We start from the raw sequence: 1,153,433 nt of genomic DNA, 5'->3' as shown, positions 1-1,153,433 counted from the left end.
TGTATTCCACCTCTGTCCATGGAATTCTCCAGGAGAGAACACTGGAGTGGGTTGCCATTCCCTTCTCCAGGAGATATTCTGGACCCAGGGAATGAACCTGGGTCTCCTGCATTGCAGGCAGACTCTTCACTGTCTGGGCCACCAGGGAAGCCCCTAGTTGCTTTGAATACCAAATACCTGGAGCTGAACTGGGGGTATTTGAAACTAAACAGTTCCAGCTTTGTCTCTCACTAGATAATCTTTTGTCACATCCTAAAACAAGAACATTGATCTCCCTGTTCCTTTCTAATTTTCTGATGTGTTATTGCCTGGTTGTTATTATACCTTCCCAACTCTGTATCCTTCAGTATGGAATTGGTGTGCTTTCTTATCCTTTGTATTTTTGTATTCAAAGTCTAACTTAACTGTATAATTGCAAAATAGTCTGAAAATGTCAATTCTTTCACATGTTTTGAGTTTTAGTACCTAGTCAATAATTATTAAAGTTACATGTAACTGTGTATTTTCAAATTTAAGAGGGCACCATTCTGTCTGACTTTGGGGACATTGCTTATTGAATTTTTGCTTTTTAGAAAACCTTTTAATTTGCATTTTAATTTACTTGATCAATCACTTACCAAGAAAAGTTTTTTAATGTCTCCCATATTGTGAAAGAGAATTTGTTTTCTTTTTTTCAGTATGCCTTCCATTATTAGATTATCAACTTGAAACACAAATTTTAGTTAATGAAACAATTGATTGTCATGCAAAATTTCATATCACTGATAATATTCACTCTCCCTCCATGTTTATTTTTGTCTAATAAATCTATCTGTGCTCTTTTATGATTGCTTTTTTCCCCTACTATGATTGCTTTTCCCCCTCCCTTGGGGCTCACTGGAAGGGTTTGCAATCATTGACCCCATTTCTCAGGTCTTCCCCTCTTGGGAGACATTTCATGATCACCTTTTGTCCCATGGTGCTGGGAGGCTTATCCCAGTTCAGGCAAAAATTCTTGATATTTCATTCCAGGTTTTAAGTTTTGGACCAGATCCAATCAATAATTAGAATTCTCTGGATTCTGTCTGACTGTTAATATTATCCAGGAAACGTTACCCCTCATTGCTTCTTCCTAAACCTAAAATTGCACTATTACAATTATTTCCTCAAAAGTGTCTAGCCATAGATGTTTTGTTGGAGACCTGATTTACATATCGATTACAAATTAGACAGAATGTAAGTAATGCAGCTGGTAACCCTGACAATGACATAGTGCAGCAGATACAAAGCATGATTTGAAAACAAGAAAAAATTTAAACAATAACTAGTATAATTAGTTGAAATCCAGTTGTAATAATTGAGAGACCAAAGGAGAATAGCTGATCCGATGATCTATTCGCAGTTTCACTGTACTGGCCGTGCATACTCAGCATGCATGGCTTAATCTTTGAGACAAGCACATGTTACTGCAAGGATCAACCAAACAGAGAGAAAAAGAGAAATATATCGAGTTTGCTCACAAAGGTATAATTTACCACGTTCCTGTAAATCATAATTAAGGATAAACTTTTCCTTACATTTGGAAAACAGATTTAAACCAGTAATCCTTTCATAAAAAAATGCAAATTCATTCACCTGTTTACTCAGTTCTATGTAACCAGTTCTTTTTATTTACAGCTTTATGAAGTTGTCAGGTTTCCTATTAGAATTTTTAGATTTCTTAGCCACTTCAGCGTTACTGAAATCAGAAAATTGTATTTATCCAAAAGTCCTTTTTATAGATCTTGAAGAGGAGAAAATTTTGCAAAGGCAGAGTGAAACTGTTGACAAAATGACTTAAAAAAAGATAGTTTAAATCTGATTATAGTGCAATTGACAAGGCAATCTGGTTACTGCTGTGACATACAACACTTTCAGAAAATAGCTGGAATTATGACCAATAATATTCTACCAGGATATATTAGATCATTAGGAACTGCATATAATCTCTAGAATATCTCTATCATTTATTACATAACTTAAAATTTATTACTCATTTGATAACAACTCTTACAGATTAATATACCAAGTGAACTTAATCAGTTTGATAGCTCCCTTTGGGGTGTCTCAGGGACTCTTGGAAGCACCCCAAGATTAGCTATAGGTCAAAGGAACTTCATTATAACTTGATGTGGGAAGCTTTGTCAAAGGAACATCAAGAAATATTTTAAAATATAGCAGGACCACAGGTCATTGTGAAAATTAGCCAAAGTGACAATAAAAGATTTCAAAGGCAAGTACAGATTACTTAAAAGGTAAACAAACTTAAAATCTGTTATCAAAGGAAGTTTAGCATCTTCAGAAAACTTGTCTGTTTTATAGGGGAAAAAAGCCAAATTTATACTTTGCACCAACTTACTTTAAAGGTTCACTTACTCAAACTTGTTTTAAACTTAGTCAATTCTGACTGATCATATACAAAATCCTTTTTGGGGCCCATTTTCCACAAACCTTTCATTACTTAACTTATTTTAACATAGTTTTAACCTTTAAGCTGTAGACTCTCTGGAGAGATCATAAAATATATTTCTAAAGGTTCACTCAAGATTCTTATCTCATTTGTACTTTCTTTCCTCAAAAGTTTCTTTACATTGAGTTACTTTCCTTGCTGACAAATTTTCTTATTTAGCTTATATCAAACCTAGGCATAATGAAAGTATTATACTTAATATTTAATGTTGATGACTCAAGGCGTGTATTATAAAAAATAATTTAAGCCTGAATACCAGGTACTAATTTAATATTGAATATTTCCCAGTTCACATGAACCTGAAATTTACTTACTTAATCTCTCTTGTATTTAAAATTGTTTGGTTTGTAAGTGCTTTCTTTTATTTAAGCCAATTAAATAGAGCTCTTTTACAAATCAACTGCAGCAATGTTATCTAAAGACAAAGACACATACAGACACACAAACAGTGAGGCCTCAGTTCTTATTTTTATTTCAATCCTGAGTCAGGTACAGCAGTATAAAACCCATCAGTCTACAAAGGAGGCTGGGTTAAAAATGGGCTTCTCACAGATGGAACAAGACAGGTTCACTTGGCTAGATGGCTAAATATTAAAAAAAAAATTAAAAAAGCATTTAGGATTTCTATTACCTTGGATAAGCTGATTTAAATTTTTCCCATTTTAAAATTGCATTCCAAAGGACAGAAGAAATGAGACCAGATAGGACATTTGCATCTCAAAGACATATAGAAATATGTATTTCTCCTTAGGAAGTCTTTATTTCCCTTCACAGCAGGAGCTCCCCAAATTGGAGCTAAAATTCCCTACTGTCAAATTTACCCAGAATTCCTATCAGTTCACTTCAGTTCAGTTCAATTCAGTTGCTCAGTTGTGTCCGACTCTTTGTGACCCCATGAATCGCAGCACACCAGGCCTCCCTGTCCATCACCAACTCCCGGAGTTCACTCAGACTCACGTCCATCGAGTCAGTGATGCCATCCAGCCATCTCATCCTCTGTCGTCCCCTTTTCCTCCTGCCCCCAATCCCTCCCAGCATCAGAGTCTTTTCCAATGAGTCAACTCTTCACATGAGGTGGCCAAAGTACTGGAGTTTCAGCTTCAGCATCATTCCCTCCAAAGAAATCCCAGGGCTGATCTCCTTCAGAATGGACTGGTTGGATGTCCTTGCAGTCCAAGGGACTCTCAAGAGTCTTCTCCAACACCACAGTTCAAAAGCATCAATTCTTCGGCGCTCAGCCTTCTTCACAGTCCAACTCTCACATCCATGCAGGGGAGATTATAATCAGATCCAAGGGAGTCACTGGGCCTGTTTATTATTAGAGTGTTCCTCTCCTTCTGCCATGTAAGAGGCTCCTATCTTCCTTCTACTATTCCATAGTTTAGGGGAATATCTCTTCCAATGCCCATTTTCCTTGCAATAAGCACACTTTCCTTCTGTAGTGGTGGTTTACCTTCCTTTAGTGTCCTCCCCTTTAATGCTGCTGCCAGAAAAGCTGTCTTCTGTTTTTTATTTTCTTGCTTCTGCCATTGCTTCCTGTTGTTGAATACTTTTAAAGCTACATCTACTGACTGAGAAGGGAGTTTAATTTCCCTTGGGTTTCCTTTTGGATCACTGCATCATAAAGTGGCATTCCTCTGACTTCTTTTTCTCCTGATGTAATAGCATAAATGCTTCTATATATGGAATTGCATCTCTCTTCCCTACTCTTCTGCAGAACATTTCTAACTGTGAGATTGTGCAATAATTGAGTGAGCCATTCAGGGGCCATCACTCTTCTGATCCTCATCTTATTATAAAAGTAAATCATATCTTTCTTAGTCATTGGCTTATGGCTATATTTTGCCCATTTTTTAAATATAGCCCTCAAAGGCATATACTTTTTCGGGGTAGATGGAGTACTCCCCATTTATGTAAGTTCGATAACACTAAAACACAAAAGATACAGGCAAATTTCAGCAAAAAGTGGCACAAACAAATCACATCAAAGCTTCCCTGGTGGCTCAGATGGTAAAGAATCCATCTGCAATGTGGGATACCTGAGTTTGATCCCTGGGTTAGGGAGATCCCCTGGAGAAGGGCATGGGAACCCACTCCCATTCTTTGCTGAAGAATCCCTATGGACAGAAGAGTCTTGCAGCCTATAGTCCATGTGGTCTCAAAGAGTCAGACATGACTGAGCGACTAAGCACCCACACACACAGATGAACCAGCTTCCAACTCAGGTAAATAAGTTTACCCTACAAAACAAATGATTCCAACTAGGAACTAGTTCTTCAATGAACTGATTCCCATTTAGATACTCCAACAACATCTCCTGCCTAAAAGAGGGTATCCCAATCAAATTGGACGGTCCCATAAAGGAAAAGCCAAAACTGAGGGAAGAATATGTTCCCAGTGTGCACATCAGAATGATCTACCCTACAAAAATCAAGCCTGTGAACATATGACACAGAAAGGCACACCAAACCAAAAACGAGCCCACTATTGAACTCAGTAGACTTACCCTTGGGGTCTAGTCAGCTGACTCAGAAATTTGTCAGTTCCTTGTCTCAACTGCCAAGTGCTGGGTGAAGCCGGTGCCGTTTTCAGGGTATCTTGAAGGAAAGGTCCTCAGGACAAATGGTCCTGGCAAGCTGCTTAGGGTCTTGTCTCAATACTACATTATCTAGGCCGGCTAGCCATGAGTGGCAAGGCTTCAGTACTGGTGGGCCCAATTTGTTACTGAGTCCAAGCTCACTCCACTCACTGTACAATAGCCCAATAAATCTGGGAGATGAGGTGCTGAGGCAAGGAACATGACTTTATTCAGAGAGATGGCTGACTGAAAAAATGGCAGACAAATATCTCAAAATAACTATCTTGTCCAGGCCTGGATGTCAGGTTCTTTTATGTATCAGAAATGGGGGCAAGTAAGGAGACAAAGTAAAAAAGACCATTTGCAAACATCTACTAGAATGGCAAGCCTCAAGACGGGGAGGTTTAATTTTTTCTTCCTGCAATCTACAGGTGGAGAGAATTATGATGAAAGGCATTTTAGTTTAACAGTTAGGGTGAGAGGGCCAGGATTCCCTGAGGCAGGCAATCATGTATGCTTATAATAACCAAAACGACAAAACAAGCCCTGAAGAGAGAAGAATAGATTCATGGAGTCAAAATTAACCCTTCCTGGTTATATTTCTCTGATTTAAACAAAAATTATTTATTTTAATTGGAGGCTAATTACTTTACAATATTGTAGTGATTTTGCCATACATTGACATGAATCAGCCATGAGTGTACATGTGTTCCCTGATTTTAACCCTTGTTTTTGCCATTTTTGTTATCATAGTGGTACATAATGACCTGCCTCAGAGAACACTGCCCCCTTTTTCTGACCCTTAAACTAAAATCAGTCAGTTCAGTGCAGTCACTCCATTGTGTCCAGCTCTTTGCGACCCCATGGACTGTAGCACGCCAGGCTTCCATGTCCATCACCAACTTCCGGAGCTTGCTCAAACTCATGTGCATCAACAATCTCATTCTCTGTCGTCCCTTTCTGCTCCTGCCTTCAGTCCTTCCCAGCATCAGGGTCTTTTCAAATGAGTCAGTTCTTCACATCAGGTTCCCAAATATTGGAGCTTCAGCTTCAGCATCAGTCCTTCCAATGAATATTCAGGACTGATTTCCTTTAGGATTGACTGGTTTGATTGCCTTGCAGTCCAAGGGACTCTCAAAAGTCTTCTCCAACACACAGTTCAAAAGCATCAATTCTTTGGTGCTCAGCTTTCTTCATGGTCCAACTCTCACATCCATACATGACTATTGGAAAAACCATAGTTTCAACCAGATGGACCTTTGTTGGCAAAGTAATGTGACTGCTTTTTAATATGCTATTAATGTTGGCCATACCTTTTCTTCCACGGAACAAGCCTCTTTTAATTTCATGGCTGCAGTCACCATCTATAGTGATTTTGGAGCCCAAGAAAATGAAGTCTGCCACTGTTTCCACTCTTTCCCCATCTATTTGCCATGAAGTGATGGGACTGGATACCCTGATCTTATTTTTCTGAATGTTGAGTTTTCAGTCAGATTTTTCACTCTCCTCTTTCACTTTCATTGAGAGGCTCTTTAGTTCCTCTTCAGTTTTTGCCATAAGGGTGGTGTCATCTTTGTTTCTGAGGTTATTGATATTTCTCCTGGCAATCTTGATTCCAGCCTGTGCTTCATCCAGCTCAGCATTTCGTATGATGTATTCTGCATATAAATAAAAAGCAGGGTGACAATTTATAGTCTTCACTTTCCCAATTTGGAACCAGTCTGTTGTTTCATGTCCAGTTCTAACTGTTGCTTTCTGACCTGCATACAGATTTCTCAGGATGCGGGTCAGGTGGTTTGATAGTCCCATCTTTTGAAGAATTTCCCACAGTTTGTTGTGTTCCTCACAGTCAAAGGCTTTAGCATAGTCAATAAAGCAGAAGTAGATGTTCTTTGGAGCTCTTTTCTTTTTCTATGATCCAACGGATGCTGGCAATTTGATCTCTGGTTCCTCTGCCTTTTCTAAATCCAGCTTGAACATCTGGAAGTTCTCGGTTATTCCAAAATGGTTGACTCGTTTAGAAAAAATTGAGCATTACTTTGTTAGCCTGTGAGATGAGTGCAATTGTGTGGTAGCTTGAACATTCTTTGACATTATTTTTCTTTGGGATTGGAATGAAAACTGATCTTTTCTAGTCCTGTGGCCACTGCTGAGTTTTCCAAATTTGCTGGCATATTGAGTGCAGCACTTTCACAGCATCATCTTTCAGGATTTGAAATAGCTCAACTGGAATTCCATCACCTCCACTAGCTTTGTTCATAGTGATGCTTCCTAAGGCCCACTTGACTTCACATTCCAGGATGTCTGGCTCTAGGAGAGTGATCACACCATCGTGATTATCTTGGTCGTGAAGCTCTTTTTTGTACAGTTCTTCTGTGTATTCTTGCCTCCTCTTCTTAATATCTTCTGCTTCTGTTAGGTCTATACCATTCCTGTCCTTTATTGAGCTCATCTTTGCATGAAATGTGCCCTTGGTACCTCTAATTTTCTTGAAGAGATTTCTAGTCTCTTCCCATCCTATTGTTTTCCTCTATCTCTTTGCATTGATCACTTAGGAAGGCTTTCTTATCTCTCCTTGCTATTCTTTGGAACTCTGCATTCAGATGGGTATATCTTTCCTTCTTCATTTTTCACTTCTCTTCTTTTCTTAGATATTTGTAAGGCCTTCTCAGACAGCCATTTTGCTTTTTTGCATTTCTTTTTCTTGGGGATGGTCTTGATCCCTGTCTCCTGTACAATGTCAAGGACCTCCATTCATAGTTCATCAGGCACTCTATCAGATCTAGTCCCTTAAATATATTTATCACTTCCACTGTATAATCATCTAAGGGATTTGATTTAGATTGTACCTGGATGGTCTAGTGGTTTTCCCTACTTTCTTTAATTTCAGTCTGAATTTGGCAATAAGGAGTTCATGATCTGAGCCACCATCAGCTCCCAGTCTTGTTTTAGATGACTGTTTAGAGCTTCTCTATCTTCAGCCACAAATAATATAATCAATCTGATTTCTGTATTGACCATCTGGTGATGTCCATGTGTAGAGTCGTCTCCTGTGTTGTTAGAAGAAGGTGCTTGCTATGACCAGTACGTTCTCTGGCAGAACTCTGTTAACCTTGCCTTGCTGCATTTTGTACTCCAAGGCCAAAATTGCCTGTTATTCCTGATATCTCTTGACTTCCTACTTTTGCATTCCAGTCCCCTATGATGAAAAGGACATTTTTTCTTTTTGATGTTAGTTCTAGAATGTCTTGTAGGTCATCCTAGAACCATTTAGCTTCAGCTTCTTTGGCGTTAGTGGTAGTGGCATAGACTTGGATTACTCCGATATTGAATGATTGCCTTGGAAATGAATAGAGATCTTTCTGTCATTTTTGAGATTGCATCCAAGTACTTCACTTTGGACTCTTTTGTTGACTATTAGGGCTACTGTATTTCTTCTAAGGATTCTTGCCCACAGTAGTAGATGTAATGGTCCTCTGACTTAAATTCCCCTATTCTAGTACATTTTAGTTCAGTGATTCCTAAAATGTCGATGCTCACTCTTTGCAAAAGTGTTTACAAAGTATTGTCTTCCATACCTGCATGGCCATTAAGCTATCAGCAAAATCCCTAAGAGGCAGCCAAAGTTCTGTGAGGGACTGAGCTCTGTAACTTTTAGCACAGTCTTTATCTTTGATGTCTGGGAATTTTATCTTTTTATATATTCTACTAGCATTTAAAGCAATGTGTGCTAAATGTTTTCACTAGTTTTTCAAGATTTGTGTACATTCTTAGCTGATACCTGAATTTTTTTCTAATGAACCCACTTCCTTTTCATCCCACTCCATTAGAAATTTTTACTCATTTTTTTTTTTAACATATCCTATCATACAGCCAGGAGGGGAATTCTTGTTCATCTGTATTTCCGTCCTGTTTTCCAAACACTGATATTACAACGTCCAAACAAAGTCCTCACCTTGGAGCCGTTGAACTTATCATCAACATCATCATTATCTTGAGTGCCTGATATCAATCTAGGGAAAAAAGTCTAAGAATTTTGCACGTACTCATTCACTTACTGCTAGGAAATAATTACTACTACTGTGCCCATTTTGTAAGTGTGGACTCTGAGGTATAGAGTGAGTAAACAATGTGGTCAAGCGAGTATTTGATGAAGTCAGGATTTGAATCTAGAAAATCTGTTTTCAGGGTCCATGTTTATAATAACTGTTTTATGTGTTTTACCTCCCAGCGTTCTGTTCTGATTAAAAACCTGAACTGTATTCCTCATTAAATGGTAAATTCTCTCCTAGCACTTCAGTTGTATTTTTTAAAGCATCATTTGTGTTTTTAAAGTCTAATTTAGCTAGTCAATATTTCTTATTTATTTATTTTTATTGAAATATATTGGGGTACAATATTATGTTAGTTTCATGTATACAATTCAATATTTAAATACATTATGAAGTGATCAGCATGATAAGCCTAGTAACCATCTGTTCCAGTACAAGCTTACTACAGTATTATTGACCATATTCTTTATGCTGTTTAATACATCTCCTTAACTTGTTTATTTGTACCTTGAACTTGTCTTCATTCACAAATTAATTCTGTTCTCTTGTAAGATTGCTATTCCTTGTAATTATTTGATTTACATCATTAACTTGCTTATTGTCTTACACTGCAAATAGAAAATATTAAATAGCTGTGTTTTGTTCTGTGTGGTGCATCTGGGTTTCAGGAGCAGATCAGTGACTTAACATGTCTACTTGTACTTGGAAAAATGATAATGCAGTTCTCAATTAAAAAGGAAATGACCTTGTGTCTGATTTTTTATATTAATCAGAGAAGACAATCATGGGTTTCATAGCAAATATTTAACAACTTGAGAAGTATGAAATGTTTGCTCAGAGTGAAAATTGTTCTTGTAATCAGGTCAAATATTTATAGCAAATATATCTTAATATTTAAATATAGTTTAACATTTTTATATTTGTAACCTAGGTATACTTGTAAAACTTAATCCTTGCAGCTAACTAAATACCATTAAGAGAAATAATCAACTATGTTTTACTTGATTTTATGTGGCATACCACAGGTCTATTTAAAAATATCAACATAGATATAAAATGTACTTTTTAGATCAAAAAAGTTTGCAGGCCACTGTGGTTAAATTATATTGGCAAATAAAAGCCCAAATTAACCTAAAAAAAAAATCAACATAGATAATCTGCCAGTTTATACTAAAATTTTAAAATATTGATTAGATTTGATGCCTGTTAAATTACATACAGTCCAACTAACAGCAAAATTTTGGTAAATACAATATATACTGAGAGAATTTAATGTTTAATTGACTTACTCATTTACCATAGAATTTTACTCTATATAAAACATACTAGCCATCTCAAAGCAGAAAAGGAATATGAAGTGGCAGAAAGTTTGAATAAAATGGAAAAAAATGTTTTCACCAATTACCAGCTCAACCATTTAATCTACAAGCATTCATACCAAGTTTTAATGTCTGCTGAGTTTGTCATTTTAAGAATCCAGCTTCTCAGCTGAAATGTTCTTAAAAGTACTCTGGAGGTTCCAGAAGCATCAGCATTTTATCTCTCTATCCACTTATTTATTTATTGTGTTTATGGGGAGACTTGGTCTTTTACTTTGTAGGTGGCTTTATTTTGTGATGTAAGATAAAAAGGCAGTCTGAGCAGCATATTCTACTCCTCCCTGAGGAAGAAATGAAACTGATTAAAATCTTATCTACTGTATTTTCAAGAGTGTCACTTTTTTTGTTTGTCTGTTTGTTTTGCTATTATTACAGCATTGTGGACATACCTAAAAGAAACACACACACAAACAAAAAACCTACGTGGTGATTAGCTTTATTTTTATAAAATGTATTTTCTTTAATGCTTTATTTCTACAGTTAAAGGTCCAGTTTGTTCTTAATGTAACTTAAAATAGTTCAGCTAATAATACCTCATTGTTGTTGATGTCGACGACAATGAAGGTAGGCTATCCGTATTTTCTTTTTCTTTATTAATTAATACATTAAATTTGAATTCTGTGGAAGTATATATTGTATTGCAAAGAAGGAAGTTCCATTCAAGTAAGACATGCATAAAACTGTTAAAATTGAGTCCACATATTTCTATACATTTTACTTCTATCAAAGTTAGAACAATTTTAGGCTTAAATTGATTTTCTAATCTTCTGATAAAATGGTAAGCAGTTTAATCAGGTCAGTGGTCAAGCAGAAACCCCTATCTGTAACCAGATGTTGCTGTTTTTGCCTTTGACTTTGTGACTCATCTATTAATTGTTTGGAGTTGAATACAATTGCATTAGCATGAAACATTAATTTTGGATTAACATATAAACATACATAGCAGCCTAAGAGTATAGATATTTTTGACAGTACACAAACCAACCTCATACTTCTATTAATACAGTGGTCATGGGTAAAATACCAAGCACAATATGTAATGCAGTATATTTAAATTATCCTGGACATTACTACTTGTGAACTTCAGTGTTCACAGAAATAATACTGCAATACTCTCAGCTTCTTGGTGTTTTGGGAGGACAATATCCTGCTATACTTCCTTTGGAAATTTGCAATTGCTTGCAAAATGCAGTGAAAACAGCAGTTTGTACCTAAATCACCTTTAAGGAAATTTGTAAGCAACTTATTAAAACCATTAACCAACAGCACAAGGAAGACTTAGAGTTTTTACTGTTGTATATGACTATTCTTTGAAAAATATTTCAGTATTAAATATGTTTAAAACTCAAGTTGAAAAAATATTTTGAAGGCAAATAATTTGTAAGAAAACAGAACAAATTGCTTAATGAAAAAACGTGTGTGTGTGCTGTCACTTCAGTTGTGTCTGACTCTGTGATTCTCTGAACTGTAGCCCACTAGGCACCTCTGTCCATGGGATTCTCCAGGCAAGGATACTGTAGTGGGCTGCCATGCCCTTCTTCAAGGTATCTTCCCAACCCTGGGATCGAACCCACGTCTCTTATGTCTCCTGCTTTGGCAGGTGGGTTCTTTACCACTAGCAGCAGCTGGGAAGTCCGTCCGTATATATGCAAATAAAGGTCAATATTTTGAGGGGAAGAACTGGTTTGAGTTTTCTATCCCTAGTATCAACTTCTTCAATTTCCTACCTATGCTGCTGCTGCTAAGTCGCTTCAGTTGTGTCCGACTCTGTGCAACCCCATAGGCAGCCCACAAGGCTCCTCTGTTCCTGGGACTCTCCAGACAAGAACACTGGAGTGGGTTGCCATTTCCTTCTCCAATGCATGAAAGTGAAAAGTGAAAGTGAAGTCGCTCAGTCATGCCTGACTCTTAGCGACCCCATGGTCTGCAGCCTACCAGGCTCCTCGGTCCATGGGATTTTCCAGGCAAGAGTACTGGAGTGGGTTGCCATTGCTTTCTCTGTTCCTACCTATAGTTGCAAGAAAATAAAGATTTATTGTGTATTCCAGGATTCATTGTTCTTCACTGCTTTTTTCCCTTAAATCCTTTTTGAAAGTGAAAGTGTTATTTGCTCAGTCATGTCTGACTTTGTGCCACCTCATGGACTGTAACCCTCCAGGCTCCTCCATCCAAGGGATTCTCCAGGCTATAAAATTGGAGTGGGTTGCCATTTCCTTCTCCAGGTGATCTTCCTGACACAGGCACTGAACATGGGTCTCCAAAATTGCAGGCAGATTCTTTACCATCTAAACCACCAGGGAAGCCCCTAAATCCTTAGTGTCTGGTTTATTTTTTAATTTAAGACGAGGTGTTGAAGCAGATTTCATTTTTAGTCAGAACTTTGTTTACCAACTATACATAAGTGACTCTCGAATTTATGTCTTCACTCCTGAGTTTTTTTTTGGCTTCCATACTTATACAGTCAGTAGATTCCTTCAAGTTATCTCTAGAATACTCAACAGTACCTCACATTCACTGTAGCCAAGACTAAGCCTGAAATATCCAGCCTGTTTCTCATCTCAGTGACAGTGAGCCTAACCAACTCTTGTTCAAATCAGAAACCTTATAATCTTGATGATGTCCTGCTCATAGAACAGCCAGTCTGTCATCAAGTCTACCTTATATAGCTTGCTAATATCTCTTGAATATCTCTTGAATAGTAAATGCCTTTCCCTTTATGGTACCACTACACTAGCCCAGTGTTTTATCAAGGCAAAGCTCCTGCTAAAGCTAATGGTCTCCTGTTTAGCTCCTTCATACCTACATATTTTATCCAACGTAGTTACCACACTGAAGCCACAGAGACCACATCAAAAATGCAAATCTGAGTTTGCCAACGCACTCCTCTTTTAATTCCTCAAATCTTGTCATGGTTCATGGAATAAAGAGTCAAACCTTACAATGGTTTCAAAATTCTGTATCATTTAGGCAACTTGAGTCTGGTTTTCATGTGTTCTTTGTTTTAGATACAAAAACCAAAAACCTCTCAGCATTTTTTTTGTTCCAAAATGCTGTAACCATTGCATTTCCAATCCCTGTAAAACTGCTACATCCTCCGTGTAGATGATACTCTTACATTTTTTTCTTAATTAATTTCCACTTAACCTTCAGTTCACTGTTCACTTTTACTTTCTTTAAGGGGCCTTCTCTAAGGCTAGGACTAAAATATTCCAGAGCCCTTGGTTTTATGGCCCCATTCTTTTCTTTCATAGCACTTAACTATAGTTTACAATTTAGAATTTGACATTACCTAATTACTTTCTGTTTACCACACATGGTTTTGGTTTTAAGTTTTATATGGCCTGGAGTCATATCTATTTTTTCCACTACTGAATTTTTTGGCCATAATTAATTGCCTGGAAATCACCAAATATACATATTTTGCTTCAAAAATAATTTTGAAATTTTACTAATTTGTTACCTGTTCACAGTTACCCACATACCATGATACCCATAAGAGACTGTGTTTCTGAAATTGGGTGTGTGAACCCCTGAATAAATAACCTAAAGAATTATCATTATGAAATTACACACCTGATTATACCAAGCCAGAATATAAGCAAACAATTTTCTCTTTCTTTCACATTGCTTCTTCCTGAAATCATTGCTTGTAATCTTTAGGTCAGAAGAGATCCCTATGTCCCTGTAAAAGTTATCATTTTGCATCTGGTCAGTTTCTTCCATTTAATTTTCAAAGTGCAAATATTTTATTAAAAAAAAAAGAAGAGGAAGAAAGCAGTTGAAGAGCTGAGAAGGAATAAAAAAGGCAGTTTCCAAAATTGTGCACTTGATTAATATTCTTGTGAGATATCCTCCTAAATAATCAGATTCCCAAACCAATTTTCTACATGAACTAAGCAGTGAAGGTCATAGGAAATGTCCTTAAAGCTCCACTCCTTTCTCACAGTAGTAAAAAGAGGGCAGTGCATTGTGATGCAGATTTGCTGCAGTGTTCAGCCCAGTTCTCTAGCAGACAGTTTCCCATGAATATCATTATCCTGCCCATAAAAAGAAGTACAGGTAGTAATGGGCAAAACACCACCCACAGGAAGATGAAAAGCCCTCCCAGATAGCAAGCTCGAACACCTGACATTTGAATGTTTTGGAATTACCAACAGGTGCAGGGAAGCAAGACAATAAAGATATTAGGTTACGGTTTAAGGAATTAGGAAGAGAGTTTAGTATTACCACTGAGAGATATTGAACTGAGCTTGGTATTTGGCAAAGGTTATACATTTGAGAGCTACAATAAAATATGAAAGGTTGTGGAAATGAGTGTACTAATCAAAACTGGTATTGAGAACACGTCTTAAAGGTCTTTCTTTAAAAAAATGTAACATACAGTAAATGAGGCAGTTTCATAGCATTATGTTCTTCCAAAATAAAGTCTTAAAGTGAAAATATATGTACTTTATGGCATTCAGCATATATGATACTAAGGCATTATTTTAATACTAAGTATTCTCAAAATGAAAGTGGATGCACTTTTAATTAATAACTGAACTGCTTTGAATTTATTTATGCAATCTAATATGAACTATATATTAAATTATAAGGTCTACTAATAAATCACTTTTGCTTTCAAAAGAAAAATAAAGTTCAGATCTAAAATCTATGAATTCTGAATGAATAATAAACATACAAGAGTCAGACTTACATTACGTTTACATAATTTTAATGAGAAATATGCCAAGATAAACATTCTATATCTAATATTTTGTCATCGTAACCATTCTAAATCATTAATATCAAAGGAGAATATTAATTTTGAAGCAAATGTTCTTTATTGGTATTAAGAAATCAGTGATTATTTGTTACTTATTTTAAACTTTAAATGAATTGCTGTTTAAAGTGATCAGTAAGTATTCTGACTTTAAAATGTCACAACTTTTTGGATGATAAAACAACAATTATAAACTCTGGACAAAATAGAAAATAAAACAACTTGAGGTCTCTGATGAGTGAATAAATACAGGGAAAATTTGGAGGAATTCAGTCTGAAAGTAAGTGACACATATGAATGTATTTCCTATTTGAGGTCACAGAGTGGCTGAAATGCCAACCAGAAATACAGCTGTATTTCTAGAAATAAGAACCAAGGGAAGGAGCCTCAGAGAACAAAGATCATCAGAAAGTGACCAGCAAACTCTGGGAAGAAAAGAATCAGAGAAAGAAACTCCATATTCTGTATATAAGTTCCCTAAGATTGTGTACTTGTGCAGAAACAAACAAAAAATCTGAAAGCAGTGTGATTTGAGATCTGAGCTCACCAAAGACAGCCGGTTTTTGGTCCAACCTAAATTTTGCTAGACAAAACATCAACTAGCTTCAGAACAATGTAAAATAATTCAGAATATTCACAATACAAGGTTCCCAGTGTCCAGGATAAAATCCCAAATCATCGGACATATAAAAAGCTGAATAAAATGGAAGATTTTTCTTGAGAAAGTGAAGAGCAGCAGATGGAAAACTACCCAGATATGAGTTTGTCAAAGACTTCAAAGCAGTTTTTAATATTTGTAATTGATACAAATGAACTAAATATAGAAAATTTAAACAAATAAGTAGAAACAATTTTTAAAGAAAAATTTAGAATGGAAAAATATAGTCTCTGAAATGAAATATTGAGAAGGAAGTCTTACTGGCAGAAAGAAGATTTCAAAGGAGAGATTCAGGAAGTTTGAAGACAGATTAATAGAGATAATATCTAATTTGAAGAGGAGAGGAAAAAATTAATGAATAAAATTGTCAATGGCCTTGAGACACGTGGCATATACCCAAGAAGCTTTGACCATTTGTATTAATTGATATGACAAGGTGAATGAGAGAACTGAACAAATAAAGTGTTTACACAAATAATTGTTGGATATCCCCAAAATTAGAAAAAAAAAAAAGACAGATTTATAGATTCAATAAGTTCATCAAGATCCAAACAGGATAAATAGAAACACTCACACACACACACACACACACACCCCCCAAGCACCTCAAAGTTAAACTACTAAAAGCCAATATTAGTAGAAATGCCAGAAATCACATAGAAAAAATATATACATTAAATATAGATGGGGCTTCTCTGATAGCTCAGTTGAGAAAGAATCCTCCTGCAATGCAGGAGACCCTGGTTTGATTCCTGGGTCAGGGCAATCCCCTGGTGAAGGGAAAGGCTACCTACTTCAGTATTCTGGCCTGGAAATTCCATGGACTGTATAGTTCAAGGGATCGGAAAGAGTAGGACATGAGGGTGACTTTCACTTTCATGAAAGTAAAATATACATGAACAATTATTAGAATGATTTTTGGCATTTCTGCAGAAAATATGTAGGCCAAAAGAGAGTGAAGAAACCTTTTTATGATTAAAAGAAATAAAGGGCAAAGGTAAAACATATTCTAATATAGACAATCAAAGAGAAACTATTGATCCAAATAAGAGAGAGAAATGTTAAACTCTTATAATTTAATTAATTATTTCAGATAGAAGTTTTGATTATTAAGAATAATGAACATAATAAATGGTGAATATCTGAGTGAACATAAATATAAACATCTATGTATAAATTATGTATACATATACCAACCAACTGTATATAAAATGAATATATATATATAAATATGTGTGTGTATATATAAAACTATACCAATCAAAGTAAAGCACACTTTTTAAAACAAATAACAGGTCCATTCTAAAGTTGATAAAGAGATAAATTTGCAAAATAAATTTAAATAAATGAACAAACTTGGGAGGAAAAGCAATACCCAATTTTAGAATATAAATTTATGGTATCAGAACCCTGGGTTCACAGGTTTTCTCTGAAAGGGAGCAGACAGTGAGTACTTTAGCATTTGCAATCTCTATATATTGTCTTTTCACAATTACTATGGTAGAGTTCTGCCACTGTAGAATGAAAGCTGCATAGATAATTATCTAAACAAATAGGATTGCTTAGCTGTAATAGAACTTTATAAAAATTGGCAGCAGTGGGCTCAATTTCCTTGTGGGCTATGGTTTGCTGACCCTTATCAAGACTGTGGAATTTGTCAAAAGGCTAAACTTATACATTGATAGAACAAAATAAAGTCCATAATAGACCTGCTGATATGGTCAGTTTTCAACAAAGGTGCTAAATCAATTCATTGATAAACTTTTGATAGTTGTTTCTTGATATAGTTATAATTTTCATTTCCTAAGTAATGATATTGAAAGTATTTTGTCTTTAAGCAATTTATTAAAGTGCTAAAACCTACTTTTGATGAAAATTTTAGAAGTCTGGCAGAGCAAAGACTTGATGCAAATGTGGAGCACTACAAAACTCTTGTATATTGATGATTAGAGTGTAAATTACACATGATTTTAGAAATTGATATAGAAATTTCTTAAAATGTTCAACAAACACCTACCATATAATCCAATAATTTTATGTCTAGTTATTTACACAAGGGAAATAAGAAAATTCCAAGGAAAGACTTACACGTGAATGTTCACAGGTTTCTTCTAATAGCCCAGCTTGGAAAAATGAGGACAGAGGGAATTATGAACTCTAAAGAGGAATAAGGGATCTTTTAGGCATAATATAAATGTTCTATATTTTGATTCTGGTGGTAGTGATTTTATAGAAGTATGCAATTTAAAAAATTCATCACATTTTTAATGGTAAACATATGCAGTTTACCATATGCAATTCACATCTCAGCTAAGTTCATATAAGCAAAAATTGTATAATAAATATATTATTATATTATATTGTAGTCGAATTTAAGATGTTTATAATGTAACAATGCAGTATAAAAAACTATAGTTTATTCTGATTCAATATTTTAAAGAACTTTTGTGGAATAATAGCCTAACAACTTATAGTGAGATGAAATCCTTCATGCTAAAATTCTAAGACTGGCCTTGGGTGATGATTTCATTGATAAAAAAGAAGCTCCAGTTTTGTAACAGTCAGAGTCCATTCAGTAACAGAAATCACATAGAAGTTTGAAAAAAGGAATATTTAGTATAAAGATTATTTGATCTTTAGCAAAGAATTGGACTAACTAGTAACATGATTGCCAACTAGGATAAAGAGAATAGAGAACTAGCAGTTGTAAGAATAAAGAGTAACAGGGTCTGATGATAAGAATATCCTTACTTCATGACCTTAAATGACAGATAAAAACAATAAAGTAATATCCAAATACCAATAAATAAAACACAGCCTAATTTGATCTTACATGTAACTTTATCTTAATGGATTAACAACCAGTCTTAATCCTTTGTTTATTGTTTTGCTATAAACAGAACAAACACTTGACAATAGTGTCTGACATAAATTTATGCACAAACACCTTTCTAGTTTTTCTACTTATAGCTGATTCCATTTTCATATGCAGTCTTTACAGTGTTTCATATTACTTTCCTCAAAGAAATGGAGAGGAAAATGGAAACCCACTCCAATATTCTAGCCTAGAGAATTCCATGGACAGAGAAGCCTGGTGAGCTATAGTCCATGGGGTTGCAAAGAACCAGACACGACTGAGCAACTAGTACACCTCAAATAAAAAAGACATTTTTGATTACACATTATTTTCTATACTACAGAACAGTTACTTGCTTTTCTGTAGTTACAGAATACAGCTGTCCTCAAGAGATCATCTAATATGATCATGCATCCTTACATCACATAGCTGATTCTATTAAAGTTTTGAAGCACAACAGTAGTTCTTATTCTGTAACAGTTCAGTCTCCTAAATGGATTTCCTACTTTCCATTACTCTGTTTTATCTTAAACCTAGCCTCTCATAATCCAATTTGTGTATGTTACTAGACATTATTACTTCATGTTCATTGGGATCAGTACTTGGCTGACTGAGGTAAAGCATTGACAACAGAAGATCAGTAGCAAAATTATACTATATATCATTAATATTTTTTTTTATTTAAAACATTAAAAAGTATATTTTTTCAACATATTTTATATAGAGTCAATTTCCCCTTAGGCATAATCTTAATAATGACTAACATTCATCATCATTGATTTATAAAGTAGACCCATGGAACATCACCTACAGTATTCAGCTGGGTTCTCTGAGCTAAGAAAAGATGATGGCAAAGTAATCTGAATTCATTATAATTCTGTATGCTCATTATTTTTCTCTAATCTTTTATGTCTTTTCTATTCTTTCTAAAAAATTATTTATGTATTTTTGGCCATGCCAGGTCTTTGTTGGAGCGCACAGGCTTTCTCTATTTGCGGGGAGGTGGAGGTACCCTCCAGCTGCGGTGCACAGGCTTCTCATTGTGATGGCTTCTCTTGCTGCAGAGCATAGGCTCGGTAGTTGTGATACTCAGGCTTAGTTGCTTCTTGGCATGTGGGATCCTCCCAGATCAGGGATTGAACCCATGTCCCCTGCATTGCACGGTGGATTCTTAACCACTGGACCACCAGGGAAGTTCTTTTTCTGTTCTTAAATGTAGTTATATTTTAGTAACTTACCTTTGTGAAGTAAATACAGAGTTAGTAGAATTTACAAAACTTGCATAATCAAATAAATGATAATATTGTTTTTTCATTTCCTCTGTTGGCTTATGTAATACATGCTACATGCATGGCTCCTACCCTGGGCTTCACGTTGAGTTTCTCAGACTTTGGTTGTTTGTTTGGTACACGTTGAAGGTTTGTGGCATCAACCATTTTTCCAACAACATTGTCTCATAGTCTCTATGTCAGATTTTGACAATTTTCTCAATATTTCCACCTTTTTCATTATCATCTTTGTTACACTCATCTGTCAGCAGACCTTGCTGAAGGTGTCACCGATGGTAGAGCCCTACAGTGCACTCTGTCCATCAGCTCTTAGAAAACACAAGTGAGACCTGTTGCATTGATAATGAGGGCCATCTGCTACAGGAATCTAAAGCTGACCACACCACTTGTGCTTTCCAGGCCAGCTCAGTGCTGATCTGTGACAGCCAGATATGAGCATGGTGCTCTTCCCTTGCCTGCATGTCTTCACCCCACTGACCAGCAGGGGCAGCCAGCAAAACCGGGTCCTCAAGGTGCCTGAGCTCACTCACCAGATGTTCCACTCCAAGAACTCAATGGCCACCTATGACTCCCACCATGGTTACTGCCTGACCTTGGCTGCTAGGTTCAGCGGAAGCATGTCCATGCAGGTGGGCAGTCAACTACTTAACTCCAAAACAAGAGCAGCAGCTATTATTTACAAAACAGACTTATAGGCATAGAAAACAAACTTACGGTTACACAGGGGAAAGGAGAGGAGGGGTAAATTAGGAATTTGGGTTAACAGATACTACTATATATAAAATAGATTAGCAACAAGGACCTACTGTATACCACAGGAAACTATATCTAGTATCTTGTAATAGCCTATAATGTAAAATAATCTAAAAAGAATATATATGTGTGTGTGTGATTGTGTACGATTCACTTTGCTATACACCTGAAACACTGTACATCAACTATACTTCGATTTAAAATGATAAAGTAAAAAGAAAGAACTGCGGGTATTTTTGTCAAGTAATCCCCAACTACGTGAAAGCAGCTGTCTGTGACCTCCCACCCCAGGGGGTATAAAAATCCACCACCTTCATTGGTAATAGCCCTGCCACCCTGCGGTGTTCAAGCGTATTTCTGAGAAGTTCATAATCATGTGCAGAGCAAGGTGCACTGGTTAACCAGCAAGGGTTGGATGAAATGAAGTTCCCCCAGACTGACATGAAAGACTCCGCATCAAAGTATCAGCAATACAAGGATACTGTGACCAAGAAGTCACAAGGACAAGCTGCTTTATTTTATAAAATTGTCACAGCCACCCAATCTTCAGCAGCCACCAACATCAAGGCAACAGCCTCCACCAGCAATTTTATTATGACACACTGAAAGCTCAGATGATGGTTAGCATTTTTAGCAAATACTAAAAGTATTTTTTCTTGTTTTAATTAAACAATTTGGCAGCCTCAAGTCTTAGTTGCTGCATTCGGGATCTTTGTTACATTATGTGGGACCTTTTGTTGTAGCACTTGGACTCTCTAGTTGTGGTGTGAGGGCTCAGCAGCTGTGGCTCACAGAAGTCAGTTGCTCTATGGCATGTGGGATCTTAGTTCCCTGACTAGGGATCACACCTGTGTCCTCTGCATTGCAAGGTGGCTTCCTAACCACTGGATCACCAGGGAAATCCCAGCAAAGTGTTTTTTAAATTAAGGTATGCACATTTGTTTTTAGACATAATGTTACTGCACTTAGGCTATTAGTGTAAATATAACTTTTATATTTAGTGGGAACCCCCAAAATTCATGTGACTCACTTTATTGTGGGATTCATTTTATTGCAGTGATCTGGAATCTAACCTGCAACATCTCCAAGGTACGCCTATATTTCTTTAAATTAAGTAGTGCTATTATAAATACAACTAACATAAATGAATCAAACAAAATAAAATCAGAGTGAGCATATATTTCATCAGATAAAGTTGTTCCTTAGCAAGTTATTCCTTAGTTGTTCCTAGTGAATAGCATAGTAAATGTCACCATTAAGTACCAGTCAACACCATGGAATTTTCCAGGCAAGATACTGGAGTGGGTTACCATTTCCTTCTCCAGAGGATCTTCCCGACACAGGGATCCAACCCAGGTCTCTGCATTGAAGGAAGATTCTTTATCACTTGAGTCACAGGTGGTAAAGTCACAATACAGAAAATTAATAATAGTAAAAATGACAAAGTATTTTGTGTTAAAATTGTTTTTGAGAGTTTCTATTTACTTACTCTTCTGGTTCCAATATACACTAACAACATTGATCACTTACATATTTAATGGATTTCTGCAAATATATGCAATATAAAGACATGTGGCATGCTTTATTGAAAAAAAAAAAAAAAATTTCAGAAATATTTACAGAACCATACACGTATGTAATCATTTACTCAACCACGGATTTGATCTCTTCTTTTACACTGGACAGTGTGCCAACTCTTATAATCAGAAGGATGGAAGGGTTCAAATTCTGGGTGCATTCAAGTCCAGATTCACTTACTAAATTAGTGATTTGAGATAAAGTCACTTTCTTATTCTAATTTCCTTCTGTAAGACGGAAAGTATACATTGATTTGATGAAAATGAAATGAGTTAGCATGAGGATGAACCTCTCACAAATAGTAATATAAATAATTGTTGACAATACCTGTTTTTGTCAACACAGTTTTTTTTTTTAATAATGCTTAAAGTAGGTAAGAAAAAGGAGAGATAAAAGAAAAATGAGAGATAAGGTTAATTTCAAACTATATTCAGGCTTGAGAGACACTGACCAAATAAGAGGAAGAGGAAAAATCTTGAGGTTTCTGAAGGAGAACAGGGGCAGTCAGTATAAATTGCCTTGGTAAGCATTTTCTTGGTTTGCTTTGCTCACTTCACTTTCAGATAAGAAATAATTATGACATAGGCAAAGCCATCAGCACTGAAGAGAAGAATCATAAAATGTCCCTAGACACAGAAAATGAAGGCCTTATTAAGCCAAGAAAATATTGATTAAGCTAAACCAGTATTCATCCATGAAAATTTCCAAGGCACAGTATGCATGCATGGTCTTTAGTTTGTAGAGTTAGTTATCACAGACCTCCTTTTATATATTCTTCTCTGGAAAATGTCTCCTCCATTTTTAAAACACATGCTCATTACTGTCATTGGAGAAGACAGATACTGGAAAAGATTGAAGGCAGGAGGAGAAGGCGATGACAGAAGATGAGATGTTTGGATGGCATCACTGACTTGATGTACATGAGTTGAGCAAGCTCTGGGTGTTGGTGATGGATAGGAAAGTCTGGCGTGCTGCAGTCCATTGGGTTGCAAAGAGTCGGACATGACTGAGCCACTGAACCGAACTGATCAATGACATAAAGGACACGGACAGAATGAATAAATACACACAAAAGCCATTATTCCATTTCTAGAAAAAACACTTCACACTGATTTTAGTTCTTGTAATATTAAAGTGAATTATTTTTGTTTTCAAATTACTCTCTTACGGTCAACCCTGCGATAAAATGCTAATTAAAAAAAGATACATTCATGCCTCTTGCTTGAAGTATACCCTAAGTCTTCATCAAGAATTTCTCTTGTGAGGTTTATTTTGTTTTCTTCAATTACAAGTTTTAAGGTCAATGTTTTGAAACTTTAGTGTCTTTCAGCTTTTTAAACTAGTATTTTACCCTTAGATAATAATTTTCTCCTTCTAGGTTCATAACATGATGTTGGGCTACTATTATTAGTCAGGCTTCCCTGGTGGCTTAGATGGTAAAAAAAAATCTGCCTGCAATACAGTTGGGCTACTATGAACAAGGCCAAATGTAGCTGAGGCAAGAACTGGATATTATTGGGTAAATCTTACATAGGTTTTGTTTGGCAGAAGTATATTTAAGCATAGTTCAGTTCAGTTCAGTCACTCAGTCATGTCCGACTCTTTCCGACCCCATGAATTGCAGCATGCCAGGCCTCCCTGTCCATCACCAACTCCTGGAGTTCACCCAAACTCATGTCCATCGACTCAGTGATTCCATCCAGCCACCTCATCCTCTGTCGTCCCCTTCTCCTCTTGCCCCCAATCCCTCCCAGCATCAGCGTCTTTTCCAATGAGTCAGCTCTTCGCATGAGGTGGCCAAAGTACCGGAGTTTCAGCTTTAGCATCATTCCTTCCAAAAAAACACCCAGGACTGATCTCCTTTAGAATGGACTGGTTGGATCTCTTTGCAGTCCAAGGGACTCTCAAGAGTCTTCTCCAATACCACAGTTCAAAAGTATTAGCAGTAATTAAATTGAGAAAAAGGGCTAATACATTTATTAAACAAATACTTATATTAGGTAGGTGCAAATGAAATTGTGGCTTTTGCATTGTTGAAATTTGTCATTCTATATTGGAATATGTCCTCAATAAATGTGGTTATGTTATACATCATTTTAATATGCATTTCCCTCTTTTTGAGTTTTTTTTCTAATGATTTATTACTCACTGTTTATTTTATATTTATTTTAGATTATGAAAATGATGTCAAACAAAAAGCAAATTAGAGTAATTTTCTTATTTGAGTTCAAAATAGTTCATAAGGCAGCAGAGACAACTCACAATATCAATAGCGCATTTAGCCACAGAACTGCTAACTAACATACAATGCAGTGGTGGTTCAAGGAGTTTTACAGAGGAGACAGAGGCTTGAACATGAGGAGTGTAGTGGCCAGTCATCAGAAGTTGACAACAACCAACTGAGAGCCATCATCGAAGCTGATCTTCTCACAAGTACACAAGAATTTGACGAAGAACTCAATGTCAACCATCCCGATGGTTGTTCAGCATTTGAAGCAAATTGGAAAGGTGATAAAGCTTGACAGTGGGTGCCTCATGAGCTGATCACAAATCAAAATACTTGTCATTTTAAAGTTTCATCTTATCTGATTCTAAGCAACAATGAACTATTTCTCAATTGGATTGTGACATGGAACAAAAAGTGGATTTTATATGACAAAGTGGCTACCAGTTCAGTGGTTGGACTGAGAAGAAACTCCAAAGCACTTCCAAAGCCAAGTTTGCACCAAAAAGAAGGGCACAGTCACTGTTTAATGGTCTGCTGGTCTGATCCACTACAGCTTCCTGAATCCCGGTGAAACCGTTATATCTAAGTATGCTCAGCAAATTGATGAGATGCCCCGAGAGCTGCAATGCCTGTGGCTGACATTGGTCCACAGAATGGGCCCTATTCTCCACGACAACGCCTAACTGCACCTTGCACAATTAGCATTTCAAAAGTTGTGTGTACCTATGACTGATTCATGTTGATGTATGGAGAAACCAACACAATATTGTAAAGCAATTACTCTTCAATTAAATATACATATATTTAAAAGTTGAACGAATTGGGCTATGAAGTTTTGCCTCATCTGCCATATTCACCTGACCTTTTGCCAACTGACTACCACTTTTTCAAGCATCTCAACAACTTTTTGCAGGGAATATGCTTCCACAACCAGCAGGAGGCAGAAAATGATTTCCAAGAGTTCATCAAATCCCAAAGCATGGATTTTTATGCTACAGGAATAAGCAAACATTTCGCATTGGTAAAAATATGTTGATTGTAATGGTTCCTATTTTGATTAATAAAGATGTGTTTGGGCCTACTTATAATGATTTGAAATTCATGGTTCAAAACTGCAATTCCTTTTGCCCCAACCTAATAGGCAAGTATCCATGTGCCAGACACTTTTCTATGTGTTGAGGATAAAGAAGAGAATAAAATGCACAAAAATCCCTGCCACTTTAAGCACACTTTAAGCACACTTAAAGCACACTTTAAGAGTGCTGAAAAGATATATTTTTTCCTTGCTTTATGAATCTAAGTTTATAAGTAATAGGCAATCATGAGATTGGTTATAGAGGATTTCAGTGAATTTTAGGTAATTCAAACCAATTTTATGCAACACAATTTCATGCAGGATGGAGCAGACAGAAGTCTAACTCAAACAAGCATCACAGATCAGCATCCAAAGACTAAATATAATGGAGCAGGATGAATAAGGAATGAGCTTGGTACCAATAGTGAACCTGGGGTGGAAATAGGAATACTAGATGCCCTGTGTCTCAGTCTTATCCTCCCTCAGAATACAAAAACAAATCGTCAAGCAAAGCAAGGCTTACCACAGAGTTTCCTAGATGATTGAAGCAGCTCTCTGGCAAGGTGGCACATTTAAAAGTGGAATTCAAAATTTATACACTTTCTCCTTTCATGTCAACTTTTAGAAATCAATTACTCTAGATAGTTTATATTTTTCATTGAAAAGACGAAAGTTCAGATTTAGTTTTAATTGTCTTTATAGAAAATAGTAAAATCTCCTAGTTCTATATTTTCTATTGAATTATCAATTATGTGGAACAAGCAACTGTTTCTGCATTGTTGTCATAGGAGGTTAAAATTAAGAAGAAAGCTAATTCATCCCTGAAAAACTACAGTTAAATCACAGGAAGCACGACATTTGGAGATTCTAGGGTAAGGCGACATTCACTTTGTCCTTCAGATTGTTGCTTCTGTACAAACATGGCTTTTTGGTTGGAATTTGTGTTTGACAGCCCTGTAATGTAATTTTTCAGAATGTGTTGAAGTGGAACCCAATATCGTTGGTCTTGTTCAGTAGATTTTCTGCCTGATGAAACATACCATTACTGTTCTTTGTATTTTTACAACCAATAAAAAATGGATTATTTCAATTTTTGGAGTTCTTAAAAGAACACATAATTTTCCAGAAAATAAAGATCATATGGCAGCTCCTATATTTGTTCATGATTGAGCATTGATTGACTTTCATCTGTAAAAAGTTGCCTATGTAGAGTTCCATTTTGGTACTACTTGTCCCAGCAGTTGAATCCCAGGGACGGGGGAGCCTGGTGGGCTGCCGTCTATGGGGTCGCACAGAGTCGGACACGACTGAAGTGACTTAACAGCAACAACAGCAGCATATTGGCTTAAGGAATACATGTGATTGGAAGGAAAACTCTGTGAGATGATTTAAAGGGTGTTCATGTAAACCTCACTCGTAAGTACAGAGAATCGATAAGGCATTTTACAATATAAAAGCAATTCATAATCTAAGAAGAGAAATGAAGTTGAGTCAAATAAAAATGCCAAGTGAAAAAACATTGAGGCCTGTTGGGAAAAGAAAGCAGAGATAGGCTGAGGACTTTGGAGCTAAGAGGTCAGGTGTAGGTCATGTGCTATTAGAGGAACACATAGGTTTGTCTGGCTGGGAATCTAACATAAAAAAGATTTATAACTTAACTTCTTCCATCAGGTTAATCAAGATTACCTTTCTGACTATGAATCTTTGACAATTTGAAAAAGAGTCTGTTATTGGACATTATTTCAATTTTCAAATGTTTTTCATATTGCTTTTTGCCACCTGTCTGTGTCACCTTAAATCTATCTCTTGACATTTGAATTGTAACTTTAATCAATCTATTAAGTACAGTGAACTTGGGAATAAAATAAATAAAATACCTTATTATTATAAGAGAGATCTAAACAGCAGTGAGTTTTTGATATAATAAACATATAAAAATTCTTATTTGTATTCATCCTCTATCAATACTTTTAAACATGAAGATATTATATATAGATAAAATCATGATGCTGAAATGATAGTCAAGTTATGTAAAAAAATGGACATCTTAGAACTTCAGCATAAGATGTCATCATATAAGATTAATTATTTTTCATAGTTGGAACACATGCATAAGGTGTTAGCACAGAAGTATTATTAATTAGATTACCTGGACTATATATTGTGGTCCAAACTGTGTAATCAAGCTTGTTTTTTTTAAAAAAAAACTTTCATTAATTTTTCTGATGGGCTCTGGGAAGCTTGGGATTCCTTGGTTGCTCAGTGGTAAAGAATCTGCCACCAGGCAGGAGACCTGGGTTAAGAAGATCCCAAGGAGAAGGAAATGGCAACCTACTCCAGTACTTTTCCCTGGGAAATGCCATGGACAGAGGAGCCTGGCAGGCTACAGTCCAAGGAGTCACAAAAGAGTATACAACTTAGTGACTAAACAACAACCAGGATGCTTAGACAGATACAAGAACCTCCTGGAATTTCCCAAGCTTACCTTAATCAGGTAACCATCCATGTGAAGTCATTTGAAAATGAAGCAAGCATAAACTTCTGGGCCTTTTTAAAGAGAATGTAAAACATTCACTTTGCTTGAGTCAGAGCTATTCCATGTGGTTTCACAGAGCTATTCCATGTGGTTTTCATGTGAATTAAATGAGATAATACACCCAGGGGCTTAGTATACTGCCTAGTTTGATACGTTTTATAGTTAAACACTATTTCTATACCTTACAGTTTTAAGGTAAAATTTAAATTTCTCATGCCATACAGCAGTTCAGCACCAAGATATCTATGCAAAGGAAATTAAAATTTTGTTTACATAACTACATACACCCAAATACTCACAGTGGTATTATTCATAACAGTCAAGGGCTAGAAATGTCTCCATTTCCATCAACTGGTAAATGATAAATAAAATGTGTGTGCTGGTTGTATATTGTATCACATAAAATCCAAGTGCATTTAAAACCCAAGAACATGATCTTATTTGGGAAATATGTTATTCACAGATGTAACCAGTTAAACAAGGTCATGCTAAATTAACTTGGATCCTAATCCAATGATTGGCATTTTAAAAATTCTTTATATTTTAAATTTATTTATTCTAATTAAAGGATGATTAATTTACAATATTGTGATGGTTTTTGTCTTACATCAATGTGAATCAGTCATAGGTATACATGTGTGCCCTCCATCCTGAAACCCCTCCAACCTCCCTCTCCATCCTATTCCTCCAGGTTGTCACAGAGCACAAGTTTTGTGTGCCCTGTGTCATACATCAAACTCACACTGGTTTTCTGGTTTACATAGGATAATGTATGTGTTTCAAGGCTATTCTCTCAAATCATACCACCCTCTGATGTTAAAAGGAAATAGAGGAGACACAGACAAGCTGGAAGAACTCCATTGATAATGGAGATAGAGACTGGAGTAATGCCTTTATCATCCCTGAAACACCAAGGATTCCTGGTAACACCATTCAGATACAAAAAGAAGTACATTATCCACATATAATAAAGTACGGATGAGTTTCAAAATACTGTGTTAATAGAAAGAAACCAGACTTAAAAGATCATATACTGCATGGTTCTATTTATATGGAAGGTCTGCCTGTAGAGGTAGGAAGTATAGATTAGCTGTTTTCTGGCAAAGCAGGTGAGAAGTATTGTCTGCAAATGAACAGAAAAAAAATCTCTCTGGTGACGACAATGTCAAACTGAATTGTTTTGATGTACATCTCTTCAAATTTACTAATAATCATTGAATTATGTAGATACATGAGTAAATTTTATGTCTATTATACTTCAATACAATTCTGTTTATTATAAAGAAGAAAAGTTGCTGTGAAGAAGAGTAATAAAAATAATTAAAGTGAAAAATGGTGTTGTACCTGACAATGTAAATAAGAGTGACAGATTGGGGGAAAAATCTATAAATCTAGACTCTTTTTATCCTGGATAGTTTTTTACTTGTTTTTCAAATCCTTAAAAATGTGTATTTTGTTTTTAAATCAATGCATACATCATCTAGACAGAAATCAATACAGAAATAGCAGACTTCAACGACAAATTAGATCAGATTAACCAAACATATAGAGAATATTTCATTCAAAAGCAGTAAAATATACATTCTTCTCAAGAGCACATGAAACATTCTCTATAGGATGTGACATGTTAGGTTACAAAACAAGTCTGAATAGATTCCATAAAGTTGAAGTCATATCACACATTTTCTCTGACCACAAAAGTGTGAAACTAGAAATCAATTGCAAGAAAAAAATGATAAAACCACAAAAAAGGATTAAACTACATGATCTTGAACAACTAATTGGTCATCAAATTTATTAAAGGAGAATGAAAAAATTCCTAGATACAAATGAAAACAGAGCCCCAAATATCTATGGGGTTCAGAAAAGCAAGTCTAAGAGGAAAGTTCATAGCAATGCAGGCCTACGTCAATAAACTAGCAAAATCTCAAATAAATAATCTAACTTTACATACAGAGGAACTAGAAATAAAAGAACAAACAAACCCTCAAATTAGTAAGGAAGGAAATATTATAGATGAGAATGAAAATGAGCACAATCAAAACCAAAAAAATGTAGAAGGATCAATGAAACTACGATAAAAACTAGTTGTTCGAAAAAGTACACGAAATGGACAAACCTTTAGCTAGACCGACCAAGGAAGAAAGGGAGGGGAATCAAATAAAATCATAAGTGAAAAGTGGAAATTACAACTGAAACCACAGAAATACAAAGGATAATAGACTATTTTTAAAATGGGCAACCTAAAAGAAAGGGGCAATTTCCTAAATTATCCCTTCGAAGATAAACAATCTTCTAAGATTAAATCATGAAGAAATACAAAATCTGAATTACATGAATTACTAGTAAGGGGATTGAAACAGTAATCCATAGTCTGTCAACAACAACAACAAAAAAAAACCCAGACCAAACTGGTTCACTGTCAAATTCTACAAACTATTCACAGAAGATTTAATGCTTATTCTTCCAAAATCCTTAAAAAAAAAAAAAACAAGCACAGGAAACCATCCAGCACATTTTAGAATGTCAGCATCACCCAGATACCAAAACCAGATGAAGATATAACAACAACAAAAATTTACAGGCTAATAAAGTGAAGTGAAGTGAAGTTGCTCAGTCATGTATGACTCTTTGCAACCCCATGGACTGTAGCCTACCAGGCTCCTCAGTCCATGGGATTTTCCAAGAAAGAGTACTGTAGTAGGTTGCCATTTCCTTTTCCAGGGGATCTTCCCTACCCAGGATCGAACCTGGGTCTCCCAAATTGTAGGCAGATGTTTTACTGTCTGAGCTACCAGGGAAGCCCACAGGCTAATAAGCTTACTGTTAAATAAATGCATAATTCTCAACAAAATATTAGCAAATCAAGTCTAACAATAAATTAAAAGGATCATATATCACATTGGATTTATTCCAAGGATGCTAAAATGACTCAGCATCTGCAAATCAGCCAAGATGATATACCACATTAACAAAACGAAGGATTAAACTTGTATTATCATGTCAATAGTTGTAGAAAAAGTATTTGACAAAATTTAACAACTGCATCATTTAAAAAATCTCTCAACAAAACTGGTATAGAACAAACATGCCTCAACATAGTAAAGGCTATATATGAAAAATCTACCATTAACATCATACTCAAAAATGAAGTGCTGAAAACCTTATTACTAAGATAAGAAATAAGACAAGGATATACATTCTACTGTTGCGGTCCTTTAATGGACCGGAACCTGGTGGTCTGGAATTGAGATAAGAAAGTGAAAGAGAGAAAGAAGCTAATATTCCCTGGTTTACGCAGAGAACCAATAAAACCCTAGAACAGGGCTTGCACTGCTCACGAAGGCACAGGGTACCCTCTCAAGGAGGTCTTGAAAGCCTGGGCAGGAGAGTGAGCTCAGTGCATTTCCATCCTCCAGAGAATCAGCCAGAGGGAGGGAGATAGAGAGAGAGAGAGAAAGAAAGACACGGGGACCCAAGCCTCTGGTGGAGGAAGGGTGTTTTAATGATCTTTCTGTGAGTGTATATAGGCTTTGTACAAGGAATTTCTTTCGACAATGATAAAGATCAGAAAACCAAATGTACAACAACTGTTATCAAAGGATTACGGGATTAACAATGGTCATAAGGTCAGGAGACAATCATATCTCAAGAAAGAGGATCAAGACTAAGCAGTTTTGTCCTAAGGAGAATGTTTACTGAAGGAGATTCATGCATGTGTTTTATCCTATGACCTCAGTCCTGGGAGCAGCATGCCGTTCCACTGGTTCCTGTTGCCAGGAACTGATAAGCAATGGAGGATTTATGAGAAACAGCATGCAGAAATACTCCTGTTAAACATTCCCTGACACTCTACCACTTTTACTTAACATTACCTATGAAGTATTTGATACAATCAGACAAGATAAGAAGATAAAAGGCATACAAATTGAAAAAGAAGCAAAATTGTCACTGTTTGCAGCTGACATGATCCTATATACAGAAAATCTTAAGCATGCAACCAAAATTTAAGGAAGTCATTTAAATTTAATGTATATGAAATGCATATACAGAAATATGTGGCATTTATATATATAAATAATGGACCATCAGAAAGAGAAGCTAAGAAAATAATTACATTTACAAATGCACCAAAAAGAATAAAATACTTTGGAACAAATTTTACCAAGTAGATGAAAGACTTGTACTCTGAAAACTGCAGAACACTGATGAAAGAAATTGAAGACAATTCAAATAAATAGAAAAATATTCTTTATAAATTGGAAGGATTAATAATATTAATGTCTATACTACTCAAAACAATTAAAATATTTAGTGTAATAACTATCAAAATTCCAATGTCATTTTTCTCAGAACCCTAATCTTAAAATCTGTGTTAAACCAAAAAATACCCTAAATAGAGCAATCTTGAGAAAGGAGAACAAAGCCAGAGGTATCACCTTTCTTGACTTCAAACTGTTAATACTAAGTTATAGTAATCAAAATGATATGGCCCCAGCACAAAAACAGACGCCAAAATTAATGCGTCAGAACAGAAATCTCAAAAATAAGCTAGGCTTACATGGTCTATTAATATTATGACAAGAATTCAAAGATAGATAGAGGGAAAGTCAGTGTTTTTAATAAAAGGTGTTGAGAAAATTAGACAGCTACATGCAAAAGAATGAAATTATACTACTTTATCATGCCATCTGTAAAATGGCATAAATACTTAAAAGTAAGACCTGAAAGCATTAAACTCCTAGAAGAAGGTATGGATGGCAATCTCACAGACATTGGTCTTAGAGATGTTTTTGTGGATCTACCTCTACACCAAGGACAACAAAGCAAAAGTAAAACAAATAGGACTATAGCAAACTAAAAACAATAAAGGAGTGATCAACAAAAAGAAAAAGTAACTTTCTGAATGGGAGAAAATAATTGCAAATCATGTATAGAGTAAGAGATTACTATTCAAAAATATAAAGAACTCATGGAACTCAACAACACTGACATCAAGAAACATCCTTATTAAAAATGGGAAGGGAATCTGAATCGACATCTTTTTCCAGAGATAACATACAGATGGTCAACAGATACATGAAAAGATATTCAACATCACTAATCATTCAGTTCAGTTCAGTCGCTCAGTTGTATCCGACTCTTTGCGACCCCATGAATCGCTGCATGCCAGACCTCCCTGTCCATCACCAGCTCCCAGAGTTCACCCAAACTCATGTGCTCCGAGTCAGTGATGTCATCCAGGCATCTAATCCTCTGTCGTCCCCTTCTCCTCCTGCTCCCAATCCTTCCCAGCATCAGGGTATTTTCCAATGAGTCAAGCCTTCACATGAGGTGGCCAAAGTATTGGAGTTTCAGCCTCAGCATCAGTCCTTCAAATGAACACTCAGGACTGATCTCCTTTAGGATGGACTGATTGGATCTCCTTGCAGGGGACTCTCAAGAATCTTCTCCAACACCATAGTTCAAAAGCATCAATTCCTCGGGCTCAGCTTTCTTCACAGTCCAACTCTCACATCCATACATGACCACTGGAAAAACCATAGCCTTGACTAAATGGACCTTTGTTGGCAAAGGAATGTCTCTGCTTTTGAATATACTGTCTAGGTTGGTCATAACTTTCCTTCCAAGGAGTAAGCATCTTTTAATTTCATGGCTGCAATCAGCATCTGCAGTGATTTTGGAGCCCCCAAAAATAAAGTCTGACACTGTTTCCACTGTTTCCGCAACTATTTCCCATGAAGTGATGGGACCAGATGCCATGATCCAATCATTAGGGAACTGTAAATCAAAATCACAATGAGACATCACCTCATACCTGTTAGAATGGCTATTATCAAGAAGACAATCACTAATGAGTTTTGGAGAGGATGCAGAGAAAAGGGATCTTTTGTATACTGTTGTTGGGACTATAATCTGGTGCAGCCACTTTGGAAAAAGTATGGACAGTCCTCAAACAATCACGAATAGAACTACCATATGACTTACTATTACATACTTGAGTATTTATCCAAAGAACATAAAAACAGATTCAAAAGATTCATTATTTACAATAATGTTTACTGTAGCATTATTTATAACAGCCGAGATATGGAAACAACTTGCATCCATGGATGGATAAATGGGTAACAATATGTGTATCTATGTGCAAGTGAATACTGCTCAGCCATATAAAAGAATGAAATCCTGTAATTTGTGACAACATAGATGGAGCGTGAAGGTTTTTATATTCAGTGAAATGTTAGACAGAGAAAGACAAATACTGTATGATTTCATTCATATGAGGAAAACCAAAACAGACAAAATATAAAACAAACTCATATACACAGAGAATATCCATACAGAAAACATTCTATTTATTATGTGCCAATATGCCATAAAATCTGGAGCATAACAAAATCTCTTGTATTTGAGGAGACTGTTCTGAGTGGTATATAAAAGAATTAGCACTTCAAATCAGCTAGATAAACAGAGGGAAATTATCAATATTTAAATATAAAGCATGATTTACATAAAATCCTCAATCCTCAAATCCCTTACTTTGCAATAAAGTAAATGTGTGACACTTTTGTTCTACAAAATACCTACTCGATTTTTGCTCATTTGTTGCCCCCACTTCCTCCAGTATAACCTGTAAGTTGGGCCCAAATACAAACTTTATTTTGTCTAGTCATGCCATTTTCAACTATCTGTCTATCTATCTACCTATATTTTACACATACATTGGGTTGGCCAAAAAGTTCATTTGGATTCTTCGATAAGATGTTACAGAGAAATCAAAGCAAACTTTTTGGCCAACCCAATATAAATATGTTTATATTAGGTCAATAAATCAAAAACTCCACTCAGTTTAATTAAAATATATTCTAGTCCCATAAGTACTAAATATGCATTTATACCATATGCAGTTATGATGCATGGCTTTCCCTGTTCAATTCTTCCATATTTCTTGCATCACCTAGGCTAAGTAGAACAGAGAGTAACAGATATCATGGTAGGGGCTGCACATGAGAAAAAGCAGTCTCATTATAGAACCTATTCTTGCCAGGGAAATCTTATAGGAAAGGCTAAACCACTTTGTGTAATAAATAGTAGATTGCTACACATTTTTTGTAACTTCAACAAATTGACCTTTAAAAAAATTGTTATGTTCTATAATATTGAGTAATATCGAGTAAAGTTTAATATTGAGTAAAGTTTAGGGAATACATGTTTCTAGGTGCAATGTTCATAGAAATTTCATTGATTTTTTTTTAATTAGGAATAATTTTTTATAATACAATTTAACTCATATCGCTGGTGATAAGGGCAGTTTGGCAGATAACAGAAACACAATTGGAAAAAATTAGATGCAGTAGTTTCTATAAGTATAAGAAAGCCATCTTGTAGAATCATTGTGGAAGCACAGTAGATATTAAATGTCAAAAAGGCTAAGGATATTAATAAAAATAGATATTAATAGAGAATGAAAAGTTAATAAAACCACTAGGCAATGTGATCATAGTCTATAAAATAGGAATCTAATGTGCAGACAGCTGCTGTGTCACTTTGCTGTGGAGATCAAGCAGCTACACCTGCTTTTTCCTTCCTGGAGGGGAAGAGGGCATAGGGCCAGCTAATCACCTGGCACCAAAGAATGTGATAAACAGTCTGTGTGTGTGTGTACAGATGAAAAAGAAAATAAAGAAAAGCAACATGTTTCTAAGTTTGTGCTGTGCTGTGCTTAGTCACGACTCAGTCATGTCCGACTCTTTGCGACTGCATGGACTGTAGCCTGCCAGGGCTACAGTCCTATCCTCTGTCCATGGGATCCTCCAGGCAAGAATACTGGAGTGGATTGCTATGCCCTCCTCCAGGGGATCTTCCCAACCCAGGAATCGAACCCAGGTCTCCTGCATTGTAGGCAGATTCTTTACCAACTGAGCCACCAGGGAAGCCCTTCTAAGTTTTTAGGTTGAAGCTTATTCAATTAAAATGTACAAGTTTATAACACAATATGACTTAGAGAATTCATCCAGCAAAGGATGTACTAATCATTTGGAAAGTTGATGAATGATCTTTAAGGTTTCTTCTGGTTCAAAAAGTCTGATTTCATATCTTCAATTGAATAAGCCTTTGTGTTTTATGGGCTTCCCTGGTGGCTCAGGTGGTAAAGAATCCAATCTGCCTGTAATGTAGGGAGGCCCGGGGTCAATTGCTGGGTCTGGAAGATGCCCTGGAGAAGGGAATGGCAACTCACTCCAGTATTCCTGCCTGGGAAATCCCATGGACAGAAGAATCTGGTGGTCTACAATCCATGGGGTCAGTACAAGTTTTCAGACATGACTTTGTGACTAACACTTTTTGTCATTTTATACTTATTCTTACACATTCAATTGTATATTATACATACAAAATTTTCTTTGATTACAAGCCCTCTGCTTTGAGAAAGTTTTTCTTAAGTATAATGCTCGAGTTCAGTGTCACTTATGTCTTCAAAATTACACAGTAAAATATACACACTATATTTGAGGAGTTTCTCTATAGTGATGAAACAGACAAAATAAAAACACAATGAAATAGTTTAAAATAGGACATTTCATTAGAAACCCTCAGAAACAATGAACTGAGAAATTTGCATAAGTAATTAAATAAATATGTAAACTATAGTTCATACAAAGTAATAATTCACTTATACACACTTGGATTTAAAAAAAGTAACTTTAATTTGCATATGATTAAATCATTTAAGCTGATTGTATTTTAATAAGAAATACTTCATTTTACAATGCTTAAACAGTATTATATGAGAAGGCTCTCCTTTATCGGTTTACAAATATGTGCTTTTGCATTTATTTCAAGTTTTGCAGGCTGCGATTTAGATGATGGTTAAGAAGCAGTAATGCAAGACATGAGCAAATTCATTCTAAAGACTGAATTAGTTCTGTTTAAGGCTCTTACCATTATTCACCGTGTTCTGTATAATCTGCATTTCATTTCCTATACTTTTGCTCTTCTCTTTTTTGTCTTTCCACGGAATAAATAAGTAAAGGTCTTTAAAATAGAAGAAACAATACATCTATTATTGATCCATTCTGATCATTATTCTCCCTCTCTCAGTCCCTAACAATTACAATATAACATGCTATTTATGTTTAGGAACAAGCATAATAAGCACTGTATATTTTAGTTTCATTACTAAGAACCTGAAACTAAATGGCAAAAGCAGGCAAAGCATGGATTCTACAAATGTGGTGTGCAATCTCTTTCATATGCTTTCTCTTTGCACTTGCAAATTGGATAAATGCAGCCATAGGTGTTTTGACAGCTAATTAAATGTGAATATGTACAATTACATGTCAGTTTACTACTACCATGGAAATAAGATGGGGTTTGCATTATTTGCACTGAAATACATTAACGTCTGTTACTTACAAACCTGATTTTATAATGCATACTGAAATATTCACATTGAAATTGCCATTGTGGGGAGGTTACATACATAGGTGTTTACTACTTATTTGAAAGCATATTTTTATAAATCTCATATAATGACAAATCTGTGAAAAGCAAATAATGTTATTTTGGAAATAAATTTGAAGGCATTAGCTTTTTCATTATTTTTAGCTTTTATCTTTTGTAAAAATTCTTATGGAAAGAACACACTGTAGAGCTTTTAGAGTACTTATAGTTGTGAGAAAACATATGCTGTTACTAAATTGGCATTCCACTATCTTGAGTTAGACACAGAGACTGGGAGTAATAATTCAGCTTCTGAGTTATGACGGAAGATGATATGGCCCAGAATTTTATATGTATCAAAATTTAGCCTAAACTGAGCCCAAATTCAGCAAAACATCTTAAATTTCAAACAGCATAATTAACTATGTTCTTCCATCCTGCATTCCCCTATAAGGTTGATCATAATGTTAGGTAGTTAGAATAAGAAAAAGGAGTCCAAAATGGTAGTGGCTAAAAGATGAAGAAGGGAAAAGCCCACGAAAATAGAACAAAGGAAGGTCCAAGGACCAGAGTGAGAACCTCAGGTAAAACAGTCTTCCTGGCTAACCCAATTTACATAGGGCAGGCTCAGGGGGAGGAGAAAAAATATATAAAAAGCCAGGGGCTTCTCTTCTCTTCTTGTCTTTTGGGTTGGGCCACCCTCAGACCTCAAGGATGTATTTTCCTTTGCTTTCTAAATAAAACTGAGCTATAACACTGGTCTGTCCATCACTTCAAATTTTTGCTGTGGTGAGACAGAACCAAGGAAATTACATAATCCCCCAACAATAAAATATGTGAAAAATGTAGAGAACATAAGGTGATCATAAAAAGAGGAGTAGGAGTTTAAAATGGGGAATCAATTAGAATAATAAAAATGCATGACATAAATGCAATATAAACAAACAATAGGTCATAGATTTGACTCTAAGCTTTGTAAATTAAAATGAAATGACAAATTAAGTAGATTGATAATGCACCATGACCACAGAATAGAAACAAAACAATTGCCTCTTTTACATGAAAAATCAATTTTTCTTGAAGTTACCTGTAAAAAGACACCACTATAATTAACAATGCCTTTAAAAAAAGGATTATAGAGAACATTGAAGGTTTTCTCCTAACTTCTCTCAATAAAATGTTAATGAGACTCATATTATGTTCCATAAAACATAATTTCCAAGGGGCAATCATGAATGGCAAAATCTAAGCTCTCTGCTCAATGGACGTGAGTTTGAGCAAGCTCTGGGAATTGATGATGGACAGAGAGGCCTGCAGAGGTGCTGCAGTTCATGGGCTTGCAAAGAGTTGGACACGACTGAGCGACTGAACTGAACTGAAGCTCTGTACTGGACTGGTCAAGTTATAATGTAGATATTTATTGAATATCTTTCAAAATTTCCTCATAGATACTTTTATTTCTCAAAAAATGTACAGCCTATATAAATGTGTTAACAATATATGGCTAATATCCTGATTTAGCTTTGGCTAAAGAGTTTCCATAATTACCTTTGGGAAACCATATATTTTACTCAGAAGCTTTTTCCCATCCTGCCATTACCCTGAAGGGCAGTGATTTGTCCTAACCCCTCAGCATGAAAAAAAATAGTGAAACTATTAGTTGCTTAGTAGTGTCAGATTCTTTATCACCCCATGGATGGCAGCACGTCAGGCTTACTGTTCTTCACTATCACTATCACTTGGAGAAGGAAATGGCAACCCACTCCAGTACTGTTGCCTGGAAAGTCCCATGGACTGAGAAGCCTGGTAGGTTACAATCCATGGGGTCACAAAGAGTTGGACATGACTGAGCAACTTCACTACCGCTAACTTTTGGAGTTTGTTCAAACTCATGTCCATCAAGTCGGTGATGCCATCCAACCATCTCTTACTCTGTCACCCCCTTCTCCTACCTTCAATCTTTCCCAGCATCAGGGTCTTTTCCAGTGAGTCAGTACTTCACATCAGGTGGCCAAAGTATTTGAATTTTAGCTTCAGCATCAGTCCTTCCAAAGAATATTCAGGACTGATTTCCTTTAGGATGGACTAGTTGTGTGTCCTTGCAGTCCAAGGGACTCTCAAGAGTCTTCTCCAACTCCACAGTTCAAAAACAATTCTTCAGTAATGTTCCGAGGCTCACCCTTAGGAACTAGGAGTAGTTCCTGGACTACAGTTAATGAGACAACAGATACTTCAGTGAGACACTCGCAAGGAACAGAAATCTACCTTTGAAATAACAGGCGTGAGCTTGGACAAGAATCCTGAGCTTCAGATAAGAAGTCATTAAGCTGATAACTTGATTTCAGTGTGAGCAGACTCCAACTGTGCTGTGCCAAACTGATAAACAGAAATATGTGCTAACCAATATGTGCTGTTATAAGCCACTCAATTTGTGTTAATTTGTTATGCTTTGATAGAAAACTAATGCAGGCATGTCCATCCATCTTATTTTCCAGCAGGCCATTATTAGTAACTCATTTTCATACTCAATTTTTGTGCCAAATCACTTTATTTCATCATTTCATAATTAGCCAAAAAATTAGTTTCTGTTCTTCAGTTTTTCACAGAAACATATCTGCAAATAAAAATGAATTTTCCTTTTCTTTTCATAAACATTTAAAAATGTTTATGCCAGCTCAATACTTTTGATAATTATTAAAAAAATGTTAGTTACAAAAGTAATTGCAAACAGTCTTATAGCAGACACTGTTGTCACCATCCCTATTTTTGCTTTTTCTGTTTTTTACTGGGATTACCCAAAACCCTCTGCTTGAGAGCTATTTTAAGCTGCAGAAATAGGTACAGTCATTATATAGATCATGGCGTACATGCTGAGGATGATTACTACTTACCTACTTTAACAAATTACTTCAAAATAGTGGCTTAACTATTACAAATGTATTATTTTACAGTTCTGTAGGTAGAGATCTAAGAGTGTCACTGAGCTAAAAATCAATGTGTTGGCAACATCGTGTTCCTTTGGGGAGAGATGAGGATAATCTATTTCTTTGCTTTCCACTTGCTGGGGGCTGTCCATATCCTTAGCTTATGCTCTCTTTGCTCCATATTTAAACCCATAACAGTGAGTTATGTATTTATCGGTCACTCTGACCTGACTGTTTCTTTCCCTGTCTCCCTCTTTGTCAGCAGCCCTCAAACTTTTTGGCACCAGGAACCAATTTCATGGAGGACAATTTTCACACAGACCAAGGTGGGGATGATTTTGGGATGATTCAAGCACACTACAATTATTATTATATCAGCTCCACTTCATATGATCAAGAGCTGATAAAATAATAAATAAAAGTAATGTGCTTGATTCATCCCCAAACCATCTCCACCTTGGTCTGTGGGAAACTTATCTTCCATGAAACTGGTTCCTGGTGATTAATTATACTGGACTCAGGAGGATAACACAGGATAATCTCCTTATTTTAAGACCAAGTGCATCACAAGCTTAATTCCATAGGCAATGTTAATTTCTCTTTGCCATGTAACATAAAATAGTCACAGATTTGAGGATTAGGACATGGACATCTTTGGTGAGGGGGGACAAATTCTCTCTAGAAGAATATATCCCAGCTTTTTATCCTTAGGATGGTACAACTCTAAGATCTGATCCTCACAGTTTTCATGGGTTACAAGTGGGGTCAAGGCCCAGTTGCACTTATTCATATATTCACTGTTTTCAGATCAGTGTTTAAAATCCTTTTTTCTCTGTTATTGAGATAAAGAGCTTAACTAAGACAATCAGTAGCATAAGCCCCCTTGGGAATAGACCCTTACACTGGAATTCTATGACTAGATTACTCACTGGTCAGATGGTTAGCAAGAAATTCATTGCTGTTGTAATCATCCCTAATATACATAAGATTTACCAATTATTTATATTTTCACTTGAGAATGGGGATATAAAAGGATGCATATTGGAAAAGGGATGCACTGTTTAATGCAGTAGAATGAGAACTTCAAAACTAAGGGAGGAATGGCAATGATAAGGATTGAGACATTGTTTGACAGTTGTCAATGGCCATAGAAATTTTGAAGGAAATAATAGTCTGAGTCCAGCAAACTATTGATCCAAGGCATAGTGTGAAAGCTGAAAGGCTATAATTTTGTTGTTTAAAGAAATACTCATCTCCTGCGGGTAAATTCAAACTATGATGGAAATCAGGCCCAGGCTTTGATAGCAAAAGTAGTAGAATTAAAAAGGAAACTTAAGTTAAATTGCTGGTTCCTATGCTAAAATATTTTGAAAAGAGGGGAACTCAGAGACCTAGGATTGATGTTTTGGGGGAAGTGCTTGAAAACTGAATTCACAAATCTTCTAAGTGTTTTGAGTTGGCAGAAATGGCTCTTTTCCTTTTGTTAGGAGTACACAGTCTCTCATTTCCTTAAGACAATGAATAGCTCTCAGTTGAGAAAGATGCTTTGCATGATAATGCTTAAGGTCTTCCATATCTTTCACTCACTCTTTTCATTGTTTCTACATCAATAGCAAGAATAGAACATTAGCATCACTGGGCCCCAAAGGACCATCTCTGCTATGAGAAGAAAAAATCTATTCGCCAGGGAGCTGACAAATGTGATTAGCATACACTGGCAGCAACTGCAAGTTAATGCCTGGAAGCAAAACTGGTTGGGGCTGGATCAGTGAAGGAAGGATACAAGAATGGAAAGGGAAGTTTCTTAATATTGGTGAATATTCTGAGGACTCAAAATTTATCATGTTGGTAAGGATGCTCGAAGTCATAATATGTACCTGGAACAGCTATTTGAAGCTTGGAAAAAATGGCAGTTAATGAATGAGTTAGAGCTGCCATGACTGTCTTGGCAACGTACAGATTTTCTACTCAAATGGCTCTGAAATGTAGGCATGTTGGAATGAATGTCACCTAAGACCTGAGCACCTGATGGCTAAGAATGATTCCCACGGTGATCCAGGAAGCACCCCTTCATACAAAAATAAGAAATGTACTAGTGAAGCATTGGCATATCTGAGAAAGCTAGTGGTGGCTGTCCTCTGTGGGAAAGGATTGATAGTAAGATATACAACTTTAATTTGTCTTCCTAAAGTTAGTGCAGAGGTCAGGATTCTGGAAGAGTAGACTCTGGGTGTCAATTTATGATCATTAGGTGCAAGATGACTGTCAATCCATATGCACTTTAACCATAGGATTCACTGACTGTGACAAGAGACCAGAAGCAAAATAGATGGGCAGTTAATTAGGTTATTGCTTGACACAATTAACCAGAAAAAAATCAAAAGTAAAGGAATGTGAAACAAAAGAAGGCTGATGTTAAATATCACAATGAACAATCACAATCCACTGAGAGTTTTCAGACTTGAGCTATTTCTCAGCTTAGACCCCAGTAACTAAACTGGAAGCCAGATACCTTTGAGGAAGTACAAAATATCGTAGCAAATATCAATAATCACTACTCTTCCCTCAAAAGGACCCAAGCCCATTTATGAGAGTAACAATCCACTGGGAAAGGAAAACACAGGGAATTTCATGGACTGGTTGGATGCAGGATATTAGCTGATGTTAATATCACAGGAATCAAAATAACACAGTGCTCTAACTATAAAGCACTGGTGACTGACAGAATCAAAGTCCCAAACCATCTCATCATAGGTCTAATGGTCTACTGAAGAATGCTATAACAGTTTCCCCACACTTGATTTTATCATAGGAATAGATAGACAACAATGACTTGCTCACATGGCTTCTCTGACCTGTGAAGTCATTCACATTATAATAATAATAAAAAAAGACCAAGTGAACATTTTTAAATTGTTCCTCTTCCTTCATCTCAAACCAGGACAAAATAATAAATCAGAAACAACATCTTATTACAGTTGAAATGGAAAATATCAGAGGTATGTTCAAATAATTAAAGGATGTAAGAGCAGTAGTTACCATCATATCAGTATTTAATTTATAGCTTTGATGTCTACAGAAAACTGAAGGATCACAGGCAGATCTAAATTTAACTAGTTTCAGCTGCTGTCCACAGTTACTATTATTTTTTTAATAAAAATGATTAACTTAGACTTTGAATTTACTGCTAATCTAATAACTGGGTTCTTTTTGATTTCTTTGAGAAAGGATAATTAAAGAGGGTTTACCTGCATATTTACAGTATTTCCCCAGGTTAAGGCCACTTTCCTGCTCCACCATGATATCCAGTTGGACAGCTACAACACAGACTTTATGGCCTTTCAAAGAAAAAAATTCACTTTCTCTAGTCCATGCTGAAACATCCCTTCTAATGTAATGAAAAGTTATTTCATCTTGCACATCCTACCTCTAATAAGAGCATGGAGCTCTCTGATCCTCTTTATCTTTTGAAGGTAATATATAAATCACTTAGGCTTACTACTTCAACCCATTTATTGGGTGAGTCATAAAGCTACAAATTTTAAATGGGCCTGAGCAAGAGAGTGTTCTGCAAGACATTCAGAATGATGTTCAAATGACTCCAATTTAGTTCATATGACCCAGCAGATGCCAGAACATAAAAGGAATAAAAGTCCAATGTGTGGACTCTCTGGCCAGTCTAAATAGGAGCTTTGCAGGGATGAATATACTCCAGGGTGTGATTCAGAGTCATGCTGCTATAGCAAGGAATCATCCATCACTTGAAAATCAGCACTTGATAACGCTATTGGGCCCTAGTAGACACTCTATGTGACCTTCACACACCATTTGCCTATGTCCAGAATTGGGGCATCTTAAACTGCATATTGTAAGATCCACCATCTCAAAAATTTAAATATAAACAGCATCACTCTCATAAACTGAAATTGGTACACTCAGGCAGGGAACAAGCAGATGCAGAGGATAAGAGGCTCAGATCTCATGTGTTACCAGATTCTTCCCTTTAGCTAACCCTGATATCCTTCTGTGGGCTTCCGAGGTGGTGCTAGTAGTAAAGAACTTGCCTGCCAATACAGGAGACATAAGAGATGCGAGTTCGATCCCTAAGTCAGAAAGATCCCCTGGAGGAGGGCATGGCAACCCATTCCAGTATTTTTGCCTGGAGAATCCCCGTGTACAGAGAGCCTGGGGGGGGGGTGGCTATAGTCCATAGGATCTCACAGAGTCAGACATGACTGAAGAGACAGCATGCACATAGCCTTCTGAGCAGTTTCCTATAACAAGAGGAGAATATCTGAGATTGAGTCTCAATATACCAAAGTGAACTGAAAATGAACTGTTGCTCTACTACTTAATAGGCCCCTAAGAGACAGAAAGAAATCTTTCCAAATCTTTCAGCTGCTCATCAACCTGATACAGGGGAAGTAATTAAAGATAAAAAGATAAGTAGAGTATGTGTTTTGACTCCTGAATAGGAGGGAATTATCTGACTGGATTGTCAGGGACCTTAAAATAAAGCAAGAAGAAGGTTTGATGATGGACCCACAGAAAATAGAACAAAATGTGTAGATCTTTGTGTCTTTTCTCAATGTCCATCATGACATAAAATGAACTTTCAGTTGTGAGAGTAGCTGAATCAGCTTTCATGTTGGAGAGACATGCTAGGTCACCATGTCCCACAAGAGTAGAATTGACTCCTGGGCTTTTGATATAGTTGCATTGGTATCAAATTGATTTTATTAGACCTCTTGTATCCTGGAGACAGAGGTACTTCCTCTTCTCTGGGATTGATATACATGCCAGATTTAACTTTGTCTTCTTATCCAGGATGGCCAGCAGCACTCTGTGAAATTTTCAGAGTATTTGATTTATAACAAAATGTTACATAAGAACACTTGGATAAAAATATTGCTTCATAACGAAGAAGATACAGCAATTGACAATGTCTTAGGATCCTTTTTTCCATCAGAAAAAGTTTCTTTTACTAGCTTATCTGAAAGATGGTAGCACAAAAGAACATTTCAGTGGAATTTAAAAGGTACAGCTAAAGGTTCAGATCAGTTCAGTTGCTCAGTCTGAATCTTTGCAACCCCATGGACTACAGCATGCCAGGCTTCCCTGGGCATCATCAACTCTCAGATCCTGCTCAAAATCATGTCCATTGAGTCGGTGATGACATCCAATCATCTCATCCTCTGTTGTCCCCTTCTTCTCCTGCCTTCAATCTTTTGCAACATCAGGGTCTTTTCCAGTGAGTCAGTTCTTTGCATCAGGAGGCCAACGGATTGGAGCTTCAGCTTCAGCATCAGTCTTCCAATGATTATTCAGGACTGATTTCCTTTATGATTGACTGGTTTGATCTTGCAGTCCAAGAGACTTTCAGGAGTCTTCTCCAACACCACAGTTCAAAAGCATCAGTTCTTTAGCACTCAGCTTTCTTTATGGTCCAACTCTCACATATATACATGACTACTGGAAAAACCATAGCTTTCACTAGATGAACCTTTGTTGGTGAAGTAATGTCTCTGCTTTTTAATATGCTGTCTAGGTTGGCCATAGCATTTCTTCCAAAGAGCAAGAGTCTTTTGATTTCATGGCTGCAGTAACCATCTGCAGTGATTTTGGAGTTCAAGAAAATAAAGTTTGCCACTGTTTCCATTGTTTCTCTATTTGCCATAAAGTGATGGGACCAGATGCCATGATCTTAGCTTTCTGAATGTTGAGTTTTAAGCCAACTTTTCCACTCTCCTCTTTTATCTTCATCAAGAGGCTCTTTAGTTCCTCTTTGCTTACTGCCATTAGAGTGGTGTTACCTGTATATCTGAGGTTGTTGATATTTCTCCCAGTAATCTTGTTTCCAGCTTGTGCTTCATCCAGCCTAGCATTTCTCATGATGTACTCTGCATATAAGTCAAATAAGGAGGATGACAACATATAGCCTTGACATATTCCTTTCCCAATTTGGAACCAGTCCATTGTTCAATGTCCAGTTCTAACCGTTGCTTCTTGAACTGCATACAGATTTCTCAGGAGGCAGGAAAGGTGGTCTGATATTCCTATCTCTTAAAGAATTTTCCACAGTTTGTTGTGATCCATACAGTCAAAGGCTTTGGCGTAGTTAATAAAGCAGATGTTTTTCTAGAAATCTCTTCCTTTTTTTATGATGCAATGGATGTTGGCAATTTGGTCTCTTGTTCCTCTGCCTTTTCTAAATCCAGATTGAGGTGCACTTTCAAGAAAGAACAGAGAAGGGATGCAGAGCTGCTGCTGACTCTCCACTTTGCTTTTTTTGTCCTACATTGGAGGAAACTGGTGTGTTCAAACTTTGGTCTACTGGAATCAGTTTGGAGGCCCCTACTTGCTTTTCAAGTATTGCAGGAGGAAATTATAAGAGGTGATGCAGACTCCTGAATTCTGAAGGGAAATGCTTCACTGAATGGTTATAACTCAGCTCCAAACCTCACTGCCATTCCCACAGTGACTCATCGAGAGCAGGAGGATGCTGGGAAAATCTTTTAGGCCATTTGGAGGAGTGCTTGAATAAGTGGTTTAACACCTGTTCACAGACTACTCACCACCCTCTGACCCTCATCCACCAAGCCTTTTGGTATTTCATGGAGGACTTTATTGGAGCTGGCCAGTGTTGGGTGCCTTGCGAATTCTATGCATAATTTAGCAAATTTACCAATGTTTGCCACCATGTGTTCTAGCCCTGACTCTGGGACTTCAAGACTCCAGCCATATTTTAGAGCCTTTGACTTTCATTTGTCCATCCAGTTCTGTAAATATTGACAAAATGAGGCTCTTAAATACAGTAAAATGGGCTCAGATGAATAACAAATCTATAGTGAAGATGCCTAAGTCTCTCAGTAAACCTCAAACAAATCCTGGGAAAGTTTCCTAAAGTAGTTTCTTTGTGTCCCTTTCCCACCTCCTAGGGCAGGGCAGAGAACCTGGATGAGAGACATGGATAAAGGGATATTTTATGAAATCTTTTAGACACTGACATTTCATGAATTTCTTCTTTTGAGTGAGGAATGGAGCAAGATTTTGCACTTGCCTTATTGTTATTAATCCCAAAGTTAGGCCTACAAGCAGTGTCCTTGGGGACACAGTTTCCCTGGGCTTGGGGTGTCAAGTCAGCACAGAGGTGACAAAATTAACTTTGGAAGTCCCTTAATGCACCCATACAGGACAGTGTTACTAGTTTTTGTGCCTAAAATCCTGCAAGTAATTTTTGTGTACCTTCAAGTATGAGAACCACTGTGAGGAGGAACAGAGTAGGTGTGCAGCTCTGAGGAATTCAAACCAACCTGTCTTTAAAATCACCATCAAAACCTTAGTATGACTGGGGGATGAGCTGGCATTCCCAAAATGACCCTGACAGCCTACAGGCTTTAGTCAACCCTGTTTTTATATTGAGCCTTTCTAAACTTAATGCAGTGTTACAGATTGATTATGATTGCTAAGCTTAAACTAGGAAGCGGAGTCACATCTCGGAGGACGGGGGCAGGGGAGAGTGGGTGGGTTTAGTCTCCCAAACTTGCAAGCCTGCGCTAAATTAGACCTTGATGCAGCTTCACTGTACTCAAGAAAGCAATGGAATTCTTGGGCAAACCAGGGCAGTTTGTGGATATAAAATGACTTTAAAAATTAAATGCTGTAGTGAATTCAAATGTTAAAAAAAAAAAAAAAAATCCTGGTTGAACATCTGGAAGTTCTTGGTCCACACACTGTTGAAGCCTGTCTTGGAGAATGTTGGGCATTACTTTGCTAGCGTGTGAGATGAGTGCAATTGTGCAGTAGTTTGCACATTCTTTGGCATTGCTTTTCTTTGGGATTGGAATGAAAACTGACCTTTTCCAGTCCTGTGGTCACTGCTGAGTTTTCCATGTTTGCTGGCATATTGAGTGCAGCACTTTAACAGCTTCATCTTTTAGGACTTAAAATCACTAAGCAGGAATTCCATCACCTCCACTAGCTTTGTTTGTAGAGATGCTTCCTAAGGTCCACTTGACTTTGAACTCCAGATGTCTAGCTCTAGGTAGTGATCACACCATCGTGGTTATCTGGATCATTAAGGTCTTTTTTTGTATAGTTCTTCTGTGTGTTCTTGCCACCTTTTTTTAATATCTTCTGCTTCTGTAGGTCCATACCATTTCTGTCCTTTATCGAGCCCATCATTGCATGAAATGTTCCTGTGGTATCTCTGGTTTTCTTGAAGAGATCTCTAGTCTTTCACATTTTATTGATTTCCTCCATTTCTTTTCTTTGATCACTTATAAAGGCTTCTCTCTCTTTAGCTAAGCAACTAAGGCTTAGTGGTGACATTTTGCAGGAATGAACAACTTACTATCTATGTATATAGAATGGGAAAGATTAGTGATCTCTTCAAGAAAATTTTAGATATCAAGAGAACATTTCATGCAAGGATGGGCACATTCTTGTATGAAAAGGACTGTGTGAAAGCAGAGGAGATTAAGAAGAGGTGACAAGAAAGAAAAAAAAAACTATAGAAAAAAAAGGCTTTAATGACTTGCATAATCATGATGGTGTGGTCACTCAACTAGAGGTAGACATCTTAGAGTGAAGTCACATGGGCCTTAGGAAGCTTTACTAACAAACTGAGAACAAAGCCAACAGAGATAATGGAATTCCAGGTGAGCTATTTCAAATCCTAAAAGATGACACTGTTAAAGTGCTGCACTCAGTGTGTTAGCAAATTTGAAAAACTCAACTGTGGCTACATGACTGGAACAGTTCAGTTTTCATTCCAATCTCAAAGAAAGGCAATGCCAAAGAATGTTCAAACTGCTGTTCAATTGTGTTCATTTCACATGCTAAGAAGGTTATGCTCAAAATCTTTCAAGGCAGGCTTTAGCAATACATGAACCAAGAACTTCCAAAAGTACAAGCTGCATTTAGAAAAGGCAAAGGAAACAGAGATTAAATTGCCAACATTCATTGGATGATGGAGAAAGCAAGGGAATCCCAGAAAAACATCTGCTACATTGACTATGCTAATACCTTATGGATCACAGTGAACTGTGGAAAATTCTTAAAAAGATGGGAATACCAGACCTCCTTACCTGTTTCCTGAGAAACCTGTATGCAGGTCAAGAAACTACAGATAAAACCTTACATGGAACAACTGACTGGTTGAAAATTTGGAAAGGAATACAATAAGGCTATATACTGTCACCCTGCTTATTTAACTTCTATGTAGAATACATCATGCACAATGACTGACTGGATGAATCACAAGCTTGAATCAAGATTGCCTGGAGAAATATCAACAACCTCAGATATGAAACTGATACCATTCTAATGGCAGAAGATGAAGAAGAACTAAAGAGGGCCTTGATGAAGGTGAAAGAGGAGAGTGAAAAAGCTGGCTGAAAACTCAGCATTCAAAAAACTAAGATCATGGCAACCAATCCCATCATCATGGCACATATAAGGGGAAAAAGTTCAAATAATGACAGATTTTATTTTCTTGGGGTCCAAAATCACTGTGGACATTGTTTGAAGCCATGAAATTAAAAGCCACTTGCTCCTCAGATGGAAAGTTAAGTCACCTAGACAATCTATTAAAAAGCAGAGACATCACTTTGCCGACGAATGTCCATATAGTCTAAGCTATGGTTTTTCCAATTGTTATGTTTGTATCTGAGAGCTGGACCATGAAGAAGGCTGAGTGTCAAAGAACTGATGCTTTTGAATTGTGATGCTGGAGAAGACTCTTGAGAGTCCCTTGGACTGCCAGGAGATTAAACCAGTCAGTCCTAAAGGAAATCAACTCTGAATACTCATTGGAAGGACTGATGATGAAGCTGAAACTTCCATATTTTGGCCACCTGATATGAAGAGCTTACTCATTGGAAAACACCCTGATGCTGGGAAAGATTGAAGGCAGGAGGAGAAGGGGATGACAGAGGATAGATTGTTAGATATCTTCACTGACTCAATAGATATGAATTTGAGCAAACTCCAGGAGATAGTGGAAAACAGAGGAGACTGGCATACTACAGTCTATGAGGTTGCAAAGAGATGGACGTCACTTAGTGACTGAACAACAACAACATATGTGTATATGCATGCATTCATGCTCACTCATACATGACTCTCTGAGACTCATGAACTGTAGCTGGTCAGGCTCCTCTGTCCATGGGATTCTCCAAGCAAGAATGTTAGAGTGGGTTGCCAAATCCTCCTCCAGACAATCTACCTGATTCAGGGATCAAACCCATGTTTTTTATGTGACTGTATTGGCAGGAGGATCTTTACAACTAGCACCACCTGGGAAGCCTGTATATGTGTGTGTGTGTATGTATATATATATATATTTATATATATATAATCAAGGGTTGTTATATGTTGCTTGATTCCAACAACTGAAACACACTGGTCCAGAAAAATTTTTTAAATGTAGAATTTTGTGTGGCCCCTTTAATCATTAATATCAGTGATCTATTTTGAAATTTGCACTGGAAAAATACTTCTTGAATTAAAGCTTCTAGCCCTTAGGTGATAGATGCTGCAACTAGGCAATAGTAATGGCAAATCATTAAGACTGAGGCAGAAGGTGGAGGGAGATGCAGTGGTTGTGTTTATTCCTAACAGGGATGAGTTCTCTATCACTGATATGGTTAGGAATTCCAGGTGCATGATGATAATAGAAAGCAACAAATATGCAAATAGTTTACTATTGTTTTTGACTTTTAGACAGTGTGCACTTTTATTGTCAAATCTACAGAAGAACACTGTCATCTGCGTGTGTGCACGCTAAGTCACTTCAGTCATATCTGATTCTTTGCAACCCTCTGGACTATAGCTCACTAGGTTCCTCTGTCCATGGGATTCTCCAGGAAGAATATTGGAGTGGTTGCCATTCCCTCCTCCAGGGGATCTGCCCAACTCAGGGATCAAACCCATATCTCTTACGGTCTCCTCTCCTGCATTGGCAGACAGGTTCTTTAACACTAGCACCACCTGGAAAGCCCTTGATATACCTCTGGTCAACAGTAAAGTTTCCACTAAACCAGTAGCTATAACTGCTACATAGTCACAGCTCAGATGGTAAAGAATTCACCTGCAATCCATGAGACCTGGTTCAATCCCTGGGTTGTGAAGATCCCCTAAGGAAGATCCCACTCCAGTATTCTTGCCTGGAGAATTCCCATGGACAGAGGAGCCTGGAAGTCTACAGTCCATGGGGTCACAAAGAGTTGGACATAACTTAGTGACTAAGCACATGCCTCTGGACTAGCAAGCAATGAAACAACTTACTGTAGAGGCAGTAATAATTAACTGAGAGTTTCATTGAAGATAGTGGCTGATTCTTCATAACCAAGGCAGGAAGAATTACACATAAAACTCAAGCACTTACTTAGTAGATGTTTCCTGTTTTTTTCTTGCTCAGTGTTAATCATTAACAGATAAACACAGCAACCATGTCCCCACAAGGGCCCAATAGCCAGAGGCTAAGCTCTTTAGGGCTGAAAGTCTGAGTTACTACGTGTGAAGAGCAGCCTGCACTAGATCAAGCGCTGGCTGTGAAGGGAAATCTAGAATGTGTAATAGAGCAGGGAGATGTTGGTTTTTATAAATTCCAGTTTGGGAACCAACTAGATCAATAATGCCTAGTGGTATAATTTTTATCTCTAATTCTTCTTTGGTAAGTTTTTGTTTTTAATTAACAACTTCTGACTGACTACTGCCTTGATAAGTTAATGACAAAATAGTATTACGGAGGCATGTGTGGGTCTGACTAATGCAAAGAATGGAAAGTAAAAGACAATAGCAGAACTAAACAGACACGAATATGCTATTCTTAATGCAATCTTCTGAGACCTAATAGGAACTACTCACCTTGCTACAGGAGAATGCTCAGCCATAGCTGGGCCAAAATAAATTGCCACAAAATAATTTCTTATGAGCAGCCCTGAACTAATGGCAGATGAGAATGGTATATAAATACCCCAATTTCCTCACGGTTATAGACCACCATAACCACACCAAGATTTCCATATCTTTATCACTGGAAACTGAATATATTGTTACATGGAAGGGAGAAAGTGCAAATGAAATTATAGTTGCTAATCAGCTGACCTTAAAATAAAGAGATTATCCTGGATTAATTGGGCTTCCCTGGTTGTTCAGACAGTAAAGAATCTACCTGCAATGCAGGAAACCTGGCTTTGATCCCTACTTGGGGAAGATCCCCTGGAAAAGGGAATGGCTAACCTCTCCAGTATTCTTGCCTGGAGAATTTTCCATGGACAGAGGAGCTTGGTGGGCTGCAGACCATGGAGCTGCAAAGAGTCAGACACTACTGACCAGCTAACACACACACAAATGAAAAGGGCCCTTTAAATATGGAAGAGAGACAGAGGAGAGAGTGATGGAAGAAAGATCAAACACTGCTGCTGCTTGGTGGATGGAAGAACACAGCAGAGAAATGAGGATGGCTTCAGAAAGCGGAAAAGGTAAGGAACATATCTCCCCCAAGGCCTTCAGAATCAGGAAGATAGCCCTGCCAATGACCTTGGTTATGTGAAACTCATTTGGGCACGTATAAAATAATAATTTTGAGTTGTGTGGACTGGTTCCAAATTGTGAAAGGAGTAAGACAAGGTTGTATATTATCACCCTGTTTATTTAACTTATATGTGGAGTACATCATGTGAAATGCTGGGCTGGATGTAGCACAAGATGGAATCAAGATTTACAGGAGAAATATCAATAACCTTAGACATGCATATGATATGAGCCTTATGACACAAAGTGAAGAGGAACTAAAGAGCCTCTTGATGAAAGTGAAAGAGGAGATGGGAAAAAGCTGGGTTAAAATTCAACATTCAAAAAACAAAGATCATGGCATCCGGTCCCAGCACTTCACGGCAAGTAGATGGGGATACAACGGAAAGTGTGAGTATTTTCTTAGGCTCCAAAATTACTGCAGACAGTGACTGCAGTCATGAAATTAAAAGACACTTTCTCCTTGGAAGAAAAGCTATGGCCAACCTAGACAGCATATTAAAAAGCAGAGACATTACTTCACCAACAAAGATCTGTCTAGTCAAAGCTATATATATATATTTTTTTTTTTTTCAGGAGTCACATATGGATGTGAGAGTTGGATCATAAAGAAAGCTGAGCGATGATGAAGAATTGAAGCTTTTGAGCAGTGCTGTTGGAGAAGACTCTTGAGAGTCCTTTGGACTACAAGGAGATCCAACCAGTGAACCCTAAAGGAAATCAGACCCAAATGTTCATTGGAAGAACTGATACTGACTGAAGTTCCAAATCTTCAGCCACCTGATGCAAAGAACTGACGCCTTCAAAAAGACCCTGATTCTGGGAAAGATTGAAGACAGGAGAAGAAGGGGATGACCGAGGATGAGATGGTTGGATGGCATCACCAACTTGATGGACTTGAGTTTGAGCAAGCTCCAGGAGCTGGTGATGGACAGGGAAGCCTGGTGTGCTGCCATCTGTGGGGTTGCAAAGAGTCAGACATGACTGAGCATCTGAACTGAACTGAAGATTATAATTTTGAGTTGTTTAAACAATGCTTTGCTTTTGTAATATGTTATGAGACTTATAGGAAAAGATACACACTTTTTGTAGGAAAAGTCTGAGGCTGACGAGTACCTCTCATGGGTACCATCGAGTAAACTAGTCATTTCTCACTCTCTCAGGCTCCATTTCCTACACATCCTACTTCCACTCTGCACTACTGATGTTTCCCAAGATTATCTGACAATAAAATTATTGCTTTAAAATCCATGTCTGACAGTCTACTTCTGGGAAAATTCACCCCAAAACAGGAGTTGTTCTTTTGCTACCATCAGTGGAAATACTTATGTTGTCTCATCTAAGCCTGATGCTGGTTTTCTAGTTTGGAATCTCAGGTGTTCTTTCGGTCTTGGAACCTCAGATGTTCTTACTGAAGCAAATTGCTACCATACCTTGGGTGTTGTACGTGAGAGGCCCCCATCTGTAAGGCTGGCTGAGTTGGTAATCCTTACTCTGACGTACAAATAGCTGAATACATTTTAAACTAATGTAACTTGGGAATCAAATTGTGTGTCTACGGAGGTTACAACAACAGCAGACTGGAAATGTAAAGTATATAAATATTCTATCAGCTATTTATTGTATCCTCTAGTAAGATCTTCTGTCTGTATGTGTATATATGCAAATTTAATTGCAAAATGAACAAACCTCAGGCCTTTTCAGCAATGATCCATAATTTTGCACATCTTAAGAATGTTTAAGCATCTCTAAACATATGTATAGAAGGTAAACCACAAAATAGGTAGAGATTCTACAAGAGTTATTTTTCTGTTTCCAGTTCATGTCTGATCATGAAGTATAGTATATATGAGAAAATTTCTCAGGAAGTAAATTTAGAGAAAATGAAAATGCTCTGAGAGATATGGCAGTGATCACTGTGTTGCTTCCAATTTCTTCTTCTTTTTTCCAAATGGATCTGCTCACTTTAGTCATCTTTCCAACAGAATGAATGGAGTATGCTACAAGGGGAGAGTTCGTTACAACTGCTATTTATTCAATGACTGTTGTATCCATATGTCTACTAATAAATATATCTATATCATCATTATCATCTATTTATTTTATTTTTTTTTGGGGGGGGGAAATCCTTGAAATACATCATTTTCTATTTTCCTTGCCTGAGATTTAGGCTAATATGGTGTCATTTCATTTTCATTTAAAATTTTAACTGTTTCTATAATGAGAATTATATCAATAAGAAAGAGGAAAGGTCTGGAGAGAGAATGGGACAATAAAAACTAGTTTTCCTTAAGCCTTATTTGGGCTTCCCAAGTGGCACTAGTGGTAAAGAACCCACCTGCCAGTGCAGGAGATGTAAGAAGCATGGGTTCGATCCCTGAGTAGGGAAATTCCCCTGGAAGAGGATATGACAACCCAATCCAGCATTCTTGCTTGGAGAATCCCATGGACAGAGGATCTTTGCCAGCTAGCGTCCATAGGGTTGCAAAGAGTTGGACACAACTGAAGCAACTTAGCATATACATACACAAGCCTCATTTAGCTTCCAGTATTTATCAACCTTATGAATAATACATTATCAACTGTAGACTAACACACCGGAGAAGGACAAGAGATTTTTGTTGATATCATCTGAATGAATTTTGTACTTTTGAAAATAATAGGCAATAAGGAGAATTTTTAAATACTGTTTTTTTCTATTACAATATACTATAGGAGTTTATACTTTAAGAAATAATGATTGAAATTCATTTTTTCTTCATGTCTTGTGAGCATGCTTTACATTAGTTTTCCTAATAATGACTAAAGCTTTTCTTTTAGAAAATTGAAAACATAACATAACCCATTAAATGATAAATTTAAAACTCTGGAAGATAAACATATCAATCTATAACATATTCCATTGCTTATAATATATTTTTATAAAACATATGAGTTATATACAAAATATAATTAGTTAATATTGTATATGTTCACATTATTGGCCATTGAATTGAATACTCCAGGTGGCAAATGGCATAAAAAGGAGATTTTGTAAATGATTCATTTGTTTACCAAGATTCTGCATTCCTGCCTGCTAAGTCACTTCAGTCATGTCCCATTCTTTGTGACCCTGTGGACTATAGCCTGCCAAGCCCCTCTAGCCATAGGATTCTCTAGGCAAGAATATGGGAGTGGGTTGTCATGCCCTCTTCCAGAGGATCTTCCCGACACAGCGACAGAAACTCAGTCTTTTATATCTTCTGCGTTGGTAGGTGGATTCTTTACCACTAGCATACCAGGGAAATGCCTTATCAAGATTCTACTTTGTTACTTTTTGTTATTATTCTTTTTTTAATGTTTAAAGGAAAAACTGTTTCATTTTACTCTGCTGTTCAATTAATTAGCTCTTGGCTAAAGAAAAAAAAATGTGAAAATGGAATATTAAATCAAATTGTTGTCCCAAATTAGAAATAAATTCAAAAGCAACAGTGTGTTTTGGAAACAAGAAGACAGCTTTATTGCTTCCAGAGTTTGTAAATTGGGGACATGTAGTCCTTGCCTGGAGAATCCCAGGGACGGGGGAGCCTGGTGGGCTGCCGTCTATGGGGTCGCACAGAGTCGGACACGACTGAAGTGACTTGGCAGTCTTTGGCAGCAACCAAAAGTATGCTCTCAGGGAGTTGAATGGGGACAAAAACCATGGAAACCACAGCTGGGAAACTTGTAAGGGACTGGGTGAACTTGACAACCTGACTGCAAGGCCTTGATAATTGGTTGTAGTCAGGACATTTTCTTAAGGGATTTCTGAGCAGGAATCAAGAGTCAAAAGTTTGTATATTTTCAGTTCATGGTTTTTCTTAAAACACAAAGTACAGTACCCCAGATCTGTCATGAAGGCCTGGTTCCATTTTATTCTGGGTCCCTCCTAACCACACAAGATCCATTGTCAGTTCTTTCCTCAGGGGATTTTAATTTTATCCTCGCATTTACCCATTTTTATTAAAATCTGCCTAAAGCAGTGTGGATGTTCAAAGTGGGTTTCAAATGTCCCTTTCCATTCCCTGTGAAGCATGGCTATCTGCCCTGGAGCGATCTTTACTCACAGAGGGACCTGGGGCTCATGGGGTCTTAAGCAGCCAAGTGAGCAAATTGGGCTATGCAGATAGTGTGTGCTGGGCATCTCTTTACAAGTTTATTGGGGTTTTAGGACAGAGTTTGGTCCTTGCTTACCTGGAGTCATTGGCCATTCAGTGTGGAGAGTCTGAAGAGGCAGGGACAATGTTTATGTGTTGGAGACAGGATGCGTATGCTGGAAGGTAGTCAGATGACAAAAGAAGTTATACAGTTTAATAAGTAGGACCCAAATAAAGATCAGTCACACTGGGAGAAGGCAATTTAAACTAAGGAATTAAAAGACTAGGACTGGAAGGGTAAAGATCCCTAGGAGCAATCTGAAAATTTGGTCACTGAGCATGGCTGTACTAGTCTGATATGGTTCCTTGGGAAAACTCCACTCAAATGGTTTCTTCTCTACCTGGTGTGGATGTCTTTTCTTTTATGTTTCTTTTTTTAAGGAGAGTTTGAAGTCAGCTGTCCTCTCTATAGACTAGTCCGGTGGAAAGGCCTTTCTTTGAGTAGAAAATAGGAATCCAAGAATCATCTCCCTTCAGCTTTGTTGTACATGAGCTAGTTAAGAGTACCTGATTAGGATCCCTCTATCTAGATTGCGCAAACCCCTTTAAATCAGGAGTTCTCAATTCCCCTTTCTTGGGCCACACAGCAGGAGATGAGCAGTGGGGCAAGTGATCAAAACTTCATCTGTTGCTCTCTATAGCTTGCATTACCATTTGAACTGTTGCCCCCTCACCCCTACCTCTGCAGTCCATGGGAAACTTGTCTTTGATGAAACTGATCCCTGGTGCCCGGTCCCCAGGTTGAGGACCTCTGCTCTAAATGATGTATTTTCCAGGATGCATAATCTCTTGTCATGGGACATCTGGTCTTCAACCAAAGGTAAATTATAGTGATAGGCTTCAGAAACCAGCTTAGACTGTCCTTTTAATAGCCTAATTAAACTTTATAATAGTGTAACACAGTAACAAGGAACTATCTAGGAATTGAGTCTCAGGCAGTAAATATCAAACCTTAAAGACAATTAACATTAGAACTTAATGTTCACTGAAACATTTTTTCTGTCTAAAATAACTTTATTTTTACTAAATATAGCCAAATTAAGACTAATTTATTTGCAAAATAAGTCTGGTTTTAGTAAATGTGGCCTGATTAATTATGTAAGTGTAATGAGAATAGCAACTGATCACCTAGGCTCCTTTAATTTACCTTTGCTAAAAGTTTCATAAGGAATCTTAAAACTTTTAAAGTCTCTCAAGGCCAGCAAAGTCGTGTTAAAGATCACATTTTGTCTCAAATGCCTGCAGTTTTGGGTGAATTTCTTTCTTTTCAAGTACTCAACATATCTTCGGGTTCTCAGATTTGTCAAGAAATTGCTTTTCTTAATCACCTGCTAAAGCTGCTGGGAACCCTGTGGGCAAAGCATCAGACTGTTTTACCATGAAGCTTTGTTTTTCATTGGAGTATAATTGCTTTATAATTAATAATAGTAATAAATAAAAAAGCATAATTGTTTTATAATGTGTTAGTCTCTGCTGTTGGTTAAGGAAATGGCAACCCACTCCAGTGTTCTTGCCTGGAGAATCCCAGGGACGGGGGAGCCTGGTGGGCTGCCATCTCTGGGGTCGCACAGAGTCGGACATGGCTGAAGTGACTTAGCAGCAGTCTCTGCTGTGCAGTGAAGTTAATCAACTACAAGTACACATATATACCCTCCCTCTTGGACCTCCCTCCTACCCCATCTCCAATCCCACCCTTCTAGGTCACCAGAGTGCCCTGAGCTGAGCTCCCTGTGCTATACAGCACGTTTCCACTAGCTATCTATTTTACTTATGGTAGCGTATATATGTCAATCCCAATCTCCCAATTTATCCCACCCCACCTACCCTTCCTTTCTGTGTCCACATGCTCATTCTCTACATCTCTGTCTCTATTCCTGCCCAGGAAATCGGTTCATCTGTAACAGTATTCTAGAATCCATATATATGCCTTAATATACAATATCTGTTTTTCTTTTTTTCCCCTAACTTCTTTCACTCTGTGTGATAGACTGAAGGTCTATCCACATCTCGACCTAACTTCATTCCCTTTTTATGACTAAGTAATATTGCGTGGTATGTGTGTACCACATCTTTATCCATTTGTGGCTCTGTAAAATCCATTTTTGTTCTTTAAAACTGTCTGGTCATATCTGAGTCTAGGCATGTCTCTCTCAAACATATTATTCCTGTCAAAGCCTTGAAATATAATCAATGCTTCCCATTGTGTCTTGTTTTAAGGAGAACAGATTCTTATTGAACTTGTGTAAATAACTATGTTGCCATAAAAATAAGAATACTCAACTAAGATTTTCCAAATTCTGGAGGATCAGAGAAAAAAGTTAAACGTTTAATCTTTGTTTGCAAAGATGTACTTTCTCAAATTGTTACAAGTCATGATTAGCTTAAGGGAAAAGTTTTTCATAACTGGAAAATAAAGATTAAAAAGTTATATTTCAGACAAAAATTATAATCATATTAATTAGCTTATTCATTTCTATACACCTAATTCTTGTTGATATTGCTTTTTTGTTAGTGGTCTATGAAGCCATCAGATCTTCTGTTAGAATTCTGTAATTTCTTACCCAGCTTAATGAGTGCACGCTCAGTCACTCAGTTATGTCAAACTCATTGCGACTTTCTAGACTGTAGCCCACTAGGCTCCTCTGTCTGTGGGATTTTCCAGACAAGAATACTAGAATGTGTTGTCATTTCCTCCTTCCAGGAGATCTGAACCTGCATCTCCTGCATCTCACTCATTATTAGGTGGATTCTTTACCACTGAACCACCTGGGGAGTATGATCTAAAAGTTGTCAAAAATGTTTATTTCTCAAAAATCCATTTTATGAATCTTTTTGAAAGTCCTCATTTTCCTCAAACAGTAGAACAATAGCTGGCTATAAATGACAGAAGACTTAAAATGGCATGGCAAAGGATCTAATTACAATGCTCTTGATAAATACATTTGACTATTTCTGCAACATGCATTTAAAAATAATAGCTAGAATTATAACATTATACCAGGATATGTACAGCTTTTGTTGGTGTTGTTCAGTTGCTCAATTGTGTCTGACTCCTTGCGACCTCATGGTCTCATAGACTGCCAGGGTTCCCTGTCCTTCACTATCTGTACAAACTCATGTCCATCAAGTCGAGTGATGCCATCTCATCCTCTGTCGTTCCCTTCACCTGTCTTCAATCTTTCCCAGTATCAAGGTATTTTCCAGTGAGTCAGCTCTTCATATCAGGTAGCCAAAGTATTGGAGCTTCAGTTTCAGCATCAATCCTTCTGATGAATATTCAGTGATGATTTCCTTTAGGATTGACTGGTTTGATCTCCTTGCAGTTCAAGGGACTCTCAAGAGTGTTCTTCAATACCACAGTTCAAAGGTATCAATTCTTCAGTATTAACCTTTTTTATTGTCCAGCTCTCACATTGGTATATGACTACTGGAAAAAAACAACTTTCACTACAGGGACCTTTGTCTGCAAAGTAATAGCTCTGCTTTTTAATACACTGTCTAGATTTGTCATTGCTTTACTTTCAAGGAGCAAGCATCTTTTAATTTCATGGCTGCAGTCACCATCCACAGTGATTTTGGAGACCAAGAAAATAAAGTCTTTGATTATTTCCATTGTTTCCCCATCTATTTGCCACGAAGTGATGGAATCAGATGCCATGATCTTAGTTTTCTGAATGTTGAGTTTTAAGCCAACTTTTTCACTTTCCTCTTTCAACTTCATCAAGAGGCTTTAAATTCCTGTTCACTTTCTGCCATAATGGTGGTATCATCTGCATATCTGAGGTTATTGGTATTTCTCCCAGCAATCTTGATTCCAGCTTGTGCTTCATCAGCCTGGCATTTCACATGATGTACTCTGCATATAGGTTAACCAAGCAGGGTGATAATATACAGCCTTGATGTACTTTTTCACAATTTGCAACCATTCTGTTTTTCCATGTCTGGTTCTAAGTGTTGCTTCCTGACTTGCATAAAAATTTCTCAAGAGGCAGGTCAGGTGGTCTGGTATTCCTATCTCTTGAAGAATTTTCCACAGTTTGTTGTGATCTGCACAGTCAAAGGCTTTAACATAGTCAATGAAGGAGAAGTAGATGTCTTTCTGGAATTCTCTAGCTTTTACTATGATCCAGTGGATGTTGGCAATTTGATCTCTGGTTTGTTTGCCTTTTTTAAACCCAGCTTATATATCTGGAAGTTCTCAATTCACATACTGTAAAAGCCTCGCTTGAAGGATTTTGAGCATTCCTTTGCTAGCATATGAAATGAGTACAACTGTGTTGTTGTCTGAACATTCTTTGGGATTGAAATGAAAACTGACCTTTTTGAGTCCTGCAGCCACAGTCCTGCTGAGTTTTCCACATTGGCTGGCACATTGAGTGCAACATTTTAAAGCATCATCATATTTTAGGATTTGAAATGGTTCAGCTGTAATTCCATTATCTCCTTCTTCTGTGTATTCTTGCCATCTCTTCTTAATATCTTCTGTTTCCTTCAGTCCATACTATTTCTGTGCTTTATTGTTCCTGTTTCTGCATGAAATATTCCCTTGGTACCTCTAGTTTTCTTGAAGAGATCTCTCATCTTTCTCATTCTATTGTTTTCCTCTATTTCTTTCCATTGTTCACTTAAAAAGCCTTGCTTATCTCTTCTTGCTATTCTCTGGAACTCTGCATTCAGATGGGTATACAGATTTTAGGGACCTCATATAATTTCAAGGACATTTATATTAATAAACTTACCCATACAATATAACCTAAGAAGTTTCATCATTTGATAATGCTTCCCATGTAACATAACAAATAAGCCTAATTATTTTAATTTTTCTGAAATGATTCAGTGACCCTCCGAATCTTCCCAAAGTTAGTGAGAAGTCAAAAAAAATTTATTTAAAATCTGATTTGTGGAATTCTGTCAAAGATATCAAAAGGTTTAAAAAAATATTTGGTCAAATAGGATTATAGGTTACTATGAAACAATACTTATTCACATAACCAAAGATGTAATAAAATATTTCAGTACATAAACACAGGAAACTTCAACAGCTAAAAGGTAAAGAAGCTTTATATTATGTATAAAAAACAGATCAATAGTCCAGAAAAATTTTGCTTCCATAACAGAGAAAATCAAATTCTAGTTTTGCATCAGCTCACTTTTAATATCACAATGTATATACTTAATTTATGTTAATAAATTTAATTACTTAATTAAATTTATTCTAATCATAATCAGTTCTGACCACACATGAAATGATATTTTCAGGGTTTCTTCTCCACAAGCATTCTAAAACTTCCTTTTTGACCTTCAGATTTTTTACTATGTTTTTCTTTTTCTTAGTCTACTTTCATAACTGTAGGAAAAAAATTAATATTTTTTTCTTTAATAAAATGCTTTAAAAAGTTTTCCTTATTATATTGTAGTTTTAATTATATATATTATTCAGAATTCTTAATCTTTAAAAACTTTAATTTATAATGTAAACTAAGAATGAGCAAATATTAACTCTCATTAGCATTCTTTAGATTGGCAAACTTATACTTACTATTTATAAATTCTAAAAACATATGCATTTTTATAGAAAATTTCTCAATATGGTACCAAATATTTTTATCAATAGTTCTAAATACCTTTTTGTCTCTGTGAAAGAAAGCCTGTGTTCAGTAATTGTTGTTGTTTAGTCACTCAGTCATGTCTTACTCTTTGCAATCCTATGGACTGCAGCATGCCAGGCTCCCCTATCTCTCACCATTTCCCAGAGCTTGCTCAAACTCATGTCCATTGAGTCAGTGATGCCATTCAACCATCTGTCCTCTGTCATCCGCTTCTCCTCCTGCCTTCAATCTTTCCCAGCATCAGGGTCTTTTCTAATGAGTTTACTCTTTGTATCAGGTGGCCAAAGGATTGGAGCTTCAGTTTCAGCATCAGTCCTTCTAATGAATATTCAGGATCAATTTCCTTGAGGACTGACTGGTTTGCCTTGCAGTCCAAGGGACTCTCAAGAGTTTTCTCCAGCACCACAGCTCAAAAGCATAAGATCTTTGGTGTTCAGCTTTCTTTATGGTCCAATTATCACTTCCACACATGACTAGTGGAAAAACCATAGCTTTGATTATATGGACCTTTGTCAGCAAAGTAATGGCTCTTTTCTTCCAAGGAGCAAGTGTCTTTTAATTTTGTGTCTGCAGTCACAGTCAACAGTGATTTGGGAGCCCAAGAAAATAAAACCTTACTGTTTCCACTGTTTCCATTTTCCCAGTTTTGAACCAGTCCATTGTTTCATGTCCAGTTCTAACTGTTGCTTCTTGACATGCATACAGGTTTCTCAGGAGGCAGGTAAGCTGGTTTGGTATCCCTATCTCTTCAAGAATTATCCACAATTTGTTGTGATTTACACAGTCAAAGGCTTTAACACAGTCAATAAAGCAGAAGTAAATGTTCAGTAATTAATGTTTCAGTATTTTATTGCGTTTGGAAATGAGCAAGACATTATTTAATTTAGTAAAACTCTAAAGTTTCAAGTTACTGGTTGGGGCATAGACTTGGATTACTGTGATATTGAATGGTTTGCCTTGGAAATGAACAGAGATCATTCTGTCATTTTTGAGACTGCATCCAAGTACTGCATTTCGGACTCTTTTGTTGACCATGATGGCTACTCCATTTCTTCTGAGGGATTCCTGCCCGCAGTAGTAGATATAATGGTCATCTGAGTTAAATTCATCCATTCCAGTCCATTTTAGTTTGCTGATTCCTAGAATGTCTACATTCACTCTTGCCATCTCCTGTTTGACCACTTCCAATTTGCCTTGATTCATGGACCTGACATTCCAGCTTCCTATGCAATATTGCTCTTTACAGCATCGGACCTTGCTTCTATCACCAGTCACATCCACAACTGGGTATTGTTTTTGCTTTGGCTCCATCCCTTCATTCTCTCTGGAGTTATTTCTCCACTGATCTCCAGTAGCATGTTGGGTCCCTACTGACCTGGGGAGTTCCTCTTTCAGTATCCTATCATTTTGCCTTTTCATACTGTTCATGGGGTTCTCAAGGCAAGAATACTGAAGTGGTTTGCCATTCCCTTCTCCAGTGGACCACATTCTGTCAGATCTCTCCACCATGACCCGCCTGTCTTGGGTTGCCCCACAGGCATGGCTGAGTTTCACTGAGTTAGACAAGGCTGTGGTCCTAGTGTGATTAGATTAACTAGTTTTCTGTGAGTATGGCTTCAGTGTGTCTGCCTTCTAATGCCCTCTTGCAACACCTACCATCTTACTTGGGTTTTTCTTACCTTGGGTGTGGGGTATCTCTTCATGGCTGTAGAAGCTAAAGTTGAACGGTTCTATGAAGACCTACAAGACCTTTTAGAACTAACACCCAAAAGAAATGTCCCTTTCATTATAGGGGACTGGAATGCAAAAGTAGGAAGTCAAGAAACACCTGGAGTAACAGGCGAATTTGGCCTTGGAATACGGAATGAAGCAGGGCAAAGACTAACAAAGTTTTGCCAAGAAAATGCACTGGTCATAGCAAATACCCTCTTCCAACAACACAAGAGAAGACTCTACACATGGACATTACCAGATGGTCAACACCAAAATCAGATTGATTATATTCTTTGCAGCCAAAGATGGAGAAGCTCTATACAGTCAACCAAAACAAGACCAGGAGCCGACTGTGGCTCAGATCATGAACTCCTTATTGCCAAATTCAGACTGAAATTGAAGAAAGTAGGGAAAACCACTAGACCATTCAGGTATGACCTAAATCAAATCCCTCATAATTATACAGTGGAAGTGAGAAATAGATTTAAGGGCCTAGATCTGATAGATGGAGTGCCTGATGAACTATGGAATGAGGTCCATGACACTGTACAGGAGACAGGGATCAGGACTATCCCCAAGGAAAAGAAATGCAAAAAAGCAAAATGGCTGTCTGGGGAGGCCTTACAAATAGCTGTGAAAAGAAGAGAAGTGAAAAGCAAAGGAGAAAAGGAAAGATATAAGCATCTTAATGCAGAGTTCCAAAGAATAGCAAGAAGAGATAAGAAAGCCTTGCTCAGAATCAATGCAAAGAAATAGAGGAAAACAACAGAATGGGAAAGACTAGAGATCTCTTCAAGAAAATTAGAGATGCCAAAGGAATATTTCATGCAAAGATGGGCTCCATTAAGGACAGAAATGGTATGGACCTAACAGAAGCAGAAGATATTAAGAAGACATGGCAAGAATACACAGAAGAATTGTACAAAAAAGATCTTCACAACCCAGATAATCACGATGGTGTGATCACTCATCTAGACCCAGACATCCTGGAATGTGAAGTCAAGTGGGCCTTAGAAAGCATCACTATGAACAAAGCTAGTGGAGGTGATGGAATTCCAGTTGAGCTATTCCAATCCTGAAAGATGATGCTGCGAAAGTGGTGCACTCAATATGCCAGCAAATTTGGAAAACTCAGCAGTGGCCACAGGACTGGAAAAGGTCAGTTTTCATTCCATTCCCAAAGAAAGTCAATGCCAAAGAATGCTCAAACTACCGCACAATTGCACTGATCTCACATGCTAGTAAAGTAATGCTCAAAATTCTCCAAGCCAGGCTTCAGCAATACGTGAATGGTGAACTTCCTGATGTTCAAGTTGGTTTTAGAAAAGGCAAAGGAACCAGAGATCAAATTGCCAACATCTGCTGGATCATGGAAAAAGCAAGAGAGTTCCAGAAAAACATCTATTCTGTTTTATTGACTCTGCCAAAGCCTTTGACTGTGTGGATCACAATAAACTGTGGAAAATTCTGAAAGAGATTGGAATACCAGACCACCTGATCTGCCTCTTGAGAAATCTGTATGCAGGTTAGGAAGCAACAGTTAGAACTGGACATGGAGCAACAGATTGGTTCCAAATAGGAAAAGGAGTACATCAAGGCTGTATATTATCACCCTGCTTATTTAACTTATATGCACAGTACATCATGAGAAACGCTGGGCTGGAAGAAGCACAAGCTGGAATCAAGATTGCTCGGAGAAATATCAATAACGCCAGATATGCAGATGACACCACCCTTATGGCAGAAAGTGAAGAGGAATCAAAAGCCTCTTGATGAAAGTGAAAGTGGAGACTGAAAAAGTTGGCTTAAAGCTCAAGATTCAGAAAACGAAGATCATGGCATCCGGTCCCATCACTTCATGGGAAATAGATGGGGAAACAGTGGAAACAGTGTCAGAGTTTATTTTTCTGGGCTCCAAAATCACTGCAGATGGTGACTGCAGCCATGAAATTAAAAGACGCTTACTCCTTGGAAGGAAAATTATGACCAACCTAGATAGCATATTCAAAAGCAGAGACATTACTTTGCCAACAAAGGTCCGTCTAGTCAAGGCTATGGTTTTTCCAGTGGTCATGTATGGATGTGAGAGTTGGACTGTGAAGAAGGCTGAGCGCCGAAGAACTGATGCTTTTGAACTGTGGTGTTGGAGAAGACTCTTGAGAGTCCCTTGGACTGCAAGGAGATCCAACCAGTCCATTCTGAAGGAGATTAGCCCTGGGGTTTCTTTGGAAGGAATGATTCTGAAGCTGAAACTCCAGTACTTTGGCCACCTCATGCAAAGAGTTGACTCATTGGAAAAGACTCTGACGCTGGGAGGGATTGGGGGCAGGAGGAGAAGGGGACAACAGAGGATGAGATGGCTGGATGGCATCACTGACTCGACGGACATGAGTCTGAGTGAATTCCGGGAGTTGGTGATGGACAGGGAGGCCTGGCGTGCTGCGATTCATGGGGTTGCGAAGAGTCGGACACGACTGAACAACTGAACTGAACTGAAAGTTTCAAGTTATCAATAAAGTCTAGATAAACTAATTTGGTGTAGACATATCACAGGACATAAATATTGTTATACAGTTCACCGGAGAACTCTTATGCCGTTTGCACTAAATTTACTTACAAAAAGTCATCATACGACATTTTTGTTGACAAATTCTGTAACGTAGATAACATGAGCTTATTGAGCTTCAGTAAACCTAAGTACAACACAACTATAATACTTAATTTTGATTACTTGAAAGACACATCTACATTAATTAAAACAGCAAATTTAACCTAACTGTAATATAAAATATTAATTTAATATTGAAATTGCCCAGATTATATGAACCTGAAACTTATTTGGGGTAGTTTCTATTATATTCCTAATAATTTATTTAAGCACTAATTTCCTTTAAACCAATTAAAATGTAGATTATTTATAAACTAATTTTGTCAGTACCATCCTAAGGTAAAAACATATTTATAGGCTTTTATAATCTCCATATATAGACCTTCATGCATCTTGATAGATAGAGACAGATATCTCTCTTTTTTTTTTAATTTGTTTTAAAACTTAATCATGAATCAGGTATTAAAATATAAAATTCATCAATTATAAATAGCAGTTGGCATAAATTAAGATTATTCAATTGAGTTAAAAAAAGTTTTGTTTTTCCTTTTTCCCTCTGTCCCAGGAATTCTAGGTGGTCTAGATAAGCGTTTCCTGAGGACAATTTGTAGAACATTTACATTTCAAAGGCAAAGAGAGATAAATGTAAACTTTCCCCGGAAGGACTTTTGTTCCTTCAGGGTCAAAATTTTGAAAAGACGTTTTATCAAGTTGACTTTCTTTAACTACATACACAAAAGTACATTTTGAATTTTCAAAGAGCCCCATCTCAGTCATTTTGTAGCACAATCTCCCTTAGCTTATATTTAAGTAAATACTTTTGAAACAGGAGAGAAGGGGACAGGGCACACACTTTAAAAGAATAACATAGTCCAAGGATCTGACGTAAATTGATTAAAACCAAATAAGTCCAAGATGACAGAATCTACTTCCACTAGACCTCAAGCCTCAGTACACACCCATCCCATCATAATGCATGAGAAAGCTGATTGACACACCCACCAATGCCATGGCAATTCTGAGGCCAACCATCAAAATCCAAAAAGAGGACACTGGCCCAATTCCTGGAAATCTTCATCCCTTACCTGAAATAGTTGGAATAATCATTCCCCTCAATAGCCTATGAAATTACCCAGCCCATAAAAACTAACTATAACATATTTCAATGCTTCTCTTGTCTTCTGAAATGACCCACATTCTTTCTATGGAGTGTGTTTCTATCTAAATAAATCCACCTCTTACCTATCACTTTGTCTCTCACTGAATTCTTTCTGCAATGAGACATCAAGAACCTGAGCTTCATTAAGTCCTGAAACCAGGACTGTGTGTGATCTCAGCTAAAAGGCTGTGGGTTTTGGACATTTTAAAAATCCAAACTTGATTTTGGCCAGGTTCAAGTCCCAGCACTGTAGATTCAAGTCCTGATCTGATTATATGGTTTTACTTGCAAGATAAATTTCATATGTACAAAAACTCAGCTGGGGTCTTAGTTGGACGATGGCTGCCTGTTGTCCTCTCTGTTTTTCCTGTTTGAGTGACTTTATTTTTCATTTTAATGTTGGTTTATCAAGACAAAATTACTGTTGAAAACTGTGTGTTGGGCTAGTGTGTTGTTTATTAGCTTACCTCCTTTAGGTGTCACCCTGGAGTCGTTTCAGCTCTTTTATGTGTCTTTGTTTCTACCTCTTTTATTTTTTCTTTGTTTCTACCATGTCACAAGTGCCATGCTACTAGGAGTACTAGGTGATCAATCCTTATGTATACATGTTAGAACAATTTAGTAATTAATAAGTAGATTTCCCTTTGGGACTGGTGCATGCTATCAAGATATGCTTGTCTTATTTTCCCAAGTTTTTCAATTGCCCGAGAAAGCAAAGGCCTCTGTGGTGTTTTCATTTTCATTCTAAAAATTCTGTTGAAATAGCCAGTTTGAGAAAGGCTGCCAGGTAAGTCCTGTAGCTTATCACATAGTCTGAATTTTCCTGGTATCTTTCACTTGAGAAAATTTCTATTGTCTTTCAAGTGAGTAACCTCCTCAGTGTCACTAGGTCACAAGTCCTTTTTCCTTATTTGACTTAATTTGGAAAGGGGAAATTAGGGGTGGGGGAGGCAGAGGAAAAATATAGTGGGGAGGGAGTGGAACAGCATAAGAAAAAGAAGGGGCAGTAGGATGAAATTGAGCAGCATTTTTGTTAAGGACTAGCCTTTTCTAACTTTTCCAATGGATTGATTAATTTAGAACTATTTTCTTTTAGTGAGGCATAAGGGCAAAATGGATTCTTGATTTTTTGAAACCCTCAAAATACTAATTAAAATAAATTTTCTATTGAATTTGATGAGTCCAATATCCTTGTCTTTGTAACTGAACACACAAACCAATTTAGAGGTATCAAGTAGATCCCATGGCTCAAAAAAGTTTTAAAATATTTTGTTCTGGAGGGAGGTTGGTCACCTGTAGTCTCTTTAGAACAGATGAAAGAAGGGGGAAGGGGCAGGGCACAGTTGTTAAAAGAATATGATGTACATAGAACATGACAGAATCTGATTAGAACCAAGTAGGTCCAAGATGAAGGAAGATTTGACTTCCAGTAGATTTTGCCTCATTATATGCTCACTCTAATACATTAAATGGCATACCTACCAATGCCATGACAATTCTTAGGCTAACCATTAAAGTTCAAAAAGTTGGCTGTGGCCCTATTTCTGAAAATGCCCACTCCTTCCTCAAAATAATTGGAATAATCCTTCCATTATTTAGCTTATGAAATTCATCCCATAAAAACTAACCATACCATTTTGGGACTCTCTCACCTTCTGAGGTGCCCATACTCTGTCTGTTAGGTGTGTTTCTTTCTAAATAAATCCACTTCTTATCTATCACTTCATCTCCAAATTCTTTCATAATAAAGCAAGATCCTCAAATTCATAAGAAACACAGGAGTTCCCATTTGTCAGTTCAGTTCAGTTGCTCAGTCTTGTCCGACTTTTTGTGACCCCATGAATCACAGCATGCCAGGCCTCCCTGTCCATCACCAACTCCCAGAATTCACTCAGACTCACATCCATCGAGTCAGTGATGCCATCCAGCCATCTCATCCTCAGTCGTCCCCTTCTCCTCCTGCCCCCAATCCCTCCCAGCATCAGAGTCTTTTCCAATGAGTCAACTCTTCACATGAGGTGGCCAAAATACTGGAGTTTCAGCTTTCGCATCATTCCTTCCAAAGAAATCCCAGGGCTGATCTCCTTCAGAATGGACTGGTTGGATCTCCTTGCAGTCCAAGGGACTCTCAAGAGTCTTCTCCAACACCACAGTTCAAAGGCATCAGTTCCTCGGCGCTCAGTCTTCTTCACAGTCCAACTCTCACATCCATACATAACCACTGGAAAAACCATAGCCTTGACTAGACGAACCTTTGTTGGCAAAGGAATGTCTCTGTTTTTCAATATGCTATCTAGGTTGGTCATAACTTTCCTTTCAAAGAGCAAGCATCTTTTAATTTCATGGCTGCAGTCACCATCTGCAGTGATTTTGGAGCCCAAAAATATAAAGTCTGACACTATTTCCACTGTTTCCCCATCTATTTCCCATGAAGTGATGGGACCAGATGCCATGATCTTCGTTTTCTGAATCTTGAGCTTTAAGCCAACTTTTTCACTCTCCACTTTCACTTTCATCAAGAGGCTTTTGAGTTCCTCTTCACTTTCTGCCATAAGGGTGGTGTCATCTGCATATCTGGTGTTATTGATATTTCTCCCAGCAATCTTGATTCCAGCTTGTGTTTCTTCCAGTCCAGTGTTTCTCATGATGTACTCTGCGTATAAGTTAAATAAGCAGGGTGACAATATACAGCCTTGATGTACTCCTTTTCCTATTTGGAACCAGTCTGTTGTTCCATGTCCAGTTCTAACTGTTGCTTCCTGACCTGCATACAAGTTTCTCAAGAGGCAGATCAGGTGGTCTGGTATTCCAATCTCTTTCAGAATTTTCCACAGTTTATTGTGATCCACACAGTCAAAGGCTTTGACCTGTGTTCTTCATCTATTAACAGAGAAGTGGAAATTGCCCTTACCTATAAATTTTCTTCTAGGACCATTGAGTTAATCCACTAAATTCCATCCTTACGAAGGCCAGAAAAGCTTTATGTCTTATAATAGAAAACTGGAAAAAAACATTGTCTATAAATCCCCTATCAGGGACCAATGAGGCCCAAGCTAATGGGAAAGGAGACCAGAAAAGCAAAAGAAATTGATCAAGATAAGGAAAGCCTTGGATTTCCTGGCCAATTCTCAACACTGACAAGGAGCAACTGAGCTCAAGGGGCTGCTCATGCAAGTACCATGACTTTGTCTGGGATGGTATGGGTAAGTGTTTAGTAATTGCTACATATCCCACTTCTGATACCAGAGAATATCATCCTAAATTAGAAATAAATTCCAGAAAGTAATCAGAGTGGTATTGAAACAAGAGGGCAGCTTCGTTGTTTCCAGAGTTTACCTGGGATGCATAGCTTTCAACAGTAATTGAAAGCATGTTTCAGGGGAGGTGAACTGTGGACAAGGGGTTTTAAAGGGAAAAACTGCAGAAACCATAGATAGGAAACTCCTAAAGGGATTGGGTGACCTTGACAGCATGACTGAAAGTCCTTGAAGATTGAGTATATCAGCAATTTTGGTTAGGGACTTTCTAAGCAGCAAACTTGACAAACTCACAGGTTTATGTAATTTCAACTTGTGGTTTTTCTAAAAACACAGAGTTTGTGACTGAACTCCAGGTCTGTTGTGAACACCTGGCTCCACCCAGTTTATTTTGGATCCCAACATTAAAAGTATGTTTATAGCTCTTCCACTTTCCAAATATTTCTTGCTTAAAGACTAGTGAGTAATCTCCATTTCTAACTAGAAGGCTATAACTTTCATACTAAGATTCTGTTTCAGTGTAATGAAGTGACAATTTTTAGGTAAATATTACTCTGCATAGAGGACATTAGTTACAAGATGGCAGAGAAGAAGGATGTGTGCTCACCTTCTCCTTCGAGAATACCAAAATTGCAATTACCTGCTGAACAACCATCAACAGGAGGATATTGGAACTCACCCTAAAAAGATACCCCACATTTAAGGACAAAGGAGAAGCATAAATGATACAGTAGGAGGGGTACAATCACATTAAAATCAAACCCCATTCCAACAGCAGACTCTAGAAGGCCAAAACAAAACATTGTCCATGCCAGGACCCAGGGAAAAGGAGCAATGATCTGCACAAGAGACTGAGCCACACCTGCCTGTGAGAGATTGAGGGTGTCCTGTGGAGGCATGATCAGCAGTGGCCTGCCTCAGAGACAGGGGCACTGGCAGCAGCTTTCCTATGAGGCATGGCTTGTGGCATAAGTCTTCTTAGAGGATGCCACTATTAGTCCGACCGTAGAGCTGCTGTGTGGGCAACCCACAAACTGGAGAACAATTATACCAAAGAACTTCTTGCACTCAACTAAAGGTTCAAGGCTCCATATTAGATTTCTCAACCTGAGGAACTGGCAAAGGAGTTGGGAATGCCAAGGGGACCTGAATTGAAGGTCAGTGGGATTTGATTGCAGAACTTCCAGAGAACTGGGGAAACAGACTCTTGGAGGGCACAAACAAAATCTTGCCCCCAGCAGACTCAGGAGTAAGGAGCAGTGATCCCTAAAGACACTGAGCCAGACTTGCCTGTGAGTGTTTGAGAGTCTCCAGCAGAGGCATGGGCTGACAGCGGCCTGCTGCAGGGTCAGAGGCACTGGCAGCAGCAGACCTGGGAGGAGCAACATGTTGGCATAAGTTCTCTTGGAGGAGGTTGCTATTTGTGCTACCATAGAGTCTATAGTCCTATCATAGACACAGCAAAGCAGAAAAATAGCTCTGGAAAGAATGAAGAAGCTGAATCAAAGAGGAAATGACACCCAGATGTGGATGTGTCTGGTGGAGAGAGTAAAGTCCAATGCTGGAAAAAAAAAATATTGCCGTAGTAACTTAGATGGTCAGATCCATGAATCAAGGTAAATAGGAGATGGCAAGAGTGAACATCAGATTTAAGGAATCAATGGGTGGGAATGAGAGAATTTGATTCAGATGACCATTATATCTACTACTGTGGGCAAGAATCCCTTAGAAAAAAATGGAGTAACCCTTGAGTTGACAAAAGAGGCTGAAATGCAATACTTGGGAGCCATCTCAAAAATGACAGAATGATATGGGTTTATTTCCAAGGCAAACCATTCAGCATCACAGTAATCCAAGTCTATGCCTCAACCATGAATGCTGAAGAAGCAGAAGTCAAATGGTTCAATGGAGACCTACAAGAACTTCTAGAACTAAAACCAAAAATAGATGTCCTTTTCCTTATAGGGGACTGGAATGCAAAAGTAGTAACAGGGAAGTTTGGCTTTGAATTACTAAATTGAAACAGGGCAAAGGCCAACAGAGTTTTGCCAAGAGAACACACTGGTCATGGCAAACACCACCTTCCAACAAAACAAGGGACAACTCTACACATGGACATCACCAGATGATCAATAATGAAATCAGATTGATTATATTCTTTGCTACAATAGATGGTGAAACTCTGTACAGTCAGAAAGAAAAGACTGGGTGCTGAGTGTTTCTCAGATCACGAGCTCCTTATTGCAAAATTCAGACTTAGACTGAAGAAGGTAGGGAAAACCACTGGACCATTCAGGTATGACCTAAATGAAATCCCTTATGATTATACAGTGTGTGCTCAGTTGCTTCAGTAATATCTGACTCTTTATGGACTGTAGCCTGCCAGGCTCCTTTGTCCAAGGGATTTGCCAGGGAAGAATACTGGGGTGGATTGCCTTGCCCTACTCCACAGTATCTTGTCATCCCAGGGACTGAACCCACATCTCTATGATTTCTGAATTGGCAAGTGGGTTCTTTATCACTAGTGTCACATGGGAAGCCCAGGATTATACAGTGGAAATGACAAAAAGATAGCAGGAATTAAATCTGATCGAGTGCCTGAAGAACTGTGGGGAGAAGTCCATAACATCGTACAGGAAGTGGTAAGCAAAACCATCCCAAAGAAAAAGAAATGCCAGAAAACAAAGTTGTTGTCTGAAGAGGCTTTACAAATAGCTGAGAAAAGAAGAGAACCAAAAGGCAAAGGGAAAATGGAAAGATATACCCAACTGAACTCAGAGTTCAAAAGAATAACAAAAGAAAGATAGGAAAGTCTTCTTAAGTGAACAATGCACAAATTAGAGGAAAACAATAGAATGAGAAGACTAGAGATCGCTTAAAAAAATTAGAGATATCAGGGGAACATTTCATTCAAAGATGGGCACAAAAAAAGACAGAAACTGTAAGGACCTAACAGAAGCAGAATATATTAAGAAGAGGTGGCAAGAATACACAAGAACTATACAAGAAAGATGTTAATAACCTGGATAACTATGTTGGTGTAGCCACTGTCTAAGAACCAGACATCCTGGAATGTGAAGTCAGGTGGGACATAGGAAGCATTACTTTGGACAAAACTAGTGGAGGTAATGGAATTCCAGGTGAGCTATTTCAAATCCAAAAAGATGCTGCTGCTAAAGTGCTACACTCAATATATCAGCAAATGAAAAAAAATTCATCAGTGGCCACAAGACTGGAAAAGGTCAGTTTTCGTTCCAATTCCAAAGAAGGGCAAAGCCAAAGAATGTTCAAACTATTGTAAAATGGTGCTCATTTCACATTCTAGAAAGATTATGGTCAATATTCTTCAAGTTAGCCTTCACAAGTACTTGAACTGAGAACTTCCAGATATACAAGCTGGATTTAGAAAAGGCAGAGAAACCAGAGATCAAATTGCCAACATCCACCGGATCATTGAAAAAGCAAGGGGATTCTAGAAAAACGTCTACTTCTGCTTCATTGACTACTCCTTTGACTGACTACAGTCTTTGACTGTGTGGATCCCAATAAACTGTGAAGAATTCTTAAAGAGACGGGAATACCAGAGCACCTTACCTGCATCCTGAGAAACTTGTATCCAGATCAAGAAGCAAGAGTCAGAACAGGACATGGAACAGCAGACTGGTGAAAAATTGGGAAAAGAGTGCATCAAGGCTGTATATTGTGACCCTGCTTACTTAACATATATGCAGAGTATATCATGCAAAAGGCCATGCTGAATGAATCCCAAGCTGGAATCAAATTGCCAGGAGAAATATCAATAATCTCAAATATACAGATGATATCACTGTAATGGCAGAAAGAGAGCAGGAAGTAAAGAGTATCCTGATGAAGGTGTAGAGGAGAGTGAAAAAGCTGGCTTAAAATTCAACTTTCTGAAAACAAAGATCATGGCATCTGGTCCCATCATGGAAGATAGATGGTGAAACAGTGGAAACAGTGACAGACTTTATTTTGAGGGGCTTCAAAATCACTGCAGATGGTGACTGCTGCCATGAAATTAAAAGACACTTGCTCCTTGAAAGAAAAGCTATGGCCAACCTAGACAGCATATTAAAAAGCAGAGAGATTACTCTGCCAACAATGGTCCATCCAGTCAAAGCTAGGTTTTTCCAGTAATCATGCATGGATGTGAGAGCTGGACCATAAAGAAAGCTGAGTGCCAAAGAACTGATGATTTTGAACTGTGGTGTTGGAGAAGACTCTTGAAAGTCCCTTGGACTGCAAGGAGATCCAACCAGTACATCCTAAAGGAATTCAGTCCTGAATATTCATTGAAAGGACTGATGTTGAAGCTGAAACTCCAATACTTTGGCCACCTGATGAGAAGTACTGACTCATTTGAAAAGACCCTGATGCCGGGAAAGACTGAAGGCAGGAGGAGAAGGGGACGACAAAGGATGAAATGGTTGGATGGCATCACCGACTCAATGGACATGAGTTTGATTGAGTAAGTTCCGAGAGTTGGTGATGGACAGGGAAGCCTGGCATGCTGCAATCCACGGGGTCACAAAGAGTCAGACACTACTGAGTGACTGAACTGAATAATCTGAATATCCTTTCATTGGAAGGACTGGTGCTGAACTGAAGCTCCAGCTGGCTTCCTGATACTAAGGACTGATTCACTGGAAAAAACCCTGATGCTGGGAAATACTGAAGGTGGAAGGAGAAGAGGACAACAGAAGATGAGATTGTTGGATGGCATCACTGACTCCATGGAAACGAGTTTGAGTAAGCTCTGGGAGTTGGTGAAGGACAGGGAGGCCTGGCATGCTGCAGTCCATGAGGTCACAAAGAGTCAGACACAAATGAGTGACTGAACTGAACTGATGTGATATAATATAGAATATTATATAATATAATGTAACATTATAATGCTATAACAAAATGCTATATTATTATGGCAAATATAAATCTGACTAAATTAAATATTATTTGAAAAAAAATGAATGGATTCACTTAATATTTTTCATTTTAGTGCATTAATCTATGTATTAATCTACAGATGAATTCATGTTTTCCATATTATTTTGTACATACTTATTTGAAGAACTATTAATATTTATCAAACTTCAGATCATTAGTGAAACAATGCCAATACACCATTAAAATGCTTTTCAAACTGAAATCTAAGGTTGATTTAAAGCATAAGATTAAGTAAAGGAGGAATTAGAGACATCAGAAATCTAATGTGTTTGTATCTGACTGGTAATTCTGTATTGTATGTGGTGTGTGTGTGTGTGTGTGTGTATGTGTGAGTGAGTGCATTTGTCTTTTATTAAGGTATTGTTACTTGATATGTAAGACAAATTGTTTTATATGATCAAAGGAGATACACTGTAAAACACTGAGTGATTAGTGATAAAAATTCACTTTGCTGTTTGGATCACTACTGAGTATCAATTGAATTTTTTTCTGATTTTTTTTTTTGAGTCAATAAAATCTTTGTTTAAATTAACTATTTTATAAGAGCATAAATATAAAATGATAAAATTTGCAGTGTAATTTGTTTTTTGTTTTTTACAGAGTTAATGTTTTATCCTTTTGGAACTTTTAGGACTTCAAGCTCAGGAGATAGCATCTCAAGTAACTTTGAGAGAACTACTCTGAGGAGGTGTGGGAGGAATCAGATTATATAGACATTTTCAATAAAGGGCTTCCCTGGTGGCTCAGAAGTTAAAGCATCAGCCTCCAATGAGGGAGACCCAGGTTCAATCCCTGGGTCGGGAAGATCCCCTGGAGAAGGAAATGGCAACCCACTCCAGTACTCTTGCCTGGAAAATCCCATGGATGGAGGAAGCTGGTGGGCTACAGTCCATGGGGTTGCAAAGAGTCGGACACGACTGAGCAACTTCACTTTTCAATCTGAATATCAAAAATTTTTTTGTGTGTGTGAATAAAGAAAACCAGATATCCAGTGTCCAGGAATTTAGCGCTTTTCTATATATGAGAATATGTAAGAGTTTGAGCTCAATGAAATCATTCATTTCATGTGCATCTCAGCTATCTGGGACACAGTGACATGTGTTTTTCACATCCTGAGTTCCAATGGGAACTTACCTCCTTGGTCCAAGGCTGTAGTGTAAAATTGTATAAACTATGCTCAGTGTGTGTGTGCTTAGTTGTTCAGTTGTGTCCGACTCTGTGACTCTGTGCGCTGCAGAATGCCAGGCTTCCCTGTCCTTCACCATCTCCCCGAGCTTGTTCAAACCCGTGTTCATTCAGTCGGTGATGCCATCCAATTACCTCATCCTCTGTCATCCCCTTCTCCTCCTGCCTTCAATGCTTCCCAGCATCAAGATCTTTTCCAATGAGTTGGCTCTTCGCATCAGGTGACAAAGGTGTTGGAGCTTCAGCTTCAGCATCAATCCTTCCAATGAATATTCAGGGTTTATTTCCTTTAGGATGAACTGGTTTGTTCTCCTTGCAGTCCAAGGGACTCTCAAGAGTCTTCTCCAGCACCACAGTTCAAAGGCATCAATTTGTAATTAAAGTAGCTGTTTATATTTTAGTCAGATTTGTTCTTCCTTTATTATTTTATTAGGTGTTTTAATTTGTTACAAATTTTAGAATTGTATTGCTAATATTTATTATAGAAAAGTGAAATAGAAGTTGTGATAACAAATATCTTTTTTTTCCCATGTACGGTAGAGAGCATTGTATAGTTCATCACTGAATAAGATGTTAGTTTTAGTGTTTATTTTCTAATAGATATTCTTTATCAGATTGAGGATATACATTTAACTCATAGCTTGATGATAGTTCCATATTGATTGGTTGATAAATTTTGCATTTTCTGCAGCTTTTGGAAGGATCACTTTTTTTTCCCCGGATTTATTGGTTAATGTCATAAATTACATTACATTTCAATGCTAAGACAAATTTTTATTCCAGAGATAAACGCACTAGGTCACAACATGGAGCTCTTTATGTATTGTTGGATTTTATTAATATGTTATTAATGATGCTGACATCTTAATTTATAAAGGATGATGACCTGTAATTTATTTCTTTTAGTGTCTGAGTCAACTTCATGCTAATGCTACATTGGCTTTGGCCTCTTAAACTGAGAATTTTCCCTTTTTCTCTATTATTACAAAATTGTATGTAAAATCAGTATTAGTTTTCCTATGAATACTTAAAAGGCAACCAGTGTAGCCACCTGGAATTGGAGCTTTCTTCACAAGTAGTCATCCTTATTCAGTTCAGTTCAGTCACTCAGTCGTGTCCAACTATTTGTGGCCCCATGAATCGCAGCATGCCAAGCCTCTCTATCCATCACCAACTGCCAGAGTCTACCCAAACCCATGTACATTGAGTCAGTGATGCCATCCAACCATCTCATCCTCTGTCGTTCCTTTCTCCTCCTGCCTTCAATCTTTCCCAGCATCAGGGTCTTTTCAAATAAGTCAGCTCTTCACATCAGATGGCCAAAGTATTGGAGTTTCAGCCACTGTTTCCACTGTTTCCCCACCTATTTGCCATGAAGTGATAGGACCAGATGCCATGATCTTAGTTTTCTGAATGTTGAGCTTTAGGCTAACTTTTTCACTCTCCTCTTTTGCTTTCATCAAGAGGCTCTTTAGTTTTTCTTAACTTTCTGCCATAACGGTGGTGTCATCTGCATATCTGAGGTTATTGATATTTCTCTTGGCAATTTTGATTCCAGCTTGTGCTTCATCCAGCCCAGCGATTCTCATGATGTACTCTGCATATAAGTTAAATAAGCAGGGTGACAATATACAGCCTTGACGTACTCCTTTTCCTTTTTGGAACCAGTCTGTTGTTCCATGTCCATTTCTAACTATTGCCTCCTGACCTGCACACAGGTTTCACAAGAGGCAGGTCACATGGTCTGGTATTCCCATCTACTTCAGAATTTTCCACAGTTTATTGTGATCCACACAGTCAAAGGCTTTGGCATAGTCAATAAAGCAGAAATAGATGTTTTTCTGGAACTCTCTTGCTTTTTCGATGATGCAGTGGATGTTGGCAATTTGATCTCTGGTTCCTCTGCCTTTTCTAAAACCAGCTTGAACATCTGGAAGTTCATGGTTCATGTATTGCTGAAGCCTGGCTTGAATTCTGAGCATTACTTTACTAGTGTGTGAGATGAGTGCAACTGTGTGGTAGTTTGAGAATTCTTTGGCATTGCCTTTCTTTGGGATTGGAATGAAAACTGACCTTTTCCAGTCCTGTGGCCACTGCTAAGTTTCCAAATTTGCTGGCATATTGAGTGCAACATTTTCACAGCATCATCTTTTAGGATTTGAAATAGCTCAATGGGAATTCCATTACCTCCACTAAATTTGTTTGTAGTGATGCTTCCTGAGCCCCACTTGACTTCACATTCCAGGATGTCTGGCTCTAAATGAATGTGAGTGATCACACCATCATGATTATCTGGGTTGTGAAGATCTTTTTGTACAGTTCTGTGCACTTGTGCCACCTCTTCTTAATATATTCTGCTTCTGTTAGGTCTATACCATTTCTGTGCTTTATTGAGCCCATCTTTGCATGAAATGTTCCCTTGGTATCTCTAATTTTCTTGAAGAGATCTATAGTCTTTTCCATTCTATTGTTTTCCTCTATTCTTTGCATTGATCGCTGAGGAAGTCTTTCTTATGTCTCCTTGCTATTCTTTGGAACTGTACATTCGATGCTTATATCTTTCCTTTTCTCCTTTGCTTTTTACTTCTCTTCATTTCACAGCTATTTGTAAGGCCTCCTCAGACAGCCATTTTGCCTTTTTGCATTTCTTTTTCTTGGGCATGGTCTTGATTCCTGTCTCCTGTACAATGTCATGAACCTCTATCCATAGTTCATCAGGCACTCTGTCTATCAAAGCTAGTCCCTTAAATATATTTCTCACTTCTACTGTATAGTCATAAGGGATTTAATTTAGGTCATATTTGAGTGTTCTAGTGGTTTCCCCTACTTTTTTCTATTTAAGCCTGAATTTGGCAATAAGGAGTTCATGTTCTGAGCCACAGTCATCTCCCGGTCTTGTTTTTGCTGACTGTATAGAGCTTCTCCATCTTTGGCTGCAAAGAATATAATCTATCTGATTTTGATGTTGACCATCTGGTGATGTCCATGTGTAGAGTCTTTTCTTGTGTTTTTGGAAGAGGGTGTTTGCTATAAGCAGTATGTTCTCTTGGCAGAACTCTGTTAGCCTTTGCCTTGCTTCATTCTGTACTCCAAGGCCAAATTTGCCTGTTTCTCCAGATGTTTCTTGACTTCCTACTTTTGCATTCCAGTCCCCCATTCTTATTACTCAGCCATAAAAAAGAATGAAATAATATCATCTGTAGCAACATGGATGTATTTAGAGATTATCCTACTAAGTGAATTAAGTCACAAAGAGGAAGGAATATCACATTATTTAACTTTTATGTAGAATCTAAAAATGGTATGATGAACTTATTTACAAAACAGAAACAAGCTCACACATATAGAAAACACATTTATGGTTTAAAGGGGATGGGAGGGATAAATTAGCAGTTGAGGATTAACAGATACACAACACCATACATAAAAGAGTTAAACAACAAGGTCCTACTGTATATCACCTATCTTGTAATGATCTTTAGTGAAAAAGAATCTACCCATCTATAGCTATCTGAATCATTTTACTGTACACCAGAAACAATCAAAACATTGGAAATCAAATATATTTCAATTAAAAATAAATGTCATTCTTTCTTTTTGGTTAGGTTTTTGTTTGTTTGATTTTAATTTAAAAATCAAATTAATTTGCTGGAAATATTTATTACTATGTTAGTGCTGTATGTTTTTCAAGGAAATTGCCTATTTTTTATTGTCCTTAAAGTTCTTTTCTTATCCTTTCTTGCATATAGTTTCTCTAGTAAGATTTCTTCCTTAATTTGTCATATTGAAAACTGGTTTTCTTTTGTTCTTGAGTAGTTCTTTTAGGAGTTAATGAATTTTTAATCTTTTTAAAGAAATATCATTGTGCTTTATTAATTTTTCCTTTTTTTTCATATTTCATTGATTGGAATTCTTATGTTTATTTTCTTTTTTCTAACTTCTCTGGGTTTAATTTGCTTTTTCATTATTTTCTAGTTTGAGAATGGCAACTCACTCCAGTATTCCTGCCTGAAAAATCCCATTGGCAGAGGAATCTGGCAGGTTGCAGTCCTTTTATACAAGGTGAATGACTTCTGTGAGGCACAATGGCATGTGAAGGGGATAATATGTAAATTAGTCACAAAGAGTCAGACATGACTGAGTGATGAACACTTTCACTTTCACTTCACTATGATGGAGAATTTATATCATAAATTTTGTTTTTCTTAGTATGAAAACTAGATTTACAGCTAAAATTTTCCCTGTAAGCACTGACTTACTGTATTCTGTAATTTTCATTTGTGTTTAAATTTCTGTTCAGTTTGAAATAACTTTTATATTTCCTTGTAATTTTTTCTTTAAAATTTGATTTATGTAAAAATATGTGGTTAATTTCCAAATATTTGTAGATTTTCCAGAAAGTTATTGTGATTGATTTCTGATTTAATTCTGTTGTGCTCAGAGAACATGCTCTGTAAGATTTCAGTCTTGTAAAATTTATTCAGAATTATTTAGTGGCCAAGAATATAGTCTATGAAAATCCTTTAATTCTTTTAGACATTTTCTCATTTATTTAAATTTTATATCATTATGGATATTGACATTGAGAGTTTTCTTTTCCCTATTACTTTATATTTTAATATTATGGTGTGTTTTTCTTTTCATCTGAATAATATTCTTTTTGAAGTCCAGTTTGTCTAAGATTTACATAATCACCCAGCATTCTTGCATTTACTTTTAAAGAATATATTAGTTTATAATTGGAAACAGCTTACAAAAATGCCTGATATATAGCCAGTGATAAGTAAGAGAAAAATAACCCAATAATTTCCAGTGATAACTTTTAACCCATATAAACTAATTTACATATTATCCCCTTCACATGCCATTGTGCCTCACAGAAGTCATTCACCTTGTATAAATGCTTTCCCTAAGTCAACTTTTATCTGAGTCTTCCTCATTTTTCTATAGCATTTCCTCTTTGCACAACATTTCCTACAAAGTGGACTTTCCTTTCTCTAACCTCCTGTAACCCCTAATATCTCTCTCTCACCCATACTTGTCATTTTCTGCCTATGATGTAATTTAGGATTTATGTTTCTTTTTTGCTCATCATTAGACTATATAGTCTACTCTCTGTGTCCACAGGTTCTGTATCATTAGATTCAATCAGCCATAACTTGAAAAATACTTTTTAAAAAATTTATAAAGTTCAAAAAAGCTTGAATTTGCTTCATACCAGCAACATACTGTACTTTTAACTATTTGCATAATATTTGAATATTAGGCATTTTTAGTATAATAATATAGAGATGATTTAAAGTTTATAAGAAGATGTGAGTAGGTTATATACAAATGCTATCCTATTTTCATATAAGTAATTTGAGCACCCATGGATTTTTATATCAGTAGCTGAGTATGGGGTATTGGAACAAATTCCCATGGAAACCGAGAGATGACTGTATGCTATTCTTTTGTTAGAATGTACTCACTTTACTCGTGTTCCTCTTTTCTCATAAAAACAATTGCTTAGTCAACATTTTTTGTTGTTGCTTTGCTTTTTGATTCAGTTACAGTTAGCACTTCTAAGAATTGCCTTTGGTATATGGAGAAGGATAGAGAAGCAATAGAGCAATAAAATGGCAGTGTGTAACCAAAATCAGAGACCATAGCAGAACATTTCTCTGCCATGACCAGTTGAGTAGTGCAGAAGTTATTTTAATCTCCTTTATAGTTTTACCTATGCCTATTTGCAACAATGTTGGTAAAATAAGATGGATGCAGAATCATGACATGGGAAATATGGAGTTTTTTACAGCTAGTCCTCCATTATTTATTATTCCAGTCAATGTTTTTGATGATAGTGATGATGATGATGGTGGTGATGTTGAGGAGAAGAAGGATGCTCTACACATATGTAAGATGTGCCTTGAAGTTTGTATATGCTTCATATACATACTAATTCTTTACTCCTCAAACAATTCTAGCATTTAGTTGCTGTCATTCACTTTTCCACAGCAGAAAATTGAGAGTGAAGTAGGAAATAAGAAGCCCAAGAACTGTTAGGTCTTAAAAGTCAGTCACTTTTTGAACCAGTGATTTAAACTCTGGAGTACATATGCATGTGTAGCATTCATCTTTCTTTGATTTGTCACAAATAGAGCAGCAGCATCTCTAACCCTCTAAATCTTCAGAAGTGAGATAAAGAGGCTGATGTAAAAGTTCTGATTTGTCCTGTGAACCTACCAAATGCCTTCACTATGTCTGTATAAAGTGATAGAGTGTTAGCCCTTTGTAACTGCTACAGGCACAATTTCCTTAAATAAAAGAGTAGATAAATAACCAATGTAAATGCCATTTATTCATTAAAATCCTACACCACAAAATATCTACCCATTATCTCAATGGCTAATATACTCTAGCATGTTCATATATATCATAAAACATAATAAAATGGATAATGGATATAGTCTGCTTAATAATATAGCTGCAATTTGAATTTCTATTTAATGACATGAATAGAAGCACATTTCTCTGAATAAAATAGTAAAATGTCAGATTATGGCTCAACAAAGAACTGAGTTATTATATAAAGGAAATTTAATGAATCATCCAAAATAGCATAAAAATTTTTTTCACATTTGTTTTCTATTTGAATTATATCTTCCATTTCCAAGAACAAAGTTAGCATATCTGATATCTCTCAACACAGCTTTCCACTAGAATGGTTATAAGATATATTTTATCAAATTACTATTTAGAGATAATAGTTCATGATTTTGTCATGATAAGACTCTTCCATTGCATTTTAAAGTGAGCTATTAATAAGCCAAAATGTAAAATAAAAAAGTTTTCCCCTCTTTATTTTTTAACAATGAAAATGTCTTATAGGTTTTTAATATAAAAATCTCCAACAAAACAACTCTCCTAAAATGCTAATCTAATATAATGCAAGTTAGAGTTATTGCACTTTAAAATATAAAAACAAAATGCTCACAAATTTCAAGTACTCTAACCCAGGGCATACTTCATTCTGTTTATGTCTTAAGTGTAACATTAAATGCATATCTGCAAAAGAAATCCATGGCATTCAATCTAAGCAAAGACATTTTCTGGAAAGCATTATAAAACCGAGTGAAACCTATTGCTGTGAAGTCACCCAGAATAAAATGGCAACATTGAAATTTTTTATGAAGTTTTGTATTGTGAAGCCTGACGAATGTTATGTAGGAAATTTTCCCTAGCATCCTCCTTTCCCTTTGTGTTCCTCCTCTCTCCAAGAAATGGTCAGAGCACCTCAGGATTTAAGGAATAAGATAGCTCACTAAATCATTGATGTAATTCATTTCTAAATTTTAAGAATAAACATTTGTTGGTACCCATGAAAACATAGGTTGTACAAATGTATATTTCTAAAGCTAATAATGAATAATATCTTTCTTCAAAATCTATGTTAACAAGGTATGTAGGAATCAGCAATAAAATGCACTTTTAATTATTATTTTGAGCATAATTACTTGTGATTTGGAAAAACAAAGATTAATAAATCTCAACGTATGTCTGAAATGCTAAATATGTGCATGCTGCTGCTGCTGCTAAGTCGCTTCAGTCGTGTCCGACTCTGTGCGACTCCATACACGGCAGCCCACCAGTCTCTGCTGTCCCTGGGATTCTCCAGGCAAGACCACTGGAGTGGGTTGCCATTTCCTTCTCCAATGCATGAAAGATTAAAGCGAAAGTGAAGTCGCTCAGCCGAGTCTGACTCTTAGCGACCCCATGGACTGCAGCCTACCAGGCTCCTCCATCCATGGGATTTTCCAGGCAAGAGTACTGGAGTGGGGTGCCATTGCCTTCTCCAAAATATGTGGATACTTATAGTTATAAAGAGTATTGAGTTAACTGTTAGCTTTGTTTTATTTTATATGAATACATATCTTTCAGATATATCTGATACTCAGAAACAAATGGCAAAGACTTTGGGAAAATAAACTTTAATTTTTGTTTTAATAGTCTCAATGAATATATTTCAATGAATTTTTCTTCATGCTGTTTTATTGCATTTGTTATGTCAAAGATCAAATAGATGGAGATAAGAATGAAAAGGGGATGACTTTCTTCCCAAAAGTAGCAATAAGAAGATTCAGGCTGTTAGTAGAAGAGCAAATACAATTTTCAAAATTCAATCTTAGTCAACATTTCTGCACAGTTAAGGAAGTGGGAATACCAGACCACCTGACCTGCCTCTTGAGAAATCTGTATGCAGGTCAGGAAGCAACACTTAGAACTGGACATGGAACAACAGACTGGTTCCAAATAGGAAAAGGAGTAAGTCAAGGCTGTATATTGTCACCCTGCTTATTTAACTTATATGCAGAGTACATCATGAGAAACACTGGACTGGAAGAAACACAAGCTGGCATTCAGATTGCCAAGAGACATATAAACAACCTCAGATATGCAGATGACACCACCCTTATGGCAGAAAGTGAAGAGGAACTAAAGAGCCTCTTGATGAAAGTGAAAGTGGAGAGTGAAAAAGTTGGCTTAAAGCTCAACATTCAGAAAACGAAGATCATGGCATCCAGTCCCATCACTTCATGGGAAATAGATGGGGAAACAGTGGAAACAGTGTCAGACTTTATATTTTTGGGCTCCAAAATCACTGCAGATGGTGACTGCAGCCATGAAATTAAAAGACGCTTACTCCTTGGAAAGAAAGTTATGACCAACCTAGATAGCATATTGAAAAGTGGAGACATTACTTTGCCAACAAAGGTCCATCTAGTCAAGGCTATGGTTTTTCCTGTGGTCATGTATGGATGTGAGAGTTGGACTGTGAAGAAAGCTGAGCGCCAAAGAATTGATGCTTTTGAACTGTGGTGTTGGAGAAGACTCTTGAGAGTCCCTTGGACTGCAAGGAGATCCAACCAGTCCATTCTGAAGGAGATTAGCCCTGGGATTTCTTTGGAAGGACTGATGCTAAAGGTGAAACTCCAGTACTTTGGCCACCTCATGTGAAGAGTTGACTCATTGAAAAAGACTCTGATGCTGGGAGGGATTGGGGGCAAGAGGAGAAGGGGACGACAGAGGATGAGATGGCTGGATGGCATCACCGACTCAATGGATGTGATGCTGAGTGAACTCCGGGAGTTGGTGGTGGACCGGGAAGCCTGGCGTGCTGTGATTCATGGGGTCACAAAGAGTAGGACATGACTGAGCGACTGAACTGAACTGAACTGAAAATGATAATGTTAAAAAGACACTGTTTATTTAACTTTTATGCAGGGTTTATCATGCAAAATTCTGGGCTCTGTGAATCACAAGCTGGAATCAAGATTGCTGGGAGAAATATCAACAGTCTCAGATATGCAGGTGATACCACTCTAATGTAAGAAAATGAAGAGGAACTTGATGAAGGTGAATGGAGAGTGAAGAAGCTAACTTGAAACTCAACATTAGGAAAACAACGACCATGGCAGCCAGTTCCATCACTTCATGGCAAATAGAAGGGGAAAAAATGGAAGCAGTGACAGATTTTGCTTCTTGGGATCCAAAATCATTGCAGATAGTGAATGCAGCCATGAAATTCAGACACTTGTTTCTTGGAAGGAAAGTCATAACAAACATAGAAGTGAAGTGAAGTGAAAGTAGCTCAGTCGTGTCTGACTCTTTGCAACCCCATGGAGTCCATGGAATTCTCCAGGCCAGAGTATCAGAGTGGGCAGCCATTCCCTCCTCCAGGGGATCTTCCCAACCCAGCGATTGAACCCAGGAGACATCACTTTGTCGACAGAGGTCTGTATAGTCAAAGTTATGGTTTTTCCAGTAGTCCTGCAGGGATATGAGAATTGGACCATAAAGAAGGCTGAGCACCAAAGAGTTGATGCTTTCAAACTGTGGTGCTGGAGAAAACTCTTGAGAGTCCTCTGGACTGTAAGGAGATCAAACCAATCGTAAGGAAAATCAATATTCATTGAAAAGACTGATGCTGAAGCTGAAACTCCGATACTTTGGTCACTAGATTTGAAGAGCTGACTCATTGGAAAAGTCTTCAATGCTGGAAAAGATTGAAGGCAAAAGGAGAAACCAGCAGAGGATGAAATTGTTAGATAGTATTACCAACTCAGATGGATATGAATCTGAGCAAATTCTGAGAGATAGTGAAGGACAGGGAAGCCTGGCATTCTGCAGTCCATGGGGTTGCAGAGACAGACATGACCTGGTGTCTGAACAACAGTGACATTTAAATTAATAATCTGGTTTTTTTTCTCCCTCATTTTTCAATAATACTTATATAATTTCATTTACCCACATTATCAAAGTGGTAAGCATATTTTGGAAGATATTGGAAAAAATATTTTTTTTGTATTTTATGTATCTTTATTTTCATTGTTATATTAAAATAAAGATGGTTTATGTTCTACATCAAAGTAATTCACTCTAGCTTTTTTACTTATTAAAAAGCATTCATTTTATCACTATACATAGTTATATTTTTTTTAACCTGAAACTGATATCAGGTTATATATTGATTATATCTCAATAAAAAAGGCAAAGAAAAGCATGAATTCAAAACTTAATGAAAAAATCTGCTTCTATAATTTTTCCAGGAGGTCTCTAGAGAAATTTTGATTCAAATTATATAGTTTTGCTCTGGTTCTGGATTAAGACCATCATCTCTAGTAGGAGCAAATGTTTCATGATTTGCCATCATCAGTTCTCATTAGAAAATATATATCTAGAATAACCATTGTATCAGTAAAAATATTTCCCAACATTACTTTTATGTTTTATCAAGACATGATTGGCCAAATAAATTGCAATCATAATATTATTAAATAATTAAATATTAATATGTATATAAAATCAGCCCCTTTCCTCTTAACAGTGTTTCAGTTATTCAGAAGTTTAACCAAATAAGAACCAAAATTTTCCTAAATTAAAAGTCCATGTCCCTTTACTAGATACTTTATACACTTAACCCCATATCCTAGAGATTATCAGATAGCATATCATCTCCATTTCTGTGCTTTTTGCTCCTCTCTTTCTAGTCAATGATCCCACTGCTTTTGGTGATTGAACTTTTTTTATACCATATCTCTTCCTTACAGAATCCATATTCAACTTGGAAGGTTGAATTCCACTTTGTTTACTGGACAAGACTCCACCGTAAAAAGTTTTAACCAATCAGAACCACTTAAGGTAAAAATACTGGAGTCTACTCTGGTGTCAGTGTGTTTTTAACAGGAGTGGAAACAACAATGATTTCCCAAGTGTGGGAGACCAGTATTTCAATTTCAACTGGTCTGATTCCTAACATATACAGGAGACTTGTAATGTGTTGTTTCACTTGTAACCTAATGTATGACTTAAATGAAAGCAGAAATAATTTTTTGAAAATATTCTGAATAGCCAAATAGTAACTTCTGAACAGCCAAAACTGTAATGATTTCTATCACATAGAAAAACTCAAATTTTTTATTTAAAATATATTTTATTAGTCAAAAATCTAAAAAAATAAAGTAACTTTCAGTGGCTCTTGTATCAGTAAATAAATACTACTGTATAAATTTACAAATGTAGTATGGTTGTGTACACGCTCAGTTGTTCAGTGGTGTCCAGCTCTTTGGGACCCCATGAACTGTAGCTCTCCAGGCTTCTCTGTCCATGTTATTTTCCAGGCAAGTATATTCTTGAGAAACCTATATGCCGGTCAGGAAGCAACAGTTAGAACTGGACATGGAACAACAGACTGCTTCCAAATAGGAAAGGGAGTACGTCAAGGCTGTATATTGTCACCCTACTTATTTAACTTACATGCAGAGTACATCATGAGAAACGCTGGGCTGGATGAAGCACAAGCTGGAATCAAGATTGCTGGGAGAAATATCAATAACGCCAGATATGCAGATGACACCACCCTTATGGAAGAAAGTGAAGAGGAACTAAAGAGCCTCTTGATGAAAGTGAAAGAGGAGAGTAAAAAAGTTGGCTTAAAGCTCAACATTCAGAAAATGAAGATCATGGCATCTGGTCCCATCACCACATGGGAAATAGATGGGGAAACAGTGGAAACAGTGTCAGACTTTATTTTTTTGGGCTCCAAAATCACTGCAGATGGTGACTGCAGCCATGAAATTAAAAGACGCTTACTCCTTGGAAGGAAAGTTATGACCAACCTAGATAGCATATTGAAAAGTAGAGACATTACTTTGCCAACAAAGGTCTGTCTAGTCAAGGCTATGGTTTTTCCAGTGGCCATGTATGGATGTGAGAGTTGGACTGTGAAGAAAGCTGAGCGCTGAAGAATTGATGCTTTTGAACTGTGGTGTTGGAGAAGACTCTTGAGAGTCCCTTGGACTGCAAGGAGATCCAACCAGTCCATTCTGAAGGAGATCAGCCCTGGGATTTCTTTGGAAGGACTGATGCTAAAGCTGAAACTCCAGTACTTTGGCCACCTCATGCGAAGAGTTGACTTATTGGAAAAGACTGATGCTGGGAGGGATTGGGGGCAGGAGGAAAAGGGGACGACAGAGGATGAGATGGCTGGATGGCATCACCAACTCGATGGACATGAGTTTGAGTGAACTCCGGGAGATGGTGATGGACAGGGAGGCCTGGCGTGCTGTGATTCATGGGGTCACAAAGAGTCGGACACGACTGAGTGGCTGAACTGAACTGATTCTGGAGTATGCTGCCATTTCCTATTCCAGAGGATCTCTCTGACCCAAGGGTTGAATCTGCATCTCCTGTATCTCCTGTATTGGCAGGTGGATTCTTCACCACTGAGCTACTGGCTAATTCTCTGGAAATGTTAAAAAAAAAAAAAAAAAAGCTAGGAAATAATGGTAATGCTCTTGAATATATACATTCTGCCTGGGATAAATAATAGAATCTCATTTTTGGTATTACTATATCAATTTTCAAAATATTAATTTTATCTCCTATTTAATTGTTTATAAATATTAGGCTTCAAATATTATTTTTGTCATCAACTTATTATAATCTTGCAAAAGTATGAAGCCCCTCACACATTTTAAAATTGACATCTATTATTTTTCATTGTAAGTTTAATAGTTGCAAAGGCTATTTTCTAACCTACTTTGTATTGTATGTTTGGATTAAATATGTTTTTTCTTAAAATTTTGAAGGTGTTGATTTAACTTATTAAAATTATAAATTATGTCATGGTGCTATTTAATTGGCAAAGAAAGCCCTTATTATCAAGCAAATCAGCCAAATCAGTCTAAGTTTCAGTCATGAGAAAAATTCTGAACTCATTTTCAATTCAACTAAGCCTGCTGATAGGTATCCCCCAGACAACAGTCTCACTTTGAGGCTTTTATTCTAATGTAACCCTTACCTTGAATATGTAGCCTGGATGAAATAAGTCACACCCCAAACACAAATCCTTTTTTAAAATGCAAATATTCTTCCACAGGAGAGATTTTAACCTAGAAGTTTCAACATGGAAAATGTATCTCAGACAGCAAGCTCCTGGATGGCAGAGGGTCACTTTTCTTCTGAAGAGTGGGAGAATGACTATTGTAAGAGAGGGAAAGGGGAAAGAAAACACGATGCATGGCATGTTCTCAGTATGGCCATGCTTAAGAAATTCTACTTTTGAAAGTTGAGAATCTGATACAGATTCTCTTAAAATTACTTGTGGATGTGCTGCAATATGACTGTATCTCAGTGCTTTTGCAAGACTAAATTTAATGGTCCATGCTCCTTATAACATATTCGGTATATGCCTTATTTGACAGTACCAAGAGAAAATCTATTTGTTGAATGACTATCTTTTAATATTGTATTCTATTTTCCTATGAAATATAATTATGCCTCATATTTAGAAGCTAAAATGACAATTTAGCACTTGCTATTTAGATAACTAAGATATTTACTTGGCTGCTGCTGCTGCTGCTAAGTCGCTTCAGTCGTGTTCGACTCTGTGCGATCCCATAGACGGCAGCTCACCAGGCTCCGCTGTCCCTGGGATTCTCCAGGCAAGAACACTGGAGTGGGTTGCCATTTCCTTCTCCAGTGCATGAAAGTGAAAAGTGAAAGTGAAGTCGCTCAGTCGTGCCCAACTGTTAGCGACCCCATGGACTGCAGCCTACCAGGCTCCTCCATCCATGGGATTTTCCAGGCAAGAGTGCTGGAGTGGGGTGCCATTGCCTTCTCCGATTTACTTGACTACCTCTTTTAATTACCCTACCAACTCTAACATACCAATTATCACTCCAATTTAAAACTAGGATTTGAATTCATATTTGTTTAATCTCAGCAAATCTCTATCTTATTCTTGAAGTGATTTATTTTTAAAGAAATGCAATTAAAGTAAACCTTAAACCATTAACTTAATTAATGGTTTACTTTAATTGTATTGGGCTTCTCTGATGGCTCAGATGATAAGACTCTGTCTGCAGTGCAGGAGACCCAGGTTCAATCCCTGTGTAGGGAAGATCCTGAAATGGTGACCCACTCCAGTATTCTTGACTGGAGAATTCTATGGACAGAGGAACTTGGTGGGCTACAGTCCATGGGGTGGTAAAGAGTCAGGCATAACTGAGTGACTAGCCTTTCACTTTTATTAATTTAATTTAAATATAACTGAAAATCTTAATTTATATATTTATATACATTTATTCCTCAAAACTAAATTTTAATTAAAATGCATGTTATGATAAACATATTTTTTCCAAAATTTTAAATCTTCAGGATTTGAAGATGTCATATTAAAGAAACCTTACATTTAAGTTATAAAAGGATTAGAAATATTATATATTTTTATTGAATATTTTGTGGTTTTAAAGACAGTCATCATATATTCTTATTTATAATTTTGCATCTAAACTTAGATTGCGTTTAGCCTATAGTAAAAAATAGGATTATCCAATTTTTCCAGTTGCTGTATGGATGAAAGATATAGAATAAAAACATATTGGGCAGTGGGTGCTAGTAGATTAAAAAATACCTCCAAAACAAAACAAAAGCCTAGCTTTAATACTTTACTTGTAAAATCTCCTACAATAATCAATTTCAAGTTACTAAGTGAGTTGTTGAGTAATACATAGTTGCACTCCATTATATACTAACATCACTTTACTGATGCAATGGATCTATGTGACTTTAAACATTCCAGTGAAAGTAAAATCTTATAATAATAAAACAATCAGTTCAGTCTCTCAGTTGTGTCCAGCTCTTTGCGATTCCATGAATCGCAGCACGCCAGGCCTCCCTGTTCATCACCAACTCAAGGAGTTCACTCAGACTCATTGAGTACTAATCTCTGTTTTTAACATAATTTAATGATAAATTTATAAAAATAAGTTGTAATAATTACTGTGTTTAGCAACCAAGTTGTAGAACTCCTGAAACTGTAATTATTTGTTAAAGCCGTAATAATGTTTCTCCTCTCATCTGCCTGGGGAACATAAAACTATTTGTCTGCTAAGAATAGTTCACATACTCTAGGTGAACAGAATAAAACATGGGTGTGTGTGGATGAAAGATACAAATATATTCGAGTTGAGACTGGCAAACATGCGATCAGCACTTAAAGTTAGACTGAGGTGAGAACTTCACTGTTGAGCCCTTTTAATGATATACCCTTTAAATGAGTAGTTGTTGATATAAGACAATATATTATTGTGAATCTAGTAACCTTGGAAAATAACTAAAATCAATGACAATTCTTGCTCATGCAACAAAGTAAGAAAGGGAAAGAAAGGGAGACATAAAACTTACTTTGTTTGCAGATAATATGATCATCTATGCAGAAAACCTGAAAAAAAATTAACAATTCTTAGAACTGATAAGTGCTTACAGCAAGATACAATGTTAATATATGAAAATCAATTGCTTTCCTATATGCTAATAATGAACAAGTAGAATTTGAAATTTAAAACTCAATACCATATGCAACAGCACCTATAAATATTAAATTCTTACCCATCAAAGAGAAGGCAATGGCACCCACTCCAGTACTCTTGCCTGGAAAATCCCATGGATGGAGGAGCCTGGTGGGCTGCAGTCCATGGGGTCGCTAAGAGTCAGACAGGACTGAGCGACTTCACTTTCACTTTTCACTTTCATGCACTGGAGAAGGAAATGGCAACCCACTCTGGTGTTCTTGCCTGGAGAATCCCAGGGACAGTGGGGCCTGGTGGGCTGCCATCTGTGGGGTTGCACAGAGTCAGACACGACTGAAATGACTTAGCAGCAGTAGCAGTACAAAACTGATATAAAGACAACTACAAAACTTTGATGAGCAGAATTAAAGGACTAAATAAATGGAGAGATATTCCATGTTCATGGATGTGCTTAGTTTCTTAGTCATGTCTGACTCTTTGTAGTCTGCCAGACACTTCTATCCGTGGGAATTCTCAAGGCAAAAATACTGGGAGTGTGTTGCCATGCCCTCCTCCAGGGGATCTTCCCAATGTAGGTGGATTTTTTAAAGGCTTAATACAGTCAAGATGTCAATTCCTGTCAATTTGATCTACAGATTCAATGCAATCCCAGTCAAAATTCTGGCAATTTATTTTATGGATATTGACAGCAGATTCTAAAGTCTATATTAAGAAGCAAAAGACTCAGAATAGCTTATATAATGTTAAAAGAGAAGAGCAAATTTGAAAGACCAATGCCACATGACTTCAAAACTTACTATAGAGTTACAGTAATCAAGCTGATATGTTATTGACAGTAGTATAGATTAACAGGTCGGTGGAACAGAGAGCCCGTAAGTTATCCCTGGTAAACACAGTTAACTGACTTCTGTCAAAGGAACAAAGGCAATAGAGTGAAGGAAAGAATGTTTTATTCCCCCAAATTTGTGAATTTTCCTGTTTATTTCTGTTTCTAACTTCATCCCGTTGATATATAAAGAGACAGATCCCATATCCCATTTACATTTCACATCTATTGAGACTTACTGTGTGGCCTAAAATAAAGTGTATTCTGGGAAACATTCTGTGTACACTAAAGAATGTGTAGCTGTCATTGAGTATTCTGTATACATCTATTAAACTCTTCAAGTTCTTTGTTTTCTTACTTATGTTCTATCCAGTTGTTCTACCATTATTAAAGATGGCATATTGAATGGGAAGCAAAGGATGGGGGATGGGCTATTGAGAATGTACTATTATATATTATTTCCTTCAATTTTTGCTTCATATATTTTGCTGACAGATATATTTATGTTCAAAATTGTTATATTTTCTTGCTGTATTGAACATTTTATAATCTTATAGTCTTTTGTCTTATAAACTTTTGATTTAAAATTGATCTTGTCTGATATTTGTATAGTCATTCCTTGTCTCTTTTGGTTATTATTGGTGTGTGGTATCTTTTTCTGTTTACATTTAAAATCATTGCTGATAAGATAATAATACTTCTGCCATTTTGCTGTTTTTCCATATGTCATTAGCAATGTTTGTCTTTCTTTTCCTGCATTATTGTGTTCTTTTCTGCTTAGTTGATTTTTTGTTGTGAAAATGCTTACTTTTCTTTTTTATTTGCTTTTGAGTACTCATCTCACACGCTAGTAAAGTAATGCTCAAAATTCTCCAAGCCAGGCTTCAGCAATATGTGAACTGTGAACTTGCTGATGTTCAAGCTGGTTTTAGAAAAGGCAGAGGAACCAGAGATCAAATTGCCAACATCCACTGGATCACAGAAAAAGCAAGAGAGTTCCAAAAAAGCATCTATTTCTGCTGTATTGACTATGCCAAAGCCTTTGACTGTGTGGATCACAATAAACTGTGGAAAATTCTGAAAGAGATGGGAATACCAGACACCTGATCTGCCTTGAGAAATTTGTATGCAGGTCAGGAAGCATAAGTTAGAACTGGACATGGAACAACAGACTGGTTCCAAATAGGAAAAGGAGTTCGTCAAGGCTGTATATTGTCACCCTGTTTATTTAACTTATATGCAGATTACATCATGAGAAACCCTGGACTGGAAGAAACACAAGCTGGAATCAAGATTGCTGGAAGAAATATCAATAACGTCAGATATGCAGATGACACCACCCTTATGGCAGAAAGTGAAGAAGAACTAAAAAGCCTCTTGATGAAAGTGAAAGAGAAGAGTAAAAAAGTTGGCTTAAAGCTCAACATTCAGAAAACGAAGATCATGGCATCCAGTCCCATCACTTCATGGCAAATAGATGGGGAAACAGTGGAAACAATGACTGACTTTTATTTTGCGGGGGCGGGGGGTGCTTCAAAATCACTGCAGATGTTGACTACAGCCATAAAATTAAAAGACGCTTACTCCTTGGAAGGAAAGTTATGACCAACCTAGACAGCATATTCAAAAGCAGAGACATTACTTTGCCAACAAAGGTCCGTCTAGTCAAGGCTATGTTTTTTCCAGTAGTCATGTATGGATGTGAGAGTTGGACTGTAAAGAAAGCTGAGCGTCGAAGAATTGATGCTTTTGAACTGTGGTGTTGGAGAAGACTCTTGAGAGTCCCTTGGACTGCAAGGACATCCAACCAGTCCATTCTGAAAGAGATCAATCCTGGAATTTCTTTGGAAGGAATGATGCTAAAGCTGAAACTCCAGTATTTTGGCCACCTCATGCGAAGAGGTGACTCATTGGAAAAGACTCTGATGTTGGGAGGGATTGGGGGCAAGAAGAGAAGGGGACGACAGAGGATGAGATGGCTGGATGGCATCACTGACTCTATGGACGTGAGTCTCAGTGAACTCCGGGGATTGGTGATGGACAGGGAGGCCTGGCGTGCTGCGATTCATGGGGTCGCAAAGAGTCGGACATGACTGAGTGACTGAACTGATCTGATCTGATCTGATTGTATAGCTATTTTCTTTGTGAGATTACACTTTCCATCCTCAAATTACAACATTTAAGTTGAATTTAAAGCAGTTCACTTTTAGTAACGCACACAGACTCTGTCCTTTTATAGCTCCAGCCCCATCCCCATTCCTCTCCATTGTTGATATCACAAAATTTGATCTTTACAATGTGTGCCGCAAAATACAAGCTAATCATTATTTAAAATCATTAATCTCTTAAATTAATTTATCTCTCATTAATCTCTTAGAACACAAAGTGTAGAATTACAAACCAAAGTTGAAATAATACCAGCTTTTAGATGAATATTTTTTAATGTATTGGTTTCTCACATTATACAGAACACAAAATGTGGAGTGACATATACCACTTCTATGTTGTCACTACCATTTGCAATTATGAATGTATATCTTTACTGAGATATTTGTTTCTTCATAAGGATTCAAATTACTGTCTAATGTTTTTAAATTTCAGCTGATAGGACTTCCTTCAACATTTCTTTTAGGGACAGTCTAATAAAAAAAAAGATTCTTTGAGATTCTGAAATTTCTGAATTTTCCCTCACTTTGGAAGGATAGATATATGGTTCTTGCTTGACAGTTTCAGATTATTTTTAACATTTTGCATGTTAGTCAACTACTTTTGGCTTCCAAAGTTTCTAATGAGAAATCTGCTGATAATCTTATTAGGTTTTTCAATTTTGCTGCTTTCAAATTTCTCTTCCTTTTGGCTTTTGAAATTCATTTATGATGTATCTCTGTATAGGTCCCTATAAGTTCATCTCACTTGTAGTTTGTTGAAATTTCTGAATGCTTATATTCATGTCTTTATAAAACTGGGGAAGTTTTAAGCCATTAGTTCTTCAAATATTTTCTTTGCTCCTTTCTGCCTTTTCTGAATGTGCTCCTTTTCCTGAGAATTTCTGGTGACTTTTCAATTTCTCCTACGTATTTTGTTCCTCTTGTCTTTTTTCTTTCATTACATTTTATTGGAATGTAGTTGCTTTGCAATGTTGTATTAGCTTCTGGTGTACAGCAAAATGCTTCAGTTTTATGTGTACATATACCCACTCTTTTTCAGGTTTCCTTCCAATGTAGGTCACCACAGATCACTGACTAGGATTCTGTGTACTAAACAGTAGGTTATAACTATCTATTTTATAGGTAGCAGGGTGCATATCTCAATCCCAACCTCCTAATTCATCCTGCCTCCCCCTTCCCAATTTAGAAATCATAAGTTTGGACCCTACATCTATGACTATATTTCTGCTTTGCCATTAGTTCATCTGTACTATTTTTCTAGATTCCACATATAAGTGATACTATACAATACTTGTTTTTATCTTTTTGATTTAATTCACTCTGTATGATAATCTCTAGTTCCATCCATGTCTCTGAAAATGGCACTATTGTGTTCCATTTTATTTTGAGTAATATGCCACAGTATACAAGTACTGTATCTTCTTTATCCATTCCTCTGCCATGGACATTTTGGTTGCTTTCGTGTTTTGGTTATTGTTAAGAGTGCTGCAATGAACATCAGAGTACATGCATACTTCTGAATTATAATTTTCTCTGGATAAATGCCTAGGAATGGGTTTACAGGGTCATATCTTAGCTCTATCATTAGTTTCTTAAGGAACCTCCATATTGTTCTCCGTAGTAGCTTTACCAATTTACATTCCCACTGACAGTGTAGGAGGGTTTCCTTTCATCCACACTCTCTCCATCATTATTGTTTGAAGACTTTCATGATGGCCATTCTGACAGGTGTGAGGAGATAGCTTCATTATAGTTTTATTTGCATTTCTCTAATAATTAGGATGTTGAACATCTTTTCATGTGTTTGCTGGCCATCTGTGTGTGATCTTTGGATAAATGTATGCTTAGATCTTCAGCCCATTTTTTGATTGGTGGTTTGTTCTTTGATATTAAGCTACATGAACTGTTTGTGTATATTGGAAATTAAACCCTTATTGGTTTCATGTGCAAACATATTCTCCCATTCTAAGGGTGATATTTTTGTTTTATTCATAGCTTCCTTTGCTGGGCAAAAGGTTTAAAGTTTAATTAGGTCCCATTTGTTTTTATTTTCATCATTCTAAGAGGTGGTCCAAGAAAGATCATGCTGTGATTTACTTTTAAGAGTGTTCTGCCTATGATTTCCTCTAAGAATTTTATAGTAGATGGCCTTATATTTATGTCTTTGTTCAAGTCTGACTGTATTTTTATTTATGGTGTTATGGAGTGTTCTAATTTTACATGTAGTTGTCCAGTTTTCCAAGCCACACTATTGAAGATACTGTCTTTTCTCCATTGTAGATTCTTGCCTCCTTTGTCATAGATTAATTGACCATAGATAAGTGGGTTTATGTCTGGATTTTCTAATTTCTTTCATACACCTATATTTCTGTTTTTGTGCCAGTATCATGCCATCATGATTGCTATAAGTTTGTAGTATAGTCTGAAGTCGGGAAGCTCATTCTTTCAGCTCCATTTTTCTTTCTCAAGATTGCTTTGGCTATTTGAGGTCTTTTGTGTTTAAAATTAAAATTTCCATACAAATTTTAATCTTTTTTTGGTTCTAATTCTGTGAAAAATTACATTGGTAACATAATAGGGATTGCATTGAATCTTCAGATTGCTTTGGATATTCTACTTATTTTCATGATATTGACTCTTTCAATCCAAGAACATGATTTATCTCTTCATCTGTTTGTGTTGTCTTTAATTTCTTTCATCAGCATCTTATTGTTTTCCACATACAGATCTTTTGCCTCCTTAGGTAGGCTTATTCCTAGGTATTTTGTTCTTTTTGTAGTGATAGTAAATGGGATTATAGCCTTAATGTCTGTGTTAGTGTATATAAATTCAAGAGATTTCTGTGTATTAAGTTTGTATCCTGTAACTTTATCAAATTTATTGACTAGCTCTAGTAGCTTTCTGGTGGTATCTCTAGGATTTTTTTTAATGTACAAGCAGTGACATTTTTGCTTCTTATCAATTTGGACTCATTTTATTTCTTTTCCTACTCTCATTGTTGTAACTAGGATTTCCAAAGCTATGTTGAATAATAGTGGTAACAGTGGACATCCTTGTCTTGTTCCAGATCTTGGAGGAAATATTTTAGTTTTTCACCATTGAAAATTATATTTCCTGTGGATTTGTTATATACAGCCTTTATTATATTGAGATAGTTTCCCTAAGGGCTTCCCTGGTGGCTCAGTGGTAAAGAATCTGCCTGTGAATGCAGAAGATGAAGGTTTGATCCTTGGGTCATGAAGATTCCCTGGAGAAGAAAATGGCAACCAATTCTAGTATTCTTGCCTAGGAAATCCCAGGAACAGAGAGGCATGGTGGTCTCCATGGGTTTACAAAAGAGTCAGACATGACTCAGTGACTAAACAGTAACAACAGTTGCACTTGATACCCATTTTCTCAAGAATTTCTATCATTAATGGGTGTTGAATTTTGTCAAATTCTTTATCTTATCTATTAAGATGATAACATGGCTTTTATTCTTCAATTTGTTAATATGGTGCAGCACATTGTTTAATGTGTGTATATTGAAGAATCCTTGCGTTCTGGGATAAAACCCACTTGATCATTGTGTATGATCCTTTTAATGTGTTGATGGATTCTTTCGTTGGTACTTTGTTGAAGATTTTTGCATTTTGTTCATCTGTATTCCATGATAATGATCTATAGTTTTCTTTTTGTGTGTGGTATCCTATGTTTTGGTATTAGGGTAGCCTTGTAAAAGGAGCTTGGGAGTTTTTCTTCCTCTGTCAGTTTTTGGAAGAATTTGAGAAGAATAGGTGTTATTTTTCTCTAAATATTTGATAGAATTTGTGCCATTTGATCTGGGACTTTGTTTGTGGGAAGATTTTAAACACAATTTCAATTTCATAACTTATGATTGGTAAATCCATATATTCTATTTCTTCATGGTTCACCTTTGGGAGGTTATATCTTTCTAAGAATTTGCCCATTTCTTCCAGGTTGTCCATTTTATTGGCATAAAATTGCTAGTAGTATTCTCTTATGATCCTTTGCATTTCTGTGGTGTCAGTTGTAACTTCTCCCTTTTCATTTCTAACTTTATTGATTTGAAATCTCTTCCCCCACTTTTTTTTCTTGATGACACTGGTTAATAACTTCTCAATTTGCTTATCTTCCCAAAGAAGCAGCTTTTGGTTTCATTGATCTTTGCTATCATTTTCTTTGTTTCCATTCATTTATGTCAGCCTGATCTTTATGATTCTTTTCCTTCTACTAACTTTGGGTTTTTTATTGTTATTGTTGTTTTTATTCTTTCTCTTTTTTTTCCTGTATATGTAAACAGAGGTTGTTTATTTGAGGTTTCTCTTATTGGAGAGGTAGGGTTGTATTGCTGTAAAATTCCCTCTTCAGTTCAGTTCAGTTCAGTTGCTCAGTCATGTCCAACTCTTTGTGATCCCAATGACTGCAGCATGCCAGGCCTACCTGTCCATCACCAACTCCTGGAATTTACTCAAACTCCAGGAGTCAGTGATGCAATCCAACCATCTCATCCTCTGTCATCCACTTCTCCTCCCACCTTCAATTTTTTCAAATGAGTCAGCTCTTCACATTAGCTGGCCAAAGTATTGGAGTTTTAGCTTCAACATCAGTCCTTCCAGTGAACACCCAGGACTGATCTCCTTTAGGATGGACTGGTTGGATCTCCTTGCAGACCAAGGGACTCTCAAGAGTCTTCTCCAACACCACAGTGCAAAAGCATCAATTCTTCAGTGCTCAGCTTTCTTTATAGTACAACTCTCACATCCATATATGACTACTGGAAAAACCATAGCCTTGACCAGATGGACCTTTCTTGACAAAGTAATGTCTCTGCTTTTTAATATGCTGTCTAGGTTGGTCATAACTTTCCTTCCAAAGAGCAAGCATCTTTTAATTTCATGGCTGCAGTCACCATCTGCAGTGATTTTGGAGCCCCAAAAAATAAAGTCAGCCACTGTTTCCACTGTTTCCCCATCTATTTGACATGAAGTGATGGGACCAGATACCATGATCTTAGTTTTCTGAATGTTTAGCTTTAAGCCAACTTTTTCATTCTTCTCTTTCACTTTCATCAAGAGGCTCTTTAGTTCTTCTTCACTTTCTGCCATAAGGGTGGTGTCATCTGCATATCTGAGGTTATTGATAATTCTCCCAGCAATCTTGTTCCAACTTGTGTTTCATCCAGCCCAGTGTTTCTCATGATGTATTCTGCATATAAGTTAAATAATCAGGGTGATGATATATAACCTTGAGATACTCCTTTCTTGATTTGGAATCAGCCTGTTCCATGTCCAGTTCTAACTGTTGCTTCCTGACCTGCATACAGATTTCTCAACAGGCAGATCAGGTGGTCTGGTTTTCCCATCTCTTTCAGAATTTTCCAGTTTGTGTGATCCACACAGTCAAAGGATTTGGCATAGTCAATAAGGAGAAATATATGCTTTTCTGGAACTCTCTTGCTTTTTTGATGATCCAGTGGATGTTGGCAATTTGATCTTTGGTTCCTCTGCCTTTTCTAAAACCAGCTTGAACATTCTGGTTCAAGTTGTTCTTGAACAGCTGGAAGTTCACAGTTCACATGTTGTTGAAGCCCAGCTTGGAGAATTTTGAGCATTACTTTGCTAGTGTGTGAGATGAGTGCAATTGTGCAGTAGTTTGAGCATTCTTTGGCATTGCCTTTCTTTGGGATTGGAATGAAAACTGACCTTTTCCAGTCCTGTGGCCACTGCTGAGTTTTCCAAATTTGCTGCTGTATCGAGTGTAGCACTTTCATAGCATCATCTTTTAGGGTTTGAAATAGCTCAATTGGAATTCTATCACCTCCACTAGCTTTGTTCATAGTGACACTTCTTAAGGCTCACTTGACTTCACATTACAGAATATCTGGCTCTAGGCAAGTGATCACACCATCATGATTATCTGGTCCTGAAGATCTTTTTGTACAGTTCTTCTGTGTATTCTTGCCACTTCTTCTTAATATCTTCTCCTTCTGTTAGGTCCATACCATTTCTGACCTTTATTGTGCCCATTTTTGCATGAAATGTTCCCTTGCTATCTTAATTTTCTTGAAGAGATCTCTAGTCTTTCCCATTCTATTGTTTTCCTCTATTTCTTTGCATTTATCACTGAGGAAGGCTTTCTTATCTCTCCTTGCTATTCTTTGGAATTCTGCATTCAAATGGGTATATCTTTCCTTTTCTCCTTTGCCTTTCACTTCTCTTCTTTTCATAGCTGTTTGTAGGGCTTCCTCAAACAAGCATTTTGCCTTTTTGCATTTTTTTTTCCCTTGGGAATGGTCTTGATCACTGCCTCCTCTACAATGTCATAAACTGCCATCCATAGTTCTTCAGGCACTCTGGCTATCAGATCTAATACCTTGAATCTATTTGTCATTTCCACTGTATAGTCATAAGCAATTTCATTTAGGTCTTACCTGAATGGTCTAGTGGTTTTTCTTGTTTTCTTCAATTTAAGTCTGAATAAGTCTTACCCTCCTCCATCAGAGGTTAGACAGACTGAAAACCACAGTCACAGAAAACTAACCAATCTAATCACATGGACCACAGCCTTGTCTAACTCAATAAAACTATGACCCATGCCATGTACGGCCCCCCCAAGATGGACAGGTCATGGTGGAGATTTCTGACAAAACTTGTTCCACTGCTGAAGGAAATGGCAAACCACTTCAGTATTCTTGCCATGAGAACCCCATGAACAGTATGAAAAGGCAAAAAATAGCACACTGAAAGATGGAATCCCTAGGTTGGTAGGGCCCAATATGCTACTGGAGATCAGTGGAGAACTAACTCCAGAAAAATGAAGAGATGGAGCCAAAGCAAAAACAATAGCTAGCTGTGAATGTGACTGGTGATGGAATTAAAGTCCAATGGTATGAAGACCAATATTGCATAGGAACCTGGAATGTTAGGTCCATGAATCAAGGCAAATTGGAAGTGGTCAAACAGGAGATGGCAAAAGTAAACATTGACATTTTATAAATTAGTGAACTAAAATGGACTGAAATGGGTGAATTTAACTCAGATGACCATTATATCTACAACTGTGGGCAAGAATCCCTTAGAAGAAAAGGAGTAGCCATCATAGTCAACAAAAGAATCCTAAATGCTTGCTTGGATGCTATCTCAAAAATAGCAGAATGATCTCTGTTCGTTTCTAAGGAAAATCATTCAAAATCAGAGTAATCCAAGTCTATGCCCTGATCAGTAATGCTGAAGAGGCTGAAATTGAACGGTTCTATGAAGACCTACAAGACTTTCTAGAACTAACACCCCATAAAAGATGTCTTTTTCATTATAGGGGGCTGGAATGCAAAAGTAGGAAGTCAAGAAATACCTGGAATAATGGGCAAATTTGGCCTGGAATACAGAATGAAGCAAGTCAAAGGCTAATAGAGTTTTGCCAAGAGAATACACTGGTTATACCAAACACCCTCTTCCAACAACACAAGAGGACTCTACACATGGACTTCACCTGCTGATCAATACCAAAATCAGATTGATTATATTCTTTGCAGCCAAAGATGGAGAAGTTGTATACAGTCAGCAAAAACAAGACCTGGAGCTGACTATGGCTCAGATCATGAACTCCGAATGCTAAATTCAGGATTCTACTTACCTTACTACAAACTCATCAGAAGAATGTCCATGAGGTGATTATGCCCTCCTTGGAAAATTAATATAAAACTTCTCATTATATTCTCCAAGTTGATGGACACATGGTTACAAGGGCTTGAGCCCACTGTGATCCCCTTTGCCTGGCAAAGCAATGTGCTGTTCCTAGTCACTCAGTCCTGTCCAACTCTCTGTGACCCCATCAACTGTAGCCCACCAGCCTCCTCTTTCTATGAGGATTCTCCTGGCAAGACTGCTGGAGTGAGTTGCCATGCCCTCCTCCAGGGGATCTTCCCAACCTAAGGATCAAACCCAGGTCTCCTGCGTTGCAGGCAGATTATTTACCATATGAGTCATCAGGGAAGCCCGGCAAAGCAATAAATCTATCCTTTTCTACCTCACCCAAAATTCTGTCTGAATTTGATTCAACACATATGTACAGAGAAGCTGAGTTTTGGACATCAATATAACAACAGTAGCTGCTTGTTTCTTCACCCTTTGTGATCAGAAGGAGCAATCAGCAATTGAAGGATAACTCTTCATTATTTAAAGGCAGAATCCTTTTTCTCACCCTGACTCCTGCATGCTGATTGCAGTGTGCTCCAGGATATTGTTCAGCACTACCTGCCACTGGGCTAAGAGATGGGGGAGAGGTAGCTGCTACCAAGCTAATAGTTGAAATTGACAAAAGTTAACTACAATTCTCAATCAAGCTTTCCCCTGGAACTTGCAAACCTTCAATACACTAAGATCTCCAATCGACTTACTGCAGATAGATTATGAAGTGCAATTGTTGTTTAGGAAGAGACACAGGCTCCCAGCGTTTCCTATTTCACCGTCTTCCCTAAATCCTCACGTTTTAATGATCTCAATTGGTTTTTAAACAGAAACCTGGGCACCATGGCTTGGCTAAGTTGAAACAAGAACTTCATCATCATAGACTCTAGCCAAGAGCATGTTAAAACAAAAGTCTGGTGACCATTTTCTCTGCAGTTTTGAAGAAGATTTTTCTGTGTTGAGCAGCTTGCATTCAGAGAATTTATCCACAGAAATGCAGAGGAAGAAAAATTCAAGAAACAAGGTGATCACTTATAAAAGTCTAGCTGGAAATATCTTGAACAATACACAAGAGGATCACCTGAAGTTACTATGGAATCTTAACACAATTTTGGGATGGGGTGGGTAACCAAAGAAGCAATATCTGCAGTGATGCAGGAAACCAAACAAAAAGACAATGCTGACTTGATCCTGGAACAAGCTCCCTGATAGTAAACGCCACCTTTACTCTTCAATGTCAAACTCAAAGAATAAGCAATATATTTATGAAAGAATGGATTAAGAAGTTCTCCATTGCCCTTATCTTTCCTCTCCCTTGTTCTTTCCCAGAAGAGTCAGGCACTTTGAGAAGGCAAATGAGGAAGGATGGGAGTGATTCAGTAAGGAATCTAGACAGAGCAAAGTCTAAAATGTTCTGCCTGAAGCAAGCTCCAGTGATGCAAGTAGGGGTAACTATGGTTTTATATAAGATTTAACCTTAAATAAGTGTGACTGAACTCTAAGGACTGATTCAGATCTGTAACTATATCTTAAGAGTTATTATAAACCATTGTTCTTATCAGTAGTGACCAGAGAAGGGTCAGAATCTTCAACTAAGGGAAGAGGAAGAACTTGCTCCATATTATACATTTAGAAGTTAGGTTAGAAGAGAAAACACACACACACACACACATTTCTGATTATTTATTATGAATTTTTTTCCTCAAAAAAAGATGCAAATTTAAATGACAATACTTTAAAAAGTCAGAGTCTATGTTGCCATACTGTATAATCTATAATTTTTCAGATTAACTGATAGCAATAAAGAACAGAAAAGACATTGAACAATTACAGTATCAAAAGTAAAAGAAAAATCCTGCATTTATGAACTCTTACCCATAAATCTTGCTAGCTTATGACAGACTGTGTAAAATTGTTCTTTAAATTTTTCTTTAAATATTTAAATTGTTCTTTAAATATTTAAATCTTTAAAATGTTCACTTCTCTTGATTTAACTCTATGCCACTTCTAAGTGTTTACCTATTTCTCTACTTATTTTTCCCTCAGTTCATAGAAAGAAAATTTGGTACTTTCAATGATATAATCACATGCATCTGCACATTTAAATGACTGGGACCAAATAATGTGAGTCTTAAGAATATCACAAAAGTAATTTATATTGGAAATATATTGGTAAATTATATATAACATCTTACTGATACAATTATTTTGTGTACTTATCACAAGGCACATTTTGTAACATGAATTATAATGCTCTATAGACAAAGAAGCAGAAGTAAAAAGAAAAATAGTATAGAATTTTGGCATGAAATACTACTGTAAACACGTGTATGTGTAGAAATCCTATAAAGCACATTGCTTAACTCAGAAGACCATTATTCTATATATCTTCAGTACCTCATATTATAGTAGTTAACTTCTATGAAATACTCCATACCCAAATGTTATTGGGCACAAAAGATTGTTTCTGTATTTCCAAAGAAGAAATATCAGCTACTTGAGAAAATATTTGCAAGTTTGAAGGGGTCCTTGAGTTTGGAAAGTGTCACTGCTGCTAGACTTTGTCCTGAAAGTCACCTCCTAGAATCTCATGTGTCCTGTCATGGTGTGATTATGTTATCATGTTGCTAAAAGAAATGATTCCTATCAGCTTCAGTGAGTTCTTATCCACAGTTCATCTTCTTGTTCCCACCCTCAATGTGTATATTGAACAAGGTTAAATCTGGTCAAGGTTACTAGATAAATGGGCTTTGGAGAGGGATAGTGAAGTGGACACTCAGAATTTAACAAGGGGAAAATAAAGTACTTCAGACTTTTGACAACTGAGTGCTGTCCAAATAAATTCTCTAGGTGTTAAACTGTTGGGAGAGCATCATCAACTGAAAATGTAATTTTGATCTTAAGGTTGCTATTGTTACCTTCAACTGACCTATATATTAGTGTGCATCCACATCACAGGGAATGCAATGATTCTGAATTGGAACAGAAGTCTCAGCGTCATTGCCATTGTGTTTCTTCTATAACCTTCACTGCAATGTGCCTTCTTGTTCAATTAGAAATCTGTCTATTTTTCTTCAAACATCTAGAGGACTTAGTATATCTGTCAATTTACCTAACAGATAATGAGTGCTGAATAACTGCACCTAAGACAAAGATATCTTATATGTTTTCTTGCCATATTATTTCTCTATTCACAAAAAAAAAAGTTTCAGTTTGAATGGATCAGTTTGAAGGACATTCTAGTGCGAATATGAAAAGTTTTAACAAGGCTAGGCTATCAGTGCTTATGAGACTTGTTCCATTAACTTTTGCTTTTTTTATTATGAAAATGATAATGACTACAGCTGCTCATTTAGGAAAATCTCTGTGAAGAAATGTTTTATTCTCACTCTTTAGTATCAAGACAAAGAATTTATGCTAAGATCTGAGAAGGTCTAGAGCATACAGTTTCAGCCCATTCTGTGGTAGGCATCAGCAACTGATTTTTATTATTTTTGTTGTTTGATTTTTTTTCTTTTTCTTTTTTTTTTTTGGCTGACTGTTGGTGAACATACATCTTCATGCCACTGAAGCATTAAATTATATTACTTCAACTTAGTTATTTTTAGCTGTGGTAATTATGAGTTCAAGAAAGAGAACTTACTGAACCACATTTATGACTCAGCTATTTTTTATTTTGATGTTAAAATTTGGTTCTAGAGCCTCAACTTATAAAGCACTACTTCATTGGCTTTTCCACTATTTGCTCCCACTCATTTGAAGACTACATTGGATGGGAAGGTGGTTAGATCAACATAAGTTTATTCATTTCTCTATTTTCTGATTTTTTAATAATTCATATTATCTTTTCAATATGACAGTTTAATAGCATCCTATCATTGCTTCTATAGTATATATTTTTATATTGGGACCTCTTCTTCCATAGCTAGTAGAAGTTATTTAATTTCCTTAGCTTTGCTTTAAAGTATAAGTCTTATGATTTTTACACAAATTAGAAAATAACCTCATCTCATTGTTCCAGTAAGCCTTAAAGGATTCAGCACTTTTCATCACCATAGCAACTAGGAGCCTAAACAGGAAGAAGGTTAAATATCTATAAAACTCTGACTATAATTTGATATATCTGTTTCACAAGGTCTTCTCTCTCATCTTTCCAAATATCAAAAATCACAAGACATCTTCTGTCAAACATGTGGAAAAATACTATATATTTATACTTCTTAGAAATTACAGGGACTTGGCAGTGTGTATTTTAAAATGGATTTAGAAAAGTAGGTGGAAAATTATACTTCAGATCATTTCAATTAAATTTAATTTTTAAAAAGAATGAAAAAATTTTAAAGCAAATATTTAAGCTGGTATTTTGTGCCAGGATATTTCTTCTCAATTGTTTGAATGATGCAGGAATATTTGCAGGTCAATCAGATTCTTTATTTTAAACTTGAAGATGTGGCAATATGCAATAGAAGTATAATTCAAAAACAAGGTGTGTTTTAGGCATTGCTATTCAGTGAATCATTTTTATGACAAAAATTATAATAAGCTAGGAATGGTGCAAAATCCATCTCTTTAAACAAAGCTAGGAAATCATATTAATTTATACCATCCTCATTACAATCCTAATTCAGTCACTTCACATTACTTTCTGTCCAGGTTGATATGCACATTCACAGTCATTGTCAGATTTCTATTACTACCTTTCCCTGTCATTTATCATTAGTGTAGGAAAGAAAGTCAACGTGATAAGGAATATACAAAGGGAATATAGTGAGTAAAATGAAGTGTTTCAAATAATATTCCTTGCCTATTATGGTGCTTATAATTTAGGAAAAGAATGTTATTTCCTTTTTTGTTTCCTTTCTAATATTATTATAACATTGTTCATATGACAAACATGCTAATGAGATATTATTAAGCAATGTATAATTATGAACAATTTATAAATTAGCAAAGTCAGTTAAAAGCTAACCTCTTATCCCAATTCCCTTCTCAGAGTTCATAGAGATGGGAAAAGTACAGAACTGTGATGAAAGACTCAGGTGAAGTTATACTATGGGAAATTGAGCCTGATCCTATGCTGCTTTCCATTATTGAAGCCCAGATCAAAATGAACCCTTGAAAGGCTGAGATGGAGAAAGATTTTCTATCTAGAAAAGTCAAAGAGACCAGTTAATAATGTAGGCTTTTAGGCATGGTTCACATCATTATCAACCATGATGGTTCACATCATTATCAAGCATGATGGGCAATCTGTTCTCCAAGTCAGGTACTCTATCCTTCCATATTTTTAGCTATTAAATCCATTAGGTTATTCCAATAATTGCTGTAAAACTGGCAATATGGACTTTAAGGAAAAGAATAAAGTAAGACAGTGAATGACATAGACCCTCTCTTATTGTCTATAAAACTACTGCTTGGATTTTCAGAAAAAAAAAAAAATATATATATATATATATACCATGGAAAAGAGAAACATGCAGCCAGGATAGGAATATGATTGATTATTTCAAATGTCAATATATGTAAATTTAGAGTCATTAGTTGTTTGCATGAGGATGGTAACAGTACTATGTATAACTCAAAACATAAAATTAATCAGAAGCCTCTAACTTCAGAGGAGAACATGAATCAATGATATGCACCCAGGATATAATAAAAATGTACCAGATATTCAGATCAAAATCCAATGTGTATCCAAGGCAATATTTTGGTCAATGTTTTTACTGGCGATTAATAAAACAGAGATATCATCACCATTAAATATACTCTTATCTTCCAAAATGGAAAAGCAAAACTAACAACGCTTTTGAAAAGTGTTCCTTATTAAAATCGAGACGTTTTCATCATGTTGAATATGCTTTCTTAATTCTCAATATCCATTTGCTTCTCCTATATGCCTTGCTCTATGTCTAAAAACTAATTTTCCAGCATCTCTTGCTAGATATTCAAGATGCAGATTAGCTGTTACTGATTTTATGAACTTAGAAGACATAGAAGGCAGAAAGGAAGCCAAGACCATCTGACTGATGTTTTATTCTTTTATTCAGCAAGAAAAACCTACGAGGGCATAGGTATCTCCTTCAGTCAACACCTTTCTGAGTGCTTAAGGCAACTGCAGATTTAGGGTGGCATTTTCATCCTGACTTTCTTATCCCGTAACCAATAGGTTCAGTAGTGACTTCCTGATTTTTGCTCATGCAGCCTTTCCAATTATTTTGTAAAATTCCTAGATTAAAGGTCTTTCTGTTTAAAGTATCTGGAATAATTTTGATTTTTGGAAGAAAATCTAACTAATATAAAGCAACAAAAAGTAGAAAATGATGTTAGTCTATTTGTATGTTCAAACCAATTTTTTTTTTTTTTCAGAGCAAACTACATTTACTGTGAAATAGAAAGAAGTACTAGAAAAAAACACAAAGGAAAAAGTCTTTCTTCAATATCTTGGTCTATAATTTTCCAGTTATGGTTCAGGATTGGTGTGTCTGCGATGGAACTATTAAATACGGAATGTTTTCCCTTGATCACTAAGGGAGCAATATGAACAGGGTTTCAACATCACTCGTCCTGTGATCTATCCCCTTGGGATCCAAAAAGGAAATGAAAGACATCATTAAAAAATATCATAGTAAAGAATATTAAATATGTACCATTGAAAATTCAGCATTCTTTTTTTTTGGAAAAAGAAAGGAAGCATAGAAGACTACAGAGAAAAGGGGATTAAGTGTGAACCACTGGAAAATTCTACATTAAAAAAGAAAACATGAAATCACTGATTATAATTGTGAAAAGAAGCATGCATTGATTATATTGCTTATACAAAACTTTTTATTATCTTATGAAAAAATTAAGTTTAGAGGAAGAAATATGATTGCCAAAGCTATTAAACAAAGGCATCATGGGAGGCTCTACTCAGTGATATCATTCAGATGCAAGCCTATTAACAAGTCACCATCTTGTTGATCTGTTTCTAATAGTTTGTAAATAATAAAACATAAAAGGAAGCATTGTAGAGCCTTGCTACTCTTTAAACAAATTCCAGATACCGGTCCAACAGGAACATTAAGAAAACTCGCAACTTTTAATGAATCAGACAGTCTGAAAAGCATTGATTCTTCTACCTACAGTACTCTGTCTAGAATTTTCTTCAGTGTGGGTCTATCTTTCAGTTCAGTTCAGTCACTCAGTCATGTCCAACTCTTTCTGACCCCATGGACTGCAGCATGCCAGGCTTCTCTGTCTATCACCAGCTCCCAGAACTTGCTCAAACTCATGTCCATCAAGTCAGGGAGGCCATCCAACCTCTCATCCTCTGTCATCCCCTTCTCCTCCTGCCTTCAGTTTTTTCCCAGTATCAGGGTCTTTTCTAATGAGTCAGTTCTTCGCATCAGGTGGCCAAAGTATTGGAGCTTCAGCATCAGTCCTTCCAATGACTACTTAGGATTGATTTCCTTTAGCATTGACTGGTCTGATCTCCTTGCAGTCCAAGAGACTCTCTCAAGAGTCTTCTCCAACACCACAGTTCAAAAGCATCATTTCTCTGAAGGGTATTTGCACTGGAACTAGAGTTTTGGGATGAGAGTTTATTTTCATTCAGCATTTTAAAAGTGTTCTGTTTTGTTTTCTTCTGTTGAGAAGTCAGATTGAAAATTACTGTCCATTAAATTTTATTTTCTCAATCAATTACAAAGGATATAAAGCATACAGAGTGTGCCTTTGCAGTAGAATTAAACTAGAACCCAGTAACAACAACAACAAAAAACCGTAGAAAATATTTAATGCTTAGAAATTAAGCAATACACTCCTAGTTAATTCATGTGTCAAGGAACAAATCATAGTGGGCTTTAAATAACACTGTGAAATGATGTTAATAAAAAATATTTCATGTCAAACCTCAACTGATTCAATTAGGTAATCTTAATAGATAATCTCTTTAAAACATATAATAAAATGACTGACTCAGGACTGAAAATCAATGAACCAAGAATTCACCTTAGAATTTAGAAAAATAAATAGCAAATTAAAGTAAAAGTGTGGAAAGAATGAAAGTCAATAGAAGAAATTAAAAGAAACACAGTATATAGAGTTGTTAAATGAAAAGTTGCTTTTTCAACTTTTTTTATAAAAAAAAAGATATATCATTAGAAACAATTTGAGAAGTAGATAGAGAAGGTATATCTTAATGAATTAGAGCACTGGTATTTAGAAAGATTACTATAGGACTTAGAATTATTATGGTCTTCCCAGGTGACACAGTTGTAAAGAATCTGCCTGCAATGCAGGAGTTGAGTTGGGGGTTCTATCCCTGAGTCAGGAAGAGCCCCTGGAGAAGGAAATGGCAACCCACTCCAGTATTCTTGCCTGAGAAATTCCATGGAAAGAGGAGCCTGGAGTGTTATAGTCCATGGGGTTGCAAGAGTCGGACACAACTCAGTGAATAAATAAAAATGACAGGATACTATCTTTACAAATGTCACCTCACTTAAGCAAATGCAGGTATGAGGCAGGGTTTTAACGTTCTTGTTTTGTCAATAAAGACATCAAATTCCACAAAGTTAGTTGACTAGGGTCACAGCCAATTAATCACAGAATTAATGTTCAAATCTGTTACTATCCTAAATCACACATAGAGGAAATGTGCATATATGGGTCAAAGCCATTTAAAAATTTAAGATAAAACTTACCTCAATTTCTCTAACATTATTAACATCAGTGTTAGTTTTGGAGAAACAAAACTCCCTTAAGTGTGTGCAGGATGCCATTGGTGGCATTCGTGAATTCCAGCTGCCTCCCTGGGTCACCACACCTTTTCCAACAATCCAAATTGCTTTCAGTTATAAGTTTTGTCAGAGCTCTTGATGGGACATCAGTGTCTTTAATGCACCAAGAGAATCAGCTCATCGCAAACCTTCTCTAATATTTATTTCTATAGTTTACCCGAGTAAAAGGAACAGCCAAGCAGGAATGCCAATTATTTTTTATTGGTCTTTCCATCTAACTTTTAGGCTAGAGGGAAAACAACAGGATCTGTAAACATTAAACTCACATTAGAGTTCTGCATTCTCTTCCAATTACTGTTTATTTTCCTAAAATTCTGGTGATTCATATCCCCATCTGCACTGTTTACCAGTGTCTCTCTCATCACTCTTATTTATTCTCTAACCACCACCCACTGTTCTCGTTTTATTTACCTACTCCAGGTGCTGGGAATGTTACCCTGTTTCACTATATTGTGCAGGCAGAGGATGAAATAATAAGCTCAAAGATATTTTCAAATTCACAGCTTTTCCTTCATGTGAGAGAGGGCTTTGCACATGTCTGAACTGTGGAGAGATCTAATTTGTATTCCTCTTATGCTGAGCAATTCCCCACAGAGTCCTGAGCAATCAATTGTACACTGTAGCAGTGAGACTAGCCACGCTCCTCCCATGGCTGACATTTCATTGATTATCTCAAGAATGTCCTTGTATCACTTTCTATTCTTGTTGATGAAACATTTGACAAATTGTGTCCCTGTTCTGTGTTTCATTCTTTTTCTCATTCTTTAGATTAGGAATAGGAGATAGCTTAAAATTTTTATATAATTTGCTTCTTTCTTGTTTTATTTTCCCTTTAATATCAATAGTACAAAATATTTACCTTTTGTGTGTGACTTTCTTAAACATATTTAGACTATTTCTAAACTTGTGACAATCCTTTAATGTGGTACAGAATAAACCATATATCTAAATAATTTAAATTAGCATTTGTACTGTTAATGTTATGAGCAATTTCTTCACAAGATAATTTATTTCCTCCTTTAATTAGAGCAGGAAAGATTGCTAAATTGGTAACAAAGTGCAATTATCTTTCTGTGGCTTCTCTGAACATCTGTATACAGTTAGATGTTAATGTATCTTATTTAGATTGGAAAGCTTTTTATTTCCCTTGACAATTCCAATAAGTTAAATATTATTCATATAAACATATGCTATTTTAAGTTAAATGAGAAAATTATTGATTTCATTATTAAAAAAGGCTTTAATTTTAATGAGATGATATAGTTGATGCTCAAATGTTAAATTTAATATTAAATTTCAAAATTTAATATTATAGAATTTTCTACTACCTCAATTATCTTTAATCTTCTAGAATATGTTCTTAAGTCACATGTGAGTATTTATTTAAAAGTGTTAATTAAGTATCTGTGTATATGGTCAGCCCATATAATGCATTTGAACACATGGAAAATGCCATTCATTAAATCATTTAATAAAAATTATTGGATAGTATTTTGTGTCAGATACTTACCTAGGTGTTAGTGACAGAGACAATGTAAAGGAAAAAAGTAGGTAATTAAATAGGTAATCCCATTAGGGGATTGTAAGCAAAGAAAAAATGTATGAGAGACACCTGTAAGTTAATGATCACTCAAGAAAACAGGATTGCTTAACAACAAATACAAGCAGTCTTGCTCAGCAATAAAACCATGCAGTGGAAGCATGAGACATACTCCAAAACGATAGAATAACGTTGTCATGAGACCCTTGCCTTGCCCAGTGAGCTCAGTAGTTAATGATCCCTAGGACATATGCTCTGCATACATTAAAAAATAAAAAGTATGGAAAGGCAACATTTCAAAGTGAAAGAACTTCATTGTACTAAGATATAATATACTATTTCCATAGTGTCATGACAGTCCCGCTAGACCTTATAGGGACAAGAAAACTCCTGCCCAACCTGAACAGGGTGCTGATGATGGAAGCTTGATGTCTACTTAAGAATGAGGAAGAAAGTGGTCTTTTCTCCCTCTCCACTTTTCCTTTGGTTATAAAACTGTATCCCATTAAGTTCTTGGGGCCACTCCCTCTGGCATGCCTGTGTGCGACCCTCATATCTGATGTTAGTAAACTGCTTCTTATCTATCACTTAACCTCTCACTGAATTATTTCTGTGCTGAGACATAAAGAACCAGATCTTCTTGGAGCCCCTCAAAATGCCATCTGGCAGTTTCACTAGGAATGAAATATTTCCTAGGGAAAATTACAGTTCAACAGTGAAATACATGAACAAGTAAATATTTTTAATTGTTTTAGTAAATGATTATACATGTTTCCAAGAAACACAGATACAACCAAATAATTTCACCTGAAATGGTGAAGGGAGTTTGTCAAGAATTAATAACTGAGTATGCTGTGGAGAATGGGAAGGCAGACATTTTTATCAGGCAACCAACATCAAAGGCATGTAGAGCACACAGTATGGTTTGGGAAAAGGAAGGACTCTCTATTAACTTTCTAGGGCTGCCTTAACAAAGTGCAGCTATATTGGTGGTTAAAAACAAAAGAAAGGCATTCTCTTACATTTCTGGACGCTTGAAGACTGGAATCATTTCTTGCTTTGAAGCTCTAGAGAAGAATCCTTCCTGTCTCCTTTAGCTTCTGGCACTTCTTGACCTGTAGCTGCATCATTTCCGTCTCTGCCTCTGACATCACATGACTTTCATCCCTCTATGTCCTCTCCATTTATATTTTCCAATATCTTTATCCTTTTAAGGACACCTGTTATTGGATTTGGGGCCCATCCTAATATAATAACAGTCAACCTGAATTTGATTATATCACCGAAGACCCTCTTTGCAAATAATGTCACATTCACAGGTACTAGAATTAGGACTTGTGCATATCTTTTTGGGGAACACAATCTAACTCATAATGAAATCCCACCAAAGACTTTTTGAAAACAAATTTAAAGCAGCTAATAAAGTATGCTGAGTTTGGATTTCAGGCATTACGGAAATATCAAAGCTTTTAATCCTGCTGAGGTATCTGCTGAGGTGCTAATGTTTGTTTTAAAATGTTAAATGCTGGAGCTGTGGAAGATAAATTGGAAGGTGGAAACCACAGACTTGAACTAAGAAATTTAGAGGGTCAATCCCTAAGCAGGTTGATAAGAAGTCTGGGGGTCCCCAAGGAGAGAGGGGTCTGAGGTTCTCAAGGAGGAGGAAAGAACAAACTTCCTCTACATTTCTTGGTCTTATCACATAAAACCTCGAACTGTCCAAGCCTGGAACCGATGATTACACAACAAGCAACTCAGTTTAAACTCTGTACTAAGAATTATATAACAATAACGCATCCTGCTTGAGGACAGTTTCTGGAAAAAAACTGGCTAATCCTGTTATCTTAAAATGTAAATTATGGGAGTGGCTCTAGTAAGATATTTACAACCTCCAGACATTCTTTTGATTCATTGTAATAACTAATTTTAAAAAGTATATAACTCCATTGTTAACACTAGCGAGGGGGCACTCTTTCTGCCCCCTTCTGATGTCTATATCAGAAGCTTTCTCTATCTCTTTTATACTTTAATAAAACCTTATTACACAAAAGCCCTGTGTGATCAAGCCTCGTCTCTGGCCCTGGATTGAATTCTTGACCTTTGGAGGCCAAGAATCCTGGCGTCTTTCCTGGTTCAGCAATAACCTTTCAAAATGACTACCAAAGATTGACAAGAGAGGATAAAAGTAAAAACAATGGGCATCAGTGACTTATGAATTTGCTAAATTCATGCTGATATGGAGTATAGGGTGCTGGATGGTGTACCCTGTTTCAATAACAGACCGCAAGAGAAAATAAGATAAGGCAGTTTTTTACTCCCAGGTCCTGGAAGAAGCACCTGAAATGCCTTCCGAAACCATAGTGGGAGGGGAGGGCAAGGCAAAATGCACATAGACAGAAAGGCAGTACCTGGGGTACATGCCTTTACTAGGAGTAAAGGGTGGAATGTAGATAGAGTGCTTTGGAGTCCGTTTAAAAAAGCAAGGTTTTGGCAAACTCTGCTTCCCTGGTGGCTCAGTGGGTAAAGAATTGGCCTGCGAAGTGGGATACCAGGGTTTGATCCCTGGATTGGAAAGATCCTCTGGAGAAGGGAATGGCTACCTACTCCAGTATTCTGGCCTGGAGAATTTCATGGACTATGTAGTCCATGGGGTTGCAGGGAGTCAGACACCACTGAGTGGCTTTTATTTCCATTGGGATCTTATCTAACAGGCGCATAAGGTAAACTTCTGCTAGTTACTCTGAGTGTTCTTTTTAGGACAGGTGTTTGTGAGAGAAGCTGGAATTAAAGGTTCCTGCAGGCATCTTGGCCAATGAAATGGGTGCAGAGGCAGCAATACCATGGGGTAGTTTAGAAAGTTATAAACAGTGATAACATGTATGAGTTTTTTGGAGGGAGAAAAAATGAGGAAGAAACCTGATGCAAAAGTTGTGATTGGGTGTAAATCAGTGTTCATACACAGTGGGAGCAAAAAAAAAAAAAAAAAAATTAGCAAACAGATTTGGAGCAGGGAATATGGAAGAAGAAAATTAATTTAATTTTAGCCTTCTACAAGGAAATCTTAAGATTTGGGGAATATATTAATGAAAAAAACTCCCATGGATAGCTGTAAATACTAACTTGCATTTCAGGAAAGGGTTAGATGCTGAAATGATGTCTTAGATGTAAATGATGGTTTAGTTCTTGGGGAATCATAATCACTGCTCAATTTTACTGAGGTGGGAGAAGAAAAGAGTAATCAAGACCAAAATCTTGGGAAAAATTTGACACTATATCAAATTAGACACTATCATAAATGTCATATATAAAATTATATTTATAATGTTTTTCAGAAATGAACAAGAAGGATATATTCAAATCACTTAGAACTATTGCTGGCACATAAAATTTTAAATAAATATTTGCTATCATTATTACAGGCATAATTATCATTGCTCAAGTGAAACATGTTCACTTTCTATAAGTCTGATAGGATTTTAGGTTGCTAGATTATCATTTTTTTTACTTCTTTTCTGAATTCAATATAAGATTCTTTAAATTCATAATGTTTTACAATTTTTAAAATTTCATACACGTGATTTCATATAATTCTATAACAACTTCTTTTCCCCTACTCCTGTGTTGCCCCTCCATCTTAGATGATCGCATTTTTAATAAAAGTTTTAGAGATATTTTAGTTTAAAAAAAAAAAACTGTGGAGGTAATATAGTGTTTTCATATATTTAACATTTAGTCTCTTCTTGTTAAAACTTATATTACTAAGGTAACATTGTCACAATTAGTGAATGAATATTGTTGCATTACTACTAAGCAAAATTTAAAATTTTTAGATCATTTTCTTACTGTAGTTGTGTTTCCTTTGGCGTCTCTTAACTGTGAGTTTGTCAGACTTTACCCGTTTTTGGTGACTGACCACCATGAAGTTTGCTGGTCACATATTTTGCAGAATGTCTGCCAATGGGAATTTGTCTGATGTACTTCTCACAATTAGACTGAAGTTATGGGGTTTGGGGAGGAAGAGCACAGAGATAAAGCATCAGTGTCATTTTATCATATCAGGGGCTTATATATCAACATGATTTTCACTATTAATCTAGACTTTGATCACAGGCTGTGTAGTGTTTGGAAAGTTTCATGTCTGGGAATTACTCCCTATTTTATCCCTATGAAAACTTCAGAAGAAAGTCACTATGCAAAGTCTACGTTTGAGAAGTGGGGAGTTATGCTTCCCTTCTTCAGAGCAGATTATCCACATAAATTATATGGAATTCCATATGGAAGGTTTGTCTTTTCTCCCACAATCATCTATTTATTGAATCATTATCAGTCCTCCATTAATATCAGTATGGAGTCAAATGTGCGTTTTTTTTTTTTTGTCTTTGCTATCTGGCACTATTACTTTGTTCCAAGCTCATCTTGTATCTCCCTTCCTCAGTCCTAAAAACAACTATTTCTCAAGGATGTCTAGATCATTTTACTGGAGAGTGGTTTTAGAAACCTATCTGAGTGCCACATGTGTTTATTGCTAAAGGGATGTCAATACTCCTACACCTACACAGATGACAGAGAACAAAGTATGTGTGTATATACTGATCTTTGTATATAACATATCTCTAAATGTTTCTATATGCAATAATTTGTATGATGTGAACGTGAGTTTATATTATTCTAGCCTCCTCATCTTATTTCTGCAACTTTCAATCCAACAGTGAGAAATCTGGTTCCAACTACCCACTAGACATGTAGAGATTTACTCAGTTCCAGTGTACATATATAATGGTTTCAGAATTCTTAACTTGAATCCCTGTGGGAAAAAACACTATATCAACTAGAGTACAGTGCAACTTATTGTGTATAATTCCTTTTGCCTTTAGTCTTACGTATTTTATCCATAGCCAAAGTTACTTAGATTAGTACCTATTTCCCCACTCTGTCTCAGTGAGGCCAATTTATGTTTTCATACACTATAATATTTTTAAAAAATGATTAAAAAATTTTAAACCCAAGTACAAAATAGTCATACTTCTTACAACAAAAAGGAAAGGAAGAAAAAACCATTTATTAATAATCATTAACCAGTCCATTCTAAAGGAGATCAGTCCTGGGTGTTCTTTGGAAGGAATGATGCTAAAGCTGAAATTCCAATACTTCGGCCACCTCATGTGAAGAGTTGACTCGTTGGAAAAGACCCTGATGCTGGGAGGGATTGGGGGCAGGAGGAGAAGGGGACGACAGAGGATGAGATGGCTGGATGGCATCACCGACTCTATGGACATGAGTTTGAGTGAACTCCGGGAGTTGGTGATGGACAGGGAGGCCTGGCTGCTGCGATTCATGGGGTCGCAAAGAGTCGGACACGACTGAGTGACTAAACTGAACTGAAGTCTGAATAACTGCAATTATGAGATGATGCTCCTTTCAAAGGGAAAATAGATGCATTTTAATTATCCTTATAAAATGTTCATTTAGTATTTTTTTCTAATTGTTTCCTTCAGGGTAAATTTTTTTTTGTAATTATTTTATTTCAGTAGGATTTACCCAGATTATTCATCAAAAATTTAAAGAAGGAAATAGAGACCTAGTATTTATCTTAAAATGTCTACACAATTAAATTTGTAAGGTTTTCTACAACTAAAAATGAAATATCAACTATCTTGAGAAGAGCAAACCAACTTGTGATTTCTCCTAGCAAATTTTATGTATTCCTTTTGTTTCAATATCAGTTATCATTTTGGAAAAACTAAATAAACTATGATTATTCTGAGATTTCACTACCAAAATTAATCAACTAACAGTCTTCTGTGTATGAAGATATGTACTAGTGAACTGTTAGTTCTATAGTAGGACTGTTAGTTCTATAAAAGTTATATAGTAAAAAAGAAGAAATATATACATACTTTATCATTTAATAATGTCTTTAAGATACCATTGTTAATAAGAATACTTTAAAACTGAGTAAAAGAAGATTTTAGGCATTTGGAAACACTGTGAGACTTGTTCCTTCCAGTGCATAAAATTATTCTTTGTCAGTACCTATATTTGACATATGACTATTGAAGTCTTATTCATTACCTGAAAAAACAATGTCTAGGTAAGGTACCCAGAAATCAAACTAAGATGCAGTGGGAAAAAAATAATAAATCCATTACTTAGAGCTGAGATCTAGACTTTTCACTAAATTTCTTGTGACCTTGAGCCCTTTGTGTTTCCACTTCTTTATTTTTTTATTTTTTTTCTTTTACCACCTCAGTTTATTTTGCAAAGGGTCATAGATAATACATTCAGATAGACATTACTCAAATTTCTTATTCTAGGACTATTCTAACCTCTGTTTCACTTAGATATATTCTCATGAATTCTCTAATATTAGTATGACATGATTTTCTATAAAAATTACATATGACATTTTCTATTCCTGTAATCACACCCATGAACTCATACAAGGTAGCATGTCTCCTCAGCACAAAAAAAACATAGAAAGCAGCTATAAAAACAAACAAATATATTTATTTAGTTTTAAAATTATTGTCCCTGAAAACCTCTGTAGAGGTTAGCTGATGCTGTGAAATAATAATTCTAATTCTGAATATGGATCTGACTATTAATCAAAATTTTATCTACAACCAAGGCAAACGAACAACCCAAATATATTTCACTACAGTAATTTTTATTTTCCCAGTACAGACACTACTCCATAAAGGTGCAAGTAGAAGTTGCAAAACAATTTAGCATGTGGCATCTCAATAAATCATTGAAAGCTCTGCTCTTGACACAGGGTTTGCTTTAGTCAGCTTTTTACAATTCTGTAGTTCTAAATATCATGCATTTTCATTCTTTAAATTTCAGTTCCATAGAAAATATAAGTACATATTTATAGCCTGTTGCTTAGTACCCAAGCTCTTCATCATCTAGCCCATGCCTGTATCTGAAATGTCATGGCTGCTCCTCTGATGGTTATGTATGCCTCAGGCTTGCAAATGACCCACAGCTGCCCAAATGAGACCCTCCGTCAAATGCTTCACACGCTTGTTTTCACATGCACTGTTTCTCCTGAATGTAATGACTCTATATTCATTTCTTTATCTGGATGACTTCTAAACATTGAACTGACTCATGTTCTTTCTGAATCTCCCCCACTGCTTTGGAGTTTAACTTAGTTATCCTGTTTCTGATCCCAGAGTACAATTCTATGCACAACTTTATGTACTGCATTGTGTATTATTGAATTACAAGGTCTCTCTCCTCTAGTTGTGCTTTTTTAAAACTAGGGATGATGTTTTATTTTGTTTGACATTGTGTGTGTGTGTGCACTGGTCATTTCCGAGTCTTTGCAACCCCAACTGTTCCCTGCCAGGCTCCTCCGTCCATGGGATTTCCCAGGCAAGAACATTGGAGTAGATTGCCATTTTCTTCTCCAGGGGATCTTCCCAACCCAGGGATTGAACCCACATTATTGTATCTCCTGCACTGGCAGGTGGATTCTTTACCACTAGTGCTACCTGGGAAGCCCATTTGACATTACCAGCACCTAACCAAATGGGATAGTCACTCAGTAAAGGCCTCTTGACTGAATTGGTGAAAAGCTAGTTTCTTTAAAAATGTGTTGGGGGCGGGGGTGGGAAGGAGGGGAACAAAATCCCATCCTAGGCTTATCAATGAAGCCATTTACAAAACATATAAGCTTGACAAGTTGAAGCAGGCCTTAAATGTAAATGGAATTGACTTTTAATTGGGCTACTTTTTATTTAAATATTTGTTGTGTCTTAGGTTGACCTTGAACAAATTGCCTTCATTTTATGGAACTCAGTTTCTTTAAGTAAAATAATGAAAGTATCTCTCTGTTGTTAAGAAGTGTGAGTGAAATAAAAAGAAACAATCCTCACTACCTGCAAGGCACAGAGTAAATCCTAACTCTGTTTCTTATATACTCAATTTTTAGTTTAAATACCATTCCAAAAGATTTCAGTGACATATGAGAATTGTAAATAAATCCCATAGCCATGCAATCAAGTCTTTAGATATTAAATAAATTATTTTATTTTATCCTAAATGTGAATGCATCAATATTTTGCAAGTTAGGGAAATACTATTTTAAAGAAGCCTCACTTAATCTTTTTTTTATTTTTTAACTTTACAACATTGTTTTGGTTTTGCCTCACTTAATCTTGAACTGCCCAGGAGGCACAGTGGTAAAGAATACACCTGCCGATGCAGGACACACAAGAGACACAGGTTCAATCCCCCTGGTGAGGAAGATATCCTGGAGTAGAAAGTGGCAATATGCTCCAGTATTCTTGCCTGAAAAATTCCATGGACAGAAGACCCTTATGAGCTACAGTCCATGGGGTTACAAAGAGTTAGACATGACTAAGCACACACACACTCTTAAATTAGAATAAAATACTAGAGTAAATACCTGGATAAAACTTACAGACCCAATAGATGGAATGGTAGAATTAGACTATCCAGAAGGCAACAAAGATGATTACTACTTGTATCTAGTGTAAATTATTGGAATTCAGCATTTTCCTAGGCCCCAATTCACATTTAGCAAATTTATATGGCAGACATCTGTCAAAATAGAACCTGATTCTGTTAAAATTAAGCAACTAACTACAAAAGAAAAGTTAGAAATTTTAGAAGCTTAATTTTTATCAGTCAATATCAGTATATTCTGAGAAATGATCTGTAGTTTAGAATGATTAAAATGCATATTATCATGTCAAAAATTGAAGAAAACATTTGACTATTTCATTAATTTCAGCAATAGGTGAAAATATGACTTCAAAATTGAATATTGCAACAATAGGTGAAAATATGACTTCAAAACTGAATTAATTTTTCTCCCATCCTAGACTTTTTCCAGTGATAGCTCTAGTATTACTTAGTTGAATAGTTATTGTTAGAATAATGTATAAACCTAAATATTAAGATGAAAGTAAAAATATGAATATTATGAAGTTGAGTTTTGGATTTTTGCCTTTTAAAAATTCTAAACAAATACCCTGGACATTTAAAAGCTATTTCATGACCTTAATCAATGTTAAATATTCTGAAAACTCACTATGTCTTATGGAGACCACAACACTGACATTATGCAAAGACAAATCTCATCAGGGTAATAAAAATACAGCACACCAATTGGGAAAATTCAAATAAAAGAAAAAATCTGCCACTCCCTTATTGATCCTTTTCAATCTCTTGGCTTTGAACCATCTATACTGGGATAACTCATCAACTTACATCTCCAGCCCAAACTCTCTCCTGAAGTCTAGACTCCTATATTACATCAAATACTCAATAACTTCACCTTTGTATATCTCAAATTTTCTGAGTCCAAAGCAAAATGCCCCTCTAAATGTGCTTATCTTTTTTGGTTTCTCAATTTCAGTCAGTGGCAATATTTTCTCAAAGCAGTGTTTGCCCAGTATTTTGGGGTCATATTTGACACTTCTCTAGGTATATTCATACGCAAATCAGTAGCAAATATCTTCCCAAGCCTCTGCACTAACACTGTTGTCAAAGCCATATTGTCTCTCCTTTGAACTCTTGCATTAGTTTTCTAACTTGTTTCCCTTTTTCTGCCTTGTGCAAGTGCAGCCTACAGATAATACAACAACCAGGACGACCAATAAAATATAAATTATAACATCATCACTTTTGTGCTTAAAACTATCCAATCCCACCAGGAATACACATATAGTCAAAGTTAGATTGATTTAGTTTGGGGTATGAGGAAAAAGTTCACATCAGGGAAAGCTGTCAGATAGCATTTACATGGAGGACCTTATAATGTTCTAAGGAGGAATTTGAAAAACAAGAATCTGTTTTGGATTACCTCAGTTCAGTTCAGTAGCTCAGTCATGTACGACTCTTTGCAACCCCATGGGCTGAAAAACACCAGGCTTCCCTGTTCATCACCAACTCCCGGAGCTTACTCAAACTCATGTCCATTGAGTCAGTGATGCCATCCAACCATCTCATCCTCTGTCGTCCCCTTCTTCTCTCACCTTCAATCTTTCCCAGCATCAGGGTCTTTTCAAATGAGTCAGTTCTTCAAATCAGGTGGCCAAAGTATTGGAATTTCAGCTTCAACATCAGTCCTTCCAATGAATATCAGGACTGATTTCCTTTAGGATGGACTAATTTGATCTCCTTGCAGTCCAAGGGGATCTCAAGAGTCTTCTCCAACACCACAGTTCAAAAGCATCAATTCTTCAGTGCTCAACTTTCTTTATAGTCCAACTCTTACATCCACACTTGACTACTGGAAAAACCATAGCTTTGACTAGATGAACCTTTGTTGGGAAAGTAATATCTCTCTTTTTTAATGGGCTGTCTAGGTTGGTCATAGCTTTTCTTCCAAGGAGCAAGCATCTTTTAATTTCATGGCTGCAATCACCATCTGCAGTGATTTTGGAGCCCCCCAAAATGAGTCTCTCACTGTTTCCATTGTTTCCCTATCTATTTGCCATGAAGTGATGGGACCGAATGCCATGATCTTAGTTTTCTAAATGTTGAGTTTTAAGACAACATTTTCACTCTCCTCTTTCACTTCCATCAAGAGGCTCTTTAGTTCTTCTTTGCTTTCTGCCATAAGGGTGGTGTCATCTGCATCTGAGGTTATTGATATTTCTCACAGCAGTCTTGATTCCAGCTAGTGCTTCATCCAGCCCGGCCTTTCTCATGATGCACTCTGCATATAAGTTAAATAAGTAGGGTGACAATACACAGCCTTGACGTACTCCTTTCTCAATTTGGAACCAGCCTTTTGTTCCGTGTCTAGTGCTAACTGTTGCTTCTTGACCTGCATACAGATTTTTCAGGAGGCAGGTCAGGTGGTCTGGTATTCCCATCTCTTGAAGAATTTTCCACAGTGTGTTGTGATCCACACAGTCAAAGGCTTTGGTGTAGTCATTAAAGCAGAAGTAGATGTTTTTCTGGAACTCTCTTGTTTTTTTGATGATCCAGTGGATGTTGGGAATTTGATCTCTGGTTCCTCTGCCTTTTATAAATCCAGCTTGAACAACTGTAAGTTCACGGTTCACATACTGTTGCAGCCTGACTTGGAGAATTTTGAGCATTGCTTTGCTAACATGTGAGATGAGTGCGATTGTGTGGTAGTTTGAACTTTCTTTAGCATTGCCTTTCTTTTGGCATTTTGGCATTGCCTTTCATTCTTTTGGATTAGATACTGTTAACTAACGGGGAAGTTCAGCATCAGATATCTTGATCATCTTTGTCCAGAAAACAAGAAGAATGATTTGGGGCTAATAAAAGCCTTCACATTTAGGAAAAAATGTAGTTATTTTGTAACTGTGATGTGATCTTTTTTTAAGAAAACAAATTATTGGAGTATAGTTGATTCACAATGTTGTGTTAGTTTTGCTGTTCAGCAAATTGAATCAGTTCAAGGCATCAATTATTTAGTGCTCAGCTTTCTTTATAGTCGAACTCTCACATCCATACATGATTAATGGAAAAATCATAGCTTTGACTAGATGGACCATAGTTGGCAAACTAATGTCTCTGCTTTTTAATATGCTGTCTAGGTGTGTCATAGCTTTTCCTCCAAGGAGCAAGCATCTTTTAATTTCATGTTTACAGTCACCACCCTGCAGTGATTTTGGAGCCTAAAGTCTGTCACTGTTTCCATTGTTTCCTATTTTCCATGAAGTGATGGGACCAGATACTATGATCTTCATTTTTTGAATGCTGAGTTTTAAGCCAGCTTTTTTACTTCCTCTTTCACTTTCAACAAGAAGCTCTTTAGTTGCTCTTTGCTTTCTGCCATAAAGGTGTTGTCATTTACGTATCTGATGTCATCGACATTTCTCCCAGCAATCTTGATTTCAACTTGTGCTTCAGCCAGGCCACCATTTCACATGATGTACTCTGTATATAAGTTAAATAAGCGTGGTGACAATATGCAGCCTTGGTGTACTCCTTTCCCAATTTGGAACCAGTTTTTTGGTCCATGTTCAGTTCTAACTGTTGTTTCTTGACTTGCCTACAGATTTCTCAGAAGGCAGGCAAAGTGGTCTGGTATTCCCATCTCTTTAAGAATTTTCCAGAGTTTGTTACGATCCACACAGTCAAAGGCTTTTGGCCTGGTCAATGAAGCAGAAATAGACGCTTTTCTGGAATTTTTTTGCTTTTTCTATGTTCCCGTGGATATTGGCAAAATTTGATCTCTGGTTCTTCTGCCTTTTCTAAATCCAGCTTGAACATCTGGAAGCTATCAGTTCATGGACTGTTGAAGCCTAACTTGGAGACTTTTGAGCATTAATTTGCTATTGTGTGGAACGAGTGCAGTTGTACAATAGTTTGAACATACTTTGGCTTTACCTTTCTTTGGGATTGGAATGGAAACCGACCTTTTCCATTCTTGTGGCCACTGCTGAGTTTTCCAAATATGATGGCATGTTGAGAACTTCATGAACAATTCCTGACCTACTTGGAATTTTTTTTTCTTTCCTATAAGATATTTAATTTGTGGATATTCATTGTATCACATATTAACTATTGAGTAGGTTCCAAAAATGAGTTTTCTTCTTTGAATTGAAGAAAATATCCTCATTCAAACATTATATCACCTTTTACAATATAAAAAAAAACCTATTAAGAATACCTAAAAATAAATAAAATATAAAAATAAATAAAAATTTAAAAATACCTAAAAATACAGTATTAAAAAATACCTAAAAATAAAACTTTTAAATCACAGAGCTTCAAAGATTGTTCATGTACATTTGTACTACTGATTTAATCCTTTGTAATGATTAAATTACAGGTGCTTTCCTGGTGGCTCAGAGGTTAAAGTGTCTACCTGCAATGCAGGAGACCTGGGTTCAATCCCTGGGTCAGGAAGATCCCCTGGAGAAGGAAATGGCAACCCACTCCAGTACTCTTGCCTGGAAAAATCCCATGGATAGAGAAGCCTGGTAGACTACAGTCCATGGGATCGCAAAGAGTTGGACACAACTGAGCGACTTCACTTGCACTTTCACTTTCAATGATTAAATAAATGTCTATATTTTTAAATTGAAGCACTTGTTTTTCATCTCTAATAAGTGCTAAAAATTGCCATAATTAGTATCCTAATAAGAATGTATACATGTAATTCACTAATAAATATGATTGTATTATATTGAGCAAAGAAAAGGAAAAAGAGATAATGACTCATAAAAGATGCCCAGTCTTTCAAACTTGCATTATAGCAACCCTGGGAGCATAAAGACCTGAATAAGGCCTTTAACAGGTGAAATAAAATACTATCTAAAAAAGATCAATATGAGCAGAACACTCATTAGCAGTAACAAAATCCTAGTGTAAGCAGTTTTAAATAAAACAGAAAAGGGCATCAAAAGCAAGGAGAGAGATGTTTGAACATTTTTTAACACAGATTGCTTGATTCAAATTTCCTCTTGATCAAAAGGAAGAAATTGATCTTTGTCTATGCTGAGAAATCTATTCACACCAACAGTTAAACTTAATTCATTGTCAAAATCTACTTTATTTTTTACCATAAGAAGTACTTTGACTGTAGATTTTTATTTCCTGGAAAGAATTCAGTTTAGTTCAGTCACTCAGCTGTGTCTGACTCTTTGTGACCCCATGGACTGCAGCACGCCAGGCCTCCCTGTCCATCACCAACTCCCGGAGTTTACCCAAACTCATATCCATTGAGTCAGTGATGCCATCCAACCATCGCACCCTCTGCAGTCCCTTTTTCTTACTGCCCACAATCTTTCCCAGCATCAGGGTCTTTTCAAATGAGTCAGCTCTTCGCATCAGGTGGCCAAAGTATTGGAGTTTCAGCTTCAACATCAGTCCTTGCAATGAACACCCAAACTGATCTCAAGATGGTCTGGTTGGATCTCCTTGCTGTCAAGGGACTCTCAAGAGTCTTCTCCAACATTGCAGTTCCGAAGCATCAATTCTTCAGGGCTCAGCTTTCTTTATAGTTCAACTCTCACATCCACACTTGACTACTGGAAAAACCATAGCTTTGACTAGATGGACCTTTGTTGGTAAAGTAATGTCTAGCTTTTTAATGTGCTGTCTAGGTTGGTCATAGCTAGCATCTTTTAATTTCATGGCTGCAATCACCATCTGCAGTGATTTTGGAGCCCGACAAAACAAAGTCTCTCACCGTTTCCATTGTTTCCCTTTCTACTTGCCATGAAGTGATGGGACCGAATGCTATGATCTTAGTTTTCTAAATGTTGAGTTTTAAGACAACATTTTCACTCTCCTCTTTCACTTCCATCAAGAGGCTCTTTAGTTCTTCTTTGCTTTCTGCCATAAGGGTGGTGTCATCTGCATCTGAGGTTATTGATATTTCTCACAGCAGTCTTGATTCCAGCTAGTGCTTCATCCAGTCCGGCCTTTCTCATGATGCACTCTGCATATAAGTTAAATAAGTAGGGTGACAATACACAGCCTTGACGTACTCCTTTCTCAATTTGGAACCAGCCTTTTGTTCCATGTCTAGTGCTAACTGTTGCTTCTTGACCTGCATACAGATTTCTCAGGAGGCAGGTCAGGTGGTCTGGTATTCCCATCTCTCGAAGAATTTTCCACAGTTTGTTGTGATCCACGCAGTCAAAGGCTTTGGTGTAGTCAATAAGGCAGAAGTAGATGTTTTTCTGGAACTCTCTTGCATTTTCAATGATCCAGTGGATGTTGGGAATTTGATCTCTGGTTCCTCTGCCTTTTATAAATCCAGCTTGAACAACTGGAAGTTCACGGTTCACATACTGTTGCAGCCTGACTTGGAGAATTTTGAGTATTCCTTTGCTAGCGTGTGAGATGAGTGTGATTGTGTGGTAGTTTGAACATTATTTGCTACCGCCTTTCTTTGAAATTGTAATGAAAACTGACCTTTTCCAGTCCTCTGGCCACTGCTGAGTTTCCCAAATTTGCTGGCATATTGAGCGAGGCATTTTAACAGCATCATGTTTTTGGATTTGAAATAGCTCAGCTGGAATTACATCATCTCCACTAGCTTTGTTCGTAGTGATGCTTCCTGAGGCCCACATGACTTTGCATTCCAGGATATCTGGCTCTAGGTGAGGAATCACACCATTGTGGATAGTTGGGTCATAAAGATCTTTTCTGTATAGTTCTTCTGTTTATTCTTGCCACCTCTTCTTAATATCTTTGCTTCTGTTAGGTCCATACTATTTCTGTCCTTTATTGTGCCCATCTTTGCATGAACTGTCCCCTTGGTATCTCTAATTTTCTTGAAGAGATCTCTAGTCTTTCCCATTCTGTTGTTTTTCTCTCTATCTTTGTATTGATCACTTAGAAAGGATTTTATAATCTCTCCTTGCTATTCTTTGGATCTATGCATTCAGATAGCTATATCTTTCCTTTTCTCTTTTGCTTTTAGCTTCTCTTCTTTCTCATCTATTTATAAATCCTCCTTGAAAAATCATTTTGCCTCTTTGCATTTCTTTTTCTTGGGGATCATCTTGATCACTGCCTCCTGTACAATGTCATGAACCTCTGACCATAGTTTTTCAGGCACTCTGTCTCTCAGATCTAATCCCTTGAATTTATTTGTCACTTCCATTGTATAATCATAGGGCATTTCATTTAGGTCCTATATGAATGGTCTAGTGATTTTCATATTTCCTTCAACTTAAATCTGAATTTTGCAATAAGGAGTTCATGATCTGAGCCACAGTCAGCTCCTTGTCTTGTTTTTGCTGACTGTATAGAGCTTGTCCATCTTTGCCTGCAGAAAATATACTCAATCTGCTTTGTTATAGACCATCTGGTGATGTCCACGTGTGAAGTCTTTTCTTGTGTTGTTGGAAGAGAGTGTTTGCTATGATCAGTGCATTCTCTTAGCAAAGCTCTGTTAGTCTTTGCCCTGCTTCATGTTGTTTTCCAAAGCCAAATTTGCCTCTTACTCCAGATATCTCTTGACTTCCTACTTTTGCATTCTAGTCCCCTCTGATGAAATGGACATCTATTTTGGTGTGTGTGTGTTAGTTCTAGAATATCTTATAGGTCTTTATATAACCATTCATCTTCAGCTTCTTCAGCATTACTGATTAGGGCATAGACTTGGACTACTGTGATATTGAATGGTTCGCCTAGGAAATGAATAGATATCATTCTGTTATTTTTGGGATTGCACCCAAGTACTGCATTTCTTACTCTTTTGCTGACTATGAGGTCTACTCCATCTCTTTCAAGGGATTGTTGCCTACAGTAGTAGATATAATGGTCGTCTGAATTATATTTGCCCATTCCAGTCCATTTTATTTCACTGATTCCTAAAATGTCAATGTTCACTCTTTCCATCTCCCATTTCACCACTTCCAATTTACCTTGATTCGTCAACCTAACATTCCATGTTGCTATGCAAAACTGTTCTTTACAGAATCAGACTTTACTTCCATCACCAGTCACATCCACAACTTTTTTTTTTTTTTCACATTGGCTTCATCTCTTCATTCTTTTTGGAGTTATTTCTCCACTCTTCTCTGGTAGCATACTGGGCACCTACTGACCTGGGGGAGTTCATCATTTGGTGTCATATCTTTCTGCCTTTTCATACTGTTCATGGGATTCTCAAGGCAAGAATACTGAAGTGGTTTGTCATTGCCTCTTCCTGCAAACCATGTTTTGTCAGAACTCTCCACCATGATCCATCCATCTTGGGTGGCCCTACAGGGCATGGCTCATGGTTTCATTGAATTAGACAAGGCTGTGGTCCATGTGATCACTTTCATTAATTTTCTTTGATTTTGATCATAGTCCAAGCTATGGTTTTCCTGTAATCATATATGGATGTGAGAGTTGGACCATAAAGAAAGCTGAGCACTGGATAATTGCTCCTTTTGAACTGTGGTATTGGAGAAGGCTCTTGAAAGTCCCTTGGGCTGCAAAGAGATCAAACCAGTCAATCCCAAAGGAAATCAATTCTGAATATTCACTGGTAGGACTGATGCTGAAACTGAAGCTTCAGTGCTTTGGCCACTTGATGCAAATAACTGAATCACTGGAAAAGATTCTTATTCTGGGAAAGATTGAAGGCAGGAGGAGAAGGGGCACAGGGTTGAGATGGTTGGATGACATCACTGACTTGATGGACATGAGTTTGAGCAAGCTTAGGAAGCTGATGATGGGCAGGAAAGCCTGGTGTGCTGCAGTCCATGGGGTCACAAAGAGCTGGACAGGACTGAGTGACTGAACTGTACTAAACTGAGTGGTTGCTGATTTTGATACATAGAATTTTATGTCTAGAGATTAGAGTCATTATTCATGCTCATGAAAACTTTCCTGAAAACTATTAGGCAGAATTTTCCAAATAGTATTATTTTATGTATTCATTCATTCATTTATTTAACTCCTAATATATCTCATTTACTTCTTTTATGTCCCCACTCTTCTCCCCTCTGCAGCCACAAGTTTGTTTTCTGTACCTATGACACCTTTTCTTTTTACTTATCTTTATTTTGTTGTTTATACTACACATGCAAATGGAATCATATAGTGTATCTCTTTCTCTGTGTGAAATTTAACTTAGCATAATGCACTCAAGGTCCATCATTCAAATGGCAAGATTTCATCAAATATATTCTTTCATCTATTTATTGAAACAGAGCATCATCCTTGCCCCCTTCCCTCATGTCCTGTGCTTGCCTTTGCTGTGGAAAAACTTTAGTCAAAACAATTTTAATCAAAGAAATCAGAACATGTAGGAAAAAAGGCAGAACAATTAGGAGACCAAATAATAATAGTTTAGTCAATAAGCAAAGTGAAAACATTTATTTCCTTCTCAAGTGCTGTGGATAATATTCTGAGCCATATCCAATGATCCTCCCAGGTGAAGAATTTAATTTCATGATGACCAGACTGTAGCCATGATGTAAGCTGCCACGTTCCAAAAATTGGCCTCAGGGAAATGGAAAACATGCTGACCCTGGAACTGAAGATTAATTGTAGCTAAAACAATCAAGATGACACTGTTCAGACCATCAAGGACCAATTTCAAGATTACTATCAGAACTGATTTTTCTATTTCTGCATACAGCCCCCTCTACGTGTCTAGAAAGGTCTTGCCCCTGACTGTCAGTGAGAGGAATCAGCCTTTGGACAGTTGTCTGCCCTCCCCTCATCAGTTGCCAGCATCCAAAATAAAGCAAGTTTTTCTTTCTTCAATCTGGTGTTTTTACTGGCTTTTGAGCAGTGAATAGCCAGATCCCACTTTTGGCACTTAAGTTGTTTCCATAGCTTTGCTTTTGTAAATAATACTGCAATGAACATAGGGGTGTATATATCTTTTCTATTTACTCTATTTTTTTTTTTTTCAGAAAAATCTCCAACAAAGGAATTGTTGGATCATATGGTAGTTAAATTTTTAATTGAGGAATCTCCATATCAGCTAAACCAATTTACAGTCCCACCAATAGCTTATGAATGTTCTCTTTTCTCCACATTCTTGCCAACACTTGTTATTTGTTTTTGTTTTTTAACAGCCTCTCTGACAGGTTTGAGGTAGCATTGCATTGTGGTTTTAATATGTATTTTCCTCATGATTAGTAATGTCTAGCAAACATATTTCCATGTTCCTGTCGGTTACCTGTATGTCTTCTTTGGAAAAAAATCCATATCCTCTGCCCATTTTTTAATAGTTTTTTTTTTTTTTTTGATGTTCAGTTGTATGAGTTCTTTGTTTATTTGGATATTAATATCTTATTGGATATATTGCTTGCAAATATCTTCTTATTAAGTAGAATGTTTTTGTTATTGTTTTTTTTAATTCTTTTATATTTTCCTTCACTTTGCAAAAGCTTTCCATCTTGAAATTTTCCCATTTGTTTATTTTTGATTTTATTTCACTGAGAAGGCAAACATATTGCTAAGACCAATGTCAAAGAGCCTACTGCATTTGCTTTCTTCTAGGAGTTTTATGGCTTCACGTCTTATGTTTAAGTCTTTCTGTTTGGAATTTGTTGTTAATCGTGGTGTAAGAAAGTAATCCAGTTTGATTCTTTTGCATGTACTGTCCAATTTTCCAAATTCCATTTACTAAAGAGGCTATTTTCTTCCCACTGTGTATTCTTGCTTCATTTGTCATAGATTAATTGCCCATAAAGTTAAAGCTTTGGATTTATTTCTGAGGTCTGTTCTTTTCCATCGATCTATGTGAATTTTTTTTTCTTTTATATCAGTACCATACATTTTTTATTCTGTAGCACTGTAGTGTAACTTGGAATCAGGGAGTGTAATACCTCCACCTTTGTTCTTCTTTCTCAAGACAGTTTTTTGCCACTTGGCATGTTTTGTTTCTCTCAGTTCAGTTCAATCGCTCAGTCATGTCCAACTCTTTGTGACCCCATAGGCTGCAGCATGACAGGCTTCCCTGTCCATTGCCAACTCTTGGAGTTTACTCAAATTCATATCCATTGGGTCGGTGATGCCATCCAACCATCTCATCCTATGTCGTCTCCTTCTCCTCCTGCCTTCAATCTTTCCTAACATCAGGGTCTTTTCAAATGAGTCAGTTCTTCTCATCAGGTGGCCAAAGTTTTGGAGTTTCAGCTTCAACATCAGTTCTTCCAATGAACACCCAGGACCGATCTCCTTTAGAATGGACCAGTTGGATCTCCTTGCAGTTCAAGGGACTCTCAAGAGTCTTCTCCAACACCAGGAGGGTTCAGGATGGGGAACACATGTATACCTGTGGCGGATTCATTTCGATATTTGACAAAACTAATACAATTAGGTAAAGTTTAAAAATAAAAAAATAAAAAAAAAAAAAAAAGCATCAATTCTTTGGTGCTCAGCTTTCTTTATAGTCCAATTCTCACATCCATACAAGACTACTGGAAAAACCATATTTTAGAATTATTTCTCCTAGTTCTGTGAAATCGGGGAAGGAAATGGCAACCCACTCCAGTGTTCTTGCCAGGAGAATCCCAGGGATGGGGAAGCCTGGTGGGCTGCCCGTCTATGGGGTCGCACAGAGTCGGACACGACTGAAGCGACTTAGCAGCAGCAGTTCTGTGAAAAATGACCAAGGTATTTTGATTACTTGCATTGAATCTGAAGATTGCCTTTGGTAATATAGTCACTTTAACAGTCTTGATTCTTCTGTATAAACACATTATATCTTTCTGTCTATTTGTGTTGTCTTCAATTTCTTGCATCACTGTCTTATAATTTTCCAAGTACAGATTTTTTACCTCCTTGGTTAAGTTTATTGGCAGGTATTTTATTCTTTTTGATGTGATTTTAAATGGGATTATTTCCTTAATTTCTCTTTCTGATAGCTTGTTGTTAGTATATAGAAACACAACAGATTTCTGTATATTAACTGTATATCTTGCAACTGTATATCTTGCAACTTTCTAGTAGTCTTTTGGGGGGGGTTCTGTCATTAAAATTTTTCATGTATGACCGTCTTACTACTTCCTATCCTATTTTGTTCCTTGCATTTTTTAAAACCACAATGTTTGTATACCAGTGTTGAAAAAATAAGTAAATATATTATAGATAATAAGACTTTATTTTTACAAAATTAGGTAAATTACAATTAAGGCAAAGGGAAAACCTAAAATTAATCCTGTGGTGTTGGGTAAATATAAGGTGTCAGTATGAGCACATGTTTTAGATAAACAATTGGTAGATAGATGATATACAGAAATAGATATAAATATGAATTAGCATATCAACACAAGTACAGAAATAAAGATGACTGTATATATATGGTTAGGATATATGCATATATTTCCTAGCTTGAACACAAGGAATTGTAAGAACTTCTCATAGAAAAACATATGCTTAATGTCTTTTCTTGGTTACTAAAAAGAAATGTTTTTAAAAAGAAACCTACACAGCTTGTAGAAGTTGTTGATCACTGTGCTGCGACAAAAAAAAATCCAAGATGAACATGAAACAGTTAGTGGTGCCATAATGAAAGCAGTACTAGAGAAGAAGGAAGGGAGAAATAAACAAGCAAGGAAGGAGGGAAGGAGAGAAGAAGATAGTGATGGAGGAGAGAGGAATAAAGGGGAAGAAGAGAGAGGGGAAAAAAAGGAAACATTAAAGGAAAAAAAAAAAAAGCACAAATAGCATACCTGCAGGAGTTCCTTTTGGTTACAGGTGGAAGTGTTCTGGGCTTCTCAGATCCTGCAGTGGTAAAGAATCTGCCTGCCAATGCAGGAAATGAGGGTTTGATCCCTGGATCAGGAAGATTCCCTGGAGGAGGAAATGGCAACCCACTTCAGTGTTCTTGCCTGGAAAAATCCCATGGACAGAGGAACGTGGTGGGCTACAGTCCATAGGGTTGCAAAGAGATGAAGGATTCCCTGGTAGCTCAACTGGTAAAAAATCTGCCTGCAATGAGGAGATCCTGGTTTCATTCCTGGTTCAGGAAGATCTGCTGGAGAATGGAGTACTCACTCTTGTATTCTTGGGCTTCCCCGGTGGCTCAGCTGGTAAAGAATCTTCCCGTAATGTGGGAGACCTGGGTTCGATCCTTGGATTGGGAAGATTCCCTGGAGAAGGGAATAGCTACCCACTCCAGTATTCTGGCCTGAAAAATTCCATCTTCCTCAAATAATTAAATAAATACAGATGTTTTCAGATTGTAACTGATAGAATGCAAGAAACAAAGGAATCTGGTATCCAGATGTGATCTTAGAGAAAAAAAGAACACTACTGAAAAAAAATTGTGTAATTCAGGTAGTATCTGGAGTAGATAACAGGATTATCCTACTAGTTTCATGGTTAGTTTCATGGTTCAGATAATTGTACTGCAGTTAAAGATGTTAATACCAGGGCAATTTGGTGTGTGATTTAGGAAAATTCTGTCACTCTTCTGTAAAATATGGATTTTTCCTGTTTTTTAAAATTATATCTTATTTTTTTTTATTTCTTTTATTTATTTATTTATTTATTTTACTTTACAATATTGTATTGGTTTTGCCATACATCAACATGCATCTGCCACGGGTGTACACGTGTTCCCCATCCTGAACCCCCCTCCCACCACCCTCCCCATACCATCCCTCTGGGTCATCTCAGTGCACCAGCCCCAAGCTTCCTGTATCCTTCATCGAACCTGGACTGGGTGGATTAAAGATCTAAACATAAGACCAGAAACTATAAAACTCTTAGAGGAGAACATAGGCAAAACACTCTCCGACATACATCACAGCAGGATCCTCTATGACCCACCTCCCAGAATATTGGGGAAAAAAGCAAAAATAAACAAATGGGATCTAATTAAAATTAAAAGCTTCTGCACAACAAAAGAAACTATAAGCAAGGTGAAAATACAGCCTTCAGAATGGGAGAAAATAATAGCAAATGAAGCAACTGACAAACAACTAATCTCAAAAATATCCAAGCAACGCCTGCAGCTCAATTCCAGAAAAATAAATGACCCAATCAAAAAATGGGCCAAAGAACTAAATAGACATTTCTCCAAAGAAGACATACAGATGGCTAACAAACACATGAAAAGATGCTCAACATCACTCATTATCAGAGAAATGCAAATCAAAACCACTATGAGGTACCATTTCATGCCAGTCAGAATGGCTGTGATCCAAAAGTCTACAAGCAATAAATGCTGGAGAAGGTGTGGAGAAAAGGGAACCCTCTTACACTGCTGGTGGGAATGCAAACTAGTACAGCCACTATGGAGAACAGTGTGGAGACTCCTTAAAAAACTGGAAATAGAACTGCCATATGACCCAGCAATCCCACTGCTGGGCGTACACACTGAGGAAACCAGAACTGAAAGAGACACATGTACCCCAATGTTCATCGCAGCACTGTTTACAATAGCCAGGACATGGAAGCAACCTAGATGTCCATCAGCAGATGAATGGATAAGAAATCAGTGGGACATATACACAATGGAGTATTACTCAGCCATTAAAAAGAATACATTTGAATCAGTTCTAATGAGGTGGATGAAACTGGAGCCTATTATACAAATTTATATCTTTAATAAAAGAGGAAACACAAATTAGGGAAGACATCAATTTGCATAGTTGTCTATGCTGTCTCCGGTGGCCAAGAAGTGTGTTATTAAAGAGTCCTTAAAAGACAAGAAATACCCTGGATAAACTGTGAAAGTAGAGAAAGGATCAGCTATTATAGCATGAAGTGGGGGAACCAGATAATTTTCCACAGTGCACTAGGAGATGGTGAGAGATTTTCCAGTGTCTTCTTTGTTTGGGGGTGGGTGGAAAACAAAACAAAACAGAAACAAACATAAAAACAAAATGACACAGCACAGAAAAAAGTGAAAAAAGGTGTTTTCTTTTAATCAAATGGCAATCCTCACACTGAAAGAAAAATACAAAGGCAGAAGAAATTTTAAATATTCTCAGATTGATAGTAACCAAAGCTCATGGTACAACTGGATATGTTGTAAATACAGACCTGATAGAATTGCTACAGATAAATACACAAGGGCCATACCAAAAAACGCAAACAATCTTGGAAACAAGTCACCTTGAAGGAAAGCCAGCAGATAAACACATAGAATGGATTTTTTAAAGTATTGATACATTCAGACGGTGAAATATTACTCTGTGCTGAGAAGAAATGAAATATCAAGCCAGGCAAAGACATGGAGGGTTGGTTGTAATGGACAGTCAGCATTTATGCGAGGAGAGAGGAATAAATGGACAGAGCCCAAAGGATCCTTAGGGCAGTGAAACTACTCTTCATGATATTATAATGGTAAATATATGTCATTATAAATTTGTTCACATACACGGTGAACTTAATAAGAGTGAACTCTAATGTAAAAAAATTAAAGCTCATTGATTATAATAAACATACCTTGTGTTTTGGGATAATAATAATAGGGGAGGTTATACATAGAAGGCAATGGTACCACACTTCAGTACTCTTGCCTGGAAGATTCCATGGATGGAGGAGCCTGGTAGGCTGCAGTCCATGGGGTCACTAAGAGTCAGACACGACTGAGTGACTTCACTTTCACTTTTCACTTTCATGCATTGGAGAAGGAAATGGTAACCCACTCCAGTGTTCTTGCCTGGAGAATCCCAGGGACGGGGGAGCCTGGTGATCTGCCGTCTATGGGGTCGCACAGAGTCGGACACGACTGAAGCGACTTAGCAGCAGCAGCAGCATACATGAACAGAAGAAGGGGATATTCGGGAAAACTCTTACCTACCTCTGAGTTTTAAAAAATATACAAAATAAAATATTGTTAAAGTATATATGTTATATTTAAAGACATGAAAAATAACATGTAACATATTAAGAAAAGAGCAGGTATCAAAAGTGAGGCAATTTTGAAAAAAATCAAATAGAATTAAAAAAATAAAAATCGATTAGAATATAAAACTATGGGACTGGTGGTCCAGTGGTTAAGAATTTGGCTTCCAGTGTAGGGATACATGTTTGATCCCTGGCCAGGAAGCTAGGAGCCCACATGGCGCAAGGCAACTAAAACTGCTTGCCACAGCTACTAAAGACTGCAAACCCTAGAGCCTGTTCTCCACAACAAGAGAAGCTCACACACCACAATAAGGAGCCCATTCAACCACAACAAAGATCCCACATGACACAGCTACTGAAGCCTGTACATGCTAGAGGCCATACTTCGCATTAAGAGAAGCCTGTGCTTAATGAAGAGCTCACATGCTATATGCAACAAAGACCCAGCACAACAGAAATAAATAAATAGATAAAAACCATGTTGAGCTTTAATAGAACTGAGAACTCCAGATGGACAAGCTGGACTTAGAAAAGTTAGAGGAACCAGAGATAAATTGTCAGCATCTGCTGGATCATGGAAAAATCAAGGGAATTAAAAAAGAAAAGAAAAATATATCTACTTCTGCTTCATTGGCTATACTAAAGCCTTTCTGTGGATCACAGAAGATTGCGGAAAATTCTCAGAGAGATGGAAATACCCGATCACCTTACAGTTCTCCTAAAAAACCTATGTATGGGACAAGAAGCAACAGCTAGAACTGGACATGAAACAATGAACTTCAGGTTCCAAAAATTGGGAAAGAAATATATCAAGGAAGGAAAGTTATGACCAACCTATATAGCATGTTGAAAAGCAGAGGCATTACTTTGCCAACAAAGGTCCATCTAGTCAAGGCTATGGTTTCTCCAGTGGTCATGTATGGATGTGACAGTTGGACTGTGAAGAAAGCTGAGCGCCAAAGAATTGATGCTTTTGAACTGTGGTGTTGGAGAAGACTCTTGAGAGTCTCTTGGACTGCAAGGAGATCCAACCAGTTCATCCTAAAGGAGATCAGTACTGGGTGTTCATTGGAAGGACTGATGCTAAAGCTGAAACTCCAATACTTTGGCCACCTCATGCAAAGGGTTAACTCATTGGAAAAGACTCTGATCCTGGGAAGCATTGGGGGCAGGAGGAGAAGGAGACGACAGAGGATGAGATGGCTGGATGGCATCACCGACTCGATGGACGTGAGTTTGAGTGAACTCTGGAAGTTGGTGATGGACAGAGAGGCCTGCTGCAATTCATGGGGTTGCAATGAGTCAGACAAGACTGAGTGACTGAACTGAACTGATATCAAGGCTATATATTGTCACCCTGCTTATTTGTATTCAGGATACATCATAAGAAATACCAGGCTGGATGAATCACAAGCTGAAATCAAAATTGGCAAGAGAAATAACAACCTCAGATTGCAGATGATACCACTTTAATGGCAGAAAGTGAGGAAGAACTAAAGAGACTGTTGATGAAGGTGAAAGAGGAATGTGAAAAAACTGTCTGAATTTTTTGAGTATTGAGTGCAGCACTTTAATAGTATCATCTTTTAGGATTTTCAAAGTTCAGGTGGAATTCCATCACCTGCACTTCATAGTAATGCTTTCTAAGGCACACTTCACTTCAGACTCCAGGATATCTGGCTCTAGGTGAGTGACCACACCATCATGGTTGTCTGGGACATTAGTATCTTTTTATATAGTCCTTTTGTGTATTCTAGCCACTTCTTAATTTCTTCTGCTTCTGTTAGGTCCGTACCATTTCCCATATCGTGCCCATCTTTGCATGAAATGTTTCTTTGGTATCTCTCTAATTTCTTGAAGAGATATCTAGTCTTTCCCATTCTATTGTTTCCCTCTATTTTGTATTGTTCACTTAAGAAGGCTTTCCTCTCTCTCCTAGCTATTCTTTGGAGCTCTGCATTCAATTAGGTATTTCTTTCCTTTTCTCCTTTGTTTTTCACTTCTATTCTCAGCTATTTTTAAGGCTTCTTCAGGCAACAATTTTGTCTTCTTGCATTTTATTTTCTTGGTGATAGTTTTGGTCACCGTCTCCTGTACAATATTATGAATCTCCATCCGTATTTCTTCTAGCTATGTGTCTATCAGATCTAACCACTTGAATCTATTTTTCACTTCCACTGTATAATCACAAGGGATTTGATTTACGTCATACCTGAATGACCTAGTGGTTTTCCCTACTTTATTCAGTGTAAATTTGAGTTTTTCAATAAAGGGCTCATGATTTGAGCCAGACTTGACTCCTAGTCTTATTTTTACTGACTGTGTAGAGCTTCTCCATCTTCAGCTGCAAAAAATATAATCAATCTGATTTCAGTATTTTCCATCTGGAAATGTCATATGCAGAGTTGTCTCTTGTGTGTTGGAAGAGGTTGTTTGCTATGACCAGTGCATTCTCTTGGCAAAACTCTGTTAGCCTTTGCCCTGCTTCATTTTGTCTCCAAGGCCAAACTTGCCTGTTACTCCAGGTATCTTTTGACTTTATACTTTTGCGTTCTAGCCCCTTTGATGAAAAAAACATCTCTTTTGGTGTTAGTTCTAGAAGGTCTCGTAGATCTTCATTAAACCATTCAAGTTCATCTTCTTTGGCTTTAGTGGCTGGGGTGAAGACTTGGATTACTGATATTGAATTGTTTGCCCTGGAAGAGAACCAAGATCACTCTGTCATTTTTCAGATTGTGCCAAGTACTGCATTTTGGACTCTTTTTTTGACTATGAGAGCTACTTCATTTCTACTAAGGGATTCACAACAAACCTAGACAGGATGTTAGAAAGCAGAGACATTACTTTGCCAACAAAGGCTCATATAGTCAAAGCTATTATTTTTTCAGTAATCATGTATGGATGTGAGAGTTGGAGCAGAAAGAAGTCTGAGCACTGAAGAATTGATGCTTTTAAACTGTGGTGTTGGAGAAGACTTTTAGAGTTCCTTGGATAGCATGGAGATCAAACCAGTCAACCCTAAAGGAAATCAACCCTGAATATTCATCGGAAGGACTGATGCTGAAGCTGAAGCCAAATACTTTGACCACCTGATGCAAAGGAAAGACCTAACTCACTGGAAAGACCCTGATGCTGGGAAAAAAAAAAATGAGGACAGGAGGAGAAGGGGGATACAGAAGATGAATGGTTGGATGGAATCATTGACTTAATGGACATGAGTTTAAGCAAACTCCAGGAAATAGTGAAGGGTAGGGAAGACTGGTGTTCTGTAGTTCATGGGGTCACAAAGAGCTGGACACGACTTAGTGACTGAACAACAACAACACCAATAAATAAAAATAAATACTTGAATTTTGATACCCAGTTTATCAAACAAAGAAGAAGAAAGAACTAGTGAACTGGAAGACAAAGCTTAAGAAAATACCCAGAAAGAAAGGTGAAATAACTTACTTATACTAGAAAAATGTATATTTTGGGCAAAGTCACCAAAAATTTTGCATGATATGTGGAAAGCAATGTTTAACAAACTCTCATGTAGCTGTAGTGTGTGTTTGGATCAGAGACAACAGTAACAAAAGAAGTCCTATTTCTGTGGTATACTACAATAATGCAAATATTAGATGATAATGCATGCAGTAGGGTACTGAGAGAGGCAATGACATGGATGAAATGAATGCAGGAGCAACACCTTGGTACTTGATAGTTTGTTTATAAGGTTAACAATGTTTTCTTCTGAGTTTTTTTTTTTAATTGGGGAAACTAGAAAAGCTTATTTGAAATCATATTAGAATATGTTTGACATCCAGATATTTAGGTATACACTTAGCTTAACTAATTTGATTGTCTTGTTAAAATGCAAATATAATGCCTCTTAATTCTGTCTTTTTACACCCTGGGTGTCTGGGTCATCTATTGCTATTTGTGTCACTCTGATGGAAGGTAGATGGTTACAGCTGGTGTTTTAAATAAATGTTTAAGTATTATTAAAGGGAATTTTTATTTATTTTTAATGACTTATAGTTGATTTACAACATTATGTCAGTTTCAGGTTTACAGCAACCTGATTCAATTATATATATATATATACACACACACACATATATATACGCATTATTATATATGTTATTATGATATTGAATATATTAATCTATTCTATATAGTAAACCTTGCCTATCTACATTATTCATAGTTTATTATAAGATATTGAATATAGTTCCATGTTTTATACAGTAAACCTTTTTGTTTACTTATTCTATATATAATAGTTTGTGTATGTTAATCTCACACTTTTAATTTTCCATCCTCCACCTCCATTTCCCCATCAGCAACTATAAATTTCTTTTCTATGTCTATAAATCTGTTTCTGTTTTGTATAAAGATCATTTATATTGTTTTTTAGATTCTACATATAGGTGATATCATATATTTGTCTTTATATGAGTTACTTCACTTGGCATGATATTCTTTAGATATATCCATACTGCTGCAAATGGCAATATTTAATTTTTTATCACTGAGTTATATTCCATTGCATATACAAACCACATAATATTACACCGATTGTCATTAAAGGGACATTTTAGTTCTTTTCACAACTTGAGTATTGTAAATAGAACTCCATGCATACCTCATGAAAGGATGAAAACTCTCATTTGAAAAGATACATGTACCCAAGGTCCCAGCTGTTTTTATAAATCAAGGCATAAAGGAGATAAGAAGGCAGGATAAATTCAGCAGTGACTCTCTTTCTTTGTATTGTTTTCTGATTTTGCCAGCATCACTCCAGTATCATTTGGTTCATTCCAGCATCCAGACTGGTATGGCAAAAACTAGGTCTCCCTTTTAAAAGTGTCAGTATCAGGTGGTTGGTGCTCCCTCATCAGATGCCTGATCCCCACATCTGAGGGACTTCTGTGGAATCTTGAATTACCTAGCTTTAATCATTGAATTTTGATCAAATAAATATACCTAAACCATATCAAGGAGATGAAAGTTATGTGTGTGTTTGTGTGTATTAGTTGGCTGTTGGGTAATAATCAGCTGAATCTACAACTTCCAACATGAAAAGCAAAAACAGCAAAAACAAAACAAAGATTTTAATGAAGAATAATCCAATAATTAGAAATAAAAACATACTTAGATATCTAGAAATTAGTTGAAAGGCATCAGAGTAAAGAATACAAATAAAGTGTGTTGAGGGAATTATAAATGGAAGGGGAGCAGTTGACATCTTTTTTAAAAAATCTTACTGAATTATTTAATAGTTTAAATGCATGTTACAATTCAATTATTCAATAGCAAAACTAATTTATTTTTTTTTTTTTATTTTTTTTTTAATTTAAAAAAAATTATACATGTGTTCCCCATCCTGAACCCTCCTCCCTCCTCCCTCCCCATACCATCCCTCTGGGTCGTCCCAGTGCACCAGCCCCAAGCATCCAGCATTGTGCATTGAACCTGGACTGGCATCTCATTTCATACATGACATTTCACATGTTTCAATGCCATTCTCCCAAATCTTGCCACCCTCTCCCTCTCCTACAGAGTCCATAAGCCTGTTCTATACATCAGTGTCTCTTTTGCTGTCTCATATACAGGGTTATCGTTACCATCTTTCTAAATTCCATATATATGCGTTAGTATACTGTATTGGTGTTTGTCCTTCTGGCTTACTTCACTCTGTATAATAGGCTCCAGTTTCATCCACCTCATTAGAACTGATTCAAATGTATTCTTTTTAATGGCTGAGTAATACTCCATTGTGTATATGTACCACAGCTTTCTTATCCATTCATCTGCTGATGGACATCTAGGTTGCTTCCATGTCCTGGCTATTATAAACAGTGCTGCGATGAACATTGGGGTACACGTGTCTCTTTCCCTTCTGGTTTCCTCAGTGTGTATGCCCAGCAGTGGGATTGCTGATTTAGGGTAATTAATTCAAGAAACAATTATACAAAATAAAGTCTAACTATACCAAGTAACAGGAAATATGATATTAAATATTACAACCCTGAAGACATTTCTATTAAATTCAAGAACAAGATTCTAATACCAGTGGTTACTAATAGTTTGAACCATGTTTGGGATGATTTAGCTACTATTATAGGACAAGAAAAAATTAAAATTTGTAAATGTTGAAAAATTAGATAAAATCAGTTTGCATACTACAAACTTATCAATTGTTAGTATACTTTTATTAATATACCCATAGGCAACAAAAAAGCAGTCACAATACATGTGCATGGGATATTTTGCCAGGAAAGTCAACATTGTCCATACTTCACTGGAGTTATGCACATTTTTGGAACTCCATCTGTTAAGCCTAACTGTCACTTAGTATACTTCCAACAAAAAGAGCATACTATGTATGACCCTGAAACCAAAAGTTGTGTGGTATACAAAAGGCTTGGAAATAGTAGTGGGCATTTACATTAATACAATAAAACAGATGTTATTGTTTGAGAAATGTCTACAATTTTATCTTTCCTTGCATGGAAAAAACACAGTGGTCTAAGAAACCTGAGAAAAGAGGAAACACATAAGAACATAGAGCGTTGCTACAGTTTGTCATTTATATAGAAACAAAAATTTTTGTATCACAAGCCAAGTGGTACAATGAAAGGCAAGAGAAATTGACAATTTCTTGAAAGAGATAAAAAAGAAATTAACACAATGAGAGATTTATTTGTACAATTTATTGTTTATACATAACTGTCAACAAGAAAATAAACACTGTTTTGTTAGAAAATATTTGCTCATTTTGAACAGAGACTAACTTCCAACAACACATGATGCAAACGAGGAAAAAATGAAATTATGATTTAGTCTTTAAGGAAATGCTGACAATATTTAATGTTCTGCAGCTTACTTAGAAATTACACTGTCAATGTTACAGATGAAAAATGTATAAAGATCAAGATCATCTGGCGGATACATTTTGATATTTGGCAAAACTAATACAATTATGTAAAGTTTAAAAATAAAATAAAATAAAAAAAAGATTAAGATCATCAACATGGGTTACAAAATCTTCTCCTTAATTATGACTTTATTGCTATATTTAATTTGAAACTGCAGAAGAATAAGGCCATTTCCAATGATTTTATCATTAGGGGAAAAAAGTAGTTCGTCTAAAAGCTGAAAAGGAAGTGAAGGCAAACATAACTAGGAATAGTCATAGAAAATATAACTAGGAATATATCCACTTAATAATTTAATTTCTATTCAAAATAGTTCTCACAGTGAAAATTTTAGAGCAGGATGCTTCAAATGCTGATTTTTTGTTCATTATTTAAAGAAGAAAAAACATTCTCTGTCCATGGACTGTCTCAAAGTGAGTGACAAAAAGCACTGCCAAAATCATATTGTGAAGCCTGCCTTATTCTCTTTTCAAAGTTGGGACAGATGTTACAAGAAAAGAGAAGGGCAGGAAAAAAGCTTCCAGAAACACTGATATAAAATTTCTTACCATATAATGATAAAACTATGATATAATATGAAAAATTAGGTTTCTTCAGGGGTTAAGTAATATTTTGATATTTTAAATTTAATTAAACTATTTCATCACATTAACAGAATAAAGGATAAAAACCACAGAGGCCTACCTCCATTGATACACAAAAAACAGGTGACACAATTCTACAGACATATATGACTTAGGAAAAAATGTTCAGTAAAGTAAGAGTAGAAGAATATCCTCAATTTTTCAAAACGCATCTACAAAATCTTAAAATCAACACTATTTCTGATGAAACAATGTTGATCCATTTCCCCATATTTTCAGGGGGAGAAAATGCCTTAATATTTATCCTCCCATCTTCTATTTAATTACTTATCAGAAATAACTTAAGAAAAATAAGTAGAATGAATAAAGAGTACAAATAAATTATTGATTACTTGGCTGTGTATATAGGGATCCTAAATATGTACACACATCTGCTACAATTAATGAGGAAATTTTTAGTTCTTAGGATTCTAGGTCTATATATATATATATGACCTATTTATATATATTTATATATATATATATATAAATCAATTGCATTTCTATATGTTAGAAATACACATTTGAAAAAAACTAAATAGGATAAAAGTTCTATTATTTATATTATGGTCTATTATACATTGCCACCTAGTGTGTAGCACTTTTCTATAACAGCCCTAGAAAATATAGTATTTAACTAAGAAAAACTAAAAATTATATGTCAACAATCTTGAACAGCACCTATAATCAGCTTTATTCATGACAGATCTCAGAGGGGAAACCATAAACAATAGTTATGATCAGAAAAGTGGAAAACCAGTGATATAACTTACAATATATAACTACCCATCAATAAGAAATAATCCACCATAACTAATCAACAGGTGCTAATCTCAAAACATTGTGTTGAGGAAAAGAAACCAGACCAGAAAGATTAAACATTTTATGATCCTATTGGTATGAACTTCAAGATCAAACCTGAGGGAATGTTTTAAGTTGAAATTATGTTCTCTGTCTTGAGTTATTCTGCATCATCCTTCACCTCCCTCCTCCTAGTGTTTTTCTGTATTGCAGAATTTGTCTCCATCACTCTCCTCTCTCACCACATAAATCAATGGCTTCTTCTATTTCTGAAACTTGCTGAGCAGTGCCATTCTCTCTACCTGGAACCCTTGCCCTTAAGAGACCACATGACTTTCTTGGTCATAACTTTCAGGTCTCTAGGAAATATTTCATTTTAAAGGGGTCTCCTTTCCTTATTGTCATTGTTCAGTTGCTCAGTCATGTCCGACTTCTTGTGACCCCATGAACTGCAGCATGCCAGACTGTCCTTCACCATCTGCCGGAGCTTGCCCAAATTCATGTCCGATGAGTCGAAGATATCATCCAACCATCTCTTCCACTGTTGTCCTCTTTTCCACCTGCCTTTTATCTTTCCCAGCATCAGGATCTTTTCCAATGAGTCAACTTGTCACATCAGGTGGCTTACCCTGTCTGAAATTATCATTCTCATGACTCTTTCTCCCTGCTTTAGTTAGCCTTGTCTTCTTAGACAAGAAAAAAATGAGACTATGCAAAACTAAAAAAAAAAAAAAAACTTTCAAGGTAGAGAAAATCACTTTCAAAATGAACAGATCATGCACTGAATGGAAGAAGATATCTACAAATGATATATCTGATAAAGATTTAATGTCTAAAATATGCAAGTAATTCATAAAATTAAACATCAAAAATACAAACAACTGTCTTAAAAAATGTCTTAAAAACTACTGTAGGAGAAGGCAATGGCACCACACTCCAGTACTTTTGCCTGGAAAATCCAATGGACAGAGGAGCCTGGTAGGCTGCAGTCCATGCGGTCGCTAGAGTCGGACATGACTGAGCGACTTGACTTTCACTTTTCACTTTCATGCATTGGAGAAGGAAATGGCCGACCCATTCCAGTGTTCTTGCCTGGAGAATCCCAGGGATGGGGGAGCCAGATGGGCTACCGTCTTTGGGGTCACACAGAGTCGGACATGACTGAAGCGACTTAGCAGCAGCAGCAGCAGCAGCACACTACCATATGTAAGATAGATAGCCTGTGGGAATTTGCTGCATGACACAGGGAACTCAAACCAGGGCTCTGAGACAATCTAGAGGGATGGTCTGGGGTGGGAGGTGGGAGTAGGTTCAAGAGGGAGGAGAACCTCCTATACCTATGGCTATAGGTATACATATGTTCATATTGATTCATGTTGATGTATGGCAGAAAGCAAAAGAATAAAAAAAAGATGGATAGAGGGCCTGAATAGACATTTTTTCAAAGAAAATATATAGATGGCCAGAAGACACTTGAAAGGATGCTCAACATCACTGATCATCAGAAAATTCAAATCAAAGCCACAGTGATGCATCACTTCATACCTATCAGAATGACCATCATTAAAAAGTCTACAAATAACAAGTGTTGGTAAGAATGTTGAGAAAAGGGAGCCCTTGTGCACTGCTTGTAAGATGATAAATTGGTGTAGCCATTGTGGAAATCAATATTGAGCTTCTTATAAAATTAAAAGTAGAACTGTCATATGATCCAGCAATTTCACTTTTGAGGATTTACTCAAAGAGAACAAAAACACTGATTCAAAAGAGATGTGAAAATTTATGTTCATGGTAGCATTATTTACAATAGCCATGCAACCTTGCTGTACATTGATAGATGAATGGATAAAGAATTTTTTTTTTACACATTGGAATATTATTCACCCATAGAAATTGAAATCTTGCCATTTGTGTCAACTCAAGTGGATCTAGAAGGTATTATGTTAAGTGAAATGTCAGACAGAGAAAGACAGATACTGCATATTTTCATTTATATGTGCAATCTAAAAAACAAGAAGTAAGCTAAACAAAATTAAAACATATTCATAGATACAGAGAACAATCAGACAATTGTCAGAGGGTGGAAAACATAAAGGAGAAAGAAAAAAGAGATTAAGAGCTATAAACTTCCAGTTATGTAATGAATAAGTCACCAGAATGCAATATACAGCATAAAGATTATGGTCAACAGTATTGTATTATATTTTTTATGTGGGCAGACTGTTACTAGATTTATCATGGTGCTCATTTTATAAGGTATGCAAATGTCAAATCATTATGTTGTATGCCAATTATATTCAATAAAAAATAGTTAAATAACTTGTGGTAAAAGTACTTTTTCTAGTAAATAAAAAGTAATAATATCAGACAATTAGTTAGACCCCCTGTGTCTGCATAGATTCTTGCTTACAGAATATTGGTTCTCTTTCTCACTTCACTCCCTACATAAAGAATCACCACAATCATTTTCCAAACATAAAATAGTGAAAAATAATATTACCTTTGTTTCTATACAACACATTTCTAGAAAATATGTTCCTAGAAAGTATTACTCAGTATGATGTAGGAAGTTACTAGCAAATCAAATATTGTTTTATAGAATTCCAAGAGGAATTTTCCCTGATTTTTACTTGAGACGTTTCGATGAGGCAGGCCTTGCTGGCCCTGTTTCCTTCACAATGATGGGTTATTTCTTGTTGAGTAATGGACTCTGTGTAGAAGGGAATCAAATAACAGCCTTACTTATCAATAAAATTTGTCGTTGAGCACCACAGTGTATCCAAAATGTGATCAGACCCACAATGGAGGTAGCAAAAAAGACCACAGCCCCAAAAGTGACTGAGTGTCTAAACAACAAAAAAAAAAAAAGAAAGAAAGAAAAGCAATCCTGGTGAGACTTTGCTTCTACACATTTCATAGATAAGTAACGACATCTTGCAACTGATATTATAAATCCTTGAACAATGCTTGATAAGAGTAGGGATAGGAATTTGGTCTCTTTAAGTGAGCAGAATGAGATAGAGACCAGAGAATATACATATACTCTCTCTTTTAGGGAGTGAGCCTTATTATTTGAAATTCCAAGCAAGTCCAGCTAACTGACATTATTATAATTATGGTTATTTTTACTGCTTAGCATATGGGGTCTTATTTCTCTAACTAGGAATAGAATCCCTGTCTTCCCTGGAAGTGTGCAATCCTAAACACTGGATCCTCAGGGAATTCCTCCAAGTCTATTTTATTACTCTTTAAATTTGTTTCAACAGTTAAAGTTTTCCCAAATAAAACGACCTTATGTGACCTTGTTCCTTAGCTATTTAAGTTAGATGACTATACAAGAAAGATGTGGTAGAGAACTTTTTCTTACAAAGGACCTCTAAGGTATTGACCACTAGGATTTGATAGTTCCATTACATTAAAAAATATTAGAATCAAACCTCATGTTTGTAGTTTGGTCAGAAAATATGTCAATCCACATGTAGTTATCATAATAACTATAAACTTTAGTTAAGAAATTATGTATCTCCAATAATAGCCTGAATATAAGCAAGTAGTGAATTCTCATAGAGAATTTCAGCCAATATGTTTGCAGGTATTGGGTTGCTTTTATCATACACATTTAGACTTTTGTACTAGATTTAATGCTTATAGTGAAGGTGGAGGTTCAAGAATGCAGAATACAGACCCAAAAGATATTAGACTTTTTTTTATAAGAGGAAACTGATGAATACTTAAAGCACTATTGATTTGAAATTTGTAATAATGAAGAGAGGTGTAGATTAATGTTTCTTTGCCATTAAGAGAAGGTTCTAATAAATAAACAGCATGGACTCTGTTGGAGAGGGAGAGGGTGGGGAGATTTTGGAGAATGGCATTGAAACATGTATAATATCATGTATTAAACGAGTTGCCACTCCAGGTTCGATGCACGATACTGGATGCTTGGGCTGGTGCACTGGGACAACCCAGAGGGATGGTATAGGGAGGGAGGAGGGAGGAGGGTTCAGGATGGGGAGCACATGTATATCTGTGGCGGATTCATTTCGATGTTTGGCAAAACTAATACAATATTGTGAAGTTTAAAAATAAAATAAAATTAAACTAGAAAAAAAATAAAACTGACAGGATATAGTGTTCAAGTGACTCAGTTGTACACTGTTTGTTAAGAGCATTCCAGAATATTAAAATAGCAATCTCTGAAAGAGTAATATAAAAAAGTATTTACATACACAGTATCATAGATTTTACAAAAAAAAATGACATATTATACATTTCTCTACTGAAGCAAAGGATATTAGTAGAGGGTTCTAATGGTTGGTACAGTTTATAAATAACAGATATAAAATATACCTATTTATTATTTTGCATGGACATTTAAAGGGGAATATCAACCATGAGCTGAATAATGGGAAATCTCACAGAGTAAAAATATAATTTTTTTACTATCATAAACATAAAACATTACTGATATAAACAGAACAATAAAATACATAGTTTTCCTCTCTGAAAGGATATAACAATATAAAACCGTTGTGAATTAATGCTCCGCTAATATGGACCCTGATGCTGGGAGGGATTGGGGGCAGGAGGAGAAGGGGACAACAGAGGATGAGATGGCTGGATGGCATCATCGACTCGATGGACATGAGTTTGAGTGAACTATGGGAGTTGGTGATGGACAGGGAGGCCTGGTGTGCTGCGATTCATGGGGTTGCAAAGAGTAGGACACGACTGAGTGACTGAACAGAATATGGACATAGTGAGAGGAGAATTTAAAAGAGAAAATAAGATACTACGTCAATTTTATTCTGTCAAATATCTAAGGAAACAATAAAAGATGAAAAATGCCATTACCACCAAATATAACTTGATAAACTGAAATACAGAAAAGATATTCTTACTAAATTGATTTTAACCTGTGGGGAATGGTGTTTGAATATAAACTAGATTCACAGCATAGTGATCAGTTCAGTTCAGTTGCTCAGTCACATGAACTCTTTGCGACCCCATAGATTGCAACATGCCAGGCCTCCCTGTCCATCACCAACTCCTAGAGTTTACTCAAACTCATGTCCATTGAGTTGGTGATGCCATCCAACCATCTTATCCTCTGTTGTCCCCTTCTCCTCCTGCCTTCAATGTTTCCTAACATCAGGGTCTTTTCAAATGAGTCAGCTCTTTGCATCAGGTGGCCAGAGTATTGGAGTTTCAGCTTCAACATCAGTCCTTCCAATGAATATCAGGACTGATTTCCTTTAGGATGGACTGGTTGGATCTCCTGGCAGTCCAAGGGACTCTCAAGAGTCTTCTCCAGCACCACAGTTCAAAAGCATCAATTCTTCAGTGCTCAGCTTTCTTTATAGTCCAACTCTCACATCCATACATGACTACCGGAAAAACCATAGCCTTGATTAGACAGATCTTTGTTGGCAAAGTAGTGTCTCTGCTTTTTAATATGCTGTCTAGGTTGGTCATAACTTTTTTCCCAAGGAGAAAGTGTCTTTTAATTTCATGGCTGTAGTCACCATCTGCAGTTTTTTTTGAGCCCTCCCCACCACCAAAATAAACTGTCTCACTGTTTCATTGTTTCCCTATCTATTTGCCATGAAGTGATGGGACTGGATGCTGTGATCTTAATTTTCCGAATGTTGAATTTTAAGCCAACTTTTTCACTCTCCACTTTCACTTTCATCAAGAGGCTCTTTAATTCTTTGCTTTGAGCCATAAGGGTGGTGTCATCTGCATATCTAAGGTTATTAATATTTCTCCGGCAATCTTGATTCCAGCTTGTGTTTCATCCAGCATTTCTCATGATGCATTCTGAATGTAAGGTAAAGATGCAAGGTGACAATACACAAGCCTTGACGTACTCCTTTTCCTATTTGGAATCAGTCTGTTGTTCCATGTCCAGTTCTAACTGTTGCTTCTTGACCTGCATACAGATTTCTCAGGAGGCAGGTCAGGTGTTATAGTATTCCCATTTCTTTAAGAATTTTCCATGGTTTGTTGTGATCCACATAAAGGTTTTGGCATACTCAGTAAAGCAGAAGTAGATGTTTTTCTGGAACTCTCTTGTTTTTTTGATGATCCATCGGATGTTGGCAATTTGATCTCTGGTTCCTCTGCCTTTTCTAAATCCAGCTTGAATATCTGGAAATTAATCGTTCATGTACTATTGAAACCTGGCTTGGAGAATTTTGAGCATTACTTTGCTAGTGTGTGAGATGAGTGCAATTGTGTGGTAGTTTGAACATTCTTTGGTATTGCCTTTGTTTGGGATTGGAATGAAAACTGACCTTTTCCAGTCCTGTGGCCACTGCTAAGTTTTCCAAATTTGCTGGTATATTGAGTGCAGCACTTTCACAGCACTGTCTTTTAGCATTTGAAATAGCTCAACTGGAATCCCATCACCTCCACTAGATTTGTTCGTAGTGATGCTTCCTAAGGCCCCCTTGACTTTGTTTTCCAGGATGTCTGGGTCTAGGTGAGTGATCGCACCATAGTGATTATCTGAGTCATGAAGATCTTTTTTGTACAGTTCTTCTGTGTATTCTTGCCACATCTTCTTAATATCTTCTGCTTCTCTTAGGTCCATATCCTTTCTGTTCCCTTTATTGTGCCCTTCTTTGCATCAAATGTTCCCTTATATCTCTAATTTTCTTGAAGATATCTCTAGTCTTTCCCATCCTATTGTTTTCCTCTATTTCTTTGCATTGATCACTGAAGAAGGCTTTCTGATCTCTCCTTCCTATTCTCTGGAACTCTGCATTCAAATGGGTATATCTTTTCTTTTCTCCTCTGTCTTTTCACTTCTCTTCTTTTAACAGCTATTTGTAAGGCCTCCTCAGGCAGTCATTTTGTCTTTTTGCATTTCTTTTTCTTGGGGATGGCCTTGATTCCTGCCACCTGTACAATGTCATGAACCTCCATCCATAGTTCTTCAGGCAGTCTATTAGATCTAAAGCCTTGAATCTATTTCTCACTTCAACTGTATAATTGTAAGGGGTTTGATTTAGGTCATACCTAAATGGTCTAGTGGTTTCCCCTACTTTCTTCAATTTAAGTCTGAATTTGGCAATAAGGAGTTCATGATCTGAGCCACGGTCAGATCCTGGACTTGTTTCTGCTGACTGTATAGAGCTTCTCCATCTTTGGCTGTAAAGAATATAATCAATCTGATTTCAGTGTTGACCATCTGGTGATGTCCATGTGGAGTCTCCTCTTGTGTTGTTGGAAGAGGGTGTTAGCTATGACCATTGCTTTCTCTTGTCAAAACTCATTAGCCTTTGCCCTGCTTCATTCTGTACTCCAAGGCCAAATTTGCCTATTGCCCAGGTTTTTCGGGCCTCCTACTAAGGATGGGTCATGGTGGAGAGTTCTGACAAAACATGGTCCATTTGAAAAGCGAATGGCAAACAACTTCAATATTCTTTCCTTGAAAACCCCATGAACAGTACAAAAAGGCAAAAAATAGGACACTGAAAGATGAAATTCCCAGGTTTGTAGGTGCCCAGTATTCTACTAGAGATCAGTGGGGAAATAACTCCAGAAAGAGTGAAGAGACAGAGCCAAAGCAAAAACAACACCCAGTTGTGGATTTGACTGGTGATGGAAGTAAAGTCCTATGGTGTAAAGAGCAATATTACATAGGAACCTGGAATGTTAGGTCCATGAATCAAGACATATGGAAGTAGTCAAACAGGAAATGGTAAGAGTAAATATCGACATTTTAGGAATCAGTGAACTAAAATGGACTGGAATGGGTGAATTTAACTCAGATGAGCATTATATCTACTACTATGGGTAAGAATCCCTTAGAAGAAATGGAGTGACCACCATAGTCAACAAGAGTCCGAAATGCAGTACTTGGATGCAGTCTCAAAATGACAGAATGATCTCTGTTCCTTTCCAAGGCAAACCATTCAATATCAGAGTAATCCAAGTCTATGCCCTGATCAGTAATGCTAAAGAAGCTGAAATTGAACAGTTCTATGAAGACCTACAAGACCTTCTAGAACTAACACCCAAAAAAGATGTCCTTTTCATTATAGGGGATTGGAATGAAAAAGTAGGAAGTCAAGCATAGTGATAGTATAATTGAAATTAGAACAAGCATATTTCATTGGGTACTTTTCAATAAATCTACTTATGAAATAATGATGATTATAGGATAAGTAGCAGAATATATATCTGATACATACCAGAAATATTCCTGGAGGTAAGGGTTCTATTTTTTTCTTCCTAGTCAAGATATGATTCAGTTCAATTCAGTTCAGTCACTCAGTCGTGTCTGACTCTTCGCGACCTCATGAATCGCAGCACGCCAGGCCTCCCTGTCCATCACCAACTCCCGGAGTTCACTCAGACTCACGTCCATCGAGTCGATGATGCCATCCAGCCATCTTATCCTCTGTCGTCCCCTTCTCCTCCTGCCCCCAATCCCTCCCAGCATCAGAGTCTTTTCCAATGAGTCAACTCTTCGCATGAGGTGGCCAAAGTACTGGAGTTTCAGTTTTAGCATCATTCCTTCCAAAGAAATCCCAGGGCTGATATCCTTCAGAATGGACTGGTTGGATCTCCTTTGCAGTCCAAGGGACTCTCAAGACTCTTCTCCAACACCACAGTTCAAAAGCATCAATTCTTCAGTACTCAGCCTTCTTCACAGTCCAACCCTCGCATCCATACATGACCACAGGAAAAACCATAGCCTTGACTAGATGGACCTTTGTTGGCAAAGTAATGTCTGCTTTTGAATATGTTATCTAGGTTGGTCATAACTTTCCTTCCAAGGGGTAAGCATCTTTTAATTTCATGGCTGCAGTTGCCATCTGCAGTGATTTTGGAGCCCAAAAAAATAAAGTCTGACATTGTTTCCATTGTTTCCCCATCTATTTCCCATGAAGTGATGGGACCAGAGGCTATGATCTTCGTTTTCTGAATTTTGAGCTTTAAGTCAACTTTTTCACTCTCCACTTTCACTTTCATCAAGAGGCTTTTTAGTTCCTCTTCACTTTCTGCCATAAGGGTGGTGTCATCTGTGTATCTGAGGTTATTTTATTTGATTCAACATGTATGTAATTGCTTGATTAAGGGGACATCAAATACCATACTTAAAGATAAGTTTTTAAGAGAGCCAAATGTAAATTCTTAAGAAAAATATGATGATATAATGTAATTTAAATAAAATTTACATTTTAACTTTATACACACAACACTGTTAAAAATAATATTGTGTTCGTAATCTGCAGTGGTTAAGACAACAAAGTATACCCCAGTGCATTATGCATACACCTAAACAACATTCAAAATAATTACTTTCTTGATCCCATTTTAGATTAATCATAGTTAAAGGGTAAGAGTTGATGAAAACAATTTCTATAGAGACATCCAAACAAATTTAAGCAACATTCTAATTAATTATTGCTTAATGCTGTCAATAGGAGTAAAACTACCTACATGGCATTGATAGCTAGTGTTCTGTGTTGAGAATAGGTATTCTGTAATAATTTATGAAACTTATTGGATAAAACAGATAATAAGATAGTAACATTACTTGAGTGCTGTATATTTCCTTTTTTTTTTTTTTTTTGGCCACACTGTGTGGCATGAGGGATCTTGCTTCCTGACCAGACTCTGAACCTGTATCTTTTGCAGTGGAAGTGCAATCTTAACCACTGGACTCTCAGATATGTCCCAATATTTTTACACTATTTTATTTTATTATCATAAAAAACTGAGAACCAGAAGGAAAAACACCAATACAGTATACTAACGCATATATATGGAATTTAGAAAGATGGTAACGATAACCCTGTATACGAGACAGCAAAAGAAAAAAAAAAAAAAAACTGAGAGCTAACAATCCACATTTTACTGAAGTGAGTAAAAATGAGATGAGTGGTCAGGATATAAACTAATTTTGTTTGTCTCAATAGGTTGTATACATTTTGAATAAACAAATAGTTTGTTAAGAATCATGAGTATATGACCCAGGAATTCCACTGCTGGGCATACACACCGAGGAAACCAGAATTGAAAGAGACATGTGTACCCCAATGTTCATCGCAGCACTGTTTACAATAGCCAGGACATGGAAGCAACCTAGATGTCCATCAGCAGATGAATGGATAAGAAAGCGGTGGTACATATACACAATGGAGTATTACTCAGCCATTAAAAAGAATACATTTGAATCAGTTCTAATGAGGTGGATGAAACTGGAGCCTATTATACAGAGTGAAGTAAGTCATAAAGAAAAACACCAACACAGTATACTAATGCATATATATGGAATTTAGAAAGATGGTAACGATGACCCTATATATGAGACAGCAGAAGAGACACAGATGTAAAGAAGAGACTTTTGGACTCTGTGGGAGAAGGCGAGGGTGGGATGATTTGAGAGAATAGCATTGAAACATGTAAGTTATCGTATGTGAAATAGATCACCAGTCCAGATTTGATGCATGAGACAGGGTGCTCAGGCCTGGTGCACTGGGATGACCCTGAGGGATGGGATGGAGAGGGAGGTGGGAGAGGGGTTCAGGATGGGGAACACATGTACACCCATGGCTGATTACTTTACAATATTGTAAAGTAATTAGCCTCCAATTAAAATTAAAAAAAAGAATCATGGGCAGTTTGTGTCAGTGAGTAGAATGACCATACTTCTCCATCCAGCCAGGATAATCCTGTTGCCTGTGGGTGACTAATCATGACTCTTTTACTCTCAAAGGTATTCCTGTTTAGATGACAAAGTATCTGGTCATTGGAGCAATGGGGAACCATGACAGGCTTTTTAGTGGGACACTGATATGATGTGGACAATGCTTTACAAAGATTAACTTGAGAGAAATGTGTGGAAAGGAATGAAGATAAGAAAGACATGAATCAGAGACACCAGTTGGTTTTTAATCATCTCAGGAAATATGTTGAAAATCTGAACTAGGGCAGAAACAATGGAGAGGAAGAGAGAACATATATTACAAACTGAATGAAGCAGTGTTACAGATATAAACTGAATAGGACTTGGTACTTACTATCAGAAGGAGTGAGGAATTAGCAGTGGTTACAGTGCTTGGATCCAGCATGGCTGGGAATGTGAGGCCCTAGTATGCACAAGATACTCTGATTGTGCTCTTGGCCTGGAAAAAAAAAATTTTTTTAAAGAAAGTTGTTTCAATTATTATGGATTCTCTGATGATGCTTTCCTGTGAATTATGACATTTCAAGTACTAAGATGATAATTTATATTTATCTGCAGAATTCCTAGCTTTCTAGGTTATTCTTAAAAGTACAGATAATTTTTCAAACTGTTAACCTAGAAATTCATATGCTCCAGTATTTTCACAATTGATTTTTCTTCTCTCTTTTTCTATATTATCCTACACAGCAAGCCACCTATCCTTCAGCACAAACAATAATTTTAAGAAGTTGTTTTGGTGCTTATCATACAATCAGCATAATATAATGAAGGTTAGAAGCCCTAGGTTACTATGATCAAGTTATCAAAGTAAATAATGCTGATATTATTTATATTTGTTTGAAAATCAAGAAAACCACACTAACAGGTAAATAATACTGAAATATCATGTTATCAATAAATGATGTTTAAGGTAACACAGGGAATAAACATATTTCTCTGGAAAAAAATATCAGGAAAGCTCCTCTGTCCATGGGATTTCCCAGGCAAGAATACTGGAGTGGCTTGCCATTTCCTTCTCCAGGGGATCTTCCCAAACCACATATTGAAACTGAGTCTCCTGCATTGGCAAATGGGTTTTTTACCACTGAGCCACCAAGGAAGCCCCAGTTCTACTTATATGTATCAATTGCTATTAGGGCTGTTCCCTCTCCCTTCATATTTTAAATTTGCTCTTTACTTTCTGTAGATACAAATACATTTGATAGATATAGTAAATCCAGTATCTAACCTCTGAGTATTAAATTCTGCAGTTGTTTCTTTTTAACCACTTTATTGAGTTATGAATGATATACAAAAACCTTTTATTTATTTATTTATTTTTTTTGGGGGGGGAATGCTCTTTCCTCTTTTTTTTTATTATTATTACTTTTTTTTACTTTACAATATTGTATTGGTTTTGCTATACATCAACATGAATCCGCCACGGGTGTACACGTGTTCCCAATCCTGAACCCCTCTCCCACTTCCCTCCCCATACCATCCCTCTGGGTCATCCCAGTGCTCCAGCCCTAAGCTTCCTGTATCCTGCATCAAACCTGGACCGGCGATTCGTTTCTTATATGATATTATACATGTTTAAATGCCATTCTCCCAAATCATCCCCACCCCCACAGAGTCCAAAAGACTCTTCTATACATCTGTGTCTCTTTTGCTGTGTCACATACAGGGTTATCGTTACCATCTTTCTAAATTCCATATATATGCGTTAATATACTGTATTGGTGTTTTTCTTTTTTAATTAATTTTATTCTATTCTCAAACTTTACATAATTGTATTAGTTCTGCCAAACATCAAAATGAATCCACCACGGGTATACATGTGTTCCCCATCCTGAACCCCCCTCCCTCCTCCCTCCCCACACCATCCCTCTGGGTCGTCCCAGTGCACCAGCCCCAAGCATCCAGTATCGTGCATTGAACCTGGACTGGCATCTCGTTTCATACATGATATTTTACATGTTTCAATGCCATTCTCCCAAATCTTCCCACCCTCTCCCTCTCCCACAGAGTCCATAAGACTGTTCTATACGTCAGTGTCTCTTTTGCTGTCTCGTATACAGGGTTATCGTTACCATCTTTCTAAATTCCATATATATGCATTAGTATACTGTATTGGTGTTTTTCCTTCTGGCTTACTTCACTCTGTATAATCGAAAAATGGGCCAAAGAACTAAATAGACATTTCTACAAAACCTTTTAATAATTCATACAAGATGATGAATTTGGAGGTCATTATTTGAACATGAAGGTCTTTCCACGTGGCTCAATAGGTAAAGAATCACTTGCAATGCAAGAGACGCAGGTTCAATTCTTGGGTTGGGAAGATCCCCTGCAGGAGGGAATGAAAATCCACTCTAGTATTCTTGCCTGGAGAATCCTGTGGACAAGAGGAGCTTCACGGACTACAGTCCGTAGGGTTGCAAAGAGTCTGACATTGCTGAAGTGACTGAGCATGCATGCACACACATGCCCATGAAACGATCACCACAATGGGTGGCATAAACATACCCATCACTTCCAAAAGTTTTCTCCCACCATTTGTACTTGTTTATCTATGATAAAAACTTTTAAGACAAGATCTTCTATTATCTTAGTGAAGTGCATAGTTCAGTATTATTAACTGCATCTCCACACTGTATAGTACATCTCTAGAACTTATTCATCTTATATAAGTGAAGCTTTGTAGTCTCAGACTTTTAATTTTAAATTATAAATTGAATGAAAGTGATAGAAAGCATAAAGGCAGATATTTTATTGAGCTATCTGAGTAGGTGATAAAGGGAGTACATTTAAAAATATATATATATATCTGTACTTTGAAAACCGAACACTATGGTCAACTTAAGTGAAGTGTAAGTAAGCAAGCCCAAGTCTATAAATAATTATGAGGAAATCCTGTATACAAGAAAACAGACAAATTATGGGAAGGAAAATTTCTTTTAATAACTTGGCTGTAAAGGGAATGGTTTGCTGGTACATAAAATGAATATAGTATCCACAGAGAAGCTATCATATCAATCTTAATAAATTAGTGTTTGTCTAATCCATCAATGGGCAAAACATAATTACACCACCATCATCATTTTAACTATTGTTACCTTCCTATCATTTACCAGGTAATGTGCCATGCAATGTACACATGTGAAGTGAAGTGAAGTGAAGTTGCTCAGTCGTGTCCGACTCTTTGTGACCCCGTGGACTGTAGCCTACCAGGCTCCTCCGTCCATGGGATTCTCCAGGCAAGAGTACTGGAGTGGGTTGCCATTTCCTTCTCCAGGGGATCTTCCTGATCCAGGGGTCGAACGCGGGTCTCCCGCATTGCAGGCAGATGCTTTAACCTCTGAGCCACCAGGGAAGCCCCCTGTACACATAGTTGCACAATATTATTTTTCCATTTTATGGAAGAGGGAATTGAAACCTAGATTATACACTTTGCTGAAATCCCCTCTGTTCATGGAATTTTGGGGACTCTATTCTGTGACTTTGGACAAACACCCAAGATTATGTCCTTAACATGTACTACATATATCTGTAAACCAATAGTCTAGAACTTGAATTCCAGGTATTTCTAAAATAACAGTTGAACATACATATAAATGGGCTTCCTTTGTTGCTCAGTGGTAAAGAATCTGCCTGCAATGCAGGAGACCTGGGTTCAATCCCTGGGCTGGGAAGATCCCCTGGAGAAGGGAAAGGCTACCCACTCCAGTATTCTGGCCTGGAGAATTCCATGGACCATATAGTCCATGGGGATCACAAAAAGTCGGACATGATTGAGAGAATTTCATACTTCACAGTTCACACATACATATAAATAGACATTTTATACTATACAGGTTGGTTATAATTTGAAAGACCTGCATTGGGAAATCAATACCCAGTCTTTTATTTCCATGTAATCTATGAAAAATTAAAACTGTTTTTCAGCCCTGTATTGGAGCTATATATGTATATAAGTATATTGTAATGAAAATATGTATCTTTTAATTGTGAGAAACTGATACTTTTCAATCTAATTTTTGCTTTCAGATTAAAGAAACATTTCTTACTGTATTTGTTTAGAATATTTGAAGATGGTTCTTTTTCCAATTTCTTAACAATAAATGTTACTTGCAGTTTTCTCCTCTATCTTCTATGCTTATTATGCTTTCTGATTAATATTTTCTGTGGAAATCTTTAATAGAAAAATGAAATTACCTAAATCTAAATGTTTTCAAAAATAGTACCTTTTAATAAAAAATCATTTAACTCTAAGTAATATTCTCTCATAGATATTTAATAGTAAGTGGAAGAAATGAAACATATTCTAAAAGCTACTGAGTATGTGGTGAACATTTTACCTTTGGTTCTCCAGATGCACTCTACCCAACTCTCCCTGTGTTTTTTTTTTTTTTTTTTCTTGAGCCTAAGATATTAGTGGGTTACATTAGTGGGCTTTCCTGTTGAGTTCAGTAAATGGGTGATATCATAAGGACATTTGGAAATGGGAAGCTACAAAGCAAATTCAAGGCATTTATTTCTCTACTTCCAGTTTGAGGTATTTCCTTTGACTACAAGTACTACCAGCACAACAAGTAGTGGAACAAACATGAAAGGGTAGGAATAGGCAATGGCACCCCACTCCATTACTCTTGCCTGGAAAATCCCATGGATGGAGGAGCCTGGGAGGCTGCAGTCTATGGGGTCACAAAGAGTTGAACATGACTGAGCGACTTCACTTTCACTTTTCACTTTCATGCATTGGGGAAGGAAATGGCAACCCACTCCAGTGTTCTTGCCTGGAGAATCCCAGGGACTGGGGAGCCTGGTGGGTTGCCATCTATGGGGTCGCACAGAGTCGGACATGACTGGAGTGACTTAGCAGCAGCAGCAGCCAAGACTTAGGAGGAAACATAGTACCTAATAGTGAAGTTGTTCCAGTGGAATTAGAAACAAGATCATTTAATTGCAGAGTAGGAGTGATGGTGAAACTGATGGAAATGCATGTGGAGTATAAATGGAAATTATATTGTTCTAATGGAAAAGAAAATGAATGTAAAATAACTGGTCTACTAGATGCTCAGGTACTCTATTTTTTTCTTAGTAATAAGGTTTCTTAGAGATTATTTGTATGAAATGTATATATTTGTTGCTATTGTTTTTCAGTCACTAAGTCATGTTTCACTCTTTGCAACCTGCACAATCATAGGCCCCTCTCTGTCTTCCACTATCTCCGGAGTTTGTTCAAATTCATGTCCACTGAGTCAGTGATGCTATCTACCCATCTCATCCACTGTCACCCTTTTCTTCTTTTGCCTTCAATCTTTGCCACATCAGGATCTTCTCCAATGAGCTGGCTCTTCACATCCAGTGGGCAAGTATTGGAGCTTCAGCTTCAGCAATATTCCTTCCAATGAATAATCAGGGTTGATTTCCCTTGGGATTGACTGGTTTTATCTCCTTACAGTCCAAGAGTCTTCTCCAGCACCACAGTCCAGAAGCATCAGTTTTTCAGTGCTCAGTCTTCTTTTTGATCGAATTCTCACATCCATACATGACTACTGGAAAAACCATAACTTTGACTATATGGACTTTTGTTGGCAAAGTTTTATATATATATATAAAACTCCAGTATTCTTGCCTGGGAAATCCTATGAACAGAGGAGGCTGTGGGCTACACTCTATTGTGTCACAATGAGTTAGACATGACTGAGTGATTAAACCACCACCAACAACATATGTATATGTATATATATATGTCTATGTAATATTATGCTATATTTTATATAATTATTCTTCCAAGATAACCAATGTCTTAAAAATAAGTGAGAATTGTTTCAAAGATCCTTTAATTTACCTTATGACTTCACCAAGAACTTAACAAACTATGAAATTTTTAACAACTATAAGACTACATTTCAGGCTCCAAAATGAACTTCAGAATTGTAACCCTCATTGGGCAAAGGCTCTGGGTGGCACATAATCTGCTGTCAGTGGTACTGTGGGTCTGCAGCCTAGGGTGGCTGGTCTTCCATCAGGGGAGGTGGGCATGGCCACTGGACAGAATCCCAGGCTACCCAAATGTTTTCTCCTTGAGCAGGAATGCAAATCTCATGTGCACAAGCCCTCTTTGACACTGTGTCCAGCCCTTCATCCTTTGTCTGGATGAAGTTTAAAAATAATGCTTCCAATGTCAAAAATACATAAATGTTAAATGGTATTATAAGTGTGTATTTGAGAAAATATAAAGTAAAAAGAGATCTTCCCTAGTGGCTCAGGTAGTAAAGAATCTACCTGCAATGTGAAAGGAATGTCTACCCACTTTATTATTCTTGCCTAGAGAATTAGATGGGCAGAGGAGCCTGGGAAGCTGCAGCCTATGGGATCACAAAGGCTAACACTTTCACTTTTTTTCAAAGTAAAAAGGAGAAAAGAATAATAAGCTTTAGGCTTTATTTGGACAAGATCCTTGATGTTAATCATGTGTATCTTGGATTAGGACAAAAGGCAGATTAAATGAAGCCTAAATATTTATAGTCATTGTAGGAATATTTTAATTCTGAGATCATGCCAGTCATTACGCTGCCATTTCCTCTGCATATTTGTTTAAACACTATGTTTCTGGCAAGGAAGTAGAAGAGCTTGTGTGAAAGCAGAGGGGAAATGCTCCAGAAAATAAGGCTGCAGATGAAGCAGGAGGATGATGAGATAAGAGTCAGGAAAGTCACGATCAGTGAAGTCACAGGAGAGATAGAGAAAACTATAGTTTCACAGAAATAAAAAAGGAAAATATAAATTTTACATTATAAATAAAAAATAAGGCATAAGAAATGAAAATAAGATTAGAGAATAAAAGAATTCATACATTAGCTTGAGAAAAATTCAATTGAAATAATGAGTTTTTGAGGAGGCAATGAAGTGAGTGTAAGGTAAGGAAAATGATGGTAAACCTGAAAAACATGACTTTTTATTGCCCAATAAGTCAAATCAGGAATTTCTTACCATCAAGGTTGGCTGGATTCTATGCCACAGAAAAGGAGCATAATTAGATGAGACAGTGCATTTATTTGCTAGGCAAACATCAATAATCATAGACATTACTATAATCTAGGCAATAAATGTGGATCTTAGTAGATATCATCATCAGTCAGCTATGTCCTTTCCTTCTCTGCCTTTGCCATCCTTAGTCTGCATATACAGACATAGTGGTATCTTGTGTCTGCTGCTGCTGCTAAGTCGCTTCAGTCGTGTTCAACTCTGTGCAACCCTATAGACAGCAGCCCAACAGGCTCCTCTGTCCCTGGGATTCTCCAGGCAAGAACACTGGAGTGGGTTGCCATTTCCTTCTCCAATGTATGAAAGTGAAAAGTGAAAATGAAGTCACTCAGTCCTGTCCGACTCTTCATGACCCCCTGGACTGCAGCCTACCAGGCTCCCCCATCCATGGGATTTTCAAGACAAGAATACTGGAGTGGGTTGCCATTGTTTTCTCCATCTTGTGTCTACTAGACTCTATTTAGGAACTAGTTTTCACCAGGGCAGAGAATACACCAATGACATCAGCCTTCTCCATTCATGAAGTTAATAATTACTTGTGATCCTCAAAGCTATATGCTGGTGTCCATGACTAGTAAGTATATATTCACTATCTAGAAATAGACTCTTGAAAATATCTGATACAGTAGAAGAAATTATAAATTCTGGAGTCACATCAATCATAAGCTACCTTACCACTGTCTTTACCCATGGAAAAAAAGCAAAACAAATCAAATTAAAAAAATGTTGCACTGATCCCATCTAAAAACCTGGACTTCTGCTGAGCAACACAATTGTAACTATTGGTGGAAAAAATCATAGTTGCTAGATGAAGGCAGAATTTTATGTGGAGCCTAGTTTTAACCGTTTCTGGATACTATACTTGAAAATAATAGTTTTCTCCTCTAAGATAAGGATAAATTTAAGAATGAACTTTTACATTGTGTTAAAATCACATGACAAAAAGTTCAGCATCTTAAGCATTTTTAAGTATGCAGTTTAGTAGTATCAACTATATTCTGTTAGTTGTGCAACAGATTTCTAAAACATTTGCATTGGAGGAAAGAAGTGAAACTCTAAATCCACTAAAAAACCCTTAATTTCCTCTCATGCCAGACTCAGGCAACCACCACTCAACATTGTGCTGCCATGAGTTTGACTACTTTAGATACCTTATATAAGTGGAATCACACAGCATGAGAAATGCTGGGCTGAAAGAAGCACAAGCTGGAATCAAGATTGCCGGGAGAAATATCAATAACCTCAGATATGCAGATGACACCACCCTTATGGCAGAAAGCGAAGAAGAACTAAAGAGTTTCTTGATGAAAGTAAAAGAGGAGAGTGAAAAAGTTGGCTTAAAACTCAACATTCAGAAAACTAAGATCATGGCATCTGGTCCCATCACTTCATGGCAAATAGATGGGGAAACAGTGGCAACAGTGGCATTCTTTATTTTTTGGGCTGCAAAATCACTGCAGATGGTGACTACAGCCGTGAAATTAAAAGACGTTTGTTCCTTAGAAGAAAAGCTATGACCAACCTAGACAACATATTAAAAAGCAGAGACATTACTTTGCCAAAAATGGTCAGTCTAGTCAAGGCTATGGTTTTTCCAGTAGTCATGCATGTATGTGAGAGTTGGACTATAAAGAAAGCCAGCACCAAAGAATTGATGCTTTTGAACTGTGGTGTTGGAGAAGACTCTTGAGGATTGCTTGGACTGCAAGGAGATCCAACCAGTCCATCCTAAAGGAGATCAGTCCTGAGTGTTCATTGGAAGGACTGATGCTGAAGCTGAAACTCCAATACTTTGGTCACCTAATGTGAAGAATTGAGTCATTTGAAAATACCCTGATGCTGGGAAAGATTGAAGGTGGGAGGAGAAGGGGACGACAGAGGATGAGATGGTTGGATGGCGTCACCAACTCAATGGACATGAGTTGGAGTAAACTCCAGTAGTTGGTGATGGATAGGGAGGCCTGGCCTGCTGCATCTATGGGGTTTCAAAGAGTCAGACATAACAGTGACTGAACTGAACTGAACTGAATTGATACAGTATTTATCTTCATATGACTATCTTGTTTCACATAGCATAATGTCTTCAAGTTTCATCCATATTGTAGCATGTACCAGGATTCCTGCTTTTCAAAGGCTGGAAATAATCCCACTGTTTGTGCAGACCACAGTCTTAATTCACTGATTGACTTTTGTGTTACTTCCACCTCTTGGTTATTATGAATAATGCTGCCATGAACCTGGATATCAAATATCTCTTAAAGATCTTGCTTTCAATTCTTATGGGTATGTATCTGAAAGTGGAATTGCTGGGTAACATCATGATTACATATTTTATTTGTCAAGGCACCTCAATTCTGTTTTCCATAGCAGCTGCTCCATTTTACATTCCTATCAACAATGCACTAGGTTTCCAAAAAGTGTTCCAATTTCTGCATATCTTCAACATTGTTTTTTTGTTTTCTTTGGGCTTGTTCTATTTTGTTTGCTTTGTTTGATAGTGACTCTTATGGCTATGAGTGATTTCTCATTGTAGTTTTTATTTGAATTTCTCTAATGGTTAGTGATCGGAATCTTTTAATATACTTATTGGTCATTTGTATATTTTTTTCTTAGAAATATCTATTTAAGTCCTTTGTCCATTTTTGAATCAAATTTGTTCTTATTTTTTTTTGTTTTTAGTTGTAGGATGTATACATTCTGAATATTAATTCTTTATCAGAATATGATTTTCAAATATTCTCTCCCTTTGCATGTTTCTTTTTCATTCAGCCAGTTGTATTCTTTGCTGAGCAAAAGTTTAAAAGTTGATGTATTTTCATTTATCTATTTTGCATTTTTTGCCTGTGCTTTTACTGTCATACAGAAAGAAATCTTTGCTAAGTCCAATATCATGAAATCTTTCCTTTGCATGTCTTTCTAGAAGTATTTACAATCTTACATTTTGGTGTTTAATCCTTTTGGAGTTAATTTTTGTGTATGGTGTAAGGTGGTTCCAACTTACTCTTTTACATGTGGATATTCAGTTTGTTTTTCCCCACACCATTTGTTGAAGAGACTGTCCTTTTCCTATGTTAGGTCTTGGAACCTGTGTTGAAGGTTATTTGACTGCATAAGTGAGGGTTTATATCTGGGCTATTTCTTATTTTCCATTGGTCTACATGTCTGTCATGCCAAAAGGACACTCTTGTTTTTTGTGGCTTTCTAAGCTTACTCCTTGGAAGGAAAGTTATGACCAACCTAGACAGCATATTCAAAAGCAGAGACATTCCTTTGCCAACAAAGGTCCATCTAGTCAAGGCTATGGTTTTTCCAGTGGTCATGTATGGATGTGAGAGTTGGACTGTGAAGAAAGCTGAGTGCCAAAGAATTGATGCTTTTGAACTGTGGTGTTGGAGAAGACTCTTGAGAGTCCCTTGGACTGCAAGGAGATCCAACCAGTCCATTCTGAAGGAGATCAGTCCTGGGTTTTCTTTGGAAGGAATGATGCTAAAGCTGAAACTCCAGTACTTTGGCCACCTCATGTGAAGACCTGACTCATTGGAAAAGACTCTGATGCTGGGAGGGATTCGGGGCAGGAGGAGAAGGGGACGACAGAGGATGAGATGGCTGGATGGCCATCACTGACTCGATGGACGTGAGTCTGGGTGAACTCCAGGAGTTGGTGATGGACGGGGAGGCCTGGCGTGCTGCGATTCATGGGGTCGCAAAGAGTCGGACATGACTGAGCGACTGAACTGAAACTGAAACTGAAAATACGTTTGAAATCAGGTTGTGTGAGGTCTCCATCTGTTCTTTTTTTCAAGTTGGTTTTGGCTACTCAGGGTCCCTTGAGATTTCATGTACCTATTAGCTTTTATTTTTTTATTTCTGGAAAAAATTCCAAGGGATTTTGATAGGGATTGCATTGAATCCATAGATCATTGAGGTAATATGGGTATTTTAACAATATTAAGTCTTCTAATTCATAAATATAGATTTTCCCCCTATATTTACATCTATCTTAATTCCTTTCATCAATGTTTTGTAGTTTTTAGTGAACAAATTTTTTGCCTCCCTGATTGCTTATTCCAAAGTATTTTATTGTTTCTGATGTTAATATATGGAATAAATGAGATTGTTTTTATAATGTGTTTTCAGATTGTTCATTGTTATTTTACAGATACACAACTCATTTTGCATATTGATATTGTATTCTGCAATTTTGTTTAATGTGCCTGTTTGTTCTAATAGACTTTTCATGTTTTGAAATTTAAATATTTCCATATATAAGATCATATTATCTGTGAACAGAGATCATTTTGCTTTCTGATTTCCAATTTGGGAGATTTTATTTCTTTTTTATTGACTAATTTATCTGGTGAGGGCCTTCAGTAATATGTTAAATATAAGTGGCAAGAAAGGGAATCCTTGCTTTGTTCTTAGATGAAAAACTGTATCTTATTGAGTATGATGTTGCTGCTGCTGCTGCTAAGTCGCTTCAGTCGTGTCCGACTCTGTGCGACCCCATAGACGGAAGCCCACCAGGCACCCCCGTCCCTGGGATTCTCCAGGCAAGAACACTGGAGTGGGTTTCCATTTCCTTCTCCAATGCATGAAAGTGAAAAGGGAAAGTGAAGTCGTTCAGTCGCGTCGGACTCTTAGCGACCCCATGGACTGCAGCCTACCAGGCTTCGCCATCCGTGGGATTTTCCAGGCAAGAGAACTAGAGTGGGGTGCCATTGCCTTCTCCGGAGTATGACGTTACCTGTGACTTTTATACATAACCTTTATTGTTAGTCGCTCAGTCATGTCCAACTCTTTGTGATCCCATGGACTGTAGCCCACCAGTCTCTTCTGCCCATGGAATTCTCCAGGCAAGAATATGGAAGTGGGTTGCCATTTCCTTCTCCAGGAGGTATTCCCAACCCAGGGATTGAACCCAAGTCTCCTGCACTGTCGGCAGATTCTTTACCATCTGCACCACCAGGGAAGCCCTTTATTATATTGATGCAATTTCCATCTATTCCTAATTTTTTTGAGTTTTTATCATGAAAATGATAAATCTTGTCAAATGGTTTTTATACATAAATTGAGATAATCTTATAGTTTTTGTCCTTTATTCTATTAATGTGGCATATATTTTCTCTCTACTACTACCACATTCCCAGTGCTTATTATAGCAACTGACCCAAAGTGCTCAAAAATATTTCTATAATGATTAAAATAATAAACATGTCAAATGATAAAATCCCTCATTTACATTTAATATCAAGCTATTTCTCTAAGATCTCTAATTTGCTTTTTTATTGTTGTTGTTCAGTCACCAAGTCGTTTTTGACTCTCTGTAACCCCATGGACTAGAGCACACCACAATCCCCTGTTCCATACCATCTCCTGGAATTTGCCCAAGTTCGTGTACATTAATGAATCTGTTACGGCATCCAATCATCTCACTGTCTGTTGCCCTCTCCTCCTGCCTTCAGTCTTTCCCAGCATCAGGGTCTTTTCCATTGAGTCAGCTGTTCACATCAGGTGGCCAAAGGATTGGAGCTTCAACTTCAGCATCAGTCCTTCCAATAAATATTTAGGGTTGATTTCCTTTAAGATTGATCGGCTTAATCTCCTTGCTTTCTAAGGGACTCTCAAGAGTCTTCTCAAGCCCCACAATTTGAAAGCATCAGTTGTTCAGTGCTCTGTCTTCTCACATCTGAACATGACTACTGGAAAGACCGTAGCCTTGACACACTGTCTAGGTTTGTCATAGCTATCCTGCCAAGAAGCAATCATCTGCTAATTTCATGGCTGCACAGTCACCATCTCCAGTGATTTTGGAGCCCAAGAAGAGAAAATCTGTCACTGTTTCTACCTTTTCCCACTTTTTTTTTTTTTTTTTTTTGCCATGAAGTAATGGGACCAAATGCCATGATCTTATTATTATTTTAATATTGAGTTTTAAGCTGACTTTTTCACTCTACTCCTTCACCCTCACCCTCATCAAGAAGCTCTTTAGTTCCTCATTGATTTCTGACTTTAGGGTGGTATCATCAGCATATCTGAGGTTGTTGATATTACTCCCAGCAATCTTGATTCCAGCTTGTAACTCATCCAGCCAGGCATTTCACCTGATGTGCTCTGCATATAAGTTAAATAAACAGGGTGACAATAAACAGCTTTGTTGTACTACTTTCTCAATCATGAACCTGTCAGTTGTTCCACATAGGGTTTAACTGTTGCTTCTTGACCCACATACAGGTTTCTCAGAAGACAGGTAAGATGGTCTGGTATTCTCATCACTTTAAGAGTTTTCTATAGTTCATTATGATCCACACAGGCAAAGGCTTTAGCATAGTCAATAAAACAGGTAGATATTTTTCCAGAATTCCCTTGCTTTCTCTATGATCCAATGAATGTTGGCAATTTGATCTCTGGTTCCTCTGTCTTTTATAAACCCAGCTTGGACATCTGGAATTTCTTGGCTTAAGTAATGCTATGGCCTAGCTTGGAGGATTTTGAGCATAACCTTACTATATGGGAGGGCTTCCCTGGTGGCTCAGACGGTAAAGCGTCTGCCCACAGTGCAGGAGACCCGGGTTCGATTCCTGGTTTGGGAAGATCCCCTGGAGAAGGAAATGGCAACCCACTCCAGTACTCTTGCCTGGAAAATTCCATGGACTGAGGAGCCTGGTAGGCTACAATCCATGGGGTCGCTAAGAGTCCGACAAAACTGAGCAACTTCACTTTCACTTTCACTTTACTATATGGGAGATGAGTACAATTGTCCAGTGGATTGAATATTCTTTGGTACGACACTTCTTGGGAATTGGGATGAGGATTGACCTTTTAGAGTCCTGTGGCAACTGCTGGGTCTTCCAAATTTGCTGACATATTGAGTGCAGTGCTTTAATAGCATCATCCTTTAGAATTTTAAATAGCTCTGCTGGAATTACATCACTTCCACTAGCATTGTTGACAGCAGTGCTTCCTAAGGCCCACTTGAGTTCACACTCCAGGTTGTCTGGCTCTGAGTGAGAGACTACACCATTGTGGTTATCTGGATCATTAAGATCTTTTTTTTTTTTTTTTTTTGTACAGTCCTTCTGTGTATTCCTTCCATCTCTTCTTGATCTCTTCTGCTTCTATTAGGTCTTTATTGTTTCTGTCCTTTATTATGCCCATCTTTGGATGACATGCTCCTTTGATATTTCCAATTTTCTTGAAGAGATTTCTAGTCTTACCCTTTCTATTGTTACCCTCTATTTCTTTGTATTGTTCATTTAAGAAGGCCTTCTTGTCTCTCCTTGCTATTCTCTGGAACTCTGCATTTAGTTGGGTATAACTTTCTCTTTCTCTGTTACTTTTCACTTCTCTTCTTTCCTCAGCTAATTGTAAATTCTCCACTTTTCCTTCTTGTATTTCTTTTTCTTTAGTATAGCCGTGTTCTCTTTCTCTTGTACAATATTACAAACCTCTCTCCATAGTTCTTCAGGCACTCTGTTTACTAGATCTAATCCCTTGAATCTATTCTACACCTCCACTGTATATTCATAAGGGATTTGATTTAATTCCAACTTAACTGGCCTTAGATCTTCCTGGTGGCTCAGATGGTAAAGTGTCTGCCAGCAATGTGGGAGACCCGGGTTCGATTCCTGGGTTGGGAAGATCCCCTGGAGAAGGAAATGGCTATCCACTCCAGCACTCTTGCCTGGAAAATCCCATGGATGGAGGAGCCTGACAGGCTACAGTCCATGGGGTCTCAAAGAGTTAGACATGACTGAGCAACTTCACTTCACTTTAACTGACCTAGTTGTTTTCTCCACTTTCTTTAGTTTAAGCCATAGAAGAGATGAGGTAGCCCTCCTAATCAACAAAAGACTCTGAAATGCAGTACTTGGGTGCAACCTTAAAAATGACAGACTGATTTTGGTTTGTTTCCAAGACAAATCATTCAACACCACAATAATTCAAGTCTATGCCCCAATCACTAAGGCTGAAGAAGCTGAAGCTTATCAGTTCTGTGAAAAACTAGAAAACTTCCTAGAACTAACAACAAAAATAGATGTCCTAGTCATCATAAGGGATTGGAATGCAAAAAGAAGGAATCCAAAGATACCTGGAATAACAGGCAAGTTTGTCCTCGGAGTACAAAATGAAGCAGGACAAAGGCTAGCAGAATTCTGCCAAGAGAACTCAGTGGTCATAGCAGACACCTTTTTCCAACAACACAAGAGACAACTTTACAGTCAATACTGAAATCAGATTGATTATTATTATTATTATTATTTTTTTGTAGCTGAAGATGGAGAAGCTATATACAGTCAACATAAATAAGACCTGGAGCTGACTGTGACTCAGATCATCAGCTCCTAATAGCAAAATTTGCTTACTTTAGCTTTATTTATATGACAATATTGGTGAAGCTAATTCATGTATATATTTCAGGCAGAAAAATCTGTAATTTAGAAGCAAGCCATAGAGGATTTTCTCTTTCATATTTGGAAATAGACATGAAGCATGGTTAAAGTTAAATTAGTATCCAGTCATACATCTTTGTCAAAATATTTCATGAAAATGTTAAGGTTGTAGCAAATGCAATATCATTTGTAGGAAAAAATAGAAACTTCTGTAATAGATGAGGTGGAGAGTATTAAGAATCCTCACTCTAGCTTAATTAGGATTGATTAAATGTTAAAATGATAATGAAACAAGGGGACTGAAACAATTAATTGAACACAGAAATAGGTAATAAGGCAGGTTGTCTGTGACCTGAAACCAAGAAAGCAGCTCTGTGAAGTCAGCTATGATTATTCTAGGACATATATTGTGCGGCTAAGCAAAACTTGTCACTTGTCTAGAGTACATATATAAAACATTGTGCCAGTAATAGGGCCTAATTTGAAATAAAAATAAATAAATAACCAAACAAAACATTGCATTATGTGTGCACAGAGTTGTTACTTAAGTTGAAGGCATCTGATTAACGTGTTTTTATAAATTTTCTTTACTAGTTTGCCTTGATATTTTATGCTCAATAGTAAACATAGCAAATAAAACATGTTTATCTTTAAAACTCACTTTAAAATGTGTTATTTCTCTTTGTTTATAACTTTTAATTTCTTTCTTGTATTTCACTAACAGAATGCTTCTATTTATTCAGGGTAAAATGTCTTCATAGAACTATTTTCAATAATTTAAGCAGCATTCTGTAAAAGAAATAATATTATTGTGCTTTCTTGGCTAAGATTTTATACAAAATTTAGTAACATTGTATTGTTATTCATAATTGATATGTACCATTGAACATAACTTAAATTAAATTGTTTTCCTGTAAAACAACTATATTGTATTTTTTCTGAATTTCTGTGTCTATGATAATTTCATTAGTTTAATATCAATTTTTAGGTAAAAACTATATCCTGTACATAATATTAATATTTACATCCTATAATAAAGAAATATCTAATTTGTCACCAATTTTCTCCTGCTAGTAGTTTAAAAATTCCTTAAATATAACTGCATATATTCCTAAATATAACTGTACAGTGTGTATTTATTATTTTTCTTCATAAAGCAAGATATTGCATTTTTTTAACTGACAGGAGATAATATCACATTGGTAAAACTTAGTATACCAGTTTCTTAAAAGCATTAGTCACTCAGTTGTGTCTGCAACCCCATAGACTATAGGCCAGCATACTCCTTTGTCCCTGGAATTGGAGTAGGTAGCCATTTCCTTCTCCAGGGAATCTTCCTGACCCAGGCATTGAACCTGGGTCTCCTTAATTGCAGGCAGATTCTTTACTATCTGAGCCACTAGGGAAGCCCCACAAGGGAAGCTCTTTAACAAAATCACTCAACAAATACAGTAAATTCAATTAATAATTGCTAGTGATTACATATTTGGCAGATTACTCAATATAAAAATTACTATTGGATTGTTTAAAATGAACATGTAATAGTCATATTCTGTATATCAAATTGCATTTTGTAAATTATGTGAAATCTTATAAATTGTGTTTGTGTCATGGATAGAACTGTGGCAAAAAGGAACTGAATATGTATCCATGTAAGATTAACAAGTATTGTTTTGTCAATACAAATTTGGTTTAAAAGTTCTGAACTTTGAAGTATATATTTGTAAGTTATCCTGGTTTGCATACCCACTCTCCTATGTTTACTGAGAATAAATGTAGACTAAATAAAGAATAAATAAAACACTTTACAGAGTAAGGTAAGCCACCTAACTTCATGTTAGGAAGTTGAAACCTACAAATCAAAGGATATACTGTTTATTCTCAGATAATACATTTTCTACTCACACTATTCCTAGAAGCTAGAATCATTTTTCTTCCTTAACCATTCATAAAATATTAAATTAACCATTTGTTTGATAAATAATTAGGCATAATTAAAATTCTATTAATCTCAAAACACTGCTTGATCAAATAAGCAATTTAAGTGATTATAACAGAATATAAATTTTGGAATAAATTTACCAGATGATGATACTATTGTTTTGACTGACAATGTAAAATACTATTTTAGGGAACATGGAATTCAGTGAGAAATTGTCCAACCTGTTTCATTCTTTGAGCAACTGTTAGTGGAGCTTTTCTTACTTGCCAATTCCTGTCAAGGAAATGAGGATATAGCAGTGAGCACAAGAGAAGGTCAAACTCCCCTTTAGGGATAGACAACAAATATGTAGATAAGTAAATATATATGCTTCTAGATTATGTGTTTTTTGTGAGTTAGAAATTCACATTATATTCTGGATATCAATCTTGTACAGCATAGCTGTTTTCTCTGAGGTGATAATTATCTAGTGATTGGAGAAATTAATTAAAAGAATAAATAAAACACTTTGAATAGGATCATAAAAGGTTTATGATAGATTTCTACACTGGTTCAAAGGAAAGAAACATGACAACAGCTTGTAAATAATATAAACTTTATGAAAGATAGAGCATTCAGTATACTCTTCAAGAATGTGTGGATTTTGAAATTTTTAAAAAAATATAGTTAAACAACCGCATCGACAAATACATTAATATATTCACTCAGCAAATATATTGAACACTTACATTAAAGGCAGCTCTCCGAATGCATAGAATCCAAGTATGAACAAGTTGGATATCAATGAATTAATATTTGAGTGGAAGAAGACATAATATTGATGAATGAATGAATAATATACCTTCAAGTATGAATGTAATCTGTGAAGAGTAGCTGTGAAAAGGTTAAGATTTGGCAGTATAGAGACTTGGTAGCCAAAAAAAGTCCACTCCACATGCATGAATATTAAAGACTCACTCATAATAATGTCTGGGGAACATAATTGAGAAAAAGAGGCTTCAAGTATAAAATCATTAAAATGAATATGAGCTTCATATGTTCAAGAACAGCAAGAATGCTACAATGATTGAAACTCATAAAGATAAGGAGTAGCCTCTAATCTGAAGATGTGTGTGTCTAGTGATGGGAGGACCTGTGGACAATAGTAAGGGATTTAGTGGACATAATGTGACATATATTTTTAAAATAACTATATCTAATGTTGGGAATGCATTTTAACAGAGATTAGAGTGTAAATAAAGAGATCAGTTAGGCAATCAGATAATAGCAGATAATAGGATTGTGTCTAATGTAGATGTTCATAGGCCATAGATGATGATAGGTTGAAAAAAGGTATGTAGAAATGACAAATAAATATATAAAGTTCAGTGAAACTTTTTCTGTCCAGTTTTAATTGTGTGTGAGGTGAAAAAGAAGCTAAGGCAAAACTAAGAGTTTTCATTTAATTTGCTAGACAAGGGGTGGTCCTAAGAAGGTGGAGGAATAGGACGAGGAGACCACTTTCTCCCCCACAAATTCATCAAAAGAACATTTGAACACTGAGTAAATTCCACAAAACAACTTCTGAATGGTGGCAGAGGATACCAGGCACCCAGAAAAGCAGTCCATTGTTTTCGAAAGTGAAAGTGAAAGTGAAGTCGCTCAATTGTGTCAGACTCTTTGCGACCCCATGGACTGTAGCCAACCAGGCTTCTCTGTCCATGGGATTCTCCAGGCAAGAATACTGGAGTGGGTTACCATTTCCTTCTTCGAAAGGAGGTAGGAAAAAATATAAAAGATAAAAAGAGAGACAAAAGAGGGAAGGACGGAGATCTGTCCCAGGAAGGAAGTCTTAAAAGAGAGCTGCTGCTGCTGCTAAGTCGCTTCAGTCATGTCCGACTCTGTGCAACCCCATAGATGGCAGCCCACCCGTCCCTGGGATTCTCCAGGCAAGAACACTGGAGTGGGTTGCCATTTCCTTCTCTAATGTATGAAAGTGAAGTTGCTCAGTCGTGTTTGGCTCTAGTGACCCAATGGACTGCAGTCTCCCAGGCTCCTCTGTCCATGGGATTTTCCAGGCAGGAGTACTGGAGTGGGGTGCCGTTGCCTTCGAGAGAGAAGTTTCCAACACCAGGAAACACTCTCACTGGCGAGTCTGTGCTGAGCCTTGGAACCACAGAGGGCAACATAATTGGGAGGAAAAATAAATAAATAATTCAAACCCACAGATTATGTGCCCAACAGTAACTCCAGGTGGAGAAGAAGCACAGACGCTGGCATCCGCCACTAGCAAGCGGGGGCTGGGCAGGGAGGTGCGGGCTGGATTGCCTGGAGTAAGGACTGGGCCTCAATGCCCTTAGGGCAATCTGAGGGAACTAACTTGAGATAGCAAACCAGACTGTGGGATAGCTACCCTCTGAAAAGCCCTAACCTAAGACATCTACAAGACCTTTTAGAACTAACACACAAAAAAATGTCCTTTTCATTATAGGGGACTGGAATGCAAAAGTAGGAAGTCAAGAAACACCTAGAAAAACAGGCAAATTTGGCCTTGGAATACAGAATGAAGCAGGGCAAAGACTAATGGAGTTTTGCCAAGGAAATGCACTGGTCATAGCAAACACCCTCGTCCAACACACAAGAGAAGACTCTACACATGGACATCACCAGATGGTCAACACTGAAACCAGATTGATTATAATCTTTGCAGCCAAAGATGGAGAAGCTCTATACAGTCACCAAAAACAGGACTGGGAGCTGACTGTGGCTCAGATCATGAACTCCTTATTGCCAAATTCAGACTGAAATTGAAGAAAGTAGGGAAAACCACTAGACCATTCAGGTATGGCCTTAATCAAATCCTTTATGATTATACAGTGGAAGTGAGAAATAGATTTAAGGGACTAGATCTAATAGATAGAGTGCCTGATGAACTATGGATGGAGGTTCGTGACATTGTACAAGAGACAGGGATCAAGACCATCCCCACGGAAAAGAAATTCAAAAAAGTAAAATGGATTTCTGAGGAGGCCTTACAAATAGCTGTGAAAAGAAGAGAAGCAAAAAGCAAAGGAGAAAAGGAAAGATATAAGCATCTGAATGCAGAGTTCCAAAAAACAGCAAGAAGAGATAAGAAAGCCTTCCTCAGCAACCAGTGCAAAGAAATAGAGGAAAACAACAGAATGGGAAAGACTAGAGATCTCTTCAAGAAAATTAGAGATACCAAGGGAACATTTCATGCAAAGATGGGCTCGATAAAGGACAGAAATGGTATGGACCTACCAGAAGCAGAAGATATTAAACAGAGGTGGCAGGAATACACAGAACTGTACAAAAAAGATCTTCATGACCAAGATAATCACGATGGTGTGATCACTCACCTAGAGCCAGATATCCTGGAATGTGAAGTCAAGTGGGCCTTAGAAAGCATCACTACAAACAAAGCTAGTGGAGGTGATGGAATTCCAGTTGAGCTATTTCAAATCCTGAAAGATGATGCTGTGAAAGTGCTGCACTCAATATGCCAGCAAATTTGGAAAACTCAGCAGTGGCCACAGGACTGCAAAAGGTCAGTTTTCATTCAAATCCCAAAGAAAGGCAATGCCAAAGAATGCTCAAATTATCGCACAATTGCACTCATCTCACATGCTAGTAAAGTAATGCTCAAAATTCTCCAAGCCAGGCTTCAGCAATACGTGAACCGTGAACTTCCTGATGTTCAAGCTGGTTTTAGAAAAGGCAGAGGAACCAGAGATCAAATTGCCAACATCCACTGGATCATGGAAAAAGAAAGAGAGTTCCAGAAAAACATCTATTTCTGCTTTCTTGACTATGCCAAAGCCTTTGACTGTGTGGATCACAATAAACTGTGGGAAATTCTGAAAGAGATGGGAATACCAGACCACCTGATCTGCCTCTTGAGAAATCTGTATGCAGGTCAGGAAGCAACAGTTAGAACCGAACGTGGAGCAACAGACTGGTTCCAAATAGGAAAAGGAGTATGTCAAGGCTGTATATTGTCACCCTGCTTATTTAACTTACATGCAGAGTACATCATGAGAAACACTGGACTGGAAGAAGCACAAGCTGGAATCAAGATTGCCAGGAGAAATATCAATAACCTCAGATATGCAGATGACACGACCCTTATGGCAGAAAGTGAAGAGGAACTAAAAAGCCTCTTGATGAAAGTGAAAGTGGAGAGTAAAAAAGTTGGCTTAAAGCTCAGCATTCAGAAAACGAAGATCATGGCATCTGGTCCCATCACTTCATGGCAAATAGATGGGGAAACAGTGGAAACTGTGTCAGACTTTATTTTTTTGGGCTCCAAAATCACTACAGATGGTGACTGCAGCCATGAAATTAAAAGACGCTTACTCCTTGGAAAGAAAGTTGTGACCAACCTAGATAACATATTGAAAAGCAGAGACATTCCTTTGCCAACAAAGGTCCATCTAGTCAAGGCTATGTTTTTTCCAGTGGTCATGTATGTATGTGAGTGTTGGACTGTGAAGAAAGCTGAGTGCTGAGGAATTGATGCTTTTGAACTGTGGTGTTGGAGAAGACTCTTGAGAATCCCTTGGCCTGCAAGGAGATCCAACCAGTCCATTCTGAAGGAGATCAGTCCTGGGTGTTCTTTGGAAGGAATGATTTTAAAGCTGAAACTCCAGTACTTTGGCCACCTCATGCGAAGAGTTAACTCATTGGAAAAGACTCTGATGCTGGGAGGGATTGGGGGCAGGAGGAGAAGGGGACGACAGAGGATGAGATGGCTGGATGGCATCACTGACTCGATGGACGTGAGTCTGAGTGAACTCCTGGAGTTGGTGATGGACAGGGAGGCCTGGCGTGCTGCAGTTCATGGGGTCGCAAAGAGTCGGACATGACTGAGCAACTGAACTGAATTGAACTAAAGACATCGCCAGGCCTGATCGCAGAACAAAGGACTGAGCAGAGCTAGCCAGCTGTGGACGGGCCCATCCCCCTCTGGAGACAGACAGGTGAGGGCAGCCAGAGCCAGGAGGGGGCAATCACACTCTAGAGGCATTATCTACCAAACTGCAAGCAGGCTTTGTTGCTAACCAAGACTTCTTGGGATTCTAGACGGTCAACATCTGCCTGAGAAGGTGTGCCAGTTGTACACCCAGAAAATCGAGTGGCAGGGACAGGGGAGGTGATAGGTTACAGCAACCGCGCTCGCCAATCACCTGGTCACCTGAGCTGCTCAGACCTGGGAAGGGCACAAAACGCAGGCCCAACTGAGTCTGAGCCTCTGAGGAGTACCGGGTACCTGAACCTGAGCGCTTAGACCTGGGAATTGCATACAATGCAGGCCCGGCCTCAGACAGTTCCCGGCAGAGCAACCTAGAGCCTAAGCAGCGTAGACAGGGAAAGCACACACGCCTTCAACGGGGGCAAACCCAGTGTGGCTGAGGCACTGCGAGCACACGCGAGTGTTATTTGTTTGCAGCATCCCTCCCTTCCCACAGCACGAGTGAACAGTGAGCCCAAAAAACTGTCCACCACCGCCCCCTTGTGTCAGGGCGGAAATTAGACACTGAAGAGACCAGCAGTGGCACCCCACTCCAGTACTCTTGCCTGGAAAATCCCATGGATGGAGGAGCCTGATAGGCTGCAGTCTATGGGGTCGTTTCAAGTCAGATACGACTGAGCAACTTCACGTTCACGCATTGGAGAAAGAAATGGCAACCCACTCCAGTGTTCTTGCCTGGAGAATCCCAGGGATGGGGGAGCCTCGTGGGCTGCCATCTATGGGGTCGCACAGAGTCGGACATGACTGAAGTGACTTAGTAGCAGCAGCAGAGACCAGCAAACAGCAGAAGCTGAAACAGAGGGAACCACCTTGGAAGTGATAGGTGCAATAGATTAAAACCCTGTAGTTAGTACCAACTACATAGGAAGGGGCCCATAAATCTTGATAAGTATAAGCCAGATCAAGGAACTATCTGAAAATGAACTGACCCCACACTGTCCACAACAACACCAGAGAAAGTCCTAGATATATTTTTGCTATTATCATTCATTATTCTTTTTTTAAGTCCTCTATTACTCCTTTAATTTTCATTTTTATAACCTACTATTACTTTGCAAAAAAAAGGACCCTACATTTTTAAGCAAACTTCATATATATATATATTTTATAATTTTTGTGACTTTGTTTTTTTTTTCTTTAATGTTGTATTTTTGAAAATCTAACCTCTACTCTAGATTTTTAATCTTTGCTTTTTGGTATTTGTTATCAATTTTGTACCTTTAAGAACCCAATCTTCAGAACCCATTTTTACTTGGGAATGAGATTACTGGCTTGACTGCTCTCTCCCCTTTGGACTCTCCTTTTTCCCTACCAGGTAGCCTCTATCTCCTCCCTCACCCTTCTCTTCTCTACCCAACTCTGTGAATCTCTTTGTGTGTTCCGGACTGTGGAGAACACTTAGGGAACTGATTACTGGCTGGATCTGTCTCTCTTCTTTTGATTCCCCCCCTTTATCCTCCTGGCCACCTCTGTCTCCTTCCTCCCTCTTCTCTTCTCTGTATAACTCCGTGAACATCTCTGAGTGGTCCAGACTGTGGAGTGCATGTAAGGAAGTGATCACTGGCTAGCTTGCTTTCTCCTCTTTTGATTCCCCCTCATCTCATCCTGGTCACCTCTATCTCCCTCCTCCCTCTTCTCTTCTCCGTAACTCTGTGAACCTCTCTGGGTGTCCCTCTCTGTGGAGAAACTTTTCATCTTTAACCTAGATGTTTTATTAATGGTGCTGTACAGAAATCTTCAGACTACTGTAAAAATAAGACTGAAAACCAGAGGCAGGAGGCTTAAGTCCAAATCCTGAGAACACCAGAGAACTCCTGACTCCAGGGAACATTAATTGATAGGAGCTCATCAAATGCCTCCATATCTACACTGAAACCAAGCACCACTCAAGGGCCAACAAGTTCCAGAGCAAGACTTACCATGAAAATTCTCCAGCAACACAGTAACATAGCCCTGAGCTTCAATATACAGGCTGCCCAAAGTCACTCCAAACACACTGACGTCCCATATCTCATTACTGGACACTTCATTGCACTCCAGAGAGAAGAAATCCAGCTCCACCCACCAGAACGACACAAGCTTCCCTAACCAGGAAACTTTGACAAACCACCCGTCCAACCCCACCCACAGCGAGGAAACTCCACAACTCCACAAACGGTCAGAATATGGAAAGACCACCCCGAACATAGCAATATAAACAAGATGAAGAGGCAGAGGAATACCCAGAATGTAAAGGAACAGGATAAATGCCCACCAAACGAAACAGAAGAGGAAGAGATAAGGAATCTACCTGATAAAGAATTCTGGATAATGATAGTGAAAATGATTCAAAATCTTGAAAATAAAATGGAGTTACGGATAAATATCCTGGAGACAAGGATTGGAAGATGCAAGAAAGGTTTAACAAGGACCTAGAAGAAATAAAAAAGAGTCAATATATAATGCATAATTCAATAAATGAGATCAAAAACACTTTGGAGGGAACCAACAGCAGAATAACGGAGGCAGAAGATAGGATAAGTGAGGTAGAAGATAGAATGGTAGAAATAAATGAATCAAAGAGGAAAAAAGAAAAACGAATTAAAAGAAATGAGGACAATCTCAGAGACCTCTGGGACAATGTTAAAGGCTCCAACATTCAAATCATAGGAGTCCCAGAAGAAGAAGATGGAAAGATCGTGAGAAAATAGTTGAGGTAATAGTTGAAAACTTCCCTAAAATGGGGAAGGAAATAATCACCCAAGTCCAAGAAACCCAGAGAGTTCCAAATAGAATAAACCCAAGGCAAAATACCCCAGATCAATTAATCAAATTAACAAAGATCAAACACAAGCAACAAATATTAAAAGCAGCAAGGGAAAAACAACAAATAACAACACGCAAGGGGATTCCCATAAGGATAACAGCTGATCTTTTAATAGAAACTCTACAGGCCAGGAGGGAATGGCAGGACATATTTAAAGTGATGAAAGAAAATAACCTACAGCCCAGATTACTGTACCCAGCAAGGATCTCATTCAAATTTGAAGGAGATATCAAAAGCTTTACAGACAAGCAGAAGGTGAGAGAAATCAGCACCACCGAAACAGCTCTCCACAAATGCTAAAGGAGATTCTCTAGACAGGAAACACAGAAAGGGTGTATAAACTCAACCCCCAAGCAATAAAGTAAATGGTAACAGGATCATACTTATCAATAATTACCTTAAATGTAAATGGGTTGAATGCCCCAACCAAAAGACAAAGACTGGCTGAATGAATACAAAAACAAGACCCCTATATATGTTGTCTACAAGAGACCCACCTTGAAACAAGGGGCACATACAGACTGAAAGTGAAGGGCTGGAAACAGATATTTCATTCAAATAGAGACCAAAAGAAAGCAGGAGTAGCAATACTTATATCAGATAAAATAGACTTTAAAACAAAGGCTGTGTAAAGAGACAAAGAAGGACACTACTTAATGATCAAAGGATCAATCCAACAAGAAGATATAACAATCATAAATATATATGCACCCAACATAGGAGCACTACAATATGTAAGACAAATGCTAACAAGTATGAAAGGGGTAATTAACAATGATGCAATAATAGTGGAAGACTTTAATACCCCACTCACACCTATGGATAGATCAACTAAACAGAAAATTAACAAAGAAACACAAACTTTAAATGATACAATAGACCAGTTAGACCTAATTGATATCTCTAGGACATTTCACCCCAAAACAATAAATTTCAGCTTTTTCTCAAGTGCACACGGAACCTTCTCCAGGATAGATCACATACTGGGCCATAAATCTAGCCTTGGTAAATTCAAAAAAATTGAAATCATTCCAAGCATCTTTTATGACCACAATGAAGATTAGATCTCAATTACAGGAGAAAAACTATTAAAAATTCCAACATATGGAGGCTGAACAACACGCTGCTGAATAACCAACAAACCACAGAAGAAATCAAAAAGGCAATCAAAATATGCATAGAAACGAATGAAAATGAAAACACAACAACCCAAAAGCTGTGGGACACGGTAAAAGCAGTGCTAAGGGGAAGGTTCATAGCAATACAGGCATACCTCAAGAAACAAGAAAAAAGTCAAATAAATAACCTAACCCTACACCTAAAGCAACTAGAAAAGGAAGAAATGAAGAACTCACGGGTTAGTAGAAGGAAAGAAATCTTAAAAATTAAGGCAGAAATAAATGCAAAAGAAACAAAAGAGACCATAGCAAAAATCAACAAAACCAAAAGCTGGTTCTTTGAGAGGATAAATAAAATTGACAAACCATTATCCAGACTCATCAAGAAACAAAGGGAGAAAAATCAAATCAATAATATTAGAAATGAAAATGTAGAAATCACAACAGAGAACACAGACTTACAAAGGATCATAAGAGACTACTATCAGCAATTATATGCCAATAAAATGGACAACTTGGAAGAAATGGACAAAATCTTAAAAGTACAACTTTCCAAAACTGAACCAGGAAGAAATAGAAAATCTTAACAGACCCATCACAAGCACAGAAATTGAAACTGTTTTCAGAAATCTTCCAGCAAACAAAAGCCCAGGTCCAGACGGCTTCACAGCTGAATTCTACCAAAAATTTAGAGAAGAGCTAACACCTACCCTACTTAAACTCTTTCAGAAAATTGCAGAGGAAGGTAAACTTCCAAACTCATTCTATGAGGCCACCATCACCCTAATACCAAAACCTGACAAAGATGCCACAAGAAAAGAAAACTACAGGCCAATATCACTGATGAACATAGATGCAAAAATCCTTAACAAAATTCTAGCAATCAGAATCCAACAACACATCAAAAAGATCATACATCATTACAAAGTGGGCTTTATCCCAGGGATCAAGGATTCTTCAATATCCGCAAATCAATCAATGTAATACACCACATTAACAAATTGAAAAACAAAAACCATATGATTATCTCAATAGATGTAGAGAAAGCCTTTGACAAAATTCAACATCCATTTATGATAAAAAAAAAAAAAAAAAACCTCCAGAAAGCAGGAATAGAAAGAACATACCTCAAGATAATAAAAGCTATATATGACAAACCCATAGCAAACATTATTCTCAATGGTGAAAAATTGAAAGCATTTCCCCTAAAGTCAGGAACAGGACAAGGGTGCCCACTCTCACCATTACTATTGAACATAGTTTTGGAAGTTTTGGCCACAGCAATCAGAGCAGAAAAAGAAATAAAAGGAATCCAAATTGGAAAAGAAGAAGTAAAACTCTCACTGTTTGCAGATGACATGATCCTCTACATAGAAAACCCTAAAGACCCCATCAGAAAATTACTAGAACTAACCAATGAGTATAGTAAAGTTGCAGGATATAAAATCAACACACAGAAATACCTTGCATTCCTATACACTAATAATGAGAAAATAGAAAGAGAAATTAAAGAAACAATTCCATTCACCATTGCAACGAAAGGAATAAAATACTTAGGAATATATCTACCTAAGGAAACAATGCTTTTGAACTATGGTGTTGGAGAAGACTCTTGAGAGTCCCTTGGACTGCAAGGAGATCCAACCAGTCCATTCTGAAGGAGATCAGCCCTGGGATTTCTTTGGAAGAAATGATGTTAAAGCTGAAACTCCAGTACTTTGGCCACTTCATGCGAAGAGTTGACTCATTGGAAAAGACTCTGATGCTGGGAGGGATTGGGGGCAGGAGAAGGGAACGACAGAGGATGAGATGGCTGGATGGCATCACTGACTCGATGGACGTGAGTCTGAGTGAACTCCCGGAGTTGGTGATGGACAGGGAGGCCTGGTGTGCTGCGATTTTTGGGGTCACGAAGAGTCGGACACAACTGAGCGACTAAACTGAACTGAACTGAAGGAAACAAAAGACCTATATATAGAAAACTATAAAACACTGGTGAAAGAAATCAAAAAGGGCACTAATAGATGGAGAAATATACTGTGTTCATGGATCAGAAGAGTCAATATAGTGAAAATGAGTACAGTGCCCAAAACAATCTATAGATTCAATGCAATCCCTATCAAGCTACCAACAGTATTTTTCAGAGAGCTAGAATAAATAATCTCACAATTTGTATGGAAATACAAAAAAATCTTGAGTAGCCAAAGCAATCTTGAGAAAGAAGAATGGAACTGGAGGAATCAACCTGCCTGACTTCAGGCTCTACTACAAAGCCACAGTCATCAAGACAGTATGGTACTGGCACAAAGACAGAAATATAGATCAATGGAACAAAATAGAAAGCCCAGAGTTAAATCCACACACCTATGGACACCTTATCTTTGACAAAGGAGGCAAGAATATACAATGGAGAAAAGACAATCTCTTTACCAAGTAGTGCTGGGAAAACCGGTCAACTACTTGTAAAAGAATGAAACTAGAACACTCTAACACCATACACAAAAATAAACTCAAAATGGATTAAAGATCTAAACATAAGACCAGAAACTATAAAACTCCTAGAGGAGAACATAGGCAAAACAGTATCTGACATAAATCACAGCAGGATCCTCTATGACCGCCCCCCCCCTAGAATATTGGAAATAAAAGCAAAAATAAACAAATGGGACCTAATTAAAATTAAAAGCTTCCACACAACAAAGGAAATAATAAGCAAGGTGAAGAGACAGCCTTTAGAATGTTAGAAAATAATAGCAAATGAAGCAACTGACAAAGAATTAATCTCAAAAATATACAAGCAACTCCTACAGCTCAATTCCAGAAAAACAAATGACCCAATCAAAAAATGGGCCAAAGAACTAAATAGACATTTCTCCAAAGAAGACATACAGATGGCTAACAAACATGAAAATATGCTCAACAGCACTCATTATCAGAGAAATGCAAATCAAAACCACAATGAGGTACCATTTCACGCCAGTCAGAATGGCTGTGATCCAAAAGTCTGGAGAGGGTGTGGAGAAAAGGGACCGCTCTTACATTGTTGGTGGGAATGCAAACTAGTATAGCCACTATGGAGAACAGTGTGGAGATTCCTTAAAAAACTGGAAATAGAACTGCCTTATGACTCAGCAATCCCACTGCTGGGCATACACACCAAGGAAACCAGAATTGAAAGAGACACGTGTTCCCTAATGTTCATCACAGTACTGTTTATAATAGCCAGGACATGGAAGCAACCGAGATGTCCATCAGCAGACGAATGGATAAAAAAGCAGTGGTACATATACACAATGGAGTATTACTCAGCCATTAAAAAGAATACATTTAAATCAGTTCTAATGAAGTGGATGAAACTAGAGCCTATTATACAGAGTGAAGTAAGCCATAAAAAAAAAAAACAAACACCAATACAGTATACTAATGCATATATATGGAATTTAGAAAGATGGTAACTATAACTCTGTATGCGAGACAGCAAAAGAGACACAGATGTATAGAACAGTCTTTTGGACTCTGGGAGAGGACAAGGGTGGGATGATTTGGTAGAATGGCATTGAAATATATATATTATCATATGTGAAATGAATTGCCAGTCCAGGTTCAATGCATGATACAGGATGCTTGGGGCTGGTGCACTGGGATGATCCAGAGGGATGGTATGGAGACAGAGGTGGGAGGGGGGTTCAGGATGGGGAACACGTGTATACTCATGGCAGATTTATGTCGATGTATGGCAAAATCAATACAATATTGTAAAGTAAAAAAAAATAAAAATTAAAAAATTTTGATAGACAGGAGTATCTGCTTAAGGAGTTTTTTTGTTATTGGTGATGGTAGTGCTATTTATTTCTTCTTCTACTCCTTCAATACTATAAGTCTTGATCTTTTAATTAAATTTTTCATAGGAAGCATTATTAATACTTTGCTGAAATTAAATTCCATGGTTTGTAAACTTTTTTTGGAATTCCAGTGGATAATTGCTATTTTCCCTGATTTTAAGAGCCTCTTGATGAAAGTGAAGGAGGACACTGAAAAAACTGGCTTAAAACTCAACATTCAGAATACTAAGATCATGGCATCCAGTCCTATCACTTCATGGCAAATAGATGGGGAAACAGTGGAAACAGTGAGAGACTTTATTTTTTTGGGCTCCAAAGTCACTGAAGATGGTGACTGCAGCCATGAAATTAAAAGACCCTTGCTCCTTGCAAGAAAAGCTATGATAAACCTAGACAGCATATTAAAAAGCAGAGATATTACTTTGCTGACAACGGTCCATCTAGTCAAAGCTTTGGTTTTTCCTGTAGTCATGTATGGATGTGAAAGTTGGGCTATAAAGAAAGCTAAGCACTGAAGAATTGATGCTTTTGAACTGTGATGTTGGAGAAGACTCTTGAGAGTCCATTGGACTGCAAGTAGATCCAACCAGTCCATCCTAAAGGAAATCAGTCCTGAATATTCATTGGAAGGACTGATGCTGAAGCTGAAACTCCAATATTTTGGCCTTCTAATGCAAAGAGCTGACTCATTTGAAAAGACGCTGATGCTGGGAAAGATTGAAGGTGAGAGGAGAAGGGGATGATAGAGGCTGAGATTGTTGGATGGCATCACTGCCTTGATGGACATGAGTTTGAGTAAGCTCTGGGAGTTGGTGATGGACAGGGAAGCCTGGCGTGCTGCAGTCCATGGGATCGCAAAGAGTTCATATGATTGAGTGACTGAACTGATTTTTAATTTATACATAATTATCACTTTTCATTGTATTTCTTATCTTTCTGATAGTTATTATCCTTTTGCTTGAGCTCTGTGCCCCTTCTAATCCATCCTCAACATGCATATTGTCCTTCCCTTAGAGTAAAGGTCACCATTTAGGATGTAGGAAATTCTATGATTCCTGAACTTACAAAATTTAGTACAACTTTTATTAAATATTGACTCCATACAATGAGTCAGATATGGGATAAGACTAAAGATCCTACAATGGAATTTCTCATGAAGCTTATAATGTATGAAACAGAATATATGCTTACATATGTAATTACATATAATGTAATAAAAGAAATAATTTTGAGGAAACTGAAGTTGCAAGTGACCGTAATTTGGGGATGCCTATGCCTAATTAAGTTTGAAAAAAGTGGAATCAGAAATCCTTCCTGAAGAATGTGACATCTAAGTTAGGGTATAATAATTTAAAAGTTACAATAAGATTTTGAGGTTTAATCTGATGGACGGCAGTATCATTCAATAAGAAAAAGAATAGAAAAGACTAATTTTTCTGTGTGATAGATGCATTCAATTTGGGACATGTTATGTGTTAGATTCCTATGTATTTCTTAGTTGCAGGTGTTCAGTGAGTCATATTACTCTGAGCCTTGAATAGGGTCAACGCAATATAGAGGGTTATGGAAAGGATGGAGGAGAATCCAAGACAATATTTAGAATAAAGAGAGAGAAGGGTGGAGATTCAATCAGTCCCTGAGAAACACCTCAGAACAGCAGAGGAGGTGGAGTCAGAAGGATGAAGGAATGAAGAAAGAAAAGAAAACAGGAGGAAAAGAGGAGACAGAAGGACAAAAGAAGGAAAGCAAAGAAAAGAAGAAAAACTGAAAATGACCAAGCAATTTGTCTAAATAAGAGCGTATAGCCTCACAGAAGCCAAGCAAAAAATGTTTCAACATAGGAGTGGTCAACAGCTATCTGTGAGCTCAGGACCAGGAAAAGTATCCTTAAGATTTACTGAAAAGGGGATCATTTGAACTCCCACCAGCGAAGTTTCTGAAGAATATTTGGAGCAGAATTTAAAGACTGTAGCATTTGGAGAATGGAAAGGATGAGGAGAAGCAGGAGGCAGTAACAATTGGATACAGTTTTTAAAAGGAAATTCTTTTTTTTTTTTTTTTTCATTAGACTCCCTTCCAAGAACCTTATACACCTTATGTTTTTTTCTGGACTAGATTACTTTATTAAACCATAAAACAAACAGCTCTTTAATGCCTGTCCCCACCTTCCCTGTTTATCACTTTTTCTCTGCGTGGAGTTGTATCATTTTCTCTCCAGTGAAACCATCTCTAGTTTCCCAAATAGAATTGGTTGTCCCTAATTCTTTTTGTCATGCCTCAGCCAAACAAGTTTGAAATACTAAGGGCTATGAAGACATACTATAGTGGTAAAGTGGGGAGATTTTCCGAGCTAACTTGAATTAAATTTGCTATGTTTAGTTTACTTGATCATTAACAATGGACAAATTAATTTATTTGTCTGTAGCCTCTCAACTGTTCATCACTAATAAATTTCAAGTTTCATAGTGGGTTATAAAAGAAATAAATTTTAAGATGCTAGGAGTGTTTAATACAATATATATTCACACTTAATGCCAATTCCCTCCAATATAGTTTTCTTAGCACTCTAGATGAAACTTCTTGGAATTTTTTTTAAAGTAGTTTTTAAGTAGTTTCATCATAACAGCTTAACATTAGCATGAGTTGGACAAGGCAGCAAAGGAATTGACAACACCAGACAGCCTTATTAGTTTAAAAAAAGCAAGAAGTCTAAGAGATGAAATTCAGAGATTTGAGCAAATCAACAATATTCAAAGAAGCAAGTATTTCATCATCAATTTTAGGTAGATGGTATAGGATAATATGCATTTTAACTAGCTGATGCTCACCTATGTGGGTGGAGTATACAAACAGAGAATGCAGGCTGACAATACTTGGAAATCTGGAATTGGATATTTTAGATCTGAGAGCAATGTCCATGAAAAGTACCAGCCAATGCTCCTGAATGTCTTAAAGGCAGAAAATTAGTTTCTAGTAGAGATAACAACAAGGCTTATACTGGCCTGAGGTTTCTAGGCATACTCCCTGTACCGCTCTTCCTGTTCGTGACATCAATTGTCTTGTTGTTCAAACTGTGCACACTGTTTGCTGAACTCATTGACAAGGCACAATCTAAGAGACTGGAAGAAAACTCAGAGATCCATAGGAACTGCAGGTGCGTTTATTCTCTCCTAGCTAGTGCAGCAGCCTTAGCAGCAGACACGCTATATTCTCTCCTCTCATGGCTGACCCAGGAGATACAGCCGTGATGCAGCAGGAATTCAATCACTTTTCTGATGGAGCGCATGTATGGGTACAGCACTAAATGACCTGTGATGAAGCAAGTACCTCGTGAAGTGCATGCACAGTGCTATAAGTGATCTCAGATGTTAGATAATTATTATTTACAAAATGTGGGGTGAGAGAGAGAAGTCCCTGGGGTGAGAGAGCCTGACCATACCTTCTTGGCTAATTTATTCTTTCCCTACACTACCCTACTTTAGTGTCCACTAGGCCATATTGTAATGGCTTAATTGAGTTTTTATTTACAGTGTGTGCATGGTAAGTTGCTTCAGTTGTATCTGACTCTTTGTGACCCTATGTATGGACTATAGCCTGCCAGACTCCTCTGTCTGCGGAATTCTCCAGGCAAAAATACTGAAGTGGGTTTCCATATTGGATCTTCCCAACCCAGGGATTGAATCCTTGTCTCTTACGTCTCCTGCATTGGCAGGTGGGTTCTTTACCACTAGCACCACCTGGGACTTTATAGTATGTGAATCTGAGTGAACTCCGGGAGTTGGTGATGGACAGGGAGGCCTGGCATGCTGTGATTCATGGGGTTGTGAAGAGTCGAACACGACTGAGCGACTAAACTGAACTGAACTGACATATCATTTATCTGTGTATCTAACCCCCAGCATATCTGTTTCAGAGTAGGAAACTGATTTTTATGTGTTGAATGGATAAGTGAAGGAACACTTGGAAAGAACCACCAAGGAACTGGCTTAGTTCTAACCCTGGGTACAGTGGGTAGGAGGAAATGAAATCCTTAACAGAAAGTAAGACATCACTATCCTTACTAAAGTCTATTCCTATTAAGTCTAGAATAGAAGCCAAACAAATTACTCTAGAGTAATGCATGCTTGTTGGAATGATGGAAAAGTTAGCTCATCTTGGGTCAGTACCTGGAGACCTTATTTTGCAAGTCTAACCAAAACTCATTTTAGGATGGATATTAAGAGGATAAGATTTGTTTTGTTTAATTCTAGATAAATGTGAAACCTAGAGAATAAACAAGCCTATATCTGAGATCAGTGGCATCGTTCATGTAGGAAGCTGTGTGTAACAGGTGTTGTGAGAATTTGATGCAGGTATAACTATTTCAGAATCAGCTGCTGACATTTATCAATTTGGTTAAGCTATTTATGCTGTGGTAATTAATAAATTTAAAATCTTGGTGGCCTAAAAAATCAAGGTTTATTTTTTACTCATGTTCCATATCACTGTGGGGTAGTGGATTTTCCCAAGAAACAGCACCAATAGGACTTAAGTACATAGATGAGAGAGAGAGAGACAGGTAGATATTTGTTATAGGAATTGGCTTACAGAATGATTGAAACCAAAATATTCCTCTCCATCTGCCAGCTGGATAGGCAAGAAACTGCTGGTGTAATTCAGTCCAGAGACCTGAGAAATGAGGGGTCGGGTGTGGGAGAGGCAGTGGCATAAGTTCTGTTTTGTGCTCAAAGGCCCAAGAACCTGGAGTGCTGATGTCTGAGGTCAAGAGAAGATAGATGAGCCCACTCAAACAGAGTTGAATTTGCCTGTCCTCAGTGGATCAGATGATGACCATTCATATTGGTGAGAGCCATCTTCTTTGCTCAGTTTAAGGATTAAGTGTTAGTCTCTCCTTGGAAACATCCTCACAGACACAGCCGGATACAATGTTTGACCAAATATCCCAGCATCACCTAGCTCAGTCACGTTGACATGTAAAATTAAACATCACAGTCAGCAGAGACCACCCAGCTCGTGAACATCCATCAGGAGTCCAGGGTAACTGAGCAGCCACTATCTCAAATGTTACCCTTTTCTTTAATAGAGAGACTAGAATGCTGCAGGAGATTGCTAAATTCTCAGTGCAGAAGTAACATGTCATTTCTACTCATAGTTCTTTGTACAGAAGTGGGCATGTGATCCACTCAATCATTAGAGGCCATGAGGTGAGATTCAAACATAGAACAGGAAGAACGGTGAGTTATGTGGTAAGCAGGAATAGTGAATATAAAACAATAGAAAATATAAAACAAATATAAAACTGTAACACAGAATTGCCTTCAAGCTTCTTTATTGGCAGTGTGAGTTATTTGAAGTTCAAATAATATCTTAATAATGTTAGTAAGTAACAGAAATACACATCAATGGAGTGAGTCTGCAAGAAAAGTAACATATATGTCTCTTTTGGCCCCTATCATAATTCCTCCAAGACAGCACTAGCACTAACACTGTTCTTGGGAACAGACTGGGACAGATGCTTTGGTCCGTATGCTCAGGATGGATCTTATGCACAGAGAAGGCTAAAAAGAGCAAGAAAAATTAGTAGTAATTGCTCACTTCACCAAACTCTTCTTTTTCAATGTATTAGCTTTGTATCTGTGCCATTTTATTAATTTTTACTTGTGATGTTTTAGGTGTACTTGTATTAATTATCTCTATCTTACATACTATTTACTACATAATATATTTATGTTATATATTATATACATACAGATCAAGGCGTTTTCCCATCTGTTCTCATTGCTGGACCAAACGTCTAGCAAGTAGCTTACTGTTTGAATAAAAAGACCTCTCCAAGAAAAAGTCCAAATACACAGATTATGTGCACTTCTAGCAATGTATTTCCTTACACATTGCAATATTCCTGAACTCAATACTTACAGTCATATTTTCAACATCCTTTTATAGCCTGCTTTTCAAGTTTATAGTGTAAAATATATTGCTGTTTGTGCCCCTCTTGAAATTAGAAAATACAGTTATTTTGATGCTACTAAGAAATCACTGATGGCAGCTAATCTGAATAATGACATGTAGATTCTAAGAAACAACAAAGTTTGAAAATGTTGAAATGTGAATATAGCATTACAAAAGTTTTATAAGATCGACTCGCATAATATGTGTTTTTATTTGCTTAATACTTTAAATCTAGCAATAAACATGAAATATTTATGTCATAAGTCCCTTCCTCAACATGCATGTAAAGAATTGTTTTCATACACAGAACTCTAAGGTTCAGACAGCTGTACTCAAATTCTCATATGCAATACTAACATTGGCCAATAGATGCCCTAAGAGATCTCCTAAACACAAGAACTCTGAAAATTAAAATCAGCTATTTGAGTATTGGTAAGTTCTTATACTTTATTTTCATAGTTCAATTACACTCTTGAAGTGACATAATATTTTTAGATTCCAAAGACTCTTAAGATTACCAAATTTCAAATTACTTCCCCAAACACTGATTATTAAAATGACAGAAGAAAGAGAAACTTTTCCAAAATTGACCTTAAACACTACAATGACATCAGTGATAATCTGTTTCACTTAAGTTGGTTGTTTTTAATTTCAATAAATATAGCCAATACTCTAGTGAGTAAACATAACTCTAAGGTTAATGTAATCATAGAAAAAAAATCAGGTTGGATTCTAAAGCATTTGTTTGTATTATCTCACATGTTTGGATGTTACTAATTTTACTAAAATTTCTATCATTTTTATAACAGTTATTAGCACAGTGTTCATCCAAATCTGCTAATGGAAGTTATTTTAATTATAGTTCTCTTCTTTTAAATTTTTTGCATTAAAGTTTCCTTGTAGGAAAAATATTATTCAGATACATTTGTTGTATAAAACTGGGAAAATAGTACTATGTTGTTTTCTTTACAGTTTATAAAAATTACTCAGTTACTCCTAGATTAAATTTTAGTGTGGTCAAGGACTAAATGATTTTCTTCTAAGCTTATATCCTTATGTGTCATACTCCTAAGGAAGTTACCTGAAAAGCATAGACATGTGGCTATATAAAAACAATTTTCAACTTACTATAAAACTGTTTTCTTAATCCATTATTTCATTTGATACCCTCCTTCAGAGAGCAATGCATTTTGACACTATGCCTGTATGCCTGAGAATTCTGTTCATGGACATATTGTACTGTGCTTAGTCGCTCAGTGTGTCTGACTCTGCGATCCCATGGACTGTAGCCCACCAGGCTCCTAGGTCCATGGGGATTCTCCAGGCTAGAATACTGGAGTGGATTGCCATACCCTCTTCCAGGGGATCTTCCCAACCCAGGGATCAAACCCAGGTTTCCTACATTGCAGGTGGTTTCTTTACTGACTGAGCCACAAGGGAAGCCCAAGAATACTGGAGTGGATAGTCTATCCCTTCTCCAGGGGATCTTCCTGACCCAGGAATCACACTGTGGTATCCTGCATTATAGGTGGATTCTTTACCAGCTGAGCTACCGAAGAAGCCCATGGACATAATGGTCGATGACAATTCTTATTAAGATCTTATTCTCACTGTTTTAAGACTAAGTCATAAAAAGGACAGTTTGATCATGCCAAAAACCATACAGAAAAATACAGATCTGGGAGGAACTCATAGTAATATCCCTTGGGAGTCAGAAGGAGTGTGTTTATAAAGGAATTATTAAATGAGGAAGATAAAAATGCATGAAAGGTTGAAAACTAGAGTAGATAAAACAAACCTGAGTTTGGCATATCTGTCAATGTTCATTTCCCTTCATATGCCCATGTGAACAACCAGTTTTATTTTCCCTTCAGTTTAGAGGGTAAAACTTAAAAAGTCAAGGATCCATGTTTATAGTAAGAGAAATATTAGATTTACAGGCTTTTCCACACTCAGCATTCCTAGCACATGCCTTTCCTGTTAGGCTACAGTGATCTTTTCAGTGTCCATCAGTATTCAGAATTTGAATTTGATCCCAAATTATTGATGATAATTATTGCTAATAAGAACCCTACATTATTACTGATGGTGAGCAAATCTATTTCTTAAACTCAACATAGTTTGTTCTGTTAAATGCTCTAGATTTTAGTTTTTTTAGATTAGAAGCATTTCTTGAAACATGTTCTACCCTTTTTCTATTTAATATTACCTCAATATAGATTGATGTCAACCAATTTCTTTAATTTGTAACTTTTAACTCATGCTATACACTTGCACAAGTTCATGTGGAATCTGAAAGGCCCATTTACACAGGGAATTAAAGGACTCATAAGTGCATTGTTCTGAGAGTTTAAGGGATAACATGTCATATACAAGTTTTAGTATAATATTTCTGAAAAAGAGATCTCTAATAATTTATGAAATGCATCATTTTGGTGATAAGTTCATGAATAAAAATTATAAAAATAGTCTTTCTTAGTGTATCTTCTTGTGTGTCAAAGTTAATAGTAGTAAGAAAAAAACTAATTTTCATATTACTCATGATAAAAGTAAAAATCTCATATTCAAAATCAATACAATGCTTTCACTATGGTAGAGAATTAAAATAAAAAATTAAACACAATCTCAGTTTTTAATATATATATTAAATATAACACAACAGACATATCACTATTAAATGTCTTATTAATGAAATAATAGATAAGTATATATAGAGAAAGGCTCTAAGGGAGCAAGAGTTAGGAAAGAGGAGGGAAGGAAATTGCAGATATACAGAAGAAAAACAAAAGAGGAAGTAATATTTTCAGGTGTAAAATCTTCAAATAATATTGTAGGACAATGAGTATTTAGCATTTGGAGTTACATTAAAAGACAGACATGTAAGGGTAAATTTCAGAAATTATTTTTTCCTGAAAACTAATTATTAAATGCAGCATCCACTCTTTAAACCTAGGCAGCATATTAAAAAGCAGAGACATCATTTTGCTGCAAAGTCTGTATGAGTTTTTTGCAGTCATATATGGATATGAGAGTTGGACTATAAAGAAGGCTGAGCACTGAAGAACCGATGCTCTCTAACTGTGGTGCTGGAGAAGACTCCTGTGAGTTTCTTAGACTGTATTGAGATCAAACCAGTAAATACTAAAGGAAATTAACCCTGAATATTCATTGAAATGACTGTTGCTGAAGCTGAAATTTCAAAACCTTAGCCACCTGATATGAAGAGCCAACTCATTGGAAAAGACTGATGCTGAGAAAGATTGAAGGCAAAAGGAGATGAGGGCAACAGAAGATGAGATGGTTAGGTGACATCACTGACTGAACGCACACGAATTTGAGCAAACTCTGTAAGACAGTGAAGAACAGAGGAACTTGGTGTGCTATCATCCATGGGGTCTCATAGAGTCAGACATGATTTAGCAACTGAACAACAACGCTATTTACAATATATATCAGGAGAAAGCATAATCATACCCAAGTCCGTATTGCATGAGATTCGAGGTCTAACATAGACACATTTTGTGCTTATGTTGTAAGCTCATTGCTCTCTTTAATTAAGGAACGTTTGGTCATTATGACTATGATTATTTTCCTGTCCTTTTTTTTTGTTCGTGTTGTTTTTGATATCCCAAAATTAAGAGAGCAAATGACCTATCATGAAGTAGTGAATCTTTGCTTTTCAAAATATGCATGTTCTTAATTCTCAGCTGACTTTCTCATAATTGATTCAAAAGAAAAATTAACAATACCTACACTGCTATTATCTTTAAAGTATTTATAATTCTAATGTACTATATATATATTAAAATAATTATAATTTGAATAGGAGCTTGTAAAATTTGATGACACTACAGGAGTCCAAAAATAGAGAGCTGAGAAGCATTATGATTAAAAGATAGATCTGTCATAAATACACACAAAAGGACACACAAGACAACACACAAATACACACAAGACGACAACACAATGAACTTCATGATGTCTGTTTACTACATTTAAATGCATGAGTACTCAGTTGCTGAGTCCCATGTCTGACTCTTTGCAACCCCATGGACTGTAGCCTACCAGACTCTTCTTTCCAAAGGATTTTCCAGGTGGGTGGCCATTTCCTCCTCCATTTTAATATGTTCACGTAAATGTTGGTCATTCAGCCCTAAAGACATTTTCCTTGAGCGTATTTACTTAATATTTTAGTCATCTTTCCAGTGACAATTACAACTAACAATTCATCTAATGACTTTCACAGTGTAATATCGCTTATATAAAAATGACTACTTTAACAGACTCATTCAGTCCTCTCTTAGTTTCATCTTGGATAGGTAAAATTCATTTTCTGACCTCTTAGTCTCATCGTTGGTCCTCTTTCCACACTTCCCAAACTACCACCCTAAGGTACCATTTTCATAGTTTTAATAAAAGATGTAAATTTTTCCCACCTAAGGGGAAAGCTGTTTAGATATTGGATTCTAATATGAAAACTTCTGAAGTTTTTGAACCAATGTAGAATCCCATTAATGCAGATATTTAAAGGACTTTAACTGTAACTTAATACAATCCTCAAATTTTACAAGTTGTAAGTATGATGAAAGGATTACTTGCTCTTGATCACACAGCCAATTAAAACAGAAGACAAACTAAAATCCTCTGGAAGGGTACAGTCCTCCCATTCGTTTTCAGTATGATGCATTTTTGTGCAAGCATGCAAAAATAGTTCTATTTATTTTGCTTTTCTGTTTCTGTTTCTTTCTTTCTCTCTCTTTTGGAGACAGTGAAAAAATGGTCTTTTTTTTTTTTCTTTCCACATTTAAAACATAGATTTGTTTTCCAGTTTTATCCATTTAGATTTTTGCATAATATTATCCTTGCCTTAATTGAATCCATAGCTCCAAACAATATGATTACTGAAATGATCTGAAAAATAGTGTCTGTTAAACAATATACGACACAGACTTTTGTGGAATTGTGTAGGAACTTTTGTAGGAATTTTTATAATGTTCTCTATATATTTCCATAGTGAACTTTTAAGTCTTTTCTTACATTTTGGCAGGTTGGTAGGAAGCAGACCAAAATATATCATGTGACATTTCCAAAGAAGAAAAACACATGTGCTTTGATCAGCCTAAAAAGAGGTTATTCAATTGCTCCATTGTAATCACAATTGTAGAATGACCATCTGCCTCCAAATGTCATCTTTCATGCTCTACTGTGGTGTTGCTGCTGCTGCTAAGTCACTTCAGTCATGTCCGACTCTGTGTGACCCCATGGACTGCAGCCTACCAGGTTCCTCTGTCCATGGGATTTTCCAGGCAAGAGTACTGGAATGGGTTGCCATTGCCTTCTCCTTAGAAGCCATTATTAAAATCACTTTGTGAATTGAGGGGCTTTCAGAATATGGGTGCTTATGTGAATGTGTGTGAATATGTGAGTGTGTGTGTAGGGAGTAGTGCAAAAAGACACAGCACTGGTTATTTATATATTTACATAAAATCTATAGTGGTTATAAGAAAATAAAATGTTGCAGATTATCTGGAATACACACATGGTCTAGATGTGTTGGAGGGATATTCCCAAGATCTTCAATATTTGGGAAAGAAACTGACAAAATTTGGAATAATGCTGAAAAAACAAGGTTCATATGGATACAAAACAGAAAAAAGATAAGTCCTTCAGAAACAAAAATAATATGCTTTTTTTCCCCTCAGTGTCACTCCTGTTTAAGTAATAATTGAGAAGGTATTTGTGTATATATGCCCACAAAGTAAATATGCTCCTTGAAATAATTTCTTAAAAATAGCAGAAAATCAAAATTATTGTTCATTTTTCCTGATGGGAGATTAAACAAGTGAATTCATTCCATCAGAGCTCCTGAAAATACTCATGAATGAATCCAGTGCAAAATCATTTTAGGCTTCAGGAATATGATGACACATATCAGTATGTATGCATTTTTGATGAAAATATGATGTGTTGAATGCTATGAAATTTCTTGAATAAACAATTTTCTGTGAAAAATGTTTTATCCAACTAAGAAAATTTAGGCTTAATTTTACTTGCCCATTTCTTTGTACAAGTAAGTCCTGATGACTGTAGGCAGCAGTAGAGGTTAGGATGTGAATACTGACCCTTTGGGATGACTGATTATTTCTGTTCACTAAAAATGTTTGTCTACAAGGTTAAGCACTCAGGAATCTGACAGAGCAGCCCCCTTTCTCTTGCTGTCAAGGGACTTAGAACCTCACTGGGACAAGAAACATCACATATACTGAAAGAATTGCTAAAGGCTATGAAACGCTTCCAGCCTACCCCATCTTTCACAGAACAACTGATATATTAGACATAATAAATATTACATAACCTTCAGGATTTTGGCAGTGGAAGTTGAATTTGGGAACTCTCACTTTTTTCATTATTAAATGATGTTTTTTAACCCTGGAATCGCCAAATCCATTTAACTTGACAATGTATTTAAATCACAAGAATAAGGTTCCACAGATTTTATAGGAACACACGAAGTCAGAGATATGCTACGCAGTACTCATATAAACAAAATTAAGACAATATTGTTTACAAATGACAAGTATTGCAATACTTTACAAATGACAAGTATTGCAAGCTCCCAGTACTCAAAGCGTTTTTTCCTCTCCAGAACAAGTTTCTGCTGCAGTGAGTCCCTCTAGCAGTTTCGTGAATCTAGGAAAAGGAACGAAGACCAAACATTCTTTCCAGTAAACAAATGGAAGGGAGAAGCAGGGAAGTTTGAACAGAAAGATCAAAAGGATTTTTTTTAAATCTAAGCGATTGCATGAATTCCTTCTGTCCCCCGATCCGCGGTCCTTCACCAACACAGCCACCCCACCTCCCCTCCCCGAGCATGCCCTCTGCTCCACTGCCCCCTCAGCCCCGTCTCCTGTCAAAGCTGTCAGCTGAGGTTTCCGGAGCGCAGAGGAGCGAGGCTCCTGGTGAAGGCAAAGCTCCAGCTGCTCCGAGAGCATTCGGTTTCTTCAGGGCTGGTTTTGCTGGATCCTGAAGCCCAATGATGCCCACGATGATACTCAGGTTGGATTCCGTCGCCTCCACTGCCTCAGCTGACCCCAGCAGAAGCCCAGTCCAGGGGGCGGCCCCGCACCTCGCTCAGAACTGAAATGCAAAATCGTTACGTCAGATGGTAGGGGCGGGGCGCGCCCGGGTTGAGTGGCAGCAGCCCTTGCTCCGGGAGGAGGCGCGAGAATCAGCCTGGTTCAGTGACTGAGACAAACTGGTGGGGAGAAGAGCGGGTGCTGTCCACTGCGCTGTCGGTGCTGAACCTGGGACGCGAGCGGACCAGCTGCTCCAGGCAACGCCCTCTCCCACTCTCTGTGCCCGGCAGGACCCTCTTCTCTAGCTGGACCGTATTAACTTGATAAAGGAGTGTGGTATCGGACGTGGGAGAGAGTCCTCCGTTTGCCACCTGGGCGCCCATTCAGGCGTGACTTCGGGGATTTCTATAGTTTTAGACCAAACTATTTCCCTCTTTTCCCAACTAAGATCATTTTTTAGTTTTTTTTAAAAATTATTTTTATTATTGTGATTTACATATTCACACTGTTTAGGAACCCTTCTGGGAGACTTCTTGACTCTGGAAATAAGGTAAGAAAAAGAATATTATTATACATTTTTACAAATGAGGGAGCAATGCCATACAAATATTTAAGAGCAAGTTATGATTATTTTTATAATTTGAAACGGGATAGTTTGTATTAACTGAAACAGCTATTTTAATAATTACTATTACAAAAATGTCTGTTGGTGATTAGGCACTGGATTCAAGAGAGGAAGTTGAGGGCTTTTTGTTTTATTTGTGTGAACTTAATGTCATTGTGTTACATCTTGCTTTATAAATATAAATTTTGTAGAGAAACACTTCAAGCATAGCTCAAAGGACAGGAAACATTCGATGCAAGTCCTCAAATATGTTAGTAAATTATGTTAAATAAATCATCCAACAAGTTGTTTAAAACAAATACAACCTTAAAAATATGTGAGTGGACTAATCTCTGATTAATCAATATTGCCTATGGTATCTAAATCATAGATTGCGAAGTGCAGAGCTTTCTTCACATTATTTTGTAGAGGAGGTGGCTAGAAGAGGAGCATTTATACCATGCTGGGCTCATTTAGATGTGTTGTTATGCAGTAGATCCATATAAAACTTGTGAAACTTGGTCTCAGATTTCTGCACCCCAAGGTCATGTGTATTTCCAATTTGGGGGCTGTTTGTTCCGCTATTGACTAGTGAATGTCATCCCCCTCCGCCCTCTCAGGTTAGAGGTGGATGTAAATGGGAAGCTCAGATTTAATAATACAGTATTAGCTTGTATTATAGTCGCTACTGCTGTTGGTAATTTGAATGGAACTGGGAAGCGTGGGCTGGGAAAATGTCTCGCTATTTCAGCTATGTTTAACCTCTTGCATGCTTAACAGAGAGCTTTTCTTTACTTAGGAGATTTTCTTTTGAAGCTACATTCTTTTTGTGAATTGGCAGTGTGTTTTGCGTGTTTATGGAAAAAGAATTCAGTGCAGAAAACCACTCAACAGTACTTCTCATAGTGAAGAATTATTAAATGATATAAGTTAGCTGGTGTTCTGTGTGTTTCTGTTAATTCATGACCTTTTTCTAGGCATGATGATTTGTCTGGTAAGTAATATTATGTCCTTTCATTTATGTCATTAATGACATTAGATCAACTATAAATGATGACTGGCAAAACATGGGAAGAAGGTTCTTTACATTCCAGGAAGAGAGTTCAGGTGGCAACTAGATGCCCTTTATTAATAGGAATGGGTAAATTATGAGTTCTTTCAGATGATAAGTATTGTTCAGCTCACTAGGGCTATGTTTTTCAGCAACTAAAAAGTACAATAAGTTTAAAAATTTGTATGTTTTAATTATCATAAAAATTTCTACTCTAGTTGCATTATGTGTCCAAAGATAAACTTTAGGTTTAGAGTTTATTATTTAAAATAATTCCTTTGGGTATATTTTTCATTTTATTAACAGCACAGTCCTACATGAGAGTGATTGTTACAAAAAATGGATATTATTTCAAGCACCAGAGGTCAAATGTAAATCCTTTATTTGTTCTCAGGTTTTACCTAAGCAGATGTTTTTTGTAAGATTCCTATCAGTCATGCTATCTTACATTAACGTGGTACAAAATTTTAGGAACTAAGCAGCTAGAAAATCAAACTATGATCTCTGGAACACTGGGCCATGAATCTTATACTAAACAGCTTCTTTTAATTACATAAAGAATCATTCTTCTCTTCTGTACATTTTGAAATTTTCTTTTTAAAGCTTGGTATAAATATTCAGACAGTGTAATTTTAAACAGAATAATGGCTTTAATTTTTTTAGTTCTATTTATTACACTGAAGCATAAACATATTTTTTAATTTTATAACTTGTTTAAAAGTAGCAACATATACAAACACCATATTCACCCAAATAAGAATCTCATTGATTTATTTTTCCATAAAGTTTTCCAAGATGTATGTCTTTATTTGGGTAGAAATAGTAAAGCTTGAACTATCAGTGTCTAGATAATTGACTTCTTAAAAGTAACATAAGCTATTAAGTAACTTGTAAATTATAATTATTACTTGGTAGTTTAGTGAAAATTTTCTTTCTGTTATGGCCAAATTTCATGTTAAATACTCTTTTATCCATGAAACCAAATACTTTAAGTAATATGTTCCTTTTAATCCTTCATATTTGCCCCAAATTAACATACTATCTCTAGTATATTTTAATTTACTATGTAATATACTTTCTATATGTAATATAGTATACTTGATAACATACATATAATATACTCTGTAATAAGTTCAGAAGACTCTTAAGAACTAATAAGCTACTAAAGTACTTCCTGTTGTTAACATCATTCTAACAGCCACGTGACCAATTATTTTGTAAAAATGAACTTAATCACCTTCTCCAACACCTCCAAAATCCTTCGGGTTTAGTCTACTTAAGATGAGCTGTAGGGTCCCTTGTGGAAAATCCCAGTTTGCTCATTAAATAGGTCACCACACAACAAAATAATTGGTCCCTTCTTCCTTAATCACCTTGGTTTTGAGGAAGTTGATTTTTATATTATGAGATAAACTATGAGATGAGATAGTGTTTTTGATACATTCAGAATTCTAATGAGTTTTAATATGGATTTTCTGAAAGAAGAATGAAGCAATCATATAACAGTCTTAATGAGTATAAGCATGTTATATACATGTGCTATATGTGTGTGTGTATATATATATATATATATTTATGTTATTGATCAATCTGTCTAGGTAAAGTCTACTGTACCATAAACCAATGGGACTTATTTGTAACTTGCAAGCTCAAGAAATGCTACTTAATATAAAAATAATTTACATACTAAGCTACAATGCAACATATACTTTTTGGTGACAAAACTATTTTCTAATTATTGTTATTTTTAAAATTTATTTAGGCTAGTAAGGTTGAGCACACACAAGTTTCGTTTTGCTTTGTTTTTGCCATGAACATGTCATTTGGAAGCTCTTATGCTGATTGGCAATGGAAAGGACAATTGGAAACAAAAATTTGTCAAGGATAAGTAGCAGAATGAATGTGTACATAATGAAGAGATTATTGTACTGCACTGATTCTGCACAAAATATGGTTGATGATAAATGATTTGCAAAGTATAATCTCTAGAAGAGACACATGAGATTCATTTTGTATACATCTATAGGTAATAAGCCTTGCACCTCTAAGGAACAGAGCCTGGATAGCCTTACACCTGAAATATTTTTGTTATTTATGTATCAATGTTTTCATACGCAGATGTGGTAAAATGTGGGAGGAAGAGCACCTGAACTCTGAACTCTCTTGCTTTAAAACCAAATAATTAATATTAATTTAAAGTGACTTTTGGTATCAAATTACGTAAATCTCTAAAGCAAAGTATTTGCTTAGTGTGTTCATTTGCATGTCAATACAGAGGAATATTATTCCAACTCAAACTGGTTCATAGCACTTTTAACAATTCCAAAACACAGTGCAGAAGAGTTGAAAACACTTTTTGTTCATTGAGTTTTATTTAAATATATTCATCATAATTGACACTTAAGAGAAACTTACTTCAGTAATATATTTTTTCTGTTCAAGTAACACCAAGGTACCAATTAAAACACATAGGGTAGCAATTAAAACATGTCTGAATTGTGTTCCCCAAAGATGATGATGAAATGAAAATAATTTTCCTTTCTACTTTCATTAAAAACATTAGATAGTGTTTTAATGACCACCAAGGTCTTATTTTTTCTAGTTTCTAAAGTCTTCAAAGTAAAAGTCCTTACACACATAAAGTGACAAATGCCCCCTGCCCTTTGGAGTTATGTGCCCCTTTTTCTCAAAGCCACAGGTTTTTGTTGTGGTCTTGGAGTCAACTAAACTCTGGACTACCTCATTTAGGAGTAAGGGAGTGGTCCCATTAATCTTTCTAAAGAAAGAGGGCCAGTGAGCTACTACTAGTAAGCACTTTTTTGCTGCTCGTGATAAACAACTTATTGATATCTGAGCATATGGTCTGTGAACCTTGATTTGCCAGTACAATAAGAGGAATAGTATAGGAAAAAGATGCTATTTAAGGTATTAATATGTATACATACACATTTTATTCATATTAGGTTAATTTATCCATATTAAGGCATTTTCCATTTACATGACTATGTAGATTTTCTATTATCTTCATTTTAGATAAGAGAAAGCAGACACTCAGGTCAAAACTTTCTACTTCTCCAGCCCATAGTCACACAATTAAGAACAGATGGATTGGGCACTGGGCTTAGCTCACCCATTTTGCATCTACTTTTAGCACCACTGTTTAAGTCAGGTATTCAAATGAGTGTGTCATTTAAACCTAGACTTTTTTTTCCTGTTACTTTCTTTACTAAATATGAATGCTAGTTTTCTCTCTTGCCCCATCTTTCCCTTAATTATTAAGTTTTGTTGAAATAATTTTATGTCACATATTCTTTGGGCTTCCCAAGTGGCACTAGCAGTAAAGAACTTGTTTGCCAATGCAGGAGATGTAAAAGACATGAGTTCGATCCGTGGGTTGGAAAGATCCCCCTGAAGGAGGGCATGGCGACCCACTCCAGTATTCTTGCCTGGAAAAATCCCATGGACAGAGGAGCCCAGTGGGATACAGTTCATAGGGTCACAAAAAGTTGGACACGACTGAAGCTACTTAGCACAGCATAGCACATATATTCTTTAGTGTACAAACTTAAGAATTTATAATATCAAAAGTCTTAAGGGACCTTTTCCTTTGTATTTAATGTTAGAGGTTCTACATTATTCAATCTCATAGACCATAATATTAGGAAACAATATTTCCCTTTATATCTCAAATAGAATAAGAAACAGTATAACAAAGTAATTTCCAAAGAGTTCATGTTTTTTTGTTTATTTGTTTCATTCTCTAAAAAGTCCTTGTAGATATCAAGTTCAATTCCAAATACATCTTGAACTAAACTTCAAGCAATGTAACTTGTGTTATAAAACACTGCTCACATTTAAATCTTCAGACTAGTTAGCTGCTAATATTTCAGTCTATGAGATGAAATAAAATAATCAAAATAGTGTTCGTAGTTTCAAAGCACAATACAGAGAGAGGTAGTTTAAGTGGGCTATTGAAAACTTAAGAAACATTCGTTACTTTATTGTTTCTTCTATTTGAGGTATTAATACAAAGGGAAGTGTTGGCTGGTAATTGATGTTCTTTGCTTTCACATGACATTTAGGTTGACTGAGTAGAAAAGGTGAGGGCTGGTGGCTGTAATAATAACACAGCTCCCAGGAGAGCCACACAGTTGCATCAGATCCCCTAGTGAATCCTCATTATCTGAGTTTTGGGTTGTCCTTATTAAGTGGATCTCGAAGGACATAGAAAAGTTTGATTTGTGGAAGAGTTTAACTTGAAAGTGGAAAAATGTATAGGGCTTTTATTAAATATTTTACATGTTGATTAGCAATACTTAGAATTTTACTTTTGAAATGAAGCCTGGTGTAAAAGTTTTTAATCTTGAAAGTTCTGCACCATTTTGTGTACTATTCACTGTTCCTCATTCTTACTAGAGCCCTGCAGGAAGCTCATTCATTATAACAGCTACAGTTATTCCCCCTTCATAGATAACTTCCAAATCCATAACTCTGGCCCACATTTGAACTCCACAAATGTATTTACAAAAAGTCTGCTAGATATTTTAACTCTGATTTTATGGTGACAGGACAAACTCCTCAAACTCATCATTTCATCCCTACCATGGTCTGCGAGCCTCATTTTTCTGCCTGTCAGTTAGTGACACACTTTTTCCATTCACCGAAGCCTGGGATTTCGTACACCTTTTAAACTTATATCATTATTGTTATATTATGGGTCTCCATGTTTTGACTTTTTTTTTTCCCTTCGTAATGTAACTTTATCTAAATCTCAATTTTCTATTCTCTTTTCACTTTTACCTTGACCCAGACTGTCCCATGTCAACCAGAATTTTATTTTTACATTTTCTACATTGATCTTACTAATTCCTGGTTCTTCCTGTAGTGATAACAATTCATGATTATACTGGCAAAGTAACATTTTTGATGACTCATAGCATACCATGCATTTCTTAAAAGTATTTATAAACATTGTTCTATTATATATTCACAACAGCTTATCAGGTAGATACTGAGAGACCAAAGCTTTAAGAGTTATGTAGCCCACAGAGCTGGGACTCAGACCAAGTTCTGTCTGAAGCAGCTGCATTATTACAGTCATTATCCTCTGCAGATACAGACTTCTTACCTCTTTGAGATTCCTCTTGATTAAAGTAAGCTTTCAAATGTCACAGCTTTCTGAAATCATCAGTGGATCTCTGATTTTTACTGTATTAAGTTGAAATTCTCTGTTTGTTTTTAAGATTCTTCTAATTGACTCTACACTCTGCAAGCAAAACTCTGATTTTCAGTTTTCTCATATATGCAATGCGTATTTGCAAAACAGAGATAGGTCAACATATAAAGCATGGGCCTTACCTGGACCACTGTATTTTCAGAATTCCCACTCCTATATCCAGCCAAATTTTCTCACAATCTAAGAGTGTATTATGCTCATGTGTACTTTTCAGTCTCTGTGGTTTTTGTTGCAACAAATGGCTTGTCACTGTCACCCTGGATATCACTAAGATTCTCTCAAAGCTTCCTTGTGTCACAAGTCTGGATACAGGCTAGCTGGCTCCTTTGTTTAGGATCTCACATCAAGTTTTCATCCAGGGCTGGACTCTCATTTGAGGCTCAGCTTCCTCCTCCAGGCTGTAGATTGCACTTATTTCTTTGCAGCTCCGAACTCATGGAAAATGGTTTCTTCAAAGCCAGAAAAGAGCTCACTGACTTTTTGGTCTGACCTCCAGAATTGCTTTTCTTTAAAAGAAACCTCAATAGTTCAGGTCCAGCGAGAATAATCTGCATTTTTTTTAAAGAATAATCTCCTTTTTGACATACATAAAGTGAACTGATTTAAAACCTTACTTGCTTCTTAAGATCTGTTCTCTTTACCATAGACTGTAACAACCAAAAGAGCACTATCACATCATCTTTGCCATATTCTGTTGGTCAAAATCATGATAAAGGTTGTGCTTACACATAAGTTGAGGTGCTTATACACAAATGTGGGTCATTGGGATTCATGTTAGATTTCTGTCTACTGTACTGGTTTAAAGTTTGGATTGAACTTTAGAATCTTTTTTAATTACTATAGTGCTTCTGAATCCTTCTTTCTCCTCCCCAGCATTTATGACCTGGATTTTATGCAGTGTACAGTTTGGCATTCTAGCCAATTAACTTTAATCTATTTTTAAAGGAAGAAGCTTAGGAATTCCTTCCATGTATATAAAACTTTGTGGTTTACAATTATTTCATATACATATTATTATTTAATGTTCATTGAAGTTAATACATTTTTTATATTTGCTTCAATTAGGTAGTGCTTTCATACATGTAAGATTATAATAAATTTCTTGAGTATTTTGTACATGTAAAACTGTTAAGGAATTATGCTCATGGATTAGTTAATGTTTTTAGATTTTAGATTTAGTAATCGGCTTTGTTTTAATGTTTTTGTATTTGATCCTTGACTACTTGAAAACCACACAAAGGATTTTTTATTATTATCCTTTTTCACACAACATGAAACATAGACCTCCCATGAAAATAAGGAATTTATGTTTAATATTATGCTTTATGGATTATAATGACCTTATGTAAAAGGTGAAAATATGTAAGCTTTCTATTTAGAAAAAAATGCAAGAAATATATTGTATCTTCAGTTTGAGAGAGAAATTTCACAATTTAAGAGAATGCCACTTTCAAAAGAATGTCACACATATGATATCATTAATTTTATTCTTGCTTATTTGGTCTAAGTATAGGTAAATAATTGCACAGTTACTTTTATTATCATTAATTATACAGAAACATTTCACTGAATTTATACCTTTTATAGTTTATATACAATTAAGGTAATTTTATTTTGACAAAAGCTAAAAAAAAAAAACTTGTGTATAAATTCAGTTTTTAATTTTAATATAATAATTATTTTTAAATGGATCATATTTATTATAAAATTAACTATTAATTCAGTATGGACAAATTGCCTACTGTGCTTCAGATTGCCTTTCAGCTGCTGGAGGTTGAGCAGAAATGAGAGAGAAAAAGTTCCCAACTCTTTCTTTCTGTGGGAAGATAGATGATAGGCAAACCAATAAAGACAAAGGATACTGTCTGGTATTGATCAGTGTTATGGTAAAAAGGAGAATAGGGAAAGGGTTGCTAAGGGGTGAAAGTGCTCCCTAAAACAGGGGTCATCATAGGAGCCAACTTTGCTGTTCTAAGGTATTCATTAAGTAGTTTCTTATACGTTGACATTGCTCAAGGCTATTGTGAATAATACTGCAATGAACATGAGTGTACACATATATTTTTCAGTTATTTTAGATAAATGCCCAGAAATAGGATTGTTGTATCATGTGGGATTTTATTTAAAAATATTTAAGAAGCCTCCAGATTGTTTTTCAAAGTGATTGCACCAATTTCAATTTCTCTCAACAGTGCACAAGGGTTAACCATTTCTCCACATCCTCCTTAAAACTCATTTGTACTCTTTTTGATAGTAGCTATCATAGAACATGTGAGGTGATTTCCTTGTGGTTTTGATTTGCATTTCCCTGTTGATTAGTGATGTTGAGCATCTCATCTATGTATGTACCTCTTGGTCATTTAAGTATCTTCTTTGGACTATCTTCCATTTTTTTAATTGAAATATAGTTAATTTACAATGATGTATTAGTTTCAGGTATACAGTGATTCATATATATGTGTGTATATATATACACACATGTATATATGTATATATATTCTTTCTCAGATACTTTTTCCTTAGAGGTTTGATGCAAAACATTGAGCATAGTTTCCTGTGCTATATAGTAGGAACTTTCTGTTTATCTATTTTACATATGTTAGTGTGAATATGGTATTCCCTAACTCCTAATTTATCTCTCCCCTCCTTTTACCTTTGTATTTTCTATATCTGTGTGTCAATGTTTTGTAAATGAATTCATTTGTATCTTTTTTCTTAGATTACATATAAGTGATATGGTATCTTTACATATAAAGATATGGTATTTATCTTTGTCTGTTTGACTTACTTCATTTAGTATGACAGTCTCTAGGTTTATCCATGTTGCGACCAGTGGCATGATATCCCTGATTTTTTATGGCTGGCTTGGTGGCTGCCATCTATGGGGTCACACAGAGTCGGACACAACTGAAGTGACTTAGCATAGCATAGCAATATTCCATTTTATACATGTGTCATATCTTCTCTATCCAGTCATCTGACAATGGATATTTAGGTTGCTACCATGTCTTGGCTATTTGTAGATAGTGCTGCCATGTACAATGGGGTGCATGTATCCTTCCAAATTATACTTTTTTTCTTTCTGGATATGTGCCCAGGAATGAGATTGCAGGACCATATCGTAACTTTCCTTTTAGTTTTTAAGGAGCTGCCATACCGTTCTCTGTAGTGGCTGCATCAATTTACATTTCTACCAACAACTTATGAGGGTTCCTTTCTCATTCTTAATGTCAAATGATAGGCAAAAACCCAAAGGCTGACATCATGAAAAAAATTGTATTCTTTTTATTTGTGATTTTCTCATTAATGAAAATTAGCCTTCCCCAATTTGGTTCTACAATATATTTAAACTGTCACTTAGATTAATTTTTCATCCTCTTTTAAACATGTTATGCACAATGTGTTGCATCTAAATTCTAGACTTTAAGTTAATCCAAAAATTAGTTTGTATTCTTTGTGCATTGCACAGTTCATTTGTTCAAAATTTCACATTCTTTCATAGAAAACTTAAGTGTTGTGAAATCTGTGTTCCTTTGAAGCAGTGATCCAGTGAGCTGGTATTTCTATCAAATGATCCTTTATCCCAGACACTATGGCATTATTAAGGAAAGAGAAATGCTTAAAATGTCTTTTGGGTTTGTGCACACGCTTGAGAAACCACAGTGTTTATTAGTTACTATGTAATTGCATTTTTTTTACCAAAAAAATGTGACATCATGGAACCATGTAAGGAAAAAGCAAAAGAAAATAAATGCAATAAAAACACACATATAACTTAACAAAATAAATGCAACAGTTAGATGCACAATATCTCAATTCTATAGCAGTCTCAAAAAATAGTACACTGACAAAAAAGTAAGGCTTAAAAGAACTTGCACAAACTGTGCCAATGCTTTGCTTATTTTCTTTGGTGAGATTTCTCATGAAGCTATAATTAATTGAGCTAAACAAAGTGAAGAGGAAACTTTCTAGAAAATGCTTTGCATTTAAATTTTACATATTTACAATTCATGGCAACTGCAATTTCAAATAATTATCCTCCACCTATGTTTATTTTCTTTTGGCAAATGTCCTCTTTCCTAGGTTTCCTGAAGCCTGAGTAAGGGAAAAGTGCTTGTTTCCCTGTCTGTGCACAAATAGTACAGCTTAATTGGTAATGTCTGGAGTAGAAGTGTGTACCCAGCTGTGAAAATGGCTCCGGATGCTAGCACTCAACTGGACATCTCGTTAATTATATATGTTTTGTTGCACATTTTAGTTAGGTTAACACCTGTCTGAAAATCAGCAGAGGGAGCTCAAGAAGGCATTAAGGAGATTTTGATATTAATTTTCTAATGTCATTGTGTATGGTCACTTAGTTGTGTCCGACTCTTTGCAACTCCATGGACTGTAGCCCATTGGCTCCACTGTCCATGGAATTTTCCAGCCAAGAGTACTGGAGTGAGTTGCCATTTCCTACTCCAGGGAATCTTCTGGACCCTGGGTTGAAATCATGTCTCTGGAGTCTTCTGCACTGGCAGACGGATTCTTTATCACTGTGCCACTTGGGAAGCTATGGTTTTCTTCAAAACAGTCTTCTTCACATTTGGGAAATAAAGACAGTTTTAAGTGCAAAGTAATCTTTTTGAAGTTGGAAAATTTACAGTTATTTAAATAATTAAGTAAAAATTTTTCTCTTTAAATGGCTTTGTTCTGTTTATGACAGAAAGGTTAATTGGTATGATTTATAAAATACTGGAACATAGCGAGAACCCTGATTTCTTCTCCAGGCTTTTACTGCATCAGGTTTTAGATCTTAGTTCAGGGGTCTTGACCCAGGAACAAGAATATGGACACTAGAGGCCTAGTTTTCAAGGGACTTTTATAAAACATACTCTTAAATTAAATCTGTAATAGTCCTATGAATATGGGAGGCCATATCCTACGATTTTACTGGTTTGGTTAAATATACTGGATTTTGTTCCAACCCAGCACTTGTAACATCATTCTCCCAAACGTGTAAAAACTGGCACGAAGTTAAAGGACATGGGTATCCAGAAAACCTTAAAACAGATCTGATGTTTTCAATTAGCAACTTTATACCAAGAGACATGCCCCATATTTATGAATTTTAAATTTGATAGTAGAAAGTATTTAAGACTATTTTTGAGTGGGACTACTTTAGATGATTTTTCAAAGTTATGCTGAAATATAAAATTTTCTAATTTAAGTTTTTTTTAAATTAGAATTCAATTTTTTCTATGGATCAAAGAGTATTAAATATACCCTAAGTCTTCAGTTGAAAACCTACCATGTTGTAAGAATGAGCTATTACATAGAAGCATTCTTAAACAAATAGCAGCACTCTATTAGTTAAAGCAGCACTCTATTGGCCTGGTGTGCTGCAGTCCTTGGGGTCGCAAAGAGTCAGGCACGACTGAGGGACTGAACTGAACTGAAACAAAATTCCTGATTTAATACTAAACTAATAGATTCCTTCATTGTCTGATGACATTTTAACAGCCAATTGCCTTATTTTATAGGATATTTAAATTTACTAGTAGCCTATATAAAATTATTAAATTTGCTATTTACTACTTATAAATTAACAATTTTCTTTTTTTGTCATGCAATTTTTATATGAACATTAAATAATCTATACACTCTTGATATGTATATTTGAAACCCATAAAAATATTATATTGTTATAAAATTTCCCCTGAGTTTAAGTTATTTGATCATTCTTGAGATTAGAGATATCTATGCCATTTTATTTTCTAAAATAATTACATCAATACATTTAGGCTAGTAATGTTTGGGATATTTAACCACAGTGTTGTGTGTTATGATTTTCTGAAATTAGTAGTGAAAATTGAGCTTTCCAGATTTTTATTTACATTTGCTTATTAATTCATTTGATTTAATATATTTCTTAGAAATAATTATCCCATTGTAAATCTTCCTGTATGGTGAAAGTGAAGTGAAAGTCACTCTGTCGTGTCCGACTCTTTGTAACACCATGGACTATGCAGTCCATGGAATTCTCTAGCCCAGAATACTGGAGTGGGTAGCCTTTCCCTTCTCCATGGGATCTTTCCAACCCAGGGATTGAACCCAGATCTCCCACACTGAAGGTGGATTCTTTACCAGCTGAGCCACAAGGGAAGTCCTGTATGATAAATGACCATTAATCTAAGATAAACTTGATTTGATAGAATCTGTGAAAATTGGATTCTATGAAAGAATACTAATAATAATTTATTGAGAAATTATTGGTGGGTTTCAGGCACAATTTTAGATACCATATAATTTATTTTACTAAAGCTTTAGAAAAAAAATTGTAAGATAAAATTGAAGCTGAGCCCAAGCATTCTGGGTAGGTCAAAAATCCAATGTCTGTATATGAAGAACACTGCAGTTTTATTGTCATATTTTCTATGCAAGCTGAGTTTTGTTGTTGTTCAATCGCTCAGTTGTGTCTGACTCTTTGTGACCACATGGACTGCAGCATGTCAGGCTTCTCTGCCCTTCACCATACCCTGGAGATTGCTCAAACTCATGTCTATTGAGTCGGTGATGCCATCAAACCATCTCATCCTCTGTGGTTCCTTTCTCCTCCTCCCTTTAATCTTTCCCAGAATCAAGGCCTTTTCCAAAAAGTCAGCTCTTCCCATCAGGTGGGCAAAGTATTGGAGGTTCAGCTTCAGCTTTAATCCTTCAAATGAATACTCGGAGTTGATTTCCTTTTAGGATTGCCTAGCTTGATCTCCTTGCTGTTCAAGGGAAATCTCGAGTCTTCTCCAGCACCACAGTTTGAAGGTATCAGTTCTTTGATGCGCAGCCTTTTTTACTGTCCAGCTCTCACATACATGACTACTGGAGAAACCATAGCTTTGCCTAGATGGGCCTTTATTGGCAAAGTAATATCTCTGCTTTTTAATACACTGTCTAGGTTTGTCATTGCTTTTCTCCAAGGAGCAAGCATCTTTTAATTTCATGGCTGCAGTAACACTTCACAGTAATTTTGGAGCCCAAGGGAAAAAACAGTCTCTCACTGTTTCCAATGTTTTTCCATCTATTTGCTGTGAAGTGATGGGACCGGATGCCATGATCTTCATATTTTGAATGTTGAGCTTTAAGCCAGCTTTTTTCACTCTCCTCTTTCACTTTCATTGAGAGGCTCTTTAATTCCTCTTCACTTTCTGCCATTAAGGTGGTATCATTTGCATATCTGAGGTTATTGATATTTCTCACAGCAATCTTGATTCCAGCTTGTGCTTCAGCCAGTCCAATATTTCACATGATGTACTCTGCATATAAGATAAATAAACAGAGTAACAATACACAGCGTTGTCATACTCCTTTCCCAATTTGGAACCAGCCTGTTTTTCCATGTATGGTTCTCACTGTTGCTTTTTGACCTGCATACAGGTTTCACAGGAGGCAGATCAGGTGGTCTGCCATCTCTTTAAAAATTTTCCGCATTTTATTGTTATCTACACAAAGACTTTAGCGTAGTCAGTGAAGCAGAAGTAGATGATTTTCTGGAATTCTCTTGATTTCTCTGTGATCCAATGGGTGTTGGCAATTTGATATCTGGTTCTTCTGCCTTTTCAGAATCCAGGTGGTACATTTGAAAGTTTTCAGTTCACATATTGCTGAAGGCTAGCTTGAAGGATTTTGAGCATTACTTTGCCAGTATGTGAAATGAGTGCAATTATGTGGTAGTTTAAACATTCTTTGGCATTGCCCTTCTTTGGGATTGAAATGACCTTTTCCAGTCCTGTGGCCACTGCTGAGTAGTTCATATTTTCTGGCATATTGAGTGAAGCACTTTCACAGCATCATCTTTTAGGATTTGAAATAGCTCAGCTCTAATTCCATCAACTCCACTAGCTTTGTTCATACTGATATTTCCTAAGGCCCACTTGACTTCACACTCCAGGATATTTGGCTCTAGGTGAGTGATCATACCATCATGGTTATCAGGGTCATTAAGATCTTTTTGTTCAGTTCTTCTTTGTATTCTTGCCACCTCTTAATATCTTCCACTTCTGTTAGCTCCCTATCATATCTGTCCTTTATTGTGCCCATCACACATGAAATGTTTCTTTGATATCTTTTGTTTTCTCCTTTGCCTTTGCTTCTTTTCTTTTATCAGACAACCTCAAACCTCTTTTATCAAACATCGTCAGACAACCATTTTGCCTTTTTACATTTCTTTTTGTTGGGCAAGATTTTGATCACCATCTCCTATGCAATATTACAAATCTCCATCAATAGTTCTTCATCTGAGTTTATTCAGTGTTATTGTCTTCTTTAAAAATGCACCAGGTTCATAGATGTCCATTGACACATGAATGGATGAAGAGTTGTGGTACATATATACAATTGAATATTAATTGGTCATTAAAAGGACAAATTCAAATCAGTTCTAGTGAGATGAGTGAACCTAGAGCCTGTTACATAGACTGAAGTATGTCAAAAGGAGTAAAACATATATGCCATCATATATATATGGAATTTAGAAAAGGTAACACTGGTGAACCTATATTCAGGGTGGCAATAGAGACACAGACATAGATAACAGACTTGTGGACACAGTGGGAGAAGCAGAGGGCTGGATGGGTTGAGAGAGTACCACTGAGATATATACACTGCTGCTGCTGCTAATTCGCTTCAGTCATGGCCGACTCTGTGCGACCCCAGGCAAGAACACTGGAGTGGGTTGCCATTTCCTTCTCCAATGCATGAAAATGAAAAGTGAAAGTGAAGTCACTCAGTCGTGTCCGACTCTTAGCGACCCCATGGACTGCAGCCCACCAGGCTCCTCCGTCCATGGGATTTTCCAGGCAAGAGTGCTGGAGTGGGGTGCCATTGCCTTCTCCTACCATATGTAAAAATAGATAGATAGTCAGTGGGGATTTGCTGTATGACACAGGGAACTCAACCCAGTGCTCTGTGACAGCCCAGTTGGGTGGGATGGGGTGCAGGGAGGGATGAAGATTCAAGAGGGAGGGAACATATGTACACTTATGGCTGATTCATGCTGATGTATGGCAGAAACCAACACAACATTGTAAAGCAATTATCCTCCAATTAAAAATAAATAAATAAATGCACCAGGTTCAGCATGCTTTTCTAGGAGGCACTTGGATTTCTCAAGTATAGAATGATTTCCATTCCAAGAGTGTGTCTGTAAGTCCAATTTTTTCTTAAATCCAACAAAATTAGCCTAGGTACCTCGCTAACACAGTTGGCTATATAGTACTGTACTGTAGTTGGTTTATACTACTTTTCACACAAACAATACATAAGAAACACAGAAAATAAAACGTTTCTAATCTTATAGTACAGTGCCTTGAAAAGTACTGTAGTACAGTACAACAGCGGACATACTGGGGCTGGCATCAAATGAACATGCAGGAAGAGTAGGGAAGAGAGTGACTGAAGCAGGGAGAGCAAGAGGAAGGTATAGAACAGAAGGATCCTCAGCAATAGGAGATGGAGGGCAAGCTGCAATTTTATTCATTCCTGACAACGATGGCACAGGTTCTGGCTCCTTGTTGGATTCAGTTCTATCTATCCTCTTGAAAATAAGCAGTCCAGTGATGTCTGGGTAGTAGCTCTTTTTTTCTTATCATAGATGACACGGACACACCAATTGAATTCTGAACAGCTGTTGCCACCTCTGTTTACCATTCTATACTTAGGTCCTATGCCTCACAAACTAATGGTGTCTCCTCAAGTAAAGAAAACCCCCTTGCCACTTCTGCATCGTGAGTCTCTTCAGTTGTTCAGTTACCACTTCTTCCTCTTGCTCTGTTCATCCTGTCTCTGGGCCTCCAGTTCCATCACGTCTTTAGTAGTGAGTGAGCTCCTCGTGTTGCACAGCAAGGATTTCAGTGAAGTCATCCTCTTGCAGGTGTATCTTGAAATAAAGGCACTGTGCTACTGTACTCTATACAGTGCGCACAGTAATGTACACAAAAGCACAGCCACTTGTAGAGGATGTGTGCACATGCCAATGTACACCACACATGGGAACTAACTTACCTGATTGGACATGCCTGATTGGACATGTGAATGCACGTTCTCATCTTTGAAAGTTCACAACTTGAAGTTTGATATGTATGGGACTAACAATACATAAATATTTCTTTGGAACGAATAGTCTCCTACATGTCTAAAATTCTTAGTAAAGATATTTTATTCCAATGCAATCCTGATGAGAAACGCTGGACTGGAAGAAACACAAGCTGGAATCAAAATTGCCAGGAGAAATATCAATAACCTCAGATATGCAGATGACACCACCCTTATGGCAGAAAGTGAAGAGGAACTCAAAAGCCTCTTGATGAAAGTGAAAGTGGAGAGTGAAAAAGTTGGCTTAAAGCTCAACATTCAGAAAACGAAGATCATGGCATCTGGTCCCACCACTTCATGGGAAATAGATGGGGAAACAGTGGAAATAGTGTCAGACTTTATTTTTCTGGGCTCCAAAATCACTACAGATGGTGACTGCAGCCATGAAATTAAAAGACGCTTACTCCTTGGAAGGAAAGTTATGACCAACCTAGATAGCATATTCAAAAGCAGAGACATTACTTTGCCAACAAAGGTTCGTCTAGTCAAGGCTGTGGTTTTTCCTATGGTCATGTATGGATGTGAGAGTTGGACTGTGAAGAAGGCTGAGCGTCGAAGAATTGATGCTTTTGAACTGTGGTGTTGGAGAAGACTCTTGAGAGTCCCTTGGACTGCAAGGAGATCCAACCAGTCCATTCTGAAGGAGATCAGCCCTGGGATTTCTTTGGAAGGAATGATGCTGAAGCTGAAACTCTAGTACTTTGGCCACCTCATGCGAAGAGTTGACTCATTGGAAAAGACTCTGATGCTTGGAGGGATTGGGGGCAAGAGGAGAAGGGGACGACAGAGGATGAGATGGCTGGATGGCATCACTGACTCGATGGACATGAGTCTGAGTGAACTCCGGGAGTTGGTGATGGACAGGGAGGCCTGGTGTGCTGTGATTCATGGGGTCACAAAGAGTCGGACACGACTGAGCGACTGATCCAATCCGAATCCTGATTATCCATTATTTTTCACTGAGAAATTCTAAATTGTTAGCAAAAAGCAAAAGCACCATGAATTAAAACTTTCCCTAATTTTCAGGGAAAACAAAATTAATTTATGAATACAATTTTATCTCTGTTTTTCATTCAAGTCTTATCAGTAAATGGTGGAATATCCAATTTCTATTTCTTGCACACTCCAATTAGTGTATCTGAAAAACAGATGACAAACTGAACATAGTATTGAAACTGATTTACAAATTAAGTAAAATCACAGGGCAGCATTTTCATCAGGGACCAAAAAATATTTAAAAATTAGTTTTATTTTCTGATAAAATTAAATGTATTTACATATTAATCTAAGTATAAATATATAGACTTTTGCACTGAATCTACATTGAGTTTTCAGTGACAGAATCTTTATTTTTATCAGATTCAATAATAAAAAAAATAAGATTAAGCCATTTTATTTTAATTGGAATTGGACTCTATTATGTATAGGTCTCATTTAGTCACTCCATACATCCAGATTCTTGTGTATAATCCTTGTATACATTCAGATACATTTAGCCACCTAATTTGGAGGGGATTGTTATTTTAATGGGAGAAGGCAACGGCAACCCACTCCAGTGTTCTTGCCTGGAGAATCCCAGGGACGGCGGATTCTGGTGGGCTGCCGTCTATGGGGTCGCACAGAGTCGGACACGACTGAAGTGACTTAGCAGCAGCAGCAGTTATTGTAATATCTTTTGAATGCTACAACTCTATTTACAAGCTTCATAGCTATGAGCATATGGTGAAGGATATAAGCAAAAGGATTTGATTCTGAATTTGCAATATTTTTCCTTACACAAAACTTTGATATAGTAATATCAAACATTGCTTTGTTTGACTGCTTTCCTCTTTTTAGGTAGATTCTTTTCACACTGAACGCTAAATGTGGCACTTCTCATTTACACCTTTGTAATCATTATAGCACTTAAATTAATTTCAAATTACATAAACTGCATTCATTTATACAATAGTTTGGTGGATCATTCCTTTTGAAGTGCAAGTTAATAATGTCTGACTCAGAAAACCAAAATTTATGGTAATAAATCACATGTACTTCAAGAAGTTTGTAATCATCATTTTGAGTTACACTGTTTAATACTTTTTACATGTTTAAGATAAATATGATTGTCTTTTTTGGGAGTGAACTGCATGTATGGTAGTTTATCACTGACAGTGAATACTGTCATCATGTTTAATTTGCAATAAGTAATATTCTATTTTTTATAAAATATTATATATATATCATCTAAAACTCTCATATCAGTTGGAACTTTCTAGCTTATTAAAATGTAGATAATCACATTTTCAATTAGACTATCATGTTGACATGTTAAAAGTTGAAGATCCGTTAGAATCATTCATATACTTGACAGAATGGTTGAAGTTGCACTGAAATGCCAAATTCAAGACAGAACAGAATTTACACAGAACAATAATTAACACACTTTAAAAAATATAAATAGTGCCTTTGATCTCACATTAATTCAAATTTTGCTGGGGGAATTTTAATGATAGACTAATTGTGAGTATTAGAGGGAAGAATTGATCACTCAGTAGGGAATAGTATAATTTGTTCATAAACTCATTTAATATAGAAAGGCTATTTAGTGGCTTTATATGTTAAACGTCAGTACATATTCACAAATAGCATGCTAAATTCTAGGTAACTCAGATTGTGATTCAGATAATGCAAAGTTCTAGGTAATTCAGATAATGCTAAGTTCTAGGTAACTCACATTGTGATTCAGATAAAGAAAATGGATCAGTCATTTATGACTTCATATACCTAAGCAAGTAGACAAACTCAGAATATGACACAAATAAACAAACAAAAAATGCTTCTAGAAACCTTCAGAGAAAGATTAGTGAATTGATCTCATGTAGAATCTTAACTAAAATAGTGTACAAAAATGGGAATTCAATTTGGATTTATCACTCTATTTTGTATTTTCTCACAATAGTAGAATGTATAATTCTGTATGACAAAGAAACCTTACAGCTTTTGTTATAAGACACACTTGGAAATAACAAGCATCAAAGAAGTGTTGTAGATTTAAAATTCCATTTTTACCTGTTGTGAAAACAGCTTCTTGTGAAATGCTTCCTGAAGTTGGACTTGATTGGCCTTATTTAAAAAGCAACATTTCTGTGTTAAGCTAGGGAGAGTGATCTAAAAAGAAATAAATATGTTTAGAAACTAAGTCCCAGATAAGAACATTTACAAGATTCTGAAAAACTAGGAAGCAAGCAAGATCACATTTAAGAGGAATCTGTAGCTTCTCTGGTGGCTCAGATGGTGAAGAATCAGCCTGCAATGCGGGAGACCTGGGTTTGATCCCTGTGTTGGGAAAATACCCTGGAGAAGGGAATGGCTACCCACTCCAGTATTCTGGCCTGGAGAATTCCATGGACAGAGGAGCCCGACAGGCTACAGTCCATGGGGTCGCAAAGAGTTGGACATGACTGAATGACTTTCACGGTCACTGTAGGTCCTATAGAATGCAATAACCAAATTAATGGAATATCCTTCATGAAATAATTGGGGAAGAAAAAGGACATTAGGTAAAACTAAAGAACTCAAAATGAAGTACAGACTTTATTAAAAACACTTTGGTATTGATTCAATAATTATGACAAATATATCATACAAATCAGAGGTTAACAGTGGGGATACTAGGGGTTAGTTACATGATTATCACTTAGTGCACTATATGCATTATGTTTGCAACTTTTCTGTGAATCTAAAACATAAAAACCACAAAAATCTTTTAAATGAGCTGAAAAGAAAGAAAATGTGATAGGAAGCCTAGTAAATCTATAGATGTGGTGATTTATTTTTGAGTAATCAGTAATTTTGTACTATATAGAAAACCATAGATTTAAATGTATTTAATTACTCCTCTGGGAGTGTAAAAATTACAACAGAAAGTCATTATTAAGGAATTTATCCTAGAAAGGAAATTCTATATTTGATCTATTATAATTGATTCACCCCAAAGTTTCACTGGTATTTCAGTTAAAGAAATGTTCTTTTACTAGAGAGAGATGACAGATGAATACATAAATAGGTAGATCCATAGAGATAAAGATACATAGATGTTAGTAGGTATGTAGACATTCTTGCCCAAGGGTTTGGAAGAAAATAATACTGAGTGCTTATGGATTAAGGTCTGGGTTCCAAAAATTCATTATCATTTCCTTCCCTATCAATCTATGAGTAAGAAATTATTATCATTAGATACATTTTAATAATAATAAAACATCAAAATTTTAATTTCCAAAGTTCAACTGTGGAATATTTTTAGTCTATTTAATTGTCCTAAAATTAAAATATAGCATAAACTACTCTTAAAGCTATATTCATATACATTTAGTGCAAAAATGTCCCACTTAAAAAATAAAACACTTCAAGAAGTTTGAGAAATTCAATGCAATCTTAAAGAATCATAATATACTTTAAATATTATAAGCATTATGGTGTGACAGGTCCTAGAGTGTGGTAGCAATGACTGTGCTTGTGCTCAGTTGCTGAGTCATGTCTGCCTCTGTGACCCCATGGACTCTAGACTGCCATGCTCCTCTGTTCATGAAATTTTCCAGGCAAGAATACTGGAATGGGCTGCCATTTCCTATTCCAGGAGATCTTCCTGACCCAGGGATAGAAACTGCATCTCTTGTGTCTCCCTGCTTTGGTAGGCAGATTCTTTACGACTGTGCCACCTCGGAAGGCTGTGGTAGAAACGATTACTTCTCACCAATTCTTGAGTCTCTTCACCATCTGAACACAGACTACATGATCTTATTCCCTTAAAGTGAGATGTGTTCTTGTGGCCTGAGAGTAGGCACACCCGGGTCACCGTCTCCAGAAGCAATGAAGAGCTGGCACCTTATTCACTCTGTTTCCTTTCCCTTTATAGCAAAATTATTATTGTTAATGATTTTGTGTGACAATTGTTTTGTGTGAATATCTATTGTTTAGAACAAGCTTCATATACTAAAATATACACCTCTATGAGCATTTTATAAGGGAATTCCAAAACAAAAATAAATTTTTAAACAATATCCATTACACATATCAGATCAAAATATCTGTATTGGAACTTTTAAAGAAATATTTTTATATGAACCATTTTTAAAGTCTTTATTGAATGTGTTACAATATTGCTTTTGTTTTATGTTTTGTTATTTTGGCCCCAAGACATGTTGGATCTTCCCTGCTGGCTCAGCTGGTAAAAGATCCAAGTGCAATGCAGGAGACCTGGGTTCAATCCCTGGGTTGGGAGGATCCCCTGGAGAAGGGAAAGGCTACCAACTCCAGTATTCTGGCCTGGAGAATTCCATGGACTGCATAGTCCATGGGATCGCAAAGAGTTGGGCATGACTGAGTGACTTTCACTTTCACTTTCATGTTGGATCTTAGCTCCTTGACCAGGGATCCAGTCTGCACCCCTTGTACTTGAAGGCAAGTCTTAACCACTGGACCACCAGGGAATTCTGTGTGTATATCAGGTTTTACTTAATTATTTTTGCTTTTCTGTTGCTGGCTCCTTAATATAATATAAATTTACTTTTTTTTCCCTTAATGATCATTGTATCTGTATAATCAAAATTTCAAAACAATCTTGATGTTCTTAATATTTGCACCCTCATCACAAGGAAATACAACTTTAGATATGTTGTTATCCTCCAGAGCTGACAAAATTACTTAAAAATTTGAGTTTGATTCCATACTGATCATACACTCTGGGTGATCATATGCAACATAGCATACTCTGACATGTTTGATTATACTGAATGGAATACAGCCCAAATAGTAACCTAGAAAGAAATTTCCATTTGGAATAGCCTTGTGGGAAAAAAAAAAGTTCAAATTAAATCCTCTTAGTGCATTAAAATGCAAATATAAGAAGGCAGTCCAATTGAGTTACATCGATAATAGCACATATAACACAAATGGAAATTCCTCCCAAATAATTAAGTTATAGCTATATAAATCACTGATGTGTGCATTTGAATTTTGTTCTTTCCATGCATGCTTGAAAGTTCATTAACTTTGGATCACATTAGAATACGTTTTGTTTATCTCCTGCAGACCAGTCACTAGACAAGTTTTTTTTTTTTTTTTCCCCTTCTGAAGCCAATGAAGGCCCTTCACTACTCTTCATTGCATTCAAATATTGTAAATAAAGCTTTCAACTATGCTGGCAGGTTTTGTTTCCAATATAATTATGAAAACTCTGTAACTGGGGTGTCACCCTGGGAATGTCAATGTCTTGAATTTCTCATTAAATCATTTTGACTCTGAAACATGAAATATCTTGAGAACAGTAATGTTCACACTCCAATTGTGCAATCTTGAAAGAAAACAAAAAGCTTTTGAGAAAATTCTGCTTAGAAACTGTAAAAGCATGCATCTCCTTTTGTGTGTGTGTTAAAAATGTATATATAATGTCGCTATAGCTGTTGAAATTTTCAAGTGTGTGAGATGATGTCGGTACTTAAAAAATGTGCAACTTATCGCAATTGTGAGAGCCAAGAAATATTTGCAGTAAAGAGAAAAATGGGAAGAAAATAATGTGCTTTGGGCATTTAAATTAGTAATGATCTCAATTATATATCCAATTAGTAAGGAGCATTAACTATTATACTGACCACTAAAGATAGGCAAGAATGTCTGTGCTCAGATTTAAATTCTATAAGCACATTCATAATTGATAATGTGAATTCATAATTAAAATTTTAAAATAAAATACAATTAATTAATTCAACTTAATTTAATTTAAATTTAGCAAGCATATTCAGATGTCTTAATACAGATCAAGTTACAGTTTATAAGTTTTGAAATTAATTTTTTGGACATTATAGTTCAGTATCTATATGAGAAACAGAATGACCCCATTAAGTATAAATAATAGTTGTTACTAATGAAAAGAAGTGTAAGTATTATTTGAGATAATATTTCTAATGTTATCTACCAGTGGATATGAATGGGGTTTTTCTTAACAGAATATATTCTATTTTAAGAGATTGCTAAACAACTATAGACATTATATTTGATACTTTAAATGATGATAACAAATAGAACTATTTCAAGGATTAAGGAGTTGATTTTCTCATTTAAAAATAAGATTACTAATTGCTGTCATTATTTGAGAGCCTAATTGTTCTATTTGAAAGCAAATTATTAGGTGTTATACATACATTATCTTAATTCATAAAGCAGCCTCACAAGAAGGAATGATTGCACAGGTGAAAGCTGAATTCAAGCTTAAATGAATTGACTAAAATCCCTTTGCTAATAATTGACAGAAATCACAATAAAATCCCTGCAAGTATACATCCAGATGACGGACCATGTAATTCTGTCATCTTCTACTTAAAGGAAAAAAAAAAAGACTTTGGATTTTCTACTGTTTACCATGAAGAAAAGTTGATGTGTTTTATTTTCACAGTTTTAACATTTTGTCTTCCTCCAGGACATTGAAATAAGGTAAAGGGATGAAATAGTTCTTGATTATGTTGACTTCATGTGTAAAATGAGTTACACAGACACAGGCACATTTGTTTTATGTTTAAATGAGGAACTGCTGCTTCCTCATTAAGAAACTGTAGTGTGTACTCACGATTCTTGAAATAGAAAACCAGAGGATGATGATGAACATTCATCATCATGTTTCTTCTTCCACACACATTTGCTTCTTTGTACTATCCGAGGAAAGGAGTGAATACGTGGTATTTGATGATTTGTATTCTTCCATGTGTTATTAAACTTATTCCTTTGAAAACAAACAAACAAACAAACAAAAATTTAATTTAAAATGAAAAAACAACAACAGCAAAAAAACACAAACCTTTGTACACTATGTCAGCTGTGTCTTATCTTCTCTTAGCTACTTCAGGGCACTGCCCCAAGTGTTTCCTCCCTTTTCTACCCCATTGATTGGTTCTGCTCTACTGGATTATTTTCATCACCAGAAAGGCTGTCCGTTTCCCATCTTTAAACTCAACAAACAAGCACAGCCCGTTTGACCATAATTATTCTTCATCTGTCACTCTATTTCTCTCCTTTATTTTGTTTGAAATTCTTCAAAAAGCAGTCTCTATGCACTCTTCCAAATTTCTTTCTTCAAATATATCCTCACCTGCACTGGCCTCAGCAGTCCCTAAGTAAGATCTATGCTGAGATCAGCAGCAATGCATACATTATCAGCTTTTATTAATAGTTCTCTGTTTGAACTGTTAGATAATTTGCTATATTCTATCACTGCAAACATTTTCTTTAGTCCCCAATTTCCCCACCTGGGGCATCTGTCATACATCTTAGCTCCTTTTTCTTCCATATGCAATTTAAAATCAACTTACCAGGTTCTATAAAAAACCCGTTTAGGATTCAGATTGGAATTGCACTGATTAGATTGCTCATTTGGAGGAATATATTGATGGGAAATTCTTTTCAAAACACAGTCAGTGTCACCATATATTTAAAACTATGTAATGTTTTTCATTAAAATAGTTTATTCTATGAAGGGTTTTTATGTATTTTTTGTTGAAATATGTATTTAAAATACATATTTTATGTATTTTAATTTATTTTTATTTTTGTGTATTTTTTTTTTTTTATTTATATAAAAATACATTTTCTAACTCAATATTTTGTCCTAAAGAATTACAGTTGTGTGTCACAAAACTTCTTGTTTTGATTTAATTTTGATTAGAGTGATTTAAGTCACCTTTATTTATTCTAATAACAAGACCACATTTGGAACTTTCTATATAGACAATCACATCATAAAAAAAATAGTTTTGCTTAACTTTCAAATAATATATTTTATTAATTTTATTTTTATTATATTTTTAATTTAATTTTAATTTTTACACTGATTAAGACTTTAGTACAATCCTAAATAGAATTGATAATATCAAACTTTTTTTTTTATTGCTGATTTTATTAAAGGTTATAAGTGTGTTGGTCTTAATATTTTTTTCTTTTAATTTTTTTAAATTAGATGTCCTTTTTAAAGGTTAAGTAGTTCCTGTCTATTTAATCTTTACTAAGAGTTATTAATCATGCATTATCTTAAATGCAATTAAGGGAATTATATCTGCATGTAGTTAGATGAGTTGGAGTAAGTTACAATAAATACTAATCAAATTAATTAATTCAGCTAATTACTTAATTGAAGTTTCTCTAAACCTGAAGTGTTGTTCTTCCATACCGCTGTGCTTTCTCAAAAAACTGTTTCATATTTGGATTAGAATTGAATTGTCAAACTACATATATTAGTACATTTTAAAAAGAGAGGTTTATATTTTATTTATATGTATATCAACTTCATTGTGCATTTATATGTATATGTACTCTTCACTCTTTACATAATGAACTTTGGTAGACTGTGACACAGACCATGCCTGATAGAGATTCAGTATTCCTAATAGAGATTCAGTATTACTGAATAATTAAATATACATGTTGAAATTGGGGGGCACATACTGTAATTATTCATTATGTAGAAAATAGTAGAAGATATCCATTAACTTTTCTTTATTTTTGCTGGGGAGAACTATGATGATAACTATTGATTTTTTTACCAATGTAGAAAAAGAATATACTTTACACATTTATTCATTGTTTATTATACTGCAATTTTTAAAATCCTGGTTTACTTAGTACTCAGTATATGCAACTGAGTTGCCTGCAGCTATTTTTGTCAGTCTGTTTCAAAGTTTATTCATAAATCTATTTATTCCTTAATATGTTCTTATTTTAAAAAATAAAAAATTGATGTTAAATATATATATAGATATATACTTTAATTTTTATTTTTATTGGAGTATAGTTGATTCACAATGCTATATTAGTTTCAGATGTATAGCAGAGAGATTTGGTTATACATGTACAAATATTTTTGTCTATATATTAATTTTTATTTTTAATTGGAAGATAATTGCTTTGCAATGTTGTGTTGGTTTCTGCCATACAGCAACATGAATCAACCATAGATATACACATGTCTCCTCCCTCGTGAACCTCCCTCCCATCTCACACCTTATCCTATCTCTCTCTAGGTTGTCACAGAGAAATTTTTTGTTTGTTTTAGTTTGTTTTCATAGAATATATTTATTGTATTTATTATCAATTTTTATTTTAAAATGGAGTATAGTTGATTAACAATGTTGTGATACTTTCTGGTGTACAGCAAAGTGACTTAGTTGTATATATACATGTGTCTATCTTTTTAAAATTCTTTTCCCATTTAGGTTATTACAGAGTATAGGTTAGAATTCCTTGCTCTATATAGTAGGTCCTTGTTGGTTGTCTATTTTAAGTATGGTAGTGGGTCCATGTTATTTCCAAACCCCCAATCTATACATCCCCCTACTCTTCCCCTTGGTAACCGTAAGTTCATTATCTAAGTCTGTGAGTCTGTTTAGCATTGTTTGCAATAGCCAAGATGTGGAAGCAACCTAAGTGTCCACTGACAGGAAAATGGAAGAAGAAGATGCAGTACATATATGCAATGCAATATTACTCAGCCTTTAAAAAGAGTGATATTATGCCATTTGCAGAAATATAGATGACTTGGAGATTATCATACTAAGTGAAATAAGTCTGAAAGAGAAAGACAAATATCACATGATATTGCTTATATGTAGAATCTAAAAATATGATAGAAATGAATCAATTTACAATGCAGAAACAGACTCACATACTTAGAGAATGAACTATGTATGGCTGTTAAGTATATTTAAGAAACCCTGCATACTCAAGCCTCCTCTTGGAGTTTCTAATACACATTATCATACTGGAGTGTCTGAAAATTTTTTCATAAAATTATTTTTTATCCCAGCTTTCCTAATTATATTTGACCATTCTTTCTATGTAAACCCAACTAGTATATCACTAGCATTCTGCAGGATACATTTTGAAGAATATAGTTTTAGGTAAGAAATATATAAGTTTGCAATAATTTTTCAAATGAAAGACTTTCTTTTGGTGTAGAAGTAGCTATAGTCATGGACTGGACTTTTTGTTACAGACAATGTCTTTTTCTGACTAGTTTGGCTTCTTAATCTAGTCTACTTCTATGGAGTTCTGTCTAGGTTTCATAGTTAATACCTAACCAAGTCTCTCTGAATTCCAATCCAATTCACAGGAGCCTTTATGTTAACACTTCCCTAACAATGTGATCTGAAACCTAAATTGGCCCACTCTAGTAAATGGTTTAGTTTGCTGTTACATTTACCTCAAAAGTAATCATCATGGTCATGTTATTCATTGTCCTCAGTTCCTCTATTTTGTCACCTACACCTGGGGTCTCATCATTCCCCACAGTCAACCCCATTTTAGTAGGATTTTTTCTGAAGACCTCACAAAGAAATAAATTTATGTTAGAAGAAGTGAAAGGGTAATTGTTTTGGCTCAAGACATGTTGCTTCTGAGATATGTATGTGTTAAAATAGAAAACAACAGTATACAGTCACATGTAGAATCTGGGAAGAGAAAATCTAAAATGGATTATGATTTAGGAAAGATAACCACTCAGATGGCAACTGGAAAAACAAGAGTGTCTGGAGAGTCATATAGATCAAGAAAGATGAAGATACAGAACAAAAAGTCACTAGCATTAAATGTAGCAAGGGACAAGAGAAAAATAAAAGGGATTTTGAACACCCCTTTTACACAATAGTGGAGAATTGACAAAGTTTATTGCCATTAATTAAAATGAGATATTACTTAAATATAAAGGACATGATCATTTATTCAACAAAATATCTAAGGAGCCGTACCATGTGCCAGGCAGTGAGCTAGTACTGCAAGGATAAATAAGACAGGTACCATCCCTGATCTCAGAGAGCTTTAAATATATAATATTCAATTACTGATGAAAATCCAAGGCAGATAAGGTATTTAGAGATTTTTTATTAAATTTAAAAACAATGAAGATACAAAAGACTCGGTGAGATAACCTTTTGTGGAATAGTGGGAAAAGAAACCACATAGAATTGGGTTGAACTATACTGTGAGACATTTATTTTAGATTGTATGCATAAGAAAAACACTTAAATGCACCAAAATATTAAGCATCATTGACTCTGGACTGTGGAGTTACAAATAATTTTTATTGTATTTTTCTCATTTGTATTTTATAAATGCCTACAAATGAAGATATATCCTTTTTATGATAAAAATATATTATTAAAAAAGGAAAATTAATTACTTTAATGAATTATTATGAATTTCATTTTAAATATAAATGAAATGGAAATATAACATTTATCTGAATAATAATGTCATAGACACAAAGAGCTTAATAAAATGATTCAAACAAATACTAATGGTAGCAAAACCTGAGTATATATATTTTGAATACTTCATTATTTTGATTGGCTTCCAGATGATCTGATTATGTAGATGATTGCCAAATCTCAACTTTTTCTATGCTGATAACACACATCCACCAAAAAACTAGAGCTGCTTGAGGTGCTAGAAAAGTTTTTAAAAAGTAGAAAGCAGAGCATTAATTCATGCAGCTACAAATTCGGCACATGCTAATACTCCCAAAATGTAGAATGACTCCAATTCCTACCAGTTTAGCAGCCGACATGATTATGCACATGAATCCTCTAGGAAATTAAGGAAACAGTAATAACAAGCCCAGTTAGCAAGAGAAGAAAAGGACTGCCTAGCTGGCTGGCTAAGTTCCCTATGTTAACACTGATTATAAACATCAGTGGTGGTAAACACAGCCATTCCAGGAGATTGAGCTGTGAGCATTTATGGGAAAATGAGATCAGCAGCCATGATTCCGTTCTATTAAAACAACTCCTCTGAGACCTTTGTAGGATAATACAGCTGTTGTTCTGCCTACCCTGTAGCATGTACACAGGGACTATGGAATCATAATCTCCAAGGGCAAAATCAGAAGGGGTTAAATTCTTAATTTCTTCCAATGTTATTGCATTCTTAAATAATACACCTTGGAAACCAATGAACTACAAAGTCCGTTTTTTTTTTTTTTTTTTTAATCCTTTCAGATACCTTTTCAAACAAATGAAAACATTTCCAAAATATTCTCAGGTGGTCTCCCATACCATTTAACAGAAAATAGTGTGTAATTGCTAGCCTGAAGCCCATCAACCAATTACAGATTAAAATACACTTTGTGAAATGGGAAACTTCAGGGACAGTGTAATCACATATTTTAAAATTGATTATTTTGCATTACACTTCTAGGTCACCTGATGAAAATTTTTCTCCCCAGCACACTTTCATGAATCCTCCGTGGCCTGTGATGCCACTGTGCCTAAAATTTCCAGGATTATTCTTATTCATCAACATTTTACAATGTAACGGCCTAGAGGCAGATGTGAAAGGAAATGAACTGCATGCAGGAAAGGGAAGAATAATGTAAATTATGAATTAGAAGTCAAAATTTTGAGCTTTAAAGAACCATGAAGATCAGTCATTCTTTCATTCTTCCCCTGAGTGCAAAAAAACAAACCAAAAAAACCAACCTGTACTTATTAACCAACATTACACAAAATTGAGGCCAGACCACAAGTTCCCCAGATCTCAAGATTAGGTGCACTTCCGATGCAAACACAATTAATACATTTCCTTTACAGAGAGACAAAAAGTCAGAAAGTCTTGTAGAACCCAGGGTGGCAGTGATGAAACTTGGTAAAAATAAGCCCCAACTGACAAGAAGTGGGTACATGTGTGTTGTGACATCTGTCCTTTGTATTTTACACTCGCTTACTTAATGTTCCTTAAAGGTAGAAAAAGAATAAAGGAAACATCTCTTTTTATGGCACCAATTATCACATATTTAGGAAGATTCATAATTTCAAGGCAACTCTTCTAATTGAACTTTATGTCTTCACTTTTCAAACATTAATCAAATCTACCATATGCCTCACACCATCTGAAGTACTGACCTGAGATGAAGGCTTCGTTTTAAAGTATCCAAATGTAGCTAGTACTTATATTAAAATAAGATGTTGCAGGGATGGCCTAAAAAAAGGAAAAGATTATGGTAAGAAGATGGAAGAATATGAGGGGGGAAAAAAGCACAGGGACTTGAAGACAAAACCATCAGTGAACAGCAGTTCATATTTGTATGGTGCAGAATATATGAGATGACCTTTCAACTTTCTCTCCATGTGACCTTGGAAAGGATGCTCACCTGCTCTGCCACAGTTGCTTAATTGTGTACTGCAGACCAGACTTTCATTCCTTCCTTACTTGCAAGGTTTCTGAGAACCACAAATACTGTTAAAAGCTCAAATGCATATGAAAATACTTAGATTAACCTCAACACTCTATGCTTCTGGATGGCTATTAGAATTATATTGTTACCTCTTCTTTGCTACATATAGAAGATGTTTTGATCCATTTCTAGTATTTAAGCAAAAGTCAAATTTTAAAATAATTAGAATAACTTAATAGCATCCAAGAGTTCATAGGTTGGCGATCTTTAGGGACCAAACAACTTTCTCCCCTAGAAGATGAGATGGAATTAGTTGGCACCCCACTCCAGTACTCTTGCCTGGAAAATCCCATGGACGGAGGAGCCTGGTGGGCTGCAGGCCATGGGGTTGCTAAGAGTCAGACATGACTGAGGGACTTCACTTTCACTTTTCACTTTCATGCATTGGAGGAGGAAATGGCAACCCACTCCAGTGTTCTTGCCTGGAGAATCCCAGGGATGGCAGGGCCTGGTGGGCTGCCGTCTATGGGGTCGCACAGAGTCAGACACTACTGAAGCGACTTAGCAGAAGCAGCAGCAGCAGCAGCAGAGAGCAGATAGCAAAATCCCCAAGAGGATATAAATGCCTGCAATTTTCTGGTTTGCAGTTTTTCATGTTTCTGAAGATGATTACATATCTCATCAATAATAAAGATGCCCTATTATCAGACTGTGAGGAGCAACTTGTAAGGTAGGTGTTTTTAATGCCATTAACACGTTCATTTCAGGGCCAAGGGATTCAATTTTTTTATATTATAAAATGTGAAATCTATTGCTTCTGATTGTGCACCATATATTTTCTGGCCCTAAGCTTATAAATGAGGGTACTTATAACACATAGATACAATTCTGCCGCTATTAAAAAAGAACAAAACCAGTGTTCAGGCACTGAACTCCCATGCTTATATTAATCAAAGAAGTAAATAATTCCCCACAAATATTTTGCTAGACCTTGGTATAAAAGTTGGGTTGATGTACTTTGAGGTTAATCTGTTTCTTATGTGAGTATGGCAGATAGTGCAGGACTTCCTGAGTCTGGGGCTTGCTGCCCGAGGCCTGGAGCTGATCTCAGGTGGCCTCGGCCACACCATGGTGAGAAGCAGGATTTCAGTTCCCAGCCAGCAAAAAAAGTCAGGCTGCCTCAGTAAGAGTGCCAAGTGCCAGTCACTATATTACTAGGGACAGTGGCCAGTGATAAGGCCCTGGCCTGTCAGCTCGTAGAAATAAATTTCTACCAAGAGATAGAATGTAGTCAAAAAAGTAAGGTGTTTCTTAGGAGGAAAAATAATACATGTTCACAGATTTCACACAGGCAGGCTCAGAGTGAAAGTCGCATCCTTGAGGTAATGAATCACGTACATAGGGAATTTCTTTTGGGTTTCCTTTCGGCCAATCACCTTGCTTTGCCTGGCTCAGAGTCCCTGCTTGGTTTAACTCAGGATCCTTTCCTGTGGGCCCAGGTAGATGGATTCTAGCTAAAAGGCCTATGGGTGGGTTGACATTATTTACATTAGGGTGGTGCCCCCTCCCTTTAAAAAATATTTTAATTAGAGGCTAATTACAATATTGTAGTAGTTTTTGCCATACGTTGACATGAATTAGCCATGGGTGTACATGTGCCCCCATCCTGAACCCCCCTCTCACCTCCCTCCCCATCCCATCCCTCAGGGCTGTCCCAGTGCACCGGCTTTGAGTGCTCTGTTTCATGCATCGAACTTGGACTGGTGATCTGTTTCACATATTGTAATATACATGTTTCAATGCTATTCTCTCAAATCATCCCACCCTTGCCTTCTTCCACAGAGTGCAAAAGTCTGTTCCTTATATCTGTGTCTCTTTTGCTACCTTGCATATAGGGTCATCATTACCATCTTTCTAAATTCCATATATATGCGTTAATATACTGTATTGGTGTTTTTCTTTCTGATTTACTTCACTCTGTATAATAGGCTCCACAAGGAGCCTTTCTGCACATGTGTAGATGGGAAGGTCTCCTTGCCCTGGAGAACGAGAAATATGTGGTCTCTTTGTCTTTTATCGGGGCAGGGCTCAGCTCCTCTTATTAAATTCCTGCTATTATATTCATCTTGGTGTATCCATTCACAGGGGACAAACTCCAGCTGCTCAGCCTGGGGCTTCAGAGTTATCTGTGATGCCTGCTTGAAATGCAGATCCTTGGAGTTCATCTGAAAGCCCTGAAATCAGAATGTCTTTGGTTGAACGTAGGGAGTTTTAACAGAGGCTCTCTTTTGCCTTGGGGACAGTGTCAAGTCTGCTGGTCTCAGTGCAGAGAAAGCAAAGGCAGGAAAGAAGGGAAAGTCAAGGAGGTGAAAAAGGCACAAAGCAGGGTCACCACTGTGCCCTCTCCTGTGCTGAAGCTTTTGACTTTCGTTCCGATTCAGTTTGTGTCTGTCTAGCCCAGGGAATCTTCTCAGTGAGAAGCCACTGCCTTAGCAGGAAATGTCCAATTCCATGGAATAATTTTATATCATTGTGACATTTGATTACTATCATCTCTGTAAAGAGAGTTGAATGGCTTAGCCACATCCTCCAGAGAACAGAGTGAATCTTTTGAAACGTGATTTTCATTAGAAATGAGGCCAGCAGATGGCCAGTTTGAGAGAAGATCAATGAACTTATTCCTAAGTTACCAAAGAATCCTCACATTCTAAAATTTAGAATTTGATTTTGATATCAATCATTGTGACCTTGTTATAACCACAATCCTTTTTTTTTTCACTGTGTGAATGCTAACAAATATTGTAGTGGATTCATTTGTTTAGTATAAAATATTAATAGAGCTTTATTAGCCCACAAATAATGTATATTATAAAATATTTCCAATGAGAAAACATAGCCCATGATCACCCAAATTACCCAAATGATATCTGTTGCTGCTGCTGCTGCTAAGTCACTTCAGTCATGTCCGACTCTGTGCGACCCTATAGATGGCAGCCCACCAGGCTCCCTCGTCCCTGGGATTCTCCAGGCAAGAACACTGGAGTGGGTTGCCATTTCCTTCTCCAATGAATGCCATTAACTTCTCCAGTTAGAAATGATATCTATTTAATTTAAGAGATGACTGTGGGGACTTCCCTGGTTATCCAGTGGTTAAGACTCTGTACTTCTCCTGCAGGGAGTGCCAGTTAGATCTCTGGTAGAGAAATTGAATAAGCATAGAAACTGAATAAGCATGTTCAAATCACTGACCAAATTTAATACTTTATGGCACACCTATATTATGGAAATATTGATAAGGTGAGCTAATATTTTTCTATCACTTGCTGTTTGTATTATATTGTCTTAATTCTGTAGGCCTTGACACATCTAGAAGAGCTATTTCTATAATTCTCTTTTCGTTAACACAGCTTATACAAGTATAAAAAAAGAGAAAGGAAAAAGAAACACATTGACTTGGAGCTTTTCTTATTTCACATAGCTATCAGTCATTTGAAAAAGTGTGATTGTAGGATAATAAGCTCCTGTTTACATAGTCTGAGATATTTTGCTCATACCCTTTCCTAATCAGTTGCATAGAAAGTGCTTACAATGTTCAGGCTTGATTGAGCTTATTTTAAAAGGCTATAATTTTCAAACCCATGCACCTATTTATTGCACACTTGATGAGGGGTGAATTTATAGTTAAGAATGAACATTTTATACAGGTAATACTGAACTCATGGATCTTGGAATACTCCTCCTTCCTAAGAGTGGATGCATATAGACAGTGAAAACAGAAAACAAATTTAGGCTTTTTCAAAGACCAGACACAGATGATTTTTTCCTAAACTCTTCGTCAACTCTTCAGGGACAGCAGAATAAAGACATTTTACAAGACCTTCAGTTTCTTGCTTAAAATGGCAGGGTAATTTCAGAAAATGAAAAATGTTTAGTACCTGTGTGGATTTTATGCCTCTAGGTTCTCTAGAATTCTACTGCTTCATATTGGTAATATCACTGTATTATCTTCGTAAAATATATTTATAGTGCTAGCATGTTGCCTCTTAAAGAATGGCACATTTTAAATCTTGTGATGAACAAATCTAAAAGGATTTGATGGTTTTGTTTGACTAAGCTCTTCCTGTCTTCAATTCATAGCAGATATATTTCTGAGTATTATCTCTAAGGCTATAAAATTTGGGATAATGTGCTTTATTATTTATTTAAATAATTGCCTAAAATATTCATCTAAAATAGATTTTTAGCTTGCATTAAATTAATATTTAAGTCAAATGTAATAGGGATTTTGTTGTTTTGATTTGTCATTTTATTTTATTCTCCACATGGGGTTGAGATATGCCTGCTCTTATTAATAATTCCATGATACAGGTCAATGCCAATTTTGAAAGTTTTCACAATTATACAGCATTGTGTTAACACTCTTCTCATGGGAAGAATGTAAATAATGACTTCTTGATATTTTCAATTATTATGTGATTTTTTATAATTATGCTTTAAGAATTTATAACATCAACTGTACTATCAAATTTTTTTCCACATATTATTTTTGTAAAGAATATTGAAACTTGTAGAGTTAATTTGGAAAAAAAACATTAAATGAATTAAATTCCAACTGTGTTCCGTGGAAGAAATTTTAAAACTTAAAACACAATACACTACAATATTCAAAGCATTCTACTTCATGTAAGATGTGAATTTTCACCAAACAAATGAATTAATTACATATAAAAATAAAGTGTCAAGCAGTGAGGTACCCAAGTTAAATTTAACCTGGAGGTAACACACTGCTATGGCGTGACCAGTTTTTTGGATATCAAGTCATTTTTTGCAAGGAGAAAAAGATGCTATTTACACACTGTTACAGAAGTATGCACATTAAATAACCAAACGCATCGTTACATCAGGACAAAGAAAATATGAGTAATTTTTGTTATCTTACTCTGGATATCTTTCTTTGACATATTTCATAATATTAGGATAATAATATGAAGGAATTCAATTAGAATCTTCAGTAAAACTTGAAAAGAACTCTATGTATAAGGAAATTTTATGTCTAGACATATTCTTATACATGTGTCTAGAAATATTCCAGACATATTACTAGAAATAATTAGCTAAGTATTAGCAGACTCCAGCTCATTATACTGATTCTTATTCCTCATATGTGAGGGATGACTTTGGACTACATGAATTTTAAGATGTCTTTTAAGTGTAGAATTCTAATTTCCATAAAATTTTATAAAATTCATGTTTCATTCATCTTGGCATTAAGTTAAATTTAGTATATTAATTACTTGTTCTTGTGGTTTTGGAAAATTACTACAAATAGATGGATATATTTTTTAAAATGTGTAAAAATCTCCTTAGATCATCCTTTGAATTATTTCCAGGGTTATAGATCTAATAAATTAATGACTTCCAAATGTTACTATTTACTCCACCCAAATATTTCTGTTTATGAATTGAATATTAATATGTCAGATTTTGACTATTATTAATAAAAGACCCCACGTTCAGGTTGACATTTTGTACTTTTCTCCAGATTTTTACAGTGAAGGTCCAGATATATCTTGACAGTATATATTTTAGCATTTGTATCTACATTTGTATTTTAAAGAGCTTATAACTGAAAACAACATTATCCACTTTTATCATGAAAAAGTTAATGAAAATGCTATTAATTTATCTAAATTCAGAAAACAATTGTACACTCATTAAATGACTACCAAATGGTATTTCCTTGAGGTTCACTATTTTTGAACTCCTAGCAACACAAATTTGCTTATTTTTTGATCTACTCAATAAATAGCTACTATTTGGTCCATCTTTGCAAGTCCGATTGATGTGTGAGCACACCTCTGCTGATTCACTCCCAAAACAAAAGCAAAATTTGTTTCCTTACTTATTCTTTGAGGCTATTCCTAAGCATAAAACAACAGCAACAATAATAATAGATAAAACGTAAAAGGGAAAATCAAAGACGCATGACTCTGTAGGGAGGCAGGAAGAGTTGGTTGTAAGAGAAAAGACATACAGAGAAGCAGGTAAGGCTGCCTGGAAAATTAGTTATTTGAGGTTCATGAGACAGAGAACTTTCCATACAAATTCATGAGGGTTGCCAGAATGAAACTGAATCCAGTGACTGAAGGAGTATTGATTTGAGATGGAGATAAAAGGCTGGTCATTGCTGTTACTTAAAATATTGTGTAGAGATTGATAATTACTTAAAAGAAAAAAATCATTGTGATCAGGTAAAGTTAACTACAAGCTTCATGAGTGAGTCTGCAATATTTTCAGCAGAGTAACATGGCAGAAGTCCAAAACTGCCAATTTAAGACCTGGAAAGTAAAATGAAACACAGACAAACACCCACCCCAAACCCACCCTGCCTTAAGCACCCATGCACACACACAGACATTGATGTTACAAATGCATAAGCAAATACATAATTGATGATGGTATGTTCCAGAAGAAATTAAAGAAAAATTCTGGAAAAAATTTAAATTAATATATTAAGGGATCATCAAATCAGTAAAAGAAAGTATAGTGTCCAAAAATAAGAGAGTATGAAATGAGGTAGAATAAATTAAATAAAATAATTTGATATTTAAAAAATACGAAGCAATAAAATTTTTACATAATACCTATAGACATTTAAATAAAAGTTAAATGGATAAACAATAAGGTCCTATTGTACAGCCCAAGGAATTATATTCAATATCTTGAATAAATCATAATGGAAAGAATATGATAAATTATATATATGTATATATATATATTTATGTGTGTGTCTGTGTGTGCTTTGCCAGTGTTCAACTCTTTATGACCCCATGGGCTATAGCCCACCAGGCTCCTTCCTCTGTCCATGGAATTTTCCAGATAAGAGTACTGGAGTGGTTTGCCATTTTCTACTTTAGGAGATCTTCCTGATCCAGGGGTCAAAACCCACATCTTTGCATCTCCTGCATTGGCAGGCAGATTCTTTACCAACTGCGCCACTTGGGAAGCCATATGTGTGTGTGTATGTATAACTAAATCATCAGAAAAATAGAATAACATTGTATGTCAACTATACTTAAAAAAAAAAGTTCAGAGGACAGATTACACATTAGATTATAGATAAAAATAAAGAAGTGATGAATTATAAAATATTACAGAGAAATAAAGTTCTAGAAGACAAAAGACAAATTAACAAGGAGAGTATTAAAACTACCAAGGAAGAACACATTGCCTACAAAGGCATGACAAATAGATTAACAGATGACTTCTCATCAAAGTAGCACATGCCATAGACATTTGAAAGTGATGTAGAGGAAACTATCATCTAGAATTAATAGCTTTTTAAAAATGTGATTTAAGAGTAAAACCAAGGTGAAGACATTTTAAGACACAAAATGAAGAGGATTTGCTTCTTATTGACTCATATTGAAAAACTATAGAAATGTTTACTTCAACATAAAAGTAAACCATTAGAAATGTACAGTGTGCAGGAAAAAATAACAAAACAAAAATTAAATATAATTTTTTATTTTAAATATAATAATTGTCTTTCAAAGGCAGAACTAATATTCTCATTAATTTCATGTAAGATCTTATGTTTTCAATACGTTTAAAGCTCAAACTTTTTTTCTTACTCAGAAAAAAAGATCATCTATTCGATATTTTAGACAGTAAGACACATCTTCAGTTTCTAATTGAGAAAATAAAGAAAATGTATGGAAAATGCATCTGTCCAACAGTATGTGTGAAAGGAAAGAAAAGTACACAATGGCCAAAGATCAACAATACACATGTGACAAAACTTATTGTAGAAGTATGTTGAAATATATCTTCAGTCTTAATAAATGGTCTTAATAAATGTAAAAAAAGGTTATATTCACCTATAAAGGACAGATTTTCATAATGGTTTAAAATTTTCATAAGCTACTTATATAGTAAACACCTAAACTAAATTGCATGGAAGGATTAAAAGTGAATGCAAATTACACATGAACTGCAGCAAACTCCTATAAAGAAATGTATGCACTCAATCTAACATAGATATGCAAAAGGAAAAGACCAAAGTTTTTCCTTACAGAATGTCAAGAATTATCAGGCTCTAATAATTGCAATATGTGGTATCTGTCTAGGTAGAGATAAGTTAATGAAATAAAATAGAGAATTTAAAAACATAACCACAGATACAGAGAATCCCAACATTTAACCAAGATAGAATTAGAAATCCAGTAGGTACTTCCCAGGTTAACCAGTGGTTAGGACTCAGCCCTTTGGCAGTAGGGGGCTGAGGAATTTGGTCCCAGGTCAGGCAACTAAGATTGTGCATGTCAATGGTGCAACCAAAAGAAAAAAAAAAAGAAAAGAAAACCCAATACATTTTCTTAAAAACTGTAGTTAAATAAAAGTAGACTAAAAATAAAATGCAAGTAAATTATAATACAATCTTTTAAGCATTCTATAGCCTAAATTAAGAACAGATCAAATAAAAAATTAACACAAAAAAACTAAAATGAAAATATTTTTTGTGAAGGGGAGGTGTTTTTTAAAACCTTACAGATTTATCACAAACTATTAAACAATTAAATGAATCAAATAAAATTATATACATTATAATTTAAAAAGTGAAAATAGAATATAATTAAAAATGTATTTTCAAAACAGAAGTTCAGAAGCCAAATTTGAGTGCAGACTGGGTCCCCTTTGTTAGCATCCTTCCATGCTTTATAGGCAGCTCTGCCCTCTAAAGGCTTCTCTGGTGGCTCAGCAACAAAGAATCCATCTGCAATGCAGGAAATGCAAGACATGAGTTCAATCCTTGGATCAGAAATATTCCTCAGAGAAGGAAATGGCAACCCACTCCAGTATTCTTTCCAGGAAAATCCCATGGGCAGAGGAGCCTGGTGGGCTAAATATAACCAACTAAGCATGCGCGCACTGCCCTCTAAGGTTACTGCTGCTGCTGCTAAGTCACTTCAGTCGTGTCCAACTCTGTGTGACCCCATAGACGGCAGCCCACCATCCCTGGGATTCTCCAGACAAGAACACTGGAGTGGGTTGCCATTTCCTTCTCCAATGCATGAAAGTGAAAAGTGAAAGGGAAGTCGTTCAGTCCTGTGGGGTGCCATTGCCTTCTCTGGTCCTCTAAGGTTTGCCTCACCTAATTTTGTGTTTGCTGTGCTGCGCTTAGTTGCTCAGTCCTGTCCGACTCTTTGAGATCCCATCCATGGACCATAGCCTGCCAGGCTCCTCTGTCCATGGGAATTCTCCAGGCAAGAATACTGGAGTAGGTTGCCATGCCCTCTTCCAGGGGATATTCCCAACCCAGGGATCTAATTCAGGTCTCCCACATTGCAGGCAGATTCTTAAATTGTCTGAGCAACCAGGGGCCTGAGAGTACTGGAGTGGGTAGCCTATCCCTTCTCCAGGGATCTTCCCCACCCAGGAATCAAACAGAGGTCTCCTGCATTGCAGGCAGATTCTTTATCAGCTGAGCTACCAGGGAAGCCTAATTTGGTGTTTAATATAGGATAATCAGTGGGTTGAGTTGAGCTTGTAGCTTGCTTTTTCAAGAAAAGAAATGAAATAAAAGAAGCATTCATATGAGCTTGAGGGAAGTTTGGATAGATATTCTGGCTTTCACTCTGTATTTTCTTGGCTCTCTGGGTGTTCAAGGATCCATTTTGCAATAGATTCCCTTACTTAAAAACTTGAGAGGCCTTTCAGCTGCCAGCTGCGAGGAAACATTATGGTCATTTTTGGTTCTAATTCCATGAGAACAGAGAAGGGAGATACATTTTACTAGATCTTGAGTTCAACCAGTTTTGTTGCAAGTTTTATATCCCTTAGTCAGAGAAGAAGAGAAATTGCAGAACCGAAATCCCTTAAAAAAAAAAAAAAAAAGAGTGATTGGTTGTCAGGGTAACTGCAGATTTTGCAGAATTACAAGGGTCCTGAAGCAGGCCATCTGTAGGTTGGATGATGCTACTAAATTTTTGTTAGCTGACTTCAGACTAAGGCAGTATCTTGATGGAGTTGCAAGTTAGCTCCAATTCCATGTAGTTCAATTTCATAGATATAGTATTTGCTTCTTAATCTAATTAGAATGACTCATTCCCAAAGACCACAGATGTGAGAGTCTCAGAAAACATACTGGTACCTGTGTCTTGCCTTTATTTTCCTCTAGGAGAGAGCATTTGCTTTTTGATTGTATATGCTAGTAAATCTCTATGAATATGTTGACTGGACTCACATATCTGTTCTACTGAAATTAGCATATTTTGTGTTGATCGTTATCGAAAATGTAAAAGCACATAGTGTACCTGTGCCTGGACTAAATATCCAAAGAGTACTTTTTATTTTTAAATTATAACTGGCTTTCTTTTTCATCATTTTTCAGTTTTCTTTCTTTCCCATTCTGATAAAATATGTTTTAAAAAAATTCAAACTATTTGAACATGTAGAGAACAGACTTGCGGTTGCCAAGGGGCGGGGGTTAGTGGAAGGATGGATTGGAACTTCGAGATTAACAGTTGCAAACTATTAACTATAGGATGAATAAGCAGCAAGATCCTACTGTATAGCATAGGGAATCATTTTTCAGTGTTCTGTGATTAACTATAATGAAAAGAAAATTAAAAATTAATGCATACATATGTAAAACATCCAAGCTTTTATCGATAGCTTATTTTTGAATTTTGAAAAATACTGATATAAGATGCAAAATCTCTTGTGTAACTTGCTGAAAACCAGCTTACCAGCTTGACTTTTTTTGCTGAAATTTTGCTAATAACTTTTGTTTTGATAACTGGGCACCTCCTGTTAGGAGTTTCTTGGAAAGTTTCCACTCCCCTCGTCTACTTTGATTCAGACCGCTAGGAATGTGCTCATCCTCAACTGACTAAATTGAAGTTGGTCTATATGCCAGGTTTACTCTGCTTTTCATATCTCCAGTGAAAACATAGATGTTTTGACTTGAGTAATTGTAAAACTCCTCTTGCTGGATCTAGAAGTAATTCAAGTCTTTCCTTTTGGGGAGGTATGAAGTCATCCTGGTAAATATCTCAGGTCCCAGTGACTTTTACTACTGAATTGGAGAAGGTAATGGCAACCCACTCCAGTATTCTTGCCTGGAGAATCCCATGGACGGAGGAGCCTGGTGGGCTACATACAGTCCATGGGGTCGCAAAGAGTCCGACTCCACTGAGTGACTTCACTTTCACTTTCACTTTGGGCTCCATCCTTGGACTCTCCCCACAGTTTCCTGAATATGAACTAGAATACCTCTGAGATTCAGCTGACCTGAATGAATGAGTTTTCCCCATAGCATTTCAGCTTTAAATACAGAGGAAATTAAGTTGTTCCCTATGCAGCACTTCATTGCTAAACTGTGACAGGTTTTTTCTTTTTTTTTCTTATACACTAAGTGTAGTCCCAGATTTAAAGAACATAGGCTTCTAGAAAACTTGGTATGAAATAGTTTGAATTTAAAACATCTGACATTGACAAAATTGCAATGATTTTTTTTAATAGCAAATAAAATTGGTAACATAGTACCTTTGGGATTTTAAGCACAGTCAATCCTAAGAGCTGTATTCTTCCTTAATTTACATTTTAAGTGCTCATCAAAGTAGAAGGCAATGAATTCAGAAGACAGAGCCTATAATGATGTTCTCTTCTCTTAAACCAGGATATATTTTCAAGGTCATATAATATATTATTATTTTTAAAAATTAAAAACATTTTTTCATATTATATTAGTCAAACTTCTTTCAGCTGAGATACAAATAAAGAGAATAGGTCTTTCACACCAAACATGTATGCAATTGCTAATCTTTAGGTAACATTTTGCAAAGTTCAAGGTTTTATCCATTGTGTTTAGGAGAAAAAAAGAGAAAAACCAAGATCATTGTGTTTGATTTGTTTTAATTTTCTTGATCCCATCCAGTTGGTACTTAGTTTGAAAAGAATGAAAGTATATTTTTTGATAACTTTCAGTATATGTGTCCATGATATATAGATACTGTTCCTTAATATTCTAAATATATTATTTAAAATGATGGACAGGTTCACATTGCTATATTTAAAATAGATTACCAACATGGACTTATTGTATAGCACAGGGAAATCTGCTAAATGTTATGTGGCAGTCTGGATGGGAGGGGAGCAGGAGGATGGATACATGTGTATCTATGACTGAATTCCTTTGCTTTCCACCTGAAATTATCACAGTATTTGTAATCAGCTATACTCCAATATGAAATAAAAAGTTTAATATAAAATAAAAAGTCAAAGAAAAAATGAACTTTATCATTCTGATAATTTTTTTCATTTTGGAACTTCACATAAAGCTGGCCTATCAGCTTAAAGAGATCAGGTGAATGAAGAAAAAGAGATGGGGAAAGAGACTACAAAATCAAGGTTAGAAAGGTGAAATGAAATCATGTGAATATTGTGTGATGAAAGTGGAAGGGTCAATAAAGAGCTTATTTCTGGAGGCAGTTTCAGTGGACTAGTGGGGAAACACCTTGGTTGAGAACTATAAGGAAGTGTTAAGAAAATACTTTATAAACACAGCCGAAAGTAGAGTCCAGCTCTTTTGACTTTTCAGTTCAGTTCCGTTGCTCAGTCATGTCTGACTCTTTGCAACCTCATGTACTACAGCACACCAGGCTTCTCTATCCATCACCAGCTCCCAGAGCTTACTCAAACTCTTATCCATTGAGTCAGTGATGCCGTCCAACCATTTCATCCTCTGTCATCCCCTTCTCTTCCCAACTTCAATCTTTTCCAGCATCAGGGTATTTTCCAATGAGTCAGTTCTTCACATCAGGTGGCCAAAGTATTGGAGTTTCAGCTTCAGCATCAGTCCTTCCAATGAATATTCAGGACTGATTTCCTTTAGGATGGACTGGTTGGATCTCTTGGCTGTCCAAGGGACTCTCAAGAGTCTTCTCCAACACCACAGTTCAAAAGCATCAATTCTTCGGGGCTCAACTTCTTGACTTTCAGCCTCCTGTTATTTCCACTACATAGCATGCTACTGCTCAGCATTGAAAGGACATTTATAAGGTTTATAGAAATAAATATCTTCAGTTTATTACCCACGAGAAGCAAAAAATGCCTGTTTGATGTCAGACTTCTGGGAAAATACTAAATCTTAGAAATTTAACATGGGTAATAAATTGCATACAAAATAGAGGTATTTTGTATGCAGTTAATTTTTTGCATACATACAATATCATTTGCAATGATATTGCATTGGCTTCTTATTTTGAACTAGTCACACTAAAGGCAGGTGGGATAGAGTAGAGAAAAGCTAAGAGCAACAGATGAGTTGGGTCACATTACCTTGGCTGTATTAGGGCAGGACTGTGGCCCGTCATGTTTTGCCACATAATGGACCATAGCTCTCAGCAAGTTGAACTGATGGTCTATGATATGCACATACTAACATATATAATCCAGAATATTATGAGCATTGTAAAGAATAATCTGATACCACATGATTAGTGAATAAAGATGTTTTTAAAGTATTGTCTACTGAAGTCATTATAAGGATAGACATAGTGAGTAAATTTAGCTTCAGGCTACACGTGATACTCCTTTTGACTATTGAATCATAAATGTACTATAAAGTCCAAGGACTTCTTTTGGGAGATTGAAAATGTGTCACTGAAGGTTGTATTGTTTATTTCAGCCTAAATTTGAGGTGCTGGTGAAGACAATTGAAAGTCCAGTCTATTGTAAGTTTATACAATTTGAAACATTTCCTGGGTTAAGTCAGCTAGACTCAAAGTTCATCCAATTAAAATAAATAAATTTAAAAAATAATAAAAATATATGTATCCTGTATTATACATACCATCTATGTATAATACAAACATCTACATGGTTATATAACTATATATATGTGTGTGTGTGTGTTAGATATATTTATAGTTTACACACACACATATATGCACATATATGTGTGTGTGTGTGTGTATGTGTGTACATGTGCTAAATCACTTGTGTCTGACTCTGTGCTGCCCCATGGACTGCAGCGCACTAGGCTCCTCTGTCCATGGGATTCTCCAGGCAAGAATACTGGAGTGGGTTGCTGTGCCCTCCTTCAGGGGATCTCCAGGGGATCTTCCCGACTTGGAGATTGAACCTGTGTCTCTTACATCTAACCTGCATTGGCAAGCAGGTTATTTACCATTAGCGCCACCTGGGAAGCCTATATCTGAGGCCATCTGGTGACCTCAGCAATGTATGATGCCTACTTCAGTTGACATGTTAGCTACTTTTAAAAGTTGGAGTATAAGTGGGACATTAGTCATGGGAGAGCCTTTTGCAGATAGGAGCCCTCATTCCTTACAAATGGCAGCATGTGAGTGTATGATGTGGAAAGCATATTTAGTCAGTGTATATATTTGTTCTCATTAGCTGTGAGGGTAAAGCTCTAGTTAGTGCAATAAGTTCTGCCTTTTGGGAAGAGGTTCCTTATTAGCAAATATATATAAGCCCACAGCTAAGTCGCTTCAGTCGTGTCCAACTCTGTGCGACCCCATGGACGGCAGCCCATCAGGCTCCCCATCCCTGGGATTCTCCAGGCAAGAACACTGGAGTGGGTTTCCATTTCCTTCTCCAATGCATGAAAGTGAAAAGTGAAAGTAAAGTCACCCAGTCGTGTCCGACTCCCAGTGATCCCATGGACTGCAGCCTACCAGGCTGCTCCATCCATGGGATTTTCCAGGTGACAGTACTGGAGTGGGCTGCCATTGCCCTCTCCTTAGAAGGTCTGCTGCTGCTAAGTCGCTTCAGTCGTGTCTGACTCTGTGCGACCCCATGGACTGCAGCCTACCAGGCTTCTCCGTTCATGGGATTCTCCAGGCAAGAATACTGGAGTGGGTTGCCATTTCCTTCTCCAATGCATGAAAGTGGAAAGTGAAAGTGAAGTCGCTCAGTCGTGTCTGATTCTTAGTGACCCCATGGACTGCAGCCTACCAGTCTCCTCCATCCATGGGATTTTCCAGGCAACAGTACTGGAGTGGGGTGCCATTGCCTTCTCCCCCTTAGAAAGTCTAGCCAATAGCAAATACCAGAATGCTGGGGCTCATAGAGATGCAATTTCTAAACAAATTCTCATTTGTGTCCTTCCTTCCATAATGAATGGATTCTAATCGGGTGTGTTATAGTATAAAAAAACATACCCATGTACTTGGAATCAGCTGTATTCCAAGTCCACTTCTACTTTCTTCATAGGCAAACCTTTTTCTTACTGGGTCTCTGTTCCTCACAAATAAAGACTTTACACTAGGTTTCTGCTTTTCAGTTCTGTTATCTGTTATATGTTGTACTTGAATATTTTATTTAAAACATTGTTTGGTGCACCAGGATAGTTAATATAGCTGCAGTATAAATAGTTGTGTAAAGCAAAGATGGTTTTGAAAAACAATATTTATGACCTAGCATGCTTTTCATAATGTGGGACTTTAATTTGCTGAAAGTTGAGTAATAGACAGTTTTTAATTCAATGGAATTTAGTGTGGATACTTTCTCCTAGTGCAAGCCTAAATTATTATACATTTTACACTGCAGTTTTAAAATGGCAAAGAATATATTTTATCTATATTTAGCTTCTTTCAGCTGCAAACTAAGAAAGCTTTTGAAAGGTATAATTGATTAGAATCTGGACAATTTTCTTCATCTGAATTAATGACTTAGATGTCATTACAATACAAATTCTACCTTCTTTGAAAGAGTGAAATAAATGATCATAATTGTCATTATTTAACATGTAATTCTATTCTTATCCCAGATGTTTAGAAAAATGTATTGCACTTGTTAGAATATTTCAGCATAAAGCATTGCATTTAAAATTTTTAGACACTTTCACAATATGATTAAGGATTAAGAATGCAGAAAGTTCCATGTTTGCTAGTGTTTCCATATAGGTTTGAACCACGCTTACCCATGCAGTCTGGACACAGAAGTCACATATCTACTACTCTCAAAATGTAGCTGCATTTGCTTAAGTCTTCATTTATGTTGATCCAAAGCAAATGGAAGTGGAAGATCGCTCTTATACAATCTCTCTCCACAATTATTCATATGCAGTATCAATAGTCATTTTTTTTCTCTGTGGTTACTTCTTGTAGAGATTATCTTGTTATATCTGCAATATTACATCTGTCTGTTTTAATTGGAGTTCAGTTGCATTACAGTGTTGTGCTATTTTCTGTTGTACAGCAAAATGAATCAGCCACATGTACCTCTATTCCTCCTCTTTGTCACCACAGAGCACTGAGTAGAGTTCCTTGTCATCTGCAGTAGGTTCTCATTGGTTACCTGTTTTATGCATGCTGCTGCTGCTGCTAAGTTGCTTCAGTCGTGCCCGACTCTGTGTGACCCCATGGACAGCAGCCCACCAGGCTCCCCCATCCCTGGGATTCTCCAGGCAAGAATACTGGAGTGGGTTGCCATTTCCTTCTCCAATGCATGAAAGAGAAAAGTGAAAGTCAAGTCGCTCAGTCATATCCGACTCTTAGCGACCCCATGGACTGCAGCCTACCAGGTTCCTCTGTCCATGGATTTTCCAGGCAAGAGTACTGGAGTTGGGTGCCATTGCCTTCTCCTTTAATACACAGAGGTGTGTATATGTCAATCCTAATCTCCCAATTCATCCCACTCCCTTCCCCCTTGGTATCCATACTTTTGCTCTCTACCTCTGTGTTTCTACTTCATCTTTGCAATTAGATTCATCTATACCATTTTTCTAGATTCCACATATATCATTAATGATTTATATAGTAGAACTGTTGGTCAAATTTAATGAGTCATTCTTAAAGACTATCTTGAGAAATTTCTTTTTATTTATGTATTCATTCAATATAAGCAATGATAACTATCAGAATATGTTTTTGGATAGTTATAAATATATAATAGGTATCATCCCAATGTGTCTAGCTGGATATATATGATCTGATTTTCCTTTGCTGCTCTCCTCTGTGTTTATTCAATTCTTATCTATTTTCTAGTTGGTTTTGCTTTGTGTTCAAATGATGCTTATTAGAATGAGTATTTGAACACTGTACATAAGCTGGGATCATTGCTCTGATAGAAGAATTCATGGCTGGATGGCGAGAGTCCACTGTACATATAAAAATGAATTCTTTGGGCAATGTTTCCTCCTTAGAGAAATATCAAATTGAAACTCAACCTCAGAGTTCACAGTTGCAGGTATCATGGTAAAGTGGATCAGGAACGGAAAACAGTTGCTGCAACAGAAAAGCCCAAGAGGTGTACACATGAGGTATGAGAGAATCTGGCTGATGTTTCCAATTCCAGTTAAGCCACAAAATGAAAAGATTATCTATTATTGAGAAGTGAGGCTTTTTCAGAGGAATTTCCCATTGAAAGCTAAATTCAAAGGTTTTAATATAGGGGAAATAGAAAAGATTTTTATGCTAAATGCAACTCAATCTAGATTTATTTCATAATTTATTTTAGCAACTATTGTTGACCACATGAAGAATATTAAGACTCATTTATGTATATCTACTATTTCAAATTAATTGTTGTGTGTGTGAAGTTGCTCAGTCGTGTCTGACTCTTTGCAACCCCATGGACTGTAGTCTACCAGGCTCCTCTGTCCATGGGATTTTCCAGGCAAGAGTACTGGAGTGGGATGCCATTTCCTTCTCCAAATTGTTAGTAGATATTATTTAATTGATTAATTAATCAAAATAATTTGTTGAGTTTGTGATGTGTGCCGTGTACTGCTCTGATTCATGTAAATGATTATTGAAACCCTGTACTTGTAGCTGGCAATCTGGTTGTATACAGAGAACACACAAGCAAACCAGTGAAACTACAGGCTGTCACATAATAAGGGCTGTGAGTTCTAGTCCTTCCATTCTAATGGAAATTGCTATCATTTTTCTAAAATTGCCATTTCACTCTTTTCATTTTTTCCAACTCATCACAACGTTTAACCCTCTATTTCAACTAAATCTTCCTGAAGGCTTAGTCTTTAAATTTTTGTCCTCTCTAACTTCTCATCTCATACCTAAGGCAGAAGATGTACAAATGTTCACAGTCCCAAATAGGTATCTCTAGCCTCTACCTCTTTGCTGAGCTCCAGATTCACTATCCCAATATCTATTTAATATTTCTAATAAGACTGCAAAAGGAAACTCAAGAAAGGAAATCATATTTTTTTTCTCTCAATCCTATTCTTCCCTGTATCCTCTCCTGGTTAATAAATCAACTCAGTAGGAATAATTTGGTACAGGTGCTAGATTTTATATGCTCATAAGTTTCTTCTTACATATGGGGTACAAGTGAGACAACTGGCTTTGCTCAGGTTTTCCAGGACCACAAGGTAGTCTAGAAGCTGTTTTCTCCATCTCATTGGATTATAAAATGTCAAAATGTACAGACACTAGTGTCCATGTGGTGTTCACCTCCCTGACACTGAATAAAGACAGGTCTGGGGAAGTTAAGAAACATGTTAAATTGTGACACAATCAGTTCAACGTACTTCCTTCTATATCTGTACAAGGATGTTTATTGTTGTTGTACAGTCGCTCAGTTGAGCCCAACCCTTTGTGACCCCAAGGACTGCAGCACACCAGGCTTCCTTGTCCCTCACTGTTGCCCATAGTTTGCTCAAACTCATGTCTGTTGAGTCAGTGATGCCCTCCAGCCATCTCATCCTCTGTCGCCTCCTCCTGCCATCAATCTTTCCCAGCATCAAGGTCTTTTCCAATTAGCTAGTTCTTCTCATCAAGTGGCCAAGGTATTGGAGCCTCAGCTTCAGCATCAGTCTTTCCAATGAGTATTCAGGACTGATTTCCTTTAGGATTGACTGGTTTGATCTCCTTACTGTCCAAGGGACTCTCAAGAGTTTTCTCCAGCATCAAACTTGAAAGCAAAAGGACTCTCAAGAGTCTTCTCCAGCATCACAACTTGAAAGCATCAGTTCCTCTGCACTCAGCCTTCTTTACAGTGCAATTCTCACATTCATACACGACTACTGGAAAAATCATGTTTGACTAGCTGGACCTTTATCAGCAAAGTAGCATCTTTGCCTTTTTAATATGCTGTCTAGGTTTGTCATAACTTTTCTTCCAATGAGCAAGTGTCTTTTAATTTCTTTGCTGCAGTAACCATTTGCAGTGATTTTGGAGCCCCCAAAATAAAGTTTCTCACTGTTTCCATAATCCCCATCTATTTGCCATGAAGAGATGGGACTGGATACCATGATCTTAGTTTTCTGAATGTTGAGTTTTAAGCCAGCTTTTTCACTCTCCTCTTTCACTTTCATCAAGAGGCTCTTTAGTTCTTCACTTTCTGCCATAAGGGTGGTGTCATCTGCATCTGAGGTTATTGATATTTCTCACAGCAGTCTTGATTCCAATGGATGTCAACAATTTTATCTCAGATTCCTCTGCATTTTGTAAATCCAGCTTGTAAATCCAGAGCTGAGGGAAACAGAGACTCTTGGAAGGCACAAACAAAATCTTGTACACACCGGGATCCAGAGAAAGGGAGCAGTGAGCCCACAAGAGACTGAGCCAAACTTACCTCTGAGTGTTTGAAAATCTCTTGTGGAAAGGTGGGTCAATGGTGACATGCTACAAGGGCAGGAGCACTGACAGCAGCAGTCTTCGGAGGTGAATGTTGGCATATGTCTTTTTGTAGTTCACTTTTAGCCCTACCATAGAGCTTGTAGACTCTAGAACTGGGCTGTCTCAAGCCAAAAAACTAAAAGGGAGGGAGCATAACTCTACCTATTAACAGAAATGGTGGATTAAATATTTGCTGAACATGTCCCTGTGGACCAGAGAAATACCCAGTTTTCCCTATAGCCAGTCCCTCCCATTAGAAAGCTTGCACAAGCCTCTTATTTTCATCCATTAGAGGGCAGACAGAAGAAACAAGAATTACAACCCACAGCCTCCAGAATGAAAACCACAATCACAGAAAGCTAACCAAAATGATCACATGGATCACAGCCTTGTGTAACTCAGTTATGCTATGAGCCATGCCATGTAGGGCCACCTAAGACAGACAGGTCATACTGCAGAGTTCTGACAACAAAACATGGTTCACTTGAGAAGGGAATGGCAAACCACTTCAGTATTCTTGCATTGAGAACCCCATGATATGATCTTCCAGGATCATATCTTATGTAAAGCCAAAAAGATATGACCCTGGAATATTACCCTCCCCCCAATCCAGGTGGGCACATGTCCAATATGACTAGAGAAGAGCAGAGAAATACCTCCAGAAAGAATGAAGAGGCTGCTGCTGCTGCTGCTAACACTTCAGTCGTGTCCGACTCTGTGCGACCCCATAGATGGCAGCCCACCAGGCTCCCCCCATGCCTGGGATTCTCCAGGCAAGAACACTGGAGTGGGTTGCCATTTCCTTCTCCAATGCATGAAAGTGAAGAGTGAAAGTGAAGTCGCTCAGTCATGTCCAACTCTTAGCAACCCCATGGACTGCAGCCTACCAGGCTCCTCTGTCCATGGGATTTTCCAGGCAAGAGTACTGGAGTGGGGTGCCATTGCCTTCTCCAAATGAAGAGGCTGGACCAAAGCCTAAATAATACTCAGTTGTGGATGTGACTGGTGGTGAAAGTAAAGTCTGATGCTGTAAATAACAAGGATGATCGCCTTTTTTAAATCAATAACCACAGTAAGAAGTCATGTAAGTCATATACTTAAAGACTGCAGCAGAGAGCAGTCAAATTTATGTGTGACTGGAAGGGATATTTTCATAAAGGGGGTAACTGGAGCTATCTCTTGAAAAACCTATTGTAGATTTCTAAGATGGAATGAGATGCAGTGAGGGTACTCCAGGTAAAATTCTTAGGATACTTGACTGAGCTAAAACATTTGCTAATGGTGGGGATTTGCTTCACTCTGACATTCTTTTCATTCATAGGCTTGCTAGCAAAGTTGTCTCCTCTATCTCAAATGCTGCATTTTGTTCCTAAGGCAATACTTTATCACTTTTATTTTGTCTTCCACGTGATTAGACATTAGATTATAATGTGTAAACAAATCAGAATCCCTCATTTTAAATCTACTGAATAATGTAAATCCTACTCTCTAAATCCTACTGCTGTAATCAGCATGGCCTGTTGTGCCATGTGGTGAAAAAAAAGTTTTATTCAGAGAAAAATGTTATTTTTTTGAAGATGAGAAAGAAATCTGTGCCCATCCCCCTTGTCTTTTTCAAGTACAACTTTGTTAACTATGATATTATGCAGATACCTTTTAGGTACACATGCATTTTCTCTAACTTAATAGTGAGATTGTTTTCTGATGCTTCCATATAAATGTTGAGGTTACAAGGAAAAGTCATAAGATCATTATCACACCATCTGCTCCAGCTGGTTTGTTTTCAACACATGCTTTTCAGTGCTCTTACTGAGCTGTCAACAAACTGCCAATTAATTATGAAAACCTAACAGATTGTCAGAGGTTAGGATACTGAGAAAGTGAGATCATGAGTCAGTATATCATGGGATCAATTATTCCTGATTTACGATTTCAAGAACACCTTCTGTAGACAAGTGAACTTTTAAAAATACAGTAATGACATCTTTGGATCCTGTAGGTGAAGAGAGGTAAGAAGCTGATAATTATTTTCCGAGCATCCAATGAGAAGAGCCATCTTTATGTTTAGGTTGCCATTTGATAACTATAAAATTGAATTCAAGTATTTTTTTTTTAGTAATATTTCAATGGAAGAGAATATCATGTGGTGTCATTCACAGAAGAAAAGCACAGAAACTAGTTTTTGTCCTTTGTCTAACATTTAGTTGCTGAGCTCAAATACCTATCTGGAATAGAAATCAGAGTTATCCCCCACAAAAGTTATCTGAATTTTAATATCAGTTCTGTTTTACTCTATCTGTGTATGAGTGCTCAGTTGCTCAGTCATGTCTGACTCTTTGCAACTGCATGGCAATAATATTGGAGTGGGTTTCCATTTCATCCTCCAGGGGACCTTCCTGACCCAGAGATCGAACCTACATCTCCTGTATCACCTGCATTGACAGGAGGATTCTTTACCACTGAACCACCTGGCAAACCTATTCTATCTGTAATACCAAGTAAATCACTGCAGTTATATGATAGCTTTTGCTGAGATAAAGCATTTTTATTTTTGTATAGCATTATTTTTAAGAAATTTTAGACTTGAAAATCATAAGACTTTCAATGGAAAAAATAATCATGGTTAAGGGTATCAAGGAAGTAGATTTAAATAGTATAAATAGGTTGTATATACTATACTGAAGCTTTACATGCTGACATTTTTCTCAAGTTTTAGTGAAATTTCTTAAAGTAAATATTTCTATCCTGTTGCCTTTTGGCTGAAAATATACTTAGCAGCTTGTTGATCTAATTATCAATGTGTATAAGTTTACTCACCCAAGATTGATGAGATTTTTATTCACCCATTAAAATGAATTAATTGTTCATTTGTTTTATATTTTAGAGTAGATGAACTCTTGTGTGTGTGTGTGTGTGTGCACAAAAAGTAGAGAAAGAGAGGAAGGTTAGGGTTAGAAGAAAAAGGGCAGAGAAAGACAAGCCCTTAAGCGAGCACTTTTAGGAAGTGTATGACCTCACCTTCGCACAGCATCATACTGGTACAGGACTGTTGCCATGCCCCTTCCCTCCCTCCTATACTACAGAAGAAACATAGTATTCAGAGCTCGGGAAAACTACTCCTTCACCCCTTTCCCAAACTGTTTGCTTTATTTTCAAACTATCTTGAATTTAAAATATTCTGTCCAGTTGTCTTATAAAGAAATATTTACCTCTGGGAGAAGGATTAGACTACACATCAAAATGACAGCAAAACGATGGATTGCTCATGAAAATAGTTAGTTTCCACGTTAGCTTTCAGATGTTTCACAGAAGTAGTGAAAATAGGAATTGCATTCAGAATTGTCCGAATGTGGGAAAACATGCTCTTTCTTATTTCCCTCACATGCAAGATGACATTCATTTATGCATTCATTCATTGCATGTGCAGCAGGTACCAGACAACTTGGAAGACCCAGACGATGTAATGCTGGCGAAAAAGCAAAACACAACAAATTCCAGCAGTCATGATGTTTAAAGGAGATACATATTCTAGTGAGGAAACATATTCTATTGAGGAACAGATACATATTCTAGTGAGGAAAACCAACGTTTTGAAGTAATCAATTTAATTATGTATAATTACAAAGAGAAGCTCTGAAACAAAGAAAAACTGATCTATAAACAGAGTAAATGAGAAATGTAACTCAGTCTTGGCATTATGGGGAAGGATTCAAAGGGATATTTTTGACATGAGATGATCTTTGGGTGATAAATGAGAAAAATGCATTTCATTTGGAGGAAATAGTGTAGAAAATCCTTAGAGTAGTAATGTTCAAAATTTGAACAACTGCACAAAATTAGTCTGGCTGGAGGACAATTATTTAGAGAAGAGGAAGACATGCAGAGCCAAGATGCTGTGGAAACTTGTAAGAACCAGTGATCTAGTTTTTATCTTAAGAATAAATGAATAGAGTATATCTGAAAGTTACTAGCAAATGCACTAACATCATGATGCTTGGATTGACCATAATTGCTCAGGTTGTTGTGTGGAGAAGAGATTTAAAGTGCATTAGTGTAAAAGGTAAGAAAGGAAAGGGTTGGGGCATTTGAAGGGGAAAGTGGTTGTGTCAGGGTTGTTACAATAGATTTGGAAAGAAACTGATGTTTGAAAGGTATACATGAAGCTAGAATTAATGGGACATAGAGATGAGTTTAATATGAAGAATAAGGGAGACAAAGATATCAAAAATGTCTCTTTTGTTTCTGACTTGAATAAAAGGATGAATGAAAAAGTCTCTAAAAGCATGACTTTATGTTATCATATGTATACTATGAGGAGTTGCTTTTGAAACATGTAAGCAGAAGCTGTTACGGAGGTTAATCATAAAAACCTGAAGATTGAATGAGAAGGATTGCATATTAACACAACCATAGACTATTTGAATGTTTGGCTGAGTGAATTGAGTAGGATACATGGCTAATGGGATTAAATAATGTTTAACGGCAAGATAAAGGTGTAGGATGAACTTGTAAAAGGACTGAGAAGGTGTTTTTACAAATTCTACAGAAATGGAAGAGACAGATATTGTACACATCAAAGTGACCATTTCAAACAGAATCATGATTGGTCAGAAAATGGATAGATTGAGATACATAGTTCTTTCTAAAAATTCAGAAAATAGATGAGAGAAATTATCTTAAAAATTCATGATTTGAGCATGTTGAAGGATGGAAGAAAATCATTGAGAGATAGAGTTTGAATACACTTAATAACAGAGTTAATAAATTGACTAAGTTTCTCAAGAACTCAGGTGGCCAGATTGGATTAGACAGGAGGAGAAAAAGCTCCTCTTAAGGTCACAATGAGTTGGGAGTATAGCTCAGTCGGTAAAGAATCTGCCTGCAACGCAGGAGACCCAAGTGCAATTCCTGGAACAGGAAGATCCCCTGGAGAAGGAAATGTCAACCCACTCCAGTATTCTTGCCTGGAGAATCTCATGGACAGAGGAGCCTGGCAGGCTACAGTCCATGGGGTCGCAAGAGTCGGACACGACTGAGCGACTTACTTCACTATGGTCACAATAAGGGTTAAGAAGTGTTCTCAAAGTGGTAAAGAGGAATACAGTTGAGTTCAACATATAGATTTGTTTGTTTGGAAGAGGTTTTAGGGAATTTATATGGTTATAAATTTATGCATTTTTGCAATTTCTCTGGTATATTCAAAAACACAGAGTTGTGGAAAGAATCATATGACTTTTAGTTTAAAGCACTTAAGAAAAAGCAGCTTTCTAGGAAATGTCCTTTTGGGTGCTACTGAAAAAATATAAGTCAATATAATCCAATGGCATAATTTCTGTTGTACCTTAGTTTATTAAGAATTTATCATAGTACAGGGATACCCAAGCCCTAGGCCATAGACTGGCACCAGGGCACAGCTTCTTAGGAACTGGACCACATGGCAGGAGGTAAGCAGTTGGTGAGCAAGCAGAGCTGCTCTCCATCACTCCCCATTGCTTGTATATTGCCTGAATGACCCCACCCCACCCCCATGGAAATTCTATTCCAGGAAACTGGTCCCTGATGCCAAAAAGGTTGGGGATTGCTGCTACAGAAGACTATCTCATCAACATTTCACTGATATTTACCAGTAAATTATAATAGCTATAGTTTTATTAAACATTTTTCATCAGACATACTCAAAGAGAACTTTGAGATTTATACATGTGTTGATAAATGTATCTTGTATGGATGATTAGAAAATTAATATGGTTTAATGTTTTCTCTCTTTTGAAAAAAATTTCTTTCAGCTTGTGTTTATTTTACCTCAATATTTTTATTGGCCCCTAAATTTCTACTAATTCAGTGTTATATAAAGCTGTATGTGTGAAAAAAAAAAAAACAGTATTTCTTATATCAAGAAGAATTATAATCTTTATTTGAAGATGCTTACCTATTATGGATTCAGTTGGCAACTGCTGCTGAGTTTTGATTAATTCCATGGAGAATTATATTTGTTATTGAATATTTTTGATATATTTCTTCAATTTAGAATGTGTTTTCTGATTATTTGCAATGTTAATTTTCACAGGTGAAAAGCAATAAGGATGCTTAAGTGCTGGTCAGCTGTTTTGATTCTTGGATTCATTTTTCTGGAGTCTGAAGGACGGCCAACCAAAGAAGCAGGATATGGCCTTAAATCCTACCAACCTCTAATAAGATTGCGACACAAGGTACCTTACCATTCTGGACTTGCTCATAATGAACTAAACTGTTGGTTCTCTGGTTTACTACTCACCTAAGAGCACTTATTGCAGAATATACTTTCAGAGTATAATTTATATTTATATAAAAAAGCCTTTTAGAAACACAATTTGGGGGATTGCTTTTGACAAAGTATAGAGATGGACTATTTAAAAAAATGTGTCATTAAAATTTCACATGAAGAAATAGGATAAGCTTATAAAAGTAAGTATGTCAAGACCTAATCATCCAGATAATTTCTGTTATTTCCATATTAATTTTAAGTTTATAACTTCAAACTAAACCAAAAGTGTTATGTTCTTGAATTTGCCATTAAGATAAACAAAAAAAGATACCTATACCATCTAGAGACATATAGTTTGGCAAAGTTTTTGTTCTTTTAAAAATCATTAGACATTTTAATTTCACAAAAATCATAATAATTTCAGGTTGTCTAATAGGAAATACTTCATTTATTGATGTTAAATATTTTCAAGAATTAAATAAGTTGACATTAGGATTTTTATAAATTCCATAGATTATATACTTACAATAAATTAAGCTAGTGCTTTTAATAACACATCATGATACTGCAAGTAAAATATTTAAACAACATTTTATTCAATCAAATACAAGTTTTAATACATTTTGATGTTCCTAGAGAGTGGAAAAAAGACAAAAATGCTGAAATTGAAAAGAACATATACATTTTAAGATTTCTTATGCTACTTGTCTTTTAAAAATCACTTGAAATAAACAAACATAACTATTTTGATTTTCTCCTTTATAGTCACTACATGATAGTAACTCTTACATTGCATATATTTTTGCTGAAATTCTTTCATTGACAAAATCACTAACCTTTTCTGGGATTTTTATGTGCCAGACATTAGGCTAAGCTGTTAAATTTATTGTTGTATTTAATCCTCAAACCAAACTTATGAAAGTGTATCTATTTTCATTCTATAGATAAGAAATAAAAAAAATTCTTAGAATGTTAAGGAATTTTTGGAACACATATCTTTATTAAATGTTTCAACAAGCTAAGGTATAGCATGCAGAATAGATATGACAGGTATAAAAGAGAAAATAAGTAGAATATAAACTATACTTCAAAGTAAAAAAATGTTATAGAAGTTCAGTTGCATGTAAAAGTAAATAAGCTATTAAAATGTTCATTCTAGAAAAGTACAACTAGAGAATTGGCCTTATCCCACTATTTTTCTATTATCATTCATTTCCCCTACTTCATGGACTAACAATAAGTTTTGTCCCAGCTCCAAACTTAGATATAAGAATTCCTTTATGAATGCTCTCAAAACACATTATTAATTCAACATTCTGACTCATACTATTACAGACCCAGTGAATATTTATTCCATACTGTGTGACTGCCCTATGTTATGTATCTTGAGGTCTAGAACTGTGCCTTTCTAATCTTTTTATTCCTAGTGCCTAGTGGATACTATGTAATTGAATAGATGGCAGAAAAATAGCAGGTAGATGCCTGACTAAAAGTTTTGATTGTTCCTCTGTTAAATATAACATCACAGATTGTTGTGTATAATTTATAAATAATTTTGAATTAAATTTGGACATTTCAGATAAATAACTTAGCATGCATTGCTGTATAATTTAAGAAATCTTTAAAGAAATGAAACAACACAATGAGTTAAACCAGTTTTGGAAACACTAATACTCACCCAAAATGATCAAAGTCACCTCCCAATCTTTTCCTTCTCTGTGAATCCTTACCTCTACATAGTTAGAAATAGTACATGACTGCTGGTACTTAGGAGCAGAGAGGCAGAGAACGTTATGACAATACTTAAATTTCAAATGACTTGAGACAGAGGTGACATTAAGCTATAAAAATAATTCTGTGACTCTGTGTGAAAGTGTGTATCTGGTAGGAATTAAGAAGCTCCCTGAGTTCTGTAAGTTCCTGCAAAGCCCCGGCAGATACTTTCCCCTCATTATCAACCCCAATCCAACCACTGGGATGTACTTTTCCTTCTCCAAGACCTTGAAGACTAATCTCATTATAGCATTTATTTATTTTTGAATTAGTCACTATTTGAATCCAAAGAATACCCGATTGTCTTTCTCTCACTTCTTTCCACTCCAATTAGGCTCACATGCTGCTTTATTGGAGAGGTTTTCCCAAACCATAACTGAAAATAGAACAAACATAGACATTCCCTTGGTCCCCTGTTAATGTTCACTCTAGAATACCATTATTTGTCAAAATATGTATTTCACTTATTTATCAGTTTGCTGGATTTTTTTTCCATTATGATGTAAGCTACTATTCATCTTTGGCTTCCCTGGTGACTCAGAGGTAAAGAATCCGCCTGCCTTGTAGATGGGAGTTTGATCCCTGGGTCTGGTAGATCCCCTGGAGAAGGAAATGGCAACCCACTTCAGTATCTCATGGACAGAGGAGCCTGGCGGGCTACAGTCCATGGGGTCCCAAAAGAGTCAGACATAATATAGTGAGTAAACACACACACTATTCATCTTGCTATAGCACAGCACACAGGATGGTAAAAAAAACAAATATATTTATAGTGAATGATTCCATCACTGACTAGAATAAGGCTTAAATCAAGATGATATATGTGTGTATAATTATATTATAATTAATAATACATTAAAAATAATTTCCTTTTCTATCATTTTTTGCTAGAGTAAAATCAACTAGGCTATACTTAATAAAAATTTTTAAAATATATTATTTAAAAGCATTGTATAAATTTATTTCCTCACATTTGTTATTTTTAACTTGCATAGTTTTATTTAAATAAAATAGACTATAAACATCTATAAATCTGTAAGATTTAGAGAATGCCTAAGGAGATTTTCTATTTGGATAGGTCTCACTAGCATAAATATTAGTTGTTAACTACAAAACACTAAAATATACAATAAATACACTAGATTTTGAGTTTTGATTAGCCACTTTCCACATTTTCCCCAGAGAGGTGTCAGTTCTTTGAGTCTAAACAAATGTATGTAGAGAACAGAATTTTCTCAAATATTTGTGTGTCAATTGTATAATGAATCCCCTTTTGGGAGCAAAAACTGAAATGTGCGATTTACTTGTCAGATTACACAGTGAAAGTTAAAGTGAAAATGTTAGTCACTGAGTCCTGTCTGACTCTTTGTGACCCCTCGGACTGTAGCCCGCTAGGTTCCTCTGTCCATGAAATTCTCCAGGCAAGAAAATTGGAGTGGATTAACATTTCTTTCTCCAGGGGATCTTCCCAACCAATGGATCAACCCGGGTCTCCTGTGTTTTGGGCAGATTCTTAACTATCTGAGCCACTAGGGAAGACCATACATAGCTTAGTGTAGTATAAGTATAACATATATGTACATAGTTGTATCATTTATAACTCTGTATACACACATGTGATTGCAAGTATATATTCTGTGTCTCAAGATAAAAATGAGTAACATAAATCCATCATGTTATTATAGAAATTTTAATTATAGTCCATAATATGTATCTAAGGGGGCTGATGCTGTTTCATCCAATGTGCTTACCCAACAAGCATTTATTGAGCTTGAGGATATGGAATTCATTAGCAATACAAAATTGTAAAACACAATTACAAAATGCAAATCCAAATAGTACCTTTCTTTTAATATTATTTTGAAGTAAATATTGTATATCTATATTGTGCTACATACTTTCATATACATTAATTGTTGCAATTTAATTCCACAATAACCCTTGGATACAGGGAATATTTTTACTGCTTATCCAAATGACATTATTAAAACCTGAGAGGAAAAGTAACTTTCTCAAGGGAAAGAGAGAGGATCAGACAGAAAAATGAGATTAGTAAGAAGCCCATAAAAGCATAGGTAAAACACAGATGGGGAAGAAGGATCAGAAAGAATAAAGATGGTAATGCTAGTAAAGCAAAGTGACACTGGCTTCAAGGAGAAACATCTAATGTCCTTTCGTGTTGTTCCTTCTCCCCTTCCATAAAGCGCAATCACAGTGTTTCCATGTATGTTTTCTTGGCTACACTGAAATGAATGTCTTCTCCTAATAGGATAGCATAAAGTTGGATAAGACTGAAGTGACTTAGCAATACAAATGTTGCTGTAGCTTTAGTTTAGGTAAATCTCCCAATGAAGACTCACTCGGAAGCAATAGTCACCACCCTAACTGCTAGTCTGTCACTGGTTTTGAGCATAGTAGTTACTACAGGGGGCTCCCAGGTGGCTCAGCAATAAAGAATTCACATACCAATGCACAGGCTTGGAAAGATCTCTAAAGCAGGAAAAGGTTCAGTTCAGTCACTCATTCGTGTCCAACTCTTTACAAACCCAGTCTTCCCTGTCCATTACCGACTCCTGGAGCTTACTCAAACTCACATCCATTGAGTTGGTGAGGCCATCCAAACATCTCATCCTCCATTGTCCCCTTCTCCTCTCATCCTCAATATCTTTCCCAGCATCAGGGTCTTTTCAAATGAGTCAGTTCTTCACATCAGGTGACCAAAGTATTGGAGTTTCAGCATCAGCATTATTCCTTCCAATGAATATTCAGGACTAATTTCTTTTATGATGGATTGATTGGATCTCCTTTCAGTCCAAGGGACTCTAAGAATCTTCTCCAACTCCACAGTTCAAAGGCATCCATTCTCTGGTGCTCAGTTTTCTTTATAGTAAAATTCTTGCATCCATACATGACTACTGGAAAAATTATAACTTTGACTAGATGGAGCTTTGTTGGCAAAATAATGTCTCTGCTTTTTAATATGCTGTCTAGGTTGGTCATAACTTTTCTTCCAAGGAGCAAGTGCTTTTTAATTTCATGACTGCAGTCACCATCTGCAGCAATTTTGGAGCTCAAAAAAATAGAGTCTGTCACTGTTACCACTGTTTCCCCATCTATTTGCCATGAAGTGATGGGACTGGATGCCAAGATCTTAGTTTTCTGAATGTTGAGTTTTAAGCCAGCTTTTTCACTCTCCTCTTTCACTTTCATCAAGAGGTTCTTTAGTTCTTTGCTTTCTGCCATAAACGTGGTGTCATCTACATATCTGAGGTTATTGATATTTCTTCTGGCAATCCTGATTCCAGTTTGTGCTTCACCCAGGAAATGGTAACCCACTCCATTTTTCTTGCCTAGAAAAATCACATAGACATAGGAGCCTGGTGGGCTACACAGTCCATGGGGGTCTCAGAATCAGACATGATTGTGCATATACTCACATAGGTCACACACAGTAGCTATTGGTTACTATGAGCATTTGTGAGAAAATTCCCTGAAGTTTTCCATACTTTGAGCCATCTCCAGAATTTATGTACTCAGAGCAGGTCACACGGAACTTAGTATCACAGGGCATTTACTGTATACTAGGTACTCTGTTAGCTTTATTCTGTACATTGGTTTAATTATATGAAGATTCCCATGTTGTAAGTGGTTTTATTACTGTTTGATAGAAGATAAAACTAGGCTTCACAAATGTTTGGTAGTTGTTTAATACAACACACTTAAAATGTTGGGAAGCAGGATTAGGATTTAATATAAAGCCTGTATATTTTAATAACCACTCTACATGAGTACTTTTGTGTTAATTTATCCTGTGTGCCATGTATTTACTATTCTCCCTGCATTCTGATCACATTAGTCCCTTTGTTCCTAAAGTGACTATGTGTCTAGTTCTGGCTAGTAAGTTGTTAAGAAGTACCATGGAATGCCTCTGGGCTGAACATTTGATCCCAATCGTAAAACCTCCCTGAATTATCTTTTTTCTCCTAGCATGTCAAACAGCATCTGTTCAAGGGAGTGCCTGCTTAATCATGCCAAGTGTCTAAATCAACTAGGATGACTAAAACTCCCTGGCAATTAGTGATTATCTTGAAATGAGAACAGAGGGGAAGGTCTTCTGTTTTAAACCACTGAGATTTGGGAGATGTCTGATATTTTGGAATTATAATGATAATTCTCTCTGTCCTAGAGAACTAGAACGTAAACTCTTATCATCTAACAAAAAATCCTGTACACTTTTTCCTCTACTACCTTGGTTTCTTTTTTCATTTCTATTCCAAGGCTTTTTGTCTCTTTCATTCAATATTTCTTTCTTCTTTCTGTATTCTTCTGGCTCATAATTTCCTATTAAAAGACACTGCCTCCTTGGAAGAAAAGCTATGATCAACCTAGACAACATATTAAAAAGCAGAGACATAACTTTGCCAACAAAGTTCCGTGTAGTCAAAGCTATGGTTTTTCCATTAGTCATGCATGGATGTGAGAGTTGGACTATAAAGAAAGCTGAGCACTGAAGAACTGATGCTTTTGAACTGTGGTGTCAGAGAAGACTCTTGAGAGTCCTTTGGACTGCACAGAAATACAACCAGTCCATCCTAAAGGAAATCATCCTGAATATTCATTGGAAAGACTGATGCTGAAGCTGAAACTCCAAAACTTTGGCCACCTGCTGCGAAGAACTGACTCATTTGAAAAGACCTTGATGATGGGAAAGATATTGAGGGAGAGAGGAGAAGGGGATGATGGAGGATGATGTGCTTGGATGGCATCACCGACTCAATGGACATGAGTTTGAATAAACTCCAGGAGTTAGTGATGGACAGGGAGGCCTGATGTGCTTCAGTCCATGGGTTCACAGAGTTGGACATGACTGAGTAACTGAACTGAACTGAACTGATGATTTCCTATCACAATGAAACCTTCTGTTGTAGTTGTGCATGCATGCTCAATCACTCAGCTGTGTTGACTCTTTTTGACCCCATGGACTGTAGCCTGTCTGGCTGCTCTGTCCATCTAATTTTCCAGGCACGAATCCTGGACTGGGTTGCCAGTTCCAACTCCGGAGGATCTTTCTGACCCAGGGATTGAACCCTTGAGTCTTGCATCTCCTGCATTGGTAGGTGGATTCTTTCCCACTGTGCCACCTGGGAGGCCTGCCCTGTTGTAGTCACAATCCTCTAATATGCATGTACTATTATTTCAGCATATCGTCATATACCCTATCAGTTCACTGTAACATTCTTCAGATTCAGTATGTTATCTTCCTTCCCTTTTCTTACTTACAGCACTGATCACACTGCTACACTGTTTGCTGATACTGATTATCAAAGCCAGGCTTGAGGGAAGATTGTGAGGACAGTAAGAAGTGCCCTTTGAGTATACCTAGTGGGACCACTGAAAAATCTTAAAATGCTTATAATTTTTGTGGCCAGAGAATGAGATGTCCAGATTTATAGTACAGAGCAAATCAAAATTGCATCATGATTCCTTTACTTACAAAATCAAAATATTTGTCTATAAAACTAGTTACTAGTGCAAATGGGGGAAAGTGTTTGTATAATTTAATAAGTCCAGAAAGTATTGCTATACATAGCAGTACGATATAATTCAAAGAAGTCATTTACAGGAGGTTATGTTTTACTTTTAGTATTAAAAGACTGATAGATGTGGGTTCGTGAAGAGTGGCAAGAGAGAACTCTAGGGAAGGAGAAAAAAATTAAATAGCACATCAAAACCATGACTGCTGAGAGAATAGAAACCTTCAGGCAAACCCAGAAGCATTATTTCCTGGCTGATGAAAAATTGTGCCATTCCATCTGAAATATCTGACTGCTTCCAGCATGTTCAAGGGAAGACCCTTTAAAATGTTAATGTATTTTTCAAAGGTCAAAGAGCAATCTGGACCATTATCTAATAGGAAAAATAGTCATGAAGAAGGAAGTGAAGACATTATGGTCATTAATTAAGTAAATGTTAAGGAATATATTAATTAATATATCAATATATTTATTACATATATATCTTAATGATTGAATAATGTTAACACATTTCAAATGTATTAAAATGTATTAGTAATACATTTTTAATTCATTGAAGTATAATTGATTTGAAAATTTGTGTTAGTTTCAGATGCACAGCAAAATGATTCAGTTATTCACACATATAGATACATTTTTTAATATTATTTTATCTTATAAGTTATTGTGAAATATTGAGTATAGCTCCCTGTGCTATATAGTAGGCCCTTGTTTATATATTATATATATATATATTTAGTGCATCTATGTTAATTTCAAACTTCTCAATTATCTGTCCTCTCCTTTCCCCATTGGTAACCATAAGTTTGTTTTCTGTGTATGTGTGTCTATTTGATTTTTGCATGTAAGTTTATTTGTATCATTTGTTTTCTATATTCCACATATAAGCAATATCATATGATATTTATTCCTCTTTGTCTGGCTTACTTCACTTATTATGATAATCTCTAGGTCCATCCATGTTACTGCAAATGACATTATTTCATTCTTTTTTTTGGCTGAGTAATGTTCCATTGTGTATATGCACCACATCTTATGTATCCATTCATGTGTCATTATACATTTAAGTTACTTCCATGTCTTGGTTATGTAAATAGTGCTACTTGAACATTGGGGTGTATGCATCTTTTCAAATTATGATTCTCTCTAGATACATGCCCAGGAGTGGGATTGCAGGATCATATGATTTTATTAGTTTTATTAAGGAACTTCCATGCAGTTCTCCATAGTGGCTGTACTAATTTACATTCCCACCAACAGTGTAGGGGTGTTCCTATTTTCTCTGCAACCTCTCTATTGCTTATTATTTGTAGAATTTTGATGATGGCCATTCTGACCAATGTGAAGTGATACCTGATTATAGTTTTGATCTGCATTTCTTGTCTTTTCTCAGAGTTTGAGCAAAAAAAATTTTTTTAATTTTATTTTATTTTTAAACTTTACATAATTGTATTAGTTTTGCCAAATATCAAAATGAATCCGCCACAGGTATCCATGTGTTCCCCATCCTGAACCCTCCTCCCTCCTCCCTCCCCATACCATCCCCCTGGGTCGTCCCAGTGCACTAGCCCCAAGCATCCAGTATCCTGCATCGAACCTGGACTGGCAACTCATTTCTTACATGATATTTTACATTTGTATAGAAACACAAAGACCTGGAATAGCCAAAGTAATCTTGAGAGAAATAGAGCAGAGTTGGAGTTGTCATGCTCCCTGACTTTAAGCTATACTGCAAAGCCATAGTAATCATAACAGCATGGCACTGGCACAAAAGCAGAAATATACATCAGTGTAGCAGGACATAATGCTGAGAGAAAAACCCACACACCTATGGTCAATTAATCTACACAAAGGAGGCAAGAATATACAATAGACAAAAGACAGTCCCTGCAACAAGTGGTGCTGAGAAAACTTGGCAGCTCTATGTAAAAGGATGTAGTTAGAACATCTCTAATACCATACACAAAACAATAAATGTATTAAAGACCTAGATGTAAGACCAGATACTATAAAACTCAAGGAAACATAGATAGGATGCTCTTTGACATTAATCACAGCAATATTTTTAAGAATTTGTCTCAGAGAGTAATGGCAATAAAAACAAAAATGAACAAATTGGACCTAATTAAACTTAAAAGCTTTTGCATAGCAAAGTAAACAAATAAAACAAAAAGCCTACAGAATGGGAGAAAATATTTGCAAATAATGTGGCTGACAAGTAATTAATCTCCACAGTACAGAAATAGCTCTTACAGATCAATATAAAAAATGAAATAAAAAATGGGCAGAAGATCTAAATAGACGTTTCTCCAAAGAAGATATACAGATGGCCAAAAGGCTCATGAAAAATGCTCAATATTCCTAATTATTAGATAAATGCAAACCTGATTTTTTTCATCAAAAAGTAATGTTTGAAAAAGAAGAACATTAAATTTTTTTTTCCTGAGAAATGAAATTCTACCCTTAATTGAGCTAGTGCCTGGAGTTCGGTTTCCAGAGAGCCAGTTTATATCAGCACACACCATATGATGTAGAAGATCTGTGAGTTAAGGACACCATATGGACCATAATTCTTCCTACTAATTGCACCAAAGGAAGAAGTTATCTTTAGGATACCAAGCAGTCCATAGTCCTTCCCTTTGCTCAAATGGAGATACAAACTCTGTCTTCTAAGGCTTTCCATACACTTGCCGTTTGCTCTTGAAGGGAATATTATCTTTGTGTTACAGAGCTTCTTGCTGTTTAAACATCCTTGAATAGATCACAAGGCAAATGGCAGTCAGTGTCTCAATCCATAAGATTTGCAAAACTATTATGGGTTCTTGGAGGACTGTCTCCCAAAACACACTGGTAGTACCACCAGGGTCAGGAAACCGGAGTCACCATCAAGTATATCTAAGGCCTAAACTGATGTGTGTGTTTCAAAACTGATTTGCAAATCAAGTACATAGTTACAACTTCATTGCACTTTTTGCTAGTTAATTTTGTCCTTTCTAGAACTTTAAGGAAAAAAAATGTTTTGTTGACCTTTGAATGTATTGCTTGCAAGTTTATTCATTTAAACTGGAATATATTTGCTAATCTGGGGAAAATTTGGCATGAGGTGGACTGAATCATTTTGCTAGGCAAAATTAAGTCAATAAAGAAATATATCTGATCTCTAAGATTCTCAAGATAAAAACCTGCTAGTCATTTGATATTTTTGAGAAGGAATTATCAAAGCAGTACTATCATTACAGATGTGTAGGATGCATAAAGTATGTTCCTTAACACTTCGATGACCCTACCTTAAGATACTTTTTGTAAAGCTTTAAAAGTAGTTGTTATAAGCTTGAAAAAATAGAGCTGTTTTCATTTTAAGATTTTAAGTTTTGAAATGTTAAAAATGGGGAACATTAGCCTTCTACTTACATATATTCCACAATATGTAACAAACTAGTCAAAGTCAAATTCATATAGTATATAAAACCAAGCTTGTCCATATTCCAGAAAACTCCATTTAGGCACTAGTCTTGAGCACTTAAGATTTTTTTTTTTACCACCCTAGAATGAAATTTCAAGTCACCTGAGCTACAGTGCTTTCTCTTATCCAACACATATAATATAGATTTAGATATAGATAATCAGATCAGATCAGTCACTCAATAGTGATCCACTCTTTGCGACCCCATGAATTGCAGCACGCCAGGCCTCCCTGTCCATCACCAACTCCTGGAGTTCACTCAGACTCACGTCCATCGAGTCAGTGATGCCATCCAGCCATCTCATCCTCTGTCGTCCCCTTCTCCTCCTGCCCTCAATCCCTCCCAGCATCAGAGTTTTTCCAATGAGTCAACTCTTCGCATGAGGTGGCCAAAGTACTGGAGTTTCAGCTTTAGCATCATTCCTTCCAAAGAAATCCCAGGGCTGATCTCCTTCAGAATGGATTGGTTGGATCTCCTTGCAGTCCAAGGGACTCTCAAGAGTCTTCTCCAACACCACAGTTCAAAAGCATCAATTCTTCGGCGCTCAGCCTTCTTCACAGTCCAACTCTCACATCCATACATGACCACAGGAAAAACCATAGCCTTGACTAGACGGACCTTTGTTGGCAAAGTAATGTCTCTGCTTTTGAATATGCTATCTAGGTTGGTCATAACTTTCCTTCCAAGGAGTAAACGTCTTTTAATTTCATGGCTGCAGTCACCATCTGTAGTGATTTTGGAGCCCAGAAAAATAAAGTCTGACACTGTTTCCCCATCTATTTCTCAAGAAGTGGTAGGACCGGATGCCATGATCATCGTTTTCTGAATGTTGAGCTTTAAGCCAACTTTTCACTCTCCACTTTCATTTTCATCAAGAGGCTTTTTAGTTCCTCTTCACTTTCTGCCATAAGGGTGGTGTCATCTGCATATCTGAGGTTATTGATATTTCTCCCAGCAATCTTGATTCCAGCTTGTGCTTCTTCCAGCCCAGAGTTTCTCATGATGTACTCTGCATAGAAGCTAAATAAGCAGGGTGACAATATACAGCCTTAACGTACTCCTTTTCCTATTTGGAACCAGTCTGTTGTTCCATGTTTGGTTCTAACTGTTGCTTCCTGACCTGCATACAGGTTTCTCAAGAGGCATATCAGGTGTTCTGGTATCCCCATCTCTTTCAGAATTTCCCACAGTTTATTGTGATCCACACAGTCAAAGGCTTTGGCATAGTCAATAAAGCAGAAATAGATGTTTTTCTGGAACTCTCTTGCTTTTTCCATGATCCAGCAGGATGTTGGCAATTTGATCTCTGGTTCGTCTGCCTTTTCTAAAACCAGCTTGAACATCAGGAAGTTCACGGTTCACATATTGCTGAAGCCTGGCTTGGAGAATTTTGAGCATTACTTTACTAGCGTGTGAGATGAGTGCAATTGTGCGGTAGTTTGAGCATTTTTGGCATTGCCTTTCTTTGGGATTGAAATGAAAACTGACCTTTTCCAGTCCTGTGGCCACTGCTGAGTTTTCCAAATTTGCTGGCATATTGAGTACAGCACTTTCACAGCATCATCTTTCAGGATTTGGAATAGCTCAACTGGAATTCCATCACTTCCACTAGCTTTGTTCATAGTGATGCTTTCTAAGGCCCACTTGACTTCACATTCCAGGATGTCTGGCTCTAGGTCAGTGATCACACCCTCGTGATTATCTGGGTCATGAAGATCTTTTTAGTACAGTTCTTCTGTGTATTCTTGTCACCTCTTCTTAATATCTTCTGCTTCTGTTAGGTCCATACCATTTCTGTCCTTTATTGAGCTCATCTTTGCATGAAATATTCCTTTGGTATCTCTGATTTTCTTGAAGAGATCCCTAGTCTTTCCCATTCTGTTGTTTTCCTCTATTTCTTTGCATTGATCGCTGAAGAAGGCTTTCTTATCTCTTCTTGCTATTCTTTGGAACTCTGCATTCAGATGTTTATATCTTTCCTTTTCCCTTTGCTTTTCGCTTCCCTTCTTTTCACAGCTATTTGTAAGGCCTCCCCAGACAGCTATTTTGCTTTTTTGCATTTCTTTTCTATGGGAATGGTCTTGATGCCTGTCTCCTGTACAATGTCACGAACCTCATTCCATAGCTCATCAGGTACTCTATCTATCAGATCTAGGCCCTTAAATCTATTTCTCACTTCCACTGTATAATCCTAAGGGATTTGATTTAGGTCATACCTGAATGGTCTAGTGGTTTTCCCTACTTTCTTCAATTTAAGTCTGAATTTGGCAATAAGGAGTTCATGGTCTGAGCCACAGTCAGCCCCTGGTATTGTTTTTGCTGACTGTATAGAGCTTCTCCATCTTTAGCTGCAAAGAATATAATCAATCTGATTTTGGTGTTGACCATCTGGTGATGTCCATGTATAGAGTCTTCTCTTGTGTTGTTGGAAGAGGGTGTTTGTTATGACCAGTGCATTTTCTTGGCAAAACTCTATTAGTCTTTGCCCTGCTTCATTCCATATTCCAAGGCCAAATTTGCCTGTTATTCTAGGTGTTTCTTGACTTCCTACTTTTGCATTCCAGTCCCCTATAATGAAAAAGACATCTTTTTTGGGTGTTAGTTCTAAAAGGTCTTGTAGGTCTTCATAGAACCGTTCAACTTCAGCTTCTTCAGCGTTACTGGTTGGGGCATAGACTTGGATTACTGTGATATTGAATGGTTTGCCTTGGAAATGAACAGAGATCATTCTGTCGTTTTTGAGATTACATCTAAGTACTGCATTTCGGACTCTTTTGTTGACCATCATGGCCACTCCATCTCTTCTGAGGGATTCCTGCCCACAGTAGTAGATAGATATATAGATATATAGGCTTCTCAGGTGGCACAGATGTAAAGAGTTCAGTTCAGCTCAGTTCAGTCACTCAGTCATGTCAGACTCTTTGAGATCCAATGGACTGAAGCATACCAGGCTTCTCCATCCATCACCAACTCCTGCAGCTTGCTCAAACTCATGTTCATCGAGTCAGTGATTCCATCCAACCATCTCATCCTCTCTCGTACCCTTCTTCTCCTGCCTTCAATCTTTTCCAGCATCAGGGTATTTTCCAATGAGTCAGTTCTTCACATCAGGTGGCCAAAGTATTGTAGTTTCAGTTTGAGCATCAGCCCTTCCAATGAATATTAAGGACTGATTTCCTTTAGGAATGACTAGTTTGATCACCTTGCAGTCCAAGGGACTCTCAAGAGTCTTCTCCAACACCATAGTTCAAAAGCATCATTTCTTTGGCGCTCAGCTTTCTTTATGTTCCAACTCTCACATACATACATGACTACTGGAAAAACCATAGCTTTGACTAGACAGACATTTGTCGGCAAAGTGACGTCTCTGCTTTTTAATATGCTGTCTAGGTTGTTCATAGCTTTTCTTCCAAGGAGCAGGCATCTTTTAATTTCATGGCTGCAGTCACCATCTGCAGTGATTTTGGAGTCCAAGAAAATAAAGTGTTTCATGGGTTCCATTGTTTCCCTATCTCCATCTATTTGCCATTCTTTATAGTTGTAAAGAATCTGCCTGCAATACAGGAGATGCAAGAGACATGGGTTAGATCCCTGGACTGGGAAGATCCCCTGGAGTAGAAAATAGCAACCAACAGCCTGCCAGGCTATAGTCCACGAGGTCACAAAGAGTCAGACACAATTGAACATATACACACGCACACACCAAACACACACAGACACATACACACACACACACATATAAAGATAGATAATTGAAAAACTTGACTTATCCTTGTTTCCCTGAACAGTTATTGATCCTTTTACTGATCAAGGAGCACCAGCATATTGGGACCTAGGTGCAGTTAAACAGGTTTTTTCATTACTGTTCATTTCCTTTGGATTGACTTCCAAATCTTTCTTACCTTTAGATCTAGTTGTATTTTTCTCCTCATTTCTGTGGAGAGAATAATGCTAGTTCACATCAGTTTACTAAAGAAAAGCAAACTATTCATACACCCAGATCTACCACTAATTAAGTACATTATACTACCTGTTATGCAAAAGAATACAGATATCAATGTTTATAATAGGATTCATTGTGGTTGCTTTCAATTTGTACATGTAGGAAAAAAGGTTATGAGTTAAGAACAGGCAAATGAGATAAATTAATATTAATAAACCACAAGCTAGCATTTATATTCACTTCTTCAATGTGAAAATTAATCATAAATTGTTTTGTATATCTTTCATTATTAAAATTCTATTGAGAATTCAATTAGAAAAGCTCTGTATTATAAATGAAAAGAAATATTCTTATTTATGAGCTTGACATTCAACATGTTTAAGAGATAAAAATCTTACAATATATAGATCACTATTGAAACAAATAGGATTATTTTAAACTAATATTACTCACTGCTTGTTTCTGGCATCAGATCCCTAGTATATGAGGAAGTGGTTTTAGGTCTATAAGATAGTAAAATATATTCAATCCATCTTTGCACACATATAATACTGATGGGAAAAGCAAGTGCCTGAGAGGCAAAGGTCTTTGCTGAAGATCACACAGCTAGGTGCTGCTCAGTTGAGAACCCATATTTCCTGTCTTCTGTAACAGTTCCATTTTTCTTTAACACGTGTGTGCGTGCTATGTTGTTTCAGTCATTTCTGACTCTTTGTGACTCTATGGACTGTAGCCCACCAGGCTTTCTGTCCATGGGATTCTCCAGGCAAGAACAGTGGAGTGGGTTGCTGTGCCCTTTTCCAGGGGATCTTCCCAACCCAGGGGTGGAAGCTGTGTCGCTTACATCTCCTGAATGGAAGGTGGGTTCTTTACCACTAATGCCATCTGAGAAGCCGAATTGGTAGACCCAAAATAAACTTTTGTGTGAAATTAAGTTTTCAACACATTTGGGGAAATTCCAAGGAGTTTAACTACTCAGTTATGTGGAAGAGTATGATCAGTTTTATAAGAAAGTGTTATACTATCTTCCAAAATAGCTGTACCATTTTAAAGTCTCACCAGCAATGATAGCTATTCCATATTCCTGTCACTGTTTGGTGTGGTCAATTTTTAAAATTTTAACCATTCTGATATACATATAGTTGTATCTCAATGAGGTTGTAAGTTGCCATTCACTAAAGACATGTATGACTTTTAACATACTTATATATTTATTTGCCATCTGTATATTTTCTCTGGTGTAGGTATCTACTTAGGTTTTTTTACCCATTTATTAAATTGGGTTATTAGTTTTCTTATCATTGAATTTTTCTGGTTCATTGTATGTTCTTAATAAGAGTCAGTTGTGCTATTTGAAAATATTTTCTTCCTGACTTTAGCTTGGTTTCTTATACTCTTGACATTGTCTTTCACAGAGAAGGCATTTTTAATTTTAACGAAGTTCAGCCTACCAATTATTTTTTCACACATCATGCCTTTATTTTCGGAGAAGGCAATGGCACCCCACTCCAGTACTCTTGCCTGGAAAATCCCATGGACGGAGGAGCCTGGTAGGCTGTAGTCCATGGAGTTGCTAAAAGTTGGACACGACTGAGCGACTTCACTTTCATTTTTCACTTTCATGCATTGTAGAAGGAAATGGCAACCCACTCCAGTATTCTTGCCTGGAGAATCCCAGAGACGGGGGAGCCTGGTGGGCTGCCGTCTGTGGGGTCGCACAGAGTCGGACACTACTGAAGTGATTTAGCAGTAGCAGCCTTTATTTTAAAACTCATTTCCATGGGTTCAGTTCAGTCGCTCAGTCGTGTCCGACTCTTTGCGACCACATGAATTGCAGCACGCCAGGCCTCCCTGTCCATCACCAACTCCCGGAGTTCACTCAGACTCACGTCCATCGAGTCAGTGATGCCATCCAGCCATCTCATCCTCTGTCGTCCCCTTCTCCTCCTGCCCTGAATCCCTCCCAGCATCAGAGTCTTTTCCACTGAGTCAACTCTTCGCATGAGGTGGCCAAAGTACTGGAGTTTCAGCTTTAGCATCATTCCTTCCAAAGAAATCCCAGAGCTGATCTCCTTCAGAATGGACTGGTTAGATCTCCTTGCAGTCCTAGGGACTCTCAAGAGTCTTCTCCAGCACCACAGTTCAAAAGCATCAATTCTTCAGCGCTCAGCCTTCTTCACAGTCCGACTTTCACATCCATACATGAACACTGGAAAAACCATAGCCTTGACTAGACGGACCTTTGTTGGCAAAGTAGTGTCTCTGCTTTTGAATATGCTATCTAGGTTGGTCATAACTTTCCTTCCAAGGAGTAAGCGTCTTTTAATTTCATGGCTGCAGTCACCATCTGCAGTGATTTTGGAGCCCAGAAAAACAAAGTCTGACACTGTTTCCACTGTTTCCCCATCTATTTCTCATGAAGTGATGGGACCAGATGCCATGATCTTCATTTTCTGAATGTTGAGTTTTAAGCCAGCTTTTTCACTTTCCTTTTTTCAACTTCATCAAGAGGCATTTTAGTTCCTCTTCACTTTCTGCCATAAGGGTAGTGTCATCTGCATATCTGAGGTTACTGATATTTCTCCTGGCAATCTTGATTCTAGCTTGTGCTTCTTCCAGTCCAGCATTTCTCATGATGTACTCTGCATATAAGTTAAATAAGCAGGGTGACAATATACAGCCTCGACGTACTCCTTTTCCTATTTGGAACCAGTCTATTGTTTCATGTCCAATTCTAACTGTTGTTTCCTGACCTGCATATAGGTTTCTCAAGAGGCAGATCAGGTGGTCTGGTATTCCTATCTCTTTCATAATTTTCAACAGTTTATTGTGTTCCACACAGTCAAAGAGTTTGGCATAGTCAATAAAGCAGAAATAGATGTTTTTCTGGAACTCTTTTGCTTTTTCCATGATCCAGCGGATGTTGGCAATTTGATCTCTGGTTCCTCTGCCTTTTCTAAAACCAGCTTGAACAACTGAAAGTTCATGGTTCACATATTGCTGAAGCCTGGCTTGGAGAATTTTGAGCATTACTTTACTAGCGTGTGAGATGAGTGCAATTGTGTGGTAGTTTAAGCATTCTTTGGCATTGCCTTTCTTTGGGATTGGAATGAAAACTGACCTTTTCCAGTCCTGTGGCCACTGCTGAGTTTTCCAAATTTGCTGGCATATTGAGTACAGCACTTTCACAGCATCATCTTTCAGGATTTGAAATAGCTCAACTGGAATTCCATCACCTCCACTAGCTTTGTTCTTAGTACTCAAGGTCATTTACATTTTCTCCTTTGTTGTCTTCCAGGAGATGTATAGTTCCTTTAACATTTAAGTCTGTGATTCATTTTGGGTTAATTTTGCCAGGGGCTTAAAGTTTGTGTCTAGATCCATCTTCTTCTTTTTTTTTTTTTTTGTAATTTGTGGGATGTCCAGTTGTTCCAGCACCATCTGTTGAAAAGGATAGCTTTGTTTCATTGTGTTCCCATTACCCTCATCAAAGATCACTTGATTAAATTATGCTCAGTCTCCTCTGGACTCTCTGTTCCACATTGAGCTTTTTGTATTATTCCACCAATACATTATTGGTTACTACAGACTTATAGTAAGTCCTAAGTCCAGTAGTGTCAGTCTGCCCATATTATTATTTTTTTCAATATTGTATGAATTTTATATGTCTTTTGCCTCTGAAAATAAGCTTTAGAATCAGTTATCAATATCTAAAAAAATAAGAGATTTTGACTCTGAGATTTTAACTGGGATTGCATTGGATCTACGGATCAAATTGGGAACAGTTGGCATTGTGACAAAAACCTTTATATCCATTGACATAGACTATCTCTCCACTTATTTAGTTCTTTGATTTTGTTCATCTGAGTCTTATAGTTGTCTTTATATAGATCTTATAATTATTGTGTGAGGTTTATATCTAAGTATTTAATATTTCTGGGCAAATTTACCATTGGGCCACCTGGGAAGTTTATATATCATTTGCTAAATATTTATTTAGAATTTTTCTTTAAATTGAAATACATTTTCCATATTATGAAAAACCCAGATCTTATGTCTTTATTTTCTGAGTTTGGACAATGTGTGCATTTGTGAAACAGCCATCAAGATCTAGGTGGAGCTAGATTGAAATGTCATCATTTCCCAAGAAAATTTCTTTATGCCTCTACCTATGGCAGTCTCTGCCCTCATTCCTTCTGATACAACCAATGTCCTGATATTTTTCACGATAATATACTTTTACTTGTTCTGAAATTTCATGTTAAATAGATCTTCTAAATGTGTGGATTTATGTAATTCTTTTACAATATTAATGTTATTGAGACATATCTATGTTATTGTGTCTCTCAAGAAAATATTTAATTTTATTGTTGAATAGTTTTCCAGAATATGAATATACTACAGTGTTTTGTTTTAAATCCATTTCTATTGATGAAACCTGGATGGAATTCTTAAAAATAAAGCTTCCTAGGACATTCCTATACAAATCCTTTTTGGCTGTAAATTTTCATTTCCCTTTGGTCAGTAGCCAGCCATGAATTCCTGTTTTGTAAGGTAGGTACATTTCTTTGAATAGGAAACTACTAAAACTTTTTCTAAAGTAGATGTGTAATTTTACATACTCAAAATTAATGGATAAAATTTTCAGTTACTTCACATTTTGGCAACATTTGCTGTTTTCTGTATCTTAAATTTAATCCATTCTCAGGAGTCTTATTCATTATAGAATTTAATATATAATATATAATTTGAGTTTTCTTGATGATATTGAGCATCTTTTCATTTTATGTATGGGTCATTCAAGAAATTTATTTTGTAAAATTTGTTCAAATATTTTTGCCTATTGTTTGTGATATATATTTTTAATATTTGATTATATCATTCATAAATATTTCAAAAGCTATAAATTATGGAAGTATTTATATTATCTTAAAATTTCAAGCTCAGTAAAGCTACCATTAGCCCTTCTTTAGTGTGATTTCATTGAAAAAAATGGGAGACATTAAAAAGGGACTACATTTGGGAGAAGCTTTAAATATTTAGCTAAACAAGAATTAAAAGTTGTAACTATTAACAGAAGCCGAAGATATTAAGAAGAGGTGGCAAGAATTCACAGAAGAACTGTACAAAAAAGATATTCACAACCCAGATAATCACCATGGTGTAATCACTCACCTAGAGCCAGACATCCTGGAATGTGAAGTCAAGTGGGCCTTAGGAAGCATCACTATGAACAAAGCTAGTGGAAGTGATGGAATTCCATTTGAGCTATTTCAAATCCTGAAAGATGATGCTGTGAAAGTGCTGTACTCAATATGCCAGCAAATTTGGAAAACTCAGCAGTGGCCACAGGACTGGAAAAGGTCAGTTTTCATTTCAATCCCAAGGAAAGTCAATGCCAAAGAATGCTTAAACTACCACACAATTGCACTCATCTCACACGCTAGTAAAGTAATGCTCAAAATTCTCCAAGCCAGGCTTCAGCAATACATGAACCATGAACTTTCAGTTGTTCAAGCTGGTTTTAGAAAAGGCAGAGGAACCAGAGATCAAATTGCCAACATCTGCTGGATCATGGAAAAAGCAAGAGAGTTCCAGAAAAACATCTATTTCTGCTTTATTGACTATGCCAAAGTCTTTGACTGTGTGGATCACAATAAACTGTTGAAAATTCTGAAAGACAGGGGAATACCAGACTGCCTGACCTGCCTCTTGATAAACCTGTACGCAAGTCATGAAGCAACACTTAGAACTGTCATGGAACAACAGATTGGTTCCAAATAGGAAAAGGAGTGTGTCAAGGCTGTGTATTTTCACTCTGCTTATTTAACTTACATGCATGAGAAACTCTGGGTTGGAGGAAACACAAGCTGGAATCAAGATTGCCGGGAGAAATATCAATAACCTCAGATATGCAGATGACACCACCTTTATGGTAGAAAATGAGGAAGAACTAAAGAGCCTCTTGATGAAAATGAAAGAGGAAAGTGAAAATGTTGGCTTAATGCTCAACATTCAGAAAACTAAGATCATGGCATCCATTCCCATCACTTCATGGCAAAAATGGGAAACAGTGGAAACAGTGGCTGACTTCATTTTTCTGGGCTCCAAAATCACTCCAGATCATGATTGCAGCCATGGTATAAGACACTTGCTCCTTGGAAGGAAAGTTATGACCAACCTAGACAGCATATTGAAAAACAGAGACATTACTTTGCCAACAAAGGTCAGTCTCGTCAAGGCTATGGTTTTTCCAGTGGTCATGTATGGATGTGAGAGTTGGACTATAAAGAAAGCTGAGTGCCAAAGAATTGATGCTTTTGAACTGTGGCATTGGAGAAGACTCTTGAGAGTCCCTTGGACTGCAAGGAGATCCAACCAGTCCATCCTAGGTGGACTGATGAGATCAGTCCTGGGTGTTCATTGGAGGGACTAATGTTGAAGCTGAAACTCCAATACTTTGGCCACCTGATAAGAAGAGCTGACTCATTTGAAAAGACCCTGATGCTGGGAAAGTTTGAGGGCAGGAGGAGAAGGGGACAACAGAGGATGAGAAGGTTGGATGGCATCATTGACTCGATGGACATGGGTTTGAGTGGACTCTGGGAGTTGGTGATGGACAGGGAGGCCTGATGTGCTGTGGTTCATGGGGTCGCAAAGAGTCAGACACTACTGAGCGACTGAACTGAACTGAACTATTAACACAAATTAGATACAATGAAAGTAATGCTATATTTTAATAAAGTGCATGTGAAAATATATGTACATATTTATATGTGTGTATTAATATATATCTATAGATTTGTAATTATATAATAATACAAAGTACATAAATATTATGAATCTATATTTAGAATTATATAATAATACCCTTTCATGGGTCACATCGGAGAAGGAAATGGCACCCCACTCCAGTACTCTTGCCTGGAGAATCCTATAGATGGAGGAGCCTGGAAGGCTGCAGTCCATGGGGTCGCTGAGGGTCGGACACGACTGAGCGACTTCACTTTCACTTTTCACTTTCATGCATTGGAGAAGGAAATGGCAACTCACTCCAGTATTCTTGCCTGGAAAATCCCAGGGACGGGGGCCTGGTGGGCTGCCGTCTATGGAGTCACACAGAGTCGGACACGACTGAAGTGACTTAGCATCAGTAGCAGCATGGGTCACATCCTTGTTGTGGTGAAGGGGCTTGAGTAACTAATTGAAACCATAAGCCATGCCATGCAGGGCCACTCAAGACCAACAGGTCATAGTGAAGGTTCTGACAAAATGTAGTCCACTGGAGGAGAAAATGGCAACCTACTCTAGTATTCTTGAGAAGAGAACCCTGAACCATATGAAAAGGGAAAAGATATGACGCCAAAAGATTAGCCTCCCAGTTCGGAAGCTGTCTAACATACTGAGAAAGAACAGAGGGTAATGACTAATAGCTCCAGAAAGAATGAAGAGGCTAGTCAAAAATGGAAATGATGCTCAGTTGTGGATGTGTCTGGTGGTGAAAGAAAAGTTCAATGCTGTAAAAACAATATTGCATAGGAACCTGGATTGTTAGGTTGATGAATCAAGGCAAATTGGACGTGGTCAAGCAGGAGACAGGAAGAGTAAACATCAACATCTTGGGAATCAGTAGACTAAAATAGATGGGAATGGGCAAATTCAATTTGGATGACTATTGTATCTACTACTGTGGGTAAGAATCCCTTAGAAGAAATGGAGTAGCCATCACAGTCAACAAAAGGGTATGAAATGTGGCAGTAGGATTTATTCTCATAAATGAGAGAATGATATTGATTCCCTTCCAAGGCAAACCATTCAACATCACAGGAATCCAAGTCTATGCCATAATCACTGATGCTAAAGAAGCTTAAGTTGAGGAGTTCTATGCAGACCTACAAGACCTTCAAGAACTAACACCAATAAAAGATATCCTTTCATCATAGTGGATTGGAATGCAAAAGTAGGAAGTCAAAAAATACCCAGAATAACAAGCAAGTTTGGTCTTGGGATACAAAATGAAGGCAAGCAAAAGCTAACAGAGTTTTGTCAAGCAAACACTCTGGTCATAGCAAACACCCTCTCCCAACAGCTCAAGAGATGAGTTTAGACATGGACATCCCCAGATGCTCAATATCCTAATAAGACTGATTATGTTCTTTGCATCCAAAGATGAAAAAGCTCTATACAGTCAGCAAAAACAAGACCTGTAGCTGACTGTGGCTCAGATCATGAGCTCCTTGTTACAAAATTTAGGCTTAAATTGAAGAAAGTAGGGAAAATCCTAGACCATTCAGGTATGACCTAAATCAAATACCTTGATTATACAGTGGAAGTGATGAATAGATTCAAGGGGTAAGACCTGGTAGACAGAGTGCCTGAAGAACTACGAATTGAGATTCATAACATTGTACAGGAGGCAATGACCAAAACAATTCCAAAGAAAAAGTAAAGCAAGAAGGTAAAGAGGGGTCTGAGGAAACTTTACAAAATAGCAACAAATAGCTGAGGAAAGAAGACAAGTTAAAGGCAAGGGAAACAGGAAAGGGATACTCAACTGAATTAAGAGTTCCAGAGAATAGCAAGGATAGATAAGAAGGTCTTCTTAAATGAACAATGCAAATTAATAGAGGTAAACAATAGAATTGGAAAGACTGTGAAGAAAATTGGACCCATCAAGGGAACATTTCATGCAAGATTGGGCACAATTCAGAAATGCTAAGGACCTAACAGATGCAGTAGAGACTAAGAAGTGGGAACAATACACAGAAGAATTATACAAGAAAGATCTTAATTAGCCAAATAACCACAATGGTGTGATCACTCACCTAGAGCTGGATATACTGGATAGTGAAGTCACACGGGCCTTAGGAAGCATTCTAGTGGCAATGATGGAATTCCATTGAGCTCTTTCAAATCTGAAAAGATGTTACTGCTAAAGTGCTATACTCAATATGTCAACAACTGAGGAAAACTCAACAGTGGCTGCAGGACTGAAAAAGATCAGTTTTCATTCCAATCCCAAAGAAAGACAATGCTAAAGAATGTTCAAACTGATGCACAGATTGCACATGCCAGCAAGCTTATGCTCAAAATCCTACAAGTGAGGCTTTAAAAGTGTGTGAATCAAAAACTTCCAGATGCATAAGCTGGGTTCAGAAAAGGCATAGGAACCAGAGACCAAATTTCCAACATCCAATGCAATATGGAAAACACAATGGAATTCCAAAAGAATAAACATCTACTTCTGCTTTGTTGACTACACTAAAGCCTTTGACTGTGGAAATCAGAACAAACTATGGGAAATTCTTAAAGAGATAGGAATACCAGAGCACCTTACTTGCCCCTTGATAGACCTGTATGCTGGTCAAGAAGCAACAGTTAGAATCAGATACTCAACAATGGACTCGTTCAAAATTGGGAAAGGAGTACGTCAAGGCTGTATATCATTACCCTGCTTATGTAACTTCTATGTGGAGTACATCATGTGAAATGCTGGGCTGGATAAAGCACAAGCTGAAATCAAGATTACCAGGATAAATATATACAACCTCAGATAAGCAGAGATGACACCACTCTAATTACAGAAAGCAAAGAGGAACTAAAGAGTCTCTTGATGAAGGAAAAAGAAGAGTGAAAAAGTTGGCTTAAAACTCAACATGCAAAAATAAATGGAGATCACGGCACCCAGTCCCATCACTTCATGGCAAATGTATGGGGGAAAAAAAAATGGGAACAGTGACAGCTTTTATTTTCTTGGGCTCCAAAATCACTGTGGATGGTGATGAGAGACATGAAATTAAAAGACACTTGCTCCTTGGAAAAAGCTATGACAAACTTAGAAAGCATATTTAAAAACAGAGACATCTCTTTGTTGACAAATGTCCATATAGACAAAGCTCTGGATTTTCCAGTAGTCATGTACGAATGTAAGAGTTGGACCATCAAGAAGGCTGAGCACCAAAGAATTGATGCTTTCAAACTGTAGTGCTGGAGAAGACTCTTGAGTGTCCCTTGGGCAGCAAGGAGATCAAACCATCAATCCCGAAGGAAATCAAGCCTGAATATTCATTGAAAAGACTGTTGCTAAACCTTAAAGCTCTTATACTTTGGCTCCCTGATACAAAGAACTGACTCACTGGAAAAGATCCTGATTCTGGGGATGATTCGAGGGCAGGAGGAGAAGGGGGTGACAGAGGATCAAATGTTTGGATGGCATCTCCAGCAATTTCTGGGATATAGTGAAGGACAGGGAAGCCTGGTGTGTTGCAGTCCATGGGGTCACAAAGAGTTAGACATTACTGATCAACTGAACAACAACACCCAGTTGTGGATATGACTGGTGATGGAAGTAAAGTCCAATGTTGTAAAGAGCAATATTGTATAGGAACCTGGAATGTTAGGTCCATGAATCAAGGCAAATTGGAAGTGGTCAAACAGGAGATGGCAAGAGTGAATATCAACATTTTAGGAATCAGCAAACTAAAATGGACTGGAATGGGTGAATTTAACTCAGATGACTATTATATCTACTACTGTGGGCAAGAATCCATTAGAAGAAATGGAGTAGCCATCATAGTCAACAAAAGAGTCCAAAATGTAATACTTGGATCCAATCTCAAAAACGACAGAATGATCTCTGTTCGTTTCCAAGGCAAATCATTTAAAATCAGAGTAATCCAAGTCTGTGCCCTGACCAGTAATGCTGAAGAAGCTGAAGTTGAATGTTTCTATGAAGGCCTACAAAACCTTCTAGAACTAACACCAAAAAAAGATGTCCTTTTATCATTGGGGACTATAATGCAAAAGTAAGAAGTCAAGAAATACCTGGAGTAACAGGCAAATTTGGCCTTGGAGTACAAAATGAAGCAGGGCAAGGGCTAATAGAGTTTTGCCAAGAGAATGCACTGGTCATAAATAAACACCCTCTTCCAACAACACAAGAGAAGGCTGCACATGGACATCAGCAAATGGTAAATACCAAAATCAGATTGGTTATATTCTTTGAAGCCAAAGATGGAGAAGCTCTATACAGTCAACAAAAACAAGACCGGGAGCTGGCTGCGGCTCAGATCATGAACTCCTTATTGCCAAATTCAGACTTAAATTGAAGAAAGTAAGGAAAACCACTAGACCATTCAGGTATGACCTAAATAAAATCCTTTACAATTATACAATGCAAGCGAGAAATAGATTCAAGGGATTAGATCTGATAGACAGTGTGCCAGGAGGAACAATGGATGGAGGTTTGGGACACTGTACAGGAGACAGGGATCAAGACCATACCCAAGAAAAAGGAATTTAAAAAGGTAAAATTGTTGTCTGAGAAGGGCTTACAAATAGCTGTGAATAGAAGAGAAGCAAAAGGCAAAGAAGAAAAGGAAAGATACACCCATTTTAATGCAGAATTACAAAGAGAAGCAAGGAGAGATAAGAAAGCCTTCCTCAGTGAGCAATGCAAAGAAATAGAGGAAAACAACAGAATTGGAAAAACTAGCAATCTCTTCAAGAAAATTAGAGATACCAAGGGAATATTTCATGCAAAGATGGGCACAATAAAGGACAGAAATGGTATGGACCTAACAGAAGCAGAAGATATTAAGAAGAGGTGGCAAGAATACACAGAAGAACAATGCAAAAAAAAATCTTCATGACCCAGATAATCACAATGGTATGATCACTCAACCAGAGCCAGACATCCTGGAGTGTGAAGTCAAGTGGGCCTTAGAAAGAATCACTATGAACAAAGCTAGTGGAGGTGATGGAATTCCAGTTGAGCTATTTCAAATCCTGAAAGATGATGATGTGAAAGTGTGAGACACTCAATATGCCAGCAAATTTGGAAAACTCAGCAGTGGCCACAGGACTGGAAAAGGTCAGTTTTCTTTCCAATCCCAAAGAAAGGCAATGCCAAAGAATGCTCAAACTACTGCACAATTGCACTCATCTCACACGCTAGTAAAGTAATGCTCAAAATTCTCCAAGCCAGGCTTCAGCAATACGTGAACCGTGAACTTCCAGATGTTCAAGCTAGATTCAGAAAAGGCAGAGGAACCAGAGATCAAATTGCAAACATCTTCTGGATCATTGAAAAAGCAAGAGAGTTCCAGAAAAAAAAATACATGTATTTCTGCTTTATTGACCATGCCAAAGCCTTTGACTGTGTGGATCACAACAAACTGGAAAATTCTTAAAGAGATGGGAATCCCAGACCACCTTTCCTGTCTCCTGAGAAATCTGCATGCAGGTCAGGAAGTAGCAGTTAGAACTGGACGTAGAACAATGGACTGGTTCCAAATTGGGAAAGGAGTATGTCAAGGCTGTATATTGTCACCCTGCTTATTTAACTTATATGTAGAGTACATCATGAGAAATGCTGGGCTGGATGAAGCACAAGCTGGAATCAAGATTGCTGGGAGAAATATCAGTAATCTCAGATATGCAGATGACCCCACCCTTATGGTAGAAAGAGAAGAACTAGAGAGCCTTTTGATGAACGTGAAAGAGGAGAGTGAAAATGTTGGCTTAAAGCTCAACATTCAGAAAACGAAGATCATGGCATCTGGTTCCATCACTTAATGGCAAATAGATGGGGAAACAGTGGTAACAGTGACAGACTGTATTTTTTTGAGCTCTAAAATCACTGCAGATGGTGACTGCAGGCAGGAAATTAAAAGATGCTTGCTCCTTGGAAGAAAAGTTATGACCCACCAAGACAGCATATTAAAAAGCAGAGACATTATTTTCCCAACAAAGGTCCATCTAGTCAAAGCTCTGTTTTTTCCAGTAGTCATGTATGGATGTGAGAGTTGGACTATAAAGAAAGCTGAATGCTGAAAAATTGATGCTTTTGAACTGTGGAGTTGAAAGAGTCTTGAGAGTCCCTTGGACAGCCAGGAGATCCAACCAGTCCATCTAAAGGAAATCAGTCCTGAATACTCATTAGAAGGACTGATGTTGAAGCTCAAACTCCAATATTTTGGCCACCTGATGAGATGAACTGACTCATTTGAAAAGACCCTGTTACTTGGAAAGATTGAAGGCTGGAGGATAGTGGATGACAGAGGATGAGATGGCTGGGGTCAATGGACATGGGTTTGAGTAAACTCCGGGAGTTTTTGATGGACAACAAGGCCTGGCGTGCATGGGGTCGCAAAGAGTTGGACATGACTGAGCAACTGAAATATACCGAACTGAGCTATCATTCATTGTTTAAAAAATTTAGGATTTCATCTATTGCAGTTAGTTTATGAGTCACTTAAATTAATCAGTCACACCCAATTTAAAGCCTAAAATAGTATTTCCCTAGTATATTATCTCTATAACTCTCTTCTATGAGAAGATTAATGATAGGCAAACAAGAAATAGCAGATATATCATTGAAAAGAAGAAATTAAAACTCCAGTTAAGGAAAGAAAGCATAACAGAGCATGTAACTATTGTAATGAGAAAATGTCTCTCCTTTTATCACATTATACTACATTTTTGACACATTTTATAAATGAACTATTATTTAATAATTAAGGGATATGTAAGTAAAAGATATTTAGCCCTACTGAGGTCTACCTTTAACCTGTGAGTGTGATAGGCATGTGGCAAGTGTTAATAAAGCTCAACATTATGTCATTCACTATATCAATTTGAGGCCATCTATGGAATGCTGTTGACTTTCACTTTTTGTTTATCCTGTAAGCTTTAGATTTATACATATTTGATATATATGTGAATGAACTATATATATATGTATATATGGACAATTCTGAAATCTATTTTTCAAGAGAAAAAAATATTAAATTTTTGAAACCTAATTATATTTATTTACACATAAGTTAAAATCACTAAAAGCTGAAGTTGAAATGCATCTTATCTGTCTACTATTCTAGTACCTTCATTTGGCTAATGAAAAATTCAGCTCCTAATTTTTACATGTCCAAGTTGTTAAAATCAATTAATGAAAGATTTGCAGATAAAATTATGATCTTCTTCCTTTCTAAATTTAATTTAAATTTTATTTTTGACTGCATTATGTGGATTTCTCTTGTTGTTGTTCACAGACTCATAATTACAGTGAACAGCCTTCTCTCTATTTGTGGCATGTAGATTTTAGCTCACTGACCAGGGATCAAAGACATGTTTCCTGCAATAGAAGGAGGATTCATAACCACTGGACTACCAGGAAAGTCCAAAATTTCTGATTTTCTAACAAAGAGTAGATAGAGACTCTACACATTAGTGATATCTTTTCTAATGCTTTTTAAAGACACTCTGTCATAGCACTTACATACATGAAGCCTAGGTGTAGTATTGCCTATATAAATATTTCCATCCATAAATATAATAATATTTCTACCAATTCTATTCAATTTTCAGCTCCTATATAGAAACATTTTCTTCAAAACTTGGGATTCCAATTAACTATGTGTTCTTCCCAAAGAAACGCACTTCCTTTTAATTTTCCCTGTGAAAATCAGTCGTTTAAGTCCATCATTATTTTAATCCCCTTTAAAAGGTAAATATAATTGAGTTACGCATTATAGATTAAAACTTCTTACTGTAAAACCTCTTGCTGTTTTCATTGTCCCTCTCTCTGGAAAATTGTTCCTGAAGATCTTAGGACTTTTTTGATTGATATAATAAAATTCCTTATTCGCCTCCCAGAAGTCTCCATTCATTGCCCCTGAGAACATTATTTCTGTGAAATGTTCTGCTGAAAATGGATTCTAATGACCAAGTCATTTGGAGAAAACTGCATATTATGCTTCTATGAAAATCCACAATGCACAAGAGCATATTAAAGCTTGAGAAATATTCTAAACTTTGCTTAACCTAGAATTTCCCAACTAAATGAACTATAGAAAGATTTGAATACCTTCTGATATTCTGGGCAACACAATTTAGGTAGGTCCGCTCTAGTGACTTTTAGAACTAATTACTGCTATACACATAAACTGACTTTGCCATCTCTTGAAACTAACAATGTTCAAGCTTTGGCTTAATATTTTTTACAGTAACAAAGCAATATTTATACAGTGTCTATTTTAGGATATTTTATCCTAGAAAGAGAATGCTGATGTTGTGCTAAGAATTATCAGACAGAATTTAAATTACAAACTGTTCATGTATGAAGTGCTATTTCTCAAAAATATTGCTGTCAGTAACTAGACTGTTGTTGAAAAAATATTGAAATACATCAACTTTTAATTTGAAGTGGTCAGATACAGCAATATACATAGGTCATCACTGCACATTTAAATACACATTAATATATGTATCCACCCAGAGAGCTATCACTCAGATTATAATGCAAATATTTCCTGCAGTCCAAAAGGTTCCTCTTGCCACTTCTAATCCATACTGTCTTTTGAAGGTAATAACTATTCCACATTTTTCACCATTTCTGTAATTTGTTTTGCTTTTGAACTTTATATATTAATAGAATCCTACTATAGGAAATTTTATGTATGCATTTTTTTCTTGCTAAACACTGTATCTGTAATATTTATCCACACTGTTGAATATATAAGCATTTCATTGTTCATATTAATCTAAAGTGCCCTGTCACATAAAATTCACATTTTTTATGCACTCTACTAATGATGGGTATATGAATTGTTTCCAGTTTGGGGCTATTAAGGCATCCTCACATATGCCTTTTTCTGGACATCTGTACTCATTTCTCTTGGAGTGTAATTGTAAGGTGACAGGGTCAGCATATATTTAGTTTTAATAGATAACTCCAAAGAGTTTTCAAAGTGATTGTACCAGTGTATTTATTTTTGTAAAATATTTCAGAATGACTCTTAGGAATTATTTTAAAACTAGGTCTTTTAATTGTCTACCTAGTTGGAAAAAAATGAGATGTGAACAGATGTTATATTATTGCTGCTGCTGACGAATGTTGAACAAAACAATTATAGAATGATTAAGAGACTGAATATTCATCCTTCAAGGAAAAAAAAAGTACTAAAACTGACTCCAAAATTTCTTAAGTCTCTTTGAAAGTTTAGTACAATGTGAATTAGTATGCAATATCTAACTCAGGAAAAGTCATACTTCAACTATGAATTTAACTTAATGATAAATCACAGAACTTTATAGTTAAAAATCTTCTTAAGGAAATAGATCTGCCTTATGACCCAGAAATCCCACTGCTGGGCATACACACCGAGGAAACCAGAATTGAAAGAGACACGTGTACCCCAATGTTCATTGCAGTACTGTTTATAATAGCCAGGACATGGAAGCAACCTAGATGTCCATCAGAAGATGAATGGATAAGAAAGCGATGGTAAATATACACAATGGAGTATTACTCAGCCATTAAAAAGAATACATTTGAATCAGTTCTAATGAGGTGGATGAAACTGGAGCCGATTATACTGAGTGAAGTAAGCCAGCAAGAAAAACACCAATACAGTATACTAACCCATATATATGGAATTTAGAAAGATGGTAACGATAACCCTGTATGCAAGACAGCAAAAGAGACACAGATGTATAGAACAGTCTTTTGGACTCTGTGGGAGAGGGAGAGGGTGGGATGATTTGGGAGAATGGCAATGAAACTTGTATAATATCATATATGAAACGAATCCCCAGTCCAGGTTCGCTGCATGATACTGGTTGCTTGGGGCTGGTGCACTGGGACGACCCAGAGGGAAGGTATGGGGAGTGAGGAGGGAGGAGGGTTCGGGATGGGAACACGTGTATACCTATGGCAGATTCATGTTGATGTATGGCAAAACCAATACAATATTGTAAAGTAATTAACCTCCAATTAAAATAAATATTTTTAAATAAATAAATAAATAATATGTTTAAGTATAAAAAAATCTTAAGAGTATTTATCTCTTTTGACATCTTAGAAAACTTGGTGATTATGAATTTAAACTTCTTAGAGCTTTTGTACATAGTATAAACATCAAAGTGTTTAACATTATTATTTAATTATTTCATATAAAATACTCTACAGGTATGGTATTTCATATTACACACTTTAAAAGAAGAGATTTGAAGAAGCTTTCATCTCTCCTCAAACCTTAGTAAGATTGACCTCAACATTTTATTATTTCAGTGTTTGCTAATAACCAGTAAAATCAGGTTTTACAGTAGAAAACTATATTTCCCTGAAAGAGTGCTTGCCACTGAAAAGCATAATAATTTTTATATTCATTTTGCGAATATCTTTTTTCATAATATTATTACTATTAATTGTAGAGACTTGCTGAACATAGAATCTTATTGAAATTGAATAAGATTATAATATGTAAAATTCTACATCACCAGAAGGCATAAACTGAGCTATTTTTTTAAATTATGTATCAACTGGTAAAATTACTGAGCTTCTAAATGAAGCTACTATAGTTTATTTCTTTTTGACTTATGAAATTGTTGAAAAATAATTTTCTTAATTGGCTCAGGCTGCTATAATAAAAAGACCATAGACTGGGTGGCTTAAAAGACATTTATTTATCACAATTAGGAAGACTTGGAAGTTTAACATCAAGGTGACAGCAGGTCTGTTGTTTGCTGAGAGGTCTGTTAATGATTCAGTGACAACAGTTTTCTCATTATATAATCTCATGGCAAAGAAAGAGAGAGGTTGAGAAAGAAAGAGAGGAAGCCAACTCTCATGTTTATTCACGTAAAGGCACTAATCCCAATTATGAGGGCTCCATCTTCATGACCTAATTGCTTCCCTCAATCTATATCTCCAACTATCACCATGCTGGATCTTAGATATCAGGATATTAATTTGGGAGAAATATAAACATTGAACCCATGGCAATGATCTCAAAATTACTTCCATTGTTATGTTAGTGCTGTTAGCAGGAGTGTAGGACAGGAGAATTTATTTCTGGCAGGAAAATGATAATCTGTTGGGGATTTTAACCTGTTGCCAATTATAAATAATAACAAATATTACTGACTCTCAATAGAAACTTTATATTTAGTATAATCATGGTGAAACATTACACAAACCTGCAAGAAAAGATTTTATATTTGTCAAAGTTGCTTCCTTTTTAATGATTTAAGCATATTTTGAGAATTACAGGTGTAGACTGACTCTTAGGGCCTCTAAAGCAGAAGCTATTAATCTTGATTGCATATTAGGATCATCTGGGAGCATATAAAAAAACAGATGTCTGGTCCGTTCCTCTGAATCAGAGCTTCTGACGTTGGGTGCTAGACGTGGATATTTATAAAGGTTCCTAGATAATTCTGAAGTGCACTCAGAGTAGATAATCATTACAGTAATTGCTTGAATTCTGTCTCAAATAATTGAATATAAAAAGCAATAAGAACATTTTTGTTTAAAAAGCAATATTAAGCTTTTTTAAATTTATGAATTATACATAATAATTCATTTAATAAAACATATGGAGAATAGACAGAATAAATTCAAATTGGGTATATATACAGTCATGTGTGTGTTTTGCCAAAAGTTTCCCCTTTCATCTCAGGTTCAAAAGATTTTTTAACAAAATAAGCCACTCGTTATACGCAAATAAATAATAGAATATTTATTAGAGAATTATCTAGCTTGCTTTCAATATACTAACATTAAAAGAAAGGAGAAATAGAAACAGTAGAGGATTCATCACCAAATTGGGTTTTGACCAGTATCAAGACTCAAACAGCACTGGGAAGTCCCACGTCACAGTACAATTGAAGTCCCAGTTGGGAAAAGGTTCGGTCCCAGGAAGCAGGTCTCCTCTGTGGGTGAAACTTCAAAGATTGTGGTTTGGGGGTCCATTTCCCCCCCACCCCCATTTATAATCCCAGGAGGCAAACTGATATCATCATCAATCTGTGAGCAATTGATGAAACCAGAGCAATAGCAGCACTGGTTTCATATTAATGTTGTTTGTTTCGTCTTTTAAAACTTGGAATGTTGTTAGGCCTGGGGCTTGGTTGGCCAGACCCCCTTCAGGGGCTCAACAATCTCAAGACTATCTCATCTATGGTGCAGCAAGTCTTGTACTCACAGCAGGCAGTTACTCACAGTCACCCACGATCAGGGCAGAGTCCAGGGAGTTTAGAAGCAAAGTCAGAGTCCTGTTCTGCTTTGCCTCTGAAGCCTAAACAAGACTATTTAATTTCCCTAACAGCCTGCATGCCTGCTGTCACTTCAGTCCTGTCTGACTCTTTACTACACTATGGACTGTATAGCACACTAGGCTCCTCTGTCCATGGGATTCTCCAGGCAAGAATACTGGAGCTGGTTGCCATTTCCTTTTCCATATACAGTCTATTACAGTCTATAATATTTATTATTAGAGTGTATATATTCTAGAAAAATACATTCTAGAAAGAATATATATTCTAGAAAAATTATGTATAGAATTTTTTATATTTATAAATTAAAATATATGAATATGTATAATATATACGTTTATATATACTATATATAACTTGAAAATAAGTAACAAAGACAAATGATTTCATAAAGAAAGAAATCCACTTTGGTGAAAACTGTGCAGGTGGCAGAAATTGTATTTACTGCTGCAGTTTTTGTAAGAACAAAGAATATAATACAATTATATTAAACAGAGAGGATGCAGATGTATGTTGCCTGGGGTGGGTGCTTGACATGATATTAGCAGAGGAAAATCAAACCTATAATCTTTCAAGCCATAATCAAGGCCTGGGAGAGTGAACTCCAAACAAATAATAAGGACAGAACTTCCAGAGGGAATGTTTGGATCATCTCCTTAATTAGCATCTTTTAATTGCCGAGTTGGCTGGGGAAAGATGCTTGGAAACTTTTAATGACAATTTGTGGTGAAAGAAATCCCCAAAGGAGACAACACCTTTGTTCAGGCCAGGGTGACTGTTCATAATTAAGAAAATATCTGTGGTTGTAAGCCACACTGACAGTCATTGAAAATTATGAAGCAAGATGCCTATAAGGCTTAGATATTTAAAATCTTCCAATATTAACATACTTTAAGCATATAGTGTGCAGAAATTTCAACAATATATAGTACTTATACATTCAGAGAGGTAATTTAACAAGCAGAAGCTTGATTTAACTGTGGGGAGCTATTGATATGCATTAGGTAGGCATTGAAACTGGTTTTGGGGGGTTTGGGTAAGTGAAGAAACAACATAACTGATATCTGAAAAAGAATGTTAGTGTTACATAGCAAAAAGAAGGGATAAAATTGTTCTAAGCAGCAGGAAAGCTGTATCTATTCAAACTCTGAGAATTATTTATTTTCAAGGATTAAAAGTATCCAGCTTATAGGGAAATAGAGTCAGTGAAAAAGTTTAGACAGTTAAGGAGCAGAGAGCTAATAGAGGATATTACAAACAATAATAAAGTGTTTGAATCTTAGTCTGGGAATGAGACAGTTTAGCATAAAGGGGTAATATAAAGTTAGCTTAAAAGTTAAAAATAGTTTGATAATTTTTAATGATGCATAATTTTATGCTGAAGGTAACTATTATCATGCTTCAACATGATAAACATAATTTGGAAAAGCTAGCCATTCTGCACAATAACCTGGAGTTCAGATTGCACTGTTGTTTAGGTACCCTTCATTTGCTTGAAAGTTAGTGATAATATTAGACACCCACTTCCTCAAGGCAGAGGTTCAGAAAAGTGTGATCCCAGAATCAATCCCACCAGCATCCCTTGGGAACTTGTTAGAAATGCTAATTCTCAGATACCACCCAGATTTCGACATCAGGTTACCTGGTAATTCTGACTCAGATTAAAATGTGAGAACGACTGGGAAAAACCTAAGTCAAATGTTCCAGTTTTCTTAACACAAGAAAATATCTCCCCTTTTATCCCAAATAAAATAAAAATTTCTAAGTATATAAGAATTTAAATCATAACTATTCCTTCTCTAACATGAGATAGTTCACTTATAGTATGTTACATATTTTGGAGGTGTTAAAAATCATTTATCAGATGATTATTCTTTTTTTTATCAAATAATCTCAAAAATGCATGCTAAATATTCATTCAGCTTATAGTAAGTTACTCTGAATAACATACAACCCTTTATAAGTGGATGAAACTTCTCATTGTGACTTGAAAATATTTTTTTTTTCTTTTTCTAATTTTATTTTATTTTTAAACTTTACATAAATGTATTAGTTTTGCCAAATATCAAAATGAATCCGCCACAGGTATACATGTGTTCTCCATCCCGAACCCTCCTCTCTCCTCCCTCCCCATACCATCCCTCTGGGCCGTCCCAGTGCACCAGCCCCAAGCATCCAGCATCGTGCATCGAACCTGGACTGGCAACTCGTTTCCTACATGATATTTTACATGTTTCAATGCCACTCTCCCAAATCTTCCCACCCTCTCCCTCTCCCACAGAGTCCATAAGACTGTTCTATACATCAGTGTCTCTTTTGCTGTCTCGTACACAGGGTTATTGTTACCATCTTTCTAAATTCCATATATATGGGTTAGTATACTGTATTTATGTTTTTCCTTCTGGCTTACTTCACTCTGTATAATAGGCTCCAGTTTCATCCACCTCATTAGAACTGATTCAAATGTATTCTTTTTAATGGCTGAGTAATACTCCATTGTGTAAACATTTTTTAGTAAAATTGGTTTAAGTAATCTTTTTAGTAAATCTTTTTATTCTTTTTAAGTAAAATCTATCTCCTTGTAGCTTTTGATTAATGGTGCTAATTCAGCACTGTGTTTTTTTTTTTTTTTTCAGAAAATATCTAATATTCTTTCCACAGAGAAGCCCTGGAAATATTTGAGCATGACTGTTGTATTCTCTGTTATGCTCTGTTCCTAAAGCAAAATTTTTTAGTTCTATTCATTATTATTCATATGACTTGTCATTTAACTTTGCTGAATACACTCAATTTTATCCCTTTCCTGTTAAGTGAGGTGCTTAGAATACAACACAATTCTCCAGGGATGATATTCCCCCAACTAAACTCAAGCTTCCTTCTGGATGGGACACTTGTATCAAAATAATCGTGGGTGTTATGTATGTGTTCAGTAATGCTCAACTCTTTGAGACCCATGAACTACAGACCACAAGACTCCTCTGTTCATGTATTTTCTAGCCAACAATACTGGAGTGGGTTGCCATTTCCTACTCCAGGAGATCTTCTCAACCTAGGGACTGAACTTGCATTTCTGGCCTCTTCTGCATTGACAGGCAGATTCTTTACCTCTGCACCACCTGGGAAGCCCATCAAAAGATTTAAATAATTAATAGTGAATTAGTTGTTTCTTTTCTTTTATTCCATCTAATTAAAGACCCTTCCCAGGTGGCACTAGTGGTAAAGAACCCACCTGCCATTTCAGGAGACCAGAAAGACCTGGGTTCTATCCCTGGGTCAGGAAGATCCCTGGAGGAGGGAAACCCACTCCTGTATTCTTTCTGGGAGAACCCCATGAACAGAGAAGTCTGGTGAGCTATGGTCCCTAGAGTTGCAAAGACTTGGACATGACTGAAGGGACTTAGCCTGCATGCACTAATGATGATACACATTAATTATTTTAAAATCTACTATATAGAATCTAATTTTACGCTTTATTTTTTAACTTTACAATATTGTATTGGTTTGGCCGAATATCAAAATTAATCCACCACAGGTATACCTGTGTTCCCCATCCTGAACCCTCCTCCCTCCTCCCTCCCCATACCATCCCTCTGGGTTGTCCCAGTGCACCAGCCCCAAGCATCCAGTATCATGCAACGAACCTGGACTGGTGACTCGTTTCATATATGATATTATACATGTTTCAATGCCATTCTCCCAAATCTTCCCACCCTCTCCCTCTCCCACAGAGTCCAAAAGACTGTTCTATACATCAGTGTCTCTTTTGCTGTCTCATATACAGGGTTATTGTTACCATCTTTCTAAATTCCATATATATGCATTAGTATACTGTATTGGTGTTTTTCTTTCTGGCTTACTTCACTCTGTATAATAGGCTCCAGTTTCATCCACCTCATTAGAACTGATTCAAATGTATTCTTTTTAATGGCTGAATAATACTCCATTGTGTATATGTACCACCGCTTTCTTATCCATTCATCTGCTGATGGACATCTAGGTTGCTTCCATGTCCTGGCTATTAAAAACAGTGCTGCGATGAACATTGGGGTACACGTGTCTCTTTCCCTTCTGGTTCCCTCAGTGTGTATGCCCAGCAGTGGGATTGCTGGATCATAAGGCAGTTCTATTTCCAGTTTTTTAAGGAATCTCCACACTGTTCTCCATAGTGGCTGTACTAGTTTGCATTCCCACCAACAGTGTAAGAGGGTTCCCTTTTCTCCACACCCTCTCCAGCATTTATTGCTTGTAGACTTATGGATCGCAGCCATTCTGACTGGTGTGAAATGGTATCTCGTTGTGGTTTTGATTTGCATTTCTCTGATAATGATTGATGTTGAGCATCTATTCATGTGTTTGTTAACCATCTGTATGTCTTCTCTGGAGAAATGTCTATTTAGTTCTTTGGCCCATTTTTTGATTGGGTCATTTATTTTTCTGGAATTGAGCTGTAGGAGTTGCTTGTATATTTTTGAGATTAGTTGTTTGTCAGTTGCTTCATTTGCTATTATTTTTCCCCCATTCTGAAGGCTGTCTTTTCACCTTGCTTATAGTTTCCTTTGTTGTGCAGAAGCTTTTAAGTTAAATTAGGTCCCATTTGTTTATTTTTGCTTTTATTTCCAATATTCTGGGAGGTGGGTCATAGAGGATCCTGCTGTGATGTATGTCAGAGAGTGTTTTGCCTATGTTCTCCTCTAGGAGTTTTATAGTTTCTGGTCTTACGTTTAGATCTTTAATCCATTTTGAGTTTGTTTTTCAGTATGGTGTTAGAAAGTGTTCTAGTTTCATTCTTTTACAAGTGGTTGACCAGTTTTCCCAGCGCCACTTGTTAAAGAGATTGTCTTTTCTCCATTGTATATTCTTGCCTCCTTTGTCAAAGATAAGGTGTCCATATGTGCGTGGATTTATCTCTGGGCTTTCTATTTTGTTCCATTGATCTATATTTCTGTCTTTGTGTCAGTACCATACTGTCTTGATGACTGTGGCTTTGTAGTAGAGCCTGAAGTCAGGCAGGTTGATTCCTCCAGTTCCATTTTTCTTCTCAAGATTGCTTTGGCTATTTGAGGTTTTTTGTATTTTCATACAAATTGTAAAATTCTTTGTTCTAGCTCTGTGAAGAATACCGTTGGTAGCTTGATAGGGATTGCATTGAATCTATAAATTGCTTTGCGTAGTAAACTCATTTTCACTATATTGATTCTTCCAATCCATGAACATGGTATATTTTACATTTATTAGTGTCCTCTTTGATTTCTTTCACCAGTGTTTTATAGTTTTCTATATATAGGTCTTTAGTTTCTTTAGGTAGATATATTCCTAAGTATTTTATTCTTTCCATTGCAATGGTGAATGGAATTGTTTCCTTAATTTCTCTTTCTGTTTTCTCATTATTAGTGTATAAGAATGCAAGGGATTTCTGTGTGTTGATTTTATATCCTGCAACTTTACTATATTCATTGGTTAGTTCTAGTAATTTTCTGGTGGAGTCTCTAGGGTTTTCTATGTAGAGGATCATGTCATCTGCAAATAGTGAGAGTTTTACTTCTTTTTCAATTTGGATTTCTTTTATTTCTTTTTCTGCTCTGATTGCTGTGGCCACAACTTCCAAAACTATGTTGAATAGTAATGGTGAAACTGGGCACCCTTGTCTTGTTCCTGACTTTGGAGGAAGTGCTTTCAATTTTTCACCATTGAGGATAATGTTTGCTGTGGGTTTGTCATATATAGCTTTTATTATCTTGAGGTATGTTACTTCTATTCCTGCTTTCTGGAGTTTTTTTTTATCATAAATGGATGTTGAATTTTGTCAAAGGCTTTCTCTACATCTATTGAGATAATCATATGGCTTTTATTTTTCAATTTGTTAATGTGTATTACATTGATTGATTTGTGGATATTGAAGAATCCTTGCATCCCTGGGATAAAGCCCACTTGGTCATGGTGTATGATCTCTTTAATGTGTTGTTGGATTCTGATTGCTAGAATTTTGTTAAGGATTTTTGCATTTATGTTCATCAGTGTTATTGGCCTGTAGTTTTCTTTTTTTGTGGGATCTTTGTCAGGTTTTGGTATTAGGGTGATGGTGGCCTCATAGAATGAGTTTGGAAGTTTACCTTCCTCTGCAATTTTCTGGAAGAGTTTGAGCAGGATAGGTGTTAGCTCTTCTCTAAATTTTTGGTAGAATTCAGCTGTGAAGCCGTCTGGACCTGGGCTTTTGTTTGCTGGGAGATTCTGATTACAGGTTCAATTTCCGTGCATGTGATGGGTCTGTTAAGATTTTCTATTTCTTCCTGGTCGAGTTTTGGAAAGTTGTACTTTTCTAAGAATTTGTCCATTTCTTCCACGTTGTTCATTTTATTGGCATATAATTGCTGATAGTAGTCTCTTCTGATCCTTTGTATTTCTGTGTTGTCTGTTGTGATCTCTCCATTTTCATTTCTAATTTTATTGATTTGATTTTTCTCCCTTTGTTTCTTGATGAGTCTGGCTAATGGTTTGTCAATTTTATTTATCCTTTCAAAGAACCAGCTTTTGGCTTTGTTGATTTTTGCTATGGTCTCTTTTGTTTCTTTTGCATTTATTTCTGCCCTAATTTTTAAGATTTCTTTCCTTCTACTAACCCTGGGATTCTTCATTTCTTCCTTTTCTAGTTGCTTTAGGTGTAGAGTTAGGTTATTTATTTGATTTTTTTTCTTGTTTCTTGAGGTATGCCTGTATTGCTATGAACTTTCCCCTTAGGACTGCTTTTAAAGTGTCCCACAGCTTTTGGGTTGTTGTGTTTTCATTTTCATTCGTTTTTATGCAAATTTTGATTTCTTTTTTTTATTTCTTCTGTGATTTGTTGGTTATTCAGCAGCGTGTTGTTCAGCCTCCATATGTTGGAATTTTTAATAGTTTTTCTCCTGTAATCCAGATCTAATCTTACTTCATTGTGGTCAGAAAAGATGCTTGGAATGATTTCAATTTTTTTGAATTTACCAAGGCTAGATTTATGGCCCAGGATGTGATCTATCCTGGAGAAGGTTCTGTGTGCACTTGAGAAAAAGGTGAGATTCATTGTTTTGGGATGAAATGTCCTATAGATATCAATTAGGTCTAACTGGTCTATTTTATCATTTAAAGTTTGTGTTTCCTTGTTAATTTTCTGTTTAGTTGATCTATCCATAGGTGTGAGTGGGGTATTAAAGTCTCCCACTATTATTGTGTGATTGTTAATTTCTCCTTTCATAGTTGTTACATTTGTCTTACATATAGCAGTGCTCATAGGTTGGGTGCATATATATTTATAGTTGTTATATCTTCTTCTTGGATTGATCCTTTGATCATTATGTAGTGACCTTCTTTGTCTCTTTTCACAGCCTTTGTTTTAAAGTCTATTTTATCTGATATGAGTATTGCTACTCCTGCTTTCTTTGGGTCTCTATTTGCATGGAAAATCTTTTTCCAACCCTTCACTTTCAGTCTGTATGTGTCCCCTGTTTTGAGGTGGGTCTCTTGTAGACAACATATGTAGGGATCTTGTTTTTGTATGCATTTAGCCAGTCTTTGTCTTTTGGTTGAGGCATTCGACCCATTTACGTTTAAGGTAATTACTGATAAGTATGATCCCGTTGCCATTTACTTTATTGTTTTGGATTCGAATTTATACACCCTTTTTGTGTTTCCTGTCTAGAGAATATCCTTTAGTATTTGTTGGAAAGCTTGTTTGGTGGTGCTGAATTCTCTCAGCTTTTGCTTGTCTGTAAAGCTTTTGATTTCTCCTTCATATTTGAATGAGATCCTTGCTGGGTACAATAATCTGGGCTGTAGGTTATTTTCTTTCATCACTTTAAGTATGTCTTGCCATTCCCTCCTGGCTTGAAGAGTTTCTATTGAAAGTTCAGCTGTTATCCTTATGGGAATTCCCTTGTGTGTTATTTGTTGTTTTTCCCTTGCTGCTTTTAATATTTGTTCTTTGTGTTTGCTCTTTGTTAATTTGACTAATATGTGTCTTGGGGTGTTTCGTCTTGGGTTTATCCTGTTTGGGACTCTCTGGGTTTCTTGGACTTGAGTGATTATTTCCTTCCCATTTTAGGGAAGTTTTCAACTATTATCTCCTCAAGTATTTTCTCATGGTCTTTCTTTTTGTCTTCTTCTGGGACTCCTATGATTTGAATGTTATAGCATTTAATATTGTCCTGGAGGTCTCTGAGATTGTCTTCATTTCTTTTAATTCATTTTTCTTTTTTCCTCTCTGATTCATTTAATTCTACCATTCTATCTTCTAATTCACTAATCCTATCTTCTGCCTCTGTTATTCTACTATTTGTTGCCTCCAGAGTGTTTTTGATCTCATTTATTTCATTATTCATTATATATTGACTCTTTTATTTCTTCTAGGTCCTTGTTAAGCCTTTCTTTCATCTTCTCAATCCTTGTCTCCAGGCTATTTATCTGTGACTCCATTTTGATTTCAAAATTTTGGATCAATTTCACTATCATTATTCGGAATTCTTTATCAGGTAGATTTCCTATCTCTTTCTCTTTGGTTTGGTTTGGTGGGCATTTATCCTGTTCCTTTACCTGCTGGGTATTCCTCTGTCTCTTCCTCTTGTTTATATTGCTGAGTTTGGGGTGTCCTTTCTGTATTCTGGCAGTTTGTGGAGTTCTCTTTATTGTGGCATTTCCTCACTATGTGTGGGTTTGTACAGGTGGCTTGTCAAGGTTTCTTGGTTAGGGAAGCTTGTGTCAGTGTTCTGGTGGGTGGAGCTGGATTTTTTCTCTCTGGAGTGCAATGAAGTGTCCAGTAATGAGTTATGAGATGTCTATGGTTTTGTAGTAACTTTGGGAAGCCTGTATCTTGGAGCTCAGGGCTGTGTTCCTGTGTTGCTGGAGAATTTGTTTGGTATGTCTTACCCTGGAACTTGTTGGCCTTTGTGTGGTGCTTGGTTTCAGTGTGTGTATGGAGGCGTTTGATGAGCTCCTGTCAATTAATGTTCCCTGGAGTCAGGAGTTCCCTGGAGTCAGGGGTTTGGACTTAAGCCTCCTGCTTCGTTATTGGTCTTATTTTTACAGTAGTCTCAAAACTTCTCCTTCTATGCAGCACCATTGATAAAACATCTAGGTTAAAGATGAAAAGTTTCTCCACTGTGAGGGTCACCCAGAGAGGTTCACAGCGTTACATGGAGAAGAGAAGAGGGAGGAGGGAGTTAGAGGTGACCTGAATGAGATGAGGTGGAATCAGTAGAGGAGAGAGTGGGGTAGCCAGTAGTCACTTCCTTATGTGCACTCCACAACTGGACCGCTCAGAGATGTTCATGGAGTTATACAGAGAAGAGAAGAGAAGAGGGAGGAAGGAGACAGAGATGGCCAGGAGGATAAAAGAGGGGAATGAAAAGGAGAGAGACAGATCCAGCCAGTAATCAGTTCCTTAAGTGTTCTCCACCGTCTGGAACACACAGAAATTCTAAGAGTTGGGTAGAGTAGAGAGGGGTTAGGGAGGAGACACAGGCGACCTTGTGGAGAAAAAGGAGATTCCAAAGGGGGAGAGAGCAGTCAAGCCAGTAATCTCGCTCCCAAGTGAAAAATGGGTACTGAAGATCGGGTTCTTAAAGGTACAAAATTGGTAACAAATACCTAAAAGCAAAAATTAAAAACCTAGAGTAGAGTTTGGAATTTTAGAAATACAATGTTAAATAAAAGAAGAAGAGAAAGAAAGAGAGAAAAAAAAGTCACAAAAATTATTAAAAAAAAATATAGGTACAAAATTGATAACAAATACCAAAAAGCTAAAATTAAAAATATAGAGTAGATTTTGGAATTTCAAAAATACAATGTTAAAGAAAAGAAGAAAGAAAAAGAAAAAAAAAGAAAAAAAAAAAAAAACAGGGTCTCAAAAATTATAAAAAATCTATATATGAAGTTTGCTTTAAAAAAAATAGGGTCTTTTTTTTTTTTTTGCAAAGTAATAGTAGGTTATAAAAGTGAAAATTAAAGGAGTAATAGAGGACTTAAAATTTTTTAAAAATTAAAAAAAGAAAGAAAGAATGATCGTAAAAATAGTAAAAATATATCTAGGACTTTCTCTGGTGTTGTGGGTATTGTGGGGTCAGTTCATTTTTGGGTAGTTCCTTGGTCCGGTTTATATTTCTCAAGATCTATAGGCCCTTTCCTATGTAGTTGGTACTAACGACAGGGTTTTAATCTATTGCCTGTCGCTTCCAAGGTGGTTCCCTCTGTTATAGCTTCTTCTGTTTGCTGGTCTCTTCAGTGTCTAATTTCCGCCCTGATACAAAAGGGGCGGTGGTGGACACTTTTTTAGGCTCACTTGTTCAGTCGCACTGTGGGGAGGGAGGGACGCTGCAAACAAATAACACTGGCGTGTGCTCACGGTGCCTCAGCCACACTGGGCCTGCCCCTGCTCATGGCGCGTGTAGCCTCCCTGCCCACACTGCTCAGGGTCTAGGTTGCTCTGACAGGAACCATCCGAGGCCGGCCCTGGGCTGCCTGCACCTCCCAGGTCCAAGCCACTCAGATTCAGGCACTCCGGTAGTCCTCAGAGACACAGACTCGGTTGGGCCTGCGTTTTGTGCCCTTCCCAGGTCCGAGCAGCTCAGGTGACGAGGTGTTTGGCAAGTGTGGTTGCTGCGACTTATCGCCTCCTTGCGGGTCAGTTTTCTGGGTGTACAACCGGCGCACCTTCTCAGGCAGATGTTGACTGTCCAGAACCCCAGGAAGTCTTAGTTAGCAAAGAAGCCCGCTTACAGTTGTGTAGATAATGTCTCTCTGGGGCTGCGATTGTCCCCTTCCGGCTCTGGCTGCCTGTCACAGGAGGGGGATGGTCTGCAGCCGGCTATCTCTGTTCAGTCCTTTGTTCCGTGCGCGGGCCTGGAGGTGTCTTAGGTTAGGGCTGGCTTTTCGCGTGGTAGTTATCCCACAGTCTGGTTTGGTAGCCCAAATTAGTTCACTCAGACAGCGCTCAGGGCATTCAGGCCAGATCCTTACTCTAAGCGATGCAGCCCGCGCCTCCCTGCCCAGCCCCTGCTTGCTAGTGGTGGGTGCAGGTGTCTGCACTGCTTCTCCGCTGGGGGAGTTACGGTTGGGCTCATAATCTGTGGGTTTTAATTGTTTATTTATTTTTCCTCCCTGTTATGTTGCCCTCTGTGCTGCCAAGGCTCGGCACAGACTCGGCAGTGAGATGTTTCCTGGTGTTTGGAAATTTCTCTCTTTTTAAGACTCCCTTCCTGGGATGGAGCTCCATCCCTCCCTCTTTTGTCTCTTTTTTTGTCTTTTATATTTTTTCCTACCTCCTTTCGAAGACAGTGGGTTGCTTTTCTGGGTGCCTGATGTCCTCTGCCGGCATTCAGAAGTTGTTTTGTGGAATTTAGTCGGCGTTTAAATGTTCTTTTGATGAATTTGTGGGGGAGAAAGTGGTGTCCCCATCCTACTCCTCCGCCATCTTAGCTCCTCCTCTAATTTTATGCTTTTTTTATGTGTGTGGGAGAGATTTTTTCTTCCTATCATTGTTAAATCAGGCTATTTTACTGTGAATTTGGAAGACTCTGTAATGAGAGTTAAACTAGTATCTTAGTTTTATTTTTGTTAAAATTGAGAATCTCTATTTTATTTATTTTTCCACTTAGATTCTTGTTATCCTCAGATCAATATATTATTTTGTATATACCTATCTAAGACAATACCTGCAACTTAGAAAATGTTGATATAGCTGTTGATATAGAAAACGTGAACAATTACTCAGATTCAGGGCACTTGATCCAGAACCAACCTATGTAACTAAGTATCCCATAATGTTTTCAGTACTTGGCTGAAGTGAAGATATATTCTATCTCTCTTTGTGATAATTTTCAAAAGGGAACATTAAAAATTTAGTGTATAATGACTTTTACTTAATTATCAGACTCTCAACTTCTAGGTGTACAAAGTGTGATGTTGTTCAATAATTGCTTATGGAAAATTGTTTTAAAAGTAAAATTCTTCTGTTTATGATTTGGTAAATCTGTTTTTGTTCTTTTTGTTTTGTTTTTGTAAATTTGGGGGAATAAGAAGGAAAAAATTCATTTAGACCTTGAAATCTGAATCTGATTGAAGCAGAAATATTTAATATTTATAATCTCTTTAATTTTCCTGGGCTTTTATCTTTTACAATGTTTTTCTAAGGTTTCATTCTCTTGATTGCATTTAAAATGAAGCAAAACAAACTGAAGGTTTTTTTTTTCTTTCATGGCAATCATGACAAAACAACAAACCTGCTATTTGCTTGATTTTCCCTCAATACAAGTAAAATTGTAAACCAATAAACAGTCACACAGATTTTTGTTCAACTTAACTTTCATTAATTGGAATAGTCTTTTATAAGTTACTCTGTAGGAAATTATTATTGCCATGTTTTATTTGGGCAGAATATGAATTGCTTCTTCTCCTTCTCTTATTCAAAGAAAATAAAAGTTTGATTTATTTCCTCTGAGCAGAGATAGAGTAGTTATGATGATGAAGAACACAAGAAATCTCAAGAGAGTTCTAAAACTTCCAAATTGCTGTGTTTTATACACTCACACTACTTCATATCTCATAGACTTCCTCAGATATGGTGTGTCAGTAAATTGTCTTTATAGATACAAATAAAATGATTTTCCATCAAAAACAAGTTATCACTATAATATATACAAACAATAGTTATCTTGAGACAAAGGATAATTTGTAATGTGAATGCATTATTTACACTTGGGTTTAACCAAATATTGAGATACATTTTATTTAATTTTTAAAAATTATAGAACACTGCTAAAATATTAACTTCATCTTTCAAACTCTAAAATTATGTTATTATTTTTCTAAATGAAAGTTTCCACTGAGTATATAGGAATTAAACTTTGAACTCTTTGCTATTGTTTCTGTCTAGTCATTTAGTTTTGATGAACTCTTTGGCAAAAAATGTTAAAAATCTATAGTTCTCAGATCAATAACCATTTTGGAAAACATAGGGAAACCAAAAGTGGGAAAAATAACACTCCCCATTGGAAAAATACATTTGGAATAAACCACAAACATTGCCATAAATTCACCATTAAATTAATAAAAAGGGAATTATGTTTTAGATGGTGTCAATTTTCAAAAGTATCCTACAGTGATATAAGCTGTAATGCCATAGGAATAATAATGGTAATAATAATAATTAGTCTGCCACATATCCATTATGCCAGAACTGAAAGTTTTATAAACACCCAAATATTGTTCATGTTCGCAGTAGAGTACCAGTTTAGGACATAACTGAGTAAACAACGTTAATTATCAAGATTGAAGTTTGGGAGAGAATAAAAAAATAGATGGGGAGAGGTCAAGAAGTGGAGGTAAGAGAAAGATGATATAAAAGCAAAGGCAATAGTACATGCTGTGGCAATGATGTAAAGGAAAGGAAAAAATGTGAATATATTTCCCCTAATCTGTGTTACAGAAGTTTTGGATTCTGCCTAGTGCATTATGAAATTAGGTATTTAAAGCATATATTTTGAAAATGATTGAGTTAAGAACACATTAAATCCATCAAATGTTAAGGGAGAGAGCAAAAACAAATTTTAAATATTGCATTTGCCTACATTGACAACTTCCTGAGTCTAATAACAGATTCAATCTCAGAGACCACCTTCTAACATGCTGTATTTTTGTTTAAATGCTGATTATGTTGACTTTTTTTTTTTTTTTACCTTGCTTCCAGAGCCCTGCTTAATGCAACTATGACAGGTTGTGATATAAATTAAATTGTGAAATGTTGTGAAACAAAATCCCATAGCACATGAGTTGAGTATCTCATTGGTATCAAATCCAAAGCCTTGCATTTTAGTATCCAGATAGAGTGAACCATTATCCAATGATAGAACTATTCAATGGCAGGCCGCCATGACCAGACCGGAATTCTGGGCACCTCCCTGTACACCACACGAGCACTTTATCTGTCTTTTCTACACCAATCTCTGATCATATTTCTTGTTCATGAGCCTGATGTTTCAGTGCCTGACTGGTGATTATATATGGTATATTGGATATATACTGTATATAGGAAATGTAGAGCATATGTATACTATCTAGTATACTTGTAAAAAACTAAGAAATATCATATATTTGACTTTTTCTCAAAATCATTAAAATCAATATATTTTGCAAATTCCTTTATACTGAAGCTGAAAATCTCATTGTTATTTGTGCTGTTATCATTATTTATTTTAAGTAATGTTAAAATTTTTGATATACTTATTGGATACTTGAATTTTCTTTGTTCTTTCTCACTGTGGGTATTTTAAGTTTTATTAGTATATGATTACTTGGTGGGCTTCCCAGGTGGTGTTAATGGTAAAGAACCTGCCTGCCAGTACAGGTGACTTGACAGGGACACACGTTTTATCTCTGAGTCAGGAAGATCTGCTGGAGGAGAACAGGACAACCCACTCCAGTATTCTTGCCTGGAGAATCCCATGGACAGAAAATCCGTCAGGCTATAGTCTGTAGGTTTGAAAAGACCAGGACATGACTGAGTGACTGAACAACAACAACTCTCAATATTGTAGTCATCATGACAACTATTATTTGTTAATTTTTATTCCTATGCTAGCATTGTACTATATGTGAATCATTAATCTAAAACTTATCCTAGAATTAATATGATTACATGGTTTAGATTTATTTTTTTAAGTATGTATATATATATATATATATATATATATACACACATCCCAAAAGATTAAAATGCATTTTGTTATTGTTCTTATCTTGACTTTGAGGTCAGAAATATTTATTTCTTTTCTCCATATTGTTACCCTGCTGTGATTAATATTTTCTAGCCTCTTTAAATGCTATTTAGTCATAAGCTAAATTACAAAATTAACATGAATTTAGAAGATGATATTCAAATATATAACAATAAGCATGGTTATGGGCATTGATCTGTCAGAAGGACTATTGTATTGCAATCTGTCCTATAAAATTCTGTGTCTATAATTTATACTATTAATCTATCTGTTCACTCTGGCATAAGTTCAACAGTTTTATTTACTATAGGTTTATGATATTCTTTAATCCTGGGTGGTCATACATGACCCTTGTTAATATTCATTTTTCAGAATTCTTTCTACTTATGACACTTTCTTCCATGAACACTATGGAATAATTTAGTTAAATTATAGGATTATTTATAAATGCATTGTACTAAACATATTAATTAATTTGTTCCTACATCAAAAATTTGTGACTGTCTTGTGAGTCAATTTTACCTTGAGGAGAATCAGCATCTTATAATAATGAGTTTAATTTTTTCCATAGAGGAGCAAAATGTATCAATTAACTTTCCCTTGATATCTCTTGCTAATGTTTCTTAGTTCTCCTGGTATTAGTGTTGCATGTTTTGCATTTATTTCTAAACGTTTCATATATCCTGCTATTGTAAATAGATCTGTTTTGATAAAATTTTGAGAGTTAAAAGTGCTATAACTTTATTCCTTGCAACTGTATGAAAGTGAAAGTGAAGTCGCTCAGTCATGTCCGACTGCTCACTGCTTGTCATGAATTCAACATTATAAAGGCTTTCATTACACTTGCTTAGCCATTACATCTAAAACAATTATCAAGTAAATGTTAATAGCCATGTGTTCCTTACATGTTTCCTGTAGAACTTTATGAAATAACTATTGTAAAAGATCCAGTCCATCTATTTTGTCTGAAGTGTGAAAATGATAAAAGTAGTATATTATTTTTAACATGCATATTTTTATTATGAGTTCTTTTCCAAACAGGTGACTCACAAAGTGCTTTCTATTGAGTAAGCACTAAATACTGGCTATACTTTTACTGTTATCACTTATTTACCAAACTTATAAAACTATCGCTATGAGGTATCTTCAAGATTACCATTATCATTGTATTTGATGCTGTTTTACTTTGTATTGTTAATATGTACTGAAGTATTTCTGCAGTGGTTAATTTCTGAATGTATTTGGAAACCGTATGAAGTTAAACAAATGAGAGCATATTTTGTATTGTCTCATAAAAAAAGTAGAGAAAGGAAAAAAAAAATTATCCCCTGGACGTGAGTTGGTACAGATTAAATTTAATGTGATTATGACATCAAAATAAGTAAATTTATGTATTTATTATGCTGAGATGCCATAAATTGACATGGTAAGGTTCAAGGGTTGCAAATTCAAATGATTCTGGGAACTAAATAAGTGACACAATTGAACAGATTGGACTTGGTAGAAACTGGGAGAAACTAGAATGCCTTACCTCGAGGGAAGATATGGGCTTCCCTGGTGGCTCAGATGGGAAAGAATCTGCTTGCATTGCAGGAGACCCAGGTTAGATCCCTGGGTCGGGAAGATCACCTGGAGGAGGGTATGGAAACCCACTCCAGTACTTGTGCCTCGAGAATGCCATGGACAGAGGAGCCTGGCAGGCTGCAGTCCATATGGTCGCACAGAGCTCGATAAGAATGAAGCAACTAAGCAGCAGCAGAGGGAAGATACAGCCTTAAATACCTTCTTTAATATAGATTTAGAAAAAAATAAAGAACTAGATTTTCCATCCTAAAATTGGACAAATATTAAATCAAATAAAATCAGGAATAAGGAATTTATGAATTAAACAGAAATTAATACAGCTAAATAAAATTAGTGGAACAAATAATTATATCCAAAAACTTTCTTTAATTTACTAACAAAATATATAATCCTCTCTTAAATCTGACTAATTAAATATGTGAATGATAGAAAATAACAGGAAAGATGAAAAAATATAACCAATTCTTATAGCAATTCAATTGCAGAAATTTGAAATTTAGACAAAATTGATGATTTTGTAGGAAATGGAAATTTTCAAAATCAACTCACATGAAAGTTGAAAAGTTATTCTCCAACTGCTTTAAAAAAGGTTATAAAGTAAATTTGATATTAACATTGATAAAACACTTAAACCAGATGCTCCACAGCTAAGACTTCTTTCCAAGTAACTGTTCAACTTCTAAACTATCTCACTTGAAAAAGCAAATAATGCCAAGGCACTAAAATAATTCCACTTTTTTCCTTGAGGAATAACTCATTTTATCTTTTTTATTAAAGTATAGTTGATTTACAATTTCTTAGTTTTTGCTGTGCAGCAAAGTGGATCAGTTATGATTATGCATATATCCCCTCTTTTTTAGATTCTTTATCCATATAGAGTATTGAGTAAAGTTCTCTGTGCTATACACTAGGTCCTTATTAGTTACATAGTTTACTATAGTAGTGTGTATGTTATATCAATCCTAACCTCCCAAATTATCCTCTACACCTCATTATTCTTGAAGTACTTAACTCCAGCAAGCTTTAAATGTTGGAAATAATTCAAATTTTATAAAATATTCTGAGATCAATATAACTTTCCAGAATATACTAGCATATTGTTTAAATGTCCTGACACTAGGACTGAGGGCTGCATATTGGTCACTGAACTCAGTTTAGAAATCTATGGAGTGTATTTTCTTGTCAGTTTGTCTCCCTGAGAAAATGTGTGTGTGTGTGTGTGTGTGTGTGTGTGTGTTTGTCTGTGTTTGTGGAGAGAGAGAAATAAGAGAGGAAGAGGAGAGAGACTTCAGTGATTTTGTTCCTGGTTCATATTATTTACCTGTTTTTCTGGTTGTTATCTATGGACAAGATGCTGTACTAGAAGTGAGCCCTTGTTTACCAAATTGTTCCATTGACTCCCTGGTGTTGTCAAGCAGTAAATGGGCTATGTTTTCAGTGGCCTCCTTAGAAATAAAAGAGTAATCTAACCTCCGTAAGACAAACCTCAGTTTTACTTTCTCACCTGTACCTGTTTTAAAACCTTTGGGAGGGCAAAGAGAAAAGATAGGGTTTCATTTTCCGTATCTTGCTTGATTTATTTGGGTTCTGTTCACTGATAAAAAGAATTAGTTAACAAATTGGCCTTTGGCTAAACAAATGGCAGGCCAGCAATAAATGGGTTAAATCATTCTGACTGGACATCTGCCTCTGAGCTGCTTCATTACGGAGGGCCCTCCCTGAGGGGCCCTGTGAACCTCGGCTTCATCGATCCATTTTATATATCCTGTCCCTTGTGACCTATGCTGATGGAGACTTGCCCGTTAATCGTATTTTGGTGCCAGTGACCCCGGAAAACTCTCATTTTGTGTAAACTCCAGCACTGCTAGATCTCGAGAAGAGCGATTAAACATTTGTTTGCAAAAAATTAGAATGCTTCCCACAGTGAAGATTATTTAGAGGGCAGACATACAAAATTTGCTAAGATTACTTTTTGAGCTTAATGAGTTTAATAATATATTTCAATATTGGAATTTCAGTTGTTATATTGGAAAAAATAAATCCCATGTACATAATTTGTACAGAATAATGTTGTCTAAAACAACAAGGCTTATTTATGCTTAGTTTGCATCAATGCTAATAAATTTAGGCAATTTAAATACCCTAGGGTGCTTTTAGTCAATTTAGGACTTGAGAGTTAAATTATGTTTAGAAGTCCCTTTATGTAATCTATTGCACAAAGTTTGTCAAATTTACATTATGAAATTTAATAACAAAAAAAATTAGCAAATTTGGAATTATAGGGGATTTTGTTTGGCTTCAATTTCAAATTATTGATACTCAAATTAAAAAGTAGTGATTAGGAGACAAGATAATGAAGTGAACCATACCATACAAAGCAAATCAATAAAACTGAAAAATGGATTGTTTTATGATTAATTTAATGGAAAATGCTAACATGTGTTACATGTATAGAGAGTATACTTTGTAACACTTTACAAAAATGTCAGAAATGAAGGTTTCCTTCTCTAGAATTTTCCAGGTTGGTGCCTTACTTCAGTACCAATGATGCAGTACTGAACAATAGATTCTCCCCCATACCCTCTTCCTTTTAATTTGTCATCACAGTACTGTGCACAGAGGGAAAATTCTTCCTTAAAACCCTCTAGCAATTTGCTTATGCCCTGCAGTGTGAGATTTAATTATTCATGTCAGTTTCTGTTCATGCTTTCAGTATATTAACTTGGAAAAAAGTCCTTACAAAATTTGTCATAGGAAAGTAAATATAATAAAAATATGAGTAAAATTACCTTTAAAGGTGATTGCAATAAATTCTATCTGTGGGGCATGGGGAACTCAACACACATAAATAATCCCAGTACTATTTAGTTTCAAGAGATGTTTCTCGGCAAATGATAAACAAGACAGAATATTTAAAGGTTCATGTGAAGCAGCACAAAATGCATTGTTCTAGGGAGGGGAATATAGCTTTCCTGACTGCAATTTCTATCATTTTACTTTGGGGGAAAGTTGTGGTACCTTCTGGAATGTACGCATTGTCTTTTCTATCAAATAATGTCACTTTTGGTCTGCTACAGTCCTTAAGTATTATCTTCCTGAAGTGTATACTGTACTCCTTCTTTATCTCTTCAACAAATCTAATGTGCTCCTAAAACTGACAGTAAAGTTTTGACCTTTATACTGTACACTAACATTACAACAAATCCAAAGTACATTTTATTATCTTAAAATTTATTCTCAATTTGATTATATTGCACGTTCTTCTTAGGTAATTTATTCTTTTATTTTCCTTAAATGAAGCAAACCTTCATAATTCCTGATCTAATTCTCATTTATTTCACTGTTCCTTTGAACAATAGAATGGTTTAAGGTTGCCCTGAGCCTATCCTTAAAAAAAAAAAAAAAGCTAATTAAAGGGTAAATGTTACCATATCCAAATATTTGCACATGCAAGTTTAGGGAAAAATAAGAATGACTACAATATTATCATATTTTTTATTTTCTTTAATTCTCAGAGCTTTTAAACACATAACATAGTTCAGAAAAATAGCACAAGAGAAACTCATGTCTTACAACCATATAAAGAGATATTAACATTCTTCCAAGTTGTTTTCCTATTTATTTTTGTAAAAATAAAGTATATAAGAAAGACACACTTTATGACCTTCTCTTCATTCCTCTCTACTTCTCGTCTTCATCTTCAGAAGTAATTTTCCCTATAGAGTAATACAATCACCTATCTCAAACACTAGACTACATACCCAGAAGAAGACACACTGGGTTTTATTTGTCGTGGAATACAAATTGGAATGATGTTCACTGCATTAATTCAGTCATGATCTCAACTTGATATGCTCTAAACTGAAAACTAAATTAGAAAGTCAACTACCACCTACATGCCATATATAAAACCACAGGAGAAAGACAGGTTAATAGAGAATAGATAAAGGGAGAAAACACAGGTGGTTTCTATATTCTGTGATTAACCAATCCAAAAATTATAGTTGGTGTTTATAACATCTTTACTCTACCATCAATTTCATGTTTTCTGGATCCACAGACAATTTCTCAATCGTTAGAGTTCTTTCCCTAGTAGGTTGGGCTCAAATGTCTCTCCTGAAAGATTTCAGTGTTAGGTTGTTATAACCTCCTATCCTTCTATCAATATTTACCAGTGTATTTGAAAATATTATGAATTAGTCCAAAGTATTTTCTGATGGTGATCGATTCACCTGTGCCTATATAAAGATTTCACTCTGTCTTAGGAGACACTAAAGATCCTGAATATGTAGTTTAAGATAAGTCTATTTTAACTTTATGGTCATTTCAGTGTTTTATTTATTTAATCTTTTGAACTGTATCAAAGAAGTTTAGGACTCTCAACTTGTTTAATATAAGGCACTGATTAGTACTGTAGTTTTGATAAATCAAGCAAAAGAACCAAATGTCATATTCTGATTGCAGCCTAGTAAGTCCAGAATACTCATAATTACATTCATATTGATAAATATGACTAAAATTTATTTATTTCCTATATAGTTCATTGTTTTTAGAATTTATCACCACACGTTATCCAGATTTTTGCCTAATCCCCATCTTGCAAGTATTTGCATTAGTTAATTCCTCCTCAGGAAAGTTTTATTTTGTTCCCTCTGGGACATCTGGTTCTGAACCTTGGGGATCGAAAGGGTCAAAAAATATTGGCATGCCGTTATAAGGTAACTATTTCAAGTGAAGTTGCTATTAATGTATTTATATATATTAAAATGACAGAGAAGCAGTTTGATTAGACATATAGATAGAGTTGACTGTGCAAACAGTGGAGTTTTTGTAGGGTTATATCAGAACAAGTCCATTCTAATTTTCAAGGTCCTACCTCCTAGAAGTTGGCACATTAACGCTTATTTAAGAGACATAGAGGAGTTAAAAAGGAAATTTATGTTGTAATTCAACAATCTATAAGATTAGATTCTGTAAGCATCAGCCCTGTTAGGTCTAAAGAGATATAAAATACAATTTTAGGGCAGTTACAAAATTTTCTTGGTCCTCTCATGTGAGAGTAGGAAGCCCTTAGCTTATAATTTTTACTATTTATTCCAGAGCAGAAGCAGCCAGTGCTCCAACTCCACCTTTGTATTTCCCTTTCCCTTTTCTGTCATCTACTCTGGATGGAAATAGTATCCCTAAATCCCAAACCTATGAATATACAAACACTCTTGACAATACAGTTTGGAAGAAGAAGAGAGATGCTGCTTTACTCTGAAGACATGTAGAAACACCAGCGACCGAAGAAGAACACTCTCATGACACTGAGATTTTAGCTACAGAAACATGCTCCTGAACTTAATTATCTAACTGTGGCTTCGGACTCTTCCTCTTTCAGACCTCCCAATTACTGTATAATCATCTAATACTTACCATGTATACAATATTTTCCCTAGAATAACCAAGGATGATTTCTGCTTCCTGTCTGCTACAGTATATGTTTTGAGTTCTTTTCTTGGAAACAGAAGCTGAGATAGAGATTTGTGTGCAGATGTTCTGTTGTGGGATACTTTGAAGAAAACCACTTTTAAGTAATGAAGGCTTGGACAGAGGAATAAATTAAACTACTCTGGTGTTGCAGCAGAGACCCCAGGCAGTCCCACAGGGAGCTTAGGAGCTAAGATGGTCTTTCAGGCATGGCCCAATTCGAGACAAGGGTGACCATCTTTGTAATCCTGTTATTAACCAGTCTCCACATGTGGTTGCACCTAAGGAGGGTGTGAAGGACATACACGGATATTTATCTATTCCCCTGTGCCTTCATTCTGCTATGCTAAGTTGCTTCAGTAATGCCCCACTCTTTGTGATCCCATGAACTGTAGCCCACAAGGCTCCTCTGTCCATGGGCTTCTGCAGGTAAAGATACTGGAGTGACTGCTATGCCTGTTTCCAGGGGATCTTCCCCGGGGCCAGGGATTGAACCCGTCTCTTAAGTCTCCCGCATTGGCAGGCAGGTTCTTTACCACTAGCGCCACCTAGGAAGCCCCTACCTGTTCTCCTAGTGGGATATAAGCAGGAAGAGGACTCAGCATGAACTGGCTCATGCTTTCTGCTTTGCCACTAGCAATGAAGTAGTTTGCCTATGATGCCCTCATGTCTTCTGACTGCATCAACAAAACTGGGGCATATTAAGTGGGTACTGCAAGTCATATACATTCTCAGATCCTTCACAGTTCTTCACATCAATAAGCCATTGGTGCTGCCGCTACAGCTGACTCTCATGCTCATAAACCTGACAACCAGATACTAGAAGGTGGCATCTCTTTTTTGTCCCTGCCTCAGACCTCATGGAGATGATAACTGGATACTGGCCACCTTGACTGTGTCTAACACTTAGTGTCACCACATTGCTTCCTGGAGGCAACAATATCAGGAAAATGGCCTCTGCTTCAGAGATCATATTCCAAATCTCATGCTGGTGCATCTAACTGGGAATACCCAACTTACATCCAAACAGTCATGGAAAAGGATGTTTAGGAAATACAAATTTCATATTTTCTCTCTATCTAACCAACAATATGGATACAAGATTGGAAGATGAGGAGACTGACAGATGTAACCTATGGTGTATATTGTGGTCTGTGTTTCTCTGGAAAGCTTTTGCTTTTCATTCGACTTAGTAATATATCCAGCCAGGACCAAATATTATATTAATAAGTTCCAGTATTTTCCTATAGCACAGATATTGCATATGTAAAACCTACTCCGGTGGGATTGTGATTATTATTATGTTTTCAGAGACTTCTCCGGTTCCCCAGAAATAAATCAAAGCTAGTTCGTTTTCTTCTTGCTCTGGTGGATATATATATTTTTATCTTTTACATAGTCCAGAATTTCATTAACGGAACAGGTCATGGAAGGTTTAGATTTTTTGCAATCATTACAGATAAAAGCCAGTTTTTGGAAGCCCATGTCTTCATCTCCTGCTTAATGTACGTAATATATTTCAAGCCTCAGAATTACTATATCAGCAGTTTATAAAATGTGCAGTTTCATTTTGACTTTTGAAGCTTGATTTTTCATTTTCCTATCTGTTTCTAGTACCTTTCTTTCTTTCTCAAAAACTCCAGGACACATTTAAAATAAAATTTATTTTATTTTTTCCAGAATTTCTAAATATTCTTGGAGGCTATGTGTGTGCATGTTTCTAACAGATTTCTGAAAATAGTACCAAATGATCCTTATTATAATCATTTCATACCATTAAACGTTGCCTGGCCTATTTCTTTCTTCTTACTATTTATAGACACCTTTTTTTAATCTAATGAGAAATTGGTAATTCTCCTCTTAGCTCTCTCCTTTAAATAGTTTTCTTAATTTTATTACTAGATTATTTGATATTAATATCCAGAAAAAAATTTCTTAATCAGTTTTGGACGATTTTCATAGAGATATGGGCCAAATCAAAGGAAGGCAGTGATCAAGCCCTGAAAAATCTTACTGGGAACATGAATCATTGGAAATGTTGTGTTGAGATAATTTTCCATATACCTGAAGATGAAAATAATTGCTTCTTTTGATTAAATTAATATGAAAGTATTGGATTGGCCAAAAAGACCACATGGGTTTTTCTGTAACAAAGAAACCAAACTTTTTGGTCAACCCAATACATCTCTGATGCTGGTTATTTTTCCATTAGTAAAAGGATAAAAGAAAAAAATATATGAAATTTGTTTATAGGAAGTAAGATACACACTAATTCCAAAGATTATAAACATAAGTGCATAGTAGGAGGACCAATTCAGTGGTAAGATACACACTAATTCCAAAGTGGTAAGATACACACTAATTCCAAAGATTATAAACATAAGTGCATAGTAGGAGGACCAATTCAGTCTGTCGTATTTTGCTTTTAGTATATCAATGATTAAGGTAACATATATGCATTAAATGTCACTTCAGCAGATGTTCATTAGGCCTGCAATATGTAGTGCCCTTGGTATTCTGTACTGAAGTTTGTAGTCTTATGGAAAAAATGTTCTTTGCTCACAGCTGTAATATCCATATGGAAAAATTGAGGAAGGGACCGAAGACTCAGATTAAAGATAAAGAAAACTTAGCAAGCATTAAGAATACTATCAGTTAGTAAATATTCAAAAGAAATTGCACAACTCATAATTAGAGAAATAATAAATGTAGTTGGCAGAAAAAAAGGTTTGTAAATCTTCTTAGGAAAAGGGAAATAATAAGTCTGTAAATTACTAAGTGGTGAGCAAATACTTGTGCCTGGAGAATCACTTAAAGTCACCAAAGGCAATAATTTAGAATCACTTAAAATTGGAAATTAGCTGTGCACAATCTATCTGATTTTGTGAAGGGCTAATTGTGCTGAACTAATCTTATTTCCTTTTTTGGTAAAATAAGAGTTTTCAAAGGCATGAAACTACCTGAGAGATGTAGAAATGCAAGTTAAAAAGGTAGATTTTAGTGTATAAGACTCATCACTGACAAGCTAACAAATATAACGGGCATTGTTCAATGTATTTTTAAAATTAGTTGGCTTGAGAATCTCAAAAATCCCTAAAGAGAGTGTCTGTATTGCTTTGGCAAAAGTTGCAGACACTAAAAACATTGCCTGATCTATCTTACCTTATTTCTGTAGAAGAGGACTACAGCAGGAATATTCAATTTTACACACAAGGGTATTAGACTAAGTAGTTTTTGTTTATAACCATTAATTCCCTGTAATTTTACCCTGTATTTAATATCCCAACAAAGATTAATTCACCAAAGGAAACTGTAATACAAACAAATATTCATGTTTTACACTTGCTATTTTAGTCAAGTGTCATCTGCTGCTGCTGCTGTTAAGTCTCTTCAGTCGTGTTTGACTCTGTGTGACCCCAGAGACGGCAGCCCACCAGGTGCCCCCGTCCCTGGGATTCTCCAGGCAAGAACACTGGAGTGGGTTGCCATTTCCTTCTTCAACGTATGAAAGTGAAAAGTGAAAATGAAGTTGCTCAGTCGTGTCCGACTCTTAGCGACCTCATGCCTGCAGCCTACCAGGCTCCTCCGTCCACGGGATTTTCCAGGCAAGAGTACTGCAGTGGGGTGCCATTGCCTTCTCCAATTTATTCATTAAGCTAATAGTAAATAAGCGAAAAAATAACTTTGAATTCTTTAGATAGAAGTGCTATCCCTTTTTGATTTCTTACAGATTTCAAAACAAGGTTAACCTCTTTTATAATTAATTTTATATTTCATTCAACATTTAAAACATATTTCATCTCTACATTTTGAAAGATTAACAATAATTGGAATTATTTTGGTAAAATTTTATCCTTATTCTCTGTATATTGGAGTACAAAAAAAAAGGATATACTTAAATAAATAATCACTGACACTTTGACTTTTTAGATGTGAAGTAATATGATGAAATCTGGTTAGGTATCCCTTTTTAACTATGCATTATTAATCTGTTGACCTAATGTCAATTAAACAGACATTATTTAAAAAATAGTTATAGATAAAGGCTATGTAAGACTCTTGCATATTCCTTCCATCTATTAAGATTCCTTTGTATCAAAGAATCCCTGATCATTTGTTGATATTGATGTTATGCAACACCAAGAGCGTATGTAATATGTAAGTGTCTATGCCAGTTCATAATAACTAAGGCATTTTCTCACCTGGTTTTTGTGTGGATGACTATACCAATGGAGAAAACAGCTGAACATTAACATAAAGAAAATATATAAAATGTAATTATGGCAAAGACTGGGCAAGACAAAAGGGAAGAAAATGGATTTCTTAATTTCTCAGTCTATTTTTCATTGAGAATACAGAATAAAATGTGGCTTTTATACAAGTCTCATGGCAAGCACATGGCAGAAAAAACGCTTTCAAGGAGAGCTTAATTTTTAAAAATTCACTTCATAACTAATAAGAATAACTTTGAAGAAAAGTCTCAAGAAATGGGAAACTTGGTTAATTCCATTGAGTGAATTAAAGAAGCATAATTGTTCAAATTCAAATGTTTCAAAGTAAGGTGTGTATCATTTTAAAAGAGCACAGAAACTGATATTTTAAGAGATAGCAGTTAGTTGTAATAAATAGCACAACACTAAGAAAGGCAATGCCAAAGAATGCTCAAACTACCACATAATTGCACTCATTTCACACGCTAGTAAAGTAATGCTCAAAATTCTCCAAGCCAGGCTTCAGCAATAGGTGAGCCGTGAACTTCCTGATGTTCAAGCTTGTTTCAGAAAAGGCAGAGGAACCAGAGATCAAATTGCCAACATCTGCTGGATCATCGAAAAAGCAAGAGAGTTCCAGAAAAACATCTATTTCTGCTTTATTGACTACATCAAAGCCTTTGACTGTGTGGATCACAATAAACTGTGGAAAATTCTGAAAGAGATGGGAATACCAGACCACCTGATCTGCCTCTTGAGAAATTTGTATGCAGATCAGGAAGCAACAATTAGAACTGGACATGGAGCAACAGACTGGTTCCAAATAGGAAAAGGAGTATGTCATGCTGTGTATTGTCACCCTGCTTATTTAACTTATATGCAGAGTACATCATAAGAAATGCTGGACTGGAAGAAACACAAGCTGGAATCACGATTGCCAGGAGAAAAATCAATAACCTCAGATATGCAGATGACACCACCCTTATGGCAGAAAGTGAAGAGGAACTCAAAAGCCTCTTGATGAAAGTGAAAGTGGAGGGTGAAAAAGTTCACTTAAAGCTCTACATTCAGAAAACAAAGTCAGGGCATCCAGTCCCATCACTTCATGGGAAATAGATGGGGAAACAGTGGAAATAGTGTCAGACTTTATTTTTCTGGGCTCCAAAATCACTGCAGATGATGACTGCAGCCATGAAATTAAAAGACGCTTACTCCTTGGAAGGAAAGTTATGACCAGCTTAGATAGCATATTCAAAAGCAGAGATATTATTTTGCCAACAAAGGTTCATCTAGTCAAGGCTATGGTTTTTCCTGTGGTCATGTATGGATGTGAGAGTTGGACTGTGAAGAAGGCTGAGAGCCGAAGAATTGATGCTTTTGACCTGTGGTGTTGGAGAAGACTCTTGAGAGTCCCTTGGACTGCAAGGAGATCCAACCAGTCCATTCTGAAGGAGATCAGCCCTGGGATTTCTTTGGAAGGAATGATGCTGAAGCTGAAACTCCAGTACTTTGGGCACCTCATGCGAAGAGTTGACTCATTGGAAAGGACTCTAATGCTGGGAGGGATTGGGGGCAGGAGGAGAAGGGGACGACAGAGGATGAGATGGCTGGATGGCATCGCTGACTCGATGGACGTGAGTCTGGGTGAACTCCAGGAGTTGGTGATGGACAGGGAGGCCTGGCATGCTGCAATTCATGAGGTCGCAAAGAGTTGGACATGACTGAGCAACTGAAGTGACCTGAACTGAAGAGTTTAGAAACACAAAGAAATTCAGTGACTTAACTCTTCAGACCAAATTTAAGATAGCTAATTTTCATATATAATAAACATATCACCTTTATTTTAGGAATTAGCATCTGATTTCAGCATTTTTACTGTGTAGTATAAGATTTGGAAGGATGGTTTTACTGTGTTCTTTCAATACAGGGTTTTACTTGACACAGTACTTTGATCAATACAGGCTATCAATAAAACTCAGGAAGACATTAAAACAGGATTTTTAAATTTTAAATGCAATCATTGTTTTATATGTGGAAAACATGAATATGAACGTTTTCTTATATAAAATAAGTTTATAACAACTGCATTGCAAAGAGGATTTTCTATTTAAGAATAAGCATTTTAAGGATAAAAACATAAAACAAGGTTTTCCAAAAATGGCTTATAATTTACAGATGAGAAAAAGGAGAAGAATGAGGAGAAAATAAGAGAACAAGACAACAAAAGCAAATAATAATCACAGAGTATTTAAAAAAATAATTTCAGAAGAGTTAAGGACACATGAGTGATTTAATAACATTGAGATGTAACAAAGAAATTCATGGTGTCAATAGGACCACAGGAGATGGTGCTCAGGAAATATTTAAAAGAAAATGAAAAAAATAATTTAAAATAGTTGCATATAATAGATTATCAATATATACAAATTTAAGACAAGCTATTATCATTATAAGAAACTGGAGAGAATTAAACAGGCCAAACTTGTTTATGGAGAAACTTGGTTTGAGGACCATTTGCAAATTTATGAGAATCACATGACTATTATTGCTATTGTTCTATTTTTAGAAAACATGAAAATGTTGTTCAATGTAAGCAAAAAACCTTCATTATTCAACTAAGCTGTGTAAGTTAAAATATTTTAAAAATATTCTCTAAGTAAACTTTATTTAACCTACCTTTAAATTCCAAAGAAGAACATGAGGATGACAAACATAATATTTAATATTTAATTGTAACCATTAATAATCAATGCCAACCTGATTTCTTGCTTAGAAGTTGTATGTCAATCCATATGAAATGAGGGTCAGGCTCATGCTTAGCTGGTTAGTCATGTCCAACTCCGGACTCCATTGACTATAGCCCACCAGTCTCCTCTGTCTATAGCATTTTTCCAGGCAGGCAGATTCCATATAGCTGAGCCATTAGGGAAGACTGAAATGGCAATGTTGCTGCTGCTGCTGCTAAGTCACTTCAGTCGTGTCCAACTCTGTGCGACCCCATAGATGGCAGCCCACCAGGCTCCCCCGTCTCTGTGATTCTCCAGGCAAGAACACTGGAGTGGATTGCCATTTCCTTCTCCAATGCATGAAAGTGAAAAGTGAAAGTGAAGTCACTCAGTCGTGTCTGGCCCTCAGTGACCCCATGGACTGCAGCCTTCCAGGCTCCTCCATCCATGGGATTTTCCAGGCAAGAGTACTGAAGTGGGGTGCCATTGCCTTCTCCAGAAATGCAGATAGGGGCTGTCAAATTTGAGACTGTAAATTGTTCCAAGAAGAAGCATAAAAGAGAAAACAATGTAAAAGAGAAAATAAAATAATACATACATGTATTATCTGCACTGAGGCAGGTAAAGCAGGTGCTGAGAAAATTTCTATCTATCTTAGGAAATTGTAGCAAAAATTGAACTAAACAAAAAGCAATATAAATATTCTGACTCTCTGAACAGGCAGGAGAGTTAAGAATTCCTCATTTTGTTTGTACAACTACCTCGCTAATATTTATAAATTCACACTTGAAATTAGACTACTCAGCTTCTATTTAGAAATCCATGTCAAGGAGAACAGTAAATTCATGATAAGAGAAAATTTAGACTTTATGTGAGTAATTTATAATGAAAATATCACCAACTTTTTATTAATGGTGCTAATCAAAATTGTATATACCATGTATAAATGAGGAAGATGTTTTGACTTCATGCACTGAGTTCTAATAGAATTTAGAAACCACTTCTTGATCATTTTAATAAAAAATATCTGAAAAGTAAGTTCTCGAACTACTGACTCATTTATTTGTTTAATAGTTTGAAATATATTGTTGAGTTGGATGTGTGTTATGACCAACCTAGATAGCATATTCAAAAGCAGAGACATTACTTTGCCAACAAACGTATGTCTAGTCAAGGCTATGGTTTTTCCTGTGGTCATTTATGGATGTGACAGATGGACTATGAAGGCTGAGCACCAAAGAATTCATGCTTTTGAACTGTGGTATTGGAGAAGACTCTTGAGAGTCCCTTGGACTGTGAGGAGATCCAACCAGTCCATTCTGAAGGAGATCAGCCCTGGGATTTCTTTGGCAGGAATGATGCTAAAGCTGAAACTCCAGTACTTTGGGCACCTCATGCAAAGAGTTGATTCATTGGAAAAGACTCTGATGCTGGGAGGGATTGGGGGCAGGAGGAGAAGGGGATGACAGATGATGAGATGGCTGGATGGCATCGCTGACTCGATGGACGTGAGTCTGAGTGAACTCCAGGAGTTGGTGATGGACAGGGAGGCCTGGCGTGCTGCGATTCATGGGGTCGCAGAGTCAGACACGACTGAGCAACTGATCTGATCTGATCTGATGTGTTAGTAGCTCAGTCATGTCTGAATATGAACCCATGGATTGTAGCTCATGTCAAGCATACTGGAGTGGATTGCCATGCCCTTTTCCAGGGCATCTTCCCAACCCAGGGATTGAACCTGGGTCTCTTGCATTGCAGGCAGATTCTTTACCATCTGCACCACTAGGGAAGTTCATTTAGTTGGATACTGTTAGCATAGTCACCATATGAATTTTTAAGGCAGTTAAACTCAGAAAACTAAAATTTTGAATAGCTGTTTAGTAAATTGAGGAATGACAGGAAACCGATTACATGTTTAACCATAATCTCATTAATTTAATAATACTATCTCATGTCAGTTGCTACCCTATCTGCTTCTGCATGAATTGTATCCAGGTAGGGGACGACAGAGGATGAGATGGCTGGATGGCATTACCGACTCGGTGGACATGAGTTTGAGTGAACTCTGGGAGTTGGTGATGACAGGGCGGCCTGGCATGCTGTTATTCATGGGGTTCCAGAGTTGGACACGACTGAGTGACTGAAGTGAACTGAACGGAACTAGGGAAGGTTTTATTGATATGTGACATGTGCAGTTGAGTGAGGCCCCATGTTTAATAGGATGCATGTTTATGTTGTCATTATATTGAAATCCTTCATAATTTTTGAACAAAGGACCGTGTATTTTCATGTTGCATCAGATCAGATCAGATCAGATCAGTCGCTCAGTGGTGTCCGACTCTTTGCAACCCCATGAATTGCAGCATGCCAGGCCTCCCTGTCCATCACCAACTCCCGGAGTTCACTCAGACTCACGTCCATCGAGTCAGTGATGCCATCCAGCCATCTCATCCTCTGTCATCCCCGTCTCCTCCTGCCCCCAATCCCTCCCAGCATCAGAGTCTTTTCCAATGAATCAACTCTTTGCATGAGGTGGCCAAAGTACTGGAGTTTCAGCTTTAGCATCATTCCTTCCAAAGAAATCCCAGGGCTGATCTCCTTCAGAATGGACTGGTTGGATCTCCTTGCAGTCCAAGGGACTCTCAAGAGTCTTCTCCAACACTACAGTTCAAAAGCATCAATTCTTCAGCACTCAGCCTTCTTCATAGTCCAACTCTCACATCCATACATGACCACAGGAAAAACCATAGCCTTGACTAGACGAACCTTTGTTGGCAAAGTAATGTCTCTGCTTTTGAATATGCTATCTGGGTTGGTCATAACTTTCCTTCCAAGGAGTAAGCGTCTTTTAATTTCATGGCTGCAGTCACCATCTGCAGTGATTTTGGAGCCCAGAAAAATAAAGTCTGATACTGTTTCCACTGTTTCCCCATCTATTTCCCATGAAGTGATGGGACCGGACGCTATGATCTTCATTTTCTGAATGTTGAGCTTTAAGCCAACTTTTTCACTCTCCTCTTTCAATTTCATCAAGAGGCTTTTGAGTTCCTCTTCACTTTCTGCCATAAGGGTGGTATCATCTGCATATCTGAGGTTATTGATATTTCTCCCGGCAATCTTGATTCCAGCTTGTGTTTCTTCTAGTCCAGCATTTCTCATGATGTACTCTGCATATAAGTTAAATAAACAGGGTGACAATATACAGCCTTGATGAACTCCTTTTCCTATTTGGAACCAGTCTGTTGTTCCATGTCCAGTTCTAACTGTTGCTTCCTGACCTGCATACACATGTCTCAAGAGGCAGATCAGGTGGTCTGGTATTCCCATCTCTTTCAGAATGGAACCCTGCAAATTATGTAGCTGATCCATTCTCAGAGCCAAAGATGCTTCTTTCATTTTTTTTTTTTTTTCAGGGAGTCATAGGATGGTAGCACCTCTTGTGCATGATCTCTGCTGCTTTTGCCTTTGCAGGAAGGTACAAATGTCAGAAGGTAGGCTATAATTGAAGCTGCTTCCCACATCAGCCAAAGAAGACGATGGCACCCCACACCAGTACTCTTGCCTGGAAAATCCCATGGATGAAGGAGCCTGGTAGGCTGCAGTCCATGGGGTCGCTAAGAGTCGGACACGACCGAGCGACTTCACTTTCACTTTTCACTTTCATGCATTGGAGAAGGAAATGGCATCCCACTCCAGTGTTCTTGCCTGGAGAATCCCATGGACGGCGGAGCCTGGTGGGCTTCAGTCAATGGGGTCGCACAGAGTCTGACACGACCGAAGTGACTTAGTAGTAGCAGCCCACATCAGCTTCCAACACTCTGGGTGCCTGAGACTCTGGGTGTCTGTTGACTGAAACCTGAAACAAAGAGATTGACTTCTTGTAACAGTCACAGAGCCTCAGAAAATCACTCCTCAAAGCTACATCTTTGACTTCATCATTCCCTTTGTTTTTCTCTGGGGGCTGGATAGCCACATGGCTTCACTCACATTTCCTCCATCATCTCAGCCACTTCTTTCTCATTTTATTGTCCTCATCGTTTGTGTTTATTATTTTTTTAATGTTTTTCTTTCTCCTCTTTTGTCATAACATCTTGTTTCTTTTATTTATTCATATTTTTTTAATTTATTTATTTTTATTTGAAGTATAATTGCTTTATAAATTGCTTTTGTTGTTTTCTGTCCAACCTCAATGAATCAGCCATAGATACACTTTTATCCCCTTCCTCTTGAACCTGCCTCCCATGTCCCTCCCCACCCCACCTCTCTAGGTTGATACAGAGCCCTTGTTTGAGTTTCCTGAAACATGCAGCAAATTCTGGTTGGCTGTCTCTTTTACATACAGTAATATAAGTTTCCATGTTACTCTCTCCATACATCTCACCCTCTCCTCCCCTCTCCCTGTGTCAATAATTCTGTTCTCTATGTCTGTTTCTCCACTGTCACCCTGCACATAAATTCTTCAGTGCCATCTTTCTAGATTCCATATATATGCATTAGTATATGATATTTATCTTTCTCTTTCTGACTTACTTCACTCTATATAATAGGTTCTAGGTTCATCCAACTAATTATAACTGACTCAAATGTGTTCCTTTTTATGGCTGAGTAATATGCTATTGGGTATATGTACCACAGCTTCTTTATCCATTCATCTGTCATTGGATATATAGGTTGCTTCCATGTTCTAGCTATTTTAAATAGTGCTGCAATGAACATTGGGGTACATGTGCATTTTTCAATTTTGGTTTCCTCAGGGTATATGCCTAGGAGTGGGATTGCTGGGTCATATGGCAGTTTTATTGCTAGTTTTTAAAAGAATCTCCATAATGTCTTCCGTAGTGGCTGTATCAATTTACATTCCCACCAACAGTGCAAGAGCATTCCCTTTTCTCCACACCCTCTGCAGCATATATTGTTTGTAGATTTTTTGATCATGGCCATTCTGACCAGTGTGAGGTGATATCTCATTTTTGATTTGCATTTCTCAAATAATGAGCAATATTGAGCATCTGTTCATGTGTTTGTTAGTCATCTGTATGTTTTCTTTGGAGAAATGTCTGTTTAGGTCTTTTCCCCACTTTTTGATTGGGTTGTTTGCTTTCCTGGTATTGAGTTGTATGAGCTGCTTATATATTTTGAAAATTAATCCTTTGTCAGTTGTTTCATTTGGTATGATTTTCTCCCATTCTGAGGGCTGCTTTTTCACCTTGCTTATAGTTTACTTTGTTGTGCAAAAGCTTTTAAGTTTAATCAGGTCCCACTTGTTTACTTTTGTTTTTATTTCCATTACTCTAGGAGGTGGGTCATAGAGGATCTTGATTTGATTTCTGTCATCGAGTGTTCTGCCTATGTTTTCCTCTAAGAGTTTTATAGTTCTCGTCTTACATTTAGGTCTTTAATCCATTTTGAGTTTATCTTTGTGTATGGTGTTAAGAAGTGTTCTAATTTCATTCTTCTACACGTAGCTGTCCAGTTTTCCCAGCACCACTTATTGAAGAGGCTGTCTTTGTCCAATTGTATATTCTTGCCTCCTTTGTCAAAAATAAGTTACCCATAGGTGCATGGGTTTATTTCTGGGCTTTCTATCTTGTTCCACTGGTCTATATTTCTGTTTTTGTGCCTGTACCATACTGTCTTGATGACTATAGCTTTGTAGTATGACCTGAAGTCAGGAAGGTTGATTCCTCCAGCTCCATTCGTCTTTCTCAAGACTGCTTTGGCTATTCAGGGTCTTATGTGTTTCCATATGAATTGTGAAATTTTTTATTCTAGTTCTGTGAAAAATGCCGTTGATAATTTGATAGGGATTCCATTGAATCTGTATATTATAGTTGGTTATTTTCATAATATTGATTCTTTCTACTCAAGAACATGGAATATCTCTCCATATGTTTATGTCATCTTTGATTTATTTCATCAGTGTCTTATAATTTTGTGTATACAGTTCTTTTGTCTCCTTACATAGGTTTATTCCTAGATATTTAATTCTTTTTTTTAAATTTTTTTGCAATGGTGAATGGGATTGATTCCTTAATTTCTCTTTCTGATTTTTCATTGTTAGTATATAGAAATGCAAGTGATTTCTTTGTATTAATTTTGCATCTTGTGAATTTGCTAAATTCACTCATTAGCTCTAGTAATTTTCTGATAGTATCTTTCGGGTTTTTTATGTATAGTATCATGTCATCTGCATGCAATGGGAGCTTTACTTCTTCTTTTCTGACCTGGGTTCTTTTTATTTATTTTTCTTCTCTGATTGCTGTAGCTAGGACTTCCAAAACTATGTTGAATAGTAGTGGTTGAACAAGAGTGGACATCCTTGTCTTGTTCCTGATCTTAGGGTGAATGCTTTCAGTTTTTCATCATTGAGAATAATGTTTGCTGTGGGCTTATCACATATAGCCTTTACTATGTTGAGTTGGAGAGGGCAATGGCACCCCACTCCAGTACTCTTGCCTGGAAAATCCCATGGACGGAGGAGCCTGGTGGGCTGCAGTCCATGGGGTCGCTGGGAGTCAGACACGACTGAGCAACTTCACTTTCACTTTTCACTTTCATGCATTTGAGAGGGAAATGGCAACCCACTCCAGTGTTCTTGCTTGGAGAATCCCAGGGATGGGGGAGCCTGGTGGGCTGCTGTCTCTGGGGTCGCACAAAGTCAGACACGACTGAAGTGACTTAGCAGCAGCATGTTGAGTTAGGTTCCTTTTATGCTCATTTTTTGAAGAGTTTTAATCATAAATGGGTGCTGAAATCAAAGGATTTTTCTGCATCTATCGAGATTATTATATGTTTTTTATCTTTCAATTTGTTAATATGGTGTATCACATTGATTGATTTGTGTATACTGAAGAATCCTGGCGTCCTTAGAATAAACCCAACTTGATCATGGTGTATGAGTTTTTTAAAGTGCTGCTGAATTCTGTTTGTTAGAATTTTGTTGAAGATTTTTGCATCTATGTTTGTCAGTGATATTGGCCTGTAGTTTTCTTTTTTGTGTTGTCTTTGTCTGGTTTTGGTATCAGGTTGAGTTCTGAAGTGTTCCTTCTTCTTTTTTGAAAGCGTTTTAGAAGGATAGGCATTAGCTCTTCTCTAAATGGTTGATAGAATTTACCTGTGAAGCCATAGGGAAATAAAAAAAATTCCTAGAAACAAATGACAATGAAAACATGACAACTCAAAACCTATGGGATGCACCAAAAGCAATTCTAAGAGGGGAGTTTGTAGCAATATGGTCCTACCTCAGAAAACAAGAAAAAAATTAAATAGATAACCTAACTTTACACCTAAAACAACTGGAAAAAGAAGAACAAAAAAGGTCCAAAATTAGCAGAAGGAAAGAAGTCATAAAGATTAGTGCAGAAATAACTGAAAAAGAAATGAAAGAAACAATAGCAAAGATTAATAAAACTAAAAGCTGGTTCTTTGAAAGTTAAACAAAATTGACAAACCTTTAGCCAAGAAAGAGAAAAATCAAATCAATAAAATTAGAAATGAAAAAAGGATAGGTTACAACAGACAATGCAAAAATACAAAGATTTATCAGAGACTATTATGGACAATTATATGTCAATAAAATGGACAGATTCTTAGAAAAGTTCAATCTTTCAAGACTGAACCAGAAAGAAATAGAAATTATGAACAACCCAATTACAAGCACTGATATAAAAACTATTTTTTAATATTTTTATAGAAGGTTACTTTCCATTTACAGTTGTTGTCATTCAGTCACTAAGTTGTGTCTGACTGTTTGTGAGTCCATGGACTGCAGCATGCCTTCTCATCCTCTGTCACTCCCTTCTCCTCCTGCCTTCAATCTTTCACAGCATCAGAGTCTTTCCCAATGAGCCAGCTCTTCACATCAGGTGGCCAAAGTCCTGGTGCTTCAGCTTCAGCATCAGTCCTTCAAATGAATATTCAGGATTGATTTCCTTTAGGATTGACTGGCTTGATCTCCATGCAGTACAAGGGACTCTCAAGAGTCTTTTCCAACATCAGTTTAAAAGCATTAATTCTTCAGCACTCAACCTTCTTTATGGTCCAACTTCACATCTATACATGTCTTCTGGAAAAACCATAGCTTCGACTATGCAGACCTTTTTTGACAAGGTGATGTCTCTGTTTTTTAATACACTGTCTAGTTTTGTCATAGCTTTTCTTCCGAGGAGCAGGTGTCTTTTAATTTCATGGCTGTAGTCACCATCCACAGTGATTTTGGAGCCCCAGAAAAGAAATCTGCTACTGTTTCCATTTTCCCCATCTATTTGCCATGAAGTGATGATACCAGATGCCATGATATTCATTTTCTTGAAAGTTGAGCTTCAAGCCAGCTTTCTCACTCTCTTCTTTCACCTTCATCAACAGACTTTTTATTTCCTCTTCACTTTCTGCCATTAGGCTGGTAGTGTACATTGTAACATTGTATTTATAGCTGTTACAAAATGTTAACTATATCCCCCCCTGTTGTACAATATATCATTGACCCTATCTTACACCCAGTACTCTGTATTTTCCACTCCACCACCACTGTCTTACACACCTTATCACACCCCCATAACCACTAATTTGTTTACTATATCTGTGAGTCTGCTTCTTTTTTTGTTGTTGTTATATTTGTTAATTTGTTGTGTTTTTTTAGATTCCACATATGCATGAAGTGATACATACAGTATTTATCTTTCTCTGTCTGACTTACTTCACTTATCATAATATCCTCCAAGTCCATCATGTTGCTACAATGGCAAAATTCTATTCTTTTTAGTGGTTGATTAATATTCTATTGTTGATGGACACTTCATTTGCTTCCATGTATTACCTGTTATAAGAACATTGTGTTTCATGTATCTTTTCAAACTTTTGGATTTTTTTAATATATATACCCAGGATTGGAATTTGATATCAGGTAAATGGAAATAGATGGGGAAAGAGTGGAAACAGTGTCAGATTTTATTTTTTTTTTGGCTCCAAAATCACTGCAGATGGTGACTGCAGCCATGAAATTAAAAGACGCTTACCCCTTGGAAGGAAAGTTATGAACAAACTAGACAGCATATTGAAAAGCAGAGACATTACTTTGCCAACAAAGGTCCATCTAGTCAAGGCTGTGGTTTTTCCAGAGGTTATGTATGGATGTGAGAGTTGGACTATAAAGAAAGCTGAGCACTGAAGAATTGATGCTTTTGAACTGTGGTGTTGGCGAAGACTCTTGAGAGTCCCTTGGACTGCAAGGAGATCCAACCAGTCCATCCTATGGAAATCAGTCCTGGGTGTTCAATGGTAGGACTGATGTTGAAGCTGAAACTCCAATACTTTGGCCACCTGATGCGAAGAGCTGACTCACTTGAAAAGACCCTGATGTTGGGAAAGATTGAGGGCAGGAGGAGAGGGGGAAAACAGAGGATGAGATGGTTAGATGGCATCACTGACTCAATGAACATGGGTTTGGGTGAACTCTGGGAGTTGGTGATCAACAGGGAGGCCTGGCATGCTGTGGTTCATGGGTTGCAAAGGGCTGGACACGACTGAGTGGCTGAACTGAACTGAACTGAACAATTCAAAATAACCAAAGTATATAAACTCATGTATAATAGATATTTGGAAGTGGAGGCACATTGCTCCAGTCTTCAAAAATTCTCAGACCAAATTCAATCACTGAAAAGTTACTTTGCTACAGAGTCATAAATGGAACTTTTAAGTGTTTCCCTAGATAAACATAAAACTATAGTTAGTTTATGAGTGTTTGAAAGAGGAATGTGTCAACTCTCAATAATAGGCCAGAAAGGTTTTTGCTTTTTTCTGTGAAATTATATTAGTACCACACAATAGATTTCACTCAAGTAAACACATATTGCACTTGATAAAAAATGATCATATGTTATATCAGTATACTAGGACCACCATAACAAAATACCACAAATTCAGTGGATTAAAACAACAGAAATGCGTTGTCTAACAGTTTTGGAGGCTGGACGTCTAAGATCCACAGGGTTTTTTCTTCTGAGAGCCATGAAATAAGATCTGTTCCAAGCCTTTCTTCTTTCTCTGGATCATTTCTGGCAATCTTTTGCATTTCTTATAGATAGCATTTTCTCTGTAGCTTCAAATCATATTTCCTCTGTATATGTCTGTCTGTATCCAAATTTCTCCTTTTTATAAGGACACCATCATATTGCATTAGGGCCCCAAATGATCCCATTTTAAATTAATTATGGATTAAGTTAAAATGATTCCATTTTAACTAACTCTGTCAAGACACTATTTCCAAATGTAACATTCTGAGGTACTGGGGGTTAGGCCTTTAACACATATCACTTGGGGAGATCTAGTTTAGTCTATTACATATGCCCACATAAAGGGAAAAGAGTGAAATGAAAATAGAAATGAAATTAGGGAACAGACTTTATTGTGATCCTGGCCCTTATTTTAAAATAAATCATTAATAGAAAAATCATAAGTTTACAAATATAAAGTGAAATATTTTATTCTTTCTAGCATCTGATGCATAATTTTGATTCTGAGAAATTGGTTATGACTTTCTTGAGGCAAGACTATTTCTCAGAAATTTAATTACATGTTCAGTTCAGTTCAGTCACTCAGTCATGTCCGACTCTTTGCAAGCCCATGAATCGCAGCATGCCAGGCCTCCCTGTCCATCACCAACTCCTGGAGTTCACTCAGACTCACATCCATCGCGTCAGTGATGCCATCCAGCCATCTCATTCTCTGTCATCCCCTTCTCCTCCTTCCCCCAATCCCTCCCAGCATCAGAGTCTTTTCCAGTGAGTCAACTCTTTGCATGAGGTGCCCAAAGTACTGGAGTTTCAGCTTTAGCATCATTCCTTCCAAAGAAATCCCAGGGCTGATCTCCTTCAGAATGGACTGGTTGGATCTCCTTGCAGTCCAAGGGACTCTCAAGAGTCTTCTCCAACACCACAGTTCAAAACCATCAATTCTTCGATGCTCAGCCTTCTTCACAGTCCAACTCTCACATCCATACATGACCACAGGAAAAACCATAGCCTTGACTAGATGGACCTTTGTTGGCAAAGTAATGTCTCTGCTTTTGAACATGCTATCAAGGTTGGTTATAACTTTCCTTCCAAGGAGGAAGCGTCTTTTAATTTCATGGCTGCAGTCACCATCTGCAGTTATTTACATGTAGATAATTCTAATTTTATCAATAAAAGCACTTATCTCTCATAATGTTAAAGTATGGTCAGATATGTTGAAAAATGTTGTTAAATAAATCAATAAATCTTTTCAAAGGTATGTCAAAGATTTTAGACAAGATGCATTATATATTTTTTGATGAAAAATTTTATAAGTGGAAAAAACAGGCAATAATACATTATTAAAAAGCAAAACTAATAAAAAACATCAAATGTCAGTCCAGAGGATTTCAACAATAAAATAAGAAGAAAGCCTATAGATAAACCAAGAACAAAACTAGCATCCAGAGCTCTCATAGTCTGAGAAGAAAAACTAGGACAGAAACTGGTTTAAGGGATAAGATAAAAGCATAAAGTGACAACTGAGAAACTCCAAGATCAGGAAGAATTTCTAATTAGAAATGAAATTAGCCAAGATTGAATAGAGTGGAAAACTTCTGTAGTGCATGGCAACAGGTTTTATTTTTGTTTTGCTTCAGATGTTGAAAACCAGTGGCTCAAAACAATTATTTTATAGCTATCAGTTAAAAATAAAGTCACTTCATACCCAGTAGAAAGAAACATCATAACTAATTATCACATTTCTGATATTGTTACTATAAAAGGAGGATTTCAGTCCTGTAAGTTTTAGAAAAAGTGGCCAGAAAGGGTATTTCCCCTGCATCGTAGGAATTGTTAGAGTTCTGTATCCCAATGTGGTTGAACATGGGATACTAGCAAGTTGGAAATGTGTTTCATAAAACACATTTTATGTGTTTTAAATATTGAATATTTAATATTGAATATTCCTCATGGGCATTCATAGAATCTCTTACAGTCATTTTCTGACTTAGCATGTCACAGTGTTATATATCTCTGCTAATAGTCTGTACCATCTCATCTTTATGGAGAGAGGACAGCTCTGAGCAATAATGTAGTTGAAACCTGACAAGATGTCAGGTATAATTCAGATCTGAAAGGGAAAAATATCACAGTATAAGAACTGAAGTGGGTTATGGGGTTAGCAAAAAAAATTAATAATGAATTTGGAAGATTTGTACATAATAAAGCTAACTTTATCAGAAACTAAGCAAAGTGCTCTGAAATTGTATTAGAGAAATCCAATCACCATTCCAAAACTCAAAGATTTCAAGTATAGAGGTCTTCTGTAGTATGATGTTTAGTTTCAGCCATTGACCCACTGATTTGAGTATCAATCTAGTATGAGATGAAGGGCTTCCCTGGTGGCTCAGCAGTAAAGAATACACCTGCAATGCAGGAGATGAGATGTAAGAGTTGCAATTTCAATCTCTGAGTTGGGAAGGTCTCCTGGAGAAGGGCATGGAAATCCACTCAAGTATTCTTCCTGAAGAATCCCATGGACAGAGGAGCCTGGTGGGTTATAGTACATGGAGCCACAAAGAGTCAGATGCAACTGAGTGACTGAGTGCATACACTAGTGTGAGATCACCATTCTAAAATTTCACAACAAATTTTTCAACTACAGTTTTTAAGAAAGCTATGGAATGAAAAGTATGTAGGGACTAGAAGAATAATAGAACTGAATATAGGGAATTAATTGAATCCCTCAAGAAACACAAACTGAATGTAACCTTCAATTCTGATGTACTTTTTTCCCTTCTTTTCCAATATAATTTTGAGAGAAATTATAAGAAAAAGGCTCCTATGAGGAATTTATTTTAAAGATATTTTAGACAAAGCTTATTGAATCAATTCACCTCTCTTAACATGGAATACAAGGAAGTCTTCAGTTTAAAAAGTTCCCCAGTGATTCTGATGCACACCATGATTTGAGAAATGTGAAACTTTTTCCAGACCTGTGACCTTTATCAAGAATTCATACATCTGTGTATATGTTTCTGATCTCTTAACCTTGATCTTTTTTGCAGCCCACCTGTCTCTACAGTACACTTAAATTTTGAGCATGATCTTGCCCTGTTTTCCTCACTTTTATAGACATAACCATTTCTCATTTGTCTGAGTTATAGATTATGCTATTTACAGACTATTATTAGTTTTCCCATTCCACCGTGACTCTTGACTTTTCCTGACCTTTGTGATTGTTTGTGCTCTGACTTGGCAGACAAATATAATATTAACGGACATCTGAGACAGAATGTGGTTTTCACATTGTACTGAGAATACTGATGATGGTATACAGACCTAATAAAGAAACAATAACTGGTATTATGTTTATTTTACTTTTATTTTCAAGTTCCAATTGAGACTAAAATTTAAAGTGTTGAATCTAAAGAGATTATTCTATTATGGCTTTTTTTTTTTTTTGAATTTGAATGTTTTACCCTAACCACGACACTAATACTTAAGAATGTATGATTTCTCCTATGAGTTATATTCTTTGGCTATTTCAGTTCTGAAAAACTGAAACTTTTAAACTATCAATAAGTATGAGAAAGTAACACATGATTCTTAGGTTTTCTCTTTCTCCCTTTTGTTGTATCTGAAGTATTAGCTACTGAGCACCTGTTGGGGATTAAATATTAGATAATTTTAGATTCTCTCAGACTTCTAATACCTTCTCAGACTTTTATAAGTTAAAATATATGCATATAGTTATACAACTATCTAATAAATTTAGACGTTTTAAGAACTGTATTTTAAAGAGAGTTTCATATCTTTCCTTTTCTACTTTGTCTTTCACTTCTGTTCTTTTCTGTTATTTTTAAGCCCTCTTCAGACAAGCATTTGGTCTTTTTGCATTTCTTTTTCTTGGGGATAATTTTGATCACTACTTCCTGTGCAATGTTATGAACCTCCATCCATAGTTCTTCAGGCACTCTGTCTATCAGATTTAATCTCTTGAATCTATTTGTCACTTCTACTGTATAATCATCGGAGAAGGCAATGGCACCCCACTCCAGTACTCTTGCCTGGGAAATCCCATGGACGGATGAGCCGGTAGGCTATAGTCCATGGGGCCGCTAAGAGTCGGACATGACTGAGCGACTTCACTTTCACTTTTCACCTTCATGCATTGGAGAAGGAAATGGCAACCCACTCCAGTGTTCTTGCCTGGGGAATCCCAGAGACAGAGGAGCCTTGTGGGCTTCCATCTATGGGGTCGCACAGAGTCGGACACGACTGACGCAACTTAATAGCAGCAGCAAGTGTATAATCATAAGGAATTTGATCTAGGTCACACCTGAATGGCCTAGTAGTTTTCCCGACTTTCTTCAACTTAAGTCTGAATTTTGCACAAAGATGTTCATGATTTGAGGCAAAGTCAGCTCCTGGTCTTGCTTTAGCTTACTGTATAGAGGTTCTCTGTCTATAGACCTGTATAGACCTCTTTCACAGGACTGGAAAAAGTCAATTTTCATTCCAATCCCAAAGAAGGGAAGTGCCAAAGAATGTTCAAGCTACCGCACAATTACTTTCACTTCACATGCAAGCAAAGTAATGCTCAAAATTCTCAAAGCTAGGCTTCAACAGTACATGAACCAAGAAATCCCAGATATTCAAGCTGGATCTACAAAAAGAAGAGGAACCAGAGATCAACTTGGCAACATCTGTTGGATCATAGACAAAGCAAGAGAATTTCAGAAAAACATCTACCTCTGCTTCTTTGACTATGCTAAAGCCTTTGTATGGATCACAACAAAATGTGGAAAATTCTTCAAGAGATGGGAATATCAGACTACCTTGCCTGTCTCCTGCAAAACCTGTATTCAGATCAATAAGCAATAGCTAGAACTGGACATGGAAAAACAGGCTAGTTCAAAATTGGGAAAGGAATACATCAAGGCTCTATATTGTTACCCTGCTTATTTAACTTATACGCTGAGTACAGGGTAAGGTTGCATGAAGCACAGGCTGGAATCAAAATTGTTGGGAGAAATATGAATAATCCTCAGATATGCAGATGACAACAATCCTCTGGCACAAAGTGAGGAGAAACTAAAGAACCTGTTGATGAAGGTGAAAGAGGAGAGTGAAAAAACTGGCTTAAAATTCAACATTCACAAAAGATCATGACATCCAGTCCCATCACTTCATGGCAAATAGATGGGAAAAAAATGGAAACAGTGACAGATTTTATTTTCTTGGGCTCCCAGATCACTGTGGATGGTGACTTGCAGCCATGGAATTAAAAGGTGCTTGCTCTTTGGAAGAAAAGATATAATAAACCTAGACAGTGTATTCAAAAGCAGAGACATTACTTTACCAACAAAGGTCCATCTAGTCAAAGCTATGGCTTTTCTGTAGTGATGTATGGATGTGAGAGTTGGCCCGTAAAGAAAGCTGAGCACCAAAGAACTGATGCTTTTGAACTATGGTGTTGGAGAAGACTCTTGAGATTCCCTTGTACTGCAAGGAGATCAAACCAGTCAGTTCTAAAGGAGATCAACCCTGAATCGTCCTTTGAGGGACTGATGCTGAAGCTAAAGCTCCAGTAGTTTGGCCACCTGATGGGAAGAGCCAACTCATTGTAAAAGACCCTGATACTGGGAAAGATTGAAGGCAGGAGGAGAAGGGGACGACAGAAGATGAGATAGTTGGAATGCATCACTGACTCAATGGATATGGGTTTAAACAAACTCTGGGTGATGGTAAGGATAGGGAAGCCTGAAGTGCTGCAGTCCATGTGGTCGCAAAGAATTGGACATGACTGAGCAACTGAAAAACAACAACTTTATGACTTTGAATGGACTCAATTAAGAATGCTTGCACATGTGTAATAGGCTAAATGCTAACACTCTTCATATTACACAATTTCAGAATATGTGGCATACTATCCTATCATTGGCCATACCCTATCATTATATTTTCCAGATGTAAAAATATATTGAACATAAAATGAAGTTAAAACTGACATTTAAAAGCAATTTTAATAATGTTTCATAAACTCATGGGTGAATTTTAATTATTATTTCTTTAAGCAAAATTGAATGAGTAGTTGTAAATATATTTAACTTTGCACACTGGTCTATGTTACACACAAGGCAAAAACATTAAAAATAATAGAACATTTTTAATTCTTTTAAATTTTAGTTTTTAATAGCATAAATAATTTATAAATTACCCCCTAAATACTTTTTTCCCTTTAATCTTAGCTCTAGGGAGTTTTCCTCCCGACCGCCCCCCTCCCACTCCACTGGCCCCAACCCCATTAACGCAGTTGCAGAGGCTATGGAGCCTTTATCAGGTTAGTAACCATCTATGAGCAGAGGTCTTGAGGGAAATCCAGATTAAAAAGGAATAAGCAGAGGGAAAGCTTTTTCAGTCCTACTAGAAAGCTATGATTTAGTGAAATGAGGTTCCTGGAATTTAAAGATTAGATAAAAATAGAAACTGCTTGTCAGCTCCTTTCAGCCCCGGTGCTAATCGGGCAGGTGGGCCCCACGTTCCAGCTGGGTTGCTCCAGCCCCTCAGGGCCTCTTTGCAACCTGCTGCACATGTCTTTTTATATTAAGCAGCAGTTTAAATCATATGCCTGTGCAGGCACATGATATCAAATGGCTCCTTGTGTCAACATATTTTTTTCTATGATAATGAAATTAACAGCAGATGTTTTGTCTATTTTATTTTAGCTTTTTGACATGACATTTAGATATTTTATTTTCCTATAACTCATTAGAAAACATTTCTGATAAATAATTTAATAAACCTTTATGAATCTAACACCAAAGTAAGAAATAAAATATTGAAAACATTGTTTAAATCTCTCTGTATCTCTTTTGAACCATATTCTTTATTTGACCACTTCTTTTAGAGAAAATATCCTTCTCAAATTTTCTGTTAAACACTCTCATTATATTCTTTTAAAATATACAAATATATATTGTTTGTATATACTCTTTTAGTATTTGTGGATACATTAGTAAGATAGTAATGCTACATATTTTAAAATGTTAACAATTCTATTTATAAATTATAAATATTATACAATTTTATATATAAATTATAAATATGCCATTTTTTATTCATAATGACTTCAATAGCTTCAATTTACTTATTTCTTCTATAATTAATACTTCACTTGTAAATATGTTTCTGTTGCCATGTGAAGGATAGTTTTTCCAATTTTTGTGACTAAAAACAGTGCTGCTCAGTACCATTCTTAGACATTTTCCCAAATGCACAAATGCAGAAATTACTCTAGGATACATTATCAAAAGTGGGTTTACCATCTCATAGTATATCTGCATATCCAAATGTCAAATGTGATTGATATTCACAAATGACTCTAAAAATTTCCTCAAAAGTATTTCTGGCCTTCTGGTGATAATCACCTGCATTGATTCCAGGTCTTTGGCTAACATAATGAGATTTGTCTTCCAGTTCAGTTATTCAGCTTGGTGCTGTTCAACTTGTGAACTACTTGGTTAATTTGAACTAACTTAGTTGTGCATTTAAAAGGGTCCCATACCTTACTTATATCATAGTTCTCTGCATCTCCATAAGTATTTTCATCTCTCCATTTCATGTTTTTAATTTTATTTTATTTTAATGGAAAGATAATTACTTTAAAATATTGTGGTTTCTGCTATACATCAACATGAATCAGCTATAGGTCTATATTCTATTTTGGTGCTAGTACCATGCTGTCTTGATGACTGTACTTTATAGTAAATTCTGAAGTCAGAAAGGTTGATTCCTCCAGATCCACTTTTGTTCTCAAGATTTGGCTATTCAGAGGTTTTTGTGTTTCCATACAAATTGTGAAATTATTTGTTCTGGTTCTGTGAAAAATATCTACTGGTGTTTGATAGGGATTGAATTAAATCTATAGATTGCTTTGGGTAGTATAGTCATTTTCACAATATTGATTCATCCAATCAAAGAACATGGTATATCTCTCTGTGTTGCTTTTGATTTCTTTCATCAATGTCTTACCATTTTCTGCATACAGGTCTTTTGTCTCCTTAGGTAACTTTATTCCTAAGTATTTTATTCATTTTGTTCCAATGGTTAATGGGATTGTTTCCTTAATTTCTCTTTTTGATTTTTCATTGTTTGTGTATTAACAATGCAAGGGATTTCTGTGTATTAATTTTATATCCTGCAACTTTACTATATTCGTTGATTAGATCTAGTAATTTTCTGGTGGAATCTTTATGGTTTTCCATGTAGAGAATCATGTCATCTATAAGCAGTGAGAGTTTTTCTTCTTTCCCAATCTGGAATCTTTTAATTTCTTTTTCTTCTCTGATTGATGTGGGTAAGAGTTCCAAAACTATTTTGAATAATAGCAATGAGAGTGGGCACTCATCTTGTTACTTATTTTAGAAAAATGCTTTCAATTTTTCACCATTGAGAATAATATTTTCTGTGTGTTTGTCATATATGGCCTTTATTATGTTTAGGTATGTTCCTTCTATACCTACTTTCTGGATAGTTTTTTTTTTTTTAACATAAACGGGTGTTGAAATTTGTCAAAAACTTTCTCTGCATCTTTTGAGACAATCATATGGTTTTCATCTTTCAATTTGTTAATATGGTGTATCACACTGATTGATTTGTGTATATTGAAGAGTCTTTGCATCCCTGGGAGTAAAGCCCACTTGGTCATGATGTATGATCACTTTAATGTGCTGTTAGATTTTGTTTGCTAGAATTTTGTTGAAAATTTTTGTATCTATGTTCATCACTACAGATATTGGCCTGTGATTTTCTTTTTCTGTGTGTGTTATCTTAGTCTAGTTTTGGTATCAGGGTGATGGCCTTGTAGAATGAGCTTGGGAGTTTTCCTGCTTCTGCAATTTTGGAAGCAATTGAGCAGGATAGGTGTTAGCTCTTCTTTTAACTTTTGGTAGAATTTGCCAGTGAAGCCATCTGGTCCTGGGCTTTTATTTTTGGAAGATTTTTGTTTACAGTTTCAATTTCCATGTTTGTGATTGTTCTGTTCATATTTTCTATTTATTCCTGGTTCAGCTTTGGAAGGTTATACTTTTCTAAGAATTTGTCCATTTCTTCTAGGTGGTCCATTTTTTGGCATAAAATTACTCATAGTAGTCTCTTATGATTCTTTGTATTTCTTTGTTGTCTGTTGTAACTTCTTTTTCATTTCTAATTTTATTGATTTGAGTCTTAGATCTTTTTTCTTGATAAGGCTAGTTAACAGATTGTCAATTTTGTTTGTCTTAAAAGAACCAGCTTTTAGTTTTATTGATCTTTGCATTGTCTCCTTCAATTCTTTTTCATTTATTTCTGTTCTGGTCTTTATGATTTCTTTCCTTCTACTAACTTTGGGATTTTTTTGTGTTTATTTTTCTAGTCATTTTAGGTGTAAGGTTAGATTGCTTATTTGATGTCTCTCTTGTTACCTGAAGTAGGCTCGTGTTGCTGTAAACTTCCTTCTTAGTATTGTTTTACTGCATCTCATAGGTCTTGAGTTGTTGTGTTTCATTGTCATTTGTTTCTAGGCATATTTTGATTTCTTTTTTCATTTATTCAGTGATCTGTTGATTATTCAGAAGTGTGCTGCTTATCTTCCTTGTGTTTGAGGGTTTTTTTTTTTTTTTCCTGTATTTTTCTATATTTTCTAATCTTACAGCATTGTGATCAGAGATGATGCTTCAAAGATTTCAATTTTTTAAAATTGACAAAAGCTTGATTGTGGCCCAAAATGTCACCTATTTTGGGAAATGTTTTATGTGAACTTGAGAAAAAAGTAAAAGTTATTGGTTTTGGATGAAATGCCCTGTAAATATCAATTAGGTCCATCTGGTCAAATGTATCATTTAAAGCTTGTTTTTCCTTATTAATATTCTGTCTGGATGATCTGTCCATTGCTGTGAGTGAGGTATGAAAGACCCTCACTGCTACTATATTTCTGTCAATTTCCTCTTTAATAGGTGCTAGGATTTGCCTTATGTATTGAGGTGCTCTTTTGTTGGATGCATATATATTTATAATTGTTATATCTTCTTCTTGAATTGACCCCTTGATCAATATATAGTCCTTCTTTGTCTCTTGTACCAGTCTTTATTTTAAAGTCTACTTTATCTGACATGAGTATTGCTACTCCTGCTTTCTTTTTGACTTCCATTTGTATAGAATATCTTTTTCTAGCCCCTCATTTTCATCCTGTATGCATCCCTATGTCTGAAGTGGCTTTCTTCTAGACAGCATATCTAGGGGTCTTGTTTTCGTATCCATTTAGCCAATCTGTGATTTTTAGTGGGAGCATTTAGCCAATCTGTGATTTTTAGTTGGAGCATATGGGTAATTGATCCTATTACCTTATGTATAATCCTATTATCATTTAACTTATTGCGTTGGGCTTGTTTCTGTTGGCCAGTTCTTTTTGTGTTTCCAGCCTAGAAAATTTCCTTTTGCATTTGTTGAAGAACTAGTTCAGTGGTGTTGACTTTCTTAATTTTTGCTTGTCTGTAAAGTTCTCCTTCAAATCTGAATGAGATTCTTGCTGGATAGAGTCATCATGGTTGTAAGATTTTTCTCTTTCATCACTTTAAGTCTGTCCTGTCATTCCCTTCTGGACTGTAGGTGTAAGCCTTATGGGGATCCTCTTATACATTATTTGTTGCTTTTCCTTTGCTGCTTTTAATAGTTTTTTTTGTGTGTTTAATATTTGTTAGTTTGTTTAATACGTGTCTTAAAATGTCTCTCCTTGAATTTATCCTGCATGGGACTCTCTGGGTTTCCTAGAATTGGGAGATTTTCAACTGTAACTTCCTCAAATATTTCCTCATGGCCTTTCCTTTTGTCTTCTTCTTCTGGGACCACTATGATTAGAATGTTGTACTTTTAATGCTGTCCTAGAGGTCTCTGAGACTGTCCTCGTTACCTTTTTATTCTTTTTTCTTTATTATGTTCTGTTTCAGTTATTTCCATTGTTCTATCTTATATCTCACTTATCTGTTCTTCTGTCTGTTACTCTACTGTTGGTTCTTTACCAGCTGAGCTACCAGGGAAGCCTTGGTTTCCTCCAGTGTATTTTTAATCTCAGTTATTTTGTTGTTAATTGTTTTTGTTCTTTAATTCTTCAAGATCCTTATTAAACATTTCTTGCATCTTCTCAATCTGTCTAACATGACATGTGTGCAGGCCCAGTTGCGTCTGACTCTTTGAAACCCCATGGACTGTAGCCCATCAGGCTCTTCTTTTCATGGAATTTTCTAGGCAAGAATACTGGTGTGAGTTGTCATTTCCTACACCAGGGAATCTTCCTGACCCAGGGATTGAACATATATACTGTGCAGGCAGATTGTCCTTCATTGGCAGGCAGATTCTTTACCACTGTGCCACGTGGGTAGCACGTCAAGTCTATTTATCCATGCCTCAATTTTATTTTCAAGACTTTGGACCATCTTTACCATCATTACTCTAAATTCTTTTTTGGGTAGATTGCCTATTTCCTTTTCATTTCTTCATTGTGGGTTTTTGCCACATTCCTTCATCTGCTGGATGTGTCTTTGTCTTTTCATTTTATTTAATTTACTGTGTCTGGGTTTCCTTTCTACAGCCTGGAAGGTTTTAGTTCCTCTTAATCGTACAGTCTGCCTTCCATGGGTGAGATTGGACCAATTCCTTGTGAAGTTTCCTGGTTGGGGGGGATTTGTGCCAGTGTTCTGGTGGATAGATATAGATCTTGTCTCTCTGAAGTCCAGTGCCATGTTCAGTAGTGTGTTTTGGAGTGCATATGGGTTTGGTATGGCTCTACGCATCCTGTTTGCTAATATGCATGGTGTGGCCCTGTTTTGCTGAAGGATTGGCATAGGGCATTTGGCACTGGAGCTTTCTGGTTTTTTGATGGGGCTTGGTTTTAGTGTTGAGATGAAGATCTTTAAGGGGGGCTCTCACTTTAGGGGAGTTCTCTAGTGCTTCAAAGTTCTGGCATTGTGTCTCTTGCCTCTGGGTTCAGGCCTGAGCACTTTCTGCTGCATCAAGATGTCACAGTCCACATAGCATAGAAGATAAAACCCCTAGACTAATGGTGAAATAACTGTCAACAGCCAAGATCACCCAAAGAGATTCACACACTTATATAAAGAAGAAAAGAGGGGAAAAGAGGTAAAAGATTAAAAGAGAGTAAAAAGAGAAGATAGTAATTATGCCAACAATCAAGCCCCTAAATGAAAATGGATACTAAAAATTATTAATAGACTGTCAAAAATACAAAACCAAAAAGAAAAGAAAACCTCATTAAGATCGTATGAGAAGAAAAAACATAAATAAAAGGGAGGGAGAAAGAGAGGGGATATATGTAGAGTAATGGTGAGAGGAATGTCTAAGTAATTTCTCCATTTTCCAGCTCAAGTTGATTTGCCTGCTCAGAAATTGCTCCTTTACATCTAGGAAGGTCCCTGCATCTGTTGTGGGCAGTGTGGGGTCTGCTCAGACTCTGGTATTGTCATGCTCCAGCTCGTACTTGCTCTCACAGTCTACAGTTGCCCCTAAAGCATAGTTTCAGGCTAAATGCTGGAATTTAAACCACCACAGCTATAACTTCTGGGAAAATGTCCTCTTCTTTCCTTTGTTCATGCAGCCGCTGGAATTCCACTTATTTTAGGGCCTGCTTTTGCTTTTAAGTCTCTCTGCCACCTCTGTTCACCACCCAGACAGAAGGTGGTGAACGTAGCCACTTCTTTTGGTTCACTTGCTCAGCTGTGCTGGGGAGAGGGAGGGCTTCAGCAGATGGCACTGGAATATATGGGGAGTGCTCGCCTTGACTGGGCTACACGGGGGGTCACCACAGTCTGAGGTGAGCCATGTGCTTCTCTATTCTATAGAAAGTCATGTCATTCTATATACATGTCGGTGTTTGAAATGTGGGGCAGCATCAGTTCAGTTCAGAAATGTGGGGCAGCATAGGCGGTCTATTGCTGATTCCGCTGATGTTCATGTGTGTTATAACTGACATTTTGGCTTCAAGATGATTATATTTTCTAAAATTTCTGCCTTTGAGAACCTTTTAAATCATGAGTTGAGAACACAAAGCTCCAGATACAAAAATCTCTCTGCTTTAAATTACCTTAAAGCACTAACAAAGTACAAACATTCAAGTATTTCTTGAGTTTTTATGGTCTTCTCTGAGATATAAATCTGCACTCTAAGTCCTTATGGGAATATGCTTGTGGTTACAGACATGAGAGAAATTACCTTCTCCCTAACTAGAACTCAGAAATGGCACATTCTCTTGATTCTATTTGCCAAAAAAATGCTATTACTTTTAAAAAATTATGTAGATATATATGTATCTCTCTAATTTGAATTCCATATAAGACAATTAATTAAGGCATGTTAAGAGCCTGTTATCATCATCTGGTGAGATGAGTTATCTATTCTCCCTTTATCAATGTGTATGTGTGTTTATGAATGTATGTATATGTATATACCTATCTATCATTTATGCATATACCCATCATTTATCCACTTATCCATTCCGTTAATCTCTCTATATTTTCATCCTCATTCTCTTTCTGTTATTTCAACCATTTTAATTTGATGACTAGGTTTTATGTGTATATATACTTATAAAGCTATATTTTCTTTTTGTTTGTTTTTATTTCACATAAATAGCATTTCTTTCTTCTCATGCCATTGATTAATTTTTCACTAAGTATTCTGTTTTTAAGATCTTTTTATGCCATTTTATTATTGTTTCTGTTTGCTGAATTCCCAACCTTTGCACATCACTTCTCAGAGAAAGGACCAGATGAATTGCTACCAATACCATTTACCACAAACAGTGTTGTGATGGTCATCCTCCACCTTATTCTATATGGAATTTATAAGAATTTCTAAACTTTAATAATATGTTGTTTGCAGGGGATTGTTCCCACTTTATTGCTGTGGTCTCACACAAAAAATAGTGTGTTTTTTGTAATTTTATATTGTCTTGATTTTTTAAAAGTCTGCATTTATTTCCTAAATATATAGTAGAATTTATTTGCTAAAGTATTTGGGTCTTGGTATTTGGAAAGACACTTTTTTTCAGGAAAATTTCAGAGATTTCTATTGTTTTGCTTTTTTGTTGTTTTTAAAATTTTTTACTCAACTATGTGAGCTTTACTTTTTTCATCTTATTCAATTTTGATATTTTTTAGCTTTTCAGAAGTATATCATTTACATCTAAGATTATTAGATGAGACTTGTAAGAATATAGCATTTAAATGCCCTTTAAATTAAATGCCTGTATGTCCAACTTTTCTCATACTATATTTTCCTTACATCTTACCTTGTATTTTAATTCAAAATTGCAAAGATATTTTTATTAATCTTAACAAAAGGAAATTCTCAATTTAAACTTTTTATTCTTCATTTCTTTTTGTTCTCTTATTTCCTTGAAACTTATCACTTATCCCTTTTGTTCTTTTTGTTTATGTTGCTACTATCTTTTAACCTCTTAAGATGAATGCATAGTTTGAATTTTATAACCTTTCTTTTTTCCTGATAATTAAATCTATAAATTTCCCACAAAACTTGTTTTTCTAAAGCTCTGTGAATTTCATCATTCAGTGCTTTCCTTTGCTTCAATCTAAATATTTCAGAATTTATTTATGGTTTCTTCTATAATCAAAGGATTATTTAGTAATTCATTATTTATTTTCTGATATAGGGTGTTAATTTAATCATCATTTTATTATTATTCTAACATCACTGAATATTATTTCATAAAGTTATATATGTAATTTTCCTATTTTTTAATGAAGTTCCCTTTATGGGCTAATATATATTCAATTGTTATAAATGTTACATATGTGTTATAAAACAGAGCATTTTTCTTCATTGAATTAGGATTCTTTACCTATCAAATAGCTTGAGCTGATTCTTTTTAGGACTCATAGCTCAGATTATTCTTTGCTTGAATTTTCAGTTCCTGAGAGGTTGTTAAAAGCAATACCACTCATTGATCTATTTGTAGATATATCTGCTTATATCTCTATTAAATCATTGTTATATGATTAATTTATGTATTAATTTAATATTAAGTCATTTAGATGTATAGATGCTGATGATAGGTATATCTTCTTGTTCCATACTTTTTCTTAAGACTATATGTTTCCTCTAATTCCTTAATCAAGTTCATATATTTTTACATACATTTTATTTCAGATTCTAGTAATGCTATGCAAAATATCTTTGTTCTTATTTGGAATAGATAAATAAATAGTAAGATGTACAGAAAGATAGATATAAGTATACATTCTTGTCCTTTTAAGTGCTTCTAGAAAATCATATGTGGCTAAATCTTATCTTTTGACCCATCAGAGTTTTAAATGGTGAGTTTAAACAGTTTACAGCTATTATTACTATTCTTTCATTGGTTTTGTTTCCACCATCTCCCATTTATATTTCATATGAGTTTTACTGCATTTTTATGTTCTACTTTTTTTTGTTTCTTCCTTTCCTTGTGTATTTTCCTTTAATTGGCTTAAATGTTATGGTTTGGTTTTATCATGATCATAGAAAATATATATTTAAAACTAAAACCCAGGTTTACATTCTATTTATTGATTTATTAATTTTCTTAACATTTTTATCTTCTCAAAGGACAACATGTAGATTAAGCTCAGTTCCCTTTGGTTTCTACTGTCTCTCCTCCCAAAGCACAAGTTATTAGACTACATCTCTCCATTTACCCTAACAGGGAACTAGCTTTTATTTCCTTTTTGTTCTTGTTATTTAGGCAATATACTTGTGACAATATACTTGTCATGAAGTTATTTTTCTGTCAAATTCTTCTGGCATCCTTGTGGTCCTGGACCTAATTCCCTGCAGATACCAGTAGATGACTTAAAATTTTCCAAGAGATTTTAAACATTTTTACTACATCCAAAAAGAATTGACCATGCAATGTTATAAATGTATTAATTATCTTGTTTTTGGTAATCATTCCATACTGTGTATGTTTTTGAGAATATTTATAACATCATTAGGATTTATACCTTGCATGTGTATGTACTAAGTCCCTTCAGTCATGTCTGACTCTTTGCAACCCCATGGACTATAGCCCACCAGGCTCTTCTGTCCATGGGCATTCTCCAGGTAAGAATACTGGAGAGGGTTACCATGACCTCTTTTGGGGATCTTCCTGACCCAGTGATCAAACTTGTGTCTCTTCCATCTCCTGCATTGGCAGGCGGGTTCTTTTACCACTAACACTAACTGGGAAACCGTGTATAACTTAAATATATACAATTATTTTCATCAGTTATTCCTCAATAAAGTTGAAAAAATTGTAAACATAATGCCATAGGTGTCACTTTTTGCTGAAAATTAAGTTGATATTGCAAAAACTGTTACCACCTACCTGTCTAAGCATTAATGAAAATCCTATTAAATATTCTTCAACCTATTCTAGGGAGATCCCAACTGGGAAGCTTGTCTTTTTATAATGGAAGTTTAACTCCTGATCTGGGCTCAGATCTCAGGTAATCATATTTGCTTGAAAATATTTTGGACATTCATGGTCATCACCCCTAGAGCACTTCATGAATCCACCGATTGAGAATGCACGTAGGAGAAGCTAGAGATGACTTTTGCTCACCTCAAGTGAGACGAAATATGTAAAGAACTTAAAAATTGCTTGCCACCTAGACTGATATGAGTGCTTTAATATCTCCTCCTTCCCTTCCTCCTCTCCTTTCTCCTCCTCTCCATATTCTTTCTCTTGCTCTTCTGTTTGTATTCCTCAAACCTCAATCTTCATTCCACTGACACTTAGAACCAATCTCTCTGCCTAATGAGAGGGCAGTGAATGTGTTGATGCTTAGTCTCCAACCTTCTGACTCCCTTGTGCTTATCTTCCCCAGCAAGTTTCTTGGATGCCTGCACCCAGAGTATATTATCTTAGTTTTGATTTATCTGCATCATGACTATAAGCATTTGCAGTTTCTTCATTGCAGAATACAATTTATTGACAATTATGTTCTCAATAATAAATGTTATTTATTGGCAGTCTCTGTAAGTTTTATTGATATATTACTAAAAACACTATATTCCAGATGACTGGAAATTTATAAAAATCAAATCATTAGATTCCTATAACAGTTACTGTGATGGGCCTCTTACAGACAATAAATTACTAATCCAAATCAATTGAAGGATAAACATAAAAGGGAAAAAAATCTAATGTAAATGGCTTCAATTTAAATCAACTTCACTAATTTCTAAGTCAAAATCATTAGTTAAGTAGTGATTTAGTTCAGTTCAGTTCAGTTCAGTCGCTCAGTCGTGTCTGACTCTTTGCAACCCCATGAATCGCAGCACGCCAGGCCTCCCTGTCCATCACCAACTCCCAGAGTTCACTCAGACTCACGTCCATCGAGTCAGTGATGCCATCCAGCCATTTCATCCTCTGGCGTCCCCTTCTCCTCCTGCCCCCAATCCCTCCCAGCATCAGAGTCTTTTCCAATGAGTCAACTCTTCGCATGAGGTGGCCAAAGTACTGGAGTTTCAGCTTTAGCATCATTCCTTCCAAAGAAATCCCAGGGCTGATCTCCTTCAGAATGGACTGGTTGGATCTCCTTGCAGTCCAAGGGACTCTCAAGAGTCTTCTCCAACACCACATTTCAAAAGCATAGATTCTTCGGTGCTCAGCTTTCTTCACAGTCCAACTCTCGCATCCATACATAACCACTGGAAAAACCAGCCTTGACTAGACAGACCTTTATTGGCAAAGTAATGTCTCTGCTTTTCAATATGCTATCTAGGTTGGTCATAACTTTTCTTCCAAGGAGTAAGCGTCTTTTAATTTCATGGCTGTAGTCATCATCTGCCATGATTTTGGAGCCCCCCAAAATCAAGTCTGACACTGTTTCCACTGTTTCTGCATCTATTTCTCATGAAGTGATGGGACCAGATGCCATGATCTTCATTTTCTGAATGTTGAGTTTTTTTTTTTTTTTTTTTTTTTTTTTATTCAATTTTAATTTAAAAAATTATACATGTGTTCCCCATCCTGAACCCTCCTCCTCCTCCTCCTCCCCCCCATACCATCCCTCTGGGTCGTCCCAGTGCACCAGCCCCAAGCATCCAGCATCGTGCATTGAACCTGGACTGGCATCTCGTTTCATACATGACATTTCACATGTTTCAATGCCATTCTCCCAAATCTTCCCACCCTCTCCCTCTCCCACAGAGTCCATAAGCCTGTTCTATACATCAGTGTCTCTTTTGCTGTCTCGTATACAGGGTTATCGTTACCATCTTTCTAAATTCCATATATATGCGTTAGTATACTGTATTGGTGTTTGTCCTTCTGGCTTACTTCACTCTGTATAATAGGCTCCAGTTTCATCCACCTCATTAGAACTGATTCAAAAGTATTCTTTTTAATGGCTGAGTAATACCCATTGTGTATATGTACCACAGCTTTCTTATCCATTCATCTGCTGATGGACATCTAGGTTGTTTCCATGTCCTGGCTATTATAAACAGTGCTGCGATGAACACTGGGGTACATGTGTCTCTTTCCCTTCTGGTTTCCTCAGTGTGTATGCCCAGCAGTGGGATTGCTGGATCATAAGGCAGTTCTATTTCCAGTTTTTTAAGGAATCTCCACACTGTTCTCCATAGTGGCTGTACTAGTTTGCATTCCCACCAACAGTGTAAGAGGGTTCCCTTTTCTCCACACCCTCTCCAGCATTTATTATTTGTAGACTTTTGGATTGCAGCCATTCTGACTGGTGTGAAATGGTATCTCATAGTGGTTTTGATTTGCATTTCTCTGATAATGAGTGATGTTGAGCATCTTTTCATGTGTTTGTTAGCCATCTATATGTCTTCTTTGGAGAAATGTCTATTTAGATCTTTGGCCCATTTTTTGATTGGGTCATTTATTTTTCTGGAATTGAGCTGTAGGAGTTGCTTGTATATTTTTGAGATTAGTTGTTTGTCAGTTGCTTCATTTGCTATTATTTTCTCCCATTCTGAAGGCTGTCTTTTCACCTTGCTAATAGTTTCCTTTGATGTACAGAAGCTTTTAAGTTAAATTAGGTCCCATTTGTTTATTTTTGCTTTTATTTCCAATATTCTGGGAGGTGGGTCATAGAGGATCCTGCTGTGATGTATGTCAGAGAGTGTTTTGCCTATGTTCTCCTCTAGCCAACTTTTTCACTCTCTTTCACCTTCATCAAGAGGCTTTAAATTCCTGTTCACTTTCTGCCATAAGGGTGGTGTCATCTGCATATCTGAGGTTATTGATATTTCTTCTGGCAATCTTGATTCCACCTTGTGCTTCTTCCAGCCCAGCGTTTCTCATGATGTACTCTGCATAGAAGTTAAATAAGCAGGGTGACAATATACAGCCTTGAAGTACTCCTTTTCCTATTTGAAACCAGTCTGTTGTTCCATGTCCAGTTCTAACTGTTGCTTCCTGACCTGCATATAGGTTTCTCAAGAGGCAGGTCAGGTGGTCTGGTATTCGCCTCTCTTTCAGAATTTTCCACAGTTTATTGTGATCCACACAGTCAAAGGCTTTGGCATAGTCAATAAAGCAGAAATAGATGTTTTTCTGGAACTCTCTTGCTTTTTCGATGATCCAGCAGATGTTGGCAATTTGGTCTCTGGTTCCTCTGCCTTTTCTAAACCCAGCTTGACCATCTAGAAGTTCATGGTTCATGTATTGCTGAAGCCTGGCTTGGAGAATTTTGAGCATTACTTTACTAGCATGTGAGATGAGTGCAATTGTGCGGTAGTTTGAGCATTCTTTGGCATTTCCTTTCTTTGGGACTGGAATGAAAACTGACCTTTTCCAGTCCTGTGGCCACTGCTGAGTTTTCCAAATTTGCTGGCATATTGAGTGCAGCACTTTCACAGCATCATCTTTCAGGATTTGAAATATCTCAACTGGAATTCCCTCACCTCCACTAGTTTGTTCGTAGTGATGCTATCTAAGGCCCACTTGACTTCATATTCCAGGATATCTGGCTCTAGGTGAGTGATCACACCATCGTGATTATCTGGGTTGTGAAGATCTTTTTTGTACAATCTTCTGTGTATTCTTGTCACCTCTTCTTAATATCTTCTGCTTCTGTTAGGTCCATACCATTTCTGTCCTTTATCGAGCCCATCTTTGCATGAAATATTCCTTTGGTATCTCTAGTTTTCTTGAAGAGATCTCTAGTCTTTCCCATTCTGTTGTTTTCTTCTATTTCTTTGCATTGATTGCTGAGGAAGGCTTTCTTATCTCTTCTTGCTATTCTTTGGAACTCTGCATTCAGATGCTTATATCTTTCCTTTTCTCCTTTGCTTTTTGCTTCTCTTCTCTTCACAGCTATTTGTAAGGCCTCCCCAGACAGTCATTTTGCTTTTTTGCATTTCTTTTCCATGGGGATGGTCTTGATCCCTTTCTCCTATACAATGTCACGAACCTCATTCCATAGTTCATCAGGCACTCTACCTATCAAATCTAGGCCCTTAAATCTATTTTTCATTTCCACTGTATAATCATAAGGGATTTGATTTAGGTCATACCTGAATGGTGTACTGGTTTTCCCTACTTTCTTCAATATAAGTCTGAATTTGGTAATAAGGAGTTCATGATCTGAGCCACAGTCAGCTCCTGGTCTTGTTTTTGTTGACTGTATAGAGCTTCTCCATCTTTAGCTGCAAAGAATATAATCAATCTGATTTTGGTGTTGACCATCTGGTGATGTCCATGTGTAGAGTCTTCTCTTGTGTTTTGGAAAAGGGTATTTGCTATGAGCAGTGCATTTTCTTGGCAAAACTCTATTAGTCTTTGCCCTGCTTCATTCCGTATTCCAAGGCCAAATTTGCCTGTTACTCCAGGTGTTTCTTGACTTCCTACTTTTGCATTCCAGTCCCCTATAATGAAAAGGACATCTTTTTTGGGTGTTAGTTCTAAAAGCTCTTGTAGGTCTTCATAGAACTGTTCAACTTCAGCTTCTTCAGCATTACTGGTTGGGGCATAGACTTGAATTACTGTGATATTGAATGGTTTGCCTTGGAAACAAACAGAGATCATTCTATCGTTTTTGAGACTGCATCCAACTACTGCATCTCGAACTCTTTTGTTGACCATGATGGCTACTCCATTTCTTCTAAGGGATTCCTGCCCTCAGTAGTAGATATAATGGTCATCTGAGTTAAATTCACCCATTCCAGTCCATTTTAGTTCGCTGATTCCTAGAATGTCGACATTCACACTTGCCATCTCCTGTTTGACCACTTCCAATTTGCCTTGATTCATGGACCTGACATTCCAGGTTCCTATGCAATATTGCTCTTTAAAGCATCAGACCTTGCTTCTATCACCAGTCACATCCACAACTGGGTATTGTTTTTGCTTTGGCTCCATCCCTTCATTCTTTCTGGAGTTATTTCTCCACTGATCTCCAGTAGCATATTGGGCACCTACCGACCTGGGGAGTTCCTCTTTCAGTATCCTATCATTTTGCCTTTTCATACTGTTCATGGGGTTCTCAAGGCAAAATACTGAAGTGATTTGCCATTCCCTTCTCCATTGGACCACATTCTGTGAGACCTCTCCACCATGACCCGCCTGTCTTGGGTGGCCCCACAGGGCATGGCTTAGTTTCATTGAGTTAGACAAGGCTGTGGTCCTAGTGGGGCTTCCCTGGTGGCTCAGAGGTTAAAGTGTCTGCCTGCAATGCGGGAGACCTGGTCCTAGTGTGATTAGATTGACTAGTTTTCTGTGAGTATGGTTTCAGTGTGTCTGCCCTCTGATGCCCTCTTGCAACACCTACCGTCTTACTTGGGTTTCTCTTACCTTGAACATGGGGTATCTCTTCATGGCTGCTCCTGCAAAGCGCAGCCGCTGCTCCTTACCTTGGATGAGGGGTATCTCCTCACTGCTGCCCCTTCTGACCTTGAATGTGGAATAGCTCCTCTTGGTCCTCCTGTGCCATATTTCTACTTATTCCAAATTATTGAATTAGCGATTTATATTAGGAAAATCATCATTATTCCTCACACTCCAAAAACACACTATAAAAACTGTTTTAGTGTTGTAATTATTGATGTGTTTATTTAATGTAATTCATGACTCTTTAAAAATTCAGCTGTATTAAGAGGGCATAAATTTTCCTCTGAACATAGAAGAACTCCTTTGAATATAGTTTATACTTTCTTCATGTTTAAAGAAATATAGAGTTAAGTTGTGATTAATTATTCACAGTTCTTCCAAAAGGATTAAATAGTTTTCAATTCTGTGTCTTTACACAAGTTAATGGTCTTTTTCCTGGCAAATTATTTTGCCATTCTTTAAGTCTCAGCTCAAGTAGCACTTTCACAAAGAATTCTCTCTTTGCATAGGCAATTGACCCTCCCTTTCTTTTTAGCACATCATCTTGTAAATGTTTTGATTGTTTTGTAATAGAGTTACCATGCTCTCCAAATAGAATGTTAACTTTTGAGATCAGAATTTGATTGTTATCCATAGTTAATCCTGAAAGCATGGAGCTGGTAATACAGATTCAAAATAAGTCTATATTTAAAGAATGAGTAGTTTGTTATGTCAATACCTTATTAAAATGGAATATAAGGAGATGAATATTTTTCAATCACTTCTCAAATTTATTTACACAAAAATAAGGTAAATAGATAATGAACCCCAAAACCATTTGAATATGTTTTATCAATTAAAAATTCAATTTCCACTATTTTCTTTTAGAATAAAATAAATTACATTCAAAAAATTAAATAGATGTATCTTTTAAATGTTTCCAAATTTGCTGTAGATATTATTCACAATGGGCTGTTGTCTACTGTATATAATTAATGTTATCAAAATTAATTTTGTTTTGTTTTCTATTTCAAATGTATATCCTGAAAAAAGTGACCTATGAACATATATTAATTTTAGATTTCCTCCATATCTTATTCAAGTCTAATGGTATAAAACAATGATGCTCCTACAACGCTCCTCCGTCAATGGGATTATCCAGGCAAGAGTACTGGATTGGGTTGCCATTTCCTTCTCCAGAATAAATATAATTAAGTGTTATCAAAATTAATTTTGTTTTATTTTCTATTTCAAATGTATATCTTCAAAAAAGTGACCCACGAACATATATTAATTTTAGATTTCCACCATATCTTATTCAAGTCTAATGGTATAAAACAATGATGCTCTAATAATGGTCTATAGACTTATCATTTTATCTTAAGATTATAGGTTAGGTAATAGAATATTTTCTTTCCTCTAGAATTTTCTTAATATCCTCAAATCTTTATTCATTGTAAACTGAAGGAATAATCTTGTACATTAATACAGAAAGGAAAGTCCATATATGTCTGTAGCATGTACAGGCTTTTTAGTGAGTACTTTCCCTTTTGATTATTTTAACTGACTGCTGTGCTTATGAGTCTTTGTGTTATTTCCTATCTAAAATATCTCATTACCTAATTCCTAATTTCCACATGCTACTTTTCCTGCCCTGGATACTTGTAATTCATCTATTTAAATGCTTATCTTTGAAGATTTAGTTTGCTAATATCTTTTATAAGTCAATCAACCAAAGATGTCCTGTGTGACACTTTGGGCAAATTCTTATGGATTATATTAGACATCTATATGTAGTGATTGTTTATTCATATTTTATACTTAATCTGAACTATACAAATAATTAAATAGCTTTTCTGATGTTTATAATTAGATAATGCAAGAATGTAATTCATTATATATTTATCACAATAATAATTGATTTCATTTTAAATATAAATACAAATAAATTTCCATCATGTTAATAAAATCTAGGCTGTGGTCCTAGTGTGATTAGATTGACTAGTTTTCTGTGAGTATGGTTTCAGTGTGTCTGCCCTCTGACGCCCTCTTGCAACACCTACCGTCTTACATGGGTTTCTCTTACCTTGGACGTGGGGTATCTCTTCACAGCTGCTCCAGCAAAGCGCAGCCGCTGCTCGTTATCTTGGACGAGGGGTATCTCCTCACCGCTGCCCCTTCTGACCTTGAACGCGGAATAGCTCCTCTAGGCCCTCCTGCTCCCGAGCAGCCACCGCTTCTTGGAGGTGGGGTTGCTCCTCCCGGCCGCAGCCCCTGGCACTAGTAAAGCTAGTAAAGTAAAGCTCAAAATCCTCCAAACCAGGCTTCAGCAATACGTGAACTATGAACTTCCAGTTGTTCAAGCTGGTTTTAGAAAAGGCAGAGGAACCAGAGACCAAATTGCCAACATCTGCTGGATCATCAAAAAAGCAAGAGAGTTCCAGAAAAACATCTATTTCTGCTTTATTGACTATGCCAAAGCCTTTGACTGTGTGGATCACAATAAACTGTGGAAAATTATGAAAGAGATGGGAATATCAGACCACCTGACCTGTCTCTTGAGAAACTTGTATGCAGGTCAGGAAGCAACAGTTAGAACTGGACATGGAACAACAGACTGGTTTCAAATAGGAAAAGCAGTACGTCAAGGCTGTATATTGTCACCCTGCTTATTTAACTTATATGCAGAGTACATCATGAAAATTCTGGGCTAGAAGAAGCACAAGCTGGAATCAAGATTGCCAGGAGAAATATCAATAAGCTCAGATATGCAGATGACACCACCCTTATGGCAGAAAGTGAAGAACTAAAAAGCCTCTTGATGAAGGTGAAAGAAGAGAGTGAAAAAGTTGGCTTAAAACTCAACATTCAGAAAATGAAGATCATGACATCTGGTCCCATGACTTTATGGGAAATAGATGGGGAAACAGTGTCAGACTTGATTTCTCTGGGCTCCAAAATCACGGCAGATGGTGACTGCAGCCATGAAATTAAAAGACGCATACTCCTTGGAAGAAAAGTTATGACCAACCTAGATAGCATATTGAAAAGCAGAGACATTACTTTGCCAATAAAGGTCTGTCTAGTCAAGGCTGGTTTTTCCAGTGGTTATGTATGGATGCAAGAGTTGGACTGTGAAGAAGGCTGAGCACCGAAGAATCTATGCTTTTGAAATGTGGTGTTGGAGAAGACTCTTGAGAGTCCCTTGGACTGCAAGGAGATCCAACCAGTCCATTCTGAAGGAGATCAGCCCTGGGATTTCTTTGGAAGGAATGATGCTAAAGCTGAAACTCCAGTACTTTGGCCACCTCATGCGAAGAGTTGACTCATTGGAAAAGACTCTGATGCTGGGAGGGATTGGGGGCAGGAGGAGAAGGGGACGCCAGAGGATGAAATGGCTGGATGGCATCACTGACTCGATGGACGTGAGTCTGAGTGAACTCTGGGAGTTGGTGATGGACAGGGAGGCCTGGCGTGCTGCGATTCATGGGGTCACAAAGAGTCAGACACGACTGAGCGACTGAACTGAACTGAACTGAATAAAATCTCTAAACTTATGGACTTCAGAATATGAAGTAACATTGAAACTATCCATTAATCCATTATTCATTAACCTCTCTGTATCTTTTCTTCATTAAAGTCCTATAAAATATTGAATATAGTATGAATCTATAATAAGAAGCAATGACAATTTTGACTTTGGAATTAATGTCACACCAACATATTAAGCCAAAAGAGAAGCACCTGTATTTTGACATTCTAGAGCTTTTACAGATTGTATTTTGAATATCTAAATAGAACTAGATCCCTCTCTCTTTCTACAAGAGATAAATAAATATATATATATAAAAAATAGCAAATATTTTAATCAAATTTTATGTATGTTAATAAATGCTTGACTATTAATATATCTGATATTTCTTTTAAAAATTAAGAAAATTACTTTCACTTGATAAAGAGCTGAAACTTATTAGTTGCCCAACTCTATTTAATGTTTACCATCCCAACTCTACACTACCACAGTCTGTAGTTTTGCAATCCTACCATGCAATCTCATAGATCCTTAACTTTATTTGTGCTGTATCTACTGCAGAGAATCCTTCCCTTCAATTCACTGTAGAGCTCAGCTACTTTTTACTAAAACCTCATCTTCTCTGTATATTCCTCAGTTCTCCACATTCACAAAGCTTCCATTCACCTGCCTAAGAGAGAATGCATTACTCCGTTAACCGTACCTTCTAGATTTTATATATAATTCCATTATTGAATGTCACATTTTATTTCACATACTTTTTGGATTTTGCCTGTCACTCCACTGGGATGTTAAAATCTAGAATTCAGACACTGTATTAGAAAGGTGCCATTTGCAGATAGTATTCTAGACACTGTGTATATGCCAGTTAAGTCATGAGTAACATAGATTCCAGTAAATGGAACATCATGTGCAAATAAATCCTTTTATTATCATAGAAGGTGATAACTTCTGTGAATAATGAACAAAAAGTTAAAAAATCAGATATTTAGTAATGGAGGTACATTTTTAGATAGAATGCTCAGGAATTGAAGCTTGTTGAAGAGGTGGTATTAAATAGAAACACGATGCCAATTCCAAGAGGAGTGATCTCAAATAAAAGATAGGAAGATTGTGATTAAACTTAGTAAAACTGAAAATTCACCATTACAATTTATTAAAATTACACTGATAAACCTAAGATTTAGGAGGCCAGATATACTGCTTTATGATTGCTGGTATCTCTTGTTTTCCAGACATTTTAAAATTAAATTGCCACCAAGAAAATATGTTTGAGGGGAAGTATGTACATATGTTTGTGCATGTGTATGTGTTGTGTATATGTGTGTACTGAAGGCCTTGGGGAGGGAGCTTGTATGTTCATGGGTTTGCATGCATCAGAAGAGCATAGCATAGATTTGTTCTAAAATTGTGGTGGACTGACTCCACTGAAATGGTCTCCTATTCCCAATCTCCTTGAATTTACAATCCATATTATTGAATAGCTCTAATGAATGTTTTTCAGAACATTTAATATTATATTTTTACCACTTAGCACATGGAAATGTTAAATAAATTTGTATTGAACATCAGTAGTCTGCTTCAAATTATCAACTCACAAATTTTGTTTGTTGGTATTTGTCTGGGAGGCAATTATTTTTATATCAAAGAGAAGGCAAAAGTTCTGAGAAAGAATTTAAATTAGCCAGGCTTCAACAGTTAATAAATCTTTGTATATGTTTGCCATAAACATTTATACTGACATCCCTTGACTATTTTCACAATTAGGGTCTATTGGTATTTGGTCATGATTTTAAATTTGCATACATTTATCTGAGCTTCTGGAGAAGGCAATGACAACCCACTCCAGTACTCTTGCCTGGAAAATCCCATGGACGGAGGGGCCTGGTGGGCTGCAGTCCATGGGGTCGCTAGGAGTCAGACACAACTGAACAACTTCACTTTCACTTTTCACTTTCATGCATTGGAGAAGGCAATGGCAACCCACTCTAGTGTTCTTGCCTGGAGAATCCCAGGGACGGGGGAGCCTGGTTGGCTGCCATCTATGGGGTTGCACAGAGTCGGACACAACTGAAGCGACAGCAGCAGCAGCATCTGATCTTCTATGGCACTACTGTATATACACATAAAGCCCCTTTTTGTGAATGATGACATTAATTACTTCAAGAATAAGTGTGGATCATAGGAACTGGGAGCTAAATTACTTCACCTAGAATGCATCATTATTTTTATTACTACTGACATTGTTTTATCTTTTGTTACTTTTTAATTTTGAGTTTAATTGATTCATTATGGATTATTCAATATACCAGTAAAACATTTCTATACATTTGAATTTTCTTAAATTTCATGTCAGAAGTTTTTTTTTTTCTCAACACATGATCAACTTAAACACAATTTGAATGTGTCCTTCATTACAAGCTATAGGCAAAGAAAAATAAATAAATAAAAATGCATTTGCTTCCTCCTAACTTTATTTTATTACTACTGGGGGATGGGGTGTGCCCCCTGCAAGTGAGATCTTAGTTCTGCAACCAAGGATGGAAGCTGCATTCTCTCCAGTGGAAGTATGGCGTCTTAACCACTGGACAACCAGGCAAGTCCTCAATTTTAAGAGGTGAAGTTTATTGCCTTTAAATCTATGCCATCCATTCAACTAAAGGGGACTTAAGAAGAAAACAATTTTCTAATATTATCATGTTAATGATCTAGGTAGCATGGATTTACCATAGCTTTATTTCTTTTAAAAAAATATTTATTTAATTAGATTGCACCAGTTCTTAGTTGTGGCATGAGGGCTCTAGTTCCCTGACAAGGGACTGAACCCCTGCATTAGGAGATCAGAGTTGTAGACACTGGACCACCAGGGAGGTCCCACATAGACTTTCATTTAATAGTCAAATGCAAATTGAGTCACGTGGGGCTGAGGAAAAACAAAAGCAAATTAGAAAACTTTTCTTTTTCATTCTTGAAGTGATTAAAAGAGGAGATGCTTGTCTTTTACACTCTTGCTGAGCCCTGCTTCTATCACATAGTTATACACTGGTTATCATCATGTATATCCAATGAAAGATTTAGTACAGGATCTCAAACTCAGAGAGATAATTGGTATACTTTCCTAAGGAACCAATTCAATTCTACCTGCACTCGTTTCATTCTTATATCCCTCTATGTGCAGAGAAGCCTGTGGGAGTCCTGATACTAATCAAAGGGTGCATAAGTAATCTCATTAAACTAGTATCATATATATACAAATTTTAAAAATAGATTATCCATGGGTATAACCTGTATACCTGTATAGTGTTCATGACTTTTCCTTAAAGTGTTTTAAGCTTTATAATATTGAAGGGGAAGACCATTTACTGATAGTACAACGATTATAACTCAAAGCTCTTATGATGGACTTAATGCAGTCACCATTTAAATGGTTTCTTTTCTTCCCAGAGAGCATGTGTTTCACAACAAAAAGGGAGAAATTGGGTAAATTGTGTTTGAAGATGTTGTGGCCAGATATATAGTTTTAGTGTTTGATCATAAGACATTATTTAGGGTATAAGCATCATCAGATGTTAGTAAATGTCATACCAAAATTCAAATACTAGAAAGGAAACATTCGTAATTATATCTTCTAGAGTTATAACATTCTCCTTATTATTGTGTGTTGATGTTATTCAGCTATATTTCAGTTTGACTAGATATTTTAGGCGGAGAAGGCAATGGCACCCCACTCCTGTACTCTTGCCTGGAAAATCCCATGGATGGAGGAGCCTGGTAGGCTGCAGTCCATGGGGTCACTGAGGGTCGGACACGACAGAGCGACTTCACTTTCACTTTTCACTTTCATGCATTGGAGAAGGAAATGGCAACCCACTCCAGTGTTCTTGTCTGGAGAATCCCAGGGACAGGGGAGCCTGGTGGACTGCCGTGTATGGGGTCGCACAGAGTCAGACATGACTGAAGTGACTTAGCAGCTTAGCAGCAGATATTTTAGGACCACTATATCTCATTTGAAAAATTACAGTTTGAAAATTTGTTTCCAGCTTGAAAAATTTACCCTGGCTTAGATATGTTCTACTCATTATGTTGTATTTTGTTTAATATTGAAGAAATTGTATCTTTCAATCATGTATTACTTCTGAATCCATACTTTCACCCAGATTGTTTTTTCTAATCTTTAGCACACTGTCTGCAAGGATCTATTTGACCATTTCTAACACTGAGCAGAATTTCATGGAGTCTATTTATAAACGAAAGATAGCACTCTGGGAGTCTTCCAAGAAATGATGTGGAACAAAATAATACACGAATCGTTTGCTATTATTTAGCTTTGATACATGGCCAAATATATATTTCTTATTTTAAGATAAGATCATATTGGCAGAAAATCTTTTGGAAGAGTATTACAATTCAGTTATACCAAAAGAATGGCATTTCTGCTGTTATGTATGAGACCTAAATTTTCATAATGTAAGAATGTTTCTCAAATGTATCATGAAGAAAGAATAACAAATCTTTCTGACCTCTCATTGTATAATTAAACAATTACAGTTTTCTTCTTAACATTTCCATATTTAAAAATTAACATTTAAAATCTTAAGTAATAGTTTGTGAAATAAGATTGTGAAAAATACATATTTCCAAGCGAACAATGCAATATTTTCATCATAAAAATAAATTGGAGCAGTTATTACCCTGAAAATACTAAAGTATATATATATATATATATATATATATATATATATATCTGCACACACACACACACACACACACACACACATATATATTTACACTGACAGAGTCTAATACAAGTTTAAGAATAAATAAGATAGGTTATTCTTTTAATCCTTCTACATTACAAGTCTGTTCCTATTATTCCCAGTTCATAAAATTAATTAGTAATTTATCTTCTATAAATTTAGGATTCTTACAAATTTCCCATTTGTAGACTACTTAAGGATATTTCGCTGGTAATTTATCAGTATAATTATATATAATTGTACAAACAGAATTGGTATTCATAAAAATAATAAAAAAATGCAATGTCAGTGAGTATTAAGCTTATTTGATTGCAGTTAAAACATCTTAAATCAGTATCACTGTATACTTATGATGCCGAAAATCAATTAGGACTTCAAAAACCAAAGCTGTTTTACTCAATACACACAGAAGTCGCTCATTCGTGTCTGACTCTTTGCAACCCCATGGATTGTAGCCCACCAGGCTCCTTGGTCCATGGGATTTTCCAGGCATGAATACTGGAGTGGGTTGCCTTTTCCTTCTCTAGGGGATCTTCCTGACCCAGGGATCGAACCCGGGTCTCCCTGCATTGTAGGTAGATGCTTTACCATCTGAGCTACCAGGGAAGCCCATCAAAAACACAGAAGAGTAGTAGTAAGTTTCAGAAGGATGTCAGTTGAGATCTTTTATAGATGAAATCTACTTCCTAGAAGTCAACTCGCCAATTATATGCACAGCTGGAGACAAGAGGCTGCAAAAAAAGGTCCATCTGGAAAATATCTTGGGTACACAATTAGATCCAGTTATTCTGTGTCTGTGGATTTAAAATGATCATCATCCACGGTGGAATAGATGTGTTCCTCGTTGCTTAGAAAATCCACAGCTAGCTTGATTGAGGCTACAGACATGTTTTGGAGTTGGTTCTTGAGATCCTGAAAGTTCAATCCTTCAGGTCTTGGGCAAGACTTGATCAAATTCAGCACCTGGTTCTGGGCCACAGTGAGGCCATTTGCTTGTATGAAGTTATTCCCACCAAAGTTCCCAGCTTCATCCATTCCTGGATTGCTGATAGGTGCTCTCCCTGCTGAAGGCTGGCTGTTCGACTTGATCAGCATCATGTGTACATTGACTACTTCCAGAATGTTTTACTCAATAGTGCATTTAAAATCTAGTCTCTCCTCAAATTTCTGACAAACCATCCTCCTTCACCACTCAGTGGACTTTCCTTCAGCTACATAAAGAAAATAAATCATCATAAATGGAGCATGTTTCATTTATCATAACAAACCTACAAATTTCTTGCATCTATAACCATGTCTTCCTGTGCCCACTGGTTATATTAGAAGAACTGGTTGTCTTTCTAACTAAAATTTCCCCCCACTTATGTTTTCTATCACTTCTAAATTTTTAGTAGCCTTGTAAAGTTAGTTTAATCATCTCTCCCTTTTGTCTTAATCCTCTCTGTTTCCACTCTGTATCTCCCATCATTTATACATTCTTAATTCTCACTAATATAAATAATATATTATAAATGTACAAAAATAAAACAAAAGACAAAAAAGCAAAAACAAACACAATGCCTCTATGGACTTCCCTTCATTCTTCAGCTACAGACCATCCTGGACTTTTCTTTCCCAATTACATTTCTCCCATTCCAATTTTACCTGTTCATATACTTGTCAATCATCATCTCCTTCCTTGAATAACTTAAAATGTACTTCCAAGCCAAGAATGTGTTTCTTTTGAAGTCAATGTTTTCACCTATGTCTGTTCATCTGGTGGATATTGTCAAAATAACTGCCTGATTTGACCTTATTTATTTCTTCAATTGTTTACAATATTCAGTTCTATAGTATTCAATGCTTATATATTATTTGAATGATGACTTATACATAGGCTGGTGATTTATAAATTTATACATCTTGTTGAAATATCTCCCATGAATTCCAGACACTTTGACCATCATCCTACTTTGCATCATCAGAGTGATATTCAAAGTAAAATCAGAGTTGAATATCAAACCCATAAAATTTCAGGGTTTTTGCTCTTAAGAAACAGCATTATTTTAAGTGTCTAAACAACTAAAAGGATGAAGAGATGAAGAAGATGAGAAAGATGATCAAAGACATAAGGGAAGATCAAAAGTTTAATTTTAGACATGATAAGTGGGCTGTTATTAGATATTCATGTAGAGATGTCAAAAATAAAGCTGAATATTTGAATCTGAAATTCAATGCTGAGGATTAGCTAGAGATACAAATTTGAAAGTCTTCAGGAAAAACATGGCACCTAAGACCAGAAGACTAGGTAAGGTGAGCAAAGGAATAAGGTGAACAGAAGAAAGATAAGGATTCAATAGCTAGGAAACTAGTAGCTAGAAATTGAGGAGACATGAAAGAATTGGTAAAGGAGATAGAAAAGGAGCAGCCAGACAAGAGAAAAATGCAAAGTGGGACAGCACCAGAAGGCAAGCCAAAAAAGGATAAAAGTGCTTCTTACTTGGCCATCTTCCTTATGTTAAAGATAATGCCATTCTTCTAGTGGCTCACAACCTTGAGATCATCCTCATCAGTTCTGTGTCTCACATCATACTTAATCTATCCAGAAACCTTTTTAGTTATAACTAGTTTTGCAACTCTACTGGTACTGCACCATTCTGAGCCATCACCTCCCATTAGGATTCCTGCAATATCTTCTCTATTGGTCCCTCTAATTTTGTCCTTTCCTTGTTCAAACTATTCTCTATAGGCAAAATGAGTCTGTTTAAATGTAATTCACATGGAAGAAACTCTCAATGTGTATTTCAGCTCTCTCAGTGCAAAAACAAAAGCACTAACCAATGCCCTCAGTGCTAGTCTGTCTACAGCTCTTATTTTCTTGACTGACCTTTGTATTAAATTCCTCTTACTCAGCCTGCCCAGTTACACATGTTTCCTTGGCATTTTTGACAGTGTCAAGACCTGCTGTATCACAGGGAGTTTGCAATTGTTTTTCTCTCTTAAAACATGTTTTCCCCAGATATATGCTTGGATCATCCTCTCAAAATTCCCCTCAAAATTTTATTCAAAATTATTTATCATTGTAGACCTGTATGAAATTGTAGTCACTCCAAACTACACCTTGTATGGTATATCTTTTGCTAGGTAGAACTTATTGCCATTTATGCAATAATCATGGTTCATGATATTTTTGTTTGTTTTGTTCATCATTTATCACTTAGAGCAGTGTTTGGCACATCAGATCAGATCAGATCAGTCAGTCTTGTCTGACTCTTTGCGACCCCATGAATCACAGCACTCCAGGCCTCCCTGTCCATCACCAACTCCCGGAGTTCACTCAGACTCACGTCCATCGAGTCAGTGATGCCATCCAGCCATCTAATCCTCTGTCATCCCCTTCTCCTCCTGCCCCAATCCCTCCCAGCATCAGAGTCTTTTCCAATGAGTCAACTCTTCGCATGAGGTGGCCAAAGTACTGGAGTTTCAGCTTTAGCATCATTCCCTCCAAAGAAATCCCAGGGCTGATCTCCTTCAGAATGGACTGGTTGGATCTCCTTGCACTCCAAGGGACTCTCAAGAGTCTTCTCCAACACCACAGTTCAAAAGCATCAATTCTTCGGCACTCAGCCTTCTTCACAGTCCAACTCTCACATCCATACATGACCACAGGAAAAACCATAGGAGTGATCAGTACACATTTGCTTAAAGAATGAATGATTAAATGAATGAAAAAGTGTAAAAATAGAAGGAGAGAAATAGAGATAATTTTTTCATTAGTAACCATTTAAAATTTAAATCAACTTGTCCTATAATTATGAAACAATAATAATGTTTTTTAAAGCATGTAATTATTATTTATAAATATATATAATTTTTATTAGGAATTTTAGTTTAAATGAGCAACATATACTCTAAATTAAAAGTACATAATAATTAAAAAATAATTAATTAACAGAATACAGTCCAGAATTTAAATACGAAGTCTTGATGGGCTAAGATAAGAGATTTAGAATATAAAACATTAGCTTAATAGAATTATACATTTGGTTAGCATGTTTCAATGAATACACATCTATCAAGATGCATTTTTAAAAATTTTACAATTCATTTAATGGCAACTGGTAATCATCAACCTAGCAATGGTTATCTTCAAATGTTATCACACTCACTGTGCTACCATTTCTCAAGGTTGATCAGATACCTAGAGTCACAGACACTTACCACACAAGATGCATCATATGAATCAGACCTGGTTTATCACCAGCATTTATAAAACCAGACCTAGGTAAAGAACTAGATCTGGGGACACAAGCCTGGTCTTAATATAAGGGAATGTTTAGGTTGTCAATATGCATTTTTATTCTCAATCTGACTCTGGGATGAATACTTGCAGCAAAATAACTATTCATATTTTTACTATGTTTATAAATGCTATCAAAATTTATTGACATTCATATAATTCTGCATATCTGTGTGTGACTTTTAGTTAGAAACATATTTTAAAATTATTTTTAGTTTTAGAACCTGAAAGCTTTACGCAGAGTACACTGCCTGAGTATTAATCGAGAAGTTGTAGAGTTCACAATTTCTACCTGAAAACTCGAAAGCAAACAAATTCTTCTGGGGTTGCCTGGTAACTAATAAGGTGTATGTCAAATTGAAAGACCAGTCTGACTGAAGCAGCTTTGAATAAATAATAGAATTATTGTCAACTTTAGCCTCAGAGAAGCAAGACAGGGAACAATTTTAAGCTAAACTGAAGGAAAGACATTTGAAATATCTTTGTGTGTGTGTGTGTTTTAGTGAATTCTCCATTGCTTGCCATTAAACATTTTTACTCACCAAAAGCATAGAATTAACATAAAGACACTAATAGCAAATTCTGAAGATGTGATTTAAGATCTGTTGGGATTAAATAAAATGGACGAAGACATTTTGGAGATGCACTAATGTATTTATTATTCATTAAGTATTTATTTATAAAATCATTTGTGCAATGTATTGGTTTCTTAGAAACATTTATGTACACTAAGTATGATTACTGCTCTGAAGAAAGATTTGACATGTGTCTTTAAAGTGAGAATTATGTTACAATGACTCTTGGATATATGTACAGTGAAATATTTTGACAAGACTTTAAAGTGTTACTTTATTTCACACTGTTGATAAAATGCTTACAAACTTTGAACTATTTTTGTTTTATTTCCAGCAGGAAAAAAGTCAAGAACGTTCAAGAATCAAAGGTAAGGAGTAACAATTTTAAGATCATAGTTTTATACAGTTGAGTAAGTATATAAGAAAAAAAATTGATGCTACCTTGAAAGTATAATTGAAATGAGAAAAACAATAAAACTTCACAATTTTCAACATGATTTTAAAGTCATTGTGAAAGCTTTGGGAACTCTCCAAGGCAATTGAAGTTTGTCAAGGTTTCCTTTCTTCATACAGTGTTTTTGGAAAATTCAACACAACTTTCTGTTCATTCCCTGAGATATTTTCATTTAATTCCTCCACCAACCATTGTCTATAACAGTAGGTGTTCTGTTACATCTATAATTTAGGAGATGATCCTTTTAAAACTATGCTTTGTGGAGAACCAACTATTTAGTCACTGCCATCTCACTATATTTTCTCTGAAAGAGCAAGAAGTTGGTGATAACTTTTTCTATGGCATAGTCAGTCTTAGTCTGACATAGGAAGTTTCTTTACCTCACAAAGAGAATCTTATTTGAAATGCATTAATTGAGATAATATTATTCTAAGTAGATTGTTATACATCAACAAAAAGTTTCCATTAGTGTGTGCTTCTACTGATTGTAATGATAGAAATTTCACAGATTTTTCCAGGTTTAATCCTTTTGGTCTGTCCATTCTTATTTTATGTTGTGGGCATCCTTGGCCACTTATTCCTTCCCCAACGTGTAGTAGTCCCAAATCTGACAATGGAGCAAAACACAATTGTGCTCTGTTATTTATTTATTTTATTGAAGTATAGTTGATTTACAATATTGTGCCAATTTCTGCTGTATAGCAGTGATTTCATATACGTGTGTGTGTGTATACATTCTTTTTCATTTTTTTCCATATAGTTTATCACAGGATATTGAATATGGTTCCCTGTGCCACACTGTAGGAGCCTGTTGTTTGCCTATTTTGTTTATAGTTCGGGATAGTCCATTAATCCCAAACTCCTAATTTATCCATCCATCTTTGCCTTGGTAACCATGATCTGTTTCAGTTTTGTAGATAGGTTTATTTGTGTCATATTTTAGATTCCATATATAAGTGATATCATATGACATTTGTCTTTCTCTACCTTACTTCACCTAGCGTGATAATCTCTAGGTCCATCCATGTTGTGGCAAATAATGAAATAGCTTTATTTCATTCACTTTATGGCCGAGTATATATATTTGTTATATATACTGTTTATCCACTCATCTGTCTATGTACATTTAGGTTGTTTCCATATCTTGGCAATTGCAAATAGTGCTATTAACAGAGGGGTGCATGTATCACTTTGAATTATGATGCTCCATATGCCCAGCAGTAGGATTGCTGGATCATAGATCAACTTTATTTATATTTTTTTGACCTCCATACTGTTTTCCATAGTGGCTGCACCAGATTACATTCCCACCAACCGTATAGGAAGTTTCCATTTTCTCCACACCCTTGAAATATTTGTTATTTGTAGACTTTTTAATGTTTGCTGTTCTGATTGGAGTAAGGTCATTGTAGCTTTGATTTGTATTTAATTAATTATTAATTCTGTGCAACTTTTCATGTGTATGTTGACAACTGTCATGTTTTATTCCATCCATTTTGCATAGGAAAATATTTTTTTAGAGCTTTTTGGAGTTTTACACAAATAAATTTAAAAAATATAACTGTGGAGAAGTTACAAAGATTACATGTATTTCTGAAATGATAAAAGGATAGTTACATTCTTGAGGGTGGCTAGATTGATGTTACCAATTTTGCTTACTTAAGTCCAAATATAATCTCCTCTGTGCATTTTCTCACAACTGACTGATTTACACAATTTTTTTCTTGTTTGATCATCTGTGTGTTTATATTACAGAAAAATATGAAAAGACATACTTAACAATTTTTACTATGTTTATTTTGTTCAAATGAATTAGGTAAGACTACCTTTCCAGGGATTCCCAAAATGTGTTCTTTTTCAGCAAACTTAGGTATATCTTGTTATTTTATAATTGAATTCATTACATTGATTTATCCTCAAGACACTCATATTAACTCAAAGTTTTGTACTTTGTGTTGCAAAAGGAAATTTCTATTCCAAGAGGTGCTATGTGATGTTAATTTAAGTGATACATGCATTTTAAGCATATTGATGGCACATCTTCCTTCTTATAAAGGGGCCTAGTGTTTCAGATTAACCTTAAATCATATTTATAATTCCATTATAGGTGAAATAAATTCAGTATAGTTTTCCTTTCAATGCTTTATTGCCTTGGAGTACATAAATTAAATCATCTGAAGTAGTAGAAATTATGCTTTTTCAACTATTTTCTGGGAACATGTTTTCTTTTATAATGTAATAAAAATTTCAAGATGATGCTTGTCACTTCTGTCATTGTTATTGGCTAACACATGGTTCAGAATCTTCACATAATGTCTGCTAGACTACTGAATTGTAAGTAAAATAAATCAGAGATATATAGTTACATCAAGACTTGCTGTCTAGCTCTACTTAGAAGAACTCTACATTTTTTCTTAAACAGTTATTGGAATCACCTTATAATATTATCTTACTGGAAATTATGAATGGCCATTTAAAATATTTAAAAATCATTGTGACTCAAAAAATATTGAGTCACAAAAGCAATGTCTTACCCATTATTAGATAACAAAATTCTGAAAATCAAATACTGTACCTTTCTTGGTCACTAGTACTTGAAATGTAGACTATGGCCTCATTTGATCTTAGTAAACATTTCTCAACTAGTAATTCTCTGGACTTCCTGACTAATTGCTAATCTTATTTGCTGGAACATGTTTATTACATTGCCAAGAATTATGCAGTCTTTAATCTTTTAATTCCTTGCATTTGGTGCCTGTTTATGCTTGAAACACCAATCCCAACCTCATGATATCAGTGACCTGAAATTACATTAATTTACATAGCAATGAAAATCCAATGAAAAACAATTCCTATTTCTTCTGTGTATACATATATTGAAATGCTTGGAAACTTGCAATTCTATCTTTAATTGATTATTTGATATTCACATGCTTTTATTCTAATATTATTTTGGAAAGTCATACTAATCCATATTTTCAAACTCTAGAATTATATTTCAATGAAATTCAACTGACAAGACGTGTCTTGGTTCAATAGTCAGTACAGATTCTCAACTGATTTTCATCTGTGTATGGCCTGTTGTTAAATGAGACAAAGATTAATCTATTCAGTACACAATTTTGAGGTTTCCAGTTGTGTAAGAGGTCCTTCTTTACAGCTACATTAAAGAATATAGCAGAGAAATAAAGAGCCCCACGGGTTTGAAAGAATGATCAAAACTTTTCAGGAAACAATTTTTCACACTGTTCTTCAGTGACTTAAAAGCTGAGTTAAAATAGAGCACATTATGCATTAAAACCCAATGAGAATTCTGTAAATATGATCCAGAAGTAATGTCTTCTATAAAGATCACAACAAATCAATTATCATCTGCCAGTATTTCTCAGGGGAGTATTTTAATAGTTTTTGAGGAAAATTTAAGTCAACTATGCTTTAGAAATAGCTTAGAAACTCTGTCAACTTCATTGAGGTTTTACTTTTCCAAAGTAAAACTGAAGTTTTACTACAGTTAGAAGGATGTAATCACTGTGGACAGTTTTGTGTGTTATGCTGTGGCATGCTCCTCAGCACTGGCTTCACTCTCTTCTGTCGATAAAAGAATGTTTGTCCATTCACCAAAATGATCCAATTGTCTTTATCATAGATATTCCCTCCTCTATTCTCACATGGATAGTCTTGGCTCTTCCATTCAGAAGTGTTAAAAATAAAGCATGTTCTCCTTTCATGGCTATTTATATTTTGTTAAGACTGAACATTTGGGGGCAATGAGGACTAAAGTCAATTACCTAATAATCATTTATAGGTTATATTATTAATATCTGTCTTTTGTTAAGTATCTAACAGATGTCAGACACTGTGCTGATCTCTTTATATATATTATTTTAATCTTCAACCACACATTATTTGTAAGAATTATCATCCAAATACGTCTGCATTTTGAGAAATCACATTCAAAGTGATTCAGATCAATGTTATCATTCTTATTCTATTAAAAGGGATCATAGCTTGTTTAGCTAAACCCCAATTGTACAGTAGGTAAATTTAGCATGTTGTTATTCTCAGTGTTTTTTCCATGTTCATAAACTTGATATATATGGATTTTTTATTCACATATTATTTTCTTTAATGTCATGGTGCATATATTTTTCCTACTGCTAATTTATATAAAAACTGCTCAGTACTTTGTAACATCAAGAAAAAAATAGAAAATGGCACATGTAACTGTGCTATTTTAAGGGACATATGTAAGAATTATGCCAACTTGGTCACTAAATACAAGTGACTTACACCCTCCAGAGGTAATTCCTCTTCTATGGTAAATATTACCATAACATAACATGTGACATAAAAAATCCTTTACATGTCTCAAGGCTAAGGCTTATACTTCTATAAGGATGTTGAACAATGTCATTATACTATTAAAAAACATATCCTGCAAAAGTCTATGATTCTAAATAGGTTCTGTATGGCAAATATTATGTCATATACATTTGTGTATATGAAAAATGTAAGCTGCACAATTGCTCTTTCTATGGTACATACCTTCTTCACTATTGAGCAATAACAGAAATCATTATGTCAAGACCATACTTGATTTGATTAAAAGAGTGTATTTGGGACAATAAATGCCATTAAAGAATGATGCCTGCAGTCTTTATGCAGATAAATGCACATACAAACTATTTTCTATTTATTTTTAAACACTCATGAGTTCAGATTCTCCTTTATTTCCCACATTACAAAATTAGCAACTGAAAACACTAAAAATTATCTAATATATAATCTGAAATAGACAGGAATGTATTTCTCAATGAGCCTAAGGGGTGTTGCTATGAGTTTGAAATTCTAAACTCTTAATTTACATTTCCTAAATATCCAAATACCCTTCATTAGAATAATCTCACAGAGTTCCTGAGGTCAGCTAACTTCTTCAAGTTTAGGTAGCTAGTCAGGAACAGTGAGCATGGAGAGACTGATCTTCAAATCCTTATTCATAAAGGCCATTGGATATATTACATTAACAAATGAAAATATCATGTACAATTGTAAGGTGATAATTCATATACATGAGCCCTTAATAAGACTCTTTTGTCTAATTGTTGCATTTCTTTATGTTCAGGAAACAAAATGTAGCCAGCACAATTAGTAATACCTGATATGGAGATTCTTGCAATTACCTGAAGTTCGGAGTCACTGTATTTCTAATGGATTACAATATGATACATACTTAACAGTAGGCTCTTTGATATTCAATTTAGAAAGCTATTGCTGAGGGAAATAATGATTTGTAGCTATTTATGAAACCTGTGGGTTTTGTCAATCATAATCAATAGTTAGAAGCCTTAGAAAGTCCACGTACCGAAAGACAGGAAAACTCACCTCTAAAATTGTCAACTTAGCTGAAAGATAACTGTCCGACTCTTTGCAACCCCATGGACTATAGCCCACCAGGCTCCTCAGTCCATGGAATTTTCCAGGCAAGAGTACTAGAGTGGGTTGCCATTTCCTTCTCCAGAGGACCTTCCCAATCCAGGGATCGAACCCGGGTCTCCTGCACTGTAGGCAGACGCTTTACCCTCTGAGCCACCAGAGGGCTCTAACTGAAAGATGGATAGATTTATTTATTTATTTGTTTTTGGCAAATGACAATGCTGTATAAATGCCAGACAGGTGTTCTTCTGACAATAATTCTTAAAAAAAATTAAATGTTGTAAAATAATGTGAAGAAAAATAGTTCTATACATAACCCACTCCAGCATTCTTAGCTGGAGAATTCCATGGACAGAGGAGCCTGGCAAACTACAGTCCATAGGGTTGCAGAGTTGGATGCAACTGAGTGACTATCACACTCACTATGCTATACCTATTGCTTTATATCAGATCAATTCCTTTTGCACTCTATTTATTTTCTTAAATGCATTTTTGAAATTAAATGGAGGCAATGTGTATTCTCATGAATAATTATTGATTACCTTGCAACAATATATCAATGTCATATATGCAGAACTTAATAATGTATGATTGACTAGCAACTCTTTAATAATATAAGCACTTCAAATATTTTAATTCATTTCATTTTATATATAACTTAACAATACAAATACAAATTGATTGCTGCATAATGAATCAATAAAATGTAATTTCTAATTATAGTGAACACATTGAGAAAATTTCTGATTTCATTAGCTGAAATTTGCTCTATAGAAATAGATCTTTCACTGTTAAAAACAGTGATCACATCTCTTTATGTGGGTGATATTTTGTGATTTTTCATGTTAAAGTGAGTGAGTTTGGAAACAAAAATGATAATACATAGATGCAAATTCTGGAAGTTACTATAAACATAAAATAGTCACTGATACTTAGACAAACTTTCAAACATAACAATTTAAGTTCTAATGTGTAACTCTGTAGAAGAAAAATAAATTACTGGAAATATACTCCCTACAAGTAATATAAATGATGCCTCAAACTGTCTTCTTACATAACTTTTTAGTGGTAAAGATTTCAATGTAAGTAGTAACTTTCCCCTCAGGATGAATATGCATCCTCCATTCTTAAAAAAGTTCATTAAACAACTTGATCCAATTTTAGATGATCTCTTTTTAAACTTAAAGATGTAATTTATTTTTTAATTGTTGGCACATCTTCCAGTTCTCATAATTACAATTTTTTGTAGGTCTTATGGTGAGATAATTAAGACTTAGCCTCTTTGCAACTCTCAATATATGATAGTGTTATTAACTTTAGTCAGTATGCTACACATTAGATTCCAAGGATTTATTCATCATATAGCTGGAAGTTTAGATTCAGATTACTTCCATATCTTGGCTATTATGAATATGCTGCAATAAATATGAGAGTACATATGTTTTTAATATCTTATTTTCATTTCTTTTGGGTAATACCCAGAAGTAGAATTGCTGGATCATATTGTAATTCCATTTTCGATTTTTTGAGGTACCTTTTCCATAATGGCTGAACCAATTTGCACTCCCAGCAATAATGCACAAATATTCCCTGTTCTTCAACCAATTTTAGATGATCTTGATGCATGTTCTCCTGTCATAGCAGCAGGAAGACAAATATCCTTCTTTACCTATTGATGCCATTCTCATCAACCAAGAGAAGCTTCAAAATATATCTGATTGTGTTTCTCATTTATGCCAAGAATCAGTTTATATTATGCCAAACACATTATCTTTCCTTTTCCATTTTGCATACATTCTCTGTTTTTCTGAAGGATATTCATAAATCATCTTATTCAATGGGTCATTTATTTTGGTTTCAGGATGATTAATTTTGAGGGCATTTTGTCCACCAGGAAGCAATGCTACTTAAAAGAAATCAAGGTGTAATAGGTCTGATGATGGGAAAACATCCCACAATAACTATATTTATTTACTATAAATAATGATTTAATGCATCATAGGATATCAAATGAATATTGTTTAGGCCTTTCTTTGCGTGGTTTTTAAATTACTACTTTTCCTTGCAAAGTAACATCCCAATAGTGATCTTCCCTTCAAACACCAATACAAAATATCCTTATTTTATACTTTTAACAAAACAGAAATGCCAAATTCTTTCAATTTGAAAGAATTGAAAGTCATTTTCTGAGAAATTACAATTAATAGTAACCAAACTGTGCTTGAAGACTTAATTTATTTAATGTGAAACAGTAACTTTGCTTACTTGCAATGGTTAGACTTTATGAAAGAGCTGTTCAAAAACAGTCATATGAACATCACTTTTTTTTCTGAAAAATATCTTATCTTCTAATGAAAAACTATATGTTCTATCAGTTTTTCCTTTTGTTTTTGTCTCCCCTGCTAGAGGAGAAACAGGAAATTTTCTTTTATTTAATAAAGTGTATTTATTATACTTGGGCTTTAAAATATATATTTCTTCTTTATAACCCAGGGTCTTAACATAACATTTAATGTATTAATATTTAAGTGTTGGTAAGTTGCTTGATTCCCTTCGTGGATCCCAGTCTTATCATGGCAAAGGGGCTTGCGTAACTCAAAGAGCTATGAGACAAACCCTTGCAGGGCCATCAGAGATGGATGGATCAGAGTGAAGAGTTCTTATAAGACATGGTCCACTGGAGAAGGGAATGGCAGCCCACTCCAATATTCTTGCTGTGGAAGAAAGAAAGAAAGTGAAGTCGCTGAGTCATGTCCGACTCTTTGCGAGTCCATGGACTGTAGCCTACCAGGCTCCTCCATCCATGGAATTTTCCCGGCAAGAATACTGGAGTGGGTTGCCATTTCCTTCTCCAATTCTTGCTGTGCTGCTGCTGCTGCTGCTAAGTCGCTTCAGTCATGTCTGACTCTGTGCGACCCCTTAGATGGCAGCCCACCAGGCTCCTCTGCCCCTGGGATTCTCCAGGCAAGAATACTGGAGTGGGTTGCCATTTCCTTCTCCAATGCATGAAAGTGAAAAGTGAAAGTAAAGTCGCTCAGTCGTGCCCAACTCTTAGCGACCCCATAGATGGCAGCCTACCAAGCTCCTCTGCCCATGGGATTTTCCAGGCAAGAGTACTGGAGTCAGTTGTCATTGCCTTCTCTGATCCTTGCTGTGAGAATCCCATGAATAGTATGAAAAGGAAAAAGATATGACATCGGAAGATGAGCCCTCCCAGGTTGGAAAGTGTCCAATGTGTTATTAGGATGAGTGGAGGGCAATTACTAATAGCCCCAGAAAAATTAAGTAGATGGTCCAAAGCAGAAAAAATGCTCAGTTGTGTATATGCCTGCTGGTGAAAATAAAGTCCAATGTTGTAAATAACAATGTTGCATAGGAATCTAGAATGTTAGGTCCATGAATCAAGGTAAACCGGATATGTTCAAGGCAAGAGTGAATATCAGAATCTTAGGTATCAGTGAACTAAAATGGATGGAGACAGCAAATTTGAATCAGGTGTACACTAAATAGACCACTGTGGGCAAGAATCCCTTATCAGAAATAGAGTAATACTCACAGTCAACCAAAGCATCTGAAATGCAGTAATTCGGTGCAATCTCAAAAACAACGGAACAATCTCAGTTTGTTTCCAAGGTAAACCATTCAACATCACAACAATCCAAATCTATGCCGAACAAGTAATGCTGAAGAAGCTGAAGCTGAATGGCTCTATGAAGACCTACATGACCTTCTAGACCTAACACCATGCCCCCCCTCCTCAAATGTCCTTTTCATAAAGGAGATTGGAATGATTCAAAAGTAAAAAGTCAAGAGATACCCGGGGTATTAGGCAAGTTTGGCCTTGGAGTACAAAATGAAGCAGGTCAAAGGCTAGCAGATTTTTATCAAGAGAACTCATTGGTCATAGCAAGTACCATTTCCCACAACACAAAAAAAAACTCTACACATGTACGTCACCAGATGGTCAATACTGAAATCAGATTGATTATATCCTTTGCAGCAGAAAATGGAGAAGCTCTATACATTCAGCAAAAACAAGACCTGGAGCTGACTGTGGCTCATAGCATGAGCTTTTTATTGAAAAGAAAGAAAGAAAGTGAAGTCATTCATTCGTGTCCAACTCTTTGCGACCCCATGGACTGTAGCCTACCGGGCTCCTCCATCCATGGGATTCTCCAGACAGGAATACTGGAGTGGGTTGCCATTTCCTGGATCTTCACGGCCCAGGGATTGAACCCGGGTGTCCCATGTTGCAAGCAGATGCTTTACCCTCTGAGCTACTAGGGAAGCAAAATTCAGGCTTAAATTGAAGAAAGTAAGGAAAACCATTAAGCCATTCATGTATGACTTAGATCCTGTATGATTGTACAATGGAGGTGATAAGTAGATTCAAGGAGTTAAATCTGGTAGACAGAATGCATAAAGAACTATGGATGGAAGTTCATAACATCAGAGAAGAGATAGTGACCAGAACCATCCCAAAGAAAAAGAAATAAAAGAAGGCAAAGTGGTTGTCTGAGGAGGCTTTACAAATAGCTGAGAAAACAAGGGAAATGAAAGGCAAGGGAGAAAGGGAAGGATATCCATTCAGTTGGGTGACTGAATGAAGAGTTCCAGAGAATCAGTTCAGTTCAATTCAGTCGCTCAGTCGTGTCCGACTCTTTGCGGACCTTTGTTGGCAAAGTAATTATGTCTCTGCTTTTTAATATGCTATCTAGGTTGGTCATAACTTTCTTTCCAAGGAGTAAGCATCTTTTAATTTCATGGCTGCAATCACCATCTGCAGTGATTTTGGAGCCCACCCTCCCCCACCCCCACCCCCGCAAAAAAAGTCTGACATTGTTTCCACTAAACAATGAAGTGATGGGAAGTGATGGGAAGTGATGGGAAGTGAAGAGAATAGCAAGGAGAAATAAGAAGACCTCAAAGGAGCAATGCAAAGAAATATATGAAAACAACAGAATGGGAAAGACTGGAAATCTCTTCAAGAAAATTAAAGATATCAAGGGAATAGTTCATGCAAGGATGGACATGAAAAAGGATAGAAATATTTAGGACTTAACAGAAGCAGAAGAGATTAAGAAGAGCTAGCAACAATACATAGAAAATTGTACAAAAAAGGTCTCAATGACCCAGATAACCAAAATGGTGTGGTCACTCATCTAGAACCAGACACTCTGGAATGTGAAGTCAAGTGGACCTTAGGAAGCATTACTATCAATAAAGCCGGTGGAAGTGATGGAATTCTAGCTGAGCTATTGAAAATCCTAAAAGATGATGATGTTTAAGTGTTTCACTCAATATGTCAGTAAATTTGGAAAACTCAGAAGTGGCCAGAGGACTGGAAAAGATCACTTTCATTACAATCCCAGAGAAGGAGAATGTCACAGAATGTTCAAACCACTGTACAATTGCACTCATTTCACAAGCTAGTAAGGTTATGCTCAAAATTCTTCAAGCTAGGCTTCAGCAGGACATGAACAGAGAACTTCCAAATGTACAAGCTGGTTTTTGAAAAGACAGAGGAGTAAGAGACCGAATTGCCAACATTCATTGTATCATAAAGAAAGCAAGGGAATTCCAGAAAATCATCTGTTTCATTGACTACACTACAGCGTTTGACTGTGTGGATCACAATAAACCGTAGAAAATTCTTAAAAAGATGGGAATACCAGACCACCTAACATGTCTCATGAGAAACATTTATGTGGGTAAAGAAACAACTGTTAGAATCTAATGAAACAACTGACTGGTTTCAAACTGACAAAGGAGTATGACAAGGATTTATATAGTCACCCTGTTTATTTAACTTATATGAAGAGCATAGCATATGAAATGTCAGGCTGGATGCATCACAAGCTGATATCAAGATTGCCAGATGAGTATCAAAAACCTCAGATATGCAAATGATAGAACTCTAATGGCAGAAAATGAAGAACTAAAGAGCCTTTTGATGAGGGTGAAAGAAGAGAGGAGGATGAAAGAGGAAAGTGGCTTAAAATTCAACATTCAGAAAACTAAGATCATGACATCTGGTCTGATCAATTCAGTTAGGTTCAGTTCAGTTGCTCAGTCTTGTCTGACTCTTTGCGACCCCATGAATTGCAGCATGCCAGGCCTCCCTGTCCATCACCAACTCCCAGAGTTCACCCAAACCCATGTCCATTGAGTCAGTGATGCCATCCAGCATCCTCTGTCATCCCCTTCTCCTCCTGCCCCCAATCCCTCCCAGCATCAGAGTCTTTTCCAATGAGTCAACTCTTCGCATGAGGTGGCCAAAGTATTGGAGTTTCAGCTTTGGCATCAGTCCTTCCAATGGACACCCAGGACTGATCTCCTTTAGAATGGACTGATTGGATCTCCTTGCAATCCAAGGGACTCCCAAGAGTCTTCTCAGCACCACAGTTCAAAAGCATCAGTTCTTCGGCGCTCAGCTTTCTTCACAGTCCAACTCTCACATCCATACATGACTACTGGAAAAACCATAGCCTTGACTAGGTGGACCTTTGTTGGCAAAGTAATGTCTCTGCTTTTCAATATGCTATCTAGATTGGTCATAATTTTCCTTCCAAGGAGTCAGTGTCTCTTAATTTCATGGCTGCGATCACCATCTGCTGTGATTTTGGAGCCCCCAAAAATAAAGTCTGACACTGTTTCCCCATCTATTTCCCATGAAGTGATGGGACCAGATGCCATGATCTTCGTTTTCTGAATGTTGAGCTTTAAGCCAACTTTTCACTCTCCTCTTTCACTTTCATCAAGAGGCTTTTTAGTTTCTCTTCACTTTCTGCCATAAGGGTGGTGTCATCTGCATATCTGAGGTTATTGATATTTCTCCTGGCAATCTTGATTCCAGCTTGTGCTTCTTCCAGCCCAGAGTTTCTCATGATGTACTCTGCATATAAGTTAAATAAGCAGGGTGACAATATACAGCCTTGACGTTCTCCCTTTCCTATTTGGAACCAGTCTGTTGTTCCATGCCCAGTTCTAACTGTTGCTTCCTAACCTGCATATAGGTTTCTCAAGATGCAGGTCAGGTGGAGGGGGGGAAAGTGGAAGCAAAGACATTTAATTTTCTTGGGCTCCTAAATCGCTGCAGATGTTGACTGTAGTCATGCAATTAAAATATGATTCCTCCTTGGAATAAAAACTATAACAAACTTTGACAGTGTATTAAAAAGCAGAGACATCACTTTGCTGACAAAGGCCACTATAGTCAAAGCTAGTTTTCTTCAGTAGCCATGTATGGATGTGAGAGTTGGACCATAACGAAGGCTGAACATTAAAGAATTGATATATTTGAATTGTGGTTCTGAAGAAGACTATTGAGAGTTCCTTGGACAGCAAGGAGATCAAACCACTCAATCTTTTTTTAAAAAATTAATTACTTTATTTTTTTAGAGGCTAATTAGTTTACAATATTGTATTGGTTTTGCCATACATTGGGGGGTTCAGAATGGGGAACAGATGTACACCTGTAGCGGATTCATGTCAAACCAGTCAATCTTAAAGGAAATCAACCCTGAGTATTCTTTGGAAGGACTGATGCTGAAGCTGACACTCCAATACTTTGACCATCTAATGCCAAAGTAGACTCATTGGAAATGACCCTGATGCTGGGGAAGATGAAAACAAAAGGAGAAATAGGCAGCAGAGGATGGGATAGATAGCATCACCGACTCAATGGAAATTAATTTGGGTGAACTCTGGGAGATTGTGGAGGACAGAGGAGCCTGATGTACTGCAGTCAGTGGGGTAGCAGGAGCCTGATGTACTGCAGTCAATGGGGTAGCAAAGAGTCAGACATGATTTAGAGACCATATAACAACAAAGTTGCTTGAATTTTTGAATTATGAAGGATATATGTGTTATTTAAAAATAATTTATAACTCTATGATATTATACTCAGTGACTTCTATGAGACAAATTACACATATTTTCTTTTTTCTGTGACGGATTAGTTAATTTGGAGTTGTACATATTATGTCAAGCACCAAATAATAGCCCTTCTAAATATCGTAAAGCTGTATTTCATAGTTTTAATTCACTTGCTATTGTTTATTTAATTAGTTCTGTCTGACCTTTTTGGGACTGTAGCCCACCAGACTCTTCCATGGAATTTCTGAAGCAAGAATATTGGAGTGGGTTGCCATTTCCTTCTCCAGGGGATCTTCCTGACCCAGGATTGCCCTTCTGCTTCTGTATTGGCAGGTAGATTCTTTACCACTGAGCCATCAGGGAAACCCCTTTTAACTCATTATATATTTAATAATAATTACTTAGATAAAAGATGTAAATGTTTTCTCTGTAAAGTAATGCATATCATTCTACTATAATTACTATTATTGTTTCTTAAACCGGTGAATGAATTCCTCATCCACTGAACACTGGAAAACAGGAAAAAAACCTCTTTTCACAAATGCAATGTTATATTGTGAAATTTTTACTTAATATTTAGTGATGCTTACCTTGTTTTATTAAGCATTTTCATTGTATTACACCAAGGATCTCTTTTTCCCCATCAGCCAGCTGTCAGTCAGTAATGGCTGTTATCATTTGAAGACTAGAGTTACGAGAAACACATTCTGAGAAGCATTGATTTATATAGTACATTTCAGGATATATCATGGAGTTTAGGCTCAGCATACTTCAGCTCAATTATTTAGCCCCCACTTAAGGACTCTTAATCTCCTTTTCTTACCTGTAATGTATGTATAATATACCACATAGTGCTGTTTTAAGGATAAATAGGGTTAAGTATAGAACCTTTTGAATGGAATGAAAAGCTCTTGATTTATGTGAGTTTTTACTTCAATGGTTTGAAATGTCTATAATCATTTTTTCCAATAATGGTAGACACATATATGAAAAAAATAAGCTTCAATTCAGTTGCATGAAATGCTAAGATGAGAGGTCCAGACACATTAAATTTACTTTGCATCATTTTTTTTACACAATTCTAAACTATAATCCACAGGGTCTTCATATTTGAGACATCTGGTCTACTGCTATAAAATAATCTCTAGGTGTCATGTAATATTTATCTGGTTCCTACCATAAGGTATTCAGCTCCATGGAATGGAGCTTTAAAGATAAACATGTATATAATGTAACTTATATAGTAGATTATTCTTTAGAAAGTAAAGTATTATTCTCTAAAAGTATTAATGTAATATCTTAATGGATTATACTAAGTGTGAAAAAAAATCTATTAGAAATTTTTAAAAGCCCACTGATTTTTAACCCACTGATCTATAAGTTAACTATTGCTTCATTTAGAACGTGTTGCTTTAGGTCACAAAGTTTATGGTAATGTTAACCTGCCTAAAGAATTTAGAAAAGAAGACATAAGTTCAGCTGCATTTGACAATGAATATTATTTCAATAAGTATTTATGAATTTAAACATTTATGAAACACAGTCAGGTGCAAGGGAAATTAAGGATAAAATTTTGAAGCAAGTGATGCTGGCCTGAGTTTGGGAGATACGACCTAGGACAGATAAATGCAGTTAACAAAAAAAAGGTGATGGATTCTTTGTAAGAAAAGGCCAGATTGCTTACAAGCATGGGTGTAAGGTGCAGAGTATTAAGGGGCAGTCTAGGAATGGAGACCCATCTTTTTATAGGGAGAGAAGATCTTGTCTTAGAAGAACAGCTGAGGGGAAGAAAGGTGAAGAATGAGACACAGTACTCCAGGTCTTAGTGAATTATGCATGTTTACATATCAATTGAGGCTCATGAGAAGCAAAGGAGAAATCAGTACAGAGAGGAGTGGATTCATAAAGTAATTTCAAACTAGGAAAATATCAATAGCAAATTGGATGGCAGGAATAATGCTAGTATGATGAGATTGTCCAGGATAGACAGAAGGCTGATGTTGATTAATAAGTACAGCGTTGAGAAATATTGGATACGAGCTAAGCAGTTTTCTAATTTGACAAGTGGCAAGTTTTTCTTCCATTTTATGAAGTTATGATTCCATTTTTTTCCCTTTCAACAAACAGAACCAAAACCTGAGAACCAACAGCATGATGATTCTAAAATCAGTTTTGCTCGGTGGTTTAACACTCTGACCCTAGACCCTGAGAAAGTTTCAATCCCGAGTCTACCACTATGAAAAATGACCTGACCTTGGTGGACTAATCTCCCCACCTGTAAATGTGGATAATGATGGTTCCTTCTTGATAGGTTTGTATTGATGATTAAACAAGTTATTATGTATAGAGCACTTATCAAAATGAGTATGAGATTCTACACTCTCCAAAACCTACAAGTGAGCCTCAAGGTTTTCTGGATTCTGGAAAAAGACAGGAGGCTCCCTTGTCAGAGGCTGTTTCTTTCTCACAGCCATAGCAGTAGTCAGAGTACCAACACTTGTGCTGGTTCCCAGGACAAGAAGAAGGCATGATGCCTGTATACACAATGGTTTGCGTTATAGAAGCAGACCACTCCCTCTGCCGGCCCAGCTCAGGAAACTCAAATATTTTATAATGGATAGGAAACACACTTGACATCAGGCTGTAGAGAGACCTTTTGTTACACTTGACAAGTAAGTATCCTTCTCCTATTTCCAAAGAGAGTTTCTCTTTCTATTTTCTAAAAATACTGACTATACAAAATCCCTGAAAAGAAAAGTCTGGAGTAGAATATAGTCAGTATTTCTTCTTTCAAGACATGCAGAAATGCAAGACCAGTAGTGAATTGTCTTTAAGAGCACTTAGAGCAGTAGGGTCGCAGGAAACCTACTTCATCAGTCAGTCAGTCAGTTCAGTCGATCAGCTGGGTCTGACTCTTTGTGACTCCATGGACTACAGCATGCCAGGCTTCCCTGTCCATCACCAACTTCCGGAGATTACTCAAACTCATGTCCATTGAGTAGGTAATGCTATCCAACCATTTCATCCTCTGTCATTCCCTTCTCCTCCAGCCATCAATCTTTCCCAGAATCAGTGTCTTTTCAAATGAGTCAGTTCTTCTCATCAAGTAGCCAAAGTATTGGAGTTTCAGCTTCAGCATCAATGCTTCCAATGAATATTCAGGATGATTTCCTTTAGGATGGACTGGTTGTATTTCTGTGCAGTCCAAAGGACTCTCAAGAGTCTTCTCTGACACCATAGTTCGAAAGCATCCATTCTTCAACACTCAGATTTCTTTATAAATGCCAACACCACAATCACCATCATCATTCAGGGTGTAGTTCTTTTGTTACCATTTTATTTTCTTTTGGTTACCCTCTGGGGTGCAAGTGAATGTAAATAGATGCATGCCTGTCTGTACGTGCTAAGTTGCTTCAGTCATGTCTGACTCTTTGAGACCCCATGGACTGGAGCCTGCAAGGCTAATCTGTCCTTGGGATTCTCCAGGCAAGAATACTAGAGTGGGTTGTCATGCCCTCCTCCAGAGGATCTTCCCAACCTGTGTTTCCTGCATTACATGCTGATTCTTTACCCATTGAGCCACCTGGGAAGCCCAAACAGATGCATAGAGAAATGCAAATATCATTTTTCTCTCCACAATATTAATGTGTGGTTATTTTAAAAGTCAAACAAATTCAGAATGTGTTTTGCAGAACGTTTTCACTTTTGTCTCAGATTCAAGGGATTTGATAACAAAATAAGCCGCTTATTATATGCAAATAAATAATACCAATATTTATTAGAGATTTATCTAGCTTACTTTTCATATACTAATGCAAAAGAAAAGAAAAATTGAAACAGCAGAGAATACACCACCAAATCGGGTTTTGACCAAGTACCAGACTCAAACAGTGCTGGGAAGTCCTGTGACACAGCACATCTGGAGTTCCAATTGGGAAAAGGTCCCAGGCAGAGCATCTGCTCCATTGGTGAGCAGTTTCCTGCTTATAATCCCAGGACACAAATTGACATAGCCATCAATCTGTGAGCAAATTGCAACTCTAGTTTCACATTAATGCTGTTTGTTTTGTTGAGTAAAACTTAGAATATTGCTAATCCTGGGACTTGGTTGACCAGAGTCCCTTCAGGAACTCAACCATTTCAAGATCCCCCTCTGTCATGGTGCAGCAAGGCTTGTACTCACAAGAGGTCACTCACAGTCAGGGCAGCATCCAGGCAGGTAAGAAGCAAGGTCAGAGGCCTGGTCTGCTTTGTCTCTGAAGCCTACACAAGACTTAATTTCCCTAACAGAATGTTAAAAATAATAATTATAGTAATTCACAATTTCTGTGTAATTATTAATAGTGTCAGGCCCTATGTTCCTATGGAATGTACTTCAGTTGCTTTATCTTGATGCCTGTTTATATGTATATCTGTAATATATACATATGCATATATGACTAACTAATATTTATAAGTACTTTATTGCCAAGTTTTCTGCTAAACACTTCATATATTATCTTATATAATCCTCAGAAGAATATTATATACTAACAAGAGGGTAAATTTTATTGCAATCTATCTATATAAAAATGACCATCAATTTAACATTTTGGTATATGTGAATTCATAAATTTTTTATTTTTTTTTTTTTTTTTAAGCAGTTATTTTATTTTATTATTTTTTTAATTTTATTTTATTTTTAAACTTTTACAATATTGTATTAGTTTTGCCAAACATTGAAATGAATCCGCCACAGGTATATCCATGCTCCCCATCCTGAACCCTCCTCCCTCCTCCCTCCCCATACCATCCCTCTGGATTGTCCCAGTGCACCAGCCCCAAGCATCCAGTATCGTGCATTGAACCTGGACTGGTGACTCGTTTCATACATGATATTTTACATTTTTCAATGCCATTCTCCCAAATCTCCCCACCCTCTCCTTCTCCCACAGAGTCCATAAGACTGATCTATACATCAGTGTCTTTATATATGCACCTATTTCTGTAAAAACTTTCAGTACTCTTCTTTTGGAAGTGTTTGTGTATGCCTTTGTTGCTCAAATGTTTGCAACCACTTTGTGCTGAATACTGTAAATTGGCTCACTCAGCACCCAATAGCATGCTTTCTTTCTATAGGTTTTTTTTAACAGAGTCTAGTAAACGAAAAGGTACATTTCCCAGATTCCCTTACAGTTAGGCTTCTGGATATGTTTGAGGTTTCTATGATCAGATTCAGGCAAGTATGACATTTTATGAGATTCTTGTTGGAAAATAAACACATTTGGGGGAAAATAAATTTTCCTTTTACAGATAATGGCAAAGGCAGTGTAGTTCTGAACCCAGCAGCTAAGGTACTGAAGAAGACTCATGAGGATCCCTTTGACAACAAAGAGATCAAACCAGTCAATCCTATTTGAAATCAATCCTAAACATTCTTTGGAAGGACTGACTGATGGCTGAGGCTGAACTTCAATACTTTGGCCACCTGATGCAAAGAACTGAGTCTTTGGAAAAGACCCTGATGCTGGGAAAGATTGAGGGCAAGAGGAGAAGGGGACGACAGAGGATGAGAGGGTTTGATAGCATCACCAACTCAATGAACATGAATTTGAGCAAACTCTGGGAGATAGTGAAGGGCAGGGAAGCCTGGCATTCTGCAGTCCATGTGATTGCAAACAGTCAGACATGATTTAGCAACTGAACAGCAACAAGCTAGAGTAATATCTTCCCTATATGGTTAGTCTATATGGTAAAGGAAATAACCTTTTAATATTTCAGTTCTATGTGGATTCTAAAAAGTTATTTTTAACAGTTTATTATACAATCTTTTTCTTTAGATCTGTGAGCAATTTTCTATACCCTTTCTTATATATATTTAACTTAAATTAACATAGATTCTAGTGCCTGTTCAAAGCATCTTGATCAATGTGAAAGTCTATTGACTTAAAAAAAAAGATATACCATCTAATAGTTTAGAGTTATGATTTTGGGGCAGGCACTCTGAGGACTAAAGCCTGGGACACAGCTTCTCAGATAGCTCTGTGAGACTGCCTGAAAGAGGTAAAGAAGGAGTTGAGGTATATAGAAGTTTTTGTGACAAAGACAAGGTGGTTGGAACATCAAAAGATCACTGATCAAACATTAATATCCCATTAATTTTAATAAAAGTGTTTTAAGTTTCTCCTGAAAAAGTCTTAGTATGGAGGATATTATATATAATTTTATATAATATTATATTAATTAATTAATATAATATTAATGAACAGCTACCCAGTCCAGTATTCTTGCCTGGAGAATTCCATGGACAGAGGAGCCTTGCAGGCTACAGTCATTGAGGGCTCACAAAGGGTCAGACATGACTGTGACTAACCCTTTCACTTTGGGCTTCCCTCCTGGCTCAGATGGTAAGGAACCTGCCTGCAATGCAGGAGACACAGTTTCTATCCTGCAGTCAGGAAGATCTCCTGGAGAAGGGAATGGCTACTCACTCCAGTATTTTTGCCTGGAGAATTCCATGGGTAGAGCAGCCTCTTGGGCTATAAGTCCATGGGGTTGTAAAGAGTCAGACACTACAGAGCAACTAACTCCCCACCTCCTAATGCTATCTCATTCCACTAGGGGTTAGAATTTCAGCATATGAGTTTGGAAGGGGTCACAAAAATTCAGAACATAACACCATTTCAGCTGTTTGTCAAGTTTTAACTCCTTGATCAGAACTTTACTCTTGTCCACTTTGAAACTTTACAGACATTTAGAATATCTGTTAAAATTTATTATAAGCTCAGGTATTTTTAGATCATGTCTCACATTCCTAAGGGCTTCCCAGGTGGTTCAGTGGTAAAGAATCCCTGGTGACTCAGAGGTTAAAGTATCTGCCTGCAATGCAGGAAACCTGGGTTCAGTTCCTGGGTCGGGAAGATCCCCTGGGGATGGAAAGAATAACCCACTCCAGTACTCTTGCCTGGAAAATCCCATGGACGGAGAAGCCTGGTAGGCAACAGTCCATGGGGTCGCAAATAGTTGGACACGACTGAGTGACTTCACTTTCTTTTCTTTCTACCTCCTGAGTTGGGAAGATCCCCTGGATAGGAAATGGCAACCCATTCCAATAATCTTGCCTGAATAATTCCATGCATAAAGGAGCCTGGTGGCCTACAGTCCATGAGGTCCCAAAGAGTCAGACACAACTGAACATACACCCAATATGAAATGTTAATTTGTACAATATAAATAATATACATTATAAATTAGCTGACTTATGTGATAGATGATATAACATAAATTTTATGTAAATAACATCATTAATACAATAACATTAATATATAAGATTTATGTAAATAATATTAATATCAATAGTATAATATTATCATGGATGCCATTTGTTTTGTTTGTGTATTTTTGTTGTGTATTTTGTTTTGTGTATTTTTGTATTTTGTTTGTTTTGTTGCATTTGTTGTAAAACTTTAGGAGAGCTAATACATATCAATCTCTTACCATGTACCACATATCTATTTATATATTGATTTCTTTAGCTTGTTATTTCTATCAAAAGGCCCTGAGAAGTAGACACAAGTATATATGTAAGAGAAATGAATCTTGAAAGTTAAATAACTGTTGAAAATTATACAGCTGATAAGTACTTAAAGATTCATTTAAAGTAAGCCCACTGGTTCTACTTAGATTGTCCTTCTTAACAATTATCCTTAAACATCTTTCTAACTATTTGCTAACCCATGGACTGGAGCCAGCAGGCTCCTTTGTCCACGGAATTCTTCAGGCAAGAATACTGTAGTGGATAAACATTTCCTTCTCCAGGGGATCTTCCCGACCCAAGGATAGAACCTGAGTCTTGTGAATTGCAGGCAGATTCCTTACCATCTGAGCCACCAGGGAAACCCTTAATAATTTCACTGCTTTAACTTAAGATTGTCATTCTTACAATTATCCTTAAGCATCCTTCTAAATGTGTAATAAGTCTAAATCTGAGAATGTGTTCATCGTCTGAAACTGCAGAGTAATCAATATAAGCTACATTGTGTCCACTGTAAGATGGAAAAGCCCTATCCCTTCAAAAATTGAATAGATAGGTTATTTAGATGTCAAATCCTAGTGCTTTATAGCCAATAATAAATGTAAGCGATTGAACTAGATAGGAGAAGAAGTTTAAATTTTACCACACACTAAAAAAAAAATTGTTCTGTGATTTAAACAAATGAAAGATTAATTTTATTTACTTAAAATTTAATTAAAAATAAATAAAATTAAAATATTAAATAAGATATTAAATTATCTCTTATGAGAAGTCTAATAAAGTGATAGTCATTTGGGTCAATCAGCAAAAAGCACATGATATACATGTGTTGAAAAAACACAGTTTTTATTTGAAATGCTTTTTTGTTTGTTCTTTGAGTTATTTTTGTTTAAATTGAGTGTGGAGTGACTTAATCCTCTTCTGCCTGGTTAAGCAGAATCAGATCAATGTGTTGTGTGATCAAGAGTCAGATGCATGGGTTGGATCCTGGCTTGGGCATTCATTTGTCATGAGACTGCAGACAAGCCACCTCATCATCCTAAGCCTCGACCTTCTTGGCTCTAAATGACAGACAACCAATAGCACACACTTGTTTTGCTGTGAGCATTAGCTATGATTGCTTATAGAAGTTTTTGGAACAGTTTCAGCACATAGTTAATACTCAATAACTGTTGGCTGAAATACTATTGTTATAATTTATTGAGTGATTTGCCATATGAACTAAGTTTTGGAGAATTGTTTAAGAACTATATGAGTCACCTTGAGTGGGAGCAGAAAATATCTGTTGTAAGGAGCAATAGTATTATTCACAACCCTGAACATAATCATTTATTTTTCTAAATACTGGATTAATTTTGACTAAAAAGATGTGTTTTAAATCTGTACTTTCAATAATTTAAGTAATTAGTTTTACCCACAGTTTGAGTTTATCCATAAGACTTGTTTCCCATGACCCTGGTTAATTAAGAGATCAATATGCAGTGTTATTTATTCAAGCAAAATAAATCTCTTTAAATTCCATATTTTTTTATTTCTCTTTACATTTTCTCACTTATAATTTGGGATTTTTTAAAAGGCTTTTACTGGTAGGGCTGAATAAGATAATGAGTCTAATAATATATGTGAAAAGTACTTAGCATATTACCTGGGATCTCATAGGTATTCAATTAACAGTTATTAAATATAAATCAAATTACAGTTTATAAGCACAGGTAGATATGTACACATACATATGTTCATATTATATATAATATTAAATATCATATGTAATTTGCAGTAATTTCTCTAAGCTTATTTGTAAATAAAATACATTTAAAATCAACTCATATATCTTTATACCGACATAGATAAATAAAAATATAAAATTAAATCACTTCTCACTTTTAGAAAAGCTATTATGTATTATCACACACACACACACACACACACACACAGTACTAGTTTCTTTATGGTTAAATTCAGGACTTACCCAGATTTATATTTCTCTTAATACCCTGACAGTGTGCTCTTCATAAAATTAATTCAGAAAATATCTGTGAATAAGTGATGAATGCACTAGAAAATACATTCAGTTACAAATGTCAGTATACTTTCACATAAAAGCATTTAGGCTGCCCTCTATGGGGTTGCACAGAGTCAGACATGACTGAAGCGATTTAGCAGCAGCAGCAGCAGCATGATGAACTATTTAGTCTATTTCTACCCATCCTTTTTCAGATTCTTTTCCATTATAGGTTATTGTATAGTTCCCTGTGATATAGACTAGGTCTTGCTGTTTATCTATTTTATATATAATAGTGTACATTTGTTAATCCCAAAATTCTAATTTATCCGTTTTCTCTCTGTCTCTCCTTTGGTAACCATAAATTTGTTTTCTGTGTCTGCGAATCTGTATTTATTTCTATGTTTGTGAACCTATATGTGTTTTGTAAATAATTTCATATTTTCAGGTAAGTTTGGATAAATGATTTTATGATACTTGTCTTTGTCTAACTTACTTCACTTAGTATGATGATCTCTAAGGCCATTTATGTTTCTGCAAATAACGATATTTCATTATTTTTGTGGCTAACACTCCACTGTATATTTGTACCCCATCTTTTTATTTATTCATCTGTTGATGGAGACTTAGGTTGTTTTCATGTCTTGGCTGTGATAAATACTGCTGTTATGAACATAGCAGTAGATGTATCTTTCTGAATTAGAGTTTTGGTCTTTCTCAAGATATAAACACTTTGTGTGGATCACAATAAACTGTGGAAAACTCTGAAAGAGATGGGAATACCAGACCACCTACCTGCCTCTTGAGAAACCTATATGCAGGTCAGGAAGCAACAGTTAGAACTGGACATGGAACAACAGACTGGTTCCAAATAGGAAAAGGAGTACATCAAGGCTGTTTATTGTCACCCTGCTTATTTATATGCAGAGTACATCATGAGAAATGCTGGGCTGGAAGAAGCACAAGCAGGAATCAAGATTGTGGGGAGAAATATCAATAATCTCAGATATGCAGATAACACCACCCTTACGGCAGAAAGTGAAGAGGAACTAAAGAGCCTCTTGATGAAATTGAAAGAGGAGAGTGAAAAAGTTGACTTAAAGCTCAACATTCAGAAAACTAAGATCATGGCATCTGGTCCCATCACTTCATGGGAAATAGATGGGGAAACAGGGGAAACAGTGTCAGACTTTATTTTTGGGGGCTCCAAAATCACTGCAGATGTTGATTGCAGCCATGAAATTAAAAGACACTTATTCCTTGGAAGGAAAGTTATGACCAGCCTAGACAGCATATTGAAAAGCAGAGACATTACTTTTTCAACAAAGGTCTGTCTAGTAAAGGCTATGGTTTTTCCAGTGGTCATGTATGGATGTGAGAGTTGGACTGTGAAGAAGGCTGAACGCCGAAGAATTGATGTTTTTGAACTGTGGTTTAGGAGAAGACTCTTGAGAGTCCCTTGGACGGCAAGGAGATCCAACCAGTCCATTCTAAGAGAGATCAGTCCTGGGTGTTCATTGGAAGGAATGATGCTAAAGCTGAAACTCCAATACTTTGGCCACCTCATGCGAAGAGTTGACTCATTGGAAAAGACTCTGATGCTGGGAGGGATTGGGGGCAGGAGGAGAAGGGGACGACAGAGGATGAGATGGCTGGATGGCATCACTGACTTGATGGATGTGAGTTTGAGTGAACTCCCAGAGTTGGTGATGGACAGGGAGGCCTGGCGTGCTGCGATTCATGAGGTCGCAAAGAGTCGGACACGACTGAGCGACTGAACTGAACTGAACTGAACTGAACTCAACTAAAGCAGGCTGAATTCTAACATTTTTGGGTCCTGAACCAACAGTGCAAATAGAACACTTCACCCACTACGCACACACTTCTCTTCTCTCACACCTACCTGCATGACCATTCCACTTGTTTACCTCTTTAGAAAATTAAGAAAAACAAGACAAGCAGTCTGCCCTGGGCAGGTCCAGGATGCAAGATCAAGGTCATGGTTAAGGAATCCTGGAGACAAATCACCCTGCAAAAGGCCCAAAGGGTAGCAAGAGACCTTTGTTTGAACTTTAGTTGAGAGTGCTCCAGAGCATTCTCCAAAGCCAGGGGCTCAAGAGAGGAACCCAGATGCCTCGCCTCCGTCAATATTGCTTGAGTGAGTGTGATGAGCTGGAAAATACCACTTAAGGAAGCTACAATGAGTAGGCAGATTTGTATTAGGAGAAGCTAAGAAAAGGGATTTTGTTTAGAAAAACAATGGTTTTATATGAGATACAGCCATGTTTTGAAAAACTTGAATTTCATGAACTTTTCAAATCTTTATATATTAAAGTGTCATCCACCATTGTCTCTTCTCTAACATATTCTGCAGTTCTTGCTGACCCCATCCTCTGTTGAGCCAGTGATGCTGACTTAGTAAGTGGGCTGTTTGAAATCTGAAAATAAACAAACACTTAAAAATTGCAGAAAACCAGGTGGCTTTCAGCACACTGCTGGTACAGATATTCTAAGATTTTCCTGTTTCAAACTGCTCTTCAAAATGACCATGGAAATTATATATTGCATCTCAGTGCCTCTCCTGCATGTTCAACACAACTTCCCCTTTATATGGTTATGTCTTCAGTAACTGATATCTTTTATAATGATTTTAATATGATGTAATAGATTGAAAATATCAGGAGACTGTTTGTTAGAGAAAAAGTTTCACTTTCATTTTAGGGCTCTGAACCTTCAGTGAATTGATCTGGGGGGAAAAATAAAACAAGAATAAGGTCAAATAGAGATTGAAAGATGTCGTAGAGAGTCATGCTATTGTCTGGTCATTCTGGAAAGAACAAGCTGGCAGATAATCTACAGGATGATAGCATTCAACCCATCTGGTGTGTGGTCTGTGCACCACAGGCCCTATGATCAAAATCACAGCAGGAGAAACTCATATGGGGTAACTACACAGGAACCTGCATAAACTGATTTGAAGTGAGATTTACTAGAGCGTAAGAATGGAGAGAATGTCCACCCTCTCCATCTAGGTTTTTAAAAACTGACTTTTAAACCATTTAGGTAAATTACTAAGTCTATGTTCAATCAGTAATGTGAATATCATCCTTGGAATTTATTAGCACAGCATAAGACTTAATGAAGTTGCAAACTCAGCATCTACCAGAGTTATTAATGTTCCGATGGCTAATGTAGATGTTGCCCCAGAAGATGCTGAAATGGATCAGAAAGAATAGTTTCACCTCTAAGACTACTCCCTCCAAATCTGAAAATCCACCCCAATTCTTTTTCACTTCTCAACTTAAGCACAGCCATGTTATGAACTATATTTCATCCAAAGTTCCATATTGAGATTATACAACTTTTGAAAGACACTCTAAAAATGCCAAGAAGATAGAAATAACTCAAATACAATTATGGTCTCAAATACAGTTATAGATTTTTATTTGAAGCCTGAAGAAGTCATTAAAGAAATTTAATCAGAAGAATAATCCCCATGTCTGTTAAAACTCCAAAGACACTATAGGCCAAAGGGATTAAAACTCAAAATCAATTATGCAGTTCCTTTAAGTCTAAAGAAAATAGAATTTGCCCCATTTATTTTCCTGATCAATTTGAGTTTGACTTGGACACAGCCTCTCTTTGCAGCAGCATCTTGGCTATCCATAACCATGGGGTTGGGGTGATTCTCCCCAAAATCAGAATATTCATTAGATCTGTATCAAGTCTCATGTGCTGCTCTTTTAGAGAGTCCAAAGATTATCAACAACTGGATTCTCATCCAATAAATTTCATAAAGAAGCTCACTTTTGAAACCCAAAGTTATTCCATCATAATGATGTTTTCAGAACCTAGGATTCAGGTTTTGGCAAAGACCAAAATAGAACCTCAGTGTTATCTAAGGAAAGGAAGAAATGGAGTGAAATGGGCTTTGTTTCAGCCACTCCAAGACATCCATTAGTCCATAAACTTTGAAGGTAATTTCAACCAGAAGACTTTTATCAAGAGACTAATTATGGTGCAGCATTTACCATATTTGGAGAAAAGTGGTGGTGTTGGAAAAGACTCTTGAGAGTCCTTTGGACTGCAAGGAGATCCGACCAGTCCATCCTAAAGGAGATCAGTCCTGGGTGTTCATTGGAAGGACTGATGCTGAAGCTGAAACTCCAATACTTTGGCCACCTCATGTGAAGAGTTGACTCATTGGAAAAGACCCTGATCCTGGGAGGGATTGGGGGCTGGAGGAGAAGGGGACAACAGAGGATGAGATGACTGGATGGCATCACCAACTCAATGGACATGAGTTTGGGTACATTTCAGGAGTTGGTGATGGACAGGGAGGCCTGGCGTGCTGTGATTCCTGGGGTCGCAAAGAGTTAGACACGACTGAGTGACTGAACTGAACTGAACTGAACTCTCTTCTGAACACTCTGCTTTCTTAGATAATGACTGTTGTGACATGACCAACTTCTTTTAGAGTCTGGAAATATACAATAAAACGGCTTTGGCAACTGTTAATTTATGCAGTTTTCTTTCTCATCCAGCATATTAACAAATCTTTTCATTTCCTCTCTTAACTGAATTTCCCCTAAAATCAAACCCTTTGGAAAGACTTGTGTGTTGATGTTTTATGGTGAGCATATCCTGAGGAAAAGAGTAATGTAGAAATAAAGACAGTATTGGAGAATCATGGATGCAGTGCTCTTAAAAGCTGCCCTTTATGATAAGCAGGTTAGTTGGTCTCACAGAATGCTTCTAGTGAAACAGTATGAAGCTTCTCCACCTAAGAATGGTCCATCTGTAGGAAAGAAGGGAGAATAATTCATCTGAACTCACTGATAACCTCCATATCTCGATGTCAAACTTGGCAGACAACCACTAGGGTCATTCAGGCACACATGCTGAGCTGCGTCTGGGGCCTCCCTTTGCAGTGTGTGAAATGTGTCCATGAATGTGGGAGGTGAGAGTCACGGAGTCTAACTGAAGGCACTGGCAACTGGCTCCGTGACTCAGGAAATAGCTAAGCGGTTTGAATCATTTATTCAAGATACAAATCAAGTAGGCAAATTAGGAGTAATGAATAAAATTGAATCCAGGACTCTGCCTTTTTCCTTGAGCCTGGTGTTTGTGGGAGACCAGTGCCCCAGTGAAGGTGGTTCTTTTCAGTGACAAGCCTCCATCCTTTCTTGGGCACTAACATTTACAGTGCCCGGCCATATAAAAGGCTCACTGCAGTGCCTGTCACTGCCTCCTGGAGAAAGTGTTACTCTTCTTCTGGTTCTAACATCCCTCTGAGATTTCTGACTTTTGCCTGACACGAATGCTTCAGAAAGTTTGTACTAAGGACACAGTGCAAGCCAAGAAAATTTCAAATCACTATACTCATTTTTTAATGTTTTAGACATTATTATAGTTGATTGACAATATTATATTAGTTCAGGTGTACACCCTAGTCATTAAATATTTTTTGTAGATTAGACACCATTTAAAGTTGTTATAAAATACCTGTTAACTGTATTCCCTGTGGTATACATTATATCCTTTTAACTTATTTGTTTTATACATAGAAGTTTGTACCTCTTAATCCTCTACTCCTACTTTTCCCCTCCCCATTTCTTCTACCTGCAATTAACCCCTAGTTTATTCTGTGTTTCTGTATGAGCCTGTTTTTCTTTCATTAAATTAATTTACTTGTTTTATTTTTTAGATTCCACTTATAAGTGAAAACATACCGTATTTGTCTTTCTCTGACTTAACTTATTTCACTCAGCATGATACTCTCCAGATCCATCCATGTTGCTGCAAATGGCAAAATTCCATTCTTTTCTATGACGGAGTAGTAATAGACCACATCTTCTTTATGGATCTTGAGTGGTCTTTCTAGCAGACATTTTTTCTGCAATAGTGAAATACACTTTCTGTTGTTTTATTTTTCTACTCTTTTTAGAAGAGCCATTGTGACCTATTTTTAAGGTTGGTCTCTTCCCTTCTCCACTGTGTAAAGAGATAATAGTTTCCTGGATCCATATGCGTTGGTCCTTTTACCATCCTTGTTTTTCTACCCGGAGTATTTTTCTTAAGATCTTAGCTTGTTTGTTCTAAATCTGCCAAATGCATCCACTATTCAAACAAACCTTGTACACCTTCATTTTCTTGGCTTGGACTATCCCACCCAGGAGATACTGCTATGCAACCACAGCATGGTCTGAATTTATCTTCATCCCATCTGCCTTCCTGTCATGTGCCTCTTTTTTGCCATGCTTTCTTTTATTGTCTCAGTTCCACACATTTATCAAAAATGTTCTCTGAAAGCACAGCAAATTCCTGGATAGCTAACTAAATGTCACATCATTACCTAGCATTGTTTATCACTTTCAAATCTCAGACTTGTGGATTAACTCCATGACTTCATGCTTAATTCTTCCACAGTTTCCTCTTTAGCCTTGAATGTAAGATGACATTTGAAGCATCAAACCTCAACCTGAAAATAATAATTTTAAAACTGAACTTCTTTAGTGTTATGCAGTATACTTGGAATCCAGCTGCCTTGCATTGCAAAAAGTCATTCCCTGTAGACAAGCTAAAAAGCATTATACAAATGGGAATGACTGCCCTGCTCTGTAAAGTTTAAATGGCAGGTATATAGAAAGATTCCCTTTTCTGTACAATTGAGCCCTTGCCTTAGTTGAATCTGATTATTTGCACCTCTTTAGCCCATGACAGCATCTACCAAGGCACTGCTATCTTCATACAGACACAAAGGGCATTGGAATCAAGCTGCCATGAGACCCATGGACTGTAGCCCACCAGGCTTCTCTGTCTGTGGAATTCTCCAGGGAAGAATACTAGAGTGGGTCACCATTCCTTTTTCAGGGGATCTTCCCAACACAGGGATCTAACCCAGGTCTTCTGCATTGCAGGCAGATCCCTTACTGTTTGAGTCACCAGGGAAGCCCTATACATATATGTATGTGTGTGTGTGTTTTCTTTTTCAGATTATCTCCCACTATAGGCTATTGCAAGATATTGAGTATAGTTCCCCGTGCTACACAGTAGATCCTTGTTGATTATCTATTCTATATATAGTAGTGTATATGTCAATCCCGAACTCCTAGTTTGTCTATCCCAGAACCTGTGGGTAAGTCTTTATATTTCTCTTAAATGTTGCTTGAGGACATCCTTCATAATCTACAATGACCAGCCCCAGCAGACATATAAATCACAAATATCTTATTTAAGGCTGTTGACAACTTAAAATTCACTTATCTAATCTAAGCCTGTACAAAAATAAACATAAGAAACACAAAACTCTTGTTGACTAGCGCTTGAAATAGAGCATTAGTGCTCTATTTGCAGGTTGCACAATGAGCCCAACTTGCAAAGCCTAAATCACATATAGTAAAGAATAATCTTGCCCCCCAAAGAAGATCTAAACAAAACGAGTTCAGCTTTTACTCAAATTCAACTGTCCCATTAGTCCTGTTTTCTCTTAAGGAACAGAGGCCAGAAAACAGAAAGAAACCAGTATTAGTATGCTGCTGCTAAGTCGCTTCAGTCATGTTCAACTCTGTGTGACCTCATAGAGAGCAGTCCACCAGGCTCCCCCATCCCTAGGATTCTCCAGGCAAAAACACTGGAGTGGGTTACCATTTCCTTCTCCAATGCATGAAAGTGAAAAGTGAAAGTGAAGTCGTTCAGTCGTGTCCAACTCTTCACGACCCCATGGACTGCAGCCTACCAGGTTCCTCCATCCATGGGATTTTCCAGGCAAGAGTACTGGAGTTGGTTGCCATTGCCTTCTCCGAGGATTAGTATGTGTTATGTTAATAGAATTCCTCCCTGAGAAAGGTACCTCAGGGGAGGAATAACCTTTCACCTCCTCATCTCCATCCTCTGGTCCTCAGCACTGTCCTTCTCCAAATCTCAGAGGAACAGACTGAATAATGAAGTGGTCCCAGGGAATGTTTGAACTATAATCGACTTTTGTGAAACTGTTCTGAGAGATTACAAGTTTAGGAAAAGCATTTCATAATAATATGTAATTCAATTATTCCAGTAAAATATAATATCATACAGAGGAAGGGGATGAAAACATGATTCCCCATTCATTCTAAGTTGTCAATTTAATATTAGTAACAGCTAAGATATTTGATATTCACTTGAAATACATTTGATATATTTAAATTTTTCCTATATACTTTAACTAAGAGTTAAACTTTTCAATGAAATATTCAAGTTTTGTCAAATGGGGATTTTTCTACCAAAATTTATTAACAGGATAGAGATTAAATTTTACATGCTTGAGACTGTTTCCTTTTAATTGTTATTTTGCCAGATTTTGTTGATTGAAGACATAATTTGAATTTTTTAAGTTTGATCAAAATTAAATTTGGATTATTTAAATTTTTAACTGTGATTTTCTCTTTTACTAATAATCCATGTTCATTTGAAGAATTTGTAATTCTGTTTAGATATCTTAGATTGATCAAGGCAGGAGAATTTTGTTCTGTTATTTGGAAGTGTTGAGATAATATTTATTAAAATTCAATATTTTTACCTCTGCAAAATAATCATGATTTCTGTGGGTAGCCCATATCTCTGAGTAAATCATATTTTTACTTTATCCTAACCTAAGGTGGTATTAGGGTTTTTGTCTCATTTCAATCTGCTGGTGAGAGAATCATGTGCTGATATTCCAAACTGTTGGCCTAAAGCTTATTAAAATTCAGTACTTTTACCCCTGGCAAATCATTAAGTTTTCTGTGCATGTTCTTCAGGATAATATGTATTTTCCTTATCCTAACTGGAAAGATGATATTGGAAGGCAACAGATTGAAGTGAGACATAAATTCCAATATCGCATTTCTGGTTAGGATAAGGAAAATATATATTCTTTTACTAACAAGAAAGAAATCATATATCTTAAGTCTGAGTTTTATTTGTTGCTCTAAGTGGCTTAATCATAAACCAATACTATTTTTTTTGTTGTTTTACCATATACTATTTTCCAAGTATATTTCCTGCTTTGAAAATTATTCAATTCCTATGGACTGTATTCAGTATCATGGTTTTCTATTTTTGTGGTAAAAGTGTTAATTGCTCAGTCATGTCTGACTCTTTGCTCAACACCATGGATTGTAACCCACCAGGTTCCTTTGTCCATGGAATTCTCCAGGCAAGAATACTAGAATGGGTAGTCATTCCCTTCTCCAGGGGATCTTCCTGACCCAGGGATTGAATACAGGTCTCCTGTGTTGCAGGCAGATTCTTCACTGTCTAAGCCACCAGGAAAGCCTATTTTTGTGGTAGAATTTTTCAAATAACACAGTGGCAATAACAATGAAATAGTCTCATGGCTCTGAGAAGGGATTGCCCGTCTTAAAACTATTACATCGGTAAATATTATTTTAAAACTAAAAAAAAAAAAAAAAGAAGATAAATAGATACATATGTCATCTGATAAGATCAAAAGTCAATCCTTAGGGTATTTTGACTTTCTGATAGCCAACCTGCAAGTTGTATATCAACACATGAAAGGCCCTAGGCAATACAATCCTGGCATCACACACGGATTTAGAATCTATATGTGTATTAAACATCAGAGTATGTGAAAATATTACCTAGATACATCAAAGATGCAAACTCATGAACTATTTTACCTGTCTTCTAGAAGCTTGTCATCTACTAGATAAGTCAAAAATACACATACACAGTGGGGAGAAATATCATAACAGAATAAACAAGACTGTAGAGAGAAATAACAAGTAGCAGATTTTAGGAAGGCTTTTGGAAGAGTAAAATTTGATGCAGTGCCTGAAAAATGCTCAAGGCTTGACAAGCATTCGCTTTTCAAGCAAACAGCACGACTTACAGTAAATATAAGTTAAGAAAGTAGAATGACAAGCACAGGTTCACCAAGAGAGCTATACAGAGAGAAGGATGGCAATAAAGAAAGAATTATATCTCCAGATTTTTAGGAAACTATGATTTTTTAAAAATATTCTGTCCTGCTGTCAGCCCATATGTCAGCCACATGTTCTGATTTTACTTTGGAAATCTGGTCTCTGGACTAGGAGCCAGTCTGGGGGAGATTACTCCAGAAAAAGTCAAGTCAGATCTTTGGCATGTAACTCAGGTATGTCAGCCTAAGGATGGAAATCTGAAATGTTCAATGATTAAAAAAAAATCATCAGCAGGAGAGTGGCATTGACTATCTATCTGGCTTGAGAGTTCCTTCAAATCTGAACCCTGGTCTTCTAGGCATCATTGGCCCCTGATCTGATCTAATCTGATCTGATCTCACTGTCATGAATACTTCATAACATGAAAGCCAAGAAAGAAGTCAGTGAAACAGATGTATTCTTTCTTCCTGGGGGGATATATAAACTGTTCTGGTGTTTCTGACTTTTATTGTACTGTATAGAATTGCTTAAAATCTAATTAGCCTAAACAGGGAGTTACCATATGGTCTAACAAAGCAATTCTTGGGTATATATCCAAGAGAAATAAAAATGTACTCCAAATGCCCATCAGCTGAGGCACAGATGAACAGATTCGGTATAAACCTATGGAATGGTATTCTGTAATGAAAAAGGAACGGATTAGCAGTACATACTACAGTATGGATGGATGAATCCTAACATCATACTAATGAAAGAAGCTATACAAAAAAAGCTTATATGGTTGCATTTATATGAAATGGCCAGATTGGCAAATTCTAAATACAGAAAGAATATTAGTGGTTGACAAGACAGGAGGGGTAAGGGGAAAGATGAAGAATGACTGCCAATGAATGTGTGACTTCTTTTTGGGGTGATGAAAATATTCTAAAGTTAGATCATAGTGATTTTTGTACAACCTTGTGACTACAATAAATTGTGCAATTTAAGTGGCGAGCTGTATGGTCTATGAATTGTTACTCACATGTTCCTCTTTCATTTTTCTTCCTGACAATGACAAGCATATTGTTATTCAGGCCTATATATCCTATTTAATTTGCCTACGACCTTTAGAAATAATGCATCACCACCCCAGGGTGTTTTGACAAATTTATGATTTTATTGGTATACAAGTGCATTAGAAAATGAAAGAAAAAGATTTGAGATATATTGCATGATTCAACCTTGTTATCTTGAAATAGTGTTGTCTGCTAACTCCTAAGTTCAGTGTGTTGAACTCTATAAAAAGCAAATCAACCTACGAGTAAGAACGAAACATCAAGAAATGATTCAGAATCTCACTACTTATGCTTATATTCTGTACCAGTAAAAATGATATGAAAATCATCAAAAGATGCAATGGGTTAAATATCTTAAAACAAAGCAAAATAAACAAAAAACACCAGAAAAACTGTTCAAAGTTTCACATCAAAAACAAAACATCAAAAATAGAAACATGTATAATATCGTATATGAAATGAGTCGCCAGTCCAGGTTTGATGCACGATACTGGATGCTTGGGGCTGGTGCACTGGGACGACCCAGAGGAATGGTATGGGGAGGGAGGTGGGAGGAGGGTTCAGGATGGGGAACACATGTATACCTGTGGCGGATTCATTTTGATATATGGAAAACCAATACAATATTGTAAAGTTAAAAAATAAAATAAAATTAAATTAAAAAAATAGAATGCTACTTTTCATCTTTATAGGTTGTTACTACTACACCTAATTTATAGAAAACTAGTCAGAAATATGTTGAGTTGAAGGATTATTTATGTAATATACATAGGAAGAAACACAAAATACTCAATGATATTGAAATTTTTATGCACACACAGAATAATGGAGGAATAAAGTAATAATCCTTATTTTCTGTGTATAGCAGTTTTATGATTTTTATTTTTATACCAACTATTACCTTCAAGTCTATGAGTTAATGCTTTTAAGTATTATTAATTATATATTAAGATATATTATTTTCTCTTATATTGTCTACTGGTAATTTAAAGGGCAATCAGAGCTCATATAACCTTGAAATATGAATCCAAAGAGTACTTTTTCATGTGGCATATTTTATAATTGTAGCCTTTTGCATTATGCAGGTTCTTACTGAAACAATTATTATATCACTTGGTGCTTTTCCCTTTTCAAGGAACTGCTGCATTTCATTGACAATTAAGGTCATGTTCCAGTTCACTCCAAGTCCTCTCCTTTGCTGCTACCCTAGATCCTAGCTTGCTATGAGTAGTGCCAGCTCTGGTTAATGTTTCCATCAAACTTGAGAGGAGATATTACAGGGAAGTGCAAATTAAAGCCTGCTAAAATGCTGCTGCTGACAATTACACTGGGGCACAAGTACATTTTTCATTTATTTCAGTGGGTCAGATTAACAAGGCTGCAAGCCACATTATCATAAAAGGTGGATCAGGCTGTCAGTTCTGATTACTGTTAAAGCAATGGCGTTTTCAAAGAAGGCTTTGCCAAAGGAGACACATCTATTGCTAACTAGTAGTTTAAATGTGTGTAATTATTGCCCACTTTTTGTAGGATATTAGAAGCTTCTGTCAATCAAAGGTCAATTTTTTTTTATTTCCCCCCTTTTTTCAATTAATTTCTCTACAAAATCAAATTGCTTTATGTAAGCTAAATAAAGGAGAAAAATTCTTGCATTTAATGGCTTCCTGAATAAGTAAGCTTGTTTAGTTTCAAATACTACAGAGCAAATCACTGTCCTAGAGGAATATGTAAGTCAAGTCTAAGTTGAGGCAATTTATCCTCCATATTAAATGTTAAAAAAAGGACTAGCTTAAAGTCATGCTAAAAAGAGCAGAGCCCAGCATTTTTTTTCTACCTATTTCATTGGCTTTAGGGTAATGGTGGCTGTCTCCTGGAACACAAATGAAAATTGTATTTAATAACTCATTGTTCATGCCTGTGTAATGTGAGCAAACATCACAGTTATCATGTCATTGTTTCTACAGGACTGGAACATTAAATAAGACATTTCTGCCCCAGTCAGGAGAATAAATCATGAGTTATAAACCATCTCTAGAATTATTAAAAATGTGAAAGATGACTTTCCTACTGAACCATCCTTAATCAAACAGCCATCCTTTATCAAAGAGCACTCTTTGTACCAAAATTAGGTGAACTTGAATATTCTAAAGTATTAAAAGATGCTAATGGAAAATAAGCCATGGAACTAACTCATTCAACTGTTCTTCAGCCCATTCCTGGCACTACTGTTCTTTGCACATTGGATCATCATCACCATGTAGAACCTGTATTTGCTAAATGTTTTGGGCTTCCAAGGTGACATTATTGGTAAACCTGTCTGTCAGTGTAGGAGACAGACATGGGTTGAATCCCTGGGTTGGGAAGAGGCCCTAGAGAAGGGCATGCAACTCACTCCAGAATTCTTGCCCGGAGAATCCCATGAACAGAGGAGCCTGGTAGGCTGCAGTCCATAGGGTCGCAAAGAGTTGGACATGACTGAAATGACTTAGCACACTTACTAAATATTTTAGCTTTGTAAAATGTGTAGTTTTGTAAAAGTCATAGTGCAGATCAGTTGGCAAGATTGTTGTCTCATTCATGGTCATTATATAAACAAAGATGATCAGAGTTTAAATTTCAGAATGCTTAACAATACACTAATACTATTTCTATAATACATCTTTAAAATAATGCTTTATGATGCTATAATTCACATAAGTAAACAAGTTAAAAGCATATGATATATTTAGTGTATACCATATCACTAAACCGAATGATACCAAACCCTCCCAAGTTTCTTCCTCTCATGCCCATCATTGCCCAGTCATTAGAAACTTCAAAATTTCTCCATGATGAGGATTTCTGAAAATTAGTTTAATTTACCTGATTTAATGATATATAAATGAAATAATTTAAATCTTTTGTGTTAAATGTTTTAAGACATTTATAATAGGCTTCTTGAAGCTGTGGTTTGTTCATTTTTATAATTACATTCTATCCCATTATATGAATATAGTCCAATTCACTTACCCCTGTGCTGTAAATCAGTGGCGAATACATTCCAATTTTGCCAGTCTTTTGAGCCTGTACTAGTTCTACTATACTTCATTTATTTTTCAAAATAACTAGAATATGGTGAACTATAGTGTTCCTGGCATCACAAAGTTAACGTATGGAGATATATAACAACAATACAAAATTTACCCAACCATATAAAATGGACAGGGAGGCCTGGCGTGCTGCAATTCATGGGGTCGCAAAGAGTCGGACACGATTGAGCGACTGAACTGAACTGACTGATAAAATGTTTTAGTCCTTATATTTTTCATAAAAATATAAGTATTCAAAAAGCAAGTGTTTTCTACAAATTTTTATCGTACATGTCCCTATATCACAATTTTTAAATTAATTTTCATTGGAGTATAGATAATTTACAGTTATATTAGTTTCTGCTGTACAACAAAGTGAATCATTTATACTTATACATATATCCGCTCTTTTATGGTCCTTCTCCCATATAGGTCATTACAGAAAATTGAGTAAAGTTTCCTGTAATATAGAGTAGGTTCTTCAGTTCAGTTCTGCCCATTCAGAGAAATCCATCCACATATTATTCTCTCCATTTTTTGGTCACCAGTTATTTAATCATAATACTTCCACGTCTCTAACCATTCAACCAAACAGTTGACCACAGTCCATGGAGCTCCTATATGATCAGCTGTCGTATAATCATGGACACTTTGCCTTTGGCAGCTGAGTGCTGCCACGTGGCCCATGTCACCCCAGTGATCAATTACTCCTAGTATTTGGTTTCTCAGCTCAGTGACTGCAGTTCCTGCTGTGAGGTCTGTTCTACAGAGAAGACTAATCACAGACCTCTTCAAGGAGACTCCCCTCACAAATGGATTACTCCCAGTATCTGTGAGAGCTCTGCCTTTTGGACCCACTCCATTGTAGCATTTCATTCTCATTAAGCCTGAATCCCTTCATCTAAATTAAACTAAAGCATGTCCAGCATTTCCAGTTCACCCACTGTGGGCCACATTTTGGTTCAGGTTTCAGCCAATCAACCAAACTTAGGTTTAAAACACTTTCCAGTTCTGTTACAGTTAAAGCATTAAATGCCCAGTCTTTTCTTGGTGAGTCCGTAGCAGTAAATTTAGCCTGATCCAAATATATGTGCATTCTACCACTATCCCACACCCTTAATATTCATTCTTATATGTATTTCCCAGATATTTGTCTGTATAAACTAGGGGACTGAAGTTGTCATTTTGAATTGTAGCACCTTTCCTTGTGGGTTACACTTTGTGCCTCACTTTGAAGTACCTGCTGGGATGAGTCTATTTATAGGTCTAGAAGCAAAGAGGGTGTTGGGGTGGGTATTAAGGAGAATTAGTATTGTCTTGTATGCAATGTCCTCAGGGGAAAATACCAGGGCTTTCTAAGGGAATACAGGGTTAATCTCCACAAAAGGAGGTGGAGAACACAATGCCACCAGGGGTAGGGATGCCACTGTAGCTGTGGGTGGAGAAACCTCATCCACTAGACAAAACTTTAGGGACTTAATAGTCCCAGCCTCATCAAAGCCTTCCCATATGTCCCCATCTAGACTTATGGAATCTTATTCTTTCTCAATCAATGCCCTCACTTTAGCACTACATACCAAAGCTGAGAGTTCCACTTGCAGTTTAATCCAACCATTCATAGGGTAAGGTTCTGCCATTGATTTTTTAACAATTTTAGCTCTGAAGGTACAGGACTCAAGGGTTTCCTTCAGTGGTGCCCTTATGAAAGCCCTTGGTTATTCATATGGCGCTTGATCTCAGAATTCTAAACCCTAAAGTCTTTTTTTTTTTACCACTTTTCTCAGTGACATTAAGAGCAAGCAGTCAATATCATTATATTCATCAGTTTTCCAAAAGTGTTCAAAAGTATCACAGTCAATTTAGCTCCTTGTTTCCTATATTGGCTTAGATGGTAAAGCGTCTGCCTGCAGTGCAGGAGACCTGGGTTCGATCCTTGGGTTGGGAAGATACCCTGGAGGGGGTCAGTAAAAGACAGAATGGTATGGACTTAACAGAAGCAGAGGATATTAAGAAGAGGTGGCAAGAATACACAGAAGAACTATATGAAAAAGATCTTCATGACTCATGTAATCACAATGGTGTGATCACACACCTAGAGCCAGACATCCTGGAATGTGAAGTCAAGTGGGCCTTAGAAAGCATCACTATGAACAAAGCTAGTGGAGGTGATGGAATTCCAATTGAGTTATTTCAAATCCTGAAAGATGATGCTGTGAAAGTGCTGCACTCAATATGTCAACAAATTTAGAAAACTCAGCAGTGGTCACAAGACTGGAAAAGGTCAGTTTTCATTCCAATCCCAAAGAAAGGCAATGCCAAAGAATGCTCAAACTACCGCACAATTGCACTCATCTCACACGCTAGTAAAGTAATGCTCAAAATTCTCCAAGCCAGACTTCAGCAATACGTGAACTGTGAACTTCCAGATGTTCAAGCTGGTTTTAGAAAAGGCAGAGGAACCAGAGATCAAATTGCCAACATCTGCTGGATCATGGAAAAAGCAAGAGAGTTCCAGAAAAACATCTATTTCTGCTTTATTAAATATGCCAAAGTCTTTGACTGTGTGGATCACAACAAACTGTGGAAAATTCTTAAAGAGATGGGAATACCAGACCACCTGACCTTCCTCTTGAGAAATCTGTATGCAGGTCAGGAAGCAACAGTTGGAACTGGACATGGAACAACAGACTGGTTCCAAATTGGGAAAGGAGTACATCAAGGTTGTATATTGTCATCCTGCTTATTTAACTCATATGCAGAGTAGTGCATCATAAGAAATGCTGGGCTAGATGAAACACAAGCTGAAATCAAGATTGCTGGGAGAAATATTAATAACCTCAGATATGCACATGACACTACCCTTATGTTAGAAAGCAGAGAAGAACTAAAGAGCCTCTTGATGAAAGTGAAAGGGAAGAGTGAAAACGTTGGTGGTTTAAAACTCAACATTCAGAAAACTAAGATCATGACATCTGGTCCCATGACTTCATGGGAAAACAGTGGAAACAGTGAAAGATTTTATTTTGAGGGCCTCCAAAATCACTGCAGATGGTGACTGCAGCCATTTAATTAAAAGACACTTGCTTCTTAAAAGAAAAGTTATTGCCAACCTAGGCAGCATATTAAAAAGCATAGATATTGCTTTGCCAACAAAGGTCCATCTAGTCAAAGCTTTGGTTTTCCAGTAATCATGTATGGATGCGAGAGCTGGACTATAAAGGAAGCTGAACGCTGAAGAATTGATGCTTTTGAACTGCGCTGTCGGAGGACTCTTGAGAGTCCCTTGGACTGCAAGGATATCCAACCAGTTCATCCTAAAGGAAATCAGTCCTAAATATTCATTGGAAGGACTGATGTTGAAGCTAAACTCCAATACTTTAGCCACCTGATGAGAAGAACTGACTCATTTGAAAAGACCCTGATGCTGGGAAAGATTGAAGGCTGGAGGAGAAGTGAATGACAGAGGATGAGATGGTTGGATGGCATCGCCTACTCAATGAACATGAGCTTGAGTAAGTTCCAGGAGTTGGTGATGGACAGGAAAGCCAGGCGTGCTTCAGTCCATGGGTTCACAAAGAGTCAGACATGAGTGAACGACTGAACTGAACTGAATTGACTTTGCGTCCAAAGACTTGAGAGTCAGAGAAGATGAGGTGTAAATCCCAGCCCAAGGGCAGGAGAAGATGAAATGAGATGACCTAGCCTAAAGAGTGCATTCTATTTCTCTTCAGTCATGTCTGACTCTTTGCTACCCCATGGACTGTAGCGTGCCAGCCTCCACTGTCCATGGTATTCTCCAGGCAAGAATGCTGAAGTGGGTTGCCCTTTCCTTCTCCAGGGAACTTCCTGACCCAGGAATGAGTCTTCTGTATTGCCAGGTGGCTTCTTTACCACTAGTGCCACCTGGGAAAGCCTAAACAGTAAGGTAGTAAAAAGAAGTGAATTCCTCCTTCCTTTGTCTCTCTCTCTTTTTCTCTTTTTTCTACGTAGGTCTTCAACAGATTGGATGATGCCCACTCACCTTGGGGAAGGCAGTCTACTTTATTAAGTCCAACAGATGCAAATTGTAATCTCACCCAAAAACATGTCAAGGACACACCTCAAAATAATGTTTAATTTGATGCCTCACGATTAGTCATGCTGACACATAAAATGAGTCATCACAACAAATTCACTTCAAATAGTGATATATCCCATAAAAAAACAACATAAGCTATGTCTTTTAATAAAAAAAATTTGGAAAGAAAAGGAAGATGTGTGATGATTTAAGAAATGTGTTCTGATAATGTGTAATGGACCTGACAATATTCTCTGGTGGCTCAGCAGTAAAGAATCCACTTGCAGTGCAGGAGACCCCGGTTTGCTCTCCGGTTCAGGAAGAGCCGCTGGAGAAGAAAATGACAACCCACTCCAGTATTTTTGCCTGGGAAATCCCATGGACAGAGGGGTCTGATGGGCTGCAGTCCAATCCACAGGGTCACAAGGAGTCAGACACAACTTAGTGACTAAACAACAACAAACAACAATTGACAAATAGGTAGGAAAAGGCCATGCCATATGGATTGGCAAAATACTAAGAGCCGTAGGTAGGAATAAACCTAACATGTTAAAAAAAAATGAGGGAGACACATGCGATTGAGTCATTGTGAGTGAAGTGGAGGTGCGTATGAGGTCCAGGAAATGAGCAGAGATGATTACACTTGAGTTGTGATAGTGGTCACAAAAGTAGTTTTCAGTGCGCTGATTTGAGAGAATTGTGGAAGAGGAATCATTTGGATTTACTGATGGACTATTGGCAATAATGAGAGAAAGTAAGATGAATAATTCTTAGAATTCTGACTAGAGAAACAAATGCCCATTTCTATGGTGGGCAACAGGGAAAGAGAATCAGATTCAGAAGGAAGAATACAAGTTTTCTTTGGGATGTTTAAAGTTATGCTGTATGTATCCAGGTGAATAAACTTGTCAAGCAAGCGAGCTTGACCCATGGGTCTCAAGTTTAGAAAAAATAGTAAGGTTCATCTTGTAAGTGGAAGAACACAAAATATGGAGAGGTTACTTACTTTGCTGAATAATGCTTCTTAAGTTATATAGAAAGGATAAAACAGTATTTACCCGACTTTTCAATTAGATCTACTGCTGCTCTTGATTTTGCTTCCAAGCTGTTTCCAGAAGATTTACTTCCTCTATTCTAGAGTATTCTCATCTAAAATTTTTATTCACAATAATACATGAACTACATACATCCATAGGATTTATGAGAGTACAGTAAAAAATGAAGCAATACGTGAAATGACACTTTATTCATATAATGTTTTAAATGACTAAAACATTACATATAATTTGAATGCATATCATTTAATAAAATATTTTATTAACTTCTGCCTATTAGTATATATTTGCATATATATATTAAATAGACCATATCTATGGATTGTAATATGCCATTTATTATGTTTTTAACACTTAATTTATTGTATATTAAATATTATTCTTTCTTCCCTACCTTCCTTTCTTCCTTTCTGACTCATTAATTTCTTTCTTTTCTTCTTTTCTTACTGTACTTTTTCCTTTGTTTTCCTTCCTGTCTTCTGTAAACATCATTTACTTAGTACCAAATCTGCTAGGAAAGTGTACTACAATAATAGTTCAAATTTCAAAGCCAATCATCTGAACACAATTTCTGAATGACTTTGGTCATCATGTTAATTTCCAAACTCTGAAGTGGAAATGGCAGTTCCTACCTTAGAGTGTTGTTGGCAAATAGAATCAGTAAAGCACATAAACGGACCATATCTGGCCCTCAGTAAGTGTAAATGCAACATTCTGTTATTCTTTGCCAGATACTGTGACAGATAAGACAAGATGATCGATGAACCCTGCTAATAACCCTTAACAAACCAAAGACTATGGAAGCAAAAGCAGAGTTAGATATGAAAGCATATAACTGTAATACTAATGTTATATCTGATTACCAATGTAGTAAAATATTGCAGTAAGATAGAAGAAAACTCTGAAGGCTTCACATAAAATAGATATATTTAAGTCTTTGTGGTAGACTGACAGTATTTTCTCTGATTCTATTAAGTCTTTTTGTGTATAGAACTAGAATTTGATCTTCTCCTAGGTGATGACCATAGCCTGCAATAAAACACAATATATTGGGTTTTTGCATTTGTAGCCATTTGTTTAGTCAATAGGATCTTCAACAAAGTACATATCACTTCACAGTTAACAAGCTGAAAATAACAACTGCAACTGAATAATCAACAGAACAAGACAACATGAAATGGACACACCAAGCGAGAGTCTCTACCCTCTGAAGCCCTGTGCTGTGGTTGGATTCACGGAGGGTTTACTAGTAAAAACAGCCCCTAAGCTGATACCTGATATACGAGCACAAATTAACCACAGGATGGCAGGCTGGATGGGGGGAAATAATTTTGTTGATTTTTAAATTTGATCGATCTTTTCATCTGAAATTATTTTGACACAGTGTTTCGGTGTTAGTGTGCTAATTAAATCTGTGTAATGAAGCAGATATTTAAGCTATAAAAGTTGCACATAAAATCACAAAATATCACTCTCTTTGGGTTTCTACTGGAGTTGGTTCAAATGTGAATTTTTGTACGTCAGTTTAGGTACAATATTTCTATATGAAATGCTAAATGTCTAAATTGATCAAATAATAATAAAATTTTAAAGAAAACAGTCAATTTCAACTTTATCTTGCAACCTTATAATATTATGATTACCTTTGTAATCTGAAAACATTGCCTATGGATAAATAGTTTCTCTTTATATTTGTTGGAACTGCCACAATGTCTGTAAAAAAAATTTTTAATTGGGTTGGGAGTTTTAAATAAAAATAACAGTAAAAGAGAATAAATCCTTTTTCTTAATCTGTGTCAAAGCAGCAACCAAAGAAGCTTGTGGTTTTGGCATTAATGCAGGGAAAACATGAGTTTTAGTGTAAAAATAACCCTGAGTTTGAATCCTGGTGACAGTAAGAACATTATCATTTCTTGAAGTCATAAACACATGTACCCATAATATATACATAGTACACATACCCATGCATATGTATGAGCTGTATACAAGCATGTACCCTTGTCAGAAGGAGACTTGTGTGTGTTATCCAATAGACAGCTGACAGCATGTAAATATGTTTACTACCAGACCCTTCAGGTTTCCCAGGTGGTGCTAGTGGTAAAGAACCTGCCTGCCAATGCAGGAGACATGAGATGCGAGTTCAATCCCTGGGTCGGGAAGATCCCCTGGAGGAGGGCATGGCAACCCACTCCAGTCTTGCCTGGAGAATCCCATGGACAGAGGAGCCTGGCGGGCTACAGGCTATAGGGTCACAGAGTTGACGCAACTGAAGCAACTTAGCACTCAGGCATGCACCAGACTCTTCATGTACAGTGAGGAAAACTAAAACACAGAGAAACAATACAATGTATCTATAGGCTAATGGCCAGCAAGTGACTTAGTTGTGATTCAAATTTCTGACCATATGACTCAACTTCTCTTCAATGATGCCTTCTTTTTACAGTTCTTTGTTGTTGTTTCTTAGTCGCTAAGTTGTATATGACTCTTTTGTGACCCCCATGAACTGGACTGTAGCACATCAGGCTCATCTGTCCACAGGATTTCCCAGGTAAGAATACTGGAGTGATTTGCCATTTCCTTCTCCAGGGGATCTTCCAGAACCAGGGACTGAACTGGCATCTCCTTCATTGACAGGCAGATTCTTTACTACTGAGCCATGAGGGAAGAAGTACACAGTCCTTACTAGTTGCTAAATATCTCCTCAGTTCCACCCCATTGCTATTCATCCATACGAGAGAGTGATACCAACTGCCTGCCTTATAAGCATGTCATCGAAACGAATGTGATAAGCAGACAAACACAATTATAAAATACTGACTTTTTCTCCCTAAAGTGTGTGCAACATTTTCAATATTTTACCTGGTTTGCCATCTTGCATTGCATACAGTATGCTTAAGGATTTGCTGAGGAGTTCACCTCTTAAACATCTGAATGTGATAAAGATATAAATATAGTACAGTAAGGGACTCCTTTTGTAGTCCAGTGGTTAAGGATATGCCTTCCAATGTAGGGGATTTGGGTTCAGTCCTTACCTGGGTAACTAAGATCCCACATTCCCTGAAGCAAAAGAGCCAGCACCACAACAGGGGAGTAGCCTGTTTAACAAAATGGAGAGCCTGCACACCACAATGAAAGATCCTGGGTGCTGCAAAATAAGACTCAACACAGCTAAAAACACACTAATGAATAAATAGATTTTAAAAATATGGTATAGCAGTTGCCCCTTATTGGAGGTTTTGCTTTTCATGGTTTCAGTTACTCAGGGTCAACAGTGGTCCAAAAATATTAAATGGAAACTTCCAGAATACAAAATTCATAAGTTTTCAATTCCATGCCATTCTCAGAAGTGTGATGAAATCTCACACCCACTTGCTCTATCCTCTGACATCATGAATCATCCCTTTTACTGTACAATGCATTCACCCTGTACAATTTCTACACCAGTTATTATGGAGAAAGGTGCAGTAAATGAAGGGTTCTATGTGCAGTTTCAGGAGTCACTGGGGGTCTTGGAACAAATTCCCCATGGATGGGGGGAGGAGCTACTTTATTCAGTTCCTGGCCCAAGGCAAGTAGAAAATAATTAATATCTTATAATTCTTATATGTTGTTATGAAACTAAATCAAAATCACAAAATGTCAGGACTTCTTGTTTCTGTTATTCTCTGGATATTTTTGGAAATACAATTTAAAATTGTGCTTGTTGATCCACTTATAATTTCTAACAGGTCTGAATTCACAAGCTATGAAGTTTCCTTGTTCATACATAATTGTTTGGTACTAATTTATTTCCAATACTTACAGTTCTAATACCTTGCCAAACATTCCTAGGCATACTCTCTCTCTCTTTCTGTTTATTTTGCTGCTTCCTTATTTTGTATCAAGAACTGATATTCCTGGGATTCCTATTTCACATCTACTTTCGCAGTCCCTGTAAGAGAGTTTATAATTATGACCTCTTTCGAAAATAATAGCATTTATTTTAGTAACACAAGTTAGATTGTGAAAAGTTTAGATTAGAAAAGTCATTGAACAGAGCTGATTTTGCTCAGTCATCCAAGAATGCAACCTTAGCTTTGCTGTTTTATTACACAGAAGTGTAATTTTTTTAAGAAAAAGTGTAAGAAGAATAGCATTTTGAGTTCTTTTAAGTCTGTAAGTGGTACAATAAAAGAAGAAAATATTCATTTTTCAATTTTAAAGCATGAACAATTCAATCTTATGGATACTTGAGTCTTTTGCCTGGCAGGCATGAGTGTGAGCACAGAGATTTAGGCTGATGCTGCCAGAAGTCAAACCTCTTGACATCTGTTCTCCAATAGCCCCTAAGCAAAAGAACTTCAAATTCAATATCTCAGATCAACTCATCAGAACCATTTTCAATCTCCAGTCATTTAGTACAGGCTGACCTTAAGATGCCTGAAGAATCCAGAGAAAACGGTTACTTGTGTTTAAATATCTATTTATGTTTTACTTGTGAAATCAGAGCTGAATTTGACCTCAAAAACCTTTTCTCACTTTTGACTAGACTTAGAGATGACTTTGATGGTTTTCATGTGAGTTGTCTCAGGAAGAATGACAAAGAATGTGCTTTTTATATCCTTATTTTATGTAGGTTATTAAATTTGTAAGACTTATGGATTATACTTCAATTTTTCATTTCTAAAATTAAGATATAATTGAGGCATAAATGAGATTTGTTGGCTATCATGATGGTAATTCAACCACATTAAAGTGTCTTATCCAAATGATCATTTGTGCATGCATAACACATTGTCATTTTCCCAGAAGGGGGTGATTCTCTTCTTATTAGATATTTTTAGGCAATCTATTTGCTGATGAGCACACAGATCTTAGTGACACCATGAAGTGTTTACTATACTTAGTTAATTAGAAAGAGGAGATAGTTTCAGAGGGACTTTGTTTTCTCATAAATATCAACTTATGTTACCAGATTGAAGTTAATATTTCATTTTCAATGTTTAGCTTTACTTTCAGGGGACTGTTGGTTATTTATTTTTTGTCAGTATTTTAAATGGAATAAATATTTTATAACTTATGATCTATGTTGGAGAAGGGAATGGCAATCCACTCCAGTATTCTTGCCTGGAGAAGCCATGGATGTAGAAATCTGGTGGGCTACAGTCCACAGGGTCACAAAGAGTTGGACACAACCGAACAACTAACACACATGACCTTTGTGGCATAACATGTGTCCATATAGATATAACAGTCTTTATTAAGGTATGTAATCTTTATCTTAAATAGCTAGTTTCACATTTCTTTGAATGTGGAAAAAAAATGATGTCTTTGTAAGCAATCTTTGTGAATCTTGAACAGGTCTAAACTTGAAATAAAATAAAATTTGTTACTGATAGCTTAGAATTCTCACAGTTCATTTTGATCAATATATATCACCTATTATTTTGCCAACAATATTAAAATCACATATGCTCTTTGAAATTCTCTTTTAGTACATTTTATATGCATTCTTTTTTTAAGCTTCTTAATGAATTCAATGATCTTGCCTCTTTTCCATCTTTCACATTATACCAGGCATTTCTGAAAACATTATTTTTCATTTGAACACTATTTTCAGCCCATGTTCATTTCTTCCTCCAAGATCTGGAGTAACTTGCTCAGTTAGGAGGACTAATTCCTTTAATGAAGGTAGTATACGGTCACACAGTCTTCACAGTCTGCATCATTGCGTATGGTTACCAGCAACGTGCTGGTCTATACCACGCGTAACTTGGGTTATTTCAGATTCTAAAGATTTTTCTCAAACAACTCACATCTGCTTTGCATCCATCAGATATATCAGGTTATATTTTATTCTTGTTGCCATGCTTTTGAAGATTTTTTTAATTTTTTCCCTAAAATTAAGGTGGCCAGAAGAAACAGCATATTTGAACTTTTTTGCATGCAAGTAATTTTTTAAATGCCTGTCTTGGAGAGATTATATGGCCTATTGGAAGTTCCACCTAATTGTATAATGTTATGGTAATATACCTGTACACCAGACTAGAGGTCACAAAATCCTATCACTTATGGGACACTATACTTAAAAACAGAGTAATTCACAGAAAAAAATTGAAGATGTTTGACAGACCAAAGGGGTAAAAAAAAAATCAACATTCAACAATGAAGATCATGGCATCTAGCCCCATCACTTCATGGCAAACAGATGGGGAAAAAATGGAAACAGTGACAGATTTTATTTTCTTGGGCTCCACATCACGGTGGATGGTGACTGCAGCTAAAAACTAAAAGATGCTTGCTCCTTGGAAGAAAAGCTATGACAAACCTAGACAGCTTTTTAAAAAGCAGAGACATCACTTTGCCAACAAATGTCCATATAGTCAAAGCTATGATTTTTCCTATCGTCATGTATAGATGTGAGTGTTGGACCATAAAGAAGGTTGACCACTGAAAAATTGATGCTTTCGAATTGTGGTGCTGGAGAAGACTCTTGAGAGTCCCATGAACTGCAAGGAGATTAAACCAATCAATCCTAAAGGAGATCAACCCTGAATATTCGTTGGAAGGACTGATGCTGAAGCTGAACCTCCAATACTTTGGGCACCTGATGTGAAGAGCTGAGTCATTAGAAAAGACCCTGATACTGGGAAACATTGAGGGCGGGAGAAAAGAGTAACACAGGATGAGGTGGTTGGCTGCCATCACTGACTCAATGGACATGAGTTGAGCAAACTGAGGGAGATGGTGAAGGACAGGGAAGCCTGGATATAGTGACTGAACAACAACATGAGTAAAGCCAGAATCAAGGTTCAAAATGCCATAGATGGATCATTCACTAAATTATCTAAATAATAATTTTATTTGCTTAATTTATTTTCAATAAATATTTTATTTTAACCATTTTAAAGGTTACTTTTTATTTAGTTATTACAAAAGAGTTACTGTGTTCTCCATGTTGTACATTCTAGAGTCTATTTTACACCCAGAAATTTGTCCTTCCCATTTCCCCACCCCTATTTCACCCCTCTCCCCAGTTGTAACCACTAGCTTGTTCTATCTGTGAGTTGGCCTCTTTTTGTTATATTCATGAGTCTATTGTATTTTTCAGATATCATATGTAAGTGGTATCACACAGTATTTTCTCTTTGACTTATATCACTTAACATAATACTCTCCAAGTCCATTCATGTTGTTGAAATAGCAAAATTTCATTCCTTTTTTGGCCGAGTAGTATTCCATTTTTTGTGTGTGTGTATCACATCTTCTTTATCAGTTCATCTGCTGATGGACACTTAGGTTCCTTGCATATCTTGGCAATTGTAAATAATGCCACTATGAACATTGGGGTACATATGTCTTGTTGAATTAGTAGGATTTTTTGAATGTATACCCAGGACTAGATATAGGTCATCGGAGAAGGCAACGGCACCCCACTCCAGTACTCCTGCCTGGAGAATCCCGTGGACAGAGGAGCTTAGTAGGCTGCAGTCCATGGGGTGGCTAAGAATTGGAAACGACTGAGCGACTTCACTTTCACTTTTCACTTTCATGCGTTGAAGGAAATGGCAACCCACTCCAGTGTTCTTGCCTGGAGAATCCCAGAGATGGGGGAGCCTGGTGGGCTGCCATCTATGGGGTCGCACAGAGTCGGACACAACTGAAGTGACTTAGCAGCAGCAGCAGCAGATATAGGTCGTAATATAGTTGGTAGTTCATAATATAGTTCTATTTTTAGTTTTTTGAGAAACTTCTATACCTTTTTCCACAGCGGCTTATCAATTTACACCATCTCATAGTTTTTAGGTCTTTTGTTCCCTTATGTAGGTTTATTCATGGGTATTTTATTCTGTTTGATATGATGGTAAATGGTATAGTTTCCTTAATTTCTCTTTTGATGCTTCATTGTTAGTGTACAGAAATACAACAGATTTCTGTATATTAGTTTTTTTATACTGCAACATTACCAAATTCATTGCTGAGCTCTAGTAGTTTTCTGGTGGTGTCCTTAGGATTTTCTATATACAGTTTCATGTCATCTACAAACAGTGACAGTTTTACTTCTTCCTTGTTCAATTGGGTTCTCATTATTTCTTTTTTTTTTCCTCTGACTCCTGTGGCTAGAACTTTCATAACTATATTGAAAAAAATGGCACAAGTGGGTGTCCTAGTGTTGCTCTTGATCTTAAAGGAAATGCTTTCAACTTTCCACCATTGAGTATGAGGTTAGCTGTGTCTTTGTCATATATGGCCTTTATTATGTGTATAATAAATGTTTATCATAAATTGATGCTGAAACTTATCAAATGCTTTTAATGCATCTATTGAGACAATCATATGAATTTTATTCTTTAGTTTGTTAATGTGTTGTTTTAAATCATACACTTGACACTTGGAGTAAGAAATATTTTTAGGTATTTATACTTAAAAGTAAATTCACTATAAAATAAAGCAACATTTATTTCAAAATTTATCTGTAAAATAGCAATATAAATATAAATTTAGAAATTAATGTGTCATTATAAACATTTCCCAGTTTTCCCAGTTACATCATTATGAATTCTTTCATTTACTAATATACTAGAAAGTACTTATTTCACTTATGTTGATAAAATTTCAATCACAAAATATATTCCAGTATGTCACTCCTTCAGCATTTACCTTCTAAGCTGAAGACCAGTTGCATAATATTTGAAAATATCTCTTGAGCTTTGAGAGAAACGAAATAATATTGTTCTAGAGCACTTTGCTTAGGTTAGGTAACTGGAACAATTGATAAATAATTTTAAAATAATTTAATTAATTTATTTATGGCTTAGCTAGGTATTGGTTGCTGAGTGGACTTTTTAGTTGCAAGCAGCGGCTGCTCTTTAGTTGTAGTGCATGTTCTCATTGCTATGGCTCCTGTTGCAGATCATGGGTTATAGACATGCAGGCTTCGGTAGCTGTGGCACATGGGCTCAGTAGTTGCGGCTCCTGGGGCTGTAGAGCGCTGACTCAGTAGTTGTGGTGCCTGGGTTTAGTTGGTCTGCAGCATATGGGATCTTCCTGGATCAGGGATTGAACCTGTGTCTCCTGTCTTCTGTTTTGACAGGCAGATTCAGAGGGATGGTATGGGGAGGGAGGAGGGAGGAGGGTTCAGGATGGGGAACACGTGTATGCCTGTGGCAGGTTCATTTCTATACATGGCAGAACCAATCAATATTGTAAAGTTTAAAAATAAAATAAAATTTAAAAAAAGAGAGAGAAAGAAAAATAAAACAATCCTTACATATTAAAAAAATAAATTAATTTTAAATCTTTATATTCCTTTGTAAGAAAACTTTTTAACATATTAATAGCCAGGGATCAAATCTGCATCTCTATTGCTCCTGCACTGGCAGGCTGGTTATTTACCACTAGAGCCACCTGGGAAGCCCATAAACACAATAGTAAATATATTTATTTTTCCAAGATAAGAACTGCATATCTACACATGACTTAAATAGTTTATCCTCCAAAAACAAATGTATTATTAAATCTTTCAATGCAATTCCTTTTGTATAGAACAAAAAGCCAGTGACCTTACTATTTAAAGTCTCCTTTGTATAGATGAATCTATTGATTGAATTGGCTGCTTATTTTAGCCAAAAGTGATTCAATCAAAGTCTTTCATCTATATAGCTTGCATATTTATTGTAAAGAATAATTGCAATGGATACTTGTTAAAAAGTGCCAAGCCTCTATTTCATATTATTTCAATAGTGGCCAAGACTATTGAAATAAGTGAGAGAGATCGAAAATTCCACCATAAGGAAAAGGATTTCAAATGATGGAGTGAGATAATGGAAAAGTACATGAGGCTGGGAGACGAAGAGACACTCTTGATGATTCCATTTTGAAGAGATGATTCCTAGGTCCTCAGGAAAGACATAAATGGGTTGTAGGTATATATCTCGAAATGGAAGAGAAAGAATTTATAATTATAATCTTTCTAAAGTAAATACAGTTAGAATAAGGAATTTGGAGACCTATATGCAGAAAAAGAACTGTCTAAAATTCTTCACGTTGTCCGGAATGCGTCTTGTTCACAAAGATGCATAAAACGTGGAAATTCTTACTCAAAAATTAGACAGAATCTCTTCCTTTGAGTAGCTTTAGATGAAGAACTGTTACACTTATCCGGCTCTGTTTATTATATGTTTCTAATTGGAGGTCTTTGTGTTCAGTTTTAACTGTTTCGGGGTGATGCAGACCCCTTACATGTGTATGCACACACGTGTTCCTACACATGCATACACATGCATGTTAAACAAAGAGGCTTAAAAAAATTGTCATTTGTACTAAGGTAGATTTGACTTGCCTTCAATTAAAGGATATTTCTATTTTAAGGAGCAGATATATAGTAACTCTATTATCTTTATCTACAGTACTGTTGGTTCAGTGGTAAAAGAATCTGCCTGCCAAGCAAGAGACACAGGTTTGATTCTTGGGTCAGAAAGATCCCCAGGAGAAGGAAATAGATAGCCAGTATTCTTGCCTGGGAAATCTAAGTATAGAGAAGCCTGACAGGCTACAATCCATGGGGTCACAAAGAGTCGGACACGATCTGGCAGCTGAACATGCACATATATACATGTATTACTATATATGCAAAAGACATTTAATAATTTTACAAAGGCTGCGTAAATCTTTAGGGATATGTGTTCATCAACCATTCCCTCCTCAATGATTCCTATAAGCTATTCTTTGTCAACTGTACAACATATCTTAAGATATATCCTAAAAGTAAGGAAAAAAATCTATTAAAACACAAAACTCTTTTATGAAAATTTAAATTGTGTTTAACTCAACAAAGAAATTCTATGATGACTATCGTATTTCTAAATATATTTATTTTTAAATCTCTGAGGACCTTATTAGTTCAAAATAATCCTAAAAAATTAATATAGCTACTTCATTTGCTCCTCACCGAGGTAATAATAAAAAGTTGGAACGCTGTAAAACTGTAAAATAAAAACACAATATACATCTGTCTGACTCATCTCATGAAGATCTAATTAGCATGTGTTTTGACTGTACTCACATAAATTTTATTGGAGTGGTGATTTCACACTTTAAAAATAATTGCTTACTAAAATGTGGTACATATTTTTAACTATAAAAATAGGATTCCCCTGTCATAACATCTACCCCAAGAGAGTGATTTTTGCAATGTTAAATATATTTTCTAATTAGCAATAGATATGCCTCTTAAAGTAAAGGTGTATTCCTGTTTTATAATCAAACCTTCAAAATTTAGTGATAGAGGGCAATAACTGTAGGAAGCAAATAAAGTTGGCATGTTTATCAAACCATAATATGGGCCAATAGTTCCAAAGTGGAGAAAGCACACACCAGGTGGTACAAATAGGATGCATTTGGATGCAAGAGAAAAGCACAGTGCTGGAGACAAAGGCTATTAGATTATTTTAATATGATTATTTTTATATGTTAGACTAATCAGTAGCTGTGTAGAGCATGGGCTACACAAATGAGACAAGGAAGGCAGGTGAAGAGGAAGTTGTGTGAAGTATGAATGGCTAAATTATGGCAATAGTAACGAAGTTTGAGCAGAGGGAGAGAGTTGAAGATTGATGAAGGAGTTAAAGTCAAAAGCAAATAATTGGATTTGAGAGGACAGAGAGAGATGCTGTAGATGACTTATAGGTGCCTGGGTATTTGCCATGCTTTGTCACGATGGATCCAGAAAGGAAAGCAAGTTCTGGAGACTCATGTCACTGAGGTTTCACTGGTGAGTAACCTTAGTTAAAGGCTCCTGCAGGCCAGTTGGAGAAGGCAGTGGCACCCCACTCCATTACTCTTGCCTAGAAAATCCCATGGATGGAGGAGCCTGGTGGGCTGCAGTCCATGGGGTCGCTAAGAGTCGGACACGACTGAGCGACTTCACTTTCACTTTTCACGTTCATGCATTGGAGAAGGAAATGGCAACCCACTCCAGTGTTCTTGCCTGGAGAATCCCAGGTTTGGGGGAGCCTGGTGGGCTGCCATCTATGGGGTCGCACAGAGTCCAACACGACTGAAGTGAATTATCAGCAGCAGCAGGCCAGTCACTGAAGTGAGATAGTTCATGGTTAAAATGAGGCTTGGTCCTATGCAGGACATGTTACCTGCGACAACATATTTAATATCTTTGAGTCTTGTATTCCTTGACATATAAAGGAGATTGTAATCACTAGTTCATACAGTTGTCCTCAGGACTGAATAAGATACTTTTTCCCAGGCACCAGCCTTTACCTCTCTGGTGTTGTGGGGCTTTGATTAGCAAATATTGTTACTACATTCATTCTCATGCACTTATATCTTCCTAATAAAGTAGTTTTATATCTTGTGAGGTGACTGTGTAGCAGACAGTCATTTGGGGAGAGCAACAGGCCTTAGAATCTGAGATGATCTGAAGAGTGGTATGGGTCTCCAGAGAGTTCTTGTTAGCTCTGAGAAACAGTGCAGTTTCAACCACAGAAAAAAAAGCATATTACATGTTTATATCTATTTTGGGAAACTCTAATATATTTAGAGAACTATTAAGAGAATATTAATTAATAATTCATTAACAGCATAATGGTCTGTATCCTAACATATATTTTGGATGTGCTCCACTATCTTTTCCACAAAAGTACTGATCAGAGTTCTAATTATTGCATTCTAGGTGCTGACAAGAGAATAACCCTGGTCTGTCTCCTTGAGACTGATAAGAACAATCTTCCCTTTTGGTACTAAGAGAGCATTTGTTCAGGGAAGTTGAGTACAAAAAGAATTTAGGTAATCCGTAAAGATTTGCCACGTTAATAGCAAGCGAAGTACAGGCTCTAGTGACAGACTGTCTGATTTGGAATACTGATTTCATTGCTTCCTTACACTGCATCTGGGCAAGTCACTTATTTTTTTCTTTACGAAAGGAATTAATTTCAAACTTATCTGGTGCAGTGTTTGTAAGCAAAGTGTGCTAAGATTCCTTATCTGCTTAGCTATGGTTATTGTCAATAAGGCTGCAATGAACATAGGAGTTCACGTATCACTTGTTATTTTTCCCCCTTTGGGGAAATACCCAGAAGTGGAATTGCTGGATAATATGGAAATTCTGACGGTCTTAGCTGCTCAGTAGTGTCCAGCACTTTTTGACTCTTCATACTGTTCTTCATAGTGGCTGCACAAATTTACATTCCCACCAACAGTGTCCAACTGTTCCCTCTTCTTCACATCATCATCTACCCTTGCTAATTGTTATCTTTTTGATGATAGCCATTCTGACTGTTGTGAGACTCTGATTTGCATTTCCCTAACGATTAGTGACGTTGAGCATCTATCTGTTGACAATCTGTACTTTTTTTTTTTTCAAAAATGTTCATTCAGGTATTTTGCTCATTTTTAAGTGGGTTGTTTGTTTATTTATTTATTTTTGATGTTGAGTTACCTGAGTTCCTTGTATATTTTAGATATTAATGCTATATTAGAATTTCATATGCAAATATATTCTCCCAATCTCAGGGCTCTTTTTTTCTTTTTGTTGATAGTTTCCTTCATTGTATAAAATCTTTTAAGTTTAATTAGGTCCCATCTTTTAATTTTGCTTTTATTTTCCTTTTCTGAGGTGACATATCCAAAATAATATTGGTAAGACCAAAATAAAAAAGTGTACTGCCTATGTTTTCTTCTTGGTGTTTTATGGTTTCAGGTCTTGCATTTATACCTTTAAGCCATTTAGAGTTTACTTTTGTATATGGTATGAGAAAATAGTCTAATTTTATTCTTTTAAGTATTGCTGCCCTGGTATTCGAAAACAATTTACTGAAGAGGCAATTTGTTTCCCTCCATTGTGTCTTCTTGCATTCTTTGTCTTAAATTTACTTAGAGTCTAACTAATTCATTTCTGCATACATGCTCCGCCACTTCAGTCATGCTGACTCTTTGCAACTGTATGGACTGTAGCCCTCCAAGCTCCTCTGTCCATGGGATTCTCCAAGCAAGACTAGTGGTGTGGGTGGCCATGCCCTTCTCCAGGGGACCTTCCCCAACCAGGGATCAAACTCTGGTCCCCTGTGTCTTCTGCATCTCAGGAAGATTATTTTACTGCTGAATCACCAGGGAAGCCCAGTTCATTTCTAGTCTTATAATTCTGTTCCATTGATTAGTGTCTATTTTGGAGCTAGTACCATACTCTTTTGATTACTATAACCATGAAGTTTAGCCTGAAGTTAAAGAAATGTGATAGCTGAAGTTTTTATTCTTTCTTAATATTATTTTCATTCAGTTCAGTTCAGTTCAGTCACTCAGTTGTGTCAGACTCTTTGCGACCCTACGAATTGCAGCATGTCAGGCCTCCCTGTCCATCACCAACTCCTGGAGTTCACTCAAACTCACGTCCATCAAGTCCATGATGCCATCCAGCCATCTCATCCTCTGTCGTCCCCTTCTCCTCCTGCTCCCAATCCCTCCCAGCATCAGAGTCTTTTCCAATGAGTCAACTCTTCACATGAGGTGGCCAAAGTACTGGAGTTTCAACTTTAGTATCATTCCTTCCAAAGAAATCCCAGGGCTGATCTCCTTCAGAATGGACTGCTTGGATCTCCTTGCAGTCCAAGGGACTCTCAAGAGTCTTCTCCAACACCACAGTTCAAAAGCATCAATTCTTTGGCACTCAGCTTTCTTCACAGTCCAACTCTCACATCCACACATGACTACTGGAAAAACCATAGCCTTGACTAGACGGACCTTTGTTGGCAAAGTAATGTCTCTGCTTTTCAATATGCTATCTAGGTTGGTCATAACATTACTCAGACTCTTTTTGTCCCCACATGTGTTTTAGAATTCTTTGCTCTAGTTTTGCTAAAATTACTACTGACATTTTGATAGGGTATGCTTTAAATGTGTAGACTGCTTCAGGGATTAAGATCATTTGAACAGTATTAATTCTTCCAATCCATGAGTTCAGTATATCTTTCCATTTATGTCATCTTCAGTTTACTTCACCAATATGGTGATAATTTTCTGAATTCAAGTCTGTAACTCCGTGGTTATATTTATTCCTATGTATTTTATTCTTTTTTGAATTGATTGTAAGTGGAATTATTTTCATAGTTTTTCTTTCTGGTAGTTCATGTTGGTGTATAGAAAGGAACAGATTTCTGTATATTAATTTTGTATCCTCAAACTTTACTGAATTCAATTATTAGTTCTAATAGTATTTTGGTAGTTCTAGTTTAATGTTGTCCCAGTGGTCTCTTAAGTTATCCACATTTTTTTTAAGTTATTTTCTTCTCATTCTGTTCAGTTTGGATGATATCCACTACTGTCTTTCAGTGTACTGATCCATTCTTATGCATCATGCAGTCTACTGTTGATTCCTTCTACTGTATTTTTTATTTAGGTATTCAGCTCTGTGGTTTTCTTTTTTTTTAATTTATATTGGACTATAGCTGCTTTTCAGTGCTATGCTAGTTTCTGCTGTACAGCAAAACAAATCAGTTATATGTATACATATATCCACTCTTTTTTATATTTCCTTGCCATTTAGGTAGACTAGAGTTCCATGTGCTATAGAGTGGGTTCTCCATAGTTATCTATTTTATAAGATAGTAAGTGTACATATATCAATCTCAGTCTCCCAATTCATTGCATCCACCTGGTTCTTGTTTATATTTCCTAAATTTTTATGAAAATCTTCAATGTATTCATTATTCTGCCAAGTTTGAGCATCTTTACGGCCAATTCCTTGAACTCTTTATCTGGTTGGGTTCTTATCTCTGTTTTGCTTATTTTCTCTGAAGCTTTGCCTGATTCCTTCAATTGGAGCATATTCCTCTACCTTCTCATTTTGCCTAATTCTTAGTGTTTGTTCTATGTGTAGAGTACATTAGTAATGTTTCCCAATCTTGGTGAATAACCTTGTTTAAGATGTGTCCGATGGGGCCAAGTAGCACACTCCCCTCTGGTCCTGAGAGCTGTATGCTCCAGAGGTGCCTTTTACACTGACTCTGTGGGCCATTCCATTGTGGTGGGGCTAACTACCATGGGGACACTGGCCTGGTTGACAGTCAGGCCCTGCCATCTTTGGTGGCTTCCAGCCCATTGGTGAATGGGGCCCTGTCTAGCATGGCTGCCTACACAACCTAGGGAGTCCCAGAGCTGGTGCTGGCCAACTGGTGGCTGCAGGGCCCTGGGGGTCCTTAGGTTGATACAGCTCGCTGTTGGGCAGATGAGCCCCAACACTTACAGGCTAGAGGAAGGACTCTAAAATGGCATTTTCAAGCACCAATATCCTAGTGGTAGAAAGAGCTCCAAAAATAGTTGCTTCCAGAGTCTGTGTCCACAGGAAGAGTCCCAGTTGTCTCCTACATCTCTGGGTAGGCTCTCCAAGATAAGCCAGTATGTTTGATATAATTTCCTTTCAAATTGTAGCCTCTGCACTCCGACTTGGAGCATATGAAATTTTTCATGCTCCCTTTAACAGCAAGGTCTCTGTTTCCTACAGGCTCCCCTCCCCCTCACTTCAGCTCCCGAGCACCAGCTACACTGGTCTTCAAAACCAGACATTCTAGGAACTCATTTTCCTGGTACATGTCCTCTAGGCTGTGGAGCTTGATATGGGGCTTGGACCCAGAACCTATGTAATTATGATTATCCTCTTGGTGTGCATTGCCTACTTGTTGGTGTGATTCTTAGCCATACGTGGTCTCTTTCAGTCCCACCCATGTCATTATCACTTCTTCCTTATGTCTTCAGTTGTGGAAAGTGTTTCCTGATAGACTTTATGTCACTTTCATAGTCACTTGCTCTGTAATAATTGTAATTTTGCTGTGCCTATGTGGGGAAGGAGCTCAGCCTTCCTATTCCACCATCTAGGCCGCATATAATAACCTGTAATGTTACAAGTTGTTAATTTGTTGTTGTTGTTCAGTTGCTAAGTCATGCCTGACTCTTTGCAAACCCATGGACTATAGTATGCCAGGCTTCTCTGTCCTCCATGATCTTTGTTTTTTTAATGTTGAGTTTCAAGCCAGCTTTTTCACTCACCTCTTTCACTCTCATCAAGAGACTCTTTAGGTCCTCTTCACTTTCTGCAATGATGGTGGTATCACCAGCATAGCAAGTTATTAATATTTGAATCAATTGTATATTCCAAATAAAACAACTATCTTACACACAAGCATGTGCATACCATGCATACACACACACACACACACACACACACACACACACAGGCTCACAGAAACTGAAAATCAAGTGAAAGTAATTTTAGTGCTATGTAGTTTTATTTACTACCATTCATCCCTTGTCACAAAAAGGCATTCTACTAAGGTATTGTTTTATTTTTTATTTTATTTTTGCCACACTGTGCAGCATGCCTTATCTTAGTTCTCTGACCAGGAATTGCACCCGTGCCCCCTGCAGTGGACACATAGACCACCAGGGAAGTCTCCCTTAAGTTAGTCTTAATTCAAAAGCCAGATTCCTTGAAAAGAGTTGTTCTTTGGGAAGCTTATAATAAGGTGTGAGAAAGTCTTATAATCACACAGCTTTAAAGTCTTGATTTCAATATGCACCAAGAGCAAAAAAAAAAAAAAAAAACAAAAAACCCGTGCTGCTTTTTCCATTTACTTTTAGTGATTTTCATTATGGTTAAAACTTATACAAAGGTAAATTCATTTTATACTTTTGAAAAAGACACCATTTCCCAGTTATAAATTATATTTTGAGGAAATCATAAAATGTATCTTATGCCTTATATGCAACCTAAATTGTTTTCTAATTCTTTCTTGGTTGATCTTGTTTTATTCAATAATAAAATTAAGTTGTAAATTATTTATTTTTGAAACATAATCTACTAAAGGCCTTTGGAAATGGATTAATTTATGAGTATTATGACTTTTTCAAGTTTTATACCAACTATATCACATATTATTGAAAAAATAATTAATGACAACTTTTTTTGAAATCTTGGTTGATGTTTTATAGTCAACCCATGGTGTTACCACTTAGTAAAAAATAAAGCAGTTTATTTCTATAAAACAAAAGTAAACACACACACATACCTCTTATGAGACACATTGAAACAAATCTCTACATGAATATCTGAAAGTATCTCAAATTTATCCAACCCAGAATACTTCTTTCTCCTCCTGGTATCTCCCCTCTCAATAAGCTACTCCTTCCTTCTATGTGCTCAGTCAAATCTTGCATCAACTTGGACTCCTCTCTTTCACTAGGGTGCACTCTCAGGAAAGATAAGACTATATCCAGAATTCAAAGCTCTAAGATGCCCCACAGCTCTGACTCTACTGCTTTTATCCAAGCCACTATTTTCTCTGCTTAGAAGTTTATCCCAATTACTCACTTTCTGCCTGCACTTTCTTCCCTTCAAACTCTTCTCAGTCCAACACCCAGGAGGATTCAGTTAGAGTCACTCTGGTTAAGCCACCCTTTCAGCTTTCTAACTACATGAAGGCCAGGGACCTAAACTCACAAAATCCTGAGAGCTGTGTTCCTTATCTCTGAGTTCAGTCAGTCACCTTCTTTTCATTTATTTCTTTCCCATCTCACCGCTCACTTGCTGCTTCTTGACAAGAACATATCAGGCAGTCTCTTCCTGCGGTCATCATACTTCCTCCTCCCTCTTTCTGAAATCCTCTTTCCTTAGTTGTCCACCTGGTTTATTCTTTTCTATCACGGATGTCTGTCTGTGCTTAAAAGCCACCTTCTCCATGAGTTCTACTCTGACTCTTTTAAAAACTGAAGCTTTCCATCCTCTTTCTTCTCTAACTCTGCTCTGTCCTTGGCTGTGGGCTTACCACCATTCAACAAATTGAAAATTTATTTGTTTATCCTGTTAATGTCTGCTTCCTTCACTAAAATGTGAGTTACCTGAGGACAAGGATTCCTTTGGTAACTGCTCTCTACCCTAACTATAGAATATTAGTATATAATAGATATTTTATAAATATTTTTAAATAGTTCATAATTTGGGGGCTTGACTTATACTTCCATCTTAAAATATTTTATATAATACATGAAATTATTTCTCCAAATAATTACCTTCCAGCACATATATTGAACTGAGTGAGAGATAAGACACACAGAGTTTAGGGTAGTTTGTGAGGGGAGCCACCAAAATAGGTTGACAACTTTGTTACTCTAACTTTCCAGGAGCTCAGTTTTTTCTGCTTTCTCAAAAATCAATTATCCTAATTATAAGGTTAGATGCAGATTATGGAATGGCATTGGTTATTCAGTAGGTATTAGAGGAACCAATGCATTATGTGAATTAAATTACATTAAAATAAAACACAATATGAAATGAAAATGTGATATTTCCAATTTGAATATATTAATAGCTCTATTTTTGTGCCTTGAGGGTATTTGCAAATTAATAACAGTGTAAAGTTTTTGTTGGGGAATTAGCTTTGGCAACTGGATCCACATCCAGGAAATTTTTTTTTATTACAAAATCTATTTCTATTTATTCACTTTTGGGACTTTATTGCTAAAATTCTGCTAGTAGCTTCTATTTTCTGATATCCAGGTGAGTGGATACTGCAAGTTTGAGCATGCACATCTAACACCTAGATAGAGAGAATAATTATTTGGTAGCCATGATTCCATTTAAAACTTTATGTGTTGTGTCTCATATATTTCATTCACTAGAAAGGATTCAGGTGTGAATGATGATTCAATTCATTTTTAACTAAGGTTATGATGATTCATAGGGAATTAAGCTAAAAATGTTTACTCTGGAAAACAATAAGATTATACTTTAAGATAAAAGCTAAATAGTATTTTAGTGAGGTACCTATCTTATTAGTCTATGAATTTTCATATCTGTTTTACTTAATAAACTGGAATAAAAGAAATTTACATAATAGTAATATAATTTATATGTATATAGACTGTTAGATTTATGAAAGATGACTTGATATATTTAATAACATTTTATTATGCATATGTTCTTAATACTTTATTGTTACTTAATAATTGATTCATATTTAAAAGTGTTTAAAATTTAAGCAAATTTATTGATCATGTTTTGTAGCACCATTTTTTTTGAAAATGCCTTGAAAGGCCCTACAAATAGACAAAATTAAGTATCAATAATTTTGTTTCAAAAATTTTGTTAAAGAAGCCATTTTGTATTAGTCCAATATATCTTTATAACCAAAAATTCAGCATGTTATATTCCTATTATGATATGAGGATCAAATAGAAGCTGCTTTAAGGTTGCTTATATAGTCTAAGTTCTTAAAACATAGTTGAATAATAAAGATTCAGTGTCACTAGTTTGAATAGATTCACTAGACTGTGGTATCTGAATTTCATCTTATTTTATTTTGAATATTTAAATTTGAGTTTAATTTAAAATTCTGGAAATAGCGTCATCAAAGTTATTACCTGTACATCTAAATTTATTTAATATAAATTTTAAAATGTATTGAAGTATAATTCAATTATAGGTGTTGTATAAGGTTTTTTTAATGATATATATCCAGCATTAAAGTACCATACAGAGTATTTTCACTACCCTAAAATCCCTTTACACTCTGCCTCTTCATTCCTCATTACTCTCTAATCCTTGACAACACTGATTTTTTTAGTGTGTACACAGTTTTGATTTTTTCAGATTTATATAGTCAGATTCCTACAGTATGTAGCATTTTAAGATTGATTTCCTCTATTTAGTAATATGTATTTAAATTTCCTCCATATTTTTTTATGGCTTGACAGTTCTTTCTAGTGCTGAATAATTTTCCATTGTCTACATGTACCACATTTATTCACCCATGAACTTATTAAAGGACATATAGATTGCTTCCAAGTCATGGGAATTATGAATAAAGAGGCTGTAAACATCTGCTTGCAGGTTTTATTCTGTGACTTTGACAACATAGTCACATATACAACAATTATGAATGTAATCAAGAGATGTAGGTATAGATATCTATGTGTGTGTGTATATATATATATATATATGTATATATCCCTACCTATCACTTTATCAACACACATATATGAAATTTATTATCTCCTATTTTCATGCATGGATTTATGAGTTTTAAGACGTTTTTGTGCTTAGTCAGTCACTCAGTAATGTCTGATTCTTTGTGGCCCAATGGACTGTAGCCCACCAGGCTTCTCTACCCATGGGATTTTCCAGGAAAGAATATTGGAGCGAATTGCCATTTCCAACTCCAGGTTTAAGACCTTTTTGTTCTCACTGAGTCACTTCAGTCATGTCCAACTTTTTGGGACCCCATGAACGGTAGCTTGCCAGGCTCCTCTGTCCATGGGATTTCCCAGGCAAGACTAGTGGAGTGTGTTGCCATTTCCTACTCCAAGGGATCTTCACAATCCAGGGATTGAACCCATGTCTCTTATGTCTCCTGCATTGGCAAGCAGGTTCTTTAGCACTAGTGCAACCTGGAAAGCATCTTGTAATTATTGCCAAAATCAAAATACTGGGCAGATCCGTCAACCAATAGTACTCTGTAGCTCTTTTCCTCTACAGTCAAACTTCCCCTATGGTTTGCTTTCTGTCCCTATATTTCACTTTTCCCAGATAACATATGAATGAAATCATGCAATTTGTAACTTTTTGACAATGGATTGGCATCTCTATCTAATGTATTTAATATTTCAATAAGGTAATATTTGGTTTTAACTTGTTAAAGTACATGTATAAAAGCCAGTGTATAGTTAGCCATATTTTTTAAACTTTGTTTCTATGGCTATGTTATTACTGGTGTTTGGAGCATGTTAAGTCTATATTCAGGTAATGTAAAACACGCAACATGCTTAACAATATTTTGATTGAAAGGTGCTAGAATATTTTCCTCCATGAAACAATAAATACTTCAAGCTAATTTAAATATTATAGTTCCAGATTTAGTATGCAACTGACTGACCTCTTCTCTTCTCTCCCCAGTTGATTCAGAAGGAGAAAGTTTTTCTCCTGGCTTGTCTTTTTGAGAAGTCAGTTGCAATCTTAGGCTTTCTTGGCTTGGATCTCCTGAGAAACATTATGAGACTTGAGGCCTGTTTATTTCTTCCAAGCCTTTATTGTACTGGAAGAGATTGCCTTTTCCCAGATGTCTATTTTGTTTCTCAAGTTGTGAAAACTGTTTAAAGGTTAGCAGAATCAGAGATTCAAATGGAATACATCCTTGGCATAGGGAGCGTGAAGGTCATTGCCACATTCCACAAAATGATTATAGTTTCCCATCAGACAGTTTTCAATCTGATCCACTTGCTATCAGAAAAGTCAATATTTGCATTCTGTTGAATATGCATGACCACTAGTGTTTGAAGAAAGGGCTACTTGATATGTGCACTTCTATGATTATCTTGTTTGCATTCACAAGAAATTATCTGAAAATCCTCTAATGATTCAAAGACTTGCTGTAAGGGGTTATTTCATTATTAGAATTAGTTCTGCTGCAACTTTAAACCGACTTAGCATTTTACATCATTTAATTTAAAATAAATCGCAAGGGAAAAATTAAAATATCTAGGAAATAACTTCTTTGTTCATAAAATGTCAGATGTATATGTGGAAACTACTTTTTAATATTTTCATCATAGTCCTGATTTTGTTAGTCTCAAAAGTATATGCATTGAAGGGAGTTTATCTTCCTGGGTGTTTCTTATATTTTAATAAAGCCAACTATCTTTCATTGAAAATTAAAATATGGTAGTTTTTAATTGATAAATAATTTTCAAGCTTTATATTCTATAGAATTTTCCTCTTTTTGAGATTAAGCATCTCTTTGAAAAAGATTGGCTATCGCAATAATTTATTTACACATTTTCTGGACCTTCTGTTGTTGTTTTTCTCAGAGTCATCTTTTGTAATGATTCATTTTCTATTTTCAGTGATTCCACTACCTTAAATGCATTGGAGACACCTTTGTCCACTTGGCTATCAGTGATTTCCCTATTTTAAACACAACATTTTATAGTCTGTAGGCTATAAAAACAGAGAAATCTTGTTCATTACCTCATGAGACCAAACCACTCTACCTTCTCTAAATTCTATTTACTTTTCCAATTCTGTGAAATCAAAAAAATGATACAGTTTATCTGATACTGGAAGCAACTTTCAACTCTCATGAGTTTTCTCAGTTGCTCTTCTAGTGGTTTTTAATTCAATCGAGTAGTCTCAACAAAATTTATAGTAACTTCTTTGTACCTTTAGTTTAAAATTTCATACTGAAATAACTTAGAGTAACCTTCTTTATGTCTCTGAAAATCACCTTTTAGGTCTGTAAAGTGATTAAGTTGAACTAGAAAACCTTAAATTTTATTATGACTAGTAGTCTGAGCCTTGTTGATCTCTCAAAACCCTGCTAAAGGTGGTGAATCTCTTTCACAGGGATCATTTTAATTGAAGGTGTGCTCAGGTATGGAGTCCTTCACTGAGAACTTTTAGCCTGAAAGTTATAATCTGTTGGAGCCATTGCACAGGAATATTCCTCATGACTATGACTTCTTCTACTAGGCTTGGTAAACTCACTGAATTCACATACTATTTAATCTGCTACTTAAGAATTATAAGCTTACCTTTGTATTTAGGGGCTTCCCTGTTAAAAATTTTCTCATTTCCCTACCATTTCAAAGTGTCTTTCTCAAAACTTTGTTGCTGTTTTACAAAACCCACTAGAAGAGATACATTCATTTGGATTATAGAAGTGATTTTGTGAGGACAAATAAAATCAATCATCACCACAAAAAACCTCTATGTGTAAAAACAGAATAATAGAAATAATTTTAAAAAGGAACTGGGATTGTTTTAAGCCAGATTTCCCTTACATGATAGTTAATGGTTAAGTTTAATAGGGGAAAACTAAGGGTGTGGGAAGGGAGAGGCTGGCTCTGGAGGGACTTGTGTCTTCCCTAGAATCACTGCAGGTCTCAGGTCCTCCTTCCTTTGGTCATTAAAGCCAATTTCACAACTTAATTTTCAAGTATATTTGTAGTTCTCTGTTAAAGCTTATGATTGATTTGTGGTTACATTCCTCAAATTCCTAGTGCTAACTAAACCTGACTCAGAAGTTATCTAAACAGGAACAGCTAAAGACAGATTGAAGCCATGCATGTCATACATGGTACCTGCAAACACCTTACTTCCTGGGTTCTACATTTCCATTACCTCATGCCAACTTTTCAGAAAGCTTTTGAGGGGAAAAATCTGGCTTCCACCCTCCATTCAGTCTTCTCATTCTAGAACTAAGGTTTAAACAAAGATGGTTCCACACTGGAAACAATTCTGAAATCCCCCAGATATTGATTTTTAAAATTCATTTAAACTATACACTTGTTCTTTAAATTCATTCACCATTCATTATTTAAACAAATGTTTGTTTAGTGTTTATAATAGCATGATCTTCATTAAATACCAAGATTACAACTGACAATGGTTCTAACCTTGTAGATACCTCATATTCTAGGAAAAAGAGATGTGCAAAAATCATAACAACATTGAGGTATCTATGTTGCTGTTGTTCAGTCACTGTCATGTCTAACTCTGCAATCCCATGGACTGCAGCATACTAGGCTGTCCTTCACCATCTCCTGGAGTTTGCCCAAACTCATATCCATTGAGTTGGTGATGCCGTCCAACCATCTCATCCTCTGTCGTCCCCTTTTCCTCCTGACCTCAATCTTTCCTATCATCAGGGTCTTTACCATTGAGTCGGCTCTTTGCATCAGTATTAGAGTTTCAACTTCAGCAATAGTCCTTCCAATGAATATCCAGGGTTTATTTCCTTTAGGATTGACTGGTTTGATCTTGCAGTCCAAGGAACTCTCAAGAGTCGTCTACAGCACTACAGTTCAAAGGCATCAATTCTTTGGCCCTCAGCCTTCTTTATGGTCCAACTCTCACATCAGTACATGACTACTGGAAAAACCATAGCTTTGACTAAATGGAACTTTGTCAGCAAAGTGATGTCTCTGCTTTTTAATATGCTGTCTAGGTTTATCATGGGCTTCTCTACTGTCTCAGATGGTAAAATATCTGCCTGCAATTCAGGAGACTCAGGTTCAACCCCTGGTAGAAGATACTCTAGAGTAGGAAATGACAACCCACCAGTATTCTTACCTGGAGATTTTTATGGGCAGAGGAGGCTGACAGGCTGCAGTCCACAGGCTGCAAAGAGTCGAACATGACTGAGTGACTCTGCAGTCACCATCCCCAGTGATTTTGAAAACCAAGTGAATAAAAACTGTCACTGTTTCCAGTTTTTCTCATCTATTTGCCATGAAGTGATGGGACTGGATGCCATGATCCTAGTTTATTGAATGTTGAATTTTAAGACAACTTTTCCACTCTCCTCATTCACCTTCACCAAAAGGCTTTTTAGTCCCTCTTAGAGTTTTGCCATTAGGGTGATGTCATCTGCATATCTGAGGTTGTTGATATTTCACCCATCAATCTTGATTCCAGCTTGTGAGTCATCCAACCTAGCATTTTGCATAATGTACTCTGCATATAGGTTAAATAAGCAGGGTGAATATGTACAGCCTTGACATACTGTTTTCCAATTTTGAACTAGACCATCTTTCCATATCTGATTCTAACTGTTGCTTTCTCACCTGCATACAGGTTTCTCAGGAGGTAAGTAAGGTCATCTGATATTCCCATCTCCTTATGAATTCCCCACAGTTTGTTGTGATCCACACAGGAAAAGGCTTTAGCAAAGCCAATGAAGCAGAAGTAGATGTTTTTCTGGAATTTCCTTGCATTTTTTATGATCCAATGGATGTTGGTAGTTTGATCTCTGGTTTCTCTGCATTTTCTAAATCCAGCTTGTACATCTGGAAGTTCTTGATTCATATAGTATTGAAGCCTAGCTTGAAGAATTTTGTGCATTAACTAGCTAGCATATGAAATGAGCAGAATTTATAGAGCTTTATATAAATCAATTGTATTCACAGTTATTTTATAAATATTCAATTTATATAAAAACAATTTAAAAATATAAAAAGTTCTTGGTGAAAATAAAAAAAATTATAAAAAGCATATTAATTGATAATTTTAATGCCAATACTTACAATATATGTAAAAAATTAAGAATTTAAATTTGTCATATCTTTTCAAAGTAAAGAACATATCTAAACACTAAAATACCAAGTTGAAGATCAATTCCAAATAACTGAGAATGAAAGTCCAAATCTGTATTTGCTACTAAGCATTATCAGAATGAACTAGACATGCACTCTGAGGTGAGACTGTAATTACATATCATTATGGAAATAACAAGAAGTATAATGGCATATGATGAGGGTAAAGAGGAAAACATGCAGAAAATATGATGTGTATATATGATGTGACATTTTACAACAGCTACCTACACCTCCTGAATTAAATAAGTAATTCTGAATTAAACAATGTCCTGAAGATGTGAAAGCTTTACATTATTTTGTTTTAGAAAGAACTTTGCTAAGTAATCTAGGTACGTGTTTTTTCACTACTCTGATTTCTTATTGGAAAGTTACTATAAAAGGCAAGATCATCATTATAACAGTAAAGCATTTTCATTATCTTTTAATGGATCTAACTTCTGGTTTAGAGTGTGTGCTGTTCATGATAGTGAATTTCAATCAAGGAAGCTAGGATTTTATATCTGTATTTTAGTAAAGGAGTAACACACATGATTTACTTGGTTCTCTCATCAATTCGTTTTCTACACTGACTTCTCAGAAAATATGTATCTTAAAGCTATAAGTGTATTATTTTGCTTTTGCCAGAAAAAAGAGCAAAGTTTTTATACATGCTCAGTTTTTCAAAAATTACTTGAAGAAAGTAGAACTATGTTGTGCTTATTATTAAATTCCTTTTATGCTTCTTTTTTAAGAGAAGGGATTGGTGTGTTGAATAGATAAATTTAGAGAACAAGTTAAAGTATAAAAATACCACTCACATTTCTATAATTTCCGTATGATACAGATGGCAAATGAGATACAAAAGATTAAATGGAAGACTATAAGGAAAAAAAAGAGAAGATAGAGAAGATGAAAATGCAGAAAGAGAGTTATAATGAGCAAAGAAAGAAACAAATGGAAGAGGAAAAACTCATGCTGAGGAATAAAGAAAACAAAGGAACTTGTGGATGTCACTTGTCATTTGGTTTTTTGGTCTTAAGCAGCTGCTTCTTCTTTTCCAATGTTTGTTGTCAAATCCATCTGCCTCGTGATAATTTATTCAGCTCCTTACACTTCCTTCTTTCTTTCCCTTTTTTGGTGGGAAATGATTGAAGTATATATCTCCAGAAAAAGTTTGGCCTTACATATAAATAATGTGTAATTTTGGATTTGCTTTTGAGGCATCTATATGAAATTATGAATTGAAGCCATACATATATATGGCCTCCCTGATAGCTCAGTTGGTAAAGAATCTAACTGCAATTCAGGAGACCCCAGTTCGATTCCTGGGTTGGGAAGATCCACTGAAGAAGGGATAAGCCACCCATTCCAGTATTCTTGGGGCTTCCTTTGGGGCTCAGCTGGTAAAGAATCTGCCTGCAATGCAGGAGACCTGGATTCAATCCCTGGGTTGGGAAGACCCCCTTGAGAAGGGAAATGCTACCCACTCCAGTATTCTGGCCTGGAGAATTCTATGGACTGTATAGTCCATGGGGTCTCAAAGAGTCGGACATGACTGAGCAACTTTGATTCACTCACTTGTGTGTGTGTGTGTGTGTGTGTGTGTATTCCTTAGCTTTGTCCTCCTACAGGACTAGAAGCAATCATGAAGAGTAAGACTGAAAATGCATAGAGCCCATATCTTGATTTTTAAGTACTATTTCCCGCTAACTTGGATCAGAGATCCTTGAGAAATGGGTGATCCTATGTCTGGGCAGCAGTGAATATGTTCTTATTGCAGAAAGCAAAGAAGTGCTCAGAGACAAAGAGCCATATCCAAAGAACATAATAGTTTTAAGAATGCTCCCTTGTAAAATTTCATATAATTTAAAAGTAATGCTTAAATAAATTATAGCAAATTGAATAAAGAAATGGAATCCAAAAAGACTCTTAGGAAAACAAAGAGAAAGGGAGACAGAGATTTATTTAAGACAAGCTAATAAATATGGAGGGAAAGAAGAAAAGAGAAATATTATTTTTTAAGACTCAACATTCCTAAATCAAGTAAAGATCAGCAATGCATGCTATATTTCATTCATACAAAGTCTTATGTTGTAGCATGTACAAAAAACATTTATTTAACTTTCCTGTGTAGTTACTCCAGGCTGCATATTGGGTTTAGATAAATCACATGTGATTTTTCTTTCTCCTGACCAGTGGTTTCTCAAGTCACATTCTTCTCATGGTGTACAAAGGCAGGGGTACCAAAGAATAAGGTCACTGAGCAAGGACAGTGGACATGATTTCATCACATCCATTGACACCTTTGTGGCCAAAGTCTGACCAAATATGGATCCATAAAGAACCAATGAATAACTCTCCCATGATTTAATTTATCACAGATTAGGTGGCTGCAACTAATTAATGGTCTGAAAGTTTGTTGATCATCAGGGTACTCATACCCAAATATTAACTACAGATTATTTTTTGGTTAAGAGATAAAATAATACACCTATTGAATGATGAGATACTGCAATCACCTTTTAAATTGAAATAAGACAACAAATTCACAAACAACTCATGAAGCTTAATATCATCAAAACAAACAACCCAGTCAAAAAATGGGTAGTAGACCTAAATAGACATGTATACAAAGAAGGCATACAAAAGACCAAAAAAAAAAAAAAGCAAAAAACATGAAAAGATGTTAAACATCACTAATTATTACAAATGCAAATCAAAACTCCAGTGAGATATCAACTCACATCAATCAAAATGGCTATCATCAAAAAATCCACAAACAATAAATGCAAGAGAGCATGTGGAGAGAAGGAACCCTCCTACACTGTTGGTGGAAATGCAATTTGGTGCAGCCACTATGGAAAACATTATGCTGCTGCTGCTAAGTCGCTTCAGTCGTGTCTGACTCTGTGCAACCCCATAAATGGCAGCCCACCAGGCTCCCCCGTCCCTGGGATTCTCCAGGCAAGAACACTGGAATGGGTTGCCATTTCCTTCTCCAATGCATGAAAGTGAAAAGTGAAAGTGAAGTCGCTCAGTCGTGTCCGACTCTTAGTAACCCCATGGACTGCAGCCTACCAGGCTCCTCCATCCATGGGATTTTCCAGGCAAGAGTACTGGAGTGGGGTGCCATTGCCTTCCCCAGGAAAACATTATGGATACTTCTTAAAAGAACTAAAAATAGAGCTTCTATATGATCTTGCAATTTTACTTTTGGGCATGTTGTTGTTTAGTCGAACAGTCATGGCCAACTCTTTGTGGCCCCATGGACTGGAGCATGCTAGCTGAGCTACCAGGGAAGCCCACTTTTGGGCATATATCTTAAGAAAACCAGAATTCAAAAGCATACATGCTTGACAGTGCTCACTGCGGTGCTATTTACAATAGTCAGGTCATGGAAGCAACCTAAATGTCCATCAATAGGTGAGTGGATGAAGATGTGGCACATATATACAATGAAATATTACTCAGCCAATAAAAGGAATGAAATACTGCTAATTTGCAGCTACATGAACAAACCTAGAGAATGTCACGTTGAGTGAAGCCAGACAGAAAAAGACAAATACTGTATAATACTGCTTATAAGTGGAATCTAAAAAGAAATGATAAAAATGAACTTATAAAACAAAAACTTTCACAGACTTAGAGAACAAACCTACAGTTACCAGGAGGAAGGAACGTTTAGGAGAGTTTGGGACTGTCATGTACACACTGCTATATTTAACATGGATACTCAACAAGGACCTACTGTATAGCATATGGAATTCTGCTCAATATTATGTTAACAACCTAAATGGGGAAATAATTTGAAACATAATAGATATATGTATGTGCATACCTGAAGCACTTTGCTGTACACCTGAAACTATCATAACATTTTTAGTTAACTATACTTCAACATAAAATAAAGTAGCTAAAAAAGAGGTTAAACAAATGATCAGTCATTACAAACAGTATGATGTCATGTATCTCCTAAAGTGATGCAGTACATGCACAATATCACCTGCATACAAATATTACCCCCAAAATAAATTAATTTACCTATGAGAAAATAGGCAAATATGGATACAAAATATTCTAGAAGACAAGTGGCGTATACTCTACTCTTCAAAACAAATACCGAATCAGTTGTCCTCTTCTACAGAAAAGATACAGAAATGAAGTTATATGAACACATGCAAGGTATAAAGATTTATTAGATTCTAGTTTCATTCTGTATAATAGGCTCCAGTTTCATCCACCTCATTGAAGTAAGCCAGAAAGAAAAACACCAATACATATACTAATGCATATATATGGAATTTAGAAAGATGGTAATGATAACTCTGCATGCAAGACAGCAAAAGAGACACAGATGTATAAAACAGTCTTTTGGACTCTGGGAGAGGGTGAGGGAGGGATGATTTTGGAGAATGGCATTGAAACATGTATAGTATCATATGTGAAACTAATCACCAGTCCAGGTTTGATGCATGATACAGGATGCTCGGGGCTGGGGCACTGGGATGACCCAGAGGGATGGTATGGGGAGGGGGTGGGAAGGGGGTTCAGGAAGGGGAACACATGCACACCCATGATGGATTCATGTTGATGTATGGCAAAACCAACACAATATTGTAAAGTAATTAGCCTCCAATTTAAATAAATTTATATTTAAAAAATCTATTGCAGAAATTTTAAAAATCTACTATTTATATGTCTTGGATATTAATATGTTGGCAAATATAATCTGTTCTTAAAAAAAAGATTCTAGTTTAAAAAATGGATAAATTAGAAACAAGTAGAGACTATATATTACATAGTGATATTAAAATCAGTTCAGTTCAGTCGCTCAGTCGTGTCCTACTCTTTGGGACCCCATGAATTGCAGCACGCCAGGCTTCCCTGTCCATCACCAACTCCCAGAGTTTACCCAAACTCATGTACATCCAGTCGGTGATGCCATCCAGCCATCTCATCCTCTGTGGTCCCCTTCTCCTCCTGCCCCCAATCCCTCCCAGCATCAGAGTCTTTTCCAATGAGTCAACTCTTTTCATGAGGTGGCCAAAGTACTGGAGTTTCAGCTTTAGCATCAGTCCTTCCAATGAACACCCAGGACTGATCTCCTTTAGAATGGACTGGTTGGATCTCCTAATATCAGTTATATAGTGTTATAATTGTATAATATTATATAGAAGTCTGTCATTCTTAGGAGTGCCATTTTATAAAGTGCTGAAATATTTAGAGGTAAAGCTCATAACATCTGTGGCTTACCTTCAAATGCATAGATAAGTAGAATAGATGGATGGATCTATGATATAGATACATAGACAGAACAGAGAATTGTTGAGGTTTAAATTGTTCTGAGATTGAGAATAATAAATGTGATGCATTTTTGCATGAAAATAAAGAACAACAATCAGCTTAATGTGATTGAGACAAAAAAAGAATAAGTATTTCTGAATAGCTGTAAGTGTTCAAAAAGTTTTTTTTTTTTACTAAGGATTATTTTAACACTTTAGAAAATATTAATATTTTATAATCAATAGCTTTACAAGATATATTATATGTACATAAATATATATGTGAATATTTGGTATTCTAATGTACTTTAATGAGACGTGAATAATATAACTTATGTCTAGCAAATTATCAAGATTTGTGTATTGTTAAAAAGAACTCATTAACCATTATTTTCAATGGCTGTTATGTGCAAACTACATTAAACGGGCACAGCAGGTTGCATTTGGATGTTTACAATTTAAGTAAAATTGGAAAGGCCAACACTATTAGTTTCATTTTGATACTGTCAGTGCAATAACATCAGTAATTAATGGATTCTGCATTTTTATGAAAGCATCAAGATAACTTATAGAATTTTATGGTAGTTCTTTGTGGTAATATAGACACATATATAAGCAGTATGGATTCTCAATCCATGATTAAGATATGGATTAATAAAGAATAATGCAAACTTCTGGTTTGCCTAGATCTGGTTTGTTGAATCATGGTTCATTACAAAGGAATGATGGGTTCACTTATAATTGAGATGGTATAACTTTAGAACTTTATAATAGACCCTCTTGGAATGAACAGAATAAAGATAGCCATAATAGTCACCAATGAAAACAAAAAAGATGGTGTTTTTTTCCCACAGAAAATTCTTTATCTTCATTTTAGTAAAGGTTGAATCATGGAAATTTAGTGTTGGGTTAATCTGTAATTTTCATACATCTCAAAGACCTTTTTATTCTGTTCTATGGTCCCTTAAGGTTAACTAAGTTCATGAAAATTTCTTAAACCTAACTATACCTTAAAATTATCTGGTAATCATGAAAAAATATACTCATGCCTTGGTCCTATACCAACAAATTTGTTTGTTAGTATTAGGAGAAACAGTTTATCCCTTTTTCCCTGTTCCAGCACCTATACCTAATTTGAATTAATCACTCTAGACAAAGGCCATCAAAGAGAGTCCTTCATTTCTCATGTTTGTTCCAAAGACAATCTGTTCGTGGCCTGAAGTTTTCCACTTAAAGTGAACGTTCATGAAGAAGAAATGCTCAGATGTGATCATTAAGTCATTTCAGTTTGGCCCCTGGCTATCTCTGATTGTTGAGCGGTAGAAAGAAAGTGAAAGTGGAGTTGCTTAGTTATGTCTGACTCTTTGCCATCCAGTGGACTGTAGCCTACCAGGCTCCTCCATCCATGGGATTTTCCAGGCAAGAGTATTGGACTGGCTTGCCATTTCCTTCTCCAGGGGATCGTCTCGATCCAGGGATCGAACCCAGGTCTCCCACATTGCAGGCAGATGCTTTACCTTCTGAGCCACCAGGGAATACAACACACACAGTTACAATTTCCCCTCACTTTTGTTATCAGAATTGGAAGGAAGGTCCCTCCTCAGTGCTCTAAGCCCCCTAACCCTATGGCACTAAGCAGAAGTACTGTGTGTACGTGTGTGTGTGTGTGTGCATGCTAAGTCGCTTCAGTTGTGTCTGACTCTTTGCAACCCAGTGGACCATAGACTGCCAGGCTTCTCTGTCCATGGAACTCTCCAGGAAAGAAAACTGGATTGGGTTTCCACGCCCACCTCCAAGGGATCTTCCTGACCCAGCCATCAAACTGCACGTTTTATGTCTTCTGCATTGGTAGGTGAGTTCTTTACCACTAGCACTGCTGAGAAGCCCTAGGAGTGCTTTGCATTGTACGTTATTATATTTTTGAACACTTTAAAAGCATCTTTGAATATTTACTCTGTAGTAAGCATAAAACTAAGTGACTTCCATACATAAAATCATTTAATCTTGGATATGTTTTCATTGTCGTTTTAGTCACTAAGGCATATCTGACTCTTTTGTGATCCCATAGGCTGTAGCCTGTCAGGCAGCTCTGTCTATGGGATTTCCTAGGCAAGAATACTGGAGTAGATTGCCATTTTTTTCTTCAGCAGTTCTTTCCAACCCAGGGATCGAACTTGCGTCCCCTGCATTGGCAGGCAGTTTCTTCACCACTGAGCTATTTGGAAAGCTGCATAACCTTTTGGGTTATAGGTAAATATAACATAAAATATTGTTTACATTGTTAATGGAGAATTCCTTCTTTCTAGTGAAGAAACTGAAGCACAAGACATTTAGTAGAATTCCCTTTGATGTACAGCAGGCTCTTGTTGTTTATCTATTAATATTTTATGTATTGTAAGTTTGTGTATGTTAACCTCAATTTCCTTATCCTTATTTACCCCTCCCTTTTATTCCTATTTTTTAATTCATATTGCCATTTCCATTTTTTGGAGAAATAGGAAACCTTTTTATTCCTATTACCAAGATCTTGCCTTGGGTCCTTATCACTTACTGCTGCTAAGTTGCTTCAGTCGTGTCTGACTCTGTGCGACCCCATAGACGTCAGCCTACCAGGCTCGCTCGTCCCTGGAATTTTCCAGGCAAAAACACTGGAGTGGGTTGCCATTTCCTTCTCCAATGCATGAAAGGGAAAAGTGAAACTGAAGTCACTCAGTCGTGTCCGACTCTTTGCGACCCCATGGACTGCAGCCTATCAGGCTCCTCCGCCCATGGGATTTTCCAGGCAAGAGTACTGGAGTGGGTTGCCATTGCCTTCTCCACGCCACTTACTACCCTTTAGTAACTATTTGTTTTCTATGTTTGAATCTGTTTCTGTTTTGTAAATAAATTGTATGATTTCTTTTAGGTTCCAGGTATGTGATATCATATGATATTTATCTTTCTCTGCCTGACTTTATTTAGGATGATAATCTCTAGATCCATCCATGTTGCCGCAAATGGCATTACTTATTTTTATGGCTGAGCAATATTCCTTTGCATATATATGTATATATAAGCAATGTATAACATATAATGCATTTATACATGTATATATTACATACATCATATCTTCTTTATCCAGTCACTTATCAGTGGGGATTTAGGTTGCTTTCCAACATTTCTATTCTTAATAATCAAGTCACAGCTTCTTCCCAAACAGGCAGATGGTGGGGTGGGGGACAGACAGGAGGAATTATATAAGTGAGTGAACATCAGCAGGTAGCAATCACTGTGGACCACCTTAGAGTCCGTATACCAACATAATACAGAAAAATGATTGAGATAATTAGAAAATATGATCAACTTGATAACAGATTGGATACGGTAAGGGGTGAAGGAATGATTTCAAGAATACTTAACAGTTGATTGAAGGAAAGATGTTCATATTTCTGAGATATAAATCAATGTTTATTTATATTATTGCTTAGGCTTTTTGTCTGAGACATGCACAGCTTATAATAGGATTTTTTGCATCATTTATGTCAAACAATAGACTATGACTGATGCCTTTTTTGTTCTCATATTTAATCTCAGGGGATCTTCCCTTCCAGTCCAGTGGTTAAGACTCTATTCTTCTACTGCAGAGGGTGCAGGTTGGATCCCTGGTCAGAGAACTAAGATCCTGCAGGCCGCTCAGTGTGGGCAAAAAATTAAAAGAAAGATTTTTAAAAAGCCTCAAGAAATTTATAATTTTCAAAGAGGAAGTACATATTATTAATTTAAATATTTCCCCAAGAATGTTGAGGCACTCACAATTCTCATTCCATGTTTATGACCACCTACTAATAGTTATTCTATTCTATTCTAGTATTCTACTAGAACTATGAGGATAGTTCTCTGAGCTTCTTAGAGAGAGGAGTTGTGAATGTAATTAATAGATACATCTTAAATCATCCAGAATTACATGAAATATGTTAGAACTCTTAAAAAGTAGGTTAGGAATATTTTTATGGAATTAAAAAATTAATTTATCATATCTTAAAATAGAACTAGATGAACTTTCTGATATTTCATAATTTATGGCCTATTAAAAAGAGCAGTTTACATGGTTCAATGTGACACTGCATTATCAGAAGTGACTGACGATCTGTTAACAAATCTGTTATCTGATCTGAGAACACCACTCTATTTATCTTGTGAAATCTCGAGTCTGAGTTATTTTATATAAATGAAGATAAAAGTAAATAAGGCATTTAAATATTTGCTATTGCTAATACAATATTATAGCAGCAATTGACACATGCATTAGTAGGAAATTATTGTTGTTTCCCAGTAAAATAATTCACAGACCCAGATGGAAAAGTAATTTCTTAATGATGAACCAGCTCCCTTTTTATGTGATTTCATTGCTTACAGAAAGTACACAATGAAATAGAATCTATACCAGGTATTAACTTGAATTTCTGTATGATTCACTTGAATTTCATTGTACAAATATAACTGATACCATCAGAATTGCTTAGAATATAAATTAATTTCCAATCATCTATTGCAATCATATTATTCTATTTGCATTTTAGAGGTTATTTTTGAATATTTTCATGCTTTAACATTGGGGATTTATTTCTAATATTCTGTTTTAATGGCCTCTTTCTTAAACCAGGATTAAAATATTGTGCCTTTTAGAAAACTTTCTGTTCAGTATTCCAGCCTGAAAGATTATTTGTGCAGGATGGAAAAATCTGGTTTTTGCTGCACAGATGCCTTCCCCATAAGGCAATATTTTGCTTTTTCCTTTTAGTTCAATCTGGGCACCAGATTTCTGAAAAAGTAAATAATGTAATTTTGTATGAATTAAGATATTCTTAAAAATGTTTGTCTTGATGTAAATGTAATGTACCCTAGTGAAACTTCAGTTGTCACGGCAGTGTTATATTTCAAAATATGATAGCTCATAAAATTAGTATTATTTTCATTGCTCTTTCTTCCTAAATCCAAATTCATAGGTATTCTGAATCAATTAAGGTATTTCCATACTGCAAAGGCTTTCTTACAGTCCTGGAAAACACTATTGATATAGCCAAGATCAAATTGCTAAATACAGAATAGACTCTGTGAGTGTAAATTCTCAGTGTTATGAAAATTTTTTCTTAACCTGTTTATTCCTATTACCAAGATCGTCCCTCAGGTCCTTGTTATATCCATCTGGACTATTTTCATAGTGGAAAATGGTCTTTTACTTCACTATTTCCTACTCAAAAATATCTTCCACATTAATGCAACTCTTCCTATTATTTTGATCACATACTTTCCCTGATTACCATCAAATCCAGCTCAGATTTCTTAGCCTAGAAAACAGGAGCCTGGCTCTCACCAACCTATTCAGCTTATATCCTCTCTCTCTGCATTGACGCTATACTGAATGAATAATAAAATAATTGCAGTTTTTCAGGCATATACCATCAATTTGGGGGGCTCCAAAATCACTGCAGATTGTGATTGCAGCCATGAAATTAAAAGACGCTTACTCCTTGAAAGTAAAGTTATGACCAACCTAGATAGTATATTGAAAAGCAGAGACATTACTTTGCCAACAAAGGTCTGTCTAGTCAAGGCTATCGCTTTTCCTGTGGTCATGTATGGATGTGAAAGTTGGACTGTGAAGAAAGCTGAGTGCCAAAGAATTGATGCTTTTGAACTGTGGTGTTGGAGAAGACTCTTGAGAATCCCTTGGACTGCAAGGAGATCCAACCAGTCCATCCTAAAGGTGATCAGTCCTGGGTGTTTATTGGAAGGACTGATGCTGAAGATGAAACTCCAATATTCTGGCTACTTCATGCAAAGAGTTAACTCATTGGAAAAGACCCTGATACTGGGAGGGATTGGGAGCAGGAGGACAAGGGGACGACAGAGGATGAGATGGCTGGCTGGCATCACTGACTCGATGGACATGAGTTTGAGTGAACTCCAGGAGTTGGTGATGGACAGGGAGGCCTAGTGTGCTGTGATTCATGGGGTCACAAAGAGTCGGACACGACTGAGGGACTTAACTGAACTGAACTGACCATCTTCTTCATCTCCTCTAATCCTCCATCATTTCCTCTGTACATATTAACATCACTCGATTCAGTTTTTAGGGTTTTGTTGTTGTTTGTTTTGTTTCTGAGGCTGAACTTATGAATAAGTCCCACAACAAAAAGTCCTTACTCATCCTGAGACTTCTATGTCCCCATAGTATGACAGCCTACATTACATCTATAATAGCAGGTGTTATCTATCTTTATTGCCCTGGAAATAAATGTTTTTCATTGTCATATACCTGGCTGCATTTAGATTCAAGGAAATAGAGAAATAAGTTGTCTTAGAGTTTGAGAATACTTTTGGGTTCCCTAGTGGCCCAGACAGTTAAGAATCTGCTTGCCGTGCGGGAGACCTGGGTTTGATACCTAGCTTGGGAAGACCCCTGAAGAAGGGGCCAGGTACTCAATCTAGTATTCTTGCCTGGAGAATTCCATGGACAAAGGAGCCTGGCAGACTATAGTCCATGGGGTCACAAAGCGTCAGATACAACTGAGCAACTAACACTTTCACTTTTCACTCTGTATCTCTGTATTTTCCTCCCCTCAGGCTTAATTTCCCATCTAGCGGGAAGTATAATAACTTGATTTCTCCTGAAATGAAATACCTAAATTGACATTTTGATGGCTATGAACTCCCTAACAAATTCTGTGGTTTAACAATTCTTCTACAAACTTAAATTATTTTATGCGATTCTATAGATAGATTTCTGTTTTCACTTATAGAGTGTTTACCTTCATTTTGACCTATCCCTAAAAACTGAAAATAACAAACAAGTATGGTTGGTTGGTCTTTTCTTTGATTTTTAAAAATTATTATTTTTTATGGGAGGAAAATTGCTTTACAATGTTGTATTGGTCTCTGTATTACAAGAGAAATCAGTAATAATTTTATATATATATAAAAATTATATTTATATATACCCCCTCCTTCTTAGCCTCCTTTCCTGATAATCCCACCCCTCTATGATGACACAGATTGCCAGCTTGGGCTCCCTGTGCTATATAACAGCTTCCTGTTAGCTATCTATTTTACACATGAGAGCTCATATATGCAATACTACTTTTTCAATTTGTCCTATCCTCTCCTCCCCCACCTATATCCACAAGTCCATTCTCTTCATCTGGATCTCCATTTCTTCTCTGTAAATAAGTTCATCAGTACTTTTTTTTAGATTCCATATGTATATTTGTGAAAAATATACAATATTTTTCTCTTTTTGACTTACTTCACTCTGAAACAGGCTTGAGGTTCATCTGCCTCACTTACAACTGACTCAAAAAGTCTTTTATTGATTGTTCATTTCTTTTGGGATGGGAACCTATTGTTTTCACCTTATTCTCTGCCTTTTGAACACATTTCGGTATAGATAGTTAACATAATCTTAATTATTATCATTTTACTCTATTATTGATTCACCACTGCTCTAAGGTAAGCTTTGTTATTAGAGAGAAGATATTCATAATTCACAGCAGATGGTGACTGCAGCCATGAAATTAAAATACACTTGCTCCTTGGTAGAAAAGCTATGACAAGCCTAGACAGTATATTAAAAAGCAGAGATATTACTTTGGCAAAAAAGGTCCATCTAGCCAAAGCTATGTTTTTTCCAGTAGCCATGTATAGATGTCAGAGTTGGACTATAAGGAAAGCTGAGCACTGAAGAATTGATGCTTTTGAACTGTGGTGGTATAGGAGACTCTTGAGAGTCCCTTGGACTTCAAGGAGATCCCACCAGTCCATCCTAAAGGAAATTAGTGCTGAATGTTCATTGGAAGGACTGATGCTGAAGCTGAAACTCTAATACTTTGGCCACCTGATGCAAAGAACTAACTCATTAGAAAAGACCCTGATGCTGGGAAATATTGAAGGCAGGAGGAGAAGGGGATGATAGAGAATGAGATGGTTGGATGGCATCACTGACTCTGTAGACAGGAGTTTGAGTAAGATCCAGGAGTCGGTGATGGACAGGGAAGCCTAGTGTGCTGCAGTCCATGGGGTTGCAAAGAATCGGATGTGACTGAGCAACTGAACTGAACTGATTCATAAGTTCATGTGATCATTTTCTCAAACTTTGCTTATCCCAGGTCACCAGTGTCTCTATCAGCAGTGCCCCTATCCCAGATATTCCTCTTTATTTCCTTAACCATTTGCTATGGTTATGAAACATATCCTCTGTGTCAGTGTTATTCTTTTGTTTCTGAGGGGCTGAGTGTGAAATAGTGTCCAACACTTTGTGACCCCATCCACTGCAGCCCACCAGGCTCCTCTGTCTGTGAAATTCTCCAGTCAAAAATACTGGAGTGAGTTGTCATTTCCTTCTCCAGGGGATCTTCCCAACCCAGGGATTGAACTGTGGTCTCTCACATTACAGGCAGACTCCTTACCAACTGAGCCACCAGGGAAGTCACCTGAGTATCATGAAAGAACTGACTGTGGTATTCAATTATTGTTGTTCTTATTCATGATACTAAGTTGTGTCCTACTTTTGTGACCCAATGTACTGCAAAATGCCAGCCTTCCCTGTCCTGTATCTCCTGGAATTTGCTCAAATTCATATCCATTGAGTACAGTGATGCCATCCAACCATCTCATCCTCTGTAGCCCTCTTCTCCTCTTGCCCCCATCTTTCCCAGTATCAGGGTTTTTTCCAGTGAGTCAGCTCTTGAACATCAGGTGGGCAAAATATTGGAGCATCAGTTCATTATCAGTCTTTCCAGTGAATATTCAGGTTGATTTCCTTTAGGATTGACTGGTTTGATCTCTTTGCTGTCCAAGGGACTCAAGAGTCTTCTCCAGCACTATGGTTTGAAAGCATATGCTGTCTAGGTTTATTATAGCTTTTCTTCCAAGGAGCAAGCATCTTTTAATCTTGTGGCTGCAGTCACCGTCCACAGTGATTTTGAGCCAAGAAAATGAAATCTGTCACTATTTCCACTATTTCTCCATCTATTTACCATGAAGTGATGGGACCAGATTCCATGATCTTAGTTGTTTAAATGCTGAGTTTTAAGCCAGCTTTATCACTCTCTTCTTTCACATTCATCAGCAGGCTCTTTAGTTCCTCTTCACTTTCTGTCATTAAAGTGGTATCATCTGCATATCTGAGGTGTTGACGTTTCTCCAGGCAATCTTGATTCCAACTTGTGAGTCATCCAGCCTGGATTTTCACATGATATGCACTCTGCATATAAATTGCATTAACAGGGTGCAATATAAACCTTGACATAATTATTTCCCAATTTTGAACCAATCTGTTGTTCCATATCTGGTTCTAATTGTTGCATCTTGTGCTGTATAAAGCTTCCTCAGGAAGCAGGTAAGGTGGTCTGATAATCCCATTTCTTTATGAATTTTCCACAGTTTATTGTGATCCACACAACCAAAAGCTTTAGTATAGTCAGTGAAGCAGAAATAGATGTTTGTTTGTTTGTTTTTGAATTCTCTTTATTTGATATTCAATTATATAACTTCTACATTTATGGCTTTGGTCCACCTCTCCCAATGATGAATATGCCCCAAATATACTAAAATAATATCTTATTAATGCATTTCTTGCAAATAAAGACAAAATAAAGGGTATTTAGGGGTTTGTGACTCTTATTTTCTCTTTTAGATTGTAGAAGAAGTGCTTGTCAGTTTGTGTATATTATAAAATTCTGATAAAAATTTAGGTGAATATTTGATAATCTCAAGCTTCTCCACTTCTTGGCAAAGAGTTTAGTAAAATGAGCTAAAGTATGTTAGTGCCAATATTAGGATAGAAAAAAAAGAGCTTGAGAAAAATAGGAGAGGGAAATAGAACACTGAAATATTAGAAAAAAATATGGATTAAACTTACTTGTTTGTATTAATAGGTCATATGGCAGAATAGATGAATTGATAACTGCATGCTACCAGAACTTAACATGGAATATGTTTTTTCATGTATAAGTGGGCCTATACTTCCAAACAATAAAGCTCCTCATCACTGCCCCCGCTTTGAAATTTATGCAGAGAATGTATAAAAAGTTTCTCAGACAACTAGTAAGTTTCTGGCCTTTTAATATTTCTCTGGAAGAAGAGAAAGTCTTATGTGTCTGTGTGTTTGTGCTCTGTGTGTTATGGTGTTAGTTGGAAGCATAATAATTGTCTTTGCTTATTTAAAGTCTGTTATGACGGGAGGGATTTTCCCTCTTTTAATGTCCACTAGGATTAATAAGTATAGGCTAAAGTGAATGTGTTTGGCTCTATATAGGCCAAATATTAGCTTTGAATAATGGAGATACTACCTAAGTCTTGGCAGGCAGTATGTGGTGATGCTTGTCACAACAGGTGTTCAAATATAGATGCAATGGCCCCTCATCTGAAATGCTTTCGAGGAGATCAAAATATCAAATGAAGAATGGTTGCCTTAGAATGTCTCAGAGAGCCCTTCTGAACCCCAGATTACCTATTTTTAATATCTTTTTTTCTCAAATGGCTAGTGCAAATATTCAGTGGGAAATTTCTGTTCTAAATTTATGGTAAGAGGAGAGTCACATATTTTTGTTTATATTTTTCCATATAAGAAATATGTGGTGCTGCATGTATGAAATAATTTAATATTTGATTTATAAATATCTTACTTTTCAACTATCTGTGTTTATATCTCTTTAAAAGGGTATCTAACATATTTCAAGGGTAAGCAGTATACATTTTCAAAAAGATTGCATTTATATTTTACACTTAGATTTCAATTTCTCCACTTAGTTAACTAATAATAAGGGCATATTTTCTCTTAACTTCCTTTGTGTAACACTTGCTTAAGACACTAATCTTTCTTTGTGTCATATATTGAACTTTAAAAACAGTACATTTTACATATAAGAAAATTGATGTTCAGGGTAATAAACTAATTATTCAGTTCAGTTTATTTCAGTCGCTCAGCCCTGTCTGACTCTTTGCGACCCCATAGAATGAAGCACGCCAGTTCTCCCTGTCCATCACCAACTCCTAGGGTTTACTAAAACGCATGTCCATTGAGTCAGTGATGCCATCCAACAATCTCATCCTCTGTCGTCCCCTTTTCCTCTCACCTTCAAACTTTCCCAGCATTAGGGTCTATTCAAATGAGTCAGTTCTTTGCATCAGGTGCCCAAAGTACTGGAGTTTCAACTTCAGCATCAGTCTTTCCAATGAATATTCAAGACTGACTTCCTTTAGGATGGACTGGATGGATCTCCTTGCAGTCCAAGGGACTCTCAAGAGTCTTCTCCAGCACCACAGTTCAAAAGCATCAATTCTTCAGCGTTCAGCTTTTTTTATAGCCCAACTCTCACATCCATACATGACTGCTGGAAAAACCATAATTTTGACTAGACAAACCTTTGTTGGCAAAGTAATGTCTCTGCTTTTTAATAGGCTGTTTAGTTTGGTCATAACTTTTCTTCCAAGGAGTAAGCATCTTTTAATTTCATGGCTGCAATCACCATCTGCAGTGATTTTGGAGCCCAAAAAATAATCTGTCACTGTTTCTATTTTTACTCCGTCTATTTGCCATGAAGTGATGGGACCAGATGCCATGATCTTGGTTTTCTGAATGTTGAGTTTTAAGCCAACTTTTTAATTCTCCTCTTTCAATTTCATCAAGTGGCTTTTTAGTTCCTCTTCACTTTCTGCCATAAGGGTGGTGTCATCTCCATATCTGACGTTATTGATATTTCTCCCGGCAATCTTGATTCCAGCTTGTGCTTCTTCCAGCCCAGCGTTCCTCATGATGTACTCTGCATATAAGTTAAATAAGCAGGGTGACAATATACAGCCTTGACATACTCCTTTTCCTATTTGGAACCAGTCTGTTGTTCCATGTCCAGTTTGAACTGTTGCTTCCTGACCTGCATACAGGTTTCCCAAGAGGCAGGTCAGGTGGTCTGGTATTCCCATCTCTTTCAGAATTTTCCACACTTTATTGTGATCCACACAGTCAAAGGCTTTGGCATAGTCAATAAAGCAGAAATAGATGTTTGTCTGGAACTCTCTTGCTTTTTCGATGATCCAGCGGATGTTGGCATTTTGGTCTCTAGTTCCTCTGCCTTTTCTAAAACTAGCTTGAACATCTGGAAGTTCACAGTTCATGTATTGCTGAAGCCTGGCTTGGAGAATTTTGAGCATTACTTTACTAGCGTGTGAGATGAGTGGAATTGTGCAGTAGTTTGAGCATTCTTTGGCATTGCCTTTCTTTGGGATTGGAATGAAAACTGACCTCTTCCAGTCCTGTGGCCACTGCTGAGTTTTCCAAATTTGCTGGCATATTGAGTGCAGAACTTTCACAGCATCATCTTTTAGGATTTGAAATAGTTCAACTGGAATTCCATCACCTCCACTAGCTTTGTTCATAGTGATGTTTCCTAAGGCCCACCTGACTTCACATTCCAGGATATCCAGCTCAGTTGAGTGTTCATGATTATCTTGGTCATGAAGATCTTTTTTGTACAGTTCTTCTGTGTATTTTTGCCGTCTCTTCTTAATATCTTCTGCTTCTGTTAGGTCCATACCATTTCTGTCCTTTATTGAGCCAATCTTTGCATAAAATATTCCCTTGGTATCTCTAATTTTCTTGAAGAGATCTCTAGTCCTTCCCATTCTATTGTTTTTCTCTCTTTCTTTGCATCAACTACAATATATTCAAAATAAACAGACAACAACAAAGAAATGGACTTTTTTTTTTCTCCTTAAGCATCCCTAAACATAGACAATTTTAAAAAACTCTTTCTTGGAAAATTTTCTTATTTTGAGCGTAAACTAGTCTCCTTATTAATAGTGTCTGGAAGAAGGCTTTTCTTTAAATTTAATATTTGTTTTTTCCAAATAGGCACTTAAATCAAGAGGCTTTTTGAAACAACTACTTCCAATGATCAATGATTTTTTTTTAAAGTTGATATCACAAGAATATATGCTTGAAAATATTAGTGTGAGCATGTTTTTTGTTTGTTGTGTCTCATGTTGTATCTGTCTAGCTGCAAGTCTTTGTTGTCTCATATCTACACATCATTGAACAAATTAACAAATGCAGTTACTTTCTATAATTAAACATTTTCCTCTTTTCCTTAGATCTAGGATCATCCTGCTTTTTTTCTTTTTATTTAATTTTATTTTATTTTTAAACTTTACAATATTGTATTGGTTTTGCCATATACCGAAATGAATCCGCCACAGGTATACCTGTGTTCCCCATCCTGAACCCTCCTCCCTCCTCCCTCCCCATACAATCCCTCTGGGTCGTCCCAGTGCACCAGCCCCAAGCATCCAGTATCGTGCATCGAACCTGGACTGGCGACTCGTTTCATATATTTAATTATATATATTTCAATGCCATTCTCCCAAATCATCCCACCCTCTCCCCTCTCCCATAGAGTCCAAAAGACTGTTCTATACATCAGTGTCTCTTTTGCTGTCTCGTACACAGGGTTATTGTTACCATCTTTCTAAATTCCATATATATGTGTTAACTTTCTCTTTTTAAGGTTTCTCTTTTTTTCAGTCCTTCCTTTAATTTCTTTCTTTTCCTTTCCTTCCTGTTTCTTTCTTTCTTGTCTTGTCTTTTTCTTTCTTTCTTTTTTTTTTTTTTTTTCGAGGAAAGTCCTGACTTCTTGAGGGGATTTGGAAGCAGGCTATTTGCATTATTTCTAGCTCCATAGTCTCCAAGTATTCAAAAGGAAATTTCATAAAGTGGACCTTCCAATAGCACATGACAAGTATGTGACAAATGTTATTTTACTGATATGTTCATCACCCAGAAAATTTCAAGACGAATGTAACTAATTGACTATCTTAGCTATTCAGATGCTTACTCCTTAGAAGGAAAGTTACGACCAACCTAGATAGCATATTCAAAAGCAGAGACATTACTTTGCCAACAAAGGTTCGTCTAGTCAGGGCTATAGTTTTTCCTGTGGTCATGTATGGATGTGAGAGTTGGACTGTGAAGAAGGCTGAGCGGTGAAGAATTGATGCTTTTGAACTGTGGTGTTGGAGAAGACTCTTGAGAGTCCCTTGGACTGCAAGGAGATCCAACCAGTCCATTCTGAAGGAGATCAGCCCTGGGATTTCTTTGGAAGGAATGATGCTAAAGCTGAAACTCCAGTAATTTGGCTACCTCATGTGAAGAGTTGACTCATTGGAAAAATCTCTGATGCTGGGAGGGATTGGGGGCAAGAGGAGAAGGGGACGACAGAGGATGAGATGGCTGGATGGCATCACTGACTCGGTGGATGTGAGTCTGAGTGAACTCTGGGAGTTGGTGATGGACAGGGAGGCCTGACATGCTGCAATTCATGGAGTTGCAAAGAGTCGGACACGACTGAGCGACTGATCTAATCTGATCTGATCTGATAGCTATTCTAAACAAAACTAAAATATTTAATTTAAATCTTATACTGTAACACTGTATACTAAAATGAACATTTTTGTGAAATATAAATACCCAGTCACTGAATAGTTAACCTTGTATGAAAATGCTCTTTATAATAATTAAAAATTGTGGAATTATTAAGCACTGACTTTAGTTTAAATATAGCCTATCCGTGTCACTTGTAGAGGTGCCAATGGTCTGTTTTGATCTTGAAATAAGAATGTTTGTGTATAAAATATTTTTCTTATTCATTAAATTATTTGATTTGAGTTGTTATAAGACATTCAAATAGAAGTCAAAAATGGTGTACCAGAACATATTATTTTATTTTGTTTTAATGAGATAATTCTTGATCTTTAGAGAGCAGTTTCAAGTTTTTCACTAACAGCATTTTAAACTAGTAAGTCTTAACTGTTCACCGATTCTGTTTACATAGCAAAAACCTATAGAAGAAATAGAAAACGAGTCCATTTCTATTTCATTATTTTTATATGTAGAGGTTTAGCAGGTTTATTATGGTCAAGGTAGTTTCTGACTAAGTCCATCTGGTATAAATATTTCCACTGTCAAAGGTAAAGTTTCCGTAGGTGCATGGATTTATATCCAGACTTTCTATTTTGTTCCATTGATCTGTACTTGTCTTTGTGCTAGTACCATAATGGTTTGACGACTGTTCAGTTCAGTTCAGTCACTCAGTCATGTCTGACCCTTTGTGATGCCATGGACTGCAGCATCCCAGGCTTCCCTGTCCATCACCAGCTCCTGGAAGTTGCTCAAAATTCATGACTGTAGCATTGTAGTATAGCCTGAAGTCAGGAAGATTGATTCTTTCAGTTCCATTCTTCTTTCTTAAGATTGCTTTGGCTATCAGGGTCTTTTGTGTTTCCATAAAAATTGTGAATTTTTTGTTCTAGCTATGATTTTTCATTGTTAGCATATAGGAATGCAAGGGATTTCTGTGTATTAATTTTATATCCTACAACTTTATCATATTCTTTGATTAGCTGTAGCAATTTTCTTATGTCATCTTTAGGATTTTCTATGTAGGCAAAAGTATACAATGGGAAAAAGACAGAGTCTTCAACAAGTGCTGCTGGGAAAACTTGTCAACTATGTGTAAAAGAATGAAACTAAAACACTTTCTAACACCATACACAAAAATAAACTCAAAATGGATTAAAGACCTAAATGTAAGACCAGAAACTATAAAACTCTTAGAGAAAAACATAAGCAGAACACTCTTCAACATAAATCACAAGTTCCTCTATGACAGCTTTCTAGAATAATGGAAATAAAAACAAAATTAAACAAGTGGGACCTAATTAAACATAATCTTTTGCATAAGGAAGGGAATTATAAACAAGATGAAAAGACAGCTTTTAGAAAGGGACAAAATAATAGCAAATGAAGCAATTGACAAAGATTTAGTCTCCAAAATACACAAGCACCCCATGCAGCTCACTACCAGAAAAACTAATAACTCAATTGAAAAGTGTTCAGAAGATCTAAACAGATACTTCTCCAAAAGAAGACATACAGATTGCTAATAAACACATGGAAAGATGCTCAACATCACTCATTATTAAATAAATACACATCCAACCCACAATGAGGTATCTTCTCACACTAGGCAGAATGGCCATCATCAAAAAGCCTACAGACAATAAATGCTTAGAGGGTTATGGAGAAAAGTGAACCCTCTTATACTGTTGGTGGTAATGCAACCTAGTACAGTGAATATGGAGAACAGTGTGGAGATTCCTTTGAAAAAGCTGTGAGTAGAATTGCTATACAACCCAGAAATCCCACTGCTGGGCATATATCTTGAGGAAATCAGAATTGAAAGAGACACATGTATCCCCATTGTTCATTGTAGCACTATTTACAATAGCTAGGACATGGAACCAACCTAGATGTCCATTGGCAGATGAATGGATAAAGAAGTTGTGGTACATATGCACAATGGAATATTCAGTTCAGTTCAGGTCAGTTTAGTCGCTCAGTCGTGTCCGACTCTTTCCGACCCCATGAACCGCAGCACGCCAGGCCTCCCTGTCCATCACCAACTCCTGGAGTTCACTCAAACTCACGTCCATCCAGTAGGTGATGCCATCCAGCCATCTTATCCTCTGTCGTCCCCTTCTCCTCCTGCCCCCAATCCCTCCAAGCATCAGAGTCTTTTCCAATGAGTCAACTCTTCACATGAGGTGGCCAAAGTACTGGAGTTTCAGCTTTAGCATCATTCCTTCCAAAGAACACCCAGGGCTGATCTCCTTTAGAATGGACTGATTGGATCTCCTTGCAGTCCAAGGGACTCTCAAGAGTCTTCTCCAATACCACAGTTCAAAAGCATCAATTCTTCGGTGCTCAGCTTTCTTCACAGTCCAACTCTCACATCCATACATGACCACTGGAAAAACCATAGCCTTGACTAGATGGACCTTTGTTGGCAAAGTAGTGTCTCTGCTTTTCAATATATTATGTAGGTTGGTCATAACTCTTCTTCCAAGGAGTATGCGTCTTTTAATAAAAAGGAATGCATTTGAACCAGTTCTAATAAGGCAGATGAACCTAGAGCCTATTTTACAGAGTAAAGTAAGTCAGAAAGAGAAAGACAAATACAGTGTATTAACTCACATATGGAATTTAGAAAGATAGTACCGATGATCTTACATGCAGGGCAGCAAAGAGACACAGATGTAAAAAACAGACTTTTGGACTCAATAGGAGGAGAATGTGGGATGATTTGAGAGAATAGCATTTAAACATATACATTACCATGCATAATATAGATTACCAGTGTGAGTTCAGTGTATGAAGCAGGGCACCCAAAGTCAGTGCTTGGGACAGCCTGAAAGGATGGGGTAGGAAGAGGGTGGTAAGAGGGTTCAGGATGGGGAGGACACGTATGTACCTATGTCCATTTCATGTTGACATATGGCAGAAACCATCACAAGTTGTAATTATCCTTCAATTAAAATAAATAAAGAAAAAGAAAAACAAATTTCTACTGTAAGATCTAGATTTTTGGCATGCCAAGGAAGCAGCTTATCATTCATTTAAATTAACTAAAGCATTATTTTATGAAAATAGAATAGATATACCCATGTGGGATGATGGTGGCAAAATAAAAAAGTTCTACATTAATTTACTGGGGATCCCATTGCAAAATACCACAGACTAGGTGAATTGAACATCAAAAATTTATGTTTTTGTAGTTCTAGAGACTTCTTTCTGAAATCCATGTTGGAAAGATCTGTTCTGGGGATCTTTCCTTGACTTACAGATGGCCACTTCCTTATATTTTCACATAGGCTTCCCTTTGTTCATCATTGTGTCCAAATTTCCTTTTCTTAAAAGGACACCAGTAATATTGGATAGGAATGTACCTGATGACCTCATTTTGAATCAATCACCTTTGGAAAGATTCTATTTATAAATAAGATCACATTCTGGATACTAAGGGTCAAGACCACAGCATATTAATTTTGGAGAGAGACACGATTTAGCTAATAACCACCTCTTTTAGATATTTCCTTAAATGCTTATAAAACTGTCTTTAAAGAAAATTACCTGAATAGTTTATTTAATGTTTTTTTTTTTTAATATATATATATATATCTAGCTACACAAAGGTAGGAATTTAATGAAACCTAGAATGGACAATTTGAAATTAACAAAATCAGGATAGATGTTTTCAAACTGTAGCATTATAAACCAAAAAGCTGTATAAACTGAAATTTAGGTTTCCACAAACTCATTCATCTGCTTAGTTTGAATCAAAGAAAATATATGTGTTTTCCTTTTATAGTTTCATATTTCCAACCACAAGATTTTATGGCAGCTCACTTATCTCTGTGGCAATAAAAATATAGTACACACATACAAGCTCACATACAAAATAAGAAATTTGTACATAAACAAGATGTATAATTTTTTATACCAAATTTATTAAGTTCTGGCTGTTTTATATATCAGCTACCTAATCTGGTTATTCAGTAGTCCTTAAGTGGGTGGGGATTTTTTAAACTGTAACATATTATCCATAGATTACTGATAATAATGGAAAAAGAAGCATTTTTAAAGGCATTGAAGTTGAACTTCTTAATATTCTTACCAATAGAAAATGACAATCCCCATCATCCCCCATCCCCCTTAAATGACCCAGCTCAACGCTGTCTGAACAAGGGCCTGAGAAGTGCTTTGTTCCATGTTAAGCAAGCTGTGATTATCATTTGTTCCATGTTAAGCAAGCTGTGATATATTTAAATAATCCTTCTAAGAAAAGTGGGAAGTAAAAGGAAAAAATCATGGCCTCTAAAATAGAAATGTAGTTTGCATCCCTTCCGGATTTATTTCTACTGGGCATAGGAAATTCATGTCTTAAGACAAATCTAATCTGGTCTTCCTAGAGATTTGCTCACAAAATTATAATTAAATGAATTATTAAGTATATTAAATGTAAAATATAAAAAATATAAATCAATATTCACTCCCTGTCTAGTCCAGATAAAAATTCCATTTATTAGTCCAAAGTGAAATTACCAAAAGTCTTTGAGTCTTCTTGGGCTCAAAATGAAATTGCTAGAAGTTCTAACTCCATAAAATATATAAGGGTAGACCCATTCTCTAGTTCAACAAATTTGTGGCACTTAAAAAATTGTCTAGAGGCTGATCATGGGCCTGAGATTCAGAATATACTTTTAAAAGGAACATGCATCTTTCATGAAAGTTATGGTCAATTAAGAAGGGGAGTGGGTGATTAGATATATGGAGGGTTAACATATAATACAAAATTCAACATTCATGTGAATAACATGTCTTTTAGGAAAAAAATTCTAAAAATTAATGGATGTTAACTCAATCAGTTCTCAGTTAGCTGTTAATGTTTTAGAAGATATCTTAACAGTTTTATAAAGATCAACTCAATATTTTTCTTATTAATTAGATAAGTATTATCCTGCTCTAAAATTAAATGAAGCAAGATAATGATAAACCAACAATTAAAGAGGATCTTATTTGTTACAAAGAAATTATTATGCTTTTATTGGAGCTCAGGAAAAATGATTCTAAAAAATTATGACCATATGTGTTTATGAAGTGTTTTATTCCAAAATGTAGTGGTTGTAACTAGAAGTAAAAAATCATGTTCAACAAATTTCTAATATTCTCATGCTGTGTTCTAGAAGGCAAACACAGAAAGTTATTAATATTTATAGACTAAAAATGAAGCAAACCTTATAAATTAAATATTACCTGTTTTCATAGAAGAGCACAGTAAATGTACCAAAAATCCAGCAGATGATTTCCTGTGGTAACAGAAAAAGAAAAACCAATAGGGGGTCTTTAAAACAGTTAACCTTTGATGTTATTATCTCCCACTTTATTATATGCAAGAGCCTGAGATTTTTTGAGGTAAATAATAAACAGTCACTCCTTAGAATTTTAGCTGAGACTTTGTATTCTTTAACTCATCAAAATATAGGTGTGATTATATTGTCCTATGTGATTTTGAGAGGAAAACTGTAACAATCTAAATATAAATTGCAAATCATGTTTTAGGAGCTGCTGCAAACCTCTGTAGAATCTATTAAGAGAATGTGATAAATTGGTTGTTAATTAAATAATCAAAAACTAATATCAGTGAACTGAAGTGTGAAGATGTCATTTTCTGCTAGAGGTGAAATCTGACTAGGATTTTCCACCTCAGCCAGATGACTGCTGATCCAGAACACGTGCTCAGAGACAGTCTTCAAATGACAAGAGAGACCACCTTCCATACAATGCCTTTATTCACAGCTATCATATTCCAGGGTCACATTAGAACTCAATAGGGGCCCACATCACTGCAAATGTGGAGTTAGTATTTATTATTCATAAAGTTTAGGTAAAAAAAAATAGAGAAAAAGGATATTACTTAAATTATTCTTTATTATTTTTTTTGAAATCCTTTGTCCCAGTAATACAAACCTGTATAAAATTCAGAATTCATGGAGATATACTTCTAAATATGAGTACAATTATAAGATCACTATGATGACCAATTACCAAACTGTTTTGGTAGTTTTAGATTTCCCTCGTAGCTCAGTTGGTAAAGAATCCATCTGCAATGCAGGAGACCCTGGTTTGATTCCTGGGTTGGGAAGATCTGCTGGAGAAGGGATAGGCTACCCACTCCAGTATTCTTGGGCTTCCCTTGTGACTCAGCTGGTAAAGAATCCACCCGCAATGAGGGAGACATGTGTTTGATCGCTGGGTTGGAAAGATGCCCTGGAGAAGGGAAATGCTACCCACTCCAGTATTCTGGCCTGGAGAATTCCATGGACTGTATAGGCCATGGGGTCCCAAAAAGTCAGACATGACTGAGAGATCTTCACTTTACTAACACTTTCATTTTCACAAGATGACCAATTACCAAACTGTTTCGGTAGTTTTAGAAATTTTTTAAATCACTGCTCAGTATATTTTAAAACTGGACACATGTCAGGTGTGAGCAGGAAAAAGACCTTTTGAATTTGTTCAACATAGCATAGTACCATGTTAATACTTAGACAAGGCCATTCATTGTTAATGACAATTACGCATAGTATGTTGAAAACAAGAGTAGTTGGGCAAACTATTGTATAAAAGTAAACCTAAGGAACTCTTTCTATCGAGTGACATTAATCTGTCACACAAAATCAGACGTTAGAAATGGACAATTCATAGAAGAATATGGTTTAAAATAAATCCCATATTTTGCTATGGTTTCTTTTATGTGAGTGTTTAAGTATTTAACCTCATTGTTACTTTCACATGCTTGAATCTTTTTAAGTTGGAAATATATTAGAGGGGAATTAAATATATTAGAAGGGAATTAAATTATCTGCATATTCAAAAGCAGAGACATTACTTTGGCAACAAAGTCTCGTCTAGTCAAGGCTATGGTTTTTCCAGTAGTCATGTATGGATGTGAGTTGGACTGTGAAAAAGCTGAGCACCAAACAATTGATGCTTTTGAACTGTGGTGTTGGAGAAGACTCTTGAGAGTCCCTTGGACTGCAAGGAGATCCAACCAGTCCATTCTAAAGGAGATCAATCCTGAGTGATCTTTGGAAGGAATGATGCTAAAGCTGAAACTCCAGTACTTTGGCCACCTTATGTGAAGAGTTGACTCACTGGAAAAGACTCTGATGCTAGGAGGAATTGGGAGCAGGAGAAGAAGGGGACGACAGAGGATAAGATGGCTGGATGGCATCACCGACTTGACGGACGTGAGTTTGAGTGAACTCTGGGAGTTCGTGATGGACAGGGAGACCTGGTGTGCTACGATTCACGGGGTTGCAAAGAGTCGGACACGACTGAATGACTGAACTGAACTGAAATTATCTAAGGAGGAACCGGCTACTGTAGTATATCAGTTTTACAAGCATTATGCACAATAAATAGCCCTGCAAATGAGGAAACTAGCTGTGAATGCTTTAATTGTTTTGATTTATTTCTTTTTTTTTTTTTTTTATTCTTCCAATTTTATTTTATTTTTAAACTTTACATAATTGTATTAGTTTGCCAAATATCAAAATGAATCCACCACAGGTATACATGTGTTCCCCATCCCGAACCCTCCTCCTCCTCCCTCCCCCATACCATCCCTCTGGGCCGTCCCAGTGCACCAGCCCCAAGCATCCAGCATCATGCATCGAACCTGGACTGGCAACTCGTTTCCTACATGATATTTTACATGTTTCATTGCCATTCTCCCAAATCTTCCCGCCCTCTCCCTCTCCCCACAGAGTCCATAAGACTCTTCTATACATCAGTGTCTCTTTTGCTGTCTCGTACACCAGGTTATTGTTACCATCTTTCTAAATTCCATATATGTGCGTTAGTATACTGTATTTATGTTTTCCTTCTGGCTTACTTCACTCTGTATAATAGGCTCCAGTTTCATCCACCTCATTAGAACTGATTCAAATGTATTCTTTTTAATGGCTGAGTAATACTCCATTGTGTATATGTACCACAGCTTTCTTATCCATTCATCTGCTGATGGACATCTAGGTTGCTTCCATGTCTTGGCTATTATAAACAGTGCTGCGATGAACATTGGGGTACACGTGTCTCTTTCCTTCTGGTTTCCTCAGTGTGTATGCCCAGCAGTGGGGTTGCTGGATCATAAGGCAGTTCTATTTCCAGTTTTTAAGGAATCTCCACACTGTTCTCCATAGTGGCTGTACTAGTTTGCATTCCCACCAACAGTGTAAGAGAGTTCCCTTTTCTCACACCCTCTCCAGCATTTATTATTTGTAGACTTTTGGATCATGCCATTCTGACTGGTGTGAAATGGTACCTCATAGTGGTTTTGATTTGCATTTCTCTGATAATGAGTGATGTTGAGCATCTTTTCATGTGTTTGTTAGCCATCTGTATGTCTTTTTGGAGAAATGTCTATTTAGTTTTAAATTTGGCCCATTTTTTGATTGGGTCGTTTTTTTTCTGGAGTTGAGCTGTAGGAGTTGCTTGTATTTTTGAGATTAGTTGTTTGTCGGTTGCTTCATTTGCTATTATTTTCTCCCATTCTGAAGGCTGTCTTTTCACCTTGCTAATAGTTTCCTTTGATGTGCAGAAGCTTTTAAGGTTAATTAGGTCCCATTTGTTTATTTTTGCTTTTATTTCCAATATTCTGGGAGGTGGGTCATAGAGGATCCTGCTGTGATGTATGTCGGAGAGTGTTTTGCCTATGTTCTCCTCTAGGAGTTTTATAGTTTCTGGTCTTACGTTTAGATCTTTAATCCATTTTGAGTTTATTTTTGTGTATGGTGTTAGAAAGTGGTCCAGTTTCATTCTTTTTACAAGTGGTTGACCAGATTTCCCAGCACCACTTGTTAAAGAGATTGTCTTTAATCCATTGTATATTCTTGCCTCCTTTGTCGAAGATAAGGTGTCCATATGTCGTGGATTTATCTCTGGGCTTTCTATTTTATTCAACATCTTATGATAAAAACTCTCCAGAAAGCAGGAATAGAAGGAACATACCTCAACATAATAAAAGCTATATGTGATTTATTTCTTAAAATTTCAGAACCTTCTTTTAAAAAAAATACTCTTCTGGCAAGTATATACAATATACGGGGTATTAAAAATGTATCATTTTAATAAAGAACATTTTTGTGTATTTACAGTGACTCTATGAATTTGCTAGAATGAAGGTCTACTTTTTATAATTATTTAAAATGCATTTCAAGGAAGTTTAAGGAAGAAATAATGAAAGCTGTTATGTATTCCATTCAGGTGTTCTGCGTAACATTTTGCTGAAATAATTTCATTCAGATTTACAGCAGATCTGTGAAACAGTTATTGTGTTCCCTCTCTAATAGAAGTAAGCTGTCACTAAAGAAAACACAGCTAGCAAGTGGCATGGCTGAAATTCAAACTTACTTTTAACCCCAAAGCCTTTGCCACCCTTTCATAACAAGACCCACCTTTTGAAAATACAGTATACACCAACACAAGCTTTCCAGGTGGCGCTAGTGGAAAGGAACCCACCTGACAGTATAGGAGACAAAAGAGAGCAGGTTCGATACCTGGGGCAGGCAGATTCCCTGAAGAGGACATGGCAACTCACTCCAGTATTTTTGCCTGGAGAATCCCATGGACAGAGGTGCCTGGTGGGATACAGTCCATAATGTCACAGAGTCAGACATGACTGAAGCGCACATACACCAACACACACACATACACACACACACACTAATTTCCTCCCTTAAAATATCCTTGCAAATTGAAATGCCCCTTCACCATGTTATAAATATTTTGATAGCAAAATTAATTATATGCAAACAGTATTGCAAATAATTATTTGTCTGTATTAATCAATCAATGCTTATTAATTACTATATATATACACTCATGAAAATATATATTACTGTTATTGGTAAGACTCAGTTGTCAGAAGACTAGCCATCTATCCCAACTAGTTAGGAGACAGGAGAATGGATTCTGATCTGAAAATCACAAGTCTAGCACATAAATTTTTATATCAGTTTTCCTTAACTGAGAAATAAATATGTTTAAATGATAGTCTGTCAAATGCCTTGAGAAATAAAAGTTCTTTAGTTCTATGAACATGTCTGAAACTGCACTTAGTGATTATCTAAATTGTGGTTTCAAGAATAATAAGGGCTCAGTTAATAAGCAGTCTCAGTGACAAAATTAAATTTAATTTATGGTGCATGCCCTAGACGAACTTAAAGGACAGAGCATCAACTTATGAAAGCTAAATGACAGATAATCAACAGTAAAGGTGATAATAGAAGATGCTATTATACAATGCTCATAATTCCATTTTCAAAGAGCAGTATGGACAGTTATTCCTCTGAGTTCATAGGAAGGTACAAATTAGTGTTCTGGAGTGTTACAATAGAGGAAAAGAGATTTATTAGGTCCCCAAAAAGGAGCAGTCTTGGCAAGAATAGCAAGCAGAAAATACTTTCTAATTTATATAAAAATAATTACATATTGAGAACAATGCTAGGTTCTGAAGTAAAGTATTTAAAAGAGTTAAGTGGAACTCTATTCTCATGGGGCTTACAATCTGAGAAGTTTCTATAGATTATCAATGTTTTTCTTTAAGGTTCTTAATACTTTCAATAATATTGTAAAAAGGTTTTGCACTTGAGAGTTGGGTACACAAATACTTACGTACACAATTTATTAGATTTTACTCTAATATTCAGGTACTAACTGTATTTTACAACTTAAAAAAATATGTAAATGTTTTGAACTTTAGATATATTACCATTGCTATGTAATGGAGAAATCCATTGCTAACAATTATTCTGGGAGATGAAAACAGAGTTCCATAGATTAAGATAATTTTAATTTAATATGAATTAATGCTAATTATATATATTTTTTCTCTCAAGGTAAATTGAAGTATATTATACTATATATTTGCTTATTATCTTTTTGGATACAAGTATTCCTGTTCCGGGGCTTCCCTGGTCACTTAGGGAACCCGGAAAAAAGAAAACAAAAACCCAGATGCAATGCAAGATATGCAGGATTGATCCCTAGGTCTGGAAGATCCCCTGGGAAAGGAAATGACAACACATTCCTGCCTAGGAAATCCCATGGAAAAAGGTACAGTCCATGGGGTCACAAAACAGACAGGACTTAGCAACTAAACAACAGAAACAACATTTCGGTTGCTAGTAACTATGCAACTTAATTTTAATTTTTCTTTGAATTTAAAATTCAAAAATCTATTATAACCAAAGGTAACTCTCTGCTTTTCATTTGAAAATAAAAAGCACAGTAGAACAAATCAAAAGATTGCATAATCAAAAAAGGTATACATCAGGTAACTTCACCAAATTATTATATTTAATGAGATATAAATGTAGAACATAATTTCAAATTAAAAGTTTAAATATTCACTTAGAAGTGAATCACTCACTGCATCCCCTGATTTATTTTTATTGGGGCTCATGACTCTCTCCTATATTAAATTTTAACTTAATTTTCCAATTCAAATCTGAATCTTCTAAAATTATTTTTGCTTTGAACCATATTCTATATATATGCATTAATATATGGTATTTGTCTTTCCCATTATGACTTACTTCACTCTATATAACAGGATCTAGGTTCATCCACCTCATTAGAACTGACTCAAATGTGTTCCTTTTAACAGCTGAGTAATATTCCATAGTGTGTATGTACCACAAGTTCTTTATCCATTCATCTTCCAGTGAATCTCTAGGTTGCTTCCATGTTCTTGCTGTTGTAAATAGTGCTGCAATGATCATTGGGATATATGTGTCTTTTTTTAATTCTGGTTTCCTCAAAGTATATGTGCAATATGGGATTGCTGGGTTGTATAATTTTATTCCTAGTTTTTAAAGAAATCTCCATGCTGTTTTCCATAGTGGTTTTATCAGCTTGCATTCCTACCAATAGTGTAAGGGGGTCCCTTTATCTCCATACCCTCTCTAGCATAGATTCAATGCAATGCTTATCAAACTACCAATGGTATTTTTCACAGAACTAGGTATTTTTCACAATTTGTATGAAAAAAAAAAAAAAAAGACCCTCAAATAGCCAAAGAAATCTTGAGAAAGAGGAATGGAACTGGAGGAATCAATCTTCCCAACTTCAAACTATACTATAAGCCACAGTCATCAAGACAGTATCATACTGGCACAAAGACAAAAATATAGATCAATGGAACAAAATAGAAAGCCCAAAGATAAATCCACACACCTACAGACACCTTATTCTTTACAAACGGGCAAAAATATGCAATAGAGAAGAGACAGTCTCTTCAACAAGTGCTGCTGGAAAAATAGTCAACTACATATAAAATAATGAAACCAGGATACTTTTTAACACTATACACTGAAAACAAACTCAAAATGGATTAAAGACCTAAATGTAAGACTGCTGCTGCTCCTGCTGCTAAGTCGCTTCAGTCGTGTCCAACTCAGCGACCCCATGGACTGCAGCCCACCAGGCTCCCCCGTCCCTGGGATTCTCCAGGCAAGAACACTGGAGTGGGTTGCCATTTCCTTCTCCAATGCATGAAAGTGAAAAGTGAAAGTGAAATGTAAGACTAGAAACTACAAAACTCTTAGAAGAAAACATAGGCAGAACACTTTGCGACATAAATCACTGCAAGATTCTCTATGACCCACCTCCCAGAGTAATGGAAATAAAAATAAACAAATGGGACCTAATTAAACTTGAAAGTTTTTGCACAAAGAAGGAAACTATAAGCAAGGTGAAAAGACAACCCTCAGAAATGGAAAAAATAAGGGCAAATGAAACAACTGACAAAGCATTAATAATTCTCCAAATCTTATAAGCAGCTCACACAGCTCACTAGAGAAGGGAATGGCAACCCGCCCCAGTATTCTTGCCTGGACATGACTGAGCAACTAACACAGGCAGCTCAATACCCGAAAGAGAGGCAACCCTACCAAAAAGTGGGCAGAAGACCTAAACAGACATTTCTTCTAAGAATTTACAGATGGCTAATAAACACGTGAAAAGATGCTCCACATCACTCATTATTAGAGAAATTCAAATGAAAACCACAGTGAGGTATCATCTCACACTCTTCAGAAAGTACTAAGATTTAAATTAGTTAATTGTAAAGCTAACAGAAAGACTTAGGCTACTTTTCTTGAAGTTGTGTACTTGAATCCATAGGCTCACACATTATACTGTAGTTTAGAATACAACTCTTCTGAATTTAGAGAACAAACAGCCATATTTTTAAAGTATGCTCTGGAGGACCTACTCAGGTTGCCTCTGATAATGCATTCTTAAGGAGAGAAAGAGAACTGAAGTAATCCTTTGATCAGCCATCTATCTTCAGGGCCTTTAGGCAGTTAAATGTCTAAATCATTTCATAGAGTTGTGTCTTATATTCATAAAGATAAAAAACTTTGCCCTGAGCCAATGGTAAATGGTCGTTTAATTTAATGTAGGCTTAGTTCTCTATAAACCCATCTCCTTTTTGTACATGGTTACGTTTTTAATAAAATGATAATTCTTAAAGTTATCACCATAATGGGAATTTGAGTTATATAACAATTTTTCAGAAGCAGTTAACAGTTGATAGAAACAAAACATATCTATTTACACCCTGATCATTTTTTTCCTAGCCTAGTATCATATCTAGGTTTCTTATATATTTACTAAATAAATGAATGGATTTATTTTATTAAATTTTAAATTGAACATAAGACCTTGATAATGTTATCTTCAAAGCCAGATGGGATCCCTTTATTGCATAAGAATATCTAAATTCAAAGATAAGATGATTTCATATGCTAAGTAGCTATCTGAAATCTAAAACAAAACTTAGCTAAACATTTCAGATATTTTTTTCAAGGCTTTGGCTAAAAGCTATACGCAGTCTTTTTATCCTTATTATATGATGGGTTAAATGATTTTCCAGTGACCTCAAATCTCTCTGTAATAATCCCTTGAAAACCACTGCATTATATTTTACCTTGTCTCCTTTGTCTGGATTTTTATCTTCTCTCTCACTTTCCATTTCTAGGTCCCCTGATGCATGTTTTTCAATAAGGTCAAAAGTAGAACTATTGATTGAGTCTGACAAATGTCAAAATTCTTTTCTACCAAAAAAAAAGAGATGAGAAAACTACCTGAGTGATTGATTAAAGCAAGTGAGATGAACAGTGTCACATTAAAAAGAAAATCCATTATTTAGCCAATTTCAACCCTTAAACACCTTTATTTGTTAAATTATAGTTCTCTAAATCTTTTTTTCCTACATATTATTTTTAATTTAAAGCTTTGTCAAGAGGCTTATGTTTTCATTAATTCAAAGAGTAAACATATAATACCTTGAAGGCTGTATATTTAAACTAAATAAGAAATAAGTAAATTTAATTATAGCTACATCTAAATCATTTTCTACTCATATAATTAAGTTTAGAATTATGGTAATTAAGACATATCTATGAAAATGTCTTTATTTCCCCTGCTATTATTATAAAACCCACACAGTTCTCTTTTAAAAATAAAAACTATATTCCCATGTAAGGATACAACAGTGTATGAAAATTTATAGAGACAAAACAGATACATTTAAATATTAAAATATTTTTAAATATCTTTCAATAATATGTAGAAAAAAGTGCTCTTAGATACTTTAGTAAAAATTCTGGATTTTAATACACTGTGGTATTTGACTTTTAAAATTTATTTATATTATATTTTCTAATGTATCTTATAGATAAAATTATTTAATTATTAATAGCTAAGTTAATTTTGATAATGTATCTTCAGCTCAGGATTAGTTAGTAAACATTTAGTGTCAAGCATTGCACAATTCTACTTTGAAATAAGATTAAAACTAATGCTTTCACTATAATAATGAGAAAAATCCAGATACCTGACAAAAATCATAATTTTAAAAATCTGTCAGAGATATGAGGATATATTCAGAAATCTTAATAAACTAAAACCCATGAAGCAATAAGTTTCTCCTAGAAGAGAAGAGAGCTAACTAAGTCTGCTTGTATTCTTGGTGGGGTGGATGAAGGAGAAATTCACCTTAAGGAAAACAAAGTCAAGATGAAAATATATTATGTGATATAATAAAAATAATGCCCAAGTGCTGTCTACCATGATGGTTTGAATCCTGAAGGCATCCAACCTCCAACGCAGTCTCCACTACCTGCTAGCTATTCCCAAAGCCTTCACTGAGAACAGGAGTTGTAGACAAAAGGCAAAAGACAGAGCAGAAGTGTAGCCAGAGAGTTTTCTGAGGCCCATGGGATCCCACTGAAGTCTGAGGGCAGGATAATTGAGAGAAACCTAACTGAGGCATTCTGTCCCTCCAATAACTAGGAGGCTACAGATGCTGAACTGTGAAGTGGGGACAGAACTGTTCAGACAAATTCCTTTTAGGAAAGCAGTCCAGTCCCTGGATAACACTGGGCATGGCTGCTGCATGCTGTGTGGCAGATGATCTGAAGACGATGCTACTGAAATCCACTGTGTCTTCTCAGAGTCTGAAGCACTGCAGCTCAGGATAGGAAAGCGGAGAGAAATGTTCCCAAGACTTCTCAGGCTTTCACTGATTGCTGGACCAAGAGAGACAGAGGGTGAATTCATAAAGAGAGAAACAGGAATAGAAAGCAAGTAGTTTCCTCAGCATCTCACATAGCAGAAGGCCAAATATCCCATGGTTTAATGGGTTGGAACTGTGCTAAAAATCAGAAAGTGATCTTTACAGGGTCCTCAGTGCTAAGAGCCCAAGCCCAGTTAAGGAGAATGTGCTCATCTGTACTGAATTCAATCTAACCAAAGCATCAGGCTCACCTAGAACTTCTCAACAACAGATTTATTAACTCAGAGACCTATATTACCATTCTAAGAGAGAAAAGATATATCATTTAATGAAGGTAATATTATCTCACATTTGCCTTAATTGCTTAAAATTATGAAATATGAGAAGGAGCCATAAATGTAACATCCTAAGAGATGAAACTGTTAGTAGAGGTTAATGTTGAGATGGACTAGGTATTAGAATTATCAGAGAATTTTTTAAAAATGTGATAAATATGTTAAAAGATACAGCATAAAAGTAAATAACTTGAGTGAGCAGATGAAGAATTGAAGCAGATAACATCATGTACTAAATTAAGTTGAAATGTTTAGAAAAAATTCACCATGGAAGCCAGAAAAATGGACATAGGAGAGGAAAGGATCAGTGAACTTGAATATTGATTTTTAAAAATTATCTAAACTAAAACATATGTAAAAAATACAGAATAATAATACAGACAGAACATTTGCAATCCATGTGAAAATAGAAGTGTTCTAAGCACATATAAACTGCAGTCTGGTGCAGAATCCACAGTTCTAAAGCAGGGGATCTGGATTGCTGGATCACAGATCAGGGAACTAGTATCACACATGCAATGTGGTACGGAAAAAAGCAAACCAAAACAAACTAACAGAAAACCAAGTCCAAGAAGGAAAAAGACAAGTGAACAGGGGAAAAAAATGGAAGACATAACAGCTGAGATTTTCCAAATGTAGTAAAAATACATTAGTCCATAGACTCAAGAGTCTTAGCAAACATTATAGAGGAGAAAAAAATAAATAAAGTCATACCCAGGTATATCAAAGTCAAACTAAAACAAATCAAATATAGGAAAAAAAAGAAAAGAAACTGTGTAGACTGGATAGTAGCTCCACAAAATTGTCCACATCCTCATCTCCAGGAGCTGTTGGTACGGTGCCTTATGTGGCAAAAGAAACTTTGTTGATGTGATTAATCCTGAGAGGTATGTGGTTATGGAAGATTAGTCTGGATGATGCAGGTGATCTCAAGATCATCACGAAGACCTTCAAGAGGGAAAAAGGAGACAAACTAGTAAGAGCCAGAGAAAGACAGCAAAGAGCAAAGAAGAAGTGGGAACAGAGAGGAGGGATGTTTGAAGATGCTGTGTTGTTGGAATGAAGGTGGAGAAAGGAGCCACAAGGCAAGGAATGCAGATGCCTCCAGAGGTCATGAGGGGCAGATTCTCCTCTAGAACCTCTAGAAGGGACACAGCACTGCCAATGGCTTAATTTTAGCCCAATAAGACCACTTCGGTTGTCTTATACCTACAATTTTAGGAGAATTAGCTTATGCTTGTTTAAAACACCCAATTTGTAGTGATTTGCCACAGCAATATAAGCTGCAAGAGGGAAATGTCATGGGACACACTGAAAAACAGCAAGAAATATGGCTTTGTTCTGATTAGAAAGAATGCAGGTCAAATATGCATCTTTAAAGACTAAATTAAAAATAAATGTGTAAAATTTAATAATTAAAATGTCACTTAGAATTCAATTTCTAGAAAAAAATGTGCCTTAAAAAAATTGAAGGTGATAAAGTGAAAGTTGCTCAGTTGTGTCTGACCCTTTGTGACGCCATGGACTATAGAGTCCATGGAATTCTCCAGGCCAGAATACTGGAGTGGGTAACATTTCCCTTCTCTAGGGGATCTTCCCAACCAGGCAACAAACCCAGCTCTCCTGCATTGCAGGCAGATTCTTTACTGGCTGAACCACAAAGGAAGCCCAAAAATAATGAAGTGGGTAGCCTATCCCTTCTCCAGTGGATCTTCCCGACCCAGGAATTGAACTGGGATCTCCTGCATTGCAGGCAGATTCTTTACCACCTGAGCTCTCGGGGAAGCCTGAAGGTGATAAAAAACACTTTGAAAAGGACAACAAGCAAAACCATTCTTCCCCTGCAGAAGGGCACCTTAGGAATTATTAAACAGCAACAACAAAGTTATACAGGCTGAAGGGTAATTATATTAGATCAAAACCTAGATTTTCAGAAACAAAATATCAAAGAAGATTTATCAATATCCTTCTATTTCTTTCTATATAGAAATAAAGTAAAATAGTATCTCTGACTCAATGGACATGAACTTGGGTAAACTCTGGGAGATAGTGAGGGTCAGGGAGGCCTGGTGTGCTGCAGTCAATGGGGTCGTAAAAAGTTGGACACAAATTCAGAGACTGAACAACAACAACAAAATAGCATTAAATATAGTTTTCACATCAAATAACTAAACACAAGTCTAACTAATCTAACAAAATCCTCTTTATAGGAAGCCTGAATAAAGAAGAGACATACCAAACTGATGGATTAGAAAACACAGTATTGTTATGGTATTCTTCCCAAATTGACCTACAGAGTTAAATAAAACTCAATAAAAACCTCAGAAGACATGCTTTTGTAGAAATTTAAGTATGAATCTGAATCATATAAGAAACTCATTACACTTAGGCTGAGCAAAGTTATTTGAGAGGGAAAAAAAATGGACAGAAAGAAAGGAAGGAAGGCAGATAGACAAAGAAAAGAAATAAAGGAAATGATGTAGCTTTCACATCACCCCACACTTTTGGCATAGGTACACAAACAGTAAAACCCAAAAATAAAATAAGAAAAATAAGTAGGACTTTATAAAAATTAAAATGTCTATTCATCAAAAGTTTGTATTAAAGAAATTAATAGACATCAGTAAGTCATATAATCAGTTCAGTCGCTCAGTCATGTCTGACTCTTTGCAGCCCCATGAACTGCAGCATGCCAGGCCTCCCTGTCCATCACCAACTGCCAGAGTCCACCCAAACCCATGTCCACTGAGGCAGTGATGCCATCCAACCATCTCATCCTCTGTCATCCCCTTCTCCTCCTGCCCTCAATCTTTCCCAGCATCAGGGTCTTTTCAAATGAGTCAGCTCTTCCCATCAGGTGGCCAAAGTATTGGAGTTTCAGCTTCAACATCAGTCCTTCCGATGAACACCCAGGACTGATCTCCTTTAGGATGGATAGGTTGGATCTCCTTGCAGTCCAAGGGAGTCTCAAGAGTCTTCTCCAACACCACAGTTTAAAAGCATCAATTCTTCCGTGCTCAGCTTTCTTCACAGTCCAACTCTCACATCCATACATGATTACTGGAAAAACCATAGCCTTGACTAGATGACCTTTGTTAACAAAGTCATATCTCTGCTTTTTAATATGCTGCCTAGGTTGGTCATAACTTTCCTTCCAAGTCATATAATACACACACACAAAATACATAACTGCCAAAGGTGTATATATTGAGCTTCTAAAAATCAGTATATAATGATATACATACATGTGTGATAGGTCACTTCAATCATGTCCAGCTCTTCCCTAGGTTTGTAGCCCACAAGCTCTTTATAGCCTGCCAAGGTTCTCTGTTCATGGGAGTCTTCAGGCAGGAATATTGGAGTGGTTTGCCATGCCCTCCTCCAGGGAATCTTCCTGATCCAAGGATCAAATCTGCATCTCCTGCACTGCAGCAAGATCTTTACCCATTCAGCCACTTTGGGAGCCGTAAATGTCTAAGTATGTTTAAATATGGTCAACATCATTATTCATCAGGAAAATTAAAATTCAAAAAACAAACAATGAAATACCATCCTACAGGCCCTAGAATGGCTAAAATTAGGAACAGTTACAAGAAAGTGATCTAACAAAGATGTAGCACGTGGAAGTTGCATATGAGAGTGTAAAAAAATGTCACTTTGAATAATTTGGCAGTATTTTATAAAATTAAACATGCTATGATTAAGAAATTCCATCACTAAATATGTACCTCAGAAATGAAAACATATTTCCACAGAAGTATTTGTCTGTAAATGTGCATTGCACCTTTTCTCATAATGGTCTCAAGGAGAGTCATCCGCTGGTGAACAGGATAGCAAATATCCATATATTCATATAATGAAATACTAATCACCATTAAAAGTGAAAAAAAAATCTTATACACAGTAAGAGGGGTAATTCTCAGAAAAATTATTTAGAATGAAATGTGATAGACACAGAAGAGTACAGTCTATATGACTGATTCCATTTACATGAGGTCCAAAACGGGCAAAATATTTCTGTGGTGCTAGAAATCAGGGTTATGTTATGACACTGTGGACACTAAGCATGTCTTCTTTGATGGGCTCCTGCCCTTATGCAAAAAAACCAAAAAACATATATATACATATGTATATATATATACATATACATATACATATATATATATACACATACAGTACTTTGGCCACCTCATGTGAAGAGTTGACTCATTGGAAAAGACTCTGATGCTGGGAGGGATTGGGGGCAGGAGGAGAAGGGGATGACAGAGGATGAGATGGCTGGATGGCATCACTGACTCGATGGACCTGAGTCTCAGTGAACTCCGGGAGTTGGTGATGGACAGGGAGGCCTGGCGTGCTGCGATTCATGGGGTCGCAAAGAGTCGGACACGACTGAGCGACTGATCTGATCTGATCTGATACATATATATATATAATGCTTTATGACTCTCCTGGTATATTGAAAAATAATATAGAACACTCACTTCTACTTCGAATTTACTTTGCCTTTCTCTTTTAAAATAAGTTAAAACATTTCCAGGGGTCCCTAAGAGTGATAAGTCCCAGGTAGTTTGTTCAGACAGAAATCAGAATGAGGCTGCTCTCTAGAGAGAGGAGTTGAGCTTTGAAATTGACAGGAAACCAGAAGTGAACTTAATGTGGTTATAGGATATTATACATTCTGATATGGGTAATGTTCATATTGAGGGTATAAGATTGTCAAAAATAAAAGTTTGATATAAATACATTTACTTATAGAGTCTATCTGAAAATAAACTAAACATATATGCAAATATATCACATTCTTAAAGAGCAATAAAATACTGAGTGAGATTAGGAATTAATCCTTGCCTTCCTAAAAGACAATTTTATTCCTCATTCTGATTATTCAAGACCATTAAAAGAAAAATGTGATATTTTTTTCTCTGCCCCGTAATATGTATTTTTGGAAGTTCCCTTTGTTAGTCCAGTAAAGCTACTTTAGCAACCTGCCCATGCTTTACTGTAAAGAATGAATTCACCCTTCCTGACCTGTGAGATTACCTCTCTTTGTGGGACATATAGACTAACTCAGGAATGGCCTTGCAATCCAATTAAGGCCAGTTAGAAAATTTCTGAAGCCTCTGATAGCCCAGAGGGTGTCATCTATCTTCTACTGAAATAAATGTTAATTGAGTGAAGTGTTAGTTGCTCAGTAGTGTCTGACTCTTTGCAAACCTCATTTACTGTAGCCTACCAGACTCCTCTGTCCATGGAATTCTTCAGGCAAGAATACTGGAGTGGGCAGCTATTCCCTTCTCCAGGGGATCTTTCCAATCCAGGAATTGAACCTGGGTCTCCCACATTGCAAGCAGATTCTTTACTGTCTGAGCTCCATGTAAATCCAAAGCACCCTGGGAAAATCACTGCTGCTGAGTGGAAGGATATTGCAGGAGTTGAAGCCAACAATAAGCAGTTTGAGAGTAAAGGTAATTCATGATGACATTGATGAGTACCTGGAAAGGGCTACTTCTAAAATAAAAACCAAATCTGGGCTTTGAGTCCCAAGGGCCCTATCCTCTCTTTAGTGTGTAGCTAGTGGTGAGTGTGGTTTCTGTCGGTACCAAGTAAAAGCAGTCTGACTAATACTAGCTATATTTGTAACCCACAGGGACACCTCCCAAAAGCCATTCTATATATTCTTGAATGTCCTGGCAACTCCCTGCATCTGTGGGGTCCTTTTTATGCCACTGTTTCACACATGTCTTGGCCATCTTCCTTTTCCCCATGCTTGTCTTTTTGTCATTGGTAACTTGAACATCCCTCCCCCTACGTACATGCCAATAAACACAAGCTCTATTCTAAAGGAAGAGAGAAAAGTGAGAAATAGAAAGGGGAAAGCAAGAAAGTCATGAACCTTTCCACAATAATCTTTTTTTTTATAATTATCAGTAGCTATTTATAATAAATTCAGTGTTGAAATAAGAAGAGCACACAATGTGTATTAAAATTTAATTTTGAGAAAAATACATTTAGGAATACTGGCATTTACATATTTTCTGTATATTTATACATATTTTCTGTATATTTATGCACATTTATGTCAGTATGAATATATGACATCTAAAGCTAAGATGCATTAACACAGTTGTCATCTATGTATTGCTTAAAAATTAATGTGAACTTTTCTCTGAATAAAAAAATAGTGAATTTTAATGTTTCAGTATACCCTAAATTACTACAATGTCTTTTATGAACTCTGCAGGTATTTTTTTTTTAACAACATAAGGCAAAGCTAAACAATCACATAGGAATATTGGCAGAAGTTAACACGTGTGACTCTACATTATACAACCAAATCACAACAGCTTAGACAGAAAGGCTAAAAGGTAATGCATGAATCCTGAGCATCCCTGTGAGTGTACTGCAATTCAAAATCCATTATATCTGTGAAGGAGTAGGACATGAACCTTTTCCCTTCACTTATGTTGCATATATTCCTGTTGGTACATTGATCTGAAGAAATGCTTCAAATATCTAAACTGTATATACATGATTGATACTATGTTTAAAATAGATAACTAATGAGAACCTACTGTGCAGCTCAGGATACTCAGTGCTCTGTGGTGAACTAAATGGGAAGGAAATCCAAAAAAATGTGGATATATGTATATGAATAGCTGGTTCATTTTGCTGTACAGTAAACTAACACAACATTGTAAAGCAAATATACTCCAACAAAAGTTAATTATAAAACAAAATCCTTTAAAAAATAAAGTGTATCATCAAGAATTGCACCCTTCCAGAGTTGCATTGATATAACTTTTATTTATTATTGTATTTGTAGGAACAGAATTGTTCTCAAATTGTCTTAAATAATAAGAAAGTGAAAGTTTAGTTGCTTAGTCATGTCCAGTCCAACTCTTTATGACCCCAAGGACTGTAGCCTACCAGGCTTCTCCATCCATGGAGTTTTCCAGGCAAGAGTACTGGAGTGGGTTGCCATTTCCTTCTCCAGGAGATCTTCCCGACCCAGGGATCTAACCTGGGTCTCCTGCATTGCATGGCTCATTTACCATCTGAGCCACCAGGGAAGCCCTAAATAATAATAAGGACAAGAGAACTTAGAATTGAGTTTGTCTCATAAAGTCTGCAAAGGCATGGTTTAGAACTACGCCTAATCTTCAGGTATGGGCAGGCACCAGGATCCATAGTCATTGTATAAACAGGCAGCATTTTCTTCCCCATTGTCTATTCCCTCAGAAGGAAGCTGACCACACTCTGTACAGAAGCACTAATGACCCCACATCGTCTAATTCTCCATGTTAGAGTTCTCCAATCGCCCACCAAAACCATCTGATAGTCTCGCTTCCAATTCCAAATTAGAAGCAGAGAAAAATCTAAATAACTTGAGTTTGGGTTAGGCTCTTCTCTTAATCCATTAAATTAGCTATAGTTAAGGTGTGACCATTCTTATTTGAAAAACTTCCTAAAACTTTAAGCACCCACTGTTCTTAAAGGACATTCTACTGACTGGATCATATGTACTAAAACAAAACAAAACAAAAAACCAACAACAGCAAAATAATCCTATTTTCTGTTTTGGCCTGGTTCTGAATTTTAGTTCAACTCTAAGGGTTCCATCAAATGTAGATTCAAAGATTATTTACAACTGTATGTAAACAGCATCATCTAAACATTTGTTCTTGTTTGCAGATGTGCATAGTAAACACTAACAGGCTAGCTGATGAAGTGACTCATGGATTTCTACTTTGATGAGGATTTCACAGAACATGATTCATGGCCAGCTATGATATTTTTTAAATCATTGTTGTTGAAAATTTTCAATCAGTAGTACTCAATCAATAGTTTAGAGTCAAAACAGAATCAAAGATCAGAGGATGGTTCCTAGTCATTTGAATTACTTGATCTATCATATTCCCTTCAAAATTATCAAATTATAACAAGACATTATTCAGTCATAATTACAATATTTCAAAAAGGCACAATGAATTTGAACTCACAGTCTGATTTTGTCATAATATTTGAATCCAATAAATATTCTGTAACATAATTCCCTTTTAAAAAAGCACAGTGTCATTTAAGAGAGTGGCATAAAATCACAGTAGTAGTGCTTTGAAGTGGAGAAAAGAAAACAACGTTTCCTCTATCTTCTTAATTTTAATACCTGGGCCCTACAAATTAAACTGACAAAAGCAAGATTAACAGTAGGAAAAAGTTTATATGTATGAATGAATACACTGTGGAGCCAATGAAAGATGTAGCTGACTGGTTTAATAATCAAAGTTAGACATCTAAAAATCTAGTATAGTAGTGAAAAGGGAAGGGAGAAAAAAGGCTTTAACAGGACGGACAGAAAAGTTCTTTAAGAAAGACACATAGGCACATAGGTTTTTAGAATACAGGGGAGATAAAGTTTGCATACTGCTTGTCACAGGAGTGAGTGAGCTTCCCATTTTCTTAAGGGGTTAATGTTAGGCTTACTCTTTTCTTCTTCAGGGGAGTAGACTTGCCTTGAAGAGAGATTTTATGGCAGCCTCATTTCCCAGATGTTGTGAATTTTAGTCATATAAGGAAAGCTCAATGATGGCTTGTCCCTGTATCTGTTGAATTTCATGTCTTCAGCTTAAAATAATCTTTACACCAACTCTGGGTTTTCCAGCTAGGTCCCCACAGAAACAAGTGGGACATATTCTTTAAAAGATAAACAGGTACATATTACAAATTGTAAGAGGTTACTTAAGTAAAATTGATTCAGGTTGAGTAGCACCAAAATTGGAGAAGGCAATGGCACCCCACTCCTGTACTCTTGCCTGGAAAATCCCATGGATGGAGGAGCCTGGTAGGCTGTAGTCCATGGAGTCGCTAAGAGTCGGATATGACTGAGCGACTTCCCTTTCACTTTTCACTTTCATGAATTGGAGAAGGAAATGGCAACCCACTCCAGTGTTCTTGCCTGGAGAATCCGAGGGATGGGGGAACCTGGGGAGCTTCCGTCTATGGGGTCGCACAGAGTCGAACATGACTGAAGTGACTTAGCAGCAGCAGCACCAAAATAGAAGTGGTTAAGAATGCTCAGCCACAGGGAGCCAGAGGAAAGAAATATATAGATAAACTGTGAAAGCAAAAAAAAAAAAAAGGTGGGGTGGAATTATTGATTGACTCTAGATTAAAGCCTGGTTGGCTGTTTGTGATTGGTTATCCTGGGTGCTCTGATTTTGTAGCTTTGAGGAATTTTCAAGCTCAGATGTTTCTTTTTCTTATCTAAGCCACCAAAGCATTAATACCACCTCAGTCTAAATGTCTCTCTGCTTAATTAATTTAACAACATACATTATATGAATATTTTCACCAACATTCTATGTTAAATACCATTTTGTTAAACTTCTATATAGCATATTCAATAGCAGAGACATTACTTTGCCAACAAAGGTCCGTCTAGTCAAGGCTATGGTTTTTCCTGTGGTCATGTATGGATGTGAGAGTTGGACTATGAAGAAGGCTGAGCGCCGAAGAATTGATGCTTTTGAACTGTGGTGTTGGAGAAGACTCTTAAGAGTCCCTTGGACTGCAAGGAGATCCAACCAGTCCATTCTGAAGGAGATCAGCCCTGGGATTTCTTTGGAGGGAATGATGCTGAAGCTGAAACTCCAGTACTTTGGCCACCTCATGTGAAGAGTTGACTCATTGGAAAAGACTCTGATGCTTGGAGGGGTTGGGGGCAGGAGGAGAAGGGGACAACAGAGGATGAGATGGCTGGATGGCATCACTGACTCAATGGACATGAGTCTCAGTGAACTCCGGGAGCTGGTGATGGACAGGGAGGCCTGGCGTGCTGTGATTCATGGGGTCGCAGAGCCCAACACAACTGAGCGACTGAACTGAACTGAACTGAAGAGAAGGGCAATGATTAATGGATATAAAACTAATGACTTTTGCCTCAAAATTCAGACAGACTATACAAAGATGGAGACTGTAAAATTTAGAAATGTTTTTTGAAAAAAATAAGTTAAATCACAGAACAAATTAGACTGGCTTTTAACTAATTCTCACATTGGCATTTGAAATATGGCTTATAGTGTACAGAAAGAAAATGGTTGATAAGCCTGAGTAATATCCTTTATGTGAAAATAAGTACTAAAATTGATTATATAAATATGTGATATTTGCAGGACTAATCAGAATAGGAAAAAACCTTTAGCAAAATGTTAAATTATAATTGTAATATGGAGGGTTTATGATTTTTTAAAACACTTTTAGTGCTCTCTGTCCATCTCTCTCTTTCTTTCTCTCTCATGCTTTTTCTTGAGGCCTCCTCTCAGAATTCTATTTTTCTTTTCTTACTTTTCTCTGCCTCCAAACTCTAGTACTGTTGCCCCATCCTGCTCCAGGATTTCTACATTCCTCATTTGTAGTTTATGGAATTAGGAAAGTGAGGTCGCTCAATCATGTCTGACTCTCTGCAACCCCACGGACTGTAACCTCCAGGCTCCTCTGGAGCAGGTATTCTCCAGGCAGGAATACTGGAGTGGGTTGTCATTTCCTTCTCCAGGAGATCTTCCAATCCAGGGGTTGAACCCTTGTCTCCCACATTGCAGGCAGACTCCTTATCATCTTAAGGGAAATCCATGGATTTAGGAAGTGGGAAAGAAATGTGGATAGAATTCTTCCCCATAAAAATGTACTCTAAAAACTAGCAAGTTTGGTGTTTGACCATGGTAGATTCTAGAAGGAAAATATTCCAGATCTACATGTAATATTTGACTTTGGAGCAGAATGTAACTGTTACATCCTTTGATTAGTCAGAAGCCTTCAGTCTTTGCTAGATTATTTTTACAGCAACAACAAATATTTTCATGAAAAAGAAACTAAATTTTTCCTAATGAACAAATGAAATCATCACCTGAGAGAATCAACATGAAAATACAGACCTGCTCTTGATTCCACAATTATACTCCTGAGTGTTCGGGAACTTATTGCTGGTACCTAGCATGCAAACACATTCTTGTTTCCTTATCTAATTTGATCCCCAAATGGTAAAACTAAGAAACAAGTAAGTAAATAAGCAAGTGAAGAGGAGGAAAAATAAATCTCCATCTAAACTTCTTGGTTCTGAGACTCCCTTATACTAAAAGACAGACTATCCAAAAGTCTACAAATAATAAATGCTGGAGAGGGTGTGGAGAAAAGGGAACCCTCTTACACTGTTGGTGGGAATGCAAACTAGTACAGCCACTATGGAGAACAGTGTGGAGATTCCTTAAAAAACTGGAAATAGAACTGCCTTATGATCCAGCAATCCCACTGCTGGGCATACACACTGAGGAAACCAGAAGGGAAAGAGACACGTGTACCCCAATGTTCATCGCAGCACTGTTTATAATAGCCAGGACATGGAAGCAACCTAGATGTCCATCAGCAGATGAATGGATAAGAAAGCTGTGGTACATATACACAATGGAGTATTACTCAGCCATTAAAAAGAATACATTTGAATCAGTTCTAATGAGGTGGATGAAACTGGAGCCTATTATACAGAGTGAAGTAAGCCAGAAGGAAAAACACCAATACAGTATACTAACACATATATATGGAATTTAGAAAGATGGTAACGATAACCCTGTATACTGAGACAGCAAAAGAGACACTGATGTATAGAACAGTCTTATGGACTCTGTGGGAGAGGGAGGGGTGGGAAGATTTGGGAGAATGGCATTGAAACATGTAAAATATCATGTATGAAATGAGATGCCAGTCCAGGTTCAATGCACGATACTGGATGCTTGGGGCTGGTGCACTGGGACGACCCAGAGGATGGTATGAGGAGGGAGGAGGAGGAGGGTTCAGGATGGGGAACACATGTATACCTGTGGTGGATTCATTTGGATATTTGGCAAAACTAATACAATTATGTAAAGTTTAAAAATAAAATAAAATTAATTTAAAAAATTTAAAAAAAAATAAATAAATGAAAGACAGACTAATAGAAAACTAGAGGTACGTTATATAACATGTACCTCCTGTATACGTGGAGGAGACCCCAGAAAATTGAATAGCTCCCTAAAATGACCTTAGTCACCACCTTAAATACCATATCCAGCTAAAGAGAGAAAAAGATGTTGGGTCAGTTCTGGGGGGTGACCAGGAAAAGCTCAGCAAAGAAAGATAAAATCACTTTCCAGATTTAAGTCGTTGTCTTCACTGATAAGAGCTTCTAGAGATTTAGAGTCATCCTCCTCTTTATACAGAGCGGGACGCATCCTACAGATAGAGATTTACCTTAAAAATGCAAATGTCTTTTACAAAGGATAACTTCTACTCAGTTTACAGAGTTCTTGTCCGCTGTTGTTTATTAAAAATAACTACCTCAAAATAACCGATATACCCAAGAGGCATATTTTGAGGTGGTATATTTTGACCTTCAGAAGCAAAGATAAACACTTTCTTTTGTAAAACATAAATTTTTATCTTTTACCTATCCTATAGCACAGGTAATAAACATAGGCAATTTAAATTAAAATAATTTAGGAAGAGGGTCTGAGAAAAGACCTCAGTTCAGTTCAGTTCAGTTGTCTCTTTGTGACCTAATGGACTGCAGCACGCCAGGCTTCCCTGTCCATCACCAACTCCCAGAGCTTGCTCAAACTCATGTCCATCAAGTCAGTGATGCCATCCAAACATCTCAGGGAATGCTAAATAGTATATAAAGCAAAATTCATAGATGTCTCTATATAATATACGTTAAGTATAAAATATAAAATATCAAACTCTTTTTTTTAATTTGGCTGATACAATCTAGATGTAGAAGTTGGCACTTAGAAATGTATTACCTGTCTGGTTTTTCATGCTGTTGTCTCATTGGATTATGCTCTTCACACTAAGATCCTTTTTGCCTTTATTGTTTATTCTTTGTCAGAAAAATAAACTTCAAAATTAATTTTTTCTCACTTTGAATTAGGTAATTTTTCTCTATTCTAATTCTCCTTGACTGAATTTTGTGTTCTGATCTGGAAAATAGCTGTATAGAAAGTCATCATTATGTATCATGGAGATGAACACCTTATAAGAGAAGGGGAATTCCCCTTTACCCTTTTAGGTTCTCTGGCTGAGGCCAAAAATTAGATTTTTATAAATAGATTGGCAGATTAAAAATCATACAATCGTCCTTAAATTTTTACCTGTACGTAAGGTCTTTTAATAAAAAATGGAGATTTGAAGAAGTGACAAGAGCAGAAAATTTTTGCATATTTTAGACAAAGGAACAATATATTTTTGAAGAAATGTTTTAAGACAAAGGTTTTGGGGTTAAGAGCAATAAATAATAGAGATGTGATCAGGAACTGTAAGGGGGAGTGAAGTGGCAAATAAGGGCTATTTTAGTTTGTTTCTGCAGACTCATTTCAGCATTGACTTTGAATCTCTGGTCAAGAAGATATTCTCTTTCTGCTACAGAAAGTGACTTCCTCATGAGAAATTTTATGGTCTGTTTTAGGTAGAAAATGGTAAGTCAGAGAACTCTTCTGCATCTTCTGTTTCTCAAATGCCTTTGGCTCAAAATAATCAACATACCAAAGTGCCTTATTTTGGGGCGGCAGATCCCAAACTCCTTCAACCTTTGCTACAAATGATTGTCAACTGTGCCAACTTAGAGGCGTTACGGTAACAATACTTATATGGACACATTTAGTGTAAACATACATGCCACCCTGATAGAATGCTCTAGAGAGAATCTACAAGAATCGTTACATGCAGTCAATCTTTACATTAAATACAGTTTGATAGAACTTTTAAATGTTCTAAAATTTAATACAAAACAAATAACGTGTTTTCACCAAAAAACTTTAGCTACTATCACTAGATGCATGTGGAGATTAATTCACAAATAACTAACCTGATATAAAGTACAAATAGTAAAATTATAATGGTCTCAACTTACAATGATCTGATGTTTAAGTTTTTTAATTTATAATGGTGTGAAAATAATAATCATTGAATAGAAATCATATTTTGGATTTTGATCTTTTACTGGATTACTGACCTGCAGCTTAGATGTCCCCTGTGGAAATAGCCACAACTCCAGCCCTGTGATTGCAAAGGTAAACAATTTTCACACTCACAAACTATCTGGCTCCAGACAGGAATTCTGTTTTATACTTTCATACCATATTCAATAAATTGTATGAGCTGTTCCACACTTTATTACAAAGTAGGCTTTGTGTTAGATGATTTTACCCAACTGTAGGCTGATGGAAATGTCCTGAGAATGTTTAAGGTCAGCGGGGCTAAGTTGTGATGTAGAATAGGTTAGATGTGTTAAATGCATTTTTGACTTACAATGTTTTGAATTTACAGTGGGTTTATTGGGATGTAACGCCCATCATAAATTTAGGAAAATATGTAGTCTAAACCCTGGAAAAAGGGCATAGCAGTATATAAAGAATGTTTTCCCTTTATTTGACTGAAGACCAGAGCAAAGAAAGCTAAAATAGGTAATATTGTAGATGCAATATTACTTTTTACTTACTTTTTACCTTTAACTTATTTACTGCAATTTGAGATTATAATATATGTAGTATATAAGTCTTTCAATTAGCACATTATACCTGAGATTACCCAATTCTAAAATTTCTCTAAGTGGGTTTTCTAGAACCGAAAATAATATATGAAAATTGCTTTACATTTAACATAATTAAAGAGAGGATCTTCCCAATTGTAAATAGCCATTTAAATATTTTGTCTTAATATACATCCATGATTAGTTATAAGCTTTACACATTGATAATTATTTTATATTTGTTAATATAAAACCTAGACACTATTATAAACTAAATACTACCAAACTATAAAGTTAGTATCAAATTTTAATTTAACTTAACAGATATATTTCTAAAACTAAATAATCGTGTTCAGTGTATATATTACATATCACTATGATGATTACAAGTTTAAAATATATAGATGTACTTTGTTATGGCAATTTTTTCACCATTTCTTTATCTGTATGATGGTGTAATGCTTACTATTATAGCATGAAGTGACATCATTTTGGACTTGCTTCATTAAAGTACATATATTCTTTGTATCTGTTCCTATCCTGGCCTAATTAGCCAGCATCAATTAATTAATTAACTTAATAATTATATTATTTTCATGATGTTTCATTTTTTGAAGTAACATAATATAGTGTTAGTTTTCTAAACTAACTTCTAATATTTAATTTTATGCATAAAAAAGGCACTTGTCTTTTATACTGGCAAAATTATTTCGACTTGAGTCCTGGAGCCAACACATAATATCACTGGCAGTTGACATTAGGATGCATTGGTATAATGATAAGCATCATTAATTGCTAGAGTCTTACAAAATAGTAAGATTATATTATTATCAAAAGCAACCTCTAGCTATGAATATAGGAATTTCAGATGAAATATGAGTTGATGGTGGTCAACCCAACAGTATTTCATAACCAGATAGAAGTTAGAGGTTGAACATTAGTATTGCAAAGAAATAAGCAATTAATATACACTTTAGAATGTTGGAAACTGGAAACCATAACTTTGCAGATCAGAGACTTAAGTTGCTCTTCTTCCTTTTAAAAGAGAATCAGAAATCTCCAAAATTCCACTCATCAATTCTTGGAAGTAGAAAAAAGAAAGCCAACCATCTGTCTGAGGACTTGATGGAAAGGAGGAGAAAGTCCATTGCTTTTTTTTTTTTTTTGGTGTTTCTGTGGAAGGATGGGCCCTTCGAGTTTCCTGTTCCACTGCTATTGCTGATATTACCTAGCACAAAACTCTAAAATTAACCTTTCTGATTCACTATTTTCCTCATGTTACAGCTTGTTCCACAACTGTACCACCTTATTTCTTGTAAAATGGAGCCAAACTCTCAAAACCAGCAATAAGAACAGTTTTACATTTCCCTTTTATAAGTAGCAAAAACCAACTCCTCTTACAGTTATTCTCATTACATGGTCATTTTCATGCCTGAGTTATGAAGTGTGTTAACCAGCTTAATGATCCTGCATGCAAACTAGATGAGAATCAGCTACTGGTCATAAAGAAGAAAAGTTACTGAAACCATTGACTGAATAGCCCTAAAATAGAATTGTATCTTATCTTGATCATTTTGAATTTAAAAATATCATAAAAAATAATATATCTACAGTAAAAATTGCTCCTCTTATTACAATATTTCTCATTTAACTTCAAGTTTTAAGTGTACTAATGTTAATAAGAATATGTATTTTAGAAATTCTCTATGATTCCTGAACCCTATTTCAATTTAATACACAGCAACATAGTTTTATTATATTTATTATGAGCAAATAAATTTATTTTCAGATGCATCCTTCTTATTATTAAATATTTCAACAACTTTCTGCCCTAATATAAAAATGGCAGGACTTTGTACAATATAATAATTAAATTATTTCACCAACATCTTTTACAGCTCTTAGATGACGTGATTAAGGGTCTCAGTTAACACTGCTGCTGCTGCTGCTAAGTCGCTTCAGTCGTGTCCGACTCTGTGCGACCCCATAGACCGCAGCCCACCAGGCTACCCCATCCCTGGGATTCTCCAGGCAAGAACACTGGGGTGGGTTGCCATTTCCTTCTCCAATGCATGAAAGTGAAAAGTGAAAGTGAAGTCGCTCAGTCATGTCTGACTCTTCGCGACCCCATGGACTGCAGCCTACCAGGCTCCTCCGTCCATGGGATTTTCCAGGCAAGAGTACTGGAGTGGGGTGCCATTGCCTTCTCCGCAGTTAACACTAGGAAAGCGAAATAATGCTCACTGTCATTCCTTTTTCCTGTGCGTACAATTTCTTAATATATTCCTATGTTGTGAACTGTTCTCTTTGTTGAGAACTGGAATAGCAAATATAAATTCATAAATTATTGATTCAAGTTAAAATTAACTACTGGAAAATTTTTCTATAACTTACATCACCAATTAAAGAAACAAGTGTAAGAATAGCCTATTCATAGGACTTCCCTGGTGATCTGATGGCTAAGACTTCACAATCCCAATGCATGGGGCCTGAGTGTGATCCCTGGTCAGGGAACCAGATCACACAGGCTGCAACTAAGAGTTCACACGCTGCCAATAAGAGCAGCGTTGCCAAATAAATAAAGATAAATATGGAAAAAGAATAACGTGTACATTATAGATCAAAGATTTAAAGATAACACTAAGGACTATCAAATTATTAAAGGATCTTACATCTAAAGTTAGGCAAAATGGAGATTAAGAACAAACATTTTGATATGTAATATATATTGTGATATTTTGCTAGTTATGTCAAATTTCTGTCACCCCTATTTAATCAATTTATTATATTTCATTTATATTTATTATATTATATTTTTTTATTTATTATATTTATTATATTTCATCATTGGATATTGTATGACTCTAAATTACCAGTGGTACATTTTAATCACTCATGGTACACAAAAGATAAAGATGTGTACTAGTATTTCATATGCCATATTTTCTCATATAATAATTCCTGGGCTCTATCCCTGGGTCAGGAAGATCACTTGGAGAAGGAAATGGCAACCCATTCCAGTATTCTTGCCAGAAAAATCCCGTGGACAGAGGATCCTGGCAGGCTACAGTCCATGGGGTCACAAAGAGTCAGACACAACTGGGGTGGCTAACACACATACAATTCTCATAGATAAAATTTGTGCTCTACTTATGGAATTTTAAAAGAATCAGTTTTGCTGAATATCATTTTTTAAAGTGATATTCAACAGAAATACCATTTTTTAAATAGTAATGGTATATATGAATGAGTGAAGTTGCTCAGCTGTGTCCAACTCTTTGCAACTCCAGGGACTATAATCTACCAGGCTCCTCCGTATATATACATATATGTGCATGTATTCTTGTGTGTATCTTTAAAATCATTTCACAATGTAGTACCAATTGATGATGCAGTTTGACCATTCTACATACGACACAGTATCAATAGTGCATTAAACATTCACATTTACTTAATCAAGATTTATCAGAGAATCTGCCAGTCCCCGAGGAGAAGCTGTTGAACTAACACGCATCTGTTCTCTTGGAATCAAGGTTTACTGAGACATAGACATTAAACAAATATTCAAATAGATTTATTTGAATATTAAACAAATGTTCAAATAGATATTATAATATTCAAATAATATATTCAAATATTTTTTCTCTATAACATCTTTTCTCTAAGTGTTATAGAGAAAAAACACAGTTTTCCAAAAGTGCATGGACACTTCAGTAGTAAAATGGTGTAAGAAAGGATGAAAGAAGAGGGTGAGTGAAGCCTCTTCGATGGGAAGACATGTCATCGGAGACCTACAATGAGCGGGAGTTAGAGAACAGGAGTGTAGGTGAGAAGGTGAGATCAGAGCAGTCACTACACTGGGATGCTTTTAAGATCTGGGAGCTTGTCATAGGTAGGGCCCTGGCAGAGCATAACAGTGAACCAGATACTAAAGTAGAGAAGACTCATGGACAGAGAGATGGGTCTGAATATTTTTGGGTCTAAGTTTCACATTCTCTACCTCCAACTCTCAGGACTCTGCCAAAGCAGAAGAAATACGTCTCTGGAGAGGAAGTGTCCTCAGGAGCAGGACATGAAGGAAAGAGCAACATCACAAACGTTTAGGCACCAGGTCCTTTCTTTTCAGAATTCTGTGCTGCTCTGTGACCTTGGTGCTTTTCCTGTTGCTATTGAGAGGTCAGAAGCAATTCTGATTCCTAATTCATTCTGTGTGCTTGAACATGTTATTTCATTTTTTTTTTTGGTGTTCAAAATCCTATAGAAAATTCCTTTTTTCAATATTTTAAAATTTTTTGATGTGTCATGGCATGAATCTATTCTAATTTATTTTGGTGGGCACTGGGATGAGCTCTCTCAATTTGGCAATTCATGTCCTTCAGTTCTGAAAAATAGTTTAATAATTTTATTAATTATTTCCTACCATCTGTTTTTCTTCCCTCTCCATCTGGGCATTCTATTATTTGTACTTTGGAATTCTGGAAGTGATATCTATGTTGTTATATATTTTTCTTCCTATGTGTTATCATTTTTTTCTATTTACTTTCTGTAAGATTTTCTTAATTTTATTTTTTAGACTGTCTCTTGAATTTTTTTTTAAATAATCAGGTTTTTAATTCCAATAGCTCTTTTGGTTTTATAAAGTTTATTCTTACTCTCAATTCAGAAATACATTATTATCTGTTATTTCTATGAGGATAGAAATTATAGGTTTTGCTTTGTTTTGTGATATTTTTTCCTCTGTGTGTAACCTCATTCCATATTGTTTAATCAGTTTGTTTATTTTGGTCTTATTCTCTATGTTAGACAGTCTACTCAGACGTCCAGTTAATACTGGCTTCCTTCTTTTGATTAAGAGAAGCTGATGTGGAAAAATAAACAAATGAATAATTTTTTTTTTTTCAAGACTGACTTGGAATTTCTGAGCACTGGGTAAAATTTTCAACTGTAGACTTCACCGTGGGTGACCTAGGTGGATCAGTTATATGGATCTCCCATTATGAAGTTAAAGATTCTGCAGAATAGTCTCTGAGTCCCTGGTCTGAAGTCTGTGCCCATGAGTGTTGGTATTTGTTCAGGTGCTGAAGCAGGGACACTGGGGCAGAGAATAGACTTCACTGGTCTTCACACTCCCTGTGTTTGTGTCCTGAGTGACTTATCCTCCAATTTTCTATCAAGGATGTGAAGTGGAGGGCATTGTAATTTAAAAACTTCTCAAGCAATTTTCAGTAGGTCATCATATTTTTAAATAACTGATACTTTCATTTCCAGACGTACTTGATATTACTAAGTTTATATACTTTTTTCAGGAATCTGTGGAATAAATAAGGTTTTACCCTCTATAAGATTGGGATTCAACTTCCTTAGAACAACTGAGTACTGCTTACTACATGTTTTCAAACTTCCAGTATTTGCCTGTGTTTTTTCTTCAGTTCCCCTTATCTTCATCTTTTAAAACAATTTATTTTAAGTGATTTTGAAGGCTTTAAAGAGGAAGTAAAATGATATTTGTGTGTTCAATATGCCATAGTAAATCAGAAATGCACTTAAGAGGAAAATATATGTATGATACTATGTATCTATGTATACATACACATACTCAGATTATATATATTGCATGTATGTATATAAAATGTAAAAGAAATGTCATTGCTTTCTTAATTTCTACAACTCCCTAAAGTAATAATCATCAAGAAACTTTAATCTGTATTTCATTAAAGGAAGTTCTATGTTGGGTAAAAATAGATCCAGTTGTTTGTTTGTTTGCTTGGTTGCCTGTTTACTTGCTTGATTGTTCAAAAAAAGGTTCAGAAGAGCATCTTTAAGTCCATGCCTTTCTCATAAGACTATTTGTGAAGGATGTGCAGATTTATTCTATTGGCTGCCATCAGGACCACAAAGAAACCAAGGAAGAAATCCATTACTTGGGCTTGATTGGATAAAAGCTGAATATAAGGATCTGACATAGGGCAAAAAAGAGTGAGAATCAGAGAAAACAGATACACACAAAGGAAGAAACAGAATGTGATACTCTGAAGTTTGGAAAAAAGCCATCTTCTCCAGAAGAATTCCATGAAGTCTTGCCAAATATCCAACTTCTGGTTTCCTCTTCCTGGTGATTAAGGAAATGGCTCTATGTAGCCCTAGATGTCAACCAAAATTTTCATAAGAGAGATGCATTCGGTAACACCAACTGCCTTAGGTCTATTAGGACAGTCATTGACAAGTAGATGAATATAAAGCAGAGTAGGGTGGCCTTTGCAGGAAGGCATTGTGGGATAGTTGATCTCATTGAGGAAAGGCAGGGAGTTCTGTACTGCTGATGTGGACACAAGACCACAAAGTGAACTGGAAACAAAGATTCTCTGGGAATCAAACTTGAGAGAAATAGCTGGTCTCCATAGTTTTGTCTCCCTACTATTTTAATGTTCTTGTCCTTCTCTTTATGATACCTTACAAATACCAGCCAAACCAAAACTCCTGTGCCAAACAGAATTACTAAGTAGGAACTGGAGTTCTTATTTCCATTACTTGATATGTTGACAATGTGGACAGGAAATCTCCTACAAGAGAAGAAGTATGGTCATGGGATCCAAAGTTGAATGGCTTGCCACATTTGGTTTAAGAACATGTTAAACTTATTATTTTCTATAATATTATCAAAATGGCCTATAGTATTGAATCCTTGATAGTTAAGTTCATGGACTAACCTAATATCCTATTATGTTAAGTACTTTTTCAATGAGTATTAAAAACCACATAGACACTGGGTTGTAACCTCTTTGAAAATTGCTTACTAATTTGGTTATTTTAGAATGAAATAACATAGCAAGATGATTAGTATGGTTAGATAGCATCACTGATTCAATGAACATGAATTTTTAGCAAACTCTAGGAAAGGGCGAAAGAGAGGGAAAGGGAGTCCATGGGGTTGCAAAGACTCAGACACGACTTAGCGACTGGCCAACAAGAACATATGAGCATAATAATGGCAGTGAGAATATGAATGTTAATAATAGATAACATTAATGCATTTATTATCTGACAGGCACTATTTAATGGGCTTTATATTCACAAATTTACAGTAATTCAATAAGATCAGTTCCATTACTGATGATAAAACCAAGCAAAAAGAAACTAAAAAAATTTCTAAGATTTTATGAACCAGTTACTGATGGAGCCAGGTTTCAAACCCAGGCCTAGGATTACGGCCCAAGGCTCCCAACCACTACTGAGAAAGTGAGACTTTTTAAAGTAATCAGTTCTTTCATGATGGAGTGTGAAGGTATTCCCAGTCTTTATGAAAAAGTTCTGAAGTCCAGGTTCAGATATTTCCAACTGTCCCTTCTCCATATGTACTGATGTGCTCAGTCGTCGCTGCTCTTTGTGACCCCATGGGCTATTACCCGCCAGGTTCCTCTGCCCATAGAATTTTCCAGGCAAGAATACTGGAGTGGATTGTCATTTCCTTCTCCATAAACTTTTATTTATTTATTTATTTATTTTACAATATACTCATTCATAGCTTCACCTATCATTTTTTAGAGACAATTGGTCTCCGTTTTGGCATGAGGGACTAGGTTCATGGAAGACAACATTTCCACATATTTGGTTGGGGGGAGTGGGCATTTCAGGCAATCATGTGAGAGATGGGGAGAGAAGCAGATGAAGCTTCACTGGCTTTCCTGCCGCTCACCTCCTGTTGTGCAGCCCAGTTCCTAACCAGCCACGAATCGGCACTCCTGATTTAGATGGTTGTCAATTCAGATTCCTAGGCTTTGTGCTAAGATCAAGGTTTCATTTCCAGTGGCCTAACTTTACCTCCTATATATTCTACCAGAGTCATATAAATCAATAGGAACAACATCCAGGAAGAATCACGTAACTTTTACTAGTTCAAATAGACACAAGTTTGAGGCTTGGTGCCTTTACTCACAACTGTGTGACCTAGGATATGAAGAGTAATCACTTTGAATTAGTTTCTTCTCTATTTGTAAGACAGGAAAAAAATAACACATTTTCTAGGATTGTTACAAAGGAAGGAAAAGGCTTACAAAAGTGTTTTAGTTAGTAAACAAAATGGTAATTATTGGAACTGCTACTGCTAAGTTGCTTCAGTCGTGTCCGACTCTGTGTGACCCCATAGATGGCAGCCCACCAGGCTCCCCTGTCCCTGGGATTCTCCAGGCAAGAACACTGGAGTGGGTTGCCATTTCCTCCTCCAATCCATGAAAGTGAAAAGTGAAAGTGAAGTTGCTCAGTCGTGTCCGACTCTAGCGACCCCATAGACTGCAGCCTACCAGGCTCCTCCATCCATGGGATTTTCCAGGCAAAAGTACTGGAGTGGGGTGCCATTGCTTTCTCTGAATTATTGGAAGGGTAACTTGATTTAAGAAGTTTTCTTTTGTCTTCACTACTTCAGAGCTACCATTCAAAGAATTAAGTATATAGGAAAAGCTACATTGCTGCTTATTTTTACATAATTTCTAAAAATACATGGAAATTAATTATTTAAAAGTAAAGAAGAGATATAGTAGATTTTACTAGTTGTGCTTTTTTGGGTCAATAATAAATGATGGGCTTGTCAGTTTAGGAAATTATCACTCTTAAGTAACAGGTAAGGGTAATATAAAAATGATAGTAAGATCAAGTTTTGTTGATATAGGATATTGCTTTTTTGTCTTCCTCTGATCTTCCTTTTCCTACCCATTTCCATCTGTCAAAAGCCTAGCCATTTTTTTTAACCCCTGATCAAATCTGATTTTTATGAGTAAGCTATTATTACTTTCCCTTAAAAGAACTGTCTTCCTCCTCTAAAATTTTATATCAGTTTGTATCTCCCAAGTAATAAATTTTTACCTAATAAAATATTTATGTGTTAGTTATAGTGTATCCCTAATAAAATATAAGGTACATGTAAGCCTAAGCACAGAAGTATACTAAGTATACAAGTATACTAAGCCTTAGTATACTTCTCAGTATTAGAGCATTACCTTTATGTAGAGAGTTCTATAATAGAGCCTCTATACCCAGAAAGGATAGGATGGGCAGAAGAAAGAAACAGGGATAGTCACCAAGTTATAAACACCATGCAATATCAGTTCAGTGGGACCCTGTGAAAGATGAGAGAAACCCCTGGAAAAGAGCATAAGCGCCAGATAAGTTGGCAGAGTAGGGAGAAAGACAAGCCAGGTCATAAAATAACTTCTAAATTTACACTAAACCTGCCATATCTGTCTGCCAACTATGTGAAACAAAAACAATATTACTATCAAAGCAAATTATACATGATATGAAGATGGGTGTGCAGATTTTCAAATTAAAACATTTACAAGAAGAAAACATGTTTCTTTATGTATTTAGCATAATGTTTTGTTTTGCTATATAACTTACAAAGAGTTTATCAATGGAGCCTAAGAAAACAATCCAATTAACTAATAAAATTAATAATCTTTAAAAGCAATGAAAAACTTTTGGTTAAATAATGAACTTTAAAAATATTGTCTTTGTTTTGTGGAAAAGTGAAGATTATAAATATGTGAATGCATAAACATTTGAAACTGATTCCATATTGAAAACATGGAATAAGTTTTAAAAACAAACTGCATTTTTCAGAAAGTGAAAAATAGTAAAGAGTAATATGGGGCAAAATAAAAATATTTACAGTGTTGCAGAATAAAGATAAATCAGTAAGACTTAAGGACCTAGATATCACAGTGGTACTAACACTAAATGGGATTTTAAATACTAACATATTAACTATTTTTGTAAAATTATTTTTATTGTTAGGGTAATTAGTCTTAAGATACTTATGAATAAATCATGTTTCTACTATGTAGAGCTTAATTTTGGACACATGAGAACAGCAGGTAGGTATCAGAGCTTAGGATCACAAAGGTGGTAAAAAACGGTATCTTGGAAGAAAAAAAAAAAAAGGTTTAAGATCTTGCCAATTTTACATGTAAAAAGTCTCCTGTTACTAGGGTGGGTGAAAGAAGAATTTCTTGCTTTCATATGTATTAGAGAAACTTCAATATGTTGCCATTTCAGCTGAAAAGATCATGTTGAACATAATTCCTTGACTATAAGTGATATTAAAGTAGAAAACAGTCTTATGGACTCTGTTGCAGAGGGAGAGGGTGGGAAGATTTGGGAGAATGGCATTGAAACATGTATAATATCATGTATGAAACAAGTTGCCAGTCCAGGTTCTATGCACGATACTGGATGCTTGGGGCTGGTGCACTGGGACTACCCAGAGGGATGGTGTGGGGAGGGAGGAGGTTCAGGATGGGGAACACGTGTATACCTGTGGCGGATTCATTTTGATATTTGGCAAAACTAATACAATTTGTATAAGTTTAAAAATAAAATAAAATTTAAAAAAAAGAAAAAAAAAGTAGAAAACAACTTACCAGGCAAGAATTTAGGAAACTGCCTTGTTTCCCCTATTTTATCCTGTTCTTTGTAACCTATATGCAGTATTTTGGGTTCCATCTCATCCATCTCATCCTTCCACAACATGGAACATGTAGGAGCCTGACTCTCAATAATGTCATAATCTTACCTCTCCTCTCTTCCATGTGACCTGAATGAAGATGGATGAAAAATAACATGACTTTGCAGATTAGTGCAATTAAACGTATTTGGACTTTACCTTCAGTTGTGTCATTTTAATCCACAGCCAATTACTGTTCTTGTGCTTACTGTTTTTATTATTATTCAGGGATATTAAAAATATTACTTAATGATTACTTTGACTGCTGGCAATGTTGTTTAAACAATTATCATTATTTATAACCACCCTTGATTCTTTCATGTTCAAAGCTACACTTTTTGCTTCCTCCCTTTCTAACTAATTCCATTTTGCTCTAAAAATTGATTTTCTTATAGTTCTCTCCTTTTTTTGACATGCTATTTTCAAAGTAAAGTGGTAGCTTCTTAAAACTCATACTATTTCTCTTCTATCCTCTATGTATGTATGCTCCTTCTTAAATCTATTAAGTGCTAACTTCCACAACGTCAGTAACATAGCCGTCAAGGTTACTGTTATCATTTCCCTAATTCATTAACCACATCTTCTAAGAATCCCAGCCATAATCTCTATACTTTGGCAACATGTAATTATTTTGTTCATAAATTCACACTTTTGCTCCAAATCTCCTTTCATGATTCTCTTCTCTCCATGACTAATTCCTATACAGTGCCATTTCCCGCCCCCCCCCCGCCCCCGCTCTGGAATCTTTTCTCCTTTCAGAACCTTACTAGACTGGATTATGTGTTTTTTTCACTATGGTGGGTACTTGTTATGTTTCAGATAGCATTCTAACATCTATGCTTGGGTGCTAAGTCACTTCAGTCAATCTGACTCTGTGGTCCTATGGACTGTAGTCCACCAGGCTTTTTTGTCTATAGGATTATCCAGGCAAGAACACTGGAGTGGGTTTCCATGCTCTCCTCCAGGAGATTTTCCTAACCCAGGGATCAAACCTACATCTCTTAAGTCTCCTGCATTGTCAGCAGGTTCTTTACCACTAGCATCACCTTGGAAGCAACAAAGTATTAATAGTAGTCTATTATTAGGTGTCTCTAAGTACATACATACGGAGAAGGCAATGGCACCCCACTCCAGTACTCTTGCCTGGAAAACCCCATGGACGGAGGAGCCTGGTGGGCTGCAGTCCATGGGGTCGCTAAGAGTCTGACACGACTGAACAACTTCACTTTCACTTTTCACTTTCATGCATTGGAGAAGGAAATGGCAACCCACTCCAGTGTTCTTGCCTGGAGAATCCTAGGGACGGGGGAGCCTGGTGGGCTCCCATCTATGGGGTTGCACAGAGTCGGACACGACTGAAGTGACTTAGCAGAAGCACATACATTTATGCATACATATTCTATAGCTATAATCATTTTATTTCTGAAAAATATTTGAGAGTACATCAGTGAGGAATCTAATATCATTCATTCATTTGAAGACATGAGCATTTATCCAGTTCAATCAGTAGATTGAATCTGTGTCTGTTACCTCAAGGAAGGTAAACACCTAAAAATCCAGAAAAAACGAAAACAAACAAAAAACTGCTTTTATTCCGGAAACATAAGCTGGGGGAATTGACAGAATTCAGAGGATGAGTAAAGTTAAAGTTTTTGGACAAATGTGATATGAAATAGATTTAAACCACAGATGATGGAGGAGAGAAAAGGGAGGCTGAAGGAAATGTGTTGATGGATGTAGAGATAGTGTTTTTCATCCTAATTTTCTTTAATGTTCAAAGAACTTGATTGACCATGAGAATAAAAATTAGAATTCTATCAATAATGAACTGTGTAGTCTGAACCTCAGATCAGTGTTTCTCCCATGCCTTGCTGTTTCAGTAAATCCTCTCTGACACCAGCCCAAACCCTCAAAGAGAAAAAAAAAAATGACTTAAAAATGAGATTAAAGATTTATACCTTATTTATAGAACTATATTGTTTCAGATACAGATGAAATTTCATTCTTAGCAAATACGTAATGCTCACTTTTTTACAAATAGTAGATGTTCAAGTTGGTTGATGGTGGTGAAAGATGTTTGTTTTTAGAAGGAGGAAATACATAGGAACTCTACACATTGAATTTTTTTTTTTTCTAATTCTTTCACGGTTAAAAACATACAACATAAAATCTGCCATCTTCACTGTTTTATGTGTAGTGCTGCTGCGTAGTTGCTCAGTAGTGTCCAGTTCAGTGGTTTTAAGTACATTCATACTGTTGAACTACCATCACCAACATTCATCTCCAGAACTTTTTATCTTGCAAAACTGAAATTCTACAACTATTAGACAGTAATTCCTCATTCCCCTCTTCTCTGATCCCTGTCAAGTTACCATTTTACTCTATCGTTTTGATTACTCTAAGAAGCTCATATAAGTGAGATCATATAGTACTCGTCTTTTCTGGAACTGATTTAAGAAACTTTTTGTACTTTCCACTCAGTTTTGCTGTGAACCTAAAAACACTCTAAAAATCAAGTTCCTTGATTAAAAGCATAAATAATAAGTCAAATAATAAGTCATCTCTATTTCTTATAAATAATGATATTTCAAAATAACTTTTTGATGTGAATTTTGAAATGAAACCATTTAAATACCAAATGCAAATTTCTTTTAACAGGCATTAATTCCTATAGTTATAATGGAAACTGCTGTCTTTATTTCTCCCTCAATTCTCTATTAGCCATATGGCTGATCATACTCTAAAAATTAGCATTATAATGAATCTAAAAATTATCTACTCAAATATACCCTTTTATTATAAAATTTGATCTTCACTTAGAATTTTTGATTTTACAATTTAATATTTTTTACCACTGTGTGAAAACATGTACACTATTTGAAAATCATCTATCTAATGCTTTACATTTTCATAAGAAATAATGATGTTTTAAAGTTTGGGGTTTATTCCAGCGCCTGAAGTATTTTTAGTTTCACAGATGATTTAGCATATATCTTTATTTTCATTGCATAGTCTTATATAAATACTTGTCTGTATGTTAATGAATTAATTTATTTCCTTGTTTATTATATTAGGCAGCATCATTTTTTAAATTAATTTTATTGTACTTTACAATATTGTATTGGTTTTGCCATACATCGACTTGAATCCGCCATGGGTGTACACGTGTTCCCCATCCGGAACCCCACTCCCACCTCCCTCCCTATCCCATCCCTCTGGGTCATCCCAGTGCACTAGCCCTGAGCACCCTGTATCATGCATCAAACTTGGACTGGTGATTCGTTTCACATATGATATTTTACATGTTTCAATGCCATTCTCCCATATCATCCCACCCTCTCCCTCTCCCAGAGTCCAAAAGACTGTTCAATATATCTATGTCTCTTTTGCTGTCTTGCATACAGGGTTATTGCTATCTTCTTTCTAAATTCCACATATATGCATTAGTATACTGTATTGGTGTTTTTCCTTCTGGCTTACTTCACTCTGTATAATAGGCTCCCATTTCATCCACCTCATTAGAACTGATTCAAATGTATTCTTTTTAATGGCTGAGTAATATTCCATTGTGTATATGTACTACAGCTTTCTTATCCATTCATCTGCTGATGGACATCTAGGTTGCTTCCATGTCCTGGCTATTATAAACAGTGCTGCGATGAACATTGGGGTACACTTGTCTCTTTCAATTCTGGTTTCCTCAGTATGTATGCCCAGCACTGGGATTGTTGGGTTGTATGGCAGTTCTATTTCCAGTTTTTTAAGGAATCTCCACACTGTTCTCCATAGTGGCTGTACTAGTTTGCATTCCCACCAACAGTGTAAGAGGGTTCCCTTTTCTCCACACCCTCTCCAGCACTTATTGCTTGTCGACTTTTGGATTGCAGCCATTCTGACTGGTGTGAAATGGTACCTCATTGTGGTTTTTATTTGCATTTCTCTGACAATAAGTAATGTTGAGCATCTTTTCATGTTTGTTAGCCATCTGTATGTCTTTGGAGAAATTTCTGTTTAGTTCTTTGGCCCACTTTTTGATTTGGGTCTTTTATTTTTCTGGAATTGAGCTTAGGCAGCATCGTAAAGGAGAATGGCACCTAACTACTTAGCAAAATAAATACATTTCCATTGTTTTTGTTCAGTCGCTAAGTCATACCAAACTCTTTGCAGCTCCATTGACGGCAGCATGCCAGGCTCCTCTGTCCTGCACTATGTCCCAGAGATTGCTCAGATTCATATCTATTGAGTTGATGATGCTATCTAACCATCTCATCCTCTGCCACCCCTTCTCCTCTTGCCTTTGATCTTTCCCAGCATCAAGGTCTTTTCCAATGAGTTGGCTCTTTGTATTAGGTGGCCAAAGTATTGGAGCTTCAGCAACAGTGCTTCAAATGAATATTCAGGGTTGATTTCCTTTAGGATTGATTGGTTTGATCTCCTTACAGTCCAAGGGACTCTCAAGAGTCTTCTCCAGCACCTTATTCATGGTCCAACTCTCACATCCATACATCACTACTGGAAAAATCATAGCTTTGACCATACAGACATTTGTCAGCAAAGAGATATCTCTGCTTTTCAATATGCTGTCTAGGTTTATCATAGGTTTGTCACTCAAAATCTTCAGTAACATTTGCTTTTAAGTATCATAATTATCTAAAAAAAATTACATATCTAATTTTTGCTTCTGATTTATCTGTCTCTCTTTCTTTCTTTCACTCTTTATCGACTATCTATCTATCATGCCAAGACATTTCTAGCTATCAATTGAAGCTATTATAGCAAGATTTCTTTGTCTTCTGACCCATTTCTATAATCTAAATAAATAACATGATGATTAAAAAATATTTTTATCTGGCCAAGTATTTAACAAAAATACTACTCTAAATTCTCAATTGACTAGAGAAGATATTAAGAGAAAAATACAGTCTTAGATGGGACTTGGAAGGGATAAAATTAATGATAAAAACAATTTTGTACTTTGTTATCAAGATCACAAGTTGAAGTCAGAGGTTTGAGAGTGTTGCTTAAACTCTTTCAGTGTTCTGCTGCTGCAATCACAGTGCAGACATGAAATAAGAAGTAACTCTTGTCATTTTATTTAGTTACCTCAAATCTTCTAACTTCTTGAAATGATACATCAAAACTCATTTCCACTGGCAAAAACTAATTTGTATTAAACAGAAACTATAATTTGGATGGATGCAATAAAGCTGAATCCCCAGCATTTTCTGTACTTACCTTTTTTTCTTCAAATTTATTTCTTTTAAAATAAATCTGAATGCAGAATTACATGAAGGTGCTTGCAGAAGTCCAATGGATTGTCTGAAATAAGATGGTATTGAAAGTTCCAAATTTGTTGAACTGTAGAGATGTGACCATTTGAACTGTTTCTCAGTAGTCGTGCCCCAGGCAAACTTATAGTCAAGCAGCCTTGTTTTAACCAACTTTACAAAATAGTAGCAGGGAATAAATATTTCAGTTATTAAAGTTCATGAAAAGATCCCACTAGCTCAGTCTTCTGTATGTTTGGAATATTTACTTGAATTATCACTTGCATGACATTTGTGAGGATCATATGTGTTTTGTTAGAGTTTACAGTGTTCAACAGAAAATTTTATTTTGGATTTATTGAAGAGATTTACAATTTTTCCATACATGGAAAATAAATGTTACCATATTTTTTAATATTTAAATCAAACTATCTAATGAACAAATGTGAATTTACTTTTTTTTTTGCATATGAGGAAATTATTATCTACTGGATACTGTTGACAATTTTAGGTGCATTATTTGAAAACACACTTTTAAACACTCCAATAAATACATTTCCAAGAGCTATAATAATAACCAGTGTTGTGAAAGTCTGTTCTTTATCTGTTCCAATGATTTTAAGCCAATATATTTTGCATGCCAAATCCATAGTTAATGATAATTCTTTAAAACTGTATTTATTAAAATATACACTATGCCAGGAACTTTCTGTACCTCATTTCACTTAATCCTCTCAACAACCATATGCTGCTATGATTACTATTATTACCTCCACTTTATATATTCATTTAAACAATGCACAGTTTTTTTTATCTTCTAGTTATATGGGGAAACTGAGGTGCAGTGACTTTAACTTGCATGAAATCACACTTGTAGTGACAGTTGGAATCCAAATAAAGGACTTTGATGTTAGAGTCCATTTTTATAAGTACTAACAGTGCAAAGAAAAAAAAAAAAGAGAAAATTCTAGGAAAAAGACAATTTAGCAAATCTAAGGAGATCAGTCCTGGGTGTTCGTTGGAAGGACTGATGCTGAAGCTGAAACTCCAATACTTTGGCCACCTCATGCGAAGAGTAGACTCATTGGAAAAGACTCTGATGCTGGGAGGGGTTGGGGCAGGAGGAGAAGGGGACGACAGAGGATGAGACGGCTGGATGGCATCACTGACTCGATGGACATGAGTTTGAGTGAACTCTGGGAGTTGGTGATGGACAGGCAGGCCTGGTGTGCTGCAATTCATGGGGTCACAAAGAGTCAGACACGACTGAGCGACTGAACTGAACTGAACTGAAGCTAAAAAATAATTTTTCATCTTGTACAGTTGATGCTATCAATTCAGTTCAGTCGCTCAGTCATGTCCAACTCTTTGCGACCCCACAGACTGCAACACTGGAGGAGGAAATGGCAACCCACTCCAGTATTCTTTCCTGGGGAGTCCTGTGGATGGAGGAGCCTGATGGGCTGCTGTCCATGAAGTCGCACAGAGTCAGACACGACTGAAACGACTTAGCATGCAAACATGCATTGGAGAAGGAAATGGCAACCCACTCCAGTACTCTTGCCTGGAGAATCCAAGGCACGGAGGAGCTTGGTGGGCTGCTGTCTATGGGGTCGCACAGAGTTGGACATTACCGAAGTGACTTAGCAGCAGCAGCAGCAGCAGCAGCAGCAGCACACTGCAGCATGCCAGGCTTCCCTGTCCATCCTGGAGATTTTTCAAACTCATGTCCATGGAGTCAGTGTTGCCATCCAACCATCTCACCCTCTGTCTTCCCCTTCTCCTCCTACCTTCAATCTTTCCCAGTATCAGGGTCTTTTCCAGTGAGTGAGTTCTTCACATCAAGTGGCCAAAGTATTGGAGTTTCAGCATCAATCTTTCAATGAATATTCAGGACTGATTTCCTCTAGGATTGACTGGTTTGATCCCCTTGCAGTTCAAGGGATTCTTGAGAGTCTTCTCCAACACCCCAGTTTAAAAGCATCCATTTTTCAGCACTCAACTTTCTTCAAGGTCCAACTCGCACATCCATACATGACCATTGGAAAAACCATAGCTTTAACTTGATGGACATTTGTTGGCAAAGTAATGTCTCTGCTTTTTAATATGCTGTCTAGATTGGTCATAGCTTTTCTTCCAAGGAGCAAATGTCTTTTAATTTCATGGCTGCAGTCACCATCTTCAATGATTTTGAAGCCCAAGAAAATAAAATCTGCACTGTTTCCATTGTCTCCCCATCTATTTGCCATGAAGTCATGGGACTGGATGCCATGATCTTTGGTTTTTGAATGTTGAATTTTAAGTCAGCCTTTCACGCTCTCTTTCACTTTCATCAAGAGGCTCTTCAGTTCCTCTATGCTTTCTACCATAAGGATGGTATTATCTTCATATCTGAGATTATTGATATTTCTAAATATATTTAGAGAAAGATTACTAAATACATTTCTCAAATTACCTTTTATTAGAAACTGCTTTGCCAAGGATTGTTAAATGACATAATTTGTTTGATGAGAGTAAGTCTAAAGATGTTTGTTTCCTCTTATCTTACCCTTTGAACTTCTAGCTCAAGAAGATTGCAGCCTGGCTGAAGTCAGACTAATAGCAAAGAAAAGCAAAGACTATAATCCTATTATCTGCCCCCAAATCTGTTGTTCTTTTTTAACAAATCAAAGTTAGCATAATCCTTGCATTTTTACTATAACATTATGCACTTTGATGAGACAATTGACACCTCAAATAACTTGGTGCTCTAAAACAGCTTTGCTTATAGGTTAGTTAGCTCAACAAAATTTGTTTCTTTTTTCCTCCTGTTGCTACTGCTTTAAATCTAGCATCAAACTTTATTCATACTCTGTGTATTCCTTACATCTCTTTTGAGCTCCTATCAAATATAACCTCAACTATGCCATGACATAATATATGTGAGCTTTTACCTGATATTATCCATCTCACACACCTTTGTGTCTCTAAATATGCCCCCAAATTGTTGCCTCTCTCCTGGGGCCTAAATCCTGCTTTATGTCCTTTGTCAGCAACTAGCAAAAATATCTATGTCTGCTTTTTTGATCTATTCTGTAGCATCTAATACTGTACCTTGCACATAAAAATAACATATTTTACTAAAGTTTATTTCAACCTATATCTGCTCTATTTAAGTACCTATTTGATAAAGTGTATATCATGTAAAACAATTGAGAATTGCATCATAATTGAGAATATCATATTTAGAATTATGTAGAATGATTTGGGAGAAGGCAATGGCGCCCCACTCCAGTACTGTTGCCCAGAAAATCCCATGGATGGAGGAGCCTGGTGGGCTGCAGTCCATGGGGTCGCTAAGAATCGGACACGACTGAGCGACTTCACTTTCACTTTCCACTTTCATGCATTGGAGAAGGAAATGGCAACCCACTCCAGCGTTCTTGCCTGGAGAATCCTATGGACGGAGAAGCCTGGTAGGCTGCAGTCCATGGGGTTGCACAGAGTCGGACACGACTGAAGCGACTTAGCAGCAGCAGCAGCAGAATAATTTTGCTTTACATATGGTATCTTTTGTGTTTTCTTTCAGTTCTGTTTATTTTAAAACCGAGAAATCATTGTAATGCCCTGAAGGCATAGAAGCTATAAAATAACGTGCTTACTAAATATACAACATTTTTGGGGGAAAATGTTATTCTATTAAGTTGTGAGATGGCAGGATATAAGTACTTGAGTAAAATTCATTTAGTGTGCTATCTGACAGAGTATACTTAAAAGAAATCTTTGACATGTTGATCAGATTAAATTGATTTAATCTCAGCTGATACTTAAGTTCAGCATTAGTCATGGATAATTACTGTCAGAAAGGATATGTTCTAGCTATTCATTTACATAATGTGAGCTTTCTTTTGAATTGCCTATGAATTAATTAAATTTCTTTTAATTGTAAGAGCTATATGCAACACACAGCTTCTAGCTAGTGTAAGGCAGTTCATTAACTTCTAGAAAATGGTCTATTGGCCATTCTAATACAAATCTCTGAACTGGAGTACAGGCAAAAAGGAAAAATTGAAGAGGGAGAATCAAGGAAAGAGACTCATTGACCTAAATAAATCATAAATGACCTCATTTATAGCAGAGCATTCCTTCTTCTTTAGAAACTGTACTGGTTGGATAGTCACCTCAGTTTGTGACCAAAATGCAAAATAATATCTTGACCCTATTGACTTTAAACTTAATTTTAGATATTTTTTAAATACAACTTTTTATTGGTAAATTATAAATTATTTCATAGCAAAAAAAAAATAAATTGTTAGTAAGATGGTAAATAAATAAAGAAAATATAAGTTGTAAAACTACAAAAATACAACTACATGAGTCAAATACCTGTGTTATAATGACAACCCCATTTGGACCCTAAAAGCTTGACAATAGGCCTAAGTACCAGTAGGAGTATAAGGTAAAAATTTTCAAACATGAAATTGCTCATTATTTTACAGTTGTTTGACACATCTATAGGTTTTCTTTTTTTAATGCGTTACATTGAACAATAAAAAAACAATTATGTAAAATTAGAAAAATTTGGCCAATATTATATCCAATTTGGAGAAGGAAATGGCAACCCACTTCAGTGTTCTTGCCTGGAGAATCCCAGAGATGTGGGAGCCTGGTGGGCTGCCATCTATGGGGTCGCACAGAGTTGGACACGACTGAAGCAACTTAGCAGCAGCAGCATATCCAATTACCTAATTAATTGTGTTAATTTTATCATCTGATTTTATCTGGTTTTAATCATGACCAAAGCCATCCCAAAGAAAAAGAAATAAAAGAATGCAAAGTGGTTGTCTGAGGAGGCTTTACAAATAGCAGAAGAAAGAAGAGAATCAAAAGGCAAGAGTGAAAGGGAAAGATATAGCCAAGTGAATGCAGAGTTCCAGAGAATAGCAGGGAGAGATACGATGTTCTTAAATGAACGGTGCAAAGAAATAGAGAAAAATAGAATGGAAAAGACTAGAGATGTCTTCAAGAAAATTGGAGATATCAGGGAACATTTCATGCAATAAACACAGAAATTGTAAGGACTTAACAGAAGCAGAGGAAGCAACAGTTAGAACTGGACATGGAACAACAGACTGGTTCCAAATAGGAAAAGGAGTACGTCAAGGCTGTATATTGTCACTCTGCTTATTTAACTTCTATGCAGAGTACATCATGAGAAATGCTGGGCTGGAAGAAGCACAAGCTGGAATCAAGATTGCCGGGAGAAATATTAATAGCCTCAGATATGCAGATGACACCATCCTTATGGCAGAGAGTAAAGAGGAATTCAAAAGCCTCTTGATGAAAGTGAAAGAGGAGAGTGAAAAAGTTGGCTTAAAGCTCAACATTCAGAAAATGAAGATCATGGCATCCGGTCCCATCACTTCATGGGAAATAGATGCGGAAACAGTGGAAACAGTGTCAGACTTTATTTTTCTGGGCTCCAAAATCACTGCAGATGGTGATTGCAGATTGCATCTGCATTCCTTTCTTGGAAGGAAAGTTATGACCAACCTAGATAGCGTATTGAAAAGCAGAGACATTACTTTGCCAACAAAGGTCCGTCTAGTCAAGGCTATGGTTTTTCCTGTGGTCATGTATGGATGTGAGAGTTGGACTGTGAAGAAAGCTGAACGCTGAAGAATTGATGATTTTGAACTGTGGTGTTGGAGAAGACTCTTGAGAGTCCCTTGGACTGCAAGGAGATCCAACCAGTCCATTCTGAAGGAGATCAGCCCTGGGTGTTCTTTGGAAGGAATGATGCTAAAGCTGAAACTCCAGTACTTTGGCCACCTCATGCGAAGAGTTGCCTCATTGGAAAAGACTCTGATGCTGGGAGGGATTGGGGACAGGAGGAGAAGGGAACGACAGAGGATGAGATGGCTGGATGGCATCACCGACTTGATGGATGTGAGTTTTAGTGAACTCTGGGAGTTGGAGATGGACAGGGAGGCCTGGTGTGCTGTGATTCATGGGGTCGCAAAGAGTTGGACATGACTGAGTGACTGAACTAACTAACAGAAGCAGAAGAGATTAAGAAGAGGTGGGAAGAATACACAGAAGATCTATACAAGAAAAGTTTTAATGACCAGGATAACCATGATGATTTGGTCAGACACCTAAGCTGGACATTGTGGAGTGTGAAGTCAAGTGGGTCTTAGGAAGCATTACTATGAACAAAGCTAGTGAAGTTGATAGAATTCCAGTTGAGCTATTTAAAATTTTAAAAGCTGATGCTGTTAAAGTGTTGCACTCAATATGCCAGCAATTTTGGAAAAGTCAGCAGTGGCCTCAGGACTAAAAAAAGGGCAGTTTTCATTCCAATCCCAAAGAAGAGCAATGTCAAAGAATGCTCAAACTACTCCACAATTGTGCTCATTTCTCATATTAGCAACATTATGATCAAAATTCTTCAAGCTAGGCTTCAGCAGTCATGAAGTGAAAAATTCCCTATGCACAAGCTGGGTTTCAAAGAGTTAGAGGTACCAGAGAGCAGATTGTCAATGTTCACTCAATCTTGGAGAAAGCAAGGTAATTCCAGAAAAACATCTACTTCTATTTTTTTTTTATTATGTTAAACTCCTTAACTGTGTGGATCACAATAAACTGTGGAAAATTCTTAGAGAGGAGAGTACCTGACTACTGTGTCCTGACAAATCTGTATGTGGGTCAAGAAGTAACAGAATAGAAAAAAACTAAATGCTTTAAAATTGGGAAAGGAGTAAGACAAGGCTGTATATTGTCACTCAGTTTATTTAATTTATATCCAGAATACATCATGCAAAATGCTGGGCTGGATGAATCATGAGCTGGTATAAAGATTGCTGGGAGAAATATCAGCTACCTCAAATATGCAGATTATACCACTCTAATGGCAGAAAGGAAAGAGGAACTAAAGAGTCTCTTGATGAGGGTCAAAGAGGAGAGTGAAAATTCTGGTTTGAAACTCAACATTCAAAAAACTAAGATCATGAAATCTGGTCCCATTGCTTCTTGGCAAATAGAACTGGAAAATGTGGATGCAGTGACAGATTTTATTTTCTTTGGCTCCAAAATCATTGTGGACAGTGACTGCATGTATGAAATTAAAAGGTACTTGCTCCTTGGAAGAAAAGCTATGAAAAACCTAGAGACGGTATTAAAAAACAGAGACATCACTTTGCCAGCAAAGTCCCATATAGTCAAAGCTATAGTTTTTCCAGTAGTCATGTACAGATGTGAGAGTTGGGCCATAAAGAAGGCTGAGTGCTGAAGTATTAATGATGCCAAATTAGAGAAGATTCTCAAGAGTCTTTTGGACAGGAAGGAGATCAAACAAGTCAATCCTAAAGGAAATTAGCCCTCAGTATTCATTAGAAGGACTGATGCTGAAGCCAGAGCTCCAATAATTTGGCCACCTGGTGCAAAGAGCCAACTTACTGGAAAAGACCCTGATACTGGAAAAGATTGAAGGCAAAAGTGGAAAGTAGTGACAGAGGATGAGATTATTAGATAGCATCACTGACTCAATGAACATGAATTTGAGCAAACTCCAGGAGACAGAGGAGGAGAGAGGAGCTTGGCATGCTACAGTCCATGCGATTGCAAAAGTGAGACACGACTTAGAGACTGAACATCAACAATAATAATGACATAAACTTAAACTTCCCATTTTTAAACTTAAGAGCATAAGTGTTTTCTTAGTCTTTCTGTTTTTATTTATTTTATCTAGCAAGTACGATTTCATTAAGTCAAAGACCCAAAAATTTGATCACAGAAACAGAATTATCATAACCTGGAAAATTAGAAATATAAATTTGGGGTTCAATTCCATATCTATTTAGTCAGAAACTCTAAACTCAAGGTTTGGTCTATTCTATGAAACTTCTCTAGGTCATTACACGATGCCAAACTTCAAGAAGTATGACTTTAAATTTATTTTCCAAAATATACTAAATATTTCAGAGCCATCAGTTAGTTAAAATAATATTATATTGGAAAGCTTGGTTCAATCAATTCTTTTTCTTATCTTTTGTTATAAATGTCTTTGAATATTTTATCAAAAAATTTTAATATGGTATTAGAGTATAATTAATATAAAGTTTCTTTCAAGAAGATTTGCTTCAATTTACACTGGTATCAAAAATATAAATTATTTCTTAAATTATACTTCTGATAGTTTTGGTCCTTTTTTTAATTTCAATTTTTTCTAAATTCCATTTGTAATTACTTGTATTATGAAAATAAAAATACTTCAAGCTTTTATTTATAAAAACTAATAAATTAATGATTTAAATGCTTAGTTGTGTATCTGTTCTTGTGAATATTAGTTTTTTAAAACTAGTAAATTAACTAACTTTTAAAGGGAGTTTTACATGTGCCTAGACCTTTTTCAAATGAAATGTACTCTCTTATCCTTTCATCTGCTGATAAAGAACTGAGGAGCCTCTTAATGAAAGTGAAAGAGGATTCAAATGTATTCTTTTTAATGGCTGAGTGATACTCCATTGTGTATATGTACCACAGCTTTCTTATCCATTCATCTGCTGATGGACATCTAGGTTGCCTCCATGTCCTGGCTATTATAAACAGTCCTGCGATGAACATTGGGGTACACATGTCTCTTTCAATTCTGGTTTCCTCAGTGTGTATGCCCAGCAGTGGGATTGCTGTATCATAAGGCAGCTCTATTTCCAGAATGGCATTGTAACATGTATAATATCATATATGAAACAAGTCACCAGTCCAGGTTCGATGCATGATACTGGATGCTTGGGGCTGGTGCACTGGGACGACCCAGAGGGATGGTATGGGGAGGGAGGAGGGAAGAGGTTTCAGGATGGGGAACACATGTATACCTGTGGCGGATTCATTTTGATATATGGCAAAACCAATACAATATTGTAAAGTTAAAATATAAAATAAAAAAATGAGAAAAAAAATGAAATGTACTTGATTTGCAATGTTATATTAGTTTCAGGTGCACAGCATTGTGAAATTTATATTTTCATATTTATTTATATCAAAGTATTATCTAATTTACTCTCTGATGATGCTGTTTTTAAATATAATGTCCTATTATATGTATTCCAACTCTTGTAATGTGTCTTACTCCTTAAGGAAAGTTATGACCAACCTACAGCATATTAAAAAGCAGAGACATTACTTTGTCAACAAAGGTCTGTGTAGTCAAGGCTATGGTTTTTCCAGTATTCATGTATGGATGTGGAGTTGAACTGTAAAGAAAGCTGAGCGCTGAAGAACTGATGTTTTTGAACTGTGGTGTTGGAGAAGACTCTTGACAGTCCCTTGGACTGCAAGGAGATCCAACCAGTCTATCCTAAAGGAGATCAGTCCTTCATGTTCATTGGAAAGACTGATGTTGAGGCTGAAACTCCATTACTTTGGCCACATGATACGAAGACCTGACTCATTTGAAAAGACCCTGATACTAGGAAAGATTGAGGGCAAGAGGAGAAGGGGATGACAAAGGATGAGATGGTTGGATGGCATCACGGACTTAATGGATTCAAATTTGGGTGAACTCCAGTAGTTAGTGATGGACAGGGAGGCCTGTCGTACTGTGGTTCATGGGGTCTCAAAGAGTGGAACAGGACTGAGTGACTGAACTGAATGTCATTGTTTTCTTATTAATTTTCTGTCTGGATGATCTGTCCATTGATAAAAGATTGATAAAATATAAAGTCCCCTATAATTATTTTATTGTTGTCAATTTTCCTTTATTCCTGTTTATTGCTACTTTATATATTTAAGCACTCATAGTTGAATTTATATTTTAAAATGCTATACCTTTTTATTGTATTGATTCCTTTATCCTTATATGTCTTTTTTTGTCTTTTATTATAAACTTTGTTTTAAAGTCCATTTTAAAATAGAAAGCCTATCCAGCATATTTTTGTTTCCATTTCCATGGAATATATTTTTCCATACCTCACTTTCAGCATTTTTGTGTCTTTAGCTCTAAATTGATTATCCTGTAAGCAGCATAGATGGGTCTTGTTTTTGCTGTTGTTGTCCTTTTTTTTAACTCAACCTTCTCTCCTTTATATTTTGATTGGATCATTTAGTCTATTGACATTTAAAGTGATTATTGATATGCATGTAATTACTGTTATTTTGTTATTTATTTTCTGAATTTTGCTTTTGCTTTAGTTCCTTTTTTTCCTTTGTCTCTTATCTGTTGTTTGATGTTTTTCCTCAGTGTTATATTTGTGTTCTATTCTGTCTAGTTTTTGTATATTTATTTTTTGTGTGTATTTATTGTAGGTTTTTGTTTTGTGATTACCATAAAGCTCATAAATGTTGACATATAACTATATCTACTTGATTTACCCTGATAGTCATTTAAATACAAATATGTTCTTAAACATCTATATTTTTTATTCCCTACATACATATTATACTTTTTGAGTTCATATTTTACTTCTTAATGTCTATCCCTAACTGTTTATTGTTTAGCTATAGTTGATTTTATAACTTTGGTCCTTTAACTTTTATACTACGTTATTTAAGTGCTGGATCCACAGCTTTTACTATGTACTTGACTTTTCTACTGGGGATTTTACCACCCTATCATTTCTTATTGCCTTTTCTTTTTCACTTAAATGAGACTTCAATACTTCTTGTAAGGTCAGTTTAATATTGATCAATTCTTTTAGCATTTGCATGTCTAAGAGGTTCTTTACCTCTCCTTCAATTCTGAATGATAACCTTGCTGGGTAGAGCATCTTGGGTTACAGGTTTTTCCTTTCACCACTTGGAATATATGCCATTCCATTCTTGCCTGAAAAGTTTCTGCAGAGATATGAGCTGATAACCTTATGAGGCTCCCCTTCTCTGTGACTCCTTGCTTTTCTCTTTGCCATTTATGACATATCTCTGTGGGTATTTTGAGGTTCATCTTGTTTTGACCCCCTTGTGCTTCCTGATCTGGACACCTGTTTTTTTCCTCAGGTTCAGAAAGTTTTCAGCCATAAGTACATCAAATAGCCTAGGGCTGAATTTGGTGAGCCAAAACCAGACGCAGATGCAAGTCAAGGCATCTTCTTTACTCTATAACTGTTACTGTCCTGACTGGGGCAATGTAGGGACCCAACAGACTAAAACAGGAGCTCTGAGGGATCTGGTTTCTCCTGGGTCCACTTTGATTTGGAATATGATCCGCACCTGAGTGCTTGGGGTTGCACTTCTGTGTTGACTTCACTTTTTCCCAGGGATGCACATTTTTTAAATGCTGGCTTGGTGTTGCAAAGGTGGTGCCACACCACTGAACTGCCCCTGTCCCCTCTCAAGTATGCATAGGCTGGCATGAGACTCATGAGCTGGCAGTGACTGCTTTCACACTGGTCAGAGGCAGGGCTGGAGTCTGAACTGGATCATTTCCTTCCAAATGTTTGCACTTTCATTGCTTAGTGGGGAATAGGAACAAGATGGGCTAGAGCAGGAGGCTATGCAGCCTGGGAATGGGCAGGAGAAGTCTTGGCAGGCTGACCAGAACCTCAGGGAGTTTCAATTTGCTGCCTCCATGTAACCAGGAGTAAGTCTGTATGTATATTCCTTAAGTGGGGAGTCTTAGTTTCTGACAGCCCTCTGGTAACCCCCACTGGTTTTCAAACAAGCTAAGAGAGCTAACCTCCTGTTGGACTCCTGTGCTGGGGTACCTAATATGTAGCTTGAATCCCTTGCTCCCCAGGGAGAATTCCCCAAACCTGTGATATCCATTCTTCTTCTGTATTCTCAGATAGGGATGTGGGTTCATGACTGATCCCTGCTCCTCCCTTCCTATCAGATGCTTTGTGGCTCTTTGTTTATAGCCTTGGTGTAGAAGAGTTCTTCTGCTAGTCCCAGGTAGATTTCAGCAAGAGTCTTTCCAATGTATATTTAGTTTGATGTGTTTGTGGTGAGCCCAGGTGCCTCCTAATCTGCTATCTTGATCTCTCCCTCACAAGCCTTTTAATCTTGATAACCCTTTGAGGATATACTATAATCCCCATTGTTCAGATGAGGAAACCAAATTATAGATGTGTTAGGTACCCAATCAAGGTATGGTTCCATGGAGTGTAGATTCCCAGACTCCTCTGTTCATTGGATTTCTCCAGGCAAGAATACTGGAGTGGTTTGCCATTTCCTCCTCCAGAGGATGTTCCTGATCCAGGAATTGAAATCACATCTCCTTAATTGCAGGCAGATACTTTCCCATTGAGTCACAGGGTTTACAACCTCCCAAAACTTTATTTTTTTGCCATGTATGTGTCAGCAGTGATAAATATATCTACACACATTAACACATATGTATATATGTGAATATATATTATTCCTTAATATATATTTTTCTCTATATACATTTTTAAATAGATAGATACATAGACATATATGTACACTTTATTTTTTTTTTTTCAGTCACGTAATGTTCTTAGATTTACCTATAAAAGCCTAAGAATGAAATTACTTGGTTTGGTTTTACTGCAAGACTGCTAGATTCTCCTATGTTTTTGAGGCAGATGTAGATTGTTAGATTAAACAAGTAACAACATAATAAAATTCTTCATGATTTGTTCCTTTAGTCATGAAATGCATCAGTGATTGCCAAGTGGCAAAGGTCAAAACAAGAAAGGATCAGACGTTAGAACCCAAAAAGTTTTCAAGACACTTTTTCTCATTTCTATTCTCTCCTGTTTCCCACTTTACATACATACGTTTCCTTTCTCCCGGCAGAATTCTGCTAATGTAAACGTTGGCATTTGTTAAATATTTCCTATATGCCAGGACTGTGTGTCCTGTGGATCAGTACATGTACTGCTTAGTACACTCTAGGAGATGGTCTATACTATCAACCTCGCATTATGGATGGGATAATTTAGCACAGGGAAGTAATTTTTCCAAGGGCATAAAGCTAATAATTGGCAGAAAATTTGAGTTCCGCAGTTTAAATTTAGAGCCCTTGTCCTTATGGACTGTAATACTCATTGAGTATGGAGGTAAGAGCTCAAAGAGAAAGTGAAAGAAGGGGACAATGTCAAAGGTATTTTTTTTTTTTTTTAAGTCTGGTTCTGATAAAAATCCCTTCTCCTAAGAACAACTGAACCCTGATTATATTGTATTTCTCTTAGACTTATTTTTTCCTAATCCCTTGAAACTTTGATATCAGCATATTATTTGGATACATCAATCTATAAATCCAAGTGATTTTATCTCTCTCTTTTTTTTTTTTTTTTTTTTGTCTACAGGGATCCTGATTCAGGATGGCTCTTTGGGATCTTGTGAAAACAAATACTGTGGTTTGGGAAGGCACTGTGTTCTCAGCAGAGAGACAGGGCAGGCAGAATGTGCCTGTATGGACCATTGCAACCGGCACTACAAACCTGTGTGTGGATCTGATGGGGAATTCTATGAAAACCACTGTGAGGTACACAGAGCTGCTTGCTTGAAGAAACACAAGATTACCATTGTCCACAATGAAGACTGCTTCTTCAAAGGTAAATGCAGGGTGGGCCTAAAGTGCCACCTTTCTCTATTTCTTCCTTCTTCTTTACTAGTGCCCTTAAATTTAAACTCTAGCATCGCTACTGAAAGTCTCTAAATAAAAGAGAGAAATATGGGCTTAAAGACACTTGTGATTAGTAAGTGAATAGAAATTTGTATGGATACAATTCTGAATCTGTTATGAGAACAAAGCTGGCCAAAATATGACTCAAAATTTAATATAGCTTACAGCATTGCACCATATGGCTTCCCAATCATGGCAGTTTTCTTAGGGACACAGAGTGGCCAATTCAGTCAACAAGCCAATTCCATGCAGTGAAATGCACCTGGAGTGAAACTGAGAGAAGAGTGAATGCCAAGCCATCCTGTGATAACATCTCATTTCTTCCTGATTAAAAACGATGCCTACAGTATGCACCACCTAATTCAAATTACACAGAACTGGTAAATGCCCACTGAAATAGCTATGAAGAACTCACACTAAACTCAATTAGTAAATCTGAGATGATAATAATTTAAAAGTTAGCAGTATTTACTTCCATGGTACTAAAAATCATTGGGAACTATTTATGGAAAAGTACTGCTGAATTAGTAATTTGACACATTATTTTAACATGTGAGATAAATCATTAAATATCTTTAATGCCTTTCTTTTATTTATAAATATATTTCTTATTTATTTATTTATACTAGAAAGAATATTTATTTATTAATAGCCATAACCCAGACTGAAATTTTGAAATGTTAAGTATATAGAACTTTCATCATTCAAAAAGGTTAGTGATCAATTTGATTTCTAATCTTAAATGGGTTCCACTTCCCAAACTCTCAGAGTGCTGCCACAGTAATTTTACACTTAAAAGCTTGTGTGATGATTTAATATTAGCTTAAATTTACAGTATCGCACAATGTTGCTCATGTACCCATTGACAAGTTTTTTTCTTTTCAAATTTCATTGAATAAATATTCAAATGCATTAAGATGGAAGGGTCTGTAGTCATTGTGCTACTAGAAGTCCTTTCATATAAATGAGATAAATTGTAAGAATAGTTTCTTTACCAAAGTGAACTCTTTGCATTTTGAACACACAATTGAAGATAGATTATCTTCTTTTACAGAAAGAATATCTAATCTATTTTATAGAGAGCTAAAATGAATGATATTAATATTTTGCTTTAATCTTCATAAAATAGTTTTTTTCTGTCAGTTTGAATTGAAATGAAAGTGAAAATTTTAGTATTCCACAGACACATGATACAGAGCTGTGTAAATAATATGCAATTAAGTTAACTTAGAATCATTCTAACACTGAAGTTTTGTCTAACTGACAACCAGCAATTGATAATATGGAAACAAATGAAATTAAATATCATGAGGTGAGAAAAAAAATCTGCTATATTTAACATTCTGCTTTATTACTGGAAGCTTAGGCATACTACTACTCAATATGTAAATCAACATGGAAATAAATGAACTGGATATTACCAGGAATGTTAAACAATGGTTTGAAAAGCTTTTGTTCTTTAGACTTATACTAAGCATGTTTATTTGATCTATGATTGCTTCACTTCCACTGTATAAGGGATTTGATTTAGGTCATACCTGAATGATCTAGTGGTTTACCCTACTTTCATCAATTTAAGTCTGAATTTGGCAATAAGGAGCTCATGATCTGAGCCACAGTCAGCTCCCGGTCTTGTTTTTGCTGACTGTATAGAGCTTCTCCATATTTGGTTTCAAAGAATATAATCAATCTGATTTTGGTGTTGACCATCTGGTGATGTCCATGTGTAGAGTCTTCTCTTGTGTTGTTGGAAGAGGGTGTTTGCTATGACCAGTGCATTCTCTTGGCAAAACTACTAGCCTTTGTTCTGCTTCATTCCGTATTCCAAGGCCAAGTTTGCCTGTTACTCCAGGTAACAGTGAGAAATAGATTTAAGGGACTAGATCTGATAGATAGAGTGCCTGATGAACTATGGACTGAGGTTCGTGACATTGCACAAGAGACAGGGATCAAGACCATCCCCATGGAAAAGAAATGCAAAAAAGCAAAATGGCTGTCTGGGGAGGCCTTACAAATAGCTGTGAAAAGAAGAGAAGTGAAAAGCAAAGGAGAAAAGGAAAGATGTAAGCATCTGAATGCAGAGTTCCAAAGTATAGCAAAAAGAGATAAGAAAGCCTTCCTCAGTGATCAATGCAAATACATAGAGGAAAACAACAGAATGGGAAAAACTAGAGATCTCTTCAAGAAAATTAGAGATACCTAGGGAACATTTCATGCAAAGATGGGCTCTATAAAGGACAGAAATGGTATGGACCTAAAAGAAGCAGAAGATATTAAGAAGAGGTGGCAAGAATACACAGAAGAACTGTACAAAAAAGATCTTCACGACCCAGATAATCCTGATGGTGTAATCAATCACCTAGAGCCAGACATCCTGGAATGTGAAGTCAAGTGGGCCTTAGAAAGCATCACTACGAACAAAGCTAGTGGAGGTGATGGAATTCCAGTTGAGCTATTTCAAATCCTGAAAGATGATGCTGTTAAAGTACTGCACTCAATATGCCAGCAAATTTGGAAAACTCAGCAGTGGCCACAGGACTGGAAAAGGTCAGTTTTCATTTCAATCCCAAAGAAAGGAAATGCCAAGCAATACTCAAACTACTGCACAACTGCATTCATCTCACATGCTAGTAAAATAATGTTCAAAATTCTCCAAGCCAGGCTTCAGCAATACATGAACCATGAACTTCCAGATGTTCAAGCTGGTTTTAGAAAAGGCAGAGGAACCAGAGATCAAATTACCAGCATCCGATGGATCATGGAAAAATAAGAGAGTTCTAGAAAAACATCTATGGTTTATTAACTATGCCAAAGCCTTTGACTGTGTGGATCACAGTAAGCTGTGGAAAATTCTGAAAGAGATGGGAATACCAGACCACCTGACCTGCCTCTTGAGAAACCTATATGCAGGTCAGGAAGCAATAGTTAGAGCTGGACATGGGACAACAGACTGGTTCCAAATAGGAAAAGGAGTATGTCAAGGCTGTATACTGTCACCCTGCTTATTTAACTGCTATGCAGAGTACATCATGAGGAACCCTGGGCTGGATGAAGCACAAGCTGGAATCAAGTTTTCTGGGAGAAATATCAATAACCTCAGATATACAGATGACACCACCCTTATGGCAGAAAGTAAAGAGGAACTTAAAAACCTCTTGATGAAAGAGAAAGACGAGAGTGAAAAAGTTGGCTTAAAGCTCAACGTTCAGAAAATGAAGATCATGGCATCTAGTCCCATCACTTCGTGGGAAATAGATGGGGAAACAGTGGAAACAGTGTCAGACTTTATTTTTGGGGGCTCCAAAATCACTGCACATGGAGACTGCAGCCATGAAATTAAAAGACACTTATTCCTTGGAAGGAAAGTTATGACCAACCTAGATAGCATATTCAAAAGCAGAGACATTACTTTGCCAATAAAGGTCCATCTAGTCAAGGCTATGGTTTTCCAGTAGTCATGTATGGATGTGAGAGTTGGTCTGTGAAGAAAGCTGAGCACCGAAGAATTGATGCTTTTGAACTGTGGTGTTGGAGAAGACTCTTGAAGAGTCCCTTGGACTGCAAGGAGATCCAACCAGTCCATTCTAAAGGAGATCAGCCCTGGGTGTTCTTTGGAAGGAATGATGCTAAAGCTGAAACTCCAACACTTTGGCCACCTCATGCGAAGAGTTGACTCATTGGAAAAGACTCTGATGCTGGGAAGGATTGGGGGCAGGAGGAAAAGGGGACGACAGAGGATGAGATGCTGGATGGCATCACTGACTTGATATAAGTGAGTCTGAGTGAACTCCGGGAGATGGTGATGGACTGGGAGGCCTGGCGTGCTGCAATTCATGGGGTAGCAAAGAGTTGGACACGCCTGAGGGATTGAACTGAACGTAATAACTTTCATGAGAGTTTTGCCTTAATTTCCCATCCCTCACACCCAAATGGCTTTCTAACTGCTGCAATACACATGTCTACACAGAACTGTGGTGTTGGAGAAGACTCTTGAGAGTCCCATGGACTAAAACGAGATCCAACCAGTCCATTCTAAAGGAGATCAGCCCTGGGTGTTCTTTGGAAGGAATGATGCTAAAGCTGAAACTCCAATACTTTGGCCACCTCATGCAAAGAATTGACTGATTGGAACAGACTCTAATGCTGGGAGGGATTGGGGGCAGGAGGAGAAGGGGATGACAGAGGATGAGATGGCTGGATGGCATCACCGACTCGATGGACGTGGGTTTGGGTGAACTCTGGCAGTTGATGATGGACAGGGAGGCCTGGCGTGCTGCAATTCATGGGGTCGCAAAGAGTTGGACACGACTGAGCAACTGAACTGAACACATAACAAAAACTCCTCTCACTTCAATACCAGATCAGTCTGGCATACTAAGCAGAATTTACACACTCAGAATATAGTGGTAAACTGGAATAAGAAACTCAAGATATAACCTATGCTAAGAAGAGTACGGAATTAACCTTTTATGAGAAAATCAATTGAACAGAAACTCTTTTGCCATTTACTCTCTGAGAATAAAACTGCCATAAAGGCAAATGTTCTGTGCACTTAAATGTGCATCACAAACAATAACATCTTGGGAAATATGCTTTTTTATACCTCTGTGTGCACGATTTGAATGAAATCTGACATGGTGTCTTTTTCTTTGGTATAATCTAGAGAGACATTCACATTTCATTTGGCTAACTGATTAATCGGTCGATTCTCTCACCTGATTATTATTATTTTTTAAGGCAGAGTTTAGAGAACTGAGGCTAGAAAACTAGGTTGCCAACGATATTTTAAAAAATATAAGTACATGTCCTGTGCTAATATACGTGGGCTTTTAGATTTCCTTTTTTGGAGGGAGGGATAGGGAATCTGTGTAAAGGTTTTGTTTTAAATTGAAACAGGCTTGTATGTCATTTCTTGTAAAATAATTGTGATGAATATATCAACTTTTGGAAAAGAGTACCCAGATGTTGGCTTGTTTGCTCTGTTCTGTTCTGCTTTGCTTTTAGTCAGTATTAGCTAAATGAAATTACAGATTGGTAGTGAAATTAATAACTTGGACAAAATACTGACACTCAGAAGTTTCAATTCCTCTGAATGCATCCTGTCCCCACAACCTCAAAACTAATTTTATTAATCCCCTGAATTTCAGTTGGTGTATATTAAAATTTTCTGATTTGATTACAGAATCAATTGAGCTTCCTATTTTGCATTGAACTTTAATCAATGTTAAGAATATAATTTTTGTCACTCTCCTCCCTAATTAAACTGTGAACTGCAGAATCCTATGCATAAGCCAATATATAACATATATTAGGAATCATAAGGTGTATACTCTTAAATTCACTATTTGTTAATAAAATTATACTTTTTCTCCTCTCATTTTTGAAAGCTCTGTAAAGGATTTTGTAAACATTAAACATTGTATGTGTTTATCTTCCACTCATAGATAATAGATATGTGATAGATTTTACATAAACATGAAAACTGCTCCAAAAGAGTGGGATTTAAATATTAGGACCACCCAACAAATGTATTAAAATATTATCAGTGAGAAATGAGAAATATCAGGTATTGTGTCAAAACACTTTCACAGCTATTAGATTATTAATTCATTTTAATAACAAACCAGAAGGCACAAAACCTAAGATTTTAAAAATGGCTGCCAACATTCACACAGTAAGTTAAGGCAGGGATCAAGGATTCTGGGTTCTCTTTTAGTACACATATACTTCAAACATTTCTATTTGAGTCTATAATACTATAATAGCTTACTTCTCTTTGTTTTTTAAAAATTTACTTTCTATAGTAATTTGTATTTGAACACTTTACATTATTGAGGATCAATATTTCTCACTGTGGTATTTGTAAGGATTAAATAATGCATTTAACACAGTTCTTGGGCAATAGAAGAACTCAATAAGAGATAATTACTATGTTTAAGACTGAAACTTCAACAACTGTTAACATTTGATTGCAATACATTTTCCCACTGGAATCTAGAAAGCCACACATATTTTCTTTTAGATTTATGTTGGGTTTTAGTATTGCATAAAAAGCCTCTGGTCAAGTTATTACAGATCCAAATTTGCCAGATCATAATATGATAGACAAATTGATCATAATGTTTCCCAATTGTAGATAAGACTACTTAAAGAAAAAAAAATAACTATCTCAAGTTTAGAAACGTATTTATCAGTTTCTTGATTGTAATTGAAAATCGATCCAGTCATCTTTCTCACTGACTTACCATAGGCTTATTGTGCTTAAAGTACATGATAAATAAAATGTGATTTTACTCTTCTACTATCCATGAGAACATATTATTAGTTCAAATAATTTTGCTTCCATCTTGTGGCTGTTTAAATATATTGGTTATTACCTGTCATGAACACCTTCACTTATGGTGTTTATTTTCTTTACAATTCTCAAATGTTAAATGTGCTGTTCTTGCAAGTTACAAAGTGAAGAACATTTTTGCAGCTTTTATGTTTCAATGTAACTGATTTTTCATTCTTGATATTTCTTTACAAAAACCAGATGGTGAAAAACTTTCCATTGATTACATTCAGCATATGTAATTGGGGATAAAATTTTCCATAAAATGCAGTTGAAAATTTTTCTCCATTAGTCTGATCTATGTTTCACTTTTAAAAACCCTCTCTAAGAGAGTGCCTATAGATATTTCAGAGAAGATTTGAAAGCTTATTAATAATAAAAATTTAAAGCCAAATGGGAAAAATGAGAAGTTTGAATGTGATTAGCATCTAGATACATCTAGATACATCTAGATTACATCTAGATTTATGTAAAAACAAATTTGGAGAAAATCACATTGAATAAAAAGACCTAGCTTTTTCCAGAACAATGAAAATGGCATAGAAATTAGCCATATTGTTCTTTTGATACTGATTAAACAAAGTGTAGTCGGGAAGATCCTCTGGAGAAGGAAATGGCAATCCACTCCAGTACTATTGCCTGGAAAATCCCATGGACAGAGGGGCCTGGTAGGCTACAGTCCATGGGGTTGCAAAGAGTCAGACATGACTGAGGGACTTCACTTACTTACTTAAACAAAATGTAAGAAATTATTCAACTCGAATATTAAATACTTAAGTTAATTTGATGCAATAATAAGCAAATCTAATCATTTTGATTTTTACTTAAGATATCACATCCTCCAGCTCTAAATTATGTATCAACTTCTTGTTTGTTATAGAACTTAGTTTACTGAGTGTTGTGTGTTCAGGCAGCTGTGACACATTTCATGTGTCCTCTTATGTTTTTCTCATCAACGTATAAATTTCTTTTTGTTTGTATCATGTTTTTCTTTTTGTTCTTTTTCTTTTTTTTAATTTAAATTTATTTATTTTAATTGGAGGCTAATTACTTTACAATATTGTATTGGTTTTGCCATACATCAACATGAATCCGCTACGGGCGTATCATGCTTTTCTAAACGTACATCTTGAAATCAAGACATGAGTTGTCATTACATTTTGTCAGTACTTTGTCTTCTTGACATAGCTAAAGAATTCACAGATGGATTCCTAAGTTTTTGAATGGGTTTAACCAGCAGACCAGGCTGAACTGAAGTCCACAATGTGTAGAAAGACTACTGAACTAAAATTTATTATTATAGATAATAATCAAATGATAAATAAATCATGGATAAATAACAAAGTCATTCAATATCCTATAGTAAACCATAATGGAGAAAATATGAAAAAGAATGTATGTGTATAATTGAATTACTTTGGTGAATAGAAAAAATTAACACAACTATGCAAATCAACTACACATCAACAAAATAAAGTTTAAAATAATAATAAATAAATAAATTTTGTATATTTCTTGTATTCATCTCCAGACTGTTTTAGAATTAAAATTTACAAAAAAATAACATAAATAAAAGCCAGCCACAGATTGGCCTAAACATACAACATTGTGGTAATACTAGATTTCTAAATGGAAATTTTCACTTGGCATATTTCTACCATAAATCAGTAGTTATTTTCAAAAATTTATAATAACTTAACACAATCATATAACATAAAAGTGGTAATATATAAATGCAAATGTCTGTTGCTGTTTTGACAATTTCTTTCCAATGATTCAGGATGTTAGGTACTAAATAGTTCTTCCTTGGATGAGCATCATTTATTTTAATAGTATTCCATTGACTCAAATGTACACAGGTGGATGTGTGGAAATATATTTGAGTAACACTTAAGGATGAAGGTAACACCTTGGTTACTGTTAGGTGATAGAACCAGGAGGAAGATAAAATTTTGACAGGGAGCGAAATCAAAATTTACAATTGAGGACAGAATAATGAATTAAGACTATTGGTGGATTCATATAAAAATAAGTAAAATAGTTTCATTTGTACTACAGTTAAGTAGAAAATATTTTTCAAGATTGGACATAAAATGCTCCAGTGTTTTAGATTAGATTAGAAAGAACCTATCTGCCAATGTAGGAGCTGTTAGAGATGTGGGTTCTATCTTTGGGTCAGGAAGATACCTATGAGTATGAGGAATTGGCAACCCACTTCATATTCTTGCCTTGAGAATCCCAGGGACAGAGGAGCCCAGCAGGCTACAGTCCATATGGTCTCACAGAGTTGGCTATAACTCAGCATATACCCAGGATTCATTATTATGGAGAAGCAAGGTGGAAGTTAGGAGGTCAGTTAGGACCTTACCACACGGGTCCAAGAGAGAGATGATAGTGGTTTGAATCAAGATGAGAGAAGTGCCAGTGGTTAAAGGTATCAGACTGTCTGAAATAATTTGTAGTGGATTTGACATAGGATTTATGGAAATTAAAGAAATAAGATAAGCAAACAAACAATGTGAAAAGTAATTTACTGAAATGTAAAACACTGGGGACTCAAATTTGGAAACACACATGAGCAGTACAATCACACACACACGTGCACACACACACACACATTTAAAGACAATTAAATTCGATTTCCTTTTAGACAGCAAGGGAAAATGCCATTCATGCAATTGGTTATAAATCTGCCAATCAAGGAAGATTTTAGATCACTGCTGCTGCTGGTGCTGCTCCTAAGTCGCTTCAGTCGTGTCCGACTCTGTGCGACCCCATAGACGGCAGCCCTCCCCGTCCCTGGGATTCTCCAGGCAAGAACACTGGAGTGGGTTGCCATTTCCTTCTCCAATGCATGAAAGTGAAAAGTGAAAGTGAAGTCGCTCAGTCGTGTCCGACTCCTAGCAACCCCATGGACTGCAGCCTACCAGGCTCCTCCATCCATGGGATTTGCCAGGCAAGAGTACTGGAGTGGGCTAGCTATACATTTAAGAATCATAAGTATGAAACGAGATACCAGTCCAGGTTTGATACACGATACTTGATGCATGGGGCTAGTGCACTGGGATGACCCAGAGGGATGGTATGGAGAGGGAGGAGGGTGGAGGGTTCAGGATGGGGAGCACATGTATACCTGTGATGATTTCATTTTGATATTTGGCAAAACTAATACAATTATGTAAAGTTTAAAAATAAAATAAAATTAAAAAAAAAAAGATTTCATTCCACAATTAGCAAAAAAAAAAAAAAAAGAATCATAAGTTACAAGACCAAACAACTCTATAGTAGGGATAAAATAGACAATGGATGAGCACACACTGGGGAGCAAGAGAACTGAGGACAGAACCTAGTTGTACTTCAAGCTTCGAACCAGTCAGAAAGTGAAGAAAAACAGAGGAGACAAATACATAGCCAGTGGCAATGCAGGAGGAAAACCTAAAGGGTGCAGCTACACAGAAGCTAAGTAAGAACGATTTTTGTGGAGGCCAGAATGGTGAGCTGAATTACATGTGGCTGAGATCAAGGCTAATGAGGATTGGTAAATGACCGCAGATTTGGAAAGAATAAAGCCATGGTTGACTGGTTAAGAATTGATAAGGGAGAAATAGGAGCTGCAAAAGTGATAATGCAAATACAGAAGCTCACTGCAAAAGTGTTTCTCTACAGAGGAGCAGAGATATCAGAAACCCATGCAGAAATTCCCTATTTCTTTGTCTCTACCATCTACAGATGATGACTGAGGAGACATGTCAGTGGGGTAGTGAAATGGAGAGGGAAATTTGTAGGGCAAGAGGGAGAGGGGTGGTTGCTAGAGTACAGCCCTTGAACCACTTAGAGAGAATAGGACCCAGTGCAACAAGGACACATGAAAACATGGATTCTTTATCCATTAACCAGAATGAACGGAAGAACAGACCCTTTCTGGGGCAGGTAGCTGGACTTATTTCATACTAAAGAAGTGTGTGGGTCTCATCTGGTTGCTTATAATTTCTTAATGAAATTAGAAGTGAAGCACCAATTAAAACTGAAAAGGAAGAAAGTTTTAGAGATTTCAGAACAAAGAAAAAAAAAGTTGTGAATAAACAAGAAAAGAGAGAAAAGACCAGGGGATATCAGAGGATGGCCAGTAGTGCTGACAACTCTTGTGATATAATTGCTCATAAATTTAAAGTGAGTTTACTCTTTCATGGCTGTGCACTTTTCTGCAGATATATCCAACTGTTAGAGTGGGCACTGAGCAGATAAGGAATTGGATTAAAGCATGATTTTAATTTTCCAGGGAAAGAATTATATAGGAGGGAAGAGTCCGAAGCCATATTTTCACCTCTCTCAGGGGCAATATGATGATATTATCTGTGCTTTATTGTGCATACCCACTCCAGTATCCAGAGCTCTCCCAGTGAGTGTCTTTTGGCTCAGCTTATGTTTGGACCAAAATGGATTCTCAACTATCTCTACATCCTGGAAAATGCATTACATATTTTGAGTTAACTTCCTAATGCTAACACTCGCTATACATTTGTGCCTCTTAGTTAAAACTTCCAGTGATTGAATCTGTGTAGACTAGTTAGCCAAGATACACCTTTCCAAAGTATTTGGAAAGCATATAAGTCTACAATAGCCATTTTACTTCAATGGCTTTCCATCTTTCTGATAATTAGCAGCCATCAGGATGGAAACATTACACAAAATATTTTTATTTAGGAAAAAGGAACTATTGACAGATAACTCTTAATTTTTATTTTTAGACAATAGTGGGCAATTATCTTGACATACATTTAAGATAATAACATTTTATTATTAATCCCATAGGCAAGCTGTGAGTCAATGTTATCAATAACAGTTCATTGTGCCAAGATGCACTTTGACAAATGAAATTGCTTATTTGGATAAGCAAATTATTTGAAAGAAACATTTTCTATCTTATGCCTTTATTTAAACATTTCCTTTATTCTATATGTTTTAATCAGTCTGGCTCCCAATCATGTTGGAATATAGCTTGACTCAGTGTGGATGTTTCTAGGATTTTTGGCATTTAACTCACTTTTTGAAACAATTTTTTCCTAAAGAAAGGAAGAAAGGACTAATGAAAATAGAGAAAGTTGCACAAGCATTTGATTAATCTAATTAAACTTTAGTGTAATTAATTGAAGGAACAATATTACATATTGCTTGGTTAAATTTATCAATGTTCACAGTGTCAAATGTTTTTCAAAAGGCTTCATATAATAATTAATGAAAATATCTACAGAAAAAAGATATGCCTATGTATGGATAGGTTTGCATGAGCAAATACCATTTTTGGACAGTTTGCTGATGACCATTTATTATCACCTAATCCTGTGGCTGACCCATTTTAAAGGCACTATACAAAGATGAAGATGACACAGTTCTTACTTTTGCCAACTGAGCTGAGATGAGTGGCTAGGTTATTCAATAAATGTCTAGCAATATTTTTCCCCATTGTCAAAAAAAATCTCATCATATTATGTTAGATTAACATCTGTACTTGATAGATACATTGAAATCATTCTGTGTCAAAATAAACCTATCTAACTTTTAAATGATTCCATTTTTATATATGTGTTACCTTACATCCAAACATTATTTATGGACATATATATTATTTTCTCTTGGCAGTTTATTGTTCCCGGGTATGGGGTCCAAATTAAGACAGGAAGGATGCTTAGAACAATGTTCAAAAAGAAATGACAATCACATTCAGAAAACAGTAACAGGGAAATTAAACCTCAGAAGACATGTTTTAAGAACTAATTCCACCTTCTCATCCAGCATGTTAATTCATTCTGCATTGAAAGTTATTGCCTATTGTTTTAATGAGGATGGAATGGTCCTTTGTAAGAATTCACCATCTTCAGCCTTATTCTGTCCCTTCTTCATCCTTGAAGATACTAGTCATTCACTTGACTTTCAGATGAGTACCAGTACAAGTGTAGTGATGTAGTGTGTGCTGAAGTTCATGCATGCACGCACAAACCCAGACAATCTAATGTCCTCTTTGTATTGCATGGCCTGTTTTGACTAAAGGAATATTACAAGGAGGAGAATGATATTTGTATCTATTCATGTGCATTGTATCTATCTGGTCATTGGATATAAATCTACCCTGCAACAAGCACAGAACATTTGCCTTAGAGCTCTATCTTTGAGTGGAGTTTTTATGCCTAATCAAAATACATAATTCATTTTTGGATTCCCAGATTTACTTATTTTCAAAATAAACATATCGGTGTAAGTTAATATATAGACAATAAAACTTACCATTGCTTAATTTTCACTTGAGAGATACTAACAGACCTACATTGACGGACTGCACTTTTGGTGATATAAAAACAAACATGTAAGTTGGTGTGGGGTGTGTTTTCCAGTACTCAGAATAATAACTATGGTATTTAACTATGATGACAGTATACAAAGCTTATGAGTGGGGTGTAGGATTTAATTAAATTTATGTCAAAATTACTTTCAAATCTCGGAGAAAAATATGCTTGAATAATAAAGCACATATTTTGGCCTTTAAAAATCTTAGCAAGTAGAAACATTTACATGACACATTGGCACAATTTCCAAGAGCTCAGAAACAGCCCGTACACAACATAGCAACAGCTTTGTTCGTTAATTCCACAGTAAACCTGCACACCAACTCCTGTGTAAATATGTCACTGTTGCGTCTACATCTACAGGAAGCAGCAGGTGCGGAGTTTCATTTAAGCATATCTTTAAATATATGAGAACAGGATGATGTCATGCCCTTCTGTGGCATTCCAATTATTTCATCATTAGAATACTACACAAAATACATTAATAACTAATCAAAAATCTTATCTGGACATCCAGACGTTATCTCACAAGCAATAGAGAGCAGAATGTTGGTGTGTTTGACTCCAGGCCATTCTAAACCTTCAGGCATTTTACTTGCAGATATAGAAAATGGTTTGCTACTCAGAGGCAAAGTCTCTTTTCACCTCACCCCTCTCCCTGTCCTTTGTCCCCTGCCCCAGCACAGACCAGCTGGTTTTTCTCTGAGACTTGATAGCAGTGGACTTAATAGAAATACTTTGTTACTTTGTGGCTTTCAAAAGAGGCCAAGGCATTGCCCCCATTTACAACCCCAAAACCTCTTGATCCTGTTTCTTTCTTTCTCTTTTTTAAAATTCATTTTATTTTTTTTAATTGTAGGAAAATTACAATGTTGTGCTGGTTTCTGTCATACAACAGGAATCAGTCGTTCAGTCGTAATTATATATGTCCCTTCCTGCTTTAGCCTCCCTCCCCTCCTCCCACTCCACCTCTCTAGGTTGTCACAAAGTTTCAGGTTGAGCTCCCTGAATCATACAGCAACTTCCCACTAGCTATCTATTTTACATATGACAAAATATATGTTTCAATGCTACTGTCTCAATTCATCCCATCCTCTTCTTCCCCTGCTGTGTCCACAAGTTCATTCGCTATGTCTGATTCTTAAGAAAAGCCCAAGAGGACCAAACTGTAGAGTGCATAAAAAGCAGGCTCTGTTTCAATCTATTTTCAATCAAACTAGGTAAATAAATCAACCTGAGCTAGAGCCTTTTACTTCATCATAAACTCATCTTCTTTTCACAAAAGCACTTGACTCAAATGGCTTTGTCTTCTCTCGCTATCCTTTTCCCACTTTTGAAAGCTGGGCAGTCCTCTCATGGAAACATCAGCAACTAGTAATAAAGAAGGAACCCTGATTGTTATTAATGATATCAGTGAGCATTCATAAGATTTTGCTCTGGTTGGTTTCTTGCCATTTCTTTGGGTACTTAGATATGTCTCATAATTAGAACACACGGATCCCTTTTCCATTCTCCTATAGTAAGATCTTTTATATGAACCTAGAAGTCTAGAAGTTTTAACTCTTTGATCTTACCACAGGCTACACAGGTTGCGCTCTGATTTCAGAGTTCATGTGCCAAAATCAGGTTAAAACGTTGTCCAAAAGTGGGTCTCCCAGAATATTCCAGGCTCAGGTACATTCTGTGTCTGAAGAAACTTGTCCATTCTCCTTCTTTTCTGTTTGGTTGCACTTTGGTTACTCAGTGTTTCCTCTGATTAGTGAATCTTGGCCAGGACTCTGCCAGCCCACTCCACCACATTTTCTTCATTTTGAGCATTGGGGCAAAAATTAAAGGCTTCATTTCTACCTACCAGTGCATCCCCAGAGCCTTCACATCAATACAAAAAATAGCATCTTGTCGGTTTTTCTGCTTATCTAAGTCATACATATTCATGAATTTTCATCATAATCTTCTCTCAAAGTAAATGTGTCTTATTTGCTTTATACTCATATTCTACAAAGCCTTCCCTGGTGGCTCAGACGGTAAAGCGTCTGCCAGCAATGTGGGAGACCTGGGTTAGATTCCTGGGTCGGGAAGATCCCCTGGAGAAGGCAATGGCACCCACTCCAGTACTCTTGCCTGGAAAATCCCATGGACTGAGGAGCCTGATGGGCTGCAGTCCATGGGGTCGCTAAGAGTTGGACAAGACTGAGCGACTTCACTTTCACTTTTCACTTTCGTGCATTGGAGAAGGAAATGGCAACCCACTCCAGTGTTCTTGCCTGGAGAATCCCAGGGACGGGGGAGCCTGGTGGGCTGCCGTCTATGGAATCGCACAGAGTCGGACACAACTGACGCAACTTAGCAGCAGCAGTTATTGTTCTTGATTCCTTAATTGTGTGAAGCCACGGCATCGCCACATTCACGTTGCGCACCTGTAAATCCACCCTAGGATTGGTGTCCACATGCCAAGGTTTGTGAGTTTGGAAGTGACAGAATTCATGGAAATTGTGTTTGCTTGTGAGTGCCTAAGGAGTCTGGAAGTCCTAGTGACAGTTGAGAAAAATATATATCTTCAAGTTTTAGAATTTGAGATTAAAGAAAAAGGAGTGGATTTTTTTTTCATAATGGGACTATTAGAAAATATTTTAGAATATACAAGGAACTTTTTCTTTTTCCTAATTTTTTCCCCACAAACTTGTTTCTTGATTTTGTTTCTAGTAATTTATTGTTATAGTATTGCCTTTCACCTCCTACTAACTTTACATGGTGGAGGGAAGGACTGGAGACTTGGAGCATATATGAGGGGCTCAGAGTAACACAGAAATGTTTTGGTGGCTAAGGACATGCAGTATCTGAATTTCTGTTAATTAGTGATTGATCTATGCATTATATACATCTGGAGGAAAAAAAAAGACTAAATATACTTTGGAAAATCCATATACTATATCCCCGAAAGGGAATTGTTTATAATTAAGCACTAAAAATGTTCCAAGGACCCCCAGTAAATGTTGATTCTAATTTCTAGGAAAATCCTATGTGACTTCAATAATTGAACTATTTGGCTTTTGATAAAAATTATTTTTTAAAATAAGTCTTGAGATACCTAAAGTTTATGTTATAGGATAGCAATTGTGAAAACATACATTTCACTAAAATTGTAATACAGTTATAACAAGGATGTTTTAATAATTTATGCTTTCAAAGAGTAGTGGTGGAAAAAAGAATGAAATAACTTTTCAAGTAATTAAAAATGAGGAAATAAATGAAAAAAGTGTTTCTCATTTTTCTTATTTTTATGAGACAGAGGTGCAATGGCTTTTGAGGGGCCTAGAAAAGAAAGTTTGTTTAATTATCTCTTTATGCCAAAGGAAATGAAAATTATATTTGAATAGAACACTTGGGGCTAGTCACATCAATAGCATTTTTTAAACTTCATTGAAAGTGATGCCACGTAGATTGAGAGAAAACTATAGATACCAGTAACCTGATCAAACAAAATGACATTTATGAAAAAAAAAGTGTTAGATCTTGGGATGTGATGTCTTGTAGGAATAACACCTATTAAAAAATCCAACAATAAAATTCCCAGAGGTGTTTAATATAGTCTACTGTCAACTCTTGCAAGGGTGAGGGGCCTGACTTTGATAATTAATTAGACCTCACCCTTCAAACATCTAAAAGCAGCTACCAAAACCAGTATTAGTGGGCAAGCTAGCAGAAGCTAAGATAGATATGAGAATAGCAACAATTAAGTATATCCACAAAAATATTCTTTCGGAAATTAATAAAGCTTTGTATCTTAATCCTTTCATCCTCAATTTAACTAATGATATAAACTCACTGAAGATGAAAATAAAGAAAAAACACTGCTCTATTCAAATTTAGCCCTATTGCCTTTTGCCTATTATTTAAATATGTATAGTTTCCCTTGCCTGATCATTTACAATATTATGTATTAAAAATGCAAAACACTTTTTTATACTGTAATAAAGATAAAAAAATGCTCTAGCTTACAGATTATTAGTGTATTAAACAGGTCAATGGGTGATTGATTCAAGATGGTGGAGTAGCAGCCATAAAAAGCAATGCATTTGAGTCAGTTCTCATGAGGTAGATGAACATAGAGCCTATTACTCAGAGTGAAGTAAGTCAGACAGAGAAAAAACAAATAGCATATATTAATGCATATATATGGAATCTAGAAAGGTGATAACTGCTGAATTTATTTGGAAGCCAGCAATAGAGACACAGATATAGAGACAGACTTGTGGACACAGTGAGGGAAGAGAGAGAGTAGCACTGAAAACATACATTAACATATGCAAAAGAGATAGCTAGTGGGTATTTGCTGTATGATTCAGAGAGCTCAAATTTGGTGCTCTGTGGAAACCTAGAGGATGGGTTGGTGAGGGAGATGGGAGAGCAATACAGGAAGAAGGGGACATATATATGTTTATGGATTATTCATGTTGATGTATGGCATAAACCAACATAATATTGTAAAGCAATTATCTTCCAATTAAAAAAAAAGAAAAAGATACAGAGTAGAAGGATGTGTGCTCATCTTATCCTGCTAGTGCACCAAAATCACAACTATCTCCTGAACAACCACTGACAGGAGGATACTGGGACTTACAAAAAGAAAAAATAGAAGATGCCCCACTTCAAAAGACCCAGAAGTAGATGCCATGAGACAGGAGGAAGGGCACAATCACAATAATCTAATCCCTTATTGACGGGTGGGCTACCTACAAACTGGAGAAGAAAAGTACCAAAGAAGTTCTCTCACTGTTCTAAAGGTTCTAAGCCCCACATCAGGCTTCCCAGCCTGGGGGATCTAGCAAAGGAACTAGGAACCCACAATGAATCTAACTTTTAAGCCCGCAGGATTTGATTGCAAGACTTCCACAGGACTGGGGAAAATAGAGACTCCACTGTTGGGGAGCACATACAAAATCTTACAGGACCCAGGGGAAAGAACCAGTGGCCACACAGGAGACTGAACCAGATCTACCTGTTAGGGTTGGAGGGTCTCTTGCAGAGGTGTGGGTCAGCAGTGGCTCACCTAGGGACTGGCGCACTGGCAACAGCAGTCCTGGGAGATGTCCCTTGGTGTGAGCCCTCAGGGAGGTCACCATTTTGTATGTGTGTGTGCGTGTGTGTGTGTGTGTGTGTGTGTTAGTTGCTTAGTCATGTCTGGCTGTTTGTGAACACATGGACTGTAACCTGCCAGGTTCTCATTTCCATGGGATTCTCCAGGCAAGAATACTGAAGTGGACAGTCATTTCCTTCTTCAGGGGAGCTTCCCGACCCAGCAATTGAATCTGGGTCTCTTATGACTCCTCCATTGACAGGCAGGTTCTTTACCACTAACACCACCAGGGAAGTCCATAACATATATAATCAGTTCAGTTCAGTTGAGTCGCTCAGTTGCTCTGACTCTTTGCGACTCCGTGAACCGCAGCATGCCAGGCCTCCCTGTCCATCACCAACTCCCAGAGTCTACCCAAACCCATGTCCATAGAGTTGGTGATGCCATCCAACCATCTTATCCTCTGTTGTCCCCTTCTCCTTCTGCCTTCAATCTTTCCCAGCATCAGGGTCTTTTCAAATCAGTCAGCTCTTCACATCAGGTGGCCAAAGTATTGGAGTTTCAGCTTCAACATCAGTCCTTCCAATGATCATCCAGGACTGATCTCTTTTAGGATGGACTGGTTGGATCTCCTTGCAGTCCAAGGGATTCTCAAGAGTCTTCTCCAACACCACAGTTCAAAAGCCTGAATTCTTAGGTGCTCAGCTTTCTTTATAGTCCAAAGCTCACAACCATACATGACCACTGGAAAAACTATGGCCTTGACTAGACAGACCTTTGTTGACCAAGTAATGTTTCTGCTTTTTAATATGCTGTCTAGGTTGGTCATAACTTTCTTTCCAAGGAGTAAGCATCTTTTAATTTCATGGCTGCAATCACCATCTGCAGTGATTTTGGAGCCCAGAAAAATAAAGTCAGTCATTATATACTGTTTCCCCATCTATTTGCCATAAAGTGATGGGACCAGATACCCTGATCTTCGTTTTCTGACTGTTGAGCTTTAAGCCAACATTTTCACTCTCCTCTTTCACTTTGATCAAGAGGTTTTTTAGTTCCTCTTCACTTTCTGCCATAAGGGTGGTGTCATCTGCACATCTGAGGTTATTGATATTTCTCCCAGCAATCTTGATTCCAGCTTGTGCTTCTTCCAGCCCAGCGTTTCTCATGATGTACTCTGCATATAAGTTAAATAAGCAGGGTGACAATATACAGCCTTAACATACTCCTTTTCATATTTGAACGAGTCTTTTGCTCCATGTCCAGTTGTAACTGTTGTGTCCTGACCTGTATACAGGTTTCTCAAGAGGCAGGTCAGGTGGTCTGGTATTCCCATCTCTTTCAGAATTTTCCAGTTTATTGTGATCCACACAGTCAAGGCTTTGGCATAGTGAATAAAGCAGAAATAGATATTTTTCTGGAACTCTCTAGCTTTTTCCATGATCCAGCGGATGTTGGCAATTTGATCTCTGGTTCCTCTGCCTTTTCTAAAACCAGCTTGAACATCTGGAAGTTCACGGTTTATGTATTGCTGAAGCCATCTGATATAATAATAAATATGTATATACATAAAATAAAAACAGTATAAATAAAAAAGTTATCAAGCTATAAAAAGACATAAAGAAAGCTTAAATGCATGTTAAACAAGAAAGGCAGTCTGAAAGCACTCTTATGATTCCAACTATATGATATTCTGGAAGGGTAGAAACTGTTGAGAAAATATAAGGATTCGGTTTGTCAAGGTTTTAGAGATTAATGAGTGAACTGTAAGGGACTTTTAATGCTCTGAAGCTATTCATTCTGTATGATATTGTCACTTACCAAAACCCATAAACCCATAGACACAAAGAATAAACCTTAATGTAAGTATAGACTTCAGTATATAATAGTGTCATAATAATGTATCACTGAAAACTGAAAGTGAAGTGGCTCAGTCATATCCTACTCTTAGCGACCCCATGGAATGTAGCCTACCAGGCTTCTCAGTCCATGCTATTTTCTGGCAAGAGTACCGGACTGGCCTTTTCCTTCTCCAGGGGATCTTCCCTACCCAAGGGTCCAACCCAGGTCTCCCGCATTGCAGGTAGGTATTTTACCCTCTGAGCCACCACTACCAGCTTATTAATTGCAAAAAGTGCACCATGCTAAGGCAAGGTGTTATTAATAACAGGGAATGTGGGAAATGGTGGGTAGATGAACTTTTGTGTACTATGTGCTCACTTTTTCTGTGAACATACAGTTTCTAAGTATTAGCTTGGTAATGAAAAAGAAAAGGTTTTTCCCTAAAACAAGTATGGTAGTCTTGCCTGTTAGAAAGCTTAACTATCTGATGGATAGCTTTAAAATATAAATGAATTCCTTGCAAATATAGAATGAAAAGTGTAATTTATTCTTTAATATTTTTATTTCATGAACAGTATAATGCAGTTGAATTCAAATATTTGGGTTATATTTTTAAAATATAAAATATTAATATATATTTTCTATTTTTAAAAGTATGCATATGCTATTACTATTTTTAAAAGTATACATATGCTATTTTTAATATAAATATACGTAATGTGTATATACTGTTTTAAAATACATTTCACAGAGTGCATAACTGACTGATTTATGCTTTCACACTAAAAATAAAAATGTAGAGTGTAAGTATACAAAATAAAATTCTCTATAGTCCAAAAAGTCTTGTGGAATAAAAATACAATTTTTAATTTTCATAAAATTCTCTTCATGAAATTATGTAAACATCTAATTACCTAATTTGAAAAATATAATAGTTTTTTGGATTTAAGGTATTAAAATTTTCATGTTTTCTCAGATACAGCATTATTAGATATAAACTTCATTATATATATTATAACAATATTTATTAATGAATAAGAACTAATTACTAATATTTTATAAAACAACATGGAAGTCGTGAATTTTTCCCAGTTGTATATTGTCTAATTTGTGTGTGTATGTGTGTTTGTATGGTGGAGAGGTAAACATCTCTCCAGCAGTTATATTAAAAATTTCACAAAGCATTAATATATTGGTAGAGGAAAATTAGAGAAAGTATTACCTGATAGCAAAGTTTAGCATAAATATTTGGAAAATAAAATATTATCAGTTTGAAGCATTAGAAATTTCTAATATTTCATCATTTTACCTACAAAATAGTTTCATTTATTTCAATCATTGAAAATCAAAATAAATTTGCATGTAATTCAATAATTACAAAACATGTAATCTATAAATTTTACCATTAATCAAGGAAAGAAACAGTTTAGGTAGCTAAACAACAAAGATATCAAAAAATGCTTATATTTTTATTGGCAGTATTTTTAAGAATTTAGCATCATTATGGAATTCAGAAGTCATGAAAACATATCAAAAAGATTCCTTATGTCCTTAAGTTAATTAGTCATGTCCAACTCTTTGTGACCCCATGGGCTGTAGCCTACCTACCACGTTCCTGCTTCCACAGGATTTTCCAGGCAAGGGTACTGGAGAGGGTTGCCATTCCTTCTCCAGAGGATCTTCCCAACCCAGGGAATCGAATCTGAGTCTCCTGCATTATAGGGAGACGCTTTACTGTCTGAGCCACCAGGGAAGCCTTCGTCAAAAAGATTAAGGCTAAACTAATGCTTGATGAATTAATTACCTAGACAAGTACTATATTTCAACTGTATATTTCCATAACCATATAGGTGGAAGAAGAAACTATTACTCTCTGTGGTCCAGGTGGCATTGCTAAAACCCACTAGTGTCATATATCTGAGGGAAAATAGCATTGAAAGGAAAGCAGCAGAAATCCTCCTCTGTATTCTTATTTGCAGTTACTAGAAAGTACAACCTTTGAAGTCCAGAATAGTTGCTATAAATCCCACCACTGCCACCTAAAAGCCAACAGTTCTCTGGTCAATGACTAGGATGTACAAAAAATACTGTGATATGTGAAAGTAATCCTTACAGCCTTAAGTGAGAATTAAACAACATGATTTGTAAAAACCTTTTTCTTTATCATAGTGACTTGCACAAATGTAAGTTTACTCCAAAGTAAATTAAAATAATTAACTCTATTATGTTATTTGCTGTTTCTTGCTGCTCTAAACTATTGTATATAATATCACATTTACAACAGCTATGGATAGTTGCTCAGGCAAATCAAAAAAATCTGTAAAAGTACAGCTTCATATATCTCTAGTTGAAATAGCTCTGGACTTAAAATCAGAAGATTGGCTTAATTTCTGTCTTTGCTACTCACTAATGTGTGGAAAATCTTCCTATTTAATTGAGCTCCTCAGTTAACTGTGAATCATGTCTCATTTAAAGCTGTTTCCAAATAAAAGGACATGAGGTATAATAGCCTTTTTCTTTAAATTAATGCTTCTTTGAAAGGTAGAAAGAGCTATAACAATAGATTTTTTCTTATTCATGCAGAAGAAATGGCATTTCTAATGTAATAATGAGATGCAGTGTGGCCAAGTGGTTTAAAGATCATTGGAGTCAGATTATATCTGCATATTTGCTTCTGCAACTTATTATCTATGAAACTTTGGATATGTTAGTCAAACATTCAAGTCTGAATTTTCTTATCTGCAAAAGGGACATAAAATCAATACCTACCCAGAGGGTTATTGTGCAGTTTGAACACTATGAAGAGCATAACTGTAATTCTCAAAGCATAATGCCTTTCTTATGGAATCCAAGCTTCTACTGCTCCCTGCACTACAGGCCAATATGTCAAGAGACAAGATGTGGGCACAAGGAATAGCAATTTTATTTGGAAAGCCAATGGACCAAGAAGACGGTGGGTTAGTGTTCCAAAGAAGCATCATCCCCTGGTTAGAATTCAGGCTTCTTTTATGTTAAGAGGAGAGTCCTGGTTCCAGCCAGACTCTGGAAGGGAGGTGTTAATTTCTTCCTTCCTGCAGCTATTTACAAGTTGGTCTGGTCAGGATGTTTCCTATGAGTTAAATAACAGTTATTTAGCTTAATGCTCACTACCCAGAAGCAGGGTTCCCAAAGATGGGTCATTACAGAAGCTTACAGACAACTTCCCTTTAGTGAATAACTTGTAATAGATCAAATGAGATTGGGTGCATTCAGGCTGATATGGTCATAGAATAACTTTTAATTATATAGAAAGGTTCTTCCTTGTTACACCTGTCACTTAGTAAATGCCTTGTGCATTTGAGCTAGTATTATGATTGAGTCCTCTAAGCTATGATTTACTTTTGACAGGCACTGATAGAGCCAAGAGAGCTTTACTAAGTAATGAGCACACTCTTGAAAATGAATTTCTGCCTTATAGAAACTTCACATTCAATATGAGATATAGTATAAATATACACCATACTTGTGCGTCTCGTTCAGTCGCTCAGTCATGTCCGACTCTTCACAACCCTCTGGATCAAAGCACGCCAGGCCTCCCTTTCCATCACCAACTCCCAGAGGATACTGAAATTCAGCTCAATTGAGTTGATGATACCATCCAACCATCTCATCCTCTGTCATCCCCTTCTCCTCATGCCTTCAATCTTTCCCAGCATCAGTTCAGTTCAGTTCAGTCGCTCAGTTGTGTCTGATTCTTTGCGACCCCATGAACCGCAGCACGCCAGGCCTCCCTGTCCATCACCAACTCCTGGAGTCTACCCAAACCCATGTACATCGAGTTGGTGATGCCATACAACCATCTCATCCTCTGTCATCCCCTTTTCCTCCTGCCCTCAATCTTTCCCAGAATCAGGGTCTTTTCAAATGAGTCAGCTCTCCGCATGAGGTGGCCAAAGTATTGGAGTTTCAGCTTCAACATCAGTCCTTCCAATGAACACCCAGGACTGATCTCTTTTAGGATGGACTGGTTGGATCTCCTTGCAGTCCAAGGGACTCTCAAGCGTCTTCTACAACACCACAGATCGAAAGCATCAATTCTTTGGTGCTCAGTTTTCTTTATACTCCAATGCTCACATCCATACATGACTACTGAAAAAACCATAGCCTTGACTAGACAGACCTTTGTTGGCAAAGTAATGTCTCTGCTTTTGAATATGCTATCTAGGTTGGTCGTAAGTGTCCTTCCAAGGAGTAAGTCTGTTTTAATTTCATGGCTGCAGTCACCATCTGCAGTGATTTTGGAGCCCCCCAAAAATAAAGTCTGACACTGTTTCCACTGTTTCCCCATCTATTTCCCATGAAGTGGTGAGACCAGATGCCATGATCTTCGTTTTCTGAATGTTGAGCTTTAAGCCAACTTTTTTACTCCTCTTTCACTTTCATCAAGAGGCTCTTTAGTTCTTCTTCATTTTCTGCCATAGGGTGGTGTCATCTGCATATCTGAAGTTATTGATATTTCTCCCAGCAATCTTGATTTCAGCTTGTGCTTCTTCCAGCCCAGCATTTCTCATGATATACTCTGCATATAAGTTAAACAAGCAGGGTGATAATATACAGCCTTGATGTACTCCTTTTCCTATTTGGAATCAGTCTGCTGTTCCATATCCAGTTCTAACTGTTGCTTCCTGACCTGCATACAGGTTTCTCAAGAGGCAGGTCAGGTGGTCTGGTATTCCCATCTCTTTCAGAATTTTCTACAGTTGACTGTGATCCACACACAACTCCATTTGGAAATATCATATATTTCTTTGTTCATAGGCAGATACATTAAAATCAACAAAACAGTTCTTTGTATGAATTGCTCAAATAATATATTAAATGATTGTAGGTGGTGGTCTAGTAGTTACAGGAATGTGTCAAAGAGACCTAATTTTTTTCTAAAACTAGAACTAAAATAGGTTCATAGTGTAGTGGAAAGGAAGTGGGACTCTGGAGTTAAGGAGGCTTGACAGTAACCTATGTTTCACCTGTACTGTGCAACTTTATCCAAACACTTATCTCAGACTTACATTTCTTCATGTGTGAACACAAGGTTGAGTTAAATGAATAGTAATATCCTCTTCATGTAAAATTCTGAAGCTAAAAACTGTATATTAGCCCCTAGCCTGGATGATTTTATAACATAGCCTTGAGATATAGGAGTAAAACACATCTCTTTTTCTACAACAGATAGACTTTACTCTCTGCAGGCATTCCCTAGCAAAGGCTAGCTAAATGTTTAAGTTTGTAGAAATAAAAAGCTAATTTTCCCCTCCAATCTGGAACATGATTAAAATATTTTGGCATCAAGATTATTGAATCTTTAGAGATAAGAAAGAATACCAATTAATAAAAATTGCTGATTTCAATATGAACTCTGAAAATTCTTAGCGATGATATCTAAGGAATTACTGCTGATACTACAAATCAGTCAAAAGTATATTATGCTCATGTGTTCTACTTTAATAGACCTTTAAAGGTACTTAGGAATTACCCTGTTAACAGAATACATAATAAATATCCAATGATAGAAATAGTTTCAAATTATGTAAGAAAACAAAAGCATATGTCTGCTTGCTCATCCTTTTTGCTAAGCCAAATATATTTAGTGATTTTTTTTATTGTGTATTTAATTGAAAATAGTATGAAAGCATTCTGATAATCCAGTGGTTTAACTGTTGAGGATTATGTGATGCTTTTAATTTATATTGATAGCAACATTAGAAGAAGCAAAATCATAATCATAATCAAAGAATTATAGTAAGATGAGAAGTTAAAACTGTTAGAATGGGAGACTGAACTTGAAAACAATCTTTCCAATGTTAAAAACCAATTATGACTTAGGAGTTCTATTATCTGTCTTAAATTTAAAACAACTGCTAAATGGATCATTTCTTTGTTATTTAGCTATTTGAGCTCCTCTTTGATAAAGGTCCGTGCCATCCAAACGGAACATAAAGATTTTATTAGTCTCTAATGATGCCAACTACAGCTGTACAATCATCATTTTAGAGTCCAAGCACTGCCTGCTCTTAGATTTGCTGTCTCTTGATCATAATTGCAGGAGTATCTTTAAGTGTATTTGTTTAACCAGATGGCAAATGTCTGTACAGGGATTACATCCATCTTTGTTACTGTGTGACTGTGTTAAAACAGAAATGTTAGCTAGGGTGAGAAAACATAGACTTATATAAGTTTAAAAATAGTTTGTCTTTGTTTATCGCAAGAGGCAGATAAAGTATATGCAGAATGAGAATACAACATTATGGCAAACATTTTTATAATATGTACTTAAATACAAAAATGCTTTTGAACTGTGGTATTGGATTAGACTCTTGAGAGTCCCTTGGACTGCAAGGAGATCCAACCAGTCCATTCTAGTCCTGGGTGTTCATTGGAAGGACTGATGTTGAAGCTGAAAACTCCAATACTTTGGCCACCTCATTCTAAGAGCTTACTTATTGGAAAAGACCCTGATTCTGGGAAAGATTGAGGGCAGGAGGAGAAGGGGATGACAGAGGATGAGATGGTTGGATGGCATCACCGACTGGATGGACATGGGTTTGGATAAACTCCGAGAATTGGTGATGGACAGGGAGGCCTGGCATGCTGCAATTCATGGGGTTGCAAAGAGTCGAACATGACTGAGTGACTCAGCTGAAGTCGAACATGACTGAAGTGAACTCAACTTAAGTTCAGCTCAAATGAACTGAAATACATGATTAATACTGATCATTAAAAGTCAAGCAAAGGATAAAATATTGGCATAATATTATGTGATTCCTGATATATTTTTCAAAAGAAAACTTGAAGAATTTCTATTTGCTATATTTTCCTATAATTATTATTTAAGTGTTAGAAATATAGCTTCAGAAAATCATGATATTCAGAAGTATTTTAATTTGCTGTACATGATTAACAATATTTCACATGTAAAAAATTAGTAAATAAGTTTATATTGGGATAATTTTTTTAGAAGTTACCAGAAATATTTTGAGTTAATTTTAGATGAATTTTTCACATTTTAAAAGTTGTGGAGAATATTTACATGTATTCAATAAATTTGATCCTATAGATTTATGTAAGATTTATATCTTAAAAGACAGACCTAAAATTTCTGTGGCAAAGAAAAAAACACTTTGGTAGTGTCCCTAGGGTAATGAGTATAAACTGGGAATTATAAAATATTCAACAAACTTGCAAAATTTTGTTCCAGTTTTTTGAAGCCAGGACAAATAAAAATACAGAATACTCAAAAAAAATCAATGTATTTTGAAATATTTTAGAGACAAATAATGTGACTAGTGATTTTTATTCTTGCACAGCAAAATGAATATTCAGCTTGTATAGGACTATCACTAGAAAGGGAAGCAAATGAAAGCAGATTTAAGTTGAAAAGTTGTTAGAAAATGAAAAAGTTACTGGTCACATAGTGGTCTAAGCTGGTAGTTGTTCAAACAATGACATTATTGAAATGAAAAGAAAGGGATTATAAGTACATGCTACTGGAGTGCAAGATATTTGAGAGCAAGCCTACACAAGGACAACAAAATTCTAGATGTACCCATGAACATGGACAGTTGGTTTGACCCAAAAGTAAACCTTTGCAGATATGTGAAGGTCAAAGAAAATTGAAGCTACACTGTCATTTATAGCTGGGCTTTCACATAAGCTTCTCTAATGGCAGAAACTTGTGAGGAAGGCTAAGACTGGTAACATAATCCTTCTCCTTGTAGGTAAACAGGAGAAGGTGTAATCCCTGTTTCCTTCTTGCTGGACATAAAAATGTCCATTATCATTAATACATATCTGTAACATTACCAAAAGTATTGTTTTAAAAGTTGGACATAATTAAATCACAGACTGGATAAGCTGTGCAATATTTGTTGCTGTTGTTAGGTCCATAAGTCATGTCTGACTCTTTGTGACCCTGTGGATTGTAGCTCGCCAGACTCCTCTGTCTCTGGGATTTCCTGGGCAAAAATGCTGGAGTGGCTTGCCATTTCTTTCTCCAGGGTATCTTCCTGACCCATGGATCAAACCTGTATCTCTTGCATTGCAGGTGGATTCTTTACTGCTGAGTCACCTAGGAAGCCTCTATCCTGCTATTTCAATCATAACATGAATAGTATAAGGAAGGCTTTTTTTCTTTCTTCAAACTTTTACCCCCAAAGCTTGAAAACACATCTATAATTTGTTGATTTTTAGCTATATGCCATCAAATATGACTTTGCCTAATGGTCAAAACATCATCATAAGATAGGGATATTTTTACTTATGAAAAGCTATATTCCATTTGTAAAAGACCAATTACTTAGAAAAAGTCACAAGGTAGTAACTAAATAGAGAAATGGACATTTGAGGCCAAATTTGTAAATCATCTTTTATTATTATTATTATTGCTGTAGCAGATCTTCTATCTTTGCAACTAAATTTTCTCTTCTGATCTTGCCCTGATATTCCTGCAAATAGAATAAACTTTTATCCTTAAAGAAAAGAGCAAAACTTTCTGAGTGTTCTTAATTCTATTCTGGGTGTATAAAAGAACAACAGCAAAAATAAGGAAATAAAATTCTTAAGTAAGGAATGAAATGTTCAGCAATGATGCAAAGAAACAATAAATGGGTTGAAAAGAAAGATTGTTGGCTAAATTAAACAAATGAGGATCAAAAGAGTACAAATAAAAAGGGAATACTAAGTATTTCAGAAGCAGCAAGGAACAGAATTGACCATCAGGAAATACAAAAAACTGATAGATTCATAGTTATGAAGATAAGAAATAAATTTATTAGAGTAGTTAGGAAGCTATAGTATTCTAGATTGATGCAAATATTAGGTTCTAAGAGAGGAAGCATCAGCTGTTTTACCCATAAACTCAACATTATTACAGTCCCTAGTTGACACCAATGGATTTGCAGTCATAAAAACAACATATAATTTCATTGTTTAACCAAAGGGAAGAGACAGAAAAAAAAGACAGAGGGACACAGAGAGTGCATATTAATGTTTCTTCTAACATGAGTCTTTCTTAATTTTAATAACTAAATTATATAAATAATTTTACTGTTTCCAAATATTTCCACAGATAATTTTTCTCATTTCACTAAAAATAACATGACATAAAAGAACAGATACATTATTTTTAAAAGATGATTTATCTCACTTTAATAATCAATAGAGAAATAGGACTTACACCAGGATCCATTCAAACATAAATCTGTGATATTCAACAGCATCTTACATCTATGACTTAAAATGGGGCATCCATCAGGCTGATCAGGCAAACTGTGGCATATGAACTTCCTTAGCTTTATATCTTAATGAAATTAATCAGAACTTATTTTAAATATATTATATAAATGAATTTATTTCCATTTACTCACACAAAGAGCAAAGAACAATGGAAATGGAGAAATATTAATTTGGTAAATCTTACATGATTCAGAACAGTATCAGACAAATGGAAATTTCCCCTCCCATAACTGTGTCTCTTGGACTGCAAGGAGATACAATCAGTCCATCCTAAAGGAAATCAGTCCTGAATATTCATTGAAAGGACTGATGCTGAATCTGAAACTCAATATTTTGGCCACCTGATGCAAAGAACTGACTCATTTGAAAAGACCCTGATGCTTGGAAAGATTGAAGGCAGGAGGAGAAGGGGATGACAGAGGATGAAATGGTTGGATGGCATCACTGATTCAATAGACATGAATTTGAGTAAACTCCAAGAGTTGGTGATGGACAGGGAGGTCTGGCTTTCTGCAGTCTGTGGGGTTGCAAAGAGTCAGACACAACTGAGAGACTGAACTGAACTTACTGATCTGTGTTTTTGGCACTGATTTTTTTATGTGCTAATGTTTTAATTTTTTTCAAAATTATGATATCAGATTATAAAATATGAATCTTCTTTATAATGAAAACAACCAATTAAGTTTTTAATTTCCTTTTTTGAAAAAATCATGATTATTTGGAGTAGCAGCATGGAAAGTCTATTAGAGAAAGCAGTATTAAGCATGGAAAATCATATTTTTTACTGGCTGCACTGCAACTATTTATATCACAAACAGGACCAGGAAAAGTGTATTTACATCTTCAATAAGGTTATTATTATCCTCTTAAATACATGTTTATTTCATGCTTCCCAAGGACGTTACCTGATAAGCATATGAAATAGCATATAATCATCCTGAATTTCTCCAACCAAATAATATCTAAATGAATCTGTTGTATTATAATAAGGTAGAATCTTCTTTCAATAAAATATTGAACAATACTGAAGCAATAACCAAACATTGCTTAGAGAAGAACACTCAGAAGAACATAGTTCATTAATTATGATGTATAATCGTAAGTTGCTATTTGAAATCTTGCTAATTTTCAGCAATGTAGATGGACCCAGATATTATCATGCCAAGCAAAGTAAGTCAGAAATAGAAAGACAAGGACCATATAATATCACTTATTTGTGAAATCTAAAATATGTCACAAATGAACCTATCTACACAACAGAAAACAGACTCAAAAACACAATATCAGACTTGTGGTTGGCAAGGGGGAGAGGTTGGAGGAGGGATAGAATGGGAGTTTGGAATTGGCAGATGTAAGCTATTATGTATAGAATGGATAAACAACAAGGTCTTACTGTATGGCCCCAGGGAAGTATATTAAATATTCTGTGATAAACTATCATGGAAAATAATATGAAAAATAAATGTATATGCATGTATAATTGAATCAATTTGCTGTACAGCAGGAATTAATACAACTTTAAAATCAACTATATTTCATTAATAATTAAAAAAAATAAAGTTTTGCTAAACGTAGATAAAAACATTTAAAAATACAGTTATATTCTTTTCAGTTATAATACACTCAGAAATTTTGTATGCACATCCATAAATACATTTTTAATTACTAGTGCAACTTATTTCAGAAATCCAAATAACCCTATCAGTTATAACAAGCACAATTCTCTTTGTGAAGTGTTTGTTAAAAGATTAAAAAATAAGATAATATGCTGCATACATAGAAGACTCCTAAAATAATCTTCATTTATGTTTAAAGAAAATATGAACCATCAATGGTCTAATAAAATTAGTAATTATTTACCAGTATTTGTGGCTTGCTAACCTTTTATTTTACTGTGTTCCTTCAATAAAGGATACAATGTTTGAAATATATAAAGATAAGATCTACAGAAAAATGCATGTATATTATTTATGTATATTTAGGGCTTCTTTTTGTCAGAATAAACAAGATAGAAGATAGCAAAGTGACATAACATGTCAAGTCAAAAGCATTTACTAGGACTGTCTAGATATTTTGTGCATTGTTGTTTATCTACAGTCATAAAATGAGTCAGAGAGTGAATCAAAGCACTACTATTTCTTAATTCACATGCTTAAATCATAAAAATGGATTACCAAAATCTAAATATACATTAAATACAATTTCACATTTCTGGCACCCATCATCCATTAGAATATTTATAATTTTTGAATAAAGAGAGCATTTGATTTAACATAGACTTTGGTAAAATATCTGACAAAATCCTCTTCTAAAAATCAAGGGCAAAACTGAAAAGTTACCCACATGCAATATCAATGCATGTTTATTAGTCAGATATGCTACTTCCTATAAGAAACACTTGCTAAAGCAGTTGTGATGTAACATGGTGAAATGTGATTTCTTCCACCTGCTATAGTTCAATGTCTGTTTTCAGGTTTGGATAGGTCTGCTCTGTGCTGTCATCAGACATTAGCTTCTTCCATCATAGGGTTTGCTCTATAGCTGGTCTCTAGGTTCTCTCCACTCAGCCAGGGAGTGAAAAAAACATGAGAACCACACCTGCAAGATTTTAAAGGGCCATGATGAGAGAGAAACAAATCCCTCTACCACACTTGCATTGACCAGAACTCAGTCACTTGGCTGTACCTCGCTTCATAGGAGAGTGGGAAAGCAGCGTGGTTGTATGTATAGGAGAAAAAGAACTGGGTTTGATGAATGCTGGTTAATCTCCACTGTCACAGCTATAGCATCATCTACTGAATATTTTACTGGAGTAGTAGTGGGAAAATTTCCATCTGGATTTTCGTAAAGTCAGTGGGTTAGTGGGGGCAAAACAAAGATAAAGAAAGAATAAACTTGAGTGGATATTGGTTCATAGGAACTACATGAGTTTTAATAGCTTGATAAGATAGTATTCTTTCTAGACTTAGGTGTCTTCCTCTGTATGGTTCCCACTAAACATTTACCTGTGTAAGATCAACTGTATATAATCTGTCTTATGCTGCTATTGCTGCTGCTAAGTCGCTTCAGTCGTGTCCGACTCTGTGCGACCCCATAGACGGCAGCCCACCAGGCTCCCCCGTCCCTGGGATTCTCCAGGCAAGAACACTGGAGTGGGTTGTCATTTCCTTCTCCAATGCATGAAAGCGAAAAGTGAAAGTGAAGTCGCTTAGTCGTGTCCAACTCTTAGCAACCCAATGGACTACAGCCTACCAGGTTCCTCCATCCATGGGATTTTCCAGGCAAAGTATTGGAGTGGGTTGCTATTGCCTTCTCCAAAAGAATCTAAAAATTGTATAAAAGATGTTATAGGTATACCAGGAATATCATATTATAAGTTGAAAAATCTGAACCAACATTTAAATGGGAAAATAAACAGACTCAATAGTATAGGGTAGACAGATAGATGACAGCTAAATATATGATGACTGTGACTAGCTTAACCTTAACTTCGCCTGGTAAAATTTAAATTCCAGTTTTCATTCATCTTTGCATCTCTCAAGTATAAAAGTAATTTAAAATCAAAAGGGAACATAACACAAATTTTACTTTCAATTTCTACCTGATACTTTAAAAGGCAAAGCACATGTCTTTACACTTTTGTTTTGTAGAATGATTACTTAGTGTGTAGTTTTCACATTGTACTATTTCTCTCTCAATAAAAAAAGTTGTTAGTGACCTGAAGAGAGACAGGAGGAAGATTTTGTTAACATTTTAATATTTTCAGATGCTCTTGTCATAGATATCATAATTTCCTACATTTTACAGTACAGGATATGGAGTTGACAAGGTAATTGTGACATAATGAACAGTCTAGAGAGTTTTAATTGAAATGGAAAAAAAATAGCTTTGGAAAAATTTAGCATTATCTAAATACCAAAATGATACTTTTATTTAAAATGTATTTTATGTATGACTAAAAATCTGATTTCTGAAATATTAAAAATAATTTAGATAAATCACAGAAATAAAATACCAATTTAATTAGGTAGCATTTTATAAGTTTAAGCAAAGCAAGCATATACATTTTATGTCTCTCCTCTTTTTACTCTGAATAGAAAGCGAGCTCCACTTTATATTGCATTTCACTCCACTTTACATCCAAATTTCTCAGGAAACATGGAGTAGAGGAAGAAAGAAGGAAGACACAGCTTTGAAACTCTTAGCAGTCATATAGTATGGCTTTCTAACGAATATTTCACATTCACTGTCTTATCTCATCCTCAAAATATTCCTACTAATGTGTGTGGGATGGTTTGAATTCTGGAGGTCAATCCTTGCACTAAGTTCCTCAACTAATAAATACCAAGTTTAAACTAATATCCTTGCCCACAGCCACTTAATCTGCATTGTTTTCCCCATCTTTCCATTGTAGTCGACACTATACTGTTTTCAGTGGAGAAAGAATTACCCCTGACTGGAGTTGCTTAAATAGAGGTAAACAATCAGAAGTTTAAATGAATTTATAATATTCTGCACATGTTTTTACAGAAAAATTGAGTGCATTCTAGAAATATGTAAAATTTTCTTCTATAAATATTGAGCAAATCTCTCAGAAAAACATTCAAAAAGGTAAGGATAAATTTTATGATTAAGAACAAATAATAAGTCATCTAGAAGTCTCCGGCTTTACTGGCAACAACATTAGTTAACTTCTGGGAGAATCTTAGGCACATGAAACTCTGTCTCTGACTTCATGAGCTTGATAATGCCCTGTGCTCCCAGGAACTGCTTTTGATCTGTCAATTAATTTTATATCACTTTACTCCAGTCATTAGTAATTGGTTCCTGATAAAGCTTGACTTCAACAAAACGTGATTTTAAATCTGAGATCACTCATACTGAAACATTTTTAATTTCCCAGAGGGCTACCTTTGCTTCCTCTACTCATCACAGTAGAAATCAGGGTAGTTTTTAATTCAAATTTTAAATTATTTATCAAACAGCTGCTCAAGACTAATATAAAACCTATAGCAATTGCAATTAATGTGACATTGAGAAATTAGATGGATAATTTAAATTAGGTAGTTAAGGAATATTTTGTTACTGACTGTTAAGTGATAGGGGCTCATTCAACTGATAGTCCTTGATTGTATTCAGATCAATGACAGTTTCCTTAGGAAGCTGAAGAATTTATGGACTAGAGATTAAAATACTGCTGGTAACTACATTTAATGCTGGTATTTTCTTAACAGTATTTTTCCAAACATTTTTAGTTTCACAGCAAAATTTAGTCAAGAGTACAGAGAATGTCAGTGTACCTCTTGGCACTACACATGCCTGGCCTCCCTCACTATCAATATATTTCATCTGATGGTGTATTTGTTACAATCCATGAACCTACATTGAAACCTTTATCACCCAATGTCCATTGTTCACCTCAGGTGTACTCTCTGTGTTCTATAGTTTATTGATTTTGACACATGCATAATAACTTGTATCCATCATTGTAGTATCATATAGAATAGTTTCATCGTCCTAAAAATCCTCTGCTCTGCACAGTTTATTGTTCTTTCTCCCAAGCCCTGGCAACCACTGGTCTTTTTTCTGTCTCCATAGTTTTGACTTTTTCAGGATGCTCTGTATAGTAGCCTTTTCAGATTTGCTTCTTTTAGTTTGTAATATACATTTAATATTTCTCCTTTTTTCATGGCTTGATGATAGCACAATTATTTCTTTTTTGAGGTTCTCATGGTCATACACATTTTTTAAATCTAATTTAAATTTATTTATTTTAATTGGAGGCTAATTACTTTACAATATTGTATTGTTTTTGCCGTACATCAACATGAATCCGCCACGGGTGTACACATGTTCCCCATCCTGAACCCCCCTCCCACCTCCCTCCTCGTACCATCCCTCTGGGTCATCCCAGTGCACCAGCCCTGAGCATCCTGTATCCTGCATTGAACCTAGACTGGCGAGCTCAATTATTTTTGCACTTCACTTTTTTATTTTTATTAGCAGAATTTCTTCCTATTCTATACTTTGACAGGAATGCATCAGGTATCTGCTTTTAGCACCAAATAATATTTCATTGTCTTGATCTATCACAACATATTTGATCCATTCACCTACTGAATAATATCTTAGTTGCTTACAAGCTTTGACAATTGTAAATCAAGTTGTATAAATATCTATGTGCAAGGTTTTAGTGGACCTAAATTTTGAGCTCCTTTGGGTGGATAACAACAAGTGAAATGACTGGATTGTATGATAGGAATATATTGAAATTTGTAAGAGAAATATTGAACTGTCTTTCGAAGTGCTTGCACCATTTAGCATTCCTTCCACCAGTGAATGACAGTTACTGTTGCTCCACATCCTCATCAGAGCTGGTGTCAGTGTTTTCAGATAGAGGGCTGAGGTATCCTGTTTTTTTATTTTGCATCTCCTTGACGACATCTGATATTGAGCATCTTTTCATATAATTATTTGCCATCTGTATATCTTCTTTGGTGAGATGGTTGTTAAGGTATTTGGCCCAGTTTTTAAAATTAGATTTCTTGTGTTCTTATTGTTAGGTTTTACAAATTCTTTGTATATTTTGGATAACAATTGTCTACCAGATATATTTTTTTCCAAATATTTTCTCCCAGTTTGTACCTCTTATTATTTTGACATTGCATTTTCAAAGCAAAAGTCTATACTTTAAATGAAACTGCTTCTCAATTATTTCTTTCATGGGTCATGCCCCTTGTGTTATAACTAATAGTTATTGCCATACCCAAGGTCATCTAGATTTTCTGGTGTTAGAACTAATACATGAATGTAGTAAAATGTCAGGATACAAAATAAGCTGTGCTTCTATATAAAAACTGTACTATCAAAAAGAAAAATAATCTAATTTGTAATAGCATTGGAAAAAATAAAATGATTAAGACTAAATTTAGCCAAGGTGGTGAAAGACCTGTATGCTGAAAAATGTAAAGCATGGATGAAAAAATATGGAAGAGATTACAAATAAGTGTAAAAATTTCCCATGTTCACATACCAAAAGAAATAATATTGTTAACATATCCATAGTACCCAATGGCATTTCTAGATTCAGTGCAATCCACATCAAAGTTCCAGTATATTTCCCACAGGAATGAAAAAAAAATCTAAAATTTGTATGGAACTAGAAAAGATGTCTGGAGAAGGCAATGGCACCCCACTCCAGTACTCTTGCCTGGAAAATCCCATGGGCGGAGGAGCCTGGTGGGCTATAGTCCATGGGGTCGCGGAGAGTCGGACACAACTAAGAGACTTCATTTTCAGTTTTTACTTTCATGCGTTGGAGAAGGAAATGGCAACCCACTCCAGTGTTCTTGCCTGGAGAATCCCAGGGACGGGGGAGCCTGGTGGGCTGCCGTCTATGGGGTCGCACAGAGTCGGACAGTACTGAAGCGACTTAGCAGCAGCAGCAGCAGCAAAGATGTCAAATAGCCAGAAGCAACTTTAAAACTGAGGGATATAGCTGGACGTATCACACGTCCTGATTTTAAACTATCTTGTAAAGCTGTAAGAGTCAAAAGAAGTTAGTATTTCCATGAAAACAGAAACTGTGGCTAATGGAAAAATTTGAGAGCCCAGAAATAAACCCATGTACAAAAGTCAAGTAATATTTGCTATGATGTCCAAGGATATTCAATGGGGGAAGGACAGTTTCTTTAATAAATGGTGTTGGGAAAACTGGTATCCACACACAGAAGAATGAAATTGGACCCCTATGTTACACCACTCACAAAAATAAACTCAAACTGGAATAAAGATTTAAATATAAGACATGAAATCATAAAACTGCTAAAAGAAAAATTAGGGAAGAAGCCCCTTGACATCATTGTGGCAACAGTTTTTGAACAAGACAACAAAAGCAGAAGCAAAAGAAAATAAATGAATAAGCAAGTGGGAAGTACATCAAGTCAAAAAGCTTCTACACAGCACATGAAACAATCAACAAGATAAAGAGGAACCTTAAGGAATGGGGAAAATATTTGAAAGTCAATTATCAGATAATTGATTAATATCCAAAATACAAAAGAAGCTTATAAAACTTACACGTGAAAAAATAATAATCTAACCTTTAAATGGGCAGGACATTTAAATAGACATTATTCCAAAGAAGACATACAGAAGGCCAACATGAAAACATTCTCAACATCATTAATCATCAGGGAAGTGAAAATCAAAACCATAAGATCTCACCTCACACCTGTTAGAATGTATATCATCAATAAGATAAGAGATAACAAGTGTTTGCAAGGATATGGAGAAAAGAAACCTTGTGTTACTAGGAATGTAAATTGTTACAGCCACTGTGAAGTATATGGAGGTTCCTCAAAAATAATTAAAATCAAGTAGAACTACTGTATGATCCAGCAATCCTATTCCTGGGTATAAATCCAAAGGAAATAAAATCACTGTCTTGAAGTGATATCTCCATTCCAAAGTTAATTGCAGAACTATTTAAAACAATCAAAATATGGAAACAAACTCATTGTGCATTAATAGATGAATTAATTATATTTTTTGTATTAAACTATGAGAAAGAAAGAAACTGCCAGTTTTGACAACCTGGAAGGACCTTGATGACACTATGCTCAGTGAAATGTCAGAGGAAAAAAAACACTGTGTGACATCACTTATATATGGAACCTATGTAAAATAAAAGTCTTAGAAAACAGAGCAGACTGGTGGTTGCCAGTGGCTGGGAACAGGGAAGTGTAAATTGGAAGATAATAGTCAAGTGTTAAGATGGATTAGTTCTGTGGATCTAATTTACAACATGGTGACTGTAGCTAACATCACTGTACACCTCCCATAAGCTTATACAATTTTGTATGTCTAATATATCTCCATAAACCTGGGAGAGGATCCCTCAAAGCACTTCTTTAATTGCATCCTAAACATTTTGACAAGTAGTGTTTTCATTTTTGTTTAGTGCAAAATATTTGTTACTTTGTTTTGAGGTTTCCACTTTTACTCCTATGTTCATTACATTGTTAATCTCTCTCTCTCTCTCTCTTTTTATATATATATATATATATATATATATATATACACATACACACACACACATATATATATATATAGGCTTTTTCCAATTGTTTTTCTATTATGAATTTCTAGTTTACTTCACGGAGAAGGCAATGGCACCCCACTCCAGTACTCTTGCCTGGAAAATCCCATGGATGGAGGAGCCTGGTAGGCAGCAGTCCATGGGGTCGCTGAGGGTTGGACATGACTGAGCGACTTCACTTTCACTTTTCACTTTTATGCATTGGAGAAGAACACTCCAGTGTTCTTGCCTGGAGAATCCCAGGGATGGGGGAGCCTGGTGGGCTGCCGTCTATGGGGTCGCACAGAGTCGGACACAACTGATGCGACTTAGCAGCAGCAGCAGCAGCAGCAACAGTTTACTTCCATTGTGGTCTGAGAGCTGACAAGATATGATTTCTGTGCTATTAAATTTGTTGAGGTGTGTTTTATGGACCTAAGTGTAATCTATCTTGATGAACATGCCATATGGGCTTAAGATGAATGCACAGGCTGTTGTTTGGGGTTATAATAGTTTACAGATATAATTTGTACCCAGTTGATGGTGTTGCTGAGTTCAGCTATGTCCTTATTGTTTGCCCATTGGATCTGTTCATTTCTGACAGTGGGGTACTGCAGTCTCCAACTATAATAGTGTGTTTATCGGTTTCTCTTTGCAGTTCTATTAGGTTTTGCCTCAAATATTTTGTTACTCTGTTGTTAGATGCATACATGTTAAGGATTGCTGTTTTCTTATGGAATTTACCCATCTATTATTTAATGCCTTTCTTATCCCTGACAACTGTCCTTGATTTGAAGTCAGCTGTATTTGAATTTATGGCAGAAAGCGAAGAACTAAAGAGCCTCTTGATGAAAGTGAAAGAGGAGAGTGACAAAGTTGGCTTAAAACTCAACATTCAGAAAACTAAGATCCCTTCACTTCATGGCAACTAGATGGGGAAACAATGTAAACAGTGACGAACTTTATTTTCTGGGGCTCAAAAATCACTGCGGATGGTGACCACAGCCATGAAATTAAAAAATGATTGCTCCCTGGAAGAAAAGCTATGACCAAATTAGACAGCATATTAAAAAGCAGAGACATTATTTTGCCAACAAAGGTCTGTCTAGTCAAAGCTATGGTTTTTCCAGTGGTCATGTGTGGATGTGAGAGTTGAACTAAAAAGAAAGCTGAGCACTGAAGAATTGATACTTTTGAACTGTGGTGTTGGAGAAGACTCTTGAGAATCCCTTGGACTGAAAGGAGATCCAACCTGTCAATCCTAAAGGAAATCAGTCCTGAATATTCATTAGAAGGACTGATGCTGAAGCTGAAACTCCAATACTTTGGCCACCTGATGTGAAGAACTGACTCATTGGAAAAGACCCTGATGCTGGGAAAGAGTGAAGGCAGGAGGAGAAGGGGACAACAGAGGATGAGATGGTTGGTTGGCATCATCAACACAACGGACATGACTTTGAGTAAGGTCCAGAAGTTGGTGATGGACAGGGAAGCCTGGCATGCTTCAGTCCATGGGGTGGCAAAAAATCAGACACGACTGAGTGACTGAACTGACTATTTAAAAATAAAAGAATTCTTCCTATGTTTTTCTTTAATTAATGTTAGCATGGTATATTTTTCTACACACATCTATGTTTAGTCTATGAATCTTTATATTTAAAATGATTTTATTGTAGGAAATATATAGTCAGGTCATGTTTTATGATCCTGTCTAATAATTACTATCTTTTAATTGGTGCATTTAATCTCTTGATATTCAAACTGATTTTGATATATTTGGATTTCACCATATTTGATATTATTATCATTTGTTACTTTTGTCTTTAACTTTTTTGATTTTAATTAAGCATTGTATATAATTTTATTCAATCTAATTTTTAACATTTAAGTTATATTATCCATTTTTTTTTACTTTTTGTAGTGGTTACACTAGAGTTAGCCATATACAATCTAAGTGCTCATTCAAATAATGTGTATCACTTCATGTAGTTTAAGTTATAGTAATAAAATCATTACTAATTCCTCACTCTCATACTGGGCATTATTGCTGTCATTTATTTCCTTATATATAAACTTATATACATTTATATCCATATGCATATCATATATGTATCTAAACATACCCAATCAAATTCCTTATTGGTATTATTATTTTGAACAAACTGTTATCTGTTAGATAAAATAATAATAAAAGTACATTTTCAAATTTTGTGTTTTTATTCCTTTTTTGAAACTTTTCTTTCTCTTTGTAGATTCAAGTGAGACCTGTATTATGTTCCTTGTCTCTAAATAACTTATTGTAACATTTCTTGCAAAACAGGTCTAATGGTAACAAATTTCTTTAAATTTTGTTTGTGTCAGAAAGTCTTTATTTCTCCTTCACTTTTGAAAGATAATTTTGCAAGGTACATCATTCTAGGTTGGTTTATATTTCTTCTCACTTCTCTAAATGTCTCATTTTGATCTCTTCTTGCTTGCATGGTTTCTGAGGCACTGTCACACGTAATTCTTATCTTTGTCTCTCTGTAGGTAAGTTGTTTATTCTCCCTCTGGCTTCTTTCAGGATTTTCCCTTTATCTTTGATTTCCTGTAGTTTGAAAATGATGTCTAGTTGTGTGTGTGTGTTTTTTTTTTTTTTTGCTTGTTTGTTTTGTTTTAGCTTTTGTTTATGAGTTATCTCCCTTGATGTTCTCTGAGTTTCTGTAACTTTGTAACTGTCATCGATTTGGTGAGATTTCAGTCATTTATTATTTCAAATATTCTATTCCTTTCTCTTTCTTCTATATCTTGTATTCCCATTGAATGGACATTACACCTTTTGCAGTTGTCCCACAGTCTTGGACAAACTCTCTAACTTAGAGATTCTTTTCCCAGCCTTGACCAGTATAATAATAAACACAACAAAGCCAGTCTTTATTTTTGTTAGTGTTTTTCATCTTCAGAATTTAGTTTAGTTTCTTTCCTATGATTTTCATCTCTCTGTTTACATTACCTATCTCTTCTTGCATGCCATCTACTTTATCCATTAGTATCTTTAGCATATTCACCATACATATGTGAAATTCCTGTTCTGATAATTCCAACATTTCCTGCCATGTGTGATTATAATACTTGCTCTATTTCATAAAATAGTGGGTATATTTTGTATTTTAGAATCATGTACTTTTTTTCTTAATAGCCAGACATGATATACCAGGTAAAAGGAACTGCTGCCATTAGGTTTTTAGTAATACAGTAGTGAGGTCTGGAGGGAAGAAAATATTCTATTGTCCTGTGATTGAGTCTTAGTTTTATAATGTACCTGCATCTCAACTATAAACTTCACATGTGTTTCTGTATCCTTTCCCCTTCCTTATTTGGAACAGGATGACTATAGTTGACTAGAGTTGGGCATTTGCTTTCCTCCAGGTCAGTTAAGCTCTGATAAAGCACCAGCAGGTTAGATTCTTCTTAAAAATTGCCCCTGTGGCAGGTCTCTTTAATAAAAAGTGCTGCTGCTGCTACTAAGTCACTTCAGTTGTGTCCGAATCTGTGTTACCCCATAGATGGCAGCCCACCAGGTTCCTCTGTCGATGGGATTCTCCAGGCAAGAATACTGGAGTAGGTTGCCATCTATTTTCCCTTCCCCCAGCTGGAAGCATGAAGGGAATTTTCTCTGATATTTACTGCAAGAATCTGGTAAATCTCCTGGAAGTAAAACTCACAAAAGTGTGGGGGGTTCCCTTATAATTGGGTATCTCTGAAGTTTTCAACTCTCAGACCTGTCCACACTGAGCCTTGGTAATTCATAGTTAGAGTTCAGGTTTTTCTTTCCGGCACTGGTCCCCAAGGTAGTTCCCAGTGGCGGTCAGTCTCTGCTTTGGTAAACCATATCTCCTTTACCTGTCTCTCTCACCTGGAGGCAGCAGTGCAGCAGTTTGCTCTGTATCTCTGATGGATGGAAGGAGAGTTTTTTTTTTTAATCCATCCAGCTTTTTACTTGTCATTAAAACAGAGTGCTAACTTTTACATGAAGAACTAGAAGCCAGAAGTCCATATACACTGGTTTAAAATTTATTTTTTAATTCTTGTTTTCAAACTGCAATACTGTGTTTTAGACAGGAAAGAAATCAATGTCTCCTAAATATTATATACTTTTTAAAAAATCTAAAGTATATCTTTAATGAACTTTACTCTTAAATAGAGGAGATATATCCCTTATTTGGAGAAGGAAATGGCAACCCACTCCAGTATTCTTGCCTGGAGAATCCCAGGGACGGGGAGCCTGGTGGGCTGCCGTCTATGGGGTCGCACAGAGTCAGACACGACTGAAGTGACTTAGCAGCAGCATCCCTCAGCAATGATCTCCTTGAAAATCAATAATTCACTATTGACACAAATGGGTATTTTAGTAGGATGTCTTTTGGAGGTTAAAAAGAAACTAAGCCATTTATACATTTCAATGAACCATTTAGCAATAAGCCTCAGACTTGGATGATCAGAGAATTCTATTGATACTGCTGCCTGTTCTACCATGTAAAGTGGCTATGACTCTTTCTTCAACTGGAAAGATAACTTGGGTTTTGTGAAATGATTATCCCACTCTAAATGGAAATGGAAATGTGTAGAGGAATTAAAGATAAAACATATTTTAAAATCATTTTTATTTTCAATTAGCATTTTTGATCTATCTAAATAGGAAATAGTATTCTTTTTCACTGTTATTTAAAGTTTTTATATTTCCTTAACAAAGAACTGTCATGATCACTTTGGATTTATAGATAATATCATTGGGTTGAAATGTTTATTCTTATTTTTTAATAATACTGTTAGTATGAACAAGTATAAAATAGCAAATGGATAAGAAAAGAAATTCCTTAGTTAAAAGAGATGCCAAAGGCTGTATGAATGTTTTCCACTTTCTAAGTAATTAAATTTTGCCTTGGTACAACAGATGAAGTTTCCCGATAATCCAATGTCAGGAATTAGTTGAGGATTTATGGTTTTCAAGTAGTAAGTCACTGGTGAGTTGAGAAATTCTGAATTAGAAAGAAGCAATTTAAGATAAGACAGGTGATCAGCTTAAAGTCCTTTAATGTTGGCTTAGGTCTTTTAAGAGGAAAAAGGTATTACTGGTGCTCACAGAATCTGGAAAGTTGGACAGAGAATGAGGGTAAAGGAAAGCTGTAAAAGAAGGACTTTTATCTAACTTAATGCATTTAATCAAATATAAAAATATTCAGGTACTATTTTGCTCATTTGTAAGGCCATTTTATCAATATATTTCTCTCTTAAAATTTCCTGATCAAATAGGAATTTTAAATGATCAGAAAGGAAAATGTCTGATCTATATAAGAACTAGCATCAATTATTAGCTTGAGGCCATTTTATAAAATTCCCTAGGTGCCTGATCAAATGTATAATAAATAATCTTTGAGGGTTAAAGTTAGCATTTAGGAAATTCCTGTATTCAGAATTGAGGAAGCATGCACATCATTACTGTAATGAAGCCAGATGGCCTGAGATAAGCCTGTGTAAGAGGATATGTTTTTTTGTTTCTGTTTTTGCTTTTTGTAAAATGAAAGCAACCCCCTTCCCCAAAGGTAGTCATCTAAGTCCATTCCTGCTATTAGTAGAATGACAGGACTTGTGCCTGTTTTTCCCCACTAGTGTATTTAGAGCAATGGGACAGGCTGTCCCAAAAAGCAACTGATAATCAGCAAGAAATATGCCAGAGTTCAAATGATAGGAGCAGAAAATTTTATCATTATTTCAAACAGTGATTTCTAAAATGTAAATGTGATTGAGTAGTATAGTTGTTTGAATACCTGTATCTTGAATCCCTAAATCTTAATGTTTAATGATAACACTTTAGTATGCATATTACCTTACTATGAAAAAATATGAAAACATTATGTGTATTAGTGAATAGATGACAAAATGTTGATTTGAAATATAATTATCAAACTGTGGACTGAATAAGTTAAATTGTTAAATCATTCGCTTGTAAGCCATCAGTTGTTAAAATTAAGTTTAGTCCCTTAGCAATATCACCAATTGCTATATTATGGAACACTGTAAGGTGATAATCTAAAATTTTGCAGAGTTTTAGTTACCTTTATCATCTCTTTGGTGCACAGTGCCATGAGTTTTAACACATGGGCAGACTGTGTAACCCCTTCACAGTCAAGGTAAAGAGAAGTTATCTCATCTCCCTCAAAATTCCCTCTGTTGAATATTTGCAGTAATATACTCTCCCTACTTCTACCAGAGAACAGCCATTTAATCTCATATTTTTCTCTGCAGTTTTGCCTTTTCCAGAATGTCATATTTGTGGAATCATACTCTATGGGACCATTTGAAACTGGCTTATTTCACTCAGCATAATACCTTTGTGGTTCATTTACATTAGGTAATGGATTGTTTATTTCTTTTTATTGCTGAGTAGTATTCTGTCGCATGATTATTTCAGTTTGTTTATCCACTTACCTTTTAAAAGAGAGTTAGATTGTTTCCAGTTTGGGGCAAATAATAATTATGCAGCTATAAACATCTGTGCTCAGATTGAGTGAATACATGACCTTTTATGTCTCCAAGATAAATATCTAGGAATGGATTTGTTAGGTCGTATTATAAGTATGTGTTTAAATTATTAAGAAAAAAGCCAAATTGTTTCCCAGAGTGATTGTGCCATTTTACAATTTAACAATGTACAGGTGTTAGCTTAATATGCATTTAAAAATTTTTTTTCTTAAGACAGTTCTGGGCTTCCCTGATAGCTCAGTTGGTAAAGAATCTGCCTGAAATGCAGGAGATCCCAGTTCAATTCCTGAGTTGGAAAGATCCACTGGAGGAGGGAAATGTTACCCAGTCTAGTACTCTTGGGCTTCCCTTGTGGCTCAACTGGTAAAGAAACTGCCTTCAATGTGGGATATGTGGGTTTGATCCCTGGGTTGGGAAGATCCCCTGGAGAAGAGAAAGGCTACTCACTCCAATATTCTGGACTGGAGAATTCCATGGACTGTATAGTCCATGGGATCAAAACAAATCAGACACGATGAGCAGCTTTCACTTTCACTATATTTACTATTTATGTTTTGTGTTTAATTAATGTAGTAGAAAGAATAATGGCCCTCCAAAAGATATTCAAAACCTAATCTATGACAAGTGTGACTTTACTGTAGGCAGAAATATAGTCCTTGCTGATGTGATTAATGATCTTGAGAAGGATGTCTGGTGGCATGGGTTAATAATCTTTCAGTTCAGTTCATTCAGTTCAGTTGCTCAGTTGTGTCTGACTCTTTGCAACCCCATGAATTGCAGCATGCCAGGCCTCCCTGTCCATGACCAACTCCCGGAGTTCACTCAGACTCAGTCCGTCGAGTCAGTGATGCCATCCAGCCATCTCATCCTCTGGCGTCCCCTTCTCCTCCTGCCCCCAATCCCTCCCAGCATCAGAGTCTTTTCCAACAAGTCAACTCTTCACATGAGGTGGCCAAAGTACTGGAGTTTAAGCTTTAGCATCATTCCTTCCAAAGAACACCTGGACTGATTTCCTTTATAATGGACTGGTTGGATCTCCTCGCAGTCCAAGGGACTCTCAAGAGTTTTTTCCAACACCACAGTTCAAAAGCATCAATTCTTTGGTGCTCAGCTTTCTTCACAGTCCAACTCTCACATCCATACATGACCACTGCAAAAATCACAGCCTTGACTAAACAGACCTTTGTTGGCAAAGTAATGTCTCTGCTTTTCAATATGCTATCTAGGTTGGTCATAACTTTCCTTCCAAGGAGTAAGCGTCTTTTAATTTCATGGCTGCAGTCACCATCTGCAGTGATTTTGGAGCCCCCCAAAATAAAGTCTGACACTGTTTCCACTGTTTCCCCATCTATTTGCCATGAAGTAATGGGACCAGATGCCATGATCCTTGTTTTGTGAATGTTGAGCTTCAAGCCAACTTTTTCACTCTCCTCTTTCACTTTTCAAGAGGCTTTTTAGCTCCTCTTCACTTTCTGCCATAAGGGTGGTGTCATCTGCACATCTGAGGTTATTGATATTTCTCTCGGCAATCTTGATTTAAGCTTGTGCTTCTTCCAGCCCAGTGTTTCTCATGATGTACTCTGCATATAAGTTAAATAAGCAGGGTGACAATATACAGCCAGTATGTTGTTCCATGTCCAGTTCTAACTGTTGCTTCCTGACCTGCATATAGGTCTCTCTCTTTTTTTTTTTTTTTTTGTGTAGTAAAGTTTTATTAAAGTATAAAGGAGGTAGAGAAAGCTTCTGACATAGGCATCAGAAGGGGGCAGAAAGAGTACCCGCTTGCTAGTGTTAACAATGAAGTTATATACTCTCCAGTGAATCCAAAGAATGTCTGGAGGTTGTAAAGACCTCATCAGACCTACTCCCATAATTTACATTTTAAGATAACAGAATTAGCCAGAAGGTTTAATCCAAAGACTGTCCTTAATCCAGAGACTGTCCTCAGGCAGGATACATTATTGTTATATAATCCTAAGGAATGTGGAGAAAGAAAAAAAGTTTGTCCTTTCTTCCTCCTTGAGAATTCCAGACCCCTCTCTCCTTGGGGACCCCTAGACTGCCTATCAACCTGCCTAGGAAATGACTCTCTCATTCCCCCCTTTTCTTTTAGGAGAATTATGTTGCCTAGGGAAAAGGGGCGTCGTTCTCATTCCATAACTACTTCCGAGCTGACAAGGGGCATTGTCCCTAAATTGGTGAGGCAACATATTCTCCTAATCCTCATATTGAGGATATCTGATCCAGGGGCCCCAAATAGTAGCTGGAGGAAGCTACAGCAGTGGCAGGAGTTTGAGCAACCATCTGTAACTTAAAAGCTTTCATGCGGCTAGAAACAAATTCAGTTATACAATTACAGATGCAGGGAGCAAACAGCAAGAACAAAACAACCAGAATCAAAATTAAAAGTCACATTATGTCCATAGTTAAAGTACAAAGTGTTGCACCAGTCCATTTTAGGGTTGGTAGATGTCATCAGATGAAGAAGAGGCATCGCATGTGATTGTTGTCGAAGGTATTCACAGACTTGGAGAAAGTCTTTTCCTTGAAGTGGGGATGTCCACCACGGGAAGCCTTCCACTGACGAAGAGGGGAGCGCTCCGCAGACCCAGCAGTTAGACCGATTGTGGAATGCAGCATAAGAGTGAGCCCAGGACAGGAAGACATTGTCTAGAGGATCCAACAGCAGACTCACGATTTTTGGAGTCAGCAGAAGTAGACTCACATAGATTATCAGGCCCATCCGCTGCCCTTTGCTTAACTCTAGAGCTCAGGGCAGAGCCACAAGCTCCGCTAACTGAGCACTTACCTGCTTTACGTTTTCCATCCTGAACAAAAGAACTGCCATCTGTAAATATTTCCATGTCAGGATTGTCTAATGGGATATCCTTTAGATCCTCCCGAGCTGCATAGTTTAAAGTTAGGAATTGAGAACAATCGTGATCAGGTGTTTCATTTTCCTTCTCAGGAAGGAAAGTGCCAGGATATAGGTCTCTCAAGAGGCAGGTCAGGTGGTCTGGTATTCCCATCTCTTTCAGAATTTTCCACAGTTTATTGTGATCCACCAAGTCAAAGGCTTTGGCATAGTCAATAAAGCAGAAGTAGATGTTTCTTGCTTTTTCGATGATCCAGCAAATGTTGGCAATTTGATCTCTGGTTTCTCTGCCTTTTCTGAAGCCAGTTTTAAGGGTAATGAAAATTAACACTTAAGAAATTGCTGTATTCATTATTAGAGAACCAGGCAGGAGAAACAGTTCTATTGCTTCCATGAGATTAACATTCTAGTTGAAGAGAGCAGAGTTAAGGGAATAAATAAATTTAAAATATAATAGTGATAAGTGTAACCAAGAATGACAGATAAGTATCTCAAGATTGGAGGAAGAATGCAACTTTTAGAAGTTTTTTGGATGTTTTTCTCATAGGATGGTATTTGAGCAGAGAACTGAATGAAGTGAGGTGTGCTAACCATGTGACAATACAGAAAAAGAAAGTTCAAGGCAAAATGTAAAGGGATTGGAAAGGTACTCAGAAGCAGACTGCTTGTCTTTAGGAGGTTATTCACTGTATTACTGAGATAGTGTTGGAGGCAGCCTGAGACGAGTTTTTGCAGAGACTTGTACACTTTGTTAAGAAATCTGGCATTATCCATAATGGGAGGCACTGCAGCACTGCCCAGGGTACTAGTACTATTATGAACAGACTTATGTTTTAAAATAATCACTCTAGCTCCTGTACAGAAGAGAGAGGTCCAAGTAAGAGGCTATAAGTGGTTAGAAACGAAGTGACAGATTTTGCTGTCTTAAAGCACTATGATAGTATTCATTGTAATGTCAACCAAGCTGAAAGGGAAGGGGAAAAAATTAACTCATGTTACTGTTGATTATAGAATTATAAATACATTGATAATCTGCATAAATATGTATAGATCTGTTTAAATAAAAATAACGTGCACTTAAAAATGACCTTCAGATTAAATTTTTGGTAAGTTACACAAAATGCTATTAATACATTCTTTTAAAAAGTACTGAGGTTCATGACATTGTACAGGAGACAATAATCAAAACCATCCCCATTGGAAAAGAAATGCAAAAAAGCAAAACGGCTGTATGGGGAGGCCTTAACAAATAGCTGTGAAAAGAAGAGAAGTGAAAAGCAAAGGAGAAAAGGAATGGTATAAGCATCTGAATGCAGAGTTCCAAAGAATAGCAGGAAGAGATAAGAAAGCCTTCTTCAGTGATCAGTGCAAAGAAATAGAGGAAACCAACAGAATGGGAAAGACTAGAGATCTCTTCAAGAAAATTAGAGCTACCAAGGGAACATTTCATGCAAAGATGGGCTCGATAAAGGACAGAAATGGTATGGACCTAACAGAAGCAGAAGATATTAAGAAGAGATGGCAAGAATACACAGAAAAACTGTACAAAAAAGATCTTCACGACCCAGATAATCACGATGGTGTGATCACTCACCTAAAGCCAGACATCCTGGAATGTGAAGTTAAGTGGGCCTTAGAAAGCATCACTATGAACAAAGCTAGTGGAGGTGATGGAATTCCAGTTGAGCTATTTCAAATCCTGAAAGATGATGCTGTGACAGTGCTGCACTCAATATGCCAGCACATTTGGAAAACTCAGCAGTGGCCACAGGACTGGAAAAGGTCAATTTTCATTCCAGTCCCAAAGAAAGGCAATGCCAAAGAATGCTCAAACTACCACACAATTGCACTCATCTCACATGCTAGTAAAGTAATGCTCAAAATTCTCCAAGCCAGGCTTCAGCAACACATGAACCGTGAACCTCCAGATGTTCAAGCTGGTTTTAGAATAGGCAGAGGAACCAGAGATCAAACTGCCAACATCCTCTGGATCATTGAAAAAGCAAGAGAGTTCCAGAAAAACATCTATTTCTGCTTTATTGACTATGCCAAAGCCTTTGACTGTGTGGATCACAGTAAACTGTGGAAAATTCTGAAAGAGATGGGAATACCAGACCACCGGACCTGCCTCTTGAGAAATCTGTATGCAGGTCAGGAAGCAACAGTTAGAACTGGACATGGAACAACATACTGGCTGTATATTGTCACTCTGCTTATTTAACTTATATGCAGAGTACATCATGAGAAACACTGGGCTGGAAGAAGCACAAGCTTAAATCAAGATTGCCGAGAGAAATATCAATAACCTCAGATGTGCAGATGACACCACCCTTATGGCAGAAAGTGAAGAGGAGCTAAAAAGCCTCTTGAAAAGTGAAAGAGGAGAGTGAAAAAGTTGGCTTGAAGCTCAACATTCACAAAACAAAGATCATGGCATCTGGTCCCATTACTTCATGGCAAATAGATGGGGAAACAGTGGAAACAGTGTCAGACTTTATTTTGGGGGCTCCGAAATCACTGCAGATGGTGACTGCAGCCATGAAATTAAAAGACGCTTACCCCTTGGAAGGAAAGTTATGACCAACCTAGATAGCATATTGAAAAGCAGAGACGTTACTTTGCTAACAAAGGTCCATCTAGTCAAGGCTATGGTTTTTGCAGTGGTCATATATGGATGTGAGAGTTGGACTGTGAAGAAAGCTGAGCACTGAAGAATTGATGCTTTTGAACTGTGGTGTTGGAGAAGACTCTTGAGAGTCCCTTGGGCTGCAAGGAGATCAGTCCATTCTAAGGAAATAAGTCCTGGGTGTTCTTTGGAAGGAATGATGCTAAAGCTGAAACTCCACTTTGGCCACCTCATCAAAGAGTTGACTCATTGGAAAAGACTCTGATGCTGGGATGGATGGGGGCAGGAGAAAAGGGGACGACAGAGGATGAGATGGCTGGATGGTATCACGGACTTCATGGACATGAGCCTAAATGAACTCCAGGAGTTGGTGATGGACAGGGAAGCCTGTCATGCTGCAATTCATGGGGTCACAAAGAGTCGGACAGGACTGACTGCTTGAACTGAACTGAACTAAGTGGGATATACAACATTTAAATGTTTATATTAAAGAAGATAGAATGATTCTCTCATTAATGAGTAAATATATTTTTATATAATATTTTAAAAACATAATTATATCTAAATAAAAAAGCATCACATTTCTTATTTATAATACATATTACTGCTTTTGTAGTAGCATACAGAAGGAGTGGTGATGGTTTTATTGTAAAAATTTAATACAATAAATAACTCTGGTTTTGAAAATATTTAAATTACCAGAAATGAACATTTGATTACTAGCCATTCAAACAAAATCAATAAATTTTAACTCTGTATTGTAACATAACATTGTTTTGGTTTTAATTAGGATTTATCTTAAGATATGAACTATAGCTACCCTAGAATGATATTCAAAGAGAGATAATTATTCACCTAAAATAAAAAGGTGATGGAAAGGCATACAGTACTACCCTAATCATTGCTTGAAATCTTCTCTTTTCCAATTTTCTTCATTGATCAAACACACTGTAAGATGTCCTCCTGATTATAACTCAGAAAATGTGTGCAAAAAATGTTTAAATCATATGTATGTATTCTATGAAATATTAAAACAAAGCCATGAATTTTGCCTAGAAAAATATCATTAAGAATGTTTTTGACATCTTATTTAATAATACAAGGCCCAATTTTTACATTTTATATGTCATTCAAGGATCAGCACATTTTTGCTTGTGTTTATGTATACAATTTTGTGTTCTTTATTAAAACATGCAATTTGCAACAAATTTATCATAAATTTCATATCTTCAAAGTTTTATGAGTAGGCTATACTAGAAATAAGAAGATATGCATAAATTGAACATTTTCTAAAATAGAAATGAATGATTTCCAGTTGTAATTGTATGATGCAATAAATAACATAAACCATAAACCATTATCCAAATGGAAACATAATGCCACCAAATGTCACGTAAAACTCAAAACACTTTAGTAAATCAATCAGTTAAATGGGGAAAAATATCTTCATAAATCAAAAGCAAATTAATAGTGGGAATCCAAAATTAGATAACAACAACAAAAAAAACATGTTGAAACTACCAACTGATCAGTAAGAACTGGACAAACGTAATTGAGCTTGAATATTTTCATCAAAAATTTTATGTAAAAGGAGAACCTGATAAAACAGCCTTACCTAACACTGAGATTTTCAAATGCATAATCTCCATGAAATAGAAATAAGTGTACTTCTAGAGGACAGTGAAAGTGTTAGTCACTTGGTCATGCCCAACTCTTCGCAACCCTATGGACTGTAGACCGCTAAGCTCCTCTGTCCATGGAATTCTCCAAGCGAGAATACTAGAGTGGATCTCCGTGCCCTTTTCCAGGGGATCTTCCTGACTCAGGGGTCAAACCTGGGTCTCTTGCATTGCAGGCAGATTCCTTACTATCTGAGCCACCAGGGAAGCCCACTGCTAGAGGAAACCATAACTATACATCTGAATCTTGGCAATAGGAGGGTAAGAAGAAAATACTCTTAAAAATAATAATTGCAAAGATTTCTCCTGAGATAGTGGCTTTAGTTCACATGATACTCACAATATGTAAAACCTCACACAGTGATTTTATTTAAAATGGTATCTGTGTGATAGCATGCCACCAGGCACCAGAAAAGAGCAAACATCACAAAGGTTAACCTTAAGTCTTTATGTAGTCCCACTGGAAAGAAGAAAATTTTTTTCATCAAATACAACTCCAAATAAAAATATATGTATTTTTACATAATGACAACAGAAATGAGTGAGAACCAAGAAACAAGAAAGAATAATTGCAATAATAAATATATTAAATAAGTGTTTTTCATATATACAAATATTTTAATGTGTGACATTTATTAATCATTATATTAATCATTTATTTTAATACTGCCTTTTGTATAAACTGAAGATTTGTGGTAACCCTGCATCAAGAAAATCTATTAACACCATTTTACCAGCAGCATTTACTCACATTAAGTCTCTGTGTCACTTTTTGGTAATTTTCCCCATATTTACAGATATTTCATGATTATTATGTTTGTTATGGTGACCTGATATCAGTGATTTCTTATGTTACTACTGTGTTTGTTTTAGAGGCATCAGTGACTGCACCCATATAAGTTGGAAAATGCAACCAATAAATGTTTTGTGTGTTCCGAATTCTCCACCAACCAGCTCTTACTCCATCCCTCCCCTTCACCTCAGACCTCCCTATTTCCTAAGATAAAGCAATATTGAAATTAACCCAGTTAGTAACTCTAACCTTGCCTCTAAATGGTCAAGTGAAAAAACTGCATGTCTCTCACTTTACATCAAAAGATAGGAACAATTAAGATTAGTGAAAGAGGCATATTGAAATCCAAGACAGGCAAAAAGCTTGGCCTCTTAGGCCAAACAGTAAGGAAATTAAAAGTGTTACTCCAGTGAACATACAAATGGTAACAAAGCAAAATATTGTTATTGCAGATAAGGAGAAAGTTTAGTGGTCTGAATAGAAATTCACACCAGTAGCAACATTCCCTTAGTTCAGTTGCTGAGTCATGTCCAACTCTTTGTGACCCTATGGACTGCAGCATGCCAGGATTCCCTGTCCATCACCAACTTCCGGGGCTTGCTCAAACTCATGTCCATTGAATCAGTGATGCCATCCAACCATCTCATCCTCTGTCATTCCGTTCTCCTCCTGCCTTCAATGTTTACCAGCATCAAGGTCTTTACCAATGAGTCAGTTTTCATTAATTTAAGCCAGTTCTCATTAACATTCCCTGAAGCCAAATCTTCATCCAGAGCAAAACTTGTCAATTCTATGACAGCTGAGAGTGGTGAGGAAGTTGTGCTGAAGAAACTTTTGAAGCTAGCAGAAGTGGATCCATGAGGTTTAAGCAAAGAAATCATTTATATAGAAGTCATTTATATAGTTATAGAAGTCATTTCTATAACCAAAAAGAGCAAGGTGAAGCAGCAAGTGCTGATGTAAATGCTGCAGAAAATTATCCAGAGTATCTATCTGTGATAATTGATGGTGGCTACACTAAACAACAAATTTTTATTGTAGAAGAAAAAGCCTTCTATTGGAATAAGATAGGACTTTCATAGCAAGAGAAGAGTCAATTCTTGACTTCAAAACTTCAAAGGGTGGGCTGACTCTTGTTAAAAGCTAATGAAGCTGGTGACTTTAATTTGAAGTCAATACTTTTTCCATTCTGAAAATCCTAGGGATCTTAAGATTCATGCTAACTCTATTCTGGCTGTGCTCAGTATTTTGACAACAAAACCACCCATCTGTTTACAACAAGGTTTACTGAATATTTAAAGTCCACTACGGAGACCTACTGCTCAGCAAAAATGATTCTTTTCAAAATATTAATGCTCCTTGACAGTGCACTTAGTCACCCAAGAGCTCTTATGAAAACATATGACAAGATTAACATTGTTTTCATGCCTGTTACTAAAACATTCATTCTGCAGTCTATGACTAAATGAATAACTTCAAGGATGGGGAGCATGGGTATACCTGTGGCAGAGTCATTTCGATATTTGGCAAAACTAATACAATATTGTAAAGTTTAAAAATAAAATAAAATTTAAAAAATAAAAGAAAAAAAAGTCAAGTTTTATTAAATAAGAAATATATTATATAAAATTCATGCTGTGTAGGGCCACCCAAGATGGACAGTTCATGGTGGAGAGTTCTGATAAAATGTGGTCTGCTGACGATGGCAAACCTCTTCAGTACTCTTGACATGAGAACCCCATGAACAGTATGAAAAGGTAGAAAGATAGGACACTGAAAGATGAATTCCCCAGGTCAGTAGGTGCCCAGTATGCTACTGGAGATCAGTGGAGAAATAACTCCAGAAAGAATGAAGAGATGGAGCCAAAGCAAAAACAACACCCAGTTGTGGATGTGACTGGTGATGGAAGTAAAGTCTGATGCTATAAAGAGCAATATTGCATAAGAACCTGGAATGTTAGGTCCATGAATCAAGGCAAATTGGAAGTGGTCAAACAGGAGATGGCAAGAGTGAACATGGACATTCTAGGAGTCAACGAACTTAAACGGACTGGAATGGATGACTTTAACTCAGATGACCATTATATCTACTATTATGTGCAAGAATCCCTTGGAAGAAATGGAATAGCCATCATAGTCAACAAAAGAGTCTGAAATGCAGTACTTGGATGCAATCTCAAAAACAACAGAATGATCTCTGTTTCCAAAGCAAATCGTTCAATATCACATTAATCCAAGTTTAGGCCCTGACAGAGAAGGCAATGGCAACCCACTCCAGTACTCTTGCCTGTAAACTCCCATAGACAGAGGAGCTTGGTAGGCTGCAGTCCATGGGGTCTTGAAGAGTCAGACATGACTGAGTGACTTCACTTTCACTCTTCACTTTCATGCATTGGAGAAGGAAATGGCAACCCACTTCAGTGTTCTTGCCTGGAGAATCCCAGGGACGGGGGAGCCTGGTGGGCTGCTGTATATGGGGTCGCACAGAGTCAGACATGACTGAAGCAACTTAGCAGAAGCAGCACCAGCAGCAGCGGGCCCTGACCAGTAATGCCAAAGAAGCTGAAGTTGAATGGTTCTATGAAGACCTAGAAGACTTAGACCTAATACCCCAAAAAGATGCCATTTTCATTATAGGGGACTGGAATGCAAAAGTAGAAAGTCAGTAGATACCTGGAGTAACAGGCAAATTTAGTCTGGGAGTACAAAATATAGCAGGTCAAAAGCTAACAGATTTGATAAGACAATGTACTAGTCCTGGCAAACTCCCCCTTCCAACAACACAAAAGAAGACTCTACATGTGGACATCACCAGATGGTCAATACTGAAATCAGATTGATTATATTCTTTGCAGCCAAAGATGGAAAAGCTGTATACAATGAGCAAAAACAAGACTGGGAGCTGACTGTGGCTCAGATCATGAACTTCTTTTTGCCAAATTCAGACTTAAATTGAAGAAAGTAGGGAAAACCACTAGACCATTCAGGTATGCTGCTGCTGCTGCTAAGTTGCTTCAGTTGTGTCCAACTCTGGGCAACCCCATAGACGGCAGCCCTCTAGGCTCCCCCGTCCCTGGGATTCTCCAGGCAAGAACACTGGAGTGGGTTGCCATTTCCTTCTCCAATGCATGAAAGTGAAAAGTGAAAGTGAAGTCGCTCAGTCGTGTCCAACTCTTAACGACCCCATGGACTGCAGACCACCAGGCTTCTCTGTCCATGGGATTTTCCAGGCAAGAGTACTGGAGTGGGTGCCATTGCCTTCTCCGATTCAGGTATGACCTAAATCAAATCCCTTATGATTACACAGTGGAAGTGACAAATAGATTCAAAGGATTAGATCTGATAGACAGAGTGCCTGAAGAACTATGGACAGAGGTTTGTGACACTGTACAGGAGGCAATGATCAAGACCATCTCCAACAAAAAGAAATGCCAAAAGGCAAAATGGCTGTCTGCAGAGGCCTTACAAATAGCTGAGAAAAGAAGAGAAGCAAGAAGAAAAGGAGAAAAGGAAAAATATACCTATTTGAATGCAGAGTTTTAAGGAATAGCCAGGCAAGATAAAGCCTTCCTCAGTGATCAATGCAAAGAAATAGAGGAAAACAATAGAATGGGAAAGACTAGATACCTCTTCAGGAAAATTAGAGATACCAAGGGAACATTTCATGCAAAGATGGGCACAATAAAGGACAGAAATGATATGGATCTAACAGAAGCAGACGATATTAAGAAGAGGTGGCAAGAACACAGAACTATATAAAAAAGAGCTTCATGACCCAGATAACCACGATGGTGTGATCACTCACCTAGAGCCAGACATCCTGGAATGCGAAGTCAAGTGTGCCTTAGGAAGCGTGATGACGAACACAGCTGATGGAGGTGATAAAATTTCAGTTGAGTTATTTCAAATCCTAAAAGATGATGCTGTGAAAGTGCTTCTCTCAATATGCCAGCAAATTTGGAAAATAGCAGTGGCCACAGGACTGTAAAGGGTCAGTTTTCATTCCAATCCAAAGAAAAGCAATGACAAAGAATGCTCAAACTACCGCACAATTGCACTCCTCTCACATGCTTCAGACGGTAAAGTGTCTGCCTACAATGCGGGAGCCCCGGTTTCAATCCCTGGGTCGGGAAGATCTCCTGGAGAAGGAAATGGCAATCCACTCCAGTATTCTTGCCTGGAAAATCCCATGGACGAGGAACCTGGTGGGCTACAGTCCAAGGGGTCGTAAAGAGTTGGGCACGACTGAATGACTTCAGTTCACTTCACTTCACTTCACATGCTAGCAAAGAAATGCTCAAAATTCTCTAAGCTAGTCTTCATCAGTACATGAACCATGACCTTCCAGATGTTCAAGCTGGATTTAAAAAAGGCAGAAGAACCAGAGATCAAATTGCCAACATCCATTGGATCATTAAAAAAGCATGAGAGTTCCAGAAAAACATCTACTTCTGCTTTATTGACTATGCCAAAGACTTTGACTGTGTGGATCACAACAAAGTGTGGAAAATTCTTCAAGAAATGGAATATTAGACCACCTGATCTGCCTCCCGAGAAATCTGTATGCAGGTAGAGGAGAAACAGAAATGGACGTGGAACAAAAGACTGGTTCCAAATTGGGAAAGGAGTACATCAAAGCTGTATATTGTCACCCTGTTTATTTAATTTATATGCAGAGTACATCATGAGACATGCTGGGCTGGATGAAGCAGAAGCTGGAATCAAGATTGCTGGGAGAAATATCTATAACCTCAGATATGCAGATGACACCACCTTTATGGCAGAAAGAGAAGAAGAACTAAAGAGCCTCTTTATGAAAGTGAAAGAGAAGAGTGAAAAAGTTGGCTTAAAACTCAACATTCAGAAAACTAAGATCGTGGCAACTGGTCCCATCACTTCATGGCAAATAGATGGGGAAATAATAGAAACAGTGGCAGACTTTATTTTGGGGGCCTCCAAAATCACTGCAGGTGGTGACTGCAGCCATGAAATTAAAAGATGCTCCTGGGAGAAAAGTTATGGCCAACTTAGACAGCATATGAAAAAGTAAAGACATTACTTTGTCAACAAAGGTCCATCTAGTCAAAGCTATAGTTTTTCCAGTGTGCATGTATGGATGTGAGAGTTGGACTATAAAGAAAGCTGAGCGCCGAAGAATTGATGCTTTTGAACTGTGTTGTTAGAGAAGACTCTTGAGAGTCCCTTGGACTGTAAGGATATCCAACTAGTCAATCCTAAATGCCATCACCCCTGAATATCCATTGGAAGGATTAATGCTGAAGCTGAAACTCCAATACTTTGGCCACCTGATGCAAAGAACTGACTCATTGGAAAAGACCCTGATGCTGGAATGATTGTAGGCGGGAGGAGAAGGGGACGACAGAAGATGAGATGGTTGGATGGCATCACTGACTCAATGGACATGAGTTTGAGTAAAGTCCACGAGTGGGTAATGGACAGGGAAGCCTGGCGTGCTGCAGTCCATGTGGTTGCAAAATTTTGAAGATAACTGAGTGACTGAACTGAACTGAATAGCTGCCATACAGTAATTCTTTTTTTTTAATATAAATTTATTTATTTTAATTGGAGGTTAATTACTTTACAATACTGTATTGGTTTTGCCTTACATCAACATGAATCCACCACAGATATACATGTGTTCCCCATCCTGAACCCCCTCCCTCCTCCCTCCCTGTACCATCCCTCTGGGTCATCCCAGTGCACCAGCCCCAAGCACCCTGTATCATGCATCGAACCTGGACTGGCGATTCATTTCATATACAATGAAACGAATATATATTATATTCATATATTATACAAGTTTCAATGCCATTCTCCGAAATCATCCCACCCTCTCACTCTCCCACAGAGTCCAAAAGACTGTTCTATACCTCTGTGTCTCTTTTGCTGTCTCGCATACAGGGTTATTGTTACCATCTTTCTAAAGTCCATATATATGCATTAGTATACTGTATTGGTGTTTTTCTTTCTGGCTTACTTCACTCTGTATAATAGGCTCCAGTTTCATCCACCTCATTAGAACTGATTTAAATGTATTCTTTTTAATGGCTGAGTAATACTCCATTGTGTATATGTAATTCTTTAGGTTGATCTGACCAAAATAAATTGAAAGACTTCTGCAAGGAATTAACCATTTTAGATGTCATGGCAATACCAGACCACCTGATCTGCCTCTTGAGAAATTTGTATGCAGGTCAGGAAGCAACAGTTAGAACTGGACATGGAACAACAGACTGGTTCCAAATACGAAAAGGAGTTCGTCAAGGCTGTATATTGTCACCCTGTTTATTTAACTTATATGCAGAGTACATCATGAGAAACACTGGACTGGAAGAAACACAAACTGGAATCAAGATTGCCGGGAGAAATAGCAATAACCTCAGATATGCAGATGACACCACCCTTATGGCAGAAAGCAAAGAGGAACTAAAAAGCCTCTTGATGAAAGTGAAAGTGGAGAGTGAGACAGTTGGCTTAAAGCTCAACATTCAGAAAACGAAGATCATGGCCTCCGGTCCCACCGCTTCATGGGAAATAGATGGGAAAACAGTGGAAACAGTGTCAGACTTTATTTTTCTGGGCTCCAAAATCACTGCAGATGGTGATTGAAGCCATGAAATTAAAAGACACTTACTCCTTGGAAGGAAAGTTATGACCAACCTAGATAGCATATTCAAAAGCAGAGACATTACTTTGCCAACAAAGGTTCGTCTAGTCAAGGCTATGGTTTTTCCTGTGGTCATGTGTGGATGTGAGAGTCGGACTGTGAAGAAAGCTGAGTGCCAAAGAATTGATGCTTTTGAACTGTGATGTTGGAGAAGACTCTTGAGAGTCCCTTGGACTGCAAGGAGATCCAACCAGTCCATTCTGAACTACATCAGCCCTGGGATTTCTCTGGAAGGACTGATGCTAAAGCTGAAACTCCAGTACTATGGCCACCTCATGCGAAGAGTTGACTCATTGGAAAAGACTGATGCTGGGAGGGATTGGGGGCAGGAGGAGAAGGGGATGACAGAGGATGAGATGACTGGATGGCATCACTGACTCGATGGACGTGAGTCTGAGTGAACTCCGGGAGTTGGTGATGGACAGGGAGGGCTGGCGTGCTGCAATTCATGAGGTCACAGAGTCGGACGTGACTGAGCAACTGATCTGATCTGATCTGAATAACATTTATGATTCATAGAAAAGGTTAAAAATATCATTTACTGGAGTGTGGAAGTTGCCTCCACCCCTTGTGAATGACTTGAGAGGTTTAAGACTTCAATGGAGGAAATAACTGCAGATGCAGTGAAATAGCAAAAGAACTAGAATTAGAAGACTAAAGATGTGACTGACAAAAATTTAATGGATGAGGGTTAGTTGTTTATGGATGAGCAAAGAAAGTGGATTTCATGAGATAGAATCTACTCCTGGTAAAGAAGCTGTGAAGATTATTGAAATGACAACAGGGAATTTATAATATTATATAAACTTTAAAAGTAATAAAGCTACAGAAAAATTTGGGAATTGACTCCCATTTTGAAAGACATGCTACTGTGGGTAAAATGCTATCAAACAACATTGCATGCTACAGAGAACAAGCCTCTGAAAGAAAGAGTCAGTCCATGTAGCAAACCTGTTTTTTTTTTTTTTTTTTTTTTTTTAGAAATTTGCCACAGCCACTCTAACCTTCAGCAACCACTAACCTGATCAGCCAGCAGGCACCAGCATCAAGGCAATAGTTTCCACCAGTGAAAAGATTACAATTTGCCGAAGGCTCAGATAATAGCTAGCCTTTTCTTTCTTTTTCATCATTCAGTCACTAAATCATGTCTGACTCTTTGCAACCCCATAGACTGTAGCATGCCAGGTTTTCCTGTCCTTCACTATCTCCTGGAGTTTGCTGCTATTACAGACAATGTACTAGAGTGCAGTGTAAATATAACTTTTATATGCACTGGGAAACCCCAAAATTGGTGTGGCTTACTTTATTTGCAGTATTCACTTTACTGCAAGTGGTTGTCTGGAATCAAACCCACAGTGTCTCCAAGGTATGCCTGGTTGAATAGTACGCATACATACATATATTGAGTAAGTGTATAGACTTGCTTAGACTTTCTGAATCTTTGTAGCATTTTATAAAGATCTTGAATGGAAACATTCTTAAAGACATCACATTAGGCTATGAAAGACTTTTTTGGAAATCAATGAACTTTGTTAGGTTTTTTTTTTTTTTTTTTTAGCTTAAACAACACTTAATTTTCTCAGAGTCTTGAGGCTGGAAGTCCAAGATCAAGGTGTTGGCAGGTTTGACTTCCCCTGAGACCTCCCTCTGTGGCTTGCAGATGGCCCCTTTTTCACTGTGTCCACGCAAGGTCTTTTCTCTGTGTGTCCAAGCTCCTGCTCTCTCTTGTGTATCCAAATTTCCTTGTCTTTTTTTTTTTTTTATCTTTATCGTCTTTCTTCTTTTTTTTTTTAATTTATTTTATTTTTAAACTTTACATAATTGTATTAGTTTTGCCCAAATATCAAAATGAATCCGCCACAGGTATACATGTGTTCCCCATCCTGAACCCTCCTCCCTCCTCCTTCCCCATACCATCCCTCTGGGTCGTCCCAGTGCACTAGCCCCAAGCATCCAGTATCATGCATCGAACCTGGACTGGCATCTCATTTCATACATGATATTTTACATGTTTCAATGCCATTCTCCCAAATCTTCCCACCCTCTGTCTCTCTGATAGAGTCCATAAGACTGTTCTATACATCAGTGTCTCTTTTGCTGTCTCATATACAGGGTTATTATTACCATCTTTCTAAATTCCATATATATGCGTTATTATACTGTATTGGTATTTTTCCTTCTGGCTTACTTCACTCTGTATAATAGGCTCCAGTTTCATCCACCTCATTAGAACTGATTCAAATGTTTTCTTTTTAATGGCTGAGTAATACTCCATTGTGTATATGTACCTCAGCTTTCTTATCCATTCATCTGCTGATGGACATCTAGGTTGCTTCCATGTCCTGGCTATTATAAACAGTGCTGCGATGAACATTGGGGTACACGTGTCTCTTTCCCTTCTGGATTCCTCAGTGTGTATGCCCAGCAGTGGGATTGCTGGATCATAAGGCAGTTCTATTTCCAGTTTTTTAAGGAATCTCCACACTGTTCTCCATAGTGGCTGTACTAGTTTGCATTCCCACCAACAGTGTAAGAGGGTTCCCTTTTCTCCACACCCTCTCCAGCATTTATTATTTGTAGACTTTTGGATCGCAGCCATTCTGACTGGTGTGAAATGGTACCTCATAGTGGTTTTGATTTGCATTTCTCTGATAATGAGTGATGTTGACCACTTTTCATGTGTTTGTTAGCCCTCTGTATATAGTTAGGTGTGAATTAAATAATGTATTTGTAAAATGTATAAACTATACCAGGTTAGCATCTAAAATTAATTTTTATATGATCATTAATGAGATGATCATTACTAATATGATGATCATTGGAATACTAATAGTTTTCATGACTGCATATTTATGACATGCCAGATGCTTCTCTGTGTGCTTTCATTGGATCAAAGGACTAGTTTCATGCAAACACTTTGGGTGACAGTATGATTATCCCCATTCTACCACCTGAGAAATGATGTCAGTGATGTTAGTAACCTGTCCAAACTTGCACTGTTATTAGTAGCAAAAGCCATGATTCAAACCTGTTGCTTGGTCATAATTTCAATTTACATATTCATTATACTAACAATAAATTGGTTTGGAAAATGAACTCTTGTGCTTAGTTACTCAGTCATGTCCAACTCGTTGAGACCCAATGAACTGTAACCCACCAGGCTCCTATGTCCATGGGGATTCTCCAGGCAAGAATAGTGGAGTGGGTTGCCATGCTCTCCTCCCAACCCAGGGATGGAATCCAGGCCTCCTGCATTGAAGGCAGATTCTTTACCATCTGAGCCACCAGGGAAGCCCAAGAATATTGGAGTGGGTACCCTATCTTTTCTCCAGGGGAACTTCCTGACCTAGGAATCGAACCAGGTTCTCCTGCATTACAGGCAGATTCTTTACCAGCTGAGCTACCTGGGAAGCCCATGAACTCCTTGCATAGGGTCAAATAAGACTTAAACCAGCATTTGTTAAACAAACATTTGATATCTGTCTCTTCAATTGTAGAATATTAATTCTTGTGTACCTTGCACTGTGAAATATTATGACAATTACATTTGGAAATATATGCATGACTGTTTTACACAACATATTAGGTAATTGTTACTTTTACTGTGCTATTTTTGAAAATTGTGGCAAATTTACAATCTTGATTTCAGTTATTCTAATAGATTTTATAATTTGCAAATAAAAATTTTAAATACCAAAATTTCCACAAATTAAGAATTTCCTAGTCTGTAAAACAAACAAGACTTTTTCTTTTGTTTTGAAAATTGAAGGTACTTAAACAAGTCTATGGAAAATTAATAACAATTCAAAGATATACAGACTAGTTGGCTAGCAACTATGTTATGTTTTATATTCACTATGTAAGGTAAATCTGTATTAATACCTGTAGTATGTGTGAATGAATGTCATTATAAAATTTTATAAGACCAAACAATTATAATTCATTCAAAAAGTATTTGCTTTTATAGATCAGATATTTGTGCATAACTTATTTAAAAGAATAATCAGATATTCACATAATTCTTGACTTGGAAGAGTAATGTGAAGACAATATTTCTTTACTAAGACTATGGTTTTCAAAGAAGTGGCTATATTTTTTAAAAATATATATTAAATTATATTTTAAGTGAAATTTCTGATTTAAAACAAATCTCTACATTATTAAGGCATCTTAACAGATCAAAGTTTACTTTCTTCTGTGTCTGTCATTCTTTTGAGGCTTGTTTACATTATGTGACCATTGATTACTATCCAGCTGTCTGAGATGTTTCTCTACTAGATAATTGTTTGAAAAAATAGAGACATAAAGGAATTAATATATATTGAACACCTGTGACCAACATTTAACTTATTTTGCTAAGTCACTTCAGTCGTGTCCGACTCTGTGCGACCCCATAGACGGCAGCCCACCAGGCTCCCCTGTCCCTGGGATTCTCCAGGCAAGAACACTGGAGTGGGTTGCCATTTCCTTCTCCAATGCATGAAAGTGAAAAGTGAAAGTGAAGTCGTGTCCAACTCTTAGCAACCCCATGGACTGCAGCCTACCTCTGTCCATAGGATTTTCCAGGCAACAGTACTGGAGTAGGGTGCCATTGCCTTCTCCGTAACTTATTTTAATTGCACCCTAATAAAACCTGTAAGTATTACTTAGCCCTATTTTATAGAAATCATTGTGGCTCAGAAAGATTAGAGATAATTATTCAGTCATTGAGAATTTATTGAGAGTCAAGTATATGCCAGACATTTTTTTCTTCCAGGCACTTGGAATATACTGCTATATGGCCTACCAGAAAAAAATATATATATATCCATGATGCATGAACACCATGATATAATATTCAACATACAGAGCAAACACTGGAAGCCAGATATTCTTGTGTGTGTGTGTGTGTGCGTGCATATCTTCTAATCAGACTATATGTATGATTGAGCAAATAATATTTTATATTTATAATGGTAAAGTATTCTGTATTGTTTTGTGAAAAGACAAGCATAAAACCAAGGCAATTAAACAGTTAATTACCATACATATGTCGATTAGCATGTGCCAGATACTGCACTATGCAGTGGATGGTGAATACATTGTATGGCCTCTTCTAGAGACAGGGTAGACACTGGAGGAAAAGAAATGAGTAGAGGGGAAGACAGAGACTAATGATGAGTGGAGAGGGTTAGAAAGGGTGAGATAGAGACTCCACATTTAAACATAACTTTCTACATTTAAGAGCAATTATATCAACTTAAGCCATACACTGTATACATGTGCTCAGTTGTGTCCAACTCTGTGACCCCATGGGTTGTATCCTGACAGGCTCCTCTGTCCATGAGATTTTTCAGGTGAGAATACTGGTTTGGGTTGCAATTTCCTCCTCCCGGGGATCTTCCAGACCCAGGGATCAAACTTGCATCTCCTGCTTTGGAAGGCAGATTCCTTACCATTGAGTCTTTGGGGAAGCACATGCTAGACTGATACTTATCTGTGGGAGAATGCCACAGGCTGATGTCTTAAAATTGGCTCAGTGTCTGGGATATACATGAATGGTTATTAGACTTGTTTCTCAACCTGACTCTATTGATTCTTTGAGTCAGATCATTCTTTGTTCTTGGAGGGCTTTCCTGTGCATTGTAGGATGTTTATCCACATTCTTGATTTCTACCTATTAAACACCAGTAACACTCTCAGGCTGTGAACCAAAGGTCTTCAGATATTTCTGATGATTTTCCAGAAGGTAAAATCACCATTAGTTGAGAACCTGTGCTGTTAGAACACTCAGGACTGAAAGCTGGGAAGTTAGGTGGGATGGGAGTCAGCCATAGTTACAACAGGGGTATTGCTCCTATTTTGCTGATAAAAAAAAGTTTAATGAAAACTGAGACTCATGGATTAAGAAACTTGTGGTTATCATACAACAAGTAATCTGTGATCTGCCTGAATGTCAAGCCAATATTCAAATAACTTCTATATATTAATACTTCTCTTCTGTAATAGTTAATTAACTCACTGAATACCTGTTTTATGTTTTAAAATATTTGCACACATTACTACATTCTCCCTCAGAGCTGCTCAGTGAAATCAACATCATTTATTGTCTTCTCACAGTGAAATAGTTTCTGCATGAGATGACTCATAATACAAGGGTAGCACTGTGAATATCTGTCCAGGAGACTCAAAGACAATTGCTAAAGGTGGTAGTTTCCGAGAGAAGATGAATAAGTATCCCTGGGATGGATCCAAAGGCCTTTCCATAGAGGGCACACCAAGACGGGGGTCTAGTGTTTACAAATGAACACACTCCTAGAGAGTGCTGCATTGAGAAATTATAGCAAGTTGTTTTATTTTAGGTAAGGTGTTTGAAGAGGCAGCATACAAACCACTTACATCATGCTAATGGGTTTATATAGTTGCCCAGTTAATGATACAGGGTCATTGAAAGAATATGACCAAAAAACTAATAATCACACCAAGTTATTAGAAAATCACTTTGACAATATCATGGAAATTCAATTTTTGAAGAAGGTGGAACTTACATAAGAATGATAAGCAAGTTCACACACAACTGAATGAAAGCTGATAAGAAGCTAAACTAAAACAATATCCATGATTTTGAAGAAAAGGTCAAGTTCTAGAGAGATTTACAAATTAAATCTGTAAGAGATATAAACTGATTTGAAGTATTAAAAGGAACAGGTGGAGCTTATGTTTTTGGCTTGACCACTTCATTGATATTGATAAATGAATACCACAAAAAGAAAAAAAAAGAGAGAGAGAGAGAGAAAGAGAACAAGATGAATTGAAGGTGGGGGCCAAAGGTGGAGGTTCTTTATGAATAGAATAAGAAAATTGGAAGACTAGCTTCATGTTTTCCTTGTTTCATTTCAAACACTATCTTTATATAAGTATCTCTAACTTGAAGAAAAAAGCCTATTTTAGTTAAAATTGTGCTATTCTAAAAATACATATACTTGATTTAATTTTGGATTGGTTAGCTTCAACTTCCTTTGATGCAGTTTTTATTTATATAATGCAGTTGTGAGCACACGATAAACAGAAATTTGTACTGTTTCTTTCACTTTGTGTTATATTATATGAAAATACCTGTTGTTCAACATTTAATTTTCTCTAAGTTTTGCACTTAAAAATTCCTAGAGTAAACATCTTATAGTGTGACTATTTTTTCCTGTATTTTGAATTCATTCCTAAGGTTATGATTTCATCACTTGCTTTAAACAAGAGTTTGTGGACATCCGATGCTCCTATTACATATTGCTTGTTTTCTTTCATAAGCAATTTTGCTAAATTATTTTCAAACAGTAATATTTGAGTATGCCATTTACTTTTCACATTGTTAAACATTAACTGTTTTAGTTTCATTTTTTATAAAATATCTAAATATTTATACTTAAAACATACACACACACATATATATAATTTTGAATGTATTTGATAAGTTTGAAAGTTGAGCATAATTTCTAAACATATTTAAAATATTTGCAAACCTTCACTTTTTGAGCCTGCATAATTTGCTCAAATATATGAGTCTGTCACATAGAAAGTGCTCATTAAATTAATTAATGATTTGAGATATTGGCAAATTAAATGTATTAATACTTTATATTACTAAGGGTGTTAATTTTACGTATATGATCTACATAGGGAATGTAATATAATTAAAAGACAATTTCAAGATATCAAGTAGCATGCAAATAAATGATATTGAATAGAATACACAATGCATATGTACATAAATATCAACTGTTCATGTACGGAACTGAGGAGCTTCGATAAATTCCATCAAATGATAAAACAAGGGGTCAGGTTTGAAACTGTAGCCCAGAGTACAACGTTCTATTTCTGTCTCTCTTCTTCTGAATTAAATATAAACTCAAATATTTCCAGAGGCAAGCAAGAGAAAGAAGTCATTTTATTAGCCTCCTATAAATCACATTTGACACCTGCTTTCATGATCTTTTCTTCCAGAAAGACCTTAAAGATAAAGTGCTATATGTAAAATTCATTATTTCCTTAGACTTCTTTTTGTTCCTTTATTTCCTCATCTGCACTACTTTGCAAAATGACTTGATACTGTATTAGTCCAAATGGCAGAAAATAATAACTTGATCTTAGAAAGTTAGAGAAAGCACCTTCATATATAGGAAAAAAAATGTATATGTAACTAAAGACATTTTAGGTATTAACTTGTTCACTACATTTTAGTATCCGAAATATTATTTCATTAAATTGCAACTGATATTAAGGCTATTCTGAATAATGCACTCATTTTTTAGATAATCTGTGCTGAGTGAGTGTCAAAATTTTGATCCGTCCCAGTCTCTGTCTTAAGAAGCTGATACTACAGAAATAATATGAGGCAACAGATTTACAAATGGAAACAAAACACATTCAAAACAATGTAAGTGAAATGGGCTAAGAAGTTTGCATTAAAGTTGTAGAAATGAGCAAGGACAAAGTCATAAAGAGCCTAATAGATCTGGGAAATAAAATATTATCCTAAGTGCAATCAGCAAAGACTAAAATATTTTCAGTGAGAAATTATTTTTTTTCTTTTTTTAAAGAAAGATAACTCTAATATTAGGTTGCAGAAGAGGTTAGTTAAAATCTGTTGAAGGCAAAGTAAGAGATTATGGAGATTTGAAGTAGGTATTGACACTGCAGATAGAGATCAGAGATGACAGAAATCTGATTCTAGGTAAAAATAAGAAGGGGAGAAAATAAGTAAAACTCCATAACGTCTTTTATGTGCAAATAAGAATGTGATATCTTTTACTGAAACTGAAATATATCAAGTGTTCAGTTTTGAACACTATGTAACATCCAAATGGAATAGCAGCTATAACATCTAGGTCTGGAGAGAGAAGAGAAAAATCAGAAAAGCCATGTGTCACAGATGCCAGAGAAGAATGAGTTTTAAGAAGAAGGCAGGATGTTTTGTGTTTATTTTTTTTAATGAACCGTTCTGGTAAATTTTCAGAAAGAACATCCACAAAAATTACCTGACATCCTGGAGAAAATAGTGTTGAGACTATTGGAGTCATATTACATTTGCAACTTGAAAAGGTCCAGGATGTAATTTTTAAAAAGGAACCATCATTCTGGGGATAAACTAATCTTAACTCCATAATCTTCTTTAGGTTCTATGTGAATTAGAAGGACACTTTTATTCCAATAGCCAGCATCTCTGAAAATATATAGAATACCCAAAACAATTTGCCCCAGTGAGCACCTCATGCTCTTTTTTTAACTAAATTATTTTCTCTGAATTATACATTGTGGGAAAAAGTCTCTTTCACATGGTGGGCCAGCAGAGAGAGACATACAATAGTTATAAGTAAGGGTCCATCAACTGTTCTTGGGAAAATTTTCCTATTCATGTTCAATGTGTTTCAGTCAATAGCTGCAAAAGAACTTGAGTTTAAAAATTACAGTTTGGAGATATTAAGTTTCAATTTAGTATAGCAACTAGAGAGAAAGTGCATTCTTATAGGTCAAAAGATATTTTTTTCCACTTGTGATTTAAATTAGAACAAAATGCATTCATAATGCTTCAAAGACTACGGAAATAGCTTCTCAAGAAACAAATTATGGTATTGCAACATTGCAATAATTAGGCAATCTTTCATTAATTCTGTGTCTTATCAGGGCTCTTGACAACCTGATATATTATCAAAAAATATGCTTTAAAATGATTTATTGAGGTTATCATTAGATTAGTGAATGAAGAAAAAAATGTGCTTTTGTACATATCATTGAATGCTTGCTTTTATTTACTTTCATACATAATTTACCGTGTTATTCTTTAATCTATGATTTCACCAAATAATTTTATAGCTGTCTTACAAATTGTCCGATAATCTTTAGAACAACAATTAACTTTAAATTCTATGAAGGATACTAAACCCTCACAGTGCTTACCATAATAGCTCTTGCTAAGATATTTAAAAGCTATTTACCACCTTTTTTTTTAAATTGAAGTATAGTTGATTTATAAATGTTGTGTTAGTTTCAGGTGTACACCAACATGATTCAGTTATTTATGTTATATATATATATATATTAGACTATTTTCCTTTATAAGTTATTACAAAATTTTAAATGTAGTTCCATGTACTATACAGTTGGTCACCATATATTATCTATTTTACATATAGTAGTGTGAATATATATACTAATTCCAAACTCCTAATTTGTTCCTCTTCCCTAGCTTTCCCCTTTGGTAACCATAAATTTGTTTTCCATGTCTACGAATCTGTTTCTGTTTTGTATATATGTTCATTTGTATCACTGATCACCTAATTATATCGACAGTCACTCATCTTGTTTCTCACATGCTAAATATGTCTTCTCCAAGGAACAATGTTAATTCTTATCTCATTTTATGCTCTTTTCCTTGATTCACTTAGGTAAATCAATAGATTTTATTCCCATCTTTGTGCATCTCTGGATCTGTGGTGTCTGTGAAATTGCATCATTTACCCTTTGATACACTGCTGGAAATCTTTTCTGAGCAATTTCACCAATATTACAAACATAGTGCCACTGAAACTGAACTTGTTCTTCACCCTTGCTAAAACTTTTTAAATATTTTCACTCTTATTTATTGCAAAAGCTTCCTAAATTTGCTCCAATATTAAGCATGACACCTTCTACTCATTCTTAATCATTCTCTTTAATTTATATGCCTGGACTCTGTGCTGCACTTATGCCATTTAATCCTCAAAGCAACCTGTAAGCCAAAAGATCCCCATTATATAGATGGATAAACTGAACTTCACATGTCTTAGATCAGTGGTCCCCAACTTTGTGGTACCGGGGACAAATTTCATAGAAGACAATTTTTCCACAAACCCATGGGGGCATGATTTTGGAGTGATTCAAATGCATTACATTTATTGTGCACTTTCTTTCTGTTATTATTACATCAGTTCCACTTCAGATCATCAGTCATTAGATCCCAGAGGCTGGGGATCTAATGGCTGCCTTCAATGGCTTATCTGTAGCCACACTGTTAGTAAGAGTCAGGGATGGGATTTGAAGTCTGGTTCCCATGACTCCAAAGCTGTTGAATAACTCTGAATCTTGGTTGCCACCACATACTGCTATCTGAATGAACCTGAAGTGCATGTTGCTTCTCTTCATAACATGCTTCAGTGACTCTTTGAGTGCCCCCAGGATTCCACATAACTTTAATGGTATTTCAGGATTTACAGTGAAGTGGTCTATTTCTGAAAGACAGTATGAAGTACTTTGTTCACCATCAAGATGACCTATAGAAATGTAAAAGTTGATATTGCTCTTGGGGTCTTCAGTGGGTCCACCCAACTAGGACTCCCTTTCCTGACTTGGGTCATAAAAAATTTAGACAATGAAAAAAAAAAAAAAAAAAGAGGGTGTTTTTTCCCACCACTGATAAAAATCAAGGTTGAAAGACTTGGCTTTATGTTTGTGAGCCCAGTGGTCTTAACAATCCTCACCACAGAATGAGCCAGCCCCATACTGGCAGAATCCACGCTCCTGCAGGAGCGAGAGGGCAGGCTTTCTCTGTAAGATGAGTGGTGCTGTGAGGAGGTTGTTGAGTTACACTTGATAAATTCACAAACAAGATAAAGAACTCACACCTCAAGACCAGAGAGGTAAAAGTGAGAGAGGATGAGGAAAATGACTTCTCATTAAAATCAAGGACCAGAAAATGTTCTCTCATCGCACGTATCTGGGCTAAATTTTTCCGCACCCTCTTTGTTTTGCTTGTATCACATTCAGTCTGCCCATTCTGCTGCTGCTACCTGCCTCTCACATCCATTCAGTCTCTCAACCATTCTTACTTCTGTTTGTAACTATTGTAATGTCCTCTAACTTGTTCTCCTGCATCTTCAGTTTATCTGTGTTGACTCCCTCCATCACCTGAATAGAAATGTTCATTCTCCTGTGCAGTTTTGATGGTGCAACTTCTTGATAAAACAAACCTGATCTGGTATCACATGGAGTAAAAATCAGTCTACAATCCAAGGTCTTCTATCTTCTGACATAAACTGTGTCATGAAGTTGAATAAATCATTATTCACTTACATCTAACAAGATAATTTATTTATCCCTAAACAGAAACATCCATTTCCCAGCTGTCTTTGTATTGTTCTCTTATATACCTATCACAATATAACAATATATGGATTTATATTTCCATTAAAATAGGAATGTTGAAGTGATAATTGACAGAAAAGCAAGAGACTGCTTTGTTATAGATGAGGAGTAGGGATTTTCAGAAAATAAGCTTTATGTGCATTTAGGGATCATCACATTTGAGAACCAGTTGAAAGCAAAGGTGAAAAGCCACCTACTTTAAAACATATATATTTTATAAATTTATCAAAGACATATTTCTATACATAATCAAGTGAGTTATTCAAAATGTTTTCTACAGTATTTATCAAATGGGAAGTATTTGCATAAAGAATTCATTCCCTTTGAGAGGTAATATGGTGTCTGTATTGCAGTTCCTCCTAAAGAAGAAAATTCAATTCCGTTGCATATGCTGTGTCAGTTTTACCAGGTGAGGAAAGACTAATGATGTTAGATTACTTTTCAGTGGGATAAAATGAACTAAATTTGCATCAAGGGAGAAATGATTTCTTAGCCACAGACACATGCATTGATCAGATTGTCTGTGAGTAGTTTATTCTATGTATTTAATATATTTTCTTTCCATCTTGCTGTCAACTATTATTATACCACATCTATCATCAGGGAATTAAAGTGAGAAACCAACTTTCAGAGACTGCTTGAGATGAATTGAAGTTTACCCACTAAATCCTTCACCTGCTTCTCTAATAAGAGTCCAGAAGGAAGAGTCAACCTCTACCCATGAAAAATATAACACTAATTGAATTTTATTTTTTCCAAAATTGGATGTGCTGAATTTTTGGTACCATACTTGAGTGAGAATCAATGAGAATAATTCTAATTTGAGCAATGCCATCCAACTATTATTTAGCATTTCTTACAAAAAAAGAGAATACACTCTAGCAGAACCAGTAAAATGGAAAATTTCATAGCAACACAATTTATAAATATAACACATGATACGCTGAATGAAGAAATAATGCTTAAGTATATTTGGTTGTGATATTGACTTAGATGTATTTTTCAGAAATACACTGTGATTTTTGGTAGTAATACGTATAATATCCATCAAGGTCTCTTGGGCTTGAAGTAAGAACTTGTATTCTGGGTGTGTGGCTGAGCATTTATTCATTGCTAAACAATATTCTGTCAGCATTTCTTGTATTGTGAGCCATATAAATATAGTGTCATGAGATGTTATTTGGGAAAAAAATGAAGGCAAATACATGTAAGAAATGTTTTACACTTCATTCACTTTTTAGAGATTCACCAGGCAGAATATAAATGCACAAAACTAGGGGAATGGTTAAGATAATTTTTATATATCCACAGGGTAGAGTATTTTAGAGGCCCATTGCCTCTACTCTGATTTATGCTGCTATTACTTTTTACATGAATTCCTCTTAATTCAGTTCTCTGTCTGCATTTTACACCCCTGGACTTTCTCTCTTCCCTGAAGCCAGTGTAGAGACTGACTGATATAAAAAGTCAAAGATAACCCTATTATTTCTTAATTCTTCAAATCTTCCCATGCTTTCTTTATAATTTATAGGCTTCTTAACATGGTGACAATAAGCAAATTACTTGTTCAACCTAATCTGTCACCACAACTCCACCTCTAGATCTGCACTTCACCAAACCAGATTTTATATTCTATACATACTCATTAACATCTCAAAATAGCATTACCTACATTGTTGCTTCCTCACTGCTATCTCTTTTATTTAAGATATCCTTCTCATCCTATAGCTCTTAATGTAATTGGTATTTCATCTACAAAACCTTCTTTAGCAGCCCATTTAACCCCTCACTCTGGGTACCATTTCCTTCTACATGGTCCATGGCCCTCACAATTGTATATAATAACATTTAATTTATGGTATATAAGTATCTGCTCCTTCAAATGGGCTGTGAGTCTAGTAATGGTAAGGAACACACCACCTCTTTTATTGTTTTATTCCAGACAGTTAATCTATGCCTTTAAAATAGCTAGTAGCTATCTTCCTTGGTTGCTTAGATCATAAAGAATCTGCTTGCAATGTGAGAGACCCCGTTTCCATCCTTGAGTTTGGAAGATCCTCTGGAGAAGGAAATGTCAACCCACTCCAGTATTCTTGCCTGGGAAATCCCATGGACAGAGGAATCTGATGGGCTCCAGCCCATGAGCTCGCAGAGTCAAACACAACTGAGCAACTAACACTTTCACTTCACTTAACATAGCTGACTTCTTGATTGAAATTCATTTCCCAAGTTTTGAAAATTGAAGAGGTATAATTTTGCATAAAAAATACAAAGTATTTGCGAAAAAACAAAGATCCTATGAATTGGGAGTTTGGCCACCTGATGTGAAGAACTGACTCATTGGAAAAACCCTGATGCTAGGAAAGATTGAAGGTGGGAGGAGAAGGGGATGAGAGAGGATGAGATGATTGGATGGCATCACCAACTCAATGGACATGAGTTTGAGTAAACTCTGAGAGTTGGTGATGGACAAGGAGGTCTGGTGTGCTGCAGTCCATGGGTTCGCAGAGTCGGATAAGACTGAGTGACTGAACTGAATGGAACTGAGGTAAGAGATGTAGAAAACAACATTAGATAATTAACATAAAGTTAGGTTGAAGTGAAGTGAAAGTCGCTCAGTTGTGTTTGACTCTTTGCAACCCCATGGACTATACAGTCCATGGAATTCTCCAAGCCAGAATACTGGAGTGGGTAGCCATTTCCTTCTCCAGGGGATCTTCCAACCCAGGGATTGAACTCCAGTTTCCTGCATTTCAGGCAGATTTTTTACCAGCTGAGCCATCAGGGAAGCCCAAGAATACTGGAGTGGGTAGCCTATCCCTTCTCCAGGGGATCTTCCTGACCCAGGAATCAAACCAGGGTCTCCTGCATTGCAAGCAGATTCTTTACCAGCTGAAGTACCAGGGATTTAGGTTACAGAGTTTTAAGTAAACAGATGAGAGGATTGAACAAGTTACTAAAGTCTTGAAGAGATATCTGAAAGCTTTTGTACATGGAAGGCATCCAATGACATATATTTTCCTAAGATTAATCTCATGATACAAAGTGCAATGAATCAAGGAGAAATGTTGAAGAGCAGAAAAAACATTCCCGAGGTTTGTAAATTAGCATTTGTGTAAATCGTAAGAATGGTAATAGGACGTGAGCAGTTCCCACTCATTCCTGTAAGGTCGAAATGTAGGGGAAGTGACAGTTTGTGGTTCTGAGTGAATGTGCTGGCACCTGAGCAGTAAATTAAGGCTTTTACTTTTGACAGACCAAATGTTCCAAAAACGCAAAGCAGTATCACCTGCTAAGAGACGAGGAAACAATGTTAAGAAAGATTCCTGGAGAGAGTGGAAATGAGAGAGACCTGACAAGGGGCACATAGCATGTCCCTTGAACATTGTTCCCAACGGAGATAGGAAACCACAAGTTTGCAATGCCACTAATTAAAGCCTTTACAGGATAGTCTCCAGCAAAGTTCAACTGCTCTCATAGAATTAGAGACTGAAAGATACATAAATGTATTCCAGATTAAGATTTACCAAGCATGTGTGAGTAAAGCAGAGTTGATGGAGATAAAACTTAAGGAAACAGAGAAGTTTCAGGGGTTATCAAGTGGAAAACTAGGGAGTAAATCCAGGAGCAAAGCTGTCTTCTAGGGTAAAAGCCAAAGCCGAGAGCTAGATGTCTCAATGTATTGGCTGAGCAGGACCAGCAGAATAAAAATGGTGGAGGACTCAGGTTTACAGTCTGGGAATCAGGATTGGAAGTACAATTTCAGAAGTGGAGCAGCTCAGGGCAGTGTCTGTGGTAAAGTAGCTAACATGGACTGGAGGTCAGGGAATTTTATGGGATTGTAAACTTTTATGGGATTTGTTTATGTAAATTTTTATGGGATTGTGAATTTTGTGGGATTCATTAGTATCTGTCTCCTCCTTCAGACCTTAATTTGTCTGACGCGTTCTCTAGATACAGACACAGGTTTGATCCCTGGGTCAGGAAAATCCCCTGGAGGAAGAAATGGCAACCCTCTTCAGTATTCTGGACTGAAAAATCCTATGGACAGTGGAGCCTAGCATGCTATAGTTCATGGGGTCACCAAGAGTCAGGCCTGAGCCTATGCATGAGCAACTGAGCACATACAAACACACTCTAAACATACCTTTTATGAAAATGATTTATGCAAGTAAGTTAAGGGTATGAATGATTGCCCAGGATTTTGAATTTGATAGTTGACTAAAAGTAGGCTAAAAGCCCCCTGCTCCCCAACACTTGACTGATTGGTGGTTGACAGAAAAAAGAAGAGGTAAAGGTGATAGACAAAGACAGCAGGAGCTCCCATACAAAGGGCTGGAAAAAATTAGGAGAGACAGGAAAGAGAATTGCTTTTCACTCAATAAATATTTATTGACATTTCACTGTCTGCAAGGTCCTAGGATGGAGAAGAGTCTGTGAATGTAACTGACACAGTTTCTGCTTTTCTGGAGCTTTCATATTGGGGTGGAAACCTTAAATTATTAAGCTAAAAATTAAGTAATTAAAATTGAGATAAATATGTTAAAAGATATGTAGTCTTGCAGAGACATAATCTCTAAGAAGATATTGAGTAATAAATAACAGGTAGCAAAATAGCAGTTAGATTGATGATGGGCTGGGAGGGCAGCATTCCAGGCAGATGCGTATAATGCAGCAGTTAACTTCACTTGAATGACTTAACATTATAAGTAATTGCTCCCCAATCATTGTTTTTAGGATTTGTTAGAAAAATAATTCTAAATGGATCGAAATATATTTGATGAGAAAATAGTGTTTATTCCACAAGCCAGTCAATGAATTCTCAATAGTGTTTAGGGTGAATTCCAAACTTCAGTAAACAATCTACCAGGATGGTACATCAGGCTTCTCCATCCATCTCGGCCCTCATCTCATCTGTACCCAAGTCTACTCTGCCTGAGTCCACATGGCCTGTTTTTTCCTTCCATCAGGACACAAAGCTCCTACTGGCCCCAGGGCCTAGGTTTCTTGATTACCCTGCCTAAGTCCTCTCCCCTCAGGTCTTCCAAAGCCTCATTTCTGTTCATAATTCAACTCTCGAGATGCATTCATGTCTTCAGTCTTTAACTCTTATCCAAACTTTCTATGCATCCACCTGGATTTTATTCTATTACTTTAATTTTTGGTTTTATACTGGAATATAGTTGATAAACAATGTTGCCATAGTTTCAGGTGGACAGCAAAGGAACTCAGCCATACTTGTACATGTATCCATTCTCCCCCAACTCCCCTCCCTTCTAGGCTGCCACATAACATTGAGCAGACTTCCCCGTGCTATATAATAGGTCTTTGTTGGTTATCGATTTTAAATATAGCAGTATGTACATGTCCACCCCAAACTCTCTATCCCTTGTTCTCTATGTCTGTGGGTCTGTTTCTGTTTTGTAGGTAAGTTCACTTGTATGATTTCTTTTCAGAGTCTGATATAAGGGAAAACATTCAATATTTCTCTTTGTCTGACCTACTGTACCCAATATGACAACCTCTAGATCCACCCATGTTGCTGCAAATGGAATTATTTCATTATTTTGTTGTTGTTAAGTCACTAAATCATATCTGACTGTGACTTCATGGGCTACAGCATGCCAGGCTTCCCTGTCCTCCACTGACTCCTGGAATTTGCTAAAATTCATGCCCATTGAGTTGGTGATGTTATCTAACCATCTCAGCCTCTGCCATTTTCTTTTCCTTTTGCCTTCAATCTTTCCCAGCATCAGTGAGTTTTCCAATGAGTCAGCTTTTCACATCATTGTAAATGCGTGCAACATCTTCCTTATCCATTCTCTGTCAATGGATATACAGGTTGCTTCCATGTCTTGGCTATTGTAAATAGTCCTGGGTTTTATTTTTAAGGATATTTTATTAATATTTGAATTCACATTGCCTACTTATTTTCTTTTCTGAGTAGGTATAGCCACATGCATGCATAAATCAGCAGGCAAATAAATAATGGAGGGACTGGTATAAATAGAAATTCTCTTTCTTTCCTGTTAGAATATAAATTCCACAAAGAGAGACAAAAATCTGGTTGTCTTGTTCACTCTTGTTTCTCTGCATGCATGTGTGCTAAAGTGCTTCAGTTGTGTCTGTCTCTTTGTGACCCTAGGGACTGTATATATCCTGCCAGCCCCCTCTGTCCTTGGGATTCTCCATGCAAGAATACTGGAGTGGGTTGACATGCCCTCCTCCAAGGGATCTTCCTGACCCGGGGAACTTCTGCGGCTCCTGCACTGCAAGCAGATTCTTTACTTTTGAGCCAGCGGGAAAGCCCCTTCTTTCTCTAGATCAAGGGATATATCTAATCTGGATATTCTGCATAACTGTGTGTTGATTGTATATAAGTAAACCACAGGGTGTTTAAAAATGGCTTTTAAATTTTATTGGTGTGTAGTTGATTTACAATGCAGTGTTCGTTTCAGCTGCACAGCCAAGAGATTTAGTTATACACATGCACATATTCAAAATGACTTATTTTTAATGACCACACTTTGGCACTATGTAGACCTCCGAATATTATTTAACTTTATAATTAAATATAAAATTAAATATTTCCCTTTGAAAACAGCAAGCCGTTTGGCTGAATATTTGGCAATTTTCTCCATCATTTTGTATACACATTTGCCTTCTACCGAGCCTTTCTTCATTCTGTTTCTGCTCATTTTCAGATCAAGAAATTAGTTCTGAATTATCTTTTAAGGAACATTTATATTTTTTGTGATATATGAGAATATTTTCATCTTCCAAATGAAGTAGTTCACTGTTTCCTCAGCATCAAAACATTTTAGCCTGCTTTTACTACTTAGTATTCTGTATTACATATATGTGGTTTGCATTGTATCCCTGTAAGACCATATATTATAGATTTGTGGTTTATATTGTATTTCTATGAGACAACAGACTATTTAATGGCATGATATATATAAGCATTTAAAAACAAAATAAGGAAACAAACAAACAAAAAAAACCAGGAAGCAAGTTTGAAATACCTTGCTTTCATTCTTCTTGTTGAGCATTATTGTTCAGACCCAGATTCTATTTCCTTAGTGTCTTCTCCTCCCTTGTGTTGAATTATTCTTCCCAATCCAGCTGAAATTATACATTCTTTAGTATGCACAGGTTGAAAAAAAAGACCTATTGAACTGAGACTGCATTTAATTTTGAGGTGTTTATCTTAGTAGTCTAAGTGAGAAAATTAAATGTTATTAAATTAACTGCAGTGTAATATGATTGGTGTCCCTATTAGTGAAATGATAAGTTGCTATGTGACCAGTAAACAAGCAAACTAGTAAACAATATTCAGAGGAGATGTATTATCTATCCTTTTTCATAAATTTCTATATTCTTCCTGTACTTCCTATATCTTTTGGTGTTGATGTAATGAATAACTAGGAGCAGTTTTCTCTGAGTGTCTGTGAATTTCCAATGTAACTATATCTCCTGAAACAAATGTGAGTCAGTATTCTGCAAAACTGCACACTGACATTACATTGAAAAAAATGAGTCTGCTTATGCTCAAAGGAAAGGTTTGTTTCTTTTCTGTGTACTCCTTATAGACTTGGATATATAATTCTTTTCAATTGAGAAATTTCAGGGGAATATAGAATAGCTTTGAATATACCAGTTAGAAAGCTCTCCAAAGACACGTTATGGCAATGTTGCCCTCTGTTTACATAGCTCACGGCATAAAACTTTACTAATCTTAAGCTTTATATTTATTGCAATATAATTAATTAACACTAAATAGCACAACTAGGGCTTAATAAGACTCTCTTCTCTTTAATATTATCACCTTGAGTCAGATTCCTAAGAACATTCCTAATCTTTCCTCCCAAGCTGTAAGAACTTAGCAGTAACACAACTAGAAAGAAAATAATAACAAAAGAGAACACATAACTGTATTCCTTAGAAAACAGATACAGTTACATTGCTATTTACATGCTAATTGTTACCAGGCTTAGATTTCAGAAAATGCTTTGGCATGTTTTTGTTTGGAAGTTAAAAAAAAAAATGGCCTCTGCATTTCAATATTATGTTTTAACATGTTGTTGCTGTTCAGTCTCTCAGTCATATCTGACTATTTGCCACACCATGCACTGAAGTACACCAGGCTTCCCTGTCCATCACCATCTCCTGGAGCTTACTCAAACTCATGTCCACCGAGTTGGTGATGCCATCCAACCATCTCATCCTCTGTGGCCCACTTCTCCTCCTGCCCTCAGTCTTTCCCAACATCAAGTTCTTTCCAATGAGTCAGCACTTCACATCAGGTGGCCAAAGTACTGGAGCTTCAGTTTTAGCATCAGTTCTTCCAATGAATATTCAGGGTTTATTTTCTTTAGGATTGACTGGTTTGATTTTCTTGCTATCAAAGTGACTCTCAAGAGCCTTTTCCAGCACCACAGTTTGAAAGTATCAATTCTTTGGCATTCACCCTTCTTTATGGTCCAACTCTCACATCCATATATGACTACTGGAAAAACCATAGCTTTGATTATACAGACCTTTGTCAGCAAAGTGATGTCTGTGCTTTTTGATACACTGTCTAAATTTTTCATAGCTTTTCTTCCAAGGAGCAATCATCTTTTAATATCATGGCTGCAGTCATTGTCTGCAGTGATTCTAAAGCCCAGGAAAATAAACTCTGTCACTGTTTCCATTTTTCCCATCTATTTGCCATGAAGTGATGGGACCAGATACCATGATCTCAGTGTTTTGAATGTTGAGTTTTAAACCAGCCTTTTCACTCCCCTCTTTCACCTTCATTAAGAGCTTTTTTAGTTGCTCTTTGCTTTCTACTATTAAGGTGGTGTGTGAGGTTATTAATATTTCTCCTGGCAATCTTGATTCCATTTTGAGCTTCATCCAGCCCAGCATTCCACATTATGTAGTCTGCATATAAGTTAAATAAGCAGGGTGAAAATATACAACCTTGATGTACTCCTTTCCCAATTTTGAAATAGTTCATTATTCCACGTCTGGTTTTAACTGCTGTTTCTTTAAATGTATACTGTATGATAAATATGGGTCTATTTAAAAGTATATTTAATATAAATATTTATACTACATAGTAAATATTGATTTTGTATATTATAGTTTATATAATTCATTGTTACATGTTTTATAAAATATTTATCATGACTCTTCTATTCTCATCAAAGCCAGACTAATTTACACAATAGCTTAACCTAACTCATTTATTTCTAGCATTTCTCATTTGAGTCACACTCTGACTCAAGAAGTACATGCTTGTCTATAAACTTGGTGTTTTTGTTGACATAAGATTAACGATTCCCATGAAGAAATAAAATTGCCATCACACACTATGAAATTAAATATCTTTCATTATCTTAAGTCATCAAACAGGCATGTGCAGTAAGTCCCTACAGATGAACTAGTTCTATTCTGAAGAGTGTTTTTAAGTCCAATTTGCTCATAAGTCTAACAAAGTTAGCCTAAGTACCTAAATAACACAATCAGCTATATACCCGTTGCTTTTGGACATCTGGGCTTGAAATAAAGGTACTCGACTACTGTATTCAATACAGTATTGTGTAAAGTACACAAAAGCACAAACACTTGTAGAGGATGCATGCACAAGATAATGTACACCACACATGTGAACCAGCTTATGTGACTGGACATGGGAATGCACGTCTGCATCTTTTGAAAGTTCGCAACTTGAAGCTTTGTACGTAGGGGACTTACTGTAATTACGCTCAATGGACACAAATGATTATAATCAAAACCCTTGTTTAGAAGAATGTTCATGTAGGATGGGAATTCCCCAGTTGTTCATGGCACTCATCCCACTTATCCAAAGAACTAATACTGTTTCTTTCTCTGTAACCAGGCTCTGTCTTGAGTTCTAAGATTGTCTATTGGAAGATTTATTCCAGATCAGAAGCTCCTTCCGAAGAGTGAGTGCACTCTTTTGAGCAATGGTTCTTCTCAATTGAGAAGTGAATATTAGTCATTTTTTCTTTGTAATTCAAAGTAAAACTGACTAACAAATCCTGAATTTCTTCCATCACACACCCTTTCTCCCTAGAATTCCAGTAAAAGGCTTTCTTCTCTCCTACTAACCAGCCTCACCCTAACTAAACGAATTCTAGAATAGGTTTGTGCTTAACTTTAAAGTTAGTGCTAAAAAGAACTGTGTAAAGTTATGATCTGTATTTATAAATATGTCATTTTGCAGGACTTAGTTTTTTATTTACTCTTTTGTTAGGTGGACAATTTTACTGAACTCTCATCTTGAGTCTGGAAAGTATAGATTACTACTTACATTGTGTTGATGAGGAAAGTGAGTCTTAACTGCACCTTATCTAAGGCCACATTGCGAGTGAGTGGACAGTCTTAACTATTCCAGAATCCTAATGTCCTCTGGCTGCTCTCTATCAAACTCTGGATAAACTGCCTTGAAATGTATAAAAACATTTGAAATCAGTTCTGCTATATTTCTGACCAATATGATGGTTAGAGAACTAAACAACTACCCAAGATTGTTGCCCCCTTGAGCAAGTCAATAATATAAATTATTTAAAGTGTAAAAATGCTAGCAAATATTTGCATATACTTAAGAAAAAGCAACAAAAAAGTGATTAACTTTTAGGATAGTTAGATACTTTTTTTTTAGAAGTGAAATATACATTTAAAAAAATAGTCACTTAACCTTTATGCATCTCTGTGATTAAGTCTTATGGTTTTCATTACAATTTCTTTAAAGAGGAATTGTATTCAATTGATATTATACTTAGGAAATGGATGAGCTAGAAAAAGGAGGCATAGTTTGATAGAATTCATCAGGGAAGTTATTAGAAACCAATTTTTTCTCCTTTCATTTCAATGATAGAAATAATATATAAATTATATAACATATGAGAAAAGAAGAAATTATTTCACCTTTATTTTAAAGAATAAGATGCATGCTGAAGTTTTTATTTTATTTATTTATTTTGGTTTTGAACTCCATTATCTTCAAATGAGTTATTTAAGTATTTTAATATTTGTCAGTCATTTTCCTTTACGATTTATATATATAATTTCTAATACATATATGTATTTTACAACTGTCTTTGTTTAAAAAGCATATTCAGTGAGCATCAAGTTAATAACCTCATTTAACACAATGAGAAACTATGTTGATTCTTAAAATATATTTCTTAAATAAGTCTGAAAGGTTGTATATATTAAGCAACTTATTACAATGCATTTTCTTATAAGTCATAGCTAAACAAAGTAACCAAATTTTCTTAAAAAGAAAATACTAATAAAACTAAGATACAGTTAAAGAAACTAAATGCTTTGAAAAATCATGTGTGCTGGTGTGAGTTTATATGTTGTGTGCGATAAAATGGATTTTCCTTTGTACTATATTTCTAATTATTTAAGATGTTTGTAATAAAAGTGAAAGTAGTCCAAGCCTACATAACTTTGAGAGAAGCCAAAGTTATAAATGATATAACATGCAAAACAAAATATACTCAATACATGACATATATATGACTCATATATTTAATTTGTTTTGTGAGTTACTATAAAATATTTCAGTAGTATTAATACAATGTAATTACATTTATACTACCATCTGGAATGAAAATATTTCAGGTATGAGGAAAAGTCCTAGAAAATACATAGAAATATGAAATATATATACACATATCAGATGCATATATTTGTGTGTATGTATGTGTATATAGGGGCTTCACCAGTGGCTCAGCAGTAAAGAATCTGCGTGCAAAGCAGAAGCCACAGGAGAGCCTGGTTCTTTTCCTGGGTGGGGAAGATCCCCTGGAGGTGAGCATGGCAATCCACTCTACTATTCTTGCCTGGAGAATCCCACGGACAAAGGAGCCTGATGGGCTACAGTCCATACAGTCGCAAAGAGTTGGACACAACTGAGGTGACTGAGAACACACATGTGTGTATAGACACATATCTTTAGCTTTGTTTTGGCAATTTGTCATAAGAAAGACATACTGAAACACTTTCTCAAACTGTTTATGATTGTGTGCACCTGTGTTTGTGTGGTTAGGTACTTAACCAATGAAAACTGAAGTTTCTCTACCCCAAACAGATAAATTTAATGGTGTCACTATAATAACAATGCAGATTATATTAGAAATTCACATATATTTATGTCATAAACATTTTATATAGCTCCTATATTTTCATATATTTGACATGAAAAAGACCTATGGATCATAATAATCAACTCTCAAATTCGAGTTCTCTCAGTTACTAGCTAAGTTATTGTAAGCAAGGAAGTTAATTTTTCTAAGTTTCAACTTTGTCATACAGTAGACCAGATTTTTGCTTGAGTCTTTCTTTGCACTTGGAGATATGGATGAATTAAATTCTTCCCACTGAAATCATTTAACTCACCCTACTGAAATCATATCCTTGCTCCTCTCCAAATTTATACAAATTTCTAGCATTTTGTTTGCTTACAATCATGTTTGTCTCCTTTCATATTTACACAGAGGTTGAACTTCCTTTTTCTGGTGAACCCTTGAGGATCTGTGGGTTCATGGAGAGAGTGGTCACTTATTTGGTGCATAATCATCCCCCTCCTCAGATCTAGATGCAAATACTTTTTTTGTCGTTTGGATGACCATTGCCTCCTGCTTCACAGCCTTCCACATGACTTCAAGCCAGACCCAGGATTCTCCTCCACTGAGAGGCATATCATAGGCTCACCAGCATTGCTCTCCCCACAGTACACATGCTCACTTCATTATCATGAGACAATTCAATTCTGAGAAAAAGCAATTCTATCTTGCTTTATCACACTGAGTGTTCATCCTGGTAGGTGAATGGGCTAATGTTTTAAAAATCCATGACATTGCACAGTAGTACAATAAATGCACTTTAGTTTTCTTCTCTTCAGGAACTGCACTCTTCATCCCATGGTGCTGATTCTGAAACACATTACTATTAATCTGTAGCAGTAGCAACTTCTAACATTTTCTGGCTAAAATCTCCTGAACCCATATTATCCTTTTCTCTCAGTTATAAAGTACTTTGACATAACACATGTGGCATTGTTGGACTGTCAAAGAGTCTACACGCTGAAATATACTCATAATCACAGTCTAGTTTTCTACAATATATGTTTTCAACAGTCATTATAAGGTATAAATGCTATAGAAGCTTTCATGTAAAATTAACCTTTCCTTTGTGGTCTTTGTCATGTCAAATAATTCAACTTTAATGAAATAAAACTAGTACATATTTTTGACACAGAAATTGATTTTTGTCATTTAAGACCTAGAAGAGCTGCCTTGACTAGGGATAATCTATGATAGCAGGGGTTATAGCAAAGAAAATAGAAATAACAGTTTTTATGGCTATGAAAAGAAAAAAAAGTCCTAAAAACTTGCAGGCAATATAAGTTAAATATAAGTAGGTTGATAGTGTCATTGAAGACATTGACCATTAATATTTTATACTACTAAAAGTTGATCTTTTCTCTCACTTACTCTAGACTTCAAGCATTCTATTCCTATAATGTATAGAAAAATGCTTACCTAATTTTTATTAGTATTTTGTATTATATAATAGAGGTTATTTTTGCTTAGCAAAGAAGGAAATAAGGAGAGGATACAGAAAGAAAATACCCAGTACTGTTTGAGAATCATGTGTGTGTGTGTATTCGTGGTACAGCTTCAAAGGCAGTGATGAAACTTGGAAGTACTTTTGTGTCCATCAAACACAGATACTCATAACCTAGAGAATGTACCCAAGCCTCAGAAGTAACATTTTTTCCCCTATGACTTTAACCAGTAGGATAATTTCAATACTATTCTGTGGATAACCAAAAAATACTATCTAGTGTGTAGCTAAGGAGTCAAGGAGATCAGAGCATGTGCAAGCTGATAGCGCATCATTGTTGGATGATCCAGGAGACAGATCTAAGCAATGCAGTTCTGCTGCTGGTGGTCATCAGGGTTTCCTCCTGAGGAAATAGTTGGCTTTATCTTGAGTGTCCTTAGACTTTCTAAAAATCTTCCCAAGAAAATGCCTCTAATATAGAAACAAATTTACTTTGGCATTTATTCAAAAGCATTTATTTACCAACTACTATGTGAGAGTTGGACTGTGAAGAAAGCTGAGTGCCGAAGAATTGATGCTTTTGAACTGTGGTGTTGGAGAAGACTCTTGAGAGTCCCTTGGACTGCAAGAAGATCCAACCAGTCCATCCTAAGGGAGATCAGCCCTGGGTGTTCGTTGGAAGGACAGATACTGAAGCTGAAACTCCAATACTTACTTTCGCCACCTCATGCGAAGAGTTGACTCATTGGAAAACACTCTGATGCTGGGAGGGATTGGGGGACAGGAGGAGAAGGGGACGACAGAGGATGAGATGGCTGGATGGCATCACTGACTCGATGGACATGAGTTTGAGTAAACTCCGGGAGTTGGTGATGGACATGGAGGCCTGGCATGCTATGATTCATGGAGTCGCAAAGAGTCGGACACGACTGAGCGACTGAACTGAATTGAACTGATGCTTAGTTAAGTCCAGGTTTTTAACCCCTCTACAGAGATCACATTCACTCTCCGTTTCCCTTCACCACACAGCTTGGAAAACCTTCTTGGTGTAAACAGTTGTACATCCCACGCTTAATGAACTCAGAATGTTATGTAACTTACTCTGGTCAAGTCAGTGAAAGCAAAACTGGCATATGTGTCACTTTTCAGAGATTAAGAACTGATTTGTGTTGTCAAGACTCCCCTTTCCCTCTGTCTTAAGAGCTAGAAAATTTCCAAGAAGAGACAGCACCAAAAAATTGGGCCCTAAGATAGTGATGATGAGGAGCAGAGCTTCAGCTAACACTCTGTGAACATGCAACAAAGGCTTTTCTGATGATCTTGCACTGAAGAAAACTCTATCCATTTCTCACTGCATCATGGTGAAATAATGTGTATAGTATGCAAATATGTGGCATATTAATTTCTTGAAAGTTTACAATACTTGCTAGCCTATTTAATATGAAGACTTCATTAAGCATTTTTTATCCAGTAGGTTTAAAATTTACAGTAGGACTCCTTTTTTTTTTTTAAATAGTTCCCATTATAGAAAATGAATTTGGCATAATATTAATTTAGAATAATTATGAATAATTTTAAGGAGTGAAAATATTGTTTTTAAAATAATGGTAATCCTCCATCTCCTAAATCAAAGATAAAGTATTTAAGAAGTCATATTTCTGAAAATTATAAGGCTGATGATCCTTTTATTGTACTTATTTATTATATTTATGAAAAGCCTAATCATTCCTGAAATCATTTTCATGGGTAATTCTTAGAAGATGGTACATTTCTGATAAATGGTAGTCATTTTAGTAACTTAACATTACTGTAATTTTGAAATACTATAGTCGTCTTTTCTTAAAATATTAAGAAAAAATAAAATTGCAAGTGCTGTCTAATATTTTTTGGATTTTTTAAACTTACGATTTTAATATTATGCTCAAATTAAAATTTTAAGGTGATAGCTACAAATACTAAAGTAAATCTAGGAGTTATTCTGTTCTTTAATTTCACCTAGAAAAAAAGAGAAAAAATTTAAAGAAAGCAAAACAAAACAAACAAACAAAAATCTGCATTCTGGAAAAGCAACCAGCAGTGATGCTAGTGGTGTGTTGGCTCTAAAAAGTCAGTAAACTATGGTGCTTGGTAAGGCCAACCTTGGAGTCCTTTGACTAGCATTCAATCTCAGCTCCCCCACATTAACGTCTATGTGACCTTGAGCAGGGTACTTAACCATGCTGTGTGTGCTTCTTTGTTTGTGAAATGAGGATATTAAAAGTAGCTCCCTCATAAAAGGGTTGTATTGAGTTAACCTATGAAAAATGCTCAGAACATTAGAATCACTTGCACATTGGAATCACTCAACAAAAGTTATGTATTGCAGCCATATACAAGACTATCAATTCATCCTTCCTTTGTAATCATCCTCTAACAAAACAAATTTTTTGACTTTCTTTAAACCCTGATATTGATGTTTTCTAAATATTCTACCTTATATATATATTATGTGAAATGAACACCAGTAAAAGTAATATAACTTTCCTAATTTCATATATTTATTTATTTTACTGTTTTAAAGATTATATGATCTTAAATGGATAATTCTATGATGCTGACAAATGCCTTCTGTCATTTACTTAAAATAATGGCAAACTCTAATGCATATCATTAGAACACCCAAATATCATGGGAGAACTAGTTTTAAAGGTTAAATATATGTTCCAAGTGATAGTCAAATGCACACATTAACTTATTTTTATCAAAAAAATTTCAATTTTTTTCTTAATTGGTTACCCCAAAATGAAATCACATTAGACACTGAAATCAATAATATGTGACTCTATGGTTGTACAGTGAAGCAGTTTGGTTAGTGGTTTTGGATAAAAGAATGCTTAGGTTCTAACTCTCCATTCAACTTTGACAAGGTTGTCGTAGTGAATACTCAAATTCGATCAAATATTTCAAATTTGAAATACTCAAATTTCCAACACCTCAGTTTCTTTGTCTGTCTGCTGTCATAACATACAGCAGAGAGTGACACAATGTTGTAAATCGACTATATTCCAATGATAACAACAATAAAACTACCTGATGTCATGGTTTTAAGAAGAATATGAAATAGTGAAAATAAAGGCTGGGCAGAAAGGATTGTGGGTGACTAGCCACTGTAAATTTTCTTCATAGACATTAAGAAGGACATTAATATTCACATAGTGTTCACTAGGTGGTATATAACATTTGAAATAATCATTCCTATTATTTTAGTACTCAAGGAGATCCAACCAGTCCATTCTAAGGGAGATCAATTCTAAAGCTGAAACTGCAACACTTTGGCCACCTCATGCAAAAAGTTGACTCATTGGAAAAGACTGATGCTGGTAGGGATTGGGGGCAGGAGGAGAAGGGGACGACAGAGGATGACATGGCTGGATGGCATCACCGACTCAATGGACATGAGTTTGAGTGGAGTTGGTGATGGACAGGGAGGCCTGGCATGCTGCAATTCATGGGGTCACAAAGAGTCGGACATGACTGAACGACTGAATTGAACTTAATGAAAACTTACAAAAGCATTGCATCTGAACCAGTGAATTAAAATAAAGTTCAATAATATGAATTTAGGGTATATGGCTTCTGATATGATCAATGACAAAAACATGTACCACAAACTTAAATACTAAACCCTTATAAGATTTATAGCATTCTAATATACGCTAAAATCTCAAAAATTTGAACAAAGTAGGCACTTTGCAAATACAGACATATGACTATAAATACAAATACTTATATGTTTTCAATTATTGCTTGATTGTAGGAAATAAGTTAAAGGTTATTCCCAAAATAACACAGTGGACTAACATTTGAAAGAGACATGTCTAGTCTGACTCTTTGCAATCCATGGACTATACAGTCCATAGAATTCTTCAGGCCAGGATTACTGGAGTTGGTAGACTTTCTCTTCTCCAGGGGATCTTCCTAACCTAGAAATCAAACCCAGGTCTCCTGTATTGCAGGATGATTCTTTACCAAATGTGTCACAAGGGAAGCCCAAGAGTACTGGAGTGGGTAGCCTATCCCTTCTCCAGGGCATCTTCCCTACCCAGCAATCTAACCAGGGTCTCCTTGCAGGATGATTCTTTACCAACTGGGCTATCCTTGTTCTTTCTCTCAGTACACACACACACACACATACACACACACACATGCACACAGTATTTCATATCAGATAAAATACTTAAAGATACCTGCAAAGAATAACATTGAAAATTTTTGAAGTAATGAAATAAGGGACCATATTATGGAATAATATACTTCAATTATCAAATGAAAATCTAAAGATACTGACATTTCTGAAAACATGTCTTGAGTTTCTCTTTTGCAATTGTATTTGTATTCTAAAGCAAAAGCTTCCAATATATTCAGTGGTGGTAAATATGTTTTCTTTAAAGTAGAACCCTTTCATGCCTGGTGAATAAGAAGAGTAATCAACCTTGATAATATAATCTACAATCACAAAAGCAATGTCTGTTAGACACTCGGATTGATTTTCTAGTAATCAATCTAGTAATCTAGAAAACTAGTAAACTAGTGTGTGAGGCAGCCCCTTAATACTCTGAAACTTAAAAAACACACACAATAGTCTCATTTGTTTTAAGGGCATATTACCTTCTTGCAACAGGAAAGAGCATGAATAAAGAAAATCAACAGCCTTAGTTAAAACAAAACTCAAAATTAAAAAAAAAAATGGGCCTTTTAAAGATATCTAAGAATCAATTAGTATAATTTGAAAAGCATATTAATCTCAGAGCTTGTACTACTAAAATACATTAAATAGTTTCTCAGATGTGCAATTTGAAAATCTGCACATTAAATTCAGGAAATAAATAATGTATGTAGCATGACTGAATTCCTAAGAACAGTGTTTGCAGTTGTTCTGTTTTATTTTTTCTTTTTAATTATATTCTGTAATACTAACCAAGAAACAACTTTTCAGGTTCATTATTATTATCTAAAACTTAATAATCCAAGGCAAAGAGAATAAACAACACAACTGTGTATATATAAATAACAAGACAGTTATTCAACCGTTTAATTGAATATCCACAAAATAAATAAAGGAGACTTCTGGGAAAATGGTATTGCTCAGCAAATAAAGAATTGGGCTCATCAAGCCTAAGAAAAAAGAACAAAGCTGGAAGCATCAATCATACTTCCTAATTTAAAACTTTATACAAAGCTATATTAATCAAAATAGTATGTATTGTAACAAAAATACACAGACCAATGGAACAGAATTGAGAACCCAGAAATAAACTAACCTATGTATGATCAACTAATATGTGATGAGGGAGCCAAGAATACTCAATAGGGAAATAAATGGTAATGAGAAAGCTGACTATTTGCATCCAGTGCAATCAGAACTCCATCTTAAACCACTCACAGGATAAACTCAGCATAGACTAAAGACTTACACATAAGACATAAAAGACATAAAATTGATAAAATATAGAAATTTCTTTACCGTCGATCTTTGAACATTTTTTTGTATATGACACCAAAAACACAAGCAAAAAAAGAAAAATAAACAGGGACTGCATAAAAAAAAAAAACCTGTACAACTAAGGGAAACAATCGACATAATGATCAGCAAAATGAAGTCAATCTATAGAATGAGAGAAAATATTTGTAAACTATCTACTCAATAAGGGATTAATATCCAAAATATATAAGAACTCAACTCAGCAGCAATTTTTAAAAATATGATTAAAAAATGGGCAAAGGATTTCAATAGACATTTTTCTAAAGAATACATATAAATGCCCAACAAGTACCGGAAGATATGTCAATATCACTAATAACCATGGAAATGCAAACCAAAACAGCAATGAGATGTAACTTCATATTTGTTAGAACAGCTCTTACTAAGAAACAAGAGTTAACCAGTGTTGGTGAGAATGTAGAAAAAAGAAACCTTGGACACTGTTAGTGGAAATGTAAATTGGTATAGTCACAATGGAAAACAGTTTGGAGATTACTAAAAAAAATTGAAAATAGAACTGCCATATGATTCAATTATTCTACTCCTTGTCATTTATATGAAGAAAATAAAATCACCATATGGAGAGAGATCTGCACCTTCATGTTCATTGCAGCATTATCCATAATAGGCAAGACATGGGAACAACCTAAGTGTCCATCTATGGATAAATCATGACAAAATTTGAGATCTATATCTATAACTATATATCTGTACCTATGCCTATCATCTATTGATATAAATATATAACAAATATTACTCGGCCATAAATAAAGCAGAAAAGCATGTCTTTTGCAACAACATGAATGGATCTTGAGGACATTATACTAAGTAAAAGAAATCATACAACAGCAAATACTTTATGTCCTCACTTGTTTGTATAATCTAAAAACAGCCAAAGATCATAGAAATGGAGAATAGAATCATGGTTCTTAGGATAAAGGAGATGGAGGAAAGAGAGGGATGGTGTTCAAAAGGTACAAATTTCCAGTTGTAAGATGAATAAGTTCTGGAGAACTATGTATATCATGGTGATTATAGTTAACTGTTCTCTATTAGATACTTTAAAGTTACTAAGATGATGGATATTAAATAATATCACCACATACATACAGACACCCATGCACACACATGGTAATTAAGTGAGGGAGTGAAAGGTGTTAACTATTGTGATGACCATTTCTCAGTATACACATGTATCAAATTATTGCACTGCACACTTTAACGTGGAATATCTCAAAACATCTGGAAAAAAGAATTGTGTTTATATTGCAATATTTTAATAATTTAAAAAAGAAATATTCAATCACATGAAATAATAAAAAAAATGTTAAAATATACAGTAGAACACAATCAAGTTAACAGAGATGTATTCAAATCATTCTGCTCTCCTTAGGGTAGTAGATAAAGAATAGCTGAGAACCCTTTTGATTCTAATGAAGAACTCACTATAGATCAAAGTGACTAAGTTCCCAAAAGATCATCATGTTTTATGACATATAGCTTTGTTTCATGATAATGATATTTGATCTTTAAAACAGGACAAGTTAGAAGAAACATAATAGAATGACTAGTTGTAATTACTTAGTGGAAAAACAAATGATATAAAGAAACCACTTAGGTTTGTCAAAAATCAATAAAAGCTGATTGTTGTTTCTCTTTGATAGGATAACAGAGAAAATGTCAAAGAGTTGGTTTTTTTTATATCAATAAAGAAATATTGTTTATCTTAGTAACACTAACTAGGGTTAAGTTTGAAATTAGACTTAAACAGGTGATAAATTTGAGATAGTGAAGTGATAGCTCAGTCGTGTCCGACTCTTTGAGACCCCATGGACTGTAGCCTATCAGGCTCCTCTGTCCATGGGATTTTCCAGGCAAGAGTGCTGGAGTGGATTGCCATTTCCTTCTCCAGGGGGATCTTCCCGACCCAGGAATCAAACCCAGGTCTCCTGCATTGCAGGCAAATGCTTTACCGACTGAGCCACCCATTTGAGATAAACAGATGGTAATTATTAAGTGGAATATACTTATACAGCCCATTTATCGATTTGATTTTAGGTCAGGATATTTCTGAGGAAGGCTTCTGAGGAAGGCTTTCTTATCTCTTCTTGCTATTCTTTGGAACTCTGCATTCAGATGCTTATATCTTTCCTTTTCTCCTTTGCTTTTTACTTCTCTTCTTTTCACAGCTATTTGTAAGGCCTCCCCAGACAGCCATTTTGCTTTTTTACATTTCTTTTGTATGGGAATGGTCTTGATCCCTGTCTCCTGTACAATGCCATGAACCTCAGTCCATAGTTCATCAGGCACTCGATCTATCAGATCTAGGCCCTTAAATCTATTTCTCACTTCCACTGTATAATCATAAGGGATTTGATTTAGGTCATACCTGAATGGTCTAGTGGTTTTCCCTACTTTCTTCAATTTAAGTCTGAATTTGGCAATAAGGAGCTCATGATCTGAGCCACAGTCAGCTCCTGGTCTTGTTTTTGCTGACTGTATAGAGCTTCTCCATCTTTGGCTGCAAAGAATATAATCAATCTGATTTCGGTGTTGACCATCTGGTGATGTCCATGTGTAGAATCTTCTCTTGTGTTGTTGGAAGAGGGTGTTTGCTATGACCAGTGCATTTTCTTGACAAAACTCTATTACTCTTTGCCCTGCTTCATTCTGTATTCCAAGGCCAAATTTGCCTGTTACTCCAGGTGATTCTTGATTTCCTACTTTTGCATTCCAGTCCCCTATAATGAAAAGGAGATCTTGGAATAAGCCAATAGCATTTATAATACATGTAACCATCCTGCTTCCTCACAGGAAGAGTTACAGACTATATCTTCAGAATACAATAATCACTATCACATTTCAGTTCACATTTCGCCATCTCTTTTTGTTACTTGGTACCAGATGTCTATTTGCAGCTATCTACATTTATGTCACAAGGTGTCCTATCTGCTGGAGTCTTTCAATCAAGACCCATGCAAAAGCCCCTTAGTACTTCCCTGAAATTCAGTGTAAATAAAACTTGAAATCTGAACCAATATAGACTAGAATCTGAACCAACCTGCCATCCAGCTGGGAAAGGATCTTTTGGCCTGTAGAGTAGATGCCAAAGTGTTGTTAGCATCAAAACAGTTATTGAAGAGCCACCCAGGGGAATAAATTTTAAACTATTAAACATTTTCTTACTATGCTTCTACTACACTGGTCACTTTTTTATTCACAAAGAATAACCTTAAAGAACTAGAAACAGCAGTTAACACTACATATCTCTTTATTTCTTACTGTATGTATCGTCTCACCTAAAGATAAACCCTATGAGTGCAACAATCTGATCTCTGCTGTTTAACAATGTATCTCCATCTACCAGAAAGCTGACTGATAAATATCTACTGAGTCAATAAAAAACATCTTACATGTTAATCTATGGAATTTTGACCCCAGATATTACATAAGAATGCTTTAGGACATATTTTGTATATTAAAATAAAACTGATTTTAAAGAAAAAATTTAATATAATCAGATGAAAATGTACACATTCTAATGTATTACCTGTTTTTTTTTTAGAATAATTAGGTGATTTTCTGAAAACTAAAACTTTGAAACTTTTTATTCTTAAAAGACTTGAATATATATTCAGATAACATATCCAGCCTTCACAATTTGTTTATGGAAAAAACTGGAATCTGTTAATGCCCACTTCAAACTCCTGAGCCACTTGGCCCCTACAAATATATGGTATCAATATATTTTATATAGAATTTTATAGAAGACACTAGTGAACACCTAACCATGATGCTATCAATTTCCTTTCCTTTTTATTTATTACTTATGAATAAAAGAGACAAAGCAATCAGAATCCTGGCAGGAAACAAATAATGCATGAACTTTGGATTTTAAAAGTTTAGAAGGACCTAGCTAGAACAAGGTCTCATTCCCAATTTTAGGACTGAAAATGTAAAGAAAAGACGGCTGTTACCAGAAAAAGAGCCACTGTAGAATGCCTCTGACAAGAGCTGTGATGTTAGGAGGTAAATGAATTTCAGTGATTTTACAAGTGGTGGGGAGGAGAAGGAAATTCTATCTACATCTGACCTACTCATACCTACACCTACATCACATCTTATGGGAATACCAGACCACCTACCTCCCTCCTGAGAAATCTGTATGCAGGTCAGGAAGCAACAGTTAGAACTCTACATGAAAAAACAGACTGGTTCCAAATCGGGAAAGGAATACATCAAGGCTGTATATTGTCACCCTGCTTATTTAACTTATATGCAGAGTACATCAAGTGAAATGCTGGGCTGGATGAAGCACAAACTGGAATCAAGACTGCACGGAGAAATATCAATAACCTCAGATATGCTGATGACACCACCCTTATGGCAAAGACGAAAAAGAACTAAAGAGTCTCTTGATGAAAGTGAAAGAGGAGTGTGAAAAAGTTGACTTAAAACTCAACTTTCAGAAAACTAAGACTATGGCATCTGGTCCCTTCACTTCATGGCAAATAGATGGGGAAACAGTGGAAACTGTGACAGACTTTATTTTCTTGGGCTCCAAAATCACTATAGATGGTGACTTCACCCATGAAATTAAAAGACACTTACTCCTTGGAAGAAAATTTATGATCAACCTAGACAGCATATTAAAAAGCAGAGACATTACTTTGCCAACAAAGGTCCATCTAGTCAAAGCTATTGTTTTTCCAGTGGTCATGTATGGATGTGAGAGTTGGACTGTGAAGAAAGCTGAGCGCCAAAGAATTGATGCTTTTGAACTGTGGTGTTGGAGAAGACTCTTGAGAGTCCCTTTGATTCAAGGAGATCCAACCAGTCCATCCTAAAGGAAATCAATCCTGAATATTCTTTGGAAGGACTAATTCTGAAGCTGAAACTCCAATCCTTTGGCCACCTGATGAGAAGAGCTGACTCATTAGAAAAGACCCTGATGCTGGGAAAGATTGAAGGTGGGAGGAGAAGGGGATGACAGAGGATGAGATGGTTGGATGGCATCACTGCCTCAGTGGACATGGGTTTGGGTGGACTCTGGCAGTTGGTGATGGACAGGGAGGCCTGGCATGCTGCAGTTCATGAGGTCACAAAGAGTTGGACACGACTGAGTGACTGAACTGAACTGAACTGAACATCTACATCTACACCTACATTGGTAGCTGTATCCACATCTACACCTCCATTTAAATCAAAATCTGTATCTACACCTACATCTATCTATACCTATACCTACACCTACATCTGTACTTAACACCTACACCTATATCTACAACACATTTCCATCTAACTTATATTTACATCTACATCTATATCCACATCTATATTTGTATCTACACCTACCTCTATCTATACCTATACCTACATCTACATCTATAGTTACATCTACACCTGTGTCTACATCCACATCTATATTTGTATCTACACCTATATCTACAGCTATGTCTACATCTACATCTATATCTGCATCCACATCTACTTCTATCAGATCAGATCAGATCAGATCAGTCGCTCAGTCATGTCCGACTCTTTGCGACCCCATGAATCAATCGCAGCATGCCAGGCCTCCCTGTCCATCACCAACTCCCGGAGTTCACTCAGATTCACGTCCATCGGGTCGGTGATGCCATCCAGCCATCTCATCCTCTGTTGTCCCCTTCTCCTCCTGCCCCCAATCCCTCCCAGCATCAGAGTCTTTTCCAATGAGTCAACTCTTGGCATGAGATGGCCAAAGTACTGGAGTTTCAGCTTTAGCATCCTTCCAAAGAAATCCCAGGGCTGATCTCCTTCAGAATGGACTGGTTGGATCTCCTTGCAGTCCAAGGGACTCTCAAGAGTCTTCTCCAACACCACAGTTCAAAAGCATCAATTCTTTGGCCTCAGCCTTCTTCACAGTCCAACTCTCACATCCATACATGACCACTGGAAAAACCATAGCCTTAACTAGACAAAATTTTGTTGGCAAAGTAATGTCTCTCCTTTTGAATATGCTATCTAGGTTAGTCATAACCTTCCTTCCAAGGAGCAAGCGTCTTTTAACTTCATGGCTGCAGTCACCATCTGTAGTGATTTTGGAGCCCAGAAAAATAAAGTCTAACACTGTTTCCACTGTTTCCCCATCTATTTCCCATGAAGTGATGGGACCGGATGCCATGATCTTCATTTTCTGAATGTTGAGCTTTAAGCCAACTTTTGCACTCTCCACTTTCACTTTCATCAAGAGGCTTTTTAGTTCCTCTTCGCTTTCTGCCATAAGGGTGGTGTCATCAGCATATCTGAGGTTATTGATATTTCTCCCGGCAATCTTGATTCCAGCTTGTGTTTCTTCCAGTCCAGCGTTTCTCATGATGTACTCTGCATATAAGTTAAATAAACAGGGTGACAATATACAGCCTTGACGAACTCCTTTTCCTATATCTGTATCTAAATCTATTTTCTGGCTGGATAGTTATTTATCTATTCTGAATCTCAGTGTCCCTCCTTTTTTGATTTCTTGCCTGTGCTCCTCATTTTTGAAACCCCCTCAGAAATCAAAAGTCAAAGCAGCTTCTTGAAGCCACACATACAAGTGTAGAATAAATTTGGACAGGAAAATAGAGAATGAGCATGGGCCAATCCGAATGGGGAACTAAGAAATCAGTTGCCCACTTTGTCTTGCACAATAACTTTAGCAATGTTTGCGGGGTAATTGATAAAAAGTGGTTGGCCAGATATAACAGATTAGATACTAGTGAGATTCCTGTAAGGGAAATACCCAGGAGGAAATAGAGTAGATAAATTGAATTTAAGGATTAACCAGATAGTTCTATTTACTATTGTTTTTTCTGCTGATATCAACCTCTTGAGAATACTGACCAGAATGAGTGAGTGTGTGTGTGTGTTAGTCTTTCAGTCATGTCTGACTCTGGCTTCTGTGTCCATGCAATTCTCCAGGCAAGAATACTGGAGTGGGTGGTCATTCCTTTCTCCAGGGGATCTTCCTGACTCAGTGATGGAACCCAAGTCTCCTGCCTTGCAGGCAGATTCTTTACCATTTGAGTTACCAGTGATATTTATGCTGCTCCATTTTCCATTCATAAATAAAAAAAATCTTTATTACACATTGAAGAAAGTAACATTATCACATACATTCTGAACAGAATATAACAGTTATCTTGGATATGTCGATAGAGGACCCAACACAATATTTTCTGAATGTTTTTAGTTTTTTTTTTTTTCTGTTTTCTTTTCTTTCTTTTTTTTAAAATTTTATTTTATTTTATTTTTTAACTTTACAATATTGTATTGGTTTTGCCATATATTTCTGAATGTTTTAAAAGCCCAAGTATTATTGTTTTTTTTAAATTTCCGCTTCCTATCCATGTCATTCAAGCATCTTGAAAATAAAAACATCCCTTTATTATCCTTACTCAGCCTCAGTCCTTTGTTATCTGGCTTGGGCACCCAAGAATACATGGAACCACTTTCCCTTAGTTCAGACAATACCTGTGGATACAGTGGGTACTTTTCAGTCATTACCTAAAGATACGTCTATAAATAATACTCCTGAACAATAAAAAATAAACAAATATTATCAACAATATTAAAAATTATGCTACCCCTTAGCTTATGTATCATTATATTGCATTTTTCATATATCTACAATCTAAACTCTAAAAATTTCCAAGTAGCCTACCTGCTTCTCAAAATTACAGTCTTTGCCCATTGCTTTTCTCTCTAAATGTTCCCCTGAGGCAAGCTCTTTCAGCCTTACGTTTTCTTTTAAAATGTTTGTTATTGATGTAAAATTTACATACAGTAACATACACTAACTTAAGTGGTTAGCTCCTTGACAAATGCATATACTGTGTAATTACCATTCCAATCAAAGCATAGTATATGTCCACCACACCCTTTTCTAGTTAAGTCTCCTTTCTGAGACAATGTTATCTTGCATTCCTAAATATTAATGGGTCTCTCCCTCTGATGAATTGCATTAGGGGTTTAATTATTTTATTAATGTTTCAAAAGAAACAACTTCTGGCTTTTTAAATGAAGTACAGTTGGCTAATAACATTAAATTCGTCTCAAGGGTACATCAATATTTGTATATATTGTGAAATGATCACAATAAGTCTAGTTACCATCTATTACCATACAGCGACAACAATTTTCCTTGTTCTGAGGACTAATGAGATCTACATCGTTAGCAACTTTCATATGTATAGTGCTTAATTATAACTACAGTCACCATGTTGTATATTATATCCCATGGATGGTTTATTTTATAACTGGAACTTTGTACTTTTCATTCTTTCACCCACTTTGTGCATCCACCACCCCCTGCCTCTGGCAAACACCAATCTGCTTTCTGTGTCCATGAAATTTTATTTATTTTTTATTGGCTTTTAAATTGCTTTATATTTTGTTGATATTTACTTTTATCTTTATTATTTAATTTATTCATGCACTTTGCTATTTTTTATTTATTTCTAATTTCTTAATATGAAGTTATATCATTGATTTTAAACCTGTTTTTCTTCCTCATGTAAACATTCAAATATCCATTTTCTCAATAACAAGGAGTGCATGATCCTCCTGGGTAACTGGTCTTATAATAGCTAAAACAATCTTTATAAAATGAATAAATTGGGAAGATTATTTTACTTGAAATTAAGACAGTGTGATATTGGCAGGGGGAAAGACACATAGACCAATGGAACAGAAAAGGGAATCCATAAATAGAGCCAGAAAAAGGCAAAGGCAATACAGGAAAGACAACCTCTTCAACAAATGGTGCTGGAGCAATTGGACAGCCATAGGCAAGGAAAAAAAAGTGAAAAATAGAACTTCAATCTAAACCTTACAGCTAAATGTCAGATGACAAACTTCAAACCTTTAAATTAAAACCTTTAGGATTTTGGACTTGATAAAGATTTCTTAGAATCTGAACAGAATCATGATTCGTAAAAGAAAAAAGTGATAAACTGAGTATCATCAAAATTATAAATGCTTGTTCTAGAAAATCTTACTGGATTAGAATGAAAAGACAAAATATGGAGCAGAAGAATATGTTTGCAAATTACATACCCAGTGAAGGATTCGCATTTAGAAATATAAAACAGTTCAAAACTTAACAGTAAAAGTAAACAATCAAATCAAATTTTAAAGTGGACAAAGACACGAGCACTTTCACAAAAGAGGATATACAACTGTCAAATGCATGAAAAATTTTCAACATCATTAATCATCAGGAGAATGTAAACTAAAACAAGGAGATGTCACTCCACATGTATCAGAATAACTAAAATTAAAAATAGTGACATCAAATTCTGGTGAGAAAGCAGGAAAACTGGATTACTTATGCATCCCTGGTTGGAATGTAAAATGGTACAGTACAGCCTAGAAAGCAGCTTGTCAGTTTCTTGTGAAATAAAATATCCGATTACTGTAGGTTAGGGACTGAAAAATTTTGTACTTCCCGAAGTCCTCTGTTAGTCCTAATCCCTAGGGTGGCTGTCTTTGGAGACGATGTCTCTAAAGAAGCCAATAATGTTCAATTAAGTCACAAGAATGGGGCCCTGACCCAGTAGACTCACTGACTGTATAAGAAGAGACATGAGACAGCTTACTATTTCTACACACACAAGTTGTGAGCGCATGGTGAGAAGATGACCCTTTGCAACACAGTGGGGAGCTCTCAACAGACACCAAACCTTGTTTACTTTGACTTTAGACTTTCAGACTCCAGGCATGTGAGTAGTTATATTTTTGTGTTTAAGCCACAGAATTTATGGCTTTTTCTTATGACAACCCTTGCCAACAAATACCATATAATCCAGGACCTGTATTGTTTGTCACTTATTATAGAGAAATGAAAACTTAGGCTTACACAAAAAGCTATGCACAAATATTTATTGCAGCTTTATTTATAGTAATTCACAACAGGAATCATTTGTCCTTCAACAGGTGAATGGGGAAACCAAGTGTGGTCTATACATACTATGGACCATGATTCAGCAATAAATAAAGAAAAAGGTTTGCATTTAATCTCCAAATTAAAAAAAAATCTAAATGTTATATACTTCATGATTCCATTTATACAACATGCTTAAAAGTATGAATTTTAGAAATGGAAGAAAGTTTACTGTTCGGTTTCCAGAGGTTAGGTGGGTGCCAGTGGGAGAAGGCGATGGCACCCCACTCCAGTACTCTTGCCTGGAAAATCCCATGGGCGGAGGAGCCTGGTAGTCTGCAGTCCATGGGGTCGCGAAGAGTCGGACATGACTAAGCAGCTTCAATTTCACTTTTCACTTTCATGCATTGGAGAAGGAAATGGCAACCCACTCCAGTGTTCTTGCCTGGAGAATCCCAGGGGCGGGGGAGCCTGGTGGGCTGCCATCTATGGGGTCGCACAGAGTCGGACACGACTGAAGTGACTTAGCAGCAGCAGCAGCAGGGGAAGCTGGAGGGAGTGGGATGTGAATACAAAAGTGTAATGTATATTCAAAAGTGAATATAAAATTCCTTGTAGGACTGGATCTGTTCCTTATCTTGACTGTGATAGTGGATCCAACACCTACACAACATTATTTACTGTTATGTGTGTGTGTGTGTGTGTGTGTGTGTAAATCTTATATAGACTTTATTGAATTTACCCCTACTTGCCAAAATAAGAAATATCACATATAATATTAAAATCATGTTAAAAAGACAAATCTTTTAAGCATATAAAATGATCATACCAAATGGTTGATTATCTGTGGCTTCCATAATGATATATTAGTATTTATTTTATGGACCCCCAAAGTCAAAAGTAAATGTATTTTATAGATGAAGTGGTATCCATAATTTAAAGTGAGTCAGCATTGCTTATATGGGTAGATAAAAGGATATTAAATGCATAATAAAGAAAATACATTCACTTCATAAGCCATAGAATATATTTTAACCTTACTCAAGTCTGTATTAAAAGTTAACTCTTACAAAGTGCTTTTGCTTTTCTTTATGGTATTTTAAATATTAGAATTTGTTTTGTGCTTGGGATTTTTTTTTTCTTCATGAATCATAGATATACAGAGATAAATGAGATCTCACAGGTACAATAGTTCAATCTTTTTATTTGACTAGTGATATTCAAGTGCTTCATTTAGTTTAAAATATCTTATCCAATTTCATTATTTCAAATCCTTCTATCTCTTCACCTCAAACAAATACAATGACTTCTGCTCCACCAAATCCACTGACTTCTTTGCTTAATTTCAAAGTCATCCTACTTAGTTACCATATGAAATAGGCATTTTCCAGGATTTGTTGGATATATTTTTTCATGTTATTTGAGATTTCTGAGCATATCATATAGCTAGAAATTCTCACTAGCATATTTTCTAAATTTTCCTCAGCACTTCTTAGTCTCTTTTATGAACCACCCCCTTCTCCTCTTTTGGTGCAAAGTAAGGGTCTTTCTTTGGAAGGAATGATGCTAAAGCTGAAACTCCAGTACTTTGGCCACCTCATGTGAAGAGTTGACTCACTGGAAAAGACTCTGATGCTGGGAGGGATTGGGGGCAGGAGGAGAAGGGGACGACAGAGGATGAGATGGCTGAATGGCATCAGTGACTCGATGGACGTGAGTCTGAGTGAACTCCGGGAGTTTGTGATGGACAGGGAGGCCTGGCGTGCTGCGATTCATGGGGTCGCGAAGAGTCGGACACACGACTGAGCGACTGATCTGATCTGATCTGAAGGGTCTTTCTCGAATCTGTTATTTATTGCTCTTTCTTTTCACAATATGCTCTCTTTGGATGATCTCATCATCATCTTTGTTGAATTCCAAAGAATTTTTTTTTACCTGTTTTGCACCCTATTATCAAATAAATAGTATTCTCCATGGCTTAAAATACCACATACATTTGAATTAATTCTTAAGTTGAAAGTGTTTCCTTAGCTTCCAAATCCACAGGTTTAACTATACATGTAGCACCTTCTGTTGGTGGTTACACAGATGTGTCTTCAAATCAAAGGATCCAGACTGACTTATCACTGTTTCACAAAAAAACTGCCCCTCATTTTTTTCTATCTCAAAAAATGGAACCAACAACTACTCTATTATTCATATCAAGAAATAGATACTTGAACTTTATTTTTAAAAACATGATCTTTCCAATATGTTTCCACTATATCTTCTTTTCTTATATGTGCACGTGCTTAGTCGCTCAGTCATGTCTGATTCTTTACAACCCCATGGCCTGTAGCCTGCCAGGCTTCTCTGTACATGGGGATTCCCCAGGCAAGAACACTGGAGAGGGTTGCTATGTCCTTCTCCACTATATGTTCATACTCATTCTTTATTTTAATATCTGAAAAATAAGTTTTTAAAAATCCCAGATTTCTATACATCTGTGTCTCTTTTGCTGTCTCGCATACAGGTTCCATGCATGATACTGGATGCTTGGGGCTGGTGTACTGAGACGATCCAGAGGGATGGTACCGGGAGGGAGGAGGGAGGGGGATTCAGGATGGGGAACACATGTATACCTGTGGCGGATTCATGTTGATGTATGGCAAAACCAATACAATATTGTAAAGTAAAAAATAAATAAATAAATAAAAACATATTTCACACACGCACACACAAAAATCCCAAATTTCACAATATCCCAAATTACCTCTCAGTAGTCTATTCCCAAAAATGCTTTAGGGTGCTCTTTCTAATATACAAGTTTGATTATACAGTATCTTTGCTTAAAGTAGACTCCCTGATATAGTCCAAACTCCTCAGAGGAACATAAAAATGTCTTCATGAACAGCTCATTTCCTATTAGACATCCTCAGGGGTATTGCACTAAATAAATGCAGGTGTAGAAATAGTTCATACCCATTACCAACTCTGTGCATCTCTACTTGTGTTCCAACTCTCTGGAATAATCAGCTCTCATCACAAGATTCACCATCACCTTGTCCTATTGTATAGCTCATTTTTTAAGCTGGGTTTTCATACCATCTATGAATTCTTCATTTGTCCTTGGACTGAGGCAATGATTGGTTAGTCATCCCCTCACATGAAGTCTCCTCAAGGCTTGCAGATGTGTACCATGCATAAAACTGTCAAACACTCCCCAGGTTGTATTATAGTGGTTTGTTGATGTGTAGGAATTCTGCACTAGCTTTACTATCAAGCATCTTTCAATTCTCTATTAACTTTCTGTGCACATACCGAGCTGGACACAGTAAGAATCTGTTGATTGAATAAATGGTCTTAATTGGGCAATGTCCCTTGCTATTGTTCAAATCACAAAATAGGTTAATAAAGTCACGTCATCAATTTTATTAGTCTTTTACAATATGTTTTTCAGCAAATTGTCTTTAAAGCTCCAGAAATATTTTTAAATGTTTTTTTCAGAATTGCATTATTTGTATATAATGTATATACGTTTATACTATATATAAGTATATATAATACACTGGTATCTATTCATAAGTATACATATTAAAAATAAAATACGTTACTCTGTGAATTTCAATGCTTTAAGAGATTTCTAAACAACTTTTACTTTTCAAATGAAAATCTGTAGAAATATGCATTAGAATAAAATAGTATATTGAATTAGAACATGTAAGAAAGATATTTAAATATTTGATCATTTTTTAATCTCAAGCATGCTGCTGCTACTGCTGCTAAGTCGCTTCAGTCGTGTCCGACTCTGCGACCCCAGAGACGGCAGCCCACCAGGCTCCCCCGTCCCTGGGATTCTCCAGGCAAGAACACTGGAGTTGGTTGCCATTTCCTTCTCCAATGCATGACAGTGAAAAGTGAAAGTGAAGTCACTCAGTTGTGTCTGACTCCTAGAGACCCATGGACTGCAGCCTACCAGGCTCCTCTGTCCATGGGATTTGCCAGGCAAGAGTACTGGAGTAGGGTGCCAATCTCAAATATACTATGATGCAAATTTTTGGAATTGGGCATTTAAAATATTCTATTTTTAATGTTTTTATGTGATTCATGTGTACTTTCTAATGGAACAAAGAGTAATGTTGGACATTTAAACCTATCCATTTTATTTCTAAAGTCTGTATTATTTCCTTCACAACAGTATACGAAAGAAGGCATTCAGGTGATGAATATGTCAGTTTTAAAACTATGTATATGCTATGTGCTTTTTTATCAGAATTATGATGTGAGGTATATTTCAAACAGGAAAAATTGAATTTAAGTGTCCAAATAAGAATTTACAAATAAGCTATATAATTATTGATTAGATCTTTGGGAATGATACAAAGAAGGAAAATGCTTCATTATGCTAAGTCATGAAAAACCTCGATTTGACTTCTGGAGAACATGTATGTATATGCACTGTGATTTTTCAAACAAGTGAAGCGTCTTGTAATTTATTGTGGATGGGAACCCATATGTCATCCTATACCACTTTTCTCCTCAAAATAACAGCTCATTATCCTTAGGGTCAGAGAGATGTTAACATGTGTTCAAATTCTACTACCTTATCCCAATTTATGAAAGTACTCTTGTCATTTTGAGAAAATGCAGACTTATTGTTTAATTGTTTATTTAGGATTTTTTTCAAGGTTGCTTGAAGGCCTTAATATTCTGAGGTTTGTAAGATCTCTGTTTTGAGAGGCTAGAGAATGACTATTTCCCAAACATTTTATCAAGGATTACTTTTCATTTATTTTTGTGTTTGAAGTACACAGGATCATCTTGAGTTTGAGAGTGACTAATACCTTCATTTTGTAGACAAGACCAGAGACTTTAAAACCATCTCTAGGTCACAAAACAAGTGAACAGAGAAGACAGAGTATTATTCCCTTATAATCAAATGTTCTGTCTCTACAAAAGTATGACTGTAAACACAATTTCAGTTATATCAAAACCTTTAATTTAAGAAAGGCAAAGTCATTTTGGTCAAGTTAAATGTTATTAATAAAATCATTAAGCACTCAAATTTAAAATATCTAATGGATATTTTTATTAAGTCTTACTATTCATTAAGAACTAGTAAGATATATCCTAGCAGGCAACAAAGTCTGTGGAAATAGTTGGCAGCATGTTTACTTACTTTCAAAGAAGACAACTTGGAGTATCTTAGTTATGCTCCAAAAGATGCCCCAGACGTGCCATAAAAGGCACCGAAAGCAGATGCTTTGTGACATCCCAGAGGGATAGGGTGAAGAGGATGGTGCGAGGGGAGTTCAGGATGGGGGGACACATGTATGCCTGTGGCCAATTCATGTTGATGTATGGCAAAATCCATCACAATGTTTTAAAGTATGTGGCGGATTCATTTTGATATATGGCAAAACCAATACAATATTGTAAAGTTAAATAAAATAAAATTAAAAAAAAAAAAAAAAAGACCATTTAGAAAAAATTAAAAAAAAAAGTAATTATCCCCAATTAAAATAAGTAAATTATTTTTTAAAAAAAAAAAAATATGTCTGAAAATGAGTGACCTATTTTTCTCTATCCTATAGATGCAACCACAAAGAGAATTCTGTTTGCAGAAGAGTACAATGGTAAATAGTAGTAAATAGTAAATAGCACAATAGTAAATATTTTTCCTTAAGTTAAATCCTTATGAATGTTGTTGCATCAGCCAAAAGGTCCACAGATATTTGTTGTCATTCAAATTTGTTATCTTTATATCATATATATTTTAAAAACATTTAACACAATAAGCTGACTCTAGAATTCTACTGTATTTTTGCCTTCTAGTCTTTATTCATCTCAAAAACCACTTTAGATTCTAGTCTCTCACTGTTATAAATTTAATTATTGCTTTCTCCTTGTGAGCAAAATTGCAAAACATGTTTATTCCTTGCCATTCATACATAAAATCATTTAAGGGAAAATTGGCAGGATGCATCTGAGATTTTGGATGTGTGATTTGAAGACACTACATACGCTTGTGTAAAGGCAGGTGGCAAAGTGTGAAACCAAAACTATATCCATTATGTTCATTTGCTTTACCATTTAGAAAGCACAGGTGTTAACTATATAACAATAAGGTGTTTCTTTATTGTAATCACCTGCTGTTAGGGTCCCTCCTGGCACAGTAGCCAAATGGATTCTTGTTTCTGTCTCATTTACAAGGTGTTTGTTATTTGATGGCTCAAAACAAAATTGGAAGTTATTTTCCATTCATAAGAAATGCTTAAAGTGAGCTAATTTTGAAGAAAAATCTGTATCAATTTGGATTACATACTATCATAATTGTAGACATTCATCATAATGTGATTTGTGTTGATTTTCAGCATAAAATCTAGTTCTCTCTGGGTTTATCTTTTGATTTGCTATTGTTTAAGCTGAGTGCTTTCTACATACTGACAGTCTTGAAAATGATTATATAATTCTTTTTTCCTTTAGCTCTCAATCACAATATGGAAAATTGTAATATTTTCCTGTTTGTTGTTGAGTTAGAATTAACATTTTTAAGAGATTTTGCTTTTAAATACCAGAATTCACATTGAATACACACTTATATGCAAGTAGTTACATATATAATGTATAATATTATAGGTATGATATATGTAATGCATATCTATATTATAAAGATTTTTTCATTAATGCATTAGTCAGAAGTTTTATCGGCAAAGAGATAATCTAAAATTCACAAAGACTGTCTTCCTGGAGGTGCAATCCACTTGTCTCCTTCTCATAATGCCTAAGGTGATTGAAACTTTTAAACTTCCCAATCTTTCCTCTTTGGAGTTAATCTATTGATATTTTTCAAGCATCCTAAACTTTCTACCAGTGACATGTACAACGTGCAGAGTTTCAAAAGTCCATTCCCCTCGTCAGTTCGCTCTTCACCTGAGACCTGGTCGAGGACAGAGCTTCAGCTTCTAACTTAATCTTTAGTTTATTGGAACGGGCTCCTGTCCATAGCTAGACCAGATCGAAATCTCTGTCTCTCTATTGACCTTCCTTTCTGTTTGAATGCACATCACATGTATAAGACACTGTATAATCTAGTAAGCATGTAGTGATGATTCACAATAAATTCATAACTGCTAAAATAGAATTAGGTATAAAATTTTTCAATTATTCAATAAAAAAAATTTGCAGATGTTCTGTGGCTGCCACTAAGTCACAAGTCACTAAGTCATGTCTGACTCTTTGCAACCCCATGGACTGTAGCCTCTGTCCATGAGATTTTCCAGGCAAGAACACTGAAATGGGTTGCCATTTCATTCTCCAGGGGATCTTCCTGAACCAGGGATCATCCTGCTTCGCAATCAGTTGCTAAATATAACTTAACTCTGGTCTAGAAAGATCAAGGACATATGATATTATCCTCAAAGAAAACACAATCTAACAGAAGAAATTAGAGATTCTAAAATTGTCAGATAACTTCTAAAAAACCAGTGTCCATTTTTATAGGTAAAAAATGCTTTCCTTCCAAATAAATATCTTTTTTTTTTTTAATTTTATTTTATTTTTAAACTTTACAATAATGTATTAGTTTTGCCAAATATCGAAATGAACCCACCACAGGTATACCTGTGTTCCCCATCCTAAACCCTTCTCCCTCCTCCCTCCCCTACCCTCCCTCTGGGTCGTCCCAGTGCACCAGCCCCAAGCATCCAGTACCGTGCGTCGAACCTGGACTGGCGACTCGTTTCATACATGATATTATACATGTTTCAATGCTATTCTCCCAAATCTCCCCACCCTCTCCCTCTCCCACAGAGTCCAAAAGACTGATCTATACATCGGTGTCTCTTTTGCAGTCTCGTACACAGGGTTATTGTTACCATCTTTCTAAATTCCATATATATGCGTTAGTATACTGTATTGGTGTTTTTCTTTCTGGCTTACTTCACTCTGTATAATAGGTTCCAGTTTCATCCATCTCATTAGAACTGATTCAAATGTATTATTTTTAATGGCTGAGTAATACTCCATTGTGTATATGTACCACAGCTTTCTTATCCATTCACCTGCTGATGGGCATCTAGGTTGCTTCCATGTCCTGACTATTATAAACAGTGCTGCAATGAACATTGGGGTACACGTGTCTCTTTCCCTTCTGGTTTCCTCAGTGTGTATGCCCAGCAGTGGGATTGCTGGATCATAAGGCAGTTCTATTTCCAGTTTTTTAAGGAATCTCCACACTGTTCTCCATAGTGGCTGTACTAGTTTGCATTCCCACCAACAGTGTAAGAGAGTTCCCTTTTCTCCACACCCTCTCCAGCATTTATTGCTTGTAGACTTTTGGATCGCAGCCATTCTGACTGGCGTGAAATGGTACCTCATAGTGGTTTTGATTTGCATTTCTCTGATAATGAGTGATGTTGAGCATCTTTTCATGTGTTTGTTAGCCATCTGTATGTCTTCTTTGGAGAAATGTCTAGTTAGTTCTTTGGCCCATTTTTTGATTGGGTCATTTATTTTTCTGGAATTGAGCTGTAGGAGTAGCTTGTATATTTTTGAGATTAGTTGTTTGTCTGTTGCTTCATTTGCTATTAATTTCTTCCATTCTGAAGGCTGCCTTTTCACCTTGCTAATAGTTTCCTTTGTTGTGCAGAAGCTTTTAAGTTTAATTAGGTCCCATTTGTTTGTTTTTGCTTTTATTTCCAATATTCTGGGAGGTGGGTCATAGAGGTGCTGGGAAAACTGGTCAACCACTTGTAAAAGAATGAAACTAGAACATTTCTAACACCTTACACAAAAATAAACTCAAAATGGATTAAAGATCTAAATGTAAGACCAGAAACTATAAAACTCCTAGAGGAGAACATAGGCAAAACACTCTCCGACATAAATATCTCTTTTTAAAACAAACATGAATCTTAACATGCCAATAGAATCTAGGAAATGTTCATCATCTAATTATTCATTGTACTCTAATTAAACCTGTGTTTAAGAAAATATTGAGTTTACAAATATATGCATTTTCACTTGCAAAGCTATTGCTTTTTTTGTATACCACCCTTTGAATTCTAATAATTAAGAGCCTTCAGAATACCATTGTATTAATTAAATGATGCTAAGGTATTATAACAAAAAACATGATGTTTTAAATATGATAGATATATTTTTCACGCTTATATTAAAGCGAAAACATGTTTTGAAGGACTACTCACTAATTTTCCTCCCAGTGGCAATTCAAGGACTGGAATTTCTTCCATCTTAATGCTTCATTATCTTCAACAGGACTTCAAAGTGAGCCCTTTTCACGTGCATTCAGTCCATGAAAATAACATGTAATGGGGACCACGTAGGGGGCAACTTTAAGTTATGACCAACTTAGGCAGCATATTAAAAAACAGAGACATTACTTTGCAACAAAGGCCCTTTTAGTCAAGGCTATGGTTTCTCCAGTGGTCACGTATGGATGTGAAAGTTGGACTATAAACAAAGCTGAGCACCAAAGAATTGATGCTTTTGAACTGTGGTGTTGGAGAAGACTCTTGAGAGTCCCTTGGACTGCAAGAACCAACCAGTCCATCCTAAAGGAGATCAGTCCTGAGTGTTCATTGGAAGGACTCATGATGAAGCTGAAATTGCAATACTTTGGTTACCTGATGCGAAAAACTGACTCATGTGAAAAGACCATGATGCTGGGAAAGATTGAAGGTGGGAGGAGAAGGGGACGACAGAGGATGAGATGGTTGGATAGCATCACCGACTCAATGGACGTGAGTTTGAGTAAACTCTGGGAGTTGGCGATGGACAGGGAAGCCTGGCTTGCTGCAATCCATAGGGTTGGACACGAATTGGACACGAGTGAGCAACTGAACTGACTGACTGACTAAAATCACCATAAACACATGTGTTCATTTCCCATCAGCTGTTACACAGCCACAACCACTACAGGAAATTTGAAAACTTCACACATTTGTGATTTCAGGGGAAAAAAAAAAAAGGAAAATGGGTTAAGGGGTTTGGTGAAGAGCTATTGCCTATTTTTTAAATTAAAATTAGTATGTGTGTGTGTGTGTGTGTATGTATATGCATAGTATTAGATTGTTGTATGTTGGAAATAGTCCTTAATATACGTCTATTTGAATCCCAAGAATCCCCAAAAGTTCTTAAAGGTAATTTAGATTTTTTTTCTGCTCTGTTTCCATTAGTGTTCTGCCTGGAATACAAGGGGAGATTATGCAATATATGACTTCCTGTAATTTTTATCTTCCAAAATGCTTTCTAGTATTATTTTTTTTAAGTTAGAAAATATTTCTGTCAATTGATATTACTTGAAATAGTAGACAATGCAGAGGAAATTCTGGTAAACTTTTGTAAATGGTTTATTCCTTTGTATTACTGAGAGGTTTTGAAAAGAATCAGGAGACATTTCTCCCCGCTTTAAAAATATACCCTAATATAGGAAAAGATTAATTATCCAGCATTTTAATGGAATTAAGGAGTTTTCGATGTCCTTTAGAGAAAATTGCTATTTACATTTTAAAAATTATTTACCATCATGTTTTTGTTACAATACCCTAACGCAATTTAATTAATACAATGATATTTCAAACTCTTAAATATTAGAATTTAAAGGGTGATATACAAAATAAATAAATAAATTTTCCATTATCTCATGAACAAAAAACTGCAAAATGTCACCAATTTTTGATATATTCAAAATATTTTGAAAGAAATAATTGACTCAGAAGATGTGTACTCACACAACACTGCAATCAACTATACTCAAATAAAATATTTTTAAAAAGATGTGAACTAAGTTTTCCCCTGAATTAGAACTACTGAGGACTGTGATTTATTTACATATTTTTCTTGCCAACTTTATTAGAATATGCTAATTTTATATGAATTTCAAAGACTTTGCCACAATTAAAATGTATTTTTAAATGATCAAAACTAAGTTTAGATTTTTTTCTACTCCAAAATGTCTTCCTGTTTGATGCAATGGCTTGAAAATAAATTGTAGTATATCTGATTGATGTAGTTTTGCTATAAAGATCATGTTTTGTGTAGATCTCAAAATGCGAAACTGCATTTTAGAATGGTGAAAATCCACAGAGAAAGGTAAAACTGGAAAGGTAAACTGGAAACCAAAAGATTAAGTTTGAGAAACTGTAAGCCTTCTTTATACTAGTTATACAAAACAAAATCTCAGGGAAGTAGTTTGATTATTATTGCATAAAATAAAAGGGACCAACTCAAATTCCTGCTTTTGCTAAGTTATTCAATAGAGAAAGCTAATGCTTAATTCTAATAGATATTTTTTAGCTCTCTTTGAATATTGAGAAATTTTAGGCTTTCTGTACTTATAATAAAACACAGAGACATGCATTTCATCAAGAACATCATTAAGTTGGTAATTGTTATTACGGAAATACATTACTTCACATATTAAGCTATAAGATAGTAAGGTTAATAGTATATTTCATTGTAATAGACGAATGCATATATATTATAGTATTACTATTTGGATTACATATTAATTTATTATAAATTAATAAATTATAAATCGACTATAATTTGTTTTTTTTTCAGCTTACACATCTCATTTTATTTGCATCACTAAATAAAGTTTTTATTAAGCCTTAAGAATGTGAGGAGAAAAGTAATTATTGAAGGAATTTCCTCTCAAAAGTAAAAATCCCAGCATTTAATGAAGCAACAATTTTATTAAGAAATCAAATATATTCAGGAAAGGTAATAGGTAAAAGGTTTCCATCAATAGGTACAACAGTAAAAAAGATTCCCATCAATAGATACAAAAATTATGTAGCAAAGGCTGTTGTGATTACTAAGTTGATGTTATTTAATTTTGGAATAAATGCCATTTAGCTCAAAATATGCTGAAGTTTTAGAAAGCTCTGAAAGAAAAAGTGTTTTTTCCTCCATTAGAAAAGTCATGTGCTATTCTTGGATTTTCATTGCAAGCTTAATATCCAATTATTTAAGAGAATTGAAATAATTTAGAAGTTCCTATGATCCCAGACCCTTTTAGTTGAAAGCGCACACACACACACACACACACACACACACACACAGTGTTTCACATTCAATATCCAGGTGTATTATGTGACCATTGCCATTTAAATGTCTATAAAATTTGAAAATTGTTTTTAAAAGTACTAATAAACATTTAAGAAAAACTAACACTACTAAGAAATGTTGAAGATATTTTGAAAAATGAGAATACAAATAATTTTCCTGTTTAGAAATCTCAGCCAACTGTCTTCATTTCAACACTGTAAAATCTAGCTGAAGCTCAATACCAGGCAATTATGAAGTAACTCCTGCTCCATCTCCATTATTCTGGGCTGGCTTCACCTAGCTGCCAAGTTGTATATTGTACTTTATTTTCTCCCCTAAAACTTCCTTTCTTAAAAGCACTTTTCACTTTTTTTTTTTTTTTTAACATAAGCAATATCTCTACATACTTATTTTTTTATCTCAAGCTTAATCTTTTAATCTTTAAGTAGGCGTTTTCATTGATTCTGACAAGCTATTAAACTTCTTTCCCTGTGTTTTACAATGCATCATAACATTTCTGTGTCCTCTCCACTGGTATTATATTGAGAACCTTTGAAAGAACAGCTCAAGAAATACCTTCTCAGATTAGATTATGGACTCTAAATTGGTTCCTGGCTTTCAACCTAATCTTCCAGTTTTTCCAAGTTCAACTTTGGCCCTTAATATATTGTGTCTTCTTTGTTATGATGTATACCTTGATTGAACTCTTTTCCATGTGTTCCATAAGTTTGACTTTTGATCTCTTGGTTATTACAGTGACACATGCAATTTTGCTTTAATTACTCCAATGACAAAATATTATAATTTTGGCTTATCATCTTATATAATTACACAGTGTAGGACATCAACAAAGTTAGAACATAATTCTGGATGATTTAGAACCTTTAAAATTAAACATTTCTAATATTGCTAATATAGGTGATATGGCAAGTGACTTACGAGTATCCTACATATGAACGAGTTCTGTTCCGAGAACTTGTAAGTCCAATTTGCTCATAAGTCCAACAAAGTTAGCCTAAGTACTCAACTAACCCTATTGGCTTTATAGTACTGTACTATAATAGGTTTATAATACTTTTCACACAAAAAAATACAAAAAAAACTGACAAAAAAATAAAGAAAATATTTAATCCTTATAAAACAGTACCTTGGAAATTACAGTAGTGCAATACAACAGCTGATATACTGGGGTTGGCATCAAGTGAACAGGAAGAAGAGTTACTAACTGGAGGAGTGAGAGGAGGTGGGAGATAGTAGAGCTGAAGGATCATCAGCAATAAGGGATGGAGGGCAAGCTGCAATGACATTGATGGAACAGTTTCGTGTTTTAGAAAGTTTGCAACTTGAAGGTTCATAAGTAGAGACTTACTGTATTTTTATATTTAAATATACTTGCAATGTAAAATTAGTTATTTTAACATGAAAAGCCAATCAGTCAAAACAACACTTAGCACTGTAAAGGTGCTGTGACTTGGAGGATGGAGGAAGGCCAGTGGACAGATGTAACTTAATTTCGTGAATTATGAAAGTCCCAGGTTAGACCCCATAGCTGTTCCTAACAATCATCTCTTCTTGTTAGCCTCTAATTAACAATATTTCAAAGAATAATTTAGCCCCCCTCAGTGTGTGAAGCCTACTCATTTCCCTTTGAATTTTGTCCCATGCTTCATCTGGAGCCATATGATAACGATGGTATCATCTTCAGCTTCCCTGGTGGCTCAGACCAGGGAAAGCATCTGCCTACAGTGTTGGAGACCAGGTTCAATCCCTTGGTCTGGAAGATCTCCTGGAGAAGGAAATGGCAACCCACTCCAGTACTCTTGCCTGGAAAATTCCATTGATGGAGGAACCTCGTGTCCATGGGGTCACAAAGAGTCAGACAGGACTGAATGATTTCAGTTTCAGTTTTTATACTGATGGAGTGAAGTGAAGTCGCTCAGTTGTGTCTGACTCCTTGTGACCCCATGGACTGTAGCCTACAGGCTCCTCCATCCATGGGATTTTCCAGGCAAGCGTACTGGAGTGGGTTGCCATTTTCTTCTTCAGATCTTCCCGACCCAGGGATTGAACCTGGGTCTCCTGCAATGTAGGCAGATGCTTTACCATCTGAGCCACCAGGGAACTAATACTGATGAAATGTGCCCAAACAGAGTGTGTACTTTTGTACACTGCTCTTCAGAGATGCTCCAGAAATCAGTGTCTTAGTTTGGGCTGCTGTGACAAAAATACCAAGACTGAATGGTTTAAACAAAAAATACTTATTTCTCAGTTTTAAGGATGGAAGTCTAAGATCAAAATGCTAGTAGATTTGGTATCTGGTGAGGGTCCTCTTCCTGGTTTGCAGAAATCTAACTTCTTACTACAAAGAAGGCAATGGCACCCCACTCCAGTACTCTTGCCTGGAAAATCCATGGACAGAGGAGACTGGTAGGCTGCAGTCCATGGGGTCGTTAAGAGTCGGGCATGACTGAATGACTTCACTTTCACTTTTCACTTTCATGCATTGGAGAAGGAAATGGCAACCCACTCCAGTGTTCTTGCCTGGAGAATCCCAGGGATGGGGAAGTCTGGTGGGCTGCCATCTATGGGGTCGCACAGAGTCGGACACGACTGAAGCGACTTAGCAGCAACTTCTTACTATAGCTTCACATGTTAGGGGGAGAGACAGATCTCATGCCTGTTTTCTCTTATCAACACAATCACACTTGTTCTAAACTTGTATGCTAGTCTTATTAATAAAGGCCCCACCCCTATGACCAAATTACACTTTCAAGGTCCCACCTCCAAATACCATCACATGGGGAATTAGAGTGTTAACACATGAATTTAGGTGAAGAAGGATACAAGCATTCACTCGCTAGCTCATAGTAACAACAGACAAATGTTAATGGGCGTGTCCTATGTGTCAGGTAATAAAAATCCTCAAAACAGCTTTCACTCTTCATTAGGAACTCATGAAATGCTCCCATTTGTTTGATTAATTTTTGTGTACTTTTTTCTTAACATTAGATGGGGAAATTTAAAGACAGAGAGGTTAAGAAATCTGCACAGTCTTACACCGTAAAAATGGCAGAGCTGTGTTTTGTGTCAAGTCAGTGTGATCTCAGAGTTCAGCTCCTAGTCAAGCATCACAGTACTGTTGTATCATCTGTTTACTAGCCCTGTGACCAAGAAAAGTGGTGAAAACTGCATCTATGTGATCCTCTCTTGAAAACTCACGGTGCTTTTTTGAAAGGCCTAAAAAGATCTTTTTGAGGCTGGTTGCTTCAATATTTTTCCAAATATTCTGCCCTACAAATTGTTTTTTTTAATGAAACAGCTATTAATATCTTATAGAATGAATGTTGCCTAAAACACAGTTTAGGAGCAGATTTCTCTGTAACGTCTATTGAGTTTTCAGCTACATCACTGTAATATGTAATGTAATATCAAAACAGAGGTTCTAGGATTCTGAGGGAAGTGTTTCTTATTGATATTTAGGATATATTCAAATATTTCCTGGGACTGTTGTCAAGTATTACTTCAACATGCAATCTATTAGTTAGAGATAACTCACGGGGAGGGATGGAGTGGGAATATGGAATTAGCAGATTCAAACTATTATGTGTAGAATGGATAAACTGGTCCATTCTATCGTATGGAGGTCCTAGAGTACAGTCAACTATACTCAGTATCCTGTGATAACCCAGCATGGAAAAGAAAATGAAAAATGTGTATACATATGTGTGCATGTGGGTGTATAACTGAATCATTTGGCTGTAAAGGAGAAATTAACACAACATTGTAAATCAACTATGAGAATGAGAATGAAGTCTCTCAGTCCTGTCCGACTCTTTGCGACCCCATGGACTGTAGCCTACCAGGCTCCTCCCTCCATGGGATACTCCAGGCAAGAGTACTGGAGTGGGTTGCCATTTCCTTCTCCAGGGGATCTTCCCGACCCAGGGATCCAACTCGGGTCTCCCGCATTCCAGGCAGACGCTTTAACCTCTGAGCCACCTGAGTAAAATAAAATTTTAAAACAGAAAGAAATACTCATAGGGTAAATTTAGCTTTATAATTAGTAATATTCATAGCCTTTAATTTGTATTCAGTGAGGCAGATCTGAGAGCCAACTGTGAATAATTATTTATTTTAGATAAATTTGGTGTTTATGTTTAATTTTTAAGCTAAATATTTGATGCTATGGCACATTGTGTGTAACGTTAAGTATTTAAATGAATTGTTGTGCAGAAAATCTGCTGATTTACAGTAGAATAATGGCATCTTAATATATATAGTATCGTGCTTTCAGTGGTTTCAAAAATTAGACATGATTAATGACATATTTTTTATTTTTTCAAGCCTTGCCTTAATTTGAACATAAAGTAAAATTTGAGTTCAATGTTTCATTTGTAATTCCATCTCTATGCTTTCAGACATGTTGTACACTATGCAAAATTCACTTTCCTCTTAGTAGAGTCATTTTAAGATTAACGCTGTTGCTTTTTGCAGTGAAAGCTGAGTGAGGGAAATTTAGATTCAATTGTGTATAGAGAAAGTCCATTAAAATGCTGTCACAATGTAAGTCATTCAGTAATTCAAATACTTGGCATCGACATGAAAGGAAAACATTTTAAGCATCTCATTATAAAATAACGCTATACTTTGATTACTCTGCAAAAAAATTGTATGGATTATATATTTTTAATTCTTTACTGCTTTGATTCAGTGAGGTTGCTCTTGTTCAGTTTTTCTTTGGGCACTGAAGCTGTTTCTTCAAGCCCACTTACTTCTCTCATTGTTCCTTTCTATTAACAAAAAAGGTGTTCTCAAAATACCCTCCACATTTCTCATCCCCTTTCTTCTGAGTCACTTTGTATTACCTGTTCGTGAAAAATGATGGTGGAGAGTAAAAACAGGTCCTATAGATTTTTGAAGATTAGAGGAGAAATTTCATGATAAATCTTTTTTTTGTTTTTAATTTTATTTTATTTTTAAACTTTACAATATTGTATTGGTTTTGCCAAATATTGAAATGAATCCGCCACAGGTATACATGTGTTCCCCATCCTGAACCCTCCTCCTTCCTCCCTCCCCATACCATCCCTCTGGGTCATCCCAGTGCACCAGCCCCAAGCATCCAGTATCGTGCATCAAACCTGGACTGGTGACTCGTTCCATATATGATATTATACGTATTTCAATGCCATTCTCCCAAATGATCCCACCCTCTCCCTCTCCCACAGAGTCCAAAAGACTGTTCTATACATCAGTGTCTCTTTTGCTGTCTCGTACACAGGGTTATTGTTACCATCTTTCTAAATTCCATATATATGCGTTAGTATACTGTATTGGTGTTTTTCTTTCTGGCTTACTTCACTCTGTATAATAGGCTCCAGTTTCATCCACCTCATTAGAACTGATGCAAATGTATTCTTTTTAATGGCCGAGTAATACTCCATTGTGTATATGTACCACAGCTTTCTTATCCATTCACCTGCTGATGGGCATCTAGGTTGCTTCCATGTCCTGGCTATTATAAACAGTGCTGTGATGAACATTGGGGTACACGTGTCTCTTTCCCTTCTGGTTTCCTCAGTGTGTATGCCCAGCAGTGGGATTGCTGGATCATAAGGCAGTTCTATTTCCAGTTTTTTAAGGAATCTTTAGGACAGGGTTAACACAGTTACATAGTGAGTGTTTCACACCTTCAGATGGTGGTGATGCTTTTATTTTGTTGCTTTTTTTTGGTTTTTATTATTATTATTATTATTGGGTGCTTATTAAGTGCATGTCAATAGTTATTTTTGTTATAGCTAAGTACCTTCTACATATTAATGAGCTTAAATAAATTACTTTTATTATTATGATATATAAATATTATTTTGATTACTATTTTAATAAATAAGTATATAAAATAATTTCATAACAAAGCTATTAAATAAATATTGCCTCTCTCACTAAGATTTAAATACTCAAAGTCACAGTGGTGACAGAGTTAGACATCACAATCTATTTCTTTTCTATTGATATTTATAAAATGTAGCTCTGTAGGAAATGGTAGCAATTTACCATAACAGCTACCAAATTAATGTTCTTGGTCAGAAATTCTATCTCACATTTCGTTCTGAGTTCCCCATTTCCTGTTAAACATCTCTATAGCTTTCGTTTTTGGCTACTCAAAAAAACAGAAGAATGCACCAATCTTTGGGCACTGTGTTGTTGCTCAGTCGTTCAGTCGTTTGGACTCTGTGACCCCATGGACTAGTGTGCCAGGCTTCCTTGTTCTTCACTGTCTCTGAGAGTTTGCTCATATTCATGTCTGTGGAGTTGGTGATACCATATAACCTTCTCATCCTCTGTCATTCTTTCTCCTCCTGCCCTCAATTTTTCCCTGCATCAGAGTCTTTTCCCATGAATCATCTCTTTGCATCAGGTGGTCAAAGTATTGGAGCTTCAGCTTCAGCATTAGTCATTCCAACAAATATTCAGGGGTGATTTCCTTCAGTGTTGACTGGTTTGATCTCTTTGCTGTCCAAGAGACTCTCAGGAGTCTTCTCCAGTGTCATGTTCTTCAGTGCTAAGCCTTCTTTATGGTCCAACTGTCATATCTGTATATGACTACTGGAAAAATCATAGCTTTGAGTATATGAAATAATAATAATAACTAAGTATAATCAATTTGTCTTGATTTCTTTCCATGTGCCACATGTTGTGTTAAGTACTTCAAATGTATTATCTCATCCTATCCCAGAACACTATCATGGTTCACATTTTAGTGTTATTCTCATTTATAACTGGGTCTTAGAGAGGCTAACTGATTTGTCCAGGTTCACCAGTCTTCAAGCACTGATATTTTGATTAAAACATACATAGCCTAACATTCAGAACATAACCTTCATATATGCAGAATCTGTTAGTCAGTGATCAGAGTACTTAATTTCCATAGAATTCTTATTATTATTGAGGTACAATATAGATAAGATACAATTTAATATTTTGACAATCTTTTAATATATAGTTCTGGGGCATAAGCACACTCACATTGTTGTGTAACTATCTTTACCTCCATTTCCAGAATTTTTCACCTTCCCCAATAAGTGCCAATTAGATATCAGTTCCCCATTTCCCTCTTTCCTCAGACCATGACAACCACCATTTTACTTTCTTTTCCTAGGAATATGACCTTTCTAGGTACTGCACTTAAGTGAAATCATGTAATATTTATTTTTTATTCTGGCTTATTTCACTTAACATGACCTCATAGTTCATCTTGTAGTATCTGTCAGAATTTTTCTTTTATATTCTAATATCCCATGTATGTATAGACTACATTAAAAATATATGTATTCATTTTATTTATTTACCTGCACTGGGTCTTGGTTGTGGCATATGGGATCTTTAGTTGCAGTATGCAGGATCTAGTTCCCTGACCAAGGATTGAAACCAGGACCCCTGCATTGGGAGCAGAGAGTTTTAACCACCGGACCACCAGGGAAGCCCTGATCACATTTTTTTAATCTACTGAATTGTCTATGCACACTTGAGCTACTTCCACCTCTGAAATATAAGTGATGCTACAAATATCTCTTTGGAATGCTGATTTCAATTTTCTTGAATATATACCCAGAAGTTAAATTCCTGGATCATATGGCACTTCTGATGAGGGCACGGCAACCCACTCCAGTATTCTTGACTGGAGAATCCCCATGGACAAAGGAGCCTGGTAGGCTATAGTCCATGGGGTTGCAAAGGGTTGGACATGACTGAGAGACCAAGTGCATGGCACTTCTATATTTTTAATTTTTGGAGGAACCTCCATATTGTTTTTCATAGTGACTACACCAGAATCATTCCCACCAGTAGTACCTAATTTCTCCAAATCCTGGCCTTAACTTCAGTTGTTGTGTGTGTATGTATGCATATGTAATAATCATTCCCATGGGAGTGAGATGATATATTTTATTTTGATTTGCATTTCCCTAGTAATTAATGGCACCCCACTCCAGTACTCTTGCCTGGAAAATCCCATGGATGGAGGGGCCTGGTAGGCTCAAGTCCATGGGGTCGCTAAGAGTCGGATACGACAGAGCGACTTCACTTTCACTTTTCACTTTCACGCGTTGGAGAAGGAAATGGCAACCCACTCTGGTATTCTTGCCTGGAGAATCCCAGGGTTGGGGGATCCTGGTGGGCTGCCGTCTATGAGGTCACACAGAGTTGGACATGACTGAAGCGACTTAGCGGAGAAGGCAATGGCAGCCTACTCCAGTCCTCTTGCTTGGAAAATCCCATGGATGGAGGAGCCTGGTAGGCTTCAGTCCATGGGGTCGCTGAGTCGGACACAACTGAGCGACTTCATTTTCACTTTTCACTTTCATGCACTTGAGAAGGAAATGGCAACCCACTCCAGTGTTCTTGCCTGGAGAATCCCAGGGATGGCAGAGCCTGGTAGGCTGCCGTCTGTGGGGTCGCACAGAGTTGGACACGACTGATGTGACTTAGCAGTAGCAGCAAGATATATTTTATCTCATTCTGTAGGTTTCCTTTCTGCTCTATTGATTGTTTTTTGAAGCACACACACAATTTTGATATAGTCCAATTCATCTCTATTTTTTGCCTGTACTTTTGGTGTCATATGCAAGAAATTATTGCCAAATCCAAAGTCATGAAACATTTTCTTAATGTTTTCACATGAAATTTATAGTTTTAGATCTTATAGTTAGGTGTTTCATCAATTTGGAGTCAACTTTTTGTATATAGTGTAATAGTTTATTTTGTTGTATATCTATTTATCTGTTGGTGGATATTTCAGTTGTTTCCATCTTTTGACTATTGTGAATAATACTGCTAGGAACATGGGAGTACAGATATTTGTTCAAGTTCCTGCTTTTATTTCATTTGAGTACATGCCTAAAAATGGAATTTATATATCATATGGAAATTTGATACTTAACTTTTGGAGAAGTGTTATGTAATTATTTTACATTGTTATCATACACTTCTCTCTCTCTCTCTATCTGTATCCATATCTCTCTTTCATCTACTTGTCACTATTTTTATTTTCTGTCTATGTGGTTTTAATTTCCCAGCAACCCTTTCTCTGGAAGGTATAATATTTATTTTATTCTCTACACTGTAAAAAATAACTATTTCATCATTTACCTAGAGAGAAAATTGCAGTAGCCTCATTTTGCTGTATTCTATTTCATCTAAAAATGGATGGAATAGAATTTTATTTTATTTCCCTTTCTTCTACCCAATAATGTACAGCATTCATGTTATTTGTCCCTTTTGACTTTGGATTCCTTTACTTTCTCCCTGTATATAAAGTCCCTGGTTTTTTCACCTCTCATTTCCAGCAAGTTTGATATCGTCAGAACTTTTGGCATGATTTTGCCTACATTCTGACTCTGCAAATCTTGTTGTCTGTCCATCCTGTCTACTGATTGGCACCCTCTCCCCAGGTGTAATATAAGTTTCTGCTTCCTAGTCTACAACCATGTGGATATACATTTCTACAGAGAAAAGGCCTGTAAACTATGGTTTGCCAACCACTTATTTTTGCAAAGTTTTATGAGAACAGAGTCATGTACATTTATTCCTGTATTTTCTGGTCACTTTCACATTTAAACAATAACTGAGTAGCTACTAGAGAGATATGATTCACAAATACTAAAATACTCACTACCTGACCTTGATAGAAAATGTCTGCTGACCCATGCCTTTACAGTATCACAAATCTCACTAAATATCAGCATCACAAATTCAGCCACAATTTGAATATTAATTTTGCCCAGCGGCAATGTTCTACATTTTCAAGTCATCCCTGTCTTCATATTTCATAAGAGCTATTTCAAATTGTCTCCTTTATCTTCAGACACTCTTCATAAATGACCTTGATTTATCACTCAATGTGAACATTATTATCATCAATTGTATGCCTATAAACCAACTGATTAACCCATATTGAGACTCATTGCTTCTGATTATGTCCTATTATAATAAAGAATAGTCCTCTAACCCAAGTATCCATCTGTCTACCTATGAGCCAACTCACATTCCTTTCTAATATCCCTTCTTAACTTTAATTTCTTTTACCCTTATTCACATTAAAAAATCAAACCTATCAATGTATCTATCCTGTGTTTAACTGTTTAGTCTGTGGAATACAAAATATACATGAAGCCGTCCTTGAACACTTACCTCTCTACCACTAACCATTTTTATTTTCCCTTTCATAGTCATTCTCAACTGCTTTCACTGACTCTGATCAACTCAGGTACTAACCAGCTTCAATGTGGCCTTATTTTCACTATTCTGATGCATTTATAATGTGACCAATGATTTTACTTTTTGCTATGTCTGACAGCCATTCTCAGGCTTTTTCTTACTTAGACTCATAATATTTGTCTTTTACTGTTGGACTTTTTTCCTCTTCAAGCCTTCTTTACTTAAACTGATATATTCCATTTTCTCCTCCAACCTCTCTTGAGTCCTAATCTTTCTTTGAGTCCTTGATGGACTAAAGTGGCCAACAGTGGTATGGTGGTGGGAGAGATGGACCCAGATACAAACATATACACAGAAACATTGTACATGACTTAATGTTGAGTGCTTAGCCCAGTGCCACCAATATTATTGTATAATGTGTGTAAAACTAACTTCCCCTTGGCTTAGCTTTTCATCTGTAAAGTGTAGTTTAATAATTATACCTACCTCATAGAATTACATTTTAGAATTGAATGAGTTAATACACGTAAAATCCTAAAATAATGTTGTGCACATAGTAATACCTATAAACACTGAAGATTAGGTATGACCTCTGAAAACTTCCTTTGACCACTCCAGTGTCAATGGATCTTAAGATTTCCATATTTTACATAATGTCAACAATTTTTAAATGTCTTAAGAGTCTCTTCAAAATTGACTTTTATTTTAGTCTCTTTTGATATTTAACTGAATAAACAATAAAACTTCCTGTCTATCAGGAAACTGATACAAGTTTTGAAATTTACATTAAGCACACTTTTACAAAATCCTCCAGCCATCTGTGCCGGTCAAAAATTTTTTTCTATTTTTTTAAATTTCAAAGATAATAAAAATCCCCACATGTTTTAAAGAATTGTCTTTTAAATACAGTAAGTATGAGAGCTGTTTTTCACTTTGAAGAAAAATAATAACCGCATAAAAATATTTGTTCATAAGAGAGACTGTTCAACACATAATTTGGCTCATAATTTCTTTGATAAACTTCAAAGCATAATTGGAATTTGAAAATAAAATATAATTGAATTAATTCAGTTGTAAAAAAATAGGATATGTAAAATAATCCCCAAAATCTGTGGTAGGCAGAAACTACCCCTTACCCCCAAAGACATCTACATCCAACCCATGGAATCTGTGAACAAATTATATTAAATAGCAAAATTAATACTGCAGCTATAATTATAATTAGGGTCCTAAAAGTTATGAGAATACCTTACATTATCTGAATGGGCTTAACTAGTCATGAGGGCCCTTAAAGCAGAAATCAGAGGGAAACAGCAGAAGGGAACAGCAGAGAGATTTGAAGGATTGAAAGGATTTCAAGTGCCATTGCTGGTAATAACAAAGAGGCTTAAAAATAACAACAAGGAAACTTCAGCCCTACAATTTCAAGGACTAAATTTGGCTGACCACCTGATGAGCTTGGAAATATATTATCCCTCGTGAATTTAGAAAGGACTGCAATCCAATTGACACCTTGACTTAAGCCTTGAGAAATTCAAAGACAGGACCCATCTGAACTACACTAGACCTGGACGTCTAGCCTGTAGGAACTATGGAATGATGAAATTGAGTTGGATTAAATCAGCTAAGTTAGTAATAATTTGTTAGGGCAACAAATGGAAATTAGCAAACACATTATTATACAGTTTTCATTTAAACTATTGATTACTAGCTTTGCATAGGGAAAAGCATCTGCACATGCAGATTTACTTGATAAAAGTGATATTCACCACCATGAGGTTTTTTTTTTTTTACTATTTTGAAACTTTGAAATTTGACCATTAGGAAGAGTCAGCTAGAGAATATTTGATTATCAATACTTTATAGGATCATAGATATTAAAGGACTATACAGATTGTATATTATCTCTCTTCAAGATGCTACAATCTATTAAATTCCAATGTTTTATTTCTATGGTTCCCTTTTATATGGATTTTAAGCATGACTCTGAAGCTTATTATGCTAAATGATTAATTTTACCCAGTTAATCAATCAAAAATTAACTGATAAACACTGAACACTGCCATGCACAGAAATAAAATGAAGGTGTAAGTGACTTTTGTAATGCTTTATGCAGAACTCATGCAGCCTTCTTTTCAGCACAGTAGCCAAATAATTCACTTTGGATTTTGTAAACCAACAAGTATAAAATATACTAGATACTAGGATATCAAAGCTCAATATATGTCTTATACCTTTAATGTCTCTGCAGATTGTTAGTGTAAATAATAGGAGAAATAACTTTTCACAGAAAGTGAATTATTATGTTTCAAAAATTATTTTCAAACTATGGCTACAAAATATACAACTCAGCTGTCTTCAAGAATGGAGACAGCCTTTTCAGGAGGCATCCTTCTGCTCAATAATGCTATGAAAATCATTAGCGATGATACAGAATGCTTTTTTTTTCCATCTTCCCATCCACATATGAATGGAGTTCCTCTTTTCAATGACAACACATATGTTATTTGTCTTTTTTTTTTTTTTTGCTTTACCAGCAGCAAGACGTGAATTAAAGACACTCTTTGAGACATAGCACCTGCTAGACCTTAAACTTTATTTAATATACAGCAGAGCATCTTACATGTTGATCTAATAATAATTAATGTCATGGAGTTTGGAAGGTTGGGACATGCAGGCTTTAGGAAAACTTCTCATATGGTAAAGTTTACTACCTCTTTTTACCTAACTGGATGGATGGATAGCAGAGTAGAGAAAAGTAAGAGCTCCACATCATTTCTCCTCACTCATCACTGCCTCACTTAACATTGGCCAGGGTCCTCTGATTTACAAAATTATAAATGGGTTCACTGTGTTGGATTCAGAAAATATTAAAAACACACACATATGCACACACAAAATGCTACCTGGTTTTAGCAATACTTAGACTAAGATGACTACAGTTAATATCCCATGACTAACTCTTGGGAGCCCAGTTAACCTTCTCCACTTTATGACTAAAACTGACTTATTTTAGCCACATAACAGAAACAACATGAGATTGCATTTTAAGCATATGGGCATGGAGAATTCAAAGAATCCGTCATTTTCCTAATGAAGAAAATACTGAAAGTTGACCAATGAGTCTTTAAAAGTAAAGAATAGTATTCTCTCTAAATATTTTTAAAAGTGTACATGGTGAGGCCTTTGGATGACTGAATGATTTTATTCCTGTTATAGGTGGAGTATCACCATAAAATAAAATTCTATCTTTGAATATTGTGCAAACAAGGAGAAAGATCTTCAAAAATGCCATATCCTGTGGTTGTATTTGCTAGGGAGAAGGACAAGAGGCACAACAGGAACCTCTTTTTAATCTATTCTTCAGACATTTCAATCAAAGCTCATCAGGTGTTCAAGAAACTTGATGAAATGCCTGCTATGTAGAGACATTTTTCTCAAAAGGCTTTTTTATTATTGTTGCACATACTGTATTAGCTAGGTAAGATGCTTATAAATATTTATATAACACAGCCATAAAGTGATATATTCACCACAGTTTCACAAGAATGTATCAGTCATATTTAAAATTCTGATTACAGTATGTTTGAAACCTAAAGCTGTGCTGGATGAGAGATTTGAAATCTGAGCCCTAGAAAATCTGGAAGGAGGGGAGGAGTTTGCTTTCTCATCAGGGACACAGAGGGATAAAACAGAAGGATCTCTTGATATTGCAGAAATGATTTATTCCTTGTATTTCTCTGAGGAGATTTCCTCTAAAGAAAATCTTTAAACCCTGGAAGACATAGAGCTAAGAAAGACACTCAAGTCTCATTCATTTCTCCACAAAATAAATGTGCATTGAGTAAATGTGCTGTGCTATGATTAGTTGCTCAGTTGCTCCGACTCTTTGCGACCCCATGGACTGTAGCCTGCCAGACTCTTTTGTCCCTGGGATTTCCCAGGCAAGAATACTGCAGTAGGTTGCCATTTCTTCCTCCAGGGGATCTTCCCATCCCAGGAATTGAACCCAGGTCTCCCGTTGCAGGCGGATTCTTTGCCATCAGAGCCACCAAGGTGGCTCATAAACTCAAATGGCACCGCTACTATTTGCCAGTGATGGTGCAAAATAGCATGGGAAAGGTTAAGAAGGAATAACAGTTCATATAAGGATCATATAATATATGCGTCATTTTGGTCCTCCCAGAAACACATCTACTCCTATAAAAAAGTGCATGAATCACATAAACACTAAGACATTTAAGAAAAGGTTATTTTTTTAACTGTGACTGCAAAAATGCTGCTTTATTCATTTTCATCTCCATAATGTGACAAGTGTAGCACTTTTCATCACCTAATACCAATCCCTGCAGCTGCTTAATGAAACATATCCACTGTCATTTAGCATTATTTTCTAATAGTTTTTCAGTATTTCCAAACTCCTATCAAAAGAAACTAAACAATGTTTTCACATAAACCATGATAAGCTTATCAACTACTTAAACATATGACCACAATATATTTCAAAATAGTCACTGATTTTGTTATTTTTTCCAAAGATTGTTTCAAAGATTGATCATATGAGAATTAAATCAAATATTTGTTTATATTCAAGATATCCATTCTACTTGAAGAAAACCCTTTGCAGTCAAGCTTTAAACAGTTTATTGCCTACATTAAAAAAAAAAAAAAAACTAGTATTTTTCATGGCACTTTCTTATTTAAAATATGACTGAAATGTAATATAAATCAGCTTTTTTAAATCTCCAGTTACCATTTCAGTTACTTAAAAGTGTTAGTTTATCAAAGTTTTTGGCCTATAAAATGCACATTAAAAGTTAGCATTACATGAGTGATAAAAAATCAGGTCAATTCTGTCCCAGCTGAGGCGGGGAGGGGGAGATAGTTTTTGTATATTCATTTCCATCTGCCAGCTTGAGAAAGGTTTTCTTTTATACGATTCTTTTACAATTTAAATTTAGTAGTCTACGTGAAGGCTCTGAAATGTCCTTTGACATAAATATTGACAGGTGAAAATTGGCCAGACCATGCCGGAAAGCCACTGATTGTAGGTCTGGTGCCTACATTATAAAAGAGGAGACAAAATCATATGGAAATGATCCTTTTAGCCCCTTCTTTTAAGAAGTGCTTCTCTCTAGTTGGATTGGTTTTGTGGATTATTTACTATGTTTCCCTCATTCAGTCAAAGTAACCAATAGAGAGAGGGAAGATTTATAATATAAGCTTTTACTTGTGCAATATTTACTTTAAAATAATAGGTCAACAATTTTCAGCTCTTCAGAGATGATATCTAAAAATTAAAGCTTAAAAACAAACAGAATAAAAATGGAAAAAAGATTTTTATTTCAGTGATAAAAACAAAATGTGTAATTAGCTTTTTGAGATGAGACATCACTATTTCAATAATCAGTTAGCCAAATCTAATCTTAGCCTGTCTCTGGCATTCTGTACTACATCTGTATAATATGGAAATCTAAATTTGAACAGATGTCCTGAATGTTATGTCAATATTTGAATTGCTATTATGGCTATGAATCAATACTACTTTGTAAACATCCCTATTTCAAGTGTCTTGAATCATGGCACAGTGGTTAAATACACAGACTCTGAGGCTTAACTGGTTGATTTTATAACCCAGCTCCAGTATTAACAAACTATCTTTTTTGGGAATTTACTCAACGCCCTATTGCCATAGTTTACTCATCCGTGAAAAAGAGACAATAATTATCTCATAATATAGTTTTGTGTGTATGTATGTGTGTGTGTGCATGCTCAGTCTTGTCTGACTCTGAGACTCCATGGATTGTAGCCTACCAGAGTCTTCTGTCCCCAGGATTCTCCAGGCAAGAATACTGGAGTAAGATGCCATTTCTTCTTCCAAGGGATCTTCTTGATTCAGGGATTGAACCCACATTGCATCTTCAGCATTGGCAGGCAGATTCTTTACCATTAACACCATCTGGGAGGCTCCTATAATAAAGCTACAGGGATTAAATGTGCTAATACTAAGCTTTGGACCTTTTAACATGGTGAATATTAAAATATAATTAGATGTTATTCATGTATACATTGGAGAAGGCAATGGCACCCCACTCCAGTACTCTTGCCTGGAAAATCCCATGGACGAAGGAGCCTGGTGGGCTGCAGTCCATGGGGTCGCTAAAAGTCGGACACGACTGAGTGGCTTCACTTTCACTTTTCACTTTCATGCATTGGAGGATGAAATGGCAACCCACTCCAGTGTTCTTGCCTGGAGAATCCCAGGGACGGGGGAGCCTGGTAGGAGGCCGTCTCTGGGGTTGCACAGAGTCGGACGTGACTGAAGCGACTTAGCAGCAGCAGCAGCAGCATGTATACATTAGGTCTTGCTTCTATATTTCCATTTTGGAATCAAAGAAGCCATATAAATAAAATACAGACCATGTGGGCAAGATGTCAAGTGGAGAACAGGGATGTGCAGTAAAGTATTTTGAGTCAAACATCTCTTTGATTTTACTATCAAAATAGTTTGGGAAAAAACTATTTTTTTCATGTATTTTACCTATGAAAACATCAGAACATTAGAAAATAATAACTTCAAACTGAGTTAATATCACTAATATCTAACCCCAAACATTTGTAAGTAGAATAATTTGGTTTCTCATGCCTCACTCATCACTATGCTGATGAATTCTGTTTACATTATAGGGGAATCCAGTGGAGGGTAAGTTTAGTTATGTAACATAAACTATGGTGAGCTCTTCACATATAACTTAATCTTTATAAAAACACACAGGTTAGGTTTTGATATCACTATATTAAATAGGACCACTAAGGCATAAAAAAATACACTGAGTCACTGACCCATTCACAACTGGTATATACTGAGGTTAGTTAAATGTGTACCTTGGCTTTTGTTAATTGAATGTATGGTCTCAATTTCCAAGCTAATTTAGAGTTCATCCTTTGAACTTTCATTAGATTTTACCATAATGGTAGTGGGGCTGGTAAAGAATCAGCCTGTAAAGCAGAAGACCCGGCTTTGATTCCTGGGATGGGAAGATCCCTGGAGAAGGAATAGGCTAACCACTCTAATATTTTTGGGCTTCCCTCATGGCTCAGATGGTGAAGAATCAGCCTGCAATGTAGGAGACCTGGGTTCTATCCCTGGATTGGGAAGATCCCCTGGAGAAAGGAGTAGCAACACACTTCAGTATTCTTGCCTGGAGAACTCCACGGAGGGAAGAGCCTGGTGGGCTACAATCCATGAGTCCTGTTCAACAGAGTTGAATATGACTAAGTGATTTCACTTTCACTTTCATAATGCCTTCACAGCCAATCATCATTTCTCTTATATCTCTGGCCTATCGAACTCCCATCCCACTTTCCAATTCCACAATTTCCACTTTTATTTCCATTATACACAATTTAGAAGTTCAAATACTTTCAAGTTTTTTTTTTTTTTTTTTCTTTTCTTAGCTCAGATTGTTAAAACAAACACCTTTTTATTTGGTATGACAGGTCATGCTAAAAATTAGACTTGGTGCATCTCTAAACTTCTTAAATGTTGTGTTTTTTCTGTTTCCAATGGGCCCCATCACTGGATCATATTGTTGTGAATAAAATCCAATGTTTGTCAAAGCTGAGTGTTCATCTGAATGACCTGAAGATCTTGTTAAAATACAAATGATTGGGTCACACACCTAAAGTTTCTGATTCATTAAGTACTGATTGAGGTTGAGAATTTGCAGTTAGGCTGCAATGTGAGACCACTGGTGCAGAATAACATAGTACATTTATAAATGCTTTCAATTGCTACATTCTCATGAATGCTAAGATACTTTTAAAAGTATCATGTTCATTTTTTTAATTGCATTTTTAACCCTTGACAAAATTCTAACCAGCAAAATATCCCCATTAGATTGAGGTTGATACAGTTTTTAAGAGTATTTTTTTTTGTTTTCCATTTTTAGATATGTTTCCATATTTCACAGATTAAAAAAAAAATATTTTTGAAAAAGGAGACTATAATCAAGTTTGTTAGTTATAATTCCCAAGTTTGATCACTATCACTGGACAAATTGTAAAGTATCTTAGACTCTTAGCCAAACTACATGAAATTCAAATTCCAGCTTTACCATTTCTTAAATGTTACTCTGATTAAATTATTTAACTTCCATGCGCCACAGTTTCCTGACCTAAAAGGGGAAAATAATAATGTCATCTATCCCACTATGTTCTCTAGAGGAGGGCACGGCAACCACTGTAGTATTCTTGCCTAGAGAATCCCATGGACAGAGGAGCCTGGCAGGCTATAGTCCATGGGGTTGCACAGAGTCGGACACAACTGAAGTGACTTAGCACGCATGCAACCCATTATGTAGTTTTATTATCATATCATTTAGAAATATACACAGTGAGGGATATATGAGTTTTAGCTTTTACTTTGATGATGACATTATGCTTTGCATAATGTAAAATATTTTGCTTAGAGGATTTATTAGATGAAAATACATATTATGCACAACCATTAAGGGTCAAAATGAAATTCAAATCTCAGCTTAACATGTTTTGTATGGATTTTATGTTTTTAATTCAACTATATTATTCCTGGAATCTTATAATTGAAATATTTACAATATAAATACCTTCAAAAACACCATATTAGTAAAGCAACAAATAGGCTTCGCTACTTATGAGAAAAGCAATTTCTTATTTTTGAGACTACTGTGTTCATTAAGTAAATATATTTGAAATTCTTTAATAAACATAGTACTTATGAAACAACACACAGAATCCACCTTTTGTTTTAGTCCAATTTTTCTAATACTGTAACATGTACTTTATAATGGAAATATAATCATCTGGATCAGTTGTTTAGCTGAATATTTACTTCAATTCCTAATTTTGGAGAAGACTTGTCATTTTTCTGCTAGAATGCCTAATAGGGCCAGTGGTAAAAAAGTAGAATTTTACTTGATTAAAACAAAATTAATATAAGCAAACTGTTCTAGGAAAATTAAGTGCTATAATGAATATTATTAGGCAGTTCCCAGAATGTTATAGTGTTCAATTTGTAGTAATTTAATATGTGTATGGACATTTAAACAATTTGAGTGAACATAATGCTTACTGCACATCTTCAATATGCTTTTTGTACCATGACCCTGCTGAATAGACAGTATGGAATACTAAAAGAAAGAGAACAGCCAATGATTATTCAGCTCTCAGAAACTTCAAAGTTTCCAAAGTTAACTACACTGGAAATGAAGAGTTGGTGGCTTTACTGCAGGAAGTGCACCACATGTCTCTGCTTGGACTTCATATAGAAAGGAATGGTGGGTCATTTAAAGCTTTACAGCAGAAAGACATCTAAAAATATTAATTCAGGTAACTTTAACAGTAATGAGATTGAAGTTGGCAGGGTTGAATGCAAAGAGAATTAAAAGTTAGGCAGAGTTGGGAAACTATGCAAGAATGAGATGAATGATAAAGGAGCCCTGAGTTAATTTACCTACTATAGGAGGGTTAGAGAAATACAACAGACATTAAGGCAGGATGAATGAAAGCCAGCTGAGATTAAGCATTTATCTCATTACCTTTTAAAGACTTTGATAGAGTGGGAGTAAAATAATAATGCCGTAAAAGAGTTGGGTAATAATGAAAATAACTTTTTTTTTCTAATTTTATTTTATTTTTAAACTTTACATAATTGTATTAGTTTTGCCAAATATCAAAATGAATCCGCCACAGGTATACATGTGTTCCCCATCCCGAACCCTCCTCCATCCTCCCTCCCCATACCATCCCTCTGGGCCGTCCCAGTGCACCAGCCCCAAGCATCCAGCATCGTGCATCGAACCTGGACTGGCAACTCGTTTCCTACATGATATTTTACATGTTTCATTGCCATTCTCCCAAATCTTCCCACCCTCTTAAATAAATTTCTCAAAGACACACAAAAGGATAAAAAATATTTCTACAGTTTTAAAGATGCAAGATAAAATACCCAGAGCAAGCTCTGAAATAAGGGGGGAAAATCATGCTAATTCCAAGTCTGTAATAGGAAAAGGATGAAATGAAGACAAAACAAATGCAATGTGACCGAAAAGAAAACATACAAAGACAATAGTAAGCACAAGGAAAAGTTACAGAAGCATGCCCAGATATATAAATCATGCTAATTGTCTTAGTCCATTCAGGCTCTTAAAATATCACAGACTGAGTGACTTATAAATAACAATTTTTATTTCCTATAGTTTTAGAAACTAGGAAGCTCAATATCATGGCATCAGCAAATTCACATTTTGGTGAAGGCTTCCTGGTCATAAACGGCTGTGTTTTCACTAAGTCCTCACGTGGTAGAAAAGGTTAGAGATCTCTGTAGGTTCTCTTTTATAAGAGGACTAATATCATTTATGTGGGTTCCACTCTCATGGCCTAATTACCTCCCAAAGGCTCTACCTCCTAATTCAATCACATTGAGTATTAGAATTTCAACATGAGTTTTGAAGTGTCACATTCAGATCATAGCAATTGAGAATATAAATGGATTGATCCAATCAGTTAAAGTGAAGATCAGATTTTTTATATCATTTATATAAGATTAAGATAACTATTTTCATGATAGCAATACCTTTATCATGTTTTTTTACCCCCACACCACACCCCCCAAATTATACACATTTACATCTTATAAATGATATATACACATAATGGGACAATAAGAAAAGCTACAACATTTTTATATTGACATTTGATTTACTTTATGACAACTTACTGAAATTTTATTATGTGTAAAAGTCAGTTCAGGACTTCCCTGGTAGCTCAGTGGAAAAGAATCCACCCACCAATGCAAGAGACACAGGTTTGATCCCTGATGTGGGAAGATCCTACATGCCATAGAGCAACTAAGCCCATGAACCACAACTATTGAGCCTGTGCTCTAGAGCTCAGGAACTGCATCTACTGAGCCCTTGTACCACAAATATTGAAGCTCATGCACCCTAGGGCCTATGCTCAGTAAGAGAAGCCTGAGCACTACAGCTGGAGTAGCTCCTCCTGCTAACCACACCTAGAGAAAAGCCCAGGCTTCCCTGGTGGCTCAGATGGTAAAGAATCTGCCTGCAGTGCAGGAGACCTGGGTTTGATCCCTGGGTTTGGAAGATCCCCTGGATAAGGGCGTGGCAACTTACTCCAGTATTCTTGCCTGGAGAATTCCATGGACAGAGGAGCCTGCCATGCTGCAGTCCATGGGGTTGCAGAGTTGGAAATGATTGAACGACTAAGCACAGCACAGCACAGAGAAAAGCCCAAACAGCAATGAAAACCCACTACAGCCAAAAAATAAAATAAAATAAAAATTTAAAAACTCAGTTCAAGAACCCATAGATGATAGAGAAATGAATCATAAGTGATCCTTAGCATTAACACATCATAGTCCAGAAGTAGAGGGAAGAGACATATTTAAAGAATAAAAGGTAAAATGAGAGAAAGAGAGAGAAAACAAATGTGGTTCAGATAAAACACTATAAAAGTTTAAAGGGAGAAACAAAAATAGGCCCTAGCTAAGGCTTCTATAATTTTGAGCTTGAAAAAATTGAGAACGCAGGCTAGATTGCCCCTAAATTGAGCGTTAGAAATGGATGAGACTTGGAACTCAATTTATTGATAAAAGTGTATTCTCCTTCAGCTCCACTAATTTAACTCAGATTTACAAGTACTGCAATACACACAAATCACACTGAGCCCTAAATGCTCAAGGAATTTTTCTGTTGCATAATCTAGTAGGCCCCTGTGCATTATGAAGCAACTGAGAGATTATGATCTAGATTGAGCACCCGAACTAATGTCAAAGTTTAGTTTTTCCCCTTGTAGGGACGTGATTTCAATTTATTTTATTTAAACTCTCACCACCTGGGTTACACACATGGATTACCTGATATATTTTAAAAAACACTGAAGCTCAGGTCCCATGACTGAAGAATTAAATCAGAACTTCTGTAAATGAGGCTCAGACAGCACTTGTTTTAATACTCCTGATTAGTGTAATGTGAAAAAAAGGTCAACAACTACTGCTTCTGAGATCCTATTTCCTCATTCAAAATAACTGAAAAGCCAAGTTTAAGCTGTGCCAACAACACTCTTTGGGGTGTAATTGCCTGTGTGTCTAGCTTTCCTGACTATCCTCACTAGATAAATCATAGGTCTATCTTATGTTCACCATTCAATACATGACTAAATTCGCCTTGATTGTATTTAACAAAATGACTTTACCTGAAACAGCTAAGAGGTTACTTCAATAGAAGTACAAGGTCTAGTCCACTCTTTTATGGCAAGAGAGAAAAATCAGTGACTTTCCTATGATGTGTGTGATAGAGAAGTTGTCCCTCCTTCTGACACTATCCCTTGAATTCACATAAAAGGTTAATTTATCACATCTTACTTGAAATGTTAGAAGATGTCTAAAATTCACACAACAAAAATTGCTACTTTTAAATACAGTAATATAGCTATATCCACAGTTTTTACTCTGAGTACAAAAGCTCTATACTTAAATCTATCTTATTTTTTTAATTAAAATGTAATTGACTTACAATCTTGTGTTAATTTCTGATTAACAGAAAAGTGATTCATATATATATATGATAGTGACAGTAAAAGTTGCTCAGTCGTGTCTAGCTCTTTGCAACCCCATGGACTATAGAGTCCATGGAATTCTCTAGGCCAGAATACTGGAGTGGGTAGCCTTTCCTTTCTCCAGGGGATCTTCCCAAGCCAGGGATCAAACCCATGTCTCTCGCATTGGAGGCAAATTCTTTATCAGCTGAGCCACAAGGGAAGCCCGTATGTGCTCATTCGCTTCAGTTGTGTTTGATTCTTTGCAACCCTATGGGCTATAGCCCTATAAGTGCCCCTGTCCATGGGGTTCTCCAGGCAAGAAATCAGAGCAGGTCACCATGCCCTCCTCCAGGGGATCTTCCCAACCCAGGGATCGAACTCTCATCTCTTATGTCTCCTGCATTGGCAGGTGAGTTCTTTACCACTAGTGCTGCCTGGGAAGCCTACACACACACACACACACACACATAATATATTTATTTTCATATATTTATTATATATATTATGTTTATGTTCTTTCCCAGTATGGTTTGTTACAAGATATTGAATATACCTTCCTGTACACTATAGTAGGACCTGGTTACTTGTCTATTTTATGTGTATTTGTTCATATCTGCCAATCCCCAAATCCTAATTTATCCCTTCCCAACCCGATTTCCCCTTTGGTAACCAAAAGTCTCTTCTCTATGTCTGTTCGTCTATTTCTGTTTTGTAAATAATTTTGCTTCTGTTATATTTTAGATTCTACATATAAGTGATATCATACATATATTTAAATCACAAAATCCTTAAAAGAAAACACAGGAATGATGTTAATGAGTTTTATATTGGTATCTATCTATACTATACCATTATTGTATAGGTCAGTGGCCCACAAAGTATGGCCCACAGACTACTCTTATAAATAAATTTTTATTGGAACAAAACCGCAGCTGTTCATTCACAAGTGCTTGTGTCTGCTTTTGGTATACAAATTGCCGTATAACATGGTAACAGAGATGGGATAGCCAGAAAGAGTAGCATAATTACTCTGTGGCCGTTTACAGAAAACGTTTGTCCAAACCTGCTAAAGATTGGCTTTTAATAATCTGTTGTAAAAATAACGTGTGATTACTAATTCTCTCCAATTGATCTTTGACAATTCCTTGCAATAAACAGAGGAAGAAGAAATTATTTGTGAAGTAAATCCATTCCTCAGTGTGATATAATCTCTCTCTTTTCCCTCCTCACATATTTTTTGTTTGTATGATTTTTTCTTCTATGTTTTCCAGTCTTCCTTGGTCTAGTTAAAAAGCCATACTTCCTGGAACTTTTAAATTGATTGTCACCTTTCCACAATCAACTGTCCAATTTTTCTTTGCTTTCCTAAGACCAAGTCTGGGAAAGATCATTTAAGGATGATCTGAAGGATAATTAACATAAAATAGAAATTCAGATTATGCCTTACATAACTTTCCACTTAGTTTCTCTCAACCTGGCAGAATTCCAAGATGGAACTGTACTAGAGACTTGGTCCTGACTCAAATATTGGGTACCAGCCCAAGTCCTGTCTGTTCCTTGGGGTGCCAAGGCTAGATAAGAGCAGGCATCAGAGTAGTGACTCCAGAAAGTTAGTATAAAGTGTATGCTATGAAGGAGGAAAATGCGAAATATGAAAAGAATCCATCCTTTAGTAGAGTTGCTATTGACTAAATAGTGATACCATTTTCTTTGAACTATATCTTTGGTTTTCCTACAATCAGATAGCTATTAATGGTAATTTTTTCATAGTACTTTTATCATTATTTTAAACATTATTGGCTGACATCTTTACATAAGATATGAAACACTATGATAAATTGATACAACTAATGGTGTAAAAATAGAGGTTTTTTTCATATAAAAGGTCCTTTTTAAAACTTATAATGAAATGTTTAGCTTATTCAAAGTAAAATAAAAAATTATGCCCAGCACAAAAGTATACAGGCAACGTTGCCATCAGCTGTTCATGACACAAAAGCAGTGGATCAAGGCAATGAGTGGGGCTGAAATCAAGCTTCCGCCTCACTTTTTAAGCCAGACACCCTTGGTGGGGTATCTTCACCAGTAAAACCTTTCTTCTTTCCATGATAGGTTGTATTCACCAGTGTTCTCCTCTTTCCACAAGGGCAATAGTTGCTTGCTAAGTTTTGTATCCAGAGTCATGTCCACTTAGGTGAGTGCCTTCTTAATTCACTAGAAGGAGAAGTAAAGTCTAAAGGACCCTGTTAGAAATGCACAACAATTTGAAAATTCTTTTGAATACAAAAAAATCTAAGTTGTGTGTCTTCAGAAAATAATAGATCTTTTTTTTTTTTTTTTTTTTTTTTGTATTATTTCATTATACCTCAATAAAAAAAGTGTTGTTTTCTCCTTGGGCTTCCCCGATGGCCCAGTGGTAAAGAATCTGCCTGCCAAAGCAAGAGAAGCAGGTTTCATCCCTGGCTTATGAAAATCCCCTGTAGAATAAAATGACAACCCACTCCAATATTATTGCCTGGGAAATCCCATGGACAAAGGGCTACAGTCCATCGGGTCACAAAAGAGTCAGACATGACTCAGTAACTAAAACAATTTTCTCCTTGAAAGGATGTTTCAATGAATAAAAATAATAAAAGGACTATCTTTTTAAAGTAAACTTTAAAAAGAAATATAGGAGATTTGCTTTAGAAAGGTCAAGAGTTAATTCAGTTAATGAGTTCTATTTTTTTAAAGCTTATTTTGTGTAGTAACAGAATGGAAAAATTAAAATTGTGTTCTGTAAGTTTGTTATTTATAATACTTTCTTGTTATATTCTTTGTTTAAAATGTAGGAAGTATGTTTAAATCTGCTTATATGTACTCATTCATCTATCTTAAGTGATATTTCATCACATATATCTGAAACAATTAAAGAACTTTGAGTTTGTATTAGGCCATCTTCTAAGAAAAAAGAATTGGCTATCTAGACTGTTAAAGGGTTTTTTTCTTGTTAAATCATTTATTTATATTTATTATTTGACTTTTCTGGGTTTTAGTTGTGGCATGCGGGATCTTTGATCTTCACTTTGACGTTTAAGATCTTTTTGTTGCAGCATGTGGGATCTAGTTCCCTCACCAAGGATCAAACTTGGGCCCTCTGCATTGGAAATGTGGAGTCATAGCCACTGGACCATCAGAGAAGTCCCAAGAATAATTTTTCAGAGCAAAATAAGGACTTTCTTGAAAATATAAATTTAATAGGTGTTAAATATTTAATTAGTTCATTGTTTACATGGGGACTAGGCAGATTTATAATCAGCTCAAAGTTAAAGAGCCATATATTTATAAGGGCTAAACAACTGTGTAAATGAACTTACAAATAGACATTAACCTGGCCTTTTCCACATAAAGTTAGTCACTAAGTCGTGTCTGACTCTGTGAGCCCATGCCAGGCTCTTGTCTGCGAGGCTCCTCTATCCATGGAGTTCTCTAGGTAAGAATACTGGAGTGGGTAGCCATTCCCTTCTCCAGGGGATCTTCCAGATCCAGGAATTGAACCTGAGTCTCTTCCATCGCAGGCAGATTCTTTACCGTCTGAGCCACCAGGGAAGTCCCTTTTAGGGGGGGATAGAAATCAACTGATCTCTTCCAGTCAGAATTAGTTTGCAAGTTCATAGAGAAGAATTATTTTCCATTGGTATCAGTTGTCTGCAACTTATAAAGTACTAAAATACTTCAAAGGCAATGAAAGGCTAAAGTAAAATAATCCAGAAAGCCATTTATAAATTATGAGTATCTTTCCATTGGAAACACCTAATAATGCCTTTGTTTATTCCAAACTTATTTACCAAACTATAGTAGAATTCAGTATGTGGCCTAAATAACATTCAAATTGCAGAAAGTGAAAACCTTTAGACACAAATTATATAAGCTTGAATAAATATACATCTTTAAAAAATTATATAAGCTACTCTAATTTTTTAATTATAGAGCCAAGAAGAAATAAGTTTAATTGAAGAAAATATTATCTCATTAAAACCATTTTATATTTTGCATTAGTATACACAGGAACATATATAAATATAGGCATATGAACATAATCTTCAAAGAGAGAATGTTTTTATGTCCACTGCTCATATCAAGTAGTTTAACCAAGATATTAAATTAGCATGAACTTTAGAGTGTATATAAAGGCAATATCTTGATTTTTTTTTCTTTCTCCAGAAACTAGAAAACTGGACATTATCTTAAAATGTTTATTAAGTAATTTAACAACTCACTGGTAAAAATGAATGACTTTAAAATGAGAAGAATTGCAATTCATTTTCAACTGAAAGAATGCACGGAAATGAGAAATACTTAAGTCATTCTTTTCTGCTAATTATTCATAAGGTGAAAATTAGGAGTTTTATATCTTTCTATTGATTTTAAAAATCACATACATTTCGATTAATGATTTTTAGGTAAACATATTAAAGGTCCATGCTTTTAGATTGTAGCAAAATCAGCTTAATAAAGTCAGTTTGATGAAGAAAGAACATTTCCTTCTGTAATATTATCTTGAAATTTTATGCGCTGTGCTGTGCTTGCTTAATTGTGTCCAACTCTTTGAAACCTCATGGACCGTAGCCCTCTGTCCCTGGGATTCTCCAGACAAGAATACTGGAGATTCTTTTCCATCTGAGTCAATTGGAAAGCCCAGAAATACTGGAGTGCGCAGCCTATCCCTCCTCCAGGGGATCCTCCAAACCCAGGAGTCAAACTGGGATCTCCTGAATTGCAGGCAGATTATCAGCTGAGCTAAAGCCAAATGAAAGAAATATATCTCTACACACACTGTTCTTATTCATATTAATATATTCACAGACTTTGCTTTATTTATACACATTTACATACACAACCATGCATATGGTTTCATCCCTGGTTTGGGCAGATCCTCTGGAGAAGGGAATGGCTATCCACTTTAGTATTCTTGCCTGATAAATTCCATGGACAGAGGAGCGTGGCATGCTACAGTCCATGGGGTTGCAACGAGTCAGACACTACTGTGCGACTAGTACTTTACTTCATGCATATGGTAAAAATCAAGATGTCAGCTGGATTTCATAGAAAATTTTGCATTTCAGAGAAAGGCAACATCCTCATCTTCATATTCTTTCAATTAATTTGCAGCACTTATGAAATGTAGCAGGACCCTGTGGTCCTTGCCCCTCCTGTCTTCAGCCTGCCTTTTGCCTATAGTAAAACTTTAGCCAAAGAATAAGTTTAATCAGAAAAGTGAGAAAATATAGAACAAAAGAAAAACAGGCAAACAGGACAAATAATAATAGCTGAGCCATTAAATTAAGTCAAAAACCTTTAGTTCCCCATTGGGGGCTATAGATAATATTCTGAACCATAGCTTTTGAGATGTTTTGTAGATACTAAAACTCCTATCAGATGGAAGAATTTAAATACATGCTTATCAGACTATAGCCACCACATAAGCCACAATTCTGAAATTGAGACTTGAAGAAATGGAAACAAATCAACCATGGAACTAAAGACTTGCTGTACTTAAAACAGATTATTTTAAGTACTTACTGTGCTTAAAGTTCTGAAAGAGATGGGAATACCAGACCACCTGACCTGCCTCTTGAGAAATTTGTATGCAGGTCGGGAAGCAACAGTTAGAACTGGACATGGAACAACAGACTGGTTCCAAATAGGAAAAGGAATACGTCAAGACTGTATATTGTCACCCTGCTTATTTAACTTCTATGCAGAGTATATTGTGAGAAATGCTGGGCTGGAGGAAGCACAAGCTGGAATCAAGATTGCCGGGAGAAATATCAATAACCTCAGATATGCAGATGACACCACCCTTATGGCAGAAAGTGAAGAGGAACTAAAAAGCCTCTTGATGAAGGTGAAAGAAGAGAGTGAAAAAGTTGGCTTAAAACTCAACTTTCAGAAAATGAAGATCATGGCATCTGGTCCCATCACTTCATGGGAGTGGAAACAGTGTCAGACTTTATTTTGGGGTTTTTCGGTGATTATCCAAAATCACTGCAGATGGTGACTGCAGCCATAAAATTAAAAGACTCTTACTCCTGGGAAGAAAAGTTATGACCAACCTAGATAGCATATTGAAAAGCAGAGACATTACTTTGCCAACAAAGGTTCGTCTAGTCAAGGCTATGGTTTTTCCAGTGGTCGTGTATGGATGTGAGAGTTGGACTGTGAAGAAAGCTGAGTGCTGAAGAATTGATGCTTTTGAACTGTGGTGTTGGAGAAGACTCTTGAGAGTCCCTTTGATTCAAGGAGATCCAACCAGTCCATTCTGAAGGAGATCAGCCCTGGGTGTACTTTGGAAACAATGATGCTAAAGCTGAAACTCCAGTACTTTGGCCACCTCATGTGAAGAGTTGACTCATTGGAAAAGACTCTGATGCTGGGAGGGATTGGGGGCAGGAGGAGAAGGGGATGACAGAGGATGAGATGGCTGGATGGCATCACTGACTCGATGGACATGAGTCTAGGTGAACTCCGGGAGTTTGTGATGGACAGGGAGGACTGGCGTGCTGTGATTCATGGGGTCACAAAGAGTCAGACAGGACTGAAGGACTGAACTGACTGAACTGAACTGTACTTAAAACATTCAAGATAACAATATGATTCTGATCAGATCACCACATGACCAATTTCAAGATGACTATCAGAACTGACTACTATTTCTGCATGTAGCTCCCTCTTTCCATCTACAAAAGTGCTTGCCCACTGATTGCCAGTGTTTGGAGAGTCAGCCTTTGGACAAGAGACCAGCAACACCCCACCCTGCCCCAGTTGATGGCCTCAAAGCAAATTTCCCTTTCCATCAACTTTGCCTCTTTATTGCTTTTGAGCAGTAAGCAGCTGGGCCCCTACCTTCAGTTATAATTAGTCAATATATTTCCCTCTTTAAGAAATTGATTTAGCACATAAAGATGTGTGATAAAAATATCATCATCTCTTCTTCCACCAATGTCAATGCTTTCAGTCTCTTTTTAACTTGTCTGTGTCTTACTATTTCTAAAAAAATGCCCACAGTTATGTTTTGACCACAATCATCTTTACTTTACCCTTTACAAATGCTCTCCTTTATCATTCAGACTTTAGCTTCCATGCATTTGCCAATGACACAAATGCAATTCATCAAATTGTTCCTTTTTTATGAACAACAAAGCTTTTGAAGTATAACTATTTTTTTTTTACTCTCATTGCAGCTTCTACCAGGATATTCCACAATTTTCTCAAACTCATCTCATTTGAACATTAATTCCCCCAACCCTTGAAGTCATAGTTGCTTCCTCCAATTCTTCTGAGTTACAAGTTCTTTTCTTTTGCCTTACCAGTTTTAACAACAGTGAAACTAATTGCCTATATTAAATTTTCTTTTTCAAATATCTATTTTGATTTTTTTTGACTAGACTCTTACCAAATAGGTCAATCAATTCTTTGAACCCCTTTTAGGTTATGTGCTAAAAATTATACAGTGATCCACTGCTGTGAATTATTTTTAAATTGGTGATTTACTGACAATTTCATTAGATTCTGCCTCATGTCTGGTTTTTTTTTTTTTTTTTTAAAAGGCAATTCTTTATGGAGTGATGGGAAAAAACTCATCTTACAAAAGTATTTTTATTCATTCACTAGGATTATTCATTTTCTCAATTTCTGGGAGGTTTTCAAAATATACTTTATCAAGACTGCTAAATGGCTATTAATTATAGCTATAACATAATATAAATATAAATTTTACCTTGTGAAGAAGTGAAGAGAAGTCGCTCAGTCGTGTCCGACTCTTTGCAACCCCATGGACTGTAGCCCACCAGGCTCCTCGGTCCATGGGATTTTCCAGGCATGAATATTGGAGTGGGGTGCCATTTCCTTCTCTAGGGGATCTTCCCAACCCAGGGATCAAACCCGGGTCTCCCACATTGTAGGCAGACACTTTACCATCCAAGCTACCAGGGAAGCCCATGAACAAAATTAGATGATGAATTTATGGAAAACGTTTGCCATTAACCTAATTAGGAAGTCATCGTGTGTTTGTGAATCAGATCTGACCTATTTTTGTGTCAAATGCATGAATATTTTTCATTTTTGTTGGTGAAAAACTTGCTTCTAAATTTTTTATAATAATAATAACATCAGGAAATTCTTGTTTTTTCTAATATTCACAGTGGCTTGTTAAAAGTCTCCAAGGAATTATAATGAAGAAACATTTTTTCTATTTTTTAAAATGATTAATTTATTATTTCCTCTAATTTATTTGCCCATGATTTCATAAGCCCAATTTCTACTGATGACACATACAGTCTATACTTCAAGTAGAAATTTTCCAGTATTAATTATTCCATGTCCTCCTATTCACATTCTTTATATCATTTGTCCTCTGCCTTTTCTATTTCTTATAAATCTTTGGTCAAGATATTGATGAGCTATCACTAAAGCATGATGAATACCACAAGAAAGTGAATGACTTATTGTGTGTGACTAAATATGTGTAAATGAAAATAAAATGTCAAATCACATCATATTTTTATGATATGTATAATATTGAGGAATTGAACAGTTAACATTTATAATCTTCCAGAGAACAAAACAATGAACATTGCATGTAGGCAATATATGACCAAATGTTCTCAACCTACAGCATTTTTAAGTTGATGAAATTACAGACAAAAATAGGAGTCCATTTTGAAAATATTCTGAAGAATACTTATATAGTAGAAAATGGCAGATACATGTCTAGTTAAAGAAGTCTTATGTTGGTGATTGAACTATTTAAGCACTGAGTTATCCTTTTCTAGAGAGACACAAATTGGTAGAATCATTTGTATTTATGTGATGACTTGGGGGTCAGTGAGTGAGAAGGCAATTAATGCTGGCATCCATGACATGAACAATCAAAATGTGTAATAGCAAAGGATTCTCATTGGACAATGTCTCCTGAAGCTCACCAGTGCTTAGAAAAAGTAATTACAACACATACTGACCACCCCAGGGACATGGTTTTTCATATGTTATGTTTAGTCAAATAAGTTATTGTACTGAGATAGAAAAATCCAGTAAAGTGATGTTGCTCTACCTACATAAAGTACAGACAAGAGATCTTCTCCCAAATCCAAGCTATATATATATATATATATATATATATATATATATATATTTTAACTTTTTATTTTATATCGGTGGATAGTTGGTTGATTAACAGTATTATAATAGTTTCAGGTGTTCAGCAAAGTGATTCAGTTATACATCCATCTATTTTTCAAATTCTTTTCCCACTTATATTGTTACAAAAATTTGAGTAGAGTTCCCAGTGCTATATAGTAAGTCCTTGATGGTTACCCATTTTAAATACAGTGGTGTGTACATGTCCATCCCAAACCCCCTAACTATTCCTTCCCCACTGGTAACTGTAACTTCACCCTAAGTCTGTGGATCTCCTTCTGTTTCATAAGTTCATTTGTATCATTTCTGTTTAGATTCTGCTTGTAAGCAATATCATACAATATTTGTTTTTCTCTGTCTGACTTACATCACCCAAGTGTGATGATTTCTATACTGTCCATGCTGCTACAAATGGCACCATTTCTTTCTTTTCAGTGACTAAGTGATATTCCATTGTATACATGTATTACATTTTTTTATCCATTCCTCTGTCAGTGGACACTTAAGTAGTTTCCAGGTCTTGGCTGTTGTAAACAGTGCTGCAATGAACATCCGGGTGCATGTATCCTTTCAGACCATGATTTTTATGTCTATGTTCATCAGTGATGTTGGTCTGTAATTTTCTTTTTGGTGATATCTTTGTTGAGTTTTGGTATCAAGGTGATGGTGGTCTCACAGAATGAACTTGTTTCAAAAGGACAGATGTTAGCTCTTCCCTAAATATATAATAGAATTTGCCTGTGAAATCATCAGTTACTGGACTTTTGTTTGTTGAGATTTTTTAATCACAGTTTCAATTTCAAAGCTAGTGATTATTATGTTCATATTTTCTATTTCTTCCAGGTTGTCCATTTTATTAGCGTACAGTTGCTTGTACTAGTCCCTTATGATTCTTTGTATTTCTGTAGTGTCAGTTGTATTTCTGTAGTGTCATTGCCTTCGGAGAAGACAATGGCACCCCACTCCAGTACTCTTGCCTGGCAAATCCCATGGACAGAGGAGCCTGGTAGGCTGCAGTCCATGGGGTCGCAAAGAGTCAGACACTACTGAGCGACTTCCTTTTCACTTTTCACTTTTATGCATTGGAGAAGGAAATGGCAACCCACTCCAGTATTCTTGCCTGGAGAATCCCAGGGACGGGGAGCCTGGTGAGCTGCCGTCTATGGGATCGCACAGAGTCGGACACGACAAGCGACTTAGCAGCAGCAACAGCAGCAGCAGCAGCAGTGTCTGTTGTAACTTATTTTTCATTTCTAATTTTATTGATTTGAGTCATCTCCTTTATTTTATTAATGAGTCTGGCTAAAAATGTATCAATTTTGTTCATCATTTCAAAGAAACAGCTTTTGGTTTCATTAACCTTTGCTATTATTTTCTTTGTCTCTTTCATTTATTTCTGCTCTTTTGATTGATATCCTTTTACTAACTTTTGCTTTTGTTTTTTCCTCTTTCTCTAGTTTCTTAAGTTGTAAGTTTGGGTTGTTTATTTGCAATTTCTTCTGGTTTCCTGAAGAAAGATTGTATTGCTATAAACTTCCCTCTTAGAACTGCTTGCAATGGCACCCCACTCCAGTACTCTTGCCTGGAGCATCCCAGGGATGGAGGAACCTGGTAGGCTGCAGTCCATGGGGTCGCTAGGAGTCAGACATGACTGAGCGTCTTCACTTTCTCTCTTCACTTTCATGCATTGGAGAAGGAAACGGCAACCCACTCCAGTGTTCTTGCCTGGAGAATCCCAGGGATGGGGGAGCCTGGTGGCTGCCATCTCTGGGGTCACACAGAGTCGGACACGACTGAAGTGACTTAGTAGCAGCAGCAGCATAGTTTTTTGATCATTATGCTTTCATTTCCCTTTTGTCTCTAGGCATTTTTTCATTTCCTCTTTGATTTTTTCAGTGATCTGTTGGTTGATTAGCAGAGTATTATTTAGCCTTCATGTGTTTTTTGCAGTTATTTTTTCTTATAGTTGATTTCTAATTTCATAGTGTTGTGGTCAGAAAAAGATGCTTTACATGATTTTGATTCCCTTAAATTTACCAACCCTCACTTTGTGGCCCAGCATGTAGTCAATCCTAGAGAATCTTAATGTACCATGTGTACTCGAGATGAATGTGTATTCTGATAGTTTTGGATGCAATGCTCTTTTAAATATCAATTAAGTCCATCTTCTTTGATGTATCATTTAAGACCTGTGTTTCCTTATTGATTTTCTGTCTGGATGATCTGTCCATTGATGCAAGTGGAATGTTAAAGTCTCCCACTAATATTATGTTACTGTCAATTTCTCCCATTATGGCTATTAGTATTTGCCTTATATACTGAAGTGCTTCAATGTCAGATGCATATATATTTACAACTGTTATATCTTTATCTTGGGTTGATCTTGTGCTATGATTTTGATTTCCATAAATTTATCAAGGCTCACTTTGTGAAATGTCCTTCTTTGTCTCTTATGACAGTCTTTATGTTAAAGTCTATTTTGTCTGATGTTAATGTTGTTACTCCATCTGTCTTCTAATTCCATCTCCTCACTTTCAGTCTCTATGTGTTCCTAGGTCTGAAGTGAGTCTCTTATAGACAACATATATTTGGGTCTTATTTTTGTATCCATTCAGCCAGTCTATGTCTGTTGATTGGAGGGTTTAATTCATTTACATTTAAGGTAACTATTGATATATATGTTTCTATTGACTCTTACTTGTTTGGGGTTTATTTTTCTTCCTTTTTTGTTCTCTTCTCTTATGGCTTGATAACCATCTGTAGTGTTGTGTTTGGGTTGCTTTGTGTGTGTGTGGTGTGTGTTATAGTGACACTCCCTTCTGGCCTGCAGAGTTTCTGTTGAGTAATCAGCTGATAACCTTATAAGAGTTCCCTTGTATGCTGTTTGTTATTTTTGCCCTGTTACTTTTAACATTTGTTCTTTCTCTTTAATTTTTGTCAATTTGATTACTCTGAGTTGTGATGTGTTCCTTCTTGGGTTTATCCTGCCAGGAGCTCTCTGCACTTCCTGAACTTGGTTGACTTTTTCCTTTCCCAGGTTAGGGGAGTTTTTAGCTATTATGTCTTCAAATATTTTCTAAGGTCCTTTTTCTCTCTTTTATCCTTTTGGCACCCCTGTAATGTAAAAGCTGGTGCAATTAATATTTTCCTAGAAGTCTCTAAGGTAGTCTTCATTTCTTTTTATTCTTTTTTTTTTTTTCTTTATTTGGTTCTAAGACAGTGATTTCCACCATTCTGTCTACCAGGTCACTTATCCATGCTATCTCAGTTATTCCATTATTGATTACTTCTAATGTATTTTTTTCTTTTCAGTTATTGTATTGCTCATCTCTGTTTGCTTGTTCTTTAGTTTTTCTAGGTCTTTGTTGAACATTTCTTGCATCTTCCTGATACTTGCCTCCATTCTTTTTCTGAAATCCTGGATCATCTTCATTGTCATTATTCTGTTTTCTTATTCTAGAAGGTTGCCTATATCTATCTCCCTTAGCTGTTTTCCTGGGTTTTTATCTTGTTCCCTCATCTAGGACATAATCCTTTGCCATTTAATTTTGTCTAACTTTCTGTGATTGTGGTTTTCTTTCCACAAGCTTCAGGATTGTAGCTCTTCTTGCTTCTGCTATCTACCCTCTGGTTGGTGAGGCTATCTAAGTGACTTGGGCAAGATTCCTGATGAAAGTGATTGATGGTGGGGTGGGGGTAGGGGGTGGGGAGTAGATTTGGGTCTTATCTCCCTGATAGGAATGGCCATACTAAGTAAAACTTTAATCCACTTGCCTGCTGATGATTAGAACTGTGTTCCTTCCCTGTTGGTTGTTTGGACTGAGGCAACCCAGTACTGGAGGGTATAGGTTGTATAATGCAGCTAATGGCAGCCTTTGGAAGGGCTCACACCAATGAGTACTTCCCAGAATTGCTGCTGCCAGAGTCTTTGCCTCACAGTGAGCCCCAGGCATACCCTCTCCTCTGCAGGATACCCTCATACACCTGAAGATAGGGCTGACCCAGTTACTTTTGGGGTCATTGCCCTTTTCCCCTGGGTCTTGGTATACACAAGACTTGGAGCTTTCAACCTTCACTGCAGTGGGACAACTTCTGTGGTATAACTGTTTTCCAGGTCATGGGTTGCCCATCCAGCAGGAATGGAATTTGATACTATCATGTTTGTGCTCTTCCTACCATCTTATGACTTCTACTTTCTGGGAAGTGTAGGGTATCTTTTTTGGTAGGTTCCAGCATTTATCCATCAACGGTTATTCAACAGTTAGTTTTAATTCTTGTGCTCTCACAAGAAACGGTGAGCACGTGTCCTTCTACTCTGTCATCTTGAGCTAATCTTGGGTATAAAGTGTTACATACAGTAACTCACTTCAATATTAAGCTTGCATGAAAATATCTATCATAACACCAAATAGCAACATCGATACTATAAATGTTACTGTTGTAATGTTTAGTATATAGTGGCATTTGAATATTTACCATTCATTAGTATTAGATGTATTTTGTAAATATTATTTCTTTATGTTAAATTTAATAGGAAAAGATAACTAGGGATTGATGCCCAGTCATGACTATTATCTTTTCTTTCTTTGATGGAAAAGAATGAATAGGCTATATAGAAAATATATAAACTAGAAACTACAGAAGAAATTCTATTTTTAATATCACTTTTGAATTTTTCTGTGATCAATGAGACAAAGAGTAACACATTTTAGGAGACAAGACATATGAACTCTTGATTAAATAAGATATTCAGTGACCACTATGAAGTTATTTTATTAGGTGCTTATAAAAATCATAATGTTTAGACAGGCTTGGGGAGTCATTTCTGTCATTGTTATGTAACACCCCTAAAGATTGTTGGGGAAAGTAAAAATCTTACCAACCAAGACCTCTCTGTCTCAATATAGAAGAGAGAAAACACATGATTTATTATTGAAATGCATGACAGATTATATGTATGCAGGCAGTCATCAGAAAATTGTAAATTCTTGACAGAATTTTACATGAATTTGTAGAATAACATAAACATAATAATAATTAAAACCACTATCTTCTTAAGACACAAATAGATGTATCTTGTGCATCCTCTATACTTCATGAGATATGTCTGCGTTAATTTCCAAATGATGGGCTTACAATTCTAGGGTCAGAAGTTTCTACATCTTTCATGTAAAGTCAAATGTCAAGCCTGTCATTGGGCTTATTATAAATATGTTTCAAGGAGATGGTATAGTCTTTGTACTTACTTCACATGATCATTTTAAAGATTAAATGAATTATCTGTAAAGTACTTTTACAGTGGCAGCACATGATAATTCCTGTGTAAATACTGGATTAAAATCATTATATCCTTGTGGCTTCACAGATATGAATAGTTTATCTTCTGTAAGATCAATATGAACAACAAAATTTTCATTGAAAACCACATATTTGAGTGCTATGATTATTTAGTGTTCAGAAGTACTAGCAGTCCTACTCTTAGTGGAGTTATATGAGTCTTAGTTTTGAGTCTGACCCAGTGATAGGTTTTTTTGTAATGGTTAAATTTTTAAATAATTTTTATCAAATTCTTTAAAAGTTAAAGAATATGTTATATATATATTTTTGCTCCTAGAAGTAGTATAAATCTGTGTAATATAAATCAAAATTAAAAACCTCTAGAAAATACAGCATACAACAAGAACTGTAGGAAAATGTGGTGTAATATTTAAGGCAATATACACTACAATTTCAACAGAAATTAGTAAAATGTAAAAAAAATGAAAGGTCTTATTACATAGTGTGTACAAAATATTTTTCCAGAGGTTTCCAGAAAACATAGTTAATTGGGAAATAATTTCACAAACTATTTGACAGCATTACCTATCATACATACTATAAGAAATATGCCTTTTCATATGAAGCAAATTATATTTTCTTGGTTTTGACTATACAGTTAATGGCTTAAAAGACTTTTCATTAAATATTAAAATCATATATTTGAACAATTATTATTAATATTATAACTTGTATTTACTTCAGCTAAGATAAATTTACATGTATCACTTAAGTTCCCAAACATCCTAGATAACCATCACCACTGTGTTACACTCTGTATTATTTTGCTGTATTTTCTGTCAGCATTCTCTGCATTTTTACTTTATGTGATTGTGTTTGTGAGGGTGATGAGAGAAAGTGGGGATAGTAACAGCTAAATTGCCTACTTGCTCCAAAGTGTGTCACATTTAATGAATATAATTGAAAACAGAGTCTAGGATACCTAATCTCACCCCTCAAAGTCATTTTAATTAATGTTCTTTTAGTGTAAAGAGAGCAAAGTGACTTGGTTACTAGAGCACCATTACTGAAATTCTAATATATGTTAACTTTTGCCAAGCTAGAAAGTCAAACCCCATTTTAATACTGCTGTATTAAATATATTAGATGTAGGTAGTTGACAATGACAACGTGGCATATAACTGACAAAAGGTACATCATAAAGAATGATGTGATTGGAGAATGAATATTTAACTCATGATGTTTTCCTTTATTTCTAATAATATTAATTCCCAAATTAATCAGTAAAAATATCAATCAATTAATTATGTTTCTAATCATTTTTATTTAATAAATCAATGGTGTTTAAGGAGATATAAAATTAAGTCAAATCACACTGTGTCTGTGTAGAGAGCAGGGGAAAGGCAATGGGACTAATGTCTCTTATAAAATATAGTCTCTCATTAACTTGAGATTCCCTGTGAAACAATGAGATGCCACTACACTCCTATCAGAATGAAGTCCAAAACACAGATAGCACCAACTGCTGGTGGAGGTGTGAAGCAAAAGGAGCTCTCATGCATTGCTGATGAGAATGCAAAAATGGTATAAACTACTCTGGAAAAAAAAAATGTGGCAATTTTCTTTTCTTTCTTTTTTCTTTTTTTTTCTTTCAAAACAAACTAATCAAAATCTTACATTCAGTTCAGTAATCATGCTCCCTAGGATCTAACTTAAGGATCTGAAAACTTAACTCTACCCAGATACCTAGACAGGGATGTTTCAGTTCAGTTCAGTTCAGTTCAGTCACTCAGTCCTGTCCGACTCTTTGTGACCCCATGAATCGCAGCACGCCAGGCCTCCCTGTCCATCACCAACTCCCGGAGCTCACTCAAACTCATGTCCATCGAGTCAGTGATGCCATCCAGCCATCTCATCCTCTGTCATCCCCTTCTCCTCCTGCTCCCAATCCCTCCCAGCATCAGAGTCTTTTCCAATGACTCAATTCTTTGCATGAGGTGGCCAAAGTACTGGAGTTTCAGCTTTAGCATCATTCCTTCCAAAGAAATCCAGGGCTGATCTCCTTCAGAATGGACTGGTTGGATCTCCTTGCCGTCCAAGGGACTCTCAAGAGTCTTCTCCAACACCACAGTTCAAAAGCATCAATTCTTTGGAGCTCAGCTTTCTTCATAGTCCAACTCTCACATCCACTCATGACCACTGGAAAAACCATAGTCTTGACTAGATGGACTTTTGTTGGCAAAGTAATATCTCTGCTTTTCAATATGCTATCTAAGTTGGTCATAACTTTCCTTCCAAGGAGTAAGCATCTTTTAATTTCATGGCTGCAATCACCATCTGCAGTGATTTTGGAGCCCAGAAAAATAAAGTCTGACACTGTTTCCACTGTTTCCCCATCTATTTGCCATGAAGTGATAGGACCAGATGCCATGATCTTCGTTTTCTGAATGTTGAGCTTTAAGCCAACTTTTGCACTCTCCACTTTCACTTTCATCAAGAGGCTTTTTAGTTCCTCTTCACTTTCTGCCATAAGAGTGGTGTCATCTGCATATCTGAAGTTATTGATATTTCTCCTGGAAATCTTGATTCCAGCTTGTGTTTCTTCCAGCCCAGCGTTTCTCATGAAGTACTCTGCATAGAAGTTAAATAATCAGGGTGACAATATACAGCCTTGACATACTCTTTTTCTTATTTGGAACCAGTCTGTTGTTCCATGTCCAGTTCTAACTGTTGCTTCCTGACCTGCATATACGTTTCTCAAGAGGCGGGTCAGGTGGTCTGGTATTCCCATCTCTTGAAGTGTTTTCCACAGTTTATTGTGACCCACACAGTCAAAGGCTTTGGCATAGTCAATAAAGCAGAAATAGATGTTTTACTGGAACTCTCTTGCTTTTTTGATGATCCAGCAGATGTTGGCAATTAGATCTCTGGTTCCTCTGCCTTTTCTAAAACCAGCTTGAACATCAGGAAGTTCACGGTTCACATATTGCTGAAGCCTGGCTTGGAGAATTTTGAGCATTACTTTACTAGTGTGTGAGATGAGTGCAATTGTGTGGTAGTTTGAGCATTCTTTGGCATTGCCTTTCTTTGGGATTGGAATGAAAACTGACCTATTCCAGTCCTGTGGCCACTGCTGAGTTTTCCAAGTTTGCTGGCATATTGAGTGTAGCACTTTCACAGCATCATCTTCCAGGATTTGAAATATGGAGAAGCTCTATACAGTCAGCAAAAACAAGACCAGGAGCAGACTGTGATTCAGATCATGAACTCCTTATTGCAAAATTCAGACTTAAATTGAAGAAAGTAGGGAAAACCATTAGACCATTCAGGTATGACCTAAATCAAATTCCTTATGATTATACAGTGGAAGTGAGAAATAGATTTAAGGGACTAGATCTGATAGATAGAGTGCCTGATGAACTATGAATGGAGGTTCATGACACTGTACAGGAGACAGGGATCAAGATCATCCCCGTAGAAAAGAAATGCAAAAAAGCAAAATGGCTGTCTGGGAAGGGCTTACAAATAGCTGTGAAAAGAAGAGAAGCGAAATGCAAAGGAGAAAAGGAAAGATATAAGCATCTTAATTCAGAGTTCCAAAGAATAGCAAGAAGAGATAAGAAAGCCTTCCTCAGCCATCAATGCAAAGAAATAGAGGAAAACAACAGAATGGAAAAGAATAGAGACAGGGATGTTTACAACAGTTTTATTCAAAATTACCAAAACTTGAAAGTAACAAGATGTCCTTCAGTAGGTAAAGGAATAAATATAGTGTGGTACCTCCAGACAGTGTATTCAGCAATTAAAAAAAAAAAAAAAAAAAAAGCTAACAAGTCATGACAGAGGAACCTTAAATATATTTGCTTCTCAGAAGCCAGTCTGAGAAGGCTACATATTGAATTGGGCCAGGGTTAGGGTTATGTATGATTCCAACTATATGACAGTCTGAAAAAGGCAGAACTTTTGAAACAGTTAAAAAGGTCAGTGTTTGTCAGAGGTTAAGGAAGATGGAGAGATGGACAGGCAGAGCACAGATGCTCTTTAAGGCGGTGAAACTATTCTGTTTGATGTATATGCACACATGTCATTATACATTTGTCAAAACCCATGGAATATACAACACCAAGTACCCTATGTACTTAATGAACTCTAAGATAAACTATAGACTTTTGGGGGTTAAAGATACATCACGGTATTGTCATCATTTCCCCCCTGCTGTGAGACTGTTGATAGTGACAGTCTGCACATGTGGAAGACCAGAGGGTATACGGAAAAATCTGTACTCTCTGCTCAACTTTTCCTTGAATATAAAACTGCTCTGACAAAGAAAGTAGATTTTTTTAAAAAAATTCCTTCTCTATGAGAAAATCACGGCCCTTTAAAGGTACAAAGTTGTGAAGTGGTATATATATGTATATTTGAATTAGTAAATTTCCAGAATTAGATTAGCATTTGAAGCATAGTAGTTTTATATTAATCTTATGTGTAACTATAAACATTTTAGATAAGAACATTGCAGTAAAGTTTATGTGATACAAAACAATTTACACCCTTATTTTTCCACATTTTATAGAAGCTCCATTTAGGTTAAAGGTTGTTTTTTGGTTTTGTTTTGTTTTTTTATTTCGTTCAGACTACTTTTAACCAAGATAATTTTAATTCCATCAAACACACAGTTAACAATTTACAATTCATATAATAGTTTTCCATGTTGAATTTGATTCACAGATTCATATTAAATGACCATACTAAAGTTTTGATACTTTCCTTATGTCATAAATGCAAAGTACTTTTCTGAGAAATATTTTATAAAAATTTAAATATGTTTACATATTAAAAAGCTTTAAAAGTTTCTATTAGCAATTATTTAATAGATTGAGAAAAATACAATTTCAGTATGCAATCTAATACATGAGTAGAATTGATACTATAATAAAATATTTAATACCTTCTTATTTAACTTCTAAGATTTCAGCTTTTATTAGAATTAAATTAATCAAGTTCAAACTAGAAATGCTAAAAAGAGGCAAGCAATATTATTATATACTTAGATTTCAATATTTTTATGTTGAAAGTAATTAGTATGTTTTTCTGATAGATGGTGAGGAAAGATAAAGGGTAACTTCAAAGAGCTAAGAGCAAATTACAACTTTTGAAAAACTAGCATTAAGCATAATTGGTAGAATTTGTAATTTTGAGCACTTATTATGTATTCAAAACTGATGGCTGTACTATCAGATATATAATGTATAACTATCTTTGGTTTCATAGGGACATGGAGAAGCACTGCCAATACCCAGGTGAACCCATTTGAAAGTGAGAGTCAGAGAGAGAAAGACAAATATCATGTAATATAGCTTATATGTGGAATCTAAAATAAATGGCATAAATGAACCTATTTATAAAGCATAGAGTCACAGATGTAGGGAAAAAAAAAAAAAAACTTATGGCTACCAAGGGGAAGTGGGGGGGTGGGGAGGAGGATAAATTGTGAGATTGGGATTGACATATACACACTACTATTTATATAATAGATAACCAATTAGGACCTATTTACAGTATAGGAAACTCTATTCAATGCTCAGTAATGACTTACATGGGAAAATAATATAAAAAAAGAGGGGATATATGTATACATAAACTTGATTTGCTTTGCTTTACAGCAGATGCTATTAATAACACAACATTGTAAATCAACTACACTCCAATAAACCTTAACTTACAAAACATCAAAGCATGTGAGAACTTGTGAACATAATGATAATATAGGATTAATATGCATGTTGGGGCATGTGGTGTTATCAATCATGTTTTTGTTCACAAAATAATTTAGTTGGAGTAAAATTATGAATCTATTGTTTAAATGAGAAAAAAAGGCGGGGGAAGTCAGAGATTCCATCTCTTTCTTTGCCCCACACGGCCAGATGGATTTTTAACTACCCTAGAATGACTCAGTCCAGAGTCAGCACAGCCCTGGCATCACTGCGTTCACTGGAAGGAAGGTGGTGTATAGGCACCACCAGCTGGGGACCTCATTCATCTTGTCCTTAGTGTCTAGAACAGGGACAGCAGAGAAGAGCTCTTACTGGTCTCTGGCAGCAGAAAGTAACTCCAGAAGAGCATTTCTTTTCCTTCACTATACCAACAAAACACCACTGGTTGATTAAGTATTGAGGAAGGACTCACCAAAACAAACAAATCAATGAGCTAGCTTTCTTCCTGAAGTTATTCTTGAATGAGGCCATGATATACTAATATACATTGATGTTTGTTTCTAAATAACTTGTGTTTCATTACTAATGCTACTTCTTTTTTTCACATTGATACTCATTAAAAAAGTGATGAAGATTTAATACCAAAAGTCCCTGATACTGGGAAAGGTTCAGGGCAGAAGGAAAAGACGGTGTTAGAGGATGACATGGGTGGATAGCATTGCCAATGCAATGAACATGAACTTGGCAAACTTTGGAGATAGTGAGAAACTGGGAGGTCTGGCTTCCTGCAGTCCATGAGGTCATAAAGAGTTGGACACGACTGGGTGACTAAAAACAAACATTTAATATTTTCAAATCATTATTTTGCTTTTACTCATTTTAGCCCATTATAATAGGAAGTTTTCACTTATTCATTAAAATGTTCCTTTAAAGTTACAAGCTATCTCCAAGTTAAGTAATCTAATGGGAATGTTTTCTTTCTTTCTTTTTTTTTAAACTCTGAAACATTTAGCATTTCATCACATCCTCTTTCTTGAAAAGTTCTTTTCCCTTTTTCTTCTTCTTCAGTATTTTCCTATAGTTTTCCTGCTATTTCTATGGTACTCCTTTTTTTTTCTCTCTCTCCCTTTGAAAGTTCTTTTTTTCTCTACCTATAATTTCAGCAGTAATTTTGCCTGAAGTTTATTTTATATTTGCCATTCATTTTTCAAATAATCCTTTGACAAATTTGCTGAAACCATGTATAAGTTCATTTTAAAACTCAGTTCTGAAGATGAAAAAAGTAGAGAATAAAGGCTAGAAAAGATATTAGGTATTGCCTGGGTGTAAAAGTCACTGAGCTCCTCTCTAGCTTTGTAACTTTGAACAAGTTACTTAATCATTCTGTGTTTTAATTTTTCTTCATCTGTAAAATCATGGTAATTATAAGGTCCTTCATGTTGGATTGTTATGAGAGTTAAATGATTACATATATATAAAGTTCCTGGCACATAGAAAGTCTGCATTACAAGTAATCTATTATTCATAATAGATGTTTCTATTACTAACAAAGACCTGTGATAGAGGTTACTTAAAATATCTAAATTCTACAAAATTTACTGTAATTTTATGGTTGTTTATTGTACATGCAGGAGATGCGGGTTTGATACCTAGTTTGGGAAGATCCCCTAGAGAAGGGAATTACAACCCACTCCAGTATTTTTGCCTGGAGAATCCTATGGATGAGGAGCCCAGTGGGCTACAGTCCATGGGGTCACAAAGAGTTGGACATGACTGAGCGACTAACACTTTTATTTTCCATTGTACATTTCAGTGGAATATGAATGCCTTAATTGTAATGCTTTTATTTTTGTTAGCTTTGAATTGTCAGCAAACAATCCCTGGTTTTACTAGGGTATTTACAATTTGGGAAATGAAAGCATTCACGAAGAACACGATGACTGTATTCCTTGATTTGGTCAAAATTAGAATGTAACAACCCCAAATTGTATCTCCTCAATAGCAACTAAACAACAACAACAAAACCCCAAATTTCAAATATTAACTAAAAAGTGTTCAGCATTTAAATTCTATTTCCCATGTTCTCATCTGCTTATAACAATGGACCCAGAGGAGCTCCCGCAAACTCCATCCCTCTTCCCATCAGTCAAATGAAATGATAGGAAAGCCCACGGTCAAATACAGAAATCCAGGGAGGGCTTTGGAATGGTTTATTCTCCTTTGCCCTTCTTTGATCAGTTTCTCTCTCTTCCTGACACACACAGGCACGTATATTTGAAGGCCCCTCTTAGACAGCTTTCACAGACACCAAAATTGCTACCTGTCCCTCTGTACTTGATTACTTTTCTCTCTTGTCAGTGATTTCTGTGTTTTTATGAAAACTATTATAATTATTATTCTTTACTGAGACTAGAATGATGCAAAATTGACTTAATCTGTGGCACAGAGTTTATATCTTGCTGTAGAAAAGAAGTTATTGACAGGGTTGTTAAACACTAAATTTGCTGAACAACAGAAGTCATTTCAAAGTCTTTGAAAGATAAGATCTCATCTCTCTAAAAGATTGTTTTCCATCTTGTCTGGGAAGAGAATGAGAATTCAAATATTATTTTTCAATCCCCTGCTTCTCAGATATATATTTTTAAATCTTTAGAAATCTTTAAAATTGTAGATTCTGCCACAGCCTAATTGTCAAAATGAAGCACAATTATAAAGTTAGGCTTTTTTTTCTTTAAAGATATATTGTAAAAGTTCTTAGCTAATATAATAATACCTGCTTTTTCATTTATAAATTACATTATATACTGCATTTTCTAGACTGTATTTATAGACTATATGTTAACATTTTATATCACATTTATTATCAATATACATTCATTTCAATGTGTTATTTATGAAGACATAAGCATGCATATTTTTGTAAGAAAAATTCTTGTGAAATAATTATGTCAAGAGAGTAGAGTGTGTGCATGAGTGCTGTCACTGCAGTCGTGTTCAACTCTTTGCAACCCTATGGACCATGGCCTGCCAGGCTCTTGCAACCATGGGATCTTCCTGCTGAAGGGATCAAACTTGTGTCTCTTATGTCTCCAGCATTGGCAGGCAGGTTCTTCACCATTAACATCACCTGGGAAGCCAAGATAGAGTAATTGCAGTTATTTTTGAAGATATACGCCAACAACTACTTTCATTGAATGTGAAGTCCCTAGTATTTGGGCTATTTTATGGAAGATATTGAATTCTGTAATGCATTATCACTTCAATAAGCTCCTACTTTAGCTGTGGAAATGATATTTGCAAGGTTAAAACTTCAAGATAAAAAATTCAAACATAGATCATATTATTCACCAAGTGCTCTTAAAGGAGAGATAGATAAATATCAGAAAAATAGACTTTCTGAAGAAAGCAAATATGAGTTTAGCATGATTAAAAATTTTTTAAAAATTTTAAGTACACACACACAAAATTCTTCAAAATAAATCTAAATGTAAAAAAGATGCACTTCCAATCAGAAACTTGCTATACTAGTTTGGAACTAGACATACATGAGTTTAAATTCAAAATTCAACACAATCTAAGTTTACGCTTGGGTAAGTCATTTCCTCTCCCTAAACTTCATGTTCAAAATCTCTGAAACTATCACTATAATCACGTATAATGAGGAGTTAAACTAAGATGATGTATTTAAGCCTTGTAGCCAACTGAAGTTATCTTTTTTCTGTGTCCATTGTAGAACCGATGACTTTGGCCTTGAGAAAACACATAGTACATATTGTGTTTTTAGATTTGATAACAATTAAAATTTTTATCCTCTCATGTTAATGGCCCATTCTTTTCTCCTTGTGTAGTATGCAAAGTAGAAGCATAAATATTATATACAAAATATGTTATCTGCTAGGTATCAACTTTGAGCATTAATAAGATAAATGATTCCCTTTTAATAATATTGCTTTGAAAATAACTTAGTTCTTTTGTTACAGGAGATAACTGCAAGGCCATTGAATACAGCAAGATGAAAAGTATGCTTTTAGATTTACAAAATCAAAAATACATTACACAAGACAATGAAAACCCTAATGGTGATGACGTATTTCGGAAGAAGTTGCTGGTGGATCAAATGTTTAAATATTTTGATGCCGACAGTAATGGACTTATAGATATTAATGAACTAATCCAGGTATGATTAATGATTAACAAGCTTATTCAAGTATATTTATTCAATATATTTACATTTGTGTGAGTTTTTACTATATTGATAAAACTATATTTAATTCATATTGTTTGACTGTAGGCATAAAATGTTTTAAGAGAAATATTTGACTGCTTATCAGCAGTATGAATTTCTAGTAACAAATGTAATTTGTTAATTTCAAGTAACATCATACAAGATCCTTATATGATGTTACACAATTTAAAAGAGGCATCTACTTTTGACAGGTTTCTATACCTTAAATGCCAAAAGGAACTGCCAGTTCTCTATCTTATAGAATTTATAAAATAATACCAGACATGTTCTGGAGCTTTTGTAATTTTCTTAATTTTCTTATGGAAGCTTGCTTATCTAGTATTAAAGGACATTATTGAAAAGCAATTGAATACATCTATAACATAATGTAAATAAGTGATTTAAGAAAGTACTAAATTATTGATCTATTTAGTACTTCTTCAATAATCAAAGATCAACTATATTAAATCTAGTTTTAATATTACGTCTATATTATTAAACTTCATGTCTTTGAAAATTGTCTCCAAAAAGATACATACATAAAATGTTAAGTGAATATTTTAATACACAAAATTTTTTATGTGATCAATTATATGTGTGAAAAAATGGAAATATTTTTATGTGTGTGTTACTGAGACTGATAAACTACTCTGAAAGAAAGTGAAATACCCACATTTAAGAACCTAAGCTGGTTGTTGATAGTGGTCGAAATGTAAAATAAGGAACATAAGATTTTGCTGTAAATATACGTATAGGTTTTTAAGGAGAAAGGGAGAGAAGCCAATCCAGGATGACTAGGAAATTGGTACTAGCTCTGAGGAATACTGCTGACTGCCTGATAATTCCTACAGTTGATCTTAGGTAGATTTTGCTTCTGTGCTTAACAGTGAAAATAATTTTAAAAAATTCAATTGTCTATTTCCACAACATCATGCCATTCATATTTCATAGTTAATTTAATGGCTTATTTTTAAAAAATCAACAATGTGGAATATCAGTTTTACTTTGCAAGCATTCAAGCTTTGGGATAGTGTAACTTAGAGGTGTCATTATCAAAGTGACCTTCTGAGCCAATTGACTTGTCTATTTAAGTTAGTTAAAATATCATTTTCATTATCTTCTTTAATCCAACTTATATTTATAGAACAGTTATAAGTCCTAGGCACTGGAATTCAATGAATGAAACTCTGAAATTTTAGGGTAAAGTTAGTAAACTTTTAATTCAGATATCTATGTTGGTATATAACTCATAATTAATTTTTCATGAATGAAATTCTTTACAATTTTAAATTTCTGGTAATAATCAGAGATGACTAGGCAGTTCAATTAAATGAACTATAACTAAAGCATGTCACCTTGATCTTTGTGTGCCTGACATATTCAAATATAGTGTTTTTGATTTTGAGCCTTACTTTTTTATTTTTAATATTTTTACTCTCTATTAACATGTATGCACTACTGTAACCACTGGTTGGATATGACACATACTTTGACCAAATCTAGCTATTACAAGATCCACATCTGAGTCCAAATGGAAAAACTGATCATCACTGGAAAATAGTATTGAAAGTACTCACTTGTAGTTGTTTTAAGTTTCTACTACATCCAAGTTTATATTAATTTCCTAGAGTAGCAGTAACAAAGTTCAGCAAACTTTGTGACTCAGACAACCTCTCTCGCAGTTCTGGAGGCTCAGTATCTGAGACTGAGGTATTGGCAAGGCCAACCCCCTTAGAAGCTTCTTGGAGGAGTCTTTTCTTCCCTTCTTCGGCTTCAGGTAGCACCAGGTATTCCTTGGCTTGTAGTGTATCACTCAAGTCTCTGCCTCTAGAGTCACATAGCTACTCTCTGTGTACTGTCTTCACATCATCTTGTCTCTTCTTCAAAGGATACCAGTCATGCTGGGTCAAGGGTCCTACCTGCTCCAGCAGGACTTCATCTAACATCATCTAAATACATGGAAATTACTCTATTTCCAAAAAAAAGGTTTACATTCTGATGTCCTCAGGTTAAGGCTTTAACACATCTTTGGGGAGGGCATATATCAATCCATAATAAAGTCATCTGGTATAGAGTTTAGTTTTTTGTTATTGTTATTATTTTGATTCAGACTTAATTTACATGTGAAAAGTGCCCTCCAAATTCATCTGAAAATTACCATGCAGAAATGATCATTAGAATCCCACTTATACATTAGTCAAACATGAGGTACACACAAAGAAGGATCTGGGAAGGTAATATTTACTGACTCCTCTGCACACATCCCAAATATGTCAGTCCTTCCTTCAGCTTTATAGAGTGGAAATGGTATCATCTCATTCATCAGCAATCAACTAACAGCCACTGTGAAAAGGATATAACACATTTCTAGCTAGTAACAACACAAATACTGTTTTTGACTTGTCTCTTTAGGTTACAGGTGCTTTAGAAAAACTTGTATTCCAAGTATTATACTATGAAAGTCAATGATATACATGACTTTAAAAATCAACTTGGAAACATGGAACATCATCATTTAATAGCAAGTTTCAAAAAGATTTAAATTAAAGCAGTAAAAAGGGAAAGGATCTTAATGGTTCTGTTAATAATTTACAAACTATGTTTAATAGAAATATAATTTATAACTCTAAGACACTGCAAGTAAAAATTAAATAACATGATTTGACTTTGAGGTTTTATAATTGCAGCATTAATGCTTGCTGCACATGTTCTGTTCTTACTCCAAATAATGAATATATATATATTCCAAAGCTTCTCTTGGTTTTCCCTGGTGGCTCAGATGGTAAAGAATCTGTCTGCAATGCAGGAGGCCCAGGTTCAATCCTTGAGTCGGGAAGATCTCCTGGAGAAGAAAATGGCAACCCACTCCAGTATTGTTGACTGGGAAATCCCCATGGTCAGAGGCACCTGGCAGGCTATTGTCCCATGGGGTCTCAAAGAGTCAGACATGACTGAGTGACTTCCACCACCACAAAGCTTCTCTTGCAGGAAATTAGAAATGAAAGTACTTTCCATTTGAGAGAAGATAATAAAAAACATTAGCTGAAGGGGGTAAGACCCATAAAATCACAGCAACTTGTAATAATAAGAAAATACTTGCTAGTGTCAGATGACAAGGTATAGACCTAGATCTCATTTGATCCAACCCTTCACCACTCTAGCTTGACATGAATACCTGTTACCACATACTTAGTATCTGAGTCTGGTTTTTGTATATTGAAAATATCCAACTATAAATTTAAATTTATCAAAATTGAAATGATACTTTCAAAAGAATCATGTTTTATGAAGTTGATAAAAATTGATGCGAGAACATGGATAGATTTGTCCTTAACAATTGAAGGTCTGGAAGAGTTAAAACAGGTAATAACAGAAGTCAGTAAATGTTTTGATGGGATATGCATTTAAAAGATCATAGGAAGATATTTTAAGTAGCAAGGAGTGCATGGCCTGTACTGATGAAGTCCTAGGATTTCTTTTAAAAAGTATCATTTTTATGATCATAGTGTAGTGATTAAGAACTTTAATTATAGAATTTGGGATGAAATTTCATCTCCTCTACTTGACACTGTGCAGGTTTTGGGAAGTGATTTAAGCTCTCTGTGTCCCAATTGCCTTGTCTACATATTGGGAAAGATAATAAGACACAATATGTAAATTGGATGTGATATTAATATTATTTTGGAAATGTAGCCTTCTAAGAAACATAACTCACACAATATAAACAACATGATAAAATTATTAGTTATAATTATATTTCAAATCCAACTTTCCTGTGGATATGGTGGATGATAATGGAAATAAAGAGGGCACACATGCTTGTGTTAGTGGATGAACAGTTGATCAATATTTCTATCCAGGTCATCCTGTGCATTTTTAATGTTTACAATTGCTTGATAGGTGAGAACAAATCAGCCATCATAACCCAGAAATCTATATCCACATTATTAAATATACAAACATTTTAATGCCAACTTTTACAATGAAAAATGTTTCTTGAAAGAGAATGAAAATAATTTGGTTATTCCAAGAAATTGGGAAAAAATGAATTGCAGTATTTTTTAAATAAATTTCATTTATCTTATTTTATATATTTTATTCTGCTCATCTCATTTGAGGTACTCACATACTTGTCTCATGTAGCTAGCATGAATGTTGTTAAATCCTGTGGGCTAGTCTAGAGACAAGTACATGTCCATTCTGCAACCACTGTGATATTGAGCATTTTCCCCAGAGTATATAGTGTCCCATCTTTACAGATATAATGTTAAATTGACCTAAACTTAAAATAAATATCAAATATATATTTCAAGATGCTGGTACATGTTATAGCAAAATATCTCTATTTGTCAAACTACAAAATATATATTTTGTGCAATTTTTTCTTGCCCATAATAGCAAGTTATAAGAAATAATTGACAGCAACATTTTCAGTAAGGCACCCATAGCTATGTTATTAAATAAATAATATGCTTTACTTGACTATATTGTGCAATTTAAATATTTTAAAAATATGTAGATCCTCAGTTAGTATAGTAACTAATCATAATAGTAGTAGCAATTGTAATAATACTATTAATACTATTACATTACTACAATCTAGATGTCTGTCAGCTCCTTTGCACTTCTCTTTGAGCTAAACACACACACACACAATCCATTTGCAAAAAACAATGTATGTTTGTTGAATGACTGAAGATGTGTAAGGGTGGTAGAAGATGAGATTATTCCACATATTACAAAAATTGCATATTGAGATCCAGTTTAGAAGAAGCACTTTGTACACTTTTCCTTTCCTTGTGCTCTGTCCAGAGCATGCCATATATTCCCTACACCACAGATGCAGGACCCAAGTCTGTTTCTCAGTTTCAATTATTTAACTTTCCCTGAGGCTTCAAATTTCTTATCATGTCAAACAACATGGTGGTTTTATTTAGATTATCCCCCTAAATGTGTATAACCAAAGACATCACAATCAGTAGTTGCCAACATCTATCTGCCTCTTTAAGGAAAAACAAAACAAAACAAAACAAAAGCTAATGGCAAGTTATAGAATATAACAATGCCAACATCAAAAACCAATATCTAGCACATTCTTTCCTCTGGGGAAATAAATTTCAGTCCCTGAGCCTAGCTGCATGAAATTCCTATGCTCAGTCTTCTGCCTTGTTTTGATATACCCCTCAGAGAAAGGTGAACTCTCATATCTCTTTCTTTCCTCTAGTGTGTATCAGATCTACTTACACCCCATGACGAGGACTTTTGTCTCCCAAAGTATGTGGGGTTGGATGATAGGGGAGATTGGGGTTTTGATCAAATTTGCTTTTTTAGAGAAATAGAACAGAGTATCACTGTCTTCTCTCCCATATATGTGCCTTAATTACTGTATGACAAAGGTAATATGTCAATCACATTTGAAGTGTTTTTTTTGAGAACTTTTGCTTTAAAAGTATCATCTCCCTTTATTAACAACAGGTAAATGGGCATTTGGGGATTCTCCAGTGGCTCAGTGGTAAATAATCTGCCTGCCAATGGAGGGGACATGGGTTTGACTCTGGGGTTGGGAAGATCACTTGGAGAATGTAATGGCAACCCACTCCAGTATTCTTGGCTGTGAAATTTCATGGACAGAGAAATCTGGTGGGCTATAATCCTTGAGGTCACAAAAGAGCTGGACACGATTTAGTGACTAAAAACAAATGAGCACTTTAAGTTTATTTTGTTCTGAGCTGCCCTAATATATTTCTTGAATCTGTGCTAAATTGCCTGGATCCTATTCAGAATGAGGCTGTAGAACTGAATGGTCTTGACCAGTAGCCAGTTTAATGTTCAGTTCAGTTCAGTTGCTCAGTAATGTCTGACTCTTTGTGACCCCATGGACTGCAGCACGCCAGGCGTCCCTGTCCCACAAACTCCTGGAGCTTACTCAAACTCATGTCCATTCAGTCCATGATGTCATCCAACCATCTCATCCTCTGTCATCCCCTTCTCCTCCCACCTTCAATCATTTCCAGAATCAGGGTCCTTTCCAATGAATCAGTTCTTTACATCAGGTAGCCAAAGTATTGAAATTTCACCTTCAGCATCAGTCCTTCCAATGAATATTCCGGGCTGATTTCCTTTAGGATGGACTGGTTGGATCTCCTTGCAGTCCAAGGGACTCTCAAGAGTTTTCTCCAACACCACAGTTCAAAAGCATCAATTCTTCAGTGCTCAGCTTTCTTTATATTCCAACTTTCACATCCATACATGACTAGTGGAAAAACCATAGCCTTGACTAGATGGACCTTTGTTGGCAAAGTAATGGCTCTGCTTTTTAGTAAGCTGTCTCGGTTGAAGAAGGCAATGGCACCCCACTCCAGTACTCTTGCCTGGCAAATCCCATGGACAGAGGAGCCTGGTAGGCTGCAGTCCATGTGGTCGCAAAGAGTCAGAGACAACTGAGCGACTTCCCTTTCACTTTTCACTTTCATGCATTGGAGAAGGAAATGGCAACCCACTCCAGTGTTCTTGCCTAGAGAATCCCAGGGATGGCGGAGCCTGGTGGGCTGCTGTCTATGGGGTTGCACAGAGTTGGACACGACTGAAGCGACTTAGCAGCAGCAGCAGCAGGTTGATCATAACTTTTCTTTCAAGGAGCAAGCGTCTTTTAATTTCATGGCTGCAGTCACCATCTACAGTGATTTTGGAGCCCCTCCCCCCCAAAAAAAAGTCTGTCACCGTTTCCATTATTTCTTCATTTATTTGCCATGAAGTGATGGAACCAGATACCATGATCTTAATTTTCTGAATGTTGAGTTTTATGGCAACTTTCACTCTACTCTTTCACTTTAGTTCTGTGTACTAAAGCAAAATCAAATGTTTTGGCTCTTTCTGAAGATCAGGCTGATGAGGTGTGAAACCTCACTTGTTTGTTGTTCTCAGTTCCACTGTATAAATCTAGACAAGTGTCTGAGGTTCATCTCTATCATTTGTTTCTGTTCCTTCTCTTAAACTGTCTTCTCCAACAATAAGAATTCAATGCTCTCTGAAATCTGATGTTTATTAATGTTTGCTTCAGTAAAAATTGTCCTTGTAGCAATATGCTTTAAATTTGCATGTGTCATAGAATAATAACTCATTGCAAAAGCTTTAACAAATATAAAGTATCTTTATTTGAAACATAAAGAGGGGTTTTCCCTCAGTATTGTGTATGTGACAAGTGTGATCGGGTACTTGGCAACATAGTAAAGAATTTATGGGTTTAAGGACATTTGTTATTCCTAAAACAGACCTGTAATGCTTGAATTAAAGATTTCAGGATGAAGTAACCTAAGATATGATCACATTCCTCTTGAAAGGCTGACATGTAAGAAAAGGTCTTCAGAAGAGAGAAGATTAATAATCAGTAGTTATGAAATGAATCACAGAAATCTTCCTGGTAGTTTATTCATATGCCTTTTTAAGTTGCTAGGGACATTGATAAAGAGTTTAGGTAGACAGAAACATTGTGAATAAAGAGATAAATACATTGGTGAAAAATGGGAACAAAGTAAGAAAGAATTACCTAGCTGAATATCCTGACATTCAAAGGATAGTTTCTATCATCCCTCCATCTATCTGTTCATCTTCTATCTATCTATCTGTTCATCTTCTTTCTATCTATCTATCTATCTATCTATCTATCTACCCATCTATATTCTCTATCTGTTTAATGAAAGAAAACTCATTTGGGAAAAAGAAATTATCCAGATATACCAATAGAGAACCATTTAGCTATTGACTATCTTCCTTCCATTGAGGTAGAATAGATATGAGAGAAAAATTAACTTTCAATGTTATACATATTGGACAAATGGCTTTACTAAGGAGTAATCAGATTTTCTTAAAGTCAGCGTGGTGAAGAACATGTGTTCATAAGAAACATAAGGCAAAGAAAATTTTCTGATCAGAACAGGATTTCCAGAGGGTACTATGATGTGTTTGAGTTGGAAAGGAAATGAGATTGCTGCAGATTGGAAAACAAGCAATATGAGAAGATGAATTTCACAGGGTCACAGAGGTAAACCAGGGTGAATAAAGTTTCCCTTAGAGAAAGAACAACTTCTTGCATCATGGTCCCAACTATTTGCTCCTCAGGATAAGATGAGAATATACATAGGCATATTTCACTTAATAAAATGGCACCCTTGAATTTGTTAGCAATGTTAAAAGAGACACTGAAGTTTAATTATTAATCAGTTCAGTTCAGTTGCTCAGTCGCGTCTGACTCTTTGCAACCCCATGAATCGCAGCACGCCAGACCTCCCTGTCCATCATCAACTCCTGGGGTTCACTCAGACTCACGTCCATCGAGTCAGTGATGCCAGCCAGCCATCTCATCCTTTGTTGTCTCCTTCTCCTCCTGCCCCCAGTCCCTCCCAGCATCAGAGTCTTTTCCAATGAGTCAACTCTTCACATGAGGTGGCCAAACTACTGGAGTTTCAGCTTTAGCATCATTCCTTCCAAAGAAATCCAGGGCTGATCTCCTTCAGAATGGACTGGTTGGATCTCTTTGCAGTCCAAGGGACTCTCAAGAGTCTTCTCCAACACCACAGTTCAAAAGCATCAATTCTTTGGCCTCAGCCTTCTTCACAGTCCAACTCTCACATCCATACATGACCACAGGAAAAACCATAGCCTTGACTAGATGGACCTTTGTTGACAAAGTAATGTCTCTGCTTTTCAATATGCTATCTAGGTTAGACATAAATTTCCTTTCAAGGAGTAAGGATAGGGGGGTGGGGGGGGAGCTTGGGGCGGGGGGAGGTGGGAGAGAGAGAGTGCTTGACTCCTCCTTTTATGTTTTCTTCCCCCTGGGCCTGCCCTATGCAAATGGGGCTTAGCCAGGAGTGCTGTTAATTTCATGGCTACAGTCACCATCTGCAGTGATTTTGGAGCCCTAAAAAAGAAAGTCTGACACTGTTTCCACTATTTCCCCATCTATTTCCCATGAAGTGATGGGACCGGATGTCATGATTTTCGTTTTCTGAATGTTGAGCTTTAAGCCAACTTTTTCACTCTCCACTTTCACTTTCATCAAGAGGCTCTTTAGTTCCTCTTCACTTTCTGCCATAAGGGTGGTGTCATCTGCATATCTGAGGTTATTGATATTTCTCCCGGCAATCTTGATTCCAGCTTGTGTTTCTTCCAGTCCAGCATTTCTCATGATGTACTCTGCATATAAGTTAAATAAGCAGGGTGACAATATACAGCCTTGACATACTCCTTTTCGTATTTGGAACCAGTCTGTTGTTCCATGTCCAGTTCTAACTGTTGCTTCCTGACCTGCATACAAATTTCTCAAGAGGCAGGTCAGGTGGTCTGGTATTCCCATCTCTTTCAGAATTTTCCACAGTTTATTGTGATCCACACAGTCAAAAGCTTTGGCATAGTCAAGAAAGCAGAAATAGATGTTTTTCTGGAACTCTCTTGCTTTTTTGATGATCCAGCAGATGTTGGGAATTTGATCTCTGGTTCCTCTGCCTTTTCTAAAACCAGCTTGAACATCAGGAAGTTCACAGTTCATATATTGCTGAAGCCTGGTTTGGAGAATTTTGAGCATTACTTTACTAGCGTGTGAGATGAGTGCAATTGTGCGGTAGTTTGAGCATTCTTTGGCATTGCCTTTCTTTGGGATCAGAATGAAAACTGACCATTTCGAGTCCTGTGGCCACTGCTGAGTTTTCTAAATTTGCTGGCATATTGAGTGCAGCACTTTCACAGCATCATCTTTCAGGATTTGAAATAGCTCAACTGGAATTCCATCACCTCCAATAGCTTTGTTCATAGTGATGCTTTCTAAGGCCCACTTGACTTCACATTCCAGGATGTCTGGCTCTAGGTCAGTTATTGCACCATCGTGATTATCTGGGACATGAAGATCTTTTGTATTCTTGCCACATATTCTTGATATCTTCTGCTTCTGTTAGGTCCATACCATTTCTGTCCTTTATTGAGCACATCTTTGCATGAACTGTTCCTTTGGTATCTCTAATTTTCTTGAAGAGATCTCTAGTCTTTCCCATTCTGTTGTTTTCCTCTATTTCTTTGCATTGATGGCTGAGGAAGGCTTTCTTATCTCTTCTTGTTATTCTTTGGAACTCTGCATTCAGATGCTTATATCTTTCCTTTTCTCCTTTGCTTTTCACTTCTCTTCTTTTCACAGCTATTTGTAAGGCCTCCCCAGACAGCCATTTTGCTTTTTTGCATTTCTTTTCCACGGGGATGGTCTTGATCCCTGTCTCCTGTACAATGTCACGAACCTCATTCCGTAGTTCATCAGGCACTCTATGTTTCAGATCTAGGTCCTTAAATCTGTTTCTCACTTCCACTGTATAATCATAAGGGATTTGATTTAGGTCATACCTGAATGGTCTAGTGGTTTTCCCTACTTTCTTCAATTTAAGTCTGAATTTGGCAATAAGGAGTACATGATCTGAGCCACAGTCAGCTCCTGGTCTTGTTTTGGCTGACTGTATAGAGCTTCTCCATCTTTGGCTGCAAAAAATATAATCAATCTGATTTTGGTGTTGACCATCTGGTGATGTCTATGTGTAGAGTCTTCTCTTGTGTTGTTGGAAGAGGATGTTTGCTATAAGCAGTGCATCTTCTTGGCAAAACTCTATTAGTCTTTGCCCTGCTTCATTCCGTATTCCAAGGCCAAATTTGCCTGTTACTCCAGATGTTTCTTGACTTCCTACTTTTGCATCCCAGTCCCCTATAATTAATATTTAACATTAAAATTTTAAGAGCTTGTTTGAGCAAAAATCCACTCAAATCTGGCAGTGCCAAACCAGAAGTAGTTAGAAGCCCTCTGTGGAGGCGAGCTAGGAAATCTTTTACAAAGAGAAGATGGAAACAAAGTAAGGAAGGTCCAGATTGGCTGTGTTCTTGCCTGGAGAATCCCAGGGACGGGGGACCCTGGTGGGCTGCCGTCTATGGGGTCGCACAGAGTCGGACAGGACTGAAGCGACTTTGCAGCAGCAGCAGCAGCAAAGCATAGTTAGTTGTTTGTGATTGGTTTGTGATAGGTTTTGATTTCATAACCTGAGGCATTTACAGGCTTAGGTGTGGGCTGGATTACATTTGCACCAAGGCATTAGAGACTCCTCAGCTTAAAATTCTCCTGGTTTAATTTAAGAACAGCCAACATTGTGCTCTTAAAGGCAAATGGTGCTAACAGCTTGGAAAATATGTCCCTCAGCCTTCTCCCCATTTCATAAAATAACCACCCATGAAATTTAAGTAAGCCAAATTATTCCCTTGTGATTCGGAGTTTAAATAAGCAGCTGTATTGAGTATATTGATTTAGCTTTTTTCTTCATTTAGATTCTGTCATCTTAATAAGCTGATTCACATTAGGAATACCTATTAGAATGAAATATTTCCCTAATGTGCACACATGCCAACTATTTATTAAAATAGTAAGAAGAACTACTTGTTCTCAGGATTTAGATTATTATGTTATATATATATTTGACTTAAAAAGCCATTTGCTCAATGACTCCATGTGTGAATACATTTGCAAAATTAAATAAAAAAGGAATAAATAACACTAGATATTTTTAGCTAACAGGATGGGCATGATGCCGATGTCTTTACAGACTTTGTACATATTCATTTTCTTTAAAACTTATTAGAACCGTTACATAGTTAATCTTTATTTTGAGTTAATCTTTATTTTGAGAGTTGTTAAGCCTATTACAAATTTAAAGATTTTTTAAAAGGTTCTGGTGGCTAGTCAACATATTTATTTACAATGAGATTGGTAGGAATTGTTTTGCCTCATAGATAAAATACTATTTTAGTGGGAACAAACTAAACAAACAAATAAGCACTTTTTATTTGCAAACAAATAAGCACTTGTGTGGATAGAGAAGGGGATAGGTGGGGACTCTCTGGGAATACCATGGTAATTAATCCTATTCAACATTTAGAAATCCCATAAACCTGTCAGATATACAAAATAAGGCAGCAGAAACCTGGAGTCAGAACAGCATTGGCAATGCCAGTAGGTAGATCCTAGTAGAACTGGGAATTACCTTTTAAGAGCTAAGGCTTTAGTAACAATAATAACAACAATGGTTAGCATTTAACAGAGAAAGGTAAGGCCTGTAATTTTTGGTTTAGGTGCAGCTAACTGCTACAATTTAAAAAGCAATACTTTCAATTGTATCTGGAAACCATAGTAACTAGTTTCAAATACTGTTTTGTTTTTCTTTAAGGCTGTTCCTACAATAACTTGAAAGCTAAAATGTACTGCTTTTTTTAAAAACTTAACACCATGTTTAATTTTTATCATAGCATGTTTTGACCTTTATAAATGTCCATAGTAGTATGTCTTCACCTACAATGGGAATTATTAGTAATTTTAAAAATGTTATTTTGCTTGTTTGTTTGAATTTTTATTGGTGTATAGTTGATTTATAATGCTGTGTTGCTGCCAAGTCACTTCAGTCATGTCCGACTCCGTGTGACCCCATAGACAGCAGCCCACCAGGCTCCCTGGTCCCTGGGATTCTCCAGGCAAGAACACTGCAGTGGGCTGCCATTTCCTTCTCCAATGCATCAAAGTGAAAAGTGAAAGTGAAGTCGCTCAGTCATGTCCGACTCTTAGCGACCCCATGGACTGCAGCCTACCAGGCTCCCCCGTCCATGGGATTCTCCAGCAGAGTACTGGAGTGGGGTGCCGTGTTAGTTCCTGTCATAAAGCAAAGTGATTCAGTTATATATATATGTGTGTGTATATATGTGTATATATGTATATATGTGTATATACATATATATATGTATATGTGTATATATACATGTGTATATGTATATATATATATACACACACATATATATAATTTTTTTCCCATTTAGGTTTTTTCCATTTAGGTTTTTATGGAGCATTAAGTAGAGTTCCCTGTACTATACAGTAGATCCTTATTAGTTATCTGTTTTATATATAGTAATGTGTATGCATATGTGCTAAGTCGCTTCAGTCATGTCCAACTCTGTGCAACCCCGTGGACTGCAGCCTGCCAGGCTCCTCTCCATGAGGTTCTCCAAGCAAGAATATTGGAGTGGGTTGCCATACACTTCTCTAGGGGATCTTCCCAACCCAGGGACTGAACCCATGTCTTTCTCATCGGCCAGGCAGTTTCTTTACTACTAGTGCCAATGAGGATGCCCTAGTAATATATATGGTGGTGGTGGTGGTTTATTCACTAAGTTATGTCTGACTCTTGTGACCCCATGGACTGTGTAGCCCACCAGGTTCTTCTGTCCTTGGGATTTTCCAGGCAAGAATACTGGAGTGGATTGCCATTTCCTTCTCCAGGGATCTTCTTGACCCAGGGATTGAACCCAGGTCTCTTTCATTGAAGGCAATTTCATTAATGACTGAGCTAGCAGGGAAGCTCTAGTAATGAGTATATGTTAAACTAAATCTTCCAATGTGTCCCTCTTTACCCCTTATCCCCGGTAAAGTCATAAGTTTGTTTTCTATATTGGTAACTCTATTTCTGTTTTGTAGATAAATTTGTTTGTACCTTTTTTTTTTTTTTTTAAGAGTTCTCATATAAGTGATATCATATAACATTTGTCTTTCTTTGTCTGACTTACTTCTCTCGGTATGGCAATCTCTATATTTATCCATTTTGTTGCAAGTGCTATTATTTACTTTTATTTACAACTGAGTAATATTCCACCATATGTATATACCAAAATTTAGTTTTTAAACATATTATTTGTAGCATATTTATTTTAGAATGTCAAGGTACATTAAAAATGTTGGCACTCATGTTCAGAGAATCCCAGTGAGCCATATAGAATGCCTTGAAAATAAAATAGTTTTCATCCCACCAATGATTTCATATTGTTGTATTGCAACTAGCCTTTAAAAATTAATATTGACCCTAATGATTTTTAAATGTCTTTTAACTAGCTAGACATGTTATAAAGCCTAAAAGAGAACTTAGAAGATGTGATATATCCATGTGATTCTTTTCTTTAAATACATTTATCACAGAGTAGCATCAGTTATATATGATCAAACAACTATTATTTATAATGTTAATTATCCTCTGTCCTTTTATGTTGTTTATTTTTTTAATATGATTGGTAATCTACAATTATCTTTTTTCCCAAATTTTCTAATAATTTGCCCCATTCATCCTTAGAGAGAATATTAACTCTCTAAGGGCAGAGTGTATTTTTCTTCCTTATTAATTAATCTCCCGTCCCCAGCTCTATTTCTGGCATTTGTTGGTTGCAAAGAAAGAAACAAAAGAATGAAGGAAGGGAGAGAGGGAGAAGGAAAGAAAGAAAGTGTACAAGAAGCTGTCTGGAGAGCCAAGTAATAAAAGATCCAACCTATATATTATTGTGGGGAAAACTTAAAGGCAATGCCTGGAGATGTGTATTGTTACCACAAGAGTATATTTATTTTCTGAGCCTTGGGCTTTGATGTAATTTACACATTTGTCAAGTAAAGGAGTGAATATATCTGCCTCTCTTCAACTTCATAAATGTGATGGGTTTTCTTTAAAATAGAGGATCACTGAGCTCTAAGTCAGTACTAAGACCTTGTGATTCTGACACGTTCATGATTAGTTTGAGAAAAATAGTTTGCAAAGGATGAAGGAGAGCTCATGTTACTTGAACGTATTATCAAGTAGAAAAAAATATGCACAACCTGAGAGTTATTAGTTAGGTTTTATTTAGGACAAAATGAAGACTATAGACTGGGAGACAGCATTTCAGATAGCTCTCAGAAACTAGTCCAAAAAATAGGGGAGGGACAGTGCATGTGATTTTGGTGAAGGTGGAGTACATGCAATCAAACACATGTTGTTTTTCAGAAGGTTTCTACTAATCTCATGAAGATTACTGCTGGTTATGAAGTGGGGGTATCACCGTGAAGGATTTTAGTGTTTTTCTAAATAGGAAGAGATTCAAGAATTGGGCTAATAAAATCTTCTCCTGGATAATCTCTAACTGAAGACCTGTTCTGCCAGTTTTGTCCAGAGCACAGAGTGCCTCATTCCTAATCTCTGCCCTGAATTCCTTTAAGGGGGTGTTATAGGTCAGCAGCAGCTGCAGAGGCTAAAGTTTTAACCTTGTAGAGGCAGATGGCAAGTGCCAATTTGTAGTTGGCAAAGTTAATAGTATATTTCTTTTAAGTCCATCATTTCTCCTGTTGTAGCCATGCATTCTGGGAAACAAACTCACTCAGAAGGACAATGCAGATGGTGGAGTGCAGTTTATTACATTTGCGGGCCCAAGGCAGAGTTTCCTCTTAACCAAGGACCCCAACCAGTTTTTGTGAAAACCTTATATACCCTAACTGTACTTGCCCAAACCCACGCCCCAAATTCCGTGAAACTAGTCTGAACAAAGGAAAAAGAAAGGCACAAAAAAGTTCAGTTAAATTCAGTCACTCAGTCGAGTCTGACTCTTTGCAACCCCATGAATCACAGCAAGCCAGGCCTCCCTATCCATCACCATCTCCCAGAGTTCATTCGAACTCACATCCATCGAGTTGGTGATGCCATCCAGCCATCTCATCCCCTGTCGCCCCTCTTCCTCCTGCCCCCAATCCCTCCCAGAATCAGAGTCTTTTCCAATGAGTCAACTCTTCGCATGAGGTGGCCAAAGTACTGGAGTTTCATTCAGCTTTAGCATCATTCCTTCCAAAGAACACCCAGGGCTAATCTCCTTTAGAATGGACTTGTTGGATCTCCTTGCAGTCCAAGGGACTCTCAAGAGTCTTCTCCAACACCACAGTTCAAAAGCATCAATTCTTTAACACTTAGCTTTCTTCACAGTCCAACTCTTGCATAGACACATGACCACTGGAAAAACCATAGCCTTGACTAGATGGCCCTTTGTTGGCAAAGTAATGTCTCTGCTTTTCAATATGCTATCTAGGTTGGTCATAATTTTTTTTCCAAGGAGTAAGCATCTTTTAATTTCATGGCTGCAGTCACCATTTGCAGTGATTCTGGAGCCCAGAAAAAGAAAGTCTGACACTGTTTCCACTCTTTCCCCATCTATTTCCCATGAAGTGATGGGACCAGATGCCATGATCTTCGTTTTCTGAATGTTGAGTTTTAAGCCAACTTTTTCACTCTCCTCTTTCACTTTCATCAAGAGGCTTTTTAGTTCCTCTTCACTTTCTGCCATAAGGGTGGTATCATCTCCGTATCTGAGGTTTTTGATATTTCTCCCGGCAATCTTGATTCCAGATTGTGTTTCTTCCAGCCCAGCGTTTCTCATGATGTACTCTGCATAGAAGTTAAATAAGCAGGGTGACAATATACAGCCTTGATGTACTGCTTTTCCCATTTGGAACCAGTCTGTTGTTCCATATCCAGTTCTCACCGTTGCTTCCTGACCTGCATATAGGTTTCTCAAGAGGCAGATCAGATGGTCTGGTATTCCCATCTCTTTCAGAATTTTCCACAGTTTATTGTGATCCACACAGTCAAAGGCTTTGGCATAGTCAAGAAAGCAGAAATAGATGTTTTTCTGGAACTCTCTTGCTTTTTTGATGATCCAGCAGATGTTGGCAATTTGATCTCTGGTTCCTCTGCCTGTTCTAAAAGTGGCTTGAACATCTGGAAGTTCACAGTTCACGTATTGCTGAAGCCTGGCTTGGAGAATTTTGAGCATTACTTTACTAGCGTGTGAGATGAGTGCAATTGTGCAGTAGTTGAGCATTCTTTGGCATTGCTTTTCTTTGGGATCGGAATGAAAACTGACCTTTTCTAGTCCTGTGGCCACTGCTGAGTTTTCCAAATTTGCTGGCATATTGAGTGCAGCACTTTCAGAGCATCATCTTTCAGGATTTGAAATAGCTCAACTGGAATTCCATCACCTCCCCTAGCTTTGTTCGTAATGATGCTTTTTAAGGCCCACTTGACTTTACATTCCAAGATGTCTGGTTCTAGGTGAGTGATCATACCATCGTGATTATCTTAGTCATGAAGATCTTTTTTGTACAGTTTTTCTGGGTCTAATCCTTGATTTATATGCCTTAAACCTGGGTAGTCAACCGTGGACAATTATCAATAGAGTTGTGGTCATTCTCTAAGAAGTGTAATAGAATGTATGATTCTATTTGGTTACACAGATAATTAGGGTATTCTTTTAGGTGATGAAGAGCCCTGGGGCTCTTCCTTCGGGGACCTGGTTTCCCAGTTGGTATGTCGTTTCCATAGATACTGGGCATATAACTCAAAGTCCACAGTCCTGCCCAAGATGGAGTCCTGCTCTCAAGATAGATAGAGCCTGTTCTATTTCCTCCTTCACTCCTGTTCCACTAAGGAGAGTAAAGAAAAGAAACAAAACTGGAAGATTTCACTCCTCTCTGATCTCCTACACAAATAGTCTCGTCAGCATGACTCAAGACCACCAAAACCACATGCACTGTATCTCTTGCATGAATAATATAATAACTTTGGATTTCCAAATCATGCCTTATCCCCAGAAATCTAATACCCATATATCTCACAGCGGGAGACAACCCTCTACATCTGCCTCTGGCATTTTCTATTTCTCTTTCCAGTTCTTGTTGATCATCTGAGATACTGCATATTTTATAAGCATTTCTCAGAATTATTGTGTTTTGTTTCCAGACCACTGTGGGCTTCCCTTGTGGCTCAGCTATTAAAGAATATGCCTGCAATGAGGGAGACCTGGGTTTCATCCCTGGGTTGGGAATATCCCCTAGAGAAGGGATAGGCTTCCCACTCCAGTATTCTGGCCTGGAGAATTCCTTGGACTCTATAGTTGGACGTGACTGAGCGACTTTCATTTCCAGACCACTACAGTCAAATGAATATTGTAATAATGCAAGTTACATGAATTTTTATTTCCTAATGAGTATATAGCTCAGTTGGTAAAAATGTGCCTGCAATGCAGGAGACCCCAGTTAGATTGCTGAGTCAGGAAGATCCCCTGGAGAAGGGATAGGCTACCCACTCCAGTATTCTTGGGCTTCCTTTGTGGCTCAGCTGGTAAAGAATCTACTTGCAATGCAGAAGACCTGGGTTCAATCCCTGGGTTGGGAAGATCCCCTGGAGAAGGGAAAGGCTACCCACTCCAGTATTCTGGCCTGGAGAATACCGTGGACTATACAGTCTGTGGGGTTGCAAAGAGTTGGACATGACTAAGCGACTTTCACTTTCAGTGAGTAAAAAAGTTACATTTTCACTACACAATATTCTATTAAATGTGCAATAACATTATATATAAGGGCATCCCTGGTGACTCAGATGGTAAAGAATTCACCTGTAATGCAGGAGACCTGGGTTCAATCCCTGGGTGGGAAGATCCCCTGGAGAAGGGACAGCTACCCACTCCAGTGTTCTTGCCTGGAGAATTCCATGGACAGAGAAGCCTGGCAGGCTACAGTCAATGGGGTCACAATTATTCGGACATGACTGAGTGACTTTCACTTCACTTCACTTCATTACATATAAAGAAATAATGTACTTATCCTAATTAAAATATATTTTAAAATGACAGTATGCTCAGTGAATCTGGCTTTGCCAGTAGTCTCTATGTCAGATGTAACACATGCATTTTGAAGAGGTTAGACTGGAAAGGTTTTAGAACCAGAGCCAGACAATAAATGAAATAAATGTCCTACAAGTTTGAATTCCCAGTGCCAGAGTGCTTAATGTATTACTGCTTCTATCTTATTTTACATTTTCTTCTTAACAGTCAAACACACAGCTCTTTAAGGCTATCAGAACCCAGAATATCTAAAGCAATTTTCCCATGATGGTTAAAAGGTCACAAGATAATAACTCCTACATTGAAACACCTCACACCATGCCAAATCTCCCATCAGGAAACAAAGGAGAAACATGCTTACCAGGAAGCATGTCTTAAGTAAGCTATTTCATTGAACAGACATGGAATAAATGAGGAAAATATATATTAAACAATGGATTTATGAAGGGATGAATCACTTAACCCCTCTATCATAGCAGGCCAAATATCACTGAACAGCTATATACATATATATATATATATATATATATATATATATATATAATCTCACTAGCCAGGACCATGCACTTTTCTAAAGCACATTCCTTAAAACAGTATATCCAGCTTGAGTTGTATCATCATGATCGAATCAAGATCAAATCAAAAGCAAGCTAGTCTTATGCCAAAATCAGTATTAAGGAAAAGGATAGACATCTGTTCTCTTGGTTTATACACAATTTACCTTGAATAAAATATTAGAACAGAAATTAATATGAGACAATGATGAAAGCTTCTCTTCCAACTTTCTGTTCCATCATTTCACAAAGTATGTGAATTAAAGCCAGCAAAAATAGTATTAAAGTATCTGACCAGATTCCATTATCACTGCATCCTAAAAACTACTGTGGTGCTGGCCCCACAGGTCTTTAGAAAGAGCACAGTGAGGTAAGATCAAAAACACTGCCCCTCTGCCACCTGGGAAAAGGCTTTTCTCATCAACTAACAAACAACAGATGGAGAGTGGCTGAGAGCTTGGTTGCTTTCTAAACAGAAAAGCAGTATTTGTTTTCCCATTAGGCTTATAGGAGAAATAGCTCTAGCCATTAAGTAGTTTTGTTAATCCCTCCAGCTGGACTGTGCGAAAGCCAAGGACTTTACCACTCACTATCAACCATATCTATTTATATGGAAAGCAGATAAATCACTCACATTTTTCCTCCTCTAAGGCAGTAAATGCCAGCTTAGCCAATGAAATTTGAATACAGTAAATAAGAATAGAGAGCACATGATGTTGTGAAGGCTATATTTAGCAGTGCAAACACTGTCATTGCGTGTCACCACTCAGGTGACAGGGGTAGGAGCTTCTAGTGATGCATAGGCTAAGCTCCATCCTCAGAGCTGTCTCTGCAGCTCATCCTCATGCAGGCATGACAACTTTTAACACTAGGGTGTTCCATAAAAGAGTTAAAAATAGCTCATTAAAATAGACATTATTATCACCAATCTGCCATTGTTATGACAAAGTCTCAATCTTTCAAACTATATGTAACCATAATATACACAAGCTGGTGTGGAAAACTCCAATGAATTTTTATAATTAGAAGCACATTTGTGTATATATAAATCATTATTTTTAACATTAAATGATTATGTCTGAGTGTATACTATATGTGTTTCACTTGACTAAAACTGTTTATATATATATATATGCATATTTGTATTTATAATCTGCACACCAACCAGGAGAAGTAGAGGTTGCTATCATTAATTTCTTAGTGAGAAAAGGTTGAGTGACTTGCCAGAAATTATAGAGCTATTATGTAGCCTTGGCATGGTCTAAACCCAAAGCTGGCTGACTTCAAAGCTTGTGTTTCCTGATTGCACCAACTTTAACAAAACGTACACGGTAAAGCAAACCTCCAAGCAATGTGAACCACTCCCTCTGTGGACAAATATGAAAGACTGTTGGACACAGGCATGCAGCTACCTGGGGAAAAGGAATGTTTGAAAAATCTTGGGGAGCCCTTTTACCAGACAAGCTACAGTCAAAATCAGTAGAATCTTAAAACAGCTACTGCCACAGTCCAAGGAACAGAGCACAGAGCAGAAAAGCATTTTGGCGATTTTTCTCACCCGTGCTTGGGTAGATTCCCATCATCAATTGGTGCATTAATTCTAACTGGCTCCTGGAAACAGTAATTTGCTTAATAGCTCCTTTGTGATCCAGGGAGTTAGTTCAGAATCCCAAATGGCTTCACTTCCAGCTTGGGAGGATGTTAGACAAAAGAGAAAAAAAAAAAAAAATCTAACTTTACTTTTCACAAATAATAGGAAGATGAAAATTGGAACAAGCTACTGACTATTTTTGTTGGGAAAGAGCTGTTCCATTTTGACATGGGTCACTGAGACTTAGGAGGCAATTTTCATGTAGAAGTAAAGTATCTCCTTGAGTCAATGTAAGTAAAGCAAAGTAAATGAGTAAAATACAAAAATGCCCCTTTAATGTTCAAGTTTTCTGGGTCCTACTGGGAGATTTTTGTATTAGAACTTTCAGGCTAAATTCTAAGTATCTGTCTGAGTGTCAAAATAAACTAAGTCAAATTTATAATTTTATGTCATTGAAACACTTGAAAATAAATGTCCAGTAACTGAAAACCCAGGTTTCCTATAAGTTCAGTTCTTTGCTCAAGTGTAGACTTAAATTACCTATAGAAATGTTAAGACACTGATATAATTGCATGATTTTAATTTTCTTTTCAGGTGATAAAACAGGAAGAACTTGGCAAGGACCTTTCTGATTGTACTTTGTATGATCTACTGAAATATGATGATTTTAACTCAGACAAGCACCTGGCTCTTGAAGAATTTTATAGAACATTCCGTGAGTATAAGATTCGTTTTCTAATTCCTCTTTTTTCTTTTCCTGATTCATTACCCAATATGATGTGTTTGCTTGATCTCAAAGTACAAGCTGCTACTGAAGAGAAGTGATACAACTGATAAAATTTAAGGGTTTGGCTCTATTGAAAAGAATGTAAGAGGTAAGGGATTTAATATTCTAAAATAAAGAGCTAGAAATATTCAGTAGCCCTTGCTATCAGTTCTTGATTCTAGTTTAGATATTAATTCCACAATGCTATTTCCAAGGTTATTTTAGACTAGGAACAGTACTTCATTGTTTGTCACTGCTTATCAAAAGCAATTTAATTATTTACACAGTGACTCTTTTACCTTATAGGTAAAATAAAGTTGTTTAATAGTTTACATATATGATAACAAAATTAGCATATGAATGAAAATTTATATTTACGTTAAGATACTTTAGAATGAATGATATATGTGTAAATGCTTTAAGACTCCTTCAAATTGAATGTTTATACTTTGTATTGCAAAATTGTAAAGATGATTTTGTTTTAAAAAGCTACATGCCAGGTTATTCTTTAAAAATAATTCCAAAGAAAAAAAACTAGGAGACAGAAAAACAGAAAGGAATGTTTTCAGAGTGTGTGTTAAAAAAAAAAGGGGGGGGATCATTAAATAAACTGGTTGGTATTTGAAAATCACAAAGTAATCCAAGTTAAAGGGCATTTTAGATAAATAGATTGTCTTTAATATTTTTATATGTATTCACATATGTATGGCTTTCCAAATATATACACATGTATTTTTTTTCCAAAAAGACAGGAAATAGACTGTGTTTCATATAAAAAGATCATGTTTGAATTATGCCTGTCATACATCAGCTGTCTGATATTGGAAAAAATTACTTAAATCTCTAAAAATTCATATGAATAATGATAGTAATTATCACATCATTTTACATTAAACATTGGTCATATTTTATGTGGTATTTGATACTAGCAAAGTAATAAATATGAAAGAGTTGCAGGTTATAAAGCTTTAAGGCAAGAAGTTAGTATGCTCTTCAGATTTAATTAAGCTGTATTTCCACTTTAAATTGCAAGCATAATACAAGATGGGATATCTCAGTAAACATTTCATCCTTTAAAGGTGTGTACAACTTTTCAAAGGTAAGAAGAGAGCAGCATTATCATTGGAAGATTATATGAAGAAACTGAAACATGAGAAATTAAGAATTAAGTGGCTGAATTTATAATTGAATCTAGAGTTAAGAAGTCTGTGTGTTTGTCATTGAACTTCACTCTGTAGCAAGCATTCTTTTGTATGCTTTAGGATAACAGGAATACTATGGTTTATCAGGAAAACATATTATATTATAAAAAATCACATTATATTATGTTATACCAAATCATTTAAGATAGAAGGAGATAAATGTCATAGAAAGTCCTACACAAAATATTAAGTGAATTAAGAATATAATCTCCCCCTTGGGGAATCAAGGAGAGGTGGTGGAGGTAGTAATAATTGAATGAGTCTTCAGGATGAGTGGATTTGGTCTTTGTTGGATGAGAGACGGAAGATGGACAAACAGAATAGTGTCAGAGAGGAAGAAATGTTCCACGACCCTTCTAGACTTCTCTGACTGGCCTACGGATCAAGTTGTCATGAGGCATATTAGCAGGAGAAAATCAAACAAAGTTTAATAATGTATATAAATGGGAGAGACCCAGGAAAACCAAAACCGTCACCTTAAGTAGTAAAACCCTTACCTTAAGTACTGTCCTCAATGACTGAAACCCTTACCTTAAATGACTGAAAACCTCACCTTGAGTACCATCCTCAGCTAAAGACAAAAGAGGACTTCAGAGGGCAGGAAGGCAATTTTCAGACAAATGAAAAAGCAGATGTTTGGTAAACAAATGTTTGCTGTGCCCTGCAGAGAAAATAGAACATAGGAATTTTAACAAATAGAGATTTGCTAAGTTCCTCCCTGTCCACACCTAGTTCACATTATAGTTAGCCTACAGTGACAGCTCCCTTCCTGGAACAGGTCTTCTATCTGCTTTCTTTTAGGCAGTTAGGGGGAAAATTGAAATTTACTGTCTCAGTCTTTTGGGCTTTGATTGTCTCTTTAGTACACAAGTAGTATGTATACTAAAGAGACATTTTAGGGTGTCAAGTGTGCTTCCTATAGTGGCATAAATAAAATCTCAGCTGCATGATATACCACAGTATTTAGAGAAAGTCTATGAACTATTATTACTATTTTACTAACTTATTTTATTAAACAGGGAGTCTAATCTAACAACTACTATTCCACACTCTCATAATATTAAGACACTGGGATTTGGCTAAATAAAAGTACTTGAAATTTGTAGCAATAGCAGGCAACATTTTTAATGGTATACAAACTATCAAGTGTGAATAAGAGAATTAAATATGTTTCTATAGGATTTTTATTTGAAATGTAGTTATTGTTGATGGTGGAAAAGTGGAGCTAGAAAATGACAAAACAATGAAAATAAAGTGTGAATAACATATTATTTTTGTGATAACATGGCAAAGACTGAATAGTGATCCCTAGCAATATCAATCAGAGAAAGCAATGGCACCCCACTTCAGTACTCTTGCCTGGAAAATCCCATGGAAGGAGGAGCCTGGTAGGCTGCAGTCCATGGGGTCGCTAAGAGTCTGACACGACTGAACGACTTCACTTTCACTTTTCACTTTCATGCATTGGAGAAGGAAATGGCAACCCACTCCAGTGTTCTTGCCTGGAGAATCCCAGGGACAGGGGAGCCTGGTAGGCTGCCGTCTATGAGGTCGCACAGAGTAGGACACGACTGAAGCGACTTAGCAGTAGCAGCAGCAGCAGCAGCAGCAATATTACTACATAAGAATCTTCTCAAGAATACTACTATCTGGCCCCTATGAAGGGGAAAATATGATACTGTGTTTGAGAGATGATTTGAGGCTGCTAAAGAAGGCAAGGTAGTCAGTATATTGTAAAGATGAATAAAATTATGCAATTTAGAAATCTGAAGCATTAGTATAAGCATTCGATAGAGACATAGTGAAACATGGTTTATAAAGGAACAATTGGGCACTAGGAACAATTGAATTTGGATAGAAGAAAATCTATATGATTCTGTTGATGGCTGGAAGGTAATATGGTGTCAATTTTACAGAAATTATTTATATGAAATACCATGAAATTGAATGAATATCATTAATAATTCTGCTATTAGGTGAAAATTGTGTCTAATACAAAAGGTTTACATTTTAAATATTTTTGAACCATAAAGAGATAATGGGTAATGCAAGCACTTGGCAATTGGCAATCATATTATGAGCTTTTATCATTTTGAATCATCACAAAACATTTTCTTAACTATGATAAAATTATTTTAACAATCAGTTGGAAAAGATAGTGTTTTTCTAAGTAATTCTAGAATTATCTGGAGTGTTTTAATATTCCTTGTGGTTTAACCAAAAAATTTTCCATATAGTTTTACATTTTTAGTGTTTCAACCTTATTAAACAGGGCAACCAGTTCTATAATGACTTCTTGGAGAGAGCAAAACTAACTTGTATGGATTGTCTGTATCAGCAAGGCATTTATATGTGAGTAGGAAACATATGCGGAAAAGGCAATGGCACCCCACTCCAGTACTCGTGCCTGTAAAATCCCATGGATAGAGGAGCCTGGTAGGCTGCAGTCCATGTGGTCGCTAGGCTGCAGTCCATGTGGTCGCTAGGAGTCGGACACGACTGAGCGACTTCCCTTTCAATTTTCACTTTCCACTTTCATGCATTGGAGAAGGAAATGGCACCCCACTCCAGTGTTGTTGCCTAGAGAATCCCAGGGACGGGGGAGCCTGGTGGGCTGCCGTCTCTGGGGTCACACAGAGTTGGACACAACTGAAGCGACTTAGCAGCAGCAGCAGCAGGAAACATATGCCTATTTTTTTTTCTCTCCTTCTGTTTTTTTTTTTTATTTTTTATTTTTTTTAATTTCAGGTATACACGTGCTCCCCATCCTGAACCCTCCTCCCTCCCCCCTCCCCATACCATCTCCTTCTGTTTTAATACAACTAAACCCACCTCAGTTTTGTGACAGGATTTGTGTAATGACATGATTTTAAAAAGTAATTCTATTTAAAATATTAATATTATGAATAAAAATGTATAAAAATAGTGAAAAGGCAATCCATTTTAAATTATGTACTAAGTACCTATGTGTATGCTCTGCTATGCTAAGTTGCTTCAGTTGTGTCCGACTCTGTGCGACCCCATAGACAGCAGCCCATTAGGCTCCTCTGTCCCTGGGATTCTCCAGGCAAGAGTACTGGAGTGGGGTGCCATTGCCTTCTCTGACCTATGTGTATAGAGTGCTGTATTAGTTAAAGTAACTTGAAAAAGATGTTTTCTTTCCCTGAGGGATACATCATCTCAGACAATGATAAAAATGACAGATGAAGGAAGGGTAAATACTAATCATTTTTCATACATAGAATTCATTCCCCCAGATAGTTTCTAAAACGAAAGCACAGAAAACTAAAAAGTCCCTGAATGAATATCCAAGAGAAAAAACTAAGGCCAGAGAAGTTAAATTTATCTTTATCCACTCATTATTTAACTGCTGGATATAAGGATAGATAGAATTCTTGAATTCCAGTTAATAAACTGCTATCATATAAAATGGGAAAAAGTTTGCAAAGCAAGTAGGTAAATGTTAATGGTAAAGAAAAAAAGCCAGCACATCATCAAGTGTTATTACATTATATTAGAGTGTTGTTTTCACACTTATAAGGTTTTTCATAATTTTTTTTTCCATTTTGGATAAGATGAATTATTTTATTATTTCCTAATAAGCATTATGTGACATTCTTAATTTCTCTCCAGTGTTTTTGACATTAGTAAAAAATCCTTTGAGTTTTCTAAGATACCTAAATCCCTCACTCTCACTGCAAGTATCAAATATCTTAAATCATGCTTTCTTTGGTTAACAAACTTGGAAATATGTGTAATGGGATCCAATAAATACTAAGTGAGGTCAGACATAGTTTTGAATACTTAGAGGAAATACTAAACCTTCTTTTCAAATTGTGGACACCCTGCATCCCTGCATTTTGTTGTCTCAAGAGTAAAATGTGTAGATTTGCAGTGTAAAGAGTGCTTAGAATTAAAAACAGATAGTATTTTTATTAACTATAAGGACTTGTACTGGCATATAGAGACAGTATTTTATTTTCGTCCAACTGAAAATCAAAATACAATGTTTGATTAAGTTTGACTTGCCTTGAAATATGTATTTTTGCTTCAAATCCATAGGTAAGTGCAAGTAATTCACCATCAGACAATATGATCACACACAGAATTTCAGAAATGATGTTTAAATAAATGTTTATATATATTTAGTTTTGTGCATTCAGTTGGGATAATAAAGTGCAACTATATGACTATTAATTTTAGGAAATACTCATTTTCATTTGGACATTCTAGATTGCCAAAATTAGTGCAGTTGTCTACCCCCTAAATATATATTTGTTTTGGAAATGCTTTTCAAGTACTTAATTTCCTAAGTTAAACTATATACTGCTTTGATTTAAAATTGTATGGAGTGAGGAGTTTGTGTAATTCTGACATTCTTGAAATTCTATTAAATAAGTGTGAGTTGTAGTTCCCTAAGCCATTTACATACACTTTAAGACATGTATGTGTTCTAGTGATTACAGGTCTAATGTCACCCTTAAATATATCTTTATTCAATTCAGAAACAATCTCTATGTGGAAGGATCTACAGGAAGATATTTTTCTACTATGCATAAAGTAATTCGGTTTTTGCAAGCCTAATGCATCAATTGTGAGATTTATATTGAAACTAATTGTACAATATCTGTCTCTCATTTTTAAAAAAGAATAATTAGGATTCTAAATTTTTTTTAAATGCAAGAGTTACTTTAAATCACCTAAGTCTTCATGATTATATGTGAAAGGCTTCTTAATGGAGTATAGATTTGATAGTGACATTATAAGGAAAAGAAAATTTATTTTTCTAGGAAATCACAGTTGCTGCAATAAAATGTTAATTATCAGAACCATCTAATAATTCAAGCAATGAAATATAAGTATCATATTAACATTCATTGACATTACATCATTAGTATATGAAAGTTCTTTATTTGAGAAAAATAGCTGAATTTAGTGACCAATTAAGAATGTTGAAGCATGTGAAAGTGATGGAGACAGGACTAGAAGAGCAGTAGCAATAATGTAAGGATGTGTCCGTATTTGGAAAATAGCTTACAAGTAGAATTAGCTGGATTAGATGAGTGATTACATACACATGGGAGGGAGAGGATAGGGTCAAGGATAATGTCAAATTATCTAGTTTGCATACAAAGCTAAATAATGATGCTACTCATTAAGTTAGGAAGCACAGGAAAAGAAACAAGTTTGGGGAGTATATCTAGTTAAATTTTAGACATATTGGCATATTCAAATAGAAACTTTTAGTTGGAGAATCAGGTGGCCCAGAGTCAGGTGAGAGCTATGGTCACAAGGAGAGACATAGAGCATGTAGTTAAAATTTGATTCTGTGGCAAGGATGGAGGTATTCAAGGTAAGTACAGGAAGTCCCCTTCATGAACAAGTTCCATGCCAAGAGCTGATTCATAAGTCTAATTTGTTCATAAATCCAACAAAGTTAGCCTAGCTACCCAACTAACACAATCAGCTATATAGTACTGTACTATATAATAGGTTTATAATACTTTTCACACAAATAATACATAAAAACACATTTTTAATCTTATAGTACAGTACCTTGAAAAGTACAGTAGTACAGTACAACAGCTGGCACACAGGGGCTGGCATTGAGTAAGCAGGCAGGAGGAGTTATTGACTGGAGAAGGGAGAGGAGGTGGCAGATGGTAGAGCTAGCTGAAAGATCATCAGCAAGAGGAGATGGAGAGAAAGCTGCAATTTCACTTATGCCTGACACTGAGGGAACGCATCTTTGAAAGTTCACAACTTGAAGAGTCATATGTAAGAGACTTACTGTTTGTGGAGAGAAGAGTAAAACGGCAGTAGGAAACTAAAACTAAACAATAGCACAGAGAGATAGGAGGAAAGCCAAAGGAGTACACCATCGTGGACTTTTAGTAAGGAATTGTTTTCAAGGCTAAGTTCAAAGCAAGAAAGTATACAACAGATGAATGGGCACTGGATTGGCAATAAGGAAGTTATTGGTAACTTTGGTCATGGCACTTTGCAGCAGAGATGTAAGTGTAGACAGTTAAGTGCTAGTGGCCGAAAAGTTGGATATTAAAAAATGAAAAAAATTCTGAGCAAAGAAGCAGAGCACATAAATGTACATTAAAGTATATATTTAGTTAAAATCTAAAATATATAAAACTCATTTGTGGTTATAGTAGTTAATGTGAATGGTCCCCTTTGGGAACACAGGCAAGAGAAAGACTTCTAAGGTGCTGGCAAGCTTATACTATTTATCTGGATTAAAAAATCCCACACTGATTTGGGAAATGCTGCGTTGGATTGAGAGAACTGCTATATTCATAAAAGAATCCATACTGGATCATTGTAGAATAAAATTTTGCAGGAACTTTATAAAACTTTGACTGATTCACTGGAGAAATCAATCTTCTACTACGAGCTTTGATTACAAAGTTAGTTCACATGTGTGTATGGCTGTACTCTTCTGTGTTGGAGTATGCAGATATGCCCTGATGGTTGGATAAATACAGAATCACTGTCTTACAGATGGTTACACTGTGTGTTATTTTTGCTGTGTCTGGGTTCTAGCCACTATAAAAAATACTGTTGCAAAACATGATTGTTGAAATTTTATGTATACACATATATTCCAAAAGGACAGTTTCTTGGTCTTAAACCAAAACAAAAAACAAAAAACAAAAACAAACAAAAAAAACTTTTATACCCTAACTGTTAATACAAGAACAACTGATGAGGTAATACAGATTTGAACTATAATTTTAAAATCTTCAAAACTGTAAGATTATATAACTATGATCTTAAATCTTTCCAATTTGGAGATGACTCTGTCCTCATCCTGTTTATATTACCTTAATCTGGTGTAGCTGGTACACCTTTATGTTTCCCTTTTTACCTATAAACACTGGCATTCTACATGCTCTGATCTCTCACAGGTAAATTTTGTTTGTTGACCTGTTTGTTACTTTTAAATGCAGACTCAGAGATATTTCAGCTTCTATTATTTCAAGTGAAACACTTCTATTTATTTCTTGACATTTTGACTCTTCTGTCATATAGATATTGAAAATAAGGACTTGTCTGAAACAAAGTGAAATAGAAATAAAAAATAATGAAATGGTAACTGACCAATTATTCTTATTTTTCACATTGTGACATACCTTGTTAATCATAATTTAGTGCATCTGACTTAAAATTACTTTTCGCTTATTTCACTATAATATTCTGGGAAGGACTTTGCCTGAGGCTGTTTGTAGATTTTCACAATATCTGTAATTCACTGGTAAAGAATCTGCCTGCAGTGTGGGAGACCTGGGTTTGATCCCTGGGTGGGGAAGATCTCCTGCAGAAGGAAATGGTAACTCACTCCAATATTCTTGCCTGGAGAATCCCATGGATGGAGAAGCCTGGTAGGCTACAGTCCACAGGGTCGCAAAGAGTCAGACAGAACTGAGCGACTTCACTTTCACTTTTCACCAAACTCCAGTACTCTTGCCTGGAGAATTCCATGGACAGAGAAGCCTGACAGGCTACAATTCATGGATTCACAAACAGTCAGACACTGTTGAGTGACTAACTATTTTGCTTTCACACTTAAGCTTTGTTAACACCCTGGTCTTAATACCAGTTTCTTAGAAACACCTTGAACTGAAGTTTGCATTGTCCTTTTGTGGTATGAAACCATATCTGTTGGCGTCTCCTCATAGTGGCTTTACTGTGAAGATTCCAGCCACACTGCTGCCAAAGAGCCCATCTATTTGGACGTGAAACAGTGGCTGCAGATTGGCAACAAAGCCTTTGCTTCATTTTAAAGTAACTCAGATTCCCAAACTGAGTTCCTACTTACGGGATTTAAGTTTTTAATTGACCAAAATTGTTCAGCAATTTAAAACAATTGGAATGAAATATGTCACATTTTAATTATTAGCTCTTTTCTGAATATCTTTCTCTAGGTTAGTTTGAGAAGATGCATTTTATCTAAAGTTTCCAATTGAAAGTTTCCTTATAAAAGTCTGTTCTGTCAAATGATCCTTTAGAGAGGCATTAATTTACCAAGTGAGTGTTATTATGAACTCTAAAAAGTGATGCTTATAAATATATAATAGCAGATGAATCAGATATTTTTTCATTTATACTACTTGGAAGCTAATACTTAAAAATTACATTTTTGCTAGATTTATTTTTTAATGTATATCTATTACTTAGGCTTCTCTGGTGGCTCAGACTGTAAATAATATATCTGCAATGCGGACAAGACCCAGGTTTGATTCCTGGGTCGGGAATATCCCCTGGAGAAGGGAATGGCTACCCACTCCAGAATTTTTGCCTGGAGAATCCCATGGACAGAGGAGCCTTTGGGCTACACTCCATGGGGTCACAAAGAGTAGGACATGACTGAATAGCTAACTTTTTTTTTTTTCACTTCATAGTTATCACTGTCTCTCTCTCTCTCTTTTTTTTTTTTTTTACCAGCTAGAGGTCTATCCTGTCATTTAAGTGAGTTCTAACACTTTCACAGAGGAGTTGTATGGATATTACCAGATAAAACATGAAGCTTTGCATAGACTGTATCAATGCATATAGAAATCATAAGATTTATGTTCAGTATCAATATTCATTTGAATCCATTGTATCTTGTTGAAAAAAAGAAATGAATCAAAACACAAGAAATTGAGTTTTGGATTTTCATAAATTTTAATCCAAATCATGTATTAATAAAAGTTCTATCAAGATCTTTATTTTTTGCCTGCATTTATTCCATAATTCTACAGTTTTTTTAAAAGAAAGTATATTTATTTTTCTTGGGCTTCCATTCCTCAATTCCTGGGTCAGGAAAATCCCTGGAGAGGAAATGACAACTGCCTCCAGCTTTCTTGCCTGGAAAATCCAACAAGCAGAGGAGACTGGAGGGCTATGCTCCACGAGATCACAAAGAGTCAGACATGACTTATCGACTAAAAAAAAAAAAAGCAATATTTATTTTTCTTATTGTAGAAATTAAAGACAGCAAAAAGACATTCAAAACAAAAGTAAGAATCTATTTTAATTCCACCATCAGTTATAATCACTTTGAGAAATATATATGACCACATTACTTTTATATTCAAGATTTCTTTTAATTCTACCTTCGTTTAATTAATTGTATATTGGAAACACAGCATCAACAAATATAGTCTAACATCATGCTTTTAATGAATGCATTTGTGTAAAGATATCATAATTATACAAATTATAATCATGATACTTTATTACTGTTGTAAAGCTATTATTCCTCAAAGGAAGAAATTCTCTGTCCTAATAATTTTAATTGTTGTAGTAGTCACATTAAAAACAGAAAAGAAAGAAGTAAAATTGATTTTAAAGACAATTTATTTGCCCCAATATATTCAAAATATTATTATCACAACATAAAATCAATGTAAAATAAAGGAAATAATTTGTATAATTTTTCTCATCAAGTTTTGAAGTCTACCATATAGTTTATACGTAACCTTCTACCAGTGTTTCCCAAATGTTTATCAATTGATGTTTAAGCTGTATTATCCCTATTCAGTTAACACCTCTAAAATATATTATCTGATTTTTAATTATCTTATTTTAAAATTAATGACTTTTTTTCCTTCTGATCTAATATAAATGGACCAATTTTATACATATAAGCCTTTCATTGAAAACCTGTTCTTAGAATAAAAGGATCACTAATCTGAGTTTCTTCAGTCCTTGTACTGAATGAACAGTGAGACAGTTTCAAGCAGCCTGTACATCCTTATATATCACAAAGTTTAGTATACAATTTTGGAGAGTATTGAAAATAGCTTCAGACTATTGTTACCTCTGAGATCCCAGGAGAATTAATGCACTACACTCAAAATAATCTAATAATTCTTTAATGCTTAGACATTACTAAAATATTTTGCAGTGCCTTGAGGTCATCGCAATGAAAAGAAATTTATGTACATAAATGAAATCCCTAACGATTATACAGTAGAAGTGAGAAATATATTTAAGGGACTATATCTGATAGGGTACCTGATGAACTACAGACAGAGGTTCGTGACATTGTACAGGAGACAGGGATCAAGACTATCCCCAAGAAAAAGAAATGCAGAAATCAAAATGACCGTCTGAGGAGTCCTTACAAATATCTGTGAAAAGAAGAAAAGCAAAAAGCAAAGCAGAAAAGGAAAGATATATCCGTTTGAGTGCAGAGTCCCAAAGAATAGCAAGGAGAGATAAGAAAGGCTTCCTCAGTGATAAGTGCAAAGAAATAGAGGAAAGCAATAGAATGGGAAAGACTAGAGATCTCTTCAAGAAAATTAGAGATACCAAGGGAACATTTCATGCAAAGATGGACTCAATAAAGGACAGAAATGGTACAGACATAACGGAAGCAGAAGATATTAAGAAGAGGTGGCAAGAATGCACAGAAGAACTGTACAAAAAAGATCTTCATGACCCAGATAATCACAATGGTGTAATCATTCACCTAGAGCCAGACATCCTGGAATGGGAAGTCAAGTGGGCCTTAGAAAGCATCACTATGAACAAAGCTAGTGGAGGTGACAGAATTCCAGTTGAGCTATCTCAAATTCTAAAGATGATGCTGTGACAGTGCTGCACTCAATATGCCAGCAAATTTGGAAAACTCAGCAGTGGCCACAGGACTGGAAAAGGTCAGTTTTCATTCCAATCACAAAGAAAGGCAATGCCAAAGATTGCTCAAACTACTGCACAATTGCACTCATCTCACACTCTAGTAAAGTAATGCTCAAAATTCTGCAAGCCAGGCTTCAACAATAGGTGAACCATGAGCCTCCAGATGTTCAAGCTGGTTTTAGAAAAGGCAGAGGAACCAGAGATCAAATTGCCAACATCCGCTGGATCATCGAAAAAGCAAGAGAGTTGCAGAAAAACATCTATTTCTGCTTTATTGACTATGCCAAAGCCTTTGACTGTGTGGATCACAATAAACTGTGGAAAATTCTGAAAGAGATGGGAATACCAGACCACCTGACCTATCTCCTGAGAAATCTGTATTCAGGTCAGGAAGCGACATTTAGAACTGGACATGGAACAACAGACTGGTTTCAAATAGGATAAGGAGTACATCAAGGCTGTATATTGTCACCCTGCTTATTTAACTTCTATGTTACATCATAAGAGTACATCATGAGAAATGCTGGGCTGGATGAAGCACAAGATGGAATCAGGATTTTGGGAAAAATATCAATAATCCAGATTTGCAGATGATACCACCCTTATGGCAGAAAGTGAAGAAGAACTGAAGAGCCTCTTAATGAAAATGGAAGAGGAGAGTGAAAAAGTTGACTTAAAACTCAACATTCAGAAAACTAAGATCATGGCATCTGGTCCCATCACTTCATGGCAAATAGATAGACAAAGAGTGGAAACAGTGACAGATTTTATTTTGGGGGGCTCCAAAATCACTGCAGATGGTGACTGCAGCAATGAAATAAAAAGATGCTTACTCCTTGGAAGGAAAGTTATGACCAATCTAGTCAGCATATTAGAAAGCAGAGACATGATTTTGCCAACAGTGATCCATCTAGTCAAGGCTATGGTTTTTCCAGTAGTCATGTACGGATGTGAGAGTTGGACTATAAAGAAAGCTGAGCACTGAAGAATTGATGCTTTTGAACTGCGGTGTTGGAGAAGACTCTTGAGAGTCCCTTGGACTGCAAGAGATCCAACCAGTCCATCCTAAAAGAAATCAGTCCTGAATGTTCATTGGAAGGCTTGATGTTGAAGCTGAAACTCCAATACTTTGGCTACCTGAAGCGAAGAGATGACTCTTTTAAAAAGACTCTCATGCTGGGGAAGAATGAAGGTGGGAAGAGAAGGGAACAACAGTGGATGAGATGGTTGGATCATATCACCAACTCAATGGACTTGAGTTTGAGTAAACTCTGGGAGTTGGTGATGGACAGGAAGGCCTGGTGTGCTGCAGTCCATGGCATCACAAAGAGTCAGACATGACTGAGCAACTGAACTGAAGCGAACTGATATGCATATTCATCTTAACAAGATATGTGTAAAGTACTTATTACCACGCCCTATCATTATTCAGTGAACAGTAATTTCTTGGCAGTTTCCCCTTCAGATATTCCAAAACCAGTTGTAAAATATATTAAAGACAATATTTTCAACAAACATTTAAGAGTTAACAAAATGAAATGTTAATACACATTTATCTTCACACTTGTATACAAATAATTAATTGATGATTACCTATTTAAGGTATGTGTTTGATTGTATTTAATAATTTTCAATCTTATTTTTTACTCTATTTATTCAACAACAAAGTTCCATCTCTCAAGGAAATTCCATTCCAATTTCTCTCCCTCAATTTATAATGAACCTCTATTTCTGCAGTGTTAATTGGCAAGTGTATTTTTTAGCATATTCTACCATTGCAATCATCCTTAGTACATTTTGAATGAAAATTTTTCTATAACATAAATATATTTATCTTAAATGTTAATGGACATTTGTTATATCCTTATGTGACAACTTTACAATATATTTAAGCTAAATAAATTTCTTAACAAATATGGAAAGGAGACACCTACTCCTAGTGCTGTTTAGCTGCCTGACAGTATTTCATGGGGCTTGGAAAACTATCATGTGTGATGTATACACTGTAAATCATGCTCATTCTGACAGAAATTGTTGTTATAAAAGGGGAGCAAATTGCAATGAATCTGTTACCAGACATTCAAGTAATATAGATGGACCTTTGTTATTGATGATCAGCTGGGACTAAAGCAAAGCATCTGTGATGTTTAAAGCATTACATTAGTTACAAATTACTGATCATCTTGAAAGGTAATACACATTTGACTGCCTAGGGGAGAGTGAATGATTAGTAGCCTACCAGGCTCCTCTGTCCATGGGATTTTCCAGGCAATAATCCTGGAGTGGATTGCCATTTCCTTCTCCAGGGGATCTTCCTAACCCAGGGATTGAACCTGGGTCTACCACATTGTAGACAGACGCTTTACCATCTGAGCCACCAGGGAAGTCAAGTTTCTTCTTAGTGTGGCTATAAATTGATTATGAATCATAATTACACTTCAGTAAATACATAAGTAAATTAGACATCTTCGTATATGATATATTGTTCTTGTCTATACCAAAAGGATGATCATTTTCAACTAAAGATAAGAGTTAGAAAGATAAGTTGGATGGAAGGAGGAAAGAGAAAGAGGGAGTGAGAGAGTTAGGGATGGTGGCAGAAAAACAGAGAGAACAGAGATGGGAGATTGAAAAGAAAAAGAAAAAAGGGAAAGAAGAAGTGTGGTATATTTCATGTTAAGTATTTTGTACTTTACACTTTATCAATTATGCAAAGACTCAGTTACATCCTTTTACATATTTACAATTTCATGTTACAATTATTAACTTTATCCACAACAACCAACATCTGTTATATTCTTATGCGACATTATCAAGGCTTGTCACTACAAATATAAAGATAGATAAGAGTTTGTCTTTTCAACTTGAGGAAATTAAACACTAAAAGTTGTGTTGTGTAACACACAAGGCACCAAAAAAGAGAGCAGTCTCAGTGATGGATTCTGGGCAAAGATAACTTCTGAATTAAGTATATCCCCAGGTATGAGTTCTTAAGGAGACAGCCAGAGACCAGGTGATTTCTACTAAGGGGATCATATCAGGAAAGATCTAGTTGTGGGAAATCACAAGCAGTTTGGGAGAGTCATAGAAGATGGAAGTACAAGCTGGAAATCAGTGAGAAAACAGGCTGAGGAAGGAGGCAGAGGATAGATCTTTAAATTCTAAGGATATTAACAAACAGAGCTAGTTCATGTATAATAGGCAAGGCACTTGGCAGTGATATGGAATTATCAGATCTAAATTTGGAAGAATCATTTAAGCTGAGTGCAAGATCCAGTTAAAAAACAAGATCAGAATCAGAAAGAACAGCAGATTGCTGCTGTTCAACGATGTATTGAAGGCAGTGATTACATTTTCAGGAAATTTACTATCAAGTTGATGTCATATTGGAAACTGGAAATTGGCCCATGGCATGTTTTTAAAGATTCACCAGAACATGGCTGACTACCAGCTGCAATTTTCTAGGTGATAAGTTTTGAGGGATTGAACAAGGGTAACAGAGGAAGTAACAGAATATGGGCTTGAGGAATACTTAAGAGAAAATACCCAAAATATTTTTTGAAGGACACAGCTGACAATTTCTAGAAAAGATTCTTAGAAAATACATACTTTCCAATTCAAGATTAGTATTGATAAGAATTATATCAACCAGTTTGCTGTGACTAACAAAAAATACATTGAAATAAATTAATCGGTTATATTTCTTGCTTTGTCAAACTTCAAATTCAAAAATATTCACATTATTCCTAGAGATCTTAATGTATCATTTCATTATAGTAGAAATAATTTACATACAGAAAACAACAGATTTTTAAAAATGAAGTTCTGAGAAATTTGTTACACAATTTTTGAGCTACTGAAGTAGCAAGAAATTAACTTTTTTTCTTACTGATGTAAAATGAATGAAATGATATCAAACTTAATTAGTTGAGCAAACTATAAATCTGAATGAGTGATTGTGCTTCATGTTATATGTTCTTTCGCTCAGTCATGTCCAACTCTTTGTGACCCCATGAACTGCAGCATGCCAGGCCTCCCTGTCCATCACCAACTCCCAGAGTTTATTCAAACTCATGTCCATTGAGTCAGTGATACTGCCAACCATCTCTCCTCTGTCGTCCCCTTCTCCCACCTTCATTCTTTCCCAGCATCAGGGTCTTTTCAAATGAGTCAGTTCTTCGCATCAGGTAGCCAAAGTATTGGGGTTTCAGCTTCAACATCAGTCCTTCCAATGAACATTCAGGACTGATTTCTTTTAGGATGGACTGTTTGGATCTCCTTGCAGTCCAAGGGACTCTCAAGAGTCTTCTCCAACATCACAGTTCAAAAGCATCAATTCTTCGGCGCTCAGCTTTCTTTATAGTCCAACTCTCACATCCATACATGACCACTGGAAAAACCATAGCCTTGACTAGACAGACCTTTGTCGGCAAAGTCATGTCTCTGCTTTTTAATATGTTGTCTAGGTTGGTCATAACTTTCCTTCCAAAGAGTAAGCGTCTTTTTATTTCATTGCTGCAGTCACCATCTGCAGTGATTTTGGAGCCCACAAAATAAAATCTGTCACTGTTTCTACTCTTTCTCTATCTATTTGCCATGAAGTGATAGGACTGGATGCCATGATCTTAGTTTTCTTAATGTTGAGCTTTAAGCCAACTTTTTCACTCCCCTCTTTCACTTTCTTTTTTTTTATTTTATTTTTTAACTTTACAATATTGTATTGGTTTAGCCATATATCAAAATGAATCCACCACAGATATACACGTGTTCCCCATCCTGAATCTTCCTCCTTCCTCCCTCCCCATACCATCCCTCTGGGTCATCCCAGTGCACCAGCCCCAAGCATCCAGTATCGTGCATCAAACCTGGACTGGCAATTCGTTTCATATATGATATTATACATGTTTCAATGCCATTCTCCCAAGTCATCCCACCCTGTCCCTCTCCCACAGTGTCCAAAAGACTGTTCTATACATCAGTGTCTCTTTTGCTGTCTCGTATACAGGGTTATTGTCACCATCTTTCTAAATTCCATATATATGCATTAGTATACTGTATTGGTGTTTTTCTTTCTGGCTTACTTCACTCTGTATAATAGGCTCCAGTTTCATCCACCTCATTAGAACTGATTCAGCAGGATCCTCTATGACCCACCTCCCAGAATATTGGAAATAAAAACAAAAATAAACAAATGGGACCTAATTTAACTTAAAAGCTTCTGCACAACAAAGGAAACTATAAGCAAGGTGAAAGACAGCCTTCAGAATGGGAGAAAATAATACCAAATGAAGCAACAGACAAACAACTAATCTCAAAAATATACAAGCAACTCCTACATTCCAGAAAAATACATGACCCAATCAAAAAATACAAGCAACTCCTCAATTCCAGAAAAATAAATGACCCAATCAAAAAATGGGCCAAAGAACTAAATAGACATTTCTCCAAAGAAGACATACAGATGGCTAACAAACACATGAAAAGATCCTCAACATCACTCATTATCAGAGAAATGCAAATCAAAACCACTATGAGGTACCATTTCATGCCAGTCAGAATGGCTGCGATCCAAAAGTCTACAAGCAATAAATGCTGGAGAGGGTGTGGAGAAAAGGGAACTCTCTTACACTGTCGGTGGGAATGCAAACTAGTACAGCCACTATGGAGAACAGTGTGGAGATTCCTTAAAAAACTGGAAATAGAACTGCCTTATGATCCAGCAATCCCATTACTGGTCATACACACTAAGGAAACCAGAACTGAAAGAGACACATGTACCCCAATGTTCATCGCAGCACTGTTTATAATAGGCAGGACATGGAAGCAACCTAGATGTCCATCAGCAGATGAATGGATAAGAAAGCAGTGGTACATATACACAATGGAGTATTACTCAGCCATTAAAAAGAATACATTAGAATCCTCTTTCACTTTCATTAAGAGGTTCTTCAGTTCTTCTTCACTTTCTGGGATAAGGGTGGTATCATCTGCATATCTGAGGTTATTGATATTTCTCCCAGAAATCTTGATTCCATCTTGTGTTTCATCCAGCCCAGAATTTCTCATAATGTACTCTGCATATAAGTAAAAGAAGCAGGGTAACAATATACAACCTTGCTAGTCATATTTCTATTGACACAATTAATTTTGGTAGAATCTTCTTTTATAAAAACTTTTTATATTAGCATTCTTAAAACTACATAGGTGACAGCTCAACATTTTTTAATAGTTAATTGCATTTGTTCTAGAATATATGAAGTGGTAACATTTTCTTTTGCAATCAGGATTTTATGTTACTGCTATAGTGAGTGAGATTTTTTAAATTTATAGACTGACACAATTTTTATGTAATGAATGTTGTTTTTATGAAGCTTATTAAAAGTGCAAATTATTTTCCAGCCCTTTATATGCATTCAACACTCTACTAACAATGCATAATTAAATATTTTAACACCCTGCAGCTATGTTTAAACAACAGATGAAAGAGCCATATATGCCATTGCTTATAAAATATTCACATTATCACCCTACAATATAACAAAGCAATTTTATTTTAATACATTATTTGAAAAAGGTTTTGTAATATAAAAGCAGTACTTATAGGCTATTTAAATTTAAAAGTAGCACATTTTCATGTACAGTGATAAATATACACAATAAAATATTTCCTGCATTTTTTAGTCTTTAAGGATTTATTAACTTTTTAAATTTTGATTTCAAACTTGGCTCCACAAGTTATCACTTGCTGAAAAATATTACAATTTCCAGACATGACTGTTTATGGAGAGATTAGGACTTACCAATTTAATTGGGATCATTCTTCAAAGTCCAGGCTATATGGATTTACTTATTATTGCCTTTTTAGCAAAGAATTGCATTCTTTTTTTATAGAAACTATTTACTCTGCTGCTACTTGATCTAATAAAGTAGAATAAATTATAACTGATATGTTCTATCCTGAAAATTCATTTTATAATTTGTGTTATTGGCCTTTTGCCATTTTTTGATGCATGGAGAGCCATTCAAAAAATGATAATAATCCAAAGCATGAAAATTTGATCCTAGTTCAGTTCAGAAGTTCTGTTCTGTTGCGAAGTCATGTCTGACTCTTTGGGAGCCCATAACTGCAGCATGCCAGGTGTCCCTGTCCATCACAGATTCCCAGAGCTTGTTCAAATTCATGTCCGTCCAGTCCATGATCCCGTCCAACCATCTCATCCTGTATTGTCCCCTTCTCCTCCTGCCTTCAATCTTTCCCAGCATCAGGATCTTTTCCAATGAGTTAGTACTTCAAATCAGGTGGCCAGAATATTGGAGCTTCGGTTTCAGTATCAGCCCTTAAAATGAATATTTAGGACTGATTTCCTTTACAATAGACAGGTTTGATCTCCTTGCATTCCAAGGGACTCTCAAGAGTCTTCTCCACAGCACAATTCAAAAGCATCACCTTCAGTGCTTAGCTTTATATATGGTCCAACTCTCACATCCATACATGACTACTGGAAAAACCATAGCTTTGACTATCTGGACCTTTGTCAGAAAAGTAACGTCTCTGCTTTTAAATATGCTGTCTATGTTTGCCATAGCTTTTCTTCCAAGGAGCAGGCGCCCTTTCATTTTGTGGCTGCAGTCACCATCTGCAGTGATTTTGGAGCCCCCGAAAATAAAGTCTCTCACTGTTTCCATTGTTTCTCCATTTATTTGCCATGAAGTGATGGGACTGGATATCGTGATCTTTGTTTTTTTAATGTTGAGTTTTAAGCCACCTTTTTCACTCTCCTTTTCACTTTCATCAGGAGGCTCTTTAGATCCTCTTCACTTTCTGCCATAAGTGTGGTGTCATCTGTGTATCTGAGGTTATTGATAATTCTCTCAACAATATTGATTCCAGTTGTGCTTCATCCAGCCTGGCATTTTGCATGATAAATTCTGCATATAAGTTAAATAAGCAGGATGACAATATACAGCATTGACATTCTCCTTTCCCAATGTGGAACCAGTCTGTTGTTCCCTGTCCAGTACTAATTGTGTTTCTTCTTGACCTACATACAGGTTTCTCAAGGGGAAGGTAAGGCAGATGATATTCCCATCTCTTGAACAATTTTCCACAGTTTATTATGATCCACATAGTCAAAGGCTTCAACCCAGTAAATAAAGCAGAAATAGATGTTTTTCTGTAATCCTCTTGCTTTTGTATGATCCAACAGATGTTGGCAATTTGATCTCTGGTTCCTCTGCCTTTTCTAAACAGATTGAACATCTGAAAGTTCTCAGTTCACGTACTCTTGAAACCTAGTTTGGGGAATTTTGAGCATTACTTTGCTAGCTTGTGAGACACATGAAATTGTGCAGTAGTTTGAGACTTCTTTGGCATTGCCTTTCTTTGGGATTGGAATGAAAACTGACCTTTTCCAGTCCTGTGGCCACTGCTGAGTTTTCCATATTTGCTGGCATATTTGAGTGCAGCACTTTCACATCATCATCTTTTAGGATTTGAAATAGCTCAGTTGGAGTTCCATCACCTCCACTAGCTTTGTTGGTAGTGATGCTTCCTAAGGCCCATTTGACTTCACACTCCAGAATGTCTGGCTCTAGGTGTGCGATCACAGCATTGTGGTTATCTGGGTCATTAAGATATTTTTTATATACATTTTCTGTGTATTCTTGCACCTCTTCTTAATATCTTCTGTTTCTGTTAGGTGCATACCATTTCTGTCCTTTATTTTGCCCATCTTTGTATGAAATATTTTCTTGATATCTCTAATTTTTTTTGAAGAGACCTCTAGTCTTTCCCATTCTATTGTTTCCCTCTGTTTCTTTTCATTGATCACTTAGGAAGGCTTTCTTACCTCTCCTTGCTATTCTTTGGAACTCTGCATTCAGAAGGGTATATCTTTCCTTTTCTCCCTTGCTTTTAGATTCTCTTCTTTTCTCAGCTACTTGCAAGATCTCCTCTGACAACCGTTTTGCCTTTTTGCATTCCTTTTTCTTGGAGACAGTCTTGATCACTGCCTCCTGTACAATGTCTTGAACCTCTGTCTGTCTATCAAAGCTAATCCCTTCAATCTATTTGTTACTTCCACTGTATAACCATAAAGGATTTGATTTAGGTCATACCTGAATGGTCAAGTGGTTTTCCCTATTTTCTTCAACTTAAGTCTAAATTTAGCAATAACAAGTTCATAATCTGAGCCACAGTCAGCTCCAGGTCTAGTTTCTGCTGACTGTATAGAGTTTCTCCATCTTCAACTGCAAAGAATATATCAATCTGATTTCAGTATTGACCATCTGGTGATGTCCATGTATGTGTTCTTGGAGAGGGTGTTTGCTATGATCAGTGGATTCTCTTGGCAAAACTCTGTTTGCTTTTGCCCCACTTCATTTTGTACTCCAAGGCCAAGCTATTACCAGAGAAGCAGTATCAATTGAGAGAGTATCCTTATATGTAGAAGATTTATAGTTCTAAAAGAGCTAATGGCTTTAAACTGAACGTGTTTCATTAATAACTTTATCAGATTATTCTGCTGATTTCAGCGGAGACAAGATTTCAATGTATTGGATTGTTAGAAGCTACTGGGATGCTTGTCATGACTATCAGAGACCTCAAAGAGTTACGGATGAATGAATGCATACTTCATTCAGAAGCTCTGCAGTAACAGAAATGGCTTCATTTGCAGCCATTTTGTACTTAAGAATGTATGTATGTATGGTAGAATTTGCTGTGAGAGTTGTTTTTGTCTTTTATCACACTTTCATAAATAGATGGAGATATAATTCAGGTTAGAACAATAGCATAATTGTCACTAAGACATTTTATAATTAATTATAGACAATATTATCCAACTCTATAAAACCGAGGAACATAATCATGTCAACTTTGACTCTACCAGTTCTTAAGTACCATTCGACACTTAAATCTATCTACAGATTTGGATGTACCATTAAGTCATAGTCAGAAATTTGTGGTGTAAATATGAATAAGTTCAGTTCAGTTGCTCAGTCATGTCTGACTCTTTGTGACCCCGTGAACTGCAGCACACCAGCCTTCCCCATCCATCACCAGTTCCTGGAGATTGTTCAAACTCATGTTCATCGAGTCAGTAATGCCATCCAACCATCTCATCCCCTATCATCCCCTTGCTCCTCCTGCCTTCAATCTTTCCCAGCATCAGGGTCTTTTCCAATGTGTCAGTTCTTTGCCTCAAGTGGCCAAAGTAAATATGAATATATTTATTAATTAGGTTGGTAATTTGCTCAAAAAGCATTACTGTAAAAAAAAAAAGTCTTCACCGTGATGCACTTGATCCTTATGCATCCATGATCATATGCTTTTAATACACTGTTTGTAATTTAAACAAAGCACTTATTAGTGAAAGTACAGAATTATTTAAAAAAAAAAGACTTGCATTGGTCATGTCTTGTAGTACTGGTAGAATTTGCACCTGATTGAGCATAACAGATTAAATGGTTCTGAACTTGTCAGCACTGTAAGTAAATTTGCATATTGGATTCTATTTGAAGGGAGAAGAGAAGTATATGTGACTTTAAAAAGTCTCCTTCTGTAAAAAACATATAGCTTCCAGCTAAAACATTATTTCAGATGCAACTGCATAATTCTTCATCTTGAAAAACTTGTTAATCTTATACTTATCTCTCAGTTTAAAAAAACAATCTGTGAATCTATAATTTCAAAACCAAATTATATTTATATTGATTTTTAAATTAGTATACATATCTGAGATTGTAGAGAAAGAAGTTATAAATGTAGTAGATTTAAAATGTACATGCAAGGCATTCCATGTTCCTGGATTAAAGTGTCAATACTAACCAAAGTGATCTACACATGCTATGGAATCCCTATTAATATTCCTGTGGCATTTTTGGCAGAAACAGAAAATATCTTCCAAACTTCATATGGACCCTGGATAGACAAAATAAACTTGATAAAGAACAATTGAAGATCTCACTGGTCCTGATTTTAAAACTATAAAGCCATAGTTGAACCAATGTGATACTGGTATAAAGACAGACATATATAAAATAATGGAAAATACGGAAATCAAATGATTTCAACAAAAATTCCACAACTATTCAAGTGGTAAAAGACAGTCTTTTTGAACAATTGGTGTGAGGATAACTGGTTATCTACATAAATAAAAATGAAGTTGGATTCATATCTTGCATCATTTACAAAGTTAACTCAAAATGGATCAATGACTTAAGATATATATATATATATATATATATATATATATATATATATATATCACCCCAATCTCCCAATTAATCAAATGAGAACCTTATAGCAGAGGGAACTCTACTCAGTGCTCTGTGGTAACCTAAATGGGAAAGAAATCTCAAAGGAGGGGATATATGTAAACATATAGCTGATTCACTTTGCTGTACATCAGAAACTAATACAACATTGTAAGCAACAATGCTCTGATAATTAAAAGAAAAAAGAGCTATATATATAAGACTATTCAAAGAAAACATAGGGGAAAAGCTTATGACATTAGATATGGCAATGTTTTCTTGGATATGATGCTAAAAATATGAGCAACAAAGGAAAAAGAAGATATATAAACTGGACTTAAAATGAAAAACTTTTGTGCTCATAATATGCTATCGGTAGAGTGAAAATGAACCCAGCAAATGGTATTTGCAGATCTTATAAGGGTTAGCATCCAAAATATATAAAGAACCCATACAACTCAACATGAACATAAAAAACAAGTCAATTATGGGCAAAAACGGGCAAAGGATTTTACACAGATATTTCTCCAAAGAAGATATGCATAAGTCCAATAGACACATAAAGGGATGTTCAACATAGTTAATCGTCAAGGAAATACAAATAAAACCCACGAATAAATACTATTCCATACCCATCAGGATGGGTATTATCAACAAACTAGGGCTTCCCTAGTGGCTTCTGCAATGCGGGAGACCTGGGTTTGATCCCTGGGTTGGGAAAATCCCCTGGAGGAGAGCATGACAACTCACTCTAGTATTCTTGCCTGGAGAATCCCATGGGCAGAGGAACCTGCCAGGTTACAGTCCATGGGGTCACACAGAGTCAGACATGACTCAGCGACTAAGCACCTGAAATTGTAAGTGCTGATGAGTACACAAAAAAATCAAAATCCTATGTATTTGCTTGTGGGAATGTAAAACGTTGCAGCTGCTGTGGAAAATGGTAGATGATTCTTCAGAAAATTAAATATAAAATTACCCCGTGATCCAGCTATTCCACTTCTGTGCATGTACTCAAAAGAGTTGAAAGCAGGGACTGTAGAGATATTTATGCACTCATATTCATAGCAGCATTATTCACAATATCAAACCTGGAAGCAACCCAGGAATTCATAAACAGATGAAATAGATAAACAAAATGTGGTGTGTGTATTCAATGGGCTATTATTCAACATTTAAAAGCAAGGAAACTCTGATCCATCCTTCAAAATGGATGAGTCTCGAAGATGTGCTGAGTAAAATAAGCCCATCACCAAAGAACAAACATTATATGCTTACATTATATGCTTCCAGTTATTTGAAGCTCATCACATTCAGATACAAAAAGTAGATGGCTGTCAGGGACTAGAGGAGGGGAGACAGGTAGTTTATGATCAGTTCAAACAGAGTCTGGGAAAGGCGAAAAGATTTTGGACAAAGATGATGGTGGTAGTGTCACAATAATGTACTCTCCTTAATGCCACATAAGTGTAGACTTAAAAATGGTTAGTTTTACATTATGTATATTTAATTACAATTTTAAACAAAAATAAATGTATCTGCAAATCTCTTATAAAATATATGCAAATGATCCAAGTGTTTATTTACTTTTATTACCAATATTATTTACTGAGTAGAATGGATATCTACTATTGCCCTATGTGACCAGAAAATAATTGACTATTCATTATGAGTCAGTTTTGTTTATTGTAGATTGACATCAATTAATGTACTGCTAAAATTCTCCACAGAATTAATAGTAGGTTATACATTCCAGACAAATTTGTCCCCTTATCTGCATCCATACTCATCTTTTCTTCATTATTTCTAGTTTTAATAAAAGGAAGCACTTCTGCTATCAATTCCTTGTAATGTTTTATATTCATTCTCTGTATCCATTTGTTTTACATCCTCTAAGATCTGAGTCTAAAAATGATTCCTTTTCTAAGGGTTAACTTCTATCTCTCACACTATGATGGCTACCTTGCATTAATAATTTTAAGGACTTCAAGTCTTTCTCCCCTGAAACTACACACTTTCTTCAAACTGCCATTCTACTTGTATTCCTTTCTTATATAAACCTTACAGTTTCTTTTTTTTTTTCTTCTTCTTCTTTATTTTTAAATTGGAGCATAATTGATTTACAATGTTGTGTTGGTTTCTGTCATACAACAGGAATCAGTCTTAAGTGTATGTATATATATGTGTATATACACATATATACATCTCCTGTCTCTTGCCTCCCTCCCGTATCCCCCATCCCACCTCTAGGTCACCTCAGAGCACCAGACTGTGGTCCTCTACTTATTTCACAATCCGATTCCCATGCTACCACTGCAAAGAAGGTGCTGTTGCCAGTGGCAACATTACCTTGTTTGTTTCTAGGTCCATTGAAACGTTTTAACATCACGTGTCTCCTCAAGTGTGTGAACTTGCTTTTTATTCTCTCCACTTAAACATTTGTTTTCTTGGTTTAACCCTCAACATATTTCCTTAAAAGCTATCTATTTCTGGTCACTCCTCAGTTGCTTTTATTGAGTTCCTTTACTCATCACATGAAGGTTGAAATTCTTCAAGATTCTGCCTCTGATTTTTTTTTTTCTTCTCGTCTAACTCATTCTCCTTTGGTGATTGTGATCTATATGCTGTAGTAATCCAATCAACACCTCCAACTAGACTTCTTACCATTTCTTACCATAACACATACTTGGCCCACTGGAACTTGTCTCTTAGATTCTCATAACCAGTTGTTCAAATCTAAATTCACTGTTTATCTCCTGTTATTCTACTTCTTTCTGTGTTTCTACTTCAGATCATGACATCACCATGTACTTAGTGACTAAGGCAATCAAAATATATTCTTCCATCTTTCTCTTGCTCCTCAAGGAATTAAAAAAGAAAATTATGTCGACCTTTTCTGCTAAAGAGTCTAAAATCTTGTTCATTCTGTCTTCCTCCCACAAGTCTCACTTCAAACCACTATTGCTTTTTGTGCGTGGAGTTCTTTAAAATATTTTTTTGATGTGGACTATTTTTCTTCTTTTTTTAAAAAACTTTTAATTTTGTATTGGGGTATAGCCAATTAACAACACTGTGATAATTTGAGGTGAACAGCAAAGGGACTCAGCTATACGTATACATGTGTGCATTCTCCCCTCAAACTCCCGTCCTATCCAGACTGAACATTGAGGGGAGTTCCGTGTGCTACAGAATAGGTCTTTGATGATCATCCATTTTAAGTATAGTAGTGTGTACATGTCCATCTGAAACTCCCTAACTATTCCTTCCCCTCATTCTTCCTCCGGGCAACTATAGATTTGTTCACAGAGTCTATGAGTCTCTTAATGTTTAATAAGGAAGTCCATTTTTATCATTTTTTAAAATTGCAGATATTAAGCAATATCATATGACATTTCTCCTCAGTCTGAGTCACTTCACACAGTATGACACCCTCTATGCCCAACCATGTTGCTGCAAATGACATTATTTCATTCTTTTCAATGGCTGGGTTGTCCACGGTATATATGGAATATGTGGACCATTTATAAATTCTTTATTGTTTCTGTTTTACATTTTGTTTTTCGGCCATGAGACATGTGGGATCTCAGCTCCCTGACCAAGGGTCACATCCACATCCCCTGCATTGGAAGGTGAAATCTTAATTCCTGGATCATCTGGGATGACCCCATCACCATTTTTATGTACATAAAGCAATAGCTTTCTACATGGTCTCCCTGAACCCATTGCTGCCCTCTCTTACTCTGTTTTTTTCTATCAGAATATTCTTCCTCAAATGCAAGACTCTTCCAGAGGTCATTTTAATTACCATTCATTCCCCTCAAGACAGCAAATGCATTCTCCTTAATATATTTATCTCTCAAATATCTAATCCTTTTTTAACCTGACAGTACTTGGAGTTTTGTTAGCTTATTTGTCTCATTTCACTTTTGTTTTCTGCTTTGTTTTTTGATCATAAGCTATATACCTGCCATGATAAAATACTACCCAAAATGTTGCATTCCTTCTTGCTTCTTGGTCTTCTATTCTCTTACCTTAGGTCATAATACTAACCCAAACTTTTCCTAATGAAAACCCATTCTTTCTTTGTGCCCTACTTTCTTCTCAGTTCCTCAAAGGCTTCAGTGAACTTGCCTAAATATTCCTACACTGACTCATATTTCTTTAGCACACACTCACCCCCTACACACTGCAATTCCCTGTTTATTTTTTTAGGAATTCTCTGTTTGATTGTGGGGTGCCTTAGATCAGGAATATTATCTGTATTCACTTTCTACATCTTCTGTAACAAATTGCCAAAAATGTGTAGCCTTAAATAATACAAATATATTATCTTTGAGCACTGTAGTTCAGAAATTTGACACAAGCATCCCTGGCTAAAATCAAGGTATTAGTTCCAAGGTTTCATTTCCTCTGAAGGTCCTAGAATTTGTTTCCTTATCTTTTTCAGCTTCTAGAGGCCACCATAGTACTTCACTCATGGCTCCCATCTTCCATCTTCCATCTTCAAAGCCAGAAATATTGGTTCAGGCTTCTGCAAGCTGCCATTTTCTGGTTCTCTCACTCCTGTGTCCCTTTTCCAATTGTAAGAACCCTTGTGATTACACTGCCCTCCTCAGAATATCATAGAATAATCTCCCCATTTCAAGGTTAATTTATTAAAAATTGTAATTTCAACTGTAAACGAATTCTTCTTTGAATATATGCAAGCTAACATATTCACAAATTCTGAGGATTAATATGTGGACGTTTGCAGGGAAGTATCACACTGTCTAAGAAGATAAGTGTTGTGAATATCTATTTTATGAATGAAACAACTGTCAATGAATGAATTTTAAGAGATATCAAATTCAATATGATAATTTTGGTGTAAACTTAATGTTTTTGCAATTTCTATGAAAAGCACTGCACAGACACAGCGCTACTGTGTGAGTCAGTACAATATGGTGTAGTGTAAATTAGATGGAAATCCAAAGCAAGAGACTGGAATTTTGTTCAGTCCTGCTTTATCCTATTGGTGATTTGAAAAAAGTTAATCTATCTTTCTAGTAATCAGGTTTTTTGGTGTTTTGTTTTTTCCTTGAAGCATGAAGGTTGATGTAGGGTCTGCTATTCTTATCCTATAAAATGTTTTTAAAATCAATCCTCTTCTTAAACTCTCTACACAATTAGAATATTGTCAATCAAAGCACAAAGGAGTCTATCTTTTCTGAGATAACTGAATTACCATCTGGGATCATTGTCCTTGATTTGTCATTGAATCTATATTTAAGAATGCTTCAAGTTTTAGTATAGTCTTCAAGAGATACAAGGCAACACTTGCCTTGCTTCTATGGAGCCCAATTACCCTTTCAAAAATAAAAGTGTATTAGGCTACTGAAGTTTTATTTTATTTTTTCAGGATTTAAAATTATTGGAATGTAGTTGATTTACAATGTATTCGTTTCAGGTGTGCAGTGAAGTTATACATATATGTATAGCCACTCTTTTTTTAGATTATTTTCTCATGTAGGTCATTAAAGAGTACTGAGTATAGCAGCTGCTGTGCTATACAGCGGGTTCTTATTAGTTTTCTCTTTTACATATAGTAGTGTGTATATGTAAATCCCAATTTTTAAATGCGCATTTAAATTAATCACATGACAGAGGTGTTTTCCACCACCTCAAACTGCTCCCATCCCCAGCCTCCCCTAGTTTTACATTTGAACACCTTATTTCTGCCCAGCTTTAGAACGTTGGTCTCCGAGTCTGCGTGTTGGTCCTAGGTTGTGCATTGCATCACTTGAGGTCCTGAGGAGACTCTTGTTCTTGCCCTTTTCTATTTATAATTGCTCCACGGTTAAGTCAACTTGTAGAAATCTTTGACTCACTGTGTAAAAAATTTGGTAGTTAAATCAGTAATGAACCATTTAGGGATAAAACGATATTAAAAAAGTTGTACTACCTTGCTAGAGTTACCATAACAAAATATCACAAACCTGGTGCCTTAGATAACAGAAAGTTATTGTCTCACATCTGTGGATGCTAGAAGTCCAAATACAAGTTTGGTTTGGTTCCTCTGTGGGCTAAATGAAGGATCTGGCCTTGGCCTCTCTCCTCAGTTTGTAGATGGCCATCTTCATGTTTACATGGCATTTTTCCTATACACATGTCTCTGTGTCCCAATTTCCCTTTTTATCTAAATAAAAACATCACTCATACTGGATTATGGATTACTTTAATAACCTCATCTTAACAAGTAATTGCATTTGCAATCACCCTGTTTTCAAATAAGGTCACATTCTTAGGTACTGAGGGTCAAGGTTTCAACAAATGAATTTTGGCCAGGGGACAGAAATCCATGATACAAGTAGTCACGTCGAACACATTTTTAATAACTTAAGTGTAAATATCATGTATATGTAAATAATGTGAAGCATAGTTGTTGGCATTTTCCTTTACAAATACTGCATTAAATGAAATTTGGACAAGAATGTTTTTCTTGGTAAATTTAAAAAATAAAAGTGCATTTATAAGAGAGCTTGATTACAACTTGTATGATTAAGGAAATTGTGCGAGTAATTTAACCAAAATATGCAAATAAATGAGAATAGTCAGAAAAACAAGTCAAGTGTTTTAAGTATTCTCAAAAATATGCAAATCATGAGGCTTACTTTCTAGTTTAGTATTTTGTTAAGGCAAATAGTTTTGATTTTGTATATAAGTTTTCAAGTAAGTAAAGCATTATTATTTGAATTTGATCAACACCAAATTAATTTGGTTAACTTTCTACTAGGTGTTCCCACTATATTTTTGTTCATTTTTGTAAGCTTCAGTATAATGCAAGTTACACTTTGATCATAGTGTATTATATTAATCACCCTATCCCTGAATCAACTTCAGTGATAGCTTTTCTAAGTTTTATTTTATTCTTGTTCATATAATACTTGTTTTCAATGTGCTATCTCCCCATGTTCATTCTTTACCTTTCTCATTTTGTTATTGAGAAAAATCATCCCTAAGTATATTGTGAACTTCACAATTATTGAGCCAATCCTATGTATTTTCCTTTACAAATAATGTTTTTTGTTCCTTTTAAAAAGCAGTGACATAAATTGCTGCACTGACAGCATTATTTAGGGGTTAATGGATACTTCTGAACATAAGGATGCTTTTCAATAGACCATCATCTCCATTTGCTCAGGTAAAATCAACACTCAAAAGAAAATTAAGTATTGTCCTGAAAACATAGTTTGTTAAGTCATAAAACAGTATATATTTTTGTTTGGTATAATAAGAGGATATATGTAACATAATTATTATCAGGTAAATACTAGCCTTTCTCTTTAAAATATTATACCCACTATAATTTACAAAATAAGTAAAAATTTAGTTTTCTCATTTTTATACTCTTTACCAATATGATCATCTGCTCATCAAATGGTCAAAAGCTGAACAGTACTGATATTCTATAAAGTATTGGTTCTAAATATTTGATCTTTAAAATTAGCTATAGTGGTTATATTTAAATGTATCCTACTCAGATATGCTTTAAATTTAAAGTTATAAGGCATATATAAAGTAGTTGCCTCAGAAAAATCTGAACCTCCTTCCATTTCCTGCTTTTTCCTTTAAAATTTGTCATTAACTGGAAGTCAGCAGTTGATGTTATGAAACATAAAAACAATAAATAAAAGTTGATGGTGTTATTTATACAGTGGAAGTGAGAAATACATTTAAGGGACTAAATCTGATAGACAGAATGCCTGATAAACTATGGATTGAGGTTTGTGACATTGTACAGGAGACAGGGATGAAGACCATCCCCATGGAAGAGAAATGCAAAAAAGCAAAATGGCTGCCTGAAGAGGCCTTACAAATAGCTGTAAAAAGAAGAGAAGCGTAAAGCAAAGGAGAAAAGGAAAGAGACAAGCATCTGAATGCAGAGTTCCAAAAAATAGCAAGGAGAGATAAGAAAGCCTTCTTCAGCGATCAATGCAAAGAAATAGAGGAAAACAACAGAATGGGAAAGACTAGAGATCTCTTCAAGAAAATTAGAGATACCAAGGGAACATTTCATGCAAAGCTGGGCTCGATAAAGGACAGAAATGATATGGACCTAACAGAAGCAGAAGATATTAGGAAGAGGTGGCAAGAATACACAGAAGAAGGGTTAAAAAAAAGATCTTCACGACCCAGATAATCACGATGGTGTGATCACTCACCTAGAGCCAGACATCTTGGAATGTGAAGTCAAGTGGGCCTTAGAAAGCATCACTATGAACAAAGCTAGTGGAGGTGATGGAATTCCAGTTGAGCTATTCCAAATCCTGAAAGATGATGCTGTGAAAGTGCTGCACTCAATATGCCAGCAAACTTGGAAAACTCAGCAGTGGCCACAGGACTGGAAAAGGTTAGTTTTCATTCCAATCCCAAAGAAAGGCAATGCCAAAGAATGCTCAAATTACCGCACAATAACACTCATCTCACACACTAGTAACGTAATGCTCAAAATTCTCCAAGCCAGGCTTCAGCAATACGTGAACTGTGAATTTCCAGATGTTCAAGCTGGTTTTAGAAAAGGCAGTGGAACCAGAGATCAAATTGCCAACATCTGCTGGATCATGGAAAAAGCAAGAGAGTTCCAGAAAAACATCTATTTCTGCTTTCTTGACTATGCCAAAGCCTTTGACTGTGTGGATCACAATAAAGTGTGGAAAATTCTGAAAGAGATGGGAATACCAGACCACCTGACCTGCCTCTTGAGAAACCTGTATGCAGGTCAAGAAGCAACAGTGAGAACTGGACATGGAACAACAGACGAGTTCCAAATGGGAAAAGGAGTATGTCAAGGCTGTATATTGTCACCCTGCTTATTTAAGTTATATGTAGAGTACATCATGCAAAAAGCTGGGCTGGAAGAAGCACAAGCTGGAATCAAGATTGCTGGGAGAAATATTAATAACCTCAGATATGCAGATGACACCACCCTTATGGCAGAAAGTGAAGAAGCACTAGAGTGTCTTGATGAAAGTGAAAGAGGAGAGTGAAACAGTTGGCTTGAAGCTCAACATTCAAAAAACTAAGATCATGGCATCCAGTTCCATCACTTCCTGGCAAATAGATGGGGAAACAGTGGAAACAGTGGCTGACTTTATTTTGGGGGGCTCCAAAATCACTAGAGATTTTGACTGCAGCCATGAAATTAAAAGACGTTTGTTCCTTGGAAGAAAAGTTATGACCAACTTAGACAGCATATTATAAAGCAGAGACGTTACTTTGCCAACAAAGGTCCGTCTAGTCAAGGCTATGGTTTTTCCAGTGGTCATGTATGGATGTGAGAGTTGGACTGTGAAGAAAGCTGAGCACCAAAGAATTGATGCTTTTGAACTGTGGTGTTGGAGAAGACTCTTGAGAGTCCCTTGGACTGCAAGGAGATCCAACCAGTCCATCCTAAAGGAGATCGGCCCTGGGTGTTCCATGGAAGGACTGATGCTGAAGCTGAAACTCCAGTACTTTGGCCACCTCATGTGAAGAGTTGACTCATTGGAAAAGACTCTGATGCTGGGAGGGATTGGGGGCAGGAGGAGAAGGGCCAACAGGGGATGAGATGGCTGGATGGCATCACCGACTTGATGGATGTGAGTTTGAGTGAACTCTGGGAGTTTGTGATGGGCAGGGAGGCCTGGCATGCTGCGATTCATGGGGTTGCAAAAGTCAGACACGACTGAGCAACTGAACTGAACTGAACTGATGGCGTATTTTGGTTTGGAAATTAGTATATAGAACTCAAGTAACTGAAAGTTCAGCTGTCTTCAACTCTTAGTTTTCCTTCCATCCTTTGAATTTATCATGAAAAAATATGGCAAAAATAATGTTTGAGAGCTACTTCATACTTGTGCCCAACTGATGATTAAAAGACTCTGAAAGCCACTGAGAGCATTAGTGTCTCAAATTAATGTTGCAGAATGAATTTTTAAAGTCTGAGAATTGTCCCACATTCAGTGACCCTTCCTGTCTTTCCTGCTGCACTGCAGGACCAAATTCTCTTTCAGCTCACCGTCAAGGCTGCAAGCACGTGTCTCAGTGTAAGCCAGCAGAGGGTCACTGATGGGCACACCTCATTTTCCTTTCCCTCAGTTTCCATAAAGTTAGGAAACAGTGCTTTATGGGCATCCCAGGCATTAATAAAGAGTTAGATTTACTAAAGGGGATTTCTGAAGTATAGAAAAACAGTAGAAGAAGAGTTACTAAATGTAGAAGAAGAAAAGAGTTACTAGTGTAGAAAAGAGTTGACTAAAGGGGATTACTGAAGTGTAGAAGTGTACTGAAGAGTTAGAGTTACTAAATGGGATTACAGAACACTGGAGTGGGTATCTTTTCCCTTCTCCAGGGGATCTTCCCAACCCAAGGATCAAACCAGGGTCTTCTGCGTTGCAGGTGGATTCTTTACCAACTCAGGTATCAGGGAAGCTCAAAGGGGAGTATAACAGATGAGAAAAAGCAAAGACCCGAACTTTCAATTGGGCATTTTCCATAAACCAAAGCCGAAACTTGTACAAAGTTAACTCACAAAGTTAATTCCTTTGTGAGTTTCCCTGGTAAGGAAAGTTGTTTGCTCTGCTGCTCTCCAGTAATTATTCAAGAAATTTACTTCTTCTTCCAAGGTCCATTTTGTCAATATTCACTCAGTTTTTGGTAATCTAAATTTCAAAGGATTTTCCAGGCTAATATTGGTTCCTTAAAGTAGTACTCGTTACCTTGAAGTGCAGATATGACTTTATTCCTTAAATTTTCCAGGACTCACAGTTTAATCTAACACATACACACACACACACACCACCCCACAGACACAGACAATTCTGACAAGCTCCAATTTGCAAGACAAATTCTTTCATAACCCTAGTCAGATTATGCATGCCCTCTGCTGTGTAGAAATAGGGGGAAATAAGAACTCTTGTTAATTACTGTTTTTTGTCTACGTATTAAGGGAAAATGGGAATTTCCTTGGCATGATCATTATTCTTTACTTGTTTCCTGGGAGGGGTGTATGAGGTCACTATTTTAGTTACATCCCATTATCATCAATAAGGTTTAGGATGGAAATGAAATAGATGTATTTTATGTACTACAAAATATATTGGTTAGTGTTAATAAAGCCAAAACTGCTAGTTAAGTGGTAGGTTCCCTCCATTAAATAGATAAGTATCTGGGTAGTTTTATTTTATCTTCATAGGAAATTTATGCCATAATGTCACTTTTTCTTAGGCAAAAATTTTTGATAATGTTTATTTTTATTAAAACAAAATGTTAGTAAAACAATGAGCTAAATGACACAATAAACTATTCCCCAAAGATTATTACAGCATTAAACATGTTTATTTTGGTGATTGTAAGCAAGTAATATGCTGTAATCAAATGTACTGCTATAAAAAATTAATATGATTGCTTTTTGAGAGCTCAAATGTGTTAAATTTAATTTTAAAAAGTCGCATACACTCAAATACTAAGCATACTGAGAGAATACTCCCATAATTGTGGAAATCTAGCCTTTACGTTTTCTGAATGTGGAAGTAGACAAACTGATAATTTCTTCCTCAGATTATGCTGTTTTCTTACATTTTTGCACTGAAGCTAAGCCTATTCTATTAGAAAATGAAGTTTTAGGAAAACAAACATTAAATTTTTTGACACACACTATTTATAAGAATTAATATACAATAGAAATTCTTACTTTGTTACAAATTACACTGGGAACTCTGTATATTTAATTAAATACAAACAAAATGACAGTCTTTTATTAAGTTTTCAGTAACCAGTAACTTAAAAATAACTTTTGATCATTATTGATGAAATTAGCCATTCATTAAAAACAAATAAAATTATTACTTGTATATACAAATTTTAAAGTCTGAATCAAATAAAAATTTTTCTTAATGAAAGATTGCATATAATTAACATATTAAATTAAGCTTCACTTTACTGATCTTGTAAGAAGCAGATGATAAGAAAAGATGGAGAAATCACCTAATTCTTAGATACTTAACATAATTCTTCTAGATTCAATTCAAAGATTCACTACTTGTTAAGAAAAAATATTTTATTTTCTGATAAAATCAAAGGGAATTTCATTAGTAAATATTGAAACAACCCCTTTAGTGTGAGATACACATGGTTATTTTATTTTTCAGTAAAGCACATTTCAAAAAGTTAATAAATGAATATTCATCACCTATCAGGCTAATCAGAGGTCACAAAAAATTTTGAATCAAAATATCATTTACTTTAATATTTACATTTAAACTTAAATAAAACACAAGGTCTGGAGATAAGAAATAAGTTGCCCAAGGTTTCAAAGGTCATTAGTTCGCTGAAACTTCATCATAGCTCTCTGGATGCTAAGGTTAAGTTTTACTGTGACATTAATATGTTGTTTCTAGATAACTTGTTTTTTACCTACCTCTAAACTAAATAATAAAAATTAAAACTGCTTAGAAATGTTTTACTGTCATTGTAAAAGAAACTTTAAATAATATTATTTATATTATTGGCATGTACATTTTACTTCTTTTATTGACTGAAAAGTTTATTAATACTTATAAAATAAACCTTTATTAAAGTGCTCATATATTGTGTGATGTTCAAAAAAATGCTTCTCACTTATTAAAATCATTCTAAAATACATTTGTTAAATAAGCAGAGATCTTTTCCTATTTTCCCACTGAATACACAATGCATATTAGAAGATAGAAAATGAAAAAGGAAATCTTATATATGTACTTTGTATTGTTGTGTAACCACGAAATGGTCATTTAAACAAACTGGAAATTAAAATCATTATCTTCAAATATAACATTTAGATGATAGCTTCCACAACTGCCTATCTTTGTAAAGGAAGTACCAAATTTCCGTATATGTAAGAATTTATGGTGATGATTTAGTAGCTAAATTGTGTCCAACTCTTGAGAAACCATGTCTGTAGCCCACCAGGCATCTCTGTCCATGGAATTACCCACACAAGATTACTGGAGTGGGTTTCCATTTCCTTCTCCAGGGGAACTTCCGAACCCAGGGATTGAATTTGCATCTCCTGCATTGCAGGTGGATTCTTTGTTGACTGAGACACCAGGGAAGTCCCATTTTAACAAATTTTAATTACAAATTAAGTAGACATATGATACAAACTTTGGTAATTTTCATAAAGTAAGGAATATAAAACTAATTAAAATATCCCAACATTTATTACTCATAAAATCTTCACAAACTTTAAATAAGAGAAGACTTTATCAACTGATAAAATACATTTACAAAAGCCCTCCAACAATCATACATGAAGTTGAAAGATTGAATTTGGGGGGGAAAAATTTGTCTACTCCTTCTGCATTGTATTTAACATTGTTTTAAAGGTTCTCTCAGTGCAAAAAGGCAATAAAAGGACCTGAAATATATATACATATTAGAACTGAAGTCAAAGTATCTATTTGAAAACATTATTGCCCAAAAAAATAGTTGTAGAAAAAATAAATGAGTTTTATAAAGACACAAAATATCATACCAATATATAAAGCTCAACTGCTTATAATGAACAAGCTATGAAAATTTAGAAATCAATCTTTGAACACAATAGCAACAAAATTAGATCTAATAAAGATAAATCTGATAAAAATGTGCAAATTAGTACACTGAAAATGACAATATTCATGAATAAATTGAAGACTTAAATAAATAGAAAAGCACTTATGCAGGAAAAAGAACATGTTAATCTATCAAAATTGGTCTCTGGAGAGACAAAATTGAAAAAAAAAACCCAGATGACTTTGAGCTAAAACCAACTTTACTTGTACAAATTTTAGAAAATGCAAACTTTTCTATAGTAGCAAAAAGATTCCATGGTTTGTCTGGGGATGTTGCAGGGTTGGAATTGGAGCAGTGCAAGTAAAAACTTACAAAGAGATACAGAAAAACTTTTGGGGTGATGGATGTTTTCATCGGGAGTGTAGTAATGACTTTATGGCTGTTTATATATATTAAAACTCATCAAATCACATGTTTAAATATATGCAGTTTTTATACATCAATTTTATCTCAGTGAAGGGGTAAATTATCATATTAATTAAAACATTAGTAATAGACAAGCCACTTCAGTCGACAGTGACTGGTAACTATGTTGGGCTTCCTTGGCGGCTCAGAGGGTAAAGCGTCTGCCTGCAATGCAGGAGACCTGGGTTCGATCCCTGGGTCAGGAAGATCCCCTGGAGAAGGAAATGGCAGCCCACTCCAGTACTCTTGCCTGGAATATCCCATGGACAGAGAAGCCTGGTAGACTACAGTCTATGGGATCGCAAAGAGTCGGACACAAATTAATCATACAAAAAATAAATTCTCTCAAGTCCATGGCATGTTCAACACCTTATGAACCCAAATGTCAGCTATGGACATTAGGTATTATGATATGTCAATGTAGGTTCATCAGTTGTATCAGATATAACATCTGGTGCAGAATGTTGGTAGTGAAAAAGGCTGTGCATGTGAAGGCCAGGCATAATTTATGATAAGTCTCTCTACATTCTTCTTAATCTTACTGTGAATCTAAAACATATCTAAAAAATAAATCTCATAGAAATAATAGATGATCTTAAAAGTCCACATACATACATTTATATCTTCATAGTTTTCCTTTTACATGAGCACTAGCAATATGTTTGTTTGCTTGCTTGTTTGATTTGCAAGAAATATTTTCATATGTGCATGCTAAGTCACTTTAGTCGTGTCCAACTCTTTATGACCCTGTGGACTGTAACTCACCAGGTCGCTCTGTCCATGAGATTCTCCAGGCAGGATACTGGAGTGGGTTGCCATTTCCTTTTCCAAGCGGTCTTCCTGACACAGGAATTGAGCCTGCGTCTTTTATGTCTCCTGCATTGGCAGGTGAATTACTTACCACTAGCGCTACCTGGAAATTTTGTCCCCCCAAATTCCATTTCTTCTAATTTGATATGAAATTATAGTGTTTTCATTTACAATTTGCACTTACCTAGCATAAAATTCTAATTCAATGTTCACCTGGAAATCTTGAATATTTCTAAATCTGTATGGTTTCTGCAGTCAAGTGTAACTAAGAAAATGTAAATCAGTGTTAAATCAAAATTTATGGACAGTAGGCTCAGTATTCTGACTAAGGAGCCAATGCTTCATTTCAGAGAAAGGGTTAGATTTGTGAGAATCTGGCTGAAAGGATAAGTGAAAGGTCAACAACTGAAGATAGATTCTAACAGCAGCAAACACTCTGTACTTGCTTTAGCTATGAAGAGTCAATTAAGGCCATTTATTAAGGACATCAATATAAGAAAATCTTGATTTCTTCAATACATTCTTTATGAAATATTTAAATGTATTTAAATAAATAAAATAAGAATTAATTTCAAATTTCAAATATTTTATAATAAATAAAATACATGTAAAATGGAAAATAACTCTTCTATAAGAAATTGTCTTAGATTTAGATACTTTATCGTTCCTATTTCTTATTTGTTGTAAATGAATCCAGAAAAATATGATACCTGAAAAACATCTCAAAATAACTCATTTATAATTCCTCTGGCACTCTATTCTGAAACAAAGCTTCCAATATAATATGGAACTTTTATAATTCTTGAAGGAATATTAGTTTCTTGCCAAGTTCTCCTGTCATGTAATTCAACATATGCAAACACACACATACACAAAGAATTGAAGCCACAAAACACAGGATCTGAATAAGATTTGCATGAATCTTGTTCACAAACATGAAAAAGACTGATATAAAATAACAAAAGCATTCATCTTGAATAACTGCCCCGCCCCTGCCTCCAACACATACAATTCCAACAAGTGCTGATTTAGAACATTCTAGGCTGAAAATATCCCCAAATTCTCATGAAAAATAAATATGTTGCTGTTGTTTAGTTGATAAGTAGTGTCTGACCCTCTGTGACCCCATGGAGTGAAGCCTGCCAAGCTCCTCTGTCCATGGGATTTTTCATACAAGAACACTGGAATGTGTTGCCATTTCATACTCTGGAAAAATATACGTATGTGGAAATAAAATACTACAGTGTTACATCCATGTATAGGTGAGGTAAAGCCCAATGTTACTGGCCGATAATACACTCTGGGACCCCTTCACCACTGTCTCTCCTAATGCCTCTGTGTAGAAGAATATCTGAGGCCCCCTCCGTCACTGCCATATCCTGTACCTGAAACTCTGTGGAAGGCAGTTTTAATCACTGGCCTACTACTATCCCCCAACTTCAGCATAAATACCCTTGGAAATAAATGGTTATACCCAGAAGAGTAAGATTTTGTGTTTCTTTCAAATCAGAAAGGAATAATTCCTCCATATTTTTAAATAGACATTTATAAATCAGAATTGCCTTTGCTTAAAATATCTATTTTTGTTCCTCTTTTCAAACATTTAAATCACTGACAAGAATAAAAAGGAGACAAATCACATATCACTGAACATGATGAAGTGGTAATTGCCATCTTTTTTAAGACTATTGGGCTAGAAAGAGCAGGTCTGAGGGCAGAGTTATTCAGAAGTGTGTTTTTAAAACCCATGAAGCTGAAAATCTGACATGCTCAGCATTGTAAAATACTCTCCACTCTCTGCCTCTTGGCCCCACAAATTTCAGCTTCCACTTAGAGGAAAGTGATGGGTAGGGGAGGATAAAACATTCATTTTAAGAAAGTTACTTGGGGAGTTCTAAAATGGAGAGGGTGGGCTAGAATGCACACTAAAACTTTCTTAAACCTACATTTTATAGATGCATTTTGGTGTTAGGCCACACTCCTCCAATTGTATGTTGACTTAAAAGGAGGCAGCAGAAGCTTGGGGTTATTTAAACAACAGGAAAGCACACGTGGCATATATATGCCACTCTCGGAACTGAACATTGAGATGGAGAAGCAGGCTCTGCTGGCCTCCTAACACGCTGGCTTCTTCTGTGCCATTTCCTAAAAGTTACGGGAGATGGGCCATGAACTGTGACACGTTTCTGGAATTTTCAAGGCCATTCTCAAATGGATACTTAGGAGGCTGCACAAGACAATTATGAAAGAGCTGGAGTAGCAATAATGACAACTGAAGGGAGTAGCACTTAACCTCATAATATTGGGAAAGATTTCTTAAATAATTTCTCTTATTTTAAGTGTTATTAGGAGATCTGAAAAGACATCACGTACCATTACAGATTAACTATATCTGCCCACTTACTTATATTTCAGATTTTGCGTGTGTATGCACTAAGTTACTTCAGTTGTGTCCAGCTCTGTGCAACCCCATGGACTATAGCCCACTAGGCTCCTCTGTCCATGGGATTCTCCTGGAAAAAATATTGAAGTGGGTTGACATTCCCTCCTCCAGGATCAGATTTTAATCACACCTAATCCTTTTTTAAAATTTTATTCTATAATTTTTACACAGTAAATTGATTACCTGGTGTACATCACTGAATCACATGTGTAAAGCGGTTTAAAATTTGTTGACTTTGTCAAATTTTTTCATCATTTTGTTCACCTTTTTTTTTAGAGTAGGATGTGCAGATGAAATAAAATATACATCAGAGTGTCTTTTGTGAGTACATGAGAATTTTCTATTGTGCTATCTTGATATCATCATTTGATTAATGCAATCTAAGTTCATAGCAATATCACATGTTAACACCTGCAAAGTAGGTTTCTGTTGCTGCCACAATAGATTACTGCAAATTAAACAGCTCAAAATAGTGTATATATCGTCTCACAATTGTGTAGGTCAGAAGTCATGGTACAAAAACACTGAGTCTCATACAGTCAAGATCAAGGGGTAAGGGAGGTTGTGGTTTTTCTGGCTGTTCCAAGGATAAATCTGCTTCCTAGCTTATTTGGGCTGCTGACTGACCACTTTCAGTTGTAGGACTGAGAACTCCATTTCCTTCCTGGCTGTCAGCGTGTGTCTATCTTTTCTCCTAGAGCTGCCTACGTTCATTTTCTTATTTTCCAGATTATCCTAACTTCAGCAATGGCTTGTGGAGTCCCTCTCATGGTTCAAATCCCACTGACTGCTCTTTCTGCTAAATCTCTGACACCGACTAAGGAGAGTTCACTGCTTTTAAGGAATTATGTGAAACGATAAGACCCACCTGGATCCAAGATTATATGCTTGTTTTAAGGACAGGATGTTAGTTATCTCCATAGTCTCCTTTGCCACACACCATATTCAGAGGTTCTGGGATTTAGGCACAAGCATATTTGAAAAGCCACTATTGTGCCTAATACATGCAATACGAGAGAACATTCTAACACAAGTCCTTTCATGTATCTCCTGCATCTCCTGTGTAAGCAATACATCCCACTCCTCTAGCCTGGACTGTACCTACAGATGGATTTCTGCTTTGCATATCCTATCTGCTGCAGTGATGCTTGTGCTTAGCTTTTTAAAGTGAGTGCTTGATAATCCTTACAAGCTTATCAACTGATTTCTCCCCATTGCTAGTGTGCCTATATCCGGAAGAGCTTTCAAATTTAAACATCTGGGTAGCAGATATAGATGTTTTCCTAAAATCCCAGGCTTTTATGAGCTTATGCCATCAGCACAGAAAATGCATCTTTCTCTTGGACTGTTTAGTGACAGCATACCACAGTAGCAGGCACATCCTTTGGAGGCTGTAATAACCTTGACGTCCAAATAGGAAATGTCTAATGTACAGATTGCCTTCTTGTCAGTTACTTCCTGTGCTTATGTACCCACCCTTCTTGGTGATTTACTACATCTCCATTGAGGAAGAAGAGTATCTGGAAGAACAGTAACTTTCACTGCTAGTCAACTCATTTTTTGTTGTTGTTTTTTGGTTGTTATTTCTTTTTTTTAATACCTCCCTGAACAACTAGGCACACTTCTCATTTCTGTGTAACACACTTATAGATTAATATGGTCTATGTAATGGCAGAAATCTAAGCATTAACATAGCTAAATCATAGAAGCACAGGTAAGATATCTGCAATTAGAAAGCGTGTGAAAAATCTTCTTTTCTAGTGGTGGAAGTCTTTCAGTATCTTGAAGTTCTCTTATGGCCAATTTTTCTCTCTCCATAATTATTAACTGGAAAGTGGAGAGAGGAGGACAGAGAGGCAGAGAGTATTATATATATATATATATATATTTTAGTTATCATATATATGGTATTATATGTTCTATATATGTACATAAGTAATAGTTATGATTGTCATTTCCAATAAATTCTTTGAATCAGAAGAGAAGAAATTACATAGATAAAATTATGTAAGTTCTTTCCAGCTCAATCATGTATCTTCCTTTCTCTACCAAAGCTTGTTACTTTTTCTTACCAATACATATTTCCTATGTGATATATGCTTTCAGTTATATTGAATATGTCCTAATCCTTGTCTCTCTCTCCCCTCTAAGCGCAAATCTAAATACACACACAAACACACACACACACATACACACGTACACAGAGTTTGATATATTACCATACATAATCCCTTGAATTCCATCTTAAATTCAAAATAAGACAAATTACCACTATCCCCTCTAAACTTATTATTCATTTATTTCCTCTGTGAGTAAGCACCAATTTTCCAGGCCCAAATGTTTTCTCTTAGTGTAGTTTTCCAATGCCTTAAGCAGACAATTTGTTATCGAGTAGAATGCTATTTAATTATCTCTCAAAAATGCATCAATTTTATCCACATCTGTACTAGTTGTTTAGTCTTTCAGTATTGATTGGCTAGATTTATTATAGACTTATTGCAAGTCTCCTAATTAATATTTGTTTCAAAAGTTCTCAACCTAATACCTGATTTTCAAGAAAATTAAAGATAATCAAGAGAACTTTTCATGCAAAATGGGTACAATAAGGATGGAAACAGTATGGACCTAATAGAAGCAGAAGTTATTAAGGAATAAACATGAGAACTATATAAAAAAGATCTTAATGACCCAGATGACCACGATAGTGTGATTACTCACCTAGAGCCAGACATCCTGGAATGTGAAGACAAGTGGGCCTTAGGAAGCTTCACTGTGAACAAAGCTAGTGGAGGTGATAGAATTCTAGTTGAGCTATTTCACATCCTAAAAGATGATGCTGTGAAAGTGCTTCACTCAATATGCCAGCAAATTTAGAAAACTCAGCAGTGGCCACAGACTGGAAAAATTCAGTTTTCATTCCAATCCCAAGGAAAGGCAATGCCAAAAAATGTTCAAACTATTGGACAATTGGACTCATCTCACATGCTAGCAAAGTAATGCTCAAAATTCTCCAAGCTAGACCTCAGCATTATGTGAACTGAAAACTTCTAGATGTTCAAGCTGGATTTAGAAAAGGCAGAGAACCAGAGATCAAATCACCAACATCCAATGGATCATAGAAAAAGCAAGAGACTCCAGAAAAACATCTACTTCTGTTTCATTGACTACCCTAAAGCTTTTGAATATGGATCACAACAAATTGTGGGAAATTCTTCAAGAGACGGGAATACCTGAGTACCTTACTTGCCTCCTGAGAAACGTGTATGCTGGTCAAGAAGGACTGGTTCGAAATTGGGAAAGGAGTATATCAAAGCTCTATACTGTCACCCTGCTTATTTAATTTATATGCAGAGTACATCATGAGAAATGCCAGGCTGGATGAAGCACAAGCTGGGATCAAGACTGTCAGGAGAAATGTCAATAACCTTATATATGCAGATGACACCACCCATGAGGCAAAAAGTGAAGAGAAAATAAAGAATCTCTTAATGAAGGTGAAAGAGGAGAGAGAAAGTTGGCTGAAAACTCAACATTTGAAGAACTAAGATCACGGCATCCAGTCCCATCACTTCATGGCAAATAGATGGGGAAACAATGGAAACAGTGACAGACTTTTATTTTCTTGGGCTCCAAAATCACTGCAGGTGGTGACTACAGCTATGAAACGAAAAGAAACTTGCTCCTTGGAAGAAAACTTATGGCCAACCTAGACAGCTTATTAAAAAGCAGAGACATTACTTTGCTGACAAAGGTCCATCAAGTCAAAGCTATGATTTTTCCAGTACTCATGTATGGATAAGAGAGATGGAGAGAGAGCTGAGTGCCAAAGAATTGATGATTTTGAACTGGAATGTTGGAGAAGACTCTAGGTAGTCCTTTGGACTACAAGGAGATCAAACCAGTCAATCCAAAAAGGAAATCAATCTTGAATATTCCTTGGAAGGACTGATGCTGAAGCTGAAGCTCCAATACTTTGGCCACCTGATGCAAAGAACTGACTTAATTGTAAAAGACCCTGATACTGGGAAAGATTGAAGGCAGGAGGAGAAGGGTATGACAGGATGAGAGGCTGGATGGCATCACTGACTCAATGGACATGAATTTGAGCAAGCTCTGGAAGTTGGTGAAGGACAAGGAAACCTGGTGTGCTGCAGTCCATGGGGTCACAGAGTTGGACACGACTGAGAGACTGAAAAACAACAACAAGAATGTTGTCAACAAGGTGATATTTCTAAATTTTAAAACTGTTGCTATTCTGCTGTAAGTCTCTCAAAGTGTCTCTCTGTCTTGGAAGATCAAGCTGGACTTCATAGAGTCTGCTCTCTGCTTTCATTTTGGGCATCATTGTAGCTATCTCCCTCTTTTTCCTGTTCATATAACTTTTCATCCTCACAGGTTTTGTTTCAACACATTTGGGACATATCTTGCTTTGTTATAAACCATGGTTTTTAAAAAGCTACTCTCTTTTCCTTGAACACATTTTCCTGTCTTTTCTCTATTTCAAGTTTTGCAAAACTAAGACATCACCTGTTTCAGAAAATCTGGTCTTGCATTGACAATTATCATTTGTTGCTACTTTAATGACGAACAGAAGCCAATGCTATGGTAGATAATGGGAAGGGCATAAGTACATAAAGTCATATGTTTATATACTGGATTAGAGAAAAATGCCACCCAATTCTATATAAAAAATACCAGATCAGGATCAGTGACAGAGCTTTCAGGGAACAAACAATAACTTTCAGACAACTATTCAGCAATCTGGCAGTTTGGGCATTCAATAAAAAAAGTGAAATGATATTTGGCCCATCAGCCAGCCTTTCTTTGTTCAATAATTTTTTTATCTCCTTCACAAAACTACTCAAACAGAATCATATGTATCTACCTGGGGCTGGAGCTATATCTGAATCTGGTTGAATTTCAATCAGGAATAGCACACAGTCTGTCTAGCTAATTTTGGCTCCATACTTGTGAAGAATGAATAATTCAAGTTATTTAAAAATATATTGAAACAAAAATAATTAAAGGCAAATATTATCTCAAAATATAGTATTATGAGATAAATAAAGAAGTCAGTTTTCAAACTGCTGTTTATAAAATCAGAAACACCAGGACCCCTCACCTGTGTACATCCTCAGCCACTATAACTTTCAATACAGAAGCTTCATATCTGCCTCCTAGTTCAGGTTCATATTATGCAGGCAATATCTCTGACAATCAGAATATATTTGTAAAATGGCTCATTTCTCTTCAAGTTTTAGACTAAAACTTGTATATATAATACATGAGATAAAATATGCTTTTGTTGTACTTTAATGCTTTTGTTCATCCAAACACAGAAGCAATACAAATTACATGAAAATGTTTTTCTCTTTGTTGATTTCTTGCCAGAGCACTGATTGCCTCTTTGAATGTTAGGATTTCTTGATTGATAATAACTTCTTTAATCTTTAGTATTTTGGGAATATCAGCTCCCAGATGAACTGTTTTATCTATATACTCACTTATTTAACTATTTATGTGCACATAATGTACTTTTAATATTTAAGATAGTGAAAGGGATGATTGTACATTTTAGTTCTTATAAAATATGGTGCTTTTAATAATAATCATAGGTGATGCCAGGACCATTAAAACCTCTATTAATATTTCCTTCCAGTTTATTTTTCTGTGTATAGTATATATTTAGTTATATTTTAGAATTATATTCATATTATTTATTAGAGTACATTCAAATTCTTTTCAATTATCATCACATCAAAATTGTCCACATTGCTAAGTAGTCTTTTTAGTTTGAATCCATTATAGAAGCAGAATTGTCCAGTGTACTGTGGAGCCTGATGGCCTGTGTTTACATCGTGACTCTGCTGCTCTCATTTTTACCTTAAGTAGATTACTTAATCAACTCTTTCCTCAGCTATGATACAGGGATTATAATGCAACCTATCTAATAGGGTGGTAATGAGAACTAAAAGACAAAATATATATACTGTCTCTTAAAGTCTTTAGAACACAGCCAGATAACCTCCAATTAAAATAAATAAATTTATATCAAAAAAAAAGAATACAGCCAGAACACTCACTCTAATCATTGCACTTATAATTTAGGCAATCTTTCTCCTTGAATATGCAGATGACTCCAAGGATTGAAGTATGTTATGGAGTTTGTCTTTTCAGAGAGGCACTGAATTGCATTAGCAAAAATGCTTGCTATCACTAAATCCTTTAAACAATTTTTTTCCAAAAATATGTATAATATATTGATTATGCATTATGTAATATTTTCATATATGTATTTATATATATTCTAGTTTATCTGTAAAGTTATTATTATATGTATAGGCTATGAAATAAATAATATTGAAGAATTTACAGACTCAATGGTGCAAAATTGTTTGGCTCTTTGTCTTTTTCCCAAATAATTCACCTTCCTGGAGGTATCCATCTCACAAATCACTTAAGTGAATTTCCAGAATCCTCCTAAACATGCACAATTATGAATTGTTAGAATATGATGTTCATGCATCTACATATTTTTTGTTTCCATTAACTGAATTATGTGTGCATTCGCTTCAGTCATGTCCAGCTCTTTGTGATCCCACGGACTGTAGGCCGCCAGACTCCTCTGTCCATGGGATTCTCTAGGCAAGAATACTGAAGTGGGTTGCCATGCCCTCCTTCAGGGGTTCTTCCCCACCCAGGGATCAAACCCATGTCTCCTCCGTCTCCTGCATAGCAGGTGGATTCTTTACCACTGTGTCACCGGGAAAGCCCTGACTGTATTATATTTCATATTAAAGCTTATATTTCTAATTTTCATTTTAAAAAGTTTGTATGCCTTTTCCCAAATGCTTAGCATTTAATTTGGATTCATGTCATTCACCTAGGATATAACCTTCAAAAAATTTTACAGATAAGACATGTAATTAATAACTTTTCTGAATAAAGCTGTATATGTGCTTGTCTCTTTATTATTTCCAGATTAAAACTAAAACAATCCAACAAACATTAACACAAAAAAATTTTCATTAAAGGCCATGTTTTTGCATTGTACAATGTCTTTTAATATTTTATATTCTAAAGGAAATCTGTGTGTGTGTGTGTTCTGTCGCTAAGGCATGTGCTACTCTTTTGTGACTCCATGGACTATAGCCTGCTAGGCTCCTCTGTCCATGGGATTTCCCAGGCAAGAATACTGGAGTGGGTTGCCAAAATTTCCTTCTCCAGGGGATCTTTCCAACCCAGGGATTGAACCCAGGAAATCTATAAAACGGTTAATAATGTTACTCCTTATATGGCTTGTGTTTACACACATATATGTGTATGTACATGTTTTGTCTAAAGTGTACATGGATACCTTTTCACTAACATTTCCATTTATTTTGTCTGGAATATGAATTTTCTTCATTTTTTTCAGTTCAAAAAAGGAGGATTTCTTCTATTAAAATTGCATTATACTATACATAGAAAATCTTAGATACACCTATAGAAAATGACTAGAGTTCATCAATGAATTCAGTAAAGTTGTTGGATACAAAATTTATATATATATATATAGAAATCTCTTCTATTTCTATACAGTAACAATGAAGTTTCAGAAAGAGAAATTAAGGAAACAATCCCATTTACCATTTGCCATCACATCAAAAATAATAAAATAAACCTATCTAAGGAGGTGGATCATCAGTGCTCCAAAAACTATAAGACACTAATGAGAGAAGTTGTTGATGACACACACAGTTGGAAAGTTATTCTATGTGCTTGGACTGGAGTAATCAATATTGTTAATTGACCATACTACCCAAGGCATCTACATATTTGATGAAAATGCCATAGCTATTTTGATGAAATATGTAGATGTGTGTATGTGTGTGTGTATGTGTGTGTGTGTGTGTGTGTGTGTGTGTGTGTAACCTGCCAGACTTCTCTGTCCATGGAATTTTCCAGGAAAGAATAAGGAAGTGTGTAGCCATTACCTTCTCCAGGTGATCTTCTCAACCCAGGGATTGAACCAGGCAAGTTCTTTACCATCTGAGCCACCAGGGAAGCTGTATACCTATCAAAATACCAATGTCATTCTTCACAGAACTAGAAAAAATAATTTTTAAATTGATTTGAAATGGAAAACATCTCAAATAGCCAAAACAATCTTGAGAAAGAGGAGAAGAGTAGGACAAATCATGCTCCCTGAATTCAGACTGCTGTAATGCAATCAAAATGATATGGTTCTGGCACACAAAAAAAAGGCACATGCAACAGGGTAGAATCCAGAGATAAAACCAGGCACTTATGGTAAATTAATTTATGACAAAGAGACAAGAATACACAATAGAGAAAATACAGTTTATTCACTAAGTAGTGCTGGGAAAACTGGACAGCTAAATGAAAAGGAATGAAATTGCAACATTGTCTAATAAGGTATACAAAAAGGAACTCAGATTAAAGATCTAAATGGAAGACCAGATATTATAAACTCCCAGAGGAAAACATCGACAGAGCACACTTTGATGTGTGTGCATCACAGCAATAGTTTGTCTGTATCTGTTTCCTAAAGTAAAGGGAATAAAAGTGAAAATGAGAAGAATTATGCTTAAAAGCTTTTGCACAGCAAAGGCAACCATCCACAAAACACAAAGCCAAACTACTGATTAGGAGAAGATATTTGCAAATCATTTTGAACCATAAAGAAGGTTGACTACTGAAGAATTGATGATTTGAATTGAGGTTCATGTGAAGATGGTTGAGAGTCCCTTTGACTGCAAGATCAAACCAGTCAATCCTAAAGGAAATCAACCCCGAATATTCATTGGAAGGACTGATGCTGAAGCAAAGTTCCAATACTTTGGCCACCTGATGCAAAGAACCAACTCATTGGAAAAGACCCTGATGCTAGGAAAGATTGAAAGCCAAAGGATAAGGGAGTGGCAGAGGATGAGACGGTTAGTTAGCATCACCGACTCAATGGACATGAATTTGAGGAAACAACAGGAGATAGTGGAGGTCAGTTCATGAGGAAACAAAGAATCAGACGCAACTTAGCAACTGAACAACAAAACAAATGACTGATAGGAGATTAATATCCATCATATATAAACAGTTTGTACAACTCAACATCAGAAAAACACAACCCAATTAAAAACTGGCCAGAGGAACTGGATACATATGTTTCTGAAGAGGAAGTGAAAGTGTCAAACAAGCACTTGAAAAGATGCTCATCATCAATAATCATCAGGGAAATGAAAATCAAAACCACAATATGATATCACCTCACACTTGTCAGAATGGCCACCAGAAAAAAATAACACAAATAAATGCTGACGAGGATGTGAGGAAAAGGGAGTACTTGTACACTGTTAGTGGAAATGTAAATTGTTGCAGCCACTGTAAAAATCAGTATGGAGGTTTCCCAACAAACTGAATATAGAACTACCATATGACTCAGCAAGTCCACTCCGGGGTATATATCTGAAAAAGAATAGAAACACTAATTCAAAGAGATGTGTGTGTGTGTGTCTGCTCAGTCGCTCAGTCCTGTCTGACTCTTTGTGACTCCGTGGGTTGTATCCTACCAGGTTCTGATCTCCATGGAATTTTCCAAGCAAGAATACTGGAGTGGATTGCCGTTTCCTCCTCCAGGGGATCTTCTTGACCCAAAGATTGAAGCTGCATCTCCTATGTCTCCTTCATTGGCAAGCATTGTTTACCACTGAGCCACCCGGAGACACCATTATTCAAGGAGGTACATACACCCTAATGTTAACAGCAACATTATTCAAACTAGCACACAGTTGCACTCATTTCACATATAGCAGTGTAATGCTCAAAATCCTTCAAACTAGGTTTCAACAGTATGATAATGGAGAATGTCCAGATGTACAAGCTGGATTTAGAAAAGGCAGACAAACCAGAAATCAAAGTGCCATCATCCATTGGATCATAGAAAGAGCAAGAGAATTCCAGAAAAACTCTACTTCTGCTTTATTTACTATGCTAAAGCTTTGACTGTGTGGGTCACAACAAACTGCAGAAAATTCTTCAAGAGATGAAATACCAGATCACCTTACCTGCCTCCTGCGAAACCTGTGTGTAGAACCGAAAGTGGAACAATGGACTCATTCCAAATTGGGAAAGGAGTACATCAAGGCTGTATATTGTCACCCTACTTATTTAACTTCTATGCAGAGTATATCATGTGAAATGCTGGGCTGGATGAAGCACAAGCTGTAATCAAGATTCCTGGGAGAAATATCAGTAACCTCAGATATTCAGATGACACCCTTCTAATGGCAGAAAGTGTAGAGGAACTAAAGAGCCTCTTGATGAAGGTGAAAGAGGAGAGTTAAAAAGCTGGCTTATAATTCAACATTCAAAAAATTAAGATCATGGTATCTTGTCCCATCACTTCATGGCAAACAGATGGGGAAGAAAAGGGAACAATGACAAACTTTTATATTCTTAGGTGATTTTATATCTAAAATCACTGCAGATGGTGACTGCCGCCATGAAATTTAAAGACACTTGCTCCTTGGAAGAAAATCTATGATAGCTAGGCAAGGTATTAAAAGCAGAGACATTAATGTGCCAACAAAGTCTGTATAATCAAAACTATGATTCTTCCAGCAGTCATGTATGAATATAAGAGTTAGCCCATAAAGAAGGCTGAGCACTGAAGAATTGATGCTTTTGAACTGTGGTGTTGGAGAAAATTCTTTGAGAGTCCCTTGGAGTGCAAGGACATCCAACCAGTCCATCCTAAAGGAAATCAATTCTGAATATTCATTGGAAGGACTGATGCTAAAGCTGAAGCTCCAATACTTTGACCATCTGATGCAAACAGCTGACTCACTGAAAAAGTCCATGATCCTTGGATAGATTGAGAGCAGGAAGAGAAGTAAGTGACAGAAGATGACATGGTTAAATGGCATCATCAGCTCAATGACATGAGTTTGCAGAAACTCAGTGATATAGTAAAGGACAGGGAATCCTGGCGTGCTGCAGTTGATGGGGTAGCCAAGAGTCAGACATGACTGAGTGACTGAACAACAGTGATAACTAAAGGTGTGGAAGCAATCTAAGTGTAAATCAACAGGTGAGTGGATTAAGAAAATTATATATATCACAATGGAATGCTCAGTTGCTCAGTCATGTCTGACTGTTTGTGACCCCATGGACTGTAACCTACCAGATACCTCTGTCTATGGGATTCTCCAGGCAAGAATGCAAGAGTGGGCTGCCATTTCCTTCTGCAATGACAATGGAGTACTACTCAGTCATAACAAGAATGAAATCTTACCGTTTGAAGCACCATGGTTGGACTTAGAGGGTGTTATGCTAAGTGAAATAAGACAGAGAAAGCCAAATACTATATGATACCTCTTATAGGTAGAACCTAAAAAGATAACAAAGTAATGAATATAACATAAAGGTAGCAACCCAAACATAGAGAACATATTTATTGTTAGCAGTAGGGAGTGGGGCAGAGGTATTTTAATGTTGGAGAAGTGGGAGGTACAAACTATTGGATATAAGTCTATAAGGATGTATTGTGCAACATGTTCAGTATAGCTAATATATTGTAATAACTGAAAATGGAAAGTGATCTTTAAAATTACATAAAAACACATAGCCATTCTTCATTACAAAACAAAAAAAAACTCACTATTTATTGACACTTCTCATTTGACCATCCTTGCATCTACTCAAGAACATGAATAATATTTGTGTGGCCCACTTCCATCCTTATTTATCATTTCTTTCCTACATCCCTACAAAAATTTTCTCATGTTTTTTCTCAACTCACTCATTCAGTTCAATTTAGTCACTCAGTTGTGTCCTCTTCTTTGTGACCCCATGTACTGCAGCAAGCCAGGAATCCCCATCCATCAACAACTCCCGAGGCTTGCTCAAACTCATGTCCATCAATTTTGTGATGCCATCTAACTGTCTCATCCTCTGTCGTTCCCTTCTCCCACCTTCAATCTTTCCCAGCATCAGGGTCTTTCCAATGAGTTAGTTCTTCTCATCAGATGGCCAAAGTATTGGAACTTTGGCTTCAGCATCAGTCCTGCCAATGAATATTCAGGATGATTTCCTGAGGAAAGAAACTAGTTTAATTTCTTTACAGTCCAAGGGACACTCAACAGTCTTTTCCAACACCACAGTTCAAAAGCATCAATTCTTCAGCGCTCAGCTTTCTTTATGGTCCAACTCTCACATCCATACATGACTACTGGAAAAACTATAGCTTTGACTAGATGGATCTTTGTCAGCAAAGTAATGTCTCTGCTTTTTAATATGCTTTCTAGGTTTGTCATAGCTTTTCTTCCAAGGAACAAGTGTCTTTAAATTTCATGGCTGCAGTCACCATCTGCAGTGATTTTGGAGCCCAAGAAAATAAAGTATCTCACTGTTTCCATTGTTTTCCTATCTATTTGCCATGAAGTGATGGGACCTGATGCCCTGATCTTATTTTTCTGAATGTTGAGTTTTAAACCAGCTTGAAACATAACTCATTAGATTTTGCATTACTTCGTCTGCTCAAACCTGGATTGTTCAAGATTCAGCTGTAGTTTTCTTTCTGCTAATGCGATTTTGCTTTCTTTATGATCTTTCTTTCAAGAGCCTCTTTCTTTGAATTTAATTCAGTTTTACTTTTATTTCACCTTTATATCATTTCAAAAATATTTTATTCTTCTCACACTCTTTCATTCTCCTTCATAGACAATATTATTTCAAACTTCATTGACCACCTAAGAAGTAATTTTTTTTTCTGTAGATATATTTTCCAATATATGTTTCTTCTCCTTGGATATCTTTACCCTTCTGACTAAGAACCATTTTCAAAATCAAGTGTTGGCTTGTTTTGTTCTTCAACACAGTGTTCTATCTAGATGATTGTTCTGTGCAGTGGCCAATGGCTAGTGTTTAAGTTCAGCTTTCAGAAAATAAGTGTATATATATACATATATATATATATATATATATATATATATATATGTATGTTTTCACTTTTAAGCTCATCTGAGTTTTCCAGGTATCATTCTAGCTTTTTTAAACCATTCCATTTCAGAGGATCTAGTGTACCTTTTGCTTCCCCGGTAGCTCAGCTGATGAAGAATCCACCTGCAAGGCAGGAGACCCTGTTTTGATTTCTGGGCCAGGAAGATCCCCTGGAGAAGGGATAGGCTATCCACGACAGTATTCTTGGGCTTCCCTGGTGGCTCAGCTGGTCAGCAAATGAATGGATAAGAAAGCTGTGGTATATATACACAATGGAATATTATTCAGCCATTAAAAAGAATACATTTGAATCAGTTCTAATGAGGTGGATGAAACCAGAGCCTATTATACAGAGTGAAGTAAACCATAAAGAAAAACACCAATACGGTATACTAATACATATATATGGAATTTAGAAAGATGGTAATGATAATCCTATATGCAAGACAGCAAAAGAGACACAGAGGTATAGAACAGTCTTTTGGACTCTGTGGGAGAAGGAGAGGGTGGGATGATCTGAGAGAATAGCATTGAAGCATGTATATTATCATATATATGAAACAGATCACCAGTCTAGGTTTGATGCATGAGACAGGGTGCTCAGGGCTGGTGCACTGGGATGACCCAGAGGGATGAATCCCAGAGCGGGGAGGTGGGAGGGAGTTCAGGATGGGGAACACATGTAAACCCATGGCTGATTCATATCAATGTATGGCAAAAATCACTACAATACTGTAAAGTAATTAACCTCCAACTGAAAAAAAAAAAGAATCCGCTTAAATGCAGGAGAGCTGGTTTCAGTCTCTGGGTTGGGAAGATCCCCTGGAGAAGAGAACAGCTACCAAAGAGTCAGACATGACTGAGAGACTTTCAACTTTCAGTGTACCTTTAATATCCCTCTCCCTTTATTACCAGTTGTTGTCTTTTAAATGTACATTTTGTAAATAACATTCAGAGGGCTTCTTTTCCTGAGGACACTTCTGTAAAACATGCAGAAATCTGTTGGGGTGAGGGGCATCCCACTCTATGGAAAATTTTAGGCATTTGGGAACTGCAGTGAGGGAAGATCTTTTTATTTGGCATCCACTGTAAAAGCCAACCCAGTGATGCTCCATTCTCTGGGGCCCTGCATTAGGAGCTCAATTGTATCTGGCTTTTTGCAACCACATGGACTATAGCCCACCAGGCTTATTTTTCTATGGAGTTTCCCAGGCAAGAATACTGGAGTGAATTGCTGTGCCCTCCTCCATGGGATCTTCCGAACCCAAGTGTCAAACCCACGTCTCCTGCATTGACAGGCAGAATTTTTTTTTAATTTTATTTTATTGGAGGGTAATTACTTTACAATATTGTGGTGTTTTTTGCCATAAACCGATATAAATCAGTCATAGGTATACATGGGTCCCCCATCCCGAACCCCCTTCCCACCTTCATCCCTGCTCCCCATCCCATCCCTCTGGATTGTCCCAGTACACAGGCTTTGAGTGCCCTGTTTCATGCATCAAACTTGGACTGGTGATCTATTTCACGTATGGTAATATACTTGTTTCAATGCTATTCTCTCAAATCATCCCACCCTCAAATTCTCCCACAGACTCCAAAAGTCTGTTCTTTATATCTGTGTCTCTTTTGCTGTCTCACATGTAGGGTCATTGCTACCATCTTTCTAAATCCCACATATATGCGTTAGTATACTGTATTGGTGTTTTTCTTTCTGACTTACTTCACTCTGTAAAATAGGCTCCAGTTTCATCCACCTCATTAGATCTGATTCAAATGCATTATTTTTAATAGCTGAGTAATACTCCATTGTGTATATGTACCACCGCTTTCTTATCCATTCGTCTGCTGATGGACATCTAGGTTGCATCCATATCCTAGCTATTGTAAACAGTGCTGCAATGAACACTGGGGTACACGTGTCTCTTTCAATTCTGGTTTCCTTGGTGTGTATGCCCAGCAGTGGGATTGCTGGGTGGTATGACAGTTCTGGTTTTAGAAAAGGCAGAGGAACCAGATATCAAATTGCCAACATCTGCTGGATCATGGAAAAAGCAAGAGAGTTCCAGAAAAACATCCATTTCTGCTTTATTGACTATGCCAAAGCCTTTAACTGTGTGGATCACAATAAACTATGGAAAACACTTCAAGAGATGGGAATACCAGACCACCTGACCTGCCTCTTGAGAAACCTATATGCAGGTGAGGAAGCAACAGTTAGAACTGGACATGGAACAACAGACGGGTTCCAAATGGGAAAAGGAGTTCGTCAAGGCTGTATATTGTCACCCTGCTTATTTAACTTATATGCAGAGTACATCATGAGAGATGCTGGACTGGAAGAAACACAAACGGGAATCAAGATTGCCGGGAGAAATATCAATAACCTCAGATATGCAGATGACACCACCCTTATGGCAGAAAGTGAAGAGGAACTAAAAAGCTTCTTGATGAAAGTGAAAGTGGAGAGTGAAAAAGTTGGCTTAAAGCTCAACATTCAGAAAACAAAAATCATGGCATCCAGTCCCACCACTTCATGGGAGATAGATGGGGAAACAGTGGAAACAGTGTTAGACTTTATTTTTCTGGGCTCCAAAATCACTACAGATGGTGGCTGCAGCCATGAAATTAAAAGACACTTACTCCTTGGAAGGAAAATTATGACCAACCTAGATAGCATATTCAAAAGCAGACATTACTTTGCCAACAAAGCTACGTCTAGTCAAGGCTATGGTTTTTCCTGTGGTCATGTATGGATGTGAGAATTGGACTGTGAAGAAGGCTGAGCGCCGAAGAATTGATGCTTTTGAACTGTGGTGTTGGAGAAGACTCTTGAGAGTCCCTTGGACTGCAAGGAGATCCAACCAGTCCATTCTGAAGGAGATCAGCCCTGGGATTTCTTTGGAAGGAATGATGCTAAAGCTGAAACTCCAGTCCTTTGCCCACCTCATGTGAAGAGTTGAATCATTGGAAAAGACTCTGATGCTGGGAGGGATTGGGGGCAGGAGAAGAAGGGAACAACGGAGGATGAGATGGCTGGATGGCATCACTGACTCAATGGAAATGAGTTTGAGTGAACTCCGGGAGTTGGTGATGGACAGAGAGGCCTGGCTTGCTGTGATTCATGGGGTCGCAAAGAGTCGGACATGACTGAGTGACTGATGTGATCTGATCTGATGACAGTTCTATTTCCAGTTTTTTAAGGAATCTTCACACTGTTCTCCATAGTGGCTATACTAGTTTGGCAGTCAGATTCTTTACCACTGAGTTTAGGAGCCACCTTTTTAGAAGTCTCTAAAACTTTAGTAGTTCAGAGACTTCTAAAACAAGGTTCTTGATGATCCAGGGTGATGTATATTGTAGCTCTTCTTGAAACATAGTGATGGGTTGAAAAAAAATTTTTTTTTCATTGCTAATTTATTTCAGAAGAATTTGCCAGTCATATGATAATGATGTCTTTGATAATAAAGTCCCAGGTGGCACTAGTGGTAAAGAGTCCCCCTGCCCTGCCAATGCAGGAGATACAAGGGACCCAGTTTCAATCCCTGGGTCAGGAAGGTCCTCTGGAGGAGGAAATGGCAACCAACTCCAGTATTCTAGCCTGGATATTTCCACCGACAGATGAGCCTAGTGGGCTACAGTCCATGGGGTCACAAAAGTCTGACATACTGAGCATATAGAAGATGAGTAGAGAGCAAACGGAAGAAAAGTTTCAGCATTTAAGGTGCCCGAAAAACATTGCACACTGCCTAATATTCTGTTTGGTACAGATTCTTGATCTCTTATTTAGAGAACAAAGAGAAGAATGGGAACCAATTGCTTAATTTATAAAAAAGCACAAACTGCCCACTGATTTTTCTTTCCCTGTCAAGCTCAATCAGTGTTGCAGTAAGTAGATAATCTCTCTAGTCTACCAATAAATTGCTTATCAGTCTAAGTTTTGTTTTTGATTTTGTTATCTTCATATATTTTAGTAGATGAAGGAAACTGCTAATCAAATATGTTCATAGCTATAAACCTTCATATTTCCTCATTTCTTTACAAATAGCATTTCTGCAGGAGAAAATAGGCCATAATTTTGCACATTAATTATAAAGATGCATTCTTATTTCAGAAATGCACTTTCTGGCACCTTCTTGGATGACTTAGACTTGCAGATGTCTATTCTTATAAAAAGAGGCATTCCCTAGAAAGCAATGTAGAAAAAGTCTTATATATCTCTTACTGAGTATTTTTAATAAAGACATGCTTTAACAACAATTATTCAGGGCCCAGAAACCTCTGTGGCATTCTAGTGCCCCAAAAAGATTAACATGCCTTCATGATCCCCTTCTAGTGACATTTAGTATAGTTGGCCTGAAAAGGTAATCAATCATGTCTTACGAGATATGCCATTTTCAAAGTAGTTTGGCTAAGAATATAATTCAATATATTTAGGTGAATAAAAGCTGTGAGAATGATTCAAATGGAAATTGTCTAGAAGGAGAGAGTAGCTGGTTAAGTGCCATGGGGTTAGTTCTGCATATAGATAGATCAACAGTGCCATTATAAGGAAATACATTATTGCAATTTACATACATCAGAATATTTAAAGGAACTGAAAATACCAGGAGGGGAAATCACCTAAAATAAATGAACTAAAAGGAGAAATATGGAATGTGAGCTGAACATCAAATGAGATTCATCTGTAGAATAGGAGAGAAAATTATTTGAAATTCAATAATTTTATAGCCAGAAAGAGCCTGGAAAGGAATACTCCAAAAAGACTTAGATGACCTGACTATTCTTTTTGAATCAAATCCATGTTGCTAATTAATAATGACAAATGGTGGATAGGATTTGTCATTAAAACAAATAGATACCAATGATTTTTACAAGACTACAAAGAATTTTGCTAAGGAAATGTTTGCATTTGCACTTAATTTCCCAGCTGTGCTTTCACATCAGTGAAAGAATAAAAATAAAGTAATATTAACATTTCTGGTAACTAGTCTCAGACACCCACATAATCTTTAAGACAAGGTAGTAGAAGTTAGGCATATTATTCCAGAGAAATGAAAGATAAAAACTACTTAAAGTATTTTTTCATTGATATTTGCATTCACATTATGTATCATATGTTATCACACTCTAATTGTAATTTAATTCACCAGATATCCTTTGTGCCTCTTTACAAATTCAATTACTTTGACCCCTAGTTCACCAGTATAATCATACCTGATTATGCTCTTTGAGACTAATTCTGTGAAGTGTTTTAAAATTCACTCAGTATTTTTTGTGTAATCTTTACCAAAGGGAGAGCTTGAAATTTTCTGTTAAGGAGCTTCATTTCAAAGATTAGCTCATCTACAAGAGATGGTGTTTATGGTTTTCAAAATGTGAAAGACTCTGGGAGTCTGCCTACAAGAAAACCTCAGAGGTTGTTTATGGGAAGTGAGGGAAAAACCTGGGGGTGGGACTTAGATTTCCACTTTCTGACTCACCTAAGCATCTCAGTTTTTAACTAGTAAGGCTTCACAGTTGATATTGTTGTTGTTTTGATGTCATTATAGATGAAGATTTATATATGAATTGTTGGTATCAATATTTTCCAGATACAACCTGTGGATATCTAGTGGCTTCCAAAGGAATATCCAAGTCTTGATTTTATTACTCCTTCCTTTTAAAGCAAAAATTTACTAACTAATTTGAATAGCAAGTAAACATCTGTGTCAGTGGAAATAAAATAAGCATATAGGGATGCAGATCTTCCTTCGAAATATTACTTGGTATAGTATAGCTACTGTGATGTTATTGCTTTAATGTGTTTTTATTTATTGATGCATATTGTATAATTTATATCATAAGTACCATAATTTAGAGCTGGGGAATATAAGAAATACCAATTTTGAGATAAAACAGCTTAATGAGGAACATAAAAATGGTAACGATTCTGTCAAACTGCCCCAAGATGCTACTCATATATTAGTCAAATACAGTAATCTAAATGCATTCCTTACTTAGTATATAAAGATATCTCTGGCTTCAAATATCATTGATAATAAAAATGAAAATATGGTAAAGATCATGTTCAATTTCTCTTTTCAACTATGTAATTATAGGTCAGTCAAATCCATTATACTTAAAGAAAAGCATTTTAAAACCACAGCCAGAATTTTCCAAAGTTTCTATCATTGATTATAAGATACAGCAATTGTTTTAAAAGCACACCAGTTGATTTTTTAAAAACACAATATGCAATGATTTCAAATATCAGGAAATAAATGCAGATTTTTTTCTGCTAGATGGCATAACACATAGTAAAGTTCTATAATATTTGGAATTAATATTTCCCAGACTAAATTGATATAATACATACTGTGTATTGCATCTGTCAAATAAATTATTTTTAAAATAATTTAAGTAACTATTAACCTATTCAATGGTAAAATAGACATGTCTTTACATATATAAATATATAATTCATTAAATATTTTCACCTAAAGAGAAATATGATGAACATTTTTCTTTTAATTATATCCTTATCAGAAAGTGGAATGATTCAACAATATAAAAAAACTGAATAAATATATGTTGGTTTACAGTTTTTAAAAATTTAAATATCATATTGAATTAAGAAAAATTAATTACATAGTTTTATATAAATACCCCGGTGGCTCAGTGATAAAGAAACTACCTGCTAATGCAGGAGATGTAGGCTTGGTCACTGGGTTGAGAACATCCCCTGGAGAAGGAAATGGCAAATCACTTCAGTATTCTTGCCTGGAAAATCCTTCCATGGGCAGAGTGGCCTGGTGGGCTATGTACATGGAGTTACAAAAGAGTCAGACACAAATTAATGACCGAAAAACAGCCTATAAACTCATCTTTAACAACACACAGCTGACCACAAGAAATGTATTCTTTCCCTTAACTAGACTTCCTTTGCACAAATCTAAGGATCTGAGAACACAGTTCTCTGAAGAGATCAATTTGTTTACTTGACCGTTTGGGGTCAATAACCTCAGATATGCAGATGACACTACCCTTATGGTAGAAAGCAAAGAAGACCTAAGAGCCTCTTGATAAAAGTGAAACCTAAGAGTAAAAAAGTTGGCTTAAACTCAACATTTAGAAAACTAATATCATGGCATCTTATCCCACTCAGTTCAGCTCAGTTCACTAGCTCAGCCGTGTCCAACTGTTTGCAACCCCATGAATTGCAACACACCAGGCCTCCCTGTCCATCACCAATTCCTGGAGTTCACTCAAACTCATTTCTATTGAGTCAATGATGCCATCCAGCCATCTCATCCTCTGTCGTCCCCTTCTCCTCCTGCCCCCAAACCCTCCCAGCATCAGAGTCTTTTCCAATGAATCAACTCTTCATATGAGGTGCCCAAAGTACTGGAGTTTCAGCTTTATATCATTCCTTCCAAAGAAATCCCAGGGCTGATCTCCTTTAGGATGGACTGGTTGGACGTCCTTGCAGTCCAAGGGACTCTCAAGAGTCTTCTCCAACACCACAGTTCAAAAGCATCAGTTCTTCGGCGCTCAGCTTTTTACACAGTCCAACTCTCACATCCATACATGACCACTGGAAAAACCATAGCCTTGACTAGACGGACCTTTGTTGGCAAAGTAATTTCTCTGCTTTTGAATATGCTATCTAGGTTGGTCATAACTTTCATTCCAAGGAATAAATGTCTTAATTTCATGGCTGCAATCAGCATCTTCAGTGATTTTGGAGCCCACAAAAATGAAGTCTGACACTGTTTCCACTATTTCCCCATCTACTTCCCATGAAGTGATGGGACCAGATGCCATGATCTTAGCTTTTGAATGTTGAGCTTTAAGCCAACTTTTTCACTCTCTTCTTTCACTTTCATCAAGAGGCTCTTTAGTTCTTCACTTTCTGCCATTAGGGCGGTGTCATCTGCATATCTGAGGTTATTGATATTTCTCCCAGCAATCTTGATTCCAGCTTGTGCTTCTTCCAGCCCAGCATTTCTCATGATGTATTCTGCATATAAGTTAAATAAACAGGGTGACAATATACAGCCTTGACGAACTCCTTTTCCTATTTGGAACCAGTCTGTTGTTCCATGTCCAGTTCTAACTGTTGCTTCCTGACCTGCATAGAGGTTTCTCAAGAGGCAGGTCAGGTGGCCTGGTATTCCCATCTCTTTCAGAATTTTCCAGTTTGTGGTGATCCACACAGTCAAAGGCTTTGGCATAGTCAATAAAGCAGAAATAGAAGTTTTTCTGGAACTCTCTTGCTTTTTCCGTGATCCAGCGGATGTTGGCAATTTGATATCTGGTTCTTCTGCCTTTCCTAAAACTAGCTTGGACATCTGGAAGTTCACAGTTCACGTGTTGTTGAAGCCTGACTTGGGGAATTTTGAGCATTACTTTACTAGCCTGTGAGATGAAAGAAATTGTGCAGTAGTTTGAGCATTCTTTGGCATTGCCTTTCTTTGGGATTGAAATGAAAACTGACCTTTTCCAGTTTTGTGGCCACTGCTGAGTTTTCCAAATTTGCTGGCATATTGAGTGCAGCACTTTCACAGCATCATCTTTCAGGATTTGAAACAACTCAACTGGAATTCCATCACCTCCACTAGCTTTGTTTGTAGTGATGCTTTCTAAGGCCCACTTGACTTCACATTCCAGGATGTCTGGCTCTAGGTGTGTGATCACACCATTGTGATTATCTGTGTCATGAAGATCTTTCATATAGTTCTGTGTATTCTTGCCACCTCTTCTTAATATCTTCTGCTTCTGTAAGGTCCATACCATTTCTGTCCTTTATCAAGCTATCTTTGCATGAAATGTTCCCTTGGTATCTCTAATTTTCTTGAAGAGATCTCTAGTCTTTCCCATTCTGTTGTTTTCCTCTATTTCTTTGCATTGATCACTGAGGAAGGCTCTTATCTCTTCTTGCTATTCTTTGGAACTCTGCATTCAGATGCTTATATCTTCTCTTTTCTCCTTTGCTTTTCACTTCTCTTCTTTTCACAGCTATTCGTAAGGCCTCCCCAGACAGCCATTTTGCTTTTTTGCATTTCTTTTCCATGGGGATGGTCTTGATCCCTGTCTCCTGTACAATGTCAGGAACCTTCGTCCATAGTTCTTTAGGCACTCTTTCTATCAGATCTAGTTCCTTAAATATATTCCCCACTTCCATTGTATAATCGTAAGAGATTTGATTTAGGTCATACCTGAATTGTCTAGTGGTTTTCCCTACTTTCTTCAATTTAAGTCTGAATTTGGCAATAAGGTGTTCATGATCTGAGCCACAGTCAACTCCCGGTCTTGGTTTTGCTGACTGTATAGAGCTTCTCCATCTTTGGCTGCAAAGAATATAATCAATCTTATTTTGGTGTTGACCATCTGGTGAAGGGTCTTTTAATTCGTGGCTTCAATCACCATCTGCAGTGATTTTGGAGCCCAAAAAAATAGAGTCTGACACTGTTTCCACTGTTTCCTCATCTATTTCCCATGAAGTGATGGGACCAGATGCCATGATCTTAGTTTTCTGAATGTTGAACTTTAAGCCAACTTTTTCACTCTCCTCTTTCACTTTCATCAAGAGGTTTTTTAGTTCCTCTTTACTTTCTGCTTGTCCCATTACTTCATGGAAAATAGATGGGGAAACAGTGACAGACTTTATTTTTTGAGGCTCCAAAATCACTGCAGATGGTGATTGCAGCCATGAAATGAAGACATTTGCTCCTTGGAAGAAATGTTATGACCAACCTAGACAGCTTATTTAAAGGCAGAGACATTGCTTTGCCAACAAATGTCTGCCTAGTCAAAGCTACGGTTTTTCCAGTAGACATGTATGAATGTGAGAGTTGGACTATAAAGAAAGCTTAGCGCTGAAGAAGTGGATGCCTTTAAACTGTGGTGTTGGAAAAAACTCTCAAGTGTCCCTTGGACTGCAAAAAGATCCAACCAGTCCATCCTAAAGGAGATCGGTTCTGATTATTCATTGGAAGGACTGATGCTGAAGCTGAAACTCCAATACTTTGGCCACCTGATGAGAAGAATTCACTCATTTGAAAAGATTCTGATGCTGGGAAAGATTGAAGGCAGGAGGAGAAGGGGACGACAGAAGATGAGATGGTTTGATGACATCACTGACTCAATGGACATGAGTTTGAGTAAACTCCAGGAGTTGTGATGGACAGAGAGGCCTGGGATTCTGCAGTCCATGGGGTTGCAAAGGTTGGACACGACTGAGCTACTGAACTGAACATCAGCCCTAGAACTGATGGGGATTTTGAGGTGGATATGGTAACAAATGCATTCATTTACACATTTACACAAGAGGTATACTTTTGAAGTTATCTATGTGTACTTTGAGTCTCCGTCCACTTGGGTATTAGCCTTAATGGGTAAGGTCTGCTGTCATGCTAAGATCTGCAAGAACAGCAACTGCTGTGAAATCAGTATTAATATCTCATAATGAAGAGGAAGACATGGTCTTTTCTATTAATATACTCAGTTTTATGAGCTCTAAGACTCAATACAGTCTAAATACTTGTTCAGAAAATTAAATCTTTAAAGAAAACATGGTCTTCATAAATGTTCAGTTCAGTTACTCAGTCGTGTCTGACTCTTTTTGACCCCATGAACCACAGCATGCCAGGCCTCACTGTCCATCACCAACTCTCGGAATTTACTCAAACTCATGTCCATTGAGTCAGTGATGCCATCCAGCCATCTCATCCTCTGTCATCCCTTTCTCCTCCTGCCCCCAATCCCTCCCAGCATCAGGGTCTTTTCACATGAGTCAGCTCTTCGCATGAGGTGGCCAAAGTATTGGAGTTTCAGCTTCAACATCAGTCCTTCCATGGAGCACCCAGGACTGATCTCCTTTAGGATGGACTGGTTGGATCTTCTTGCAGTCCAAGAGATTCTCAAAAGTCTTCTCCAAAACCACAGTTCAAAAGCATCAATTCTTTAGCACTCAGCTTTCTTTATAGTCCAACTCTCACATCCACACATGACCACTGGAAAAGCCATAGCCTTGACTAGATGAACCTTTGTTGGCAATGTAATACCTCTACTTTTTCTGTCAATTTCCATTCATAAAAAGAGAATTTAATTTCTCAGTGCAAAAAAATGGGCATTCAGGTAACGTCACTACATGTATGTCTTAACCAATAATCAAAAAGCCTACTAAAGGCAATTTTCCAAAAGAAAGGGAAAGTCTTTTCCAAAAAAGTTAATTTCAAGCTCACATAAACAATATTTTTAGTTTTAACCTAATAGTTTTTCTCCATGCTAGCCATAAAAATATTCAAACTATTTTGAAGTCTGTATTGAAACTACTACACAGATTATTTCACCTAACACCTTCAGTCTATCTTCAATGCCATGAGCTGAATAAAATCAGAATAGTCTTTTTTGTTGTTGTTGCTGTTTTTCAGTCACCCGGTCATGTCCAACTCTTTGTGACCCCATGGACTGCAGCATACCAGTCTTCCCTGTCCTTCATCAGTTCCTGGAGTTTGCTCAAACTCATGTCCATTGAATCGGTGATGCCATCCAACCCTCTCATCCTCTGTCATCCTCTTCTCCTCCTGCCCTCAATCTTTCCCAGCATCAGCGTCTTTTCCACTGAGCTGGCTCTTCACATCAGGTAGCCAAAATACTGGAGCTTCATCTTCAGCTTCAGCCTCAGTCCTTCCAATGAATATTTATTGTTGATTTATTTTAGGATTGACTGGCTTGATCTCCTCGCTGTCCAAAGGAACTCTCAAAGAGTATTCTCTTTTCTAGACCAAACCAATAAACTCATTCATTCCTTCAGTTAACAAAAGTGTATGTCATTCACTTGCCATTGAGGATAAAAAAAACTTCCATTATTTTGGGAGGGGGTAAAAAGGGGTCATTAGGAGATGAACAGTCACCAGGTTATGTGGATACTTGATAAGAATTTTGACTTTGATTCTGAATCTGATAGAAGTTCAATCATCACCTTTTTAATGGAATTTTTCTGATGGCTGCAGAGAATAGTCTATGAAATAAGAGAGGGCAAGATTGGAAGTGATTGATTGGAAGGTGTGTTTTGGTCTATTCCAGGCTGGATATTATTCATATACTTATTTCAAATATTTTATATTTCATAGAGCATAAGTTTTGATCAGGTATAGAGTGGGTGAGAAAGGAAAATCAATGATAACTCAGAATTTTCCTTGGAATACTTGAACAAATGAGTTGTTGCTTCCTTTGATGGGGGAAGATAATGAGAGCAAATATGTGTAGGTAACTATGAACATCCAAGCGGAAATGTTCAGTTGGCATTTAGAAGAGAGATTGGCATTGGATGTACAACTGGGTAGCACTTTAAACCATGGATTGTGAGGAGCTCCCATGAATATTCTGAGTTGTGAGTGAGGCTGCACCCTACTCTCTAAAAGTTAGGAAGGTGAAACCTCCAGCAAAAAGGTGAAAACAAGTAGACAGTAAAACTGGAAACAACAACAAAAACACAGCTGCACAGTGTGGCATTCGAGAAGCCAAATGAAGAGACTATTTCATTAGGGAGAGAAGGATCAATTATTATCAAATATTTGTTGTTGCTGTTCTGTCGCCAAATCGTGTCTGACTTTGCAACTCCATGGACTGCAGCATGCCAGGCTTAACAGCAGATCATGTTTTATCAGAACTCTCCGCAATGACCCGTCCATCTTGGATGGTCCTGCACAGAATGGCTCACAGCTTCATTGAGTTGTGCAAGCCCCTTTACCATGACAAGGCAGTGATCCATTAATGGGGATCAAATATTTGGTCACCAGACAAAAGAATTTTGACAGACAAAATCATCAGTTTGGCATAGCTCATCCTAATGCCCTTTCTGCACTTTGGTTTCTATTTTCAGAAGGAAGGAGAAACCTACACATATATGCTAAATGACTCACAAGCACTAGATTCACAGTACATTTTTCTCTTTTCCCTGCCATCCTTTTAAGATATTTCTTTCTCATTGCAGCAATTCTGGCTCTATTCATAACATAGCTATATCAAATTATTTTATTTGTATTGGAATATAACTGCTTTAGAATTGTGTGTTATTTTCTTCTTTATAGTGAAATGAATTAGCTATAAATATACATGTGTACCTTCCCTCTTGAGTCTCCCTCTTACCTTCCTCTCCCGTTTAACCCTCTCTAAGTCTTTGCAGACCACAGGACAAGGCTCCCTATAGAGCAGCTTCCCTCTAGCTATCTATTTTACACATGGTAGTGTATATATGTCAACCTTAATTTCCCATTTTGTCACACCTTCCCCTTTTGTGTCCACATGTCTGTTTTCTATATTTGTGTCTTTATTTTTCTTTGGAAATAGGTTCAGCAGTATCATCTTTCTAGATTCCACATATATGCGTTAATACACCATTTTTATTTTCCTCTTTCTGACTTACTTCACTCCATATGGCAGATTTTGGGTCTATGTATCTACAAATGACCCTATTTTGTTTCTTTTAGTGACTGAGTAATATTCCATTCTATATCATACATTATTTTAAATAGTCAAATTTCTTCATTGTTTAAACATTTTATCTAGTCTTTCTGTGAAATACTGTTGCTTTAAAACTGGTCAAACCATTAAATTTATTCTATTTCTTCAAACCTAAAATGTAAATAATATTTTTAAACTGACATTGAAACTACTTGTATTATATTTGCTACATATTTAAAGATTCCCTGGAGAAGGGAATGACTACCCATTTCAGTATTCTTGCCTGGAGAATCCCACGGACAAAGGAGCCTGGCAAGCTATAGTCCATGTGGTCACAAAAAGTCAGACATGACTGAATGACTAAGCATGCACTATACAGAGAAAATAACCTCAAGAATTTTTGTCAAAAAAAAAAAATCCCAACTCTTCTACTAAAATTAAGCTGCACCTGTTTGGCTCAGTAATCAACAAAACACAAATCAAAGTTTATTCCTCCCTGTACGGAAACTGTGGCTTGTCTCTAAAACAAATATTTTTAATTAGAGCTGATACTTTTCTGTTTCCTTGTTTCTAGAAGAGACTGGTTAGTATGTAAAGGTGACACTGAAATAAGTACAAAACTAAGCAGATGAGAGGAAGACTGAGAGCAGGAAGCTGAAATCTGGTCAGCAGCACAGCAAATCCTGCTCACAGAGCCAGTGTTCATTACAGGAGGCAGGCGACTGGATTAGGAGATTTGTTAAAGGATTAGGAGATTTGAATCCCATTTTTTTCTTTTCTCCTTGTATTCACAATAGGCCTCATTGTGTATATTGTTTATGAAATGTTTTATGTCTGAACATTAAGTAGAGAATGAATGTAGAATTAAGTAAAATGGAGTTCACTTTAACTGAAAAGAAAAAAAAAAAAACCCACAGGACTCACAATATAATGTTCTTATGTTGCATTCTGGTTCTGAGTAACCTGAATGAGAATTTCAGGTCGTGATTTACATTCTCTTTGTGCGAGAAAGGGTGTCATGAGATGACATTAGACTATTTCACACACTTTAATGAGTGTCTGCCTGCCCCCTGAGTCTTTCCTTTGGATGAGAAGCTCCTGAAACAGTTTTTCCCAAAGAAAGGTTTGGAGAAAGAAGCAGTTTCAAAAAGTAGTAATGCAAGTGACCAACCAATAGGAAACACTCCTCAGCTCCACAGTCAATAGAGAAAGAAAATCTGACACAATGAGATTGTTTAAACATTTGCAAATATAATAGGCTGAAAAAAATGGCAATGCAATTTCCACAAGGTTATGGATAAGGCATTCCCTAGGAGTATAAAAGGGTGCAATCTGGCATTAAAAGTCAAAAAGCACATCCATTAATAAACATTCCAAGTCTAAGAGAAAATGTAAAACAATCCAAACCTCATCAAGAGTAACCTAGTTAACACAGAGCATCAGATTTGAGCTCCCTGCATCGTAACAGCAAATTTCCACTGATTCTCTAAATTTTTACACATGGTAATTCATACATTTCAGTGCTACTCACTCAGTTCTCCTGGGAGGTTTGGGGAGGGGGGTGGTTCAAGAGGTAGTGAACAGGAATATACTTATGGTTGCTTTATGTTCATATATGGCAGAAACCAGTACAATATTGTAAAGCATTTATCCTATAATTAAAAATAATTAAATAAAGAGTAATCTAAAGTATACAAAAAAGAAAGGCTATATAAATGAGAAGATATTTGCATAAGAATATGACTAATTTTGTCATGTTAGGATAAAAAGTAAATTATGAAACATGATGGAAAGAATAATACAATTAAGGAAAACTTTAAACATCTCTAGAGCTAGATGTAGAGAAGTGTGTGTGTGTGTGTGTGTGTGTGCATGTGTGTGTGAGTGTATATATTTATGTATGTGTTGTGATTTTCAATGGATAATCAAACTTCACCTTATTTAGAGATATTTCAGGTATTAATCATTTTTTCATTCTTTTTATAAGGAAGGCATTATTTTACACACTGAAAGAATTTATCAGATATTTTCTAGTATAATTTAAGGACATTAAGAAAATGTTGAAAGTTATGGTGAATATTAGCTTTGCAAAGTAATGCACAGAACAAGGAAACACACTTGACCTTGTAATACCCAACTTGTCCTTAAAGTATTCACCCAGGAAACCCCACTTGACAGAACAAGAGATACTGCTTGTGGCCTGAGAAACTCTCTTTGAAATTTTCACACCTCAACTGCTTGTGCAAGGACAACAGCATACACCCAGGCAGAACTAATAATAACATGCATGTGGGTAAAATACATTTTAGTGCATTTTTTTCTTGTCACATGATTATTATTATTATTCATAATTTGCCATTCAATTCTTTGTTATTTACAGTAAGTTGACCAGGAAAGAAGTACTCCTTTAAGTCAAACAGTTGTTGGGGGCAAGTTAAGACTTACTCACTGGGTTCATTAACTATGTATTATACTACTGAACTGGAGAAGGAAATGGCAAGCCACTCCAGTGTTCTTGCCTGGAGAATCCCAGGGATGGGGGAGCCTGGTGGGCTGCCGTCTATGGGGTCGCATAGAGTCAGACACGACTGAAGTGACTTAGCAGCAGCAGCATACTACTGAACACTTGTTCATTTGAATCTGGCAACTGTGTATTATTGGCAAATGACTGTATTTTTCAAGTGTTTTTTTTTTTTTTCTTGTCAGGTAACCACTTGGCAAATCAATGTTTTCAAAGCCTCTTAGTCTCAATCTAATTCTGTGGTGAGGGCTTCATTGTATTCATTGTGAGCATGGAATGGGTCTTTCAGTCACTACTAGGAAGGTTGACCTGAAGGTCAAATGATTTAACCTAATGGTCAAAAGAATTTAAGAATGCTCAGCAGTACTTTTTTTTTTTTTTCCTACATAACAGCCAATCTTGGCCCTGTACTTATTACTTTTAAAAAATGACTTTATCGAAGGATAAATTCATATACCTACAATTCTATTCACATATTTCATACGTACAGTTCAGTAGTTCCTTAGTATATACACAGAACTGTGCAACCTACACCACAATCAATTTTAGAACATTTCTAAAATCCTCCAAAGAAATCCCATACTCCACATTCACCTCAACCTTCTCTATAATATCAAATAGTATAGAAAACTGTTGTTTCTTTTTCCTTATTTTAGGAGGAAAGGCTTAAGTCTTTCAAATTAAGCATGATGCTAGCTGTGGTATTTCCACAGATATTCTTAATCAGGCTTAGGAATTTCTCCTCTAACTTCTAAATATTGAGTGTTTTCATCACAAAAATTTTGGGGGTATGTCAAATACTTTTCCCACATCTATTCAAACGATTGTGTATTTTTTCTTTATTATACTGATATGGTGTATGACATTAATTGATTTTCAGGTGTTGAACCAATCCTAGATATATAAGATAAATCTCACTTGGTCATAAGTCTAGTTTGATAACACAGTTTGGAACCTTTTAACAATCAATGTCTAAAGCCAGACCAGATATAGTTCTTAACTGCCTTGTAGAAAGCATGCGTCCCTAATTTTGTCCAAGCTATTTTGAGCTAGGTTTCCTATTTAACTATCTGGTATGCAGATGTTCTTAAAATAAGTAAATACTTGTCATTTATTCATATATTCTAAAAATATATCTTAGGATATTAAATGGCTTTAAAATAAAAATAAAATGATCTGTACTGCATCACTATTATTCCTGTTAAAAAGTTAATACTGTTTTTAATTTCCTATTCCACTCTAAAAGTTCAAGAAAAAAAAAGAATAAAAATAAAAGCTCAAGAATAAAGTAATAAATTATAATCAATTTATTACTTTCTGATTCATTATTATAATTTATGATATATATATATATTGTAGAACTTATTATATCTCATTGGTTTCTTATTTTTAATTTTTTAATTTTCAATCTTTAAAAATATTTTGGCCACATCACCTGGCTTCTGGGATTATAATTCCCCAATCAGGGATTTAACCCAGGCCTTCAGCAGTGAGAGCACAGAATTATAATCACTAGACTATAAGGGAATTCCTAAGAAAAATAATTCTTTTGATGATGCAATTAGATTATATTAAAAATAGGATGAAGTCTTCAAATTTATATTAATTTGCCCAAGTTTTTGTAATTGTGCATCAAAAATAGACTTTTTTTTAAGTTTTGCTGGAATATTTTTAAAATTAAATGAGTATATATAATATGATGAAACTATTATACATTTTTATTTATAAAAGTAGCTTCAGGTCCCTGAAATTTTTCATGCTATGTTGTGAAACATAGCAACAGATAAATTAGAGGCAAAACAGCAGGAAATTTTTGTGTTACGTTAGATGATAAATAATCAATGCACAGTGGATTTTTTTAGATATATGATACTACAATAGTTATGATAAACTGCACTAAGAAAAAGCAAATTAGCAAATTATTAACATTAGATTACATTTGACATTTCATAAATATTCTGTGTAACGTTGTAAAACAGTTTTGTGCAAATTCAACATTTGAAATAAATATTGAGAAGAAATATTCCTGATATATATTTTCATAGATCTACAATTGGCATCATATTTGGGCTTGGTAGGCAAATAATAAGATGAAATACTTTTTCTGTTGTACAATTCATATTCCTTTCTCCAGCTATTAAAAATATACACAATAATTAAAAATGAGGGAAAATTTAGACAAGAAATCACAGCCACAAAAGAAAATACAGATACAATGACAGTATTTTCTAATTTGGAAAAATTTTAAAATAATTTATATAATACCCTCTTTTGATATAAGTAGACCCTAGAAAATCTTAGTGTCTAGATGATTCATATGGTATAAGAGAGCTTTATGAAAACATTAACAAGAGTATAGCTTTGCTTCTGACTCCGAACTCAGCATTTTTTCAATTTTCTACGGGTTTCATATTTTTATTGTTTTATTGGTTAATATTTTTAAAGCATTAAGGATGGAGCAGTATTATTTTAGAAAATACTGAGTGCAAATATAAACTATCAAACAAGTGCCTCTTATCTTAGATACATTTGAAGTAAAAGAAGAGATGTAGTGCAGAGGATTAATACATTTTACATAAGCTTAAGCTTAGAAGACTGTAGTTTTCTGAAGCAGACAAAGGTTTAAAAAAAAAAAAAAAACAACAGTAGACAAGGGATCTACATGGGTTACAATAAAGACAAGATTTACAGCCTTTTCTTTGCCTCTGAATTTGGGACAGGACCATGGGTAATTTTTGTGCTGAATTTTCATGGAGATCAGTGAACAGTTCAGTTGCTCAGTCGTGTCTCACTCTTTGTGACCCCATGGACTGCAGAACGCCAGGCTTCCCTGTCCATTACCGACTCCTGGAGCTTGGTCAAACTCATGCCCATTGAGTCAGAGATGCCAACCAACCATCTCATCCTCTGTCGTCCCCTTCTCATCCCATCTACAATCTTTCCTAGCATCAGTGTTTATTCAAATGAGTCAGTTCTTCATATCAGGTTGCCAAACTATTCAAGTTTAAATTTCAGCACTAGTCCTTCCAATGAATATTCAGGATTAATTTCCTTTAGGATGGACTGGTTGGATCTCTTTGCAGTCCAAGGGACTCTCAAGACTCTTCTCCAACACCACAGTTCAAAAGAATCAATTCTTTGGCACTCAGTTTTCTTTATAGTCCAACTCTCACATCCATACATGACTACTGGAAAAGCCATAGTTTTGACTAGATGACTTTCGTTGGCAAAGTAATGTCTCTACTTTTAGTTAAGTTGTCTAGGTTGGTCATAGCTCTTCTTCCAAGGAACAAGTGTCTTTTAATTTCATGGCTGTAGTCACCACCTGCAGTGATTTTGGAGCCCCCCAAAATAAGGTCTGTGTCTATTTCCATTGTTTCCCCTTCTATTCACCATGAAGTGTTGGTACCAGATGCCATCATCTTAGTTTTCTGAATGTTACATTTTAAGCCAACTCTTTCACTTTCATCAAGAGGCTCTTTAGTTCTTTACTTTCTACCATAAGGGTGGTGTCATCTGCATATCTAAGGTTATTGATATTTCTCCCGGCAATCTTGATGCCAGCTTATGCTTCATCCAGCCCGGCATTTCTCCTGACATACTCGGCCTATAAGTTAAATAAACATGGTGACAATATACAGCCTTGATGTACTCCTTTCATCATTTGAAACCAGTCTGTTTTTCTATGTCCAGTTCTAATTGTTGCTTCTTGACCTGCATAGAGATTTCTCAGGAGGCAGGTCAGGTGTTCTGTTATTCCATCTCTTTAAGAATTTTCTGGTTTGTTGTGATCCACAGAGTTACAGGTTTTGGTGTAGTCAATAAAGCAAAAGTAAATGGTTTTCTGTAACTCTCTTGCTTTTTCGTTGATCCAACAGCTGTTGGCAATTTGATCTCTGGTTCCTCTGCCTTTTTTAAATCTACCTTGAACATCGGGAAGTTCACATTTCATGTATTGTTGAAGCCTGGCTTGGAGAATTTTGAGCATTACCTTGCTAGTGTGTGAGATGAGTGTAATTTGTGCATTTTGAGTGCAATTTGAACATTCTTTGGCATTATCTTTCTTTGGTATTGGGATGAAAACACATTTTCCAGTCCTGTTTGTACAGATAGGAAACATCTAACCTACCTTCCACATGGCACTGAGATGTACTCGCTTGAACTTTTCACCATCTGGAATTTTGTGAGCAGGTGTTAAAGTTCTGCAACTGATAAACTACACCTTTACAAAACTTATAAGATATGTTTTGGGGGAAATAAATATCTATTCATTCCTGACACTTTGTTTCTCTTTTTATATTTTTCTGCTTCACTATAGCCAGGTTTAGATCAAGTATCAATGAAACAAAGACACAGTCCAGAGCCCAAATTCTGTAGAGATGTTTTTATCTACTCCACTGATGCTATGGAATATATTCTTTTATTTTATTTCACTATTAAATAATTATAAGTAATGGTTGTTTTCCATTATGCTATAAAATTAAATTTACAAACTCAGAGCAAAAATGTTAGCAAACAAAATATTTTTATATGTCACTATATTTGGCAGAATGATATTGAAATAATGATATTTTGTGAGGAAACTTTGAAGTAATTTTGGAATAGACATATGGTTTCATTTTCATCAATAGGCTGTCATTTATTATAGAAAATACACAATTCAATTTTAATTCTTTAAACCTTTTTATGCCACTGCAACATTTGTACCATAAAGAATGACATGCAATTTAAATTTTTTATTATATTCTCTCCTTTCCAAATCTACCTTCTAATAAGTGTATCATCATGATTTTTGCTTGTTAACAAAATAAGTCATTAACCATATAAGCATATGTTTTCAAAGTGCATGTCATGTTTCTATAATAGTGATTTGGCCAAATCTAGATTTAAAATTCATTGCAGTACGATGTTTTTCTGAATTGGGAAATTAAATTTCCTGTTTGATAAGTGGAAAAGCACATAACCATTATGCAGTTCAGTTCATTTCAGTTCAGTCGCTCAGTCATGTCTGACTCTTTGCGACCCCATGAATCGCAGCATGCCAGGCCTCCCTGTCCATCACCAACTTCTGGAGTTCACTCAAACTCATGTCCATCAAGTTGGTGATGCCATCCAGCCATCTCATCCTCTATCGTCCCCTTCTTCTCCTGCCCCCAATTCCTCCCAGCATCAGGGTTTTTTCCAATGAGCCTACTCTTCGCATAAGGTGGCCAAAGTATTGGAGTTTCAGCTTCAGCATCAGTCCTTCCAGTGAACACCCAGGACTGATCTCCTTTAGGGTGGACTGGTTGGACGTCCTTGCAGTCCAAGGGACTCTAAAGAGTCTTCTCCAACACCACAGTTCAAAAGCATCAATTCTTTGATGCTCAGCTTTCTTTATAGTCCAACTCTCACATCCATACATGACCACTGGAAAAACCATAGACTTGACTAGATGGACCTTTGTTGACAAAGTAATATCTCTGTTTTTTAATATGCTGTCTAGGTTGGTCATAACTTTGCTTCCAAGGAGATTCATGTCTGCAATCACCATCTGCAGTGATTTGGGAGCCCCCAAAAATAAAGTCTGACACTTTTCACACTGTTTCCCCATCTATTTCCCATGAAGTGATGGGACCATTATCTTCATTTTCTGAATGTTGAGCTTTAAGCCAACTTTTTCACTCTCCACTTTCACTTTCATCAACAGGCTTTTTAGTTCCTCTTCACTTTCTGCCATAAGGGTGGTGTCATCTGCATATCTGAGGTTATTGATATTTCTCCCAGCAATCTTGATTCCAGCTTGTGCTTCTTCCAGCCCAGCATTTCTCAGGATGTACTGTGCATATAAGTTAAATAAGCAGGGTGACAATATACAGCCTTGACGAACTCCTTTTCCTGTTTGGAACCAGTCTGTTGTTCCATGTCCAGTTCTCACTGTTGCTTCCTGACCTGCATACAGATTTCTCAAGAGGCAGGTCAGGTGGTCTGGTATTCCCATCTCTTTCAGAATTTTCCACAGTTTATTATGATCCACACAGTCAAAGGACTTGGCATAGTCAAGAAAGCACAAATAGATGTTTTTCTGGAACTCTCTTGCTTTTTCCATGATCCAGTGGATGGTGGCAGTTTGACCTCTGGTTCCTCTGCCTTTTCTAAAACCAGCTTGAACATCAGGAAGTTCATGGTTCACATATTGCTGAAGCCTGGTTTGGAGAATTTTGAGTATTACTTTACTAGGTGTAAGATGAGTGCAATTGTACAGTAGTTTGAGCATTCTTTGGCATTGCCTTTCTTTGGGATTGGAATGAAAACTGACCTTTTCCAGTCCTGTGGCCACTGCTGAGTTTTCCAAATTTGCTGGTATATTGAGTGCAGCACTTTCACAGCATCATCTTTCAGGATTTGAAATAGCTCAACTGGAATTCCATCACCTCCACTAGCTTCGTAGTGATGCTTTCTAAGGCCCACCTGACTTCACATTCCAGGATGTCTGGCTCTAGGTGAGTGATCACACCATCGTGATTCTCTGGGTCGTGAAGCTCTTTTTTGTATAGTTTCTGTATTCTTGCTACCTCTTCTTAATATCTTCTGCTTCTGTTAGGTCCATAAATATTATTAGTTCATTTTAGTCAATTTACTGTCCTTATTATTTACTATTATTAGTAATTTAATTATTTTTTTCTAGAGAGACATTTCTCTGAACAAGCTAATTTATAGAAAGAAATATTAGTTTATTTTTTGCTGAGATGAGTCTTTGGTGAAATAAATGCATTAGAGCTGGTATACTATAAAATAGTTTATATTATAGCACAGACTATAATCTATGCAAAAGTAATGTTAATTTAAGAATAGATGGTAAGTAATTGTGCATATATTTTTTACTATTACATTATGTCTCTTTTCAGTGAAGCACTGTCCCAGTAGCTGGGTGACGCTGACAATGAGATGATTTCTCTCTGCAAGGCTAATTTTAAGAACCTAGTTTAGAATCTGGAATTTGGTCTGCTCTGGATAAAATTATTTTATTAATTTAAATAAACAAGTTCATCCAGATTTATCTGCTTTGGGTATTTTTGATGATTTTCATGTTCCAAAAATTTATTAAGTATACATTTTCTCATTTTAAATTCAAAAATCACTTTTGTCAAAAAAATATTTACAAATCATGCTTAACCTATGAAAATATTATTTAAAATGATTAATACATTTAGGAGAATAAAAGCAGAAGAGACACATCAGTATTAGCAAACTTCTTGTAACATTTCCCACTAATTTTCCTCTCTGTTTTGCACTAAGAGATATTTAGTGAATAAAGCATTATACTGACAACTGGACATTTAGACAATTTTTTTTCTAAGACAATTATGTATGCAGACTTGGATAAATCAGTGATATTTATTTACAGCACATTACACTGTTACAATAAAACCATTCTAAAATAATGACAGATTTTTCTGCTAATTAATTTAAATGATTTTATTATATAATTGGAGAAAGAAATGATAACCCACTCCAGTATTCTTGCCTGGAGGATTCCATGGACAGGAGAGCCTGGCAGGCTGCAGTCCATGGGGTCAAAGAGTCAAACATGACTGAACAACTTTCACTTATTATATAATAAATGATAAAATAATAAAGATCACATATTTTCTGTGTATAAAATTAAATAATTATCATCTACTTCCACACAGCTGCTTATTGTCAGTTCTTTATACTTCAGATCAGATCAGATCAGTCACTCAGTCATGTCAGACTCTTTGTGACCCCATGAATCGCAGCATGCCAGGCCTCCCTGTCCATCACCAACTCCCGGAGTTCACTGAGACTCACGTCCATCGAGTCAGTGATGCCATCCAGCCATCTCATCCTCTGTTGTCCCCTTCTCCTTCTTGCCCCTAATCCCTCCCAGCATCACAGTCTTTTCCAATGAATCAACTCTTCACATGAGGTGGCCAAAGTACTGGAGTTTCAGCTTCAGCATTATTCCTTCCAAAGAAATTCCAGGGCTGATCTCCTTCAGAATGGACTGGTTGGATCTCCTTGCAGTCCAAGGGACTCTCAAGAGTCTTCTCCAACACCACAGTTCAAAAGTATCAATTCTTCGGCGCTCAGCCTTCTTCACAATCCAACTCTCTCATCCATACATGACCACAGGAAAAACCATAGCCTTGACTAGACGGACCTTTGTTGGTAAAGTAATGTCTCTGCTTTTGAATATGCTATCTAAGTTGGACATAACTTTCCTTCCAAGGAGTAAATGTCTTTTAATTTCATGGCTGCAGTCACCATCTGTAGTGATTTTGGAGCCCAGAAAAATAAAGTCTGACACTGTTTCCACTGTTTCCCCATCTATTTCCCATGAAGTGGTGGGACTGGATGCCATGATCTTCGTTTTCTGAATGTTGAGCTTTAAGCCAACTTTTTTACTCTCCACTTTCACTTTCATCAAGAGGCTTTTGAGTTCCTCTTCACTTTCTGCCATAAGGGTGGTGTCATCTGCATATCTGAGGTTATTGATATTTCTCCCGGCATTCTTGATTCCGGCTTGTGTTTCTTCCAGTCCAGCGTTTCTCATGATGTACTCTGCATATAAGTTAAATAAACAGGGTGACAATATACAGCCTTGATGAATTCCTTTTCCTATTTGGAACCAGTCTATTGTTCCGTGTCCAGTTCTAACTGTTGCTTCCTGACCTGCATACAAATTTCTCAAGAGGCAGATCAGGTGGTCTGGTATTCCCATCTCTTTCAGAATTGTCCACAGTTTATTGTGATCCACACAGTCAAAGGCTTTGGCATAGTCAATAAAGCAGAAATAGATGTTTCTCTGGAACTCTCTTGCTTTTTCCATGATCCAGTGGATGTTGGCAATTTGATCTCTGGTTCCTCTGCCTTTTCTAAAACCAGCTTGAACAATCAGGAAGTTCACGTTTCACATATTGCTGAAGCCTAGCTTGGAGAATCTTTATACTTAGTATAAGGTAATACATATTCTGTTCTTAAACTACTGTATTTAAGAAATGTTTTTATAGATACTGGCAGTTAAGTCTACACAGGTGCCATGGAATATGGCTTTGTGTATATTGAAGTTTCAAGCAATGTTACCTGAGCTTAGAGATGGTTTTGACCCTCAGAAAATGGATGATAAAGCCCATCAGATAAAGACCACCAGGAACAAACCTGGAGTCAAACAAATTTAGGTCCATTCACTTGCTGCAGCACAGAATCCTTGGGAAGCTAGAATATTGTGACAAAATATGATAGCTTTAGGGGCCAAACAATAGAAATGTATCTTTTCACAGTTCCAGAGGCTAGAAATCCAAGATTATTCGTCCAAGGTGCTGGCAGGTATGGTTTCTCTTGGGTGTTTTCTTGTCTGCAATTGGTTCCCTCTCACTGCATCCTCTGTGTTGTCAGTCTGTATACATTCATCACTGATGCTTCTCTTTGTGTAAGGACACCAGTCATACTGGATCAGGGGCCCACCCTAATGGCCCCAGTTCAATGCATTTACACCGTTAGAAGCCCTACCTCCAAATAAACTTACATTCTGAGGTCCTGGGATTTCGGGCTTCAACACATGAAGTGAGGATGCAATTCAGTCCATAACAACTGTGTAGTTGCCATTTTTCTGAGGAAGGAATGGAGGAAGCAGAGTTCAACTTTGTATTAGTTTCTTTCATCAAGAAAGGGAGACTGAGCAATTAGCTGTGTCAATAATCATTTTAGTAGAAAGCAGAGCAGCAAAGTTGCTCTAGAGACCTCAGTGTTATGACAAGAGAAATCACTCAATAGTAGAGGACTGTGTCCACATTCAACAGGGTTGTCTGGGGAAAAGTGCTTATTTATTACCTTTGAAGTCTGTCACATCTATGGTTGTCATCTAGTCTGATAATTAGCATGGTTAATTTTATTCTCTCATTGTAGAATGTCACAAGAAATAAAGCACAAAATGTAGAAAATCCTAATTTCTCTCTGAAGTGATGCCCTGGAGCTGGCACTTCTTTTAGGGGAATAACTATATGTCTGCTTGTACATAAATGGACATTAATTAGCTCCATTCCCATGGGAGCGTCTTAGAGGTCCCCATGAAGAAGATACATCACATGTAATGTTTCTCTGGCCCTTCCCATCAACTGCAGGAACACTAATCTTTCATTTGATCCAAAAAGATTTTTAAATTTTAATGCATTTTCACTTTTACCTTGAGTGTCATTAAAAAATTAATTTCAGTGCCATACTGTAGCTTATATGTCATTTTAGAAATCAATGAAAATCATTAATAGTTTTACGTAGGAGAATACCATAGTCCATTATTCATGACTCCATAAATATCATCAATGACAGAATATATTTGTATTCACTTGGAAACATATTTAAATGAAGCACATTATAGAATATACTATTGTATGTATGTGTTAGTCACTAAGTCATGTCTGACTCTTTGCAACCACATGGACTCTGGCCCGCTAGGCTCCTCTGTCCATGGAATTCTCCAGGCAAGAATACTGAAGTAGGTTGCCATTCCCTTATCCAGGGTATTTTCCAAACCTGGGGATCAAACCTGTGTATCCAACATTGCAGGCAGATTCCTTACCATCTGAACCATCAGGGAAGCCCTCCAACATAACATATTTTAAATACTATATCATTGTAATCAAGTGTACTAACATATATATATGTAAGTGATGAGTGTATAGTATCAATCTAATCACACTCCATTATAACTATTTCTTATACCAATATCAAAACATAAATAAAACCAGTTTCGAACTGTTTCATAACAGGTGGTTATTCCATACACAGTATGTTCAAACATAGTTTGAGTAATATGCTTGAATGAATCACTTAACAATTATTTATATCAAATGAGTTGCCCCTTAACTACATGCATTTATAATAAAATCCTTATATTTTGAATAAGAAAGAAAATATGTAGAATTCCTTACATATTCTACCTATGTATGTAGAATACCATTTGTGAGTATGAATGATCATTATGAAAACATAGTGATATTGTTTTTAAAAGTCACACCAAGTTTTGCCTAAAACTTATTCCAATTTCATAGTAGATACTAAAATGGTAATTTGCTGTTTTTTTCTCAATTCTTTTAATCAGATATTAAAATATTTATGTGTTTTATTGGAGGAAAACATTAGCTTCAGTTTTGCTTGTGAAAGTTACTCTGGAGAAAAGTTTTTAATACATACTAATATTTTTTCTAAGTGAGAAAGACAGATATAACAACATTTAAGAAATTGCAAAATATTAATTTCAATGAACTTTAAGTATCTTGGAGACTTTATCATCTATATGAAGAGAAATTAAAATCATTGATAACCGATAATATTTCAATAAAGTACATATTATTTTTTCTCCACCCATCAACAGAAAATTGGATTAACGATTTACTGAGCATGGCCTTACCCACTAGAACAAGACCCAGTTTCCCCTTCAGTCAGTCTCTCCCACCAGGAGGCTTCCATAAGTCTCTTATCCTTCTCCAACAGAGGGCAGACAGACTGAAAACCACAATCACAGGAAACTAACCAATGTAATCACATAGACCATAGCCTTGTCTAACTCAGTGAAACTATGAGCCATGCAATGCAGGGCCACCTAAGACGGATGGGCATGGTGAAGAGTATTGACATAACATGGTCCACTGGAGAAGGAATGGCAAACCACTTCAGTATTCTTGCCTTGAGAAACTCATGAACAGTATGAAAAGACAAAATAATAAGACACAGAAAGATGAACTCCCCAGGTTGGTAGGTGCCCAATATACTACTGGAGAACAGTAGAGAAATAACTGCAGAAAGAATGAAGAGACAGAGTCAAAGCAAAAACAACACCCAGTTGTGGATGTGACTGGTGATGGAAGCAAGGTCTGATGTTGTAAAGAGCAATATTGCATAGGAACTTGGAATGTTAGGTCCGTGAATCAAGACAAATTGGAAGTGGTTAAACAGGAGATGACAAGAATGAATGTCTACATTTTAAGAATCAGGGAACTAAAGTGGACTGGAATGAATTTAACTGGAGTGAATTTAACTCAGATGACCATTATATCTAATACAGTGGGCAAGAATCCCTTAGAAGAAATGGAGTAGCCATCATACTCAAAAAGAGTCCAAAATGCAGTAATGGATGCAATCTCAAAAACTACAGAATGATCTCTATTCGTTTCCAAGGCAAACCATTCAGTATCACGGTAAACCAAGTCTATGCCCTGACCATTAATGCTGAAGAAGCTGAAGTTGAATGGTTCTATTCAGACCTACAAGACCTTCTAGAACTAACACCTAAAAAACATATCTTTTTCATTATAGGGGACTGGAGTGCAAAAGTAGGAAATCAAGAAACACCTGGAGTAACAGGCAAATTTGGCTTAGGAGTACAGAATGTAGAGGGAAAAGGCTCATAGAGTTTTTCCAAGAGAATGCACTGGTGATAGCAAACACCCTCTTCCAAAAACACAAGAGAAGACTCTATACATGGACATCACCAGATGGCCAACACCAAAATCAGATTGATTATATCCTTTGCAGCCAAAGATGGAGAAGCTCTATACAGTCAGCAAAAACAAGACCAGGATCTGACTGTGACTCAGATCATGAATTCCTTCTTGCCAAATTCAGACTTAAATTGAACAAAGTAAAGAAAACCACTAGACCATTCAGGCATGACTCAAATCAAATCCATTACAATTATACAGTGGTAGTGATAAATAGATTTAATGGACTAGTTCTGATAGACAGAGTGCCTAAGTAACTATGGACAGAGATTCCTGACATTGTACAGGAAACAGGAATCAAGACCTTCCCCAGAAAAATAAATGCAAAAAAGCATAATGGCTGTCTGAGGAGGCCTTACAAATAGCTGTGAAAAGAAGAGAAGCAAAAGAAAAAAGGAAAGATATACCTATCTGAATGCAGCTTTTCAAAGAATAGCAAGGAGAGATAAGAAAGCCTTTCTCAGTGATCACTGCAAAGAAATAGAGGAAAAAATAAAAAGGGAAAGACTAGAGATCTCTTCAAGGAAATTAGAGATAACAAGAGAATATTTCATGCAAAGCTGGGCTCAATAAAGGACAGAAATAGTACAGACCTAACAGAAGCAGAAGATATAAGAAGAGGTGGCAAGAACACACAGAAGAACTATACAAAAAAGATCTTCACAACTCAGATAATCACGATGGTGTGATCACTCACCTAGAGCCAGACATCCTGGAATTTGAAGTCAAGTGGACCTTACGAAGCATCACTACGATCAAAGCTAGTGGACATGACAAACTTCTAGTTGAGCTATTTCAAATCCTATAAGCCAATGCTGTGAAACTACTGCACTCAATATTCCAGCAAATTTGGAAAACTCAGCAGTGGCCACAGGACTGGAAAAGGTCAGTTTTTGTTCTAATCCCAAAGAAAGGTAATGCAAAAAACATTCAAACTACTGCACAATTGCACTCATCTCACACCCTAGCAAAGTAATGCTCAAAATTCTCCAAGCCAGCTTCAGAAGCATGTGAACCGTGAACTTCCAGATATTCAAGTTGGATTTAGAAAAGGCAGAGGAACCAGAGGTAAAATTGCCAACATCTGTTGAATCATAGAAAAAGCAAGAGACTTCCAGAAAAAGATCTACTTTGCTTTATTTACACTCTAAAGACTTTCTTCCAGGAAAAAACTTGGAAAATTCTTAAAAGGATGGGAATACATGCTCCTTGAGACCTGCCCCTTGAGAAGTCTGTATGTGGGTCAGAAAGCAACAATGAGAACTGGACATGGAACAACAGACTGATTCCAAATAGGAAAAGGAGTACATCAAGGCTGTATATTGTCACCATGCCTATTTAACTTATATGCAGAGGACATCATGAGAAATGCTGGACTGGGTAAAGGACAGCTGGAATCAAGATTGCCAGGAGAAATATCAATAACCTCAGATATGCAGATGACACCACCGTTATGGCAGAAAGCGAAGAACAAAAGAGCCTCTTGATGAAAGTGAAAGAGAAGAGTGAAAAAGTTGGCTTAAAGCTCAACATTCAGAAAACAAAAATCATGACATCCAGTCCCATCACTTCATGGCAGTGGAAACAGTGACAGACTTTATTTTAGGGGCTCCAAAATCACTGAAGATGGTGACTGCATCCATGAAATTAAAAGACACTTGCTCCTTGAAAGAATAGTTATAACCAACCTAGACAGCATATTAAAAAGCAGAGACATTACTTTGCTAACAAAGGTCCGTATGGTCAAAGCTATGGTTTTTCCAGTAGTCATGTATGAATGTGAGAGTTGGACTATAAAGAAAGCTGAGTACTGAAGAGTTGATGCTTTTGAACTGTGGTGTTGGAGAATACTCTTGGGAGTCCCTTGGACTGCAAGGAGATACAACCAGTCCATCCTAAAGGAAATCAGTCCTGAATAATCACTGGTAGGACTGATGTTGAAGCCGAAACTCTAATACTTTGGCCATCTGATGTGAAGAACTAACTCATTTGAAAAGACCCTGATGCTGGGAAAGATTGAAGGCTGGAGGAGAAGGGGATGACAGAGGATGAGATTGTTGGATGGCATCACTGACTCAATGGACAGGAGTTTGAGTAACCTGCAGAAGTTGGTGATGGACAGGGAGGCCTGGTGTTTTTGCATTCCATGGGGTCGCAAAGAGCTGGACACGACTGAGCGACTGAACTCAACTGATTTTTTCTTAGCTGATGCTCTGCTGCATCTAAATGTGTATATATGCCTATGATGAGACTCATTAAACTTGAAGCACAGTCTGTAGACTAAAGGATTTTTTTGTGGTTTTAAAATGTGATTACTTTCATATTGCATTAGAAAGAGATAAACCAAATGAACACAAGATTAATTCAGTCTCAATTTCAGATAGCAAGTATATGCCTCCATAAGGTTTATTAGTTTAGAATTTTAGCATTATTTTGAGGAAACAATGAATCAGAACTTAAAGGAATGAGAAACTCCAAATTACAGCATTGTTAATAGAATTTGTAATTGAATATGTAACTGAAACATACATATTAAAAAGAAATCTTTCTCTTTATCATGTCATAATTAGTAGCACATTATATACATTATAAAAACACAGGCATATAAATGTACAAATTAACATAAATTTATATAATTGTATTCTACAGAAATTCAGCATTTTATGCACCACAAAATAAATGGCCAAAATTATGCTTGTTTTCTATATCTTAAATGTAAGTTTGCTAATATATTTCTTGTTGATTATCTATCACATAATGGAAATCTATGCCTCAAAATATCCTATAACTAATGCAGTAGATTTCAAGTTAACTCAAACCTGGCTGTTACTTGGGAAAGAGGGTACTTCTAGAAAACATAGGAGCGAAGGTTAGGGAAGGAAGAAAGCAGACTGCTTTTGTCTAGTCCTTGAGCTGGAAAGATTTACCATTTCTTGCAACTAGTACTAAATATTGCATATTAAATGTTCAATATATGTTCAATATTGTTTGAGTGAAAAATATTTCTATAATCTAATCACATAGAATATCTTCTTTTTATTTATATCATAAGCATTATTTTAAATAAAAAAATTTAATATTTTTGGTTTTTACACACTTAATTTTCAAATCTATGTGGGTGAAAGGAAAAACAGAAAGAAATCATAGTTCCATTATTTAAAAATTAAAAAGCAAGAGTTTCATATAGTAAATGGTGTGTTGAAATCAGTCAGTTATTTAAAATAAACAGAGAACTTAAAATTAAGTTTCCTGTTTGTTTTGCTTCTCCTCACACTTTCTATGTTTCTTTCTTGCTCTTCAGAGCTTTGATTGTTGCATCAAATTACTTCTACTGCTCAGTTCACTCTCTCTTACTCCTTGCTCTCCTCCAAATGCTTATTACAGCTTTGAACTTCAATATTTAGATCTTTTTATAGGCCACTGTTTTTCAGTACTGATTCCCAATATCCTTTCAGAATGTCATAGAAGATGGTAGAGTAGGAAGTTCTAAGGAATACTCTCTTCATTGAAATCACTATTGGGCTAATTGCTCAATAAGAATTGTCAAAATCAACTATCAGGACTCTTGATTCTAGTAGAACAATTGTAGTACCCAGGAGAGTGATTGAGGAATAAAGGGGTTGGTAAATTTTGAGGAATTTCTATTCAACAACTTCACGGAAGCCAAGTGTGCAAATAGTTGCACACACATCCAAGGTGTGGCTTGCTGTGGCCTGGTTGGACAGTATGGACTTTATCCTATAGAGATCAGAGTTTTATGTTGATTTGCCTATTGGTTTGTTGCGTGACTAGTGTAGAGGTTGGCTCAAATGGATTCCTTGGTGGTATTTGTAAAAATAATTTAAAAACCATCTTTTTTGCTTACTTTTATATTAGGCCCAGGAATTTAAGGAAATCAGTGTAAAGTCACTAGATGACTGTAACTAGAGACATCTCTAGTCATGACTGTGACTAGAGATAACAAAACAAAGATGTCAGTGATTATTCATGACAAGGAATGAAGAATTTGCAAACATAAAAGTAAAAAAGCCTATGAAAGTCACTAAGCAAATGAAAACCTTGCATCAGTAATAAGTAGCATCAGTAATTTGTAGGAAGGGAGGATAATTTGATTTCCAGAGACAACCCATTACAGTATTAAAAATGTTCAATACTCAACAAAAAAGAAAAAGTATCAGAACAAACCAGAAAATATCAATTTCACATACGAAAAAATAAAAATGTCAGAAAACATCTCTGAGGAAGCCCAGATATTAGATTCATTCAGTTCACTTCACTTCAGTTGCTCAGTCACGTCAGACCCTTTGTGGTCCAATGAACTGCAGCACAGCAGACTTCCTTGTCCATCACCAGCTCTGGGAGTTACTTAAACTCATGTCCATTGCGTCAGTGATGCCATCCAACCATCTCAGCCTCTGTCATCCCCTTTTCCTCCTGCCTTCAAACTTTCTCAACATCAGAGTCCTTTCAAATGAGTCAGTTATTCGCATCAGGTGGCCAAAGTATTGGAGTTTCAGCTTTAGCATCAGTCCTTCCAATGAATATAAAGGACTGATTTCCTCTAGAATGGACCGGTTGGATATCTTTGCTGTCCAAGGGACTCTCAAGAGTCTTCTCCAACACCATAGTGCAAAAACATCAATTCTTCGGCACTCAGCTTTCTATAGAGTCCAACTCACATTCTCTATACATGCTGCTGCTAAGTCGCTTCAGTCGTGTCTGACTCTGTGCGACCCCATAGACGGCAGCCCACCAGGCTCTGCCATCCCTGGGATTCTCCAGGCAAGAACACTGGAGTGGGTTGCCACTGCCTTCTCCATTGTGTGAAAGTGAAAAGTGAAAGTGAAAAGTGAAAGTGAAGTCGCTCAGTCGCGTCCGACTTGTAGCAACCCCATGGACTGCAGCCTACCAGGCTCCTCCATCCATGGGATTTTCTAGGCAAGAGTACTGGAGTGGCTTGTCATTGCCTTCTCCATCTCCATACATGACTACTGGAAAAACCATAGCCTTGACTAGATGGACCATTGTTGGCAAAGTAATATCTCTGCTTTTTAATATGCCATCAGGTTGGTCATAACTTTTCTTCCAAGGACCAAGCGTGTTTTAATTTTGTGGCTGCAGTCAAAATCTGTAGTGATTTTGGAGTCCAAAAAAAATAAAGTCTATCACTGATTCCATTGTTTCCCCATCTATTTCCCATGAAGTGATGGGACCGGATGTCATGATCTTAGTTTTCTGAATGTTGCGTTTTAAGCCAACTTTTTCATGCTCCTCTTTCACTATCATCAAGAGGCTCTTTAGTTCTTCACTTTCTGCCATAAGGGTGGTGTCACCTGCATATCTGAGGTTATTGATATTTCTCCCAGCAATCTTGATTCCAGGCTGTGCTTCACCTAGTCCAGCATTTCTCATGATGTACTCTGCATATAAGTTAAATCAGCATGGTGACAAAATACAGCCTTGGTGTACTCCTTTTGTGATTTGGCACAAGTCCATCATTTCATGTCCAGTTCTAATTGTTGCTTCTTGACCTGCATTCAGATTTCTCAGGAAGCAGGTCAGGTAGTCTGGTTTTCCCAACTCTTGAAGAATTTTCCAACATTTGTTTTGATACACACAGTAAAGGCTTTGGCATAGTCAATAAAGCAGAAGTATATATATTTCTGAAAATCTCTTGCTTTTTTGATGATCCAACAGATGTTGGCAATTTGATCTCTGGTTCCTCTGCATTTTCTAAATCCAGCTTGAATATCGGGAAGTTCATGGTTCACATCTGTTGAAGCCTGGTTTGGAGAATATTAAGCATTATTTTGCTAGTGTTTGAGATGTGTGCAATTGTGTGGTTGTTTGAACATTCTTTGGCACTGCCTTTCTTTGGGATTAGAATGAAAATTGACATTTTCCAGTCTTGTGGCCACTGCTGAATTTTCCAAATTTACTGGCATATTGAGTGCAGCACATTCACAGCATCATCTTTTAAGATTGAAATAGCTCAGCTGGAATTCCTTCACATCCACTAGTTTTGTTCACAGTGATCCTTCCTAAGCCCCATTTGACTTTGCACTCCACAATGTCTTACTCTAGATGAATGATCACACCATCATCATTATCTAGGTCATGAAGATCTTTTTGTATAGTTCCTCTGTGTATTCTTGCCACCTCTACTTAATATCTTCTGCTTCTGTTAGGTCCATACAATTTCTGTCCTTTATTGTGCCCATCTTTGCATGAAATATTCCCTTGGTATCTCTAACTTTCTTGAAGAGATCTCTAGTTTTTCCCATTCTATTATTTTCTTCTATTTCATTGCATTCATCACTGAGAAAGGCTTTCTTATCTCTCCTTTCTACTCTTTGGAACCTCCATTCAAATGGGTATATCTTACCTTTTCTCCTTTGCTTTTGGCTTTTCTTCTTTTCACAGCTATTTGTAATGCCTCCTCAGACAACAATTTTGCCTTTATGCATTTCATTTTCTTGGGGATGGTCTTGATCACTGCCTCCTGTACAATGTCGTGAACCTCCATCCATAGTTCCTCAGGCACTCTCTGTAACAGATCTAACCCCTTGAATCTATTTGTCACTTGCACTGTATAATTGTAAGGGATTTGATTTAGGTCATACCAGAATGGTCTAGTGGTTTTCCCTACTTTCTTTGGTTTAAGTCTGAATTTGGCAATAAGGAGTTTGTGATCTGAGCCACAGTCAGCTCCCAGTCTTGTTTTTGCTGACTATATAGAGCTTCTCCATCTTTGGCTGCAAAGGATAGAATAAATCTGATTTTGGTGTTGCCCACATGGTGATGTCCATGTGTAGAGTCTTGTCTTGTGTTGTTGGAAGAGGGCTTTTGCTATAACCATTGTGTTCTCTTGGCAAAACTCCATTAGCCTTTGCCCTGCTTCATTCCCTATTCCAAGGCCAAATTTGCCTCTTTCCATGTATCTCTTGATTTCCTACTTTTGCATTCCAGTCCCCTATAATGAAAAGGACATTTTTGGGGGGTTTTAGTTGTAGAAGGTCTTGTTCTTCTGCATAGAACTATTCAACTTCAGCTTCTTCAGCATTACTGGTCAGGGCATAGACTTAGATTACCGTGATATTGAATGATTTGCCTTGGGAGACGGGGATGACAGAGGATGAGATGGTTGGATGGCTTCACCGACTCCAGCGACATGAGTTTGAGCAAGCTCCAGGAGTGTGTGATGGACAGAAAAGCCTGGAGTGTGGCAGTCCATGATGTTGCAACAAGTTGGACACAGCTAGGAACTGAACTGAACTGAACTAAAGGTCTCCTTTTAATTAAATTACCTCTTTAAAGGCTCTGTCTTCAAATACAGTCCCATTTTGAGATAGTGGAGGTTAAGTCTTCTAGATATAAACTTAGAAGAGACATAATTGAATCCCAGATATAAACTTAGAGGAGACATAATTCTGTCCCAAACAGCTGATTCAGCATAAGAAAATCAATCAATGTAAGAGCCCACATTAATAGAATGAAAGTAAATTAATAACAACCTCCACATCTCAACAAATGTGGACAAAACATTTAACAAAGCTCAATATTCTTTCATGATTAAAAAGCACTCACCAAATTATGAATTGATGGAATTTCCTTTACATGATGAAGAGCATTTAAGAAAATCACAAAGACAAAATCATATTCATTGGTGAAAATTGAAAACTTTCCTCCCAAGTTCAGAAATAAGACAAACATGTTTGTTTTCACCATTTGTATTTGCAGATACTATGATCTTATCTATAAAAAGTTTCAAGGAATCATAAAAAAATTACTAGTCCTATTTAACAAATTCAGCAAAATTGCATGATAAAAACTCAACACCAAGAAACTAGAAACAAAAACTATTTTTCTGTCTACCATCAGTGAACAATCCAAGCAGTAAATTAAGAAAATATTCTTTTATTATTTCATTTAAAATAGTAAAATATCTAATAATTTTAACCACTATCTTAAAGACTTGTGTATTGAAAACTATAACATACTGTCAAAAGAATTTAAAGAAAATGTTAGTAAATGGAAAGACATTACTTATTTGAATTGAAAGACTTTAATATTGTTAACATGTAAATAATACCCAACTCTTCTGAAAATTCAGGGCAATTCCTATCAAAATTCCAATGCCCTTTTTTGTACTTTTCAGAAATAGAACTGTCCAAGTTCCCCCATAGCGAAAACAATGGTGAGAAAGGAAAACGGTGTGAGTCTTTAGGAAATAAAAAGTCACAGTTCTCAGTTTCCAAAGCTTAACCAACCAAAACAGTGTGTTATTGGCATAAGAATAAACATATGATCCAATGCAGTAAAATTAAGAGTCCTCAAATAAATCCAGACCCTTAACCAATTTATTTGGGTCAAGTGTTCCAAGATCATCCAATTGGGAAAATAATCATGTCAACAAATGGTGCTGAGAAAACTGGAAAGTTACATGTGAAAGATAAAGTTGGACCCCCAACCTCATTCCATATATAAACTTGACTCAAAATGGGTCAACAGGCTAAACAAAGACTTAGAGCTATACAACAATTAGAAGAAAACATAGAGGTTAATCTTCAAGACATTGAATTTCACAGTGCATTCATTCATTTGACACAAACACACACAACATGAGAAAAACAAAATAGCAAAAGTAGATAATAGATCTTTAAAAACTGTTATTCTGCAACAACATTATTAACAAAGTGAAAAGGTAACCTATAGGAAGGGAGAAAATTTTTCAAATGATGGATCTGAATACTAGTTTTTTTTTTTTTTTTTTTGATTCTTTATTTTTTTAAATTTTATTTTATTTTTAAACTTTATATAATTGTATTAGTTTTGCCAAATATCAAAATGAATCTACCACAGGTATACATGTGTTCCCCATCCTGAACCCTCCTCCCTCCTCCTTCCCCATACCATCCCTCTGGGTCGTCCCAGTGCACTAGCCCCAAGCATCCAGTATCGTGCATCGAACCTGGACTGGCAACTCGTTTCTTACATGATATTTTACATGTTTCAATGCCATTCTCCCAAATCTTCCCACCCTCTCCCTCTCCCACAGAGTCCATAAGACTGTTCTATACATCAGTGTCTCTTTTGCTGTCTCGTACACCGGGTTATTGTTACCATCTTTCTAAATTCCATATATATGCCTTAGTATACTGTATTGGTGTTTTTCCTTCTGGCTTACTTCACTCTGTATAATAGGCTCCAGTTTCATCAACCTCATTAGAACTGATTCAAATGTATTCTTTTTAATGGCTGAGTAATACTCCATTGTGTATATGTACCATAGCCTTCTTATCCATTCATCTACTGATGGACAACTAGTTTTACATTAGAATACATGAATAACTCTTATGACTCAACAACAGAAAGATAAAAAAATCTGTTAAAATGGGCAAAGCATTTGAATACACAATTCCTCAAAGAACTCATGCAAATGGATAAAGGAATTGCAGATCCACACATTAGAAATTTTTCAACCTTAAAAATGAATGACATTCTGATACATTTTATAAGCTGGATGAATCTTGAATTTCAGTGACAATTGAAATTGTCAAAAGGTCAAAAAGGTTTGCAAAGTTTTGCAAAAAGGTCACATATTGAAAGACTCTTTTTATATGAAACACCCAAATTTATAGACACAGAAAGCAGATTAGTGGTTTCCAGGGGATGAGGGAAAGATGTATAAGATACAGGGTATTCTGAGAAAATAAAAATTTTTGGAACAGAGATAAGTTGGTTGAACAGCGCTGTGAATGCACTAAATGCATTGAATTGTATGCTTTAAGATGTTTAATTTTATGCTGCATGAATATCATCTTAGTTAAAAAAAAATAAGCCCTTTAGAACTGTGCTATTGAATTGAATTCTAATTCCACGCACATGTGCAATTTTAGATTTCCTGGTAGCTACATGAAAAATATAAAAAAGAACCTATAAGACTTAATTTAAAGTATACTTATTAAATCAATATATCAAAAATTAATGTTGATTACTATAAATGTTGTTAAGATCTTTTGCTTTTCTGTGTTGCCTGTAATAGAGTTTATATTTGATGTACTTCATCACAACTCAGACTGGTCATGTTTCAAGCTCTTAGTGATCCCATGTACCTGCTGCCTTTGTCCTAGGGTATGCTGCATTAGAAACTAAAATATCTTTCCATTAATCTGGACAAAATAGTTTATAACAATATAAAAAATAGTTTATGTATAGAATTTACTATGATTGGAAAAACAAAAGCCTATCCCATCCCAAGAAAATAAAGAAGGTTTCTCAAGCAAACAATTTTCATTTTACTCGAGTTTCTCCCTAATTCCATAGTTTCAAATTAAAAAATACTTAAAAGGATACAGTATGTACAGAAGATATATATATAAATATGTATACATAGCTTTGCATAGTGGCATAAATGATTCCCAATAAAAGTGCTGCATGAAATTAAATCATTAATGACTTCAAGTAATCTGTTTGTTTAGAAATTAACTAACCATAATAGTACTAATAAAGTTAATAATATACAAGAATAGAAAAAGTCAATTATAATTTGCAAATGATACAATTGCATATCTAGAAAATATAAAGATCTCAATAAAAAGTACTATAATTGACAAATATTTTGGATTCAAGAGTAATATGCAAGCAGGGGTACTTCTGATTCTATCAATAAACATTTATAAAATACAGTGAAAGATCGTATTCACTGTATCAGCAGTATAATTAAATATCCTGATTAGCTTACCCATAAAAATGTACCAGCTGTAAGAGGAAAAACCCTGTAGTACATAAGAACACATCTGTAAATGGGAAGTTATAAAATTTTTTGAAAGATGTGATGAAATAAAAATGCAAGCTGCGTGACATGTAAGAAGTGCAAATACTCTGCGATTACTGTGCTGTAGTGGCTTAGTTGGGAAAGAATCTGCCTGCAGTGCAGGAGACCTGGGTTTGACCCCTGTATAGGAAAGATCCCCTGGAGAAGGAGATGGCAACCCACTCCAGTACTCTTGTCCGGAGAATTCCATGCATGGAGGAGCCGGCCAGGATACACAGCCCATGGGATAGCAGAGTGGGACATGACTGAGCGACTTTCACTTTCAAGAAAACCCAAGGCCAAGGTGAAGAGAGAATGGCCTTGTGAAAGAGCACTGATGCACATGCCCTATTGACATGTGAACAAGGACTCCTAGAACTTTAGGTCCAGTGCACTGAGCAGCAGAATGCAACAAAGCAAATGGCATGGAAAAGAATTACTAATTAACTGAGTTGAGGCTGAAATACTCACCTCCAGAATCATGAGTGAATATGTTTTTCTCTTTCAAGTCATTTAATTTTAAAGTAGTTTGTTATGCAAAAAAAAAAAAATAAGGAAGGGTTTAATTAATGAACTTAATACAGTCCAATCTGTTTAAATATGATTATTTTTTAAAAATAAGATTAAAACTGAGGTCAGAATTTTCAGAAAGGCTTATTCCTCTCATTCCACATTCTTCCTTAGTTTGTGTGGCATGTTAAGACTGTACAATAGTTATTTTGGAGGGAGGAGGGAGGTGCGAGGGGGGTTCAGGATGGGGAATACGTGTATACCCATGGCAGATTCATGTTGATGTATGGCAAAACCAATACAATATTGTAAAGTAATTAGCCTCCAATTAAAATAAATAAATTTATAATAAAAAAAAGAATTAGCTTGGAGAATGAAAAGCAGGAGTGAAGGAGAGAGAAGATCCTAGCTTTCTACAGATATTGTCAAGCCACCAATTCTAGACTTCTCCCCAGTGCCTGAAGGAGAATAAATAAAATCTTTTGTGTTTACACTATTCAAAGTGATACTAAAGAGTCAGTGATTAACTATTTGAAAATATCTTGCATTCTAATATTTGTGGGAAATATTGCATTCTAATCATAACTCATATCTTAGTGAAAATTTACTGTAAAATGATTCCAAAAGATAAAAAGAAATAGTTGAACTAATATAAAATAATAAAGACATTTAATCACATGTTAGAAAGCTTTGTGTAGGAAAAACACTAATGGAATGAACACTGAAGCATATTTGGTGATAATTAAATATGACTCAACATAAAATGCCATAAAACACCATTGTGACATGCATGACAGATAAGTAAGTGATAAACATTGAACTAAAGCATGATAAATGTGATATATATTTATTTTAACATTAGCATGTCATTGTACATTTAGTTTGCTTCAAATCTTTCTCTGTTATAAATGCTAATTAAGTTAAGAAAATTTTCATTGTTTGAGCTGCCAAGTGTGTTATTGTGTGTGTTGTTTAGTGATAGTACATAATGTAGGCAGGAGCCAGAGCAATAGACATTTTTAGTCAAATTTATTAGATTGAAAATTAGTATTCACTTTGACATCTCAAATAGGAATGAAAATTTTAAATTTGTCACAAAATTTGTTTCATATATTCTACTTTTAAGCATTTATCCTAAAAATAATCAATTTGCTTAAAAAGAGTACCTAGTGTACATAAGCTATTTAGAATAAGTTGTAATAGAGATGGAAATGACTGTGTTACTAAAAGCATGAGATTGATTACATAAATTATAAGTATTTTATATCTACTTAATGCTGATGGCTCAATGGTAAAGAATCTGCCAAAAATTCAGGAGACTTGGGTTCAGTCCCTGGGTTGGGAAGATCTCCTGGAGAAGGCAATGGCAACCCACTCCATATTCTTGCCTAGAGAATACCATGGACAGAAAGTCCAGGTGGGCTACAGTCCATGGGGTCACAAAGAGTCAGACATGACTAACACTTTCACTTTCCAAATCCAATGTCTCCTGTATTGACAGGCAGGTTCTTTAACACTAGTGTTCACCTGGGAAGCCTGATGTTTGCTAGATTATTTTCTAATTCAGTTTTATATTTCTTGTGTTTTCTGTGATATAGTTTTTTATTATTGCAGATTTTACTTTTATAAAAGAGAAAACACAAACAATAGTATCAAAATGCTTGTTTAAAATACCAGTATTTACACATTTTTAGTGGAATGTTTTTCAAACCACATGTGCGCGTGCGCACACACACACACACACACACACACACACACACACAGGCTGTTTTTATTTGATTGACATGACCAATGGCTGGATTTAGCTGCTTCATTAATTGATTTCCATAGTTACTCTCTCATCTAATGAAACTTTTGCTTTAACTCTATAATTTAGTTTAATTTCTGGATGGCATCTACATACTGTTATTAATACCATTTGCAGTGCTACACTTCACTGAACTGAATGATTTAATGTGTTTTTTCTCTAATGCTGAGGGACTTACAAACTGGATAGATTAGAAAACATGGAATTCCTTTGAATCTTGCTATATTCAATCTTCCACTGCCTCATATTTTTCAAATCTTCCTAATACCACTGCTAGTATGTTCCCTCAAATTTTTGCTTAATCTTTTATAAATTTCTTGTTTGACAAGATACTTCCTTTTCCAGACATTTTCTTCAAGGGGAAATGTATACATATATTTGAAAATGTACATTTCATTATAGTTCTTTCTTTACTATTTTATTTAATTAAAAAAATAAATTTGAAATAGAAACAAACTCTGATCTCTAAGAAAAATGGCATATGTCACACCACTTGGGACATGAGTTCCTGTACCACATCCTTCTTTCCCAAATCAAGATAACAGGGAAAGATGAAAACAAAACAAACAAAAGTGGAAAAATTAAAACTTTAAGGTAGCTTTTCATCAAGAAGATTAAATAATAAGTCTTCATGTAAACTTTGGCGTATGTAAGCTCAGAAGGAAATGGAAGTGTTGAGGAATGGAAAAGTATGTCTTGAAGGGACAAAGAACAGCTTAGAATTAGGACATGCACACAAGATGGGTAGGTGGTTCAAACTGATCTAATTAAGTATATTCAGAGCTCAGAATATGATGTGACAAGAGTAATATATAACATTGCATCTAACTTCATCATGTTCACATTTAACTTGTATCTCAAAGCTCTTGGTTCCTAACTGAACTTTGGATTATATGAATTTTTAATGCAATATTTCTTCTTACATAAACATATATTTATGTAAAGAAAAGTTTTAAGTTAAAATCACACCTTTTTTTTCAATTAAGAGGGACCTCTTTATTGCATATTTGTAAAATAATAGTATAATAGTTATTAAAAATGGAGATGAAATATTTTATTTTTGGTATCTTGTGTTTTGCATCAATTTTTCAATCATCTTCACAATTTTTCAAAACTTGAACCTCTGCCCCATCCACCATTCAAAGAACAAATGATGAACAAACTATCCAACGGGTTCTTGTGAGAGACTTATTATCGAAGAGATTAATTAATAACTCATAAATAAACATCAGAGTTTTCAAAGAATACAATAAAAACAAAAGGTCAGAAGGCACCTCAAGATCGCATGGTGCCACTTTCCTCGTGCTTGTGTTTAAGTGCCTGTGACAGAATTCTGGTTAGTGACACTTTGGACAAAACGTGTCGTCTTTTGTGCACACAGCATCAGACTACAGATACAACAGGGGGATTCTGATGTGTGTATCCGTACTAAGTAGGGCATAATTGATAATATGCTAAGAAAACAAAAAGTCAGGATTACAAAATGGGTATTTTTAGCACATTTAGTAACAGCTAGTTTTAAACTATCATTTTTGATGACCAAATTATATTTGACATAATTAAGGAACATATATTTTTAAAATATTGAAAACCCATGGTTACAACAGAACTGTTACATTAAACGAAGAAAGGAAAAGTCACATACATGGGGCTGAATGGCACTGAGGTTTTTCAAAGTCATTCTTTTGCGAGGCTTTCAGCCCACCTTTACATACATCAATAATAAAAAAAGTCTCTACTCAGCATGCTTGCAGCAAGAGGTGAAACAGGTGTCGATCACACAAATGCCTTGATATAATAGTGGATTTAATTTTATATCATGAATAATATTTTGAAAGAATGTTATTAGGAATAAAAGTATAAATATTTGGGCTTTGATATACTATTATTTCATACTTTCTGGGGAGGACAGGACTGTATCTCTCCATTTCAGAAATGAACTTACAGCACATCATATGCGAGCAATAAATTTTTTCTATACGGAAGTCAAGAGATCATAATGATTAATTATTTTTATTTTCTTAATGATCTATTGTTTATTCCAATCTTCCTTAACTCATTTAGGTAATTCTATGTATTTAATATATAATTATGAATAATTACACTATGTGCTGGACACAATGATTTTTCAATAATCCCCACATTGTGCATTTAAATATCTCTACACTTGTATTCTACTGTGTACTTGCTCCCCAACCCCAACCCCAGCCCTAGCGCAGCTTGATAACTAGCCCGCAGTCCCGGAGCTGGGCCTGGGGAGCGCTGCGTTCCAAACCTACAGCTGCCACTTCATAGTCAAATGTCCTTAAGAAAGTTACACAATTTTTCCCTGTTTCAGTGTTCCTAACATTAAAATGCAATAATACTCCTAACTCATATATTTTTGGAGGATTAAATATAACCTAACAAAGTATGAGAAACAGTACGTGGCACACAGTAAGTTCATAATGTATCTTAGAATTTGCTATGAAAAACATGTTTTGCTAAACTTTTGTTTCTGTATATTGTTAATATTTTTTCTGCCTCCTTTAATTTTGTCTTAAGTTTTATGCTATGTTTTCAATATTTACATTACCCTCGCTCCACTGCTTATAACGGTTCAACCTTGAATAATTATTTAACCTAAGATCTAATGCCATCTATAAAATGAAGATAACATTATTTGCTTCAATATTTGAGTGTTCAATACTGAGAAAAGAATTTAGTGCAATTAGTACAAAGTCTAGCACATAGTGTTCAAGGATGTTTAGTTATGAAAATTACTATTGCTGTTTTTAAAGTTTTATTGTTTACTAAAAAAAGGACTCTGTGTATGGATCAAAAGGTAGTTAATACCCTTCATATACCATGGCTCATTTTTATTTAGCTTTTTATTCACTGTCATGCAGCAAAGTTCTCTCCCATGCAGTATGTAGTTAATCCACAGTGTTCTCTAACTAGTACACTTCAACTTGTTTCTTTCTTTCAGCATTCCTGCTGTGTATTACCTAATATTTATCTAAATTAAATCTCATCTTCTATTGTTTTCCCATTTCTCACTTTTCATCACTCTTGAAACATTTCTCCACCTTCCACTGGTTTGCAGTTTATTTTGAAAATCTCTCTATTGCTCTGATAAATGCATACTCTTCTTTCTGTTGATCAAATGCAATGATAGACCCCTCTCTCGATTCAACTTGACTCATATAATTATAACATTTGTTTTCTATACTTTGAAAATGATTTATCTCTGTAATTTATGTTATCAGTAGTGGTAGTAATAATGATGAAAATAAAACTTGAAAGAGCTTGGACTTTAGGAGCTACAAAGTTGGTTCATTGTTCTTTTGTTGCATTTCTCTGAGCCCAAATGTCTAACAAATTTAACCAAAGATTGTTGGCAATATTCTATTTTCTTTGATAACTGTAAAATGGAAACAACACCTTTTATTTTTTTTTATTTTATTTTATTTTTAAACTTTACATAATTGTATTAGTTTTGCCAAATATCAAAATGAATCACCTTTTAAATTACTCCCTTCACTCCCCCTCAATATTCCTTTCCACAAGGAATAAACTTCCATGAGAGTGGTTGGTGTAACGATTGGTCACCAGGATTTATACCCAATTTTGTGGGATATATGTGCATATATAAATAATATATTTATTCACATTGTAAATATTATTACACATACCTGATAGATATTCCATATAATAACCATCACACATATATAATACATTCACATCTGTAACAGATATTGACTGGTTTATAAAAATCTATGTTTTCTTTTTTATTTATCTGACTTTAAATTGCAGTCTTCTTAGTCTTAAGAAACCATAGTAAGCACTCCAGCTTGTTAGTGAAAGTGTATATCCCATCAGTTCTCACTTGGAAACTACAGGGTCCAGAAAAGAGAACTGACACATGAACATTCGTAGCTTTTTCTCTTCAGGCTCCCCAATAATACTAACAGCTTTAGGAAGGGAACTGATGACATTTCCAAATGTATGCTGTTAAGAGGCATGCATTGCATACTTACTAACTTATGAATAACAACTTTGAAATAAAGTAAAACAGTATATTGTAAAGTAGTAGCTATTACTTTCATTTTAAATTATTTATTTTCCCTAAAATACAATACTTTCTTAATATTTTTTGCTTTTTTTAACTCATCACTCCCTTTCTGTCTCTTCATCTCTCTAATTGTCTCCCTTTGGTCTGGCTGTCCATAATTCTCTCTCTGACTCGGTCACTGTCTGCCTGCCTGTCTGTCTTTCTTTTCTTTTCTTATCAGTTGGCAGTACATGATGATTATTGGTATAAATGACTACATATTTTTCAAACAACTATATTATATAGTTTGAATTAACATTTTGCAATCTTTTATGATTTCATTTCATCAAACTATAAATGACTTACAATATTATATTAGTTTAAGATGTACAATATAGTGATATATTATTATATATTATGAAATGATCATCATGGTAAGTCTAATTACTATATAGCTATGACCAAAATTAGTTGTCAAGTATATACAAATTCCCAAATTTGAGATTGATTCTTTAATATTTTAGTTCAAAAATGATATTTATAAAAAGAATAAAAAGGAATGAATAAAAGGGAATTATGCTTATAGATTCATTCAGGAAGAAAAAAATGGCTATTTCAATCAACACATTTTAAAACAAAACATTTTTAAATACTTAATGTTGAAATCAGTTAATGTGTAAAATAAACAAAAGCAATTAATGTATGGAAACAGATATTCTCAGAAAATATAAAAATTAATTTAGAAATTTATACCCCTCCCAGGGAAAGCAAGTGTTTTCCTTGTGCATTGCTTTCTGTAAGTATGTGTTTGTGCATGTGTGTGTGTATGTTGTGTGAATAATTTCATATATTTATTATTTATGTTTAAATATGAATGTGCTGGTCATAGCAAACATCTTCTTCCAACAACACAAGAGACAACTCTACACATGCATATCACCAAATGGTCAATACTGAAATCAGATTGATTATATTCTTTGAAGCAGAAGGAGGAGAAGCTCTATACAGTCAGCAAAAACAAGATGGGAGCTGACTGTGGCTGAGATAATGAACTCCTTATTGCTAAATTCAGACTTAAATAAGACAAAGTAGAAAACCACTAAACCATTCAGGTATGACCTAAAACAAACCCCTTATGATTATACAGTGGAAATGACAAATAGATTCAAGATATTAGATCTGATAGAGTACCTGAAGAACTATGGATGGAGGTTCGTGACATTGTACAGGAGGTGGTGACAAAGACCATCTCCAAGAAAAAGAAATGTATAAAGGCAAAATGGTTGACTGAGGAGGCCTTACAAATAGCTGTGAAAAGAAGAGAAGCAAAAGGCAAAGGAGAAAGGGAATGATATACCCATTTGAATGCAGCGTTTCAAAGAATAGGAAGGAGAGAGAAGAAAGCCTTTCTCAGTGATCAGTGCAAAGAAATAGAGGAAAACAATACAATGGGAAAGACTAGAGATCTCTTCAAGAAAATTAGAGATACCAAGGGAGCACTGCATGCAAAGATGGGCTCAATAAAGGACAACACAGGTATGGGCTTAACAGAAGCAGAAGACATTAAGAAGAGGTGGCAAGAATACACAGAAACATTATACAAAAATGATCATAATGACCCAGAAAATCACAATGCTATGATCACTCACCTAGAGCCAGACACCCTGGAATGTGACATCAAGTGGGCCTTAGGAAGCATCACTATGAACAAGGCTAGTGGAGGTGATGGAATTGAAGTTGAGCTATTTCAAATCCTAAAAGATGATGCTGTTGAAAGTGCAGCAGTCAATATGCCAGCAAATTTTGAAAACTCAGCAGTGGACACAGGACAGGATAAGGTCATTTTTCATTCCAATCCCAAAGAAAGGTGATGTCAAAGAATGTTCAAACTACCTCAGAATGGCACTCATCTCACACCCTAGCAAAATAATGCTCAAAATTCTCCAAGCCAGGCTTCAACAGTACCTGAACCATGAACTTTCAGATGTTCAGGCTGTATTTAGAAAAGGCAGAGGAGGCAGAGATCAAATTGCTGACATCCAGTGAATCATAGAAAAAGCAAGAGAATTTAGGAAAACATCTACTTCTGCTTTATTGACTATGCCAAAGCTTTTGACTGTGTGGATCACAGCAAACTGTGGAAAATTCTTAAAGAGATGGGACTATCAGACCACCTCACCTGCCTCCTGAGAAATCTGTATGCAGGTCAAGAAGCAACAGTTAGAACTGGACATGGAACAACAAACTGGATCCAAATCGGGAATGGAGTATGCCAAGGCTGTATTTTGTAATCTTGCTTATTTAACTTATATGTAGAGTACATCATGTTAAATGCTGGACTGGATGAAGCACAAGCTGGAATCAGGATTGCCAGGAGAAATATCAATTATCTCATGTATGAAGATGACACTACCCTTATGGCAGAAAGTGAAGAAGAATAAAGAATCTCTTGATGAAACTGAAAGAGGAGAGTGAAAAAGCTGATTTTAAACTCAACATTCAAAAAACAGAAATCATGGCATCTGGTCCCATCACTTCATGGCAAATAGATGGTGAAACATTGGAAACAGTGACAGACTTAATTTTCTTGGGCCTCAAAATCACTGCAGATGGTGACTGCAGTGCACTGGGGTGACCCAGAGGGATGGTATGGGGAGGGAGGTGAGAGGGGCATTCAAGATTGGGAACACGTGTACACCCGTAGCAGATTCATGTTGATGTATGGCAAAACCAATACAATATTGCAAAGTAATTAGCCTCTAATTAAAATAAATAAATTTAAATTAAAAAATAAAAATAAAATAAAAGACGCTATTTCCTTGGGAGAAGGCAATGGCACCCCACTCTGGTGCTGTTGCCTGGAAAACCCCATGGACAGAGGAGCCTGGTAGGCTGCAGTCCATGGGGTCGCTGGGAGTCAGACACGACTGAGCGACTTCACTTTCACTTTTCACTTTCATGCATTGGAGAAGGAAATGGCAACCCACTCCAGTGTTCTTGCCTGGAAAATCCCAGGGACGGGGGAGCCTGGTGGGCTGCCGTCTCTGAGGTCGCACAGAGTTGGACACAACTGAAGCGACTTAGCAGCAGCAGGAGCAGCAGCAGCAGCAGCAGTTCCTTGGAAGAAAAGCTATGACCAAACGACAGCATATTAATAACCCTGTGTACAAGACAGCAAAAGAGACACTGATGTATAGATCAGTCTTATGGACTCTGTGGGAGAGGGAGAGGGTGGGGAGATTTGGGAGAATAGCAGTGAAACATGTATAACATCATGTATGAAATGAGTCACCAGTCCAGGTTCGATGCAGGATACTGGATGCTTGGGGCTGGTGCACTGGGACGACCCAGAGGGAGGGTATGGGGAGCGGGGAAGGAGGGGGGTTCAGGATGGGGAGCGCGGATGCGCCTGTGGCGGATTCATTTCGATGTTTGGCAAAGCTAGTACAATATTGTAGAGTTTAAAAACAAAATAAAATTAAAAAAAAAAAAAGCAGAGACATTACTTTGTCAATAAACGTCTGTCTGGTCAAATGTATGATTTTTCCAGCAGTCTTGTATGGATGTGAGAGTTGGATTAAAAAATCTGAACACTGAAGAAATGATGCTTTTGAACCGTGGTGTTGGCGAAGACTCTTGAGAGTCCCTTGGATTGCAAGGAAATCAAGCCAGTCAATCCTAAAGGAAATCAGTCCTGAATATTCATTGAAAGTTTTGATGTTGAAGCTGAAGCTCCTATACTTTAGTCACCTGATATAAAGAACTACTGACTCATTGGAAAAGACCCTGATGCTGGGAAAGATCAAATTCAGGAGAAGAAGGGGACTGCAGAGGATGAGAAGGTTGAATGGCATTGCTGACTCAATGGACATAAGTTTAAGCAAGCTCTGGGAGTTGGTGATGGACAGGGAAGACTTATATGCTGCAGTCTATGGGGTGGCAAATAGAGGGACGCAACTGAGTGACCTAACTGAATATATGGCGTCGTTTGTAATAAGCAGCATGCTTTAAGTGATAGCAACTGAAATTCTATCACAGCAAAACCTGGGGTGCTGCAGTCCAAGGGGTCACAAAGAGCTGGACACGACTGAGCAACTAAACTGAACTGAAATTCATACACATTACTAAGATAAATCTTTTTATCACTCCTGCCTTGTTTTATACTTTGATGACACATTTTACATCTTTTTATTTCATGCATCCCCTTACTAATTGTTCTGGGCTTCCCTGTGGCTCAGATGGTAAAGCATCTGTCTGCAATGAGGGAGACCCAGGTTAGACGACTGGGTCGGGAAGATCCCCTGGAGAAGGAAATGGCAATCCACTCCAGTACTCTTGCCTGAAAAACTCCATGGACTGTAGCCTGAGGAGCCTGATAGGCGACAGACCATGGAGTTGCAAAGAGTAGGACATGACTGAACGACTTCACTTTCACTTTATTAATTATTGTGATTTCTGTTATTTTTATTCCTTTTGTGTTTTAACTGTCATTCTTGCTTCACAAGTAATTGATTCACTACCTTTATTATACATTTACCCTTTTTCCAGTGAAATTTTTACTTGCATATGTTTTCTTGTGAAATTAGTTCCATTTCTTTTCAGATTAAAAAAGTCTTCTTTAATTTTTCTTGTAGAAATATTTTCCTGGTGATGAACTCTTTTAACTTTTCCTTACCCGGAAAACTCTGATCTCTCCTTCAGTTCTGAATGATAACCTTATCAGATAGAGGATCCTTGGTTGGAAGTTTTTCCTTTCAGTAATTTGTCACATCATCCCCTTATGCCATTAAAGTTAGCACGAAAAAACCTGCTGATAAGTTTATGGGGTTTTCCCTTGTACAGAACTAGTTATTTTTCTCTGGCAGCTTCTAGGATTCTCTTTATCCTTGACTTCTACCATTTCAATTACAATGTGTCTGGATGTGTGTCACTTGGGATTCATCTCATTAGGAGCTCTCAAGCTTCCTGGGTCTGAATATCTGTTTCCTTCCCCAGACTGCAAAACTTTTAGGCTACTATTTCTTCAAATAACCTTTCTGACCATTTATTTCTTCTCCTTTTGGGACTTCTATCATACAAATGTTATTTTACTTTATGTTGTCTCAAAGGTCACTTAATTATCTTCCTTCTTCAAATTCATTTTCCACTTTGCTTCTCTGTATGGGTGAGATTCATTGTTTTTTTCTTCCAGATCACTGATTCATTCTTCTACCTCATTCACTCTGATGTTAAACCCCTTGAGTTTATTTTTCATTCTGCTTTAACTTTTGTTTGGTAGTTTCTTATATTTTCTGCCTCTTTCTTAGAGTTTTTGTTGTATTCATCCATTCTTCTTCCAAGTTTGATTAGCATATTTATGACCATTACTTTGAACTCCATATCATATGGAGGGCTTTTCTCTGCTCATTTAGCATTCCCCCACCTCAAGAAGCTCTTTTAATTGGAACTTATTTCTCTGACTCCTCATTTTGCTTAATTCCCTCTATTTGTTTCTATGTATTAGGAGTATCAGTCTTGAAAGAGTGGCCTTGTTCAGGAGGTATCTTGTGTAGCTCAGAAGGGCAAAGTTACCTGACCACCCTGGCCAGGCATTCAACTGTGGCTGCTGTGGGGAAATGGTGGGTATGGGTATCATTAGCTGGCTGTGAGGCCTGGCCAAGTTTCAGAGGCTCTCACCCAAGCCAGGAATGCCCTCTAGTACTAGTAGGATAGATGGAGAATTCCAATATTGCACTGGCTAACCCTGGTGTTAGGAAGGTAGCCTAAGTTGAAATAAATGGCTCCTGCTAGTGACTACTCCATTGGGAACATTCTGACTCTTTTCAGTCTCTCTGTAAGACACTTGGGTTCCCTACACCTATGGTCTGTGCTCTTTTTATTCTGGTATGTTTGTGCTGACTTTCAGTTTGCGCTGTACACAGTCTTTAAGAGTGTTTCTTGTTGTTGTTTTTAATTCCCTACCATACTATGCTTTTCCAGGTTGTATTCCTCTTTGCTTTTTAAATCCAGGTATCTGAGGGCTCATCTCTTTTGAGCAGGTTTCTGATGTGGAGCTCAAATCCTTTGATCCTCAGATTGAAAAAGTCCATATGCTTGTGACCCTCTCCCAATTGTGAGTTACTATAGCTTGAGTGTGGATTTTTTTTCCCACCTTGGCTAGCACGTATCTCTGTCTTTATTATACATTTCAATGCTTTCCTTTTAGTCTTTGTTGTAGAGGTTCTGTTCATCCAGTTTTCAAGTCTCTTTTAAGTATTCCATTGTACTTGAAGATTTGTGTTCCTGGGAGGAAGTAAGTTTAGGATTTCTCCATAGCCCATTTTGAGACATCTCTTTTGACTTAAAAAAAAAAACAACACTTTTCTTAGAAGCACATTTATATAAGTATTTCTTAGCAACATATTAAAATCTGATTAAGCAATATGCTTTGGTGGAAAATTACATTATTGTTATTTTTTTTCCTCTCTCCAAATTTTATTATTTGTACTTCTGAGGAAATTACTACATGGAAGTTTATGCTTTCATGATAATATAGCAAATTATTGCTTTTTAAAACTACAAAACTAGAATTTTGATTAATAAAAATGTGGATTATATAAAAGCACTTTGCTTTTAACTGTGCTAATTATAGAACTTTGTTTTTATGAGCATAAGAGGGATTAGTTAAGGATCTTAGTGTGTTCCTGGGTTGTTATTTTAATAAAATGTTAGCTTAATATCTGAGTACTTGGGAAACATTGTGCTCTGTGTTTTCATTTGTATTGCTGTTTTCTGAAGTAAATAAAATACTAGCAAATATTCACTTAGAGAATATGATGTGACACTCTTTATAGACTAAATTCAAAAATAAAATAAAACCTGTATGGGTTTATTAAATTTTCATGAAGAGAGTATTACTAATAAAATATCTTCACATAATTTAAAAATATTTCTGCTACTCTTTTATTGATAATAAGCAATTAAATAAGCATATATTAGTTGATATATTTTTAACTTTTTAACAAAGTGATTAGAAACATGTCTATTTAGTTATATCTCTCTAGTAAACTGAAATGCTCATGCAGTATCTCCCATTATCTATAAACTTGTTTTGTTACCTTTAAAATCTATTCATACTAAATTGAAACAGATATCTCAACTAAATCAAAACAGGTTGTAAAGCAGAAATCTGGTACTGAGGCATGAGATGAAGTATGGGAGAGACACCTCTAACTTATATGAAAATCCAGAATCACAAAGATGACACTGGATGCTTGGGTCCAGAAGGATGCTCCCAGGGACAAGATCTGACACATTCCTCTGTTAAACAGAATGGGACTGGGACGTGTCTTGACTGAAATGTTTCTTTGTCAATGTTAATATTCCCACTTTGTGCCTTATACATGACTTCCCTTATTACCTTTTTCCAGATATACTGCTAAGTTGCAGACCTGAGATTCTAAGTTAAGTCATTAGCTATTTCTTATGTTTCCCCAGTCTAACATGTCTACCACAGAGCCTTAGGGAATGATGACAGATACATATGACCACAGGGCCATGCCCTCACTGTGTCTTGAACCAATCCCAAAGATTCTGCTGGACCATGCAGCATCAGTTGCTGAGTCTTGAAACTTTATTTTTAAAAGAAGGGACACAAATATAAAAGGATAAGAATTTTTATTTTGAGTATTATTTGCATCAAAGGCTAGGTTAGCAATAGAAAAAAAAAAAGCCAATGGGTTTGTAAGATTCCTCTTAAGATATTTTCACTATTACACTTTTTTGGATTTTTTTTTAATTAAATTTAAAAAGAAACACAAAGTATACCCATTTCTCCTGCACTTACCCCAGCCACTAGCAACCACCAATCTGTTCTTTGTATGTTTATACTGCTGCTGCTGCTGCTAAGACACTTCAGTCGTGTCCAACTCTGTGCGACCCAATAGACGGCAGCCCACCAGCTCCCCCATCCCTGGGATTCTCCAAGCAAGAACACTGGAGTGGGCTGCCATTTCCTTCTCCAATGCATAAAAGTGAAAAGTGAATGTGAAGTCATTCAGTCGTGTCCGACTCTTCACGAGCCCATGGACTACAACCTACAGGCTCCTCCATCCATGGGATTTTCCAGGCAAAAGTACTGGAGTAGGGTGCCATCGCCTTCTCCGTTGTATGTTTATACATACATATATATTTAAACATATTCAGGCTTCCCTAGAAGCTCAGCTGGTAAAAACAATGCACCTGTAATGTAGGAGACCCCAATTCAATTCCTGGATTGGGAAAATCCCCTGGAGAAGAGATTAACTACCCACTCCAGTATTCTTGGGCTTCCCTGGTGGCTTAGATGATAAAGAATCTGCCTGCAATGCAGAAGACCTATGTTCAATCCCTGGGTTGGGAAGATTCCCTGGAGGAGGGCATGACAACCCACTACAGTATTCTTACCTGGAGAATCCCCATAGAGAGAGGAGCCTGGCAGGCTACAGTCCATAGGGTCGCAAAGAGTCTAACATGAGTGAGCTGAGCGACTAAGTACAGCCAAGCACATGTATATATACCATTTGTTTACACATATAAATATACATATAAACCTACATATGCCCTTTTTTTACAATAACCATTCCAACAGGTATGCACTTGTATCTCATTGTGCTTTTGCTTGAATCTCTCTGATGCTTAATGATAAAGAGCACCTTTCCATGTACCTGTTGACCATCAATAAGTATTCTTCAGAAAAATGTCTATTTAGATTTTATGACCATTTTTAAAAAATCATCTCTTTTGCTATTGAGTTGTATGAGTAATTTTATATTTTATTTAAATATAAATATTATATTTATATATATATATATATAATTTTATATATATTCATATATATATGAAATCATATATCTGAAATCAAACCCCTTATCAGATGTATGATTTATGGGTATTTTGACCATTTGGTATACACCTTTCACTTTGTTTCTGACTTTTTTTGTTGTCCAGAGGCTTTTTAGCTTCATACAGACCCATATTTTTACTTTTGCTCTTGGTGTCAGATTAAAAAAATCATTGCAAATACCTATGTCAAGGAGGGGGTAATTACCTATGTTTTCTTCTAGGTATTTTTATGGTCTCAAGTCTCACATTCAAGTATTTAATCCATTTTGAGTTAATTTTTCCTTATGGTGGGAGGTTGTGATCTAAATTGATTCTTTTGCATCTGACTATCCAATTTTCTGACACAGTTTATTGAAGGGAATGCATTTTATCCATCACATATTCTTGGTTCTTCTGTTGAATTAATTGACAATCAAGCCAAAGGTTTATTTCTGAGCTCTCTCTTCTGTATGATTGAGTTATATGTCTGTTTTTATATCAATGCTGTATTATCTTGGTTACTATAGCTTTGTAGTATAGTTTCAAATCAGGGAGTGAGATGTCTCTAGATTTGTTCTTCTTCCTGAAGATTAGCTATTTGGAGTCTTTGTGGTTATATACAAATTTTAAGATTGCTTTTTTTTCTGTTTCTGGAAAAAACTCCTTTGGTGTCTTAACAGTGAATCTGTAGATTTCTTTAGGCAGTATGAATGTTTTATAAATATTATTTCTTCCAATCCATGAGCATGGAATAGCTTCCCACTTATTTGTGTCTTCTTAAATATATTTCATTAATGTCATAATTTTCAGTGTGCCGGTCTTTCATTTCTTTGGTTAATTACAGTCCGGTTTTGTGTTCTTTTGGATTCAGTTGTAATTCAGATTTTCTTAATTTCTGCTAGCTTATTATAAGTGCACAGAAATGCAACACATTTTTGCATATCGATTTTTTATTCTGCAACTTTACTGAAATTGTTTATTAGTTCTAACAATTTTTTAGTGGCGTTATCAGCATTTTGTCCATGTAATGTTAGTGAAAAGTGAAAGTAGCTCAGTCATGCCTGACTCTTTGCAACTCCATGGACTATACAGTCCATAGAATTCTGCAGGCCAGAATACTGGAGTGGGTTCCCTTCTCTAGGGGATCTTCCCAGCCTCGGGATTGAACCAAGGTCTCCCATATTGCGGGTGAATTCTTTACCAACTGAGCCAGCAGAGAAACCCAAGAATACTGAAGTGTGTAGTCTTTCCCTTCTCCAGTAGATCTTCCCAACCCAGGAATTGAACCCAGGTTTCCTATATTGCAGGTGGATTTTTTATCAGCTAAACTACCAGGGAAGCCCACATGTAATATTATGTCATATACAAATAGTGACAGTTTTTCTTACTTATTTCTAAATTGTATTCAGTTCAGTTCAGTTCAGTCACTCAGTTGTGTCTGACTCTACGACCCCATGAATCGCAGCACGCCAGGCCTCCCTGTCCATCACCAACTCCCGGAGTTCACTCAGACTCACATCCATCCAGTCGGTGATGCCATCCAGCCATATTATCCTCTGTCGTCCCCTTTTCCTCCTGCCCCCAATCCCTCCCAGCATCAGAGTCTTTTCTTATGTTTATTTTCTTTCCTGACTGCTCTGCCTAGGACTTCCACAACCATGTTGAATGAAAGAGGCAATAGTGGACATCCTTGTCTTGTTCCTGATCTTTAAGGAAAATCTTTCAGCTTTTTACCATGGAGTATGATGTAGGCTTTTCATATATGATCTTTATTATGTCGAGGTATGTGCCCTCGACACATACTTTGTTGAGAAAGTATGTTCTCACTTTGTTGAGAGTAAGTTTGAATTTTTGTCAAACACTTTTCCTGTATCTACTGAGGTGATTATATGATTTTTACTCTTTATTTTGTTATTTTACTTAATAGTTTGTTAATAACACTGTTAAACCACTCTTGAATTGACTGTTGAACCGTTCTTGAATCTTTGGGATAAATCCCTCTTGATCATGGTGTCTGATCCTTCCTTTTAATGTATTTTGGTATCAGATTCTCTATATTTTTTGAGGGCTTTCACACCTATGTTCAGCAGGGTTGAAAGTGAAAGTGTTATTCATTTAGCAGTGTCCAACTCTTTGAAAACCCATGGACTATAGCCCACCAGGCTCCTCTGTCCATGGAATTTTCCAAGCAAGAATATTGGAGTGGGTGGCTATACACCTCTCCAGAGAATCTTCCCAACCCAGGACTCAAACCTGGGTCTCCTGCATTGCAGGTAAATTCTTTACCATCTCAACAACCAGGGAAGCCCATGCTGTAATTGTGTGTATAGTATTATTGTCTGGTGTTAGTATCTTTTGTTTGGTGTCATTTATTCTGTACATTTCTTCCATTGAATCAGCCATACCAACTCTTTTCTTTTTATTTTCTTCATTTCTATTTTTTCCCACCTGTTAATATATAAGCAAAACTGGTTATAAATCATTTCTTCATGAATTTAAAACAAGCATAAAAATATATTCTCAAAATAATAATTTAGACATATAAACAAATGTCATCTGATAAAAAGTATTTATTTTATTCCAGAATAATAACACTTAACAACATAAAATTAATAATACAAAGTTCAAACTAAATATAAAAATAGGGATATTTCAGATGCTGGAATTTATCAGTATATGGGTTTGATTCCCTTTTTTATTTACTTAACCAGGAAATACCTGTTTTACTTGTATTTCATACAATGCTATAGTTTAGACTGTTATTATTTAAGGGTCACTAAAAACCCTTTCAGGTTTGCTTCAAAGTTTCTTTCAAAAATAATTGTATTTAATATTTCTAGTCAGTACTATTTAAAAAAAATTTTTCAGATGAGCAGGATAAAGATATAGTAGCCAGTTAAGTCTTCACAAAATTAAGAAACATTGTTGAATTGACACAAAAAAACTGAGGTTTTTGCATGAAAAAAGCTTCAAAATGTAGATTCTGATATTTATTGCACAATACTTCTTTTCTCAAATAATCAAGTGTGCTTTGGCAGTTCTGAGATCTACACATTTAGAATTTCAATTAAAGTCATACAAGTTCTAATTTGTATAAATGCATTTTCAAATTGTATAATTTAAATCTAGCACACTAATTTTAGCAATCAATATATAGAGCATTCACACACAGTTATCTAGTTCATTGTAAAATTGGTCACATCACTTCTTTGTTTTGATGATGAAGATAAATGACCCTAGATGTGAGTTCTTAGGTATTTAATTTACCAAAGAGCTTCCACTTGTACTGCATTTACATGGGATTTGTAATTTAAAGGTAGTAATATTATTTTAAATTATGGCTAGAAAATCCTGAGACATACATATTTAAAGTAATTAAAACTATATTCATATACAGAGAAAAGCCATTCCAAGCTTTGCAAGTGATAAGGAACTATTATTGTATGGCAACAATCATAGGTTTACAAAGATTTTTAAATTTATGAGTTTTTATTTTGGGAGAGGTACAAATAAACCAAGAAAATCTTTGTTTTTTTGTTTTTTTTTTTTCAGTCCTAGTCCTCTCTAGAATTATATCAATAGATCATAAATAAATGTTACCCATCCTTTCATTAATATTTTGTAAATTCAAACATGAATGAGACAGAGCAAAAGTGAGAAAATATTAGCAATTTTTTAGATGAAGGAATCTGATTTTTGATTGTTAATGAAAAACTACACCAGACGAGTTACAAAGACAAGGAAGACTTTACGAAGACTGTGACAAGAGCAGGAGAGATTGAACTTAACTCCACTGAACTAGATTCGGACATGTGTGTCTACTAATTGGCACATATTGGATTTAAACTATTACATTCTCACAGATACTGAAATCAGGGTACTATCTTCCTTGATTATCAAAGGGAACCTCCTAGGATCAAAGGGAACCTCCTAGGATCAAAGGGAACCTCCTAGGACCTTGAGAAAGACACTCATAGGTTATAAAACCCAGAACAAGCTTGGAGAAGGTTACATCTCAAAGGGGCAGAGAAAGCATTTATAATTACAATTTTTCTAAGACAGGGACATCAGAGGCTTATAATCCAGATGGATTTTTTTGTTGTTGTTGTTGTTTAATGGTTTAGTCAAACTGAGAAAAGCATGAAGGCAGGCCTCGACAGATCTAGGTTCCTCTGATTTCTTAGAAAGAAAGTGGTAGCAGAGTTGATTCCTTCTTAAAGCATTTCTATTAAGCATCTTTTTGGTTAAAGACACATTGGAATTAAAACATTTCTTATTAAAATGTAAATATTCTCTTGGTAATCAAGCTTGTTCACAGACTAGTACTGTGAATGACTTACATGCCAAAATCAGATGGCATTTCTGGCTGAGAATTGTGCCCAGAGAATTAGTATTTTGTTTGGAAGATTAGGGGAGAAATGATCACTGTTCTACATGATAAACTTGGAGAATATAGACCCAGTAGGATGCCACCATCAGGGACTAAGAAATTGCATTTGGATAAGACAAATTTAACTAACATTTACATTTTGCACTGAATTCTCAAAGTCACAACTGTTGTAGTTTTAATAAAAATTTATTCTTTTGTTATTTACAGAGGACTCAGAGATTGGAGGTTTACAAACTCACCTATGCATAAATGGGCAGAATTTTCACATATCCTTTGTGTAATTAGTTTATGCTTAGTGTCGATTGAACTAAAAAATGCACAAACTAGAAGTTGAGAGTTATGCTTTATGCAGTGGACATTTTAAGACTTCAAGCCCAGGAGATACCATCTCAAAAAATGCTGAAAGACTGCTCCAAAAAGACAAGAGGAAGGAGCCAGGATATATAGAAGCATTTGCAATAAAAAACAGGTACTCTCCCTTGTAATGCTCAGGGCTTACAAAAGATTACTATTTATAAAGAATAAAAATTAAATAAAAGAATAAAAATAAAAGAAAAATAGTCAAAAAAGCAAGACAGTTCCAGAAAAATATCTACTCTGCTTTATTGACTATGCCAAAGCCTTTGACTGTATGGACCACAACAAACTCTGGAAAATTCTTAAAGAAATGGGACTACCAGACCACCTGGCCTGCCTCTTGAGAAATCCGTATGCAGGTTAGGAAGCAACAGTTAGAACTGGACATGGAACAACAGACTGGCTCCAAATAGGGAAAGGAGGACATCAAGGCTGTATATTGTCACCCTGCTTATCTAACTTATATGCAGAGTACATCATGAGAAACGCTGGCCTGGATGAAGCATATGCTCCCGATCAAGATTGCCGGGAGAAACATTAATAACCTTGATATGCAGATAGCACCACCCTTAGGACAGAAAGTGAAGAAGAACTAAAGAGCTTCTTGATAAAAGTGAAAGAGGAGAGTGAAAAAGTTGGCTTAAAGCTCAACATTCAGAAAATGAAGATCATGGCATCTGGTCTAATCATTTCACAACAAATAGATGGGGAAACAGTGACAGACTTTATTTTCTTGGGCTAAGAACCACTGCAGATGGTGACTGCAGCCATGAAATTAAAACACGCTTGCTCCTTGGAAGAAAAGTTATGACCAACCTAGACAGCGTATTAAAAAACAGAGACATTACTTTGCCAACAAAGGTCCATCTAGTCAAAGCTATGTTTTTTCCAGTAGTCGTGTATGGATGTGAGAGTTGGATTATAAAGAAAGCTGAACACCAAAGAAATGATGTTTTTAAACTGTGGTGTTGGAGAAGACTGTAGGGTCCCTTGGACTGCAAGGAAATCCAACCAGTCCATCCTAAAGGAAATCAGTCCTGAATATTCATTGGAAGGACTGATGCTGAAGCTAAAACTCCAATGATTTGAAGAACTTACTCATTAGAAAAGACCCTGATGCTGGGAAAGATCAAAAGCAGGAAGAGAAGTTGACGACAGAAGATGAGATGGTTGGATGCCATCACTGACTCAATGGACATGAGTTTGAGTAAACTCTGGGAGTTGGTAATGGACGGGGAGGCCTGGCGTGCTACAGTCCATGGGGTCACAAAGTGTCAGAAATGACTGAGCAACTGAACTCAACTGAACTGACTGAATAAAAGAAAACCAGATATATCAATTTAAGGTATTCAGTGCTTTTCTCTGTATGGGAAGATACAAGAGTCTGGGCTCGTTGAAATCATTCCTTTGATATGCACCTCAGCTCTCTGGGGCCAGTATTCTGTGTTTTCATCCTGCGTTTCCTCAGGTGCACCCTTGGTGATGGCTACAGCGGCTCACTGCTAGGTGGTCTTGGCAGTGGGTAGCCTGTTTGTCTCCATTTTGAGCTTTCTCAGGGCTTTACTGTCAGGGCAGCCCGGATGTAATGGCTTCATGGCTGCAACATTCTTTGTTTACTGATATGACAGGCAATATTTCAGTTCTCATTATTGGTCTGACCTAGAGAATGAGCAGAATCCAAGGGATGACACTTAAATAACTAAAGCATGTTGAAGGAAAGTAAACTAGCAAAGCAGTGTTTCTGTTTACTAGGTAACTTCCTGTGAAGGGGCAGTGTAAATATTTTAGACTTTGCATACCATAAGTTTTCTATAGCAACTGCTCAACTCTGCCTATATAGCTAAAATCAGCCGTAGACAATAATAGCATAGACAGTAATGAATAGATATGATTGTGATCTAATGCAACTTTATAAAAGCAGGTGGTGGGTCAGATTTGGTCTATGTGTGTAGTTGCTAAGCCCACAAATAATGGGAACATTTGCTGATATGAAGATGGCTCTAATAATAAATTCTTTCATAGCCTATCTGAGTTAATGCTCTAGTTGCAAACACACGGTGATAGCCATGGTGTTAAAAAAAAAAAAAAAAGGACAAGAACTAAGAATTTGCCAATAAACACGAAAGTGACAAGAAAAAGAAAGGGTCTTTAGACATAAATGTCTTTGGAGTTGAAAAGGGCAATTCATTAGCTGATTAGTGCTTGACTGGATTGAGAATAGCCAGCTCCCTTTTTTGTAATTTTCTATTCATCAATCTTGAGACGCTTTTGACCTGTGCATTTCAAGGGAGATTCCCAGGCTCACAGCTGACACTACTTACTAAACCTGATGCTTTCCCAGTTGTAAATGAATAAATTGGTATTTCAGGATAAACAAAAGTATCCTGTGGTTTTGATTAGCTCAGTCAATCCCCGATGGCCTAATTAATTCTGGATGAATTGTTTAAATTTGTTTCTGGATTTGCATAGCTGAAGCCCAGTCTTCTGATGCTGTTGAAGAGCTGCCAAAATGCACAGCCAGTGTTCAATTCCCCATTCTTCACATCCATTTGCTCTAACATCTTAGAGAGACTGTAACTCAGTAAAATTTCATAGTGAAGGCAAATGCTCTGGATCCCATTTTCAGTTTTATCAATAATAGCAGTGCATTATGACTAACAGCAATCTCTCTCACCTGAATTGTTTTAATTAGGCAAACAATACTAAAGTCTTTTTTCAGTGGGAAATGTTTAAGTTCTCTTTCACTGTGTGGAATGAATACTTTATTCATTTAGCTCTGTATGCCTGACTGTATCTTTAAAAATGGTGAATTTTTTTCAATTTATTAAAGACAGAGCAAATAATGTGTTGTTTGATTGACTCTTGCATTAACATCCTAGGGTTTCCCAGAGATAAACTGAAGGAATGAACACAGGTTAACTTTCTTTCCTTATATCTGGACTAGCTTTTAACAGGCCACTGAGCACACAGTTAACATACAGGAAATGGGTATTGATTAGGTGATTGCTTTACCTTGACTGACGGATGAGTGTTCACAGCAAACTCCTCATGTAGGATTGTACAAGAAGTACTTCTATGCAATTTCTCATCCCAGATTACTACACTGAATTCCATCTATAAATTATCATATACTTTATATAAATTACTACAGCTAGCAAGATGATTCAGTATTTTATGCATTTAGGCCTTTAGATCATAATATAACATTTTCTCAAATCATGTATGATGTTTATACCAATAAATTGTACAAGGAAAAAGATACTTGATTACTTCAACATTTCACTGATATTTTTCACAACTTTTTAGAAATAGAAAAATGATTATCATTATGTTCCAAGCCTTTTTTTAAACTTTTTCTTTTATCTTGGAGTAGTTAACAATGTTGTGGTAGTTTCAGTTGTACAACAATGTGATTCAGTTATACATGTGCATGTGTGCCTGCTAAGTCACTTAATTCATGTCTGACTCCTTACAACCACATGGACTGTAGACTGCCAGGCTGCTCTGCCCATTTTCCAGGCAAGAATACTGGAGTGGTTTGCTATTCCTTCCCAACCCAAGGATCAAACCCGCGTCTCTTACGTCTCCTGTATTGGTAGGCAAGTTCTTTACCATTAGCACCAATGGCAACCCACTCCAGTACTCTTGCCTGGAAAATCCCATCAACGGAGGAGCTTGGTAGGCTGCAGTCCATGAGGTCGCTAAGAGTCGGACAGGACTGAGTGACTTCATTTTCACTTTTCACTTTCATGCATTGGAGAAGGAAATGGCAACCCACTCCAGTGTTCTTGCCTGGAGAATCCCAGGGACGGGGGAGCCCTGTGGGCTGCCGTCTATGGGATCTCACAGAGTTGGACACGACTGACACAACTTAGCAGCAGCACCACCACCACCACCTGGGAAGCTGTGTACATGCGTGTATTATTTTTTAAATTATTTTCCCATTTGCTGCTGCTGCTGCTGCTAAGTTGCTTCAGTCATGTCCGACTCTGTGCGACCCCATAGACAGCAGCCCACCATGCTCCCCCGTCCCTGGGATTCTCCAGGCAAGAACGCTGGAGTGGGTTGCCATTTCCTTCTCCAATGCATGAAAGTGAAAAGTGAAAGTGAAGTCCCTCAGTTGTGTCCGACTCTTTACGACCCCATGACTGCAGCCTACCAGTCTCCTCCATCCATGGGATTTTCCAGGCAAGAGTACTGGAGTGGGGTGCCATTGTCTTCTCTAATTTTCCCATTTAGGTCGTTATATAACATTGAGCATAGTTCCATGTGCCATATTGTAGGTCTTTGTTGGCAATCCATTTTAAATATAACAATGTGTACATGTGTGGGGAAAGAGCATATTAGCCAAGATGGCATTATCAGGCTCTCTTGCCCCACTTTTTGTAAATGATTGTGTAACAGCTGAGATCACTTATAGCACCGTGCATGCATACCAAGCAGTACTTGCTTGGTCACAAGCTACTTTGTGCTACAGGGAAATATAAGCTCCACCTAACAAGTGGCAGCGTTACTGCTTCATCATGGCTGTGTCCATTGGGTCAGCCATGAGGAGAGATTGTAGCATGTCAACTGCTACGGCTGCTTCATCAACCAAGAGAGAATACTGTTATGGCTTCTCTGTCAGCTAGGGGAAAGATTGTGTTGTGTTAGGTTATGCTATGGCTGCTGCTACAGCTGTTGCATCAGCCAGGAGAGAATAAACATGTCCACAGTTACTATGGCTCCTAGAGTCTCTTTACAATCTCTTAGCTTGCACCTTGCCTACCCTGGGCTCAGTGAACAGTGTGGACAGGGTGAACAGCAAGACAATTGACGCTGTGAGCAGGATCAGCGAGACAACATGTAAATCTCAAACTCCTGGTAACAATAAATTCATTCTCTAAGCCTGTGAGTCTATGTTTTGCAAATAAGTTCATTTGTATTGACTTTTTTAGATTTCACATGTAAGTGATATCATATGATATTTGTCTTTCTCTGTCTGATTTCACTCAGTATGACTATCTCTAGGCCCATCCATGTGCTGCAAATGGCATCATTTCATTCTTTTTAATGGCTGAGTAGTCCATTATATGTATGTACAACATCTTTTTCTATTCATATGTCAGTGGGGGTTTAGTCTGTTTCCTTGTCTTGGCTATCATAAACAATGCTGCAACAAACATTGGGATACATGTATCCTTTTGACCATATTTTGTTCTCCAGATATATGCCCAAGGGTGGGATTGCAGTCATATGACAACTGCATTTTTTTGTTTTTTTAAGGAATCTTCATACTGCTTTCCAAAGTCACAGCCTCTTTTTTTTAACATACATATATTTAAGTTCAACCACAAGGGCACTTAGTTTGTAGGTGAATGTAAAGCCTGATGGGTCATGAGACATATTTTTTTTCTCTCATGCTTGAATAATATCTATGAAAACTAAACCCATGTGATTTTATATAAGCAATACCTTTCTCAAAGTAATCATAATGTATATTTATAAACTGAGTGAAATGGTGCCTATCTTAACATACAAGCACTTCAATAGCAATTCACTAGTAATAACAACTGCAGCTTATGGAGAATTTACTAAAGGCCAGGTATAGTCATGCTGCTGCTGCTGCTGCTAAGTCGCTTCAGTCATGTCCGACTCTGTGTGACCCCATAGACAGCAGCCCACCAGGCTCCCCCATCCCTGGGATTCTCCAGGCAAGAACAATGGAGTGGGCTGCCATTTCCTTCTCCAATGCATGAAAGTGAAAAGTGAAAATGAAGTCGCTCAGTCATGTCTGACTCTTCATGACCCCATGGACTGCAGCCTACCAGTCTCCTCCGTCCATGGGATTTTCCAGGCAAGAGTACTGGAGTGGGGTGCCATTGCCTTCTGCAGGTGTAGTCATAAGTATTTTAAAACATCATATCTTATCTTCACAATATTTCTAAGAGTTAGGTACCGTCTTTTCATAAAAAAAAAAAAAAAAAAAAGAGAGAGAGAGTTTAAATCACTTGTGAAGAATCTTCTCTATAGTGTGCATTTGAAATCAAACCAGGTAAACCAACAAGCCACATCTCAGATCTGAATCTTGCTGGTAATATAGTTCATGCCTTCATTCCCCGTGCTATGAAGGCTCCTTTGTCAGCATGTATCTTTTTAAGACAACGGCTTTACAGAATATCCAAAGATAGGGTGTTTTCTTTCTTCTACCAATTGTGTTCATGAACCTAAACTCCTCTTTTTGTGTCCTTATTGCATATGGGAAAGTTCCTGTCTGATCGCAAGGTGTCTGGTGAAACTTCAATTATTTAGTTCTTCCTGACTTGCCTGGTGGCTCAGATGGTAAAGCGTCTGCCTACAATGTGGAAGACCTGAGTTCAATCCCTGGGTTGGGAAGATCTCCTGGAGAAAGAAATGGCAACCACTTCAGTGTTCTTGCCCGGAAAAGCCCATGGATGGAGGAACCTAGTAGGCTACAGTCCATGGAGTTGCAAAGAGTCAGACAAGACTGAGCAACTTCACTTTCAATTAGAAAAAAATGTTAGGATCACTAAATATCTACTCATAGATATGAAGATTAAATAAATCAACTACTTAGAACAATGTCTTGGCAAATGTTAGGTAATGAGTAAGTGAAAGTCGCTCAGTCGTGTCCACCTCTTTGCAATTCCATGGGCTATGCAGTCCATGGAGTTCTCTGGGCCAGAATACTGGAGTGGGTAGCCTTTCCAGCTGAGCCACAAGGGAAACCCAAGAATACAGGAGTGCGTAGCCTATCCCTTCTTCAGCACATCTTCCTGACCTAGGAATTGAACCCAGGTCTCCTGCATTGCAGGAAGATTTTTTACCAACTAAGCTATCAGGGAAGCCTTGTTGACAATTATTTCCTTTTATTTTAGTCTTACAAGAAATGACTGTCTTGTTGGGAAACACTAGACTTGGTAGATATAACTTGAAATGTCAGTACTCTGTTATCCCAGACTATATACTTATCATGATAAAATTATCCAGTTGTATGCACTCCAATTTTTCCAAACCATAAAGTTGAAATTAACTTGACTACTTTGGGTGTCTAACCAAATTCTCTGTTGGATACAATTTTTGTTATATCAGGTTTCAATCAAAGACTATTCTTCATAAAGAATTATTTTTTCAAGCCATTAGTGTCATAAATATCATTGAATGAATGGTCTTATTCTTCAGTTTAAAATTCAACTATATATAATTTATTTGAAAGAAAGAAATTAAATAAAATGGAACAGAAAAGTTGAATGGTAATTGTATTATATTTGTAAGACCACAAAAGGAATATCAAAATCATGAATAAATAAAAAGGAAAATGAGACTGCCTATTGTGAACATGTAAAACTGCCTGAATATTGTCAAAATACAGTCCTGTCTATAATAATATATTTTCCTTATGACTAGTTATAAAGTGAATAAGAATGAAATTCTACTTTTGAACACAAACATTTTTGCTTCATTGTTTTATAGAAAAATCTTTTATGGAAAAGTCTTTTTAAAAATATTTTCCCATAGCTTTTAAATCCCACCAATGACACAGAAAAAAAATGACCTTTGGCTTTAACTACAAAATACTTTTATTTATGTTTGTGATTATAAGTCCTTCTTCTTTCTTTCAGAACTTATGGAGGAAATAATTCTATTCTCACTAAAGTCTCAGAAGTTTCTTCACTAGTGGCTTCTTTTCCTGAGGATAAACTTGGGATTTCTTTTTCCTATTCCTTATCAGATTCATTTTTCCACATTCAGACCTCTCCACTTTTTTCCTCTGTTCAGTATATTAAAGATACCTTGAGTACATATCTATTGCTTCCTCTGCATTGTCTTTATAACACTTGAATATTCTGCCGTCTTTGTGTCATACTATAGGCTTCCACAAGGCATATAGATAGCTGAGTCCTTGGAAACATGAGCTGGCAGGGAAAGTTTCTCTAGCTGAGCTTCATCTACCAATGCAGAAAGAAAGTTTTATGTGAAATTATTCTTCAAGTTACGTAACAATTCATGTTTCTTCAAATTCTTCTTGACATTAGACTTAGTGATCCATACCAATCTGAAAGATTTGGCTTAAATTTGTATCTCACTGATTATTTGTATATTTTGAACACTTTTTAAGATTTTTCTTAGCCATGGATTAACTCATTCATAAAGCTTTTCTTTGAGTCTCTTGTAGGTAGTTCTTTGGAGCTTTTTCTTATCAATTTTCAGAATCTATTAATCCTATGTATAATAACTTTGCTAGCTTTGTACATGGAAAGTATCTTTTCCTGCTTTGTGGCTTGCATTTTTGGTCCATTAATAGTGTCTTTAGAAACCTTTGTGAGGGTCAGGAAGCAACAGTTAGAATTGGACATGGAACAACAGACTGGTTCCAAATAGGGAAAGGAGTATGTTAAGGCTATATATGGTCACCCTGCTTATTTAACTTATATGCAGAGTACATCAGGAGAAATGCTGGGCTGGATGAAGTACAAGCTGGAATCAAGATTGCCAGGAGAAATATCAATAACCTCAGATATGCAGATGACACCCTCCTTATGTCAGAAAGAGAAGAAGAACTAAAGAGCCTCTTGATGAAAGTGAAAGAGGAGAGTGAAAAAGTTGGCTTAAAACTCAACATTCAGAAAACTAAGATCATGGCATCTGGTCTCATCATTTTATGGCAAATAGTTGGGGAAACAGTGAAAAAAGTGACAGACAGACTTTATTTTCTTGGGCTCCAAACTCACTGTAGACAGTGACTGGAGTCAGGAAATTAAAAGACGCTTGCTCCTTGGAGGACTTCCCTGGTGGCTCAGATGGTAAAGTGTCTGTCTACAATGTTGGAGACCCGGGTTCGATCCCTGTGTCAGGAAGATCCCCTGGAGAAGGAAATGGCAATCCACTCCAGTACTATTGCCTGGAAAATCCCATGGACAGAGGAGCTCCATGGAAGAAAACCTATGACCAAACTGGAAAGCATATTAAATAGCAGAGACATTACTTTGCCAACAAAGGTCCATCTAGTCAAGGCTAAGGTTTTTCCAGTAGTCATGTACGGATGTGAATGTTGGACTATAAAGAAAGCTGAGCACCAAAGAATTGATGCTTTTGAACTATGGTGTTGGAGAATACTCTTGAGCATCCCTTGGACAGCAAAGAGATCCAACTAGTCTATCCTAAAGGAAATCAGTCCTGAATATTCATTGGAAGGACTGAAGCTGAAATGCCAATTCTTGGCCACCTGATGCAAAGAACTGACTCATTAGAAAAGACCCTGATTCTGGGAATGTTTGAAGGCAGAAGGAGAAGGGGATGACAGAGGATGAGATTGTCAGATGGCATCACCGACTCAATGGACATGAGTTTGAGTCAACTCCAGGAGTTGGTGATGGACAGGGAGGCCTGGAGTGCTGCAGTCCATGGGGTCGCAAAGAGTCAGACGTGACTGAACTGAACTGAACTGAATAGAATCTTTTGAAAAGCAAATGATCTAAACAATAATGTATCAAACATATAAATCATTTCTGTAAAGGTAACTTTTTGTTCCTTGTTTAAAAATAGTTCTCTACCATAAGATTTTGAAGATATTTTATTTCCATTATATATTATTATAAATATATTTATTGTTATTATAAATGTGTATAATTATATTATCATGCACTTTTGAGTTATCAAAGTTTTAAAATTGTATACATATTTAAGCACCTTCTTTTCTCTCTTTTCCTCTTTGTGTCTTTAACCTTCCATCTAAAATCATTTTCCTTTGCCTAAAGAAATGCCTTCAGAATTAACCTTAAGACAAGTTATTAAACATGTATTTTCTTACTATTTTTTGAAAGCATATTTATTTTAATTTGTATGTGTGTGTATAAAATTCTAAGATTGATTTTACTTTGTTTCATCACTTATAAAATATAATCCTAGTAGCCTCTTGTTCCTATTTGCACTCATGATATCAGTTACCTAACTCTCCTTACTGCAAAGTCAATCTGTATTTTTTCATCTACTTAATTTTTAGATTTGTCATTTATTTTCTTCAATTGCACTACTGTCTATGTGTGGATTATTCTAGTGTTACATTTGCTTTGCTTGACATTTGATGATCGTAAACCTACAGATTAGATTCTCGATATTTAGAGAAATCTCTTAGCTACTATTTCTTCAAATACTGCTTCTACCCAATTACCTTTGTTTCTTCCTTCTGGGTTTCACATAAACCTGTTTTGTGTATATCTCAAATTTTGATTTTCTGCTTTTAATTCTGTAATATTTCTTTTAGGCTCTTTCTCAGTTTATGACATATTTTTTTATTACGGGTATAATCTGTTCTTAATGACATCAATTTAAGTCTTAATTTCAGGTTTTTTTTTCTGGGGTTGGCCAAAAACTTCATTTTGTTTTTCCATAAGCTGGCTCTAGTAGCACTTTGTCTTTTTAACTTCATTCAAAGCAATTTTGTTTGATTGTATTGTGACAATTATCATATCAATGTACATTCAGTTCAGTTCAGTCACTCAGTTGTGTCTGACTCTTTGCGACCCCATGGACTGTAGCACACCAAGCCTCCCTGTCCATAGCTAACTCCTGAATTTACTCAAACTCATATCCATTGAGTCGGTGATGCCATCCAAACATCTCATCTTCTGTCGTCCCCTCTCCTCCCACCTTCAATATTTCCCATTATCAGGGTCTTTTCTAATGAGTCAGTTCTTCACATCAGGTGGACAAAGTATTGGAGGTTCAGCTTCAGTATCAGTACTTTAAATGAATATTCAGGACTGATTTCCTTTAGAATTGACTGGCTGGATCTCCTTGCAGTCCAAGGGACTCTTAAGAGTCTTCTCCAACACCACAGTTCAAAAACATCATTTCTTCGTTGCTCAGCTTTCTTTATAATCCAACTCTCACATCCATACATGACTACTAGAAAAACCATAGCTTTGACTAGATGGACATTTGCTGCAATGTAATGTCTCTGCTTTTTAATATGCTGTCTAGTTTGGTCATAATTTTTCTCCCAAGGAACAAGCGTCTTTTAATTTCATGGCTGCAGTCACCATCTGCAGTGATTCTGGAGCCCCAAAAAATAAAGTCTGTAACTGTACTTTAAAGTTTATCAAAACTGGTAGATTTTTGTGTAGCCATTTTAATATTGAAGATGAAAGAAATAAATCCAACATTGTCGGCATATTATGCTTTATTATTTCAAGAAAGGTAAAAATGCAATTGAAATGCTAAAAGGAAAATTATGCAGTGTATGAGAAGGTGCTGTTACTGATCGGATATGTCAAAAGTGGCTTCAGAAGTTTCATGCTGGAGATTTATCCCTGGAGGATGCTCCATGGTTGGGTAGGTCAGAGGAAGTTTATAGTGATCAGATAAAGACATTAATTGAGAACAAACAGTATACCATGTGGGAAATAGCCAACATACTCAAAATATCCACATCACGTGCTGAAAATAATATGTACCAGCTTGGTTATGTTTATCATTTTGATGTTTAGTTTCCAAATATGTTCAGCAAAACAGCCTTCTTGTCCATATTTCTGCAGGTCATTCTCTACTTAAAAGTAATGAAAACATCCTGTCTTTTAAACAAACTGTAATGGGTGATGAAAAGTGGATACTGTACCATAAAGTGGAATGGAAGTGATCATGGGGCAAGCAAAATTAACCACCAACAACCACACCAAAGGCCAGCTTCACTCAAATAAACCGATGCTGTGTATATGGTGGGATTGAAACGGAGTCCTCTATTATAATCTCCTTCTGAAAAATCAAGTGATTAGTTCCAACAAGTACTTTTCTCAGTTAGACCAACTAAAAACAGCACTTGATGAAAAATATAGTCAACAGAAAACATAATCTTCCATCAGGATAATGCAAGACTGCATATTTTTTTGTTGACCAGGCAAAAACTGTTACAGCTCCCCTGGAAGTTCTGATTCATCCACCATATTCACAAGACTTTGAACCTTTAGATTTCCATTTATTTTGGTCTTTACAAAATTCTCTCAGAAAAAAGGAATTCAGTTCTCTGGAATTCAATTCCTTTGTCACCAATGCAATATTTTCTACTTATATAATTTATATTTGGCTCTTTAATCAACTTATAATGTTTGTAGATTATATATTTAAGTTATTTTTTAGAATTTCTAAGCTGATTTTGCTTTCATAAACCTAAATTTTACAAACTTGATGTGTTTGTTACTGTTGTTATTTTATTTATCCTTATTCTCATAACTTGTTGTTCAGTTACTAAGTCATGTCTGACTCTTCGTGACCCCACTAACTGCAGCATGCCAGGCTTCCCTGTTCTTCACTATCTTCCAGAGTTTGCTCTGACTCATGTCCATTGAGTCAGTGATGCCATCCAACCATTTCATCCTCGGTCATCCCCTTCTCCTCTTTCCCAACATCAGGGTCTTTCCAATGAGTCAGATCTTCACTTCAGGTGGCTGAAGTACTGGAGTTTCAGCTTCAGCATCAGTCCTTCCAATGAATATTTAGGATTGATTTCCTTTACGATTGACTGGTTTGATCTTGCTGTTCATTTTCATAATTATTCTCATAATGCTGTAGTCTTTTTTGTGTGTGTGCCATATGATCCTTCATGGTTTACTGGATATTTTATTTAAAATTTTTACAATAATAGATAAACTAGAATGATGTTATCTTAATATGGAGAGGAAGACTGTTTTATGAAACACCTAGACAAAAGTAGTCTGCAATTCACACATTCACTGTAGAGTGAGACACTTAAACTCTTGTCACAGAAGCAGATGTTACCTATCCCATCTATTCCATGCCTCTCGCTATGAGAAGCCACATAGGGCATTTAGGCTGCTCTGTCACCTTCTTATGGTAGAAAAATTCCCAAAGCAATGTGACACCATTCAGGACATAGGCTGGGAAATTTCTCAATGTCTTATTTCTTTCCTAGTTAAGAATGAGAAAAAAAGTTATCTCTCACATATATTCTTTAAAATGTATTATGTGTGTTTAATTCACGGAGAAGGCAATGGCACCCCACTCCAGTACTCTTGCCTGGAGAATCCCATGGACAGAGGAGCCTGCTAGACTGCAGTCCATGGGGTCGCTGAGAGTCGGACACAGCTGAGCGACTTCACTTTCACTTTCCACTTTCATGCATTGGAGAAGGAAATGGCAACCCACTCCAGTGTTCTTGCCTGGAGAATCCCAGGGACGGGGGAGCCTGATGGGCTGCTGTCTATGGGGTCGCACAGAGTTGGACACGACTGAAGCGACTTAGCAGCAGCAGAAGTGTTTAATTCAGGGTTATTTATTTGTTGCTGTTTTATTTCTTTAGTGGAAGAGTTTGTCCAAATTGTCTAATACATTGCTATTGAAGAAGTTTCTAATTCTTTTCTTAAATTCATTTTGTTTTGTTTTTAATAATACAGATTGTGATATAAGTATATAATAGCTTATAGATAATCACTTAGCATAAACTCAACATTTTTTCATAATAAGTTAATGCATATATTGACATGTCTAACTTAGATCAGACTTAACATTTATTTGGAAATCACTTATTTCTTAATAGACAATGCCACAATAATTTCCCAGTTAAATAGCTTGTCATTGACTATGGTTTTCTTACTACGAAAATAATTAATTCATTCCTTCTATACTTCTTAAATGTCTTTTATTGTTTTTTTTTTTTTACATTATTATCTGCTTTTAATTAATAATTCCTATTAGTGGAAGAGAGAAGGGAAAATACATGTTATTTGAAAATATCACTGATAAAATATCTTCTAGGTATCATTCCTACAGTAGAAATTATAAGCATGATCAGCTCAACAAATTATGAGACTAATATTTAAATCAATTAAGATATTCAACATAAGTATATCCTTAGGAACTTGAAAAGATGTAGGTGTTAAGAAGAACAGAATTCTGTTTATGATAAATTATGATACACAGAATCAATTTTCAGTTACTAAAATGATCTTCTTTTATAAACTGGTGTTTCACAAATATTCAAAATATTTCCTTCCATTTCTGTACTACTTGAAATTTACATAATATTTTTACCATAGTTCTTATTGCTATTCCTATCGACTAGTTGTTATTGGAATAAAGTGGTTAAAGTTGTATTCAACTACTCTTGTCTGTCCAACTTCAGGTTCTGCTAGAGGAGAATTCAACTTTTCATTCCTTCAAAAACAAACAGTCTATACTCCTCTAAGTCAAATTGTGAAAGTATAAAAAGAGATACACAGAAAAACTATTTTATTGCCTCTTAGCCTTTCCAAGTAAGAAAACAAAAGAAGCTGATCTGGAAATGGCATCAATAGTCTTCATAATATGCGATCAAAGGAAACACCACAACTAGACTCTGGTTTCTTCTTTGAATGCTTCAGACAGCTTCCAATAAGGGGCCAAGCTCATAGGTCAAGAAAAAGTACTGACGTGATTCAAAAAGCTCAGTAATATCTATTATATCTAACCTATGTACTTTTACCTTTGGTCAGGACACTAAATGACTTGTTGTCATGTGATGCCTGATTTTAAACAAGACCTTCCAATGTGCATCATTGGAGCTAAAGAGATAGAGCACTAAAATGAAAGATGCTGCACAGCACAGAGCAGTTGCTCGCCTGTACATAACTAGCAGAAGATATTTGTGGACAGAATGCAAAAAAAATGTTATCATTGATGTATATCTACAAAGTTGTATATTAATTGTAACTGATATAGAATTAAATTTTCAACATTTTTTCTTTGAAATTCTTATTTCTAAACTAACAACTGTGATCAGTAACATACACACAAACACTCAGATACAATCAATCTCACCTCTTTAAACTGACTCACATAATTAGTTTTGTAACTATTGTTTCAGGTTGTGAATGTATTTCTAGGTATAAGCATTATTTCTCTATGAAATATATGAATGTGACATATTTTATAAACCTTTTACTTACCATGAAAGCATGTTGAAAGACCTTAGAATATAAGAATAACAATATTTAACATTTGTGATTTTTTGAGACTAAATCTTAGTCTGGTAATAACTAAGAGAAAGATGATTAATGATGAACATGTAAATTTTGTAAATAAAATAAATCTTACAGCTGAATTTTCTTAAGGAAAGCACTACTTGATTTTGAAGAATAACTTGTAAACATAATTATATTTGTGCATGTAGCTCTATATAATTATTAAGGAAAAGGTGAAATGTGTAGCATGAAACCTGTAGGGAAAAAGGTCTAAAGTTTTTTTAATATACATATTAGTTAATAGCACATATTACTGAAATAATTTTAAAAATCATTTAAAAACATAATCTCCAAATTAACATAAAAGCTTTTGCTGTGCATGTTAATATTCCCTGGGTGAATAGTAATTCTTAATTCTAATTAGGCAAGCTCTCAAAAAATTACATTTTAAAAGAATGTCCTACATAATGTTATGCCAAATTCAGCATTTATTTTAAAATATTCATGTTATCTAATTAGCATTGTAATATATAACTACAAAAAGCACAACTATTTGACTGGCCTAAGACCTAATACCAGATGCAAAACTTTAGTGAAGGTATTTCAAGGTGACTCAGTACCAACTCTATTATTAAATGTCAGAATAGCCAATGTTAACATGCTGTTTTCAGAATCAGATGTCTCATTATCTTGTACATGATTTTATGAGAAACAAGAAACTGAAATTCAGGAATGCTAATGAAAATTATTAATAATTCTTATGTGGTACCCTACATTATGTTATTACTTTTATAGTTTTCTGTCTTCCCTTTAAGTTTGGAATATAAATAAAAAGACATAAAGATATCCTATCTGCAAATATCGAAAATGTCATGTGTCTAATTAGTGAAATATATTTTCTTTTAGAGATTTTATATAATTATATATCTATAGAGAAGTACAACAGAGTGAATATTAGAGAAAAGATAATTGAACATATTCCCTGTGGTCTTATTACTCAGTGAACATTGAAATAAAATGTGAATATGGATAAATGTCATTAAGGAACATTAAATTGTCAGTACAAATGACTGGCCAAGACACTTGTTCCTCATTGCTTTCATTTCATTCAGTGATGTAATGAACAAAAGAATAAATTCGATTGAGTCTCTTCTGATAGGGTTTTTCAATTTCAAAAGATTGCCTACCCCATTCTTTTACAACACAAAATAATGAGGGCTTAAATAACTATGACTTTCAGGTTTAAAGACAAGATCTTATATAACAGCACTTAACAAGTGCATGTAGGGGACAATATGTTAAATACTGGCCTTCTGAGACAAAGATATGTGCTATTTTTGATGTTACAATTTTTAATAGTACCAAACATTCAAAGAACTGTTTGTTGAATACGCTCTGTGTGCTAAGTCACTTCTGTCCTGTCTGACTCTCTGTGACCCCATGGACTGTAGCCCTCAAGGCTTCTCTGTCCATGGGATTCTCCAGGCAAGGTACTGGAATGGGTTGCCATTTCCTCCTCCAGGGAATCTTCCTGACCCAGAGATAAAACCCACATCTCTTGTGTCTCCTGCATTGGCAGTCAGGCTCTTTCTATAAAAGTCATTTGATTACCATTTACCTTCCTCCTTAAGAGGTAGACAGGATTCAGAGAGAAAGAAAAAGTTCAAGTGGTGAAAAGGAAGGGAAGAGACAGCACTGACTGTACCTGATAATATTGATTGCAAATTAAAAGCCACCACTTTTGACAGTCAACTCCCCCATCATAAAAAAATATCATCAACAGCAACAAAGGAAAAAAAAGACAATTATAGTCTCTCCACTTCCACAGAAATTTCAGTGAGAATAGTGATTTTGCTCTTTCTTTCCTGAAAGAGACTGAGCAAAATCAAAATCCATGACTCCATCATAGCATAGAAATGATAGTGTGCCGGTGAATGTCATTTGAAAACTAAAGGGCAATTGTTATATGGATAAAGACAGGTGGGATTATCCCAGGCATTTCTCCTGATAATAGGTGATGCTGGGAATGACACAATTCATTCCCAACATTGGTAAGAATTGTCTGGAATCAGGACAGGAAAGCAGATCCAGATTCAAATTATATATCCTGCTATAGCATTATAATTAGAAATATGTTCTATGGTTATTTAAAATATATGTAAATTTGATGAATAAGGAAATGGCTTTACTGTACTCACACTGTGTGATAGAGGCAGCTGACAGAATTTTAGGAAATTGTTGTTTGGTTGGTGAACTTCAGTTTTCCCTCCTTCAACTTCCCAAATAAATCTTACTCCTTTAGAGTCAATTTATGTTTCCCAGCATAATGATGCATTTTATCCATTCAGCTATGCTAGTGTTCTCTGAAGCCAGCCAGCAATGATCTCACCTCACCCACAATATAAATCTATCAGTGAATAAACAACATCATTTTTATTTCAATGCCGGTGACACACTACATGTCGATTTGGCAGTTAAATAATTTATCTCTCTTCTGGGTGCAATCTGCCAGGCTTATTATAACTCTACTCCTGATATTCATTTCATGTTTAATAGTTCTGTGCCTCATGAGGATGCCTGTCAATCAATGAAACTGAAATGTCATTCTGACCTTTTATTGGAAACAATTTACTCTTTTTCTCATTTCATCACAAGCTTTTCTCCATTTTATACAATTTAAAAGCTTTAATTAGTTGTATTCAGAAACTTTACACTAATTAACTTTACAAAACTACATGCTCCTCAACATACCTGACACTTTATCTTTTCAGAGGTTATCCAGTTGAGTCTGCCTGAAGATCAGAAACTAAGCGTCACAGCAGCAACGGTGGGGCAGAGTACCGTTCTGAGCTGCGCCATTCAGGGAGCACTGAGACCCCCCATCATTTGGAAGAGGAACAATATTATTCTGAACAACTTAGATTTAGAAGACATCAATGTGAGTACATCAACAGAGGTTGTGTATAATTTGTGTATCTCGTGTGATATAGTCTAGACCTTGTGAAGTCTGAGGAGCTTAATGAAATCAGATATTACAATTGAATAGAATTATTACACTGCCATATCCATTCTACTGTCTGGAAGGCATTTATGGAATATTTAATTGTATCCAAATCACTTGTTTAAGCATGGTAAGCACAGTATATACCACTGTGTTGGTGAAATTGCCTCAACTTAAATCATAAAGTTCTGGGTCTAAGAATTTCTGTAATTACCGACAACTAATCAAATGGTAACCCACTCCAGTACTCTTGCCTGGAAAATCCCATGGATGAAGGAGCCTGGCGAGCTACAGTCCATGGGGTCGCAAAGAGTCGGACATGACTGAGCGACTACACTTGCACTTTTCTTTCAGTCTTTATATACTAGCTATTAGAGTTGCAACAGCATGTAGCTTACGAAGTGTTAAGTGGGTAAAGGCAGTTTTAGCTTCAAATACTTCATAATGTATTAGAACAACACATATTAATAAAATAAATAAATGGCTTATTTCCTGGAATGAAGGAATATATTTCATCACTGTTTATACCTAGAGATTCAGAATCTAAATTCAATAGGGTACAGCCCCAGTTGTCAGACAAACCAAAACAACCACAGGAAATTAATTTCTTCCTTCTATGTTGTCTGTTGAAAATGAGCATGAAGAAGTGACCATCATCTTAGATGATGGAAAGAAGTGAAAATTGTATGTTATGGGATGTCTGCAGAAATAAGTTGAGCCAATCCTTTTCCTTAGTGATGTATTTGTGTATAAATTTTAGTTACTTTTTTACTCTCGCTTAAGAGAGCCATCACCTATCCACTTATTCTTTGCTACTTCATAAAGAATCCCTAAATCATAGGTGCAAAATATTCACTCATATTTGTTACATTTTACTAATATTCTTGTTTAATGTCTTTGAAAGTTTCAAAAGAGAAATGCCTCCAATTTTATAATTTTTTATTTTGATAAAATTTTTCTAACTTTGCTTATATCTGGGAAATTTCCTCATGTTATATGGAGAATAATGTTTAATTCGCAAAGATGCTAAGACATTTTGTGCCATAATCTCAGGACCATTCAAAAATTTTTAAGAGGCATGGCCTTAGACAAAATCATCTCAGGTTTGTGTTATGGGTTATTGGGTTTGCTTTTTTTTTTTTTAACTGAGGTAAAATGGTATATAATATTTTATTTGTTTCAGACATAAACCATAAAGCAATCAATCTTTGAACACATTATAAAGCGATTACCATAATAAGTCTAGTTACCATCCATCATCATATAATTGACCCCCTTCATTCATTTCCCCAACTCTTTTATCCTTTCCAATCTGGTAACTGCCCATCTGTCCTCTGTATATACAAGTTCTGTGCTGTATGTTTGCTTTGTTTTTATATGCCATATATAAGTGAAATTGTCTGATTTATTTCATTTAGCATAATACCCTTTGGTCTGCTATAGAAAATGACATTTACTTCTTTTTATTTGACTGAGTAGTATTTGCTGTGTGTATATTTGTGTGTGTGTGTGTGTGCGAGGAAGAGAGAGAGAAAAAGAGCTCTCCTCAGTTGCATCCAACTCTTTGTGACCCCATGGACCACAGCCCACCAGGCTCCTCTGACCATGGTATTTTCTGGCAAGAATATTGGAGTCGGTTGCCATACTCTCCTCCAGTGTATTGTACTGACTCAGGGATTGAACTCGTGTCCCCTGCTTCTCAGGTGTATTTTTAAACTGCTAAGCCATTGGAGGGAAGCACTCAGCAGGTAAAAAATCTGCCTGCAATGCAGGAGACACAGGAGATATGCATTCAATCCCTGGGTCGGGACGATTGCCTAGTGGAGGAAATGACAACTCACTCAAGTATTCTTGCCTAAAAGATCCCATGGAGAGAGGAGCCTGTAGGGCTACAGTCTATCAAGTCACAAATAACTGAACAGAACTGAGCAACTGAGCACAAACACACAGAAATATATGTGCATCACATCGTTATCCATTCATCCATGGATAGGCAGTAATTTGCTTCCATATATTAATTGTTGTAAATAATGCTGTATTAAACATAGAAACACATGTATCTTTTTGAATTAGTGTGTTCATTTTCTTAGGCTAAGTACACAGAAGTGGAACACCTGGATTATATGGTAGCTTTATTTTTAATTTTATTAGTAATCTCCATACTGTTTTCCATTATGGCTGTACCAACTGACATTTCTACCAACAGTGTACAGTTTCCCTTTTCTCCACATCCTCTCTAGCACTTGTAGTTTTGATAACTGTCATTCTAACAGGTGTGAGGTGATATCTTACTGTGGTTTTGATTTGCATTTCTCTAATAGTGATGTTGAACATCTTTTTATGTGGCTGTTTTCAATCTGAATTTCTTCTTAGGAAAAATATCTATTTGGAGTCTCTACCTATGTTTTTGATTGGATTGTTGGCTGTTTTGCTATTGAGGTATTTGAGGTATTGATATGTTTTGGATATTAACTCCTTACCAAGCAAATATTTTCTCCCATTCAGTAGGTTTTTTTTTTTTTTTTTATCCTTTGCTGTCCAGAAGCATTTTATTTAATGCACTCTACTTGCTTGTTTTTGCTTTGGTTGCCATTGTTTTTTTGGCTAAGAGCCCAAAAGTCCACAAGAAGTGTGATATCAAGGAGCTTTGCTGTTGTTGTTCAGTTACTCAGTTGTGTCTGTGACCCCATGGACTGCAGCATGCCAGGCATCCCTTTCCTTCACTATCTCCAGGAGTTTGCTCAAACACAAGGAGCTTAGCACCTATGTTTCCTTCTAGAAGATTTTATGGTTTCAGGTATCACATACAAGTCTTTAATCCATTTTGTATTTATTTTTATGTATGGTTTAAGATAGTGGTCCAATTTCAATCTTTTGCGTATGGCTGTCCAATCTTCCCAACACAATTTATTTAAGGGACTGTTCTTCCCCATTGCATATTCTTGGCTCCTTTATTATTAATGTTATTATCTGTGAGTTTATTTCTGTGTTCTTTATTCTTTTCCATTGATATATGTATCTGTTTCCATGGAAGACCATATTCTTTTTATTACTATAGGTTTGTAGTATTGTTTGTAATCAGGAAGCATGATGCCTCCAGCTTTGTTTTGCAATTCATTTTGACATATGGCAAAACCAATACAATATTGTAAAGTTAAAAATTAAATTAAATTAAATTAAAAAAAAAGAGTGATTACACTATTCAAGGTCTTTATGATTCCAAAGAAATTTTATAATAATTTGTTCTGTTTTTTTCAAAGAATTTATTCATTTCTTTTAGGTTGTCAATTTGTTAGTGTATAATTATATATAGTTGGAGAAGGCAATGGCACCCCACTCCAGTACTCTTGCCTGGAAAATCCCATGGACGGAGGAGCCTGGTAGGCTGCGGTCCATGGGGTCGCTAAGAGTCTGATACAACTGAGGGACTTCACTTTCACTTTTCACTTTCATGCATTGGAGAAGGAAATGGCAACCCACTCCAGTGTTCTTGACTGGAGAATTCCAGGGACAGGAGAGCCTAGTGGGCTGCCGTCTATGGGGTCACACAGAGTCGGACAATTATATATAGTAGTATTTTATGATCCTATGCGTTTCTCTCGTATCAGTTGTAACAATCTCTTCATTTTTAAATTTATTTATTTATTAATTGAAGGATAATTGTTTTACATAATTTTGTTCTTTTCTATCAAACCTCAACATGAATCAGCCATAGGTATACATATATCTTCTCCCTCTCGAAACTCCTCCTGTCTCACTTCCCTTCCCACCATGCTAGATTGATACAGAGCCCCTGTCTGAGTTTCCTGCAATATACAGCAAATTCCAGTTGGCAATCTATTTTACATATGGTAATTCAGCTATGACCTAGATCAAAGACCTTATGATTATACAGTGGAAGTGACAAACAGATTCAAGGGATTAGAACTGATACAGTGCCTGAAGAACTATGGATGGAGGTTCCTGACATTGTACAGGACACAGTGATCCAGACCATGCCCAAGAAAGAGAAATGCAAAAAGGCAAAACGGTTGTCTGAGGAGGTCTTACAAATAGCTGAGAAAAAAAGAGAAGTGAAAGGCAAAGGAGAAAAGGAAAAGTATAGCCATTTGAATGCAGAGTTCCAGAGAACAGCAAGGAGCGATAAGAAAGCATTCCCCAGTGATCAATGCAAAGAAATAGAGGAAAACAATAGAATGGGAAAGACTAGAGATCTCTTCAAGAAAATTAGTGATACCAAGGGAATATTTCATGCAAAGATGGGCACAATAAAGGACAGAAATTGTATGGACCTAACAGAAGCAAAAGACATTAAGAAGAGGTGGCAAGAATAAACAGAAGAACTATAAAAAAAGATCTTAATGACCCAGATATCCACAATGGTGTGATCATTCACCTACAGCCAGGCATCCTGGAAAGTGAAGTTAAATGGGCCATACGAAGCTCACTACAAACAAAGCTAGAGGAGGTGACAGAATTCACCTGTCACCTGAAAAAGTTGAGCTATTTCAAATCCTGAAAGGTGATGCTGTGAAAGTGCTGCACCCAATATGCCAGCAAATTTGGAAAACTCAGCAGTGGCCACAGGACTGGAAAAGGTCAGATTTCATTACAATCCCAAAAAAGGGCAATGCCAAAAAATGTTCAAACTACCACAAAAGTGCACTCATCTCACACTAGCAAAGTAATGCTCACAATTGTGCAAGCTAGGCTTCAACAGTATGTGAACTGTGAACTTCCAGATGTTCAGGTTGGATTTAGAAAAGGCAGAGGAACCAGATATCAAATTGCCAACATCCATTCAGTCATAGAAAAAGCAAGAGAATTCCAAAAAAAAAAAAAAAATCTACTTCTGCTTTATTGAGTATGCCAAAGCCTTTGACTGTGTGGATCACAAAGAACTGTGGAAAATTCTTTCAGAGATGTGAATACCAGGCTACCTTAACTGCCTCTTGAGAAATCTGTATGCAGGTCAAGAAACAACAGTTAGTAACAGACATGCAATGACAGACTGGTTCCAAATTTGGAAAGGAATATGTCAAGGCTGTACACTGTCACCCTGCTTATTTAACTTTCATACAGAGTACATCACATGAAATGCCAAGCTGGATGAAGCACAAGCTGAAATCAAGATTGCTAGGAGAAATATCAATAACCTCAGATACCCAGAAGACACCACCCTTATGGTAGAAAGTTAAGAGGTACTTAAAGACTCTTGATGAAAGTGAAAGAGGAGAGTGAAAAAGCTGGCTTAAAACTCAACATTCACAAAACTAATTTCTTGGCATCCAGTCCCATCACTTCATGGCAAATAAATGGGGAAACAACGGAAACAGTGACAGACTATTTTCTTGGGCTTCAAAATCACTGCAGATGGTGACTGCAGCCATGAAATTAAAAGATGCTTGCTCCTTGGAAGAAAAGCTGTGACCAACCTAGACAGCATATTAAATAGCAGAGACATAACTTTGCCAACAAAGGTCCATCTAGTTAAAGGTATGTTTTTTCCAGTAGTCATATATGGATGTGAGAGTTGGACTATAAAGAACAATGAGCGCTGAAGAATTGATGCTTTTGAACTGTGATGTTGGAGAAGACTTGAGAGTTCCTTGGACTACAAGAAGATCAAACCAGTCAATTCTAAAGGAAATCAGTCCTGAATATTCACTGGAAGGACTGATGCTGAAGCTGAAACTCCAATACTTTGGCCACCTGATGCGAAAAACTGACTCATTAGAAAATACCCTGATTCTGGGAAAGATTAAAGGTAGAAGGAAAAGGGGGCAGCAGAGAATGAGATGCTTTGATGGCATCACTGACTTGATGGACATGAGTCTGAGAAAGCTCCAGGAGTTGGCGATGTACAGGGAAGCCTAGGGTGCAGCAGTCCATCGGATCACCAAGAGTGACACATGACTGAGTAACTGAACTGAAATGAATGTAAGTTTCCATGTTACTCCATACATCTCAGCCTCTCCTCTGCTCTCCCCATATCTGTAAGTCTGTTCTCTATGTTTGTTTTCCATTGTGCCCTACAAATAAATTCTTTGGTACCATTTTTATAGATTCTGTATATATGCCTTAGTATACAATATTTATCTTTCTCTTTCTGATATACTTCAGTCTGTATAATAGGCTCTATGTTCTTCCACCTCATTAGAACTGATTCAAGTGTGTTCCTTTTTATGGCTGAGTAATATTTCATTGTATATGCATACCACTACTTATTTATCCATTCATCTGTCAATGGACATTTAGGTTGCTTACATATTCTAGCTATCGTAAATAGAGCTGCAATTAATATTGGGGTACAAGTGTCTTTTTCAGTTTTGGCTTCCTCAGGGTTATATGCCTAGGAATGGGATTGCTGGTTCGTATGGTGGTTTTATTCCTAGTTTTTTAAGGCAACTTCATTCTATTTTCTATAGTGGCTGTATCAATTTTCATTCCCACAAACAGTGCAACTGGGTTCCCTTTTCTCCACACCCTCTCCAGCATTTATTGTTTGTAGATGTTTTGATGACGGCCATTCTGACTGCTGTGAGGTGATGCCTCATTGCAGTTTTGATTTGCATTTCTCTAACAATGAGTGATATTGAGCATCGTTTCATGTGTTTGTTAGTCATCTGTATGTCTTCCTTGGAGAAATATATGTTTATGTCTTTTTCCCACTTTTTGATTAGGTTTTTTTTTTTTTTTTTTCTGGTATTGAATTGTTTAAACTGTATATCTTGGAAATTAATCCTTTGTCAACTGTTTCATTTACTATCATTTTCTCTCATTCTGAGGGTTGTCTTTTCACCTTGCTAATAGTTTCCTTTGCTGTGTAAAAGTTTTTAAGTTTAAGCAGATACTACTTGTTTATTTTTGTTTTTATTTCCATTACTCTAGGAGGTGGGACATAGAGGATCTTACTTTGATCATGTCATCAAGTTTTCTCCCTAAGTTTTCCTCTAAGAGTTTTATAGTTTCTGGTCTTACATTTAGGTCTTTAACCCATTTTGAGAGTACCTTTGCGTATGGTGTTAGGAAGTGTTCTAATTTCGTTCTTTTACATGTAGCTGTCCAGTTTTCCCAGCGCCACTTACTGAAGATGTTGTCTTTGCCCCACTGTATATTCTTGCCTCCTTTGTCAAAATTAAGGTACCCACAGGTGCATGGGTTTATTTCTGAGCTTTCTGTCTTGTTCCATTGGTCAGTATTTCTGTTTTTGTGCCAGTATTATACAGTCTTGATGACTGTAGCTTTGTAATATAACCTGGAGTAAGGAAAGTTGATTCCTCCAGCTCCATTCTTCTTTCTCAAGTCTAGTCTGGCTATTTAGGATCTTTTGTATTTCTATATGAATTGTGACTTTTTTTTTCATTTCTTATTTTATTTATTTGAGATGTTTTTCTTTATTTTTCCTTAGGTGAAAATGTGGATTTTATCTGCCCCATCCCCCTGCAAAAAAAAAAAACAGTCTTTATTTTAATTTCTATTGTTTTATTTGTAGTGTCTATGTTATTTATTTCTGCTCTGGTATTTATTATTTCTTTCTTTCTAATAACTTTGGATTTGTTTTTCATGTTTTTCTCAATTCCTTTACTTTTAAGAATGGATTGTTGATTTCCAATTGTTCTTATTTCTTGAGGAAGGCCTAAATTACTATGAATTTCTCTCTTAGAACTGATTTTCCTACATTTCATAAATTTTGGAGCACTGTTTTTCTACTTTAATTTGTCTCTGGGAACTCTTGATTTCTCTTTGATTTCTCTCAGTATTATGTTGTTTAACGTTACATTGCTAACTTTTTTAGCTTTCTTCTTGTAATTGATTTCTAGTTTTATAGTATTGTGGTCAGAAAAAAAATGCCAAATTGATTTCAGTCTATTTCAATTTATTGAGGCCTTTTTTTCTGGCTTAATATGTGATCTAACCTAGAGGAAATTCCACGTGCACTTAAAAATATGTATTCTGCTGATTTTGAATTGATTGTTTCATATATATATATATATATATATATATATTTTTTTTTTAAAGGTCAACTGGTATATTTTTAAGTCCAATTTTTAAAATTGATTTGTCTGGATAGTTTGCCCATTGATGTTAATGAGGTATTAAAGCTCCCTACTACTATTTTGGTGCTGTCAATTTCTCCCTTTAGGTCTTTTAATATTTGCTTTATATATGTAGGTGCTTATTTGTTGAGTGACTGTGTATTTACAAGTTGGATTATATATTTATGTCATTCCTATCAGCTTGACCCCTTTATCATAATGCATTATTTTTCTTTGTCTTTTATAGTTTTTGTTTTAAAGTCTGTTTTGTTTGATATGAGTATAGCTATACCAGCTTTCCTTTTGTTTTCATTTGCACAGGATGTTTTTTTCTATTCTTTCACTTTCAGTCTGTGTGTAACTTTAGACCAGAAATGAATCTCATAACCTAACTTTGCTAAAGAGAGTATTCTTGGTTAGATATTTTTGTTTGTTTTTTGTACTTTCAGCACTTTGAATAAATCATTCTACTTCCTTCTGGCCTGCAAAGTTTCTGTTAAGAAACTAGCTGATAGGTTTAAGGGGATTTACTTTGGAATTTACTTGTATGTAAAAGGTAGTTTTTTGTTTCTTTTTGTTTGTTCCTTTTGCTTTTTTTTTTTTTTTTTTTGCTACTTTTAAAACTCTCTCCTTTCTTTATCTTTTAACATTTCAATTACAATGTGCTTGGTGTGGATCTTTTTGAGTTCATCTTTTTTAGAACTTTTTTGTGCTGCCTGGATCTGAATGTGTTTTCTTCTCCAGGTTAAAGAAGATTTCAGCCACTATTTCTTGAAATGTATTCTTCTGGGACCCATCTAATCTGAATGATATCCTCTAATCCATAGATCTCTTAAGCTATTTTTATTTTTTTAGTTATTATTAGTATTATTATTTTTTTTTAGTTGCTCTCTTTGGGTGAGTTCCACTGTTCTGGTTTTTAGGTCGCTGATTAATTCTTTGCTTCATCAAGACTGCTTTTGAACTTTTCTAGTGTATTTTTAGTTCAGTTCTTATAGTCTTCAGCTCTGTGACTTCTTTTTTATACTTCCCTATATTTTTTTATGTCTCTGTTGAACTTCTCACTGTGTTCACCCACTGTTATGCATGTTCAGAGACAATTGCTTTAACTCTTTATCAGGTAAATTAAATCTATATTTTTAGGTTTTTTTCCCCCTTACTGTTTTACCTTATTCTTCTGTTTGTAACATTTTCCTTTATTTCCTTATTTTCTTGTTTCTCTATGTTTCTTTATGTTTTTCTTGTTTCTCTATGTTCTCTGAGTTTCTTTCCATGTATTAGGTGAAACATCTATCTCTCATAGTCTTAAAGGTAGGCATTGTCATTTTTCAATCTTGCCTTAGTACTGCTTGATTCTAGAATCTTCCTGATTGCCTAAGCAGTCCATTGTATTCTTGATAGCTTCCAGTTGTTGAGACCATACCAAACCTTGTCAGTGTTACTGATAAAGAGACATTTGTAAACACCAAGGTTTAGGCTAATTGGAAGCCAGATCCACAAGCAGGAGCTTTTAAAAATGCAAATATATACATTCCTGTGAACTGCCTTCATTACCCTTGCTAGCCTCAGATCAGGTGATTTGAAAATGTATCCTTGGATACAGTTGCAAAAACCAGGGTTCCAGATGAGTGTATAATGTCCTTTCTGAGAAGTACCAGTGAGCTGTAGCAAGGCCAAAAGAGAGCATGAAGATGGCATCCCCAACCTACATTTGCTGAGAACTCTTTGCAGCCTCTAGGCATATTGTAAATCTGAAGCTGATGTTCAGGCTGATCATCCAGGACAAATAAAGAAGCCTTTGTCACAAAAAGTTTGAGGGTGTCTGTGTTGTATCCTGGGAGTGGTAGCTTACCAAGAACTTTCTTTCCAATTATTTCAAACCTATAGGGTCAAGAAATACAGACCCCCTTGGCCACTTAAGCCCAGTGCTCAAGGAGTGTCCCCTGTATGGTATGAATGTATGCTTGCCAACTTATGTGGGGCCACAGAGTTGGGGTGAGCTTGCCAGCTTCAGCAGGTTCATAAGAGGGTTTGTGGACGGAGCAAAGTCATCAACTTCAACAGGACTTTGAAATCAGGGAGGAGTAGAGCTGGAGCAGCCTACTGCCTGCAGCAGGGCCACATGAGGCTCATGGGAGAGGTGAGATCACTGCTTTCAGTGAGGCTTTGGGAGAGTATGTGGATAGGGTAAGCCAGCTAGCACTAGCAAGGTAGAGGGGTCACAGAAGCTGGTGCTGCCCGGTCCTGGCTCTTCCAAGGTGGAGTATGAGAGCAAAAATAGCTCCTATCAGTGCTTCTATGCCCAGAGAAAGCCTCAAATGACTCCTAAGATTAGCTAGTAAATCTCCTTCACTTGGGGTCTAGGCATTTTTCAAATTGGTCCTTTTACAGTGGGTCTTGGTGTCAATGAGTCTACACATAAGCCCTTTGAAAGCAGACTCTCCATTCCTCACAGGCTTTTGGGTATCCTGAATGTAAGCCCCACTGATTTTCAAAGCCTGACTTTTGGAGATTCATATTTCCAGTGCAAGTTCTCAGGTTAGGGTTGCCTGAGGTGGGACTGAACTCCTAGCTCCTCAGAGTGAAGTCTGTAATTGTGGACTTCCTCCTGCTAGGGTCTTGCTGCACTGGGTATAAAGTTTATTGAGAGTCTGTGTCTCTGCATCTTCTACCATATCAATGTGATCCCTTCTTGCAGAGAAGCTGTTAGCTAGATCACAGCTCTTTCTCTGAGGGAGTTGATCAATCTATAGTTGTAGAATTGGTATGTAGGTGGAATGAGGTAAGTTCTATGCCACAATCTTAAACCACTCTCTGCATTTTTTGTTTTATTTTCTATCTTCATCCTTACTATCAAGCTTAATACAATTATTTTAAAGAAGCTAATATATTCAATGTACTTCGGTTTGGATACCTCCAAATAAGATCATTTGAATTGTTTCAAGAATAAGGACATGGAAACAACCTAGATGTCCATCAGCAGATGAATGGATAAGAAAGCAGTGGTACATATACACAATGGAGTATTACTCAGCCATTAAAAAGAATACATTTGAATCAGTTCTAATGAGGTGGATGAAACTGGAGCCTATCATACAGAGTGAAGTAAACCAGAAAGAAAAACACCAATACAGTACACTAATGCATATATATGGAATTTAGAAAGATGGTAACGATAACCCTGTATACGAGACAGCAAAAGAGACACATATGTATAGAACAGTCTTTTGGACTCTATGGGGGAGGGGATGATTTGGGAGAATGGCATTGAAACATGTATAACATCAAATAAGAAATGAATCACCAGTCCAGGTTCAATGCAGGATACAGGAAGCTTGGGGCTGGTGCACTGGGATGACCCAGAGGGATGGTATGGGGAGGGAGGTGGGAGAGGGGTTCAAGATTGGGAACACATGTACACCCGTGGAAGATTCATGTTGATGTATGGCAAAACCAATACAATATTGTAAAGTAATTAGCCTCTATTTATTAATTAAAATAAATAAATTTAAATTAAAAAAAAAGAATTAGGGAAGTATGGTATGAGTGATATTCATGGAGTTATAATATGTGGACAACATGCAAAAGTAGACACATTCTTGTGCATGGACCTTATAAATTACTTTGCTTACTTTCTTATTCTTGACTATTATAGAATCTAGAAATTTCCAGAGAAAAAATGATTACAGGTAACTTAGAGCTCTCAAATAATGTAAATATTAGATGATTCTGGCATCAATAAATTGCATTTATTAGATGAAATTATTTTGGGCATATTTCACACAGTATAAAAATATTGAGAACTTAAAAAATTCCAGTATTTACAAAGTTTCGATTTCATATCAAGTCATATTTAATTAAGTTGAACAAACATTCATAATCTATAGTGTACACAAAACTACCAGCTTTTCAAGTAAAGCTCTGAGGAATATCCAAAGATGCCTTTGAAAAAAGGGATATTTATTCAACTACCTGATATGCTCCTGGAATTTTCATAGAGTGCTATGACATCATCTGCCAAATTATCAAAATTCATTTAAATGCATTTACTAATAAAACCAAAATATGATATTAAACAGTTATAAACTATCATTTGTGATATTCTTTATATTTATTTCTGCTTAATTAAAATCCACTAATATAAAGACTTCACCATATAAATATACATATTTTTAGTACTGTCTCTGATGGACATCTGTTGTGATTTTTGGTTACTGAACCCCTTTAAATATTTTGGAAATGTTTTGATTTTTGTCAGCCCCAAAGTGGAAACCAAAATTCTTACTTAATCTGCCTTCTTGAGGGGGCAGATATGTGAGTCAGATTATAATAAAGAGAATGCTGAACCAGATTTCTTTTTATAAGAAAGAATAGGCAAATGCAGTTGCTTCCCAGAATCTACCCTCCCTACCCATCCTTCCTACTGAGCGCTGTGGCAGCAGGATCCCACTTTCAAGGACATGAGTAACAAAAGGTCAGGAGTTGGTCAGCATTCAGCTTCACTGGGGTCTCCAGGTAGCCACTTTCAGTATGTGGCCTGTGCATCTTTCCTGCCCTCTCATTCCCTAAGCTGACATGCTGATATCTTGGTTATTCTATGACCTTCCTAATATCTTTACTAAATCTTTGTCCTGCTTAAAACTAGAAAAATATATTCTATTGTTTACCACTACAAATGTTGTCTAATTATTTTTTCAATTTAATATATTAAGAAATATTGGTAATTATATCTCTTAAATGTATTTTCAATGTCTTATGTGGATTTCTGATGTATTGAAAGATCAAGATAATCTTACCATAGTAAAATACATTTTAATTTGTTTATAAGCAAAGAAGACTTTCAAAAATTCAGATATGAGTCAGTTTTCATACCCTGTTAGTGTATTGTCTGTTTTCTCAAAAGTGGGTCTCAATTCCATTAAACTGTGTAAAGTTAAATTTATCATTGCATTTTAAGTCAAAGGGAATCAGTAACAATTTGTAGTATTTTCTGATTACTTAATATAAATAATATTTAGTATTTATTTACCTACTCAATACATGAATACCTTCTGATTGCAAAAGATTAAAATAATATAGACTTTTTTAAAGCATACTTACTCTTCACCTTTATATCCACTTACTGCTATTCTCAGGTGCAGAAGTCCTGTGAATACACTTTGAATCCCCTTCCCATGGACTGCAGATATAGTTTTGTTTATTTAATGATATATTTATATTACATCTCATTACCTCATTACCTCACTAGCCTTAAAAATGACTACATGAAGCAAGAAATAAGTTCCTATTTACACACATGAGGATTTATGCTAAGAGAGTTGTTCACCCCAAGTTGGTGAGCTTTTAAATGGTATATTTTATCTGTGGGAGAGGGAGAGGGTGGGATGATTTGGGAGAATGGCATTGAAACATGTACAAATGGTGAGCTTTTAAATGGGATGTTTACATGGTCTAATTTACTCTAGATCATGAGCTTAACCATTGCATGGAAGTGAGAAGCTCTGTAGTGTTCTGCTGCCCTTTATAAAATGGATCCCAGATAATTCTGGCTCCTATATATTACAAATAGGTGTGTTATACTCTGATATTTGTGCAGGATTGATGATCAATTGATGTTTGAAGACATTCACTTTGCCTGTTTTGTAGGCAAATGATTAAAAATGAGACTGCTGAATTACTGGAGGAAAGATGATACAGAGGTTTGCAACATAGGCTGGGGATTCAGACTATCTGCTGCTGCTGCTGCTGCTAAGTCACTTCAGTTGTGTCCGACTCTGTGCGACCCCATAGACGGCAGCCCACCAGGCTCCCCCGTCCCTGGGATTCTCCAGGCAAGAACACTGGAGTGGGTTGCAATTTCCTTCTCCTCAGACTATCTAGAACCCAGTTAATAAAAGTCTCTTGGGAGTGACATGTCCTCTAGCAAGTTATGTAACCTCCTTGTGCCCCAGCTTCCTTTTCTGTGAATTGAATATACCAATAGAATGAATTCATATTTTTTTTGTGAGGTATTTTCAGCTGGTAACACTCAGTAAATCATACTGTAAATATTCAATCAAACTAGTTACTTTGTATTTTCCTCTCTCTCACTTCTTTCACCTACTCACTCTTCCTTTTTCTTCTCTTCTTCCTAATATTTATTTCAAGGAGCACTGACATTTACCTGAACTAATGTGAATAGAACATAGGATACATATAGTAATAACAGAGTTGGAGACTTGCAGAAAATGGCAGAACCAAATTGTATCCAGCCATAGCCACTGAAATTGGAAGATTTGTTTCTATTCATGCAACTTTAAAATCATGCTGCTGTTTCTCCCTATTAGCAATCTTGTATTAATCCTTCATCTAAAGATATGCCATTACATTCAGTTAGCTACTATGTATTCACCTATCTTTTTTGGTATGTCCTCAATCCTCTTTCCCAGGGACGGGGGAGCCTGGTGGGCTTCCGTCAATGGGGTCGCACAGAGTCGGACATGACTGAAGCGACTTAGCAGCAGCAGCAATCCTCTTTCTGCCCAAGGTCCCAAAAGAGATAACTGGCTTATTTTGATCACCCAGTTTTGGATGAAGTGTGACACCCAAGCTTCAAATCTGGTATTGTTGTGACTGAGCGTGAGTCCTAATTCTGATCTGATGGTGATAAGGGGATGAAGATGAGGATGACAAAGTATAGAATAAGAGTCTTCTATTCAACTTACTTCTCTCCAGCTGCTTTCTGGTTTGCAATTTCCTTTTATTAAGGAAGGCTTCCCTGGTGGCTCAGATGGTAAAGTGTCTGCAATGCAGGAGACCTGGGTTCGATCCCTGGGTTGGGAAGATCCCCTGGAGAAGGAAATGGCAGCCCACTCCAGTACTCTGGCCTGGAAAATCCCATGGACGGAGAAGCCTGGTAGGTTACTGTCCATGGGGTCACAAAGATTCAGACAGGATTGAGCGACTTCACTTTCATTTTCACTTTATTAAGGAGGCTTGATTAAGGAAGGCAAGGTGAGTATATAGACAAAGATATAGAATTGAGAGGAATGTGGACAGATGACAGAATTCACTGACAGGATTGGTGGTCAGAAGTGAAGAAAAGAGAGGAGCTGAAATATAGCATTTTTTTGAGTGTCTTGACTTTACCAAGAAAAGTTTCAGTACATCTCTGGAAAGAAAATTTTTTTCTTGATTTTGGCTGAGAAAAATATAGGTTTAAACATCCTGTCTGTATTTTATTTTTAATATCTGTATCTTTCACCATTCATTAAGTTATATTACAATCTGGATATACTTAACATTGAAATGAAATTATATGTTATCAACCTAGATCCCAATCCTAGTTTTGCTATTTTTTAGCTGTGTGACCACAACAAATTGATTGAAGATTAAGCTTCTATATCTTTATCTACTAAGAAAGTATTATTGTAAAATTCAGTGACATAAGTGCTCAATAAAAAACATGTTATTTTATAACTATTGTTAGATTGATTTTATATGGCATTGTAGATCATGGTGAATAGCCGAGCAGAGCCCCATGAAAATATTATTTTGAAAATTACCTAAATAATAAGCATAACTATGACTTTCACCAACTTTATAGGTAGACCTGTTAGATAAAATGCAGAACTTCTAGGTTAATTTCAATTTCAGATATATGATAAATCAATTTTTAACATAGGTATGTACCTACCAAACGTTGCATGTGATATGCTTATATAACATATTTCTTATCTATCTGAAATTCAACTTTAACTAGATGCCATATATTATTTGTTAAGTCTGATACTCAATTTACATGAAACTCAAATTAGTTTGAATATTGCATTATGCTACTCTTCTAAAAATATCACTCAGGCTTATATCACTGATATGAATTTTTGAAATGCTAAAAGTTCATCTGAAGGAAAATCCTGGGTTCTGTAAATTCTTTTCGTTTTCTCATTCTCAAGATTTATTATGTGATTTTTATTTTTTACATCTATTTAACCTGTGAAAGAGGAAAGTGAAAAAGTTGGCTTAAAGCTCAACATTCAGAAAACTAAGATCATGGCATCTGGTCCCATCACTTCATGGGAAATAGGTGGAGAAACAGTGGAAACAGTGGCAGACTTTGTTTTGGGGGGCTCAAAAATCACTGCAGATGGTGACTGCAGCCATGAAATTAAAAGACTCTTACTCCTTGGAAGGAAAGTTATTTCCAACCTAGATAGCACATTGAAAAGCAGAGACATTACTCTGCCAACAAATGTCCATCTAGTCAAGGCTATGGTTTTTCCAGTGGTCAAGTATGGATGTGAGAGTTGGACTGTGAAGAAGGCTGAGCGCCGAAGAATTGGTGCTTTTGAACTGTGGTGTTGGAGAAGACTCTTAAGAGTCCCTTGGACTGCAAGGACATCCAACCAGTCCATCCTAAAGGAGATCAGTCCTGGGTGTTCATTGAAAGGACTGATGCTGAAGCTGAAACTCCAATATTTTGGCCACCTCATGGAAAGAGTTGACTCATTGGAAAAGACCCTAATGCTGGGAGGGATTGGGGGCAAGAGGAGAAGGGGAAGACAGAGGATGAGATGGCTGGATGGCATCACTGACTCGATGGACATGAATTTGAGTAAACTCTGGGAGTTGGTGATGGACAGGGAGGCCTGGTGTGCTGCGATTCATGGGGTCTCAAAGAGTCGGACACGACTGAGCAACTGAACTGAACTGAACTGAACCTGTGCTAGTAACTGTGTCCAACACCAAGTAGATTACTGAAAAAAAAAAAAAATAGTCGATTGAAAGGACAGACGTTTACTGTTTCATGGAATATACTGTCCACAGCTGAATTATTGCTCAATGTGGCATCTGGAATTCAATTTACCATCTTTTCTAGCATTCCAGGAGCATGGCTTTCATCTCCAAGATCATCTCAGGGTTCAGGAGGGCTATGGGACCTCCAGTTACCAATCTATATTCCATCAAGCTATAATCAAGGCTCATAGTAGTACAAAGCAGGTGAAAGATGAATGGCACTTGTTCCTGGAAGTCCCGCACTGTTTATAGGTCACTGATGTGCCGTTATTGCAAAAACTATACCAGGAAGACATGTAAATACAATTGTTTAGCTGGGCATAACTGCTAAGCTTTCAGTTACAAAGGAGACCAATCTCAAACTCTCTTTACAAGGCCATCTAAGAGGATATAAGATGTTGCAATTATGCTTTGTCTTTCTGCATTGATTAAATATGATTATCCCTCTGAATTCAAATGTGAACAACTCTACATACCATTTAAGTTCCATCCGTAGTTCTATCTGTTTTAACTTATTTCTTTCATTGTTTTGCTTTTGCAGTCCTTTGGTGGCTCAGGTGGTAAAGCATCTGCCCGCAATGTGGGAGACCAGGGTTCAGTTCCTGGGTAGGGAAGATCCCCTGTAGAAGGAAATGGCAACCCACTCCAGTACTCTTGCCTGGAAAATTTCATGGCCAGAGGAGCATGGGGTTAACAGTCCATGGGGTTGCAACAGTCAGACAGGACTGAACAACTTCACTTTCACTTTTCGGTTTCCTTAATATTTTACTAACCACTTTTTCATTCAGTCTGATGACTTTTCCTTCTGATCATTCCCAAGATTGCTCTATCTCTGCAATTTATTTGATGTAACTTTCACCATGTATAGTTGATCTCCATATAAAACAGCATTCTGTTGGAAAAAATCACAGATAATGAAACAATTAAAATAAACATTTTGTTTCAAATCAGGATCCAGTTGCTGGTGTGGCAGCTTGTCGTATTACTAGGTTTTTTTTTTTATGCTAAATTTTCTAGTATATAGCTGGAAAAACTAGCACTGGATGATAGCATATAAAAGCATAATAAATAGAATGTTATTTATATGTGTGGATTACTAAAGCCATTAAATGCTTAATATAGAATATTATACTCTATTCTGGTTAAAAAAAAAAAAAAAGTTTCAAGGTATATATTGTTCTTCAAATTTAGAAGTAAAATCCCTAAGCCATATTTAGTTCCTAGAAACAGAAGATATTCTGTTACTTAATTTTAGCATTAAAACAGTGTAGAAATATAACTTTTTCCTTTAAATGTGGGGTTTTTAAAGTTATTTTCAGCTGATCCACAGGACTCGTGGGGCATATTTGTTTTCATATATTTCATATATACATAAAAGGGACAGTTTTACCTTTACTCCATTCATTGGTAACAGCCCAAATTACATAAAACCAGGTGGTGTTAGTGGTGAAGAACCTGCCTACTAAGGCAGGAAATGGGAGAGACATGGGTTCTATCCCTGGGTGGGGAAGATCCCCTGGAAGAGGAAGAACCACTCAGTGTTCTTGCCTGGAGAATCCCATTGACAGAGGAGCCTGGCAGGCCACAGTCCATGGGATTTTAAAGAGTCAGACATGACTGAAATGACTTAGCACAAACAATTAAAATTATTAAATTTTCTTTTTAACTTTTTTAGAACCCTGAAGTGTTATGTTTTAATATGGGAAATATTGGAGCACACAATCAAAACTAGTTATTTAAAAAGAAAGCAATTGTCTTTTTTCTTCTCTAGACTATAAACAAGCCATCTCTTTTTCCCTTCAACAAAAATGTAGACACAATGTTTATAACACATCATTCATCATGTAATTTTTTTATCACTGGCTCATTTTTAATATAAGACTGAGGCCACTGTGGCTTTTAAAATCCAAGTGAAATCAGAGAATATTTATGATTTAAAATCTTCCAAGACAAATCAAGCAGGGAGCTTTGGCAGGGCTGAGGAAGTTGAATTCCCCCCACAAATATACAACATGAAATAGATATTCATCTTTCTACTAAATATATGTTATGCAGTTTCATAACATTTGATAACTTGGTGAAATTGCACTTAATTATAAATAGTGCCTAAAAATATTTAATTTGCAGTAAAATTAATATTATTCCTAAATTGCTTTTTTCTTCTGCTGATATTGTAGAGCACTACATTTTATAATTCAGTTCTCAAAGAATCTTAAAATCAGTCATTAAAAAGAATATCTTAAAATGTGTTTGCCTAGATTCTTTGGGAACTTACTCTTGCAAAGTTTATCTAATCATAGTTAAAGATAAAATGAATGAGTGGAATAAATATTCACATATCAGTTTGTTGAGTACCTGGTATTTTTTTTAATTTTTAATTTATGTTCCATTTTCAAACTTATGGAAGATCATGTCATTTAAATACATTTATGCGGAATAGTAGTAGGGAAATAGGACATCACTGTGACATTTCTTTTTTCTTTCAGCAAGGACCAAGGCCAAATATCTATACAAGTTCTGGAAGTGATCAGGCTTGTTTTCTCCTTTTTTTTTTTTTTTATCATGGCTCTGAACCTAGGGCTGTAATTACTTTTTAAGCTGATATATTCCAAATCATAGTTCTACTTGAAATTTTTCTTCTGAGCACTGATATATCCATTTAAATGTGCAAAATTCAAGGCAATAATTTTACCCTTAAACCTATAATATTTGTGTCTTTCCCAGTTCATGTAAATGTAACCACAAACTGAGTATGGCTAGAATTATTTCTCAGTTTTGTCCTTAATCTAATGTGCCATGCTGCTGCTGCTAAGTTGCTTCAGTCGTGTCTGACTCTGTGCGGCCCCATAGACGGCAGCCCACCAGGCTCCCCCGTCCCTGGGATTCTCCAGACAAGAACACTGGAGTGGGTTGCCATTTCCTTCTCCAATGCATGAAAGTGAAAAGTGAAAGTGAAGTCGCTCAGTCATGTCCAACTCTTCGCGACCCCACGTTCTGCAGCCTACCAGGCTCCTCCATCCGTGGGATTTTCCAGGTGAGAGTACTGGAGTGGGTCGCCATTGCCTTCTCCAGCTGCCTTAGTTTAATCTCATCAATTCTTACCTTCAAACTTCATCCTTGGCTACTGAGATTACCCTTTTATTCATAATACAGTCAGACATAGCTCCATAAAATTTACATCTGCAAATTTCACTTTCCTCTTTAAGAACCTTTAATGACTTCTTGTCAGTTTCAGGAAAAAGGAAAGATTAAAACTGTTTAATGTATTCTTAAAAGCCTATTATCTATTAATTCTTCCTACATTTCACCCATGTTCACTCTTTACTACAAACTTTCCAAAACACCACCCATTCTCTGTTGCATGCATGCTAAGTCACTTCAGTCATGTTCAATTCTGTGCATCCACATAGACTGTAGTCTGCCAGGCTCCTCTGTCCATGAGATTCTTCAGGCAAGATTAGTAGAGTATTCTTGGGAATCTTCCCAACCCAGGGATCTCTTACATTTCTTGCATTGGCGGGCGGGTTCTTTACCACTAGCACCACCTGGTATGTTATTACTATTAGTTTTGTCAAAAACATTCTTCTCTCATTTGGAAAACCTTCCCTTGCCCCTTCCATGTACCTAAATCCATTTCTCCTTTAAAAATAGACAAATACTTTCTATGCCTAAACTTGATTTGTTTTTAAGTTCTTTGCCTAGTAACTACATTACATACTGTATCACAATAAATCTATGAATATACTTCTTTCTTTTCTGGACTAGAAACTCTGAACATAAGGACCTTTGTCTGTTCAATTTCATGTTATGATGTTAGCACTATATGGACAAAGAAAATAGTCAAAAATTTTTAAATGCTCAAAGAACAAATGACATAGTGACATGTTTTATATTTTCAAATCTGCATTACTTAGTTTGTTCCTGGGCTTTTTTATAGTTAAAACCTTGCTAGGGATTTTATTTATTTATTTTACCACATCAAGGATTATCAATCAACTGATGTTTAATGGCAGTCAATCATTTAAGCCAAGCATAGCTCAATAATTTTTGGATTCAATTTCTTTAATAACATTTCTGATTAAACATATTGATTTTTTACTACACTTTCAATTTAATCTTCTACCATATGCAATAAAGTGGATAAAAAAAGATGAGGAGAAACACATATTTGATCATCGTTTATTCTTTATGATCCCCAAATGTTGATTCAACTGCTACACTATTCCAGGCACTCAGCTAGATGGTAAGAATACACCTACAAGAAATATCATTTCAGGCCTCAACAGGTAGGCCTTCTATCTCACAGGTAGAAGGAATAAAGAAAGAAAATGACTGCATTACATTCAATAATACAGTATAAAACAGCTTGATACATATATATATTTGTATACTTCATATATTAATATATAAATAGAAAAGAGTAGTTAAATTTAAGTTTTTAGAGACATAAAGACATTTAAGATTATATTGGTTTTGCAGTTGGGAGGATACTTAGATGAAGGAGTGGTGGATAAGTAGTTTTGCAAAGGTATATGGGCTTCAAATGGCATGGTGCCTTAACAGACATGACGGTCCCTGTTATGTCTTAGAGTAAGTGAAGGCAATATATTAATAAAAGACTTGAACATATCAAATAAAATCAGGGTGTTCCATTTTTTTTTAGAGCATACTTACATTTATAGCATAAAAAGCAAGGAAACTAAATATTTACTAACCATTCTAAATTATCATTTTTGAAAAGTGTATCAACTCATTTACTTCTGAACACATGACATATGTAAATGAACAGCATACCTACACCCATACAAGATGAGGGTTATGTTAATTTTTAATGGTATAATTTCAATTATTGCTTTGTAGTTAACTTTAGTCCTTTCATTTGGGTTCGTAATGCAGACAGAATTATAATTTGAATGAATAATACATCCATACAATTTGAAGCCATTTTTAAGTTCCTTAGCAAAGGAAACTAGCAAGCCCCATTCAAAGATGTATAGCTCATGCCAGTTGATCTTACAAACTATCTAAAATACATATAATTAATTTTTCAGGAGACTTTTCATTGCTGTTCAATTGCAGCTAAGTTTATTCCAGACCTTTTAAATAATGCTCAGTTTGTGAGAGATATTACTGCTACAAAATTTATGTTCAACAGAAAGAAAAAAAAAAGGAAAAATTATAGCAGGATAATTGCTTCACAAGCACCAAAAGATCATAGGGTTTAAAATCAAAACTGTATTGCATAGTTAAAGGCAAAATGGAGAATTTTTGACCCCCAATCACTTTTCCAGTAACTGTTGATTCTAATTTTTCTTTTCTTTGTCCTTTTCTTCAGGAAGCAAAGCTTACAACTTGGTTTAAAATAAGCAGTATGATAGATATTCCTGTTACATGGATATAACAGTATCCATATAAACTATCACAGTTATGTTTCTGAGTACTCAGTGTTTTAGACAGAGAAATTTAAGAAGGCCGTTAGAGAGGATTAAAGAGAAAAGCTGTAAAAAGTCATCTTATTTTGTTATTCCTTCAAGGATTTGTTTTTTATTTCTGTTCGATTTAGCAGAGTTTTGACAAAGGTTGGAAACACGTACTTTATTCCTTAGTGTACACACTATTAAATATTAGACAAGTGAATAAAAACATAAACATTTATTTTTTGCTCACTGGAGAAACTTCAGAGATGTGGGAAATTCAAGTTATGTTTGAGGAGCATGTATATTGGCAATTGCTTATAAATTACTGCTTTTCTTCCTGAAAATTATTTATGACAGATAACTTAGTAAACATTATTAAATTTATAACTGATATTCAAGGATATTTATATTATCATGATTCATAAACTCTTCTTTCAAAGGGAAAAGTGAATTGTAATTTTACAACTATTGTCTAAAAATAATGAATCAACTATTGTTCAGCAGGAAGATATTAATTCCTCTTCCATGAATCAAGGTAAATTGAAAGTGGTCAAACAGGAGATGGCAAGAGTGAACATCGACATTGTAAGAATCAGCGAACTAAAATGGACCGGAATGGGTGAATTTAACTCAGATGACCATTATATCTACTACTGTTAGCAAGAATCCCTTAGAAGAAATGAAGTAGCCCTCATAATCACCAAAAAGAATCTGAAAAGCAGTACTTGAATGCAATCTCAAAAATGACAGAATGATCTCTAATCGTTTCCAAGGCAAATCATTCAAAGTACTCCAAATATATGCCTTAACCACTAAAGCTGAAGAAACTGAAGTTGAATGATTCTCTGAAGACCTACAAGACCTTCTAGAAATAAAACAAAACAAAACAAAATGTCCTTTTCATCATAGGGGACTGGAATGCAAATGTAGGATGTCAAGAGACATCTAGAATAACAAGCAAGTTTGGCCTTGGAGTACAAAACAGGACAAAGGCCTTGGAGTACAAGCAGGACAAAGGCTAACACAGTTTTGCCAAGAGAACGCACTGGTGATAGCAAACACCTTCTTCCAAAAACACAAGAGATGACTGTATACATGGACATAACCAGATGGTCAATACTGAAATCAGGTTGATTATAGTCTTTGCAGCTGAAGATGGAGAAACTCTATACAATCAGCAAAAACAAAACCAGGAGCTGACTGTGGCTAAGATCATGAACTCTTTCACCAAATTCAGATTTAAATTGAAGAAAGTAGGGAAAACCGTTAGACCAATCAGGTATGACCTAAATCAAATCCCTTATGATTATATGGTGGAAGTGACAAATAGATCCAAGGGATTAGAACTGATAGAGAGAGTGCCCGAAGAACTATGAATGGAGGTTTGTGACATCGTACAGGAGGCGGTGATCAAAAATATAAAGAAAAAGGAATGCATGAAGGCAAAATGGTTGTTAGAGGAGGTCTTACAAATAGCTGAGAAAAGAAGTTAAAGGCAAAGGAGCAAAGGGAAGATATAACCATGTGAATGCAGAGTTCCAAAGAATAGCAAGGAGAGATAAGAAAGCCTTCCTAAGTGATCAGGGCAAAGAAATAGAGGAAAACAATAGAATGGAAAAGACTAGAGATCTCTTCATAAAAATTAGAGATGCCACAGAGCATTTAATGGAAAGATGGGCACAATAAAGGACAGAAATGGTGTGGACCTAACAGAATCAGAAGACATTAAAAAGAAATAGCAAGAATACACAGAAGAACTATACAAAAATGATCTTAATGATCCAGATAACAACAATGGTGTGATCATTCTTCTAGAGCCAGGCATCCTGAAAAGTAAAATGAAGTGGGCCTTAGGAAGCATCACTACAAAGCTAGTTGAGTTGATGGAATTCCAGCTGAACTATTTCAAATCCTAAAAGATGATGCTGTGAAAGTGCTGCACTCAATATGCCAGAAAATTTGGAAACCTCAGCAGTGGCCACAGGACTGGAAAAGATCAGCATTCATTCCAATCCCAAGAAAGACAGTGCCAAAGAATTTTCAAACTCATCTCACACACTAGCCAATTAATGCTCAAAATTCTCCAGTCTCGGCTTAAAGAGTATGTGAACCATGAACTTCCATATATTCAAGCTGGACTTTAAAAGGCAAAGGAACCAGAGATCAAATTGCCAACATCTGTTGGATCATAGAAAAAGTAAGATAACTCCAGGAAAACATCTACTTTTGCTTTACTCATTATGCCAAAGACTGACTAGGTAGATCACAACAAACTGTGGAAAATTCTGCAAGAGAGGAATATCAACCACCTTACCAGCCTTCTGAGAAATCTGTGTGCAGGTCAAAAAGCAACAGTTAGAGCTGAGCATGGAACAATGGACTGGTTCAAAATGGGAAAGGATTATATCAAGGCTGTATATTTTTACTCTGCTTTTTTAACTTATGCAGAGAACATCATGAGAAATTCTGGGGTGGATGAAGACTGCCAGGAGAAATATCGATAACCTCAGATATGAAGATGACACCACCCTTATGACAAAAAGTGATGAGGAACTAAAGATCCTCTTAATGAAAATAAAAGAGGACTGAAAACCTGGCTTTAAACTCAACATCGCAAAAGCGAAGATCATGGCATCCAGTCCCATCACTTCATGGCAAATAGATGGGGAAACACTGGAAACAGTGGCTGACTATATTTTTCTGGGCTCCAAAATCACTGCAGATGGTGAATGCAGCCAGGAAATTAAAAGACTCTTGCTCCTTGGAAGAAAAGCTATGACAAACGTAGACAGCATATTAAAAAGCAGAGACATTACTTTGCCCTCAAATGTCCATCTAGTCAAAGCTATGTTTTTTCCAGTAGTCACGTATGGATTTGAGAGCTGGAACATAAAAAAGGTTGAATGCCAAAAATTTTATGCTTTTGAACAGTGGTGTTTGAGAAGACTCTTGAGAGTCCCTTTGAGAGCAAGGAGATCAAACAAGACAATCCTAATGGAAATCAGTCCTGAATATTCATTGGAAGGACTGATGCTGAACCTGAAGTATTTGGCCACCTGATGCAAAGAACTGACTCCTTATAAAAGACCCTGATGCTGGGAAAGATTGAAGGCAGGAGGAGAAGGGGATGACAGAGGTTGAGATGTTTGGATGGCGTTACCAACTCAGATGGACATGAGTTTGAGCAAGCTCCAGGAGTTGGTGATGGACAGGGAGAAGCCTAGCATGCTGCAGTCCATGGGGTTGCAGAATCAGACACGACAGAGTGACTGAACTGAACTGAATTGAAGGACAATAAACAGTTTTGTGTTTAACTTAACAAACCTTTTTCAACATGCCTGAACCAAGTTATGCAAATGTCTCCTCAGACTCTGAACTAGCTTTACCAGCTTTCTGGTTCTCTCATTGTTTTTCAACTGCTCAGTCATGTCCAATTCTTTGTGATCCCATGGACTGCAGCTCACCAGGCTCCTGTCCTCCACTATCTCCTGGAGTTTGCTCAAATTCATATCCATTGAATTGGTGATGCCATCCAAGCATTTCCTCCTTTGTCATGCCCTTCTCCCCCTTCCTTCAATCTTTTCTAGCATCAGGGTCTTTTTCAAAGAGTTGGCTCTTTACTTCTCGTGGCCAAAGTGGTGGACCTTCAGCCTCAGCATCTGTCCTTTCAATGAATACTCAGGGTTGATTTTCTTTAGGATTGACTCATTCGATCTCCTTGCTCTCCAAGGGACTCTCAACTGTCCTCCAATGCCACAGTTCAAAATCATCAATTCTTCAGTGCTTAGCCTTCTTTATGATCCAATTCTCACATCCATACGTGACTACTGGAAAAATCATAGGCTTGACTACATGGACATTTGTTGGCAAAATGGTGTCTCTGCTTTTTAATAAGCTGTCTAGGTTTTCCATAGCTTTTCTTCAAAGGAGCAACTGTCTTTTAATCTCATGGCTTCAGTCTCCATTGCAGTGACTTTGGAGCCTTAAGAAATTAATATCTGTCACTGTTGCCATTGTTTTGCCATCTATTTACCATGAAGTGATGGGATCAGATTCTACGATATTCATTTTTTTTTGAATGTTGAGTTTTAAGCCAGCTTTTCACTCTCCTTTTTCACCTTCATCAACAATCTCTTTAGTTCCTCTTTGCTTTCTGACATTAGGATGGTGTTATTTGCATATCTGAGGTTATTGATATAACCTCATTGATATAACCTCTCGGCAATCTTGATTCCAGCTTTCACTATATCCAACCCTGCATTTCACATGATGTACTCTGCAAGTAAGTTAAATTAACAGGATCACAATATACAGCCTTGAGGTACTCCTTTCCCAATTTGGAATCTCTCATTAATGAGATAAATAAAATTTGCCTCATGTTTTCCTTACATTTGCCTGAGAATTGTGTTTTAGCACTTTAAAAAGTATGCCTCAACAGCATTTTAAGCTCCATACACTTAAAGTTTCTTTAATATGCTAGTTTGATATTTGAGAAGATGTTCCTTTTACTTTCTGTAACTAAACAAAAGAGGAAGTTATTATTTATAAAATTTAGTGATAAAATTAGATACTAGGGATAGCATTTTTTTTTTGTGGAATAAAGGTGGAAGCATCTTAAGTATTTTTTTTTTTTTTACTATTTTTAGGCATGTAGAGACTTTAACACAATCCCTGGCCTCATAGATTTGCACCCCTGAAACACTGCAGTCATCACTCTATTATTTCCCATGTAATAGGATGCTGGCAAGCCAAAGGGATAGCTCTAATTAAAAACATTCTTATTGAGACTTCCCTGGTGGTCCAGTGGTAAGAATTCTCCTTGCCATGTAGGGCTCACCAGTTCAATCCCTGGCCAGGGGTTAAGATCCCACATGCAACCTGGGCAACCGAGCCCAAGTACTGCAACTACTGAGCCTGTACCTGGCACCACCTGTGTACTACAACTGGAAAGAAGCCAGTGTGCAGCAACAAAGGTCCTGAGTGCCACGGCTAAGACCCACTGCAGACAAATGAGTAAACAAATATGTGAAATTAAAAAAAAAAAAAAAGCTTTCTTTTTTTACAAGAAAAATAAAAGATATTTTAGCAACTTGCCTATCAGCTTTGTACAAAAATTATTATTAAAAGGACCATACGTCTTTAGGTTAACATCTGGTAGATAGTAACAAGTTAATAAGATTTAGTGTTACTTCCTTCTCAGGAACTTTCTTTTTTACCTTTATTTATTTATAAAATTTTATTTTGTATTGGGTGAGGCAATGGCACCCCACTCCAGTACTCTTGCCTGGAAAATCCCATGGATGGGGGAGCCTGGTAGGCTGCAGTCCTTGGGGTCGCTGGGAGTCAGACACAACTGAGCGACTTCACTTTCTCTTTTCACTTTCATGCATTGGAGAAGGAAATGGCAACCCACTCCAGTGTTCTTGCCTAGAGAATCCCAGGGATGGGGAAGCCTGGTGGGCTGCCATCTATGGGGTCACACAGAGTCGGACACGACTGAAGTGACTTAGCATAGCATAGCATAGCTGATTAACAGTGGTTTCATAATTTCTTTTTTTTTCTTCTTTTTATTTATTTTTTCTTCTTTTTGATTTTATTTTATTTTTAAATTTTACAATATTGTATTGGTTTTGCCAAATATTGAAATGAATCAGGTGAACTGTAATCTCTTCCTTTTGACCTCACTCAAATTACTTTGTTCATTTGCTAATAAGATTATATCTTATTATATTTGAATATTTAATTAATCAACAGACTGAACAAAGTAACTTTTCAATAAATTAGAAAAAGGTATATATAACTCCACTGACTATGTCACAGAAATATGTGATATTCACCTTAAAACTAAAAACAAAAAATTATTGATAGGAAAATGTTTCTGTGTATCTCAGACTCTTAATATCACATAAAGTATATTTTTCCTGACACAAATTCAAGGTCAAATATACAACCTGAAATATGTAGAAGAATAGTCAAAATAATATAATTACATTTACCGTAAAAAGTATACATGGTCATGTAGTTTACTTAGAAAAAAAATTATTAATATTTAAATGATGCAAATTTTCAAGACTTTGAAAATATACATACAAATGTCTAAATATACCATTGCCACCATATTTACTTGAGTTTATTTCTCTCATTTTTTAAAAATACCCCTATGCAGTATAATATCAAGAAGTTAAAGAGGAGTTGTGTTTGTTGGAGTTACAGGTGATCTTGCCATACACTAAAGTCTTATATGAACCAACTATAATTTTAATATATTTCTAAATTGGAGGTAATCTTAACTGAAAATCAGGATAGAATAAAGTAAGGCTCATAGATAATGCCTTATCTGAATCTCCACTTGAATAAAATACACTGAAATGTCTTACACAATTTGATTTAATTACCAAAATTTTTCAGGCACCAGTTCAAATTTGAAACTATAAAGAAGATATGCTTTGAACATTTTAATTTGTTATTAAAGTTGTCTAGTCAAAATGCTGTAGTAATTGTGGATGCAAAAGGAGATTATATGGCACTTTAAATACTAGCCATATTATTAAATATAATAACAGCATCAAGCACCAAATTTTAGTGTTATGGGTCACTTACATTATTGATAGAAGAATAGAAGGTCCGCCTAGTCGAAATTATGGTTTCTCCAGTAGTCATGTATGGATGTGAGAGTTGGACTATAAAGAAAACTGAGCGCCAAATAATTGATGCTTTTGAACTGTGGTGCTGGAGAAGACTCTTGAGAGTCCCTTGGACTGCAAGGAGATTCAACCAGTCTATCCTAAAGAAAATCAGTCATGAACATTCATTGGAAGGACTGATGTTGAAGCTGAAACTCCAGTACTTTGCCCACTTGATGCACTCATTTGAAAAGACCCTGATGCTGGAAAGATCAAAGGCAGAAGTAGAATGGGATGACCGAGGATGAGATGGATGGATGGTATCACCAACTCAATGGACATGAGTTTGAGTAAGCTCTGGGAGTTGGTGATGGACAAGGAATCCTGGTGTGCTGCAGTCGATGGAGGTGCAAAGAGTTGGACACAACTGAGTAACTGAACTGAAAAATATTTATGAGGAAGCTTTAGGCTTGAAGCATGAGAAGAAACAAGGTAATTTTAAAGAAATATATGGAAATTTTAATTGTAGAGATATTATTATGAAGGTAGAAATGGACAAATAATATTCAGGAGGCACAGAATCAACTACTGCATTGCTGTTCTGCCTCTTAGTATAAACTGCTCATGGAGAATGAGGTTTTCCTGGCTAAAGCAATACTGAAAAATGCTGGGATATATATGATCAATTATTAATTTGTCCTGAAAGCAATGTACTTAAGTGTTGTTTGTTGGTTTGTTATTAAACAAATGTATTATGAAAATGTTTGGAATAAAGCCAGATGGCATTTTGCCTCAAATTCCTATTGAGAGAACAGGTAGATAGCACATGAGAGCCTGTTTTGTTTGGTTTTTTTAAGTGTATATGGAGCAACTCTATCAAGCAGATGAGGGAAAAAGCAGGAATGAAATATGACTCAAAATCTTAAGTCTTAGTGGCTTAAAAATGAGAGCACTGTTGGTAAAAACAGAAGAATCTTGTGAATTGGATTCTTGATGGAACTAGAATTTCGCTTGCACATGAATATGTTTACTTTGAAGCATTCAAATGACATCCTATAGAAAATATATGTGATTTGAAGACACAAGATTTATTATCCATCTTATCTACTCCAAGTGTAAAATGACTTATACTGAGTGTAAAATGATTCATAAATTACTGTTTTTTTGCTGTTTTGGAGATCCTTCAACTTTCCAGTTATAATTATGATTTTAAGATTGCAAATTCTATCAGTTTTAGCCTAAGAAACCCACTTATATCATGTCATGCTTATCATGGGAGGGGTATTGGTATTCCCATTTGTCAGACAAGAAAGGCTCAAAGAAGGTAGATCATTTCAACGAGTGAGCTGAACCGTACTGTCAGAGTAGCTGATTGACACAAAAAGCCGAAATGAAAGTAACATATAAGCCTTTAGTCGCTCAGTGCAAAAGTGTAAGCAAGCAGCTGAATTAGAGAAAAGGCTACCTTCTCTCATCGCTCCATTTCTCCCCGGTGAGGGTGCTAGTTAAGGACTGGGTGATCACTGACTACTAAGAGACGTTGAAAAAAAGGGTCCTGCAGCCTTATGGACCTGGAGGAGGAGATGAGGGAAGGGTAAGCTCTAAGAGACCAAAGAACTAAATACTAGGAAGAGTGGAAAAAAGTGTATCCACCGTCCCCTGCTTTTATCCCCCTGTGCTGTAGATAGTGTGTGGTGAAGACGCCCCCTAGTGGACATGCTTGGACTCTCACTACTGATGACCCAAGCGCACAGCCGGCCAGGGCATCCCACAGGCCTTGACAGCTACTCCCTTCAGAGTGGTGGATGCATTGTCTGTTCAGCCTGGCTGGTGTGAGGAAGGCAGCTTTCCCTAGGAGTCCTGCCCAGTAAAGCCTTTGTAACTGCCTGTGGTCAGGCCTCAAAGATCACACATAGGTTTCTGACCAGGAGGCCAGACCCAACAATTTCAGCACAAACTGATTTAAACAAAATGTGTATCTGTGAGACTTGAAAAAAATCAATATTGTCTTCGATTCAAAAGTTCTGGTGTCACTAAAAACATTTTTAGTAAAGTATCTATGACTTTATTGATATTTCTATAATCTCTTGCAATTTGACTATTCCTTACCAATATATTTATATTTTTGGAAATGTTTATCGTAATGCAGGATAGAGAACAGAGGAGTTGATAGAGGTTCAGATCATGAGGCCCCTTAAAAAAGGAAGGAGGGAGCAACTACGTGCTGGCATTTCTGTTAGAGAGCCAGGGAGTTCTGTTTGCCTGGATGTACCATACAATTCACTAATCTTCAGAAATCAAACAAACTTAGGTTTAACTAATGTTTCATTGATACATTAGTATCCATTTTTTTTTCTCTACTTTATCTTGGTACACACAAGCTTTGTTCACTGGCAGAGTTTCTTAATTCTTGTTTTATAACCATGTAACAAATAGCAAGATTATATCTGAATAGGAAGCATCCAGTGAATATTATTGAGTTGAATATGGTAAGCAGTCAATAAGGCATAGAGCTTTGTTGTTCCTGGAGATGAGCTTCTTTTTCTTGTACATTCAGGCTACAGGAGAGTACAGATGTCAATCAGTAGTCTGAATCTTGATATTAGAAATGACAAATTGTGATCTTAGGCTTAAAACTGGAAAAACCAACTTGATAGGAAGTTAAATGGGATAAATTACTAATTAGAAAAGGAGGTTTCAGATTGAGATGCATTATAAAATTCAAACTTAAATTTCATTGGGGTTTAATGTTACAATTAATGGAAAAAGTGATTTTGAATGTCCTTCTTGGCATCACTCTACACATTAAAACTAATATGGCTGTCATTCATTTTTGGTGAATCTGAGGAAGTAAAATAATGATATTCTGATACTATGTTATATATATTAACTTTTATTTAAGCATAATCTTAAACATAGAATTTCCGGTCTTATGTTTTCTTTTAAGCAGTTTAACACTGAGGTCATATTTCTGCTTCCACTATGACATTTCCTTCATAAGAAAATCCTTAGATTCATCAGGACTCATTCATATTTTAAGTTCAATTTTTGAGTGTTTTGTTACAATTTCCCATAACTACAGTATTTCCATATCAAACATAGAAATTATAGATTTTTCAAATAAAATCTATAAAATAAAAAAATGTTAGGGAGATTAACATTTTTGAGTGCCAGTCAGATAATGAACACAGTGTTAATGCATTATATTAAACTAACTCATTCAATTGTGATAAAAATCTTGTAAGGAAAGGTGCTTTTTTTCTCTATTTATGTATGAGAAGATGAGGCTATGTGACTGATTAGCCAAAATCACACAAAGAAAGCTGGAAGTAAAGCCAGAAATGAAGCCAGATTTGTTGGTTCTAAAGTTGTACCATTATTTCTATGTAGAAATGTTTCCATTAATGTCTAAATCTTCCTTGTGTATTTGGTTTGAATTTAAAAAGAGTTATTTTGTCATGTCACCATCAAAAAACTATTTCAAAGTCCATATATATAGGATAATATCAAGATATATTTAATTTTTTCTCAAAAACAACTTGTATCTCAAATGTGAAGTCATATGCTTTTTTTAAGCATAGAGTAGAAATGCTGTTATTTTAGGCAAATTCACTTTAATATTACAAGAAAATGTCTGATAATATCCATGGGAAATCATCTGGCTGTCCACTACTCATCACTATGGTAATAGAAATAAAAAATTGGTGAATATAAAAAATGAATTTCATATACTTAACCATTACAATTTTTAAGCTTTTGTATTTTCCACAAAGACACTTTGTGAGAATTCATATTGTAAACTTATTGTGAAATACGGGTGTTAAAAACTGGTAATCTTAGAAAATGGTCAATTTATGAAGACTTTAAATTTGCATGTGATTAAAAAGGACTTTCTAGAAGGCTGTTATTTCTGTATGATGGGTATTTGATTCTGCTGCTCCATTGGTGAACAGTATTGCATGCCTGTTGGGAGCTGTGTTAGGCATTACTGACAAAACGGGAGGCACGGCCCCAACCCCCTCTCTTCATCTCACAGGCATGGCCCCGGGATGAAGGAGTTAGGCCCTGTGATTCTGACTTGTTCTTTCCTTTCTTCGGTTGAGTTGGCTGGAAAGAATGTTAAGGTGCTTGAGAGAAGCATGAGAAAGCACAAAGCCTTCTACAGTTGTGCCCAGAAAATAATCTATAAAATAACCATTGACATTTGTTCAAGGATCTTTACAAAGAATGTCCCAGGATGAGCACGTAGGCTGCAGCTTGAGGCCATGGGAAGGATTGGTATCTGAGACATGTTTGTGAGGGAAATATTTATGGCAAAAGAAGATTGCTGAGTTTAGGGTTTAGGAATAATTAAGAATAGCTAGAAGCCTTTTTAGGAGATAGTGATCTTAAGATGCTAGGGTCAAACCGGATTTAGAAAGATAAGAAATAAACTGAGGAATGTAGCATGATTTACAGTGTAATCACAAGTTAAGTACAGTAAATCTGGGTGGGGGAAACTAAAAACCTCAAACCTCTGGCCTAATGCTTTTGTCAAAGTATAAAAGAGAACCTGAAGCTTGAAATAAACATGTAGTTCCATACTATGAGTCAGAGACTGCATCATCATCTGCCGACATCGCTCACCCCTTCAGGTTGATTCCCTGGCTGCTGGAGCTGCACTCCAGCACATGCCGGTGACAATTGGAGAAGACATAGAAGGAAAGCTGGTTTCCCCCATCTCCAAAGGCAGCTGCTGTGATGCTGACCAGAGGCCCCATGCAATTTACATATTATTCACAACACCACCTGATTCTCTGCTTTTTTCCAGTCTCCACTGCATCTCACTTCTGCATAAGGTTGACACTAAAGTTTTGCAAACTATAAATATATCCATAGTCAACAATAGCTAAAAGAGAAGAACTGATACAGATTTTTGTTTTTAATTGAACAATTGCTTTACAGTGTTGTGTTCATTTCTGCTATACATCAAAAGGAATCAGCTGTAGGTAAACATGTGTGTCTCCTTCCTTTCAAAACTCTTTTCCACCTGCCACCATGTCCCACCCTTTTTAGGTTTACACAGAGTGCTGGGTTTGGACTCCCCGTGTAACAAAGATAATTCCCATTGACTCTCTGTTTTACATATGGTAATGTGTATGTTTCAATGCTACTCTCTCAATTCATCCCATCTTTTCCTTCCTCCACTGTATCCACAAATATATGGTCTATGTCTGCATCTCTGTTTTTGTTGTTCAATCACTAAACTGTGTCTGACTCTGCAACTCCATGAACTGCAACACACCAGCGTCCCTGTACTTCACTATCTCCCTGAGTTTGCTCAAACTCAGGTTCACTGAGTCAATAATGTCATCCAGCCGTCTCATCTTCTGTTGTCCCCTTTTCCTCTTGCCTTCAAATTTTCCCAGCAACAGGGTTTTTTTTCCAATGAGTTGGTACTTTGCATCAGGTAGCCAAAATATTGGAGCTTCACATTCAGCATCAGTCCTTCCAGTGCATATTCAGGGTTGCTTTCCTTTAGGATTGATTGGTTTGAGCTCTTTGCTGTTCAAGGGACTCTCAAGAGTCTTCTCCAGCACCACAATTCAAAAGCATCAATTCTTTGATGCTCAACAGTCTTTATGGTCCAACTCTCATATCCATTTATGACTACTGGAAAAACCATAGCTTTGTCCATATGTACTTTTGACAGCAAAATGATGCCTCTGCTTTTCAATATGCTGCCTAGGTTTGTCATAGTTCTTCTCCCAAAGAGCAAGCATCTTCTAATTTCATGGCTGCAGTCTTGAGTGATTTTAGAATCCAAGAAAGTGAAATCTGTCACTGTTTTCACTTTCCCCCTATTTATTTGCCACGAAGTGATGTGATCAGATGCCATGATCCTAGGTTTTTGAATGTTGAGTTTTAAGCCTACTTTTTCAGTCTTCCTCTTTCACCCTCATCAAGAGGCTCTTTAGTTCCTCTTTTGTGATTACAGTGGGATCATCTACATATCTGAGGTTGTTGATATTTCTCCCAGTAATCTTTATTCCAGCTTGAGATTCATCCAGCCCAGCATTTTGCATGATGTATTCTGCATATAAATTAAATAAGTAGTATGATGATATATAGCCTTGATGTATCCTTTCGCATTTTTGAACCAGTCCATTTTTCCATGTCTGATTATCACTGTTGCTTCTTGTCCTGCGTACAGGTTTTCAAGAGGCAGGTAAGGTGGCTTGGTTGGTATTCCCATTTCTTTAAGAATTTTCCACAGTTTGTTGTGATCCACACAGTCAAAGATTGTAGTGTAGTCAATGAAGCAGACCTTTTCCAGTCCTGTTGGAAAAGGTCAGTTTTCATTTCAATCCCAAAGAAATACAATGCCAAAGACTATTCAAACTCCCACACAATTGCATTCATCTCACATGCTAGCAAAGTAATGCTCAGAATTCTCCAAGTCAGACTTCAACAGTATATGAACCGTGAGCTTCCAGATGTTCAAGCTGGGTTTAAAAAAGCAGAGGAACCAGAGATCAAATTGCCAGCATCCACTGGATCATGGAAAAAGCAAGAGAGTTCCAGAAAAATATCTACTTCTGCTTTATTGATTACACCAAAGCCTTTGACTGTGTGGATCAAAATAAACTGCAGAAAATTCTCCAAGAGATGGAAATATCAGACCACCTGATGTGCCACCTGAGAAATCTATATTCAGGTCAGGAAGCAGTAGTTAGAACTGGGCATGGAACAACAGAACAGTTCCAAAATGGGAAAGGAGTATGTCAAAGTTGTCTATTGTCAGCCTGCTTATTTAATTTATATGCAGAGTACATCATGTGAAATGCTGGGCTGGATGAAGCACAAGCTGGAATCAATATTGCCAGGAGAAATATCAGTAACCTCGGATATGCAGATGACACCACCTTTATGGCAGAAAGTGAAGAACTAAAGACCCTCTTGGTGAAAGTGAAACAAGAGAGTGAAAAAGTTAGCTTAAAACTCAGCATTCAAAATATAAGATCATGGGATCTGGCCCCATCACTTTATGGCAAATAGATGGGGAAACCATGGAAACAGTGAGAGACTTTGTTTTCTTGGGCTCCAAAATCACTGCAGATGGTGCCTGCAGCCATGAAATTAAAAGACGCTTACTCCTTGGAAGGAAAGTTATGACCAACCTAAACTGCATATTAAAAAGCAGAGACATTACTTTGCCAACAAACATCTGTCTAGTCAAAGCTATGATTTTTCCAGTGGTCATATATAGATGTGAGAGTTGGACTATAAGGAAAGCTGAGTGCTGAAGAATTGATGCTTTTGAACTGTGGTGTTGGAGAAGACTCTTGAGAGTCTCTTGGACTGCAAGGAGATCCAACCAGTCCATCCTAAAGGAAATCAGTCCTGAATGTTCATTGGAAGGACTGATGCTGAAGCTGAAACTCCAATGCTTTGGCCACCTGATGCAAAGAACTGACTCATTTGAAAAGACCCTGATGCTGGGAAAGATTGAAGGAGGGAGGAGAATGAGATGGTTGGATGGCACCACCTACCCAAAGGACATGAATTTGAGCAAACTCTGGGAGTTGTGATGGACAGGGAGCCTTGCGTGCTGCAGTCCATGGGTGGCAAAGAGTAGGACATGACCGAGTGACTGAACTGAACTGACCTGATAAAGCAGAAATAGGTGTTTTTCTGGAATTTCCTTGCTTTTTCTATGATCCAGTGGATCTTGTATCTAATTTAATCTCTGGTTCCTCTACCTTTTCTAAATCCAGCTTGTACATCTGAAAGTTTTTAGTTCGTGTACTGCTGAAGCCTAGCTTGAAGTACTTTGAGCATTACCTTCCTAACATGTGAAATAAGAGCAATTGTATGGTACTTTGAACATTCTTTGGCATTGCAATTCTTTGCAACTGGAATGAAACTGAACTTTTCCAGTCCTGTGGCTACTACTGAGTTTTCCAAATTTGCTGGCATGTTGAGTGTAGAGTTTAATATCATCATCTTTTAGGATTTGGAGTAGCTCAGATGGAATTCTGTCACCTCCACTAGCTTTGTTTGTAGTGATGCTTCCTAAGGCCCACTTGACTTCACACTCCAGAATGACTGGCTCTAGATAATTGACCATACCATCATGGTTACTGGGTTCATTAAGACCTTTTCTGTACAGTTCTTCTTTTATTCTTGCCACCTCTTTAATCTCTTCTCTTCTATTAGATATGTGCCACTTCTGTCCTTTATTGTGCTCATCTTTGCATGAAATATTCCCATGGTATCTCCAATTTTCTTGAAGAGAGCTCAAGTCTTTCCCATTCTATTGTTTTCCTTTATTTCTTTGCATTGTTCACTTAAAAATCAGCACTCGTTTTTCTAGATTCTGTCTATATGCTTTAATAAATGGTATTTGTTCTTTCTCTTTCTGACTTACTTCACTCTGTATGACAGGCTCTAGGTTCATCCAGCTTACTAGAGCTGAGTCAAATCTGTTTCTTTTTTGGCTGAGTAATCCTCCATTGTGTATGTACCACAACTTCTTTATCCATTAATCTGTTGATGGAAATTTAGGCTGCTTAATATATCATGGCTATATTGTAAATAGTCCTGCAACGACCATAGTGGTACCTGTGTCTTTTAAAATTGGAATTTTTTTCAGGGCATATGCCCAGACCTAAAAGCTATTCCACAGCAGCCCTCAGAATGGGAGAAAATATTCACGAATGAGGCAACTGAAAAAGGATTAATGTCCAAAATATACAAGCAACTCATGCAGTTCAATATTAGGAAAACAAACAACCCAATCAAACAAACAAACAAAAAAACATGATCAGAAGACCTACACAGACATTTCTCCAAAGAAGACATACAGATGGCTAATAAACATATGAAAAAATGCTCAGTATTACTTATTAGTAGAGAATTGCAAATTGAAACTGCAATGAGGTGTCACCTCACACTAGTCAGAATGGTCATTATCAAAAATCTACAGACAGTGAATGCTGGAGAGTATGTGGAGAAAAGGGAACCCTTTTACATAGTTGGTGGGAATGTAAATTTATAAAACCACTATGGTGAAGAGGTTGGAAATTTCCGATACAGATTTTAGAAGATATGCATTAAGTTGTGTCAACAGGTTAGAAGAGAGAACACTTATTTTGCTTATTTTCATTTTTTATTCAAGTGTAGTTGATTTATAATGTGCTACTTTCAGGTTTAAAGTTCAGTGATTGAGTTATAGTCATATATATATATATATATATTGTACAATTAAATATAAATGTACAATATATTTATATAATTCAATATAAATAAATATATAATATATGCACTTTTTCAGATTCTTTGCCCTTATAGGTTATTAAAAGATATGGAATAGTTAACTCTGCCATGCAGGAGGTCCTTGTGGTTTATTTACTTTATGTATAATAGTATGTATATATTAATCCCAGACTCCTAGTCCCATCACTTCATAGGAAATAGATGGGGAAACAGTGGAAACAGTGTCAGACTTTATTTTGGAGGGCTCCAAAATCACTGCAGATGGTGATTGCAGCCATGAAATTAAAAGACGCTTACTCCTTGGAAGGAAAGTTATGACCAACCTAGATAGCATATTCAAAAGCAGAGACATTACTTTGCCAACAAAGGTCCATCTAGTCAGTGCTATGGTTTTTCCTGTGGTCATGTATGGATGTGAGAGTTGGACTGTGAAGAAAGCTGAGTGCCGAAGAATTGATGCTTTTGAACTGTGGTGTTGGAGAAAACTCTTGAGAGTCCCTTGGACTGCAAGGAGATCCAACCAGTCCATTCTAAAGGAGATCAGCCCTGGTATTTCTTTGGAAGGAATGATGCTAAAGCTGAAACTCCAGTACTTTGGCCACCTCATGCGAAGAGTTGACTCATTGGAAAAGCCTCTGATGCTGGGAGGAATTGGGGGCAGGAGGAGAAGGGGACACCAGAGGATGAGATGGCTGGATGGCATCACCAACTCGATGGACGTGAGTTTGAGTACACTCCGGGAGTTGGTGATGGACAGGGAGGCCTGGTGTGCTGCGATTCATGGGGTCGCAAAGAGTTGGACATGACTGAGTGACTGAACTGAACTGAATTTATCTTCCATCCCCCCTTTCCTCTTTGGTAACCATGAGTTATTTTCTATGTCTGTGGGTCTATTTCTGTTTGTAAATAAGTCTGTTTGTATCATTTTTTTAGATTCCACATGTATTTTTAAATGATAAGAGCAACACTCTGTTCTAGGCACTCAAGATATTTCAGAGTAACAGGTGATGTTTTATTTTCTCAAGAACTACAAAATTCCTATCTTGAAATAGAGCTCTGCAAGCATTTTAAGAGAACACAAATGTAATGAGCTTACATTGAAGGATAAAAGTTTTATTGTGTTATGGTTAAAAAGTTAGAGATCTATTTTCATAAACCTCTACCTCTATTTATACTGTTCATACTGTTCATGGAGTTCTCAAGACAAGAATATTGAAATGGTTTGCCATTCCCTACTCCAGTGGACCACATTTTCTCAGAACTTTCCATCATGACCCATCTGTCTTGGATGGCCCTACACAGCATGGCTCATAGTTTCATTGAGTTGGACAAAGCTGTGGTCCCCGTGATCAAATTGGTTAGTTTTCTGTGATTGTGGTTTTCAATTTGTCTGCCCTCTGATGGAGAAGGATAACAGGCTTATGGAAGTTTCCTGATGGGAGAGACTGACTGAGGGGGAAACTGGGTCTTGTTCTGATGGGCGGGGGCATGCTCAGTAAATCTTTATCCAGTTTTCTGTTGATGGGTGGAGCTGTGTTCCTTCCCTGCTATTTGCATGGGGCCAAACTATGGTGGAGGTAATGAAGATATTGGTGACCTCCCTCAAAAGTTCCCATGCACTGCTGCACTCAGTGCCCCCAACCCTGCAGCAGGCCCCCACCTACCCACGCCTCTGCCGGAGACTCCTGGACACCCACAGGCGGGGCCATGGCAGTCTCCTGTGCCGTCAGTGCTCCTTTATCTTGGGTCCTGGTGCACAAGATTCTGTTGTGCCCTCTAAGGTCTATTTGCCAGTCTTGTGTAAGTTCTGGCAGCTCTATGGTAGGGTTTATGGTGACCTCCACCAAGAGGGCTTACACCATACCCAAGTCTGTTGCACCCAGAGCCTCTGTCCCTGCGGCAACCCACTACCAACACGTACCTCCACAGGAGATGCTCAAACACAATTCTGTCTCAATTTCTGTGGGGTACCTGGGTCCTGGTGTGGACAAAGTTTGTTTCAGCCCTCTGAGCATCCTGGTGGGAATGGGGTTTTATTCTAAACGTGAATTTGCCCCTCCTACCATCTTGCTGGGGCTTCTCCTTTCCCCTTGTACATGGGGTATCTCCTCACTTTTGCTTCAGCACCTACCATCTTACTGGGGTTTCTCTGATCTTGGAGTGGGGTATCTCCACATGACCAGTCAAGCAAAGCATAGCTACAGCTCCTGACCTTGGATGTGGGGTATCTCCTCTCAGCTGCTAGCCACTCCCAGCACCGTGCAGCTGCTGCTCACTGCTACTAAAAGATGATGCTGTCAAAGTGCTGCACTCAATATGACAGCAAATTTGGAATACTCAGCAGTGGCCACAGGACTGGAAAAGGTCAGTTTTCATTCCAATCCCTAGGAAAGGCAATGCCAAAGAATGCTCAAACTAACACACAGTTGCACTCATCTCACAGGCTAATAAAATAATGCTCAAAATTCTCCAAGCCAGGCTTCAGCAGTACATGAACAGTAAACTTCCAGATGTTCAAGCTGGTTTTAGAAAAAGCAGAGGAACCAGAGATCAAATTGCCACCATCCGCTGGATCATCAAAAAAGCAAGAGTTCCAGAAAAAAAATCTATTTCTGCTTTATTAACTGTGCCAAAGCATTTGACTGTGTGGATCACAATAAACTGTGGAAAATTCTTCAGGAGATGAGAATACCAGACCACCTGACCTGCCTCTTGAGAAATCTGTATGCAGGTCAGGAAGCAACAGTTAGAACTGGACATGGAACAACAGACTGGTTCCAAATAGGAAAAGGATTATGTCAAGGCTGTATATTGTTACCTGCTTATTTGACTTACATGCAGAGTACATCATGAGAAACGCTGGGCTGGATGAAGCACAAGCTGGAATCAAGATTGCTGGGATAAATATCAATAACCTCAGATATTCAGATGACACCACCCTTATGGCAGAAGGTGAAGAAGAACTAAAGAGCTTCCTGATGAAAGTGAAAGAGGAGGGTAAAAAGTTGGCTTAAAGCTCAACATTCAGAAAACTAAGATTATGGCATCCAGTCCCTTCACTTCATGGGATAGATGGAGAAACACTGGAAATAGTGGCAGACTTTGTTTTTCTGGACTCCAAAATCACTGCAGATGGTGACTGCAGCTATGAAATTAAGAGATGCTTACTCCTTGGGAGAAAAGTTATGACCAAACTAGACCGCATATTAAAACACAGAGACATTACTTTGCCAACAACGTCTGTCTAGTCAAGGCTGTTTTTTCCAGTAGTCATGTATAGAAGTGAGAGTTGGACTATAAAGAAAGGTGAGCACCGAAGAATTGATGCTTTTGAACTGTGGTGTTGGAGAAGATTCTTGAGAGTCTCTTGGACTGCTAGGAGGTCCAACAAGTTTATCCCAAAGGAAATCAGTCCTGAGTATTCATTGGAAGGACTGGTGTTGAAACTGAAACTCAATACTTTGGCCGTATGATGCAAACAGCTAACTCATTTAAAAATACCCTGATGCTGGGAAAGATTGAAGGCAGGAGGAGAAGGGGACGACAGAGGATGAGATGGTTGTATGGCATCACTGACTTGAAGGACATGAATTTGAGTAAACTCCAGGAGTTGGTGATGGACAGGGAGTCCATGAGGTTACAAAGAGTTAGACATGACTGAGCGACTGAACTGAGCCTCTATTTATAACATAAAACAACTTTCAATAAGTATACGTAATTGAGAATCAAAAAAGTATATAATATTCAAATTTAAAGGGCTCATAATTTTATGTTTTCCAATTATTCTCTAAATTATTTTATCCAAAGATTTTCTAAATTTAAATCTTTAAAATAAATGAAATTGCCATGTTTATGGATACATATATACAGAGAAAAATCAAAATAGCACAAAGAAGTGCTTGTCTCTGGACTTCGGATTTGGAGGCATTTAGGCTTTCAAAAATTAGCATGTGGTCCTACTAATATAAAAACAAAAAAATAGAGAAAATTTAGTGCATTAATTATTCAGTAGAGATCCACAGTTCAATTTGTCAGGCATGAGAAATTCGAAACAGTAATGGAATGACTGCCTTTATTTTTTGTAATTATTTCAAATGCATTTCTTAATTGATAACAGCTAACTTATCTCTTATAAGAATGTATTTATATACCCTCATTGTCTTTGTTTTATGTACAATAAGATGAAACCAGTATTGAAAATTTTCACTTTTTTCCATTCATCTGTATAATCTTTCTTATCACTTAAATTTTTCTCTTGAATACTTAATTGCCTAAGACCTTATATGAATTTAATTAAAAAGAAATAATAAATTTGAAATATATAAGCAAGACCTAGAGAATTTTACTATTTCCAATATCTTAAATATGTTAATTTAAAGCTTGCTAAGCAGAGACTGCAAGCTATTCTGTACAATTCTGCTTTTAATTAGAGATTCCAATTAAAGAAGAAAAGTGGTAGCCTTCTTAATAGAAATGAACAGATATTTGTCATTGACTTGAATTTTGCCAGGAATCAGTCATTTTAGGTGGAAAATTCAAAACCATGATTTCATTTTTTTTTCTTTTGTAAACAATGTGTCATGGGATAAAAAGGAGTGTACCTGTAAGAACTGAACCTAAGACTAAAGTAAAATATTATCAAAAATTAAATACAGAGTGGTTTCATTGATAATGTAACATTTCATTGTAAAATTCTGACAACCAGGGACTCTATTCAATAAACATGAAAAAGGTGAATAATCTTTAGAAACAACAATAATCATAATTAATCATAGTGAAAAGTGAAGTCGCTTAGTCATGTCCGACTCTTTGCAAGCCCATGGACTGTAGCCTACGAGGTTCCTCCATCCATGGAATTTTCCAGGCAAGAGTACTGGAGTGGGTTGCCATTTCCTTGGCCAATGTTTAATCCCTAGTTGGGAAGCTAAGCTCCTCCAAGCCTCACAGAATGGCCAAAATATATATGCATGTGTGTGTGTGTATTTAATGTTTATATATTTAATATATAAATGTGCTTATATTTATTATAATGTTTCAAGTTATAATTTTTAAATACATGTGATTTGGAAGTCATTTATTTACTCTAATGTCACATAAATATTAAAATGATTAGAATGAATGCATTTTTACAAATAGTGTTAATTAAAAAATTAAAAATACTAAACCAAAATTTACTTTACAGTCATAATTCTTACTTTTGTTAGTGCACCTGAGAATGAAATGATAGTGCTATATTGATATCATAGTATCTAATTGCATTCAGTATATTATATAATAAAATTTGAGCCAAAAAATATAGAAAAATCATATTGTGAAGAATCAGTACCAAATATAACCCAAAGCACAAGGATGTATGTTTAGTTAAAAACAACTTTAACCATGCTTCCTTGTGATGCCTTATATTTCTGTTGAGATTATCCAATAACTCTAGACATAAAATAAGGAATACATTTTCTGCACTGTAATACGACCCAGCAATCCCACTGTTGGGCATACACACTGAGGAAACCAGAACTGAAAGAGAAATGTGTACCCCAGTGTTCATCACAGCACTGTTTACAATAGCTAGGACATGGAAGCAACCTATATTTCCATCAGTAGAAATGGATAAGAAAGCTGTGGTACATATACACAATGGAATATTGCTCAGCTATTAAAAAGAATACATTTGAATCAGTTCTAATGAGGTGGATGAAACTGGGGCCTATAATACAGAGTGAAGTAAGAAAGAAAAACACCAATACAGTATATTAACACATATATATGGAATTTAGAAAGATGGTAACGATGACCTTATATGCAAAACAGAAAAAGAGATGCAGATATAAAGAACAGACTTTTGGACTTTGTGGGAGAAGACAAGGGTGGGATGATTTGAGAGAACAGCATTGAAGCATGTATATTACTATATGTGAAATAGAGCACCAGTCCAGGTTCGATGTATGAGACAAGGTGCTCAGGGCCGGTGCACTGAGATGACCCTGAGGGATGGGATGGGGAGGGAGGTGGGAGGGGGGTTCAGAATGGGGGACACATGTACATCCACGGCTGATTCATGTCAATGTATGGCAGAAACCACTACAATACTGTAAAATAATTAGCCTCAATTAAAATAAATAAATTTTAAAAATAACATTTTCTGCTTCAAAAATCTATTTAAGTTGGAAAAACAAATTTTTAGATACTGACACAAATATTTCCCATATTGAAGCGAAACATGTTAGATAGACGTATTCTTACTTGACACTTTGTTGAAGCTTCTGCATTTTGTTCTAATGTTGTTGAATACTGAAATGGTTCTGTCACCATGCTTTTATTTTCCTTGACTTATTGAACCTCCTTGAAACTCCAATGCAATCTTGAATGAAAGTATTGAAAACAGGAACTTTTTCTTCTTACAGATCTCAAAATGAAGCTTTCAAGGTTTTCCCCTTAAATATGGTGCTTATTCTAGAAGTTATGAATATGTATTGGCAGATAAAGGATGCTCATTTTATTCTGAGTGTGTCAAAAAATATTACCATCAATGATTCTTTTCTATTAAATGTGTTTTTTTTTTTCAGATTTTGGAATGATATTAAGAATTTTCTCTCAGTCTTTTACTGTAATTAGTTTATTTTTATAATATACATCACCTTTGTTTTCCTGGATAAAGCAAAATGGGCCATGATATATTCTCATGGCCAAGATATTCATTAGGTTGTGCTAGTTATCTTCTACTTTAATGTGCCATAAATTTTATCAATAATTAGAGTTGAAAAGCATCCAGTGTTTTGTTTTTAATATATTAAGGTGATCAAAATAGTCTGATAATTTGGTAGATTATAGTGTCTGGTTTTCAAGGATTAAACTACCTTATCATTCCTGAGACAACATTATTTGCTCAAATATATATTATTGTTTATTTATGATCACTTACATATATTGTTTCTTTTAATCCCCAATATATTGTTAAATCTTTTACTGATATTCATAAAAGGCTACAATTTTCTATTCTAGTCAGATTTCTGTCATGTTTTGGTAATAGATTTTCTTGAACTCAGGCTATACATTGAGATGTGGTCTTTTTTATCTACTTTGTGGTAGAATTTGTACAGAATTCACCAATAAAGACACCGAAAGTCTGAATTTTTTTTGGCGAGGAGAGTTTGACAATAAATACAATTATTTGAGAGATATAGGGCTAGTCAGATATTTTATTTCATCTCATGTTTGTTGGGTTAATATGTGTATTTTCAATCATTAGTACATAATTCTGAATTCCAATCATAAAATGTATTGACATAAGAGTATTATGTAAAGCACGCCTTTATTGCCACTTTTAATGCCTTTAGGACCTGTAATAATAGCAAATACTTCAATTTGGATATAACACAGGTCATTTTCTCTTTTACTTTAAGAAACTTGTAAGAAGTTAATCATTTTTATTCATCTTCTCAAGTAATCAAATTTTGCTTTGCTATTATTTCTGTTTTTATTGTGTTTTACTGGTTTATGTTATGTTCTTTATTATTTTCCTTCTATTTAATATGGATTAAATTTGCTTATTTATCCTTAGCTAATTGAGCTTAAACTTTTCCTATAAGCTGCGTGTGTACTCAGTCGCTTCAGTTGTGTCTGACTCCTTGTGTTCCTATAGACTGTAGCCTGTCAGGCTCTTCTGTACATGGGATTCTCCAGGCAAGAATACTGGAGTGGGTTGTCCAGCCGTCCTCCAGAGGATTTTCCCAACTCAGAGACACAACTCAGAGATGTGTCTCATGAATCTCCTAAATTGCGGGCAGATTCTTTACCGCTGAGCCATCTATATATGCAACATATTAACTTCAACCAACACATTTTGAAATGTTGTATTTTAACCATTATTTAGTGTGGTGGATAACTACATTACGATTTCTTCTATGACTTATAAATTAAATATATATATATACGTATATATGTGTGTGTTATACATATATATACATATATATATATATATATATGTATATGTATGTATATACTACCTACGTCCTAAAGAACCCCATTTAACACTTTTTGTAGAGCAAGTCAACTGGAAGTAAATTGTCTATTTTGTTGATCTGAGCATTTCTCTATTTCTCTATCTGTAAAATTTGTTTTCACTAGATACACACTCCCTCACTCAAAATTTTATTTTTATTTTAATTCATGATTTAAAAACGTTGTTCTATTTTTTTTGCCTTTTTTTCCCCTAATGAGAATGAAGTCTTTAATCCCATGTTTTTTCTTTCAGGCTTATTGAATTATAATTGACATATAACACTGGATAAGTTTAAACTGTACAACATAATGATTTGATTTACATACAGGATGAAATGATTATCACAAGTTTAGCAAACATCCATAATCTCATATAGATACAAAATAAAGGAAAATATTTTTCCTTGTGATGCCAACTTTTATGATTCACTCATTAATGATTTTCATACATAGTTGTAGAATATAATTTAATATCTATGTTCATCGGTAATACTGACCTATAAATTTATTTATCATGTTGTCTTCCTCTTGTTTTAGTCTCAAGGTGATGTTGAGCTTGTAGAATGAGTTTAGAAGCATTCTTTCCTCTGCAATTTTCTACAATAATTTAAGGAGGATAGATATGAACTCCTCTCCAGATGTTTGGCAGAATTCACCTGTGAAGTTGTCTGGTTCTGAACTTTATTCATTGGGAGGCTTTTGGTTTTTGATTTTGCGCTTTTTGTTTTGTTTTGTTTTGTTAAATTAAAGTTTTTTTACTAGTAACTAGTCTGTTCACAATTTCTATTTCTTCCTGAATCAGTTTTGGAAGATTGTGGCTTTCTAGAAGTTTGTCCCTTTGTTCTAGATTTTCCATTTTATTGGTGCATAATTGTTCATGATCCTTTGTATTTCTATGCCTTGAATTGTAACTTTGTTTTCATTTATGATTTTATTGATCTTGGCCTCTCCTTTTTTTTTTCTTAATGAGTCTGGCTAAAGGTTTCTCAATTTTGTTTATTTTTTTGAAAAACCAGCTCTTAGTTTCATTGATTTTTTAATTTCTTTATCTATTTAGTTATTTTACAACTCTACTTCATTTATTTCTGCTCCCATCTTCATGAAATCTTTTCTTCTACTAACTTTGGGTTCTGTTTGTTCTTCTTTATTTAGTACCTTTAGGTGTAAGATTAGGTTATTTATTTGAGATTTTTCTTGTTTCCTAAGATGTTATTGCTAAAAACTTCCCTCTTAAAACTGTTTTTACTTTGTTCCATAGATTTTGGATCACTGTCTTCATTCTCATTTGTCTCCATTTTGTTTAAATTTCCTCTTTGATTTCTTTGACCTACTGGATACTGAGTAGCATATTTTTATGCCATTTTTTGGCAATTTTTTCTTGCAGTTGATTTACAATTTCATAATGTAGTGATTAGGTAAGATTACTTAAAGTGATCATCTTATCATTATGTAATGCCCTCTTTTGTCTCTTGTTAGAGTCTTTGCTTTGAAAACTATGTTGTCTGATATAAATATTGCTATCTCAAAAGAGAGAAAAGGGCAGAGAACATATTTGAAAACATAACAGCTGAAAATATCTCTAACTTGGAAAAGAAAATAGAATCCAGGTCCAGGAATCAAAGAACAGTCCCAAACAGATAAACCCAGAGGACTATGCCAAGATATATTATAATAACTAAAGTGGCAAAAGATAAAAGAGATTATTAAAAACAACAAGGCAAAGGTAATTATTTATGTATAAAGGAAATAGCAGAAGACTGTCAGCTGACCTTTCAACAAAACTGCAGGCTAGAAGGAAATTACCTATAACCAAGAACACTATATCCAGCAAATTAATCAGATGTGAATGAGAGATAAAGAGTTTTACTGACGAGCAAAGCTAAAAGAGTTCAGCCTCACTAAGCAGGCTTTATAAGAAATGCTAAAGGGACTTCTCTAAGTGAAAAAGAAAAGTCACAATTAGAAATACAAAAATTATGAAAGGAAAAATCTCATTGGTAAAGACAAATATGCAGTCAAGGTGGTAGACCAACCACTTATGAAGTAAGTAAGAAGGTTAAAAGACAAAAGTAGTAAAAATGTTTTGTATCCACAATAAGTAGTGAAAGAATGCAAAAAAATAAAAGATGTAAAATAGGATGTTAAAACGATTAAAAGTGCTCATGGCTTGTGAAAAGGCAGGGCTGTTGGAATGCATACATATTAATGCTGATATGCATTGCTATATCTAAAGCTCATGGTAATCACAAACCAGGAACCTGTAACAGATACACACAAACACAAACAATGAAAGATGCTCAAACATAGCATTAAATATAAATATAAAATAACAAGGGAAAATAGCAAAAAAAAAAAAAAGAAGAAGAAGAAGTGTGTAACAACCAGAGAACAATTTAAAACATGGAAATAAGCATATGCTTACTAATAATTATTTCAAATGTAAATGAATTAAATCTTCCAATCTAAAGATACAGAGTAGTTGAATGGAAAATCAAAAGCAAAGCAAACAAAGCAGAAGCCTAGAGCCAGGCTACTTTTCTCTCATTCTGGGCCTTCCTTTGTCATGGTTACTGCACTTCAGTCATCATGGAAGCATTTTAGGCAGAGAAAGAAAATGGTAAAAGCAAGCCCAGCTAACTTCCCAATATTCCACTTGCATTATTGAGTCTTTTGGTTACTTTTTTTTTTTTTTTAGAATTGTGATTTGAGAGCTTTATTCCTAATGAAATCCTATATTAAGGCATCATTTTTTCTAACAGAAAGCTAAAGAGCCATTGTCACCAAAAGTTATTCCTCCAAGGTTCCTGAATGTCTTGGAAGTATGCTTACAAATCCTGGCAAAGTGAAGGGAGAGAGATCTTTTAGCCAGCAAGGGTTCAAGAGCTAAACTGATCTAGACAGCCAGCATCAACCAAGAAATCCAAATAATTCCAGAGTCTTAACCCCTGGCTCACAGCTGCTTCTATAATACACAGTCATAAAAGGCAAAGGGTCAGTGGGAGATGCTTTTCCAAAAACATTTCCCATTGCCCACTGTGTGGGGCATGTTCACAGGCTGGAGCTCAGGCGAGACATACAAAGTTTAATGGAGTCAGCATCATGTTAGTCTGAAAATCTCATCCAGTCAGTATGTCATTGGTGAGGATCCTCTCATCCCACGCAGCCTGTGAGGACCCAGAATTTCATGAAGTATTGTCACCCATTAAAACAAGTATCATGTATTAATGCATATATATGGAATCTAGAAAAATTGCACTGATGATCCTATTTGTAGGGCAGCAATAGAAACACAAGCATGGGGAACAGATTTGTGGACACAGAGGAGGAAGGAGAGGGTGGAACAATTTGAGAGATGGCACTGAAACATATACACTATCACGTGTAAAATAGAGAGCCAGTGGGAGGTTGCTGTACAACATTAGGAGCTCAGCCCTGTGCTCTGTAAAAACCTAGAGGGTTGGGATTGGGTGGGGATTGGGAGGGAGTTTCAAGAAGAAGGGGACATATGAATACTTATGACTGATTCATGTTGACCGATAGCAGAAACCAATACAACATTATAAAGAAGTTATCCTCCAATCAAAAAAAAAAAAAGTATAGCAATGGTAGGGATGGTTCTCTAGATCCCACTTTCTGGTAAAAATCCCTTCTCCTTGCATAGAGGATGGACCAAGTGACTCATTTTGGTATAATCAGATGTCAAAGATTATTCTCATCAGCTAAAATCAAGGTATTGGCAAAAGGGAAGTAAGGGGAAATGCATTTCTTTAGCATCTCCAGCTGCTGGTTGCTGTCGGCATTCTTTGGCTCATGGTTCCTTTCCTCCATCTTAAAAATCATCAGTAAAGCATCTCAAATCTTTCTGGCTAATTTTTAACTTATTCTTCTAGAGCAAATGTGTCACATGAGGATATGTGTGACGTGAACGTTGTGTGAGACAATAAATTGTTTTTCTTCCATCAGCAGCATTGTCTCATCTTCTACCATCATGTATTGGTTACCAAGCTAAAGGCATGGTATTCCTATGGCTCAAGTGTCTGTGTATAAGTGTTGTAATAGCTACCACAGTCATGTGCATATGCCCTACACAGTTTTAGATTCCCAGATTACTGTCAGTAATGTCAGCGGTTAAAGTCTGAAATTGGGGTTGATATAACAAGCAGTATAACTGGATCAAGTTAGTTTTTATTAGTGGAAATCAGAATACGTTATTAGACAAAAAGAGACGTGTTACTAGCTTTTAAGATTTCTAGAGATAAAGGAAGATTTTTGCAAGAATGACAAAAGAAAAACATGAGATAATGTGAGGTAATATGGTTAATAAAACTAAATATTTAACTATTGAAATTGAGAGAGAGCTTTATTTTTCAGTTAAAGGCAAAATGGCAGGTGCGTGTGTATTGGGTCTCAAATATTAATATATGTTAAAAATCATCTTGGAAATATTTTAATTATGCATCATTTCATTCCCTTTCATGATCTAATAAATAGATTGGCTAAGAAGAAGTAATCTATATTTTAAAACAAGTGTCCATTGGGATTCTGATACAAGTTTTATGAAGTTTACATTTGAAAGATACATTTTAAATAAAAGAGAAGATACAATAGTCACACATTTTCTCTATAAATTGTATTTAAAAATTCTGTCACTATCATGAGAGTTTAATGAGTGAGACTTTGAGTGAGACTTGAAAAACAGTTTTAAAGTTCTGTGAGCATTGTGTCAGCAAATCCACAAAATGAATATAAGCTTTGGTTGAATTTATGATGCGCAAGACACACCAGGTCCATTTCTACAGCTGTACTCTTCAGTCTGGGGCTTCCCTGGTGGCTCAGATGGCAAAGAATCTGCCTGCAATACAGGAGGCCTGGGTTTGATCCCTGGGTCAGATAGATTCCCTGAAGGAAATGACAACCCACTCCAGTATTCTTGCCTAGAGAATTCCATGGACAGAGGAGTCTGACAGGCTACAGTCCATGGCATGGCAAATAGTCGGGACACAACTTAGAAACTTTCACTTAAAAACTTTCAATGTATTCTTTGCCCTGCAAACTATGCAAATTGTAATTAATAACTGACCTGAAAACTATACCAATTGTAAATGGCAATGAATATGTAGTGATCTTGATAAGACTTCACAAATACAACCTTGGGGTTTATTCCCTCAGGATTAGAAAAGAAATTGAAAAGTGAATTGTAGGAAATATTGGGAAACACAATTCCATATTTATAATATTTATAAAATGATAAGTGAGGGGAAAAAAAAGGCAAAAAAAAAAAAACCCCAAACCTGTTCTGGTAACGTAGTGTTAATCATGATTTACGTATTGAGCTAAGCAATACAGGCCAGGCAGTTTGGAGGCAGAATGATGCTGTGTGAAGGCCGTGGCCTTTACCTTCAGAAAGCCTTTCTCTACTTTTAAGTAGATGGAAATCTGGACTGAAATTGGGAACAACTTCGTTGTAAAATGAGAATGATAAACTGTTCTACAAGGTAAGTGTAAGTATCTGGCATAGTTCTCTCCACACCTTCTAATTAAGAAGTAATAAAGTCTGAAGATACCCTTTAGGAAGAAAAGATAATATGTTGCTCTTTCAGATTACTGGGAGAAATAAGAGAATGTGATTGCCAAGAAGCAGACAGAATTCAAACAATTTCAAAAGCTGTGGCATAATAATAACTTTGACAGAGAAAAACTGTTTAAAAAACAGTTTAAAAAATATACATATTTATTTATTTATTTATTTGGCTGCACAGGGTCTTAGTTGCAGCACACAGGATCTTCAGTGCATCATATGGCATCTTTTCTTGCACAGCACAGAGTCTCTAGTTGTGGTGTGTTGGCTCAGTAGTTGTGACTTGTGGACTTTGTTGCTCTGTGGCATGTGAGATCTTAGTTCCCCAACCAGGGATTGAACCCAAGTACCCTGCATTTCAAAATGGATTCTTAACCACTGGACCACCAGGGAAGTCCCATACAGTTTTTAAAAACAGTAGCTTAAGAGTTTCTATACATGAAGATATGGAACATGTTGATGGAACCAGAAGTATAATGATAGTATAAATTCCATAAGCCCTGGACTAAATGGAGAATTCTTGCATGATTTTATTTTAATGTTTATTTGATCTAATGAGAGTAATCAAATCCTTTGTCACTTTAACATTTCTTACCGTGCCACGTGTGTACTAAGCTGCTTTAGTCCTGTCTGACTGTTTACAACTCTATGGACTGTACATACTCCTCTGTCCATGGCATTCTCTAGGCAAGAATACTGGAGTGGATTGCCATTTCCTTCTCCAGGGGATCTTCCTGACCCAGGGATCGAACCTGGGTCTCCTACATTGCAGGCAGATTCTTTACCTCTGAGCCACCTGGTAAGCCCTGTGGTGCCATAGAGAGTTGACTCATTGCGACCCCATGGATTGCAGCATACCAGGCTTCCCTGTCCTTCACCAACACCTGGAACTTGCTCAAACTCATGTCCATTGAGTCAATAATGCCATTTAACCACCTTGTCCTGTGTCGTCCCCTTCTCCTCCTGCCTTCAATCTTTCCCAGCGTCAGGGTCTTTTCCAATGAGTCGGCTCTTTGCATCAGGTCACCAAAGTATTATAACTTCAGCCATAGCATCAATCCCTCCAATGAATATTCAAGATTGATTTCCTTTAGGATTCACAGGTTTGATCTCCTTGCTGTTCAAGGGGCTCTCAAGAGTCTCTCCAACACCATGGTTCAAAAGCATCAATTCTTCAGCTCTCAACCGTCTTTATGGTACAAGTCTCACACCATACATGACTACTGGAAAAAACACAGCTTTGGCTATGCACATCTTTGTTACCAATGTAACATCTCTGCTTTTTAATACACTGTCTAGGTTTGTAATTGCTTTCCTTTCAAGGAGCAAGCATCTTTTAATTCCAGGGCTGCAGTTACCACCCACAGTGATTTTGTAGTCCAAGAAAATAAAGTCTGTCAAACGTTTCGTTTCCCCATTTCTATATGCCATAAAGTAATGGGACCAAATGATGTGATCTTCGTTTTTTGAATGTTGAGTTTTAAGCCAGCTTCTCTCCTCTTTTACCCTCATCAAGAGGTTGTTTAGTTCATCTTCACTTTCTACTATAAGAGTGGTATCATCTGCATATCTGAGGTTATTGATATTTCTTCCAGCTATCTTGATTCCAGCTTGTGTTTCATCCAGCCCAGCATTTCATATGATGTATTTTGCATGTGTTAAATAAGCATGGTGACAATACACAGCCTTGATGTACTCGTTTCTCAATTTGGAACCAGTTTGTTGTTCATATCTGGTTCTAACTATTGCTTCTTGACCTTCAAACAGGTTTCTCAGGAGGCAGGCAAGGTGGTCTGGTATTCCCATCTCTTTAAGAATTTGCCGCGGTTTGTTGTGATTCACACAGTCAAGAGCTTTGGTGTAGTCAATGAAGCAGAAACAGATGTTTTTCTGGAACTCTCTTGCTTTTTATATGATCCAATGGATGTTGGCAATTTGATCTCTGGTTCCTCTGCCTTTTCTAAATCCAGCTTGAATATCTGGAATTGTTGAAGCCTAGCTTGGAGAATTTTGAGGATTGCTTTGCTAGCATATGAAATGAGTGTAATTGTTTGGTAATTGAACATTTTTTGAATGATAGAGGGAAATATTCAGTGAAACAATTTATAATATTTTATGCAAAAACAAATGGATTGTATAAGTCATTAAATATTTTAATGTTTAAAAATTTCAATATTTGAAGAGGCAAAAAATAGAATCATTTTACTCTATATATATATTGGTAACATTTGATAAATTCATCACTTTTTGTTATGTAGCCTTTGAATATAAACCTGGAGGATGGGAGTATATAAATTTCTAGTCATTCAGGAAGTTTTCATTTTTTATTATTTATTTATATTTATTTTGCCTGATTCTTGTTGATTTAGTTGCCCAGAAAAAAACTGCACAACAAAAAATTGAGGATTATGTTGTATCTGGTGAGCATACTGAAGACTTAATCCCAGCAGACAGCTCCTCAGCTCTGAGGGAATGTTCTGAAGAGGTAAGAAAGGTGCCAGGATACATAGGAGTTTATTTTTTTTTTTTAATTCAGATAGTCATAACATCAAAAGATTATTGCTAATTAAAGAAAATCAGATATCTCAAGTTAATGAATTTAGCATTTTTCTAGGGATGGGAAGATAGGAGTATCTGAGCTTATTGCAATCATTCCTTTGATATGCACCTTAACTCTCTGGGGCCAGTGTTCTTTCCATTTCACTCTTGAGTTCCTTCAGGGTGTACAGCTGGGGACAGATGCTGTGGCTGATGCCTTGATGGCCTCAACAACCTTTGCTTAATGTATGGCAGGTGACATTCTTCATCCACAATTATTTACAGTTTCCATTATCTCAGTGAATCTCTCTAATTGAGATTCCATAAAGAATAGTACACATGTGACTGCAGCTTTATATTTAAATTAAGATTTGCCTTTACTTCACCAATTTTGTTATTGTTGTTATTTAGTTGTTCAGTTGCTAAGACATGTCAGACTCTGTGACTCCATGGACTGCAGCACACGAGGCTCATCTGTCTTCCACCATCTCCTGGAGTTAGCTAAAATTCATGTCCATTGAGTCAATGATGATAATTAACCATCTCATGCTCTGCCAGCATCTTCTCTTTTTGCTTTCAATCATTGCCAGTATCAGAGTCTTTTCCAATGATTCAACTCTTTGCATCAGTTGGCCAAAGTATTAAAGCTTCAGTTTCCACAATGGTCCTTCCAGTGAATATTCAGGGTTGATTTCTTTAAGGATTAACTCGTTTGATCTCCTTGCAGTCCAAAAGATTCTCAAGAGTCTTCTCCGGCACCAAATTTGAATGCATTAGTTCTTCAGCTCTCAGCCTTCTTTATGATCCAAATTTCACATCCGTACATAACTACTAGAGAAACCAAAGTGATGTCTCTGTTTTTTTTTTTTTTTTTGCATTTCCTTCTTCTTTTTTTTAATTTTATTTAACTTTACAATATTGTATTGGTTTTGCCATATATCAAAATGAATCTGCCACAGGTATACATGTGTTCCCCATCCTGAACCCTCCTCCCTACCCATACCATCCCTCTGGGTCGTCCCAGTGCACCAGCCCCAAGCATCCAGTATCGTGTATCGAACCTGGACTGGCTACTCGTTTCATATATGATATTATACATATTTCAATGCCATTCTCCCAAATCATCCCACCCTCTCCCTCTCCCAAAGAGTCCAAAAGACTGTTCTATACATCAGTGTCTCTTTTGCTGTCTCGTATACAGGGTTATTGTTACCATCTTTCTAAATTCCATATATATGTGTTAGTATACTGTATTGGTGTTTTTCCTTCTGGCTTACTTCACTCTGTATAATAGGCTCCAGTTTCATCCACCTCATTAGAACTGATTCAAATGTATTCTTTTTAATGGCTGAGTAATACTCCATTGTGTGTATGTACCACCGCTTTCTTATCCATTCATCTGCTGATGGACATCTAGGTTGCTTCCATGTCCTAGCTATTATAAACAGTGCTGCGATGAACATTGGGGTACACGTGTCTCTTTCCCTTCTGGTTTCCTCAGTGTGTATGCCCAGCAGTGGGATTGCTGGGTCATAAGGCAGTTCTATTTCCAGTTTTTTAAGGAATCTCCACACTGTTCTGCATAGTGGCTGTACTAGTTTGCATTCCCACCAACAGTGTAAGAGGATTCCCTTTTCTCCACACCCTCTCCAGCATTTATTACTTGTAGACTTTTGGATCGCAGCCATTCTGACTGACATGAAATGGTACCTCACAGTGGTTTTGATTTGCATTTCTCTGATAATGAGTGATGTTGAGTATCTTTTCATGTGTTTGTTAGCCATCTGTATGTCTTCTTTGGAGAAATGTCTATTTAGTTCTTTGGCCCATTTTTAGATTGGGTCATTTATTTTTCTGGAATTGAGCTGTAGGAGTTGGTTGTATATTTTTGAGATTAGTTATTTGTCAGTTGCTTCATTTGCAATTATTTTCTCCCATTCTGAAGGCTGTCTTTTCACCTTGCTTATAGTTTCCTTTTTAATACACAGTCTAGATTTGTTAAGCTTTGCTTCCAAGGAGTGTCTTTTAATTTCATGGTTTCAGTCATCATCCACTTTAATTTTGGAGCTTAAGAAAATAAAATGTGTCACAGCTTCTGCTTTTTCCCCTTTTATTTGCCATGAAAAAAATTGGATCGAATGCCACGATATTAGTTTTGCTTTTTTTTAATGTTTATTTTCAAGCCAGCATTTTCACTCTTATCTTTCACCCTCATCAAGAGGATCTTTTGTTCCTCTACAATTTCTGCTGTTAGAGTGGTATCATCTGCATATCTGAAGTGGCTATTTGTCCCAGCAATCTTGATTCTGGCTTGTGATTCATCCAACCTGGCATTTCATTTGATGCACTCTGTATGTAAGTTAAATAAGCATGGTGATAATATACAGTCTTGTCTTACTCCTTTCTCAATTTTGAACCAGTCAGTTGTTCCATATCTGATTCTAACTGTTTTTTTTTTGACCTACATACAGGTTTTTCAGGAAACAGATAAGGTTTTTGGTAATCCCATTTCTTTAAGAATTTTCCAGTTTGTTGTATTCCACACAGTCAAAGAGTTTAGCATAGTCAATGAAGCAGAAGCTTTTCTGGAACTCCCTTGCTTTCTCCATTATCCAATGCATGTTAGCAATTTGATCTCTGGTTCCTCTACCTCTACCCAATCTGTACATATGTAAGTTCTCAATTCACATAGCTCTGAAGCCTGGTTTGAAGGGTTTTGAGCATAATCTTCATAGCATGGGAAATGAGTGCAATAGTACAGTAATATGAATATTTTTTGGCATTGCCTTTCTTTGGGACTGGAATGAAAACTGACCTTTTCCAGTCCTATGGCTACTGCTGAGTTTTTCAAATTTGCTGACATATTGTGTGCAGCATTATTTATCAATGATGAAGAGGAATTGATGAATTTTTTAATGGTTTTGATTACTTACTCCCTGAGAATAAAATTATTTTAAGTATAATGCATTCTATAGTGGATGACATACAGGAATAATTTTCTATCAGAATTTAGGTAGAAGATTTATTAATTAGAATAGATGGTTGTAATTAATCATAAATGAAAATGATAGTGATTACATGAATTTACCAAAGTCTTCATGTACCTGTATAATACAACACAAGCATTTTTAGTCTTAGTAATCTATGAGGTCAGTTAACTTGCCAATATATACAATAAATAGAGAATGGAATCTGAATCCTTTCCAAGGTTCTGATTTCAAAATTTCCTTTTGCTACTCTGATATATTACTTCTAAATTATTTCTGATTTAATGAAAGTCAATATTTTATGGGTAGTATGCTAGAACATTAACTAACTGACCCAAATTTAATTTAATCAAATAAAATGTTTTATTAACCTATTTTAAAGACGAGGAAACTGAGGTTCAAGGAGTTCATATTACTGTCTCAGAATTACATAACTGTTAAATATCAGATCTTTGAGTTCATACAGAAAACCAGTGAGAACTTTAACAGAATACCTACATAGCAATTCAGCTTTATAGTCATACCATTTTTACTGAATTTATTTTTTTATAATTCTGAGATAAATTACTTACTAAAGGAGTGTCAAATATGACAGAAGATATTGGTCATATCTTATTTAAAACCACTTGGTGATGTTCCCTTTTCAGGATTTCAAGTAAATTAGAAGCTCAAGTGTTTTACATAGCAATAATCTATTAGAAGCCCATATCATTTTTAAAATTTAAGTGCTCAGATATTTTGTTTCTTTAAACATGAAAATAATTTGGGAATATTTTATATATATTGCCATAAGGATAAAAAAGTAAAACACAAACTGGTCTTAATTAAATAGTCAAGACATATTAAATATAATTAAACTGCATTAGAAGTTCATATTTTGCATACTTAATGTTTGTTTCAAACAACGTCTTCCCAGATCATAAATATTTTAAACATGACCTTCAGACTTAATTATATTTTCTGAACTCTGTATACTTACATTGCTAGTTCACAGACCAGATACATTCTAGAAAAGAGACATGATGAACAAAACTTCTAATTTGTAATTTTAAAGATTATAAGAGAATGTTCTCTCTAAAGGAAGTTTCAGGTGAATATTTCTGAAGTATAAACAGAATTTCTGCCTATGAAGTTGCCTGAATGTTTTCTTAAAGTGGATAATATTTGAAAAAGTGACCAGAGACTATGTCTTCTGATCTCCATGTGACTTTACCCCCTCAGTTCAGTTCAGTTCAGTAACTCAGTCGTGTCCGACTCTTTGCGACCCCATGAATCGCAGCACGCCAGGCCTCCCTGTCCATCACCAACTCCCGGAGATCACTCAAGTCATGTCCATTGAGTCAGTGATGCCATCCACCATCTCGTCCTCTGTCGTCCCCTTCTCCTCTTGCCCCCAATCCCTCCCAGCATCAGAGTCTTTTCCAATGAGTCAACTCTTCGCATGAGGTGGCCAAAGGACTGGAGTTTCAGCTTTAGCATCATTCCTTCCAAAGAAATCCCAGGGCTGATCTCCTTCAGAATGGACTGGTTGGATCTCCTTGCAGTCCAAGGGACTCTCAAGAGTCTTCTCCAACACCACAGTTCAAAAGCATCAATTCTTCGGTGCTCAACCTTCTTCACAGTCCAACTCTCACATCCATACATGACCACAGGAAAAACCATAGCCTTGACTAGACGAACCTTTGTTGACAAAGTAATGTCTCTGCTTTTGAATATGCCATCTAGGTTGGTCATAACTTTCTTTCCAAGGAGTAAGTGTCTTTTAATTTCATGGCTGCAATCACTACCTGCAGTGATTTTGGAGCCACCCAAAAAATAAAGTCTGACACTGTTTCCACTGTTTCCCCATCTATTTGCCATGAAGTGATGGGACCAGAGGCCATGATCTTAATTTTCTGAATTTGAGCTTTAAACCAACATTTTTCACTCTCCTCTTTCACTTTCATCAAGAGGCTTTTTAGTTCCTCTTCACTTTCTGCCCTAAGGGTGGTGTCATCTGCATATCTGAGGTTATTGATATAACAATCTTGATTCCAGCTTGTGCTTCTTCCAGCCCAGCGTTAATCATGATGTACTCTGCATATAAGTTAAATAAGCAGAGTGACAATATACAGCCTTGACGTACTCCTTTTCCTATTTGGAACCAGTCTGTTGTTTCATGTCCGGTTCTAACTGTTGCTTCCTGACCTGATTACAGGTTTCTTAAGAGGCAGGTTAGGTGTTCTGATATTCCCATCTCTTTCAGAATTTTCCAGTTTATTGTGATCCACACAGTCAAAGGCTTTGGCACAGTCAATAAAGCAGATATAGATGTTTTTCTGGAACTCTCTTGCTTTTTCCATGATCCAGCAGATGTTGGCAATTTGATCTCTGGTTCCTCTGCCTTTTCTAAAACCAGCTTGAACATCAGTAAGTTCATGGTTCATGTATTGCTGAAGCCTGGCTTGGAGAATTTTGAGCATTACTTTACTAGGATGTGAGATGAGTACAATTGTGCAGTAGTTTGAGCGTTCTTTGGCATTGCCTTTCTTTGGGATTGGAATGAAAACTGACCTTTTCCAGTCCTGTGGCCACTGCTGAGTTTTCCAAATGTGCTGGCATATTGAATGCAGCACTTTCAGAGCATCATCTTTCAGGATTTGAAATAGCTCAACTGGAATTCCATCACCTCCACTAGCTTTGTTCATAGTGATGCTTTCTAAGGGCCACTTGCCTTCACATTCCAGGATGTCTGGCTCTAGGTGAGTGATCACACCATCATGATTATCTGGGTCATGAAGATCTTTGTTGTACAGTTGTTCTGTGTATTCTTGCCACCTCTTCTTAATATCTTCTGCTTCTGTTAGGTCCATACCATTTCTGTTCTTTATCAAGCCCATCTTTGCATGAAATGTTCCCTTGGTATATCTAATTTTCTTGAAGAGATCTCTAGTCTTTCCCATTCTGTTGTTTTCTTCTATTTCTTTGCATTGATTACTGAGGAAGGCTTTCTTATCTTTCCTTGCTATTCTTTGGAATCTGCATTCAGATGCTTATACCTTTCCTTTGTTCCTTTGCTTTTCACTTTTCTTCTTTTCACAGCTATTTGTAAGGCCTCCCCAGACAGCCATTTTGCTTTTTTTGCATTTCTTTTCCATGGGGATGATTTGGGAGAATGGCATTAAAACATGTATAGTATCATATAAGAAACGAATCGCCAGTCCAGGTTCGATGCAAGATACAGAAAGCTTGGGGCTAGTGCACTGGGATGACCCAGAGGGATGGTATGGGGAGGGAGGAGGTGGGAGGGGGGTTCAGGAAGGGGAACATGTGTACACCTGTGGTGGATGCATGTTGATGTATGGCAAAACCAATACAATATTGTAAAGTAAAAATATTATAATAATAATAAAAATAAAACAAAACAAAAAGAAGAGTCCAAAAAAAAAGAAGAGGAATCTAAAGAATTTTGTACAAGCCTGTGAAAATATGCTCATGAAGGTTAATGAATATCACAAAGGTTAAATGCCATAGTGTGGATTCAGCACCAAGTTAATCCACCATAATCATATTTCTATGATTCTGGTAGATTAATTTGGGCTTCCCATGTGGCACTAGTGGTAAAGAACCCATCTGCCAATGCAAGAGATTTAATAGAGGTGGATTCAATCCCTGGGTGGGAATACCCTCTGGAGGAGGAATGGAAACCCATTCAGTACTCTTGCCTGGAGAATCCCATGGACAGAGAAGCCTACAGTCCATAGGACCACAAAGCGTATGATACAACTGAAGTGACTTAACACACACAACACAATCATAGAATTCTGGAGAAGGGGAAATCAGAGAAATCTGACTTTTCTAGCCTTCAAAACTGTCACTAATTATATTTTTCTTTACTGAGAAGACACACTTTGAAAACTTTGACATAACCCTTGTTCATTTATCACTTTGTTACTGGACTATGTACTGTTATCCTAAAAATGAGTAGGGATAGAACATTTTCATTCATAAGTTAGTATCAATACACCATTTCCATTTAAGTCAAAATAATTTTACCTATGGACTTCCCAGGTGGCTCAGTAGTAAAGAATCTGACTGCCAATGCAGGAGATGCAAAAGACCCAGTTTCATCCCTGGTTTGGGAAGGTCCTCTGGAAGAGGAAATGGCTACCCACTCCAGCACTCTTACCTGGGAAATCCCAAGGACAGAGTAGACTGGTAGGCTGGAATCCATGGGGTCTCAATGATTCAGACACGACTTGGCTAGTGAATATGCATGCATTTTTACATATATATTATTTGATTGCTTTTCCTTCATCTGAAAGTAAGGCTAAGGTTCAACTTTGTCCTTTGAATTTGAGTTTGTTAATTATTAGAAGGATACAATGTGAAGCATCTCTTTTTCAGCTTCCCACATGTTGCTGATTTTATTTTTGTATGTGTGGCTGATCTTCAGCCTTCTTGTTTGCCAATATGTGCCCCACTCACTACCTCACATTTTGGCAACATCTTGGATTTTACCCTTTTCTCTTTCACTTGATGACCCCACCCAGCCCTGAAGCCTGTGATGATGACACCACAAGGGTATCTTCAGCAGCTCAGAACTTTGAAGCTACATCTGTAGCTCTTTCTGGATCCTCTCATTGCTTATTCTTGCCAACACTCGACTTCCCATTAGAAAGACATCCCCTGGTAGAGAAGACTTTCATGGCTGATGGCTTATGGTGAAAAGTGTTGTGTTTGTGATCTCTGAAGGATAAAATGTTGCTTTGGGGTCAAAGACATGGCTTCAGTCACTTACAGCTTTGTGTGGCAAAAGTTTTATTAAAGTGAAAAGGGATAGGGAAATCTTCTGACATAGACATCAGAAGAGGGCAGAAAGAGTACCCCCTCGCTAGTTTTAGCAAGGCATTATATGCTTTTTGAACTGGTTAGTAACAATAGATCAAAAAAATGTCTCAAGGTTATAAAGGACTTACCGGACCAGCTCCCACAACATACAACATAGCATCAGTACAAGATTAGCCAGAAAGAATGGGTTTCTCTTGAGAAGGAGAAACGTGCCCTCAAGCAAGATACCTTGTTGTTATACAATCATTAGAACAAGAGCTTAAAGAAAAACATATCTTTGAGCAAGATGTATTGTTTTGTTGTGTAATCATTAGCTCTGGGCCTAAAGAAAGTTAGTCTTACTTGAAATAGATTGGTACCATAGCAAATCAGAACTTAAGAAAAAAAGTCTTACATGACTAATGTAAAGGAATGTAGTATAAAAATGTTTGTCCCTTCCTCCTCCTCGAGGGCCCTGGACTTCCTATCAACCTACCTAGAGAATTAATTCTCTCAATGGCCATTCCATCTAAAGTCATTTTCCCACCTTAATTTTTCCGTAACATAATTTTACAATGGAGATGAGCTTCCTTGTGTTTACTGTTTGATTGTCCTCGCTATAATTATGCCTCCTGATGCCAAGATTTGTTCAATTGTCTCACTGTTCTGTTCTATACACTGTACTTTTTATTCCATAGCAGGTGTTTCATAACATTTAAAATGAAAGTAGAAAAACTCATGAGTAAATGAAAATACATAACATTGCTAGCTTTTAGTTAATGAGGAATAGAACCTATAGTAACTATAGTATAGTATATGTGTGCATAGGTGCCAAGTCACTTCAGTTGTGTTTGATTCTTTGCAACCCTATGGACTGTAGCCCATCAGGCTCCTCTGTCCATTGGATTCCTCAAGCAAGAATACTAGAATGGGCTGCCATGTCCTCCTCCAGGGGATCTTCCCAACTCAGGAATTGAACTCCAGTCTTTTATGTCTCTTGCACTGGCAAGTGGGTTCTTTACCACCAGTACCACCTGGGAAGCCCAATGTATATACTGAGCTATAAATAAATATTTTTAGATAAATTAATGAGAGACTAAAGAAGAAATTTAAAGAAAATACAAATACCACTTGCTTTTGTGGGTAACAAACAAGAATATTTCCAACTATGAATGGGTGGGCAGAGGACACTGTTCTGACAGCATCACAGAACACCCTCTCTTTTTGCCTAGTCTTGCTTCTCACAGAGAAATTGCTCCTCGGCAGTATCGCAAGGAATTTCAGGGAAAATATGATCTAGGACCATAGCTTAAAAAAAAAAAAAAAAAAAGATACCATTCTTGTGCCCTGGAGTTCACATTATAATGGAAAGACACATGGTGCACATAAGACAGTACTGTGGTCTCCTAATTCCCATGCTGGGTTGTCACCTGTGTGCAGGACCCACTGTGTGCTTGCCAGCATTCCATACCTGGTTACAGCCACAATCTGTGACTCTCAGAATCCCGCATTTTGCATTGCTATAAGGATGGTGGGTGATCATAGCACTGCAGGCTCAAGTGTGATGCTTAGGTGAGGCAACCTGCCTCCAGCACTAAAGGAAAGATATCTTTTATTCTCTCACCATTTTCCCTTCATTCTACTGATCAATCACCTAGTGTTTCACCAGAGATGGGAAGAAATGGAAAATCACTTCCTTCCTGCATCATGGAAAGTAGGAGATCCAGGCCCATCAGTTCAGTTCAGTCCTTCAGTCGTGTCCAACTCTTTGTGACCCCATGAATTGCACCATGCCAGGCCTCCCTGTCCAGCACCAACTCCTGGAGTTCACTCAACTCATGTCCACTGAGTCGGTGATGCCATCGGCCATCTCATCCTCTGTCGTCCCCTTCTCTTCCTGCCCCCAATCCCTCCCAGCATCAGAGTCTTTTCCAATGACTCAACTCTTCGCATGAGGTGGCCAAAGGACTGGAGTTTCAGCTTCAGCATCATTCCTTCCAAAGAACACCAAGGGTTGATCTCCTTCAGAATGGACTGGTTGGATCTCCTTGCAGTCCAAGGGACTCTCAAGAGTCTTCTCCAACACCACAGTTCAAAGGCATCAATTCTTCGGCTCTCAGCCTTCTTCACAGTCCAACTCTCACATCCATACATGACCACAGGAAAAACCATAGCCTTGACTAGATGGACCTTTGTTGGCAAAGTAATGTCTCTGCTTTTGAATATGTTATCTATGTAAGTCAAAACTTTCCTTCCAAGGAGTAAGCGTGTTTTAATTTCATGGCTGCAATCACTATCTGCAGTGATTTTGGAATACAAAAAAATATAAGTCTGACACTGTTTCCACTGTGTCCCCACTTATTTGCCCTGAAGTGATGGGACTCGATGCCATGATCTTCGTTTTCTGAATGTTGAGCTTTAAGCCAACTTTTTCACTCTCCTCTTTCACTTTCATCAAGAGGCTTTTAAATTTCTCTTCACTTTCTGCCATAAGGGTGTTGTCATCTGCAAATCTGAGGTTATTGATATTTCTCCCAGCAATCTTGATTCCAGCTTGTGCTTCATCCAGCCCAGCATTTCTCATGATGTACTCTGCATATAAGATAAATAAGCAGGGTGACAATATACAGCCTTGACGTACTCCTTTTCCTATTTGGAACCAGTCTCTTGTTCCATGTCCAGTTCTACCTGTTACTTCCTGACCTGCATACAGGTTTCTCAAGAGGCATGTCAGGTGGTCTGGTATTTCCAACTCTTTCAGAATTTTCCACAGTTGATTGTGATCCACACAGTCAAAGGCTTTGGCATAGTCAATAAAGCAGGTATAGATGTTTTTTCTGGAATTCTCTTGCTTTTTCCATGATCCAGCGCATGTTGGCAATTTGATCTCTGCTTCTTCTGACTTTTCTAAAACCAGCTTGAACATCAGGAAGTTCACGGTTCACGTATTGCTGAAGCCTGGCTTGGGGAATTTTGAGCATTACTTTACTAGTGTGTGAGATGAGTACAATTGTGCGGTAGTTTGAGCGTTCTTTGGCATTGCCTTTCTTTGGGATTGGAATGAAAACTGACCTTTTCCAGTCCTGTGGCCACTGCTGAGTTTTCCAAATTTGCTGGCATATTGAGTGTAGCACTTTCAGTGCATCATCTTTCAGGATTTGAAATAGCTCAACTGGAATTCCATCACCTCCACTAGCTTTGTTCACAGTGATGCTTTCTAAGGGCCACTTGCCTTCACATTCCAGGATGTCTGGCTCTAGGTGAGTGATCACACCATCATGATTATCTGGGTCATGAAGATCTTTGCTGTGCAGTTTTCTGTGTATTCTTGCCACCTCTTCTTAACATCTTCTGCTTCTGTTAGGTCCATACCATTTCTGTCCTTTATCAAGCCCATCTTTGCATGAAATGTTCCCTTAGTATCTCTAATTTTCTTGAAGAGATCCCTAGTCTTTCCCATTCTGTTGTTTTCCTCTATTTATTTGCATTGATCACTGAGGAAGGCTTTCTTATCTCTCCTTTTGCTATTCTTTGGAACTCTGCATTCAGATGCTTATATATTTCCTTTTCGCCTTTCTTTTCACTTCTCTTCTTTTCACAGCTATTTGTAAGGCCTCCCCAGACAGCCATTTTGCTTTTTTGTATATCTTTTCCATGGGGATATATTGATCCCTGTCTCCTGTACAATGTCATGAACCTCAGTCCATAGTTCATCAGGCACTCTATCTATCAGATCTAGGCCCTTAAATCTATTTCTCACTTCCACTGCATAATCAAGGCATTTAATTTAGGTCATACCTGAATCATCTAGTGGTTTTCCCTACTTTCTTCAATTTAAGTCTGAATTTGGCAATAAGGAGTTCATGATCTGTGCCACAATCAGCTCCTGGTCTTGTTTTTGCTGACTGTATAGAGTTTCTCCATCTTTGGCTGCAAAGAATATAATCAGTCTGATTTCGGTGTTGACCATCTGGTGATGTCCATGTGTAGAGTCTTCTCTTGTGTTGTTGGAAGAGGGTGTTTGCTATGACCAGTGCATTCTCTTGGCAAAACTCTATTAGCCTTTGCCCTGCTTCATTTCATATTCCAAGGCCAAATTTGCCTGTTACTCCAGGTGTTTCTTGACTTGCTGCTTTTGCATTCCAGTCCCCTATAATGAAAAGGTCATCTTTTTTGGGTTAGTTCTAAAAGGTCTTGTAGGTCTTCATAGAACCATTCAACTTCAGCTTCTTCAGTATGGTCCATTGGAGAAGGGAATGGCAAACCTCTTCAGTATTCTTGCCTTGAGAATCCCATGAACAGTAAAAAAGGCAAAATGATAGGATACTGAAAGAGGAACTCCCCAGGTCGGTAGGTGCCCAATATGCTACTGGAGATCAGTGGAGATATAACTCCAGAAAGAATGAAGGGATGGAGCCAAAGCAAAAACAATACCCAGCTGTGGATGTGACTGGTGATAGAAGCAAGGTCTGATGCTGTAAAGAGCAATACTGCATAGGAACCTGGAATGTTAGGTCCATGAATCAAGGCAAATTGGAAGTGGTCAAATAGGAGATGGCAAGATTGAATGTCAACATTCTAGGAATCAGCGAACTAAAATGGACTGGAATGGGTGAGTTTAACTCAGATGACCATTATATCTACTATGTGGGCAGGAATCCCTTAGAAAAAATGGAGTAGCCATCATGGACAACAAAAGAGTCTGAAATGCAGTACTTGGATGCAATCTGAAAAATGAAAGAATGATCTCTGTTCATTTCCAAGGCAAACCATTCAATGTCACTGTAATCCAGCTCCCATAGGGCAGGTCAGACCAAGATTCCCTCAGGTGACCCTCTTCTCAACCCATGTCCCCCGACATCTGAGAGATCAGCATCCCTCTCAGTACACCCTACAATTATGCCCCCTTTCTTCTGGGGCATCAGAAAACCACCTTCAAATCCTCACTCAAATCTACCACAGTGTCCTTTCCATCAGGTCCTTCTTTGAAATTGTATCCATGACCTTCTATGAGCAAGTACTGAGCTATAGCTGAGTGCTTTCTGATAAAGCACTCAGACAACCAGGCTAGGTTCGTTCAAGCTCTGGGGACACTTCCTACCAGCAGGAACCCCCCTCTCTGAACTTCAGTTTTCTTATCTGTAAAATGAGACCATCCTGCCCACTACCCAGGACCTTTTGAGGATACAATCAGGTGATTCACACCTAACACTCAGCTCACAGCATTACCTGGCACACGGTGCCTTTTGTATCTACTCAGATCTGCCTCACCTGCACTTGGTTTAGATGCAGTGTCTACTTTTCATGAGACATTCCATTTTATGAACCCGAAAGAGAAAGCTAGAAAGATATTGACCTCCTGGCATTTAAATACCATCTTCCTTACCACAGGGTCACAGGCATCTTGGGTTGGGCATGGTTCTTTTAGGACTCCTGAATACCCCTCTGCCATTCTTTCTGTCCCCTCTGTAGACTCTGCTGTCATGATTTGTATTAGTGGTGTTTCTGTTGCTGCTTCCCCTTCAGTTAAAAACTCATCATATGTGGCATCATGACTTTTCTGATCCAAAGCACTGTTCTCAGTACCTGACCCTCACTTGGGGTCCATTATCCCATCTGATGTGGCAGAGTAGGCAGTTTATAACTTGTAGTCCAAAAACACGATCCTTAGTAAAATCAATCAGAATGGCTATTCCATGTCAGGCAGGAGTCTTAAAAAAAGATGAAGAAAATACAAATATCTCAATTTTCTTGGTAGAGTATTCATGTTTAAATTACAAAGACCATAATATGATGAATGAAATATAATCAACTGGTTTAGGAAGATATATATATATTATTGATATCATCTGTTCTAAAATGTTGTGCAAGTTATTCATGTCTTGTTTCAGCTTACTGCTTCTCAAAACAAATAGGCTGAATTATCTTAGATGTAATTCTAAATCTTCTTTTTATAACATTAAATTTAAATAGGTTGCCTATTTTGTCTTATGAATGAGAAAATAAGTTACAGAAAATCAAAATTAGGCAAATCCATTTCTTACTATATCTGCACTGAAAATTAGCAGATAAAAATTATGGCACAAACAATTTCAACAGAAAAACAAAATTTACAACCAAAATATAAATAAAATATGTTAGAGAGGAAATAAATACAGTGTTAATTATTGTATATCAATATATAAGCAAGAATATAATTATTTCAAGGAGATTTGTGCAGAATCTTGTTTTTCCAGCTCTTTCTGTGACATCTAGAGTAGGTTTCCATGGGAGGAGCACGGTTGTCTCTAAGGAAATGGTCCTCCCTTCCCTCATATTTAGAGCAGTACTTCACTAGATTTCAGAAACCTGAATTCTACTTATTGATCTCAGTCATGCATTCACCTCAGATTTCTCGATTTTAAAGCAAAGTTGGTTATAACATGGCTAGAATCGGGTTTCTTCTGAAACCAGCAGCACATGTTGGGAATGGTGAAGGGATATAACTGATTTTGGATGTTATATGTGATGTACATCTAGGTGATGCCAGTGGTAAAGAATTCACCTGCCAATTCAGGAGACATGGGTTCAGTCCCTGAGCTGGGAAGATCCCCTGGAGGAGGAAATGGCTACCCACTTCAGTATTATTGCCTGAAAATTCCATGGACAGAAGAGCCTGGCAGGCTACAGTCCATGTTTTTGCAAAGAATCAGAGACAAACGAGCATGCACACACACACACCTCTGAGTTAGTCATCTTTATTGCTATGGCTAGCTTAAGGATTCTATAATAAAGCTTTATTTTTATGATTAGAGCACATGTAACTCCTACATATCCAAAGAATCACTTTCAAAATGTCCAACATGACTGAACTTAGAAATGCAACCAAAAAGAGGGGAAGCCACACATTTAATATTTTTAAAACCTCAGGTTTTTATCCATTTTGTTGTCAGCAGGAAGAGTTTCAATAAACCAGTATATTTTTAATTGGCATAATATTTAGCAGGCATAAGTTTGCCTATTGAAATTGAAGTTTTCTGACACATACATGTACTGTTCTGATAAAATAAATAAAATGTTTATTTCAAAATGTAATCTTCAAGATTCTCATTAAAATGAGAATACATTAAGACAAAATGGCCCACAAGTGTCATAGTTTTGCATATCCTGTGAGCAGAGGCATTTCCAGTTTGTGTTCTGAGCTATATGTGTAAGGATGCACAGTCTTTGAAGATAGAAATATTGCTCTTCACAAAGCAGAGTACAGGTTTGTTTACTGTCTACAGCATTCACAGGGCTCCCATGGGAATAGGGGACAGGGGGAGCTGATGCAAGTTTGAAACTCATGCAGCTTGCTGTGTCATAAGAAATAAAGCCATTTGTCTCTGATCCAGGAACCTCTTGTCTCTGCCAGCGTTCACAAAACTGTGTCAGGCTTATTTGTTTGTAAGTATGAAAAAATATCAGATCATTCTCAGTTCTTGACAGCTTGAACTGATTTCATCCAGCAAAGTAACCACATGAAGTACCAAGGTTGAATTTAATTGTAATAAGCTTACCGGTAAGCTTTGAACTGACCGGTCTTGGATGGTTTCAGCTGGGTTTATGCATTTGATAACAAGGCTGTTGAGAAGACCTGTCTTCTGAAACAGGAAATGATCCTTCCTTGAAAGGTGAAGACAGTTCAATTTTCACTTTGGAGACAAGAGTTGGGTCTCCAACCAGATGTCAATGAAGGGCATGATTTCACTTATATGTGGAACTGAAAAAAATAAAGGAACAAAAATAACAAAGCAGAAGCAGACTCACAGATACAAACTGGTGGTTTCCAGAGTAGAGGAAGGTTGGGGGAAGGGGCAAAATGGGTGAAGAGGATTAAAGAGCATAAACTACTATGTATAAAATAAGTAAGTTACAAAAATCTAATAGTACAGCACAAGGGATATAGTCAATATTTTATAATTACTTTGTATAAATTGTAACCTACAAAAATGTTGGGTTTCTATGCTATACACGTGAAACTAATATATTGTAAGTAAACTATATATTATTTTATGTAAAAAAAGAACGAGATGTGAGTCATTTGATTTTTACCATAAAATAATTAATACTGTTGGAAGCAGTTTCTGATAGTATTTATAATATATTTATAATTAATATGATAGTATTTATAATTAATAATATAATATATAATATTATTTGCAAATTTAATTCATGATATGTAAAATATCTATCAATGAGTATTAAACTCAACTTAATGGAACATTAAAATCAACCTGGAAAGATAATGATCAAAACCACATTGAAAGTAAGAAACAAATGTTATTGCAAGAAAACCATCAGAAATGCATATTATTTGAGTACAAATGCCAATACATGGATAGTTTTATCATTTGAATATATATTAGCACCTGAATCTGGTCATTTAAAAAAATTGTATTTATATTTTTTTTATATGGAGATGCAAGAGACGTGGGTTCAACCCATGGATCAGAAAGATCCCGTGGAGTAGGAATTGGCAACCCACTCCAGTATTCTTGTCTGGAAAATCCCATGGACAGAGGAGCCTGGCAGGCTATAGCTTTTGGGGTCACAAAAAGTCAGGAATGATTGAGTGACTGAGCAGCAAAGCAAACATATGTGCTCATACGATCAACTGATTGATTCCCTGATTTTTATAATAAAGCTATGAATTACTGGGTGATCCAAATTTTCCTAGTCAGGAAAAGTAAGTTTTGTGATGGAAAATTGACATTGTTACCTCTCTTCACTGATTTTTCTTAATCTCCTTCTTTCATCCCTCACTTCTCTCAGTGAAAGATAAATTTTTTCAGGCATGTGGTATCTTTACTCTGGTTACCACCTGGTCTCAAAAACCTAGGAGACTCCATCTCCTGAAGATGATTATGTACATTTATCTGACAGATTTTAATACTTCTCTTTACCTTTGGCCTTCAGCAGTATGAATACATTGGATTGGACAAAAGCTTCATTCAGGTTTACCTATAACATCTTATACAAAAACTTGAATAAACTTTTCGACCAACCCAGTATTTGAAGGTTACATTTTAATTCATTATCTATGGAAAATTCTTAACCATTCATTTTTCAAATGTTTTCCTCTCCATTCTCTCTCTTTTACTTCTGAGGATTCAATTAAACATATTTTACACTGATATGGGCCAGTATTGAAAAGCAGAGACATTACTTTGCCAGCAAAGGTCCGTCTAGTCAAGGCTATGGTTTTTCCAGTAGTCATGTATGGATGTGAGACTTGGACTGTGAAGAAAGCTGAGCACCGAAGAACTGATGCTTTTGAAATGTGGTGTTGGAGAAGACTCTTGAGAGTCCCTTGGACTGCAAGCAGATCCAAGCAGTCCATTCTGAAGGAGATCAGCCCTGGGATTTCTTTGGGATGATGCTAAAGCTGAAACTCCAGTACTTTGGCCACCTCCTGCGAAGAGTTGACTCATTGGAAAAGACTCTGATGCTGGGAGGGATTGGGGGCAGGAGGAGAAGGGGACGACAGAGGATGAGATGGCTGGATGGCATTACCGACTCAATGGACGTGAGTCTGAATGAACTCCGGGCGTTGGTGATGGACAGGGAGGCCTGGCGTGCTGCGATTCATGGGGTCGCAAAGAGTCGGACATGACTGAGTGACTGAACTGAACTGGGCCAGTATCTTTTGGGTACTCTGTTCTTTTAAAAATGTTTTCAATAATTTCCTCTTTTGTTTCCATCTGAGTAATGTGTATTGACCTATATTCAAGTTCACTGAGGCTTTCCTTGGATGTGTCAGCTTTACTGATGAGCCTGTCAGAGATATTCTTCATTTCTGTTACTGTGGGGGCGGTAAATTTATTTCCAGCATGCCCTTTGACATTTTCTTATTGTTGCCATTTCTCTGCTGAAATTACCCATCTATTCAGGAATGTCTTCAAGTTTTTTCCACTGGCGCTTGTAACATATTAATCACAGTCATTTTAAATCCCTTGTCTGATTTTTAGTTCTTGTTTGTTTTGTCTCTCAACAGCAGATTATTTTTCCTTTCCTTTCCATATCTCATAACTTTTAGTTTAAATCTACATACTCTGTGTAGGGTGCCAGAGATCAAGGTAAATAGTGTTTGTGCCTGGACACAGACATGTCTCCTTTCCTGCTTGGCATTTATTGAGGAGCTCTGTTTCAGTTTTGTTGGTTGTGACGATTACCTCAATGCACTGTCAGCCTCAGACTCCTTCAGGGTTACCTTGTGGTTAGGGAGGGAGCAGATTGATGGGATACCTGAGCATCTTCTTGTTGCGTCTGGTCCACGTTCAGTTTCAGGTGTTCCTTGTAAGCCTGCACCTCATCTCTCAACACTATTGTCCCTCCGTTAGTCTCCTGCTGCTGGTTTCTTGGACCTCCTTAACCTGGGTGATGAGGAGCAAAGTTTTCTACAGTTTCCTCATTGAGCATCAGATTTAGGCATTTCCTGTGTCTCTGAGTCACTTGAGCCAAGTTTTCTCGGTGGTGCTGTGTTCCTCCAGTGGTAGTGAAAGTAGCTTAGTCGTGTCGGACTCTTTGCAACCCCATTGTCTATACAGTTCATGGAATTTCCCAGGCCAGAATACTGGAGTGGGTAGCCGGTCCCTTCTCCAGGGTGTCTTCCCAACCCAGGGATCGAACCCAGGTCTCCCGTATTGCAGGCAGATTCTTTACCAGCTGAGCCACCAGGGGGTCTTTAAATATCTGAAACTACGAGGTTTTCTTGCCCCTCTCCTTTTCCCAAGCTGGTGAGATTTCACCCATTGAAAGTGACAGGATTTGCTGCCCTTTTGCAGTAGCTTAAGAATTTATTCCACTGGGGAGAAGGATCCAGGTAAGAATTGTTTTTTCTATCAGCAGTGCTGTTATGGGAGGGATGCTTCCTCTCCTCTGTCCTGGCCCCAGTCTTTCTAGGAACAAAGTGCTGGTCCATGGAGAAGGGGCTGCAAGTGTCTGTGCTCGCAGGACTCTCTATTTTCACAGCTGTGGCTGCTCAGCTTTTAGCGATTCCTTAAGAAGTTAGTTGATAACCTCTAGTACCTGTGCAGATGCCTGCCTTGTGTCATTGCAATGCTCTGGGCAAGGTGAGTGATTGCCTGCATCTTGTCTGTCTGGAGGTTCATGTCACCTCTCCCCAGATTTTCCCTCGTTATTGCTTTTCAAAGAAGTCAGCACTCTGATAGGTTTAAGAAGAATGTGATTTTGCAGGTGGCCCAGATTCTTCTTCTTGTTGGATTAGTACAACACTTTTCATATATCTATCTTAAGATGGAGCCGTAATACGTATCATTAATTCACTAATTACATAAAAGTCATCAGCTTCCAGGTAACTTTGGTTATTATGTTGTTAATATTTTTGAGGAAATCAAAATAAGGATTTATTCTCTTTGAAATACACCAAAATATAGCTTAAAATCTAAATGGTTTTAGTTCACTAAGTTAAGAAGTGCAATTCCTCTCTATTTAAGTGAAAGGAAGTGAAAGTGAAGTCGTTCAGTCGTGTCCGACTTTTTGCAACCCCATGGACTGTAGCCTACCAGGCTCCTCTGTCCATGGGATTTTCCAGGCAATAGTACTGGAGTAGATTGCCATTTCCTTCTCCAGGGGATCTTCCCGACCCAGGGATTGAACCCGGGTCTCCTGTGTTGTAGACAGACGCTTTACCGTCTGAGCCACCAGGGAAGTGGCTATTTAAAGTAATAAGATATTTTGAGAATTTCTACATATACTTAGGGGAAGCTATGTACTTGAAGTATGTTGATTTAATGTTTAGTAGATATTTTATTTTTTTAATTTTATTTTATTTAACTTTACAATATTGTATTGGTTTTGCCATATATCAAAATGAATCTGCCACAGGTATACATGTGTTCCCCATTCTGAACCCAGTAGATACTTTAAAATTTTTATTTATTTATTATTTTTTTGATTGGGTTGAGTCTTTGTGCTGCATGCAAGTTTTCTCTAGTTGTACTGAGTATCAGCTGCTCTTCCTTATGGTGCATGGGCTTCTCATTACAGTGGCTGCTCTTGTTGCAGAGCACTGGCTCTAGGTCATGGGCTCAGTAGTTGTGGTACATGGGCTTAGTTGCTCCATGGCACATGAAATTTTCCTGGACCGGGATCAAACCTGTGTCCCCTGTATTGGTAGGAGGACACTTATCTGCCTAGAGACATCCTAGTGTTTTTTTTTTTTTTGAATTTTACTTTTTTAATATTTCAAAAAAAATTATTTACACTTAAATAAGATGTCTGAGATGTGTACAATTTAAAGTGAAATAATACATGGATAACTATAGACTTGATACTCATTTAAAAATATAGTATGACAAACACACCTGAAGCAGCAGCAGCAGCATCCTAAGTATATATGAGACTGAGATTGGGGATCCATCCATGAAGACACTTGGGTCAGTAAGTGTGGACCTTAGAACCAGATTCAGGTGGCCTAGTTATGAATACTGTGTTATTAGCTTAATAGCCTTCCTTCATAGAGAAGTTACTCAACCCCCCTGACCTCTGTTCCTTTGTGTGTAAAACATATTGTCAAATGTAACTATTTAATACGGTTAATTAATATATTACAGTTCGAAGTTATATGGATCTTTATGTTTTAGAGTACCTACATTTTGAAGATGCTCTGTATAAGAAATAGGACAAAAATTATAATTGACAATTAGCTATAACATAGGATATCAATTCCAGTAAAAAAATAAACCACAGAAAATTATAAATATATTTCTAAATTTTACAGAAATATATGTCCATATAAACACATTCCATGGCTACTTTCAGGCCCTTGGGAAAGGCTTGTACAAAATGAAGGGCTCTGAAATGTAAACTCTGTCAGTTTCAAGGCACATCTGACTCTGCATGTATGCAAAATACCTTGAAGAGTGGTTCTGTAAAAGTGATTGATATTTTTGCTTATTTTTATTACTTACTACTATTATATTGATGGAAGCATTTTGTGAGCAATTTTCTTAAGGAGAAGAAATATAATTTATATAATTATTTACATATATCTCAAATAATATTGTTAGTCACAGTTTTTATCATTTTGATTTTTCCACCTATAATCAAAATTTTGTTTTTTGTTTGTTTTTCAAAGTATTTCTCACTCATATTAGTTTACTTTTCTATTCTATTTCTTTAAATTGATACATTAAATTCTTTGTTTTAAGAAAAAAGTTATTAAAAGAAGTGTATTGACCAAATTGAATTATTATTATTTGATTTTATCATTCACTGTGCTTTTAATTGGTGATAGATAAACATCTAAGAAAAAAGACTAGTAAGAAACTTCCATAATTTGTAGAAAACCATATACATTATGAGATTATAGAACTTTCATCAATTTCAATATATAGATACTATCTTAAATTGCTTTTATTACTATTTTATGAAAATATATTTTGTACATATAAAAATCTAGTAAAATAACTTTCACAACATTACAAAGTAAAAGCATACTAGCCTAACTGAAATTAGAAAGGAAATTAATGTCTGTGTATATCAAAACACGGAGTATATTACATGGAAAATCTCATTTAAAGTCTAATAATACTGCGACCATATAATGTGAAACTATCAGTAAAAGCATAATATGAATTAGGAAAGTAAACTTAAATTCAAAATGTACCATTTTCTAATGGATGGGATTTATCTTTTTTCGTAACAAACGTCTGTGGATAAATGCAGGCCTTAAATTCTGCTGTTTTATTCTGGTATAATCTGACCTTACGTTTATTGCCATGTACATTCTGAATGACCACTGCCTGTCATCTACAGGTGATTAAACATCGCCATTACTACCCTTAAACCATTGATTATAGTCAATAAATAGTAGCAATAAACTGTTCAAATTTTAGAAATGTGCTGCAGATTTTCCTTTTTTCTAGTTCCCTTTTGTGCTGCCTTAAAGAATATAAGCAATCAACTCAAAAAAATAAATGATTTTAGGTGTTTTTTTTTATTTTTTATTGACTTTCCAGACATTAGTGCCTTGAGGCGACTTTCTAATGGTATAGAGGTTCATAAAGATTTAATCACTGAAGAAATATTTATGGAGAATCTATTTACAGCAAGATTATAGAGGTGTGATGGGGATTTAGAATAAGTGCAAGATTTTGTCTCTGAATTCAAGTAGTATCTCTTCTAAAGCCATAACTTTCAACCGTGGCCAAGCATCCAAATCACACAGTTGTTTTAATCTGTTTAAGATTGGAAAAAATGCTGAGAAAATGAAATATGAAAAGAGTAGAAATGATGAATCAGGATGGAGGTAAAGTATAGGGCTGATGTAACGATATGAAAAAAACTCCACAAGTAATGTTGAAGTTTCACTAAAATAATGAATAATTGGGACAGGAATACAGTTTAAGAATTGTGTGGGACTTCCCTGGAGGTCCACTCATTAAGGTTTTGCCTTCCGATGCAGGAAGGATGGGTTTGATCCCTGACTGGGGAGCTAAAATGCCTGGTAGCAAAAAAAAAAAAAAAAAAAAAAACCTAAGCATAAAACATAAGCAATATTGTAACACATTAAAGAAACACTGAATAATTGCACAATAACAAGAGTTCTGTAATCTGACCATTTGGATGCTAATCTTAGACCCCTTTGTTTGGTTGCTGTCTTATTCTGTTGGGTTTCTATTACAAAAGACTATAGGCTCAATGGTATAAACAACAAAAAAGTATTTCTCACAGTTCTGAGGCCAAGTTCAAGATTAAGGCATCAGCACATTAGTATTCTGGGTAAGATACCCTTTTCCCAGTTCAACGCCAGAGTCCTCCTATGTCCTCAAAGCTAAGGCATCTCTGTGAAGTCTCTTTTACAAGAACATGAATTCCATTCTTAAGGGCCCCACCCTCACAACTTACTCAACCTCCAAAGGCCCGCTGTCACATTAAGCTTCAGGATTTCAGCAGATTAAGTGTGTGGTGAGCCACACAAGCATTCAGAACTTAACAGTCGGTGATCTCAGATCATCCCCAAATTATCAGCACATTTCAATTTTCTTCTATATAAAATGAAGCTAACAGTAGCACATTTTTAAAAAGTTGCTTAAGGATAAAATTTGATAATTAACTTAAATTATTTATCATAGTGTGTGACATAGTTAAGTGCTGAATAAATATTTATTGAGTTGTATTATAAATGTAGTGAAGCAATCCATGTTTCATTTGAAGGGATGAGACAGTCTTGTTTATTCAGAAATGCTGTTTGAGAAGGTGATTATAAAATGATATATTGAAACAAATTGAGTCTGAAAGATTTTGCTTCTACTTGAAAGAAACAGGAAAAAATATGAAAAGATATAGAAATTAGAAGGGGTCACACAGTATGCGAATTTAGAAAATATCTAAGTTAAAGGGACTTCACATTGCAGAATAAAACATAGAAAAATAAAATAATAAACATTCCAAAGGTTATATTCGTGGAAAATTTTCACATTATTGAGTGAAAGAATCTTGATTATAGTAATCTGGAAAGGACAGTGTTTTCTAGGTAGTTATGTAGGAAAACATCTGGAAGACTTGTGTATTTCAGGTTTTGTGGATATTTAAAAATATGAGGACCTACTCTATGGCACATGGAACGCTGCTCATCGTTATATGGCAGCCTGGATGGGAGGGGAGTTTTGGAGATAATGGATACAAGTATGTGTATGGCTGAATTCCTGCTCTATTTACCTGAAACTATCACAACATTGTATGTTAATCAACTGTGTGCATGCCTGCTAAGTCACTTCAGATGTGCGCAACTGTTTGCAACCCCATGGACTGTAGTCCGCCAGGCTCTTCTGTCCACAGGATCCTCCAGACAAGAATATAGGAGTGGGTTGCCATGCCCGCCTCCAGAGGATCCTCCCAACCCAGGAATCAAACCCACATTTCTTACATCTCCTGCATTGGCAGGTGGGTTCTTTACTAATAGCACCATCTGGGAATCAGCTATACTCCCAATACAAAATAAAAAGTTTTTTAAAAAGTATTATTTTAAAATTGCCTTTAAGAGACCTGTGTGCAGTTTGGCATAAATAAATATAAACATAATTACACATAATAGACAGACTTTGGGTTTTTATGATGATTTCCATTTATTCTTGTCTGGTGAGGGATTTCACCTTTGTTCTGACTTGGTCTCCCTTGTCTATTCTGCTGTGAGGAGTCTTTCCTGTATGTGCATGTTCTATGTGCTTGCTTGCCTTATGCTAACTGAGAACCTTACTGTTACATTTCAGGTTATCAAGAGTTATTTTTGGTTTATAATGTTTCTCAAGATATTTTAATTCTATCATCCTTAATTGATCTCTACAGATGTTTGGCTTTTCCCCATATTATACCCAACTGCATGCCACCTACCTGCTTCAGTGTTAACCTGAGGGATAATTCTGGCCTTTCTGTTTGGCATTTCTGCTCTGTAGCCTAGGTGGTGGTGTAGAATCCCTGTTTTAAATGGTAACCCATGGTCATGTAGGGGATGCTATGACACATTGGTGTCACACACTGACATCCTTGTTAGGGTTAAATCTCTAAATCCTCTCCTATCAGGCAAGACATGAGGCTTTTCCTGCAAGTCTGTGAGATCCCCCTGGGAGGTGCCAAAACATGATATGACTAATCTCTTATATTGGGTTGGCCAAAGTATTCATTCATTTTTTTCCACAAAATGGCTCTAGTAGGGCTTAGTTTTCTTGAACTTCATTTGAAGCATTTTTGTAAGATTGTATTATGAGCTGCTGTATCAGTGTGCATTAAAAAAAATCAAAATATGTGAATTTTTGTGTAGCCATTTTAATAGTGAATACAGACGCAAAAAGATTTTTGGCATATTATGCTTTATTATCTCAAGAAAGATAAAGTGTAACTGAAACACACACACACACAAAATGAATTGTACAGCGTATGGAGAAGGTACTATGATGAATTGACTTTGTCAAAAGTGGTTTGTGAAGTTTTGCCCTGGAGATTTCTTGCTGGATGGTGCTCCTTGATTTGGGAGACCAGTTAAAGTTAATGGAGATCAAATTGAGACATTCATTGAGAACAATCAACATAATCAACATTATTTCATGTGAGAGATAACCAGTATTCAAATCAGGCATTGGAAATCATTTGTACCTGTTTGATTATGTTAATTGCTTTGATGTTTGGGTTCCACATAAGTTAAGCCAAAAAAATAAGCCACTTGACTGTATTTCCATACATGATTCTCTAAACATAAGGAAAATATTCCATTTTTAAAGCACATTGTGACAGGCAATGACAAGTGCACACTGTGCAATAATGTGGAAAAAAAGAGATTGTAAGGCAAAAGAACTGAACCATCACCAACCAAACCAAGGCCAGTCTTTATGCAAAAGTGATGTGTATATTCTGGGATTGGAAGGGAATCCTCTATTATGAGCTCCTTCTGGAAAACCAAGCAATTATTTCCCAACAAGTACTGCTCCAAGTTAGACCAAATAAAAACAGCACTTAATGAAGTGTCCAAAATTATTCAACAAAAAATGCATAATTTTCCATTGCTGCTGCTGCTGCTGCTAAGTCGCTTCAGTCGTGTCCGACTCTATGCGACCCCATAGACGGCAGCCCACCAGGCTCCCCCGTCCCTGGGATTCTCCAGGCAAGAATACTGGAGTGGGTTGCCATTTCCTTCTCCATTAGGATAATGCAAAACCACATGTTTCTTTGATGACCAGGCAAAAACTTTAACAGCTTGGCTAGGAAGTTCTGACTCCTCTGCATTATTAACAAGACATTGGACCTTCAGATTTTCATTTATTTAGTCTTTACAAAATTCTCTTAATGGAAAAAATTCCAATTCCCTGGAAGACTGTAAAAGGTACTTGGAACAGTTCTTTGCTCAAAAAGATAAAAAGTTTGGGAAAGATGGAATTATAAAGTCACCTGAAAAATGGCAGAAGATCGTGGAACAAAGTGGTGAAGATGTTCAATAAATTTCTTGGTGAGAATGAAAAATGTGTCTTTTATTTTTACTTAAGACCTAAGGAAGTTTTTGGCCAACCCAATAGTTACAGTTGAGAAAAAGAGGTAAAAATGAATAGTCATTTCATATTAAAAAAAATTGAAAGGAAATTATAAATGCTTAGATATAATTGTTATAACAATAAGAACATGAGAATAAATTTTGCCTTAAGAGGAGGTATTACAAATTACACTTTGAGTGTAATTTTGAGTGGAGGGAGTGAATCAGCACCTTATTTCTTTATTTTATGTTGTTGAGAAAGCAGGGAGACTGTTGACTTAGTTTGAACGCTGTTTTGCGACCTCAGGAGATCTGTCCAGGTTCCCTTCTTCCATTTTCATCATACAGTTCCACTGTATTTCTAGCTTCTTTTCTTCAAACCTACCAGGATATTTGATCTCTGTTTTGGACATTTTGTTTTCACCTTCTTCTTTATTCTTTAAATCACTAGGTCAATCTGTGATTGATAAGGTACATACCATGTATAGGGGTTTAAAGGCCACATTATGGAATAAGCCTACCTAGTTTTTCAAGCCTCAATCTATTTACTAATTAAGGGACAAGTGAAATTTAGGGGATGACTTAACTTATCAGTATCTTCTGCTATCAAATGGCAGGATTTTAGAAGTCTCTTCTCATAGAGTTGGTTTACAGGTTGAATATGTCAATATTTACGAATTAGAGCAATTTCTGACATAATAACTGCTTTGCAACTAAGGATTAAAATACATTTATGCTTTGTTATTTTTATTTTGCATAGATATCCTGTGATTTATTATCTTTTAATGCTTACAATATTTGTAGTTCAGACTGTTTCTTCTTTATATAAACATATTGATTATTCCTTCTTTCTAGATTTATAAATTGCTCCATACTCATAAAGATTTCATTAGACAAGGTGATACACAGTTTTATTTTAGTATATTACGTTTATCATATTTATGTATTCCATGCATAAATTGTTTTAATAGCAGTTGTATTGAAATGTAATCTTCGTATGATAAAATTGCTGCTGCTGCTGCTGCCAAGTCGCTTCAGTTGTGTCCGACTCTGTGTGACCCCATAGACAGCGGCCCACCAGGCTCCCCCATCCCCGGGATTCTCCAGGCAAGAACACTGGAGTGGGTTGCCATTTCCTTCTCCAATGCATGAAGGGGAAAAGTGAAAGTGAAGTCGCTCAGTCGTGTCCGACTCTGCGACCCCATGGTCTGCAGCCTACCAGGCTCCTCCGTCCATGGGATTTTCCAGGCAAGAGTACTGGAGTGGGGTGCCATTGCCTTCTCCAAATGATAAAACTAACCCCTTTAAAATTTTCAATTTAGTGGTTCTTGGTATATTCACAAAAGTTTTCAGTCATCGTTGTGATTACAGTTTAGAATAGTATGACTCCATATATATTAGAAGTCATAGCCCATCATTCCATCCCCTCAGCTCCTGATAACCACTAATCTCTACCTGTATGGATTTGGCTATTCTGAATATTTCATACAAATAGACTCATACAATTTGAGACTTTTTTTTTTTTTCATTTAGCATGTTTTCAATATTCATTTATGTTGTAGTATATATCTGTATCTTTTCCTTTTAAGTAGAAAATTGTTCTACCGTATATAGATGTATGATTTTGTGTTTGTCCATTCAACAATTCATAGGTATTAGAGTTATTTTCACTTTCAGGTTACTTTGAACATTCATGTTTATGTATAGTCATATGTTTTTGTTCTTTTAAGTATATGCCTAGCAGTGAATTTTTTATACATATAATTACTGTTTGTTTAACTTTTTAAGGAACTGCCGAACTGTGATCCAAAGTATATGCACAATTCTCATCAGCAAAGTCTGAAGCTTCCTGTTTTTCTACACCCTTCCAAAATTGTTACTATCCATCTTTTTAATTTTAGCCATTCTAATAAGTTTGAAGTTGTATCTCATCGAGATTTTTATTTGCATTTCCCTAGTGACTAATGATGCCAGATTTTTTTAATTATGTGCTTATTGCTCATTTGTAAATCTTTCTTGAGACATACTATTCAAATCCTTTATCCATTGTTTTGATTTGATTAGGTGTCTTTTTAATGTTCAGTTATAAAGTTCTTTACATATTCTGGATACAAGATTCTTATCAAACAAATAATTCAAAAATATTTTCTGCTTCTCTGAAGGGTATTTTTTAACTTTTTGAATAGTGTCCTTAGCAAACAGAAGTTTTTTTTTTTAATTATTATTATTAATTTTGTTAAAGTTTAATGGATCTATTTTTCTTTACTTTGCTTATGTGGTTACTGCAATCTTTGCTCAGGTACCTAGAGGTGAGCTAATTACTGGATAGAGACTTAATTAAAAGCTTTGAATCAATATATGTTCCAGACTTTGTCATGATGCTCTTTTTTTTTTTTTATTGGAGGTAAATTGCTTTACTATGTTCTATTGGTTTCTGCCATACAGCAAAACAAATAAGCCATCAGTTCAGTTCAGTCACTCAGTCATGTCCAACTCTTTGCGACCCCATGAATCGCAGCACGCCAGGCCTCCCTGTTCATCACGAACTCCCGGAGTTCACACAGACTCATGTCCATCGAGTCAATGATGCCATCCAGCCATCTCAGCCTCTGTCGTCCCCTTCTCCTCCTGCCCCCAATCCCTCCCAGCATCAGAGTCTTTTCCAATGAGTCAACTCTTCGCATGAGGTGGCCAAAGTACTGGAGTTTCAGCTTTAGCATCATTCCTTCCAAAGAAATCCCAGAGCCGATCTCCTTCAGAATGGACTGCTTGGATCTGCTTGCAGTCCAAGGGACTCTCAAGAGTCTTCTCCAACATCACTGTTCAAAAGCATCAATTCTTCGGTGCTTAGCCATCTTCACAGTCCAACTTTCACGTCCATACATGACCACAGGAAAAACCATAGCCTTGACTAGACGAACCTTTGTTGGCAAAGTAATGTCTCTGCTTTTGAATATGCTATCTAGGTTGGTCATAACTGTCCTTCCAAGGAGTAAGCGTCTTTTAATTTCATGGCTGCAGTCACCATCTGCAGTGATTTTGGGGCCCCCAAAAATAAAGTCTGACACTGTTTCCACTGTTTCCCCATCTATTTCCCATGAAGTGATGGGACTGGATGCCATGATCTTCATTTTCTGAATGTTGAGCTTTAAGCCAACTTTTTCACTCTCCGCTTTCACCTGCATCAAGAGGCTTTTTACTTCCTCTTCACTTTCTGCCATAAGAGTGGTGTCATCTGCATATCTGAGGTTATTGATATTTCTCCTGGCAATCTTGATTCCAGCTTGTGTTACTTCCAGTCCAGCGTTTCTCATGATGTACACTGCATATAAGTTAAATAAACAGGGTGACAATATACAGCCTTGACGTACTCCTTTTCCTATTTGGAACCAGTCTGGTGTTCCATGTCCAGTTCTAACTGTTGCTTCCTGACCTGCATACAGATATCTCAAGAGGCAGGTCAGGTGGTCTGGTATTCCCATCTCTTTCAGAATTTTCCACAGTTTATTGTGATCCACACAGTCAAAGGCTTTGGCATAGTCAATAAAGCAGAAATAGATGTTTTTCTGGAACTCTCTTGCTTTCTCCATGATCCAGCGGATGTTGGCAATTTGATCTCTGGTTCCTCTGCCTTTTCTAAACCAGCTTGAACATCAGGAAGTTCATGGTTCACATATTGCTGAAGCCTGGCTTGGAGAATTTTGAGCATTACTTTACATGTGTGAGATGAGTGCAATTGTGCGGTAGTTTGAGCATTCTTTGGCATTGCCTTTCTTTAGGATTGGAATAAAAACTGACCTTTTCCAGTCCTGTGGCCTTTGCTGAGTTTTCCAAATTTGCTGGCATATTGAGTGCAGCACTTTCACAGCATCATCTTTTTTTTTTTTTTATTCTTCCAATTTTATTTTATTTTTAAACTTTACATAATTGTATTAGTTTTGCCAAATATCAAAATGAATCCGCCACAGGTATACATGTGTTCCCCATCCCGAACCCTCCTCCCTCCTCCCTCCCCATACCATCCCTCTGGGCCGTCCCAGTGCACCAGCCCCAAGCATCCAGCCTCATGCATCGAACCTGGACTGGCAACTCGTTTCCTACATGATATTTTACATGTTTCATTGCCATTCTCCCAAATCTTCCCACCCTCTCCCTCTCCCACAGAGTCCATAAGACTGTTCTATACATCAGTGTCTCTTTTGCTGTCTCGTACACCGGGTTATTGTTACCATCTTTCTAAATTCCATATATGGCGTTAGTATACTGTATTTATGTTTTTCCTTCTGGCTTACTTCACTCTGTATAATAGGCTCCAGTTTCATCCACCTCATTAGAACTGATTCAAATGTATTCTTTTAATGGCTGAGTAATACTCCATTGTGTATATGTACCACAGCTTTCTTATCCATTCATCTGCTGATGGACATCTAGGTTGCTTCCATGTCTTGGCTATTATAAACAGTGCTTGAACATTGGGGTACACGTGTCTCTTTCCCTTCTGGTTTCCTCAGTGTGTATGCCCAGCAGTGGGTTGCTGGATCATAAGGCAGTTCTATTTCCAGTTTTTAAGGAATCTCCACACTGTTCTCCATAGTGGCTGTACTAGTTTGCATTCCCACCAACAGTGTAAGAGGGTTCCCTTTTCTCCACACCCTCTCCAGCATTTATTATTTGTAGACTTTTGGATTGCAGCCATTCTGACTGGTGTGAAATGGTACCTCATAGTGGTTTTGATTTGCATTTCTCTGATAATGAGTGATGTTGAGCATCTTTTCATGTGTTTGTTAGCCATCTGTATGTCTTTTTTGGAGAAATGTCTATTTAGTTCTTTGGCCCATTTTTTGATTGGATCGTTTATTTTTCTGGAGTTGAGCTGTAGGAGTTGCTTGTATATTTTTGAGATTAGTTGTTTGTCGGTTGCTTCATTTGCTATTATTTTCTCCCATTCTGAAGGCTGTCTTTTCACCTTGCTAATAGTTTCCTCTTTTAGGATTTGAAATAGCTCAACTGGAATTCTATCACCTCCACCAGCTTTGTTCATAGTAATGCTTTCTAAGGCCCTCTTGACTTCACATTCCAGGATGTCTGGCTCTAGGTGAGTGATCACACCATTGTGATTATCTTTTTTGTACAGTCCTTCTGTTTATTCTTGCCACCTCTTCTTAATATCTTCTGCTTTTGTTAGGTCCATACCATTTCTGTCCTTTATTGAGCCCATATTTGCATGAACTGTTACCTTGGTATCTCTAATTTTCTTGAAGAGATCTCTAGTCTTTCCCATTCTGTTGTTTTCCTCTATTTCTTTGCATTGATTGCTGAGGAAGGCTTTCTTATCTCTTCTTGCTATTGTTTGGAACTCTGCATTCAGATGCTTATATCTTTCCTTTTCTCCTTTGCTTTTCACTTCTCTTCTTTTCACAGCTTTTGTAAGGCCTCCCCAGACAGCCATTTTGCTGTTTTGAATTTCTTTTCCACGGGGATGGTCTTGATCCCTGTCTCCTGTACAATGTCACAAACCTCATTCCATAGTTCATCAGGCACTCTATCTATCAGATCTAGGCCCTTAAATCTATTTCTCACTTCCACTGTATAATCATAATGGATTTGATTTAGGTCATACCTGAATGGTCTAGTGGTTTTCCCTACTTTCTTCAATTTCAGTCTGAATTTGGTAATAAGGAGTTCATGATCTGAGCCACAGTCAGCTCCTGGTCTTGTTTTTGTTGACTGTATAGAGCTTCTCCATCTAATTATGCATATATCAACCCCCTCTTGAGCCTCCCTCTTTCCCCCATTCCCTCACTCTGGATCATCACAGGGTATCAGTCTGGGCTCCCTGTATTATACAGCATTTCTCATCAGCTATCTATTTTATACTGTATATATGTCAATCCTATTTTCAACATTCATCCAACTCTCTCCCTCCCCACTGTGTCCACAAGCCCATTCTCTATTCTATCTACATCTCCATTTCTTCCTTGCAAATAGGTTCATCAATACCATTTTTCTAGACTTAATATATGTATATTAATATATGATATTTGTTTTTCTCTTTCTTACCTACTTCATTCTATGTAACTATTGTAGGTTCATCTACCTCACTAAAACTGAATCAAATCCATTCTTTTTTATGGCTGAGTAGTATTTCATTGTATATATGTAACACATCTTCTTTATCCATTCATCTGTCAATGGACATCTAGGTTTTCATGTCCTAGCTATTGTAAATAATGTTGCTATGAACACTGAAATACATGTATCAGTTTCAATTATGGTTTTCTCAGGGTATATGCTCGAGAAGGAAATGGCAACCCACTCCAATGTTCTTGCCTGGAGAATCCCAGGGATGGGGGAACCTGGTGGGCTGCCGTCTATGGGGTCGCATAGAGTCGGACACAACTGAAGTGACTTGGCAGCAGGGTTTATGCAGAGTAGTAGAAACAATATTTCATATGGTAGTTTTATTCCTAGTTTTTTAAGGAATCTCCATATTGTTCTCCGTAGTAACTGAATTAACATTCCTCCCAACAGTGCAAGAGGGGTCCCTTTTCTCCTCATTGTCTTCAGCATTTCTTGTTTGTAGATTTTTTGATGATGGCCATTCACACTGGTGTGAGGTGATACCTCACTGGGTTTTGATTTGCATTACTCTAATAATTAGTGATGTTGAACATCTTTTCCTGTGTTTATTGGCCATCTGAATGTCTTCTTTAGAGAAGTGTCTGTTTAGGTCTTCTGCCCACTTTTTGATTGGGCTGTTTCTTTTTCTGATATTGAGCTATGGGATCTGCATATATACTTTGGAGATTAATTCTTTGTCAGTTGTGTGGTTTGCAATTATTTTCTCCTGAATTCTGAGGGTTGTCTTTCATCTCGTTTACTGTTTCCTTTGCTATGCAAAAGCTTTTACATTTAATTAGGTCTTTTTTTTTTTTTTTTTTTAATTTCCATTACTCTAGGAGGTGGTTCAAAGAGGATCTTGCTGTCATTATGTCAAAGAGTGCACTGCCTATGTTTTTCTCTAAGAGTTTTATAGTTTCTGGCCTTAACATTTAAGTCTTTATATCCATTTTGAGTTTATTTTGTTTATGGAATTGGCAATTGTTCTAGTTTCATTCTTTTACATTTAGCTGTCTAGTTTTCCCAGCACTACTTATTGAAGAGTCTGTCTTTTCTCTAAGGATAAGGTGTCCATAAGTGTGCAGGGTTATCTCTGGGCTTTTTAATCTTATTCCATTAGTCACTATTTCTGTCTTTGTGCCAGGAGTTTTGTAGTATTGTCTGAGGTCAGGTAGGCTGATTCCTCCATCTCCATTTTTCTTTGGCAGATTGCTTTGGCTATTCAGGGTCTTTTGTGTTTCCATACAAATTTTGAACTTGTTTGTTCTAGTTCTGTGAAAAATGCCAGTGGTAGTTTGATAGAGATTTCATTGAGTCTGTAGATTGCTTTGAGTATTATAGTCATTTCACAATATTGACTCTTCCAATACAAAAAACATGGTATATTTCTCCATATGTTTGTGTCACCTTTTATTTGTTTCATCAGTGTCTTAAAGTTTTCTACAAACAAGTCTTTTGTCTCTCTAGGTAGGTTAATTCCTGTATATTATCCTTTTCATTGCAATGGTTAATAGGATTGTTTCCTTAATTTCTCTTTCTGATTTTCATTGTAGTGTATAGGAGTGCAAGAGATATCTGTGTATTAATTTTATATCCTGAAACTTTACTATATTCATTGATTAGCTTTAATAATTTCCTAGTGGCATCTTTAAAGTTTTTTATATATAGTATAATGTCATCTGCAAACCCAGGAGAAGGGAAGGGCTACCAACTCCAGTATTCAGGCCTAGAGAATTCCATGGGGTCTCAAAGAGTCGGACATGACTAAATGACTTTCACTCATCAGCAAACAGTGAGAGTTTTACTTCTTCTTTTTCAATCTGGATTCCTTTTATTTCTTTTTCTTCTCTGATTTCTGTGGTTAGGAAATCTAGAACAATGTTAAATAATGGTGGCAAAAGTGGCACCCTGGTCTTGTTCCTGATCATAGAGGAAATGCTTTCAGGTTTTCAACACTGAGGATAATGTTTGCTGTGGGTTTGTTGTATATGGCCTTTATTATGTAAATGTATGTTGCTGGGAGAAATATCAATAACCTCAGACATGTAAAGAACCTCTTGATGTAAGTGAAAGAGGAGAGTGAAAAAGTTGGCTTAAACTCAACATTCAGAAAACTAAAATCATGGCATCTGGTCCCATCACTTCATGGCAAATCAATGGGGAAACAATGGAAACAGTGACAGACTTTATTTTTGTGGGCTCCAAAATCACTGCAGATGGTGACTGCAGCCATGAAATTAAAAGACACTTACTCCTTGGAAGAAAGGTTATGACTAACCTAGACAGCATATTAAAAAGCAGAGACATTACTTTGCCAACAAAGGTCTGTCTAATCAAGGCTATGGTTTTTCCAGTAGTCATGTATGGATGTGAGAGTTGGAGTATAAAGAAAGCTAAACACCAAAGAACTGATGCGTTTGAACTGTGGTGCTGAAGAAGACTCTTGAAAGTCCCTTGGACTGCAAGGAGATCCAACCAGTCCATCCTAAAAGAAATCAGTCCTGAATATTCATTGGAAGGACTGATGTTGAAGCTGAAACTCCAATACTTTGGCCACCTTATGCAAAGAATTGACTCATTAGAAAAGACCCTGATGCTGGGAAAGATTGAAGGCAGAAGAAGAAGTGAACAGAGGATAAGGTGGTGGATGGCATCACCAACTCAATGGACATGCATTTGAGTAGGCTCTGGTAGTTGGTGATGGACAGGGGAGCCTGGTGTGCTACAGTCTATGGGGTCACAAAGAATCAGACATGACTGATCGACTGAACTGAATTGATGTTACTTCTACACCTACTTTCTGGAGTTTTGGTGTTTTTGTTGTTGTTGTTTTTGTTTTATTTTGTTTTTCATAAATGTGTGTTGAATATTGTCAAAAAGCTGTCTCTGCATCTTTTGGGGTAATCATACGCTTTTATATTTCAATTTGTTAATACAGTGTTTCACACTGATTGGTTTGTGTATATTGAGGAATTCTTGCATCCCTGGGTTAAAGCCTGCTTGATCATGATGTATGATCCTTTTATTGTTGCTTTCTATTTGCTAGTATTTTTTCAAGATTTTTGCATGTATATTCATCAGTGATATTGACCTGTAATATTCTTTTTTTTATAATATTTTTGACTGGTTTTGTTATCAGGGTGATAGCGGTTTTACAGAATGAGTTTGGGAGTGTTCCTCCTTCTGCAATTTTTCGGAAGAGTTTGAGGACAGGTTTTAGTTCTTTGCTTAATATTTGATAGAATTAATCTGTGAAGACATCTGGCCCTTGGCTTTTGTTTGTCGGAAGTTTTTTGATTATAGTTTCTGTTTCCATTCTTGTGAATCATCTGTTCATATTTTCTATTTCTTTCCACTTTAGTTTTGAAAAGTTATGCTTTTTAAGAATTTGTCCATTTCTTTATATCGTCCATTTTTTGACACATAGTTGCTCATAGTAGTCTCATGATTCTTTGATTTTGCATTTTCTGTTATAACTTCTTTTTCATTTCTACTTTTACTGATTTGAGTCTTCTCTCTTTTGTTATTGATGAGTCTGGCTAATGGCTGGTCCATTTGTTTATCTTCTTAAAGAACAAGTTTTTAGATTTATTGATCTTTGCTACTTTCCTTCATTTCATTTCCATTTATTCCTGCTCTGATCTTTATATCGTCTTTTCTTCTTCTAATTTTGTTTTTTTCTTTGTTGTTGTTGTTGTTTTTCTTCTTCTTCTTTTTCTAGTTGGTTTATGTGTAAGATTAGGTTGTTTATTTGTTTTCTCTTGTTTCTTGAAATAGGCTTGTATTGCTATAAACTCCCTCTTAACACTGCTTTTAGTGCATCCCATAGGTTTTGAGTTGTGTTTTCATTGTCCTTTGTTTCTAGATATATTTGGATTTCTTCAGTGAATTGTTGATTATTTAGAAATGTATTCTTTAGCCTCCATGTGTTTGTATTTTATACATTTTTTTTTCCTGTAGATGATATTTAATCTTATAGTGTTGTGGTCACAAAAGTTACTTGAAATGATTTCAATTTTTTAAAACTAACCAAGGCATGATTCTACTCTTTTTTTGGATAAAATATCCTAAGGCAATGGCACACCACTCCAGTATGCTTGCCTGGAAAATCCCATGGACGAAGGAGCCTGGAAGGCTGCAGTCCATGGGGTCGCTGAGGGTCGGACACGACTGAGCGACTTCACTTTCACTTTTCACTTTCATGCATTGGAGAAGGAAATGGCAACCCACTCCAGTGTTCTTGCCTGGAGAATCCCAGGGATGGGGGAGCCTGGTGGACTGCCGTCTATGGGGTCGCACAGAGTCGGACACGACTGAAGCGACTTAGCAGCAGCAGCAGCAGCAGATATCAATTAGATCCAACTGATATAACGTGTCATTTAATTCTTGTGTTTCCTCAGTAATTGTCTGTCTCAATGATCTACCCATTTGTATGAGAGGAGTGATAAAGTCCCCACTATTATTGTGCTACTGTCAGTTCTCCCTTTAATAGTTGTTAGCATTTGTCTTATATATTGTGTTGCTCCTATGTTGGGTGTGTATATACTTGTAATTTTTATATCTTCTTGGGCTAATCCCTTGATCATTATGTAGTATCCAGCGCTCTATTTCTATTTTACATTATGCAATGAATACTTACGCAAGCATTACAAATCTGTCTAAGCCTTTGCTCTCCCTGTGTAGGGCCTCAAGCTTAGACAGAGATGAGAAATTATGTATTCTTTCTTACTCCTAAAATGTAAAGAAAGTCTACATTTTCTAGTTGTACACATAGTCTTGCACATTTCTGTGGGCTTCTAGATTCCTGGAATATGCAGATATTTTCAAACCCCTTTGTGGACACCTTCCTGTTTTCGTTTTTAACAGTTTTGATGTTCTTGTTATCTCCATTGCATATCTCTGCCATAGGAAGCTGTAATGTTATACAAATGCTGATGTTTCTCTTCAAAAACTAGCCTTAGGTGCAGGACTATTTACAGAGACTCAGCTCCAAGTCTTGCTCACAGAAAAGGTCATTAAAATGGAAATATTCAGGGAACTGCTACATAGGTTAGATTGTGGTGATTTTCTGAGGATGGGATCTTGGAGCAGTTTTAAATAGGTTCTTCCTCACTCTGAGGTCTGAGGTATGATGGTTTTCACTGCTAGTCAAATCACAAAGTTGGTGGTCCAAGGCTTCTATGTAGCTGTGAAGAGAGGGAAACTATCAGCCTCACTGTTCTTTTTGAGAAGCAGTCACTTTTTCCAGTAAATGCTCTGAGGGCTGGTGAAAGCCCTTGTCTATTCCAACGTTCTGAAAATTTTGATTGAGAATAATTTTTGCCAGTATATTCATTGCCTTCATGAAAGCAAAGCTTTTTTCGTCTTTACTGTTTCAGAGGTGTTTCTTGAATTTGATTTTGACAAGAAATGCAAGATTATTTGTTCTTTTTTAATGGTTATGCACATTTCCTCATAAATTTGAAAGGCCACAGTCACTTATGTCTAATGTACTGATTGTTCCCAGGAGGCTTGAAAAAGTCGTGATCTATTCATATGGCTATAAATTCCATCTCTGAGACCACACTGCTTTAATATTTTTTCCTGGGTAAATATATAATTAAAGGGTATAAACATTGCAATTGTGAAGCATGTAGTTAACAGCTGTTTGTTTTAGTTATAAATAAGAAAAAACATTGTAGGCCTTTATTAATTAAAATGTAAGCTGAATTAGAAAAATATGTAAAAATTCAGTTATTTTATATAAGCTCATATATTTCAAATAAATACCAAGAAGTTATACTTTTTTAAAAGAACTTAATTTGAGATAAGTAATTATAGCCCATCAAGTCTTCCAAGTTTATTGAACTAACCAACCACTAACAGTGGTCATTTCCATAATTTAAATATATTAATTTACTTATTCTTGAGTATACATTTTTAAAATGTGAACTGATAAAATACATTTTAAGGACAAACAGCTAATTCTATTTAATTTTGCCTTTTTTCTATAGGACTTTGGAGATGATGGGTCCTTGTATATAACCAAAGTCACCACAACTCACATGGGGAATTACACCTGCTATGCAGAGGGCTATGAAAACATCTATCAGACTCACATCTTCCAAGTGAATGGTAAGAAATGTGGGATTGTTTTAATTGTTTTTTCTTCAGTAGATATTCAAAGATCATCCCAAATGACTAAGAAAGGCCAGTACTTTGGCCACCTATGGGAAGAACTGACTCATTGGAAAAGATCCTGATACTGGGAAAGATTGAAGGTAGGAGGAGAAGGGGGCCACAGAGGATGAGACAGTTGGATGGCATCACTGACTCCATGGACATGAGTGTGAGTAAACTCCAGGAGTTGGTGATAGACAGGGAGGCCTGGCGCGCTGCAGTCCACAGGGTCACAAAGAGTCAGACACAACTGAGTGACTGAACTGAACTGAACTGAGTTTTATCATTTCAATAATCAATTTAATTGCTATGAGCATTGGCCAAGTAGGCTGATAGCAATTTTATAATCAGTGCTTTATTTTATTTATGACAATTCAAATTTTACTTAGTTAAATTGATGATATAGAATTGCATATATGATTCATTAATACACACTAATTATTTCCCATGCAGATATATACATTAATTTACTCTATAGTTTACAAAAAGGAGGCAGAAATTTACTAGGCTTTCTGTAGGAACAGCAAGGCGGCTGGTGTGATTGGTATGAATTAAGAGGAGACTGGCAGGAATGACATTGGAGAGACAGCCTCCAGGCAGATCACATGAATTTCTGTACATAATTAAGAAATTGGATTCCTATTCTTATTATAGCCAGAATATCATTATATTATCATATATAATGTATTATTATATTAAGCATTTATTATTGGAAATGGCATGTTCTGATTTGTTTTAAAATGATTGGAAGCACTGAGATCTGTTTAAAAAAAAAAAAATTAGTAGTCTAGAGGAGAGATAAACATGGCTTAAGATTGAATGTTAATGATGAAGAGGTAAAAAGTGGCCAGATTGGGGATATATTTTGAAAGGAGATTTGAAGAATGGCTTGTGAATATGAGAAAAAGAGAGCTTTACAAAGAATGAACCCAAGGAATTTGAAGGAAGCATTTAGATCTATGGTCATAACGTCAACTGCAATGGGGAAGAAGCATGTTTGGAGACTGAGTAAGATTAATGTTTTTTGTTTGTTTGTTTGTTTATTTGTTTCAACACATTAACTTCTATACAATTATCCAGATAGAAGTCAAGTATGCAGTTTAGTATGTAAGTCCGAAGATCAGAATGACAGCACAAAGTTGAATATTTCGATAATATCAGTGTGCATAGACTGGATTTAAAGTCTTAAATTGGAGCTTGATGAAGTCATTTTAGAATAAGTATAGTTGGATTTGAAGTCAGAGAACTGAGCCTTGGAGCTGAGGCTAACAATTGGAGAAACAAAGACTTAGAATGAACACCCTATGTAGGAAAAATATGTCCTAGAAATCAAGAAAATATTGGGAAAAAAATGTTTGAAAAGGTTAGAGAGCTTATGGTTTTGTTACCAAATTCCTATAGACCTCACTCCTGCTGCCTTGGTAGGGGAGGGTTTATATTCTGGTCTGCTAAAGCAGAAAATAATGAAACCAAACCTGAGATTGAGAAAACACAGGCTGTATTCAGTGGCCAAAGAACGGAAAAGTGGGAACTAAGATCATAGATCAACTTCCTGCCCACCTAATGAAGGAATTTAATTTTAAAGAGTAAAGACAAAAGAAGGAAGACTGCGGTGAATGATGAGAAAACATTTGCATTAGAAAGGCAATGCCAAAGAATGCTCAAACTACCGCACAAGTGCACTCATCTCACAGGCTAGTAAAGTCATGCTCAAAATTCTCCAAGCCAAGCTTCAGCAATATGTGAACCGTGAACTTCCTGATGTTCAAGCTGGTTTGGGAAAGGCAGAGGAACCAGAGATCAAATTGCCAACATCCACTGGATCATCGAAAAAGCAAGAGAGTTCCAGAAAAACATCTATTTCTGCTTTATTGACTATGCCAAAGCCTTTGACTCTGTGGCTCACAATAAACTGTGGAAAATTCTGAAAGAGATGGGAATGCCACACCACCTGACCTGCCTCTTGAGAAATCTGTATGCAGGTCAGGAAGCAACAGTTAGAACTGGACATGGAACAACAAACTGGTTCCAAATAGGAAAAGGAGTACGTCAAGGCTGTATATTGTCACCCTGTTTATTTAACTTATATGCAGAGTACATCATGAGAAACACTGGACTGGAAGAAACACAAGCTGGAATCAAGATTGCCGGGAGAAATATCAATACCTCAGATATGTAGATGACACCACCCTTATGGCAGAAAGTGAAGAGAAACTCGAAAGCCTCTTGATGAAAGTGAAAGAGGAGAGTTGAAAAAGTTGGCTTAAAGCTCAACATTCAGAAAACGAAGATCATGGCATCTGGTCCCATCACTTTATGGGAAATAGATGGGGAAACAGTGGAAACAGTGTCGGACTTTATTTTGGGGGGCTCCAAAATCACTGCAGATGGTGATTGCAGCCATGAAATTAAAAGACACTTACTCCTTGGAAGGACAGTTATGACCAACCTAGATAGCATATTGAAAAGCAGAGACATTACTTTGCCAACAAAGGTCCTTCTAGTCAAGGCTATGGTTTTTCCAGTAGTCATGTATGGATGTGAGAGTTGGACTGTGAAGAAGGCTGAGCACCGAAGAATTGATTCTTTTGAACTGTGGTGTTGGAGAAGACTCTTGAGACTCCCTTGGACTGCAAGGAGATCCAACCAGTCCATTCTGAAGGAGATAAGCCCTGGGATTTCTTTGGAAGGAATGATGCTAAAGCTGAAACTCCAGTACTTTGGCCACCTCCTGCGAAGAGTTGACTCATTGGAAAAGACTCTGATGCTGGGAGGGATTGGGGGCAGGAGGAGAAGGGGACGACAGAGGATGAGATGGCTGGATGGCATCACTGACTCGATGGAAGTAAGTCTGAGTGAACTCTGGGAGTTGGTGTTGGACAGGGAGGCCTGGCATGCTGCGATTCATGGGGTCGCAATCTCTTTAACAAGTGGTGCTGGGAAAACTGGTCAACCATTTGTAAAAGAATGAAACTAGAGCACTTTCTAACACCATACACAAGAATAAACTCAAAATGGGTTAAAGATCTAAACGTAAGACCAGAAACTATACAACTCCTAGAGGAGAACATAGGCAAAACACTCTCCGACATACATCACAGCAGGATCCTCTATGACCCACCTCCCAGAATATTGGTAATAAAAGCAAAAATAAACAAATGGGACCTAAGTAAACTTAAAAGCTTCTGCACAACAAAGGAAACTATAAGCAAGGTGAAAAGACAGCCTTCAGAATGGGAGAAAATAATAGCAAATGAAGCAACTGACAAACAACTAATCTCAAAAATATACAAGCAACTCCTACAGCTCAATTCCAGAAAAATAAATGACCCAATCTAAAAATGGGCCAAAGAACTAAGTAGACATTTCTCCAAAGAAGACATACAGATGGCTAACAAACACATGAAAAGATGCTCAACATCACTCATTATCAGAGAAATGCAAATCAAAACCACTATGAGGTACCATTTCACACCAGTCAGAATGGTTGCGATCCAAAAGTCTACAAGCAATAAATGCTGGAGATGGTGTGGAGCAAAGGGAACCCTCTTACACTGTTGGTGGGAATGCAAACTAGTACAGCCACTATGGAGAACAGTGTGGAGATTCCTTAAAAAACTGGAACTAGAACTGCCTTATGATCCAGCAATCCCACTGCTGGGCATACACACTGAGGAAACCAGAATTGAAAGAGACAAGTGTATCCCAATGTTCATCGCAGCACTGTTTATAATAGCCAGGACATGGAAGCAACCTAGATGTCCATCAGCAGATGAATGGATAAGAAAGCTGTGGTACATAGACACAATGGAGTATTACTCAGCCATTAAAACGAATACATTTGAATCAGTTCTAATGAGGTGGATGAAACTGGAGCCTATTATACAGAGTGAAGTAAGCCAGAAAGAAAAATACCAATACAGCATACTAACGCATATATCTGGAATTTAGAAAAATGGTAACAATAACCCTGTACACGAGACAGCAAAAGAGACACTGATGTATAGAACAGTCTTTTGGACTCTTTGGGAGAGGGAGAGGGTGGGATGATTTGGGAGAATGGCATTGAAGTATGTATAATATCATATATGGAACAAGTAGCCAGTCCAGGCCCGATGCAAGATACTGGATGCTTGGGGCTAGTGCACTGGGACGACCCAGAGGGATGGTATGGGGAGGGAGGAGGGAGGAGGGTGAAGGATGGGGAACACATGTATACCTGTGGTGGATTCATTTTGATATTTGGCAAAACCAATACAATATTGTAAAATTTAAAAATAAAATAAAATAAAATCAGTGTATAATAAGACTCAGGGTCTGTGGGAGGTCACATTTGTTTCTAACTTGGTCTAACTTTTTTCCATTTGTTTTTTGTTTGTTTGTTTGTAACATCCTTTCTTATCTCTGGGCCCTTTAACTTAAAGATTTATGTTAAATAAATCTTTCTAAAGCTGGAGGTTGGTGGGTTTTCATCAAAGACTTGGAATGACTCTGGCAATAGTTTGACTATTGTTGGCACTCCACAGAAGCAGATTTAGACCTTGGTTTCTGGGGCAAACCCAGTTGTCAACTAGACATGGGTTAAGGCTTAGAAATGGACTTTCAAGGAAAACAGTGAAGAAAGCAGACAGAATATGAAGGAAATGAAGCATGCTTGTTCCCAGTGGTCTCAGATGTTTAGAGTAGGATATTCAGAGATAGCAACTATTCTGGAGGGCACACAGTCTTGGGAAAACAAGTGTGTGGGGGAATTGTTTGCTATGTGGGTGCTGCATCCATGGTGAAATGGTTGTTGTAGCAAGTTTGGCTGTTGCCTCCCTCTTCGTTGTAATTTTTACAGGCTAGTAGATGAATTGTCAAGACTGATGCATTGTGCTTTTTTTTTTGAGTGTGTATATATATATATATATATATATGTGTATATATATATATGTATGTATATATATATGTATTAGGGAGAAACATTCTCTAATTTTGTTCTTGGCTAACCATTCATTCCCTGGTGGCTCAGTGGTAAAGAATCCACCTGCCAATGTAGGAGACATGGGTTCTATCCCTGGGTTGGGAAGATCCCCTGGAGGAGGAAATGGCAAACCAAGCCAGTATTCTTGCCTGGAAAATCCCATGGAGAAAGGAGCCTGGCAGGATGCAGTCCATGGGGTTACCAAAAAGTCGGATAAGTCTTAGCAACTAGACAACAACACTAAATAATCTTTTTTATTTAGAGCATCCTTACTTTCAGGCCTTGTTTGTCCAGTCTAAGTAGCAGCTGTGTAAGAACTCTTGATAGTTTGTTGAGCAGTGCATGGTACATGTTCTAAGTGCATCAGGATAACAGGAAAAAGTATCAAAAATATAGAACTGGAGTTTCACCAGCATCCTCTAGAAGTTTGATTTAAAATCTTCATTTTGATGAGCTTCTCAAGTCATTGTGATGTAAAGCATGAGAACTATTCTGAATGGCTGCTCTTTCAAGTGTCTGCTTCCCATTCACATCTGATGTAGGGTTTTTACATAACTCACTCATTTGCCATGCTCCAGCTGGGAAGCCCAGGAAGAAGGTTTTTGAGCCAAACTGCAGGCATTTGTGTCATAAAATGTGCCCTGAGAGGTTCTGGGGAAATGAAGTATTCTGATTTCATCCCTCCTGTGGATGAACTATTTACTCTGATCTCAGATTTTTTTCTGAAGATGGAATACAAGAATAAAGGAATAATGAGGTCTCAGAAACACTGTGAAATTTCTGCCATTATTAGGCTTAGCATTACAAATTCAATATTAGCAGTGATTACCTTGATTGAGCACTAAGGTTTTCCTTTTTCAGGGAACAAAGATTCCTAAACTTGGGACTAAAACTAGTCGTTTCCTATTTTCTCCTACTACACTTAACCTGCTTTAAAATTCTTAGTATAAGTGTTTTCATGAAAGGATGGGGTTTGCAAAGAGAAGCAATGATATTATATAGATTGAAAGGGAACAGAGAGAAAACTGTGCCTTGACTGGAGAGTGATGTAGGATTAGGAGAAGGAATTTTATTAAAAAATTGCAGATGTGATTATCTTTTATGTTGATGTAAGTAATCCAATAAAAATTAAAAGTAGCTTATATCAGAGAAAAAGAGGAAAATTGTAGTAATCAAATATTTAAAAGTTGATATAATCTAGTACACAAACAGAAGAGTTGTTCTTTGAAATATTGGCAGTTAATCTCTTTAAACCAGGAGGAAGACACTGGGAAAGATGCTCAGGGAGGGAGCATGAGAAAATTTTCTTTGCATTGCTTGGATTATTTCATGACATGAGGAATACCAGCTATTGAGGATGCAGAGTTGAGAGCTTTAGTGCTTTGAGGAGAAGAGAGGTATGTAGGAAGGACCATGAAAATAGCAGTATGCAGTTGGAATGTTGTTCAGACCTTTGGGTATCCTTGAGATGATAAATGTTGATATGTTTTTCTTCTGCTGTGGTTGGTTGTACATTTGCAATCATAGAGAGAAGAGATTTGGATTTAACCAACATTTTACTTTGTCAGGTGAGTAGGTGGGAGAGAGATAGGTACTAGAAATTTAAGTAAGTTGTTAAAGAATGATTATAGTGATGGACCGCAGAATAAATGATAAGGTAAGGAAGTGATAGGTAAGAAAATAGGTGAGAACATGAGAAAAGAGAAACAAATTGAAAAATTAACTGGGATATCCACCTTGGTCAAATACTACTAGTACAGGGCACACAAGAGAAAGAAATGTAAAACCTTCACTCAGAACATCTTTTTAAGGTATCTGGCAATTTCTGTCTATTAAAAATACACTTCTTTAGGTCAAGCATATATAAAGGAGTATATGGACCATTAAAATGTGATAGATGTTTAGACAACCAGATGTTTAGATCTAACTTTCCAGTTCTGGCCTTAGCTGAGAGGGGAAAAAAATGAAGTGTAGACTACCATTATTTCATCAAATTCAACCACAACTGACTAAGAAGAAGAAAACTCCCTTGTTCTACTGCATTTTCTATCAACTAGGGAAGCCAATAGGTATATTTCAAGAATCATTTTTTCATATTTAAGCTTATTTGAATAAGTAAAAATGCTGGGTAGAAAATGTCTTATGCATGTATTGGTAATAGATTATCTTCAGCAGCTGTAACAGACACACCAAATAACAGAGGCTCGAGGGAGATACCAATGTGGTTTTCTTATGCATAAAAGAAGTCCAGATGAGGTGGTTCAGGAGGGCAATTCCACAGCGCTGTCACCATGCTATGCTTCCCCTACCTGAGCTTAGCATGGTGTTGCCCTTCTCAATGTTTCCAAGTGGAGGTGAAAATCCTAGTCATCAATTTCACATTTCAAGAAGCAAAAAGGAAGCAAGAGGAAGGAAAATAGTGCCTGATACCAAGAGCCTATTTTTAAAGGAACTTTAAAGAGAGTACCAACAATAACTGCATTGGCTCTCTAAATATAGAGATTGCAAAAGATGTTTCTTTGACATTGGGGTTTTGTCATTCACAACAATGAAGTGTTAATTATTTAAAAGGAAGGAAGGAAAGAAGGAAGGTGAGAATAAATACTGAGTAAGTAACTAGTCCTGTTTATCACAAAGTATGCTGGTATGTCAACATATTATGCAAAAAAATAATAGAATAATAACACTTTATAACTAAATATTTAGAAATGATAAGACTAGTTAAAAATAACAGCCTGCAAGTGATTTGCTAAAATGTGATTTGTCTCTTTTCTTGATGTTTCCCTTTTCTTTATTTTATATTTATATTTGGCATAATAACTTTAAAGGTATGATTTGTGTATAAGTAAATATACTAAAATTGAGGTCACTCAGAACAGTTAAAAGCCGATAACAAAGGAACTGTTGAGAAGGAACTGTGACACTGGAAAATACAATGAACATGCAAGAAAATGCAAATTAGTTAGACAAATAGCACTTTTATGGACCCAATAAATCTCTGAAACTAGTTTAACTCATTTTGCATTTTCCATCCACCTTTTAGAAAAGGTTAAAAAGAACTTTAGAAAATCAGGTTTCCATAGGAAATTTAGCATATCTTAACAGTTTGTCAATTAGTAATAAAAATAAAATATATTATTGATTACCATAAAAACCTCTGCAAATACCACAAGTCATTGGAATTTGTTAAAGAGTGTTTTTGAAGTGCAAAGTCTATTTAAATATCCCAGGGTGCAGGCTAAATAAAAGTCTATCAATAGCCCTTTTTCTTTTCAAACAATACAAAATTAGATTATTGAAATATGAGAGTGCTTCTGTGTCCTTGCCAGAAGAAACATTATGTATAAATCAAAGGAGCTTGACTCTACCAGTGAAATTCATTTCATGCTTTTCTTTTTCTTTTTACATAAAGAGAATCGTCTTTAGATCTTCAGCTTAGGATACAGAATGTATGAAATTTTAAATGTCATTTGGTGTTTACACTACCCTCTGGGCAGAAAGCTCGTCCATATTCAAAATAGACCCATATGTATGCAGTTATTTCTTTCTTGTTTATTGTTGAAGACCTCAGACATAATATCAAGTGGATATTTTCCTACTCATGTCAAAAACTTCTGCAAAAAACTGCTGGCTTTATAGAATGTTTATGTAGAACACCCCTATTTTTCTCCTTCAGAGTTTGGAAACAACACTTGGAGTTAGTTGTATAGATATCAAAGCATCACCTTCATTACTGGTAAAGCTTTGTAGATAAAGCAGCTTAAGTCTGGAGCAACAGCGGCCTGCTTTTTCTTGTATTATGAAATTGAATTTCCTCACCCAGTCTCAGGGAAGCTTCCCAGATAAGTTTTTAGCAAGGACAAAGGAAAGATGGGAATAAAACCTTCCTGTGAGTAGTAAGGTCCGGTAAAGTGAAGTTGCTCAGTCGTGTCCAACTCTTTGGGACCCCGTGGACTGTAGCCTACTAGGCTCTTTTCTCCAAGGGATTCTCCAGGCAAGAATACTGGAGTGGGTTGCCATTTCCTTCTCCAGGGGAGCTTCTCAACCTAGGGATCGAACCCAGATCTCCTGCATTGCAGGCAGACGCTTTAACTTCTGAGCCACCAGGGAAGCAAGGTCGAGTAAGCAGGGAGCAAAAGGCCAAGTTCTTCTCTCTTCTTCCCATTGTGAGTTATCAGAGGATGATGAGAGAGAGGTTTTGAGAGTTACACCAGCTCAGTTATTCTCTAACTATGGTTCCTGGGCAAGCGGCACAAACAACTTATTTTATTTTTAATATTATTTTTTTTTTTTACTTAAATGTAGTTAATTTACATGTTTGTGTTAGTTTCAGGTGTATAGCAAAGTGATTTGCTATTGCTAAGTCACTTCAGTCATGTCCGACTCTGTGCGACCCCATAGATGGCAGCCCACCAGACTCCCCCATCCCTGGGATTCTCCAGGCAAGAATACTGGAGTCGGTTGCCATTTCCTTCTCCAGTGCATGAAAGTGAAGAGTGAAAGTGAAGTCACTCAGTCTTGTCCGACTCTTAGCGACCCCATGGATAGCAGCCTAACAGGCTCCTCCATCCATGGGATTTTCCAAGCAAGAGTACTGGAGTGGGGTGCCATTGCCTTCTCTGATATCAAAGTGATTTAGTTATACATAATACATGTGAAAGTGAAACTGAAAGTTACTCAGCCATTTTCGACTCTTTGCAATCCCATGAACTATACAGTCCATGGGATTCTCTAGGCCAGAATACTGAAGTGGGTAGCTTTTCCCTTATCCAGCGGATCTTCCCAACCCAAGGGTCAAACCGATGCCTCCCGCATTATAGGCAGATTCGTTAAAGAATATATATATTCTCTTAAAAATGTTTTCCCATTACAGGTTATTTCCAGATATTAAATATAGTTCCACATGCTATACAATAGGACATTGATATTTATCTATTTTATACAGAGTAGTGTGCATCCGGTGGTTCAGATGGTAAAGAATCTGCCTGCAATGCAGGAGAGCATGGTTCCATCCCTGGGTTGGGAAGATCCCTTGGCAAAAGGAATGACTAGCCACTCCAGTATTCTTGCCAGGAGAATTCCAAAGACAGAGGAGCCTGGAGGGTTACAGTCCATGAAGTTGCAGAGTCAGACATGACTGAGCAACTAACACTTAACACTAGTGTGCATCAGTTAATCTTAAACTCCTAATTTATCTCTCTCCCCCCTTTCCTCTTTGGTACCCATATGTTTTGTTTTGTTTTGTTTTTTTTTTGTCTGTGAGTCTATTTTTATTTTGTAAATAAGTTTATTAATATAATTTTTTTAAATGCACATTCTCAGGGTGCACTCATACTACTGAATGCCCTGGTCATAGGGTAGGAGGACCTGTGTCAACAAATCCTCCTGATGCTAGTTGGAGAACTACTGCTGCAACAATTTGATTCCCCAGAGACATGTGATACAGGGGTGTGTATCCTTCTTCAGAGTTTCCAGCTTTGTTCTCCTAATTTTGACTTGAAAATAAACCTATAGGGAGTGGCTGTTTCTTCAAGGGTTGAGATCAGACATACATGAAGTCAGTCTTCCCCTTAATTTTGATGATGGCTCCAAACCTCACTCCCCCTTCTCAGGTGTGGTGGACATCCCCTGACAGCTGGTCATGTAGGGGTCTTTCTTCCACTCTCTTTAGTTAGGTCTTTACGTGACACAAGAAGCTTTATCAACCACACTCAGTGCATCCCAGGCGTACCAGGCATGAAATGTCCCCAGGTACAGTCCTTAACCAGTGGGGAACAAGTGTTGATGAGTAGGAAGCCCAGCTTCCAGCTCCTTAGTGGTTCCTGATTTCTCAATTCCTATGGCACTGGAATTGAGCATTTTTTGGTGCTGTTTTGCTTTCCTCTACCTTATTTTTCCTAATCTTTAACTTGTGATTTCTGGGGTCATTTCCCAGATCAACTATCTGAACTAAGTTTTATTCTCAGAGTGGTTCTTGGGGACGCTCATACCTAAGGATGTCCTTCAGTATTCTTGCCTGGAGAATTCCATTGACAGAGGAACCTGGCAGGCTACAGTCTATGGGGTTGCAAAGAGTCAGACACAACTGAGCAACTATCACTTACTCACTAGCCTAACTACCATTGCTGCCTTTTTGTAGCATCCCTGAGAACTACTCGTGGGTGCTATACATTTTCTTCCAGAAGGCTTTGAAATATAGTAGGACTGTACATTGGGCTTCTCCTGGTAGCTCAGTAGTAAAGAATTTGCCTGCCATGTGGGAGATGTAGGAGAGTTGAGTTAGATCTCTGGGTCAGGGAAATCCCCTGGAGGAGGGCATGGCAACCTACTCCAGTACTCTTGTCTGAAAAACCCCATGGACAGAGGAGCCTGGTGGGCTACAGTCCATGGGGTCACAAACAGTCAGACATAATTGAAGTAGCTGAACATGGCAGGACAGTACATTAAGCCATTAATTCCAAAGCCTGAAGATTTTTCTCTATTTCACATGCTACATTATGTCTAGTTATTCTGTTCAATAGGGCTCTTCAGAGCTTCTGCAATTAGATTAAATCATGATATCAAGATATTCCAATTATGCAATAGTAAGAACATAGAGATGTTCAAATTTTAATATATAATCTAATTATTAAATTCCCAGAGAGAAGTAATACTTCAAAGATTGAAGTTTCAAAGAAATTAGTCCAAAGTAATTAATATCCAAAATTAAATTCTTATACCCTTGTGACATAAAGTCTAAAGAAAGTCTGAAAGCTTTAAGAACACGTAATATCTGAAGAATCAGGTCCCTCCCTAATTTCTCATTTTGTTTCCTTTAAGTGAAAGAGTTTTTGAAGTTTATAGCTTTGGGAGAAAGTCAACATCTCTATCCTGGGATAATTCTCACTGAATTTAACTGTTCTCTCATACTATATGTTTTCAAATGGTTGAATCAGCTCTTTTTTTTTCATGATTTTCTTATATTCTGCCTTCTGTTGGAGTTCATATCTTTTAGATTTTTGTTTTTTATCTCAAAATTATTTATTAACTTATTCTGGATTTTCCTGATGGCTCAGTGGTAAAGAATCTGCCTGTAATGAAAGAGCTGCAGGAGTTGAGGGTTTGATCCTTCAGTTGGGAAGATCCCCTGGAGAAGGAAATGGCATCCCAGTTCAGTATTCTTGCCTGAGAAATCCTCTAGACAGAGGAGGCTGGTGGGCTACAGTCCATGGGATTGCAGAGTCAGACATGATTAGTGACTAAACAACAACCACCAAAAACTTCTCAACTGTAGCTCTTTTTTGATTTTTAAGGTGTAACTGAAACGTCTGCTCTCAACATACAGCTTTAATGTATTACTATGTATATTCACATATTTTACCACTTCACATAAAATATAAGAACTTTAACACAGTGTACATTGATCTCTCTCCTTTCCATTCATTGTGGTAACATTGTCAAACATTTTATTTCTACATATGTAATAAACTTCACAATACATTGTATTATTTTTGCTCTAAATAGTCAAATGTCTTTCAAAAATTAAAAGAAAAACAGACTTTTACATTTATCCTTCCTAATCCCCTCATTCTTTCACTTAAATCCAAATTTCTGAACTTTCCTTTAGTTTTCTTTCTAAACTTTTCTTAATGTTTAATCTACTAAACATTATTTAGCCATGTGAAATTCAAATCTGTTCCTGATACTTTTTCTCAGCCATTTTGTTTAAAGACATTTTCATTTTTTCTTCATTAAAGAATGATTTCTACTGGATATTGAGGCATTACACATGTGCCAAGTCACATCAGTCATATCTGACTCTATGTGACTCTGTGGACTGTAGCCTCCCAGGCTCCACTGCCTATGTGATTCTCCAGGTAAGCATACTGGAGGGGGTTGCCATGCCCTTCTCCAGGAAACTTCCCAACCCAGGGATTAAACCCACATCTCTTATGTGTCCTGCATTGACAGGTGGGTTCTTTACCGCTAGCATCACCTGGAAAGCCCAAGGCATTATATAGCTCATCTTTTTTTTTTGTCTTATTTCAGGGATCACAGTCGTCTGCTGCTGATTTTCAGTATTTGATAACTGTTGTGTATTTTATTTATCTAAGGCAGAGGACTTAGCTCTTATTAAGTTCCATCAGGATCTTTTATCTTATAAAAATAATTTTAAAGCATGAAAGATTGTATTAGTTAAAGGCAAGTGTCCCATGATCCTCATTTGTAACAATTCTGGAAGTTAGTGGATATGATTAATGTGGACATCATCAAGAAAATATCAAATAAATTTAGAAATTACAAGTAATTGCAAAGAATTTCATCTTTATTCTCAGAGTTCAGTACTTAATTCTGCTAAAAACCATGGCAGGTACTCAGTAGTATATGAATAAAGGAGAATGACCCCCCAAAATGGTTTTTCTTGGTATAATATTTCTCTTTCTATATCAACTACTCAAAGCCAAAAATCTTATATTTAATTGCTCAAAACCATAGATAAACAAATTAATTTTGTCACTATATGTGAGTTGCTATCTACCAAATAACTCTCTTTAGTTTTCTTTAATAATAAAAAATCACTTTTAGCAAACCTAAGGCAACCTGCCAAACCTATCTTTCCACTTCCCTTTGAAGCTAAATGTTTCCCTGTAACAAAGTTTTGGCCAATAGAGTGTGAGCTTAACTAATGCATTTAATACCTGAATTGCAATCATAAGAGAAAAGATATGTGCCTTCCCTTCCTTTTTTCCTGTTTCTTTCTTTCTTTTTTTTTTTGGAATATGGGTCTGATGGTGGTAGCTGGAGGATCTATTTTTAATTCTGAGAAAGAAAGTTATGCTTTGAAGTTAGCAGAATAATAAAAATAGAAGGTGCTTGAGAATGGGGGGCTGAAAGTGTCCTCACAGAAGCTATTCACATCCTAATCCTTGGAACATGACAATGCCACTTGATATGGCAAAGGCAACCTGCATAGATGATTAAGGTTCTCAAGTATAGATGATTTTGGTAGGCTCTAAGTGTAAGATGATAAAGTTCACAAGTATAGATGATTCTGGTAGGCTCTAAGTGTTATTATCTGGGTCCCCATATAGGAGTAGCAAGAAAATCAGAGAAGAAATTAGGAGATGTGATGACAGAAGCAAGAAGTTGGAGTGATTTGAAGAATTAGTAATAGACCAAGGAGTGTAGGTAACCTAGGAAGCTAGAAATTCCAAGGATGTGGAGTTTCCCCTAGAGTCTCCAAAATGAACCAACCCTGCTGGCACCTTAGTAAAACTTAGTTTTGGTTTCTGACCTTCAGAAATGTAAGAAAATAAATTTAGGTTGCTTAATATGTTACAGCAGGAATAAGAAACAAATGCATTGGGTATGCAATGAGAACAAGTTCCTCAGTCATTATCTGGCTTCCTACAAGTCTAATATTTTGTTTTAGCCAAGGTATTTGGTTCTGTGTTAAAATAGCTTAATCTGTAGCCACACTATTAAGCCACGATACCACTTTATGATTACATATCAGGATTTATATCTTACTTAAGTCACTGACGGAGAAGGCAATGGCACCCCACTCCAGTACTTTGGCCTAGAAAATCCCATGGATGGAGGAGCCTGGGAGGCTGCAGTCCATGGGGTCGCTAGAGTCAGACACGACTGAGCGACTTCACTTTCACTTTTTGCTTTCATGAATTGGAGAAGGAAATGGCAACCCACTCCAGTGTTCTTGCCTGGAGAATCCCAGGGATGGGGAAGCCTGGTGGGCTGCTGTCTATGGGGTCACACAGAGTTGGACACGACTGAAGCGACTTAGCAGCAGCAGCAGCAGTAAGTCACTGACTGTGTGGTTTCTCTGTTATTCTAGTAGTTTAACCAATATGTAACTTTATTTATCATGCTGATTTCTCATTTCTACTGCAATCCAGTTCAGTTGGGGGTTTACAGGGGGCTCTGTTTCATGCAATCATCTGGTGATCCAGGATTGGTCTCTCGGAAGCCCATAATATCATATAAGACAATGCTACTGAATGTCCTTGATCCAGTCGGTGAACTGTGTGTTACTTGGCCCGGTCATGAGATAAAATACAGCAATTATGAGTAAGCTTCAACATTTGTATAGTTAATTCATATTGCACCCTCACCTATAAAAGGGATCTTATCTTCTGGTAAATGTAGAAATTGAAGGGGAGGGGGTGGATATCTCCACACCGCAAATAATCTTAGAATCATTTTCCTCAAGCACTAGAGAGACCACATGTGAAGGACTGTGTAGGAAATTTTTTAAGAGTAGGACTTGTGGTATCAGAGAGTGTTTTTGCCTGCTTAGCAAAATACATAATTAGTGTCAACATAAAGAAGTCTGAGAAAAGTAAAGTAGCTCTGTGCTCAAAAAGAAGAAAGAATATACTTCGTGTACATTGAGCCTGATTTTGCCACAAGAGCCCAATGTTCATAAACTTTCTGGGAGAAAGATCAGTCCGTGCAGACTGATAGCTCTCTCAGAAAGCAGTTAAGACAATCATATTTTCCTGGGGAAATTTGGACCCAGTGCCAAGATGGAATTACTTGCATTTGTGAAAGTAGGTCCCTAGAGATTACACCAAACCCCCATGCTGTTTTACCTGGCATATATCTTCTACCTGATTCTGAACCAGAAAATGAGATTAATGTTTCTAGAGACTGTGTTTTTGGGGCTGCTGCAAAGTTAAACTTCCCATGAACTCCACAATATTTCATACCTTCAGTTTGAAAGTTTCTAGATCCTGTGCTATATTAATTTCTGCTACATTTCCTCTTGTTTCTAATACTCTCTTGCTCTTAATTGTTCCATTATTTCTTTCAGAAAGAATAAGCCACTTCATTTGTCTTTTTCCTTTTTCCTTTTGTAAGGCAATGTGGCAGAAACAAGGATCTTCCTTCTCTTTTACTGCTCTCTGCTTTCTGTTCCACACATATTTGTTCTCATGGATTTCTCTCTATGTAGTCTTATGGATTTGTCACAGTGAGAGATTTGAAGATATTACATCTAGATCTGCCAAAAGCATTTATAGTTCAAGCAAAAGTTTTCCATACTTTCCTTATTGATTCGAGTAACCCCACCCGGGGCAATTCTTCCATTAGAATGGTATCTAACCTACGCCCAGACATGATCCACCATTACCTTACCTAGAGTCCTTTAAGTATGTTTCACCTTGGCTGCGTTTTCCCTCAGAGTCTTAATTCCAAACACTGCCAGATCATGAGTCCTTGGATGCAGAGGAAACTTCATGACCAGCTGCAATAGCTGTCACTTTGGAATACATCCCGGGAAGCCAGGAGAAAGTTTTACTGTTCATCTGTCTTTCTAACATATTTTATACAATTTGTACAAACACTTGAAGGAAATTTATGGCCTGTTATTCTTACATTTGAGTAACCATAAATAAAATTATTATTCCTATTTTTGTGTATATCCAACTTCACATTTATGAGTTAAGTCACACCCTTCCTCTGCTTAAAATTCTACATTGACTACTAATGTCGCTCAGATTAAAAGCCAGTCTCTTGAAAGCCCACCAAAACCATAAGTTTTCTGATTTTGTAGTATCTTCCTATCCTGTTCGCCTCTCTCTTGCAAATTCCACTCTAGCTGCTCTTAGTGTCCACTTTTCGTTTCTTTAATATAACCAGTTTGCAGGCATCTATTCCTTAAACCTGAAGATATTTAGCCAAATGCCAACAAGGCTTAGTTTCAACCACTTTAAACTCTTTAGTTAAATGTCCTTTTCTCAACAAAGACTTATTCAAACTACCCAGTTTAAGATTAGGGCTAATCCCCATCTTCCTGCAGTCTTGGTCCCTCTTGATTTTATTTATGGATAGCACTATTACTTTCTAATAAGAGGTATGCAATGGCAACCCACTCCAGTACTCTTGCTTGGAAAATCCCATGGACGGAGCAGCCTGGTAGGCTGCAGTCCATGGGGTCGCTAAGAGTCGGGCATGACTGAGCAACTTCATTTTTACTTTTCACTTTCATGCATTGGAGAAGAAAATGGCGGCCCACTCCAGTGTTCTTGCCTGGAGAATCCCAGGGACGGGGGAGCCTGGTGGGCTGCCGTCCATGGGGTCGCACAGAGTCAGACACGACTGAAGCGACTTAGCAGCAGCAGCAGCAGCCTAGAAAAGTATTAACACTGTTTATTTCCTCATTATATAAACATCTTTGAAACAGTGATACATTCTATACTATATGGGTATAAAAACAAAGTGTCTATCAACTAGCAACATTTCCTTCTTTGTTAATGATATATAAATATTAGCATCTTAAATTTAATTAAATAAGGTCAATATTTACCTAATAAGTTTATAGTTCAGTTTTGGCCTTCCCTCACTAGAGGAGATTTACTTTCTTTCTCTTGTTATTGCTCTCTTTTTCTGCTTTCACATGCCTTGCACAATGCCTTAAACATAGTTATGACTCAATAAATATTTCCTGAATAAATTCACATTGATAAATGAATAAATGTTTCTGATTAGTTCCTGATTGTGGATTCCTTTGAAGAGTCAGCCTAGCTTGCTCTCTGAGATCTTTCCAGTCTCCTCTGGTGTCAGATTGCTGGAGACTACCATTCATTTTATTAAATACACAACTAAACAATTTCCCCAATTTTTAATTATATCTATTTTAAGAGAATTTAGTCCTCAGAGTCACCTCTCCATGACGTGTGTGTACATGCCTGTGTGTGCTTGTATGCATGTGTGTGTGTATATGTACTGAATTAAAGATCTAATTTTCCTTTTCATATCTGGTGGCTTCTCTGTCCTCTAAGATGTTCTCCTAAGTAAATCTCTCTCCAGGTTAATCAATTTCTCCCTTTATTTTGCTTTCAATTTCTACTAATCATGCCATGATGAATCATTAAAGTAAGTATTTTAAACCATGTCAGATCCTCCTTAACAAACTGAGCAAACTTCCTTCTTAGAGACATTAGAGATATGGAACTTTAAATGCTATTTAGCTTTTAAAGTTTTGAGGTTTTTTTTTTTTTTCCTGTCTAGCTTTTGAGATTTATTTCCTTAAAATAGGATACTTTTCCTTTGTATTTGTTTCTTACTATATTATTTTTCTTTGAGTGAAGACAGATTGTAGACCTCTGCAATCTTAAGTCATGACCAGAATTTACAGAAATAAGGAAACCAGAGTACTTGTTAGGTTTTGAACAAGCCCTTTCTTACAGAAGCTCTCATTTGTAAATAAAGGCAGTTAATGGAATTAGGGCAGTTTAGTACTGCCAACCTAGTTCAGTTCAGTTCAGTCGCTCAGTCATGTCTGACTCTTTGAGACCCCATGAATCGCAGCATGCCAGGCCTCTCTGTCCATCAACAACTCCCGGAGTTCACCCAGACTCACGTCCATGGGGTCAGTGATGCCATCCAGCCATCTCATCCTCTGTCGTCCCCTTCTCCTTCTGCCCCCAACCCCTCCCAGCATCAGAGTCTTTTCCAATGAGTCAACTCTTCCCATGAGGTGGCCAAAGTACTGGAGTTTCAGCTTTAGCATCATTCCTTCCAAAGACATCCCAGGGCTGATCTCCTTCAGAATAAACTGACTGGATCTCTTTGCAGTCCAAGGGACTCTCAAGAGTTTTCTCCAACACCACAGTTCAAAAGCATCAATTATTCAGTGCTCGGCCTTCTACACAGTCCAACTCTCACATCCATACATGACCACTGGAAAAACCATAGCCTTGACTAGAGAGACCTTTGTTGGTAAAGTAATGTCTCTGCTTTTGAATATGCTATCTAGGTTGGTCATAACTTTCCTTCCAAGGAGTAAGTGTCTTTTAATTTCATGGCTGCAGTCACTATCTGCAGTGATTTTGGAGCCCCCAAAAATAAAGTCTGACACTGTTTCCACTGTTTCCTCATTTATTTCCCATGAAGTGATGGGACTGGATGCCATGATCTTCGTTTTCTGAATGTTGAGCTTTAAGCCAACTTTTTCACTCTCCACTTTCACTTTCATCAAGAGGCTTTTTAGTTCCTCTTCTCTTTCTGCCATAAGGCTGGTGTCATCTGCATATCTGAGGTTATTGATATTTCTCCCAGCAATCTTGATTCCAGCTTGTGTTTCTTCCAGTCCAGAGTTTCTCATGATGTACTCTGCATAGATGTTCAATAAGCCGGGTGAGAATATACAGCCTTGATGTAGTCTTTTTCCTATTTGGAACCAGTGTGTTGTTCCATGTCCAGTTCTAACTGTTGCTTCCTGACCTGCATACAGATATCTCAAGAGGCAGGTCAGGTGGTCTGGTATTCCCATCTCTTTCAGAATTTTCTACAGTTTATTGTGATCCACACAGTCAAAGGCTTTGGCATAGTCAATAAAGCAGAAATAGATGTTTTTCTGGAACTCTCTTGCTTTTTCTATGATCCAGTGCATGTTGGCAATTTGATCTCTGGTTCCTCTGCCTTTTCTAAAACCAGCTTGAACATCAGGAAGTTCACAGTTCACGTACTACTGAAGCCTGGCTTGGAGAATTTTGAGCATTACTTTACTAGCTTGTGAGATGAGTGCAATTGTGCGGTAGTTTGAGCATTCTTTGGCATTGCCTTTCTTTGGGATTGGAATGAAAACTGAGCTTTTCCATTTTTGTGGCCACTGCTGAGTTTTCCAAATTTGCTGGCATATTGAGTACAGCACTTTCACAGCATCATCTTTCAGGATTTGAAATAGCTCCACTGGAATTCCACCACCTCCACTAGCTTTGTTTGTAGTGATGCTTTCTAAGGCCCACTTGACTTCACATTCCAGGATGTCTGGCTCTAGGTCAGTGATCACACCATCGTGATTATCTGTGTCATTAAGATCTCTTTTTTACACTTCTTCTGTGTATTCTTGCCACCTCTTCTGAATATCTTCTGCTTCTGTTAGGTCCATACCATTTCTGTCCTTTATCGAGCCCATCTTTGCATGAAATGTTCCCTTGGTATCTCTAATTTTCTTGTAGAGATCTCTAGTCTTTTCCATTCTATTGTTTTCCTCTATTTCTTTGCATTGATAGCTGAGGAAGGCTTTCTTATCTCTCCTTGCTATTCTTTGGAACTCTGCATTCAGGTGATTATCTTTCCTTCTCTCCTTTGCTTTTAGCTTCTCTTCTTTTCACAGCTATTTGTAAGGCCTCCCCAGACAGCCGTTTTGCTTTTTTGCATTTCTTTTCCATGGGGATGGTCTTGATCCCTGTCTTCTGTACAGTGTCACCAACCTCAATCCATAGTTCATCATGCACTCTATCTATCAGATCTGGGCCCTTAAATCTATTTCTCACTTCCACTGTATAATCATAAGTGATTTGATTTAGGTCATACCTGAATGGTCTAGTGGTTTTCCCTTCTTTCTTCAATTTCAGTCTGACTAAGGCTGCTACTAATAACATAAAGCAATACCTTGCACTTAGTATTTCGTAACACTAATGGAAGTTAACTGCCTAATCATTAAGGAAAAAATTCCATTAAAATGCTGCCTACCAACTTGATTGAGAAACGTAGTAAAAGTCACTCGCTGATCCTTAAAAAGCACCTATCCTTGCTTCAGTTGTGATTGAAATTTCAGAGAAAGTGCACCTCTGTCATTCAAAGTTCAACCATGATAGCCCTTAAGCAGGGCAACCTGTCTCCCAAGACCTGTGTTTGTGTGACTGGGCTCTCCTGCATAACACATCAAGGGTAAAAGTCATTCAAAGGGATCAAATCCAACAAGTTCATATATTGAAAGCTTAAGACCTAAGGCTACCTGCTGAGGCTACAGCATAAATAAACCATCTTTTGTACCTATATATATATATATATATTTTTTTTTTTTTTTAATCAGCTCCAAGGCATATACCATGAGAGCTAAGTTATCCACTGGAGCCATTTCTAATCTGTAATCCTTCCTCATGTGATTTTATCAATCACAGGAACTCTGTGAATTTCTCTAGGCTTCCCAGATCATCCAATTTTGGGCATTTAGAAGATCCATAAACAGCACCACTCTAGATCTCAGCAGAGAAATAAGGCTGAGGCCGCTGATGATCTCCTATAGACAAAAGACCGGAACAAATCCAGAATATGAGAAAGGATGGTCTGACTGTGCCCAGTAATTCTCAAAACACCAAGCAGATACTTTGTCCTCTTCCAGCTTGGGGGCTTAGTAAGGGCAGAGGAGAGATATAGCCATCTCTACATGAATCAGAGATGTGTGCAGGCTTCTGTTAATTGGAGCAAATCTCTTGGGTAGATGACTCATTCTCAGATACCATTGTTTTGCATTCACCTATGATTGACTCAGATCTAAATTCATTCCACCAGAATTCTTTTATAGTATAAGTCAATATGCTTATATATCTTTAGGTATAAAAATGAATGTATTGTCTTTTCATATTGCAAAATTATTTTTCTTCGTAAAACTTCAACCTGATTATATCTACATGCATATTTAAATTAGTCTGACAAGGTTTGCTAGACTAGTTTTCAGGGGTTGATAGAAGTGATATTTCATAGACTACATTTGTGTATACAAGGCTGGGTAATGTTACAAAACATTCCTGAGGTGGCCAGCTCTTAAAAAACTGCATAATGACTAATTAATTAATGACACTTGTATAACAAGTGTGTGGAAAGAAGGTTAATGTGATAATGAGGCTTATTTGATCTTAAAGATTCAGCATGAGGGCACTCTCAAGATAGTTTAATTAGGTTTTAAGCACCTTTTGCAATTTGCATGTGTACTTGCTAATCCATATGTTCTAAAAATAAAATTTACTTCATTTAAATTAAGGAACGTATCTAATTTTTCCTCTGTGTTGTTTTACTCTTGCTGGTAATGGTGTTTTCTTGAGTTTTTCACTTAATGTATATTATTTATAATTTTTTTCTTCTGTATTATCCTTAAATTTTGCTCACTACAAAACAGTACAATATTTTAAAATTGCAAGACAACAGATTAGTGTAATTCTTGACAAGTCATGACCTGATTCTTAATTAATCCTAAACTTATTTGGCATACTTTATTGTATCATCCTATATATCGGTTAATTTGATTTCACCATATGATACTATATCATTTATTTTTAAACTTGATCAAATGGAAAGAATATTTTAGAAATTAATTTAACAATAATATAATATAAATATAAAAATTTAAAAATATAAAAATATAGACTATAATTTTTCACTCATTCATTCATTTGTAGCAATAATTCAGTCAATAGTATTGTGTTTTCTGCTGCCCTGGAAATTATAGCATCGTATATTCACATTCTATATATAGGCTTTCATGAGTTCTCAAATTAATACACTTTTCTGTTTTGTTTGTATTTATGTGATTATTATAATTTATTTACAGGGATTTTACTGCTCATTCCTTTTTAAATACAGTTTCCTCTGTAGTGTATTATTAGTCTTAAAGCCATCAGGGAGTTCCAGTGTGATTGAGTCTCTTGTTTTCATTGGCTGATGTAAGTCAGATCCTTTTCAAGGTTCAGATCATGTTCCATGTTTTACATGAAGGTAGGAAATGGCAACCCACTCCAGTATTCTTGCCTGGAAAATCCCAAGGACAGAGGAAACTACGTGCTACAGTTCATGGGGTCACAGATTAGCATAGGACTAGGGGACTGAACAACCACAATGATCAGTGAACACTGAAGTGCACAACAATCAATTCCACCTCAGGCATCCTGCAGTTCTAGATATTGTTTTCATTAGAAATAATTAATTGGACCTTCACACCATCTTTCCTTTAGATTTTTAATGTATATGAGGTATTGTAATGAGATGGCCAAAGAAAAATGGGCATATTTCATACCTCATTGCTTTCTTAAGCTTAATTTTGTATTTTGCAAAGAGTAAATAGTAAACACATATTTACTGTTCTATTCTGTGTATTGAACTGGAAAGGTTTTTGCTATACTAAAGTAAATAATGAACTAAGTGGTTCATGGACTGGTGAGTCAGCCACTCTGCATTGTAATAATGGGATTTGTGCCTCAATTTATGGTACCCTCACAATGATGAAATCAGCAACTGTGCTAATCTCACAGCAGGTTAGGTCACTAATGAAAAACTCTGGTGGCATAAGCAAGGACATAGCTCCTACCCATTCAGCCTTTTTCAGATGTGAGGTGTTAGGCAAATCCAAATGTTGTATGTAAAAAAAAAAAAGGTTGCATGCAAAACAAGAACTGTTTCAAAGCAAGCCAAGGAGACATCTGGTTTGCTTAAATTTTCTTTTAATAATTGGATTGATGCTCACATCAGAGAGGGCAATGGCACCCCACTCCAGTACTCTTGTCTGGAAAACCCCATGGATGGAGGAGTCTGGTAGGCTGCGGTCCATGGGGTCGAGAAGAGTCAGACATGACTGAGCAACTTCACTTTCACTTTTCACTTTCATGCATTGGAGAAAGAAATGGCAACCCACTCCAGTGTCCTTGCCTGGAGAATCCCAGGGACGGGGGAACCTGGTGGGCTGCCGGCTATGGGGTCGCACAGAGTCAGACACGACTGAAGTGACTTAGTAGTAGTAGTGGTATTGACATTATATTAAATATAAGGAAATTTCAATTTGGTGGAGATTACTAGGCAAGTATACATGTACAATTTTAATGCTGCTAAAGACTCCATATTGATAAAGTGCGAAAATATGTTGTTAATTATAATTTATATGACAGACAAAAATGCCAAAAGAAAATGAGAAATTAGTATGGTCTGGGAGGCTCTGATTATTTTATTGTTAATAATACAGTCTGAGAAGCTCTTCTGGCTTCTATCTCCACATTTCCAGTTAACAAAAATTAGTTTAGATAAGCCTTTGCCTGAAGGTAATTGGAAACTTTGCTCTACAATGTACTGACAACCGCAACAGTTACATGTAAGTATCTGTTCAGTTCAGTCATTCAGTCGTGTCTGACTCTTTGCGACCACATGGACTGCAGTACAGCAGGCCTCCCTGTCCATCACCAACTCCTAGAATTTACTCAAACTCATGTCCATTGAGTCGGTGACGCCATCCAACCATCTCATCCTCTGTCGTTCCCTTCTCCTCCCACCTTCCATTTTTCCCAGCATCAGGGTCTTTTCCAATGAGTCAGTTCTTCACATAAGGTGGCCAAAATATTGGAGTTTCAGCTTCAGCATCAGTCCTTCCAATGAATATTCGAACTGATTTCCTTTAGGATGGACTGGTTGGATCTCCTTGCAGTCCAAGAGACTCTCAAGAGAAGTATGCTTCATGATAAAGTAGAGATAATTTTGTGTGTCATATAGTTACATAATAGATTAACAATAGAAAATATTCATTTTGGGACTATCAGTGATGCTTGATAACTATTAATAGATAATGCTATTAAATTTTAAGAGTTTCCTCCAATTCACATTTTGACTTAAGATTTTTTATTATTTGAAAATAAAAACAAGTAATAAGTAAGCAAAATATATGATAGCCCCACTCCCCACAACTACAACAGACATTTCCTCCATAAGCACTATTATGAGTCAGAATGTCTTAAAATTAATAACAAAAAAAGTTTCTAGAAAATATCTGGAATATTTTGTGGATGATAACAATACATTTGACAGTAATTATCATGTATTAAAATTGTATTATCAAAGATTTAAAAAAGTGGATATATGTATATATATAACTTATTCACTTTGCTATATAGCAGAAATTAACACAACATTGTAAATCAATTATACTCTAATGAAAATAATTTAATAAAATAAAATAGAGCTGTTAAGTATCACTTTTGAAAGTGAATACTTTAAAATAATGACAATTATGTCAAGGAAATTTTTTTTTATTAAAAAGCTTTCAGATGAAAGAAAATATTTATTCAACTGATGTATTTTAGCAAATGTTATGTTAGTGTCGCCAAAATACAGTAAATAGTAGTGCCATCTATTGATTAAATTGAAAACTACAGTTTTTTCTTAAAGAAAATGAAGATTTTTACATTAATAGGAATATAGCTCCAAAAAGTATATGTGCTTATGCTAAGTTGCTCAGTAGTATCTGACTCTTTGTGACCCTATGGACTGTAACCTGCCAGGCTCCTCTTTCCATGGGGATTCTCCAGGCAAGAATACTGGAGTGAGTTGCCATACCCTCCTCCAGGGGTATTTTCCCAACTCAGGAATCAAACCCAGGTCTCCCACATTCCAGGTGGATTCTTTACCTGCCAAGCCACCAGGGAAGCCCAATTCTATGTTGGCAATAATAAATGTTATTATTTTAAATTATTATTGTGTCACACAAAATACTGGAAATGTGTTAATATGTATATGCGTGGTTGTATGTGCATGTCTGTATATGTGTGTGTATAGTAGCTCAGAAGGAAAGGCACATGCAGTGCAAGAGAGCCAGGTTCAATCCCTGCGTTGGGAAGATCTCCTGGAGAGGGGAAAGGCTACCCACACCAGTGTTCTGGCCTAGAGAATTCCATAGAGTGTATAGCCTATGGAGTCGCAAAGAGTCAGACATAACTGAGTGAGTAACACACACATGTATATAAGATTAATAATGTGATACTTCTGATAATAAATATTGGTTATGGGTTTAGTGCAATTGGGTTGACTTTTATCCATCTAATCACTGAAGAAAATTAAATTCAATATTAACTATTTTCTGCTAAAAAATTTAAAGCAAGAAATATGGTGAAAGAGGAATCATGGTCTTAATGTATTCACTTAATATGCACAAAAATATTTTTGACATGTAAAAATTTGCATGCATACTTATTAGGATCCACTGTGACACAGGAGAACCAGGTTCAATCCCTGGGTTGGGAAGATGCCCTGGAGAAGGATATGGCAACACACTCCAGTATTCTTGCCCTGAGAATTCCATGGACAGAGGAGCCTGGTGGGCTCTAGTCCATAGAGTCCCAAAAAGTCAGACATGACTGAAGCGACTGAACATGCATGCAATGTGACCATTTCAATATTTCTTTTTCTTTATGATTTTGATTTTATTATATACAATAATAGACTACTATTTAGAAAACTTAGATTGGCTCTTTTCACTACAGTTCAGTTCAGTTCAATTCAGTCGCTCAGTCATGTCCAACTCTTCGTGACCCCATAAATCTCAGCAAGCCAGGCCTCCCTGTCCATCACCAACTCCCGGAGTTCACCCAGACTCACGTCCATGGGGTCAGTGATGCCATCCAGCCATCTCATCCTCTGTCGTCCCCTTCTCCTCCTGCCCCCAATCCCTCCCACCATCAGAGTCTTTTCCAATGAGTCAACTCTTCGCATGAGGTGGCCAAAGTACTGGAGTTTCAGCTTTAGCATCATTCCTTCCAAAGAAATCCCAGGGCTGATCTCCTTCAGAATGGACTAGTTGGATCTCCTTGCAGTCCAAGGGACTCTCAAGAGTCTTCTCCAACACCACAGTTCAAAAGCATCAATTCTTCGGTTCTCAGCCTTCTTCACAGTCCAACTCTCACATCCATACATGACCACAGAAAAAACCATAGCCTTGACTAGACGGACCTTTGTTGTCAAAGTAATGTCTCTGCTTTTCAATATGCTATCTAGGTTGGTCATAACTTTCCTTTCACGGAGTAAGTGTCTTTTAATTTTATGGCTGCAGTCACCATCTGCAGTGATTTTGGAGCCCCCCAAAATAAAGTCTGACACTGTTTCCACTGTTTCCCTATCTATTTCCCATGAAGTGATGCTTCATGGGAAATAACGCTCAAACTACCACACAATTGCACTCATCTCACATGCTAGTAAAGTAATGCTCAAAATTCTCCAAGCCAGGCTTCAGCAATACGTGAACCGTGAACTTCCAGATGTTCAAGCTGGTTTTAGAAAAGGCAGAGGAACCAGAGATCAAATTGCCAACATCCGCTGGATCATCGAAAAAGCAAGAGAGTTCCAGAAAATCATCTATTTCTGCTTTATTGACTATGCCAAAGGCTTTGACTGTGTGGATCACAATAAACTGTGGAAAATTCTGAAAGAGATGGGAATACCAGACCACCTGATCTGCCTCTTGAGAAATCTGTATGCAGGTCAGGAAGCAACAGTTAGAACTGGACACGGAACAACAGACTGGTTCCAAATAGGAAAAGGAATATGTCAAGGCTGTATATTGTCACCCTGCTTATTTAACTTATATGCAGAGTACATCATGAGAAACGCTGGACTGGAAGAAACACAAGCTGGAATCAAGAATGCCGGGAGAAATATCAATAACCTCACATATGCAGATGACATCACCCTTATGGCAGAACGTGAAGAGGAACTAAAAAGCCTCTTGATGAAAGTGAAAGAGGAGAGTTGAAAAAGTTGGCTTAAAGCTCAACATTCAGAAAATGAAGATCATGGCATCCGGTCCCATCACTTCACTACAGTACATCTGACTAAGATTATGCATGTGCCCTCTGGCTAAATTATCAGGATGAAATCAAATAGTTTAGGAAAGTTAGGTTAAAATGTATATCTACTAATTAAAGGATGGGATTGCAGAGAACAAAAGAGCAGAAAGCAGTGGGGGTATCCATTAAACTCTAAGTTCTGCAGATACCGTGCTGCAGATACCTGAATGTTCACTGCAGCAGAGGAAGCAATGTGAATGACAAGAGCAGAAACAATGAAATGAACACAGCCTGAATACGGAGGAACCAACTGAAGGTTGAGATGACATCATCTCCACACCCTTCCAGCATGTTATTATAGGGACTCTTATAACATAAAGCTGATATCAAGCTCTCATTCATTCATTGACTCACACACATGTAATTTATCTACATTATATTTGCAGGTTGAGATCTATTATATACTGTGCTGTATGCTGAGGCCCCAGTAGTGAACAAATAGTAGTTTCTAGAGTTTACTGCCATTCCTGAGGCTAGTCCAACCTCCCATATGTTGACTACGAGATGCCCTTCCCTTAAACACGTTACTGCCATTGATTGGATATTGTCATAAATAGAGCAAAATATAAATTGAGTATGAAGCTGCAATAATCAAGATAATGTGATACAGGCATAGTATAGAGAAGGAAACTGAAAGAATTTGGAAAGAAGCAAATGGATATAGAATGTGGAAAAGCAAGGAAAATGCACAATGTGAACATGAAGAGGAACTTAGTACCAACATCAATGCTCACTGTTCCAACCTTGACAAGTTGAATGTCCCCAGATTCACTTCATTTCAGTTGTGTCCAACTCTTTGTGACCCCATTGATTGCAGCATGCCAGACTACCCTGTCCATCATCAACTTCCAGAACTTGCTCAAACTCATGTCCATCAGGTCGATGATGCCATCCAACCATCTCATCCTCTGCCATCCCCTTCTCCTCCCACCTTCCATCTTTCCCAGCATCAGTCTTTTCCAATGAGTCAATTCTTCACATCAGTGGCCAAACTATTGGAGCTTCAGCTTCAGCATCAGTCTTTTCAATGAATATTCAGTGTTGATTTCCGTTAGGATTGACTGGTTTGATCTCCTTGAAGTCCAAGGGACTCTTAAGAGTCGTCCCCAACACCACAGTTTAAAAGCACCAATTCTTCGGTGCTCAGCTTTCTTTATGGTCCAACTCTCACATCCATACATGACTACTGGAAAATCATAGCTTTGACTAGATGGACCTTTTTGGGGAAAGTAATATCTCTGTTTTTTTAATATGCTGTCTAGTTTGGTCATAGCTTTCCTTCCAAGGAGCAAACATCTTTTAATTCCATGGCTGCAGTCACCATCTGCAGTGATTATGGAGTCCAGAAAAATAAAGTTTCTCACTGTTTCCATGTTTCCCCATCTCTTTGCCATAAAGTGATGGGACTGGATGCCATGATCTTAGTTTTCTGTTGAGTTTTTAGCCAACTTCTTCACTCTCCTCTTTCACCTTCATCAAGAGGCTCTTTAGTGCTTCTTCACTTTCTGCCATAAGGGTGGTGTCATCTGCATACCTGAGCTTACTGATATTTCTCCCAGAAATCTTGATTTCAACTTGTGCTTCATCCAGCCTGGCATTTCACATGATGTACTCTGCATATAAGTTAAAAAAGCAGAGTGGCAATATGCAGCCTTGATGTACACCTTTCCCAATTTGGAACCAGCCCATTGTTCCATGTCCAGTTCTAACTGGTGCTTCTTGACCTGCATACAGATTTCTCAGGAGGCAGGTAAGGTGGTCTGGTATTTCCATGTCTTTAAGAATTTTCCACAGTTTGTTATGATCCACACAGTCAAAGGCTTTAGTGTCCTGAGATTGTATGTAATCAAGTGTACAACATGCCCAGGAACCACCAAACCTGAGGGGTACATATATGTATATATATGGATGTGTAAGCACTGTAGCATTAGTGGTGTTCTTTTACCTTTCTTTAAAATCATTTATTTGATGACAAGATTGGCTTTTTAAAAACTCTTATAATAGTACATGCTGAAAGTACCTGATAAAGTTAAGATACCATTCTTAAAAATTCTGCATTTGTAATCATAGGAATCCAGCTATACTTTATAATGCTTATTTTTAAATGATAGCTAACATCAAAAAGTCATTCTTTTGACAGTTGAGTGGGTTTTTTAACATTAAAACAAGACAAAGCTATAATTTATCATTGCTCTCCCCTGCTATTTAAAATGTTTTGGAGTTGAAAACCATATATATATTATAAAACAGACATTTTTAATATATATTTGTAGGCGATGTGATGGTTTCCCTCTAAAACCCAGAGATCAAAATCTAAAAGTATTTCAACAAAAATAAAATTGGGACTCAGTCACTTAATTGTAAATATATAGAAAACACATTTCCATTAGCAGCTAAAAAAGAAAATGTTCAGGAAAAAAAAAATGTCCAGGGAAAATTCAGATTCTAACTTAAAATCATAAAATGTTATTGAAGGTCTTAAAAATAATGTAAATAAATGAAATAATATACCGTGGTCCTAGAATGGAAGATCATGTATTAAAATAATTAACCTTCTTTACTTATAACTTTAAGGCCATTTCAGCCGGAATTCCAAAGGGTTTGTCTCTCGTACCTTTCCTCTTTATTTCCTTTCTGTCTTCACTTCCTGTTTACTTCTCCTCCTTTCTTTCTCTTTCTGCCCCTACCCTTTCTTCCAATAAAAGAATAAATATGGGGAAATTACTGCAAAAGAACTTAAAATGAACACTAGTTTGAATGAACTTGTTATAAGGAATATTAAAGCTATGTTAACCAAAGAATATGGTATAGATTCAAAGGGTGGATGAAATACCAGATAGACATAAAATTGATTTATGTGTAAAATCATTTAAAGTAGGAACATATACTTACATATGTGCATTAATGTGAAATATCAAATAAAAACATTAAATGTATAATGAAAATATATATCATGATTGAAGCATCACATATAAGTATATGATGAAGAAAGAATATCACATTCAGGAGAATATATTGCTTTATTCTTGGGTAGTGTGTAAAAAATAAGACTACTGAAAGAAAATTGTTTCTTTTCAAATGAGTCAGCTCTTCACATCAGGTGGCCAAAGTATTGGACTTTCAGCTTCAGCATCAGTCCTTCTAATGACTATTCAGGACTGATTTCCTTTAGGATGGACTGGTTGGATCTCCTTGCTGTCCAAGGGACTCTCAAAAATCTTCAACACCACAGTTCAAAAGCATCAGTTCTAGAACTGCCTTATGATCCAGCAATCCCACTGCTGGGCATACACACTGAGGAAACCAGAAGGGAAAGAGACACGTGTACCCCAATGTTCATCGCAGCACTGTTTATAATAGCCAGGACATGGAAGCAACCTAGATGTCCATCAGCAGATGAATGGATAAGAAAGCAGTGGTACATATACACAATGGAGTATTACTCAGCCATTAAAAAGAATACATTTGAATCAGTTCTAATAAGGTGGATGAAACTGGAGCCTATTATACAGAGTGAAGTAAGCCAGAAAGAAAAACACCAATACAGTATACTAACACATATATATGGAATTTAGAAAGATGGTAACAATAACCCTGTGTACAAGACAGCAAAAGAGACACTGATGTATAGAACAGTCTTATGGACTCTATGGGAGAGGGAGAGGGTGGGAAGATTTGGGAGAATGGCATTGAAACATGTAAAATATCATGTATGAAACGAGTTGCCAGTCCAGGTTCAATGCACGATACTGGATGCTTGGGGCTGGTGCACTGGGACGATCCAGAGGGATGGTATGGGGAGGGAGGAGGGAGGAGGGTTCAGGATGGGGAACACATGTATGCCTGTGGCAGATTCATTTTGATATTTGGCAAAACTAATACAATTATGTAAAGTTTAAAAATAAAAAAAAAAAAGAAAATCCAAACAACCATGTATAATATCATGTATGAAAAAAAAAAAAAAAAAAAAGAGACACTACTTTGCTGACAAAGGTCCGCATAGTCAAAGCCATGGTTTTTCTAGTAGTCATGTATGGATGCAAGAGTTGGACCGTAAATAAGGTTGAGCACCAAGGAATTGATGCTTTTTTTTACTGTGGTGTTGGGAAAGACTCATGAGAGTTCCTTGGTCTGCAAGGAGATCAAACCAGTCAATCATAAAGGAAATCAGTCCTGAATACTCATTGGAAAGACTGATCTGAAGCTCCAATATTTGCCCACCTGATGCGAAGAGAGGACTCATTGGAAAAGACCCTGATACTGGGAAAGATTGAAGGGAGAAGGAAAAGTGGACAACAGAGGATGAGATGGTTAGATGATTCAATGGACATGAGTTTGAGCAAGCTCTGGGAGATGATGAGGGACAGGGAAGCCTGGTGTGCTGCAGTCCATGTATTCACAATGACTGAGTGATTGAACAGCAATGACAGTAGGGTGGGATCATCGGTTTGTCTTACGTTTATTGGTCATTAACAAAATATATTAAATTTCCATGTATCTAGCCAAATCATTGTACTTTGTAATTCCAATGAAATTCGTCTGTGTGTGTGTTAGCATTATCCCACTTACTCTTTGAAAATTAAAAAAAAGTAAATTTGAAAAAAAAAAAAAAGCATCAATTCTTCGGCACTCAGCTTTTTTTATAGTCCAGCTCTCATATCCATACATAACTACTGCAAAAACCATAGCCTTGGCTAGACGGACCATTGTTGGCAATGTCTCTGCTTTTTAATATGCTGTCTAGGTTGGCCATAACTTTTCTTCCAATGAGTAAGCGTCCTTTAATTTCATGGGTGCAGTCACCATCTGCAGTGATTTTGGAGCCCCCCAAAATAAAGTCTTTCAGTGTTTCCATTGTTTCCCCATCTATTTGCCATGAAGTGATGGGACCAGGTGCCATGATCTTAGTTTTCTCAATGTTGAGCTTTAAGCCAACATTTTTACTCTCCTGTCTCACTTTTATCAAGAGGCTCTTTAGTTCTTCACTTTCTGCCATAAGGGTGGTGTCATCTGCATATCTGAGGTTACTGATATTTTTCCTGGCAATCTTGATACCAGCTTGTGCCTCATCCAGCCCAGCATTTCTCATGATGTACTCTGCATATAAGTTCATATAGGGAACTCCAGTTTCATATAAAAAACAAATATATTTTATATATTATGCAAATATTTATATACATAAATTAGTTTATAATACAATCCCTGAGCAAAGTTACTTAACATTTTCAAATTTTATCACTTCTGTTGAAAAGGTTTTCACCAACTCTTGCACTAACAATGTTATCATGAATCCATTTCTCCATCTTCAAAGGCGTTTTGTATTTTAAAACATCACACACTAGTTATAATGTTCACTTTTGAAATGAAGAAATAGGCACCAAAAGGGCTGGACTACCTCTCTCAAAATCACAAAGCTAGTTAGTTCCAGGTTGTGATCTAAAATCTGCCTCTTAAGTAATCCTGTTTGGTGTAAGATGTTTTATTTTTTATAGTTTTACCATATTCTTCAAATTTTAAAACTTCTTACATAAATGATGGAAGAATATAAGGCTAGCTGGAATAATAGCTATAAGAAAAGTTATGAACAAAACCTTCCAAAATCATTTATATATATTTTTGCCATGCATTTTAATTATATTGAATGACATGCATTTTGCTTATCTTTTTAAGGTCTCAAATGCAATTTTTTTTTTTTTTTTTTTTTGCTTCCCAGCCATACACAAACACACATACAAAGTGCTTTTTTGCCAGGAATGCATGTACTTAATGGTTCTATGACTAACGGGATATAAATGTAATTGGGGAAATGGTTAGAAAATGTAACTTGGTCTGCTTGGACTTTTTTATTTTTTTAGAGACACCTTTGAAAAAAATCTTTCAGTATATTGTATTATGTAGAAGTTTGTTTTTCATCTTGAACATTAAGCAAGTTGGCAAAATGTGTGTCTTGCTTTCATTTTCCTTTCTCTAGTTTTGGCAGATATAGATCAAATATAATTTTCACTCCTATTGAACCCATACATGGATTTAGGCTACTTTTAAATTAGATCTCCAAGCAGTACAATCAATTTGTGTTGGTATTGACTAGTGAAATTATAGTCTTCCCAGGCAGTGCTAGTGGTAAAGACTTCACCTGCCAACGCAGGAGTCATAAGAGACATGGGTTGGATCTCTGGGTCAGGAAGATCTCCTGGAGGAAGAGGAAATGGCACCCTAGAATCCCATGGACAGAGTGGCCTGGGGGGCTATAGTCCATGGAGTCATAAAAAGTCAGACACCACTGAACATCTGAGCCACAGTGAAATTATAGGTCTTTGCCATTTCTCCTAAAAAGCCTCAGTGATTCTATTTATAAAGAGATTAAAAAAAACAAATTTTTCTGGAAAGGAAAATTGTGGTTTAAGACACAACATTTTCCTGATGACCTGAGTGTAGCAAGGGGTTGTGAACTCACCATACATTGTTTCCTTTAATCCATTTAATCCTAGAAAGGATTTCAAATTTTAAAAATGGGGAAATTGAGACTTAGAGAAATTGAATATATTGCTCCTTAGAACAGAGTAAGTGCTAGAAGCACATTCAAATTTTAGGTTGGATGCGTTATAATAATATATTCATTGTACAGTCAGTATTTACTTTGAGATCTCTTGACAAACTTTAAACTGCATATGTATTATATAAAAGTAAATAACATTTAAGAAAGAAAAAAACAGCATCTATCATGTGTAACTATTAAATTCATTCTTTCATTAATTCTTATTTTTTCATAGATTTAGAAAAATATCATCTTACATATTATCTTGAATACTTTAATTTTCTTTTGTGCTTCAGAGACCATTTCTGAAAATGGTCGCTTTTGAGACTTTGAAATTGGGGATTAAAAGGGCCACTATTAATTTTAAGGATTGATAGATTAGATCTGAGTTAATTAAGCTAGGACAAACTGCTGCCCCTTTCAAAATGGCTTAAATAGTTGTGATCTATTACAATACTATGGGAAAATGGGAAGATCTAACAATTAAAAAAAATAGAAAAACTTATGAACACAAGTGTGTTACTGTTAATTTATATTTTGCTTCCAACTTTTGTTGCATACTCTACACTTTTATGAAGGCTGTAGTAATGTGATCAGAGAGTTTTGTAATATTGACAAGAGGCAGTGTGAAAGTCATGAATATAAAAAGATTGCTTTGGGACAAAGTTAAAGAGAAATTGATGGCTTTAATAATGTCAGAGACAAAAGGCATTGGACAAGCTCAGTAGCATTTAAAATATTTATTAAACCTGGTCTGTAATTTTTCATAGGAAAGTTGCTTTAATGACAAAGGAAGTCATAATACAAACAGAGCAATCCAGATGCCACTGTGAATCTGTACTACTTCAGAGACATTTATATTCTTACCCTTAAGCTTTCTTACAAGCCTTTCTAGCAGTGCAGCTGTATGAATAATTTGTGGAAGAGCAGTGATAGAATCCTTCCAAAGAATAGAGGATAATGGCATCAAGAAAAGGAAAAAAGATATCCAGCGATTATTTGTTTACATCCCTGTGACCTGACAATTCACCTTAAATTCACTTTTGTTTTCAGTTAGAATGCAGTCAGGGTATTGGGTCAGTGATTTCTGTCCCCTAACTATAAAATCTGACTTCCAAAATACCTACAATGTGCCATAATTTTTGACAATAGTGCAGCAGCTGCTAAAGGAAGATCACAGAATGAAAAGTTAAGGATGACATAAAGGTAGAGCTCAGTGTTACCAAGGTATATAAATTTTCCATTAGGTCATTTCTATTATTAGATTACGGCTTCCTTGGTGGCTCAGTGGTAAAGAATCCACCTGCCAATGCAAAAGATCCGTGTTTGATCCCTGGGTGGGAAAGAATCCCTGGAGCAGGAAATGGCAATCCACACCAGTATTCTTGCCTGGAGAATTCCATGGACAGAGGAGCCTGGCAGGCCTCAAGTCCATGGTGTTGCAAAAATTTGGCATGACTAAGCGACTGAGCACACATTCATTATTAGGTTAGAAAGATTGTTAATTAAAAGGATTCTATTAGATATTTCCAAATATTGAGTAAAATGCTGATTTATTCTCATCCAATAAAGTTACTATGGTTTTTGAGAAATATATTCATAGGCCTTTATTACCCAGTTTTAAGCCTGTTATTATTATCACTAAATACTTCATGGTTTTGAGCATCAGTTCAGTTCAGTTCAGAAGCTCAGTCATGTCCGACTCTTTGCGACCCCATGAATCGCAGCACGCCAGGCCTCCCTGTCCATTACCAACTCCCGGAGTTCACCCAGACTCACGTCCATCGAGTCGGTGATGCCATCCAGCCATCTCATCCTCTGTCGTCCCCTTCTCCTCCTGCTGCCAATCCCTGCCAGCATCAGAGTCTTTTCCAATGAGTCAACTCTTCCCATGAGGTGGCCAAAGTACTGGAGTTTCAGCTTTAGCATCATTCCTTCCAAAGAGATTCCAGGGCTGATCTCCTTCAGAATGGATTAGTTGGATCTCCTTGCAGTCCAAGGGACTCTCAAGAGTCTTCTCCAACACCACAGTTCAAAAGCATCAGTTCTTCGGTGCTCAGCTTTCTTCACAGTCCAACTCTCACATCCATACATGACCACTGGAAAAACCATAGCCTTGACTAGACAGACCTTTGTTGGAAAAGTAATGTCTCTGCTTTTCAATGTGCTATCTAGGTTGGTCATAACTTTCCTTCCAAGGAGTAAGCGTCTTTTAATTTCATGGCTGCAATCACCATCTGCAGTGATTTTGGAGCCCCAAAAATAAAGTCTGACACTGTTTCCACTGTTTCCCCATCTATTTCCCATGAAGTGATGGGACCAGATGCCATGATCTTTGTTTTCTGAATGTTGAGTTTTAAGCCAACTTTTTCACTCTCTTCTTTCACCTTCATCTAGAGGCTTTTGAGTTCCTCTTCACTTTCTGCCATAAGGTGGTGTCATCTGCATATCTGAGGTTATTGATATTTCTCCCGGCAATCTTGATTCCAGCTTGTGCTTCTTCCAGCCCAGCATTTCTCATGATGTACTCTGCATAATAAGCAGGGTGACAATATACAGCCTTGATGTGCTCCTTTTCCTATTTGGTACCAGTCTGTTGTTCCATGTCCAGTTCTAACTGTTGCTTCCTGACCTGCATACAAATTTGTCAAGAGGCAGGTCAGGTGGTCTGGTATTCCCATCTCTTTCAAAATTTTCCACAGTTTATTGTGATCCACACAGTCAAAGGCTTTGGCATAGTCAATAAAGCAGAAATAGATTTTTTGGAAATCTCTTGCTTTTTCAGTGATCCAGAGGATGTTGGCAATTTGGTCTCTGGTTCCTCTGCCTTTTCTAAAACCAGCTTGAACATCTGGAAGTTCACGGTTCATGTATTGCTGAAGCCTGGCTTGGAGAATTTTGAGCATTACTTTACTAGCATGTGAGATGAGTGCAATTGTGCGGTAGTTTGAGCATTCTTTGGCATTGCCTTTCTTTGGGATTGGAATGAAAACTGACCTTTTCCAGTCCTGTGGCCACTGCTGAGTTTTCCAAATTTGCTGGCATATTGAGTACAGCACTTTCACAGCATCATCTTTCAGAATTTGAAATAGCTCAACTGGAATTCCATCACCTCCACTAGCTTTGTTCCTAGTGATGCTTTCTAAGGCCCACTTGACTTCACATTCCAGGATATCTGGCTCTAGGTCAGTGATCACACCATCGTGATTATCTGGGTTGTGAAGATCTTGATATATCCTTTTATAACTGATTCTAGAAATTTCCAGAATTGTAACTATACTAATAATAGTTTATTATCTTCAACTCATTTTTTTTTACTTTTAATTTAATACTTTTCTAGTATCAGAGGTCCATTTCCATTTCTAATTTCTATAACTAGCTAAAAATAGCCTTATCTATGTTTTCTTAGAGTTACTAGTCCTCCATATATATAAAGCATCCAATTTTTTTTTTTTTTACCATTTATGCCCTTATAATTGTTAGATAAATATTAGTTTAGTTTAGTCACAAAGTGATACTATTTGTTTTAACTGGGTGATTAAAGAAATAGTTCACTTTCCTTGAGAGATTACATCTATTTGAAGTGAGTTAGTAATACCTCTCTAAAAATACTATAAATGAACTGATGATTTATTTGACTTTGGCATTTAAAAACACAATTTTTTAGGGATCTCAAGTATACCTTATGTATGACTATATGATGTCTAAATCATAATTTCTATTTAGATTACCAGTACTCACATTCCAGTAGATACTTCTCTGGGGCCAGTATCCAGTAGATACTTCACATTTATTTTGTGATCAGTACCAGATAAGATAATTTAGGCCAATTATTTCCCATAGTCTCTTAGGCTAATTTCCAATTGTGGTCTCAGCAGTCACTCAACATGTTTATATGTAAAACTGAACATGTGAGAATGACACCTAGAACTACATGCTACACCAGAAGTTGTTAATAAATATTTCTCAATTATAATCTTAAGACAATAAAATCAGATTTTATACTTAAAATTTTTTCATAAACAAAATTCAAATATTTAGGTCTTCTTACATACCTTCCATTTTAAATGACAGAAACTTAGCTATATTTATAGGATAAAGCTGAATAATACATAAACTTAATGTGTTTGTATGCACATACCTATAATATTAATAAATATTGATATTTAATGTTAATATTATTTGATAATTCTATATTGATATTATTTGACAGCACAATTATTGATATTATGATAGTACTAAATTCAACCATTTAAAATGCTGAGATATTTTTGTAAGACATCCGATATTGTTAGGAACTTTTCAGTGAATAGACAGCTTTAAAATTACCCTTTGTTTAGATTATGAGGCAGTTGATTTAAGGCCAATGTAGGAACCCACTGGTCCCCTAGGTTTCTTTTTAGGTGCACTGGCCAGAGAAAGGAAAAACAAGTTCATAGAGTGCACTTCCTATGTAAAACTGACTGTAACAAATGGCTTGAAATGCTCTCTGGAGGATTATTGACTTTTTAATTCAGGCTGAAATCAATCCTCATTTATATTTCATAATGTGTATCCTGAGAAAAATAACCTACTATTACTGTGTAGCTTGTCACCGAGGTTAAATAGTTGTTATGCCAATCACTAATCCTTCAAGTTTATGTGAGACATTTTTCAGACCATCACTTGATCAGTTCAGTTCAGTTCATTTCAGTCGCTCGTTGTGTCCCATTCTGTGACCCCATGGACTGTAGCACGCCAGGCCTCCCTGTCCATCACCAACTCCCGGAGCTTGCTCAAACTCATGTCCATCAGGTCGGTGATGCCTTCCAATTATTTCATTCTCTGTCATCCCCTTCTCTTCCCACCTTCAATCTTTCCCAGCATCAGGGTCTTTTCCAATGAGTCAGTTCTTTGCATCAGGTGGCCAAGTATTGGAGTTTCAGCTTCAGCATCAGGCCTTCAAATGAGTATTCAAGACTCATTTCCTTTAGGATTGACTGGTTGGATCTCCTTGCTTTCCAAGGGACTCTCAAGACTCTTCCCCAACACCACAGTTCAAAAGCATCAATTCTTCAGTGCTCAGCTTCCTTTATAGTCCAACTCTCACATCCATACATGACTAATGAAAAAACCATAGCTTTGACTAGATGGACCTTTGTTGGCAAAATAATATATCCGCTTTTTAACATGCTGTCTAGATTGGTCATAGCTTTTCCTCCAAGGAACAAGCATCTTTTAATTTCATGGCTGCAGCAGTCACCATTTGCAGTGATTTTGGAGAGCCCCAAAATAAAGTCTCTAAGTGTTTAAATTGTTTCCCCATCTATTTGCCATGAAGTGATGGGACTGGATGCCATGATCTTAATTTTCTGAATGTTGAGTTTTAGGCAAACTCTTTCACTTTCATCAAGAAAGTGAAAGTGAAGTCACTCAGTCGTGTCTGACTCTGGACTGTAGCCTACCAGGCTCCTCCGTCCATGGGATTCTTCAGGCAAGGATACTGGAGTGGGTTGCCATTTCCTTCTCCAGGGGATCTTCCCAACCCAGGGATCTAACCCGGGTTTCCCACATTGGAGGCAGATACTTTAACCTCTGAGCCACCAGAGAAGCCCAAGCTCTTTAATTCTTCTTCATTTCTGCCAAAAGGGTGGTGTCATCTGCATATCTGAGGTTATTGATATGTCTCCTGGCAATCCTGATTCCAGTTTGTGCTTCACCTAGCCTGGCATTTTGTATGATGTACTCTGCATATAAGTTAAATAATCAGGGTGTCAATATACAACCTTGATATACTCCTTTCCCAATTTGGAACCAGTCTGTTTTTCCATGTCTAGCTATAACTGTGCTTCTTGACCTGCATACAGATTTCTGAAGAGGTAGGTCAGGTGGCCTGGCATTCTCATCTCTTTAAGAATTTTCCACAGGAGAAGGAGGACTGCAGTGGCTGCTTTAGCCTGAGGAACATCATTAGTAATGGTGGCAGGACCAGCTTCCAAGGATTAATGGAGGAAAGGGAGGTGAAGAAATTAATATTCAGAGAAGTAAAGGACCTGTGTCAAAGTCACAGTGTTAATTCTGCATATAGGGAATATCATATATCTCCTTCTCTGTTTGACTTTTTTCACTCAGTATGAAAACATCAGTATTTACATTTTGACAGTATAGCACAAGAGATAAGACTAAATTCTATAGTCACACTGTCTGAGTGCATTTGCTGATTCCACCAATTACTATTTAAGTAAACTTAGGTGAATGAGCCATTTTGATCAATACAAGATAGCGGAGTAGAAGAAGTGTGTGCTCATCTTCTCCTGCAAAAACTCCAAAATTACAACACATTGCTGAAAAATCATTGACAGGAGAATTTTGGATCCCACCAGAAAAAGATACCCCATGTCCAAGGGCAAAGGAGAAGCCCAAGCAAGATGGTAGGAGGGGCAAAATCACATTTAGAATCAAACTCCATATCTGCCAGAGATACTTGGAGGGCTCAAACAAACCTTGTGCACACCAGGAGACCCTACAGAGTCTGATCCAGAACTGCCTTTGAGTGTTTGAGTGTCTCCTGTGGAGGTACGGGTCACCAGTGGCCTGCCACAGGGGCAGAGGTTCTGGGTACACCAGATCTGAATGTGGCATAAACCCTCTTGGAGGTGGTCGCCATTAACCCCACCATAGAACGTCCAGAACTTACAGAGGACTGGGGACACAGACTCTTGGAGGGCACAAACAAAACCTTGTGTGAACCAGGACCCAGGAGAAAGGAGAAGTGACCCCACAAGAGACTGACCCAGACTTGCCTGTGAGTGTCCAGGAGTCTCTGGTGGAGGAGTGGGTCTGTGGTGGCCTGCTGCAGGGTTGGGGGCACTGAATGAGGCAGTGCATGCATAGGACCTTTTGAAAGAGGTATGTTCATAACTTCCACCATAGTTTGGCTTCAGGTCAAACAACAGGGAGGAACCACAGCCTGTCCCATAAACAGAAAACTGGATTAAAGATTTACTGAGCATGGCCCCGCCCATCAAAACAAGACCCAGTTTCCTTCTCAGTCAGTCTCTCTCTTCAGGATGCTTCCATAAGCCTCTTATCCTCATCCATCAGAGGGCAGACAAAAGGAAAACGACTTGGATCAGTTCAGTTCAGTCGCTCAGTCGTGTCCGACTCTTTGCTATCCCATGAATCACAGCATGCCAGGCCTCCCTGTCCATCACCAACTCCTGGAGTTCACCCAGACTCACGTCCATCGAGTCAGTGATGCCATCCAGCCATCTCATCCTCTGTCGTCCCCTTCTCCTCCTGCCCCCAATCCCTCCCAGCATCAGAGGCTTTTCCAATGAGTCAACTCTTTGCATGAAGTGGCCAAAGTACTGGAGTTTCAGCTTTAGCATCATTCCTTCCAAAGAAATCCCAGGGCTGATCTCCTTCAGAATGGACTAGTTGGATCTCCTTGCAGTCCAAGGGACTCTCAAGAGTCTTCTCCAACACCACAGTTCAAAAGCATCAATTCTTCAGCACTCAGCCTTCTTCACAGTCCAACTCTCACATCCATACATGTCCACAGGAAAAACCATAGCCTTGACTAGAAGGACCTTTGTTGGCAAAGTAATGTTTCTGCTTTTGAATATGCTATCTAGGTTGGTCATAACTTTCCTTCCAAGGAGTAAGCGTCTTTTATTTCATGGCTGCAGTCACCATCTGCAGTGATTTTGGAGCCCAAAAAAATAAAGTCTGACACTGTTTCCACTGTTTCCCCATCTATTTCCCATGAAGTGGTGGGACCGGATGCCATGATCTTTGTTTTCTGAATGTTGAGCTTTAACCCAACTTTTTCACTCTCCACTTTCACTTTCATCAAGAGGCTCTTTAGTTCCTCTTCACTTTCTGCCATAAGGGTGATGTCATCTGCATATCTGAGGTTATTGATATTTCTCCCGGCAATCTTGATTCCGGCTTGTGTTTCTTCCAGGCCAGAGTTTCTCATGATGTACTCTGCATATAAGTTAAATAAGCACTTGGATACCAGTACACTAAATGAGAAACATGTTATATGAGTAAATCATCAATATGACAAAGAATTATTGTTGACTGATTCTCTTTCAGTTCACATACATGTGTATCAATAACGTAGAAATAGCTAAGAATGCAAAGGAAAACTAAACATATTATTTGAAAAATTCTCCTTTGGGAAGTATCAGAGGCATATAGGTGACACATATAATATCTGTATATTCTAACACGAATGATGTTGTACCTTGTTATCATTCAGTTGATTGGTTTCTCCCTTTCAAACTAATTTTCAAATATGTTTAGATTGTTTCAAGTTTTTACTATTCCAAAGAATGTTGCAAAAAATATTAAGCCTTGCCTTGACTATATTGTGACAAGATATACTTTCTCTTATTAAATACTAGTTGAAAGTAGTTATCCATTTTGACTTTCTATATACATCTTTTTTAAAAACATAGTTCATTTCCTAACTCCCCTGTTGTTAAGTGATTAGAGATTATGTCAGTTTTGAAAGTGTCTTTTTACTCCACATTTTATGATGATATAGGTTTGCTAGCAGCATATTAAAATATCTCGTTAAAAAATTATTTGTTTTAAGCTCCAGTAAAATAAAATGCTACAAAAACTACTCAGTGCTACATATTTCAAGAGCCTAAACATATGTTGTATGTCACCAGCAAAGTAGGCATAGAAGTATTATGAGAATTGTTTTTGAAATTGCATTTGCTATTTAATTCTTATTTTTATTTTATTAAAGGATAGTTTATTTAGAGTGTTTCAGGTGTACAGTAAAATGATTAGAGTATATATATATATAAAAAAAAAATATATATGGTTGTATATATTTATATATATATTATATGGGTTTGTGTGGGTATACATACTCTTTTTCAGATTCCTTTCCACTATAGGTTATTGTAAGACATTGAATATAGATCCCTGTGCTATACTGATGGTCCTTGTTTGTTATATATTTTATATATAATAATGTATATATGCTAATCCCAAATTCATAATTTACCCCTTTCCTCCCTTTCCCTGTTGTTGGTTACCAATGTATTTGCTATTTTAAAATAAGTTATGTAAGTAATCATCAAGGGAACAAAAATCAAAATTGTTTTACTTCCTATCATTGTTTTCCATGCGTTTTTGTGTGGGTGTATTGTGAAATGTTGGAGAAGGCAATGGCATCCCACTCCAGTACTCTTGCCTGGAAAATCCCATGGATGGAGGAGCCCGGTAAGCTGTAGTCCATGGGGTCGCTCAGAGTCGGAGAGGACTGAGTGACTTCACTTTCACTTTTCACCTTCATGCATTGGAGAAAGAAATGGCAACCCACTCCAGTATTCTTGCCTGGAGAATCCCAGGGACGGGGGAGCCTGGTGGGCTGCCGTCTATGGGGTCGCACAGAGTCAGACACGACTGAAGCGACTTAGCAGCAGCAGCAGCAGCATTGTGAAATATGTAGCAGAATTCTGGTGCTCACAGCTTTGTTCTTGTTCAGTCACTAAGTTGTGTCTGACTCTTTGCGAACCCATGGATTGCAGCATGCCAAGCTTCCCTGTCTTTCACTATCTCCCTGAGTTTGCTCAAACTCATGTCTATTAAGTCAGTGATGCCATCCAACCATCTCATCCTCTGTCATCCCCTTCTCCTTCTGCCATCAATCTTTCCCAGCATCAGGGTCTTTTCCAGTGAGTCAGCTCGTCACATCAGGTGGCCAAAAGTATTGAAGCTTCAGCTTCAGCATCCATCCTTCTAGTGAATATTCAGGGTTGATTTCCTTTAGGGTTGACTGGTTTGATCTCCTTGCAGTCCAACGGACTCTCAGGAGTCTTCTCCAGCACTACAGTTCTAAGGCATCCATTCTTCAGCACTCAGCCTTTTTTATGGATGGTCTAACTAATCACATTCATGCATGACTACTGGAAAAACCACAGCTTTGACTTGGTGGACCTTTGTTCACAAAGTGATGCCTCTACTTTGGAATACATTGTCTAGGTTTGTCACAAGTTTTTCTTCCAAGGAGCAAGTGTCTTTTAATATCATGGTTGCAGTCACTGTCCACAGTGATTTTGGAGCCCAGGAAAATGAAATCTGTTACTTTTTCCACTTTTTCCCCATCTATTTGCCATGAAGTGATGGGATCAGATGCCGTGATCTTAGTTTTCTGAATGTGGAGTTTTAAGTCAGCTTTTTCACTCTCCTCTTTCACCTTCATCAAGAGGCTATTTTTCCACATCTGAGACTATGAAAGCCAATACACAAAGTCAAATCCTAGATGATTATTGAGTCTTTGAGGAGCGTTCTTTAGCCCCCTTTTTCTGTCTCTGCATTACAGTTGACATGAGTATGGTTTATGATGTCTAGAGTATCTATAACCAAGAATGGAAACTAAGGGATGATAGGGAGATAGGCATGTTTATAGTTCTGATCTGATGACTTCAACCAGGCTACTGGTTTTATAATTCCAGTAGATTTGAAAGGTTTACATCTGTTCATTAGTCAGTCAGATTGTACAATGGCTCCTCCAATCATTTTCTGTCCATGGTCCCTTTGCTAAGATAGATCCTGCAGAGTCTTTGAGAGCTAGACTCTTTCCTTTTTTGCCAAACCATGTTCTTACTAAGGTAAATGCAGGGTACATGTACTCTCATGGTCATTCTAAACAGAAAATGCCAGCCTGAGTGCGAAAAAGGGACAAGTATGATAAAACTATACTGCACACCCTGTGGACCACTTTTCCATACTCTATGGTTCTTTCATCACTCAGCTATGTATGAGGATACCATAATTAAATAAGGCAAAACCCCACTGCCAAATAATTATATATCTGTATGTATATAATGGAGAAGGCAATGGCACACCACTCCAGTACTCTTGCCTAGAAAATCCCGCGGATGGAGGAGCCTGGTAGGCTGCAGTCCAGGGGGTTGCTAAGAGTTGGAAAAGACTGAGCAACTTCACTTTCACTTTTCACTTTCATGCATTGGAGAAGGAAATGGCAATCCACTCCAGTGTTCTTGCCTGGAGAATCCCAGGGACGGGGGAGCCTGGTGGGAGGCCATCTATGGGGTCACACAGAGTCAGACACGACTGAAGCGACTTAGCAGCAGCAGCAGTACTATATATATATAATCATATATATGTAACATAAATAGCATTATATATTATATATAGCATAAACAATGTAATATATATCGTTTGTAATATATAAAACCTTTAATTATTATTTCATTTGGTTTTCAAAACCTGTATAGTATGATACAATATCCGTTTTCAATATAGGAGAGCAAAGGCTTAAAAAGGTTTAAAAATGTGCTCAAGATCACATAACTATTGAATAACAGAGTAAGGGTTCACGCTCATTTGTCACAGTCTAAATGTCATTGAATGTCACCAAATAAAGCAGTGCTTTCATTATCATAGAAGTTTCTAAATATGAAATCCGTATTTCACTTGAGACTTTCATAAAAAATAAATGCTCATCTTAAATATTAAGTATTATAAAAGATTTCGCCTCCAACATTTAGAAAATCCACCTATCTAGAACAGCTCTTTTTCAGTATGAATACATTTAATATTTATATTAGAGATAATATATTTGTTTTTCTTGAAAAGAACAAATGCTTTTAGATATTGGAATTAAAGTGTCTAAATCACTTGCCCTAATGTACTTACATTCTCATCCAACTCTCAAAATATGTTACATGATCATTTGAGAATTGTATAGTTAATAATTAATCATTGTATAATTCCTGAACCCTTCCACAAAGTGTAATCAATATACATATGTTTATTGAATGAACGCAGAATTTCTCTCACAGGATCGTTGGTGGCAAATTGAGTAACTGACTCTCAGAACAGATGTGTATGAAATACATCTAACTGCCCACAATATAACTCAAATTGAAGAAGCACTCATTGAAACAGTACATGATATTCCAGTCTTACGTTTCTGCTATAAATACCTCCCTCACAAATACATCCACTTGTCCTTTTGTTATATTCCTAAAAAACACTTCAAAATCCTGTTCAAACACTCTCTTAACGTTTGCTGTGTCCATCACTCCTTTCATTATGTACGCATCACATCCTCATCATCTCAGCTGCAGGACAAAAACATTGTGTTAAAGTTATTTGCTCCTTGGCTTCCATTATTGAATGGTATACACATGAGAGTAAGGAGACTTGTCTTCCCACATCAATATATCACTTTACAATTTGTCACAGATATTAGGTAACATATCTATGACCAGTTAATAGAGTAAATAAAATAATTCAGGTAAGAGGCACAATATTTAAAGATTCCTATACAAATGAATTTACCTTACTGAGGCATGGGGAGGCAAAGGAGCAAAGAACTTCTCATGACTGAAATTGACATAATGAAAACTGCTGCTGCTAAGTCGCTTCAGTCGTGTCCGACTCTGTGCGACCCCATAGACGGCAGCCCATCAGGCTCCACTGTCCCTGGGATTCTCCAGGCAAGAACAAGAGGACAGAAAATAGGTTTTATTTCTCCATTAATTAGTTCTTATCTCATTTTTCTTAACATTTTTCCAAATAACATTTTAAAATTTTCTTGCAAGGGGCATGGACATTCATTAGGTAAGTTTATATATATATATATATATATATATATATATATATGTTTGTTGGTTTATGAATGTAAAAGTCGCTCAGTTATGTCCGACTCTTTGCAACCACATGGACTGTAGCCTGCCAGGTTCCTCTGTCCATGGAATTCTCCAGGCCGAAATTCTAGAGTGGATAGCTGTTTCCTTCTCCAGGGGACTTCCCAACCCAGGGATCAAACCCAGGTCTTCTGCATTGTAGGTGGTTTCTTCACCATCTAAGCCACCAGGGAAGCCAAAGAATACTGGAATGGGTAGCTTTTCCCTTCCCCAGCAGATTTTCCTGACCCAGGAATCAAACTGGGGTCTCCTGCCTTGCAGGCAGATTCTTTACCAGCTGAGCTTCCAGGGAATATCAAGTATTATAAAAGAAGGGAAGCTCTGTTCCTTTATGACACTGTATTATTCCAGGTACTTTGAATGTTTGTTGCTCATATTTACAAATATAAATAACTTGTGTCATGCAAACTTACTGCTGCTGCTGCTGCTGCTAAGTCATTTCAGTCGTGTCTGACTCTGTGTGACCCGACAGACGGTAGCCCATCAGGCTCCCTCGTCCCTGGGATTCTCCAGGCAAGAACACTGGGGTGGGTTGCCATTTCCTTCTCCAATGCATGACAGTGAAAAGTGAAAGTGAAAGTGTACTTATTCTACAATTCATCCATGGATTATTTTGTATTTTACTTTACTTAATCATATCATCTATCAAGGTTGGCTGTATATTTTAAGACATCCTTTATTTTAAAAAGTAAAATACTTGCTCATTTCTGTGTGCTAAAAGTAAATGACTTTTCTGTAGCTGTTGAGATATATGGTTTTTCTCCTTTAACCTATATATGTTGTAAATTATATTGAGTGATTTTTGAATATCTTTAGCAAAACAAATATTTTATGGTCTAATATCATTTTGGGAACCCACTCCAGTACTGCTTGGAAAATCCTATGGACAGAGGAGCCTGGTGGGCTACCTTCCATGGGTTACAAAGAGTTGGACATGACTGAACAGCTAACACTTTCATTATCGTTTTATATTCTGCTAGATTTTGTTTGTTAATATATTTGAAAACTTTTAAAGTCTATTTTCATGAATGAAATTGACCAGTAGTTACTCTTTTTTTTAGCAATGTCCTTGCTTAATTTTGGTATTAAGTTTATATTGCTCTCAACTTTGAGGAATTTTATCTATTTATCTATGAGCACATACTAAATTACCTAATGCTTAGTGGCTTTAAACAGCAAACCTGTATCATCTTCTCAACATAATAATAATTCTAAACTATAATAAAGAGATAAAAGATAGTAAGTAGAGAAATGACATTTAAAAATATTGAGAAAAGCTTAGCTATTTGGCCCTGGTATGAAGTATTTCTGAGGTGCAGTCAACATTTTGGCCAGGGCTGCAGTGATCTAAAACCTTGCTAGAAGAATTTACTTTCGGGATGGCTCCTTCATATGAATATTGTTTCCTTGCTGCTATTGACATGGGAACTTTCTCTGTCACTTGACTTATAAGCACTTCTATAAGGCTTTCCTTTCTTATCAAAGTAAATTTCATGTAACATTGAATCATTTTGAAGTGAACAGTTCTGTGGTTTATAGTACATTTAAAATGTTGTGCAACCATCACACCATCTACTCCCCAGACATTTTCATCATCCCTCAGATAATCCTGATATCCACCAAGCAGTTGTTTTACATTTCTCCCTCCCCTCAACCCCTATAAACCACTAATCTGCTTTTAATCCTGATGGATTTACCCATTCTGGATTTTTCATAGAAATGGGCTCATACAGTATGTGGACTTATGAGTGACACTTCTTTCACTTAATGTAATATCTTAGCATGTTAAAATAGTAGCATATATCAGTACTTCTTTCTTTTCATCATCAAATAATATTTTATTGTATGGATAAACCAAATTTTATTTTCTATTTATGAGTTGATACTTGTATCATTTCCACCTTTTGCTTGTCATTTACATTATGATATTATATATGTATGTCTATATATATATTTTTTCTTTACTATTATCTGTTGAAGAACACTTAGATTCTTTCCATACTTAAGCTACTGTGAATAATGTTGCTATGAACATGGGCAAGATGTTCATACATATAGCTATCTCTTTGAGATAATAAAGTTTCCTTTTTCTTTGATTATATATCCTGAAGTGGGACTTCCAGATCATTATAGATATATGTATATGCCTCCCAGGAAGTGCTAGTGGTAAAGAACCCACTGGCCAATGAAGGAGACTTAAGAGATGTGGGTTTGATCTCTGGGTTGGGAATTGAAGATCCCCCAGAGAGGGGCATGGTAACCCCCTCCAGTAGTCTTGCCTGGAAAATCCCATGGACAGAGAAGGAAGGTGGGCTACAATCCATAGGGTTTCAAAGAGTCGAACACAACTGAAGCAAATTAGCACAGTATATATTTATATATATATACATACAAATATGTATAAAAAGTTTTGGCATAGGAAATTCTGACAACACAAAATTTGGAACATACTTATTTTTAATACTCATCAGATTTTCTTGTTTTCTTTCTTTCTTATTGGCTAAATTCAGTGGCTATTACAGACTATGTTCAGCCAGGTTGGTTAAGGGCAACATGAAATGTGGAGAGGGTTGGTCCAGGTATTAGAGCTCCATGACTTTTATCTCAAACTCTAGGCTACAATAAGCTGTGTGACCTGGATATGTCATTAACCTCACTGTGAATCATCTTCCCAGCAACATGACTATAAAGTGTTCAGCATTATTTATAGAGTCAATGAATATGTTATAATTTTCACTCTTAAGGTACTGCTGTGAAAGCTGCACCAGAGGAATTAATACATATAACAGGGGAGATATTATTAAATCTCATTTTCCTGGTGAGAATATCGAGGTTAAAGTTCAGAAGGAATCTTTATCAATTAAGGCTTATTTAAGCAGAAAGGGGGGATTTATTCACTTCTTTACACATATATTTATAATTTCTTGAGAAATTTTCATACTAGTTTCCCAGTGGCATCACCAGTTTGCTTTCCTACCAACAATGTACATGAGATCCCTTTTCTCCACGTCCTCAACAGCATGTTATCTGTTCAGTTCAGTTCAGTCGCTCAGTCATGTCTGATTCTTTGTGACCCCATGGACTGCAGTATGCCAGGCTTCCCTGTTTTCATCAGCAACTCCCAGAGCTTACTCATACTAAGTCCATTGAGTCGTTAAAGCCATCCAGCCATCTCATTCTCTGTCGTCCCCTTCTCCTCCTGCCTTCCATCTTTCACAGCATCAGAGTCCTTTCCAGTGAGTCAGTTCTTCCCATCAGTACTGGAGCTTCAGCTTCAGTATCAGTCCTTCAAATTAATATTCAGGACTGATTTCCTTTAGGATGGGCTTGTTGGATCTCCTTGCAGTCCAAGGGACTCTCAAGAGTCTTCTCCAACACCACAGTTCAAAAGTATCAATTCTTCAACGGTCAGCTTTCTTTATAGTCTAACTTTCACATCCATACATGACTACTGGAAAAACCATAGTCTTGACTAGACGGATCTTTGTTGGCAAAGTAATGTCTCTGCTTTTTAATGTGCTGTCTAGGTTGGTCATAGCTTTTCTTCCAAGTAGCAAGTGTCTTTTAATTTCATGGCTGCAGTCACCATCTGCTGTGATTTTCACTTCAGTTCAGTTCAGTTCACTTGCTCAGTCGTGTCTGACTCTTTGAGACCCCATGGGCTGCAGCACACCAGGCCTCCATGTCCATCACATATATTGGTGAAATTTGTTTCTAAATATTATATTTTTAGTGTGTACCATAAGTAGAATTATCCTAAATTCTTTTCTTTAACTTTTGTATTAATTTATTTTTAATTGGAGGATAATTGTCTTACAATATTGTGTTGGTTTCTGCTGTACAGCAACATGATTCAGCCATAGGTATACATATGTCCACTCCTTCTGGAACCCTCTTTCAACCTTCCACCACATCCCACCCTTCTACGTTGTCACAGAGCACCAGGTTTGAGTTCACTGCGTAACAGAGATAATTTCCACTGGCTATCTGTTTTATATGCGGTATTTTATGTGTTTCAGTGCTACTCTCTCAGTTTGTCCCACCCTCTATTTTCTCCACTGTGTGCACAAGTCAGTTCTCTATATCTCGATTTCCACTGCTGCTCTGTAAAGAGCCATTGGTATTATCTTTCTAGATCGCATATGTATGCATTAATATATGATACTTGTTTTTCCTCTTTCTAACTTACTTAGCTCTGTATAACAGGCTCTAGCTTTATCCACTTCATTAGAACAGACTCAAATATTTTCCTTTTTATGGGCAAGTAATATTCCATTGTATATGTGTTCCACAACTTTTTTAGCCATTCATCTGCTGATGGACATCTAGGTGGCTTCCATGTCCTAGCTATTGTAAATAGTGCTGCTTTCAACATTGGGGTGCCTGTGTCTTTTCCAATTATGTTTTCCTCAGAGTATATGCCCAGTAGTGAGATTGTTGAGTCATATGGTAGTATTATGCCTAGTGTTTTAAGGAATCCTCATACTGTTGTCCATAGTGGCTGTATCAATTTACATTCCCACTAACAGTACAATAGAATTCCCTTTTCTCCACACTCTCTCCAGCACTTATTGTTTGTAGATTCTTTGATAATGGCCATTCTGACTAGTGTGAGTTGATCCCTTATTGTAGTTATGATTTCCATTTCTCTAATAATAAGCAATATTGAGCATCTTTTCATGTGTTTGTTGGGCATCTGTATGTTTTCTTTGGAGAAATATCTATTTAGATCTGCCTACTTTTTGATTGGTTTGTTTGTTTGTTTTGGTATTGAGGTACATGAACTACTTGTATATTTTAAAGATTAATTCTTTGTCATTTGTTTCATTCACTTTTATTTTCTCCCATTCCGAGAGTTGTCTTTTAAACCTGTTTGTAGTTTTCTTTGCTGTGCAAGGCTTTTAACTTTAATTAGGTCCCATTTATTTACTTTGGTTATATTTCTGTTATTCTAGGAGGTGAATCATAAAGGATCTTCCAGTGGTTTATGTCAAAGAGAGTTCAGCCTATGTTTTCCTCTAAGAGTTTTATAGCTTCTGGTCTTACATTTAGGTCTTCATTCTGAGTTAATCTTTGTGTATGGTGTTAGAAAGTATTCTATTTTCATTTTTTGCATGTATTAATAACTGTCTAGTTTTCCCAGTACCACTTACTGAGGAGGCTGTCTTTTCTCCATTGTATATTGCCTCCTTTGTCAAATATAAAGTGCTCATAGGTGCTTGGGTTTATCTCTGGGCTTTCTATCTTGTTCCATTGATCTGTATTTCAGTTTTTGTGCCAGTACCATACTGTCTTGATGACTATAACTTTGTAGTATAGTCTGAAGTCAGGAAGCTTATTTCCTCCAGCCCCACTCTTCTTTCTCAAGATTTTTTTTGCCATTTGGAGTCTTATGTACCGTAAGTGGAATTGTTATTGTAATTTTTTTTAAATGCTATAGCAAGGAAAAGCTTTTCCTTTTCTCCCATTTAAGTATTTATTCATTTATTTATATAACTGAATTCTTAAAGTCTTATTTTTATACTCCTTCATAACTGGTAATTATCTTAATGCTCAAATTATTTTGTATTTGGTAAATGAAAGCCCCTTTAAACTAGTTTTGTATTTTTTGATATGTTTTTCTCATTCCTTAAGGGCCTCTTTAGTTATTGAAACAAGATATCCTGGGCTTACCTTGTATTTCACCTGGTACAGTCTCAGAATAGCTTTTGTCCAGGGACCACTGGCATATGTTAGTGGATACTAAATTACTTAGATTTGCAAACTGAGACCTTGTAGAAATGCATAACATCATGAACATATACAATTGCTATTTTTCTTTGTTTCAGAAAATCAAGTGGCATAAATGGATACTAATCATTTTCTTTTCTGTTTCTAATTTTAGTTCCTCCAGTAATCCGGGTGTATCCAGAGAGTCAAGCCCGAGAACCTGGAGTTACTGCAAGTCTCAGGTGCCATGCAGAAGGCATACCAAATCCTCAGCTTAGCTGGCTGAAGAATGGAATTGATATTACACCAAAACTGTCCAAGCAACTCACACTTCAAGGTGCTTTTTACTTGCATTTTTTCTCTTAATAACAATGCAGAAATTTCATACTAAAATTTATAACACATTTTACATTCTTTGAAAAAAAGAGAAAGTGATACTTGGTGACAATGTATGCAATGAATATGAAAAAAAGTTATGTTAGTACCTAAGACATTATATTTGAAACAATACTTTAATACTTTTAATGTTTTAAATAATAGTCTTGTCATAATGATTAGTTATGTCATTATTTTTATAAGTAAAATATTGTTTTTCTTCTAAAACTTATCCTCTGAATTACAGCAGATATGCTGAACAGAATAATTGAATTCCTTCATTAAATACATTTCTGAAGAGACAATTTATATGTTTAAATCATACATTAAAATATGTTTTACAGAATATGTCAATAATATAGAAATTCTTTAGGAAATATTTTACAGCACACTTTCCAAATGAACAAAGGAAAAAAAAATGAAAATATTGCTAAATATGTTTCACATTTGTGTTGTTTTAAAGTGATGAAGTTCTTGCATTCTAATATATAAATATTCTACATGTTCTAATAATCTAATATGCAGTTGTGATTAGTCATTATACAGATTATACCAACCACACATGTATGGTATTAAAAACAGATAATCTTTATCATATCAAATAATCAAAATAATGCAAAATTAATTGCATATAGTTTGATTATCATAGTAAGTAATAAAATTTACAGATCTTATTTCCAATGTCAAGAGTGGTCCAGGGACAGTCATTTTACTGGAATATCTGTTACGTGGCATTACATTCCTTATTCCATGCCTTTAAATTCCTTCTATTCATACTGTTAGAAATGAATATATTTTCCTTATTTCTATATGAGTATACTGCTGCTGCTGCTGCTGCTAAGTCGCTTCAGTCATGTCCGACTCCATGCGACCCCATAGACAGCAGCCCACCAGGCTCCCCTGTCCCTGGGATTCTCCAGGCAAGAACACTGGACGGGGACTACCATTCAATTTATTAGCATACATTTTTAAATAAATCTTTTAAAAACATTTACTTATCTATTTCTGAAAATCAAGAATGACATATAAGAGTATTTTTGATCTTTCAAAGCTGAATCCTAACAATGTTATGTTAATATAATTAGGCAAAATAAATTTACATGTTTCCTTCTCTGATTGTGTCTTAGTGTCTATTATCTGAGAAGAAGATTGATCTGATTAACAGAAATCAAATTGAGTAAAAGTCTAATTAGCTTCTGATTTTGCAATCTCTTGCCCACTTGATAGCAGCAAACCGTATTCTATAAACATAATATAGCCTTGTTTTAGAAATGTGTGGGTGTTGTGTGTGTTGAGTCACTTCAGTTGTCTCTGACTCTCTATGACCCTATGGACTATAGTCTACCAGGCACCTCTGTCCATGGGATTCTCCAGGCAAGAATACCAGAGTGGGTTGCCATTTTCTCCTCCAGGGGATTTTCCTAACCCAGGGATCCAACCCATGTCTCTAATGTCTTCTGCATTGGCAAGCAGGTTCTTTAACACTAGGACCACTTGGGATGCCCTTTATAAGAGAAGGAAAATTTGGGAAGTTAGTTACAATCTTCACTCAACTTTGAAAGAATGAGGACATTTGTAAAACAGCTATTATCATTTTTTTTAAATAAAAGAAATTAGGTTAAGTTTTAAGAGGCTATGACAAGTAATAAAAGTTGATTTGGGAGCATAGCCTAAGAGAAAAATCTGGCGCACAGGAGTGTGAATTTCCGTGTGGCTTTGTGTATGTTAACACGTTAACAAATTCTATAGTTATTTAATTATCTGTTTATTCATAAGATGCTTATTTGTCACTTCTATATGAACTCTAAGTCTAGGCACTAACTGAATAACTATGCAAATGGATGGGATGTTATGAGAAGTAAAATTCTAGAAAAGAAGAAATATTCTATTGGCAGGCAAATCAAGAGAATATCAGAAGGAGACTAATAATTAGCAAAGAGATGAGAACAAATGATATTACAGAAGGAAAGAAAAGAAAGCCAAAACTGGGAAAGAGTTCATCAATACTATATGCACAGTCAAGGAAGATTATTAAAATATATTCATGGGTTAGTGATTAGTTTGTCCCTGTGACATTTAAAAAATCAGTTTGCTGTGTCCTTAGAAATGAAAGATAGGAATAAAAATATCTTTCAAAATTTTGAAAGATGGAAAAATAAAAGATAGTAGCTTCTGGTGAAAAGGTTTAGGACTGGTGAAGTTATTTCTTACTTCTTGGACAGTTTATTTTGTTTTGAAAGATACAGGTAAAGAGAAAGATATGTGGACAATGGAGCAGGTGAAAGATGGACAAATTGTCGTGGAAATCAACAAGAAAGAAGGAGGGGATCATCTTAGAATGAAGCAGAGAAAGTTTCCTTTGAGAATTAAATAAAAATTAAGATGTTGATGAAAACAGGAAGTTTGGATTAATTTCTTTATTTTTTATCTTTTATTGAAATAAAGTTAACCTAAAAATTTGTGTAAATTTAAGGTGTACAGCGTGATGAACTTTTTAAACTTATATACTGTAAAATTATTTGAGTTCACTTTCTAATCATGTGTATGTATTTAATGGTTTAAAAAAGAAGACCACCTGCTTAGATTAAGAAGTTATTATTTGCTGGAAAACATTAAACAAAGAAAAAAGATTTGAAATAAAAGTGAAGTAGGGTATGAAATGCATCTAACTGTAAAGGTCGAGTAACATTCTGTAAACTGAATATTGTGAATTTGAAATTTTGTAAATTTCCTTATGTAATAGTCTAGTAATATATTTAAAAAGTGGGTGCAGGGGATGTCATCTTGTTCTAATTCTGAAACCAGATGTGTTAGGATGATAAATGAACCAGGAAATTGGTAGCTCTGGCTATAGAATAGAAAATATCTAGAAATGCTAGATAATTTCTAGATATTAGAAAATCCCTCTAGAAAAGAGGGAAAGACAAGCATATAAGTTAGAAAAACATATAAGAATTTTGGGAAGAGAGAATTTGAAGAATAAATTAACTTAAGGGTTTCAAAAGTTCTAGAGAATTCACATTGTTAAGTGTGTGGTCTTTGGAGAGGGTCAAGTTTCACACACAAAAAGAAGCTGATCTGGGCTAAAATATTGATACTTTGTTTCTTCCCCATCATTTAGAGCATGGGTTTACAAATGAAGGACCCCAGACCAAATCTGGAAAACTGCCTATTTTTTGTAAATAAAGCAATATTTTTGCTTGTTTTCTGTTTTTGTTTTTAGTTCAGAGCCACACACATTTTTAAAAATATTGTCTTTGGCTGTTGTCATGCTGCTATGGCAGAGGTGAGTAGTTGGCACAGAGACTGTGTAGCCCACAAAGTTTAATATATTTACCATCTGGCCTTTTGGAGAAAAGCAAAAACAAACACAAAAACCTGCCAACTGCTTTGGAGAAGTGATTCTCAACAAATGATGGAATGGAAGTGTGCAGTGATATTTGTAAGAGAAAGAGGTTTGAGTGATTTCAGTGATTAGCCTTCCCCAAACACTCACTGCCTCTCCATATCCCCATAGGGATGACATTTAAGCTCTTTTCCCATTGGTTTTTTACCTTCTTTCCCCAAATAGCCACTCTGATTATTTGATCCCCATCTCTATCAGGAAGAATCATGCTCCTTTTTACTGCAGACAGAACATGGTGTCCCCGTGATTGAATAACATGGAATATATACATAAACACACATACACACACACACACACACACAAAAAAAGAAAGTAAAAGAAAATATGCAAACCTAAACAAATGAGTAAAACATTAAAACTTAAGCCATAATAGAAATCCAGCCCTTATATTGAGGGAAGTAAATTGTGTAAGATCATTCTAGGAGCTTAAGATTCCTCATCTGATAATTAGTTATTATCCGGAACTATGAAGGGATAATGTATGTAAAAGCTTCCCAGATGGCTCAGTGGTAAAGAATCCACCTTCCAACACAGGAGATGAGGGTCCAATCCCTGGGTAGATGCCATAGAGAAGGAAATGGAAATCCACTCCAGTATTCTTGCCTGGAAAATCCCATGGACAGAAGAGCCTGCATGCTGCAGTCCATGGGGTTGCAAAGAGTTGGACAAGATTGAGCAACTGAGCATGCACGCATGTGTAAAAGTACTTCATGGTCTGCCAATGTATAGTAAGTGGGTAATTATACCCTTGTTTACATTTTGAGGAATGCAATTTATTATTCGGAGATTAGCTTCAAATATTCTTTTACCAAGATTTAAAAGTTGGGTTAATCAATCCCTTAACCCTTTGGTTGACAATGATGATATCAATTCCATATGATAATATTGCTTAGATTAGGTATATTTTTCTTGAAAACAACTGAGAATCTTGCAAAGGAATTACGATATATTTTCTTTCTGTCCTCCATACTTAATGATTCCTAATGTATAATGCAGACACAATAATATGCTTGCTCAATGGAATGGCATTATACTTATATGATGTAGCTCACTTAATTCCTTTATGACATGTATTTTCACATGTATTCTCTGTGAATGAACCATATTGGTATTAATTAAAACTGTTGTAAAAGCTGAAGACAAAGTGGATCCTGAATATTAAAAATGAATACAGAAATGAAATTATAGCTATCAACATGTAACACTTCTTATGCAAGGTAGGGAGTATGAAGTGAATATAAAATATACTGTGTGTGCTTTTGATAAGTAGCATTGGGATATCTGTAATAGAATGACAGCACAATTTATGAAACACTTGAATGCATTAGAAATAACTTAGCATGTCTCCAAAGCATGGAAGTAGGAAGGAAAACAGTTTAATTAGGACAAGCTAAGTGAACTATTTGACTGTGTAATCAGAAATGACTGTACCAAAGCTGAAATTGTAGCTTACAAGTTGCATTTGCCTCTGTTTCCAGCAAATGGCAGTGAGGTTCATATTAGCAATGTGCGCTATGAAGATACAGGAGCATACACTTGTATCGCAAAAAATGAAGCAGGAGTGGATGAAGACATCTCTTCTCTTTTTGTGGAAGATTCTGCTAGAAAGACCCGTATGTATTGAATACACACACACACACACACACACACACACACACGGTAAAAAAATCTGCTTGCAATGAAGGAAACCCAGGTTAAATCCCTGGGCTGGGAAGATCCCCTGGAGAAGGGAATGGCAAGCCATTCCAGTATTCTTGCCTGGAGAATCCCATGGGCAGAAGAGGCTGGTGAGTTATAATCCATGGGGTCGCAAAGAGTCAGACACGACTGAGTGATTAACACATACATACACACACATCACACTCAACTTTAAAACTAAGCTTTTTTCAGAAACAGCAGCATCAGAAAATGCTAAGCAAATGATCAATTAATTAAAAAATAAACAAACGAAAGTAGTTTTCATATATAGCAAGGATAGAATTCTTGAAATATTAAAAGTAGATTGAAAGATTAAGTGCAAGATTGTGAAATGTTCAATATGACATGAAAATGATTTTGTTTCTTTGGCAGATGTATATAAGCTATTTTGAGTCCTATCTTCCCATGTGCTTATACAGGAAATTAAATCCTTTGCAAATTCCCTCTCCTCAATGATTTGGGATTCTTGGTCCCACAGTACAGCCAAGGGGTATCCTATAAGCTTAATACCATAATATCATTCTTTTTCTCTCTTCTGCACTGTATTCAGTGGTCCAATAGCTGTACATCAACCTTTTTCTGCAGCAGGTAGAGAAGTAAGCCACCTGAAACAAAAAGTAAGGCACCAACACATCATGGGCTATTCTCCACTTACTGCTTGAAATCCTTTGTCATCACTGTACATGTCTTCTAATTTTCTCATGAAGTTTTAAGAAAAATGTAGTGTCCTACTTAAACATTTTTACTTTGTGAAAGGAATATGATGGAAAGGAGATACTAAAGATGAATTTTTGATTATAGCTGAACTATAATATTTAGAACACAAAGTACTCCTGTAGCATTCATCAAGTTAGCTACCTATAGGGAAAGATTCAGACACTTTCTTCCTCTGGTACACATGGCATACATGGCTATTTTCGGATTCTTTCTCAATTTGCTTGGACTGACTATTCATTCTCCTTGCTCCAAAGTCAATCTGTAATGCCTGTCTACATCTCATATTAGTCTAAGCTTTTCAAGGACTCTGATATTTTGAGAATCCTTTATATGCTAATTTCTCTGAGCCCAAATTTTAGACCAGGTTCAAGCATTGCCCCTCGGATGTGGGGTATAATTTTTGGTGGAATTCAACGTTCTCATGTCAGTGGTTGTTCAGCAGCTTATTGACATTTGGGGTTCTCACCATAGAAGATGAGTTCACATCCTTCTACTCTTCCATCTTAATAATACAGTACTTGGGTGCAGTTTCAAAAATGACAGGATGATCTCTGTTCATTTCCAAGGCAAACCATTCTGTATCACAGTAATCCAAGTCTATGCCCTGACCAAAAATGCCAAAGAAGCTGAAGCTGAATGGTTCCATGAAGATATAAAAGACATTATAGAATTAACACACACAAAAAAAGAGAGATGTCCTTTTCATCATATGGGACTGGAATGCAAAAGTAGGAAGTCAACAGATACCTGGAAAACAGGCAAGTTTTGCCTTGAGGTACAAAAGGAAACAGGACTAAAAAATTTTGCCAAGAGAATGCACTTGTCATAGCAAACACCCTCTTCCAACAACACAGGAGACAACTCTTCACATGGATATAACCAGATGGTCAATACCAAAATCAGATTGATTATATTCTTTGCAGCTGAAGATGGAGAAACTCTATTCAATCAGCAAAAGCAAGACCAAGATTGACTGTGGCTCAGATCATGAACTCCTTATTGCCAAGTTTAGATCTGAATTGAAAAAAGCATTAGGCCATTCAGGTATGACCTAAATCAAATCCCTTATGATTATACAGTAGAAGGGACAAATAGATTCAAGGAATTAGATCTGATAGAAAGAGTGCCTGAAGAACTGTGGATGGAGGTTCATAACATTGTACAGGAGGCAGTGATCAAAACCATCCCCAAGAAAAAGAAATGCAAAACGGCAAAATGATTGTGTGAGGAGGCCTTACAAATAGATAGCTGAGAAAGGAATAGAAGCAAAAAGCAAATGAGAAAGGTAAAGATATATCCATCTGAATGCAGAGTTACAAAGAAGAGCAAGGAGAGAGAGAGAGAGAGAGAGAGAGAGAACAGAGCCTCCCTCGGGAATCAATGCAAAGAAATAGAAGAAAACAATAGAATGGGAAAGACTAGAGATCTCTTCAAGAAAATTAGAGATACCAAGGGAACATTTCATGCAAAGATGGGCACAATGAAGGACAGAAACTGTTTGGGCCTAACAGAAGCAGACGGTATTAAGAAGAGATGGCGGGAATACACAGAAGAACTATCCAAGAAAATATTTAATGACCCAGATAATCATGATGGTGTGATCATTAACCTAGAGCCAGACATTCTGGAGTGCAAAGTCAAGTGGGCCTTATGCAGCATTACTATGAACAAAGCTAGTCAGAGGTGATGGAATCCCAGCTGAGTTATTTCAAATACTGAAAGATGAGGCCGCTGAAGTGCTGCACTCAATATGGCAACACATATGGAAAACTCAGCAGTGCCCACAGACCTGGAAAAGTTTAGTTTTCATTCCAATCCCAAAGAAAGGCAATGCCAAAGAATGTTCAAACTACCACACAATTGCACTTATTTTGCACACTAGCACAATGATGCTCAAAATTCTCAAAGCTCAGCTTCAACAGTACATGAACTGAGAACTTCTGGATGCTCAAGTTGTATTTAGAAAAGGCAGAGGAACCAGAGATCAAATTGCCAACATCCGTTGTCTCATAGAAAATGGAAGAAAATTCCAGAAAAAAACATCTATTTCTGCTTCATTGACTGTGCTAAAGCCTTTTACTGTGTGGATCACAACACACTGTGGAAAATTCTTAAAGAGATGGGAATTCCAGACCACCTTACCTGCCTCCTGAAAAATCTGTACGCAGGTCAAGAGGCAATAGTTAGAACCGAACATGGAAAAATGGACTGGTTCCAAATTGAGAAAGGAATACATCAAGGCTGTATATTTTCACCCTGCTTATTTTTCTTTTATGCAGGGTACATCATGTGAAATGCTGGCTGGGTGAAGCACGAGCTGGAAACAAGTTTGCTAGAAGTAATATCAATACCTTCATATATGCAGATGACACCACATTTATGTTAGAAAGTGAAAGGAACTAAAGTGCTGGTTGACGAAATTGAAAGAGGAGCGTGAAAAAGCTGGCTTAAAACTCAACATTCATAAAACGAAGATCATGGCATCTGGTCCCATCACTTCATGGCTGATAGATGGGGAAACAGTGGGAACAGTGAGAGACTTTATTCTTTTGGATTCCAAAATCACTGCAGATATTGATTGCAGCCATGAAATTAAAAGACACTTGCTCCTTGGAAGAAAAGCTATGATCAACCTAGACAGTATATTAAAAAGCAGAGACATTACTTTACCGACAAAGGTCCATCAAATCAAGACTATGTTTTTTCCAGTAGTCGCATATAGATGTGACAGTTGGACCATAACGGAGGCTGAGCACCAAACAATCGGTGCTTTTGAACTATAATGTTGGCAAAGACTCTTGAGAGTCCCCTTGTACAACAAGGACATCAAACCAGTCAATCCTAAAGGAAATCAATTCTGAATATTCATTGGAAGTACTGATGCTGAAGCTGAAGCTCCAATCCTGGGGCCACCTTATTCAAAGAACTGGCTCATTGGAAAAGACTCTGATGCTGGGTAAGATTGAAGGCAGGATGGGATGGGGATGACAGGATGAGATGGCTGGATGGCACTGCTGTCTCAATGAACATGAGTTTGAGCAAGCTCCGGGAGATGGTGATGGACAAGGAAGCCTGGAATGCTGCAGTCCATGGGTTTGCAAAGAGTCAGACATGACTGATGGACTGAACAGCAACAAAACATTGTCCCAGTAATCTTCTTATTCCTCTTTCAATCAGTATGTAAATGAGGATATGAATGGATCCAAGAGGAAGGAGACTCTTATCCAGGTCATGGCTACCAGCATATTTGTACTATATTATGTCTGGCTAGGCAACTACTTTTATAAGCAAATATTTTAAAATAAAATTCTAAAGTAGAAAATGAAAAGAGAAACTCAGTTTAATGACCTAGATAAGGTCCATTAAAATTTGTTTACTCCTTTTATATATTTATGCTAAATACCAATTTTCTATTAACTACCTGTTAGAAATTAATTTTAGGACAAATAGTTGAAAACTTTACTCGTCCTTGTCCTTTATAATGCTTATAATGCAGACTTTAATTTCAACTCTATATTTTAATTTTCTTTTAATATTGGTCATATATTTTTCCACATAAATCTCTGTTACAAAATTGAAATATCTAGCCATAGTTTCTTTAATCAATGAATCATACTATCTACCATCATGGAAATTTGTGAAAAATTTTACTGGAAGATTTAACAAAATTTGGTCATATTGTTCATTTAATTATCAACAGTTCATGAAATCATGTTTTCACTTTATTTTACTTATTCCTTCAAACTCTTGCAGGTCAAATAATTCTTTTTAAATAACTTTGAGATTATGTTAGCAATATGCTGTTAAAATCAGAAATGCTATTTTGATAAGATATAACAGTGCAGCCTTACTACATTTGTTTATGGAATTTTCAAAGCCATCTTATAAGAAACAGTACAAGAGAAAGATATAGTGACTTTTGTTTTCTAAGTCTAGAAGTAAAACATTTATAGATATTACTTCTGTACTTAAATCATGTGAGATTTTCAAAGAAAAAACATGAAAACTTGATTTTATTTTTAATTAATTTAATTTTAGTAAAAATTTTTAACATAGAGTCTACCTTCTCAATGAATTTTAAGGGCACAATGCCACATTGTTAAGTATAGGGTCTAAGTTGCACAGCAGAGCTCCAAAATTTATTCATGTTGCATAACTACAACTTTAAAACCATTGAACAACTCTTGGTTTCTCCTTTCTCCTCTTCCCATGCCAATCACCTTGTATTTTCTGCTTCTATGATTTTTATTTTCTTAGCTATCTCAAGTAAGTATAATTACACAGTAATTGTCCTTCTGTGACAGGCTTATTTTAATCAACATAATGTCTTCCAGGTCCATCCGCATGGTTCCTTCTTTTTAAGAGTGAATAATATTAGGTTATATGTATATACAGTATTTTCTTTATCCATTGATTTGTCAGTAGATATTTGGGTTATTTCCATATCTTGCATGGTGTGAATAACACTGTGTACAGCTATGTCTTTGATTCTGATTTCAGTTTTTTTCAATATACATCTACAAGTGGGACTGCTGGATCATGTGATAGTTTTATATCTAAACTCTGTGATGTTTTCCATAGTGGCTAAATCATTTTACATACCTACAAATGAGTCTAGACCTTCCAATTTCTCCACATCTTTTCCAATACTTTTATCTTTTGCTATTTTGATAGGTAGGAAAATAATATCTCATTTTGGTTTTGATTTGCCTCTCTGATGATTAGTGGTATAGAACACTTTTTTATATGGTCCATTGGCCATTTGTGTGCCTTTGGAGAAATGTCTATTTATGTCCTTTGCTTATTTTTAAGATGGGCCATTATTTTTTACTATTGAGTTATTGTAGTCCCTTTTTTTGAAAATTAAATGCTTATCAGATATAAAGCTTGAATATATTTTCTCCCATTCCATAGGTAGTTTTTTCACTCTATTGATTGTTTATTTTGCTGTGCAGAAGCTTTTAAATTTGACATATTCTAACTTGGCTATTTTTGCTTTTGCTACATGTGCTTTTGAGAAAGTTATAGGCCAATATACCTGATGAATATAGTTACAAAATTCTTCTATAAGATATCAGTGAACTGAATCCAGTGACACATTAAAAAGAACATATACCATTATCAAATGGGATTTATCCCTGGGATGCAAGGATGGTTTAACATAAGGAGATTAGTTAATGTGATTTGCACATTAACAAACTATACTATAAAAATCATTTGATCATCCAATAGATGTCAACACAACATTTAAAACATCTTTTTATGATAAAAGTTCTTTTTATAACACTCTTTTACAATAAAAATGCTTAGCAAACTGGATTGGAATTTACCTCAACATAGTTAAGCCCATAAATTTTTAAGCTCACCACTAACACTGTACTCAATGGTAAAAAACTAAAAATCAAAACAAAAAAAAATTTCCCCTCTAAGATCAGGAACAAAACAAGAGTACCCATTTTCATGCTTCTATTCAGCATAATATTAGAATTTCAAGCCTTAGCAATTAGGCAAGGAAAATAAATAAAGGTCATCCAAATCCAAGGAAGGAAAAAAACTGTCTCAGTTTGCAGATAATATGACCTCAAATAGGTAGAACCCCAAGGACTCCAGACACACACACACACAAAAACCAGTTAGAATTAATAAACATATTCAGTTAAATTACAGGATGCAAAGTCAACATACAAAATCAGTTGTCTTTCTCTATATGTTAACAGGGTATATTTGCGAGGCAATAAAGAAAACAATTCCATTTTCAAATGCATCAAAAAGAATAAAATACCTAGGAAAAATCTGACCAAGGAGGTGAAAGCCCATACATTGAAAACTATAAGAAACTGATTAAATAAACTGAAAAAAACTCAAATAAATGGAGAGATATCATGATACTCTGTGATCATACTTTAGAAGAATGAATATTTCTGAAACATCCATCCTAACCAAAGGAATCTCTGATTCAATGCTATTTCCATCAAAATCTCAGTGGCATTTTACAGAAATATATTTTAAAAATCCTAAAATTCATATGGAACAGCAAAAAATCTAGGATAATTGAAACAAACTTGAAAGGAAGAAAAATTTGAGAGTTAATTCAAAATACATTACAAAGCTATAGTAATTAAAACAGCTTGTTATTGATATAAACAGAGACATGTAGACAAATGGAACAGAAAATAGCACCTAGAAATAAATCCACATGTATGCAGTCAACCTACTTTGACAAGGGCTTCAGAATACTTATTGGCTAAAGGGTAGTCTTTTCAAAAATTGGTGCTGGGAAACAGTATCCACATGTAGAATAATGAAACTGGACCCCCATCTATACCGTATATAAAAATTGGCTCAAAATAGTTAAAGACTTAGGTATAAGACCTGAAAATGTAAACCACTTCTAAGAAGACATAAGGGAGAAGCTTCCTGACATTGGTTTTGTTAATAAAACCAATGGATTTTATCTGTAACACAGATATCCAGAACATCACTACTTCATGTCTATATTCTACTATTTTGTAAACATGCAAACACAGTTTCTTTGTAATAAAAAATTTATCTCTCATTTAAATAAAGACTTTTAATTCTTGTTAAATTTGTTTTCCATAAATGTCCTGCACCATTATCATAGATACAGTTGTTAATGTGAAAGTAGCAATTTTTAGAAAGTAGTGCACATAAGTAAAACCAGGATAGAGTTAAATAAGTAAGCTTACTGAGTATAATATTATCAATGATAAAAGAGAATAAACTGAAACTGTGAGACTGTGTACTATAAGACAGTTTTCCTTGGGATGTTTCCTAGTACTCAATAAACTGTCAGAATTCTGTATAACACCACCAAAATCAGGGGGAGGACACATCAGGGAAAACTACATCCTTCTGTAAATCTCTAACTTAAGAATTGCTCTGAGTTCTCTTCTAGTAGTTCCATGGACAAAGGCTAATAATATTAATTACACAAGTCACATTTGTATGTTGACAGATAGATATTCTCAAAAAGCCAGAGGAAACATTCACAGACCAATCAATGATGACTTCACTGTTTTCATTTGCACATATTAAAAATTATTGACTTATCAACCTTCAGCAAAAATAATTTTGGAGGTCTTTTTTCCTTTGAGCAATGATGAGGTACAAAGTACAGTTGACCCTTGAAGAATGCAGGGCTTAGGAACCCCAACTGCATTTGCAGTTGAAAATCTGAGTGTAACTTTACAGTCAGCCTTTGGTATCTGCAGTTCCACATCCATGGATTCAACCAACCGCAGAATGTGTAATATTGTAGTAGATAGTTATTGGGAAAAAAACAAAGCAAAAAACCTGTATAATTGGACCCACACAATTCAAACACATGTTATTTATGTATCAACTGTGTATCTAAAAAGCAGATTTCTCTAATTGAAGAGCATGGATTTTGCAGTAAGACATGAGTTAGAATTATTTTTCTACCATATAATAATCCTATGACTTGGAACTACAGCTTAGCCTCTCTGAGCTTTAATATTCTTATCTGTAATAAGGCATAGATACTAATTCACTAAGAGAATTCTGTGCAGATATAGAAAAGCACACACTGTAATGCTGGACATTTTGCCAACTCCTACCAACTTTCTGAAAATAATTACTTCTTGCTAGAAACATTGATAAAAATCATTTTAGTAAGACTGGAAAAATCTAATAAGTGTTTAGAAATCAGAGAGTTATCAAAATAAATGAAATATGTACACAGATTTATGGATAGGGATAGATGTAGATAGAGATATGAGTGTATATTAACACCTATAGTATTACATATCCAAATATAAAATTATTGTCATCATATTGGAAGTTGACCCTGCTGAGAAGAGTATATTTTTTCCTTTAATGTAGATATTAAGATATTTTGAGCAAAAATAAATATTTTTCCAGGATCCAGTTTTGCTAGATTTAAAGCAAAAGCTTTACTTTATTTCCCCTTTACATTGGTCAATTTACATTTCTATTATACTAAAACAATATGTGGTAAGATGCTTTTCTTCTGTTTTCCTTTTGAAAGAGGCAGAGAAGAGGTATTGAATCTCGTGTAGACAGAAATAAAAAGCAGAGAAAGATTTACAAGTTTGGGGCTAAATGACACAACACAGACTTTAACCATGGCTTCAGAGTAATCATCTAGTTATTTTCTGTATAACCGAATTCTCATAGTAGTATCAATCTCATTTTTTTTCTTATATTTCCCAGCAATATGGTGCTGTTGAGAGAAAGATTCATGCAAAACCTCACAGTCCATGGGGTTGATATTTGTTGTGTCTGGATCTTTGAATTGGAAAACCTTGAGTTATAGGTCCCAACATGCTGGCAAGACTCACTGGAAGTTTTGTCATGTGACAAAACTTGAACTACAAGAAAATGCTGTAAGATAATATAATCTTCAGTTATGTTAGGGTTTAGGGTTTGATAACTAAGATTTAATGGAATGGAATACAGGGAGGATTTAAATGCAGAGAACAGTAGGGCCCTAGACAGTTGTGTAGTGGTTTTAACAGGGAGGAGAAGATGATTTGAAATATGTGAGGTGGTTTAGGAAGAGGTAGAAAGTTATTTATTTGGAAACATCTTGCACAGAGCATAAGCACTTAAAGCACTTCCATTCCCTCTGGAAGGCAATCCCCAGAGGATAACAGTTCATCTTCAGAATTATGGTAAATGAAAAGCAACGTGAATGTAGGCTACTCTGGAAAGCTTTCAAGCTTCTACATGTGTTAAATACTAGGTGCTGATTGTATGACATCTTTCTGGGATTTTAGTAAAGGATATGATTAATCTACTTCTCACAAATATTGGAAGATAATATCTAAATATGTTACACTAGTATATATACATATATATATACACACATATATTTTTTTCTTTTTTGATTGTCACAAGCAATATTGCGTTGGAAATATTGGCTTATTACGACATTACTTACATTAGAATTAACTTCAATAGATTAATATTTGTTGGCTATTATGAACTAAAATTAATTATTGTTCTTTAAATGAATGTTTTAAATGAGATAAACTTTACAACGAGGTTATAAGAATGAACAAATTACATAACTATATAATGTTCATATAAGTTAATAATTATTATAAAATGTGATAACTGTTATTCACAATACACAGATTTAAAAATATGGTGAAATGTAGCCAGTTGTACCTAAATATTCCAAAAGCTATATGAATGTTTAAGAAGTACTTACCTAGTTTAGAAGTAGAGGAAATGGTCTTAAAACAGGTTAAATATGACATTTTTACATTTAAAGGCAGTTTAAGTATGGTGTCACAAACTTTGGAAATAGAGCATATTCTGGTAACATGAACAAGTTGATTAACCTTTCTAGTCTTCATTTACTTTCTATTTTTAAATACAGAAAATACTTCTAAAGAGCAGTTGTATAGATTTAATGAGATCATTTATGCATGAATTTATCAATGTCTACAGAGGCTAAGATAGTATAAATGGAGAATAGTATAGTCTATCTGGGATGAAGTAAAACTCAAAGTGTTAGTTGTTCAGTTGTGTCTGACTCTTTGAAACCCCATGAACTGTAGCCTGCCAGGTTCCTCTCTGTCCATGGAATTCTCCGGGAAAGCATACTGGAGTGGGTTGCCATAATAGATGGACTCAAATGCACCAGTTATCAATTAATAATCATTTTTATATTCAACCAACATGAGTTAGGTAAAATAATTAGGAATCTGGGAAATCTGTAGTTAGAGATATGGTGTGGACATAATCAGATCAGTTAGTCACTCAGTCGTGTCCGACTCTTTGCGACCCCATGAATCGCAGCACGCCAGGCCTCCCTGTCCATCACCAACTCCTGGAGTTCACTCAGACTCACGTCATTCGAGTCAGTGATGCCATCCAGCCATCTCATCCTCTGTCATCCCCTTCTCCTCCTGCTGCCAATCCCTGCCAGCATCAGAGTCTTTTCCAATGAGCCAACACTTCACATGAGGTGGCCAAAGTACTGGAGTTTCAGCTTTAGCATCATCCCTTCCAAAGAAATCCCAGGGCTGATCTCCTTCAGAATGGACTGGTTGGATCTCCTTGCAGTCCAAGGGACTCTCAAGAGTCTTCTCCAACACCACAGTTCAAAAGCATCAATTCTTCAGTGCTCAGCCTTCTTCACAGTCCAACTCTGACATCCATAGATGACCACAGGAAAAACCATAGCCTTGACTAGACTAGACGGACCTTTGTTGGCAAAGTAATGTCTCTGTTTTGAATATGCTATCTAGGTTGGGCATAACTTTCTTTCCAAGGAGTAAGCATCTTTTAATTTCGTTGCTGCAATCACCATCTGCAGTGATTTTGGGGCCCCCAAAAATACAATCTGACACTGTTTCCACTGTTTCCCCATCTATTTCCCATGAAGTGATGGGACCGGATGCCATGATCTTCGTTTTCTGAATGTTGAGCTTTAAGCCAACTTTTTCACTCTCCTCTTTCACTTTCATCAAGAGGCTTTTTAGTTCCTCTTCACTTTCTGCCATAAGGGTGGTGTCATCTGCATATCTGAGGTTATTGATATTTCTCCCGGCAATCTTGATTCCAGCTTGTGTTTCTTCTCATGATGTACTCTGCATATAAGCTATATAAGCAGGGTGATAATATACAGCCTTGACTTACTCCTTTTCCTATTTGGAACCAGTCTGTTGTTCCATGTCCAGTTCTAACTGTTGCTTCCTGACTAGCATACAAATTTCTCAAGAGGCAGGTCAGGTGGTCTGGTATTCCCATCTCTTTCATAATTTCCCACAGTTTATTGTGATCCACACAGTCAAAGGCTTTGGCATAGTCAATAAAGCAGAAATAGATGTTTTTCTGGAACTCTCTTGCTTTTTCAATGATCCAGTGGATGTTGGCAATTTGATCTCTGGTTCCTCTGCCTTTTCTAAAACCAGCTTGAACATCTGGAAGTTCACAGTTCACATATTGCTAAAGCCTGGCTTGGAGAATTTTGAGCATTACTTTTCTAGCATGTGAGATGAGTGCAGTTGTGTGGTAGTTTGAGCATTCTTTGGCATTGCCTTTCTTTAGGATTGGAATGAAAACTGACCTTTTCCAGTCCTGTGGCCACTGCTGAGTTTTCCAAATTTGCTGGCATATTGAGTGCAGCACTTTCACAGCATTGTCTTTCAGGATTTGAGATAGCTCCACTGGAATTCCATCACCTCCACTAGCTTTGTTCGTAGTGATGCTTTCTAAGGCCCACTTGACTTCACATTCCAGGATGTCTGGCTCTAGGTCAGTGATCACACCATCGTGATTATCTGGGTCGTGAAGATGTTTTTTGTACAGTTCTTCTGTGTATTCTTGCCACCTCTTCTTGATATCTTCTGCTTCTGTTCGGTCTATACCATTTCTGTCCTTTATCGAGCCCATCTTTGCATGAAATATTCCCTTGGTATCTCTAATTTTCTTGAAGAGATCTCTAGTGTTTCCCATTCTGTTGTTTTCCTCTATTTCTTTGCACTGATCGCTGAAGAAGGCTTTCTTATCTTTTCTTGCTATTCTTTGGAACTCTGCATTCAGATGCTTATATCTTTCCTTTTCTCCTTTGCTTTCAGTTCTCTTTTTTTCACAGCTATATGTAAGCCCTCCTCAGACAGCCGTTTTACTTTTTTGCATTTCTTTTCCATGGGATATATTGATCCCTGTCTCCTGTACAATGTCATGAACCTCAGTCCATAGTTCATCAGGCACTCTATCAGATCTAGGCCCTTAAATCTATTTCTCACTTCCACTGCATAATCATAAGGGGTTTGATTTAGGTCATACCTGAATGGTCTAGTGGTTTTCCCTACTTTCTTCAATTTCAGTCTGAATTTGGTAATAAGGAGTTCATGATTTGAGCCACAGTCAGCTCCTGGTCTTGTTTTTGTTGACTGTATAGAGCTTCTCCATCTTCGGCTGCAAAGAATATAATCAATCTGATTTTGGTGTTGACCATCTGGTGATGTCCAAGTGTAGAGTCTTCTCTTGTGTTGTTGGAAGAGGGTGTTTGCTATGACCAGTGCATTTTCTTGGCAAAACTCTATTAGCCTTTGCCCTGCTTCATTCCGTATTCCAAGGCCAAATTTGCCTGTTACTCTCTGTGGACATCATAGCCAGGGTAATATTTTAATCCTGATAGTTATGAGCTAAGTGCTGGAGTCAAAAAGAATCAAAGTAAAATAAATATTTAAGAAAAATTAAACAAATCAATAAGTGATAATTATTGTTAACTTTCTTTAGCATTCACTGAATACTACTCAATAAAAGTACTATACCCAAAACATTTTAAAGTACAGTGAATAATTCATATTTATTTAGATAAACACAAAACTCTTAAATATTTCTCACAGACCTTTACATTTGAGTAAACGTTTTATGAAACAAAACATGCTAAGAATAATCAGACTCATGTCAAGGTTAACCATGCATGATAAGCATTTATTATTTTTCATTACTTATCTTAAATTTTAATATTATGCTCTCAGTTTGGTCAATGACATTGTCACATCCTGTGAATTAATATGCTTCGTAAATTGTGTCATGTGTTGACCCAAAACATGCTGAAATGATCTGCCTCATGACTTCCATATCTGAATCCTATTTTTTCAAAATAGCACCCTCTTCAATGTCATTAAATAGACCTATCTGTTCCTAACTCATTGCCATTTTTTGCACAATGATAGTGGCTTGTCATCTAACAAGAGGCTATGTGATCTGAATGTCATCAAACTGACAGGTTTACAACAATCATCAGTAATCAGCCATCACTTGCCTACAAAACTAAATACTGCTCTAAGTTTTTTTTTGTTTGTTTGTTTTTGTTTCTATTGCCTCATTTTGTCTGCAGGGCATTATATACCTTCAGTGGAATATTCCTATCTCATCTCATATTACACAATGATAATTTGCCTAATTTATTTTATGATAAAATTAAGCAAGTAATGATGAAATTTTATTTATATTTCCTCAGGCATGCACACTAAATATGCTTATACACAGTGATAGTACTGAGTATAAAATCTCTGTGAAACATTTTTAAAATCTGTGTACTAATATTTTGTTATTGATGTTCAGGAAAAAATTTTAGGACTCACTTTAATTCCAGAGGCATTATACTTGTGAATATTTTGCAGAATCACTGATACAGGCGGCCTCCAATTTTCATAAATTCAATTTAGGCCACTTTGCTTTTACAAAAGACTTACAAGTATCAGCATTCCCTAACCAAAAGAAACCCTAAAAGGATTTTCATTTTATGAAACATGGTAAAAAGTTAAAATCATGTTTAGTCTGTTATGCTATAGCCTTTAAAGAGTCTTAGCAAAGTGTGTCCCTTAGCAAAGTATGTCCTAAGGTAATTCTTCACTTTATGACATTTTGGTTTGTGAAAGATTTCACAGGAACATTCTACTTTTGGACAGAGTGGAAACCTGTTTTTGGAAACCTGTACTTAGGTTCAAAATGAGGTTAGAATTATCACTCCATGATTCTCTTAGAGTTCTCAGATATAAGAACTCTGTCAGAAAATGGTATTGATGTTTGAAGAGTTAATTAAAAAAAAAAAAAAAATGCCCTTCAAATTCCCAGCTTCCCAGGTGAGGGGCTGAAGGTGCCTTCTTAATGTTTTATGAAACCTAAATTTTTATCAGCTGTGTACAAAAAGCCCAGATTATACATCTGTGTGGTCTTTAACCTCTGTTTGCCCAAATATCTGGATTCTTATAAGAGCTGATTGTTACATGAATATGCCAGAAAGAGTAATGAGTCAGACAGTTTGATTATTGTTCATCCTCCTTAGTTGCTTTACTTTCCAACTTTGTGTATATTTCCATATTTCTGTTGAAATACTATGAAATATTATTAAATATGAAATTTCTTAAAATTCAGTTTTCTAACACATGCAGTAACATCATGTGCCAATTTAAATATCTTTCCCCTAAATTGATCTACTCTCTAATGCATATATTTATTCTAGACTCTGCATAATTAATAAAACTTTTAGAAATATTCCAACAATTTTAGCAATATTTTAATAAAACATAAATTATTCATGAATAAAATATTTCTGTTTTTATCTGAAATATATCCTTATAGAAAGTCAAAATGTGTTTCTAGGTAATATTTGGATTCAGAAGAATGAGGTTATACCATACATTAAGTAAAAAGCTGTGTTATTTTCTAATGTAATTATTATAATGATACTTAAGTAAAGACTATATAGATACATATATGTATATATTACATCCAAAATTGTGCTAATTATGATTGTGCTGTGCTTAGTTGCTCAGTCATGTCCAACTCTTTATGACCCCATGAACTGTAGCCCACCAGGCTCCTCTGTTCATGAAGATTCCCCAGGCAAGAATTCTGGAGTGGGTCGCCGTGCCCTTCTCCAGGGGATCTTCCCAACCCAGAGACTGAACCCAGGTCTCCCACATTGCTGGCCCAGGGAAGCTGCTAATTATGGTCATGGTGATGGACAGGGAGGCCTGGCATGCTGCGATTCATAGGGTCTCAAAGAGATGGACATGACTGAGCCACTGAACTGAACTGACTGAATATTAATATCATAATATAATTTTAGGGATATGGTTCAAAGACAGAAAAAATATCATTAAAACAGTAAGATTAGATTAAATTTAAGAAGTTCTAATCATAAGAATTTGCCCTCAAGATATTGGCAACTTAAAAACCTAATAAGAACTTAGTATCATAGATTGATTGATTAATGCAGTGATAGGTAGGGAGATAGGCAGGTAGATATAGGGGAAACAACTTACATAAAACTAGGCAGTACTTTTAAAAAGACTTTTCAGACAGAAGGCATGATGAAGCGCCAATATATATTAAGAAAATATGTGAATCCTCATTACTTTTCAAGGAAACCACATTTTATAGTCACAGAGAAATACCATTTACATCCACTAGAATACCAAAAATTAAAAAGCTGCATAACACCAAGACTTGAGGAGATTTGGAAAATTAGGACTCATTATCCATCAGTTTTAGCCCCCTTTGGAAAGCACTTTGACATTATCTATTAGAGTTGATTTTGCATATGCCTTGGAAAGCAGCAATCACACATATTAAAGGAACATTGAATGGCCATATAATTCAGAAGTTTTTTAGGAAGAATCTGTCATGTACTTAATATTTTAAAAATATAGTTTCATTTTATGTTCCTTTTAATTACTTCCGTATTTCCATGGTAGCTGAATTAATTTAATTTAAATACTTTTTACAATGGCTTCAATTTTATTTACATAATTTAAATGTGCTTGAAGCTGTTAATTTCCCAAGTACATGAGTACTATTTCAGCATTACTCCAAATTTATTTGTTGTCTAATGTCTGTTCGAAAGGGGATATTTACACAGTTTATAAAGTTAACAAGTTTCATTGTAAGGCAAACCAAAAGTGTACAGAGAACAATAGATTTGCTGATTTGTGTTTTCACCTAGGAAATGTTCACTGAGGAAAGAACACACACAAAGAAATATGCTGCTAGAATACAGCTAACACTGAATAAAATACCTCTGAACTTTCTGAAAGGCTATAGTTTGGTAGAGTTAGAAGTAAAGGACAGCTATAATACAAGGTAGAATAACATAATTGCTGTAATAAACACACAAGCCAAATGCGATAGGATTGCAGCCCCAGAAATATCAAATTTCAAGTGAGTTGCATTGCATAATCTTTATTGAGGTGATGACATTTGAGTTACTCTTTGGTGTATAGCAGTAATTGTACAGCTGGAAACTTAAAAGTGTGTCAACTCAGGGAAGAGTCATGAAGTAACGGTGGGTTTTATTGACTTTGTGTAATATACTCATAAAAAGATTTGTTGAGAATTTGCAGTACATGGTAAGAATGAATTATTAGTTAGAACCAGATTAACTGAGCGGCTGAACTGAACTGACTAAGATTAAGGGAAGCATAGAAATTTAAGAATAGAAAAAGTCAAATTAGGGTTTATTTACGTGCTGTATTTCAGCAAAGGAAAAAAAGTTATTTGGGCTTCCCAGGTGGTGCTAGTGGTAAAGAGGCTGCTTGCCAATTCAGGGGACTTCAGAGGCGCAGATTCGATCCTGGGGTCAGGAAGATCCCCTGGAAGAGGGCATGGCCACCCACTCCAGTATTCTTGCCAGGATCCCATGGAGAGAGGAGGCTTGTGCGCTGTGGTCCAAAGGGTTGAAAAAAGTCAGACACAATTGAAGCAACTAAGCACAGCATAGCACAGCCATTATTTAGCAATTACCTTAGAGATATACCCCCCATTTTTTTTTTTTTTTGCTAGATTTCATTGTTAAGATGTAGTAAATGTGTGAGTAATTTTTTTCGTAGCTGGGTAGGATTAACTGAATTCAAATTGACAACATAGTTGATAAAATCAATAGTCTTTGTGTTGATCGTTTAATCTCAATATGGAATACGTATTGTGAAAATTTGTTTCAGTGTGCTACTGGAACACAGCTAACATGACCATTCAATATAAGGTTGAATAATCTTCCTTTTCTCATCTTTCGATAAGTATTTGGTATAATGGCATTTCTCAAAAGATTAGTGTTACTTGATTTATTGTCTATTTGAACCTCTAAAATATTATTTTTGTAATAAATAATCATATTAAAATAGTCAAGAACTAGATTATGCCTTAGGCTGTTTATGCCTATTAATTTGTAACCAAAAAATTAGAGCAAAACTGGCAATGAAAAGACTCTATTATAATAATAGTTAAAAGATAATCTACTGCCAGCTTTATGTTTTGTGGCCCTTAAGCAACTTTTACTTCATACCAATTGGTGCAGTGTTGGCCAGTACACAATTCTCAGATTAGTCTCAGAGACTAATCTGAGTTTATTTTGTTTGATACTTAAATAAGTGGGTACTCTGTTCATCTGTTTATTTTTAGAATATATTATTTCACTCCAGACTATTTGGTTAGTCTCATATTTTTAGCACATGCTTACTTTATTTTGCTTTTTAAAAATTATTAGGGAAATTAACTCAATTAGAGATAGTGGTATAAATGAAATTTTAATGAATCCAATATTTGAAGATACTTGGCACAGTGTCTAGCACATAACAAGGACTCAATAAATGTGTTCTGGTTACTGATATTGTTATTATTCTGGGCCATTAATTTTTAGCTTTAAATTAATTATTTAAATTTAATATTTCCTTAAATATATTGAAAAATGGCTAAAATTATGTAATGGTAAAAATGGGTAAAAGTGAAAAATCCTAGGGATAGGACTATTCAAGAAAGAGTTACAGATTAAATATTTTATATTCTGTTTAACAGAAAACTATTTTGAGGTTCAGGTTTATTTAGGGATTGCTTATACTTTTATCAGCATGTATAAAAACTGCCAATTTGTTTACTCTTGTATCTTATACAGTGTGTAGCTTCTGTGAAGCTTAATTCCCTTTTTGAATCTCACAGTCACAAGAAACATTTTATGCTTGTTTGAAAAAATGCTCTTGGAACATAAGATTTCAGGATTGTATTCAAATCGTATCATTTTCCTTTGCCATTCCATCTTGTAGAAAGTGAAAAAGACAAGTTTCATAGTGAATGTTAGTTAAAAAATACATACTCATATATGGGAGGGAAATAATTTTTATATCACATTCCCAAAGTCATGACTAACAGCATCTTATTTTCAAGAGTGAGCGATAATTAGAGGTTACGTGAGTGGAGTCCTTGTCGTATCAGAAGACTTCGGCTGAAAATGCTTCACGTTTCAGCACCACGTTCACTCTTCACTTAGCATGGTTGGCTACACGGCTTGGCCTAGTTATTTCTCTTCCTGTCACTTCCCTCTCATCATCTTTGACCCCGTTCTTCTCTTCTCTGTGCCAGTCACTGTAGCAGCTCGAGTATTGCTGCTGTCTCCTGCCCTTTTCTCAGTGCTGACAATGGAATGAAGAAAGGCAGCTGGCATTGTACTCTCTTATCACTACAGAATCTGTATTAGTTGGGATAGGGACAGGAAAGGAGGGGAGAGGAAAGATAAAGGAGAACAGAAATGTTTCTTTCTTGCATAATTTTCCAGCATTTGGTCTCCAGTGACAATTTGAGGTAATTATTCAGCTGGCAGGAATAACAACGATGTTTCAAGTGAAGAAGACAGTGTATTTAAAGTAATATGGGCAGTAACTCCAAATTTCTAATCTTAATGTGTAGTGGTAATTTGTTTACCTGGCTTTAGAAACTGATATCACTTCTTCATGCTTTAATTTTCCCTTCTAACATGATGAGGAAGAATTTTGTTTCTCAATCTCATCTTCAGGCATTTACAACTAGTGAGGACAATAACTCTATGGATAAAACGTTAGGCTCCTGAAAGGGTAGAGATTTAAAATCAGGTTGATGTATGGCAAAACCAATAAAGTATTATAAAGTAAAAAAAATAATTAAAAAAAAAAATCAGGTATCATTATGACCAGGAGTCTTAATGAGACAAGGTCCCATCACTTCACAGCAAATAGATGGAGAAACATTGGAAACAGTGGCAGATTTTATTTTTTTGGGCTCCAAAATCACTGCAGATGGTGACTGCAGCCATGAAATTAAAAGATACTTACTCCTTGAAAGATAAGTTATGACCAACCTATACAGCATATTAAAAAGCAGAGACATTACTTTGCCAACAAAGGTCCATCTAGTCAAGGCTATGGTTTTCTCCAGTGGTCATGTATGGATGTGAGAGTTGGACTATAAAGAAAGCTGACCGTTGAAGAATTGATGCTTTCAAACTGTGGTGTTGGAGAAGACTCTTGAGAGTCCCTTGGACTGCAAGGAGATCCAACCAGTCCATCCTCAAGGAAATCAGTCCTGAATGTTCATTGGAAGGACTGAAACTCCAATACTTTGGCCACCTGATGTGAAGAGCTGACTCATTTGAAAAGACCCTGATGCTGGGAAAGATTGAAGGCAGGAGGAGAAGGGGATGACAGAGGATGAGATGATTAGATGGCATCACCGACTCAATGGACATGAGTTTGAGTAAACTGCAGGAGTTGGTGATGGACAGGGAGGCCTGGCGTGCTGTGGTCCAGGGGATCGCAAAGAGTCGGACATGACTGAGCAACTGAACTGTAACTGTAAGAAGCATAGAATAAAAAGAAAGAAAGAAAGAAAATAGAAAAGCAAAACCTGTGGAAAACTTGAGATAGTTTTCTGATTTCATTACATTGTCCTCTCTCTTTAAATATACTACCGAATTTTTTTAACTTTTAATTTAAATATATGTGTGTGATCAGTGGCCAAGTTGTGTCTGACTCTTTTGCCAACCCCACAGACTGTGGCCCTCTTGACTCCTCTGTCTGTGGATTTCTCCAGGCAAGAATACTGGCGGGGGTTGCCACTTCTTATTCCAGGGGACCTTCCTGACTCAGGGATTGAACCCATGTCTCTTGCATCTCCTGCATTGACAGGAAGATTTTTTTTACCACTGGGGAAGCCCATATGTGTGTATAAATATATAAATATATATATATATATATGCATGCACAATTTTAAGGTTATTTTCACTTATACTTATTGCAAATACATACAATATACAATATTACAAATAGGCTTCTTTTGGGAAATATTCACTATTATTTTATATTTTTCAGATTCCACATATAAGTGATATCACACAGTATTTATTTTTTCTGTCTGATTTATTTCACTTAGCATACTGCCCACTAAGTCCATCCACGTTGCTGCAGATGGCAAAATTTCACTCTTTAATGCCTGAGTAATATTCCATTATATGTGTACATATGCCATATCTTCTTTATCTGTTCAGGTTTTCCTGGGCATTTAGATAGCTTCCATATCATGGCAATTGTAAATAATGCTGTTATAAATAGCAGGGTGCATGTATCTTTTCAAATTAAAATTTTTGTTTTTTGGATATGTATCCTGCAGTGGAATTGCTAAGTCATGTGGTAGTCCCATTTTTAGTTTTGCAAGAAACCATCATACTCTTCTACAGTGACTTACATCAATTACATACCCACCAACAGTGAATGAGAGTTCTCTTTTCTCTATATCCTCCCAACATTTGTTATTTGTGTTCTTTTGATGACAGCCTTTCCAAGCTATGAGATGATATCTCATTGTTTTGATTTTCATTTCCCTGATGATTAGCAATATTGAGCATTTTTTCATATTTGCATTTCTTCTTTGGAAAAATATCTATTCAGTTTTTCTGCCCATTTTTTTTTAATATGGTTGTTTTTGTTTTTTGTTTGTTTGGGTTTGATTTTTCTGGTTATTTGTTTTTTGATATCGAGTTGTATGTTGGATATTAATCCCTTATCAGTTATATCATTTGCAAATTAAACCACCCCAAGTTTCACTTTGTTCATCTAAATAATATTTTTAAAACAGGTAGATACATTCTAATAACTAGGAAAACATAGACTAGTAAGTGAAAATGCTGTGAAAGGTTGAGAATAAAACATCTTGTGGTGTCATCTTAGTAGGACCTGCCATTCCCTCCCCACTAATATGAGCAAAACAAAGAAACCTGTGCTTTTTTTTTTTTTTTAATAAATACTACTTTTCGAATTACATCAGAAAGAAGGAAAACTATTCTAGTCCAAAAAAAACGCTAGGAAAGATGTCCAGTTAACATTGAAATGGCCAGTGCAAAATATCCTATTCAACAAATGACTCAACGAACAAGTTAGACATGTCATGTATAGTTAACTCATCTTGGGACCATCAGGATGTTTTGTAATTTGATAACAAGTCTTCCATGATTAAGCTGAAATTCCTTTATAAATTTTATTGTTAGTTTATAATCCTCCAATTAATATTTTTACATCAAATTTTTTACTGTGTAACACATATTTGGGTTCTCTATCATAAAATTGTATGAGAACTAAGATGTATTTCAAGTACTTTCAGAAAGAAAATTTCAGGTGCAGGATTAGTCATCCTTTTAACCAAGTACTTGTGGTTTTAGTGCTATAGGGTGGGGATTTAGCAGATTGAGAATGTTAGGTTTTACATTATTGTTTAAAAGCAGATAAAAAGCAATATGAAATTTGCTTTATTCAATACAATGCAAACACTTGAACCAATTTTAAAAAAAGACAAACTGAATTTACCAAGAAACTTGCCATTGGCTTGCTAATAAGGCTTTTCATATTTGACAAAGACTGTCTGAAAAGACATGTAAATATCTCTTCCTTCACAGTGTGTATATGTAAATATTAAACTATTTCTCTTCATTAAAAAAGCAATATATATGAACCATATTACTGCTGCAAGGTGCTTCATTTTGAGTAATAACGTAAGGTTATTCCCCTTGTGGGTCACAGCCTTGTCATAGTGCATGGGCTTGCATAACACAATGAAGCTACGAGCCATGTTGTACAGGGCCACGTAAGATGGTTGGGTCATAGTGAAGATTTTTGACAAAATGTGGTCCACTGGAAATGGAAATGGTAACTCACTACAGTATTCTTGTCTCAAGAACCCCATGGACAGTATGAAAAGACAACAAATATGACACCAAAAGATGAGTCCCCAGGTCAGAAGGTGTCTGATATGCTACCAGGGAAGAGCAGAGGGCAATTACTACTAGTCCCAGAAAAATGAGGTGGCTGGGTTAAAGCAGGAAAGATGCTCAGCTATGGATGTGTCTGGTGGTGAAAGTAAAGTCTGATGCTATAAAGAACAGTATTGTATAAGAACCTGGAATGTTAGGTCCATGAATCAAGGCAAATTAGATGTGGTCAAGCAGGAAATGGCAAGATTGAACATAGGGCATCTTAGAAATCAAATCTACCTTAAAAATGGACAGTTATGTAAGAATTTAATTCAGAGGATCACTATATCTACTACTGTGGGCAAGAATCCCTTAGAAGAAAGAGAATAGCCCTCATTATCAACACAAGAGTCTGAAATGCAAAACTTGGGTACAACCTCAAAATGACAGAAAGATCTCTGTTTCCATGGCAAATAATTCAACATCACACTAATTCAAGTCTGTGCCCCAAGCACTGATTCCAAAGAAGCTGAAGTTGATTAGTTGTATGAAGGACTACAGCAGCTTCTAGAACTAGCAACAAACAAGATGCCCTTTTCATCAGAGGATTAGAAGGCAAAAGTAGACAATCAAGGGATATTTGGAGTAATAGCAAGTTTGGCCTTGGACTACAAAATGAACCAAGACAAAGGCTAACAGTTCTTTGTAAAGAGAAGACTCTGGTCACAGCAAACACCCTTTCCAACAACCCAAGAGACAACTCTATACATGGCCATCACCAAATGGTCAAGCAGAAATCAGATTGATTTTGTTCTTTGCAGCCAAAAATGAAGAAGCTCTATACAGTCAGCTAGCAAAATCAAGACCTGGAGATAACTGTGGCTCATATCATGAGCTCCTTATTGCAAAATGTAAGTTTAAATTGAAGAAAGCAGGTAAAACCACTAGGTCATTGAGGTTACACCTAAATGAAATCCCTTATGATTATACAATGGAAGTGATGAAAAGATTCCAGGGATTAGATCTGGTAGGCAGAGTGCCTGAAGAACTATGCGTGGAGGTTTGTAACATTGTACAGGAGACAGTGGCCAAAACAATCCCAAAGAAAAAGAAATGCAAGAAGGCACAGTAGTTGCCTGAGAAGGCTTTAGAGAGAAGAGAAGAGAAAGAAGAGAAGTGAAAGGCAAGGGAGAAAGGGAAAAACATACCCAACTGAATGGAGAGTTCCAGAAAATAGCAAGGAGAGATAAAAAGACCTTATTAAATGAACAAAGCAAAGAAATAGAGGAAAACAATTGAATGGGGAAAGCTAGAGATGTCTTCAAAACAGTTGGATTAACAAGGGAACATTTAATGCAAGCATGGGCATGATAAAGGACAGAAACAGTAAGGACCTAATGGAAGCAGAAAAGATTAAGAAGTGGTGGCAAGAAAACACAGAACTATACAAGAAAGGTCTTATGACCTGATAACCATGATGGTATGGTAACTCCCCTAGAGTCAGACATCCTGGAGTGTGAAGTCAAGTGGGCCTTAGGAATCACTACCAATAACAAAGCTAGTGGAGGTGATGGAATTCCAGTTGAGCTATTTAAAATCCTAAAAGATGATGCTGTTCAAGTACTACACTCAATATGGCAGCAAATTTGGAAAACTCATCAGTGGCCACAGGACTGGAAAAGGTCAGTTTTTATTCCAATCCCAAAGAAGGGCAATTATAAAGAATGTTCAAACTACTGTACATTTGCACTCATTTCACATGTTAGCAAAATTATGCTCAAAAATCATTCAAGCTGGACTTCATTAGTACATAAACTGAGAACTTCCAGATGTATAAATTGGGTTAAAAACAGAGGAGCCAGAGATCAAACTGCCAACATTCATTGGGTCATGGAGAAAGCAAAGGATTTTCAGTAAAACATCTACTTCTGCCTCATTGACTACACTAAAGCCTTTGAGTGGATCTCAACAAACTGTGGAAAATTCTTAAAGAGATGAAAGTATCAGACCACCTTATCTGTAGCTTGAAAACCTGTATACAGGTCAAGAAATGAGCTAGAATCATACATTGAACAACAAACTAGTTCAAAATTGGGAAAGGAGTATGACAAGGCTGTATATTTTCATCTTGTTTATTTAACTTATATGCAGAGTACATTAAGCAAAATGCCAGGTTGGGTGAATCATAAGCCAGATTCAAGTTTGCCAGGGGAAATGTCAACAACTTCAGATATACAGATGATACCACTGTAATTGCCAGAAACAGAAGAGGAACTTAAGAGCTTTTGATGAAAGTGAAAGAGGAGAATGAAAAGCTGGCTTGAAATTCAACATTCAAAAAAACCCTAAGATTATGGCATTTGATCCCATCACTTAATGGAAAACAGAAGGGGAAAAAGTGGAGGGGGTGAAAGGTTTTATTTTTGTACTTTGGCCACCTCATGTGAAGAGTTGACTCATTGGAAAAGACTCTGATGCTGGGAGGGATTGGGGGCAGGAGGAGAAGGGGACGACAGAGGATGAGATGGCTGGATGGCATCACTGACTCGATGGACGTGAGTCTGAGTGAACTCTGGGAGTTGGTGATGGACAGGGAGGCCTGGCGTGCTGTGATTCATGGGGTCGCAAAGAGTCGGACACGACTGAGCGACTGAACTGAACTGAACTGAACTAAACTGAAATCAGTGTGGACTGCGACTGAGCCATGAAATCAAAAGACACTTGTTCCTGAAGTGAAATCTCTCAGTCGGGTCCAACTCTTTGCAACCCCACGGATTGTAGCCTACCAGACTCCTCCGTCCATGGGATTTTTTCAGGCAAGAGTACTGGAGTGGGTTGCCATTGACTTCTCCAGGGGATCTTCCTGACCCAGGGATCGAACCCGGGTCTCCCTCATTGTAGGCAGACGCTTTTACCGTCTGAGCCACCAGGAAAGTCTGACAAACTAGAGAGCATATTAAAAAGCAGAGATATCACTTTGCCAACAAAGGTCCATATAGTTAAATCTATGGTTTTTCCAGTTTTTCTGTACAAATGTGAGAGTTGGTTCATAAAAAAAGGCTGAGTGTCAAAGAATTGATGCTTTTGAATTGGAAAAGACTCTTGAATGTCCTATGGATGCAAGGAGATCACACAGTGAATCCTAAGGGAAATAAACCCTGAATATTCTTTGGAGGGACTGTTTCTGGAGCTGAAGTTCCAATACTTTGGCCACCCAATGTAAAGAGCAGACCCTGATGCTGGGAAAGACTGAAGGCAAAAGGTGAATGGGGTGGCAGAGGATAAGTTGCCTAGATAGCATCAGCAACTTAATGGATGTGAATTTGAGCAAACTCTGTGAATTAGTGGAGGACAGGGAAGCAGGGAGTGCTACAGTCCATGAAGTCTGGAAGAGTTAGATATCACTTAGCGACTGACAATAACATAAAGTTCTTATCTTTGAAGGTATATTTCTCTGTATGTTTAACAAAAAATGTGTGTACATATGTATATAAACATATATGTTGTCCATATACATGCACTCATGTGTGTGCATGTCCTAGACATTATTCTAAGCAATTGAAATTAGTTTGCTTATTACATGCTCTTAAAATCCTCATGCTGTCTTATTTTCTGTTATATTTCGTGTATTTCCTTAGAAAGCTTTTCTAAAAGAAGTTAACACCTATTAATTTATAACCAGCTTATTTTATGAGACTTCATGCATTTTCTACATGAACATTTTCTCAGACAGTGTGAAGTCCAACATAATCTTTTTAATCTTTTGACGGCTAGTAATTTTTGATGTTAAGTTTATGACCTACTTCTGTGATTATCCTGTTTAGGTGTCTTCTGCCTCTTAGTGCCCTGCCACTAATATATTTTATAATGTCTTTAAAGATGAACAAATGTAATTGAAGTATAAACTTATATATTCAACCAGAATGCTTTAAATATCATGGTATTTAATGCATTTGTGGTTTGTAGTTGTAATGTGTAGCTTCTCTCACAAAACATTTATCTAAAAATCTTCACTTATCTGAATGATAAGTAACTTTTTAAAGTAGTCAATTTCCTTCAAAGAATATATATCTTTTATTTATACCATATTTAAATATAATTAGGTCTACATTTTAGTATTTAAAATGTATTGTGTGTGCTCAGTCACTTCAATCGTGTTCAACTCTTTGTGACACATGGACTGTAGCCCACCAGGCTCCTTTGTCTATGGGATTATCCAGGCAAGAATACTGGAGTGGGTTGCCATTTCCTTTTCCAAAAATACACGATAAAATATAAATATATACTATAAAATATATTAAATATGCATATTTGAAGACATATTCCATAGTGGGGAGTTCAGGATATGAAAGGAATAATAAAAATTGCTAGAAATAATACTCTTTTATAAAAACTATATTCATTGATAGATTTTTAAAGTCTACCATCTTTAACTTTTTCTTTGGACATATGCTGTTAATACACAAGTCTTCTATTTTCCTAAGAAATTTGTTCTCACTTATGATGATACAGAGAGTCCTCTGGTAGCCCTAATGATACATTAGAATATGCTTTTAAGCAATGTTTTGTTTTGGCAACATCTTCATTAATTTAATTTCTATAAGTGTGCTGATCTTGTGTTCTACTTCAGTTCAGTTCAGTTCATTCACTCAGTCGTGTCCAACTCTTTGCGACCCCATGAATCGCAGCACGCCAGGCCTCCCTGTCCATCACCAACTCCCGGAGTTCACCCAGACTCACGTCCATCGAGTCAGTGATGCCATCCAGCCATCTCATCCTCTGTCGTCCCCTTCTCCTCCTGCCCCCAATCTCTCCCAGCATCAGAGTCTTTTCCAATGAGTCAACTCTTCACATGAGGTGGCCAAAGTACTGGAGTTTCAGCTTTAGCATCATTCCTTCCAAAGAAATTCCAGGGCTGATCTCCTTCAGAATGGACTGGTTGGATCTCCTTGCAGTCCAAGGGACTCTCAAGAGTCTTCTCCAACACCACAGTTCAAAAGCATCAATTCTTCAGCGCTCAGCCTTCTTCACAGTCCAACTCTCACATCCATACATGACCACAGGAAAAACCATAGCCTTGACTAGAAGGACCTTTGTTGACAAAGTAATGTCTCTGCTTTTCAATATGCTATCTAGGTTGGTCATAATTTTCCTTCCAAGAAGTAAGTGTCTTTTAATTTCATGGCTGCAGTCACCATCTGCAGTGATTTTAGAGCCCCCCAAAATAAAGTGTGACACTGTTTCCCCATCTATTTCCCATGAAGTGATGGGACCAGATGCCATGATCTTCGTTTTCTGAATGTTGAGCTTGAAGCCAACTTTTTCACTCTCTACTTTCACTTTCATCAAGAGGCTTTTTAGTTCCTCTTCACTTTCTGCCATAAGAGTGGTGTCATCTGCATATCTGAGGTTACTGATATTTCTCCCGGCAATCTTGATTCCAGCTTGTGCTTCTTCCAGTCCAGCATTTCTCATGATGTACTCCGCATATAAGTTAAATAAGCAGGGTGATAATATACAGCCTTGACGTACTCCTTTTCCTATTTGGAACCAGTCTGTTGTTCCATGTCCAGTTCTAACTGTTGCTTCCTGACCTGCATATAAATTTCTCAAGAGGCAGATCAGGTGGTCTGGTATTCCCATCTCTTTCAGAATTTTCCACAGTTTATTGTGATCCACACAGTCAAAGGCTTTGGCATAGTCAAGAAAGCAGAAATAGATGTTTTTCTGGAACTCTCTTGCTTTTTCCATGATCCAGCGGATGTTGGCAATTTGATCTCTGGTTCCTTAGGAGATAGATATATACATATATAGCATCATGTCCCAGGTACTACTTAAAATGTGCTATGATCATTTTCTTTTTAAAATTATCTAGTTCATCCTATTGTCTCTGTTCTAGATGATGAAGTTAAAGCAAAAGCAAAAGTAACTTTGCTACCTACTTAAAATAGTACAGTGTGTAAATGAATTAATTAGAAGGCAATATTTTTCTCTTGTATATCTGTAGCTGCTGCTGCTAAGTCACATCAGTTGTGTCCGACTCTTTGTGACCACATAGATGGCAGCCCGCAAGGCTCCCATCCCTGGGATTCTCCAGGCAAGAATACTGGAGTGGGTTGCCATTTCCTTCTCCAGTGCATGAAAGTCAAAAGTGAAAGTGAAGTCGCTCAGTCCTGTCTGACTCTTCGTGACCCCATGGACTGCAGCCTACCAGGCTCTTCCATCCATGGGACTTCCCAGGCAAGAGTACTGGAGTGGGTGCCAGTGCCTTCTCCTATCTGTAGCTACTTACCCACTATTTTTAATGATGTCACTGTTATTGTTTGTTATGTAAAAGGCACGGCCAGTCATTTCTGTGAAGAATTCTCAAAAATCAAGTCACTTCCTGACATCAGTAGGCTTAGATATTCTGTATTAAGAGAAGCTTAAGTATTGGCAGTCTGGACAAGAGGATGTTAGAAATATTTTCTTGAAGTTTGCTTAGAAAGCAATCTGTAACACTGTGTGGTGTACAACATGATCCTAATGATCCCCTTCTTCTGTTTCACTTACTCTTGTAGTTTCTTCCTTCATTCATCCATCATCTATGTAATCTCTTACACCTACTAATCACAAATTCCTGATGCTTTCCTCCTGCATCCCCTGACCCCCTTGGCAAACACAAATCTGCTTTATATATCTGTATGTCTTTTTATGTTTGAAAGGTATGCTCATTTGTGTCATGTTTTAGAGTCTACATATAAGTCATAATATATTTGTCTTTGTGTTTCTGACTTACTTCACTTATTATGGTAATCTTTAGGTTCATCCATGTTGCTACAAACAGCATTATTTCATTCTTTCCATGGCCTTTTTTTTTTCTTGTTAATGGCTGAGTAATAGTACTATATATATATATATATATATATATATATATATAACATATTTTCTTTCTCCATTCATCTGTTGATGGAAATTTAGATTGCTTCCATGTCCATTATCCTGGCTATTGAACACAGGGCTGCTTCTATTAATGTAGGGTTGCATGTATGTTTTAATATTACTTTTGCCTGGGTGTATGCCCAGGAGTGGGATTTCTGAATCATATGGTGACTTTATTTTTATTTATTTTTTTTTTTTTTTTTTTTGGTGACTTTATCTTTAGTTTATGAGGAATCTTCATATGTTTTCCATAGTGGTTGTACCAGTTTACAAAACCATCAACAGTGTGGGATTTTCCACAACCTCTGCAGCATTCATTATTTGCAGACTTTGTAATGATATGACCATTCTGACTCATGTAAGGTGATACCTTGTTGTAGTTTTGATTTGCATTTCTCTAATAATTAGCTATATGAGCATCTTTTCATGTGCCTATTGGCCATGGGTATTTCCTCTCTGGTGAAATGTCGATTTAGGTCTTCTGCCAATTTTTTGATTGGGTTGTTTGTTTTTTATTGTTGTTGTTGTTATTGAATTGTGGGAGCCGTTTGTATATTTTGAAAATTAAGCCCTTGTTTGGTCACATGATTTGCAAATATTTTCTCTCAGCCTGGATGTTGTCCTTTTTTTGTTTATGTTTTCCACTGCTGTGCAAATGGTTTTAAGCTTAATTATGTCCCATTTGTTTATTTTTGCTTTTATTTCTATTGCCTTGGGTGGCTGACCTAAGGAAACATTGGTGCAATTAATGTCAGAAAGTTTTGCCTGTGTTCTCTTCTAGGAGTTTTATGCTGTCTTGTCTCATATTTAAGTCTTTAAGTCACTTTGAGTTCATTTTTTTGGTATGGTACGAGAGTGTGTTCTAACTTCATTGATTTACATGAAGCTATCAAACTTTCCCAAAAACACTTGGTGAAGAGACTGCTTTTCCTCCTACTTTGTCAAAGATTAATTGTCCATAGGCATGTAGGTTTACTCAGGCTCTCTATTCTGTTCCATTGATACATATGTCTGTTTTTGTGCCAATACCATGCTGTTTTAATTACTATAGCTCTGTAGTATTGTCTGAAGTCTCAGTTGCTTATGCCTCCTGCTTTGTTTTATTCATCAAGATCTCTTTGGCAATTCTGAGCCTTTTGTGGTTCTATATAAATTTTAAGATTATTTGTTCTAATACTGTGGAAAATGTCACGGGTATTTTGATAGGTATTGTATTATCTATAAATTTCTCTGAGTAGTTTGGGCATTTTAGCAATATTAAGGCTTTCAATCCAAGAGCATAGGATATCATTCCATTTCTTTGACTCATCTTCAGTTAGCATTATTAGTGTTTTGTAGTTCTTATAATTTAAGTCTTTTACCTCCTTGGCAAGGTTTATTCCTAAATATTTTATTTTTGATGCAATTTTAATAGGGGTTGTTTGTTAGCATTCTCTTTCTGATATTTCATTGTTGGTTTAAATAAATGAAGCATATTTCTGTTAATCTTATATCCTACTGTGTTGCTGAATTCATTTATCAGTTCTTGTGGTTTTTGTGTGGAGTCTTAGGGTTTTCTGTATATAGTGTGACATTACCTTCATATAATGACAATTTTTCCTCAACATGGCAATAATTCTGACATTGTCTTGGTTTCAATCCAATTCCTTGGTTGTCAAGAGTATACTCTCTCTGTCTGTTTAAGCTCAAGGATTTTTAAAAATATATATGAGCATTAAACTGGCAACATTAAGCAGTCAGAGATGTGTCTCCTTTCGGAACCCAGAAACCAACTTTACGTAATCAGACAATGATTGACTCTTGCTTCTCCCATGGGTTGCATAAGTCTTCCTCCTTTTCTTATTTTCTTGAATCCTGATCTCATTATCACAGCCCTAATTCTGTGTCATGGTACCTTTTGCTATGTATTCTTACAATTTTGGTTCTCTGTGCTCTTGATTTTCTAGTGTTTCTTGTGTTCGCAGTTTCTTGAATCAGAAGCACAATTTCTGATTCAAATTACCCTCCCCTAAAATAATATTATTATCCTCATCAGTTCATTGAGATTAAAACCACGGAGTCACGGCGAGTTTCTGGATTGTACGCCTTAATGTAATCTTGGCACTATTGCCTAATCAACTAATGCTGGACACTAGATTGGAAATCTGTAGTCCTTGGATTATTGTCTTCAGTCAGTGCTAAAAGAGTGACAGTTTCACTTAAAATTGGCTTTGAAATTGGCATATGGAAGGCAGTGTATTTGGCATATTTTATATAGCTTTCTACCCCTAAAATAGTATATTTTAAATGTCTCATTTTCTTCACCATATGTACATTCCAAGACATTTTGACTAACCACACATTTTTTCAGATACATTAAATTTTTATCTATATTTTCTTTTGACTTTGCCCTTTTCATTTGCCTTCTGAAGTTAAGTCAATTTTTTAAGTCCAAATGGAGAAACAGTCAATAAGACAGCTAGCTAAAATGTTACCCTCACATAAAAGTAGCTTATCAAAAAGTGTTTTGCACTAATGAAAACCTTACACTTTCAAAAGAGAAGGCTAATAAAAAACTTACTTAGTTGAAAGGCCAAGCAATTTACACATAAGTAGCCAAGGAAAATAGTTGTTCAGTACTATAGCATGCTGCTCCATACTTGATGACAATATTGCTGTTGTTTATGTAATATTCACCCTCCACATGCATTTTCTCATAGAGATGGCACATACAACATGACATCCATCATTTGAACATAACTGAAAGTTCCTAATTTACATAATAATACAATTTATTAAAAGGGTCTTAATAAAAGCTCCTAGTGTCTAGGCATCTGTTCCATTGAACCGTATTTTCATTATAAGATATACATTATCTTCAAAAAGAATTTTACATTCCAGTTAAGTCATGAATAATGGAGGTATATAGATTTGAAGTTTTCATTATCTAATTATAAAGAAAGGATTTTGAGAGAGATTATGTATGGTAAATTACAGAATGCCACAGATGTTTCACAGGATTCCAAATGTAGATAAAAAGTGTTATTTAACTCAACTTTTGGTTCCAGGCAGGCTACCTATAGATAAAAAAGCTAAGCTGGAACTTCAAGGCCAACCACGTGTAAATTAGGTGAAGAATTTTGTTGAGGGTATTCCCGCAGGTATAACACGTATAACAATGAAGAGATTCAAAATGACTTCATGTTCATGATGTGACTTTAGGATGACATAGGCATATCGTGGAAGCCCATGTGTGCTATGCTAAGGATTTTGAGCTTACACAAACACACACACACATACAAGTACATTATGTTTCTAAGCAAATGAGTGGCATCGTCAAGCCTCTGTTTATTACAGATAGCTGTTTATATTGTATGAAGGATAAATTGATGTGACAAAATAAAGGCATTCTAATATATAAGTAGCTGTCAAAAGTGTAAAAATTATTATGAAATGACATTCCAATAGAAATAATGGATAAGGACATAAGTAGAAGAAAGTTTTATTTATATATTTGCTAACAGTCAATATAATTTAAAAGCAAACCTAGTATATTTGTGAGATAATATTTATTCACATTTGGTAAGCTTGCATATATGTGTGTATACATATACACATATGCAGAAACAGTTCACCCTGAGTATGATGGGATGAACTTTCATGGACAACTGGTAGTAATGACAGCAACCTTTAAGAAGTCAACTTTGGTAACACGTGTCAGTGTCTCTAAACATTCCCAGTCTAACTTTGTACAATCAATAGGTCATGTTCTAAACAGACAATAACAATAAATGACATTTTTAAATTAAGTAATTTCAGAATAAATTTTATTTTTCTATTATTTATCTTCTTGATCTAGGAATACTATAGGGTCCTATCTAGCATAATTTTAATGAATGTTATAGTTGATATGCTATACACTTTGATTTTAGTAAATTATTGATATACTATACTTTGGGGTATTATAAATAAAATCTTTTATTGGGTCTTCTAATTCTTACATAAGAAAGTGAAATTTGGAGTATTTATCTTGTGTCTTATCACCTAACTGAACTCTCTGGTTATTTTTATGTGTAAATTTAATTTAATCTTTGTGATTTTTTATCTTCAAATTTAGATCATGTTATTTACAATTTTACAGTACTTTATATTTGTTTCTGGATTTAATAAATTGTTAAGTTCATCAAATTTAATTTCTAGTACCAATCACAATCCCTTATTCGATTATTAATTTATTATCCTTGTTTTGTTAAATGTTAGAAATTTAACACACATTTATATTAACATGTGTGTTAATATTAATGTTAATTCTAATATTAGAATGTGCCTCTGCTTATGGGTTGCTAGGTCACTAAGAGTATATTGCACTTAATAATATGTGATGCATTTTGTGAGATTCTGTTTTCAGATTTAAGCTGTATTTATCATTCTCATTTTACGTTCTAATATATCAAGTGAATTGATTTCTTAATTAAATTTCTACCAAATCCTTTCATTCCAAGAGGATTCCTGTCTATGATCAAAATTTTAATATCCTGGTGAATTTCACTTGCATTTTATTTGTAATTTCTGTTAGTTAAAGTGTCTTGTAATTCGTTTTACTTTGCTATTATTATCAATTAATTGGCATCTCTTCTTCTGACTTTACAAAATGAATAGGGTTATTGTTACCATCTTTCTAAACTCCACATTGATGTATAGAACAGTCTTATGGACTCTGTGGGAGAGGGAGAGGGTGGGAAGATTTGGGAGAATGGCATTGAAACATGTATAATATCATGTATGAAACGAGTTGCCAGTCCAGGTTCAATGCACGATACTGGATGCTTGGGGCTAGTGCACTGGGACGACCCAGAGGGATGGTATGGGGAGGGAGGAGGGTGGAGGGTTCAGGATGGGGAACACATGTATACCTGTGGCGGATTCATTTTGATATTTGGCAAAACTAATACAATTTTGTAAAGTTTAAAAATAAAATTAAATTAAAAAAAAAACAAAAACAAAATGAATAGGCATGTTTTCATCTTGATCTGCATTCTAGAAATGTTGAATATAACAGGAATTATATAAACTTGGGAGTTAATAAATACACTTTATAGAAACCTTATACCCTAAGATAATCTTGAGAAGAAATTATTTTTGAAAATGGTTTAATTAGCACCATGATTATTTTTATTCAGATTTATTTTTTGTGTTCCATTTGGATATTTATAGCTCCTTGGAATTTATAAAATATGTTTATAAAATATAAAACTATAAAAACTTATAAATAAATTCAATAGAGCTTATTGAATTTCCTACCAGAAAAAAAATCTACATTCATTTAAAATTAACATAACTACAATCATTTCTTCTTTCTTCCCTCTCTCCTGCCTTCTCCTTCTTGGATTTTTTTTTCTCTCTCTCTTTCTCTTTCATTTATTTTGTTCAGCAATGCATTAATTAATTATATGCACTATCTTTTCACCAAAACTCTTTGGGTTCACATGTTGAATTTTATTTTTGCATTTTTGTTGCTTAATAAGAGTTATAATTATATTTGATTTTTAAAATATTTCATTTTTTAAATGATTTTGTATTAATAGTTTTAAATATTTGTAACACATTTTTATATTTGCTTTATTGCTTTCTGAAGATGTCTAAGCAATTTATGGTTATTGAATCTACCTCCAGAACACAGCAAGTCTTTCAATTTTCAACTTACTTTGGGACTGCTCTTGAATATCTCTCAAGAAAACTTGAAAAGAAAATACTTCCTGTTTTTATCACAGAACATTCTGTGATATTATTATTATAAAATATAATAGTATATTATATATAGTATATATATAATATATAATTAGTCTTTTATAATAGTATTATTATAAAAATACTAATTCAGCAATAATAATCGTGTCATTGTAACTTTGTGTTTTTCCTCTTCATTTATCAAATACTGAAGGTGACTGAGTCAAAGCAGAATATGAGTGTAGCTTTATGAATGTTGTATCTAATACTAATAGTTTGTCTCATATTTTAATACTGTGCTCTAAATTTATATAATTTTAAACTCATTACATAGTGCTTTGAATTTTATTTTATCTGGTGTTAATATTACAAGTCATGTATTTCTTGTACTTTCTCACATGTTATTGCCTATCTTGAAAATGTCTGCCCTTAGACCTTTAACATAGCAGTGTTTTACCATACCACCAGGGCTTATGCATGCTTTTCCTATGTCTGAAAGTCAGATTCCTCCAACCCTCCCTGTGTGCACTCTTTTTCATGTTTTAAATTTCCTCTTCAGCATCATCATTAGGGAGAGATATTTTCCCCAGATTCACTGATCATGTGTAACCCACTCATTAAAAGCATTCAGGGTACTATGTTCCTTTCTTTCATAACACATTAAAATTTTAATTGTGAAATTATATAATTTGAATCTTGTTTTTTCTTTTTCTTCACCCTCACCTTAGCGACTCAACAGCTACCATATAAACACTATTAGCACAGAAACTAGGTCATCCTTTCCTGTGTAATGTAGTACTGAATACAGTGCCTGGCGCATGATATGCACACTTCATACCCCTTGGATGAAGATATGAGGAAACATAAGTCTACTTACCTTTGTTTACAGGAGAGAATCTCAAAAAAATGCTTACTCTATGAAAATTAATTTAAAAAATATAATAGGTACTAAAACATACATGACATGGTCCTCAAGCCTCCAGCAAGGAGCACTGGAATCCAGTTTTCGCTCTATGACACTGACGGTCAGGGTTTAGTTTTTCCAAGAGCAATTATGTTTAATATCATTAAAATGTGCACAGAGTAATCAGATGTGTATGAGCTTTGCCTTTAGTTTCATTTCCTTTTCACTAATATTGTTTTGCTTTAAAAGTGTATGTGTATGCCCAAAACTTTTATAAATCTAAATCAAGTATATTTCAAAAAATGAAATTATATACAATTGAATAAATTTGAATTAGTAAGAGAGGCAGGCATTTTGCTGAGAATATTTTTAGTTGATATTTACTTTCATACCTGCCTTAATATTTTAACTTTCCATTTATTTAGTTAGTTCCTACACAATAGTTAATAGGCCTATTGTACAGGAATAATTTAATAAGAACTGTTTATTATGCATTGATTGGAGAAGGAAATGGCAAGCCACTCCAGTGTTCTTGCCTGGAGAATCCCAGGGATGGGGGAGCCTGGTGGGCTGCCATCTATGGGGTCGCATAGAGTTGGACACGACTGAGGTGACTTAGCATTATGCATTGAAATTAACAAGATATATTTAGGTTTATTGCATTTTCAGTTAAGTTCATCACTCAGTCCTGTCTGACTCTTTGCAACCCCATGGACTGAAGAACGACAGGTTTTCCTGTCCATGTCTAACTCTTGGAGCTTGCACAAACACATGTCCATAGAGTTGGGGATGCCATCCAACCATCTCACCCCCTGTCATTCCCTTCTCCTCCTGCCTTCAGTCTTTCCCAGCATCAAGGTATTTTCCAATGAGTCAGTTCTTCTCATCAGGTGGCCAAAGTATTGGAGTTTCGGCATCAGTTCTTCCAATGAAATTTCAGGACTGATTTCCTTTAGAACGGACTGGTTGGATCTTCTTGCTGTTCAAGGGACTCTCAAGAGTCTGCTCCAACACACAGTTCAAAAGCATCAATTCTTTGGTGCTCAGCTTTCTTTAAGGTTCAACACTCACATCTATACATAACTACTGGAAAAATCATAGCTTTGACCAGACAGACCTTCATTGGCAAAGTAATGTCTCTGCTTTTTAATATGCTGTCTAGGTTGGTCATAGCTTTTCTTCTAAGGAGCAAGCATCTTTTAATTTCCTGGCTGAAGTCACCATCTGCAGTGATTTTGGAGAAAAATAAAATAAAGGAACATTTATTGTGCCCCCAAAAATAAAGTCTCTCACAATTTCCATCTATTGTTTCACCATCTATTTGCCATGACATGATGGGACTGAATGCCATGATTTAGTTTTCTGAATGTTGAGTTTTAAGACATCTTTTTCACTCTTCTCTTTCACTTTCATCAAGAGCTCTTTAGTTCTTCTTTTTCTGACATAAGGGTGGTGTCTTCTGCATATCTGAAGTTATTGCTATTTCTCCCAGAAATCTTGATTCCAGCTTGTGCTTCATCCAGCCCAACATTTTGCATGATGCATTTTACATACAAGATAAATAAACAGGGTGACAATATACAGCCTTGACGTACTCCTTTCCCTATTTGGAACCAGTCTGCTGTTTCATGTCCAGTTCTAACTATTGCTTCTTGACCTGCTGATATATTTCTCAGTAGGCAGATCAGATGGTCTGGTATTCCCATCTCTTGAAGAATTTTTCACAGTTTGTTGTGATCCACAGAGTGAAAGTCTTTGGCGTAATCAATAAAGCAGAAATAGATATTTTTCTGCAACTCTCATGCTTTTTTGATGATCCAACAGATGTTGGCAATTTGATCTCTGGTTCCTCTCCCTTTTCTAAAACCAGCTTGAACATTTGTTCATGGTTCGCATACTGTTGAAGCCTGGCTTGGAGAATTTTGAGCATTACTTTGTTAGCATGTGAGTGCAATTGTGTGGTATTTTGAACATTCTTTGGTGTTGCCTTTTTTGGGATTGGAATGAAAACTGACCCTTTCCAGTCCTGTGGCCACTGCTCAATTTTGCAAATTTGCTGGCATATTGAGTACAGCACTTTCACTGCACCATCTTTTAGGATTCGAAATAGCTCAACTGGAATTCCATCACCTCCACTAGCTTTGTTCATAGTGATCCTTCCTAAGAAACACTTGACTTCACATTCCAGGATGTCTGGCTCTACATGAATGATCACACCATAGTGGTTATCTGGGTCATGAAGTTCTTTTTGTATAGTTCTTCTGTGTATTCTTACCACCTCATCTTAATGTCTCCTGCTTCTTTTAGGCACATACCAATTATGTTCTTTATTGTGCCCATCTTTGCATGAAATGTTCCCTTGGTATCTATAATTTTCTTGAAGAGATCTCTAGTCTTTCCCATTCTATTGTTTTACTCTATTTCTTTGCATTGATCAGTGAGGAAGGCTTTCTTCTCTCTCCTTGCTATTCTTTGGAACTCTGCATTCAAATGGGTATATCTTTACTTTTCTCCTTTGCCTTTCACTTCTCTTCTTTCCTCAGCTGTTTGTAAGGCCTCCTCAGACGACCATTTAGCCTTTTTGCATTTCTTTTTCTTGGAGATTTTTTTTTTACATTTATTTATTTATTTTTACTTTACAATATTGTATTGGTTTTGCCATACATCAATATGCATCAGCCACAGGTGTACACATGTTTCCCATCCTGAACCCCCCTCCTACATCCCTCCCCACACCATCCCTCTGGGTCAAGATTGTCTTGATCACTGCCTCCTGTAAACTGTCATGAACCTCCTTCCATAATTCTTCAGTCACTCTGTCTATCAGATGTAATCCCTTGAATCTTTTTGTCACTTCCACTGTATAATCATAGGGGATTTGACTTAGGTCATATCTGAATGACCTAGTGGTTTTCCCTACTTTCAATATAAGTCTGAATTTGCCAATAAAGAGTTCATGATCTAAGCCACAGTCAGTTCCTGGTCTTGTTTTTGCTGACTGTGTAGATCTTCTCCATCTTTGGCTACAAAGAATATAATCAATCTGATTTCAGTATTGACCATCTGGTGGTGTCCATGTGTAGAGCTGTCTCCTGTGTTGTTGGACGAGGGTGTTTGCTATGATCAGTGCATTCTCTTGGAAAAACTGTTAGCCTTTGACCTGATTTGTTTTGTACTCCAAGTCCAAATTTGCCAGTCACTCCAGGTATCTCTAGGCATCCTACTTTTGCATTCCATTCTCCTATAATGAAAAGGACATCTTTTTTGGGTGTTAGTTCTTGAAGTTTGTAGGTCTTCAGGGAACCATTTAACTTCAACGTCTTCAGCATTACTGGTCAGGGCATAGACTTGGATTTCTGTGATATTGAATGGTTTGCCTTGGAAATGAACAGAGACCATTCTGTCGTTTTTTGAGACCGCATCCAAGTACTGCATTTCGGACTCTTTCGTTGACTATGATGGCTACTCCATTTCATCTAAGGGATTCTTACCTACAGTAGTAGATAACATGGTCATCTGAGTTAGAGTCACCCATTCCAGTCCTTTTTAGTTCACTGACTCCTAATGATGGTCACTCTCGGCCATCTCCTGTTTGACCATTTCTATTTTGCTTGACTCATGGACCTAACATTCCAGGTTCCTATGCAATATTGCTTTTTATAGCATCAGACTTTACTTCCATCAACAGTTACATCCACAACTGGGTGCTGTTTTTACTTTGGCTCCATCTCTTCATTCTTTCTGGAGTTATTTCTCCACTATTCTCCAGTAGCATATTGGGCACCTACAGACCTGGGGAGCTGATCTTTCAGTGTCCTATCTTTTTCCCTTTTCATACTGTTCATGGGGTTCTCAAGGCAAGAATACTGAAGTGGTTTGCCATTCCCTTCTCCAGTGGACCATGTTTTGTCAGAATTCTCCACCATGACCCGTCCATCTTAGGTGGCCCCACATGGCATGGCTCATAGTTTCATTGCATTAGACAAGGTTGTGGTCCATGTGATCAGTTTGGTTAGTTTTCTGTGATTTCGTTTTTCATTTTGTCATTCATTGCATACCATGTTGAAGTACTACTTATGATTATTAAGAATTTTAAAATTATAACTGCTTCAATTATTAACTTTTAAGTATTACCTCAAATAAATGAATAGTTTTAACTACTATGCATGTTTTAAAGATATATTTTAACAAAATTAGCTTAAATATCCCAATGTTTTCAGTGATGCATAATTTTTTGTTGTTTATTAACATAATCTCTACTGTAAAGAAGAATTGGCTATCAAGACATAAGCCAAACATTATCATACTCCCAGCATTTTAATGTTTTGTTAGAGTAGATTGTTGAATTCACCTTCACTATTCTTAAATGCATGTTCTATCTTAGAGATTGTGACCTCTTTGATAGTTATTTTTATTACTATGTAATTGATTCTCACTTTACTCATTTTTCTTTTTCTCCTTTTTCTTTCAAACATGCTGCAGTAGCTAACATATTATGGAGAGAAGAAGGTACTAAGTTCCATTATTTTTTATATTATTGTGATTATTTTGCTTACTTGATATATTTTTTACTATCAGTTCTAATAATTGCCTTATTCATTTCTATTTTCATTAAAATTTTATTTGAGTGTAAACCAGTATTATTCTCTAAATGGCTACCATTTAAAATATTTATAGATCCTCATCAGCTTGATTTATTATTGATATATAATCAGGAGGTTATGTTACAATATATGGAAATGCTTTTTAAGAGTATAGAATTAAAATTAGTCAAATAAATGAAAGCAAACTTGGTTAAACATAATTTATATATTAAGCCCTGATTTAGATTAGAAAAGAAAAAATTAGAAAACTATTACCTTATGAATGGAATATAATAAATGAAGAAAACAGGTTATTGCAACTTCTTTGACAGTCTAGTAGTTAAGAATTAACCTTCCAATGCAGGGATTGTAGGTTCAATCTCTGGGTAGGGGCATGTGATCCCACAAACCCTGTGATCAGAAACCCAAGACAAAAACACAAAGAAGCAATATTGGTTAAAAAAAAAAAAAAAACTCAATAAAGATTTGAAACAATCTGCATCAAAAATAATCTTTAAAAAAAAGGGGGAAAAAATGGGATATAAACTTAAGTAACTGGATTCAAATCCAGTCTGTACCAGTATGTAAACTAGAGTCTCTTTATTTCACAAATTCGTCATCTCAGAAGTAAGGATAGTTGTTAGTTCTCAACAAGGTTGTTTTATCAACTTTTTAAATTATAGTTTGCACTCAATTGTGCTAGTTTTTCTTAATTAGCCACAAAAGCCAAGTGGCAGTGTTTACCCAGAATTTAAATATCCCGAGTGCATTACTTAAATTCTTAGAAAAGTGTGGATAAGTCATCATTACACTCTTGGAAGGCAATTATCAAAGTAATTGCCTACACAAACCATTGTAGAAAAACTTCTTTGTTTCCTATTGTAGACTCTTATATGAATTGGAGTCACAGCCACCTGGAGGACCATGCCTCAGAAGGGTTAATAAATTCTGAAATTTAGCCATCTCAATTTTATTTTCAAAGATGAGCATAACACATTTTTTTTTCTCCCTTGGTATTTCTTTCTCCTCAAATCTTCTGTAAAGGCCCTAAACTCCAGTTTACTAAAGAGCTATTGGAGTAATTTTACCTTCTCGTTTTATTCCACTTGGATATTTCACATTTGAATGTACAAATTCAATCATTACTGAAACGGATATTATTATGACATGATTAACATATATGTTAGATGCTTCTTTAGACTCTCTTATTTCTTGAGACCAGACAAATATTTCTCTGGGTATTATAAAAATGGATTTTATTTAATCATTATAAAGGGAAGGAATAAAACCCAAATATTCAGAGATCATGTACCACAGGTTTAGCTTGATCACTAATTGCTGTGGAAATTAGAATGAGTCATTTTACCTCTCTGAGCCAGAATATTTTAAAACAATGCTTGAAATATAGTTTGGCACCCTCCTTGCAAATTTGTGATATGTAAATCTCTTTAAAATAGCTAAAACAACTCTTTTTTATAACTTGAATTGATGTCATTAACATTAGTACTTTATAATAATCATTAGTATGTAATAATAGTATAATATTATTCAGGTGTCCTTTAAAAATACAGGAGACCTCCAGATTAATTAAAATCATCCTGAGATTCATTATATGAAAACATTCTTATCTTTTTAAGTTTTTCTTCTGTTAATCTTTGAAACTATATGCTTTCAATAAGTACTCTCCATCAGTCAGTGATATGCTTACTCTTTATGATGTTTGACCCAGAATATGTGCTTGAGAAATCATAGCTATTTAATATATTTTGTAGATAATTTTAAAGCATATACAAGAAATATTTTAGGAAATTTTTAAAATCCTTTTTTCTATGTACTGTTATCATCAGAATACTTTACTGTTTTCTGAAATAAAATTTAAAATAATATATTTGAGAAAATAATAGTTTGACTCAGATTCCAGGAATCTGTAAATTATATTTATAATGCCACAGTTATCAGTAAGGCATTACAGTTGAAAATGATTGCATGTAATAATAATAATGGTTGCCAGGCATAATAGACCAAATTGAGGAATCATTAAACCACAAACGTGTACAACTATTTCATATAAATAATTAAAATAACAAAAGAAGCATCCAAAGTAAATTTCTACCTGTATTTTTTAAGGATAGAATAATAACTAACAAAAAATACATATTTCTGAGATCCATTTTTATTTTCACTCTAGCAGTGCTTTCTGATTGTATACTCATATTTTCACTATTACCATGAAAAAATGCTTTCAGAGAGAACATTGAAGAATTCCAAGCATTTTAAGATAAATAATAAGTGAAAGAGATTTCAAAATGATAATTCCTCTATAATGTCATTATGACTTAAAGGCAAACTTTTTTTTTTTTGTGGGAATGTAGAAAAACATTTTAAAAGGGAGAAAATATATCACTCATTTATTTACAAATATTTTAAAGAGACAACTAAATGTAGGGCACTTTGAAAGCATTTGTAAAGATAAGATCTAGTATCTGCTCTAATGAAATTTTTAATCTTGTGAAATAGAAGATTAACTCATTGTCAACTAATTTCACTGCATAAATGATCTCAAAGTATACATTAAAATATTCAGCATGATTGGGTCTCTTTTGCAATATTTTTATGGTCTTATAATCTAATAATGTATTTCCTAATATTTGTTTAAGTAGACAACAGTTTGGTATATGCTTTATGGTGTAATGATAATAAGCATTTTTATAAGCACTGAATTAAAGGAATTTAAACCATTTTATTCACTGTAGGATTAGGTTGAACTTTTAGATATACTAATTTCAAACTCTAAGGAGAGATGTCAGATGGTTTGTTATATAATATAGCATTTTTTAAATTTATTGTAAATAAGATCATTTTGCTGAATATCTATAGGATCAATATGGAACTGAAATTACTTTGGAAAATACTGGCTTGATGTGACATCTAGTGATCTGAAAGCAAATGTATATATATTATTTTAAAATTATCTTTGTAAATATTTATGAATCTCTTCATACATATATATGTTATAGGAATTATTCAAATAAATTACTATATTAGTTGGGCAATTAACACCAACCAGCACAAAGTACAATTAGAAAATCACAGTGAAATCATGCAAAAAAGTTTATGTGTTACATTATTATCTGACTAGCTTTGTGACCTATAATGTCACCAAAGTGGGAAAAAAAAGAATAATAGGCATCAGGCCCTCTCTTAACTCCTTCAACCTCAGATTTGTCACATTTCATTGTCCAGACTACTATGCTGCAGGGGAGCATGGGAAATACAGAAGAGTTCACACGAACTTAATGAGCTACTGTATAATTATTTTTATAGCAAAATATTGGTAAGGTTCTCAGGACCAAATTACTGTCTCACAACAATATTGGTGAAATATTTAAAATGAAAAAAGAGAGCTTTCAGAAGGTAAGTCTTTTAAATTCAGGAGACTTAGAGTATCATATCATTGGATGAGGGAGAGACAACATTTTCTACTGTCTGTTCGTGATGCCAATGCCAGAGTGATCAAGCTGTTAATATCTTCATTTGCAAGTTCCATATCTTCTCTGTTAAAAACAAATGTCAATGTTTTAGCATTTTATCTCATAAAACTGTTTTCAGATCAAAAAAGGAATCTGACAAGATAACCATTTGCAGATATATGTGCATATACACATCCACATATATGTGTATGCATATTTGTATAACTCCTTCATAGAGCACAGCCTTGTCATGGAGAAGGAGCTTGTGTAACTCAAAGAAGCTATGAGCCATGCCATACAGGGCCACCCAAGATGGATGGGTCATAGTGAAAACTTCTGACAAAATGTGGTTCACTGGAGAAGGAATGGCAATCCACTCCAGGATTCTTGCCTGGAGAACCCTATGAACAGCATATAAAGGCAAAAAGATGATGCCAGAAGATGATCTCCCAGGTTGGAAGGTGCCCCACATGCTGCTGGGGAAGAGCAGAAGGCAATTACTAATAGCTCCAGAAAGAATGAGCAGCTAGGCCAAAGCAGCAATGATGCTCAGCTGTGGACATGTCTGGTGGTGAAAATTAGTGAAAGTCACTCTGTTGTGTCTGACTCTTTGCAACTCCAAGAACCATACAGTCCATGGACTTCTCCAGATCAGAATACTGGAGTCAGTAGCCATTCCCTTCTCCAGGGGATCTTCCCAACTCAGGAAGTGAACTGGGGTCTCCTGCATTGCAGGTGGATTCTTTACCAACTGAACTATTAGGAAAACCCAGTGAAAATAAAGTTCAATGCTATAAAGATAGTGGAGGACAGAAAAACCTGGTATACTACAGTCTATGAGGTCTCAGAGTCAGACACGATTTAGTGACTGAACAACAACAACAAATATATGTATATACACAAACACGTGAACATATACATAATTATGTATGATTTCTCCTAATATTAACTACATAGCAAACAAATGCTCTATTATGATATAATCTTTGCTATCTTAATAATTGAATGTGAAATCAATCATGCAGATTTGCATTCAAATTTTTCAGCATATCTTTGAAAGTTCAGGGAATTGAATTCTGACTTAAGACTAGCTTTGGATAATATCATTCTGACCAATAATATATAATGTTCAGATAGTGTCTACGTCCTGAATTAATAGTGCCTAATAAGTTTAACACAATTACTCTCCAAAAATCTAAAACTTTGAAAGAGGAAGTTATTCTTATTTCAATTGAACAAAACATAAATATCTCACTGAGGTGTGATGGTTTGGTGTTACTATGTGTGTGAAAAGGATTTTAGCTCCAAAGACTGAGTTCCAAAAATGGGAATATTCATAAACTGAAAATTCATCCCTGCTGGGTTAGTCAAAGTGAGAAATATGATGCAGACCATCTATTTTTGCCTATTTTCTTCTTTATTAAAAATAACTTTAGAATTAGATGAAAAGGAAGAGAATAATATCAATCTATGAAGGACTTTCTTTAACACAAAATTTACTAAATGACCTTTGATTGGTTACCAACTCACTGCATTGTAGGATTAGAATTTGCTATTGACCATAAATTAAATGCTAAAGTAATGGCAATTTACACCAGAGGAAGGCAAACACCACAAAATAGTTTTACTATTGACTTAAATATTCATCCAATAATCACAAATAACCATTATTTTGTTATAATTTATGGAATATAGTGTTATATGTAACACATAATGTAACTATATTATCATACTGCCCTATTATTCTTGTGTAGCAGTCCTCAAAGGATTGATACAAGGATGTAAATTACATCCATTTTTTTCCTCAGTCCCTCTCATATATTTAAAAGTACAGTATTGATCAAAAAATCCTCTGGGAAATACTTCTGTTCTTGTGTATGTCCTTTCTGTATAGAAAGAAAAACAAAGCAGAGACAAATCTCACAAGGAAAAAACAAATTATAGATCAGTTTTTTGAGCTACTATACCTTGTTAGATTAACTATCGACCTGAAAAAGACAAAGTACTTATGTCTGTCTTCACCAAGTGATGAAAAAAGACAAGACAGCACATATTCCTAAACTTTATAATGACTACAGTTGTAAAGCTTTTACTTACATCAAGAACTTTTGTAGTAAACTGCAATACATCAATGAGGAAAAAATTGTAAGTGAAACTCACGGTCAGACTTTGTGGGACTCAGAAATCTTTTACACTTTTCAAAATTATTGAAAACCCAAAGAGCTTTTGTTTATGTAGGTTATTTCTATCCACTTTAATTACCATATTAGAAATTAAAGCGAAATTCAAAAATGTAGCCATAATAGCATATTATTTGTAAAGTGATATTTAAAAATTGAAAAGGCTCACTATTGAACACTGCATTTTAAAAAAATCTGGCTGAATAAAAACGTAGAATTCCTATATCTGCTTCTGCATTGAACTGTTGTGATATCATTATAGCACCACATGTCCTGTAAACTGTCAAGAGCTACACTCTACAGAAAATGAAAGAGAAAAATGCAAATGACATCTTAGCATTATTATGAAAATAGCTTGAATTTGCAGACCCCCCTGCAAAGATCAACTGCTCTACTAGAAAATCAGGTTATTCTTTCAGGAGGCTCATATATTCATAGAATTCAACCTCATAAAAAGCTGAAATGTACTAGTAGTATATCTCACAGTATAGATTTGAGGAAAACATGAGGACAGTAAGTACATTTGGTTATATGCCATTTCACCATGTCCCCCCAATGATGTTTCAAAGAGATAATGTCAATCATAAAAATAGGGACAATTCAACATTTCTTGAGCTCATAGTAAGAGTTCAAGTCACTCGGCTACATGTTTTCCTTTCTCCATCTTACTTACTTCTTACAATTACAACACAGAAGTTACATAGTAAATAACTTCCCCACGATATAACAGAAAGTTCTATAGCTATGGTTTACCTCTGAGCTATCTGAATCGAGAATGGGATTTATCTCTGTTAACAGTCTCTCATACCAAAAAAAAAAAAACTTTTAAACAGTTAGAACGTGGAAATATGTTATATGACATAGTTATACTGAACATACACAGGTATGTTTTAGGAAGGGGGACCCTTTCCAGGGCCCCAAACTGGGCTCTTGTCTAACACTCAGAAATGAACTGTCCGTGGAGACACATATGCTGACAAAGCAAGAGATTTTATTGGGAAAGGGCACCCGGGTGGAGAGCAGTAGGGTAAGGGAACCCAGGAGAACAGCTCTGCCATGTGGCTCGCAGTCTCGGGTTTTATGGTAATGGGATTAGTTTCCGGGTTGTCTTTGGCCAATCATTCTGACTCAGAGTCCTTCCTGGTGGTGCACGCCTTGTTCAGCCAAGATGGATGCCAGAGAGAAGGATTCTGGGAGGTGGTCAGACATGTGGTGTCTCCTTTTGACCGTTTCCAAACTCTTCCAATTGGTGGTGGCTTATTAGTTCTGTGTTCCTTAGCAGGACCTCCTGTTGTAAAACAACTCATAAAAATGGTTACTGTGGTGCCTGGCCAGGGTGGGCGGTTTCAGTGTGCTTCCCCTAACCGGTACATTATTGCTTCTTATACGAATAAAGCTAATGAATACCCCTAGACACGACTGAGCGACTTCACTTTCACTTTTCACATTCATGCACTGGAGAAGGAAATTGCAACCCACTCCAGTGTTCTTGCCTGGAGAATCCCAGGGACGGGGGAGCCTGGTGGGCTGCCGTCTATGGGGTCGCACAGAGTCGGACACGACTGAAGCGACTTAGCAGCAGCAGCAGCAGAAGCATATTCAAAATAAATTATAATATTATAGTAGCAAATTTAGAATGATACATCATCATATACTCAGATTATAAACTCTTCTGCTAAAATCTAAAGGATAATTGATGAATAAGATATGTCTAGCAAGAAAATGAATGGCAAAATAAACCTTGTTTAGGTGGAGAAGAGAGGAATTCATCAACAGCTCCGAGGATAAAGTTTTATTTCCTAGCAGAGTGACTGATACCTAGTTCTTTTATATTATCATTTTAACATATTTGTACATGATATTTTGTTGGCATTACTATTTCATAAGCACTAAGGAGTTATATTCCTACCAAAAACAGTAAAATGCACCTTGCTTAAAGTTATCTGTATTTCTCAATAACTTGTAACTTGGAAAGTAGTTTATACTCTGTAAAAATGCTGATGTGTAACTTATATTTTTAAAAGTAAGAAAACACACTTTTCAGTGTTGAAAGTGATTTGGATGGATTAACCAGGTTTTCAGAGGTAAATAACTCCCAGAAATTTAATCTGTGCAAAAGTACAGTGAAATCTCACTGACTGCACTATGCACAGAATATAGTAAATATATATATATATATATATATATATATATATATAATATTGAAAGCATCCATAGGAGAAAGGACAGAAGATGCTTCAAGAAACTTTGCAAACAGTCTGGACTTGGAGTAGTTGTAATATTCAAACACATTCAAATTGCTGACCGTGGAGCAGAATCGTGCAGCAGCTGAAGGAGGGTACCGTCAAGTTCTTTAAAAAATGTTATGTGCTTTGTAATCATCATCAAACAAAGTAACTGACACAAGTGAAAATCAGACACCACATCACAGCTTGCTTGTGCTCCTAAGTTTCAGCACCGAGTCATGTTAATTTGCAAGTCACTAAGAGGTAGCAAACATCAACCATCTATCCATGTTTATACAAAAGCTTATTGATACAAATTTTTTTTTGCATAAAAACTGAGTTTTGTATACCTTTGGGTATAGAATTGATGTTTCTGTATGCAGAGCTGTAATTATGGATAACAGCTGACAAGTCTTAAATTTTATTTCATGAAAAACAACTTAAATTTAGTCCTTGCCACTTCTGCTACTGTTCAGGAACATCTCATTGTAACATTGTGCATTCTGGAATTAAAATGCACAATTAACTGATAAAGATAACATGTATTAAAATATAAGAATGGTAAAATATTTCTAAAACAGTAAGATTTATCAAAATCTTAAAATGGGTATGCATTATTAGTTAGAAATAATTTCATTATGTATCAGTTCAGTTCAGTTCAGTCGCTCAGTCGTGTCCGATTCTTTGTGACCCCATGAATCGCAGCACACCAGGCCTCCCTGTCCATCACCAACTCCCGGAGTTCACTCAGACTCATTATTTATAAATACCAATAAAGTTATAATTCTGATTGAATACATTTTCCTCTTAATCATAGGAATAGATGGGCACAGATCAAATAGGCAGAACTGGTGACATTTTAAATTAGATAGAAACATATTTAATAAAAGAAAATACAGCTTAAGTTAAATAATTTTATTGTTTTGCAAATCAAATACTTGTGATCCTCAGTCTTGATTTCATAGACTTTATAAGTATTGTCAATCGAAATAAAAATTTTAAATGTTTTCAGATGTTAAGCATTTTAAGCAATTTGGATTTTCAAACTACCAAGATTTCAATATAATTGCTTAACTATTAAAGGGCGTATGCTCTCACTGGATTATGTGTGGTAGAATTAAACTGAATAAATATGGTTTGCAAACTGGTATACCTGGATGAGGTAATCAGGAGAGGATCAGGAAAGGAAGGTCTACATGCTCTTAGTCTGGACATGCATGTCCAGAACAAGGCAGAAGCAGAGGAAACCAAGAGTAGAGGTGTGCAGTCAGAGGTGACAAGTCCCCAGGTGCAGGCCTCCATTAATCCCCATGGGCATTTCAGGTGTCTGTTCTGTATCATCCTGCCCCCACAAGGAGTGGGTTTATAATGCAAGTGAGATGGATTTCTAAGATGTCACAAACCCAAACCTGCAGTGTGAAAAAAATTAATAGTATGATTTAAATGAGATTTTTGCAAGACTTTATATTAATTCAAGTTTTAAAGTGGAGAAACTACCCCCAAAATTTATCATTATGAAAACTGACATGTAAGACCTCTAGTGGGATTACATTTACAAATATTGTTTTTGGAAAATATTCAATACATATTCTCCAAAATCTAGAGGACTTGGTCTTTCTGTTTCTAGAACAAAAAGAATTTGTTTCTAAATTCCTGCAAAGGATGACAGTTTATTTTCCCTAGGGAACTTGAATAAGACATTGGATAAACATGATTCTTCAGAACAAACTTTTATATCTTAATGAACACCTAAATTAAGTGGGAAGGTAGCAGAAATAATCTGTGTATCCAAGGGTTCACAATTTCTATTTATAATTAGTGTAAAATATCTGAAACTTTTGTTGACTTACAAAAAAAGCACTGATGTACAGATTAGGGAGAAGAAGTGGAATTTCTGCATAAAATCACAGATTTACTTGGACATTTGGTAAAGGTCTCACATGGTTTGCTTTATTAACATTACATGACTTCACAAATTGATCTCCCACCAGCAATATGACAGACACTGAGTTTTGTTCGTAAAGGTTTCTGATAATTTTATTTTGAACTTTTGAATGTGTTTTTATTTCTAAGGTCTGGGAATTGGGAACATGTTCTATGTTTTTTATGAAGATGGAATCAAAGTGATACAACCCATAGAATGTGAATTTCAGAGGCACATTAAGCCGAGTGAAAAGCTCCTTGGATTTCAGGCAAGTGTTTAAAAAATTCCTTTATAGTTTTATGCAGCAATTTTAAGTAGAATTGTATTTTGGAAATACAGTGAAATCTATACATATATGAGACATTAGGGGAGGACCATATTAAAGCTATGATATTACTTGTTATTCTATTCAGGTTTTATATTTGAAGAGGAAAATAATATATTGTGTATTCTTAATTGCTTGTTTGTAATAAAAATTAAAGCACTAAAGTTGAATACCAAAAATGAACATGCTGCCTCTTTAATTTACAATGTCTTTCATTTTGACGGGCAATGGTTACACAGTAAAAGAAAATAAACTGTAAATAATCCAATGAAATTAGGGGTATATTAGCTGCTTTATAAATGTGAATTCCCTTTAGTTTTTCTTATTTTTCATGAGCTCACAATGGAATGAATGACTTAGATTTAGATGGAAAAACATCAATTCCTTTATTTATTGATATCTATCTGTACCTTACCTTTCACAGAAACAAATGTTTTGTGTAAAATTTTTACACAGCATTCAGAAAATAAAAGAATATCTGACTAAATGGGCATTGATTTTACATATTAGGGAATATACTTTTATACAAGGTAATAAGAAATTATGTTTATACTATGGTTATATATTCTGTTGTTATTGCTTAGTTCCTAAGTCAAGTCGAACTCTTTTGCTGCCCCATGGACTGCAGCGCATCAGGCTCTTCTGTCCATGGAATTTCCCAGACAAGAATATTGGAGTGGGTTGACATTTCCTTCTCTAGGGGATCTTTCTGACCCAGGGATCAAACCTGCAACCCCTGCTTGGTAGGCAGATTCTTTACCACTGAAGTCCCATGGAGATATATATATATATATCTCCACATAAATATATGTTTGTACACCAAAATATGTAATACTGAAGGTACCTGCATTACCTATGTGTTCAGTCACCCAAAAATAAAATATTGGTGCACCTCAGAATGCAACCTTCTCTTGAACCCCTATTTTAAGGTTCACATGGTCTCAAGATGTGAGCAAAATATGTATTAATGCCCTGGTTTAGATACTTTACTTTCAACTCCTGTTTCCAATCTACTAGTAGCCAGTGTTGCCATATGTTAATTTATGGAAACAATGGTTTGCACCTTAAAGCCATATCCTAGGATGAAAAGGAAAAATTATTTGACAATGAGATGTTAGGCCAGCACCTCTTCAGACACTATAGGACAAAATGACCTAATGTTTCCTATTTTAAAGAAAGCAAATAATTTAACCCAGTATGTGTATGAATATTTAAAACAAATAAAACTACTTTTTGATTTAAAAATATTTCATTTATAGGCTAAATTAATAAATAGAATCATCACCATTTTTGTTAATCAATAGTTTAACAAGTATGAAAACATTTGAAATTGTACATGCACTTTAGTTTTATAATCACATCAAATCAATACTGACTAAATGCATTTTGAATAAGTTGTGCGTTTATGTAAATAAACACATATAAAAATACTAAATATTTGTTTTTGAGAAAACAATTCAGTCAATTTTATAGCACATTTATAATTTTATAAAAACATGTAAGAAAAACCTACTGTATAGCACAGGGAACTCTATTCTCTGTAATGATCTATATGGGAAAAGAATCTAAAACAGAGTGTATGTATGTGTGTGTCTGTATATATATATACACACATATGTATATATACACATATACACATGTGTATATATATGCATATATACAACTGTACAGCAGAAACAAACATAACATTATCAATCAACTGTACTCCAATAAAAGCTATTTTAAAAAACAGTATGAATGATAAGTCTGATTTAACAGACAGATATCAGAAACTTGGCATCCAAATGATAATTTAAATCCAAACAAAATCATTTTACAAAGGACTGTTTCTCTCAGATTCCTATAGAATTAGCAGTTGTAGCTAACTATTTGGAATCTAAAGTTGAAAAAAGCAAGGAAAAATTGTTTTTATAATTTTGTGACACATCTGGACAATAGGGATGTTAAGTTTATTTAACTGAATGTCTCTTTTTTAAGCCTTTCTGGATATTTAGACTTCCTTCTAAAACACCTGAAGTAGAAAGCATATAGAATTTTGTATCTCTCTCTCTCTATGTATATAAGTGTGTGCATGAAATAATGAAAGTGAAATGTTAGTTGCTCGGTCATGTCCTACTCTTTGCAACCCATGGACTGTAGCCCACCAGGCTCCTCTGTTACCATTTCCATCTCTAGGGTATGTTCCCAACCCAGGGATTGAACCCGGGTCTCCTGCATTGCAGGTAGATTCTTTAACTTCTGAGGCACCTATAAATAACACACACACACACACACACACACAATGTATATTTTTCTATAAGAAAGATAAAAATTGAAGAGGTGATAGAAACCAGACATCAGTGATGACAACCTTAGCTCACATCCTTCAGCCTGAGAATCCACATCCACTGCATATACCGCCAATGACAAATCAGGGATAATTGATTATATAAACTAATTAATGGCTTCAGAATTTTCAAATCATAGCCCCTGTAAATCTTACATTGTACATATGGGATACATATGTCATTGTACATATGGGATTAATTCTAGAAATGCCTACTGTGAAACAAAAAGATATAAGGACAGAAAGTTAGTATCGCTACCTTATATAAAACAAACATTTACAAAATTTCTACATGCTAATGGAAAAGCAAGCAAAATGAGTAGGAAACATTAGATTTGTATTTTTCAGGAGAAATTATCAAATAGTGTGTGTTTAAATAGATGACATTCCTGAAATTTGAATATTGAAATTAAAATACAAATACATTTTAACTAACCAATATATTTGGTAAAGCACTAAGATTCATATGGAGAATGGAGAATTGGCTAAAAGTACATCCTGTTTATAATTTTCAAATACAGAATATAGGGTTTTTTGCTTATACCAAAAAAAGAGAAATTTCTTATGAAATTATTATAATCAATATATGTGAAATAAAGGCTAGAGTAGATAAACTTTTATTTGACATTGCTTTATTTTGTTATTCCTTAATGTGATAAGAGTTTAAATAATTGGAATATGTATACAGAGACATTTTCATGATACACAAGCATACAGAAGTAGAAAAAAGAAAAATTGATGGTGTTATGCTCTGAGAATAAATACTAAACTAAATAATTGCTTCTTGTGTGAATCTATTTTGTTTTCTGCTTAAACACAAGAAGATGTTAATTTTAGAGGATGAAAGCTATCTGGTGCCACTTTCTACTAGATTTACATGTCTAACTATAAACTAATTTCATGAGAAAATTTCTGGGTCTTATGCCAAAAGAGATGGGAATACCAGACCACCTGACCTGCCTCTTGAGAAACCTATAAGCAGATCAGGAAACAACAGTAGGAACTGGACATGGAACAACAGACTGTTTCCAAATAGGAAAAGGAGTACATCAAGGCTGTACATTGTCACCTTGCTTATTTAACTTATATGCAAAGTACATCATGAGAAACGCTGGACTGGAAGAAGCACAAGCTGGAATCAAGATTGCCAGCAGAAATATCAATAACCAAAGATATGCAGATGACACCACCCTTATGGCAGAAAGTGAAGAGGAACTAAAAAGCCTCTTGATGACAGTGAAAGTAGAGAGTGAAAAAGCTGGCTTAAAGCTCAACATTCAGAAAACTAAGATCATGGCATCTGGTCCCATCACTTCATGGGAAATGATGGGGAAACAGTGTCAGACTTTATTTTTGGGGGGCTCCAAAATCACCGCAGATGGTGATTGCAGCCATGAAATTAAAAGACGCTTACTCCTTGGAAGGAAAGTTATGACCAACCTAAAAAGCATATTCAAAAGCAGAGACATCACTTTGCAAACAAAGGTCCATCTAGTCAAGGCTATGGTTTTTCCAGCGGTCATGTATGGATGTGAGAGTTGGACTGTGAAGAAAGCTGAGCGCTGAAGAATTGATGCTTTTGAACTGTGGTGTTGGAGAAGACTCTTGAGAGTCCCTTGGACTGCAAGGAGATCCAACCAGTCCATCCTAAAGGAGACCTGTCCTGGGTGTTCTTTGGAAGGAAAGATGCTAAAGCTGAAACTCCAATACTTTGGCCACCTCATGCGAAGAGTTGACTCATTGGAAAAGACCCTGATGCTGGGAGGGATTGGGGGCAGGAGGAGAAGGGGACGACAGAAGAAGAGATGGGTGGATGGCATCACCGACTCGATGGACATGAGTTTGAGTAAACTCCAGGAATTGGTAATGGACAGGGAGGCCTGGCATGCTGCGATTCATGGGGTCACAAAGAATCGGACACGACTGAGCAACTGAACTGAACTGAACTGAGGCCAAAATAATATTTTTCTCCAGAAAAAAAAACAGAACCAGTAGAGTTAATATTAGATCTGGATTTATATCTCTCCATCACTAACTTTGCCTCCATATTCTAATTTTAAGGAACTGGCTCTGGTAATGGTTGGTGGAGTGGTATGTGTGTCAAATTTGTAGGGCCGACCAGGCAGCAGGAAATTCAAATATGAGTTGATATTCATCATGGACTCCAAAAGCCATAGACTGAGTCAGCAGACTGTTGATACAAGTCAGTATTGGAGTCTTGAGTCTGACATCTGTAGCCAGACTAGAAACTCAAGTATATTTCTTTGTGGAAGCCATATGGTAGGCTTTCTTCTTCCGTGGGAAACCTCAATCTTAAATCTGAAGGCCTTCAACTGATTGGATGAGGTCCACCCACATCATAGGGGGAATGATCTATCTTAGGTCTATATTAGAGCCAACAATTAAATGTTAATCACATCCATGACACTTTCACAGAGACACCAGACTAGTTCTTTTTATTATTTTATTCAGGTATAGTTGATCTATAATATTATATCAGTTTCTATTGTACAGCAAAGTGATTCCCTTATACATATATATATATATATATATATATATATATATATATTTTTTTCCATTATGGTTTATCACAGGATACTGAATATAGTTCCCTGTGTCATACAGTGAGACTCTGTTGTTTATCCATTCTCTATCAGATTAGTTGTTGACCTAAAAATTGGGCAACATAGCCTAGCTGACAGAGAATACAATCCACCACATCTCACTATCTCCATTAGTCAAGGCTTTGATTAAAATTTTTATTTCCAATGTACTTGGGAATACAGGTACTTCAGTACCTGCCTTACACATGGCAGGTAATCAAATAACATTTATGAAGTGCATTTATTGAAAACTCCATTGGGTATAGCCTTAGACTCTTCATTCTTTATACATTGTCTGAGTTTATAGTTGTACACATCTATTCTCTTCTCAACCTTCTATTTCTCCTTACTTTACAATTCCCACAAACACCATTCCTCTTTTAACGTGTTTGTGAAAAATGTTTCATAAAATTAATGGTCATTGAATTGTTTCAGGGTAAACATAATCTCTGGGCTTCCCGGGTGGCACTAGCTGTAAAGAATCTACCTGCCAGTGGAGGTGACATAAGAGATATAGGTTCGACTTCTGGGTCAGGAAGATTCCCTGAAGGAGAGCATGCAACTCACTCCAGTTTTTTTTACTGGAGAATCCCATGGACAGAGGAGCCAGGCAGGTTCATGTCTCACAAAGAGTCTGGACATGAATAAAGTGACTTACACACACACATGCAATCGATCTCATGAATCTATTAATTCAGAATCACAGTCAAAAGATACTGTGCAGATGCTCAGTCCAAGATAGGTTAGAGTGCTAATATAGAAAAAAATCTACTTCTTCTGGATTTTAGGAGATAAATCTCTTGAGTGTGAGTAGAGCAAATGAGGATTTTGGAATCATTTCTCCCACACACACAAAAAAAGATTAAACATAGATATAATATTTTTCAAAATCACTGTTGATATTAAGAGAAGAGCAGTGCAATCCCCAATATAACTCATTGACCAGTAATATTTAGATTAAAACAAATATTTAGAGTATAGAATTTTTGATGAAATCTCTTAGAAGATGCTGTTTGCTTGCTCTAAATAAAAATTCAATTTTGGTGCAATGTCAGATTGCATCAGATTTCAGCTTTTAATAGTGAGTTGGTTGAAGATTCATAGAATGTTCTTTTATTTATACTTTCATCTGTCCTTTGTCCTTTTTTTGTGTGTGTGTGTGATGTAGCCTAACTAGATAGGATTCTGGCTACATTTATCCTAGTTGTATATGTAGTTTCATCTTGTCACCAGCAATAAGTGTGAACTTCAAGCAAATAGAATTCTATCCCAGACTTGTAACTTCAGAACTCAAACTGAAATGGATTTGGAAAAATGTTTCAATTACAGGTTCAGGGATGACAAGCTTTTCCAAGGTTACCAACTTTTTCACTCTTCTGTTTTTCAAGTATTTTGTCAACATATCTACATGTCTACAACTCTTTTAATCTTCAACACTTTTTTTTTTCCCTTCAGTTCACTCAGCTGCTGTTGTCTATATATACCATGGTATTATGTATTCTTTTCTGGAGACTAGAAGAGCTTGAAAGAAAATCACATATATCTTATCATGCATGTGTGTGTATGTGCGTGTGTGTGTGTGTTAGTTGTTTAGTCATGTTGAACTTTTTGCAGCCCCATGAACAGCAGCCTGCCAGGCTTTTCTGATTTCCCAGGTAAGAAGACTGGAGTGGGTAGCCATTCCCTTCTCCAGGGGATCTTCCCAACCCAGGGTTGGAACCTGGGTCTTCTGCATTGCAGGCAAATTCTTTACCATCTGAGCCTCGAGGGAAGCCTGTGGTGGCTCAGGCCCTCATCATGCACAGGTCTTATGTTTTGGAATGTGAAGATTCTAGCCCTCGTTTTGATGCAACTTTAAGTCTAGGGGAACATATTTTCTGCAGAAAGTTTGATGTAAAATGTCTATTATCTAGGGTTAGAATTCCCATGTAAGAAAATTGCCTTGTCTTTATAACTAATATGATTAGCACTCTATTAGAATGGAGCTTGTACATAGGGACAGTTTGTCCATAGTGTGCAGAATACTCAGGAATCAAGAAATTGAAACTGAGATTAGAAATGGGAAAACAAACCTCTCTTTGCTATGTCCATATTTCTCTCTCTGCTGGTGTTCCCCTTTCTAAGAGCAGCTCAGACTTCAGGGCTTTTCTCAATTCCTTCCCAGCATCTCCTTCAGTTTCTAATCCAATTATTACCTCTTCAAATTCTATCCACAAAAATAATTGTTAAAACATCAGCCCCTTTATACCATGAACACAATTCATTTCCCCATGAAGCCGTTGAGCAAACTTTTGAATTCAATACCACTTGTATATTTCAGAAAGGTAATCGAAATGTTTCCCCACTTATTCTGTTCTCAGTGGGTTTCTATTCAAACATGGCTTAATTTACAAAGAGTTATAAAATGATAAAAATTTAAGCTTTCATCCCTTTGCGATTACAATAGTATCCTGCAAAGGCTACCTAAATAGAGTAATGTAAACTACCTCTAACTATTTCTTAGAAGATAACGCTGTAGATTTTAAAATAAATAAATTTATGAAATTGGTCTTTGAAGACTTGGATTTAAAGAGGCCTTCTAATCTTTCATTAAAAATCACACTCACGAAATTCTCACATTGTGCCTCTAATGCACTTGAAGTATGCAAGCCTAACATTAGGGGACAGTCGTGCGAAGCATGTAAATTGTTCAACAGTATTTCAATGGAGTTCTATAGCATATTAATTGGGTCAAGTAATTTTATCTAAAATAACACACTAAATCTTCGAGAGATTTGAACCAGCCAAGTTATTTGGATGTGATCAGAATTATGTACGTGTCTCAATGTATTGCTATCACATTTTTTATATGAGGGATAAGGATTCACTGTATACACCCAAGCACATTTTATGTACTTGAGAAAGAAATGTGCTTATAGGAGTTTGGATTTTTTAATAGAAACTTTTTGAGGCTAAAATTGAAGATCTCAATATAAAAATCATTCATACAAATATCTTTAAACATGAAACATTTTTACTTGAGCATTTCAAAATTACATAAATCAGTCTATGGCTCTTAAATTACTGTTTCTGGTCTAAGATTTAGCTTTATTCACACAAAAAAGTACCAATTGACTTATTCAAAGCAACAGATTGGCATGGTAAAAAATAATAATAATACAAAAAATTTAGATTAAAAAGTAGTAGTTTTTTACTTTGCTCATCCCCAGTCTGTCTTCATGTAAGTAATCACATTTAATCACTTTAACTAATGTGCTTAGAAATATTTCTTGAATCATTAATATTAGATGTTTTCTTGTGATGTTTCTCTCTGAAGGATAATATTGCTTACAAAATCCCTAACTTTCTTCTTTTCTTAATATGTTGAAAACTACATATTTTTTGTAATGTTTTGAGGATTAGATTTATGATCTTCATGATTTATTCTAATTTTAGTCCTTATTTTTTTCTTTACATGTCTTAAACTTTATATTTAACTTTAATCTCTTGCTTGATTTCCCATTGCTAACATTTTCTATTTCAACCGTAGTTGTCAAAATATTAATTTAACACTGAAAGCTTGTCATTTCATTAATATCTTTTTCATATTTAGATAGGTCATTAGTCTCAGCTTGAACAATTTGAAGGAAGGAAAACAATATAGAAAATTAATGTCTTTATTAAATGACTAAATCACAAATTTTTAAAATATTGCTGAAAGTTTACAATGATGATTCAATATTTCTCCATATAATTTATCATATAACAGTTTTATGTTTTCTAAATTTCTTAAAATATGTAACTTTCAGTGTACAGATATAATGAATATAATTGTGCAAAAATTATCTTATGTCCTATAGTTTACTTTTGAAATTATTTAGAAAGCTTAAAGATGCAAAAAAAGGGAGGATTATATAATCTACATACATAAAGGATTTACACTAACCTAAATCACAGAGGCAGTTTTGGTGAATTCTTATTCCATATTATCTTCAGTTTATTACTTGAGAATATTACTGAGCTGGATAGTGTGGCAGAACCTTTTCAGATTTGTCAATAAAAAGGGGCAAGACCAAATGCAATTCTGAAGACAATATAATAAAGATATAGTTTTAAAGAGAAAATACAAAAAAAATGTACTTTTGATCTGTCCTCTTACCACCCATAAAGAAGGTAGGTCCAGAGGTAAATTATTTTTTAATGTAATGTTTATTTTTAAAGGTTTACAACATTTGATTTTAAAATGGGTATAATTTTATAGCTTTACATTAATTAGTACAAACATAGCAAAATATTTTGTATGTGTATAAATTATTTGGCCAGTATCCACTCACTTCATACCTATGAGAGATAGAATAGAAGTTTTTTGCAATAATAATCATTAACTAGTTAATAACATGAATCCTGCTAAAATGACTTTCAAAGAATGTTGACCAGAAAAGTAAGGTGCAATGATACTCAGTATAGGTGCTCCTATGTGAAGTAAATTAATGTGTGAATTATAATACAGTTCAGAAGTACACATGTATATAATTATCTTCTAACCAGCCTTATAATTTTTGAAGATAAATCTACCATACTTCAGAACAATATTTTTCAGTCAAATGACATTTTGAAAAAAATGATTAAGCCTGCCTTCCACATAAAGCGCCCTCTGCCAGTTAATATGGGGAGACAGTGAACTCCATCAAGATGACCCTGTGCCATTTGCATTGTGAGATTACTTTCCTCCAAAAACAAATTCCTAAATAATATACACTGTACTAAACAAGTGTAGAGAATGCAATAATCATAAAATTACCTCAATTTACACTTCTATGTCAACATTTTTTAAATGGTTGCTAGACAGAGTAAGCTATTCAGAGGGAGAGATGACATAGATATTCTTAGAAAAGTAATCAGTAAAACATGTCTTGCTCATCAACTAATGTCCCCCAAAAAAAATCTTTAAATTAACCTTAAAAAAAAATCATGCATTTAAAGAAAGAGAAGGGCACATATTTCTGGTATACAATTGCATTCAAATTGCTTGACCTTTTTCATTAAAAGTTTAGCTTTGTTTCCTATTTATCCTATGGATTTATAACAATAATAACTAATTTAATTTACTCAATTTAATAAAAGAACTAGAAAGCATCAAGGAATAGAATCTATATGAAAGTCCCTTAAATGGCTAAAGATAGTTTGTTAATGCTTATGATCTCCCAAAGTAAACTTCAAGCTTTTTGCCTCAATCCTGTTTTGTAGAAGTCATTCCCTCAACTGCCTGAAAATCTGTTTCACAGGTATTATTTATTTAAAAATCTACATTTGCTTAAGTAATAAGAACACAGAGAAATGAAATATATCAAAATAAAATTGCTTGGTTTATAATACATTTGGGGCTTTCCAGGTAGCTCAGTGGTAAAAACCCCTCTTCCAATGCAGGAGACACAGGAAATGTAGGTTTGGTCCCTGGGTCAGGAAGATCCCCTGAAGGAGGAAATGACAACCCATTCCACTATTCTTTCCTGGACAATCCCATGAACAAAGAGCTTGGCAGGCTACAGTCCATGGGGTCCCAAAGAGTCAGACATGACTAAGAACATGCACAAAATACATTTTAAATGAATCTATTTGAATTAATTTATCTTGATGCTTCAAATGAAATGTCAAGGTAAATTAATCCAAACAGAGTCTTCTTATAGTCCTTTTAATCTTTACTATTAATCCATAGTTGGAAATGACCATTTAAACAAATATTCTCTATTGTTACTTAAAAAATTAGAATCAAGAACAAAGAAGTAACTTTCATCTTTCTATGTTTTTTATGTGTTATCAGGTGAAAAAAAGAATTTTTAAATAATTTATATTCACCCTATCTAACCAACTTACCCATTGTGCTTTGTTAAATAAAGTTAGGAAAGAGTACATTTGCTGTTTCATAACTTTTGTACAAATCACTTTTATAAAAATCAAATCTTCATCACTTTGGAAAATGAAATGAAACACAACTAATTTTTTAATTACAACTATCTACATTACATTTATTTGAACTGATCCATCATGAACCTTGTGCATCCATATAATTTACATGTCCTGATATCCCCCATATTTTTCTAATTCCTTTAGCACTTAATATTAGTTTTCAGTTCAAAGGACATTTTGTTGAACTCTACTGGTTCTTGTATCTAAAGGGAAACCCATGGTCTTAACATTTAATTTGATTTCCCCATTATTCAAATGTATGCCTTTCCAAATAGACATTAAGTCCCTGCCCCTGGATTCTCAGTGTTCACTGAAATTTGGATCAACCCCAAGCCAGGAGAACCAAAAAACAAATTATTTAGCCTTGCATTCACAAAACGTCTAAGGTTCTTTCATCTCTTATGTTCTGTGGACATTTGAAATTTAATACTCTACAAATTTATTTCTTTTTAAATTGGTTATTCACCTCACTCCTCTGAAGATGGCCATCATTAAAAACTCTACAAATAACAAATACTAGTGAGGATATGGAGGAAAAGAAACCTTCCTACACTGTTGGTGAGAATGTAAATTGCTACAGTCAGTGTGGAAATCAGTACAGAGGCTCCTCATAAATCTAAAAAGGGAACTACCATATGACCCAGCAATTCCACTGCTGGATATATATCCAGAGAACATAAAAACACTGATATGAAAAGATTCATGCACCCTTATATTCATTGTAGTATTATTTGCAATACTCAAAATATGGAAGCAACCCAATTGCCCATCAACAGATGGATGGTTAAAGATGTGATTTATACACACACACAAACACACACACACATACAGTAGAATATTAGTCATGGAAATGAATGAGATTCTGGGAATTCCCTGGTAATCCAGTGGTTAGGACTCTGAGCTTTCACTGCCAAGGGTCCAGGTTCAATCTTTGATTGGGGAACTAAAATCTTGCAAGCTGCATGGGATGGCCAAAACAAAACAAAAAAGAAATTCTTCCATTGACAACAACATGGGTAGACCTAATACAATAACACTAATACTTCTAAAAACTAATAAAATATTTTCTGCTTAAGCAGAATAGAAGTAATTCAAATACCTTTGTTTTTTTTCTTTTATTATAACAATGGACAAATTCTAATTAACCCTCTCAATTTCTAGATAAGGAAATTGAGAAAAGATAATTAGCTCAATATCATAGAACTGCAAAATGATAAAGGGAAAATTTTTCTTCTTATTATGCAACTGTTATTCTATATTTAAAACACCTATCAAAATTCTTAAATATACACAACTTCCCTCCAAAGCATTTTGGAAACTGAAAAAAATGATGAAAAATTCATAGACTGTTATAATTTTCATAAAATGTAGCCCATGGTGAATTTTCTATATGAAAATAACAGGTAGCACTTATTGCTCATTTGACCTTTTCAAACATAACCTCATTTAACCCACTGATTAGTCCTATGTGATTGATAATATTATACAGGTGACATAAAGCTTTAGAGGAGTATTCATATAGCTAATGTGATTATAAAACTGGATTATGTCTATGTCTACTTGACCTCAAAGCCTATTTTTTAATCTCTCTAATACATTGTTTCTAAAAGGAAACCAGTCCTCAGTTTATGATACTGTAATGTTTTCTGCTCCATTTTTATTATATCACTGAAAGACATACATGCATTAGTTCAGTTCAGTTCAGTTCAGTCGCTCAGTCGTGTCTGACTCTTTGCGACCCCATGAATCGCAGCACGCCAGGCCTCCCTGTCCATTACCAACTCCTGGAGTTCACCCATACTAACATCCATCGAGTCGGTGATGCCATCAAGCCATCTCATCCTCTGTCGTCCCCTTCTCCTCCTGCCCCCAATCCCTCCCAGCATCAGAGTCTTCTCCAATGAGTCAACTCTTCGCATGAGGTAGCCAAAGTACTGGAGTTTCAGCTTTAGCATCATTCCTTCCAAAGAAATCCCAGGGCTGATCTCCTTCAGAATGGACTGCTTGGATCTCCTTGCAGTCCAAGGGATTCTCAAGAGTCTTCCCCAATACCACAGTTCAAAAACATCAATTCTTCGGTGCTCGGCTTTCTTTTTTTTTTTAATTTAATTTTATTTTTAAACTTTACATAATTGTATTAGTTTTGCCAAATATCAAAATGAATCTGCCACAGGTATACATGTGTTCCCCATTCTGAATCCTCCTCCCTCCTCCCTCCCCATACCATCCCTCTGGGTCGTCCCAGTGCACTAGCCCCAAGCATCCAGTATCGTGCATCGAACCTGGATGGGCATCTCGTTTCATACATGATATTTTACATGTTTCAATGCCATTCTCCCAAATCTTCCCACCCTCTTCCTCTCCCACAGAGTCCATAAGACTGTTCTATACATCAGTGTCTCTTTTGCTGTCTCGTACACCAGGTTATTGTTACCATCTTTCTAAATTCCATATATATGTGTTAGTATACTGTATGGGTGTTTTTCTTTCTGGCTTACTTCACTCTGTATAATAGGCTCCAGTTTCATCCACCTCATTAGAACTGATTCAAATGTATTCTTTTTAATGGCTGAGTAATACTCCATTGTGTATATGTACCACTGCTTTCTTATCCATTCATCTGCTGATGGACATCTGGGTTGCTTCCATGTCCTGGCTATTATAAACAGTGTTGCGATGAACATTGGGGTACACATGTCTCTTTCCCTTCTGGTTTCCTCAGTGTGTATGCTCAGCAGTGGGATTGCTGGATCATAAGGCAGTTCTATTTCCAGTTTTTTAAGGAATCTCCACACTGTTCTCCATAGTGGCTGTACTAGTTTGCATTCCCACCAACAGTGTAAGAGGGTTCCCTTTTCTCCACACCCTCTCCAACATTTATTATTTGTAGACTTTTGGATCGCAGCCATTCTGACTGGTGTGAGATGGTACCTCATTGTGGTTTTGATTTGCATTTCTCTGATAATCAGTGATGTTGAGCATCTTTTTATGTGTTTGTTAGCCATCTGTATGTCTTCTTCGGAGAAATGTCTATTTAGTTCTTTGGCCCATTTTTTGATTGGGTCATTTATTTTTCTGGAATTGAGCTGTAGGAGTTGCTTGTATATTTTTGAGATTAGTTGTTTGTCAGTTGCTTCATTTGCTATTATTTTTCTCCCATTCTGAAGGCTGTCTTTTCACCTTGCTAATAGTTTCCTTTGATGTGCAGAAGCTTTTAAGGTTAATTAGGTCCCATTTGTTTATTTTTGCTTTTATTTCCAATATTCTGGGAGGTGGGTCATAGAGGATCCTGCTGTGATGTATGTCAGAGAGGTGCTCAGCTTTCTTCACAGTCCAACTCTCACATCCATACGTGACCACTGGAAAAACCATAGCCTTGACTAGACGGACCTTTGTTGGCAAAAATACATGCACTAACTTCATATTAAAAGAAAGGATGAAATTTTCTATTTCTATTTCTATGTGGTCTGAGTAACTTTGATATTCTAGAATCAAAATAATGCTGTCTGGCAATTTTCTTTGATAAGCCAAATTAAGGTAAATCAGCCCTAAACTGCTATGATTACCTATATTTTGATTAATATGAACTGGACTGTTTATGACATTTTCATAAATGAAATGGCAACAATAATTAGATAAATTGAATATATCTAATTGTAGAAAATAGCAGTTGTAAAACTTGTGTTATAAGCAGTGATGTTGATTAAAAATTGATGAAAGTACTTCAACTTCATTGCCTTAAAAAAATTCAGTAAGAGAGATAACCATTGATATTAAATTGTTTAATATGTTATTGTATGTTTTTAATAAATTTATTTATATTTTATATATAAATGTATATATAAAATATAAATACAAGTTATATTTAGCAAAGCAAGATTAAAAGGAATACATTATATCTAGTGTATTCATGAGAAGCTCAAATTTAAATACAAATATTTGTATACCTGAAGATTCTAAGTGATTATTTTCCATTTCTATACTATTCTCAACTTGGTAACAAATGATATGCCACTGACAGCTATCCAGAGACCATAATTTGAAAATGCTCTAAAATTTGGTTTCTCAGTGATTCTGGATAACATGGCATAGGATTTAACATCATGTTTGAGAAATACACACCTTTTGGTTCCACTCCCTTTATTTTTGCTACAATAAGTGATATTTAAACATGTGTTTGCTGAAGTACTATTGTACTTTCCCCAGTATGTTTGGAAAATGTAGAAAGACAGGAATAGCAAAGGCTAACATTTTAGGTGGGAATGATAATGCATGATTAAAGGCCAAATCGTGTTACACCGAATGTAAATGCTATGGAAATTCAGACAAGAAGAAACGAGTAAGACTCATAGAAATTAGGGATGAATTATATAGGTTTTGGAAGTGTGGCTGTAAATGTAGATTAAAAGGAATTTGATTAATAAAATGTGTGATATGCTTTTTAGTCACTGAGGGAAATTATTGGTTTTTATGAAATATTGAGGAGAACAATCTTGCTGAGAACAGATCATTTGTTGGAAAATAATAAAGATCACCATTACATATTTTCAGTAAGATTTAATTTTTTTCTTTTTGCAAAACTTTTTTCTCCCCAGTTCTCAGCTGCCTCCAAGGGAGCAGAATCTCCTGCCAGTCTTAGGAATCTGACTGGTAGAGAAGCAGTAATGTTAAGCCAGGAGAACTGCTGAAATCTTATTTTCTTAAAAAAAAAAAATTGGAGTATTGTTGCTTTACAATATTTTGTCAGTTTTGCTGTACACCAAAGTGAATCAGCTATACATATAGCCCCTCTGTTTTGGATTCCCTTCCCATTTAGGTCACCACAGAGCACTGAGTAGAGCTCCCTGTGCTGCACAGTAGGTTTTCATTAATTTATTTTCTACATAGTAGTTTATATATGAAACCAGTTTATTATCATAGTTAAGGATCTGATCAGTGAGAGAATCAGGTCGACAATATGTCTAGGGGTTTTCAAATTTAATGCTTACATTTTTATCAAACATCAAAGCCTCTCTCTTTACCTTTGACTCAAAATTCATTCCAAGTAATTCATTCTGGATCTAGAAGCATCTATATACTACTCTTGGGTGAACCCACAATGTGGCACCCACGTTGAGTGTATACAGCTTAGGTAACCTGATTTGTTGCATGCTTATTTCTGCCTTCTTTATAATACTATTACCAGTGTGTTTTCATTCACAGCTATGCAAATGACAGAATGCATTTGTAATCCAAATTATGCAGAAGTTCATGTATTTGCCTTTCTTTATATATTAGAGAACCCTAGCCTATAAAGCGGAGAAGGCAATGGCACCCCACTCCAGTACTCTTGCCTGGAAAATCCCATGGACGGAGGAGCCTGGTAGGCTGCAGTCCATGAGGTCTCGAAAAGTTGGACACGACTGAGCGACTTCACTTTCACTTTTCACTTTCACACTTTGGAGAAGGAAATGGCAACCCACTCCAGTGTTCTTGCCTGAAGAATCCCAGGGATGGGGAAGCCTGGTGGGCTGCCGTCTATGGGGTCGCACAGAGTCGGACACGACTGAAGCGACTTAGCAGCAGCAGCAGCAGCAGCAGCCTATAACATATTTTTAAACAAGCTATTTTACATGTTGAGTATACTAATGTTCTATATGTAGGGTTATGCATAATTATTATTGTCAATTACTTTCTTTTTTACTATCCCATTTTTTATTACTTTGTAGAATTGCTTAGTTTTTTAAACTTCCAGAATATAAGTCAAGGGCTTCCTAGGTGACTCAGTTGTAAAGAATCTGCCCAAGCTGGTGGAATTGTACGTAGATGCAGCCACTATGGAAAATAATATGAAACTTCCTAAGAAAATTAAAAATAGAATTACCATACAATCAAGGAATTCCATTTCTGAGTATTTTCTGAAGAAAACAAAAAAAATATGTTCACTACAGCATTATTTACAATAGCGAAGATATGGAAGCAACCTAAGTGCCCATCAACAGATGAATGGATAAAAAGACTTTATTTATGTATACCATGGAATATTACTCATCCATAAAGATGAGTGAAACCTTGCCATTTTTGACAATGTAGATGAACCTAGAGGGTATTATGGTAACTAAAATAAATCAGAGGAAGATGAATATAGTATGATTTCACTTATATATGTAATCTAAAAAAAAACAAAACAAGTGAACAAACATAGTAAGACAGAAATTAAGTCATAGATAAAGAGAACAAAAAGGTGAGTGTCTGAGGGGAGGGGTGGGGAAATGAATGAAATAGGTGAGGGAGATTAAGAGGTGCAGGCTTCCAGTTACAAAATACATGAGTTATGGGGACAAAATGTATAGTGTGGGGGAATACAGTCAATAATAATGTAGTATCTATGTATGGTGACAGGTAGTAACCAGATTTATTGTGGTGATCATTCTGCAATATAGAGAAAGACTGCATCACTATATTGCACACTGCCACCTAACATAGTGTCACTTATACTTTAAAAACAAACAAGTAAACAAACTCATAGAAAAGAGATCAGATTTGAGGTTATCCAAGGTAGAGAATGGAGAAGGCGATGGAACCCCACTCCAGTACTCTTGCCTGGAAAGTCCCATGGACGGGGGAGCCTGGTGGGCTGCAGTTCATGGGGTTGCTAAGTTGGACAAGACTGAGTGACTTCACTTTCACTTTTCACTTTCATGCATTGGAGAAGGAAATGGCAACCCACTCTAGTGTTCTTGCCTGGAGAATCCCAGGGACGGTGGAGCCTGATGGGCTGCCGTCAACGGGGTCGCACAGAGTCGGACACGACTGAAGCGACTTAGCAGCAGCAGCAGCAGCAGCAAGTCAGAGAATGGGGAAAGATAGAATTACCTGAATGCAACACAAACTTCTAGTTATATGATAAATAAATGCTAGGGATGTAATGGATGACATGACGAGTTTAATGAACACTGCCTCATCTTACATATGAATATTGTTAAGAGAGTAAACAATGAGAGTTCTCATCACAAGGGAAAACAATTTTGTCTATTTTGCATTTATGTGAGATGCTAGATGTTCACTAAACTTAGTGTGATGATCATTCCATGATGGAAGTTAAATTATTATGTTCTACACCTTCAGTGTACACAGTGCTGTATGTCAATTATGTCTCAATAAATCTGGAAGAAAAATATATGTTGTCTGCACTTTCAACGTAGATGAAGGCAATATGAATGGGAAAGCCTAAGCTATTTACTATATGGACCATGCAGAATACAAGTTTGCTGATATGGATTCCAGGCTATAACTTACCCTGGTTGTCACTTAATCCTATTAGTTAAATTCCACCTTTAGTAGTTTCTTTAGCTTTTGTTCCCTTCTGGTGACTTCAGGAAAGTCAAGTCTCAGACTTTGCTTTTCTGATCTATTTATTTTACATTCAATTCCTTTAAGAGTTTATTCTTTTTGCCTTATTATTATCATGGTTGGATGACAACCAGGAATTAATATTTGGCCTTGCCATTCACCAGGTCTTCCTCCCTCCCTGTCTTCCCCAAAAAACTATTGAATAGGCAATTTGAAATAGAAACATAATAGAAGAAAGTGTACTGTATTAAAGAAAGCATTAAAGTTGATTCCAAAGTTAAATAGAATATAAATTTTAAAAGGAGAATACATACACACACATGAACACACAGACAGGTACATGAATGACAGCTATTTAGATATAGATACACAGATAATGTAGATAGATACATGGTACCTATCTATATAATCTAGCTAAGATTAGGTTTATATTGCATGTATGCTCAGTTATGTTAGAGTCTTTGCGACCCCATGAACTGTAGCCTGGCAGGTTCCTTTGTCCATGAGACTGTCCAGGCAAGAATACTGGAGTATGTTGCCATCTCCTCCTCCATGGAGTCTTCCCGACCCAGGGATTGAACCCACATCTCTGGTGTCTCCAGCATTGGCAGACAGGTTCTTTATTTGTTGTCATTTTGATGACAGCCATTCTGGCAGATGTGATGTGATGTATCACTGTAGTTTTAATTTGCATTTCCCTGATGATTAGTGTCTGTTTTCATAGGCCTGCTGTCCATCTGTATGTCTTTGGGAAAAATACCTATTCAGGTCCTCTGTCCATTTTTAATTGAGTTATTTTCTTTTTAAATATTGAGATATGTATCACTTATCCTGTCTGTGATGCAACTGTCTTGCTATTCATACTGTCCTACTGTTCGCTGTGAAGTACCCTTTTCACTGGGTAGCTACTATCCAGGGTAGGCAAGGTGCAACCTTGGAGGCTGGAAGATTTGAGGAGCCATAGGATCTGCAGATAAGTTTATACTCTTCTGGCTGGCAAAGCAGCCATAACACAGCCTCTCTCCTGGCTGACAGAGCAGCCTTAGCAGCAGCCACAACAGAACCATAAAGCAGCCATAACGGAGCCATATCATAATCTTATATAACATAATCATGGTGTCACTCCAGTGTAGCCTCAGTGCAGCAGCAGCAGCCAGGGCTTTCAAGGTGAAGCTTATACAGGTGTACTGCAGAAAGTAGCCTGTGACCAAGCGAGTACCTCGTGATGCACATGCACAGTGTTACCAATGATCTCAGCTGTTACATAAACCTCGTGACGAGCATGTGCAGTACTATAAGTGATCTCAGCTGTTGCATCAGTTCAGTTCAGTTCAGTTCAGTCACTCAGTCGTGTCCGACCTTTTGCGACCCCATGAATCGCAGCACCCCAGGCCTCCCTGTCCATCACCAACTCCCAGAGTTCACTCAGACTCACGTCCATCGAGTCAGTGATGCCATCCAGCCATCTCATCCTCTGTCGTCCCCTTCTCCTCCTGCCCTCAATCCCTCCCAGCATCAGAGTCTTTTCCAATGAGTCAACTCTTTGCATGAGGTGGCCAAAGTACTGGAGTTTCAGCTTTAGCATCATTCCTTCCAAAGAAATTCCAAGGCTGATCTCCTTCAGAATGGACTGGTTGGATCTCCTTGCAGTCCAAGGGACTCTCAAGAGTCTTCTCCAACACCACAGTTCAAAAGCATCAATTCTTCAGTGCTCAGCCTTCTTCACAGTCCAACTCTCACATCCATACATGACCACAGGAAAAACCATAGCCTTGACTAGACGGACCTTTGTTGGAAAAGGAATGTCTCTGCTTTTCATTATGTTATCTAGGTTGGTCATAACTTTCCTTCCAAGGAGTAAGTGTCTTTTAATTTCATGGCTGCAGTCACCATCTGCAGTGATTTTGGAGCCCCAAAAAATAAAGTCTGACACTGTTTCCACTGTTTCCCCATCTATTTCCCATGAAGTGATGGGACCGGATGCCATGATCTTCGTTTTCTGAATGTTGAGCTTTAAGCCAACTTTTTCACTCTCCTCTTTCACATTCATCAAGAGGCTTTTCAGTTCCTCTTCACTTTCTGCCATAAGGGTGGTATCATCTGCATATCTGAGGTTATTGATATTTCCCCCGGCAATCTTGATTCCAGCTTGTGTTTCTTCCAGTCCAGCGTTTCTCATGATGTACTCTGCATATAAGTTAAATAAGCAGGGTGACAATATCCAGCCTTGACGTACTCCTTTTCCCATTGGGAACCAGTCTGTTGTTCCATGTCCAGTTCTAACTGTTGATTCCTGACCTGCATACAAATTTCTCAAGAGGCAGGTCAGGTGCTCTCTCCCCACATGATAGATACTATTTAAATGAATGGGTGTAGATATGTTCCAATAAATATTTATTTATGTGAATTTGAATACCATTTGATGTTTACCTGTCACCACATAGTATTCTTCTTTTGACTTTTCTTCAACCATTAAAAAAATGCCAAAAAAATTCTTAGTTCCTAAGCCACATACCAAAATAGGCAGTGGACTGAATTTGGACTGGGGCCATTGATTGCTAATTCTGTCTTACAACACTGAAAAAACATATTCCAGGAAGAACCAAATTCTGAAACAGCTGAATATGAGAGAAATGATAAGCAAGTTGAGAGCAGGCATTCACTCATATTCATGTTTTTCTTTCCAAACATAGCTTTGCATGGTATCTTTCACATAGAAAGTGTCCAATAAATTCTCCCCAACAAGAAGTGAAGACCAATGATTGTAAATTCTGAGGCCATTGATGAGTTTTCAAGACCTCTCTTTTGGAAGAGCCAGGATCTCTCAAATGCCAGTTTGAAGTATGAACAATTTAGAATGAAAGGTCAAGAAATGAAATTAAGGTTCTCGAAAACTTGCTCAAAATATAAAGAGAATTAGATTGGTTATTGGAACGGAAAGCAGATGAATTCAATTAATGTTTGCTTAAATTACTAAGGCATGTGCGTGTTCCAATGCACCTGGAGGTATAACTACAGTTATAGATTAAACGTGTGCTTCCCAGGTGGTGCTACCTGCCTGCCGATGCAGGAGACATAAGAGACAGGAGTTTGATCCCTGAATTGGGAAGATCCTGTGAAGGAGGGCATGGCAACCTACTCCAGTATTCTTGCCTGGAAAATCCCACAGACAGAGGAGACTACCAGCCTACAGTCCAAAGGGTCACAAAGAGTTGGACATGACTAAAGTGACTTAGCACATTGATTAAATGTAGGCAGATTGTTTCTGCATGCAAAGGATAGTGGACAAACCGTAATTAGAGAGAGGATGGGAGGAAAGAATAATGCCAGAATCCTGTTGAGCTGGATGAAAGGGAAACAGAGGTGCTTGTAACAAATCCATTCATCCTCACTATGAATGGCACAGGAGTGACTATGAAGAAAAGGAGGAAAGATACAAGACTGGAGATTTAAGAGCAAAGTATTTGTAATAGGTAATCAATACAATAAATGAAAAGGACTGAGTCCTATAGAAGATGAATATATATATATATATTCAAACTATATTTTGAATATTCAAAATATATTCAACTATTCAAACTATAAGTTTGGTTTAGCAGATCAGGAAGCATCAACATTACTTTAATTGCTAAGTTAAAATTTCCATTATCACTAATGGTATATTCCTTTAAAATTTTGGAAGAAGATAATTCATACACAGGAAATATATAATGAAACATGTAAGTGACCTACAAGGAAATAGATAAGTATTAATTATGAGCTAGAATTGTCTTTTTATTATTGGCTCATTCTCATTAGCTCTAAATTCGTATTAACCCTTTTACTCTCAATGACAGTATACGTTTCTATAAAGATGATTGAATGATACTCTTTAATATAATTACTGACAGTTTTCCTCATCAGTACCTATTATCTTAATCTTCTTTTGCATCTCTGGTATTTTTTAGCTTTCCTTTTATCCCACTGAGTGCCTAATGCATGTGAAATATATTCCCCTACTATTCCTATCCTCAGAAATAAGTATTCATCTATGTAATCTGGAAAAAGAGGACTGTTACTGTAAAAAGGGACCTAATAGACTATAATCAGAAATAATGGCATAAAGCACAGCAAAGAAAATTTAGGGTGACTGTCAGGAAAGTTTTAATGGCTTTGTAAAAACGATTGTGAGTCTGGTCAGGGACATCTTCTAGTGACAGCATACAAAGTAGGAGATAATTCCCAGCAGAGCAGTTTATTTTCCTGTTGAATAGTTTTGTAGCAAAGAGGTGGAAATTGCTCCTGGTTCAGCAGTTGTTCGGCTGACAGTTTCGTGTCAGGTCACTCATGCTTTCTGTTATTTTGGCAGGTTTCATTGTGAGATTTTACATAACAGCAAAGAATTTGTAAACAACTTCCCTATATTCAGAAACTTTCATCAACCTTAGGTCCCACTTTTCCCCATCTTTTCAGGTTTCTCAAGTACATATTTTATATAGTGTTTGGTTCTCATGAAATAGGTCCTTGTCAAAGATGTTCAAGATTCTTCTAAAGAAAAATGTTTGGTGTAGAAAATAATGTTTCATTGAAAATTGATGAATGAAGGTAAAATCCTGTACTGTGTTCTGGACATGTGCTGAGAACAGATTTCTGCCTTTTGGCTTGTGCTGCCTGCCGATGGGTGCCATGGACACTCACTGCTGATGGTAATCTTAATATTATTGTGGTGCATTCTATAAAATGGTGTTCATTCCAACCCTCCATAACTACCAGAAACATACATTGGATATTAGTTTTCTTTTTTGTTTGTCTGTTTATGTCCTGGAAGCCTGGAACAACTGCACTGTTCAGGAAACACTACTGTTATATGTCCCTGGTGTTTTAGTGAACTTGGTACTTCTGGACTGGATTTTAAAAATGAGTGGGCCCTCCAGGTTCTTCGGAATTAGATCTAAGGGTGGAGAACAAAACCAGCAGAGCAAATACTGAGCTTCTCATTCCAAAGTGCTCTGGTTTTTACATTACTTTCCAAATTTTATGCAAGAAAGAGAAGCATCTTCTGCGGTTGTGCTGCCTGAGAATTACTGTGGCATTCATTTTAGTTACTAAATGCCAGATATGGTTTATCTACTGTCAGTATTATCTTTTCATTGAAAGAAATGTTTAGGTGGTGTTGATAATGAACATTTTATTGATTTTGTTTCATGATTATTAAATACAAATGGTGGATGGGCTCTTTGATGAAAAATAATTGTTTTTGTTCAAATTAGAGAAGAAAGAGAGTATTTTAAGTGAGCTTTGGAGTTACTACCAAGAGTATACAAATCAATGTTAGACATGGTACTCAGAGATCAGGCCTAAATCATAAAAAAGTGCCACACTAGAATCAGTGTTTATCATTATATTATCATTAAATAAATATATGCTTATACAGTGGTTTTTCTAACTATGTGTGTTTCACTCAGTCATGTCCGACTCTTTGTGACCACACTGTCTATAGCCTGCCAGACTCCTCTCTCCGTGGAATTCTCCAGGCAAGAATACTAGAGTGGATAGCCATTCACTTCTCCGGGGGATCTTTCTGGCCCAGGAATTGAACCTGGGTGTGCCACATTGCAGGAAGATTCTTTATCACCTGAGCCACCAGAAAAGCAAACCAGTGAATAAAAGGAAAACCTGGAGCAAAAATAAAGACCTAAATGACATTATTCTACTTTCAATATCTGCAGATGCAAATCAGAAGGACATAAGTATACCTTCAACATTTATTTAATTTTGAAGGATGAACTAGAAGATCTAGCACAAACAATATTCACAATATAATATTCACAATATAATATTCAGCCAGAAGGCAGTTCTAGGGTAATGCAGCAAAAAAAAAAAAAAAAGTTCAGATGAAAGAATTTTGTAAAATTTGACCTTGACACCAAATCAAAAATAAAATAAACATTATGAAAAAAAATCTTTATCATATATTCCAAGTTCCTGATTCTCCATAAATTCGGATTCTTCTTTTTCAGTGGGTTTGGTAGCTTTTGAAAGGACTATGAATGTACCTTGGGTTTGGAGAGGCTCTAGATGTACTTAGTGTGGTTTCTGATGTCTGATACAGAAGTTTGAGACCGGGGGATTTGGGAGGAAACATTGGACTTATTATGTATTTAAGCAGTTACTGAGTTATGAACAGGTAGGGATAGATGAAAGGACTATAGCAATATTCATATATTACTATAAATGAGCAATTAAAACTTGAGAAAATATATTCTAAAGAATTATTCACACTAGTTTCTATACACATTTAATGAACTTAACTATGTACTGCATACTGTTTTGTTTAACTCTATATATTTGATATAAATATAAATATATAGCATATAAATATATATTACCATATGTATTTATATATATACAAATATATATAACTTTCTACGACAAAAGTAGTAAAGTGTCCAGCATTAATGTTACTCGTGATATGTCCATGTCCATGTTATAATTGAAGATATTCATTTAATTTTATATTTTCTAAATTTTAGGATGAAGTCTGTCCCAAAGCTGAAGGTGATGAAATCCAGAGGTGTGTGTGGGCCTCAGCTGTCAATGTCAAGGACAAGTTCATCTATGTCACACAGCCAACTTTGGATAGAGTCCTTGTTGTTGACGTGCAGTCTCAAAAAGTTGTTCAGGTATGAATGACTACTCTTTTTTGAAAGTGAAAGTAGTTTTAAAGAAAATTTAATTTAATGTAATAGTCATTACGAGGTAACCTGTCAGTTGATTGTCATTGATAACTTGTTTCATTACTTGAATAAATAGAAAATACATGAGTTTTCTGCAAACTCTCCTCTCACTCTACTACTTGACCCTAAGCAATTAAACAAGCAACTGAAAGAGCTTTTATTTTCAACAATTAGATTCCAAGAATACTTTATAATCCCAACATGACCATTTACACAGAAATCATCCTCAGAGTTGCTTTTTATGTATAGAGCAAAGAGAGTCCTTCCTGGTCCATGGGCAATTAAGGTATCCTAGTTACAATGGCACCCCACTCCAGTACTCTTGCCTGGAAAATCCCATGGGTGGAGGAGCCTGGTAGGCTGCAGTCCATGGGGTCATGAAGAGTCAGACATAACTGACCAAATTCACTTTCACTTTTCACTTTCATGCATTGGAGAAGGAAATGGCAACCCACTCCAGTGTTCTTGCCTGGAGAATCCCAGGGACGGGGGAGTCTGGTGGGCTGCCATCTATGGGGTCACACAGAGTCAGACACGACTGAAGCGACTTAGCAGCATCAGCAGTTACCATCACAGAAACAGTATTATAGCTTTATCATTTGATTCATAACAAAGGCTGAACAATAATAGATTTAATGGATAATAATAATTTAGTAGGTTTTACCACAGTAGTAAAACAAATATGCATAGGTCTATGACAGAGAAAAAAATTTCCAATCTTGCCATGTAATTTTTCCATGTTGTCATGATTATGGTTACGGAGACTATTCTGGTTTGACTCATCAACTATTTTATCTCCTGCTCTTTCCAAAACTATCCGACTTGGACCATCTACTAGACTTCCGTCATACAACAAGCAAGGGAAAGGATAGGATTTGCCTCCTGGCAGCCTGGCTTCAGCCTCCAAGCCTTTGACTGTTAGGATCTATGGCTTCTCAGCTCAGGGGAAACAAACTTAAAATAGCATCCTGAGATATGTATCAATATAATCTGTTAAATCAGAATAATAACTGTACACATTTTGTGTGTGTGCTCAGTTGTGTTTGACTCTTTGCGACCCCATGGACTGTAGCCAGCTAGGCTCCTCTAACCATGGGATTTCCCAGGCAAGAATATTTAAATAAGCTGCCATTTCCTACTTCAGAGAATCTTCTCAACCCAGGAATTGCACCCACATCTCTGGCGTCTCCTGCAGTGGCAGGCAGATTACTACTGCAGCACCTTGAAAGTGTACATATCCCATAACATTATATTAAGGGTTATATCAATCAATGCATAAAAGCATTTAAGCATTTATAATGGGGCCTGGTATAGGCACTGTATACTGGTTTACTATCAAAATTCTGACAGACCCTGAAACCTAACCATTTCTTACTTTTATAATTTTTTTTTGCTTCAATATTGGTTTGAAGTAGCTGTTAGTACCTCTAATATTGATTCCTGACTATAACAAAAAATATTCTAAGAAGTTCAAAATCACGCTTCTCACTATAATACTTCATATGAATTCATCCAATCATCTATCCATTTTGGTATGCATTTGTTAATTGTCTTTTGTAAGATGTACTTGGTATCACAGATAAACAGATAAAAAGTGTCTGTTTGAAAGCTCTGGTGTCTACAGAGTTATAAAATTGTTTTTTCAGTTTCAAATATGAGAATGAACAGTAGGGTCATGAAAGGATGAATAACTGTCTTTTAGAAAATTCTAAGGTCTCCAGGGTTACGTACTTCTTGTGTTCACCCTATCTAATGGGTGTCTATCTAATGGTCAGTGTCTACTGGGAGAACATATTTTTCTGTATATTTTACATCCTATGTGTCTGTCTTTGAGACTGCTTGATTTTTGACCGGGTTTATTTTACTTTGATTTCAGCAGCAACATAGGCCAGTGAATTACAGGCATTAGTCAAGGATTATCAACAGTCTTTAGCTGGTAGGTTAAAATTAGATGTTCTTTCAGGAATAATCAGGCTGGTCTTTAAATTCAGTGTTCAAACCAGAAACCTACACCAACTGAATATGTATTACCTACTAGATATTTGAAAGTGAGAAAAGTTAACATCATTTATTATTCATATAACTTCTATCTTCAGACAATGATGTAAATTTTAAAATTAATAGAAAATATCAATAATGAAAATTCAGGCAATGGTAAAAAAATCCCATAAATGATATCATTTTCAAAGTGACTATAATGGCTATAAAATACCAGGAGAATGAAAAAGACATACAAGGATAAAATCTTAAAATATAATGTAATTATTATTGTGGGTATTTTTCAGACAAGAATCTAAAACTTACACTTTTATAAGTTAGAAAATTCAGACTCAGTCTAAATGGATTCTCCAGTGATTTTGGTATTAAAATATTAATAATTATGCTTTATTACTCTTTCTAGTCATTACCTATCTAAAGGTAATCATTATGCAGATTTCTGTTACCACAAGTCAGTATTGCCTGATTTTTATTATTACAGAGATGGAAATTTATACAATATTCGTTGTCTGTGTCTGACTACATTGGCTGCACAGATAATTGTGAGGTCATTTCAGTTACCTGGAGCAAGTGTTATTCTTTCATTTTTGCTGCAGAGAAATCAATTACAGTTGATTCTCATTGTTTGCTGATTCTGTATTTAAAACTCACCTACTCTCTTGAATTTATTTAGAACCACAAAACCAGTACTTATGGTATTTTGCAGTCATTCAGGGACTTGTGCAGAGTGGTGAGAAATATGTGACCAGATGGACATACATGTTTCCAGCTCAGGTTGGACAAGGAGACACTTGGTACATATATATAATGGAATATTTCTCAGCCATAAAAAAGTAAAACATTGGGTCATTTGTGTAGATATAAATGGACTTAGAGACTGTCATACAGAGTGAAGTAAGTCAGAAAAAGAAAAAAAAGTCATATATTAATAAATATATGTGGAAAGCAGAAAAGTCATACAGATAATCTTATTTGCAAATCAGAAATAAAGACACAGACATAAAGAAAAAAATATATGGACACCAAGGGGGAAAAGAGGTGTAAGATGAATTGGGAAATTGGGATTAATATATATATACACACTGATACTATGTATAAAATAGGGAACGAATGAGAACCTACTGTATGGTACAGGAAACTCTACTCAGTGCTCTGTGGTGACATAAACGGGAGGGGAATTGAGAAAAAGAGGAGATATATGTATGTTTATAGTTTATACACTTTGTTATATAGTGGAAACTAGCTCTGCATTGTAAAGCAGCTATGTGGTGGTTTAGTCGCTAAGTCGTTTCCTACCCTTGTGACCCCATGGATTGTAACCTGCCAGCTTCTTCTGTCCATGGGATTTTCCAGGCAAGAATACTGGAGTATTCCCTTCTCTGGGGGAAAAGTAAAGCAGCTATACTCTAATAAAAATTAATTAAATATATATTTCTATTAGAGTATAGCTGCTTTATATATATATATATCAGACTCTATTTATACACTAACATAGAAAGGATGAATTCTAGAAGGAGAAAACAGAAAGAAACAGGAAAATCTGATAATATACCAAACAGAAAGAAATGGGTAAAGTTGATAATATACCATATATTATTATATATCATAATATACATATACCTTATTTTATTATTTATTGTACAATTTATTTAAAAATACTCTAAATTCTCAGATTTAGAAAGGGCAATGAAACTTAAATAGAGAAAAATCAATACCTAAATATATTGACATGAAACAATTAAACATAAAATCAAAGTAAGATCTAAAAATGGTAGATGAATTACTATGAGAATAGTAGCAATTTTTCTCAATAGCTATAATGAACACCAAAAGAAAGTGAAAAAATATTATTAAAGGATGAAGTGGAAATAAAATATACTCTGATATTATATGGTCAGTAGAAAAATTTTATCAACAAAATAAAGTTATATAAAGTTGAAACTATTCATTGTAAGAATAAGGAAAATAAACTAAGCTATTAAATATGATATATAGTGAGCAAGTAAATTGGTAAACATAGGATCTATTAAAATATTAACTGTCAGTAATAATGGTATTCCCTGAATTTAAGGTCAACATTTTTAAGAGTGAAAACACAGGACTAAAATAGCAAAAAAAAAAAAGGTGTTTAAATAGTGTACAAAAACATGTAAGTGGGGGGAAGGGTTGATATTATTTATATTAAGATTTCTTGTATTATGTAAGACTGGAAATAATTACTAATTAGTATGCATATGTTAAATATGTGTTTAATATTTCAAGAAAGTATGTGTTAAATATTGTATCTGTCTATGAAAAAATAAAAATAAATGCACAACCTACTCATAAATATAATAGGAAAAGAAGAAATAAGGAAGAGAAAATATAAAACTGAAAAATTAAGCCAAAATTTTAAACAAAATTATAGAAAACAAATGAGGGGGGCAATGATTCCAAAAAATAAAACAAAAGATATATAGACATTACTGTATATAAAATAGATAATTAACAAGAACCTGGTATATAACACAGAGAAGTCTGCTTAATACGCTGTAATGACCTATATGGGAATAGAATCTAAATTAGAATGGAATTCACCTTCTAAAGAGGTTCACAGACTGAAATTATAAATTGTTGAAAACAGGAGAATTTAAACAAACTCAAAGATAGAAAATTTGAATTTGTTTAAAAGATATATTATATAATATAATCTATCATATATATATATATAAAAACAGTTATATATATATAACTGAGTTACTGTGCTGTATAGCAGAAACTAACACAACATTGTAAATCAACTATACTCAAACAAAAAAAATTAATTAAAAGCAAAAACAAAAAAAAATTATAGAATAAAATCAAATATGTATATAATTATAATAACAGAGGATGGAATAAAATAACTAGCTTATAATAAAAAATAATAAACTGAATAATGAATATCTAATAATATGTATATTAAAATAGATACACTTCCAAAATGAAAAAAAGAGTCCCAGGTGATGCAGGCATAAACTAACAGCAAAACATAAAAGCTGATGTAACAATATTAACATCAGGTTTCAAAAAGGGACTATAAGGCACAAAGTGTTTAGTTAAAGCAAGTTACTTAATGAGTTAAAAAGTTGACTAAAAAATTAAAAATAGGAAAACATATATGATTGCTTACAATTTTGTAAAGTGATTATTACCATATTACTAGAAAAAATTGACATATGATCAAAGTGAGAAATATTTGATAAATCAACAGACAAAAGTAATATTATATGCAAATTGAACATAATGACTATTCTTAAACTAACAGATATATTATTAACTTTTGCATACAAGTGATTAAATATGCCTTATTACTAAATATTTCACTTTCTATGCATTTTCACTATCATTTCATATCACCATTCAGGCTGATACAATTTAAATAAATAAAAAAAGACAAAAATACAGCAAACTGCATTATTTATAAATAAAAGAAATTTATTTCTCAAGTTTCTAAGTGTGGAAATTCCAAGATCAAGGTGCAAGCATGATAGTGATCTGGTGAGGGCCCTATTCCTCATTCAGAGCTGGTTCAAAGCCCTGGCATTCTGCAGTCCATGGGGTTGTAAACAGTTGAACATGACTTAGTGGCTTAGTGGCTGAACAACAGGCAACATTCTTTTACAAAAGATGCAGAGCCAGCATGACTAACCACAGTGAAAGGAACAGATGTAATATGGAGTCTGATTTTTTTCCTATTAAAAATTCCTTCCTGGGAAGAGGAAGTGTAAAACAGTAGCTACAATGATTTGGGATATTCTGAACAGATCTATTCTATAGAAAGGTGAAGGTGGATAAGAAAGCTGTGGTACATATACACAATGGAGTATTACTCAGCCATTAAAAAGAATACATTTGAACCAGTTCTAATGAGGTGGATGAAACTGGAGCCTATTATACAGAGTGAAGTAAGCCAGAAAGAAAAACACCAATATAGTATATTAACACATATATATGGAATTTAGAAAGATGGTAATGACAACCCTGTATGCAAGACAGCAAAAGAGACACAGATGTATAGAATAGTCTTTTGGACTCTGTGGGGGGGGTATGATTTGGGAGAATGGCATTAAAACATGCATAATATCATATAAGAAATGAATTGCCAGTCCAGGTTCAATGCAGGATACAGGAAGCTTAGGGCTGGTGCACTGGGATGACCCAGAGGGATGGTACGGGGAGGGAGATGGGAGGGGGGTTCAGGATGGGGAACACATGTACACCCGTGGTGGATGCATGTTGATGTATGGCAAAACCAATACAATATTGTAAAGTAAAAAAAATAATAATAATAATAATAAAAAAAGAAAGGTGAAGTCGCTCAGTCATGTCTGACTTTTGCGACCCTGTGGGCTGTAGCCTACCAGGCTTCTCCGTCCATGGGATTCTCCAGGCAAGAATACTAGAGTGGGTTACCATTTCCTTCTCCAGGGGATCTTCCCAACCCAGGGATCGAACCTGGGTCTCCAGCATTGGAGGCAGACGCTTTAACCTCTGAGCCACCAGGAAAGCCCATAGAAAGGTAGAGGCTACCTTAATACAGGGAATGAAGATTTCCATACTGAGTATGTTCAATCTATCCTTATTTCTGATAAGACACTACTTTTTGAGGCATATTGTTGACTAAAATATCAACCTAAAATTTTAGATATATATCCCATAAATTATCTTTTAAACAAATTCAAATTTTCTATCTTTGAGTTTGTTTAAATTCTCCTGTTTTCAACAATTTATAATTTCAGTCTGTGAACCTCTTTAGAAGGTGAATTCCATAAGTCTTCTGACTGCTTGGTGAAATAACACATCCTTATATTTGTTTAACATGACCTTAGAGTATGTGAATTTTAGTCCTCAAAAGAACATGTTTAAAGATGAATTAGGAATATCCTAATGACTCTACTTTTATACTGGAAAATATATCATCTCTTAGAATTCTGAACTCTCTCAAGGCTTTTCTTAATTTAATAAATGACATGTAAATAATAGATTTAATAGACATAGACATTGAAATGTCTGTTTTATAAATTAATAATCCAAGTAATTCAAGTTTTAAAACCAGTCAAAGAAATCGTATTTCTAGTTACTTCAAAAACTGAAAGTGAATAGCTTCATTGGTGATTTAAATCTTTATTTACATCCAGGAGCAGAGTGCGTTCAACTGCAAGTAGTGAAGTTAATCTTGTAAAAAGTAAAGCACCTTTGTCAATTTGACCTCTTTTGTCTCCTAATGAAGTTATCCTTCCTGATTCTGTGCTGTATTTCTGTTGATTTCTTTTGTTCTAACCTGAGTATACTATACAGTGGCAACTAAGAATAATAATTATAATCAAGTTTTAGTTAATCCCCTCCCAAACATGATAGAAACTACTATAGAATTTTTTATAGAATGCAGAGTGATGTGAGAGTGAAGTCCAAATCAAATTGTCTTACTTTCAAAAAGGAAAGTAAGAAAAATAACACTACACTTATTTAACTTTAATATTTCAAGTTTTGTTTTTCAGTTCTAGTGTTTGATACTGACTTTCTCTAAGAAATCATAATTTCTGAGTTTTTCTTTATTTCTTTTGTATTTAACTTTGTAAATTGGTAATTAAATATGTAATCTTAGGAAGAACTGTTTAAAAAACTTGAACAATATTGCTACATTTTATTGTTAAAATGACAAATATTTTCTTGACAACATATGTTTTTAGAAACTTCATGATAAATTCTTACCGTGGAGGTATGTTAATTTTCAGTGTTTACATTAATATCATTTCTACCTGCAGCTTAAAAACGAAAGCTCACAAATTCTTAAAGGAATCTATAACCTTGGTATTGCTTTAAACGTCAAATGTTTATTGCTTCTCTCATTAATAATTTTTGTAAGAATGGCATGCAGGTGTTTTCTTGCATAAAAGATTAACTAGTAAACTGACCTCATTTTGTGTTCTGTGGAACAAAATCAGGTTCTGCTTGGATGCAGATGTGGCTTATTGTAACACCTCGGGTATTCTTAAGTGTCATCAGCAGTCTCCTCTAGCTGTTAGCACATTATCCTGAGAATCTACATCATTAGTTTAAATTAAGTTCACTTAATTAGCCAGCTGGTACTCTCCTTGTCAGACTGATAAACAAGCTGTGCTTCACTGTTCCTACATGTCAAGGCTAAACTCCAAGTTCTGTGTATCTTTTTTGCTATTCTCAGAACTTCACTCTGACTAAACATGCCATCTTTATAGAAGTTGATACAACTGGAGCATAACCAATAGAGCATCAGTTTTAAATTATCTGTAATCGGTGCACCCCTTCAAGAAGTACTGATAAATGTGTATCTCACTAGGTATGTTGGAATTATGAGGGAGTTAAAGTTTATAGATATACAAAGAGAAAACCTTCATACTTTGAGTAAATTGTATCCTATTCGATGTTTGAAACAATGTTTTAAAATATTAAAGAAAAATATTACCAATATGTTTATAAAACTACAAGTAAAGCTGTTTGTTATTGCGTTGTGTAGTATATTCTACACATTTTTTTACAAAGGAATAGGATAAGAAGTTACTTCATCATGATAATATAACAATCTGAAAAGGTGCTTACATGGGAAATTATGAAATATGGATTTTAGGATCTGTATATGTAGATAGCTACTATTAATTAATTACAATAATGATTTTAAAGATGTTTCTGAATATGTCTAATAAGTCAATAAATCTTTGAAAGAAGGATTTTGGTGGCTTAATTATCTGAATGTCAGCAAGACAAGCAAAGGCTGCTGTATACACGAAAGAATGGTGTTTGTGGGATGAGAGAGAAATTTCCAACATATAGTGTTAGAAAATTTTATTTAAACGAAGTCCCACAGAACCGTTCAACAGATTAAAAGTGATCCCTTTTGTTCTATAATGGTGGTGGGGGTTGAATCACGTGCTGCACATACACGTGCTTAGAAATCTCATTTCTAAGCTTCTAAAGGCAAAGTTTGATAACAGTTATTCTAGCAAAATAATGTTGATCGGCAAATGCAAACTATAATAAGTAATCCTTGAGCATTCTATGTGCATAAGTTAATCTTGAAGTGAAAGATAAGCATATGTGTAATCCTTTTTCCCAATCTTATATTTCTGAACATTATATTCTGAATTTTATTTTTTCTGAGATATGCTTGGTGGCTGCAGAAACAAAAAAAAAAAATATATATATATCAATGGTCTCCAAATGGAGTATATACAACAAAAAAGCAATGAGAGATGAATAGATGGGAAAGGAATCCCAGGACATTTTTTATATTATTTAAACTAAAAAAAGAATCATATTATTTTTTTAAAAATATTTAATAAATGGAATAATATTGGAGACCTCCATTCATCTGTATTTTGGATGGTGGGTATGAGGGTACTTGGCAGGAAAATGGGAGTTTTACAGTTGGAAAGAGTGGACATTGGTTGTTGTTTTAGTCACTAGGTCATGTCTGACTCTATTTGCAACTCCTTGCAGTTGCAAGGCTCCTTGGAGCCCTCCAGGGTCCTCTGTCCATGGGAGTTCCACAGTAAGACTACTGGACTGGGTTGCCATTTCCTTCTCTAGGGGATCTTCCCACCCAGATAGAACTCATGTCTTTTGCATTGGCAGGCAGATTCTTTACCACTAAGCCACCTGGATGATGAGCATGAGAGCATTTGAGAGGAAAGTGAGAGTTTTATAGTTCGGAGGGATGGACATTGGTGCAATGAGTTTATTTGGTTTATTTTTATCTATACAAATGAGATAGCATAGTGCACACATCAACAGACAGACTGTCATGAAGTTTAAAAAATTTGCATTTGTAATATATTTAGAGAAAAGCTTTGTTCATAACAAATCTTGTTAAGCATATATATTATAAAACAATAAAAATGATTAAATTATTATGCTATTGGGCATGATGTTCAATTTTGCCAATTACTTTTCCCAGTGAAGTAGATGTTGTTGTTCAGTTGCTCAGTCATGTCCAACTCTTTGTGACCCTATGGACTGCAGCACACCAGGCTTCCCTGTCCTTCACCATCTCCTGGAGCTTGCTCAAACTCATGTCCATTGTGTTGATGATTCCATTTTCTCATTTCATCCTCTGTTGTCTGCTTCTCCTCCTGCCTTCAGTCTTTCTCAGCACCAGGTTCTTTTCTAATGAGTTGGCTCTTTGCATTAGGTGGCCAAAGTATTGAAGCTTCACCTTCAGCAATAGTCCTTCCAATGAATATTCAGGACTGATATCCTTTAGGATTGACTGGTTGGATCTCCTTGCAGACTAAGGGACTCTCAAGAGTCTTCTCCAACACCACAGTTCAAAAGAATCAATTCTTCAGTGCTCAACCTACTTTATGGTCCAACTCTCACATCCATACATAACTACTGGAAAAAACATAGCTTTGACTATATGAACATTGGTTGGCAAATTAATGTCTCTGCTTTTTAATATGCTGCCTATGTTTGTCATAGCTTTTATTCCAAGGACCAAGCATCTTTTATTTTCATGGCTGCAGTCACCATCTGCAGTGAATCTGGAGTCCAAGAAAATAAAATCTGTCATTGTTTCCATTGTTTCCCCATCTATTTGCCATGAAGTGATGGGACCAGATGCCATGATCTTCATTTTTTGAATGTTGAGTTTTAAGCAAGCTTTTTACTCTCCTCTTTCACTTTTACCGAGTCTCTTTTGTTCCTTTTTGCTTTCTGCCATAAGGGTGGTATAATCTGCATGTCTGAGATTATTGATATTTCTTCCGACAATCTTGATTCCAGCTTGTGCTTCATCCAGCTGGCATTTTGCATGATATACTCTGCATATTACTTAAATAAGCAGGGTGACACTATGCATCCTTGATGTACTTCTTTATCAATTTTGAACCAGTCCATTGTTCCATGTCCTCTTCTAACTGTTGCTTCTTGACCCACATACAGGATTCTCAGGAGACAGGTAAGGTGGTATATGAAGACCTACAAGACCTTCTAGAACTGACACAGAAAAAAAAAAAAAAAAGCCCTTTTCATCATAGGGGACTGGAATTCCAAAGTAGGAAGTCAAGAGATACCTGGAGTAACAGGCTAGTTCGGCCATTGAGTACAAAATGAAACAGGGCAGAGGCAAAAAGAGTTTTGACAAGAGAATGTGCTGGTCATAGCAAACACCCCCTTTCAACAACACAGGAGCTGACTCTACACATGGACATCACCAGGTGGTCGACACCAAAATCAGTCGATTATATTCTTTGCAGCCGAAGATGGAGTCACTCTATGCAGTCAGTAAAAACAAGACTGGGAGCTGACTGCGGCTCAGATCATGAACTCCTTATTACCAAATTCATACTTAAATTGAAGAATATAGAGAAAACCACTAGGCCATTCAGGTATGACCTAAATCAAATCCCTTACTATTATACAGTGGAAGTGACAAGTAGATTCAAGGGATTAGATCTGATAGAGTGCCTGAAAAACTATGGGGGGAGGTTCCTAACATTATACAGGAGGAGGTGCTTAAAACTATCCCCAAGAAAAAGAAATGCAAAAAGGCAAAATGGTTGTCTGAGGAGGCCTTACAAATAGCTGTGAAAAGAAGAGACATGAAAGGCAAATGAGAAAAAGAAAGATATACTCATCTGAATGTAGATTTCCAAAAAAGCAAGGAGAGATATGAAAGACTTCCTAAGTGATCAATGCAAAGAAATATAGGAAAACAATAGAATGGGAAAGGCTAGAGATCTCTTTAACAAAATTAGAGACACCAAGGGAACATTTCATGAAGAGATGGGGACAATATAGGACAGAAACAGTATGGACCTAACAGAAGCAGAGAATATTAAGAAGAGGTGGCAAGAATGCACAGAAGAACTATACAAAACAGATCTCAATGATCCAGATAACCATGATGGTGTGATCACTCAGCTAGAGCCAGACATTCTGGATCGTGAAGTCAAGTGGGGCTTAGGAAGCATCACTATGAACAAAGCTAGTGGAGGCGATAGAATTTCAGCTGAACTATTTTTAAATCCTAAAAGATGATGCTGTGAAGATGCAGCCCTCAATATGCCAGCAAATATGGAAAACTCAGTAGTGGGCACAGAACTGGTAAAGTTCAGCTTTCATCCCAATCCCAGAGAAGGGCAATGCCAAAGAATGTTCAACTGCTGCCCAATTGCACTCATCACATATGCTAGGAAAATAATGCTCAAAATTCTCCAAGCTAGGCTCAAAAGTATGTGAACTGAGAAATTCCAAATATTCAAGCTGGAATAAAAAGTCAGAGGAATCAGAGATCAAATTGCCAGCACCCATTGGATCATAGAAAAAGCAAAGGTATTCCAGAAAAACATCTGCTTCATTGACTATGCTAAAGCCTTTGTGTTGATCACAAGAGATTGTGGAAAATTCTTCAAGAGATGGCAATACCAGACCACCTTACCTGCCTATTGAAAAGTAGATATAATGGTACATTAATTATATATTGAGTACTACTATTTACAAGGTATTATTCTAAGTGCAAGAGGTGATATCACATAGCTAAACAAACCGAAAAGGCCTGCCTTCCTGGAGCCTAGACCCCAGTGGATGGAGACAGACAAAAGAAGATTATATGTAAATTCTACAATATGGGAAGTGGTCAGTGTTATTGGAAAAGATAAAGCAGCAGAACAAGGCAGGTGGGATTGGGAAAGTTAAGGACAGAGGGCAGGGTGGCCATGGATGGCCTCACCTACAAGATGAGTTCTCAACCAAGGGGTACAGGAAGCAGACGCTTGATTCTCTGGGAAAGACTGGTTCTGGGGGAAAAGTCCTCCAAATGGGAGTAGTGTGACTAACTGACATGTTGGATGAACAGCAAAGTGGCCGGAGCATCTAGATCAGAGACCTGGGCAGGAATGAGGGGCAGTGTGGGAAGTGAGGGGTCTGAGAAAGAAGACTGGGAGTGACAAGTCATTATAAGGGCGTCTGGCTTTTACTCTGAGGGAAATGAGAGACTTCACAGTGTTTTGGCCAAACTGGTGCCATGATCCATCTAATACTCACCAAAAACGAACAAACAAAAAGCAGCAGCAAAAAACCAAGGTCACTCTGATAAATCTATCCAGATTGTGACAAGTAGAAAATTAAAAGGTGGAAATCCTGAGGTGAGGTTGGAGATGGTAGAGGCTCCCTGTGCGGTCAGAGCAGGGCAGGAGCTGCAAAGGTTCAGTCTTTGGAAGGCAGATGCAGCCAGATCCTGGTGACAGGAAGTAGGGGAGAATGACAGTCAAGGATAATAGAATCTGTAGAATTTTCTTTAAAACTGTGAAAAAATGAACTGCTTTACAACACAAAGGCTTGCAGGCTTAATTGTGGCAAGAATTTTTAAGTGTCAAATATAGAGCTGTTCTTTTACAAAAGCTAATGGTCTACACTGACTGATGGTTTAAGTAATTTCCAAAGAAGACTAGCAAATAATTTATAAAATCCAACACCTGTAATTTATCCTTTCAAAGGTTGGCCATATAAGTAGGAAAATATCAGTTTTTTGACTGAAAATTGGGTTATCATAAGATTATCCTGAATACAGTTGTTTGGAAATATTTTTGTCATGGTTGTATGATTTCATTGCTGAAAACCATGTCAACGTTTCCTCTGTAAAATGGGTTATATCTGCACATTTGAAAATTGTAAATAGATTTTTCCTAGGAGTTAAACACCTTCCAAATATAGTAGTCAGAATTATTTTTCATTTTTATCTGAATGTCTTTTTTAGTTCTGGTGAGCTTTTATAACCAAAAAGCAAAATAATCTGAATTTAATACCAAACCTGTGAAATGCTGCAAACAAAAATTGTTCACACATTTTGGAGGGCATTGAATAAACATCTTTCAAATTCTGAAGTTGCTTTGAAAATTTATACTTTCTTCCTTCAGAAACATTTATCTTATTTGAAGGAGATTAATCGTGAACAACTTCTGACACCTCCTAGAACATATTCTCATAAGTTAACTTTTAAAAATAGTCTCTGCTTGCCATTTATAAAAGAAAATGTTCATAGTTTAAGGCTCAGTGAAAGCATCACCTCCTATTCTCCCTCATCCTGTTCTTACATCTTCCTTTGATTTTCCACAGCAATTGCCCGTATTTTTATTAACTAGATATGCATCTAGTTATTTTAAGTTCTTCTACCCTATCACCTATAAACTCTTCCAGGACTAAGACTGTGATTATTAATTATTAAATTATTAAAGAATTATCAAATTCTTTATTTGCTAAATAAAGGCATTACATCTCTAAAACACTGTGATGCTGCCATGTACTTTAATACAGTTAGTTTAATACAGTTAGTTTTTTCTAATAGTAGTAGCAGTGGTATTTTTATAATGTTTAACACTCACCAGACTTACCTGGGCACTTTATACTTACCACCTTACCTGATATTTACAGGAACCCTTTGAAGTAGGTGTTATTGTTGTCTCCATTTTATTATAGAGGAAACTGAACCACAGTAAGTTTAGTGACTTCCCAAAGTGTTATTTTCATTATTGTTATTTCAGTTTAAATGAAGACACTAAAATTTGAGATCAGTTTCAGAATACATGTTCATAACCATGGTGTATAGGGCTTCCCAGGTGGGACTAATGGTAAAGTATCTGCCTATCAATGCAGGAGACATAAAAGACGTGGATCCGATCTCTGGGATGGGAAGATCCTCTGGAGGAGGGCATAGCAACTCACTCTAGTATTCTTGTCTGGAGAATCCCAGACAGAGGAGCCTGGTGTCTAGAGTCCCTAGGGTCTCAAAGAGTAGGACATGACTGAAGCGACTTGGCACCCAGGCAAACATGGTGTATACTGCCTCTTGATGCTTTTCCCCTGGGATTATATTGCTTATACAAATGCTACTGCATATACTTGGGCCCTGTGAGTTTCTCATCTTCCAAAAAAGAAAAAAATAAAAAAGAATATTTCCTGTCCATGAAGCATAAATAGGAAGGCAACCTATCCAATCTAGACATTGTCAGGAATGAAACTTGTCAACAAGAGGGGCTGCTCTTTCACAGGTAGGGAGGTCCCCACTTAGGGAAAGAACACAGACCCAAATACCAGGTCTGCTGATCACTTGCTCGATGACTACTGGAGAGACAAATGTCTCAGTTTTCTTATCCATTTCATGGGGATATTAACAGAACTATGTTAAGTATGGACTGTATGTTAATGTGGATATTAACTATGGACTGTGCTATTATACACTTTGTTGTTGCTTAATCTCTAAGTCATGTCCGACTCTGAGTTCCTATGGACTGTAGCCCACCACGCTCCTCTATCCAGGGAATCTTCCTGAACCAGGGATTGAATCCATATCTCCTGCATTGGCAGGCGTATTCTTTACCGCTGAGCCACCAGAGAAGCTCACTATACCCTTTAAAAGATAACATTTATGAATGGCCAGGTGAAAAGAAAAGAAACTTACACGAGCTGGCAAACTAAAAATTTTTATTCAGATTGTTTCCTACTACATAAAAGCTAGCTAACGATCTTTGCTATTTTTATAACTGTATCTTAAGAATTGAATAACAATGAGGTCTTTCTTATTGTGGTATTGTTGCCTGTTGAACTATTTCAGGCTTCCCTCACAGCTCAGTTGGTAAAAGCCTAAATATTCTTCCAATTTAAGTTACATGTAAAGTAGTCTGACTATTAATCATACATAGATCAAATTTAACATATAAAGGGAAAATATGAAAAATCAAAGGAATCTTGCTTTCATGCTTAGTTGCTCAGTCATGTCCAACTCTTTGTGACCTCATGGACTGTAACCCATCAGGCTCCTCTGTCTATGTGATTTCCCAGACAAGAATACTGGAGTGGGTTGCCATTTCCTCCCCAAAGGATCTTCCCAACCCAAGGATCAAAATTGTGCTGTCTGTGTTTCCTGCATTGCAGGTGGATTCTTTACCCGCTGAGCTATACTAGCATAAAATGGAGTGTGAAGTCTTTAGAAGTTGAGGGTTAATATTCTCAAATGACAACATTCAAAGCAGGAAGAAAAGAAAAGTGTGATGCATGGAAGTCTCCTCCTGCTATTGTCTCTTTCCATGGAAATGCTTTATTTTCAGAAATCATTCATCATCTTAACTACATGTGACCACCCCTCATCTCTAGGAAGACTGGGAAAATTCACACTTCTCAAAGGGGAATAAGCTTAGTCATTGACTTGAATCTCTGCTGCTTTCCAAGGGGACTACCTTCCCTGACAACATCGCTGCCCACCTGAAACCAAAGTATTTTAATAGCTCTGTTAGCTAGAAAAAAAGAGCTGAAGACACTAACACAGAAATGTTTAAACAGGTCTTTTCAGAAATCCAATAATTACTTCAATGTATTGAGAATTTTAAATAGCTAAAATACAGGCCAACATTTTAGAAAGAAATACATCAGTAAAACCAAGTTGCTGTTGTGATAGTTAAAATATGAGTCTCTATATACTCAACAATTATAGTTTACTTTTAGCCCATTGAGAAGAGGATTACATTATGAACTAACTTGGGAAATTCTCTAAGGTCATTCAATAGAGCTCTGGGGAAAAAAATGCTTTCAATATCAGATAAGGGTTGTTGTATTGAATACAATTTGTTTTATGTATTATGTTAGAAAATATGTAACTATTATAGGAAATTACTGAAGTGGAGTGTTAAGTTATAATATCAATAGCCTGGAATTAAGGTGAGTGAAATAACTTCCTGGCAGCAATTTATGTTTTGGAAGTTGTGTTTTCCGTAAATGCTAGGTATAAATATTAGCAGAAAAATGCATGTATCATATCAAGTATAGTGCAAAAAGCTGCTTCTCTTTTTTCTGTGCTTTTAGATTTCTCATTAAAGAAACTAAATTAGGTAATTTGTCATTATAGTTGCAACTATATATTAGATTGTTGGTGTTTTAGCATTATAAATGGTCAAATCCCATAACTAGCATTGGGATAGAAAAATCTAATAGTATAAATATAGTTCTTACCTGTACTCAACAACTGATTAAAATGCACATATTAGTCATTTATACCTTGAATTCCTAAATAGCTTCTCTGTTAAACACAATTTGCATAGGTAATGAATGAAAATAAAACTATATAAAATCATGTAAAAACATATTAGAATAAAGTATCATATTTCCAAATTAATCAAAATAGGATTTAGAAAACTAATTGGCAACATGCAATTTTAAACTTTTAATTTTATATTGGAGTATAGCCAATTAACAGTGTTGTAATAGCTTCAGATGGACAGCAAAGGGACTCAGCCATACATATACAATAATCCATTCTCCCCCAAATTCCCCTCCCATCAAAACTGCCACATAACCTTGAGCAGTTTCCTGGACTGTATAGTAGGACCTTGGTTTTCATTCATTTAAAATACAGCTGTGTGTAAATTTGATCCTAAACTCCCTAACTATCCCTACTCCCACCCAACCATAAATTATTTCTCTAGGTCTGTGAGTCTGTTTCTGTTTTATTAATAAATTCATTTGTATCATTTCTTTTTAGAGTCTGCATATAAGGGATGTCATGTGATATTTCTCCTTCTCTGTCTGACTTAACTTCACTCAGTATGACAATCTCTAGGTCCATCTATGGGCAACATACATTTATTAATCCTACATCTAAGCTCTTGAATTTTTACATAATTTCTGGCCGAGTTTTAAATTAATATTTTGGTCTGAAAACTTTTTCAATCCTTATCTGTTACAGGCAGTAAGCACAGACCCCGTCCCAGTTAAATTACACTATGACAAATCTCATGACCAGGTCTGGGTGCTCAGCTGGGGTACAATGGAAAAGACTTCTCCAACACTGCAGGTAAGTCCCTTTCAGTGTGTCTGAGAAAATGATGATCTTTAAAACTTTCAGTATCAATGATGTTCTTTCATCTAGATCTTCAAAGAAAGGGGAAAAAAAAAGTTGATACACAAATACATTTTTGGTTAGGAAATATTTTAGTTTAGATGTTCCAAACATTAGATTTATATGCCAAAGGAATAACCTATAATGACAACCACTGTGCAGGAGGAGGGGGTGACTATGATGGATTGTTTGGCAATTTCCAGCTTCCCTCGAATTTTCTTTTTTTTTCATCTCTTTAGAAAGGTATGTGGGGAGTGTAGCTTGTGTAGTAGAGCCCAGGAGAGTTAGACAGAGTCTCAAAGCAGGTCTTCAGTTTTCTCCAAACACACAAGATTTTACTATCTGAGTGCTGGTTCATTTCTAACTGGGGAATACTTACTGTCATTTTTGTAGAATTTGCTTATGATTTGAAATTGACAGATAGATGTATATATACATATATATACACACATTTTGACAATGACTTTTGTAGAGATGTTAAGAATCATCCCACACACTATATAACCATCTAAAAATGGGTTATTTCCCCCTGAATGTCTAGTAAAAATATGCTAATAAGATTTAGTAAATTTTTAAAATATATGCTGGGTAGAAGTGAATGGTTAGTCTCACATCTAAAAATATAAAATAAAACGTAGTATTTGAGAATTACTCTTAAAATATGACATACAATAAAATTTATTTATATGGAGAGTGTGTGTGTGTGCATTTAGGTATGTATAAGACAGATAGATGATATATAAATAGGTGATAGATAAGTTGGTGATAGATAGATAAACAGATATATAGACACACTGGCAGGAAACACAGGGTCTCTGAATCAGAGGACAGACTGTCTCTTATCCATGGAACCTGTTAGCATTTATTCTGCAGTGCCTACCCTCATGTGGTGATGCAGTGAGAGTTTAGAGTCACCCTGAATAACCAGCACAGTGCTACTGACTCAAATCATGAGTTTCTAAGTTATTTTAGGTGGCTAGCACCTCAGTCCTGGAGAAGGCAATGGCACTCCACTCCAGTACTCTTGCCTGGAAAATCCCATGGATGGAGGGGCCTGTAGGCTGCCGTCTATGGGGTCACACAGAGTAGGACACAACTGAGCGACTTCACTTTCACTTTCCACTTTCATGCATTGGAGAAGGCAATGGCAACCCACTCCAGTGTTCTTGCCTGGAGGATCCCAGGGACGGCGGAGCCTGGTGGGCTGCCGTCTATGGGGTCACACAGAGTTGGAAACGACTGAAGTGACTTAGCAGCAGCTGCAGCACCTCAGTCCACCATCTCATGTGAGAAATAGAGATTGTTACTCTGAAAAATATACAAATCTTCTCCTGGAGTAGAGGAGTATGTCAGTATCCTGGCAATGTAGTAATTGGCTCAGAGGAATTAAGTCCCTAAATCTCTCAGGAGCAATACTTCATCTCCAACTTCCAAAGGCATTTTTGCTATGCCATCATCTTTTAACCAAACTTTTTTGCTCAGAAAGACCTGACTCAGCAGAAATGTCAAAATATGTATGGATAATTGTCTCCCAATAAGATTATCAGGAAATGTCTTCCAAAATAATGGGATCTAAGATTTATTTGAAAAAGAGAATTGATTTTCCTTTGGAAAAATTGAATTGAAACCAAACACCATTGTCAAGCTCTCAGTTTTGCTAGTGTCCCTGTGCCATGATGGTGAAAGACTCACATCTAGAGACTGCTAGGGTATGAGGCTAGGAAGTACTTCTTTGCTCTAATGTTTTGTATCTTATAATGTTACCCTCTTAAACTTGAACATGCACAACATTTTATCAAGGATCTGAAAGCCCTTCTCTGTGTTTTCATGTTGTAAATATAATTAAATCTGTATGTCTTTGTCCAGTCTGAAAGCAATCTTTATTATATATTATTTTATGTGATATTTATAATTAATTAATATAAACCCATAAACTGTCATGATTTTAAGTATTTAAGACAATGATTTTCCATCTACTGTTCTAAAGATAAAGTCTCAAAGATTTATCATAGTTATTATTTTTCTTTTTAATGGGCATTTATGTCTTATGAAAACTTAAGAAATTCCATAAAATTCTAAAACTCATCTATCAGTCATCTTCAGTTTTACGACACAAACGCAGTGTCTGTACTACAAACACACAACAATTTGACAAGAAAATATCTCTAGTGAACAACTTGGAATAAAGTCCTTGCATTCTTCTCCTGGCCAGGACATAGGCCCAGTCAGATGAGGCGACAGTGGGAAGTGGTGTCCCTCTACTGCAGGCATCGCACACAGAGAAGCAGGCAGCAGGACACTCTTAGAAATGAGCCAGGATTTTTGCAAGAGTGCACCTATTGATCAAAGTGCATCCCAGATCAGTCTGTGTCCTTGGAGTCAGTAGACTCAGTCCCAAACCTGGCAATTCACCACTTCCTGCTCAATTCCAGGATCAAGAAGGGCCTAGACCCATCAGGGGGAAGAGTCCAGACTGAAGGGAACTGGGGGTGTGGCTTTGCATATTTTACAGTCTAAGACAATGACAAGTGCAGAAGAGAGGTTCAGTTAATCGGCCTTCAGGAGTGTGAATGATGTGGGATGCAATACACACATCAGAGTGTTGTTTGAGTACTAAATTCTGTGGTGTCTGTAAACTATTTAGAACACATATTAACACATAGCAAGCTCTCAGTATTATTATTGCTGTTGTCAGTCAGTACTATTATTAATTTCAAATGCATCTACATGCATACTGAGAAATATATACCTCTGTACAACCTAACGGAAAAAAATTGGGGAGTTCCTTTGTTATAATCCTGTTGAGTTTTATTATAGTCTCGTAGACATTATTATAAGTGGCTGAAGTCCAGTGACGACTTTCTCACTGATACACATTAATAAGATAACCATGAATAAAATAGGTACAATGTCTTTAAAGTTTAACCATGTACATTGGTTCTCTCTTCCTGGGCAAATGACAGGGGAGAGGGGTATCCTTTTGGTTGGGTGGAGCCATATGATTAGTTCTGGCAAAATAAGTCTGCCACGAATGAAAATATTCAAGGTAGTTGGCTGTTCTTTCTTCATGGAAAACAGAATAAAAATACTAAAAGCAATAGATATCCTGCCAAAGACCTCTGGGAAAGTAACAGGTATAAAACAAAATGTTTATCTTTAAAAAATAAAGAAGCAGTAAAGAAGTATTTGTTTCTGTTCTGTTTTGGTTTTTGATTGTAATGTGACTGAACCTATCTTGACTGTTATAATAATTAATCTATTTTCTTGAACTTGGCAATTTCTAACGGAACTCCATGAAAGTATAATCATTGCAATGAAAAAAAAATTAACCTTTCAGGGGGAAAAAAAACTAAAAAAAAAAATTATATTTACTTCTGTCTTAAAAACCAAAGGAAGACACTCAGTTTTGAGGGAGGAAAGTCTATTAGGCACTCAATAGTTTAGGATTTTTAATTTGGTAACCGCATGTAGAAAGGGTTTAAAAGAAGTAAAATAAAGGCAAGGAAGTACATTAAAAGGCTCATACAGAACAATGGCTGTGAAGCAGAGACAATAGGACAAATGTGGAGGTATGAGAAATCAGAAGGAAAAACAAAGAATTTGGTGCAAAATGGGATAAAAGAGCTTAAATGTAGTGATTTTTTTAAAAAATAAATTTGAAAGTTTTAAAATCAATTAATGGTGAATATTTGAAAAAAATCTCTGATTAAACTTGCTTAAATCTATTATTTTCAATTTATTAAAGGAAAAAAATAAAATGTAATGCAACCTAAGATTTCTAACAGCAAAAATATTTCAAATGATATATTTTGGAGTTTTCTGTCCTATGTTTCCAACTATGTTCTATAGAAGGGGAGTTTTTCACATATCATTTACTCCTCAATAAAGCTATGAAGGAAGGAAGGAAAAGGGAGGAACAAAGAAAAAAGAAACAAATTTAATAATTTGCATCATATGTATGCTTGTTTTTATATTTATTATTAAAGCAGTAACATTTTTATAATATAGAAGTTATCAATATGCAAATTTATTTTATATTTTAAGCAGAAGTTGTTCAAGAAAAAATGTTTTCCATTTTTTCCTTTTTCGAAACAGAAGTTTCTACATTGAAATAAGCAAACAGAATTCCAATTTGCTTAATAATACACTAATATTAAGGTTTAAAATAAAGAGTCTATGCAAACAAATACCAAAGATTTATTTCATCTCTGATCCTATTAAGGACATGCTTGGCCAAGATCTAAACACAGTGTTCTGTTTAGGTGATAACCCTGGCCAGTGGGAATGTACCACACCACACCATCCACACCCAGCCTGTGGGGAAGCAGTTTGACAGGGTGGACGATTTCTTCATTCCCACCACCACACTCCTCATCACCCACATAAGGTGAGTGATTGGATGAGCATCACCTCTTAGATTTCTCTCTAATTTTGATAGAAAGTCATGGGGAAGCACTGGAAGAAAAATTCTATTATACAACAAATACACACATTATTGCACTTTGATTAACTTTGTTTCATCTGCTTGATTAACTTTTGCTTATCAACACTAGTGATGAATTTTCTGTATTCTAGTCCCTCTTATGTATAGTGGAGAATTGAATTTACAAAGGTATGGTTGCCTTTTAAAATCAGTTTTACATTTAATATTTTTTGCAAATTGTCTTTAAGTTCTTCTGATTAGGTTTTTGCAAGATGCTAAAATTTGAACTTAGTTGAGTTGATTTCAGAGAAGAGAACCACTCTGAGCAAAATCCATTCAACTTATTATAATAACATTTTTGTATCATTTTGCCCACAAAGAAACAAATATAACATTGTATCAGGTTGTACAGTAAGTTGAAATGAAATATTTAAGTTCTGCACTTTGAGAAAACATGTTTACTCATTCAGTCTCTCAGTGTATTCACAAGAAGTAAAAAAGTAAATACTTCTAATGATATCACTTTAGAATATCATAGAAATGGTTTAAATGTTTAAAGTGGGAGACTTTGGATATTTACAATTTCTAAAACTACATATTTTATTGATTTATTGAAAATGTAAAGTATTGCTTAGCAATATTAATGAATCTGAATAAAACTAATATGTATTATCTTTTTCAAGGGAATTTGGTTGAGGGGAGACTACATCACATATTTTATATGAGCCATTATTTAATCTTTGTGTATATTTGTTCACCTCGAATTAAAGTGAAAATTATCTTGTCTAAAAGTTGGAGTTTAAGAATTCTGAAACAGTACAAAATTCAACTTACAAAAATAAAAAGGGGAATTCATAAATAACAGTTGTGGCTCAGAGTCAAGGTTTTATGTAGAAACTGTTCTTTGAGCAGCCAAGTATATGTTTAAAGGAGTTTAATGTATTTGTCAAGCAATTGTTTATTATTTTCAGAATGCCTATTATGTCACTCAGCAATAAAGTGATTATAATATGCTTCCCATTTATTAACTGTTTTCATGGAAAATAAGTCGAACTCAATGAAAATTCAGCATATTTGAAAAGCATTTGCATAAAGAAATAATCTTTAGGTCTGACTGCAGACACTGGAAGAGTTCAGAGACTGATGAAATCAGCATAGAAACTGAAAATGGTCCCAGCTGCTGAGAGACCTAAAAATATGTAATGTTTTCATCCTTATTTAATGAGGACAAAATTTTATTTAATTGACATTGAGTGTTATGTTTAATAAATATCCTTTTGCTATCTTCAAGTTGCTGACAAATTTTTACTAGTAAATCACTTAATATGTAGCATTTACTTTTATTTATCTCATCCTATTCCCTATTATTGTGTTTAATATACTTAATATAGTTTAGTATAGTTAATATATGTCTTATCAACTTTGCTTTTTTTTTAAAGCGCACTATTAGTACAATTATTTAAGTCAAAATTCCTATATGTAACACTACTATGGTTAATAGTATTTGGGGTATTTTTTCCCTATAGCAAGTAAGTTATAAAATAGCTACCAGAGTTAGGAGTTTAACTTTGTCTGGATGCAGTAAACACCATGTGTGGTTCTATGTTTGTATGTATAATTGATATGCTGTCAGAACATATTTTTTTAGGGTCAGAATGATAACTACATAACTGTAGTCAGAGCTAATAATTATTGGAAGATTATGCAAATAAGCTTAGCACGTGTAAAGCAGAAGTTTTTGGTTATTTCTATATTTTATAAGACACACTGAAAAGTATTGCTTGAGGATATTTCTAAGTTCCTTTATTTCTTTTATACATATATAGTCAAATACATAGATGTTTTGCCAATACTTGTAAGAATTCTAAATTAAATTATAGCAATTCTACCAGCATATGCATGCATACTTAGGCGTTCAGTTGTGTCCGACTCTTTGTGACCTCATGGATGGTAGCCCACCAGGATCCTCTGTCCATGGGATTCTCCAGGCAAGAATATCAGAGTGGGTAGCCATCCCCTTCTTCAGGTGATCTTCATGACCCAGAGATGAAACCCAGGTCTCCTGCATTGCACGAGCCACCAGCTCCTGAGTCACCAGGAAGCTCCACCAGTATATAGAGTTCCATTTTAAGGAATAGGAATGATCATCATAATTCCTGTTACATTTTACAGTAATTATCACTATTACTAAAGTGAAGAGAAAGAGTAAAAATTAGCATGTATTTCCAAAAATAAACTGTTGAATATGTAAAGAATTTTTAACATAATGAGGATTTATTCCATATGAGGAGAACCTGAGGGATAAAGTCTTTTCTCCTAGCAATTCATGAAACATTTTATCCTATGCGAATGTGGCTTGTGTTATGAGATTCCTCTTTTATGAATTGTATTTTTCAGAATTTGAGACTATTTTGTGACTATTGTATTTGGTGTAAATTCTAGGCCAGATAGAAGGTCTGACACATAATATGTATTTAGTTAATATTAGTTTTCTTCCTCTGACCCTTCATTGTTACCAAACCCAGGTCTGGTTGCTCACTACTCAAAATCCATTAAAGAAGCCAGATTGGTGGAAAGGAAAGTTTGCTTTATTTTGGATGCTGGCAGGCAACCAGGGGAGAGGGTGGATGCCTGTCCAAAGACCAATTCCCTTGCCCAAACTTGACAATCTAGGGGCAAGAGCTTTTATAGACAGAGAAAAGGAGTACAAGCAGAAACAGCACCATCAGCACTGATAGTCATCTTGATATTGGTCATTGGTCATCTAACCAGGGTCATCTTGATTGTTTTGAAAACAGTTAGTCTTTAGTTCCAGAGTCATTTTGTTTCCATTTCTTTGAGGTCAGTTCTCGGAATCGTGGCAGCTCATATCATGGCTACAACAGTCTGGTGATTATGTTGTTAACTTCTTCCACCTGGTGGGAGTTTCAGTATCTATAAGACAGCTCACAGATATGGCTCCAAATATGATCTATAGCCTTTGAGGTGGGCTTCCTGCATAGCTCAGTTGGTAAAGAATCTGCCAGCAATGCTGGAGACCTGGGTTCATTTCCTGGGTCGGGAAGATCCCAAGGAGAAGGAAATGGCCAACCACTCCAGTATTCTTGCCTGGAGAATCCCATGGACAGAGGAGCCTGGCAGGCTACAGTCTGTAGTGTTGCAGGAGTTGGATACGACTTAGCACTATCTTTCTTTTGAGGAGGCACTACAGGTCCTTGACTATGCTTAATGGGTAAACTATTATTTTTCATTCTCCTTTGATGGTTTTCTTTGTTTCTGCTTTTTTCTCACTTCTCTGATTAAACTTATTTTTTGACTAAAGCTTTTCCACAGACAAAAGGCAGGTTGAGGACATGGGGACAAGGACCATAGGGTCCTGATCTGTTTCATCATCACACTAATTTGCTTTTCTCTCAGATAGCTACTCTCTCATTTCAAATCATTTATATTCTGCATGTCTGAAAAGCTTCTGGACAAGTGTCAGGATTTTATATCTGTTGTCGAAACCTGAACTGTGTTCACCAGTGTTAAATAGAAATGTGGAAACAAAGATTTGGGTAAAGTAAAAAAGGGTAGTTTTTATTGATTTGTCAGGCAAAGGAGGCCACAGCAGGCTAATGTCCTCAAGACTATGACCTGCCCTGGAGTGGGTAGTGAGGAGTTTTATAGTGTTCATGGTCCAGGATGTGATCAGCTTGTGAATAATTCCTATATTAGTTGGCATCAATGTGAAGTTTTAAGCATTGTCAACCTTCTGTTTTCAACCAGTCTAGGGTCTATGTTCTTGTGATCAGCAGTTTTCATCTGCTGGAGTCCGCTTCCAATAAAACCAGCTTAGGAATGTGTGTCAGGTCTTTATCTGTATCTTTCAAGAAACTGGGAATTTGGTGATTCTGCTATGTGGCTAATTTATAGTCTAAATTGTTATGTTTCCTGGCCCAACAACTATTCTTTGTTTCTACATCTTCACATTTCCCCTTCTCTGCTGGTTCAGATGGTAAACAATCTGCCTGCAATGCCAGAGATCTAGTTTGGGAAGATTTCCTGGAGAAGGGAATGGCTACCCTCTCCAGTATTTTTGCCTGGAGAATTCCATAGACAAAGGAGCCTGGCCGGCCCATCAGTAGGGTCACAAAGAGTCTGATGTGACTGAGCAAGTAACACTAACTCTTGAGTCAGTGTTTAAAAGACAGAGACACAGGGACTTGGGCAAGGTTTTGTGTCCTTAGTCCTTCAAAACTGGTAGGCACTTAATTTATGTTTCTCATAAGAATAGAAAGAAAGAAGTAAGTAAATGTTACACTTGTTCCTAAATCCGACTACATAGTATTGACGGAGGATGGTATTTCTTATGCACTGGATTTCTCAGCAGCTAACACAATATCTGACAGGTGGTGGGCACAGCATTAAGCACACAGGAATGGTTATGTGTGTGGAAGCAGTAAGTAGCAGTAAGAAGAACTTATGTCTCTTGACAGATCCCAGCCTGATTGTCCCAGCAACACCATTTCCCACTGGCTATTGTGAATTTAGCTTAATCCCTTTTTTTCTAGGAACTGGGACAGCATAATATGTGAATATTAAGTTGCCCATAATAGAAATGTCAGAACTACTCATAATCTATACTGTAGCAAGGGCTGCTCTATGATTAGCTACAGTTTTGCTAAAAATTTTTTGTTGTTGTTTTCTCTCTGCTTGGTTTCTTCTCTATTTTCTTTTTTTTAATCTATAATTCTCAGGCTTCTTTCATCTGTAAAGTAAATAAAAATCAAAGAACTTTAGAGAAAACAACTTCCTAATTCTATATTAAAAGATTGATATTTATAATCATGAAGTTTTTTTTAAAACAAACTAAGTCTTCACAAAATTTGGAAAGTCATTCATTTTTTAAGAAAATTTGAAGTTCTCAGCACTTTAAAAATTCTTCAGAGCCTGAAGTAGGTCTGTTTCCTAGTAGCCTGAGGAATTTGAATTTCAGGAGATTAATTTCTGTTTTTATAAATGCCTGAGAATGAAATCTGGTACCACTCACTCATCGAATTCCCTAACTGTATTCCACGCCATTCTGAGTGACATTGCCCAGGCCATATACTATTATTTCTATTCATATATTACTCTATAGCAAGAGAGCTTAGAAGAGGTTATTATTGAAAGCACCTTCTTTGGGTTTCAAATATCAAAAGATTAACCTGTGTCTGGACTAAACCAGACATACTGGTAATACAGTTGATTGAAATCAAAATGGTCTCTAAACTGTTGTGTTCTGGCTAATGAACCAAGCTTGCATTCTTGTCTCTTTCTTGAATGTGAGTGCTTGTCCAGGAGATGGTGCAAAAAAACTCTAGAGAAGCATGCAGCCATTCTATATGCCCTGTATTTATTAGCTCTAGTTGTGAATACAGTTTTGTTGAACTAAACTTCCTGAAAGATGAGAGAGGGCAGGTTACACTTCTGCCTCACCCAGTAAAGTAATTCCTAAGCTTCTGAAAGGGACTGATTAACACTTTTTGACTATAAGTTTACTTTTTAAAAAACTCCATAATAGATATTTGGTTAATCCATCTCCCAAATATTTAGAGAAAATATAAATTACTTGAAATTTAATTAATAAAACATGATTTTCTGATTTTTATTAAAATATGCTGATTTCAATTATTCCACAATTATGCCTTTTTGCTTTCAAGTAAGAATAAAATGGGTTTCCCTTGTAGCTCAGCTGGTAAAGAATCTGCCTGCAATGTGGGAGACCTGGGTTCGATCCCTGGGTTGGGAAGATCCCCTGGAGAAAGAAAAGACTACCCACTCCAGTTATCTGGCCTGGAGAATTCCCATGGACTTTCAGTCCATGGGATTGCAAAGAGTCAGACACAACTGAGTGATTTTCACTTACGAATAAAACATTTCATATCTCATATTCTGTTAGTTTTTTCAAAAATAGGTTCACTGAATATTCAACAAGTGACATACTTTTCACATTAATAATTCATTGTGCATTTCAGTGAACTGGCAATGTATATTAAATAGGCATTCTTTTTTTAGACTGGCAGTTAATAGAAAATTTTCTTTAAAAACCTTAAATTTCAACAAGTCATTAACAAACCATTAATCATAGTTCTAAAGTTGAAAAGATTATATAGTTCTAAGAAGTGTATTTTGTAATGACCTGAAAAATATAAATTTCTTACACAAGGAATTTCAATTTGAACTCAAAACAAATGTCCAGATAGATAAAAAATTAAAAGAGACTATTACATATGAAAATGTGTGTGCAATTCTCAGAAGATTCAATTATGTCTATTTAATGTCATAAAAATTGAAATTATAATTCATCATCTTTTTAATCAAAAGTGCTCTACAAATGTAAAGCAAATATTTTATTATTTTACTCATAATTTGTATCTAAAGAACTAAGTTATTATATCATTATATATATATATATTTGAATTGTATAGCTTACTACTTTTAATTTTTTTATGATATGCCCAATGCATGGGAATTTAATAACTTTTGTTACCAATTTTTTAATTAGCCATAAATTAAAAAGTAATTTAAAAATAAATGTTTTTTTTTTTTTTTCAGAAGAATGGTTGTGTTATAATGGCTGGGTTACATATCAAATCTCAGAGAGAATGGATATTTACATAATTGATTTAGTTTTATTCGGAGGGCCATTCTGGAGACAGAAAAGTTTAAATGTCAGTTTCCTGTTGTAGTATATGTAATTATTGCAACTTTCTGTGCAAATGCTACTAGAATTTGTCTGCATGGAACAAAAACAATAAATTTGACAGTAATTTATCATTTACCATATTTTTAAAAATCTCTGAATGAAAACAAGGTAACGAGAATTGACATGATAGAAGGCAAAACTAATGAAGTGGCAGAGAGTCAGGCAATGAGTGAAGGAATATTTCCACTAGATCTCCTATGAAAAATCTTAGATAATTCTTCCAAAACTGATTTTTTTTTTTTGGTAGTAGATGGGGAGGTGAAAGTGATTACTACAAGAGGCCAGTGTAGTTCAGAGCAGAGGACTTTGATAAAGCTTAGTGAAAGACATTGAGAAGACCAGAAAGTAAAGCTACAACAAATACAGAAATTAGTAGAATTCTTTCTTAGAAGATTGAGTTGTCATGAATAAAAAAAGAATAAGGATTACTGCCAAAATATTTTTACTTAGATAAAAGGGCACAGCTAACATTTAGGCTACTTAGAGCTCTAAGTAGAAATTCTTAATATTTTCACTGACTAAAATAGTACCTTTGATACAATTGAAAACAGGTTTCAATTGATGAAAAAAGATGTATTTACAGTCTGACCCTCATAACATCTGCAAATCCTACCTCTCTCATCTCTTGTCCTCTTTCAAACTGGAGGGCAGCTAGAGTTTAATCCCAACTGGCTCAAATAGGGCAATGTCAATTGGCACAGAGGATGCTTAGAGTAATACAAGAAATAAATCATTTCTGACTTATGTATCTACCCCAGAACTTGTTCTGTAAAAGTCAGAAAGGAAGATAGTAACTTCGGCAACACTATCGCTATTTGAGATGTTTTTAAAGTCTTGCCTGAGCTTGAAATCATCCCTCAATACCACCATTTGAATTTACTGCCTAGAATTTCAAACTACTTCTCCTGTTTGTTTGGATTACATTTCTCTAGAAATTTACCTATAAAGTACTCCTATTTCTTGAGAGGAAAATGGAGCAGTTTAGCGGAGATTGGGTTAGGGTTAGTCTTAGAATTAATGGATATGGTTGGAAGGTGTGTGTGAGTGTGTGTGTATTTCAATGAAGGATTACATGACAAACAATAAGATGAACAGAGTGTATCTGTGCATCACAGTGAGAGGTAGACCTTGAAAGCAACCAGAAAAAATCTGAAAATGACAGTCCCCAAAGTTTTGTCTTCCTCTGGACTTGACCTTCTAATGAAAGCAGACAAATAAACCTAAATTTCCTTGATACTCCTCACGTCCCTATCACATACCCCAGGGGTAAAACAGATTCCAGTGACTGTTTCAGCTTGGATAGAGAGTTCAGGAATCTTATGAAAGTGGACCTCAGGGAAGGCCCACTTTGTGTGGGCTGGAAAGGACAAAGGTGGCAACTGGAGATACTCTTTTAGGTCATTGTAAAGTTGAATGAGTGCTTGCAAAAATATGGCAGTGACAGTCTAAGGGCTTATCCGGAATCAGATCTGACATAATCTCTACACAGCCGACGTCTGTGTCTCCACTCAAGGAGCAGGCACCATTCTGGTAGTCTGGAGAGAGGTCTACAGCATCTTTTTCTTTATAAATTATAGCAAGAAAATGATTACAAAAGATTGGTTTCGATTTATGTTTCCTTAAAGCTTCTCCAAGGGAAAAATAAACATTCTGTGAAAGTTAAAGTATATCATTCTCCTCATATTTTATCAAATCTGTTAAAGCAAAATTATATGTATATGTATATGTATATATATGTATATATATATATATATATTTTGGCTGGCCATATATCAAGAGAACGCTATACTTGTGACTTGATTCATGGACAGGACAGGTGTATGAAGGTACAGTTTTAGCACTAAAATTGTCTGATTACATCGAAAGCCAGACACATCAGAAACTGAAAATATCAGTTGTTTCATGCCTTTTTAGGAAAAGCATACCATCAGGATGAAGAGCAGCAGTTAAAATTGTTTCCAAAAATGGTTCCTAGATAATGATCTTGCAAAATCTCAGTTCAGTGAGGTTCAATTTTTTCTATTGCTTCCTTCCTTCTTATATGCTAATTTCTCCCACAAACAGAAATAAACTAACAGAAAGTATTACAAATTTCCAGGAGCTGGAACTTTTTCTATCTAGCTCTGCTTTTACTGAATATCTGAAACACTTAGAAATCCTGAAATCATGACCTTTGCTTTCTCAGCTTCTCTGAGCTTCTTCTTCCTTCCTTGTCTGCTCTATGAAAACACAAACTCTAGACTGTCAGGAGTTCTTGAATTCTTAGATTCTCAGGGCCTAGTGTACTCTCTTTACCAAATAAAAAAAGGCAGACATAAATTGTTTATTAAACAAATATTTCCTTCAATACTACATATACCAGGTGACTCAGTGGTAAAGAATCCACCTGCCAATGCAGGAGATGAGGGTTCAATCCCTGGGTAGGGGAGATCCCCTGGAGGAGGAAATAGCAGCCCACTCCCATATTCTCACTTGGGAAGTCCCATGGACAGAGGAGCCTGATGGGTTGCAGTTCCTGGGATCACGAGTCAGACACGACTGAGTGCACACACATACAATTTATTGTTGGCATATGCTCCAGGATTCTTATTAGGGTTCAAAGTTTCTTCTACTCAAACATGTGATAACTTTCTTCACCTTATTTCTAAAGGAGTAAACACACTACTGGTTCACTGGATTTGGTTTTATTTTAAACAGTACTATCCACATTCTTTGGCATATTGGTAAACCCACACATGCAGTATAAAATGGCTAAGACAGAAAATTACTAAGTGCTTGCAGCTTAGTGTTGTGTGTGTGTGTGTGTGTGTGTGTGTGTTCAGTTAGCTATCTGCATTATTTCTTGAGTGAGATAATGTTGTCTGATCCCCTACTTGGTCTCTGCCCCTTATTAACAGGCTCTATTTGAGTCTTATAAGGAAAGAGCCCAAGATAGATGAATCAAATAGACCAGCCCCTGTTTGACAGAATATTCACTTAGGTTACTATTCTTTATTAGTGTATAATGTAATATTTCGGAGAAGGCAATGGCACCCCACTCCAGTATTCTTGCCTGGAAAATCCCATGGACAGAGGAGCCTGGTAGGCTGCAGTCCATGGGGTCGCTGAGAGTTGGATAAGACTGAAGGACTTCACTTTCACTTTTCACTTTCATGCGTTGGAGAAGGAAACGACAACCCACTCCAGTGTTCTTTCCTGGAGAATCCCAGGGACGGGGGAGCCTGGTGAGCTGCCGTCTATGGGGTCGCACAGAGTCGGACACGACTGAGAATCCCTTATAATATTTTTGTCATATGGGAAACAAGTGAAAGTGAAAGTTGCTTAGTGATGTCCAACTCTTTACAATGCCATGGACTGTATAGTCCATGGAATTCTCCATGCCAGAATACTAGAGTAGGTAGCTTTTCCCTTCTCCAGGGGATCTTCCCAACCCAGGGATCAAACTCAGGTCTCCCGTGTTGCAGACGAGTTCTTTACCAGCTGAGCCACAAGGGAACTCCAGGTTAGATTTAAAAGCAAGGTATATTTGAAATATACATATTTCATTATTTTTAAAAAGGAAAAAGTTTTGTACAGGTATTACTAGCGGACTCCAAGCTCTACATTTTAATAAAGCCTCTGACTAGATTCATTCTAAAGCATTTTTTACTGAAGAAATCAATGGAACACTAATAACATGCAATTTAGAAACACTCTACATCACAGATCTGCCTCTCAAGTTTTATTATGGAAAGTAAAATACCTCTTGCTTCTTCCCTCAGAGGTCCTTATGCTAACTCATCATCAAAGTGATCCGTAAAACACAGAGCAATCCAGCTGCGATGTATACACAGCACAATTGCATATACTTTTTCCCTCTGTCCCATATGATTTGAGGTTTTGCTGGAAATGGTAAAACAAACTTACTTTACCCTAAACAAGTAAATAATAGACTGTCTAGATTTCTTGGGTTTCTTTGTTTGACAGTTAAAACAGACTCAGATAACAATTAAGATACATGAAGAAATACATCACAAGATATGATACAATGCAATACTTCACAAGATGAGGACAGAGCTCACCCTGAGAACTTAAGAAATGTCTTATGTAAATCTAATGTGCACATTGCCAGGACTTATTTCATAAGTAAATGCAATAGATTAGAAAACAATATTTTGAATGAAGCAAATAAAGCATTAACTAGTTCTTATAAAATGTGTATAGAAAACAATATTGAGGTTTTTAATTCTATTTTTAAAGGGATTTATTATTTTCCTGTTGAAGCAAAATGTTATATTTTACCATAGCATCTATTTTATGAATTCATGAATTTTTACTTGAAGAAATATCTTTTTAAATGTTAAACTTTAAATACAATATATTTAAAAAAAAAAAACTGCCTTTTGAATGAAAGACCCCAACTGTGGCTCAAAAAGCAATGCTATTAAATAAATAATTTTATCTTTAAGAGCACATGCATAAATTAATGATAGCAGTCAGTAGAACATTTTAGAAAGTTTCTGGGAATGCTGCTAAAATGTTTATTTCATATATATATATATCATATTTTCTCTCTCTTTTTTTTGCCATATAAGAAAAATTATTTTAAATGTAAAACTAGTGGTAATGGTAGGTGTTCTGTAGAGGGACAACATTGGGTGCACTGATATTATCTTTACAATAATTTGAGGCTGTAAAAACTATTTACAAGAGCTTTTAACTATGTAAAAACTATTTCCTGTGAATTCACTTTAACATTTTGTACCCGTTTAATTTTGTTTTAAATCTGTAATTTATCCTGTCTATGGTTACCTGTGTAGGAAGAAGAACTTGACTAATGAGTCAATCAAAGAATATATAGACCAATAGATTCCTTTTTTCTTTCAAATTAAAGATGCTCACTTGTTAACATTAACTTGTTATGTTATAGTGTTCTATTTCTTGCAAAAAAATCATTCAGCAAGATGTCAGTTTTTAAAGTTCTTTGAGATGTGATTCAAGCAAGAACTGAAGGACATGAAAAGGATGTCAGGAAGCCCTAAAATTTAACTATAACAAAAGAACCTACCAAATTAGTTGGTGGAATAATCTTCTATTAAATCTAGTCTGTCATCAGCCATGAGTAGACATATTCACATAACCAGGTGATAACATGAAGAATGGTAGGTCACAAACATCAAACGGCAAGGGTCTTATTCTTCAGTGTTTACACCAGCATGGTGGAGGGTATACAGGGCTCACAAGATGAATAAAAACAGCTTCAAGGGAAATAAAAATAATTGTTGCCTTAAGTGACTCTTAAAACTATTTAGTACGCCTAATATTTCTTCTGTATTTAGTTGAACTTTTTTCTATACTATGGAAACATTATCTTTTTTGCCTTTTTTATTTTGAAAGGGGAACAGGTAATGAAATATGTAGATTTTTATTCTATATTGACATCTGATTTTCAAGAAAACCAATATAAAATTTTAATAATTTAATTTTTTGCCATGATGTAGCAGCTTATTTTTATATTTATGTAATTTTTGAAATGTAAATATAGTTTTTAGTGTCTTTGTAACAAAAGGGAATCAGAGTTTGCGTATGCTATGAAAGTAGCTGCTGATTTATGTAACTAAGCCAAGAAAATGCTAAAAAATCTAGACTTTTTTCCTTAATAACATAAATCAAAATTATTCATCAATTTGAGTAAAAGGAAACATTGCTTTTGTTTAATTAAAGTATATGTTATTTAAATCCTGCTTTAAAACTTTGTTGAATTTGTTTCAAATAAACAAAATGTTTTTGAACTCTGAATAATTTTTAATTAAAGAAAATGGACAAGACTAATTTAATTGATACCTGAAAATAATTTGAATATAAATGATTAATTTATATAAAAATGATTTTGAGAAATGTTTAATAGATCAGAGATACATGTATCCTTGTTGTTGTTGTCAGTTGCTAAGTGTCTTGTCTGACTGTGACTCCATGGACTGCAGCACATGTATCTTAATATTGACTAAATATGCCTTCCTGATTTTGTGTAAACTTAATTTGCTTGTCATTTTTTAACATTAAAAAACCTCTACTTCCATCCAAACTTTCATTTACAATGAGAAGTAAAGAGATCTAATTCAAAAAGATTTGTTTGGACACAAATGACTTTTTAATAAACAGAAGTAGAGTGGAATATAAACCATTTGGCAACAGTCATTTGAGATATACATTGTTTCCATAACTTAATATTTTATGTTTTTTGAATTAATAAATATGCTGCATGGATATCATCATTATCAATGACCTCATGAAAGTAGTTACATTAACCTATTTAATATATTTTTTATTTCCTGATTCCAATCTGTGCTTTACCAACATGAAATTAAGATATGTTGATAATCCTTTTGGTATACTTCTTCTATCCCTTATCTAATTTCAAAGTGATCCATTTTTACCATCTTTTAAAATTTGAAAACACTTTTGGAACCACTGTAGCATTTGGATTTATAGGAAAGAGATAAATTATATTTATTCTGATTCATAAAGCCATTATTAAAATTGTAAATTTATCAGAGAAACAGTTTTTGTTACTGTATTTATACAAGTGAAATTCAAAATATCTTAATTTTTTATATAAGTCTTTGAGATAAATAGCCTAAAGATATTCAGACTTTTTATTATGATAAACTCCAGATGATTTCCTAAGGCACGCACTGAAATGAATCCAAATTTTAGCAAGAAATAAAGGAACAACAATGTTAAAGAAAAGTGACCAGACATTTGAGAAATTTTCTGGAAATGCAGGAAACCCACTACCATTTATTTATGTTGTTTAACAGTTTCATCAGTAATGTCTAACTTTTCTATTGTCCTATGTACAAGAATCATTTAAAGTGGTTCTTTATAATTTTTTTTTAATTTTAATATAGAATTTACAGTATAATTTTCTGGATTCGGCCGAGTTGCTGTATCATGTACACCTCCTCAGGTTGTATGGCTTAGGTGTAGTTTTGTTCTTATTATTGTAGTGATTGTCTAATATCTTAATAGTAATTAACAAACACTGAGCACTTACTATAAACCAGACAATGAAATAAGAATTTTTAGGCACTCCCTCATTTAAAACTAGCAGCTCCATAAACTTTTATCCCTGTTCTACATATGGTGAATCACTTAACTAATAAGTGTTGGAACCAGCTATAAACTCTGTTCTGTCTAAATTCAGTGCCTTAGCACTCAATACATTATAGAACTCAAGTCCTTTATTCACTTTCCGAGTAAAATCTAGCTAATGTGCTCTGCAAATTATCCTAATGTCACCTATAAAACATTCCTGTCTCTCACTTCTGTGTACCTCTGCTACAACAAAACTCAGCTGCGCAGACCCTGCACTTGTTTTTTGTTCTTTGCTCTTGTCTAACATTGTAATATCTTTTTATTAACATGTTCTTCTGTCTCTAGACCTAGCCCTAAGTTGATCTTCTCAATGTTGCTAACAAAATTACTACTCCTTTACTATTTCTCCATATTTATTTTCTCCATACTTCAATTCACCAGAGAACCACTAGACTCTTTTTCCTAACTTTAGAGGTTTGGTGATGCAACTCTGCATTGGAAGGAAAACGCAACCTTAACATATTTTCTATTGCATATAGTTTAAGTCCAAAGCATGTTGAAGCCAGACTTCCCTGGTGGTCCAGTGGTTAAGATTTTATGCTTCCTCTGCAGAGGGCACTATCTTAGAATGTAAGACATTATAGTACTTAGGGTTTGCTCCCCAGTCAGGGAAGTTCTACGTGCCATGGGGTGTAGCCAATGATAATAACAACAATAACGAACAATGTTGAATCTATTGCCTTCAGCAGACTTAACTCCTAAGACTGATCTGCAAACATACTATGGTCCAGTTAAGGGAACCTGAGTAGCCCCTATCCTGACTAACAATTTTTCAATTTTAGATGGGGTGAAAGTGAGAGAAATTTAGTAGAAAACATAATTCGAGTGTTTTTCTTTTCCCAGGATCGTGATACATGGTGGAATCCCCTCTCATGATTCCCAGTTAGCCCCACCATCATTGAGGGTTAACTCACACACTCATAACCATTCTGCAACCATTCTCTCTTTCACATCCAGTATAATATTTAATTAATTACATAAGATATTCAATACTTTATTATAAAATAGGCTTTGTGTCAGATGATTTTGCCCACTGTGGTCAAAGTTAAGTGTTCTGAATCCTTTTAAGTTCAGCTGAACTTAAGGCTCAGACAGTAGAGAATCTGCCTGCAATGCAGAAGACTTGGGTTCAATCTCTTGGTTAAGAAGATCCCCAGGAGAAGGGAATGGCTACCCACTCCAATATTCTTGCCTGGGGAATCTTGCCTGGATGACCATGAACAGAGGAGCCTTGTGGCCCACAGCCCATGAGATCATAAAGAGTAGGACATGATAAGCAACTAACACTTTCCTTCTCACAGATTAAGCTATACTTTTTGGTAGGTTGCTGCTGCTGCTGCTAAGTCGCTTCAGTCGTGTCCGACTCTGTGCAACCCCATAGACGGCAGCCCACCAGGCTCCCTGTCCCTGGGATTCTCCAGGCAAGAACACTGGAGTGGGTTGCCATTTCCTTCTCCAACGCATGAAAGCGAAAAGTGAAAGTGAAGTCGCTCAGTTGTGTCTGACCCTCAGCGACCCCATGGACTGCAGCCTACCAGGCTCCTCCGTCCATGAGATTTTTCAGGCAAGAGTACTGGAGTGGGTGCCATTAGGGCTATTCAATTCATTTTGACTTGTGGTATTTACTTCCGTAACCACATTGTAAGTTAAAAGTATCTGTATTTACAGTTTCTGTGTAACTATTCATGTTGTCTAAAATGCTCTTTCTGATCCTGATTTGGATCCTCTTAATTTATATCAATCTCCTGACTAAACTCAAGCACTCTATAATTCATGCAATTTTTTTTTATACCTTTGTCATTTATGATGGCATTCTCCTCAAAATTTACATCTTGTTTTTTTGTTTTTGTTTTTTTTTTCCCCCCATGGTGGCATTTGTTTTTATTAGAATACCCCATATGGTAAGAGCTTTCCTAAGCCAGTACAGAGACTGGGTAGCCTCCTAGGGTTCCACAGCTTTCATCTTATCTTCCACTCTCTTTTGAGACTGGAGGGCAGGGGTTGGGAGTGGCGTCAGGCAGTCTCCAAAGTGCCTGCTTCTGGACCCCAGAGAGAATTCACATTGCCAGCAACATACCCCAGGACACATCAGTGGTATACCATAGGGCCTAAGGATCAAGGTAGTTTTTGAAGGCATTCCTGTTTGTATGGCTTCATGATGGAACCAAGGAGGCTCTCACAGACTCCCCCATGATCCTTCACTCTGGTTTAGAGCAGGCAGGACCCAGGAGAAGGTGGCCAAGGGTTAAGGGAGAAGAGATGGCATTGAGATACCCTTGGGAGTCTGGAAAGCACATGGATTTCTGGGGAAGGGAGAGCCATGGAAGCCCCACTCAGTTATTTTTTTGGTTTGGGGGATGTCATATTTCCTCTTGCTGGAGTATCATGACTGCAGGTGGATGTCCATTGAAGGGAGAGTCATAACCCAGAAAGCTACGCAGTCCAGGAAAAAATGGGGGAAAAATCTACAATTCAACTATGCTGAGCCAGGATTCCTCCCCATTCAGGTGCACTGGTAAAGTCCATCACTATGGGCCTATCCTCTTGAGCCAGGTAAGGAATAGTTGCTGAGGTGAAGCTGAAATAACCAGCCTTGAGAGGATGTAGGGCCATGATGTGAGAGACATTGTTAGCAGAAGTAACCCAGTCCCATTTAATGTTGATTATTCCCAAGACAATGCTGAAGTCTTCTGGAAGGAAGGAATCATCAGGCAAGTCCACGTCTCATGTAGCACTTGAGCCAACACTGTAGATATTGTTCTGAAAGATCAGGTCTCCCCTTTCACAGCACATCTGTTCAACAGTGATTTTGAGGCCAAAGCCTGGCTACTTTGTCTGCTTGTGTGACGGCAAATAGAATGAACACCACAAACTCCAGCAGCCTCAGCATACACACTGTATCCCCATTCCCCGAGACTTTTGGGAGCTGCCAAAATCTCAAGCAGAAGGTACTTCTTGTTAAAGGCATTCAGCCTGACAGCAAGTTTATTTGTTTATTTCATGTGATTGTATTAAACTTCATCTATTCATATGACGGACACTATGCTATGTTCCAATAGGAAACTGAGGCTAGATTTTGTTTCATTTATACATATGTATGGAACAGAGTTAATAAAAGTTGCATTGTCTTAAAAATTTTATTGGAATGTAGTTGATTTATGATGCTCTGTTAGTTTCAGGTATACAGAGTGTGATTCAGTTATACATATACATGATTCAAATCATTTTTAGACTCTCTATATATAAGGTATCACCAAATATTGAGTAGGTTTCCCTGTGCTATAGAGTAGATCCTTGTTAATTATCTATTTTTATATACTAGTGTGTGCATGTTCATTCCAAACTCCTCCTTTTCCTATGTTTCCCCTTTAGTAACCATATATATATTTTTTTTTCCCAAATCTGTGATTCTGTTTCTGTTTTGTAAATAAGCTTATGTATTATTTTTTAAATTGTTTTTAAAAAGAACTCATACTTTGAAACTGTAAGAACATAGATTCAAATTTAGTGAATCACACTTACTGCAGAGTGATTCTAAGCACATTAGTTTGCTAGAGGCTCTTCCTGCCCTCGTATTAGGTCTCAATTTTGCATAAGTTTTTTCACTTACTAACTGGTGAGGTGAAGCACCTGCCAGAGGCTTAGACCAAAAGATTCTCAGATTCTCTCTGGCCACAATATTTAATTCAAACATGGGCATGGAACCCACTCAGAATCCATCCATTTTGCTGCCGCTTTTGAGAAAGAGACTTCTGGTTTTTGTGTACATTTGCCTAGAGGATCTAGAGCTACAATACCTATTATTATACCACATGAAGCTTAGACCTGAAACCAAGAGAGAAGATGCAAAACCAATAGATCAAGGGGAAAAAAATGAGTTATGATTACATTCAGTTCAGTTCAGTCGCTCAGTCGTGTCCAACTCTTTGTGACCCCATGAATCGCAGCACGCCAGGCCTCCCTGTCCATCACCAACTCCCAGAGTTCACTCAGACTCACATCCATCAAGTCAGTGATGCCATCCGGCCATCTCATCCTCTGTCGTCCCCTTCTCCTCTTGCCCCCAATCCCTCCCAGCATCAGAGTCTTTTCCAATGAGTCAACTCTTCGCATGAGGCGGCCAAAGTACTGGACTCTCAGCTTTAGCATCATTCCTTCCAAAGAAATCCCAGGGCTGATCTCCTTCAGAATGGACTGGTGGGATCTCCTTGCAGTCCAAGGGACTCTCAAGAGTCTTCTCCAACACCACAGCTAAAAAGCATCAATTCTTCAGTGCTCAGCCTTCTTCACAGTCCAACTCTCACATCCATACATGACCACAGGAAAAACCATAGCCTTGACTAGATGGACCTTTGTTGGCAAAGTAATGTCTCTGCTTTTGAATATGCTATCTAGGTTGATCATAACTTTCCTTCCAAGGAGTAAGCCTCTTTTAATTTCATGGCTGCAATCACCATCTGCAGTGATTTCGGAGCCCAGAAAAATAAAGTCTGACACTGTTTCCACTGTTTCCCCATCTATTTCCCATGAAGTGGTGGGACCAGATGCCATGATCTTCGTTTTCTGAATGTTGAGCTTTAAGCCAACTTTTTCACTCTCCACTTTCACTTTCATCAAGAGGCTTTTGAGTTCCTCTTCACTTTCTGCCATAAGGGTGGTGTTATCTGCATATCTGAGGTTATTGATATTTCTCCCGTTAATCTTGATTCCAGCTTGTGTTTTTTCCAGTCCAGCGTTTCTCATGATGTACTCTGCATATAAGTTAAATAAGCAGGGTGACAATATACAGCCTTGAGGTACTCCTTTTCGTATTGGGAACCAATCTGTTATTCCATGTCCAGTTCTAACTGTTGCTTCCTGACCTGCATACAAATTTCTCAAGAGGCAGGTCAGGTGGTCTGTTATTCCCATCTCTTTCAGAATTTTCCAGTTTATTGTGATCCACACAGTCAAAGGCTTTGGCATAGTCAAGAAAGCAGAAATAGATGCTTTTCTGGAACTCTCTTGCTTTTTCCATGATCCAGCGGATGTTGGCAATTTGATCTCTGGTTCCTCTGCCTTTTCTAAAACCAGCCTGAACATCAGGAAGTTCACAGTTCACATATTGCTGAAGCCTGGCTTGGAGAATTTTGAGCATTACTTTAGTAGCGTGTGAGATGAGTGCAATTGTGTGGTAGTTTGAGCATTCTTTGGCATTGTCTTTCTTTGGGATTGGAATGAAAACTGACCTTTTCCAGTCCTGTGGCCACTGCTGAGTTTTCCAGATTTGCTGGCATATGCAGTGCAGCACTTTCACAGCATCATCTTCCAGGATTTGGAATAGCTCAACTGGAATTCCATCACCTCTGCTAGCTTTGTTTGTAGTGATGCTTTCTAAGGCCCACTTGACTTCACATTCCAGGATGTCTGGCTCTACATCAGTGATCACACCATCGTGATTATCTGGGTCGTGAAGATCTTTTTTGTACAGTTCTTCTGTGTGTTCTTGCCATCTCTTCTGAATATCTTCTGCTTCTGTTAGGTCCATACCATTTCTGTCCTTTATCGAGCCCATCTTTGCATGAAATATTCCCTTGGTATCTCTGATTTTCTTGAAGAGAGCTCTAGTCTTTCCCATTCTGTTGTTTTCCTCTATTTCTATGCATTGATCGCTGAAGAAGGCTTTCTTATCTCTTCTTGCTATTCTTTGGAACTCTGCATTCAGATGCTTATATCTTTCCTTTTCTCCTTTGCTTTTAGCTTCTCTTCTTTTCACAGCTATTTGGAAGGCCTCCCCAGACAGCCATTTTGCTTTTTTGCATTTCTTTTCCACGGGGATGATCTTGATCCCTGTCTCCTGTACAATGTCACAAACCTCAGTCCATAGTTCATCAGGCACTCTATCAGATCTAGGCCCTTAAATCTATTTTTCACTTCCACTGTATAATCATAAGGGATTTGATTTAGGTCATACCTGTATGGTCTAGTGGTATTCCCTACTTTCTTCAATTTAAGTCTGAATTTGGCAATAAGGAGTTCATGGTCTGAGCCACAGTCAGCTCCTGGTCTTGTTTTTGCTGACTGTATAGAGCTTCTCCATCTTTGGCTGCAAAGAATATAATCAACCTGATTTCGGTGTTGACCATCTGGTGATGTCCATGTGTAGAGTCTTCTCTTGTGTTGCTGGAAGAGGGTGTTTGTTATGACCAGTGCATTTTCTTGGCAAAACTCCATTAGTCTTTGCCCTGCTTCATTCCGTATTCCAAGGCCAAATTTGCCTGATACTCCCGGTGTTTCTTGACTTCCTACTTTTGCATTCCAGTCCCCTATAATGAAAAGGACATCTTTTTTGGGTGTTAGTTCTAAAAGGTCTTGTAGGTCTTCATAGAACGATTCAACTTCAGCTTCTTCAGCGTTACTGGTTGGGGCATAGACTTGGATACTGTGATATTGAATGGTTTGCCTTGGAAACAAACAGAGATCATTCTGTTGTTTTTGAGATTGCATCCAAGTACTGCATTTCGGGCTCTTTTGTTGACCATGATGGCTACTCCATTTCTTCTAAGGGATTCCTGCCCGCAGTAGTAGATATAATGGTTATCTGAGTTAAATTCACCCATTCCAGTCCATTTTAGTTCGCTGATTCCTAGAATGTCGACATTCACTCTTGCGATCTCTTGTCTGACCACACCAATTTGCCTTGATTCATGGATCTGACATTCCAGGTTCCTATGCAATATTGCTCTTTACAGCATCAGACCTTGCTTCTATCACCAGTCACAGCCACAGCTGGGTATTGTTTTTGCTTTGGCTCTATCACTTCATTCTTTCTGGAGTTATTTCTCCACTCATCTCCAGTAGCATATTGGGCACCTACCGACCTGGGGAGTTCCTCTTTCAGTATCCTATCATTTTGCCTTTTCATACTGTTCATGGGGTTCTCAAGGCAAGAATACTAAAGTGGTTTGCCATTCCCTTCTCCAGTGGACCACATTCTGTCAGATCTCTCCACCACGACCCGCCCATCTTGGGTTGCCCCACGGGCATGGCTTAGTTTCATTGAGTTAGACAAGGCTGTGGTCCTAGTGTGATTAGATTGACTAGTTTTCTGTGAGTATGGATTCAGTGTGTCTGCTCTCTGATGCCCTCTTGCGACACCTACCGTCTTACTTGGGTTTCTCTTACCTTGGGCGTGGGGTATCTCGTCACAGCTACTCCAGCAAAGTGCAGCCACTGCTCCTTACCTTGGACGAGCCGTATCTCCTCACTGCCGCCCTTCCTGACCTTCAACGTGGGATAGCTCCTCTAGTCCCTCCTGTGCCCGTGCAGCCACAGTTCCTTGGACGTGGGGTTGGTCCTCCTGGCTGCTGCCCCAGGCCTCTGGCATGGGGTTGCTCCTCCCCGCCGCTGCCCCTGGCCTCGGGCATGGGGGCATGGGATAGCTCCTCCTGGCCACTGCCCTTGACCTCGGACGCCGGGTAGCTCTTCTCGGCCGCCCCCTGACGTCGGATTGGGGGTAGCTCCTTCCGGCCGCCACCCCTGACCTCAGACGTGGAGTAACTCCTCTTGTCCCCACCTCTGACCTCGGACTTTGGTCATAACTTTTCTTCCAAGGAGTAAGCGTCTTTTAATTTCATGGCTGCAGTCACCATCTGCAGTGATTTTGGAGCCCCCCAAAATAAAGTCTGATATGTTTCCACTCTTTCCCCATCTATTTCCCATGAAGTGATGGGACCAGATGCTATCATCTTCGTTTTCTGAATGTTGAACTTTAAGCCAACTTTTTCACTCTCCTCTTTCACTCTTATCAAGAGGCTTTTTAGTTCCTCTTCACTTTCTGCCATAAAGGTGGTGTCATCTGCATATCGGAAGTTACTGATATTTCTCCCAGCAATCTTGATTCCAGCTTGTGCTTCTTCCAGCCCAGTGTTCCTCATGATGTACTCTGCATATAAGTTAAATAAGCAGGGTGACAATATACAGCCTTGACGTACCCTTTTCCTATTTGGAACCAGTCTGTTGTTCCATGTCCAGTTCTAACTGTTGCTTCCTGACCTGCATACAGGTTTCTCAAGAGGCAGGTCAGGTAGTCTGGTATTCCCATTTCTTTCAGAATTTTCCACAGTTTATTGTGATCCACACAGTCAAAGGCTTTGGCATAGTCAAGAAAGCAGAAATAGATGTTTTTCTGGAACTCTCTTGCTTTTTCCATGATCCAGCAGATGTTGGCAATTCGATCTCTGGTTCCTCTGCCTTTTGTAAAACCAGCTTGAACACCTGGAAGTTCATGGTTCATGTATTGCTGAAGCCTGGCTTGGAGAATTTTGAGCATTACTTTACTAGCGTGTGAGATCAGTGATTACATTTCTGTAGAGCAAATTTCAGCTATATTTGAGCTCGTTCCAGCATTTCCTCTATGAGAGCGCTCCTTTTTTCTTTTTTTCTTTTTTTCATTTAATATATTTGTATTGGATATCCTATTATTTAAAAATGAAAGTCTAATATTGGGTTTCCTTATGTCTAAAATACACATATTACCTGCTTCACACTATTTTGTTGATTGTAGGATTTTACATAGTTCCTGGCACATAGTAAGTGATAAACAAATGCTGTTTCTTTTTCCCTTGGGATGATAGGGGTTTTTTTGGTCATATTGTCTCCTAAAGTAGTTACATTAATGAACACTCAGTAAATATTTGTTGTTAAAAAATGCTGCACTTAGTAATGTTTCTCTGGCATGGTGATTCCTCATAAAAGAAAAAATATGCCCAGTTTGTAGCTTGCTGAAAACTTCCCCATGGCCTTAGATGCTGTGGAGGAAGAGAGTAAACACTTATCAGTTACTTGTGTAACATTGTATGGAGACAGATCAGTTGAAGATTTTTTGATTACTTGAGTCAGCTCAAGGGTAACACCAAACTATAAGATTGCCATCTAAGAATTTTTCTGAGTTCCTTAGATTATGGCACTTATAAATAGGGCAATTCACCTATTCAGTCTGGGCATCCACCTCTACAGCTTGCACAAATCCTCATCTTCTCTAAGTGCTAAGAAGAGAAAACTCACTAGGACCTTTCTTAAAGGGAAGGCTTTATGTCATTTAGGATTTGACTAAAACAGGTGATTGAAGAAACCTTCAATGCGGGACACACTGTCATTCTTCTAACATCTAAAGAATCTTTTTTTGTTTTCTTCTCTCTCGGGTAGATTTCATTATAAATCTCCTAGATTGTTTGTTTGAGATTTATGTCTTTCATGCCATTCTGAAAATGCTTTAGAGACATTTACTCAATAAATATTTTGGTTCAAAGTGTGCATATTGGAGTTGATATTTCATTAGAAATATCATTAATTAGAAATATTTCATTGATATTTGATTAGATTCCTCAGTTTTAATTTAGCATCAATGTAGTGTACAGCAAGGTTGAATAACTGATAAGATTTATACGTAAATTAGAACGCTACCTACTCCGTGACTAACATTTTTCAAAAAAGAGTAATTCTTTTTTTTTTAAATGAAATTTATCAAATTGTAACACAATGAAGAACAAAGTCATCTGCAGTTGACATTTAGTGTATTTAGTAATTGACTTATAAAACTCAGGAAGCCTTGTTTATTTGTTTATTTTAATATTGGTCCTGTAGAGAGAGTAAATTGGAGAAGGAAATGGCAACCCACTCCAGTGTTCTTGCCTGGAGAATCCCAGGGAGGGCAGAGCCTGGTGGGCTGCCATCTCTGGGGTCGCACAGAGTCAGACACGACTGAAGCGACTTAGCAGCAGCAGCAGCAGAGAGAGTAAATCATATTCTTTAGCAAACAGGAAATAGAGGCTCAAAACCAAGAATAGTTTGTTGGGTTTTGTTTTTGTTTCTTTTTTTTTCTTGTCAGTCATGAGCAATGATGCTTTAGACAACTGCTGTGAACTCTGTTGAGAGTCTTATCTTTGGCCAAAAAAATTTAGAGGAAAACCATTCTGTAACAAAGATCACATGGAAGAAATCTAGATAAATACTTGTCAAATGGATTACTGGGGAATTTTTGAAATGTTACTATCAAAGTAGTCAAGATAAATCTGCATGCTTATTATGTAATGACTACCAAGCAGGCAAAGGCTTGAACATTCTCAAAATGTATTCCTCAGTTGACTAGGAATATCAGTATGTCCCCCAAACAAGTTAAAAAAAGTAAGCTCTCACAGTTTTTTCTGTTAGGATAAATATGCAGCACTGTAAATGTCAATCCTATAGTGTAAGACATCTCAGACCCTTTAAAGTACAACACTATTAGTGGTTGAAATCACAAACATGATAGAGACCTTCATTTCCTCAAGGCTGAGAGGAAAATGTGGTAAAGGCAACAACCTACAAAATAAGAAGACATCAAGCTGTGACATCTGGCAGGTCCTGAAGGAGGTCAGTATTTTGAACAGAATGAACAAATCACCAGCATAGAAGGACGTTCATTAGAAAACTCAGAACAGCTTGAGGAAAACAAGACAGAACCCACTCTGTTTGTAAATGAGATTATCAGAGACTTTCTGTGGGTGGGAGGAGAAAGAAAACAAATACATTATCAAGAAGCCCAGATATGCAATCACTCTTGCTGTGTTCTCTGCAGAACAATGGAAGGAACAAAGATCTGTATGTTGGTGAATTCCTTGCAGAGTCAGTAATGACATGCTCATTTGCAGTGTGTTCTCTGGAACACTTAGCTGTTCTTTTTGCTACTTAAAAAGGAAAAAATAAAATAAAAAGCAGACTTGTCATTGTGAGATGACATGCTGAGTCACCTTATTCTTTGCCAAGACAGATAATATGAGCAGATATTGTACTGTTTGGCATTATCTGTATCTGTCAGGACCTGCAGCTTCTGAAAATGGCAATAATCCATCTTTAATCACTTGTAGAACATATGTCAGAATCAACTCATTCTGGCCATTGCTTTGAGAACTTTCCTGACACAATTCTTAGATGCACAAAAGGATAGCTCTACAACTCAGTGCATGTCTAAATTAATTTTTGATTAATACAAACTTGAAAATGTCAATTGGTTTCAATTACCCTGTGTGTACATATGTTTTACATAGCTCGGCTGTGTGTGCATTAAATAATCAAGGCTTCTGTTAAGCAGATGTACGTAGGTTGTCACATGTTCTAACGGATTGGTGCCTCTGTGCTATCAGTTGTCATATAGTTTTTAAATCACTTCACAAATAATTGATCTTTATTAAACATTTAATTTTGCAAGGCAATGCTTCATCCTTTGTATGCTTTCTCAGTGTTATGCTGCTATTAAATTTTGGAACTAGGTTGCGTGTGGACACGGTATTGTTTGAATGCTGAGTCTGAGTGGTTTTGAACACTTGGTTCTGCTGGCTGATGACACTCCATGCCCCGTACCCACCCACTCCCCCAACACACATATATACACACTGACCTCTATTTACAATTTGCCTTTACTTACTACTAATCTCTTCTTGTTCCATTTTGTGAAGAGATGCTGAACTGTTATTTGTATTTTAGATACATTTCCTATACTTGTTTTATGGGACATTTTTGTAGACATGTTCTTTGTTAATCTATTAAAAAATAGCACATTATAATATAGGGAGAAAGAAAACAAATACATTATCAAGTTATCCAGATATGTAATCACCCTTGGTGTGTTCTCTGCAAAATAAAAAAGAGGGGATTTTGAATCAATTAATTGAATTATACTTAATCAACTAAATTATGTTGATTATAATGTGTGTTTAATGCTTAAATCACTTCCAGTAGAAAACAAGCTTGCTCATTCCATATTTGCATCATCATTTGAGAGATTCCTTCATAGCTGCCAGTCTGTTAAATACTCTGTGATCAATAATATTTGTCCTCACTATGAAATGTTACTGGCATAAGCCTTAGACAGGATACATTTCAAGTATGAGAGAAAGGAATTAGAACAAGACAGATTTTTGTTTCTAATCTATTGTATCAGAGTAGACTGCTTATCTCTTTCAAAGCATTGCTTTTTATATGATAATTAACTATTCTGTAAAAAATTCAAGCATCTGGAGTATAGTAGTTAATTCATAATGTAGATCCATCAATTTAATTTTACTTTTGAAACTTAGTCCAGTAATGATATATTTTAATTCAATTCAATTATATTTTGTTCATTTACATTTATGAATTGCAGAACTGAAAAATAACCCCTGGTGTGTGTTAGACATTTATGAATTTTCTTCATAGGACTTTGTAAAAGTATCATTCTATGGCTAGATACAATGCTAACGGGGCAGCCTATTTTTTTTATCATCAGCAAGAAATAAAAGGGCAATTAGAAGGCTCCATATGAAAGATTTTAAAGTATTTTTTTGAATTGTATATTCATTTTCACCACCAATGCAATCAGTGCAATGAGCTGCTCACTTATGTCAAAGTTACGGTTTTTATTTTCTCTCTGGTACATTATGAACATAAGAGATTAAAAATAAGTAGAGACTTTGGCCCACTTAAAGACAGATGTGAAAAATCTCAGAGATTTCTAGGCAGGAAATTACCTCAAATACCTTGACATTATCCCACTTTTATAAACAGCTATTTGAGTTAAATTCCCTTACATCTACAGACCTCTACCAACATTTTTCTGCACCTTCCTTGCCTCTAATGAAACTCCATTCTCCTTATTGAGGCAATGTTTGCACATGTGCCTGGCATTCTCATTCTGAGCAGCCTTGATGTGCTAGGGCCTTGGACGGAGCTATTTGCCTTGACTATCATTGGTCCTAAATCAACACGAGAAAAAAAAAAAAAGCCCCCCATTTAGCAATGTATAATCCTCCATCTCAATTCCATCCCTTTAAGCTTGTTTTATTTGTTGTTATCTCACAGCATCTAAGCTCAGCCTGAGCAATAATTCCTCTGGAGGCCAAATCTTGCAGTGATTTCTGCTTCCACGTGCACAGCTCACCCTCCATGTCACTTCCCAGTTTCACAAGACCAACACAAGCTCTAAATTCTGCTTTCAAAAATATATATTCTTATTTGTCTAATTGTCTCAATTACTATATTGCATTTAGAACCAAGTCAATGCTTCCAAGGTAGTAATAATCCTCATTAACTTTAAAAGAAATTATCATTGGACTGTGTCCATTTGTGATCTAGTTCTTCTCAATTTTTTTCTTTTCATCCTTGCTAGCTGCTAGTTCCTAATATTCATCTTGTGCTTTAGAGACTCTGCTCACTAGGCTTCTACTATGTTAGACTTTCTTATGTGTCACTGTCTCTACACCTAATCTCCTCTGTTAAATTTATTCCAGCCTCTCAAAATTATACTTTCATAGAATTCTATGAAAGTTTTACAATAGCAGAAGTGATTTTTCAAAAATTATTTGTTCACATATTTGTATTCACCATCAGAGTCAGGTCCTGAGTAGCAGAATCATTGTCTGTTATTGTATTCCTACTCCAATATTTAGCTCATTGCCTGGCACATGGTGCCAATTCAGAATGCTCAGTAAGGGAAGGATTGAATGTAGTTAATAGAAGTTATTTGAAACTATTTCAGGAACTTTCTGCTGCAAGACTGAAATTACTCAGGAAAAGCTTTTATTTTATTTCTGTCTCAAGAAAGAGTTAACCCTTCTAATTATTAAGAAAGGGTAAAATGTCCCAATTCTTTGTCAGGCTCAATCTGATCATCTGTAGGCAAAGACAGGCTGAGATGGACAGAGTTGATAGAGAAAACTAACACATATGTTTTAATGAGGACTGACCCTCAAGTCTTCCAAACCTAGTAAAATAGTTTAATATATAAACATAGTCTGATGCATTATGATAAGTGCTAAAATAGATGTAGCATCAAGACATTTCTAAGAGAAAGACAGGATGCAACCATTTTGGAGAAGTCAGGGAAGAAGTAGCAGTAGCAGTAACGTGTACAGTGGATTTTGAAGAAATACCAGAATGTAGAGCTTGTGACATGAAAATGCTGGTGGATAGTTTGCCCAGAAAATTGAACATGAGCTCACCTCTTCTCTAGGAACCATTAAAAAATGCTTAGTTTCTGACACCAGACAAGCAGGCAATAGCCAAAATCACCTAAAGACTTGGAAGAATGTGGGAAAGAATACAGATCCCTTGAGAATGAAAACCAGAAACAGAAGAAAAGACTTTTCTAGATCGTTATCATATGTAAAGGGATATCACCAGCAATTTCATGTTCTTTGGGGACCTGAGGGCTGGTAGAACTGCCGTTCCAACTAGGAGCATTCTGCTGTGTGTCCTCTGTATCAAGTTTTGACCCCATACAGATGTGTTCTTAAGCCTTTGCCTTCCTTTGACAAGTAAGCATCTTTTCGTTTGCATTTGTTGTAGATTTTCTCTTAATCATGATTACCTTGAGACCATAACAAAAAGTTGTATCTTACTTAATAAATTGTCAGCCAAACAAGGGGAGATTTCTGAGGGAGGTTGTTATAGATAGATGAAAGAGCGTGTGCAGAAGCATGTGTACATGACAAAACATGGAAGGCCTATTTTACATTCAGAAAATAAAACAAAATTTAAAAAGCTTTCCTGACTCCTTTGAGAAAGTCCCGTTTTTTCTGTATGAAAAGTGAAAGTGAAGTCGCTCAGTCATGTCTGACTCTTTGCGACCCCATGGAGAGTGTAGCCTACCAGGCTCCTCCGTCCATGGGATTTTCCAGGCAAGAATACTGGAGTGGGTTGCCATTTCCTCCTCCAGGAGATCTTCCCAACCCAGGGATTTAACCCAGGTCTCCCACATTGTAGGCAGACACTTTACCATCTGAGCCACCAGGGAAGTCATTAGGCTCACACATGCACCATGGTAGACATGCACCATGATCAGAAATACACCATGGACAAATAGACACAATGAACAGATATGCACCATGGACAAACAGACACAAAGGATAGGCGTAGGCACAATGGATGGACATAGACACCATAGACACAACGGATAGACAGAGATATCACAATCAGATGTATTTCGTGGGCAGATAGCTCTCCCAGGCCTGCCTGGCTGTCTCCCCATTTGTTCTCACAAGTGTTTCTCCTAATATAAATTTCTTGCACAATGCTTCATATGGACTGCAGCCCACCAGGGTCCTCTGTCCACAAGATATTCTGGGCAATTGGGTCGCCATTTCCTTCTCCAGGGGATCGTCCACCCCAGGGATCAAACTCGAGTCTCTTGCACTGCAGGCAGATTCTTTACCGACTGAGCTACAAGGGAAGCCCTTTTTCTGTATGGTAGAAGTATAAAGTGTTGTATTCATTGACCAATTTGAATAGCATTTCTGAGAGTTTCCAGGGAATGGGCTAGTTTTAATTGTTTACTATGAAGACTGAACTTCTTAAATAACAATAATTCATTGCTTTTGTTGAAAATTTGTCATAGTTATGATATGACATCATAATCAGAGGTTATCTTTATGTACAGTTTCTATGCATATGTCTTATTCTGGGTCTTTTGCAAAGTAGATATGAAGCATTGTACAAGATATGTATATTAGGAGAAATACTTGTGAGAACAATGGGGAGATAGCCAGGCAGGCCTGGGAGAGCTATCTGCCCAGGATATACATCTGATCGTGATATCTCAGTCTATCCATTGTGTCTGTGGTGTCTATGTCTATCCATTGTGTCTGTTTGTCCGTGGTCCATATCTGTTTATGGTGTCTGTTTGTCCATGGTGTATTTCTGATTACGCTGCATGTCTACCCATGGTGCATGTGTGAGCCTAAGTGAAGAAGAATGGTCTGCAAGAAAATTAGTTTGGGCAAAGCATCTTAGACTACCATAGAGCCTAAGGAAGAATTAACAATGCCACTGGAAGTCCTGGAGCCAAAAGCCCCACTTAGAGATGGCTCACTTTAGTAGAAATGAGCCTGATTTACTACTATAAGGACTATACTCAGCCATTGGCTCAGAGAAGCCTGTGAACAACACGATCATTTCACAAAGGCAGCTGTAGAGTTCAAAGCACAGCAGCTGAGACTTCAGTCAGTTAAACTTTCCACAGTAGAAGAACTGATGATCTTACTCTCATGTCTGATGTAATTTGTGCAAAATATTAAAGTCAGCTTCTACTATTAAACATTTAGCACTTCAGTTCAGTTCAGTTCAGTCGCTCAGTCGTGTCCGACTCTTTGCGACCCCATGAATTGCAGCACTCCAGGCCTCCCTGTCCATCAACAACTCCCAGAGTTTACCCAGACTCACGTCCATCGAGTCAGTGATGCCATCCAGCCATCTCATCCTCTGTCGTCCCCTTCTCCTCCTGCCCCCAATCCCTCCCAGCATCAGAGTCTTTTCCAATGAGTCAACTCTTCGCATGAGGTGGCCAAAGTACTGGAGTTTCAGCTTTAGCATCATTCCTTCCAAAGAACACCCAGGGCTGATCTCCTTCAGAATGGACTGGTTGGATCTCCTTGCAGTCCAAGGGACTCTCAAGAGTCCTCTCCAACACCACAGTTCAAAAGCATCAATTCTTCAGCACTCAGCCTTCTTCAAGGTCCAACTCTCACATTCATACATGAGGACAGGAAAAACCATAGCCTTGACTAGATGGACCTTTGTTGGCAAAGTAATGTCTCTGCTTTTGAATATGCTATCTAGGTTGGTCATAACTTTCCTTCCAAGGAGTAAACGTCTTTTAATTTCATGGCTGCAGTCACCATCTGCAGTGATTTTGGATCCCCAAAAAATAAGGTCTGACACTGTTTCCACTGTTTAGCACTTAGCTTAGGAGTTTTCTTATTTCTAGCTAAACTATACATGCATATTTATAAAGTCTACCTAGTAGTGAAGCTTGGTTTTCTTAACATGATTTTTGGTAAAGAATGTAAGTCCTTTCAAAACCCACATTTTGCCGAATTCTCTGAGACAGTTGGCAACCATTTTACCTGAGACCTGGGTTTGATTCCTGGGTCAGGAAGATCCCCTGGAGAAGGAAATGGCAATCCATTCCAGTATTCTTGCCTGGAGAATCCAATAGACAGAGGAGCCGGCAGGCTACAGTCTGTGGGGTTGAAAGAGTTGGACACTACTTAGCAACTAAAGTACTACCAGAGACCATTCAGTTCAGTTCAGTCACTCAGACGTGTCCTACTCTTTGCAACCCCATGAATCGCAGCACGCCAGGCCTCCCTGACCATCACCATCTCCCGGAGTTCACTCAGACTCATGTCCATCGAGTCAGTGATGCCATCCAGCCATCTCATCCTCTGTCATCCCCTTCTCCTCCTGCCCCCAATCCCTCCCAGCACCAGAGTCTTTTCCAATGCCTCAACTCTTCGCATGAGGTGGCCAAAGAACTGGAGTTTCAGCTTTAGCATCATTCCTTCCAAAGAAATCCCAGGGCTGATCTCCTTCAGAATGGACTGGTGGGATCTCCTTGCAGTCCAAGGGACTCTCAAGAGTCTTCTCCAACACCACAGTTCAAAAGCATCAATTCTTCAGTGCTCAGCTTTCTTCACAGTCCAACTCTCACATCCATACATGACCAGAGGAAAAACCATAGCCTTGACTAGATGGACCTTTGTTGGCAAAATAATGTCTCTGTTTTTCAATATGCTATCTAGGTTGGTCATAGCTTTTCTTCCAAGGAGTAAGCGTCTTTTAATTTCATAGCTGCAGTCACCATCTTCAGTGATTTTGGATCCCCAAAAAATAAAGTCTGACACTGTTTCCCCTGTTTCCCCATCTATTTCCCATGAAGTGATGGGACCAGATGCCATGATCTTCGTTTTTTGAATGTTGAGTTTTAAGCCAACTTTTTCACTCTCCTCTTTCACTCTCATCAAGAGGATTTTTAGTTCCTCTTCACTTTCTGCCATAAGGGTGGTGTCATCTGCATATCTGAGATTATTGATATTTCTCCTGGCAATGGTAACTGATTAAATAATATAAAAAATTATTTTCCAGTCACTCATAGCTAGAGATCCAAGAAAGTATGATTGCTTAATTCTATTCAAAGACTTGTGTCCTCAAGCTTGAAGAGCAAAGGTGAATGTCATAGAAATGAACTTGGTGGAATTTCTGTACTAAAAATATCTACCTTAATACTGACTACAGGGTTCTTCCTTTCCTTGACGATCCACATTAAACTGTGCTTGTTAGTTCTAAGGAATTTTTCCAAATTTTTACTGGACTATCCCCTCAGTTCAGTTCACTTCAGTCGCTCAGTTGTGTTCGACTCTTTGTGACCCCATGAATCGCAGCACGCCAGGCCTCCCTGTCCATCACCATCTCCCGGAGTTCACTCAGACTCACGTCCCTTAACTGTATCTACAATTCTCTGTGCATGTCCTAAATTCTCAAAACTTTTTATAATTACAGCCATTAAAGCTACATTACATTTTTTTTATTTCAGAGGATTTTGTTTTTCCTTATATTCTCTCTAGATATTAAGCTTCTTGAGGTAAGCTGGTAGAACTTGTAAAACCATTCACTTTATGCAATATCTAACAGAAAATGGTTATTAAATAAATGTTATATGAACAGAATTACTATCAATGGTTAACTCATCTTAGTAAGTTGAATCTCTGCATATAGTGAAGAACATGAATATATACAAATGTCTATAAGTTATACAAAAAGTAATATTAAGCAAATAGAGATTGAAATACTAGCTAGAAAATAGTGTATTTTTTTTTCTTTAAGTACTTTTTCTGGAACCTTTTGATGGTTTATACCTTAAACACTCCAAAATAGTTAACAGTTTTTTTCCGTCTATGTGCCAATACATCAGTTCAGTTCAGTTCAGTCGCTCAGTCATGTCCGACTCTTTGCAACCCCATGAATTGCAGCACACCAGGCCTCCCTGTCCATCACCAACTCCCGGAGTTCACTCAGACTCACATCCATCGAGTCAGTGATGCCATCCAGCCATCTCATCCTCTGTCGTCCCCTTCTCCTCCTGCCCCCAATCCCTCCCAGCATCAGGGTCTTTTCCAATGACTCAACTCTTCACATGAGGTGGCCAAAGTATTGGAGTTTCAGCTTATAGAGGGTAAAAAATGACAGGGACAGTGAAGGACAGGGATGCCTAGTGTGCTGCAGTCCATGGGGTTATAAAGAGTTGTACATGACCGAGCAACTAGATAACAACCAATTAAAAAAAAAAATTATTTCTCCACATACAGGCCCAGGAGTAGTATCATAAGGTAGGTGTACTTTTAGTTTTTTTTTTTTTTTTTTTTTTTTTTTTATTTAAGGAGCCTCCATACTGTTCTCCATGATGGCTTTACCAACATACACTCCCACAAACAATATAGGAAGGTTCTCTTCTCTCCACAACATCTCCAGCATTTGTTATTTACAGACATTTTAATGATGGCCATTCTGATGTGTGGGGTGATAGCTCATGCTAGTTTTGATTTGTATTTCTCTAATAATTACTGATATTAATTAATATTAATATATTAAGTGAGATTAATATTGAGTATATTTTCAAAACAGAAATAGACTCACAGACATAGATAACAAACTTTTGGATACCAAAAAGGAAAAGAGGGTGACAGAGTAAATTAAAATTTGTGGATTAATAGATATTCACTACTATATATAAAATAGATAATCAACAAAGACTTATTATATGGTACAAAAAATTATACTCAACACTTAGTTATAACCTGTAAAAGAAAAGAATCTGAAGAAAATAGATATATATGTGTATGGTTGGATCACCTGGCTGTACACCTATAACAAATACATCATCATAGATCAGCTATACTTCAAAAGATAAAAATAAAGTGCAGCCAATCTTCTAAAAAATATCTCCCACATTAGTTTTAAGCTTTGCCTGTTAACATCCCTTTCCTGAGAGAGGAGCAGAATAGAATTTAAGAACACAGGCTCCAGTCCAAGCTCTTCAATAAGTGAACTGTGTGACTTCAGGTATATCCTTTAATCTCACTGGGTTTCAAGATTTTCATCTGTAAAATGAAGGAATTGAGCCAGATCATCTCCAAAGTCCCTCCAGCTTCAAAGCAAACTCTCAGGTCTTAAGACTGACTTAAACCAGAGCCTCATGGTCTGTGCTCTTCTCTCTAATGCCTTGTGGTCACCATGCAGTCCTATATAGATAAAAGGACCACCAAGTGTTAATCATTCTCTCAAAGGGGACAAATGTTCTTTGAAATAAGGACTTCCTCAGCAATGAATAGCTGTTAAAATGTAATACATAATCATCCAAATGTCTGTGGTATTTGTAATATACCTCAATTCACCACATTACCAAATACAGTTTTAATGACAAATCAACCCTAAACTTATCCTGTTTGAGTGACATTAGGCCAGAAGCTGACACACCTCATGATCATTAGATTTGATATTTTTCATAATGTAACATAGTATCTAAATATGGAAAACTTAAACATTACTCAAAATAGCAACATTTTATGGTATAAAAATGTTTTCTTTCCTAAATATACTTTCTCTATAACTTCAGTGTCTGCTTTTTAAAACTCTACCAACATCATATAATTTTTTTTTTAATTTAAACTGCTAAATATTGAAGCTCATTTGCAGAGTATGTATTTGGAAAAATCCAAAGTAGTGTTTTTGCCCCTTTTTGACTTAACTTCCAATCTCTACCTTTAGAGACAGAATATTTACAAAATCTTATCAGCATACTAAGTGCTAGGAAAAAAATGGGGAAGAAGCAAGATTCCCTTTCTATAGGAAAATAAATAGAGTTAAAATGGGAAAAGAGGAAAATGAAAGCATTTTTTAAAATTGAATTTAAAACCAATGGAGAAAAAGAGGTATAAGCTTGTCTTCATATAAAGGAAAATTCAGGCCTCCTACAGACCCTATTCAAGAATTTTTCTCACTGCTTCTTAAAAATAAAACCTTAAGAAGGGTAGACTATTTCCCTTCAGGACTTTATATTATTCATTTCATGCCATATGACTCCAGTAAAGAGTAAGTAAATGTTTTGAATAAATGAACAATCTATTTCCAATGTCCAAATAATTATGCTAAAACTAGTTAAAGAATTAGTCTTGAAAAGTAAGAGTGAAGTCATTCAGTCGTGTTCGACTCTTTGTGACCCCATGGACTGTAGCCTACCAGGCTCTTCCCTCCATGGAATTCTCCAGGCAAGAGTACTGGAGTGGGTTGCCATTTCCTTCTCCAGGGGATCTTCCCGACCCAGGGATCGAACTCGGGTATCCTGCATTCCAGGTAGACGCTTTAACCTCTGAGCCACCAGGGAAGCCCAAGAATTAGTCTTACTACATGAATAATCTGGACAATCTTTGGACCTTGGCGAAAGTGTTGTTCCCTCTCCTGAAGAACATCTGCATCTGATGATAAACCCTATAAAATACTAGAAAAGGTGAACTCTTGCTTCCTGCCTTGTGTACCTTCAAGTTGACTTTGGTTCAGCTGCCATGTGTCTATGTACAGGAAAAGGACATCATATCTGAAGAAGAAGATATTTTCATCATGGCCTGTATCTGGTTAATAATACGAATGGTAGAATGCTCACTTCACCAGTGTCTTAGTCTTGAAAAATTCAAGATAATACTGAATAAAAAAACATGAGACAGAGAATCAGTGAAGAATTTCACTTCAACAATAGTAGTTTTGAAAATCCAAAAACAGAGTCAATGAAAGCAACTGAGAGGGTTATACACAGGATGAAAAGTCTCAGTTAATTATTTCTTTAGATAGCATTTCTGAGATAAAGCATGATCTGTTTGACTAGAAACTATTCTTCACATGGTTTTTCACAGAATTTTTTCAGGAAGTCCGTAAGAAAAGAATATAATACTTTATGTCATACTGGACTCAAAGCTAAACTTTTTATTTATTTTGTACCAGCCAAAGTGTGATCTTAGAAGGAAATATCCATATAAAGGAAGTGGTGATTACCCCCCTAGGCCTTTGAAATGTGTTTCCTGTAAAGAAATGGAGTTTTGAGCCTCGTCAATTTTTAAACACAAGGAAGTACTTGACATACTGTAGTGAAAAAAAGTTATAGTCCCTTATTATTAATTCACAGATCAGCTGTTCAAGCAAAATTGTTTCTGAATTTATAGCAAACTAAAAGGATCATAAAAATTATTTCTTCCTTGTGGTCTCCATAAACAGCTTTAACAGGTACTAGGTAATAAGTGCAATATAAATGCCTTTCCAACAGATAAGTGAAGCTGTGATCGGATTGTAATATGCTGCAATGCATTTCAGTCAACAGGTCCTTTCCAAGGAAGCACCTGGCTAAGAAGCCATGTGTTTGAAAGCTTATACTCTCCTCTCCAAGAAATAAATGTGTTGCATTATGGTGTGATGTATTTTTGAAAAGTAAACTCCTTAAGAGTATTGAAGAATAGCATTTAGGCCTCCTGCAGAAAATGCCCACTTTTTTGCCCCCTCCCCCCCGCCTTTTTTTTTGGCCTGCTGAATGCCCACTTCAAATTGCCCGCTTTTTCTTTGTGTTGCTTTTTCAGTTACACGGTCAGCTAAATTAACTTGAGAGCAGGCAATACAGGCAACCCTAAGGCCCAGTGCAGAAGCTCAGATTCCCTGAGCTATGCTGGGACCTACATATTCGGCTATTTGCCTAGCCCTCTTGGATGCTTAGCTTCAATTTTTCTGGTGTAACTCCAAACCTAGCTGGTTTCTGGAATAATCTGGCAATATAAATAAGAAAATTGGTTCTGGAGCCTTAAGAAGATTCTCCTTAGTATAGGAGGAAAATCTAGTTTTCTTGTGCAGAAATCTCCTGACCCTTTCCCTGGTAGTCCAGTGGTTGAGAATCTACCATGCAATGCAGGAGGAGTGTGTTCAATCCCTGGTTAAGGAATTAAGATCCCTCATGGACAGGGAAAACTAAGCCCATATGATGCAGCTTCTGAGCCTGCATGCTCCAAAGCCCATGCGCCACAGCTAGAGAATGCATGTACTGCAACGAAGAGCCGCATGCTGAAACAGACATGATACAGACAAATAAATAAACATTTTTATTAAAATAAAAAAACAGCAATAGCTCTATCAGCAAATATCCGTTATGTCTTGCGCCAAGCAGTCTACTGAGTACTTTATGCACAATATTTACAGTGCTCTCAATAGTCCTTCAAAGGAGGAATTTATAGACATCGATAGAGAATGAAAAATGGGAATTATATACTGCTGACTGAAGGACAGCCTGCTGTAACTGAGCAGAACTTGCCCAAGTAGTTCTTGGATGAGCTCACAGAATTCAGGACCAGGTTTCTAGTTTCAAGGATTGGAGACTAATATCTACAAGTACCCAGTGATGATCGGAATTCCAGCAACTACTCAGGCACACTAAAATGCATCAAAATTTGAGAAAAATAGAATGTGAAGTTATTGACAACAATAATGTAGCAGGTGTTTGTGAAAAGATACTAATTGAAAAAAAAATGAGAGAACAATCAAGCCAAGGATTTTATGAAGAGGTAACTGTGAGCTCAAACTTATTGAACAGAAATCCTTCTGACATGGCCTGTGGCCATGCAGACCACAGGCCACTGTGGCTCGAGAGAGGAGATGGGTTTAGAGAAGGAGAGCAGGTTACATTGTATTCTGAGTGCAACAGAATCCATTAAAAAGAGAGGGGATCAGATGAAACCCTGATTTTCATTGGGGTGATGCCACTGCAGTTGGTGTAGAGGTTATAGTCCCAGAGAACAGGAGTGGAGAACAGTTAGGAAACTAACATAGGAGTTTGATCCAAGGACAGGTCCTTCAGGGCAAAGAGTCCTCAAGGGTGTAGTACTAAGGACTGGTCAATATTCAGGAACTTAATCTCTTCCCTTTATTAGCATATTTTCTTTGTTTTCTGGTATTTTCCCTGCTTTTCCCACTGCATTATTTTTTAGCCTCTAGAATTAAAGACTGCAATACAAAAATGCATATGTTATAGTTAGAAAAATTGTTTCATGTAGGCAAATATATATGATTTAGATGGAAGAACAAAGGGGCTGATTAGAGAAGGTATGAAAAATGGGGCCAATGCTGGAACAGTAATGTATCTTCAGGGTCATCAGTAACAGGCAGACATTGAAGTTTTCTTGTCTGCTCTTCTTTTGAGGGATTATGTGTGTGCCGTGGGTTATCCTGGAAGCTCGGCATGAAGGAGATTGAAAAGTGATTGACTGAAGTGTTTGAGAGAAGTTTAGGAAGCTATCTAAAGAATAATGCATGAGATGACAAGTGCCTCTTACATGTAAAGCTCAGTGTTATGGATACAAGGACTGTAGATATGCTGCCCAATGCGTGCCTCTCAAGGAGCTCAGAGCAGAATGAAATAAATATCTCCACTTTATGCATGTTGCTTTTGTAGTGCAAGACAGCTTGTATTCACTGTCACCGACTATGTTGCTTATTTTTTTTCCCTACATTTGAAATGGGGCTTCTGTCACAGCTCAGTTGGTAAAGAATCTGCCTGCAATGCAGGGGACCCAGATTTGATCCCTGGGTCAGGGAGATCCCCTAGTGAAGGAAATGGCAACCCACTCCTGCATTCTTGTCTAGAGAATCCTATGGACAGAGGAGCCTGGCAGGCTACAGTCCATGGGGTTGCAAGAGCTGGGCACGACTTAGCAACTAAACCACCATATTTGAAATGAGTTTTCCCTGTTCTGCATCTGACCACTGTCTTCCAACACTTGCTTTATCTCCTTCTGAAAACTTTCATAATTTCTGTCAGTCTCTGTGAACTGTCCATTTTCCAATGGAATGCCATGCCTAATTATAGCAATTAATACCTTACCCTAAAGTAAATAATTCAGGCTTACCTGGTAGCTCAGATGGTAAAGAGTCTGCCTGCAATGCAGGAGACCCAAGTTTGATCCCTGGGTCAGGAAGATCCCCTGGAGAAGGAAATGGCAACCCACCCCAGTGTTCTTGCCTGGAAAATCACATGGACAGAAGAGATTGGTAGACAACAGCCCATGAGATCTCAAAGAGTTGGACACAGCTGAGCAACTAATGCACATGAAGTAATTAATGTATTCATTACTAAGCATTTAATATTTATATACCAAAGATATGGCAGTGAATATGTGCAAGGAGTCTTTTCAATTGTGTTACATGAATTAATCCGGTCTTTGCAGAAGTACTATGAGCAGATATTATTGCTATTCTCATTTTATTTTATTTATTTTTCTTTTTTTAATGTCAATGACTGGAGACTTTATTTACTTACTTACGTATTTATTACTTACTTATTTTGACCACACCATGCAGTAAGCTAGATCTTAGTTCCCTGACCAGGGATGGAAACTGTAATGACTGCACTGGGAACACAGAGTCTTAACCACTGGACCACCAGGGAAGTCTCACTATATTCATTTTACAGATGAAGAAAATAAATCACTGATGGCCACACAAATAGTACATGGTAGAATCTGTACATGGTAGGTTCCCTGGCATCCAGACCCATATTATTAGTCCAAGATTATACAGGCAAATTTAGCCTGGGAGTACATAATGAAGCAGGACAAAGGCTAAGAGAGTTTTGCCAAGAGAATTCACTGGTCATAGCAAACACCTTCTTCCAACAACACAAGAGAAGACTCTACACATGGACATCACCAGATGGTCAACAGTAAAATCAGATTGATTATATTCTTTACAGCCAAAGATGGAGAGGCTCTATACAGTCAGCAAAAACAAGACCAGGAGCTGACTGTGGCTCAAATCATGAACTCCTTTTTGCCAAATTCAGACTTAAATTGAAGAAAGTGGGGAAAACCACTAGACCATTCAGGTATGACCTAAATCAAATCCCTTATGATTATACAGTGGAAGTGAGAAATAGATTTAAGGGACTAGATATGATAGAGTGCCTGATGAACTATGGATGGAGGTTCGTGACATTGTACAGGAGACAGGGATCAAGACCATCCCCAAGACAAAGAATGCAAGAAAGCAAAATGGCTGTCTGAGGAGGCCTTACAAATAGCTGTGAAAAGAAGAGAAGTGAAAAGCAAAGGAGAAAAGGAAAGATATAAGCATCTGAATGCAGAATTCCAAAGAATAGCAAGGAAAGATGAGAAAGACTTCCTCAGTGATCAAGGCAAAGAAATAGAGGAAAACAACAGAATGGGTAGACTAGAGATCTCTTCAAGAAAATTAGATACCAAGGGAACATTTCATGCAAAGATGGGCTCAATAAAGGACAGAAATGGTATGGACCTAACAGAAGCAGAAGATATTAAGAAGAGGTGGCAAGAATACTCAGAAGAACTGTACAAAAAAGTTCTTCACAACCCAGAAAATCATGACAGTGTGATCACTCACCTAGAGCCAGACATCCTAGAATGTGAAGTCAACTGTGCCTTAGGAAGCATCACTATGAACAATGCTAGTGAAGGTGATAGAATTTCAGCTGAGCTATTTTTAAATCCTAAAAGATGATGCTGTGAAAGTGCTGCACTCAATATGTCAGCAAATTTTGAAAACTCAACAGTGGCCACAGGACTGGAAAAGGTCAGTTTTCATTCCAATCCCAAAGAAAGGCAATACCAAAGAATGCTCAATCTACCGCACAATTGCACTCATCTCACACACTAGTAAAGTAATGCTCAAAATTCTCCAAGCCAGGCTTCAGCAATATGTGAACCATGAACTTCCAGATGTTCAAGCTGGTTTTAGAAAAGGCAGAGGAACCAGAGATCAAATTGCCAATATTCGCTGGATCATCAAAAAAGCAAGAGAGTTCCAGAAAAACATATCTATCTCTGCTTTATTGACTATGCTAAAGCTTTTGACTGTGTGGATCACAAGAAACTGTATAAAATTCTGAAAGAGATGGGAATACTAGACCACCTGACCTGCCTCTTGAGAAACCTGTATGCAGGTCAGGAAGCAACAGTTAGAACTGGACATGGAACAACAGACTGGTTCCAAATAGGAAAAGGAGTACGTTGAGGCTGTATATTGTCACCCTGCTTATTTAACTTTTATGCAGAGTACATCATGAGAACTGCTGGGCTGGAAGAAGCACAAGCTGGAATCAAGATTGCCAGCAGAAATATCAATAACCTCAGATATGGAGATGACACCACCCTTATGGCAGAAAGTGAAGAAGAACTAAAGAACCTCTTGATGAAAGTGAAAAAGAAGAGTGAAAAAGTTGGCTTAAAGCTCAACATTCAGAAAACTAAGATCATGGCATCCAGTCCCAACACTTCATGGCAAACAGATGGGGAAACAGTGGAAACAGTGGCTGACTTCATATTTTGCGTTCCAAAATCACTGCAGATGGTAATTGCAGCCATGAAATTAAAAGATGCTTACTCCTTGGAAGGAAGTCATGACTAACCTAGACAGCATATTAAAAAGCAGAGATATTACTTTTATCAACAAAAGTCTGTCTAGTCAAGGCTTTGGTTTTTTCAGTAGTCATGTATGGATGTAAGAATTGGACTATAGATAAAGCTGAGCCAGAATTGATGCTTTTGAACTGTGGTGTTGAAAGAAGACTCTTTATTCTTGCCTCAAGAATTCCACACTTTGATGCTGAAGGATTGACACTGAAAATCTCATAAATAAGTCAAGATGAAGAATCAGGCTTAAAGTAAACGTAGGCTCAGATCCTTAAATGTACTGTGTAGGCACATATTCTCCATATGGCATTTCTAAATATCTGAGTGCTCATTTCTCTGAATGAAGAATGACCTTGCAGGCCATCCCTCACTCAGCCAACCGTGTAGACCTTAAATTAAAGAACAATGTCAAAACAAATTAACAGCTGGTTCTCTAAAATGCTAGATATTTAACCTTTTTTATATAACATGCATCTTTTTGAGTAGATAAAAGATAAGGAATTTAATACAAGGCCAAAATTGTGAAGTCAACCTCAGAAAAGATAAATGGACTAGAAAAACCTGCTTAGGGAAAAAAAAAGAAATCATGTTTGTTAAAAGTATTTATCTTCCTTTCTCAGGGAAATTATCTAAATTATTGAAGTGAATAAACTGCTGATTGATATTTGCATTATTTTAATTTTAATAGATTCTTTTGATATCTTGCAGTTACTGTTAATGAGAATAGATGTAATTTACTTAGCACCTAGCATATACTAGGCTTTCCTCGTGGCTCAGCTGGTAAAGAATCTGCCTGTGATGCAGAAGACCTGGGTTTCATTCCTGGGTTGGGAACATCCCCTGGAGAATGTAACGGCTACCCATTCCTGTACTCTGGCTTCCAGAATTCCATGGACTATTTAGTCCATGGGGTCACAAAACTTGGACACAACTGAGCACACAGCAATAAAAGAAAAAAAAAAAAAAGAATAATATATACCAGACTTCATACATGCATTTCTCTAATCTTCACTTATTATGCATTATTAGAATATGCAACAACGAAAACTGAGATAAAGTAACTTGTTCAAGATCTCACAAGCTGATATATAGAAGTTGTTATTCCACAGTCACTAAGTCATGTCTGACTCTTTGTGACCCCATGGATTGCAGCACACCAGGCTCTTCTGTCTTTTTCTGTCTACCAGAGTTTTCTCAAATTCATGCCCCTTGAGTCAGTGGTGATATCTAACCATTTTTTAAACATTATTACAAAAATAAATTATACTCATTGAATGGAAAAAATTTACAAAATTTAAAACAAAACAAAATAAAAATTAATTTAATCCAATTTATCTTTGTGCATATTTATCAGTGCAGGTAGGGGCTTTGCTTATTTTATGGTTAATGATTTAATTATACTATTCATACAATATTGTGCTTTTTTATATAACTTTATTGCATATGCATTAATCTTAAATCAATGCTTTATAATATATTTCCATCATGTGTATTCTATTGCATTAGGTGGCTATATCATCATTTATACAAATACAAATTATTTGCAAATCTTCACTACTATATATAAAAGTTATGCATATGTTTATGAATTAAGTTTTATCTATATTTATTATTGTTTTCTTAGGTTAGTCAACTTGGATATGAATTACTATTAAAGAGGACATTAAGTGTGTGAAAGATCTTTAATGCTAATTACTAATTATTTTCTACATGCAATTACAGGCTTTTAGCAATATAAGAAAGTGCCAATTTCATTGAACATTTTTAACATTATGTATTCCTAATTTGTAAAATGAATGTAATATCTCACTGCTTTAATCTTAGTTAAAAATAAAGAAAACACACAGAAATATATATAATAATAAGAAAAGGACTCATAGTACTTTCTCTCTAAAAGAAAAGATAGACTGGTGAATAATCTTTCAGTTCATTTACTGAAGCAGTTACATACAAGTACTTAAAAAAAACAATATTCTTTTTAAACTGGTGTATGCCTGCGTGCTTCTGTGCTAAGTCGCTTCAGTCGTGTCCAACTCTGCTTGACACTATGAACTGTGGCCTGCCAGGCTCCTCTATTCATGGGATTTTCCAGGCAAGGATACTGGAGTGGGTTGCCATGCCCTCCTCCAGGAAGTCTTCCTGACCCAGGGACCGGACCCATGTCTCTTATGATTCCTGCATTCGCAGACAGGTTCTTTACCACTATTGCTACCTGTGAAATGCAGACTAGTGTATACTTGTTTAAAAATTCACATTTTTAGAGATTCTTCTGTGTCATTACTAATATGCTGTCATTTTTATAACCGCAGAATGAGATTTCAATTGGTAGATGGTTTATTGTTTATTTCTACTTTCTTCTATTATTCCTCTATTGTATGAAGTTTAGATTATTTCTAATTGTCATAACTACAGCCAGTGTTCCAGTGAAAATCCTTCCAGATGACTACCTTGCAGTCATTTATGGGCAATTATTAAGGGACGATACTGAGACATTATTGCTTCATTAAAGGAGAGTCATATTTTAGTTTGGGAAATAAAACCAAAATATTCTTCAAAAAGAGTAAAACAATTATGCTTCTACCAATAGTGTGCAAGAGAACATCCTTAATCACATCCTTACTAGTGTTGGATCTAAATACACTTTATTATTGTTATCAATAAATTGATAAAATAAATACCTTGCTTTTTTTTTTTTTTTAAATATTCACCTAATTAAGAAGTTCTGAATCATTTGACATTTGTAAGCTATTATAGTTTCCCTTCATGTGAGGAATAACCTTTCATTTCTTTGCTAATTTTTTTTTCCTTTTGCTTCTTTCTTTTTTCTAACTTTAGTAATTCATTATATAATCAGGATATTAATAGGTTGCATTGGCCATTTTTGTTTTCAAAATACAGTCATTTCTATCAAGTCCCACCTTTTGACTTATCAAATATGGGGTCTTGCTTAAAAAGGCCTCATCTTCTCAGTTTAAATATTTGATGTTTTTAACAGTAATACTGTTACCATACTCATCTTTTAATATTATTATAATTAGTGATTTTCCATTGTTATTATAATTTTCATCTATCTAGATATTATTTTGTATCAGACATTATATATATATATTTTTTTCTTGTTAAATAGCTGACTCAACACTATATATTATGCATATTTATTATACTTTTAATTCACCATGTGACATGAGTCTGTTTCTGAAATTTTTATTCCATTCCACCAATAATTTTCTGTATTGCTAAAACACCATTAGGTCAAAACAGTTATATCTGAAAAATAAAAAGAAAGTACTAGTTACTATAATGATAAAGACTTAAGTGGATTAAAAATTACAAAGGGAAAGTAAGAAGTTATCCATCTTTACAGATGATATTACTAAAAATAGATAACACTAGAAAATCACCTGTAAACTGACTAAAAAATAAAATAATTTAGAATGTTAAGGGTCCGAAGAGTAATAATCAGAAATCAGTAAATTTAAATATGTACCAACAAAAATCAATCAGTAGAAGTAATGGAAAAAATAATCTATTAACATTAGCAACAAAAAGCATAAAATACTTATACATATATCTAAGAAAAGATGACTTTTTCTTGATATTAAAGTTAAAAATAAATTAAATAAATAGAAATACATATCATATTGCTTTTTAAAATGCTAAAATTCCATTACTTAATGGATAGGTTTGATAAATACCCTCAAAATATCCATGTTTTTTAAATAGATGAGCTGATTACCAAGCGTAAGATAAAAATACTAATCATGTTATAACTTGATAAACTATAAAGTTTATGGAACATTATGCATAGAAAATAGCCAATAAATTCTGAGGAAAAAAATGTGAAAGATTCATTTTCCTGCATATTTATACATATATATAGGCTCTATAAATAAAATAGTGCAAAACTTATGCTTGAGGAGAAAGGCTGATGAAATAAATGGAACATTCAGATATAGACTAAAGGCATGTGATCAACAAACAGCATTCTGAATTAGTGGGTAATGATGGAGTATTCAGTACACCAGTATTCAAAATATTACCTTATATAATGGACAGTTATAATAAAGGTCTCAGTGAATAGTCTCCTAGCATCAATACTTTTGGATGGCCCCCTTCCACGTTGACCCTAGGCTTGACCCTTAATATCAAGGGACGAAAGCAAACATGAGGCAGGCAGAGACTTGACTATTTAGAGATTCCCCTGTTAGAATGCCACAGTCATCTTGGGAGAAAGTCTTGTGTAGCATCCTCGAGGATAGAAAACCACACTGAAAGAGGGAGACCCAGCCACCCCAGGCTTCCTTACTGTGCTCAGCCACCAATCAACCCAGCAGTTGAATGAAGCCACATAAGTACACACACCATGGTATAGAATAAGTGAAATATGGTGACTCATAAGGCAAATGCCTGCGAACAACTTTAAAGCAGTAGAATAAATATAAATACTACACAGTGCTACTGGAACATATCTGCAAAATATAGTGTTGAAAGAGAAAAATTAAGACACAACATGAGATACCTAGCCTATGATTGTTAATATAAATAAAACACAAGATCCAAAGAAAACAGAACAAAGCTCTTTCCTTTACCTTACCCTTGCATACCCAAGAACACACACACACAATAATACAGTGTTTAAATACTAAATCCAAATACATTTCAGAATTTATGTTATAACTCCTTAGTCTGTTAAAAAATAGTTACTCATAAGGCTTTAGTCTTGTCTGAAGAAAACGTAAAAAGTGATGGGAAAATAATTATACTACTACTAACATTAATCATATGTGTATAACTTTTACTCCATGATTTCTATCTTAGTTCCATTAGTTTAACAAAATACTATGGACCAAGTGGCTTAAAAAGTTTATTCCTCATTCTTAAGAGGCTGGAAAGTCAAAGACCAGGGTGTCAGCATGCTCGGCTTCGCCCTTGTTTGCAGACCAGCATCTTCCTGCAGTGTCCTCCCATGGCAGGGAGAGAGAGAAACTTTCATGTCTCTTCTTATAATGGCACTAGTCCCATGACTTAATTTCCTCCTAAAGTCTTGACATCCAATAGAAGCACATTGGGAATTAGGGCTTCAACATGTGAATTTTGAGGGTGAACACAAAATACAGTGGTGGAGCAGGCGTAGAATGCATGCTCCATTCCAAAAGGAAGGAATAAGAGAAAAGAAAATAGTGATGAGTCCCATGCAAGTCTGATACACAGCATGGCAAACTCCATGAAATTTTGGTCTCAAGATATACTCTTTAGCTTGGTGTTGTGCCTTCTAGACCTACTGGAATGGCCGTTCTGCCTCTGCAGCTCTGCAAAGTGAGGAATTGTACCCCTAGGGCTTTGGATGGTTCTCCCCAGTTTTCAGTGATATTTCCTCACTACCATCTGAGACCTCATCAGAATGACCTCTACCATCCATATTTCCACATTCTTTCATGGTTTCTGTTGTATTCTCTAAGAAGACAGAGACTTTCTCTCCCTTTTTTATTCCTGGGCTTTCATGAGAGTTACGTTTAACAACCCCTTCATAGCAATATTGATTTTTTCTCACATGAACTAAAAACTCCCCCAGCCTCTAGCCATGACTTAGCTTTAAAGTTGCTGTCACACTTTTATAATAGCATCCCGACTTCTGGTACCAATGTCTGTCTTAGTCAGTTAAAGTGCTTTAAGAAAATACCAGAACCTGGATAGCTTTAACAACAGAAATGTATTTGTTACCATTCTGAGGCTGGAAAGTCAGAGGCCATGTATCAGCTTTGTTGGGTTCTTCCTGGTTTGCAGACCACTATCATCTTGCTGCATCCTCATACAGCAGAGAGAAAGAGGGAGATCATCCCTCTTATGTCTCTCATAAGGGCACTGTCTCATTCATCTGTGCTCCACCCTCATGATATAATTCTTTCCAAAATTCCCTTCTCCAAATGCCATCACATGAAAAATTAGAGCTTCAATATGTGAATTTGGAGGGAATGAGTGTATAGGACACACACATTCAGTACATGGCAGTTATTAAAAATATTTTAGTAGTAACTAAAATTTAGAGGCATTTTCCACACCTTTACCAGAAGAAAATGCTATGCAAAGAAGCATTCATTTCAGGCAAAAAAGTCAAGAATTTTCCTTTTCACAACTTGCAAATGTACATGTTTGTTTCATATCAATTATCAAATGATCTCAATTAGAGATTTATGTATGTTACAATCAGTTCTTTCATTCACTAAATGGGTTTTTTTCAGCCTCTTTGGCCAAGATAATCTGTGCTGCTGTTTTGTAAAAACTCTACCTTCCTCCTCCTTTCTGTGTCCCAGGGGTCTGGGTAATGTGACTGGCTGATTTTTCTGGCCAGCAAGAAGCTGGCCTGGAGGTTGCACTCAAAAGATAGGACAAGAGCGTATTATGTCTCCCCATACACCATGCCCTTAGCACCTTGTCTGCTGATTTCTTGAAGAACAGCTGTTTCTTAAGATGGAAAGTCCCAGCTCCTCACAAAACATACCTCTCCAGATAGCTCCTTCCTTCCAGGACACAGCAGTGACAATAACTTTACTGTTGCTCTCCACACACTACTGCACTAACCCATGTAGTCAATTTACATTGTTTTGTAAACCTCTTTGATTTATTCTAATTAGTTCTTTTCCTTTGGGGATGCAGACTGATATACGTTTTCTCTTCAAGTGAAAGGTGAGCATAACAAAAATACAAGCTAATAACTGTTACAGGGATGTAGCTACACCCATCTTTTCTCTGAAGTATTTCCCTAAATACACTTTGCAAGTCAAGGCACACAATTAAAAGCATCCCACTGCTTGACCTTAAGGATAATTACCTTAAAGAGAGAAACCATTTATTCCCTCTCCTTTTTCTTCCTAAGGTTTTATGAAGTGTGCTACATGTGGTAGGTTGTGAATAATTACTGGATGTGATCACATAGTCTCCAGATCCCAAACCATGCCAAACATGGTTCCTCACGGAATTTTTTTTTTCACTTCCTTTTCTGTTTTACAGGTATACAGTAGACATTTTGGTAATATTTTTAATTGACTAGAAAGATTTTAATTTGTTTTTTGCCTTTGTTTTATCTACTTATTCTAGTATCCACTCTATGCTTAGAAATTATTTCTCACTCTGCTAATTACTAACTCCACTTCTGGTATATCACCTCTGATCCATTTACTAAGTTTTGCATGAAACACATTCTAATCAGAAGAACAGGTAAAGTCAGAGAGGTTGCTCTTTTCAGATTTTCTTGTTGTTTTCCAAAATCAAATTGGGGAGAGCAACCAGTCTTTAAAAATGCCATATTAGGCCATAGTTGTCATGTTTCCCTCTAAGCTCTTAAGCTCTTCAAAATATGGTGGATAATTTAGATATTCGAACTCTGGTCTATAGTGCATGTGGTGTGCACAGAATTCTTTTATTTTTTTTTTCAAAGTGAAGGATTTCTTTGGTCTACTTTTTATTTGCTGGATATAAGGTATGCTTTTAGGCTGGTTTAGAGACCATAGATTCACAGCCTGTGTATGTTTTATATTCAACTAGATTCAACATTTAGCCAGAATCTGATTTTTTTTTTTTTTTGTATGCCATGGTTACTCACTAGAAGTTATGGACCTTCAGATACTGTGTTAATTCTGTCAAGAAATTAGACATTCTCAATATAGCGAAATTAAGTTATATATTTACATGTCAGTTTTTTCTAGAAGAATCAAATTCTCATCACCACAGAAAAATAAGATATGAGAGAAGGAAAGACAATATTAGATTTCATATTCATATATACATTTTACTTCTTTTTAAGAAAAAAAAATGAAAGAAAGGGAGAGGTGATGTACTTAAAATATTTAACACAGAATTTCTAAAATATGCTTATAAAAGTCAGGCAGGAGGGCATCCTCGTGTTCATTTTACAGCTTTTCAACCTGTGTGTTGAAAACAGAAAACATCAAAGTATTATCATTTGTCAAACACTTCTAAGCTTTAGGATAATTCAGAGACTGTCCTTGCTCTTGTTATAAATCTCTACTAAATGTGTCAATTCTATTTCTCTATGCTTCCCCTCTTCCCAATGCGAATACGACCACTGTTTATGAACAGGTATAGTTTATTGAGCTATTTATGTGAAGTTCAGATAAAAACTAAATCCTCTGGTACTTGAGTAGCAACAACATTCAATCTCTTCTTACAAGGGTCAGTCTGGGATAATAGAAAACAAGTAAATATAAAAGAATTCACAAACTAGTGAATGATGGCTCATGTCAGATTTATGGTGTGTGTCCATGAAAACTCTGTGCTAACTGTAACGCAATGGAGGATGCTATTTCAACAGCACATTGTGTATGTGGAGCTATATATTAATTACAAGGAGTGTATATGTTAGTCACTTAGTCATGTCGGACTCTTTGTGACTCTGTGGACTCTAGCCCTCCAGGCTCCTCTATCCATCAGATTCTCCAGACAAGAATATGAAGTGGGTTGCCATTCCCTTCTCCATTCCTGACCCAGGGATTGAACCTGGGTCTCCCACATTGCAGGCAAATTCTTTACCAACTGAGCCACAGGGGAAGCCCATTACAAGGAGAGGGACTTTTAGTTCCTTATCTGTTAAACATTTCTTACCTTCCAGTTGGAAAAGCAAGATACGTATCATCCAGTTAGAAAAACAAGATACTACTAATCCTGCATTTTATGAAGTACTAATTATTTACTTGAGCATATGTTTTCCATACAATTCAAACAATATAGTTTCTAAAATAGAGACATCAGAAAAGTTTGGGGAAATGCTTTTATTTATATGTGGATTGCAGCATTTTTTTTAACAAATAAGGTGTAGTATCTGGCTAAATAAAACCTCAAGTACACTCAGTCTCCACTTACTGCTCCCCATTTGCATCCATTGATATACAGAAAAAGATTGTTCTAAAATATGTAGAGGTGCAGATGACAGGGTTTGAGGAAGGAGATCATATAGCAAAGGAGAGGGTGAATCAGAAAGACTGCGAAATCTGTGGGAACAGAAAAAAAATCATGGTTCAAAAAGATATTAATACATGCACACCAAAGCCATTGCAGCACTATTTACGATAGCCATGATATGGAAGTAACCTAAATATCCATCAACAAAAATGAAAGTGAAGTCGCCTAGCCATGTCCAACTCTTTGTGACCCCATGGACTGTAGCCTGCCAGGCTCCTCCATCCATGGGATTTTCCAGGCAAGAATACTGGAGTGGGTTGCCATTTCCTTCTCCAGGGGGTCTTCCTGACCCAGGGATCGAACTTGGGTCTCCTGCATTGCAGGCAGATTCTTTACCATCTGAGTCACCAGGGAATCCCTGTCCATCAACAAACGAGTGGGTAAAGAAGATGTGCTATAATATATACAATAGAATATTCAGTTCACTCGCTCAGTAGTGTCTGATTCTTTGCAACCCCATGAATTGCAGCACACCAGGCCTCCCTGTCCATCACCAACTCCCAGAGTTCACTCAGACTCACGTCCATCAAATCAGTGATGCCATCCAGCCATCTCATCCTCTGTCATCCCCTTCTCCTCCTGCCCCCAATCCCTCCCAGCATCAGAGTCTTTTCCAATGGGTCAACTCTTTGCATGAGGTGGCCAAAGTACTGGAGTTTCAGCTTTAGCATCATTCCTTCCAAAGAACACCCACGGCTGATCTCCTTTAGAATGGACCGGTTGGATCTCCTAGCAGTCCAAGGGACTCTCAAGAGTCTTCTCCAACACCACAGTTCAAAAGCATCAATTCTTTGGCTATTAGTCATAAAAAGAACAAACTTTTGGACCTAAAGATTACCCTACTGAATGAAGTAAGTTGGACACATAAAGATACATATGATATGACATTGCTTATATGTGGAATATAAAATAAATAAAGGCGTACAAGTAAAGTTATTTACAAAACAAACAGAGACAGATGTAAAATGCAAACTAATGGTTACCAGGGAAGAAAAGTGGAGGAACAAATGTAGAGATTGGGACTGACATATACATACTACTATATATAAAGTGAATAACTCATAAGAACCTGCTGTATAGCACAGAGACATCTACTCAAAACTCTGTAATGGCCTATATGGGAGAAACAACTCTTAAAAAAAGTGGCTATATGTATAATTGATTCATTTTGCTGTACAGTAGAAACTAGCACAACATTGGAAATCAACTATACTCCAATATATATATATATATATATATTTTTAAATAAAGAAACACTTCCCCAGCTTCTAAGATGGGGACTGGTTCTTAGTGACCAGAAGTCAGCTTTAATATTAGAAGTCAGCTTTAAACAGAACTGTCCAGGTGGGAATATGCATGGACTCTGGTAAGAGGCAACCCTAAATGAAAACTCAGGAGATAAAATAATTGTTTTTCTGCAAATCTTTGGAGTAAATTTTACTCTAAGTTTTGGAATATCGTTGCTCTTGGGACTGACCATATGGCAAATTAATACAAGTCATTAGCTGCAATTATGAGATTCCTTCAGTAGCATCTGAGGTGATGGATTTGAAAGCAGCACAGGAGCAGAATAACATTGCAGATGCTGTAGAGTGAGTGACTTAAAAACAGCTTTGTGAGATTCTATGTGATCAGACTCATTTGGGGACTGTCTAGTGAAAGATGTGGGGAAATCATTCATTGTACAAATGCAAGACCTATATCCTGGTCTTGTGGGGTCTGGAGGTCTTTGTTCAGCTGCTCTTTATTAGGGTTCATGATGTTTCAATCATGTTTCTCTCTAAGTATCTATTCTTTTCCTGTCTCTGCCAAATCACTTCCTCTGCAAGGCTCCTGAATTGTCATGACATAAACTCTCCATCTTCTTAAAGATCCAGGTCCTAAAGTCAGCCACAAAATTTTCTGGTGTTTTTAGTGAAAGTCCTTGAGGTATCAATTTCAAACCCCTTCATCTGTGCAGAGTTCAAAGTCACCAGTATTCCATGGCCATCTGTTTCACCCCCTCCCTAAGAAGTGAAACAACAACTCTAAAAGATGGTGGTGTGAGGTAGGCTGCCCTTGTTCCTGATCAAGTGGACTATTTGGTGATTGGGTGAGGTGTGGACTGGGCATGAATCCTGTTGATACAAGTGAGGGCAAGAAGAAAAATGTGAATTTCTATTATTAAAATGATCTCTGTTGAATTCACAAATGGAGAAATCTCATCATATTTGGGTAACTGCTGCTGCTACTAAGTCAATTCAGTCATGTCCGACTCTGTGTGACCCCATAGACAGCAGCAGACAGATACCAGGCTTCCCTGTCCCTGGGATCTCCAGGCAAGAACACTGGAGTGGGTTGCCATTTCCTTCTCCAATGCATGAAAGTGAAAAGTGAAAGGGAAGTTGCTCAGTAGTGTCTGAATCTGTGCAACCCCATGGACTGCCATCTACCAGGCTCCTCCGTCTATGGGATTTTCCAGGCAAGAGTACTGGATGGAGTGGGGTGCTATTGCCTTCTCCGAATTTGGGTAACAGTGCATGCTTATTTTTAACATTGTGGGAATACTGGTTACATAGAAAAAACTGACATTTGTTCTTATTTTTCCATCTATGGAAAATCTATTCTGAAATCTATTATGCCATAAGAAAGATTATATTTGATGTCAAAGGGAAAATTATGCTACTGAAAGGTTGCAGTTGCAAGCTGTGTGCTACACCAGGATTTGTGAGTTCAAGAAGAGAGGATTTCGATCTCGGGACAGAGACGAGTCTTGACTACTCAGAGTTTTTGTGTAGCCAAGTTTTATTAAAGTATAATAGAGGTACAGAAAGCTTTTGACACAGACCTCAAAAGGGGACAGAAAGAATGCCTGCTTGTAAGTTTTTAGCAAGGCATTTTATGTCTGGTAGTGAGAGCTGATAATCAGATAAGAGAGACACCTCCAGGCTAAGGAAGTTTCACCAGGCCCCTCTCCCACAATGTGCATTTATGAGATAAAATGGCACCAGGTGTGTCATCCCAGGCCATAAGATAATTGACATGAATACTGGTTTGTTGAGCCATTATCTTTTAGAGTCTCTTGATGAGTGTGAAAGAGGAGAGTGAAAAAGTTGGCTTAAAACTCAACATTCAGAAAACTAAGATCATGGCATCTGGTCCCATCACTTCATGGCAAATAGATGGGGAAATAATGGAAACAGTGGCAGACTTTATTGTTTTGGGCTCCAAAATTACTGCAGATGGTGACTGCAGCCATGAAATTAAAAGATGTTTGCTCCTTGAAAGAAAAGCTATGGCCAATCTAGACAGCATATTAAAAAGCAGAGACACTACTTTGCCAACAAAAGTCCATCTAGTCAAAGCAATGGTTTTTCCAGTAATCATGTATGGCTGTGAGAGTTGGACTATAAAGAAAACTGAACACTGAAGAATTGATGCTTTTGAAATGTGGTGTTGAAGAAGACTCTTGAGAGTCCCTTGGACTGCAGGGAGATCCAACCAGTCCATCCTAAAGGAGATCAGTCCTGAATATTCATTGGAAGGACTGATGCTGAAATTGAAATTCCAGTACCTTGGCCACCTAATGGGAAGAACTGACTCATTTGAAAAGACTCTTTATTAGGAGTCTTTTTTATTAGAAGTCTGATGCTGGGAAAGATTGAAGGCAGGAGGAGAAGGGGTTGAAAGAGGATGAGATGGTTGGATGGCATTAGTGACTTGAAGGATATAAGTTTGAGTAAGCTCCGGGAGTTGGTGATGGACAGGAAAGCCTGGCGTGCTGCAGTTCATGGGGTAGCAAAGGGTCCAACATGACTGAGTGACTGAATTGAACTGAACTGAACTGAGCCATTGTCAGCCCAAGGTTTGAGAAAAGAAAAATATATTAGGTGGTACCGATTTGAAGAAAGGCAACTTTCAAAGCAAATACATGGTTTCATTAACATAGCTTAAAAAGAACATTTCCATAAGAAAAACGCATCAGTTAGTTCAAGGTTTGAGAAAAGTTTAAGCTAGGGGAACAAGGTGTCGTCAACAGATAAGGGAAAAAAATCTACCCCTTGAGATTTATTTCCTCCTGTCCTTTGGGGACCCCTACTGAGACTCTTAACACTCTTATTACTTAAGATATAAAAAATGGACAAATTCTGTTTCTTGAGAATGTACTATTTTCCTGGTAATAAACATACATTTATTCTCATTCTCAAAACAAGTTACTTTTATTCTCTTCCTGCTGATGAGGAAATTGAAACTTGTGGGAGTCAAGGACTTCATGTAAGGTCATATATCCATTCTGTTGAAAAACTTGGTCATGAAACTAAATCAGCCCATATTGAAAATCTTTACTTCATCCAAAACAAGTTCTCTGAACATGAATCACCTCAAAACCTCACTTTAAGCATAAAAGCAGTAATTAAACTTGAATCTTTTTATAAACTTTATAATGAACTAAATTGATTAAACACTCAGAAAAACAAAATAATTTGGGAAAGAAGAAAAGACTCTCACCCTCTTCAACAAATCTGACATCAAATCCACACAATGCCGTGCTGAGAGGTCCAACTTTCCTAATTGCTATATTTCCCTAATAAACAAAGTGATCACAAGAGTAAGTTTTAACTCTCATTCTTCATAGTCTGCAACTTCCTATAGACATTCTGACAAATATTAGACAAACTATTAGGCCTAGTACTATGCAGAATTTTATGGTATTAAGCAGACATGACAGTTGAGAGACTTGTAAATAATAATCACAGACTAATGAATAGTGGGAGACTTCAGAATATCAATCTGTACTAGGGGGAAATTTTGAATTAGAGACACTACTTCCTACCCAATAAATCAGTAGTGAAAAATTGAAGGCTTTCTCAATGCATCTGCTTATGCAGCTAGATCTGTAGTCCTGAAGGAGCATACAACGTGGATGCCAAAAGGAATGTAATTTTATCACCCTACAAGGGGCTTTTGCATTTTTAACTGAACCATTTTTTAAAATTTTAATTACCTCCAAAAGAGGCTGGATTGTATCACAGAAAACTTGAGTGCATCCTTCAGTATCAGAGTGAAACTAGTTCAAGGTAGTTAGAGCTTGTCTCTTCCTCCTTCTTTAGCAGTCAAATAACATTGCCCAAAGGGAACAGAAGACACAAAGTTAAGAGAACTGAAATGCCAAGTCTTGATTGTTTATGGCTTTTATTAAATGTGAAAATTACTGATTTTGCCTCTGAGCACATGCATCATATAGAACAGAAAAGAGACAGTATCTTCCATAATAATTAACAAATTCATAAAAGATACCAGACACAGGTATACATCTTCATACTTACATATCCTTTATCACTGTTAATGAATAGAAACACACCTCTTTTCAATATCCCAAGTCCATTATTTATTAAGACAAGTATAAGTAAGCCAAATTATTTATATTTAAAATTTTATGGTATTTTTGATGCTGATAACACAAAAATAATTGGACTTGGTTTTTATTTTGAGAGTTTTTAAATTCTTTAGCATTCAGGTAGTATTCAGGTAGCAGAGACACTACTTTGCCCACAAATTCCGTATATTCAAAGCCATGGTTTTTCGAGTAGTCGTGTACAGATCCGAGAGTCGGTTCATAAAGAAGGCTGAGCACAGAAGAATTTCTGCTTTCAAACTGGTGCTGGAGAAGACTCTTGAGAGTCCTTTGCACTACAAGGAGTTCAAACCAATCAATCCTAAATGAAATAAATATTCCCTGAATATTCATTCGAAGGACTGATGCTGAAGCTGAAGCTCAAATACTTAGGTCACCTGAGGCAAAGAGCTAACTCATTGAAAAAAACCCTGATGCTGGGAAAGATTGAAGGCAAAAGGAGAAGTGGGTGATAGACAATATGATGATTAGATAGTACCACAAGCTCAAAGGACATGAGTTTGAGCAAACTCTTGGAGATAGTGGGGGACAGAGGAGACTGATGCGCCTCTCCGTGTGATTGTAAAGTGTTGGACTGAACAACAACAAAGTACTTAAAACCTACACCAGGTATTCATTTTTTGATGGGAACATTTGGAAGTGATTGCTAACATCATATAGGTGTCTTCATATCATTGTAATCAAAACTGAAATTGTATCCCGACTAGTATGGTATGAGCTTCGTTTACTGAAAGAACAGTGACCCAAATATTACTGACACAAGACAAGATAAAGATCCAGGAAATTAATAAGAAATTGTGCATGTCATTCTGAAATATTCTACAAATATTATTTCAAAATGATTACTTTATTCCATTTCAAGTATATATAGAAAAAGTAATAGTTACCAAGTAATACTACTTCAGAATATTATAATTAAGCATTAATCACTTAATTTCATTAATCCATTAAAATTTCTAGACTCTTTGGAAGCAAGGTGAGTTATATTCACCTCCAGTATTTTTCTAGTGCTTTCTATTTAGTAATCATTCAATAAATGTTTAAGAAATCTTTTTAAAGGAGTAGTTATACATGGTAGCTCTTCTTTTGTGTAGAAAAAGTCATGTTCTCTCCAAAGGCAACAAATAGTCTCTCACAAATCTTCAAATATTTCTAAAATTATTGCATAGTTTCCTAACTCTATGAAATGTAGTAACATAGAAGCAATGTAGGGAAAGAGCATGTCAGCCAAGATGGCGTGGTCAGGCTTCCTCACCCCAGGGCATCTTGCTTTTGTCCCACGTTTTATAAATCATGATTATGTAACAGCTGAGATCACTTACAGCCCTGCACATGCACATTACCAGATACTTACTAAGATGTGGACTACTTGTGATATGAGTTCCAACTAAAAAGCAGCGGCATTACTGCCAATCATGACTGTATCCCTTGAGTCAATAACAGAGGAGAGAATACAGTGTGTCTGTGGCTATGGCTGCTGCGCCAGCGAGGCGAGAAGAAGGAGTCTGCAGCTCCTATGCTTCCTCACATTTTCTTCTAGCCTCTTAGCTTGCCCCTTGCCTACCATGGGTTCAGTGAACAGTGAGTGCAGTGAACAGCAAGACAACTGGCCTCATTCATGAACAGGATCAGCGATACTAGCAGTTACAGTCTTATGTCTGTTTTAGTAAAATATTTGTGCTTATGCACTTCATAACTTCCATCGTTATGACTGATTTTTTAAGAACATTTATTTCGTTTTATTCTATGATGTTAAAGGTCTGTGTTTATTCATATTTTGAGCTTGTCACATGCTTATATTGAAATTTTAAGGTGCTATTATCCTGAATGTATTTCTATATTATGTATCCATATATTTCTATATTATGTGTGTAGATACTTACAAAAAATAAATTTTTTAAGAAATAGTATACGGAAAATAAATTTTCTAGGTGACAAGAATAAAATGGGCCATTTTTAGAGTTTTTCTGTTTTAATTGTAGTTACTATTTTGTCTCTAAGTAGTGTCTAACTCTTTTTGCCATAAGGGTGGTGTCAGATCACCCTTATGGCAGAAAGTGAAGAGGAACTCAAAAGCCTCTTGATGAAAGTGAAAGAGGAGAGTGAAAAAGTTGGCTTAAAGCTCAACATTCAGAAAACTAAGATCATGGCATCTGGTCCCATCGCTTCATGGGAAATAGATGGGGACACAGTGGAAACAGTATCAGACTTTATTTTTTTGGGCTCCAAAATCACTGCAGATGGTGACTGCAGCCATGAAATTAAAAGACGCTTACTCTTTGGAAGGAAGGTTATGACCAACCTAGACAGCATATTTAAAAGCAGAGACGTTACTTTGCCAACAAAGGTCCGTCTAGTCAAGGCTATGGTTTTTCCAGTGGTCATGTATGGATGTGAGAGTTGGACTGTGAAGAAAGCTGAGCGCTGAAGAATTGATGCTTTTGAACTGTGGTGTTGGAGAAGTCTCTTGAGAGTCCCTTGGACTGCAAGGAGATCCAACCAGTCCATTCTGAAAAAGATCAGTCCTGGGTGTTCTTTGGAAGGACTGATGCTGAAGCTGAAACTCCAATACTTTGGCCACCTCATGCGAAGAGTTGACTCATTGGAAAAGATTCTGATGCTGGGAGGGATTGGGGGCAGGAGGGGAAGGGGACGACAGAGGATGAGATAGCTGGATGACATCACCAACTTGATGGGCATGAGTTTGGGTTAACTCTGGGAGTTGGTGATGGACAGGGAGGCCTGGTGTGCTGCAGTTCATGGGGTTGCAGAGTCAGACATGACTGAGTGACTGAACTGAACTGAACTGAACTCTTTTTGCAACGCATGGACTGTAGCCTACCAGGCTCCTCTGTCCACAGGATTTCTCAGGCAAGAATACTAGAGTGGAATTGTCATTCCCTTCTCCAGGAGATCTTCCTGATTCAGGGATTGAACCTGCATCTCCTGCTTTACCACTGAACCACATGAGAAGCCTTTTGTTTTATACTCATAGTAAAGTCATCTTAATCTTATTTTTTTCATTTAGGAGCAAAGTCAGTTAAGAATACCTCTCTCATCTTTATTTTTAAGGAAATTTTGGAAATATTAGAAAGTGCTTTAATCAATATTATTAAAAAAAATAAAAGTCCCTTCCAATTCTGTTGGGCTTTATGCATTTTGGGTGTAACTTTGTAAAGTAGTTTCTATCTCATTTTATCTTATTTTTGCTAGGAAGTCACCCATGTTATACGTAAGGGTTTCCATATATATTCACCCCCAAACAAGCAAAACCCCACAAAATTGACTTCTCCATTTCACAGGGACTTCTGATCATCTATAGCTAGCATTCAGGACAAAAATAATTGAAGTAATCAAAGAGATCACCAAAATATATTTTAAAATATATTTATTTTTAAATTAAATTTAATAGAAAAATGCCATAAATATCCAAAGTTCATCATTATTCAATATAAAATGATTAATACAACACAGGTGTATCATTAATAATTATAACAGTATTAGCATGGCAAGGATGAAACTTTAACTTGGATTTAGAACATAATAAAATAAATGTTAAAATCATAAAGGTAGTTAAGGTGATCCTAAAATGCAATAAATAGAAGTCTAATAGTTCTATAGCCCCTAAATCTACATCTATTAAGGTGAAAAAGCTTAAAATGAGAAAAATATGAATACTTATCTAAACAATGATGAGTATCAAATTTATTTGGTTATCACAAGCAATATAAGACGTCAATGAAGTGAGTGGAAAAGATGTATACTCAAGGTTTTCATTCTTTCTCATTTTCCTAGACATTAACTAAGTTGATTCAATATCAGTGGGTTTTGAGACATGCAAAATATGTCTACTTTTTGGCCCTTGATGATAAAAGTAAAGTGTGTTGCTCCAGTTAACTAGATACATCGCTTTTAATTATTTTGCTTTCTATAGCATGAGTTATAAATGTTTGGCTTTAATGAAAGGACAACCTAAGGAAGGAGGAGGGCAGTGGGATTTAAAGCAGACTCTAATAAGATTCAGCCACCAGTTCCTGCACAGCCTGATAACTAATGCCCAGGCTCTGAGTCCTCTTTTCACCTGCCCATAGTGCATTTCCTTCATCCCTTTGGAGTTTCCTGTCTAACTTTGATTTTCATTTTTGCAGGTTTGGATTTATTCTTCATAAAGATGAAGCTGCACTACAAAAGATTGATCTTGAAACCATGTCATACATCAAGACTATTAATTTGAAGGACTATCAATGCATCCCGCAGTCACTAGCATACACACACTTGGGAGGATATTACTTCATTGGCTGCAAACCCGACAGCACTGGGGCAGCTCCCCCACAGCTCTTGGTGGACGGTGTCACCGACTCAGTCATTGGGTTCAACAGTGACGTGACGGGCACTCCATACGTCTCTCCAGATGGACACTATCTTGTCACCATCAGTGACGTGAAAGGTCTTGTGAGGGTCCAGTACATCACCATCAGAGGAGAAATACAGGAGGCTTTTGATATTCACACTAATCTGCACATATCTGACCTGGCCTTTCAGCCATCCTTTACGGAAGCCCATCAGTACAACATTTATGGTAGTTCAAGCACACAGACAGATGTGCTCTTTGTGGAGCTTGCCTCCGGGAAGGTTAAGATGATAAAAAGCCTTAAGGAACCACTCAAGGCAGAAGAATGGCCTTGGAGCCTGAAGAACAGACAAATCCAGGACAGTGGCTTGTTTGGTCAATACCTGATGACTCCTTCCAAGGACTCTCTCTTTATACTTGATGGACGACTCAATAAATTAAACTGTGAGATCACTGAAGTTGAGAAGGGAAACACAGTCATCTGGGTTGGAGAAGCCTAGAAGCCCTGTTAAATAATTATTAAATCAAGAGTTTTCCAATACACTGCACTAATCCATTATTTAAATTTACAGTTTAACTTTCTAAGTTTGTATCCTAGCCAAACATCAGTTATTTGGATGGCCCAAATAAAATAGTTTTTTTTTTTTTTTAAACAAAGACATACACAATTATTAATATTGGTTGATTAGAAATAGTTAACACAATATTTAATGAGAAACTATTTAAATTATAAGAACCAAATCTACTGTTATGTTTTTTTCCAATAGAATAGGGATTTAAATAATTAAAAATAACTCAACTGCAGGGAATTTCCAATGAATTCTAAACACCATTTCATCTTGAGGGTTATTAATCTATTTTTTTTTTCTGTCCTTTTAGTATGCTTAAACCAGAAATAAAAGATGTTGTAGAACCTTAAAATTCTTAATTCAAAATATTCTGTCCCATCCACTGTTTCTAATCTTTCGTGCCTTGAAAGGAATGTCACAAGAGGAAAAGGAAGGCTAAAAGCTGCATACGGACCACTCTCATCACTATAAATTTCTTGTCATTTAAAGAGAAAAGTTGAACATCTTTTGCACCAAACCCAGCCTTCAGTCATTTGTCTAACCCTCAATGAAATATCATTTGAAGACATAAACTGTCCTTAGGCTGTACACAGGTGACAAATTCTATTTGACACTCACTGTATAATCTGCAGCATGCTATGGAAAATGGGGAGGAAGGGAGGAAAATAATTATGGTAATATGTTTGCAGTGTATTCGTGACTCATTTTGCTTTCAATCACGAGAGTGCATTATATTTTTAATGCAAGTTTGTCTGGGATGTCAACTGCTTACAAATATCTCTTATTAGTGGAATAGACTTTTTTGTTTCTTATGATGTAGTCCAGTGTTGCATTAGCAGGAACTTTTATTTCCAAAATAGAAGCATTATTTGTGTCTGCTTAGAGTAAACCACATTTAGGGAAATTAACAGCAGAGAGAAAAAAAACTGACTAGAGAACTGATGAGTATTAGCGGTTTAGGACAATTAGTAACAGAAATTGGGAATTAGGGGGTAGCACCACAGTGGTGAGAAAAGATGTACTTCTCTATCGCCTTTGCTATTTAAATATAATCCATCAAAGGACTCATTCCTTAATAACTTTCCCAAATGACTTCTGCTTAACTCCTATGTAATCCTTAAACAACTCTCTCACTGTGTGTCAAAGTTCAAAACCTAACTAATCCTCTTATTTGAGACACTGCATAGAAGTAAAAATCATTGCTTTCATTTTTCAGGGCAAATAAAAGGCCAGTAGAAGTGCATTAAAACTAGTAACTTGGTTTATTGAAATAAGCAGATTATTATCCAGGCTTAAAGTAAAAGCTTACGTTGTTTGGAGAATCTTTTTACTTATTATATTTTTGTTTTATTGTTGCTAAAAATGCTAATGTACTGTTGAAATGACCTCCATTTCCTGAAGGTAATCCAATAATGTCTTTTTTAAATACAAATTTTACTCAAGCTTAATTGTGTAAAACTGCTTAGAAACCTGAAATTTTATAGTGTGTACTATCTTATGTATATATAGCATCCTGAACTATGTGATAACAGTAGATTTATTCTTAGCTTAAGGAAACATTATGGGAGGCAGATTTAATGGACAACAGAAGTTAGCTTATGTTTCTACTTACCTGCTTTCCTTTTTAGCAATTTTCTTCTTTGTGAACATGAACCACATAAAGTGGCTGTGACCTAATGATTTAACCTAAGTCTGTCTCATACACCCTTCTTTGGTAGCTTACACCATGTGGCTGCTTTGTCTGTAGACACTGCTTGATAAAAGAGAATAAACCTCTTACATTTTAACCCTTGAGAGTTCAGTCAGTGTTTTAATGTGAATACCCGTGTTTGTTTTGTTTTTCCTCCCAGTGCTTCAAACACAGACTGGTTTATATCCCCATTGTTTTGAAAGTGATGGGATGGGGTAGAAGGCAGGTAAAGTGAGACCAATCAAGGAAAGACAACTTAGCTTCATTATATCATTTCTAAGTTGCTCTGTCACTTCATATTCATATGTAAAGCAAGATATTTATCCTTTTAAGATGTCTATTTCATTAAAATCCCTTCTTGTGTATTAAAGGAATGAATGAATATCAGAATGGAACATAAACATAGACTTAAATCCCCTTTTCCCCACATTCTTACACTATTAACCACACAAATACTAAGCCCCCCTTTTTAACAGTGTAATGCTTAAAATATTGACATTTGTGATACTTTAAAAAAAATAAGGAAATGCAATACTATATTTTCTAAGATAGATATTTCTTTCTTCAGTGGTAGAGAGAAAAAGTAAGAGCCGGCATACAGGGCATCAGCATTGCTCTATACACATCTTGATAAACATGTATTGAATATAATGATCTCATCAATAACTGGGTATGTGTGAAAACTGAACATGAAGAAAAACTAGAATAAAAGATGACATCACTGCTCTCTAAAATGAATAGATTTTTAACAGACAGGATAAAACAGCAACAAGGTAGCCAAAAAAATATGACATAATTTTGCTGCAAATTATCTGGTAATATTGTGTGATAACCATAACAGGCATGAAGTAAGAAAAGGTGTGAAACCAAGAATGGAAATAGAACATGGGGAGGTCTTTGAGCAAAATTAACTAGAAAAAGTTAATATTTATGTAAAGAAGGTGGTAATTCATGAAAAATGGATTATGATCAGATGTTGGAGGGAGGGAAGTGAAGAATAGGGCTTCCCGGGCGGCTCAGTAAGTATAGAATCTGCCTTCAGTGCAGGAGACACAGGACCCCACGGTTTTAATTTCTGGGTTGGGAAGATCCCCTGGGGAAAGGCATAGCAACCCATGCCAGTATTCTTGCCTGGAGAATACCACAGACAGAAGTTGCAAAGAGTCGGACATGACTGAAGCAACTGAGCATGAAGTGAAGAATGAAACAAATTGAAAGAGTCTAGACTTAATCCAGAGAGTAGGAACTCAAGACTAATTTTTAAAAGGAGAAAGAACAATGAAAACACTTTTAACATTTTTTATTTTCTAATATAATGAAGATTTGAGAGGAAATTGGAGAAACTGGTATCAGTTGGGAGGCTACTGCAGAAAATGGAAGTTTATGATCTATAATATACAACAAGATGAAACTCAACATTAAAACTCAACCTTAAGAAAACTAAGACTTTGGCATCTTGTCCTATCACATCACAGCAAATAGATGGGGAAACAATGAAAACAGTGAGAGACTTTATTTTCTTGGGCTCCAAAATCACTGCAGAGGGTGACTGCAGCCATGAAAATAAAAGACACTTGCTCCTTTGAAGAAAAACTGTGACAAGCTTAGACAGCTTATTAAAAAGCAGAGACATTACTTTGCCAACAAAAGTCCATCTAGTCAAAGCTATGGTTTTTCCAGTATTTATGTACGGATGTGAGAGTTGGACCCTAAAGAAAGCTGAGCACTGAAGAATTGATTCTTTTGAACTGTGCTGTTGAGGAAAACTGTAGAGTCCCTTGGACTGCAAGGAGATCCAACCAGTCAATCCTAAAGGAAATCAGTCTGGAATGTTCATTGGAAGGACTGATGCTGAAGCTGAAGCTTCAATACTTTGGCCACCTGATGGGAAGAACTAACTCATTGGAAAAGACCCTAATGCTGGGAAAGATTGAAGGCAGGAGGAGAAGGGGACAACAGAGAATGAGATGGTTGGATCGCATCACTGACTTCATGGACATGAGTTTGATCAAGCTCTGGGAGTTGATGACGGACAGGAAAGCCTGGCATGCTGCAGTCCATGCAGTCGCAAAGAGTTGAACATAACTATGCAACTGAACTGAATTGAAGATAAGGCATGTTAAGGAAATATACTTGAAAGGGTAACTGAATAAATATGGATGATAAAAAGAGAAAAATCAGTTTCCCACATGGTGCTAATGGTAAAAAAACTTGCCTGCCAATGCAGAAGTTGCAGGTTCGATCTTTGGGTCTAGAAGATCCCCTGGAGGAGGGCATGGCAAGTCACTCCAGTATTCTTGCTGGGAAAATTCTGTGGACAGAAGAGCCTGGCCGTCCACAGTCCGTAAGATCGCAAAGAGTCACACATAACTGAAGCTACTTAGCACACAAGCATGCATATAAGACAGGGTGTGTTAAGGAAACACGCTTGAGATGGCAACTGAATAAATACGGGTGATAAAAAGAGACAAATCAGCAGGTCTCAATTACGACACCAGTGGTAAAAATATGAGAGCCATGAAAGAAAAGAAGATTGGGAGAGAGAAGGAGGGTTTAGATAAAAGACAAATAAGAATGATGGACATGGAATATATTTCCAGAGTAGTGTCATCATGTATTATAGCAAACTAATACAATTTTCAGGCATTATTCCATTGTCTGTCTAATAATATAAAAGTAAAATAGAAGTGTTTTTTAAAAAGTATAATTTTAGAATCTTGGCACCTTTAAGACTCCCACTCAAAAGGTCTTCAGAGGGTTTTCTTTTAAAACAATAAGTGAACTTGACTGGATTTTACATTAAGTATTTCAGATTTTACAGAATGAAACAATATGCTTAATCATATTTGACAGCTTATCATATTATGCAAATTTTAAAAGTGAAAAAAAATTCAAGAACAATATGACTATCATGAAAATTAACATGACTCTAACATGAAATGTACACCCCAAATGTCACAACTCTAAGAACTCATAAGAGGTCACTTCTAATGTCATTTGTCCATGCATCTACCATTTAGCTATTCTTCCTGTGTGAACAGGTAAGAAAAAAAAGCAATATCTTATCAAAAGCCTATTTTCATTTTTCTTCCAATCACACTCTAATATCATTTACCTCTCCTTGGAATCTTCAAGCATAGAAATATGCTTTCAAAATCATGCTATATAAATTCATGATTGTAGACTTGAATCATGGTAACCTTTTCACATCCTCCTAGAAGGCTAAATCTTAGCATGGGAATATGATTTTGTTTGTTTGCTTGTATTTAATAAATTATATTGTCCTATTAGTAAACAGAAAAGCACAGTTTCTCAGTAATAGTCGTCAACAAAATATCCCTGCCTCTGTCGAATATAATGAGTGCCACACAGCTATTTCACAGTAATGTGCAGCTAACAGTTGGTGAATTAGAAAAGTTTTCAACATTTTTCTTTTATACCAGCTTTCAGTGATGATAAAATTGTCAATGTTTTGGGACTTGTGTTCAAGTTCATAATTAAATTTTGCACATAGAATAATTTGGTTGAAACTGAGAAAGAACAGACTGAAAAATAAAATATGTTGTTCTAATAAATGTCTTGAAGACTGTCTCTGCATGTGCATTTTGCCACTTTTAAAAGAAGATTCAGAATTGTCTCAGTATCGAAAGAATATACTGCTACTTCAATTTAAAATCTGTTCTTCCTATTCATGTGTATAAATTATTTTTGCATTTCCATGAAAAACCACACTGTTTTTTTACACCTCGAGCTACATACTTCAGTGTTACAAAGTCCAAGTGAAAAGTCCCATGATAATCATGAAAGGGACTCTCCATATATGACAATATATAGCTATTACAAATGAATAGTCATTGAATTACTCTTCTATACCTCTGCTTATCTACCTACTTTACTTTCTTTAATTTTTTAAACATTTCTTTAATGTGGACCATTTTTAAAGTCTTAATTGAATTTATTATAGTATTGCTTCAGTTTTATATTTTGGGTTTTTGGCTGGGAGGCACATGGGGTCTTAGCTAGCCGACAGTGATTAAATTTGCACTCCAGTGTTTCAAGGCAAAAATCTTAACCTCTGGACCACCAGGGAAGTCCTGCACACCTATTTTCAAACAAGTTTTGCTTCTAATTCAAGGTTCTATACTTTGTTCAGAATTCTTACCAAAGTATAACAAATGTGCCGCATCTGAACTCGGGAATAAAGTATTGTTCATTATTTTCTTTAGATCAATACACATCTTGATATATTAATTGTCTTTTAGGAAAATAATTATTATTATAGGTTGAGCAAAAATAAATATATCAATTAGATTAAGGATAGTAACATATGGTATGCTAGTTTTATGTAGTTTAAAAAATTTGATTGTTGACAGAAATATGAAATGATTTTGTTTTCTGTATCCTGGTAGAAATATGCCACACATCGTGCAGGGTCACATAATGTGGTAGTTAGAAACCACACTGGTGTGTGCGTGCTTGTGTCTCAGTTTGGGCATATGAAAAAATGGAAGCATATCTGACAATATTGGAGAACTAAATTTTAACATTCAAACATATCTTGTTGGTACTTTGAATTTTCTCTTAAACCTAGTATAAGATTTATTTAAATATAATTTATCATACATAAGAATCTAGCATAAGTTTGTAGAATGATTTTAGGTCACAGAATCTTGTTCTACACACCCATATATATGTTTTTTTAAATAATCAACTGAAAATGAGGATATAACTTCAATCTATGCAATACCTACTAACTATAGCATCCATGTACATGTAAAATATAAATGACAGAGGAGTAAGAAAAATCAAAGAAACAAAAGACTAGTGAGTCTTGACTCTGGAGACTCTATTAAATCAGCTAAATTAAGGCTTTGCAAGTATGTGTAGCAATAATGTGTGTTGTTACTAGCTCAGTCATGTCTGACTCTTTGCAACCCTTGGGACTTTCCAGGCAAGAATACTAGAGTGGGTTGCTAGTTCCTTCTCCAAGGGATCTTCCTGACCCAGGGATTGAACCTGTGCCTCCAGTGTCTCCTGCATTGGCAAGTGGATTCTTGCCAGTGGTGGCTGGTGGCTCAGATGGTAGAGAATAATAAGTACTGCTTAATAATGTAATGCTAACATCTATTTTGGAGGGCTCCAAAATCACTGCAGATGGTGACTGCAGCCATGAAATTAAAAGACACTTGCTCTTTGGAAGAAAAGTTATGAACAACCTAGATGGCATACTGAAAAAGAGAGACATTACTTTGCCAACAAAGGTCTGTCTAGTCAAAGCTTTGGTTTTTCCTGTAGTCATGTATGGATGTGAGAGTTGGAACTATAAAGAAAGCTGAACAGCAAAGAATTAATGCTTTTGAACTCTGGTGTTGGAGGAGACTCTTGAGAGTCTCTTGGACAGCAAGGAGATCCAAACAGTTCATCCTAAAGGAAATCAGTTCTGAATATTCATTGTAAGGACTGATGCTGAAGCTGAAACTCCAATACTTTGACCACCTGATGCGAAGAACTGACTCATTTGAAAAGACCCTGATGCTGGGAATGATTGAAGGCAGGAGGAGAAGCAAATGACAGAGGATGAGACGGTTGGATGGCATCACCAACTCAATGGACATGAGTTTGAATAAGCTCTGAGAGTTGGTGATGGACAGGGAGCCCTGGCGTACTGCAATCCATAGGGTCACAAAGAATCAGACACTGAACCGAACTGAACATCTGATGAATACATATGCATATAAATATATATTTACATACATACAAAAAGCTATTTTCTATATATATATAATGGCTTCCCTGGTAGCTCAGATGGTAAAGAATCTGCCTAAAATGCAGGAGACCTAGGTTCGATTCTTGGGTCAGGAAGATCCCCTGGAGAAGGAAATGGCAACCCACTCCAGTATTCTTGCTTGGGAAGTCCCATTGACAGAGGAGTCTGGTGGGCTACAGTCCATGGGTTACAAAGCTTCAGACATGACTGAACGACTAACATTTTTACTTTTCACTTTCACACATATATATATCCAAAAATCACTTCTTTGATATTTCTTAACAATTAGTAGTACTTTTTAAAACCAACTACAGACTCAAATTTAATAAAGAAAAATAATATAGAAAACATTCTCAATTCATTGGAAATAAATTGAGAAATAAAATTTTCAAATAAATTAGCTATAAATATGTAAATAAGAAAATTAGTAAACATGTACAAGTATTCAAAACAGGACTTTAAAAAAGGAATCAAATTGAAAGGCACAGAATCTATGGATTCTATTAGATGAAAATGAAGCAACATAATTCAAAAATAATGAAGCTTCTGGCATTTGCTAGAAAAAAAGAAATTTTCAAAGAAAGCCCCTCCCACTCTAATAAAGAGAAAAAGTTGGAAAATTGTCAAAATCAAAATTTTGCCTGAGCATAGTGTAGAGCTAGGTTTGCAAGTTCAACAGGTAAACTCATTTCTAATGAGGAACAAAGAATTATTTAACCCTGGTAGTCTACATGAAAGCAGGCAATAGTAAATCAGCAAAAAGTTTAACAACTTTTTAAAGGCTCATGGGGGCTACCTTATGAGTTTGGAATGGCTGGGGCCAGGGGCACAAGCACAGGAGGAGTTCATACACTCAGTATCGTTTCAGATGGCATACAAGGTCAGAGGCAGGCAGGAGACTGGAGGCAGCTTCCCTGGAGGTGCTGTGAGTCAGGTGACCAGCTGCTGTGGGGGGCTATCCTTGTGCCCTTGCTAAGACTCTTCACACCTAGGAAGCCAAATGTTAAGCCCCTAAAGGAAGGGGCAGCCATCTTTCTCACCCCCAGGAACAGGCAAGAACTCATTGTTTCCAAGAGTGAAAGCAGACCCTCTGACTCTGATGTAGGGTAGCAAGCACTCAGTGTCTCAAGACACAGGCAGAAAGAATGCTCTGATGCTGGGGGAGAGGCCAGAAACCTGGTAAACCTGGTCAGGAGACCATGTAAAGAACTGAATTCTACTTACAGGGACATTGTAGGAAGTTTTATCTTTTCTTTTCTTTCTTTCTTTTTTTTTTTTTTAATAAACTCTCATTTTTCTGATAGTAGTAAACTCTCATATGTCTCCAGCTGCCTTCTTAATACATTTGCATATATTTTCCACCCTCTTATTTTATATTTGTATCTTTCAGTTTGAAATATGTTTCCTTTTAACAATATGTATCTGGATCTTTTCCCTTCCTACCTGAATACATCTGCACTATGATTGGATTATTTGATCCATTCACATTGAATGCATTATTATTATCCTTAGAATTACATCTTCCTCTTATTTATTTATTTTTAAATAGGTCTCAGTTCAGTTCAGTTCAGTCACTCAGTCGTATCTGACTCTCTGCGACCCCATGAACCACAGCACACCAGGCCTCCCTGTCCATTACCAACTCCCGGAGTCCACACAAACCCATGTCCATCAAGTTGGTGATGCCATCCAACCATCTCATCCTCTGCTGTCCCCTTCTCCTCTTGCTCCCAATCCTTCCCAGCATCAGGGTCATTTCAAATGAGTCAGCTCTTCATATCAGGTGGCCAAAGTATTGGGGTTTCACCTTCAACATCAGCCCTTCCAGTGAACACCCAGGACTGATCTCCTTTAGAATGGACTGGTTGGATCACCTTGCAGTCTAAGGGACTCTCAAGAGTCTTCTCCAACACCACAGTTCAAAAGCATCAATTCTTTGGCACTTACCTTTCTTTATAATCGAACTCTCACATCCATACATGACCACTGGGAAAACTATAGCCTTGACTAGACGGACCTTTGTTGGGAAAGTAATGTTTCTGTTTTTTAAAATGCTGTCTAGGTTGGTCATAACTTTCCTTCCAAGGAGTAAGCATCTTTTAATTTCATGGCTGCAATCACCATCTGCAGTGATTTTGGAGCCCAGAAAAATAAAGTCAATCACTGTTTCCACTGTTTCCCCATGTCTTTCTATTCTCTTCTTTTACTTTACTGCTTATTTTTGAATTGGGTGACTATTTTCTAAGGTTACATTTAAATTCCTTTCATGATCTTTTCACTGTGTGAAAAAATATTTTTGTCTTTGTTGCTTTAGGGCAACATAATTTTTAATTAAACAATTTAATATTAATTTAATATTTTCCCTTTGTTGCTTTTGAGTCCTGTCTCAGGGTCTTTTATGATCTGGTTTTCCTTAGTGTCAGTTTTCCTGGTTATTTCTGAAAAATTAACTGACCTATGATTTAGCTCCTTACCCATGTGGAACTACCTGTTTCTTATTTGGTTACCTCTAAAATCTATTGTTTTAAAAGAGTCTTCAGGTTTAAGTCCCTTTAAACTCTGCTGTAGAAAAGTCAGAATTTAAGAGAACAGATTTGTTGCTCTGTTCTTTTTTTTTTTTTTTTTCAATTGTATTGGTTTTGCCACACATCAACATGAATCCGCGACGGGTGTACACGTGTTCCCAATCCTGAACCCCCCTCCCGCCTCCCTCCCCATACCATCCCTTTCCCCTACCTTAATGATTTGCAAAATAATCTGAGTCATATATCTGAAACTGGTATTGGAAATAGTCCCTCCCTACTCTCAGAGTGACCCTCCGGCTTTGTGAGCAGGGCAGTGGGTAGGAAATGGTAGTTCTCTGTTCTTTTAGATCCTAGGATTTTCTTAAATTGTCTACATTAAACTGCACAATGTAGCATATCATTAACTTTCTGATCCCGTGATCATCACATGAGCACTTCCATTCCATTCATCTCCAGTCATATCTGCTTTTCTTTTCCTTTAGAATATTATCTGTAGTCTTGAATCTTTACACTTGCTGGTCCTTTTACCTGGAGCACTTTTCCCCAATCATTCTTACAAATTGTCTCTTTACTTTCTTCACATATCTGCTTACCAGTGAGATTTTTCTGACTACCCTGTTTAAAATTTGAAATGATCTTCCAGAATATGCCTATCACATATGCTGATATTTATTGCCATAATTGAATCAATATCTAACATGCTACATAATTTATTTTCTGTTTATTATCTATATAACCCTATCCAAAACATACATACTATGCAATCAAACAAGAACAGGAATATTTGTCTGTTTTATCTATACTGCAAACAAAAAAGGGTGTGTATGCAGTAAGCACATATTAGGCAGTAAATAAACATATGGGAGATGATTGGATTATTATTTTAATTGGACTCAAAGTAGTTTTTGGAGCATATGTTGAACTTTCTGATAATCTCAAATCATTATGCAAAAATGTATGCCTTGAATGTTATTAAACTGTGATAATTGAAAGTAGCATTATTCAGGCAGGTGTTTTCTATTTAATATTCTCTAACTCTCTAAAGTATTAGAGTTAATAGACATAATGAACATTTGGATAGATGATGCTTTTTTAAACATTTTCCATCTCAAATTAAATGTAAATGCTTATGTAAACAAGATGTTTGCTATGTTAAACAATGATCCCTTTCATATATAATTAAAATCCAAATTATTATGCATTATATTTATTTAGTTATAGAGGCTGTTGGTCCTTTTTATATTACCCATGACACAAAGAGCATGTTTATATGAAATAAATAAAAGATGTTGCATATATAGTATTCCAGAAAAATATCAGTATATTTGGGGATATTAATGTTTAAGTTTTAAAATTAACTCATCAAATAAAAAGTATACCATTTATCACTGAAAGTATCTACAACTTTATTAAAATTTCTGTCAACAGTGTGGTAAATTTATGCTTACTCCAACATCCAACATGAAATAACTTGCTTTTGATTTATCTTACTTGTATGTATTATGCATAAAATTTTTCACTGTTATTCAACTATATTCATTTTCTTCTTTTGTTCTTACCTCAGTTTTGAATTTTGCTGATGTCAGTTATAATTATCTGAACTGAAAACCACCATCCAAAAAAGTTGTAATCTTTAAAGAAAATTATAAGAATATATTATATATATATAAAATTATAATATAATATAATTATAATATACTAGTTATACTTGAAATACTTAAGTATGTTACTTAGAAATTCCATTTTTTAATTCTTTCAGAAAATGTCTAAGCTCAAGTTTTATTCTTTAAAATATTTACCCATTTAAACTTTCCTGGGATTTTTTTCCCCCATAAGATCTATTATTATTATGTCAAAAAACAACGTTGGAACTGAACATGGAATAGGAGTGTTTCAAAATTGGGAAAGGAGTGTGTCAAGGCTGTATAGTGTCACCCTGTTCATTTAACTTATATGCAGAATATATCATGTGAAATGCTGGGTTGGATGCATCACAAGCTGGAATCAAGATGCCAGCAGAAATATCAGTAATGACAGATATGAAAACAACAACTAAATGAACTAGAGATATGCAACCTTCTAGGAAAAAAAAAAAAAAAAAAGAGAAAGAGAAACCCAAGTAAGATGGTAGGTGTTGCAAGAGGCATCAGAGGGCAGACACACAAACCCTAATCACAGAAAACTAGTCAATCTAATCACATGGACCATAGCCTTGTCTAACTCAGTAAAACTAAGCCATGCCATGTGGGGCCACCCAAGAAGGGCGGGTCATGGTGGAGAGATCTGCAAGAATGTGGTTCACTGGAGATCAGATCAGACCAGATCAGTCACTCAGTCATGTCCAACTCTTTGCAACCCCATGAATCACAGCACGCCAGGCCTCCCTGACCATCACCAACTCCCGGAGTTTGCTCAGACTCACGTCCATCGAGTCAGTGATGCCATCCAGCCATCTCATCCTCTGTCATCCCCTTCTCCTCCTGCCCCCAATCCCTCCCAGCATCAGAGTCTTTTCCAATGAGTCAACTCTTCTCATGAGGTGGCCAAAGTACTGGAGTTTCAGCATTAGCATCATTCTTTCCAAAGAAATCCCAGGGCTGATCTCCTTCAGAATGGACTGGTTGGATCTCCTTGCAGTCCAAGGGACTCTCAGACTCTTCTCCAACACCACAGTTCAAAAGCATCAATTCTTCAGCGCTCAGCTTTCTTCACAGTCCAACTCTCACATCCATACATGACCACTGGAAAAACCATAGCCTTGACTACACGGACCTTTGTTGGCAGAGTAATGTCTCTGCTTTTGAATATGCTATCTAGGTTGGTCATAACTTTCCTTCCAAGGAGGAAGCGTCTTTTAATTTCATGGCTGCAATCACCATCTGCAGTGATTTTGGAGCCCAGAAAAATAAAGTCTGACACTGTTTCCACTGTTTCCCCATCTATTTCCCATGCAGTGATGGGACCGGATGCTATGATCTTCGTTTTCTGAATGTTGAGCTTTAAGCCAACTTTTTCACTCTCCACTTTCACTTTCATCAAGAGGCTTTTTAGTTCCTCTTCACTTTGCCTTGATTGGAAGTGGTCCCCTGGAGAAGGGAATGGCAAACCACTTCAGTATTCTTGCCTTGATAACCCCATGAACAGTATGAAAAGGCAAAATGATAGGATACTGAAAAAGCAACTCCGCAGGTCGGTAGGTGTGCAAGATGCTCCTGGAGATCAGTGGAGAAATAATTCCAGAAAGAATGAAGGGATGGAGCCAAAGCAAAAACAATCCCCAGTTGTGGATGTGACTGGTGATAGAAGCAAGGTCCGATGCTGTAAAGAATAATATTGCATAGGAACCTGGAATGTCAGGTCCATGAATCAAGGCAAATTGGAAGTGGTCAAACAGGAGATGGCAAGAGTGAACGTCAACATTCTAGGAATCAGCAAACTAAAATGGACCGGAATGGGTGACTTTAACTCAGATGACCATTATATCTACTACTGTGGGCAGGAATCCCTCAGAAGAAATGGAGTAGCCTTCATGGTTAACAAAAGAGTCTGAAATGCAATACTTGGATGCAATCTCAAAAACGACAGAATGATCTCTGTTCGTTTCCAAGGCAAACCATTCAATATCACAGTAATCCAAGTCTATGCCCCAACCAGTAATGCTGAAGAAGCTGAAGTTGAATGGTTCTATGAAGACCTACAAGACCTTTTAGAACTAACACCCAAAAAAGATACACTTTTCATTATAGAAGACTTGAATGCAAAAGTTGGACGTCAAGAAACACCTGGGGTAACAGGCAACTTTAGCCTTGGAATACAGAATGAAGCAGGGCAGAAGCTAATAGAGTTTTGCCAAGGGAACGCACTGGTCATAGAAAACACCCTCTTTCAACAACACAAGAGAAGACTCTACACATGGACATCACCAGATGGTCAACACCGAAATCAGATTGATTATATTCTTTACAGCCAAAGATGGAGAAGGTCTATACAGTCAGCAAAAACAAGACCAGGAGCTGACTGTGGCTCAATTCACGAACTCCTTTTTGCCAAATTCAGACTTAAACTGAAGCAAGTGGGGAAACCACTACACCATTCAGGTATGACCTAACTAAAATCCCTTATGATTATACAGTGGAAGTGAGAAATAGATTTAAGGGACTAGATATGATAGAGTGCCTGAGGAACTATGGACAGAGGATCGTGACATTGTACAGGAGACAGGGATCAAGACCATCCCCATGGAAAAGAAATGAAAAAAAGCAAAATGGCTCTCTGGGGAGGCCTTCCAAATAGCTGTGAAAAGAAGAGAAGTGAAAAGCAAAGGAGAAAAGGAAAGATATAAGCATCTGAATGCAGAGTTCCAAAGAATAGAAAGGAGAGATAAGAAAGCCTTCCTCAGTGATCAAGGAAAGAAATAGAGGAAAACAACAGAATGGGAAAGACTAGAGATCTCTTCAAGAAAATTAGAGATACCAAGGGATTATTTCATGCAAAGATGGGCTCAATAAAGGACAGAAATGGTATGGGCCTAACAGAAGCAGAAGATATTAAGAAGAGGTGGCAAGAATACACAGAAGAACTGTACAAAAGATCTTCAAAACAAAGATAATCACGATGGTGTTGTCACTGACCTAGAGCCAGACATCCTGGAATGTGAAGTCAAGTGGGCCTTAGAAAGCATCACTATGAACAAAGCTAGTGGAGGTGATGGAATTCCAGTTGAGCTATTTCAGATCCTGAAAGATGATGCTGTGAAAATGCTGCACTCAATATGCCAGTAAATTTGGAAAACTCAGCAGTGGTCACAGGAATGCAAAAGGTCAGTTTTCATTCCAATCCCAAAGAAAGGCAATGCCAAAGAATGCTCAAACTACCGCACAATTGCACTCATCTCACACGCGAGTAAAATAATGCTCAAAATTCTCCAAGCCAGGCTTCAGCAGTACGTGAACCATGAACTTCCAGATGTTCAAGCTGGTTTTAAAAAAGGCAGAGGAACCAGAGATCAAATTGCCAACATCTGCTGGATCATCAAAAAATGAAAAGAGTTCCAGAAAATCATCTACTTCTGCTTTATTGTCTATGCCAAAGCCTTTGACTGTGTGGATCACAATAAACTGTGGAAAATTCTGAAAGAGATGGGAATACCAGACCACTTGATCTGCCTCTTGAGAAACCTGTATGCAGTCAGGAAGCAACAGTTAGAACTGGACATGGAACACCAGACTGGTTCCAAATAGGGAAAGGAGTACGTCAAGCCTGGCATGTGTTCATGGGGTCACAAAGTGTTGGACACTAATTAGTGGCTGAACAACAACAATATCTTTTAACTGTAAAAAATAAGGCATGTTTAATAGTTGAATTCTAAGAAAAATGCAAATAACACAGAGAACTATGGGAAAATTTATATTATGTGAAATGTGTAGAATATATCTAGGTATGAGAGACAGTCATCTATAGACCTTACAGTAAAGACATTAAATTTCAGAGCTTAATATTATTGTAAAAGTGTCTAAATAAACAATATTGATAATGGGATAGATATTAATTTGACTTATAAAATGTCTGGGTTGCAGTATAAGGTGTCCTACGACTGTATTTGTATTAGGCCTATTATTCCAGTGCTATTAGAAGAAACTCCATTAAATCCTACTGGACTTAGAAGTATATGTATGTCATATTTGGTAAGAAAAACATTCTTTAAATGAAAAGTAGGTTTGTTTACTACTGGCAGAAACTAAACTCTTGACTAACCTAAACTAAACTAAACGCTGGGTAAAATTACTATACAACTTAAGTTGTACATTATAAAATGTTTATTATCTGATATACTGAATAAAACAACTGAATTCCACAGCAACCCACTCATAGAACAGAGAATCAACCCTAGTCTAGACAAGCCTAAAATACTGGGGCCTTGTTGAGCATTGGCCCAATTTACTTGCAAGTTAGACTTTCACTTGCAAGGTGAAAAAAAATCAAGAACACTAGAGCAGGGGTCCCCAACCTCCAGGCCATGGGCCAGTACCTCCTGTCAGATCATCAGTGACATTAGATTAGAAATAAAGTGCACAGTAAATGTAATGCACTTAGTCATCCCCAAATTATCCTCCCACCCCTGATACAGAAAAAATATCTTCCATTAAATCAATCCCTAGTGCCAAAAATGGTTGGGATCTCTGCACTGGAGACTGTATCATCAGCCTAGTGTCACCCCAAGAAAGGTGAGTTACTGTCCCTATTCCCAGTTCCAGAAAGTAATCTGATGTTTGTCACAAGAGAAAAAGGAGGCCATAAGAATAGATATAGCTCCAAAATTACCTGCAAAAACCCTGACTTTATTTGAAACAGAATGTGAGGAAATTAAGGTTAAAGAGCACTCTTAAAAATGGTAAAGATGTCAACTGTAAGCGATTGGTAACTCTACTTACAATTTACAAAGTGAAACTGGGGTCTGAGCCTTCTGTAAAACTTTAGAGGGGAGACCTTAGGTTTCAACACCATATATTGGTAAAATGTTGATGCTCCACCCACCTTACCCAGAGCTGCCAGAAAGGCATTGGAAACTGTCAGTCTCAGAAAAGTCAAGAAAGACTAGTGAACCACTCAGATAGAAACACAACCTTCTCTACCAAAAACATGACTGGGAAGGTCATTAAGCAAAAAGCTCAGTGACTACCACAGTTAACACTTATCCAGAAAAAGAAAAATCCCTCCCCTTCAATCCACTAGATTTTGAGTTTCGTCCTGCCTTAAGAGCGCCAGAGAGCACACTTTTCCTTGAATGGAGTGCTGCTGCTGATCCTCTGTGATGAAAGGGGACTTGAAAAGCTGTTACACCTGCACCCACTTCACCTCTGAAAATGTGTCCTCCACCATGGGAGTCTAATCTGTTGCAGCCCCCTCAAGTTTTCTATTGACCCTGGATGTTGAATTGCCACCTGCTTGCTATAACTTAGGTATTAAAATTTCTTAGCACTTCATAGTTTGTATTAATCGTGCATATTAACAAATCAACTCTTTGTTTAACAGACACTTCCAAAAAATAAAAATAAAAAAAAGTTTATAATTTACAAATTGTAGGTCAACAGTTTTACTAGAGAGAATCAGAGAAATGCACAGGTAAGAAAAGCTCCCCCACCTCCAACCCCAAGTTCAGAGCAAATCACAGAGATGAATCATAGAACTTCGGAAAAAAAACTCTGAATGTAATTTGAGCAGACGTTTGAGCAAATTGTCCCCAGGCAGGGTTTGTTGAAGCAATAGTGAATTCAGCCAGCAATTACTGGAGCCTAGTAATTTGGTATGATATGACAAAGACAGATTAATACAGAGATCAGACAAGGAAACAGTCTGAGAGTGTCCTGCTAAAACCAATGTCATTCAAGAATGATTGTGGAAATGTTAAAGGCCATACCTTCTGTGCAGTAGCATTAGACTTCAACTTGTGTGAGTGGACTATCAGTTCAGTTCAGTCATCCAGTCATGTCTGCCTCTTTGTAACCCCATGGACTGAAGCAAACCAGGCTTCCTTGTCCATCACCAACTCTCGGAGCTTGCTCAAACTCATGTCCTTCGAGTCAGTGATGCCATCCAACCACCTTATCCTCTGTTGTCCCCTTCTCCTCAATCTTTCCTAGCATCAGGGTGGACTATATCTCACTCTAATAGTCCAATAAAGTCATAAGTGAATAAAAACTACAAGAAGCTCTGTTAAACAGTATGTGGATTTGCTATGTTATCTAAATTATCTTACTTTTAAAAACAACAAAAACATACATACAAAGGAAAAAAACGTGACTTACATTAGGGGAGGGGTAAACAGAAAATATTTTGGGCTCCAACTGTTTTACTGAACAAGCAGAGTTTCAAAGCAGCTGTTTTAAAATCTTCAAAGAACTAAGAGAAGCTATGCTTTAAAAACATCAAAGGAAAGATAATAACAATGTCCTACCAAAGAAAGAATAGCTGCTTGGGGCTGGTGCACTGGGACGATCCAGAGGGAGGGTATGGGAAGGGAGGAGGGTTCAGGATGGGGAACACAGGTATACCTGTGGCGGATTCATTTCGATATTTGGCAAAACTAATACAATATTGTAAAGTTTAAAAAAAAAAAAGACAATTTTTTTTAAAAAAGCTGAATTTCTAGAGTTGAAAAGTACAGTAACCAAAAACTAATTCACTGAAAATAGATTCATAATGATTGTAAAATACTAAGAATGATACAATAGAAAATAAAGACAAAAGAACACAGTCTAAGATAAAAATGTTATATCACTAACAATAGGATTAACAGAATAAAATAAATATATTCAAGAAATAAGAAATGAATATTCCAAAATTTAATGGAAAATATTAACCTACCAATAAAATGCAAATAGTACAAATACAAAAATATCCACATCAGGGTTGCCGTAGTAAAGGTTTTGACAGCCAGTGAGAGACACAAGTCAAAGCAAGAGGAAAATGACATCGCCCTTATGGCAACACCAGTAATATTAACAATGATGAATTATCATAAACAATGGAAGCCAGTATGACAGTATGACATGTTCAAAATGCTGAAATATTGTCAACAAGAATTTTATATCCAGCAAAATTTTATTTCAAATTATAATATAAAGAAATTATAAAATGAAATATTCTCATATAAACAAAATTTGGAGAATTTTTTGCTTAAAGAACTAACTTGAAATTCTAAAGGAATTGTTTTCAGAATAAAGGCATAATAATCCAGACAATAATGTGAATTTACAAGAAAAAATCAAAGCATGGTAATGGCTATTATATAATTACTAAATACAGTGTAAATACATACTCACTCCCTATTCTTTTAACTGATTTGTTAATGAATTTTATCAGACATTATGCTGTAGTAGTATTGCTGGTCTTTTAACACAGAATTTTGTTAGGCAATAGCAAAAAAGAGAAGCTGTATTAATCTGTATTGGGATAAAGAAATTAAATCAGACAATAACTTGAATACACTGGAACAAATTATTAGAAACGGAGAATGTAAAAAAAAACTACTAGAACTAATAAAGGAATTCAAAATTTGCATGATATTAAATCAATATATAAAAGTCTGTTGCATTCCTATGCACTAATTACAAAATATTAGAAAGAGAAATTAAGAAAAACTAAATTATAATCATATATAAAAAATAGGAATAAATACATTTAACCAAGGAAGTGAAAGTTCTGTAACATTGAAATCTATAAGATACTAATAAAACAAATTGAAGAAGAATCAAATAAATGCATATATTCAAACAAAGCAAATATATTCTGTGTTCATGGATTGGAAGAATTAATATTGTTAAATGTCTATACTACTCAAAGCAATATACAGATTCAATGCAGTTATTATCAATATTCAAATGTCAATTTTCACAAATATAGAACAGAGTCCTAAAATTTGCATGGAACAAAAAAAAAAAAAAAGAGAGAGAGAGAGAGAGAAGACAAACAAAGCAAATAACCGATTCAGTCTTGAAAAAGAAAAATAAAGCTGGAGGCATCATACTCTCTGATTTCAAAGTATATTACAAAGTTACACTGTAATCAAAAATGGTACAGTATTGCCATAAAAACAGACACATAGATCAATGGAACAGAATAGAGAGCCCAGAAATAAACCCATGCATATATGGTCAATTAACCTGTAACAAAGGACCCAAAATACACAATGGGGAATGAACAGTCTCTTCAATAAGTGATCTTGGAAAAACTGAACCATCACATCAAAAAAAAAGAAAAGAAAAGAAACTGGACTACTATCTAACACCACACATAAGAATTAACTAAATTAGATGAAAAACTGGAATGTAAGAGCTGAACCTATAAAACTCCTGAAAAAAGAAAAATATTGGCAAAAAAATTCCTTCATATCAGTCTTAGTAATGATATATATATTTTTTTCAAATGGACACCAAAAC

The 1,153,433-nt window shown here is 36.3% G+C and overlaps 1 protein-coding gene, 1 non-coding gene and 3 pseudogenes across 4 annotated transcripts; 2 read left to right on the top strand and 3 right to left on the bottom strand.

Moving 5' to 3' along the window:
* Window positions 1-258,043: 258,043 nt before the first annotated feature.
* FSTL5 (follistatin like 5) lies at window positions 258,044-1,133,444 on the top strand. 3 transcript variants are annotated; one of them, XM_070385609.1, is made up of 15 exons: window positions 258,044-258,169; window positions 366,049-366,079; window positions 513,432-513,680; window positions 673,066-673,262; window positions 694,578-694,698; window positions 825,069-825,235; window positions 917,438-917,558; window positions 970,054-970,215; window positions 975,138-975,272; window positions 1,015,605-1,015,631; window positions 1,025,654-1,025,772; window positions 1,050,549-1,050,698; window positions 1,068,484-1,068,591; window positions 1,072,899-1,073,023; window positions 1,132,742-1,133,444. In XM_070385609.1, exons 1-15 carry the CDS (start codon window positions 258,044-258,046, stop codon window positions 1,133,442-1,133,444), a joined length of 2,541 nt encoding a protein of 846 aa, XP_070241710.1. The 3 variants fall into 3 exon arrangements, with proteins under 3 accessions (XP_070241710.1, XP_070241709.1, XP_070241711.1); XM_070385608.1 differs by having other exon boundaries at window positions 366,046-366,079; XM_070385610.1 differs by lacking the exon at window positions 1,015,605-1,015,631.
* LOC138991569 (small nucleolar RNA SNORA72) lies at window positions 365,089-365,203 on the bottom strand (annotated as a pseudogene).
* On the bottom strand, window positions 1,057,205-1,057,277 carry TRNAW-CCA (transfer RNA tryptophan (anticodon CCA)). The gene has a single exon. It is a non-coding gene; the product is annotated as a tRNA-Trp (tRNA).
* LOC102276235 (translocon-associated protein subunit beta pseudogene) lies at window positions 1,081,188-1,089,894 on the bottom strand (annotated as a pseudogene).
* Window positions 1,133,445-1,146,631: 13,187 nt separating the features above from the next.
* LOC102276803 (securin-like) lies at window positions 1,146,632-1,150,471 on the top strand (annotated as a pseudogene).
* Window positions 1,150,472-1,153,433: the final 2,962 nt, after the last annotated feature.

The sequence above is a fragment of the Bos mutus genome, chromosome 17 (assembly GCF_027580195.1).
Source record: "Bos mutus isolate GX-2022 chromosome 17, NWIPB_WYAK_1.1, whole genome shotgun sequence".
Classification (NCBI taxonomy): domain Eukaryota; kingdom Metazoa; phylum Chordata; class Mammalia; order Artiodactyla; family Bovidae; genus Bos; species Bos mutus.
This window is presented reverse-complemented; position numbering and strand designations above follow the sequence as displayed.

What these genes read in the sequence shown, in the direction of transcription:
- FSTL5 (XM_070385608.1), top strand. Translation starts at nt 258,044, where the DNA reads ATGCTTAAGTGCTGGTCAGCTGTTTTGATTCTTGGATTCATTTTTCTG. An exon ending in TAATAAGATTGCGACACAAG is followed by an intron (nt 258,170 to 366,045) that starts GTACCTTACCAT and finishes TTTTATTTCCAG; the next exon opens with CAGGAAAAAAGTCAAGAACG. An exon ending in AAAAGCTCCTTGGATTTCAG is followed by an intron (nt 1,025,773 to 1,050,548) that starts GCAAGTGTTTAA and finishes TCTAAATTTTAG; the next exon opens with GATGAAGTCTGTCCCAAAGC.